Genomic DNA, 1,153,433 nt, shown 5'->3' with positions numbered 1-1,153,433 from the left:
ACCAAAACAGGAGGTCAAAGCAGGAGAAACAGCAATGCCCATCTGAGACCAGGGCATTTCCACTTCCTCTGGTCCCCGCAGTAACAATTAAATACAGGTGTAATTACCCAGCAACGTGGAAACTGTGAGACAGAAATGTTAAATGACTTACCCTTTAGGTAAACGCTGTAGCAGGACTTGTACTAGAGCTTAAGATGTGGGGCATGGAGGAAAAGAAAGAGGGTGCAGATAGCACAACAGAGCACACTGCAGAGGGGACTGAAATGGCTGCAGGTGGAGCACTGCGTCTGCACTAGTGAGCTGTGGGGAGCTCCAGGAGACTTGTCTAGGCTGAAGGGACCCCAGCCAAGCAGGACACACCCAAGTCCAACTGAGCTGGAGCTGCCTCTGGGCTCTCCCTCCAAGCAACGGGCTGCTGCTCCAGTCAGCAAATGCCGTTCTCCACAGAAGGCAGGAGCGCAGATGGAGGTAAAGGAAGGAGAGAGAGCTCTGTGGGGACCAGACCCCAGCACACAGCCTAGCAACCAGAGCAGAGCCTACATGACCCCAGATCACGACCTCAATTCTGCAGCTGCCTCGGGCTGCAACTTGGAAACCCCAACTCTGCACTCCAGGCGAGGACAGTGAAGCATCTGACTTCATCTAGCCCGTAAACAAAGTGGGGGGAAAAACTTGGGTTCTGTGTCAGCTGCGAGTATCAGGAAAACCTGACCAACAGCGGCTTGCTTAACCACAACCTTGCGGAACCGGGAGACTGGACGCTTGTCAGCGGGGGAGCTTTGCTTTCCAAACCCGTACCCAGCTCTCAGGCATGTGGCATCCGTCCTCCTGCCCTGTGTTTCCACGTGGCCCGAGTGAGTGAGCTTAGTGGGATAGCCCTACACTGTCAGAATCCAGCTAACCCTTCCGGGCCCTGCCTTATCTCCTTGGCCTGCCGCCTCAAGGCTTTATTGACTGCCTGGGAACGGCCAGCATTGTTCTGCTGCCGCTAAGTCGCTTCAGTCATGTCTGTGTGACCCCATAGGCGGCAGCCAACAGGCTCCCCAGTCCCTGGGATCCTCCAGGCAAGAACACTGGAGTGGGTTGCCATTTCTTTCTCCAATGCATGAAAGTGAAAAATGAAAGTGAAGTCGCTCAGTCGTGTCCCGACTCTTCGCGACCCCATGGACTGCAGCCTACCAGGCTCCTCCGTCCATGGGATTTTCCAGGCAAGAGTACTGGAGTGGGGTGCCAGTGCCTTCTCCGAGCATTGTACTAGGTCCTGGCAACTGTGGACCAAGCAAGTTTTCTCCACTCTTGAGGAAAAAAAAAACAAATCCTGTTTCACCTGGGGCTTCCTTGTAATTGCAGCTCTGTGTTCCTGCTTCATTCTGTAACAAAGTTTCAACCAAGAACAGGCTGTGTCAGTGGCTGCAACTGCCTCATCTCCCATCACATTTTAAGAATTTTTTTTAATTTACAAAGAATATAGAAAAGTAAAACAAAAGAAAACCACAAATGTATTTCTTTATCTCACCTAAGAAAATTTCTGGAGACAGGTAGTTCCAAGGTTGTTCTGCTTTTGCCCATCTTCTCAGGATCACAAGATGGCTGCCAAAGCGCCAAGCATTGCATCCTCATATAATAACGGTCCAAGCAGGAAGAAAGAGGGCTAGTGGGAAAGGGCTTTCTCTTAGTACAGACCTCTCTTTTATTAGAGAGAAAACTTGTCCCTAGAAATCACATAGCAAATGTCCCCTGTTATATCCCACTGGCCAGAACCAGGTCATAGGCGCAATTCCTTAAACCACTAGCGAAGAGAAATGAGATCCCACGATTAGCTTAAGTCAATCCTGATTCCTCACCTGGGGCTGGGAAATCGTGTCCCAAACAACACTGGGCTTTTCTGTATGGCACAGGGAGCTCAGCTTGGTGCTCTGTGATGAGCTAGTGGGGGTGGGAGGGAGGTACAACAGGGAGGTGCTATATACACATAGCTGATTCAGTTTGTTGTACAGCAGAAACTAACACAACATCGTAAAGCAACTATACCTCAGTTAGCAAAAGGAAAAGGAAAACACAGGCTCCTTTTAACAAGATTAGGCAAGCAGCAGTGGCTCTACCTCCTACTCCCAACTACCCGGTACCCTTCCCAAGAACTCAGTCCTTGATTAATCAAACCCAAGTTCTTCTTAATGAGTAGGGAGGCACTTTGTGTGAGAACCTGTGTCTGCTAATTATACCACAAAAGTTCTTCCCACGAGCATTACTCATAGCACCCAGGCTCTGCTCTCCTCACATCCAAAGACTTGGCAATTTTGATACATCCTAAAACAGACCAGTTCCTCAACAAATGGACTGGTCATAGATATTTCACTGAAGAGTCCTCAGAAGCAGACAGAGAGGAGTGGAGAACCTCAGTGCACAGCCCTTCACCCCAACAATTCTCCCTGGAAACACCCCTCCAGACCTACTTCTGGTATCTCACCACGTCCCGTCTTTGTCCTTCCTTCACACATTCTCTGTAGAAATTGCCCTGAGTAGTCTCTTACCTCCAGCCTACTTTATCCACTCAAAGGCCCAATAGCCATTCTTGGGTTTGTAACCAAATAGTATTCCTCAAGCAAAGCATTTAAAATTATTCAGTATTATAGATGTTGATAAGTAGGATGAAAGGAGAGCAAGGGATAATGGGTGGAGAGTAAGCTGAGTAATTTCTGATAGGTAATATGGTAAGGAGAGTGTTGATTCTCATATCTTCAGGCAAGTGCTTGTTTTTTAGGTCACCCAAGAGTAGCTATCTTCTGTGATTAAAATTCCTGTCTTTGTAAGATAAAATATATATATACCCCAAATAGCAAATCAAAGTCAGTTCTAGTTGTCATACCTTATTTTCGTTAACCCTAATTTCATGTTCAAACTTTTTCTATACAAGTGTGTGTGTGTGTTAAATATAAAGATTAGTCAAATGGACCCAGTTCCCCAAATCTCTCAAGACCTTGCTATGATGAAACCAACTTTACAGGCATCTGTCTCACACAGCCAGCCAATTACTGGAATCCCTGAAGAATCTCAATGGCACCTGAGGATTTGCCATGTTTCCTTTCCATCTGGTGAGATTCAGGCAGAACAGGCAGGGGATGAAGTAAATGAAGTGCTCAAAGATCCATTGACTCTAGTCAGCCAGGAGCTGAGGCTGACAGCTCATGGAGGGATGCACTTGCCACCTTACTGAAGATAGAAACCAAAGTTGAACAAAATCGCTAGGGCCATTGACTGAGAAGTTTTCTTCTTTGTTTTGGCTGCACCACATGACATGTGGGATCTTCCCCCTCAGGGATCCAGCCCCTGCCCCCTAATTTGGGAGCTTAGAGTCTTAACCCAGAGAAGGCAATGGCACCCCACTCCAGTACTCTTGCCTGGAAAATCCCATGGATGGAGGAGCCTGGTAGGCTGCAGTCCATGGGATCGCAAAGAGTCGGACACGACTGAGTGACTTCACTTTGACTTTTCACTTTCATGCATTGGAGAAGGAAATGGCAACCCACTCCAGTGTTCTTGCCTGGAGAATCCCAGGGACGGGGGAGCCTGGTGGCTGCCGTCTATGGGGTCGCACAGAGTTGGACATGACTGAAGCGACTTAGCAGCAGTAGCAGAGTCTTAATCACTGGACTGTCCTTTTTTTATTTTTTTAAATTAAAAAATAAAAACCCTTTTATTTTTAAGATGACTTCCCCTTTGTCCATATGGCAATTCAGAAAAAAAGGCCAGAAGTCAATCTTGCTGAAATTAGCATCACTGATCTTTGTTTGGAGAGTGATTTGGTGAGTATGCGTCTCAGCGTGCTCCTTCACCTGAGATGTAGGATAAGGTCTATAAGATGGAGAAAGTTCCAATTTCATATTTAAAAAGTACAATAGGAACTGCAAAGAATTGATTTAATTCACTTCATTATCAAATGTCTAGTTCCGTATCTTCAAATGTTTTAAGGCAATAACTTTTTAATGCAGTGGTTTAGAACTTGAGAATGTTTGTGGAAGTTCCATTTACTGGTAATTTTCCGTCTGCTATTATTTTTGACTGTCAACTTCTAGAATTTATGCTGCCCTTAAAAATTTCAAGGCAGTGCCTTTTGAAAGTGTAGTGTGGGTTGAAAGTATTTCACGAACACTTCCATTTAAAACATTTTAAGAAAGTCATTTTGGTTTTTTGTGTTTTCTATTGGAGTACAGTTGCTTTACAATGCTGTGTCAGCTTCTGCTGTACAGAAAGGGAATCAGCTATAGGTAAACATGTATCTTCATTTTGTTTTGCTTTGTTTTGGATTTCCTTCCCATTTAGGTCACCACAGAGCACCAAGTAGTTCCCTGTGCCATTTAGTAGGTCCTCACTAGTTATCTATTTTATACATAGTCGTGTATATATGTCAATTCCAACCTCCCGGTTCATCCCATCCCCCACCCCCTGAGAATTTCTCAAACAGTGAATCTGGATGCCCTCTAGGCAAGCTGCTCTCATCCAACAATTGTGTAACTGTGAGTGGTGATGGGGCTTTCCTTGCAATGCAATGGACATTTCCACTGTTGACCATTCTGAGTAGAGGAGCCCTCAAAGGAGATGGAAGAAGAATATTCAGAGAAGGAGTAGGATCAGGAGAGACGCGGACAGGCAACCAGAAGAAGGCAGATGTTGGTCAACAATGCAACCACCGGGGAGAGGCCCAATAAGAATATGATTCAGTACACCCATATGTTCTAGAAACTGCCCTTTGCAGCATGTGTCAGTGGAAAGATGGAAGCAGAAATCATATTATCTGGCTATAAAATGAAGTGGGGATATAGAATTTTAAAGATCGGTTGTGGTTTTATCTTTTGAAGGAATAGGGTTCTATTATGGAATTAGAAAGGGGAGAAGCATTAGAAGACAAAGTGTAGTGTAGGCTAAGTCATCTCCCAGAGAAAATCAGCTATACTATCATGTAGAAAGAGCCCTGGATTTGGAGGGCTCTAAAAACTTAGATTCAAATCTTGGTTACAAGATTGGGGGCTTGTTTTCCAATCTCTTTAGACCTTAGTAAAATGGGGATAGTAATACCTCAAAATAACATTCAATGACATAATCTTTATTAAAAAAAAAAAAAAAAGTAGAAAGCCTACCATATACTATCTGCCCAATGTGTGTTATTGTAAGCCTCAGAGAGAGAGCAGCTACTACCCTAGGTAATCAGGTCAATGATCTTGACAAATTCCCATTGCATTCCTCGAGGTTTTTATTTCATTTTGTTTTTATTAATGTATGCTGGCTGAGTGGGGTTTCAGAAGCAAAAAGTAAGAGCACATTGTCCAAATGCTTCAAACTCTTTGTTAGTAAGAATCTGTTTCAGGATCTGTTTCTAAATAAGGACCTGGGAGATGATTCTGCCTTGCTTTGTTTTGATTTACCTTACTGAACAGCAAGGCCCAAAAAGGAGATACCAGAGCAGACCCTAGAAACCAGGACCCTTGAAATCGGTCCACTGCCCTTTCTACCTCATAAAATAGACCCTGTGTGAACAGCTTCTTTGTATCGCCAAGGAAACAAAGCAACAAAGAACCAAAGCAGTTTGGAGTAGAACTGATCCAAATCCCACGCCTCCTGAACTAACCTGCCTCCTATCACCCTCCCCCAAACCCCCCACTCCCACCTAGCACCCAAAGGAAGAATTAACTACTTGAAATAGACCACTTTAGGTTTCTTTTCTGTCCTAAAGAGGGGGAAACGACTGCACTTTCTCTCCTCTAGACCGCATCCTAATTTGTCTCCACTTAGCCACAGAGCTCAGGACAAGAACCTTTGAAATAAATGATGCTTTTCTGAAAGTAATTGCTTCTGCTCTAATCACATGCTAGTTCTTGCTGCCCACGGGGCTCAGCATTAAGATTACCTAAAGGAATCAGCAAATTGCCCGAAATGCACTGCTCTCAAGCTTCCACATTGCTTAATACATGATGATGAGTCACCCTAAGCCAGGTAGTCACCTCACTCACATCCCTTATAATGTGGGCTTGCAGGTCAACATGCTCCCTGGGGTGGGAACATATGTATACCTATGGCTGATTCATGTTGATGTTTGGCAGAAACCAACAAAATTCTGTAAAGCCATTATCCTTCACTCAAAAAATAAATAAATTTTAAAAAATATGCTCCCTGGGAGGCAAATCAAAATATGGGGCTGAGAAAACTAGGGGCTTGGATTTTTTAAAAAAACTGTCCTGTATTTCTTTTACTGATAGTAACATTCACAAAACTTACAATTAGCCATTTTAAAGTATACAGTTCAGTGGCATTTTATTTACAAAATTGTGCAAACACCAATTCTCTCTAGTTTCAAAACATTTCATTACCCCATTAAAAAAACACCCTGTACCCATAAAGCAGTCCCTCCCCATTCTCCCCTACCTCCATCTCTGGTAATCTCTAATCTGCTTTCTGTCTCTATAGGTTTTCCCAAATCTATAGATTTGTCTATTCTGGATATATCATATAAAAGAAATCATGCCTTACATGCCTGGCATCGTTTCATGTTTTGAAAACACATGTTTTCAAGGTTCATCTACGCTATAGCAGGTATCAGTACTTCATTCCTTTTCATGACGGAATAATATTCCATTGTACAGATAATTTTCTGTTCATCTATTGATGGACATGTGGGTTGTTTCCACCTTTTGGTTATCATGGCTAATGTTTCTCTGAGCATTTTTGCTTAATCTCTGTGGATCCCAACAGTTTTTGATATGCCTCTTAGCTCCTTCAGCTCACTGAGATCACTTGCCTAGAATAACTTTACCAGAAACCCCCACTAAGAAGAAATAAGATATTCTTAAGAAGAAAGGGATGTTCTTTTAGTCATTTTATTTTCGCTTGCTACATGATTTTATTGAAAATGCCTAGCATGGCACCCCACTCCAGTACTCTTGCCTGGAAAATCCCATGGACGGAGGAGCCTGGTAGGCTGCAGTCCATGGGGTCGCAAAGAGTCGGACACGACTGAGCGACTTCACTTTCACTTTTCACTTTCATGCATTGGAGAAGGAAATGGCAACCCTCTCCAGTGTTCTTGCCTGGAGAATCCCAGGGATGGGGGAGCCTGGTGGGCTGCCGTCTATGGGGTCGCACAGAGTCAGACATGACTGAAGCGACTTAACAGCAGCAGCAGCAGCATGGTATTAGAAGAACATCATATTCCAAACAGATTCAATAGTACCACTATTCCTGGATATTGTTGGCATATAATATCATATGAACACCTGTAAACTGGTTGACATAATGTAACTTTGGGTTCAATGGTTTTGCATGTTCATATTTTCCTAACTGCCTTGTTTAACTAGATAAAGGTAGAGTCTTGTGCATTCAACAGAGTCAGATGTGACCAGAAAATGTGATTAGTCTCACAGATTCTGGATCAATGAGGAGCAAGAGATGGGGAAACACTGAGACCTGCTGCTCATAGACAATCTTTATCAACAGGGTTGGATTATAACCCTCAAATTTCCCTAAAAATGTGGCCCCTGAATATGGCCAAATCCAGCCTAATTAATTCACAAATGTGTATAAAATACCTTAAAATACAAAAGTAATGTTAAGTAATGAAGGAGCAATCAATTTAAGCCAGGAAAAGACAATACAGATTGTTAAGTCATATATTCTGTCTGAGGATTATTTTTTTCCCAAGTTCATAATTTATAGTACAAACTGAGTATCACATGATGAGTTAACATTAGCCTCTCTCGGCATTGGAACTTAGATGAGGTACAATTTAAACCTGTTTATACTGCTTTCATAGCTGGAGGTTTTTTAAACCTTAACTTGAAGGAAAATAAGACCATCAAAGCAAGGAAATATTATTTTTAATACCCGTGAAATGGAATTGGGCATCAGTTTTTGGACCTGCATAATTTCCACCTTGCAAAAGGTGGAAATTCCACAGGCTGTATCCTTCAACATAGGCAGCTCTCCCTCTCAAGGATCATTATTTTAAAACTAGTTCAGTGTATTCTTAAACTCTAAATATCTCAAAGCAAAATGTTTACCTCTAAATGAACTTGTTTTAGCCACACCAGCATGTCTGTATCTGAATGTCAAGATGTCTTCATAAACAGGTCAAAAACGACATTTCCATTTGTGCAAGGAAAGAAATCCAAATGCAGAACTGATAGATTTCTCAAATAGTTACTACTATTACACAGCTTTAACACATGGTCCTTTTATCATGCTAAGTTAATTCTTTCTAGATATAAGTTGTGCTGTAAAGCTTATCAGACTAAAATAAAGTTGTCATGTGAAAACTTTTTAAAGGTACTGTAGAGTATACCAGTTCTGCACACACACACACACACACAAACTTAAAGAAATTTGCTAGCTTCAATTTTAACCTCTTATTATATGAGACTAAAACTCTTGCCCGATGGCTGGAGCAGTGAAGAATCCGCCTGCAATGCAGGAGACACAGGAGACGTAGGTTCGATCCCTGGGATAGGAAGAGCCCCTGGAAGGAAGTGGCAACCCACTCTGGTATTCTTGCCTGGAAAATCCCATGGGGTACAGTCCATGGGGTTGCAAAAGAGTCGGACATGACTTAACAATTAAACCAAAACTCTAAATGTGATTCAAATCTGTTTGATCCATAGTTTTGATTTTCAACTCACAGAATTTAGATCAGGATGCATTTTTCTCCCTTTTGAAAGATTGGGCAGAATGAAGGTTCCTAGGGTTTCTCCACTTAAGCAAATCCCCTCCTCTCTTTCTGACCTGAATTATTCCAGTTGAATGTACACTCAGTCTATAAAATGCCCAGCCCTCTCTTCAGCTGTGTAGGCAGTATGGGGTCTCACTTAGGGAAACGTGGTACTCTGCCAGTTTGTGAATAACAAAATCCTCAGTGAGCCATTCCCCACCATTGTTTTTACTTTGGGTAATTCTTGAACAATATCCTAATGAAACAATTAAGGTTTATTTACCAGTACTTTTTTCTTGACGTTCTCCAATTGTATTTTTCAGATAAAATCTGATAGTTAAAAAATCATTTTCCTAAGAGACTTGCTACTTCAGAATACAAAAAGCAATGCATATTTAATAGGAATGAACTATTCAGACAGAAAGAAACAAAGAAAAGGGAGAGTGCTTGTGCATTTGGAGATATTCATAACAAAGTCATCTATTTCCTATATGAAAAGGCAAAATAATGTGTCAGACTGGATACATTCTAATGGATTTTGATAGTCTTTATTTTGGGGAAATCCATAAAATAAAATTAAAGAGGGAAAAATGAAGGGTAGAAGCTAAAAAATATAATGTAAAAAAATAATATGGAAGGCTATATTAAAAGGCATCTCAAAGAACTAGGCAACTCTGTACATCTTCCAGTTCAATCTGCAGCTCACTAAGACAGTCAGAATTTGCTCATCAGTTTGATGATAAGTTTAAAGTAAGTACCTCTATTGCTGTACATAACTTTGGAATTTTAAGATTTAGAACTTCAAGTAAGAATGAGTAGTTATCACATGTTTTAAGAAGTGGTGGTTTAAAAGTTATGATGTTTTCCCAGTAGAAGTGAAGGCAATTCAGAAAACTGCATTTACTTATAATTACGTCACCACTGATTTTTCTAACTCATATGAGAAGAGAAATGGGTCTTTGGCCATTTTTAGCTAAATAAAGTTCAGTTCAAATTAAGCAAAACAGTTAAACTGGTTTATTTGACCCTGAAAGTCAACATTCAAGGTATCTCATGATTCCCTAATATTCATTCAAAATAAAGCCCTAATTATTCAAATATTCATAATATTATTATTATATGTAAACTAGTACATGTACATGCCTCTTGAGAAATCTGTATGCAGGTCAGGAAGCAACAGTTAGAACTGGACATGGAACAACAGACTGGTTCCAAATAGGAAAAGGAGTACGTCAAAGCTGTATATTGTCACCCTGCTTATTTAACTTATATGCAGAGTACATCATGAGAAATGCTGGGCTGGAGGAAGCACACGCTGGAATCAAGATTGCTGGGAGAAAGATCAATAGCCTCAGATATGCAGACGACACCACCCTTATGGCAGAAAGTGAAGACGAACTAAAGAGCCTCTTGATGAAAGTGAAAGAAGAGAGTGAAAAAGTTGGCTTAAAGCTCAACATTCAGAAAACTAAGATCATGGCATCCGGTCCCATCACTTCATGGCAAATAGATGGGGAAACAGTGGAAACAGTGAGAGATTTTATTTTGGGGGGCTCCAAAATCACTGCAGATGGTGACTGCAGCCGTGAAATTAAAAGATGCTTGCTCTTTGGAAGAAAAGCTATGACCAAGCTAGACAGCATATTCAAAAGCAAAGACATTATTTTGCCAACAAAGGTCCATCTAGTCAAGGCTATGGTTTTTCCAGTAGTCATGTGTAGATGTGAGAGTTGGACTATAAAGAAAGCTGGGTGCCAAAGAATTGATGCTTTTGAACTGTGATGTTGGAGAAGACTCTTGAGAGTCCTTTGGACTGCAAGGAGATCCAACCAGTCCATCCTAAAGGAAATCAGTCCTGAATGTTCATTGGAAGGACTGATGTTGAAGCTGAAACTCCAATTCTTTGGCCACCTGATTCGAAGAGCTGACTCATTGGAAAAGACCCTGATGCTGGGAAAGATTGAAGGCAAGAGGAGAAGGGAATGACAGAAGATGAGCTGGTTGGATGGCATCACTGACTCAATGGACATGAGTTTCAATAAACTCCGGGAGTTGGTGACGGACAGGGAGGCCTGGCGAGCTGCAGTCCATGGGGTCGCAAAGAGTCAGACATGACTGAGCAACTGGATTGAACTGAATTGAAACTAGTACATAATGTGTTTTAACAGGAAGTTATCTTTAACAATCTCAGAAATATATGTAAAGTCTGAATTATCACGAGGGGATTATGTTACATAAGGAAATTATATAATTATGTACAATTATATTATATGACTGTGGTCTCAAAGTACCATAAGAACAAAGGTAAAGGTTACTTGTCACAACAAGGCAAAATAATACAGACATTTCTCATTCAAGACAATTAAATTAAAAACAAAACAAATATTCCTCTATCCCTATCCATTGTCTCCTAAAACCATAACGAAGTGTTCCAAGGTTTAATTTTTTTTTTTTTTTTTGGCCTTGCCACATGGTTTGTGGGATCTTAGTTCCCCAGCCAGGGATTGAACCTGAATCACAGCAGTGAAAGCACCGAGTCCTAACCACTGGACTACCAGGGAATTCCCTGTTCCAAGGTTTAAAACAGAGATCTGATGCTTTAATATTCATCCTTTTTTTTTAAACTGAGTTCCAAATCCAAAGAAAATTTTAATTCAAAGTATAACATGGTAACAACAAAAAAAGAACTACAACATAAAAAGAAAATAATATGCCAGTATATCAGTATACACCATAAAACCACTACTATGGGAACTTTTTGAGATGCCTTGAGCCCCTGTAATTTCCCCATATGTGTTACTTTGGCTGCTGATTAGCAGGAAAACTTTTACAACAAAAAAGACCTGTAGGGAGGTTATTCTGTGCCCAGTCAAAACCCTCATCAGAAAACACCTCTTCTTGGGAGTTCCCTGGTGGTGCAATGGCTAAGACTCCAGGCTTCCAGAGGCCATAGGTTTGATCCTGATCAGGGAACTCGATCCCACATGCCACAGCTAAGAGTTCACGTTTTAGCTAAAGGTCCTGTATGCTGCAACTAAGACCTGGTGTGGCCAAATAATTAATTTTTCTTAAGTATTAAAAAAAAAAGTGGCTTAGATTGTTTAAAAAAGAAGGAAAGTGTCTCTTCTTTCCACAGAGAGTACAGCAGTAAAGCAAAGAAAGATTATGGAGGTTGAGCACAGGCGCCAGGCAAAGCATCAGATGGAGAGCGTGCTTCTCAGAGAAGCAAGAGGAACCCCTCCCAGGAAACAAAGTCAGAATGACCTCAGCATTTTGTAAAACATATGGGAGAAAACAGCCCTCAGTAGAAGTCAACTGATGAAAATCGTTAAGAAACGCGAACTTCTTGCAAACGACGGCAAAAGTAGAGTCAGAGGCCTTGATATAAAGATAACATCTACTGGGATTAACCCCAACAGAATGAGAAAAACATGGGACAAATGGAAGACCAGTGACAGATTCAGGATACAGAAAAGTTGACTTGAGCAAGATTATTCCTGTGGTTCGTTGGACAAGAGTTCTAAATTGATTAGCATCCTACCAGCAGCAAAACAACAATAAACTAGTCAGGCCTCCCTTCTCTTGCTCTCGAACCCTCCACACTGTCCCTCAGCTTTCAGATTTGACATATATATATATATATATATATATATATATATATATATATGTATATGTATGTATATATACATATACGTATACATATACACATATTCATACATATATATACACACATACGTATTTGTATATGTGTATGTGTGTTTTGACTGGGAGTGGTTTCAAGGAATAGTTGATGTCCTTGCTCCCAGGTTACCCCAGCCTTCCTACTGCCATGCACAGCCCCTCCCTCCCACAAACAAACACATCACCTGTCTGCAGCCTCTGTAGCCTCAGAGGACTAGGAAGAGGGGGCAGGTATTGATGACAGAAGGGTGCTCAAGTCTGGTGCCTCTGCCCCTCATGAGGACCCGGGGAGATCTGGGTATCCCTTGACCTCAAGCTTCTAGCAGGAACCTGAATCTTTCCTTATTCTGGCAAGGATAAGACTCAACATCTCCTGAGCACCTACCACAGGCCAAGTCCTGTACATTATTGTCTCATGGTGATGCTCCAAACAGCTCTATGTATTTCACAGTATCTCCCAATGTCATGTATTGAATACATACACATATACACATATTTATGAAAACAGATGTGAGAGTTGGACTGTGAAGAAGGTTGAGCACCGAAGAATTGATGCTTTTGAACTGTGGTGTTGGAGAAGACTCTTGAGAGTCCCTTGGACTGCAAGGAGATCCAACCAGTCCATTCTGAAGGAGATCAGCCCTGGGATTTCTTTGGAAGGAATGATGCTAAAGCTTTGGCCACCTCATGTGAAGAGTTGACTCATTGGAAAAGACTCTGATGCTGGGAGGAATTGGGGGCAAGAGGAGAAGGGGATGACAGAGGATGAGATGGCTGGATGGCATCACTGACTCGATGGACGTGAGTCTGAGTGAACTCAGGGAGTTGGTGATGGACAGGGAGGCCTGGTGTGCTGCGATTCATGGGGCCGCAAAGAGTCAGACATGACTGAGCGACTGATCTGATCTGATCTGATGAAAACAGACCTGGAAAGTAACTTGCTCCCTCTCAAATGACTAGGAGTTGACACAGCTAAGACTCAAACCAAGCATTTGTTGCTATTGTTGTTGTTTAGTCACTAAACTGTGTCCAACTCTCTGTGCGACCCCATGGTCTGTAGCCCACCAGGTTCCTCTGTCCATGGGATTTCCCCAGCCAGAATATGGGAGTGGGTTGCCATTTCCTTCTCTAGGGGATCTTGCCAACCCAGGGACCAAACCCTCATCTCCTGCCTTGGCAGACAAGTTCTGCCACCAAGGAAGCCCCTTCAAACCAAGCATGGTTAATTCCAAAACCTCACACCCTTTCCTCCTAACACATGACAAGAGGCCAGTGCCTCTTCACCTCAGCACATTTCCCTTAGATCAAGACTCAAGTTGACATTCTTCGGAACTTCAGAAAGCCCCAGTCTTCCCAGAGACAAGGGTGAAATAAACCAGACCATTTGCCAGGATATCTTCTACTAATACAAACATAGTACCCAAACCGTGCCTATAGGTAAACCACTCCTTCACACACATCCACTTAACACAGAGCCTTCTGTTTGCTGGGCCAGCTATTTTTCTGCTTTGGGTTTATATGAGGAGGGATTGATGTACAACAAGCCAGAGCAGAAGCCTACTCCTGTTACTTCTCTCCAGGGGAACACTTTTCAGGGCTTAGAATTAAAGGTATTCAGTGCCCATTTAGAGGAGTGACTTTGCCTACAGGAGGAGCAAGCTTTAAAGAGTCCAGGTGATGTATGTGGCAGTGTTTTCCAGCCTGGGGAGTGTGTTGCACTAAATAAGTGGATAATTTTAGTAAGCACACCTGCAGATGATTTCCCCAAAGAGTCTCTGGAGAAGACTCCTTCCCTCTCAGGGCAACATGATCTAGAATTCTTCTTTCATCTCCTGGAAAACTGGATCCCATATAAAACCCTTCGCCCCACTCAAGAAGCCCTTAGCAACAATCGCCTTGTTCTCCTGTTTCACCCCTGGGCAAGAATCCCACTGATTCTTAGGCATTTAATGATAATTCTTAGGCATTTAATAGTAATGTGTCTCCATTGCTCCCAGCCCTGAGAAATGCATCAAGAAAACTGGCAAGGTCTAGAGGCCTTCAAAGAACCTCCAGGGATGGAGTTGCATTTTTGTGACTATTAAATGAGACAACAAACGGAGATGCTAGCATTGTTTCTGAAACACGGAGGCACATGGTCAATGTTGATTTTTGTTTTCCCGTCATAGTCTTCAAATATCTTTATGAGAATTGAGCTGTTGATTTCTCAGAGCTTCCTTGAATCCAATTTGGAATGAGACAGAATAAAAGCACATAAATAAGTACAGGAATCTTCTGAGCAGAAAGAGGCAGGCAGGGACTTCCCTGGTGGTCCAGTGGTTAAGATTCCATACTTCCACCACAGGGAGCGAGGGTTAGATCCCTGGTCAGGAAACTAAGATCCCACATGCCACACTGTCAAAATGTTAAAAAAAAAAAAAAAAAAGAAAAAGAAAGAAAGAAAAAAGAAAGAAAGAAAGGGGCAGGCAGTATCAGTCTCATCTTTACTTGAGGAAATCACAACCAGTGAGGCCCCGGAGCAGCACAATGGGGAAGGGCACACTTGAGGAGCCCAGGTTGCAATTCTAACCCTATCATATCAAAGCCCAGACTTTGGGCATGAACTCTCTGCCTCAGTTTGCTCATGTGTAAAAGCGGGTGTGATGGTTAGTTTCGAGTGTCAACTTGACCAGACTATGCTGCTGCTGCTGCTAAGTCGCTTCAGTTGTGTCTGACTCTGTGCGACCCCAGAGACGGCAGCCCACCAGGCTCCCCCGTCCCTGGGATTCTCCAGGCAAGACCACTGGAGTGGGTTGCCATTTCCTTCTCCAATGCATGAAAGTGAAAAGTGAAAGTGAAGTTGCTCAGTCGCGTCTGACCCTCAGCGATCCCATGGACTGCGGCCTACCAGGCTTCTGCCTGGCTATTTTGTTAATATTTATTTATATTCATTTATTTGGCTGCACCAGATCTCAGTTGCAGCATGCAGGATCTTTAGTTGCAGGATGCAAACTCTTAACTTGCACATGTGGAAATCCAGCTCCATGGCCAGGGTTCGAACCCAGGCCCCCTACATTGGAAGTAAGGCAGAGTCTCAACCACTGGACCACCAGGGAAATCACTCAGCTATTTAATCAAACTCTAATCTAGGTGTTGCTGTGACGATATTGTGTAGATATGTTTAACAGCTACAATCCATTGACTTTAAATGAGGGCGATTACTCTCAATATTGTGAGTGGTGTTGTTCAGTTACTCAGTTGTGTACAACTCTTTGCTACCCCATGGACTGCAGCACACCAGACTTCCAAGTCCTTCACCATCTCCAGGAGCATGGTCAAACTCATGTCCATTGAGTCGGTGATGCCATCTAAACATCTCATCCTCTGTCGTCCCCTTCTCCTCCTGCCCTCCATCTTTCCCAGCATCAGGATCGTTTCTAATGAGTTGGCTCTTCGACCAGGTGGCCAAAGTATTGGAGCTTCAGCTTCAGCATCAGTCCTTCCAAGGAATATTCAAGGTTGATTTCTTTTAGGATTGACTGGTTTGATCTCCTTGCAGTCCAAGGGACGCTCAAGAGTCTTCACCAACACCACAGTTCAAAAGCATCAATTCTTTGGTGCTCAGTCTTCTTTCAGAGAAGGTGATGGCACCCCACTCCAGTACTCTTGCCTGGAAAATCCCATGGATGGAGGAGCCTGGTGGGCTTCAGTCCATGGGGTCGCGAAGAGTCGGACACTGTTAAGGGAAGCACACTGATTGAAACCGCCCACCCTGGCCAGGCACCATAGTAACTATTTGCATGAGTTGTTTTATGACAGGAGATCCTGATAAGGAACACGGAACTAATAAGCCACCACCAACCGGAAGAGTTTGGGAAAGGTCTAAAGGAGACACCATGTGTCCGTCCACTTCCCAGAATCCCTCTCGATAGCATCCATCTTGGCTGAGCAATGTGTGCGCCACCAGGAAAGACTCTGAATTAGAATGATTGGCCAAAGACCACCCAGAATCTAATCCCATCACCATAAAACCCGAGACTGTGAGCCACACAGCAGAGCAGTTCTCCTGGGTTCCCTTACCATACTGCTCTTCACCCAGGTGCCCTTTCCCAATAAAATCTCTTGCTTTGTCAGCACATGTGTCTCCTTGGACAGTTCATTTCCGAGTGTTAGACAAGAGCCCAGTTTCGGGCCCTGGAAGGGGTCTGCCTTCCTGCAACAAATGGCGACTCTGACGGGGACTCTTCTTTGCTGAGACTGACATCCTGACCACTCGGGGTACTCAGGGGCCAGCTTGCCTGCCAATGGACCAGACCCAGCAGCCGCAACTGGGACCCTTTTGCCCCTGGTCTCCTCCTGACGTGGACAACTGGCCAGAGTGCCCTGACAAGGTAAGGAACAAGAGACTTTATTGACCTCTCTCCCCTTCACTCTCTATTTCCTCTCCTTCAGTTCAGTTCAATTCACTCAGTCGTGTCCGACTCTTTGCGACCCCATGAACCACAGCACACCAGGCCTCCCTGTCCATCACCAACTCCCGGAGTTCACCCAGACTCATGTCCATCGAGTCAGTGATGCCATCCAGCCATCTCATCCTCTGCCATCCCCTTTTCCTACTGCCCCCAATCCCTCCCAGCATCAGAGTCTTTTCCAATGAGTCAATTCTTCGCATGAGGTGGCCAAAGTACTGGAGTTTCAGCTTTAGCATCATTCCTTCCAAAGAAATCCCAGGGCTGATCTCCTTCAGAATGGACTGGTTGGATCTCCTTGCAGTCCAAGGGACTCTCAAGAGTCTTCTCCAACACCACAGTTCAAAAGCATCAATTCTTCAGCGCTCAGCCTTCTTCACAGTCCAACTCTCACATCCATACATGACCACAGGAAAAACCATAGCCTTGACTAGATGGACCTTTGTTGGCAAAGTAATGTCTTTGCTTTTGAATATGCTGTCTAGCTTGGTCATAACTTTTCTTCCAAGGAGTAAGCCTCTTTTAATTTCATGTCTGCAGTCACCATCTGCAGTGATTTTGGAGCCCAAAAAAATAAAGTCTGACACTGTTTCCCCTTCTATTTCCCATGAAGTGATGGGACCAGATGCCATGATCTTCGTTTTCTGAATGTTGAGCTTTAAGCCAACTTTTTCACTCTCCACTTTCACTTTCATCAAGAGGCTTTTTAGTTCCTCTTCACTTTCTGCCATAAGAGTGGTGTCATGTGCATATCTGAGGTTATTGATATTTCTCCCGGCAATCTTTATTCCAGCTTGTGCTTCTTCCAGTCCAGTGTTTCTCATGATGTACTCTGCATAGAATTTAAATAAGCAGGGTGACAATATACAGCCTTGACATACTCCTTTTCCTATCCTTCCCCGTTTTTCTAGTCCTCCGGTCTTGGACACAGGAATCTGGTCGAAAGGCCCTCAGCCTGAGCTGAGGATTAGAGACTGATCACCTCCTCTTGGCAGAGAACTCGAATTTTGGTTCTGGTCTGGTCTGATTTCTGGTAGGGCCGAGTTCCAGTCCTCCCTTCTCTGGAAGCCCAGGGAAAAGTCCCATAATGCCTGGGTATCTGTAGGTGGCAGGAGACATCTGTAAGGTCAACCCTTTTGCCCCGTTCTCCTGCCTCCTCCCCCTTCTTCTTTCAACCTGGCTTCCTTTCCTCCCTTTGAAATCTTTGATGTTAGTACTTGGATCTGAAGTTCTGTGTCTCTATAGGAGGTTTTCTGAGAGACTGTATTCTTGTATTTAAGGGAGTGTCTGATGAGGACTGCCAGGTTTATATGTATGTTTTAACTCTCTGTCCTGTGTTGTGATTTTTGATGGCCATTTTGCTTTGTCTGGCCGCCATTTGGTTTAGACCTGCCGCCATTTTGTTAGAACTTGATTTTCTTTCCCTGTGTCTTGAGACCAGGGCTCTCAGGAATACTTATCTAGACCATCTCTAACTCCTGAGACTGAGGGAAAAGGGGAAAAAGACTTCAAAATTTTTATTTATTTCAACGGTTTTTTTATAAACTAGTAAATTTTATATTGTAATATCTAATTCATGACTAAACTTAGAAAATGAAGCTAGATCTTGCACTGTGCCTGTCTAAATATGTCTTGGTATGTCTTTGTCTCTGGGTAATATTTTTGAGGTTAATTTGTAAATGAGCTCTATTTAACTGGCTTTAAAAAGTTAAGTGCTTACAAATCAAATAATATGTGAATTGGGAAATATTCAGTATTAAATACCTAATATTAATGTTTGTTTGTTGACCTAATATAGACATGTCTTAGAGTAATTAAAATTAAGTAGAATATTTTCATTGTACCTAGGTTTAATATAAGTTAAATATTATATCTGTTACAAGTTTGTCCACGAGGAAATTATCTTGAGTGAAGAAACTTATAAAAAAATGTAAATGAGCTTTTGTATAAACTCTATTAAGAATAATTATTCTTTAGAAATATCTGTCTAAAATAGTCTCTCCAGATTGGCATAACTTAAATTTCTAAGGGTTGTGCTAAGTGTTGGAAGTCTATTGGATAGTTAGGTCATTTCCAAATAAAATAAGATTTTGAAACATTTACTACTAAACACTAATTTCCTTTTACAGAGAAACTAAAGAGATTTGGGACTATAAATGAATAATGTTTGGTGCCATCCTAAAATGTTCTAAGAAAGCAAGGGTTTTAGAAATTATCACTGGTATTTATGCTCACCAATCTATAAAATGCTAATATAAAAGTTAGTTCTTGGTTGCTAAATGAAAGTAGGAAATGTGTTTTCAGTATAAAAAAAGAAAGAAAGAAAAAGGTGTGAAAAATACTAAAGAGTTATGCGTGATCAGGATTTTCTAAAATTGGATTACAATTAGTTAGATAAATGGATTTTGTTAGAAATGACACAGCCATAAGAAAACTGGTTAGAGTCAACTAGGTCCAAGATGGCGGAGCTGACTTTCACTAGACCTTGAGCCTTGGTATTTAGGCCTATTGTGCCATATCAACAAGCTAAATGATACACCCATCAACATTGACTAAATCTGACCAAATGTTCTAAACCCTTTTAATTTATCTTTTCAATAAAACTTCTTAAATAGAATTCTTTTGAAGTTCTTTTGACCTCTAGCTAACTTTGGGGTGCTTCAGAGGGCCCCTGAAACATCCCAAAGAGAAATATTAAACTGTGTTTATTTGGGTGGTTAAATTATATGAAAAAGATTATCAAATGAGTAATAAATCCGCTCATGTTATAATGTATGGTAAAATTATTAATACAGATATCCTAGAAATTATATGGAGTTCTTAACATTCTGATATGTCCTGGTATTCTAATAGAAAACCTGATGACTTCACAAAAGTTAACAGAAGGACTGAATGAAGCAGCGAATGTGGTTATAATTTTTATGGTTTCTATCTGAAAAATTACGGGTTTTCAGGGAGTAGGGAAAACCTTCCTCTCAAACTAATTATGACAATACTTTGGTAAAATTAAACGTTATAAACAAAACAATTATATTTTCTCTCTATCTGACTCCTCCAAAAATTGGAAATTCTTAGGTTTCCAGTAAGTTTATCAAATGAGTTAGGAAAGTTATTTCATGGGTACAAAAATCTCGAGAAATTTTTGAGACCTTAAAAGGGAAGAATTCACCTAGATTTGTTAGGCAAAATCTGTGATAAGCCTTTGGTGTGAGTTTCCCAGCCCTGTTTTATTTTAAAAGTTCAGTCTGAGACTCTATAAATGTTTCAGCAAAATAAAAAGTCTATAATCAATTATGGTTATATAAATCATCAGACCAAAATTAGTGAGAACAGAACTATTTTGCAAACAAACTAGTCTTAATTTGGTTATATTTGATAAAAATGAGGGTAACTCTAGGGAGAAAAAGATATTTCAAAAAATATTAAATCCCAGTTTGTTAATGGAGGTCTGCATCTAGTAAGACTCATCTCTTAGATAGTTATTTGCTGTTATGTGATATTAATGTAAAATTTAATTGAATTCTTAAAGAACACCCTAAGTTTGTTTCTGAAGCTTATCTCAGTAATCTATCTTTGGATGAAGATCAGATGCCTCATGACCTGCAACCAGGACTGGAAAAAGACATAATTTAAGTGACTGTCTCCAACCTGGATGGAAGGACTTTTTTACCAGGTACTCTTAACTAGCTCATGCACAATGAAACTGAAGGGAAATTAACTCTTAGATTAATTCCCACTTCCAAAGGCCCCTACATTGGATTGGTCTATAGAGAAGACAGCTGACCTGATCTCACCTTAAAATGATGCTCAAGCAGGAGAAACTACACTACACCAGGATGAGAAGACGACGACATCAGAGGTAGACAGCTTGCCCAAGATGCTGGACCTAATTTGTATGATCATTTATGTTTTCTTGACTTCTTAGACCTTTGCATATAAATCAAATGCTTTTCTATCATAGGCCTGATTCTATGCTAGTTTTAGAAATCAATTCAATTGTTGGGTTTGTGGCCAATTACCTGTGTCTAGTTCTGGGTTACCTTGTTAAATTTCTCTACTACAAGACTCTAACTGGTTGGTCCTGAGACATTTACTTAAAAAAAAATTATAGTCATATTCAGGTTACTGTGATATTACTAGATGGGATCCCCTCACCAGGCAAATTAATAATGCCTGCTCTGACTCTGACCATAAATTTGAGCTTTTTTCTATTACTCAAGCTTAATCAGAGCAACAAGAAAAGTTTCAGCAAAGGAGGAAAAATCTCCCACAATTATGGGATGGATTTATATAGATAACACCAGGCTATGGTAATTTAGGTTTAAAGTTTCCTCTGTGTTGGAAACAATTAAATCATACTAAGGACAATCAGTCTAGTAACACTAGAAAACGGGGCTATGTGCCTTACAGACGGTGCCAATATATAATTTCCCTGGAAGATAACGATTCTACAGAGCAGACTAAGTCAGATGACCTGAGATATACTGGGCTACATCTAATGGAAGCTCTTAAGTCTTACTTGTGACTTTACTAATACTGCTGGCTATGTTATTTGTATTTCATCTGTTTTACGAAATTACTGTTTCTTACATCATCAAATGTGTGTCTGAGGCCTCTAATAGAATAATATATAGTCCCATATGAGATCAATGATGGTAACAGTGTAACTTTAGATATGGGAAGAAGCAAAAAGAGGGAATATTTTCCTGGACCAAGAGGCTAGCAAGACAGGTGGTCCAGAGAATTTTGGATACTGTTTTATGGCCTAGTCCAGTAACAGCACATTGAGTGGCCTGTCAACAAAATCTTTGCCAAACCTGAGAATGGACATTCTCAGCACCATGGGATAAAATGGTCATGAAATGCCCCCCTCAAAATCATGGTCAAGTTTATGAGCAAAAAGGGGCTCTGCCAACTGAAGACTGACACTTACCATCTACATCTACAAAGATTAAATCATGGCCGCTGCAACTGCTGACTTTCAATGCCCCTGAAAGGAGTTCAGGGTGAAAATCAGGAATGAGGCACTCTGTGCTCTGGGAAAAACTGGCAGAACAGACCTTCAGATAGTTAAATCTTTTCAGGAGAAGATTTTATGAGTCCCAATTCTTGCATCTTCTCATACCTAGAGAAAACTGACGTCATTAATGGTGAAATCTGCTTTGGCTATTAGAGTAGCTATGGTTCCAATATCCTAGGTGATGTTATGGGTGTACTTTCAGATTAGACCTTGTATTGCTAAACACTTGAGTTTTCTGAATCGTGTCAGGCTTGAATGCTACCATTCTCAAAACAGTGTCTGCTGGAAGCTAGTAACTGCGACCTTACTTTTTATAAAACTAGGCAACTGGCTACCTGTCTCCCTGAAGTGCCAGGTCCAGACTGGGTTTCAGGCCTATTTTTATAAAAAGAAATGAGATTTATTTTGTCTACTAAATTCCAGTTATCACTCCTCCAACTACTTCTAATTGGGTCTGTTACACCAAAATGGCAGACCAAGGGATTGAGATTTTGTAATCAACAGATCAGATCAGATCAGTCGCTCAGTCGTGTCCGACTCTTTGTGACTGACCCCCCTGGCAGCACGCCAGGCCTCCCTGTCCATCAGCAACTCCCGGAGTTCACTCAGACTCATGTCCATCGAGTCAGTGATGCCATCCAGCCATCTTATCCTCTGTCGTCCCCTTCTCCTCTTGCCCCCAATCCCTCCCAGCATCAGAGTCTTTTCCAATGAGTCAACTCTTCACATGAGGTGGCCAAAGTACTGGAGTTTCAGCTTTAGCATCATTCCTTCCAAAGAAATCCCAGGGCTGATCTCCTTCAGAATGGACTGGTTGGATCTCCTTGCAGTCCAAGGGACTCTCAAGAGTCTTCTCCAACACCACAGTTCAAAAGCATTAATTCTTCGGTGCTCAGCCTTCTTCACAGTCCAACTCTCACATCCATACATGACCACAGGAAAAACCATAGCCTTGACTAGATGGACCTTTGTTGGCAAAGTAATGTCTCTGCTTTTGAATATGCTATCTAGGTTGGTCATAACTTTCCTTCCAAGGAGTAAGCATCTTTTAATTTCATGGCTGCAGTCACCATCTGCAGTGATTTTGGAAGCCAGAAAAATAAAGTCTGACACTATTTCCACTGTTTCCCCATCTATTTCCCATGAAGTGATGGGACCGGATGCCATGATCTTAGTTTTCTGAATGTTGAGCTTTAAGCCAACTTTTTCACTCTCCACTTCCACCTTCATCAAGAGGCTTTTTAGTTCCTCTTCACTTAGACTCAGATCTAGAACTTGGAACTCAGAAATACTTCCAATTCAGTGTCTATACTCCAAGCTGAGGCAGTCCTGTGCTCCATTTTGACAGGCAGTTATCACAGTCATAGTTGCCTAGTTCCCTAAATTAAAACTGAGTAGAACTCTGTGGGGCTCTGGAGTAGAGATCTGTTCTGTGTTCTTCATTTCTTGGCTGTAGGATATAGGCTTCATTCAGCCTCCTTGACCTTCCCTGAGTTCCAAAGGGTGGATTCAAACCGATGCTAATCAGGGAAGGGAGGGGATACAGAAACAGGAGAAACAATCAAAGGTTGGTACAACCTCCAGACAGAGCCCTGGTTTCTACTCAAAGAAATATGCATAACAATGTCTTTGAGCCCCCACCCAGGTGGAGGATTGAACTCCAGACTGAACACAAGATTCCTGGAGCACAGCTCTGTTGCCTCACCACCAACCAATCAAAAAGGGTCACAAACCCTGCAACCCTCACCCCAAATGTTGCCTTCTGTTTCTGGGGACCAGAGATGACCATCCTCTTAGGTCTCCTGTTTGGCCCTTGTCTATTTCATCTCTGAGAGGGGCCAACAGTTTCAAACTAAATTGCTGTTACTACAAGGGTGGAAGCTGGTTTCAGATGTGGAACACCCCAACTTAGATCAGGTAGAGAGAGACTTCTGCTCTGCTAGGCAGGCCTGCACCCATGCACAACAGGAAGAAGTTACAGAAGGAAGACACCTCCGCCCCAATTCCCAAGAAGTATCTTGAGTATGAAGTCTCTCGGGGGGCAGTTGTTAGAGGAAGCACACTGATTGAAACCGCCCACCCTGGCCAGGCACCATAGTAACCATTTGCATGAGTTGTTTTATGACAGGAGATCCTGATAAGGAGTATGGAACTAGAAGAGTTTGGGAAAGGTCGAAAGGAGACACCGCGTGTCTGTCCACTTCCCAGAATCCCCCTCGTTAGCGTCCATCTTGGCTGAGCGATGTGTGCACCACCAGGAAAGACTCTGAGTCAGAATGATTGTCCAAAGACCACCCAGATTCTAATCCCATCACCATAAAACCCAAGACTTCGAACCACGTGGCAGAGCAGTTCTCCTGGGTTCCCTTACCCTACTGCTCTCCACCCGGGTGCCCTTTCCCAGTAAAATCTCTTGTTTTGTCAGCACATGTGTCTCCTCAGACAGTTCATTTCTGAGTGTTAGACAAGAGCCCAGTTTTGGGCCCTGAAAGGGGTCCGCCTTCCTGCAACAACACTACTGAGGGACTTCACTTTCACTTTTCACTTTCATGCTTTGAAGAAGGAAATGGCAACCCACTCCAGTATTCTTGCCTGGAGAATCCCACAGATGGGGAAGCCTCATGGGCTCCCGTCTATGGGATCACACAGAGTCGGACACAACTGAAGCGACTTAGCAGCAGCAGTCTTCTTTAAGGTCCGTCTCATCCAATTAGGTGAACAACTTTATAAACCAAAACTGAGGTTTCTCAGAGGAAGAAATTCTACCTCTCACAACATAGGCTCCTGCCCAAGCCTATTGATCTGCCCTACAGACTTCAGATTGGCCAGTGCTCACAGCTGTGTAAGCCAGTTACTTGAGATCCATAGATGATGGATAGATAATACATCTGTAAAGATAGAGACAGAGAGGCAGAGATCTCATCTGGCTTAGTTTCTCTGGATAACTCTGATTCAGGGGACAATAATACATCCCCTTTCATTGTGCCATTGCAAGGATTAGCATGCTTAGAACAATGCCTGACACAAAGAAAAAAAACCACACCAAATTCACCTACTCGAAGTCACTTGACTGTGGCTGCGAGCTAGCGGCAGGAGGTGTTTAAACCACACCCTCTGTATGCTCTGCCAGTGCCCCAAAGAACCACTCGAATGAGAAGGTGAGTGTATATTTTCCGAATTCCTAGCCACCCACTCTCTCAGTCAGTTCACAGAATGGCTGGGTCCCCCTGCTGGAGTGATGGAGAACCAACTAGAATCTGCATCCCTTTCTTCCCTAAGGGCTTCAGGATTACTAATGGTGACTTAAAAAATAGTCACAACCTAAAAGTTGAAAGGGTTATGTTTTATTCAGTTGGAATTTTTAGGACTTCAAGCCCTGGAGACAGCATCCCAAGTAACTCTGAGAGAACTGCTCCAAGGAGGAGAGGGTCATCTCCAAGCACCAGCCACTAGGCCAGCAGGAGGCCAGGCTCCACCGGGTGAGGTCCTCACCTCCCGACATGTCATCATTTGCTTCCTCAGATAAAGCATGGGTGGAATAGAAGAAACAAGGTGTCCGTGGGGGACTCATTTATGGTTCCCATCATGATGGAAAATTCCTGAAGCTTCTTCAATCTCCACCTGCAGTGATGTGCACACCCAATCTGGATGTGGGAGGAAACCTGGACCAAATTGTACCCCCTGAGCATTTCACTTCTTCCCCAGCCTCTTCTCACCCTCTGGAAGGCACAGCCAGCCTCTCCCCTGACTCAATGTTCTCCACTAATTAAATGTCACACTTCCAGCTACAATCACTAAGAGATGCTCTCCAGGTACTTGAGCAGAGGGACAAATAAGGTTCCTCCTATTTCTTACTACCCCTGGGAGACGGTGATGGTGAGGCTGGCTAAAACCAATGACAAATAACAGGGTTGCTATGAAGAAGTGTTAATGGGGCCCATGGCCCAAGAAGTTGCAATTAGGAGACAATTGTAAAGGGGTAAATAGATTCCTTCCTAGGGATCAGGGGAAGCGAGTGAGCCCATGACCCATGTATCTATGATTTATCCCACCCCATGGTCATGATCTTCTACTCGAGTATATTTCTCTATTTTATAGAAAATATAATGATCAATTATTTTGTAGGCATTCTGAAAGATGCCACAGTTTTTTTTCTGGAAAGTGGTAGGGTATAGACTCAAAAATCAACCAGGATCCTGTTTTAGCTCTTCCCTGAATTATTTGACTCAAATCTCCTGAATTGTTTTGCAGATATGAAACCCCCCCCCCACCAAATGGAAGATGTTAACTACTTGATGACCATGAGCATATGAGCCCAGGCCTCCTGGAGCCTAAGGACTAATAAAGTTAACTCCTGTGACACTGCCCTATTCCCTCATCTTCAGCCAGAGAATTTTGTATGATCTGATCACTACCCTGCAACACTCACCCCATCACCAAACTTTTAAAAATGCTTTGCTGAAAGTTCAGGACTTTTAAGGATACGAGCCACCCATCTCCTTGCAGAGCCTTGCAATAAAAGTTTCTCTGCTCAAAACAAAAAAAGTCAACCAGGATGTTATCAGCTGGTGTCCAATGACAATGAATAAGGATCCAGAATCAATCTTCATGTCAATACAGAAAGTTGGCCAAGTTAAAGCATTTCACATCTGTGAACCCCCTGCATCTTCAGAATATCTGTGTAGGATGGTAAAGGCAAGAGGTCCTGCCCCAGTCTTAAAGACGAGGAAACCAAGAGCCAAAGTGGATAAATGGCTTGCCTGAACTCACTCAAGTCAAGTAAATGACAGAGCTCCAACCCCTGACTGCGATTCTTCTCCATGTGGTTTCCACTCTGACGGTTGTCAGGTTCACTCTCATTGAAACAAAAGAAAAAGAAGAGGCAGTGAGGAGAGCAGGAAGCACAATAGCTTTAAAAGTGTAGCCACAGTATCCAAAATCACTAGATTCCCAAGTCATGGGAGGGTGGAATGGGGTGGGCAAGAGGACGGAGGTTCAAGAGGGAGGGGATATATGTATACCCGTGGCTGATTCATGTTGATGTATGGCAGAAACCAACACAATATGGTAAAGCAATTATCCTCCAAAAAAAATTTTTTAAAGAAGCCATGGGAAAATTCGCAGATGTGGGAACATGCCTCCAACTTCCAATGGCTACCAACATATAACAGATTCCAAACACACCACAGTTGGTGGTGATGGGGTGGCAGTTGCTAGGGGGGAAAAAGAAGCATACTTGGGCTTTGCAGATGTTGTTATAGTACACATGCAGGTTGGAAAAGAATTTCCAGACATGAGGCAGAATAAAATTTATTAGAGTGTGAGATGCTGTTAGAACAGCAGACCAGCTCAAGGGAGAGTGGAACCCTTTCACAGGCTAGTAGACAGTGTGTATAGCCTCAAGAGAGAAAAATCCTACTCAAATGGTGGTGATCTCAGCAAGGCAGCAGTGAGCAGTGGCATGAAATTAGATCTTAATTCCCTGCCCAGGAACTGAACCTAGGTAGCCTGGATGAAAACCAGGAATCCTAACCACCAAACCAGCAAGGGCTAGATGCTAGAAGCTAATTTTCCCTGGATCCTTGTCCCCAGTGAAAAATGCACTTATCACGGGGGCAGAAAACTGTAAATGCAGGTACAGAGTTTATCAGTAGAGACATGGCACAACAACAAGTGGGAGAGCACAGAGAAACAGTTTGTTTAGCCGAGATAGAAGCAAGGCAGAGATGCACACCCAGAGAAAGGATGTGGGCGTCCCCCTAGTGAGGAGGAGCACAGTGAAGAGGCAGTTAAGTCATTTATATAGGTCAGTTCTTCTGGGTCTTTGTCTTCCTTCCAAGCTATTTATCTGGTTTCTTCTTCCACACCTGACTTACCCTGGGACCCTCCCCTGGGGCACACACACACCACTCGGCAAAGATGGATCTTGAAGTGATGGCTTCTGGGAGGAGCTAGACTTATTGTGGCCTGGAGTTATCCCCCAACTTTTGACTCCAAGAAGTCTTTCTGAGACCTCTGAAATCCCTCCCTTCAAACTGGCTTTGTATGTAGCACTTCTCTTACAAATCCATCAGATAAGCCTGAATGGGTCTAACCTACAACCTCCAAGAGATCCCTCATCCTCCTTGTAAGCTAGAGAACACAAATAGATCCTTCAGAGAACAGAATGCCTTAACACTACCCAGAACTCCATTCGGAGCCAGGTTCGATTTTCAGCAGCACCTGTATTTCAGATTCCCATCCCCACCACAAGCAGAATCCATCCTTCCCTCTCCATGTGCTGCAAAAGCTAACCTATTCACCACACTGGATCATGGCTAGGGAGATCTGACTCCCAGGCAGGCAGTGAGCTTCCAGAGGGCAGGCACAAAGTAGGTATTGAAAAAGTGACTGTATTGTTCATGATAAACAGGAATATTTTGAAATCTCCTTGTCTCTTTATTTTACTTCCTCTGCTAACCTTAAAGGTAATTGCTCTGTAAGTTTCAGCCATTTTCCCAGTAGTAAAGCCCATTTTCTCAAACTTGTCTTAAAAGATAGCTTCTTACTCTATTGACATCACTTAATTCAACAAATCACATGAACACTTGTACCTAGGCACTGAGCTTTGTGGTAGAAGAATATGAAGATGAAAAGGGCTCAATTCTTAGGGGCAATGTTGTGGACTAAGTGACAGCTTGAATTGTTGAAATGGAATTGCTGTGTCAGAAAACATAAAAATAAGTTGACCACAGTCTCTTTAAATAGTAGTAATAACTACTGCCATTTATTGAGCACTTACTATCTGATTGAAAACTATACTGGATGCACTGTATATATTATTTTAGTTTTTACAACTCTGAGAGGTGGCTATTTTTTCCCAGTGAAGAAATGAGAGGATTGAAATCGGAGACATTAAGTAGCCACCTAAACTCACACAACTAATAACTGATTGATTGGAACCAGAGCTCAGGGTGAGTCTGATTCTAGAGCCTGCGTTTTTATCCACGTTACATACTTAGAGACAGTTTTTTTTTACACCACCTCATGGAGAAAAGATGAAGGAAAAGATTCCTCCTTTTCAAAAATAAGTGTAAAATATTATTGATTCAACCCTTTACCTGCCCTTGTGGTGTGATCCCAAAGTAAGTATAGCAGAATGGAAGACCAGACTTGATTTGAAATGCAGAATCTGGAAGAAATGAAGTTGCCTTGGCTTCAGCAACTAGTAGCCTGGTCCACAGTGTCCTCTGGTGGCCAGCTCATGTCATGATTTTTCTTCTAAGGTGCAGGAATGAAATGTTCAACAACCTAAGATTCAGACAGGTTCAACCTTGGATAAAGCAGACGCAGAGTTTTCCAGCCATTCTTTGTTCCAGTCTCCTGCGAAATGACCTCACACTCCTATGACTGGAGTAGGCACACCATGGATTTGAGCATCAGGCTGACCGGAGATCAAGTGCCAGCTTCATCACTTAGAGTTAGCAGTGAATGGTACTCAAGGGCGCTGGGACCGTGCTGGGGCTCCCCAAGCTTCTTCCTGTTACCAGCCAAAGCCTAAATTCATCACTGCTCCAAGGGTCAGTAGACCATCCAGCCAAACTCTTAAGATAATCAATCACCTAATCACCATTAATCCTTGCTTTCTACATCTCACTGACTATTTAGGTATGGATTATTTTTTCAGAATATGTATAACTTTTATCTTCACAAAAGGAAAAACTCAATCTTGACAACACGACATCTCTGTAGAAATAATTTCAACTAGGGAAACAGATTATTCTGAGTCCCACGCCCTGGATGCTGTCCAGGACCGCCAATGTGATGGGTTTATGCCCATGATTGTTGTTGTTTAGTCTCTAAGTGGTATCTTTTTGCGACCCCATGGACTGTAGCCTGCCAGGTTCCTCTGTCTATGGAATTTCCCAGGAAAGAATATTGGAGTGGGTTGCAATTTCTTCCTCCAGCGGATCTTCTCGACCCAGGGATCAAACCCAGATCTCCCATATTACAAGCAGATTCTTTACCATCTGAGCCACCAGGGAGGCCCCACATGCCCATGATTAGGTTGTGTTAAATGGCACAGTTGACCTTAAGACTGGGAGGTTATCTCTGTGGCCTGACTTAATCATACGAGCTTTTTAAACTCAGTAAGTTTAAAGTCTGGTTGGTTGCAAATTTGAAACACAAGGATTTGTCACGTTTTTCTGGCTTGAAGATGGAGAAGTCACCTGGAAAGGAAAAGTAGGAAGCCTCCCAGAACTCAAAGCCCCCAGCTGACAGCCAGCAAGGGGTAGGGACCTCAGAAATGAATTTTGCCAACAAGCAGGGAGCTTGGAAGACCACCCCAGACTCCATCCAGATGAGGATGGCAGCCATGAAGACAGCTTGATCTCAATCCAGTGAGACGCTAAGCAGAAAACCAAATAAATGGGGAAACAATGGAAAGAGTAAAAGACTTTATATTTTGGGGCTCCCAAACCACTATGGATGGTGACAGCAGCCATGAAATTAAAAGACACTTTCTCCTTGGAAGAAAAGCTATGACCAACCTAGACAGCATATTAAAAAGCAGAGATGTTACTTTGCCAACAAAGTTCTGTCTAGTCAAAGCTATGGTTTTTCCAGTAGTGTGGATGTGAGAGTTGGACTATAAGGAAAGCTGAGCACTGAAGAATTGATGCTTTTGAACTGTGGTGTTGGAGAAGACTCTTGTGAGTCCCTTGGACTGCAAGGAGATCAAACCAGTCAATCCCAAAGAAAATCAGTCCTGAATATTCATTGGAAGGACTGATGTTGAAGCTGAAGCTGCAATATTGTGGCCACTTGATGCGAATAACTGACTCATTAGAAAAGACCCTGATGCTGGGAAAGATTGAACGCAGGAGGAGAAGGGGACAATAGAGGATGAGCTGGTTGGATGGCATCACTGATTCAATGGACATGAGTTTGAGCAAGCTCCAGGAATTGGTGATGGACAGGGAAGCCTGGCGTGCTGCAGTCCATGGGGCTGCAAAAGAGTTGGACACGACTAAGCGACTGAACTGAAGCAGAAAACCAGCCACTCTGTGCCCAGACTTCCAACCTGCAGAAACAATGATGTAATATATAACATAGATGAATTAATAAATATATCATGTATATCAGCGATCCCCAACCGTTTTGGCATCAGGGACTGGTTTTGTGGAAGACAATTTTTTCACAACAGAGGTGGTGGGGGTTGGGAGGATAGGATGGTTTCAGGATGATTCAAATGCATTACATTTATCATGTACTTTATTTCTATTATTATTACATTGTGATATATAACGAAATAATTATACAACTCACCACAGTGCAAAATCAGCGGGAGCCCTGAGCTTGTTTTCTTTCAACTAGGCAGTCCCATCTCGGTGTGATGGGAGACAGTGACACCCGAAGTGCATTGCTTCTGTCCCGACTACTCCATAATGTCTTTCTGGTTGCTGTTATGCTCCAACTTGGAGGCATGTATTTCCTCATCCATGACTGCTACACCACCAGTCTTTACCATTGGTTTGTATTTGGGTCCCTTTCGGTTCATTCGTTTGTACTTTTGTATCAAATAATTAATTCATTGATAATAATAAATACATCATTTGCAGAAACTCAAGAACAATATTCTTGAACACCCCTAATGTAACTGAAAGTGGGGTCTGGCTGCTTCTCACTCAAAAGTCAATAAAGAGGCCAGCTTGATAGAAAAGTTTGCTTTATTTTGTATGCCAGCAACCAAGGGTGGAGTTGGGAGGGCAGTCGCCTGTCCAAAGGCCGACTACCCTCTCAACCCAGTGACAATCAGGAGGAAAGAGCTTTTACAGACAGAGGGAGGGAGCTACATGCAGAAACAGCAGAGGCAGCTCTGACAGTCATCTTGAAATTGGTCACAGGTGGTCTGACTATCGTGATCTTGATTAAGTTCAGTTACTCTTCAGTTCCAGGGTTGGTTTGTTTTCATTTCTTGAGGTCAGTTCTTGGAATTGTGGCAGCTTTGACAGCTTGTGTCATGGCTACAGTCTGTTCATCATGCAGTTAACTTCTCGCCCATGAGGGGTTTCAGTATCTCTAAGACAGCTTAGAGGATACGGCTCACAATATTATCTATAGCCCTTGAGAAAAACTGCACAGCATATAGGATCTTAATTCCCTGACCAGGGACCAAACCTGTGCCCCCTGGAGTAGAAGCATGGTGCCTTAACCACTGAACCACCAGGAAAGTCCCTAGATCTCACTGTTTTTAATTAATTACTCTAAAAATATATGTTTGAGCTCTTTACTTAAGACTCTAAAAATATATGTTTGAGCTCTTTACTTAAGACTTGGAATTTTAAGGGGCCCCAGTGCATTTCCAAGGCAGAGACAGAGGGGGATCTGGTTTTGCTAAATTTGGCTTAAATTGAAAAAAAAAAGTTGCTATATGGTCTCAACAATCCCTTTGCAAATGATAGACTGAACTATTCAGCTCCCTAGAACAAGGTATTTTTAATAGAATTTTACATTAATATAGAATATTTTTTAAAATCCTAATAGGTTAAAACAAGTCAAACAACCATTCTACACAGATAAAACCTTCACAAAGGTCAACTGAGGTAATCCAGAGATAAAACTAAATTATGTAGATTTTCAATGAAGTCACTAGTCATGTAACATAAATTATTTACACACTTGCAAGCACTTTAAGAAATGTGCTCCAAGGAGCATTAACCTTTGTTTTTGTATGTGTATGCCATTTTGAAGACTTGCATATTTTATTTTTCAGGAAACTTAACATTTTAAATAGTGTGTCCTCTACCAAATGGTCACGCTTTGGTATTATTCATATAGGATTGCTTATCCTAAAGAGTTGACATTTCCCAGGAGGAACTCTGACTCTGCTTTAGAAGTTTCATATAAATTAAAATCTTCATCAAATATCAATATGGAGGGAGGTAACACAGGATGAAACATACACAGTCAAGTTATCTCTGTATATTTAGAAACTGCTCCTTCAAGACAGTCACACCAGGGAGGGGGCTTCAGGATGGGGAACACGTGTACACCCGTGGCTGATTCATGGCAATGTACAGCAAAACCACTATAATATTGTAGAGTAATTAGCCTCCAATTAAAATGAATACATTTAAAATAAATAAATAAATACATTAAAAAGAAAAAAAAAAAGATATTCACACCAGAAAGCTTAGTCTGTGCTTAATATTCAGGAGTATGAATTTGGCTCATCAGAAGCTTTGGCAAGACCTTACTATTTCAAAGTTATTTCAAAGTTATTAAGAACTACCTCTAGGGCAAGTCCATATTTACTGAGGTATGATAAATTTATTATAATGAAGGAAAACAAGTGTAGCCAGCTATCTTTAAAAATGCCTCAATCACTGTTTCTCAATATACAAAGACTAGAACTACTCATATATACATTTATCATACAACAAATCCCATCTCTGTCCCCTGAAATTCCTGTAATTTTATTCATTAGAAGATTAAAAAAAAAAAAAAGACTTAAAGAGCACTTTACAACAGCATTGAGCTTTCCTATGAAATTCTCAGGGTCTTAAATATTATGTACACTTCTGTTTTTTTTTTTTTTTCCTTTTCTTTTAGTAAGCTAGACACTAGCTTCAGAGTTTGTGGATCTGGAGGAAGAATTACCCACTCAAAACTGTTCTAGAAATTGTCTTTTGCAGAATAGCAGGTAGTTGAGTTAAAGATAGGAGGGTCATTTCCCTGTTTTCCAAAATTTAAGTCTTTTTTTTGTTGTTGTTCCCCTTGTACATAAGCCTCAGTCACCACTTCTGAGTGAAGATGGACAGAGGCTCTGGCCTCTGCTCCTTGGGCTTCCCAACAGCTGCTTTCTCATTGCTGCATCCAGGCCTGAATACATGTGGGTGGATGAGGACCTCCCCCAAATGGCCTTTAGAGGCAATGCCTCAGCGTATTTTCTGTCTTTCCCAGCGCATGTGTGCTAAATCACTTCAGTCGTGTCTGACTCCGTGCAAACCTATGACTAGCCTACCAGGCTCCTCTGTCTATGGGATTCTTCAAGCAAGAATACTGGAGTGGGTTGCCATGCCCTCCTCCAGGGAATCTTGCCGACCCAGGGATCAAACCTGTGCCTCTTATGTCTCTTGGATTGGCAGGAAATAGGAAATCCTGAACCTCCAGTGTCTCCCTGAAAACCAGGAAATCAACCTCCCCTGTGAAAGGTGCCCTCCCCACAGCCAGAGGTAGAAGGACACCCCTTTATCCCCAGGGTTGGGAATTCAGAGCCAAGATGCCTCTGGAAACACCTTATTCCTTCTTTAAATTTACCACCTTAGGCCTAATCTCTCTTTAGATTATTCACTAATTAAGCACCTAAAATCTAAGTTTTGTCCTGTGTACACCTCACAGATTTATTGTATATCTGTCTCTAAAAAGTATAACAGCTGCCTGCTTTGGATACCTCTTAGGTCCTATTCTTACAGGACCTCCTTATGCATGAATTAAATTTTGTTTCTACTTCTCCCATTAATCTGGCTGTGTCAATATTATTAGTTCAGCCACAGCCCTCCAGAGGTGGAGAAGGCGGACCTTCCCCTCCACAACAGTGCCTAAGTCAAGTTTGGGGAGTATGGGACGGGCACAGCGCTCCCATGCCCTCTCATCCCCTTCCCATCCCATCAGTATACAGACAAGTAACCCATTTTTTTCCCACACCATTTCTCTCACCTATTATGAAAACAGTCAAAAATCTGGAGGGAGAGCTTGAAAGCTCTCCTAATCTCCTTGTTCAAGGTTTTATATAACTCAATCTCCAGCAAACCCTCGAATCTTGTTTAATCTTTCTGGTGATTGGCCTCCACCCTGTAGTTAGCCCCTTGAGCCCTTTATTAGCACCCACTCCAGTATTCTTGCCTGGAGAATCCCAGGGATGGGGAGCCTGGTGGGCTGCCGTCTATGGGGTTGCACAGAGTCGGACATGACTGAAGCGACTTAGCAGCAGCAGCAGGGACTCCTCCAAAAGTGCTTGTTAGGAAAACAGAAGATTCTTTTCCATCACTCAGGAAAGCCCAAGTGTTTTAGGTTATCTGTGCCAGGAACAAGAGACAAAACCAAACCTATGTGTTTATCATGCTGCAGTATTTAATAAGCTCTTTTGGAATCCATGGGTATATGATGTTTCTACCGTAATTAACACACACACACACACACACACACACACACACAAACCAAGGGGTTCTGACATCCTCCACATCCACAACCTAGTAGGTAGATTATCTTTCTTCTAAGTGAGGAATCAAAGCAGAGGTGACATCCCTGAGGACACAAAGGCAGGAAGTGGCATAAATGAAGCTAAACCCAGTTCTCTGATTCTTTTTTGGTTGGACTTGTTCTCTCCTATTTTGCCTTTCTTCACTTTGAAATGGGAGAGAGAACGGACACTTTCTGAGTTCTCGTGACGCATCTGCTGTCTCAACAGTAGCTATTTGACACAGTCTTTCCAAAGACAAAATCGGAGGGATTTAGATAGTTTCCTAAGGACACAGGTGCCAACCAGCGCTTGCAGAATATGAATCATGCTATGCTATGCTATGCTAAGTCACTTCAGTAGTGTCCGACTCTGTGCGACCCCATAGACGGCAGCCCACCAGGCCCCCCCGTCCCTGGGATTCTCCAGGCAAGAACACTGGAGTGGGCTGCCATTTCCTTCTCCAATGCATGAAAGTGAAAAGTGAAAGTGAAGTTGCTCAGTCGTGTCCGACTCTTAGAGACCCCATGGATTGCAGCCTACCAGGCTCCTCCATCCATGGGATTTTCTAAGCAAGAGTACTGGAGTGGGGTGCCATTGCCTTCTCCGATGAATCATGGTGAGTTCCAAATATTATGGGGCTAGGGGTTAACTGTATAAATGTCATCCAAATAAATGTTTCAGCAAAGAGAATGTAGCCCAACCTAAACCTCAGAATTTCTCAATCTGATTTACCAATGTCAGTGAAAATCATGTTTCCAATCATTTGGACCTATAGTTTCACATGAGGTCATAAAACATAACAAAGTTAATACAGAATGCTTCTTCTCAAAAGTGTCCTCACTTAATTTGTTATGCCTTAAGAGATAATTCATAGTGTGGCTGTTCATTTTAAAGATATGCTTCCTCTAAAAGGGAAAGAAAATGTCTTTATTAAAAGTCTGTGAGTGGTGGTCTATTGTTGGTTAAGAAGAAATGACACTCTTTGTCTGAGGTTAACAATAATGGAAATAGATAATATAAATGATCTGTGACCATGCATCTTGAAGATTTCAGAGGTGAAACAAAACAGACTTCCTTATTTTTATTTTTTAAGACTTTCTTTTTAAAAACTGTGTACTATAATGATTGCCATAATTATGCCCTAACTTTTAAGGTCATTTTGCTTACCAAAAAATATTTAGGAAACAAGCTACTATATAGTTCTCAGTTCTCTAGAGAAAGCATAAGTTTTGATATTTCTAATACAGTAAGTCACTGGAATTCATAGAAAAATATTTTGAGATATAGTTTCATGTGTTGAAAAACATAGGTTTAGTGGACTGTAGCACATAAGTATATTTTGAATTATGAAGATATTTTATATTTTGAAATAATATAAGAACAATCATATTCTTTTTTTCATTAGAAATAAAAGCCAATCATGATGGGGAACACATGTATGCCTGTGGCGGATTCATTTCGATATACGGCAGAATCAATACAATATTGTAAAGTTTAAAAAAAAAAGAAAACAAAAACCTCTAAGGAGGCACCCAGGAATCTGCAAAAAAAAAAAAAAGCCAATCATACCAGAATGCAGAAATTATGCTGACTTGATTTGGTTGTTAGAAAAGTTGTTTCCGTTTTCACGCTGTGGCACTTTAAACAACACACTATCCTATCTATTAATTACCTTTATTAGTCTGCTTTTGTTTAGTTGCTAAGTCATTTCTGACTCTTTGCCACCGCATGGACTGTAGCCCACCAGGCTCCTCTGTCTAACGGATTCTCCAGGCAAGAATAATAGTGGGTTTACAGTTCCTTCTCCAGGGGATCTTCCAGGGATGGAACCTGACTATCCTGTGTTGGCAGGCAGATTCTTTACCACTGAGCCACCAGGGAAGCCCCTATTAGTTTGCTAGGGCTGCCGTATGAATAAAACAGATGGGGTCGGTTAAACAACAGTAATTTATTTCTCATAGTTCTGGTGTCTACAAGTTCAAGGAGTCAAGAAGTTTGGTTTCTTCTTGTGACCACCTTTCTTTTTGTACTTGCATATATCTGGGTCCTTAATCTCATTTTCTTAGAAGGTTACACTGGATTAGGCCAACCATGTGATCTCATTTTGCCTGAATTTCCTCAGTAAAAGCCTTAACTCCAAATACAGTCACAGTCTGAAGTTCTTCTGGAGGTTTGAATTTAACAGGATTTTCTTTTTTAATCCTTTTTTTTTTTTCAGCCTGCTGCATGGCATGCAGAATCTTAGTTCCCCAACCATGGACTGAACCCATGCCCTCTGAAGTGAAAACATGGAATCTTAACCATTGGACCACCAGGGAAGTCTCTAACAAAGGATTTTAAAAGGACACAATTCAACCATAACACTCTCTTTGCAGCTTTGTATTTTTTAATTGATCTTTAAAATAGTTTAGTTCTATACCATTGCTACTTAAATGTTTTGTTTAATAATTTACAAGCATATGCTTTTTTTTTCTTTTTTGCAAAGTGCTCAAAATGGTTAGAATGAGTCCAAATAGTTCTTTGACCTCTAAAAAAGCAAACATAACAACTCTGTTTCAGTGCATACATATAGTCCATTTTCCTTCATCCATTTCTCTTGCCCATAATGAAAACAGTAGAATCTAGAGGGAAAAATGAAAGAGGAAAATTATATAGGAAAAGATGAAGTGTAAGGAATATTAAACTGCACGGGACCACTAACATTATTTCTAAGAAGACTGGACCCTGACCTCCCACCAAGGGGAACTGGAAAGGCTTTCTATTCAGAGGGTGTTCTCAGGGGTTTCTGAAGGATTGTATGCTCTGCCCTCAGACCTAGTAAGTCTTACATATAGTTTGCCAACTATCTGCCGACATAAAATTGTTATACTCAAACATACTGCCAGAGAGAACAATTTTAAACCTACAAACCTACTTGGCTGGGTGAAAAACCACACGCTGTCTAAATAGCATACTGTCCACTCATGCGTGTGTAACAGAACTGCCCAACAGGTACACCATTTGTGTACCTTTGGGGAGGTGCTGCGATGTTGCCTCCCCTACAAGGATGTATATAAAAATCATCATTCATGCCTCTCCTAACAACAACAAAAGTCTTCTGCAGAGATATAAATATCTGGTAGAGAGACTGGAGCAGTGTGCTGGTTGCATATTGGAAGTCCTGAAAAAGGGTGAAAACGCAGAGTGAAGGTGCAATAAGAGAGAGAAGGAGAAAACCTTAAGGCCATAACCTGGAGAATATGACTATGAAAGAGAGAAATTTGGGAAGAGTCAGTAAAAGACTTTAAGAAGGGACAGCAGAGACAACCAGTAGGCTGGTACCTGGGAGGTGAAGTTTAGTGATATGAACTGAAAAGTTTCCATGCCATTTAGCAGCAAGTGGCTCATTAGTGTCCCTGGTGAGGGTGGATGAGTGGGCATAATGGTAACAAAATCTGGATTTGCAGTGAGTGAAGGAATAGGAGGTGGAGAAGACTGAGTGCTTATAATCCTCTATAGAGAAACTTAGCTGTGAAGGGAAGAAGGGAGAACGATGACTGGGGACAACACAGAGCAAAGGGAAGTGAGAGGATACTGCTTCTTTCATGACCTGAATCCTTACAACAGACAGTTAGTTACATGCTCAGTTAAAATCTATCTCCATGTTTTGGTTTGTTTGTTTGTTTTTACAAAAATGTACATTTTCTTTTCATTAATTTGTTCTCACAACAGCACTGTTGAAGTCAGGGCATGATCTCTACTCCATAGATGAAGAAGCCACTTGCATATATTCAGTTCAGTTCAGTCGCTCAGTCGTGTCCAACTCTTTGCAACCCCATGAATCGCAGCACACCAGGCCTCCCTGTCCATCACCAACTCCTGGAGTTCACCCAAACTCATGTCCATCGAGTTGGTGATGCCATCCAGCCATCTCATCCTCTGTTGTCCCCTTCTCCTCCTGCCCCCAATCCCTCCCAGCATCAGAGTCTTTTCCAATGAGTCAACTCTTCACATGAGGTGGCCAAAGTACTGGAGTTTCAGCTTTAGCATCATTCCTTCCAAAGAAATCCCAGGGCTGATCTCCTTCAGAATGGACTGGTTGGATCTCCTTGCAGTCCAAGGGACTCTCAAGAGTCTTCTCCAACACCACAGTTCAAAAGCATCAACTCTTTGGCACTCAGCTTTCTTCACAGTCTAACTCTCACATTCATACATGACCACTGGAAAAACTATAGCCTTGACTAGACGGACCTTTGTTGGCAAAGTAATGTCTATGCTTTTGAATATGCTATCTAGGTTGGTCATAACTTTCCTTCCAAGGAGTAAGCGTCTTTTAATTTCATGGCTGCAGTCACCATCTGTAGTGATTCTGGAGAAAGAAATAAAGAAGAAAATAAAGTCTGACACTGTTTCCCCATCTACTTCCCATGAAGTGATGGGACCGGATGCCATGATCTTCATTTTCTGAATATTGAGCTCTAATCCAACTTTTTCACTCTCCACTTTCACTTTCATCAAGAGGCTTTTTAGTTCCTCTTCACTTTCTGCCATAAGGGTGGTGTCATCTGCATATCTGAGGTTATTGATATTTCTCCCAGAAATCTTGATTCCAGCTTGTGCTTCTTTCAGCCCAGCATTTCTCATGATGTACTCTGCATATGAGTTAAATAAGCACGGTGACAATATACAGTCTTGACGTCTTCCTTTTCCTATTTGGAACCAGTCTGTTGTTCCATGTCCAGTTCTAACTGTTGCTTCCTGACCTGCATACAGGTTTCTCAAGAGGCAGGTCAGGTGGTCTGGTATTCCCATCTCTTTCAGAATTTTCCACAGTTTATTGTGATCCACACAGTCAAAGGCTTTGGCATAGTCAATAAAGCAGAAATAGATGTTTTTCTGGAACTCTCTTGCTTTTTCCATGATCCAGCGGATGTTAGCAATTAGATCTCTGGTTCCTCTGCCTTTTCTTAAACCAGCTTGAACATCTGGAAGTTCCTGGTTCACATATTGCTGAAGCCTGGCTTGGAGAATTTTGAGCATTACTTTACTAGCGTGTGAGATGAGTGCAATTGTGCGGTAGTTTGAGCAATAAGTGGTAAAAGGCAGAGCAGCGCTTTGCCTCGGGGCTTCTGGCCCAAGGCTATGATCTTCCACAGAACAGTAGCTGCCTGAGGAGTATACACAGTAATATTCATGCCAGTGATTTGTGAGAGGCTCCCCATGGACTCCCACCTCTCTGGTTTGACATTGGTGTGTTTGCTTTGGAGTCTGACACCAGTGCTTTCACAGCCATCCTGTCCTTTCAACTAGTAAAGCACAGGGAGACACTCACATTCAGCACAAGCTTGTAATAACTTGTACTTATTTCTGGTGAGTCATCACTCTTTCTTAATCACAGCATCCCACTTTATTCCAAGTAGCAATATGTCCGACTCAAAGACAAGCGCTCCCAGACATCTTTTCAGCTGAGGGTAACCAAAGAGATATAATCTGAAGTTGGTTGTATATTCTAGTTGTTCCTTGAAAACCACATTAACGCCTGAACAGAAGCTGCTGTGCACCCTTTGGGCTTCCCCTGCTCCCTATCCCTGTACCACTTCTCTTGTTTTCCACATGCCTTCTGTTTGGAACAGGTATTTGGATAACTGGGCAAGTTGACAAAGGAAGCCAGTGCTAAGGATATTGGGGTAATGAGTGAACTAGATGGGGTCAGTTGTGAAACCAAGAAGCCACCAGACCAGCCCTCTGGCAGGTCACCTCTAGAGTTTTTGTTTTTCACAAAGAATACTGTTTCACCAACTGCAATTTCTGGCCAAACACAATTTCTATGCAGTAACGCAGTCATTCCAAATTTTCAATGCTCCCTAGAAGTACTATTTCTGCCTCCTTCACTACTCTATGTCTTTCCTTTCTCTCAAGTACAAAGAATACTGTAGGTGCCAGCTTCCCCTTCTCACTGCCCACCCATCACCCCAGAGTCGACTGCCCACACCTCCCTGTCCCATTACTTCCCTCAACCACTGGGGTCCTCATACCCGGAGCCCCTTCCCCCGAGATGTTGGTTTTAGCAGCATGAAGCACTCTTGCTCACCCCACCTGTGGGAATCTTTCCCCTCTCAGGTCTGTCCTAGGTCCAGATTGGCCTCCTTCCTCTCCGCTTCTTCCCGGTAGACTCCTCGTCCTTAAGTGTCAGCGGCTTTGGGCTCAAGAAAGGAAAGAGACCAGGAGCTCAAACCAGCAACTTGGAGATTAGATCCAACTAACTCAACTAACTCAGAGACGGGACAGTCGGGGAGACCGTGGGGGCGGGGTGGGGGGGGAGTGCAAAAGGGCTCTGTTCTCTACAAGAGCCAAGGCCCACACGCACAGGGATGTGCAGAAGGGAGGACTGGGATTCACCGGGAAGCAGGGTGCAGGGGACCGCTTTCCTCCACCAAGTCTCAGCACCGGCTTCTTCCAGCGTCTTCGGTGGAAGCTGCCCCACGTGAGGCCTTGCGCAGGACACAGGCATGGAAGGGCCGAGGGCGGGGCCGAGCTGGGCGGGGCAGGGGCGAGACCTGCGTCAGACTCAGCACATACGGCCCACCTGGTATATAAAGGTGGGAGCCCTCAGAACCCGCAGTATAGGCTGCCTTGTAGGGAAGTTCGCTGCAGTTCCGGTCATGTGTGCCACCACAGAGGCTCACAGAGGCAGACGTTGAGCTAAAGAAGGGAGGCTCATAGAGGCAGACGGTGAGCTAGAGAAGGTAGGTGTCCTCAATGGGAAGGCAGGGTGTGGGAGGTCGTGGGGACAGACTGGCCTACAGGGAGGTGGGCGTTAGGAGATGCGGAGCCCGGGGCTTGCACTCCAGGACTGGGAAGGAGTTCTGGGCAGAGGCTGCAGGGAAGGCGGGAGAGGCTGCAGACAAGGGCGGTGCAGCCTGGGCCTAAGCCCCTTCTTACACTGCAGTTGCTGGGCGCAGACCCTGGCGTCTGGCGCCAGGCTCTGAGTGCCCCCACGCCTTCTAGGCTTCATCTCCCCAAGTTCCTGGGGAGCCAGACTCGCTCAGACCAACGTGGGCCCAGGCCTCTGGGCGCTGCTTCCTTGGTCATAATACAGGGCAGCGCCTCGTGTCCCCATCCCAGATGAAGGGAAAGAGAAGGTAAGGGACCTGCCATCCGGGCTCACAGTTCTGATGGGAGACAAGGATAGCTTTCTTCCTTCACAGCACTTTACAGGGCGGAGTGCAGCTGTCCTTTCCTAACTACAAATACCAGTTTTTCAGCCTGGAAAATGAACTCTTCTGGAAACAACGAAAATTTTGAGGGCAGTACCTCCAGGCCTTTCTTCTATGTGCCGCTCATGGCCCAGCAGCCTCACCTGGGTCCCTGGTACCAGAATCCTGCCTATAATCCACTCTCCATTCCTGGGGCAGGTGGGGAATCTGAATCCCCAAGGAGGTTCAGTGGGATTAGGGACCCTCCCTGTAAATCAAAGCCTGAAGGTTTTCTAACACCTTTGTCCATTACTTCCCTTCACCCTGTGTTCACACAAAAGAGACTGGCAGCCCATGGAGCAGTGTTTGTGGTTCAGGTTAAGAGAAAATATGCGAATTCTAGCTTTGTGCCAGTTATTCTGCTTAATAGTAGAAATGGGTTCTCTCATTTGACATCAACCCATGAGCTCGGTATTGTTGCTGCCCTTGCTCCCCAGATGAGGGAACCGAACCGAGGCTCTCAGTCAGAGATTGGCTCAGGCTCCCAGAGTAATCCAGCCAAAGTCTCCTTGGGTTGTGAGACCAATCTGGTTGGAAGAGGTACCTTACAGGTCCTAGTCTCTATACTTCTTTTGATGAGGCCTAAACATTCTAACGGAGAAGGCAACGGCACCCCACTCCAGTACTCTTGCCTGGAAAATCCCATTGATGGAGGACCCTGGTAGGCTGCAGTCCATGGGGTCACTAAGAGTCGGACATGACTGAGCGATTTCACGTTTCACTTTCATGCATTGGAGAAGGAAATGGCAACCCACTCCAGTGCTCTTGCCTGGAGAATCCCAGGCACGGGGGAGCCTGGTGGGCTGCTGTCTATGGGGTCGCACAGAGTCGTACACGACTGAAGCGACTTAGCAGCAGCAGCAGCAAACATTCTAAGGGGGCTCAGAGGTAAAGAATCTGCCAATGCAGGATACTTGGATTCCATCCCTGGGTGGGGAAGATCCCCTGGAGAAGGAAATGGCAACCCACTCCAGTATTCTTGCCTGGGAAATCCCATGGACAGAGGAGCATGGCTGGCTACAGGCCCTGGGGTCGCAAGAGGCAGACATGACTTAGCAACTAAACAACAACAAACATTCTAAAAGCTATTATGTGAGGTCAGAAAAGTATTTTGGAGGAAGAAGGACAAACAAGACTTGAAAATGTCTGGAAGTCAGACATCTAGGATTTCATTCAGTGCATGGGGGAAAGGGGCTGTGGGCAGGCAGGAGGATCCATGGGGTGATTCTCCCAAGTATCCTGCTGTAGATAAAGCCTGTTGTGTATATAGTGTAACTTTTCCAAGTAGAAAACCAAGTGTGATGAGGAGAGCTTTTGAATTCGTCAGTCACCATTCCCAGATGAATAGTAGTCAGTCTGAGAAAGAGAACCTTGAGCCAGCTTATGGCCTGTGACCTACAGTTCCTCACTGTGTCTCTACCCAGCAGATGTTGGACTAGCACCTCCACCATGAGCCACTTCCTTCAAGAAACCTTACTGTACATAAACCATTGGGTCTGTTTCTCTGGAGATTCTCTAATAACTACAGATGTTGAAATGCTGTTTTGAAATGCTGCAAAGACAAGAATTGTGTGAGGAAAAGTCTCTTGAGTACAGAATACAGAATGGAGGGAAGTTTGTGAGAGGAAGAATGTATCTTAAACATTCTGAGAATTCACAGACTGAGTTGCTGTATACCTCTGGTTTTCCCGTACTCTTAAGATTTACATTATTTTATTTGTCCTTTAGAGTTGTGGTTTGGGAGAATTAAAAGTGTAAGTGCTGGAAATAGAAATAAGATTTATACTGAGTTTTTCTTAATTGTAACGCTCAGATTTTAGTAAGAAAAGATTGGTAGGATTTATTGTCCTATGAGGGCTTCCCAGGTGGCCCTAGTGGTAAAGAATCCACCTGCCAGTGCAGGAGGCAGAAGAGAGAGTGGGTTACATCCCTGGGTGGGGAAGATTCCCTGGAGAAGGGCATGGCAACCTACTATAGTATTTTTTGCCTGGAGAACCCCATGGATAGAGGAACCTGTCCAGCTGCAGTCCATAGGGTGCAAAGTCAGACACGACTGAAGTGACTTAGGATGGATGGATAGTCCTATGAAACCTGGAATTCAGGGATGAAGCCACTTGTGGTTGGCAGATGGAAATGAGATCCCCTACAGGGTTTCTGTTCCTGTATGTTTTGGCTTTCTGTTCACATGGCTCTCTAGTATTGGGGATCAGTTTTCCCTGTAACTTCACTGTGAATGATCTGAGAAAAGCTTGCACTGTATTAGCTTTTTTTAAAAACTCTTTGGGGATTAAGTGACTTCCATGTATTTTACATATCCAGAATGTCTTAATACCTTTTAAATATTAAGACATGGAGTACACAGCCCTACAGAATTGAAAGAGATGGCTGATTTATGGAATATGTTGTTGTTTTGTTTTTACCATGTCAGAAGACCTGGAATCTTAGTTTCCCGACCAGGGGTTGAGCTCTCAGCAGTGAAAGTGCAGAGTCCTAACCACTGGACTGCCAGGGAATTCCCTGAATTATGTTCTTCTGTATGGGTTGATTTTAGTAAATATTTAACTTCTTTGCCTCAGTTTTGTCTTATGTATAATAAGCTGAATTAGGATTTTTGACATGGGCCATCTCCCCATTTCCCTACATTCCCACCCCATCAACAACCATTCTGTTTCTGCAATTCCACTTTTTCTGTATCTTTACATAAGTGATCATACAGCATTTGCTCTTTTCTGTCCAACTGATTTTTCTTAGAAAAATGTCTCAAGCTCTCCAGGTCCTTGTGTTGGTGGGATTTCCTTTTAAAGATGATTAGGTTTTGATAGCAGGGAAAGGAGGGAAAGAGAAGTTACCTTATGGGGAGTGACCCATCTATGCCTAGGTCCTTATTGGACCACGGACATCTTAATGAGATGATACAGTGAGAAACTAGATGATGAGGTGCTTTATGCCATCCTAGGGAATGTGGTCACTATCCCTCATTATCTGAGCCATTCAGATACTGTAACTGGAGTGAGGATCACAGATTGTTCAGAAAGATTGTTCTGGAAGCAAAATGGGTTGTAGACCTGTGAGAGGCATGGGAGATGGGTTAAGAAAGTCGTTAGGAGTTACTCATGTAACAACTAGGGGAGGATTTTATGTCCTTTGCTTTGGTAACTTTGGTAGCAGAAGACTAGGTGGGAGGCCCATGGTGGGTGTGAGCAGCTGGGGCTGTGCAGTGTGTACTGGCTGAATGTTGTGACTGGCGGCAGGAGACAGGATGGCTAACTATCCCCTTCTCTTTCTAGCTTTCACAAGTGGAAGTCTGTATTTTCCAGTGGTGCTCAGTGAGCATCCTACCTTCCTCATCCCTCAGTCCCTGTTACCCACTACTCTTGACCAAAGATCCATGGTCCCAGTGTTTTATAACATGGCACAGTTCCAACAATTTGGTGGCTGCTGGAAAGAAATGAAAACAAAAGACATGCAAACAGAAGCTGAACCTCAGCAGGCTGAAAATTTGGATAAAAAGCAAGATGTGAACTCAGAAGGCAACAGCCATGACATGCGAGTGGTGACCAGTATCCCTGAGAATGTGGCTGAAGAGGAAGAGGTGGAGAGCAGTGACCACCCTGAGGGAGGCATTCCCTCACCTACCTGGTTGGCTCAGGTCAACAAAGTAGATGATGGCATCCAGGGTGACGTGGGTCAGTGCCATGATGCACAGCCTGAGTCATCATCAGAAAGCAGTGCAGGACCATGGTGAGATTATCGGGACCTCATTGAACCTGATGATGATGATGATGATTTTGATTCTGAGAGTTATGAGTGCATTCCCCACCTCTCAACGTCCCCTGTCCCCCTGCCAAATGAAGTAGGTGAGGGCATACAGCTTAGGGAATACCCCCAGCAAACATCCTCCAGAGGTGACACTCACGCCCTCCGTGAAGAGTGTCGTGAGTGTCATTATACTGCCCCTCATGCCACCCTGTACAGAGAGGATAAGGGTATCCAGGGGGAAATGAGAGGAGGAGCAGAGCAAGTGGAGAATGGGTACCAGGATGAGGATGAATACGTAGGTGAGTTACCCAGTGACTGTGAGCGGCACAGTTCCTCCCCTACCTGGTTGACCCTGGTCAACAGAGTAGATGAGGCCATCCAGGGGGACATGGTTCAGTGCTGTGATAAGCAGAACGAGCCATCATCAGAAAGCAGTGAAGGACCATGGTAGGAGTATGTGGATCTCATTGAATTTGATGATGATTATTATTCTGGTAGTTATGAGGAGTGTTTTTATTCCCATATACTGTTCCCTGCCTCCCTGCATAATGAAGGAAGTGAGGACATGCAGTTGGAGAGAGAACCCCATCAAATGCCATCCGGAAGTGAAGATCATATCCTCCATGAGGGGTGTCAGTGTTCCTCCCCTCCTCCTACTCTGCATAGACTGGGTGTGGGCATCCAGTGGGAAATGAGAGGCAGCAGAGCCAGTGAAGAGTGGGTACCAGGATGAAGATGAGTATGAATATGAAAGTGAGGTAGAGAATAACTATGAGGGGCACGGTTCCTCCCCTGCCTGGTTGGCCCGGTTCAACACAGTGGATGAAGGCATCCAGTGTGACATGAGATATGCAGCCAAGCAGACTGAGTGTAGGAACCAGGATAAACAGGATTATGAAGGTGAGGGAGAGAACAGTAACTATGAGGGACAGGGTTCCTCCCCTACCTGGTTGGCCCAGGTCAACAAAGTGGATGAGGGCATCCAGTGCAACATGAGCTGCTACGAAGCCCAGGTAGAGAAATCTCCCCGGCAGATGCCCTCCAGGGGTGGAGACGGCATCAGACAGCAAAACCAGGGGATCATGGAAAAAAAGTTACAAACAGGAAACAGAGCGTGGATAAAGATGAAGTGATCTTAAATGATGAGACTGAGGAGGCATGAGAACTTGAAAAGGTGTGCAAAAGTTAAAAAGACTGTGAAAGGCAGGAAGCTGAAAGACATGAGCAGCTTCTCAAATGCTAAGACAGCCTATCTGTTGAAGAAAACTACTTTCTTGACCGTTGTGCTTCCTGAGGATTCAGAAGACTCTGAGTTGGAAGAGGAGGGTGACATGGATGAGGTAGCATGCCTCCTTGAAGAAGTGAGTCCACAGGGCCCTCTGACATCTTCCACAGGAAGGTCTTATCACAAGGCTGGAAGGATAATCAGGATGCCACCTAAGAGCTCTGTCCCTTCCCAGCTTGTGGTCTGGCCCACCAGAAATAAGTGCAAGTTTTTACAAGTCTGTGGTCAATGTGAGTGTGTCCCTGTTATTTACCAGTGGAAACGACAGGATGGCTGTGAAAGCACTGGTGTCAGGCTCCAAAGCAAACCCACATGGCCAAGTCGGAGGGACTGCAGTCCAGGAGAGCCTCTCACAAATCACTGGAGTGTAAGTGACTAATGGATTCATGTACTATTTGGTTGTCTGTGCTGGTTCCCTACCAGGTGAATCAATAGTATTTCATTTTGAAAGTGTGTTGTCACTTATAGTATAGTGTGCTGTGTGCTAAGTCACTTCAGTCGTGTCTAAGTCTTTGCCACTATATGTACTATAGCCCACCAGGCTCCTCTGCCAATAGGATTCTCCAAGGCAAGCATACTGGAGTGGGTTGCTGAAATTCCATTCTGCAGGGGATCTTCCCAACCCAGGGATCGAAGCTGCGTCTCTCCTGCATTAACAGGCAGATTCTTTAACACTAATGCCACCTGGAAAGCCCTATTAACTATACGGCCCATATTCAAAGGATCTGCAAAAAGAATCTTAAGTTAGAATTCCTGCATTCAGGGAAAATGCAGTGTAATCTGAAACACTAGTTGGATAAAGATCTGGGTGGTGGTGGTAAGGAGAGTTTGGCATAGTTGAGAACATCAATCTAGCAGGACTACTGAGAAAGGGTGGTCCATATGGAGGCAGAGAATTGGAACAGACAGGATATGTGGTTTGGAGGTGAAAGGAGAAAGTCTGGAGTGGGGATGGAGACAGAAGCCTGAGCTCAAATGGACAGCCAGAGCAGAACTGTTTTAGATCATCCTGCCAGAGGGGAGAATTGTGAAGAATTGGGAAAGACGCTAAGAATAGGGTAAATGAGTGTTTTTTTTTCACTTAGATTTTTATCCTGTAGGCAATAAGCGACTAATTCAGATTGAGTAGAGAAATGAAGCGAATGTGCTGTATTTCAACCAGCATATAAAGTACTTTATAGGAGAAATTAGAATGGAGAGTGCTTATATGGCTGAAAACCAGTTTTATTCAACTAAACAAAGTGGTGAGGGTTCTGATTCACACAGGAGTAAAAAATATGTGCGAGGACTAACAAAACTGAACCTTTAAAAAAAGACAGGAGTTTGAAGTTGGGAAGAGTTGATTTGCTCTGCTGTGTGGGTTGTGGGTAGGAGGAGTGTAAAATGGTGAGACTGAGGGACTGGACTGGCAGACCACCCACACCTGGTTGAAGCCTGAGTTTGGAGCACCCTAGGACTGGCAGGGGCACAGCTGACAGGAGTGGGAAGGGAGCACCCTAAGGGGAGCTTTGGGAGATGATTACATCTAGGGTGCAAAGAATGACCAAAGCAGGTAAGTGAAGAATGGGATACATAATGGTCCCAGGGAAGTTTTAAGTTCCTGACTTAGTCCTAAAACCTTTAGACTGAAGAAATGTATAAGCCTACCCCTTCTACCTAAAGGTTGGGATATTGTCACAACTTAACTCCTGATCGTTAACATGACTTTCTGATTCATGCTTAGTGATTTGGAAGAGATTTTTAAAAACAGGATGAGTTTATCAGCAAATTTTTTGCTTTTGGTATGTTTAGTCCTTTTTTAGTCCAGATAAGCTTCAAAATAACCATCTTAAAAGAGGTTGAAGGTGGTCCCTTTGAGGTGATGGGGAATGAGGGAAAGAGGCTGGGAACCACTATACTGTGTGCATGAAGGATCTTTGTACAATGTCTTTAAAGCAGCAGTACCCCTTCTTAACAAACACCATCTTACGCTGCTGCAGTGGATAGTGTGCACACAGCTCCACCTGGTCCAGACCCACCTTGTGTGGCCCTTAACACCACTGATTATGAGGACCGGCTGAGGTGAAACCCAAGGGGCCACCCCCCAATGCATCCTTTGTCCCCCATGGCATTTCTACATGGAATATCCTTTCTGTTACAGATTACTGAAGCATAGACTCTGTAAGCAGCTACAGTCCAGCAGAAGACCAATGCCCTTGCAGGCAGAAGCCCTGGAGTCAAGGCACTGCTCTGCCTCTTACCCCAGACACTGACGCACAATTGCAAGGTGGCTTCCTCATCTATCACCTAGAAATCATGGCCTGACTTTTAACAGCATGGTGTGAGAATGAATGAAAAGTGAACTCATTTGTAAATGGCGGTCTGTAACTTGTGTGTATTGAGGGTGTTACTTGAAACCCTTCCATACTCACACTGCATGACTTTGACTTCTTTCCCCAGTGGCATCCAGACCTTTGGTTGGTGCGTGGACCAGAAGTTCCCTGGCATGTTCATTGCCTGGGACTTCTGGTATACAGTTTTCTGGTTTAGTCTCATCTTCCTGAGATGAGTGTGTAAGCTCTACAGCAAAAAAAAAAAGAAAACCAGAACACTGGAATTCACCTGTTTGAGAACACAGCATTGCCTGGCTTTCTCATGGGCTGGAGATCCTAATGTCATCATAAGTGACCTTCTGAAGAGCTAGACAGACAACAGAAAAAAGTGGAAATAAATATCCTAGAAGAGCTAGCTGAACATGAAAACAAAGTAGCTGTTCTTAGAGCAGTTACTAGTGTTTACATAGAGATGATCTGTGAGCTCCAAGTTCTGATTCTAGGTCACAAAATCAGATCCTAAGATCACAAAGTTTTCTGCTAACTTAAGAGACAAAGCATAAAATCAAACAAGTTTCCTGATATAATAAATATAACATGCTAAGTTAAAATAGCCACTATCATATGTTTATAATCTCATACATGCCATTTCAATCAGCAGAAAACTACAACAAACCAAAATTAAAAGGGTCTTTTTAGTTTTTAGGTGGCTCAGGGCTTCCCTTGTGGCTCAGCTGGTAAAGAGTCATACACAACTACTGAGTGATTTTCACTTTCACATGGTGGCTCAGACCCTGGAGGAGGGCATGACAACCCACTCCAGTATTCTTGGAGAATCCCATGGACCGGCAGGCTACAGTATAGGATCACAAAGAGTTGGATGTGACAGGAGCAACTTTTTTTTTGTAACTAAAGGTTAATAAAATATGCCCAGTAGTCAGATTCTATATAAATATACTATGTTTCTACACCACATCATGCTGGGATATAAAACTTAAATTCACCAAAATAACAACTAACTTGATTTTTTTATTTTTGGGAGAAAGCAAAAGGTTGCAGGGAAAATTAGAGGGAAGAAGTTTTAACCTAATCATGGTTCCCATCTGTCATTACAATTGTGTGTGATTTACCTACCCTAACTTCCAACTTCCATGACACTGAGAGGCTCATGGGGGTAGGGTGTGAGTGATCTATTCTAACGAGGAAGGGGGTGTTCAGAGGGGAGGAAGCAAAGCCAGAGGGAAGAGCCTGTTGTAGAGGAAGGAGGTGGGGGTGATCTGTCCCAGAGGCCCCCCACCAGCACAACCCACAGCTCTGGATTCAATATCCTCCCTAAGAGCCAGTCCTGCCCTCTGAGGGTGCTGTGGGGCTGCTGTCGGCTGCTCAGCGTCCTGATCACCCACTCTGCCCTTTACTGACCTCTCAGGACTTGGGATGTGGGACTCCTGCTAGACAGGCAGCACTCAATAAAGAACTACTGCTGGGACATCCCTGGTGGTCAAGTGGTTAAGAACCCACGTGCCAATGCAGGGGACGTGGGTTGGATCCCTGGCCTGAGAGGATCCCACATGTTACAGGGCGAATATGCCCATGCACTGCAACAGAGAACCTGAGCATTGCAACTAACACCGGGCACATTCAAATAAATATTTTTTTTAAAACTGCTAGAGAAACAGAAGACTGATTGTGAGCAAACTTTTCCTTCTACCAACAGAGCTCTCAGACCCCAGGGTTTTAAGGATACAGATCATGCCTGTACTCCCATTTCTACTTGTCATTGCTCTGCTGGGACATCCAGAAATGGCTTCTGGATGCCAAACTACAAAAGCAGCACCAACAACTGCTCATTTTCATTTAAAAAATTTTTCTAAATTTAAAAAATTGAGATGTAATTGACATGTAACATTGTATTACTTTTAGGTGTGACAATGTTTAGTTTCAAGTACTGACACATTCCAGGCTATGCAACAGGTAGCCTGAGACATAATGGATGCAACCCCCTTCTTAAAGTAGTTGGAAAAGGAGGCAGGACCACTGAGTATCTCAGGTCTTCAATGTCTCTACAAAGAAATTTTACTGAGAGGGCATGGGCACTGTAACTAATTTAAAATTCTGTCTTGACTTCAACAGCTTGGAAATGAGCAAGTCCTCAAATTGCTGTACACAGTCATTTCAGAGATGATTAATTTTCTGATCTTTTTTTCTCATTCCAGCTTAATTTTCTGAATTTTGTACAGTGAAAATGTCTTTCCTGGCATTAGGAAGCCATAGTAAACATTAAAATGTTAAATCATTTAGCAGTCAAATATGTTGATTATCCCAAAATAAATATAGGAAGATCTCCAAAATAGTTTTAAAAAAAAAACAAAAAGCAGTAGTGTACAGGACAGTGTGTTCCATATGCTTATATTTGTGTGTACAGGAAAAACGAGACTTTGTGTTTACACATTTACATAAACAGACATGCATATACGGGAACTGCATATCTCTGGAAGAATACCTGAGGGAGGGAGTTTTATTTTCACTTAACATTTATTTATATGCAAATACATTATTGAACATTGCTCAAACAATGTTCAATGTTTTTTAATTACAGGAAAAAGAAGAACCAAAACGAAGTTAATGTCACTTTCCTGACATCTGTGTCCCAGACTAATAACTCTAAGCCAAAGGTAACCTAGTACTTAGCATATTGCTCCCCCCACACACTTTTTTTTTCTATTAGGCGCTCATTTCTGCTATAGAGTTATATATAGGCTGTATTTTTGTTTTGAAATTTCAATGTTACTTCTGTTTCAGGAGTTATTAAACTTCCACTCTACCTCTAACCAACTTGCTATTTCCTCTTACCAAAGAACAGGTACATTAAATTTCCAGGTGATACGGAATGTTCAATGTTCAACTTAACATTACTCCCTACAGAAGTAACCAGTCAACAATTATCACGCCAGGCACAGTGCTAAGTAAGTACCAGAAGGGAGAACTGAGGGGATAAGGGTACTCTTAATGAAATCTAGAAAAGCTACAATTAAAACTGCTCTTAGAAACCCCCATGTAACTCTTGACAAAGGTTAACTTCATCTTGGGATCCACAAAATGGAGGCCTCCTCAGTGACCCAGCTCATGTCACAAATCAAAACCTGTCCGCCTGCACTAACCAGAAATGCCTCGCTGTCACGGAAACCTAGAATACCCCTGGCACGATCCTCCAACTTAGATTTAGTTTATCTTACCTTAGATAAGAGGACTTGCTAGCCTTAAATCCCTGACCTCCTCAGTCAGTTCACTCAGTCCCATCTGACTCTTTGCGACCCCATGGACCGCAGCACGCCAGGCCTCCCTGTCCATCACCAACTCCCAGGGTTTACCCAAACTCATGTCCATCAAGTCGGTGATGCCACCCAGCCATCTCATCCTGTTGTCCCCTTCTCCTCCTGCCCTCAATCCCTCCTAGCATCAGGGTCTTTTCCAAATTAGTCAGCTCTCTGCATGAGGACTGTGCATGACAGAGAACTTAGCTGCTCTGAGCATTTTTTTTAAAAAACAGGATCTTTTTCTAAAATATTATTTGTCTGGCTGCGCTGGGTCTCCACTGCTCAGGTGGGTTTTCTCTAGTTATCAGCAAGCAGGGGTTACTCTCTCATTGCAGTGACTCCTCTGGTCATGCAGCATAGGCCGTAGGGCTGCAGGCTTCAGTAGCTGTGGCGCATGGGCTTAGTTGCTCCGCCACATGTGGGATCTTCCTGGACCAAGCACTAAATTCATGTATATCCCCAGCATTGGCAGGAGGATTCTTAACCACTGAACCACCAGCGAAGTCCCTGTCTTTCAGTTTAAATGCAGCAAATACTATTCTCTCCACTAATGTGTAAAAGATCTATATACCCAGTCTCATCTCTATAATTAAGTCTCTTCTTCAGTCGTATCTGCCTTAAAAAGCTACACCTAAGGCAGTGAGTCAGGCTTTGGTGAGGAACACAACTACCTGGAGAATTTACGAACTTGGTAAAATGCAAAGGCCAAAGGCCCTGTCCTATTTCAGTAAGCCTGGGCCTGTGTTCTGTAGTAGCTCTCCAAGTCGTTCTGACTTATCATACCAGTTTTGAAACAGAAGTCTGAGGCAAACTGACCGAAGTCACCAATGCCAGCATAGCTTCAGCCTTTTCTCCTAAGGCCCCACCTTCACTAGGGAGCCCAGCACATACTGCCTGGCCGCCACAGAAATGAAAACACCTGTATAAAAACAGCCATTCACCAGCAGACTGCCAACGTGAAAAGCCTTTCGCATCATTTCAGCTTAAAATCACCTCTTTTACTCTGCCAGAATCTTCAATCACATTTTCTCCCCAATTTTTATCCCTTTAGATCCAATATTCCTTGCCCATGCACTAAATTCTGAGGGATTTTAGAGAGCCAAATAAATAGAGTTCTTATTATATATAACAATGGTTCTTAACCACTGCGATTGTTTTGCCCTCAGAGGATATTTGGAGCCATTTCCCTGGGAGGAGCAGGGAAGGATACTACTGGCATCTAATGGAGCCTACAATGCACAGGACCACGCATGCTGCTAAGAATTATCCAGACAAAAATGTCAGTAGCACTGGGTTAAGAAACCCTTATTTACAATAGTATCCATTCTAAAAGAATTGCAATGTAAGACAAAAGTATAAGCAGATGGGAGTCAGACCATCGGTATTACAGCTAAAGACTAGATTAAAAGACATACTTTATCTGTAGGCAAGTGGACTTCCCATCACTGAAACCCAGAAGTGAAATCAATCTGCTTGCCACAGACTAGATAACCGGAGGCCTCCCTTTGTGAGGTCACATTTCTCTAGAACTCATAGCATGTTGGAATTAAGAACATGTGCTCCCTCCGGGCTACTAACTCCTAGGAGCAAACAAATGAGCATGACCAACCACCTAGCTACTGCCGGATATCAAGTAAAAGGGTAGAAAGAGGATGGCATTACTTCATTTATGTTCCCTCCAAAGGGAAAAATAATAGGATGGAAAGTATTGCCTCCTCTCCCTCCAACAAGGATCGCAAGTAGTGGGATGGAATAACAGACTCCTAAGAACCTACTGTTAAATCTATGCAAAGTTTGCAAGCCAGCTATTAAACCCATGGCAGCTTGAAACCAGCCAAGCAGGAGTGTTTACACCATGAAAGTAAAAAAAACACACAAATCAGTGCTTTGTTTTTTTGGAAAGTAAAGTTAGGTCCTTTTACCATTTGGAAACACTGAAACTAAAGATGGATTCAAGATTGAAATGAAACAAAATACAGCACTAAAATATATATATATATATATATATATATATAAAATCATATGGTTCTAATCATAGATAAAAACCATTAAGGACAAGGCCAACACACAAAAAAATTATTCAAAAAAAGTACCAAGAGGCAAACTACAAACTGGGAAAGTTACTGTAAAATGCATTAAGAGTAACCTATTAAGAATTCTTACAGATTAGTAAGAAAAAGAACAGTATCCCAATGGCAAAACCCTCATATAACTCACAAAATACAAATGAGTTCAACATTAATTTAAAGAAATTAAACATACCAGATTTTGCCTATCACAATGGCAAAGAGGGAAAAAAATGGAACACAGCCAGTGTTGATAAGTATGTGATGGGTACTATGAAAAACGGCTTTCCAGGTGGCTCAATGATAAAGAATCTGCCTGCCAATGTAGGACATGCAAGTTTGATCCCTGGGTCGGGAAGATGCCCTGGTGCAGGGAAGCACAACCCACTGAAGTATTCTTGCCTGAAAAATCCCATGAATGGAGGAACCTGGTGGGCTACAGCACATAGGGTCACAGAGAGTCGGACACAACTGAGCACGCACACTAAGAAAAACTACAGTGTGAGGCTGGCATAAACTTTTGTTGGCAATTGACAATATCTACCATTGACCTTACCATGTAAGGTAAATATATACCAAATTGACCATACAAATTTCTGAATTTATTCTAAGAAAACTAAAACTGTATAAAGATTTAGTTAGGACTACTGTGACCGGTAATAAAGAATAGGCTAAATAAGTTATGGTAAAACCATTTAATACTTTGCCCACATTAATGTTGCCAAAATATCTGACATAGAAACTTTCTCACCATTTAAATTCAAAAAAGTCTTAAATGGAGGCAACAAAACAGTACATTTAGGAAGTTTTAAAAAAAAATGTGTACTGAGAGTGTATTGAAGTCTAAGATGATATACAACAAAGTATGATTAGTATTTTCCTTTTCACTTTACATTTCTACAATGTGCATATATTATCTGGGTATGCTGCTTGTTTACTAGGAGTTAATGAATTTGAGTTCAGTAAAAAAAAAAAAAAAAAGAAAGAAAGAAAAAATCCTCATTTCAAAGCAAAGCATCAGAGTCTGAAATGAGTTTTGTAAACAATCATTTCTAGTTTTTTAAATGTACCTGTTCAAAATCAAGGCTCATCATTTTGTTTGGAACAATTTTTGTTTGAGAATCAAATGTCATGTAGGTGAGAACACAAATAAACATAAAGTGACAGGAAAGTTAGTGAAACTAACTACAAGCTTTGTTTCACTGGCTAGTGCAGTATAATAAATAAAATGACAGTTAACAAAAACACGTTTATTTTTGTCTTCAAAGAACGAACTGTTCTTTTCCCAATATAACCATGATAAACTTACAAAAATGGGCATTTACAATGCATCTTCAAAGCATTTCCCTTTAACGGGAAACTTGGCTTCACAGAATACAAATATTAAAAGGTTAAAAAAAAAATTCTACTTTGTTGTCATTATAAAACAAAATAGAACCTAGCATGCGTCAAGGAAATCCATTCATACTTCAGGTCCTTCTCCTCCAGGAACCAGCTGCAAAGGAGGAAAAAGTTTAATACTTAGTTCAGTACTACATGATCTAAAAAGCCCTACTGAGAGCTCACTGACTGGCCACTGATCAGTCTTTGCCTCTCCCTCATATTCCCATTTTCCCCATATCACCTCTGTTTATAATGCCAACAGTATCAAATTAATACTTAGTGATTTAATGTTTCAACAATAATTCTTGGTAAAATAAATGATTAAAAAGCACAAGCAGGGACTTCACTGGTGGTGCAGTGACTAAGACTCCATGCTCCCAATGCAGGGGCCCAGGTTTGATCCTTGGTCAGGGAACTGGATCCCACACAGTGCAACTAAGTAAAGATCTTTCGTGATGCAACGAAGACCCGATGCAGCCAAATAAAAAAATAAATATTTTAAACATACATAAGATAAAAGGCATAAACAAACTAATCTTAGGCCTAATGTCATCTTCAACAGTTTGGCCACAGAACCTGATCAACCGAGCATTCCCTTTCCAGCGTAAGCACCGCTGGGCCAAGAACATTGAGTCAAGCAAGTTAGTTCTGTAATCCCTGCCCCACAAAGATGGCTTAACGTCTAAATAAAAGACCGTCACTGTCTTACCATTGTTATATTATTTCCATTTAGCAAAATTTGATCTAATTTAGTAATTCTTCTTCCTTCTGGTGTGATTTCACTAAACAAAAAAGATTTTCAAAAAGTCAGGATGAAGAGTGATAGTCAAAGCCAACATTCTGATCTGCCAAAAGGTTAGTTACTATATATAAATGAACTGTACAAACACTTTCCAGAGACAAGGTTATCCCCCTAATGATGTCAATTCTCCAAAGGCAACAGAGTGGACTGACTGGCCTAAGACTGACATCCACTAGTGCAGATCTTCATCTAAAAAACTGAAACTTGCCAAGGAGATCAAATATGAAACAAAATGTCTATATATATACATAAGTTGTAGAGTAATTGATTTAAAACATTAAATGTTTTTATTATCAGTTCCTTTATTTGATCTGAGCCCTAATATCCCTGGCTGCTTTTAGTATCTTTTACCTTAAACCTTTGTCTCCACTAACTTCCTAGCAATTAGTGACAATTACATTACGGTAATAATCCTCCAATCCAATTTTACTAACATCAGTAGGTAAACTTTCTCTTTAGAATAATTCAAACAGGCAGTGTGCTCTCCTACATCCTTTTACTGACTCAACAGCACTAAAACTGCCTTAAATCAAACACAGAGATTCCCCCTACGCATTCTTTAATTTTTAACACTACTCACAATTCAGTGACATCTTCCAATACCATATCTGAAATTTGGTGTTAAGAAAATAAATATACCAAATTAAATTTACTCTGGCTTCTTTGTTCAGTTTTAATTATAACATTGAATACAATGGCTCAAATGCAAGCTGCATGCAACTGGAAGGAACTTCATCTTTCAGTACCACATCCCTTAAAACACTATCACAATTTCCAAGAAAATAAATTTTATTATAATAATCGGTAAGTACTGATAGTCTATAGTTCTTTTTAAAAAATCTGAAGAAGAACCCATACAACCACCTTTTAAAAGGATACTGACAAAGTCATCAAATCCCAGAAGTGTACCAACAATCTCCTTATCACTCTTCATCACAATGTGAATTCTTGATCCTATACACTTGTCCACAAGCTCTACGGATATATTTTTTAAAGGAAAAAAAAAAGAAGGGGGGACGGGAGAGAGAAAATATTAGTTTGCCCATTCATAACATTAACAAGTATTTGAGTGCCTACTGACACTTATTACGTGCATATGGTGAAAAGATAAGCCAAGAAAAGTATTCACTCCAAAACTTTAGACCCTATGTTACATATCTCTGTTCAGTCATTCCATTAACAGGAAAGTTTTCCCTGTTCTTCATTTAACCCTCCTTTGTAGCAATTTATCATGGTTGTGCTTTAATATTATTTTAGTTATCTGATTAACATATGAACGCCCCTCTTGACTCTAAGCTAAAAGAGAGCTGAGAGGTGGTTTTTACTCATCAGTGTATCCCCAGTGGACAGTGCCTGAAATGTACTGGTTATTCAGAAGAATTTGTTCCAGGAAGCAAAAACACTTTACAATCACTGCCACATCCACTAACCCGATAACCCTTCAAATATAAAATATTAAGGAAAAAAAAAAGGCAGAACTGTCTTCACCAGAGATTCCTCCTTGACATTAAGTCTATGTCTGCCCTGTATCCTGTTTCCTACACTGGTTTGCATGCTATCCTAAAGGTAATGGCCATGATTTAAATTTGTTGAACAGTGCCCAATCACAGTGTCTAGTACACAGATGCGCAGTAATTGTTTGCTGAATAAATGAGTAACGAGCTAGTTTTCAGAGGCCTCTTTAAATGCTCATTCCAGACCCAAGTGCCTCACTCAAAAACCAGCCAGACAGGATATAATCCGGGTAGTTTAAAACCCCGGTTGCGGAATGAGCCTGCTACTCACTATTAAAAAGGCGAGCGCACAACAAAGACGGTCGACGACGCATTCACCAAGAGTGAACCTGTCCGGTGGAGGTTTGGGGAGTCAAAAATCCCTGCCTCAAGAAGACCCCCACGCCAAAGAGACGAGAGCGGCCTCAGGCCGCAGAGACTTGGAGCCTAAAGGAGAGCCTCGGAGAAAGCTACATTTTTCTAACACTCGGTCAGGGACTGCGTTGCTCTTCGGCCCCAACCCTAACTTTCAACTCCCCACCTCGGCTCCCCAACAGGACAAAGATTACCTAGAGGAAGCAGCTGCGACGGGTTAGTGGTAGCGTTAGCCGCCATGGCTACGCCGGAAGTGGCCTGCCTCTGTCGACGTCGGAACGGCGAGTTTGAAAGAGCGCGCTTCCGCTTTTTTCCGGCCCGAGCAGGCTCGACCAATCGGAGGCCGAGAGTGCGATTGAGGCGATCCAGCCACTTTATCCTGCAGTGAGATTCTAGAAAGTGTTTCTGTTCACTGAGCGTTCTAGGTTCTCCACAGTTAACTCTCCTCTCCAAACTTCCAAGAGACTTTAGAGATCTCCGGTCTTATAAATAAGTTATTCCTCTAATCCGAAAGACTGCGAAACGAAAGCCTTTGTGCTGTCTTATTTCCCCCTATCAAACTGTGTCTCATATCAACCCAGGATCTTTCTTCGACCAGTATCAATAAATTTTATTTTCCCGCCACCGATTGTGTTGCAATTTTCGTTAAAAAAAAATCTACCGCTTCTTTTAAAAGTTTGATGATTTGAAAACCCACAACTATCGTTTTAAAAAAACTTTTCTGGGCGAGGGGGAAATTGTTTTCTATTTTCTACTATCGGTTTCTTTTTCTATTTTTCTATTCTACTTTTTCTATTTTTTGCATTTCTACTGTTTTCTTATACTATCAGGAGTTGGTGATGGACAGGGAAGCCTGGTGTGCTGCAGTCCATGGGGTCGCAAAGAGTCGGACAAGACTGAGCGACAGAACTGAACTGTCCTTTTTAATCTTGTAATATCTAGGAGTCTACTATACACTTTTTGTATACACTATTTCTTCCACAGTCCAACAGGCAACCACCAGATGTCACTCTATGTTAATAACAGCACATTTAGGAAACCTTGGTGCTTTTACGCATCTGTTTTGAAAAGAAAAAGCGAACAAATTTTTTGCACTCGTCTATGTTATGTTTATATCTGAGGAGCTTAAAGCTAAAGAGTTTAAGCAGGAGAGACCAGGAAGAACATCATTCATTCACACAATGACTGTAAAGCAGCCATCATTCATTCATCGAACAAATACTTTAGTTGGAACATTGGCATTTTGCTCAGTATAAAATAGTGTAAAGAACAGAGCTACAACATCTTCTGCCCTTATAGGAGCTAAAGGATAAATGGGGGAGAAAGACAGCTAGCAAGCATTATGTACAAGGCACGTGATTTAATATGTAAAGCAAAAAGTCCTCTTTTAACTTGAGGGATCTTAGAGTAGTCAATCGTCACATCATTCTTTGGCAAGACAAGTAATGCCCCCAATTTTTTTTTTTCCTTTATCTATTCTTGTTTCATTTTCACTATACCATAATGTGAATAGGAACCAAATTCAAGGCATTGTTGCTACCTGATAGAGTTTAAAATTCAAGAAAATAAGCTTTAAGTCAATATCTTGCTTTCCATTACAGAAACCAAATTAACATTAGCAATATTCAGCACTATTGATGAAGAATAAAGGAGGTCTTATACTCTGAAAAAGGAGATACAATTTGTTTACACAGTAGTTAATGGGGATTGCAGGAAGAGGTGTTTTTATTCCATTGAGTTCTTTCCTGAGGCAAGACACTAAAAGAAACAACAGGCCAATACCAAATGAATTTGAAAACATATCATAGCTCTGTCTTCAGGGTTTTTCTCCTGGTTCTTACTTACAGAGTAGATATAAATTAGAACTTATAATTTATCATAACACATAATTACAAGAAGCTCTTCAATGTACTGTATGTTCAGAAAGACATTTCTAATTTTTTCCCTGGAGATAAATTTCATCATAAAATACAAGCAAATGTTTCCTTTCAAAATAATATTAAGGAAGTATTTCATTATCTCAAATTGCTATTTCCAATCTTGTTCTTTCCAACACTTTTTAAAATAAAGGAGAAATTCCTATTTTCCCTCAATGTGTCCTTATAGACAATGTCACTAATGAATGTATTTTATATTAATAGAACTCATTAAAAACTAATGTAAAAGTTGTTAAATTGTTAAATGGACCAGTCTATATAATTAGACATGGAAAAATTTTTACAAATTCCCTTGCTTACTTTCTCTCCCAATTTTCTCTGTGACATATCTTGCTTACACCATTATTTTAAATGACATATTTTTTAAACATTTAGGCAAATAATGGTCAGGAATAAATGATTTCATCTTAGTTGGAGACCCTAGCATGCAAAATGTAACAGATTTGGGGGAGTATGGCTGTGCTGGGCCTTATCTGTGGCATTTGAGATCTTTAGATGTGCCATACAAACTCGTAGCTGTGGCATGTGGGATCTAGTTTCCTGACCAGGGATCAAATCCGGGCCCTCTGCATTGAGCCCCTGGACCACCAGGAAAGTTCTGATACAGATTTTATACTGCTATCACTGGGGTCTCCTGCACAACGAAGTAAACAGTTGGCATTCATTATAGATATAGAGTTCTAAGATGCCCTGACCTTTCATCTTTTTAAAAAAAATGTTCAATTTCACTTCAATTTTAGCTAGGCTAATTGTGGAAATGTCAAAGAAGATGGAAGAAAAGAGGAACATATTCTGTATAAAGGGAATGTTATAGTTTCACACACAGTTCTGAGTCAGTGCCAAGAATTTTGTAATACAGAAAGAAATAGTAGCAACAACTTGAAGTTTTTCTACAGTATTATTAGCATTAAAACAATTCTACTGAATCACAGAAACTATGTTCTATTAATAAGAAGAAAATGGAAGTTAAAGTCACTCAGTCCTGTCCAACTCTTTGGAGACCTCACCAATGTTGTCTTCAAGGCTCCTCTATCCATGGAATTCTCCAGACAAGAATATTGGAGGGGGTAGCCATTCCCTTCTCCAGTATATGGTCCCTACCCAGGGATTGAACCCAGGTCTTCTGCATTGCAGGCAGATTCTTTACCATCTGAGCCGCCATTATACAGTTTTTCACAGCCATACTTAGATTAGAATGCAGGTCCTTAAATTTTAAGGCCAGAGTGGAAAACATTAACTATTAAGGTTGTCTAAACTAAGAGATGGGCAACTTGTAATGATGAACTTCACAACTAGTTATTGCAATGATTGTGAATGCTATTTGAAGCAGGCACCTACCCTCAAACTGCCCTGGACAAGACTTGTTAAATCTGCTAGTATTTCCACTATTCACTTTAAATTGACATAAAATGAGATACAGTTTCTTTTTTAATTCAACTAGTACAATCAGTAAGGAAATAAAAACCTCTGATGATAACTGACTCCATGTATTTTGTGCTGATCAGAGTACTAAACCCAGAAAAATAGAATGAAAAAAAAAATTTTTTTTTAATAGCAGGACTAAATTGGCCTTTCCTGGTGGCTCAGACAGTTAAGAATCTGCCTACAATGCAGGAGACCTGGGTTCAATCCCTGGGTCGAGAAGATCACCGGGAGAAGGGAATGGCTACCCACTCCAGTATTCTTGCCTGGATAATTTCATGGACAGAGGAGCCTGGCCGGCTACAGTCTATGGTGTCGCCAAGAGTCTGACACGACTGAGCAACCAACACTTTCACAACAAAGTAAAAAATAAAATATCAGGACTAGAATAATCACTTTTACAGGTCTCCCTGTAAATTTACCAAGGATATTCTGCATGAGGCCTTAAAACGCTTCCAAACTCCTATACATAATATTTAAATAAGGAAAAAACACAGAACGAAGCAAAAGAGAAACTCTGGGTAAGCAAGTAACTTAAAGGCTGAATACACAGATGTAGAGCTGCACCGATATGTCTCCATGTTATCAAAATTTAAGGATAAAGGCCCCAGGCCAGAGAGGCGAAGGGAAGGAGGTGGAAGAAATGGATACACGGAAAATGAAGGGGGAAAAGGTAGGAAAAAACTGACGGAAGAGATGGGTAGGGGCGGAGATTTTAAGGAGGAAAAAGCAAGGACAGAGGAGGAAGGGGGAGAAGGTAGCACAGAGAGTGGGTGAACTGGGGACAGGTGTGCCCAGAGGCCCCACCAGGCCCCGCCCTCGGCCCTGCCCACCCAGCGCCCCCGCCCCGCTCCCCAGGCCCCGCCCCGCCATCAGGCCCAGCCCTCTCAGGTCCCTCCCGGTCCTTCCCAGTCCCGCCTCGCCCGCGGCGGCCCCGGCATCAGGTGACAGCCCGGAAACAGCGGAAGCGGATGAGGGAAGCGCGACCGCGGCCCGGGGGGGCGGTGCAGAGCTGCAGGATCCTTGGCCTCTTCCCGGCCCCCTGCGCGGCTCTCATGCGGCTCCCTCGCTGACACCTGAAATCCACCTCTCGCCGTCCTCCTGGGGATCGCGGGGTCGCCGAGCTTGCCGCCCTCGGCGGTTGAAGTCATCGTTGTGCGGGCCCGCGGCGGTCGTCCATGGAGATCAGGCGGGGCGGCGATGGCCCCCAACGGGGGCCAGTCCTGCACATCGTGGTGGTCGGCTTTCATCACAAGAAGGGCTGCCAGGTGAGGAAGGGGCCCGTGCCCGCCCCTGGCCGTTCTGGCGTTCGCGCGCCGCCGACACCCACGCCGTTCCGCTCGGCTCAGACCACCCTTCAGTGCCCTCGGCCCTCCGCCCCTGAACTTGACTCCTCTCTCCTGATCCTCGCACTCACCCTACCTGAAGCCCACCCCGCACGCTCCCTGTTTTCCCCTCCCCCTGAAAATTGTATCTTGAGCAGCGGAGGAGTTATGTGTCGGTATGTTGGGGTTGGTAGATATTTAGGTTCTTCTATGGAGTCAGAGGAAGGAATCGATGGTCGGCCCACTCTCTTCCTCATCCATCTCTGTCTCCGTTGACTTTCTGGTTGTCTGCTTTTAGTGGGATTCCCTTAGAAAAAAAAAATCAGCACTTGGGCTGCGTTTTCAAGGTAATGAGCTCTGGGCTTCCGCACGAGTACCTTAGGATGGTCGAAGCACATGCGGCACCGTGGGAAAATCAACTTCCTTTGTTTATCTGTGAAAGCCCTGGAACCCCTGTTGGGCTGATGTACTGACTCCGCCCCCCTTCCCATTCTTCCCTTTTGATGAGAGATAGACTCTCCAGCTCAGTTGCAGTGAGGGGAAGTGTTATTTACTGAGCAAAGAAACGTGCAAATATTAAGTCATTTTTAAGCTTCTTCACTGAAATGGTGAACGGGAACAATAGGACATCTGCAATCTATGTATCGAAGGCAGGGGAACAAAGGTAGAGGATTATTTAATGAGCGCAGAACTGGAAGGCAATGATGTCATAATGTGCTAGTGAACAGTAAATTGAAATGCTTAAAGTACTAAAAATGCTGATTGCTACCGCTAGGTAATGTAGCATTTCAAAGAAAATGTAATATTTTAAAAGACTGATTGGCAAAATTTCAGTTCATTAGAGGATAATGACAGAAAAGTGATGGAATGAAAGTAGTTGTGTATGTATGTGTTTTAAAGACAGCTTCATTTAAAAATATATTCCTCGTCCTTCAAGTAAAAATGACATAGTTACCAAGGAGGAAGTGACATTGTTCAGGGTAGTATTAGAAAATTCCAAGCAACAGCAGTGGAATATATATGGTTTTTAAATGTGGCCTTATATTTGGAGGTAAGAAAATAAATATTTGAGATAATTGTACTATGGCATGTAAGTAGTGCCTTTGTGCTCAGTCGTGTCTGACTCTCTTCAACCCCATGGATTGTAGCCCCGCCAGGCTTCTCTGTCCATGGGATTCTCTAGGCAAGAAGAACTGGAGTGGGTAGCCATTTCCTACCCAAGGGATCTTCCCGAGCCAGGGGTAGAATCCATGTTTCCTGCATGGCAGGCGAGTTCTTTACCACTGGGCTACCTAGGAAGCCTGTAAACAGTGTTCATCATCCTTAGACTTTCAATACTTTAAAACTTCATCTAGTTGTATGACAACTAACATCAAAGAGATGAAGTTTTATAGTATTAAAAATCTAAGGATGATGAACACCGCTTACCTCAGATATGGGCGAAGAAACTGAAACTTGGAGGAAGTAACTGATCTTGCCAAGGTTATGCTGGAGTCAGGCTTAGAATTGCCTTGGCACCACGTGTGTTCATTCAGCTGAGCCACGTGGCATGTAGGCGTCTCTATGAAAAAGTAAGGAGTGGGTCCCGTTCACAACCAAACGAAATTTTTAATGACAAAAAAGAAGAAAATATTCGTAGGGAATAGAATAAAATCTTTTAATCATTTTTGTCATCTAAAGTCAAGATTATTATGTGTTCTCTCTGTTTTATTGGTAGAAGTAATATAATTTATGTTTCCAGTAAGGAAAAATGATTTATCGTATGAAAAATATATATTAATTAGGGATTGCTGCTGCTGCTAAGTTGCTTCAGTCGTGTCTGACTCTGTGCGACCCCATAGAGGGCAGTCCACCAGGCTCCGCCATCCCTGGGATTCTCCAGGCAAGAACACTGGAGCGGGTTGCCATTTCCGTCTCCAATGCATGAAAGTGAAAAGTGAAAGTGAAGTCGCTCAGTCGTGTCTGACTCGTTGCGACCCCATGGACTGCAGCCTACCAGGCTCCTCCGTCCATGGGATTCTCCAGGCAAGAGTACTGGAGTGGGTTGCCATTGCCTTCTCCAATTAGGGATTAAAGAACACTAAACAACAGATTTTAAAATGAAGCAGAACTCTGAGGTGAAGCAGCAACCTGGATGCCATGATCTTTCTCAGGATTTATATGGATTTTGCTTTCAGCCCTGAGACTGATTGTTTTGTGTGTTTTGGGTTTTTTTGGCCATGCTGCTTGACTTGCAGGATCTTAGTTCTCCAACCGGGGATGGAACCTACACCCCAGCAGTGAAAGCACCAAGTCCTAACCACTAGACCACCAGGGGATTCCCTAAAATGAGAATTTATAGCCAAGGAGCAAAGTGGGGGCCAGTGGCTGGAAACTTACTACATCAAGGGTCAGACGGGTTTCTAGCTAAAGCCACCTAATGGGATACTTGATAAAATTAGGCAAGGCAGAGGTGAACCCGTAAGCCCAAAGTCAGAGCCTCATTGAGAAGAGAGTTCAGAGGAGCCTGACTAGTTTGGTTAAGACGAGCCTCATTGTCAGCACTGACATTGAAGCCCAGATGTCCCTAGTCTTTATAACTGCATCTCTTTTAGTAGCGCTTTTAGTAGAAAGGAAAAATACATGCCTTGTATATTACAAAAATATTTTGTAATCTGCATGATGCCTCATGGAGACAAAAGCAATTATTTTTTTAATACATACACTTACTGTGTTTTCTCACCTGGGGTGCTGATAGAATTAAAGAGAATGCAGAAGGTTCTACCACAATGCAGTGAAAGATGCATTGTTATTGTCTTATTGCTGACTGAAAACAGTTTTTTAAAAAGTATACTTAAATAGAATGGCAGAAATCGAAGAGCTAAGAACCTGGTTCTGCAAATCAAACAAGAATTTGTTATAATTTGTCAAAGTCAAAATGCAGTGAACAGAAAGGTGATTTTTAGATTGAACTAGTGCATATTCTATAGTTTTTACTTATAATTTTAATAGAACTATTACTATTTCTCACAAAAATTTTAACTCACTAATAATCGATTTTTTTTTTCTATTGCTCCTCAAATTGAAATTGGGTGGAGAAATGACACTATGATTTCTAGACTCTAAAGAGAGTTAAAATTGTGTGAGTTAATCATCTGAAAAACTTCTAAAATCTTCTGTCGTGGTAGTCAGGTGGTGCCTAGGGACTGCTAAATAGCCACTCCACTCAGACAGCAGAGCAAATGAATGAAAAGGCTCTCACACTGAGTTGGTTGATAAAACTGACAGGTCAATGCAGTCAAAAATAATTAAACTTTTGCTGGAGACATAATTTGTATAAATTTATGGAAGTTCATCCAGCTGGAATAGGATGTTCAGTTGATGTGTAATAGTATAGAAAAAGATGGGAAAATAGTTTGTTCAACTACATTTCTAATTTTTGGTTGCCCTACTTACCTCCTTTTTTTGCCTTAGTTTTTATAAAATATCAAGAAAGTGTACTAAAAATCCAGTATAAGTCATACTGGGTTTTCCAGGTGTCTCAGTGGTAAAGAATCTGCCTGCCAATGCAGGAGACACAAGAGATGAGGGTTCAATCCCTGGGTTGGTAGGAAATGACAGCCCACTCCAGTATTCTTGCCTGGGAAATTCCATAAACAAAGGAGCCTGATGGGCTACAGCCATGGGGTCACAAAGAGTCAGACATGACTGAACACATAGGCAAAACATACGTCGTATTAGTTCTTAAATGATGTTCTTCACTTTTGCAAATGATTCTAGAAGACCTACAACTCTGCTTTCTTAAAAAAATTTTTATTGGAGTATAGTTGATTTATAATGTGTTAGTTTCTGATGTACAGCAAGTGAATCAGTTACACATAAATCCCACTATTTTTTTAGATTCTTTCCCATATAGATCATTAGAGTGTTGAGGAGAGTTCCCTGTGCTATAAATAGGACCTTATTATGTATTTTTATATAGTAGTATATATATGTCAGTCCCAGTCTCCCAGTTTAACCTTCCTCCCTTTCCCCCTACTAACCATAAGTTTGTTTTCTACATCCGTGACTCTATTTCTATTTTGTAAATAAATTCATTTGTACCATTTTTTTAGATTCCACATACAAGCAATATCATATGATATCTATCTTTCTCAGTCTGAGTTACTTCCCTCGGTATGACAATCTCTAGGTCCATCCATGTTGCTGCAAATGGCATTATTTAGTTCTTTTTTATGGTTGAATAATATTCCGTTATATATGCACCACATCTTTATCTTTTCTTCTGTCAGCGGACATTCAGGTTGCTTTCGTCTCCTGGCTATTGTAAATAGTGCTGCAGTGAACATTGGGGTGCATGTATCCAACTCTGCTTTCTTAATCTGTCGAAAATCCAAATATGTTTGATGTTCTGTTACTCCTTGGAAGAAAAGTTATGACCAACCTAGATAGCATATTCAAAAGCAGAGACATTACTTTGCCAACAAAGATTCGTCTAGTCAAGGCTATGATTTTTCCTGTGGTCATGTATGGATGTGAGAGTTGGACTGTGAAGAAGGCTGAGCGCCGAAGAATTGATGCTTTTGAACTGTGGTGTTGGAGAAGACTCTTGAGAGTCCCTTGGACTGCAAGGAGATCCAACCAGTCCATTCTGAAGGAGATCCGCCCTGGGATTTCTTTGGAAGGAATGATGCTAAAGCTGAAACTCCAGTACTTTAGCCACCTCATGCGAAGAGTTGACTCATTGGAAAAGACTCTGATGCTGGGAGGGATTGGGGGCAGGAGGAGAGGGGACGACAGAGGATGAGATGGCTGGATGGCATCACTGACTCGATGGACGTGAGTCTTGAGTGAACCCCAGGAGTTGGTGATGGACAGGGAGGCCTGGCGTGCTGCGATTCATGGGGTTGCAAAGAGTCGGACACGACTGAGCAACTGAACTGATCTGAAAGTTAAATGCATCAGGTGTTTCAGACTTTTTAATTACATAAGGTTTCCCTCAGGATGAATTAATCAGGTACCTTCTTGTGTAAAGGATTAAAAGTACATGGCTCATTGAACTGTGGCTGGCTTCGGATTGTTTTAGGCAGTTTGAGGGTGCTTTGTTAGACTATGCTGCAGGTCATGTTGAGCACCAGTTCATTCAATGCACTGAGATCATTCATAGAAAAAATTTCCATACTTGGTTGTAATTTATAATATTTAGATTCAAGTGAGCCAAAGTTAAACCTTCATTCAAAAAAGTAACTCCATATAACACTGTGCTGGGTTGAACATGGTGACTTTATCTAGAGGAATGTACTAAATCTTTGTAGACTCTTCTGCTATATTCTGCTGTAAAGGTGCTCTATAATGCTGTGATAAAGAAGTCAGGTCCGTTCACATGGGCCAGAGGAAAAGCCATTTGTGTTGAAGGTCCTCAAACTAGGCATGTAGATGTTCATTCCTTCATCTTGTTTCTGACATTTTTCCACCTTTGAGGCCTTCAAATGTATTTTAAATGAAAAATGCCTCTTAAATTAGAATGAACATCTATTAACGTTATCATTTGATTATTTTCTCACTTTTATTTGGTTAATTCATGGGGATGGATTCTTCTATAGGTACACATTTGTTTCTAGTGGTCGTTCTCATTTATTGATATACTTAACATTTAGGACATTTTAAGTGAGCTAAGGTACTACCATGACATTTCAAATGGTTTTGAAATATTTACTCATTCCGACTCTTCCCCTGAAATTGTTTAAAATTTAGCACTTCATAAAGAACTCTTCTTCCTTAAAAAGTCACCTGCAGTTAGACTCATTGCTAATGCTATGCTAAGTCGCTTCAGTCGTGTCCAACTCTGTGTGACCCCATAGACGGCAGCCACCAGGCTCGCCCGTCCCTGGGATTCTCCAGGCAAGAACACTGGAGCGGGTTGCCATTTCCTTCTCCAATGCATGAAAGTGAAAAGTGAAAGTGAAGTCGCTCAGTTGTGTCCGACTTCCAGCGACCCCATGGACTGCAGCCTACCAGGCTCCTCCATCCATGGGATTCTCCAGGCAAAAGTACTGGAGTAGGGTGCCATTGCCTTCTCCGGTTAGACTCATTAACATGAGGTAATTTGTAGACTTCTCTGTAGCAGTTTGCTTAGATTGTGTGTCCCAGAGTTTTGCTTGCTCTTTATTTGCTTTGTGGAAGTAAATATATAAACTGAATTTGTCAGATTCACCACAATTTTGGCAAAATAACATAATCAATGTATAGCAAATAAATCTTCTGGTTCTTTCTTAGAGTGGAACTTTTTTAAGCACTCAAATTAGTAGGGAATAGTTATTTTCCAAAAATGATGTCATAGAAAGTTGGAATTAGGGACTTCCCTGGCAATCCAGTGTTCAGACTCTGTGCACCTAATGCAGAGGGCACAGGTTCAATCCCTGGACCTGGAACTAAGATCCCGCATGGCACAGCCAAAAAAAAAAAAAAAATCCAAACCAAAAAAAGTTGGAATTATTGCTTTAATTTTGGCCACTATTCTGGTAGAGTTCATGGTTCTATATACATAGCTAGCAGTTTTAGTTCTTGAAGAAACTGGTTTTACCAGCCTGTACTTCTCTAAAAGGTAGAATCGTGAAAGAACTAGAACTCACGTTTGCACTAGTTACAGCAGTGAATAAAGCAACTAGATACAGTGAAGAGAACAGTGTATTTTCCTGTTGGACTGAGTGGGCTGATCAGAGGAAAGTATCTGTGAGTGGCAGGATGTAGCATTGTAAATTCAGGGGTGGGTTGAGATCTGGAGGGACATTTGGTTTACGTTAGGGTTATAGTGTCAAGTCCTGACCCACTTCAGGTTTTGGGGACAGAAGGCTGGCTGACAAATACACAGTTTAGGCACCTGCTGTTGATGGGATCCTGTGGTGGCAATGATGAAATATTGGGGAGATCTTATTTATAATTCTTGTTGTAATTAAATAGGTCTTTGGGACAGTAAAAACAAATTTTGTGAGAATTAGAGGTTAGGGAAGAATAAAATCTAAAGTTTGTTTTTTTGTTGTTCTTTTTTTAGCTATGCAGAAAAACTCCTGAAATGAGATTGCATTTTCTGGCCTTCCATAGCATTTTTATATGTGGGTGGAGGTTTCTACCTGATTTTAGCCATGCTTTTTCTGTGCTGAAATGATGCAACTTTCTCACTTTGCAGGGCTGCGACATTAACACTTAGTAGCAGTGGAATAGGTTTTTTTTTTAGGCCTTGGCATCACAGCTAAGCAGGATAGGGGGGCAGGGGGTCAACCTTCAAGAAATCAGGAAGATTCTTTTGTCTTAAGATTCTCCGCAGATGGCTAGACAGTGCCTAAGAGCCTAAGAGTATATAAATTTCTTTCTTTACCTTAAGTCTTTGATCCCCAGTAACCCATAAGTTACCTAAGTAATATCGTGGGTAGTCTTCTCCTTGTTATCAGTGTGATTGCAGATCCTTTGCTGAGCACAGATTTTGCTAGATATGGGGAAATTGCAGGGATGGGCACTATAAGAGGAAGATGAAGACCTATCTACTGAATAATTTTTAAAAAGACTGGTCCTATTATATTCTTTGGTTAAGATGCCATCAGATTAAAAACTCAAGTTTTCTCCTAGGATATTTTTAGAGGCTGTTATTTAAGTTGATTTTTTGGACAGTTTTTAAAATAGTATTTCAGCTGTTTTAAGAAATGACATTTCTTTTCAGAAGTAATATGTGTTCACTGTGGTAGAAAAGTGAGAATATAGAGAAAAAAGAAAACTGGCACTTAAAATCCTTTATCCTAGAGAAGTCTGCCTTGATAAATATTCCTCCATTTCTCCATTTTTTAATTAATACACATAGCTTTTTCCAGAAATGTATTAAACTATAAACAAGTTTTTTGACCTGCCTTTTTAATGTAACTTTATACCATTAATATCTTCCATTTTGAGAAGTATTGAATTTTAGCATCTTAAAATAGCTAAGTATTTTATTGAAATCTTTATTTAACTGGTCTCCTTTTTAGACACTTAGGTGGCATTCCAGTGTTTTGCTATTTTAAATAGTGCAGCAAAGAACATCATTGTGACATTGCACCATTTTTCTTTTCTTTTCTTTTTTTTTAATGGAGAGCTTGTTAAAATAAACTTTGAAGCAGAATATCCTGGACACAATTTAAATTACTCTGGATGATTCTGACTTCATCACAAATGTCACCCATTGTACTATGGCATTCTGGGTTTATTTTAACATAGGGTGATTCGCACATGCCTCTGACTCAGCGGGGCTTTTGATAACCAGTCAGAGAGAGAGATGATGGAGCAGTTAGCAGTTACTTCTCAGTGTCGACCAGAAACCTAACACTGGAGTTTTCAGCTTACCCTCCCTTCATTCTCATGTGTTGCTTCTTTTCTTGTGTGGACTGGAAGGGCATATCTACTAAATGTGTATGAAATACAATGACTTAGTCATGAATTTTGAAAGAAGACCTAAAGAATTCTCTTTATCCAGGGGTTCATGATAGCTAGTTAAGCTGATAGATGCTTTTCTCACTTGTTCCTGGTCGACAGTGTTTTAGGAAATTAAATCGTCAGAAGTCCAAGTTCAGGGTAAACTGTTTGGGTGTTCAGTTAGATTTGAAAACAGCCCTCTGCACTTGTATTTTCTTAATCCAACTTGTTGTCACAAGGTTTGCTAGCTATGTATTAAGGGAATCACTGCAGAGTTGTTAATGAAACCTGTTCCTGCTCCCATAGCCTTCACGGGTGATATTAGTAATTTGTTAGGTTCTATTTGGTGGGTATGTGCACACCCTGAAATTGAAATCTTTTTTGCCATGTAGAAGTTCAGTATTGAAATGTTCAAAATAAATTTATGTGTAAAAGATGGCTACGATAGAGTTTATTAAAATAGATTTAATCATTTCTTAAGAAGTTTTCTAATTTTTTTCCTGTAAGAAAATAATTTTTTGTCATCTTAGTATATATTCACAATAGCCTAGAGATTAATGTTCCATTTATATCATCTTATCCAGAATATCAGTCTTCGACATTGCACCAGATTTTTTAAAAATAATTTCTCTTCCTGTCTTCCCATTGTTATTGTTTAGTCGCTAAGTCATGTCCCACTCTTTGCAACCCCGTGGACTGTAGCCTGCCAGGCTCCTCTGTCCAGGAGATTTCCCAGGCAAGAGTACGGGAGTGGCTTGCCATTTCCTTTTCTAGGGGCTTTGTATGGAATTCTTTATATCCCTTTGTAATTTCAGCTCTGCCAACTTTGTTAGAGAATAATGAGGAAGAGTGCCAGTTCTTTTCTAGCATTGAATCTTCCAGAAATTTGCAAAGGAAAGTATAACTTAGAGAAGACCTATTTTCTATGTCCAGCATTTCATTTAAAGTGAAAAACGTTCTGACAGAGCCTTGGTGCCTACACTGTTTTGACTGTTAGGAAAACAAATCCCTGAGATGCTTACAAAGGAAGCAGAGAAGTGGAGCAGCTGGTTCAGAATCTCATGAATTCCTCTCCTTCCCTCAGTAAGCCTTGTATCCTTATCAGTGGAGTCCAAGGATGTGTTTAGTTGATGTGCTATTTGGCACTGTGGCTTCTATGGGTCTCTGAGAGTGGAGTGGATGTTGCATTGTTAGATAGCGAACAAGGGTATTTTTGAAGTACTCAAAGTTCACATCAGGACACTATGTTATTGTTTTGCTTTTGTAGTTTTTCATTGGTGTTTTTCCAACCTTTTGCTTCTGAAGACAAAGTAAATGGACTCTGACTGAAGTGAAGTTGCTCAGTCGTGTCCGACTTTTTGCAATCCCATGGACTGTAGTCTGCCAGACTTCTCTGTCCATGGGATTTTCCAGGCAAGAGTACTGGAGCTGGTTGCCATTTCCTTCTCCAGGGGATCTTCCTGACCCAGGGATCGAACCCAGGTCTTTTGCATTGCAGGCAGACTCTTTACCCTCTGAGCCACCAGGGAAGGGGACCCCAATTTGACTTGAAAACTATGGGAAAGGGTAACTTTTATTATTCCTGGAGAGTAAACATATGTCACTATTTTTTACATAGTTCATTTAGCATTTTGAAAAATTGTCTTTTTATTCCTTGTGGTTAGAAAATTATTATTCAGCTTTTGGGCTTCCCTGGTGGCTCAGTAGTAAAAGAATCTGCCTGCCAATGCAGGAGATGTGGGTTTGATCTCTGGGTGGGGAAGATCCCCTGGAGAAGGAAATGGCAACCTACTCCAGTATTCTTGCCTGGGAAATCCCATGGACAAAAGAACCTGGCTACAGTCCATGGGGTTGCAAAAGAGTTGGATATAACTTAGTAACTTGTTCAATCAATTAGTGGTGTCCGACTCTGCAGCTCCATGGACTGCAGCACGCCAAGCTTCCCTATCCTTCACCATCTCCCAGAGTTTGCTCAAACTCATGTCCATTGAGTCGGTGATGCCATCCAACCATCTCGTCCTCTGTCATCCCCTTCTCCTCTTGCCTTCAGTCTTTCCCAGCATCAGGGTCTTTTCTAATGGGTCAGCTCCTCACATCAGGTGGCCAAAGTAAGGATCTTCAGCATTAGTCCTGCCAACAAATATTCAGGGTTGATTTTCTTTGGGATTGACTGGTTTGATCTCCTTGGAGTCCAGGGGACTCTCAAGAATCTTCTCCAGAATCACAGTTCAAAGACATCAGTTCTTCAGCGCTCAGCCTTTCTTATTGTCCATCTCTCTCATCCATGCATAACTACCTGAAAACCACAGCTTTGACTATATGGACCTTTGTCAGCAAAGTAATTTCTCTGCTTTTTAATATGCTGTCTAGGTTTTTCATAGCTTTTCTTCCAAGGATCAAGCGTCTTTTAATTTCATGGCTGCAGTCACTGTCTGCAGTGATTTTGGAGCCCCCCAAAATAAAGTGTGTCACTGTTTCCATTGTTTCCTTGTGTATTTGCCATGAAGTGATGGGACTGGATGCATGATCTTAGTTTTTTGAATGTTGAGTTTTAAGCCAGCTTTTTCACTCTCCTCTTTCACTTTCATCAAGAGGCTCTTTAATTCCTCTTTGCTTTCTGCTGTTAGCATGATGTCATCTACATATCTGCTGCTGCTAAGGCATGTCAGTCATGTCCAACTCTGTGCGACCCCATAGACGGCAGCCCACCAGGCTCCCCTGTCCCTGGGATTCTCCAGGCAAGAACACTGGAGTATGTTGCCATTTCTTTCTCCAATGGATGAAAGTGAAAAGTGAAAGTGAAGTCGCTCAGTCGTGTCCGACTCTTAGCGACCCCAGGGACGGCAGCCCACCAGGCTCCTCCGTCCATGGGAGTTTCCAGGCAGGAAACTGGAGTGGGTCGCCAGCGCCTTCTCCACTACACATCTGAAGTTATTGTTATTCTTGGCAATCTTGATTCCAGCTTGTGCTTCATCCAGCCTGACATTTCACATTATGTACTCTGCATATAAGTTAAATAAGCAGGGTAATAATATAGCCTTGATGTACTCCTTTCCCAATTTTGAACCAGTGCGTTATTCCATGTCCGGTTCTGACTTTAGCGACTAAACAACAATTCAGTTTTCACTTGTTAACAATCATCCTTTGTCTTCTTTTTCCCTCCTCTTATCTTCTTTTATAGTTATTTAAGTGTGAAAATTTTATTGCTAATTGAGATCAAAATAGATTTTGCCATATGAGTGTTTGTTGACATAAAAAGATATTTGAAATATGTGTGATTTAATATTTAGTGTTATCCATTCAGTTCAGTTCAGTTGCTCAGTCATGTCCGACTCTTTGCAACCCCATGAATCGCAGCACGCCAGGCCTCCCTGTCCATCACCAACTCCCGGAGTTTACCCAAACTCATATCCATCAAGTCAGTGATGCCATCCAGCCATCTCATCCTCTGTCGTCCGCTTCTCCTGCCCCCAATCCCTCCCAGCATCAGGGTCTTTTCCAATGAGTCAACTCTTCGCATGAGGTGGCCAAAGTATTGGAGTTTCAGCTTCAGCATCAGTCCTTCCAATGTTATCCTTTAGGGGATATATATTAATATCATATTATATATTAATATATACTAATTTAATATTTTTAGGGGAGCAATTGATACATTTGTTACACATTGTCTGTGTTAATACCTTACTAGATACCATGTTTGATCCCCATATTTAACTTAGATTTTGGGCTGTGAACTTTCACTATATAATAGTACTCTTACTGGATGATAATCATTCTAAATATTTCTTAGTCTCTGGAGATGTACTTTGTTTTTTGTCAGTGATTTTTCACATATACTCAGGGCTGCCATATACAGTGTGCAGACCCTGTACAGCACGGCTGCAGGGGAGAGCCCTTCCAGTAGACTGCCATTGTTGGTGGGTCCCCCTAGACTATACACTGAGACTGCCTATATACCTGCCTTTACTTTCTGCTTAGTTTTGTTGGCTTTATTGTTTAAATTGTGTTTTGATTCAACAGAGTATTATGTAAGAGTCTCAGGTAACCTCCAAGAGACTTCCTCTTAAGCCTTTGTGCCATGAATTGTATGTCTGTGGATTATTTTGGATATATGGAATGGGAGCATACAGAGTATTGAGTCAGCACTCAGAACATGTAGAATTTACACCTTAAAGATTTATAAATCCCATTAAGTGCAAATAACAGATTCACTGTTGTTTTGTTTTTCCCCACACATCAACTGGGTATCTAACAATTTAGTCCTATTCTACACTACCTACCCAGAGTTAGCCTCATACTCCACAGGTTTAAGGGCTCAGCCCCACAAGATGCCCTTACTTTAGACACCAGTCCCAGGTCCCCAGGCTACCTGCATTTCTGTCCAACTTGGCTACAAATTCAGGGGTTCCCGTGTTCCCCATTTAGATTCTGAGATTTCCTAGAGCAACTCAAAAAACTCAGGAAAACACTGCTTACTTTTACTGATTTATTTAAGGATACCTCTCTGGAATAGCCCAATGGGAGAGATGCATAGGATAAAGTATGTGAGCTGAGGCATGGAACTTGCAAGTCCTCTCTGGGAACAGCATCTTCCCAGCACCTCAGTGTCTTCATCAGCTGAGAAGCTTCCTGAACTTGATTGGGGATTTTATGGAGGTTTCATTACATAGGCATGATGGATTAAATCAGTAGACATTGGTGATTTAACTCAATCTCCACTCCCTCTCCCCTCCCTGAGATTGAGAGGTGGAGCTGACAGTTCCTAGCTTCGAATCAAGGCTTCCTCATTCTGGTGACCAGGCCCAGTTCCAGAGTCATTTAACCCCACCTAGAGTCACCTCCTTAGCTTGTTTTTGTTCCGTTGCTCAGCCGTATCTGACTCTTTGCAACCCCGTGAACTGCAGCATGCCAGGCCACCCTGTCCCTCATCAGCTCCCGGACCTTGTTCAAACTAACGTCCATTGGGCCGGTGATGCCATCCAATCATCTTGTTCTCTTTGCTCCCCTTCTCCTCCTGCCTTCAGACACTGGCGTGGTTGCAAGCATCTTTTGAATAACAAAAGATGTTCCTATCACTTGGAAAATTCCAAAGGGTTGTAGGAGCTTAGGGTTAGGACCAGGGACATAGGTCAAATATATATTTTTTAATTACATCACACTTAACTGTCCTGTATAGCTAATAATAATGTTAAAAAAAAAAGCTATAAAAATATTCAACAGTAGAGAGTTGACTAAATAATGAAACAAAACTATATTGAAATTATTGTTTATGTATAGACACAAAGGAGTTTGTGTGGAAGTGTTATAAACTTGATTAGCAAGTTTAGCCGTCTCCAAATGCAAGGATTTGTTGGTGGCAGGTAAACCAGTAGAATTCTAGAAAGTTGCCAACACAATATAGGCAATGTTCAATTTGTAAAAAGTTGTATCACCAAAGTTAGCTGTTTGAAATTCTGAATACATATTCCCAAAGAAGCGTTGTTAAAAATATTCTGGGTGCAAGTCAGTCTAAAGCTGCTTTAATTTACTCATGGAATTCTTAGAGCATACATAGTATCTACACTTAAAACAGTTTGATGAGTTGACTATATTTTATATTCCAACTAGAGTCACTCAAAGCAGATTTTCCTTCAGTAGAATCAGGAGAATATATTGAACATAACATAGCATCAAATATTAATTAGACTCTGGCCATTGGTAACTTGTAAACTAAATCATCAGAAAAATAGATCTTTTTACCTCTCTTTGCTTCCAAAAAGATAGGATGGAAATAAGATTTCCTTCAGAAATTTGGAACTGCTTGTGGTTATCTTTTGCTTTTTTTAAATGCTAAAAGCAGTCATTTAAAAATAACAGTTTACCTAAAAGTAAACGATAATATTTTCAACTTACCGTCAAGTGGTTTAGAAAATGTATCCATATACACGTGCAACACAAATAAAGCACATGTGGACAAAAATTAGCAGTTTGTGAATACAGATGAAAGTTATAAGATTGTTCGAATTTTCTATAACTTGGAAATTTTAAAAAACGATGAAAAGAAAAAAGCAGGAATATTCCTTTATCTCCAACTCTATTTACCCCTCCAGAGATAAAACCTCTTTATATTAAAGATGTTTTTCAAGGATGTTTTTTAATTCATTTACAAAGATGTGCTATGTAACTGTTTGCATAATTGGGATTACAGTAGAAGTAGGATTATACTATATTTACTGATACCCTGCTTCCTCATTAAATTTAATAGTTGCATTAATTTTCTATTACTCTTACCACAAGCCACACACTTAAAACAGTGCAAATTTATTAAGAGTTCTGGAGGTCAGAATTCTGAAATGGGTTTCAGTAAGGCTAAAATCACGGTGTTGGCAGCTTTGCGTTGCTTCAGGATAATATGGGGGAGAATTAGTTTTCTTGCATCTTCCAGCTTCCAGAGATCACCTGCACTCCTTCGCTCAAGGGACTTCTGAAGGCTCAAGTGCCTTCCTCCATCTTCAAAGCATCTTGAAGCATATCATCATCACTGTCTCTGACTCTGTCTCTTCTGCCTCTCATAAGGACCCTTGTGATTACATTGTGATTACTGGATAATCCCTATCTGGAGATAATCTTGTCTGCAACATCCCTTTTGCATTGTAAAGTAAGGACAGATTCTGAGAATTAGGAGATGGACATATCTGGAGGGCTTTTATTTTTACCTACTTTACAGTATATCACACCTGTCTTGCTTTATCTATATATATAAATCTACCATTCTTTTTAACAGCTGGAGAGAACTGATGTAAAATCTACTTGACCAATCCTCTGATGAATATTTAGTTTTCCAGTTTTTATGCTACAGTAAGTCATATCACTGTGAACATTTTTGTACTTCTCCATGTGAATATCTGTGTGTATTCATGGAATAAATACCTAAAATAGAACTTAAGTCAGAGTAAATGTATTATTGATTTGATAATTCTGCCAAATAGCCACCCAAACTGCTGTACCAATTTATAGTTGCACAGCCAAACCCCATACTCTTGTCAACACAAAGTGTGAATAATTTTTTTCATGTTTTTCAATAATTAGTAAAAATTTTGAAATTCCTTTCATATGTTTAAATAAGAGATTGAGCACTGTTGTACTACTTTCTTTTGGAATTTTCACGATTAAACTTGTCGAATGAAAAAAAAAAAGGCACAACATAAGAGTTGTGAGTTAAATTTTATTTGGGGGCAAAATGAGGACTATAGCCCTGGAGACAGCCTCTCAGAAACGTCTGAGGGACTGCTCTGAAGAGGTAGCTGGTATATATAAGAGGTATATATAAGAGGTAGTCAGTATATATAACAATACTGTGTGATTTTGGAGAAGGGGGGATACATGGAGTTAAGCACACATTTGGCAAAGGGTTACTGCTAGTCACAAGGAGCAGATATCCTTGTCAATGATTTTAGTGCTTTTCTAGATATAATTTAGAATTCTATCTAAATTTTAAGATTTTAGATGTAAGAATTTAGGCTCATAAATATTCTGAAAATAATCTGACAGCCTGCTCTGCCAGTTCTTCTGAGAGCACAGAGTTCCGCATTCCTAATCTCTGCCCTAAATTCTGTGCAGAGTATGTTGAAGGTCCGTGACTGCAGGGGTTAGTGACTTGTAGAGACAGGTTTCAAGTGATAATTTTTAGTTGGCAAAAACTTTTTGGATCATAAAGAGCAACATACTTCTTGATAGACTTGTGATAATTTGAATCCATGATGCTTATATTTATTTAAAAGCATGTTTATTCCATACTAAATGTTTTTTAAGTAAATACTATACATTAAAATTAGTGGGTTTCAAATGAAATTATTTTGTAATATTACCAAGTCTTCTTATGTTAAGTGTTACATATTGGACTTTAGTGTTTACATAAAATACAATAATTTATTTCCTTGGTGTTTTGTGTGTGGGGGTTTGTTGTTTTTCCTGTTAAACCAAGGATTCTGAGTTGGTAATTTTTTTTCTTTTTTAACTTTGTAACTACCAGATTCATAGCTTCAGCTTTGACCTTATATCCTTCTCTTTATGGCACATTTTGCCTTCCTTTACACTTTGAAGACGGAGAAGGCAATGGCACCCCACTCCAGTACTCTTGCCTGGAAAATCCCATGGACGGAGGAGCCTGGAAGGCTGCAGTTCATGGGGTTGCTGAGGGTCGGACACAACTGAGCGACTTCACTTTCACTTTTCACTTTTATGCATTGGAGAAGGAAATGGCAACCCACTCCAGTGTTCTTGCCTGGAGAATCCCAGGGACAGGGGAGCCTGGTGGGCTGCCGTCTATGGGGTTGCATAGAGTCAGACACAACAGAAGCAACTTAGCAGCAGCAGCACACCTTGAAGAATTGCCAGTATAAAACTTGAGATTATTTATGCCTCCAGTTAACTGATATTAAAGACCTGATCTTGGAGAGAAAGTTTGACTCCATAAACCAAACCTTTGAAAAATCCTTTCAAATTGAAATGTTGATTGCTTCTGGAGGTAGGGGGCAGGGAAATTTAAACATTTCAGTATGGCACTAGATTACCTTTCAAAAATAATCATTTTTAAAGCCCATTTATAATCAGTTCTCATATGACTAGTGGCACCTTGATTACCTTAAATGTAGGGAAATCAGCCATCATGTCCTTCCACATTAAAGGTGAGATCTAAAAGTGATTCTCATCCCCATGTTGTTCCAACTTTAGTGTATTTATTACTGATGCAATGCAAATCCCTTTTAAGTATACTTTGAAAGAAAATTAAGTCAGTGTGATACAATCCAGGTCTTCAGTATTGAATTTTGTCAGCTCTCATTGAGACAACCAAAAGACAAAGAAGGAGAGAGAAGAATGCTGGTAAACCTGGGGAATGCCAGAAACTGCGGGCTTATGCTAAAAACTTTGTTATTTCTATAAGACACAGTATTAGAGAGACTTCATTGATCATTTCTCAATCTGGGGGCAAAAAATAACCTAAAGTGGTAGTTAATGCTCACTCATCCCCCCTAACAGCCCACTGAAACCATAAGCTCCAGTATTGGGAGCAAGGGAGTCAACTGATGGGAAGCAAAGCTAGATCTTGACTCAACTTCTCAGGCTCCTTTGTTGGCTCTCTCCTACTCAGTTCAGGAGGATATTGGTTTTTCTTAGGGCTCCCTGTCTTCAGTTACCATCTATTTGGTTCAGTTCAGTTCAGCTCAGTCGCTCAGTCATGTCCGACTCTTTGCGACCCCATGAATCACAGCACACCAGGCTTCCCTGTCCATCACCAACTCCCGGAGTTCACTCAAACTCATGTCCATCGAGTCAGTGATGCCATCCAGCCATCTTATCCTCTGTCGTTCCCTTCTCCTCCTGCCCCCAATCCCTCCCGGCCTCAGAGTCGTTTCCAGTGAGTCAACTCTTCGCATGAGGTGCCCAAAGTACTGGAGTTTCAGCTGTAGCATCAGTCCTTCCAGTGAACACCCAGGACTGATTTCCTTTAGAATGGACTGGTTGGATCTCCTTGCAGTCCAAGGGACTCTCAAGAGTCTTCTCCAACACCACTTCATTCAGATGCTTACATCTTTCCTTTTCTCCTTTGCTTCTCACTTCTCTTCTTTTCACAGCTATTTGTAAGGCCTCCCCAGACAGCCATTTTGCTTTTTTGCATTTCTTTTCCATGGGGATGGTCTTGATCCCTGTCTCCTGTACAATGTCATGAACCTCCATCCATAGTTCATTAGGCACTCTATCTATCAGATCTAGTCCCTTAAATCTATTTCTCACTTCCACTGTATAATCATAAGGGATTTGATTTAGGTCATACCTGAATGGTCTACTGGTTTTCCGTACTTTCTTCAATTTAAGTCTGAATTTGGCAATAAGGAGTTCATGATCTGAGCCACAGTCAGCTCCCGGTCTTGTTTTTGCTGACCGTATAGAGCTTCTCCATCTTTGGCTGCAAAGAATAGAATCAGTCTGATTTCAGTGTTGACCATCTGGTGATGTCCATGTGTAGAGTCTTCTCTTGTGTTGTTGGAAGAGGGTGTTTGCTATGACCAGTGCGTTCTCTTGGCAAAACTCGGTTAGCCTTTGCCCTGCTTCAATTCCGTATTCCAAGGCCAAATTTGCCTGTTACTCCAGGTGTTTCTTGACTTCCTACTTTTGCATTCCAGTCCCCTATAATGAAAAGGACATCTTTTTGGGGTGTTAGTTCTAAAAGGTCTTGTAGGTCTTCATAGAACCGTTCAACTTCAGCTTCTTCAGCGTTTCCTGGTTGGGGCATCGTCTTGGATTACTGTGATATTGAATGGTTTGCCTTGGAAATGAACAGAGATCATTCTGTTGTTTTTGAGATTGCATCCAAGTACTGCATTTTGGACTCTTTTGTTGACCATGATGGCTACCCCATTTCTTCTAAGGGATTCCTGCCCGCAGTAGTAGATATAATGGTCATCTGAGTTAAATTCACCCATTCCAGTCCATTTTAGTTTGCTGATTCCTAGAATATCGACATTCACTCTTGCCATCTCTTGTTTGACCACTTCCAATTTGCCTTGATTCTTGAACCTAATATTCCAGGTTCCTATGCAATATTGCTCTTTACAGCATTGGACCTTGCTTCTATCACCAGTCACATCCACAACTGGGTATTCATCTATTTGGTAACAACTCCCAAACGTACATCTCCAATTCAGTCACCACCACCACCACCTACACCCTACCCTTAAACACATAAAAATTAAACTCCTTTAAATCAACAAAGGGGAAAGGCTTACTTTTTTTTTTTTTCTTCTCCTTTTCCTCCTTTTTTCTTCTTCTGTACCCGTAGGTTTGTTGACATTGTCAAATGGCATCAACAAGCATGGCTTATCCTTACTTCTGTCACTGAGAGTTTGAAAGTATTTTTGCCTGTTGAGGTATAACTTTCCCTTTGATCTTCGCCCTGTTGGCTAACATTCCTTACCATTTTAGGTCGAGTTCTCTTACCCACCCCTGATTCCAGGAGATGGACATGATAGTCACACCTTACCTGAAGAGTGGAAGTATCTGCCCTTCCTTGCCTTACCAGACGGCGCACACAACTACCAAGAAGGTATGTAAACAGACAGTGGAGCAATCAGTAGGCGCCTTCTTTGTTTTTTTCACATTTGCTCAGACATCTTAGAGTCTGAGTACTTTGGTAAGGAAAGACATTTGGCCTAGTGATTGTTCATAAAATATTTAAATGCTTGTTTGAAGATGACCAGTAGTTATTTATACTAGAGGATCTGCAGAGGAGTGCCAGGCTTATATTGGCAGTGGTTGGTGAACATTGGCCACTCTTTTGCCAAGAGCTCTGGCCAAGGTAAGTGATAAGCCATATTAGGACATCTGCTATTGGTAGCACTTTCGGTATTTAAACCTCAGACTCCTCTCAGAGACAAACTCAGGAAGGTTACCTGCACCGGCTGCAGGCTGATCGAAGCTCTAGCTACAGGTTGACTAGCTTCATCTCCCAGTGCCCACCTGAAAACACCTGGGGTTGTTTCTCCTCCTGAAGCATTGCCATCACAGTCTGCTTAAAAGTGTTCATGCGTGAGGAGCGTGTTAACACCCTCAAAGAAAGCAGTGCTGTGAAGTTAGTACGGAATTGCCTATCACCCTATACATGAGTGCTTTGAATGGCTTAATGAAGAAACATGCTTTATCATGGTTTTGTAGGCTCTTCCAAGACACCAGATTAAACTTGGTTTGGTTGCTTGTTTTTCTAAAATTTATTACTTTTTGTATGAAATGAGGCAAATCCTACTATGCAGTTTAACATAAAATGTAAATGCTGTATTTTTAACCTCACAAACCTTTTTAACTTTTTATTTTGTATCCGGGAATAGCCAATTCACAAATCTTTTTGTAAAAATATTTTTAGTACGAGAGCTTTTAAACATACAGAAAAGTTGGAAGAATAGTTAATATTTGACAGATTTTCTTTATATATGTCTATGGTTTTGCCTATATTATACTTCCCTGGTGGCTCAGATGGTAAAGAATTGGCCTGCAATGCTGGAGACCCAGGTTCGATCCCTGAGTCAGGAAGATGCCCTGGAGAAGGGAATGGCTGCCCACTCCAGTATTCTTGCCTGGAGAATCCCATGGACAGAGCAGCCTGGCAGGCTATAGTCCATGGGGTTTCAAAGAGTCAGACACAACTGAGCAACTAACACTTTCACGGTTTTGCCTATACTATTTGAAAGTCAGTTGTAAATATCATGACGCTTTATCTGTAAATACTTCAGCTGGCATTTTCTAAAAATAAGATCATTCCTGGGATGACTTTGGATTTGACCTTTACCACAGCTAAGAGATTTAACAGTAATTCCATAATACCACCTTCTATCCAGCCTACATTCAGATTTCCTCAATTGTCCTAAGAATTTCCTGGATCTGTTCAAAATTTCTGTGTTGCCTTTGGTTTGTATGATTCTTTACTTTCTTTTAATCTGGGATAATCCTGTGTAATAAAGTATTTTCTGAGAAAGGCAGCTGTAGTCTCAATTCATCCTGTTACAATTCAGCCTCTAGAGCTTTTTGTGTGATGAGTATACACTGAAAGGCAGTGAGAGGAATTCTAAGAAACCAGTGGTTTGATGCTAGAAATAAATCTGACATGGGTTCCTGTTACTTCATCGTTTTTGTTTCAATGACTGCATTATACTAATGTCAGAGTTGATTATTAAATACAAGTAATCTACTTTGGTATTTACATTTTTCTGTATATCTCTTAGATACTGTGTTTTTTCACTTGCCACCTAGAAATGGAAATGGAGCCACTATATATGGTATCTCTTGCTATCGACAAATTGAAGCCAAGGTAAGACAGTTAAAATGAAAACCAAAAAAACACTTGAAAACTCCTTGTACTGGCCACTTAAGATGTAGAATTTGGGGAAATACATAAACCTTTATTTTTTATGTGGTACCTGTAATATTGTTTTAAATTTTTATAAACTGTGTAGCTGTTTTCTCTACTGTACCAGTTAATTCACATGAATGTTTTTCTAAGTTGAGATTAGTGACTATATTTGTATCATAATGTTTGGTACATTGTTTTTAGATAGTGATACCTAAACTATCCATTTATCTTCAGAATACTGTATTTCAATTTCATGGTATCCTTGAGTTTTCTATCTCTAATGTTTGGTATGAAAACTTAAAAAAAGGAACGGTAATGAGTGTTTTTCTTTTTTTAGAAGCTTTCTAGAAATAGTGGAAAGTACTGACAGTAGCTGCAAACTACTTACAAGTTATCTTAATTATCTATAAGATTTTGATCATTCTTAAACTTATCTGTCCTCTTAATGCCTAACTTAGTATAATAGCTCTGATTAATAAATTCGAATAAACCAAGATGGGTAGCTTCACCTTTCCTGCTGTATTTCTGAGCACCACCATTCTTTTTGCAGTGGGGATACCCTTTCTGAGTAGATCGCTTTCCTTTTATGAAATCATTAATACTCAAGGAGTGGTACTGGTATGTGTCAGTCATGTACAACTGTGACCGCACAGACTGTAACCCGCCAGGCTCTTCTGTCCATGGAATTCTCCAGGCAAGAATACTGGAGTAGGCCAATATTGTGAAGTAATTAGCCTCCATTTAAAATAAATTAATTAATTTTTTAAAAAAAGAATACTGGAGTAGGTTGCCATTTCCTTCTCCAAGGCATCTTCCTAACCCAGGGGTCAAACCCAGGTCTCCTGCATTGGCAGGCAGATTCTTTACCGCTTGTGCCACTTGGGAAGCCTGAAGTAGTGCTCAGCTGCACATTGGAATCACCTGGAGAGTTTTAGATAAGTAGGGATGACTGGGTCCCCACTCCAAAGATTCTGAGTTAATGTTCTGGCATCAGGAGTAGTAAAAGCTCCCCAGGTGATTCTCATATGCAGGCCAGATGATGAACCACTGCTCTAAAACAATGGTTTTTAACCAGAACTACCTGGAAGCTTTTTAATTATAAGCATAATTGCTGGGCCTTTCCTTCTACAAACTGAATTAGAATCTCTAATAATTGATCCTAGGCAATCACAAAGTTTTAAAAGCTTCCTCAGGTGGGTAATTAACTTAGTCATAAAAATTTTTCTTTTAATTTGTATAATGAACGTTTCAAACACAGATAAATTAAAAGAATGGTACAGTAAATACCTGTATACCAACCATCTACATTCAGCAGTTGTTAATATTCTACCACATTTGCTTGATCTGTGTATGTTTCCCTGAACCATTAGAAAGTAATAAGTAAATTCCAGCATAAACAAGCTAGTTAACTACATGAAATAACCCTCCACGCACAGGGCCTAGAACCAAGGACACACATTGTAAATGTTTGTGGTTCACGCACAGGGCCTAGAACCAAGGACACACATTGTAAATGTTTGTGGTTCAGGTGAATTCTGTGCTGTGCTGAATCGCTCAGTTGTGTCTGACTCTTTGCAACCCCATGGACGTAGCCCACCAGGCTCCTCTGTCCATGGGGATTCTCCAGGCAAAAATACTGGAGTGGGTTGCCATGCCCTCCTCCAGGGGATCTTCCCAACCCAGGGATCGAACCCTGGTCTCCCACATTGCAGGTGAATTCTTTATCATCTGAGCTACCAGGAAAGCCCAAGACTCCTGGAGTGGGTAGCTTATTCCTTCTCCAGGGGAACTTCCTGACCCGGGAATCGAACCAGGGTCTCCTGCATTGTAGACAGAATCTTTACCAGCTGAGCTACCTGGGAAGCCCTTCAAATGAATAACTGAATTTAGAGATAAAGAAATCTGAGAATTTGTATTTGATTTCTTCACATACTGTTACCCTTGCACATTAATATTACTAGATGGCATGAATCAAGCTGCTGCCTTTTCTTGGAAATCTGTTCCTTTTACCACCTTTTACCCCTGTAAATTGTATGTGTGTGTGTTAGCTGCTCAGTTGTATCTGACTCTTTGCAACCCCATGGACTGTAGCCTGCCAGGCTCCTCTGTCCATGGAATTCTCCCAGCAAGAATACTGGGATGGGTAGCCATTCCCTTCTCCAGTAAGTTGTATAATCACTAGTAAAATTATTTCTCCAGTACTGTTGTTATTAACAGCAGTTCTCATGCTCTGCCTAGACATCCTTAAAGTGGCACTCCATACCGCCTGTCTCCCTTACCTCCTGAGTCTGACCCACTTTAGTCTATTAGGGTTGCCCATTTCTCCAAGCTGTTCTCTCCTTTTCTGATAACTAGACGGATAAACCAGACATCAGAGGCCCTAGAGCCTAGGAGAAAGCCTTTCATTCCCTTTGAACAAAGGTGAGACCTGATGGATGAATCCAATAAAGATAAAGAGGTAGAAGCAGATTGAAGAAAGGCTCTACTCTCAATGTAATTTAACAACAGATCATCAGTTCTCAGGCAGTTGAAGACTCAGATCCAAGGAGATGTCAGGCAGTACACAAGAATAGGAAGAGTCGCTCTTACTGCCCTCACAGCCTTTCCTGGGGTTGATCAAGTCTTGTTTCCTAGCAGAGAACTGCAGAAATCTTATGTGGTCATCCTCAAAATCACCAGGACCTGAGTTATGGCTCAGAACTGGACTACAGTATGATACAGGCATGCCAGGACAGACTCCCAACAGTGGAGGATAACCAGCATAACAAAACTGCTGACGATTCTTCCATCTCTGGAGAAACAAGCTCTTAAACTATCCCCTTCTCACCAGAAACAAAAGTCTCTGAAAGGAGTATCCATTTTAAAACTAGAACCAAGGATGACTGGTTTGCATTATGGTTGTGGCAATTTACGCATAAAGTATTCTCCACCAGACTATAAATTCCTTGAGAGCAGAGATGGTCTCTCACTCTTACATTCCCATTGCCTGCCAAAGTCTAACACAGAATGCTCTGGTTGACATTTATTCATTCAATAAATGTCTTCTGAGATTCTCAGTAAGTACTTTTAAATTTATTAAGTGCATGTATTTTTTTTTCTGATTGATATCTTATATTGAAACACAATGATTTTAAAATATCTCCATGAAAAATTTCTAATAGTGACTATTTGTTTATAATAGGCATTGAAAGTACGGCAAGCAGATATCACCAGAGAGACTGTTCAAAAAAGTGTCTGTGTTCTAAGCAAGCTGGTAAGTGACCGAATAACCTGTTAATATCAAACACTCATGGCAGCTTTTTATTTGAGAAAAAGCATTATTGGAATGAGCAGAGGGACTTCCCTGGCCGTCCTGTGATTAAGACTCTCTACTTCCACTGCAGGGGGTATGGGTTTGATCCCTGGTCTGCAAACTAGATCCCATAGGCCACAACTACGACCCGGCACAGCTAAATATATAAATATTTTTTAAAATATTTAATAATATGGACCTTACTAATAGGATCTGAAGGATCAGGGTATTTCTTCCAAGATAGTAATTTTACACATAGGGCAAGAATAGTCTTCTAGAAAAGAAATGATTATAAAAGATTTTAATATCAGAAAATTGGTAGATTGCTAATCTGATTCCTGTACACAGTTTCTTGAAGAGTAGCCTGAAAAAATATATATCGGTGAATTTTTTTTTTATACTGGACCAGATGACCAATGTATAGGAGTGCTGAATGTTGGACGAATACACCATTTTGAAAGGCTTCCTGAACAGTCATTCTTCAGGGAACAATAATAATCATAATGGTGCCATTTATCAAGTGCCTATGTCAAATATTCTATAGCAGGCACTTTTTAGATAGACGTCATTTTAAACCTCATAAGAAGAAAGATCTAAGTATTTACTGTTCTTGTTTCACAAATAAAGTTACATCTCAGACAAAAAATGTCTCTCAATGTCAAAAAATGACATGTAACTGCTAATGATAAAATTGCGGTGAAAATCCAGTTTTATTGGACAGATAAAACAGGCAGGGAGATGGAGAGAGCTGGCTCACACAGAAACATCTGATGGTTCATAGTGCCTTTTAGCATATATATAAAAATATGTTTGCTGCTGCTACTGCTGCTGCTGCTAAGTCAGTTCAGTCGTGTCCGACTCTGTGTGGCCCCATAGACGGCAGCCCACCAGGCTCCCCTGTCCCTGGGATTCTCCAGGCAAGAACACTGGAGTGGCTTTAGATAGTAATAATGATATATTAACCAGGATTTTTGTTGTTGCCTGCCAGAGTCTAGCACAGAGTGCTCCCGTTGATATTTATTCATTCAATAAATATCTTCTGAGATTCTCAATCAGTACTTTTAATTAAGTGCAAGATACTTTTTTTTCTGATTGCTATCTTACATTGAAACATAATGATTTTTAATGACTTTTGTTGTTGTTTTAGCCGCTAAGCTGTACAGCCTCAGGGACTGTAGCCTGCCAAGCTCCTCTGTCCATGGGGTTTTCCAGGCAAGAATACTGGAGTGGGTTGCCATGTCCTCCGACAAGGATTAAACCCACATCTCCTGCATTGGCAGGCGGGTTCTTTACCACTGAGCCACCAGGAAAGCCCATTAACTGGGATACTGGGGGATAAAACTATTAACTTGTTTTAACTAGTTAGAGAATATATGCAGCATTAGTTTCTGCATCCTGAAAAGGACATAGAAACCAGAAAACATCTAGAAAAGAACATTTTATTGTTGTTCAGTCGCTAGGTCGTGTCCGACTCTTTGCGACCCCATGGACTGCAGCACATCAGGCCTCCCTGTCCTTCACTATCTCCTGGAGTTTGCCCAAATTCATTGAGTCAGAGATGCCATCCAACCATCTCATCCCCTGCCGCCCTCTTCTCCTTTTGCCTTCAATCTTTCCCAGCATAAGAAAAGAACATAAAAGGATGGAAATGGTAGGAAGAGGGTTTTAAATAGGTAAGAATTAAGGAGTAACTTTATTTTCAGATACACAAAAGAATATTATACAGAATATAATAAAGGACACAGACTAGTAGTTTTTTTTAGATTTTAAGCCTCTACTGAAGGCCAAAAAAGGCAAAATGAACTTAATCATGAGTGTTCAACTAGATATAAGAACTGAGTGCTGCAAGGATGATTAAATGTAACCACAGCCTAGCAGAACAGTGTGCAGAATTACGGTGTTTTAAATTGTATGATACTAATGGCTAACATTTAAGTGCTTTCTATAGCCACATAGTCTAGTAAGTTCTTTTCAGTGTGAAAGTGTCAGTCAGTCACTCGTGTCCAGCTCTGTATGACCCCTTGGACTGTAGCCTGCCAGGCTCCTCTCTCCATGGGATTATCCTTCCATATACCTGTGTTTACATTAGGCAGCAGATGTGGAGAGGTTAAGTGCCCAGAGTTATGTGACTGAGTGACCAGAGCAACACGCCGGAGGTCTGTGCCCACACTCTCAACCCAGTGCTCTGAGTAGTGGTTACTTTGTACCTGCACCCCAGGAACTAGAACACATGACTTAACAACATTCAACTGTGAATGCTACTGCTACTGCTGCTAAGTTGCGTCAGTTGTGTCCGACTCTGTGCGACCCCATAGACGGCAGCCCAACAGGCTCCTCTGCAGCAGCCCAACAGGCTCCTCTGTCCCTGGGATTCTCCAGGCAATAATAAGATACTAACATTGTCAGTAACTTTTTCCTTTCTGGTCTTTTCAAGTTAAAAAGTTGTGGGGTGTTTGTTTTGTGTTTACTATTATCAAACTAATGGTAATCTCTCTTTTTCTTTAAGCCTCTCTATGGCTTACTCCAAGCAAAACTTCAACTCATTACACATGCATATTTTGAAGAGAAGGATTTTTCACAAATTTCCATTCTAAAGGTAACTTTTTATCCTCCATGGATGTGTCTGAAGACAGATTCATGAATCAAGTAGATCTTTAATATTGTGAGAGATGATTTATTAACTTAAGAAAGACATTCTTCTTTGAAAATAACATTGAAGGGCCAAAGATCTGCCCCAAATGTACAATTTCTACTTAGTAAATTTAACAAAACTATCTTTTATTAGGAAATGATGACTACAGTTGATTATAACAAATATTTCTGTTAGTGGATAATAGCCCTTTTGCTATGGCATTGCTTCTCTACAATTGTTATCTCATTAATACCCTGCACCGTATGTTTATATATCAGGCTTCTGGATCCTAACTCCCATATCAAGAAGCACAGAAAAACTACATGACTATTTTACTGAAGAATAATGTTTTTCTCAAGGCTGCCATTATTGTATACAGCATGGATCTCCCCTGGATTCTAGTGAGAGACAGTTATTTAGCAAGGACGTAGAGGGAATTTATCCTAGGAATCCATACCACCATGGGAATGGATCTAGCTCTAAAATATAGAGGTACAGAAAGAAGGAGTGCTGGAAACTGGCAGAGTTTCAAAGAGACAAAACTGCTTCAAAGAACCAGTTTTCCCCTGGTCATCCTATTTCTGATTCAGTGTCTAAACTGATGGTAAAGTGTTCTAAACTGAATCTTATTTTATAGGAGCTCTATGAACATATGAATAGTTCCCTGGGAGGAACTTCATTAGAAGGATCCCAGGTATATCTTGGTAAGTCGCTTTTTCTACAAGTCAGAAGAAATGCCCTCTTTTCTTTTTGTTTGGCATGTTGGTTGCATGTAAAACTTCATGATCAGAGTTACATTTCTGTATGGTATGTAAATTCTCCAACCAAAATTTAGAAGTATTATTGTATAAAGCATATTTCAGCTTTTCAGAATAATAATGGAAGTTTTTTCTTTTCCTTATGTTAATGCTGATCAGGTCAGTTCCTTGTCATAACACAGAGGGAGAGCAAGGGAGAGAGATCTGCTTATTAGTGTCTTTCTATTCTAAGATTTTTCAAGTGGGAGTTTTATGCTATTTTCACAACCAAGAACATCCATTGGTGTGTCAGGCACTCAGTAAAAGTCATTTTCATAATTATTTTTTAAAAAGAATCATGATCACATCTTGATCACATAGTGATTTGTGCTCACTCACTTCGAATTTTAGCATAAAGTAGCCAAACTGTGCTAGGTTCACTTTTGCAGTCTTATGTGTAATGTGAACTGGTTATAAAACTCCTTTTTGGAGGATATATTTTTCTCTGAATTAATTTATCTTGTCTTATGACAGGCGATAAGAGAAGCCTGTGATTCAGAAATAATACCTATGGGGTATAGTGCCCAAAAACCTTGTTTAAATGATTGACTGCTACTGTGAAGTAAAGCTTCATGATTTCTAAACTTGTGTAATTTGTAAGATGGCTTTAGAATGGGGAGATGGTGTGAGAGTTGCACAGCCACAACATGAGCCTCTAGCCACAAGTAACTGTTTGCATTTAGATTAGAATTAATAGAAGTTAAATAAAATTTAAAAATCAGTTTGTCAGTTGCTGTATTTCAAGTACTCAGTGGCCACTTATGTCTAGTCTATTGGACAATGTAGATTTAGAATATTTCCATTATTTCAGGATGTTCTGTCCGACAGTGTTGAAGTTCTGTTTGTATGTGTACATAATCAGATATTACATAAATATTTAAATTTTGCATAGTCCTACTTTTACCTAACTTGTTGGAGGAGATTAAAACTTCCTTTGACAAAAACAGTAGGTTGTAGTCACAGATTAGCTTCTCTTTTTTAACATTATAGGTTTATCTCCTCGGGATCTTGTGCTTCATTTTCGACACAAGGTATGATACCTTATTTAAATTTATGATGTACTAAAATTATGTTCATTTAACTAGGCAGATTTCATGAGCTGCATGGTCTAATGCAGATTATGGCATAACCATGTTTTAATTTTTCTGAGACAGCTGTCATAATGATAGAAAGTTAAAAGTGTTGGTAGTGCTTATATAATAGGAATTTCTAAAAGTACACGGTGTCTGTTTGTTTCAGTGCAGGATAGGATACTTTTTTCTACAGTTGTTGATATTTTAGATATTATGAAATTAGAGTGGAAAGAAACATGTTTTATTCTATTCTTCTTCACTATGGTTTATTACAGGATGTTGAGAATAGTTCCCTATGCTATACAGCAGGACCTTGTTGTTTATCCATTCTATACGTAATAGTTTGCATCCACCAATCTCAAACTCCCCATCACTCCTCTCCCACAACCCCCCCACACACACTTGGCAACCACAAATCTGTTCTGTAAGCCTGTGAGTCTATTTCATGGATAAGTTTATTTACATTGTATTTTAGATTCCACGTGTAAGTGATATCATATGGCATTTGTCTTCTCCCTCTGACTTACTTCATTTAGTATGATAATCTCCAGGTCCATCCGTATTGCTCCAAATGGCATTGTTTCTTATGCCTGAGTAGTAGTCCATTGTGTGTATATGTGTGTGTGTGTGCGTGTGTGTGTGTGTGTGTGTGTATACCACATGTGAAAGAAATATGTTTTAATTAATCTTGTAGACTATTTTGTATGCTGCCCTGAGAGTGAAACATTTTCCAGCAAAATATCTATACTTAACATCTTTTGACTGGGGCATACACGCATTGATTGTTCCCTTAACACATATAGTGAGTGTCTGCTCTGTGAGTGCCCTGGACAAACAGAAGTAAATGAATAGTACCTTCCCTTTAAGGGGCTTGCAGATACTTCAAGCAAAAAATGGCACAACTTCGTCCCAAAAGTCCAATTTGATAGTGATTTATGGGGTCGAACAGAGTCGGACACGACTGAAGCGACTTAGCAGCAGCAGCAGCACATTTTTTAGAGAACTCAGATACTTAATTTCTCAGTATAAGGTCATGATTTTCAATTATTTTTAAAGCACTAGAATTATTTAATATTATTGACTCAATGTTACATGGTTATGTTTGAGGAAGGACAAAGGCAAATGAATAATAGGCTTGGATTTCTTATTTTAATACAATATTATTTTTCTTTTTTCAGGTTCTAATCCTATTTAAACTAATTCTTCTTGAAAAAAAGGTGAGATTTGAATGGATGGAATATTTAACATTTATTGACATTTCTTAAAGTATAAATTAAGACTTTTTTGGCTATCAAATTGCAGTGAGCTTAAAGTACATATTCTTTTTTACTACTATAGAAGTGTGAATTCGTGCAGTGTTTCCTGGGGGCAGTTTGATAGTATTCAGTTATCAAGGTGGTTTTGACTATATAGGTAATAGAGAACTCTGTGTATGTATGCATATGTGGCCGTGCTGCACTGGCATGCGGAATCTTAGTTACCTGACCAGGAATGGAACCTGCACCCTCTGCAGTAGGAGTCCAGAGTCTTCCCCTGGACCACTAGGCAAGTCCCCAAAACTCAGTCTAAATTGACTTAAAAAATGTATTGGCTTGCTTCAGACTTGAGAGTATGTTGACTGAATGGTTTGATAATATAATTAATTACCTAGATTTTTTCCATCTCTTTGCTCTACAGTCCACAGTGCTAGCTTTATCTTGAGCCTGATTTCCCTTGTAGTATAGGATTACTGCCAACAGTAGTTGAGCTATATGCTGCCTCAGCTATATGCTAGTGGCAGAGATAATATCTTTTCCCTAATTTAATGAGAATTCTTCCCTTCAATTCATTTGGGCCTGTGAGGCCATATGCCTACTCAGAACCAATAATTGTTGCTAAAGAAATGCCTGTATTGACTGGCTTAAGTCTGGGTTCCAGATGCACTCTCTGGTACAAAGGGATGGGATTGCCATGATTTTAGATAAAAAATTATAAGGGATTTTAGACCAAGGTCTGCACACTTAAGCCCAAGGGCCAAATCTGGCCCACCACCTATTGTTGTAAATGAAGTTTTCTTGGAACACAGTTTCAGCCAGTCTTCAACTTATTGTTTATGGCTGCCTTTGCACTACAGTGTGAGAGTTAAGTAGTTGGAACAGAGACCAAATGGCCCACAAATGAAAAATGCTTACTATCTCACCCTCTATAGAAAGTTTGCTGACCTCTGATTTAGACTAGTCAGGAGCCATCCCTGGATCTGTGGTCACTATTACTGTGCTCAATAGAGATGGAATGGATGTTGGAAGGTCAGTCATTCAAATGTCCAGTATAATTCATTATCATAAAAATGTTTATCCATTTGGCCCAGTAATTGTCCTCTTAAGAGATTTATCTTCCAGAATTTATCTGAGTTGACACAGAGCTCCAAGAGATTCTTTCACAGAATCATTTTTAATAATAAATTATCAATGGATAACTTAAGTTTTGATTTATCTTGTATATAATTCCAAACAACAAAAAAGATTCTGAGTGGTTTTATTATTGTAAAGATGTTTCATAGCATGTTAAGTGAAAAATGATGATCCAACTACATATCAAGCCCAGGATTCTGATTTTATAAATAAATGTATTTATTCATTTAAATGAGATTGGAAGGAAAGACAGCAATAGTTTGGTGACCATGCATATTTTTTAAGAAGGAAATACTTTTCTGTATTCTGGTTTTCTGAATGAATATGTATTCTTTCTTCAAACAGGAAAGTAATTTAAAAAAAAAGAATGAAACATGTACTAATGCAATATTTCAACCTTTAAAAAAAGCTCTTAGTTGTAAAATACATGTAACATATAATTAACCATCTTAACCATTTTCAAGTGTGCAGTTTCATAGCATTAAGTATGTTCACATTGTTGTGGTATTACCATCTGTCCTCAGAACTCTCTTCATTGTGCAAAACCGAAACTCTACCCATTAAACAGTAACTCCACTTTCACCCCTTCTCCCACCACTGGCGACCACCCTTGTACTTTCTCTGTTTTAAATTGGACTATTCTAGGTTTCTCACACGTGTTTGGCTTATTTCATTTAGCACAGTGTCCTCAAGGTTCATCCATGTAGAACAGATGTCAGAATTTCCTTCCTTTTTAAGGATGAATAATATTCAATTGCATGTACATAGAGCATTTTTTTATCCCTTCATTCATTGATGGACACTTGGGTTGCTTCCGCCTTTTGGCTCTCATGAATAATACTGCTGTGAACATGGGTCTGTGTAAATGTCTTCAAGGCCTTGGTTTCAGTTTTTTGGAGTGTATACCTAGAAGTGGCATCTCTGAATCACATGGTAGTTCTGTTTTTAATGTTTTGAGGAACTGATGTATTTTCCATAGTGGCCGCACCATTTTACATTCCTACCAACAGTGCACAAGGGTTCCAATTTATCCACATTCTATCCAGCATTTGTTATTTGCTTGTTTTTTGATAGTAGCCATCCAAATAGGTATGAGGTAGTATCTCCTGGTTTTGATTCGCATTTTCCTAATAATTAGTTATGTGAGCACCTTTTCATGTTTTTGTTGGCCACTTGTATATCTTCCTTGGAGAAATGTCTTCCCTAATCCTATACCCATTTTTAATCAGATTTGGTTTTTTGTTGTTTAGTTGTAAGTTTCAAATTTTTATTGCAACTTATAATTAAAAAAAATGTTTTTCAACGCAGCACACATGGTTACATATATCTGAAAAAAAATTTTGCAAAATAATACTTAGTCTAGCCACATTTATGATCAAGTAGACTTTATTTAACATGGCAAATCCTAGGTATACCCTTTTTATATTCACTTGGTAAAGACATCCTTTAATGCAAGTCTTGGTTTCCCTGTATTTGCACACTACTCCTTAAATCATCAGTGTTTAAGGAGAGCACAGGTGATTGTGGCACCATGCTTTATTAGATCTGACTTCGTGCTACTAAATGATTTAATTGTTAAAACAAAGAAAAAAACTCACCTCAGCAACTATATGCTTGGTTTTTCATCTCATTTAATTATCACTAGTGTTAGTTGTAGTTGTGTATCTAACTGAACCCTATCCCTCAATTTTTATTCTGAAAACCCTACAAGAAAGTTGATGGAATAATTTTATAATGGACACTTTACGTCCTTCATCTGTTGTTAGCATTTTGCCACTTCTGCATTACATTGTTTTATATATGTTCATTCTTCCCCCTGAATCATAATAATTTTCAACTAATTTGTAGAACCACGGTACTTCATCCCTAAACATTTTCAGATATATTTCTTAAGAATAAAGGTATATTCCTGGGGCTTCCCTGGTGGCTCAGTGGTAAAGAGTCGACCTGCCAATATAGAAGACACGGGTTCAATCCCTGATCCAGGAATATCCCACATGCTGTGGGACAGCTAAGCCTGTGAGCCCTAGAGCCCATGCTCCACAAGAGACGCCACCACAATGAGAAGCTGTCACACCACACCTGGAGAGTAGCTCCTGCTGCTGCTGCTGCTAAGTCACTTCAATCGTGTCCGACTCTGTGCAACCCCATGGACTGCAGCCCACCAGGCTCCTCCATCCATGGGATTTTCCAGGCAAGAGTACTGGAGTGGGGTGCTGTTGCCTTCTCTGAGCTCCAGCTCTCTGCAACTAAAGAAAAAGCCCACACAGCAATGAAGACCCAGCACAGCCAAAAATAAATAAATAAAACCTTTAAAAAAAAGAATAGGGTATATTCCTACATAACAAAAGTATTTTCATATTCAAGAAATTTAACATTGAGATAATAAATGACATCTAATGTACAGTGCCTTTTCAGATTTCCCCAGGTATCATAATAATGTGCTATAAACCGTTTGCTTTTCTTAATCTGGGGACCATGGATCCTGTATTGCATTGTTAGCTCTCTTTAATCTCAAACAGTTCTACCACCTCGCTTCTTGTTTTGTTTCTCTGTTTTTATAACATGGATCTTTTTTTTTTTAATAATCCAGATTAGTTGCATTTTAATATTAGATTTGTATGATTATTTTCCTGTTTCTCATTTCAGATTAAACTTTTTTGTCAAGAATATTGTATAGGTAGTGATGTGTCCTCCTGGGGCATCATAACTGGAGGCCCATAACTGCTTGTTCTTTTATTGGTGATGTGAAGTTTGATCATTTGACTAAGGTGGTGATGGCCAGGTTTCTTCGTATTAGTACTTGTTATTTTCCTTTGTAATTAATAGGTGAACTGTGGGATGATAAATTTGAAGCTAATATGAATAAATATCCTGTTGCCCAAGAGCCTTGCACAATAGTTTCAGCATCCGTTGGTAATTTTTACTTGAACCATGATTTTCTGATTCTGTCATAAATTCTGTATTTATTAGCTGTTATACTTCCATAAAGAAGAGTTTTCTTCTCTCCCTTCTTTGCTTTTTTTCTTTTTTAAAAAGTGTCATTGTGGACTCGTGGATTTTCTAATTTAATTTTGATTGACTCCATTTCAGGTTCTCTTTTATATTTCTCCAGTGAATAAATTGGTGGGTGCCCTGATGACTGTGTTATCCCTTTTTCCAGGTAAGAGGGTAGCAGTTTCCACTCTCTTACTTATTCTGGACCTTTGAATGATAAAAATTTTCAAGGACGAAGTGGTTAGGGTCACCGTCTATTTTAATAGGATATTTTCACTTTGACAATAGATTTCTCTTTTGTCTGAGATTTTCTTTTTTTCAATTAAAATTTGAGTAAGCATAGCTCTTTAAAAATTTTTATAGGAGTTCCACTATTTAAAGCAGAACACACAGCTCTTATCTTCTGATATCTTTTTCTAAGCCAAACTATTCTCCAATATTGTATGTTTTAGGCATGATTGAACATGGACTCAGTGACAGTTCTCAGTATAGACCCCGAAAAAGTATGTCTGAAGATGCTGGGCTTCAGGAAAGTAATCCCCCTGCAGATGAATTTGTTTCTGTGCCTGCTTCTGACATTTCAAATACCAACTTGGGAACTGTCAAGAAAATCCTGGGAAACCATGGAGGAGATGCAGCCATCAAAACTGAAGAACCTTTGTTCCAGGTAGAAGATGATAGTAGTGAACAAGAAGCCAGTGATAGCAATCAATATCTGAAACCTCCTTCTCGCCCATCTCCAGAGTCTTCAGAAAGTGACTGGGAGACCTTGGATCCTACTGTCTTGGAGGACTCCTCCTTGAAAGAACGAGAACAGGTGGGGTCAGAACAGACAAACTCATTTCCAAAGGACTCTTTGCCCTCAGATAGTCCTCCGATTACTGTTCAACCTCAAGCTAATACCGGCCAGGTGGTCCTAATACCAGGGCTGATTTCTGGCTTGGAGGAGGACCAGTATGGCATGCCCCTGGCCATCTTCACAAAGGTAAGAGTTAACGTCCTTCATTAATGCCCATAAGGATAGCACAAAATCCTTTAACTTTCAGTGTTGAACACATTTAAGTGTGCAAATTCTCACTGAAAAGTGTAAAATAACATAGCAGATGTGTAGTACTATGACACCCGTGACCATGATGTAAGACTGCAGGGGTTTTGATTAGAGTTTGGAAACTGAGGTCAGCGATCACTGTGTTTGGTGTGTTTTTCATTAGTCAGGTTTACCTTCAGGGGAAAAAAACAAGACAGCCTTGATTACATTTAATGAATCTATATTAAAATACCATAATTCCAAAAGCTTCAATTTTATAAGAAAGAATAAAAAGCTTAGATGGCTAACTTAAATATTAGTACCCTTCATAGATATAATACACTTTTGGTTAACTTGCCTTAAAAATTAATCTTTAATCTTTTTATGGAAAAACATACAAAACATATTTCTAATTTTTTAAAATAATTTAAACACACCATAGTAAAACAAATTGCATCTTTGATTTAGTATCTTATTTCTAGGATATCATTTCTTTATGTCAGTAATACTATATTAGGATTCTGGAAGCTACATTTGAGGTTTGTTTTTTTTTTTAATCCTAACAGGAGAAGCTACTTTATTCTCATTCATGAATTATTTTTTGTAATGAAGAAGATGAAAAGTCCCATTTCATTTTTCAGTCAAAGAAGTATTTATTACCTTCCTACATGCCAGGCCCTATACTAGGTTCTAAATTCTTGTATCCATGGCTTTTCAGTTTAACCATGAAAGACAGATACATCTGTCCAGTAACTAGAACAAAATTTGTTTTTCTCTAAATACCTTCCTTTATGCTGGAAGTAAAACTTTATATGGAAAAGAAAATGGATAGCATTGACTTGACATCAGTTCTTCTCCACTATGTGGTAAATTCTTTCTGGGTTTATCTAGTTTTACAAATAAGTACTTGCCCCAAGTCAGTATTGCTGAATAGTTAGCAGAAAATGCTGTCTTTGTTCATTTTGTGGTCTGTTAGGGGATGTTGAAATTATCTTAATCGGTTTCTTGATTGAACTAATGCATATTTGCTTAAAACTGGAGTTTAGGAGCCTGGGGAGAAAACTCTGGGCCCTCAGACTACTAAGTATACTCAACAGCCACAAATTGTGGGTTTTCTGAACTCACATGTGGGTGTCATGACTGCCTATACTTTTTGGAGCCCTTACTTTTGCAACTTCACCCACCCACTCTAATTTTTATCATTGTGGAGATACCAGGAGGGAGATTAACTGGGGTGGGGGATTTTGGTTTTGTCTGCGAGGTTGCTGAACTAAACAAAGCAATGTTAATGTGTTGTGTGTGCTGTTAATATCTGTTTGGCAGAATATTCTCTTTGTGTATGTTACACCAGTACTGAATATATGATGGGCTTACCACCATCATTATAGTAAATCAAACATTTTCCTTTTAGGTTTTCTGTTTTATTATGTAATGATTCAAATCTAACTTGTTTAATCACAGTTTCAAATACAATTGCTGATTCTTTGATGTCAGCAGCTTTGGAATATGAAATATACTTAAAAATGAGTTGCCTTTAGGCTTTTCTTCTTTCCTTCTCTTGAAGATCTTAAAAATACTTGTAGAGAAGACCTGGATTAGCAAAGCATCCCGAAAAGTCATTTCAAATATAGCCAGAGAGAAGCCTGGATGCCCACACAGTATTGCTGAAGTAAGATAGCAAGCTTTGAAGAGAATAATGAGTTGACTGGTCCCCTGACTGTGTTCACATATCAAAGTTATGCTTGGAGAGATTCCAAAGCTCCAAATTTCCAGTCTTCTCTCTGGGGCTTGAAATTGATGGTTCATTTCTTCTCAGTCTTAGAGATGAGGCTTATTACATAAACACTATAGGTACCAGACCCTAAAATATGCTTGAACTTTTCCTGAGAGCTGAATTAGGGATGTAAGGAAGAAACTAGGTTGCTGAGGGAGAGGAGATGGGACTGGTGGCAACTTTAGGACAGGATTCCGTGGGATGAGGGGAGGGCAATGAGGGAACCAAAGGAGAAAGATGAAAATTTAGAAAATGTACCCATGTATTCATAGATATCTATGGGCGATTTTAGGTATTCACTAAAAAAATTTTTTTTTCAAAGTGAAGTTTTTAACTTTTAAAAAAAGATGAACACCTACTTCTTAGTTTTTTAAATTACATGTATGTGGTACTTTTAAAAATTTAGTAATAATTGCCTCTACCAGAAGATCACTTAATTTAGAATTCTGTTGTTTCAGTCTGTAACTGTTTTAGTAAAGCAATAAACTTCTGAAAGAATTAATAGTAAATGTAGTTGGAAACCAAAATTTTTTCTGCTTCATGTATTAAACTTCTTTAAATATTGCTTCTGAGTTTATATTTGGTTTGCTTGCTTATAGTGTGTCATATTCAAATTTAGGGAACCTACAAATAACTTGACGACTAGCTAAAAAGTAATAGATGCATATTTTTGAGTTTTATTTAAGTGGCACCACAATTTTTCCCCCTCCTCTCTCAACATGATTTTTAGTTTCATCATAATTTTGCATGAAGTTGTGTTTTATTATTCCTCTGTAGTTTTCTGGGTTTGGCTATTCTGCAATATATAAATTCTGTGGATGGATATCTACATTGTTTCTAGTTTCTGGTTACTACAAATAACGCTTCTGTTAAATTCTTATTCAGTAATCTTGGCTGTATACGTGCAAGCATTTCTTTAGGAGTCAGTGCTTAGAAGTGGGAATACTGGATTATAAGGAATGGGTAGATTAGCTTTACTAGAATAATTCCAAACTGTTTTCTAAAGTGGTTGTGACAATTTCTATTCCCACAGCAGTGGATAAGAGTTCCCTTTGCTTCACATTCTCACCAATGGTTGTTATTGTCAAACCTCCTAATATTTAGCCAATCTGATGGTATCTCGTGGCTCTTGTCTTTTTTTCAGTAGTCACTGTTGAGGCTGACCATCTTTTCATATTCTTGGTAACCTTTTGAATTTCCTTTTGTGTAGTAATTGTTTAAACCTTCTGGATTGTCTTCCTCATTGTCATGATTTGTGAGACTTCAGGCTTTGTAGTTTTGACTTCCACATTTTGGGTTTTGTCTACCTGGAATTCATTTTTGTGCATATTGAGGAAGGGCGTCTGTCTCTGTGCTTTGTTGCTGCTTCATCCATGTATCTGTCTATTCTTGGGTCAGTCCCGCACTGTATTAATTACCATTATGTCGTGTCAGGCAGAGAAAAGGCTTCCCCTCTTGCTGCTGTTGTTCAGGAGTTTCTTAGCCCTTTGCATTTCCACATCAATTTCAGGATCAACTTAAGTTCTTACTTATACTTAAGATTTAGATAGGGGTTACCTTTAAGTGCTAGATAAAGTTTGGAGAGAACTGACATCCCTACAGTATGGAGGCTTGCGGTTCACAAACATGCTTATCATCTCAGACCTGAGAGATAAGAAAGTGGCAGTTGGTCCTAATGACATTGTAGCCCTTCCCAGGTCACAACGGAGAAGGCAGTATGCTTTTTTTTTTTTTTTTTTAAACTTTACATAATTGTATTAGTTTTGCCAAATATCAAAATGAATCTGCCACAGGTATACATGTGTTCCCCATCCTGAACCCTCCTCCCTCCTCCCTCCCCATTCCATCCCTCTGGGTCGTCCCAGTGCACCAGCCCCAAGCATCCAGTATCGTGCATCAAATCTGGACTGGCAACTCATTTCATACATGATATTTTACATGTTTCAATGCCATTCTCCCAAATCTTCCCACCCTCTCCCTCTCCCACAGAGTCCATAAGACTGTTCTATACATCAGTGTCTCTTTTGCTGTCTCGTATACAGGGTTATTGTTACCATCTTTCTAAATTCCATATATATGCGTTAGTATACTGTATTGGTGTTTCTCTTTCTGGCTTACTTCACTCTGTATAATAGGCTCCAGTTTCATCCACCTCATTAGAACTGATTCAAATGTATTCTTTTTAATGGCTGAGTAATACTCCATTGTGTATATGTACCTGCTTTTGAAGTGCTGTAACAGATCAGCTCACAGCAGGTCTGCCAGATTTTCCAAGCTGAGGTGTGTTTTTTGATGCTATCTGTTTCTTCATTTTAATCGTGGTCAAAAAACAAATATAAGATTTATCCCCTCTATCATTTTTAAGTGCATAATTATGTGCTATTAAGTGTATTCTCATGGTTGTACTACAGATCTCTAGAACTTTCTCATCATGCAAAACTGAAAGTCTGTATTCTTTAAACCACAACTCCCCATTCTCCCCTCACCCCAACCCTTGGCACCCATCATTGTTTCTATGAACTTAACTATTTTTAAATACTTACATAAGTAGAATCATACAGCATTTATCTTTTTGTGACTGGCCTATTTCACTTAACACAATATCCTCAAGGTTCATCCATGTTGTAGCGAATGACAGAATTCCTTTCCTTCTTCAGGCTGAATCATATTCCATTGTATGTATATACCACAATTTCCTTATCCATTTATCCATCGATGGGCATTTGGGTTGCTTCTACATTTTGGCTATTGTGAGTAGTGCTGCTGTGAGCATAGGTGTGCAAATATCTCTTCAGTTTCTTTTGTTTTTTTTTGGCCATTATATACCTCAGCCCGAATGTAGAAGTTAAAGCACCCTAGAAAAGTGGAAAGTGGTGGTGTGTTTGAGTGTAGAGGCTGCTGTATTTTAATGTACTCAGACTCTTGCTGCCACTGTACATTTTCCAGGCCATAGTACTGGAGTGGATTGCCATTTCCTTCTCCAGGGGATCTTCCCGACTCAGGGATCAAACCCGGGTCTCCTGCATTGTAGGCAGACGCTTTACCGTCTAAGCCACCAGGGAGGCCATGCCTCTGTACGTTGGAGACCTTTAAATTTAGGCTAGATTGACCATTGGTAAAAGTGACGATGCTAAAATTTTAAGGTTATTTTGAACTACTATTTAAAATAATTTTATAAATCTGCAATGCTCTTACATGTTCAATATTAAGAAGGTTCCAGAGCATCTATAATAATAAAAAATCTCTCTCATTCCATTCTCTGCTACTCAGAGAACAGCAGGAAATTTATTCCCCTCTCTGTTGGTAACCAACCTTACCTAATCTATGTCCTTTTTTTTTTTTTTTTTAAACAAAATATTCCCTGGAGATGAACTTCATCATTTACTGCAAGGTACTCCATCATATAGAAAAACATTTTTTCATTGCCCTGCTGCTGCTGCTAAGTCACTTCAGTCGTGTCCAACTCTGTGCGACCCCATAGACGGCAGCCCACCAGGCTCCCCCGTCCCTGGGATTCTCCAGGCAAGAACACTGGAGTGGGTTGCCATTTCCTTCTCCAATGCATGAAAGGGAAAAGTGAAAGTGAAGTCGCTCAGTCGTGTCCAACTCTTAGCGACCCCATGGACTGCAGCCTACCAGGCTCCTCCGTCCATGGGATTTTCCAGGCAAGAGTACTGGAGTGGGTTGTCATTGCCTTCTCTGATTCATTGCCCTAGTCATGAATAGTTAGGATTCCTGTCTTTTGCAATGGTAAGTAATGCTGCAATAAGTAACTTTTTACAAATCTCACATATGAACAGGTGTATCTGTAGGATAAATTGTAAGAAGTAAAATCCTGGGTCAAAGAATATGGATATGTGTAATATTTTAAGGACTGTATTTCTTCATTAAAAAAAAAGAACTTTGAACTATTGACTTTTTAAAAAAACTACATTCTTAGTTTTCATGCGACTTAGCCAAGAATTCCACTGTTGACAACAGACTTTCCTCTTTAACAGAATCAGTTGTGAAATGCAATACTATGAGCAACTGAATCAATCTTTGTAATATTGGTAGTTCTGAAAGTGCCCTTATCAAGGATTCTCAGTCCTGGCTGGGGAGGTAGGAGTATTCGGGGGAGTCCATATAAAGTTTGAAAGAGCATTCAGCATTGTAGTATTTATGTTCAGAAACAGGTAACAAAAAAAAAAAAGAAATAGGTAACAAGTTTTTAATACGTAGCACACAAGGTAAAGTATGACCCATGAGTCTGCCAGCCATTTGAGTGCTTTGGCATGAGCATGGGTCCTTTCCACCTTTAGTCACAAGAGGGCGTGGGTTGAGAAGCACTATATACTGAATATGTGTAAGGCATAGACATGGGTTTATTTTTGCTGCTTCTGCTATTTCGCATTTTATAGAGGGGAGGAAAACATTGTCAAGAAGGAGAATGAAACTAGTTTACCAGACATGTATTCCAACTTCTGGAAGTCTTCTCTTATGTCTTCTCCTAATAGCTGGCGGTATGGTACATCCTAGACATAGGGAAGGACATGAAGTAGCAGAAATGGTGTCTCCTTCCCTCAGAGAAATTCTCATGGTAGAAACAAGACATTATCTGGATAACTGTGGTTCAGTGTTTTGTTTTATTTTTTTAAAAATGATTAGGATAACAAATAAATAAAGCTGTCATCGAACTTGATAGAAAACAAACTCAGGAGTTCAGCGAGTCCTCCCTCCTGGCTTTATACACAAATTATGCCACTTGTTGAGACCTATCTTGATTTTCCTTCAGTGCATCATTCCAGTGTTAGCATTCCTTTTTTCTCAGGATATAGGCTTTTTTTTTTGTACACTTAACTCCCTGCTGTGGTTTGGCAGTTAAAATATAAATTTCAGGGCAATGGCATTTTCAAATGCAATTCAACTGGAAATTTTAAATACATAACTACTGCCATGGTCATTTTTGCTTTGAACATTTAGTAGCAAATATCTTGAAATACTGTATCATTTTAAATTATAGGACAGTAAAATAATTGCCATGCAGTGCTTTGCTATTCTCACAAGAGTACTTTGGTGGTTATGTGCAAATGCCTGTGTTTTAAAATTTTACTGGAAGAAGGAACAGCTTTCTAATAAACGGCAGACTTTTAATGGGCTTAATATTAGTACTTCACTCCTAAATGGAAAAAAAAAAAAAAAAAAACCTAGCTTGATCGTTATAGTAGCTTTTAAGTTGAACTGAAAGCCAAGAGGTCACACAAGACAAACCTTCATGTTAGACCACCTTGCCAAGATTTGACCATTAATGGAGCAGGTTAGCAATTAACTGGCCTTAATACAGTCAGGACCTGTGGTTGTTATTATTGGTATATTATTGTGTTGATTCAAAGATCAGCTGTGTTAGGAATAGCATGAGGTTGTAGGAAGATTGGAACTTTCCTTTCCTACTATTAGCTGTCTAGGCTTGACGAGGGGCTTCCCTGGTGGTTCAGTTGGTAAAGAATCCACCTGTGATGCAGGAGACCCAGATTCCATCCCTGAGTGGGGGAAATCCCCTGGAAAAGCACATGGCAACCCATTCTAGTATTCTAGCCTGGAAAATCCCATAGACAGAGGAGCCTTGTGGGCTACCATGGCCCAGTCCATGGGGTCGCAAAGAGTTGGACACAACTTAGTGACTGAACCACCAAAACACCAGCTGTTATGAGAGACATGGCTGTTCCATTACTTTTCTAACATTTTCTACTCTTGTAATTCATAGGGATATCTGTGTTTGCCTTATATGGCATTGCAGCAGCATCATCTTCTCTCTGATGTCACCATTCGAGGATTTGTTGCTGGAGCTACTAATATCCTTTTTCGACAACAGAAACACCTCAGTGATGCCATTGTGGAAGTAAGTTGACATCTGAGTGCAGATACTTGACTGCTGGTCCCTGTTTTTCTTTTTTAAATGGAATTTGGGGCATAGTAATAACACTAATAGTGGTCATAATTGCTTCCTTTGCCAGGCATCGTAAGCACCTTAGGCATATGAACTTATCTAGTTTTCATAACAACCTGTGAGATAGGCATTGTTACTGTCCGTATCACACCTGAAGAAGCTAAGGAACAGAGGGGATCAGATAGCTGCTAAGTGGATGAGCCAGGATTCCTACCAAGGCAATCTAGAGATTGTCTTACTTTACTGCTGCTAAGTCGCTTCAGTCGTGTCCGACTCGGTGCGACCCCATAGACGGCAGCCCACCAGGCTCCCCCGTCCCTGAGATTCTCCAGGCAAGAACACTGGAGTGGGTTGCCATTTCCTTCTCCAATGTATGAAAGTGAAAAGTGAAAGTGAAGTCGCTCAGTCATGTCCAACTCTTCGCAACCCCATGGACTGCAGCCTACCAGGCTCCTCCGTCCATGGGATTCTCCAGGCAAGAGTACTGGAGTGGGGTGCCATTGCCTTCTCCGAGTCTTACTATAGTCTCACAATAAAAGTATGTTTATCATTTAAATAGTTTAAATACCTCTACCTTGTTTAATATGCCCCAATATCAAGTGGAAGGAGCTAGAGATAAACATTTGATATCTTATTAATATAGAAGTATAAATAATTTGTTAACTTTTACAATTAAAATAATTTTTACAAATGGGTGGAGGGGATTTCAGCCACCCTAAGTTTTCTGTAGTTCCTAACAGAAAGTACCAGAATGTGCTTCCTGGGGAAATGTTTATAATACAATAAATTAAAAATCTGGGATTCAAAGCTATATGGATCCCAATATTGAGGGAGAAAAATACATATATTATACCTTCCAAGACAGGAGGATATAGATGAAAGGACCACAGAGTTTTCTTAAACATTATTGTTACATTCTAGTTCTAAAGTTGGTTGGCAAGCTGATGGGTATTTATTATTATACTTTAACCTGTAAGTTACATATAGTTCTTTCTGTGTCAAGTATTACATAATAAATATACCCCAAAGTATCTGTGCAGTCAAAGCAAAAATTTTTAGTAATTGTATTTAATTAATTGTATTCATTTCTATTTGTATGATAAAGGTGATTTTTACTGTACATTTCTATATTTTCCAAAATATTTGTCAACATGAATCACTTTTATAATTCAAAATTAAGTATTTATGCATGTAAGAACAAAAAATGAGCATTTTTTTAAATAGTGAAAAATAAGAAACAGCTTCAGAATAAAAAGCCTGTCTTTTTCTTAGGCTCATCTTTTGAGAATGCTATTTTATTCATATTTTTTATTTCCAACTCAACTTCCCAGTAGTTACTCATTAAAGTGTGGCATGGATGTCTGCATGAATGCCCAGACTCTGACTTGTACCTGGGAACCCTCTAGGTAGAAGAAGCTCTGATCCAGATCCATGATCCAGAACTTAGGAAGCTGCTCAATCCAACCACTGCAGACCTAAGGTTCGCAGATTACCTAGTGAGGCACGTGACTGAGAACCGGGACGACGTCTTCCTGGATGGCACGGGCTGGGAGGGAGGTGACGAGTGGATCCGAGCACAGTTTGCAGTCTATATTCACGCACTGTTGGCCGCCACACTGCAGCTAGGTAAGGAGCTCACAGTCACTTTCTCATTTTGTTAACTCTGGATGCTTTGAATTGCATAAGAAATAAAGTGATCAGAAAAATTACCTGTCACTCCACACATATAGAATTAACTACTCTTCACAGTTTGAGTAATTCATATCCTTCTAGACCTTTTTCTATGAATATGTTTTGGATTTTAGTTTTGTAGTGTTCATGGTAGTCTTTTTGCAAACATGGATCCCATTTTTCATGTTTTTTATAGCTTAGTTTTTCTTTATAATATAAACATGTATCAAGAGAGTAAATGCAGATCTTCATCACTTTTTTACATGACTTAGTATTCCACCATATGGAAGGATATATCAGTAGTTGAGTGCTATTTATAAACACTGCTTACATGTTTTTAAGATATACGAGGGATGGAAAAAAAATTAAAAAAACAAATCATTGCAGATCACATTCTGACAGTATCCCTATTAAATGTTTAAAATGGATCAGGCAAACATAGAATCGCTCCTGTGTTAAAATTCTCATTCCCCATAGAAACGAATATATTCAAGGAGAAAATGAAGCTCTGCAATGAGCTTTCACACCTGGGACACCTGCCACCCTGCATATTAGCAAATCAGTAGATTTGGTAGTCGGAGAAGGCACTGGCACCTCACTCCAGTACTCTTGCCTGGAAAATCCCATGGACGGAGGAGTCTAGTAGGCTGCAGTCCGTGGGGTCATTAAGAGTCGTGTCACTTTCCCTTTTCCCTTTCATGCATTGGAGAAGGAAATGGCAACCCACTCCAGTGTTCTTGCCTGGAGAATCCCAGGGATGGGGGAGCCTGGTGGGCTGCCGTCTATGGGGTTGCACAGAGTTGGACACGACTGAAGCAACTTAGCAGCAGCAGCAGATTTGGTAGTGATGGTGGTAAGGTTGTTAAAAGCATATGGAGCTTCTGTTTTTCCTGCTTCTCAATGATCTCTCCAACTGTTTCCAGGTTGCTTTTTTAAAAATTGTGAAATCCATATAAAATTTACCATCTTAACCATTTATAAGTGTATGGTTCCACAGTGTTTAAGTACCTTCACGTTGTGGTGTCAGTAGTTGTTTAAATCAACCCCACTGCTGCCACCTCCTAGATAGTTTTTCCAATAGTATATGTAGAGTTTTAAATCCAGGCTTCAGGCATGTTCTTCAATCATTAAGAAATCTATGGAGTGACTCCTTATTTGTTAATGGGATTTTTTTTTTAAGTGTCTGCCTCTTCTACAATTGTAGCAACTGAGATCCCCAAATTAAATCCTCTAACCCAGAATCACTCAGTTTATCTATTAAGAAAACCCAAGTCTCCACCAGTCATGTATGTTCCTGAGTAATTAATTTACTTCTTAAAAATATTTTCCTGAGTACACAGTAGCTATGTATTTTCAGAGGGAACATTTAACATGTGTGGAGACACACCCTTATTTTTTTTTGAGCACTTAACATCTACTAACTCATTTCATCGTCCCAGCAATCTTAGAGGTAGATACCATGTCATCCTCATTTTACAGATTTGAGAAAGTGAGGCACAGAGAGGTTAAATAACTTGCTCTTCCCCCTGGTAGGAGACTGAGCTGGACTTCAACCCAAGTAGTCTGGTTCACACCCAAGCTTTTAAAGGAAATTTAGCCCAGTGAGCTGATTGATGAATATGTTCTTAAAAGCACTTCCTTATGGTGCATACAGAACCATGAATGTTCTTTTCTTCCTCTCCCAGCGACGAAAGTCACGTGTTTCACCTTCAAAGCAAGCAACTTGGAATTAATATATGAAGCAATAGCCATTTGAATCAGTTCTCCAAACCTTTTCTGTTCTACCAAGTAGAAGAAGCACTGTGGATTGAAGCTTCCTCTTGATAGTGATGAAGCCAAAAAGTTTTATGCATTAAATATATGAAAATCCCCTTATTAAGTATTTTGACCATGAAATGCATGGAGGCTCAAGAATGAGTTTCACCGAATAGTAAGATAAAGAAAAAAGAATGGCTAAAAAGAACCAATTATTCTAATTTCCTTTCTTAGAAAATGGTGTTCGTGAAAAGATTTTTAAAAAATACCCTAATTGCCTACTCCATATATATATGTATGTCAGTATGTTTAACCCACTCTAGTCTATAGTTTTTAATAAATAGTACTATGCCTCCTTACCTTGGTGAGGAGAACATGGAAATATTTTGGAGTTTTTAGGAACCTTAGAAAATATTTGGCTCAACCCCCTTATTTTCTAGTAAGAAAAATGAAATTCCAGGTGATCAAGTGACTTAGCAAAAGCCACATAGCTTCTTACTAGGGTTCTGGAACTTGACCCAAGATTCCTGACATTTGGTAGCCTTTCTCCCCAAGAAAGCAGCAGGGGACAGGGAGGCTAAAGCCATTTCTTTACTGTTATTGGTTATTAATCTTTATAACCCTGACTGGCTACAGTCCAGCCCAACTTTCAAATATTTACTTGACAGATAATGAAAAGATCTTATCGGACTATGGGACGACCTTTGTTACAGCATGGAAGAACACTCACAACTACAGGGTCTGGAACAGCAACAAGCATCCAGCACTTGCAGAAATAAATCCAAAGTAAGCACATCCTCTACAGGGTGATAGAGGTGGTTGACTTATTAAGGGTTTCCAAATAAAGAAAATCATGTCTGAACTCTGATGATACTGTGAATATCTTCAAGAATCCCTTAAATAGATTTTTTAATAAAAAAGGCTCCTAAGTACAGGGAAGCAGCTGAAACTGCTTCCCTATTCACACTTCTTACTCACAAAGCACAAGACATTTTGGAAGCGCTAACATTTCTCCCAGCTTCCAGTATAATTAGGAGACGAAAGTCCTAGCCTGTGGGGATGCTCATATGTCATATCGATCTTTCCTCCCTTTCTCTGGATTTTTGCCTCAGCAGAATGGTCAAGCGAGATAGAAGCCTTGAGGGAAATAGCACTGGTTAAAACTGAGAGGTTATTGTAAAATATGAAGTGTGACCAACTAAAGTCAATATTTGAATTCCTAGATAAGCAGTAAAATCTGGTGCCATTTCCATATCAGATTCTAAGATCCAACAAAATTTAATACCTGTCATAATATTGACTGTTGACTGAGCAAAGACTTTATTCCACGTAAAAGGCATTTAAATGTGCTAGAGAATTGGGCCATTAAGAAAAAACACCATGTGAATGGGAGAGTGGAGTCTAAGGAGATCAATTGATATAATGTGTACATATTGGGAACGTCTAAATGAAAGGATTTTAATTTCTTCATGATATAAGTATACATTGAACTTTTGTTTTCATTTGTGTTTTTTTGGTGTATGTGTTTAATTAATTTTTATTGGAGTATAATTGTATTTTAAACTTTACTTCTTCATGAAAATATGACAAAAATCAACTTAGTACTGATTACCATATTATTTAGGAACTTGGGTAAACTTGACTTGGGAATGTGCTTTAGTGGGGCTACACACACAAAACCCAGGGATTTATGTCATTGTAACTTGCAGAAGCATCTGCAAGGAAGCAGGGGTTGGGAGAACATGTCTGCTAAACTTATCCATCAAGAACCGTGACTAGGTTCAGGACCAGTTTTGGTGAATTTCGTCCTCATACTGGGCTATGGCAGAAACCTAGATTGCCATTTGGATGTGGTAAAAACACAGAATTAAAAGGCAAAAACACTAATGGAATTAAATGAAAGGACTAAGTTCAAGGTCTTCTCCCTCACTAACCACAAGGTCTGTGTTCTAAAGAGTAATGAAGAGAAACAGATGTGAGCTTGCTTGCCCAGTGGCGCTGGTTGCAGCGGTGCTGGGGGAGTGGCCGTTCACAGCTCTGTCTCCTCCCCTGGGTCTCTGTTAGCCTGGACAGATCTTTACTCAGCTGCTGCATCTGCTGTAGTGCCTTTAACTTGAAGCAGTGCTACAGATTTTAATGCAGGTCCTTATGAGGATTAGCTGGCATGTGTTTTAAAGGATTGTGAAAACAGTACTTTTAAAACTATGTAAATAACTGAGGTTATTTAGGTTGAGGAGAAAGAAAGTTGAAGCAAAAGACCAGAAAATTCGATCGGGAAATTATGCAGATATGATAGTCAGCAGATTTTCAGTATTTTCACCAAATTAAAAACAGAAATGATGATAGTCTTCAGCTGTCATCAGGGCATATAATTTAGAAATATTCAAAACTAAATGTAAGGTTTGAGATCTTTGAAACACTTTCTTCCACTCCTAAAGATTAGAAAATTAAGTCCTCTCAATGCTTTCAACTGGTGATTCGGAAATCCAGATAAAAGAGAGGTTGTTATGTATGCCTAATGTGACCAGTAAATAAATTTGTTATCATTTGAAAAGCCATAATAGCATTTTTTAAATTTTAATTGGAAGCTAATTACTTTACAATATTGTGGTGGTTTTTGCCATACATTCACATGAATTAGCCACATAATAGCGTTTTAATGTTTCAATAAGTGGCTGCAAATTTCACCAGGGTGACTTTTTTTTTTTTTTTTTTGTCACTTTCTTTGTTAGACATTGACAGAAGGACCCCTGCCCTGTGTATGAGATAAGAATCTGAATGTTTACTGATTCCTTGTTTTATAGTGTAATGTTGATCAGGTTCCCTGATTTTTATACATACTGTTTCCCTAAGATCTGCACTTTGAGTTGCTTTTCTGATAACACAGATTAAATCTTCCTTTGACCAATAGCACCCATTTATAAGATGGCCAGAATCAAGCCATGGCCAAAGTCAGGGACTCTAACCCTGACTGTCCCAGGAGCTTTTTTAAAATGTTGGTGCTTGGGCCCCACCTCAGACCAAAGAAGAACATTAGGGCAGCACTAACACAAACCAACCCCACCCAAGGAAAAAAAAAAACACCTATTTTACAAGCAAAGTACGTAAGCTGAGAGAGACTCCGTGACTGGGAGTGGAGAGCTGTGATCGGAGCCCTATTTCCGGTGTCGCGTTTGGAGCGCCACCGCCCTCCTGAGTCACCCCAGTGCAGTTTCCTGACACTTCCTTGTGATAACTCTGTGTTGCAGCTTCACTGGTGAGATACTCATAGTCTAAACTCAAACTTTGTTTTACAGCCATCCTTTCCAAGGACAGTACTCAGTGTCAGACATGAAGTTAAGATTCTCACAGTGAGTATTTAGGGAAAATACTAGGAACGTTCTTCTGTCTGAATTCATGCCATGTGTTTCATCGCTAATTGGGAATTGTTTTTCTCCACTTCATAGACTTGTGCTTCAAATAGTAACCAAATATGTGCATAACGTTCTCTAGCTCAGCAGTGTGTATGTTTCAAAATGAAAACACTGCTGTTCCATGGAGAATGGTGTGAACTAATAGCAGGATTTGCCATTTTTATTCTGGTGAAGTAACTTTAGCAAATTATGACCATACAAATTATGTATAACCATACATCCTTATGTCCTTACACTACTTTCTGGCTCATCTGTATATTCTTTTAAAATTTTCTGAAAATTCCTGTATTTAAAATATTAGTAAATTAATTGATGTACAACAAATAATGAATTATTTATCTTTTCTCAATAATTCTGATTTGGGGGATGATTATAGAGTGGTTAATGTATATGTGAGTGATTTTTTTTTTTAACTTTACTTACTTAACATTTCTCTCCTTTACTCAGTTCTGTTCAAAACAGTGAGCGTGGCAAAAAACTTGGAAACGTCATGGTTACAACAAGTCGGAATGTTGTACAAACAGGAAAAGCTGTTGGTAAGGATGTCTTAGGCAGGAACAGATTGGAATCATAAAACATCTCTTCTCTATCCTCAGTATGTCACTGATAAACACATAAAGTTGCAGAGATGTGTGTATCACATAATAATGCAAGATGGTTGAATATACAGTGGTTTTTCTTTTTAATTTTGGTCTTATTCATTAAAACAATGCTTGTGACACTAGATAATGCCAAACCAAGTTTAGCAAATGTTGTCATATCTGTTCTGTTATCAGGAATCAAACTTCTCTGGATTTCTCGTTCTGTCCCTGAGCTGCCCACAGTTCTTTATAAATAGTAGAGTACTATTTATATAATAATAAAGTAGGCATTAGGAGCAGCTGTCTTTTAAGGTAGTATCACATAGTAAAGAAGATCAGTGAAAACCAACAATTGTTTTTATGAAAAGATCACATTAATGATACTTCTACAGACTAGTAAAGAGAAAAAGAAGATACAAATGACCAGTATTGGGCATGAAAGAGGGGATACCACTATAGATCTTACAGAAATTAAAAGGATAATTAGGTAATACTATGAATAATCTTGTGGCAGTTATTCAACTGCTTAGATGAAATCTACAAAATCCTTGAAAGACTCAAATTGCCAAAACCAATGCATTAAAGAAATAGAAAATCTGAATAGCCCTAAGTATATTAAATAAATGGAGTTAAAGTTTAAAGGCTTGTTACAAGTTTTTAAATGTAATCTAAGCCCAGGTGGCTTCACTTACGAATTTTATCAAACACTTAAGGAATAATGGTAATTTTATACAAACTCTTTCAGAAAGTAATGGTTGAGGTAATACCTCCCAACTTGTTTTATGAGGGTGTATTACCCTGATACCAAAACCAGACAAATGGTTGTTAGGTATACCCTTCTGTACCTAGCTTTTTTCACTTTGGCTGTTTTGAAGATTATTCCATCTCTTTTTCTTGGAGAAGGAAATGGCAACCCACTCCAGTGTTCTTGCCTGGAGAATCCCATGGACGGAGAAGCCTGGTAGGCTGCAGTCCATGGGGTCGCACAGAGTCGGACACGACTCAAGCGACTTAGCAGCAGCAGCAGTAGCAGCCATCTCTTTTTCTAAAGAAATTTCTTGTTCCTTCTTTCCTATATTTTTAACTGTTTACTTTTATACTATTTCAGACTTAAAGAAATCATGTAACAGTGTACAGGGAACTCCCAGTTATCTCAAGTGCCCGGTTATTTACACTTGGCTACATTTGTTTTGTAATATCAGTATTAAAAATTGGGCCCATCTCATTCCTTAGCTCCTGAGAGCTAAGGGTTAGCTAAAGGTTAGCTGACTAACCCTTACTGAACACAACTCTAAAGCCCCAGAACTAGGTAATCTCTGTGCCAGGGCCCTCCTAGCTCTAATGTCCTGTACATCTGGAGATGGGTAAGAGAACTATTCTACAGACTTAAAGACAAACACGGGGTACACAGTCCTGTCACCCCTGTACAAGGGAATAGAATTAAATATATAAGCATTTATTTCCATACAATATTATACCTTTGACTTATTTTGAAATCTTTGTTTTTGATAGAAAAATTCTACTTCATCAAAGGTATATGATGTCAGTTAATTTTTAGTGATGCTGCTGATATTTAAATTCTATGGCCTGTTCCCTTCTTGCACACTCCCCTCTCCAAGAACAGTGAGTGTGTATGATTCAACTTAAATAATTTCATTATAACATCAGCTTTTGAGATAATGCTGTTAAAAGCAAAACAGACCTCAGGCAGATAGAGCTCTGTATGTTTTAATTTGGTGCACCATGGTTATTTATTTTATTTATTTGAGTGCTTCGGGCCTGTCTTTCAGCGTTGCAGGCTTTTCTGTGGTTGTGGTGCATAGGCTTAGTTGCTCCGAGGCATGTGGAATGCCAGTTCCCCGACCAGGGATCAAACCCATTTTCCCCTGCTTTGTAAAGCAGATTTCCAACCACTGGACCACCAGGGAAGTCCTGTGATGCAACATGATTTTAGATGACAATAACAAATTTCCCTAAGCAGCCTAACAACTCTTTCTTGTAGGTGGTTTTCACTTATAAACTTGGATTTGGGTTACAGAGAGCACATAGAAGTTTGGTTTTGTTTTGTTGTGTTTTTTTTGTTTTGTTTTGTTTTTTAGCTCTCCAAGTCATTTAAGAACCACTGGCCTGGGAAAAGTTTCCCCAAGACTTTCAAAATACTTAGGAGAGCAGTGTCTTATCCCCAGACACTAGTCAGGCTCCTCTTAGACATTCCCATGGTAAGGGATTATTTTGAAACTAGAAGTGTCAGTTTTATTGTAGTACCTATTAACGTATCAATGTGTTGCAGTTAAGTAGCATTGGTTTTTCAGTGTCTCTTAACAGAAGTGAAGACCATTTTCCTTCTGTTTTTCCCCTCCTTTCCACTCAGGCCAGTCGGTTGGAGGAGCTTTTTCCAGTGCGAAGACAGCTATGTCTTCATGGCTTTCTACTTTCACCAGTTCCACTCCACAGAGTCTCACTGAGCTGCCTGACGGGAAACCCTGAGCCGAGCAAGCCACCCAGAAGCTGCTGTCGCTTTTTTAAGTTTTAAGCGTCCCCTGTCTGTCTGCTGCTCCCAGACTGTTCCTCTTCATCGGCTGCAGGTCCACAGCAGGGGACCAATAGGTCGAACTGTTTACATGGACGGTTGCCCTCTGTCTAAATGAATGTCATGGGACACTGAAAAGATGAAAACCACAACCGCAGCCGGGACGGCTTCCCAGGTTGGGGTTTAAATTGACTACGTTTATTTCAGTCTGAGCCTGATTAAAACACACAGCGAACCTTCTAATGAATTTTGAGTTCTGACATTATACATTTGTTTACTTTAGAAAAGTTTCTCCTTGATGTAAGTTTTGTTCTGTTGTTGCTGTTTGAATATCCAGATGGATATTTATACGTGCTAAGATTAAGTTATATTACTATTTTAATTTCTCTAAAGTGAGCCCTAAAATGTTCTGATAGCGTGGAGGGGCCATACAATCCAACCCTTTGCTGTTATTTTGCTGAGTTATATGAGGATTTTTTTGTTGGTTGGTTCTTCACCTACAAAACAAATTTGTCATTCACTTCCTCCTGGAAACCATAGAAGTCAGAAGTGGTAGTTCTGAGGATGGAGTGTTTTGTGGTTTTAATTTATCCTTTTCCCATCCTACACACTTGCTTTGAGGTGTCAAGGAGTGTCACTGTGCTTTCCTCCTCTTCCTAATTGTTCAAGTAGATGTGCAAAGAATGAGCATGGTGATGGTTACAGCCGAGTTGCAACAGTTTAACTGTGTATTTAGGGCAAGACTTTTAAGGACCTAGGTAGGTTCTGTTGCAATCTTTACATGCGTTTTTTAACCCGAAGTTTGTGCCTTCTATTTCTTCTTTTGGACGGTTTTCCATTGGGTGTTTACAGATTTAACAGGTTTTTTCTCAGTCTTACTCTTCATGAAGCTTTTCGAGGCACTTGGCCTTCCTCCTTCCCTGATAGAAAATCCTCATGTAATCAATGTCTACCCCCTTCCAAAAGCATTTACAAAAGAAAAGATGATCTGTAAATATTAAATAGAATTCTCATCTTGGCTCACATTTAGAAAAGCAAGAGAAGAAAAACTTCAGCCATGATATTAGTCATGTTTTGTGAAGGACATCTGGGTTCATGTTAGACACAGGTGTGCTCACAACTGAAGATTTTTACACAACGAGACCTCATGTAGCTGCCAGGCTCAGCTCTCATTTGCTTTTCAAGGGGACTCTGATTGGGTGTTCTCAGAGAGTACTTACAGGCGACAGACTGCTTTTTCAGTAACAAAAGATACTTGGGAAATACATTGTGAATATAATCTACATTTGATGTGATGAGTATTGAGAAAATCGGGGGCCTAATTAGGGAGGGGGACTCTTGATTATATTTGATTTATCCTTTAAGAAATGTTTGTGTAAGAAGCACTACTGGGGTGTGTGAAATGAAGCATAGGGACATAATCCATATATCCCTGAATTTTCCAATTTGTGTTTTAACACAAGTCCTACAAACCTAAAGCATACTTCCCTTTGAGTATAATGATTTAAGAATTCATTGATGATAAAGGGCTTATTGTGGGAAACATTAATTTTACTTCTAGGAAAGCTTTCTCAGGAAAATACTGTTTGAAGAGAAGAAGGTAGTACCGAACAAAAGTTTTAAAAGGTACTTTAAAGTTGCACTGAGACGAACATCTCGTTGTTTCATAAGGGCGCGTCATTGGCTAGAGTATGATAGGGTATCAGATAGCGTTCATAGTGCTGTGAGGGGTCAGCCAGCATGCTGCTAGTTCATCCTTTAGTTTGTATGATTTGTATGATTGGGGTGAATTCTCATCTCTCGTCATTCAAAGCAGCCCAGTCCACTTTGGAATCCCATTGAAATAAAAATAGTTACATAAAATTTAACTTTGCTTTGCTATCACTCCCCATTTTAATGCACACCTTAATGAAACTTTCTCTTCACGTTTCCAGTTAAGAGTTCCACCCTTACAGTGGTCATTAAACTGGCTTTCAACATAAAATGAATATTTCAGAAGATAGAACTTCTGTCATAGAGACGGTCAAACGACCATAACTATATTTATTCTTTCAGGTTCTAGGAGGTATGGGGGTCTTCAGGGAGTGCAAGCTGTCACATTGTTGGCGGGGCCCAGGGCAGCCAGCACAGGGAGAGGCAGGAGGCCTGGCCCCTGGTCCTGGGGGCCTGCGCTTCAGGTTTGGATTCTGGGCTCCGCCCAGCGGCAGCCTGGAAACAATAGCTTCCTCCAGTCCCTGGCTCTGTGAGCCGTAGCAGCCAGCACGGATGTGGCCGTCTGTGGACATATCACTGGTAAAGATGGGTGCTTTGCTTGGCCACAGTGCTTTCATCTGAGAACTTAGTGTGTTTAAGTAGGCCTGAGGGAGCTAGGGTCAGCCAGGCTTTTTCAGAGTGCGCCAGGCACACAGACTGCATCTACAGCTTGGTGGACACTTCTCTGCTATCCAGGTGACTTAAAGATAGTGTTTGGAAAAAGTTCCTGGCTTTAATTCCTACTAGGCACTGTAATGACGATGACATAGGTAAGGGAAAGAGGGCTAAAGCTGCCCCAAGTGTCCCAGGCTAATGAATAGAAGAAGTTGCCTGTCAAAGTGTGGCTTGTGGTTATTTTGTATTTGCATTGGCTCTTGTAACCAGGATGAATAGTCTATCCCCAAATCCGTTAGTGATTTGCCAGCCCTCTGACCCTAAAACAATTCTCTTCCACTTTTTGCTTTAAGAAACACAGCAGTAATATCCTTGGGCAGCAGACCAGAGCATATAACCTGATCTCCTCAACCTTATCTTGCTTTCTGAGTCCTATATTAAACACTGAATTTTTTTAAAGGATAATTTACTTAGAAAGGCAAGGAGGAAACAAACTTTGAAGGGAGAGAGGAGACATTTATTGTTGCAAAGCTGAGAGGTTCTTAAAGTCTGCATGAAAGAATTTTGGGAGCAGTATTTAATATGCTAAAGGATGTACGAGTTCTTTAATGAAGAAATTAGATTTTTCATCTGCTAGTTACAAGCTGTAAAATGAAGCTTTATCTCCCTGGCAGGCAAATTTTGGTTTGGTTTTGTGGAAGTTCAAGCCAGTGGTCCTTTTCCCTGAGGTGTGGTGATGAGTTTAGGAACACCCAGCTCTGGGAGGGGCCAGTGGACTAATCCTGAACCCTTGAACTATTATCTGCTTCAGCAATTTTGGAAAGTAGCCTGTTAGGATGGTAGCCGATGAATGTGGCCTGTTACTCTATTGGGGAGTTGGCTGGGACTCTGGAGATGGTATTGACACTGGCGTGCTCTGACTGTGTGGCCAGAGTATTCAGAGCCGCACAGCATTCAGTCTGCCCACCCAGTTCTGTGGTATCCTCTAAACAAGATAGAGAACGCAGCCCTGGTTTCTAGAAGAAGATTGTCATTCCACGTAGCGCAATGTGTTGCTAGGAGTTTTTTCATTCCAAGTCTTTGGGCTTCGTAACATTGGAATTGTTTTTTCATAATTCCCAACATTCCATAAATATTTGTCAAGGACAAAGAAAAGGAATGTGTTTCTTTATTCTTCTCACATAAATAACTTTGTACACATGACTTCCTGCTTTCATATGAAGGAGAAGAAACTAGCTCCCTTATGTGGCAGCTCCAAAATTAAAAGATTGTTGCACGTATAAGGGGTTGAATATATTTTATAAAACCAATGCATTTGTATTTCTGTGCTGTTCTAAAGATTACCTTTTTACTTATATTAATTAAAGATATAGAAAGTATATATTTAAATCATGTAAATGTGACTCATTAGGGAGTTTCCTCAATCTTAATATTCATCAGCTTCTCACACTCATATAGTATGCTGCTCAAATTTTTTTGTGTGCAATATGAACATTTGAACATTTCAGTCAGGTACTGAGCCAGAAAAGGTAATTGAAGTTTTTAGAAAACTTAACGTTGCTTAGAAAATATTTTGTTTTCTTGAAATAGTAATAATTTATAGCTGGAAAGATAAGATCAAGACTTATTTCAGGCCACTTGGTCACTGGTTCCTAAATTTAGGAAGCACTTGATTAACAAGTTGTTGAAAGCATTTAGTGGGTACAGCAATAGTTTAAATACTTGAGATTGAAGGCTTTCCTCCGATCCCTTTCTAAGAAGTTTTAGCTTAGAAATCTTAGAAAGTTTTCTAAGGGAGTATAGCTGTGGTACATGTTCCGATCAGAAAGGTAGTTTCTCTTTGCTCTGTTAGTTTTATAATTTATAACAGTTATTTGTTTCTGTTGTCATTTGTTTTTTTTTTATGTTAAAATTATAAATCACGTCTAATCATACTGAATTATAAAACTTCTACTGTATCTTTCTTTTAAGGAAAAATGAGAATAAATTATCCTGTTTGTCCTGCATACAGTGTACTTGGTCTGTCTTCTTAGAAGTACCCTTCATGTTTCAGTGTGGTTTCTGGCCTGTTTCACCAATGCACAGAAGGGCCAGCTTCGTTTATTAGGAAACTAGCAGAACTAGAGGACTCATTGCTCATTATTTCTCTGTCGTTTTGAAATTACTTATGGTGGTACTTGAGTCTGTGAGGTGGTTACCCTTGCAGCAAGAATGTTCAGAACCTGGGGCTACACAGCATACGGCCAAACCAGAGCTTGGTCATTCAAGAACATCTTGTCACATGCTCACTGACAGAAATCCCCAGGGGACAGGGGCATTGTCGCAAGCAACTCATTTTTCCATCTGGACTGATGAGCTTCAGAATAGCCTTGACATTGCCACTGAGGACTCCTAACACATTTTCATATGTATTTCCATGTACCATGGTTTCTTTCCTTACAGCTGTTTTGCAAAACAGCTTCAAAGAAGGAGACAAGTTTCTTTGCCCTCCCGGGAATGGGCACTTCCTTGAGTGCAGGATTAAGTTTAAGGTACCAGTGTTCTTACAACGTGGACCATTGCTGCCTGGATCTGACAAGGTGACTGAGGCAGTAGAGCTCGACACTACTGGCATCTCCCCTTTCCCTAGGACCTGCCTTCCCAGGGACCTACACTTCAGGCTCTGCCATGGTGAGAGGATGGTCCCCCTTCGTCTCCTGGATCAGCGTTGCCTGGCGTTCATTCTCATAGGATGGGAGATACAATCAACAAATCTGGCAACATCTAGAAGGAGCATGATTATAGAGCCAGTTTCTTCCAAGGAATCACCCATTGTGAAGGGCTTCCCTCCTCCTGCAGTAATCACAGGCTCGGGGAACTGCTCAGTAACAGAACTGATCTGTCCCAAGTGTACAATCGACAAACCCCTAACTGGCCTTCGACTTTCACGTCACATGACTGATCCACTCCAGTCAAGATGGCTAAGGTCTAGTCATCAGCATAGGTAACGTGCTTTGTATGACTATGGAGTCAGGCTGGGAGCCTCTGGGGTAGGAGAACTGAATGGTCATACTTGTTGCTCTTGATCCCATGTATATACCTATTTTTGGAACCACTGACATCCCCACAGAATGCAAAAACTAAGATTCATATATTTCTAAATGTAGGTTTTATCCTTCACTGGACCTAGGTTCACTCCTGGGGCCCAGAGCTGTGGACTGTGGGGAAAATGATGAAAGTCACTTGATAAGATACTGATCATTGTTGAAGCCAGGTGATTGAGTACACAGGAGTTTGTTAGACTATTCTGGTGTTGTATATGTTTGAGAATTTTCATAATGAAAAGTTTAAAACTTGCTAGTCAAACAACTCTACTGCTGCTGAAAAGGCTCCGCTGCTGCCACCTCTTCCCTGGCAATACTCTCAAGTAGTTGCAGAGAATTTTGAAACCTTCAGTCAGGCTCTCAGCATCAAGTCAGTGTCTGCTAGTCCTCTTCTGACCTTATGTGGTTCTGGTCACTCATCCCTGTAAAGCAGAATCTCTCTCGTTAACTTTAGAATGGAAGGGCTGGGAAGGACAGAAAATAAGTTTTTGAAAGTTTGTTCAGTCACTGAGTTCTCACTGTTCCTCAGTAACTCACCTCTGTCCCATCTCATTCTAACTTCACTTCCATTGTGCCTGTGTGCTCAGTCACTTCAGTCGTGTCTGACTCCGCGACCCCGTGGACTGTAGCCCGGCAGGCTCCTCTGTCCATGGGATTCTCCAGGCAAGAACACTGGAGTGGGTTACCATGCCCTCCTCCAAGGGGTCTTCCCAATCCAGGCATTGAATTTATGTCCTATGTCTCCTGAATTGTGGCAGATGTTTTACCGCTGAGCCACTGGGGAAGCCCTCACTTCCATCATTCCTGGTCCATTATGCCTGCACCTTACTGGTTTCCCTACTTCCAGTCCACCCTACCCCTCACACCCAGATTCATCTCCCTAAGACTTTAGGGTATTTTTAATTGTCCCTTGCTACATGATAATCCGGAGAAGGCAATGGCACCCCACTCCAGTACTCTTGCCTGTAGAGTCCCATGGATGGAGGAGCCTGGTAGGCTGCAGTCCATGGGGTCGCAAAGAGTCAGACACGACTGAGCGACTTCACTTTCACTTTTTACTTTCCTGCATTGGAGAAGGAAATGGCAACCCACTCCAGTGTTCTTGTCTGGACAATCCCAGGGACAGGGGAGCCTGGTGGGCTGCCGTCTCTGGAGTCGCACCAGAGTTGGACACGACTGAAGTGACTTAGCAGACATGATAATCCTCCAAGTCTACTTAACTGTCTGCAGAATTAAATCCAGGTTCCTAAATCAGGCACTCAGTGTCTGCCACACAGTAATGTCCTGAGCTTCTCCAGTGACCCCCTGGCCTCCACAAGCCCCCGGCTAACTGACACCTTTGCTGTGATGACACTTTCCTTCCCTCTAGCCGTTGGATAAGCATTGAGAAAAGCCCTGTAGACACTAACTGAAAGTCAGCTTCAACCCCTCTTGTTCTTCAGAGTCTCCCCTCGGGCTAACCTAAGTTCTTTCTAAAATACTTGGACTCAGCTTTTATCATTGATGTTGTTCAGTTGCTAAGTCGTGTCCACCTCTTTGCGACCTCATGGACTGCGGCACGCCAGGCTCCTCTGTCCTCCACTATCTCCTAGAGTTTGCTCAAATTTGTGCCCATCGAGTCTGTGATGCCTTTATTGAGCACCACACAAATAGATGCTTCCCAGTTTTGGAGATTTTCAGCTAGCAAAACTTTAAGAAAGGGATGGCAAATTAAGTGTGAGATATACATCTGGAAAGAAACGTATACATTAAGATTAACCAGTCATACAACCGATGCCCAGGGAGGAAATAGGGTATTGCCAGCACCTAAAACGCCCCATCCTTTGTGTTTTTCCCAGAGCATAATTCTTCCTCCAGAGATATTTGGTTCTTGGATTTTGGAGATAATTATTTCTTTATAGTTCTACCTCCTCCTTCCTATGTATATATACACAAAGCATTGTTTTGGTCTTTGAACATGTATAAATGGAATCACCTCATTGGTATTGTCTTTTTCTGCCTAATTTTGGTTTTCGGAAATCATTCTTTCACTGTTTCCTAAGGTGTCTCACTGTACAGCTGCACAGTTATCCCCTCTACTGTGGGTAGGCGTTGGCCATTTCCGGTTTGAGGTTTTCGTGAGGATCAGTGCTTCTCTGACCCTTCTAGAATACACCTCCAGTGCACCTAATGTGCATTTTCTGTAGGGGATAAATGTGGGAATGAAACTGGAGGCATGGAAATATGTATCCCTCTAAACTTTTTTGTTAATGTCAACTTGTTTTCAAAGAGATGGTGCTATTTACCCTCCCACCAGCAGGGCATGAGAACAGCATTGTTCCACATCGTCCCCAGTGCTTGGGTATCATCAGGAATTTAAATTTCTCCTGATTTGGTGAGTGTAAAATGGTATCTCACTGTGGGTTTTAATTTGCATTTCCTTGTTGTAAAATTGAGTACCTTTTTATTTATTGATTGATTGTTCAGATTTCCACTTTGGGGAAATGCCTATTTGTTTTTTACCCATTTTTCTATTTGTCTGTCTGCTTGAGTGTGTATGTGTGCATATGTCTGTCTATAGATATATATTGTTAGGGATTGCTGGATACTATTTCTTCACTATATTGCAGATTTCTTGTTCTGTGGCTTACCTTCATTCTTTATGGTCTCTTTTGCTGAATCAAGTTCTTAATGTAGTCAAACTTTTATCTTTCCTCTTAAGATTAGAGGAAATCCTACCTTTTTGTGTTTAAGAAATTTTTTTTCCACCTCAAGGTCATAAGGATATTCTCTATAATCTTCTAGTGTATCAGTTTTCCTTTTCATACTTAAAGAATTTCTCTACCCGAAATTTCTTTCCCAATCCCCACCCTCTCTTCCTTACCCAGTATGACTAGGAAGTCTTGGCACTTCTTATTTTGCTGAGTAAGACTCTTTATTTATTTATTTTTGTTTTTTTAAGAAATCTTTATTGAAATATATTGATTTACAGTGTGTTTGTTCGTTTCAGGTGTACAGCAAAGTGATTCAGTTATATTTTTTATACTCTTTGCCATTATAGGTTATTATAAGATATGAAGTAGAGCTCCTTGCGCTATACAGTAGATCCTTATTGGTTATCTATTTTATATACAGTAGTGTGTATATTTTAATCCCAAACTCCTAATTTATCCTTCCCCCTCCCCTTCCCCTTGGTTACCATAGGTTTGTTTTCTATGTCTCTGTGAATACTTCTGTTTTATAAATAAATTATTTGTATCATTTTTTTTAAGTTCCATATATAAGCAATGTCATATAATATTGGCCTTTCTCTTATTACTGTCACTTCTTACCAAGACATTTTGATACCAAAACATGAGAAGAGCATAGATCAGAGTAAAGGTGAACCCTTTGAATCAAATAATTAACTCTTTGTGTTATACTTATTTAATTTGTCCATATTTTTCTCATTTTGTTACAGGTCCTTTGCAGAACTTCGCCTAAGTATAAGTTTATGAAGATGGCAGAAGGAATCCTTTTTTTTTTTTTTTTAATTTTGAAAGGCAGATGTTCTCCAAATCTAACAACCACATAAATGTCCAGTGTGTCCATAACTGTCCAGAGCAGCCACTAGCAATAAGGACTTCTAACACTGTAGCGGAGATGTATACTGGCCTCCAGAGATCCAAGATGTACACATATTTGACTACTTGCCCTGGGAAGTCACTCTTAAAACTAACGCAAGTCCCTCATACTGCATTTTAAATACCACCTTCTTCCCATCAAGCATTTGAGTGCCTACTGTGTACACACACAGTATATGCCCCACACATAGCAGGGGGAGATGGACAATTAATATGGATGGTTACCATGGATGGTAAAGGCCGGGTCAAGGGTCAAAGCCCAGGCCAGTTTGACCACAGCATGACGGCCAGCTGCTTTTTTAGAGATTGAGTAGATGTTGGCTCAGCTGGTAAAGAACTTGCCTACTAATGCAGGAGACACAAAAGACGCTGGTTCAATCCCAGGTTGGGAAGATCCCCTGGAGGAGAAGATGGTAACTCCTCCATTATTCTTGCCTGGGAAATCCCATGGACAGAGGAGCCTGGTGGGCTACAGTCCATGGGGTTGCAAAGAGTCAGATACGACTGAGCACACATGCACTTGTAGATGTTTCTTTCGCTGAAGACTGTAATGGTTTTAGGAGTGAGGTGGGTTTAGAGGAAGAAGCTGTAAGATACAGAGAGCTCCAGGGCCTTAGGAGAACAGCATAGGCAAAGACTGGGAAACAGCAGATGTTCTTTGGTGTGGCTAGAACATAAATGGCAAGGAGAGCTGAGCAAGAGATGAGGCTAAGGCCAGACCAGGAAAAAGAGATCCCTGTCAGCCTGGCAAAGGGGGGCGGACTTGCTCTAAAAGGCCAGTGGAAAACCTTAAAGGGCTTCCTAAGAGCAAGTGGCAGGATGCTGCATTTGAAAAGTTCATTCTGGCTTGGGCACCACAGCATTTAGACTAGGGGCTGGTGAAAGAAAAGCAACTCCAAAGTGATTGTGGGCAGTGCCAGGAGAGCACAGAGGACTCTTCAGCATCAGTTGTTACCTTTTTTGGCCATGGATCTTAGTTCCCTTACCAGAGTTGGAACTCGCACCCTCTGTAGTGGAAGTGCTCAGTCTTAACCACTGAACCACGAGAGAAGTCCCCATTGAAGTTACTCCTTTTTGGCAAAAGAGAGACCCAAGAGACACTTGCCACCATTGCTGTGTGGATATATTTAAACCTGGGTGCAACTCTCTTTTTAGTTTACCAGCAAGAAGGATATACTTCGTGTATTCAAAAAGTCCATCTGTGGTTAACATCTGGACTTTGATTTATATTCAGTCTAATCCATGGAATTTTGATTCTGGTCAACGTTACCAGATGAACCATGTTCTCTGAGGAATGATTAGCCCAAAGTAGGACAGAAGAGAATCTGAGAAGTAGCCTTTCCACCTGCCCCTTGGCTCTGCCCTAGGAAACAGTCACCCAGCAGCACTTCCTGGAAACCACCGAGACAGAAGTTACAGGGCACCGGCCTCGGCTGCAGAGATCCTGAATTGGTTCTTTGTACAAGATCGTCTCTTAGACACCAAAGCCTCAGTGCCCTCAAAAGATCATTCACTCCCTCTAAATGCCTTAGAAATGGAAATTCTCAGGTAAGGTTTTAACAGATGAAGATAAATGAGTATTTTTTGTGTGTGTCACCCACTTTATGGTTATTTAAAAGCCCAAGGCCAGCAGGACTGAAATTTTTAAATCTTATATTTTCCAACAATCATATTTTAAAGTGCGTTTTTCCATTGGTGATAGATTGTGCATTTTGAGACTTGAGGTTTAAAACATTTTTATTTTGTGTGCCATTTAATTCCACTCCTTTGAGCATCTGGACTTAAAGAATCCTTAGGATTTTTCCTCTTGGGTCTCCTTGGAAAATAAGGATGCTAGTTGCTACTTCTCTAGTTGGAAAACATGTTTTCTGTTTCCTTTTAAGTTATCAGGTTAAATTCAGTGACTATTCTCCCAGAATTCTGTTGTTACAGGCTATTCTGTAAGAGCAGATTGTATTTCCAAAGTTTCTGATACAATTCTCAGGGAATGTGGAATGGGTTTCCTAATGGACAATGTTGTTTATGGGAGCTGGGCCTCAGCTCGTAAAAGCCTATATGTCAGAGAGCCAGAGTATGTACCAAATAAGTACAAGGTGCTAGAGAACTGAAATGCTCCACACAAGAGACAGAAAAATGTGATAACCTACAACTTGACAGCTGAAAACATAGCTACCCTCTGCACAGCTCCAGTGGGAATAAGTCAAGATTCAGTCACAAAACCACTTAACTATGGGTGAGGTGCTGTTCAAGGGTCCAGGAGACAAGAGGAGATCTGCTCAAAATTTTGATATTAAAAAGAGTGATGAATATCTTGAGAAGTCCAATAAAGTGCCATGTCTGGAACAATCAGAGACGGCTTCCTGTGACATTCACAGGAATGAGAATGAGGTGACATTCACACTGCTCCTTGAGTGAAGATGTTAAGATTTTGAGTAGAGACAGTAAAGATCAGAGCACATTTTTAGTCTAACCAGGGATCCTATGATCTGTGATGCAGGAGAAGAAGGGATCAGTGGCTATAGGCCTATGAAGAGATACGGAGTGATGACAGAGGAGAAAGAAGTGAACAGTCTCTGGAGATGCTAAAGCCAGAAGGAACCTGAGAAGTATAGAAACCATCCGAGATTAGCCTTGGTGAGAAGACAAAGATTAAGGGAAAGAGAATGAGGAGGAGGGAAATCCCTGCCAATACAGGAAGAAAAATAAGTACCTGTAAGGGTTCATCTATATGTTGAGAACCTCTGTTGGATGAGGTGGTCACCTTCCCAGAGTCAGGAGTACGAAATACTCCATCAAGTAAGCTGTAAAGTTTGGAAAGTGCAATTAGCTTTATATCAATGTCACAAAACAAGGCATTTTGAAAAGAAACATCAAGTTGTTTTCTATGGGGACCAAAAGATGCTTTTCCCAGTTTCAAGCTGTGACAGATTTCAAGTCCAAACATAATGTTGATTAAAATCGACTATTTTCACTGATCATGTGGTTATATGAGTGTGCTCAGTCGCTCAATCATTTCCAACTCATTGCCACCCCGTGGACTGTAGCCCAACAGGCTGCTCTGTCCATGGAATTCTCCAGGTAAGACTACTGGGGTGGGTAGCCATTCTCTTCTCCAGGTATCGAACCCGGGTCTCCTGCATTGCAGGTGGATTCTTTACTGTCCGAGCCACCAGGGTATACAGGATAACAATAAAATGAGCATTCCATCACTTGATTTAAGATGGTGTCTCTCATCACTCTAAGCTGGGGAAAAGATGGGAAGAGGGGAAAGGCCCAGGGAAGCACACAGGCTGCTTCCCTCAGGGCCTCCTGCCTTGTGTTCCAATCGCTACCTGAGTTTCCCTCACTGGGAGGGGATTTCTGTTCTGAGAACCCCAAAAGCTGAAGACAGTACAGTCCTGGATTGTTATGTGACCGTGGGCACATTTTTAAAAAAACCAGAAAACTCCAGGCCTGTGTTCTGAATAAAATGAAGGAGGAGGATTAGTGGTTTTCAATCTTCTCTTAGGTGGGAAACTGCTCAGACAAAGTCCTCCGGGTGCTGACTGAAGGAGACGCCTCCCCCGGCACTTTGCTGTTTATTCATTCCTCATTTAGGTCTCCATGACTCAGTGCTTCCTGTACTGTATCGAGTTCCCACACTCCAGCAGAGTTTTTTTTAAAGCGTGTCAGAATGTTAAGCTAACACTTATTTCATTGCTTTAAGAGAGATGGGCTTTTAAGGAGGACGGTCAAAAACGCAAGTGTGAACCTTTTTATGACCCTGTCCCTTCATCAGGAAAGCATCTAACTCAATGTCAACGGACTTAATCCCCGCTAAGCCTGATTGGCATTCCATTCCTAACAGTTAATATCAAGGAGATAATCCAAAAGGGGAAAAAAAAAAAAAAGCCATGTGCATGGAGTTCTTTGTCATTGTATTTTTCATTATAATGAAAAATGCAAAACTAGAAACAGCCAACAGGAGGAAGGACGAGTTACGGTGTTCAGTGTCGTACTAATAAGTTCGCTGCTCACTGTCACATCAGACGGCTATGAGAACAATCACTGTGGAAACGGGATAACGGGGAGAAGAGCAAAGTGCAGAACAGTGATGCATGTAAAGGAGGTGGGAGTCCAGTTTGCTTCCCCTGCATTTCTCCTCCCTCTTCCCTGTGTCTTTTCTCAGTTTCTCCCACGTTGCTATTGAAACATGGAAAAATGAGTTGATTTATGAGGTCAATAACCCTGTGGTGATTTTCTGCTTCTGAACTGTGTCTTGAAGGAGGCCACAGAACCCAAGCACTGAGAGAGGTAAAGAACTCATTGTTTAGTAGCTAAGTCATGTCAGACCCTTTTGCGACTGCATGGACTATAGCCCACCAGGCTCCTATGTCCGTGGGATTTCTCAGGCAAGAGTACAGGAGTGGGTTGCCGTTTCCTTCTCCAGAGGAACTTCCCAACCCAGGAATAAAACCTGCGTCCCCTACATTGGCATGTGGATTCTTTACCACTGAGCCACGAGGGAAGCCCCAAAGAACTCATTGAATAGTAGTTAGAGCCTCGGGCTTCCAGTGCCTTTCTGCCCTGCTGGGACCTGAATATATTTCCATCACCATCCTTACTGTTCTAGTTTTGTGATGAACCATGAGGACAGGAGCATAGCACATAGTAGGCACTTGTGACATGAACAAAACCCTCCTTTCCTTCCTCTGTGGTTGTGACTTACCAAGAAGCACCATGTAACTGATGCAGTGATACAGCCAAAGAAACTAAGAAAGCAGTGCTTTCAACTATTTTCTCTTACAAAGTACGTGGTGAAACTTTAAGAGGATATTTAGCACCACAAAAAGTAGGCCAAGGGTAAGAAAAACTCTCCATACCCAAGAGACTTCAGCTGACCAAATTAAGTCTGATCCAGAATAAACAGTTCTCATCTGGAAGTCTAGCAGTTCCAGAAAGTACTGTCCAGGGAAAAAGGCCCACGATGCTGATCTGCATACTTATGTAACCCTTAGCAAAGTGGGAATAAATACCATTGCAAAGGGGTGCACAGGAAAAACCAAACGTGAGCAAGTAACAGTTCTTGGACCTTAAGAAGAAGACTTTATTCCTGAAGAAAAACCAGGCCCCTTCCCGTGAACTTGACCAACGTCAGTTTTGCCCATGCTCACCCAGCATCCAAAGCCTAAACCAAGATTTCTATTATCAGATCCCTCCAGTGTGACTTGCCTCGTGGTCCAGTGGCTAAGACTCTGCACTGCCAGTGCAGGGGGCCTGGGTTAGATCCCTGGTCAGGGAGCTAGATCCCACATGGTGCAACGAAAGATCCTGCTCGCTGGGAAAGATTGAAGGAAGGAGAAGGGGATGACAGAAGACGGATGGTTGGATGGCATCACTGACTCAATGGACATGAGTTTCAGCAAACTCTGGGAGATGGTGAAGGACAGGGAAGACTGGCGTGCTGTAGTCCATGGGGTCGCAAAGAGTTGGACACAACTGAGTGACTGAACAATAACAACAACCTAATTAATCATAAGGACATTATCTTTCTGCAGCACCCAAAATGAACCTATTCCAGTACTATCTCATGCCGATAATGATCGTGGTTATGCAGGTCTATTTCCTTACCAACGAACTTCGGGAGACGATACTCCATCTTTTAACCATCAAGTGGAAATTAATCTTTATATTTTACTTATTCATCCAGTAGTCATAGTTATTACTGGCACATATTGAACAACTGGATGTGCTAGACAAGGTGCTAACAACTTTAACATGTGTAAAACAATGTTAATAATCCTATTTTTAAAATTTTACCTATTTTTGGCTGTACTGGGTCTTCACTGCTGCTTGGGCTTTTCTCTAGTTGCAGAGCATGGACTCTAGGGCACGTGGGCTCAGTAATTGTGGTTCCCGGGCTCTAGACCACAGGCTTAATAGTTGTGGCACATGGGCTTAATTGCCCCTCAGCATGTGGATCTTCCTGGACCAGGGATTGAACCCATGTCTCCTGCATTGATGGGGATTCTTTACCACGGAGCCACAAGGGAAGCCCAATAGGATTATTAGCTCCAGGAATTTCCACTGGAGAAGGAAATGGCAACCAACCCACTCCAGTATTCTTGCCTGAGAAATCCCATGGACAGAGGAGCCTGGCGGGATACAGCCCATGGAGTCGCATACGACTTAATGACTAAACAGTAGCAAATAATCTTACTAGTAGAAATTATTTTCCCCAATTTTTGGAGGAAAAACTTGAACCAATGAAACTCAACTTTATATCATATATCATCCACTACACTCAAAAAGACCATTGAACTGTAAGAGACATGGGGGGTCTTCAAGTTCAATCTCCTCACTGTTGTTTACCTTCCTTTATTATGGGAATACTCACATACATTGAAAAGTATAATAAACCTCTTTATAATAAACCACTCGGCTTCAGTAGTCATCAATTTATGGTCAGTCTTATTTAATCTTTACCCTCGCTTATTTTCCTCCATCCCATAGAATATTTTGGCCCTAATATCTTTTTAGTCCTTATCTGGAAATAATTTCAAACCTACATACAAGTTGCCAAAATGAAAATATTTTTAAAACCCATTACCCTTTACCTCTATTATTAACATTTATTCATTTGCTCCATCAGTACTTTTTTTTTCTCTCTCTCACCAGCCCCCCCACCCTACCCTTCAACTTTTTGGTTGCGGTTCAGTTGCTAAGTCGGACTCTTTGCAACCGGATGTACTGCAGCACGCCAGGCTTCCCTGTCCTTCACCATCTCCCAGACATTTGTGGGGTAAGTTACATACGTCACAATGCTTTATCCCTGAATACTTCATTGTGTATTTCCTAAGCATAAGGGTATTCTTTAATAGACTGTGGTATAATCAACTTCAGTAAAATGAACACTGACTCATTACTTTATCTATTCTTATTCCAGTTTTGTCAATTGTGTTCCTTAGAGCGTTTCTTTCCCCTTCAGTATAGCATCCGGTTTTGGGTGAGGTATTACATTTAGTTGTTAGTCTCTTTTGATCAGGAACATTTCCAGAGCTTTTGTCTTTCATGACATTGACATTTTGGGAAAATGAATCCCTTTCCCTTTCTTTTTTTTTTTTCTTTTTGAGCCATGCTGTGCACTGTTCAGGATCTTAGTTCCCCAGCCAGGAACTGAACCTGTGTTTCCTGCAGTGGAAGCGTAGTCTTAACCACTGGACCTCCAGGGAAGTCCGTCTTTTCCTTTTTTTAACAAGACATTTCTCATTTGATGTTTGTCTGCTGTTTCCTTATGATTAGACTCAAGAAATGCATTTTTGGCCAGAACATTACCTAGATGAGGCTGTGTGACCTTCTCAGAGCATCACATGGGAGCTATATGATATCCATCTCTCCTTTCTGGTGGTGGTAATCTTCACCAGTCAAGGTTGTTGCCCAGCTTCATCACTGTTCAATTACTGTTTTTTTCCCCTCTCATAAATAATAAACAGCCTGTGGGGAGACACTGTAAGATCACAGAAATGTTCTGCTTATCAGAATTTCCCCTACATTCAGCATTTGTGTTTCGTTACCTGTTGCTGCATAATAGGTTATGCCAAAACTTAGTAGATTAAAACGATAAATATTTATGATCTCACACAGTTTTTGTGGGTCAGCATGTTGGTGCTGCCTTGGCTGGATGGTTCCTGGCTCAGGGTCCCCTTATGAGGTTACATTCCAGCTGTTGGCCAGGAGCTGCTGGCACCTGAAGGCTTGACTGTGGCTGGAGGAATCCACTTCCAGAATGGGTCGTTCACATGCCTGGGAAGTCAGTGCGGAACTGAGGAGGCTTCAGGTTCCCTGCCAGATGGACCTCTCCAAAGGGTCACTTGTGTATCCTCTTTGCATGGCACTGGGTTCCTCTAGAGCAAGTGATCCCTAAGAGGGAAAGGAGAGGGCAAAGCCTTGTGACCTAGACTTAGAAGCCACACACTCACTTCCACTTACAGTCAGCTCGTTAGAAGTGAGGAGCCAAGTCCGGCTTACATTCCAGAGAAGGGAAATTTAGCTCCAACTTTAAGTTCCAACCCTCTCTCTCTTTATGTTTTGGTGGGCTCATCGATTGGTTTGTGGGATCTTACTTTCCTGACCAGGGATTGAACCCATGCCTTCCACAGTGAAAGCACTGAGTCCTAACCACTCGACCTCCAGGGAATTCCCTAAAATTTCAACTTTTGAACAGAGACTATCAAAGAATTGGTGGACATCGGTTAGGGCCATTACAGCATCCTTTGATGATTCTTGCCTGGCTTAATCCTTACTCAAAATGATTTCCCATCTATCCTGTATTATTTTAAAAGCAAATTATAGCATCATATTTCATCTATAAATTTTTGGGAATGTATCTCTTTAAAATGAGTATTTTTAATATTATACTTATAATGTTATATATTATAATAGCAAATAGCAGATCCCCTGGAGGAGGAAATGGCAACCCACTCCAGTATTCGTGCCTGAATAATCCCATGGACAGAGGAGCCTGACGGGCTACAGTCCGTGGGGTCACAAAGAGTGGATACAACTGAGCGACTGAGCAGTCAGGCAGTCAGTATTTAAATTTCCATGTGTCCCATGAATGCTGTACTTTTTATTGAGAGACAATTCACAAGCCTCCAAGTTCACTCTTTTAAAGTGTTCAGTCCAGTGGTTTATAGTATTTTGAGTTGTACAATCAACACCACTAGTTAATCACCTCAAGAAGAAACCCTGTATCATTAGCAGTTACTTCCATTTCCAAATCAGTCCCTGACAACCACTAATATGCTTTCTATGGATATGCTTTTTCTGGATATGTCATATAAAGGGAATAATTACAGTATGTGACATTTTATGTCTGATTTCTTTTGAAACCATGGATGTAATCCATGTCACCTGCCTTTACTAACGAAGGTTTTAAGACTTTCAGGTCCTCCAAAGCAGCACGTAGCCTAAACAACGTGTCTGCCCAAGTTGTTTTTCAGGAACTTGGAGTCAGCTGCATCTGCTTCAAGTTGAGCCAAAGTCAGCTGTGTCTGCTCTGAACTGAGCTGTTTAGGTCAAGATGGGACCACCAGGCCTTCACCTGGGCACGCAGGAGCATCTGCTTGTGCTGCATTGAATGTGCAGAGGCCTGTAGCTTTGCTATGCCTGCAGAGAACAATTATCACACCTTTTCCCAATCATCTTTCCTTTCTCCCCAGGCCTCAAACCATCCTGCTTCTTTGTTCTTTATCCCATACCTGAGACTCTTGCCTTCAGGGAAGCAGATTAGAGACTCGTTTTCCTGTCTCCTTTTGCTACAAACCTCTGCATCACACTGTTTTGACTTCCTGCGCATCTGGCAAAACAAACCTGGTGGTAATACCTTCACTTAGTATAAAGTTTTTAAGGTTGATTTATGTGGAAGCATGACTAAGTACTTCAGTCCTTGCTGTGGCTGGATAGTATTCCATTGTATGGAGATACTACACTTTGTTTATCCATTTTTTGGCTATTTGCAAATAATATTACCCATGTACAAGTGTTTGTGTGGAGCCCTATTTAATTTGTTTCTTTGAATTGGTACCAAAATCAAGTCCACATAATGCCATTAGCTGATAAATCTTTTAAGTCTCTAGAGGTTCCTCTACAATTTTGTATTTTTTTTCCAATTTGTTGAAGAAATTGAGTCATCTGTCCTGTACAGTTTTGCAAAATCAGGATTTTGCTGATTGGATCCTTTAGATATAAATAATTTAACGTGTTACTCTAATATCTATAGTTTCATAGATTTTTAGCTGAGTGTAGAGGCTTGATCAGATTCAGACTTGATGGGGGAGGGAAGGCTGGAAAGATTATATGGTCTGTTATTCTACAAACATCTTTTTCTATATTAGCAGCCATTGATGATTATTGCCTAGATCCACTATGGAATGAGAAGTAGCAATACTTTAATTCTGTCATTTCTTTATTAGCTAGAATATGGTATAAAGAAAAAATTTGCCCTTAACTATTTTGTTACTGTATCATTCAATTTATATATAAAAGGAAGGATAAAATGCTTGAATGTTTCCCTTTATTTTCTAGTTTTCAAAATGAACTGATTCATTATCATACTCTAATAATGACCAACTATTTGTGAGCTTTAAAAATTAACTCATGAAATCCCCTGGAGGCCCATTGGTTAGGACGTGGAGCTTTTACTGCCCTGCAGGGTTTCATCTCTGGTGGGAGAACTAAGATCCCAGAAGTTGCTTGGGGTGGCAAATAAAAATAGCCATATTAAGAAACTTCTCATCTTGAAGTCTTCATCCCTTCATTCTCTTAACCACTGAAGCATAAATTACCTCAGAGAAATTTAAATACTAGTATTTGAACTTTATACATAATATTCTTTGCAGTTCCTTTTTAAAGGGTGAATTGGTTTTTAATAAGTCAGTATCTGTTTATACTTTTCTCTTGGTTTAGGACATGATGTTTGATCATGAGAGCTTTCAATGGTATATGGAATAAGAGAAAAAATCTGCCAAATGCATTAGAAAGCATTTGAATAGAAATACTGGTTCCTATTTAAAACACTCTTTTCTGCATATACCCAAATGGGAGCAAAAGATTCCTTAATATTTAATTTTTATATTGTTAGAGACAATGGGTTTAATAAATTCCTTTTTACCTGTTGTGTATTTTTAGTTGTTTGGTAACTGAGTTCTAAGTTCTTTCACATAAACTCCATTTCAAGCCTTGTTTGTTTTCAAGTACTCAAATGTATGTCTCATTTTGAACATGAGACATATATAATATGTCTGAAGCATCTTTATAAAAATATATAGAAGTCTTTAAAATGCTGAACTGTAGTACCTGCTTATTTTTTTTAGTCATTAGCAGAGAAAAAAGTTTTATCAAGAAGTTACTGATGTGAATGTGCAATTTACAGTGATTTCATATATGCTCCCCAGCTTGAAAATCACTTAGAACTACAGCTGTGGTTTCTGGAAGGTCAGTTGTTGCTTCCTCAAGTTATGCCTGTACAGCTTGGATTTGAGTTTTTAAAGAATATTTAACTATTAAAGAAGTTATCTTAGGGAAAGGGAAGTTTGAGTTGTATTCATCGTTTTGGCTGGGTTAACAATGGCTTCAATTAAATTGTTTGAATTATAAAGTAACTATAATTATGGTAAAGAAGCTCAGCCTCATTTTTAAATGTTGAATCACATTTTTTAATTTTATTTCTTTGTTTCTATACTATAGAAACTTCAAAATTTAGGACCACTGAAATATGCCAAGTTCTGTTTTTAGATTGTGTGTTTAGTTTTTGTTGTGTTGATTAGTTTGCTTTTTTAAAAATTTTTTATTGGAGGGTAATTGCTTTACAGAAATTTTGTTTGCTGTCAAATCTCAACCTTTTTTTTTTTTTTTTTTCCCCTAAAGAAACTGAAAATGCTACATCTACTAGTGGAAGAAAATGCTTTGGTTTGCGCTGAAGATTTTGCTGTTGTTCAAGCATATTGTGATTAAAGATTACAAAGAATAATGTTAGTTAAATGCCAATGAAGTCTTTTTATATGAAGTGTAGAGATTCTGGGGGTGATGACGGCAGCGGTGGCCCTGACTTCCTTATGTAAAATACTTGAACATTCCCATCAATACTGCCATCATCTGTTTGATATTCCCAGTAGGGAATTCCCTGGGTGTCCAGTGGTTGGGACTCAGTGCTTCACTGCTGGGGCCTGGATTCAATCCTGGTCATGGTACTGAGATCCTACAAGTCACATGGCCAAAAAAACAAACAAAATCTCCCAGTATATTTTCTCAAAGTCTATTTACTTAAAATGGTATGGAATGACATAATAAGGAATAACATCTGAATTACAGACACACAGAAATAATTCAATATTTAAAAATAACTTTCATATTTTGGCAGGAACACATAAATAGAATTTTTGACATTCATTATATTAGGTGATTAATGCTATTTCTTTTAATATAAAGTCCTCTTATTTGGAGTTTAATATTTCACATGTTTGAATGTGTACAATATTCCCAAATAAAAATAATTAAAAATTTCAGGCTAATGTTTTTGTTTCTGAAGACAATAAAGAGATTATTTAGTAGATCATTTCCAAGAAAAAAAAACACTGATATATTTTACAGTGGTATCCCCTAGGAAGTTCCATGGATTAAGGGTAAAAATAAGTTCTTTTGTATATCATTAAACAGCTGGCACTGTCCCACAGAGAGGAATATTTTCAAAATGGGAAATATATGATACAATATGTGATTAGTATTGGGAAAATATTTTCAAATACATCTACTGTTTGTATTTTAATGTTTTTCCACTAAAAATAATGTTACTGGTACAATGAGAAATAACAGGGAAAATTAACCACAATAAAAGTGAAAGGTGTTATAATTCAGAAGTTCTAATTTTCAACAAATCATTAGCCTAAATATCTTCTTGATTGATTGGAGTTTTTATTCTTACTGTTGCTCATACTGCCCTCTCTCTGCTCAGTGGCTTTTTGGTTTGCTTTTAATTTTTTGTGGCCTTGTCTGTCCCTACACAGCCAGACCTGGGAACTGATTCTGGGGAGCCTTGATGCTGAATCACCATGGAACGCACACGTGCAGTTAGCTCTTGCACACTTGCCCTTGGGCATCAGGCCCCTCTGCCCCACTAGGCCGCATTCCTGGGGCCAGGAGTTTGTCCCCACTCTGCAACTGATGAGGGGGTTCAAATGGTGTTTACAGTTCCTGCTGTCCTTGTGGGTCTAGTTAATTATGAATCTCAGGTGTCTCCCATCCCATGGAGCTGTAGTCAGGCCTGGTCAATGGTTCTTGTTGACCAGTGGGTTCCAAAGTCATTTGATATGACGCTCTAATAGTCTGTGATAGCTTTTTTTTTTAATCTATTTTTGGATGTGCTGGGTCTCTTGCTGAACACATGCTTTCTCCAGTTGTGCTCAGGCTTCTCACTGCAGTTGCTTTTCTTGTTGCGGAGCATGGGCTCTAGAACTCATGGCCTTCAGTAGTTGTGGCGCTTGGGTTAGTTGCCCTGCAGCATGTGGAATCTCACAGCAGGGATTCAACCCATGTCCCCTGCTAAGACAGGCAGATTGTTATCCACTGCACCACCAGGGAACTCCCGGATAGCTTTCTTTATATCTGGAAAAATAAGATATTCTAAGCTCCTTTGTACATTTGTTTTTTCTTTTTTTGAAATTGAGGTGCTTCTTTTTCTAACTTAATTTTTATCTTATATTGGAGTATATTTACAATGTGGTGTTAGTTTCAGGTATACAGCAAAGTGATTCAGTTATACATAAACATATTTTTATTCTTTTCCAGATTCTATTTCCATATAGGTTATTACAGAGCATTGAGTAGAATTCCCTGTGCTATACAGCAAGTCCTTTTGATTCTTCTGTTTATATATAGTAATGTTCATATGTTAATCCCAATCTCCTAATTTATCCCTCCCCCTGACCTGTCCCCTTTGGTAACTGTAAATTTGTTTTTGAAGTCTATAGGTCTGTTCCTATTTTGTAAATAAGTTCATTTGTATAAATTTTTTAGATTTCACATATAAGTGATATACAATATTTGTCTTTCTCTTAGTTTGATCATCTCTAGGTCCACTCACATTGCTGCTAATGGCATTATTTCATTCTTTTTATGGCTGAGTGATATGTAATCTTTATTCATTCCTGTGTTGATGGACATTTAGGTTGCTTCCAGGTCTTGGCTATTGTAAATAGTACTGCAATGAACATTGAAGTGACTATCTTTTTGAATTATGGTTTTCTCTACATATATGCCCAAGAGTGGCTTGCTAGATCATATGGTAGTTCTGTTTTTTTTCTGGCTGTGCCATGTGGCACATAAGATTTTAGCTTCCTGACAAGTGATTGAACCCACACTCCCTACATTGGAGGCATGGAGTCTTAACCACTGGACAACCACGGAAGTCCCCTATTTTTTAGGAACTGCCATATTGTTCCCCATAGTGGTTGTACCAATTTATATTCACACCAACAGTGTAGGGGGGTTCCCTTTTCTGCACACTCTCTCCAGCATTTATTGTTTGTAGACCTCGAAGAAGGCCATTCTGATCCATGGGAGGTGATAGCTTGCTGTAGTTTTGATGTGTATTTCTCTAATAATTAGTGATGCTGAGCATCTTTTCATGTGCTCTTCAGCCATCTGTATGTCTTCTTTAGAGAAATGTCTATTTAGATCTTCTACCCATTTTGTGTGTGTGTGTGTGTTTTATATTGAGCTGCATGAGCTGTTTCTATATTTGGAGATTAATCCCTTGTCAATCATATTGGTTGCAAAATACTTTTTCCCATTCTGAGGGTTGTCTTTTCATTTTATTTATGGTTTCCTTTGCTATGCAAAAACTTAAGTTCAAATAGGTCCCATTTATTTATTTTTGTTTTTATTTTCATTGGAAAGGGTGGTGGCTCAGCTGGTAAAGAATCCGCCTGCAATGTGGGAGACCTGGGTTTGATCCCTGGGTTGGGAAGATCCCATGGAGAAGGGAAAGGCTACTCACTCCAGTATTCTGGCCTGGAGAATTCCATAGACTGTATAGTCCATGGGGTCGCAAAAAATCAGACACAATTGAGCGCCTTTCATTTTCACTTTTTCAGAAGGTGGATACAAAAAGATACTGCTACAATTTATGTTGAAACATGTTCTGCCTATGTTCCCTAAGAGTTTTAAATATTTTTCAGTCTTACATGTAGGTCTTTAATCCGTTTTGAGTTCATTTTTGTGTATGGTGTTACAGAATGTTCTAATTTCATTTTTTTACATGGAGCTGTCCAGTTTTCCCAGCACCACTTGTTGAAAAGACTGTTGTTTCCCCTGCTCCTTTTCATAGATTGATCATAGCTGCGTGAGTTTATTTCTGGGCTTTCTATTCTGTCACATTGAACTATTTTTGTGCCAATACCATACTGTTTTGATTACTGTAGCTATACTATATTGTAGCATAGTCTGAAGTCAGGGAGCTTGATTCCTCCAGCTCAGTTTTTCTTTCCTAAGATTGTTTTGGGTGTTAAGGATCTTTTGTGATTCCAGACAAATTAAAAATTTTTTTGTTCTAGCTCTGTGAAAAATACCATTGGTAATTTGACTGGGATTGCATCAAATCTAGATAACCTTGGATAGTACACTATTTGATTTTTCCAATCCAAGAACATGGTATCTTTCCATCTGTGTCATCTTCTTTTAACAGCGTCTTTATGGTTTTCAGAGTAAAAGTCCTTTGCCTCCTTAGGTAGGTTTAGTCCTAAGAATTTTATTCTTTTTTGATGTGATGGTAAATGGGATTGTTTCCTTAATTTCTCTTTCTGATCTTTCATTGTTAAGTGTCTAGAAATACAACAGATTTCTGTGTATTAATTTTGTACTTGCAACTTTACCAAATTCATTGAAGGGCCCTACTAGTTTTCTGGTGGCATCTTAGGATTTTCTGTGTACAGTATCATATCATCTGCAAACACTAAGTTTTACTTCTTCTTTTCCAATTTGGATTCCTTTTTTTTCTTCTCTGATTTCCATGACTAGGACTTCCACAATTATTTTGAATAAAAGTGGTGAGAGTGACAACCTTATCTTGTTCCTGATCTTAAGAGAAAAACCTTTTAGTTTTTCATGTGGGTTTGTGATATATGGCCTTTAGTATGTTGAGGTAGTTTCCCTCTGTGACCACTTTCTGGAGCGTTTTTGTCATAAATCAGTATTGAATTTAGTCAAAAGCTTTTTCTGCATCTATTGATTGCTTATTGCAATGAGCAATGGCTTATTCAATAGAAAGAAAATATGTTAAGATAAAATGTAGTGGAAATTTATATAGGGTTTTACTCATCCTCTTCTATTTTTTCTTTCTCCTTTGCAGAGAATTCCAGCTCTAAGAAGATTCTAGTAATAACAGATTAGATTATTACTCATTTGCTTTAGCCACAGTACACACACAATAGTATTAGAAAACTAATACCAACATTACCACTAATAATATGACTAAAACAAGTTAAAAGATTTTTTTCTTTTTTAAGTGGAAAAAAAATCTTATTCCACTAGAGATGTACAAATTACTGTTTTAAGTTGATTAAAAGTTCCTTTTTGGGGTTATCCCACCCCAGTATACTAATTTAGATTCTTTAGCTTCATCTTAAAATCTTTGTTTTATAATTATGTAAAATATTTACATATTTTGATCCCTCATCCTGTTCCTTTCCTTCTAGTTAACCATTTAAAATGTTTATATTTATCTTTTTTAAACACAAATTTTGTAAATAATGTAATTTTACTGCATACACACACTTTTCTCCACTCTTTTAGCTTAGTAATATGTTCTGGAGATCTATGGTGGATCTGACATTATCTAACCATTCCTGATTTAACCATTTGCTGATTGATTTGGGGTTGTTTCTGGTCTTTTTGCTAGTATGAATGCTATTGTAAAGGATAACAGTCTTGTGCATATATTTTAAAAAAATGCTTTTTTCTTTGAAAGAGATCCCTAGATTTAGGATTGTGATCAAGATTACTAGTACTGTCAAATCTCCCACAACTACCATACTTTGTAGGAGTATCAGGAATATGTGAGCATACCTGGTTCTTGACCAACAGTATGTCCAACTTTGGATTTTTACCTAATACATGAGAAATAGTATCCCAGTGTTGGTTTTATTGTCTGTGTGTTTCTCGTACTATGAATAAAATCAGCATATATTAAGTTTTGTTCATCTCAAAGCTCAATTTCTTACAGAGTACTTGGTCTTTTTATTTTTAAAAACTCTTTAAAGATATTAGAGATACTAGCACTTGTAAATCTTTTTCATATTTTGCCATGTCTTACTTTGAATTTTGATGGTTGATAATACATAAAACAAGGCTGACTTATATATATTGTTCTCGTATCCTGTAAACTTGCTAAATTGCTAGTTCTAGTAGCTTTTTAAAAAATTTATCACAAATGGCCCTTAGATTTTGTCAAATAACTTTTCTATTGAAATGATTATATGATTTTTCTCCTTTATCCTGTTCACATGTTGTATGATTTTCAGATGTTTAACCAACCATTCATTCTTAAGATAAATCCCACTTGGTCAAATCAAAATTGTTGGAAAGTTTGTGGTTTGTTGTTTTTGCAAAGTTTGTGTTTTTAATGTTGGTTCATTTGATGTTAATTTATTGACAAATCCTTTTTCCATAGTGTCAGAGATAGTCCATTACTAATTACTACAATTCTGAAATGGTGGTCTGAATTATCTACTCCCACAGATTGCCCATGTGACCTATGCATGCCTTTATATAGATTTTACTGTGTGCCTACTATGTACCAGGCATTATTATGCACTGAGGATACAGAAATAAATAGGGTAGACAGCCCTTGCCCTCTCAACTGTGGTGAAGACAGTAAGATAGTTTAATGAGTGTTAGGCAATAGAGAGTAAAATTTAAGATTTATACAAAGGGAACCATGTTATAATTTTTTTTAAAGCTGCTTGGAGGGGACATCTCCCTGGAGGTCCAGGGGTTAAGACTACGCAATGCAAGGGGCATGGGTTTTATCCCTGGTCCAGGAACTAAGATCCCACATTTCCCATGGCACAGCTGAAGGAAAAAAAAAAAGTCCCCTGGAGGAAGTTACCTGAATGGTAAATTGAATTCAACCAGGGTTACTGTATTATTTACTATCCAAACAGGGACAATTTTCAAAGTGAAAACAAGCATAAACTAGGATGTATAATCACCTTAAATCTAACCAGTCAAAGGAGAAGTGTCTGAGGCAGAAAAAACTATGTGAAAGAGGACAAGGCCCATTAAGGTAACTAAAAATCTTAATTTAGTGAGCTGAGATCAGCCCTGGGATTTCTTTGGAAGGAATGATGCTAAAGCTGAAACTCCAGTACTTTGGCCACGTCATGCGAAGAGTTGACTCATTGGAAAAGACTCTGATGCTGGGAGGGATTGGGGGCCGGAGAAGGGGACGACAGAGGATGGATGGCATCACCGACTCCATGGATGTGAGTCTGAGTGAACTCTGGGAGTTGGTGATGGACAGGGAGGCCTGGCGTGCTGCGATTCATGGGGTCACAAAGAGTCGGACATGACTGAGCGACTGAACTCAACTGAAACTGTGAGGAAAGAAATTAGCAGAAAAGTAAGCAAAGACCAAAATATAAAGGTCTTGTAAATTGGAAAGAAACTTGAGCTTTATTCTAAGGACAATGAGCGTTCTAAGCAAAATTAAATGAAAACTATTGCACTGTGCATTTGGAGGGGAGTGGAGAGTGGGTATGGGTTTTGGGGGTCATGAAGCATTCTACAGTTGTGTGACACAAAGACTCTGAGTTGCATGCTATGTGCCTTACAGCTCGATAAAGCTTTTTTCCTCCAGGTGAGAGATGAAAACAGCTCTAGATTAATGTGTTGGAAGTAAGGATGAATTCAAGAGATATTTAAGAGAACCCATAAGGCCTTGTGACTGACAGGATATGGAGGTGAGGGAGAGGGAAAAGTCAGTTAACTTCCAAGATTTTGGCTTAAGCAACAGGATGGATGATGGTCCCATTTACTGACATCACCAGAACCAGAAATGAGGGTGTGGGTGGGGAAATAAAAATGTTGAATTTGAGATAACTTTGAAAACACTTAAGTTATGGACTGTTTGTGTCCTCCCAAAATTTGTTAAGTTGAAACTCTAATCCCAACTGGGTGTTGGGAGGTAAGGCCATTGAGAATTACGTCACGAGGGTGGAACCCTCATGAATCTGACTAGTGCCTTTATAAGAAGTGGCCCAAGAGAGTACTGAATCTTTCTGCCACAGGAGGATACAAAGTTGGCAGTCTGCAAGTCAGAAGAGGAATTTGTCAGAATCTAACCATGCTGGCACCCTGACCTTGAACTTCCAGCCTCTAGAACTGTAAGAAATTTCTGCTTATAAGCAACCTAATCTATGGTACTTTGTTATAGCAGCTCCAGTTAAAACAGTATCCAAGTGTGGCTCAGGTGAAGATCTGGGCTGAAGAGAATCAGTGGAAGTCATTGAAGTGAAGAGTTTTGTTTAGGGAATATGTAAGATATGGTTAGAGCTGAAATCAGCAAGGGTCTGAGAAAAGGCTCTGAGGCAGGGAGAAAACCAGAGGAGCATAACGTGACAAGTGCAGTTTAGAGTCTCATAAAGTGTTCAACAGTGTAAAATACTATCATGTTTCAAAGTAAAATGAGCAAAGTATCCTCTGGACTTAAAAAAAATTCGTTTCAGTGGAGTAACAGTGGCAAAAACTAGTCTTATATGAGTTTTGTGGTAAATTGTGAGCTGTGATTCCTCAAGAGACAAATCAGGCAAGGAATCAGGTTTATAAGTGGGAAAGAGGGAAAAGGTTGAGGAGGATTTTTATTTTAAAAAAGGTTTGGTCATGTTTAAAGAAATACAAGGACCCAATTAGAGAAACTGAAGTACTGGAGGAATGAGAAGGCTACGTAAGAATCAGCTGGGGAGGCTTGCAAAGTTTAAGGTTTGGTTAGAGTTTAGGAATCTGTATTTAAGTTCCTGATGGGATTCTGATGCTCAAGACAATTTGGGAGCTGCTGCTGCTAAGTCACTTCAGTTGTGTCCAACTCTGAGCTAGTAGAATCATAGAGCAAACTCTGTAAGATCTTTCATGCTTTTATGCTTTCTAAACAGGAGAGGAAGAACCTATAGATGATGCAGGTCCAGACAAATTTGGTGATGGATAGTTCAGAAGTAATCTGCTAACAGACTTGGGGAAGGTGAAGATTTAAGGAAACTACAGGTTTCAGATTGTTTTGAAGAATGAAGGATAGGTTGCTAATGTTGAGGACTTAGTTGAGGATGATAATCACAAATTTATACTGTCACCAGTCTATACCATTATGCTATTTTCTGTGGCAGTTATCAGCTAACCCAATTGTATTTAGATAAGGCAGACAGAGCTGAACTCATCCAAGATTCAGAGCTTGCCACAAGTTATAAAAGTGATAGTAAGGCAAAGAAGTTTGGAGAACTGCCAAGAAATCTTTATTTTTCCTTCACTTTAGATGGATAATTTTGCAGGACACAGAATTCTATGTTGCTTTTACTCTAAACACTTTATAAATATTTTATTCCATTTTCTTGCCTGAAGAGAAGCTGGATGTAATAACTATAGGTATTTTTTTTCACCTGGCTTCTCTCAGGATTTTTCCTTTTTCTTTGATTTTCTATAATTTTGAAACAGACCTAATTTGGACTTCACTCAATAAGGGGTGGGCGGCAAAACATAATCAATGATATACTCTAGGAAAACCAGAATCAAATCTAGGTAATCTAGAATCAAACCTTTAAGGCCTAAACCAATGGGGTTCCAAAAGACTACTGCTTTGAAGACTGTCAGACTATGGTTTCCTTTGTCCCAAGTTTTTTCAAAAGTACCCAGAGATGATTCTAATAGGCAACTGCAGTTGAAATGCAGTCATTGATCTGTAATTTATGTTGCTACAGTAAGGCTCAAATTGGACAAATATACATATAATCTCAAACAAAATTCTGAAGAAATCACCTGTTAACAAACTAAGCTGACCCCATAAAACTACAATCACACCATTCCCATCACAAAAGAAAAACAGATTTTGAATATATACAATTTATTTAATAAATTAATGTCATTCAAAATACAGTGCCAGAACATTATGCAGTTGAACATGCTAGTAATGTTTGTCATGAAGCACCTGTGCTCATGTTAGATTGGCGGCGGCCCGCTACTGCTAGTGGTTCCTGGGATTAATGCCAGAGCAGCACTAGTTATCTGCTCTTCTGCACCGCTAGTGCAGAGAATTCCTGAACAGTTCACCTTTCTAATCCTACCCCCCACACACAACAGGTTAAAAAAACACACCCTGACAGCTAACAAGTATCTATACACAATCACTCTACAGTAATGCTTATTAAATTAAGATGTAATGACCTGGTTAACCCACTCTAAATCTTTAAGATGGAGAAATACAACAGCAGCAGGTAGTTATATGCATGAGCCAATGTTAATGTAATACAGAAAGTGGAGGCATTTACTGATTAAAGCTCCACACAGACCCGCACAATGAGGGACTAGCAATTCTTATTGCAAGCCCAGCAACTTAAGTCCACACCTGGTAAATGACCAGCTGATTGGAAGACCTGTATTCTAGATAGACAAGTATAAGTTAGTGAAGAGAGTACATGCACCTAATAGTATATAGTTAGACTGATCCTGCAGTCATACTTTCCCTGTGCAATACCATAAAATGGAAGATCTTCCTCAACTATAGGATTCAGACAACGTTTCTATGCCAACATGGACACTAGTGTTAAGTGCAGCTCAGTTAACTACACTGAAAAAAACTATATTCCAGGACTTCAAAACAGAAGCACGGGAATGAAATACATTTACCAAAATAACCTCAGCACAATTTGCGATATACCACACTAGGAACAGGAAACTACTTTAATAAGTGAACTTTTGGAACTGTACATACACAGGGCTAACAATGTTAGATAATCCAGATTGTTATGCTCTCATGATACACATAAAAGTTTCTCAATTATTGGATAATCTATTTCATATTATGGAAGCATATCTTTAAGATTCACTGATATATATTATACTGATGCAAATATTAAGTAGGGCATAAAAATAAAATTTATCAAAGATAGATTTTTTTTATGTACTCATATTCAGTCCTTTCATAGTCTCTCATTAAGCAAAGAAAATGACAAAGCAAACAGATGAAGCGTGCACTCCCTGGACTCCTGACTATACAGGCGGTAGTGCGACCATTTCTCCATCCATTTCAAACTCCTCTGTTCCATCCGGTGAAAAAAGGTAAGTTGGTGGTTTCCATGGAGATTCTTCAAGGCAGGATGGATACAGTTTCCCCACAGTGCATCGAAAATCTCTCCCTAGGTCCCAGAGTACACGTTCAGATATATGTTGCCGCAGAGACCACCGGTCAAGTTCCAGATCGTATTGGTAAGTGACGTATTTAGCTCTCTCATTTAAGTGGGTTTCTCGCATAAACACACACAGAGAATTTGAGATTACAACAGCTCTCACACAGGGATCTGAGTACCTCTTAGCAGGGATGTTGGCTGCCATTTTCCACTCATTTTTATTCACATCATAGACTTCCACAGTTACTGAAGACCCATCTACAGTGCCAGAGGGGAGTCTTATGCCAGAATTAGTAGCAATGTGCAACCCTCCGATATAGAAAATTTTATCACCAAAAGCTGCAGCTGAAGCAAAAGATCTGCTCGTCTGTCTCATGGCCATTTCTACCCATGAATCAGACCTTGGAAAATAACAATACATGAGGTTCAGGGTCATCACATAAATGCAGTCATGAACTACAACTGCTGCACTCCACTGCCAAGCACAAGGCAAAGGGCTTACCATTGTCCATTCATCCTTCTCAGTGTCGTATCTTTCTACAGTCCTCCGATTAAGTTCTCCACCCACACTATCTCCTCCGATTGCATAGATATAGCCTTCACAGCAAACCAAAGATGGCTTTACACGGACAAAAAGCATTGGGGTCTTTGGAAACCAGGTATTTTGCTGTGCATCAAACCAATAAAAGCAATTCACAGTTCTAAAGGCAGTCTGAAGTTTGCTTGTTTTACTGTGATTTGTTTTTGTGTTTTTCAGAGGAACTTGACCACCTGCTATATAGATGTCATTATCAGGTGTTACAACGGTCCCAACCTTATGTAAATCAGCTGGTGGGCTGCATAGCTTGTAAACTTTTTCTGCTTGGGGGCTGTAACAGACTGAAGAGTAAAGACTACAAGGATTTTCTGAAGATGCTTCAATGAAAATCATCATCTCCTCTTTAGTCATTCCAAGTCTTGGTTTGAAAAACTTGGGCATGGACTTATACAGACCTTGAACAACTACTGACTTATCATTGGGTGGCAGACCTTGAAACCAAGCTCTCTGTGTTACTTCTGAAAGTGCATCAATTCTGATTTGGCTAAGAACTGAAGACAAATACTGCGATCGTGATTCTGTGTTGTACTCCAGCCACAGCATAGCAGCTTCACGAACTGTCTCCTCCTTTTCTACGTTTAAATTGTCACTACTGAGAATGTCTATCAGTAGATCATGTGACAGCTGCATGAAAGCTTCCTGATGATACACAGCCGTGAACTTGTGCTCCACCATCCTTTTAGCACTTTGTTTTAATTCCTCACAGCTGAACAGATCAGCAAAACTCAACAATCGCACACAATTCTCTGCATTTATTTTTTTAATTAAATATTCTCGACAACGTTGTAACACATCTTCTACCTAAAAATGGGGGAAAAACAAGGCTGATAAAGGCAAGCCAGACATTTGCACTTTGTAACACACAAGTATATTAATCAAATCCTTATCCTGTAGTTTTATTTTTAGGTACACTTGTGGGCTAAGAGATAGTGTCTTCCCGTAATAAAAAACTAGAAGACTGTGCAGGGGCTTTCCTGGTGGCTCAGATGGTAAAGAATTCGTCTGCAATGCGGGAGATCTGGGTTCGATCTCTTGGTTGGAGAAGGGAATGGCTACCCACTCCAGTATTCTGGCCTGGAGAATTCCATGGACAGTGGAGCCTGGCAGGCTACAGTTCATGAGGTCACAAAGAGTCAGATATGACTGAGCAACTTTCACAATGTATTGTTTTGCATTTTTCTTCCTGTCTAGTGGCCTACTTAACTGCCCTATTTAGGAGTCAGTAGTATAACATCAGATAGGCTCTTGGGGACTTCCCCAATGTTTAAGACCCTGAGCTTCCACTGCAGGGGGTGTGGGTTCGATCCCTGGTCAGGGAACTAAAATCCCATATCCCATATGCTGCACAAAAACAAGACCCCCCAATAAACGACTTTTAAAAACCTAAACAGCCTAAAGGTAAGGAAATTCATGCATAAGTTAAATACTTTTAGGCTTTAAAAAATATGTAACTGAGAAAACCAAGTAAGAACAATATAAATCAGTACAGGAAATGATTATTGTTGAGAAGCGAGAATCTGGTTTTGTCAACGTGTATAAGATATTCATAAAAAAGCAGAAATACACAATGCCTAACAATAGTTATTTGCCTTTCTTACCTAGAGCACTAGGATAACCAATCAAAACAGTGCAGTTATAAATAATCTACATTTAACAACCCATCTTAGCCACTCAAAGTTTCCTAGATTTTTCTCAAGACAAAACAGATCTCAGTTGAGTTACAAGTGCTACCTACTATATTTATTCCAGATCACAGTGATTAACTAGAAACAGTTTGTGATAAGAAGTCAGGTTGTTTGGATTCAAAACTTGGATAGGCCAGTCAACACTTGTATAATATCAGACAAGTAGCTTTCTTCTCTAAGCCTCAGCTTTCTCCTGCATAAAATGAGGAAATCCTTTAAGTGATTATTTTAGGATTAAATGAGAACTGATATATAGCATCAGTACAGTATCTGGCATATAAAAACATTTCATGCAGTAAATAGTGAAAGCCATGTTGGCAGTCATAAAATACCCCATCCCAGACTTGCCAGGGCAACCTTAGTCCTGGAGGCAGAGTCTGGGTTTGCATTTGGGTAAGCATAAGCCTAAGGGTTTTATTAACATGATTTTAAAAAAAGGAAAGCTGTCACTATTTACAGTAAGTGTTCTGAAACCCAAATTTCTTAAAATTTCTCAATTATTTTGCAATTCTAAAAATACCTGCTTTTAGTGCCTGGCTTTTAAAAAAAGTAATGAAATCATTTAAATTAAAAGATTAAATAAATAATATAATAATAATAATAATAAATAAATTAAATCATTACAGTAGGCATTTCTCCCTTTTAGGTTTGGATTCAGGATATCAATGTCTTCTATTGTAAAGCACCAGGAAGCTACCATGGGCTTCAGTTTGCCCAGAATTACAGGTACACAAGGACACTGCACAATTGGGGGGCAGGGAGAAGAGTACAAACTAAAAAGGAGGAAAGCTACTTAAACTGCTGCTCAACCAATGTCACTGATGTTTATTCAGCATGCATTTATCCAGTACCCATTAGGTATCATGAACTATGCTACCGAAATTTAACCTTCAGTTTGATGATTCTTCCTTTGGAGAAACTTATTTCTGAAAGTACAAAGAATTATTCCAAATAGGAAAAGAAATGAGAAAAATGTATTTATTTATTTAGCCACACCATACAGCATGTGGGATCTTAGTTTCCCGGCCAGGGATCAAACCTATGTTCCCTGCAGTGGAAGTGTGAATTCTTAACCAATGGACCACCACAAGTCCTGGAAAATATTTTTATATGCCTCTTAAAATTTAAAAGAAACGTTGAAGGGTGGAAGTCCCTGTTGGTCCAGTGGTTAAGACTGCTTCCACTGCAAGAAGCACGGGTTCCAACCCCGGTTCAGTAACTAAGATTCCACAAGCCACATGGCATGGCCAAAAATAAATAAAAATGTTGAAGGGGAAACAAAGAGTGAGAGAGTGAAATAAGTTTATCATATGTAAATATATCGTCACTTTTTCTTTCAGTTTAATTCTTAATAGCTCAGTGTGTTCTCATATTACAAATATTTGTTTGATAACTTCTGTTAAGAATCTTGACATTTTCCATGAAAAGTAATACCATCAAAAATTAGCATATCTAAGCTTTTAGCCAAAACACCAAAGCATTTAAATTTAGTAACACTGTTAAAAGCTTTTTTACTTAAGATCTAAATTCTGTGGTATACTAGGCAGAATATGAAACTAATATGAAATTTTCACTTATCTTTTCAGTAAGGTTCCCACCATAAAACTAAGTTTACTAGATGATCAAATTCTATTGTTTTCCTTTTACACATTTTAAAAAGAGAAGAAAAACTTTACATTCTAAAATCTGCAATAAAATTACATAGCTATAATACATCACTGATGAAACAATGTTTCTTAAGAAAAATAAACCACAGTTAACACATACAACTGAGAGAAAAAACTGCTTACCTGCAGGAAGCAAGCTGTCTCATAAAGCTGTTCTACAGTGCTGTCACTTATTGCCAGGTTACCCGTGTATGTATAGGTTATTATTATCTGTAAGGTGGCTGAGTCCACATTCCTCAGATGTATGTGTGTCTGTTTGCTTTCACTTAGTCCACTCATGAACATGGCCCTACAGGAAGGGTGGGAGGGGGAGACAAAAGTAGAGCTAAAAAGAACACCAAAACTAGACCACATAGAATTTTATTTAGGGTATTTGCTGATGGACAACTTACAGGGAAGAACTTTTGAGGGAGGCAACAGAAAAGTATAATCCAGTGCCAAAGCTATACCAAACTATTTCACTATGCCATTCTGAATGATAGTATCAAAATTAATTCACTCCTTATATTCACACAATGGAATTTAGCAATAAAAGAAACTCTTTAATACGTACACAGACAAACCTTAAAATTATTATGGTCAGTGAAAGGCAGATACAAAAGACCACATACTATATGATTCCATTTATATGAAATATCCCCCAAAGCAAATATACAGAGGCTGAAGGGAGATTAGTAGCTACCTCGGGCCATGGGTAAGAAAGGTGAGTGATTGAGACTATAAGTGAGCATAAAGTGATGGAAATATTTCAAATTAGATTGTAGAGAGGGTTGTATAGCTCTTTAAATATACTTAAATACTTAATTGTATGTAAATTAGCTTTCAACAAAGCTGTTAAAATTTCAATTTATTCAAATGATTTCCTAAAAATATAGAGGACAGTTTCCTAAAAATTTTTTACATGCAGGAAAATATGCTGTAAAGGCAATTATGTTATGAATACACACTAAATGTCCACATATAGGGGAGAGATAAAAAAAATGCAAAGAGTATTATGACTGTACGCATAGAAAAGCCTACAGCGATCCAAAGTGCGGTGTCACAACAACTAGCCTGGGCACCTCAAGGACAAGATTAGAAACGCTTGAAAGTGGATGAAGCAGTGAGTCAGGGGAGAGTATAAGTGCTTTTTTGGGGGGAGATTGCTGAATGTAAGAGGTTCAGGCATTTAGATCACAGAAGGCTTGTAAAATGAGACCCAAGAGGGAATTCCCTGGCAGTTCAGTGGTTAGGACCCAGTGCTTTCACTGCCTGGGCCTGGGTTCAATCCTGCATCGGGGTAAGATCTGCAAGCCCAACAGCAGAGCCAAAACTTTTTACTGAACTTCCTTGTACATAATGAAGAATGCTGAAGGGTTCTGAGCATGGATTCACTAGCATAATAAAACATATTCTAGAATGAATACTCCGTACTGACAGACCTCAAGTGCCAAAGGCTGGAGGCCAGAAAACTGCTTTTTAGGCCACTGCAATAATCTATGTTAGAAGTAAGAACCACCCGACTGAGCATGGCAGAAATGGATACAAAAGCTTTTACAAAAAAACCCCAACAAGATCAGGTGATTTTCTGAACACTAGCAATAAGAATAGGAAGTAGGTTGTTGTTTTTTAGTTGCTAAGTTGTGTCTGACTCTTTGCAACCCTGTGGACTGCACATGCCAGGCCTCTCTGTCCTCAACTATCAGAATTTGCTCCAATTCATGTTCATTGAGTGGGTGACGCTATCTAACCATCTTGTTCTTTGCTGCTCCTTTCTTAGATAGGAAAAGAATCAAAGCTAGCTCTTTATTTTCAAGTAAATGCCTGAAAAAAAAATACTGTTAACCATTGAGAGGAAAATTTTAAGATGGAGGAAAAAAGGTGAGTTAAATTTCAGATATGTTTAATTGAAGGTGTGGGCATCTGAGTCAAATAGAAATAATACAATAACCAATTAAGTATTTAATATTACTGAAACTATGAAGAAGGTCAGGCATTAATGCAATAGACTGTGAATTATCTACAAAATGTCATGTGTTAAAGCCAAGTAAGTTACATGAGAGAGACTAAAAAACTAAAAGAAAAACCCACCCAGATTCCCAATGACCAACCTGAGGTAGAGTTCTATTAGAAGAAAAAGTAAGAATGACAAAAGGTTGAGAAACATTCATCAGAGAAATAAGAACAAGCCAGTCAGGATAATGCTACTCTGGGCAAGAGAAGCAGGGTGACAAAAACTAGAGCGTCAAGGGTAACAAACGTTAGCAAAAGCAATTAGGAAAGCACTGGCGATTTCTGGTGTAGCTCACAAAGAGCAGTAAGAACAGCAACTAACTTAAAGCAGTTAGGGAATGGAAAAGTGGCAAAAACATCAATCAGGGTGTTTGAAAACTGCCTCCCAAAGAATACAGAATGGCCATAAACCTAATCAAAATAAAAGAGAACAGGAATTATTCTTGAAAAGTATCCAAGATTTAACAAGAAAACTTTAATAAAAACACCTAAGACAGCTGGTGTCACTTGTTTCACAAGTCTCTTCTCTCCCATGGGAGATAACCAAAAGCAACCTGAAAAATTACAAGAGATCTGAGTAAAAATGGAAGATTTAGGGGTCATGTGCTTTTTCTCTGTTCCAGTAGAAGGTAGTTAACTTTGGAAGAGGAAGTAGGGCAAGAGAACAGCTGACTATACAGATGACACTGAGACAAGTTATTCCAGGCTATAGTTTAAGACACCAGAATAATGGACTTCTGTGAAGGAGTTACGCTTCCCGAAGACGGAAGACACTAGGGGAAGCTTAGCCAACTTGATCATAAAAATCTGAAACAGGCTTTTCAAAGAAAGAATAAATGCTGAATTGCATATTATAGCAGGCTGAATTACCATGGTGAGAGAGGTGCTGAGGAATTCTCAAGTAATCCCTTTCACTTGGGTTCTACTGTATATGTTACTAAGAAGTAGAAACTATTACTTCAGAGGTTCTTGGGATTTTAGAGGGTTTTTTTGATTCTTGGTGGAATGGTACTGGTAAACTGCAAAAGAATGTACCTAGTTCAAAAGACAAAATTTCTCACAGTAAATTTCTAATGGTTAAATTGATGGCAACATATGTAAGGATACTGAAATCTACAAAGTTGAAAACAGAATCCAGTTGAAGAAACCTGGGAAAAGATCAAGTTATTATTATAGGATATATAATAATTATCTATCCAGTCCAGAGAAAAGATATACATAGGAGGAAAAATTAATATACATGTTTGGTCTTGTGGATTATGAAACTGGCCCAGACACAGTATTGTAAAGATGGATGGATTTAATCCCAAACACAGGCAGAACTATTCTTTCTACTGTTACTTCAAATCCCTATTATCTGATTTGCTTTAGGGAGAATATATTCTTTTAGAACACCAAAGCTAAAGAAGGGAACTAACTAGTGAAAGTAACAGCAGCCTTAAACAGATTGTGTTGCTTTTAAAATTGTGATACTAATGAAATATTTAAACTTTTTATTTCGTCTTCCAGGAAGCCAATTCCAACCCAATTAGTTAAAAGATAAAAGAATAACCTCATGGCTAGAGAATTTAGAGAACAGCGTGTTATCTATACAATAAAAAATAAAGTTAACAAGGGAGAAAAAAAGGTAAGACACCTAACCCGTAATCGCATGTGTTACCTTCCTGATAAAGATGACAAGCAAATAGAATTTCTGCATAGGTTTAAAAGTTAAACAAGACAACTACTAGGGTAATAAACACAAAAGATTCTATGATTACAAATACCAATCTGGAAATCCACAAGTCATAAAGCTTTCCAATAAAGAATAATCAATTCATAATCAACAGCCATTAAAAAGGGAGAACTAATGGACCTAGGTTTGACTGAATCTGTAACTCTGAATTCCTGACACTATCTACTAAGCCAACGGAGATGAAAAAACAAAAACAATCCTGACAATCACAATCATCTGGGAAGCTCTTAAAATATACAAATCCTCAAACTCTAAATTGGACCCACTGAGTTAGACCCAGAAGAATCGTAACTTCTGGGTTTGAAATCCAAGAATCTCTATCTGTAGAAACACGAGAGGATTCTAAGGATCCTTTCTGGGTCCATTAGGTTTTCTAGAATCACTGTTTGCAAATATGCTAAGTTTTCTAAGATAAAAATAGCTTTAATGTCTGAAACTATGAAATATCCACAGTTAAACCTGAAAAAACGGCAGGAAGAGCAAAGCAACTGACAAGGCAATCTGGGCCTAAGCTTCTATTTATAATCATCATGAGATGTGTTATACTGGGGAATATGAAGTTTCTACACCTTCCTCTATGTTAGCCTTGAAAAGTTAAGATTATACCTGTCCTGTCCATAGCTGCCACTAAAAAGCAGCATGAAGTAAGTTTCATTGATGATAGCCACTTAAGCCAGCTAAGATTTGCTGTACGAATATACCAGTCCACATTTAATTCAACTTTATTCACTCTGTCCCCTTCAAATATTAAGTAAAAATTCAACCTAAGGGCAGTGACCAAACAGGAATTTCTATGCCTTAATTCTATTCCTCCCATGAAATACCTAACAAAGGAAGACCTACCTTAAAAAGATTAAAAATTGTAAAAGGTCATAAAAATGTAACGTTTTATTTATAATTAGCAAACAATTAAATCAACTTCTAAATTCTGAGGCACAGAGAACAACATTATCAGTTATTAACTATTTCAATCTGGGAAGGAGTCTGGTAAGGCTAAAAAGGTATCACAAATGATAAAAGTAACCAACAGTGAGCAAAAAATTCATTTTTTCAAAGGAAATAAAAGTTCTTAACACATCTAAACACTACCAATTATCTTCTAGAAGTTATTATCAAGTATACGGTAACTCTTAAATTCATAAACAAAGACCATTTTCTAAATTTAACATTTTAAAATCTTATGAGTAAGTGAAAATTACACCATTCATTTTCCTTTCTCTTTCAATGAAAAAAACAGTACTGTATTCTGAACCTTTTTGCTTCCACATCATTAAACTTAACCTTAATTCCAAATTTCTTGTATTGAATCTTTGTAAAACCTTCCCTTGCCTGTCCCTTATTTACATACACAAGGAGGTGACTGGCAAGCACTTTATCACCCAAATAGAAAATTTAGGACAAAAAACATTAAGACATCTAATTTTTTAAATTTTAAATAGTGTTTAAAATAATTATATCAAAAGATTAAAACAAGCTAACATTCTGCACTTGAAATTACAAACTAACCAAGATTAAAAGTACTTACCTAAAATAAGAGCTGCATGTTGCAAGAACCATCTTATGACAAGGGAATTCAGTGCCCTCAACAATTAACACTATGTCAGTAAACAACTGCTGTTCATAAAACAATTTTAACTGCTCCAACAAGGACACAGCATATTCAGTATTGATCTGCTTCTCCTCTTGAGTGGACATGACTGTATTCCATTAATATCTCCAGGAACAGATTAGAATAAAGTCAGTCTTACTGATGGAAGGTCAAGTGAATGCTTCAGAAATAAAGAAAGGAGAAACTCTGCTTGCTGTTATCTGCAGCATTCAGAACCAAGACTGACACACTCACTAATGAATAGTATCTTGCTATAGGCTTAGAATTACTACTAGGTCATCCTGTGTTAATTAGGTTCTTCAGAGTTTTTCAACACAGTCTGCACACATCTTGCTCAGATTTGCAACTGCTGTTCATCTCAAAAGAGAGTAACACACGAGGTAGATTTTGTGGCAACATCCTATGTTTGGTGGATCCTCTGGAGTAACTAAAAAAAAAAAAAAAAAAAAAATACATCAGTCAGAGTATCTAGGCCAGTACATTTTTAGAATACCATGTTTAAACAAACTTACATATGAATTACATTTTTTTGAAGTTCAACTTTAGACATTACCATAAAAATAAAACATGAGAAAAAGAATACTTTAAAAGTTTATTACATTTGTAGTTTTAAGTTATCTTTTTGACCTCTATAAAAAATTTAAACATTTCAGAAAGTAAAGAACACATCAATACGCATACATTTATAAAGTTCTTTAAAAACAAAAACATACTGTATGACAAAATACAGAAATGTATTACTACATGAAGACTTCATATACAAATATGAATGTTCTCAAAATGTGTAAATTTAAAATTTTCAGAAGATTCAAGTCCAATTTTTAGACAATTCATCTGGAAGAATTCCCCAAAATTGCCAAGATATCTGAGTGAAAGGGAGGTTAAGTTCTTCCTCATGACTTATCAAATATTAAAATATATTAACAGTTCTATAATAAAGGCAAGTAAATAAAAATAAGTAAATATAATACACTCAAGTTAAAAGAAAAGGTATTAGATATGATAAAGAAGTCTTCAAATTAGAAGACTGGGTTATTCCAACAAATAACACTGGACACCCCAGGAGGAAAAAACAAAATCCAATACCATTCATCAAAGAAATTCCAGCTGCATTAAAGTTTAATTTTAAAATATTATTTGGAAATAAGTATTTATAACGTATGGCAGGAGAAGGCAATGGCACCCCACTCCAGTACTCTTGCCTGGAAAATCCCATGGACGGAGGAGCCTGGTAGGCTGTTAGTGCATGGGGTCGTGAAGAGTTGGACACGACTGAGCGACTTCACTTTCACTTTTCCCTTTCATGCCTTGGAGAAGGAAATGGCAACCCACTCCAGTGTTCTTGCCTGGAGAATCCCAGGGACAGGGGAGCCTGCTGGGCTGCCGTCTATGGGGTCTCACAGAGTCGGATACGACTGAAGCGACTTAGCAGCAGCAACAGCAACAAATGAATTACAACAACAGCAAATGAATTACAAATAAGGAAAAAGAATGTATAATATAGAGTACTAATAATAGTTGGAAAAAAAAAAAAAAAACTATCACCTGTTTCCTAATTAGATGACTCTTAGTTCCATAATCAGAAAGTCAAGTGCTGTTGACATGAAAACTATTTGACCATCATTTGGAACTACTACTACTTTTTCTCACAAAAATATCATCCATCTCTCAAAGAGGTCACACTGTACTTCGGGCCAAGCTATACTATTACATAAACTGCTAACCTGATGTAGACTGTCACATTTCCAGCCAAGTCAAGTATAAGGAAGTAACTAAAACAGGTGCAAAGCCAGAGACTTTGGGTCATTTAAGGTAATGACTTTGCTCTTCCAGATCTGAAAGTTACCCTATAAATCTAAGTTTATTGCATAACCTCTAAGGCTAATAATACCTAAAATCACTGGCTATTTTCATATATTAATAATGCAGCAAGGCCCAGTGTTAGTGAGGGTGTTAGAAATGAGCATTTTTACACAGGAGTGTAAGTTGATACATACCTCCAAGCCCTTAATCAAAACTCTTAGAGCCAGCTATGTTCTGGAATTTAGGATTTCTCAAATCTTATAAAAGTAATGTGGTACATATATCATGTACTACAAGCAGTCTAGGACAGAACTCCGTAACTGAACATCCTATTTTCACTAAGGGAAATATGAATAGTATGAAAAATAATACTATATAGAGTCTCATTACTTCAGATCAACTTTTACAAAACCAAATTTTTTAAAACTTGATTTTAAGAGCTTTTTGAATTTCAGAATTGCAAAGGAAGTATTGCAGAAGACGTAATATTTGGCACTGTAAATGCTTACTATCTCAATCTTTCAATTCTGCCTCTAAAAATTTATCTGACAGAAATGTATATATTGATAGGCTAAAATTCCTAACCCCAGCTGCAGGACCCCAAATTGTCCCCATCCATGTTTAAACCAGGTGACAGGAGCTGCTGGCCAAAGCCAGGATGGATTTAGATGACACTCTACACTCCAGAATTCCTTGCAGGGTAGCTGTACAGGTTCACTCTGGTTATTTCTCTAAGACTTCATACTCTCTGAACCTGATTTTTTTGCAGTTCCTTTTTCGAGCCCCATTTATGTATGTCTCCATTTTATTAGATTTGATTTCTTTTTATCATATTCATGATACTGTATTAAAACAATACTACTCTGCTTTTATGGAGAAGGCAATGGCACCCCACTCCAGTACTCTTGCCTGGAAAATCCCATGGACAGAGGAGCCTGGTAGGCTGCAGTCCATGGGGTCGTTAAGAGTCAGACAGGACTGAGCGACTTCACTTTCACTTTTCACTTTCCTGCATTGGAGAAGGAAATGGCAACCCACTCCAGTGTTCTTGCCTGGAGAATCCCAGGGACAGGGAAGCCTGTTGGGCTGCCATCTATGGGGTCGTACAGAGTCGGACACAACTGAAGTGACTTAGCAGCAGCAGCAGTCTGCTTTTAGAAAATTACACGGTGAGCCAACTTTATACAATCTTATTGTCACTGCTTTATACACCCCCTATTTCCACCCCTCCCTTTGAAATCTAGGGTACATTGTCTTCCTAACAATTTTTATTTAAGATATCTCAACATTAAAATAGGCAGCAAAAGTCATTCAGACATCATATAAATTTAATAATTCACCCAGATCAGTATCTAGTACAATTCAAAATAAAATTAAGTGTTGCTTTTCTGGGAACGTAAGAGTTTAAAATGTATTAACTGAAAATGTAAAAAATGGCAAAGTTTAAGATGGTCAACCAATAACCTTCAAAAGGCCCTTAAAATCAATATACTACATGCTCTGAAACATTTCACAAAGTCTGAATTATACTACTTAATAACCAAAGATTGGACACATTTACAAATTTCCCCTTAATTCCCAGGTATCAATGAAACTGTTTACTTAATTTTCGATCATAAATTAATGGCTACTTAAATTTAACTCCACAAATGTTTTTTGAGTATTTACTAAGTGCTGGTCATTGTACTCTAGTACTCAGACTGAGAGTTGCCAACCATGAGCGCTCCAAGACACCAAGGGCATTTACTCTTATTACAGCCAAAACATGTCTATCATTTAAAAAGAGTGTCTTTATTCTAGACAAACTCAAATCTACAGGCAGGCAAAAGAATAAAATCTAGCTGTCATGATCTTTCATTTCTAAACTTTTGATAGAGAAGTAATACAAGAAATTTTATTCTTTACCGTAAGAACAACTGTAGCACAAGAGAAATGAGCAAAGGAGGCAGCTGGGATTTGTCCCAATGTCAACAGTGGTTCACACTGCAGAGGAAAGAAACATTTATTGAAGACTCATTTAAACCTTCTACATTTTGTTAACATATGCAATGATTATTTAATTAAAAAACTCAAACTTTCAAAGGTATACCACTCTCTTTTCTCATCATAAAAACAAAATATTTTAGGATTTGTAAGCACAGTCTTTGTCCCAAATGCTACAGCTGTTGCAGTCTGAAAACAGCGCAAGTCAACATATGAAGGAACGGACATGATTGTTTCAACAAAATATTCTCTACAAAAACGGACTACAGGCTAAATGTACCAATCTCTGTTTTAGGCTGCTTCTTGATCAAATATTAAGAATTTTTTTAAAAGGTGGTAACAAAAATACACACTTCAAGATATTTTTCCCAGAAGAATGTTTCCCCTTCAACCCATAAAAACAAGGAAAAAGCACAAACCTTAAACACTTGAAAGTTGAGTTAAATATAATTCTTAATCTAACCTGTCTATATTCCACCTTTCAACTGAAATATTTTAACATCTCTTACCTAGTCACACAACCACTTTCCCTATTTACTACGGGCTCAGTCAACTTTTGAAACACTTTTAAAAAATCCAGTGTGAGTATCCTTTATTTAGTTTAGAAAAAAAGGGCTTTTCTAAAGATAATCTGCTGAAAGAAACCCACAATGAGGGAAAAAAAACTATTTTAGAGTCAAAAACACTTGAATTTCTTTCTTTTTTAAAATCAACTACATCATTTCTGGAAAAGGAAATGGCAACCCACTCCAGTATTCTTGCCTGGAGAATCCCATGGACAGAGGAGTCTGGCAGGTTATAGTACCAAAGGTAGCAAAGAGTTGGACACGACTGAAGGGACTTAGTAGGCACAACTTATTTATATATATTTGAAAAACAGAAGATGTGTACAAAACAATTGTGTGTAAAGACATTCAATGAACACGTGGATTCAGCAGATGAACTGATGGCCAAAGACTAGGAAACCACTATTGCCACATTTCCAGGTATCAGGTACCTTAAGATGAACAGAAAGGTCCTATAATTTAAAGGTAGTTGTCAGGACATATTTCACAGTGAGAAAAGCCAACTAGAAAAAGCATTAAATGGGAGTCATACAAACACAGTGTAATTTGTGTAATTCAGAATCTAACAAAGTAAAATGTACTCTGGCATTAAAAGTATGCATATTCTTACTTCTTTTTCTAAGTTCTTGGTTATATTCAGTATTTTTGATTTATCTATTTGATACCAGTGGATAATAGCAATGAATAAGGTTAGAATGCTATATACAGGATGATATCCTTTCTTCTTCTTTTTACCAACTTTCTGCAAGTTAAGTAGAGAACAAAGACCAACTTATGTTTTAATCTAAAAGCTTCCTATAAGAGTAGAATTGCAACTGAGAGAAAAAAAGCAAAAACTTGGATTCTAACATTTTCTCTAGGCTACCCAAGTCTCCAAGGTTCTACTGAGTGAATTTTTGCCACACAAGAGTTTCAGAGCATTGTTATTAAATGGTCATCAGGATTAAATGAGTCAACAATCCACAGCAATACACACAATTCTACTTAAAAATCTGAAATACCTCTTACAGAAAGTTGTTTCAATACTTGTTTTCCTCCCTTTAATCAATGTGACTATAAATTTTGTAGGGGAAGCAAATACATCTAACTTCACTTTGAAATCTAGTTTTCATTCCCACAAGTGTGTCATTTATAGTACCTTTCCACAGAATAGCTACAGAAACATAAACAGATACAAAAGAAGTTTTCCAGTGTTATACAGACAAGATCTGGAGGATAAAGAATAAAGGATTGAATAACTACTGAATGTGAAAATGAGACTGATCAGCAATTAACCAAGCTGTACATGTGAAACCAGGAAGGATAAAAAGATAGGGTCGTTGTTCAGTCTCTAGGTTGTGTCCTCCTCTTTTGAGACCCTATAGATTGTAGCCTGCCAGGCTCTTGTCCATGGGATTTCCCGGGCAAGAATACTGGACTGAGCTGCCACTTCCTTTTCCAGGTGAAACAGAGGAGGAGGTTGCAAACAATGACTGCACAAAAACTACACAGTAATGATGAAACAGTGATAAAGAGAAAGAGCGGTGGACTACAGGTCACCGCCTGTATGTAGCACTTTCAAGTTGTGTATTATTAACTTAGGTGATGCTCTAACTTCCAGTGCTACAAATGTCAATATAGAAGACCTAAACTTGTTAGAAAAAATCCAAGGCTATTCTAATGTCAAGTATTGCCAAAAAATTAGAGCATGGACTGTGGAGCCAATTACTTGGGTTGAAATCCCAACTCTGCAACTTCCTAGTTGTGTGACCTTTCGTAAGTTATTTCCTTTTTGTGCTGTAGTATGCTCATCTGTAAAATGCGGAATAAAAATAGAATTCTTCTCAACTGGATTAAGGATTAAATGAGCTCTATGGAGAGTTTGGAGCAGTGCCTGACACACAGAAATACTACTCTGTGCAAAAAAGAATAATTTGTAATTATTTTACTTAACACACTCACTTACTGGTCAAGCTTTTTGTAGTACCTTCGCACCTTCTGAACCTTCATACCTACACAGGTCTGAGTCCCAATTACCAGGTTTCAACACTCACAGTTCTCTTTTTGCCTTGGTGAATAGCATTTTAGATAAGAGAAATTTACTCAAAGATTTTAGGGAGTATTTCTGATGGTACAAATCATGAAACAAACTAGTACAACAAAGACTAACCTTGAGAAGGCTGATGCCTGTGCAAAAAAACTAAGTGATAGCCAGGACGGCACCAGTCATAGAACAAGCCTTTCTTCATTTCAGTGAAAAGACTGGTTTCTCCTTCAGGGAGGACTATCTCTTGGTGCTAGAAGTAGTTTGCTTTCAAGTTATCAACATAACCCTGACAGTTGGGAATGTTTGGAAAACCACTTCATCTTCAGATTGATTGTCAACCATTACACAAACAGAATTTTCTGGAATTGTGACAAACATCAATTAAAAAACAAACACCCTGACTTTTGAAGAATGCATGAGTTTGAGAAATTTCAGTACAGCTTCCTCTACTCTGATCAAGTTCAGAACCTAGGTCTACTCCTTCTTGACCCCTTTTCCAACGAGTGTGAAAAGACTACCTGACTCCATCAAGTTAATTATGCTCAATATCCTAAGTATATTCAGGTCACAAGAATAGGCTTCTGTTCTACATTATGATCAGTAAGTTATTTCACTTTAAAAAAATTAAACAAGAACATAAAGGAAACACCATTTGTGATAGAATAATTATGACTTGTAGTATGCCCTTTTATTTTGGTTATCACTTTTTTTTCCTCTCAGCTCTGCACAGACTTAAGAAAGCTGAAGAAATACAGACTAAAGTAAAACTGACCTTAACTTTTTCAATAGATTTCATTTTTCACCAAATCAGTGATTTTTTTCTATCACAATAACAAAACTATTTCCCAGATATTAAATATATTCATGAGGTCACTAAGGGCACACTCACTTACCATTATGGCTACTTAAGTTTCTCAGTTTCTTAAAAAAATAGAAGGGTAAACTGAGGAATACCTAGAATCCCCTATCAACCATGGAACCTATTTACAGGTTACCACTTGTCAAAAGTATGGGAGGGAGTAGAGCTGAGGAAAAAAAAAAAAAGGGAAGAATTGGGAAAGTATCTCTCATTAAATGATTACATTTTCTCCGAGTCTCCTACTATAATCCCTCCTTCCCACACAGAAGAATCTAAGTGCTGAAAAATCCTGGCAAGCGAACAGGGAGTAAGCTTCACATATTTAAAAAGTTACTTGAAAACAACCTATCATTTCTAATACCCTGAGTAATTTGAACATAACCTGCTCTACTCAAACTCTACAAAACTGAAAATGATTAAGACTAAGATATAATGAAGGACTTTGGTATTTTCATTCATATTTTTTATGACATCAGGACCAATCCTTTTTCCTGCTCTTAGAAATATGAGCAAGAAGAAAAACAACTCTAAGTAAATGAGTAAAATCTTTGGGAAAACCAAATAATCTTTTGCCTTTTAAGACTGCATTCTAATTTCTATAAATTTACCATTCACTTTAAACACATTCAGCGTTCAACGTTTGGATGTTATGAAATAGCTAATTATTTCCATTAACTAGGAGAAAGAAAATCTGTGGAGGAGTGTGGACTGAAGTACTGACACCTCCATTCTCAACCACCTCCTTAAGTGCCATGTGAATAACCAAAGCTAGCAGATTCTACGGTAATGCTTAGGAGAGCAAATAGGAGAGAAGAGTTACAGCACTTAAAACTCTTCCTACAAAGAGCTGTCTGTAGAGAAAAAAGAACCATGTAGAAAAGCATGAACTATAAACCAAGCTCAACAGGAATGCCATAGCCCTGGTACTGTTTACTGAGGACAACAACCTCTTGAGAATTTCAGGGCCCAATCTAAAGGGGCTTCAATAAGCACTAGACCAACAAAAGATCAAAGTAAAGAAGTAAACTTAATATTAGCAAAATTCCACATCATCAAGGCTAGAAAACAATTGGTTAGACTTTTCAATTTACTTTCGGTCAGAAAAAGTCCTTCTTAGGAAAAAAAAAAAAAAGGGAAAAAAATCCTAACCTAAGGTTAACTAAAGTAAGCCACTCACAATTTCGAGATTTGAAGTTCAAATGACTAAGGCAAAAATTCACACAACACAGCGGGAAGGAAAACCCACCAACCCACCCACCTTACTTTAAAAGAGAACCACTGTTAATTCCACTTTGTTGATTGGTGGTCTCAATAGAAAAGATAAAAAATAACTGTAGTCAGAGTACACTGCTGATAGGGTTGTTTCTAAATGCCTGAAAGCTAAGTGAGCCAGACGTACAGATTCATGTTATCAACAACACGTGACGTCCTGTACCCTACGTTTTTACAACACTGATACTTTAGCTAGATATTTCACACAAACATAAGCTTTCACAGGTAATTTTACATTTTCGATTCTTTTTCCATTTTCATTTTAACGGGGTCATCCGTAGCATCGGACAACTCTAGAGATTTATGAGTGGTATATTTATTCTCCCTTTGAGAGAGTAGAAAGTGAGCTTTGATTAATAAACCAGGGGGGATAAAAGAGCCGTTAACTCAAAATAACCGCTCCACATTGGGATATTCTACTCCACGGCTTCTTAATTCACAGGGAGAGAAAGATGGTCGAGTTCAAATAACTTAAAAGAGATTTCAGTCTAAAGTAAATACGTACACAATTTTCCGTTTCAAAGAGCAGCTTCTGCTTTCTTTTTAAAATCATCAGTAGACCCACAATGGGACCTCTGTTAATCTAGACATCTCTTGGTTACTTAAAAAGTACCGGACAAGGAAAAAACGCAGAGCTTGCCCTCCTTCTGCCTACAGTCTCGCGAACACGTCGCGAGTAGTCAAGGGAAACAGCTTGATTTTGGCTACGCGGGCTCCAGCCGGGGCCAGGGCGCCGCCCGGGAGACCCGCGGCCGGAAACGCCCCCGCGAGCGACTCGCTCAGCCGCCCCTTCCCCAAGCACCGGCCGGACGCCGGGCCGCAGCGGGGCCGCCGCCGGGTGTGGACAGAGGCGCCGGCCGCCCGCGCCCATCCCCCGCCCGCGGCAGAAACGTCTCCGGTTTGAAAGATGCCGCCGCAGCCGCCCCCTGCCCGCCGAGCCACAAAGGGCCGAACCCCCTCCAGCCGCGGCCCTCCTTCCCTAGCTCTCCACAGGTCGCCCCCGGGTCCCCCGCCCGGGGCTGGCGACGCCTGCTCACCCGAGTCCCTCAGTCCTGAGGGTTGCGATCCAGTGCGGCCGGCGGCGCCGAAGACGCTGGGCCCCAGGAGCGCGGCGGCGGGGGCGTGGCCCTCCCGCGGCGGCTAGGGCCGGGGTCTCGCCTCCGCCTCCCTAAGAGGAAGGCTGGCGCCGCCGCCTCCCCTTCCTTCCGGTTTCCCCTCGCGCCCTCCCTCGGCCGCTCAGTCCTGAGCGGAAAACTGCGTCCTCTTTGGGCGCCGCCGCACGCTCCTCTGGGCCCGACCACCGCCAGACTCCTCCCCCGGGAGCCGCACCGCCCGCCCTCGCCGCCTCGTCAGCCCCGGGGCCGCGAGACGCCTGGCTTGCCGCTCCCACCCCGCCCCTGCGGCGCGCTCTCGCCCTCTTGGCGGGCCCCTTTCGAAACCCGGGGACGCGCGGACAGCGGACCGCGGGCCAGCCTTCTCCAGGTTTCTTTTCCCGCCGCGCCCGCCTAAGCGCGCGCCTAGCAACACAAACGTCAGTTTCGCAGTTTCCCGGGTTCTTGGGACCACCCCCCCAACCCCGCCCGCCCTTACCCTCGCTTTCCCCGCCCTTTTCCTTTGCTAGATCCCACCGGAAAGCCAAAACAATTGGGTCCGCGCAGGCGCGTGGAGGAAGCGGAAAGAGCAGGAAGGGCGGGGAAGGCGCGAGGTGACGGGGAAACGCTTTTGAAGGGGTTTCCCTGGGAAGGTCAGCGGAGAGTCCGTGGAGGGCGCGTGCGCGGCGAAGGGGTCGCCCTCCAAGGAACGCGGGTGTGGGGCGCCAGGGGGTGCGGATAAGGGAGGCTTCAGGCCTAGCCTGGTGAAAAGAGAGCACGGAGAAAGTCAGTGCTGGGAAATGCGGACAGCCAAGCACCAAGTTCTATGCCTTGGACTGATTTTTTTTCCACCTCTCGAAATACAGAAATTTGCAGGCTGAGTCCGGGAGTGGGAACAAGGTGGACTAGACAACACCAGACCAGGGAAGAAAGAGACGTGCTGGGAGGCTGAGTGGGCTTTGTCTCCTCGGCCCCTTCTCTCCAAAACACGATCTCCACTTATCAGAGCACGTTCGGTTTTCCAGTACTCATCAAGAGAGACCATGTCCTGGTCTCAAGGCCAAGGGAAAACTCAAAGCAGCACCTGAAAGAGCTTGCAGTTCTGGGCGTGTGGAGGGAAACCGTTGGCGTGTGGAGGGAAGGCTCTTCAGCTAGTTTGTGCTGCAATGCCTCGGCTTCCAGCTCCCCTCAGTAACTCCAAAGGAGAGCCTTCAGCTGCACTAAGCGAGGCTTTTATAACACCCGTAGGCTGTGGCCCACTCTGGTGTGGTTAACTTGGTACGGCTTGCTAGCAAGCAGAAAGTCACAGATCTACTCTCTAGTTCGTTAGAAGTTATTCACAGATCACAAAACTGTCAGAAATGCCCACATAGACTTCACCTACCTGCATAACTTCCATTCTTGGCACAAGCCCAATCTGGAGAATGTACGTGACCAATTTTAAACTAAATGCACACATGTTACTGAAGAGCTTCTTTAGGCCAGATTAAATCAACTGAATACACACCAAGATATGTATGTCTGGGATTACGGCAGAATCTAGAAACTAATTCAAAGCATCTTTATTAACTGTTGAGTATGCTCTCACTCTGCTTAGTCTGACTAAATGTCTGTTTTTGATACTTAAGATTCAAATCATTTAACAGATAGTTGTGTTCCTACTCTGTGCCAGGATGGATCCTGGAGATGCAAAGCCTAAACAAGAAGGCAGAAACAAACAAAAAAAGGGTTTGTGTTTCCTCCTCTAGAAGACAGAGAATCATTAAAAAAAATTTTAAGGCGAATATCTATATTTATTTTTATTTATTTATTTTGGCCTCACTGCGCTGGCATGTGGGATCCTAGTTCCCGACCAGGGATGGAATCCCCCTACCCCAACCCCGCATTGGTAGCAAGGAGTCTTCACCACTGGACCAGAAGGGAAGTCCCAAGGAAGAGAATATCTTGATAAGATTTTAGAAAAATAATTCTGAAGCATGGTGCATATTGGACTGAATCTGAGGTTACCAGTTAGGAGGCTGTAAAAATAATCCAGACAGGAGGTGGAGAGAGTCTGAACTAATGTGAGGAGTGAAACAGAGCTAGACTTAAAACTAGCTAGATATAATATGTAAGATTCAGGTACTAAGAGGATGAGGGGAAATAAGAAGTGAAGGATGACTGAGTTTTCCAGTTAGGGTGACTAGATAGTAATATCAGTAACTATAGGAAAAGTAGCTAATTGTCAGGGTAAGAGTACTAAAATATCATTTTAATAGCTGTACAGTTAGGAATGCATATGGCTGCGAATAAAAAAATTCTGCAGTGGCTTAAAGAAGGGTCTGTTTAGTCACATAAACCTGAAGGTAGTTGGTTATCCTTGATTCAACAGCTCTAGAAAAGTAGAGCCCAAATGTCTATGATTCTTTTAACATTTCTCTCATAATTGCAAGATGGCTGCAACGGTTTTAGCCTTTACATAGTTGTCAGAGGCAGGAATATAGGGAAAGGAATGGCTTAGTACTTTTTTTCCCAAGAAAGTAAAAGCTTACCCAGGATAATACTCCATACCCCAACTCAGCAGACTTTCACATACATCTCACTTTCTAGAACTGTAGTTCAGCCAACTATAGCTGTGAAGACTTAGATTTTCCAAGGTCTAGCAAAAGCCTATTTGGGTCAGACAAGTAGCAATCTGCTCCTTAGTTACTACTTACAGCATTACTTTATAACATTTAAAACACTGTGGGACGGCAGGCTGTATTGAAGTTTCTAGAGTTTTCAAACTAATCTTTTTGGTGTTTTATCTTAACTGGAAAAAGAACACGTTGAACATTTATTCTCAAATATTTGTACTTGTTTGCTGTTCCTTCCCTCCTCAAAGTTGTAGTCGCCTTAAAAATCCTTAAAGAAGACTGCAGAAGAGGAGGCTGCTGATGTCAGAGGAGGCTGACTCCTCGCAGCTACTGTGGTACAACTGTAAAGTGTTTGTCACTACAAACCTCAACACCACCTTGCCTTCTTTACAATTTCACGTCTTAGCTCAGAAGCAGAACAATCACAGCTAGTTTGAGTGCCCATTTTAGGGACATCATAAATCAGTATTTTCTAGCTTTTATACTTTTTTTTTTTTTTTGGCAATGTAAAGTAGCTCCCATGTGATCTATATCTAAAACTAGGCACATGACATTGTTTCAAGCATTCCTTTTGAGTTAATAAGGCATTTTATTTCAATTAAGTGCCAAATGCCATGAAACAGAATTCTTAAGACTACATTTTAAACATTGTCATGATTCTAGAAAAGAAAGCAGAAATGATTATAAAAAAATTAAAATGTAACTGGGAAAATAAAGATGTAACTACACATTTTCTAAAGTTGAATTTCTGCTTCACCATTTCTGATGTTATAAATCATAATCATTTAAGATATTAAGATAATCTAAAATATTATTGTTAATTTTAACCTATTTAAAAACCTTGGATTTGGGGGAGGAAGTTACCAGGCCATCTGTGAGGGGGACAGCGCACAATCCACAGTTGGTTGAATCTGCAGATACAGCACTGCAGATAGGGAGGGCCCACTCTAAAGTTATGTGGACTTAGAGAAGGGTCAGTGCCCCTATTAACTCCATGTTGTTCAAGGGTCAACCGTATATCCTTTTTATCTTGCTTCCCTATAATAAGTACATCATGGATACTGGCTGAAGAAGTTGTGTAAACAGGCCTTCAGCAATGTAGTGGTATGGTATGGGGCAAGGCAAGTATTCTGTATTCCTACAATTATGTCTGTCTTTTAGTGAGCTTATATTGCTCATTGTGAACTTCACACATTCCGTGTCAGAAAGATCCCCTGGAGTAGGAAATGGCAACACACTCCAGTATTCTTGTCTGGAGAATCCCATGGACAGAGGAGCCTGGCAGGCTACAGACCATGGGGTTGCAAAGAGTTGGACACGACTGAGCGACTAACACTTATACACTTACGTACCATGAGAAAACTGCAGAGCTCCAGGAGGTAAAACTCATGGAAATGTGGGGGCCCCATCAATGACTTGGTCTCCCTGGAGTTTTTATTTCTTAGACTTGTCAACACTGAGCTTCCAGAAATTTGTCGATTAAAGTTCAGGTTGCCCCACTCAGTGCTAGTTCCCATAGAGGTTGCTTCTTTTGGGCTTCACCAGTAAATTGTGATTCTCTGTATTTGTCTGTCCTAGAATCAGCCATTTCTTCAAGTTCTGATTCCTCCAAGTGGAGAATGGCATTTAGAAACCAAGATCTGCGGGCTAGGTGTCCTTCTTGTTTCCAAAGATATTATTGCTTTAGGCCCTCTCAGCAAACAGAACCAGAAAACAGATGTAAGCTTATGCATATGCATGTATGTACATACATGTAGACCAAAAATTACGGAGCCTGCCAGACTACAAACATGGGATTGCAAAACAGTCAAATATGACTTAGTGACTAAACAACAACAATAACAGAAAATTTAAACAAAAAATGTGAATTAAAAGGATATTTATAAATAAAGAACATCTAATAATTAGTGGATAAAACTTTTTTTAAAATTTACGCAACCATTTACAAAATTTGAATACTTAAGGCAATATAAAACAAATCCAAACTAATGCCAAATTATTGGCGACTTTGAAAAAATGCACTATAATTAGAAATCAATAATGAAATGTTAGCCAAAATAATCTGATGTTTGTAAATTGAAAAACTTTGTTCTTAATAATTCAACGGATCATGAAAAGAAGCATATTGCAATTAGAAAAAGGAGGAAAGAATGGTAATTAGAAACTATTTAGAAATAAATTACTATGAGAATTCTTCATAACAACTTGTAAAATGCAATCGAGGTATTTAGAAGGAAATGTATAACTTTAAACATGTATATAAGAAAAATAAGTTAATTAGCTAGATGTCCAACTCATAAGCTAGAAAAGTAAAACAAGAGGAAATCCAAAGACCTCTAAAAATACAAATAGACGTCCTTCCACTCACTTCCTCCTCTTTTCTCTTCCCTGCCATCCTATGTGCGGTTGAGTTCTGTCCTCACTATGTCTTCTCACAAGACTTTCAGGATCAAGCGATTCCTGGCCAAGAAACAAAAGCAGAATCGTCCCATTCCTCAATGGATTCGGATGAAAACTGGCAATAAAATCAGGTACAACTCCAAGAGAAGACATTGGAGAAGAACCAAGCTGGGTCTATAAGAAGCAAGCTGGGTCTATAAAAAGTGGTCTTAACATGTGTGCCACACATGTTAAGACCACTTTTTTAAGCAGCCAAATCACAGTGAGAACATCACTACTGTAATGCTTGGCTCCTGATGTTTCTTATTTCCTCACTATCAGTCTGAGAATCAGTAATAAATATGAAACGTTGCAACTGTAAAAAAATAAATAAAAATACAAATAAAAGAATAGTAATTACTACATTGGAAATAAAGGAGAGGACCAGCAACAAAACAATTTGTACTTTGATAAGACTAATGAAATGGATATAGTTTCGAGCACGTCGATCAGGAAAAAATATAGAGGACAAAGGACATTAAGTCTCAAAATAAGAACATTTATAGATATCACAACCACTTTTAAAAAATCAAAAATCATGAAAACTTTTATAGCTACAAATTGGGAAACTCAGACAAAAAGGACAAATTCCTAGAAAACTTCCAAGTCGTTAAAACAAAATCAAGAAATTAAAAAAACAGAATTATAAACATTAGATAAAATGCATCAGTAGCCAAATCTACTTACAAAACAAAATGCACAATGTACTCTTACAGGGAAGTTCTAATAGACTTTCAAGGAATAAATAGATAATCCTTGTCTTATGTAAATTGCTCTAGAGAACAGAAAAAGATGGCAAGTTATCTAGTTTATGTTACAGTATGGGGCTAGGATATCTTGAAACCAAGAAAAGACAATATGAGAATTAAAAATTATAAAACAATTCCACTTATAGTCTTAGTTTCCAAAATTCCAAATAAAATACCAGCAAATGGGATCCTACAATGCATATTAAAATATATCAAGACCAAGGTGGGGAAATTCCCTGACAGTCCAGTGGAGAGGACTCCCTGCTTCCATTGCTGGGGGCCTGGGTTCGATCCCTAGACAGGGAACTAAGATTTCACAAGCTGTGCAGCACAGCTAAAAAGAAAAGAAAAATTTAAAAAAGACCAAGTTGGGTGCACCCTAGGGATACAAGGATTGTTTAACAAGAGAAAAATTCTTTAAAGAATCTGCTTTATTAGCAAGATGAAGAGGGAAAAATAGGATTATTTCAAAGATGCAAGAAACCATTTGTTAAAGTTCAACATTCATTCAATATTTTAAAACTTCTCAGCCAATTGGAATAAGAGATCCTACTAATTTGCTAAAGGATGTCTCAAAAATAACCTACAATAATCCTTTATAGTGTATCATTAGAAATTAAATACAGGAATTCCCTGGTGGCACAGATAATAAGAATCTACCTGCCAATGCAGGGGATAGGGGTTTGATCTCCGGCCTGAGAAGATTCCACCTGCCTCGGAGCACGACTCCTGAGCTTGTGTGCCACAACTTCCAAAGCCTGTATGCCTACAGCCTGTGCTTGGCAACAAAAGAAGTCACTAATGAGAAGCCCTCGCACCACACACACAAAAAAAGCTTAAAAAAAAGAAATTAAGTACAAGACAATGCTATCTGCTATCTATTTTTTAATTGAATATTGTGCTGAAAGTTTTAGAGATTAACATAAATAAGATATTCATTGAAAAGGAAGAAACAAGATCCATTATTTGTAATAGCTCATTTGAGTGTTCACATAGAACATCTAGTCAAATCCACAAAAAATCGAAACTAAGAGGTCAGTAAAGTTGCTGGAATATAAAATCAGTATGTAAATATCAACAGTATTCCTATATCCCACCAACACAGTTAAAAAATGTAATTTAAATAAATCATTTTTCAATAGCAAGAAAAGCTGTAACTCTAAAAGATATTTATAAAAGAAATTATAAATTAGAACCTTGTATTTAAGATTTATCTATGGAGACAGATGTGATTCTAGTTATTTCATTTAATTTCTGTGTAGTGTACTTTGTCTATACTACAATTTATTTATCTATTCTTTTATGGACAATTAAGTGGCTTTCAATTTTTTTTATATTATAAGTAATGCTATAATAACAAACATTTTAAATAAATAGCTCCTTGTATGTATATGCAAGGTTTTTCCCAAGGATATTTTAAGAGGCAGAATTGCTGCTTTATGAATTCATGACACATTTTCAGCTTTTTCAGATACTGTCAACTTGCCCTCCAGAGTGATTCTTACCAATTTATACTCTCATGAGTAACTGTCACTCTACTTCTTCCTTAACCCTTGGTGTTTTCAGACTCATTTTTCTCCCAATATGACAGTTATGAATGGCATCTCATTGCAAATACAAGAATGAAGGCTCCTTAGGAATTATAATTCTGTTTTCCTTCCCTGTTTCCTTAGGGCTAGAATTTTGCTGGTACCATTATCAGTTCAGTTCAGTTCAGTCGCTTAGTCGTGTCCGACTCTGCGACCCCGTGAATCGCAGCACACCAGGCCTCCCTGTCCATCACCAACTCCCAGAGTTCACCCAGACTCACGTCCATCGAGTCAGTGATGCCATCCAGCCATCTCATGCTCTGCCGTCCCCTTCTCCTCCTGCCCTCAATCCCTCCCAGCATCAAGAGTCCTTTCCAATGAGTCAACTCTTCGCATGAGGTGGCCAAAGTACTGGAGTTTCAGCTTTAGCATCATTCCTTCCAAAGAAATTCCAGGGCTGATCTCCTTCAGAATGGACTGGTTGGATCTCCTTGCAGTCCAAGGGACTCTCAAGAGTCTTCTCCAACACCACAGTTCAAAAGCATCAATTCTTCGGCGTTCAGCCTTCTTCACAGTCTAACTCTCACATCCATACATGACCACAGGAAAAACCATAGCCTTGACTAGACGGGCCTTTGTTGGCAAAGTAATGTCTCTGCTTTTGAATATGCTATCTAGGTTGGTCATAACTTTCCTTCCAAGGAGTAAGCGTCTTTTAATTTCATGGCTGCAGTCACCACCTGCAGTGATTTAGGGACTCAAATCTTGTGAATGGAATGAATGAATAAAGGATCACTAGTGAGGCTCTTTAGGTGTGGAAAGTAAGACCATCATTACATTTGTGTTTAAAATTTCTATCTGAAATCAACATGTCAATTGAGAAGAAAGTAGAAATCACTTTGCTTTAGTAAGAGATGAAGACTGTCAAAATGAGAGTGACACTGACCACACAAACACTAGAAAAGGCACTGGGTCTGGAAATCCAAAGAAAGACCTCATCCTACTCACCTTCCAACTAGTAGAACTGCAACTTAACATATGTGGACAGATTACTTAACCTCCCTGAATCTTAGGTGTCCTCATCTTAAAATAGAGATGATAATAACAACACCCATTTGGAATCTTGAGCAGAGAACACACAGTTCACTAGCTGGACATTAATGCAAAAATAGCAACCACCATCTAACTTCAGACATCCTACCTAACACAAAATGCCTCAGTTAGCACAAAAACATCCTTACATCAATGGTCTAGTTGGAATCTATGGACCAGGCAGTACCACTCTATGTTTCATTCTTGACATCTTCCAGCATTGCCTCAGATTCAAAGTTCCCAGTTAGCTGGCATTTCTGGGAACTTCAGTCCTTCTCCCTGCTGACCTACCTACCAACTCCCTCAACTACGCAATCTGGAAGCCCTGTTTAGCTAAGGACAAGCCACCATATCCCTCACCTATTTGAAGCTTATTCCCTCCTAAGGACACTCCTGTTCTGAGCTGCCCTCATGAGAAGGTTCTTCATGCTCCCACTCTCCCGTGCACTTTAGGGCTGAGACATGAACACTTGGTGGCAGATACAAGTTTTCTGGGTACTTAAGTTTATAAAATTCAGGAACTCCATTTAAGAAAAGCATCAAGTTATGAATACAAGCATCTTGTGATGTTTCCATCTCTCACCTTGCTGGTCACTCTGCCACATTCATTGAGGACAGAAGAACCTCTAAATGACTATAATATGAAAGAAGCTAAAGGAAGCAGGACACAGCAGGGCCCTCCCAGGGTCAAAAGCCTTTCTGTGTTGGCCATTTATTGTTTGTTGAAAAAGGTTTTCGTCTCCTAGATCTCTGAGTTTCAAGGAGCACCCTCAGTTACTAACTAAGGAAGTGAGGGAAGGCAGTAACAAAGGAAAAGCAAGACCAACATAACCTTTTCCATGGTTGTTAGCTTAAACTAATCCTTTGATTTATGACCCCAAACATCTGAGATAATGTCCTTTTTGGCTCCAACCAGCTGGCTCCAACAGACTTAAAATTGATGACACCTGGAGGGTCAATTAAGAATTGAGGCTCCTGAACCATCATGAAGGCTCTAAGTACAGAATAAAATGCCTCAACAATTGCTTTTGCTCTGTCCTAGAAAGAAGTTAAGGGATCACTAGACCATCACTTCGGAGAAGGCAATGGCACCCCACTCCAGTGTTCTTGCCTGGAGAATCCCAGGGACAGGGGAGCCTGGTGGGCTGCCGTCTATGGGGTCGCACAGAGTCGGACACTACTCAAGTGACTTAGCAGCAGCAGACCATCACTTACTAGTTTTCTTTGCAGGAACACACAGATCAATCACAGTCACCAATGAAACATCCAGTCACAGGAAGCCAGGAAGACTGCAATTGAGGTCTTATCAGAAAATCACAAAGAACCTGTACCTCTGTTGCCTTTAAAAACCTTGCACCCCAGCCCACCAGCTCCACTCCATCCACCAGGATGGATTTGAGATGAATCTATCAATCTATTAATCCATCTTTTGGGTTAGTGTGTCTTCAGCAAGTAAATCTTTGTTTGCTCCAAACTCCAGTGTTTCAGTTTGTTTGGCCTCACTGTGCATCAGGCACACAAACTTGGGTTCAAAGGGGGTGACTCACAAAACTTCAGATTCCCAGATCTTTTCCTTTTTCAGAGCCAATGACCTTCATGCCCACCAGACTCCAGCAAACCAATGGTCACCCTGTGGACCTTGTTATAACTTACAGCTACTCCAACTCTGAAATCCTAAACCTCAGATATCCATTCTCACACCACAAACGCCCTCCTCTAGCTCTTTCATTCTCATGTATAAGACTTCCATTACTTTTTCTTAACTTGATCAGCTCCTCTCTGACATTACTTTCTCTCCCTGACTACATGCTAAGTCACTAAGGGACGTAAGGCACCTAGGGAGCACAGTTTATAGAGGCGCTCACACTCAGGGTCACACAAGTGCAGGGTATGCATATGTGTTATGATGTATTACTTTAACATCTCACCATTACACTGAACTTTCTTAAGCCCTTGATTTCTTATAAGCCCTGCAAAACCACAGTCCTTGATCCACCCAACCATTCTGTCTCTCCCAAGTGACTGAAAATGACAAGCCAAGTGACATACCACTGCAGATGAGGGCCAATACAAATTTCTGAATCCCATCCCCAGGTAAGCCCCTAGTTCTACCAGCAGCTCTTTTCCGTCTATAAATTACTGCTCCTTCCATTCCATGGGGCAATATGGCAGGCATTGTTAGTACTATTCCTACCCCTCTTGACTGAAAATAAAGTAATAACAAGGTAATAGAATTAAATTCCTGCTTTCAGGATTTCATTTCTCTCCAACCTCAGAGACTTTCTCCTGTCCAAGGCCAAGCACTGCAACCAGACTGGACTACTCTCCCATTCTCAGAACGTTGTCTTAACATCCCTCTCTCTCCACTGTCAGTAACGTCTCCCTGTCTCTCCATGCCCGAGCTAAATACACCTCAATTCCTCTCTTTCAAAAAAAAAAAAATCTGAAAGCCCCACAAATCCTCCTTACAACCCCATGACTCCCCTCCGTTACTGTCCTATAGCTTATCTTCCATTCACACACAGAGTACTCTACTCACCAGCTTCCCCTTCTCACTGCCCACCCATCACCCCAGAGACGATGCCCACACCTCCCTGTATCACCACTGCCCCCGACCACTAGCATCCTCATCACTAGCATCCCCCGAGATGCTGCTCTCAGCAGCATGAAGCACGCTTGCTTACCCCACCTGTAGATATCTTCCTCCTCTCAGGTCTGTCCTTCGTCCAGGTTGGCTTCCTTCGTCTCTTCTCCTCGTTAGGCGCCTCTTCCTTAAGTGTCAGCGGCTTTGTGCCCAAGTAAGGAAGGAGGCCAGGAGCTCAGAGAAGCGGCTGTGACCCATCCTAACTCAACACACTCTGAGGAGGGGACAGTCGGGGGAGCGGGGCAGAACGGCTCTGTCCTCTATAAAAGCCAAGGTCAGGGCCCCCACGCTCACAGGGATATGCAGAAGGGAGAACTGGGGTTCACCCCGGAGTGGGTAGAGAGGACCATTTACCCCAACAAGTCTCAGCACCGGCTTCTTCCAGCGCCTTCTGTCTGGGCAGTCTGGCCCCGGAGCTCCGACAGGGCGCAAGCGCAGGGGGCGGGGCCTGTGGAAGAAGCTGCACGTGCAGGTCCGGACGCCCGAATAAAGGCTGGGGCCTTGACCATGGGCAGTCAGGTCTGACTAGCCCGGGTTGTGTGCTCCACGCCTTCAAATTGCCTAGAGGCTTGCAGTCGCAGACGTCAAGCTAGAGCACGTTGGTGTCGCTAATGGGAACATAGCGTCGTACAGGGCACAGGGGCGCAGGGTTTGGAGGTCTTAGGGACAGACTGGCCTACAGAGAGGAGGGTGTTAGGAGACGCAGAGACGAGGCCAGGACTCCGGGATTGGGGAGGGGTTCAGACTGTGGCGGAAGCTGAGGGGCGTGCTGGAGAGGCTGCGGACAAGGACAGTGCAGCTGGGCCTAAGCCCCCTCTTCCACTGCAGCCGCTGGGCGCGGCCCCTGGCTTTGGCACCGGACGCCAAGTGTCCCCACGCCTCCAAGGCCTCATCTTCCCAAGATGGGGCTGCTTGGGGAGCCAGATTCGCTCAGCACGATGTGGGCCCAGGCCTCTGTGCACTGCTTCCCTGGTCGTAACGTATGCAGGGCAACGCATCCAGGCCAGCGGGAAGACAAGGTAAGGGACCTGCCACCCAGGCTCCCAGTCCTGACGGGGGACGAAGATGATTCCCTTACTTCACAACACTTTACAGGATGGAGTGCAGCTGTCCTTTTCTGACTACGAACACGCTATTTTTTTTTTTTCAGCGAAAATAAACTGGCCAGAAAACAATGAAAAATTTGAGGGCAATAACTCCAGATCTTTCTTTTATGTGCCGCCCAAGGCCCAGCAGCCTTGCCTGGGTCCCTGGTACTAGAATCCTGCCTGTAATCCCCTCTCCATTTCTGGGGCAGGTGAGGAATCTGAATCCCCAAGGAGGTTCAGTGGGATTACCAGCCATCCCTGTAAACCGAAGCCTGAAGGTTTTCTAACACCTTTGTCCATTACTTCCCTTTCCTCACCCTGGGTTCACACTAAGAGATTGTGGCAGCCCACGGGGCAGTGTTTGTAGTTCAGGTTAATAGGAAACATTCTAATTCTAGCTATATGCCAGCTACTCTGCTAAATACTAAAAGTAGGTTCTCTGATTTGACCTCAACAACCCATGAGCTCGGTATTGTTACTGCGCTTGTTTCCCAAACTAGGGCGCCAAGGCTCCCAGTCAGTGACTGGCCCAGGCTCACAGCATAATCCAATCAAAGTCTTCTCATGCTGTGACACTAGTTTGGCTGAGAGAGGTACCCTAGAGGTTTCTAGTCCCCTGTAATATTTTTGACAAGGCCTAAAGGTTCTAAAAGCTGTTATGGTGATGTCAGAAAAGTAGTTTGGAAGAAGCAGACAAACAAGACTTGAAAATGTCTGGAAAGCAAACATCTAGGATTTCATTCAATGCATGGGGGGAAGGGCTGTGGGCAGGTAGGAGGATGCATGAGGTGATTCTCCCAAGTATCCTGCTGTGGATAAAGCCTGTTGTATATATAGTGTATATTATTGTCCTCAATATATAGTGTAACTTTTCCAAGTAGAAAACCAAGTGTGATGAGGAGAGCTTTTGAATTCATCAGTCACCATTCCCAGATGAATAGTAGTCAGTCTGAGAAAGAGAACCTTGAGCCAGCTTATGGCCTGTGACCTACAGTTCCTCACTGTGTCTCTACCCGGCAAATGTTGGACTAGCACCTCCACCATGAGCCACTTCCTTCAAGAAACCTTACTATATATAAACCATTGGGTCCATTGAAGATTCCCTAATTAGTACAGATGTTGAAATGTTGTTTTGAAATGGTACAGAGACAAGAATTTTGAGGGGGAAAAGTGTTGAGTACAGAGGGTAGGGGGTTCTAACAGAAAACAATTCATAGTGTATCTTAAATATTCTTTGAATTAACAGGTTGAGATGCCTCTGTGATTTTTTCCACACCATTCCCCCTCAGGTTTAAATTATTTATCCCTTAGAGTTGTGGTTTAGGAGAATTAAAGTGGTGAGTGCTGGGAGTAGAAATAAAATTTCTAATTTTTTTTATTCCAACATAATTCAGACTTTAGTGAAAAAAAAAAAAAGAAATGTATAAAATTCCATGAGTAAAGCCATCTAGTCAACTTCTGGTTAGCTAGATGGGGACTCCAAAGACATAATCCATTTTTTAGTCTATTTCCCTTTCATTCTAGGTTTTGATTTTCTCTGTGTTGGCTTCACTGTTAGCCACTATTTCATAGTGGCAAAGATGCTCACATTTCCAGGCGATAATGATTCTGTGGCTAGTCATCCAGGAGAAGAGCATACTCTTCCAATTGTTTCAACAAGAATTCCAGATCTGACCCTCCACGGACTAGCTTTGAAGTTATCTGTCTCTATGGTTACATGAACTACCTTTTGTAACTTCAAACCTCTTAAGGGGGCTTCCCAGGTGGCTCAGTGGTAAAGAATCCTCCTGCCAAGTAGGAGACATGGGTTCAATCCCTGGGTCGGGAAGATACCCTGGAGGAGCAAATGGCAACCCACTCTAGTATTCTTGCCTGGGAAATCCCATGGACAGAGGAGCCTGGCAGGCAGTAGTCCATAGGGTCACAAATTAGAGTTGGACACAACTTAGCAGCTAAACAACAACAACAAACCTCTTAAGACAATGTTGAAATCCAAGCTGAGACTTCCTTTTCCTTCAATAAAGGAAAATACCCATATGCATATGCTTATGCAAAATATTAGGTCAGGTACGAGAGGCACACTGATGGATTCCCTGACAATGAAACTGAGTTCATGAGATCAGCTGCACAACACTGATTTGAATGTAACTACCACTTCTTTTATATAGTTAGAAGTTTCATCTTGGCTTCACTTGTCGGTTGTACAAATCTGTCTGGCAATGTCAGATGCCTTTCCCCAAAATGTATTTGTATGAGAGAAATGTGTCTGGTGTTATTGACACCACTGCAGTGGTTATCCTTAAAGAGTGGAAATGGGGGGGAAACGTGTGTGTGTGTGTGTGTGTGTGTGTGTGTGTGAATGAATAGTGCTGAATACATAGGCTTAGGAAGGATTTTAAATCCAAAGAACTTTTGTTCCCTTTTGCTCTGTAAGGTCTGGTGGTATTCTTCTTGTAACCATGACAAGCCTGAGTTATACCTGGTATGCGCTTGGTCTCTTTTAAAAGGCTACAAAGTTGGGAGTGCTGTTCTTAATATGCTGCCCAACTGATGGCCTGGGAATCACCAGGTGGAATAGATGCCTGCCCTAGAGCTGTTCTAGTGTGAAGAGGGGTTTTAGAGGCCCAACTGATATAGTCACTCCTCCCTTGTTGGTTGACTTCTGCGAATGTCCAGGGAGGAACTAGGGGCTGTTAACCAACTGGCATAGAGTAAACTCAGTATTTTAACAATTGGTAAAAAAAAAAAAAAAAACAATTGGTATGGATGTACAGGTGTGCACTGGCTGAATGTTGTGACTGGCTTCAGGAGACAAAATGACTATCCCCTTCTCTTTCTAGGTTTCAGAAATGGAAGTCTGTATTTTCCGTGTTCTGTGGTGCTCAGTGAGTATCCTGCCTTCCTTGTTCCTCAGTCCTCATTGCCCACTATCCTTAATTGAAGACCCGTAGTCCCTATATCTTATAATGTGGCATAATTCCAACAATATGGTGGCTATGGGGAAGAAATGAAAATGAAACACACACACACACTGAACCTCAACAGGCTGAAAACATGAATAAAAACAAGATGTGCACTCAGAAGGCAAAACCCATGACATAGGAAGGGTGACTAGTATCCCTAATTTTGACATTGAAACTGACAACATTCATCAAGAAACATATGGGGCTTTGATTTTCGTTGTCCAGAAGAGGGAGCTAAATGGCAAGAGCCCTTCTAATTGCACTGTATAGAAACACACCTCAAGGAAGCTATGCATCCAAGAAAGAGCTAAGGAGGCTAGAACAGGGCAAAGGATCCTCTATGATAAAATTCTGGAAATCACTGAAACAAACTGTGGGTTTGTATGATGTGGCTTATGGTGAAACTATGCCAGAGAACGTACTGCAGCACAATGGCATTTCACAGAGTTCCTGTAAAAGTAGAGGTGTGCTTTATAACCTCATGAGGGTGGAGACCACATTGCATATAAAGATGAACACAGAGTTGTTCAGTCGGAGCAGTATTTTGATGTTGTAAGACATGATGAGATGTTAAAGTAAGGATTTATCACAGAGATGAACTTCGGTGAGGAAAATAAGAGATATGCAACTCTTTCCCAAACCCACCACCTCCGAATGACAGAGATGAGATCCAGAATACCCAGAATTCAAAACTGTACTAGTCTGCTCCAGCATGGAAGCAGTTAAAGACCTGAGCCTACATTCAGAATCATCTCAGAAGCCCTTTACTGCAGAGGAAAGTATGCCAGAGAACAGTAGCGGGAGTCATGGCTCCCCTGAGACTGTGGGTGGCGAGGAAGAGAGCAACAGCTACCCTGAGATGCCTGTCCCGTCCCCTCCCTGCTTGGCTCAGGTCAGCAAAGAAGATGAGGGCATCCAGTGCAATATGAGTTGGTAGATTGAGATATAGTCTGGGAATTCCCCTGAGTCTTCACCAGGAAATAGTAGGAAGGGAGCAGAGCAGATGTCAGTGGGGAGCAGGAACCAGGATGAAGTCTATGAGGTGGAGAACAATGGCTGCGAGGGGCAAGTTCCCTCCCCTACCTGGTTGGCCCAGGTCAACAAAGTGGATGAGGGCATCCAGTATGACATGAGTTGCTTTGAAGCTCAGGTAGAGAAATCCCCCAGCAAATGCCCCCCAGGGGTGAAGAGACAGTATCAGACAGCAAAACCAGGGGATCTTGGAAACAACCAATCACCAATAGGAAATTAAGTGCAGATAAAGAGGAAATGATCATGAATGATGAGACTGGGGAGGTGTATAATGAGAACTTGAAAAGGTGTGCAAAGATTAAAAAGACCATGAAAGGCAGGAAGCTGAAAGAGCTGAGCAGTTTCTCAAATGTTAAGACAGCCTATTTGCTGAAGAAAAGAGTTGCTTTGACCATTGTGCTTCCTGAGGATTCAGAAGACTCTGAGTTGGAAGAGGAGGGTGACATGGATGAGGTAGGATGCCTCTTTGAAGAAGTGAGTCCACGGGGTCCTCTGACATCTTCCAAAGGAAGGTCTTATCATGAGGCTGGAAGGATAATCAGGATGCCACCTGAGAGCTCCCTCTCCAACTTATGGTGTGGCCCACCAGAAATTAGTGCAAGTTATTACAAGTTCGTGGTGAATATGAGTGTGTCCCTGCAGTTTACTAGTGGAAACGACAGGATGGCTGTGAAAGCACTGGTGTCAGGCTCTGAGGCAAACCCACCATGGCCAACAAGGAGGGACTGCAGTCCAGGAGAGCCTCTCACAGACCACTGGAATGTAAGTGACTAATGTGTTCATGTACTAATTGGTTGTGCTGGTTCCCTACCAGGTGACTCAATAGCATTTCTTCATTTTGAAAGTGTGTTGTCACTTAAACTGTACTGTCCACATTCAAAAGATTTGCAAAGAGACTCTGTTAGAATTTCTGCATTCCAGGAAATTGCAGTGTAATGTGAAATGAAGCGCTCCAGGAAAAGATGATAGAGAGCTGGGTGGTGGTGGGCTGAGGTAGTCAGGAGGACATCAGTCTAGTTGGATGACTGAGAATGGGAAGTCCACATGCACGCAGAGACTTCCCACACAAATTTAGGATCTGTTGGGAAATAAATGGACTTCCCTGGTGGCGCAGATGGTAAAGCATCTGCCTACAATGTGGGAGACCTGGGTTCAGTCCCTGGGTCAGGAAGATCTTCTGGAGAAGGAAATGGCAACCCACTCCAGTATTCTTGCCTGGAAAATCCCATGGATGGAGGAGCCTGGGAGGCTACAGTCCATGAGGTCTCAAAGAGTCCGACACAACTGAGCGACTTCACTTTTGGAAATAAAAGGACAAAGTTTGGAGAGGGAATAGAGACAGCAGCATGATCTCAGATGGACAGCCAGGGCAGGATTCTGTTCGAGATCATCCTGCTGGAGGGAAGAATTATGAGGAATTGGGAAGGAGGCTAAGAATGGGGTAAAGTAAGAGTGTTTCTCGTACCTTACAGACTTTTATCCTGTAGGCAATAAGTGGCTAATCCAGACTGAGTAGAGAAATGAAATGAAGGGGCTGTAGGAATTTCAACCAGCATATAAAGTATTTTGTAGGAGAAATTAGAATGGAGAGTGACTATATGGCTGAAAACCAGTTTTATTCAACAAAAAGTGTTGCAGTTCAACAGAACAAAGTGATGAGGATCCTGACTAGCATAAGATAGACACATGACAGGCCTAATACAATTATATCTTTAAAAGGTTGGAGTTTGCACTTGAGTACATAGAAAAAAATGGTAACTTCCATGGAAAAGGGTTAACTTGGGAAGAGAAGTTGCTTTGCTTCGCTATGTGGGTTGTGCTTGAGAGAATTGTAAAATGGTGAGATAGAGGAACTGGACTAGCAGCCCATCCACACCTGGACCATCCTAGGACTGGTTGGGTACAGGTGACAGGAGTGGGGAGGGAGGGATGACCCTAAGGAGAGCTTTGGGAGATGATTATATCTGGGGGTGCAAAGAATGAAGCAAAGCAGGTAAATGAAGAATGGGACACATAAAGGACCCAGGGAAGTTTGGTTCCAGTCTTAGTCCCCAAACCTTTGGACTTGACATGTTTAAGCCTACTATGTCCATTTAGAAGTTGGGATATTGTCACCTCTTAACTCTTGGCTGTAATCATAAATTCAGTTCATGCTTGCTCAGTAATTTGGAAGGGATTTTTAAAAACAGGGTGACTTTACATGAGCACTTTTTTGGCTTTGGTGTGTTTAGTCCATGCTTATAAAAGATGGCAACAGAGACTGTTCTCAGCCACTGTGTTTAGAGACCACTCATGCACAAGAAATGGAAGCATTGTGTAAGCTCCATAACGAATGAGACCATTCCAGATGTGTGAGCCCTAGACCGCAATGTCTAAATTGTAAAATGAATAAACTAAAACACCAGCCACCTTACCTTTAGTCGTCTTCTACATTCCGCATGTGGTTTCCCATCAGAGTGCAAGGGAATCTTTCTATTTGGGGAAATCACATCAGTTATAAATTTACCCTCCCCCTTCACAAAATTGTAGTTTTCAGCACTTTCTCCTTTGGCCAAGTCTGAAAGAAAGTCTGGGAAATTTCCTGGTGGTCCGGTGGCTAGGACTCATTGCTTTCACAACCGAGTTGCTGGGGTTCAATCCTTATCCTGATCGGGAAACTAAGATCTCACAAGCTACGTGGTGCGGCCGGAAAAAAACAAACACAACAAACACCTGATTGACTTGTTCCGTGAAGAAGATAATGGGAACTCAGTTTACTCCTGGTTACACAGTCAACATTTTAATTTCCAGGCTGAAGGCTTTCTTCTATAAATTGTCTGTTATTTTTGGCCAGTGATATTTTTTGCTGCCACAAACTATAGAATCGTATGGAATAGTGTCTTGAAGATTGGTCATTTTCTTGAAAGATGTGGTTTTTTTTCCCCTTTTGTTTTTTAAGCATCTTGGATTATTTAATGTATAAATCCCTTCTCTCAGGTAACTGTGGGAGATAAAAAACCAAGGTCCCTTACAAATTAACAGAGATCAGAGGCAGATGTTATAAAGTGCAGGAAATATCCATCAGCTCTAGCGGTTGGTCTCTATCCTGTGTTCAGTTTGTCTTACGATTTGCTGTTTGGACTTTGGGGTTTCCTACTTGGTGTCTGTTCTGCCCTCCAAACTACCACTGCTTATGAGCAACAACAAACAGCAGGGTTCCACCCAGGTAACAGACATACCTTGTAAGGAAGGCCTTACCTTTCAAGATTAGAGGCAAAGCCTTTCAATACTGTGGAATGTTATTTTTATACCGGTTTTCATACTCCTAATGCTGTTGATGGTATTGTGGGTTACATGTTGATGATATAGTGAGTTACATGAATGTATATTGTGGGTTACAGGGAATTTTGTAGGTGATCCTGGCAGATCTTACGTTCAGTACTGGAAACTTAGCAACTCCCTTAAGGGTGGTAGCATGCCAGGGTTCCCTTCACACAGGTAACCCTTCCTCACAGTCAAGCCCTAGTCCTGGAGCGGTGGCTTGATAGCCCCTTAAAGGCCATTTCTTCCCTGCAGTGGTCACAAAGGGAAGAATGATAACTAAGCTCAGGCAAACTGTCAAGATCTTTAGCTTTATCCTAAAAATGAAAACTATAGATATTGGTAAAGACTTTCTGTATAACATCTTGAGTCTGTGATACAACTAGTTTAAGGAAATGTATTCCATTGTTCTTTCATTGGAAACAAATTGCTGAGTTCCAGCTTCAAGGAAGAGCTAAATCATACGTGTTCTTTCTCGATTGAACTATTAAAGCATTATATCAGAAAAGCAAGTTAAGAAAATGTGACATTGTAAAGCCTTTGGAATTATAAGTTGTAAAAGAGCAAATGAATTGCAAGTGTGTGATTTTTAAGCATTTTCTTCTCCTCTCAAAATGGCAACATCACCAGTTGTCATGAATAGTTTTGTAATCTCCACAAATCTCTAGATAAGGAAAAAGGATGATGGAGTGGAGGGCATAAAGGATTAAGCATTCCCTACAAAGAACTATCGTGAAGATAGAAAGCATACTGACTAATTTATTTATAAACGGAGGCCAGGCACATAGGAGGTCCATGGATGGATATTTCCAGAGGTGGCCTGTGGAATTATGTGCTTTACTTTCAACCGGTGTAAGTGCTTAGGGATAAAGGAAGCTTTAGGCAAACAAAAGAGCTTTATACTCAGAATCTAGGACTTATGTGGTCAATTGGTGGAACCGATCTCCCAATAAATGGTGCAGGTTAGGTTTTGGACTACATGCTAAAAAGATTTTTAAGTGATCGGAGGCTCTCCCAAGGTTATTTAAAAGAACAGAGCAGATGTGAGGGGATGGGGGTGCCTCCAAGAATGGGTTCGTTCAGTGTTACTTCCAAGTTACCCTGTGATGAAAATGTCCTAGAGAAAAATGTCCTTTAATTCCCTATGTGTGCGTGCTAAGTTGCTTCAGTTGTGTCTGACTCTTCAGTCATGTGTGACTCTTTGCGGCTCCATGGACTGTAGACCGCTAGGCTCCTGTGTCCATGGATTCTCTAGGTAAGAATACTAGAGTGGGTTGCCATGCTTTTCTCTGGGGATCTTCCCAACTCAGGGATAGAACCCGTGTCTCCTGTGGCTCCTGCATTGCAGATGGATTCTTTATCCTTGAGCCACTGGGGAGGCCACTTTATTCCCTATATTAACCAATTATCCCTTAAGATGGATTAATCCCTTAAAGTGATTAAGCACTACATTTTTTTCATGTGAGAAGCAAACGATGATAGTGTTTCCAGGGCTGGTCTTATAAGGCCTATAATTTTGTCTAACTCCTTAAAGATTTTGTTTAGATACTCCCCACCCAAGGCTAGATTATGTGATACTCCTGTGTGTTCTGGCATCACCTATATCTTCACTTTCATAGCCCATTTAATGACATGACAGATGAGACCTGTAACATTCTCAACTTCATCAAAGGAGACCATATATTCCTTAGGGTTGTGAATTAGTGTAGCCGATGCAGTATCCCTGGGAGTATAGAGCCTGGAACATCATACATATGCAGGTATTTGTGAATGAATGGCTTAGTGTTAATTTTATGAGATTAAGTCAGACCTTGTGGGTTGGACCCTAGAAAGTGGAGAAGACAGTGATACCAGTATATGGAAAGGGAAGCACAAAGACAGAGGACAGTACTAATGAACATTTTCCTGCTTTGTAATTCTTTCCAAAGTCTTGCCTTTATCCTAGAGGAGAGATGAAAAGTCAAGGATGAATTTGAAAAATGAGAGTCTAAGATGAAGGATAACTCCTGACCACACCCACCTTTCATCCACCTAAGTGGCCATCGTACCTCTGTGGCAGGTTGAGTTCCTTAGGACCAGACTCTGGGATGGAGATTTGGGTGCAGGAAATTTAATGGGACGTGTAACAGGGAATAACATCTCTGAGGGGACAAAGAAGGCATGATTAAGTGGAGAGAAGAGTTTGGATATGTTGCAGGCACAACAAAGGCCTTGGCCAATCCCATTGAGAGCTCATGAGCTGTAATGACCCAGAATTGTCCCAGTTAGGGCAAGAGGCTACATCTTACACTGCTGCAGAGAGCAGTCATTGTGATGCAGGATGCCCCTGGAAATGAGGTACGGCCTTGGATAGGATAGCTGTCTTCAAGAAAGAACAGTCCCTGGAAAGGGCAAATCATTTGCAACTGTTAAATACAGTCAGCTGTTGACTAACAGGTGGGACAAGGTGAGACTATAACGGGAAACAAGATGGTCTCTGCCCTCAAGAATCTTCCAGACATGTGGGCAAGCATAAATTACCACAAATGTGGTGGCTGAAAACAGTATCCATCAACTTCTGGTCTCTGGTCTGGTGTATAAAGAGGTTAGAAGTCTTCACTCTTTCCTAACAAGTAAAACTAATGATCAAATTTTCTTAAATCTGTTAGAGAATCATGGTCACAGGGCAAACCACTGACCCAAAAATCAGAGAGATGGGCTGATAAAGAGTCAAAACTGACTGAAGCAGAAGCCTTTGTGGGAACCAGGGTAGGATACTTTGCTATCTGCCAAAAACAAAACACAACAAAACAAAAAAAACACCTCTGGTTTTAGAATTCTCGTGAGTTGGTTCTGATCACCCAAACAGTCACCCTTTGAAAAAACCAAACTGTCCAGAAATGTAAGCTAATCATGGGAGTAAAATCCCTTCAAGTTATGGTTCTATAGGTTTGGGCAGGAAATCTGGGGGCCGTTTTACAGTTGTGTCAATCACAGCCATGATGACAGGCTAAGATACCTTAGTAAAGAGGTCTGGTGGCTTCTTTTGACTTCCTTAATAGGATTAGTGAGTGAGGTGGGGATGGTGGTGGGTTTGAGGGAGAGATTTTAGGATGAAGAAATTTGATTGGTCAGCTTTGTGGGCTCTGCAGTCTGGCAATTCTAATTCCCAGAGGAGGAGGAATTTGGTTTGAGATTCTTTTGGGTAATCTGGGCAGAAAAACCAGAGGTCAAGGGAGATAACAGGCTTAATTGACAGCCACAGAATGTAGGCCAGAAATAGAAGACAGAGCAACCTGGAGTGAGGGAGAAGGCACAGGAATTAACTTGCAGGGACTGGCTGCAGTGAGTGGAGAGATTCCAGTTAAAGCAGAAAGTGGAGAAAGGCTTTAATAAGAGATTAAACATTTAGATCAGTAGTTCTTCAGATCTGGTCCCCAAACTAACAGCATCAGCATCGTTTGGGTACTTGTTAGAAATGCAGATTCCCCAGTCCATTCTAGAATTAGTAAACTGGAAATTCTAAAAGTAGGAGTGAGGCACGAGAATCTGTTTCAACAAGCATTCCAGGTGATTTTGATGCCCCATAAGCTTGAGAATCATTGATATTCTTCCATATTGTAATAGAATATGTTTATCATGAATGGGACTCCAGCAGGAGAAAGGAAACTTCTGGAAGAAAAATTTTCTGCTGCATGGTGAGCTAGAAATGCCAAAGACAAGTGTAAGACATTGCTTGACTTAACTGGCCTTAGGGTTTTCAGAAAGAATAAGTTCTGAGCCATTCCAGCCAGTTGTGTTATTGAGACACACTTTTCAAGGCCAAGACTAAGAGCAGTTGGAAGAAAAGTTATGACCAGCCTAGACAGCATATTAAAAAGCAGAGACATTACTATGCCAACAAAGGTCTGTCTAAGTCAAAGCTATGGTTTTTCCAGTAGTCATGTAGGATCTGAGAATTGGACTATAAAGAAAGCTGAGTGTCGAAGAATTGATGCTTTTGAACTGTGGTATTGGAGAAGACTCTTGAGAGTCCCTTGGACTGTAAGGACATCCAACCAGTCCATCCTAAAGGAGATCAGTCCTGGGTGTTCATTGGAAGGACTGATGCTGAAGCTGAAAATCCAATACTTTGGCCACTTGATGCGAAGAACTGACTCATTGGAAAAGATCCTGATGCTGGGAAAGATTGAAGGTGGGAGGAGAAGGGGATGACAGAGAATGAGATAGTTGGAGGGCATCACCAACTCAATGGACATGAGTTTGAGTGCATTCCGGGAGTTGGTGATGGACAGGGAGGCCTGGCGTGCTACAGTCCATGGGGTTGCAAAGAGTGGGACATGACTGAGCAACTGAACTGAACTGAGGGGAGTAGGGAAGGAGTCAGCCTGGCCTGCGTTGGTTATTCTTGAAGGAGGGGGAAATCCAACCCCTAGGGGAAAAAGCAGGAAGTGGGAACAGTGAGTTCCTGGGACCCTGAGGGATGAAAGCAGCAAGAGACTCTGGTGGAGAGGGAAGGACACTTGCTTGTGAGCAAGATTTGGCTCCACTTCAGCTCAGTAAGAACAGACGCCCTCTCCTGGCTGCAGGCAGCGTCTGGCCCTCCTGCCTCAGCTGCAGCAGTCAAAGCCACAAGTTCTAATGGCAGCTGTCCTTAGCCAACAGGAGGAGGATATATTTTGGGATGTAGGTAGCTGACCCAGTACACTGATTCCTATGTCCTTATAATTTTTATGAATCAATTATTCTGGGAATAATAATAATCATGCTACAATGCCAATAAGTGCTAAAGACATGGTTGTTCATTGTTATTATAGGCTATCCCAGCAAAATGGTAGGAGGGGCGAATTCGCGTTTAGAATCAAACCCCATTCCCGCCAGAGATGCTCAGAGGGCTCAAACGAACTTTGTGCACACCAGGACCCAGGAACCCCACAGAGACTGAGACAGAACTGTGTTTGAGCATCTCCTGTGGAGGTACTGGTCGGCAGTGGACTGCCACAGGGACAGGGGCTCTGCGTGTGGGTATGGCATAAGCCCTCTCAGAGGAGGTCGCCATTAAACCCACCATAGAGCTGCCAGAACTTACACAGGACTGGAAAATAGACTCTTGGAGGGCACAACAGAACCTTGTGCACCAGGACCCAGGAGAAAGGAACAGTGACCCCACAGGAGTCTGTCCTGGACTTGCCTGTGGGTGTCTGGGAGTCTTCGGCGAAGGCGTGGGTCGGTGATGGCCTGCTGCAGGGTTGGGGGTACGGACTGTAGCAGTACATGCATGGGGTCTTTTGATGGAGATCACCATTATCTTCATTACCTCCACCATAGTTTGGCCCCAGGTAAATAGGAGGGAGGGAACACAGCTCCACCCATCAATAGAAAATTGGATTAAAGATTTACTGAGCAAGACCCTTCCTGTCTTGCTTACAATGCGGGAGACCTGGGTTCTATCCCTAGGTTGGGAAGATCCTCTGGAGAAGGAAATGGAAACCCACTCCAGTACTCTTGCCTGGAAAATCCCATGGACAGAGGAGCGTGGTGGGCTACAGTCCACAGGGTCGCAAAGAGTCGGACATGACTGAGCAACTTCACTTCACTTCACCCTGATGCTGGGAAAGATTGAAGGTGAGAGGAAAAGGGGATGACAGAGGGTGAGATGGTTGGATGGCATCACCGACTCAATGGACATGAGTTTGAGTAAACTCCAGGAGTTGGTGATGGACAGGGAGGCCTTGTGTGCTGTAGTCCACGGGGTCGCAGAGTCGGATATGACTGAGTGACTGAACTGAACTGAACTCATCCCTTCCCCTGAAAACTCAACCAAACATGAAAGAGGTTTATGGGCTTCCCTTGTGGCTCAGCTGGTAAAGAATCTGCCTGCAATGTGGGAGACCTGGTTTCAATCCCTGGGTTGGGAATATCCCCTGAAGAAGGAAAAGGCTACCCACTCCAGTATTCTGCCCTGGAGAATTTCATGGACCACAGAGTCCATGGGGTTGCAAAGAATCGGACACAACTGAGTGACTTTCACTTTGTTTCTTTCTTTCATGAACTCGAGACTTCTGTGTATAGCAAAGACCAACATGTTTTACACTGTTGAGTTAAAAAATAAAAAAACAATGCAGGCAAATGGGTAAGGTATGCTAGCATTTGTATTAAAAAAGGGAAAAAAAATTTGTGATACTTAAGATATTTCTGGATGACTTGATGAAAAATTAGTAAAATTGATAGCCATTGGGAAAGGGAACTGAATATCTGGGGAAGAAAAGAGGAAATTTTTTTCATGATTAAAACCATATATACCTTTTATATATATTTTTTTCTGATTACACCTTGCAGCTTGCAGGATCTCAGTCTGCCAGTCAGTGATTTGAACCTGGGCCACGGTGGTGAAAGCACAGAGTCCTAACCACTGGACTGCTAGGGCATTCCCCTTATATACCTTCTAAATTTGGACAACATAAGTATATTATGATGATTTAAAAATAAATGCTGCTGCTGCTAAGTCGCTTCAGTCATGTCCGACTGTGTGCGACCCCATAGACGGCAGCCCACCAGGCTCCTCCGTCCCTGGGATTCTCCAGGCAAGAACACTGGAGTGGGTTGCCATTTCCTTCTCCAAAAAAATAAATGAGTATTTTTAAAATAAATAGTGAGCATTTATTATCCTCAGCAGCAGAGGGAAGTCAGGCCTGAGCTCTACACAAGTAGCTCCACCCTGGAGGTGGAACCTACGGCAGCACCGGGAGCAGCTCCTCAGAGACTCCCTTCATCTGGCCGCCCTGCCCGAGGCATTTCTAAGGAGTTGGGACTCACAGGGATCAGCAGGGAGGAGCACAAGGGGAAAAGCTCTCCAGCCTGAAGTCAAGCGTGTCCAGAGCTAGCACCTGGCAACACACAGCTCGCATCCTCCCTGGAAGGCAGGTGAGAACCCTCGCCTGGGACTCCACACCCCTTCCCTCCAGGCGTCTCTCTGGCTCCGCCTTCCTCCACGGTCCTCTCATCTTTGGCCACAGTGTCTGTTTTGTGAGAAGAGAATGTTGAACAAGCTGGGCTCTCGTCATTCTGAGTCCGAACTCTCATTTGACTTGGAAGACTTATGCTTTCGTTTTTTCTTCTTTTTCCTATTATTTTCTTTCTTCTTTTTCTTGTGTTTCTATTCTGAGGAACTGGAGCTGCTCCCATCGTCATCTGACATTGAATCCTCCAGTAATCGTTTTGATTGTTGTATCCTAAACACATAAGATTGACCAAATAACCATATTCAATTCAACCTAAAAAAATTTTTTTAGATAAAAAGATAAGAGCAGTAGTGAGGATGAAAACTGTCACAAATAGTCACCTCATTAAAGATAGTATTGATGTTTATTTTTGCATATTTCCCCATTCTGATCTATATCCATGCCTATTTTACATGACTGTAACCAGTGTACAAGCCATTTTGTATTCTCAGGTGAATACTAGGTAATCTCCCTCCTCAACAATTACAATTCAGTATCACCAATTTGAAAAAAAAAAAAAAAAAAAAAAACCCTCTTGTTTTTTCACCCTGTCTTTATTCATGTCTAATTTATAACAATAGCTCAGGCCCTTAAAGACATTGGAGAAGATAAAACACAAGAACGAGACTCAAATCACATGGTACAACTAGGTATCACAACGTGGGCTGCCAGCATCAACTATCTGTGACGTGAGTGGGCTTGGCCAACCTTTAAGTTAACCCAAGTGGAACAGGCTGCCTGCTCATTCCCCACATGCTGGTCTTTTCAGGGATTACTCCTGTTCTCCAAACATTTCACAATTAAAATACTATCTTTATTAAACCATTTCTCTAATACTGGAACGGCTGTTTCTAACTTGGTATGATTTCAGACTTTAAGAAGATATGATCACCAGAACAGTCTCACCTTATATCCTTTTTGTGTCTTTTATTCTCTCGTATGATGTCATACATGGGATCTTCATGTGCCTTAAAGGTGAAAAAGGGTTGGATGAAAAAAGGGTTAAAGCTGGGTTAGGCTTGCTAGGTTGTTAGTTAATTAAACATTCAACCCCTAGGTTACTAAAAGCCAGTTACTCTGTTTCAGTTTGATTGTTCCAATGTTCTAATCCTTCCTAAGGGGCCCCAGCACTGCCAACTTCCTGAAGCTGTGAAAAGAATTTCCCAAATAGGAAGATACAGGAGGTTAACCTGGTGGTCCAGTGGTTAGGACTCGGCACTTTTCACTGTGGAGGCCCTAGGGTCAACCCCGATCAAGGAACAGGATCCCGCAAGCCACACAATGCAGCCAAGAGAAAAAAATACAGGATATAATTTAAGAACCCTTTATAAAGAAATAAACCATAGCAGAATCATGAAATATTATTCACGGAAGAAATACTGAAGCAATTCTCTTTGTTCTCTGTCGATACATGACCATGAAATATTAATAGTATTAAGAAAAACAAATGAATTATAAAATCACATATAGGGGGACTTCCCTGGTGGTTCAGTGGCTAAGACTCTGCTCTCCCAATGCAGGGGGCCTGGGTTCAATTCCTGGTCAGGGAACTAGATCCCACATGCCGCAAATGGTGCAGCTAAATAATAAATACAAAAAAATAAAATAAAATTATATATAAGCATGAAACATTTATAGATATACAAAAATATATAAGTCTCCCAAAGTCTGGAAATATACTGGAGGTATAGATAATTTTAAATGATTTGAATTACTTAAAAATAAGAACACATGTATGGGAAATGTTACGATATGTGAATTATCTTGTTTTAAAAAAGAATAAACATTTATAATAGAAATTTTAGATACTGTCAGAAAATTAAGTTTTAAAAACGTTGATTACTTCACTACCCAGAAATAACAGTAACATTAACATGTGGTGTCTTTTTCTTGTTTTTTTTTCTTGTTCTGGGGTATTTCTTTTTTGCCATCCTATGCAGTCTGTGGGATCTTAGTATCCCAACCAGGGATTGAACCTGTGCCCACATCAGTGAAAGCACCAAGTCCTAACAGTGACCACCAGGGAACTCCCTGGTCTCTCTTTTTCAGTCATTATTCATAATTTATGAAAAATCATAATCATACTATATAAAACTCTATTATTTTTCATTTACGTTTTCATGAACATTTCCCCATGATATAACACATTCTTCTAAGCCACAATTCCTAATGGCTAATCTGTTACAGTAATTTATGTCGATATTTAATTTATCTTGATATGTTAGACTATTAAGTTGTTTTCCATTTTTCTTTCAGTCAGTTCAGTTGCTCAGTCATGTCCAACTCTTTGCGATCCCATGAATCATGGCATGCCAGGCCTCCCTGTCTGTCACCAACTCCCGGAGTTCACTCAGACTCATGTCCATCGAGTCAGTGATGCCATCCAGCCATCTCATCCTCTGTCATCCCCTTCTCCTCCTGCCCCCAATCCCTCCCAGCATCAGGGTCTTTTCCAATGAGTCAGCTCTTCACATGAGGTAGCCAAAGAATTGGAGTTTCAGCTTCAGCATCAGTCCTTGCAAAGAACACCCAGGACTGAACTCCTTCAGAATGGACTGGTTGGATCTCCTTGCAGTCCAAGGGACTCTCAAGAGTCTTCTCCAACACCACAGTTCAAAAGCATCAGTTCTTCGGCACTCAGCTTTCTTCACAGTCCAACTCTCACATCCATACATGACCACCGGAAAAACCATAGCCTTGACTAGACGGACCTTTGTTGATATGTTAGACTATTAAGTTGTTTTCCATTTTTCTTTAGTTTTCATTTTTCTAAACATATAAATAATAATTAAAACTATCCTATACATACACAAATAGTTGTGTATATACTAGTGTTCTCTTATACTCTTAAGGTAAATTCTTATAAGTAGGATTTCTGAGTCAAAATGAGTATCCTTAAAGTTTCTGGGATTTATCGCCAAACTATGTTCTATGGTATCTGTAAAAATTGTCACTCCACTAGAAGTGGAATGATTGATGTCAAAATAAGTTATATCAGATTATTAAAATGAAAACACAGCATCTTAAATATCATAAAAACCAGAGAATGTCTGCTGACTCCAGTCTGTTTTACGTTGACAACCTCAATACAGCCAGACATCTGCATATTTTACTTGATAGAAGCAGTTACTGATTTTACACCCCTGGGAAGTGACTATTAAAATAATGTGAGGAAATGATAGATTTATTTTACTGTCAAGTAAAGAGTATATACAATTTATATATACATTTCTAGCTTATAGTTTAAAGATATAATCTTTAGGTAAAGCCTGGAAAACTAAAACCCTATTTTAGCTATGAAACCTGTCTTTTTAAATACAATGTTTAAAAAAGTGATTGAATAAATAACAATGTCTGTTTCAGAAAAAGAATTACTATTCCCAAGGTATAAGCAAATAACAGTTTAATGAGAAGTTAATTTTTCATTAAAGAATGAATCTATCTCACAAATATACAGGCATAATAGCTCATTCGTTATTGCACTTGGCAGATACTGCGTTTGTGGCAGCTCTGTGTCGAGCAAGTCTGTCAGCTTTGTATTTCCAACAGTATTTGCTTACTGCATGTCACAGTGTCACATTTTGGTAATTCTCACAATATTTCAAACTTTTTCATCATTGTTAACGTTTGTTAGGGTGATCTGTAATCAGTGATCTTTGAAGTTAGTACTATAGGCTTCTGAAGGCACAGATGATGGTTAGCAGTTTTTAGCAAGAAAGTATTTGAAATTGTTACGTACTTTTTTTTTAGACAGAATGCTGTTGCATACTTAACCAACTACAGTATAGTGTAAACATGACTTTTGTATGTATTGAGAAATAAAAAAATTTGTGTCATTCACTATATTGTGATATTCACTTCTAAATATTGCTAGAACCAAACCTGCCTTATCTCTGAGGTATGCCTATGACTTAACACAAATGTGGTTAACACCAGACACTGGCTGAATGGCTCTGGGAATGTATTTTGTGTGAATTTCCAGTTTACTGATGACAGCCTAATTCACTGATATTCACTGTCTCTGATATATATAAATTGATATGGTGGGGCTCTACTTACTACTCTGAACTGTTCTAAGTTTTGATTACCTTTGATAAAAAAAGGGCATTCTTTGTCCCCTGTTCAGTGACTATATCGTTTACAGCACCAACCTGAAAGCAAAAAAACAAAAAAGGAAATATTTCTGTAAGATAACACAGTTTCCTTTAAAGAAGACAAAGAATTGGTAGATCATATCAGAGTTTTTCTTCATTAAACTCCAATTCTAAAAACAAATGCAATCAATGAATGAACCATGTAAGATCCTAAAAAACAAAGGAAAACTTGTGATTGGGTTATGTCCCAATAAACCCATTGTACGTTGAAAATATCGTAGGTCGAAAATGCACTTTAATGCACCTAACCTACTGAATATCATAGCTTCAGTTCAGTTCAGTCACTCAGTCGTGTCCAGCTCTTTGCGACCCCATGAATTGCAGCACGCCAGGCCTCCCTGTCCATCACCAACTCCCGGACTTCACTCAAACTCAGGTCCATCAAGTCGGTGATGCATCCAGCCATCTCATCCTCTGTCGTCCCCTTCTCCTCCTGCCCCCAATCCCTCCCAGCATCAGAGTCCTTTCCAATGAGTCAACTCTTCAGATGAGGTGGCCAAAGTATTGGAGTTTCAGCTTTAGCATCATTCCTTCCAAAGAAATCCCAGGACTGATCTCCTTCAGAATGGACTGGTTGGATCTCCTTGCAGTCCAACGGACTCTCAGGAGTCTTCTCCAACACCACAGTTCAAAAGCATCAATTCTTCGGCGCTCAGCTTTCTTCACAGTCCAACTCTCCCATCCATACATGACCACTGGAAAAAACATAGCCTTGACTAGCCGGACCTTTCTTGGCAAAGTAATGTCTCTGCTTTTGAATATACTATCTAGTTTGGTCATAACTTTCCTTCCAAGGAGTAAGCATCTTTTAATTTCATGGCTGCAGTCACCATCTGTAGTGATTTTGGAGCCCAGAAAAATAAAGTCTGACACTGTTTCCCCATCTATTTCCCATGAAGCGATGGGACCAGATGCCATGATCTTCGTTTTCTGAATGTTGAGCTTTAAGCCAACCTTTTCACTCTCCACTTTCACTTTCATCAAGAGGCTTTTTAGTTCCTCTTCACTTTCTGCCATAAGGGTGGTGTCATCTGCATATCTGAGGTTATTGATATTTCTCCCGGCAATCTTGATTCCAGCTTGTGCTTCCTCCAGCCCAGCGTTTCTCATGATGTACTCTGCATATAAGTTAAATAACCAGGATAGCTTAGCCTAGCTTAAATGCACTCATAACACCTATTGATACATTAGCCTACAATTGGGCAAAATCATCTAACACAAGGGCTTCCCCAGTGGCTCAGCAGTAAAGAATCTGCCTGCAATGCAGGAGCTACAAGAGACACAGGTTCAGTCCCTGGGTCAGGAAGATCCCCTGGAGAAAGGCATGACAACCCACTCCAGTATTCTTGACTGGAGAATCCCACAGACAGAGGAGCCTGGTGGGCTACAGTCCATGGGGTCAAAAAGAGTCGGACACGACCAAAGTGACTTAGCAAAGGCAATCTAACACAAAGCCTATTTTACTGAATAAAAAGCCTATTTTATAATAAAGTGTTGAATTTCTCATGTAACTTATAAATGGATGTATGAATTCATTTACATATAATCAGTTCAGTTCAGTTGCTCAGTCATGTCTGACTCTTTGCAACCCCATGAATCACAGCACGCCAGGCCTCCCTGTCCATCACCATCTCCTGGAGATGCACAAAAAAGCCAAATTGATCAAAACAGTAGATTAATGGCTATCTGGGGCTGAAGTGGGGATTAACTGGAAAGAGTCCTGAGGGATCTTAAAGGGAGGATAAAATTTTCTAAAACTTATTTATGGCAATAAATAAATATACTCAGTAGTTAACTAAAAAAAAATCACTATTTAAAATGGGTGAACTTCATAATATCTATATTAAACTGCAATAAAGCATTTTCAAAAGGCCACAAACCCAAACATACAGAGAAAAACTTTAAGTCGAATGCAAAAAAAATTTGTATACCACAATGCAATAAACACTAAAATGAACAGACACCAGAAAATTCAATTCTAAGGCACCAGAGGGGAGAACTGAGAATCAACTCAATTTTTCTTTGCAGAACCTCCAAAGAGCTCAGGAATTGAGCTCTGAGCACCAGATACTGTTGAATGTAAGGGTAAAGGAGGAGCTGAAATAACGAGGACTGATTAAAAGTCCGAGGGCAACTCTTACTAGCCCTGGTAGAAGTTATTGTCTGAAAAAGGTAAATCATAGGATCTCTGGCAAAAGGACATCAGATACACGTGAAGGCAAGGTGTGACAGTAAATACAGAAGGTTACAGGAACACATAAAAAAAGCAGACGGCAAGATTTCCCAGCCTTTTTGCTCCAGTTAGATTCCACAACACTAGCAGCTTGGCCTTCACCCTCCATGGAGGAGCCGCCTTCTCTGGGAAAATACAACCCAGCCCTAGAAGAAAAACCTATAGGTACTGACCTCATAAGTTCTCAGTTGGACAGACTAGAAAGATCACCCTCCAGTGAAACTCAACAAGCCCTACTCATACACTTAGAGCTTCCAATCAACTTTTTATCTCCCAGTGATGAGCAAGAATCCCTGTGATTGCCAGTCTTCAAGATGGACTCCAAAATCCCTAAAAAACATGCCCTCAGGTATTCCCTGCAATGCTGAATAAAGCTAATTGTTGTAACCTAGGTACTGGGAAAGGATGGTGTGTGAATGGAGGCAAAGAAACATGAACTGCTATTTTAATTGTATGCATGAAGAATCTCTGAACAAACAAACGTCTTTAAAGGCAGCAGTACCCCTTCTTCAAATGCCATCTTATGCTGGTGCAGTGGATTGTGTGCACACAGCTCCACCTGGTCCAGACCCACCCTGTGTGGCCCACAGCCCCTTTCAGGTCACCTGGAGAAAACCTTGATACCATTGATGAGGAGGATTGGCTGAAGCAAGACCCAAGGGACCACCCCCCAATGCATCTCTTGATCCCCATGGCATTTCTACATGGAATATCCTTTCTGTTACAGGAATATTACTGAAGCATAGACTCTGCAAGCAACTACAGCCCTGTGGAAGATCACCGTCCTTGCAGCCAGAAGCCCTGGAGTCAAGGCACTGCTCTGCCGCTTACCCCAGACACCGACTAACACATGCAAGGGGGCTTCCTCATCTATTGCCTACAGATCATGCCCTGACTTCAACAGCATAGTGTGAGAATGAATTAAAAGGCGTGAACTCGTTTGTAAACAGTGGTCTATAACTTGCGTGAATTGAGGGTGTTACTTGAAACCTTTCCATGCTCACACTGCATGACTTTGACTTCTTTCCCGAGTGGCATCCAAAGTCCTTTGGTTGGTGCGTGGGCCAGAAATTCCCTGGCATGTTCATTGCCTGGGACATCTGGTATACAGTCTTCTGGCTTAGTCTCATCTTCCTGAAAAAGGAAAGAGTGTGTAAGCTCTGTGGCAAAGCACCAGAGCTCTCTCCCACCTGCTTGAGAACACAGCACTGCCTGGCTTGCTCATGGGCTGGAGATCCCTATGTCATCATGTTATCCTCTGAAGAGCTAGAAAGACAAATTATAACTGAGAAAGAAAATATAAGTAACTATTCCAGAAGAGCTAGCCTACCACAAAAACAAAGTAGCTGTTCTTAGAGAAAAGTCACTAGTGTTTACACAGGGATGATCTGTGAGCTCCAAGTTCTAATTCTAGAGCATAAAAATTAGATTCTAAGATCACAAAAAATTTTCTGCTAACTTAGAAGCTTTGTGGAATGAGGCAGAAGATAGAATTAAACAAATAAGGTTTCCTGAAACAATAAAAACAATGTGTCAGAGTAAAATAGATTATTAGACCTTGAAGGCCACTGTCACATTCTATAATCTCATACATACTGTATTTGTCAGATGCATTTTCACCACCAAATAACTGCACTGTATAATTAAGGTGCTTTTTTTTACATTATGATTTTTTCATGTTTCCATGAATATTAAATTTATAATGGAAGAATGTTTTCTAAAAAATTTCTCTTTAAGTTAAAAGCTACCAAACAGGAAAGGTTACTTTGGTCTTAAGTCCTCTAAGTCTCACTCCCAGAGAAACATGCTGACACTGTGGCCGGGGTGCTGGAGGAGGGACTCTGCACCAGGCCGGGCTGGACTGGACGGAGTCACATGTCCTCAGACTCCACTGTTCTCTGAACTGATGACATTCAAGAAAGCAGCAATGGAGCGTCAGAGAAGGAACATGGGGCAGCAGAGCTTTGAGAAGATTCAGTCGCAAGGGAGACAGAAAGAAGGGGAGCGAGTGCTGAGGACACCCAGGGGGCCTGCAGTGGTGTCTTAGGGACAGACGTGAGGCAGACAAAACTTCTGCAAAGGCACGGACTATGGCAAAGCCCAAAGTGCACGAACTGACTGCCATCTGCAGAGAAGAGACAGGACTACCATAAAGGAGCGTCAAACCTTAAGCAGCTGTTTTTCATAGCAACTGAGTCTGAGCACTGAGTCAAATCTGTCTCAGAGAAAAACCAAAAATACAAGCTTTACACTGACCTTGATAAACCCAGGAGGAGGTTCTTCATAACTAGAAGGAAAAAAAAAAAACACTGGTCATCAACCATGTTCATAGGAACATAACACATTTCAATCAGCAAAAAGCAACTATAGGCCAAAATAAAAAGGTGTTGTTTTTTCAGTAAAAACAAAATATTATAACTAAAACAGTTAATAAAATATGCCCAGCAGTCAGAAGTCCCAAATAAATAAACTGATACTATACCACATCCTACTGGGTTGTAGAACTTAAATTCACGGAAGTAATAACCTGGTGTCTTGGCATGATTTTATTTTTGGAAGAATCAAGAGATTGCAGGGAAAATGTGATGTAAAAAGAGCCTTGAGTTAATTATGGTTCCAATCTGTCATTACACTTGTGGGTGATTTACCTATCATAATTTTCAACTTCCCTTACACTGAGAGGGTCATGGGGATGGGGACTGTGCAGAGGGGAGGGAGCGAAGCCAGAGGGAAGGACCTGTTGTAGCAGAAGGAGGTGGGGTTGACCTGTCCCAGAGGCTCCTCCTCCCACTCCCCACCCACCAGCTTCGGATTCAAGACCCTCCCTGAAAGGCCTGGCTGGCCTTCCAGTGAGCTGAGTGGGCTATGGGGATACTGTCTGCTGCTCAGCACCCTGACTGCCCTCTGACCTCTTGGGACTCAAAGATGCAGGCCTCCTGCTCAGTGCCTGGATAATAGGTGACACTCAGTGAAGAACTACTGCTAGAGAAGCAGATGACTGTGTGCAAATGTATTTTCCCTTCCACTAACACCGCTCTCAGACCCCAGGGTCCTGAGAACGCAAATCATGCCTGTGCTCCCAGCTCATTTCCATTTGTCATTGCTCTGCTGAAACTTCCAGAAAAGGCTTCTGGATGCCAAATCTAGAAAAGTAGCACCACATGCTCATGTTCATTTTTAAGTACTGACACACTACCTACTCGCTATTAAACACAGTGTGGGTGTTGGGTTTAATTGTGAATGCCCAAGGGACCAAAAACAAAAATGAGAATGAAAACAGAGAAACAGAACAACCGAACATGCCAGGTCTGTTCAGCGCTTCTGTAAGACATATCCAGCTGAGAACATCTGGACACTGTAGCTGGTTTAAAATTGTGTCTTGACTCCAGAAACTTGGAAACACACATGGGAGCTTCACCATTGCTGCACCCAGATGGTGAGAGCCAGGATGACTAATTTTCCACATTTTCTATAATGAAGATGTGTTACTTTATGACCAGGGGGAAAATGTTTAAAATGTGAACTAGATATACATATGGGACAATCTCCATAAGTTTAAATTTTTAAAAAAGGGGAGTGAAGAGCAAACCATTATATTTGGTGTGATTTTTTTTTTTGGCCACACTAGGCAGCTTGTGGGATCTTAGTTCTCCAACCAGTGATCAAACCCAGGGTCCCAGCAGTAAGATCCCTGAGTCGTAACTACTGGACTGCCAGGGAGTTCCGTTGGTATTTGTGTATATGGGTAAAAGAAGTCATCGTATGGCCATAACACACCCACCTTTGTTATTATATATATAGACTGTCTCTGGAAGGATATCTAAAAAACTGGCTTGTCTCTAAGGAGGGGAACTAAGGATCATATAAATGGGGAGACTTTATTATTCATTCTACTTGCATTTGCATGCACATGTATTAACTTGCAAAATGTTTTCTAATTACAACATAAAAGCAAAATCAGTGGTATCTTCATTACAGCTATGTTGGTGTAAGCCCAGGTTAATATACTTCTGAAAGAAAACTGAAGGTAACAGGGACTAAGAAAAATGGAGCCTCAGATAGAGGAAGCTCTGCCCCTGAAGACTACAAAGTAAACAACCAGGCATGAAGAGACTTAGCTTTTTATGTGTGGGACACTGCTTTTCCAAAGTAAATGCTTAAAATATTTTCTAACAGAAAGTGGGGAGATGATAACAGTTCATCAGCATCCATTCATTAGGAACATTAATGCTATGCCTTATGCATAGAGACCAAAAGGAGACTGCTGGTACCATCATCAATCAACTGATCCAAGAATACATCCTTTGAGCCACAAGAGTTATACAAACAACAACATATGGCCAACAAACTGAAATCCAAATTACTGAAAAAATATGTAACTACTGATGCCAAAATGAAAAGGACTGTGAAGGGACTAGACATTTTGAAATCTATTATTAGCAATGGCTTCCCTAAAAAGTCCATTTTACAACTGTTTTCATAAGTTTAAAGGAAGGTGGTTGATGGTTTTTCCTCGGGCTAAAGAATTCATTAATTTAACATATTAAAAAAAGATAGTTCTCAATGTCTGAAGTAATATATAACTAGTACACATAACAGAGAATAATTTAGAAATGGTAGTATGTTTATGTTAAGTTTAGCTTCTATGCCATAACAATCAAGGAATCTACATTTATCTTTGTAGTTAAATTCTTTTTTATCTTTTGCATGGCCCATGGGATCTTAGTTCCCCAACCAGGGATCAAACCCGTGCCCCCTGCATTGGAGTCTAAAACCACTGGACTGCCAGGGGAGTCCCTGTAGTTAATTCTTAATATTTAAAAAAGTTCATCAAGGCCCATTATTCTGTCCCATGTAAGAAGCTTACCATTAAATCATTCAGATGATGATAATTTATTCTGTGTAATAAGACTAAATTAAGAAGGAATGTCTTCCCAACTGGGTCTGAGGGAAAAAAATCTTTATTGAGCCTAGTATTTCAAATTACTCCTTGTGATTCTGAGTACTTGCGTGGGCTTTCTTTCAAAAAGATCCTCATGTAAGCATATTTCACCCCAAACAATTGTTCCTGCAACAGCTTGTCTTATCTGAGACTGGAAAACAGAGGCAGAATTGGCACATAGACTCAGAATGTCCATTCTGCTATGCCAAGTAGCCCAGGAGCTCTTAAGTGACAGAGTGGGAACATGGACTGGAGCCTAGGTGGGAGACTCAGATGTCTTTGAGGGCCTGGCAGGTATGGGCAAAGAGAGAAGCAAGGTAAAGTGTAAGAAAATGGCCAGTGGAGATTGAAGTGGGTACATCAGGGACAAAGGATTGCAATTCAATTTCTGAAAAAACAAACAAACTGTGGGGCTTGCCATTTAATATGGTAGACTGAACAACATGCTTTATTTTTTGTTTTTTGTTATAACAACAATAAACAAATTTAAAAGGTAGAAAGCTACAAAGGAATCTTGAGCAGAGACAATATCAGAGGAAGATTTCAACAAATCTGGGCAAGTGGAAGGAAGAAAGAACTGATTTCTGTCTGTGTAGGAAGTTAGTCTTCAGGAGATGGGGTTAGGGAATGTGGACATGGAGTGGCTGAAGCCACCAGTTTTTTCCTCCTTCCTTATATCCAGGAAACTGCCCACCCAACCTGTGAAGGCGACTGCAGATTAGTGCCCTCTGAGCATAGCTGAGGATGGGAGTGATAGTGAGCATGGGCTGAAAATCGATGCTGAATGGAAGTTTGTATGAACTCGAGACACTCAGCCTTCTCCTTTCCAACCCACCCAGAATGCTTGCATCCAAGCATAGATTCCCAGACTGAAGGGTCTTCTCTAGAGAAGCTGAAGAGCCCTAAAAAAAATCTCTACCCACAGCCTGATCTTCCTCTAGTGAGGCTGTGCAGTCAATGAACAAGCACCTTCTCTCTCTGTCTCATACATGGATGCTTCTCAAGGGTGTTACAGGGCCTCACTCTTAAATATGAGTAGACACCCAGATATCCCAGGCATTAGGGGGGAAAAACTCTAAATGGAAGACAGATCAAAAGAAAAGGTAAATACAAAGGCAATGGCGGGAGCAGAAAACAAAGAAAAATTAGTATCCTTGAAGAAGAAACAAGAAAGGATGCTATGGAAAAATAATGTGCAGAATGAGAAAAAGTTCTTGAATTGAGAAATACGAGAACAGAATTTTTTAAATATGTGCAGTAGAAGAAACAGAAGATAAATCTACAAAATAGATTGAAAAGTCAAAGGGATAAACAACTGGAGATAAAAGATAATTACAGGATCGACAGAAATCCAACAGAAAGAAAAAGAAAAGGAGAAAAAAAAATCAAAACAGTACATTTATTTAATGTACCCATGAAATGTCAAAAAATGATAAGAAACTGTTGTAAAAAAGACACACATCATCATAAGCTTCAGAATGGCAAAAATAAATGAAAGTAAAGTTGCCAAAGCTTTAAGAGTAGAGTTAAGGCTGAGCAGGTAAACTATAAAAGAAAGGGACTCACAGTGCCATCAGACTCCTTAGCAATTGTGGAAATGACATGCCACCTTCAAAACTGAGTGAAAATAATTTTTGACCTAGAATTCTATACCTCACCAAATTATGAAGTTTCAAGACAGAATAAAGACATTTTCAGATATGCAAGGCATCAAAAAATTTACCTCCAATACACTCTTTCATGGGAAGTTACAGAATGTGCTTCAGCAAAATATGGGAGTAAAGACAGAAGGAGGAACAGATGCAATCCAGGAATGGGATATAAGACAGGATATTAGTGAAAGAAATTCCAGGGTAATGGTTGCACTCCAGGTCTAGAAAGTAATGAAGGATTACTGGAGGATAAAAGATGAAAGATCCAATTGAAAAATAAAATGGTTGATTATCTAGATAGGCATACATGGGGAAAGTATTTTCAGCTTTTGAAGCCTCAGGGGGAAAAATAGCACTTGATAATAGTATATGAAGTCGCTTAGTTGTGTCCAACTCTTTGTGACCCCATGGACTGTAGTCTATCAGGCTCCTCGTCTGTCCATGGGATTTTCCAGACAAGAGTACTGGAGTGGATGGCCATTTCCTTCTGCAGGGGGGATCTTCCCGACCCAGAGATTGAACCCTGGTCTTCCGCATTGTAGGCAGACACTTTTACCATCTGAGCCACAAGGGAAGTCCCTGGTGTGAAAAGAAGAGAAGCAAAAAGCAAAGGAGAAAAGGCAAGATATACCCATTTGAATGCAGAGTTCCAAAGAATAACAAGAAAAGAAAGCCTCCCTCAGTGATCAATGCAAAGAAATAGAGGAAAACAGTACAATGGGAAAGACTAGAGTTCTCGTCAAGATAATTAGAGATACCAAGGGAACATTTCATGCAAAGATGGGCTCAATAAAGGACCGAAAGGGTATGGATCTAACAGAAGCAGAAGATATTAAGAAGAGGTGGCAAGAATACACAGAACTGTACAAAAAAGATCTTCACAACCAAGATAATCACGGTGGTGTGATCACTCACCTAGAGCCAGACATCCTGGAATGTGAAGTCAAGTGGGCCTTAGGAAGCATCACTACGAACAAAGCTAGTGGAGGTGATGGAATTCCAGTTGAGCTATTTCAACTCCTAAAAGATGATGCTGTGAAAGTGCTGCACTCTATATGCCAGCAAATTTAGAAAACCCAGCAGTGGCCACAGAACTGGAAAAGGTCAGTTTTCATTCTAATCCCAAAGAAAGGCAATGCCAAAGAATGCTCATATCACCACACAATTGCACTCATCTGACACGCTAGTAAAGTAATGCTCAAAATTCTCCAGGCCAGGCTTCAACAATATGTGAACTGTGAACTTCCAGATATTCAAGCTGGTTTTTAAAAAGGCAGAGGAATCAGAGATCAAATTGCCAACATCCACTGGATCATTGAAAAAGCAAGAGAGTTCCAGAAAAACATCTATTTCTGCCTTAATGACTATGTCAAAGCCTTTGACTGTGTGGATCACAATAAACTCTTGAAAATTCTGAAAGACACGGGAATACCAGACCACCTGACCTGCCTCTTGAGAAATCTGTATGCAGGTCAGGAAGCAATAGTTAGAACTGGACATGGAACAACAGACTGGTTCCATATAGGAAAAGGAGTACGTCAAGGCTGTATATTGTCACTGTGCTTATTTAACTTATGTACAGAGTACATCATGAGAAATGCTGGGCACAAGCTGGAATCAAGATTGCCGGGAGGAATATCAATAATCTCAGATATGCAGATGACACCAACCTTATGGCAGAAAGTGAAGAAGAACTAAAGAGCTTCTTGCTAAAAGTGAAAGAGGAGAATGAAAAAGTTGGCTTAAAGCTCAATATTCAGAAAACTAAGATTATGGCATCCGGTCCTATCACTTCATGGCAAATAGATGGAGAAACAGTGGAAATCGTGGCAAACTTTATTTTTGGGGGCTCCAAAATCACTGCAGATGGTGACTGCAGCCATGAAATTAAGAGACGCTTACTCCTTATGACCAACCTAGACAGCATATAAAAAGCAGAGACGTTACTTTGCCAACAAAGGTCCATCTAGTCAAAGCTATAGTTTTTCCAATAGTCATGTATGGATGTGACAGTTGGACTATATAAAGAAAGCTGAGCGCCGAAGAATTGATGCTTTTGAACTGTGGTGTTGGAGAAGACTCTTGAGAGTCCCTTGGACTGCAAGGAGATCCAACCAGTCCATCCTAAAGGAAATCAGTCCTGAATATTCATTGGAATATTCATTGGAAGGACTTCATTGGAAGGACTGATGTTGAAGCTGAAATTCCAATATTTTGGCCACCTGATGCAAAGAGCTGACTCATTTGAAAAGACCCTGATGCTGGGAAAGATTGAAGGCAGGAGGAGAAGGGATGAGATTGTTGGATGGCATCACCGACTCAATGGACATGAGTTTGAGTAAACTCCGGGAGTTGGTGATGGACAGGGAGGCCTAGCATGTTGCAGTCCATGGGGTTGCAAAGAGTTGGAAACAATTGAGCGACTGAACTGAACTGAACTGAATAGTATATGAAGCAAATGAAAAATTGAGGCTATTACTATTCAAAAGACAACAGTTATACTAGAAAACAAACAAATCATACCGTTTGACTCAAAAGCAAGCAACACTGCATAATTATAACAATGTTAGTACTCACATTGATTAGGAAAGTTATTATATCATAACGGAGCTCAATTGGAAGGATGGAAACAAAAAGGGCAAACAGGAGAACTAAATCTTTATAAGAAGTTAATAGATAATGTCTAAAAGTGTTGAATCAACAAAAGCAGTATAAGCATACAATTTAGAAATGTGCAGTTAAATCCAAGAAGTGAAACCTAAAAGAGTTGCACATGGAAGTCTTGGCCCTGTTAGGTGAGAACTGGGGGTAGAGGGTTGTGCGGGGAACTATGGAGGCAAATGAGGAGCGTGGCAACTCACCACTATTTTTTTGTATGATTTTTAGTAAATAGCAGGTCAGGAAGCAACAGTTAGAACTGGACATGGAACAACAGACTGGTTCCAAATAGGAAAAGGAGTTCGTCAAGGCTGTATATTGTCACCTTTATTTAACTTATATGCAGAGTACATCATGAGAAACGCTGGACTGGAAGAAACACAAACTGGAATCAAGATTGCCGGGAGAAATATCAATAACCTCAGATATGCAGATGACACCACCCTTATGGCAGAAAGTGAAGAGGAACTAAAAAGCCTCTTGATGAAAGTGAAAGTGGAGAGTGAAAAAGTTGGCTTAAAGCTCAACATTCAGAAAATGAAGATCATGGCATCCGGTCCCATCACTTCATGGGAAATAGATGGGGAAACAGTGTAAACAGTGTCAGACTTTATTTTTGGGGGCTCCAAAATCACTACAGATGGTGACTGCAGCCATGAAATTAAAAGACGCTTACTCCTTGGAAGGAAAGTTATGACCAACCTAGATAGCATATTCAAAAGCAGAGACATTACTTTGCCAACAAAGGTCCATCTAGTCAAGGCTATGGTTTTTCCAGTGGTCATGTATGGATATGAGAGTTGGACTGTGAAGAAGGCTGAATGCCGAAGAATTGATGCTTTTGAACTGTGGTGTTGGAGAAGACTCTTGAGAGTCCCTTGGACTGCAAGGAGATCCAACCAGTCCATTCTGAAGGAGATCAGCCCTGGGATTTCTTTGGAAGGAATGATGCTAAAGCTGAAACTCCAGTATCTTGGCCACTTCATGTGAAGAGTTGACTCATTGGAAAAGACTCTGATGCTGGGAGGGATTGGGGGCAAGAGGAGAAGGGGACGACAGAGGATGAGATGGCTGGATGGCATCACTGACTCGATGGACGTGAGTCTGGGTGAACTCTGGGAGTTGGTGATGGACAGGGAGGCCTGGCGTGCTGCGATTCATGGGGTCGCAAAGAGTCAGACACGACTGAGCGACTGATCTGATCTGATTAATATTTGAGTTTTTAAGCTATATACAAGTATTACTCTGATATAAATTAAACTTTATGACAATCAAACACAACTCTGAACTAGAAAAAGCAAACATGTTCATCGCCTAGCCAGTTTTAAACATGTGAAACTGGAAAAATCCCATTGGTCTGAGAATTGAGGACACCTCAATTCTGCTGTAGCTTTGTTGGCTAAACAGGTCAGTGACTTAATCACTGAGCCTGCATTTTCTCACCTATAAAATGTTATCATCTTTCTCCTGTCTGTGAAAAAGTTCTGTGAGCTTCAAAATAAACATATAGAGTATTAACCACCATCTGGCATCCTATAGTTAAAGATACTGAGCGCTGAGTGGGCTCAGTCCTGCCTGAGCCCAGGGGTGTCTAGAAGGAGCCAGGACTGTGGCTGCTAGCAATGCAGCTCCTGTATCCACAACCATTGTTCATTGAGGCGAAATTCAGCTCAAAAGCCACACTGGAAAGTACAGGTCAGGCTTCAAGGAGCCCCGAATTTTGTATCAAAGCTCCCAGAGGTGAAGGAGAAGGATTAACCCTTTGAGGACCTTTCCTGACATGTCTGTCTCAGCAATCATGAGAAAGCAGGCAATGAGAAGTGCCTGAAACAATTCAAATAACTAACTGAAAATCAAACTTAGGAAAGTTCGACTTCTAAAGCTGATTACAGGATGACAGAAACACAGAAAAGAACCGAAAGGGTCGTTAATCCAACTTTCCACCTGATGTTTATTTAAATCTCCTTTACAACCCACCCTTCTCTCAGTGGTCATCTGGACTCTCCTCCAATCCTTGGGAGCTGGGGGAGCACACTGCCTCTTGTCAGGCTGACACGGGTCCTAATTCTTCTTCTTGAGCTGGAACTGGCCTCCTAGTAGCTTTTATCCTTCAGTGCAGTTCAGTTCAGTCGCTCAGTCGTGTCCCACTCTTTGCAACCCCATGAATCGCAGCACACCAGGCCTCCCTGTCCATCACCAACTCCCAGAGTTCACTCAGACTCACATCCATCGAGTCAGTGATGCCATCCAGCCATCTCATCATCTGTCGTCCCCTTCTCCTCCTGCCCCCAATCCCTCCCAGCATCAGAGTCTTTCCCAATGAGTCAACTCTTCGCATGAGGTGGCCAAAGTACTGGAGTTTCAGCTTTAGCATCATTCCTTCCAAAGAAATCCCAGGGCTGATCTCCTTCAGAATGGACTGGTTGGATCTCCTTGCAGTCCAAGGGACTCTCAAGAGTCTTCTCCAACACCACAGTTCAAAAGCAAAAATTCTTCGGCGCTCAGCTTTCTTCACAGTCCAACTCTCACATCCATACATGACCACAGGAAAAACCATAGCCTTGACTAGACGGACCTTTGTTGGCAAAGTAGTGTCTCTGCTTTTGAATATGCTATCTAGCTTTCATCCTTATCCCTGGTAAAAAAAAAAAAATCGTAAGGACCAGAGAGAACAAGTCTACGCTCTCTTCTACCTGACAGCTCCTCCCTAGTAGTTAGGAGCCAGGCCCTCACCCCACTTTATTTCTCTTCGTCACCGCACGAACGTAACAGGACTGGGCTTTCTCTAACCTTATTAACAGCAGAAGATGAAAAGGATGGGGATTTTAACCCGTTTACAGTGCCCCCCCGGACCCGAGAGCGGGAAGGACCAGGGCGCTCAGCCGCACTTCTGGATTCAATCCTGACCAAGCACCGCCGCTTTCTGCCGGGGAAGAGCCCGCCGCCGCAGCTCGCGTCCCCGGACGAGGCTCTAGGGAGGAGCCTCCCTCCCTCCAGCCAGCCGCTGGGAGTCTAGGGTCCCGCCGCCCGGGATCAAAACCGGCTTCGCGGAGTCGCGAAGACGGCACTTCCTCCCTGCCGCGTCCGCCGGGCCTCGCAGCGCCCCCTCCTCCCGCCGCCCCACGCCCGATTTCATCGCCGAGGCCGCCGGTCCCCCGCATCCTCCGGCAGCCCAGCCGGACAGACTGCCTCCGGGCGACGCAGCCTTAAGTCCGCACTCGGAGCGCCAAAACCCTGCGGTGGGGTCGCGGGTGCCGCAGGCCGAAGCGCGCCCTCTGGCGACGGCCGGGAGCCTCGGAGCCTAATGTGCTGCGGAGGGAGCTTGAACTCCCACGTGGTTCTCTGGAAGTATTTCTCCTGAAGCCTTCAGGGATGTAAGCTGTCGGTTGCACTGAAGCCACCATGCTAAGAAGCCCAAACTAACAAGCGGGAAAGATAGAAGGCAGAAGGAGAAGGGGACGACAGAGGATCAGATGGTTGGATGGCATCACCGAGGCGATGGACATGAGTTTGAGTAGGCTCCGGGAGTTGGTGATGGCCAGGGAAGCCTGGCGTGCCTTATGTAGTCCATGGGGTCGCAAAACGCCGGATACGACTGAGTGACTGAACTGAACTGAACAAGTGGGGCGATATCACGTAAAGAGGCCCTAAGACTCAATAAAAAATGAGATGTCAGGTCAGACCCCACTGCCTAACCACACCCTACCCCTAGTGAGAGGACTCCTTGGTGCATGCCAGAGATAAATCTTAAGTGGCTCACAGCAACTAAGCTAGAACAGAACTGTTCTCCCCATCTTGGGGAGGCTTTGTGGCCGGCCAGTTATGTGCCTAAAGTAAAAGAAAAGAAAATGGAAGAAGGAAAAAAGAAAAAGACAACAAACAGTATTTAAACATCACAGGTGACCTTATAGCAGGCAAGCAAATAATCTGAAAACTTTAGTATATACTTCTATGCAGAAAGCAATTGTGTTGGATTTTTCTCACTTGCAATTGATAAAAGTAAATTCAAAGTCAGTCTGCCTAACACAGTGATTTGATCTCTCAGCAGGAAGACTCAGGGATTGATAATTACATTTTAGCAAATATTAGTAAAAATTCTTTTGAAGACAACAGTGGACCAAAATCCAAATCAAATTGTTCTTTTTTTTTTTCCTGCAGTACCTCCCCATATGTGGGATCTTAATTCCCTGACCAGGGATGGAAACTGTGCCCCCTACACTGGAAACTCTGAGTCTTGACCATTGGACTGCCAGGAAAGTCCCCAAATGAGACTGTTCTAAGAAAATAAAATTCAGGAATTTATTGACTTACATATGTGAAATGTCATTGGATAAAACTTCAGGAATGGCTGGATCTAGGTGCTAAAATGTTATAGTTGGCAAGTTCTCTCTCAGCTTTACTTTCCTTTGTATTGCTTCATTCTTTACAGTTTCTCCCATGTGGGAAAGAAGATGGCCATTGGAAGCCAAAGATGGCCAAAAAATTAGCAGTCCTAGATGGAAGAAACTTTCCCTTTCTCAGTTTCAGTAAGAATTCCATGTATTATACTCATTGCCTTAGCAATTCTTTATTACCCAGGGCCATCTCTCACATTCAGCCCCATTTTCTGATTGTGATAAACTCAGTATAATAACATCTAGTAAGCAATGAGACGGGAATTCTTACCCTGGTGGTTATGATTCTGAATCATTATTGTTACCTATCATCCTTTGTTTATGCTTATAGCATCTGGAGGGGCGTGCAGGTACAGTTCGTTTCCAGAAATAGAGAGTAAAGTGATTATTACCCAACTGTGAATATACATGGAGTCACCCTTCAGTTTGTACCAGGGCACCTAGCCCAGTGAGTGAGAGACGCTTTCTTTGTTGTCCCTCCCTATTCTAGCCTCAGCTTCAGTCTTTTCTACCCCTCTCCTTCATCCTAAGATAGCAGATTCACCCTCAAATCCAACAAGCGGCTCTTGGTGTTTGTCTAATTGTAGAGGGGTGTCTGTATCTAGTCCTGACTGTGTTACTGGATAGATTTGAAGCCTTTTTTTCCCCCCTAAATGTTTGTTTATTTCTGGCTGTGCTGGGTCTTTGTTGGTGCTTGGACTTTTCTCTAGTTGTGGCCAGCGGGGGCTACTCTCTTGTGGTGCCCGAGCTTCTCACTGTGGTGGCTCCTCTTGCAGAGCACGGGCTCTAGGGTGATTAGGCTTCAGTAGTTGCAGCACGTGGGTTTGGTAGTTATGGTGCATGGGCTTTAGATGCCCCACCGCATATGGAATCTTCCCGGACCAGGGATCAAACCTACGTCCCCCCACACTGACAGGTGTATTTTTAACCACTGAACCACCAGGCAAGTCCTATTTCTAATCATTTCAACTGGCATTCTATTTAGTCACCAATAGGATTGGAGGAAAAATTGAAGACAATGTGTTTTCTTGGAAGGTGCTTGGAAGGGAAAAGGGAGACAGCTAACATAATTAGCAATCTGTGGCAAAAAAAAAAAACTAGTTGACAAACCAATTGCCATTCCCCCTTCATTTCCTTGCTCACACCACTCTGGTTTGTACAAGAAGCTTAGGTGGCCATCTACTTCAGTGGAGGCCCTTTCCCTCCTCTCTGATTCATTCCTCTGGAAATGAATCTTAATTAGTCTTAAACCAATCATAGTAATGCAGTTTCTCTTCCACTGATAGATTAGCAATGGGCATGGGATGCAATTTCAGTCAATGAGGCATGATGGGAGGGCTGTAGGAGGGAGGGTTTCTGGAAATGCTGTCCTTGCACTTGGAAAGATAAAAGGTCCCCTTTCTGCCTCAGGATGGTGTTCCCTATAGGTGGTAGTTGGATCTAGGGCAGGCATCTTGTAATCACAAGGGGCAGCAGCAAACCCCCTGAGGAGGAAAGGAAAAGAAGGCATCAGAGCACCTGAGGTTGTTCTAGAGACACTTCATTAACCACTCCTGCAGTTGCTTCCCATCCAGACCTCCTCTTCTGAGAGATAGTACATATGGGTTAAGTGATTTTTGAGTTGAGTTTTCTATTACTCATAGATATATGTTATTCCTTACATTTCCATATTACTTTGCAGATTCCTACCCTTCCTAAACTTCTTCACTTGATCCTCACAGAAACTCTATGGAGATAGGCAAGACATCTTACAAATAAGGAGTGTGATGCTCAGAGAATAGGGTGATGGGTGGCCCTACAAGCAGGTTGGTCTGATTTCTAGTCCAGGATTTTCCATCAAACCACATGGCAACTCCAGGTGTGTTGTCCAATACTGAAGGTGGGAGAATTTTTTGGAAAATCCTGGGAAGGGAGAGAAGACGCTGCTACTTCACATTTGCCTCAGGTCAGTTCAGATGAATACTGGCCTTCTCTTTATCCCCAGCTCAGTGTGTACCAAGCTAAAGTTAATAGCTTACATAGCTTGGCCTCCAGGGTTTACTGCTTTTGGAAGATCTGATTCATGCATGAATCCTTCTTTATTTCAGGCTCAATGAAAAGCAGAATTCTTTCTTTAGTGCCCTGCTTTACTTGCCAGATTATGTTTGTAATTTTCCCACTAACTTCTTGTATGGAGCTGGATTGAAAGAACCTTTGAAGCTCCAACACTCTGGCCCCCTGATGTGAAGAGCTGACTCATTGGAAAAGACCCTGATGCTGGGAAAGATTGAGGACAGGAGGAGAAGGGGACAACAGAGGATGAGATGGTTGGATGGCATCACTGACTCGATGGACATGAGTTTGAGCAAGCTCTGGGATTTGGTGATGGACAGGGAAGCCTGGCGTGCTGCGGTCAGTCCATGGGGTTGCAAAAAGTCAGATATGACTGAGTGACTGAACTGAACTGAGAAAGAACCTAGTTTTCTGATACTCATTCAGACCCATCCTGTTTCAAATCCCCCTTCAGTTCTTCCTCCAGGATGCTCCACACCTCCATCCCGGCCTCAGACCTTTTGTATATTTTCTCCTATTGTGTCCTTGCCTCTGATTGTGTCACACATCCTCTTGTTCCTTGGCTCTGTTCTCTCACTGATTCTCATCTTCTATTTTTCCCTTCTTGCTACCTTTCTCGCTTCTCCCCCCACCCTTTTAAAAAATTCCAGTACCTTTCCCTTCTTTCTGGTTCCTGTCTCTCACCAACCTGCCTCTTCCCCCTATCTTTACCTTTCTGAGCTTTTAGTCTACTGTTGACTCTTCTTGACTGGATTCACAGTTTTTAAACTTGGCCAGTTCTCACAATGTCACCCCCAGAAGTTTAATGGAAATCTTTTTTCTTTTTTTTTAAATTTCAGCTTGACTTTATCAGTTCTTAGGTTGATATTATCAGTAATGCCAAGCGGTAAATTTTCTTTTTGGTAGATTGCTACAGAAATCCAGTTCAAAGAATGTTGGTTAGGATTTAAAGAGACATTGTAGAGCACACATACTGTTTGATCGATAATTAACATTTAAAAAGGAATAACAAGGGAATTCCCTGGTGGTGCAGTGGTTGGGGACACTGCTTGCACTGCTGTGGGCCCAAGGTCAATCCCTGGCTGTGCAACATGGCCAATAAATAAATAAATAAAATAAAAGGAATGACTAGAAATCAAGCCACTGGGAAGCACTACAAGGCAAAGTGGAAGTGGCAATCACTGCCTGACCTGCTTCTTCCTGCGTCTGTCTTCTTTCCCATGCTGAGTGTCTCCTCTCTTACAGGATCACAGAGTTTTAGGATTGGAAGTCTTAGAAATCAGCCCCTTCATTTTGCAGATGAGGAAACTGAGGCCCAGCTAGGTGGCATGTGTTGCCCACAGTCACAACAAGGGAGTGCAAGATTCCTGACTGGAACCAGGCTGACTTTTGGTTTGTTTCTGTGTAAAACCTGGCAGAGTGATTAAAAACCATAAAGGACTAATGAAAAGTACATAGAAGGAAGCAAGTCATCACCCCAAATTCAACTTACCGGTGCTTGAATTGTATTAGCAGGTTTTCTATTTCAATAAAATAAGCTCTATTAGGAATAATGGACGTTTCTTTAGTGCTACATGTAGCTTCTCATTAGATCCTGGATCTAATAAAATCTATAATACTCTATAATTTTAAAAAAATTATCACATTTTATCTTTATCTTACAGAGGACACTGACTTAATTTGCAGGTCACCTAGATAGTCCACATATTTTTTTTTTCCTTTAATAAGGTGGATTCAATCTACTCACCATTTGTTAGCATTTTTGCATTTCTAGTTAGAGATTAGGTTGGTAACCAGCTTTTCTCTCCCTTGCTATCTTTGCCAGGTTTTGGTATTGGGATTGTTTGCTTCCCAAACAAGTTGACAAACCTTTGGTGATTTGCTTTCATTAGTCCAAGTTTCAATAAATAAGAACAAACAATTCAAAACTAAGAATGCATTTAACTACTCTAATAAAATTTCCCGCAGAATCTGGGTCTGTAATGTGAAGTCTTAACTAGCTTAGTCACAGGGGTGGGACCATGTGGGATGTTTGCTAATAATTATCACTCACAACATCTTAAAACGTTTGTCTGAGTAACTGTCAAGGAGTCTCCCCTTTCTCTAAGTATTAAAAGAAAATCCTGGGGAAAGAAATCTCGAAGATGGCTTCAGTCCGTTTCAACGTAGAATCCAGCCTTGAAACTAAGTTTCTTTAAAAAGAAGTTTTTCTCCCTTCCCAAATCAGCAAAGGGTAACTGGATCCGCGGCCACGTAGGAGCCTCTAGGGGCCCTAAATCCGGAGTCTCTAGGGGTAGGCAGAGATCCGCGGGTTTGCCTGGGCCAGAAAAGTCTCTTTTAACTGTAGATCGCAGCCCAATCCCAAAGAGTTCTTGATTTCTCCCTCGGGGACTGGTCCCTTTGAACTTCCAGAAGGCCCGCCTCTTCCCCGGGCGGGCCAGCTCACGGGACAGGACCCGCTCGGGCTGCGCAGGGCGCAGCAGGGCTGGCCTGGCGCGCGGCCGCGGCTCCTCCCCTCCCTCGGATGTGGCCGGGGGGCGGGGGCCGGGGGGCGGGAGAGAGGGGTGGCTGCTGCCGCCCGGGGAGAGCCGGGAGTCTTTTCCACGTTTGCAAAGGCCGCCGCACATCCAGGCCCGACCCGCGCCGCCCGAGCTCCGTGCGCCCTCGCGGCTCCCCGCCGCGCCCCCTCCTCTCCTCGCCCCCGATGGCTATCAGGGCCCGGAGTTGGCGGCCCCCGCCGCCGCCGCTGCTCCTGCTGCTTCTCTGGGTGACCGGGCAGGCGGCTCCTGTGGCGGGCCTGGGGCTGGGTTCGGACTCGGAGCTGCAGATCGAGCGGCGCTTCGTGCCCGAGGAGTGTCCGCGCACCGTGCGCAGCGGCGACTTCGTGCGCTACCACTACGTGGGGACGTTCCCTGACGGCCAAAAGTTCGACTCCAGGTACCGCGCCCCGGGAGCCAGCCGGACCTCTGAGGCTGCAGCGCCCGTTTTCCCGCTTCCCGGTCTCCGGACAGGCCTTTCCCTCCCGACGGACCTCCCCCAGCTCCGCCCCTCGAACCCGCGCTCCTCCCTTTCCCTATTCTCGCCCCAAAGCTTCCCCGACCCTTCAGCCTGGGGGCTGCGGGGGCCCTGGAGCCTGCCGGCCCTTTTGCTCGCCTGGTGGGCTGGAATCTTCCTGGGACCTTGCGCAGCGGGGTTGGCGCAGACCACCCACTCCTCCGCCCTGCGCAGTAACCCGCGCGAAATCTTCGTAAAGAGCTAGCCCCCTAGCCGACCCCCGAGAGTAAATGTTAGTGTCCGCCTGTCTGTCTCCCTTGACTGTTCCTTCCGGCAAGGCCCTTGAGTGTCAAGTCATTCATGCCTCTCGATGATGATGATGATGGAGGTGGCGACAGCCGCTAACATTTATGGATTGTTACAGTTGTTACAGGATAGTTCTCAGTGGTTTCCATAGAACGAATTTATTTAATTCTTAACTACAGTTTTCTGTGTAGGTATTATCATTACCATTATTTTGCCAGTGAGATAACTTGAGTCCATGGAGGCTGAGAAACTTGTTTAAGCGAGATCGTTTTGAAACCCAAACAATCCAAGTCCAGGATTTGTGCCCATTAACTACCAACCTCCCCTTATGGCCTTACAAAAAACTCACTGGGCAGGAGGTCGTCCAGAGCAAGTCACTCAGCTTTGCCCCATGGCCGGTGTCCACAGTTGCTGCCCTTGAATCTGCAGCGAGATCACAGCACCTCTCCCAGCTTCCCCAGTTTAGCATTAGGGTTAACAGGCCCCTTTTCCAGCTTCAAGCTGCTCTCCTTCCCCAGACTTTGTTACGGTCCTAGGTCTGTGTCCACACTTCTCTTCGTGAATCACCAGGCTAAGAAAAGAGAACAATTTGTTAGCATCTGCTTTGTGCTTGAGGCGGGGCTAAGCTCATTCCTGAGGTTATCTTTTAAAAGGTACTCTTAGTCTTGCCTTTTAAAAAATTCCAGTGAGTGTATATACAAAAGCTGGTTAGTATTTGATGTGGCACATAGCAAGCACTGAGAAATATTCATTCTCATATTGTTTCAGTTGCTTCTTTTTAAAACAGGTTTATTGAGATATAATTTACGTTCCATACAATTCACCCATTTAAAATGTATGATTCAATTTTTTTTTTAGTATATTCACAGAGTTGTGAAATCGTCACAACTCTCTAATTCTAGAATATTTTCCACACTCCAAAAAAAGAAACCCATCAGCAATCACTCTCTTCCCCTCCAGGTCTAGGTAACCACTAATCTACTTTCTGTCTTTTTATGGAATCTTGCCATTTGCAGCCTTTGGGTTTGGTTTCTTTCACATAAGGTCGGTTCATTTATGCTGTAGCGTGTATCAGCTCTTTATTGCTGTTTATGGCTGTATAATATTCCATATCATATTTTATCTATTAATTAGCTGATGGGCTTTTGAGTTATTTACACTTTTTGATTATTATGAATAATGATGTTATGAACATTCACATACAAGGTTTTGTGTGCACGTATGTTTTCATCTTTTATGGCTATATGCCTAGAAGTGGAACTGCTGGGTCCTATGGTAGCTATGTTTAACTTTTTTAGGAACTGCCAAACTTGTTTTCAAACGTGGCTGCACCATTTTACAATCCCACAGCAGTATATGAGAGTTCCTGGTTCACCATGTTCTCACCAACACTTGTAATTTTATGCCTTTTTGATTATAGCCATCCTAGTGGATATGAAATAGTAGGTCATTATGGTTTTGATTCCTGAATCTCCAATGGTCAATGATGCTGCACATCTTTTCATGAGTTTATTGGCCATTTGTATATCTTCTTTTGCTTCACTAGTTAGAAAATAGTTAAGGCTTTCCTTCTTATGCTGATGTTAATTAATAATTCCCACTGGAACAAATCATCTAATACTTTCCACCCGCTAGAATGGCAGCCACTGTGAGGCAATGTAAAAGTGAAAAGAGAAAGAGTTGCTCAGTCATGTCCGACTCTTTGCAACCCCATGGATTGTAGCCTGCCAAACTCCACTGTCCATGGAGTTCCCCAGGCAAGAATGCTAGAATGGGTTGCCATTCCCTTCTCCAGGGGATCTTCCTGACCCACGGACAGTGGAAATACAGATGAGCTGTCATCCATTCTGCAAATGTGTATGCAGTGTCTGCCTCTGAAGATGGTGTTCCCTCCCTGCACTCTGGCTGTTGTCCAGACGATTGTACACTGTGTTAAGTACAGAAAGAATAATAGCACACACTTCTGTCTCTCACATAGAATTCACAGATAGTTCTTACCTTGTGCCTTTACATATATGAACTACACTGAATTCTTTTAACCTCACAATACAATACCATCTCATTACACATGAAGAAATCGGGGCTCAGAAAGTTCAAGTAATTTACCCAAGACGATAACTACTAAGTGGTGGAGTGGGGCCTTGAATCTAGGCAGTTTAGTGCCAGAGTCTCACGTTTATAGTCTGTAGTCCACTCGTGTATGATGGAAGAATGGCAAGGAGCTTTGGAACCACCCAGAAAGTTTAACTGTATGTTGTGTGTATTGGTGTGTTTGTGTCTGGTCGGGGGACTGGTCAAGATGGAGTTCTAGGATGTGTGTTAAGTCACTTCAGTTGTGTCCGACTCTTTGCGACCCCATGGATTATAGCCCACCAGGCTCCTCTGTCTTTGGGATTTCCCAGGAAAAAATATTGGAGTGGGGTGCCATTCCCTTCTCCAGGGGATCTTTCAGAGCCAGGGATCAATCTGTGTCTCCTGCATCTCCTGTATTAGCAGGTGGGTTCCTTACCACTAGTGCCACCTGGGAAGTTGGTGTGTGTGTCTGTATGTGTGCCTGGTCGGGGGCTGGTCAAGATGAAGTTCTGGGACAGCAGGAATAAAATCTGAGGAGGATTAAAATTTACCAGGAGGAACTGAGGGATGAGGGGTGGGGGTGCGGGTGGGGAAGAAAAGGCGTGAGTGGTGGAGGGAAGAGCACATGCAGAGGCCTGGAAGAGGGGGCATGTGAAAGCTGCTTAGTATGGCCCGAGCTTGGAGTGGGAGTAGAGGGGTTGACAGGGAGGGAAAAAGAGGAGGTGAAAGGAGGTCAGAGAGACAGGGTCAACTTTTGAGAGCTCTCCTCTGCCTGGCTGTGGAGTTTGGTCTTTGTCTAGGGACAATGGGAAGCCATTGAAGAGTTAATCATGGGCGTGAGAGACCAGAACTGCATTTTATTGTACAAAAGTCGCAGTGGTTGCAGCGCAGACAATGGAATGGTGGAAGCAGGGTACACAGTAGGTGACTGATTATTGTGTTTCCTTCTAGGGCCTCCATTCCTTTGGGAATTTATGAAGTATATTAGAGCTATTCCTTCACAAAGAGCTTCAGTTCAGTTCAGTTGCTCAGTCGTGTCTGACTCTTTGCAACCCCATGGACTGCAGCACGCCAGGCTTCCCTGTCCGTCACCAAGGGAAGATGCGGTACCTTCCCTGTTCATCACCCTGTACCTCCCCTGTGCATTACCAGGGAAGATGGACAGGACATCACAAAGAGCTTAGGGAAGGAGAAATCTAGGAGCTTTGGGCTTTGGCTGTTAATTTGGAGGTTTGGCCCAGAAGAAAATGATGGCTGTCAGTCTGACCAGAGTCATAAAACACAAAGGGCCTTTCTTTCCACAGAGCATTCTTCCTGCATCTGTGCCTGGCACTTGGGGGCAGTTGGTGTCTTTTCAGCTTATGGGCATTTGCAGTTGCCAGGAGGCCCAGCCCTTCAGCCCTTGGTCGCTGGCTTGGGCATGGTTTCATTTTATTTTGGAGCCTCCTTGGGCTTGTTAGCTTGCTCTATGGCTGCTGCTCTAGATTGAAGGGGAAGACAGCAGCTTCCCGCCAGCAGGTTTCCGGGGGGGACTCCTGCTCTCACCCTTCAGTCCTTGGGAGCTCCTTGTCCACCACTCTTGAGTCAGCTTTTGAAGAGTTCCATAGCATTCCGAGTAGTCAGGGACTAAAGTTTAACATGTTCCTGTTATCCTTAGCATGCAAAACCAGCATCCTGGTCACAGCCTTCAGGCCTGTCTACAGGCCCCTAAAGTCTATTCATTCAGTAAATATTACTGTAGGAACTTCCCTGGCAGTCCAGTGGTTAAGACTCCATGCTCCCAATGCAGGGGGCCTGGGTTCGATCCCTGTGCGGGGAGGTAGATACCGCAATCTGCAGCTAAGAGTTCACATGCCACAACTAAAGATTGTGCATGCTGCAATGAAGATTCAAGATCCCAAGTGCTGCAGCTAAGACCTGGTGCAGACAAATAAATAAATATTTTTTAAAAAGTAATAATACATATTACTGTGTGCCCACTACATGCCCTGTTGGGTATTATAGAGTTGTAGATGCTTGGACCCAGTGGTGTTCAAACTGTACATGCATCAGAATCACCTGGAGAGCTTATTATACACAGTTTCTGATTAGGTAGGTCTGGGATGGGGCCTGAGAATCTGTATATTTAACAAGTCCTTAGATGATGCTGATGGTGTGGTCTAGGACCACATTTTGAGAACCATTGCTCTAAAAGAATCATAAACTCATAATGGAAGTCAGCTTCATTTTATATATTCATTATTCAACAAATATTTATTGAATACCTACTATTCTAGTTGCTAAGATGTAGGAGAGAGAAAACAGACAAAAGTCCCTGCTTCCGATGGTGGATACATGTTATTTTACATTTATCCAAACGCATAGAATATATATCACCAAGAGTGAACCCTGAAGTAAAAGCTGTGGACTTTCAGTGATAATGACATGTCCATGCAGGTCACTGATTATAACAAATGTACCACTCTAGTGATACACTCTGCTGATAATGCAGGAGGCTATGTATGTGTATGTGGCATTGGGTGCAGGCAGGGGGTATATGGGAAATCTCTGTATCTTCCGCTCAATTTTTCTGTGAACTCAAAACTGCTCTAAAGCAAAACAAAAATGAAAAACTGCCCTAAAAGAACAAAATCTATTAAAAATCCCTACCCTCAAGTCAAGGAGTGGGGAGGGCCCAGAAACCCATTCTAGCTGGCATAAGGAGAAAAGGAGGGAATTTATTGGAAGGATCATCCATTCCTCCTGAGGATCCAGAATTGTGAGCAGAGGTGACTTTCTGCATCTCTCTGATGGACTGCAGAGGGGCTGATTCCATGCCGCCTCCTCCCCGAGAGAGCTCCAGCAGGCTTTCTATGCCACATACAGGGCCTCTTGGGTCCAGTAATGCTGACTAACTGGAATCTGTCTCAATTCCACATTCCCAGCATCTCTCCCATTTCATTGGTCCCATCGGGAACCTGTTCTCACCTTCAACTCCCTCACCCTGGCTGTGGGTATAAAGTTAGGTGTTAAGTGAAAGAGTGTTATCTTATCCTTTCGGCAGGATTGGATCTCACAGAGGAGCCGGAGGGCTGGGCAGTATCTTGGATGGTGTCAGGATGGATCTAAGGGGCTAAGTGTTGGCAGGGAGACTGGTCAGGTCAGGGCACCCTCTCTTAGGTGGGAAGCATTTAAAGTGTGGATCTGGGGCTTCTCTGGTTGACCCAATGGTAAAGAATCTGCCTGCGGATGCAGGAGACACGGGTTTGATCCTGAATCTGGGAAGATCTCACATGCCTCAGAACAACTAAGCCCGAGCACCACAACTACTGAGTTTGTGTTCTAGAGCCTGGGAGCCACAACTACTGAGCCCATGTCCCGCAGTTCCTGAAACCTGCACCCTGTAGAGCCCGTGCTCTGGAACAGAGAAACCACTGCAATGAGAAACCCTCAAACTGTAATGAAGAGTCGCCCCAGCTCTCTGCGACTAGAGAAAAACCTATGCAGCAATGAAGACCCAGCACGGTCAAAAATAAATAAAAAATAAAATCATTACCAAAAAAAAATAAAGTGTGGATCTATATAGGAAACCTTCCTATGGAAAAGCCACATAAAGAAAGAGAAGCTGCCCAGTGCAGTTTTAATAACTTGAGGTAAAGCTCTTCTTTTTCATTCTTCTTAACTAGAGTCGTATGCAGTCATTGGTAGCCTGACTTAATGTCCTCTGTGGCATTAGGACTTGCCTGGTGGTCCAGTGGCTAAGACTCTGCTCAACCTGGGTTTGATCCCTGGTCAGAGAACTAGATCCCACATGCTGCAACTAAATATTCTGTGTACAACTAAGATCAAAGATCCCAAGTGCCACAACTAAGACCTGGTGCAGCCAGATAAATAAATAAATGTGTTTTCTTTTTAAGACTTAATGGCATTGCTTTTAATTTCATTTGTGCATCATTGCAAGCAGTGATACATTCATATTGATTACTGAAGTTGGCTATATTTTACTGAAGGGCTTCCCAGGTGGCTCAATGGTAAAGAATCTGCCTGCCAATACAAGAGACATGGATTCCATTGCTGAGCTGGGAAGATTCCCCTGGAGAAGCAAATGGCAACCCACTCAAGTATTCTTGCCGGGGAAATCCTGTGGACTAGACAGAGGAGCCTGGTGGGCCCCAGTCCATGGGGTCATAAGAGTTGGACATGACTTAATGCCTAAACCACCAACTACTTCCACATTTTACTGGGCTGAGAACTTGTGTGAAATAATTATTTCTAGAGATCTGACATTTGAACTTGTGCAGTTACTTAAAAACAAAAATCTACAATAGCAGTGTAATGATTTTACTTTCCTTTGCGAAGTTTTTCTTTTAATGATATTTTAATACACCAAAGACTGTCAAAGCCAACTGCTCACAGGTCAAGGTCTGACCCTCCATGGAGGTGTGAATAGGTGTGCTATTTCTGTTCCTACTCGCTCCTCTTTTCTCTCTCATCTTCTCTCTCTTCCTCTCATTTTTCCATCTGGGTAGATCATTAATAGCTTGCCTTTCTCCTCTACCAGGGCTCATTAGCTGCGGATAGAGATGGTTGTTTGAGGGAGATACTCTTGTTGGAGCGTCTAGGAAGCCCAGAGTCACCTTTAGGAGTAAGAAGTGTGGGGAGCAGGGGTGGGAGGCAGAAACATCAGATTTGACCTCCTCACTTCTGAGTTGGGCCCAAGCTCAGTGGTGGAATTCAGCCTGGGGAGGGTGTTGAATCTCACCTGCGTCATCCCAGGATTAGGCATCCAGCTAGAAGATGAGTTTCTGCTTTTGAGCATTTCATGGGTCTTATTCACCCAGGGCTTGGGCAAGGACCACAGTCCTTGTATCCCAGGTGACCACCCATCTGATAGATTCTGAAATACCAGCAGGTGGTTCCTGTGCCCAGTGGACTGGCTCTTTATTAACTTGTTTCCCTCCTGTTTTGAATTCTCAAAATATGGCAGTCTCTTTAATGTTCAAGACAAATTTATTCAGTCTAATGTGAAGCTATGTGAATATAGTTAATAACACTGTATTGTATACTCGACGTAAGTATACCTTTTACTAAAAAGGTAAAACTAAATGTTCTTACCACAAAAAGAAAAAGAAGGGACTTCCCTGGTGGTACAGTGGATAATGCTTTGAATTCCTGATGCAGGGGGCCTGTGTTCAATCCCTGGTTGGGGAACTAGATCCTGCATGCCAAAACTAAGACCTGGCACAGTCAAATAAATGAAATTTTAAAAAAGAAAATGGTAACTATGTGAGGTGATGGATATGTTAATTAGTTTAATTGTGGCAATGATTTCAGTGTACACAACTTAAATATGTACACTTTTTGTCAATTATACCTCAGTAAAGATGTGAGAGGAGCAATGTATCCAGTTGTCATTTGTCTAAACTAAATCTAAAATTGGCATTTAGAGCAAGCTGTCTTTTCCTTTTATCATTAATCAGGGCTTCAGCTCTGCTAACCGTAGGGCCATATTCTCTTCCCTTTTGTAATGGCCATTTGAACTTTGCTTCTGCATCTGAGATCAGAATCATCTCAACCACAGGTAGTCTATGTGTATGTCAATTTTTGACAAAAAGTTTTAAAATTAATTTTAAAATCAAGGCACATATACTGAGTTTTAAAAGCAGTTACATAATTTCCGTAAAGCTTAAAATTATGATTGCTAATCTACAGGATTTGGGAAGGGGCTCGCAGTGAGGTGTAGCTGTTCTGAATTCCGACTTTGAAACTTCACGTTTCCTTCTGCCCTCTTGCTCGTCTTTCACTCTGCAACCTCTGGGCAGCACACGGCATCTACCTTTGGCCAGATCCTCTTTTGTATACACCTAGATTCTGTTTCTTGCCTTCTACATCAGTTTCTGCTCTTTCGTTCCCTTTCCGAACGAATATTCCGAAATGTTGCCACCTTTTGACAGCAAGGGTCCCTGCACTGGTTTTCTATGTTCTTTTTAAAAAAGAGAAGCTGAGGAGGGTGTTCAGTTTGCTGTGTGTTCTTTTTAAAGTTCATCCTCACTACAGATTGAAACCTACATTCAGAAATTGAGCTCCAGTGTGGGAGCTTTAAGAACTCAGCCACAGGGGTAGTTAGTTACCTGTCCTGAGGAATAAGCACAGGACGCTATGTGCTTGTGTGCAGAAGCTGAGTGAGTTGAAGATGATGGGTGTTAGGTGATGGCTTCTGTCTTAGTGGTCCTTGGGCTAATCATCTTGAAGAGCATCACTGGAGGGTGCTGCAGCCACCCCAATCCCCACTGGGGGCAGAGGAAGGTAGAAGTGTCAGCAATCAAAGGGTCTACAGGAGTGAATGATCAGGGCAGAAAAAATAAGCTGGTGGAGAGGAAAGGGGGTATTGGATGTGCTGGATCATTTCCATTTTTAAATAACTTTTTTGGGGGCCACATCCTGTAGCATGTGGGGTCTTAGTTCCCCTATCAGGGATTGAGTCCATGTCTCCTGCATTGGAAGGTGGAGTCTTAACCATCAGGGAAGTCCCATTCTGGATAATTTCCATTTGCCTTTCTAGGTCCCCGTTCCCCCAGTCCCACTTCTTTTTGCTCTGGGAGGTTGACCTGTATGGACCACGTGTGCATAATATGGGTTATATCAGTGACCCCCTTGTAGTCTGGCTTCTAGTTGGGTTCAGCCAATGGGACATCAGCAGATCAGAGGGAGTAGGGAGGGTGAGGTGGAGATATTTATTCCTCTGACTTCCTGCCTGTACAGTCATCACATGGGCTGTGTTCCTAAACCAAAGGTCCTAGCTTAGCTTCTGTCAGGTGCTCCGAGCTCCCTGTCTGTCCCTGGATCCTTCAGGCCTGGGCGTGCCAACTGCACTCCCTACTTGTCCCCTGACGTTTCTCTGCATCCTGCACACAGCGCCCTGGAGCTGTCTACTTTAGGCATATCATCTGTTCCCTGCAGGACCTTGACTGGGGCATCTGCAAAACAGCCAGATACTGGGACAGGCTGAATAAGTGCTAATTCCAGTGGTTGCAGAAATAATTTTCATGACCAACTCCTGGCAGGACCCTGCACATGACTTTGTGCTAGTTGAAGTGATCAGCACAGACTTGCTCAGAACGATTTATTTTTCCAGATGGTTAGAGTTTTCAGCAGTAGACAAAACTGGCCTTGCATTGTTTGTTACTTTCTAATGTATGTAAGTTATATATTTTCTTTTGGAAAGGTGTTTTTTGTTTTGGGCACGTTGCTTAGGCTGTTATTGTTTAGTTGCTAAGTCGTGTCTGACTATTTTAGACCCCATGGACTGTAGCCTGGCAGGCTCCTCTGTCCATGGGATTCTCCAAGCAAGAATACTGGAGTGGGTTGCCATTTCCTTCTCCAGGGATCTTCTTGACTGTTATCAAATGAGTAAATTAATGCCTTAAGGCCACACTAGTTTTTATACACCATCTAGGGAGGCTCTGTGCCTGGAGGGTGAAACTTGGACAGTCCTGGGTTCTAACTTTTTTTCTCATTTGGCTAATTTTGTGAGCTTGAGAAATTTTTTCAACTTCAGGGGACCTGAGTATCAGTACTTCCTGATACTTAAAGTGTTGTATGAGGATTAAATGAGGTAGTGTATAGAAAAGCTTGGGCTTCTCAGGTGGCACTAGTGATAAAGAATTGCCCTGCCAATGCAGAAGACACAAGAGATGCCGGTTCAATCTCTGGGTCGGGAAGATCCCCTGGAGAAGGGAATGGCAACCCACTCCAGTGTTCTTGCCTGGAGAATCCCACGGACAGAGGAGCTGAGTGGGTTACAGTCCATGGGGTCACAAACAGTTGGACACAACTGAAGCGACTTAGCACATATAGAAAAGCTTAGTTGCCCCTGTGCCAGACACACAATAAATACTCTCTAAATAGTAGTTATTATTAAAAACTCTCATTACTTTTGGGTTCTGTGAATGAAAAATATAAAGTTTCCAGCTTGTGCATTGTTGCTGTTTGCACATGTTCTGTGCCTGGGAAGCTTTTGAAGCCTAAATTCTGGTCCATTGTTAACCTAAACCCTCCAGTTTGATGACGGTTCAGGGTGTGGCAAGATCCCAGCCAAGTGAAATTGGAGAGCTGGCATTCTGAGGGTGGTTGTTTGTTTCCCCTGGAAATAGAGGGTGGAGATGTAGAGCCACTTGGTCACAAAGCTGATCATGCGCTTTTGTCCTCTGGCTTGTTAGCCAGAACTTGGACATTTGCTTTCTGTTCACCGACCTTTGAGAAAAGAAGGTGGTAAAATGGACTATAAAGCTAGGAGGAGAAAGGGAAGGAGGGGACAGATCTGACAAAGCTGCTTTGATGGGTGGTGAGGTGGACCATGCTGCTCTCCCAAGCTGATCATTGGGGAAAATAAGAAAAATGTAGAAATAATTTACAAAGAAGAGCAGCACGTCCTAATGAGGTGAATTCCAACAGCTCTTAAGATTTATTATACAAGCACAGTTGTCCCTCGGTATCTGCGGGGGTCAGGTTCCAGGACCCCTTTGGATACCAAAAGCCTCAGATGCTCAAGTCCCTTATATAAAATGGTGTAGTATTTGCATGTAACCAAGGCACGTCCTCCTGTGTACTTTAAATCATTTCTAGATTACTTCTAATACCTGCTGCTGCTGCTAAGTCGCTCAGTCGTGTCTGACTCTTAGCGACCCCATGGACTGCAGCCTACCAGGCTCCTCTGCCCATGGGATTTTCCAGGCAAGAGTACTGGAGTGGGGTGCCATTGCCTTCTCCATCTTCTAATACCTAATACAATGTAAATGCTATGTAAATGGTTGCCAGTGTTCAACAAATTCAAGTGTTTGCTTTTTGGAACTTTCAGAAATGAAAAAAATTTTTTTTCAATTTCCAGTTGGTTGAATCCATGAAGTGAAAATTGAGGATACAGAGGGCTGACTGTATTCCATGAACATTTTGAAATTGAGAGAATTAAAGAGAAGACACATTAAACCACTTGAAATCTCGTACTCATAGATTACTATAGATAATATTTTCATGTTTCACCTTGTGGATTTTTCATATGCATCTATATATGTAAATTCAAAATTGGATTATTTTATATGTGGCTCTGTAACCTGCTCTTTTCACGTGTATGTCCTTCTGTGGCAATGAATAAAATCTTAAAAAACTTTTCATTGATGTATAATTAACATGTAGCATTATGTTAGTTTTAGGTAAACAACATAATGATTTTATATTCGTATGTATTGCAAAAGGATCACCACACTAAGTGTAGTTAACATCCATCACCATGCATAGTTACAAAATTTTTTTTCTTATGATAACTTTTAGGATTTTACTTTCTTAGCAGCTTTGAATAATGCAATACAGTATTATTAGCTATAGTCACCATTAACTATATTCACTATACAGTATTTTATTAACTGTAGTCATGTATTATAATGCTATACATTACATAATTATAGCAGAAATCTTTTTTTTTTTAATGACCATAGAGAATTTATTATATGTATTTGTCTTATATCCAACCAGTGCCACACTCTTGGACTTCTAAGTTATTTCCAGCATTTCGTTATTATAAACCAAGCTCTGTAGTTATTTTCTTAAACACAGTGTCTAAAACCCTGTGGGTGTCTCTGCCAGTTTATAAGGTTCAGTTCAGTTCAATTCAGTCGCTCAGTCATGTCCGACTCTTTTCGACCCTATGAATTGCAGCATGCCAGGCCTCCCTATAGGCAAAATTCATGCCTTGGAATTTTTTATATTCCCCAAAGCCCCTAGTAAAGTCTCCTAATTGGCACCCCCTTGTTGCTGCTAAGTTTGGCATTGAAGAGGATGAGAACTTGGATTGTAGCCATGATTCCAATATTTATTTTCCTGCTTCAGATCATCACCGGTTAGCCTTTAAAACACATTTATTAGTGATTTAAAGATTACTTCAGACTTTCAGTCACCTGGAATAATTATGTATAGTAATACTGGCATAATCCTGAGGTTTTCAGAGCCCTTTTCACATTCTTATATTATACGGATCTTGTGATGGCTGTCATTGTCACTCACATTTTGCAGTGGAAGAAACTGAGATTGAGAGAGTTCAAGTGCCCTTCATGCTACACCACACTACATCTTTCTTTAATTTCGTGACTTAAAAGAAAATAAAGGCAAATTAGTAACAGAAACAAAATCAGGGACCTAGAAAATAGACTGGTGGTTGCTAAGGGGAAGGGGGTGGGACAGGATAGGAGTGGGAGTTTGGAATTAGCAGATGTAAACTGGTGTATATATAGGATGGATAAACAACAAGGTCCTACTGTGTAGTACAGGGAACTAGATTCAGTATCCTGTGATAAACCATAATGGAAAAGAAATATGAAAAAGAATATATATCCACATACAGGTATATGGGCTTCCCAGGTAGCTCAGTGGTAAAGAATCTGCCTGCCAGTGCAGGAGACACAGAAGATGTGGATTCGATCCCTCTGTTGGGAAGATCCTCTGGAGTAGGAAATGGCAACCTGCTCCAGTATTCTTGCCTGGAAAATTCCATAGGCAAAATTCCAGGAGCCTGACAGGGTGCAGTCCATGGGGTCGCAAAGAGTCGGACATGACTGAGCGACTGAGCATGCACACTTGTGTGTATAACTAAGTCACTTTGCTAATCACTTTGTTAATTACAGAAGTAATTAACACAGCATTGTAATTCAACTCTGCTTCAATAAAAAAAAATTTGAAAAAGAAAGTATAAATTTGCACATTAGTATCTGTGATGTTGCTCTTAGGTACCAATCGCATAGAAATGGAGTAAATGATTCTTTTTTTAATGGAAGAATTGGTAAGCTATTTTGCCACAAACTTGACATATATATTATTTAAGCCATAACATTTTGAGAACGATCTTTATTTGCTTTACACAGCGGTAAAAATGATATACATTGTGTGTGTGCAAGTTCAATCACTAAGTCATGTCCAACTCTTTTGTGACCCCCCTGGATTGTAGTTCATCAGGCTCCTCCATCCATGTAATTTTTCAGGCAAGAATACTGGAGTGGGTTGCCGTTTCCTACTCTCTGTTTTTTTTTCTAGAGAGAGTTATGCTGATGCTTAACTGACTAGATTTGCTGGCAATATTCAAGGTAATTTAAAAATCCCAACCCTGCAAGTACTGTCCAGTGAAGACGTTGCCTGCATCAGTAATAGATCTGTGGGTCTGTTGCTTGGCAGGGACCTCACTGTGTCCATGGGTACTTTTTGACAGGTTGGCTTCACTAAGGTTGGCTTATTTATACTCTTCTTCTCTCTCCTTCCCCTTTGGGTCTCCAGCTACGACAGAGACTCCACTTTCAACGTGTTCGTGGGAAAAGGACAGCTGATAGCAGGGATGGATCAAGCTCTGGTTGGGATGTGTGTAAATGAGAGGCGGTTTGTGAAGATCCCTCCAAAGCTGGCCTATGGAAGTGACGGCATTTGTAAGTGTTTGTTCTGTACTTGTGAAAACATTTGCTGAAACAACCAGAACATTTGCTGGCTCTTCAGTCAGGCAGAATAGAGAGTCTTTGGAAGCTTCAGGTAGCGGAAAATGAGAAGCAGTAAACACTCACACACGGCTGAAATTTCATCTGCAGTTTATTTATTCTAGATATGAAAGAAGTGTTATTAACACAGGTATACTGAATGTTATTCTTGTTGAGAGGAAATTTTTGTTTTTTCTTTAAGTTTCACTGGGAGGGAGTAGTGGTTGGAATAATGGACTTTGACTACTATGGTCCGGGTTAAATCCCTGGTTGGGGGACTGAGATCCTACAAGCTGCAGGGTGTGGCCAAAAAAAAATTTTTTTTTTTTTTCATTTGGAGGGAACATCACTCATTTTGGAATTGTGTGTGACCTCTTGAGCCCTTCTGGCTTCCATTCACCTTGGCAGCATCCTTGGTGTTTCTTTGAAAGGTGGCAGCTTCTCAGTGTGAGCTGTCTTTATTTTCTAGCTGGTGTGATCCCCCCAGATTCAGTGCTTCATTTTGATGTACTTCTGATGGATATTTGGAATTCAGAAGATCAGGTTCAGATTCACACTTACTTCAAGCCTCCCAGTTGCCCTCGGACCATCCAGGTATCTGATTTTGTAAGATACCACTACAACGGGACATTCCTGGACGGGACACTGTTTGATTCGAGGTAAGCCCTGCCATTTGTACTAGTACCATTGAAATGCCCCTTAGTTCCTTCTGTCGCATCCACTTTTTATGGCCTTGGAAAAACCAGGAAAGGGACTCGTTCCCAGCTGCTCTGTGATTGGGAACAAAGGTGCATACCTGCCTTTTCTCCAGGGATGGGTATGAATCCATTGGTCAGCTGAGTTTGAGCTGACCAAAAATCAGCTCAAATTTTAACAAAAATCTTTTGAAGGATGAGTTAGAGGTGCCCTCATGGTATGGAACTTCTCCCTTTTCTCATTGGTTTTCAGTCACAATCGCATGAAAACATATGACACCTATGTGGGAATTGGCTGGCTGATCCCTGGAATGGATAAAGGGCTGTTGGGGATGTGTGTGGGAGAAAAACGCATCATCACCATTCCTCCTTTTCTGGCCTATGGAGAAGATGGAGACGGTAAGTCCTTCCCATTCTTCAAGCTACTCTCATCTGTCTATTTCTTTTGCAGTGGTTGGTTTAACTTACTGTGTGAAACCCACCAGAACTTTTGGTCTAGACTTGCAGTGTCCAATAGGGTAGTCACCAGCTATATTTAGCTATTTACATTTAAATTAAGTTAAATAAAAATTTAAATTCTCTACCTTGGTCACACTGCCACAGTTCAGGTACTTAAAAGCTACTTGTTGCTGAGAGCTACTGTACTGGACAGGCACTCCAATCACTGCAGGAAGTTCTGATGGACAGTGCTAGTCTAGGTCATCTGCTGACTGATGGTTAAGATGCAGAAATCTCCATCTATTCACGGTCATTTTTGTTATTAAGTAAGCCGTCTATCATTGCCTCAGAAGCTGTAACCTTAGGCACCAACCTCTCCAACCTATGTTTTCCCTTCTGTGAAATGAGATTTGAATTAGATAGTCTAAAGGTTGTAGCCATCAAGGTAGAAATTCAGCTTATGTTGCAAAATTGTCATTTTTTTTCACTGATTTGTACCTCCTTAATGGGTTTTACCTGTGGCATTAGCTCCATGTGAAACATGCAAAGTACTGATATAATTTTAGAGGATACATTAATTTGAATTCGTGTCCAGTTTGTAGTTTCACTATGGAGGCAAGTGGTAAACTATTTACTAGCTGATAGAATTTCTTACCCATGTTTGAATTTCAGGCACATTTAATCACACTGACAAGCTGACACAACAATGAGACCTTCAGGCATTTAAACAAACTGATATATGTAGTTAAGAATAGAAATGAGGCATTCCTGGAGGCATTCCAATGGTTAGGGCTTCAAGCCTCCACTGTAGGAGGCATAGGTTCCATCCCTCATCAGGGAACTAAGATTCCACAAGCCTCCGAGCAGTGTGGCCAAGGAAAAAAAAAAAAAAAAGAAAGAAACGAAAATGTGATGCTATTTAAGAAGTTTACTGATAGTGGTACCCAACTTCTAATAACCCCCTAATATAATGTTTTCCAAGCTATGTTTCCTGGCCCTAGGTCTGTATACAGAGCAGGAGAGGGGAGCCTTCTATCCTGTTGACTTCCACTTTAGGTACTTAGGATCTGCAGGAAGTTTCTTTAAAAACCTTCTAAAAGAAAAATAAAGCAGCTTGAAAACAGCTACTGTAAATATATCTTAATTCTCCCCTCCTCAAAATATGTTATTATCTTATTGATACTCACATTGTGTCATCCTTGGCTAGTAGAAGTTTGTTCCCCTTGACTCTCAAATCCTTTTGTCTTCATCCACATGCATACGATGTACGGGATAAAACAAGATGCCTAGCCTGATGTGAGGAATGTTATTCATTTATTTTAAACAAATAATTGCTAATTTAAATATTTAAAATAAATAGTTTATTTAAAATAGTTATTTTTAAATGCTTTATACTTTGACATTCTGCTCAGCTATCCAGGCATAAATTTAAGTAGGTGAATTGTATGGAAATTAAATCTCAATAAAGTTTTAAAGGTCAGTTTTCATTCCAATCCCAAAGAAAGGCAATACCAAAGAAAGCTCAAACTACCACACAATTGTACTCATCTGTCATGCTAGCAAAGTAATGCTCAAAACTCTACAAGCCAGGCTTCCACAGTACGTGAACCATGAACTTCCGGTGTTCAAGCTGGATTTAGAACAGGCAGAGGCAACAGAGGTCAAATTGCCAACATTCGCTGGATCATCAAAAAAGCAAGAGAGTTCCAGAAAAACATCTACTTTTGTTTTATTGACTATGCCAAAGCCTTTGACTGGATCACAACAAACTGTGGAAAATTCTGAAAGAGATGGGAATACCAGACCACTTGACCTGCCTCCTGAGAAATCTGTATGCAGGTCAGGAAGCAACAGTTAGAATTGGATATGCAACAACAGACTGGTTCTAAATTGGGAAAGGAGTATGTCAAGGCTGTATATTGTCACCCTGCTTACTTAACTTATATGGAGAGTACATCATGAGAAATGTTGGAATGGAGAAGCACAAGCTGGAATCAGGATTGCCAATAACCTCAGATATGCAGATGACATCACCCTTATGGCAGAAAGTGAAGAATAATTAAAGAGCCTCTTGAAAGTGAAAGAGGAGAGTGAGAAAGTTGGCTTAAAACTCAACATTCAGAAAACTAAGATCATGGCATCTGGTCCCATCACTTCATGGCAAATAGATGGGGAAGCAATGGAAACAGTGACCAACTTTATTTTTTGGGCTCCAAAATCACTGCAGATTGTGACTCCAGCCATGAAATTAAAAGACACTTGCTCCTTGGCAGAAAAGTTATGATCAACCTAGCTGCTGCTGCTGCTGGTGCTAAGTCACTTCAGTCGTGTCCGACTCTGTGCGACCCTATAGACGGCAGCCCACCAGGCCCCACCGTCCCTGGGATTCTCCAGGCAAGAACACTGGAGTGGGTTGCCATTTCCTCCTCCAGTGGATAAAGTGAAAAGTGAAAGTGAAGTCGCTCAGTCGTGTCCGACTCTAGCGACCCCATGGACTGCAGCCTAACAGGCTCCTCCGTCCATGGGATTTTCCAGGCAAGAGTACAGGAGTGGGTTGCCATTGCCTTCTCCTGCTGCTAAGTCACTTCAATTGTTTCTGACCTAGACAGCATATTAAAAAACAGAGACATTACTTTACCAACAAAGGTCCATCTAGTCAAAGCTATGGTTTTTCCAGTAGTCATGTATGGATGTGAGAGTTGGACTATAAAGAAAGCTGAGCACCAAAGAATCGATGCTTTTGAACTGTGGTGTTGGAGAAGACTCTTGAGAGTCCCTTGGACAGCAACCAGGGACTGGAGATCCAACCAGTCCATCCTAAAGGAAATCAGTCCTGAATATTCATTGGAAGGAGTGATACTGAAGCTGAAACTCCAATACTTTGGCCACCTGATTTGAAGAACTGACTTGTTGGAAAAGACCCTGATGCTGGAAAAGACTGAAGGCTGGAGGAGAAGGGGATGACAGAAGATGAGATAGATGAATGGCATCACCAACTCAATGGACATGAGTTTGAGTAAACTCCGGGAGTTGATGATGGGCAGGGAGACCTGGCCTGCTGCAGTCCATGGGGTTGCAAAGAGTTGGACACGATTGAGTGACTGAACTGAATTGAAAGTTGTTATAAAAAAAGCAAACATTAAGGTAGTACCTAATAATGCTAGAAAAATTTAAACACAAGGGCTTCCCTGGTAGCTCAGACGGTAAAGAATCTGCCTGCAATGTGGGTTTGATCCCTGGGTAGGAAAATCCCCTGGAGAAGGAAAGGGCAACCCGCTCCAGTATTCTTGCCTGGAAAATTCCATGGACAGAGGAGCCTGGCGGGCTACAGTCCATGGGATCAGAAAGAGTCGAACACGACTGAATGACAAACATTTTCACTTCACTTTCAGGGTTAAGTGAAACTGTAAGGGGTTCTATTTTCTATTAAATTAAAAGATAGAGAAAAGTACAAAAGATTAACATTCTACACACACCCTCCCATACCCACACCTGCAATTGAGGGATTGATCACACCTGGCATTCCAGAGGCCAACTTGGCAGCCCACTTTCAGCATATTTCACCATTCCTCTGAAGGGAAGGAGATGGGGGGATGGTTCTGCAACAGAGACAGCTGAAGGAGCACAGGCTTGGGATGCCCAGTGGTTCACTTGCCCAGGCCTTCTCCTTTTATGGCATAACAAATGGCAAGTAAGAGTGTTGACGGAGGTGGTTTGTCAGGTCACTAACTTCCTTTTATCCCAGAGTCCTGGGTTTAGAGTTAGGTATTGGTGGATGTTGACCTCTGCAAGAAGAGTTAGGGCCCAATAATCTCTTCATGTGGATTATCCCATTGCACATATTCAATAAATCCTCACTGCCAGGAATATCCAAGAGAAGCAGTACCACCCTGAAATGCGATAGACATGATTTGAGGACTATTTCTATTTTGGATTGTGGGTGGCATTTTTTTTTCCCCCCTCTTAGCTAACTTTAGTTTTGTTTATATGTTGTTTTGGATGCATTTAAAGGAGTGAATTTTTGCCTCTTTAAAAAATTAGCTGCGAGTTCCCAGACAGAGAACAGACTTGTGGTTGCCAAGGGGCGGGGCGGGGGCGGGGGACGCGGTGGGAAAGGAATGGATGGGGAGTTTGGAATTAGCAGATGGAAACTATTGTGTATGGAATGAAGGGGCAACATGCTTCTACTGTATAGAACAGGGAACTACAATCAGTGTCCTGCAGTAAACCATAATGGAAAAGAATATGAAAAAGAATATATATATGACTGAATCACTTTGCTATACAGCAAAAATTAACACATTATAAAACAACTATACTTCAATAAAATAAATTTTTTGAAAATTGACTGAGTTCCGAAGAACAAGTCTAGGTAGTGTTCTCCAGAACCATATCTGAGCTTTGGAATGTCTGCGATTTGCATCTGTACACAAATAGAAGCCCACAGAGGTATGTATTTGGGTTTGCATGTGGGTGCATGACCACCCACACAAGGTCTTGATTTGCAAGCACAAGCATAGAAAATGTGGTCACAGTGGTCTCCATGTCATTAATATCGGTTTGCTCCTGTTTCTGAGGAAGCCAGGCTTCAAATTATACCTGTCAGCCCACGATTGGACACCATAGTGAGACAGAATGTTCCATGGGGAACCACCCAAGACGTGAAAGAACATTTATTTCCTTGGCTTGAAAACTTCAAGGAATGTGTAACACCAATGCTGTGGGTGTTGAATTGTAGTTACAGTACTTCCTAAATCTTGTATCCTGATTTCATCATCTTGCTTCATTCCACTCTAGGGAAAGACATTCCTGGTCAGGCATCTCTGGTGTTTGATGTTGCATTATTGGACCTCCATAACCCTAAGGATGGCATTTCCATTGAGAATAAAGTAGTGCCTGAAAACTGTGAGCGGCGAAGTCAAAGCGGGGACTTTCTCAGGTATCATTACAACGGCACGCTCCTGGACGGCACATTCTTTGATTCCAGGTGAGCAAACAGGGTCCTTCACTGACCAGAACATCTATTAACTACAGTTTACAGCTGGCGGGACCATGATCTGTATGCTTGTCAGTGCTGATCTGAAGTTAGTATTTTCATCTTCCATATAAGTTTGTATTGTTTGATACTGAATTCCTTCAGAGGCTGTTAGAACAGTCTCCCTGGGCTCTGTAGGAGATGGGTCTGCAGGAAAGCAGGAGGGCTCATGCTAACTCCCACCACCCCTGTAGACCGTGCTCAACTATCCCAATACAAACCCAGCTCTCGAGTCTGAGACGGGAAGTGACTGGAAGTGAAGTCCAGGCCGTAGGATGGAAAGAGAACAGACCTGGTATCAGGAGACCTGGATTCCAGGCCCTGTATGTGGTGCACTGAGGCATTTAACCTCGCTGAGCTTCAGTGTTTTGCCTGTTGTTAGCTCCTTTCTCAAAGAGATGGTTAGATTAAAGAGAGAAGGTGGGTGGAAGCGCTTTGCAAACTGATGACTTATCTGCTGCAGGAACTGTTTGACTGCATTATGCTCCTCCCATCCTGATACTAATTAGGAGGCTAATTACTGAGCCTGTCATTACTCAGTTTTGTATTGTTTATCACGCTTAGCTTGCAGTCTTGATCAGGCAACAGGCATTTGGTTTGTGTTGTTTGGGAGACACTCCTTTAGCTTCCTAGAGAGCAAACAAGTAGTGACAGCAGTCTTCTTGTCTCTCTGAGGTAAGAGACTTCCTGTTTAATTAGTCATCTGGAAACATTACAGAAGAATTTTTATATGGTATAATTTTATTTGCATAATTCATTTTTCCTGCTCCTAGGATCCCTTCTTTTAAATTTTTCATTTGATTGTTTGGAAAAAGGCAATAGTTACATTGTTCAAAATTAAAACAAAATATACATTAAGATATGTTGTATTAATCACCCCTGCCAACGTTACATCCCCTTCTCCACAAGCCACTTAACCACTTTTATTAATAAGTTTCTTTTCTTATTCTTCAAGTGTGTGGATTTTTTTCTAATGCAGATATAATCAAATACAATTGTTATATTATTAATATCTTCTCCCTTTATAGAATATAGCATATAGAATACTATATGCACACATATATAACATTATGTATTATATATCCATACGTAACATAATGCTATGTACTATATGCACTATTCTGCCCCTTGCTTTTTTTCACTTGGGGACTTTTTCCATATTAATGCATCGAGAGAACTCATTTTTTTGTCTGTGTAGTGAATTGGGTGACCATACCATATTTATTTAACCATTCCCCACTGATGACACTGAGTTGTTTTTATTCTTTTTCTATCAAAAAAATTCAGTGTGTCTGTATGTGTGTGTTTGTGCACATGTGTGTGATTAGTCACATATGAGCTTCGTTCTGTCTTTTATTCCATGGAATTATATTTCTAGTTGAAAGGCCATTTTCCAAGTAGATACCAGATTTCTTCCCTTATTATTGGAACCACAGTTTTCTTAGGTTTCAAACAGATTTCCATTTTAGTATACTTGGATCTAACTTATCCTAAGAGCTAAGTAATATTCCATTATAAAGATTTGCCTTAATTTAGTAATCAGTCCTCATTATTTTCTACCTTCTGATGTTCTAAGTAGAGCTGCAGTACTTACTTTTGTAGTAAAATCTTAAATAATATAATTGTTTCCTTAGGATAAATGTCTAGAAGAATCTCTAGATCTAAGGTTATGTGTATTTTTACAGCTTTTGATATAACTACCAAGCTATCCTTAAGGAAGGTTTTACATCACTAAGAGTACCCCATTCCCTGCAAACTCAGCAACATTAGGTATCATTTATAAATTATTTTTGCTAATTTATAGGAGAAAAATAGAATTTTATCATTTTATTTGGAATTTATTTGATTGCTATTAAGGTTGAAATTCTTTCAAATGTTTATTGACTATTTGGATGTTTTCTTTTGTGATTTCCCTGGTTGTGTCTTTTGCCTGTTTTTATATTGAGGATATTGGCATTTGTCCTTTTCTTATTAATTTAGATCTTGATACATTAAAGATATTAACTCTTTTATGGTTGCATATTGTTGAAGGCATATTGCTTATTTATTTGCATTTTAATTTTGGTTATGTGATTTTTGATCTGTTTTAAATATAACCTTTTATGTTGTTAAATGCATTCCCCATCTACTTTATGGCTTCCTTTATTCTTATGTAAATTCTTACACATATATATTCTGTTTTGGATAACTTGCTAAAAGTCTCTCCCCTTGCCTAGGGTATATAAATATTTACCTGTATTTTCCTCATGCCTTTCTCATTGTTTTTTTTTTATCCTTTAAAATATTCTCTATTAGAATTTTTATTTGAGAAACTCTTATGTTCTTATTGTATAAGTGAAACAATGCAAAGATATTTAGTAAAATGTAATAATTTCACATCAACCCCTTCCATTTTCACCACTTGAGGCAAATATTAAAAACCTTCCACAGACTCTCTCCATGCTTGTAAACTCTTTCATGTTTAAATCTGTAATCCATCTGGAATTTATTGTGGTGTTCAGTATGACCATAAGGATCTAAATGTTTTTTCCCAGATGGTTAGCTAGTTTTTCCAGCACTATTGAATAACTGTCTTTTCCTCACTCATCCAAAATCTGACATTTATTATGTACTAAATTCTTATATACACTTTGAGTCTTGGTCTAGAATTGTTATCCCTTTCCAGTGATCTAGCTATTATTCCTGGTTCACTATCACACCTTTAGCTATGGTAACTTTTTAATTTGTATGATAGAGAATATTCTTTTTCTCTTTAACCATCATTTTTTTTCCTATTAAGTGATACATTGACATGATTTAAAATTCTAGAAGTATAAAAGGATAAACAATGAAGAATTTTCCCCCTCTCCTTGACCATTAACCTCCTAGTTCCCCTCTTCACAGGGAACTAGTGTGATGATTTAATAGGTCTTCCATTCATATACAATGAAATGCAGATAATTATGTAGATAATCTGCTTCCTGGCTGAGGAGAGTCACTTGATACCGTCATTTCTTCATGCCCTGTGGCTCTGTGGTCCCTGAGGGGTGTTGAGAAGGAAGAGCCCCTCACAGCTCTGCCTTTTCATCTCCCTGGCCCCATTGCTGGCCATTCTCTCTGAGGCCATCATCCTTGGGCTGTGTTTGATGAAGTGACACTGATATCAGGACAAGCTTTTTGCCACATCTGTGCCATGTAAGGGTGGGTAATGGGCGCAGATCATTGCAGTTCAGTTTGGTAGCAGACCTGACATATGAAGTTTTATTATTTTATTCTGGAATCATCAGGCTTTGGGAAATTTATCCCTATTCTCTCCAAACTCATAGTGTAATCAGAACCAGAGAGGTTCGATCTCTCCACTGAGCGGAATGCTTGGATCTCCTGCCAGAGACATTGAGAAAGGCAGGTACTCAACCGGAGGTGGCTTGATGAGCAGCAATTACAGCAGGGCGGGTTCATCCAGGCCCTGGTGGAGACTGGAGAGTTAAACTGCTCTCAGTACATATACTACTTTTCTGGCAGTCCAAATATTCATGTCTCACATAAACAGGCGTTCTCCTCTTTAGAGAAATTCTTAATTTCTTTCTAATTTTTTTCCCTTTTTTGGCTTTCCTTTGAAACTATATAATAGAGTAATAAGAAACTTTAAAACTTCTAAATAAAACTGTTTACAAGAGCTAACAGAGAAATTCTTGGTTTCTGTTAAAGACCTCTTGATGCTTTTTGCATTGACTAAACATGGTCCCCAAGAGTACAGTCCTGTTTCCATTAGCTACATTCCTGCCTGGTTGCTTCTTGTAACCTGCATCCAATTCATAACCTGACTAAAGCCAAGTGCTGGAGGGCTTCTTTATGTGAGCATTTCTGCTGGAAGCTGCTGCCACGCCGTGTGGAGCCTTGTTCACCATTTCAGGGGAGCATGTTTCCTGGCTTGTCCTCCGGCTCTAGGGTGCACCGCACCTCTGGTCTGGAGGCCTCCACGCTCTGGCTACTTCACGGAACCTGTTCCACAGCGGCTGCGGCGTCCCTTGTGACCAAGCTCTTTTCCTCTTTCCCAGCTACTCGCGGAACCACACTTTTGACACGTACATTGGGCAGGGCTACGTGATTCCCGGGATTGATGAAGGTTTACTTGGCGTCTGCATCGGAGAGAAGCGGAGGATCGTGGTCCCCCCTCACCTGGGGTACGGTGAGGAAGGAAGAGGTGAGCTCTGGGTGCTTCTAGGATAAACTGAGAGCACTAATTGCTGCTTCCACAATGCTTGGAATAGGGCCTCTTGAGAGCCAAAGCATAGAAACTAAAGTCCAGCCTCAGACTTGAATGCTCAAATATAACTCTAGTTTCTAGAGGTGCTCTGCCGTTTCTCCTTGTTACCCCTGCCCGTCTTCCTTTTGAAAAATTTAAAACTACATCAGAGTTGAAAGAACTGTGCAATGAACTCCACTTAGATTCACCAGTTGTTAACATCTTGCTATGTATTTATTTTTTCTGTATGTGTAAAACTATATTTTCTCTTTGTTGAGCTATTTGAAAGTAAATGCCAACTTCCACTTCTTTTGTTGAAGTATATTTGACATATAACATGTGTGCATTTAAGGTGTACATGCTATTTTGATATGTTTATATATTGTAATGTGATTGCCATCGTAGTGATAATTAGCACCTCTATCATGGTGTGTGTTCAAGTCGCTCAGTTGTGTCCGACTCTTTGCAACCCCATGGACTGAATAGCCTGCCAGGTTCCTCTGGCCATGGGATTTCCCAGGCAAGAATACTGGAATGGGTTCCCATTTCCTACTCCAGGGGATCTTCCTGACCTAGGGATCGAACCTGACACAGGGATCAAACCTGAGTCTCCTGCATTAGCGGGGAGATTCTTTACCACTGAGCCATCTGGGAAGCCCTTCTGTTATGGTACACAGTTACCATTTTTTGGAGGGGGTTGGGATAATTGATAATGAGCAAGTTTGATGATTATAATATTGTTGTCTGTATTTGCTATACTGTGCATTGTATTTTGGTTTTTGTTTTTAACAACTTTATTGAGATATGCCATAAAATTCACCTATTTTTAGGTATACAACTCAATGACTTTTAGTAAATGAACTGAGATGTACAATTATCATATTAATCCAGTTTTAGAATATTTGTCACCCAAATAGCAAACTTTTAAAAAAAATCACACAGATAATATGTGTTGACTTTAGAAATCAACAATAAAAATTTCCCATAATCTCACCAGCCAGGAATAAGCATTATTAATGTGGTAGATGGAATAGTGGCCACAAAGACGTCCATGTCCTAATCTGCAGAACATGTGAATATGCTACTTTATATGGTAAAAGAGACTTTGCAGATATAATTAAGGTGAGAGTCTTGAGATGAGGAGGTTTTCCTGGATCATCCAGATGGCCTTAATGTACTTCCTAGGATCTTTATACGGAGAAGGCAATGGCACCCCACTCCAGTACTCTTGGCTGGAAAATCTCATATACGGAGGAGCCAGATAGACTGCAGTCCATGGGGTCGCTAAAAGTCGGACACGACTGAGCAACTTCACTTTCACTTTTCACTTTCCTTCATTGGAGAAGGAAATGGCAACCCACTCCAGTGTTCTTGCCTGGGGAATCCCAGAGACGGGGGAGCCTGGTGGGCTGCCCTCTATGGGGTCGCACAGAGTCAGACATGACTGAAGCGACTTAGCAGCAGCAGCAGGATCTTTATAAGAGACCAGAGAGAGGAGAAAATGCTAGGCTGCTGACTGAGAGGCTGGAGGAAGGAGGGTGACCTTGAGAAGCTTGAAAGATGGGAAAACAGATTCTCCCCTGAAACCTCCAAAAGAAACGCATCCCTGCCAATAACTTTAGTTTAGACTTTGACCCCTGAGTTATAAGAATACATTTCTGTTGTTTTAAGCCACCGAGTTTGTGCTAATTTGTTACAGCAGCATTAGGAAACTAATACAGCCATAAAGTGGTTGTATACTTCTATATCTTGAGTATATGTGAATCTGTATCAGTAAACGGAAATACATATCCATTTACACTAATAAATACTGACAAAATTGTGATCATTTACACATATTACTTTGTAATTTCTCTTTACCTAATTTGTTGTGAACAATGTTTTATGCCAACAGGTTGCATAGAATTTTAATGGTTGCATAAACCATATTTATGCAAATATGCATATCTATTCCAAACCATATTTCCTTTCTTTTTTCTAATATACCAGGAATTTTGCTAACTTAGGAATAGTTGATGCAGTATTATTTTGCTTTTGTGTTCTTTTGGCTGGCCTAGCTGGCTGTACATATTCATTTCGTTAACCCTCTTCTGACTTCTACCACTGTATCTATCATATGGATTTCAGAATTTTCCCAGTAGGATTTGTTTGAGAGGTCTAAGAAGCCCCAGGTTGGTTGTATTCTTTTCCCTGACTTAAATTTCTGTTATAAAGCCACAAGAAATCACAGCTTACGATCTTAAGATCATTCAACAGGCCTTACTTCCTGTCCTGTTTGTCTAGTGTCTTGATGGTCTATTTTTTTGTATTATGTAAATGTCTGTGCTGTACTAAGTCACTTCAGTCGTGTCCAAATCTGTGCAACCCTGTGGACTGCAGCCTTCCAGGCTTCTCTGTCTGTGGGACTCTCCAGGCAAGAACACCTGAGTGGGTTGCTATGCCCTCTTCTGGGATCTTTCCGACCTAGGGATTGAACCCGCAGCTCCTACACCTCCTGCACTGCAGGTAGATTCTTTACTGCTGAGCCACCGGGAAGCCCCATGCAAATATCTACTTCTAGACAAATACATACAGGAATAAACAAATACTTTCAGAGTACCCTGTTTTGTTATGCCCTTAGAACTAATTCTTCCTTTCCCTAAGAAGAATATGCTGTTGGAAAACATTTGGTTAAATTATTTTTCTCCTTTTGGCCTTCTCTTAAGTATAAGATAGTTTTGCAAAGAATTATATAAAGTTCTGGGAAGCATTTGAAGTCTCATAAATTTTCTGGGCATGAGGCTGCTTCACCCTGAATCATGTGTTGCCACGGAGGGAGGGGCACCCTGGCAAGTAACACCCAGGTGCTTGCTCTTGCACAGGATCTGTCTCTGACCTGTTGGTTAACAAGTGCCTCTAGCCTTCTGCAGGCAATGGCACCCCACTCCAGTACTCTTGCCTGGAAAATCTCATGGATGGAGGAGCCTGGTAGGTTGCAGTCCATGGGGTCGCTAAGAGTAGGACACGACTGAGCGACTTCACTTTGACTTTTCACTTTCATGCATTGGAGAAGGAAATGGCAACCCACTCCAGTGTTCTTGCCTGGAGAATCCCAGGGACCGGGGAGCCTGGTGGGCTGCCGTCTATGGGGTTGCACAGAGTCAATTGTGTCCACAATTGAAGTGATTTAGCAGCAGCAGCAGCCTTCTGCAGGATTTGCACAGGACCTAACTTTAATCATGGAGGGAATGACCTTAGAAGGGTGTCAGGACACAGAGGAAGTCTGTAGCTTCCTTACCGCATACCACAGGGTCGGGAATATTTGCGGAAGGAAGAAATGCTGGGCTCTTCATGGGTTCTCCAACTCATCAGCATTTCATTTTGTTGCAGTTATGTTCTCTTACAGAGTTGACGGAGGGGAGGGGAGAGGCCTTCTGTAAAGGCTCTGGCCCTTTTTGCTGTCTGCTTTGTTCCATGGGGTTCAGCCCTAACTTTAGAGCACCTGGATATGTTCCCAACCCCGAAGTGGAGAATAAATTCTACTGCAGGGTTGTGGAAGCATCACTTCCTCAATGGTTTTCTGCCCCCCAACTTCCACATTACCTTTTTTAAATTGGAGGATAATTGTTTTATAATGTTTGTTAGTTTCTGCTGTACAACAGCATGAATCAGCTATTAGTATACATATGTCTCCCCCTCTCTTGAGCACATTTTCTTTTAAGCACTCTTTTTCAAAAGTTAAAAGAGAAGCTAATGTTTGACCCATACTCTCAAAGACTTCTCATATATGAGCTCGTTCAAACTTCAAAACAGTTCTCAGTTAAGAACATGAGGCCCAAAGAGGTTGAGTCATTTGCCGGAGGCCACAATAGCTAATTAGTATGGAGCTGAATTGGACCCAGGGCTCTTGCTGCCTGTGTCACACGAGGAGGGGAAGAATGCCTTTCCATTAGGCTGTGACTTGTTGATACCCATATATGGAGAACTGAGGACTCCAACCAGAAGTCCCAGAGCTCTCAGAGGAAACCCATGCTTCCAAGGAGTCGCCAAGCTTCCTTCTGACCCAAAGTGCCAGTCGGCTTTATTTTTTTGTCATCTGTGTCTCTTCTTGAGGAGGCTTATCTAGTGGAGAAAACTGACGACTACTTTTCTGCATTGGTTATGGGTTTATTCAAAGAGGAGGCTGGTTCCATGATGAAAAGCTGGATTTCAAGCTTGCTGGTAATGGGGAGGAAAATCATTTCCTCTACACTTCTAGGTTCTTCTGGCTGGTCTAAGAATTAAATTGATATGAGACAGATTAACAGGAGAAAATCAAAGTTTAAGGACATGTATATATGGGAGGAATCTAAGGAAACTGAGTAACTCACCAAAATGTTTGAAGCCCTCGCCTTAACATCACCTTTAGCTAAAGACAGAAGAGGATGTTGGGTGTAGTGTTTTCAGACTTCAAAAGGGAGGAAGGTGATTGACCTGGAGAAGGTAAAGCAAGTGTTAGGTATACAGATATTTGTTGGGCCACACAAACATTGGGACCTGAGAGAAATTTTAACTAATAGACTGCTAGTTTCCTCCCTGTCTACACGCCTAATTCACACTGTAGTTATCTATGGTATAGCTCCCCACCTCCCCTACCCCCGAACAGGTCCTCTATCTACATTCTTTAGGCAGTTAAGTAGGAGATAAAAAGGAGGGTTTTTGTTTGAGTCTTTTGGGTCTTGCTCTCAACTTGAAATAATCCACATGTCAAAGAGATGTTTTGGGGTGGTAAATTTTGCTTCCCTACACTGGGGAGAAGGGGCCACCATTTATAGGGGGAACTGTCATCAGGTTGGCTCATCATCAGTTACTAGGGGAACCAGCATCTGGCACAGGCCACACATGTAGGCAGTTACTGATTAAGCACTGTGATTAAGAGAATTGGACAGTGATGTGAGTGTTCAAGCAGGGGCAGTACAGAGAGCAAGAGAACAGCCATCTTGAATGTAGTTCAGTCATACAGTTGGCACAGGGAGGTTAAATTTGCATTGACCCAATGCCATCAGGTCCTTGTCCCTTTCTGGGCTTCATCCACATGCTTTCTTCAGAGAAGTTAATGGAACTGCTCAAGATGCAGCTTTCTTTCCCACCAATCTCCTATACCAACCATGGCCTGCAGCCTGGTCCTCTTCATGGAGATGTTCAGTTGCTCAGTCGTGTCCAACTCTTCACGACCCCATGAACTGCAGCATGCCAGGCTTCCCTGTCCTTCAGTATCTCTTGGAGTTTGCTCAAATTCATGTCTCTTGAGTCAGTGATGCTATCTAACCATTTCATCCTCTGCTGCCCTCTTCTCCTTTTGCCTTCAATCTTTCCCAGCATCAGGTTCTGTTCCCTGGTTGACTCTTTGCATCAGGTCGTCAAAGTACTGGAGCTTCAGCTTCAGCATCAGCCCTTCCAATGAATATTCAGGGTTGATTTCCTTTAGGATGGACTGGTTTGATCTCCTTGCTGTCCAAGGGACTCTCAAGAGTCTTCTCCAGCACCACGATTCAAGGGCTTCCTAAATAGCATCAGCTGCTCACTTACAGACCATTTAGCACAGTGTTCCTTAAACTTGGCTGCCCCTTAGAGGGGCAAAACAAAGCAACACAAAACCCCTGGGAAACAAAACAGAACAATACTATGCCTGGCAGCACTCTAGTTCAACTGTTCTCAAATGTTGGTGCATATCACAGAAGAGAATCACCTGAGAGCTAAAAGATTACAGAACCAAAGGTGCTGCCTGGGAAAAGCCCTGGCCCTTTGTATTTTCACCAAGTTCTCCAGGACGTCCTGATAGCACCCAAGACTGAGACAGACCACTGCACTAGATAAGCTAAATCTGAATCTTAGAGGGCACCCAGGTGATTTTTTTTTTCAGGTCATCATGATTTTTTCTTTTATTCTGTGAATGTGGTAAATTAATTTTTATTGTGGTAAAATGTACATATTTACCATTTAAACACTTTTTAAAGTTTACAGTTCAGTGCCATTGAATTTATTCACAATGTGGTATAACCATCAACATACCCAGAACTTTTCCATCATCCCAAACTCTCCATTACCCTCTCTCCCTCCAGCCCATGTGAACCGTCATCCTACTTTCTGTCTCCACGAGTTTGCCTATTCCAAGTGTCTCATATAATTGAAAACATACGATATTTGTCTTTCTGTGTCAGAGCATAATTTTTTCAAGGTTCATTCCCAGTCGAGTGTAAGGGGTGACCAAGATTGAGAAACCACTGAGATGGCTCCACAGCCACTCACCCCTGTTAGCATGTCCTGTTTCCTGCAGAGAGTGGCCCTTGACTCTGGTTTCTGAGCACCTTCCTATGGCAGTTTGCAGTACCTGGTTTCTATGGAAAAGATCTTGCATCTTGTTACTGCTCACATCAGCAACTCCCCATCACTAGTGAATATCAGGCACCTGTGTTCTGCTGTGGATGCACAAGCTTCTCTAATCACACCTTGGTAACTTCGGGCAGGTGTCTAAACCTGTGCCTCGGTTTCCTCATCTGTAGGTTGGGAATATGACTATAATGAGATTAAATAAACTAATACGTCTAAAGCACTTACAAGAGTGCTTGGTACTTAATAAGCACCTATCCATTAAGTATGTGTTAGAGAGAAAGCAGACAAAAAACAGAAAAGTACATGGTGGGAGTTGGAAGATCTGCGGGGTGAGGAGGGGCTGTTGATGTTCACGTATCTCTACTGAATTCTGTTGATAGCTGTGTTATTTTCTTGAACAAGTTATATATGAGTTGGTTTGCTTGTCTGCAAAATGCTAATGAAAATATTATACATTCTTGATTCTAAGTATTACTGTTTACAAATCTTTTACATTTAAATTCTGAAATGATTTGGCAAGTGTGGTTAACAACTGATGCCTCCCTAGAAGCGGTCATTAAATTCATGCAGGAATTGCTGTTCCTGAATTTATGATAATATTTACCCAACAAGGTTGCTGCAGAGATTTAATAAGAGAATGTATGTGAAAAATGCTTTGCAAAGTGTAAAATAGGCTTCCCAGGTGGCTCTAGTGGTAAAGGACCTGCCTGCCATTGCAGGAGATGCCCCCCATTGCAGGGGTCGGAAGATCCCCTGGAGAAGAGCATGGCTACCCACTCCAGTATCCATGCCTGGAGTATCCCATGGACAGAGCAGCCTGGCAGGCTATGGTTCACTGGGTCACAAAGAGTCAGACACAACTGAAGTGACTTAGCACGCACACACACACACACACACACACACACACAGTGTAAAACATTATTCACAGATGTGAGATAATGTTCTCAAAAGTGGAAGTGCAATAACTTTGTGTAGAACAGGATGTGTCATAAAGCACTTTGTGAACTGTTAGGTGTATATCTTAAGGGGTGTATATGGGCCAGTTTTAGCTAGGTATTTTCCCCCATGATGCTGATGCTGGGAAAGACCCTGATGCTGGGAAAGATTGAGGGCAGGAGGAGAAGGGGATGACAGAGGATGAGATGGTTGGATAGCATCACCGACTCAATGGACATGAGTGTGAGCAAGTTCCGGGAGTTGGTAATGGACAGGGAAGCCTGGCGTGCTGCAGTCCGTGGGGTCGCAAAGAGTTGGACACAGCTCAGCGACTGAACTGAACTTTCCCCCATGAAGTTACTGTTGTTTTGCTTCTCTTGAGCAGTGGTAGGGCACTAAAGTGATTTTAATTCTCTAACTGATTTTCTTATCTCACCTCTTCTAGCAGGAGCGGGGCAAGTGTTAATTTGCTGAGCTTTCGTTTTCTCATCTCTGATGAACTTAGCTGTAAGTCTTTCAGGCTTAACCATTCCACGGGGCAGTGGTGCACGGTCTTGACTTTTAGTCCAAACTGTGCTCCTGGCTGTGAACCCTGACAAACCTGCGCCTCAGCTTCCCCATCTATAAAACTGAGTTAGTTTACATTTTAACAGCCCTTCTAGCTTTGTTCTTCCAGCATCCCTCGGATTACATAGCTGGGTCCCTGCGTTTCTCACTGAGGTCTGTGACGAGTACCTGGTGACACGGGGCATCAGGTGTGCTGCTACTATTCTAATTGTCTGTGTCTGTCCTCTAGGGAACATCCCTGGCTCGGCCGTGCTGGTGTTTGACATCCACGTGATTGACTTTCACAACCCGTCAGACTCCATCAGCATCACCTCCCACTACAAACCCCCTGACTGCTCAGTGCTGAGTAAGAAAGGGGATTACCTCAAGTATCACTACAATGCCTCACTTCTGGACGGGACCCTGCTGGATTCCACGTAAGGGCAGCAGGGATCGGTGGGGTGTGAGCCTGGCAGATAATAGTCGGTATTCCCGTGGCCCCGCTTTTCTTTTCCCCAGATACTCATCGAGGGCTTTTATTTCCATGCCTTTGCACATCTTTGCACATGCCTTTGTGTATCTTAAGTGTACATCACTACTCCAGTACATTGTTCTAAGAGTTCCCTCTGAACGGTCTCATCTTGTCCCCTTGAAACTGTCTGAAAAGATCTCGTAACTACTGTCTTTAAAAATTAACCCACAGATAAAATCCAAGCTCCAGAGCCTCTCTGGAGGCACGTGAGGCTCTCTTGTCGGCTCAGTTCTGCCTCAGCAGTCTCATCTTCTGCTGAGGTCCATCTTCCGCCTCCCAGAGGTGCCGTGTGCCGTGGTGCAGGATGTGCACCACGTTCACCCTTCCTTCTGGCCAACCTCTGCCCTGGTCTAAGTGCCTTCCCTTTTCGCAAGGTCTTTGCCTAATTCCTAGGAAGAATCAACTGTTCTCACTTCTGTAGTCTCATAATGTTTTATGTATTACCTGCCTTTTAGTTGGGGGCTTCCCAGGTGGCTCAGTGGTAAAGAATCCACCTGCCAATGCATGAGACACAGGAGACGTGGCTTTGATCCCTGGGTCAGGAAGATCCCCTGGAGGAGGAAATGGCAACGCACTCCAGTATTCTCACCTGGGAAATCCCATGGACAGAGGAGCCTGGTGGGCTACAGTCCATGGAGTCACTAGAGTCGGCCATGACTGAGAGATTGAGCTGCATACACACTTTGTAGTTGTTTTTGTTTCTATCACTGTTGCTGGTCTGAACACCTTAGATACTCAACATGTTTATTCATCTTTTTACTCTTTACACTTAGCCCAGAACATAACGCAAAGGAAGTATTTTATAAATGTTAATTGAGATGAATCTAAAACCATATTACTAGGAATCAACAGTATATACTAGTATCATGCAGATAAAAGGAGCTTTGCTCCTTATGTATCTGAATCTTTAGATTATCTATGAAAGTAAAAGTCACTCAGTCATGTCCAACTCTGCGACCCCATGGACTGCAGCCTGCCAGACTCCTCTGTCCATGGAATTCTCCAGGCTTGAATACTGGAGGAGGTAGCTGTTCCCTTCTCCAGGGGATCTTCCCAGCCCAGGGATCGAACCCAGGTCTCCTGCATTACAGGCGGATTCTTTACCATCTGAGCCAAGGTAACATGCTATTCTCTTGGGGAAGGAAACATTTTCAGCCTTTCTTTGTGTCTCCATATAAGTACATCCATTTTTGTACTGAGCCTGGCTTAGAATCCTACGTTTAGTCTTAAGGAGAAAGAACAGCTTCATATAAATATGTGCTACTGCATTTATTCTAGATGGAGAGGGTCTTATCTCCTTCTCACCCATCCCTTTGTCTTCTAGCCTCAGGTGACAGAGTGTGGCCAGGTGTGGAGAGCTTGAGGGACATACTGCTCAGAGCGTTCTCTCTGGTGCTGTGAGACCTAAAGCATTTAATGTATTTCATCAGATCTAAAATGTGTTGGTTGTTAGAAGCATCATTTTATATATCTCAAGAAACTAAGAACGCTGTCAAAAAATAACAACATGATGTCTGTTGTAAGATGTATCCCAAATCAAGAGAAATTAAAATGTGAAAAAATGTGCATTACAGAATCAATGAAATATGCTCTAGCTCCTGGGGCCCAGATTTACAGGAGAATCTAGCTTACAACAAACTTCACTGCACTAATGATTAGAAACTTGTGGAGGACAGTGGGGAAGAAGCATGGCTTGCATTTGTTCTGGGTTCAGTGAACTTGTGCATGGGAAAACAAGGTTAGGACAGCCTGTAAGGCCGATGGCCAGCTGTCATTGCTGGGGCTGACATTCCTATTCTTGTTGGTCCTCCTACAGCTTTGGAAAGGGGAAGTGGGGGTGGGAAATGAACAAAGGAATTTCTTCTCTGGTGGATCAGGATATGCGTCTCTTGTGGGGTGGGGGAATCCGACTTCCTGCTTCTGAGGCCTGTTTGGCGGATGCACAATATTCTTACAGAGCATGCAGGAGCCACGTGACGCTCCTTCCTCTTCCCAGAGACTCCATCCTGAACCACGGGAGTCATTTGTGTCACGTGTACATTGACACGAAAGAGCAGTGTCTGGGCGGCCCTGCGGGTTCTCTCCTGGGTGGAAGTTTCAGAGTACCAGGGTCGTGGGAAGTGCGGCAGGAGAAGGCTTACCTGTGTGTGGGAGGAGCTTCTTCTGGAGGATGGGGTCTGGCCCCACCCCAAGCCCACGTGGGCGCTATTAACAGCTTGGCAGGTGCGGCTGTTGTTGCTCATTGATCGCGACTGGGAGAGTCTGTGATGGAAGGGAGAGAGGGGAACGTGGGTGGAGAGCCAGAGAGGGCTGCCTGTAGGCAGGAAGCAGGAAGCTTGCGGCGAATGGGAAGCCGGGAATACACAGAAGGAATGAGGAGAATGTCTGAGACAAAAACTGGCAAATCAAAAATAAAAGGATGACTTGAGGGAAAAGAATGAGCTGGGTTTTCAGAGATGACATGTAAAAACAAGTTGCTTGCTTACAGGGTTCTCTTCATGTGTGTTGAAACTGGCCTCAGAAAAGAATAAACACTTGTTATTTGATAACTCAATGAGTTCTTGGATATTCTGTAAGATTTTGAAACCCAATTGTCCCATGGGAAGTTGCCCAGGGTCCCTGGAGAGAGGCAGTGTGAGGGCGCCTCTGTGTTGCTGACAAAGGAGGGGTTGTGTTGGGGTAGGGCAGAGGACGAGCCCTCCCTCAGGCCTGGGGCCAAGACATCCAGTGTTCTGGGACGGGCTTTGTTTCCCTTTCACCCCAGGTAGGACAGATGCAAACGCTGTTTTGGCCCTTTGCCTGCAGGAGGCTAGGAAGCCTGAGAAGGGGAGGTGACCAAAGGGGCGGTACCTTCCTGTCACCACCTGGTGATGGATATCAAGGGGGCACCAAGATAGCCAGGAGATGTTTCTTCTTTGGATTTGAAGAATATTCCCATTGTTTGCTTTTAGGAAGTGATAGGAATGCATCAATTTGAAAATAGATTTACTTTCAGTACTGATTGAGGTGACGTTTATTTGGATTCCCTTGGGATTTTGGGCATCAAGGCTCATTAAAAGCATGGCCCATGTTAACTGTTATTATTCTGGAGTCATAGAGTGTTATAGGCACAAGCATGTCGCACTCTCAAGGCTGTCCATTTATTGAGCTCTTGATGCTTGCTCTCCTCCATGCCAAGCATATTATTTGCTATTTAGAATATCCTGTGCAATAGCTGTTATTATCTGTTTTATAGATGAGGAAACGGTAGAACTATATTTCTGTCAAATTAAGCGGCAGAACCAGGATTCAGACTCAGGTCTGAATGCAAATCTGGGTCTTAACTACATTACATATTTTTGAAATTTTCATGAAAATTTCTGACTAAAATTTCAGAATACTGACTAAAACTTAGTGACTTGGCAGGTATTTACGCATATCCCACTTGTTTTGCCAAATGTTCCTGTAAGTTCTTTTATAGCAAGAGGATTCATTGCAGTATGCCCCAAACTCGCAACCAGTTCCTCAGTCGTCCCTTGATTTTCACCTTGAAAGTTTTGGTGATTACAGGCTGGTTGTTTTGCGGACTGTCCCTCAGTGTGGGTTTGTGTCCTTATGATTCCACAGTAGTTCTGTATCTTTGGCAGAAAGATCACAGAAGTGACATGTTCTCAGGAAGACATGCTCAAGTACCAGTGGGTTGATGGTCTAACCAGAGATTCTTTTGTTTCATTTTCAGGTGGAATTTAGGCAAAACGTATAACATCGTTTTAGGATTTGGACAGGTCGTGTTGGGAATGGATATGGGTCTCAGAGAGATGTGCGTTGGAGAGAAGCGGACTGTGATCATTCCGCCCCACCTGGGCTACGGCGAGGCTGGCGTGGGTGAGTCTGTAGTAGAAAAGGCATCTGGGACATGGTCATTGTTTGTATTTTGTGTTTTTTGATGTTCTAAAACAATATGCTTCTTCCATTTAAAACCCCAACCCAGAAAATCTGTGGTTTTTATTCAAGTCTTTAGCATTTTTATTTCAAAACCTCATGAATTTGGTGTGAGTGCCATGTTAATGGGATTAAGCAGGGGTTTCTGTGGGGAAAAAAAAAAAACAAACCCTTAACTCGTCAAACCCACGTGTGGGAAATGTCACTGAAAGGGCTTCCCAGATGAGCTAGGCGCTTCGTTGGGAAACTGTTTCCTGGGACAGTGGAATGCTATCTAAGAAGATTTCCTTGTGGAAAAGATTGGTGTCAAATTCTGGAAATACCGGTGGTATGTTGCCCTCACAGCTATTATGGTTTGATTCATGATTTTGGCCAAAATGAACCCTCCTCATGGGGTTTGGCGGGAACCCCTTCTTTTTCAGTTCTTGTACTTTTGCTGTTTGGAGGTGGAGTAGATGGGAAGTGCTAATTTACAGAAGTGATAGGCACTTTGGATTGATTTTTTCAAAATTTTTAAATAATTGGAGAAGATATACTCTGCTCTTTTCCCCAATCTGAGAAAAAACACTTAAAAAAAATGTATCCTGTAAGACTATACTCCCATGACATATAATTAATTACAATATATAATTTAAAATAATACATATTACATTTATTATAGTCACATACTTCTAAGTTATTTTGGGCCCATACTATATATACTGTTCTAGAATTTGTGTTTACAAATCACATCATGGCTCATGATTTTAAGGCATAATGTGTTATTCTTAAAGTTCTGTGGTTAAAGTTTTTCAAAAGTTGTACCATTGTAGTCTCTGCTGGTTGCTTTTAAACTTCTTTTCACCAAATCACAGTAAGAATTACATTTTATCTCCCAATTAGTGTTATGCATAAGCATACAATTTATACTTCGTATATGTATACATATGCGCTTCCCTCGTGGCTCAGTGGTAAAGAACCTGCCAGCCAATGCAGCAGCTGAGGGTTTCATCCCTGCTCCGGGAAGATCCTCCGGAGAAAGGAAAGGCAAACCACTCCAGTATTCTTACCTAGAGAACCCCACGGATACAAGAGTCTGGTGGGCTACAGTCCATGGGGTCACAAAGACTTGGACACGACTTAGTGACTGAGCAACAACAATAATATGTATAGATTTAGTTTTATATGATTAAAACTAAGTTTCATAAAATAGTATCTATCCTTTCTATGTATAATGTACTCTGATTTTATTCTCTCACTAATTTAAAAAAACGTTGGTCACCATTCTTGAAATTGATTTGAGACTCACTACCTACAGTTTGGAAAAACCACTTGCTGAGGCTGAACTTTTTGCTGTTCCAAGAGATGCCTCCATCCGTGAGGCAGCCAGAGCCTGGGTGTTCGAGTAGGGGGCAGAGGGGCATGCTCGCTGCCTTGTCGTTAATGCCACCTTCACCCCTGTCCTGTGGCAGATGGAGAAGTGCCCGGCAGTGCCGTGCTGGTGTTTGACATCGAGCTGCTGGAGCTCGTGGCTGGCCTGCCAGAGGGGTACATGTTCGTATGGAACGGCGAGGTGTCAGCCAACCTCTTTGAAGAGATCGACAAGGATGGTGATGGAGAAGTCCTCCTGGAAGAGGTAACTGACCTTGTTGAATACAAGTAGGGCCCAAGGAGCTCAGGGAAGCTCCCTGGGCTGGGGCACCTATCCTGAATGTGAATCCACTCAGAGTGAGGATACCGCTGCTTGCTCCTGTGATCTGTAAACTGCACGCTCGTGTGTCAGGCGCTTGCGTGCACACACTAAGTCCTCTAAGACGAAGCTCACAGTTTCTCTTTTAAGAAACTGAGGCCCTGAGAAGTTCAGGGGTTGATTCCAAGACTCACAAATCTGGACTCAGTTCTTCGTTCCTGGGTGCTCACTGTGGCCTGCATGGTGCTAAGTGTTTTTCACATATATTATCTTGCTTAGCCCTCATGACAGCCAGGTAATCACCCCTATTTTTCAGAAGAAAACAGCTGTGCACAGAGAAGGTAAATGGCTTGCCCAAGTTTGCACAGCCATCCAGTGGTTTGTAGATATCTTGATCATCTAGATCCTGTGTTGTTTCTCCTGAATGAGACACCCCTTTGTGGAGCTGGGCAAGAGAGCCTTTGTCTTGTCGCAGCTCAGGGGAGTTTCAGGTCTCTGCCTGTTCCCATCTCCTTGTTTAAGGACGTGGCTCCAGCCTTCTCCCCTTCTCTCTTCTATCATCCACATTTTCCCAACTTCTGGACTATTCCCATTAGCTTAAGAGCATGCTTCTGTTTTCCCTTATTAATACATCTTTCCATTTCTTTTATTTTTTTTGCTTTCTTTACAGCAGAAGCCTCAAGAGTTGTCTGTCCTTCCTGCCTCCAGTTCTTTTCCTCCTAATCTCTTTTACACCCAGTCCTGTTGGGTTTTTATCCTCCACGCCACTGAACTTGGTTTCTTGCTCAGGCACTGAACCCAATGGTCAGTTCGCAAGCTTGCTTTAGCACAGCTGTTTCCTTTTTGAGACGCTTTCTTTTCCTGGCTTCCACCTCAGTTTCCCCAGGTTCCTTCTGCCTAACTGGTAGCTGCTTCTCCCAGGGCTTTTCAGAGTGGAGGGCCCCAGGCTAAGTCCTGAACTTTGCTCTCCTCCCCCTTGACGTCATCCCTTGGTGACCCCCTCCCATCCTAAGGCTTTATTGTCTTCATCCTGATGGCTTCTAGATTGGCAGCTCTGGGCCTGTCTTCTGTCCTCTTCACACTAAGGTATCAGCTGCCCACTTGACATCGTCATTCACTGAACCCCCAATATCCCCACAAAAACTTGCTTCACCCAAAGCCTTTCCCATCTCATTCGATGACAGCACTTCCCTTCCAGTTGCTCAGGTGAGAGCACCCAGTCATCTCTCCTCTTCCTCTCACAGGCTAGATTAAATCCATCAGGAAATTGTTCTAGCTCTTTCTTGAAAATATACCCAGAACCTGACCACTTCTCACCACCTCCGCTCCATAGCACCTCAATCCAGTGTCCGTCACCTCCCGCTTGGACCTCTGCAGAGGTCTTCCTGCTCACACCCTTGCCCCTCACAGCAGCCAGAGTGGTCCTTCTAAAACGTGAGTTGGAGCAGGGCCCGCTTCATCTCAGAACTCTGCAGAAGCCTCCCGTCAGGCAGCATCCCGCAGGCCCCAAAGCCTTGTAGTTGTCCAGCCTGGAGACTGCAGAAAGAGCCTGGAGATGGTGACAGAGACATTGACAACTTATTGAAGAGGGATCTTCCATGTCTGCAGCAAAGGTCCTGGAGTGACACCCCCACAGTATATGGCAGATGGGACATAGCAGGAACCTTTACTACCCGGGGGAGAAGGCTGCTGCTGCTGCTAAGTCGCTTCAGTTGTGTCCGACTCTGTGCGACCCCAGAGACGGCAGCCCACCAGGCTCCCCATCCCTGGGATTCTCCAGGCAAGACCACTGGGGTGGGTTGCCATTTCCTTCTCCAATGCATGAAAGTGAAAAGTGAAAGGGAAGTCGCTCAGTCATGTCCAACGCTCAGTGACCCCATGGACTGCAGCCTACCAGGCTCCTCTGTCCATGGGATTTTCCAGGCAAGAGTACTGGAGTGGGGTGTCATTGCCTTCTCCGGGAGGTGAAGGAGGCTACCATTAATAGGGGAATTAATGTCAGGTTGGCTCATTAGTTACCAATGAAACCAGCAGCTAGGACATGACCCTCACAGGCCCTCAGGTTAAGACCATCATGAGGGCAGATATTTCCCTTTAATAAACTAGCAGGTGGAGCTGTTTTGGCATAAAGAGGAGAGCAATCACTAGCTGGGGCAGGGTTTCTTGTGAGTAGGGTGTAGGTGAAGCAAGGGCTGGCCGAGCAGTAAGAGAACAGCTGTATTTGTTGGCCTAACCATACATACCTTTATATTCAAAGTCTTTGCAGTGATCCCCAAGGGCCCCACAAGGCCCTCTGCCACCTGCTTGCTGTCCCCTCCTTCCATCGACTCTCGCTTTGCTGTGCTGTAAACACACTGGGCATGTGTCCACCCGGGGCCTTTGCACCGGCTGTTCTCTGCTCAGCAGACATTTCCCCTAGGTACCTGTTGGGCTTGTTCCTCACTTCCTTTAAGCCTCCATACACACTTCTCTTTAGCACTGTGCATTTACCCTGACCACCGAATTGATACTTAAACCAATTCCCCTGGCTGTACTCTTGATCTTCCTGACTTGGCTGACTCTTTCCTTTCTGTGGAGCATTTTATTTTCTAACTTAATATGTAGTTTACTTACCTATGTTCCTTTTTAATAGTGTATCTTTTCCACTAGTGTATGCTAGAATTACAAGAGCAGGATGTTTTGTTTATTGATGAATCTTTAGGCTCTAGAATGCTGCTCAGCATACAGTAGACAGTAAGGGTTTTATTGTATAAATGAATGAATTTTCAGAGGCAAGGATGATTAGGGGATCAGTTGTAGGTGGAAAACTAAGTGTTGATTTAGGGAAACAGGATAGTTCCAGTGACTGCTAGGTACTGGCTGCCTGGAACCTAAGCACTCCTATAGTCAATTTGTCCAAGGCTTTTAACCTGCATCCAGAGGTTAAAGCCATCCCCGGTGGCTCAGAGGTGAAGAATCGGCTTGCAGTGCAGGTGATGCAGGAGATACGGGTTCTACCTCTGGGTCAGGAAGCTCCCCTGGAGGAGGGCATGGCAACCCACTCCAGTATTCTGGCCTAGAGGATCCCATGGACAGAGGAACCTGGTGGGCTACAGTCCATGGGGTCACAGAATTGGACACAACTGAAGCGACTGAGCATGCGTGCTGGAGGAAAAAAATCGAGATCGTATAGCTCGGAAGATTTTGTCTGTTGTGCTGGCTCAGACTCAAATTCCAACCCCACTGTCCTAGGACCGCCTTGTTCAGGCTCCAGCTTGGTGTCTTCAGCTACCCTGTCTCATGGTCTGTACTGCCCCTTTCTCTCCAGTTCTCAGAGTACATTCATGCCCAGGTGGCATCTGGAAAAGGGAAACTCGCTCCTGGATTCGATGCTGAGATGATCGTGAAGAATATGTTCACCAACCAGGACCGAAATGGAGATGGGAAGGTCACGGCTGAGGAATTTAAACTCAAAGACCAGGAGACAAAACACGATGAACTCTAAACCTGCCATGAGCCACTCGCGTGATACCAAGCCCCTGTTGTGGCGGAATGTGCACTGAGGGCGTGCGGGTCTCTCAGAAGGGGATGGTCAGCAAGCAGTCGACGATCACATGGCACCTGGGACATACATCAGGGTGGGCTGATATTCATGGTGAGAATTTTAGGCTGATGCCAGTGACACTAACTAAAATCAGTGCGGGGGCCTTAGCATGGGTGGTGTAGAATAGTGAAAGTGCTGCATTGTCAGCTATTGTTTTGTGAGCCTTCTGGGTGGGTGGTTTTGTTATTAAAGGAAAACAGCATCATACAGAAGTTGTAATCATCTTGGAGGGAACAGAGGAAAATGTGTCTGGGATATCTACATAAAGAGGATTAAAAATGTTAACTTGCTGATGTCTTCAAAGTGTTCTCCAGGTGGCTAGAAAAGAGAGGGCAGGTCCCAGCAGCATTCCCAGACAGCTCCAGGAAACTTCTTAGCAGCCTGTACAAGACCTGGTAATGCCCAGTCTCCACCACGCCTAAACACACACATACACACTTGGTAATTCCCAGTCTCCACCACGCCTAAACACACGCACACACCTGTAATTCCCAGTCTCCGCGATGCCTACACACACACACACACCTGGTAATGCCCAGTCTCCACCATGCCTACACACACACACACACAGACACACACACGAAACATCTTAGCAGCCTGTATAAGACCTGGTAATGCCCAGTTTCCACCATGCCTACACACACACACACACACACACACACACACACGAAACATCTTAGCAGCCTGTATAAGACCTGGTAATGCCTGGTCTCCACCATGCCTACACACACACACACACACACACCTGGTAATGCCTGGTCTCCACCATGCCTACACACACACACACACACTTTTCTGGTTAATCACATCCCACCTTGTTGTGGTCCTTCTATTGGCCGGGTAACTTGGAGGTTACAAAGAAAATCAGTGGACCAGACATAAGGCATGTTGTACCATGAGCAGAGAAATTGATTCTGCATTTGTCATGTAAGATTGTCTGCTTTACTATTTCTTATTCGCATCACTCTATCCCATAGCACCCTCTCTTCCCGCCCTGAATCCTTTGATCAGATAGATATAAGTAGGGCTGATGGCTCAGCCACACTCGAGTTATCTCACTGTAGCCAAGACAGAAATGTCATCCCAACAGGTGAGCATAAACGAAGTGATGTATTTCTGTCACCCCTCTGTCCCGGAGAAGGAAGTGCCCTAAGGCCTGGGGCCTCTCTGTGTGGGACACTGTGCCTGCTGACCTGTCATGTTATGCAGTAACCACCTTGCTGCCTATGTCCCCTCATGGTGGTGGCACTCACCCTGAAGTAACCAATGATTTTCCTTTTGAAGCGACTTTGTTTGACTAATTTAAACTATTTTGTACTGATGTAGCCCTGAGATAGTTCCTGAAAATGCTGTGCACTCATTCAGTGGAACAAATGTTGGAAAATGAATTTTTCATATATAAAATATTGAATTATCAGGTTTTGTGTTTTATTTGAAGGTTCATTTCTCCCCTAAGAATACTCCATGCCCCCAGAATCCCCTTGGTTAAAAACTCAGCAGGACTGAGTTGAAAGAAGTGGAAGATCACTGTACAGTAGAAAGGGGGTGTATCTGTCAGGGTCTTGGCTGGAAACATACACTCAAGTGGGACTTCTGAAGAGAAGCGAATGAAAGGACTCTTGACACGAGTGTGGTGGGGTTGGGGCGGGGCAGTGCAGTAAGGATGCCGAGGTACCCATGACCGCTGTTGGGCATCAACAGTAGGAAGCCATTCTAATGCTGGGACTGAAGGGTCAGGGGGAGCCTGGGCGGGGCTGCCTGGTAGGAGTGGGTGGAGGGACACAGCCACCCCCAGAACTGTGGCTGGCAGTAGGCAGAGTGGTGAGAGAGGAAACACTCATCTTCTCCGTCCTGCTCCCATCAGCTGAAGCCAGTCTGAAGCCAGAGGGCAAGGAGCTCAGGGGCTGGTGTTCTGATTTACTCTTTAAAAAAAAAATATTTGGCTGCATCAGGTCTTAGTGGCAGCCCACGGCCTCTCTAGTTATGGCACATAATTCAGTTGCTCTGTGGCATGTGGGATCTTAGTTCCCCGACTAGGGATCAAAGCTGCGTCCCCTGCATTGCATGGTAGACTTGCAACTACTGGACCACCAGGGAAGTCCCTGGTTTACTCTTTGCAGAGGCAACTTCAGGGACTGTGTGTGCTTTTGGGAGGGGAAAGAGGTGCCCGTGGCCTTCCCGGCTGCCGCCGCCTTTGTCACTAGTGTTCCTTAAACCCTCTCCTGTGTAGTCACGCAGCTTTTTCATTTAACAGAATTCCCTGAGTGCACTAGACAGGTTAATGATCTGTTGAATTGAATTGCCCTTTGGAATGCATTTGATTTGTAACGTCTTTATACTCACATGTTCATGGAGATGAATATCTTGTGCTTATTCTCTACCCTAGATCTCTAGCTGGTCCTGTTTGAATTTCTTCACTGGCTATTTTCTACAGTAGCAGGTTGGCTGAATAAAAAATAAGTTTCTCTGGGGAAGTTAAGGACTGTGAGCCTTAGAGCTTCAAGAATGGAAGGAAACTTTAGCTGGTATTTGTTTTTGTATTTAAACTGCCTGCCTGACTGCTGACCTGCAACACTGGTCTTTTCTGGCCTTTAGATTCAGACTGAAATACTGGCTCTTCTTGGGTCTTTGTCTTATTGGCTTTTACTTTTTAGCTTTATTGAGGTGTAATTTAAAAAACTGTTTAAGACATTTCAAGGGTGTGTGATGATTTGACATAAATATACATTGTGAAAGGATTCCCATCAACTTAAAAACATATACATCACATTTTTTAGAGAACATTTAACTTCTACTGTCAGCAAATTTCAACTATATGATAGTGCTATCAACTATAGTCACCATGATAGACACTGGATTCACAGACCTTATTTATCTTACAGATGAAAGTTTGTATCCTTTTATTTCCCCCACCCCCTAGGCCCTGGTAATCACCTTTTTTCCCCTCTGACTTCAACTTTTTAATTTTTTTGTATCTACATATATAAATGATACCATGCAGTATTTAGCTTTCTAAATCTAGCTTATTGAGTGCCACCTGGCACTTCCATTCTTTCCATTGCTAACGGAACATACGTCATTTTGTCAGGGAAGTTGGCCTGACTGCAAAATTATATGTAAGCACTTTAATATCAGGTTTCTAGGAACAGAGTGGCTTAAAGCCTTCTTCTCTTGGATCTCTGAAGTCTTTTTATAAAATACGAATACTACTCCCAATTATTTACTCCTATTTTTGGATATTATCAAAATAGTGTTTGATACTGTGTGGTCATCCTTCATGTTGGAATTTCAGTAGTTTAGGGGAGTTCCTGGAGAAGGCAATGGCACCCCACTCCAGTATTCTTGCCTGGAAAATCCCATGGACGGAGGAGCCTGGTAGGCTGCAGTCCATGGGGTTGCTGAGGGTCGGACATGACTGAGCAACTTCACTTTCACTTTTCGTTTTCATGCATTGGAGAAGGAAATGGCAACCCACTCCAGTGTTCTTGCCTGGAGAATCCCAGGGACAGAGGAGCCTAGTGGGCTGCCGTCTCTGGGATCGCACAGAGTCGGACACGACTGAAGTGACTTAGCAGCAGCAGCAGCAGCAGCAGGGGAGTTCCTAGCAGCTTACAGTGGCCCTATTTAAATATCATTTAAATGCAGACAAGATTTACAGTACTCAAATTTTCTTCTCTGAGCTCTAGTCCACTTACGGTATCATCTGTACATTTCATAGGCATCCCAAACTTAGTGTGTCCAAAATAGAGTGTATATTCCCACTTCCTTCCCAGCACCGTCCATCCAAGCCAGTGCTCCTCTCTCATTCTCTTGTACCCATTTGCTCAAACCAGATAACTTGGGAGCACCCTGTTCTCTCACCTACACATTTAATCCCACAGCAAGTCTTGACATTTCTAAATTGGTAGTGGCTAGAAGAAGCTGTAGAGACTGTTCTCCCTTATTTTAAAGGGAGGTGACTGACTGAGCAGTGACAAGAAAGCAGGTCAGAACTTTAGTATTCTTTACACTTACACCACAGTGTGCTTGTTTGTGGACGCATATTATAAACTCCTTTGGAAAACAGCCAGTATGGCAAGCTCTAATAGCAAACACAGGAGTAAAGAGCTATCATTTGATAAGGGAGTCCCAATTTTTTCTATGTGAAAAAGTCCTCCAGGTAATTGACACCCCAGTCTGCCTCCATGCCATGGACTTCCCAGGTGGCACTAGTGGTAAAGAACCTGCCTGCCAATGCAGGAGACAGAAGAGACTGGGATTCGATCCCTGGGCGCAGAAGATTACCTGGAAGAGGGCCTGGTAACCCACTCCAGTATTTTTGCCTGGAGAATCTCATGGACCAAGGAACCTGGTGGGCTACGGTCCATGGAGTCACAGAGTAGGACACGACTGAAGCGACTTAGCATGCACGCACATGCCATGCTATCTGCTTTAAAGCAAGAAGCTTGGTGTTGAGTTCCATTCTGGAAATACCTACGTGGGGACAGTCTACTTTCTGCCACTGTGTACTTTGTTTCATTGTTTATTATAAAAAAGAGAAGCAGTGATGGAGAATACAGATGAGATGCAGGAAAAAGGTTTGCATCACAAGACCTTGCCTCTCTACCACATATGACTGGATTAGACATTACTGCCCATACTGGATATCAGAATTAGCTGGACATGCTTTATCTGTATCATGGCTCAGATGCTAAGAACACCAACTAGTTGCTCACAGACTGCAGTTCAAGGGCTAGGGTCAGGATCAAATTTATCACAATGGCAAGACTTAGCCTTGTGTAAACCAATTACAGGGCAGCCAAGATTTGGAATGGAAAGTCAGGCTGCAGAGAAGCATACTGGTTCCTAATGCTGAAGTACGCTATTTTAGTCACCATGAGACCCAGCGACATTTTTTCTGCCTATGGCTGTTTCTGAAACACTGAGACATACAATAAAGTACCTCTTTTACTAATATTTTCACAGGGGGAAAACAATTTTCCCAGGCCCCACTATTTTCTGAAGGGCAAATTAAATTTTCTCTGTAAAAATCTTTTTTATTCTTATAGTGTATAAATCTGAAAATAACCTAAGTAGGCACTATGACAAAGACATCAGGATTCATATATCACACATATATGCAAGAAAATCATGGCAGGCTTTGCTAATGAATAATAATAGTCTTGACAGAATTACAAAGGTTTTTCATTTCATGTTTATCGTCAGTGCTTTGATACAGAACATTCTGTAATGATTAGTGACATGTTGATACCAATGGATATTTTTCAAACATCAAGTGCCAATATTTTTTGGTAAATACTGATTTTTACCAAACAAAAGAACTAAACGTAAGTTTTAGGAGATGATTAATACCATCAGCATAATTCACCCAAATTATAAAAATGACAACACTTAAAATCATGCACATTATTTCATCATTTCATAAAACTTTTAAAACTTCTACAAACTTTCCCAATGTAAAAAGATTCCTCGAAAATGTCATAATAACATTAAGCTACAAAAGTCACTCTGGAAATTTAGGGAGTTATTTTTCCAATTTTAGCTCTAAGAATTTTTTAAAATCTGTTAAAAAATATAGTGAGGAGTGTGTTGAGAGAGGTGGAGAAATAGGAACTTCCAGTTGATGGATTCAACAAATCTGAAAATACTTCAGTAATACAGAGGAAAAACTTCAAGAGCAAGAATATATTATAAATAAAAAAAGTCTTTTAGCCAGATGAACAGATGAGCAGCTCTTTCATCAATTGCACCCACGGGCGAGAGGTCTTCTTGAAGAATGGTTGTTTATAGAATCTTCTGTAAGATAGAGTTGGCTACTTCCAGTGATTCATCTTTTACTAGAACAATATCATAAGAGTCCATGTACTTTTCTAAAAGCTCATCCACCTAATCAACAATCAAAAAAAAAGTCACAAAAATTAACATGCAGGGAGGAGAAGTAAATAATCTCATTATAAATCTCACTATTTACATCAAATCTTTTGGGTAAAATGTAGTAACTTAATTTGTTTTCATAAAAGCTTTGATATGAAGAAATACTTAAAAAAAAATTTAAATTCATTGACATAGAAAGTTTCTAAACTTTGGTTTTTCTTCCAAAATAATTTCTCTCTAGCCCAATGGTTCTCAACTGGGGAGAGAGTGCCCAAGGAATATTTGGCAATATCTAGAGACATTTTTGATTCTCCTGATTAGGGAATGATACCAGTTTTCAGTGGGGAAAGGCCAGAGATGCCTCACTGAGAAGGTATACTCTCCCTCCCCACCAAAACCTACAGCATGCATATGTGCATGTCAAGTCCTTTAATCATCATCAAAGTGAAGGGGTAAAGAGCAACTGAAATGTCTTTAAAATAACTACTTTCTCAGGTACCTGTGGTAACAACTTTCTACAAGTTTCATCCTAAATTTTTTTTTCTTAAAATTAAATGACAGATCTGTATACTTACTCTATCATTTAGATACCCAATTTTCAGGATGTGTTCCACATTGGCTACTCCATCTGCCATTTTTAAGTCCCCTTGGGAGTCTCCCAGGAGAATTATGTTGCTATTGTCTTTTAGTTGATTGAAATATTCTGTATTCTTCAAGGAACCATCATGTTTGTTAAACACATGAATTAGTTCTCCTTTAAATCCTTTGAGCAGCCCCTGTGAAAAATATAAATCCTTTGAAAGAATAGGTTCTGCAAGTTCTACTTTCTGTATTTTCACATTCATGATAGGTAAGAAGGGCTCTGAGAAGTTAGTGACTTTCTAGAGACCACTTCAAATGTTAAAAACAATGTGCCGAAAACCCAGTTTTTACTTTTCATTTGTTTCCAACCCAAACGGTTTCATTTTAGGTTTATCATAATATATTGTCTTTCTTAGAACTCATTCAATATCATCAGTTCTAATTCACTTTTTCTCTATCTATAGACGTTAAATGTTCAGAATTGCTGCATTAAATTTAAAGAAGTTTTACTACTTACTAGATTGCAGCTTCAGGAACAAAGTTTAAGAAGGATATATTACTTTTAAAACACAGACACAGACATACCCGTGGAGATATAAGTCCCATAGAAGGCCCACCAAGTTGGCCTAATTTAACAAATATATAATACACTAAAGAGTAAATTAAAATGTATTTACATGATTAAAATATTTTCTGATATTAAAATTATAAGAATGATTTGATTTTCTTACATTGTCATCAAAATCCATGAAGTTGGACACTACTTTGACATTTGGGTAATATACACCAGCTTGACGGATAACTTCCTCCAGCACATCACCGATACCAGCCGAAAATATGAACACAGGAATACCGTATTGTTGCAGCTTATCAAAGAAATTCTCATATCCTTCCCTGTAAGATGGAGGTGGGAATTGAGTGTTAAAAAGCAAGATATATCTCCTTTTCACCTAGATGTTAAAAAAGTGAAATAGTTATACTTGGTTCCATGGCTCATTTATATTCTCATTTCAAAATACTACCCAAGAGGGCTGTTATTGATGTCTATGATGATACTAATACAAGTTTTTCAATCTGGTTAACTTTTTATCCTACTTTCAATAAATTCTAAGTACAAATTAGATGATTTTAGACTTACTTGGAATATGGACATAAATCTACAGTTCACTATGTATACCATTTAACAGCAAATAGATGAACCACACCTTGAAAAACCCACAAATGGTGAGCTAGAAGAGCTCCTGCTTGCCATCTTGTTCATCTATTCCCTATCATAGGAAAAGCAGAGCTGCAGGAACTCAGCTGTATTCTCTTTACATCTGGCATCTCTCTTACCTAAGATCTGGCAGCTACAGGTAATGTCTTGATCTTAAAATCAAAACTTATTTCACTCTTAATGGACTATAGAATTAAGCTGCCTACAAAGGAATACTTACTAGCCATCCTCACACTCTTTATGACAATTTAATGCTTTCCTCCTTAGAAGCAGATCACCTTAAAATGTAGTATCATCAAAAAAAAAAAAAAGGATCATCATATTTGCCTATCGAGTTGAAAAATTTAAGAGGTGGTCAAGAGTATTGAAATTAACTTAAAAATGTTTACATAATTCATGATTACAAATGTTTTTATTATCTGCTAAAACATATTCACCCTTCCTGGAAATAGCAGTTTTCAAGGGAGTCTGAGAATTCAGAAAACAGATCATGTAACAGAAACAATTATAAGTTTAAAATCCTTTTCAAGTTGATTTATAAACTCTCCTTTCATAATCATGTCTTTCAAAAGTATTTTGATAAAATATTTCAAAATGATCTTGGTTTCATAAATTTTTAGTCTTGAAATTATCTGTTATTCTAAATTCTTTATCTCACCAAGTGGCATATTTTGGATATGTTTTTATACATAACATTGCTATAGATTACCTTAATTAAAAAACACATGTGAATATATGACAGTAGTTCAAGTCTGTAGACAATTAACAACAAAACATCTGAGAAACTTACTTGAGCATAATGTCAGATTCTTCCACAATTTCTTTAAGTTTGGCTTTTGGTAAAGCCTGTTCAACAAGCAAACTATGTGATTTAGTATACCTGGAAAGTATAAAGAGAATGTCAAATTATCAAAGAAAAGGAGAATATCAGTTAAAGCAAAGTAAGACTATTATTGGATCATCGAAAAAGCAAGAGAGTTCCAGAAAAACATCTATTTCTGCTTTATTGACTATGCCAAAGCCTTTGACTGTGTGGATCACAATAAACTGTGGAAAATTCTGAAAGAGATGGGAATACCAGACCACCTGACCTGCCTCTTGAGAAACCTATATGCAGGTCAGGAAGCAACAGTTAGAACTGGACATGGAACAACAGACTGGTTCCAAATAGGAAAAGGAGTACGTCAAGGCTGTATATTGTCACTCTGCTTATTTAACTTATATGCAGAGTACATCATGAGAAGCGCTGGACTGGAAGAAGCACAAGTTGGAATCAAGATTGCCGGGAGAAATATCAGTAACCACAGATATGCAGATGATACCACCCTTATAGCAGAAAGTGAAGAACTAAAGAGCCTCTTGATGAAAGTGAAAGAAAAGAGTGAAAAAGTTGGCTTAAAGCTCAACAGTCAGAAAACTAACATCATGGCATCCGGTCCCATCACTTCATGGCAAATAGATGGGGAAACGGTGGCTGACTTTATTTTTGGGGGCTCCAAAATCACTGCAGATGGTGATTGCAGCCATGAAATTAAAAGACACTTACTCCTTGGAAGGAAAGTTTTGACCAACCTAGACAGCATATTAAAAAGCAGAGATATTACTTTGTCAACAAAGGTCCATCTAGTCAAGGCTGTGGTTTTTCCAGTGGTCATGTATGGATGTGAGAGTTGGACTATAAGGAAAGCTGAGCACCGAAGAATTGATGCTTTTGAACTGTGGTGTTGGAGAAGACTCTTGAGAGTCCCTTGGACTGCAAGGAGATCCAACCAGTCCATCCTAAAGGAGATCAGTCCTGGGTGTTCATTGGAAGGACTGATGTTGAAGCTGAAACTCCATTACTTTGGCCACCTGATGCGAAGAGCTGATTCATCTGAAAATATCCTGATGCTGGGAAGGGTTGAGGGCAGGAGAAGGGGACGACAGAGGATGAGATGGCTGAATGGCATCACCAACTCAACGGACAAGAGTTTGGGTAAACTCCGGGAGTTGGTGATGGACAGGGAGGCCTGGCGTGCTGCGGTTCATGGGGTTGCAAAGAGTCGGACACAACTGAGCGACTGAACTGAACTGAAGACTATTATCTTTATTAGAAATGTTCTTCTGCATGAGAAAATAAGTACTTCATTCATTGTAATTTTGAATTTAAATTTTAGAGATTTAAGTTCATCACTAATGAACGTATACCCCATGTGTCTCAAAATGTGATACGCATGTTCTTATCATATTTCCCAGTTCTCAAACTCTGGTTTAGTTTTAATATGTTATTAGATAATGAAAGGATACTAGTTGTAAATCTTTCTTTAGTCTACAGAGAAGAACTGAATTGAAGCTAGGAAGGCATAATCACTTCTCTGACGGCAGTAAGAATGAATAGCAAAGTCATTTTTTCCCACCTGTTTGTAATCTAAATTTTCATGAGTAGCCTAAATTGCCTAGTGAGAAAGAGAAAATTCTTGCTATGGAAAGTTTTATATATAGGTGCTCTGTAATTACATAAAACCACCTATAATTACAGCATCTCAGTGTAATAAGCCTTCAGAAGCTCTCTAGCTGATATCTAAAAATCCATCTATAATATTCCTAGGTGACCTTCTTCTCTGCATCAGCTCCCATCTTTTTAGTGAGCTCATTCTCCCAAGGAAGCTTATACCATTGCTAGAAAAGTCTAATTGCGGAACAGTCCTTTCTTTCATCATGTTGAAATAAGTTGGTATAAGCCTTCCAAGTCTAGATTCAATTCCTTTTATGGACAGGTAAGTAAAGTAAGTCTAATCTCTTTTCAGTGCTTCATACCATAGACACTGATTAAGTGTGCAAGGTATTCAGGTTAGGTAACGGGATTATGAAGACCAGTAACATCATTCCTGTTCTCTTAAGACTCTAAAACCATAAGTTGTTGCCTCTCAAATCAAAGCATCATCTCTATTCCTTGAAATCTTCCTCAAATGGGGTGGCTTTAATTCCTGTGATTATTTTAGTGGACTCCTATGACACAGACTAAGTTTGTCAACATTTCTTTTAATAGCATTCTCCCCGGACTCAACACAATGCTTTCGCTGTGATTTGCTTGGAATGCTGCAATTTCAATTAATACGACCAACATCAGAGGCACATTTCTCAGTAACTATGTCATCTGCTGGCCCCAACTGAGTTCAGAGTTAACTTAAATCCTAATTCTTTTTCTTTGCACATTCAGCCACATATACTTAAAAAAAAATTGTTTTTAATTTAAGGCTTGAGGGTATGACTTTAAATTTATTCCCACTGATCTTCATCTTAAAACAAATTCTAGATTGCTGCAGTGATTAGAGAATCAGAGTTCATGCTGTCATATTTAATCACTGCTCTAACTCACTGGCTAATTTATGAATCTATTTATGTACAGTACAGGGGAAAAATAAACCATCAGTTGTAACTGTAATGTTATTTTATATTTTTAACCCTCCCATCACCTAATGCACACTTACCATTCTACTATATAAGGGTACTTCTCTTCTATAGTAAGAACAGGATCAACTTCAATAGCATAATATTTTTCCTTTAGTTGCAGTAACTAGAAATAAGTAAATAATTTAATCATTAAGATTACAGAGTTGTCATTAAGCTGCTTAGTCTAATAGAAAACAAAACAATGTAAACAAATGTTTTCCGCACACTGCTTTATATGGTGAAGATCATGCCTAGCCAATGCATATATCCACTGAAGTGATCTCTGTTGATCTTAGTTTACATGTAACTGAATGGCAACCCACTCCAGTACTCTTGCCTGGAAAATCCCATGGACAGAGGAGCGTGGTACGCTGCAGTCCATGGGGTTGCAAAGAGTCACACATGACTGAGCAACTTCACTTTTGCTTTCAAACATATCTACAAGAAGTTACCTTACTTTCAGGTCAGTAATTCAGTAACCTGAAATAATCAAATTATCACTACAAAAAAATATTTTGTTCTCCTATGAAGGTATTAAATTTGATTCATATTTGGAGTCTTACTTGTTAAAATAGACATAGGTAGAAACCTACTCAAGGAAAACAGAGAACTGAGGCAGTTTCCTATCAATTTAAGGGAACAAAATACATAAAAAACCACAGTACTTTTTTCTTTTTTTGCTTGCAAGGCTTGTGGATCTTAGTTCCCCGACCAGGGACTAAACCTGTGCTCCTTCCATTGGAAGCACAGAATCCTAACCATTGGACCACCAGGGAATTTCCATCCCAATATTTTTGTTTTAATTCTCCAGTAATGTAAGGACATCAGACTATTTTGGTAATCAGTTTAAAAGTTTCTCATGAAAGTTATATTGTTAAAAAGTTATTATTACTTATTTTTGTTAAAATAAGTTGGGAGCATATAATCCATACAATAAGCCTAAGATCTATTGAGTGTTTACTCTGTGCCAGATATGGCTATAAGAACTTTTGCATCTATTCTTGTTTGTGTGCATGAACCTGAAAAAATTCTCAGCAAAAAGGTAATGACGTCTTTGAGTAACCCTGGATTACAGTTAGTCTTTACCTTTTTTCGACATTCATCTGTGATTAGCTTACAGTTGTCAATGACATCTAAAGAAAGAAAGCAAACTAGGCATTAAAAAAATACTCTGAACTATATGCAATATCCAGGGATAAACCATAATGGAAAATAATACTAAAAAGAATATATATATGTGTATAACTGAGTACTTTGCTGTGGAGGAGAAATTAACATAACACTGTAAATCAACTGTACTTCAATTAAAAGATAAGAAAAGAAATACTCTGATTGATGCTACCAGTAATATAAATAACTTACTATTGTTAAATGCTCGGTCAAGAAGCATGATCATTACAACTTCTGGTCTTAGTGTTATAATCCACATGGCATTCCCAGAAAATCTAATGATTTTAAAATCTAAAGCTTAGATCTAAAGCTTTTTCCCGACATTTGGGATTACTTAGTTAGAAATTTTCCAGAGAAAAATTATTGGGCCAAAGGGTGTAATTTTTAGTGGTTTTTAAAATAAATTTACCAATGATTTCTCAAATTACACGTTCCAACAGTAAGTAAGAGAAGGCTAATATCTCTGGTTGTCAGGTTGAGGAGTATTATTTTAAAAATTCACTTCCAAGTTTGGAAAACAAAAAAGGTATATTATTCCAGCAACACATTTTAAGTTCCTATTTATTTAGTAACTCACTCTTTTACTTAATTTATCAATGACACAAAAATTTAATAACATTCCTAGAAAACACAAAGTATTTGATAAATCTGTTTCTTTAGGCTATTTCAAAGTTTAAATTCATTTAAATATTTCCTGAATAAATAGACCACATTTGGAGAGAAAATTTCAGAAGTCTTCATTCCTCTTGCAACCAAAACTGTACAGGAAAACAGCCATTTATGTAACATGGGGAAAACAAATCCTCAAAATATAATAAAAAAAGAAGGCCCCTCTCACTTTCAATGTCCATAAAGAAGAAAAAATCACAAGCAATCTCAGATATCACAGGTTAAACAAGGAACTTAATGATTACTTTTGTGAATCTATTTATGAATGCCACACTTACTATGACATGATGGGCATCTTTTTCCTTTGTAGGAAAATCGACTCAGTGTCATATCAAAGTCTGTTATTATCTATAAGAAAAGGGGAAAAGGCATTATGAAATCACAGCCACCAAGGCCAGACACTTAATGCACATTTTCTAGAAGAATGAGACTCCTCTAGAGTGTCTGTTCCTGCCCTCCACTGGAGGCTATTCTGTCTACACTGAGTTTTCTAAAGGAGTTCATATGTCAAGTCTTGAGAATTTCCTTAACTACAGGGTGAACCTTAAGTACCCCAGCACAGTCCCAAATAAAATCTGACTAATCAGTATAGGAATTTGAAACTGCAGGCAATACGGTTACTATTTCCGATAGCAATAAAACATTGCACAATTTCAACCTCCTTGGTCACTGTACAGAAGTGCAGTGGAAATAAACTATGCCATGCTTCTAGTTATTGAAACTGTGCGTTCTTGATTTGTCTATTTAAATAAACTAAACCAATGAATGAATGAATGAGACACAGCAATAGTTTACCAGCTCTTGAAACTTAGGAGACTGGGCTAAATATTTTTTTCAGAAATGTTTAAAAAGGGAATACGTTTTTAGTGAATATCCAGATTATTTAACTTACATGTAAAACATTCCTTTAAAAAAAGAATTAGAAAAATTAGCTATCTCCTAATAGTTACACATTACTTTGACTACTATGATTTATTATATTAAAAGAACACTTTGAAACTGTCCACATTTTAAAGATTATTAATCATAGTTAATCAATTTACTTAAGATGGTTTAATACTTAATGCATAGTACTAGTTAGCTGAGCACTTAATATTAAAGAAAAGCTAAAATTATTTCAAGGTTATTAACTTTTGTTGTTTCCAGCGGAGTATTCTGCATATTTTAGACCAATTCCAGATACATGTCTTAGATTTTACATTCCAAAAGGACAGGGAAAGCTTGTCTATCTAAGCTTTCTTTATTCAGATTGTAGCAAGACATAAAATCAATGAGTCTGCTTGAAAATGAAAAATAGAGGTTTAATGCTAAAGGCTTTTTGATAATGATTCACCTGAAGTTTAGCAGCTCCTCCTTTGATAAGACCACAGATAATTTCTTCTACTCTTGTAGGGTTCTTGATGTGAACTGAATTTTTCTGGATTTCCGGCATCTAATAATCAAATAAATGAATTAACTATTTTTAATTTATTTTTCCCCAGGTTTCTTTGATGCCAAACAAAGTAATATAAAAAGCTTATATTATTTAAAGATGTAAAACTGTTGAGGCATTATTTTAAAAAAAGCAAACCACCATAACAAATTGCCATTTATCTAGCCAAAACATTTTAAAGCACATCAGTTATTTCTATCTAGAAGATTAAGACAAAACTACATTTGAAATACATTATCAGAAAATGCAATTTTTCTAATTATAAAAGTCATGCATGTTCACAACAGAAAAAAACAGAAGTATAAAAAAGAAAAATTGCTTGGAATTCTACTGCCCAAAGCTAAACAAGTAAGCATTTTAATGTTTTCCATTAATTTCATTTCTATGATTGCAACATGCATGTATATGCACATAGTTTATCTCATTCACATTATACACTTTTGCATCTGGCTTTCTGAAATTAATATCAATGCATTTAATTTGAAAGGCTGCTTCAAGATCTTTACTCCTTTATTATACTATACCCCCACAAACTTCATTGTTATTGACATAAATTTTATAATGGATTTATTCCAAATTAAGATTACTACTAAATATTAGACCACCTGGGCTGAGGCTGCTACTTAGGCTGGTTTATGCAGGCTTTAGTTTTGCTCAACAGTTTAACATTATGTAAATAGCTTATTTTTTCTACCATGTCACAGAGAGAATGAAACTGATCAGAGTAAAATTAGCACAAGAAGACTCGGGGGAGGAAACTACGAATCATTTAATAGTCAGCTCCAAGTACAAAAAGACAATAACTGAACCTCAAATTAAGATTCTACAGTGGCTTGTATCCAGTAAACTTTATTTTATATTCTTTATTATATGTGTGCTATCTCCAATATTAACATATTCCATGTGTGTTATGGACACAGTTATGAAAAATTCCCCAGGCCTTGTATCTCGGCTATAAGAGAATCTGACCAGGTAAATCTGTTAGGTTCCAAGCTGTCCCTACATAATGGACAAAATCAGAAAATCAGAAAAAAGTTAACATGTCTTCCTGAGATTGGAGGATGAATACAGAAGTAGACAGGAAACGGAAGTAAGAACATTAAATTTGTCTTCATGAATGAAAGACCTGAATTTATAATACACTTAATTTCAAAAAGTCATATTTAAATAGGGTAGGAGGGTAACCTGCAATACAATTAACCTTCATACAGTGATCCTTTTAACTTAAATGGACTTTAAAGTGTTTCAAAAGAATAGAGGTTATTTAAATCATCTAAATAAATGCAAGGAGATCAAACCAGTCAATCCTAAAGGAAATCTGTCCTGAATATTCATTGGAAGGACTGCTGCTGAAGCTGAAACTCCAAAATTTTGGCCACCTGATGTGAAAAACTGACTCCTTGGAAGAGACCCTGATCCTGGGAAAGATTGAAGGCAGGAGGAGAAGGGGACGATAGAGGATGAAATGGTTAGATGGCATCACCGACTCAATGAACATAAGTCTGAGCAAGCTCCGGGAGTTGGTGATGGACAGGGAAGCCTGGTGTGCTGCAGTCCATGGGGTTGTAAAGAGTCGGACACAACTGAGCGACTGAACTGAACTGAAATAAATCACTACGTATTTTATTGTGATTTTTTTAAACATGAGAAAAATCAATAGGCACTTGCTTCTATATTCCTTTTTTTTCATTCATTAACACCCATTCGTTTTATAAATACTTACCATGTGTCTACTTTGTATCAGACGTAAGAAACTAGGGATATGATACTCATACTCTTTTCCTGTTGAATTTTAGGAATTAGTGCTGTCACTTCTGATGCTCCCTTACAAATACCTTAGCGAGTAAATTGATCCCCTAATCAAATTCTGCTCTTACATCTGCCTTAACTGGAAGATGCATAATAAACAGCATATGCTTTATTTAATAACTAACCCATTACTGAAAGCAACAGAGGGCATATGTCACTTACTCTATTTTCACCAAAAAAATGAGAAATTTTGTTTCAGTGTGTCCATACTAAGGAAGATGTCCTGCCTCAAGCAAATCACATCCTACAATACATTTGATTTTAAAAACCCATATTTAAACAGGACTTCTAATTAGGCTGGTTTCTGCTAGGCTATCAACTATTAGATTGGTTTATTTTACAGTGAAAATAAAGAGAACTAGTGGCTAGAGGAGTTCATATTCCTGCTTCTGCACAACATAAAACCATTCATTTTCAGATAAATGAGTAGTGAATACCCAAACAGTACCACAGTGAAATAAGAGTGGTGAAGACAGATGAAAGGGCAGCTACTGTTTCCAGAGAACACAAGAGGGCGGAGGACACAGGTGTAAGAAATATAAAAATTATATTTGCCTTGGATTATACAGTAAAACACCATATCTCCCCTTTTCACAGTACACATATATTACTGAAATATATGATGAATACTTCTCAAAAACTTGAGATGTTAGACATTTAGACATTTTACTCAAATATTTTAGAATACAGCCTAAGAAATAGAATTTACTGTATGAAATGTATCAATGAATATCAGAATATCAGAACACTATGAAGCAGACTACAGGAGTATGCACTTCATCACATGTCACATACTTCTGTTACCCCCTCAAATTCCTCCCTCATAGTCCTCTTGGACACAATACACCCACCTGTTTCGTGGTACATAAAATAATGATACTTGAAATTTGAAGGGCAAATTATTTTAAATTGTTTGAAAACTTCCCAGTTTGATTATAATACAATGCTATGAAAAATAAATAAGGGACTAAAAATTTCCATCATTTATGAGCAAAAGAAAACAAATTCATTTTATAAGGTCATAATGTAAAATGCTGGGGAAGGAGCAAAGCTTTCCTGACAAGAATCAGGGTATTCTGGCTGATGAGAGCCTAAGCTGAATCAATGCTAAAGATAACTAAGGAAAACCTAAAATACACTTATTCTGGCTAATCTTAAATATACTGTACTTGTACAGATGAAATGAACTCCTAATTATTAGTCTACTTCCATATTCAGAAGGTATGATTTCTAAAGAAATTGATATCGAAGTTACACAGTTTTGTTCACAGTATTGTGAACAAATAATGTGATTATTTGATACTATCTCGTGGCTACACTGAGACAATATACGGCCCAGTAGTCACAAAACTGTCCTAATGATGTCTACCTGTGTATTTCTAAACATAGCTCACATAAAAATGAGTTTGAATTACTTAATCTCTGTCTGAAGCTCTCAATGAAAATATTTTTCCTTTGTTTTCCAATGGTCAAATATGGTACAAACAGAAGTCTTTATTACGGGTACAAAGGAGTGGGCAATACAATTTTTGTGTGATGGCATAAAAAGTATAGATTTTTAAAACCACCTATGCAGACTGGTACATTTATTCACTCATGCACCTAGATGATTCTTGCTTTATTTTGAAGATTAAGCACTGCAAAATTTGACTGATAGCCATCTCTCCTGCCTACCACATATCTGGCCTGTCTCCACATTAAAGTAGTGTAGGCCAAATTCTTTCCTTCATTTACCATATAGTCATTAAGTGTAAGGCACTCTGTTAAGCAACCCTGTAAGAGATACAGAAATTTGAGTAAGATATACATCTTATACTCAAATTCATCTTCTCTAACATGGATTGTAATACAAATAATCCAAATAATAAAAACATTGTCAAGATGTCCATATACAATACAAGAGAAAAAGAAGAAACTAAGGTTACTTCTGCTGGGGTCAAAGGAGGGAGACCCATGGAGCTGGGCTTCTGGAGAGAAGCAGGATTTGGGTGTGCTGAGACTGGGGAGGTGTACAGGGTCTAATGTGGGAAAAGGATAAATAGCTCTGTTTTTCTAGAACTTGAGGGTACAGCTGGCAACTTAAAAAGATGTTATCAATTTTTTAGAAGAGCACACCAAAGGTAAAAATTATATAAATCCAGACTATAATAAAAATTATTTAAACATCTATCATCTCAAAAGGCTTGTTTTCCTTCCACAGTGCTTTTGTAAGTTACCTACATTGCTGTGCTGTGCTTAGCCTCTCAGTTGTGTTCCACTCTGCGACCCCATGGACTGTAGCCCGCCAAGCTCCTCTGTCCATGGGGACTCTCCAGGCAAGAATACTGGAGTAGGCTGCCATGCCCTCCTCCAGGGGATCTTCCTGACCCAGGAATCGAACTGGGGTCTCCTGCATTGCAGGTGGATTCTTTACCAGCTGAGCTACCAGGGAAGCCCCAATTACACTGCAACTTGCTTCTAAAGGAGACACATGGTAGAAGGTCCTAGGATCCTGGTAACAACAAATTAGGATTTTTTATATCACTTGTATTCATTTTCATAAAAAAAAATCAACTCAAGCAAGAAAATGAGTTTAGACTGACTTAATTCAGAGATATATATGCTCAGTATCAATAAATCAAATGCCAATCATGTTCAAGTATTAGACTGAACTATATAAAACTGCCAACATTAGACTGTTATTTCATGTATTAAAGAACCAGCAATTTCATATGCTTCATCCTAAGAGCTCTAAGTACACTGCTGACAAGCTTAATCAGCACTCTGAATAAATTTTAACCTCCCATCACACATTGGATGAGGAAAGTTAAATGAAACAAGAGATTTACTAATGTTGACACAAAGCTGCTTGCATGCTAAGTTCTGGTTTATAGGTTCAAACCAGAAAAAGAAAATTAGAAAGAAAAAGCATGAAAAAATAGAGAAAAGGAAGAACAAAAAGAACAGAAAGAGAAAATAAGAAAGAGATCATGGGGCAGCTGTCCTCTTTAAAAGAGAGAAAGAAACAGTGATTTTTAAAATTTTGTGACTGAATAAGGATAGACATAATTTCCCCCACATTTACAAATAAATCCTACTTACATAAAACACTAACATAATATAGGAGATTAACATTCACTGAGTGCTTACCGTGTGCTTTTAAGTACTTTATATATACTTTTTCATTAAATATGTATAAGGACATGTTAATTATAAGATAAATAAGGTCTGAGGATATAATGTATAACATGGTGATTATTATTATATAATTGAAATTTACCCCAAAGGTGTAACTCAAATATTCTCCAAAAAAAAAAAGGTAGGTTTGTGAAGTCATGGATATTGTAACTAAAGGGGGTAAACTTTCACAATGTATACGCATATCAAATATTCACATTGGACACTTTAAATATCTTATAATTTTATTGGTTAATTACATCTTAATAAAGCTGGGAAAAGATATGAATAAGGACAACAGGAGGCTGGTGGTTTCATGCGTATTTCTTAAAGGTGAAATGGTTGCCTGCATTCAAGGGTGTCACAGCTAATAAGGACTGAGTTAAGATTTGAAGCCAGTTCTGAAGCCAAAGCCTGTATTTTCCCTACCTCATCCTAATGTCTATAATGCAATGAAAGCTACTGCTGTTCAAAAAGTTTTAAAAAATTAGTTAAATGCTTAGTTAAATTAGTTAAAATTTTAACTCAGAGGCCTAAGATGAAAGATCTCATGTTGTATGATATAACTGTGCTGTTACTGAGCAAGGAAAATTTAGCACAAAAAGAAATGGGGTAATCATTTTATCTGCTGAAAAACATTTTAGTGCACATTATATTTCAAGCAAAAAAAAATTCCAAGGAAATTCAATTCAACAAGTATTTGAAATTCTGTTGTGTGTCTAACATTGTGAAGAAAGATCTGTGTAAAGTTATAGTCCCATAATTAATTATCTGGTTAAAGACAGAGGTAAAAGTGGTGCAGATTCACCATTAATAAATGGAACTGGAAATATTCAAATACCCACCATTTTCACATGTACAGCAGAATCTTGATTAAGCATTTCTTGATTATCCAATCTTCTGGATTTTCCCAGGTGATGTCACAGTAAAAGAGAGAGAAAAAAGGTACATGTGACACACATACATTTCAGGCTCTTCCTGTACGTTAATACACTTTTGGTTTGACAGCAATACTAAGTTATTGAAGGCAGCTTTTTTCTTTCCTAAGAAGCTCAGCAAAGATTTTACTCTATCTGACAAACTTTGGGGCTAAAAATTTTGTATGGAGAACTTGCAGCTCTCCTATAAGAACTTATATGGTTTAATAAGATTTGAATAAAGAATTAAAGTGAAGTATATATTTGGAAAAAAATGTTGTATTGCATGAGTACTTTATCAACATCTGCTCTACATGTAAGGACGAAGTTTGTGGGAAAATTATGCATTATTAATCCTGAATCAGTGAAGAAATATACAAACAGAATGTAAGGAGAAACATAATCCACGGAAGTCAAATTTATTCTTCAACTTTCTCATATTAAAATCTTTAATTTTGTGAAATGCTGTGACTAAGATTTGACTTGTGTTTGAATCTAGCATAGTGTCTGGCACAAAACAGGTAAGTGATAGTGTTTAACTGAATGATCATTTAAGGGTTTTGGATAAGACATCTTATTATACTAAGTTTCATTTTTGCAGTATAAATCTTAAGGAAGATTATTTATTTTTGCTCTTCAATGACTCTACTTTCACTTTATTCTAGATAAGCAAAATTTTATAATGAAAGCACTACTTAAAAAGGGTAAGTTAGCTGAGAGGAAAAACTGACTTTTTCTTAGACTCTGGTAACAGAAGTTGAACATTAGATGAATGTTCTTTATAATTAAAACATGTGTAGCAGATATAAAAAAAATTCTCAAATTCTAAAACCCACCTCCTATTCCATTTAAAGTACATAAAACTGGGAAATATCTTTCCTGAAAAAGTATTTCCCACACCTCTCAGAAGGGCTGCTAGTAAGTCGATGATCTTATAATTGATGGCATCTTAAATGATCTTATAATTGATGATATCTTAAATATCTTAAATATTGATAAACAATACTTAAATAGTAGGATACCTCCATTTTTTCACACGTGAAAAATATTGTCATTGAAATTACCTGGCAAGTCTGTTTCTTCATTTATGGAATCCAAAATATAAACTATGAAATGCTTATGGCTTTTCTTCAATGTTTAATATCTGAAAAGGGTTTCTAGATTTCTCAGAAGGCACTATTTAAATAAAACCATTTTATTAGCTTGAAAAAGAGGAAGGAGAAGGTGAAAAAGTCAAAGTGAAGCTTATATAAAAAAAAATCACGTATTCTGACACATTTGAAAAACCTAAAACAAAACAATTCAAGCAGTGAAGAATACATTTTACTATCTGGGCATCTAAAATCTTTTGTTATGTGTAGCCCAGCAGACCCAGTTCCTCTCCACTCTCCATCCTCAACTATGACTCTTTTTGGAGCTTTCATTCATGTTCAGTAGAAAAGGAAAGGGGGGAAAAAAAAAGCCAGTGTTAGTAGGTAAAAGAGTTAATCATCTTTCTCATGATCTCTTCATTAATTTTATTTAAACAAAATACAAATGTAAACAAAGGGTGATCAGAAATTTGATCTGATAATAAATAAAGGCCAACTTTAGGACTAAGCAAACCTAAATAGCTTACTAGATACTACAAAAATTTCAAGTGACAATATTTCATTCTTCCTAGTCCTCAATGGCAATCTGACCAGAACTTATCCTTATTCAAAGATAATCTCACACAAGTGATACTACAGTCCTAATAGAAAAATCACTATCATTACAGAAGTGTACAGACTAAGGTATAAATGTCAGCATTCTGGCAGTATTCTAAGGACGACACTGAAAATGAGGGCAGAGTATTTTTAAACCAATAGGCTTGTAAACCTATACTCAGTATATAAAGTTCTGGCTTACTTTGCCAGCAGTCATCTGTTGCAGATGCTTCAAGAGAAGAGTTGCTGAAAAAAAACAAATCGAGTGCAGAAGACTTGTTCAAAAATAGAAAATATTACCCTTGAACTATGAACTCCAAAGAAAGTTCTGAAGTTTCAAAGTATTTGGAATCTTTAAATGTGGACTGGAAAATGTGGAAACTGGAAAAATAATTACTTTGTGTTCTTTTGCTATGAGTTTAAGGTCTCTACTGTAACAGTGTTCGTTACGAGGAATATGTAGGACAAGGCTAAAGACTGAAGCGAGAGGTAAGAACTTCACTTGAATAGCATAAACTTGAGAACTGACAAGTTTTAGGTATTGTGGTATTTCATTCTGAGATGAGTATCTTTAGCCCTTGAAGTTATTTATAAATCAACGAGTGAAAATGTCTATATCAAATGAAAAATTTGACTTGCCTTTATACAGTTTTAAAGTATCTGAATGTAAATTGAATACTTTTAAAGCCCCTCTTGACTGTCTTATAGGAAAGTGAAAAAATATTAAAATTTATTGATATTATTAGCTTAAAAAGCTGTGATTTCTGCTTTAAGTTTGCTACTTTCAGAAACATTTAAACTATACAATAAAGTAATGAAATTCTGAATGATAAACTATATACTACTTATATAAGAAAAGGTATGTATTACTACAATATGACAGGGTATCAGCAATAGTACTAAAAATCTTACTGCATATCTCTGGCAATATACATCACTTGTCCTAAGCTTGGGTTTTTAATAATGACACTTAGGGTGATCAGCACATGGAAAATTGAACTATAAATTCATTATTTGTAAAACATTATAAAATCAGTTTCTTGGGGGGTATTTAAAGAATTCTCCCTAATTAGATTTTCAAGGCAGCAGTAAAAAAATAGCAACAATAAAAAGTACCAACTGGAAAGTGAAACTGTCTCTTGATACAAACATAAAACAAAAATGAAACTGAATAGCAAAAGGTGGGAGAGTAAAAGAAGGTAGAAGAAAACAGATTTCAAAGCTTAGCTATTTAAAAATTGGAAATTTATACCAATTTTCTTATATAGCAAAACGTGGCTTCTCAGAATATTATAGATACTTATGAAAATACCCAATTTCAGAGCTTAGAGTTTATTCATCTATCCTCCACACCGCCTCTGCCCTACTACCTAATGGTGTTTTTCAAGATAAGAAAACCAAGGCACAGGGAAAATAGATAATTTATACTGATTACCCTCAGAAAACTCTTGAGTTACTCTGTCCTTGAATTTGTCCTACAACAAAAGCATAGGTAGTAAACAATATCTGGAGATGCAGGGCTTGGATACAGGCTGCCAACAAAAACCAAGTAAACTGCCTTTAAGAAGTGGTCTGCTGCATTAGCTAACTATAAAAAATAAGGCAATTCAATTATTTAAATCTCAGTTAACCACAACATTCTAGGCTGTTATAGTAATACATATGTTTGAATCAATGGTAATGTATATGTTTGAATCTTAATTTTCATCATACAGTATGTTGTAATCCTTACAGACAGTAATCCAGCTTTTATCAATTTATAAAACATAACTAATATAAAGCATTCCATGATATCCTGGATAAAGCTTATAGAAACAAAATAAAAATTAATTATCTTTATTATTAGCAATAATAAAAAGTTCCTAATCCTAGGTACACAAATCATGTGGCTATCAGCAAAACTGAGTCACACAACAACTAAATGAACAACAAAATTAGATTTTTTCTTCCCCCTGAAAAGAGATTTCTGAGGGTACATGGCTTTTTCTTAACATCAACGTGTGAAACAAGATGCTCTTAAAATTAGATCCTACAAATTAGAATTTCTGAGACACAAGACACTGCAAAGTTCTCCATATTCACATCTTTGCAAACTATAAAGAAGTTTTGTGTTACACAGGATCGTTCTATTTTAATTTACTTAATTTGGATTTTTAAATGCCTAAAATTTCAACAAGATACAGAATCAAGTTAAGAATCAGATGTAGTTCAACAAGAGAAACTCACTGTTTATATGAACTGTAGACACTTACCCTGTAAAGTAACCGGACAAGCTACAGCAGCAAAAGAAAATTCTTCCTGTCTGAGGAGTACTAATATAGCACAAGGTGCAGCCGAGGGCGGTCCCAGAAGCCTTGGCTAATATGCTCTATGCAAAATCAGTCTTGTGACGCATTACTACACAGTGCTTTATTATGCTCTGGGTGACAGGCTTGCTAGCTCTGCACTAGTCACCAGTCAGTCTAGAGAACAGGATCAAATAAAATAATGTGGCAGTTAAGAAAGAGAAGGTAAATCTGTACTATCAGAGCACTGCCAACTTGCTCTGCAAAGAAAAGAGGAACCTCAGTAGTTTTAAGACTTGAAAACACCCTCTTCCTCATCGTGGGATTCAATTGTCAGCGCACTTGTAGTATGTGTACTTCTCTGTATGAATATTATATTTTAATACAGAGTGAAAAAGATCAGGTCCTGTTTGCCAGGGCTGGGGGAGGGGAGAGCGGGGAGCTATTGCTCAACAGGTACAGAGTTTCAATTTGGAAGACGGAAAGTGTCTGGAGATGGACGGCAGCGGTGGTGGGGGTTTCATAACAATGTCAATACACTTAATGCCGTTGAACTGTACACTTAAAAACAGTTAAAAGGGTAAACTCTGTCATGTGTATTTTACAGTCTTACAACGATTAGCTCATGTAAGACATGTGAAAAAGAGTATCTGCATTAAAGTGTGGTAAGTTGTTAACAATCTTTATTGCAGGGTAGTGGGATTTAAAGTGATTTTTATGTTTTTCTTCATATTTCCTACACTGTAAATTTCAACAAGACCATGCACGGATCTACTAAAAAATCTGAACAGAATGAAAATTAATTTGTATGGTTAAAAAATTGAAAAAGCTCCTTTCCTACTGGAAATGAAAGCAAACCGTTGTGAAGATAAATATTTTTAACCTTTAAAGAGAAATCAGTCTTGTTTTTAACCTGAGTCGTAGGATTAAATATGCTAATACCATGTGGCAGGGCCTGATAGATAAGTTATGTTACTGGCTCTGAGAAGCTTTATCATTAGGAACAGGGCTACGCTACACTCATGTAAATAAGTTTGTATACTAGCCTTTCCTCGTCTATACTCAAAGGAAACTGAACCAACGTAACATTTCAGTAATCAAACTTTGTGAAGTAGCACTCTGTACTACAAATGATACAAAAAAATTTAAAAGTTGTTTTTTAAAAAAGGCCACTAACAAATTACCCAAACTTGATATCTACCAAATGTTAAAAATTTGGCATTACTATCTTATTTTAGTAAGATGAGAAGATTGACAACATAATATTCCTCTTAGAGGAAAATCTTTTATATTCTAGTAATGGAGTCTCAGGACTTCCCTGGTGGCTCAGTGGTAGAGAACCCACCTGTCAATGCAGGAGACACAGGTTTGATCCCTGGTGGATCCAGGTGGTTGCAGGAGTCAGACACTTAAGCGGCTCAACAACAACAATGGAGGCTTAAGGGCAGCTAGGTGATCCATTTTGAAAACACCTCTGTACTGTGTATGAATGTGTTGACTAAACTGTCCTTTAATAGATTAAAATGCTTAGCACTGACAAGAATTTTAAAGATACCTTTTTAAAAGATCACTCCAAATGCATCATCTCCAAAGGGAAAGTGAAGTGAAGTCACTTAGTCGTGTCTGACTCCTTGCGACCCCATGGACTGTAGCCCACCAGGCTCCTCCATCCATGGGATTTTCTAGGCAAGAATACTGGAGTGGGTTGCCATTTCCTTCTTCATCTCCAAGGAAAACAACAAAAAATGGTGGAGTTGGAGTTCCACAACCTTTTAGGAGGGGAATTTAGAAATACTATTAAAAGCTTTAGAAATACACATTCCCTTTGAACAGACCAACTTTATGTCCTAAGGACTTTACCCTAAGGAAATAGGGCAGTGTATGAAGATTTAGTTGTAAGGATGTATATGGCAGAGTTGCTTTATAATACTGGGAAACTGTAAACACCTTAAATGCCCAGTATCTAAATGTTTATTGATACAAGGGAGGTGAATAGGTGAGGTGAATAAATTGTGGCATACACATAAAAATTATACAGTTCTCAAAGATGATTACTATAAATAGTTACAATCTACTGTATGTTTACTGAGTGCCAGACACTTTTAAGCAGTTGACATTCCTCACCTCACCTCATCTCATCTCATAACCCGAGAGGCTGTGTGCTACTATTATCCTCATAGCTGGCAAATGGCAGAAATGGATTCAGACTCAGGTTCCTGTGACTTCAGAATCCATGCCTGTAAATCAATACACAGTACTGCTCTGTGAGATCAATATTTACAGATAAACTGAGATATACATGATCTATTATTGAGTGAAAGGAGTTGTGAGAGTATCGATAGCCACAGTCCAATTTTGGGGGGAAAATCTTTAAATAAGCACAGGAAAATCTAAAGTAGAACACAAAAGACAGTATCAGTAATGGAAGTAAAGGGCCATTTTTATTTTCTGAGCTTTATAAAATAAATGAGTTCCTTGGGGGGAAATGGCTTATTAAAATGTTATAGTAGTTGACCCAATCATGTCCATAATCAGAAACGAAAGTTTAAAAAAAAAATCAGAACCAGTCAACATCACATGGATGGATTATTTTGAAGAATATTTGTAAAGCAGAGAATTCAGCCAGTTGACCCTAAAACAAAACAAAATACATCATGAGAACCAAGATGGCTAGTTTCTTATCAAGAGGGGTATTCTGGTCTCTAAGGGATAGATGGCTTTGGCTCTTTTGGTGTTCTGTCCTGTTACTCGAAGGAGAGTAGAGAAGAGACGAAACATGAATATTGTTTCCTGACTGTATGTAGAAAACAATGTCTGCCTTTGAATTCCATCCAGTAGGTGAGTATATGCCATGGAGATGGGATTGTATGTCTGGTGAGGTGTCCCTCTATGTCTAAAAAAACAATTTATATACCTTAATTTAAAAATAATTTACTGCTAAAAAGTGCTAATCACCTGAGCCTCCAGCAAGTCAGAATTTTTTTGCAACAGTAACATCAAAGTTCACTGATTACAGACTACCATAACAGATACAGTAACAATGAAAAAGTTGGAAACACTGCAAGAATTACCAAAATGTGAGACACAAAGTGAGTAAATGCTGTTGGGAAAATGGTGCCAACAGACTTGCTTGATGTAGAATTGCCACAAACCTTGAATTTGTAAAAAATGCAATATGTAAAATGAGGTATGCCTGCGTAATTTAATCAGTAAAACCCTAACAGAAAGATAATACTTCCCTTTTCATTATAGATAAGGAATCTAAGATCTGGGAGAAGCCACTTATTACTTACATAGATGAGCTGGAAGACTTTTTTTCTTACTATATCAGCACTGTTTCTAGGAAATAATATCTGCATAACACTTACATGAGAGGACTAAAGATGTGTATCAATAAGAACAATGTTTTGAAACTTGCCAGAAAAAAGGAAGAAGAATAGACGCAAAATACTGAATGAAAGAAAATGAATTTTGTTTCAAATAGCTCTAGGATCTTTTTTTTTTTTTGAGAGGAGATTTAACAGATCCAGGAAAAAGTCATAAAGTCATAAAGGCAGACTCTTTTAACAGCACACAGTGGACTTTCATCTCTGGACACAATGACTGGGCCTTGTTGCCTGGGAGTTTCTTTATTCACTGTCATAGAAACAGTAATTACTCATAGCACTCCTAATGAAACTCTAAACCTGAAACTGATATATCAAAGAGCAAAGAATCATGCAGGAGTCAAATATTTGGCAGATTTTTCTCCCCTTGTAACACTGCAACTGGCTGTCTTTATCACTATAGAAAGGGGTATTTATTTGTACTTCTGAATAACTTGTTACAATGTTTAGATGTTGTCAATTTTCAATTAACTTGAAAAGCTAAAAATGATCACTGCATACTTTGCCATCAAAAGTTTTGAAATAATAAAAAAAAAGTCCAGAGAAAATCTATCCATTTAAATCTTAATAACTTATTAATTGATTTTATTTTTATTATTTGGTCAGGGAGTAAAGAGAATAAAGGTAGTGCATTAATTAACAGTTTATATGAAAAAAACCACTTCATAATCCCACATAAAACCTGTGGCATACAGTTATTTCTCAATAATCCAGCCTATGACTTAACTAAAGTTAATCATAATCCAATTATCATTCCTCTATGTAATGTATTTTTAAACTTCAACCTGAACTTGACTGACACCCTAGGAAGTTATTCCAAACCAAGCAATAAAGTCATATAAGGAAGACAATTCATAGATGAGATGTAATCCTCTCTATAAGGACTCTTGCAAAACTTGTTCCTGATAATTGTTGCATGATGTAAACAGCAAGACCATTTTTTTAAACACGCAAAACACCTGTCTAGGTATCTGACTTCTATCAAAACTTCTCTGAAAAAAACAAGTCAACTAACTTCAACAGGGTGACTGTCAAAATAAAACTGAAATAAATGATATAAATGTTTATATGAATATGGCTTAAAATATTTAATGAGCAAAAACAGAGCTGAAAATAATGAACTATTACATGCTGGGAAAATGAACAGTAAATAAAGATTTTCCTGTAAGTTTTTTTCTCATTTAAAGTAATTTCAAAAACATATCCTATTTGGTGACTGTTAGCACAGCTTATTGCTGCATTTAAGAATTCGCACACATATACACCAACTGCGGAAAACCCATGGGTCTGGTCTCAATGCATTTCTTAAAAACTCTATGCAACAATCTAGGATTGAGGAACTTAATTTTCAGAAACTCAAATGAAGTTTTTGAACATAGTCTATATCTTTTTATTTTTTCACTTAAAAAGTAATAAATTCTGTAAACTCCTTTAGAGGAAATGACATTATGTTGTAATAAGTAGGTCAAGTTCAAGAAAACTGTGTGTAAGACAATGCCATAAATGAAGGAAGTCTTTCTTCCTTCCTCTCCTCTCAATTGTACTATTAATAGTAGTAAACATTCAAGATGCTCAGCACTGAAATTGATGTTCCCGTTTATTATGTCTAAATTTCTGCGCCTGAAATGTAACAGCAAGAAAAACTTTTGTTTTAATTTTGGACTCTTTCCACATCACACAGTTGGTATTCTATATGTTGAAAGGAAACAGTATTGCTTGGGATTACTAGTTTGGTGTGGGTTATATTAAAAATGGTAAGAAACAGTTATGCTACTAATGGCTTTTATTATTGGTGTATTATATCCAGCACACCTAAAAGGAGAGTACAAAGACTGGACTTACTATCCCTTCTTTTAGCTATGCTAAACACACTCAAAAAATAATAAGGTAAGAAAACAATGAAGAAAATTATTGAAAGAGATTCAAGTTTATAAACTAATAACTTATAACAAAGAATTATTTAAAATTAAATGGATGATATCAGTGGTTGATAACTTGAGTTTTTGAAAGTTTATAAGTAGAAGAAAATGGCAACCCACTCCAGTATTCTTGCCTGGAAAATCCCATGGACGGTGGAACCTGGTAGGCTACAGTCCATGGGGTTGCAAACAGTTGGACATGACTGAGCAACTTCTCTTCAAGTAGAAGAAAACATAAACTAGAACCCCTTGAAAACTTCTTTGAATAGTAATAACACAGCAAACCAAATAACTTAGAAAAGTTTTGATAACATATGTGTGCTCAGTCGCTCAGTCATGCCTGACTTTTGCATGCCATGGACTGTAGGGCCACAGGCTCCTCTGTCCATGGAATTTTCCAGGCAAGAATACTGGAGTGTGTTGCTTTTTCCTTCTCCAGGGGATCTTCCCAGCCCAGGGATCAAACCTGCATCTCCTGCGTTGGCAGGCAAATTCTTTACCACTGCACCACCTGGGAAGCCTCTTGATAACATATATTACATTCAATATGAAATGTATGACACAGAAACCAAGCTTGTGGTTGTCAAAAGGGAAAGGAGTGGGAGAAGGGATAAATTAGAAGTTTGGGATTATGTATAAAATATACATATTTTATATATATACCATATTATGTATAAAATGTACATATTTTATACACTGCTTATGAAATAAACAAGGTCCTACTGTATAGTATAGGGAACTACATTCAGTATCTTGTAATTAACTATAATAGAAAAGAATCTGAAAAAGGGTATCATAAAAATATATCTGAATCACCTTGCTGTACACCAGAAACTAACACATTATAAGTCAGCTATACTTTAACAAACCAAACCAAACCAACAGTGGAACACTTGCTTATTAGAACTTATAAAAATAAGTTTGGTAGAAAGTGGCCTTTAAAAAGCTTTGTTGAAGGTCAGTTTTGTATTTGTGAGCTCTTTCAAACTTTAACAGATAGCTCCATGCCAGATAAACTATAACACATGAAATAACTATCCCAATTTCTTTTCTGAACTAACTAGTATAAAACTCTAAGACAAAAGTCTCTCAAAAAGAGACAAAAAGAGAAAACATACCTAATTTCACTTTGAATAAACATATAAAAGTTTAAATAATAAACCAGTAACAAACTAAATTTAATATAATAACCATCTAATGTGACTGAATCAAATATATTCCAAAAATCAATTAATAGTTATCAAAGAGAAATGACAGGGTCACAAATGACTATATTTTCTTCTTCATACTCTTGGTATTTTCTAAATTTTCTGTAATGAATAATATACTTAGAAGAAAATAAAGATTATTTTTTAAAACTTATATGTTCCAAAATGAAAGTGAAAGTGTATATAATGTTACTATACACCTCTTTAGAAGCAATGGGCAGTATATGTTAAGTCATATTTATGAAGTGAAATGAAAATTATCTATTGGGACAAAATCATAATGTTTTACTATTTTTTCTTCAGTAGCCTTCCTCATTCCATGAGTGGGAGGATAAATTAGTGAGTAAGCTATACAAACTAAACAATATGCTATATTTTCCTACCCTGGCTATAAAATGAAGTCATAATGTGTAAATGAGGAGTTATGTGCAAATTGAGGTCAGAAAAACATTCTATAAAGAATTAGTACAAAGGTATGAAAAGGAGGGTCATATTTAGCTACTCAAAAATGGAAGTGAAATTAAAAGAAAAAAAAGAACTGGAAAAATGTATTTCTAACATACTCTCGTGGCCAAAAGCATTTTATAAAAATTCTTGCAACTCAAGACAAAGAACTGATGATTCAGCAAAGAAGAAAATAAATGGCCAAGTATTTTAAAAGTTTAATTTCAAAAGTAATAGAAACATTTTTTTTAAAAAGCTATCATTTGGCAAAGATGAGGAAAAAAAAGATACCTACTTCCAGGAAAACATGGAGCTAGGTACTTGGATATACTGTTGGTGAAAATATAAATTGGTACCACCTTTCCAGAGGGTAACCTGGCAGCATACTCAAAAGGCTTTGCTCCAGGAATTCCATTTAAACAGTCATGGACATGCATAGATGCTACAAGAATGTTCACTGATCCATTATTTATCATAACAGAAAACAAGAAACAAGCTAAATGCTCAACAATGAAGAACTTGCTAAATAATTGATGATATTCATATATAATACTGAAGTAACATAATATAGTTATTAAAATAAGGGTAAGTTTGTTATTAAGACATAAATTAACAAGTGAATCATCTTTTAAAAAACAATGTTATATAGTATGACCCCATGGGAAAAATGATACTTAACAGTTATATGCATAGAAAGAGAAAGGAGTACATTTACTAAAATATGGGTTTTTTTGGTTGGTGAAAATTGCAGATTACTTTTTTTTCCCCTCATCTAGATATACTAATTTTGTATCAGCATATACTATCTCAGAAATAAAATGAGGAAGAATCAATGGGAGATTAAGTATAAAATAGGCAAATAATTTAAAAATGGAGAAATTCCTATAAAAAGCTTAATCGTAATTCAGGTATTCATGAGTCAATCATCAAAACTCCCCTAAAGCTGAATCAAATGACTGGAAATCCACACATGGTGTAGACCCCATGAGTTAATTAAATCTATAATGATCAAGACCTGTGCGTGCTGTAAGTATACTAGAGGGGACTCAAAAGTGAGTCAAACGCATGTAGCTTTATCCTTTATAGTAACTCATGCTTCTTGTACAATTATAGTGAAATTAACTGAAAATGACGTGATGGTGTGTGCCAATCCTCCACATGTGCTTCCCAGGCCAGCTGAACCATCTACAAAGATGACAGCAGGAATGCAGATTAAAAAATGTTGCTCAAAATTTGGCATAATGCTGTGTATCTCTCATTCTTTTTAATATTTTTAACTCTGAGAAAGATGTATGATATAATAAAACCATTCAGTTTTTAATCTCCAAATCTGAGGTCTCAAATAAAATACTGTTATCAAATAAAATTAGAGATAATTTTTAAATGCATTACTTAGTATGAACATACTACATGAAAACATCATGTCTAAAATCAAGATGGGAAAAGAATAGCTTTATTTACAGAAGGAAGAAGATAGAAGAATTAACATTTACTGAATAACTAGCATGTGGCAAAAATAGTTTGGCATAATCTGGACATACAAGATCATAAGACAGTGCCAAACTAAGCCAAATGCAGCTCAGTCTCTCATTCCTAGTTCTAATGCTGGTGTAGTCCCTTTTTATCTTAGGGAACTTCGGTGGGTTTCTTCCTTGTAACATTTCACTATGCTATAAAGCTAGGCTAGGTTCTCAAGTTTTTCCTATCTCCCTATATTAAAATTAATCACCTGTCTCATTCCCTCTGAATGCTCAAAGTGTGACTGAAGAAATTGAGATGAACTGACTAACTGTTCATGGGGGAAGACTGTATAATAACACAACTATTATTATTTTTGTTGATGGTGTTACTTTGAACCCAGACTCCGAGTAGGACATCCGAGGTAAGGTAAATGAGAAGGCTGTACCATGACAAGTCTTCAAAGGAGATACAACAGAGGCAGGAAGGATCTTGCAGGAACCCACATCATGTTAAACCTGTGATCATCTACTTCCACCTAATTACAAGCAGGAACTTGCCAAACACATTGAGCAACTCTCCTATCAACTGCTAAACAACTCTGTAACCAATTAGCACCTTGAAAACGAAGAACACATATCGGAAAAAAGGAGACAAATGGTATTTACATCTGTAATAGCAAAATACTGTCTTACTTGGCTTACATTTCAAAGCTTAATAGTTTTTAGGAGAGGAAAAATAATTTTCTCTCTACCCTTCTAGGTTCCTGCGAGATCCCCCGTACTAGAAAGAAAGATTAACAGAAAAAATTAATTTCGTAGCTACAAGAGCCTCCACAAAGATAGCCAGGCAATTGATCGAGGCTTATATATTATACAATGCTGAGCTAAGGAGAAAGAGGCAGGGGTCTGGGGCTTCAAAGGGGAGGAAGGCAATTCCCAGGAAGAGGGGAAGATCAAACGTTTGGTAAGCAAACATTTGTCCCTCTATGTAGGGAAATGTCCCAGATGAAAACTGCTCTTTAGCTCTCTAATGGTAGAGGACCCCTTTCTAAATTTTTAGGCAGGTAGTTTCAGTTCAGTTCAGTCGTTCAGTCGTGTCCGACTCTTCGCGACCCCATGAATCGCAGCCCGCCAGGCCTCCCTGTCCATCACCAACTCCCGGAGTTCACCCAGACTCACGTCCATCGAGTCAGTGATGCCATCCAGCCATCTCATCCTCTGTCGTCCCCTTCTCCTCCTGCCCCCAATCCCTCCCAGCATCAGAGTCTTTTCCAATGAGTCAACTCTTCGCATGAGGTGGCCAAAGTACTGGAGTTTCAGCTTCAGTATCATTCCCTCCAAAGAAATCCCAGGGCTGATCTCCTTCAGAATGGACTGGTTGGATCTCCTTGCAGTCCAAGGGACTCTCAAGAGTCTTCTCCAACACCACAGTTCAAAAGCATCAATTCTTCAGTGCTCAGCCTTCTTCACAGTCCCTCTCTCACATCCATACATGACCACAGGAAAAACCATAGCCTTGACTAGACGAACCTTTGTTGGCAAAGTAATGTCTCTGCTTTTGAATATGCTATTTAGGTTGGTCATAACTTTCCTTCCAAGGAGTAAGCGTCTTTTAATTTCATGGCTGCAGTCACCATCTGCAGTGATTTTGGAGCCCCCAAAAATAAAGTCTAACACTGTTTCCACTGGGAGGAGGTAAAAAGCTTTTCTTGAGTCGGCTGCGTCTTGACTGCGTTCAACGCCAAATATTTCATACACCAAAATGGCACATTGTGGGGTGGTACCTTCTGCTTCATTTCAGGTTAAAGCAACAAAGAGTAAACATAAAAGTGCATTAACAAGAAAGGGAATTTAGAAATGAAGCACTGTGCCATGAGAGGGGAAGTCTGCCACCTGCTGGCAGAAAAGCAGAATTGCATGAGTTTCCTGATCGCTGTTTTTTTTTAAGGGGGGAACATCTAGACAGCATATTAAAAAGCAGAGACATTACTTTGCCAACAAAGGTCCGTCTAGTCAAGGCTATGGTTTTTCCAGTAGTCATGTATGGATGTGAGAGTTGGACTGTAAAGAAAGCTGAGCGCCAAAGAATTGATGCTTTTGAACTGTAGTGTTGGAGAAGACCCCTGAGAGTCCCTTGGACTGCAAGGAGATCCAACCAGTCCATCCTAAAGGAGATCAGTCCTGAGTGTTCACTGGAAGGACTGATGTTGAAGCTGAAACACCAATACTTTGGCCACCTGATGCGAAGAACTGGCTCATTTGAAAAGAACCTGATGCTGGGAAAGATTGAAGGCGGGAGAAGGGGACGACAAAGGATGAGATGGTTGGACGGCATCACCGATGCAATGGACATGAGTTTGGGTAAACTCCAGGAGCTGGTGATGGACAGGGAGGCCTGGTGTACTGCAGTCCATGTGAGCAATTGCACTGATCTATCAGGTAAGGTTCACGACATTAGATTTCAAATAAGTTATTATGTGAAGACATAAATTACAACCTATAAAAGGAGAATAAAGATTGAAGTAGGATTTCAGATTCTCTGTATGCTTAATTCAATAATTATTTTTAAAACAAGTAAAAGAGGAATACATGGAAATGTTTTAAATAAATTATAGGGAACATTTAAACTGCTATGAAAAATTTAGGATAATCCAAAACACTTTGCAAAATTATAAAATCTGTCGGGGAGGGAAATCAATTTTCCCTCTACTCTTCTAGGTTACTGGCTGAGACTCCACTGTAATGAAAGACAGATTAGCAGGAGAAAAACAAGTTTAGTAACATATACAGTATACTTCCTGTATACATCAGAGATACCCAGGAAAACTGAGTTAACTTCCACAATGACCCAAGCCATCAGTGGCTCAGATGGCAAAGACTCCACCTGCAATGCAGGAGATCTGGGTTTGATCCCTGGGTTGGGAAGATACCCTAGATGAGGGCATGGCAACCCACTCCAGTATTCTTGCCTGGTGAATCCCCATGGACAGAGGAGCCTGGGGGGCTACAGTCCATGGGGTCACAAAGAGTCGGACACGACTGAGTGACTAAGCACAGCGCATCACCTACATACCATCTTTAGCTAAAGACAAAAGATGCGGGGGAAGGGAAAGCCAGGTTTTCAGGCAAAGCTCAATAAACAAGGGTATGGTTATGTGGAGTTGAGATTTTTAAGAGTTTTTATGTGTTTATGTGCTCAGTTGTGTCCAACTCTTTTCAACTTCACGGGCTGCAGCCTGCCAGGCTCCTTTGTCCATGGAGTTTTCAGGCAAGAATACAGGAGTGGGTTGCCATTTCCTCCTCCAGGGATCTTCCAGGGAACGAACCCGCATCTCTTGCCTCTCCTACATCAACAGGTGGATTTTTTTTTTAAATTACTGAGCCACCTGGGAAGCCCAAGAGTTTCAACAGACTCAGTCATTGCCCTCTTCCTGGTACAGAAAGGGAGACAACCCTACAAATGGAAATTTTCCTTAGAAGTGTAAATTGCTCTTATCAAAGGGTAACTTCTGCTTATTTCTCAGAGTTTTTCTCGCATCAGCTGTTCTTTTTCCTTTAAAAAAAAAAAAAAAAAAACAGAGAAACAGCCTAAAATAACCCTGATACCACAGAGGCGTATTTTGGGGTTACAAACTCTGCTCCCTTTCAGATCCTATATATTTCACTTCTGCAACGTGTCAACTTTCAGCCCTCCTCTTTCTGCTGCTCCCATGGCCGTCTAGAGAGCACAGTCATTCTCTTTACTCCAGGCTTATTTTAATTCCTGCTCCTCCTGGGTGGCAGATTTGCCACCCCAAGGTGTACCTTTTTTGCATAAGGATTATTTTGAGCTGATTATTTCAGAGAAACAGCAGACACAGAGAAGCTTAGAAAACAGAGTAGACATTACCCTTGTAGCTCAGTTGGTAAAGAATCTACCCGCAATGCAGGAGGCCTGGGTTCAATTCCTGAGTCGGAAAGATTCCCTGGAGAAGGAAATGGCAACCCAATCCAGCATTCTTGCCTAGAGATCCCAAGGAACAGAGGAGCCTGGCAGGCTACAGTCCAAGGGGTTGCAAGAGTCGGACATAACTTAGCGACTAAACCTCAAGGGAAATTTATATTTTTTAATAAAAGAAATCTCCATCTGCATCGCCCTTTGAACAAGGAAGAGAAGATGATTAAAGCACACGAAATCTATCAATGGAGAATGCACTTCAATCTGAGTATCAACCTAGGTCAGGTTTATCAACTTCGCTTCTTCCACACCTCTTCTACACTCTTCTTTTTGCCTTTAGCTTCAGATGGTATAATTCTAAGCCATCCAGGAGTTACTCACTTTCCCTTGGTATTGTACATGTTAGTGAGCTTGTTTGTTTCCCTCTTGTTAGTTTGTGTTGCTATGGGGTCCCCAGTGGAGAATTTAGAAAGGTGGAGGGAAAATTATTTCTCTCTTCTCCCACACTCTTCTCCTTCTGATTCTAGCAATGCTAATTTAGTGTATCTCAGCTACCAGATTATTCATACTAAAACACATTCCAGATTTTATTAAAAAATTAAAAGAAAAACAAGCTCAAGGGATCTTTAGCAAATTATTTACAAATACCTGATAATGGAGATGTTTCTAAAATGTGGTCCAACACACACCTTTTAAAATGTTATTGCTATTCATTAACCAGTTTTAAAAAAATTAATAAAATACATGCTCATGTTACTTCAAACATTATGAAACATTAAAGGATGATAAAGTTGAAGGTTTCCTCCATAGTCTCACCCTCCCAAGTTCGACTGTCACCAGCAACAACCATCAACAGCTTCTGGTATAGTTTCTCAAGAAGCACATACACATATATCTTTTCTGGAACTACAACTGTCCCACACCTTGCTGTTTTCCCCTAATTACTATCTTTTGAGCTTTTTAAAACGTTAACTCATACAGATTTACTTTTTGCTTTTTCAAAGCTGCACAATATTTTATTATATATGTGTACCATAATTTAATCATGCACTATTACTTACTTAACCAATGTATACCACCTCCTGAGTAAATGAAAGTGCTCATTTTCCTATGTTCTCATTACTCTGCTTTCTCTTCTTCATACAGTAAATTCTGGCAGCCTCAATTTTCACTCTTTGTAAGCAATTAACCTGGAAGTTTTGTGACTTGTAAAATTTGTAATTATGCTGGTGGCAGGAATTTGAACTGTTTACTTCAATGGTTTTCAAATTTTTGTAAGCCTCAGAATCATGTGAAGAGGGGGGGACTTGTTAAATGAAGACAGTAAAGGGATTTAAGGATATGATACCTTTTAGCCAGAAAACAAAATTATTGGATAAATTAAAAATATTAGTATATAAGACCTTATGGAAAACCTGATCAAAGTTTTTGGTCAACCTAATATCTGGTCCAAGGATGGCTTCATCTGTCATGTAAATGAATTCACAACAAAAGGAATAAGCAAAAAAACCCAGTTTGTAAAGCTAAAACTTTTTTCAGGAACTGTTCTAGCTAACATGAAAATAGCTCACTAGATAAGATATCAAACTTGTCACTGCAGTTGAAAATGTGGTTAACTTGCCACATGAGGATAACACGCAGGAAACATGACAAAGGTGCTTTGAGAAGACAAAAACCATATGCCTGGCACAAACATTTCCATACTTGCAAATCTGGAGATTCAAGATGACCTTGGATATTTTCTTTGACAAAGTTAAGAGTTTAATGTATTTTCCTTATTTGAAGATATATTTTACTCAAACTGGACACATCATGATTTCTACCCCTCAAATATCACCATGTCTATCAAACATTACCCAATGTCACCTCCTATTCCTTTGAACGCCACAAAGCTTTCTGTTGATCTCTCTCTCATAACATTTATATTCTTTCATTCTAGAAATACTGTTAGGACTTTAGCTTTTAAGCTAGTAGTGACACCTATTTCGGAGAAGGCAATGGCACCCCACTCCAGTACTCTTGCCTGGAAAATCCCATGGACGGAGGAGCCTGGTAGGCTGCAGTCCATGGGGTCACTGAGGGTCAGACACGACTGAGCGACTTCACTTTCACTTTTCACTTTCACGCATTGGAGAAGGAAATGGCAACCCACTCCAGTGTTCTTGCCTGGAGAATCCCAGGGACGGGGGAGGCTGGGGGGCTGTCGTCTATGGGGTCGCACAGAGTCAGACACGACTGAAGCGACTTAGCAGTGACACCTATTTAGGGTGGTTAGCTTCTAAATCTCATTAGCATGTTATGAAGGCAGTGGCCATATCTCAGAAACTATTAATACTAAGATCTAGCTACTTCAGGTGTGGAGGAATAAATCTTTACTCTTTGGGTGGACAGAAGATCAAAGCTATTCAGAATTTATATCCTATATTGCTATTATTACCAAGTACTTGGAATAGTTGGGATGCTCTATTTTTCTATCAGCTGACTGACCACCTGTAATATTATATGTACTTTCATTTGATCAAATATTGAATACTTACTGAATGGTCAGTGATATGAAAAAAGAACAGGTACTACAGGGTAGCCTGGTAGACTGCTGATTACCTTCATACATGCCCTCTCCTTTCTTACTAACAGAATATCCATTTTGTCAGAAGGTGGTTAAGTTGCTCAAACAGACAAAATCCCTCAGCTTTACTTACAGTTATGGTGACCATATGACACTGTTCCCTCCAAGCACATGTAAGGAAAAAGTTTTGCTTATGGAGTAAGTATTCTCCTCCTTGCTCCCTCACTTCTGCTGTCTGGAAGATGGAGATGTTGGCCAGGACTACTACAGCTTGTGATCGTGAGAAAAGCCAAGGACATTTCAAAGGCCTCTTCATACCTTATATCCCTTAGTTAACACCAGTAACTGCTATCTTTTGGATTTCTTGTTACACTAGAAAAATAAAATCTGTATTGTTTAATAAAGCCACCGATTTTGGGTCTCTGTTTCTCTTAGTCAAGTGCAACTAATAAAAAAGGATGACAAAAAAACCATGCACCAATCCAGACATACGAACATACATTATAGTAAACAATATAAGAGAGTGCATAAATTGCTAAATTATGAGAAATCATCAGGAAATGCCACAGGAATTCAGGGAATATGCTTCACAGAACAAATCAAGAATGTAAAACATGTGCTAAGAAGTCATAAATTTCTGTACTGATAAAAATTAAAGTTGAGTTATCAAAATATTTTAAAAGGCTATGTGATAGTATTAACCCCCTGAAGCAGTTGTTTAAATCTTGGTTTTTCCCTGCCCTTTTTCTAAATATATCTAAATTATATATATATATATTCTATATATATATTCTAAATATATATATATATTCTAAATATATCTAAATTTAGATTCAGTAGTGGGCTTTCCACTTACAGACTAGCACTCAGAAAACATCTGATATTATCTTAAGAAAGAAGAAGGAAGATTTTGTTAGAAGTTTATCTCTAGGAAGGAAACACACTAAGGTTTCAAAAACAGCACCAGCTATTTAAGGAGTAATTGCTGATGTTCATGAGGAAGCCATAAATACTTGAGATGTGTTTAAATTAGAAATGACAGTTTAAACTGGTTGGAGAGCTTCAAGTGGCAGTTCCATCTCCCTTATTCCTGCTGTCCAAACAATTTCCACCTTCTCTGTTGCTCTTTAGGGAATAGTGTTAAGACTATACATTTATTCTGGTTTTGTGTTCCCATTTTATTTCATTGGTTAGATATGCCTACTTTGGGAGAATCTTCCCACTCCAGATTTATATAGATATAAGTAACATACATCATTACAAATTTAAGGTATACAGCATAATGGTTTGACATATGTACATTGTGAAATGAATACCGTAATCAGTTTACTCAGCATTCATCATCTTATACAGTAAGAAAGCAAAAGAAAAAAAAGTTTGTGATAAAATCTTTTAGGATTTAATCACTTAACCTTCCTATATATCCTACTGCAGCGTTAGCTACAGTCACAGTGTTAGCTAGGCTTGTACATCACAACTCTAGTGCTTATTTATAACTGTAAGTTTGTACCTCTGACCCTCCCCCCCTTCCAATTACTTTGGGAGAATTCAACAAAGGATATGAGAAAACCTGAATGACATTAAACCATCTCATTTCCTTTTTTGGAATTAGTTTCCTATTGGAGAAAAATAAGTGTTAATCTGTTGGTAAAAAGTATGACTAGAATATACTCTGCTAATGAAGAAAAGAGGAAAAGAGTTGATATATAAAAATTGGAAAGAGGTGCCATTTAGTAGGAGAAATTAAGTCAACTGGACAGAAATAAAGAATGAAGTAAGTAGACGCAGTTGGTATAAGGCTGAAAATAAGACATAATGTAAATTAAAATATGCTGAAATAAGCACCTATAAACCAGTGAGTGGTACAGTCAGCCATCCATATCTATATTGAGAGGGTAACAGGCAGGAAGGCCAGGGGTCTCCAAATGGAAGAAATAGCCTGCAAGTGTCAGACATTTTTATCTCTTAAGCCGCAGGAGGAAACAAACTAGAAATATTTTTTTCCTTTTCTATACAAATTTAAAGGGAGGTTTCTCTTAAAATACTGTGTTGCCATAATGACACCTGGTTTCGCCTGAAGTTAGCTATTCTTGAGCCTAGAGATAACCAATGCCTTTTTCTTATGGAAATGTTTGTCTTAAGCTATGCTAATGTACTATGCCTTTACCCCAAACTCTGTCTTCAAGTCGGTTCCTCCTCTTGGCCCAGAACCTACTTGACAAACCAGTATGTTATACTCAGATATTGTTCCCCTAATCTATGTAAATAAAACTATTTGTATAGTGGTCTGCCCTTCTTTAGGATTCAAGTTAATTATTTTATGGCCCAGGATAAACCATTTGGTGCCATTCTGAATTTTAAGACATTCCTTTCTTTCATTAACAGACTGCTAGTGACTATATAACATCCAGCTGAAGACTAGCAGGGGGGTACTCTTTCTGCCCCCTTCTGATGCCTGTCAGAAGCTTTCTCTATCTCCTTTATACTTTAATAAAACTTTATTACACAAAGCTCTGAGCGATCAAGCCTCGTCTCTGGCCCTGGATTGAATTCTCCTCCGGGGGCCAAGAATCCCAGTGTATTCGCGTGAATCAACAACAACCTTTCAATATGTTCCACATCAGTGATACAATCAACCAAGGACTGAAAATACGTGGGAAAAAAATTCCAGAAACTTTCAAAAAGCAAAACTTGAATTTGCTCCTCCCTGGCAACAATTTACACACCACTTACATTGTATTTACAACTGTTTACATAATATTTACACTGTATTAGATATTAGAAGTATACCTTTTTTATACTATGTTTGAGGCAAGTTAATAAAATTCTTTCAGAGCGCACTTAACTCTGAGCAATGAAACTGAATCTGGCTAAGGGATTATACAGATACATATATAAGTTTTTTTTGACTTGGGCTCAGGCAGTGGCACCCCACTCCAGTACTCTTGCCTGGAAAATCCCGTGGACAGAAGAGCCTGGTAGGCTGCCGTCCCTGGGGTCGCAAAGAGTCGGACACGACTCAGCGACTTCACTTTCACTTTTCACTTTCATGCATTGGAGAAGGAAATGGCAACCCACTCCAGTGTTCTTGCCTGGAGAATCCCAGGGACAGAGGAGCCTGGTGGGCTGCCATCTCTGGGGTCGCACAGAGTCGGACACGACTGAAGCGACTTAGCAGTAGCAGCAGCAGAGACTATTTAAAATATATGGGAGATAGTTCATAGGTTATAATTAAAACTATTTACCATTTTATAAAAGGGCCTTGAACATCCTTGGAGTTTGGTATCCAAAGGAGTGGGAACCAGCCGCCCAAGGATAGTGAGTGACTATTGCACATTCTTAAAGAGAGAGGACTGTTCCTTAGTTCTTTAAAAGGTTACCTGTCCACCTGTGTTCTCTATCCCCAGCCTTCCTGTCTTCTCTAGTACTCAGCTTGATTGATTATTCCCTTTCCTCCTCTCACTTCATTAAGCATTCTCACTGTCCTGCCTGCCAAAATGGTCACATTGCCAACCACTCAAAACCTAAGCAAAAAACAACATACGCTGAAGGCATGAGTATTTTTGCATTTAAGAGTCACTTTCTGGTTTTCTTCACTTTGTTGTTCTTTTAGTGGCTGTCTAACGCACATGGCTTTGAGCTCAACATGTGACCTGTGCAGACTGACACTGCTGACTGCCCCTTGTTTTTGGCAACGTGTTCTCTTTTCCCACATCTGAGATCTCTGTTTTCTTCCCTGAATACCCGTTATTTGTCAGTATTCTCAAGGTTTCTCTTTTCATCCTGCTGCAAAGTTATGGATGAGAAATCATAACCATTTTCACTATTACTGCCAATAAGTTAGACATTTCAGAAAGTACTGGTGCTAATCCCAATCTATCTTCTCAACTCCAGCACTATATTTTCAGTTGCTGTTGCTAATAATAGCAACAGGTAAAGTATATACTGTATATTACTATGAGCCACTATACGGCAATAATTGCTTTTCAAAGCTCTTTACTTAATGTAACTAATTTATGGACATTTCTACTTGGCTAAACAGGACAAAGTGAATTTGCTCCACATTGTCCCTGTCTGCTCTCTCTCTCCCCCTTTTGATCTTGGCTAATAATGTAGCCATTATTACCATTTAGTTTGCAATCCCCACAATGTGATTAATCTCTTTAATGATCCTAAATAATGATAAGCTCCCAAATGATAGCAATTATGCCCACTGTGTTATTTGATGTAACTTCATAACTACCCCATGAAGTAGGCAGTATTATGATCTTCCAATTAATAGGTGAGCAGGGTCAGAGAAGTTAAAAAGCCGGCTCAAGATCACATAGCTTGATAAATGAGAAAGCCTAGATTCAACGCTAGGTTTGTAGGAATCCAGAGTTTGTACTGCCAAGTCCTTTTGATTTTATCTCTGAGATGTTCATCCTCTGAGTTCTCATTTTCTAGTCTAGGCTCTAATCATCTTTCACAAGGAATACTGCCAACATCCTCCTAAATTATTTCCTTCTTTCCAGGCACTCCCCTTTCAACTTCTCCTAAGTGATCTTTATAAAATAAATTTTTGAACATGCAATTATCCTGTCCAACTACCTTTCATGGCTCCCCACTGCCTAAAAAATAAAGGGCAAACTGTTTGGAATGGCTTTACAACATTCCTTTACAATTTTGTCTCCTTGTCCACATTCCCTATCTCTTCCTTCCAAATACACATCTGTATATTATGCTGCAGCCACAATACTACTTGTCCTTATGCCTGAATTAATATTACATATTACGTATATTTAAAGATTATGGCTTCATTGTGGATTTTGTGAAAGCATTGACTTTTTTTTATCTCTACTTGGTTTAGAAGAGAAGTGATAGACCAATGCACAGTCCAAGTACATACAAGAAGGTATGGTAATGTGGGTTTTTTTTCCCCACACATATATTATACATTTTTGGTCTGGAACAAAAGGAAGCCACCAATGTTTTCTATGCAGGATAGCAACATAAACAAAATGAAAATTTTGAGATTAACAACATTTGCTCTTATGAGTACAGAAATGGAGAAAAGACTGCAATAATAATCTAAGACTAATTTAATCCTAGCATAAGAAACATGTGGGGAATTAACATTTTTTAAACTTTTATTTATGAAAGAATATTTTTGTATTCAGCCCAAAGCCAAGAGCAAAGATTGGGACAAATAGTTTCTGTGCTCAATTAGAACATAAAGTTGAAGCTAAGTATTCTCAGACATGAACCTAAAATTACATTATTTAGTACAGTGGTAAACTGTCAACTGACCTGACAATACTAGATCCTAGACGTTCACTGTGTAGTATATTATTGGGAGTATACACAGGATTATTCACTCCAGTAAGTACCAAAGAATGCAACTCACTGAGAAAAATTGTCTTGATGAGTGGGCTCTAACTACAACACAAAACATCCCCAACTTTGGAGCAAATATTGCCTATAATGCACCTCAAATGGAATTCTTCAAATACTGTCTTACAATAAAATTGGAAATAAATTTCTAAAACGTTATGTAAGAGGTTTGGTGGGGGGGGGGGGGGGGGGGGAATGAACACAAAGATACTTCCCAGCAGTTTGAGACAGGAAGGAGTAACATTTCAAATACAAAATAAACTATTCTGAGCTCCAACTGGATTAACTGTCATTTCTTTAACCACTGACAAGTTACATCTTGTCATAACCGAGCTCATCCTGGCCACGATGCAAAAACCACCGTCAGAATTGGATTGTTGCAACGGTTTGACCCGGGATGCCAGGAGGAGGGCGAAACATCCCCAGGAAGTTCCATTTCTTGAAAAAGCGGGTGTTGCTGCGGGAGGTAGTTTTTTTCCGAATTACCTATTTGCTGCCTTTTTGTTTCAATAGAGACATAACTAAGCCCACGGGAAGCCGAGCGCTGCCGTCAAGGGTCCAGACCAGGTCATCGGGCCCGCGGGGTCGCCCCAGGCGGGATGAACGGGTCCCCAGTGGGCCCCCAGCATTCCAGCAGCGGTCGGCGCGGGAAGGCGAGGCCGGACGGACCACCCCGACCCCTCACGCGCCCCGGCACGACGAGCCCCCACACTCACCATTTCGATGATCTTGGTCTTCCGGCCTGTCTTTCTCTTCAAGGTGAATATGTACTGGGCCAGCACCACCCCCGCCACCAGGGCGCACACGCTGGCGCTGGCTACCGCGCCCACCCTCGCCACCGCCGCTCGATCCATGGACCTGGCCTCTTTTGCCTCGCGGCTCGAGAAGAGGTCGCTGGAGAGCCACCGGCCTCAGAAACGCCGGCCGGTGGACAAGCCTGGACGCCCCGCCCCTCCTGCACGAGCCCCGCCCCCAGGGAGGCCCAACCCACGAGGGCCCACGGGCGGGAAGCTGGAGGGAGCAGGAGGAACTCGCCTGCACCGGAAGCCAAGGTGGGGAAGAGGGTCTTCTCAGAACCCGGGTCCGAGGAACTGCTCAAGGACAGAAAAGGGGAACTGATCGAAATCTCTCCCTCTGCTAATGAGGACCAGGCAGTGGTTCATTCCAGCCCCGCCCACTAGAAATCTGATGCCAACCACACTCAAAAATAATCCTCGGCCTTCCACCCGCCTCTGATACTCAGGACTACAACTCCCAGAAGGCATCTGGGGCGTTGCTATCTGACTTGCGCAGTAGCTTGGCTGTAAAGTGCTATGACAAGCTGCAGGGTGCAGCAAAGGTAACAAGGGAGTAAAAAGCACTCTGCAGAATATGAGAAAATACTTGCAAACTGTTTAATTGACAAGGGGTTAATATTCCAGTTTATGTTAAAAATGTCAACAACAACAAAACCCATTAAAAAATAGGCAAAAGACTTGAATAGACAATTGGTAAAGAAGTTTATGAAGCTTATCAATATCATTAATCATCAGGAAAATGAAAATCAAAACCACAGTGAGATATCACTTCACCCAAGTTAGGACAACCACTGTCAAAAAGACCAGAAAATTAAAAATGTTGGTGAGGATGTGAAGAATTGGAACTCTTGTGCACTGTTGGTGGAAATGTAAATTTGTGCAGCCACTGTGGGAAAAGTGTGGAAGTTCCTCAAGAAATTAAAAATAGAATTACCATATGATCCAGCAATCCTATGTCAGGGTATATATCCAAAAGAATCGAAAGTAGACACTCACAGAAATTTTAGCCCTTCCATGTTCATTGCAGCACTATTCACAATAGCCAAGATGTGGAAGGAACCGAAATGTCCATCAAAAGATGAACTGATAAGAAAATGTGGGAATACATCAAATGTAATACTATTCAGGTCAGTAGGTGCCCAATATGCTACTGGAGATCAGTGGCGAAATAACTCCAGAAAGAATGAAGGGATGGAGCCAAAGCCAAAACAATACCCAGCTGTGGATGTGACTGGTGATAGAAGCAAGGTCCAATGCTCTAAAGAGCAATATTGCATAGGAACCTGGAATGTCAGGTCCATGAATCAAGGCAAATTGGAAGTGGTCAAACAGGAGATGGCAAGAGTGAACGTCGACATTCTAGGAATCAGCGGACTAAAATGGTCTGGAATGGGTGAATTTAACTCAGATGACCATTATATCTACTACTGTGGGCAGGAATCCCTTAGAAGAAATGGAGTAACCATCATGGTCAACAAAAGAGTCTGAAATGCAGTACTTCGATGCAATCTCAAAAATGACAGAATGATCTCTCTTCGTTTCCAAGGCAAACCATTCAATATCACAGTAATCCAAGTCTATGCCCCAACCAGGAACGCTGAAAAAGCTGAAGTTGAACGGTTCTATGAAGATCTACAAGACCTTTTAGAACTAACACCCAAAAAAGATGTCCTTTCCATTATAGAGGACTGGAATGCAAAAGTAGGAAGTCAAGAAACACCTGGAGTAACAGGCAAATTTGGCCTTGGAATACGGAATGAAGCAGGACAAAGGCTAACAGAGTTTTGCCAAGAGAATGCACTGGTCATAGCAAACACCCTCTTCCAACAACACAAGAGAAGACTCTACACATGGACATCACCAGATGGTCAACACCGAAATCAGATTGATTCTATTCTTTGCAGCCAAAGATGGAGAAGCTCTATACGGTCAGCAAAAACAAGACAGGTAGCTGACTGTGGCTCAGATCATGAGATCCTTATTGCCAAATTCAGACTTAAATTGAAGAAAGTAGGGAAAGCCACTAGACCATTCAGGTATGACCTAAATCAAATTCCTTATGATTATACAGTGGAAGTGAGAAATATATTTAAGGGAATAGATCTGATAGACAGAGTGCCTGATGAACTATGGACGGATATTCATGACATTGTACAGGAGACAGGGATCAAGACGATCCCCATGGAAAAGAAATGCAAAAGAGCAAAATGGCTGTCTGGGGAGGCCTTACAAATAGCTGTGAAAATAAGAGAAGCAAGAAGCAAAAAGCAAAGGACAAAAGGAAAGATATAAGCATCTGAATGCAGAGTTCCAAAGAATAGCAAGAAGAGACAAGAAAGCCTTCCTCAGCAATCAATGCAAAGAAATAGAGGAAAACAACAGAATGGGGAAGACTAGAGATCTCTTCAAGAAAATTAGAGATACCAAGAGAACATTTCATGCAAAGATGGGCTCGATAAAAGACAGAAATGGTATGGACCTAACAGAAGCAGAAGATATTAAGAAGAGGTGGCAAGAATACACAGAAGAACTGTACAAAAAAAGATCTTCACTACCAAGATAATCACGATGGTGTGATCACTCACCTAGAGCCAGACATCCTGGAATGTGAAGTCAAGTGGGCCTTAGGAAGCATCACTATGAACAAAGCTAGTGGAGGTGATGGAATTCCAGTTGAGCTATTTCAAATCCTGGAAGATGATGCTGTGAAAGTGCTCCACTCAATATGCCAGCAAATTTGGAAAACTCAGCAGTGGCCACAGGACTGGAAAATGTCAGTTTTCATTCCAGTCCCAAAGAGAGGCAATGCCAAAGAATGCTCAAACTACCACACAATTGCACTCATCTCACATGCTAGTAAAGTAATGCTCAAAATTCTCCAAGCCAGGCTTCAGCAATACGTGAACTGTGAACTTCCTGATGTTCAAGCTGGTTTTAGAAAAGGCAGAGGAACCAGAGATCAAATTGCCAACATCCGCTGGATCATGGAAAAAGCAAGAGAGTTCCAGAAAAACATCTATTTCTGCTTTACTGACTATACCAAAGCCTTTGACTGTGTGGATCACAATAAACTGTGGAAAATTCTTCAAGAGATGGGAATACCAGACCACCTGATCTGCCTCTTGAGAAATTTGCATGCAGGTCAGGAAGCAACAGTTAGAACTTGACATGGAAAACAGACTGGTTCCAGATAGGGAAAGGAGTACATCAAGGCTGTCTGCAGCCATGAAATTAAAAGACGCTTACTCCTTGGAAGGAAAGTTATGATCAACCTAGATAGCATATTCAAAAGCAGAGACATTACTTTGCCAACAAAGGTCCGTCTAGTCAAGGCTATGATTTTTCCTGTGGTCATGTATGGATGTGAGAGAGGGACTGTGAAGAAGACTGAGCACCGAAGAATTGATGCTTTTGAACTGTGGTGTTGGAGAAGACTCTTGAGAGTCCCTTGGACTGCAAGGAGATCCAGCCAGTCCATTCTGAAGGAGATCAGCCCTGGGATTTCTTTGGAAGGAATGATGCTAAAGCTGAAACTCCAGTACTTTGGCCACCTCATACGAAGAGTTGACTCATTGGAAAAGACTCTGATGCTGGGAGGGATTGGGGGCAGGAGGAGAAGAGGACGACAGAGGATGAGATGGCTAGATGGCATCACTGACTCAATGGACGTGAGTCTCAGTGAACTCCGGGAGTTGGTGATGGACAGGTAGGCCTGGCGTGCTGCAATTCATGGGGTTGCAAAGAGTGGGACACGACTGAGTGACTGAACTGAACTGAACTGAAGGCTGTATATTGTCACCCTGCTTATTTAACTTATATGCAGAGTACATCATGAGAAATGCTGGGTTGGAAGAAGCACAAGCTGGAATCAAGATTGCCGGGAGAAATATCAATAACCTCAGATATGCAGATGACACCACCCTTATGGCAGAAAGTGAAGAGGAACTCAAAAGCCTCTTGATGAAAGTGAAAGAGGAGAGTGAAGAAGTTGGCTTAAACCTCAACATTCAAAAAACTAAGATCATGGCATCTGGTCCCATTGCTTCATGGGAAATCAATGGGGAAACAGTGGAAACAGTGTCAGACTTTATTTTTGTGGGCTCCAAAATCACTGCAGATGGTTACTTCAGCCATGAAAGTAAAAGATGCTTACTCCTCAGAAGAAAAGTTATGACCAACGTAGATAGCATATTCAAAAGCAGAGACATTACTTTGCCAACAAAGGTCCGTCTAGTCAAGGCTATGGTTTTTCCTGTGGTCATGTATGGATGTGAGAGTTGGACTGTGAAGAAAGCTGAGTGCCAAAGAATTGATGCTTTTGAACTGTGGTTTTGGAGAAGACTTCTGAGAGTCCCTTGGACTGCAAGGAGATCCAACCAGTCCATCCTAAAGGAGATCAGCCCTGGGTGTTCTTTGGAAAGAATGATGCTAAAGCTGAAACTCCAGTACTTTGGCCACCTCGCTCGAAGAGTTGACTCATTGGAAAAGATTCTGATGCTGCGAGGGATTGGGGGCAGGAGGAGAAGGGGACGACAGAGGATGAGATGCCTGGATGGCATCACCGACTCGATGGACGTGAGTTTGAGTGAACTCCGGGAGTTGGTGATGGACAGGGAGGCCTGGGGTGCTGCAATTTATGGGGTCGCAAAGAATCGGACACGACTGAGCGACTGAACTGAACTGAACTGAATACTATTCAACCTTTAAACAGAGGCGAATTCTGCAGTATTTGAGAACACGAATGAATCTTGAAGACCTCATATACGTGAAATAAGCCAGTCATAAAAAAGACAAGTGCTGAATTATTCTACTTATATGAGTAGTCAGACTCTAAGAAACAGAAAGTATAATAGTGGTTGTGGGGTTTGAGGAAGAGGAAATGATGGGGTTGTTCAACTGAGTATTGAGTTGTTTCAGTTTTGCAAGATGAGAAATTCCAGAGATCTGTTGCAGAACTGTGTGTCTCCAGTTAACACTACTGTACTATGCCTTTAAAAATTACGTTGGTAAATTTTATGTTATATGTTTTATACCACGCACATAAAAATGTTGCTATGGCAACAGAGCAGAGACGGCTTGAAGTTAGGCTGGAGCAAGTAGGTGTTTTTTCCTTTTCTGCTGCATTCCAATCAATCATCGCCTCTTTCATCATTTTCCTTTCTGGTAGCATGACTTGTTTTCACCTGCCTGGTCTCTTTCAAAGACTCTTTCTGCAGTTTCCCTGCTTGTCTCTGGGGATGACAGGAAGGGGATGCAGGGGAGCTACTTGGGGGAATCACACCAACTCTGGAGCTGGTGGTGCTACTCGGTGAGGCTGTCTCTTTGCCCAGGGCTTGGAAAAAGTTGGAACAGGAGAACAAGAGGGAGCAGTAACGGTTGCTTTTCTCTGCACCCTCCACTCTTGCTCCAGCCCTGGGAACCTGGCAGTTGTTCTGCTTAAAGGGAAATTTGTGGAAAGAGAGTTCTTAGAAAGGTGGGATAGAGCTTATCCCAGCAGCCATCTGGTGAGAAAACAAATCTGGAATTAACCACTGGGTGCGTGAATGCCTTTTGTAGAACTGGGAAACACATGTTGGCTAGTATCAGTTCATATGGTTGATTTCTCTGTTGTTGTTTTTAACTCTTTAAGTATGCAAATCTGTTTTTCTGTAAATTATTGTCCATAATGATATATGATGTTACTTGGGATGGTAAGAATACATGAAGGAATTTGATGTAAATTTATGAATTTTTGCTATGCACAACATTACACTCTGCTCTGATAGGATAACTGGCATAGTCTTGGCGTGAAGTAGTTAAGTAGTATTCTTGTGAGGAAGAACTATTTGGTGGATGTAGGTTTAAGATCTTCCCCCACTAACACTGTTAAAAATTAAAACAATGCAAAGCAAAACTAAAAACACACTGCTGAGACTTTCTCTCTCATTTCTTTGCATATTAAGTCGTGGGATAGTGACAGTTAGCAGGAACCTAAAGAGCAGGACGAAAGTATGCAGAAGAAAGGTTCTGTCATTAGCTGTGACTTAGGGGAGTCATGTGATATCTCTGGGCTTTGCTTTCTTATCCTGCAAAAGGAAAAAACCAAATGATTTTGGGCACCTTTTAGCTATTAAACTCTTTGATTAGAGAGTAATGGTCTTTTTCATGCCCTGGAAGATAACTTGGCAGAGGTCTAGGAAAAAGAAGAGGGAAGTCCTGCTATAAAGAAACATCCACTGAGGAAATCAAGTGTTAGTTCAACCAGTGCTTCTCAAACGTTAGGGTGAATGTGAACCACCTGGGGATGTTGTCTGGGGAGAGGCCAAGATTCCACATTTCTTTTTGAAAGGTATTTATTTATTTTTATTTATTTATTTGGTTGCACCAGGTCTTCGTTGTGGCACTCGGGATCTTCGATCTTTGTTGCGGTTTATGAGATCTAGTTCCCCAAGCCCCTTAACCACTGGACCATCAGGGAAGTCCCAAGAGTTCATATTTCTAACAAACTCTTGGGTGTTGCTGATGCTCCTGGTCTGGACACTATACTTTGAATAGAAAGGAACTAAATGGTGATTGAGGGGCTTTAAGGGACTTTATTGTGCTTAGTCACTCAGACGTGCCTGACTCTTTGTGACCATGGACTATAGCTCATCAGGCTCCTCTGTCCATGGGATTTTTCAGGCAAGAAATACTGGAATGAGTTGCCATTTCCTTCTCTAGGGGATCTTCCCAACCCAGGGATCGAACCCACATCTCCTGTGTTTCCTGCACTGCAGGCAGATTCTTTACCCAATGAGCCATCTGGGAAGTTCTTTAAGGAGTTAACAATTGGAGGGAGGGGTGGATAAATAGAATTGATAGAACAGGAGAAACAAGAAGGAATTAAAGTTTGCCAATATTATTTTGTCAACAGAAGTAGATCTTCAATTTTATGTTTGAAGTCCATGGAAATTATTGTTTGGTATAGAACATTTATAGATAATTTTTGAAAAATTAGTTTTGCTTACTGGTGATATTTTTCTCTTCATTTTAGCAATCTGACAGAATTTTTTCACTAGCAAAGGTATTCAAGGCCTTTGTCACATTACACCTATTTTTAACCTGATTCAATTACTTCTTGTTTGAAGTTGTTTAAATTCAAACAGATGCCATATCTCCTATCTAAGCATTTTGATTTTGTATGTATCATTCAATAGCAGTGATTAAAGAAGAAAAATTCTCTTTCACCATTGCTTGGGTGTCTAATATGTTCTCTAGGCAGGGCCCATGAGGTTTTCTCTTCTGTCTACTTGAGGGGACAATAAGACCTCTTCAGATGTTGAGCAAATCTTCCCTTTCTTTTTCTCTCCTTGAGACTCTTTATGAACTCTTTTTGGTTGATGTACACTGTGTGCAAAGGATCACTTACTTGTTGTTAGCCTACTGATTTCTGTCCATGGCTGTGTCTACAAACGGAGCTTGTGCCAGTAAGTCTTCATTCTTTATGATGGGTCAGCAGCATTTGATATAGCAGGTTACTCACTCTTTCTAGATACACTTATAGGTCACAATGATATTATATACACACTAGTGGTTCAGTCGCTAAATCATGTCTGACTCTTGTGACCCCATGGACTGTAGCCCACCAGGCTCTTCAATCCATGGAATTTTCCAGGCAAGAAAACTGGAGTGGGTTACCATTTCCTTCTCCAGGGGATCTTCACAACCCAGGGATAGAACTCGGGTCTCCTGCATTGCAGGCAGATTCTTTACCGACTGAGCCACCAAGGAAGCCCTTAAACACACATAAACATACACACACACACACACACACTCTGACCATCCCACTTGTGAGATCTTAGTTCCTTGACCAGAGATTGAACCTATCCCTTCGGCAGTGAAAGCGCAGAGTTCTAAGCACTGGACTGCCAGAGAATTCCCTTCTGTGATCACTTTATGGTCACAATCTCACCCCAAACCTAACCACTGGAAACCACTGATCTAGTCAACATAATGTCCTTGAGATTCATCTAAGTTGTTTTGTGCATCAATACCTCATTTTTTCTCCTTCTGAATCGTTTCCCATGATATGGATATAACAGTTTGTTTAACCATTTTACAATTATACACTGAAGAACATTTGTTTTTTTCCTTGAATGTTGCTTTTTGAAAAACCATGAAAAGGAAACAGCATTAACGACTAACATTTCTTGGAAACTTAATAAACAGTGCCAGGTTCAAGAGTTTTATTGAACTCGATCTCCAGCTCCCGCCCATCTCCCCAGCCCCCCAGGATCAGGTGTGGGACTGAAAATTCCCACCCTTCAAGCACAAGTTTGGTTTTTCTGGTGATTAGCTTCCTTCCTTGAGTTATCCAGGGAACTCACCTTAGTCACCTTATTAGCACAAATTCTGCAGAGGTGGAGAGAGGCTTGTTATGAATAACAGATGACATCATTTGAGCATGTCCTAATAACAGCCAATTCTTCTGCTGAGATATAAATATCCAGTTGAGAGATTGGACATAGAGATTTGGGTGTGAGCAGTATGCTGGTTATACTGGAAGTCCTGAGAATGTGTGAAAATGCAGAGAGAAAGAGTGAAATAAGATGAAGAAAATCTAACCTTGAGAATATGAACATTAAAGAGAGAAATTTGAGAGACAGTAAAAGAGTTTAAGAAAGGCCAGTAGAGATGCAACCAGTTAGGCTGGTACCTGGGAGATGAGATTTAGTGATATGAACTGAAAAGTTTCCATGCCATTGAGCAGCAAGTGGTTCATTAGTGTCCTTGGTGAGGGTGGATGAGTGGGCATAATGGTAACAAAATCTGGATTTGCAGTGAGTGAAGGAATAGGAGGTGGAGAAGGCTGAGTGTTTATGATCCTCTATAGGGAAATAGCTGTGAAGGGAGGAAAGGAGAATGATGATTGGGGACAATACAGAGCAATGGGAAGTGGGAGAATAATGTTTCTTTCATGACCCTGAACCCTGAATAAGAGAAACTGTTACCTGCCCAATTAATATCTATTCTCCACTCTTAGTCACAGGAACCCAGTTTCTTCCAGGTGGCAATATGTCCAGCTCAAAGACAAGAGCTCACACACATCCTTTCAGTTAGGGGCAACCAAGGAGATAGAACCTGAAGCTGCACGTGTTTTCTATTATAACTTTTTATAACTCTGCAATTTCTGGAAAAACCCAATTTCTACGTAGTAACACAGTCATTCCAAACTGTCGATGCGCCTTAGAAGTACTATTCCTGCCGCCTTCACTACTATCCTATGCCTTTCCTTTCTCTCATGTACAAAGAATACTGTAGGTGCCAGCTTCCCCTTCTCACTGCCCACCCATCACCCCAGAAACGACTGCCCACACCTCCCTGGCCCATCACTTACAGTGATCACTGGGGTCCTCATACCCGGAGCCCCTTCGCCCGAGATGTTGGTCTCAGCAGCATGAAACACTCTTGCTCACCCCACCTGTGGGAATCTTTCCCCTCTCAGGTCTGTCCTCCGTGCAAGTTGGCCTCCTTCGTCTCTGCTTCTTTTCGGTAGGCTCCTCTTCCTTAAGTGTCAGCGGCTTTGGGCCCAAGGAAGGAAGGAGACCAGGAGCTCAGAGAGGCGGCTGTGACCCGTCCTAACTCAACACACTCAGAGCGGGGACAGTCGGGGAGACCGAGGGGGAGAGGAGGGCTCTATCCTCTAAAAAAACCAAGGCTAGGATGCCCACACACACAAGAATGTGAAGAAGGGAGGACTGGGGTTCATGCGGGAGTGGGTGGAGATGGCTACTTTCCTCCATCAAGTCTCAGCACCGGCTTCTTCCAGAGCCTTCTGTCTGGGCAGTCTGGCCCGGGAGCTCCGACAGGGCGCAAGCGCAGGGGGCGGGGCCTGCTGAAGAGCTGCACGTGCTGCCCAGTCAAGCATAAAAAGGAGCCAGTGCAGCCGGCACTGTAGGGACCCTTGACGGCGAGGTCGGCCCTGTGTGGGTTGTGTGCGCCGCTACAGAAATTCCAAGTCGCAGATGTCGAGCTAGAGCAGGTCAGTGTCCCTAATGGGAACGTGGGTTGTGCAGGGCGTGAGGGCACAGGGTTTGGGGGTCGTGGGGGACAGACTGGCCTACGGGAAGCGGGGTGTTAGGAGACGGAGCCCGGGGCCTGGAGTCCGGGGCTGGGCAGGTATTCAGTCTGGGACATGGGCTAGGGAGCATGGTGGAGAGGCTGCAGACAAGGGTGGTGCATCTAGGCCTAAGCCCCCTTTTCCAGGGCACCCAGCAGCTGCACTGGTGCCTCCAAGGCCTCATCTCCCCAAGGTGCTGCTGCCTGCGGAGCCGGACTCACTCAGTATGAGGTGGGCCTGGGCCTCTGGGCGCTGCTCCGCTGGTCCTAATGCATGCAGGGCAGTACCCCATGTCTGCATCCCAGGCAAGTGGGAAGACAAGGTAAGGGACCTGCCACCCAGGATCCCAGTCATGATGGGGGACAAGGATGGTTTTCTACCTTTACAGCACTTTACAGGATGAAGCACAGCTGTCCTTTCTTAACTATAAACACCTGTTTTTCAGTGGACCATGAACTCTTCAGGAAACAACGAAAATTTTGAGGGCAGTAACTCCAGACCTTTCTTCTATGTGCACCCCATGGCCCAGCAGCCTCACCTGGGTCCCTGGTACCAGAATCCTGTCTGTAATCCACTCTCCATTTCTGGGGCAGGTGAGGAATCTGAATACCCAAGGAGGTTCAGTGGGATTAGGGACCCTCCCTGCAAATCAAAGCCTGAAGGTTTTCTAATTCCTTTGTCCATGATTTCCTTTTCCTCACCCTGTGCTCACACTAGACAGATTGGGCAGTGTTTGTGGTTCAGGTTAATAGAAAATATTCAAATTCTAGCTATATATTAGTTGTGTGCTGTGTGCTGTGTTTAGTCACTCAGTCATGTCCAATTCTTTGTGACTCCATGGACTGTAGCCCACCAGGCTCCTCTGTCCATGGGAATTCTCCAAGCAAGAATACTGAAATGGATTGCCATGCCCTTCTCCAGGGGATCTTCCCAACCCAGGGTTCAAACCTAGGTCTCCTGCATTGCAGGTGGATTCTTTACCATCTGAGCCACCAGGAAAGCCCAAATACTAGAAATGGATTCTTGATTCATTTGACCAAGTTGTTGCTGTCCTTGTTTCCCAAATGAGGGAACTGAGGCTCCCAGTCAGTGACTGGCCCAGGCTCGCAACGTAATCCAACCAAAGTCTCATGTTGTGAGACCAGTCTTGTTGGACGAGGTTCCTTAGAGCTTCTAGTCCTTGTAATTTTTCTACAGAGTCTAAAGATTCTAAATGCTATAATGGGGACATCAGAAAAGTATGTTGGAGGAAGGTGACAAGCAAGATTTGAAAATATTTGGAAGGTAGACATCTTGGACCTAATAGATGGAGGTCCATTCAGATTGTCAGTTTCTACTTGAGTTTTGGGAAATTGTCTCAAGGAATTTGTCCTTTTTTATCTATGTAATATATATTGTGGAAATAGGATTCATATTAATCATTTATATTTTTATGCCTGTGGGGTCTGTAGTAATGTACCCTCTTTCATTTCTGATATTAGGAATTTATCTTTTTGTTTTCTACATTCATTCAGTTATGGTCTAAGCAGACATTTTATAATTAGTATACCTTTTAATTTGTAAGTGTGTTTTATGGCACAACGTGGTCTATCTTTGTGAATGTTCTATATGAGTGTGAGAAAAATATTCTGTTGGTTGAGGGGGTCTGTAGAGTAGTTATGTACATTTGGTTGGTGTTGTGGAGTTCATTTGTTCTTATTGATTTTTTAATATTGAATGCATCTATCCATGTCTGCTGTAGGCATGTTAAAGTTTCCGACAATGGATTCATCTATTTTTCCTTGCAGTTCTATGACTTTTGCTTCATGTAGCTTCACCTGCTGTTAAGGGCATACACATTAGGGATTGTTATGTCTCAATGAAGAAGTGACTTTTTCTTGTGATGCCCCACTTTATGCCCCTGATTATTTTACTTTCTCAGAAATCTGTCTGAAATAGAGCTTCTCCCGCTTTCTTATGATTATTAGCATTAGCTAATTAGCATGGTATGTCTTTCTCCTTCCGTTCGCATTTAATCCCTGTTTTTGTATTTAAACTGAGTTTTTTTTTTTTTTTTTTGTAGACAGTAGTTTTTACTTTTTATTATGCCTTGTAATTTTTTTTTTTGTCAACCATTTTGTACTGGATAAAAGGAACTGATCTGAATAGGCCCTTAGTAATGGAGTATTACCTTGTAGAGGTAGAGAAGGGATCACAGTTCTGTTTGTGAAAGGAGTATGATTAGGTCTTAGTCTTAGTGTGATTTTGCCTTTGGACAACAAAGTATACATGCTTCCCCCTCCCCCTCCCATTGGGTTGGGAAGGGTGGCTAGAGTGGACTGGAGACAAGTATTTCCATTCCTGCCCATCAGTTAAGCTCTGTTTAGTGTCTTCTGAGGATGAACCTTGTTAAGAACAGTGCTTCTGGTATGTGTGATTCCTTTTCCTCTTTCCCTGCGGGAAGCTCAGGAGATTTTTCTCTTAAATTTACTGTGAGAAACTGGTTGAGCTACTGCATGGAAAACTAAAAAAGTGTGTGGGATGGTTCCCTTACGGATGAGTTTTCTCTGAGGATTTGAACTCAGATGTCTCCATCCTAATCTTGCAGTCTGTCAATAGCAGTTCAGGTTTTCCTACCCCACTGTGAGTTCCCATCGAGTTTTGATCTCCTGGGTCTGTGCTCCTGTAAGTTGTGATTGTATTCACATGGCTTTCCAGTGTTGGTGTAGCACTTTTCCCAGTAACCAAACATTGCTGTGAATGACCTGAGGATTCTTGATTCTTGTTCACCTTTTTCACTTGGGTAGGATTGAGTGGCTCCCAAGCCTATAGAATATCCATAATCATGTAGTCTATCATCTTTTAAATATTAATTGGACATGCAGTGCTGTAGAATTAAAATAGCTGATTTATGTTCTTATAAATAGGCTGATTTTGAGTTAATGTTTCCCTTCTCCATTTTGTCTTTTTTATAATAAGCTGAATTAGAGGTTTCTTTTTGCCACTGGCCAGCATCTCTCCATCTCCCCATCATTCAGCAACCACATAGCAACCACTGTATTTAATACCATTTTTTTTCTAGATTTTACATAAAAGTGATGGTATAGTATTTGCCTTTCTCTGTCCAACTGATTTCTCTTGGCAAAATGCCTCAAGTTCCAGCAGTTGCTGAAAATGTTTTAAAATGATTAGGGGAAGGAGGGTGTTTCAGAAAAGGAAGAGAGAAGTTTTCAAAGCTGTCTTGGTGAAGGAATGCACCTATGGCTAGAGCCTCTGTATCTTGAAGGACTCAATGAGATGATACAGTGAGAAACTAGATAATGAAGTGTTTTATGCCATCCTAGGGAAAGTGGTCACTATCCCTCATATCTGATAAGCCATGATGAGCCATTCAAATACTGTAACTGGAGTGAGGATCACAGATTATTCTGGAAGCAAAGCGGATTACAGACTTGTGAGAAGCGTGGGAGATGGGTTAAGAAAGTTGTTAGGAGTTACTCCTGTAAAAACTGGGGGAGGACTTTATGTCCTTTGCTTTGGTAGCAGAAGACTAGGTGGGAGGCCCGTGGTGGGTGTGAGCAGCTGGGGCTGTGCAGTGTGTAATGGCTGACTGTTGTGCCTGGCGGCAGGAGACAGGATGGCTAACTATCCCCTTCTCTTTCTAGCTTTCACAAGTGGAAGTCTGTATTTTCCAGTGGTGCTCAGCGAGTATCCTGCCTTCCTCGTCCCTCAGTCCCCATTGCCCACTACTGTTAACCGAAGATCCATAGTCCCTATGTTTTATAACATGGCACAGTTCCGACAGTATGGTGGCTATTGGGAAAAAATGAAAACAAAGGACACGCAAACAGAAGCTGAACCTCAACAGGCTGAAAACTTGAATGAAAAACAAGACATGCACTCAGAAGGCAACAGCCCTGAGGTAGGAAAGGTGACCAGTATTCCTGCGAGTACATCAAATGAAATGATGCCATTGTACGATGTGGTTTATGCTAAAGATATGCCACAGAAGGAGGTGCTGCAAAATGGGATTTCACAAAGTTTCTGTGAGAGTAGAGGAATTCTTTATAACTCTTATGAGGATAGAGACCGCATGAACTTGGATGAAGAAAAGAAGAGATATTCAGCTCTTTCCCAAAACCCACCACCTCCGAATGGCAGAGATGAGATCCAGAATACCTGGAACTCAAAATTGTACCAGTCTGCTGGAGATACGAGCAAGCTTCATCAGGAACAGGCACTCTCCGCCAGCATGGAAGCAGTTAAAGACCTGACCCTACATTCAGAATCATCTCAGAAGCCTTTTACTGCAGGAGAAGGTATGCCAGAGAACAGTAGCGGGAGCCATGGCTCCCCTGAGACTGTGGGTGAAGAGGAAGAGAGCAACAGCTACCCTGAGATGCCTGTCCCATCCTCTCCCTGCTTGGCTCAGGTCAGCAAAGAAGATGAGGGCATCCAGTGCGACTTGACTTGGTGGACTGAGGTACAGCCTGGGAATTCCCCTGAGTCTTCACCAGGAAGTGGTAGGAAGGGAGCAGATCAGATGTCAGTGGGGAGCCAGAACCAGGATGAAGTTGATGAAGTGGAGAACCATGGCTGCGAGGGGCAAGTTCCCTCCCCTACCTGGTTGGCCCAGGTCAACAAAGTGGATGAGGGCATCCAATGCAACATGGGTTGCTCTGAAGCTCAGGTAGAGAAATCCCCCCAGCAAATGCCCCCCAGGGGTGAAGAGACAGCATCAGACAGCAAAACCAAGGGATCTTGGAAACAACCAATTATCAATAGGAAATTAAGTGCAGATAAAGAGGAAATGATCATGAATGATGAGACTGGGGAGGTGTATAATGAGAACTTGAAAAGGTGTGCAAAGATTAAAAAGACCATGAAAGGCAGGAAGCTGAAAGAGCTGAGCAGTTTCTCAAATGTTAAGACAGCCTATCTGTTGAAGAAAAGTGCCGTCTTGACAATTGTGCTTCCTGAGGATTCAGAAGACTCTGAGTTGGAAGAGGAGGGTGACATGGATGAGGTAGGATGCCTCCTTGAAGAAGTGAGTCCACAGAGTCCTGTGACATCTTCCAAAGGAAGGTCTTATCATGAGGCTGGAAGGATAATCAGGATGCCACCCGAGAGCTCTCTCCCTCCCCAACTTATGGTGTGGCCCACCAGAAATAAGTGCAAGTTATTACAAGCTTATGGTGAATGTGAGTGTGTCCCTGCGGTTTATTGGAAACGACAGGATGGCTGTGAAAGCACTGGTGTCAGGCTCTGCAGCAGACCCGCCATGGCCAACAAGGAGGGACTGCAGTCTAGGAGAGCCTCTCACAGACCACTGGAATGTAAGTGACTAATGTAAGTGACTCATACACTGTTCGGTTGTTTGTGCTGGTTCCCTACTGGGTCCAGGATACAAAGGCAGCCATAAATCAGTATTTCTCTGTTTTGAAAATATGTTTTCGCTTCAGGTATAGGTGCCCATATTCATGTTGAAAGAGAATCCCAAGTTAGAGTTCCTGTACTCTAGGAAATTTCAGTGTAATGTGAAACAAAGTGCTCTGGTAGAAGATGATAGAGAGCTGGGTGGTGGTGGGCTGAGACAGGACATGGTCTAGACGGATGGCTGAGAACAGGCAGTCCACGTGGACGCAGAGGATTTCACACCGATTGAGGTTCTGTGGTTTGGAGACAAAAGAGGACACAGTTTGGAGTGGAAATGGAGACAGCAGGGTGGCAGTCAAACAGGCAGCCGGGGCTGGATTCTGCTTGAGACCTTCTTGCCAGAATGGAGAATTGTGAGGAATTGGGAAAGAGGCTGGGAATGTGGTAAAGTATGAATGTTTCTCTTCACTTACAAATTTTTATCCTGTAGCCAATAAGTGGCTAATTCAGATTGAGTAGAGAAATGAGACAAATCTTTGTCTTCAACCAGTAGTATTTTATAGTAAGAATTAGAGTGGAGAGCACCTATATGGATGAAAGCCTTGTATACAATCAGTTTTACTCAATAAAAAGTATTGTAATTAAAAAAATCAAAGTGGTGAGGGTCCTAACTCACATGGGAGTAAATAGAGATGGGTGAGAGGACTAACAGTTGAATTTTAAAAGGTTGGAGTTTGAACTTGAGTACATAGTGGGGAAAATGGTAATCCATGGAAAAGTTATCTTGGGAGGAGAAGTTGTTTTGCTTTGCTGTGTGTGTTGTGGGTGGAGGAAGGAGTGTAAAAAGGTGAGATTGAGGGACTGGACTAGCAGCCCATCCACACCTGGTTGAAGCTTGAGTTTGAACCATCCTAGGACTGGCAGGGGCACAGCTGACAGGAGTAGGGACAGGGGGAGCACCCTAAGGACCACTTTGGGAGATGATTATATCTGGCTTGCAAAGAATGATGCAAAGCAGGTGAGTGAAGAATGGGATGCATAAGGGCCCCAGGGAAGTTTAAATAAATCCCAGGCTTAATCCCAAACCTTTAGATTGAAGAAATATTTAAGCCTACCACTTCCACTTAAAAATCGGGTATATTGTTAGGTTTTAAATTCTGGGCTATTGTCTTGACTTGATTCATGCTCAGTAATCTGGAGGAAATTTTTTGAAAACAGGGTTCCTTTACAATATGTGCAGGGTTTTCTGGCTTTGATGTTAGTCCTTGCTTATAAAGTGGCAGGAAATGACCTGGGCCAGTGTGCTTAGGGACCCCTCATGCGCATCTGACAGCATCTTGTGAACTCCAGAATGTGAGCTCTTGTTCATGATGTGTAACACTGAAATTAATAGTTATATTAAAACACCAACTATGGTACCATTGGTCTTCCCAGTCTTATTTGCCTTTGTATTCCTATGTCATGTCATTGCTCATCAGAATGTGTATGAATCTTTTTTCTGTCTTGGGAAATAGCATTGGTTATAAATTTACTCCTCACTGTGACCCAATACTATAGTTTAGTAGTTTTCAGCACTTTCTCCTTTGGCCATATCTGAAAGAAGGTCTCACTGAGTCCTCCTGTGAAAAAGTTAATGGGAACCTCAGTTTACCCCAGGTTACACAGTCAAGATTTTTATTTTCCTAATGAAGGCTCTCTTCTGGACTGTCTGTTTTTGCCAAGTGATCATTTCTACCACCACGAATAACAGAACGGCATAGAATTTTATCTTGAAAAATAGGTCACTTTCTTGAAAGATGTGTTTTTGAATTGTTTTTTTTTCTTTTGGTTTTGAAACCTCTTGGATTATTTAAAGTATGAATCACTTCTTCCCTCAGGTAACTGTGAGAGAGCTAAAACCAAGGTCCCTTACAAAGTACCAGAGATTTGAGGCAGATGCCATAGAATTTAGGAAATACCCAGCAGCTCTAGAGGTTGGTATTTATCCTGTGTCTAGTTTGTCACAATTATGATTTGCTTTTTGGAATTTATTTGGGTTTTCCTACTTGATGCTTGGGTCTATCCTTTTGGAGGATAGACCCAAGCATCAACATAGCAGTGTTCTAACTGGGTAACAGACATACCTTGTAACAGACATCCCTAGCTTACAAGAAGTTTGGAGCCAAAGTTTTTCAATTGTGTGGAATGTTATGATTATTTAATTTGTAATTTATTTTTATACAGTTTTAAAGATTTCTTTCCATTTACAGTTATTACAAAATATTGGCATCCTCATGTTGTACAATACATCCTTGAGCCCTGTGAAATGTTGTTTTTATCCTAGTTTTCATGTTTAATTCCTGCTGCTGTTACCAGTAACATATTGTGGATTATATGGAATTCTGTAAGTTTCCTGGTGGCTTCACCATTAGTGTTCTAATTTAGAGCTAGGTAAATGGAAGCTTAGCATCTCCCTTCAGGGGCCAGCAGCTTGACAGGCTTCTCTTTACAATGAGTCTTGGCACTGGGTAAGCCTTCCTCACCTAAACCCCTAGTCTTGGTCCAGTGGATTGATGACCTTTTAAAGGTCATTTCTGCCCTGCAGAGGTAATAAAGGGAAGAATGTAACTAAGCTTAGGCAAAATGTTAACACCCTTGGCTTCCCCCTAAAAATGGAAACTAAAGATATTGGTAATGATTCTGTATATCACATCAGTTACCTGACTTAAAGAACTGTATTATTCCATTGTTACTCCTTAGGAAACAAATTGCTGAGTTCCAGCTACAAGAAAAAGTGAAATATTGCATTATCATGATGGATTAGAACATGAGATCTCTTTCTTGAACTACTAAAGTTATACCAGCAAACAAGAAAATATGACATTGTAAAGTTGTGAATTAAAAGTTGTAAAATAGCAAATACACTGGATTTCAAAAGTGTGATTCTTAAGCATTTTCTTCTCTCAAAATGGCCACATCACTCATGACAACACTAGTAGAACTGGGTCACCCATGAAGAGTTTTGTCTTGTCCTCACCAGGGACCTTGGGATAAAGAGAAAAGGATGGTGGCGTTGAGGACAGAATAAAAAGACTTAAGCATTCCATAAAGAGGCTCTATCCTGGGAATAGAGAGGATGCTGACTCATTGTCTATGTAATGCAGGCCAGGCATATAGAGAAGGAGAGTGGGGAGAACGCAATGGCACCCCACTCCAGTACTCTTGCCTGGAAAATCCCATGGACGGAGGAGCCTGGAGGGCTGCAGTCCATGGGGTCGCTGAGGGTCGGACACGACTGAGCGACTTCACTTTCACTTTTCACTTTCATGCATTGGAGAAGGAAATGGCAACCCACTCCAGTGTTCTTGCCTGGAGAATCCCAGGGACGGGGGAGCCTGGTGGGCTGCTGTCTCTGGGGTCACACAGAGTCGGACACGACTGAAGAGACTTAGTAGCAGGCATATAGGGTCCAATAGGACACTGATAGATGTGTGGAGGGTAGGTGGTCATGCATGCTTTACTTGCATCTAGTGTCTCCTGTAACAAAGGAAGCTTCAGGCATGTAAGACTCAGACCCTAGGGGCTAGATGACCAAGAAGTGGATTCAATCTCCCAATAAATGGTGTAGGTTAAATATGACTAGGTACTCAAAAGGTTTGTGTGGCTGAAGACTGCCTGCATTTTTTTGGAGGAAGGTGGCATGGCAGAATTCATGGCGTTCCAGGTGTGGGAGGCAGTGGGAGCACCACCAGGAATGTTTGTGGTCATTGTAGGGATACATGGATGGACTGGCCAATGTTCTGTGAGCTAAGCTGTTTGAACATATCTTTGCTGTGCTTATAATTTCAATAATCTCAGATATGCAGATGACACCACCCTTATGGCAGAAAGTGAAGAACCAAAGAGCCTCTTGATGAAAGTGAAAGAGGAGAGTGAAAATGTTAGCTTAAAGCTCAACATTCAGAAAACTAAGATCATGGCATCCGGTCCCATCATTTCATGGCAAATAGATGGGGAAACAGTGGAAACAGTGGCTGACTTTATTTTGGGGGGCTCCAAAATCACTGCAGATGGTGAATGCAGCCATGAAATTAAAAGACACTTACTCCTTGGAAGGAAAGTTATGACCAACCTAGACAGCATATTAAAAAGCAGACACATTACTTTTTCAACAAAGGTCCATCTAGTCAAGGCTATGGTTTTTCCAGTAGTCATGTATGGATGTGAGAGTTGGACTGTAAAGAAAGCTGAGTGCAGAAGAATTGATGCTTTTGAACTGTGGTGTTGGAGAAGACTCTTGAGAGTCCCTTGGACTGCAAGGAGATCCAACCTGTCCATTCTAAAGGAGATCAGTCTTGGGTGTTCATTGGAAGGAGTGATGTTGTAGCTGAAACTCAAATACTTTGGCCACCTGATGCGAAGAGCTGACTCATTTGAAAAAAGACCCTGATGCTGGGAAAGATTGAGGGCAGGAGGAGAAGGGGATGACAGAGGATGAGATGGTTGGATGGCATCACCGACTCAGTGGACATGAGTTTTGGTAAACTCTAGGAGTTGGTGATGGACAGGGAGGCCTGGCGTGCTGCGGTTCATGGGGTCACAAAGAGTCAGACACGACTGAGTGACTGAAGTGAACGGAACTCCCTTATACTAACCCAGAACTGCTAGCTGGTGTAATGAGCATGTAAAAAGTGATAGCAGTGAGGGCAATGAGACAAGTAAAGGATCGTGTTTGCAAAGCTGGTCTTTTATTAGAAGGTCTGTGATGGCCTGATTAACTTATGCTTCACACCTGCTTAAGTAACATCAGGAAGCGTTCTGGCCTGTATCCCCAACCCATGGTTGCATAAGGTGATCCTCATGTGTCATCAATGCACTTTCACAACAAGACAAATACATTAGCTATCACTCTCCTGGCCATACTCTACATTTCTGAATGGTATTGACTATTGCTGTACTCAATATTCTTATTAGGTAGTATTCTCGCCTGGAGAATCCCCATGGACAGAGGGGCCTACCTGGCTACAGCCCATGGAGTTGCAGAGTCGGACACAGCTGAGTGGCTGAGCATAGCACAATTGTATGGAGACTGGCATTTAGTGTACACTATTTAATGGATAACTTAGTTTTAACTTAAGATAACCCATTTTGGCCTGTGGTCCCTGTCTCCACTAGCATTCCAAGCCCATCAGAACACAACTGAACTACAGAGGTAGTTGGAGATAGGAATCCAGAGGTAGGAATGCACTGGTGGGAGAAATGAAGGATTGGGTAGGAAGGGTACAGTAAGCTCAGTTTGCAGATCCTGACTCCAGCAGTGTCTTACAGTTTAACTCATTTCTGACACTGTCTGCCTGGAAATGCATGATTTCACATGGCAAGAGCTCAGTTGTGTAGGACTATGCCACACGCCTCCTCCACTTCAGGTTCTAGTCAAAAGTCAGGTTTTTGCCTGTGCTTCTGCTTTCTACTCGCTGCTTTGGATTCAATTAATTTGCTACCTTTCTGATTTATTATAAAAGGCTGTAATTCAGGAGCGGCCTGATGGAAGAGATGCACAGGGCAAAATAGATGGGATGGGAAGCAGCACAGAGCCTCCATACCTTCTGCTTGCGTGGCATTCTCCCAGCACCTCTGTGTTCACCAACCCAGCTCTGAGTCCCTCCCTGGGTTTCTATGGAGGCTCCATCATGTAGGCATGATTGATTAAATCACTGGCCATTGGTGACTGATTCAATCTCCAGTCCCTCTAGTCTTTCCCCACAGGAGGGTGTGGGACTGCAAGTTCCAGTTCTGTTCAGTTTGGTTTTCCTGGCAACCAGCCTCTCCCCACATCCTTAGGTGCCTTCCAAAAGTCATCTCATGAACATAAACCCAGATGTTGTGGAGTTAGTTATGAATAAACAAGACACTCATTTCACTTTTCTGGCTCTGTCATGAATGGAGGACAAGAGACCAAACACAACAAAAGATGTTCCCATTGCTCTTATCACACATGATATTCCAAGGGTTTGCGGAGCTGTGTCCAGAAACTGGACAATGACCAAATATATCTGAGAAATATATTCTGGTCATGTGAGTGATCAAATATATATTATAAATCACGATATTGAAGAATGACGAACAGGAAACAACTGAATTGCAATAGAGGAATGGTTACATGATTATAGTACCTTCAAGGAATTGTGTGGCCATTTAGACCTTGTGGTATGTTCTGTATGAAGACACTGTACCTATGATGCTGCAGTGCAGGATATATTTGCTATTAAAATCAACATTATACTGTTAAAACATGGAGATGAACGTGTATAGTATTTATACTTAAAAATAAAGCCCTATGCTTGCTTGTGATGTAGGCAGTATTCCTGGAAGATGTCACAAGAAACTGGTAAAACTGGTAGCCATTGGGAAAGGGAACTGGGAAGCTGGGGGAGGAAGGAAATAGAAGTTTCATAATTAAACCTTAGGTACCTTTTAAATTTGGAGCATGTGTATGCATTAAGAAAAAAGTAAATGCATTTGAAAAATAAATAGTGAGTTTTTATTATCCTCAGCAGCAGAGGGAAATCAGGCCTGAGCTCTACACAAGTAGCTCCACCCTGGAGGTGGAACCTACGGCAGCACCGGGAGCAGCTCCTCAGAGACTCCCTTCATCTGGCCGCCCTGCCCGAGGCATTTCTAAGGAGTTGGGACCCACAGGGATCAGCAGGGAGGAGCACAAGGGGAAAAGCTCTCCAGCCTGAAGTCAGGCGTGTCCAGAGCTAGCACCTGGCAACACACAACTCGCATCCTCCCTGGAAGGCAGGTGAGAACCCGCGCCTGGGATCCCACACCCCCGCCCTCCGGGTGTCTCCGGAGGTTCCTCTCCGACCCCGCCTTCCTCCACGGTCCTCTCATCTTTGGCCACAGTGTCTGGTTTGTGAGAAGAGAATGTTGAACAAGCCAGGTTCTCGTCATTCTGAGTCTGAACTCTCATTTGACTTGGAAGACTTATGCTTTCGTTTTTTCTTCTTTTTCTTGTCCTTCTTCTTCTTCTTATGCTTTTCTTTCTTCTTCTTTTTCTTGTGTTTCTCTTTATCTTCTGAAGAACTGGAGCTGCTCCCATCATCATCTGACGTTGAATCCTCCAGTAACTGTTTTAACTGTTGTATCCTAAACACATAAGATTGATCAAAGAACCATATTCAACTTAACTTGAAAAAATTTTTTTAGATAAAAATATAAGAACAGTAATGAGGGTGAAAAAATCACAAATTAATCACCTCATTAAAGACAGTATTTATTTTTATATCTTTCCCCCATTCTTGTCTACATTCATGCCTGTTTTACTTGACTATAACCAGTGTACAAGCCATTTTGTATTCTTTCCATTGTCCTAAGTATTCTGGCATGTTTCCATAGTCCTTACTTTCATAATTTCTAACAGATGCATACTTTCCTAAATCATTCTCCCACTGCTCAAGTCCATGCTAGGTAATCTACCTCCTCAACAATTATAATTCAGCACAAGGAATTATATTCAGTATTCTGTAATAACCTGTAAAGGAAGAGAATCTGAAGAATATATGTGTGTGTATATATTTATATATTGATATATTTCTGAATTGCTGTGCTGTACTAACATGATACCGCAAATCAACTATACTTCACTAAAAAAAAATTCAAACGATTATGATTCAATACCACCAATTTGAAAACAAAACAATATTAAAAACAACAACAACAAAAAAGTTCCTCTTGTTTTTTCACCCTGTCTAGGAATTAAAAAAAAAGCTCAGATCTTTAAAGACACTAGAGAAGATAAATGGTAGTTGCCAATACCAACTTTCAGTGACACGAGCAAGTCAAGGCTGGGTCAAGCACAATGCTTTAAGTTAACCCAAGGAGAACAGGCTGGCCTGATCATTCCCTACACATTGGCTTTTTTCAGTGACTATCCCAGTCTTCCAAATATTTCACAGTTTACTAAACTACTCCTCTAATACTGGTTTTTAAATTTATAAAGTTTCTAGCTTTAATTTCGTAGTTTAAGAGGATATTGTTATCATCAGGACAATCTCACCTTATATCCTTTTCATGTCTTTTATTCTCACGAATGATGTCATACATGGGATCTTCATGTGCCTTGAAGGTTAGAGAAGGTTAAGGTTAGGTTTGGCTTCATAGACTGTTAAAATTAAATCCCTCTTACATGGAAACAGTTTTTTCCTCCTGTTTGGTGGTAATTTTATATTCACCATGTTCTAATCCTTCTTAAGGGTTGCCATCATTTAAAACTCCTACTGCTACTGCTAAGTCACTTCAGTCATGTCCGACTCTGTGCAACCCCATAGACGGCAGCCCACCAGGCTCCCCCGTCCCTGGGATTCTCCAGGCAAGAACACTGGAGTGGGTTGCCATTTCCTTCTCCAATGCATGAAAGTGAAAAGTGAAAGTGAAGTCGCTCAGTCGTGTCCGACTCTTAGCGACCGACCCCATGGACTGCAGCCTACTAGGCTCCTCCATCCATGGGATTTTCCAGGCAAGAGTACTGGAGTGGAGTGCCATTGCCTTCTCCTAGAGGCTATAAAAAAGATTTCCCAGTTATACAAATACAGGATATAATTTACATAGCCTTCGTAAGGAGATAAACCATGGCAAAATCATTATTAAGTACTACTCAAGGTTAGAAATGTTGAGATTAATTCTATTTGTTCTATATGGAAAGATGATGAAGTGATACTATTAAGCAAACAAGTGAGTTGGAAATGATACATGATTCATTTATAGGTTCACAAAAACATACTGTATATGACCAAAGAGAAATCTAGAAGTATACTCATCAAACTACTTACTACAAATTCCCTCTGAGGAGAGAGGCAAGATTGGACTTGAAAAATCAATTGTGAAAAACCTTTCTGTAATGTTTCCATTCTGTTAAAATAAGATGCATTTATTCTTATATTTGTATAATTTAAAACTACTTAAATTACTTAAAATATGAATATACATAAAATTTCATGGCATGTGAACTATCTTTAAAAATATTATAAAATTTTTTACATATCAAAGAAAACATAAAGTTAAAAATATCTGATATCTTACCACCTAGGGATATCCACTGTTAATATTTTAGTGTGCTTCTTCTAGTCATTATTCATATTTCCAAAAAATAGAATCATGTTATGTATATCAATACAACTCTATTCTTTTTCCCTTATGTTTTCATGAATATCCTCCTATGACATTACATATTCTTTTAAAACATAATTCTTTTTTAAAAAAAAATGTTCATTTATTTGGCTGCGTTGGATCTTAGTTGGGCACTTGGGAGTCGTCGTTGCAGCGTGTGGGCTTCTCTCTGCTCATGCACAGGCCCCAGAGTGTGTGGTCTCTGTAGTTGTGCTATGGGCTTGAGTGCTGTGTAGCGGGTGGGATCTTGGTTCCCCGACCAGGGATTGAACCCATATCCCCTGCGTTGTAAGGCGGATTCTTAATCACTGTAGTTAACACCAGATACTGTGGCTTAATCACTGGATTACCAGGGAAGTTCTTCAAATGTAATTCTTAAAAGCTGTATGATTTATATGTTGCAGTGAATTATGTTGCATATTGGACACCACAGTTGTTTCCTATTTTTCTTCGATTTCTATTTTTTAATCATATAAATAATTCTGAACGTTATTCTTATTTGTGTATACTGATGTTCTGTTTTATCCTTAGATCAACTGAGATTTTGAAATTTTAAAAATATGAATATATTTAAGTTTTTGAGATTTATCATCAAATTATCTGTTAAAGGTACTGTAAAAGCAGACATTCTGGGTAAGAGTGATTTATTCAGAATATTTTCTGTAAATTAGTAAAATGAAAACCCAATATTTTAAATATCTTAAAATCCTTGTAGAATGTTTATATACCCCAGTTTGACATGCTGATAATCCCAAGTATATCCAGCAACAGCATAGTTAAATTGACTGAAATAGTTATTGAATGGTGAATTAACACCTGGGAGGTGACTTTGTTAAGAAAAGTGACAAGGGACTTCCATGGTGGCCCAGTGGTTAAGACTCTTGAGTTTTCAATGCAGGGGAGACGGGTTTGATCCCTTGTTGGGAAACTCAGATTCTATACGTCACATGGCTCAGCCAAAAAAAAAAAAAAGTGAAATGACAGACTGACTTTATTGTCATCCAAAGAGAGTATATCATTTATACATACTTCCAGTTTATGATACAAAAATATGTAGTCTTTAGACAAAGGCTGAGAAACTAGAATCCTATTTTATTTATGAAATATGATTTTTTACATAAGTACAAAGAGACTCACTGAATTGATAAAAATGCCTCTTTGGAAAAGGCAGTATTCCCAAGGCAGAGCAAATATCATTTTAACAAGCATCTTTTTGATGTTAATAACTAATCTGTCACACAGATTTGATTTAATAGAGATGCAGTTAACACCAGATTTTTGGCTTAACGGCTTTGGGAATGTATTTTGTGTGAAACTCCAGTTCACTGGTGACTGCCTCATTCACTGACATTCATCATATCCAGTAAATGTAAATTGACACTCTGGGGTTTTACTTACTACTCTGAACTGTTCTAACTTTTGGTTGCCTTTGATAAAGAAAGGGCATTCTTTGTCGCCCGTTCGGTGACCATACCGTTTACAGCGCCAACCTAAAATAAAGACAAAGGGATATATTTCTTTAAGATAATATATCTTTACTTAATCAAGATAAAGCATCAGTAGATCATATTAAAGATATTCTTCATATAGATTCCAATTTTAAAATCAAATATAATCAATGAAAAGAGAGAAACTAACTACTTCCTCAAGTATCCTTTAATTGCAGAGTTTTAGAAGTGAACCAAGTACTTACTAAATAATTCCATGCAAAAAACAAAGTGTGATTTTTTAAAAACTGGGCTTTAAGTTGAACTGTGTCATCCCCTTTGCTTTCCCACTGTACTGAAAGTTCTAACCACTAGTACCTCAGAATGACCTTACTGGGAGACAGAATTTTTACAGACGCCTGGAATACATCCTTTCCACACCAGCCCTCAGAAGGACACCTTGACTTTGGATCATTAGCCTCCAGAACTGTGAGACTAGAAACTTCTTGTTTAAGTCATGCAGTCTGTGGGACTTTGTTAAACAGGCATTCAGCAACTCCAACTAAGGAGGTCAGGAAGCAGGAACAGGAATTATAGGTAGAATGAGCCAATTCTGCTCCATGCTGGTAGCTAATGAAAATATGTAGTGACAGGGAAATATTTTCTTCTTCACATTTCAATTTGAGAGTTGGTAGTAGGAAACCACTGGGAAATAAATGAAGTTTAGGGATTCTCTGACCTGCCCCTTCTGCATCACCACACTATTTTGAGTTAGTTCCACCGGGGGAAGAAGAAATGTATTCAATACAAATGCTGCTGCTAAGTCTCTTCAGTCGTGCCCAACTCTGTGCGACCCCGTAGACGGCAGCCAACCAGGCTCCTCCATCCCTGGGATTCTTCAGACAAGAACACTGGAGTGGGTTGCCATTTCCTTCTCCAATGCATGAAAGTGAAAAGTCAAAGTGAAGTAGCTCAGTTGTGTCCAACTCTTCGCGACCCCATGGACTGCAGCCCACCAGGCTCTCCGTCCATGGGATTTTCCAGGCAAGAGTACTGGAGTGGGGTGCCATCGCCTTCTCCAAATACAAATGGAGACCCCTTCAAACAAATGTCTGTCTGTATGACAAAAGGAGAATGCCATAAATTGATGTGCGGTATCAAGAAGGATCCATATGATCTGTGAGGCGATGCTTGTTAATCAAAGTGTGGTCAGTGGACCAGCAAGACTGGCATCACCTGGGAGCTTGTCAGAAATAGTATCAGGCCCACCCCAAGTTTGAGAAGCTCTGCTTTAGGTAACACTAGGATCATGGAAATCAATGACAATAGGGTTATGTGTGCATGTATTTTTCCATCTGGGATGGATGTAAGTTTTGTGAAGTCTGAAGCTTACATAAATTAAGGAGAAGAAGGGCTCTTTTGCGGGGGCGGGGAATCTTGACTTGATAAATTTTACAGAAAGACAGGACTACTGTTGGGACTCCAAAGGGCTTTCGAAGGTGCAAAGAAGGGGTCCTAAAGCTTAAGCTTCATTAACTTCATGTAAAACTGGTTCTGGTCCAGACTAAACACTTTTAATTGCATGTCAATGAAAAGAACAATAAAATGGAAAGTGAAGCACAACTAACTACCCCATCAAAGAGAGGAGTGATTTTTTAAACTTAATTTTTAAAAAAGGAAATATACTCAGTTTAATACGTGATTCAACTCTGAAAATAATAAACACAATGGATTTATTTAAATTTATGATATAACTATTACTGGGGAAATGAGATAGGTAGGGCATGTGTAAGAGATGGGATGGAGGAAGAAAAAAGGAGCTGAGTTCTGATCTCCTACAGTTAGAAATGAGCAGATAATAAGGAAATCAGAAAAATCAAGGGTCAGGAATGTAATCCTGTTATCTAGATACATGGGGATAAACTTAAAAATAACCTTTTTAAAAGAGGTTGAGGTGAGGGGAATGCAGGAAAGGGAGAAGAACTACTATTTTAATTGTGTGCATGAAGGATCTTTGTACAAACAAATATCTTTAAAGGCAGCAGTACCCCTTCTTCAAATGCCATCTTATGCTGGTGCAGTGGATTGTGTGCACACAGCTCCACCTGGTCCAGACCCACCCTGTGTGGCCCACAGCTCCTCTCAGGTCACCTGGAGAAACCTTAACACCATTAATGAGGACATGCTAAGGTGAGACCCCAGGAGACCCCAGGGGACCCAAGGTCACCCAAGGTGACCCCCAATGCATCCTTCGTCCCCCATGGCATTGCTACATGGAATATCCTTTCTGTTACAGGAACATTACTGAAGCATAGACTCTGCAAGCAGCTACAGTCCTGTGGAAGATCACCGCCCTTGCAGCCAGAAGCCCTGGAGTCAAGGCACTGCTCTGCCGCTTACCCCAGACACCGACTAACACATACAAGGGGGCTTCCTCATCTATTGCCTAGAGATCATGCCCTGACTTCAACAGCATGGTGTGAGAATGAATTAAAAGGCGTGAACTCGTTTGTAAACAGTGGTCTATAACTTGCGTGAATTGAGGGTGTTACTTGAAACCTTTCCATGCTCACACTGCATGACTTTGACTTCTTTCCCGAGTGGCATCCAAAGTCCTTTGGTTGGTGCGTGGGCCAGAAATTCCCTGGCATGTTCATTGCCTGGGACATCTGGTATACAGTCTTCTGGCTTAGTCTCATCTTCCTGAAAAAGGAAAGAGTGTGTAAGCTCTATGGCAAAAAAAGCACCAGAGCCCTCTCCCACCTGCTTGAGAACACAGCACTGCCTGGCTTGCTCATGGGCTAGAGATCCCTATGTTATCATGTTATCCTCTGATTATAATTGAGAAAGAAAATATAAGTAACTACTCCAGAAGAGCTAGCCTACCACAAAAACAAAGTTTTTGTGTTCTTAGAGAAAAAAGCTGTTCCTAGAGAAAAGTCACTAGTGTTTACACAGGGATGATCTGTGAGCTCCAAGTTCTAATTCTAGATCACAAAAATTAGATTCTAAGATCACAAAAAATTTTCTGCTAACTTAGAAGCTTTGTGGAATGAGGCAGAAGATAGAATTAAACAAGTAAGATTTCTTGGAATAATAAAAATAATGTGTCAGAGTAAAATAGATTATTAGACCTTGAAGACCACGGTCACGTTCTATAATCTCATACATACTGTATTTGTGAGATGCATTTTCACCACCAAATAACTGCACTGTATAATTAAGGTGCTGTTTTTTTACCTTATGATTTTTTCAAGTTTCCAGGAATATTAAATTTATAATGGAAGAATGTTTCCTAAAAAAATTTCTTTTTAAGTTAAAAGCTACCAAACAGGAAAGGTTACTTTGGCCTTAAGTCCTCTAAGTCTCACTCCCAGAGAAACATGCTGACACTGTGGCCGGGGTGCTGGAGGAGGGACTCTGCACCAGGCCGGGCTGGACTGGACGGAGTCACATGTCCTCAGACTCCACTGTTCTCTGAACTGATGACATTCAAGAAAGCAGCAATGGAGCGTCAGAGAAGGAACATGGGGCAGCAGAGCTTTGAGAAGATGCAGTTGCAAGGGAGACAGAAAGAAGCGGAGCGAGTGCTGAGGGCACCCAGGGGGCCTGCAGTAGTGTCTTAGGGACAGACACGAGGCAGATTAAACTTCTGCAAAGGCACGGACTATGACAAAGCCCAAAGTGCACGAACTGACTGCCATCTGCAGAGAAGAGACAGGACTACCATAAAGGAGCGTCAAACCTTAAGCAGCTGTTTTTCGTAACAAGTGACTGAGTCTGAGCTCTGGTCAAATCTGTCTCAGAGAAAAACCAAAAATACAAACTTTACACTGACCTTGATAAACCCAGGAGGAGGTTTTTCATAACTAGAAGGAAAAAAAAAACACTGGTCATCAACCATTGTTCATAGGAACATAACACATTTCAATCGCCAAAAAGCAACTACAGGCCAAAATAAAAAAGGTTATTTTTAGTAAAAACTAAAACTACACTATAACTTTTAAAAACAGTTAATAAAATAGGTCCAGCAGTCAGAGATGTTATGTTAATATGAATAAACTGATGCTGTATCACATCCTGCTGGGATGCAGCACTTAAATTGACCAAATAATAACTAACTTGGTGTCTAAGGACAATGATTTTATATTTAGAGGAAGGGAAATCAAGAGACTGCAGGGAAAATGTGAGGGAAGAAGAGACTTGAGCTAATTATGGTTCCAATCTGTCACTGCACGTGTGGGTGATTTACCTACCGTAACGTCCAACTTCCATAACACTGTGAGGCTCATGGGGTTGGCAGTGTGAGTGCTCTAAGAAGGATGGGGACTGCACAACGGGGAGGGAGCTAAGCCAGAGGGAAGGGTCTGCTATAGTGGAAGGAGGTGGGGGTGATCCACCCCAGAGGCTCCCCTTCCTGCCCCTCGCCCCAGCTCTGGATTCAAGATCCTCTCCACTGGCCCGTGGTGTTTGCAGAGCACACTGCCACTTGCTCCTCAGCTCTCTGACTGCCCTTTATGCCCCTACTGACCCCTCTGGACTCAAGGATGTAGGGCAATCGGTGGCACTCAACTACTGCTAGAGAAGCAGATGACTGTGTGCAAATGTACTTTCTCTTTCACCAATATAGCTCTCAGACCCTCAGGTTCTGAGGATGCAAATCATGCCTATGCTCCCACCTCATTTCCACTTTTCATTATTTTGCTGGAACTTGGGGAAAAGGCTTCTGGTGCCAAATCTACAAAAGCAGCACCCACCGCTCCTGTCCATTAAAAAAAAACACAACAAACTAATTTTAAAAATTGAAATGGAATTAACATGTAACACTGTATTACTTTCAGGTGTAATTATGTTCAGTTTCAAGCACTGACACATTCTAGACTATGCAATGCAGAGCGTGGGTGTCTGGCTTTTAAAGGTGACTGCCTAATGGATATAACCCCCTTCTTAAAAAAGAATGTAGTTGGAAAAAGAGGCAGGATAACTGAATAGCTCAGGTCTTTCAATGCCTCTCTAGTGGAATTTTACTGAGAGAGGGCATCGAGGTGCTATGACTGGTTTAAAATGCTATCTTGACTCCAACAACTTGGAAATCGGGGAGTTCCAAAGTTGCTGTACACAGAAGATGAATTTAGAGTTGATTAATTTTCTGAATTTTATACACTGAAAATGTCATCAGGAAAACATTAATAAATTCTAAAATGGCTAATCACTTATTTAATAGTCAAATAGATACAGATTATCCTAAAACTAGACCAAATAGTTTAAGTTAAAACAAGAAAGCAGTAGTGTAGAGGACAGAGTGTTTGGTATGGTTCTATTTGTGTGTATGGGAAAAGGGAGATTATACATATACATAAGATATCACCTGAGGGAGGGAGCTTTTTTTTCACTTACATTTATTTACATGCAAATACACTGCCTCAAACAATGTTTTTTTAATTACAAAAGAAAAATGAAATTAACGTTATCTTCCTCACACCTATGTTGCTGTAAGTCCAGGCTAATAAATTTCTGAGAGAGAAACCAAAGGACTTAGGGGCCAAAAAAGGCCACTAATAGCCTGTTAGCTCATTTCTGTTGTAGAGTTACATAGGAAGCATTTTTGTTTTAAACGTTTCAATGTCATTTGTTTGTTTCAGGAATCATATCCTCACTCCTACTCTAACCAACTTGCTATTTCCTCCTACCAAAGAAAAGAACAGGAGGATGAAACGAAAATTTTAGGTGATACTGAAAGTTCAGTTTAGAAACTTACTCCCTGCAAAAGTAAACACTCAACAATCACCACGCCCACAGTGCTCCGTACCAGACGGAAGAACTGAGGCTATCAGGGTACTCCTAAAGAAATCTAGAAAAGCCATAAAAGTTGAAACTGCTCTTACAAAACCTCCATGTAACTCTGGACAGAGGTCCTCCATAGCTTGGGACCCCCAAAATGGAGTGGCCCAGTTCAAATCTAAACCTAAGTCAGCCTGCCCTAATGGGAAATGCCTTGCGTCAAGGAAACCTAGTATATACCAATCAATCCTTCAGCCCAGGGCTACCTAGCTTAGTTTAGCTTACCCTAGATAAGAGGACGTGCAAGCTTTGTAAAGAAATCCCCGACTCCCTAGCCAATCGTGCCCTATTTTCAAGTTGCCTCTTGAAACGCCCTGTAAAACATGCTCCTGTCCAAAATAACTGGGAAGAGTGTTCCACTGCAGATGAAACACTGCTCTTCCTCAATCTGTGGATTGTTTTTCCCTTGAACAAAGGACGTCAAACTGCAAAGTGTGGCAGTTTTGTCTTTTGACATTCTTTAGGACTGTCCTGATAAAAGAGATGTTTTAGTTTTTGAAGTAGAAAACCCTAAAGACATAGCATTAATGTTACTAATGAATGGCTGCTGACGGACTGTATCACCTGCCCAATTTATACACATTTCTATTCCTCCATTATGGGCTTCCCTGGTGGCTCAGATGGTAAAGAATCTGCCTGTAATGCAGGAGACCTGGGTTCGAACCCTGGGTTGAGAAAATCCCCTGGAGAAGGGAAAAGGTACCCACCCCAGTGTTCTGGCCTGGAGAATTCCATGAACAGTCCATGGGGTCGCAAACAGTTGGACACGACAGAGCGAATTTCACTCTCTCTCCATTATTCTTACTAAAAGAGGCCAGACCTGCGACATGCCACAGCTTTCCACTGGAAAATATTTCTGCAATTTGCTTTGGAGATACCATATCTAAAAAGCTTTGTACCATACCTAAAAGGCTAATTCTCTTTATACCCAGGTGTTCAAATGAAGTGACATTCAGCTTAAGAGCCACAGGAGGCCAGGCTCCAAGAAAGCATGCATTTTGTGTCAAAGCTCCCAAAGGTTAGTAATGAAGGATTAACCCTTTGGGGGCCTTTTCTTACATCATTGTCTCAGCAATCATGAGAAGGTAGGCAGTGAGAAGTGCCTGAAACAAATAAGTCAAATAACTTATTGAACATCAAACTTAGAATCTAAGTTTGACCTCTAAAGCTGATTATAGAAGGAAAAAACAGAAGGGAATCGAAAGGGTCATTAATCCAACTTTCCACCTTATATTTAAATCTCCTTTACAACCCACCCTTCTCTCAGTGGTCATCTGGACTCTCCTCCAACCCTCGGGAGCTTGGGAAGCACACTGCCTCCCAAGTCAGGCCACGCTGACTCAGGTCCTAATTCTTTTTGAGCTGGAACTGGCCTCCTAGTAGCTTTCATCCTTATCCCTGGTGAAAAATCCTAAGGACCAGAGAGAACAAGTCTAGGCTCTCTTCTACCTGACAGCTCCTCCCGAGTAGTTAGGAGCCAGGCCCTCACCCCACTTTACTTCTCTTCGTCACCGCACGAACATTACGGGACTGGGCTTTCTCTTTCCTTATTAATAGCAAGAGATGAAAAGGATGGGGATTTTAACCAGTTCACAGTGCGCCCCCTGACCTGAGAGCGGGAAGGACCAGGGCGCTCAGTCGCTCTTCCAGGTTTAGTCTCCGAATACTGACCGAGCACCGCCGCCGCCGCACGAGGACTAAAACCGCCGCTTCCAGCGGAGGAAGCGCCCGCCGCCACTGCTCGCGTCCCGGACGAGGCTCGGGGGAGGAGCCTTCCTCCCTCCCGCCAGCCGCTGGGAGTCTAGGGTCCCGCCGCCCGGGATCAAAACCGGCTCTAGGCTCGCCGGGGTCCGAGGGGCTCACCGGCCCACCCCCAGGTGTCCAAGGATCCCGTCTAAAGCGCCGACCCCGAGCGGACCCTGCCGCGCGACCCGGGCCCCGATCCATTCCTAGCATTAGTCGGAGATGGAGACGGGCATGACGGACTCACAAGGACTCCAGGTGCTTGAGCTGCTGCAGCTGCTGCGCATCCTGCCGCCGCCGCTTCAGCTCCCGGCGCCGCTGGAGCTCCTGCTCCGGGGGCTCCCGGGGCCGCCGCGCGACCCCGGCGCCCGCATCGTCGCGCCCGGGCCGGGACGACATCGCAGCCCCGCGCGGCGCGGCTGAGGCTGCCCGGCCGCGCGGCGAAGACGGTACTTCCTCTGCGCCGCGCTCTCCTGGCCCAGCAGCGCCCCCTCCCGCTGCGGCTCCGCGTCCCGCCGGGCCTGGCCGGGTGCCCTCTTCGCGGCCGGCTGCACCCTGCAGCGCGGAATGGCCGGCGCGGTCTTGAGTCGTTGATCGGAGCCCTGTCTTCAGGTTGGCTGGTGCCGGAGGCCAGAGCTCGCCCCCTGGCGGCGGCCAGGAGTCGTGGCACTAAGGACGCCGTGTGGAGTTGGGCCAGTTTTGGAGTGGGTGGGTCCCTCTTGGAGTCGGGCAACTTCCTCGCCATCTCCAACCCGGGAGGCCAGGAAACCTGTGCATGTCCATTTTGTATCTCCCCGTGGCTAGGCACACAGGAGCTGCTCGTTACCCATTAGTAGAATGCACTCAGTTTTTGAAGAAAGCGAGGCTTCCATGGAAATTTTTCAGTTTTCCAAAACTTGTGAGCCATGCGATGTTTCAGTTCAGTTCAGTTGCTCACTCGTGTCCGGCTCTTTGCGACCCCATGGACTGCAGCACACGCCAGGCTTCTTTGTCCTTCACCAACTCCCAGAGCTTGCTCAAATTCATGTCCATCCAGTCGGTGATGCCATCCAATCATCTCATTCTCTGTCATCCCCTTCTCCTCCTGCCCTCAATATTTCCCAGCATCAGGGTCTTTTCCAATGAGTCAGTTCTTCGCATCAGATGGCCCAAGTATTGGAGTTTCAGCTTCAGCATCAGTCCTTCCAATGAATATTAAGGACTGATTTCCATTAGGATAGACTGGTTGGATCTCTTTGCAGTCTAAGGGACTCTCAAGAGTCTTCTCCAACACCACAGTTCAAAAGTATCAATTATTCCGCACTCAGCCTTCTTCATGGTCCAACTCTCACATCCATACATGACTATGGGAAAAACCATAGCTTTGACTAGATGGACCTTTGTTGGCAAAGTAATGTCTCTGCTTTTCAATATGCTGTCTAGGTTGGTCATAGCTTTTCTTCCAAAGGGCAAGTGTCTTTTAATTTCATGGCTGCAATCACCATCTGCAATGATTCTGGAGCCCCCAAAAAATAGTCAGCCACTGTTTCCACTGCCTCCCCATCTATTTACCATGAAGCGATGGGAACAGATGCCATGATCTTAGTTTTCTGAATGTTGAGTTTTAAGCCAACTTTTTCACTCTCCTTTCATCAAGAGGCTCTTTAGTTCTTCTTCGCTTTCTGCCATAAGGGTGGCGTCATCTGCACATCTGAGGTTATTGATATTTCTCCCGGCAATCTTGATTCCAGCTTGTGCAGTCTGGCATTTCTCATGATGTACTCTGCATATAAGTTAAATAAGCAGGGTGACACTATACAGCCTTGATGAACTCCTTTCCCAATTCGGAACCAGTCTGTTGTTCCATGTCCAGTTCTAACTGTTGCTTCTTGAGTGCCATACAGATTTTTCAGGATGCAGGTAAGGTGGTCTGGTAGTCCAATCTCTCTAAGAATTTTCCACAGTTTGTTGTGATCCACACAGTCAAAGGCTTTGGTGTAGTCAATTAAGCAGAAGTAGATGTTTTTCTGGAACTCTCTTGCTTTTTCGATGATCCATGCGTCATATAGTCAGTGTAATATATTGAATTCAGGTAAGATTTGGGTTCTGGAAATGAAAAGCCAGTATATACTGTGCACTCTTTATGTCATTGAACCAAGCTCTTAATAGTATAATAGTTCATTTAATTAAAAGACTATAACAAGTGCTGTTACCACCCATGTGTATTATCTTTATTTAGTGATAAAGAGGCCCAGAGAGCTCAGTGATTTGCACAAGGAAACAACTAGTAGGTCATGGAAAGTGAAAGTGAAGTCGCTCAGTCGTGTCCCACTCTTTTCGACCTAATGGACTGTAACTTACCAGGCTCCTCTGTCCATGGGATTTTCCAGGCAAGAGTACTGGAGTGGGTTGCCATTTCCTTCTCCAGATGCAGGATGCAAAAGTGTTAGGTGCTTAGCTAAGTTGTGCTTTGAAACTGTATGTGATATATAATTTTTTCAGCCTTGAAATAATGGAAGAAACTGCAGAGGAAGTAAAAATAACAGCATAAGGGAAATACTTGCCAAAATATTCAAACCGTTAATGCCGCAAAATGTGAAGAACTTCTTCAAATTTATCCAGGAAAATACAAACACACAGAAGCTATGCATAGATATCTGAAATGATACTGACATATGCCCTGGAACATGGAAATTATCTTTTCCTCTAACAATGAAGCCAATAAGAATTGTTGAATAAACATAGATTTAGCCATTCATGTGTAACTGATCATGACCTTATGGGGCCTTCCCAGGATAGATCTCTCCCTCATATCCTCTGCCAAAGCTCCTGTTTGAAGTACTCAGAAAATAGTATCTCATGCATATTTCCTGAGTTTTTCAGATGCTAAAAACTGCCACAAAATGGAAGAAATTAACTACTTGATTATCATGAGTCCAAGTCCCTATTGCACAGGAGCTAATCACATACTTTGGGACACCTCCCCTCAACTTTGCCTTTAAAATTGCCTTTTGCTGAAACATTTCAAGGAGTTCAGAGTTTTTTATTTTATCTTTTTTTGAGCACCTTTGACCCATTCTCCTTGAATGGCATTGTAATAAAACTTTCTCTGCTCTGAGCTCTGACATTTGGGTCTGGCCTATCTGCCTGCACTGCAGGAGACCCGGGTTCAATCCGTGGGTCCGAAAGATCCTCTGGAGAAGGAAATGGCAACCCATTCCAATATTCTTGCCTGGGAAATCCCATGGACAGAGGATCCTGGCAGGCTACAGCTCATGGGGTCACAAAGAGTTGGATACGGCTGAAAGACGAACAGTTTCAGTTTCACTGTGCTAAAGGCACACACACTTGCATTCCGCAACAATGGAAGTTATCTGGACCAATGAGTGACGTATATGATGCCTTTTAAGACATTCAAATACAGTCAAGAAAAATGACATAGGCTTTGGGAGCTGTGATTTACAAACAAAGGAAATGTAATCGCGTTGCAATAAGAAGTTGGTCTACAGAATCAAGAAGAGGAGAACCAAGGAAAGAAATCAGGTAGTATTTTTCCAGGGTTGTTGTTATTGAGCAGAAAATTCTGGGGAGTTCCAGAATACGCACAGTACGTATTCCTTCCTTTTTAAGGTGAACATGTTCTGGGCCAGCAGCACCCCAGCCATCAGGGCTCGCACACGCGCTCACCCTCGCCAAGGTTGCTTCTTCCATGGACCTGACCTTCTCCGCCTCCCGGTTCAAGAGAAGAGGTCGCTCGGTGGGATGCTCTGGCCCTGAAACCTACTGGGACCTCGCCTCCCGCCTCCCGCCTCCCGCCTAGCCCCGCCCAGTCCCGCCCAGCCCCGCCTCGCCGCGCTCCGCCGCGCCCGAGCCCCGCCCCGCCCTAGCCACGCCTCCGTGGAAAAGCCCCACCCACGGGCGGCGGGGACGGAGCCTGGATTGGGGGGCGTGGCTTCGTCCGCGCCAGAGGCGGGAGGCGGGTTTCCTTAGAACCCGCGTCCAAGTCTGAGGACAGAAAACGGGAATCAAATTAATTCTGTCTCACCGCTAATGAGGAGTAGGCAATGGTTCGCTCCAACTCCGCCCAGTAGAAATCTGATTCCAACAATCAGGAAAAATTCTCCGTTTTCCGCGCTCCGGAGACACTCAGGACTACAACCCCCAGAAGGCATTGGGACTCGGCTATCTGACTTGCGCAGTAGCGTTCGTTATAAAGTGCTATGACAACAGGGCGAAGATGGCTTGGAGTTAGGCTTGAATCGCGAGGTGTCCCTTCCGCCGCTGCTGTCCTTTTTCTGCTACATCCCACTCACTGCCTCCTTCATCATTTCCTCCTCTTTGTGAGCAGCATTACTTTCCTCTGTTCTCTCCTGCCTGATCTCTGCCACGGACTGATACCGTTTTTCCTGCTCGTCTCTGAGGGTGACAGAGAGAGGATGCGGGAGAGCTACTTGATGGGATCACTCCAACTCCGTGGAGCTGGTGGTGCTACCTGGTGAGATGCTCTCTTTGCCTGGGTCGTGGAACAAGTTGGATCAGGAGAACGAGAAGGAGTAGTAAGGATTGCTTTTCTCTGCGACGTCCGATCTTGCTCGTCGTTCCAGCCCTGGGACCCTGGCAGACATTCTTAAAGGGAAATCTGTAGAGACTGCGAAGGACGGTGGGGCAGGACCCACCTGATTCAGCATCAGGTAAGGAAGTATGTCTAGAATTAAACATCGGATTCATGAATGCCCTTTCCGTGTTTTATTTTGCTTTATATATATTTTTTGATCAGATTGATTCTCTGATGCCATGTAATGGTTTGGGGAGATAGAGGATAACAGGTTTCTTATGGAATATGCATTCAAAAGAAAACAACCAGAACAATGTGTGTATGTGTGATCCTGTGAATGTCGAGAAAGGGTGATACGAATTTTTAAAGATTCCATTCAGGAGTGTCACATGGTGCACAAGCATTCTCCTGTGACACTTCAACAAGTCTTCTGAACTAATGGTCAAAGCAGTTCCCAGCCTGTGACTGAAGTAGGATGCATGTACTAATACCCCTTAATTCCTTATTGCAATAGGATTATTCCTTCTCCTTCTCTCTTTACACTGCAGACCACAGCAGTTTAGATGAACTGAAGTGATCTCTCTCTCTTCCCCAGTTCAGTGCCGTGCAATTGACTCCAATTTTGAGGATCTTTCCTGCCCGCCCGCCCTCCCACATCCATCTCACTTTTACTTTAAAAATGAAACCATATCACAGACATCCACAATTTGAGGATGCTGGAGGGAAAAGGATGAGTCTTAGCTAAAGTCTGTGAGTATTCAGAAAGGGAGAGATTTTTCTAACCTCTTTACGTATTTGCTGCAAATACATAAAGAGATTACTTGTTGAAGATTTTTTGGTGAATAGATTGAACTATTATTTAGAATAATATATAAAAGAAATTTTGTAAATTCTGCAAATGATTTACAAGTTATAAGTTTAAGGAATTTTTCATTTTCTGTAATTATGAGTAATTGTTGTTCTTAAATTACAACCACACATTTATGTTTTTGGTGAGACTTCCGGATGGAAAACTTTGAAGGCACAAAAAAAAATCCAGTATCCAGGGTATAGTAATTTTTAAAGCTTTGCAACTTTTGAAGTTTGTAGCAGATCTTATCCCTGAGGATAAGGAATTTTTCAAAAATTATTGAAACACAAAGCATTCTTGCTGATTAATGAAAAGTTACTATCATTCTTTTCAACTTCAGTTTAAATCTTCGTTCCAGAGGGACCGTCATTCACATTTGTAATTTTGTCTTGCTCGGAACATACCATAACCACCAGCGGCACTACTGCTATTACTACTTCGAGGTTACTACTGACACTTATCTGACATTTGTTGAATGCTTCCTATGGATTGGGCATTGGTGTAAGTAGTGACATGTGTTAGGCTATTTTATTCTCCCATCTTCCCAGAACAACTGGAAATCTAGAGGAAGAGGCACTTGTCTAAGGTCATACAGTTGAGGTCTGTCCAACTCCTTCTCCTGTGATCTTTCATCTTTTGTGGCTTTTATTAAAATTCTCGCATTGAGTCTATAATATTGTCTTCAAAAGCAACATTCTTCTAACTCTGTGCATTTGTTATCTTGCCTGGACTGGAAGACCTGACCAATGTTTTCCAAAATTCGAGGCAGCACTAGCATGACATGGAGAAAATAAAGCTGCTGAAATGAAAAGCAGTAGTGTCAATGTCTTAGCCTCCTAATTTCAGCATCTGCCATCTCACCCACGTGTTCCTTCCAGAAGATTCTTGGGGTTATTATTGCCACAGCTGTTCATCTAGCCATCCTTCCATATTTTAGGACTAAGCAAATGAGGTATTAAAACACCCACGTCTTAAATGAAAACTAAATCTGAGTAAACTAGGTGTGGGAGATAACATATATATAAGTATTAAAAACAAAGTATTAAAAACAAAAAAAAAAGTGAGAAGTGTGGAAGAGAATTTCTGGAGGTTAAGGGATAAAGAGATGAGTTCTTGTTTAATATTCTAATAAGGTCTAAGAAATCAGTCTTTTGTGGCTATTTATAATATGCATCTGTTAAAACCTTCTAATTATTGTTTTCTAATCATCCTTTAAAATTTTAATTAAATATGGGAGATACTTTCCTGAAGTCTGAACTCACAGTGATTAGAATTAATGCTAAGAGTTATAGCTTTTTAATTGTTGTGAGGTGGCTGCACTTATCTATAAGTAGATAGTCTGGCTTTGGGTGTTACTTCCAACTTCTTGCTATTGACAGTTGTGATCACTTGGGCAGGTTTCTTAGCCTCTCTTTGTTCAAGAATACCTATAAAATAGTATCTATGGTTTACTTTGTAGTAGCTTTGTTATGAAGATTAGAATACTTGCAAAGCAGTTAGAATGGTACCTGGGGCCTTGGTAAATGCTTAGTAAGTGTTAGCTATTATTTTCTTTTCTAGTGAAGGGAGATGATAGCCATGAAAAACCTGATATTTGGTTTTTATTTTACATTTATTTAAAAACAGAAAAGGGCTTCCTTGATAACTCAGTGCGTAAAGAATTTGCCTACCATGCGGGATACAAAGGAGATGCAGGTTCTATCTCTGGGTCAGGAATATTCCCTGGAGGAGGAAAATGGCAGCCCATTCAAAAATTCTAGCCTGAAAAATCTCATGGACAGAGGAGCCTGGTGGGCTACAGTCTAAAGGGTGGCAAAGAGTTGAACACAACTAAGTGACTAAGCACAACAGGCAAAAAACAGAAAATCATTAAGGAGCTGGAAATCAACACTGAATGAATAGGGGATAAAATGCAAATTCTTATTTCTTACTTTTATTGAAGACAAAATTAAAATCAATTTATGCATATTAAACTTTTGTTATTTGGAATATTTTAAATTTGTTTTTGCAACAAAAAAGCCAGATTTCATGGCTGAAAATGCCTTATTACCATTGTTCCTTTATTCCTTTCCTGCCAGTAATAGACCACTGCCATCCAACTGCTTACCTTAATATGTTCAAGTCAAGACCTGTATGTTTTTGAACTTGGAAAATGAATTAGCATTTTATATGAGTTTTAATTTGTGGTTAATTTTTTTCTCTGTTAATGGGGTAGGATGTCCTTCTAGGAGAAAGGGTAGAATTTATTTTGCTAATCTTCTAAATTTAATTTGCCAACCTATTGTTCTTCTGATAGAGTGGTAAATGTGGCCAAAATACAGGAGTATCCTAATTTAAAAAAGGTGAAACTTTGGGACTTCCTTTTGATCCAGTGACCAGGACTCCATGCTCCCAATGCAGGGGGCCTGGGTTCGATACCTGGTTAGGGAACTGGATCTCACACACTGCAAGTAAAGATCCCACATGCTGCAATGAAGTTCGAAGATCCTATGTGCCACAAGTAAGACCCAATGCAGTCAAATAAAAAATAAAACACTGAGCAATTGAACTGAACTGAACTGATTTTAGAAAATGAAAAATAAAAATAAAGGCATTCAATTATTAAAAAGAGTAAAATATTATTTTATTATTTTTTATTATGGGAAATTTTAAACATAAACAAAAACACAAATAATAGTAAAGCAATCCCCTATGTGTTCATCACTATATACTCTTTAAAAAATAGCAGCTTTATTGAAATATAATTCACATGCCATACAATTAAACCATTTAATGTATACAATTCAATTTTGTAAATCTATTCACAGATATGTGCAACCATCAGTTGCATGACTGTAAATCTTAGAATATTTTTATCACCTCAGAAAGAAACCTTGTACCCTGTGCTTATAACTTTCTTGTCTTCTCCTCTCCTTCAAACCTAAGAAACCACCAATTTACTTTGTCTCTATGGATTTGTGTATTCTGTACATTTTATATAAATGGAATCATATAATATGTGGTCTTTTGTGATTGGCTTCTTTCTCTTGAAGTAATGTTTTCAAGTTTCATCCATGTTGCAGCATATATTAGTTACTCCATTCCTATCATCACTGACTAATATTCTATTGTATGGCTATGCTACTTTGCATTTATATATTCATTAACTGGTAGGCAATTGGGTCATTTCCACCTTTTGGGTATTATGAGTAGGGCTCCTATAAGCCTGAGTTTATTTCTGAACTCTCAGTTCTTTTTCATTTGTCTATGTCCACTCATATGCCAGTACCATACTGTCCTGATTCCTGTTGCTTTGTAGTAATTTTTGAAATGGGGGAAATATGAGTTCTCCAATTTTGTTCTTCTTTTAAAAGATTATTTTGACCACTCCGAGTCCCTGTTAATTCTATAAGAATTTCATCAGAAGCCTGTCAATTTGTACAAAGAAGCCATGTGGAAATCTGGTTGCTGCTGCTAAGTCGCTTCAGTCGTGTCCGACTCTGTGTGACCCCATAGACAGCAGCCCACCAGGGTCCCCCGTCCCTGGGATTCTCCAGGCAAGAATACTGGAATGGGTTGCCATTTCCTTCTCCAATGCATGAAAGTGAAAAGTGAAAGTGAAGTCGCTCAGTCGTGTCCGACTCTTAGCGACCCCATGGACTGCAGCCTACCAGGCTCCTCCGTCCATGGGATTTTCCAGGCAAGAGTACTGGAGTGGGGTGCCATTGCCTTCTCCGGAAATCTGGTAGGGATTGCATTGAATGTGGAGATCAATTAGGGAAGTATTGCCATCTTAATAATGTTAAGGCTTCAGAACCATGAACATGGTGTGTTTTCCTGTTTAGACCTTTTTTTTCTTTTGACTATATTTTGTAGTTTTCAGAGTATATATTTTATATGTCTTTTGTTACTTTTATTCCCAAGTGTTTTATTCTTTGGATGCTATTGTAAATGCAGTTGTTTCTTATTTTCGGATTGTTCATTGCCAATACATAGAAATACAGTTGATTTCTGTGTGTTGATCTTGTATCCTTCAACGTTACTGACTTGTTTATTAGCTCTAATAGTTTTTGTTTGTTTGTTTTTACTGAATTCTTGAGGATTTTCTATATACAAGATCATGTCATCTGTAAGTAAAGATAGTTTTACTTTTTCCTTTCCAATCTGTAAGCCTTTAATTTTTTTCTATTTAATTGGCTAATTTACAGCCTCCAATATAATAGTCAAATGAAGTGGTTAAGAAGGACATCCTAGACTTGTGTCTGACATTAGGGAGAAAGCACCCAGTCATTCACCATTAAGTATGGTATAAATTATGAGTTTTGCATGTAAGTGCTCTCTTTCTGTTTGAGGAAGTTCCTTTCTATCCTAGTATGTTGAAAACATAGGTGCTAATAATCAATAAACAATCTGTAATAAGAATCAGTTCAGTTCAGTTCAGTTCAGTCGCTCAGTCATGTCCAACTCTTTGCGACCCCATGAACTGCAGCACGCCAGGCCTCCCTGTCCATCACCAACTCCCGGAGTTCACCCAAACTCACGTCCATGGATTCAGTGATGCCATCCAGCCGTCTCGTCCTCTGTCATCCCCTTCTCCTCCTGCCTCCAATCCCTCCCAGCATCAGAGTCTTTTCCAATGAGTCAACTCTTCACATGAGGTGGCCAAAGTACTGGAGTTTCAGCTTTAGCATCATTTCTTAATAAGAATAAAAATAGAAGAGCTTTATTTGAGCCAGACTGAGGGCTACAGCCTGGGAGACACAGATTCAAGAAGTTACAACTTTATAACCAAAAAGTTATGTAAATTGTTTGTGAAGAATTAGGATTGGAGCTTGGAAGGATGTTTGTTAAGGATTTATTGGGGTTTGAAATGGTTGCATAGTTATGAGGAAAGACTTTGAGATTATAAGGTTGCAGCTGGTAGCTGTTAGCAGATATTGTTTCAAAAAGTTCTGCATGTGTTGTTGAGTTTGATACAGTTCAGATAATCTAAGTTCTCAGTGATGCAGTAACATGAATAAAATACATCCACCATGGCCATCTGGCTCCATTTTGGATGTCTGAATCACAGTTACTCCATTTTGATTTTGATTTTTTGATTTTTTAATTTTATTTTATTTTTAAACTTTACAAGATTGTATTAGTTTTGCCAAATATCAAAATGAATCCGCCACAGGTATACATATGTTCCCCATCCTGAACCCTCCTCCCACCTCCCTCCCCATACCATCCCTCTGGGCCGTCCCAGTGCACTGGCCCCAAGCATCCAGTATCGTGCATCGAACCTGGACTGGCAACTCGTTTCATACATGATATTTTACATGTTTCAATGCCATTCTCCCAAATCTTCCCACCCTCTCCCTCTCCCACAGAGTCCATAAGACTGTTGATTTTTAAATACACTCTTTTCTTTAATGGTTAAAGCAGATGTGCCATGCATATTTGACAGGTTATAAGACAGGCTATTTGACAGGGTGCTCCAGTTCATGTGAAGTTTAAATTTAATTGTATTTTAAGCCAGAATGACTTCCCCATATCTCATATGTGAAAATTTCTTCCATCAAGAGTTTTTACAATTGAAGAGTTTTGGATTTTGTCAAATGCTTTTTCTGACTCTGTTTATAAGATCAGGTGTTTTTTTAATTTTACTTCATTGGTTTGGTATATTTTCTTAAATAATTTTGGGTGTTAAACTAACATTGTTTTCCTGGGGGTAAATTTCACTTGGCCATGGTGTTTAATTCTAATCACATGTTGCTTGATTCACATTGCTGGTGTTGTGTTGAAGATTTTTACATACACATTTGTAAGAGACCCTGGTCCATAGTTTTCTTTTCTTGTATTTGTCTAGTTTTGTTATCAGTGTAACACTAGCTTCATAGAATGAGTTGGGAAGTGACCCCTCCTCTTTTATTTTTTGGAGAGATTAGTGAACAATTGGTGTTAATTGTTTAAAAACATTTGGTGAAATTTACCCTCTGAGCTTAGTCTTTCCTCCCTTTCTTTCTTTGAGCCTGGTCTTTTTTTGTAGGTAGTTTTTTGATTACTAGTTCAGTCTTTCTGCTTTTTATAAGTCTGTTTAGATTTTCAATTTCTTCTGTAGTCAGCAACAGATAGGTGGCAGCAAGACAAATAATGCTGATGTCCTGCCCCTCCTGGGAAAATGGTTTTCTGATTGGGAGCTGTGGGGAGAGGGTTCTTGGCTGTACCAGTCTGCAGTGCAGTACTGTCTTGCTGAACTAGGAGTATGGAGGAGGGAGTGTTAGTTTAAATATTACAGACTCTTACTGTTCTTACTGAGTTTTAGATTTTTAGCGTTTCTTTATTTGCTGTATGCTCCTAGGACAACTTCCAGAGATGTTAAATGATTGTTTTAAAAAATTATTTTCAGAGTTTCACTGGGAAGTGGGCCCATGGAACTTCTCACGTGTCATGCTGAAAGTGGAATTCTCTGAAACTTTAAGTTGTATAACATATGGTTCTGGGAGAAATACCTATATTATCCCAAGATTTCATCAGAGTTTCATTAGATATCAATGTGTTCTGGAGTCTGTAAGATTTATATTTAAGAGCAAGTAGGTGGTGCTAGTGGTAAAGAACCTCTCTGCCAATGGAGGAGATGCAAAGAGACATGGGTTTGATCCCTGAGTCAGAAAGATCGCCTGGAGGAGGTCATGGCAACCCTCCAGTATTCTTGCCTGGAGAATCCCCATGGACAGAGGAGCCTGGCGGGTTACAGTCCATAAGGTTCCAGAGTCGGACACAACTGAAATGACTGAGAAAGCGAGCAATAAAAATGATTATGTCTAAGGTTATTAGAACACAGCTGATATGTGCAAAGAGAATTTTTTTGTAGGTGTGTTTTATTTTGCAAGCCAAGAGATTAAGCTTTTTTGTTGTTGTTGTTGCAGATAAGCAGGGATATCTAGCAACCTTAGGTTGTTCAGACTTGCTGTCCAATCTATGAAGCCAAAGTGGAAAAGAACTCCCCTTTGAAATCTTTTGTCCTGCAGCCTAAGGTATCATGTAAAAATACACCAGTTTTTGAGAAAAGGAAATTAATGATGTACAAATTTAGCACAAATGAGGGTTTGTGTTTTCTTAATTTTTTGGGAGTGGGTAGTACACTGTTCTCTGCTTCTGCCTTTGAAATTGAAAAGAGAGGCACTGGGAGACACGCTACTGGCCATCAGTTCAAATTGTTAGTTTTCCTATTGTTCATTAATTTTTAAAGATGTTAGACCTTATTTAGCAGTTGATTGTCCACAATGGTAAATGATAACACCTGGGTCATGGGCGAACCAGTGTGCGAATTGTGATATAATATAATTCATGCAGTTCTGCTATATATTAGGGCTTCCCAGGTGGCACAGTGTTAAAGAATACGACTGGAAAGCAGGAGACGTGGGTTTGATCCATGGGTGGGGGAGATCCCCTGGAGAAGGAAATGACAACCCACTCCAGTATTCTTGCCTGGAAAATTCCATGGACAGAGGAGCCTGGTGGGCTACAGTCCATGGGGTCACAGAGAGTCAGACACGACAGACTGCATGCTCGCTTTGTATTAACTTATGTTTTGCCCTGGTATGAAGGTAAGTTGGTCTGAAATGAAGTAGCTGTGGTCTTGTGAAGAAGAGCTATTTGTTGGACCTAGGTTTAAAAATAGCATCCCCCCCCTTTTTTAAATTACAACAAAGCAAAACAACAACAACAAAAACCTCTCTACTGACCCATGCTTTTTCAGTATTTCAGATATTAAATTGAAGGCAGTGACAGCCTAACAAGACCAGGTCTAGAGACCTGGAGAGGGTATGCAGAAATGCTTCTGCCATTAGGTCTGTAATTTAGACAGGGATCAAGACTATCCCCAAGGAAAAGAAATGCAAAAAAGCAAAATGGCTGTCTGAGGAGGCCTTACAAGTAGCTATGAAAAGAAGAGAAGTGAAAAGCAAAGGAGAAAAGGAAAGATATACCCATTTGAATGCAGAGTTCCAAAGAGTAGCAAGGGAAGATAAGAAAGCCTTCCTCAGCGATCAGTGCAAAGAAATAGAGGAAAACAACAGAATGGGAAAGACTAGAGATCTCTTCAGGAAAAGTAGAGATACCAAGGGAACATTTCATGCAAAGATGGGCTCAATAAAGGACAGAAAAAGTATGGACCTAACAGAAGCAGAAGATATTAAGAAGAGGTGGCAAGAATACACAGAAGAACTGTACAAAAAAGATCTTCATGACCCAGATAATCACAATGGTGTGATCACTCACCTAGAACCAGACATCCTGGAATGTGAAGTCAGGTGGGCCTTAGGAAGCATCACTACGAACAGTGGAGTGGAGGTGATGGAATTCCAGTTGAGCTATTTCAAATCCTAGAAGATGATTCTGTGAAAGTGCTGCACTCAATATGCCAGCAAATTTGGAAAACTCAGCAGTGGCCACAGGACTGGAAAAGGTCAGTTTTCATTCCAATCCCAAAGAAAGGCAATGCCAAAGAATGCTCACACTACCACACAAATTACACTCAACTCACACGCTAGTAAAGTAATGCTCAAAATTCTCCAAGCCAGGCTTCAGCAATACATGAACCGTGAACTTCCAGATGTTCAAGCTGGTTTTAGAAAAGGCAGAGGAACCAGAGATCTAATTGCCAACATCTACTGGATCATCGAAAAAGCAAGAAAGTTCCAGAAAAACATCTATTTCTGCTTTATTGACTATGCCAAAGCCTTTGACTATGTGGATCACAACAAACTGTGGAAAATTCTTCAAGAGATGGGAATACCAGACCACCTGACCTGCCTCTTGAGAAACCTGTATGCAGGTCAGGAAGCAACAGTTAGAACTGGACATGGAACAACAGACTGGTTCCAAATAGAAAAGGAGTAAGTCAAGGCTGTATATTGTCACCCTGCTTATTTAACTTATATGCAGAGTGCTGCTACTGCTGCTAAGTTGCTTCAGTCGTGTCTGACTCTGTGCGACCCCATAGATGGCAGCCCACCAGGCTCCTCCGTCCCTGGGATTCTCCAGGCAAGAATACTGGAGTGGGCCTCCATTTCCTTCTCCAATGCATGAAGGTGAAAAGTGAAAGTGAAGTCACTTGGTCGTGTCCGACTCTTAGCAACCCCATGGACTGCAGCCTACCGGGCTCCTCCATCCATGGGATTTTCCAGGCAAGAGTACTGGAGCGGGGTGCCATTGCCTTCTCCGTATATGCAGAGTGCATCATGTGAAATACTGGGCTGGATGAAGCACAAGCTGAAATCAAGATTGCCAGGAGAAATATCAATAATCTCAGATATGCAGATGATACCACTCTTATGGCAGAAAGCGAAGAAGAACTAAAGAGCCTCTTGATGAAAGTGAAAGAGGAGAGTGAAGAAGTTAGCTTAAAGCTCAACATTCAGAAAATGAAGATCATGGCATCTACTCTTACCACTTCATGGCAAATAGATGGGGAAACAATGGAAACAGTGTCAGACTTTATTTTTTTGGGCTCCAAAATCACTGCAGATGGTGACTGCAGCCATAAAATTAAAAGATGCTTAATCCTTGGAAGGAAAATTATGACCAACCTAGACAGAATATTCAAAAGCAGAGACATTACTTTGCCAACAAAGGTCCGTCTAGTCAAGGCTATGGTTTTTCCAGTGGTCATGTATGGATGTGAAAGTTGAACTATAAAGAAAGCTGAGCGCCGAAGAATTGATGTTTTTGAACTGTGGTGTTGGAGAAGACTCTTGAGAGTCCCTTGGACTGCAAGGAGATCCAACCAGTCCATCCTAAAGGAGATCAGTCTTGGGTGTTCATTGGACGGACTGATGTTGAAGCTGAAACTCCAATATTTTGGTCACCTGATGGGAAGAGCTGACTCATTTGAAAAGACTGTGATGCTGGGGAAGAGTGAACGCTGAAGGAGAAGGGGACGACAGAGGATTAGATAGTCTCATGGCATCACTGACTCAGTGGACATGAGTTGGGTAAACTCTGGGAGTTGGTGATGGACAGGGAGACCTGGTGTGCTCTGGTCCATGGGGCCGCAAAGAGTCGGACATGACTGAGCAACTGAACTGAACTGAACTTAGGGGAGTCATATACCTATAGATTGAGAAGACTAGCTGATTGATAAGTACCTTCTAGCTGTGGAGGCTCTTGATTTCAAAAGTGAGTCTTTTTTTCTGAACTTTGGAAAGATGACTAGTGGCAGGGGTCACAGGAAAAAGGAAGAGAAGTAGAGCATTGCTATAAGAAAACATCCGCATTGGGTATCAGGTATCAGTTCAACTAGTGGTTTTCAAACTTTAAGGTACATATGAATCGCTTGGGGATGTTGTTTGGGGTGGAGTTGGGATTCTGAATTTTCACAAGCTCTTGGGTGATGCTGACCTGAAGTCCAGGGACTACACTTGGGGTAGCAAAGCTAAATAATCTAGAAAAGGAGGACTTTCAGAAGCTAGTGAAGTGGTAGGTGTCTAAGGAGAAATTGATAGAGCAGGAGAAACAGGAAGGAACTAAATGTTGCCAATTGTATTTTGTTAATAAGAATAGATATTAAATTTTATGATAGAAATCCATGAGAAATTACTGCTTGATTTAGAACACTTCCATTTACACACAGTGTTGGAGAGTTAGTTTTTCATATTGGAGATTCCTCCCCCCACCCACCTTTATTCTAGCAAGCTGAAAAAATTTGTTCACTAAAAAAGGTTTTTAAGGCCATGTTCACATAATAGGTATTTTCATCTGATGAAGTCATGTGTGTTTATATTCAAACTACAGGTACATATACTTTTCGCCCTTCCTGATTATGCTTTTTGTCCTTTTAAGTAATATATCATAGCCGTGATGATGACTATATGCTGAGTGTTGTGAGACCTCCTAGTGAATCATTGAATGGTGTTGAATTGGGGTCATATTCTGCCCTGGGCTGCAAGAGAATAATGTGTCTTTATTGTGGCAGTCCAATGGTATGATGTGTTACAATTTTCCAATGTATCTCAAGTATGTAATGGGAATATATGGCATTTATTAAATACTGTTACATCCCTCTCAAATTAAAAAATTCAATAAAAGTATAATAGAAGTGTTTATTATGGTTTTGAATATTTGCTACGAGATTTGAAGTTTAGTCATCTGGAAATCTGTATGGTTTTACATAGTGCCATTATTAATAACAGGTGATACAGATGGTTTTTCAGAAACTCTCCCACATGTTAAAACTTAAGTTTACTTACCTGCTAGGTATTTTTCCTTCATTTTCATCAACACCTTGCCTTTACCTGACTGCTTTCTTTTTTAACATAAAGAGAGGGCCTTACATGGAATTTTCTTTCTCCCCTACCCTGTTGTTTCTTTAAAATTGTCACTTTGAAAGAATTTTACAATCACATAGAAGCTGCAAAAATAGTGGTTTCCCAGTGATAAAGTACAATTATCAAAGCCATTAAATTGACATTAGTACAATAAATATTGAGCCATGCCGTGTAGAGCCACCCAAGACCATCATAGTAATCCTGTTCATTAAGATCTTTTTTGTACAGTTCTTCTGTATATTCTTTCCATCTCTTCTTGATCTCTCCAGTGTCTACTAGATCCCTATTGTTTCTGTCCTTTTATTGTGCCCATCTTTGGGCAAAATGTTCCCTTGATAGCTCCAATTTTCCTGAAGAACTCTCTAGTCTTTACCCTGATTATTGAAGAGATCAAGAAGAGATGGAAAGAATACATAGAAGAACTGTACAAAAAAGATGTTAATGAACTGGATTACTATGATGGTGTGGTCTCTCACCCAGAGCCAGACATTCTGGACAGCAAAGTCAAGTGGACCTTAGGAAGCATTGCTGTTAATAAAGCTAGTGTATGCGATGGAATTCTAGTAGAACTATTCAAAACCCTAAAGGATGATGCCATCAAGGTGTTGCATTCAATATGTCAGCAAATCTGGAAGACCCAGCAGTGGCCACAGGACTGGAAAAGGTCAATCCTCATCCCAATTCCCAAGAAGAGTAGTACTAAAGAATGTGCTAATAATTGGACAGTTGCACTCATTTTCTGTGCTAGTAAGGTCATGCTTAAAATCTTGCATGCTATGCTTCAGCATTATGTGAACCAAGAACTTCCAGATGTCCAAGCTGGGTTTAGAAAAGGAAGCGGAACCAGAGATCAAATTGCCAACGTTCAGTGGATCATAGAGAAAGCTAGGAAAGTCCAGAAAAACACCTACCTCTGTTTAATTGACTATGCCAAAGCCTTCAACTGTGTGGATCATAATAAACTGAAGAAAGCTCTTAAAGAGATGAGAATACCAGAGCATCTTACCTGTCTCCTGATAAACCTGTATGCGGGTCAAGAGTCAGCAATTAGAACCCTGCATGGAACAACTGATTGGTTCAAGATTGAAAAAGGAGTACGACAGGGCTGTCTGCTGTCACCCTGTTTGTTTAACCTATATGCTGAGCACATCATGAGAAATACCCAGCTGGATGAGTTACAAGCTAGAATCAAGATAGGTGGGAGAAACAGCAACAACCTCAGATAGGTGAATGATATCACTCTAATGGCAGAAAGCGAAGAGGAAGTAAAGAGCCTCTCGATGAGGGTGAAGGAGGAGAGTGAAAGAGCCAGCTTAAAACTAAATATTAAAAAAACTAAGATAATGGCATCTGGCTCCATTACTTCATGGCAAATAGAAGGGGAAAAGGTGGAAGGAGTGACAGATTTCCTCTTCTTGGGCTCTCAAATCACTGTGGATGGTGACTGCCACCATGAAATCAGAAGACGTTTGCTTTTTGGGAGGAAAGCTATGAAAAACCTAGACAGTGTGTTGAAAAGCAGAAACATTACTCTGCCAGCAAACGTCTGTATAGTCAAGGCTATGATTTTCCCAGTGGTCACGTATGGTTGTGAGAGCTGGACCGTAAAGAAGGCAGGGTGCTGAAGAATTGACACCTTTGTCCAAGGAACTCCTGAGAGTTCCTTGGACAGCAGGGAGATCAAACCAGTCAATCTTAAGGGAGATCAACCCTGAATACTTATTTGAAGGAGTGATATTGAAGCTGAAACTCCAGTATTTTGGTCATCTGATGCAAACGGCTGACTTACTGGAAAGTCCTTGATGCTGGGAAAGATTGAGGACAGAAGGAGAAGAGGGCATCAGAAGATGAGATGGCTGGCTGGCATCACCAATGCAATGGGCAAACTTTGGGAGATGGGGAGGGACAGGGACGCCTGGTGTGCCGCAGTCCATGGGGTCACAAAGAGTCAGACATGACTGGGAGACTGAACAACAGCAACTATACTCTATTGAGTACTATAGCTAAATTACAGATCTTATTTCAATCTCACCGTGTTTTATATTACATACACTTTTTTTTTTTTTGGAATACTGCTCTAAGAAATAAAATTTATGCCATGGAACCACCACCAAAGTCTGGTTCTAGAACTTTTTCATCACCTCAAAGAAATTCCTTTGCATTAATCCTTTAAAGTCATACCCTCTCTTAACCTTGGTAACCACTGATCTGTTCTCCATCAGCTTAATTTTGTAATTTTGAAAATGTTGCAGAAATGAAATTATTTAAAATGCAACCTTTTTGTAAATCAACTATAATTCAATAAAAAGTTAAAAAGGTAGATAAGCAACAGGGATAAGTTGTACAGCACAGGGAATTATAGTCATTATATTGTAAAAACATTTTTTTTTTTTTTTTTGGTTGTGCTCATAGCATGTGGAATCTTAGTTCCATAACAGTGATCAAACTCATGCCTTCTGCACTGGGAAGCATAGAGTCTTAACCACTGGACCACCAGGGAAATCCATTTGTAATAACTCTTAGTGGAATATAATCTATAAAAATACTGGATCACTGTGCTATACACCTGAAACTTATTTAATATTGGAACTCACATATACTTCAATAAAAAAATAATGAAGTAAAGGAAAAAGCAACCTCTTAGGACTTCTGGGCTTCCCTCAGATGGTTAAGAATCTTCCTGCAATCCTGGGGACTGGGTTCAATCCCTGGGTCCGGAAGATCCCCTGGAGAAGGGCATGGCAACCCACCCCAATATACTTGCCTGGAGAATTCCATGGAAAGAGGAGCCTTGAGGGGTACAGTCTATGAGGTCTCAAAGAAGAGGTCACAAAGAGTAGGACCAGACTGAGCACAGACACACACAAAAGATATGGAAGGAACCTAAATGTCCATCAATAGATGAATGAATAAAGAAGATGTAGGGTACACACACACACTCACACACTCACTCTCTGTCTCTCTCACAGTGGAATACTACTCAGTCATAAAAAGAATGAAATAATGCCATCAGAAGCAACATGTATGAACCTAGAGATTATCATACTAAATGAAATGTCAGAGAAAGGCAAATATGATAGCACTTATATATGGAGTCTAAAATATGACACAATAAACTTACTTATGAAACAGAAACAGACTCACAGACATAGAAAACAAACTTATGGTTACTAAAGGGAAAGGGGAGGCGGGGGTAAAGATAAATTAGGAGCTGAGATTAGCAGATACATACTACTATATATAAGATAGATAAACAACAAGGTCCTACTGTATAGCACAGGGAACTATATTCAATATGCTGTACTAAACCATAATGGAAACTATATATATGTAAGTATATATATATATATGCACACACACAACTGAATCACTTTGCTATACACCAGAAACTGACACAACATTGTAAATCAACTATACTTCAACAAAATAGAGTGCTGCTCCACCAAAAAAATTCCATTGTATGTATATACTAAATTTTGATTATCCACTGTTTTGCCAGTGGACAGGTGGTTTGTTTCTACCTTTGGCTCTTGTGAATAATGCTGCTATAAACATATGTATGTGTACGTGCTTAGATGCTTCAGTCATATCCAACTCTTGTGACCCTATGGACTGTAGTCCACCAGGCTCCTCTGTCCATGGGATTCTCCAGACAAGAATACTGGAGTGGGTTGCCATGCCCTCCTCCAGGGGATCTTCCCTATCCAGGGATTGAACCTGTATCTCTTAGGTCTCCTGCATTGCAGGTGGATTCTTTACCACTGAGCCATGAACATGGTTGTACAAATATCTCTTCGAGAAACTGCTTTCAGTTCATTTGGCTAATACAGCCAAATGAATTCCCTTAAGTGGAATTGCTGGATCAAATGGTAATTTAAATTTGTAATTTTTTGAGAAAACACCAGACTGTTTCCACAGTGGCAGCATCATTTTATATTATTACCAGCAGTGCACAAGGGTTTGACTACTCTACATCATTGCTAACACTTATTATTTTTGGTAATAGCCATCCTAATGGATGTGAGGTAGTATCTCATTGTGGTTTTGACTTGCATATCTCTAATGGTTAGTGATGTTGAGCATTGTTTCATGTACTTGTTGTCCATTTGTCTATCTTATTTAGATAAATGTCTCCTTAACTCCTTTGCCCATTTAAATTTTGTTGTTGTTGTTGAACTTGACCAGTTCTTTATGTACTGTGTATCGTGGCTCTTTTCAGATACATGATTTGCAGATACTTGCTCCTATTTTGTAGGCTGACTCTACTGTGCTTTTATTCAGTCCTCACATACCGTTCTTACCTTTATTTTATATTAACAAATGAGGAAGCCAAAGTATAGAGAGATTCAGTAACTTTTAGTAACCTGCATCTCGTTGCCTGGTTAGTATATGGTAGAGCAGGGATTCAAACTCACATCAACTGTCTCCGGAGGCTGTACTTTTTACCACCATATTATGGTCAGCTAATTTCTTAGCCAACTCTATGAATACAAGTAATCTTGATTTCTGTGTTTAACCTGTATGGAAGGCCTACTGAAAGAAGCAGATTGATCTACCTTTTAAAAAAAGTATGGTGATCCTCATTATTTGCATATTCTGTATTTGTGAGTTTTTCTGCTCACCGAAATTTTTTGTAATCCCAAATCAATATTCATAGTGCTTTTGGTGTCATTCATGGTTGTGGGCAGAGTGGGAAAAAATCTGAGTCACTTGATACGGATATTCCCAGCTGATGTCAAACACAGCAACTCTCTGCCTTCTTGTCTTGTCTCCGCTCTCATTTTTTTTTGTAGTCTACTTAGTGCCTATGTAGTCTACTTATTCCAACTCTGTGGTTTGGGTTTTGTGTATGTGTGTGTGTGATATTGCTATTTAAAATTGTCCCCCAGAGTAGTGCTAAAGTACTCTCTAATGTTTCTAAGTGCAAGAAGGCTGTGAATGGACTCTATGGAGAAAATACATATAGTAGATAATTTTCTTCAAATATGAGTTGTAGCATGGTTGGTCATTGAGATCAATGTTAATGAACCAGCAGTATATAAAAAAACTATCTTTAAACAGAAACACACAAGAAACAAAATTATGTATTGATTGGTTGCTGAAAATGCTGTGAATAGAAGCTTGTATGACTCTAACCCTCTATTTCCTCTGGAAGCAATGGTTCAGTGTTTGCAAATTCAATGGTTGCTGCCACCTTATAGAAGAGAGCTTCTTTGAATGAAAAGAGTTGACTGCTTATCCTAACTATCATTTAAATCAGTGTATCTTGAAGGAAGCTAAATAAATTCTCATAGAATCCCAGGGTGGGTATGTGATGTGTGTGCTTAGTTGCTCAGTCATGTCTGACTCTTTGTGACCCCGTAGACTGTAGCCTGCCAGGCTCCTCTGTCCATGGTGATTCTCCAGGCAAGAATACTGGAGTGGGTTGCCATGCCCTCCTCTAGGAGATCTTCCCAACCCAGGAATTGAACCCAGGTCTCCCACACTGCAAGTGGATTTTTTACTGTCTGAGCCACCAGGGAAGCCCTAAAAAGTGTTAGTCACTCAGTCATGTCTGACTCTTTGTGACCCTATGGACCATATAACCTGTCAGGCTTCTCTGTCCATGGAATTCTCTAGGCAAGAATACTGCAGTGGGTTGCCATTTCCTTCTCCAGGGGATCTTGCATACCCAGGGATTGAACCTGGATCTCCTGCATTGCAGGCAGATTGTTTACCATCTGATCCACCTGGGAAGCCCCCTATGTGGTTTGTACTGTAATTTAAAAGGTCCAGTGTGCTTTCACATCCACCACATCCATAGCCCAGTGGTATGGCTGGTGTATCCTCATTTTAGATGAGGAATCAAAGTGCAAAGGGGTTACGTGAGTTGCCTGAGGACACACAGGTAATTAGTGCTATAAATAGACCTACAGCCCACATTTCCTAGTTATTTTTTTGGTGTGAATTTCCTCTTCCATCTTCCTTTCTACAGTTAGGGGAAAGAGAGTGAAAGCTTCCTGGCGTGCTGTGATTCATGGGGTCACAAAGAGTCGAACACGACTGAGCGACTGATCTGATTTGATCTGAATGTACCCCTTCTGGTATTAGTCATTGATGCATTTGATCTCATTTTCTCTTCTTAGCAACTCATTGTGACAGGAGATGCTACAGTCTTTCTAATGACCAAACTGAAGGGAAATTAGGAAATTAGGTGACTAGTGCTGAATTATGTGCTGACTAGTACTGGTAGAATTTGGATCTTGATCCTTCAAAGAATATGTTACTTTGTGCAGTTGTCTGCTAAATGTCCCAGAGGAGAGAATTGACGAAACATAAATGTATAATTTCTCAGCTTCACTTTCCAATGGCATGGCAAAATATTTGACTAATGTTTCCACTCATTTGGAGTTGTGGTTTCATGTATGTCCACAAAATATCAAAAAATTAGAGTTAAATAGAATATTTTTTCTCAAAGTTGTCTAAGTTTAGTTTGTTCTGTATGCTGTAGGAGTTAATCAATTCATAAATCCTGTTGTGACTTGTACTTTGTGAAGTGGATTTTGATTATAAATAAATGCTTTCTTTTTAGAGTGAACGAAAATGTCTTTATTTAAAGCCCGTGACTGGTGGTCTACTGTTCTGGGAGATAAAGAAGAATTTGATCAAGGCTGTTTGTGTTTGGCTGATGTTGACAATACTGGAAACGGACAAGGTAAACAACTTATCACTAAGCACGTTGGAACAAAGCATTTTATAGGGATGAAATAAAAACGATTAAAAAAAAAATGTATACAGAACTTAGGTGAACTGGCATGATTATGTCCCAGTTTTTTTTTTTTTTAAACAAAGTTACCCAGTTTTTAAGATCATTTGCCTTATAAGTAATATTTATGTAACAGGCTGATAAATGTAGTTATTACTTGTGTTTTGTTGTTTGTATTTTTTCTGGTCTGTGTTGATTCTGTCATATTTGCTGGAACTCAGAAAAATATTATAAAGTATCATTTAATTTATTTTTATTTGTTGCAAAATCAGGTGTTGTAGGGTAGAACTGGCAAAATATTTTTAGTTTTGAAAATTTTTCTTTTGTAGAAATTATTTGCAAGAAAAATTATTTAAAATTGAATCTAAAAGCTGTTTACCAAATTATGTTAATCTCTCTCTTTGTAGAAAACAATTCTTAATCATTGCTTTCATTTTTATATTTTGATACTAGAAACAATATTCTATTTTATTCTTATAGTATTTGCTCCTCTTTGCATGTTCATATATCAAGTGGTCTTTAAAACATTTTAGGTCTGTATTATTGCTATTTGAAATTTATATTTGGTTTAAATGATTTATAGACATGAGCTTTTTTTGTTGTTGTTATTAAGATAGTCACTGACTATAGTCACTGACCTCTTAAAAAGAAAACTTATAATACTCTTTCTTCTGTTCATTTTATATAAATATTGCCCCTTTACATTTCCCTTTATTTTCTTTCTCTTGCCTGTAATGAAAATAGTAGAATTTGGGTTGTACGGTGAAAGGGGAAAATGATATAAGCAATGAAGAGTGGAAGTCACTAAGCTGTTCTGAGTACCTACTACATTGTATCTAAGGAAGATCTGGGCCCTGCCTTCCTACTGATAGGAGCTGTGAATGTCTTCTATTTGGAGGATGTCCTGAGTGGTTCTTTAATGATTATCAACCCTGCCTCTTGCTCAAGTGTTTGTTTAAATGTGTAATTCCCCTATAATTTGGCAGCCTAGAAGAGTCATACCACAAAAATACCTACCAGAGAGAAATAGTTTCATACCTACCTCTGCCTAAACTATTTAAAACTCAACTTGGTTGTAAACTGTACTTACTGGTTATCTGAATAACATGGTGTTCACTCCTTATTTTTATTAGAGCTTCTCAGTGGGGTGCCACTAGTGGGTTACTAGTATGCTGAAATGTTGCGTCCCCCTAATTTTCATCCAGCTATGAGCAGCTTCCTCTGTTTTCCCGAGCATGCTATACAGAAATCATTCTCTCTCTGTGTGTTCCATACAGAAAAAAAAAAAAAAAAAAAAAAACCACTGATCATTATTTCTCAAAGCCTGGACCACCTACATCATAATATTCTGAAGTGATTATTGTGTATGAAGATTTTCTGTCCCACGTGTACAGGATCCTCAAAGATCATATTCTCTGGAGGGTAGATGGATTGGATGGTGGCTTAGGTATCTACATTTTGACAAGCTCCAAAGTTGAATGGTGGCACACTAAAGTTTAACAATTATTATTGTTGACCTTACGTGGAAGTTTAGTGAGCGCAGTTTCGAGCATGTTCTGTTTGAAACAGAAACGTCTGGTAGGCAGAACTGAAGTAGAGATTTGGGAGTGAGCAGAATGTATGTAGAGAAGGCAATGGCACCCCACTCCAGTACTCTTGCCTGGAAAATCCCATGGGCGGAGGAGCCTGGTAGGCTGCAGTCCATGGGGTCGCGAAGAGTCGGACACGACTGAGCGACTTCACTTTCATTTTTCACTTTCATGCATTGGAGAAGGAAATGGCAACCCACTCCAGTGTTCTTGCCTGGGGAATCCCAGGGAGGGGGGAGCCTGGTGGGCTGCCGTCTGTGGGGTCGCAGAGAGTCGGGCACAACTGAAGAGACTTAGCAGTAGCAGTAGAATGTATGTATTTGAAGTGAATGAGCAGAATGATTGTATTTGAAGCCCTGGGAAGGGTAAAAATGCACAGAGAGATAAGATGGAACAAGAGGGAAGGAACCTTAGGACCATAACCTGGAGAAAATGAACAATCAGGGAGGAGCTTTGGGAAAGGTAGTCAATAATAGATTCTGATTGGGCAGTCAGAGAGGCAGGAGAGCCAGCTGGGCTGGCACCTGGAAGGCGAGATTTAGTGACATAAAGACTGATGCGTTTCCACATTGTTTTACAACTAGTGGTTCATTAGTGTCCTTGGTAAGGGTGGATGATTGGGCACAGTGGTAACAAAACGTAGATTTGCAGGGAGCAAAGGATTGGGAGGTGGGAAAGACTGAATGTTCATGGCCCTTTAAAGAAACAGCTGTGAAAGGAAGAGGGAGAATGATCATTGGTGACCACATAGGGTAAAAGAGAAATGGGAAAAATTGAACGTGTAGCATAGAGGAATGAGATTCGTTCTAGAGAAGGGATCTAGAGTAGACAGTAGGAGATGGGATGAGGTGTGCAGATGGAAGGGCTATCTTTAAGCTTGTGTGAAAAATTTTTTTCTCTGTGACAGAAGGCAAGAAGATAAGAACGGACATAGATGAAGAGAAGTTTACAGGTTAGGTTGGGAATTGAGACAGCAGTGCCAGTCGATCCCTACTTTCTTAGAGGTGATCAGAGAGTGAACGAATAGTATTAGCGCCTTGAAATTGCTTTGGACGAAGTTGAGTTGATTCCCAGAAGAAGGATTCTTCAGTCTTGAGGGGAGATTGAGAGAAAATTAAGGATCCCTTCATCCTGAGAGAATCTGAATGGTTCAGCTTAGATTACATGCTAACCTATGGCCTGGAGGGAGTGTTTATTACAAGAATCAGAGTTAAACACAAACGTAAGGCAGACTAAAAAATAGTTCTTACACTTATCACTTTTAGCTTCTCAGCATTTATACCTAACGTGGGGCAACTGTCCCTTGTACAACTGCACACACACATATTCTTACCCATCTGCAATGAAAGATAACTGTGCACCTACTGCTTCAGAGGCACTTTCAAAGAGCCCTGGCTCTTCAAGACTAGACTCTCTGGGTGTTATCCCTTTCATTTGTCATTCCAGTATTCATGTTCTGATATTCTGCTGCCTCTAGAATAATTGGTACATACAATTTGTGTTCACGGTTTAATATATGCATAATATTAATAGTCAAGGAAAAGATGAGAAAGAAAAACTTAAAAATTAAGATGAAGGAGCAGGAAAAATTGTATGGCAACTTGACGTCATGTTGGGAGCTACATCCTTCTGTTTTGCAACTGGTCACCTGTTGCAGGTTAGGTTGGGAATTGAGACAGTAGTGCCAGTTGATCCCTACTTTCTTGGAGGTGATCAGAGAGTGAAAGAATAGTATTAGCACCTTGAAATTGTTTTGTGGCCTAGGTCTTCATTCCTGAGGGATCTAGAACACTGGTGCTTGCCTGAAGAGGATTATAGTAGCTTCATTTACGACTGATCCAGACAGTACAGGGAAGAGCCCATGGGGTCCCTGGCTTTCACTCGTATTTCTTTCAGTCCCATTCAGCCCTTTTGAGTAGAGGCAATGGCAACCCACTCCAGTACTCTTGCCTGGAAAATCCCATGGATGGAGGAGTCTGGTAGGCTGAAGTCCCTGGGGTTGCTGCGAGTCAGACACGATTGAGTGGCTTCGCTTTCACTTTTCATTTTCATGCATTGGAGAAGGAAATGGCAACCCATTCCGGTGTTCTTGCCTGGAGAGTCCCAGGGACAGGGGAGCCTGCTGGGCTGCCGTCTATGGGGTTTCACAGAGTCGCACACGACCGAAGTGACTTAGCAGCGGCAGCCCTTATGAGAGGATGTTGGCAGTCCTGGGTCCTGCGGATTGGATTGTGGTCATACTTGTAAATGTATACTCTTGCTCCTATTAAGTGAAAACAAACTGTTCCTGTTGGTCTCTGTGTATTGTAAAGGAGAAAAGGCATTACTAAGATTGGGATGTATTAGTTGGCTCCAAGAAAAAACAGTTTGTGAATAACAGAAGAATTTAGAGTTGCCCTTTAAGTTGTACTGATCAACCTTGACTCTATGCTTCAGTGCTTCAGTGCTAAGTCACTTCAACTGTATCTGACTCTTTGAGATCCTATGGACTGTAGCCTGCCAGCTCCCCTGTCCATGGGATTCTCCAGGCAAGAATACTGGAGTGGGTTGCCATGCCCTCCTCCAGGGGATCTTCCCAACCCAGGGATCAAACCTGCATCTTTTATGTCTCCTGCATTGTCATATGGGTTCTTTACCACTAGTGCCACCTGGGAAGTCCCTTAACTCTTTCAAACCCATTAATTAGATTTTTTATCAGCAAATTTAGTTATTAAACCGAAATTCTTTGATAGGAATTATCACATATATACAGTTAAGTTTTTTTGGAATCAAATTTTAGGAGACCATCTCAAATCAGGCTTAGAAATGGTATTGATTTTGATTTTCTCCCTGTTGAGAGATGGAGTTCCACTGGCTTCTTTATAGCCCTTTTAATATAATATCCCTTACCGTACACCTTAGGGAACCAAATGGTTATTCCACAGTTTTCTACAGAAATATATTTCCTTTAAGCTCTCAGTTACTGGGTGAGAAATCATAGATTGGCTTTGCTTCCCCACTGGGGTAAAATAAGTTAGAAAGTTAATTTATCATAATTATGAATCTCCATAATTGGCAGCAACAATATCTTCCTGGGCTTCCAGAATTAGTAGTAATTTAGAGCCAATATTCAGTGTTCTCATAAAGGTTGGGTATTTACCTTTGTTAGTACATTTGAATGAATGACTACTGGTTCGACAGGGAAGAATCTGAGGAAACTTTATATTAGGCATGTGTGGTGTTGTAATTGTGTTAGTCACACACTTGTATCTGACTCTTTGTGACCTCTTGGACTGTAGCCTGCCAGGCTCCTCTGTCCATGGAGAATCCAGGCAAGAATACTGGAGTGGGTTGCCATTCCCTTCTCCAGGGGATATTCCTGACTCAGGGATTGAACCTGGATCTCCTGCATTGCAGACAGACTCTGCTACGGCAGTCTATACATAGCCCTGTCTTTGTTTAGGTGACTCCAAGTCTATAAATTGACTTAAGTATGGGGTTCAAGTGACTCCAAGGCTGTAAATTGACTTAAGTATGGTATTACCAACTCAATGGACATGAGTTTGAGTGAACTCCGGGAGATAGTGAAGGACAGGGAAGCCTGGCATATTGTAGTCCTTGTGGCTGCAAAGATTCAGACCGACTGAGCGAATGAACAGCAACAATGGGGTTTGGTGCAATGCCATGACTGTCTGATATTGTGGCTTGAATTAGTCCTTTTTTTCATAGACCTGGAATATTTTTGGTTATAGACTTCAGAAAAGCCCTTAATTTGATAAGCACACTTAATGCATTGTTACAATTAAATAGTACTCAGTAATAAAAAGAGAGAAATCATTGGGGAAATAAAGGCCTTAGTGAGTTGCCTGTTTGTTCCATTCCTGGGGATCTTGTGTTAATTATAGCTTGAAATCTGCGATAGTTAGACTGTTACCTGAGATCTGGTTACTATGATAATCCCACTATTTTAATAATTATACATACAGGTTGTAATTCTAGGGGTTAAGTTGTCACCATCTGGGCTTGGCCATCCTGACTTCCTCTTACCCCTGAGGGTGGGGCAGTTGAAGGCGAACCCCACTCTTTCTGATCACTGTCTTTACTTTTATGTAAGAAACCTGGAGAGACTGTGAACTCATTTGTCACTGTAATTTAAAACCTCTAGTGTTAATCCTGAACTGGATTCTTAGGGGTTAAGCCCCCTGTGAAATGAGGTAAGAAATTGTTTCCTCAGACTCCCAAAGACCCTTAGTTTTACCCTGAGATGAGAATTTTGGTCAAAACCTATCATTCTCTTACTTTAAATTATCCAGTGCCCTTAGAAAACGCCATCTTACATATGGTTTGGCATTGCTCCTTCCTGTTCATTTGGCAGCAGCTGTTCAGTTCACTAGAGTGTTACCTGCAGTGGGCACAGTGTTCCAGATGCTTGGAGGTGTTAACTTGATTAGCTGTTCTGTCACTGTGTACGATGCTGTTTAACTCCATATAAATTATGAACAGGAGTTTTAATGCTTTGTGCCCCAACTCACCTCAAGAATGAATTTCTAAATATCCCTGAAGGAATTGGTGTCTGTAGTTTATTCCTTGGTGCTAATTTTGTATATCAGTTAACATTTTTTTTTCTACAAGTGACAGGAAACAATTATGATAAATGCAAACAAAAGAGAGATTGGAAGGAGAGTGACATAGCTCTCTTGAATGTAGAGAGTTCATTTGGCTAAGCCTTAGTCAGAGTCAGGAACCAGGTATGTCTCAAGAGAGTTTGTAAACCTCTGAGGCTGCCATCAGATCACGTAGAACCAGATTCTTTTTTTTTTTTAATTGAACTATAGTTGATTTACAGTATTGTGTTAATTTGTGCTGTGTGACACTCTGATTCAGTTATATATATATATATATGTGTATATATATCTCTTCATATTCTTTTCCATTGTGGTTATCACAGGATATTGAATATAGTTCTCTATGCTGTAGAGTAGGACCTTGTTTATCCATTTTGTATATAATCATTTGCATCTGCTAGTCCTAAACTCCCAATTCATCCCTTCCCCATCCCTCCTCCCCCTTGGCAACCACAAATCTGTTCTCTATGTATATGGGTCTGTTTGTTTTATAAATAAGTTCATTTCTGTTGTATTTTAGATTCCATATAAATGATAATCATATGATATTTGTCTTTCTCCTTCGACTTACTTCACTTAGGATGGTGATATCTAGGTCCATTCATATTGCTGCAAATGGCATTATTTCATTCTTTTTTTATGGCTGAGTAGTATTCCACTGGGCTTCCTAGGTGGCTGGTGCTCGGTGTAAAGAACCTACCAATGTCTCCTGCACTGGCAGGAGACATAAGAGACATGGATTCGATCCCTCAGTCAGGAAGATCCCCTGGAGAAGGGCATGACAACCCACTTCGGTATTCTTGCCTGGAGAATCCCATGGACAGAAGAGCCTGGTGCCCCACAGTCCATAGGGTCGCAAAGAGCCAGACATGACTGAAGCTACTTGGCACAGCACAGCACAGTATTCCACTATGTATATTTACCCCATCTTCTTTATCCATTCATCTGTCAATGGATATTTAGGTTGCTTCCATATCTTAGCTATTGTGAATAGTAGCACCAGGTTCTTAATGACATATGTATCTCTATTCACGATTGAAATTACTAGGATAGTACCTCTCTCAGAGGATTATTATGAGGGTAATGAGCTAGTATTAATATATGTAAGCTACTTAGACCATTGCCTGGCACATAATAAGCTCTCAATAATAAAGTGTGTAGAATTCCTTCTTTTCAGTATATAGAAAAAAGTCAATGTACCCTACTAATCTGGGGATTTAAAACAACCCAAAATATTAGTTTCCTAGGATTGCCATAACAAAGTACCACAAATTGACTGGCATAAAACAACAAAAATTTATTCTGTCACAGTCTGGAGTCTAGAAGTCCAAAATCAAGGTGTCTGCAGGACCATGCTATCTCTGAAGCCTCTAGGATCCTTCTTTGCCTCTTTCAGTTTCTGATAATTCTTTGGCTTGTGAATTATCACTCCAATCCGTGCCTCTGTGGTCACATGATCATCTTCTTGCTTGTCCTTGTATCTTCATGTGACATTCTCCTCCCCATCCTTTCCTTGTTTTCTCTTCTTATAAGGATACTAATTGAGTCCTGCTGCTGCTGCTGCTAAGTCGCTTCAGTCGTGTCCAACTCTGTGCAACCCCATAGATGGCAGCCCATCAGGCTGTGCCATCCCTGGGATTCTCCAGGCAAGAACACTGGAGTGGGTTGCCATTTCCTTCTCCAATTGAGTCCTACCACATACTTAATCAAGGGTGACCTCATTGTAACTTGGGTTCATCTGTAAAGATCTTATTTCCAAATAAAATCAGTTACTAGGGGTTAGGACTTCAACATATCTTTTTGAGGGACATAGTTCAACCCATAATACCTATCTTATCATTCTCCCCTTTTGTACCTGAGACTAGATATTATAAATCAGAGTACTCTGTCTAGTGAGGCCTTGGAATAATTTTTAATGCAGTGTTTTGACAGCCAAAATCAGGTGTAGAGTTGACACTCTATGATGAAATCAGTTTACAACCTGATACTAGTCCTTTATTAAAAGGGCTTACTTTGTGCTGAATTATGGCTACTGATAACAAATCAAGGCTTAAGAAAAGTGTAGTACATTAGTATATTTGAATATTGGTGATGTAAAGCTATTTAGTTCACTTTAATTATATATTCTGTTGGCAGATTGGTCTTTGTATATGAAACAAAACTGGATTCTTTTAATTTTTAGACTTTTTTTATTGTCTTATTTCTTTTTAAAAAAATTTATTTATTTTAATTGGAGGTTAATTACTTTATAATATTGTAGTGGTTTTTGCCATACATTGACATGAATCAGCCATGGAAGTACATGTGTCCCCCATCCTGAACCCCACCCCACTCCCACCTCTCTCCCCATCCCATCCCTCAGGGTCATCCCAGTGCACCAGCCCTGAGCACCCTGCCTCATGCATCGAACCTGGACTGGCGATCTGTTTCACATATGATAATATACATGTTTCAATGCTATTCTCTCAGATCATCCCACACTCGCCTTCTCCCACAGAGTCCAATGGACTGTTCTATACATCTGTGTCTCTTTTGCTGTCTTGTATATAGGGTTATCATTACCATCTTTCTAAATTCCATATATATGTGCGTTAGTATACTGTATTGATGTTTTTCTCTCTGACTTACTTCACTCTGTATAATAGGCTCCAGTTTCATCCACCTCATTAGAACTGATTCAAATGTATTCTTTTTAATGGCTGAGTAATACTCCGTGTGTATATGTACCACAGCTTTCTTATCCATTCGTCTGCTGATGGACATCTAGGTTGCTTCCATGTCCTGGCTATTATAAACAGTGCTGCAATGAACATTGGGGTACATGTGTCTCTTTCAATTCTGGTTTCCTCAGTGTGTATGCCCAACAGTGGGATTGCTGGGTCATATGGCAGTTCTATTTCCAGTTTTTTAAGGAATCTCCACACTGTTCTCCATAGTGGCTGTACTAGTTTGCATTCCCATCAACAGTGTAAGAGTGTTCCCTTTTCTCCACACCCTCTCCAGAATTTATTGTTTGTTGATTTTTGGATAGCAGCCATTCTGACTGGTGTGAGATGGTACCTCATTATGGTTTTGATTTGCATTTCTCTGATAATGAGTGATGTTGAGCATAATTTTTAGATTCTTCTTTTAGACATTAGAAATTCTATTTTCAAAAATTTTTGTGACTAATGTTTTTTCCTATATCTTTAAAAACACCTTTTTACAGATAAAATAATTGTGGGCAGCTTTATGGGCTACCTAAGAATCTTTAATCCTCATCCTGTAAAAACAGGAGATGGAGCTCAAGCTGAGGATTTGCTTCTAGAAGTGCATCTACGAGATCCAGTATTGCAAGTGGAAGTAGGAAAGTTTGTTTCGTAAGTACAGTCCACTAATTCGAGTGTTTTGTCTTACTACTTGGAGTATGTCAGTCCCTTATGTATCATTTTTGTGCATTCTTAAAAAAAAAGACTATGAATTAAATATATTTCCTATATATTGTCATGTACTGAACATTGTTTAATATGGAAACCTGTACATTTAGGACAGGAAAATTGAGGAGTCTTTTTTTTTAAGTGTAACAGACCTAAGATGCCTGATGTGTCAGAAGCTTAAAGGAAAGGAGATAAGCCTTTGGAAAATAGTCAAATAAAGAAACAGAAAGTATGTACTTACTTAAAGCACCAATTTTCTAGGTTATATAAATTTGTTTAAAAAAATTAGACATCATAGTAGCTATGTGATTTGGTGCATAACTTTGAGTCTTTAAAATGTATTACTTATTTGGTGTCGAGAGATCCTTAGTTTTTTAAAAGAAGTCAGCTCAACCCACAAAGGAAGTCTTTGATTCAAAGTACTTTATTTTTAAACCTATTTTAGAAGACCATTAATTATTTTGCATTTTGTGTAATATGTCTGTTTTTTATTTACTGATGATATTGGTGATTTTATCTTATTTTCATACATGAATTTTCTTAAAATTAAACCTGTATTTCTTAATCATTTATAAAAGTATCTACTATGAAATTTTATGTAGACAGAGGTGGTCTTGTTTTCCCTTCTCTTTTTGAGCTCTCTTTGCCTTCTTAAGTCAGGGAGTGCCCTGAGCTCTGGACTTTGGCTCACTCCCAATTGGTCATCATAATTTATTGGCCCCAGGTTGTACTTGTTCAGGGTCCTGATTCCTACTAGAAAAACCTGAACAACTGCTCCTGAGCATTATTAACTTTTCTAGTAATATGTTTCATTCTAATGGGAAGCTGCTTCATGGATGCTCTAGGCTGGGACATGAGATGGAACCTTTATGCACTGTGACAGACTGAATCAGGAGTTTATTACTGACATGGCTGGTAAATATCTACTCCATCTAAAAGCAGATAATGATTAGGTGCCCATTGTGAACCTAGTACATATAAACATGATGGATTTATAAAGTAAGCAGACAAAGAAATTCTTGTCTCTAAAAAGCGTTTTTACCTTTTCATGTTTTAAAAAAGTGGAATCCTGTCAGAATCATTCTATATAGTAATATGGTTTTCATCTATGTGATCATTTTTTAGAAGGGAGGAGGGTAACATTGATGAGTGGATACTGTTCTACTATTTACTGACTAGTACTGTCTCATTAATCTGATCTATAAGATGTGACCTGCATTTAGAGATAAGGTAGCTAGTTAGAGCTCAGAGCCTTCGGTCACACAGCCAGGATTCCGACCCAAGTCTGTCTAACTCTGTTCTTTACTGTTTTTCCATGACATCATGTTCTTTTCCTGTGCATGAGGAAAAGTTGAGTGTTCAGGGTACATATAAAGATTTTTGAAGACAATCTTGATTATATGATAGTTGTGTATATTTACAGGTATTATCTAATATAGTTCTTATTTTATGAATGAGAAACTGACACTCTAAAAGATTAAATGATCACGGAAATACCAAAGTGCAGAGTCAAGACCCCAATCCAAGTCTTCAGACTTCAATTATAGTCCTTTTAGTTTAGAACAGAGTCTGTTTCAGAGGTCAGACATCGGAGGCCTGCTTGCAGATTAGTTTTACATTTAAAAGAATTGCCAATGTTTAAGAATGAGGAATTTTCACACAAAATCCCTGCCTTTGGCTTTTCCTTAAAAAAATGTGGAGATCTGGCCACAAGCCCAGAACTGAGTAGCTGCTTGCTATCTCCTTTAGACTGGCCCTAGTCTCCAGTTGATCACAGCCATTTACTCCCTTTACTCACTTACATCCTCTGACTTGACTCTTGAAGACTTTGAATTTAGGATTTCTAGACTGACTGTGCCATGTCCCTGGAAGCCACTTGATAGGGGCTGGGAAGTGTAGCGGTGACACTTGAGACCTGCAGGGGAAGAGCAGTTGGCCAGGGACGATGGTCAGGCTCTCTCGCCCTCTCCTTCTCTCTCAGGACCGCTGAGGTCATTTGTGGTGCTAAGCATGCGCATCGTGGTGTGGTCTATATAAGCACCACCTGAAAAGCTCCTACAGCTGTCAAGTTGAGTCCGGTCCCGTGGAGTTGAGTTTTGTAGTTACCATTACTGCTGTGTCAGAGATTAAAGCATGTCTGCCTTGCCCCAGTAAATAAAGAATATCTGTAGTTTCTACAGCTCCTTGCATCTTCTTCCAGCTTCCCTGCTGGCATCTTGCCTATCCTGAGTTCAGTGAACAATGAGATAACAGGAAGACAAGGCCAAACCAAAATATTTTCAATACCTTTAGTAAAATTTCAGACATGGATGTGATATATGCCATTTTCCAGTGATGATTAGCTTTCTCTGGTGTTTTATAGTTTACTTTCACATGATTTTTATTTCATTTAATTGAAAGCTCTTATTTTCCAAAAGGAGAAACAGGCTTAGAGAGTGTAAGTTTCTTGCCCAAGGTCATAGGTTAATTAGCCTGCAAGCCAGGACCAAAGCTTGGGTCACTCTCTCTCTCTCTCTCTTTTTTTTTGCAACCAGGGATCTAACCTGGGCCGTCCACAGTGCAAGTGTGGCGTCTTAACCACTGGACTGCCAGGGAAGTCCCATGGCTTTATTGTGGGAGAGCACTCATTAAGGGGCCTCTGATATGGCTCTTTCTGGGAGACTCCTTTGGCTTCAATCTGAAGGCAACTCCTTGAGGCAGAGTTCTTGGGCCTCTGGGATTGTCAAACTGGCTGTTTTGTTGTTAAATTTATTTTTCGGTTTTGAGTGTTATCCAGTGAATTATTTAGTTTACTTATGATAGGTTATGATTATAATCTCTTTTTAAAATCATTTTGTCATTTTTTTGGGGTTACATCTGAAGCTAGTATTTAAACTTTTAAAACTTGCACCATTTTTCAGAGGTACTGAGATGCTTCATTTGGCTGTGTTGCATTCGAGAAAACTGTGTGTCTACTCTGTCTCAGGTAAGAAACATTTTCTTTTTTTAATGTAGACTTTTTAGTAAAATATGGACTTCTTAATATTATGTAAGAATAGTTATATCGACTTGGTTAAAAGTTTTCTTATCTTGGTTAGCGTTTTCCTGTCGTTCACTTATTCTTTCTGTTGCAAAGACTATTACATTTTCTTGGTCTGCTATTTCCCTGCATACTTATATTTCTATCACTGTAGAGGGTTCCTTGAAATCTCCTTTATCTGAGGAATTGTGTCCAGGATTGCCTATGATTAAGAGAGGCCAATTCTGGGTACTTAGGACACTTGCGTCTTAAGAAATGTTCAATAGCAACAACAGAATTCATTAAATGCTGAGTCATGGTGGCTTAAAGTGCGTTTCTTTGGTGAACCTCAAGTATTTTTTCTTTACAGTTCCAATTTCTTGGTTTTTGGTTGTCTTCATTTAACCAGACTTCAAGGCATGTATTTGAGGCTTACTCAGGTTTCATTCCGTGATGTGGTCCTGTGGGTACAAGTATGAAAGTTAATTGTAGTCTGGTCAGCATTTTGGCCCTTATTAAAAATGTAACTTATGAACTTTGTTTCAGTTATTAGATAAGTTTTAGTTCAAGTTGAGGGAGTTATTTTTATGATGTCAACATTGGAGGATTTTTTCAATGGATATAGTAAAGCTAACTATCTGTGGACCTATTGCTTATTCAAAAGATACACTCCTTTGGAATTTGCTGTAAATATTAGCTTCTAGGTCTTGATTTCTCACACTCAGTCTCTTGATTTAGGCTTTCTTTGTGGAGTAGGCTTTTAATTGGAGTAATGATTCTTATTTATCACCAAGATAGATATTCTTTTTTGGTTTGAAGAGCTGTTAGATTTTGAAGGCAGGCTTGGTGTGTATTGTGTGGTAGGCATACTTGTTGAATGAATGAATGAACTTATATTTCTAGGTAGTGCTGAGGCAATTGGTAGTAGCTATTTATTACTCTCTATGTGTTACTTTCTTCTTCTTTTCCTTCTCTGTTGCCACTATCATTTTCTTTTCCATTCTTTTTTGTATCAAGAGACCCAGTAAAGTAATCTTACTGTCATTGTTAAACACTCTCATTGGTGGTAAAATATGTTGCTCCTCTTATGCTGTTAAAGTGCTGCACTCAATATACCAGCAAATTTGGAAAACTCAGCAGTGGCCACAGGACTGGAAAAGGTCTGTTTTCATTCCAATCCCAAAGAAAGGTAATGCCAAGGAATGCTCAAACTACTGCACAATTGCACTCATCTCACATGCTAGCAAAATAATGCTCAACATTCTCCAAGCCAGGCTTAAACAGTACTTGAACTGTGAACTTCCAGATGTTCAAGCTGGATTTAGAAAAGGCAGAGGAACCAGAGATCAAATTGCCAACATCCGTTGGATCATTGAAAAAGCAAGAGTTCCAGAAGAACATCTACTTCAGCTTTATTGACTACTCCGAAGCCTTTGATTGTGTGGATCACAACAAACTGTGGAAAATTCTAAGAGAGATGGGAATACCAGACCGCCGGACCTACCTCCTGAAAAATCTGTATGCAGGTGAAGAAGCAACAATTAGAAATGGACATGGAACAACAGATTGGTTCTAAATTGGGAAAGGAATACATCAAGGCTGTATATTGTCACCCTTATTTAACTTATATGCAGAGTACCTCATGAGAAATGCTGAGCTGGATGAAGCACAAGCTGGAATCAAGATTGCTGGGAGAAATATCAATAACCTCAGATATGCAGATGACACCACCCTTATGGCAGAAAGCAAAGAAGAACTAAAGAGCCTCTTGATCAAAGTGAAAGAGGAGAGTGAAAAAGCTGGCTTAAAGCTCAACATTCAAAAAACGAAGATCATGGCATCTGGTCACATCACTTTATGGCAAATAGATGGGGAAACAATGGAAACAGTGAGAGACTTTATTTTTCTGGGCTCCAAAATCACTGCAGATGGTGACTTCAGCCATGAAATTAAAAGACGCTTGCTCCTTGGAAGAAAAACTATGACCACCCTAGACAGCATATTAAAAAGCAGAGACATTACTTTGCCCACAAAGGTCCATCTAGTCAAGGCTACGGTTTTTCCAGTGGTCATATATGGATGTGAGAGTTGGACTATAAAGAAAGCTGCGCACCAAAGAATTGATGCTTTTGAACTGTGGTGTTGGAGAAGACTCTTGAGAGTCCCTTGGACTGCAAGGAGATCCAACCAGTCCAACCTAAAGGAGATCAGTCCTGAATATTCATTGGAAGGACTGATGCTAAAGCTGAAACTCCAGTACTTTGGCCACCTGATGCGAATAACTGACTCATTTGAAAAGACCCTGATGCTGGGAACGATTGAGGGCAGGAGGAGAAGGGAACGACAGAGGATGAAATGGTTGGATGGCATCACCAACTCTATGGACATGAGTTTGAGTAAGCTCCGGTAGTTGGTGATGGACAGGGAAGCCTGGCGTGCTGCAGTCCATGGGGTCACAAAGAGTTGGACGTGACTGAGGGACTGAACTGAACTAATGTTACTCTTTCTAGTGGTAGGACAAATATTTAGTGTTCCAGAATAAATGGAGAAGGTATGATATAGGCTGGGCTTTCCATGTGGCAGAGTGGTAAAGAATCTGCCAGCCAATGCAGGAGATGCAGGAGACTAGGGTTTGATTGGGAAGATCCTCTGGAAGAGGAAATGCCAACTGACTTCGGTATTCTTTCCTGGAGAATCCCATGGACAGAGGAGCCTGGCAGGCCACAGTCCAGGGGATGGCAAAGAGCTGGATATGACTGAGCATGCATGATAGAGGCTACTTTATTATAGGAATCTAGCTGTTCCTCTCCCATCATAAGCCTATTAACTTTGAGTGACATTTTATTAACAGGTATGGAGGAGGATAACTTGCCCACAGTCACTCTTGAATACTGCTTGGGGTACTGGTCCTTTCTAGAGGCTCTATGGGGGCTCTAAGAGGGCAGTAGAAGGACAGATCCTAAAAATTAGAAACAAGGTTAGATTCTTGGCCTTCCCTTGGCCCATTTGAATAATGGCTCAGAAAGCCAAAAGTCTCTAGACTTTATTGGGGTGTATGACATAGACTAAGGATGAAATGTGTGTTTATCAAAAAAGCCTAGTGAAAGAAACTGGTATGTTTGATCACAGCTTTTTAATAGGACATTGGTATCCATAAGGGCTTCCCTGATAGCTCAGTTGATAAAGAATCCACCTGCAATGCAGGAGATCCCAGTTCGATTCCTAGGTCGGGAAGATCCTCTAGAGAAGGGATAGGCAATCCACTACAGTATTCTTGGGCTTCCTTTGGGCTCAGCTGGTAAAGAATCCATCTGCAGTGTGGGAGACCTCAGTTCCATCCCTGGCTTGGGAAGAACCCCTGGAGAAGGAAAAGGCTACCCGCTCTAGTATTCTTGCTTTGAGAATTCCATGGACTGTATACAGTCCCTGGGGTTGAAAAGAGTCGGACATGACTGAACGAGTTTCACGTATTCATAAACATATTCCTTCAAATTTGTGTTGAAAATGAAAGTTACTTGTCATGGGAATGGAAATTTTATTGCTCTTTTTATTCTTTGTACTCATTTACAAGCCTTGTATTCTCTGGGGATGAGGAGTTGTCCAAACTACATTCCCTTACACATCACTTCATTTCCTTTCTCAGTCTCTCATTTCTTCAGCCTCCTGTGATACTCGTAGGCTGACAATTTGTATATTTTTTCTGGCTTGGCTTAAATTGAGAAGCAGGGAAGTTAATGTTTTTGTTCTCTTGAATATGTTTCTTGAGGTATCAGACTGAACTTTTACCTGGCTTTTACTATAACAGGGGAAGCATAGACACTTTCTAGTTGAAGTGAAATCACTGGTGTCAGCAGATGAACGTGTCAGCTGAACTTGACGTCCTTAACCCCAACTGCCCTCTCCCCAAATGTTTTTTGTTTTCCTTTGTGTGCTTTTTGTTGTTCAGTCGCCAAGTTGGTGAAGAATCTGCCTGCAACGCAGGAGACCCGGGTTCGATCCCTGGGTCTGGAAGATCCCCTCGAGAAGGGAATGGCAACCCACTCCAGTATTCCTGCCTGGAGAATTCCATGGACAGAGGAGCCTGGGGGGCTACACTCCATAGGATCACAAAGATTCAGACACTTTCACTTTTTCACTTTTTGTGTTCTATGTGCTCCTAGAAGATATTTGAGGCAAATTAGAGGAGAACTCCTGGATACAGCAAATGACTCTTAATAATCAGAGGCTACTGTGCTGACTTCTTTCTTTCTTTGGTCATTAAATGCTGGTTTAATATGGAGAAACAGCAGGGTCTTGCCGACCTGAACTTAGCCCATCTTATCATACTCTGGTAAAGGAAAAACATCACATGGCATCTGATTCTTTCCTGATGGTCCTCAGTTTCTGAGTAAATGGTTACAGATGTGTGAGCTTAAGCTATACTGATTATGTTCTTTTAAATATTCTCTTCTAAAAATTGTGTATTTCCTAAGCATTTGACATATTTCTAGAATTTTAACATTTGCCATGAGAGGGCAAAAATGTCTCTTTACTTTTGATAGGGTTACATAATCTAATTTGATTATTTAATACAATGAACCTTTTACTCTGTAATGGCTTTTATTAATATTTTATTTAACATTGTTAGAGTTCTCAGCAGTTATGTATATAAAATTGGGCCAAAACCTGTTTTCAAGGTGACCTTTGATTGTCCAGAGAGTTTTTTTTTAAATTAGCTCTTGTTTAAATAAGGCCAGGGGCAAAAATGTTCTAATATCCATTTACTTTCTAATCGATGAAACTTTATATGAACTTTAGTTATATGTAGACTATTATTATGGGTTTCCCTGGTGGCTCAGATGGTAAAGCGTCTGCCTGCAGTGTGGGAGACCCGGGCTGATATACATTTATTGTATTCAATCTGTATATCCAAGGACAAAACTTATGTAAGTAATTTTAATCTTATGTCACTGATGCTTCTCTAGAAAAAATGATCAGGATTTTTAGATTTTCAGATACTACCTTTCTTCCAAGTTAGTATTGAAGGAAGATAAATTGTTTTGTTCTTCCTAGTTGCACTATCATATTTTCAAGTGCAGTTACCTGAAATTTAAAAACTTAGCAAAGCATTTGGAGCTTTTCCAGTACATAAATCCTAGTGTGATTTCATGCAAGTTTGTTTAAATATTGACTTCTGCCCCTTGTGTTCACTGATGTTTCGGCTAGCAGGTATGCGTGATATATTCCTTTCTTGGAGGGGTCCCTCTCATTTTAGGTGCAGAATGAAATTTGGAATTTCTGTAAGGACGAACCAGAAGTTTCTTGGAATGTTTTTCTGGTTTCTTAGAGGCTAGAACTGTCCTTAGGTCAATGCTATGAGTTATGTTTTTAGAGTTTTTGGTTTTTGCCCTTGTGGCTGGTATGGTAGTGATTACCACCAGTTTCCGTGGACTTTACTGACTTTATTGCCATTTAGGTTCCAGAAAGCTTTCATCTCCTATCAGGTTTAGCTGGCAAATTTGTCTTTTTTCTTTTTTTTTTTTTAATTCTACTGATGTGTGTTCTGTTCTTAGCATTTTCAGGGGCATAGATCTGTGTAGAAAATGTTTTCCTCCAAGAAATCCTTGCCTGTTAGTTTTTTCTCTTTCAACCCTTCACCTTCCAAATGAGGAAGAACAGGCCAGGAAGAGAAAGGTAGGGGGTAGAAATTATGTGTGTGTGTGTGTGTATATATATGTATACACACACACACACATGAAAGTGAAAAAGTGAAATTCAGCGTTAGTCACTCAGTCCTGTCTGACACTTTGTGACCCCAAGGACTGTGGCCCACCAGGCTCCTCTGTCTATGGAATTCTCCGGGGAAGAATACGAGAGTGGGTTGCCATTTCCTTCTCCAGGAAATTTTCCTGGCCCGGGGATTGAACCCAGGTCTCTTACATTGCAGGTGCATTCTTTACCGTCTCAGCCCTTAGGGAAACCCTATGTATATATATATGTGTGTGTGTGTGTATGTATGTATAGTTGATTTATAATATTATGTTAATGTCTACTGTACAGCAAGGTGATTCATTTATATATATATATATACACACATTACTTTTTAATATTTTTGTCCATTATGGTTTATCAGAGGATATTGAATAGAGTTCCGTGTGCTATACAGTAGGATCTTGTTTATCCATTCTATATTTAATAGTTTGCATTTGATAACCCTAAACTCCCAGTCTGTCCCTCCTCAGGAAATTTTTTTTTTGAAGTTGTCATTGGCTTACTAGGTTCCCTGAAAGTTGTTAAATGGTGGACAGCCAGGTGCCAGGATATACAGTGCTGGCTCAGAAGACCTGATTTGAGTACTGTGTCCTTTATCAGCTATGTGCTTTGGGGGAAATTTATTAATTTTTTTGTTTAAACTTGAGGTGCCTCAGTTCTAAAATGGAAGTAGAAATACTCCTGTTCTTGCAACCTCAGTGAACATTGGTAAATCCTTCTGGACAAAAACAAAACAAAACAAAACACAAATGCTCACATATAAATCTGTATGCACATACATACAGACTGACATATATATTTAGATTGTTTTAGTTATCTAATGCTATTGAGTTTGGAACTATTTCATTTTCTTTGTGACATTTAAAATTTTTTCTTTAACTTTTGCATTTTTGACTGAATGACAAAGATGCTTCTTAATGGAATATGTTACATTTAGAATAATTTTTCTTTCCAATACAGTTTCTTTTTTTTTATTTTTTATTTTTTTTAAATTTTATTTTATTTTAAACTTTACATAATTGTATTAGTTCTGCCAAATATCAAAATGAATCCGCCACAGGTATACATGTGTTCCCCATCCTGAACCCTCCTCCCTCCTCCCTCCCCATTCCATCCCTCTGGGTCGTCCCAGTGCACCAGCCCCAAGCATCCAGTATCGTGCATCGAACCTGGACTGGCAACTCGTTTCATACATGATATTTTACATGTTTCAATGCCATTCTCCCAAATCTTCCCACCCTCTCCCTCTCTCACAGAGTCCATAAGACTGTTCTATACATCAGTGTCTCTTTTGCTGTCTCGTACACAGGGTTATTGTTACCATCTTTCTAAATTCCATATATATGCGTTAGTATACTGTTCAATACAGTTTCTAATCATAATGTTCTTGCCTGATCACTAGGATATAGCTCTAACTGTATATACTCTAGGAAGCCTGACAACTAGAGAGTAAAATGCAGATAAAGTATCTTTTCCCATTTGGAATGAACCAGGAAGTAATTATAGCATATATGATCTATTAAATGCAATTAAAGTTTTTTTTTTTAATTTTGAAGGATATTTTTCTTGTTTGTTGTTGTTCAGTCAGTAAGTTGCATCCAACTCTTTGCAGCCCCGTGGACTGCAGAATACTAGGCTCCTCTGTCCTCCACTGTCTCCAGGACTTTGCTCAAATTCATGTCCATTGAATCTGTGATGCTGTCTACCCATCTCATCCTCTGCCGCCCCTTTCTCCTTTTGCTTTCAACCTTTCCTAGCCTCGGTGTCTTTTCTAGTGAGTTGGCTCTTTGCATCAGGTGGCCAAAGTATTGGAGTGTCAGCTTCAATGTCAGTCTTTCCAATCAGTATTCGGGATTGATTTCCTAGAGAATCCCATGGATGGAGGATCCTGGTGGGCTGCAGTCCGTGGGGTTGCAGGGAGTCAAACACAACTGAAAGACTTCACTTTCACTTTTCACTTTCATGCATTGGAGAAGGAAATGGCAGCCCACTCCAGTGCTCTTGCCTGGAGAATCCCAGGGACGGGGGAGCCTGGTGGGCTGCCGTCTCTGGGGTCACACAGAGTTGGATACGACTGAAGTGACTTAGCAGCAGCAGCAGCAGCAGCAGGATAGACTGGTTTGATCTCCTTGCAGTCCAAGGGACTCTCAAGAGTCTTCTCCAGCGCCACAGTTTGCATAATCAATTCTTCCACGCTCAGTCTTCTTTATGGTCCAACTCTCACACCCATACGTGACTACTGGAAAAACCATAGCTTTGACTATAGTGACCTTTGTTGGCAAAGTGATGTCTTTGCTTTTTAATACGCTGTCTAGGTTTGTCATAGTTTTTCTTCCAAGGAGCAAGCATCTTTTAATTTCATAGTTGCAGTCTCTGTCCACAGTGATTTTGGAGCCCAAGAAAATGAAATGTCACTGCTTCCACTTTTTCTCCTCCTATGTGCCATGAAGTGATGGGACTGGATACCTTGATTTTAGTTTTTTGAGTGTTGTTTTAAGCCAACATTTTCACTCTCCTCTTTCACCCTCATCTAGAAGCTTTCAGTTCTTCTTCACTTTCTGCCTTTAGAGTGGTATCATCTGCATATCTGAGGTTGATATTTCTCCCAGCAGTCTTGATTCCAGCTTGTGATTCATCCAGCGTGGCTTTCCCATGATGTACTCTGTATATATGTCAAATAATCAGAATGACAATATACAGCCTTGTCGTACTCCTTTCCCAATTTTGAACCAGTCAGTTGTAGACTTCAAAGAAAACATTATCCTAGTTACTTGCTGAAGGATGTTTTAGATCTCTCTAGTAAATTAGAACATAATGTGTTAGGGGCTTGAATATTTTGAGAGTTGGCACAGAAAATTGAATTGCTTGATAGTGTGGGGAATTTTTTTCTTAGATACTTTGAGTCATGTCTTTTCTGTTTCATTGTTATAAGTGAAGGGAACTTAACCTAATTTATTTCAGAACTGAAACTGGAAGATTTTGTTGTTATTTAAATAGTTATACTATACTTAGACATAATGGAAATAGATAATAAAATGTCACCCAGGGTAGTATTTCATCTAATGGTGTAATCTAGCTGAGACTTAAATGGTTCTAAGTGTGCTGGCATTCTTTGTTATCAGTATGCTAAGTGTCCATGATACATAATGCTTTAGTGCTTTGTCATTTTCAATTTCGCTGAAATTGAATTACTTGGAATTGGTACAGGTGATGAGATATTAATATTTTTTAATATAAACAAATACAAAGCAGTTATTTTACTTTTTCTTTTTAGGAACCTTGGGTAATGTGGAACATGGGAACCAGTATCAGATCAAGTTGATGTATGAACATAATCTTCAGAGAACAGCCTGCAATATGACTTATGGATCATTTGGTGGTGTGAAAGGTAATTTGTATTTAATCATGAGCATGCTGTTGTAAGGACCAGAATATTTGGCTATATAAAAATGGAGGATTATGTGGTTTGAATCTCAGAGTTAAACATATTTTATTGAAGCCTTTGTATTAAAATACTTGGGCAAAGTAAAAAAAGAAAACTCTAAGCATTGGATATATATGATTTTCATATGGCCTGCACTTTTATGTGGTCTACAGAAATATTTCTGAAACTGCCTTTTCTTTAAATTTTGTCTTTTATACATGAGTTGACTGAAGTTGAGCTTTTCTGTGGTGAACTGTGTGCCTGCCTCTCAGTGGAAGAAGGGGTTGATTTCTTCACTGATGGATGTTCCTGCTCTATTTGGTAGAGGCAGGATGAAGCTGTAGACCCCTGTCCCCACCTCACCCACCTCCAGGGCCACTGTGCAGGTTGTGTAAATTGTTTTTAAACCAGGGCATAAGGGGCTAGTGGAGACTGGAATGCAGACCTGATCCTGCTCATCTGGCCATGTGCGCTGGCCTGGAATAAATATCCCTAGAGAAAGGGAGCCTTTCCTAAATTTCACAGAGATATTACCTTTATCAAGTCTGGGCTCAGTGATGCTGTGTTCCTTCCACCCTGGGAGTATCTTTTTCTAATTAACACAAGGGCTACCACCCTAGTTCCACCCTGGCTTCTTGAGTTACCAGGGCTTGATGCTTGCTTCTCTACACTGTGATTGTTGGCATGGGAGGATTGTTTACAATTAAATTTCTCTCACTTCACCATGACAGGGTGAGAGAGGAGCTGCTGGTGCTGAAGTAAGTATAGGAAGCCAGCTGGTGACACTTGCCTGTGTGATTTTGTGTTTGTGTGTGTAGGGGGCTCCTGCTGAACATGTAACTAGGGATTTTATAATATAGCTCTCTTTAGGCTCAAATTTTTATGAGTTTATTGTTTAACTATTGTGTTAATGGGCTTCCTTGGTGGCTCAGATGGTAAAAAATTTGCCTGCAATTCGGTGGACCTGGCTTCGATCTCTGGGTTGTGAAGATCCCCTGAAGAAGGAAACGGTTACCCACTCCAGTATTCTGGCCTGGAGAATTCCATGGACAGAGTAGCCTGGTGGGCTACAGTCCATAGGGTTGCAAAGAGTCAGACATACTGAGAGACTTTGACTTTCATTGTGTTAATAAAAAATAGGTTACCTATGTTAGATTTTTGTTTAGTGACATGACAAAATATCTTTATTTTGGAAGTATCCTTCATTCATGTGAACTCACTTTGTTTTATATACAAAGGTAAAGGCAAGAATATTTTGGGTAATGGGCTTCCCTGGTGGCTCAGATGGTAAAAGAATCTGCCTACAATGCAGGAGACCCCGGTTCAATCCCTGGGTTGGGAAGATCCCTGCAGAAGGGAATGGCAACCCACTGCAGTATTCTTGCCTGGGCAATCCCATGGATATAGGAGCCTGACATGCTGCAGTCTATGGGATCATAACGAGTCAGACACCACTAAGCTACTGACACTTTCACTTTCACACTTTCAATGTATAAATAAGCGTTTTGTGTAATTAAAGTGATATGAAACAAAACACATGGCTGTATTGCAGTATTGCTTAACTTTAGTAACAGGAATGTTTGAAGAATATGGGAGATGTCTAGAGTTAGGTGAAAAGAGGCCAGAAAAAGTGAAAATTTGATGAGAAGCTAACTTCTGTGAGGCATCCCCTTCCCAACTTCAGCTTTCCACTGTTCTTTAAAAAAAAATGTCTGACATGATCAGGGGACCAAGTCTCCCTTGTTTAATGAACTATTTTCAATGTTCTTTCTGCTACGAAACCCTGCAAAGAAAAATTACTAAATTCTGTACAGCTGCAGTCAAAAGATAGTATATGAGAAAAGAGTGCTTTGAGTAAATGAAAGTAAGTTTTTATTTTTTGGTAGCATGAAGACAATTATTTATTTAATTTTCAAAACTCTTAATTGAAGGATAATTGCTTTACAGTATGGTGTTGATTTCTACCAAACATCAGCATGAATCAGCCATAGGTTTACCCATAAGACAATTACTTATTTTTAAAAAGACAGTTCTTTGGATCACATGTCAATTGTTGTCCTGCATTGATTGCACTGTCCTGTTAGTTTTATTGCCAGACCAAGTTAACATAATTAAAGTAAAAAATTTTAAATAAATTCCTTGCTTCTGTGTGACATTTTTGCTAGATTCAGTGATGCACTTTCAAAGTAATTAGAGTTATTAGTTTTGAAAAGAATAGTTAAGTTTGTACTTATATATCTTCTCTTAGTTCTGAAATTCTGCCTTATATTTAAAAAGTCCCTTTTGAAAAAATAAGAGACAGTTATGACATTTCTTACTTTCCTATGGTTAAACAGAATATTTCCCCATTTGAAACAGAGATATCTTAGTAGCAGAAGCAATTATTCTGTTTCATGGGTTTGGAACACATAATATCTTTGAGATATCTTTGAAAAAGTAATGGAGTGGTAAATCAGTAAAAATGAGCCATTAGGGGTGAGTGGCAGGGGGATGGGGAGTTACTGCTAATGGCTACAAGGTTTCTTCTTTGGGGATGAGGAAAATGATCTCAAATTAAATCACAGTGACGGCTGCACAGCTCTATAAATACACTGAAAACTACTGAGCTGTATAATTTTAAGAGGTGGTAAGTAAATTGTATCTTAATTGTAAAACTGTTAAAAAAATTATCCGTGGGATAAAACTTGCTGCTAGAGAGGTGATAGCACACTCCGTGCATCTACTGATGTACAGAACTTGTGGCTTCAGAACTGTGAAAATGTTCCTGAATGCTGATAGGTGGTTTATGGGAATGTGTATTAGGAAATGATCCAAAATGTGAAAAAGTCTGATCAAGCTTCTATATAATTATTTCCTTCTTCTTTCTGTCCTCCCTCCCTTCTTTTTATTTATAAATGTATTTATTTATAATATAGAAAAATTAGAAGTGATCTAAATGAGTAGCGAAAAGCAAAGGAGAAAAGGAAAGATAAGCATCTGAATGCAGAGTTCCAAAGAATAGCAAAAAGAGATAAGAAAGCCTTCCTCAGCGATCAATGCAAAGAAATAGAGGAAAACAACAGAATGGGAAAGACGAGAGATCTCTTCAGGAAAATTAGAGATACCAAGGGAACATTTCATGCAAAGATGGGCTCGATAAAGGACAGAAATGGTATGAACCTAACAGAAGCAGGATATTAAGAAGAGGTGGCAAGAATACACAGAAGAACTGTACAAAAAAGATCTTCATGACCCAGATAATCATGGTGCCGTGATCATTCACCTAGAGCCAGACATCCTGGAATGTGAAGTCAAGTGGGCCTTAGAAAGCATCACTATGAACAAAGCTAATGGAGATGATGGAATTCCAGTTGAGCTATTTCAAATCCTAGAAGATGATGCTTTGAAAGTGGTGCACTCAATATGCCAGCAAATTTGGAAAACTCAGCAGTGGCCACAGGACTGGAAAAGGTCAGTTTTCATTCCAATCCCAAAGAAAGGCAATGCCAAAGAATGCTCAGACTACCACACAATTGCGCTCATCTCACATGCTAGTAAAGTAATGCTCAAAATTCTCCAAGCCAGGCTTCAGCAATACATGAACTGTGAACTTCCAGATATTCAAGCTGGTTTTAGAAAAGGCCGAGGAACCAGAGATCAAATTGCCGACATCTGCTGGATCATGGAAAAAGCAAGAGAGTTCCAGAAAAACATCTATTTCTGCTTTATTGACTATGCCAAAGCCTTTGACTGTGTGGATCACAACAAACTGTGGAAAATTCTGAAAGAGATGGGAATACCAGACCACCTGATCTGCCTCTTGAGAAACCTGTATGCAGGTCAGGAAGCAACAGTTAGAACTGAACATGGAACAACAGACTGGTTCCAAATAGGAAAAGGAGTACGTTAAGGCTGTATATTGTCACCCTGCTTATTTAACTTATATGCAGAGTACATCATGAGGAGCGCTGGGCTGGAAGAAGCACAAGCTGGAATCAAGATTGCCGGGAGAAATATCAATAACCTCAGATATGCAGATGACACCACCCTTATGGCAGAAAGTGAAGAGGAACTAAAAAGCCTCTTGATGAAAGTGAAAGTGGAGAGTGAAAAAGTTGGCTTAAAGCTCAACATTCAGAAAACGAAGATCACGGCATCCGGCCCCATCACTTCATGGGAAATAGATGGGGAAACAGTGGAAACAGTGTCAGACTTTATATTTCTGGGCTCCAAAATCACTGCAGATGGTGACTGCAGCCATGAAATTAAAAGACACTTACTCCTTGGAAGGAAAGTTATGACCAACCTAGATAGCATATTCAAAAGCAGAGACATTACTTTGCCAACCAAGGTCCATCTAGTCAAGGCTATGGTTTTTCCTGTGGTCATGTATGGATGTGAGAGTTGGACTATGAGGAAGGCTGAGTGCCGAAGAATTGATGCTTTTGAACTGTGGTGTTGGAGAAGACTCTTGAGAGTCCCTTGGACTGTAAGGAGATCCAACCAGTCCATTCTGAAGATCAGCCCTGGGATTTCTTTGGAAGGACTGATGCTGAAGCTGAAACTCCAGCACTTTGGCCACCTCATGCGAAGAGTTGACTCCTTGGAAAAGACTCTGATGCTGGGAGGGATTGGGGGCAGGAGGAGAAAGGGTCGACAGAGGATGAGATGGCTGGATGGCATCACCGACTCGTTGGATGTGAGTCTCAGTGAACTCCGGGAGTTGGTGATGGACAGGGAAGCCTGGCGTGCTGCGATTCATGGGGTTGCAAAGAGTCAGACACGACTGAGTGACTGAACTGAAATGAGTAATAGATGAGAATAATTAAGTTTTGATTCATAGATTCAGTAGGCTATTGGGAAGCTGTTAAGATTAAGTTTGGTTTGCTGTAGTGAACATCTTTGAACATAAATCTTTGTCCATGTTTCTAATTATTTCCCTAAGACTGAATGTAGAAGTGGAGTTATTGAGTTAGAAGGTTAAGAAAATACTTTTTTCTCAAAAAAGCACCCCTGCAAACTATATAAATAAATTGTAAAAAGTATAGAACTTAGGAAGAAGAAAGTAAAAGTCACTCTCACTTCAATAGAAAAGAAAGGCTATTTTCTGAACCTGATGTCACACGTATGTGTCTAATGTGCACCTTTACAGGACAGAGTGGGTCAGTGTTTTAATCTGAAGACTTTCCTAGACTCGTTCTTTTTCTTTTTTTGATCTAAGTTTAAAAAAGGAAATTAAAAATTATTGTCTTTTATCTTACTCTGTGTTTAAGATGTCTTCTTGTGGAATTATTAAGTTAGGAAATTGTGTTAGTAGTCCTCAAGAAAGGAGTTAAGCAAAAAGAAAACCTAGCAGCATTTTAAAATACTGGAAGACAACAGAGGGAAATTTATTTGGTTGTGTGGCAGAATGAACCGGAGAAGGCAATGGCACCCCACTCCAGTACTCTTGCCTGGAAAATCCCATGGACGGGGGAACCTGGTGGGCTGCAGTCCGTGGGGTCGCTAAGAGTCAAACACAACTGAGCGACTTCACTTTCACTTTTCACTTTCATGCATTGGAGAAGGAAATGGCAACCCACTCCAGTGTTCTTGCCTGGAGAATCCCAGGGACGGGGGAGCCTGATGGGCTGCCGTCTATGGGGTCGCACAGAGTTGGACACGACTGAAGCGACTTAGCAGCAGCAGCAGCAGCAGCAGCAGCAGCAGCAGCAGCAGAATGAGCTACCACTAGATGGCAGTCCTTTACAACCGCAGGCTTTAGTTGGCTCTGAATACAACGGTATGGTAAGAAATCATTCAGGGAGGAATTGTTATCCCAAATAATACTTTGCCTTCTTCAGGCTGCAAAAGAGCAATGGAGTGGTTCTTAAAAAATTATTATAGATAATATCTCAGGATACAATGAAATAATGCCTTCTAGCTGTGCTCAAATTTTAATATGCTTCTGAATCATAATGGAATCTTGATGAAATTGTAGGTCTTAACTCTTAAGTCTGAAATTGGACCTCAGAGTTTGAATTTCTGATAGTCTCCCAACCAATCCCAAGTTGCAGAGATCTAGAGGTTTTCTGTCACCCTGCATCTACCAAGTGTTTATTCCCTGCCAGGCAGCATCCTAAGTGCTTTACAGGTTGAGTAACTTAAGATATACTTAGTAAATGGTAGAGCAGGGATTCCAACCCAGGCTTTCTGCTTCTAGAAACTTGTGGTTTTAACCATACTAAACTGGGATATCTAGGCTGTGAGTAATTTTGCCTACTTCCTAATTTGGGAAAAATCTTTGCTATCAGAAAAATGTGTATTTGGTTTGACTAAAGTTGGTGCATAACTTTGATTCTTCATAGATTCTGGAAAAACGTGTTGGGTAATTTCTGGGTCAGATATTTGCTTTCTCAATTGCCTTTTTTTGGTTGATGCTTTGGTTTATAAGAAAAGTACCTCTTAAAATTTTTATCAGAGCAGTTATATATGGGGGAGAGGGTAATATATTATTTGAAATTAGCAAAAGAGTAATTGGGCTTCCCTGGTGGCTCAGACAGTAAAGAATCTGCCTGTAATACAGGAGACCGGAGTTGAGTCCCTGGGTGGGGAAGATCCCCTGGAGAAGGGAATGGCTACCCACTCCAGTATTCTTACCTGGAGAATTCCATGGACAGAGGAGGCTGGCAGGCTACAGTCCATGGGATGGCAAAGAGTTGGACATGACTGAACAACTAACAATTTCACTTTTTCAGAGTATTGTTTTTCTCTAATGTTTTTTGTTTGTTTGTTTTGTTTGCTGACTTGTTAAGAAAATCTTTCAAAAATACCCTTTATCAGTTCAGTTCAGTTCAGTTGCTCAGTCGTGTCTGACTCTTTGCGACCCCATGAACTGCAGCATGCCAGGTCTCCCTGTCCATCACTAACTTCCAGAGTCCACCCAAACCCATGTCCATTGAGTCGGTGATGCCATCCAACCATCTCATCCTCTGTTGTTCCCTTCTTATCCTGCCCTCAATCTTTCCCAGCATCAGGGTATTTTCAAATAAGTCAGCTCTTCGCATCAGGTGGCCAAAGGATTGGAGTTTCAGCTTCAACATCAGTCCTTCCAGTGTACACCTTTAGGATGATCTCCTTTAGGATGGACTGGCTGGATCTCCTTGCAGTCAAAACTCAAAGGAGCATTCACTGATGCAGAAAGTTTTGCTTTTACCTCAAGCTGTGTTGCAGTGTCTATGTGCTAAAGAAATAGGAAATCTAGTTCTAACTACTTGAAGAATATTTGCCTAATAGCTTCCATTATTCAAACTACTACCTACCATTCCAGAATATAAATTAGAAGTCTTTCCATATTATACTTTTTAGAGGGAAATGATTGAAATGTGCAATATTAGTGGCTATATTTGGCTTATTGCCCCCCGCCCCTCCCAGAGGAGTGTGGAAGACATGTTTGAAGTTAAAATGTTTATCAGATCGGATCAGATCAGTCACTCAGTCGTGTCCGACTCTTTGCGACCCCATGAACTGCAGCACGCCAGGCCTCCCTGTCCATCAGTAACTCCCGGAGTTCACTGAGACCCACGTCCATCGAGTCAGTGATGCCATCCAGCCATCTCATCCTCTCTCGTCCCCTTCTCCTCTTGCCCCAAATCCCTCCCAGCATCAGAGTCTTTTCCAAGGAGTCAACTCTTCGCATGAGGTGGCTAAAGTACTGGAGTTTCAGCTTTAGCATCATTCCTTCCAAAGAAATCCCAGGGCTGATCTTCAGAATGGACTGGTTGGATCTCCTTACAGTCCAAGGGACTCTCAAGAGTCTTCTCCAACACCACAGTTCAAAAGCATCAATTCTTTGGCGCTCAGCCTTCCTCATAGTCCAACTCTCATATCCATACATGACCACAGGAAAAACCATAGCCTTGACTAGACGGACCTTGGTTGGCAAAGTAATGTCTCTGGTTTTGAATATGCTATCTAGGTTGGTCATAACTTTCCTTCCAAGGAGTAAGTGTCTTTTAATTTCATGGCTGCAGTCACCATCTGCAGTGATTTTGGAGCCCAGAAATATAAAGTCTGACACTGTTTCCACTGTTTCCCCATCTATTTCCCATGAAGTGATGGGGCCGGATGCCATGATCTTCGTTTTCTGAATGTTGAGCTTTAAGCCAACTTTTTCACTCTCCACTTTCACTTTCATCAAGAGGCTTTTTAGTTCCTCTTCACTTTCTGCCATAAGGGTGGTGTCATCTGCATATCTGAGGTTATTGATATTTCTCCCGGCAATCTTGATTCCAGCTTGTGCTTCTTCCAGCCCAGCGCTCCTCATGATGTACTCTGCATATAAGTTAAATAAACAGAGTGACAATATACAGCCTTAACGTACTCTTTTTCCTATTTGGAACCAGTCTGTTGTTCCATGTCCAGTTCTAACTGTTGCTTCCTGACCTGCATACAGGTTTCTCAAGAGGCAGATCAGGTGGTCTGGTATTCCCATCTCTTTCAGAATTTTCCACAGTTTGTTGTGATCCACACAGTCAAAGGCTTTGGCATAGTCAATAAAGCAGAAATAGATGTTTTTCTGGAACTCTCTTGCTTTTTCCATGATCCAGCGGATGTTGGCAATTTGATCTCTGGTTCCTCTGCCTTTTCTAAAACCAGCTTGAACATCAGGAAGTTCATGGTTCACATATTGCTGAAGCCTGGCTTGGAGAATTTTGAGCATTATTTTACTAGCGTGTGAGATGAGTGCGATTGTGTGGTAGTTTGAGCATTCTTTGGCATTGCCTTTCTTTGGGATTGGAATGAAAACTGACCTTTTCCAGTGCTGTGGCCAGTACTGAGTTTTCCAAATTTGCTGGCATATTGAGTGCGGCAGTTTCACAGCATCATCTTTCAGGATTTGGAATAGCTCAACTGGAATTCTATCATCTCCATTAGCTTTGTTCATAGTGATGCTTTCTAAGGCCCACTTGACTTCACATTCCAGGATGTCTGGCTCTAGGTGAGTGATCACACCATCGTGATTATCTGGGTCGTGAAGATCTTTTTTGTACAGTTCTTCTCTGTATTCTTGCCATCTCTTCTTAATATCTGTTTGATTTTAATCTAAGCTGTTTTTTGAAGAAACTTGTGACTCTGGGTTTTTGTAAAAATGATTGCTGTTGTTGTTCAGTCGCTCAGTCCTGTCCGACTCTTTGTAACCCCATGGACAGCAGCATGCCAGGTTCCCTGTCCTTCACCATCTCCCGGAGTTTGCTCATGTCCATTGAATCGGTGATGCCATCCAACTATTACCTCCTCTGTTGTCCCCTTCTCCTCCTGCCTTCAGTCTTTCCCAGCATCAGGGTCTTATCTAATGAGTCAGCTCTTTGCATCAGGTGGCCAGAATATTGGAGCTTCAGCTTCAGCATGAAAAGGTAAAAATGGTAATCTTTTCAGGAAACTCAAACAGGGGCTCTGTATCAACCTATAGGGGTGGGCTGGGGAGGGAGACGGGAGAGAGATTCAAAAGGGAGAGGATATATGTATACCTATGTTTGATTCATGTTGAGATTTGACAGAAAAGAGCAAAATTCTGTAAAGCAATTATCCTTCAATAAAAAATAAATTAAAAAATTTATTTGATTAAAAAATGGTAATCTTTACTTTTTATACTGTTGACAAATTACTGCTTGCAAAATGTAGTGAGTGGCATAAGCATGAACAATCAAATTATATAGTTTGGAAATCAAATCAATTTTAAAAAGCTGGATTTGAATTGATTTAAAAATATGTTACTAAAATTGGTTTTATTTATTTTGTTTGGTTATTTGAACTCTACTGTTTTTGAAAAAAGGAACAAGTGCTATTTCTGCCAGGTTTCCCTTTGCTTTTGTTTCATTGTGTCACTACAACTTCCAATGGTTGTTGACATGGTACTTTACCTGATTAAGATAAGCTTGCCATTTCAGAATAGCATTTGGAAAAGGATAACATTAATGTTTACTGACAAAAAGTCAGTAGTGGAGTGATCAAAGAACATTATTGTTTTAAAGTCAACAACTGTGTGTACTTAGCTTGGTAAAATAGGATACTTTGTATAGTCTGTGTAATGTATCTTACTACTATCAAGATAAGTTTGAGCAAGAATTTCCTTTACTCATAATGTGACTTAGAGACCCTATAGTTATATCCTCAGTTACCGAAAATTTTTCCTGTAGGGCTGAGACAAGTTGATGAACTTTGTAATGTGTAGGGATCTTTCAAATGTGCGACAAGGACAATGGGAAGAAATAGTTGATTTGTTAGAGACGTGTGGGAAATTCAGGCACTAGAGCAAGTGTGGTGTTAACTGCATCATCTGTCTGTCTGGGTGTTTGTCCATCCATTCATGCAAGTTTCTCAGAATAGAAAGATTATGATATCTTTGAGGATACAAAATGAAATCATGATCTGATGAACAAAATGACTTCTATGATATTTTGTTGAAAGATTTAACTTGAACACATTTTTTTTGAAAAATTACCCTAGATTATGATGGGTCAGCTTTGTTCCTTAAAACCTTTCCCCATCATATAAACTTGTGCTTTTTAGTCATTTTGAATTATTGCCATCTCTTCATAATGATTTGTGGTTTATTTAAAAAAAGGCTTTTTAATACTTCAATAGTGATTATAACCACCATCTGGTTGTTTCTTCAATTTTTAATCTTCTCCAACATTTTTACTTCTTTGCTCTCAGTTTTTTTGGTATTTATCTTCTATTTATTTACTCTTTGTATCTATCTATAATTTTATTATTGTAAGAACAATGAACATGAAATCTACTTTTTAAATAAATTTTTAAAAATTTGAGGTAATTGACATACATTATATTAGCCTCATGTGTACAGCAGAAATGATCTGGTATTTGTATCTTTTAGATTTAAAAACATATAATACAGTAGTCTGCTCTAATTTTTAAAATTAATTTTTTTGATCATAAATTTTTGTTTTTCAGGGGGCTATGTATATTTGGAGTTTACCTTGTAACAGAAAACTCAAGATTTAAATAAATATTACTATCAAAACCCACAATTTCCCAATTTCTGGATAGGCCACAATTCTGCTTTTCCATTGGGTGTGCTGCTTTTTTCTTTCCAATCTTGCCTTTGGTGCAACTGAGAGTTCTTTTGATTGCAGTTGACAGTTGGCTTAAGCAGGAGTAAGAAATTTACTGGCTCTGATCATCTGGGCCTTCAATGTGATCAGATCTGGTTTCACTCTTCTCATCTCTTGCTTTTGTTCCCTTGGACAACCTATTTCCCCCGGTAACAAGATGGCTATAGCAGCTCTAAATCTTACTTCTCAGATTCTAGTCCATGTGAAAAAGTGCCTGCTTTCCTCCAGAAAGCTCAGCACAGCTCTCTTTCCAATTCTGTGGCTGGGGTTGGGCATCTTGGAATTGTCATTGTCACCAAAGGTGTGTGATTACACTAGGGTCAGAGTTACTTGCTACTTATGGTCAGTTTTCCTTTTACAAATGGGCTTTGAGTTCACTGTCAGCCTGCCGTGAGGACGTAAACAACGTAGGGTAGTGTGCCTTCCCTTTTTGTTATTGTTGTTCAGTCGCTCAGTTGTGTCCAGTGGACTGCAGCATGCCAGGCTTTCTTGTCCTTCACCATCTCTCGGAGCTTGCTGAAACTCATGTCCATTGAGTTGGTTATGCCATCCAACCATCTCGTCCTCTGTTGTCTCCTTCTCCTCCTGCCTTCAATCTTTCCCAGCGTCAGGGTCTTTTCCAATGCAGATAAGTTTCCCACATTGATTTAAACCTTTGCACACTTTATATTCTAGGAAAGCCCTCTTGAGGTGTGCAGAGGGTGTGTCCAATCACAGCTCAGGATCTTTAGTAGCAGAGTCTGCAGGTGGATGAGGACTATCCTGTATCACTACTCTGGGACTGATGGGGCGCGTGCGTGACAGCACTTTTGATAGTCACTGGTGCCCTCTGCCCTCTCAGTTCCGTTGTCTTCATCTGTCTTTCATATGCTATCTTCCCCTTTTCCTCTCTCCCTGCCTTTTTTGGTAGTGCATTTGTGGAATTGCCAGGGCAGTCTTCTTTTGCTCAAGTATGGCTGAGTTAACTCTGGGTCAGTTTTCTTTTCTGTGGTGCTGGTGAATTTTCCTTGCCTCTACTCCCTCCCAACCAGAGACGAATTTGTTTTCCTTTTGGACACACTATTTTGAGGGCTGGATGTGGCTCAATGGGTATCTGTGGCTGTGGCAGCGACACTGGACCATCTGGCCTCAGGCCTGTCTTTTATGATTTTGTTAATTATCTTGAATCACTGTTTACTCCACCTGGATGGTCTGTAACTTGTTATCTTCGAAGCTGGGTATCCTCAGGCTTTGCATCTTCCCTGTGCTGACTTCCTCCCTCACTCCCCCTCTTTCTCCCATCCCCCATCTTTCTTCTGGCCCCTTGTGGGTATGTGTGAGGCCTCTCTAGCCTGTCTTCCCCTCCCTATACTCATCATTGTTGGAGATATTTAGTGTGACTGCTATTTTTATGGTCTATGGCCTTTACTGCTGTTTTTCTTTTGGCAGAAAAACACCAACACAGTAAAATTTGTTTTTCTTGTCTGGTAGAAAGGGGATGTGGTAAAGGTAGAGCATTTGTTATTCTGGGCATTTCCATTTCTCTGGGCTGTCTACACCCCTTCTGCATCTGTCTTTCCCTAAATTTGGGAGCCTAAGTAAGGTTTTCAGAATTTTGTTTGTTTGCAGCCTCACCACCCCTCCTTCTTATGCGGAGTTTGGATTTAGCACCTTCACAAAATGCACGGAACTCTAGCCCGGAAGATTCTCAGGAACATCTGCATTTCTTGATGGGCACCATTTTACATTTCTTTTGTTCCACTGCTGCTAGTGTATGTTTACTATTCTTTTTTTTTAATCATTTATTTATATTTTTGTTTAGTCCACAATGCTACATTTTTGAAAGGATTTTTTGAAAGTAGTCCCCGGACTGCTAGATTTGAAGAATGGATGTTTATCATTTGTGGGTTCAACGGTTGAGTTGTTTGGATGATTCTGGTAGACTCCTGGATAGATGATCTTCTATTTCTATTATTTGAGCTATTTATTTAGTATGGATTAATTTCTCTGTACTTGATGTGAACGTCTTTCTTCCAGGTTGTTCTTGGCTTTTCAATTGTGTGTGTATGTATGTGTTTCATTGTGGTCACATCATTCCTTTCCTGTCAATTTATTCTGTTTGTTTTATGCTTAGATCTCTCCCTTGCAGAGTTTTGAGGTTTTATTTATCTATAGAGAAGACTGTATGGAGAAAGTTACTATTATTATCTTCTCTATGTTGTGTTATTGCATATAACCCTGTAAAATAGGTAACTTAATTACCACTTCCCAGATTGGGAGACAACCTCACAGACCACAAGTGTCTTGCTGCAAATCACGGGAGGCCTTTGAGTCTAGAGCTATCGGATTCTAAAGCCTGGTTATGTCTAATACGTTACCTCTTATTTAATTACCTTCCTATTTAGAGAGAGGATTTATGTGAACTGTGAGAGAGATAGGAGAGGGAAGCTCTTCTCTAAGCCTCATGAGGGCAGAGACCATGTCTTTTGTTCATCATTGTGTATCTCATGTCCTGCACAGTCCTTGGCACATCTGAATAAGTATTTTTTGGGTGAATAAACCTAAATAGCCATGTAACTGAACAGGGCCTATGTCACGCACAGCAGGCTTTCAAGTTTATTTTTCAGAAACAAATGTTAGCCTGGTGTCCTCATTCTAGCCAACTTCTGAGTTTTGTTTTCTTCCTTAACAAACACGTGTTGAATATCTACTGCAATGCATGGGTCATGGTAGTTGCTGTTCACCACCACAGTGGTAAAACTGGAGGTGATTTCTTAGACTTCCTGGGTTCACCTTTGCTAAATTTATTTCTCAATATGCCAGTGAGGCAACACTTATACAACACAAGCTTCCCAGGAGGAATAACCAGTTTTTTCATCATCTTGGAGTTGTTTTTCTGTCCTTAAGTCATCCTTTTGTTATTAATGTTTTCCAGCATAAAATGTGATATTCAAAATTATTTGAGTATTTATGATAATGTTCACAGATCAAAAAGTTTTTATTTTTTAAATTATCTAAATTCTTTAGTATAAAAGACATTTCTTGTCTTTAATCCTTTTATCTCTTTTTGTGCTTTGTAAAAGCTCATTTGCCTTTAATTCTTCCAGTTTTAAAATTTTGCTTTGATTTTTTCAGTCAAATGGAACTTCAAAAAAAAAAATAGAATTTTGATCAATGAAAGGTTAATGTCAGAGTGCAGATATAATATGGTCAGGGTATGGGTTATAAATGTCTGACAACACAGCAGTCCCGCATTTGTGACTGAGATGGAAAGAAAATACTGCATATATAAAAGGCTCAATATGTTTGGGAATATAGTTGTCAGTTAAGGAGGCGAACAGATTTTACTAATAATATATATGAGTATGGTGGAATATTTTTTAAATCGTAAAATGACTTCTGTAAGCTTGTATGGGATTATATTGTCACATAAATAAAAATTCATGAATTCTTTGGAATAAAAAGCCTGCCAAAGAAAATAGTGAATTGAAGAATAAGTCAAGTCACCTTTGCCTCATTTTGAGGCAACCCGCAATAATCAGATCCTCAGCCTTCAAATAAGAACTTCTAATTGTCTAAACTGGAGCCTTTTTCTTGTCTGCCAAGGAAACGTATTAGTGGCCACATGCGGTTGCTGAGAGGCTGTGCTTCCTGAAGCCATCTGAATTCTTTGATTGCCATCCAGAGAGTGAACCGATATGCTCCAGTGGGGTGAATGAGCATCCAGAACACAATCTTGCTTTTTTGTGTGTGTAGGGATGTTAGTGCTAATAGAAGATTAATGCTATTTTCCTTATAAGAAAGAAATCAAAGGATAATGTTTTGATAACTCTTGTCTCACTAGCAAACCACATGGCTTCTATTTTCTAGTAGATTTGGTTGAAATGTTGGAGCATCGTGCTGTGGAAGAATCCCTGTGCTCTGCTGACTCCTGCTGCTGCTAAGTCACTTCAGTCGTGTCCGACTCTGTGCGACCCCATAGACGGCAGCCCACCAGGCTCCCCTGTCCCTGGGATTCTCCAGGCAAGAACACTGGAGTGGGTTGCCATTTCTTTCTCCAATGCATGAAAGTGAAAAGTGAAAGTGAAGTCGCTCAGTTGTATCCGACTCTTAGTGACCCCATGGACTGCAGCCTACGAGGCTCCTCCATCCATGGGATTTTCCAGGCAAGAGTGCTGGAGTGGGGTGCCATTGCCTTCTCTGCTGCTGACTCCTACTCCTTGCTTAAGCATTAAAGTATAGGTATTTTATAATGTTGGAGTATTTCCCTCGTTTGTTCTTAAGATCCTTTATGGATCCACAGTAAAGTCGGAAGATCAAGGGGATGATAGGATTGATTTTCATCCTGTGCTGACTTTTCTTATATATATAGTATTCATTTATAAAATCCCTGGTCCAAGACCCATAAAACAATGTTGCTTTCAAATAGCGTTTTCCTGTGTATTATGTTTTATAAAACCTTTAGTTCCTGGGGGAATTTATAAAGAGAGTTCCCTGTAGTCTGCAATTTCATTTTTTACACGATTATTTATAAAGTTGTTACTTTCCCTGAAAGGTGAATTTTGATTCCCTCCATACATACGCTATAGAAATTTAGTGGTTAAATACGTCCTTGCCTACTATGACTAAGGGGGGAAAGGTTGAAAAGAGTATTTGAAGTTTTTTGGTGTTATTTGAAAAAAAAACTTTCTTTCATGGTGGCCGAATGCCAAGGCTGGAAAAGTGTTATGGGAATGTCTGTGGTCAGGACTGCCTTTGACGAGAGAATGATTAAATATGGTAATCTTGATAGGATTTGACAGCCATTTTTGATTCTATATATGGTTCATCATGGTCCCCTTCTTAAGAGTGAAATAACTAAGCTATTAAATTATTTTACCTAATTGGGAAGGAAAATGATTACCAAAAAACTACTTTATTCAGATGTCACAGTGATATAAAGGTTTCCAACAGTTTACAACATTCGTCTACAAAACACATTGCCATGGGAAATGAACAATGTTCCCCACCCCCGAGTCTCTCTTGAATTAAGTTGATTCATTAAGGCTTTTCCATTCTACATGGAAACTCTTGCTTATAGATTTAAATTCTGAAGCACAAGGTAAAGATATATGTTAATGCTTAATATGAAAAACAAATAGTTGACTATGACTATGTTAAAAGTGTTTTCAAAGTGCATTAGTAGTACTCTGTGTAGAGGTTATACATATAAAATAAATTTTAAGTAGATTATCTTTTTGATGGACATTTGGGTGGTTTCCAGTTTTTGACTGAAATGAATAAAGCTGTCATGAACATTCTTTTATAATTCTTTATGTGGACAGTACAAAAGGAAGTGTCAGACAAATGTACAATGATTTTTAAAATTATACTACTACAATTTTCTCCAATCTTTTTGTGATTAAATTTTAAAAAGACATTCAAGATTGAGTTATAATATTGGTAAGCATGCTTTATGTGCAAGAGTAGTATTGTATGTGTTTACTTCTCGAACGTTAAAGAATATAAAATGTGTACCTTCAGTATTTCATGTAGTACATAATTTAAGTCCCTTCTGAGTAATTTAGAGTATCAGAAATCATTAAGATGATCATATCAGAATAAGTCCTTCACCTTATATTAATATTTGGACTATATTGCTGCCTAAGTTAAAAATAATCAGGGTTTTTGCTTTTTAGAATTATGTATTTTAGGCTGCTCTGGGTCTTTGCCGGGCACGGGCTTTCTCTAGTTTCGGCGAGCGGGCACTGTTCTCTAGGCGCAGGGCACCGGCTTCTCACTGCCGGGGTTCTCATGTTGCAGAGCATCGGCTCTAGGCTCAGGGGCTTCCGTAGTTGCAGGGCACGGGTTTAGTTGCCCCACAGCACGTGGGATCTTCTCAGACCAGGGATCAAAACCACGTCCCCTGCATTGGCAGGCAGACTCTTAACCACTGGCCCACCAGGGAAGTCTCTAATCAGAGTTTTTAAACCAAATTTCTTTACACTGAAATTTGTGAATAAGAACCTTTTAAAGCAGCATTTCTAGATCTTTGCTAAAACTGAGAAATATTCCTAAATATATTTTGGAAAGTAATATTCATGATTGTAGAGGACTGCGAACATAAAAATATGTGAATGGAAAAAATTAAGATTTCATATGGCTTTTTGCAGCTAGTTGATTAAGTCTTACACAGTTCATTGTCCTAAAGATGAAATTTGTACAAGATTTTGGAAGGCAGGAGTTATATATTAAAAGTGCTTGTTTCCAAGGTAGTACAAACTGGTTTTAACAATCTATCATCTCTCATTTACTAAAGGAAATATGTAAAAAGAAAAGGAAAATGTTCAGCAAAAACAAAATGTTGAGATGATGAAAAGCTACAGGGAAAGAAAAAAGACTTTAGAAAGACTACTAAAAAGAAACTGGCTTTTTTTCCCTCAGCAATCTGTCTGAATTCATTTTGCTTTCATTATATATCTAGCCTGGAGGTAAAGTATGTTGAGTATTACAACAAAGAGGGTGTTATAAGGAGGACTTTTTTTAAATAATAAAGTGTAGCATATGTGTAAACCATGCAACTTTGTAACAGGAAACTTTATAATAAGGAAGGACTGTGCTTAGCTTTTCCACAATTTTGGAAGAATGAGTTTTATTAGGTGTTAGACAAAGAAATTATCAACTGACTTTTATGCTGTAAGGTTGAAAGATTTCTTATGACCATTTCTAGACTTTAGCAGTGGTTTTATTGTGGGTCCTGATATATTAGGAACAGTGCCTAGCACTATTAATATGTCTACTGTTGCTAGTTCTCTTAAGGAATATGATGTTTAACTTTTGCCTTTCAATGAAAAATTATTCAGAATCCTGTTATTCTGTGGTTTCCTCAGCAGTAGTAGGCTGTTCTTGAATTGATCAACACATAATATAATTTGGGAACACAATCAATGGTTCTTTTCTTTTTGAAAGATGGTGACAAATTCTATTGAAACCTGGGAAATTGGCTCCATCATTCATCCCTTACTCTTTCTTTGCTTTTCTTGCCCAACTTCCTGAAAACCATATTGTTTTGATGTCAGTATGTAGAATAGATTATCTGTTGGGGAATCAGTGTATATTAATTATATTGGAATAAATGTAAGTATAACAACTGGTACAGTTAGTAGGCACTGGGCCTAATAGTTTTTTCAGTTAATAAGGACACTAAATATTAGGGGCCTCTAATATGCCTGAACCATATTTCTTGTAAATTTCCCTCAGTTTTGAGATTAACTGGCAATAGCTGTGTTTTTCTGGCTTTTAAAGGCTAATATATTATGGTGGAATTTTAGGATATAGATAGTGCTTCTTATAGAAATAGTTTTTATATTTATCACACAGTTACTGGAGTGAGCTAGAAGTGTAGAAGTCAGTCTTCTACTTTTTTTGGCTTTTCAATCTGTTTTTAAATCCATTCACCTCTCCCACTTAAAAACTGTGCACTGTGTACATTTGTGTACTATCTTAAATTGAGGTGGGGAAATTCAATGATACCTTTTAATATGGCATGATCCACTGCAGGGCTGTTAGAAAATTAGAGATGAAGCTCCTAGGCTTAGGAGAGAGATGTTAGAAGTGTGCTAGCAAAATATTTTATTACATCTTTAAAAATAAATCATTTAACAATTTAAAAAATTGAAGTATAGTTGATTTACAACATTTGCTAGTTTCTGGTATACAGCAAAGTGATTAAGTTATACATATGTATACATTGTCTTTTCCATTATGATTTATTATAGCATATTGAATATAGTTTCCTGTTACTATGCTGTAGGACCTGTTGTTGATTTTGTATGTAGTAGTGTGTATCTGCTAATCCCAAACTCCGGTTTGTCCCCTCCAACCCCCCGACCCCCTTTTCTCTTTGGTAACCATGGGTCTGTTTTCTATGTCTGTGAGCCTGTTTCTGTTTCGTAAATAAGTTCATTTGTATCATATTTTACTTTTTTAGTTTCCAACCATAAACAATTCTTTTTAATTTTTTTAAAAAATTGCAGTATAGTTGATTTACAGTGTCTTATTTTCAGGGCTGCAATACAGTGGTTTAGTGCCTATTGGCCATCTGTATGTCTATGGAGAAATGTCTGTTTAGGTCTTCATTTTTTGACTGGATTTGTTGTTGTTGTTGTTGTTACTGAGTAGTATGAGTTGTTTGTGTATCTTGTAAGTTAAGCCCTTGTTGGTTGCATCATTTGCAAATACTTTCTCCCATTTGTTGTCTTTTTGTTTTGTTTATGGTTTCCTTTGTTGTGCAAAAGATTTTAAGTTTGATTAGGTCCCATTTGTTTACTTTTTGTTTTATTTCTATTGCCTTGGGAGAGAGACCTAAGAAAACATTGGTACCATTTATGTAGAGAATGTTTTGCCTATGTTCTCTTTTAGGAGTTTTATGGTGTCCTGTCTTATATTTAAATCTTTAAGCCATTTTGAGCTTATTTTTGTGTATGATGTGAGGGTGTGTTCAGACTTCATTGATTTATATGTGCCTCTTTAGTTTTCCCAACACCACTTGCTTAAGAGATTGCTTTTTCTTCATTGTGTATTCTTGCTTCCTTTGTCAAAGATTGTGACCATAGATGTGTGGGTTTATTTCTGGGTTCTCTATTCTGTTCCACTGATCCATGTATCTATTTTTGTGCCAACACCACACTTTATAGTATTGTCTAAAGTCTGGAGGGTTATGTCTCCAGCTTTACTTTGGCAGTTCTAGGTCTTTTATGGTTCCATGTAAATTTTACAGTTATTTGTCCTAATTCTGTGAAAAATGCCGTGGGTAAATTGATAGTGCGTGCATGCTAAGTTGCTTCAGTCATGTTGGACCCTTTGCCACCCTGTGGACTGTAGCCCATGAGGTTCCTCTGTCCATGGGATTCTCCAAGCAAGAATACTGGTGTGGGTTGACATGCCCTCTTCCAGGGGATCTTCCTGACCCAGGGATTGAACCCGCGCCTCTTAGGTCTCCTGCATTAGCAGACAGGTTCTTTACCACTAGCACCACCTTGATAGGGATTGCATTAAATCTGAAGATTGCTTTGGGTAGTATAGCCATTTTAACGATATGAATTCTTCCAATCCAAGAGTATGGGATATCTTTCCCTGTCTTTGAATCATCTCAGTTTCCTTTATCAGTGTTTTATAGTTCTCATCATATGTCTTTCACATCTTTGTAGATCATTTACTTTAAACCTTGCAAGATGACATAAACATTCAAAATAACTTTTAACTGTGCAATTAATTTGATAAAGATAAAATGTTAAATAGTAAAAACTTATGAAGTCATCAGTTCCTCACTTCCCCCTACTCTCCAATATGCTTCATTTCTACCTTTATTTTTTCTTAGGGCTAACTCCTTATCTCTCAATAATGAGATGAGATTCTCCATATCCTTGCCAACATGTTGTTATTTATCTTTTTGATTTTAGCAACTGTAGTGGGTGTATGGTAGTATCTCATTTTGGTTTTGATCTGTATTTTTCTGATGGCTAGTGATCCTGAGCATCTTTTGATGTGCCTGTTGGCTACTCATGTATATTAAACAGTCAAGCAATAAAGACTGACTGCAGACTGTGTGTCCTTGGGGTCAGGAGCCAGAGCTTGTTAGCTGGTCGGCTTCATCTTAGGACAGTTAGGGACTACTTCACTGTTTCACTGGGGACTCAGTTATCTGTAGATGTACATCTTTTCTTCGGAGGTGGTTTTCTTTCTTTAAAGGTTTCTTTAACCTCTGTATGGGAGAGAATGAGCTAGTCTCATGTATTCTGGACCTCAGTGGGGAGGAGATTTAGAGGGTTGATTATCCAGAATGTAGACATTTTTTTTTTCCCATCTACATATTTTTTGAGTGCTTGCCTATTCCCATCCTATCACTGTTTTATACCTGATGTGCCTTTAATCTGGAGTCACTTGCGTATTTCAACTTCTCCAGAGATTATGCTTTCTGTATTCTGTGGGGGTCTGGGTACCTAACTATTGCTTACACAGGCTTTAAAATATTACTCTTATCTTTAGATCCCACCTCACCCCACTTTCTGTGGTAGCTGGTGCTTTTCAGGATTTTAGGGGATGAGGTAATGTATTCTCTAGGAGCTTAGATCTGACCTTCCTCTTCTCTGCAGTATTGTTTACATTTTCTTTGTTCACTTTCTATCTTCACAGATTATGGTTAGGCTTACTATTGTTCTGATTTCTTTGAAGGAGTTGATGTCTGTTTATTTTAAAAGCCCGTGATTGTTGTTTGGTGTGGTTTGTTGTTCTTGTTGTTTTTAGAGAAGGAGACATAAGAGTCTTTAGCTGACTATCTTGAATGGGAGTCATACTTGCTATCATAATGCTTCTATAAAATATTGGGGAGAAACTTGTCTTTAGAGTCACTAGTCAGTTAAAAGAAAATCTGAGTGCTTGTCTCCACAGGCTTTTAATTTCTTCCTTGAGTGAAATAATAATAAAGAGGGTGAGAATGGTTGCCAGGTCATGATTGCAGAATCTTGGCTGTAAGTCATGGGCAAAAAGCTTTATTGTTTGCCCCCATGGTTGAATGAGTTATTTCACCTCTGGGACCCTGTGAATGTTCAGACAGTTGAGTAATCCTACCTTCACACACATGGTTGGCAGCAGGGCAAGTAATATCTGAGTACTTGGCATAATAATGAATGGGGAATATAGAAGGAGTGTAAACCTTGGATGGGTCTGTCTGGTAGTTTCCTACAATTTGATTTCATGGCTACTGATAGGGTTGGTTTTGCTCAGAGATTAAGGGCATTCTTAATTTTGGTAGCTGTTTGGGATTATCCTAATACGGTTTCTGGAGGGGGGATGAGGTTGTTAATCCACAATCTACTATAAGTACATTTTAACCCAGTGTTTTTTAGAGATGCGAACAATCCCCGGTTCCAATTTCCTATTTCAAGACTTCATATATAACTGGAATTCTGTAAGCCCCATTTTGACTAGTGGATAATGTGGTGTTTGGCATTCTGGGGCATTAACGAACCCTGGAAGGTCTGTATTTCCTTTTCCTTTGTGCAGTCTCAATCTGTTATGTGGTCATCATAGAAGCTTTTGGGTTTTCCACTTGTACCTTGATTTGAGGACTTAACATCCCAAGCTTTTACATTTTGTAAGTGCTTAAGCAGAGCAGGTAGCTCATTCAGCATTTGTAATTACCACTGTTCTTGAACAGTCCAGTACGATAGCCATTTATTTCTCAAAGCCTTGTCTTCTACTGGTACTCTGTCACACACTGCACCAATGTTAATTTGAATAATTGTGATTCCACTGCATGCCATCTATTTCTGTTTTCTTTTTTTCCACAAAGGGAAGTCATCTGTGCGTTCATCAGGTATGTGAACAAGCTAGTCCCCATATCTCTTAAATACTGTATTAGTTAAGGTCCCAGTAGGAGACAGTTTGTGGCAGATAGGTCTAATGAAGTCAAATGAAAAAGAGGGATTACTGATAGAGGTAGAAAGGGTTAAGAGAGGAGATTGTTCCTATACTTAGCAAAATAAACTAGCTAATTTAAGTCATCATATTTTGGGGTATCTTTGTTGTTGTAGCTTGGCCTTTTCCCTAACTAATACAAGAATTTACTTTATTATGGCTATGTAGACACTATGGACAACTGACACTTGATAACGTTTCTTTGTTTTTTTTTGAAGTTAAAAGTAATACAAGAAATAACCTTTATGCCCTTTACCCATGTTTTCCTATTATGAATACTTTTATCTTATTTGCTTTACCATTTACACACTCTCTCATGTATGCACAATTGTTTTTTCTGAGCCATTTGAGAGTATATTATATGCATCATGGCCCTTTATTCCTAAGCACTTTAGTGTATATTTCCTAAGGATAGAAATGTTATTATGTAGTACAGTTGCTAATTTCATAAAATTACTTTGATATAATACTTTTATCTATTCTAAATCCAAATTCTATTTTTTTTTTCAGTTGATCTAATACTATAACAAAATGCTTTATAAGATTCCTGCCCCCTCCCCCTCCCCCCATCACATCCCACTGTTACAGGATCTAGTCTATAGGTAGTCAGTGCATTCAGTTGCATGTATTTTTAGCCTCTTTTAAGCTGGGGAATTTTCACCCCCTTTCTTTATCTTTTATGACATTGTCAGTTCTGAAGAATATGGTCTCCCCCACCATTTAAAGAAAAAATATTCCTCATTTCCTCATTTTGTTTGTCAGCCACTTTCCTCTGATTATATTGACAATGTACATTCTTGGTCAGAATGCTGCCAGGATTAAAGTAGTTTCCTTATTGCTTCTGACCATATCACTTATCACATAAACAAACCTCTGTTTCTATCTTCTTTCTAGCTAACTCACTCCCAAAATCAAGTGCTTCTCTAAGGCTGCCACTTCCAGTCCTGCACACTTTCAAGTTTCTTTCCTATAGCCTTATATGATTATGAATTCCTTGGTCTCATCCCACATTAAGCATTTTTGCATTTATTGTTTCACATATTCCTCTGATTTTGTCTGTGCTTTCTCTAAAATCTGTGCTTCCCTCTGTTCCCTTTTATAGAATCTTAGGAACACCTTTGCTTCCCCCATTCTCTATGCCCTCAGGTTTTTAGTAGTAGCAGTGGGCTGATGGTGGAAGTACTGTTGGAATTTTCTCCCCATCCCCTTATGTATGGTGGAGGTTGTAGTGTTCTCCATTGCATAGTAATGAATAAGGTATGGGTGTAGTGTGGTTTTATGTTTTTTTTTTTGTTTTTTTTTTTTGTTTTTAGGAGAGTAAAAGAGGAAGGGTTTTGGAATGAGGTGGCCATCATTAGTCCCTCAATCCAGAAACTTTTTTAAAAGACACTTTCAGATCCCAGAGATATTAAAAAGAATATAAAGGAATATTATCAACAACTTTATACTAATAATTTAATAACTTAGATGAAATAAATAAATGACTTGAAGACCACAACTTACCAAAAACTGCCACAAGAAGAAATAGAAAGTCTGAATAGCTTGTCTCAACTAAAATTTTTGAATTAATAATAAAAACCTTTTCATAAAATGTCCATGTATAGTTTCACAGGTGAAATATATTAAATGTTAAAGGAAAAAATAATACCAGTATTATACAAACTTTTTCCAAAAGTAGATGAGGAGAGAATGCTTTCCAACCCATTTTTGATAGCTTTGATTCTAAAACTGATAACAATATTATAAAAAGGAAGAGTTACAGTCAGTATCCCTTATTAACATGGATGCAGTAATACTAAAATGATTAGCAAATAGAATCTTGTTGTTGTTGTTGTTCAGTCACCAAGTCGTGTTTGGCTCTCTGTGACCTCATGACTTCAGCATGCCAGGCCTCCCTGTCCTGTCCTAAAAAGGCAAATAAAATCTAGCAATATACAAAATAGATAATCCCTCATGACCAATTGGAATTTATTCCAGAAAAATAAGATTGGTTCAACAATTTAAAATAAGTCAATAAAAAAACAAGGAGAAAAGCCATAACATTTAACATGAAATGGATCATAGACTGAAATTTAAAACCTAAAACTATAAAACTAGTAGAAGAAAAAATTAAGAGAAAATCTTTATGATCTTGGAGTAAGCAAAGATTTCTTAGGGTATGTAAAGCACTAATCATAAAAGAAAGAAAATGATAAATTACAGTGCACCCAAATTAAAATCTCCTGATCTTCAAAAGACAACTATTAAGCAAATGAAAAGACAATTCTTGGACTGAGAGAAAATATTCACAATGTATGTAGCTGAAAAATTAGTTGTATCCAGAATATATAATGAAATCTTATAAATCAATAAGAAGGTAAACAGCCCAGTTAAAAAAAAAGGACATATATTTGAAGAGACATGTCACAAAGATTTGCAACTGGCCCAATAAGGGTGTGAAAAGTTGCTCAGCATCATTAGGCTTCAGAGAAATTCAAATTAAAATCACCATGAGATGCTCTACATATCCAGCAGAAAAGTTGAAGTAAAAATGACTGAAAATATCAAGTTCAATTGAGGCTTCCCCGGTGGCTCAGCAATCAAGAATCTCCCTGCCTGCATGCAGGAGACTTGGGTTTGATCCCTGGGTGGGGAAGATCCCCTGGAGAAGGAAATGGCAACCCACTCCAGTATTCTTGCCTGGAAAATTCTATGGACAGAGGAGCCTGTGGATTGCAAAAGAGTCAGACATGACTTGACTAAACAACAGCAACAACACCTTGAACTTGTGACAGCTTGATTTTATGTTCTCATAGGGCAGATCTGTGGAAAGTCTTAAGGTATCTTCTAAACTCTTTTGACTTGGGATAGCTCAACTCCCAAACTCCGTCTTTCCTGTGAAGCTTGTAACGGCTTGGTTTAGACTTTGTTAGGTGGGTGTGTGTACGTGTGTGCTCGATTGCTTCAGTTGTGTCCAGTTCTTTGTGACCCCATGGACTGTAGTCTGCCAGCCTCCTCTGTCCATGGGATTTTTCAGGTGAGAATACTGGAGTGAGTTGCCATGCCCTCCTCCAGGGGATCTTCCCAACCCAAGGTTCAAACCCACATCTTCTGCGTCTCCTGCATTGCAGGCAGATTCTTTACCACTGAGCCACTGGGGAAGGTCGTTAGTTGGGTATAGAGCAGGCCTTACTGTGGGGCCTGGTCCTTACTCTTAACAGCAGCCTTTGTCAGTATTTATAAGGTATTAATGAGGTCTCTCCATGTCAGCTGCACCAGATCTTTAACATCCTCCAGCACTACTTGACTTCTGGTATCTGTTCCATTCTCACCCCTGTAGCAGTCATCCTCTGATAAATTCTGCATAGTCTCTCCATGTGCATGCTTAGCTCAGTGCTCATTTAGGAACTCTCAGGGAACTGTCTCACAACCTCTGTTTCTGCAAGACTCCCTTCTTCCTGGTGCCTTGATTCAGATTTCAGGTTTCACAGCTGCCCCCAACTCTCATATCTGCCTTCTTCGCTCAGTGGGGCTCCTGTGCTCTGCTTGAGTTCCAGCTTGCTGTGCTGCAGTTGGAAATTGTCTTCTGACAAAGCTTGGGCGGATGGGGGAGCTCACCTCATGAGTTTTGCTTGTCTTGGTGCCATAGGCTGTGATGTCTGTTGTTAAATGCCCTCAGACAGAAACCTGATATGTTTTGTCCAGTTTATGGTAGCTTACAGCAGGAGGGCTAGTTACTCCGTCTTAGTTGGAAGTTGAAATACTCCAAGAGAGTCTAGACTTCTTAATACTTGGAAAATGAGATTATTCATGATTTCCTAAAGAGAGAATAGGAAAACTGTAAGATTTACCTTAAACTTCATCCAGGAGCAGTGAAGACTGATTCCACAGAACAGCTTTACAGCAACAATGATGGGAAAAAAATTGTTTCCTGGTTGTAGTCTGCTGAGTTCAGGAAGGAAGGAGACTTTAACCCCCTCGCTCCTTTTTTTTGGCCTCAGCTTGAAGCATGTGGAACTTCTCCCACTGTAAGAGGTCAAACCATGCCCCCTGCAGTGGAAGTGCAGAGTCTTAACCAGTGAACCACCAGGGAAGTTCTGACTTTCCCTTTCTATTTGCTACTCTTCAATTCTATTCACTTTTAAAAAATAGAATTTATTTTTAAACGAAACAAAGATAAGTATTTTTAATGATAAAAGGTACAATTCACAAAGAAGATAGACATCATAAACCATTAGACATGTAACAACAAAGAAAGATACATAGAGCAAAAATCAGCAATTCTATTAATTTCATAATTTTGAACGTTTAAGAAGACGAGTAAATGCCTTTTTCAGTATAGCTCCCTGTACCTTCAGATGTCATATATTAAGCTTCTGTGACTTCAGAGGTGGTTTTTAGCCAGCCCTTTGATAAGCACAGATATCATGTTTATAAGTTTTACTTAGCTTTGGCAATGACAAGAGACAATAATTTGAAATCTTTTGTTATTCTGAGGCTTGGATTGTCTTCCTCAGATAATTTCCTTTTAAGAAGTAACATACTTGTTTAATAAAATGGAAATTATGATGTACTGACTAAGAATATGCAATAAGAATATTAGACTTTATAGGCATCATAAACATCTTTCATCATTTAACTTTAATATGATTAAAACTAGCAATCATTTATTGAATACTGTTTCAGATACTGTGCTAGGTGCTTTAAAATACTGCATATATATATGCATATATATATTTTTTTGTTTGTTTGTTTGTTTTGTTTTGTTTTTGTTTCACCACACGGCTTGAGGGATCTTAGTTCCCTGACCAGGAATAGAACCTAGGACCCCTGCAGTGGAAGTGCAGAGTCCTAACCACTGGATCACAAAGCAGTTCCACTAAGAAATAAGTAACTATATGAAATGGGTGATACTTTACCTCAATTTTTCATCTAAGAACATTCAAAATTACAAAATAAAATTTCTGTTCTTTGATCAATTTGATGAATCACATTCCTTTCCAAGTAATTGTGTATACATTTAGATAGTTTTTTTTGGAAGTTGCATTAATGATAGACAGTTTAACACACATCTTAAAATTATGTATTTGTTGATTCAGTTTTTTGCCTTATTTTCCTATTCCTTGACTTCCCTTAGCCTTTCGTTTCTCTTAGATGTATTGTTTTCCTCTAACATTTCATTTGTTTATGTGTGTGCAAATTCTAAGGGATGACAGAATGGTAGGGGTGCTTTGTGCATGCGTGTGTGTTAAGTTGCCACAATTGGTCCGAATCTTTGCAACCCCATGGACTATAGCCCACCAGGCTCCTTTGTCCATGGGATTCTCCAGGCAAGAATACTGGAGTGGGTTGCCATGCTCTTCTCCACCAGGGGTGCTTTGTAGGGGTGAGTAAAATTACTTTAAGGGTTTGCTGTACCCAATTCAGGAGTACTAACAAAACTACACCTGTAGGTTTGAGCCCATCACTGACTGAAATTAACTGCACCTGTTTCACTTCTGCATCCATTTTAGCCTTTGGGGGATTAAAATCTATGCTTAGTTCCTAAAAACTTGTTCTTATGATTAGGAAACAATTCAGAATGCATTTATTACTGACTGAATCCATAGTCTTATATTTATATATGAATGGAGGTACATCTTCTCAAATAAGTGGCCCAAAGTACTCCTATTTGCTTCACCTTCCCAGTCCTCTATTTGGTAAGAGGGATTAACTTTTCATGTTTTTCTTGTATTTGTTGGGCCAGTATGATGAACCAATAGTTCCAATAGAAGCTGGATAAGAAGAGAAGCTCTAGGATTATTTTTATTATAATAATCTATCTATCTATATATATACATACACATAAGTTTCAGTTTCAGTTCAGTCGCTCAGTCATGTCTGACACTTTGTGACCCCATGGACTGCAGCATGCCAGACCTCCCTGTCCATCATCAACTTCCGGAGTTTACTCAAACTCATGTCCATAGTGTCGGTGATGCCATCCAACCATCTCATCCTCTGTTGTCCCCTTCTCCTACCTTCAGTCTTTCCCAGCATCAGGGTCTTTTTAAATGAGTCAGTTCTTCACATCAGGTGGCCAAAGTACTGGAGTTTCAGTTTCAGCATCAGTCCTTCCAATGAATATTCAGGACTGATCTCCTTTAGGATGGACTGGTTGGATCTCCTTGCAGTCCAAGGGACTCTCAAGAGTCTTCTCCAACACCCTGGTTTGAAAGCATAAATTCTTTGGCACTCAGCTTTCTTTATAGGCCAACTCTCACATCCATATATGAATACTGGAAAAACCATAGTCTTGACCACATGGACCTCTTTTGGGAAAGTAATGTCTCTGCTTTTTAATATGCTGTCGAGCTTGGTCATAACTTTTCTTCCAAGGAGTGAACATCTGTTAATTTCATGGCTGCAGTCAATCATGTGCAGTGATTTTGGAGCCTAAAAAAATAAAGTCTCTCACTGTTTCCACTGTTTCCCCATCTATGTGCCATGAAGTGATGGGACCAGATGCCATGAACTTAGTTTTCTGAATGTTGAGCTTTAAGGCAACTTCTTCACTCTCCTCTTTCACTTTCATCAAGAGGCTCTTTAGTTCTTCTTTGCTTTCTGCCATAAGGGTGGTGTCATCTGCATATCTGAGGTTATTGATATTTCTCCCGGCAATCTTGATTCCAGCTTGAGCTTCATGCAGCCTAGCATTTCTCATGATGTACTCTGCATATAAATTAAATAAGCAGGGTGACAATAGACAGCCTTGATATACTCCTTTCCTGATTTGGAACCAGTCTGTTGTTCCATGTCCAGTTCTAACTGTTGCTTTCTGACCTGCCTACAGATTTTTCAGGAGGCAGGTCAGGTGGTCTGGTATTCCTATCTCTTTCAGACTTTTCCACAGTTTGTGGTGATCCACACAGTCAAAGGCTTTGGCATAGTCAATAAAGCAGAAGTAGATGTTTTTCGGGAACTCTCTTGCTTTTTCGATGATCCAGCAGATGTTGGCAATTTGATCCCTGGTTCTTCTGCCTTTTCTAAATCCAGCTTGAATATCTGGAATTTCATCGATTACGTACTGTTGAAGCCTGGCTTGGAGAATTTTGAGCATTACTTTACTAGTGTGTGAGATGAGTGCAATTGTGCAGTAGTTTGAACATTCTTTGGCATTTCCTTTCTTTGGGATTGGAATGAAAACTGATCTTTTCCAGTCCTGTGGCCACTGCTGTGTTTTCCAAAATGCCGGCATATTGAGTGCAGCACTTTGACAGCATCATCTTTTAGGATTTGAAATATCTCAACTGGAATTCCATCACCTCCACTACCTTTGTTCATAGTGATGCTTTCTAAGGCCCACTTTACTTTGCATTCCTGGATGTCTGGCTCTAGGTGAGTGATTATCTGGGTAATGAAGATCTTTTTTGTATTGTTCTTCTGTGTATTCTTGCCACCTCTTCGTAATATCTTCTGCTTCTGTTAGGTCCATATCTTTTCTGTCCTTTATTGTGCCCATCTTTGTGAAATGTTCCCTTGGTATCTCTAATTTTCTTGAAGAGATCTCTAGTCTTTCCCATTCTATTGTTTTCCTCTATTTCTTTGCATTGATCATGGAGGAAGGCTTTCTTATCTCTCCTTGCTACTCTTTGGAACTCTGCATTCAAATGGGTGTATCTTTCCTTTTTTCCTTTGCCTTTTGCTTCTCTTCTTTTCACAGCTATTTGTAAGGCCTCCTCAGACAACCATTTTGCCTTTTTGCTTTATACATAAACACATATATACATATATATATCCCTATTTTCTTGAATTTTCTTCTTGGAAAAAGCTCATATTTTAGGAAACTAGCATTAAGGAGAAAATGTGAATGTTGATTCTGCATTAGACAAGGAAAGGGTTGTTATTACCATCTGTAATTCATTTTTATTAGTTTCTTCATTCTTGCCCATTTGAATATCAAAGGCTTTGTTTAATGTCATGGAACTCTGATCCCTTACAAGGCAGCACATACTTCTGACACTTAGCATCCAGTCTTTCTGTGTTCTTATTAAATATATAATGTCATAATGTACACACTGTTCTTTTGACTAGTAAATGACATCCACACTTCTGCTTTTAATAAGATCCCTGTCTAAATACTGCCATTAAAAATAGAAGAGTTAAATGGCATAGTTCTTCTTACTTTTTTTTATTGCTCCTGCTTGAACTGAGTCTTTTGTCTTTCACTGAAGATTCAGTTAGGTAGGTCCAAGGGGGAAAAAAAGGCACAAACCCTAAAAATAGTATCGGAAAATTAATAGAGCTAATCAGTGAGTATAACAAAGTTACAGGATACAAAATAAATACACAGAAATCACTTGCATTTCTATATATTAACAATGAAAAATCAAAAAGAGAAATTAAGGAATCAATGCCATTCACCACTGCAACAAAAAGAATAAAATATCTAGGAATAAACTTACCTAAAGAAACAAAAGAACTGTACACAGAAAATTATAAGACACTAATGAAAGAAATCAAAGATGACATAAACAGATGGAGAGATATTCCATGTTCCTGGGTAGGAAGAATCAATATTGTGAAAATGACTATACTACCAAATGCAATCTACAGATACAGTGCTCCTGCTGCTGCTGCTGCTAAGTCGCTTCAGTCGTGTCCGACTCTGTGTGACCCCATAGATGGCAGCCCACCAGGCTCCCCCATCCCTGGGATTCTCCAGGCAAGAACATTGGAGTGGGTTGCCATTTCCTTCTCCAATGCATGAAAGTGAAAAGTGAAAGTGAAGTCACTCAGTCATGTCTGACTCTTTGCGACTCCATGACTGCAGCCCACCAGGCTCCTCCGTCCATGGGATTTTCCAGGCAAGAGTACTGGAGTGGGGTGCCATTGCCTTCTCTGACAGATACAGTGCAATCCCTATCAAATTACCAATGGTATTTTTCACAGAACTGGAACAAAAGTTTTCACAATTCATATGGAAACACAAAAGACCCTGAATAGCCAAAGCTGCCTTGAGAAAGAAGAATGGAATTGGAGGAATCAACCTTCCTGACTTCAAAGGATTAATTTCCTGACTACAAAGCTACAGTCATCAAGACAGTATGGTACTGACACAAAAACAGAAATGTAGACCAATGGAACAAGATAGAAAGCCCAGAAATAAAGCCATGCACCTGTGGGTACCTTATTTTTGACAAAGGAGGCAAGAATATACCATGGGGCAAAAACAGCCTCTTCAATAAATGGTGCTGGGAAAACTGGAGATCTGCATGTAAAAAAATGAAATTAGAACACTTCCTAACACCATACAGAAAGATAAACTCAAAATGGATTAAAGACCTAAATGTAAGACCAGAAACTATAAAACTCTTAGAGGAGAACATAGGCAGAACACTCAATGACATAAATCAAAATGATATCCTCTATGACCCACCTCCTAGGGTAACAGAAACAAAAACAAAAGTAAACAAGTGGGACCTGATTAAACTTAAAAACTTTTGCACAGCAAGGGAAACTATAAGCAAGGTGAAAAGACAACTCTCAGACTGGGAGAAAATAATAGCAAATAAACAACTGACAAAGGATTAATTTCCAAAATATACAAGCAGCTCATACAACTCAATACCAGAAAAACAAACAACCCAATCAAAAATTGGGAAAAAGACCAAAACAGACATATCTCCAAAGAAGACATACAGATGGCTAACAAATACATGAAAAGATGCTCAACATCACGTGTTATTAGAGAAATGCAAATCAAAACTATAATGAGATATCACCTCATACCGATCAGAATGGCCATCATCAAAAAGTCTACAACAATAAATGCTGGAGGGGTTGTGGAGAAAAGGGAATGCTGTTGCACTGTTGGTGGGAATGTAAATTGATACAGCCACTATGGAAGACAGTATGGAGATTCCTTTAAAAACTAGGGATAAAACCACCATATGACCTGCCAACCCCACTCCTAGGTATATACCCTGAGATCAAAATTGAAAAAGACACATGTACCCCATTGTTCATTGCAGCACTATTTACAATAGCTAGAACATGGAAGCAACCTAGCTGTCCATTGACATATGAATGGATAAAGAAGTTGTGGTATATGTACACAATGGAATATTACTCAGACATAAAAAGGACTGCATTTGAGTCAGTTCTGATGAGTTCGATGAACCTGGAACCTATTATACAGAATGAAGTGAGTCAGAAAGAGAAAGATAAATATCGTATTCTAAGACAAATATACAGAATCTAGAAGAATGGTACTGAAGTACTTATTTACAGGGCAGCAGTGGAGAAACTGACATGGAGAATAGACTTATGAACATGGAGAGAGGGGAGGAGAAGTTGAGATGTATGGAAAGAGTAACATGGAAACTTACATTACCATATGTAAAATAGATAGCCAATGGGAATTTGCTGTATGGCTCAGGAAACTCAAACAGGGGTTCTGTATCAACCTAGAGGGGTGGAATGGGGAGGGATTTGAGAGGGAGGTTCAAAATGGAGGGGATATTTGTATACCTATGGCTGATTCATATTGAGGTTTGACAGAAGACAACAAAATTCTGTAAAGCAATTAACCTTCAATAAAAAAATTTAAAAATGGAATAGTTCTTATTGATGGTTGACATCCTTTTTTTTTTTCCAAAGCCTAGGTCTTAGTCCTATTCTTGCAAAAAACCAAGTTGAACTTTGTCTTTTGTTTATCAAACAAAGAGATTAGTGTCTCCCTTTACTTTCTCTGAAGAAAAGTAATTATTAGCTATAAGAAAAGCATAGGTCCTGTTTTCTATTGAAGGTTAATAAGCCATTGGGGTGAAAAAGAATTGCCTTTTAATAATGAAAACAGTCCATAATCTTTCACAAAAAAGATATCAGTGGGGAATATAAAAGCAACCAGGTAATAAACTATTGAAAATCAGTTTTACTATCAGGAAGAGATTTGCTGTGCTTGGCTTCTTCACATGATCTTAGTTTGTGGGAGAATTTTGACCTTATTTGATGCATGTGTTTATCTAGCTTACTGATATCATATGAAGGAAAGGATCTCTTGGATGAACCAAATTGCTTTTTGTTTTATTGATAATTTTGTAAAATTGGGATTGCCTTTTTTAAAAGTTAAGACCATGACATACAACATGTGGGATTTTCCAGCTCCCCAGTCAGGGATTGAACCCCCTGCATTAGGAGCATAGAACCCCAGTTGCTGGACCACTAGGGAAGTCCTGGGATTGCCTTTCTTTTTAAAATGGACTAAAAAATGAAGCCCATGGAAAAACAGGGATTATGTTTGGTGAAATTTGACCTTTCATTTTTAGTAACTCAAAGTTTTTCATACATTGATGTATTTATGTTAGTTTTTGCTAAAAAGGCTCTATGCTAATAGTCATTTGTTATGTGACAGAAGAGAGCATACTTAGTAGTATTTGTGGGAGAAGGAAATGGCAACCCACTCCAGTATTCTTGCCTGGAGAATCTGGTGGACAGAGAAGCCTGGTGGGCTGCTGTCCATAGGGTCACACAGAGTTGGACATGACTGAAGCAACTTAGCATGCATGCATGCATTGGAGAAGGAAATGGCAACCCACTCCAGTGTTCTTGCCTGGAGAATCCCAGGGACAGAGGAGCCTGTTGGGCTGCTGTCCATAGGGTCACAAAGAGTTGGACATGACTGAAGCAACTTAGCATGCATGCATGCATTGGAGAAGGAAATGGCAGCCCACTCCAGTATTCTTGCCTGGAGAATCCTGTGGATAGAGGAGCCTGGTGGGCTGCTGTCCATGGGGTCGCAGAGAGTCGGACACGACTGAAGCGGCTTAGCAGCAGCAGCAGTATTTGCAGTTCCTAAGTTTTTTTTTTTTTTTTTTTAACACTGCTGCTGCGTCGCTTCAGTCGTGTCCGACTCTGTGCGACCCCATAGACGGCAGCCCACCAGGCTCCCCCATCCCTGGGATTCTCCAGGCAAGAACACTGGAGTGGGTTGCCATTTCCTTCTCCAATGCATGAAAGTGAAAAGGGAAAGTGAAGTGGCTCAGTTTTTTAACACTAAAGGCAGCTTTTTTGACATTTAGCGTTTCTGCTTATGTGAACCACTATATCTGTGAAGTGTTTTGGTCTTAAAGAAACTTTGAAAACAGAGGCAAGGAGTAAAATTTAAAAAAATTTAGCTTGTCAAACACTACCCACTGGTTATTTAAATTTTGTACTGAATTTATACAATGTTTATAATGCAAATATATTCCAAATTTTCATATTTTGATAAGAATAACATTTACAATTCTCAGAATGCACATATGTTCCAACCATGCCAAGATAACACTTATGTTCAAACAACAGTAGCTGGTCTGATGTTTAAAAGAAATACTTGCTAGCTGAAGGACATTCCTCTTGAGGCATTAACTGGAAACCATGTTGAGTACGCTAAGTGATTCCATCTGACCTGCAGAAAATCACTGTGGTTACATTTTCACTTTGCACATATGTCACTGACAAAGCCAACTGGCTGGAGTAAGATTTTTGAAATGGACATTTCTGGCTGAGCTTTTGGAAGACTGCGTTTTTTAATGTGAAACATAAAAAACCCACTATTCACTGGTTGCACATTAAAAGCAAATGGCCAGAGCAAACAAGATGAACTATAAAAAGGTCATGGGATGAAAACATTCAATTTTGTGTACAATTTTAATTTATCCTACTTGTTGTAGGTTTAAAAATAATTACCTGTAATATAATAAGCCTACTTCACTTAAAAAAGCAGAAAGATTTAGAATCAACCTCATCTTATAGGAAAGAATATACTGAATATGTTAATAAAGAAAAGATTTTGGCACACTTTATAAATGTTTATTTGCAACTGTATATAGATTTCATACTTATTGAGTGAAGATTTGCATAATTGATATGAATCAATGTGCTTTTGTGCTTTGAGCAAATGCAGTCTGGGATGGGAAAAAAAAAACTTCTGAAGCAAAAATTTCTGAGTTCAAGTCCTTGTTTTGCCATTGATTGACTTTGTTGGTATAAAACATACTCTTTTAGCTTTGGGTTTCTTTCAAAATATGGTTATATGTTTACCTGATCCTGTCATTGTCAGTAATAAACTGTTACTTAGAAGTGGCTTAAGCTCCTGGTAAGAAAGCCAGTTTTGTAAATGCAGGGTATTAATTTTTACAGTGTATGAGACCTGAACTGGTATAGCCAGAGCTTATGAGCCACATGTGGCACTGAGAGATTGATGAGTATTCAGAATAGTTGTTCAGGTCTATTTATTCACCTGGGATTTACCATAGGCTTCTTTTGTGAAGCTGTTTGCTAGATACTGTAAGTTATAAGATAAATAAATGGTAGTGTCTTAGCCAAAGAAACCAGTGTAAGAAACCAATGTGAATTACATGCTGAATTGTGCCAGGTACTTTGCTGGTTATTGACAGACCTTTTGTAATCACCTATATCAGTTGAAGGCCTCACAGCAGCTTTTACTGAGTGCTTGCTTATGTGCCAGGCATTTTGCTGGAGTTTTGTAACTATAGTGTATTTTACAGAGGAGGAAACTCACTTAAAGAATTTCCGTAAGAGCATGTCATGATAAGTGGCAGTTTGCACATCTCACGTCTGTGTTGCCTCACAGTTGGGGGCAACATATCTTCAAATGAAAAGAACTTGAGGGTTAGTTATCATGACATAGGTGAAAAAAAGGTCATATTTCCATGTTGAGGGATGATCAGAGCGGACACCACTGATACTGTTTGAATGACCTCCTTCTTTTGCCAAATGTGAGAAGCTCTCTGGTGATGGGATGTTGGGGCTATTCCTTATTGACCTACACTTGGAGTTTGTTTTGCTTTTCACTTGGGTCCTGTTATTGTTAGACTGAGTCTTCACCATCACAGTGATTCTTATTAAATATAAAGCTACTTGGTACACAGTTGTGTCCACAACATAAAGATGAAATTTAAGGAGGTTTGAGCACCATCATGTTTTTGAAATGTGAAGATAATTGATTCTATGACATGCACACTGTGGTTTAATAGTAAAGAGGTGAGTTCTGTGTGAAACTTTCTTTTATGTGGTGGTTTAGTCACTAAGTCATGTCCAACTCTCGCGACCCCATAGACAGTAGCCCGCCAGGCTCCTCTGTCCATGGGATTCTCCAGGCAAGAATACTGGAGTGGGTTGCCATTTCCTTCTCCAGCTTTCTTTTATACATATATTATTTGCAGTCGTAAGTTATCCCATTCATGTGTGTACTAATTTACATTTAATCTTATACTGACTAGTACTAAAAAAAATGCCAGTGCCCTTCTTCATTCTGAAATTAGCATGAAATAAAAACAATAAAACAAAATACTCTTAATTTCACCTTTAAACTGCAAATTATAAAATTTCACTTGGTTAAAGATCGGGGGAGAGAAATCATGTTTTATGGTTTTGATTTAGACTAAGAAATTTGTTTTATAAGATTAAAGCCATGTACATTTTCTAAAATGTAAGAGAAAAATCTAAAGCCTCTTTTATAAATTTAACAGTGCTTTTTGCACATGCAATACTGAAGCTACTTAGCACACCTCAGTCGTGTCTGACTCTTTGCAGCCCCATGGATTGTAGCCTGCCTCTGTCCATGGGATTCTCCAGGCAAGAATACTGGAGTGGGTTTCCATGTCTTCCTTCAGGGCATCTTCCCAACCCAGGGATAGAACCTGCATCTCTTATGTCTCCTGCATTGTCAGATGGATTCTTTACCCCTAGTGCCACTTGTCCTGATGGCAGTTACCAACTGATGGCTCTTCAACATCAGCCCAGTCTCCTAGGAGCCCCACCCTTTCCTGTGTCACTTTCTCTGTTAAACCTTCCTGGTTTGGCCTGCTGATTTGATTATTTCTCCTTTTCTATTTCTACAGAATTTGTTTATACCTTGCCTTTCATTATTGCGTATATTAAGTTATGGTATATTGATTTGTTTTAGTATTTCTTGACTGTAGTATTTGTTCCTTGAAATTGGGACTCTATTTTATTTAGATTTTTAATCTCTAGTACATAGCCCAGTCCTGGCCATACAGCAAGTAATTCATGTCTGGACTGAATGAATATGATTATTCTATTTTGATTTAAAAAATATGTATAAGGTTGAAATCACCAAGTACAGTGAACTCTATGCAGAAGTATTTATTTTAAAATAGTTCAGTTTAGAATTAAAATATGTTCTTTTGTTATTTCATTTTAACAAGAAGAAAAAAAATTAGGGGAAACTGCTTTCTACTATGGGATGTTATGTATTTGATTAAATAATTCCCTTGCTTTTAAATTACCCACTTTATTGTTACAGAAAAATTTTAGAGCACTGTAATTTTGGAATAAATCTAGAATACTTTAGGCAATTCATATAGCTGAAGATAAAAGTTTTGTACTGTTCATATACTAAAGTAATTTTTAATTGCTTTTAACCTCTTAACATTTTTAAACAACCTTACAAACCTTGCCGGAGTTGCTATACTTTGTTGAGGTATGTGGCAAGTTTGAATTTGGAAATGTGTTTAGGTTTAAATTTTAAAAAAGGAAATTATTTTGAAAAGGGAATCATGTTTACGTTTGAGGAACTTGAAGAGATGATGAAAATAAAAATAACTATGTATCTATGTCATCTATGTATCCCAATTTATATATGTGTATTTAAAAGAAGATGACACAACCCTTATGGCAGAAAGTGAAGAGGAACTCAAAAGCCTCTTGATGAAAGTGAAAGTGGAGAGTGAAAAAGTTGGCTTAAAGCTCAACATTCAGAAAATGAAGATCATGGCATCCGGTCCCACCACTTCATGGGAAATAGATGGGGAAACAGTGTCAGACTTTATTTTTGGGGGCTCCAAAATCACTACAGATGGTGACTGCAGCCATGAAATTAAAAGACGCTTACTCCTTGGAAGGAAAGTTATGACCAACCTAGATAGCATATTCAAAAGCAGAGACATTACTTTGCCAACAAAGGTTTGTCTAGTCAAGGCTGTGGTTTTTCCTGTGGTCATGTATGGATATGAGAGTTGGACTGTGAAGAAGGCTGAGCGCCGAGGAATTGATGCTTTTGAACTGTGGTGTTGGAGAAGACTCTTGAGAGTCCCTTGAACTGCAAGGAGATCCAACCAGTCCATTCTGAAGGAGATCAGCCCTGGGATTTCTTTGGAAGGAATGATGCTAAGGCTGAAGCTCCAGTACTTTGGCCACCTCATGCGAAGAGTTGACTCATTGGAAAAGACTCTGATGCTGGGAGGGATTTGGGGCAAGAGGAGAAGGGGACGAGAGAGGATGAGATGGCTGGATGGCATCACTGACTCGATGGACGTGAGTCTCAGTGAACTCCAGGAGTTGGTGATGGACAGGGAGGCCTGGCGTGCTGCGATTCATGGGGTTGCAAAGAGTCGGACATGACTGAGCGACTGATCTGATCTGATCTGATCTGATTCTTGGTTAAAGATTAAATATGTTATAGGAATTTTAACCCTAAGAGGAAAATATTGCAATATACATAGAAGGAAATTGGGCAGTCTTTGGAAATGAAAAGAAGCCAGTGTGTAATTTGTGATAGCAGACACTATGATGCATTTGAGTATAATTTTAGCCTCTTAATATGTGTAGCATGAACTTTATTGAAAATTGAAACTTTTTCTTATTTTGTATTGTGAGCGCATGTGTGTGTGCATTTCCATGTAAGAAGTCGAAGACTTACACACATGACTGTTGATAGGAATGATAGAAATTATATAGAGTTCTGCCTTAAAATTTTTTTCTTTCTCTTATAACCAAGGCATCAAATTGATTTGTGGTTGAATTTAAGAAAAAGTTTGGGGGATAACTTCTAGGCTACCATAATGGTAGAATTGGGTGACATCTTTATTATCCCATGAACTGGAGGATCAAGGTCATTGGCCTTGATTTCTGTGCTGTTTTGTAGGTCCCCTAACAGGGTAGTCTAATGACACTGAAATGGAGGAATATGATGCTTTGTTATTACCTCTACCATCATTGCCTTAATTGGGCTTTCTCTCTTTCTCCTACTTTGCTGAAAGAGCCTCCCTACTGGTCTGTATGCCTCTTACTCCCTAGGCTCCCTGTTTCCTTCTTCCTTCCATTCTTCATTTTGCTGCTTTAGAGTATTCTTTCAAAGCACCAATCTAATCATGTCTTTGACCTGCTTAAAATTTCTCATGGCTCCCATCACTTACAAGAAGAATAACAAGGCTTATATAAGTCTTGAACTGCTAACTGTGATCTGATCTTATTTCAGACCCCAACTTGAAATGATACTTTCTCATGCTTCTGCCCATACAATAAAATATACTTTCCCTCAGTTTTTCATTTAGCCAACTCCTACTCTTTCAAAATTTATTTCAGGCTCATGTTTTTGGTGGGAGGACTTTGAAACCAATTACACCTACCTCCCATCTCATTCCCTAGTCCTTGATATGCTTTTCATGTGAAATGATAAGACCCTTTGTGTTCTTCTATCATGACACTTATCACACCGTCTTAAAAATTTTTGTCTGTTTCTTTCACTAGACTATGAACTCCTTGAGATAAGAACTTCTTTTCTCTTTTCATCTGTGATGCCTGATGTAACTTTTGTTTATTTAGAATCCTAAGAAGGATGTTTAGTATTTATTTATTTCAGCCCATTTTGCAGATAGCTACTGGTCTAAAGGTTAGTGCCACACTGTAGTAAAATAAATAGTAACAATTGTCAATTTGATTTTGTAACCACTTTTTGTTGGTAAATGTTTGCCTTTATCTGTTAACATAGATTTAAGGTAGACTGAAGCATATTTAAAATTAATTTTTTCCTCCTTTCTTGATGTTTCCTTAAATGGGTCTTCATCTGTATAAATGTGATGAGTGTGGTATTTACTTTTTAATAGGAGTTTTGTGATCATTCAGATTTGTATTTAAAAAATTCTAATATGATACACTTATTATTTGCCATCTGAGCTACCACAGAAGCGGAAATTATTTATGATAATGACTGTATTTATTGGGCATATTTTATGAGTGACTGTGCTAAATTCTTTGTATACAATATCTCATTTAATTGTCAAAACAATCTTGTCAAGCCAGTGTGATTAAACTTCATATACAGATAAGGAAACTAATGCTTATAAAATAAAATTTCTTGCCTTAGTTTACACAGCTATTAAGTGCTAAGCTCTTAAGAGCTGAGGTTTGGACCTGGGTGGATCTGACTTGTAGACCAAGTTCTTAACTATTCTATCTCTCTGTTGCATTTATGACTGTGATAGAAATAATACTTTGAAAGCCATAAGCTCATTTCAAGTTTTTAAAAGCTTACAGTACACATTTTAGTTAGGCTTGAGAGTACAGTGACAAAATAATGTTATAGTGCCAAGTTTCACTGGCTTTCTATTCCATTAAAATATATCAGTGGGTTAGAATTAGATTCTCCTCTTTTGCTCCTCTTTCCTCTGGTCACCCCCTCTCCTCTGTAACTTATTTGTTGAATAAATTGAATTGTTTGTCCTATTAATTCCCATAGTCTAGATTTTGCTCCATTCCCATGGTATCTTACTGATGTGTTCCTCTGTCCTTCAAATTTGTAAATTTATACTTAGATCTAGAAACTTTATTAAATTCATTGGGTTTTTTGGCAACCTCACAGCTGATGTTGTGTACTTCTTCTGTAAGGAGGTACATGATGCCAGGTTGTTGGTCTTTGTGTTATCAGTAGACATTGATGATCATTGTCTCAATCATTTTTTATTAGAGTTTCAAAATGGTTATATTCTGATTTTGTCATTTCTTTATTATATATTAATTGAAATACATCCAAAAGAATAGATCTTTAGTAAGTTATAAACTATTTGGTTACCCAGAGATACATTTCATATAGGAAAGGCAGGATGAATGCTTGGTTCTCTCTTTGTTTTCTAATATGGAGCTGGTTCCCTAGAATCCTCCGAAGATGACGAATTAGTCATTGTTTTTGGTATTTGCATATTATTATGAACTCATGGATATATATATTTGATGCATTTTAATTGATTGAAGTTATTTTTAATTAATACTAAAAATCATACCATACCCTTTTTGGTCAAGGGAACACTTTCAAGTTGGTGCCCCTGAGCTCTTTTAACAAAGCTTCAGTAGTGCTTGTCAGCTTTCTTGCTTTCTGTTATCAGATATTTCAGCCACATCTTGTATGTTTCCCCTTCCAGAACTTGAATAAGTCATTTTTTAAAAGGAACACATTTCTTTTTTTTTTGGTGGGAAATGGTATTTAAAGATCATAATTTGGGTGCTAGGAGAAGCAAGTGGCAACCCACTCCAGTATTCTTGCCTAGAGAATCCCAGGGATGGGGGAGCCTGGTGGGCTGCCGTCTGTGGGGTCGCACAGAGTGGACACAACTGAAGCGACTTAGCAGCAGCAGCAGTGCTCATTGCTCCTAGTTGATTATTGCTTCCAGTTTGTTTTGGTGGTTAGAGCTGAACTAAAGATTTCAAAACGAACCTATAATATTCTTTAAAAATTATTTATATACTTATTGATATTTATGTAGAAAATATTTATATTTACATAGGAAATATTTATAAATGTATACGTATTTTAAAAGTATATTGTGGATTCATACTGAAATTTTCAATTCATATTCAGAATTACGGGGTTTACTTATCCTCATTCATCTTGTGTGTGTGTTCTGGAACACTTGTGGGAACACTGCCGTACTCATTGGTTCTCAGACTTTTCTTCTTTCCCAAGATAACCAAAGCTACAACACACAACCACAAGCTACAACACACTCCTCTTTGGCTTTGTGGCAAGGGGTTTCATTCTCAAGGGAAAAAAGAGGTGGAGAACTTAGACGTTCTCATTGGTGAGTGAGTGTCAGTGCAGTTTGAAAAACCATCCTTACCTTCAGTCCTTTGAGGATTGGTACCCTAGAAGAGGATAATTCGTCCTGGTAACGCTTCTCAGTATTTTGTAATAACCTAAATGGAAAAAGAACTTAAAAAAGAATAGATAAATATATATGTATAGCTGAATCCCTTTACAGTACACCTGAAGCTAAAACAACATTGTTCATCAATTATACTCCAATATAAAATAAAAATTTAAAGAATTTAACCAAAAATTAATAATCCTAGAAGCAGAAAACAAAAAAAAGGAAAATTTTTCCCCAGGAGGATTCTGGATATTAGCATGGGAGAGCGTTGTTTTCTTGTTTTAAATTTTTAAAAATTGAAATATAGTTTATTTACAATGTTGTTTTGGTTTCAGGTGTGCAGCAAAGTGAATCATTTCTACACATACTTATATTCACTCTTTTTTAGATTCTTTGCCCATATAGGTCATTACAGAGTATTGAGTAGAGTTCCCTGTGCTATATAGTAGATCCTTATTAGCTACCTGTTTTATATATAGTTTTGTGTACACATCAGTTCATGGGAGATCACCTTTTTGGGGGGCTGTGCTAGGTTGTCAGAGCTGCTGGGCTTTCTCTAGTTGCAGCGAGTAGGGAAACCTCAGGTTGTGGCGCATGCGAACTCTAGGGCATGTGGGCTTCAGTAGCTGCGGCACAAGGGCTTAATTGCTCTGCCGGATGTGAATCTTCCCAGACCAGGGATCAGACCCACGTCTCCTACATTGGCAGGCAGATTCTCAACCACTGGGCCACCAGGGAAGTCCACGGGAAATCATTTTTAATGAATTTTTAACTGTTAGATGATATCAGCTTTAGGGTGTAAACAAATACACAGATCTGCTTTGTTAGACATTCTTGTACATTATAGGTATATCTTGGAGGTCTTCTATTGATACGTACTGCAAGATTAGAGAAATCTCTTCTCTCATTTCCAGTACTATGCAGAACAAAGAAGAGGGTGTAAGAGCCATACAAAAGATGTATTTATGTTATCAAGTGATTGAGCACTCAAAAAGTTAAACAATTAAACATAGACTTACTATATGATCCAGCAAGTCCACTTCTGGGTGTATACCCAAAAGAAGTGAAAGCAGGGACTCAAGCAGATATTTGTACACTCATGTTCATAGTTTCAACAGTTCATGAACTGTGAACTTCCATATGTTCAAGCTGGTTTTAGAAAAGGCAGAGGAACCAGAGATCAAATTGCCATTTTAAAAGCAAGAGAGTTCCAGAAAAACATCTATTTATTGACTATGCCAAAGCCTTTGACTGTGTGGATCACCACAAACTGGAAAATTCTTAAACAGATAGGAATACCAGACCACCTGACCTGCTTCCTGAAAAATCTGTAGGCAGGTCAGAAAGCAACAGTTAGAACTGGACATGGAACAACAGACTGGTTCCAGATCAGGAAAGGAGTATGTCAAGGCTGTCTATTGTCACCCTGCTTATTTAATTTATATGCAGAGTACATCATGAGAAATGCTAGGCTGCATGAAGCTCAAGCTGGAATCAAGATTGCCGGGAGAAATATCAATAACCTCAGATATGCAGATGACACCACCCTTATGGCAGAAAGTGAAGAAGAACTAAAGAGCCTCTTGATGAAAGTGAAAGAGGAGAATGAAAAAGCTGGCTTAAAAATCAGTGTTCAGAAAACTAGGATCATTGCATCTTGTCCCAACACTTCATGGCAAATAGATGGGGAAGCAGTGGAAACAGTGTCAGACTTTATTTTTTTAGGCTCCAAAATCACTGCAGATGGTGACTGTAGCCATGAAATTAAAAGACGCTTACTCCTTGGGAGAAAAGTTATGACCACCCTAGACAGCATATTAAAAAGCAGAGACATTACTTTGCCAGCAGAGGTCCATCTGGTCAAGACTATGGTTTTTCCAGTATTCATGTATGGATGTGAGAGTTGGACTATAACGAAAACTGAGCACCAAAGAATTGATGCTTTTGAACTGTGGTGTTGGAGAAGACTCTTGAGAGTCCCTTGGACTGCAAGGAGATCCAAACAGTCCATCCTAAAGGAAATCAGTCCTTAATATTCATTGGAAGGACTGATGTTGAAGCTGAAACTCCAATACTTTGGCCACCTGATGTGAAGAACTGACTCATTTGAAAAGACCCTGATGCTGGGAAAGATTGAAGGCAGGAAGAGAAGGGGACTACAGAGGATGAGATGGTTGGATGGCATCACCGACTCAATGGATGTGAGTTTGAGTAAACTCCAGGAGTTGGTGATGGACAGGGAGACCTGGCATGCTGCAGTCCATGGGTTGCAAAGAGTCAGACACGACTGAGTGAACTGAACTGTTCATTGTAACATTATTTACAGTAGGCTCCAGAAGGTGGAAGCAATCCAAGTGGCCAATGACAGTTGAATAGATAAACAGAATATGTTGTATACATATAACAGAGTATTATTCAGTCACAAAAAAGAGTGAAGTACTGATGTATGCTACAACATGGCTGAATTTGGAGACATTATGCTGAGTGAAATAAACTAATCACAAAAAGTCAAATATTCTGTGATTCCTCTTATATGAGGTCCTAGAGTAGTGAGAGTTGTAGTAACAGAAAACAGAATGGTGATTGCCAGGAGCTGGGAGAGCATAGACTCCAGCATGCCAGGCTTTCTGTGCTTCACTATCCTGGAATTTTCTCAGATTCATGTCCATTAAGTCAGTGATGCTATCTAACCCGTCTCTTTCTCTGCCACCCTCTTCTCTTTTTGCCTTCAATCTTTCCCAGCATCAGTCCTTCCCATGAATATTCAGGGTAGATTTCCTTTAGGGCTGACTGGTGTGATCTTCTTGCTGTCCAAGGAACTCTCAAGAGTCTTCTCCAGCACTACAGTGCAAAAGCATCAATTCTTCAGTGCTCAGTCTTCATTATGGTGCAACTCTCTCATCTATACATGACTACTAGAAAAACCATTCTTTGACTACGCAGAACTTTGTCGATGAAGTGATATCTCTGCTTTTTAACATGCTGTCTAGGCTTGTCACAGCTTTCCTTCCAAGGAGCAAGTGTTTTTTAATTTCATGGCTGCAGTCACCATCTGTGTGATTTTGGAGCTCAAGAAAATAAAGTCTGTCACTGTCACTGCTTCCACTTTTCCTCTTCTATTTGCCATGCAGTGATGGGACCGGATGCCATGAACTTAGTTTTTTGAATGTTGAGTTTTAAACCAGCTTTCTTACTCTCCTCTTCTGCCCTCATCAGGAGGCTCCTCTTCACTTTCTGCCATTAGAGTGGTATCATCTGCATACCTGAGGTTGTTAATATTTCTCCTTGCAAATTGATTCCAGCCTGTAATTCATCCAACCCTGTATTTCACCTGTTGTACCCTGCATATCCGGTTTTGAAGCAGTCATTTGTTCCATATCTGGTTCTAACTGTTGCTTCTTGTCCTGCCTACAGGTTTTTCAGGAACAGGTAAGGTGGTCTGGTATTCCCATTTCTTTAAGAATTTTCCATGGTTTGTTGTGATCCACAGGTCAAAGGCTTTAGTGTAGTTAGTGAAGCAGAAGTAGATGTTCTTCTGGAATTCCCTTACTTTCTCATGATCCAGTGAATGTTGGTAGTTTTATCTCTGGTTCCTCTGCTTTTTCTAAACCCAGCTTGTACATCTGGAATTTCTCAGTTGGTGTACTGCTGAACTGGAAGGGAATGGGTAGTTAATGTTTAATGCATACAGAGTTTCATTGGGTAAGATGAAAAAGTTCTACAGATGGATTGTGGTGATGACTATATAACACTGTGGATATCACAAAACTGTGCATTCAGAAACAGTTAAAATGGTCAGTTTTACATTTATGTATGCATGTGTGCCCAGTTGTGTCCAATTCTTTGTGACCCCATGCATCGTAGCCTCCCAGGCTCCTCGATACATGGAATTTTCCAGGCAACAATACTGGAGAGGGTTGCCATGTCCTACTCCAGGGGATTTCCCTGACCCAGGGATCGAACCTGTGTGTCTTGTGTCTCCTGTATTGGCCGGTGGATTCCTTGCCACTGTGTAACCTCAGAAGCCCTCATTTATGTCTATTTTACCACAATTAAAAAATACTTACAGCATAAAAAAAGTGCGATGAAATAAGTTTCAAGAGTAATAATACAGTATGTGGTTTGTTTAGAGTCCTTAAAGCCTTCAATCTTAATTTAGTTGAAGCAATTAAAAGTAAAATATTAGTTTGAAATAAAAATGTTATTAGCTGGATTTGATTATCTGAATTAAAAAAACTTTTCATTTATTCTAGATGAAATACAAAAGGAAGAGGGACAACTTTGGTGTATTTTTAAGTCTTATTTTGAGTTTGTACTTGGTTTTGGGTCAGGGGTATTTGAGGGCAGTGAGAACAGAGAATTAAAATTGTGAATGAAAGGTAAGTTAGGCTTTATTTTTTAAACTATTTTAAATATGTAAGTAGTTTAGACGCTTGGAAAATTGGAATTAGTGTGTCCTTCAAAATAAACAGGAATAAACTTTTTTGAATTAAAATTATTTGCCTTTAGGATTTTGACTTGTAATTTAAACATAAAAAGATTACTTTCTCCACATCAGAGTTTCTTACCCTTGGCACTGTTGACATTTTGGTCTGGATAGTCCTTCGTTGTAGAAACTGCTCTGTGCTATTGTAGGATGTTTAGCAATAATCCCCTTAGTTGCCAGTAGCGCTATCCCCCTTCCCCAGTGTGACAAGCAGTCGCAAGACAAAATAACCCCTGCTGCTCTCATTGTAGTATTAATATTAACAAAGATTAAGGACTATATTTTAGGTATAACTTATCCAACTCTTTTTTTTCTCCTATTATAACTATTAGGTCTGAATCAGAATTTAATATGTGTTCCTTTAATATATGTTCCATAAATTCATAAATTAGCCTACGTTATTTTTGGAGGGAATTACCAATGCCGAGCTTTCTGATTTATACTTCATACTCAAATATGTTAATTATTGCTTTAAAATTACTCCTGTTTTAAATTATAAAGGCCATATATAATTCCACAAAACTTGGAAAAATACAGAAAATTATTATGAAGAAAATTTAAATTACCTTTAATCTTAAAATTTATATAGAAGCAGAAATACATGAGCTTCTAAATCAAGTATTGATGAAAATGGAGTGTGATTTTGGTGAACATTTGGAGACACTAGATTAAAATAGAATCCTCTCTTTTTGGGTTAAAAATGCCAAACAATGACTGTAAGCAATTCTTGATTTTTTTAAAGAAATAAGGGTGCTAGAGCTCACCAATGTGTTCACTTAGCTTAATTTTGACTGTTGTACAAATAACTGTGGTAGCATGTATGATGCTGTCTGTGAGATTACAAAAGGTTTATTTATGAACAAATTATCCATTTGAGAGATTAACAGTAATTTTCTCATATGTGTGTAAAGTACCTTCTTATAGAACACTATAAACCTTTCAACTGTTCGGATATAATATATCGCCTAGGTGTATATGTTTATAAATGTGTGTATATATCTCTATATATTTGTATCTGTTTCTAATTTTATAAACAATAAAATTTAGATTTGAACAGAAGCCATAGTCTTCGCTATATAATTGAAAAAACGTGTGTTTCCATATAGGCAAGCCTACAGAAAATAGTAACTCTCAAACAATTCATCTGTTTAGAAAATGCTTTCAGAACTTTATATGTTAAATTCATAATTCTATTACAGTTATTGGATTTTGTAATGAGAAGCATTTGTTCATTGACTTAAATTTTAACAGAATTTAACAATTAGAATTTTTCCAGAATGATGCATACTGTGTGTATTGGAGAGATAGAGGAGGTGGAGAAATGAGACATTGTCTGGAAAACTGAAATAATCTTATAGGTGAACTCTGAGTCTTGGCATTGATCGTTTAGCTGGCTATTTTGATGCTGAACTGAATTTACTTTTGTTTGCATTATTTTCTTTAAAATAATGCCATAGCAATTTTGGGCTTCCCTGGTGGCTCAGATGGTAAAGAATCTGCCTGCAAGGCAGGAGACCTGGGTTTGAAAGATGCCCTGGAGGAGGGCATGGCAACCCACTCCAGTATTCTTGCCTGGAGAATCCCTATGGACAGAGGAGCCTGGTGGGCTACAGTCGGAGTCGTGGAGAGTCAGACACGACTGAGCAACTTTCACACATAGCTATTTTGACTGATTTCAAGTAGTTAATAAAGTGTTACCAAGTTGCAAATACATTTTTATAAATTACAAATAACCTGTTCAGGATCTTAATTTATTTTATCTAGGAGAGGGGAAGTTTTCATTCTTTTTGCTTTCTCATTTTGAAGTCATTAGAGATTTATTGACTAGTGGTTTATTTTACATGATATTGAACTTCCTATAGCTGATTCATGTTGTTGTGCAGCAGAAATGAATACAGCATTGTAAGACAGTTATTTCCCAACTAAAAAAATAAATTAATTAAAAAAAGAATCACCTGGAGATTTGAATACTGATTGCAGGGCCTATTCCAGACCTGTTAAGTCTAAATGGGCAGAAAGGGGCAGGGAGGAAATTTGAAACTGACAAAGTTTATATCCTAGCTTTACTACTTATTATCTGAGTAACTTTAAACAGGTTATTTAACCTCTCTGTGCCTTCTTCTATGAAGGGTTGGTAATAGTATCTCATATAAGGTTGCTATAAACTTAACAACTTAACAAACATTACCTGTGATGATGATGATATAATTATCCAGGGCCAATCTGTTGACCTTAGTTTGGGAACCGCTGATATAATGAACTACTTCTTCCTCTGTTAAAGTTTCAGATATTATGATCCTACACTTCTTGTGTTGGCAATATGACATATTGGTGTCTGTGTGTGCTCAGTTGTGTCCGACTCTTTGTGACCCCATGGGCCCCAAGAATCCTGGAGTGGGTTGCTATTTCCTTCTCCACGGGATCTTTCTGATCCAGGTATCGAACCTGCATCTCTTGTGTCTCCTGCATTAGCAGACAGATTTTTAAGTCTTATTTGTCTTAAGTTGTGTACTTCAAGAAGGAGGAGCTAAGTAAACAGATTTTTCAATTAAATTTATTTCATCCAAAGAAAGGAACAGCATTGTGTTTCATACATTAATTTATGTTTTTTTTTAAACCAAATCTTTTTTTTTAATGAAAGCTACTGTACTGCATCCCAAAATATGAAGCCAGTAAAAAGCCATTAAAATATCTTAAATGGAGAATGTGTTTGATTTAAGAGGGAAAAAATAAGACAACTGCAGATGTTGTTTCTTTTTCTTGTGTTAAAGAAATCTTCTAATAAGGGCTATTAACTTTGAAATCTCTATTGTCTTTCCAAAGGCTAAGAAAAACATTTTTTTGACTGGTACTATGCCAGTTTCCTTCACATGTTTCCATTTAATTCTTGAGACAACCTGCAAAATATCAGTAAACATTATTTCCTTTCTAATGAAAGTATTTCTTTCTAAATAAGGAAATTGACAGAGTCAGAATTCTGTAGTTATGTATATTTGTTTATATATTATATATAGGTATATATGTGTGTGTGTGTATATATATATATACATATACATGCGTGCTAAGTCGCTTGCAGTCATGTCCCATGGACTGCAGCCTGCCCTGCTCCTCTGTCCATGGGATTCTGTAGGCAAGAATACTGGAGTGGGTTGCCCTGTCCTTCTCCAGGGGATCTTCCTGACCTAGGGATCGATCCTGCGTCTCTTACATCTCCTGTTTTGGGAGGTGGGTTCTTTACCACTAGCACCACCTGGGAAGCCCATACTTATATATATACACATATATATATATGTGTGTATATATGTACATATATACACACATATATATGTATATATGTACATATATACACACATATATATGTATATATGTACATATATAAAAAGATTTGAAAATTTCAAGGTTTAAATATCATAATGGTGATTTCAAGGGAATAGAGAAAAATAGTTTTGGGGAAATACTTATGTTTTTCAACATTTTTTGTACCAGATGAATTTTTTTTTAATGGACAGTAATAGAAGTCATAGTTTTATTATGGAATCTCATTTTTTTCCTCCTTGACTTTGTCACTGTTGATATGTTTTGGTCTTGAATTTGACACGTAACAAGTATATTTTAATATCTTGTTAGAGGAGTACCTTCAAGTATGGAGTTCTATCTGCTGTCTCAGAACATGGATCCAAAGAAGAGAATGTTTTACTTTTTTGGGAAAGAGAATTTTGCATTTGGCAGCAGTAGATAGTTCAAGTGGCCCCACTTAAACTCTTCTTCATGAGAATATATATTTTTTTCTATTCTCCTTTCTTCTTTCTTTAAGAAGGATTCAGATTTGAGGTCTTTTGAAAATCCACTTGAGGTTGGTCATGAAGGACTTGACTTTTTATTCAGCAGGAGGTGGCAATCTTAGCACATTTACTTCTAATTAAAGCCAGAACCCAGTGTTTCACTAGGGGATTTATTATTACTTTTAAGCAATGAGTATTTTGAACTTGGAAGTGGAGTTTTCTCTTATAAACCTTGGAGTGCATTTGGGCCTGAGGATTTAAAAAAGCTGTTGATTGCCACTGTGCATTAAAAAGGTTAAAAGTCATCATTTTAACAGTTAATTTTGTGGCATTCTTTCATTATAATGCTTATTTTATGGATTTTATAAAGGTGCATTAAAATGCAGCAGCTTCTGTTGGAATGATATTAAATCAAGTTCTTGGTTTCACTGGCAACTTTTTTGTCCTTTACAAAATTGATTGGACTTTTAAAGTTATACACATAACTGAAGATGGAAATATTTGTGCATTGGCATATATATACAAAGTAACTCAGACTGTGTGTGTATATACAGGAAGTGAAATAGAAAAGTGGAGGGGGTTACCTGGGTAATTCAGATTCCTAACCAACTTTATTGGAAATACTTGGCTATTTTCTCATTTTATATAAACAGTTTCTTTTACTTTTCACTGTACTTTGTGTGACTTGAAACTGTATGAACAATTATTTATTCTTGAACTTTGGATATATAGCTCTTTTTTGTGAGTAATGAAACAGCTTAAAGGAATATTTTTCTATATTACTCTACTGCTATTTAATTGTTTATACATTAAAAACTTAAATGAAGAAAATACAATTATACAGTGGGTTATTATTAAATTTGATGACTAATTGTAACTATTGACCTTTGTATATTCTATTATATACACATGTGTACTTTAAACACCTGGAGAAGGGCATGGCAACCCACTCCAGTATTCTTGCCTGGGGAATCTCATGGACAGAGGAGCCTGGCAGTCTGCAAACCATAGGGTCAACACAGAGTCGGACACAACCGAAGCAACTTAGCACATATGCACACATGTACTTTAAACAAAATGGGTAACACAGTTCATTCCTGACCATTTTGCTCTATAAATTGTGGCTGCATGTCAGTGCCTATGACGTCATATTCATTGACATGTTTTTACGTGTCAATTAATGTAAATCTACTTCATCATTTTTAATGGCATAGAATTTGTGTTCTATGCATACATATAAGTTGACTGTTGAATAACATGAGTTTGAACTATGTGGGTCCACTTAGATTTTTTTTTTCAGTGAATACATACTGTAGTATCACATGATTCTTGATTGGTTAAATCTATTCATGTAGAACCATGGGTCCTGAAGATTGATTGTAAAGTTATACTCAGAGTTTAGACTATGTGGAGGGTCAGTGCCCCAACTCCTGTTATGTCCAAGGGTCAACTGTACATAATAATTAATTTCTGTTATTATATACACTCATTAATGCTTTTAATACTTTTCTTTTAATAAATTATTGAATGTATTTGTGATGCTTTATATGTTTGTTAAAAACATAAAACAAACACATCTTTATTTTTTAAAAAAAGGATAAAAATGGAAAGCCCCTCTTTTAAAAATTTCCTTGCTGCCTATGAAATTTCATTCTTCTTTAGGTAAATAGCTTGATGAACAACCTTGCACTTGCATACATTATTCAATGCTTTTATAACATTTTCTGTTTTATGTCAATGAATTACTATATATTCATCGATAACTTGTTTCTTACATTTACATGGGTATCTTTTCATGTCCAAACATATAGACTTACCTTGTTCTTGTATGGGCTTCCTAGAATTCTGTCTATGGGTATTTCATAATTTATTTAGCTGTGGAGATTGCTTCCAAAATATACTATCATGGACAATCTCTTTTGCATTGGCTCACTCTGCTTTGATATACCAGCTCAGAGTAAAACTCACAGGTGACTATTCCATTGGACTGACTATGGCATGTATTTTATTATTTATATTTTATTACACTTAGGAGTATTGTTGACATTATAATGGAGAATAGAGGCAGTTGGCTAAAAATTCTAGAAAATTTGCAGAGTTTGCTCATTTTATAGTTGGTAGAAACAGAGCTTCTCTAGAAGTTGTATTTATTACTTTATGAGGACATGAATGCATGTTCCCTCTGTTCTCTCCTCACTTTTCTTTCACTCTCTGTTGTTTTTAAGGGTAGAGAAATATTTCATGTATAGAGGGCATTCTTTTCTTTCATGAAATAAGAATAGCCTATTTAGGAGTAGATGTTTTTTGTCTGCTTCTAGAAAGAAGAACATAAATCAGCAACTTTAAAATTTAGGTCATTATTTTACCGAAAGTTTTCTAACACATTTGCTTTCTTTCCAAAGTTCAGTTTATATATTTGGTAATGTGATTTTTTAAAATCACTTTGCTTGAGGTTTTATCTTTAAACCCCATGGCAGAGCCACTCATTGGTGGGGCCTGAGCTTCAGGAATGGTGGGAAGTTTGATGGACACCTGTCCCTTCCGTTAAAAGAATTTTTTTGTTTTAAGTAACGTGTTCATTTTGGAAACTTGGGATGAGGTTTTATGAGATGAGAAATAAAATAATCTCTAGTTGACACTAAGAACTAGCTAATCATTATGACTATTCTAGTGTATTTTTGGTGTCTTTTTATTTTGCATTTTAATGCTGTAAAGTCAGATTCATATTGTATTTACTCTTTTAAGGTCTTTTTTCTTACTTAATGATATCACAAACATTTACCAAATCAACAAATATTCTACTGCAATATAATTTTAAATGATTATAGAGAATTCTATGCTTTACCACTGTTAGTGGAATTATTGCTAATATTTTGCTTTGAAGAATACTATGGTCATTGTAAAACTTGTATGAAACCACAGAAGACTCCAAGTAGTCAAAGCAATCTTGAGAAAAAATGAAAAAAGCTGGAGGAATTATACCTCCTGATTTTAAATTATATTAAAAAAGCTATAGTAGTCAAAACAATATGGTATTCCTAGATCAATGGAATAGAGAGCTGAGAAATTAATTCATGAATTGATTTATGACAAAAGAATCAAGTATATTCAGGGGGGAAAGGATAATCTCTTCAGTAATAGTGCTGGAAAAAGTGGATTGACACATACAAAAGAATGAAGCTGAACCCCTTACACTATACACAGATCACCTCCAAATGGATGAAAGTCTTAAACATAAGACCTGAAACCATAAAAGCCCTGGAAGAAAATGTGGAGAGTAAGCTTCTTGACATTGATCATAGCAATGATTTTTTCTTTTTTTTGGATTTGACCCCAAAAGCAAAGGCAACAAAGGGAAAATAAACACATCGCTATAGCAGTGTATAAGTTTAAGGTTTACAGTGTCAGTATTCTCACTGACTTACATATATGTGAAATGATTACCACAGCAAGTTTAATTAACACCCCATCATATGATACAAAAAAAGAAGGAAAAATATTTTTTTCTTTGTGATGAGAACTCTGAGAATCTGCTCTCTGGACAAACTTTCAACTATTATGTCAATAAAACTGAAGAGAATGAAAAGAGAACATTTTTTAGCACCACAAAAAGTTAAAGAGAAATAGAAATACTAAAAGTTTTATAGTTACAGAAGAGTGGTGCTGTGCTTGGTCACTCAGTCATGTCCGACTCTTTGTGACCTCTATGGAATGTAGCCTGCCAGGCACCTCTGTCCGTGGTATTCTCCAGGCAAGAATACTAGAGTGGGTTGCCATACCCTCCTCCAGTAGATCTTCCCAACCCAGGGATCAAACCCAGGTCTCCCACATTGCAGGCGGATTCTTTACCATCTGAGCCACCAGGAAAGCCCATGAATACTTGAGTGGGTAGTCTGTCCCTTCTTCAGGGGATCTTCCTGACCCAGGAATTGAACCAGGGTCTCCTGCATTGCAAGCGAATTCTTTATTAGCTGAGGTACCTGATGATCAAAATTGAGTAGCAGGAAGTCGCTGCTGCTGCTGCTAAGTTACTTTGGTTGTGTCCGACTCTGTGTGACCCCATAGACAGCAGCCCACCAGTCTCCCCCGTCCCTGGGATTCTCCAGGCAAGAACACTGGAGTGGGTTGCCATTTCTTTCTCCAATGCATGAAAATGAAAAGTGAAAGTGAAGTCACTCAGTTGTGTCCGACTCTTCGTGACCCCATGGACTGCAGCCTACCAGGCTCCTCCATCCATGGGATTTTCCAGGCAAGAGTACTGGAGTGGGGTGCCATCGCCTTCTCTGTATTTCTATTATATTTTTGGATAAATTCTTTGGAAAGAAAAGTGAGTGAGGACAAAGGGGGACCTTTTCTTTGACTGTAGCATTATGATTATAACAAAAATGTATTCATGTGATTACTTCCAAATTTTAAAATAAATAATCCATTATCGTGCATCAAACCTGGACTGGCAACTCGTTTCATACATGATATTTTACATGTTTCAATGCCATTCTCCCAAATCTTCCCACCCTCTCCCTCTCCCACAGAGTCCATAAGACTGTTCTATACATCAGTGTCTCTTTTGCTGTCTCGTACACAGGGTTATTGTTACCATCTTTCTAAATTCCATATATATGCGTTAGTATACTGTATTGGTGTTTTTCTTTCTGGCTTACTTCACTCTGTATAATAGGCTCCAGTTTCATCCACCTCATTAGAACTGATTCAAATGTATTCTTTTTAATGGCTGAGTAATACTCCATTGTGTATATGTACCACAGCTTTCTTATCCATTCATCTGCTGATGGGCATCTAGGTTGCTTCCATGTCCTGGCTATTATAAACAGTGCTGCGATGAACATTGGGGTACACGTGTCTCTTTCCCCTCTGGTTTCCTCAGTGTGTATGCCCAGCAGTGGGATTGCTGGATCATAAGGCAGTTCTATTTCCAGTTTTTTAAGGAATCTCCACACTGTTCTCTATAGTGGCTGTACTAGTTTGCATTCCCACCAACAGTGTAAGAGGGTTCCCTTTTCTCCACACCCTCTCCAGCATTTATTACTTGTAGACTTTTGGATCGCAGCCATTCTGACTGGTGTGAAACGGTACCTCATAGTGGTTTTGATTTGCATTTCTCTGATAATGAGTGATGTTGAGCATCTTTTCATGTGTTTGTTAGCCATCTGTATGTCTTCTTTGGAGAAATGTCTATTTAGTTCTTTGGCCCATTTTTTGATCGGGTCATTTATTTTTCTGGAATTGAGCTGTAGGAGTTGCTTGTATATTCTCGAGATTAGTTGTTTGTCAGTTGCTTCATTTGCTATTATCTTCTCCCATTCTGAAGGCTGTCTTTTCACCTTGCTAATAGTTTCATTTGATGTGCAGAAGCTTTTAAGGTTAATTAGGTCCCATTTGTTTATTTTTGCTTTTATTTCCAATATTCTGGGAGGTGGGTCATAGAGGATCCTGCTGTGATGTATGTCAGAGAGTGTTTTGCCTATGTTCTCCTCTAGGAGTTTTATAGTTTCTGGTCTTACGTTGAGATCTTTAATCCATTTTGAGTTTATTTTTGTGTATGGTGTTACAAAGTGTTCTAGTTTCATTCTTTTACAAGTGGTTGACCAGAGTTCCCAGCACCACTTGTTAAAGAGATTGTCTTTAATCCATTGTATATTCTTGCCTCCTTTGTCAAAGATAAGGTGTCCATATGTGCATGGATTTATCTCTGGGCTTTCTATTTTGTTCCATTGATCTATATTTCTGTCTTTGTGCCAGTACCATACTATCTTGATAACTGTGGCTTTGTAGTAGAGCCTGAAGTCAGGCAGGTTGATTCCTCCAGTTCCATTCTATGCTTGGGGCTGGTGCACTGGGACGACCCAGAGGGATGGTATGGGGAGGGAGGAGGGAGGAGGGTTCAGGATGGGGAACACATGTATACCTGTGGCGGATTCATTTTGATGTTTGGCAAAACTAATACAATTATGTAAAGTTTAAAAAAAAAAAAATCCCTGGTGGAAAAAGCCTCAATCCCCCCCAAAGTGGGATTACATAAAACTAAAAAGCTTCTATACAGCAAGGGAAACCATTAACCAAATGAAAAGGCAAACTATGAAATGGGAGGAAGTATTTGTGAATCATATATCTGATAAAGAATTGATATCCAAAATATGTAAAGACTCATGCAACTTAATAGAAAAAAGCAAACAATCTAATTTTAAAATGATTGCCATTTTTAAATGATTGCCATCCCCTGGAGTTGCCATTTCCCACTCCAGGGGATGGAGGGAAATCCTGCCATTTGTGACACCATGGATGGATGTTGAGGGCATTATGCTAAGTGAAATAAGCCAAAGACAAAATGCTGCATTCACTTATGTGGAATCTAAAAAAAAAAAAAAGGTTAAGCTTATGAAAACAGTAGAAATTCTGACAGTCACAGAGGTTGAAATAGTGGTAATTATGACCATTGTATTTTTAAAATTATCTTATTTTACTTTATTGAGGTGTGTGTGCATGTGTGTGTGTGTGTGTGTGTGTGTGTGTGTTAGTCAATCATGTCCAACTCTGTGATCCCATGGACTGTAGCCCACTAGGCTCCTCTATCCATGGAATTCTCCAGGCAAGAATACTGGAGTGGATTACCATTTCCTTCTCCAGGGAATCTTTCCAACCCAGGGATCAAACCCGGATCTCCTGTATTGCAAGCAGATTTTTTACCGTCTGAGCTACCAGGGAACCCCTTAAAGGTATAATTGACATGTAAAATTGTAAGATATTTAAAGTGTACATCATGGGGATTTGATATAGTACACATAGTTTCAGGCTTCCCTTCATTTAAAACACTTCCATCAACTCACTTTATTTTTTTGTTTGTTTGTTTTTTTTTTTTGGTGAGAATATCTAAATTCTACTCTCTTAACAAATTTTAATTATACAGTATTATGCTATACAGTGCTATCATCTGCATGTTTTACATTAGATCTTCAGGCCTTATTCATTTCATAGTTGAAAATTTGTACCCTTTTATCAACCTTTCTCTGTGTCCTCTAGCCCCAGTCCCTGGCAGCTACTTTTCTACTAAAACCCTAAGACTATGGGTTTAATATTGATGGTTGACCAGGGCTCCCTGAGTTCTACAGACCTCTGTTATGGGGGTGATGTTATGGCATCCTGGTGCTGAGAGATTCCTCGGGCCCAGCAAAGGGACCACATTTCCCAAGCTCTGAAGACAAGGACTAACTCCCCAAAATATGGACTCATTTTGTTTTTACTCTACCTTCATTGGCCCAGCAGCTGCCAAGAACAAAGGCGGTATCTCCCGATACCTGGCAAACAAATGCAGTATTGCCTCATGAATTCATTGTTTCTCTGAGGCAATTTGTATTTGGGAAGAAGCTTCTAGAATAAGTTGAGGGGCAGCTGCCTTTCTATGAGATTGGAGAGATTTCACGAAAGAATTTGGATGTCATGAAGGAGGCAGTGGTTCACAGGAAGTGGTTGCTGGGATTACTAGGAAGCTGGAGAAACAGGAGAAGAAACGCTTGAAGAAGGAAAAGAAACACCTGGCTGCAATTTCCCTGATATCTTCAGAAAACAGCAGTAGTTTTTCAAAGGGATGTGAGGAAACAAGTGGAAGACCCATGAAGAAGAAGAGGCAAAAGCCCCAGGAAACTCCTCAGGAGAATGGAATAGAAGACCCAGCTGTCTCCTTCTCCAAACCGTAGAAAAAGAAATCTTTTTCCCAAGGAGGAACTGGTGATCTTGAAGAGATCTTGAAGAAGTGATCTTGAAGAGAGAGCTGGCAGTGGAAGTCTTCTCATGATTAGAAAACCTTTGCTCAAAGATGAGCGAACTGGTTAGAGTAAGGGAACAAGAGTGTCCCCAAGAAAGAGAGGAAATTCTCTTCCAAGTAGAAGCCACTCAGCAGTGGACCTGAAGAGACAGCTGCCAGCAAGAGCAGTGGCTCCAAGAAAAAGAAAGTTCCAAAAGCCAGCCCAGGAAAATCAGAACGGATATTTCCCCAGTGGGACGTGAACTGCAGAGGTATTTCCTAATCCATCCCCTATAGCCCAATAAAAATAAAAACAAATGAAAAAAACCTAAGGCTAGACACTTGAGACCAAAAGCTTCTGATACACATTGTAAATTGTTTTATGTTGAGAGATAGCCCAAATGTACTATTTTCTCCGCTATGTGTATTATCTGTGCCAAGGTCAGATATTGTCATTTTTTAAAAGTTCAAAATCTCCATGTAATGGGCAAAAGTGATGTGTGATATTTTCTTAATTTAAAAATAGTAGCAAAAAAATATTCATTGGGCAGTTGCTACGTGCTCCCACCTTAGACTATGGTAAGGATTTAACCTCAACTTTCTCATTTAATTCTCAAAGCAACCCTGTAAATTAGGTCATTATTTTCATTTCAGGCACAAGAAAATTTAGGCTTGATAAGATTAAGCAGTTTGCCCAAGGTTGTGTCTTGTGAATGATGGATTTTTAACTTTGTTCATTTTCTTAATGGTACAAATACTTTAGTTTTTTTCTGATGTTAAATGTTTTGATCTTTATTGTAATGGCTTCTGATCTTTGTATCTTTCTAATGAAGATCTTTCTTACACTGTGATTCTAAAATATTCTCACATGTTTTCTTAACTTTCTGGAATTTGTTTTTAGATATTATATGTAGTAGGGCTCTAATTATTTGTAGCAGGGCTCTAATTTGGAGAAGGCGATGGCACCCCACTCCAGTACTCTTGCCTGGAAAATCCCATGGGCGGGGGAGCCTGGTAGGCTGCAGTCCATGAGGTCGCTAGGAGTTGGACACAACTGAGCGACTTCACTTCCACACATTGGAGAAAGAAATGGCGACCCACTCCAGTGTTCTTGCCTGGAGAATCCCAGGGACAGGGGAACCTGATGGGCTGCCGTCTTTGGGGTTGCACAGAGTCGGACACGACTGAAGCGACTGAGCAGCAGCAGCAGCAGCAGGGCTCTAATTTAATTTTTTCCCCAAATGTATGTCCTGTTGTCCAAGTGCCATTTATGAATATCCTTTGAAATATCTTATAAAAATGTGCATTATCCATTTAGTCATTTATTTTAGACTCTATTCCTTTCCCTTGATTTATGTCTATAAATAGCATGTCTATAAAGAATGCCAATGATTTATTTGTCCATAAATAGTGTATCTATAAAATACAAATATTGTCTTAAAAATTAATGTATAGTATGTTTTGATATGTGGGATGAGTAATCATTCTTTATTGGTCTTGTTTTTAAATATTTATGTTATTCTTGTTTTTTTTTCACTTTCCTTTCAGGCTTGAAAGAGAGTTTATTGAGTTCCATGAAAAAAATGATGCTGGAATTTTGTCTGGCATTGCATCACATCTATAGATTATTTTAATACATAACTGACATGTTTATATATTGATTCTTTCCATCCAGGAATATAATATGTCTTATTATTCATTTAGCTGTCCTTTTATGCTTTTTAGTAAAAATTTTAGTTTTATCTATGTTGATTGCTTACTTGTTGGTTATATCTTCCTGCCTCTTTTCTTCCCTCCCTCCTTCTTTCACTTCCTTTCCTTTCACTTATGTGCCAAGCACTGTAGCAGCAATATGGTGATAAGTATAGAGGTCTGTGTGGGCTTCACTGCTGGCTCAGTGGTAAAGGGAGAAGGCAATGGCAACCCACTCCAGTACTTTCGCCTGGAAGATCCCATGGATGGAGGAGCCTGGTAGGCTGCAGTCCATGGGGTCACGAAGAGTCGGACACGACTGAATGACTTCACTTTCACTTTTCCCTTTCATGCATTGGAGAAGGAAGTGGCAACCCACTCCAGTGTTCTTGCCTGGAGAATCCCAGGGACAGAGGAGCCTGGTGGGCTGCCGTCTATGGGGTCACACAGAGTGGGACAGGACTGAAGCAACTTAGCAGCAGCAGCAGTGGTAAAGAATCTTCCTGCCAATGCAGGAGGTGTGGGTTTCATTTCTGGTCTGAGAAGGTCCCCTGGAGAAGGAAATGGCAACCCACCCCAGTATTCTTGCCTGGAAAACCCCATGGACAGAGGAGCCTAGTGGGCTACAGTCCATGGGGGTCACAAAGAGCTGAACACAACTTAGCAACTGAACAGCAACAACAATAGAGGTCTGTGACCTTGTTAAGTTTGGAGAGGGAGACATACATTAAGCTTATAATCATAGAAGTAGGTATAGAAGCACAAGTGCTATGAAGGAAAAGATGCCATGATGGTGAGGGTATATTTTAGGCATATATTGTTTAGTTCGGCCTTACTTAATTTGGCCTTCCTAAGGAAGTTAAGATCTGAAAGTTGACTTAGTGTGTTAGGAATTTAATTGCCTTGGTTATTGTGAGTGGAATCTTTGTAATAACATTATTATTATTATTATTTTTGGAGGAGATGGGAGGAAGTCTGGGAATTCAGTGTTTTGTTGACAGTTGAATTCAATGTTTGTTGAATTCAATGTTTTTTGTTGACAGTTATTTTTCCTGCTCCACAAAAGATAATATTCTGCTCTGTTCTGGGAAACATTGATGTTAAAAAGTCATCTCTTAGTCTAGCTGTTATTCTTTTGCTAGTTTATCAGTCTTCTCTATTGCTTTTAAAACATTTCTTTTCTCTTTGGTGTTCTGCAGTTTCTCTGTCAGGCATCTAAGGGAAGATTTATTTTTACTTATCCTATTTTCAATTTATTTGGCGTAAACCTAGATCTTAGGATTGATGCTTTTCAACAATTCTGGAAAATCTTCAGTTGTTATTTCTTTAAATATTGCCTCTCTCAAATTCTCTTCATTGTCTCATAATGAAAATCCAATTAGATACATTAGACCATCTTACGTTGTTGTTCATGTCTCTTTCTCTCTCTCTCTTTGTTTTTTTTTTTTGATAATTTTATTATTTTTTGCTGTGCTGGGTGTGGTAATTTTATTCTTTGTTGATAATTTCAGTGAATGAAGTCTTTGCAGTTCCGATGCTGCTTTCTAGTATTTTTGCTGTCTCTTGCTCATATTGCCTCCTGTTCCTTGTGCATTGGGATTTTTGCCTGCGAAGTCATATTCTTGGAACTCTATCCATGGGAATGATTGGTGTGTTCCTTCAAGGATTTGAGTTTTCTTTTGTCAGCGGCTTGGTGGTACTTCTCACCCAGGATCACTTTATACTGACCACAGATTGAGGCTTCTTGGGCAAATCAATAGAGTGAATTTGGTCTGAAAACCCACATTAAGATCAGCTTGGGGTTTGTGAATTCTTAGGAGAGAATGTTCTCCTTCATCTTGTTCCAAGTTTTGAGACATGCATTTTGCTTTCTCTTGGGCATGTATGTGTGTGTGTGTGGGGGCGGGGGGCGGTGGGTGGGGTGATGCTATTTCTAAGTTCTCCTTACTGTAAGAGTAAAGCCCTTTGTGGTCTTAGCTTTATACTAGGGGGAGAAAGATAATATACAGGCTCAACTGGATTTCCTACATAGAGTGGGCCCTGCTGTTTTTCTTCTTTACCATCTGACATTTTGAGATTATGAAAACTGATGCTGAGGGTATATGGTTTAGGAGAATGCCCCAGGGGCTCTGTTTACCTTTGTGGTTCTCACTTTCACTTGGTGTTTGGCTCCTGAATTTTATTTACCGTTTTTAAGGGGAGGCAGCATATTGATATACTCAAAAATACTGCTTTTAATAAACATTTTACTCTGTACTTTTATTGGGAAAATGAGGGTTTTATCTGCTGTTCTCATCTACTTATTTTATAATTTCTTTAGTTTTATTTGCCTCTTCAAGCAATCCTTTTAGAAATAAGACAAAAGTAAATAAATTACAGTGAGGAATTCACCAAGAGGCTATATTAAGTTTTGTCTGCCAAAGTGAAATCTTTAACATTTTGTATTTAAATCTGATGTTATTTATCAGCATGTGCTTGTGTGTGTGCTCAGTTGTGTCTGACTCTTTGTGACCTCGTGGACTGTAGCCTGCCAGGCTCCTCTGTCCATGGAATTTTCCAGGCAAGAAAACTCTAGCGTGTTGCCATTTCTTCCTCCAGGGGATCCTCCTGATTCAGGGATTGAACCTGAGTCTCCTGCATTGGCAGGCAGATTCTTTACCACTGTGCCACCTGGGAAGCCCCATTTATAAGCACCCTGAATGTATTTGTGATGTTCGGCTATGTTAAATTTGAAATCAGAAAAGAATTTGGAGATTGTCATTAGAGTATCTATTTTATGCGTAGTTTTTGGTCGGAGAAGCAGACTAAGAATACGAGTTGCCAGTCCAGGTTCGATGCACGATACTGGATGCTTGCGGCTGGTGCACTGGGACGACCCAGAGGGATGGAATGGGGAGGGAGGAGGGAGGAGGGTTCAGGATGGGGAACACATGTATACCTGTGGCGGATTCATTTTGATATTTGGCAAAACTAATACAATTATGTAAAGTTTAAAAATAAAATAAATAAAAAAAATAAAAATAAAATAAAATTAAAAAAAAAAAAAAAAGAATTAGGCTTAATTCTCGCTTGGCTGCTAACTGGTTGTGTGTCCTTAACAAACCATCGAACCTTCCTGAGCCTTAGGTCTCTCTGCAGTTGAATAAGAATGATAGCTCTTGATCTTCCCAAGTTACAGAATAGTTGCTAGAGATGGGTGTGTTAATAGTATATGGGCAAGTGCTTGTAACCTGCTATTGTTAGTTTTGAATTCTTTGATTTGCTTAATCTCATGAGATTTCTATGAGAGAAGGTTGTCACTGCATTCAGAAATTGTTACTTTTGTTCTATGCAATCTCTTGAAACCCACCTCAGTTCTTTAGCTTCTTTAATTTCCTCTTTGTATGACATTCAAGCTCAGTTAACCCTTAGAGCATAGAGTAGACACCAAGAAATTTGAAAGCCAGTTTAGAAAGATCTATTGAAATACATATGGAGTGTTGCCTAGTTATACATGTCTTTCACATTTGTGTCAGATGGAGATATATTTCAGTGTTTTAGGATATAAAGTAAAACTAGTCTTTGATAGAGAACAGTAAATGCCCATGTGATATCCAGTTAGTGGCAAAATTTTTGAAAAGTTGATTGCTGTTTGATAGGATTAGATTCTTTGTCTATTTGTCAGCAGAGGGAGCCTTTGCCTCACTTTTTGATTCCAGAAACCCGATAGTGGTAAGTTTGTAAAGAACCAACATATTATGAAAAATGCTTGTTTCCTTATCTAACCTAGGTCTCAATAGGTTTTAAACCAGTTTTTCCTTTCTTCTTATAAATAAAAAACTTTTTGTGCTTGTTTTCCGAGTTTTTTTTTTTAATTACTAGTGGTATATAAGTGCTAACATGGGGAGTTCTTAAAAGTGGTTCATGCTGGGATAAGCTAATGGCTTTCAAATGCTATGCCCCATTAAAGTTTTAAATGTTCTTAGGGTAATGAAGAAAAATTAAATAATATAGTAAATTTTTTATAAAGCTAAAATTTGTTCAATTAAAGGGCTGTGCTTAGTACTGACATTTTCTACTTCGTACTTATTTATTTTACATTGTCTATATAGATAATGTTGGTGATGATAGTCTTTATTTATTTATTTTTTTAAATCTCTTTATCAGGCAGTTTACAACCTATGATCTTCCCCAGTAGTTTCTGAAATTTTATACATTAGTGAGGTTCAAGAGCCTGGGATCACTGCTTTAGCAAGGACTTTAGCAAATAAAGATGGGAACTTCTGACCTGAACCATTTCCAACATCCTGGTTACTACATGACCATGTAGTCTTTTTGATTCAAAATCATTGCTCTTTCCACTATGTATTTTCCTCTACTTTGTACTCTATTTGTTACTTTTCCCATGTTTACTCAATTTGTTCTTTTATGATATACCATCTTGATCTAAGAACAAGAAATACTTGAAGAGTATCCTATTTAATGGGGCTTCCCAGGTGGCTCAGATGGCAAAGAATCTACCTGCAACTCAGGAGACCTGGGTTCGATCTCTGGGTCAGGAAGATCCCCTGGAGGAGGACATGGCAACCCACTGCAGTATTCTTGCCTGGAGAATCCCCATGGACAGAGGAACCTGGCAGGCTATAGTCCATGGGTTGCAAAAAATGTTGGACATGACTGAGTGACTTAAGCAGCAGCAGCAACCCAGGTGGCTCAGTGGTAAAGAATCCGCTTACAATGCAGGAGACGTGAGTTTGATCCTTGGGTTGGAAAGATTCCTTGAAGAAGGAAATGGCAACCTGCTCTAATATTTTTGCCTGGGAAATCCTATGGACAGAGGAGACTGGTGGGCTACAGTCCACAAGGTCACAAAGAGTCAGACATGACTGAATGAGCAAGCATGCGTCCTGTTTAGTACCCTTTTTTGGGGTACTTTTCCTATGGTGATAATTGTTTGTTTCATATTACCCAGAGGAAGACTTTATTCAGTGCTCTAATAATTTCTAAAGCTTTTAGGCTTAATCTGTGTATGGTTTTGAAGTTAGAGTTTTATAAAATACTGATAGATTTAAAGATCATTCTTTTTCTTTTGTATCCTCTTTGGGCTGCCACAGTTTATTCTTTATGGTTAAGTGATTTCCCTTCCCATGCATATATTTTCCTTTTGCTGTCCTCCCCCACCCTACCTGTATCTCCTATGTCTTTCCATTAGGCTTTTATCTTTCTTAAAAGCAGTGTTATCCTTAATCTTTTCCCCCTCCGCTTAGTATTTCCTAGTGTCTCTAATGTGCATATAGTAAATACTTTGTCTTTTGACATAATACTAAGCCCTGAAATAATTTAGAATTTAGTTTCTTTAAGTGTCATGTGTTAAAACTAATAATTTCAGGGCCTTTTTCATACCACATTTACTTTGCTGGTATTCATTCATTCAACAAATGTTTATTGAGTTCTGCTATGTCCTGGGGTGGAGAAGGCAATGGCACCCCACTCCAGTACTCTTGCCTGGAAAATCCCATGGACGGAGGGGCCTGGTGGGCTGCAGTCCATGGGGTCGCTAGGAGTCGGACATGACTGAGCGACTTCACTTTATTTTTTCACTTTCATACATTGGAGAAGGAAATGGCAACCTACTCCAGTGTTCTTGCCTGGAGAATCTCAGGGATGGGGGAACCTGGTGGGCTGCCGTCTATGGGGTCACACAGAGTCGGACCCGACTGAAGCCACTTAGCAGCATGTCCTGGGGATGATTTGGGGTAGAAAGGTGTGGGGAGTAAAGCGTAATGCCAGATTTCATGGGGCTTTCATGTGACTATGATAATATTGTCAAATATCTTGGGCTACTTGATGATCATTAGCATCCTGTATCTAGTTCTACAGTTTGACATGGTTTTCTACTTTCATGAGGATTCACTTGACATGAACAGGTGTTTTTGGAGTACCAACTTATAAGGGACTATACTCAATACTGTGAGCTAGACAATGAAAACAAAATTGACTTACCTTCAAGGCTTTTATTATTCACTTATGGAAGCTGAAGAGGGGAGAGAGATATGCCAAATTTAGCTGTATCACCAGGAAAAATTTTGTCAGCACTAACAGGCAGTGATGCAGAATGTACTAAGAAAGAAAAGAGGGAGAATGGATTATTTATGCCTGAAGGGGATTGGAGAAAGCTTCAAAGTGGTGGAGTTGGATCCTGGGGATGGAGGACATCTAGAAGGATTTTATGAGGTTAAGATGGGGGAATGGTACCTGAGGTGCATTGGACTTACAGTAATAAACACATAAGGGCCTTTGGACAAGCTTATGTTACCTGAGAACCCCATGTTACCTGAAGTCTTTGGTGGTCGGGATTGGATGAGAGGGAGTAGTTAGAGTTCATTGAGCAGATACATCGAAGAGTTCTTTGGATATCCTACTTATTAATTTCTACTTATTTCTGAAGATGCTGGTGTACTTTTGAATTTTTTGAGTTGGTTGACAACATGATTGCATCTGTATATTAAGATGATTGCTTTGGTGTATTTGTTTTTATGACTTTAACTCAGGATATGATATTTTAACTGCTTCTTTTAGGAGAGTCCAAGGACATTTAATAGGCCAAACAGTGGTTAAGTGGCACATCGAACCTTGTGATAAGAATTGACAGTTCAGGAAATTTAAAGTCCTTGTTGTCAGTATCCCCGATTCATTTTGATTTGCCTTTTAAATTGTATGAGTTTAGATGAAGTTGAACCTCAGCTAAGAATCTCCTGGCATTATTTTTTTCACAACTTAATTTAATTGGCTATAATGAATTCAGGGATGTAAACTTTTAATACACTGATGATTTTAGGATTGAGAGTTAATAATATACAAAAAGCAAATATTTAGCTTTTGGAGTTATTTCTTTATGGGACTGATAATATTTGCAAATAAATTAGTATTTATACAAAATACATAAATTGTTTTCTTTTTAGAATATTTTTGGGGCAAGAGTTTTCTGGATTTCTTATCATGGCTAGTTATTACCTTGAGAAATTTATCTCACTTTCAAACCAGTTACTAAAAAAAATAGATCCCCAACCCTCACTGTTTAAGAATTTTCCTTTTGGATGAGAGAGAAGAAAGGAATGCTAATAAATAATGGGCTCTGCTGTATGATATCATCTATCTTGTCTTTCTTATGTCATCCTGCAAAAAACATCAATAAAAGAGAGGCAGGGTGGGGTTCGGGGAAGAATCTGGGTGTGTGTGTGTTGGGGGAGGGAACAGAGGCAGGGGCAGCTCATTGACAGAGAGGGCTTTCAGACGCACTCATAATGTACTTCTTTAGAGATTTCAGTAGTGACCATGTTAGAGAAATTGCCATTTTGAGGAAAGTAAGCTTAAAATAGAAAATCATGTTGGATAGACAGAAACGCACACAGACCTAGGTTTTGAGAGATTTTCCATAGTTCTTGAAGTCTTAAAAAAAACCCTTTGCTTTGGCAGAAAGGGTGAAGTTCTGATTTGGTGTGTGCTTCTTCCCACATTAAATTTTATCCTTTTTGGTCTGAAGGATTTTTTTCCTTATAATTTTAAATTATTCACATAATTTGGTCTGTAAGAAACTAGTAATCCAGTAACATTAATTACTTACCATTTATTGAAAGCTTACCAGGTACCAGCCAGCATATGTTTTTTGTATTTTGTCCTGACTATGGCATCATACAATCTTCTCCTATACAACTGCTTTGCAGACGAGGAAACCTGCTAGAGCTTTCAGGGCTGAAATAAGTTTGCAGCAAATCTGGGCTTCAGCTGTGGCTTTGCCATCAGTTCTGATGAGAATGCCTGCCATCTGTATCAGCAGTGTCTCCCACCACTCAACATCCTCCCTCAGTGTTTACTGATCTTATTCCTCTTCAAACGTGGCTCTCTTTTAATCCTGTAATCCAAGACTTTGAATGGGGTGCTTTCTGCTTTTGCTTTCCTGAATGTCTGGCAAACTCTTTCTCAGCCTGCAAAACCCAAGTGTTATTTCTCTTCTGAAGCTTTTCTTAATTTTTCCAGATACTGTTAATCATACTTCCATACATCATCTTTTAAATTATTTTAGTATACCTCTGTACTCACATTGTTATAACTCCCATGTTCTGAGAGTAGCAACTGTCTCTCCTAGCACATGCTAGGTACAGTGAATGTTTGTGGAATTTGTTGAATGAATGTGAATTCTGGAGAGTATTATCAAACCTATCATGATCATTGCATCTGACAATGTAATTCACCCAATATTTTGTGGATGCAAGTGATAATATAATGTTTAGGACCTCCTTTTAAACTCTAATACTGCATTCATATTGAATCTGTCACATGTAATGCTAATTTAATGAATGGTCGTAATTTCTTTATAATATGTTATTACCCTTGTTCACAGTTGGGGGGGGTGGAAATTGTGATAAATAACTTGGTGGAACACACACTAGTGGTCTTTGTAAGTGTATTAAAGTTCCTATTAAAAAGAGACACATTAAAATGTCAAGAGGCAAGTTCATAGGAAGAGTTAGTATGTAGTCCCAATTTTTATTTTTTTGAGTCTTAAAGTAATTACTCTCATGAAGTTATTTATTGGGGTAACACTTGAATAATAGTTGAGAATTTGTATAATTTTTTCCTGGTACATACTTAAAAATGTTAACCATTTAGCTCAACACATGTATCCTATTTGTTGATTTCCCCTGTTTTCTTAGGGCTTTAAGAAATGATATTTAATGGAAAGTTTACAATCTTGCAGGCTGTAGAAATCCACCTACCATTGTTTTTAAGTCAGTATCTGTTGAAATCCTACTTTGAACATTTTTCCATCCTTGCTCACAGCAAACATGTTGTATCATTTTTGAGTTACGTTTGCATAAAGATTAATAAGTTAGCATTTCAGTTTTTCTGTAACAACAACAAAACCTTTTTCCGTGCATGCATAAGGCAAGCGAGCGGAAGTTCCACAGACTCTTGGACTCTTCTGTTCGTATGCATCAGCCTCTTGATGTTTCCTGTCTGCCTTTGGACTACCTATACAGCTGTTTTTCATGTGTTTGTCAGACTTGGAGAAGGACCAAGTCTTTTTGACAGCTGCATGCTGAACTGCAATATGCGCTTGGCCACAGGTCACGTTTGCATTTCTTCACTTGTATTTTTCCTCAGTGTGTAAAAGAAATATGAGCATAGAGAGATTCAGAAAGCATGTAGCATGCTGAGTAATGGTAGTCTCCCTTCATGTACGCCTCTGCCCTTACTCTGCTACATAGATTCCACGGGAAGAAAAAGACAGCAGAAAAAGGGAGGAAATGGTATTCAGAACTACCCTCTATGGGCCCCTTGTTGCTATAATAATGAATGATGGAAAATGCTCTGGGTCATGCATGGTGGAAGGAACCGAGATGGGTGCACGCACACATAGACACACACACACACGCACACACACAAGGCTACAGACCATTTTAGTGAATGGGCTATAATTTAGTAAAATTATAACAGTTAAACTAGCAGGCAATCAACATATAATTGATTACCAGTTTATGCATCATGTTAAAGCTTTGACTGGATGATATTTTATCACCAGGAAATGGGATACACTTTTAAATAAATACTCATTTCATGAAGTTGCCATAATGGAACTTTCTTGCTTTCACTCACCCATCCCCACAGTCACAGAATTTTTTCTTTGGAAGTGAAAAATACCGATTTCCAAAATTCTTTCACAGTGGTTTTGCCAGGTCTTTTTGTCAGTTTGTCCTTAGATCTTGCAATTAGCATTTCAAATCACAATGCTTATTTTTCTCTCATCATGGTTAAGATTAATGAGATAAACATCAGATTTTAAATTCTGATGAAATCTCCAAACCTTCCTAATTATTTCAATGCTTTTTGAGGAAGCATCCCTTAGATATTGTCATCTTTTCAATCTGTTGCTTTTACATTTCGTGCCCTATTGGTAAAACTTGATCCATTTCATTATATCAAATCTAGCTGCCTCTGTATCTTTTCCTAATATGTTCTCTTTCCTCTTGCAGAAATTTCCTCTGCTTTTCCCTTTGATTCCTTTTCATTCCATCTGTCCTTCTCAGTCTAGGCATTCTCAGTCCAGAGGTAGGCTACATCCAGCCTCTATCATGAAACCTTTCACAGGAAACTCACCATAATGAAGTGCTTTGGTTTTCTATAGTACTTAGTCTGTTTCACATCATTTAGATTGTATTTGTTAGCATACATTTGGAGAAGGAAATGGCAACCCACTCCAGTGTTCCTGCCTGGAGAATCCCAGGGATGGGGGAGCCTGGTGGGCTGCCGTCTATGGGGTCTCACAGAGTCGGACACGACTGAAGCGACTTAGCAGCAGCATACATTATTTTAAAAAATGGATCTACTGTGCTATAATGGAGTCAGATTCTGGTTTGAATATTGTCATTTTTTAATTCTTTGGCATTAGACGGATTATTTAAGCTCTGTGGTTTTCAGTCTTCTCATGTGTAAAATGAGGCTGTTGTTAGTAAAGCATGTAGCTGTATGCTGGGTAAATGTTTAGCACGAAGGTGGGAACATAACAGGTGCTCAGTAAATGGCAGGAGTAATTTGCTGTTCTGTGTTTCTTACAGCTCCTAATATAACACTGAGCATGTGGTAAAGGCCGAGTATGGTTCATGGCTAGGTCATTTAAATAGCTCCTGAAATCCCATCGCTTTTACGAAGGCTTCCTGTTGGCTGCTGTATTAGAACTACAGAACTTTCATGGCTTCTCTAGACCATTCTTTCTTTTCCCATTATCTGTAAGGGGAGCCTTTGGTATGTTTTCTGAAGTGACTTCCAAAACAGTGATTTGAAGGAATTATTTATTTATTTTTGAGTAATGTTTTGGATTGATCCCTACATTTTTCTGAACACCAGTGGCCAGGATTGTAATAAATAAAGCATTTTTCATGTACTTAAAATGCAGTATGTGAAGCACATAGAATAGAGTCTCAGCCAATCTGAGCTGCAGATGAATAAATTATTCTGCCTAGCTTACTTCAGCTCAACAGATGTTTATTAATGTATCTCCTATGTGGCAGGCATTTTCTAATTGTTGGATTTACAAAGATGAGTAAGGTTTACCTTCCTGCCTTTGAGTTTAACCTAGAGTTAATGAGAGACACAAAAATAGATCATTTCGGTCAGTCACTAGTTGTGAGATGAAGGTAAGGGTGGGGCTCTCCAGGATCACAGTTGGAGGGTAATTGAAGGGAAAGAGAAGGTTTCTGGGAAGACAAGAGCTTCAGCCTGTGATGTCTCTCAGGGGACAAATGGTTTGATCCACTTGGCTCAGGGACAGAGACCCAACTCAGCTTCAATATTCATGAGAATTTATTACCTGTAAGGTTCATGAAAAGGTTTGGCTCCAAGTGAGACTTGATGCACTAGCTCAAATAGTTCAGAGCTGATCTCTTAACTGCACCCTTGTAAAAGTCAAATGGCTTCTGTGATTCCAGACCTTATCCGCCTCACATGTGACTCCCCGGGGGGAAGAGTAAGGTTTTCTTTCGTTTCATCTCAGTTTAGGGATTTAGTTTCTTTCATTGGCTGTAAATTATAACCATCCTTTAACCAATCACTGTAACTAGTGGGATCCTAATTAGTTTACATAAGTCAGGGCCTACCTATTCTCAAGTTTAGAATGAAGTCAGTCTCATTCAAGCTTTGTGGCTAAAGATGGGAGGAGAGGGGGAATGGATGACCAGGATGCATCCAGTATATATTCACTATCCCAGCGGAAGACAATTGTGGGAGTTTTTTTTTTTTGAAAGGTAATAATATAAGCAAAAGCAAGGAAGTGTGCACCAACATGATGTGCGTGGGAGACAGCAAATATTTAAATATTAATACAGCATATAGTGTTAAACTTAGAGAAAAATTATAAAAATAATAATGTGATGCAGTATTTAACCCCTCCTGGATCTTCTGATTTTCATACATTGCTTAATTTAATTCTCACAACACCTAACTAGGTAGGTACATCATCTTGTAGGTGAGTACTGGGTACTAGGTAGGTGCATCAACTTGTAGATAAGGAATTTGAGCCCAAAGTAACAGCTAATAATTGGTTGAGCTGGACTAAACTCAGATTATCTGACTCTAGAGGCAGCCCATGGGGACATGACAGTATAGTACTTTCCTCTGTATTGCTAGAGTTTCTGCAAAAAAGACTTCATATATCATGCTAAAGAGCCAGGTTTTGTCTGGGGCTCAAGTTTTCTTCAAGCTCTGGGTCTGTTGTAACATGTGAAAACAGTGGTTCTCAAACTTGATCATGCATCAGATAACCTCTTGTTGTCGTTGCTTAGTCACTAAGTTGTGTCCAACAATTTTTGGACCCCGTGGACTGTAGCCTGCCAGGCTCTTCTGTCAGTGGGGTTGTCCAGGCAAGAATACTGGAATGGGTTGCTGTTTCCTTTTCCTGGGCATCTTCCTGACCCAGGGATTGAACCCATGTCTCCTGCATTGACAGGTGGATTCTTTACTACTAAGCTACTAGGGAATACTGAAACAACCTCTAGGGGCTTGTTAAAACCTAGACTTCTTGGGCCCTAACACCCGAGTTTCTGATTCCATAGATTTAGAGTGGGACTATAGGATTTGCATTTCTAAGAATTTCCTTAGACAATACTGATGCTGGTGGTCTGGGGGCCAAAATTTGAGGAGCATTTCTTTGAGGTCTTTGGGAGGCTTTGGTTTAGTGACATTCAACATATTGAAATGAACTTAAATTTTACTGGTACTTTTACCTGGAAGTATACATGTCTTGATCTCACATTCTTTAATAATACAGAGACTGTATTTTGGTTACAGTAGTATCCTCCCCCATAGGTCAATGAAACAATGTTTTTCATTGATTGGATTTCTTCTGTCTCTGATTCTTGACTTACTAAGATTAAATGTATTGCCCTCCTCCTAGGTCCTGCTCAACTTGTCAGTGCTCACTATTCTCCTTGATGGTTAAAAAAAGTACATTTGTATACAAAAGAAATATATTTGAACACTTTACTTTGTTTACATTTTTATTGTGAAAAATTTAAATATCAGAATAACATGAGTTTCCGTATTAACACCATTTAGAGTCAACAGTTGTAAATGTTTAACATATACATGTATACACAATTTTTTTGTGAATGTTTGTAGTCAAATTACAGATCTTGTGCCACTTCACTCATAACTGTTGAAACACATATTTAATGAGAACATTCTCTTATGTAATCACACCATGATCACACTTAAGAAAATTAACAATAATTCCTGCTGTTATCTAACATGCATTCACATTCCAATTTCCCCACTTGTTCCAATGTCTTCTATATCTGGTTGTGTTTTGGTAACAGGGTCTAATCAAGTGAAATTAAATTTTAAGAGTCAGCAAAGCTGGATGGGTCTTTATGCTCAGATAAGTTCTATGTTATTTAAGATACAAATTTGGTTGCTTTAATAAAGACCCAGCTTAATTAAGGAAGATGTTTATTTCTGTCAAATTTGATCACTTGGAGATAAAGTGGTCCAGGACTGATAGGCAGCTCTTTTGCTTTCAATATGTGTCTTCTATCTCTGAGGCCAGGATAGCTGTTCCAGCCCTATCATCATGCTGGGAAGAGAGGAAAAGAGTGTATACTCATTCCTTTTAAGGATATGTCTGGATGGTGCACATATCACCTTGCTCCTGTCTCACTGGCAAGAAAGTAATCATATGATATATCTGTTGTACAGGCCTGGAGATATAGGCTTTAATTCTGTCTGGATGGCTATGTGTCTAGAGGTAATTCAAGTACACATAGCACCCATACAATCTCATACCTTATGGTTTGAAAGCTTTAATATAATTAGTAGATAAAGAATAGATAAAAAAATTAAAACAGTGGCTAAAACACCTACTATGCATTATAAAAGAATTTGAGCATTGAGGGAATACTCTTCAAAACAGCATTAACAGGAACAATCTCTTTTTCTTTAGAGATGCCAGAGTGAATCAGATGTGTGTTTAGTGAACATATACTAAGACAATATTCAACCTGAAACATTTCTCAGATAATTTAAAAATGGTTAAATTTATTGAATCAATCAAGAGGGGGTGGAGTATGTTGCAGTAATAAGCACCGAAAATCACAGTGTGTTTTCTTTTAAAAACACTCCTTTGGCAACACGTTTTTCTTTTTAAAAATTGCCCTCGTTTCCATAATCAGATACAGTAATAAGATCACCATCAATTTCTATACAATTTCATTTGTTTTTGAGTAAAGTATTCTTTAAACTTCAACATTTAGGTATATATACTATATTGACTCTGTTGTCGCTCAGTCGTGTCCGACTCTTTGCAACCCTATGGACTGTAGCCCGCCAAGCTCCTCTGTCCATGGAATTCTTCAGGCAAGAATAGTGCAATGGGTTGCCATGCCCTTCTCCAGTATTGACCCTGATATCAAGGTAATATGAAATAGTTACTATAGGACTTACTGTACACAGTAAGTATGAGTTCGAGATGACAAATTAATTAGAAAACTGACCTTTTGTTTATTCCCTTAGTGTAACTTGATTTTCCTTTGACAGAATTCTTCCCTTTGTGATATTTAGACAATAGTATATAGTAATCACACTAGCAGGTGAAAAGTTAGAGTCACTGGATCTTTCTCAGATTAGAGATACTATTAATTCAGTCGCTCAGTTGTGTTCGATTCCTTGTGACCCCATGAACTGCAGCATGCCAGGCTTCCCTGTCCATCACCAGCTCCGAGAGCTTGCTCAGACTCATGTCCATCGAGTCAGTGATGCCATCCAACCATATTATCCTCTGTTGTTCCCTTTGCCTCCTGCCTTCAATCTTTCCCAGCATCAGGGTCTTTTCCAATGAGTGAGTTCTTCGCAACAGGTGGCCAAAGTATTGGAGATTCAGCTTCAGCATCAGTCCTTCCAATGAATATTCAGGACTGATATCCTTTAGGATGGAAAAGAGTCCTTGGACTCCTTTCTGTCCAAGGGACTCTCAAGAGTCTTCTCCAACACCACAGTTCCAAAGCATCAATTCTTCGGTGCTCAGTTTTCTTTATAGTCCAACTGTCACATCCATACATGACTACTGGAAAAACCATAGCCTTGACCAGACGGACCTTTGTTGGTAAAGTAGTGTCTCTGCTTTTTAATGTGCTGTCTAGGTTGGTCATAGCTTTTCTTCCAAGGAGCAAGTGTCTTTTAATTTCACGGCTGCAGTCACCATCTGCAGTGATTTTGGAGCCTAAGAAAATAAAGTCTGTCACTGTTTCCATTGTTTCCCTATCTATTTGCCATGAAGTTATGGGACCAGATGCCATGATCTTAGTTTTCTGAATGTTGAGTTTTAAGCCAACTTTTTCACTCTCCTTTTTCACTTTCATCAAGAGACTGTTTAATTCTTCTTTGCTTTCTCCTGTAAAGGTGGTGTCATCTGCATATCTGAGGTTACTGATATTTCTCCTGGCAATCTTAATTCCGGCTTGTGCTTCATCCAGCTCAGCATTTTGTATGATGTACTCTGCATATAAGTTAAATAAGCAGGGTGACAATATACAGCCTTGATGTACTCCTTTCCCAATTTGGAACCAATCGGTTGTTCCATGTATGGGTTTAAATGTTGCTTCTTGACCTTCATACAGATTTCTCAGGAGGCTGGTCAGGTGGTCTGATATTCCCATCTCTTTCAGAATTTTCCACAGTTTATTGTGATCCACACTGTCAAAGGCTTTGGCGTAGTCAATAAAGCAGAAGTAGATGTTCTTCTGGAACTCTCTTGCTTTTTCCATGATTCAACAGATGTTGGCAATTTAATCTCTGGTTCCTCTGCCTTTTCTAAATCCAGCTTGAACATCTGGAATTTCATGGTTCATGTACTGTTGAAGCCTGGCTTGGAGAATTTTGAGCATTACTTTGCTAGCGTGTGAGATGAGTAAAATTGTGAGGTAGTTTGAGCATCTTTGGCATTGCCTTTCTTTGGGATTGGAATGAAAACTGACCTTTTCCAATCCTGTGGCCACTGTTGAGTTTTCCAAATTTGCCAGCATATTGATTGCAGCACTTTGACAGCATCATCTTTTAGGATTTGAAATATCTCAACTGGAATTCCATCACCTCCACTAGCTTTGTTCATAGTGATGCTTCCTGAGGCCTCCTTGATTTCACATTCCAGCATGTCTGGCGCGAGGTAAGGGATCATGGTTATCTGGGTTGTGAAGATCTTTATTGTATAGCTCTTCTATGTATTCTTGCCACCTCTTCTTAATATATTCTGCTTCTGTTAGGTTTCTATACATATGTTAGACATACTATTTCTGTTCTTTATTGTGCCCATCTTTGTATGAGATGTTCCCTTCAGTTCAGTTCAGTTCAGTTGCTCAGTCGTGTCCAACTCTTTGCGACCCCATGAATTGCAGCACGCCAGGCCTCCCTGTCCATCACCAAATCCCGGGGTTCACTCAGACTCACGTCCATCGAGTCAGTGATGCCATCCAGTCATCTCATCCTCTGTCTTCCCCTTCTCCTCCTGCCCCCAATCCCTAACAACATCAGAGTCTTTTCCAGTGAGTCAACTCTTTGCATGAGGTGGCCAAAGTATTGGAGTTTCAGCTTCAGCATCATTGCCTCCAAAGAAATCCCAGGGCTGATCTCCTTCAGAATGGACTGGTTGGATCTCCTTGCAGTCCAAGGGACTCTCAAGAGTCTCCTCCAACATCACAATTCAAAAGCATCAATTCTTCGGCACTCAGCCTTCTTCACAGTCCAACTCTCACATCCATACATGACCACAGGAAAAACCATAGCTTTGACTAGACGGACCTTTGTTGGCAAAGTAATGTCTCTGCTTTTGAATATGCTATCTAGGTTGGTCATAACTTTCCTTCCAATGAGGAAGCGTCTTTTAATTTCATGGCTGCAATCACCATCTGCAGTGATTTTGGAGCCCAGGAAAATAGAGTCTGACACTGTTTACACTATTTCCCCATCTATTTCCCATGAAGTGATGGGACCAGATGCCATGATCTTTGTTTTCTGAATGTTGAGCTTTAAGCCAACTTTTTCACTCTCCACTTTCACTTTCATCAAGAGGCTTTTGAGTTCCTCTTCACTTTCTGCCATAAGGGTGGTGTCATCTGCATATCTGAGGTTATTGATATTTCTCCCGGCAATCTTGATTCTAGCTTGTGTGCTTCTTCCAGCCCAGCATTTCTCATGATGTACTCTGCATATAAGTTAAATAAGCAGGGTGATAATATATAGCCTTGACGTACTCCTTTTCCTATTTGGAACCAGTCTGTTGTTCCATGTCCAGTTCTAACTGTTGCTTCCTGACCTGCATACCTGTTTCTCAAGAGGCAGGTCAGGTGGTCTGGTATTCCCATCTCTTGAAGAATTTTCCACAGTTTCTTGTGATCCACACAGTCAAAGGCTTTGGCATAGTCAATAAAGCAGAAGTAGATGTTTTTCTGGAACTCTCTTGCTTTTTCCATGATCCAGCGGATATTGGCAATTTGATCTCTGGTTCCTCTGCCTTTTCTAAAACCAGCTTGAACATCAGGAAGTTCACGGTTCATGTATTGCTGAAGCCTGGCTTGGAGAATTTTGAGCATTACTTTACTAGCATGTGAGATGAGCGCAATTGTGCAGTAGTTTGAGCATTCTTTGGCATTGCCTTTCTTTGGGATTGGAATGAAAACTGACCTTTTCCAGTCCTGTGGCCACTGCTGAGTTTTCCAAATTTGCCGGCATATTGAGTGCAGCACTTTCACAGCATCATCTTCCAGGATTTGAAATAGCTCAACTGGAATTCCATCACCTCCACTAACTTTGTTCGTAGTGATGCTTTCTAAGGCCCAGTTGACTTCACATTCCAGGATGTCTGGCTCTAGGTGAGTGATCACACCATCGTGATTATCTGGGTCGTGAAGATCTTTTTTGTACAGTTCTTCTGTGTATTCTTGCCACCTCTTCTTAATATCTTCTGCTTCTGTTAGGTCCATACCATTTCTGTCCTTTATTGAGCCGATCTTTGCATGAAATGTTCCCTTGGTATTTCTAATTTTCTTGAAGAGATCTCTAGTCTTCCCCATTCTGTTGTTTTCCCCTATTTCTGCATTGATCACCTAGGAAGGCTTTCTTATCTCTCCTTGCTATTCTTTGAAACTCTGCATTCAGATGCTTATATCTTTCCTTTTCTCCTTTGCTTTTTGCTTCTCTTCTTTTCACAGCTATTGGTAAGGCCTCCCCAGACAGCCATTTTGCTGTTTTGCATGTCTTTTTCTTGGAGATTGTCTTGGTTCCTGCCTCCTGTACAATGTCACGAACCTCCGTCCGTAGTTCTTCAGGCACTCTGTCTATCGGATGTAATCCCTTGAATCTATTTGTCAATTCCATTGTATAATTGTAAGGGATTTGATTTAGGTCTTACCTGAATGGTCTAGTGGGTTTCCCTACTTTCTTCAGTTTAAGTCTGAATTTGGCAATGAGGAGTTCATCATCTGATCCACAGTCAGCTCCTGGTCTTGTTTTTCCTGACTGGATAGAGACTGTACTATAGAAATCATCACCACTGTCATCTTCTCAGTGTATTTGAAGAATGGTGAACCTTGTAGTTAATATTTTTACAGACTAATGGTAGAAAACACTTCATAATCTGTTTATAGTTTGGGGGCTTCCCTGGTGGATCAGCTGGTAAAGAATCGGCCTGTGATTGGAAGACCTAAGTTCCTTCCCTGGGTTGTGAAGCTCGCCTGGAGAAGGGAACGGCTACCCACTCCAGTATTCTGGCCTGGAGAATTCCATGGACTACATTGTTTAGTCCATGGGGTTGCAAAGAGTCAAACATAACTGAGGAACTTACAGACTAATGCTGCTGCTGTTGCTAAGTCACTTCAGTTGTGCCCGACTCTGTGTGACCCCATAGACGGCTCCCCCCGTCCCTGGGATTCTCCAGGCCAGAATACTGGAGTAGGTTGCTATTTCCTTCTCCAAGGCATGCATACATGCTAAGTCGCTTCAGTCGTGTCTGACTCTGTGCAACCCTATGGACAGCAGCCCACCAAGCTCCTCTGCCCACGGGATTCTCCAGGCAAGAGTACTGGAGTGGGTTGCCATTTCCTTCTCCACTATAGACTAATACTTACCAATTGATAGTAGAAAACACTTCAAAATCAGTTGATAGTTTATGACAGTCGATGATTAGTATTATTAAGTATTAATTGTTTTCTCTCCCAACAGTGCTCAACGCTCATTTGTATAAAACTGGTGCTTAATACATGTCTGTGGATTTGGTGTGCTGTGTTTGACTGATGTTTAAGTCTTGTGAAAATATGGGCTGACATACTATGAAGACAAGAAATAGACTGGTGCAGAAAAGTTTATAGTTCTGATTTTGGAAAAAATAATATCTTGCAGAGTCATGACTGTTCTCAGGGATTATCTTGAGCTAGAAATTTTAGCTCATGTAAATGAAAACAAATATATTTAAAACTATAGACATGAATAGTGAAGAAACTGGGAAATGTGTATACAGTGAAATACAATAATCTTATAGCTTCATTGGTTTGTGTTCTAAGATTTAAGCTGCTCATTTTGCCCCTGGGGGGAAAAATTAACTTTGTGTTGAACAGCGATAAAATCATTGTATTTATAAAATGAATATGTCATTTAATTTCCTTTAATTTTTCTTTAGGTCGTGATTTAATCTGTATCCAGTCTGTGGATGGGATGCTGATGGTGTTTGAGCAGGAAAGCTATGCTTTTGGGAGGTTTCTCCCTGGTTCTCTTCTACCCGGCCCTCTTGCTTACAGTTCCCGTACAGATTCCTTCATTACTGTTTCTTCCTGCCATCAAGTGGAAAGCTACAAGTGAGTATGGATCCTGAATCTTTGGAATCACGATTTTTTGTGTGTGTGCATATGCTGGTGACAACAGAGGATGAAATGGTTAGATGGCATCACCGACTCAATGGACATGAGTTTGAGTGAACTCCGGGAGTTGGTGATGCACAGGGAGGGCTGGCGTGCTGCAATTCATGGGGTCGCAAAGAGTCGGAGATGACTGAGGAACTGAACTGAACTGATGCTGCTGATAAATTCTTTTCCACAAAGAGCTTGAATATTGCAAATAAAAAGGAGAGTGATTTTGTTGTTATAATGTAATTGTGGTGAGTTAGTGGATATAATTTACATATAAAATATTTGCAAGGCAGTATAGTGCAGAGATTGAGAGGAAGGATTTGGAGAGAGGCACACGTGGATTGAAGTCGATTTTGCGACTCACAGCTGTGTAAGACACTGGCCTTATCCTGAATGTGAAGGAGATAGCAACATCTATTTCGACGGATTAAGAAGGATTAAGTGTATGTTAAGTTACCATGGGGTGTGTGTGTACACTGTGTGTGTGCACGGGCGTGCATGTGCACTCAGCGGTGTCCAGCTTTTTGCAACCTTATGGACTGTAGCCCACCAGGCTTTTCTGTCCATGGAATTTTCCAAGCAAGGTTACTGGAGCAGGTTGCCATTTTCTTCCCTAGGGATTCTTCCTAACCCAGAGATGGAACCTGCATCTTTTCCGTCTCCTGCATTGGGAAATCGATTCTTTACCGCTAGTGCCACTCCATAGCAAATGCTCAGTAATTATTGTGATTGTTCCCTGAATTATAAATAATAAACACAGTGTGAATGAAAAAAACCCAGATACAAATACATATATAGAATGATTTTATAACAAAAAACAGAATGTATGTGACATGAGAAGAATACCGGGAAGAAATACAAGTGTTATTATGAGTGTTTTTAAAAGAACAGTTCACAGAAGTGAAGTATGAAAATGACCCTTTTCGCTAGAAAGTTTTATCGATTTTGGTGAATTGTGTTTGAGAAGAGACCCTTTTTTCTTCTACCAGCTGTTTCAATAAGAATTATGGTTTTGAGTTTTGGAGGCTATGCTTTTTGTTGGAAGAGAGAATAGGAAAAAAATGTAGATATCCGTTCTGGGAAAAGAAATAGTCTTGGAGAATTATAATATCTTCAGTAACTTTATTGTTGTTATCTTACTGATGGCAGCATTTAGAACTTTAAACATCTAGGCAGCACTTCATTATAGCCTTTCAGTATTGTTTCTGGCCACATGATTTTTCCCAAGGCGGGAAGGAAGTATATAAATTCATCAGGCAACAGCTGTAAATTTTTGCTTCAAGTTTTATTATTGTGTATATTGCAAGTTAACGTAGTTTTCCCTTGATAAGTGACCATCTACGCTTTGAGAATTATTGTTAAGGCAACGAGGATTTAAAACGCTGAAAATAAGCAAATATTTGTGACTAAGCAGAAGTTAACTGATGGAGGTAGTGTATCATTATGTCATATTCCTTCTACAATGCCTATGGCTCTTGTCCGAAGGAGATGAATAAGTTGTGGCATTGCTACTGGTAATAAATAAATATTATAATTGTTTTGAGACACTGAAAAAAAATCTGTATAATTCATTCAATCCTGCCAAAACTTAAGCAATATTGAGGAGATCTGGTTTTCAGCTTTCCACCCTAGTTCTTGCCAAATAGTGTGATACTGGGGTGTTACACTGGGGTCATGATATAAAGATTTGAATGTCCCATGACTTACTTTTTGAAATATGTGGATAGGAATTAATTTGGTAATAGCTCCAGGAGTGATTAGTTGAGGAAGCAATGTGTAGGTTTCTTTAATGTGAAGGTTTAATCTCACAGAAACTCATACTGTTTTAACTGTAGTGATTCTCCAGCATACTGATCTATTAAATTGATCTTCATATAGAACTAAAAAGTGCACACTTTATTTATTATGTGAATCTTTTATAATGGTAAAATGCATGGGATTTGTGATTATTATGAAATGATGACAATCAAGAGGGTTTATAATATTAAGTGGTATATTGTATTTATATACACTTTCAAGTATAATAGGTTAAATGATAATCACAGTTTTAAATGATAATCACAGGTGTAATTTAGGATGGGAGAAAGCATGAAAACTGTAGTTTTGGTCTTTGGAGGCTTCGTTAAATCTATAATCAGTTAAAAATATAATCAGTTAATAGAAAAGGCTTTTAAGACATAACTCATCTTCATTTTTGATATTGATATTTAATTAATTTGAATATAGATCAGTTATGTTCAGATAGGAACTGGAGAAGGCTATGAGTCTGAAACTTTAGTGTACATAAGAATCATCTGGGCCTCCTTTTATAAAATGTATGTTTGCTGATTCTCAAGCCCCAACCCTGTAGATCTTGATTTAGTAGGTGTGGGAAAAAGATCCAGAAATCATTACAAATACATGCTCCAGGTGCTTCTAATTCAGGGACACACTTTGAATGTTGTTTTTCTTTGAAAGTGAGAGAACTTTTTTTTTTTGGTAGAGAAGGGGCCTATGGCCATTCCCTTGGCCATGTTTTTGCCAACTTGGACCGTCTTCTATTTTTCTCTTTCTTTCCTTGTCAGCATTATTTAGGCAGTAAATCATGATCTGTCTACTTTTTTTCCCCTCTTACTCAGCTCTTGCTTCGCATTCTGATTGACATTCAGGTCTTTATCTTTTCAGTTGGATTTCTGTTTTTGTTATCTCTAATCTAGACTTTGACGGGCCTTTCTGATGTCTATTCTTTTAAAGTAGATGTTTAACAAGATCTACTTGTTAATGAATGAAGGAATGAAATGTTAATGTTATGTTAACATTATGTTAATGAAATGTTAATGAATGAAGGAATGAAAAGTTTATGAGAAAACCTTCTATTTTGTTACTGGAATCTTTCAATGAAAATGATTCTCACTAGCACAATCAAGAATGTTTCAGCTATAGTTGGAATGAACATAGTAATGCTTTGTATCCAGAGCTTCCAATTCTAGTAGAATTCTACGGGTTAAATTATCAAAGTTCCCAAATCTCCTGGCACGCTTTCAGGTGACAGCTATTTTTCATTTGAAAATAAATGATTTTGGAGGGTTTACTTTTGTATTTCCGTGACACCTCAATCCATCTTTTAGTTACTTGCCGCTGTTTTTATGATGTGATACAAAAGAGCACTAAATTATATGGTTGAGTTTGTCATTGGTGCTCTATGGGACCTGTTAAGCATTTGTGACTTTTGGTTCAAAAAATACCATGGTTCACCTGGACTTGCTATATCTGTGCTTAGTGCCTTTCTGTTCTGAAAAATACGTATGACAGTCTTTCATGACATTTTTTTTTTACATTGGACCTGATTATTCTTTCAGCACTTTTAATAAGGGAATTTTATTCTTTAGCTTATATCACTGAACACTTGAGTGATAAGAAAAAATATCCAAATGTTTTATTTCAGAATTTCCAAGTCTGCTTGGAATTGTTCAGTTTTGGAAATAGATTTCCAGGTACATTATTGATCCCAGTTAAGCGAACTTAAGAAAGATTGTAAAATAAATGCAATTGGAAGTTTGTCATCATCTAAATTTATTGCCAGTTATGTTTAGTAATAAAATCCTCTTCTGAGCTGTCTTACAGGAAGAGAACTGTTCTGGATTTAGAAATCAGAAGTGAATTCTGGCTGTGTCTCTGCATGTTGTTTTGATGTTAATGAGACCACTTTAGGGGTTCACTTATGCCTCAGATGAAATAATAACTCTCTACAGTTATATAAGATGCTTCAAACAGCTCAAAAGCTTTGGATTTTTGCAACAAGCTCATTAATATCCATAATATCCTCTGGTAGGTTGGTGTCTGCAGGAAATGAACTGCCTATGTTAATTATTGCCTGAGGTTAGATCCATTAGGACTGGTCCATTAGGAGCAGCTCTGGACTGATGTTTTTGTCACCAGTGCACACTATTTCTGTTATCATGAACCAGGAAGACTAAAGGAATCCTATTTGGTCAGAGTGTGAGGTGTAATTATTTGGCAGTTTTGAAGACCTAGGGATATTGAAGGTCATTCTCAGATGGTATTTGCTGCAACTGCCTATGGAATTTTTTAGCATGGTTTTACAAGGTTGAGATCTTAAGCCTGCTACCATTTTTTTGGTCTCATTTCCTATGACTTATTCCTGTCTGCCAGGCGTCTCTCCTAAGCTCCTGCCATGGCCTTTGATGTCTCTTTTACTGCTACATGCCTTTGCATGTGTTGTTTGCTTTGCCATAATGTTTCTTAGTCTTTAACAGCATGATGAGTTTTCACTCTTTCTTCAAAACCTAGCTTTCTCCTCCTTAACTGATACTAAGAACATATATATTTCTTCCACCCGTTGAAGGAAGGGGCACCCCTTCCAGGCCCTGAAACTGAGCTCTTGTCTAACACTTGGAAATGAATTGTCCGAGGAGACACATGTGCTGACAAAGCAAGAGATTTTATTGGGAAAGGGCACCCAGGTGGAGAGCAGTAGGGTAAGGGAACCCAGGAGAAGCTCGCAGTCTTGGGTTTTATGGTGATGGGATTAGTTTCCGGGTGGTCTTTAGCCAATCATTCTGACTCAGAGTCCTTCCTAGTGGTGCACGCCTTGTTCAACCAAGATGGATGCCAGAGAGAAGGATTCTGGGAGGTGGTCGGACATGTGGTGTCTCCTTTTGACCATTCCTGAACTCTTCTGGTTGGTGGTGGCTTATTAGTTCCATGGTCCTTACCAGGACCTCCTGTCGTAAAACAACTCATGCAAATGGTTACTATGGTGCCTGGCCAGGGTGGGCGGTTTCAGTCAGTGTGCTTCCCCTAACATACCCATGTTACCTGTTTCTGCCATCATATTCCTTTGGTACTTATGTACGTACCAGTCAACACAGTGTACTCTGAGTTACACTTATTTGTTTGTATTATATATGAATCTCCTCAACTACTTTGGAAGGTCCTGGTGAATATAGGTCATGTAGTAGTTTTCCCTCTTGTTAAGGCTTGTATGAGATCCCTACTATATGTTTATTGAATGAATGAACTTTATATGCATTAAGCTTTCTTATTAACTGGAAGACCGGTTTTCATGAATGTACTGTAAAATCTATCATAATTCATAGTCATTCTTCATTCACTGAAAATTGGAGGCTTTTTACAAATGAAATATTGCTGACTGGAATAGAATACGAGTTGGTATATAACATTGAAATACTAGTGTACATTTTAGTGCTTATTTAGATATTCTACATTGCCTTTCTTCATTAAGGTCCCTGATGTTTACACTATCAGACATCTTTCTCTTAGACAATAGGAGCTATCAGAATATATCTCTTTACTAACTTTTCTCTTAACTATAGAAAGTGGAAAGGGATCTATGAGCCTAAAATTTCTTCATTTTGAGTATGGTTACTACTCTAAAAATACACCATAAGTTAATGGAAATTAGGGAATTTAAACTTTATTGTCTAAATTAATAATTTCTAAATTGAATGATATTTATCAGTTGATTTGAAGGATGCTCTGAGCTAAATGTTACAATTTTTTAAAAATTTATTTTATTGTATTATAACTGATTTACAATGTTGTGTTAAATGTTGCTGTTGAAATAAAATACTGATAGAAAGTCCTAATGTCCATAATGTCCATTATTGAGAACTTATTACATATAAGATAAATTACTAGGTGATTTATCTCTGTGTATATAGAAATCTGTATCTGTCTATTTGTCAACCTGTCAGTCAAAAACTGGGTATCTAGTGTATATCAGATATTGTGCCATGCTTAGTTGCTCAGTCATGTCCAAGTCTTTGTGACCCCATGGACTGTAGCCCACCAGGCTCCTCTGTCCATGGGGATTCTCCAGGCAAGAATACTGGAGTGGGTTGCTATGTCCTCCTCTAGGGAATCTTCCCAACCCAGGGATCGAACCCAGGTCTCCCAAATGCAGTTGGCTTCTTTGCAATCTGAGCTACCAGGGAAGCCCAAGAATACTGGAATGGTAGCCTATCCCTTCTCCAGGGAACTTCCTGACCCAGGAATCAAACTGGGGTCTCCTGCACTGCAAGTGGATTCTTTACCAGCTGAGCTACCAGGGAAACCCTATCAGATACAGTACCAGACATTTAAATTATTTTTTAAATTCTTCTAACAATGCTTGAGTTAAGATTATTATTATTCCCATTTTATAGATAAGAAAGATTAAGGCATAGAGTGATTAATTTTCAAAAATTTTCACAACTAGTTAATGGTTCAGCTGGGAATTAAACTCAGACCTTCTGGGGTCTACAGATATTAATAATTTCTACTCCCACTTTTGCATTATTTGTATTTTTTTCTATTTTGGGTTTTGGTACTGGATCTTTATTGAGTATTGTTATTTATCACATAAAATTCTAATGGGAGATACTTTGACATTTGGCAGAGCTATTTCCCCAATATTGAATTTTGGGACATATGGTTACAATTTCGTTATCATTACAGTTTTACATAGTCTTATGCCACAGTACAAATTCGTCGTCATTCAGTAGAATTCATTTCTAAGTTCATTCACTAAATTTTACAATGTTTAAAATCAAGGAGAAGGTGATACATAAGATTTGTAGATTATGTATATTTAAAAATTTAATTATATTGAGATCATGTGCTTTTAAAATAATTTATACATTTTAACTATAAAGTCACTTACAGTTATTCTATATCTTTTAAACAGATACCAAGTACTTGCTTTTGCAACGGATGCAGATAAAAGACAAGAGACTGAACAACAAAAGCATGGATCTGGAAAAAGACTAGTTGTAAGGCCTTTTAAAATATATAAAAATTTTAGTAATGTTATATCTGATCACAGATGTTTGTTCAGAATAATAATTCCTGGGAAGAAAAATTTTAAAAATATATTTCAGCCATTTTCTGTGTTAAGGTTATGTCAGTGATCAGAGAATTTAGTTGGCTGTTATTGAGCAATGGAGACACATGCCTAGTCATGGTCACAATGTACCAGATTATAGAATTGTGCCACTAGGATTATAAATGTCCAGATGGGGTCACTTTGAACTGACCTGATTAAAAACTAACAAAATAAAAATTAAAAAATTCCTTTAATAGACAAAAAAGTTGCTACTAATACAGATGCATGATGAAATATGAGTAAAAGATGAAAAATTTTCACAGCCTGCAAAGATTAAGTTTGTGCACAAGTGAAATTTGGTAACTTTGAAAAGTAGTTTGAAGAAAAAAGGTTTGAGTTTTATGGTTTTTGGACTTATATTTAAATATTTAATCCATTCTGAGTTTATTTTTGTGTAAGGTGTGATGAAATGTTGTAATCTCATTCTTTCACATATAGCTGCCCAGTATTCCCAGAACTGCTTATTGAAGAGACTGATGTGCTGCTGCCTGTGCATATGCACCAATAATGACTGTCCCCTCCCTGCTTAGACATTGCTTTGGGTCTTAGCTGCCTTTATGTCTCATGGCGGGGTTCTTTCCTCGGTCATGTTGGCTCTCGCTCCAGTGTGGAGCTGCAGTATGATGTAAGTGGGGCTGAAACATTCAGTTTGTTCATGGGCAGTTGAGAAAAGCCAGTCAGCTATTCACAAAGTTCTGATCTGCACTTTCTGCCCTGTTTCAGGAGTGAACAAGCATGTGCACACTCCTTTGGGAACAGAAGGCTTTCCCCAGCCTTCCTGTTAGTCCTGCCAGCACTCCAGCCAGCCAAGAGGCTCGTCTTCTTTGTGGAGGACCCCAGGACTGGGGTGCCTAATATGTAGCTCCAACTGCTCACTCCCCAGGGAGGATCTCTGCCTGTGAAATCTCTCTTCTCCTCTGAGTCCTCTCCCTTGGGTACAGGTGATTGTTTCTCTTCCCTTGCTGCCTCATTACATGTGGATCTCACTCTCAGCCTTGCTTGTACAGGAGTCTTTCTGCCAGTTTCCAGTTATTTTTTGCTGAGATTTGTTCCACATATGGAGGTATGTCTGTTGTGTTTGATGCAGCAAGTGAGTTCTACATCTTCCAACTCTCCATCATGATTTCCTCCTCTAGGAGCAGAGATATTCTCCATCTTCTAGCTTGCATTGTTCCCATAAGAAATCTTTCATCTTATCTTGGTTCCTTGGTACACAATATCTTTTTTCTCCATGTGTTTTTCAGATTTTTTTCGTATCACTTCTTTTGAGCAGTTAGATTATAATGTGTTTTGTATAGTTTTCTTTCATTCCTTTTTTTTAGTGCTTATAGATTTGTGAACTTAGTGTACTTGTAAATGTATAGTTTTCATGAAATTTAGAAACTTTTTTAGCTATTCTTCAAAGATATATTTCTGTTCTCCATCTTTTCTCCTCCTCACTCAGTTACACATACATTTAGGCTACTTGAAGTTACCCTACAGGTCACAGATTTGCTCTTTATGTTAAAAAATTCTCTTTTCTATTTCATTTTGGATAACCTCTACTACTGTGTTTTCAAGGTCACTAATATTTTTTCTGTAATGTCTAATCTGGTGTTAATTCCTGTTTAGTATAGTTTCTATCTCTAGAAGTTCAATTTAGGTGTTTTAAAAAATATCTTCCTTGTATACTTTTAAAATTAAATAGATACAATTTATTTAACATAAGTATTATAAACTGTATATTATTATAAACTGTATGTAATACAGTTTATTTATCTCTACATTATGGATCACATTTTCCTGTTTCTTTACATGCTTGATAATTAAAAAGAAAAACTAAAACTACTAAAAACCACATTTTGGGTGGTTCTTTCCCTGGCTTTGAGTAATTTTCTGCATGAATGTGCTGATATGTATTCAGCTTATTTGAGAAGATTCTTAACAGATCTGAGTTCTGTCTCTGTGCTGCTGTCTAAGTTTTTATTAGATGCCAGGATATTGGACAGAGGAGCCTGGTAGGCTGCAGTCCATGGGGTCGCGAAGAGTCGGACACGACTGAGCGACTTCACTTTCACTTTTCACTTTCATGCATTGGAGAAGGAAATGGCAACCCACTCCAGTGTTCTTGCCTGGAGAATCCCAGGGATGGGGGAGCCTGGTGGGCTGCCGTCTAAGGGGTTGCACAGAGTCGGACACAACTGAAGTGACTTAGCAGCAGCAGCAGGATATAGTCAGTTTTACTTTGTTCGAAGCTACATACTTTTGTATTTCTATAAATCTTTTTGAGCTTCAGCCTGGAAGACAGTTAAGCTACTTGGAAACAGTCTGATCCTTTTTGGTCTTGCTTTTAAGTCTTGTTAGTTGGGACCAGAGCAGTGCTCATTCTGGAGCTACTTGTACCCCCTCCTGAGGTACTGCCCTTCTGAATGTTCTTTCCAACTCCCTGTAAATTATGAGGTGTTCCACTCTGGCTTGTGAGCACAGGCAGTATTCCAGGCCCTGTGTAAATGCTGGGCGCTGTTACCGCTAATCCTTTTGGGTGGTTCTTTCCCTGGCTTTGAGTAATTTTCTACATAAATGTGCTGATAAGTACTCAACTGAATATCTGAGAGAATTCTTAAGAGGTCTCAGAGTTCTGTCCTTGTGTTGCTCTCTCTTTTTTGAGCATGCTGTCTTGTGAACTCCAGCTGCCTTGGTTTCCCTCAACTGTTAGCACTCATCTCCTCAACCCAGGGGGCCTTGTGGGCTTTGCCTGGGTTTCTTCTCCCTGTCCCATGGCCTAAAAACTCTCTCATGGCTGGGGCAGTTATTCTGCTCACCTCATTTGTTTTCTGTGTTCAAGGGATTGCTGTCCTTTTTTTATGATATCCAATGCCTCACAAACAGTTGTTTCAAACATTTTGTCCATGTTGTGGTTGTTTCAGGTGGGATGGTAGAATTTTTTTCCTGTCACTGTATCATGGCTGGAAGTGGAAGGATTTTAAAATGATTGTTCTTAGTAAACTACTGTGCATTTTGAGACTCATTAATTTAGAATGTGGTATATTTCTTAAGGGAAGTTTGCAAAGAGTGGCACTCTGTACCTAGTGAACTGAAAGTATTTAGTGGCTGGATCGCAGCCTGTGGCCTCAGAAACTGCATATCCATTCTGAATGAATTTTCATCTCTGAGAGTCAGGAACACATCAGCCTGAGTTACAAGTGCTGACAAATAATGCTAGAATGTGTCTATTAAATTGTAATGAGAAATGTAACTACCTTAGGACTTGATGTCATGTCTTTTTTTCAGTGGAATCTCTGCATAGGTGAACTACACTTGAACTAAGTGATAATTGAATAATTTATGTTTTTTAAAAAATATGTTTTTATTTTTGGCTGTGCTGGGTCTTCCTTGCTGTGCAGGCTTTCCTCTAGTTTCAGCGAGTGGGGGCTATTGTTTAGTTGCGGTGGGAGGGCTTCTCATTGCGGTGGCTTCTCTTGTGGAGCCTGGGTTCTAGGATGCATGGGCTTCAGTGCATCACGTAGGCGCAGTAGTTACAGTTCTGGGGCCCTAGAACACAGGCTCAATAGTTGTGGCACACAAACGTAGTTGCTCCATGGTATGTGGGATCTTCCTGGTCCAGGGATCAAACCTGTGTCTCCTTCGTTGATAGGTGGATTCTTTTATCACTGAACTACCAGGAAAGCCTGAATGATTTGTCTAAAAAAAATTTTTTTTGTTGTTGTCGAATGATTTGGTGTTGAATCCTAATTTAGATGAAGATAATCTGATGCATAAATGTGCATAAATGCCGATATGCCCTGTGCTATCCCTCTATTCCAGATTCTTCTTATATACATGCTGACAATATTTGCCTCTTTGACTAGTCCCATTTAGATTTCATACCTTCTTCAGATACTTTATTCCTAAAGTAGATTGATTAATACCTAAATCATTTTTTGGATTGCATGAAATTTATATGTATCTTTAATGTGACTTTCCACCCTGTTGTTTGTTGATTCTTGATTCTTGCTTCAAAGCCTAACTTTGAGGGTAATCTTACCTCCTGTTTGTCCAAATGCTTTTGTACATTCATCTCACTGTCATTGCTGTTTACAATATATGCCTATCATCCAAAGCTTTTCAAAATAGTATGTCTTTGCTCCTGTATGTTTTCTTGATTTAGAAACATTAATAATTGATTGGGGACTGGTTTTTTCTTTATATGTCCATTTTACATTCATTCCTTCATTATTTTAAGAAACATTAAACACTGACCATGTTCTGAGAGATGAAGATACCCTGGAGGAGCTCTTATGTATAGAGGATCCTATCTATACTACTAGAGTAGCTTGACAACTGCTCTATATATGCATATTGATATTTTCAAAATTGTTTCTATATAAAAACATACTTATAGCAGTTTGGCTATAGGTTTTGCTGGTTTTTAAATTTGATTTGAAAAATAAATGCAACAGCTTTCTTATGGAAAAATTTCAGTGGAGCACATATCTTCTTTATGTGTATTTTTTTTCAATAAGCCATGGACCCTCCGCTTCCTGACAGGACCTTTATACAGGCAGCTCATTTTACATACAATATTCTTTCACCCTCTTCTCTACCTGCCTTTTTTCCCTGTAGCGTTACTGAAGTATAATTGACAAATAAAATTATGTAAACCTATTGTGTACTGTGAGATGTTTTGAAATAGGTATAAATTGCAAAATGATTGCCAGAACTAAGCATATTAACTTATTTGTCTCTTCATGTGTATATACATAAATATGTGTGTGTGTGTGTGTGTGTGTGTGTGTGTGTGTGTATTTGTGGTAGGATCATTAAGATCTCTCAACAAATTTGGAGTATACAATACAGTATTATAACTATATGTACGTTAGATCTTCAGAACTAATTCATCTTGCATAACTGAAACTTTGTACCCCTTGACCAGTATATCCTCATGTCTCCCATACCCCAGGCCATGGAAGCCCCAAATTCTACTCTCTGCTTCTATTATTTTGACTTTTTTAGATTCCACAAACAAGTGAGGCCATACAGTATTCATTTTTCTGACCTTGACTTATTTCACTTAGCATAATGTACTCCAGGTTCATCTATGTTATTGTAAATGGCAGGACTTTCTTCATTTTCAATTCAGTTCAGTCACTCAGTTGTGTCTGACTCTTTGTGATCCCATGGGCTGCAGCACGCCAGGCTTCCCTGTCCATCACCAACTCCCGGAACTTGCTCAAACTCATGTGCATTGAGTCAGTGATGCCATCCAGTCATCTCCGTCACCCCCTCTCCTCCTGCCTTCAATCTTTCCTAGCATCAGGGTCTTTTCAAATGAGTCAGCTCTTCGTGCCAGGTGGCCAAAGTGTTGGAGTTTCAGCCTCAGCATCAGCCCTTCTGTATCATGTTTTCTTTAACCATTCATCCATCATTGGAAGTTAGGTTGATTTCATGTTTTGGCTATTGCGAATCATGCTACAATGAACATGGGATGGCAGATATCTCCTCAATATTCTGTTTTCACTTCCTTTGGATACATACCCAGAAGTGGGATTGCTGGATCATGTTAGTTCTGCTTTTAATTTTTTGAGGAATCTCCATATTGTTTTCCATAGTAGATGTAATGTTTTATATTCCTACCAGCAGTATACAGGGTTTGCTTTTCTGCACATTCTCACCAACACTTATTATCTCTTTTCTTTTTGATAATAACCATTCTAAAAGACATAAGATGATATCTTATTGCATTTCCCTGATGGTTAGTGTTGGTGAGCATTTTTTAATATATCTATTCATCATTTGTATGTCTTATTTTGAGAAATAAGACATTTAGGTCTTTTGCCCAGTTTTAAAGTTTGTTGGTTTTTTTTTTTTTTTTTTTTTTGCTGTTGATTTGTCTGATATTAACTCCTTATTGGATATATTTTCTCCCATTCCATAGATTGTCTTTTCACACTACTGATTGCTTCCTTTGCTGTGAAGAAGCTTTTTAATTTTTGATAGAATAAAAGACTTTAAATTCTATACTGGTTTCAAAAGTTTCACATATAAGATTTCATATAATCCCATAATAAGCTTTCTCTCTCTTTTTCTTCCCCTGTAGAAGCTTTTTAGTTTGGTGAAATCCCCTTTGTCTATTTTAATGTTGTCTGTACTTTTGAGGTCATATCTGAAAAGTCATTGAGCTTTTCCCTGTGTTTCTTCTAATGATTTTACAGCTTTAGTTCTTATATTTAAGTCTTTAATCTATTTTGAATTGGTTTTTGTATATAGTGTGAGATACGGGTTCATTTCCATTCCTCTGCATGTGGATATCAAGTTTCCCAACACCATTTTTTGAAGATACTGCCCTATTATGCATTGTTTGTTCTTGGTACCATTGTTGAACGAGTTGACTATAAATGCAGAGTTTTATTTCTCAGCTCCCTGTTCTGTTCCATTGGTCTAGATGTTTATTTTTTTATGACAGTTCCATGCTGTTTTGATTAGAATAGTTTTGTAGTGTATTTTGAAGTCAGGTAGTATGATGCTTCCAGCTTTGTTCTTTTTGCTCAAGATTGTTTTGGCTATTTTGTGTCTTGTGAGTTCACATGGATTTTGCACATTTTTTCTATTTCTGTGAAAAACGCCTTTGTAATTTTGATAGGGATTTGCATTTGTAGATCACTTTGAGTAGTATGGACATTTTAAGGATATTAATTCTTCTAATCCATGAATATGGCATATCTTTTTATTCTTACTCTTCAATTTATTTTGTCAATGTTTTATAGTTTTCAACATACAGATCTTCGCTTCCTTGATTATACTTATATGAGTGTTTGAATTGCTGAATAGTTAATATCACATGGTTCAGTGCAGCTCAGTTAAGTCGCTCAGTCGTATTAAACTCTTTGTGATCGCATGGACTGCAGCACGTCAGGCTTTCCTGTCCATCATCAACTCCCAGAGCTTACTCAAACTCATGTCCATAGAGTCAGTGATGCCATCCAACCATCTTATCTTCTGTCATCCCCTTCTCCTCCTGCCTTCAATCTTTCCCAGCATCAGCGTTTTTTCCAATGAGTTGGCTCTTAGTGTCAGGTGGTCAAAGTATTGGAGTTTCAGCTTTAGCATCAGTCCTTCCAATGAATATTCAGGACTGATTTCCTTCAGGATGGACTGGTTGGATCTACTTGCAGTCCAAGGAACTCTCAAGAGTTTTCTCCAACACCACAGTTCAAAAGCATCAATCCTTTGGCGCTCAGCTTTCTTTATAGTCCAACTCTCACATCCATACATGACCACTGGAAAAACTATAGCCTTGACCAGATGGACCTTGGTGGGCAAAGTAATGTCTCTGCTTCTTAATATGCTGTCTAGGGTGATCATAGCTTTTCTTCCAAGTAGCAAGCATCTTTTAATTTCATGGCTGCAGTCACCATCTGCAGTGATTTTGGAGCTCCCCAAAATAATGTCTGTCGCTGTTTCCATTGTTTTCCCATCTATTTGCCATGAGGTGATGGGACCGGATGCCATGATCTTAGTTTTCTGAATGTTGAGTTTTAAGCAACTTTTTCACTCTCCTCTTTCACTTTCATCAACAGGCTTTTTAGTTCTTTGCTTTCTGCCATAAGGATGGTGTCATCTGCATATATTGATATTTCTCGTGGCAATCCTGATTCCATGTTGTGCTTCATCCAGCCTGGCATTTCATATGATGTACTCTGCATATAAGTTAAAGGAGCAGAGTGACAATATACAGCCTTGATGTACTCTTTTCCTGATTTGGAACCAGTCTATTGTTCTGTGTCCGCTTCTAACTGTTGCTTCTTGATCTGCATACAGATTTCTCAGGAGGCAGGTCAAGTGGTCTGGTATTCCCATATCTTTAAGAATTTTCCACAGTTTGTTATATCACATGGTGAAAGGGGCAAAAACTACTAGAGTCTACAAAATATCAGAAATATGGAAATAGGAGAAAAAAATGAATGAGGATTAATCTTTAAGCCTGCTTTTTTGTAAAGTATTTCTTAATTGTATTAATATCAAAATGAATGAAATGTTACATTTTTAGCAACTCGGTTGATCATAAGTTTTCCTTTGCAGGTAGATTGGACTCTAAATATTGGAGAGCAAGCCGTTGATATACGTATTGTGTCTTTCATTCAGTCAGCATCTTCTGTTTTTGTTCTTGGTGAGAGAAACTTTTTTTGCCTTAAGGATAATGGACAAATCCAATTTATGAAGAAACTTGATTATAGCCCAAGTTGTTTTCTCCCATATTGCTCAGGTGTGTAGAAAGATTTTCTTTTATCTTTTCCATATGTCATTACTGTGTTATATACACCAGAAAAAGCCCAAGTCACTCACATATATTTTAAAGAACTAGGAAAATAGTTTTATACTGAACATGTAATGGAAATTTTAGCTTTTAAAGTTTGAATAGAGGTTTGATATAAAGCACACATTTGGTTTTGTCAGTCATTTTACTTTGTACAAAATGACTTGTAGAATTGGCCTAAGGTATATAATAATGCTTTCCAAGATGTGGCTATTCAAGATGCTTCCAAGAGAACATCAGACTCTTTTATAAGGAGAAATGAGCATAGTAATGACTCATAGAATAACTTGTCTGTAGTGAATGTCTAGTAAATCAATAGCTTAAATATGTTAAATATTTTAATCAAGTTCATCCTTTTTAGATAAAGTGCAAAAATGTTGGCTACTCTAGTTATAGTTTCTCTAGTTATATATATAGTTTTTATATATTTATAAATGATTAAAAAATTTTTTTGGTATTGGTACCTTGAAATTGAAAAGCAATGTTTTATTATTTAAAATCTTTATGCATTAAGTCAAGATATTATAATTAATTTGTATCATAAATCCTATAAAAGGAATGTAAAAACTGTTGAAAATGATTTTTTTCTTACTGTTCTTTTTCTATCTTCTATCCATAGTTTCTGAAGGAACAATAAATACTTTGATTGGAAACCATAATAATATGTTGCATATTTATCAAAATGTGACACTGAAATGGGCCACTCAACTTCCCCATGTTCCTGTGGCAGTAAGAGTGGGCTGTTTACAGTAAGTGGTTTAATTTAAAGAGTATCTTAATCAAGGAATTCACTAGAAGTTTTATGAAACAATGGCGAATGATTTTACTAAAAAATGGCAAGTGATGTTGAATATCAACAATGAAGATAATTTAAAATATAAATTTTATTAGAAAGAAAGTGAAAGTGAACTCAGTCAGTCATGTCTGACTCTTTGAGACCCCTTGGACTGTAGCCTACCATGCTCCTCCATCCATGGGGTTTTCCAGGTAAGAGTACTGGAGTGGGTTGCCATTTCCTTCTCCAGAGGATCTTCCCAACCCAGGGATCGAACCCAGGTCTCCCGCATTGTAGGCAGACGCTTTACCGTCTGAGCCACCAGGGAAGTCTTTATTAGAAAAGGAGAATATAAAAAAGCTTTAATTAGCACCTTTAATCATTTTTATTTAGTATCTCTAGCAAGATATTTTTTATAAATTTAAGATTTCAAGAAAATAGTTTACCTGATAGATAATTTTCTTTAAAATAGAAGAGGATTTCTTTAAGCATTTAATGAATCCCATTTAGAGATCACTTATTATTAGACTGTGAGGATGTTACACTTCAAGGCTTGTTTCAGAACTTACTGTGTCAAATGGTGCAGAATTGCTAATGATTATGTGTTTAAGACAGTGTCGATTTTTTTTTCATTTTTTTAAATTGGAGTATAATTGCTTTACAGCATTGTATTAGTTTCTGTTGTACAACGAAGTGAACCAGCTATATGTCTACATATATATCCCCTCCCTCCAGAGCTTCCCTCTCCCGACCCCCACCCCATCCCAGCCCTCTAGGTCATAACAGAGTGCTGAGTTACGTTCATTTTTTAGTAAAGATCCTTGAAAAGAAAAAGCCATTGAGACATAAAGGGATGAACTTTAGTAATGGGATGGAAATCTGGGTACAGTCCTGCTGCATGCAGGGGGCAGGGTTAGATGTTAGGGCAGCAGTTTCTCCTGATGGTGCCAGGAGGAAGCCAGACAACTTAAGTTTTAAATGGGGGCCTTAGGCTTCCCTGGTGGCCCAGATGGTAAAGCGTCTGCCTACAATGCGGGAGACCTGGGTTCGATCCCTGGTTCGGGAAGATCCTCTGGAGAAGGAAATGGCAACCCGCTACAGTATTCTTGCCTGGGAAATCCCATGGACAGAGGAACCTGGTGGGCTACAGTCCATGGGGTCGCAAAGAGTTGGACACGACTGAACAACTTCACTTTTACTTTCACTTTTTTGCATTTAAAATAAAAGACAAAATTCGTGTCTTAACATGAACTCTACAAAATCTATGAAAAATAGCAATAGTTTGTCAGTATATGAGGCAAGATCTTGACAAACTCTTTAGCATCTCAGATTATGTTTAGAATTAAAAATCTCGATAAGTGTATAAAAACCAACTCTCTATAAAGCTTCATGGATTCCCAGATCTATTCAGTTCTGCTTATTTAGATAATTTTATTGAATGTTTAAAAACCATATGGAGAATTTGTCAGTGATGCTCATAGTATTTGATCAGTGTGACTAATCCCCCCCAATTTAAGAGGCTGAATGTAGAATATTACTGTGGAGGCTCTATGAAAGGCCTTTATATTTATATTAATGGTTAATCTGAAGCTTACATATTGGAAAAATGAAAACAATGTTTTGAAAACATGGAATATTTTAAAAAGAAATTGCTTCTCATATTTTATGAGAAAATACTGCGCACTTAACCCAAATTACAGTTCTTTTGTGTCCGAAGAAAAATTTAAAATCTTGAGGTTAGATTTTTCAAAGTCTACCAGATGGTCTTATAAGTTCAACCAAACACTCAGATTCACCAGACATTTTATATCAGTTTTACTTACAAGGATTTAGAGCAGGAAAACTATCTTGCCAGCAGGGCAGTATCAAGTATTTCTCTCCTGGGAGAGTAATTCTTGCAGCAGTTCATGTATCCACTCAAGAACTGTTCTGTCTGGCCCCCCAAGTGACGGCTCAGGTGCAAGAACACAGATTCACACTGGTGGGTGTGTGACCCTTCCTGGCTTAGAGTCTCAACGCCCCTAGGAGCTAGTATCTTTAAATACTACAAACTCCTTGTGGTTTTTGTGTGTATGTGGGCCATGGGAGAGTAATGGGTAGAAAGACCTTATAGAGATAACATCTTTAGCTGAAATACTTACATTATACTTGTAACTTGTATTTACAAGGGATGTGCCTATTTTAAGAGTTACCATACTCACACAGAAACTCAGAGCTATGGTTTCTCCATGGATATTTATGGTTAATTTATAGTTTCTGGTCCAGTTGCAACTTACAAGTCAAGGGTCATATAATAACTGAAAATATCTTGAGGGAGGAATCAAATTTTTATATAGTGTGTGCTGCAAGAGGCTTATATTCAAAATTTGTCTCTCAGACCTAAATTTAGGTGTTTGTAAGTGAAACTTCCTGTTTCTCATAGCTTTTTAAAGATCATAATTATAAATAATTAAGTGCAACTATTACCATTCATGATTTCCAGTTAATACATAGTAATAATTTCTAATTATTCATTGGAAGATTTTTCTTACTTTTATGGACTTTAATGTAAAAGTATAGGGTTAGACTGTTGGAAAGAATTTCATTGTAATTTTTAGTAGAGTTAAAAAAATTGTTACTGACTTAACTATAGCATATCTGTATTTAGAAGTTATTATTTGAAGCTAGAACACTTAAATAACTTTGTTTCTGCTTTTTATTACCTTGAGGGTTTAACTTTTTTAGGAGAAGCTTCCTTGGCTGAATGTGTTTATTTGTAAAGGAAATTGCTGCTCTTTTAATATGTTTCTTTTCAATGAATAAGAAATATTGGATTTGGATCAAGTTGGTGCAATTATATGTAATAACAGCATTTTCTTCAGAAACTACGATGCTGTATTTCCTCCCACTCCCTCCTACTTGGCAGTCTTAGTCTTCTCTACCTTGTTTATTATAAACCAACTTTAAATCTGTCTGGGTTTCCTACTTTCTTTTCAGGATAAATGGCAGTCTTGATTAGAGTTTTTTAGTCTAATTCTTTTAATTTTTGTGTGTTATACTCTAGGAATGTGAAATAAATATAGTGTACAGAATCAGAAGAGCCCGAATGTGGTAATTAAAATTATCTTCTTTAAGTTCTTAGTTATTACTATTTTCCTCTCATTGCATGAAGTAGCTGTGGAAGCCTGGCCGAGTATCTTACCTCTGCTACGGTCAGTTTCCCAAATGGCAAATAAAGATCATTGTTTATCGGTAACGTTATTCTCTCCAGAGATATGAAATGTATCTAAAAGTGGAAGTCTATTTGAATGGACATTCAAAGTGATGGGAGTCTTTCCAGACTTTAGCTGGCAGCCACAGCCATTGTGCTTTAAAATCTTGTTACAACTCATTTTGTAGTATAAACAGTTTGGTCTAGTACTGTGTTTTTCTTCCTAGACTGTATTTCATTATAGTAACTTTTTATAACTATCAGTATTTAACGTTTTGTTCTTTAGCCTTCATTGATATAGATTTATTAACCAGAATGTTTTTCCCATTTCTTTTCTGGATTTTCAGATTTCTTCTTTGATTCCTAACAAGTCACATAAATAAGCCTTTTCTTCCTACCTTGATCTCCTCCTTTGAATTTCTGGAATATTCATAGTATGTTGGTGACTCCTCTTTGTTTTTCCTTACTCCTTAATTTGATCATACACTGTTTTAATGTAGGGACTTGTTCTGCTTTTGCATATCACATTGAATAATCAGTCAGAAAGCTGAACATATGGTATATGCTTGGTAGATACATAAAAATCATTGTGGTTTGTGTATGTCAGGGTAAGGGCTGGCTAGAAAGACCTTATAAGGGTTTTTCGTTTAAAACCCCTTTTAAATATGAAAAGAATTGAGACTCATAGATAGGATATTGTTTTCTTTGAAGACATTTATTAGAGATTTTAAATTTCAAAGAGACTTTTTCTTTCAGTTTTTAGTCCAACATTTGCAGTTAATTTGTCTTTTTTTTCCCCCTTTGTGGTTTGTAGAAAGAATGTTGGCTTATATATACACTTTTTGCTGTGTTATATTTTTAATGATTTCCTTTGTGGCTTAATATTCCACATAATATTTGTAAATATTCATGGAAGTAGGATGGAGCATATATTGTGACTTTCAGAGCCTGTGCAATCTTATTGATATTTTCCTCTATTAATCTGTTTTAGCTCAGGAGTGGAATGTTTGCCTTACATTACTATATTTTTCTGTCAATTTTAGTTGACTATCTAAATATTTATGACTTATATATTGTAGTTTTATGTATTCAGCTTATGTTTGTGATATGTATTTTATTTTTTGGTTAGTTTAAAACATTTTGCCCATATAAAGTGATCTTTTTTGGTGTATGTGCTTTCATTAAAAAAAAACTTTGTTTTGTTTTGTTTGCCTTGAGTTCACTTTGTTATTAATTACTGGCATGCTATTGTCTATGGTTTTTTAACCTGTAACTTTATTTCAGGTGTAACTCTTATAAACAGAATTTGATTGGATTTTTCAAGCCATTTTGAAGGCTGTTGTCTTTTAATCCATTTAAAATTGCTACATTTGATGTATTTTGTCATTTTTCATCTGTGATATTCTCTGTTTTCTTTGGTTTCCATTTCTTGTATGTGAGTTGTGGTTTCTTTGCACTTGGATTCTTCCATATATTAGATATTACATACACATACATATATCTTTATTTTTATCAGCTATAAATTATTATTGTTAAATTATTCTAACAGTTTTTTCAAGAATGTTTCAAAGTTGTTTTCACTTTTTATTTAGACAATATAATGACTTTAATATATTTTTTCTATGTCTGTTAAAGATTGTGAATCTTTTTATTTCATGAATTATAGTTTTTTTGACTTATTAATTTTGCTTCATCTCTCAACAGGATGATTTAATGTTCCCCAAAATGGTAGAAGGTGTTATATTGTATGGTAAAAAATTTTCATCACATTTCCCCTCATACTTTATTGACGTTACTCCTTTAATTTTTTAAAAATAACTTTTGTGAAAAAAAACAAAAACAAAAACAAAAACTGTGATTTTTGTAAAAAGTATAGAATTGTGTGCACTATTTAAGACTCAAACATTATCCAGAATTCCCTGGCAGTCCAGTGGTTAGGACTTAGCACTTTCACTGTTGTGGGCCTGGATTTGATCTGGGAACTGAGATCCTGCAAGGCATGCAATGTAACCCCTCCCCCCCCCCAAAAAAAAACCCTGAACAAGCAAACAAACAACAGAAAGAGAGAGATAAAACTTAAGCATTATTGAAAGGTACAAGTAAGAAAACCAAAAATAAAACTAACAGCTGTTCCACCAAAGTTGTTCCAAACTTACCATTGGGAACTAACATTTGTTAGCACCTGTTAAACATCATGGAGAAGGCAATGGCAACCCACTCCAGTACTCTTGCCTGGAAAATCAAATGGATGGAGGAGCCTGGTAGGCTGCAGTCCATGGGGTCGCTAGGAGTCGGACACGACTGAGCGACTTCACTTTCACTTTTCACTTTCATGCATTGGAGAAGGAAATGGCAACCCACTCCAGTGTTCTTGCCTGGAGAATCTCAGGGACGGGGGAGCCTGGTGGGCTGCCGTCTATGGGGTCGCACAGAGTCGGACACGACTGAAGCGACTTAGCAGCAGCATATGTATTACTAGATCACTTTGCTATATACCTGGAAATTATGTCAACTATATTTCAATAAAAATTAAATAAGATATTTGTCCTCAACATTTGTTGATTATGATTGTAGTGATTTCCTTGCTCAATTTCCCCTCACCCCCTTTTTAAAATGGGGTCATTTGTTGTTATTGTCATACTTTTTACTGTTTTTGGTAAGTTTTGAGGAGTTTTGCTATCTGTCTTTGGCTGGAAGTCATTTTTTAAAAAAATCCGTTGATGTTTATAGTTTCTGGGGAGAGAATTATGGAAAACTTGATTTTGTTCTGTTGCACGTAGCTAGTTCTTTGTGTCTGCTTGCTTGAAGGATGCTTTTCATTTTTTTTCAGTAAGTGCCACATTTGTCACTATATACTTGTGTTATACCATTTTCTTTGATTTAGTTGGGAATGTGGTGGATTTAATCAGTTTAGACTATTTCTTTGATTGCTGAAGAAAGCTTCCTTCTATTGTGTGTTCCGATTATTCATTCAGTTTTATTTGATATAGTCCATACTTCAGGGAAATGAATGTCTTTTGTTTGACTATTTATTTTCTGCTCCTTATATCAGCTATGTTCTTCCTCATAATTTTTATTTTGTCATTTTTCTTCCTATTTTCTGGGAGATTGTCTGAATTTTGTGCTGTGTATCAATGCTTCCACAGCACTGGTTTTACTCTTTTTAATGTCTACTATTGAAGATTTTTTAAGTCTGCTGAAGTGCTATCTTCCTCCCTTCTGACATGCCTCCCACCTCCTGCATCACTAATGTTATGAACCAGTGTAGTGCCTGGCAGGCTACAACTCCCATGATGGACTTGTACTGGGAGGGCTTCCCAGGTGGCTCAATACAAAGAATCCCCCTGTCAATGCAGGAGATGCAATCCCCTGGAGAAATGGCAACCCGTTCCAGTATTCTTGCCTGGGAAATACCATGGACAGGGCAGCCTGGTGGGCTACAGTCTCTGGGGTCTCAAAGAGTTAGACATGACAGAGTAACAAGTGTGCACACACTTGTACCGGGCATGTCTTGCTTTGAAACATGTTAGTGTTTATTTTGGGGTTCTATTGCTGAGCATATAATATGCTACTATCAATTTCTATCCCTTACTTGTTTTATAGAAATTGTTACCTCTGTCTAGATGTAGTGTAGAGAGGCCAAGGGCAGTGGCAGAAGTGGGAAAGGTTCTGATGGGATAAAATACCTTGCTTCCATAATGGGTCAAGTTTGAGTAGTAAAAGATGTCAGCCAAGTTTTATGGAACCTGGGTTTCTGAACTAGATTAGGGTAGCTATTGAGCTAAAGGAAGAAGGATAAAACATCCTCCTACCTTTGTTCAGCTGATCTCTATGAAATGAAGCTGGGGTGTGGCATAAGCTAAAGCTGTACTTTTGGCTTTATCTACTTGATAATTAGTTTAAATTTCTTTTAGGTTCTGAATTTACAATTTTCAGGATTGTTTTCTATACTTTCTTCTCCATTTCTTCATTTTCCAAGTGATTTTGTGTCTGTGTGTTTCTTTCAGTTCTTGTATGGCTCTTTAATTAGTTATTGGAGCAGTTGCTTGAGGACTGTTGCTATATTGAATTGAACATTTCAGAGGAGCCTTAGAGTCATATTATTAAATTGCAGAAAAAAATCTAGTTGGAAATTAGATTTGAATAGTACTGAATTTAGGTGTTTTTTTTTTTTTTTTTGAGAAATTGGCTTTTTTCCAGTTCTGACTACCATGTACTTTTTAAAAATAATTTCTGTTCAAGCTAGAGATTGAGCAGTATAGTGAGATTTTTGGGAAAAAATTTTAAAATAAAATGGGAACCTTTTAAGAAAGATACAGTCCTTGAAAGGTGGCTGAGCTCTTAATTTTACACAGAATATATCACTATCTTTAGTAATTAGTTATCTCACTGTCCTTTCTGACTGGTTCATATTTGGTTTTATTTCCTGCAGTGCTCATTATAGCTAAATTCTAGATCAACTGAAGGGAATTTGAATACCCTTGTAAAATTTAACATAGTGGGTTTTGTCATTAATTTGATTGTTTTCCTAACCTTCCATTTTCCTCACTATAAGTCAGAATGTATATTCTTTTGGTGACTGAAAAATTTTGTTATTTGATTAAAACTGGTGTTTTTGTTACTGTAATTAAATTAAGCTTAACTTAGCTCATTTTACTGTGATGAAGCTTACTGATTTTCAGTGTTTTTATTATTATTTTATCCTGAAAAGTCTAGTTCCTTCCTCTGTTTTTTTGCTTGTTTAATTTTTGTTTTGTTTTGTCTTTTCACTTTATTTGAGAAGTAAAAAATATCTTTTCTGTGTTAATAGTGATAAATCAGTTTTAAAGAAACCCATTGTGACTTGAGTGGCATAAGCTTATCATTTGGTTGCTATCCAGAAATATTAATATTATATAGCATATTATGTTATAAATAGAGCAAGAGAACCCCTATCTGAAAAGAGAAGTTTCAATATGGGACCTGATGGACCTGCCAGGTGTCTTCCCAGGTAGCTCAGTGGTAAAGAATTCATCATACAATGCAGGAGACGCAGGTTTCATCCCTGGGTGGGGAAGATCCCCTGGAGAAGGAAATGGCAACCCACTTCAGTATTCTTGCCTGGGAAGTCCTGTGAACAGAGGAGCCTGGTGGGCTACAGTCCATGGAGTCGCAAAGAGTAGACATGACTTAGCAACTGAGAATGCATGGACCTGCTGTGCTGTGCTTAGTTGCTTAGTCATGTCCTACTCTTTGCGACTCCATGGGCTGTAACACATGAGCCCACCAGGTTCCTCTGTTCATGAGATTTCCCAGGCAAGAATACTGGAGTGGGTTGCCATTTCCTTCTCCAGGGGATCTTCCCCACCCAGGGATAGAACCTACGTTTCCTGCATTGTAAGGACGAATTCTTTATCACTGAGCTTCCTAGGAAGCCCAAGTGTAACACAATTGATTATAACTTAATATAAGGAGATATGGGGGAAAGAAGAGAAGGGAGACCAGAATTTATCATATTTGGTATTTTTTTTCTACTGTGGACAAATTATGTCAATTCTGTTGAAGCATTTTGGGGGTAAAGTGAATTGCATTACTTTTGATGGTCATCATTACTTGTATGCATATACAGTATTTCCATTGTGTATGGTCAAGGTCTTTAATGAGGTGATTTCTAGGTTTTATATTGATTGGATTTTATGTCAATTGAATAAGAATTGTGCTTGTGAAGTCCTTATAGTCATGTAGCTAAACCATGGTTGACCTATGACCTGTCATTTTTTATGCTGCTTTATAACTGTAGTGTTGCTCCTTTGATAAGTATTTTATTCACATTGAAACGACTTGCAGTAATCGTATAAGTAAATTAAAAATCATATACTTATTGTTATTTATCATTTGGGGCTATAGTCCTAAGAAAAACTTTTCTTATGAAAGTTAGAAGTCTTCCATTTGTGGTCTCATGTTTTCATTATCATTTGTTTTTTTTATGTAATGTAAAACACAGCATCTTCCTTTCTCATGAAAAGTTTAATAGGAATTACAGTTGCAGATTGTTTGACTTTGGTACATTCCATAGTAAGTCTGTCTAATTTGCCTTCCAGAGGCTTTAGAAACACTGTACAGACAAGGTAAGGAGTTGCACTCAGAATGCCAGTTAGGTTTATTCTTTTCTGTTTTATAAATTAAATGTTTTAATGGTAGAATTCCTCTTATTATTATGTATTTCCACTGAAAAGTTTTTTGGACATACTGTCATAGAGGCTGTGAACTTCTCTTAAAAGGAAGCGCTCAAAGAAACTGATCTATGTGGAAGAGCTTTGTGTTTAGTTTCTGATTTCTATCCTATACTGATACGAGAGTTAGTTTCATAGTGGATGAGGGGGCTGGCAGAGGGGTCAATTGTGCAGTAGAGTGGTAGCAGCAGAAAAGTGCTATGCTTTTCACTCGTTAGGGTAAGTTTTATCTTTCATTAAACGCATAGCTTCGTGACCCTTTGGTCTTGGAGATCATTTGTATCAGTTGGTGACTTTGCTTTCATCTTTCTGGAAAATACATAATTTTATGTTTTCTCTCCTCACTTCAAATACTCTGGTTTCAAAGATAAAAGGAGGTTTTAAATTTGTTTCTAAATTATTAAAAATCATTTGTATTTCCTAGAGGAATATAGTCCCAGAGGAAAATAAGTTACTTCCTGGAGAATATTAAAGGGAAAGAAAGTGATTTTGGGGGGTATATTAGATTATATGCTGCTGCTAAGAACTTTGGAACTTTTAGGACTTAGTTCTTTTAACTTGTTAACCAGTACATGGTCTGTATTTCTGAACTAGCATTGGAGTGCATATCTAGGATATTGCCAAGATTAAAAAGAGTATTTATAAATATATAAATTGTAACTGTATAAGCTAAAATTGGATGCCTTAAGATTAGAATCAGTTGTTCTCTGAAAGGAGAATACATTAATACATATTTATTGCCTGTTGTATACTGGCATCATAGCATCATTAGGATCTTAAATTCTAAAGAGAACTACATTAGTAACTCATTTGAAACTTATAAAATGCTTAATCGTTTACAAGTCTTCACTAACTCCCTACATCTTTAAAATACAGATTGGGAAGAGTAACGTTGCATTGTTTCATCTGAAGATACTAGAAATTACAAAAAAAAAAAATGGGGCTGAAAAAATAATATAGTCAAGTAATCATGTTATCATTTAAGTCCTCTATATAATTTTAAGTTGGAACTGGTAAGTGAATGAAATCTCTCCTGCAAAAATAGGGCTTTAGCTCTCAATTATCTGGCTTTCATGACCCATGGAATCTGTCACTGAATAGATAGAGTGTTACCACATATTCTACAATTGGGGATCTATATTCACTGGTTTTCCTGTCTGTAGATAGAGAAAGTCTACTACCTTTTGTTCACTGAAATGCAGTTTACTATTTAAAATAGGTGTAAAATAGAAACAGAGTTACTACCTGCTTTATTGATATACTGCAAAAGAAAGATTCAGGTGTTGATATAATTTGTTTTGAGTGTGTAAGATTTAAAACCATAGAGAAAACTGTACTAATTAAATGTTAAAGTGTTTTGCTTTAATTAAGTAGAAGATGACAGGTGCCGATATTGAATACTAATTCATTAATGGAGAACCTATGTTCTAATTAGAACTTATGTTTAAATCTTGATAAGCCTTGGCTATGTGAAAACTTTGCTTAATGCAGAAAGAAAGATTTATTGTACAGTTTCCCCCTTGTAGTTTATCAAAAAGTCATCTTAAATTTTCAAATGTTTTTAGAGTGAGAGTATTTTAATATTTGTAGAAAGTATATATGATGTATTATGAAGATGTTTTAGAGCATACGTTGATTGTCCAATTGTTAATGTGTTCTTTTACCGTAACACTGTTCCAAGAGTCCAATAATAGCTGATATTTATTTCACTTTGGAGAAGGAAATGGCAAACCACTCCAGTATTCTTGCCTGGAGAATTCCATGGACCAAGGAGCCTGGTGGGTTACAGTCCATGGGGTCACAAAGAGTCGGACACGACTGAGCGAGTAACTTGCACTTGCATTTCACTTACTGTGCACCAGGCAGTATTCTAAATGTTTTATACATAATAATTTATTTAATTCTTCTAAGAATTGTTATTGTTACTAATATTATTACTATTTCTATTTTATAAGTGATAAAACTGAAGCACGGAAAGATCAATCTATGCCAAGTTCATAATCAAGCATATAAACAACTAATTATAGCATGTTTGGGTTAATGCAGCTAAGTCACTTCAGTCGTGTCTGACTCTGTGTGACCCCATAGATGGCAGCCCACCAGGCTCCTCTGTTGCTGGGATTCTCCAGGCAAGGATACTGGAGCAGGTTGCCATTTCCTTCTCCAATATGGGTTAATGTTCTAACATTAATAGAAAAGCAGAAAGTGCTAGGGTCCGTTAGAGTATGTAGTCTACCATGCTACTAGAAGTCCCAACTCTTTTTGTTTCTATTAAAATCTCTCATGGCTTTCTTTTCTCCAAAACAATTGTTTCCCTTTCAGATTAGTGCTATCCAGTATTCAATGTACTGAAAGTATATTGTTTGAAATTAAAATGGTAAACATTTGAAAAACCAGAAGGTAGAAGCCTAAAACAAAAGTGATTACTTTTGAATTGTGGGACTGAGGGGTGGAAGAATCGGGATGTTTTTTAAACAGCTTTTAGAAAGCCTCAGGTATTCTAAAAATCAACTTCAGTCTTTGGAAAAATAATGTTGTTGCCAAGACTCTTTCATTTAAACCAGAATAGTTTGGATATAAACATAATATATTTGAATGAATAAAAAAATGAAAGGTAAATTATTAAGTGTTTTAATTAAGAAGAACAGTATTGTAGAAAATCGGTCTTTTTTTCCTTTTATTTAAAAGTTATGGTTTGTAAATTAGAAATTACTAGCTTTCAATGGTCAAGATACCATGAAAAAAATTCTACCTTCTATTTTTCATTTATATTTATTTCCAACAGCAAATTTCTCTCTTCTTTGTATCCCATCTTGTTACTTTCATATTTCAAATAAGGAGATACCGTTCATATTAATTGAATATTTAAAAATTTATATTGAAAAGAAAGTTAATTTGATTTGGACCATATAACAGTTCACCTTTAGCAATGAATTTTCTGTTAACTTTGAACATTTAGGAGTATAAAGGATCTACATTTCCTTTCTTTTTAAAAAACTTTGTTAATGATAGAGAAAACATTTATAACATCTGTCAAGATCTGTAGTTAAAAAAAAAATTATCTACTTTGCAAAGCATCAGCAATGCCCATACTGTGTGAATGCAGCATGGAACTGATGTGTGAGTGATCAAGCAGTAGGAACAGTTTCTGTGGTAACAGTATTCAGAGTATTTAAAGTTTAGCAGAAATATATGAAAAACTAAAACATAATCACTTTGGGAGTAATGGATGGATGGAGATAAAAAAGTTATCTTGCTGCTTTTTCAGTGTCTTCAGGCTTCCAGATGGTAGGAAGAGCTTTGTTCTTCCATCCAGCCCATCCTTTGTTCTTTAGTATAACTGACATCACGCAGCTACTGCAACCATTAAAGCATCACTGTATAAAAATGGCAAACATTACAACTTATTGTGTAGTTTTGTGGAAAGAAGATTACAATAATCAAAGTTATAGTTTGTTGAAAGATATGCTGTTTTATTTTTTTACTTTTTGGTGTGTGTGGCATAGCTGTATGCTGTTAATAGAAGTAATGCCCAGGAATGATGTACTCTAAGATTAGAGTGTGTGTGTACGTGTGCGCGTGTGCTCAGGCATTCTGTCATGTCTGCCTCTTTGTGACCCTGTGGACTGTAGCCTGCTGGGCTCCTCTGTTTGACAATTTTCCAGGCAAGAATCCTGGAGTGGGGCGCCAGAATAGATTTCCCTTATTTGAGGTGCTTGTGTCTGTGCATGCTTAGTCATGTCCAGCTGTTTGTGACTTTATGGACTGTAGCCCTCCCGTGTCCTCTGTTCGTGGGATTTCCCAGGCAAGAATACTGAAATGGGTTTGCCATTTCCTCTTCCAGGGGATCTTCCTGACCCAGGGATTGAACTTGCGTCTCCTGTGTCTCCTTGCATTGGAAGGCGGATTCTTTACCATTTCATGACTTAGAATTAAGTATAGGGATTTCATTATATATCATTGAAATAAGTTACTTTGTGAGTAAGGGATATAGTGTACATGATTCACTAAACCTATGTATTTATTTCTTTTTCCCCCAGACTATTATGTCTTTGCCAGGAATGAAAATGTATATTACTATTTTCTACACAAAAATTACTTTAAAGAAAATATTAACAATTATAGTAATAGTTATTTGTGCCAGTTTCAGTTCAGCAAATATATAATTTTTGTAGTTTAACAAATTTAAAATGGCTAAGCAAAATAAATTTCTCTTTAAATAACATAAAATATTATAAAATGATTTTTATTTATTGGTGTCTGCCTAGAGGCAGATCTCATAAATTTTATTGTTGTTTTTCTGGCACTTTTATCAAACAATTTGTGTTTGCTAGAATATAATACTTGTCTTGGTTACTTTTGCCCATTTTTACGTGCTATAATTTAAAAATACTTTAGAAAGTCAAGCAATAGTTATGTGTTGCTTTTTATTTTTTTAACTTTTTCTTATGTATTGCTTTTAGGGAGACTCTGTTCTCTTTCTTGCATTATTCCCCACCAGAATGTATCTTTCTTCCAGCTTGTATATATTTTGAAAAAATTCATGTTTATTTGAAAAAGTCTTCCAAGATTATGTTACATTTGAGCTCAGGGAATCCAACTTTTGTATTCTTTACCATTAGCAATATGAAAATGAATTAATATAGTACTTTGAGTTTTGGAAAAATCTCATCTTTAAGCAGTTTGAATCTCCCAACTAATACTCAAATATATAGTGAAATTCACTACTTTCTAGAAGCTCAGTGTCTACAATGTTTGGTTTTTTAAAAACAAGCTAAACTGAACAGCAGTATTAGGTGAAGTTCATTCAGAATGCCATGTATCACAGAAGCAAGTCATTTGTCTTCAGGTGTGAATTGTACTAGATCTTAGTTCCCCAGTCTAGGCTCTTTTTGGGGTCAGGACTGTGGTCCTATTATATGTGGTCTTTGAAGACATTTTAGTTTCAAGTCTGGGGATACTACCTTCTCCAGCTGAGATTTTTCTCCAGGAAGTTAGCTTATAGAATGAGCACCTCAGATTGTGACTGGTTGTTAGGGGTGAGGGGATTAAGAGATTCTGGTCAAACAGTACAAGGCTTCAGTTAAAAGATTAATAAGCTCTAGGGATCTGATATACAGCATGATGACTGTAGTTAATAATACTGTGTTGTATACTTGAAATTTGCTGAGAGAGTAAACCTTAAACATTCTTAACACACACACACGAACACACACACAAACTGGCAACCATGTAAGGTGATGTATGTGTTAGTCTGATTATGATAATCGTGTCACAAAGTGTATGTATTTCAATCGAATCATCACATTGTATACTTTCAGTTCAGTTCAGTCGCTCAGTCGTGTCCTACTCTTTGCGACCCCATGAATCGCAGCACACCAGGCCTCCCTGTCCATCACCAACTCCCAGAGTTCACTCAAACTCATGTCCATCAAGTCGGTGATGCCATCCAGCCATCTCATCCTCTGTCATCCCCTTCTCCTCCTGCCCCCAATCCCTCCCAGCATCAGGGTCTTTTCCAATGAGTCAACTCTTCGCATGAGGTGGCCAAAGTACTGGAGTTTCAGCTTTAGCATCATTCCTTCCAAAGAACACCCAGGACTGATCTCCTTTAGAATGGACTGGTTGGATCTCCTTGAAGTCCAAGGGACTCTCAAGAGTCTTCTCCAACACCACAGTTCAAAAGCATCAATTCTTCGGCGCTCAGCTTTCTTCACAGTCCCTCTCTCACATCCATACATGACCACTGGAAAAACCATAGCCTTGACTAGATGGACCTTCGTTGGCAAAGTAATGTCTCTGCTTTTGAATATGCTGTCTAGGTTGGTCATAACTTTCCTTCCAAGGAGGAAGCGTCTTTTAATTTCATGGCTGGAATCCCCATCTGCAGTGATTTTGGAGCCCCCAAAATAGTCTGACACTGTTTCCACTGTTTCCCCATCTATTTCCCATGAAGTGATGGGACCAGATGCCATGATCTTCGTTTTCTGAATGTTGAGCTTTAAGCCAACTCTCTCCCTCTCCTCTGTCATTTTCATCAAGAGGCTCTTCAGTTCCTCTTCACTTTCTGCCATAAGGGTGGTGTCATCTGCATATCTGAGGTTATTGATATCTCTCCTGGCAATCTTGATTCCAGCTTGTGCTTCTTCCAGCCCAGCTTCTTTAAACATATACAATTTTATTTGTCAATTGTACCTCAATAAGGGATCGCGAAGAGTCGGACACAACTGAGCGAGTTCACTTACACTTTTTTTTTTTTTTTAAATTTTATTTTATTTTTAAACTTTACATAACTGTATTAGATTTGCCAAATATCAAAATGAATCCGCCACAGGTATACATGTGTTCCCCATCCTGAACCCTCCTCCCTCCTCCCTCCCCATTCCATCCCTCTGGGTCGTCCCAGTGCACCAGCCCCAAGCATCCAGTATCGTGCATCGAACCTGGACTGGCAACTCATTTCATACATGATATTTTACATGTTTCAATGCCTTTCTCCCAAATCTTCCCACCCTCTCCCTCTCCCACAGAGTCCATAAGACTGTTCTATACATCAGTGTCTCTTTTTAAGGAAATGGCAGCCCACTCCAGCGTTCTTGCCTGGAGAATTCCAGGGACAGGAGCCTGGTGGGCTGCCGTCTCTGGGGTCGCACAGAGTCGGACACGACTGAAGCAACATAGCAGCAGCAGCAGCAAAGCTGAAAAAAAAAAAGAATGAGCATTTTGTCTTTTCACATAGGGACCACCCTATTCAATTTCTTCAAGCCTGGAAGTGAATTGGTATTCAGTGAATTTTGGTTTAATGACTGACTGACTGACTGAGGGGATAAATGAAGAAATTGAAAACAAGTGACTCAGTTAGAAGGGTCAAAGTTACACTGCTTCACAGCCTGAACACTTTGCCTGTGGGAATTTAGTTTGGCTACTTAAAAAATTATTTTTGACCAATTAGTTGTAACCTACTAATGGCCTGAAAAAAGGTTACAACTATGGCCTGAAAAAAGGATTTTCAATTTTGTGGAAATTTAATGTAGTCTCAGCAATCCTGTCTTCTCTTTTATGGATGATGGGAATTTGTTTATGGAATATTTATTTGTTTGTTCAGGTCAAACATAGATGAAAACCTCATGAAGAGTCTTAGATCCTTATTTCATGAAGAGCATGATTGCAGTTTGACTCCTTAATATGCATAGTTATTTATTATGCTAATGAGTATGCCTGTACTGTTGTTTTAGGTTTTAGAAAAGAAATTTTAAAAGAATTATGTTTCTATTGGCACTGACTTTATGTCAGCAGTCATGAATTCAAGTATTTTATGTACAAGATGTCTCATACCACTTCATAGAAAGTATATTTAATTATCTTCTAATGGATTATGTCAGAATTTCCTTGACTTACATAATTTGTATGGAAGTATTTTATATTCTTATCAAACTTATACATATGTATCAGGAATGCCACTTGAAATAATATGAGTGAAAATACAGTGGGTTATAGCAGCAACAATTTTTTGATAATTAGAAATTATTCTGATGCTCTTTGGGAGAAATCTCAGGTTTTTTTTTCTTTATAAAAATCAACTTTATTGAGGTATAATTTACATGCAATTAAATTCACTCATTATAAGTATTTGTGGAGTTTTTAACTTTTTCTTCCAGTTTTATAGAGCTATAATTGACGTAGAGCACTATGTAAGTTTAAGGTGTATAGCATAATGATTTGACTTATATCTGTCATGAATTGATTATCACAATAAGTTTAGTGAACATTCATCATCTTATATGCATTCAAAATGAAAGAAGTAGAAACTTTTTTTGCTTGTTATGAGAACTCTTAGGATTTACCATCTTAACAACTTTCATATAAAACATACAGCAGTGTTAATTATATTTGTCATGTTGTACATTGCATCTGTAATATTTATCTAAAAACAGGAAATTTGCACCTTTTGACGTTTTTCATACAGTGATGAAATAGACAAGCAAAGGACTCACAGGAGAAAGAAATCAATGTAGGTCAGAGTATATTTCTACTTAGACCATGAACAATTCATACCTTATAATGCAGACCTATTGTTTCTATTGAAATATTGTTTCTTGAGGTCACATAATATCATCTAGAATCAGTGTTAAGAAAATTTATAATAAAATTAACTGTCTTGTAGAATAGATGAGACTAAGTGCAGTGTATTATCTATGGTTTGTTTTCCATTTTCTCTTTTCTGTGTGTTTAAATAATATTGTATTTTGTTTAACCAGCAGATTAAAAACCTATGTCTGTAGACCACTGGGTCTTTGTGATTCATATACTTTTAATTTCTGTAATTATTGAATGAGTAATATAGTTAATTCACCCAATATCTTCTTTTAGTCTTTGTTATATGCCTGTTTATTTCATCACCGTCTGCTTCTGGGAGACTTAAGTTTTTTCCTATATGAAGAGATTGAACACAATCTTATGTGTTGCTTTAATGTGCCTGTTTAAAATATCAACATTTTAATGCTACTTCATTTCTCAGTGGAGCACGAATTACGTTGCCTTAATGTTTGTGGGGGGAGAGATCTTAAGGCTATTTTCTCCCTTTCTCTCCAATGACCTGGAATCTCTGAACTAAAAGCACAGAAACATCAGACTGTGAGTCTTAGTTTCATGTATATTTCCTAAGAAGCCCCTACAGATGAATGATTTATTCTGTATTATATGATGCTGTTTAACTTTGATCTGACCAGCTAGTAGCAATAAGACTAATTCTAAATATCTTTCCATTTGGAGATGTTTTCTGTTGTCATCAGCAGCAACGCCCTCTCCTCCCACACGCAAAACACTTTCTTATGTGTATGTATATATGTGTGTATGTATGTATGTACGTATTTATGTATTTATCTTTCCTCCCCTTCACAGTTGGCAGGTTGTGGGTGGCTTTCTGAAGAGGGGAGGGTGAAGGAGGCCTTGGCTGTAGGCTGCTGTTGATTTAAGGCAGTGGCATTATTAATAGGCAGCATCTGCCCTCTCACTTTCAGTAATGCAGCTGACCCTTTTAGCTGCTGGATACCCGAGCTTTAAGTGGCAACTTTAATGTGATACCTTAGAGTTATGTCCTTACTAAATAAATCACATTTAGAAGCTTTTATGTTATCTTAGTCATGCTTGTATTTTAAGAAGTCTGAACATGATAAACATTAAAAATGAATTTATATTCATGAAGCAAAATGTGATTTTCTAGGTAATTACCAATTCATCTAGAAGTTCAAATGGTTGCTTTTAGTGTTCATCCATGTAAATGACACAATAAAAAAGGAAAGCTATTCTGTGATACCCTGTGCTTCATTTCAAATGATTTTTCTTGATGATACATTTATTTCATCTAAGATTTTTTCAAATAGATGCTTCTTTCCTAAGTAGAGCTTGGTGGAGTTAGAAATAATTTAATATGTCTATTGTTAGAATGAGGCCAATATAACCTTTTACTTAGTCTTTTATTTAGTAGATTTTTTTTTTTTTTTTTTTTTTATATTCATACCTTTTATTTTTTTTTTTATTTTTTTTTTTTAATTTTATTTTATTTTTAAACTTTACATAACTGTATTAGATTTGCCAAATATCAAAATGAATCCGCCACAGGTATACATATTTAGTAGATTTAAAAATTTTTATAACCTCCTGAGTGAGCATATTGAATTTTTGAAATATGATTGTAGATTAAAGGATATATAGAGATGTTATATAATCTATTTTTAAAGCAAGTAGTGTTGGGATTTGTACTTAGGTGATGTTGGATATAAAATGAAATCAAAGAGGCAGAAATTCAGAGAGGTTTTTCCCTAATTAATAAAACTAGAGAAAGAGAGAGAGAGGTGAATTGCCATTGATTTTTAACAGTCGTTATTTATACGTAACTTTTTGTTAATTTAATTTTAGGTTTGAAATGGGAAATGATCAAAAAGCATTTCTATAGTGGCAACTTAAAGATTACAGGCTATATAGTTAAATTTTTAATTGTTTAAAGATGCAATAATGTGAGCAAAATTAAGATATATCTATATATTTTATAAGAGTCAACATTGTGTGTGATAGCTAAATCTTAAACTTCAGTTCTGCTTTTAATTCTTAAGTCCATTTCTATTTTTTCCTTATCTTTTTGAATGTCTTTATTTTTCTCTACTACCTCCAAATTAAAAAAGACAGTCTAGACTTTTTATTTCAGAAAACACTGACTTTGAAGAAAATATATGAGTATTTAAAACATGTAGTTGGCAGGGAAATCAAGAAAAAAAATTTCTGAAAATACTTTGCAGTGTGATTTAATCACCACACCTAAAAGTGTTTAAACCATACTGTTGACAAAATAGCCCAGAAAATATTATAAATAGTGACTGTCGATGATACGTTTCTGAATGTGGCTTGGAATTGATTGGTACTTTAAGTTATAGAATTATGGAAACCATTACATATCATATAAAATGCTGTATCATCAAATTTTAATTTGTGAATGGATGACATTTGATAAGGTTTTATTAATATTATAAGCAAACTTGACACCCAGTTAATTTAAAGCAAGTATTATTCATGAATTAAATTATTTAGTGTGCTTTCATTTTGGGTTTGTAATTTGGTAAATCTTTAAGTTGGAATGATCACTTGCTTTGTTGAGATTGTGGTAATCTAAAAAGAGCAAGACGGAACTCCTACTTAAATTAGACCTCTGACCCAAACTTGGCAGTTCTCTCAGCTTGCCAGGGAAAACACTTGCCAGGTTCACTATTTTCTTCCATCGTCTTGAGAGAGTCTACCCCATTTTTCTCCTCCATTGACTAACCTTTGACTTCCCAAACCTGTATTTCTTTCCAACAGGGGTGAATAAACACTCTTGGTATGTGAAGATTAAAGGTCCATGGACCCTGCAGGTGCCCTGAAGCAAATTTGCTCAGAATTAATTTGGTACCTCCAATTGTGGTTTGTTTAGGATAGGAAACCAGATAGAATTCAATAGTGTATCTTGAATCTTAGAACTTAATACTCCTGTTACAAACAACAGGGAAGAAAAAAAGACCAAGTGCCAGTAACATTTACTCTTCAAAAGAAAGTTTTTGTCTTTCTGTGCCTGGTTATCTTCAAGAGTTGCAGAGTAAAAAGAACATTTCAGTGGAAGTATATTTCAGCCCTGATATAGGAAAGACCTTTAAAAAGAGTCATTGTTGACATAAAAGGGAAAACATTCTGATTTTCTGGGATGTAAGCCTTAGAAAACAAGCCAGAGTAAAAGAACATGTAGAAATGAAAAACTTATGGCTCCAGAGATGACCTGTTGTGAATTATTTCAGAATTCAGTGGATATCTCAGATGATTGATTTTTCTCCTATGAATTCTTGCTCTTATGAATGTACTGAGTAGGTATCAGCTTTGTTTTAGAGTGAAATAATCACTATAAAGAATATCACTGTTCTGAAAACATAAAAAATTGCTTTAGAACATAAGGTAAAATATGTACTTGCAAAGAACAAAATGTATCTATATGAATAAAGAATATAAAGGAGTGTTTCTCTAAGAAATTGTAACTGTTGATTTGTCTTTAGCTGTAGGTGACTTGGCTTAGGAATTTCAGAATCTAAAGCTAGTAGATGCATTTCGCCAATTACACTTAGGTGATTCTGGCAGCAGATATAGCAGTCTGTAAATGATAGAGGAACTAAGAAGCAGAGAAGCAAGAAGGAATAGATCCTTTCTTAGGCACATGCTTTCTACCTTTTTTTAAAAAATAAAGTGTTTAACAAAAGATGTTGCATCACACTGTGGTGCCATGCAGTCGGTGCAGCTGACTCCTGGAGTTCTGCTGATTATGTTGTGTTAAAAGTAGAACCAGTTAAAAACATACATTTGATAATATATTTGGTAAGTTCTGAGTTGAGGTGGTAGAATAGTGCATTCAAAACTGTGAGAGGACGCTATTATTATTTCTGTATTTTAAATGTTTTGAAATAGTTTTATTGGAGTGTAGTTGCTTTACAATGCTGTGTTAGTTTCTGCTGCACAGCAAAGTGAATCAAATATATGTATTCATTTATCCCATCTTTTTGGATTTCCTTCCCATGTAGGTGGTATCCCATGTGGAGAGTATTGAGTAGAGTTCCCTATGGTATATAGTAGGTTCTCATTAGTCATCTATTTTATACATAGTAGTTTCTATGTGTCAGTCCCAATCTCCAAGTTCATTCCCTTCTCTGCTTGGTATCCATACTCTTGTTCTGTATGTCTAGGATGCTTCTCTTTAAACATCAAGCATAGGGAAGAATCAATTTTGTTAGATCCAAGCACCATCATGTTATTGAAAACTTGTTGAATAATTGGATACCTTATAAAGAGTTATCAAATTCAGTTTTTCAGTCCTCTACATTTTTACCATAGCGAGTCTTCTGAAATTTGATTGTTTAGAAATCTTAAGATGGCTTTTTCTTTTTTAGGAGAGATATGTTCAGTCCTCTTATTTGTTTGAAAATTTAGCTTTGAATAGTTAATTTGAGAATAAATAGAAGAGAGAGGAGAGAATAGAGATTTAGAAGAACCTTAATCAGTTCAGTAATATCATGGTTCAGGACTATTTTTAAAAGCTGTATTTTTACTGTTTAGATATCACGATGGTTAAAGTGGAGGAAGTTTACTCACTTACTCACTAACCCTGAGACCTTGAGTAAGATATCTAAATTCTTTGTGCCTCAGACCCCCTTTCTGTAAAATGGGGCACAGAGAATTTAAATACCTACCACATGGAGTTGTTATGAGAAATGGATAAGTTAATACAAGTACTAATAGCACTACTATATATGTTTTAGCCAACGCTGTTATTAGATTTGGTGCACTTGCCAATTTTCTCACTTGACGATTATTTTCATTAGAGAGCCTATAACTCTGTGTGTGTGCGGGCGCTGTGCTTAGTCGCTCAGTCATGTCTAACTCTTTGTGACCCTTTGGACTGTAGCCGGCCAGGCTCCTCTGTCCATGGGATTTTTCAGGCAAGAATACTGAACTGGGTTGCCATTTTTCTCCTCCAGGGGATCTTCCTGACCCAGGGATCCAACCCACATCTCCTGTATCTCCAGCATTGCAGGCAGATTCTTTACCTGCTGAGCCATCGGGAAAGCACACATAACTCTCTAGTTATTGAATTAAATTCCTTTGTCCATTGTCTCTGAATTATATATCCATTGTCTCTGAATTATATCTCTCTTAAAAGATTGGATCCAAGATAGGAAAGTTAGGCAAAACAGTTAGATATTTCCTGGTACATATTATGTAACAGGTCACTTAGTCAGCAACATCATTTAGTGTCCACATATGTACAGAGCTTTTTTAGCCTCCTCTGTTTGCTGGGTTGCATCAAGTTCAAACAGTTCAAATTGGAGGGATTTGGAAATTGTGTTTCTTAGAGGAATTTAATTCAGGAAGGCAACTCACTGTGGTTTCCAAGATCAAGAACTTGAACTGGAATGTACATGGAATCCACCTTGAACTTGTACCTTGACACAGTACAAAGGAAGAAGTCATACTTTTCTTTTTCTTCTAACCTATTGAACCTGTACCATAATCAACTTGGAAAAAAAATTTCATTTTGTGGTTTAAATAGCAGTCAGCAGTCTTTTATTGTTGTTGATCCTTAGAGAAAATTTGGAAGATGGTTATCTCTTTAGTGCTGCCAAATATATTGTTATTATGCAGACCCTGCAGGCACCAGCTGCAGTTGTTTTCCAGAAGACATGCAATCAATCTAGCTATCATGCACCCAGCTTTAGTATTACTGACTGCATTTGGTCTTTTTACTCACAGATGCATGCATACTGACACTTGCCAGTCTGTTAAAATTGACGGATGCTATATTGCTATATTTTGATGGTCTTAATCTTCTCTTTCATCTGTTCTTGGTTTTAGTTCCTAATTATTGCTATTATTCTTTGGCATTTCTGATCAGAAGCAAGCATTCAATTTCTATCTAATATATCCCTTGTTATGTAAGTTATGATGTACTTAAATGATTTGCTTTCACTTAACCCAGTTAGAATTTAAGTTTTGAGCCAGCTAAAGTAAGACTAAGCTGATTTATCCCCCTATTTTTTCCCCAGTAATGTTGAACTGGAACAGAACCACTTATTGTGTTAATGCTCACTTCTAAAATATACAGATGCTTATTTACATAGACAGAAAACATATACATACTAGTTGCATTTTAATCTTGGAGTAGGCAAACTGGAATGTTGTAAAATTTGCCATGTCAAAGTTTGCCTCTTTGACATGGCTTTCTGGTATGAAACTTGATGTATTAAAAAGTAACCAAAATAAGCTGGATTGAGATGAATAATTTATTCTAGAATTTGTAGTCATATGGTCAGTTTTATACCATACATGTGAAGCAGTAATAATCAATAATAATAATGCTCTTTTACCATATATTCTTTTAACATGTATTAAGCCCTTACTTTGTACCAGGCACTTGGGTTAAACTCTTTACATTAAATAATTCACACCAAACAACTATTTTTGAAGCAAGTACTAGGATTACTTTTTAATTTCACAGATGAGGTAAGAGAGGATTAGAGATGTTAGCATACTATCCAAAACCACACAGCTTTGGAGCAGGGATCCAATTTTCATTGTTTCTGACTGTAAAGAGTCTGAGCTCTTAGTATTTGTTCTATTTTGACTACTTTCCATGTAATATATTGACCTGCAGTTATGTAGATCAGGGTCTTGGAAGCAACTAAAGTGAAGTGAAAGTCACTCAGTCATGTCTGACTCTTTTGCGACCCCATGGACTATAGTCCATGGAATTCTCCAGGCCATAATACTGGAGTGGGTAGCCTTTCTGTTCTCCAGGGGATCTTCCCAACCCAGAGATGGAACCCAGGTCTCCCTCATTGCAGGCAGATTCTTTAACAGCTGAGCCACCAGGGAAGCCCAAGAATACTGGGGTGGGTAGCTATCTCTTTTCCAGCGGATCTTCCTGATCCAGGAATCGAACCGGGGTCTCCTGCATTGCAGGTGGCTTCTTTACCAGCTGAGCTGTGAGGGAAGCCCAGAAGCAAATAAATGCACAATCAAATGGGGCATTTGAGAGAGAAGTTACAAACAAGAGTAAGAGATAATAATAAGGGATGATGAAGGGATAGTGAGGCTAGTAACAGTGGGAACTATTATCCTCTCTATATATGAAGTAACAAGAGAACCCAGGGATCGAAGCCAGGTCTCCTGAATCGCAGGCGGATTCTTTACCAGCTGAGCCACAAGGGAAGCCCCAAGGAATTGGTTACTGGATCTTGAAGGGTGTGGCTTTAGTTGTAGGAGAAGGCCATCTGACAGCTCCTGTGGTCTTAGGTTGAGGGACACAACCAACTTTGGTGACCTAGCAAGGACAGAGCTGAGGAAATAAATACCTTGACCACATTTTCCTCCTCTCTCCACTTTCTTGCCAGTGATCTTCGTTGGCCAAACTCAACTGGAAGCCACAGGAAAAGGGACCCTTTGATGCAGTAGTTCGCTTCCTCTGGCTTACAGGAGATTAGAAACAGACAAAAATCTTCCAGCACAAAGAGAAAATATCTAGTTGTTCACAGATGCACTACCAAGAACATAGTTTCTCAATGTCAAAGCGTTAGTGAGGCCAACATTTTCTACTTAGCTCTAATCATTAGACCTACTTATTCTCAATTTTAATGTATTATTTTGTCTTCTTAATTATAGATTTCTGAAACAGCTTGCTTTGGTATGGGGAATCTAGACAAAGATTCTTTCCTTGCAATTGCCTAAGTTACCTTTAGGATTTTAAACAAATTAACTTTGGATATGTCTCAGCTATTTTCTTCTTCTTTAAAATATGAATAGCGATATCAATACTGTTCTAGGTGTTACAACTCTTTGTGACCCTATGGACAAGAGGAACCTGTTGGGTTGCAAAGAGACATGACTTAGCAACTGAACAACAACTGTTCTAGGTAGATACAATAAGGATTCATGAAATAGTAATAAATTTTGGACATTTAATTGCATATATTTGTGTGTGTATATATGTGTGTGTGTGTGTATGTGTATTAGTTTTGGGGCTTTAAACAGTTGGTGCTAGTGGTAAATGAACCTGCCTGCCGATGCAGGAGCTGCAAGAGATGTGGGTTTGATCCCTGGGTTGGGAAGATCCCTTGGAGGAGGATATGGCAACCCCCTCCAGTCCTCATGCCTGGAGAAACCCATGGACAGAAGGAGACTGGCTGGCTTATAGTCCATGGGGTCACATATTTTTCAAAACTAATACAATTATGTAAAGTCTAAAAAATTAAAAAAAAAATAAAATAAAAATTGTCTAATTCCGAAGAATCCCTTACATCTGAAGTTGGCCTAGAATGCTTGGTCTACTGGAGTTGCCAAAACCAGCCAGTGCTGTTGAGGGTAGGTGAAGGGGTCACGAAGAGTTGAACATGACTGAAATGACTTACTGTACATACACATATGTATGTTTTACCTTTTTTTACTGGTCTTCTTCTTTTTTTTTTTTTTCCCTAAATCTTTAAGCATTTGTCTGAGATCATTTTCCTTCTGCCTAAACAACTTCCTTTACTATTTCTTTTAATAGGGGTCTGCTGGGAAGTTTTTTGACTTGTTTTGTCTGAATTGAAAAGATTTCTTTATATTTATTTTGAAGGGTATTTTTGCTGGGTATAGAATTCTAGATTAACAGTTATTTTCTTTCTAATATTTAAAAATATCAGTCATCTGATTATTTATTATATATTAAAATATTATACATAAAAAATTAAAAATATATTAAAAATATATAGTCATCTGACTTATATAGTTGCTATTGAGACATTAGGTATGTTGTTCTATTACTTCTTTGAAGGTAGTCTGTCCCTTTTTAGTTGTTTTTAAGATTTTTTTCACTTTGATTTTCAGAAATTTTACTATGATTGGCTTGAGGTTATTGATTTATTCACAACATGCTTCTTTCCAAAGCACTTATTTCAAGAGGACCCAAAAGGTTGGAGTGTTACTTAATTGTTATTTTTAAATAAATATGTAAAAACCCAGTAGCTAATGCAGGCTGATGTAGATAAGTTAACAGGTTCTCTTTTAAGTACATCTACATATTTCTTCTTAACATTCCTTCTTTTTTCAGCTTTACTGAGGTATAATTGACAAATAAAATTATATGTATTTAAAGTGTACAAGGTAATGGTTTGATGCATGTTTACAATGTGAAATGTTTACCACGAGCTAATTAACACACCCGTTATCTCACCCAAGGTACCATTTGTGAGAGTGTGTGTGTGTGTGTGTGTGTGTGTGTATGTGTGTATGTGTGTTAACATTGCTTCTTAACAGAAGAATGATGATAGTGCAGGAAGTCAGAAAAGGTTAAAGAGAATCTAACACGGTTCGCTCTTTCCCTTATCTAATGCCAGGAATGTAGAAGAAGAGAAGGAAAGAATAGACTTATGTCAATTTAGAAGTATTCTACAAAGTGAAGGGTTTTGAAAATAGTAGAAAGTTTTTATTGTAAAAGAAAAATTATTTTATCCAATGAATTGTCAGTCTATAGTGAAGACCATCATGCTACTGAAGCATTTTTCTCTCCATACACCAAATTCATATCATACTTGCAACAGCAAAATCTCCCATTGTCAATCTTGTTACTCAGGACAATAAAATGTATAAAAAGGAAAACATGAAACTATGATCTAAAATGTAAGAGTCTTTTTATAATCATTAAACTGTATTGGAGTGAAAATGATGAAATCCTTTTTTTGGGGATAGTAATCTTAAAAAATTTGTGTACTAAGTCCTGTGAAGCAGATATTTGAGTTATTGGATTGATACTGCAAAATGGGAAGTATCTGAAGCATTCTGATTTCTTGAAAGGTTATGTTGTGAAAAACTTGTTTTGTAAGAGTAGATGTATGAAAAGCATATGTTGTTGTTATTACCTAGAATCCAATAAGAGATAGCTTTTGCAAATTATTAACATGTGTGTAGGAGTTATTTTCACAGTTAGATTATTTTAGATACCAGAATAATTTGTTTCATATTTTAAGCATTGAAATACCCCTTTAAGTTCAGTATTCCCATGACTCCAGCATGATATATAATAGAAATAGCACAGAATAAAATATTTTGGCAAGTAATTGAAATAACAAATTCTGTGTGTAGTTGAATGAAATAATGATATTTACAGGGACATTGTTAGAGTGCAGTATCTGTAAGAAGACTTCTCCTAAAGCTACTAAATTTAAGACATGTCCATAAACCATATAATTAAAAAGAGGAAGAATATAAAGCAATTGACAAAGCAAAGAATGATAAAGCAGTTCAATGGTGACCACAAAATAGTATATTTTTCAACTTTTAACTTGTAACCTATATTTACTTTTAAAGTATCATTTAGCTGTGCACAGGCAGTAAAAAAATTAGGATTTTTCTTCTTGCAGTCTGTATTTATTGGATTTTAAAGTGATGGCAAAACTCTGAAGTCATTTGAACCCTAATGGAATTTATAGTGTGTAATCATAATAAGTAGTGGCAGAAGAATTAGTAACCATAAAGAAGGCTATTCTCATTTCCCACTTAGAGGGCATATGACTTGTGTGATCTGTTACAATTGATGGCTTATCATGGGCCATCTAGAATTTTTAAATTTCTTACTAGTACTAAATGTGCTTAAAATTTGGCTATCAGTTTAGAAGTATAGTCTTTGCCTTACGTACTCCAATTTTGCTATATTTGTTACTAGTGATTCCTTGATTGTAAGGCCTGATAGTCATTTAAGAGTATTTTACTTTGATAAGTTAAAGATGTTACTAGGTTGGACTAAGTTCTAATAGACTTAGATAATTTGTTTATAGTTAAGTATCATTGCAAATTAGTTCTGTAGGCCTATAAAAAGGAGACAGATTTGTGTTGTAATGAAACATTTGATACTATTCAAATTACATTTTGTTGGAATAACATCACTTTATACTCTACCAAAATGAAGTTGTAAAACAAACCAATTGCTAGATATTGCTAACAGATCTGCAGAATGGCCTTAATCACTGAAGGAAAAGAAAAGTCAGAAGCCAGGTGGTAATGAAGTACATATGTTCATTGGAGTATGTAATATGTCTAGCAGGGTGGGAACTGAAGATGTACAAGTGAATGAATGTCTTCTGACTGGTAAAAGATAAAGTGACAGAATGCTGTTGGTCGGGTGTTCCCAGCAGCTTAGGCAACTAGCTAACTGTATGCTTCACAGAGAACACAAGGACCACATGTAGCATCTGTGGGGAAACATGGAATCAAGTTAGGAAGGACTGGAGTTGGAGGATGCAGCTCATCACAGAACCCTCCATTCTCCCTAGAGAAGAAAGTGAGGCCAGAATTAAGGTTAAATTGCCTAAAGGGAATTGTAAAAGGAAATTTAGAAGTTGATTTGTCAAGATTAGTCTAAACTTTCAGGCAGGAGTAAAGTAGGTTAGAAAATACACATCAGTGAGTTTTCAGAATTCTTTACTTTAACTGGATGCTTCTGCTAAGGTGTCTAACCATAAGATTTTGTTGTTCACTAAAGGTCTGATTCTGAGAAGGCAATGGCACCCCACTCCAGTACTCTTGCCTGGAAAATTCCATGGATGGAGTAGCCTGGTGGGCTGCAGTCCATGGGGTCGCTAAGAGTCGGACATGACTGAGCGACTTCACTTTCACGTTTCACTTTCATGCATTGGAGAAGGAAATGGCAACCCACTCCAGTGTTCTTGCCTGGAGAATCCCAGGGACGGTGGAGCCTGTTGGGCTGCTGGTCTGTGGGGTTGCACAGAGTCGGACATGACTGAAGTGACTTAGCAGCAGCAGCAGCAGCAAAGGTCTGATTGTAGTGATATTGAAAGAGATGGAGAGGTTGGAAAGGGACCAGGTTTATGAGAAAGAAAAGTTTAGTTATCAGTGTATTGAAGTTAAGGTGTTGATGTTCGTAGGTGGAAATAAATGTGTGCAAAAGTTCTTTTTAAACTTAAAAGACTCATACACGTTCAAGTTAATGTAATTGAAGTGAAAATACTCAGAAGTGATTTAGCCACATGTATTTGAGATTACAGGCTAGGAGTGAGATTGGCAGTTGTGAGCACAGAGATAATAGCTAATCGAACAAATTCAGAGTTAATGGAGAGTGGGAAGAAGAGAGATGTGAGTAGTGTTAGTTGTTATTCAGTCGCTAAGTTGTGTCTGACACTGCAACCCCATGCACTGTAGCACACCAGGCTTCCTTGTCCTTCATTATCTCCCAGAGTTTGCTCAAACTCATGTTCATTGAGTCTGTGATGCCATCCAACTATTTCATCCTCTGTTGTCACTTTCTCTTCCTGCCCTCAATCTTTGACAGCATCAGGGTCTTTTCCAATGAGTCATCTCTTCCCATCAGGTAGCCAAAGTATTGGAGCCTCAGCTTCAGCATCAGTTCTTCCAATGAATATTCAAGGTTGATTTCCTTTAAGATTGACTGGTTTGATCTCCTTGCTGTCCACAGGACTCTCAAGGGACTTCTCCAGCACCATAATTTGAAAGCATCAATTCTTTGGTGCTTAACCTTCTTTATGGTTCATCTCTCACATCTTTACATGACTACTGGAAAAACTATAGCTTTGTCTACTTTGCTGGCAACCTGATGTCTCTTGGTTTTTAATACGCTGTCTAGGTTTGTCATAGCTTTTCTTCCAAGGAGCAAGTGTTTTAATTTCATGGCTGCAGTCACCGTCTGTACTAATTTTGAAACCCAAGAAAATGAAATTGTCCACTGTTTCCATTTTCTCTCCCTCTGTTTGCCATGAAGTGACAGGACCATATGCCTCATCTTAGTTTTTTGAAGGTTGAGTTTTAGGTCAGCTTTTTCACTTTCCTCTTTCACCTTCCTCTTTAGTTCCTCTTCATTTTCTGCCATTAGAGTGGTATCATCTGCATATCTGAGGTTACTGATATTTCTCCTGGCGATCTTGATTCCAGCTTGCGATTCATCCAGCCTGTCATTTTGTGTGCTGTACTCTGCATATAAGTTAAATAAGCAGAGTGACAGTATACAGCCTTGACGTACTCCTTTCTCAATTTGAGCCAGTTCATTGTTTCATGTTCGGTTCTAACTGTTGCTTCTTGATCTGCATACAGGTTTCTTAGGAGGCAGAAAAGGTAGTCTGGTATTCTCATCTCTTTAAGAATTTTTCAGAGTTTGTTGTGATCCACACAGACAAAGGCTTTAGCATAGTCAATGAAGCAGAAATAGATGTTTTCCTGGAATCCCCTTGCTTTCTCCATGACCCAATGAATGTTTGCAATTTGATATCTGGTGCCTTTGCCTTTTCTAAATCCAGCTTGTACATCTGGAAGTTCTCAGTTTACATACAGCTAAGGCTTAGCTTGAAGGATTTTGAGCATTACCTTGCTAGTATGTGAAATGAGTACAGTTGTACAAAGTTTGAACATTCTTTGGCATTGCCTTTGGGATTGGAATGAAAACTGACCTTTTCTAATCCTGTGGCCACTGCTGAGTTTTCCAAATTTGCTGGCATATTGAGTGCAGCACTTTTACAGCATCATATTTTGGTATTTGAAATAGCTCAACTGGAATTCTATCATCTCTGCTAGTTTTTTTCATAGTAATGCTTCCTAAGGCCTACTTGACTTCACACTCCAGGATGTCTGGCTCTAGGTGAGTGACCACATCATCATGGTTAGCTGGGTCATTAAGACCTTTTTGTACAGTTCTGTGCATTCTTGTCACCTCTTCTTAATCTCTTTTGCTTTCATCAGTTAGTTCCTTGCTGTTTCTTTCCTTTATGGTGCCCATCTTTGCATGAAATGTTCCCTTGGTATCTCCAATTTTCTTGAAGACATCTCCAGTCTTTCCTATTCTATTCTTTTCCTCTATTTGTTTGTATTGTTCACTTAAGAAGGCTTTCTTATCTTTCTTATCTTGCTGTTCTGGAAGTCTGCATTCAATTGGGTATATTTTCGCTTTCTCCTTTACCTTTTGCTTCTCTTCTTTTCTCAGCTATTTGTAAGGCCTCCTCAGATAACCACTTTGCCTTCTTGCATTTCTTTCAAAGTCATAGAATTTTTATCATCTTTAATTTTTATCATGAACCACTTTTCCACATGAATACTCTTGGGGAGAAATACACTTTCTGACTGATAGAGACAAGTGACAACTTATGCTGTTCCACTGTTCTGGAATGCCCTCCCTAGCCTATGCAAATCATGCCTTTCCCTAGGTCCAATTTGAGTCTTACTTTACCTTCTTATTTTTTCTCTGTAGCACTTGTCATCTTTGAACTTATTATATAGTCATTTCTTTTGTTCATTGCTTTTCCTCTCTTTACCAGCATGTGAGCTCCTAGAGAACAGAGATTTCTTTGTCATTTCTTCACTGGTATTTTCACTTTGAGAACTATCACTGATACATTGAGACTGAAATAGATACTTGTTGAATATCTGTTTGGTGCTGACTTTAGTTAAAACACTCACTGAATGTCCTGTACCCTGTGCAGGGTATGTGTGTGTGTATGTGCCCATGTGTGTGTGCGTGCGTGTATGCACACATGTGTGCATGCTCTTTAAGGAGAATTTTATTGGATTGCCCTGTTTCGTTTCTTATCCCATTTCTGCTTGTATTTCCTCTTTTAGAAAGCACTCTCTCTGTCCACTGTCTGATTTTGATGTTCTTTCACTTTGTCCATCACCCATTAGTGCATGCCTCATACATTTCATACATTCTTGTTTGATTTGCATATCTGTAATTGCCACTGTACTTTACATTCTTTGAGGATAATGACCAGTGTAACCTATCTGTCTATAACATCTAGAACGATGTATAGATACAGCAAGTTCTAAATACATACTTATTTTTCAATAGTGAAGGAGTTAGAGTTGAGTCATGTCCTTTTAAACATATTTTGCTTCCCCAGTGCAAAATAGGCCCTTCTAGAAGTCATGTCTTTTTTTTTTCTGGTTAGTAATTTACCTTTTTTGTCTTGTGAACATAATTAACCAGATTTAGCAGTCTTGTGTTGACTTTCTAGTAAGTCTAGTAAGAGTTAGGTTTGAAAAAACAGGCTCATGTCTAAGTTTTTGATGCTTAGAAATGTCTTTACTGCAAAAAGTTATTTTGTTCATTCTACCCAACTGCAACCTTTGTAATTTCTGCAGTTTGATGTGACAACTTCTCTTTGCAGAGTTATTTCTCTTATGATGTCTGTAGACTCTGACCTTGGCCCCCCCATTTTACTTGTCCTTTCTTGGGTATTCTAATTACCATGTCTCTTCTATTAAATGATCTAGCTCTTGATTATTGAGGCTAATTATGGATAGCAATAATAACTGAAAACCATTTACACAAACCTCAAGTTACACCTTAAAATTGTTTTAAATGTTCCATTCGTGGGACGTCAGTATGGAAAGATCGGCCAAAAAAAAACCAAAAAACCTGTCTGTGAACGAGGAAACTTAGGTTCTATGCTTGATTCCTTTAGCTCCCAGATTTTGTATTAAGTATGAACTGTGTATATCAAGTGTATTGATATGAAGCTTTGCCCGAGAGACGGTCATACAGAGAGGGACAAACAAGGCCTAATTATTTTTAAAACTTGCAAAAGTAACTCCTCAACACATAAGAGCTAAAAATACACAGGTGGTTTCCTTAATGCCTGACTTAATTCCAGTAAGGGCTTAGTACATTAGAAAATTATGGCACCAGATCATGTCTTCTTTCATACATCAGGGAAAGACTCCAACATCTAGTTTTATTTATGGAACGATTCACTGCCTTGAACTTTTACTTTAGAAAACCTTCTTTTCCTTGGGAAAGAATATATTTGCATACTAGTTTTCTTGGCATTCATATGTTCAAGACTCAGTGCCAGGTTAGAGCTACCACATGCATACTCTATCTTCACACCCCTTTTGGCATTGCCTTATTATTTGATGATTAGAAGGAATAATGAAGGGATATTAGATAATTGTAGATAAAGTTGGTTTTGTCTTGTATTGATCTCAAGGGTTCCATTTAAAGTATTATGGACATTACAGAGGTCTTCTACATTTACTTGTTAGTCTGTAATTATTGATTGGTGCATTGAAATGTTGTGGTGTTTTTGTATTTGCTTATAACTTAGTACTATAGGTGAAGGAGAAGGCAATGGCACCCTACTCCAGTACTCTTGCCTGGAAAATCCTATGGACAGAGGAGCCTGGTGCGCTGCAGTCCATGGGGTCGCTAGGAGTCGGACATGACTGAGCGACTTCACTTTCACTTTTCACTTTCATGCATTGGAGGAGGAAATGGCAACCCACTCCAGTGTTCTTGCCTGGAGAATCCCAGGGATGGGGGAGCCTGGTGGGCTGCCGTCTATGGGGTCGCACAGAGTCGGACACGACTGAAGCGACGTAGTAGTAGTAGTAGTATAGGTGAATTTTGAATTCTTTTTGAAAATTTCATATAGATGAAGTCATTGTGTCTGGCATTGAGGGTTACAAATTCAATGTTATATAATGCTTGCCATTAGGGAGTTAACAATGTGGTCAAAGGTGACAATCAGGAAAAAATTTAAAGTAATGCTATAACATTTGGTAGTGCTTTTATAGAAGTATTATTTATCAGGTATAATAAGGTAGTCAGTTTTTATGAAGGTGATAAGATTGGCTTTGGAAGAGATACTTTTAAAAAAAGAATGAGTATTTCCAAGGTTGATTGTGTCAATTAGCTTTGTTGTGTAGCAAATCATCTCACAATTTAGTAGCTTAAAGACATGAAAATACCAGACCACTTTAACTGCCTCCTGAGAAACCTGAATGCAGGTCAAGAAGCAACAGTTGGAATTGGACATGAAACAATGGACTGCTTCAAAATTCAGAAAGGAGTACATCAAGACTGTATATTGTAACCCTGCTTATTTACCTTACATGAAGAGTACATCATGAAAAATGCCAGACTGGATGAAGCACAAGCTGAAATCAAGATTGCTGGGAGAAATATCAGTAACTTCAAATATGCAGATGATACCAACCTAATGGCAGAGAGTGAAGAGGAACTAATGAGCCTCTTGATGAAGGTGAAAGAGGAGAGTAAAAAAGCTGGCCTGAAATTCAACATTAAAAAAACAAAGATCATGGCATCTGATCCCATCACTTCATGGAAAATAGATGGGGAAACAATGGAAACAGTGACAAACTTTATTTTCTTGGGCTCCAAAATCACTGCAGATGGTGACCGGAGCCACAAAATTAAAAGACGCTTGCTCCTTGGAAGAAAAACTATGATGAACCTAGACAGCATATTAAAAAGTAGAAACATCACTATGCTGACAAAGGCCTGTATAGTCAAAGCTATGGTTTTTCCAGTAGACATGTATGGATATGAGAGTTGGATCATAAAGAAGGCTGAGTGCCAAAGAATTGATGCTTTCTGTGTTTCTGGAGAGAGAGAGACTCTTGAGAGTCCCTTGGACTGCAAGGAGATCAAACCAGTCAATTCTAAAGGAAATCAATCCTAAATGTTCATTGGAAGGACTGATACTGAAGCAGAAGCTTCAGTACTTTGGCCATCTGATGTGAAGAACTGACTCCTTGGGAAAGACTCTGGTGCTGGGGAAGATTGAAGGCAGGAGGAGAAGGGGACGACAGAGGATGAGATGGTTGGATGGCATCACTGACTCAATGGGCATGAGTTTGAACAAACTCTGGAAGATAGTGAAGCACACCAGGGCTGCAGTGCATGGGGTCCCAGAGTTGAACATAACTGACTGAACAACAACATTTTCAGTTTTGAGCTGGGTTTAGCTGGATGATTTTTCTGCTCTGTACTTGTGTATTGCTTAGCTGGGGATACTGTAACAAATTCAAACAAACTTGGTACTTAAATACAATTTTGTTGTTATTCAGTTGCTAAGTTGTGTCTGACTCTGCAACCCAATGAACTGCAGCACACCAGGCTACCCTGTCCTTCACCACCTCTCAGAATTTGCTCAAACTTATGGCAGGAAGTGAAGAACTAAAGAGCCTCTTGATGAAAGTGAAAGAGGAGAGTGAAAAAGTTGGCTTAAAGCTCAACATTCAGAAAACTAAGATCATGGCATCCGATCCCATCACTTTGTGGCAAATAGATGGGGAAACAGTGGAAACAGTGGCTGACTTTATTTTTTTGGGCTCCAAAATCACTGCAGATGGTGATTGCAGCCATGAAATTAAAAGATGCTTACTCCTTGGAAGGAAAATTATGACCAACCTAGACAGCATATTAAAAAGCAGAGACACAATTATGTAAAGTTTAAAAATAAAATAAAAAAAAAAAAAAAGCAGAGACATTACTTTGTCAGCAAAGATCCATCTTGTCAAGGCTATGGTTTTTCCAGTAGTCATGTATGAATGTGAGAGTTGGGCTATAAAGAAAGCTGAGTGCTGAAGAATTTATGCTTTTGAACTGTGGTATATTGGAGAAGACTCTTGAGAGTCCCTTGGACTTCAAGGAGATCCAACCAGTCCATTCTAAAGGAGGTCAATCCAGGGTGTTCATTGGAAGGACTGATGTTGAAGCTAAAACTCCAATACTTTGGCCACCTGATGTGAAGAGCCGACTCATTTAAAAAGACCCTGATTCTGGGAAAGATTGAGGGCAGGAGGAGAAGGGGACGACAGAGGATGAGATGGTTGGATGGAGTCACGCCTCAATGGACATGAGTTTGGGTGAACTCTGGGAGTTGGTGATGGACAGGGAGGCCTGTCATGCTGTGGCTCATGGGGTTGCAAAGAGTCTGATATTACTGAGCGACTGAAATGAACTGAACATGTCTATTGAGTCAGTGACGCCACCCAACCATCTCATCCTCTGTCGTCCCCTTCTCCTGCCTTCAATCTTTCCCAGCATCAAGGTCTTTTCAAATGATTCAGCTGTTTGCATCAGGTGGCCAAAGTATTGGAGCTTCAGCTTCAGCACCAGTTCTTCCAATGAATATTCAGGGTTGATTTCCTTTAGGATTGACTGGTTTGATCTCCTTGCTGTCTCAGGGACTCTCAAGAGTCTTCTCCAACACCACAGTTCAAAAGCATCAATTCTTTGGCACTCAGCCTTCTTTACAGTCCAACTGTCACATCTATCAGAGAAGGCAATGGCACCCCACTCCAGTACTCTTGCCTGGAAAATCCCATGAATGGAGGAGCCTAGATGGCTACGTCCACTGGGTCGCTGAGCAACGGACATGACTGAGCGACTTCACTTTCACTTTTCACTTTCATGCATTGGAGAAGGAAATGGCAACCCACTCCAGTGTTCTTGCCTGGAGAATCCCAGGGATGGGGGAGCCTGGTGGGCTGCCGTCTATGGGGTTGCACAGAGTCGGACACGACTGAAGCAGCTTGGTAGTAGTAGTAGTAGTCACATCTATACATGACTACTGGAAAAACCATAGCATTGACTATGCGGACGTTTGTCAGCAATGTATCTGCTTTTAAATACACTGTCTAGGTTTGTCATAGCTATTTTTCCAAGGAGCAGGTGTGTCTTTTTTTGTTTTTTGTTTTGTTGTTTATTTTATTGTGTTTTAATATTTTTTTTCCTAAAAAAATCAATTTATTTTAATTGGAGGCTAATTACTGTACAACATTGTAGTGGTTTTTGCCACACGTTGACATGAATCAGCCATGGGTGTACATGTGTTCCCCATCCTGAACCCCCCCTCCCGCCTCCCTCCCCATCCCATCCCTCAGGGTTATCCCAGTGCACTGGCCCTGAGCACCCTGTCTCATGCAGCAAACCTGGACTAGCGATCTATTTCACATATGGTAATATACATGTTTCAGTGCTATTCTCTCAAATCATCCCACCCTTGCCTTTTCCCACAAGAGTCCAAAAGTCTGTTCTTTACATCTGTGTCTCGTTTGCTGTCTCGCATCATTACCATCTTTCTAAATTCCATATATATGTGTTAATATACTGTATTGGTGTTTTTTTTTCCTGACTTACTTCACTCTGTATAATAGGCTCCAGTTTCATTCACCTCATTAGAACTGATTCAAATACATTTTTTAATAGCTGAGTAATATTCCATTGTGTATATGTAGCACAGCTTTCTTATCCATTCATCTGCTGATGGACATCTAGGTTGCTTCCATGTCCTAGCTGTTGTAAACAGTGCTGTAATGAACATTGGGGTACATATGTCTCTTTCAATTCTGGCTTCCTTGGTGTATATGCCCAGCAGTGGGATTGCTGGGTCATATGGCAGTTCTGTTTCCAGTTTTTAAAAGAATCTCTAGACTGTTCTCCATAGTGGCTACACTAGTTTGCATTCCCACCAACAGTGTAAGAGGGTTCTCTTTTCTCCACACCCACTCCAGCATTTATTTTTTGTAGACTTTTTGATAGCAGCCATTCTGACCATTGTGAAATGGTACCTCATAGTGGTTTTGATTTGCATCTCTGATAATGAGTGATGTTGAGCATCTTTTCATGTGTTTGTTAGTCATCTGGATGTCTTTGGAGAAATGTTTGTTTAGTTCTTTTGCCCATTTTTTGATTGGATCGTCTATTGTTCTGGAATTGAGCTGCAGGAGCTGCTTGTATATTTTTGAGATTAATTCTTTGTCAGTTGCTTCATTTGCTATTATTTTCTCCCATTCTGAAGACTGTCTTTTTACCCGGCTTATAGTTTCCTTTGTTGTGCAAAAGCTTTTACGTTTAATTAGGTCCCATTTGTTTATTTTTGCTTTTATTTCCATTACTCTGGGAGGTGGGTCATAGAGTATCCTGCTATGATTTATGTCAGAGAGTGTTTTGCTTATGCTTTTCTTCTAGGAGTTTTATAGTTTCTGGTCATACATTTAGATCTTTAATCCATTTTGAGTTTATTTTTGTGTATGGTGTTAGAAAGTGTTCTAGTTTCATTGTTTTACAAGTGGTTGACCAGTTTTCCCAGCACCACTTGTTAAAGAGATTGTCTGTTTTCCATTGTATATTCTTGCCTCCTTTGTCAAAGATAAGGTGTCCATAGGTGCGTGGATTTGTCTCTGGGCTTTCTATTTTGTTCCATTGATCTATATTTCTGTCTTTGTGCCAGTACCATCCTGTCTTGATGACTGTAGCTTTGTAGTATAGTTTGAAGCCAGATAGGTTGATTCCTCCAGTTCCATTCTTCTTTCTCAAGATTGCTTTGGCATTCGAGTTTTTTTTTTTATTGTATTTCCATACAAATTGTGAAATTATTCTAGTTCTCTGAAAAATTACTAGAGCTAATCAATGAATATTGTAAAGTTGCAGGGTATAAAATTAACACATAGAAATCCCTTGCTTTCCTATACACTAACAATGAGAAAACAGAAAGAGAAATTAAGGAAACAATTCCATTCACCAGTGCAACAAAAAGAATAAAATACTTGGGAATAAATCTACCTAAAGAAACAAAAGACCTATATATAGAAAAGTATAAAACACTGGTGAAAGAAATCAAAGATGCCACAAATAGATGGAGAAATACACCATGTTCATGGATCAGAAGAATCAATATAGTGAAAATGAGTATACTACCCAAAGCAATCTATAGATTCAATGCAGTCCCTATCAAGCTACCAATGGAGTAAGCGTCTTTTAATTTCATGGCTGCAGTCACCATCTGCAGTGATTTTGGAGCCCAGGAAAATGAAATCTGACATTGTTTCTACATTTTCCCCATCTATTTGCCATGAAGTGATAGGACTGGATGCCATGATCTTAGTTTTTTGAATGTTGAGCTTTAAGCCAACTTTTTCATTCTCCTCTTTGACCTTCATCAAAAGGCTCTTTAGATCCTGTTCACTTTCTGCCATTAAGTGGTATCATCTGCATATCTGAGGTTATTGATATTTCTTCTGCCAATCTTGATTCTAGTTTATGATTCATCCAGCCTGACATTTTGCATGATGTTCTCTGTATGTAAGTTAAATAAGCAGGGTGACAATATACAATAGAAAAAAATATAAAGTATTATTTAACAATTTCCATGGACAGAAGTCCAAATCAAGGTGTAAGTGAATATTTCCTTTTAAAGGCCCTGAGGGAGAATGTATTCCATGCTTCTCTCCCAGCTTCTGTCTGGCAACCCTTGCTATTCCCTGGTTTATAGATACATTACGCCAATGTCTCTCCATGTCTGTCTTTTCCTGATCTCTTTCTTTGTTTCTCTGTCACTTTCCATTTTTTTGTCTTTTTTAAGGACACACATAATTGGGTTTCTAGCCCATCAATCCAAGATGCTCTCATTATTCTCTTAGCCTAAGCAAGAGACAGGTCTAGTCCAGATTGAAGAGGTGAGGGACTAGACTGCAATCCTTGATGAAAGAAGCTATACAGTCACATTGCAAGAGCTGTGGATATATAGCAGAGAAAATTTGGGCCGTATTTGCAATCTACCACACTGATAAAGAGAAATGGGCAGGATGGAAGAGAAAGTTGAATAAGAGTGGGAATGGGTGCTAAAGTATGAGGCAGGTCCCAGGTCATGTCAAGGTAGATTGCATTCATTATCACTACAAGTATTTAGTGTTGCTGGTATCATTTTATACATATTTGTGTATCTATGTATGCATTTTATTTGCTTCTTTTAAACCCTCCAACTTTTCTGTTATGGAAATGCTTAAATATATACAAAGTAAGTGGACGGTATCGTGAACTGCCTTGTATCCAGTGCCCAGCTTCAGCAGTTATCAGTGTTAATGTGGCATTTGTTGTTGTTCAGTCTCTCAGTCGTGTCCAACTCTTTGCGACCCCATGGACTGCAGCATGCCATGCGTCCCTGTCCTACACTGTCTCCTGGAGTTTGCTCAAACTCATGTCCATTGAATCGACGATGCCACCCAACCATCTCGTCCTCTGTTGCTTCCTTCTCCTCTTGTCCTCAGTCTTTCCCAGTATCAGGGTGTTTTCAAATGAGTTGGCTCCTGGGAAGTCTTCTAATAGTGATTTTAATTTTCATTTCCCTAATGACTAATAATATTGAGCATTTTTCTTAGTTTGTTGACAAGTTTTATACTTTGTAAAGTGGCTGTGGAGGTTTCTCCCAGTTGAGTTTGTTGTGTGTGTATGTTTTCATTTATTTTAATAGTTCTTTATGTGTTTTTAAGGGTTCTTTTGATAAGAAGCTTTGAATATGAAATCTAACTTGTCATTTTCTTTTATGATTTTTACTATCTACATCCTAAGAAATCTTATATCTATTCCAGGTCACGAAGATATTGTTCTATATTTTCTTTAAAAAGCTTATTGTTTTTTTTTTTTTTTTTTTTTAAAGCTTATAGGTTTAACTCTTATGTTTGGTTCAGTGATCCATCTCAAATTAATTTCTGTGTATACTGTGAGTTTTATTGTTTCCATATGGATAGCCGGTTCTTCAAACACCATTTATTAAAAAGACTTTCCTTTCCCCATTAAATGCCTTTGGCATCTTTGTTGAAAATCAGTTGACTGCATGAGTGTAGGTTTGTTTCTGGAGTCTCCTTTTGTTCCATTGATCTATTTATCCTCATGTCAATACTGCATCGTCTTGACTACTCTAGATTTATAATGTGTCTTGAAGTCAAATTATGAAAACCTTCCATCTCTGTTCTTTTTTCATTATTGTTTTGCCATTCTAGTCTTTTTGGCATTTTCATAGAAATGTGGAAATCAGCTTGTCAGTTTCTACAAAAAAAAAAAGAAAAAACTTTCCGGGATTTTCATTTGGATTACATTACTTTATGGATCATTTTGGTAAGAATTCTTTTAAACATCTTTTAGAATGCATCTTTTAAAACCATATTTTTGCTGATGTCACTCACTAGCTGAAAAGCCTTCACTGGTTCTGTAATTATATGGATTAAAGTTTAAGATCTTTAGACGGCTTTATTCCCAAGAGTTTCTTTCCTCTTTATTTAATCCACTGAATGTTGTATCCAGGCTGCTTGTTCTTTTTCATACATAGTCTAAACTTTTCTCTCTCTTCTTCTCTCATTTTCTTCTTACTAGAATTTCATCACACCTGTTCTCCAAATCCCAGAGGCTCCAATATTACAATTATTTATGTTATAATGTAATAAATTACAAGTTAACAATAAGGAGGCTATAAAAATAAATTGCCACATTTAGAATGGACAAGCAGTCAGGTCTTACTGTATAGCATAGGGAAGTATATCCAATCTCCTGGGATAAGCCATAGTGAAAAATAATATTAAAACATAATGTATATATGTGAAAAACTGAATTGCTTTAGTGTACATCAGGGATTGGCACAGCATTGTAAATCAACTAAATGTCATTAAAAAACAAATAAAAAATAAATTGTCATGGGGTAGATCATTTAAAATTTATACAGCTGTAATTAGAGCACCAGAAAGTAACAAAATCTAATCAAACCTACCAAATAAAAAAAACAAACCCAAATAACAATCATATTAAAATAGGACTTTACTTTTAAATAGAAAGATGATGATAATCTGAAGAAAGGGTGAAGGACAAAACCAGAGCAAAATACACACTGATCGTGAGAACCATGTAAGAAGCACTTTCAATCCAGGACATATTTGCACACCGAGCCACGAAGAATAGTGGAATGATGCTGCATTGTGTATAGCCATGTACTTTATTTCTTTGCTACTACTTGGAAGTTCAAAACATTCAGGAGATATAGTGGAATGATGCTGCATTGTGTATAGCCATGTACTTTATTTCTTTGCTACTACTTGGAAGTTCAAAACATTCAGGAGATAGGAAAACCAGTATGAATCAACTTCACAGTTCTACTGACATCATTTCCTTGCTTACACATCACATGTGAATTAATTCTGGAAATGAGAGGTAAATAGTAAAAAGACTAGAAGAATAGCATGCTCCTTCCTACTTTTTGTTTTCTGTTTTAGTATTATTTTGGCAAAGGCATGAAAGAATCCAAAATTGGCTTAACCGTAAGAGCAATTATAATATGAAGTATTTCTAGCATAAAAATTATTTCTCTTTTGTTTAAGGCATAATGTCTTCATAAGAACTAACCAGAAAGCCACATCCCTGTTAGACTCTGTAGATACCTATGAATCTACTTTATAACTCAGATAGTTTACAGTTGATAATTTTTATCCAAAGATATTTAAAATTTCATCTTATTCTTCAGAGTTGGAACCTGCTGACAATACCAGCTCCTAAATGGCTATCAAATATGCTTTTACTACTAAATTTCAAATGGTTTTGTCAGCTGTTAGGTTGGTGCAAAAGTAATTGCGGTTTTGCATTGTCAAAATTTGCCATTTGATATTGGAATACATTCTTAAATAAATGTGGTTTTGTTATACATCATTTTAATGCACTTTTCTTCCTTTATGTTTCTTGCTAGTGAACTACTGCATGCTGTTTTATTTTATATGTAATTTCGACTATGGAAATGGTGTTAGACAAAAAGCAAATTTGAGCGATTTTCTTATTCAAGTTTAAAGCGGGTCATAAAGTAGCAAAGACAACTTGCAACATCAACAACATATTTGGCCCAGGAATTGCTAATGAACATACAGTGCAGTGGTGGTTCAATAAGTTTTTCCAAAGAGACAAGAGCCTTGAAGATGATGAGTTCATTGGCCAACCATTGGAAGTTGACAATGGTCAGCTGAGGATCACCGAAACTCATCCTCTTATAACTACAGGAGAAGTTGCCGAAGAACTCAGTGTTGACCATTCTCTGGTCATGTGGCATTTGAAGCAAATTGGGAAGGTGAAGAGCTCAGTAAATTGGTACCTCTTGTGCTGACTGCAAATCAAAAAAATCATCGTTTTGAAGTGTTGTCTTATTCTATGCAACAGCAAACTATTTCTCAATTAGATTGTGACATGCAATGAAAAGTGGATTTTATATGATAACCAGATATGACCAGCTCAGTGATTGGACAAAGAAGAATCTCCAAAGCAGTTCCAAAAGCCAAAGTTGCAGCAAAAATAGTTGTGGTCACTGTTTGGGGGTGTCTGATTCACTACAACTTTCTGAATCCTGGCGAAACCATTACAGCTGAGAAGTATGCTCCGCCAATCAAGATTCAGTGAAAACTGCAGTGCTTGCAGCTGTCATTGATCAACAGAGAAGGGCTCAGTTGTTCTCCATGACACATCGTGGAGTGCCTGAACATCTGTGTCTACACTGACTGCACATCCCACAACCAGCGCTTCAAAAGTTGAATGAATTAGGCTATGAAGTTTTTCCTCATCTGCCATATTCACCTGACCTCTCGCCAACTGAGTACCACTTCTTCAAGCACCTTGACAACTTTTTGCAGAAATAACACTTCCACAACCAGCAAAAACTGCTTTCCAACTGCTTGTTGAATCCTGAAGAACAGATTTTTAAAAAAATTATTTTATTTTTTAATTGAAGGAAAATTGCTTTACAGAATTTTGTTGTTTTCTGTCAAACCTCAGCATGAATCAGCCATAGGTATACCTATGTCCCCCCTCCAGAACCTTCCTCCCATCTCCCTCCCCATCCCAGCCCTCTAAGTTGATACAGAGCCTCTGTTTGAGTTCCCTGAGACATACAGCAAATTCCCACTGGATATCTATTTTACATATGATAATGTAAGCTGGTTTTAGAAAAGGGAGAGGAACTAGAGATCAAATTGCCAACATCCGCTGGATCATCGAAAAAGCAAAAGAGTTCCAGAAAAACATCTATTTCTGCTTTATTGACTATGGCAAAGCCTTTGACTCTGAGGATCACAATAAACTGTGGAAAATTCTGAAAGAGATGGGAATGCCAGACTACCTGACCTGCCTCTCGAGAAACCTATATGCAGGTCAGGAAGCAAGAGTTAGAACTGGACATGGAACAACAGATTGGTTCCAAATAGGAAAAGGAGTACGTCAAGGCTGTATATTGTCACCCTACTTATGTAACTTGGATGCAGAGTACATCATGAAAAATGCTGGGCTGGAGGAAGCACAAGCTGGAATCAAGATTGCCGGGAGAAATATCAATAACCTCAGATATGCAGAAGACACCACCCTTATGGCAGAAAGTGAGGAAGAACTAAAGAGCCTCTTGATGAAAGTGAAAGAGGAGAGTGAAAAAGTTGGCTTCAAGCTCAACATTCAGAAAACTAAGATCACGGCATCCAGTCCCATCACTTCATGGCAAATATATGGGGAAACAGTGGAAACAGTGTCAGACTTTATTTTTGGGGGCTCCAAAATCACTGCAGATGGTGACTGCAGCCATGAAATTAAAAGATGCTTACTCCTTGAAAGGAAAGTTATGACCAAGCTGCTGCTGCTGCTAAGTCGCTTCAGTCGTGTCCGACTCTGTGCAACCCCATAGACAGCAGCCCACCAGGCTAGACAGCATATTAAAAAGCAGAGACATTACTTTACCAACAAAGGTCCATCTTGTCAGTTTAGCTCAGTTCAGTTCAGTCGCTCAGTCGTGTCCAACTCTTTGCGACCCCATGAACCGCAGCATGCTAGGCCTCCCTGTCCATCACCAACTCCCGGAGTCCACCCAAACCCATCTCCATTGTGTCGGTGATGCCATCCAACCATCTCATCCTCCGTCGTCCCCTTCTCCTCCTGCCCTCCATCATTCCCAGCATCAGGGTCTTTTCAAATGAGTCAGCTCTCCACATCAGGTGGCCAAAGTATTGGAGTTTCAGCTTCAACATCAGTCCTTCCAAAGAACATCCAGGACTCATCTCCTTTAGGATGGACTGGTTGGATCTCCTTGCAGTCCAAGGGACTCTCAAGAGTCTTTTCCAACAGCACAGTTCACAAGCATCAATTCTTCTGTGCTCAGCTTTCTTTATAGTCCAACTCTCACATCCATACATGACTACTGGAAAAACCATAGCCTTGAGTAGACGGACCTTTGTTGGCAAAGTAACGTGGTCATACAAATAAATTCTTTGGTACCATCTTTCTAGATTCCATATATATGTGTTAGGATATTACATTTATCTTTCTCTTTCTGACTTACTTCACTCTGTATAATAGGTTCTAGGTTCATCCGTCTCATTAGAATTGATTCAAAGTCATTCCTTTTTATCAGATCAGATCAGATCAGTCGCTTAGTCGTGTCTGACTCTTTGCGACCCCATGAATTGCAGCACGCCAGGCCTCCCTGTCCATCACCAACTCCTGGAGTTCACTCAGACTCACGTCCATCGAGTCAGTGATGCCATCCAGCCATCTCATCCTCTGCCGTCCCCTTCTCCTCTTGCCCCCAATCCCTCCCAGCATCAGAGTCTTTTCCAATGAGTCAACTCTTCACATGAGGTGGCCAAAGTACTGGAGTTTCAGCTACAGCATCATTCCTTCCAAAGAAATCCCAGGGCTGATCTCCTTCAGAATGGACTGGTTGGATCTCCTTGCAGTCCAAGGGACTCTCAAGAGTCTTCTCCAACACCACAGTTCAAAAGCATCAATTCTTCGGCGCTCAGCCTTCTTCACAGTCCAACTCTCACATCCATACATGACCACAGGAAAAACCATAGCCTTGACTAGATGAATCTTTGTTGACAAAGTAATGTCTCTGCTTTTGAATATGATATCTAGGTTGGTCATAACTTTCCTTCCAAGGAGTAAGCATCTTTTAATTTCATGGCTGCAGTCACCATCTGCAGTGATTTTGGAGCCCAGAAAAATAAAGTCTGCCACTGTTTCCACTGTTTCCCCATCTATTTGCCATGAAGTGATGGGACTGGATGCCATGATCTTCGTTTTCTGAATGTTGAGCTTTAAAATCTGTTGATGGACATCTAGGTTGCTTCTGTGTTCTAGCTATTGTAAAGAGTGCTGCAATGAACATTGGGGTACATGTGTTTTTCTTCAATTTTGGTTTCCTTAGGGTATTTGCCTAGGAGTGGGATTGTTGGGTCACATGGTGGTTTTATCCCTATTTTTTTTTTAAAGGAATCTCCATACTGTCTTCCATAGTGGCTGTATCAATTTACATTCTCACCAACAGTGCAAGAGCGTTCCCTTTTTCCACACCCTCTCCAGCATTTATTGTTGTAGACTTTTTGATGATGGCTGTTCTGACTGGTTTGAGGATATATCTCATTGTAGTTTTGATTTGTAATTCTCTAATAACAAGCGATGTTGAGCATCTTTTCATGTGTTTGTTAGCCATGTATGTCTTCTTTGGAGAAATGTCTGTTTAGGTCTTTTTCCCACTTTTTGATTGGGTTGGTTGTTTTTCTGGCATTGACTTGTATGAGCTGCTTTGGAAATTAATCCTTTGTCAGTTGTTTCTTTGCTATTATTTTCTCCCATTCTGAGGGTTGTCTTTTCACCTTGCTTATAGTTTCCCTTGCTGTGCAAAAGTTTTTAAGTTTAATCAGGTCCCACTTGTTTACTTTTGTGTTTATCTCCGTTACTCTAGGACGTGGGTCATAGAGGATATCAGTTTGATTTATGTCATAGGCTATTCTGCCTATGCTTTCCTCTAAGAGTTTTATAGTTTCTGATCTTACATTTAGGTCTTCAATCCATTTTGAGTTTATCTTTGTGTATGGTTAGGAATTGTTCTAATTTCATTCTTTTACATGTAGCTGACCAGTTTTCCCAGAACCACTTATTGAAGAGGCTGTCTTTGCCCCATTGCATATTCTTGTTTCCTTTGTCAAAAATAAGGTATCCATAGGTGCATAGGTTTATTTCAGGGCTTTCTATCTTGTTCCATTGGTTTATATTTCTATTTTTACCAAAGCATAGATTTGTATGCTACAGAAATAAACAAACATTTCTCATTGGCAAAAATGTGTGATGATAATGATTCCTATTTTGATTAATAAAGATATGTTTGAGCCTAGTTATAATGATTTAAAATTCACGGTCTGAAATAGCAATTACTTTTGCACCAATCTCAATGTGAGGATCTAACTGTAATCATTTTGTATTTAATTTTGTAGATTAAAACAAATATCATTCACATGACCTTGGAGAATTTGTCTCTTTTAGTTTTTTATTTGCCATATTTGACTCTTGAATACTTAGGCATTTTGTTTGAATAAAAGCTCTTCTGTATTTCATTTAAAGTACAGCTCAGTTAAATGTCAAATCATTTTGTTTCTCAGCATTTAATATTTGCTGAATATATAATCCACTCTAAAAAATCGTTTTGTATGAAGTGTCATTTGTTGCCTTCTGAGGGCAGCTATATAGAAATGGAAATTTCATATCTGATGCCAGAAATTCTGCAGCTTTTTGCAGCTGTGCTTATTATCTCCTGGTAACCAGTCTCTATTATTTTCTGTTTTTCCAGGGTTTCATTCTTCTTCTTTTTTTTTTTGTAAAGTGAAGGCATATGAAACCTCTCTTCATAAGGTTACTGGGGTGATTAAGTGAGATAATGTGATTATATCTTCTAAATATGTTTTTATCTTTCCCCTTCTTCATTCTCATTGTCCTTGCCTGTCCTTCCTGTATTAACCCCCCCACCCCCACCCCCCAGTGGTCTCTCCACAAGCAATTAGAATAGATCTTTGTCAAAGATAAATCAGATCTTGCTGCTTCTCTCTCTTCTACTTTAAAACCTTTTGTGATTTCTTATTTTTTTAAGTATAAAATTAACAATTTTAAACAGAGTTTACAAGAGCCTGTAAGATTTTACTCTATGTAATTCTGTTGTTATTGTTTAGTCACTAAGTCGTGTCTTACGATGGACTGTAGCCTGCCAGGCTCCTCTGTCTATGAGATTTCCCAGGCAAGAATACTGGAGTGGATTGCCACTCCCTTCTCCAGGGCATCTTCCCGACTCAGTGATGGGACCTGTGTCTCCTGGTTTGGCAGGCAGATTATCACTGAGCTACCTAGGAAGCCCATGTAATTTCTATATCCCTCTTAACTTTCTTCAGTCTAACCACTTTGAGCTTCTTAGTTTCACTGCCTGTGTAATACATTTCCTTTTCTTGGAAAGATGAAAGGCTTAAGGAATAACATTTAAATTGGAGGGAAGCAGCCAAAATCAGGAGCTCAGCTGTAGCCATGTCCAGCTTTAGATGTCTATTCGCCTTCCAAGTGGAGATATCAAGTACGCCACTGGATGTACACAGTTCGACTTCGGGTGAGATGTCTGTTTGGAGATATAAATGGAGCTGGCACAAAAAGGGTATTTAAAGTCATGGGACAGAAAGAGTTCACCAAGGCCAGGGTCCTCTGCCTTTAGTCTGTTCACTTTTTCCTTTTTAAATCTCTGAGAATCTACTTATAACTCAGGATCTAGATTCTGCATCCTTTGCCCAGTGAAGACTTGCTCTGCTGTTTCATGTATGGTCATTATACTGCACTCTTCATATAGCATCTGACACATTCTGTTGCAATTGCTATTTTTTTAAAATAGGTTTTTCCTTTGCAATTAGACCAGAATTTTTTTTGATGGAGTCAGCACCATATCTTATTTGCCTTTGTAACTCTGGTATAGCAGATGCTTAATATACATATCTTAAACAACTGATTACAAAGTGACTCAAAATATGTTCAAGTGATCAAGTCTAGCCTGTTGGGGCTAAGGAAGGACTGCCTCCACTGAGTCTGCCTGCTATGGGTAAGGGAACTGCCTTTAAATCATGTGCTGTGTATTGAGGCAGAGTAAAAATTGAGTACAATAAGTAGTATTTAAGTTTTAAAGATTTCTGTGATATCTATATCTCATAATAAAAACCACACTGAAGATTTGAGAGCTTGAAATATTTCTATTTTGCATAAGGTGCAGCTGGACAAGAAACCATTTGATTCAATGCATGTTCTCTTCTTTTGTTTTTAAAGCTATTATTCATTTGTTTTTATCGTATTAGTAAAAGAAAGTGTTCATTTTTATTTTTTTGAGTATTTCAAGTACTTTCAGATTTTTAATTTTATAGCTTGGCCTTGTCAGAAAAAGAACTAGATGAAGGTTTTAATTCCATAGATTACTCAACTTTTAAGTAGCTGATTCAAGTGAATTGTATATTCCCTTCAATCTTTTTCTTTGGGGATGTACTCATATTTTCATTGATTTGTAAGAGTTCTTTACATGTTAGATGAAATATATAAAAAAATTTTATAGGTCAAAAATAGTGAATATCCACAACTTCATACAGTTCAACTTAAATCATATATTTTATGTTGGTTGCCAAGGTTTCCCCCAGTTTGCTTGTCTTTTGTTCTTTTTACCATGATGTTATTTTTAAAGCATATAACAAGTTTCAAACTTTTTTGTGGTTTAATTTAGAGATCCTTTGCTTTGTAGTTTCCTCTATTGCTTTTTCACAGCAAAGTTCTTTCCATCTCAAGGGCAGATAAATATTTTTGTAGTTTCATATTTTTAAATTTAACTTTTAAAATCCATCTGGAATTTTGTTTGAATGTATTGTTAGGGCCAGGATCTGTTTACTGAATGATGAAACAATTACTTTCAAATTCCTAAGCTAGCTCTATTGTTTAATTTCATGCTCCATTGCTAAAATCACAAAATTATTATGTCCTAGTAATATAACATCTTTGACCTTGAGTCCTCGTAAAATACATTATTCTGGTTCCTTGGTTTAGCTGATGTATTTCAAGGACCAGTAATAATCCTGAGACTTAATTTGGCAGTGTTAACTCTACTTTAAATGTGTAAGTAATGGGGTACACAATACTTGGTTTACTTGATGACATCTTCCAGCATAAAATTCTATCACTCAAAACAATTTACATATTGTCACATGGACAATAAATATTGTGTAAGAAGATATTTTTTAAGTAGAAAGATTTTTTTTTTATGTAAAAAATTCAAGATATTAAAAAAATCTTGTTTTTCTATTTAATTTGGGCTTTATACTTAAGTTGGGCTTAACTTTAGAAATGATATATATGTATATTAAAAATTTTCCTTTGTGTTTAACATAACGAGTGATGACATTACTTATATATTAAGTAGTACTATAGGCCTGTGTCAAACTGTCTGTCCCCTCATAGACAGAAATTTCACTCATTTATTCTAAAGTTTTTAGAGCTTGTATTAGTGTTCCTATGGAATAAACCATGCAATGTTAAATGAATTCAGCTATTCTAAATTTTTGTTATTTGATCCAAATTGTATGTAATGGCTCTAATGCCATTGATAAGAAAAAAGTAAATTGCTTAAGTTTTATAATTTAGTGTGAAGGCATTCTGGAGACCCTTGGTAAGCTCTTTCAGTAAGGAAAGATCCTGGCTCCTCTCTTTTCCTTTTGAACACCTCAAAACATCAGTAAGGAATTTTTTCTTTTTGAGACACTGAAGAAAATATGTGTATATACCAGTATCAAACTGTGTCTGAACTCAGAAACTTAATAGGTTCAGATAAATTTTTAGATAAATCCCTGGGTTTAAATTATTGCTTTTTGCCATCTAAAACAGTGGGATGTAACTGATTCTCTAATAAGCTATCCAGTTCAAAGAGCAAGTAAATTTGGATAGTAAGGTATACTTAGATTGGCTCATGCTACGTTTCCTTTATAATGGGCCACTCAAAGGGTGAAGATGAAATGGATATAACCCTTTTGGATTCAAAGAGTTGATGATTACCACATTGTCTGAGAACCTCTGCCCTACAGAACCTCTGCCTTTCCTAGTGTTTCCTTAGGGCTTATTGTGTTCCCAGACTTTAGTAGGTCTGATTCGAATGGGGAACAGACTAACTCAATAGGGACAGAGGTTTGCCCTCTTGAAATGAGTTTGTCTGAGCTGGAAGTTGAGATTTCTGTGGCCACTAGGTGGCTTCAGTTGCCTGAAAAGAAAAGGTCAGGTCCAGAGGTTCTGTAGGGGTGAAAACATTTTATTTTAGGAAAATAATTTTATTTGGGAGTATTTATTTTCTGAGCTAGATTGGCAGAACAAGTTTGTTTGACTTAAAGACCTTTGAGGATCACCTACTTTCACCTTCTCATTTCAGAAATAAGAGCATTTAGGAAGACTTGACCAAGTTGACACAACTACACTGGGCAGAGGTAGAGCTAGAACCTAAGTATCCTTTTAGTTTTTAGCTAGTTTTTTAATCTGTTGAATCAGTGATACCAATCTATTTTTTTTATTATTATTACCAATCTATTTATTATTATTATAAATACCAATCTATTTATTATTATTATGAGGTCACAGTACAGAATTATGTATAAGCCCTGGAAAAAGATTGTGTAGGAATGTTGTGTTTAAAGCAGATGGTAAAGTTGCTGGTGGCCACCTTATGGGATGGATTGAGCAATGATAGTGTTTACTCTTAGTCAAGCTGAACTTTTAGATTAATGAGCTACATTTTTTCATGACCAAAAGAATTAAAAAATTCTTATTTGTTCTGAATGAGTCCTAGACCCTTATATATATCCTAACTCCTTTTCTTCAGATGAATAACCACATTTTTTTTTCAAGTTATTGTATCTCTCAAGTTTTCTGTTGTTTTTGATTAATATTTAACTTTTATAACAGGGTTGGAAAACTTTTGTAAAAATCAAAAGCCAGAAAACACAACAAACAAAGTCATTGTATATCAGTTCAAAATGACTCATGACAATATTGAGTTTCTTTCCCTCTGCGTAGGATGGGGAGGAAGCAAATAGTATCATTTCATCTACTTCTATAGTAAGTTCAGGAAAACATACAACTTTTATTATTAAACATTTATGCTTAAGTTATCTATAATTTATATATTATGGCTGTTTCTAGAGAGTAACAGAGATAAGGGAGACTTTAAGAGAGAAAGAAAGAGTGAAAGGGTGGGGAGGAAAAGAGATAATCCGGATGATAAGAGTGATGGGGCAAGAGCTAGTAAGTGAGAGAAAGGGAGACTTCTGGATGAAACTGGAGCCTATTATACAGAGTGAAGTAAGCCAGAAAGAAAAACACCAATACAGTATACTAACGCATATATATGGAACTTAGAAAGATGGTAACAATAACCCTGTGTACGAGACAGCAAAAGAGACACTGATGTATAGAACAGTCTTATGGATTCTGTGGGAGAGGGAGAGGGTGGGAAGATTTGGGAGAATGGCATTGAAACATGTAAAATATCATGTATGAAACGAGTTGCCAGTCCAGGTTCGATGCAGGATACTGGACGCTTGGGGCTGGTGCGCTGGGACGACCCAGAGGGATGGTATGGGGAGGGTGGAGGGAGGAGGGTTCAGGATGGGGAACACATGTATACCTGTGGCGGATTCATTTTGATATTTGGCAAAACTAATACAATTATGTAAAGTTTAAAAATAAAATAAAATTAAAAAATAAAAAAAAGTGAAGGGAGAGATAACAGACCAGAGAGCTCCTTGAGTAGGAGTGTACGTGAAGGAAGCCATGGTGAGTGGACCTGGGGAGGGAGAGGGAGCATATGTCCCAAGGGTAGAAAGAAACAAAAGGAAAAGAGAAGGGCCCACATTTCTTTTCATGGCCTCCTCCATTTTCCTAATGGTATGTTGAAGCTGAATTGAAAGAAAGTGTAGTTGGTCAAGTCTAAATCCATTAAACATTTTTAATTATGTCTCATTTTCTCTTCCTTTTTTTTTTTAAAGTGATTTAAAGGGAGTGATAGTCACTCTGAGTGATGATGGTCATTTGCAGTGTTCATACCTGGGGACAGATCCTTCTTTGTTCCAAGCTCCAAAAGTTGAATCTAGAGAACTAAACTATGAGGAACTTGATATGGAGTTGAAAGAACTTCAGAAAGTCATCAAAAATGTTAACAAATCACAAGGTATCTCATTTTCAGCTTTATATTATAATATTCATTGTAAAATTTATATTATTTTGTATATGGATAGTATTTTGTACGTGTTGATTTTCTCCCCCAGGCTTAATTAAAGTCATTTTTGTAAAAACAGCATTGCTCTTTAACATACTAGTCTTTGTGCTTAATTTGTATATTACAGCTTCTGAAAAATATGTCCTATTTAAGGTAATACTTTTGTTAGTGTGTTTCACAGACAGTGCTATCTAGTTTTTTCCTTTAAACTCTAAGAAAGGAACATATATTTCTTCAGGTAGTGATTTTAGGCCTTTAGAAGAACATTAAAGTTTAGAGTGATCATTTATTAACTTCTAATACCCCTGAAAAAATTTTAGTTGCTTCTTTTAAAGAAAACCAGAGCAGTACATAAGTTACCACTTTATTACTAAAAATGTAGTCATTTGCAGCCCAGTGAGATAATTTATGTTTGTAGTTAATTAGCCATCCAAATGGAGTGTAGCCTGTGGTATGCTGATTTCTAGTGACTCAGAGGCTGATGATATTTTCAGTTCCTGAGTTTTGTATAACTCAATATTATCTTACTTTGGGCTTCACAAGGGTATAATTTTATTATAAATTAAAAGGAGAAACAAAACACCAATCCTGCAGTTTGAGTTGGACATGTGAAAAGCATTACTTTAAGTTCTCCTCTCAGGGTCAGGTAAAAGTATTTTTTTTAATGAGAAAAAATACGGACTATTTTCACATAAAAGAAATGTTAAAACAAGTAGGAATAATAAAAGAAGCAGAGCATAAAAAGCCAACCAAAACAACAGAGCCAATCTTAATCCTGGTCCAATCGCTTTCCTAGAGTTATGTATTTTTGAGTCTATATTACCAAGAGAGATTTGGAGGAATTTAGATAATATATTTCAAAACGTGAATATTAAAATAAAATTGTTTTGTTTTGGTTTTACACTTTCTCTTAGAAAGTTTTGAAAGTAAACAAATGAAACTTGGGGCTTTTAAGTATTTCCAAGTATTTAAAAACCCATTTGTTGTCGGCACTCTCTGGTCAAATAGAGAATAGTTTATATTGGGTGTGTCATATTGCAATATACACGTTTCCCATTTTTGATACTAGTGTTTTGGGATTAATGGAATATAAGTCTCATCTTGTCATTTAAAAATATAATTGGGGAAGAGTGGCATATATATATGTGTGTGTGTGTCGTGTGTGTATGAAACATGAAATTTGCAGAGTTCATTAAATTTAATGTAACTTTTCACTCCAAGTTTTATGTCTTGAGATTGTGGCATTTCTATAAACAATGTGCTGATGATATTTTGATTAACACTTGATTATGTAAAACATTTCTGAGAAAAGTCCCTTCTAGCTTAGTTACTTTTTGGTGGCCAAAATGATGCCCTTGAGTACTCCAGTCTTTTCACCCAGGGATAGGCTATTTTACTTGTCATTACCCTGATTCTTCTTTGTATATTGAAATAACTGCTAATTAAGCTAGGGATGAACCCACAGACTTGAGTGCAAAGTTTGTTATTTACATAACCTCAAAGTTAATATTTGAAGTTCTCTACCCCTTCTTTGCCACCATCATTTGATTTTATTCATAAAAATGAAACAGAGACTCTTTAAAAAAAAAAGAGGAGAGACTTTTAACATAGTTTATGTCTAGAATATGGAAAGAATTTACTATTTTTTGCACTTTTAAAATTGTGGTATATTTGTTCATTAAAATACCTATAATTATATAAAAGCACCAAATCATTTCACTATAGCAGATTATGAGAAGTTAAAACTCTGAACTTTTTGATGACCTCATTATAGTAGAGTGACTTTAACTTGCAAAAAAAATGTTCTTTTCAGTCTTGTGGGTTATGTTCAGCACTTAAAGTTTTTTTTTTTTCCTTCAAAGCAAGAATTGCAGCAAAATATAAAGCCAATTTAAAGAATACATTTTGTTGTACACATGGTGTATATTATCTACCATAATAAAAGTGTTTTTGAAGCTGATTTTATGTGTGTAAGTTATATGAGGAGTGTATGTTATAAGCATGAAATAATATCAATAGTAATAATTTCTGTATGGCTCATGGATTTTGAAGCTTTTCATATTCAACTCATTAGTTAGAATCCTGCATTGCATTTCTGTTACCAGTAGTCAACAACATCTGTTAGTAGACACTTTCAAAAATAGAGTTTCCTTATGATTTATTTAGATAGTTGATATGTTCTTTCTTTGGGATAAGTATGAAGGAATGAGTACAGTATTGACATAGACTCCCACACAGCATGTCTTCAGGAAGGAAAAGAGAGCAGTAAGATATAGGCATATAACTGAAAGTCTGCACCCATTTGAAATATGTCTAGGATAACTTAAGTTGCTTCTACCATTGAATGGTAGAAACATTCGTGCTTGGTAACCTTGTTGGAAATTGTGCTGTTCAGACTTATGTCTGGCTGTCTATAACAGAATACTCAAATCAAGTGGCTTAAACAAGGCAGAGGTTTACTTCTTTCTCATAGAAAAGAAGTCCAGTAATGAGCAGTCCAGGGTTGGTTTGGCAGTTCCACTGCCGTGAGGGACTTTTGAGTCCTTCTCACCTGGGTCTTCTGTTGGTTCAGGATGGCTTCTGGAACTCTTGCCTCACATCTGCAGCTGAGTCAGCCCACTTAAGGATCTTTCCTGGAAGCCACACCCTGAACAACTTCTGCTTATATCTCACTGGCCACTCCAAGCTGGGAAATTTTGGTTGAACAATTTGGTTGAGCGGAGGATTAGGCTCCAAGCTTAGGATAAAATTGGACTCTTTTTTTAGTAAAGAAGAACCAAAGATTCATTACTGGGTGGGCAATGAGCAACCTTTTGTGCTCTAAGTTGTGGAAATTCCTATTCCAAATATTGCCATTTTGGTGAGAATTTCTGGTGGCAGTTGTAGGCAGTTCTTCTCTTTGTGAGACAGCGGATTCATGTGACATCATCCAAATGCTTTCTATATTTTCAGTCAGCCATCCTCAGGGTTTGGGGGATGTTCCTTCTCAGGGTCACAAGGTTATTTCAGCAGTTCCAGGCAACATGTACAAATATGATTTCCGGGGAAGGAGACAGATATTTCTCCCAAGTCTCCCCATTTATTAGGGAGGAATAACTTTCCCAGAACCACATACCAGCACCCCAACTCCCACCAGTTCTCACCTCACATCTGCCAGGATTAGGTTCCATGCTCAGGCCTGAAATAACAAAAGGTCAGGGGAATGAAATCACCATGCTTGGATTTGACCAATCCAGTGATTAAGATGGAAGTGAATTAGGGGAATTCGATGGAAGTGAATTAGATGGAAGTGAATCAGCAGAACTAGGGGTCTACCACAAAGGAGGAGGAGAAGGGAAGAATGGATGTTGGGGGGCAGCCAATAATCTGCACACATATATGAATTATTATGTATTAAGTGAAAGTCACTCAGTTGTGTCTGACGCTGCAACCCCATGGACTACACAGTCCATGGAATTCTTCAAGCCCAGGATACTAAAATACTGGAGTGGGCAGCTGTTCCCTTCTCCGGGAGATCTTCCCAACCCAGGGATCAAACTCAGGTCTCCTGCTTTCCAGGTGGACTCTTTACCAGCTGAGCCACCAGGGAAGCCCTATGTATGTATATATACACGCATGTTTGTGCATATGTATTATTTATGTTTCTTGTTTATTTAGGGTCTCTACAGCTTGTTAATAATATCTCATTATGTACTATAAATGTTTTTGAAATTATGAAATTTTAGGTTGAAAATAAAATGAACATGGTAAAAACAATTCAAACAGTACTGAAAGCATAAAACCCAGGTCTTACTTCTACTAGAGTGTTTCAATGTAACCTTAATTGATAGTTTTGTGTATTCTGTAAGAAAGTTTTCTGTTTATATAATTGTTTTTACACAAATATGTGTGTATTAGAGACACTGTACTACATCTTGCTTTTTTAGATCAATAGCATATCTTGGAGTTCTTTCCTTGTCGGTATATAAAGATGGATAGCACTCTTACTTAACAGTTTTGGGTTTTGAACCATTGCACAGTATTGATAATACCATAACTTAGTTAACTATTTCCCTATTAATAGAACTATAAGATTTAGGCTGTTTTGTTTTTGATAATTAGCAGCAGCAGAGAAACCCCCTGGACATGAGTATTGGGTAAATGTTTTGAAAATAGAATTGTTAGGTCACAGGGTATGTGAGTTTTACATTTTGATTTGTTGTTGTTGTTGTTTAGTTGCTAAACTGTGTCCAACTCTTTGCAACCCCACAGACTGCAGCACGCCAGGCTTCCCTGTCCTTCACTATCTCACCGAGTTTGCTGAAACTCATGTTCATTGAGTTGATGGTGCCATCCAACCATCTCATTCACCCACTTTTCCTCCTGCCTTCAGTCTTTCCCAGCATCAGGGTCTTTTCCAATGAGTCGTCTCTTTGTATCCGGTGGCCAAAGTATTGGAGCTTCAGTTTTGACATCAGTCCTTCCAATGAATATTCAGGGTTGATTTCCTTTAGGATTGACTGGTTTGATCTCCTTACAGTCCAAGGGACTCTCAAGAGTCTTCTCCAGCACCATAATTCAAAAACATAAATTCTTTGGCACTCAGCCTTCTTTATGGTCCAACTGTCACATCCATATATGACTATTGGAAAAACCATAACTTTGAGTTTATGGACCTTTGTTGGCCTAGACAAACAAAGTGTCTAGGTTTGTCATAGCTTTTCTTCCAAGGAACAAGCGTCTTTTAATTTTATGGCCGTAGTCACTATCCACAGTGATTTTGGAGCCCAAGAAAATAAAATCTGCCCTTGTTTCCATTGTTTCCTCATCTGTTTGCCATGTATGTGTGTGTGCGTGTTAATTGCTTAGTTGTGTCTGACTCTGCGACCCCATAGACTGTAGCCTGCAGGCTCCTCTGTCCATAGAATTCTCCAGGCAAGAATACTGGAGTGGGTTGCCATTTCCTCACAAAGGGATTGCAAACGATCTTAAAATGTCACGATCTTAGTTTTTTGAATGTTGAGTTTTAAGCCAGTTTTTCCACTCTTCCTCTTTCACCTTCATCAAGAGGCTCTTTAGTTCCTCTTCGCGTTCTGCCATTAGGGAGGTATCATCTGCATATCTGAGGTTGATGATATTTCTCTCGGCAGTTATAGCCAGTTTACCCTCATGGGTTATACTCTTTTGGGCTTCTAACAGTAGCTAAGGAGAGGGAATTGAAATTCCTAACATAGGTCAGTCAGTGGGTAACATCTTAGCTCATATCTTTGGAAAAAAAAATAGTTTTTCTTTACAGTAACGTAGAGGGGAAAGCTTTTCATTCTGTATTGCATCATTTTTTTTTCAACTTGTGAATACATTTATGGGATTGTCTTTTGATATAAGGTATAGATGAATCTTAAAACAACTTTATATACCAATTTTTACTTTATGATTAAATATCTTTTTTTTTCTCTCTTAAAATTACAGATGTTTGGCCCCTGACTGAGAGAGAAGATGACCTGAAAGTCTCTGCAATGGTTTCTCCTAACTTTGATTCAGTATCTGTAGGTATATTTGCAGACTTTAAGAGGGTTTGTGATAGTGGTGGACTCTGATATATTGGAATCAGATTGTATTGGTTTAAAATCTGAGCCTCCAGATAGAAACTTCAGGGAAGATAGCAAGTTTTAGGCCTTGTTACTTTCTACAAAAAAACATTTCTAGCATCTCAGTGTGATAAGTTTCTTAGGCAGATTTCTATCTTAAAAAAGGGGAAGGGAAGGGGGTTTGTCAAAGAGGTTCTCACCATTACTCTGAATCTCCCTACTTTATTTTATTTTTTCAAACTTTTTCAGTACTGGAGTATTGAGATAATCCTACTCCAGATGAATAATACTGAGCCCACTACATTTTCGTTGAATGTTCAATGAGATAATGTTTATGAGAGGCATGACTCAGAGTTTGATAATTTATAGTCTTTATTACAGTGGCTGTGGTGGGAGAGTAGTTTAAGAATAAAGAGTTGGGCCAGGAATTATTTTTTCTCTCATTTCTATTTGTGTGACCCAGAGCAAGGTATTTAATTTTTTGTCTCAATTTTCTTGTCTGTAAAATGGTAATAGTAGTAGAATCCACTTTGTTGAATTATAATAATTAACTAACAAATCATTAGAATAATATTCATGATCATCAGCCCTACCACAGCCATCACTGCTCCAGTTGTCTCATGTGTGCTCAATTGCTGAGTCATGTCTGACTCTTTGTAACCCTATGGACTGTAGGGCTAGGCGCCTCTGTCCATGGAATTTTCCAGGCAAGAATACTGGAGTGGGTTGCCATTTCCTTCTCCAGGGGATTTTCCTAACCAGGGTTCAAACCAATATCTCTTGTTTCTCCTGCATTGGCAGGCAGATTCTTTACCACTGCGCCACCTAGGAAAATTGACTGCCATTTCCTTAATGCCAGTCACATAATGGGTGTTCAGTATATATTTGCTCTATAAATGAATCAGTTCAGTTCAGTCGCTCAGTCATGTCCGACTCTTTGCGACCCCATGAATCACAGCATGCCAGGCCTCCCTGTCTATCACCAACTCCCGGAGTTCACTCAAACTCATGTCTATCCAGAGTCGGTGATGCCATCCAGCCATCTCATCCTCTGTCGTCCCCTTCTCCTCCTGCCCCCAATCCCTCCCAGCATCAGAGTCTTTTCCAATGAGTCAACTCTTTGTATGAGGTGGGCAAAGTATTGGAGTTTCAGCTTTAGCATTAGTCCTTCCAGTGAATACCTAGGACTGATCTCCTTTAGGATGGACTGATTGGATCTCCTTCAGTCCAAGGGACTCTCAAGAGTCTTCTCCAACACCACAGTTCAAAAGCATCAAAGAATAATAAAGCTGAAAAACCAGAAAGGGGGACTGTCCTTGGTTACATTACTTTAACTCTTTGTTTAGTCTTCTTCAAGTACTTATTAGATTATGGTTGGTTTTCTCTCACTGCCTGAAGTTGGGCCAAAATCGATGTAGTTTATCTATGTCTGTACCAAAGTCAATCAATTTAGGCAAGTGATCAAATTCACTCGTTTTACAGTATATGAGGTCTATGTCATATAACTTTACTTAGGAAATGACTTTGATATTTAGGTATCAGAACACAATATAGTAAGTAATTCCATAGCTTTTTGAAGAATAATCTTAGTACAAACAGCCAACCCAAGTTGTGATAAAAATTGCATTAACATTGCCTTAGTATAGTAAGTTGGATATTCTTAAAAAAAAAAGTAGGACTGTATATGAAAGAAACATTCACCCAGTTGAGTCACATAGTAGAGGTACTGTTCTAAACATTGGATATTCAGCACACCATTTCTCACTACCTGAAGGGTGTAGTCTGAGTGGAACATTTCTGCTTAGTTAGCTGACAAATGTACACACATTTTCTTGCCTTGGAAATGATTCTTTTTTTCCTTTGGGCAACTTATATAATTTTTTTCTAGGTTTTTCTCTTAGACATAGGCTATTTGAAATGAGGAATTCCCTTTCTGTTCTTTAGCAACTTTTGATCTTTGTGAGTAAAGGCTTTATGTAATAGCACTGTATTTTAATATGTATTTCCCTTCTGGTAACCTGAAGTGCTTTTTCCTCCTAACTAGGTATCTCTTTCCAGCTCCATTTCCCCCATCTCACAATTTTTTCCTTCTTAAGAAAGGAAAGGATTCTTGAGAGTATCATATTCATTTTATTGGAAAACATCAGTCCAATGATTTATGCGGCTTTGGTGCCATATTGTCTTCATATAGCTATTTCTTTCTGGCTATAATTTCATGTTTCCAAAGGACTTTTGTCCTTGAAATATCAAGGTGTTTAGGCATGGATGGAAAAGAGCAAGAAACGGGAGATATTGGTTTCTTTTCTAGATTTGCCGACAGCTAAATGTAAAACATTTCCTGGATTTTAGGTAATACTAGAGCAAAAAGCCTGGCTTAATATTTTATTTTCAGTCATTATTGTGAAAGCACACATCCAAAAAATAATATAATTTGTGCTAGGCTGGTGTCTTTTATAGAAGAGACAAATATCGCTATCCTCTCTTCTTCATTGAGAAGTTGAATCAGAGTTCATATACAGTTTCCTATGGAATCATATATAGGATATGAATATCCATACTCTTAATTATGCTGATGACCATGACATCATACCGATCCCCACTGCTAATAAGAAGGTTAATTTTTCTCAGTAAAATAATTCCAAATAGGCTAATTTAAAGTACAATGGATTTATTCATTGGTTGGACAGAGACTTTATGATCATAACTGTTCCCTTAGGAATCGATGTGGGTATTATTAGAAAATATGTTACCCTTTGATCTTATTCTGTCATATAGTGACCGTATTTTCCTCTCAATCTACTGCTCTAAAAAATAAGTTATAAATTCTAAGGAAATATTTGCTCTATTATATTCTGAATTCTTTAGGAGAGAGGACCAGGTAACCCAGGCTGATTCTCAAAGAGTGAAAGAATTTATGATATGTACTAGTAAAAAAAAAACAACAAAACTGCTACTTTTGTTTTATTTTCTAGATGTAAGGCCACTCTATCTTTATATCATTAATTACATGCCTTAGATACATATTATTAATTAGAATAAAGCATACCTTTGGCAAGTTAAAAACTCAAGGACCTAAAAAAATGGCACAATGTTTATATAGAAAATATATAGAGGTCTTGTTTTATATAATATAAAGAATGAATTAATAGAATTAGTTTCCATTTTTAAGGAAATTTGGCAGTAGTTTGATAATAAAGTATGTGAACTTTTCTTCCCTTTTTTGATGGGTGTGTTTTTTAATATTAGTTCATGACTTTCCAAATGAAGCCATCCAAAAAAGCCACAGTGATTCTTTTAGTCTGTCATCAGAGTGATAAATCCTTTTTGCCTTTTTTTTTTGGTGGTGGGAAGTATATATCAAACCCACTGTGTTTACTTACTGATGTATAGTACTTAAACAATTCTTTCCTCCCTTTAATTTTCAATTCTGTGTTTACAGCAGGCTACTGATGTTGAAGTGGGAGCTGACCTTGTCCCCTCAGTCACAGTGAAGGTTGGTACCATAGTCCTAGGCGCTCATGTGCAGGCAGTGTCATGCATTGCATCCCGTCTGCCACTGTGGCCACCCTAGAAGTAGCATATGGAAATATAAAAGAAACACTGGTGGGCAGAAGAGCTAATGCACATTTTTCCAAAGAGGACATCAAAATGGCCAACAGAGACATGAAAAGATGCTTAGCATTACTGATTATCAGGGAAATGCACATCAAAATCACAAGAGATGTCACTTCACAACTTAGAATGGCTATCATCAAGAAGACAAGAGACAACAGGAGGATGAGGATGTGGTGAGAAGGGAGCCCTTAAATTTTGTTGGTGGGAATATAAATCAATCCAACCAGTATGGAGATCATTTGGAGTTTCCTTAAAAAATTAAAAAAAAAATATTCTGTATGATCTAGCAACTCCACTTCTGGGTATAAATCAAAGGAAATGAAAACAGTATTTCCCATGTGATATATACACTCTCATGCTTATGGCAGTTTTATTCACAAAATAGCCAAGATATGGAAACAACCCAAATGCCCATCAATGGTTGAATGGGTAAAAAAAAGATATGGTACATTTACACCCTAGAATATTATTCACATATGAGAAGGGAGGATATCCTTCCATTTGCAACAACATGGGTGGATCTTGAGCACATTGTGCCACATAAGATAAGATGCACAGAGAAAGACAAGTACTATACGATATCACTTATATGTGGGACTCTGAAAAAGTTAAGCCTGTAAAAACACAGGGTAAAATGGGCTTGAGGCTTCCCAGGTGGCTCAGTGGTAAAGAATCTGCCTGCCAATGCAGGAGCTGCAGGAGACGTGGGTTCGATCCTTGGCCTTGGAAGATCCCCTGGAGGCAGAAATGGCAACCCATTCTAGTATTCTTGCTGGGGTAATCCCTTGGGCTGCAGTCCATGGGGTCGCTTATCAGGAGTTTGAGTAGGGTTAAGAGTGATGATTTGAAGGGAATACAGGAGTACACTTGTAATGAGTAGTAAATAAACTATAAATATCTGATGCACAGTGTAATGAATATAGATAATAATATTGTACTATAGTTATGTAATGTGACAACTTTCACTGGATTGGCAATCATACTGGCAAGTGTATAAATGTATCAAAATAACAGCTATGATCCATAGGGTCACAAATTGTCGGACATGACTGGAGCGACTTAGCACAGCGCAGCACACAATGTGCTGTACACCTTAAATATGCACAATATGACACATTAAATTTATTAAATTAAAAAAAAGATTTCTTGGTTAAAAAAGTAAAAAAAAGGAAAACCCGAACACTTGATATTTTTAAGTTTTCCTTAGCTTTGGGAAGTAAATAGATAACCTTTATCATTCCCTACAAATATAAAACTAGTATTTATAGCAGTATGTATATAATAAAAAATTGTTATGACTTACTCCTACCTTTAATTAAATGTGTAGTATGATTTGGGGTTATTTTTTAGAAACAATATTTAAATATAGTAAAGGATTGTGTCATCACATTCATCGTAGACTGAGCAGTTCATTTCAGTATTATATATATATATATAGGGGAATCATATGAATATTAATAATATCTTTCTTCTATGTGTGTGTTTGAAAAGAATTCCCAGCCATCTATCTGCCATAATATTAGCTTTAAATGGATGTATTTATAGTAGGAAAATACTAAACGAAGAAGCCACAGAGTAGAGTAGTGACAAATTGATAGTGCCCCCAAAATACAATGTGAACGATGTGGTTTTGGTTAAGATTTTTAGTCCTGCCATTGTAGAATTTTAGAACTAGGACTCAAATGTAGAACCCTCTTAAGGCATTTAGATTAAAGTGTGGTAATCAGTCAGCACATTATTAAGCTGAAAATATTTATCACTGCCCAGACGTTGGAGCCAGGGAAAGTTGTGGATCTTGGCGACTCGCTAAGTCAAAACTTGGACGGGACTTTATATTTTCTTAGATTATGGGTTGCTGTCCTTGGAGGAGCTTGACAGGGCACCAGGCTTTACCAATTGTGTTCGCTTACACTGGACCCAGCGGGTGGCCCAAGTGTGGGGATCTTTGGTAGAAGCTGAAGGGAGCCCAATCTTATAACTGTTTCCTAAGCTAATTTTTTTGGATTCCTGCCACTGGAAACAAGGGTGGTCTTTTCCCAGTCTCCCTTCCCCCTATCCAATCAAAGGCTCTATCTCATTAATACTTCTGAGTCTGGAAAAGTTTTAGTGGCAAGAAATCAAACATTTAAGATAAAAAACAATCCTGCAGTGTTCCAGGAATGATCTGTAGACTTTTGTGTAGGGAAATCCCTTTTATATCTATCTACTGATATTGTTCTGACACATACATATAATAATTCAGGAGCATGTTGCAAATTTCAAAAAGAAATCTTGTACCTAAACCAGATAACATTGCTCATGGTAATTTCCCCCCCACCTACTATAATTGCTATAAATAAATACACCTTTCCCACCCATGCAGTTCTTAGGCTTTCCTGTATAACAGCCACCTTCAAATGATGGCGTGACACTACTGGAAATTTCTCCTTCATTATGGGAATTTAACTGCGTTTGAGAATGACTAAGTTACACTCTCTTCCTTATTGCCATGATAAAAGAATAAGAAAGAATGCGATACTCTAGAGTTACACAAAATCAGCTTGACTTTCACGGCGGACACCGTGACTTCCTGTTTCTGCCTGACAGTTCCGATACAAATTTCTGTTATAAATCTCTCCTTATAGCCTTAAATAACAACAGCAGCCAAAATATATAACCATACAAGTTTCCGTCATAATAAATCCTGTTAATTGAGAAAATTTTTCCATCCGTTCCAAGTGAATGAAGATGTGGCTACCTTGAGTATGTGTGCATAATGCGTGACCATCTGTTCCAGGCAACCAAGGCAGAGTGGTTAATACCTGGCCTTTGGAGTCATGTTTATATATCTAGGATAAAAATTTGGTATTATATTTCCTAAGGATCATATTTTATTTTGTTAGAAATGGAAAACAGCATGGAAAACGTTCATATTCATGTTTCATATTTTCCCCTTAATATTCTATAATTATTTTTCTCTTAAAATGTGAGGTTTATGATCTAGCCAAGTCTTTAACTTTTTTATTTTGGCTCAAACACAACTCTTCTTTGTTACTGTGGTTATTTTTGTCACACATCATCTTGATTAATATTTGAAAGTGCCTAGTCCATTGTTGGGATTCAATAATTCTGTGTATAAGAGTTATCACCATCCATCTTCCATCTAAACTAAATGCAAGCACTTGTAACAATGTAAATTGTATGATTGTTGTCTAAGTATACATTGTTATGCCTAGCAGAGTCAGAATGTCTGCTGCTTTAAAAGTGGCTTATTACTACATTAAGGATTTTTCATTTTCATTTTTAAAACTAAGCTCTCATGAGACCTTCTTGGTCATTCTTGGTCATTCTTTTCTGCTCACTTGCATATATTGGCTTGATGGTCTTAGACGTGTTTTTGAGTTTCTCTGAACCTCTATTTTTAAAATGTAAAATGGGGAACTTTTTCATTTGCAGTTATTTTGATTCTTAACCACAGCTAATTAAGAGCATGGGCTCTGGACTCTGACAGACAGAAGTTAAATGGTGTTCTTCCACTTATAATCAGAGTTGCTGTGGTCAAATTATCTAGCTTCTCTGAGCCACATCTTTCTCTTATGTAAAATGGGATATAGTGATAGATAGTACCTGTTTCCAATGTTTTAATGGGTAAATGAGATAATACACACAAATAATTTATTAGGATGGTTCCATGCATATAGAAAGCTGCTAATGGTTATTATCATTAATTTTATTTAAGATATATGTACAGACAAATATGGCAAAATGGTTGTCTGAGGAGGCCTTACAAACAGCTATGAAAAGAAGAGAAGCAAAAGGTAAAGGAGAAAAGGAAAGATATACCCCCATTTGAATGCAGAGTTCCAAAGAATAGCAAGGAGAGATAAGAAAGCCTTCCTCAGTGATCATTGCAAAGAAATAGAGGAAAGCCATAGAATGGGAAAGACTAGAGCTCTCTTCAAGATAATTAGAGATACCAAGGAAACTTTTCATGCAAAGATGGGCTCAATAAAGGACAGAAATGGTATGGACCTAACAGAAGCAGAAGATACTAAGAAGAAGTGGCAAGAATACACAGAAGAAGTATACAAAAAAAGATCTTCATTACCCAGATAATCACGATGGTGTGATCAGTCACCTAGAGCCAGACATCCTGGAATGCAAAGTCAAGTGGGCCTTAGGAAGCATCACTAAGAATGAAGCTAGTGGAGGTAATGGAATTCCAGTTGAGCTATTTCAAATCGTAAAAGATGATGCTGTGAAAGTGCTGCACTCAATATGCCAGCAAATTTGGAAAACTCAGCAGTGGCCACAGGACTAGAAAAGGTCAGTTTTCATTCCAATCCCAAAGAAAGGGAATGCCAAAGAATGCTGAAACTACCGCATAATTGCAATAATCTCACATTCTAGCAAAGTAACGCTCAAAATTCTCCAAGCCAGGCTTCAGCGGTACATGAACCGTGAATTTCTAGATGTTCAAGCTGGATTTAGAAAAGGCAGAGGAACCAGAGATCAAATTGCCAACATCCGTTGGATCATTAGAAAAGCAAGAGAGTTCTAGAAAAACATCTGCTTTATTGACTATACGAAAGCCTTTGCCTGAGGGGATCACAACAAACAGTGGAAAATTCTTAGAGATAGGAATACCAGGCCACCTGACCTGCCTCCTGAGAAATCTGTATGCAGGTCAAGAAGCAACAATTAGAAATGGACATGGAACAACAGACTGGTTCCAAATAGGAAAAGGGGTACGTTGAGGCTGTATATTGTCACCCTACTTATTTAACTTAGATGCAGAGTACATCATGAGAAACGCTGGGCTGGATGAAGCACAATCTGGAATCAAGATTGCCAGGAGAAATATCAATAACTTCAGATATGCAGATGACACCACCCTTACGGCACAAAGGGGAGAAGAGCTAAAGAGCCTCTTGATGAAAGTGAAAGTGGAGAGTGAAAAAGTTGGCTTAAAGCTCAACATTCAGAAAACCAAGATCATGGCACCTGGTCCCATCAGTTCATGGCAAATAGATGAGGAGATAGTGGAAACAATGTCAGACTTTATTTTTGGGGGCTCCAAAATCACTGCAGTTGGTGACTGCAGCCATGAAATTAAAAGACACTTGCTTTTTGGAAGAAAAGCTATGACCAACCTAGACAGCTTATTAAAAAGCAGAGACATTACTTTGCCAACAAAGGTCTGTCTAGTCAAAGCTATGATTTTTCCAGTAGTCATGTATGGATGTTAGAGTTGGACCATAAAGAAAGCTGAGCACCGAAGAACTGATGCTTTTGAACTGTGGTGTTGGAGAAGACTCTTGAGAGTCCCTTGTACTGCAAAGAGATACAACCATCTTAAAGTCCATCTTAAAGGAAATCAGTCCTGAATATTCACTGGAAGGTCTGATGCTGAAGCTGAATGAAACTCCAATATTTGGCTACCTGATGCGAAGAACTGACTCATTTGAAAAGACCCTGATGCTGGGAAAGATTGAAGGTGGGAGAAGAAGGGGACGACAGAGGATGAGATGGTTGGATGGCATCATTGACTCAATGGACAAGAGTTTGAGTAAACTCTAGGAGTTGGTGATAGACAGGGGGCCCTGGCGTACTGCAGTCCATGGGGTCGCAGAGTCAAACACGACTGAGTGACTGAACTAAACTGACAGTCCAGTATGTAGGTTTTAGTTGCTCAGTCATGATACCTTAGACTGTAGCCTTTTTGCGACACCATTGACCCATTGACTGTAGCCTTCCAGGCTCCTCTGTCCACGGAGTTCTCTAGGCAAGAATACTGGAGTGGGTAGCCATTCCCTTCTCCAAGGGATCTTCCTGACACAGGGATGGTACCTGGGTCCCCTGCATTGCAGTCAGATTCTTTACTATCTGAGCCACCAGGGAAGGATTATTATTAATAAAATATTTAAATTATATTCTATTAATTTAAAGGAATAGCCATTAGAAAGAATGTTGTCTGTAGTACTTGCATAGTTCTTCCAGTAATTACCATTAGGGTTTTACTAAAAAGGTATTATGAATTTTATAATAAATTTGTTCTCCTAGTAAACATGTTTTCTGCTGTACTTTACTAACTCTATAGTGTGCTTGTGTGAATGAATGACATGCCCTGTGTGGACCAAGTGTGGAGCCCTGCTCTGCGGTTCCAGGGTGACCTCATATACAGCTTATGACAGAAACCTGTCGGGTGTTTATACCGACCTGCCAATGCCAACAGGCACCCAACGTCTCCTTCAGGGACTGACCAGAAATGGGCAAAATGTGTGGACCGAACTCTCCTTTCTCAGTCAAATTTTCCGGTCTCTTTGACCATTTCATAACTTCGTAGGAATTAGAGGTACTAACCTAATCTGTTGGATCATAGACTTTCAAGGGACTTGTGATCTATGCTGTTACTGTGTACTGTTATGCAGATTTCCCCCCATACCCAGGGCTCATAAAGTGAAAATCTGAGGGTTCATTGTTCATTTGGTATATTTATTGTATTTATTTTCATCAATTATTGTCCTTTAAAATTTTTACTTTGCAAGTCAAAAATTTTATGTTTATTTTTAAATGATACAGAATATACACATCAGTTAAAATTAATACATTTACTTGAATCTAATTGTATATGTATAGTGTTTGTAGGCCAGTTATACTTGTATATTATTTTTGTATCTGTAATTTGTATATATATGTGTGTGTGTATATGTATATAATTAAGGTATAGTTGATACATGCCTTTTACCTAAGAGAAAATTAAAAATGTCTTTTCTTAAAAATTAAGTATGCCCTTGCTTGTGCCCAGTCACTAAATCATGTCCAGCTGTTTTGTGACCCCCTGGACTGTGCCTGCCAGGATCCTCTGCTCATGGGATTTCCCAGGCAAGAATACTGGAGTGGGCTGCCATTTTCTTCTCCAGGGGATCCTTCCAACCTAGTGATCGAACCCAGGTCGCCTGGATTGGTAGGCAAATCTTTATCATGGAACCACCAGGGAAGCCATGCCCTTGCGTTATGCTAATTAGTAGTGAAATGAATCTGTCTTGTATACTATAGAGGCAAGACTGAATTGTTCCAAGGCAAAAAAGCCATGTAGGAGAGTGCTTCTCAATTCTGGTTGTACATAGGTCTTACCTGGGGAACTATTAAGAAAAATACCAGTGCCCAGGTCTGCCCCCTGAGATTGTGACTTAATTGGTCTGGCAACGCTACCCGGCTAGTGACTGTAATAAATCTGGCTTACCATGTGGATAAACTTATCCAAAGGAGATGATTCAAAGAGGCTGGGATTTTTAGGATACAAATCCAAAGAGAGAATGTTCCCAATGGAAGCCAGATCTTTAAGCTTTTTCTTTGATTCCCTTAGCACTGTGGCCCAGCAAAGATCTTTGGTTCTGATGAATTCTGTTAATGTTTCTCTTAAGGAGGAGTGAGAGAAGTTCTGGCCTTCTCAACCCGTACTCACCCTATTTCTGAGGCAGTCTATTACCCCAGAATTCTTATCTATTAATTCTAATTGGAATGGGAGGGTTTTCTTAGCATCATCAACCGAGAGCACCAGTTTGGAAATACAGCCAGCTTAGAAATGTAGTCAATTAGTCAATATTGTCATTCTTTGATGTTTTCTAGAGTAGTTATGTCAGCTATTTTTGCTGCTAAGCCATCGAAGAAAATGTAGTATTTAAACTACATATGTATTTAAACTAGTAAATACCTACCTAGTAAGGAAATCTTTAGAGAGCAATTAACTTCTGAAAAAGGTGATACACTGATACTAGATAAAATTAACAATTCATGATGCCACATCTGTAAAGAAGAATTAACACATACAATATTTTATGATGTAATTATTCACCAGATATGAGGGAAGATTTTTTGGGTCTGCTATTGATAGAACATTTTTAATAGTTTTATTCAGTTATAATTCACATGCTATGCAATTATAGGTCCATAGGGTCACAATGAGTCATACACGACTGAAGAGACTTAGCATGCATGCATGCACAGAATCATCACCACAATTTAATTTTTGAACATTTTTGTCCCCCCCAGTAAAAACCCCGTATTCCTTAGCTGTTGCTTTCTTTTCTCTCCACACCCCCACCTTCAATCCTACTACCATCTCCAAGCAACTGCTAATCTGTTTTCTGTCTCTGTAGATTTGCCCTCTCTGGATATTTCGTATAAATTGCATCAAATAATAATGTGGTCTTTTTGTGACTGGCTTCTTTCATTTAACATATTAATAATGTAATATACCCATGTTGTAGCATGTATCAGTACTTCATTAGTTTTATTAGTGAATAATATTTCATTGCATGGATATTCCATATTTTGTTTGTCACTTCATCAGTTTATGGACACTTAGGTTGTTTCTAATTTTGGTTGTTGTGAATAATACTGCTAATACATGTGTACAAGATTTTGGGTGGACATTTGTTTTATTTCTTTTCATAAGGAATTATGAGGTTAAGTGATAAATTTATGTTTAATTTTAAAAGAAGCTATCAGACTTTTTTCTTGATTAGCTATACCATTTTACATTTCCATCAGCAATTTATGCAGGTTCTTGTTTCTCCACATTCTTGGTAACACCTGTTTTTACCTTTTTGATTATAGCATTTTAGTGAATGTACAGAAGTATTCCAGTGTGGTTTTACTTTGTATTTCATACAGCGATTTTGAGCATTCTTTCATGTGCTTGTTGGCTATTTGTATATCTTCTTGAGAAAAAGTCTGTTCGATTCCTTTGCCCAGTTTCTAACTGGGTAGAACTTTTTAATCTACTACTTATGTTACACATTATGTTTTGTGATAGCTCATTTTTTTCTTAGATGGCATTTCTCTAATTATTTGTTATTTTTAAAGTAGTTGTAGTATTCTATCAATTTGGAAAAAATGTAATTTTCTGTTAATAGCAATTTCTTTTTTCTCAGGTCACACTGAAGAATCGAGTGGCATTGCAGAAGATCAAATTATCAATCTATGTGCAACCACCTTTAGTACTAACTGGTGATCAGTTCACCTTTGAATTTATGGGTAAGTGTTTTCTTTTTGCTGAAAGTCTATCATGGTGTGAGGTTTTTTTAATTAATTTTTTATTAGTAGATGTATTTCATGGCTATATTTCTTATCTGAATATATCAGGTATTTTCCTGAAATCAATGTGTTGTTTTGCTTATATTTCCTCTCTAAACATCAGTCATGGACATTCAATGAATGGCTGTTGAACCATAGTAATTACAGATTTTCAAGCAATTTTCTTAACTAAGTGGACCTGCAATTGTACTTAATTACTATATTTTGGAAGAATTTTTTAATGGTGCTTCTCTAGTGAGCTATTTGTTGAGTCGCTAGAAAGAATATTTATTGGCTTTGGAGTGTGGCCTGAATTTGAATTTTGGCTCTGACACTCAAGGGCTTCCCTTGTTGCTCAGCTGGTAAAGAATCCTGTCTGCAATGTGGGAGACCTGGGTTTGATCCCTGGATGCGAAAGATCCCCTGGAGAAGGGAAAGACTACCCACTCCAATATTCTGGTCTAGAGAATTCCATGGACTGTATAGTCCATAGGGTCGTGAACAGTCGGATACGACTGAGTGACTTTCACTTTCACTTTCTAACATTCACTCAGTGTAACCGTGGGCAAACTGCTTTGGTAATTAGATGGAACCTCAGTTTTTTTTTTTTTTTTTTAATCTTCAGAAAGGGGATAATGGTATCTGTCTTGCAGAACTATTTTAATTTGAATTTAATCAGAAAATTGATTAGATTTAATTAGAAAATGAATCTATGTATGATATTTGTAATAATGCTTAAAACAGTAGACAGGTAATAAATGACAACTCTGTAAGATTTATTTGTATAGAGTCTGTCTTACCACTTACATCCAAGTTGTCATTAGTTCTGATAAAATGACTTCTGAATTGTCTTTCAACTCTTTTTCTGTTTTTCTTTATGCCACTGTTTAGATGGGAACCCTATGTTTTACCCATAAAAATCAAGACCATCTCTTTTTTTTTCTTTATATAACTAACCTTTACCTGAGTGCCTGGCAGATAGTGGAAACTCAATAAGTACTCATTGAATCAGTGAATGAGTGGTTAGTGGTTGAGGTAAACTTGTAGGTGGCATCTTACTTTATCTGCAAAATTTTCACAGTACTTCCAAGTTGTCTTTCTAAAACATTCTGGATAATTAATGTTTTCCAGTTGAAAACTTTTTATAGCTCTCTAATACATGTTGGAGGTCAAGTACATGAATATGGAAGGCTATGTACAATCTGCTAAGTTGCTACAGTTTTAGTTACATCCATATCCAGTTCCCCCTTTCATTTTCTCCTGCAGTCTGTGTTCTAGCCATGATAAAGCACTATTTCCCACTCCCAAATTGTCTTTCCCTGTGTTTTTTCTTTGTTCATCCTGCCTGTTCGTCTGAGTAAAGAGAGGCAGTGGTGAGGAATGGTAGATACCCTTGTTCTGGAGTCAATTCCTACCTCTGTCTTAACTATATGACCTTGGGAAAGCTTTTTAATCTCTGTCGCCATTTTCCTCATGCACCAAAAATGGGGATAATAATAGTGACCACCATGTAGGGTTGTTGTGAGGATTAAATGAATTAATCTATGCACGTGTTATGTAAAATGCTTAAGACAGTAGCTGGCATGCAGTGTATATCTAATTTCAGTTGTTGTTAATAATAATTGCCTAAAATTATGTAACATATTATTTTTACATTACTTATAGCACCAGAGATGACTAGAACTGTAGGCTTTTCCGTTTATCTGAAAGGAAGTTATTCACCACCTGAATTGGAAGGAAATGCTGTTGTTTCTTACTCCAGACCAACAGGTAAACATATAGTTCACAAATTTATAAGCCTAATAATCACTTCTTTTAAATTATTGGAGTTGTGGGTTAAATGTTTAAGTGTTTAAGATGGGAAAACACATTGTAAATATTATTAAAAGAAAAAATATTATTACATACACACACACACAGAAGTCGCTCAGTCGTGTCCGACTCTTTGCGACCCCATGGATTGTAGCCCACCAGGCTCCTCGGTCCATGGGATTTTCCAGGTGAATACTGGAGTGGGTTGCCATTTCCTTCTCCAATATTATTACATAGTGTTAAATAAAAAATATCTGTCCAAGTTACTTTCATGTGTTATGAATAATTAGTGATAAGTCTATTCAGCTGATTTCTATATGTAATGTTTGATTCTATCTTTCAATTAATAGTGAATATTATGTTTTTTATTCTCACTAGAAGAATTTATCCAGTCAGACTTCACATATTTGAGCTAAACAGAAAAGCCTAGTCTGAATTAGTAAAAATCGCCATATAGGTTACTCTAATATTAAGGCAGTCTTTAGAGTTTCAGACACTGCTTTAGTGATTAAATAAAACTCTTTAGTATCTTACATGTTAAAATACTTAAGAACAGGATCTGTATTATTTCAAGAAACTAATAGATCAAAAAATTCTCTTTAGACCAGTAGAGATCCAGTTATTATAAATTTCAAGTTGGATTCAATTTTACAGTTTATTTGTGTGTTTTTGTATAGTGAATTTTTCATAGTAACAGTATGACAATTAGTTGGTTGATAATAATTAGTCATTGCTTTTTTAAAAAAAGTTTAAATGTAGTATAACATTCAGCAATGTTGCATTTGTGCTTGTAAGCATTTCTGTACAGTTGTCTTAGTTTAAAAAGCCTTAGAGATGCCATATTCATCTTTTTTCTATTGATATCCACTTTGGTTACTTAGCAATATTTTTATGTAATTGTCACCCTACCTACTGTGCTAATGAGGCACCTTGACAATGTTTTTAAAATTGTAGTTCTTATTTTGTCTCAGTGAATTTTCTGGTTTATGCATTGACAGCTCTATACTTGGAGGTGTGTTTTTTTTTTTTATAACTTTAGTACATGTTTTCAAAATCTGTTTCATCTTTGTAAACAATTTTATTTTAAATTATAAAAAATCCTTTTTAGTCAAAAGTGATCACTTTAACCTTTTACCTATATTTTCAAAATATGAGGTAGTGTAAATATTTTATGTTTAAGCAGCTTTGAGAAAGCTGGCTTCAGAAAGAAATACAAGACTTCAGTAAGGGATCAAGAAATGATGGACATTTTAGTTGGATATTTCTGAAAAGAACATTGAAATGTTCAGTGAGTTGTGAAATAAAAAATAGGACATGTTGGCTAAAATCTCTAGATAATTTATCATTAATTGGACATCTCCATTATACTTATTATCTTTATAATACTATAAAGCTTATTATACTTTTTATCTTTGTTACTCCTTGAAAATATAGTTGTAGAAATTGTTGATGCCTTAATTCAACTAATTATTTCATTTATCTTTAAGGAAAAGTAATTGAAAATAAATTTAAAATAAATAAATGGAATACCTAGCAAGTAGACAAAAGCTTAAAACTACACTATAAAGTTACTAAATCATTTGGTGAGCTTATGGTTGCACATACCATTTTTAGCTATTATGCTTTTGTATAGATGGAATTTGAAAGATTATAAATTATTACTAAAACAAAGAGCATAGATAATAATTGGCTGAAAGCTAATTAGAAATTAAAGTAAAAACGAGTCTATAAAAGTAAAAGAATACCAAGACAAGCTGGAAAAAAAGACATTGTTCCATAATAATATCTACTAATTAAAGTTATAATATAAGCAAGGCTAACTGGAAATATTAATTATATGTATTTGCCTTTAGCTCATTTTCTTCCCCCAAAATTCATGTAATGCTCTTGATGTCATTTACATATTGAATATGGTTTGTTTTTGGTTAGATCGTATATCTTTACCTCTTTTTGCCACATTTATACTAGAATAACACCCTCTCATGGACTTGTGAGAGTGGAAGAGCAAATATATTATTAGATTTCAGCTATTCATATTATATTCTTCAACTGTGAATTGGCTTATATTTATTGGAGGGCCATTTATGTCATCTGTATGAATCTTTAAAGTTTTAATTTATATTTTAAGCAGATGAGCATTAAATTTGTGCTGTAATTTTATGACATAATTTGTTGTATTCTTTCTCCCCTATCCCTTTTTGCATTGCCTCTGATGGATAGAGCGAAATCCTGATGGTAAGTGAAAAGATAATTTAGAACAAAATGAATTTTGGAAGTGAAATTTGGTTAGTAATTGAATTGTGGTATTATCCCTTGAATGAATTCTTTTTATGGACTGCTATTTTGACTCTAGCAACCTCTTTAGGGTGATTCAGTGCCTTAATTTGACTATGGAGAAGACAATAGATGTTTCCATAATAGATACTTATCATTCATTATTAGTTGTTTCAGAGTCATGAGAAACAATGAAACTTCATGACATTTTTGAACAAAACCTAAGCTGTCATTGACTACTTATGTCTGTAAGTTACTCGTTATCTGCCTGTATGCTTTGTTATCTTAGTTTACTTAAAAAGAGTAAGGAAAACAATTCTGAATTCTAAATTGTCTGATTCTGTATACCCCCAAAGATTCACCTCTTTCTCTGATCAGAATGCCATGTGTCCTCAGTCTGTGGGCCTATTCCTTGTTTTGTTTAGAATTTGTGGGGAAAATACTATCAAGAATCTGACCCCTTGAACTTGCCTGGGTCAGTTTTGTCACTTTTTGTCTTCTCCAAATCCTTTGTTTATGACTTTGCTAAAATACTTATCATAATATGAATTTCATTGTTTTTTCCTTAGGTCTCCCTACTAGATTTTTGAGCTCTTTGAGAGCAGGGTTCAAATCCCTGAATTGTGCAGTATTCTGATTATATGCGAGGCACTCTAAAAGTATCTTCTACTTTGATTATTTTTCTTTCTAGACACAGACTTAATGAGATGGTATGTCTTAGTTTATTAGCCATTTTAAGATTAATATTAGATAATATTAATTGGTAATATTAGATAAATAAAATACTTAATGGCCTTGCTGCTGCTGCTGCTGCTAAGTCACTTCAGTCGTGTCCGACTCTGTGTGACCCCATAGACGGCAGCCCACCAGGCTCCCCGTCCCTGGGATTCTCCAGGCAAGAACACTGGAGTGGGTTGCCATTTCCTTCTCCAGTGCATGAAAGTGAAAAGTGAAAGTGAAGTCGCTCAGTCGTGTCCGACCTTTGTGACCCCATGGACTGCAGCCTACCAGGCTCCTCTGTCCATGGGATTTTCCGGGCAGGAGCACTGGAGCGGGTGCCATGGCCTTAATAACTCATGTAGTTGTGGTGGTACCAACAACCTGAATTGCGTAGTGTCTGGAAGATGAAAATATATTTATATGAGAAATATTTTAACAGAAATAAGCTTTTAGCTTACATAAAGTGTACTTGTCAGATTAGAGTTTGGGTTATTAAAAATATTAATAATGAATATTTACATTTTACTTTGCAAGATTGCATGTAACTGATAAGATTTTGCAATAACTTTTAGAAAATTATTATTATTTAAATTATTTGTTTTGAGTTAAAATCTGTAAAGGTTATTATTAAAAGTAATTTATTCCCTTTTGCTATAAATTCAGATCAAACTATGAGGAAAAAATTACAATATATGGAAATTTTAGTATTTCAGTGCAAAGCTAAAGGCAGTTTGAATAATCTCTTATGCTATATTTAAAAATTTTAATTAAGTTTCAGGAGTAGAGTTGAAATATTCAGCTTCACCTAGTATGCAAAAAAATAATATGTTGCCACTTAGATCTTACTTACACACAAAGCTTCACATTTCAAAGACTGTTCCATTTTATTGACCTGATCTGTTCAGACTGTATTGCAGATAAGCAGTCCTGCTTTTACATGTGGAAAAAGAGAAGCAAATGAGGTTTTATGTTGTCCCATAAGAGTTAGTCTCCATTATTTCTGCATTAGAGTTACATGACATGGGCAGTGTAAAACATGACTGCAGATGGAGCACAGTACGTAGCCAGACATAACAGGAAGGGATCAAGGAAGTTCTGGCTACCAGACTTTGCTACTGCTTCGGGCCCCTTGTTTTCAATACGAAATGACTCTAGCAGGCCCCTGGAAAGAGTTCTAAAGGCATTATATAGATGTGTAATATATAGTTATTCTACTCTGGTATATAAGTTCTTTTTCCTTTTTTTTAAAGCACATTTTGGCTTCCTCTTGACAGTGATACTGGTCTCTTGGGTGTGCCAGGGGTAATTAGAATTCTCTTTCTGGAAAAACTGTTCTGTCAGGAGTGATTTTGATGTGAATTTTGTCTGTAAGTGTTAAATAATTTTGTGATTAATTGCACCATAGTACTTGTGACTGTCCATTTCCTCTAGTAAGCTAGCAGGGGAAGTGTTTGAAGGAGAGGTGATTATATTTGTTAAAAAACTGTAGAACAAAGTCAGTCTGTTGAGTGAGTAGGCCAATATTTGCGTATTACAAATGACCAAATTTTCTTCTCTCTCAGTATTATACTCAGAGTTGAATAAGCCAAATAGCCTATTTTGCCAACAAAACATTGCTGATGGTAGGCAATTAGGGCAAGTTAGGCTCTTTCAGTACTTTGGCCACCTCATGCGAAGAGTTGACTCATTGGAAAAGACTCTGATGCTGGGAGGGATTGGGGGCAGGAGGAGAAGGGGACGACAGAGGATGAGATGGCTGGATGGCATCAATGACTCGATGGACGTGAGTCTGAGTGAGCTCTGGGAGTTGGTGATAGACACGGATGCCTGGCGTGCTGCAATTCATGGGGTCGCAAAGAGTCGGACACGACTGAGCAACTGAACTGAACTGACGCTCTTTCAACTAAGCTGAAAGCTACCCTACTAGCAACTTTGGAAAGTCTTCAAATACATATAATTTTTTTCTTTCCTTATTATAGATACACATATGCATACCCTCACACATACCTCTACACATCTCCGGCTTCAGGTTTAGGTACAATTATAGCCTAAAGATTAATTGGTAGGCAATTTTACATTTCAAGTTTCTTAAGAAAATGTAAACCTCAATAGAAATGTGCCTCTGATAAACCCCATGTTTAAATACTAGGCATTATATTTTGAAATGTTTACGTTTTAATTTGATGGGAAGTATTCTAAAATACTGGCTTTGTAATTTTTATTTTTAAAGATTTGGTTTCCTTAAACTTATTTCTAAAGGATTTCATATTTTTTTTCTTCCCTAATAGTAAAACTTCTCAAGCTGCCATCATTTAAAAAATAGCCATAATCATTTTATTAAGTATGTGTCATCATTTTTCAAAGTAATGTTTTCCAAATGTCCTATGAAACAGGTTTACAATTCTTGGAGAGAAAAGAAATTCTGGAGAGGTTCTACAAATCTTAGCAACTGCTGACCATTGCCCTAGTGTGTGATATTGTCATTAACTGACTTAACTGAACTGTGAATTGAGTTACAATGTATTACCCTTTTTGGGTTTATTAGTGCTTGCAATCCATTTGTTTCAATTTCTGAAAACATGTATATACCACTAGTTTCTTTAGCTCTGGGTTCTTGGAGATTTAGGGCAATAATCTTCAAATATATATAAGTAATGTAAAGCTAGCGTTGATCATGCTTAATTTTGTTTTACCACAAATTCAATCAGTACCTGGTCCAAGTGAAGCAGAGCCACAGTTTTAGCAGTATAATTTTAAAAGAGTGTTTACAGCTAAATTTTATTTGAACAATTAGCTCAGACTTGGTTGAAAGTACATAGATGATAGCTTCTCTTTGTGCATGTACAGAATTGTCAGAGATGAAGTGTTTTTTTTCCCCGTTATTCTATTCATTTAAAATGAAGGAAATGGAAATAGGCTTCAGTTTCCTGGTTCTTTCCAGATTGCATCTATTAATTGAGGCTGTAATTTATATATTGTAGAGGAAGCATATTAGTAGTATATTTTCATAATTTGGGGATGTATGGAATATATGAAGTTGGAAAGAATAATACTTTGTGATATTTTTTTATGGTGATATTGATAGTTGTGGGTTTAGCAGTAGCTTAGATCATGTTACCATAATATTTTGAGTCAAAACATTTCATCACTGTTAAGTACAAATACACATGCCTCTAAAACCTCACAAAATGTCAGGAAATAATACCCTGGGACTTTTCTGAAGAGACACCAGTTATAATTTGCATCTAGGATTCCAGGAGAAGTGAATTTAACATCTGTTGGTTATGAGCAAAAAATGAGCTATGTAAAATTTGATGGATAATAGATTATATTGAAGAGAATGACAAATATGCTCCACATGCTCTGAAAAAGTATTTAATTGACCTCATATATCAATATGTTTGCCATTTTTGATGATATCTCACTGTCCTTGTGAATAAGTAGTACTGAAAAGCATACTCCCAGCTTGGTTGTAGACAAAACCACACAACTCCAATTGGCATTAACAGAATATATAGCTAATTCTAGGAATCCTACCTTGGGATTGTGTCTCCAAAATTTCCTTCTTCTGCTTTCCTATTTTTAAGCTGTTCTCTGACTCCACTGTAAAAAAATAAAGGAATTAAAGTGTGGATCCATTAGGTAGAGTAGAACATTTTAAGTCTTCCCTTTCTCTGCAGTAGTTTACTAAGAATAGGTTTCTGTGTATTATTTTTTTATCCTATCCAGTCAAAAATAGAATCCTGGATTAAAAGGAGAGAAAACTAAAGTTGTAGAATTGCTTTACTTGATTTATTAGTAGAGAGCCTTGTTTGCTTTGTTTTCAGTTTTCATAAAAATATTAAAAGGAATGGCTTTTAAAACTTTAAATTCTTATATAAAAATCTTCATTGTTATTTATTCATGAAATTGCCTATTTCAATATGCCTCTATACTTTCTGAAAAAATGTGAGAATTGAGTGACTGCGTAAACCTTTCAGAATACTGTTTAAAAGTGATACGTAAAGTTAAATGAATTGGGAAAAATTAATTTGTATGAAAGTAATATTCTTAATGTTGATATGTAAAATGACATGAAGTTTATTAGAACTTCAGTAGGACAAATTCTGCTTTCATGCTCATAATTTATTGCAAATTGTTAATTGTACTTTGAATATTTAGTAAATAAAAAAGCTAAAGATTAAAAGATTGGGGAGATAGAGAAATGATTAGATATGGTCATACAGAGTATTCCTGATATAAACTTCATATTCTTTGTTCATTTTAGCTGATAGTCTTGGATTAGGACTAGAGCTTTGAAGGTCTTAAAGACAGTTTAGTAATTGAATATAACTGCATATAATGTTTTATATAACATTCAACTGTGGATTTTTAAAAATGATATTATTATTAAAGGCAGAGCTTACACTTAAGCTCCTTTTTAAGATTTTATTCTTGCCTTGTACCCTTTGGATAATAATGTAAATACATAAATTATGATAATGCTTTCCAGTTATTTCAGTTGTGCTAGATGAAACGGTCAGTTAGCAAACATTTAAACTAAGATATGTTGCTACCATGTAGTACAATTAGTGAAGTAATACAGTTTTTTTCTTATTTGTCAAATTTATGAGTATCTATTTCTCTCTTTTTAATTTCAGGCATTCCTCGCGTTAGCCAATGTAAGTTTAGACTTCCCCTGAAATTAGTCTGCTTACCAGGCCAGCCTTCAAAAACTGCAAGCCACAAACTAACTATTGATACCAACAAATCTCCAGTCAGCCTTCTCAGTCTCTTTCCAGGTAGGACTTTTGAAGTAACATGCCTGTAACATCAGAAATGTTAAGAATTTAGAATGGAATCCTTCATCAACAGGTAATGATAGGGTAATTATCAGATAATTGTTAAGTCAGAATATAAAAATACCTCAAGGGTTTTTTCCTCTTGTTTGCCTGTTCAAAGGCGAATGGGTTATATCAACAAGGTAATAAAGTGTACCTTTTAAGTTTGATTAGAATTATTATAATCATTATTTTGCTTCAGAATACAGAAATGAAAACATCAAATGTTTCTTTTTAGACCGTGGGATTTTTTGGCTTGGAATGTAAATATTTATTATTCATCCTTACTGTAGGTTTTTGAATATATCCTTTTCTAAGCATATAAATATTTATTATTCATCTTCATTGTAGGTTTTTAGAGATGTACCTTTTAAAAGTATATTCTTATGCCTCTGAAAAGTAATCTCTTAAGTAGGTGTTTGTGATTCCGCTGTCTTCAACAGTTGAAAGGGACAGTGTTCATTCTCTGCCTCTGATGTTTTAGAAGGGGTTTCATGTATAAAGCTTGAATATCACAGTGAACATTTGGGTTAATTTGGGAAGCTGTGACTTTCTCCAGGTGTTGGTTTTTCTTTTTTGAGTAAGTTAGAAAAGAGAGAAGCACTGATTGGATCAAACATCTGTAGTTGCCAGGGTTTCTAATGTGTCATATCTATTAACTTTCTTGGTGACGAGGTGGAATTAAAAAAATATCTGGGAATTAAATCAACCCTTTTAAATCCATCATTAAAATTCAGCACTGTTGACTGTAAGAGGCATCTTCACCCTTGCATTAGTGGATAGGATTTAGAATACAAAGTATTTCCCACAAGGTTTAGAAATTTATGGTAAGTCAACTTTTGTGTTATTAACTACTTAAAGTGATTAACATTTACTTTTCATTAATTTGAAGTCTTTTTAAAAAGCTTTATTTATATATAACTCTATGAAAATCTCCAAGATGCTCTTTATTACACTTAATCTATTCTTTAGTTCAAATGAATTTGAGTGAATGAGCATGTGTGTGTGTGCTTGTGTGTCTGTAGTTAACGAGTAGTTTTGTGCCTTTTGGTTTCTTATTCCCTTCCCTTCTCTCTCTTCTAGTCAGTTTTCTTGTAACAAATTTGGATTATAAAAAGGGAAGAGTCACTGCTTTTGTAGCATCTTATACAAACATACTAGTTCCTTGGTCTCCTATCCTGACAATATAAATTGTATATGCTGCATGCTAAATTTATTAATATCTTTGAAAAATGTTTAGACTGGCTTCTGAGTGGTCGATCTTTACTGTAGATGGCTGAAACCAATAGAGATTAAATAAGAATGTATGCTTTTGACCAGAGAAGGAATCTCTGTAAGCTCGGTTGGGTAGAAGTACTAAGGAAAGCTTAAATAACTCATTCATTTCTGTCCTGATTCTGAACTTAGTTGTTTTGATGTATCGTAGGTTCATCAGCATATATTTGCATCTTATTCATTTTAACAATGGAACTCAGTGACAAATTTTTAAAAATTTCCCCTAAGATTCAGTTTATGAATACAGTGTGTTCTCTTTTGAATTTCCAGATTTGTATTCATATTAAACATACTGGAATCCTGTAATTATTTAACATAAATACTCTTGCTACTTTTTTACTTTATATAATATATTCATTCTTGCTATATGTGACTTTTATATGTTAATATTAAAGTTGCTATTGCAAATTTATTTTCTAATGGAAATAAATGAATGCTCTTCATAGAGAAGGAATAAAACAACTTTTAGTCTACATCTCTTCCTATTTGTTTATTTCAGTACTTTTTTGTATATTTAAAATAGCTTTAATTTTTCTGGTTACAAAAGATTTCTGAAATTTAGCAATGGATAACCAAGAAGAAAAAAACAAAAGTTACTGATAATTCTACCACCCAGCAGTTTCTACTTATATTTCATTACATTTCTCTACTCTTTTAAAAAATATTTTCTCTAAGCATTTCATCCCGCCAAAGAATATTACTTTGCATATTGTTATGAAATACCTTTCTATGTAATTAGATTTTTGTTTTATGATTTTTAATAATTACATTCTATTCTATCATAAATCTGTCTATAAAATCATTTGCCCAGCACTATAGTTTTCAACATTTATGTTGTTTTCAGTTTATTAATACTATAAATATATTACATCAGTGATTCTCTTAATTTATTATTATTTCTTTGATGAATATCTGAAAGCAGAATTACAGAGTCCAACAAAGGGTGATATTTTTAAAGCTTTTGAAATATAATGTGAAATTGACTTTCTGAAGGGCCATACTAGTTAACTTTATCAACGGTGTTTGAATGGAGGTATCTAGTGCCCCAAATCCTGGCTAGTAGAGAATATTCTAATTATAAAAAAACTTTAATATGCTTAATGGCTACAGAAAATATTTACATACATACATATATATAAATAATTGTCTGGGTGATTTTGGCTAAATGTGATTTAAACAAGATAATATAAATTTCTTGATCTCAATCAAAGAGAAGTCCAGAAGTGGGTATGAAAGCTGGTATGATGGTTTGTGAATATTATCAAAGACCCAGTTTTTTTTTCTCTTTGCAATGTGCATTCTCTAGTATGTTGGCTTCTTCCATGGCAATAAGATAGCTGCTTTGGATTTGTTGTTCAGTTGCTAAGTCATGTCCAATTCTTTGCAACCTCATGGACTGCAGCAAGTCAGGCTTCCCTGTCCTTCACTATCTCCTGGAGTTTTTCAAATTCATGTCCATTGAGTCAGTGGTGCTATCTAACTATCTCAACCTCTGCTGCTCTTGACTTCAATCTTTCCCAGCATCAGGGTCTTTTCCAATGAGTTGGCTCTTCGGATCAGGTGGGCAAAGTGTTGGAGCTTAGCTTCAGCATCAGTCTTTCCAATGAATATTCAAGGTTGATTTCCTTTAGGATTGACTGGTTTGATCTCTTTGCTGTCCAGGGGACTCTCAAGAGTCCTCTCTAGCACTACAATTCAAAAGCATCAATTCTTAGGCACTCAACCTTCTTTATGGTCCATCTCTCAAAATGGCAACTCACTCCAGTACTCTTGCCTGGAAAATCCCATGGATGGAAGAGTGTGGTAGGCTACAGTCCATGGGGCTGCAAAGAGTCGGACACGACTGAGTGACTTCACTTTCACTTTCACTCACATCCATACATGCCTACTGGAAAAACCATAGCTTTGACTATACCAACCTTTGTTGGCAAAGTGATGTCTTTCTAGGTTTGTCATAGCTTTCCTTCCAGGGAGCAAGCGTCTTTTAATTTCATGGCTGCAGTAACTTTCCACAGTGATTTTGGAGCCCAAGAAAATCAAATCTGTCACTGCTTCCACTTTTTCTCCTTCTATCTGCCATGAAGCGATGGGACTGGATGCCATGATCTTAGTTTTTTGAATGCTGAGTTTTAAGTCAGCTTTTTCACTCTCTTTTCACTCTCATCAAGAGGCTCTGTTTTCCCTCCTCACTTTCTGCCATTAGAGTGCTTTAGCTTAAGTAGCTCTAACTACAAGGCAGGAAGTAGAGGAAAGATATAACTATGGTAATAACTTAACTTTTATCAGAAAGGCATGTTTCCATAAAGTTCATAGGAGGTTTCTACTTATGGCTCAGTAGCCATAATATTGTCACATGGCCTCTTCTACAGTAAAGGGGGCTGAGAACTAATGTAGATGGGCTAAGAAAAAGGAGTTGGGAATAGATGTTAAGTTAGCTGACATTCAGTGTACATCATGATACCAGAAATTTTACAGAAAAATTTTACTTAAATGTTGTAACAAATAGCATGCTATTGTAGCAGTCTTTTATGGTACTCAAATATATGGCTATCTTTGTGAATAAATTGTATTTTAATATTAACGTAATATTCTATTGTATCCCTGGTGGTTCAGATGGTAAAGAATCTGCCTGCAATGCAGGTGACCTGGGTTCAATCCCTGGGTTGGGAAGATCCCCTGGAGAAGGGCAGGGCAAACTACTCCAGGATTCTTGCTTGGAGAATTCTACGGACATAGGAGCCTAGTGGGCTACAGTCTATAGGGTCACAAAGAGTCAGAAACGACTGAGCATCTTTCACTTTCTGTTGTTTGGAGGTACCATGTACATAGCTTTTTTATACTTTTCTGTTTTTCTTTGGAGTAATTTTTTGAGGATAAATGGCTGAGTTAAAGGATATGCACATTTGAAAACTGTATTCAAATACCAAAGTTATTTCCAGAAAAATTATATGAAGTCATATACTCATCATCGGGGTTTGTACTGAGTAACAGCTGGATTTAAATCTTTTAAAATTTTTGACATGGCTATGTGAAAAGTGGCATCTCTTTTTAAAATTTGCATTTCTAAATTATTTGTTAGCATAGCAATTTTGTAATTTTTATTAATTGTGCTCTTTTAACATATAAAGTTTTTTAGGTTGTAAAATTAATTTTAAAGTTTCATTTCATTTATTTTTTTAGTTTCAAATTTTCATGTTGTGCTTAAAATGATCTTTATTTTAATATTGTAAAATATTTACTTATCTTTCTTCTGGTACATTTTAATACCTTCTTTAATTCGCAAACAGTTTCAGTGTATTTTTTTTTTTATAAAAAACAACTTTATTAGAGTATAACTTATGTACATGTACACATTGGTAAGTTTTGGTGTTTATGTATACCTTTGAAACCATCCCTACAATCATGATGCTGAAAGTATCCATCACCCCAAAGAGTTTCTTTGTTCTACTTTGTTAGCCTTTCCCCTCCATCCCCAGGCAACACTTGTTTTCTTTCTGTCACTATAGATAAGTTTGTATTTTCTAAAATTTTGTAAAATGGAACTACTCAGTGTGTACTCTTTTTTTTGGTCTCCCTTATCAGATTATGTGATTTGCAAATATTTCCTCCCAGTCTGTGGTGTATATTTTCATTCTTTTAACAATGTCTTTGGAAGAGCAGAAATTCTTAATTTTGCTAAAGCCCAACCTATCAGTTTTTTTTCTTTTATGGATCATGATTTTAATGTTATATCTAAAAAGTTTTTGCCTAACTCAAGGTTACAAATTTTTTCTCATATGTTTTTTCTACAAGTTTTCTAGTTTCATGTTTTGCATTTAGGGATCTTATCTAGTTTGAGTTGATATGTGTGTATGGTGTGAGATAGGGATAAAATTCATGTTTTTGCATGTAAATATCTAATGTGCCAGTACTACTTTTGAAAAGCCTATCGTCTTGCACTGAATAGGCTTTGAAAAGTTGTTGAAAATCCTCTGACTGTACATCATAAGACTATATAAATAATTGGAATGTATATATATATATTTCTGCTCAGTTTGTTCCATTTATCTATCTTTGTCCATCATTATTTCTATATACCAAATAGTGTCTTGGGGCTTCCTAGGTGGTGCTATGCAGGAGATGTAAGAGACTAGGCCTAGTTCAATCCCTGGGTCAGGAAGATCCCCTGGAAGAGGGCAGGGCAACCCACTCCAATATTCTTGCCTGGAGAATCTCATGGATGGAGGATCCTGGTAGGCTACAGCCCATAGGGCCACAAAAAGTCAGACATGACTGAAGCAACTTAGCACACACAGAATAGTCTCTTAATTACTATATAAGTCTAGAAATCAGGTAATGTAATTTATCAAACTTAATTTTTTTGCCAAAGTTGTCTTTGAAACTTTGATCAGTTACATTTTCACATAAATCTTAGAATCAGCTTATCAATTAAAAAAATGCCCCTTGGGATTTTGCTTGGAATTGGAATTGCATCAATTCTGTAGATCAATTTGGAGAGAAACAACATCTGAACAATATGGAACATGGTAAAATTTGGTCCACTTTATCCTAGTTTCTTAAGATGAAAATAGAGACCTTCAGTTATTTAGGGCTTATTTTATATTTCTCACTAAGAGTTTTTGTTTTCAATGTACCTATCTTACAAATCTAAGCAGATTTATCCTTAAGTATTTAATATATTTTTATGCATTTGCAAATTGTATTTTATTTCAATTTCAAATTGTTCCTTCCTAGTACATAGAAATACAGTTGGTTTTTGTATATTGATCTTGTATCGTGCTACATTGTTAAACCATTTATTGGTTCTACTACTTTTTTTTTTTTTTAAGATTTAATCAGATTTTCTCCATAGAGGATCACTTACAGATGTGCAAGTGAAAACACTTTTATTCTTGCTTTCCAATCTGGAGATTCAGTTTACTTTTTGCTTGCTTTTTTTTTAACCTGGGCTAGAACCTCTGGGATGATGTTGAATAGAAATTGTGAGAGCAAACATTTGGTCTTTAAGCATTAAATGTGTTTTATTAATATCTGTAAATATTTTGTAGATGTCCTTTACCAGCTTGAGGAAGTTCTCTTTTATACCAGGATTGCTGTGAGTTTCATTAGGAATAGATATTTAAGTTTTTCAATGCTTTTTTTGATATCATTTGAAATATTTTATGTCATTTTTTTCTTTAGTCTGTTAATAGGTGGATTACATTGATTAATTTTTGAATAGTAGCCCAACTGTGCATTCTTGAGATAAGTCACATTTGATCATGATGTAGTTTCCTTTCAAGAGGCTGTTGGATTAATTTGCTAAACTTTAGTTTATAATTTTTACATTTGTATTTATAAAGGATATTGATATGTAATTTTGCTTCCTTATGAGTTATTAATGTGGAGTTAATGGAATGAATTGGGAAATATTTACCTCTCTTCAATTTTTTTTTTTGAAGAGTGTGCTGAATTGGTTTTATTTATTGCTTAAATATTTGGAAGAATTCACCAGGGAAGTTTTCCAGACCTAGAGTTTTGTGTATGGGAAAGCTTTTAAATTACAAATTCAGTTTCTTCAAAAGATATAGGACTGTTCGTGTTACTTATTTTTTATTGAGTGTACTTTGCTGGTTTCTATCTTTCAGAAAATACGTGCATTTCATCTGAGTTGTTGAATTTATTGGCGTAAGGTTGTTGATAACATTTTCTTATCCTTTTAACATTTATAGAATCTGGAGTGAAGACAACTCACTCATTACTGATACTGGTAATTTGTGTTTTTTCTCTTTTTTTTCTCCTGATCTGTTGACTAGAGGTGTATCGATTTTATCTCTTTCTGAAAAACCAGCTTTTGGTTTCATTTATTTCATATTTTTATTTTTTGTTTTCTGTTCTTTTTAATTTCTCTGATTTTCTTCTGCTTGCTTTGGGTTTAATTTTCTTTTTTCTAGTTCTTTAAGGTGAAAGCAGAGACCATTCTTTTTAATGTAGTTGGTTAATGCTATAAAGTTTCTTCTAACTATTGCTTTAGCTGCATCCTACAATTATCAAATATTATATTTTTAATTTTCATTCTATATAAAATACTTTTAAATTTCTCCTTTTGTTTCTTTTTTTGACCCTGGCGTTATTTAGAAGTATGGTCTATAGTTTTGAAACTTTTGGGGATTTTCCATAGAACTTTTGTTATTCATTTGGAATTCAATTTCACTGTGGTAGGAGAACATACTTTGTATGACTTGAATTCTTTTAAATTCATTGAGACTTATTTAGCGCCCCCAAACTAGGACAGTTTTTGTGAATGTTCTATGAGCATTTGAAAATAATGGTTTTCTGCTATTGTAGGGTGGGATCTTATGAAATGTCAGTTAAGACAAGTTTTCTGATAGTGTTTTTAATCTTCTATATCCTTACTGATTTTTGGTTTACATGTGTCAATTATTGAGAGTAGAGTATTGAAGTCTTCAATTACAATTTGTTTATTTCTCTCTCTTTTTTTTGCATATCTGAAATTTTTGCTTCATATATTTTTTTTAATTTTATTTTATTTTTAAACTTTACATAACTGTATTAGTTTTGCCAAATATCAAAATGAATCCGCCACAGGTATACATGTGTTCCCCATCCTGAACCCTCCTCCCTCCTCCCTCCCCATTCCATCCCTCTGGGTCGTCCCAGTGCACCAGCCCCAAGCATCCAGGATCGTGCATCGAACCTGGACTGGCAACTCGTTTCATACATGATATTTTACATGTTTCAATGCCATTCTCCCAAATCTTCCCACCCTCTCCCTCTCCCACAGAGTCCATAAGACTGTTCTATACATCAGTGTCTCTTTTGCTGTCTCGTACACAGGGTTATTGTTACCATCTTTCTAAATTCCATATATATGCGTTAGTATACTGTATTGGTGTTTTTCTTTCTGGCTTACTTCACTCTGTATAATAGGCTCCAGTTTCATCCACCTCATTAGAACTGATTCAAATGTATTCTTTTTAATGGCTGAATAATACTCCATTGTGTATATAAAAGCTGTGCTTCATATATTTTAAAGTTCTGTTTTAGACACATAAAAGTTTAGGATTATAATGTTGTCTTGATTATTATGAAATAACCTCTGTCTTTGTTAATATTCTTTGCTCTAAAATCTGCTTTTATAATGTGAATATAGCTATTCCAACTTTCTTTTGCCTAGGGTTACAATGGTATATATATATTCCCTCTTTCACCTTTAAGTTGTTTACATCTTTATGTTTAAAGTGGACTTCTTATAGGTAGCATATAATTGAGTCTTGGCTTTTTTAATGCAATCCAATATTATCTGTCTTTTAATTGGGGTGTTTAGACCATTTATTTTTAATGTGATTATTGAGATCATTGGTTTTAAATGGATTAGTATTCTGTTGCATACTCAAAGAGGACTCTGCAGATTTCTGGAGTTTTTTCACTGTAGTGCTATCCTCTCTGTCTTGAGAACTTCTGCCACTTTGGCCTTTCCAGATTTTCAACTCTTACCACCTCAACTCAGAAAGAACGCTGTGTTGCTCTTGCGCTCCCCTTCCATGTGTTGCGGCTTGGAAATTTTCTCTAGGTGGTAAACTGGGGCAAACGTAGGACTCATTTTGTTTCTTGTTTGTCAGAGATGACTGTTGTTCATTTGCTAATTTCTAATGTCTTGAAAAATGGTTTGGTTATTTTATACCCATTTTTTAATTGTTTGTGATGGGAGGGTAAATTTGGCCCCAGTTTTCCAGGACTGATCATTTTGGCCACAGTACTTCATGAATGGTGGTATATACTTTCAGCAGTGGGTAAATAATATGTTTGTCTCTTTTGTGTGTGATTGTAATAGCTACTGATAGTCAATACTCAGATCCATTCATTCATTGGAAGTTGAAAAATGATGGCTTTCAGGCTTTCTTCAATTTTTTAGCTGGTGTATTTATGTACAAAGAATGTTTCCCTTATTTGCCATTGCTTATGTGGTACAGTTCAATAGGGTCATTAGGGTAAGTACTTGATTCCTTGCCTTTGTTAGTGATTTTTAAAATGCTCAGTTGATTCTCTAGAATTCTTCAGTAGTGAGCATTTGGCTTTTCTCTTTTGTTTTTAGTGTAAATATCAACACATGCTTTTAAATATATTTGATGTGTTTTACTCCATTGCAATTATTATCTTTTTTGATACTCAAATATTTTCATCTCTGGCCAGTGGTAGTCTCTTTAAGATGGCTCTTACGTCCTTTTCATATAGCTCTCTAGTCACTGATAGTTTTTTTCTGGTGTGACAGGTATTCTAGGTTCATCTTGTGCATTTCCTGCCTCAGACCTAGAAGGAACTAGTAGAAAAAAGGAAATTAAATGATTTTAGCATGTTCTTATGAGGCAGAAATTTAACAATTGGAAGCAACTGTGGAAGTTAATATAGTCCACACATGGACTTCAGACTCCACTAGTGCCATAAAAAGTGTTCATCATATCAACTAAGCTTCCTATTTTAAATATTAAGTGTTTGCCTTGTGTCTTTGTAAGGTGATGTTTTTTCTTTTCTTTGTAGGCTTTGCCAAGCAGTCAGAAGATGATCAGGTGAATGTAATGGGTTTTCGCTTCTTAGGAGGGTCCCAAGTTACGCTTCTTGCTTCCAAAACCTCTCGTAAGTAAAGCCATGATATTATTGCTTTTGAAAACTTCTATTAAGAACACTACATTACAGATCATTGCCACATCAAGGATTTCTATAAGGGTGATGTTAGATATTGAAAACTAAGAGCCATTTATATTAGTCATGAAGATAGGGTCCTGTTTTATTAGAGATACATAACTTTGGTTTTGGGGATGAGGAGGGTTTGAGAGAGGAATTTAAAGAACTGAAAAATGTTTCTGAGATAGGTGTATGGTAAACTATATTTTAGGAGTTACTAGAAATTGGAGTTAAATTTTTTGTGTGTACATATTCTTATAGCCTCCTTTTGGACATTGGCAAAGATGAAAGTGAATAACTTTTGTTGAGATTAATCTCAATAGAATGAAAAGTGCTAATTGTATGGTCAAGTTTGAATTTCAGATAAATATTTGCTTTATTGATTTGTTTGCTTCATATGAGAATAATTGTTGAAACTACTCAATGTACAACTGATTTCTGTGTATGTAGATAATGAAGCTACTAAGCTCACTGGGTTTTATACCCTTTCTTGGAAATAAATTATTAAGAGAGGAAGTTTTAAACAAATTTTAGGTACACTAAGGATATCAGGGGAAATGAATACATATATATGTATATATTCATTCATTCATTCATATATATATAAAGTCTGGCTGAGTACACTCCAGTTTTTAAAATTTCTGCCATTTGTACAATGAATTTTCACTTTCTACTTTATGCATTTGCAGTTTTAATTTTATTTTTTTATAATTAGAAAATATAGTAAAATGAGGATATACTCTTCTTGAAAAATAAAGATGTCAACAGCAGGAACATATACACATTCTTATTTTAGAAACTCTAATGATGTCTCTGTCATAGCACCTTCTGGAATGTGTAGGTTGGTGACTAGTGAAATAGACTTGGAAACAACTAAAAATTAAAGAATAAGACACACAAATCAAAGACAATTCTGAGAAGAATGAGAGAATGCTATACTTTTCATGGTCTTTTTTGTGATTGGTTATGATTGTCGTCTTCTTTACATTGGCATCAATTTGTTTTGATTAGTTTTAGTCTTCAGTTAGATAATGGAATCATTTTCTTACATTTCTTTTGATTAAACTGTTCTCTTTGGTTAAACTAAAAAAGCTGTTGCCAACATTTCTTTGGGAAATTGTACACATCTGTTTGATTCCAGTTGATGATGCTGTATGATGAATCTGCAATTGAGACTATTTTAAAAAGGCATATTCTTTGTGCAAATGGGGATATTTATATCCTAATGCATTGTATTTATTCCTTTTCAGATGAAATAACTCTTAGAACATTGTTTTTGCTTATAATTACTTTATCATTACCTAAATTTCACCAAATGTCCATGTCTATAATTGATTTATTCATATTTTCTTAATATATGACTATGAATGCCTTGACAAAGCCACAGTGTGGGCAGACAGACTACATAATGGAAGTGGACTATTTAAATAAAGAACCAAATGAACTGCAAACTGAAACCTGAAGAGTAGCCATTACAATTCTCTGATGGTTTTTTTGGCTTCAGTGATGCCCAGAATTCTACCTAGAGAAAGCCCTTGGGAGATGAAAGGCGAAAGATATGAAGAAAGTACAATTTTCTGGGGTTGAGGCAGATGTTGGTGCTCCGTACTGCTCTGTAAGAGTGTTCATCCCCAAAGAAGGAATGAAGTAATTTTTATCCAATATGTGTTTGACATTTTTCTTTTTTATGAAAGGCACGCAGTCTTTCATCTCAAAATCTGGATGGATAGAAAAACCCAACAAATGGAGAGAACTTAGTATTTGTTCTCTAACAATCAGTCAAATGCTACATGTATCATATATAGTTGTCATTAGATCTTGGAGAGTATTTTATGTGCATTTTAAAACCTGCTTGATGATCAGCTGATCTTGAAGTGTGCTCTGTGGTAATTTTAGTTTAATTTGGCATAGATCAGCCAGAGCAGACAAGCGCATGCAACTCATTGTCTCAGGTATGCAGCCGCATTCTCTGTGGAGCTGAATAGGTTTTTTACTTTAGAAAGTAGAGTAAAGATTCAATGTAATTAGAGTTTATTGTATGAAATCTGAAAAATAAACCGCAAAGCTTTAAAGATAAAAATATTTAGGAAGAATACAGTAGCGAAACTGAAAATGGTTTCCACAGACCTAAATTGAAAATAACACTGGTGATGGATATGTACATTACCTTGAAGATAGCAATAGCTTTACATGTATGCATGAGTCCAAATTCATCAAATTGTAAATCTCAAACGTGTGTATTTTTTATATATCAATGATACTTCTATAAAGTTGTTAAAAATAACAAATGGGTCACATTTTATGAGAAATATTTTTATAATCAGAATTATAAAATATTTCCACATGGAAGTCAGTTATTTAGACTGATTCAGTACAGTGATATTTCAGAAGACATATGCTGTTGTCTATAATTATATATTCCTGCCATGCCACTTTCTTAAGATCCAGATGCACACTGTTATTTATTACTTCCCACAGCAAACACTACCACCTTACTCTCTCTCTTCCTTCCTGTTCCTTTTGTCTTGATGCTTTTCTTGATCTTTCTTATGTATCTACTTTTATCTTTTTCTTTACTATATCTATTTGTACGTTGCCTTGTTCCACTTGTTTCTTAAAGTGTTTAAAATATGTTTTAAAATTACTGAAGATTGAAGAATAAGACTAACATACAATTGATATGATACTAGCAGCTTAGAAATAAAAGGAAAGCATTTTAGTTCCAATTTTCAGAATGCTCTAAAGATCAAATCGAATCAGTTGTTTAGGAGATGCATAGCCTGATACTGAGTCCAGGATGAAATTTCTCTTCTGAATATCACAAAAATAGCTTCTTCAATAATGTCTCTATAGCTTATTTTTGGAGTTATAATTGTTATGTAATTATACTTTGAATAACAAATTTCATAGAGCTTTAAAAATAATGATAAAACTCAGCTTACTAAATGTAACTCTATATTGTGTCCAAAGCAGTGCAGTCTAAGCTGCAGCTTAGTCCAAGGTTAAATTTAGAGTATCTATTAGTAGCACTACACGTTTTTAGTAACTAGCATTTTCAGTAAGAACTGGACAATTAAACTGAGTAATTCAGAAGTAAAACATAGCTGAAAGGAGTTGTGGGTTTTGTTTTGAAATAAGCAATATTAGAGCATGTTAGTATTCTTGCCTGGATAATTCCATGGAAAGAGGAACCTGGTGGGCTACCGTCCATGGAGTCACAAAGAATCAGACACGACTGAGTAACTAACACTTTCACTTTTCACTTTCAGAACATGTTTAAATATCAACTGAAATGAGTTAGTGGGAGAGGCTGATGATCAGGAAGTAGAAGGGCATCACAAAGCAATGAAGTCCTTTAGAAGGAGAGAGGGAATGGGATACAGAACTTGGAGGGTGAGGAGAGTTGAAAGTTTACTGTGACAGGATATAGGTCTAGGGAGACTTTATAGATTTGTTGATGAAAAGATAGGGGAGCTTTGCTGATCTCTAAATTTGAAAAAAAAAAAAAGTGTGACATTGGTGTCTTGGAGAATAAGAAAGCAAACTCGTGAAATATAAGCAATGATGAGTTCCCATTAGAGTCTGAGATCCTGAATTTTAAAGTGAATCCAGTCATCCTTAGACAATTTTGCCCAGCAGTGATTTGTTTCTTGTTATCCAAGCAACTAAAGTCAGGGTTTGGATTTTGAAACAGAATTGCAGATAAAATATTTTTATGAGAATGGTTATAATAATGAACTACCAAGTCTAAGCTGAGAGAAATTAAGAGCAGAGAAAAGTGGTACATGGTGAAAAATTAACAAGTTCAATAGACCACATATCTTGATTAGGTTCAAGAAGTAGTGGGAGTTAGAGAGCAAGTAAACCAGAAGCACAAACACTGGTGGTTAGAGAATGAGTGAGGAGTTGATGCCAGAGTTCAGAGAGACTGCAGAGTCTGATGACAGGCTCATCAAACAAGGTGTGATGTTTGGGGAGTGGGTTGTAAAGATGGAGAGACAACCAATGGAGACAAAGATTTCTAGGAAATGAAATGTCTCAGTTGTGGATATTGGAGGAGCCTGTTTGATGTTAGCACAATGAATGAGAAAAAGAAATACATATGAACATATTATTGTGAAATTTTAGAGCACTAAGGATCAGGGGCATATCTCCAAAGATTAGAAAGGAAAAAATAGTCACTCAAGGAAAATTTATCAAGAAGTCATTTAACTTTTCATCAAAATTATTAGATACTAGTTCAGTTCAGTTCAGTCACTTAGTCTTGTTTGACTCTTTGCGACCCCGTGGACTGCAGCATACCAGGCTTCCCTGTCCATCACCAACTCCAGGAGCTTGCTCAAACTGATGTCCATCGAGTCGGTAATGCCATCCAGTCATCTCATCCTCTCTTGTCTCCTTCTCCTCCCACCTTCAATCTTTCTCAGCATCAGGGTCTTTTCCAATAAGTCAGTTCTTTGCATCAGGTGGACAAAGTATTGGAGCTTCAGCTTCAGCATCAGTCCTTCTGATGAATATTCAGGACTGATTTCCTTAAAGATTGACTGGTTTGATCTCCTTGCAGTCCAAGGGACTCTCAAGAGTCTTCTCCAACACAGCAGTTCAAAAGCATCAATTTTTCAGTGCTCAGCTTTCTTTATGGTCCAATTCTCACATCCATACATGACTACTGGAACAACCATAGCTTTGACTAGATGGACCTTTGTTGGAAAAGTAATGTCTCTGCTTTTTAATATGCTGTCTGTCTAGGTTGGTCATAGGTTTTCTTTCAAGGGACAAGCATCTTTTAATTTCATGGCTGCTGTCACAATCTGCAGTGATTTTAGAGCCCAAGAAAATAAAGTCTCTCACTTTTTCCATTGTATCCCCATCTATTTGCCATAAAGTGCTGGGATAGGATACCATGATCTTAGTTTTTTTGAATGTTGAGTTTTAAGCCAACTTTTTCACTCTCCTCTTTCACTTGCATCAAGAGGCTCTTTAGTTTCTCTTCGCTTTCTGCCACAAGGGTGGTGTCATCTGTGTATCTAAGGTTATTGATATTTATCCCGGCAATCTTGATTCCAGCCTTTGCTTCATCTAGCCTGGCTTTTCACATGAGGTACTTTGCATATAAGTTAAATAAACAGGGTGACAATATACAGCCTTGATGTACTCCTTTCCCAATTTGAAACCTAGAGGACGATGGAAAAATTTTCCCTAAGATCTGAGAGAAATGATTTTCAACTTAGACTTCGGTACCCTGTTAAACTAGTAATTAGCAATGAGTGCTGAGTAAATACATCTTCTTAGTGTCACGAGTAGCACTAAGCTATTGCAAATAGCAAATTTATGTTGCCTCAGGTAGGCCTTTGGAATATGGAAAGGATAACTAATAATGCTAAATATTTCAATATCCTGAAAGAGTGTAACATGCTAGAAAGAGTGATTGAATTGAATCAGGTCAAGTTTATAAGTCCTTTGCTTTTCCATTTTGATTATTTTGCTTTCAGATATAATGAAAGGATTGTAGTCATGCATGTGAATAAGGGTTGAGCCTTGAAAAAGGCTTTCTTTTTGCATCTGTCAAAAGAAAGCATATATAATATTGAACTGTGTTAAACAGAATATCTTCAGAAAAAAGAAAGTGAGAGTTTTGCTCTACTCCATCTGGCTGGACTGTGCACCTTTGCTCATTTTTCACTCAGCAGATGTCTTTATATCTAATACATCTCATGACTCTTGTGGCGCTCCTGGACTAATTGGAGAAACAAACAGGTAGTGAATTGATTATTGAACACCTGATGTGCTTATAGAAGCACACTTTAGCTGCTGCTGGATTCCAAAAGAATGAGGTTCCATAAGCGATTTTATTTGTGAAGGATCTTTTGGAATGAATAGGAGATTTTTAGGTGGAGAGCATTCCAGAAAGAAGAGAAATTATCTTCAGATGTTTGATAAAGTGTGGGATTTTTGTTGTTGGCATTGTTCGGTTGCTCAGTCGTGTCCGACTCTTTGTGACCCCATGGGTTGCAGCACCCCAGGCTTCCCTATCCTTCACCATCTCCCGGGGCTTGCTCAAACTCATGTCTGTGGAGTCGGTGATGCCAGCTAACCATCCCATCCTCTGTTGTCCCCTTCTCCTCCTGCCATCAATCTTTCCCAGCATCAGAGTCTTTTCCAATGAGTTGGCTCTTTGAGTCATGTGGCCAAAGTATTGGAGCTTCAGCTTCAGCATCAGTGCTTCTAATGAATATTCAGGATTGATTTCCTTTAGGGTTGACTGGTTTGATCTCCTTGCAGTCCAAGGGACTCTCAAGAGTCTTCTCCAATACTACAGATAAAAGCATCTGAAACTTCATGGAGTAGGTACTCTGTGATAGTCCTTTAATGAAGCCTCCAAATTTAAGGACAAGTGTTATGATAAAGCCTTCCCAGATGGCACTAGTGCTAAAGAGCCTTCCTGCCAATGCAGGAGATGCCTGAGACAAGGTTCGATCCTTGGGTCGGGAAGATTCCCTGGAGGGGGGCATGGCAACCCACTGCAGTATTCTTGCCTGGAGAATCCCATGGACAGAGAAGCCTGGAGGGCTAAAGGTCATAAGGTCACAAAGAGTCAGACATGACTGAAGCAACTTAGCACACACGCAGGTCATGAGAAAATCTAAACTCACCTGATATGCACCTCCTGCTGCTGTCATTGCTTTAATGTGTACAGTGATTCATCAGTATAATATTGTATTACTATTTATCTTAGAATTTCTTAGCAGTATTATTGAGGGACAATGGGAATATTATATAAATACACTTAGAAAAAAGCCTTTTGAAAATTAAATTTAGAGAAACCATCCACAGTTTGTATTAATATTGAAGAGGTTGTATATTTAGAATATTACACTAATATCTACTGATATTATTTATATTATTTCTTCCAACTTTTGATTTAAAAAGCATTCATCTGCTTTTCCATTTCACATTTTAAAATTTCCAGGATAGCATAAACTATATTGATGCTTTGTTTATGATGTGAATGCAAACATTATTTATATTGATGAACTTCAGATGTTCTGACATGAATTGAGACTGACGTTATGCATTTTTGTGCCCTGCTTAGTTAAATATATTATTTTCTCCATTTGTAGTAGGGTGAAATGGCAATTGACTGGATTCCAATCCTTTAAATTTATTTCATTTGGAAGCTGAAATAGTTATTTCCACTGAGCTGCTGTTGCAAGATGCAAAGGAAAAGAGATAAAAAAATTAATTGAATGTTCATTTTGGAAGCTATTTTAATTACCAATATTGTAAGGATGTATTTTAGAATACAACTCTTTTCTTTCATGCTATATTGTAAATAGAAATTTTCATTTCTCCTTTCCATGAAATGTATACTCTGGAAAAATCTCCTGGGCAATGTTAAATATCTTGGAGTACTAGTACCAAGAAAATGCTTAATAGTCAACATAATGCCTTATAAATCTTTGACTCTTTGATTCTTGTTGATTTTTGGTAATCTGAAAAAATTCAACTTGCAGATACCATGTTTATATTTTTAAATCCCCCAGCCTCATGGTAATTTTTAACATTTTGGCACATTTTTCCCCCCTGTATATGCTGATGAATAAGAAAATAATTAAAGCCCGAATTTGAAAGTTACAGAAAATATCAGACCTATTTAAATGTTTATTATTATGAATTTTACATTTTTCTTGTTTAATGATATTCATGTATTCACAGCAGAGTACTATCTTAGTCCATTTGGGTACTGTCTTAGTCCATAGACTGGGTGGCTTTTACATAGTAGAAGTTTACTTCTAATAGTTCTGGAAGCTATGAAGTCCAAGATCAGGGCACTCGTAGGTTTGGTTTCTGGTGAGGACCTGCTTCCTGGTTCACAGATGTCTGGCTTTGCAGTGTGTCGTGTGGCAGAAGGGGTAAGAGTGATGCTGAGGTCTCTTTTTTATAACAGTGCTAATCCCATTCATGAGGACTCCTTCCCCATGACATAAATCTCCTCCCCAAGGCCCCATCTCCAGATATTATCACAGTGGATATCAGGACTAAACATATGCATTTTGGGGTGACACAGGTGTTCTGCTGCCGCTGCTGCTAAGTCGCTTCAGTCGTGTCCGACTCGGTGCGACTCCATAAATGGCAGCCCACCAGGCTTCCCCGTCCCTGGGATTCTCCAGGCAAGAACACTGGAGTGGGTTGCCATTTGAATGCCAGCAAATGAAATAGAGAATTTTATTTATATTTAAGTTTTCCAGTGAGCTTTAGATTTTTTAACTCGTTTTATTCTATACTTTTTGTATCAAAATTTTAATTTTTTCAACCAATATATTTTGAATATCTAATTTTTCTTGATCTAAATTTTAAAATATAGGTACTTTTCTGGTGATTCAATGGTTAAGACTCTGCACTTCCAGTGCAAGGGGTGTGGGTTTTATCCCTGGTGGGAAACTAAGATCTTACGTGTATTGCGGCCAAAAAAATAATAATACAAAGATAAATTACACTTGTGTAAATCTTTTCCATATAACATTATAGTTGATCTTCATACTGGCCTTGTGAGCTATGCTTTATTTTCCCCTTTGTGTGGATGAAGAAATTGATGGTTGGATGATTTATTTGTACTGAAGTCATAGATTTAAAAATTTACTACATTTTAAGTTTTGCTTAGGGATAAGAGCTGAGCAACTGGAGATTTCCTTCATAATGTGATACCCTTAATTGCTTATATATGGCACCACTATGTTGGATCATGGTTATAATGTCCTTAACTATGAGTCTATTTTTGTCCCTTTTCAATTCCTTTTCTACTTGGCAGCTTTTATAATAAAAACAAAGAAACAAACAATTACAAATTTTATCATGCCTCTCTCCAGCTTAAAATCTTTTGTGTTGATAATAATATCAAAACTTTTACTAACCCTTATAGGTCTCCCTGTATGTTCTGGCCTGGCCTGAACTTCATCTTTGGGCACTTTTCCTTACTATGACCTTCTCTCAGTTCTTTGTACATCTCTGACTTTTTCTCCCATAAAGTCTTTGAACTTGCCATTCCCTCTACCTGGGCTGTTCTTTCCATCTTAAGCTCCAAGCTTTATGCACAAAATGATTAGGAGTATGAAGTCTAAAATTAGATTAATAATTTAAATCCCTGCTCTGGTTTAGCTTTCATTTGAATGATTTTGAAAAAATTGCTGTGCCTGTTTTTTCCATCTACAGAAATGGAAATAAAATAGTGCAATTATACTATAAAAGAATCAAATGAGATAATTCCTAAAAAGCATGAAGCAATTTCCTGGTACACTGTAAGTGCTAGGTAAATTTTAGCGGCTAGTATTATTTAGCTGCTGAAAAGACTGTTTTACCATTAGTCTTTATCATAGCACCCTTTTTATCTGCATCATAGTCCTCTCATAACTTGTAATTATTTGTTATTTATTTGCTTATTTTCTACCCTTCTCACTAGGATGAGGGCCAGGACCAGTTTGTGTTGTTCCCCATTGTTTCCCCAGCACTCACTGCTTAATACCTTTTGAATTGAATGAGTATGTGCAGAGTTGCTTAGAACCTTTTTAAGACTATCAAATGAAGATTGTCTTGCTTTATGGCTACTTTGTAAAGGGAATTGTGTTTCATTTCTTTCATTTGTCCCTTGCCTTTTGAATCTATTGTCCAAGACTTTTCTCGATTACTTTAGAAAGTGGAAGTCTTTGCCCAGTATGGGGGATTGAGATGGGTCTCCTAGAGAGTTCATCAGCCTCTGTTCAGATAATTCAAATCTTGATGAAAGATAAAGGGAAATGTTTAGACTTGCCTGCATTTCATTTTGTCAGATTAGGGGGTTTGTTGTCTTCCAGGAGTGAGGAAGGAGCTCCAGCTGTGGGCAGCAGAAATAAGATACTTTGTCTCTCCTGGGGAAGCTTTTGGGCTCACTGCCTTTCTTGGCTTGCTGACAACATCCCCTGCTCTCTTTAATGAAACACCCATGCCCACTGTAAGCTGTGAATGGGAACTAAATCCAGCAGTTCCTAGGAGGCATCAGGATAGGTGTCAATTGGATCTGTCTTTCCCCATCATCAGCTCAGCCCCAGGACAGCTGAACTTGGAGGTACTTGTTGGCATTTGGCTGAGAATCCTCTCCACATTTCTTCCAGTTGTAAATGCTAATAAAATGTTTTACTTTTAAATAGAATTTAATTAATAAAACTAACCTTTGATAGAAATGTTTAGTGCATTTCTTTTAAGATTTTTAAGTTGTGACACATTTGTATCAAAAAATTACAGTCAAATGGACACACCTCTCCTGGTGTTGGCACAGGCCATTCTGGAGGACAACTCACTCCCCATCCAGTCTGTGGCTTTGCAGATGCTGCTCACAGGGAGGGTAGCCACAGTCAAGTATGGCAGTGCCAGCATATGTGCCCACTCCTGCTATCATATTCATCTCTGTTGCTCCAATAGTCATGACTACATTTCACCGTCTCTTCTCTCGGGCCTGCATCCCTGCAGCATGGAACTTCATCACCTACATTTGCTACGTCCAGCAAAGACTGGGCAGCAGAATGTAAAGTTTGTGTTTGGGAAGATCACAAAGCTGTAAAAGGAGATGTAACTGGCTCAGCTCAGTGTCGTCTTCTAGAAGGCCAAGGGCATTCCCCAGGCCTGGATGGGGGCTCTGGACTGGAGCAGACACTTGACCCAAGATGGGAAGACATAGAGAAAGACAAGGTCCTGAGCCAGCCCTGAGCCAGAAGCTACCTTTCTACCTAAGAGGGACAAATGGCTGAGACCTGGAGGCAGCACTGAGCTGCCCAATATGTGTCTTAGGATGCAGAGAGGGACAGATTGGTCTGTAACTTCAGAGGCCTGTCTTCTTCCTCACTGAGTTCTACAACTCCCAAGGAGACTTTTCAGAAAGCACCAATCACCAAGGAGCTCAGAGCCTTAAACACTTCCCAGGGCAGCCAAGTCTATTAATACCTATAATTATAAGACAGTTCTTATTGTGCCTTCTTCCCTTTGCTGCTGCTCCCTTGTTATTGCCTAATTCTTCTGCTATGTAATAGGCCTTCATATACTTGAAAATAGTTGTATATCCCTTGGGGAAAGCTCTGATATTTCTGTGGCATAATCAACCATAATGGGGTATCCCTGAGTCCCCTGAGTCAGTGATGGTGGAAACCTTGTTCATTCTTCCCCCATCACTCCGTCTTTCAAGATCTATAGTGAACTTCTTGAAGGCAGAGGCTCTTGCTTTATTCATGATTTTATCTCCAGCATCTTGAACTGACTTCTACAAATGAATAGAAGAATGAATAAATATCAGTCTGGGTTTTCTGTGTTGGACGCCAAGCTTGACTTAGGTAAGACCCCAGATTTAGAGGATTCTAATACTAGCATACTTTGTCATTAGCATTCTCCCTTCTACGTGTCTACTCACACCCCTCCATAATTGTACTCTAGTTTTCTTCTAAAGCATTAAACCTTCAGTGAAAATTACCAAGAAAGGTAAAGGTTGTCATATCTGACCTTGGCCCTACTGTCTTTGATGGGGAGAAATGAGAAGACATCTGATCAGCACCATGGGCAGATGCCAACTCCAGAATAAGACTAGAGTGAAGGGAGTGTGGGGAAGGTTCATGACATGAAGATTCATGTCATATCATGTCAAATGATATGACAGCAGAGAATAGACTGTTTGCATGTTCTGTGGCAGGAATACTCAGTTTATTTTATTCCTTATGTAATTAAAAAGAGTCGACTTGGGGAATGAGAGCAGATATATTCTTGGATTCTGGTTGAGGATGACAAAGTTAAAAACCAATTTAAAGTTGTAATATATTTATAGTACCATAGAAAGTATAAATAACTATTTTACATGTGTGTATCATAGTACCTTAGGTTCTTTAAGCAAAAAGACTGAGTTAATTTTTATACTCCCAAGATTTATTTCTTTATGAAACATAATAGATGTTCAATAGAATAGGTGACTTCGATCTCAAAAAGTGTATGGTCTCTTTGAAGAGACCAAATATGATTATATGGAAAGTTAAATAAGAATACGTGGTTGTACACAGTTAAGTAAACAGTAAACTGTAGACATTCTCTGTATAAATTCAGAGACATGCAATATTGTGAAGTGGTTAAGACTGATAGATAATCTTTGGATTAATAGCTGGAGTTCCAATCCCTGCTCTGTTACTAACTGGCTAGATGACCTTGCAGATTATTTAAACTCTTCTGTGGCTAGATTTATTTTTCTGTAAAATGGGGATAACAGTATTTTCCCTATTGGGTGATTGAGATTTAAGCGAGAGAGTGAATGTGAAGTGCTTTAGATAGTGCCTGGTACATATAAGGCTGCTACATGTTAGTCAGTCATGTCCAACTCATTGCAACTGTAGCCCACCAGGCTCTTCTGTCCATGGAATTCTCTAGGTAAGAATACTAGAATGGATAGCCATTCCTTTTTCCAGGCAATCTTCCTGTCTCAAAGGTTGAACCCTGGTCTCCTGCATGGCAGGCAGATTCTTTACCATCTGAGTCACCAGGGCAGCCCAAAGCTACTATCGATGGTAGAGAAATAAAGTTTTCTTGGGGTAGTTGAGATTGAAGCCAAATCCTAAAGGGTAGGTCGAGTTTAGACAACTGGAAAGAAGGATATTTATCATAAATTCTAGCTCTGACATTTAATTTACTTTGTGACCTTTGGCAAGTCTCTGAGATTCTCTGTGCCTGGTTTTCTTTTTTTGTAGAAGAATGAGTTGTTACAATTTTAGTGCTCGATGCATAGTTGGTGCTCAACATATAATAGCTGCCCTTATCGCAGATGCAGTTATTGTCACTGCTGTCATCATCATTGCCATCTTTGTTGTCACCATCAGCACCATCAGGGTAGGAGGCAAGAATTTGGCTCTCTATGAGCTGTGGTTTCAGGGAATGGAGGGAACCAAGATTTATATTGGGGGAAGGGTCTTATTGCAAAATCTTTCTTCAAATGAAAGAACTATTAGAAAAATAGAAAGCTTTGATTATGATAACAGGGGTTTAAACTGGCTGCTGTGGCCAGGATGTGGGGCTTTCTGTAGAATAAATTTTATTGCATATCAATTTTCTGAAACAGATAATGATACCAGGTATGCTTTTGCGATGGCTGTTTCCTTACCTTTTTTGTTTTCTTTCTTTGTTTTCTTACTTTTTGAGTAGTTTTTTTTTTGGAAGGATCCAAATTTTGTGTTTTTACTATACTGAAACCTATCATAAGATAAATAGTTAAAAGGACCATACTCTGCAGCTTGGCACTGTGATCACATACCTTTGGAGTGAAATTTGAAAATGTTAAGTTATTGATGCAGAAAATCACAATAAGGTCATAAAATTATTTTTATTAAGCCAGCAGAAATTATATCTATATTCCCAAAATGAAATCTTTGTCCTTTTCATTTTGGTGTTCATGTCAGAGTTAGTGATAATTCATGGCATCACCGACTTAATGGACATGAGTTTGAGCAAACTCTGGGAAATAGCGAAGGACTGGGGAGTTTGGTATGCTGCAGTCCACGGGATCGCAAGGAGTCAGACACAACTCAGCGACTGAACAACAGCAATACATTATTTCAGCTAGTAATTGTGTTAATAAGCCTTTTGCTTAATTGTTTTCTCTTTAGAACGATACCGCATTCAGAGTGAACAATTTGAGGATCTTTGGCTTATAACAAATGAGCTTATCATCCGCCTTCAAGAATATTTTGAAAAACAGGGAATCAAAGATTTCACATGTTCTTTTTCTGGATCTGTGCCCCTTGAAGAATATTTTGAGTTGATTGATCATCATTTTGAGGTGTGTATGATCATAACCCATATCATCTGTAGTTTTTCAGTGTATGAAAGAGAAGGGGATCCTGTAGAGGTAAGAATTCTAGTATACATGCCATTAGGCAGTACACTAAGTTGTTATTCTTATGTGGGTGGTGGGCTTGTGAATCTTTTCCTGCCCTCTTGCCCAATTTGTGATCAATTGCAGACTTTTACAGAGTGGCTGCCTGGAGCTAAGCATGTGGTCTGGCCTCAGAACAGAGCTGGTTTAATTCTCCCACATAGGGGTTTAACCTTTGACCCCAATAACCCAGTGCTAAAACTATTTGAGCTTATCGGCAGCCATTTGGCTAACTAATTCTAGCAGGCCATAAATGAGGTGTGATTATAAAGTGATTTTCCCTTTTCATTTTTAACAAGCATACCAGAACTTCTGCATCTGAATGAGGGTTAATCACGTAAAATACTCTCGAGTATCTGGCACAATGGGTGCTTGGTAAATGCTGAAGGATTAAATGTCTAAATCAGTGAGATTTGCCAGTGACTTTGTTGCCTGGATATGTTTGCACTTCTTCTTTGGAATTATCTTCAGAGCCTGTGTTACATTTTCTTGAGTATCTTCAGAGTGTCAAATCTTCATCCTTTGAAAATTGATTTGATATTTGGAAATAGTCAAGATTAATGTTTTTGTGAAAACAGTTAAACAATGACAGTCATTGTTTTAAGTCCCATGTGTTTAAAAAAAGAATTCACCAAGCTTTACTTACTTATTTGCCTGTAAGTAGATCCTGTAGGGAATTACAAAGAGGAATTTCAAAAAGATTTTGAAAATTATTTAAGAAAGCATTGGTTCCCTAGAGTGGCTACTTTTTAAGGAATCCATAGGTTTTTGCATCTCTGTAAACGTGTGCGTGTGCAAGCGTGTATGTGTGTATTGTAGAGAGAGAGGAAGGGAGAGAGAATATGTAAATTGTCAGTCACATGAACATTCTACTTAATGTTCAGTTCCTTGAACATTCTAAGAGAATTGACTTTAACCTATAAATAAAGACTTCTTTGAATACAGTCAACATAAAGGGAAATTTTCAGTGAATACAGTCCAATCGCAGATAATACAACATTATCAAATAAATTAATTTGGGTTTTCTCTCATCTATGCTGATAATATTGTATAGGATAGTATACTTTGACCAAATTGTGGCACCAAAAGTCAATAGTTTGGTAAATAATATTTAGATACTCTAAGTATTGAGAACTTTCAACACTTAACACGTATGTATGGGTCTTAATGCCAAGCAATGTTCTAGGCACTAGGAATTACAACAATGAATAAAACAGACAAAAATTCTGTTTTCATGGAGCTTATGCTAAAGGACACTTGGAGTCCAAAAGCCACCTTTATTTAAAGTTGAAAGTTGTATTAAAAAAAAAAAAAGGTAGCAATTCTCTAGGATATATCTGAAGAAATTCCTGCCTAACTATGCGAAACTGAGGTCCAGTGACTTACAGAAGAGAGTCCATAGAAAGACTATACTGATTAAATATTTGTAACATTTAAAATAAAAAACATTAGTTTCTAATTGACTATATTTGACATATAGTCCACGTCCCTCCTGTCTGTATATTTGCTGACTAGTTAATCCTTGCAGTTTCTACATCAGGGACATTTCTTTTCTGGGGAGGGACTTAGGGAATATGGTCAACTATATACACTTCTACTTGTTAAACAAGTTAAAAAGGGCATGCTTATACTTCCTTTACTCTCTGGCTCCACTCTCTACCTTTTTTTTTTTTTTTAAATACAACTTTCAACTTTAAATAAAGGTGGCTTTTGGACTCCAAGTGTCCTTTAGCATAAGCTCCATGAAAACAGAATTTTTGTCTGTTTTATTCATTGTTGTAATTCCTAGTGCCTAGAACATTGCTTGGCATTAAGATCCATACATACTTGTTAAGTGTTGAAATTCTGATATGTGAAAACACTTCAATCACTGCTGTTTTGTTACACATACAGTAACCTCGCTGATGTCTCAATGTTGAAGATATATTATTTATTTCATGAATTGAGGAAATAAAATATTATAGCAGGAAGTCATACAATTAAAAGTGAAGTATTGATAACTTTGATTTCTGATTCCTCTGCCTTTTCTACAATCAGCTTGAACATCTGGGAGTTCACGGTTCACGTATTGCTGAAGCCTGGCTTGGAGAATTTTGAGCATTACTTTACTAGCGTGTGAGATGAGTGCAATTGTGTGGTAGTTTGAGCATTCTTTGGCATTGCTTTGGCATTGTCTTTCTTTCTGCTGGATCACTGAAAAAGCAAGAGAGTTCCAGGAAAACATCTATTTCTGCTTTATTGACTATGCCAAAGCCTTTGACTGTGTGGATCACAATGAACTGTGGAAAATTCTGAAAGAGATGGGAATACCAGACCACCTGATCTGCCTCTTGAGAAACCTATATGCAGGTCAGGAAGCAACAGTTAGAACTGGACATGGAACAAAAGACTGATTCCGAATAGGAAAAGGAGTATGTCAAGGCTGTATATCGTCACCCTGCTTATTTAACTTCTATGCAGAGTACACCATGAGAAACGCTGGGCTGGAAGAAGCACAAGCTGGAATCAAGATTGCTGGGAGAAATATCAATAACCTCAGATATGCAGATGACACCACCCTTATGGCAGAAAGTGAAGAGGAACTCAAAAGCCTCTTGATGAAAGTGAAAGAGAAGAGTGAAGAAGTTGGCTTAAAGCTCAAAGTTCAGAAAATGAAGATCATGGCATCTGGTCCCATCACTTCATGGGCAATAGATGAGGAAACACTGGAAAAGTGTCAGACTTTATTTTTTGGGCTCTAAAATCACTGCAGATGGTGATTGCATCCATGAAATTAAAAGACGCTTACTCCTTGGAAGGAAAGTTATGACCAACCTAGATAGCGTATTCAAAAACAGAGATATTACTTTGCCAACAAAGGTCCGTCTTGTCAAGGCTATGGTTTTTCTAGTGGTCATGTATGGATGTGAGAGTTGGACTGTGAAGAAAGCTGTGTGCCGAAGAATTGATGCTTTTGAACTGTGGTGTTGGAGAAGACTCTTGAGAGTCTCTTGGACTGTAAGGAGATCCAACCAGTCCATCCTAAAGGAGATCAGTCCTGGGTGTTCACTGGAAGGACTGATGCTGAAGCTGAAACTCCAGTACTTTGGCCTCCTCATATGAAGAGTTGACTCACTGGAAAAGACTTTGATTCTGGGAGGGATTGTGGGCAGGAGGAGAAGGGGACGACAGAGGATGAGATGGCTGGATGGCATCACTGACTTGATGGACGTAAGTTTGGATAAACTCTGGGAGTTGGTGATGGACAGGGAGGCCTGGCATGCTGTGATTCATGGGGTTGCAAAGAGTCAGACACAACTGAGCGATTGAACTGAACTGAACTGAACTATTGATAACGTTTGCTATATTCTTCTTAAAAAAATAGTTGTTATATCACTTTAAATTTTGGTAATGATTTTTTTTTTTCCCTTCAAGAGAGTATTCTTTGATGTAGCTACTTAAGTGCTTCTTAAGTGCTGAAACTGGGGGTAAAGGAGGGTAATAAAATTCCAAGTTTTTCTCTCACTGTTTGCAGATGACATGGTCCTCTACATAGAAAACCCTAAAGACTCCACCAGAAAATTACTAGAGCTAATCAATGAATATAGTAAAGTTGCAGGATATAAAATTAACACACAGAAATCCCTTGCATTCCTATACACTAACAATGAGAAAACAGAAACAGAAATTAAGGAAACAATTCCATTCACCATTGCAACGAAAAGAATAAAATACTTAAGAATAAATCTACCTAAAGAAACAAAAGACCTATATATATAAAACTATAAAACACTGATGAAAGAAATCAAAGATGACAAAATAGATGGAGAAATATACCATGTTCATGGATTGGAAGAATCAATATAGTAAAAATGAGTATACTACCCAAAGCAACCTATAGATTCAATGCAATCCCTATCAAGCTACCAATGGTATTTTTCACAGAACTAGAATAAATAACTTCACAACTTGTATGGAAATACAAAAAGCCTCAAATAGCCAAAGCAATCTTGAGAAAGAAGAATGGAACTGGAGGAATCAACCTGCCTGACTTCAGACTATATTACAAAGCTGCTGTCATCAAGACAGTATGGTACTGGCACAAAGACAGAAATATAAATCAGTGGAACAAAGTAGAAAACCCAGAGGTAAATCCATGCACCTGTGGACACCTTATGTTTGACAAAGGAGGCAAGAATATACAGTAGAGAATAGACAATCTCTATAACAAGTGGTGCTGGGAAAACTGGTCAACCACTTGTAAAAGAATGAAACTAGAGCACTTTTTACACCATACACAAAAAAAAACTTAAAATGGATTAAAGATCTAAACATAAGACCAGAAACTATAAAACTAGAGGAAAACATAGGCAAAACACTCTCTGACATAAATCACAGCAGGATCCTCTATGACCCACCTCCCAGAATAATGGCAATAAAAGCAAAAATAAACAAATGGGACCTAATTAAACTTAAAAACTTTTGCACAGTGAAGGAAGCTATAAGCAAGGTGAAAAGACAGCCTTCAGAATGGGAGAAAATAATAGCAAATGAAGCAACTGACAAAGAATTAATCTCAAAAATATACAAGCAGCTCCTGAAGCTCAATTCCAGAAAAATAAATGACCCAATCAAAAAATGGGCGAAAGAGCTAAACAGAAATTTCTCCAAAGAAGACATACAGATGGCTAACAAACACATGAAAAGATGCTCAGCATCACTCATTATCAATAGAAATGCAAATCAAAACCACAATGAGGTACCATCTCATGCCAATCAGAATGGCTGCTATCAAAAAGTCTACAAACAATAAATGCTGGAGAGGGTGTGGAGAAAAGGGGACCCCTCTTACGTTGTTGGTGGAAATGCAAACTAGTATAGCCACTATGGAGAACAGTATGGAGATTCCTTAAAAAACTGGAAATAAAACTGCCATATGACCCAGCAAGTCCACTGCTGCACATACACACTGAGGAAACCAGAAGGGAAAGAGACATGTGTACACCAATGTTCATCGCAGCACTGTTTATAATAGCCAGGACATGGAAGCAACCTAGATGCCCATCAGCAGACGAATGGATAAGAAAGCTTTGGTACATATACACAATGGAATATTTCTCAGCCATTAAAAAGAATACATTTGAATCAGTTCTAATGAGGTGGATTAAACTGGAGCCAATTATACAGAGTGAAGTAAGTCAGAAAGAAAAACACCAATACAGTATACTAATGCATATATATGGTATTTAGAAAGATGTAAACAATGACCTTATATGTGAGATAGCAAAAGAGACACAGATGTATAGAATAGTTTTCTGGACTTTGTGGGAGAAGGCGAGGGTGGGATGATTTGAGAGAGTAGCATTGAAACATGTATATTATCATATGTGAAACAGATCGCCTGTCAAGGTTTGATGCATGAGACAGGGTGCTCAGGGCTGGTGCACTGGGATGACCCAGAGGGATGGCATGGGGAGGGAGGTGGAAGGGGGGTTCAGGATGGTGAACACATTGTACACCCATGGCTGATTCATGTCAATGTATGGAAAAACCCACTACAATATTGTAAACTAATTAGCCTCCAATTAAAATAAATAAATTTAAAAAAAATCCAAGTTTTTTCCCCAATTGTGTCTTTTCTCCACACATGCACTGAAAAATAGGGGAGTTTGGTTTGATATCAGAAATGTAAACTATGTTTGATTTCCAAACATACTAAATATGATACTTCAGAAGTATTATGACTGTTCTGTAAAGTTAAAGTAGCAGTTCACATGATCTGGTTTCATGGAGTGTTCCCTATGACTTTGATCAGTTTTCTTATTTTAATAATATAAATTCAAAAATTATGAAAAGAGTTATATGGAAAAGAGTCATTTCTGATTCTCATCCTCCCATTATTCAGTCTCTTTGGATGCAGCTTTTGGTATCCAGTTTCTTGTGGTCTTTCTAGAATTGTTCTTTGTAGTTACAACTCTGTTACTGTACAAATTTTAAAAAACATACATGCATGATATTCTGTATTTTTACTTTGCCTCTTTGAATGCATCTTTGGCTAGCATTGCTTATCTGTACCTAGTGTTCCTCTTGTTCCTCTGTTGATAGCAGTTTGATTATTAACATTATCTTACTATAATAGGAACAGAACAAATTCTGTAATGAATATCTTTGCATGTACATTACTTTTTGCAAGCACACCGCTTGGAAAAATTCCTGGAAGTGCGATTGCTAGGTCAAAGGCTGTTATGTTTGAGAACTATTTGTATTAACTTCTCTGTGAATTTTGCCTACTTTTCTATTGGATTGGTGCTCTTATTCATTTGTTTTGGTTGTGGTCACTTTTTTTTTTTTTAATCAGTTTGTAGATACTCTCTAGATATTTTGGCAATTGCATAGAACTTATTTTTTTTTAGTTAGTAATTTATCAGGTGTGTGTGTTTGTATATGTGTGACTTTTGGCTTTTGACTTATAAAGATCTGTCTCATGCTAAAATTATTTTAAAAATACAATTTTCTAGTACTTTTGTTTTATTTAAACTTTTTATCCCTCTGCAGTTGATTTTGCTGTAAAGGCTAGGGGAGAGATTATAGATTATTATTCTTTTTTTCCCTTGTATATTTAATCAGTTATCACAAAATGTTTATTAAATAATCTGTTTATCCCTTGGTAAGTGGGCCATTTTTACTAAATTTCTATCCAGCCTATTTCACTGTATCATTTATGTATTCATGAATCAAATATCATACTGTTTTAATTCTCAAAACTCTGTAATACACTTAAATTTCCTCTTTAGTGTTTTTAAAATTTTATTGGTGTTGCCAGTATCCATACTTTAGACACATTTTTGTTGTGCACATTTAGCCTGAATTGAAGAAATTCTTCATTGTAGTTGCGGATAAATGGTGAAAAATTGGAAGAACTCTTGTCTGAAAGAGCTGTACAATTTCGGGCCATTCAACGTCGGCTGTTAACAAGGTTCAAGGATAAAACACCTGCGCCCCTCCAACACCTGGACACCTTGCTGGATGGAACTTACAAGCAGGTAAGTATAATATCAGTGGTAGTTTTCTACTACTAGATATAATTTTTTCCCTCACCCTAGAGTCCTGTACCAGAGTTCCAAGGTTAGGTGTTTCTTTCCTGTATATTATGAAACAGTGAACAGCATACAAGCTTTAGAGTCAGAATTTAGTCAAGCTCTGTCACTGTCTAATTATGTGACTTTGAGTAAATTAGAATAGATCCATCCATATTTTACTTTCCAGAGTTTTTGTGAGGATTTTCCGTCATTTCTTTGAAGCAGCCAGCATAATGCCAGGCATACAGTGTATGCTTGATTAATAGTAGCTATTATGGTTAGTGTGTTTATTGGACAATTCTTGGTACATTCCATAATTATCATAATATCAAATTGTCTTACAGAGCAATTGGATCATACTTCTAGTGTTTTGTCAGCTAATGTTTTAAGATAGAATTCTGTTTTTAAAATTCATTAATGTAGAGTTGATTTACAATGTTGTTCTAGTTTATGCTGTACAATAAAGTGATTTAGATACACACACACACACACATTCTTTTTCATCTTGTTCTCCATTATGGTTTATCACAGGGTACTTCCCTGTGCTGTATAGTAGGACCTTGTTGTTTATCCATTCTATATACAATAGTTTGTGTCTGCTAATCTCAAACTCCCAATCCCTTCCTTCCCCAGTTATCTTCCCCCTTGTCAATCACAAGTCTGTTCTTTATGTCTGTGAGTCTATTTTGTAGATAAATTCACTTTTGTCATATTTTAGATTCCACATATAAGTGATATCACATGATATTTATCTTTCTCTTTTGTCTTACTTAGTATGATCATCTCTAGGTCCATCCATGTTGCTGTATAACATTTCATTCTTTTTTATGACTTAGTAATATTCCATTGTATATGTTTACCATATCTTTATTCATCTGTCATTGACCATTTAGATTGTTTTCATGTCTTGGCTATTGTGAATCATGCTGTGAACAAAGGGGTATGTGTATCTTTTTGAATTATAGTTTTGTCTAGATATATGCCTAGGAATAGGATTGCTGGATCACATGGGAACTCTATTTTTTGTTTTTGAGAAACCTCCTTACTGTTTTTCATGGTGGCTGCACCAACTTACATAACCACCAACAGTGTAGGAGGGTTCCTTTTTCTTTATACCCTCTATAGCATTTATCGTTTGTAGACTTCTTTAGTATGGCCATTCTGATGAAGTGAGATGGTGCCTTATTGTAGTTTTGATTTGCATTTCTCTATTAATTAGCGATGTTGAGCATCTTTTCATGTGCCAGTTGGCCATGAGATGGAATTCTTAAATAGCCCTTTGTTCTAGCTCGAAAAGACTTTTTTCTTCCTCTTTGAGTCTTTCTTCTACCAATGGTTTATCATTTGCATAACTAGGGTTATCTGAGTCTTACTCTTAAGGTATTACATCTTTAAAAACTATTCAAAATTATCATCTGAGGCTTGAAATAATAATTCTTAAAATTGAAATTTCATGGATAAGACCTCTTCCAGTTCTACTATAAAGAAGTCAGCTTTGATTAACTACATTATGTCTTCTTACATTTCTATACAATATCAATGATCCGTTTCAAAATCAGTGTTGGATATGAATACTCTGTTGATTTTTTTGATTGAATTTTTTGTTGAGATAGTTGTATATTTCCATGCAGTTATAACAAAAAGTACCACTAGGGACTTCTCTAGTGGATAAGAATCTGCCTGCCAGTGCAGGGTACACCAGTTCGATCCCTGGTCCTGGAAGATCCCATATGCCTCAGAGCAGCTAAGCCCATGAGCCGCAACCACTGAGCCTGATTGCTGCGATTACTGAAGCCTGCATGCTCTAGAGTCCATGCTCCACAGTAAGAGAAACCACTGCAATGAGAAGCCTCTACACCACAACAAAGAGTAACTCCTGCTGGCGGCAATTAGAGGTAACCTGCAAGCAGCACTGAAGACCCAGCACAGTCAATAAATAAATAATTTAAAAAGAAACTATAAAAAAATACAGCTAAATTTCATATATCATTTACCCACTTTCTTCCAGTGGTATCATTTTGTAAAACTATAGTATAATATCAGAACCAGATTATTGACATTGATAAAATCTGTATATTTTTATTCAGATTTCCACAATTTTACCTGTACTTATTTGTGGGTGTATTAAGTTCTATACAGTTTTATGTAGGTCTGTGTATCCACCGTCTTGTATATTCAAGATACCAAGCAGCTCCATCGCACAAGACTTCTTCATGCTGCATTTTATTGACAAAACCCCCTCCCCAACACTGTGCTTCTCTACCACATTCTGCTGTTTTTGGAAGAATGAATCAGATGTTGTTTTCATAGTTAGCTTTTCTAAAGGGAAGAACCATGGAGAAGAAAATGGCATCCCACTCCAATATTCTTGCCTGGGAAATCCCATGGACAGAGGAGCCTGGTGGGCTATAGTCCATCGGGTCACAAAGAGTCAAACATGACTTAGTGACTAAACAGCAAGAGCTACAACAAAAAGAAGAAAAATAGCTTATTATGTGAACATCACTAAATGTATTGATAATATATTTGCTTCTTGAAATTTTCATGGTTATTTGAAAATCAGTAGCAATTGGAGGGACAGTCTGCAGCAATAGTAGATTTTTGGCAAGAACACGGGGCTTCAAGACCAAAGACCCCAGTTCTGTCACTTATTAGCTATGTGGCTTTTGGCAATTTCCTTACCTTCCCAGAACTTCAGTTTCTTTCAGTAAAATGGAACACATACTCACTGTCTTATTACAAAGATTCAATTCCATAGTGGATGTAGAAATGCTTGGTAAATTGTTCTACAAATACAGATTGCAAATTTCTTCTGTGCTGAAGCAATTACGTGACTCAGATCAGTAAGCACTAATGCTGTTTCTGTTCCAGACTTTTTTTTTTTCTCTCTTAGATATACTTTTTGTTTTGGTTTGTTCTTCATTTTCTTTCTTTTTTTCCCCTCCTCCTTCTTCTTCATATATCTTTGATGGTCTATCTCATTCTTAGGCTTCCTGCCACGTCTGCACTTGGAGCTGAAGAATCTTGTCTTTAATGGTGCTGTATCATTTTGCGGACACAATGGCAGAGGGATCTTTAAAGGGGTTTGATGAAGATGTTTGATTTAATGCTTTCCATATTTTCTATATAGCAAGACTTTCTTTGTCTTTTCTACATTCTAAGTTCTGGGGTTTGTTTTTTTCTGCTTAGGTCTTAAGGGTGCTAGATGTCCAGGAGCTGCTATTAAATCCAATAAAGTTTCTAAGACAAACTGAGGGTGAAACCCAAATCCCTTCATAAATGAATGATTGTACATTGCCGAGTTGGCTGTAGTGTGAAATAATTGATATGGTATTAATATATTTATTCATGTAATAGGTCAGTGATGGTATAGTTGTACAGGTTCTGAGGTCAAAGTTTGGCTTACTATCTCTTCATTCAGTAATGGTAGCTATTGTTATTTAGGAACCAAATGTCAGTTTGCCAGGTATAGAGTGGGTAAGGCCGGGGTGGACAGGCAGTATGACTTCTGTGCCCTTGTGTTTAGCAGAAGCTCCTGGGTGTGTGCATACTCAGTCGCTTCAGTCATGCCTGACTCTTTGCAACCCTATGGGCTGTAGCCCGCCAGGTTCCTCTGTCCGTGGGATTCTCCAGGCAAGAATACTGAAGTGGGTTGCATTTCTTCCTCCAGGGGATCTTCCTGACCCAGGATGCAAACCCACATCTCTTAGGTCTCCTGCATTGGCAGGCAGGTTCTTTACCATTAGTGCCACTTGGGAAGAAACTCTTGGTACAACTAGCTTACACAGTGAAGACTGAACTGAAGACAGTCTCTAGTCTTCTAGTGACCTGGGATGTAGGATCATGAGGCCGAGTGACTGTCTTCTCCGCATCCCAGATTGTTGCAACTGGATGTATTCTTAGAAGGAAGATTTCTCAGTCAAAAAATATTTCTCACTCACAAACACACACACATCACACACACACACACACACGCACACGCACATACATATTACTTAGCAAAAATGTACTAAATTATAATTCTGCTGGCAGTTTATAAAATAATGTCTGTTTTCTAGGTATTATTGTTTTTGATAGTTACAATTCTTAACCTGGTAAGATAATATTACTGTTATTTTAATCTTTCTTTGCTTACCAGTGAGGTTGAAGATTTAAAAAAATGTTAACCGGCCATTTACCTTTCTTTTATTGTGATTTACATGTGTAAAACCTTTTGGTCAATAGTTTATCAAGTAGTGCAGCTTTTTGTTATTTTGTGTATATTAAGCTAGCAAGCTTTTAGCATACTTTTGTCATGCATAAAAAATACTTTGTGTATGTAAGGAATGTAATCTCTCTTCATATGTAAAATTTTACCAATTTGTCATTTACCTTTTATTTTTTAGACAAGTAAAATTTACAAAATCTTTGCATAGTAAAATCTATTCCTCTTTTTCCTTCAGACATCACTGTCTAGGAAAGTCTTCCCATGCCAAGAGTACATAAATATTGACTAAGAATTTATTTTAACATTTTTATGCTATCATTCTTTATATATACTTTTTTAATCCATCTGGAATGTATTATGCAACTTAGTGGGAATCTGATCTGCTCATCAAAAATGGTGAACTAGTTGTCTTGGCCCCTGCTTATTGTATAATCCTTTTTTTTTTTTCTTACTGAGCTGAAGTACTATTTGTAACATTTAACAATTTTACTGTATAGCGAACTACTCCAAACCTTAGTGGTTTCAAACAACAACAATTCATTATTGCTCAAGAGTCTTCAAATCAGCTGAGCAGTTCTGCTGACCTGGGCCATGGTTAGCTGTTCTTGTTGGAATTCACTCATGTGTCTCTGGTTAGCAAGTTGGTCAGCTGGAGACTAGATGTACTTAAATATTTGGCATTTGGCTCACAGTTAGATGAAGTGATTGTGCCACACATATCTCCTGTGGGGCAGGCTGGCCTGTGCTTGTTCACCTGGTGGCTACAGGTCCCAATATACAAATACTCTTCAAGTCTCTGCCTGTGCTATGTCTCTAATTCCCATTGGTTTTGACCAACCCAGATCAAAGGGCTGGGAAAATAAACTCTTCTTCTTTATTGAAGGAATAAAGGATTGTGGGCATTTTCACAATCTACCCCAAATTAGCGTATAGTAATGGGGGCTCAGACGGTAAAGAATCTGCCTGCAATGTGGGAGACCTGGGTTCAGTCCCTGGGTTGGGAAGATCCCCTGGAGGCGGGCATGGCAACCCACTCCAGTATTCTTGCCTAGCGAATCTGCATGGACAGAGGAGCCCATGGGCTGCAGTCCAGGGTGTTGCAAAGAGTCAGACATGACTGAATGACTAAGCACAGCACAAATTAGCAAAATGTTTTAAAAGCTAATTTTTGCAACTTTCCTAGCCTTTGAACTTAGGTTTTTCTATATTTTTTACTTTGAAACCTATATTTTTTTTGGTTACTAAAATTTCATTAATTCATAATCAGTGTGGTCTATGGATTCTAAAGATGATTTCTCCTGCAATTAGATTTAAGAAAACAGAACATCTGTGCTATTTTCAGGCTAGTGCCCAAATACTTGCCTATATGCTAAGTTATAGTCAGCTGTTTTGGGGATGGAATCTGTTATTTAGTCTCCTGTCAGTCACCGCCATAGTCCTGTCCAAGGTGGGCTTTATCTGTGCAGTCACAGAACCCTGTGTTTGGTTTGAATGCTCTGTGGTAGCCATCTTGAAATTCTTAAGACTTTTTGAACATGAGGCCCCATATTTTTATTTTGATCTGGGTCCCTCAAATAGTGCAGGTTGTTGTTGCCCTATTGGGATTTCTAACGAGAATAAGACAATTGGGAGTTCAAATATAGAGTATAATTCAAAGACATACTGTTTTTATTACCACTACCCCAAAATCACTTGGAAGTTTCCTTAAAGATGAACAGGAAGGGATGTAGTGGGCTCCTCTGAATAGCTCAAAGGTTTTTTCTGGGACTGGCCTCTTGGTTAGCTGACAGTGAAGTGACAAGGGTTATCGCATTTAAGGTTATCATCTTGCAATCAGTTGTGTCTAGGCATGTTGTGGGTAGCAGGCTGTGGGTCATTGGCTTCAAGATGCACCACGAATAGTTATGAATTTTGATGTACAAAGAGTTCAGCCAACAACTCTTCTCCCATTTTTAACTGCAAGTTATTTCTTATATCTTGTATCTTTGATTGGATAGGAACCCCCAAACCACATCACCACATTATAATTTTAGTAGCATGCCTTTCCTGTATAGTATCTACCTATCATCACATCAGACTTCACTGGGGCATCTACCGACCTCTTTCCTGAGGTCATCCTACTGCTGAGGCAAGGAGAGAGGACTAGCATGTTCACTCTGGAAAAGCATCTTGTGATTCTTACATGGGAAGGATCTGGTTTCCAATGAATGAGGCTTTTCCAGTTGCTCACCACAATTGCTATACCTTATTCTAGAATTTTGGAAGAAAAGTCTTGACTTTGTCAAAGAACTTTCACCTTTATTTTATTTCAACTTTCATAATGTTGAAAGAAAGTAACTACGTCAAGAATTTCTTTTTTTCAGCATTCAGAAACCTGTATTTCCTCATTTGGATAATTATAATACTGCTTTCTCAATCACCTGAATATATTTTTGGAGGACCTAAGAAAGAAAGTATGGGAAAGATGGGAAATTCGTGTTTAATGAGAATCTATTGAGTCTGAGGTGCATTTCATTTATTATTTCATGTAACATAATCATCTTATGTGGGTGGCATTCTTATTTCCATTTTATGGTTGAAGAACTTGAGACTTAAAGCAGGGTTAAACCACTTGCTCAGTGTTACACAGATATTAAATCATCTATTTCAAAGTCCTTGCTTCTATTATTTCCAGGTGAGACATAGACATCATAGGTTTTCTTTAGCAAATCTATAGTCAGGCTGATGAAAAAGGAGATTTGTGCATATTTGTGCATATTTGTACATATTCATGGTGTGTGTATGTATATATTCATGATCATTCAATATTCATTTTATATGTACCGATCAGAAAGTCACAAAATCTTCTGGAGAGCTCCCCAAAGTGTGTATTACATCTGACATTTGTGTATCAGAGGAAGAGGTGAGTTTGTTAATGTAACTAATGCTGAAGTTCAGTTTCTTTGCCATCAAATACCAGTACTTATTGCATTTGGCAGAAGAGCTTTGGAAAATAAGTTCTCTTTGATGTTGTAAAATTTTCAAGTGTATTTGTTTGTCAAAGCAGGACTGAATGGTTGAATTGAAATAGGGGAAATTTAGACTTACCCTATAGTTTGGCTTGTGTTTTAATGCTTTTATCTGTACTAGATTTTTTTTTCCCTCCACTTGAACACTAACCCTCTGTTGTAACAGAGGAAAAGTGTTTACTAATCTAAAAGTTTAATTGTGTCAGATGACATATATGTAATGTAATGACTGATAGCCATTAATGTTCTAGAAAGGTACTTGGCTGATTTTTCTGTTCTGCAAAACTGAGGCTGTGTTAGGCACAATTTTAAACAGAGATCCTGTGGTTTCTAATTTGCTATTCGTTACTTTTTCTGTACTTAAAACTTCCTTCCATTCTGTTTATTTGTGTGGTATTGATATATAAAAAATCATTTAAAGTCACGCAAAAATCTAAGAGCACTTTGGTCTGTAATTTTAAATGAGCATGCTTTTTGGCTGATAACAAAGGAATATGTGATGAAACCATTCAGAGGCCTATTTGCCTCTTTGCATTGGCAAGTAAAAAACAGTACACTGATAGACTGAGAAGGAAGTATCAGGGATTTGATGATGTGGCTGCATTTTTTCCTTATAACTACTTAGAAGCTAAGAAGTTCTTTCTCTTCCCAAAGAGATAGAATAAACAGATGATAAAGGGAGCAGAGAAACATGTAACCATATATTTGGGATGATTGGGAGAGGTAAGTTTGAAAAAAAAAAGGGTGAGATGTTAGTAAAAAGAGAGAGTTTGCATATTTTCACTTCATAGTTCTATCCTTGGATGTTTAAGAAAGTAGTTTGCAAAGAAAAAAGACATTCATCAAGTTGCTCATTTATGGTATTAATTATTTTTGTAAGAAATGGTAAATCAGCTTTCTGTAGTTGGAAAAGGATCAGATAATTGTAGTACTCTCATTTGATGTGTCATGGGCTTCCCTGGTGGCTCAGAGGTTAAAGCGTCTGCCTGCAATGTGGGAGACCTGGGTTTGATCCCTGGGTCAGGAAGATCCCCTGGAGAAGGAAATGGCAACCCACTCCAGTATTCTTGCCTGGAGAATCCCATGGACGGAGGAGCCTGGTGGGCTACCTACCATCCACAGGGTTGCAAAGAGTCGGACACGACTGAGCAACTTCACTTTCACTTTCTTTTTCTTATCATTATTTTGTCTCATTATTTTAAGAACTGCAATAATGTGAAACATTTTAAAAAATTGAAAAAAGCAGACTAGTTTATGCTGCTGCTGCTCAGTCGTGTCTGACTCTTTATGACCCCATGGACTATATATATAGCCCACCAGGCTTCTCTGCCCATGAGATTCTCCAGGCAAGAATACTGGAGTGGGTTGCCATTTCCTTCTCCAGGGGCTCTTCCTGACCCAGGGATTGAATCTGTGTCTCCTGTATCTCTTGTATTGGCAGGTGGATTGTTTTTTTACTGCTGAGCCACCCGGGAAGATTAATGTGTAATAACTTACAAATAGATGTAGCTATGATAGATGAGTATTGAAAGATTTGGAAGGAGGATAAAAAATTGAAAATGATATACATTTGTTATATATGACTTTAAATTCTTAAATAACATTTAAGATATTTAAAATATTATTATAATCATAATTTGATAAGCATAATTTTTTTTCACCATATGTGAATGTACTTAATACTACTGAACTGTACACTTAAAATACTTAAGATGGTAAATTTTATGTTCTGTTTTACCACAATTCATAAAGTAATAACTTTTTGAAAAATTAGATGTGAGAAACTCCTGGTCTTCATTGGTTTTCTGAGGAAAGTATTTTCTCTCTCCTGTATATACCTTATAAGTTTATTTCTCTAGTTTCCTCATGTGTAGAACTTTTGAGTTATCTTGACGTATATGAGTTAATTTATTCCTATTCACTTAAAAGAAAACAATTAGATACCTGGATGGTGTACTTGAGTGAATATATGAGTAAGGATGAGCATTATCTTGCTCTGACTGTAACCTCACCAGTTCCTCAGCTAAACTGGAGAACCTTACAGAGCTCTTTGAAAAATGATGCCAATTTTTCCTCATCCGGGTCAGAGTGCAATCTGGAATGTAATCTCCAAAGTGTGTTTCTTTTAAGTACATCACTGATGTATTCAATATATGTGTGTGGCTATATTCATTGGAAGGACTGATGCTGAAGCTGAAGCTCCAAAACTTTAGTTACCTGATTGGAAAAGACCTTGATACTGGGAAAGATTGAGGGCAGGAAAAGAAAGGGGTGACAGAGGATGAGATGGTTGGATGGCATCACTGACTCAATGGACATGAGTTTGAGCAATCTCCAGGAGACAGTGAAGGACAAGGAAGCCTGGTGTGCTGCAGTCTATGGGGTCACAAAGAGTCAGACATGACTGAGTGACTAAACAACAACAGCAGTAGCTACGTTAAAAAGGCAAAATGAAACAAGTAAACTTAATTTTGATGATGTGTTTTATTTAACCCTACATACCTAAAGTATGTATGTGAGAGTTGGACTGTGAAGAAGGCTGAGCGCCGAAGAATTGATGCTTTTGAACTGTGGTGTTGGAGAAGACTCTTGAGAATCCCTTGGACTGCAAGGAGATCCAACCAGTCCATTCTGAAGGAGATCAGCCCTGGGTGTTCATTGGAAGGACTGATGCTGAAGCTGAAACTCCAATACTTTGGCCTCCTCATGTGAAGAGTTGACCCTGATGCTGGGAGGGATTGGGGGCAGGAGGAGAAGGGGACGGCAGAGGATGAGATGGCTGGATGGCATCACCGACTCGATGGATGTGAGTCTGAGTGAACTCCAGGAGTTGGTGATGGACAGGGAGGCCTGGCGTGCTGTGATTCATGGGGTCACAAAGAGTCAGACATGACTGAGCGACTGAACTGAACTGAACTGAACCTAAAGTATGAGTTTGAGCAAGCTCTTGGAGATGGTAAAGGGCAGGGAAGCCTGGTGTGCTGCAGTCCATGGGGTCAGAAAGAGTTGGACATGACTGAGTGACTGAACAGCAAACAGCAACAATCTAAAATATTATAATTTCATCATAAGCAAATAAAAATTAATGATATTTAATATTTTTTCACAGTAAGTCTTTAAAACATGGTTATTTTACCCTTGCAGCACATTTGAAGTGCTGACTATCCACATGTGGCTAATGACTACCTTAGTGAGCATTACAGTTCTAGCTACAGATAATTGTCAACTCAACTTTATATTGTTTCTTATAATGTCTCTTTTCTTGATTTTTTTCCTCCTTTAGTCCCTCTAAATTCTTGTTCTTGATAAGATATCGTTGACCATTGATTTTCACTCACATGATGTGAATAGTAGGTAGTGGGAAACACTAAGACTACCAGGAACTACCAGGAACCTTTGTTTACATAAACCATGACTTCAGGTATTGTTTTTAAAAAAAAGCATCAAATTTTGTGTCAATAGATTTGGGTCCCAGTTCCAGCTCTCTCTGATTGACTTTGGGCGTGTCACAACCTCTCTAAGCCTTCGCTTCTTCCCTTTCATCTTTAGATTTCCTTAGCACCTTTTTGAGCAGCATCGAGCTTGGGGCTTATCTTCTAGTAAAATTCTCAATAAATATTTATTGTGCTGTATAATGATTAGGACAAGGGACTTCGAATCTTTACGTTTCTATCAGTACAGACTTTCAGAAACAAACGGGACCTTTTTGGGTCATCTAGTGCCAACCCTTAGACTGGGATGTGGTTGTTAGCCAGTCGTTTGGTGGATGCTAATGCTAGTGATTTAAGTTGCAGGGCTTTGTGAGACTGAATTAGTTTTCAAAAAAAATACGTGAGTGCACAGTATTATTATAAATTAGAGCTACGCTTCCCTGGATTTAGGTATATAATGCTAATTGACATTAATGGGGAATGTACATAAACCAAGGGGAAAACAGACCTATTAGTGTATAAAAAACATTCTACTTCTAATATCAGTCTGGTATGCTTTACTTCCCTGGGGCATATGCATTTTTTAAAAATAAAGTGAATGCATACTTCTTTATCTTCATGTTGTTCAATCAGTATTGGAGTTTTCTGCTTGCTAGTGTTGGTTTAAACATCTCCCTAGATTATAAATTCAGTATTAGGGTTTTATTTTGGCAAACTTACCAGATTCAGAAATGTGATATTCATCTGCATTTCAAACTAAAAGTTATCAGGGGTACTCTCTCGTGCTGAAATTTCATTCTATTTGTTGTTTGATCTTTTGAAAAAAAAAAAAATTAGTCCTTTGACATACACTCAGAAGCAAGATGTTTCTAATATTACAATAAAACAATTAATGGCTCCATTATAAGGAAATGAAAATCTTATCTTTTTGTGTCAGTGATGAGAGAAAAATATATAAGTGCCCTCCAATTATCTGTAATTGTATGAGGTTTTCTTTCATTTATGTTATCTCTCTTCCTGTTTAATCCCATTTAGCACAATTATTCCTTTTGTATTAGTTTTCTCTAAATGGAGTTCTGAATGGTTTGAATTGTGAATTGATAATGATCACAATCTTTACAACCCCTCCTCCCTCTCCACCTTCTTCTCTTCCAATAAAGGAAAACAAATACAGTTTCCTGGAGAGATTATTTTATGCACTTAGCAAAAGGAAGATGATGTATGGCCTTTGTAAGAGTGTCTATGAACTTCACCGGTCGTATATATACCATTTGATAGTTTTTAGTAAATTTATACAGTTGTGCAGCTCTCCCTTACCACAACCCAATTTTAGAACATTACCCCTATACCTAAAAGCTCCCTTGTGCCCACTAACACTTAATCCCCTTTCCCAACCTTCATGCCAGGAAATTACTGTCTCTTTAAGTCGACCTTTTCTGGATATTTCACATAAACAGAATAACACAGTCTTTTGGAGAGAGAGAGATATATATATATATATATATATGTATATATATTTTTTTTAACTTAACATCTGCTTTTGAGGTTCATCCATATAGTAGTATGTTGTTGGAGCTTGTTCCTTTTTATTGCTGAATAGTATTCCATTACATGGATATAGCACAATTTGTTTTTTATCAGTTGATAGATATTTGGATTGTTTTCAGTTTGACCAACACATAAATAATGCTACTGTGAACATTCATGTGTATATCTTTATGTGAACACATGTTTTCTTTTGGTAGATTATTAGGAGTAGAATTGCAGGGTCATATGGTAAATTTATGTTTCTTTCGATGAGATTCACAAACTGTTTTCCTCAGGATTGTGTTGTATCATTTTATATTCCTACCAGCAGTGTATGAGGGTTCAACTTTTTCTACATGGTCACCAACACTTTTTATTCTTTTTTTAAACTATAGGCTTTCCAGTGGGTATCTCATTATGATTTTAATTTGCATTCTTCCTAATGACTAGTGATTTGGGCATTTTTTCAATTGCTTATTAGGCTATTCTCTTTTGATCAAACTTACCCTATGCATTTCTTCCATTTTGCCTGTGCTTATCCTATTCTCACTGCCTGAACCTTACCTTTTTTTGATCCATTTTCTTTCTTGGAAGCTTCCTACAAAGTATATCTTCTTTTTTAAAGCATTCCTTTATTTCTTCCTGCCACTTGCAGTTATCTGTGATCTCTCCTTCCTTTAAACCTCAGGAACACTACGATTTATCCTCTGATGTAACATCTACTTACATTTTTCTGCCTGACACCATAATTGCTTGAGTTTTTGCTTCTTTTCTTCTGATGATCAATGAGCTCCTGGATGACTGGTATAGTTTTTTTACTTACCTATCAGTGCACAAAATAGTGACCTACTGGGATGAGTACTGCATGAATGTTTGCCAGATAGACTTGTAGATGTTAAAGAAGAGAGGCTTCTTTAGTTAGTAATAAAGGCAGATAGTCTAAGTGGGCTCAATTTCAGTCTGCATTAGCTACAGCCAGAATGCTTCCTCTCACTTTGCAAGGATTAATCTTCAATTTATTTTCATGTTCCTTGGGCTCTTTAGGGCATGAATTCCAGTACTGATCATCTCAACTGATTTATCTCCTATGCCTACAAGTCTCTGGTTACAGTCATTCCTTTTCTTTGGGAAACCAACATCAGAACATTGTCTCTGTTCATGCTGTCACTTGAGATTCATGGCTCAAAGCTTATTTGCATAAAATCCTGTCTCACCCTGGTCAGTCACCTCTCTCATTTCTCTTAGCAATCTCCTTGAGCCGACTACTCATGGTCTATATGATTTCTCTTACGGAACTTTCTGATGTTTACTTATGTATAAAACTATATGTTAGAATTGTGAGGAAAGGACTGATAAAAATTAACCAGAGGTAGTTTCTACTTGTTGACGTATTGATTGCACACACCACTTGTTCGTTGTTTGAACCCTGAGGATAGAGCAGAAAACAGATCTGAGGACCGAGCCTGGTGGTCCTCCAACACGTAAGTTCTATTAAGTACTGTTTGTTCCTCCAGTGAACAGTCTAGACAAAAGTGCAATTTAAAATTCTTTTGTCTACTTTTAAAATACATATAATTTGACTTGCTTTCTGTCAGATTTTCAGGTACCATTTTCTGTTTCTTTGTTTTCCTGATTGTAATAGCCCTGTTGACTCCTAATTTACTGACTCTAGAGGTTTCAGTTCAGTTCAGTTCAGTCGCTCAGTCGTGTCTGACTCTTTGTGACCCCATGAATTGCAGCACTCCAGGTCTCCCTGTCCATCACCAGCTCCTGGAGTTCACCCAAACTCATGTCCATCGAGTTGGTGATGCCATCCAGCCATCTCATCCTCTGTCGTCCCCTTCTCCTCCTGCCCCAACCCCTCCCAGCATCAGAGTCTTTTCCAATGAGTCAATTCTTTGCATGAGGTGGCCAAAGTATTGGAGTTTCAGCTTTAGCATCAGTCCTTTCAAAGAATACCCAGGGCTGATCTCCTTTAGGATGGACTGGTTGGATCTCCTTGCAGTCCAAAGGACTCTCAAGAGTCTTCTCCCACTCCACAGTTCAAAAGCATCAATTCTTCGGCGCTCAGCTTTCTTCACAGTCCAACTCTCACATCCATACATGACCACAGGAAAAACCATAGCCTTGACTAGATGGACCTTTGTTGGCAAAGTAATGTCTTTGCTTTTGAATACGCTATGTAGGTTGGTCATAACTTTCCTTCCAAGGAGTAAGCGTCTTTTAATTTCATGGCTGCAATCACCATCTGCAGTGATTTTGGAGCCCAAAAAAATAAAGTCTGCCACTGTTTCCACTGTTTCCCCATCTATTTCCCATGAAGTGATGGGACCAGATGCCATGATCTAAGTTTTCTGAATGTTGAGCTTTAAGCCAACTTTTTCACTCTCCTCTTTCACTTTCATCAAGAGGCTTTTGAGTTCCTCTTCACTTTCTGCCATAAGGGTGGTGTCATCTGCATATCTGAGGTTATTGATATTTCTCCTGACAATCTTGATTCCAGCTTGTGCTTCTTCCAGTCCAGCATTTCTCATGATGTACTCTGCATAGAAGTTAAATAAGCAGGGTGACAATATACAGCCTTGACGTACTCCTTTTCCTTTTTGGAACCAGTCTATTGTTCCATGTCCAGTTCTAACTGTTGCTTCCTGACCTGCATATAGTTTCTCAAGAGGCAGGTCTGGTATTCCCATCTCTTGAAGAATTTTCCACAGTTTATTGTGATCCACACAGTCAAAGGCTTTGGCATAGTCAGTAAAGCAGAAATAGGTGTTTTTCTGGAACTCTCTTGCTTTTTTGATGATCCAGTGGATGTTGGCAATTTGATCTCTGGTTCCTCTCCCTTTTCTAAAACCAGCTTGAACATCTGGAAGTTCACGGTTCACATATTGCAGAAGCCTGGCTTGGAGAATTTTGAGCATTACTTTACTAGCGTGTGAGATGAGTGCAATTGTGCGGTAGTTTGAGCATTCTTTGGCATTTTCTTTTTTGGATTTGGAATTTAGCAAACAGATCACCAAGTTTGTTTGTTTGACACATAGTTAAGACTAGTGAGTACTAATCGGAGAAGGCAATGGCAACCCACTCCGGTACTCTTGTCTGGAAAATCCCATGGATGGAGGAGCCTGGTAGGCTGCAGTCCATGGGGTCACTAAAAGTTGGACACGACTGAGCAACTTCACTTTCACTTTTCACTTTCCTGCATTGGAGAAGGAAATGGCAACTCACTCTAATGTTCTTGCCTGGAGAATCCCAGGGATGGGGGAGCCTGGTGGGCTGCCGTCTATGGGGTCGCACAGAGTCGGACACAACTGAAGCAACTTAGTAGTAGTAGTACTAGTGAGTACTAAACAAGGGCCTAAAGTTCTTGTCCATGGTTTATGTGAATTTGTTTTAGGGCATGAGCTTTATTTATGAATCCATTTTAGGAGTTCAGGTGTGTTCTCCCCATACTTTCTCCAACTGCTTATAATTCTTACTGCTTTGGATGGATGACATTACTGGAGAAATGACATCTAGGTAGCTTATATTTTACTGAATGTACATGCCTTCTCATGTTTCTATATGCATACATACATTCTTTTAGTTTGTTACAAAGATTTTCACCCTTCAAAAATAAAATGAAAGCAATTTCTAAAGTTAGACACCATGTGATGCACCTCTATTTCCAGAATGATGTTGTGTTTCTGGATAAATACATATCAATTGCTCTAAATAGTCCTAGCCATATAAAAATATGCCATGTTGAGTAACATATCGTTAATATAAAACTTGACATTTATTTATTTGACACAAGATGGATTAAGTTATAACATCTTAGAGTGATTGATATATATGCTGTGCTAACCAAGTTTCTCACTCTTGGGAATTTCTTCTTCCACTTGTGAAGAGCTTCTACTGATTTGAAATTAATTAAATCTTTTCTTTTTGAAGCCACCCATGTTTAGAATATTTCCCTTGAAGTTAATGGATCCATGTAGATAAATAATCTGGCTTAGAATATCTGAATTGCTTTTAAACTCCAAGCAAGCTAAAGGCAATATTTGGTGATGAAACTGTTTTTTGTTTGGTGATGAAACTGTTTTTTGTTTGTAACTTTTGGTTAGAGTGAAGTGATTTAGAGATTGCCTCTGACATTAGTATCATTTAGGTAGTTTGAAACATCACATATTTTAAAAAAGACTTGTGTTGGCATGTTTTTAATTTAGGAAAGAAGATAAAATTATATAAGAAGTTAAATTTAGATTGTGCACATGTATCAGCAGACCACAGAAGAATTTAAATTTTTCCTTTTTTAAAAAAAATCTGCTTTATATACCTCTAGTATAATGAAGGCCCTATGTATACATAAGGGAATAATTAAATACAGAAATGCAGCCTACTTGTTAGCCAGAAAGGATGCCTGGAACATGTGGATAAGCTTGGATATTTGTCTAATGTTAATTGGAATATTGGTTTTTGGTTGAAGATGCCAAATCTTCAGAGAAGTAATTGGATTTAGCTTCCTATTTAACAAACTGCTTCAAATCCCTGAAGTATCCCACATCCGAAACTAATTTTTCTTGATTGTATCAAGTTTAGTCATCAAGTTTAGTCATGAACAGAACAGAGTTGACATAGTTTTTTAATATTTAAAGTATTTCTTGACAAAGTTTCAACACTGCTGCTTGTCCACAAATCTTATTGTTCGGTTCACTAATGACATGAAATCTTGTGTTCCATGGAAACTAGTTTTTCAACTTAGTGAAACTATCTTCTTGAAATAAAACAATTTATTCTTTTTCGCTATACATTTAAAATTAAACTTAGATTTTGATCAGATTTCAAGGAATAACACAAAGTGGTGTGTTTCTTATTGCTTTTCATGTGTGCTCTTCTTAGATGTGTGCTCAAGTTAGCTCCTTTAGATTCAGCCTAGGAAATGTGTTTTGTGGTGATTCTTGATTCTCAGAAGCATTATTCGATATATAAATGTTTACTGTGCTGTGTCAAAGTATTTATAAGTAGTTAAAAATTTCTTAGAAAGTGTAGCCTATTTGACCATTAAAATTCAGAGATTAAGAGATTCAGTTTAAGGGATTTTTGTATCAATAGTTATTGAGCAACTACTATTTACAGGTTTGTTTGTGATTGAAAGAGTTGTATAAAGGTGTTTATGATATGGTCTATTATCATGAGGGCTTCCTTGGTGGCTCAACAGGTAAGGAATCTGCCTACAATGCAGGAGACACAGGAGACAGGAGTTTGATCCCTGGGTCGGGAAGATCCCCTGGAGGAGGGCATAGCAACCCACTCTAGTAATCTTGCCTGGAGAATCCCACAGACAGAGGAGCCTGGCAGGCTACAGTCCATAGGGTTGCAAAGAGTCAGTCACAACTGAGCATGCTTCTGTCTCTGTGTGTGTATTTCTGCTCAGTTTTGGGCTTCCCCAGTGACTTAGCTGGTAAAGAATCCACCTGCAATTCAGGTGACGTGGGTTTGATCCCTGAGTTGGGAAGATCCCCTGGAGAAGGAAATGGCAACCCACTCCAGTATTCTTGCCTGAGAAATCCCATGGACAGAGGAGTTTGGCAGGCTACACTCCATGGAGTTGCAAGAGTGGGCACGACTGAGTGCCTAATCACATCAACATCATATAACCATGAGGGGCATGATATATTTATATTGATGATAATTATAGAGATAGACTAATATTGCCTCTTGGTCTAGTCTTTTGCCATTGAAGATGATTAATTCACTTTAATATTTGAAAAATAAAATGGTGCCTCAAGTAAAATATGAGCAGATGCATTATACATAGCTTTTAATTAAAGTATATTATGAAAATGATGAAATTATCTTAATAGATATTGAGATTAATAGGAGCTATATAGCTCAACAATATTCTATTCTAACAATTATTCTAATGTGTTTTTTGTTCTGTGACCCATCTTATTTAGAATAAATTTAAAGCCATGCTTTCCTGTAATTTTTATTCTAGCAGATGATTACTGTACCTTTCAGCTGAAGGAAATTTTCTGTCTGTTTTTAGTTTGTCTTCAGAGTAAAATGAATGGCCAGACCGAACATTGTTCAATACTATGCCCCATTACCTAACACAGACCCTAGGATGGCATGTAGTAGGTACTCAGTACATATTTGGAGAATTTGATGGTCCTGCCTCCAGGGCAGTTTGCCTTTCTTCACAGAGCTTCTGAAGACATGCCTCCGTCTCTGCCAATAATTTTTCTGGGTCCAGAATATTATTTAGCTAAAAAGATATGCACTTTGGGTTTCCCTGGTGGCTCCGTTAGTACAGAATCTGCCTGCAATGTGGGAGACCTGGGATTGATCCTGGGGTTGAGCAGATCCCCTGGAGAGGGGCATGGCAACCCACTCTAGTGTTCTTGCCTGGAGAATCCCCATAGGCAGAGGAGTCTGGTAGGTTACAGTCCATGGACTCAGAAAAAGAGTCAGACACGCCTGAGTGACTGAGCACACATATGCACTTTATAACTTGTATATTTTAGACCTACGTTTATCATTCCCACTCCTGGAGTTGAACAGCATTGCAGGTACTACAGGCAATGCTATTAATCCTCCTTTGCTATGATTGTGTTAACTATTGAGTTGTTTCAGGACTGTCTGTTTTGTCACTATGGCGTTTTTATGATCCCTTTGTGCTTAAGAAGCAATTATCATCTTGAAATAAGAACAGGTTCCATCATCTTTCTAGTGTTAACTTGCAAGTGCCTGAAAGGTTTATGCTGTATATCTTTTGAGGTAAATTATTTTTTACATCCCAGTTAGGTTTACAGTTCTCTTTTAAACATATTTTTTCATGAGCCTGCATCATAGGTTCAGATGAGGTACTTTATCTGTCCAAATTTTGGTTTCTTGTTTGATAGTACTCTCCTTGAATTTGGTTTTTCTTTTTTAAAAATAATTTTTTCTTCCATAAAATTCTGAAAGCTGGTGACTGAAATCTTTGATATTATTTAATGTGGAATGTGTGGATCACAATAAACTGGAAAATTCTGAAAGAGATGGGAATACCAGACCACCTGACCTGCCTCTTGAGAAACCTATATGCAGGTCAGGAAGCAACAGTTAGAACTGGACATGGAACAACAGACTGGTTCCAAATAGGAAAAGGAGTATGTCAAGGCTGTATATCATCACCCTGCTTATTTAACTTCTATGCAGAGTACATCATGAGAAACGCTGGGCTGGAAGAAGCACAAGCTGGAATCAAGATTGCCGGGAGAAATATCAATAACCTCAGATATGTGGATGACACCACCCTTATGGCAGAAAGTGAAGAGGTACTAAAAAGCCTCTTGATGAAAGTGAAAGTGGAGAGTGAAAAAGTTGGCTTAAAGCTCAACATTCAGAAAACTCAGATCATGGCATCTGGTCCCATCACTTCATGGGAAATAGATGGAGAAACAGTGGAAACAGTGTCAGACTTTATTTTTCTGGGCTCCAAAATCACTGCAGATGGTGATTGCAGCCATGAAATTAAAAGACGCTTACTCCTTGGAAGAAAAGTTATGACCAACCTAGATAGCATATTGAAAAGCAGAGACATTACTTTGCCAACAAAGGTCCATCTAGTCAAGGCTATGGTTTTTCCAGTGATCATGTATGGATGTGAGAGTTGGACTGTGAAGAAAGCTGAGTGCCGAAGAATTGATGCTTTTGAGCTGTGGTGTTGGAGAAGACTCTTGAGAGTCCCTTGGACTGCAAGGAGATCCAACCAGTCCATTCTAAAGGAGATCTGCCCTGGGATTTCTTTGGAAGGAATGATGCTAATGCTGAAACTCCAATACTTTGGCCACCTCATGCGAAGAGTTGACTTGTTGGAAAAGACTGTGATGCTGGAAGGGATTGGGGGCAGAAGGAAAAGGGGATAATAGAGGATGAGATGGCTCGATGGCACCACCTACTTGATGGACATGAGTCTGAGTGAACTCCGGGAGATGGTGATGGACAGGGAGGCCTGGTGTGTGCGGTTCATGGGGTTGCAAAGAGTCTGACACGACTGCGCGACTGAACGGAACTGAACTGAACTGAATGTAGAATGTTAGGTAATTATTGGGACCTAGAACAAGAATCAATTCATTTTTTGCTGAGTTAGTTTTTCTGACTCCTACAATCAACACTAGGTTATGAGTTAAATGGTCCAATCAAGTACTGGTCCAGATAAAATATGTTTCAATAGTAAGTGTGTGAAAAACCAGGTATTCTTACAATTCTTGGATCCCTGAGAAACCTTATAGGCTCGCTTCTATTCTCAGCCATTATAACTTTCAGGTTTGTCAAGGTGGAAACTGTATTGGAACCAGGAATGATGATTTACTTAACCATGATCTTATTAAGACTTTGGTTGAGTTTAATATTTTGTATTGAATATCATTTTGTTTCTTAATAAAAATTTCTTTTCTTAAGATAGATGTCCACAATAGTAATTACCAGATCAAGAATAGGAACTTTTAAGGACTTTTAGTGAAATGACCAGATCATTGTTAATTTTATGAGTTGATAGTGCCACCAGAAGCAGAGAAAGTACAAGCTGCTAAGTCACTTCAGTCGTGTCCGACTCTGTGCAACCCCATAGACGGCAGCCCACCAGCCCCCCTGTCCCTGGGATTCTCCAGGCAAGAACACTGGAGTGGGTTGCCGTTTCCTTCTTCAGTGCATGAAAGTGAAAAGTGAAAATGAAGTCGCTCAGTCGTGTCTGACTGTTTGTGACACCATGGGCTGCAGCCTACCAGGCTCCTCTGTCAATGGGATTCTCCAGGCAAGAGTACTGGAGTGGGGTGCCATTGCCTGCTCCAAGAAAGTACATGGAGATTTTTAAATCATTCCCTGACAACACCTTCACTGGACAGTACATTAACATCATTGTTTGCAGAGTGCCTTACAGGGAATTGCCAAAAGAATGTGTCCACGTTGTCCTGTCTTAGGAGACCACCCAGCCCAGTTGTATATGGAAAGAGTTGTATATGGAAACAACTGTGGAATACTTTAGCATGAATAGCTAAAGGTAGGGGTCAGCCATTGACCCCTTGCTTATGATGAATTAAAAAACCAAACCAAACAAAAACTCAGCTTCCAAAAAAGAGTAGACTGAGAAGGAGGCAGCATGTGAGTGCCTCTGCAGTCTTATTTTATTTGGGGATTTAGATAAATTAATAGCAATTTCTTTGACTGCTTCAGACCTACAAATATACAGGAGAGAAAAGGGGAAATGACTATAAAAGATGGTAAACAATGATTGACTTCTGAGTGGATTATAAAGTGAAATGAGTTCAAATTATATGGAAAAAGAAAATTTTTACAAAAGATTCTTTCAGAACAATCAAATACTTTCATTTTGTGTACTTAAAATTAAAAAAAATACATTTAATATTATCAATATAGAAAATTCATAAAATTCAAACAAATGCAACATACAAAAATGCTCATAATTCTCTGTATTCTTCTTTCTCTTTGTACGTATACATGTGTGTATAATTTAAAAAATTGGGGTCATTATATAAAAGATATGTTTGTAGTCCTATTTTTTTCACCTCAATTTCATCTCAGGATTAATTTTCATGTCATTTGTTGTTGTTGTTCAGTCTCTTAGTCGTGTCCGAATCTTTGCAACCCCTTGGACTGCAGCACACTAGGCTTCCCTGTCTGTCCTTCAACACCTACCGGAACTTGCTCAAACCCATGTCTATTGAGTCAGTGATGCCATCCAATCATCTTGTCCTCTGTCATCCCCTTCTTCACCTGCCTTCAGTCTTTCCCAGCATCAGGGTCTTTTCTAATGAGTTGGCTCTTGGCATCAGGTGGTCATTTATTTTTCTTGTCATTATAAATATTATTATAACATCTTATTCGATGCTACATAATGTGGATATGTCAGAATTTCATTTAACCAGTTTTCTAGTGTTGGATTATTTGGTTGCTTTGATGACCTTGTTTCTATAAATAATGCTGCAGTGAATACCTTTGAGGGTAAAATTTGATGTATTCATGGTCATTTCCTGAGGATAAATTTCTGCCTGTGGAATTGCTGGGCCAAGATTCATGTGTATTTGTAAAGGCTTCTAATATACACTTTCCTTCAGAAATGCTATTATCAGTTTACTCTCTGTTCAGCAGCACATAAGAAAATTTACTTCTCGGCATCTCTGTCAACATTGGGAAATAACATGAAAAAAAACAAAAAGAATTTTTGCCTATTTTATGGATGAAAATGGTGTGTTTTAATTTTAGTTTGAGTTTGTGGTATTGTGAGGGCTTGGTCCTGATCTCTGTTAACATTTAGAATGCGCTGATTCTTCTTTCATGTCTGATGTTGGATGTGGAGATTAAAGTACAGAACTCCCATCCAATTCTCAGTTTCTCAGTGGTTCCATCTAGCTTGTGTCTGGGCCTCATGGTGATATCTTCTATTACATGTGCTTTCTGAACTCAGAGAATATGGGAGTAACTATGGTTCTCAGTTTGTATTACTGCTAGACTTCCTCCTGCTCTTGGCGCTTACCCATAGCACTTTTTAATGGAACATTTTACAGAACATATTTTTACTTCAAATTCTAACTCTAAGTCTTTCCCAGTCTCAGATTTAGCCTTAAGCTTTGCCTCCCTTCCTCTTACCCCAAGAAGCCCACCACCACAGTCTCTTGTTTTCCAAAATGGTTTCCGTGGGACCCTAGCATCTCAGTGGGCAATCAAGATAAAGGGTGAGAGGTGAGCCTCCATTCCAGATTACCTCAGTTTTATCTTTTATTTTCTAGGCATTGGGCTTCACTTAGGGTTTCAATTTTTTGAAAGGTTGAAAGCATTGCCCTAGTTATTCAGGTTTTTCCAAGTTAGAGGGGGCCTTTGGAGCTGCCTGTTTAGCCTCCTGCTCATTGCATCCCTGATTTACAGCCTTTGTAGTTTTGCTTGAAAACTCCCAAGAAAGCGGAGTGCTCGCTCTCACTTTCCTCTCTCTCTCTTGCCTTTCAGAAGGAACAACTTAGGAATAAATCATACTCATCTCCTTGATCAGACATTAAAACTGGCTCACACAGTGTTTTTCATTAACACATTTATTAGTTGCCAAAATTAAAAGCCATGAAACTTTACATATAAAAAATTGACTTTTGATTTCTCTTGAAAAACCAGAAGTCCTAGCCACACTGGCTTGCTCTTGCCCGTGATGCCCATCTGGCTGTTCTCTTCATGCTTGGTAACCTTCGCCAGTGGTGTTACAGTTTCCTGACACTGAAACAGAGGGTCTGTTACCATTTATCATCAAGTTTGTGCTGACTTTTTTTTTTCATGTTATAAACTTGAAAAGGAATTTTTTTTTTTGCCTGCATTTGTAAAAATTGGAAAAATGGATGGTAGACTGAGAAATTATATGTACTTTAAGGTTCAAAACACTATAGATTAGTACAGATCCCAGGTGCCTGTTAAAAGATATTGCCTGAATATTATAGTCATTCCTTTACTCAGCGAATGTCACCTGAGTGCCTGATGTGTACAAAGTCACCCTTCTAGTCATCAAGACCTCAGTAGTTCACAAGATAGTCATGTTTTCCACTGTCATGGAGCTTACAGTCTGGTGGGGTTTTCTGTGTACCCAAACCCATACCTTATTAGCATTTAATAGGTGTAAATGGCCATTTCAAATCAGTCAGAGACAGTGGAGGAGGTGGCCAATTATATCCTTTTAGTGAGAAAACAAAAAAACAAAAAACACTCCCAAAACAAAAAAACCACACCAACACCCCATTATCCCTTTTCCTTTTATCCGAATAGAAAAGAGCAGGGGCGTTTGCTTCCTTGGTGCTTCTAGGTTTCCTTTGAAGCAAATCTGTCATTTGTCTACAGTTGCTTAATATTTATTAGGGACACTGGGCAGGGCAGTTGGGGAGGGACTCAAAAAATGTTAGAAATGGTTGCTCTCCTTGAGTTTCTAGTCTAGTGTGGGAGGTGAGATACGCACCCCAACAGCTGTAACAGACACCACGTTTTGACAGTTTCTGTAGTTGTTAGATCCCGGGTCCAATCCACAAAACTGATTTAAACTTTATTGAGAATAGTATACTAACCTCCCCCTCCCCTCCCTGCCGCCCATAGGTCTGTTATTTTGTACTCATTTTTAATTTCAAGTGTATACTGGTTCAGTTCCATTTTGGCACATGATGGGCTAGAAGAATCTTTTGAGGACTGGTTTGTGAAATAAACACAATTTATAGTATTATCTCACTGGGGAAGTTCCTTCTGTGGGTTTAAATTCCCTACTAATAAACACATTTTAGGAATGTTGTAATTAATTTTAGTTGGATACATCCCAGTTTTAGAATTTCATATTCTTAGAGTCATGGCATTGCAACAGACCTTAGTCATCTAGTCCACCTTTCTATTGGGTGTTGAAATTCTTTCTTTTAATCTAAGATTGCACTAGCAAATAATTTTCATCTCCTATGCCAATTCCATGGTGATAGCTGCCTAAAATGCTGAATTGATAAGGATTCTGAGGTTTTATTTGGGCTCTAAGGCAAAAGTTTCCATAACTGTTTAGCAGAGTTTGTTAGAGACATGAAGTTAAGAATGTTTAATATATGCCTGAATATATGAAGGAGATTTTTCTGGCTTATCAGAGTGATATTTGACTTTCAGCCTTTAGATAATGAAATCTTGGTATCTTGGTACCATTTTCTCTTTCCAGTGGCCAATCTTTCATTAAGCCAGGTTTTTAGAAACTTCACCAAAGCATTTAAGCACAAAAAAAGAGAGCATATAATGAGAGATGGAAAAGGTTTTTCTACTGACCTGTCTTGTTCACATTCTGAGTTTGGGCACTTTGCTATTTACCAAAGCTGAAGCCCTATTGAGACTATCTGTGGCAGTGTGTGCAGCTACTAGGTTCTAGGTCCTGTGGGCATAGGACAGGGACTATAGATATGGACAGGGACCATATCTATCTTGTTCACTATCAAGTATATTGCCTGGCATATGATAGGTGCCTCAGAGTATATAGAGTGAATTAATGAATATAGCCCCTGACATCTTTGGAGGAAATTTATGATTAGCTCTTAGTCTTCTTGAGAGTTACATGCTATTGGCTCTCTGTATGCTTAAGCAGGTTTTGATTACAAATGTGACCAGCAGAAGGATGATGAATATATTTTCAGCCCTAATAATGAGGAGTAAGAATTGATCATGTCATTGACCCTCTCCCTGGAGAGAGAGACTGTGTGGCCAGTGTGGCACGATGATTTCTTGCAGTGTAATTCTTAAACTTGGGTGTGGATTCCATGTCTCTGTTGTCAAGCTCTGGAGCTAGGTCATGGGGGTCTTTTCACGGTATAAACCATTTTTGGTCAGTTAATTGGATGAAAACAAAAGCTGGCCCTGTGCCCTGTGGTTTTTGCTTTACAAGCAAGAGGCTCAGATTGAACTGCAAGCTCCCTTGGTCTGGAATGTTGTGGTGGCTCTGGCCCTGTGGCGAGAGCTGGGTTTAGAGCATCTTGTAGCCACCTTCCTGGTTGACTTAATAGGAGAGACGGTAACCTTGCAAAGAAGCCTTTCCCAGCCTAGGGAAGTGTGGTTAGGAGATTCTGAGAAATTACTAACAAAATTCATTAAAGGGTTTTGATCTTTCTCCTGCCTTTAAAAAGAAACGACACACAAAACATGCCAGTCAGATGGCAGTGTCCAGTCTTTCATGTCACAGTGTGTCCATTTACTACAGCATTTAGTAGGCCAGTGATGGCTTTAGCTTAAAGTAGTTAACAAGCATACCTTGCAGTGTTACTTTTATTTTCTGCTCCCTGTAGCACTTAACAAAATCCCATTATGCAATTGGGTACTATTACATGTTAAAAAGTTAATTTGTTCTGCATTCCATTAAAATTGCACTTTTTTTTTTCATGTGCATTGGTCCTTACATCTTGTTTAAAGCCTATAATTTAAGCTCACACCATAGTAAAGTCTTAGGTAACCTTTTGCCCTTGCTACCTTAATTATTCTTCATCACACACATTTCAGGAGGATTGTGGCAATGGGTTAACTATTTTGTTAGTTAATGAAAATATCTATCATTTAAAAAGCAAAATGTGGACTTGGAGTTATAATTAAAATTGCACATCAGTAAGGAAATAAAATGTACATTTTATAGAGGAAGATAGACTTTAAAAAGCATTACTTGCGTTCTTTTTGAGATAACTATGCTTGGGTAAGGCCAATTGATTAAACAATTGATGGAAATGGAGAACCTATTTCCATTTAAAATATTAAAGCATTTACTTTTAAAATGTAATAACTTTCCATTTTAATTCATTGTCCCCTTGTAAAAATATGCTTAGAGGTTACAATGTAGCAAAAAAGTGAAACCAGATCCTAATGGTGGTATGGCAAAAATAAACTTAATTATTTGACTCAAAGGTGTTAGGTAATTTTTTTTCTAACTTGTAGTGAATAAATGAAAAATAATTTTAGGGATTGAAATTTCCTGAAACCATGCTAAATATTTTAATAGCTCTTGATGCTTTATTTGGCCTACTTTTATTTGATAGCCAGTATACATGGGCTTGGTCTTCCCTGGTGGCTCAGATGGTAAAGAATCCACCTGCAATGCAGGAGACCTGGATTCAATCCCTAGGCCCAGAAGATCCCCTGGAGAAGGGAATGGCAACCCACTCCAGTATTCTTGCATGGAGAATTCCACAGACAGAGGAGCCTCGCCAGTTACAGTCCATGGATTTGCAAAGAGTTGGACATGACTGAGCAGCTGAGCACACACATTCACCGTTAAACACAACCAGATTCAGAGAGAACGTTAGTGACAATTGCAAACTATACTCAGCAGTAGAGAGGGTCTGACTTATGAAGCTCTTAAGATTACCTTGGATTTTTTTAGCCGTGAGAATTTATATCTTTATGTCACATCAGAAAACAAAAAGAAAAAATAAAAAGGTGAGGTGTGGTGATGGACTAGCAGAGAAAGATATGAGCTAGTCTGAGGTGAGGTGTGGTGGTGGACTAGCAGAGAAAGATATGAACTAGTCTGAAGAATAATGGATTTTTGGAGTATCATAGAATTTTAGAAATTGGGTTCAGTTACCTCATTTCACAAAAGAATAAAAAGAAGCCCCAAAGATTCATTGACTTGCCTGGAGTCCTCCAACTAAGATGGGGAAAGAACTGAGGTCTCTGAGATAGTTCACTGGACTTAAAATAGATTTTGGGGTCAGAGACAGATGTAGGTTTCAACCCTGACTTCATTATTAACTTCCTCTGTGACTACAGGCAGATTGTTGAAGCTCGCTTTCTGAGCCTCAGTTTCCTCTTCTGTAAAATGGGGGCATTTCAGGAACATTGAGTGAATTTCCTGAGGTAATGGATTGGAAGGGCTGATTTAGGGCCTGGCTCTTCTAAGTACCTAGTCAATGTGGCCTCCTTTCCCATGGCCAGGCTGGTGGTGTTTTCTTTGCAATAGAGTTGTTACATAGCAGGTCATTTTGCAAAATGAGACTGGCTGTTTTGGCCCTGAGGTCTGAGCCTGCTACTGCACACACGGGGACACTAGCACACGCTCGGCTTCTGAGGATACTGTTGGAAGGTTAGAGCAGGGCTCCAAGCTGAGGCACTGCACACTTTTGTTCTGTGGCCATGGACTCCTGAATTTCCTCACTCTAATTTGGTAGTGCAGCAGAGGAATCCATAGAGAGGAAGGTGACCCTGTGGAGGCCGCTGCTTTTTTCTTTTTTCAGAAGAAATGTTCCATACAAACTTTCTCTGTGAACTCTCTTCAAGAGATTTATACAGATTATGAAGTCAAAAGATGGGGTTATTCCAGACTTTTCTTTCCAGGCAAAGAGGCCAAAACATAATTTTAGCAGGTATTAGTAAAAATTGAGAAGTATTTTGTATATGCTGGGATTCTTGCCAACATCTGTGTTTGCAACTCCCAAGGTAGGGCTAAGGTGAAAGTTTTTCCTCCCTGCCCTTGGAAGATTTTTGAAACAAGCCGGCCACAATTCTTTTCCATTGCATCTGTGTTACCGAGGGCCTCTCTAGACACTCTTTTGTGGAGTCTTGGGCCAACACAAATTGATTTACTCTTCACCAAAAGAGCTTCATTCTATATGTTGACTGCAGGTGTGCTTTGGGGGAAGGGGTAAAAGAGTAAAGACTGAGGGGTTGGTACTTAAAGCAGGTGTAAGTCATTTGACTATTTTCCAACAAACTGCAAAACTGCTTAATTTGGTCTTTTTTTTTTTTTTAATGTAATGATTCTATAAAATGTGAGTCCAGTTAGGTACATCCAGGGAATTTAAAAGATTGAAGATAGATCTCTGAATTTGCTTAGAAGAGGTAAGAACAGATCTGTCTCTCAGGGGGGTACAAAATAAACATTTAAAAATATTACCTCTAACATCCATAATAACTATATATAGTCATTTATTAATATGTGAACATGGTGATCCGTGGTGTGTATGTTTGTAAACTATATCCCTCCCTTTTATTAGTTAAAGAATATGCTCATTTATCCATAAAATGTGTAAACCTCCCCGAGAACATTTTAACCAGATGTGGCAAAGACTGAAGCATTCTTTATTGATCACTTTGTGCAGAACATCAGAGAATGTTCCAGCAGAGTGCAGCAAAAGCCAGTTGTTGCAAAATATACTCTTGTCTTTCCTTAGTCAGTCTGGAATGTGGAGACATAGAGGAATTTAAAATTCAAAAAATGATGAAAAGAAATTGTAGAGATCCTAGAATAGTATTCCTGTCCCCCATCCTTTTGAGTAGGCCTCAAGCAAGTAAAATTTTCTTTAATTTACTCAGCAGTGCTGTTCTTTCTTGAGGAAGGGACATGGTGATAGCCCAGGATAACACAAAAGTTAGTGTGGTCTATTTTTTACTTTCTTGTCTTTTAAATATAACTTTTAAAAAAGCCACAAGTACTACATACGAGAGTTCTTTGTCAGAAAATATAGGTAACTAAAAAGAAGGAAATAAAAATAAAAATTACCCTAATCCCATTGCCCAGAAAGAAAAAAATACTTTAAATTTAACTTAGTACATATCCTTCCAGATTTGTGAATGCTTTCTATTGTGAATAAACATAAAGAAAAAGATAGAACTATTTTAAGATGGGATCATAAGGTACATACTGTTTGGAAAGTGCTTTTTTCCATGTAAAAATAAACCATTCATATGTTCCATGTCAATATATGTAATTATAGCTATTACAGCATTTTAAAAAGTTACTCTAGCAGCTAGTTTCAATAACAGTTGTATGGTATGTTTTCACCTTTTGAAAAAATGTGGCACACTGTTTCACAGCAACATGTAAGTCATTCATTTCACTTTGTGAATAAATATTATTCTGCTGCAAACCACTGTATATTTGATGTGTGCCACAAGGAATAAATATTTACCATCGCGGATTAGCTGATTTTTCTTTCTGTTGGTGATTTACTTTAAGAAACTTCTCTATTTAACTTCTAACCCATTTTTAGACAGAGTAATATTTTTTACCAGAATGTGATTACTTAGTGATAATACTTTAAATTTGATAATTTAAAAAATATTGCTTATGTAGGAAAATAGAAGGTCAACTTTTCTTGCTTTCTGTCTACCAAAAATTCTGTTAATTTTGATTGTCCTACTTAATAACAACAATAATAATACCTTGTGTTCACAATACAATAATAAAAAAAGAATAAAAAATTATATTTGGCTTTCCACAAAGAAAAAGAGGTACCAAGTTTTTTTTTTTTAATGTAAATGATAAATACTACTTAGTTGGCATATGAACACACCCACTGGAATTATGTCTGGCATATAAATGTTCCTGAAGGAAAGCTGACTCAGAGGACTTGAAGTGATTCATGTCAAGGACCCTCCCATCTGAAATGAGTACCACTTCCTCAATAGGCTGGGGCAGTGGTCGTCATGAGTGCCTGGGATCTGGACACTTGTTGATTCAGAAGCAAGAAGATCAACAAAGTAGGCAACTATAGCCAGGCTAGAGAGATTATGGAAGCCACTTGCTGAGAGGCCAAGGACTTAGCAGAGAACGCCTGCCTCTGCTACTGGGGGCAGGAGCAGTCCTGGGCCTGTAGGGACCCATTGCAGGAGGCATGAAGAGTCAGGGCCCTTGGTTGGGCACACCTTGCCTCTGGAAGTTAATAGGAGCTAAGATTGAGGGGGTCTTTTTTATGGTATGTAAAGGATATACAATCATAGATAATAAAACATAAAAATATCTTGTATTGTTTTAGCATCAAAGTTCAAAGTAAACTTCAAAAATTGTAGATGTCCCAGGAAATAAATTAAAGGGATAGAGATACTTTATAAGAATGAGTATATCAGGACATTTAGAAACTAGTTTCTATTTTACTTTAATGATGAAACTTGAAGTTGTCTTTTAAGATGTAAGCCTCGCTAAACGTAAGCCACTATGGAGAACAGTATGAAAAGTCCTTAAAAAACTAAAAATAGAGCTACCATGTGATCCAGCAATTCTACTCCTGGGCATATATCTGCAGATAACCATAATTTGAAGATACATCACCTCTGTATTCATTGCCGCATTACTTACAGTAGCCAGCACATGGAAGCAATCTAAATGTCCATCAACAGAGGAATGGATAAAGAAGATGTGGTATATTTATACAGTGAAATATTACTCAGCCCCTAAAAAGAATGAAATCATGCCATTTGCAGCAACATGGATGGACCTAGAGATTCTCATACCAAGTAAAGTAAGTCAGAGAGAGAAAGACAAATATCATGATATCACTTACATGTGGAATCTAAACAAAGGTACAAAATGAACTTATCTACAAAACAGAGATAGAGTTACAGATTAGAAAACAAACATGTTATCAGGGAGTAAGGGAGGAGGAAGGCATAGAGTGGAAGCTTGGGAATGACATATACACACTCATACACACACTACTATATATAAAATAGATGACTAATAAAGACCTATTGTATAGCACAGGGAGCAAAGTTTAATTCTCTGGAATGGCCTGTATGGAAAGAGAGTCTGGAGAAAGAGTTTATATATGTATATGTATGCCAGATTCACTTTTGCTGTACAGCAGAAACTAACACAACATTGCAAATGTGCATGCTTGGTCGCTTCAGCTGTGTCCTACTCTTTACAACGCTATGGAGTGTAGCCCACCAGCCTCCTCTGTCCATGCGATTCTCCAGGCGAGAATACTGGAGTGGGTTGCTCTACCATCCTCTAGGGAATCTTCCCAACCCAGGAATCAAACTCATATCTCCTGTGTCTCCTGCATTACAGGTGGATTCTATACTCCAATAAAAATTAAAAACAACAACAATAACAACAAACCTCTGTAAGCCTCCCTAAAAATCTGTGATGGGGGTAAGCGGCCACCAGAGGGCAGTCACAACTTGGTTTAAACTACATGTCTGAACAATAAAGTGTTTTCCCTGTTGGAAAACTTCAAAGGACTGCTTCTCTGGTGGCTCAGACGGTAAAGCGTCTACCTACAATGTGGGAGACCCAGGTTCAAACCCTGGGTCGGGAAGATCTCCTGGAGAAGGAAATGGCAACCCACTCCAGTATTCTTGCCTGGAAAATTCCATGGATGGAGGAGCCTGGTAGGCTACAGTCCAGGGAGTCTGAAAGAGTCGGACACGACTGAGCAACTTCACTTCCTTTCCTTTTCTTTATTCCTTTTTGAATGAGAGCAAATAAAATAAAAAGAAAGTTAAGTAAAATTTACAAAACTTAGAATTAATACATTCTTTGACTTTTCAGTTACCAAGTAGCATTTTTTGCTTACAACTGCACAGTCTTTCTCTGACTTGACTTTGTGTTAGTCGCTTCTTTCGTGTCCGACTCTTTGCAATCCCGTGGACTGTAGGCCACCAGGCTCCTCTGTCCACAGGGCTTCTTCAGCCAAGAATACTGGAGTGGGTTGCCATTTCCTCCTCCAGGGCATCTTTCTGACCCAGGGATGGAACTGCATCTCTTTTGTCTCCTGCATTGGCAGGTGGGTTCTTTACCACTAGCACCACCTGGGAAGTGCTTGACTTTACCTGATGATATTGTCTTATCACCTTGTAGTTAAAGAAATACACATATAAACATACACCATGTTTATATATTATTTTTATTTTAAAATTCTATCTTTTTGACTCCGTGCTTGAAGAACAAGTGGTTATATAGCAAGGTGATTTATGGAGGAGCAGAAGAAAACTTCTTGGCTTATCATTTCAAAAGAATAGGGAAAAGTTTGCTCTCTATTCTTATAAAAGAGAGAACCCACCCCTTTTCCAAAGCAGTTTTCTGCTGCCAGCCAGATGTTGCTTGAAATGTACAACCTCTATCCTTTAGTAGTTCTAAAATTTGCCTTAGGTTGAATCTAAAGGGGAACATTTCATAGTACAGATTCCCCACCCTAGATTCACTGAATTTCACGGGAGAAGGATTTTTTTTTTACGGTTCTCTGGTGATTCTGATGCAAAGTCCAGGAAAATGCCTGGCAACTTTTCTCCCTTGTAACTTGTGAGAACTACACTAGTAAGAGAATTCTTCAGAATTAACCTTTTTAAAAGTTTGAATTGTTGGAAACAGGTATTTAAAATATCTACAAATAGTACATGTAGTAAGATTTAAGCAGAGATTTTAATACAACTTTGTAAGAAATTTTAATATGTAGACTACATTTTCATGAAGTTTGTTACTTGGGAGTTTCTTCTTCACACTGATGGCTATTGAAGTACAAGATTTGTTTTTTGAATTTTGGAAATGCAAATGTACTTTCCTGCTTAGCAGCTATTCAAGAAAGATCATGAAGCCAAAGTAATTGGAGTTCCTTTTAATGACTTGACTTGGAGATTTGCTCACTCTGAGAGTAACAGATGTACAAGTGGATATTCATCAGAATGTTAGGATAAAATTTTAAAAAATTGCTTATAATTTATTTGGTATGCAATTAATATAGTATTGGAGAAGGCAATGGCACCCCACTCCAGTACTTTTGCCTGGAAAATCCCATGGACGGAGGAGCCTGGAAGGCTGCAGTCCATGGGGTTGCGAAGAGTCGGGCATGACAGAGCGACTTCACTTTCACTTTTCACTTTCATGCATTGGAGAAAGAAATGGCAGCCCACTCCAGTGTTCTTGCCTGGAGAATCCCAGGGACGGGGGAGCCTGGTGGGCTGCCGTCTATGGGGTCGCACAGAGTCGGACACGACTGAAGCGACTTAGCAGCAGTAGCAGCAGTAATATAGTATGTGTTCACTACTGTCTAAGCTGTGAAAATTATGTGTAGTTTACAGACGAGAGCTTGAGCAACGAGGAGAAAGAGCACCTATGTAAGGACATTCTAACATACTGTGAATGCAGAGGAGAGCCCTGGATTATTTTGATTTGCATGTCATTTTGTTATCTACCATTTTTGTATAATTGGAGAAGTTCTCCTCCCTTCCTTACCCCATGTCTAAACTAAGAGACTGGTTTTAGATCCAGCTGTTAAGTCTTCCTAGACCTTTATCTAGTGGTTTATCATTAATTAATCCAAAGCATGATGACAATTCAAACATGCACATTTTTGAAAGATGGTTTGGTCAGGTGATGGATGTCTTGGGGAAATGGTCTTCTCTCCTCAAAAGGCTCAGAAAAAAAAGGAGATTCTGTCATGAGAGGAACTATTGATAGAAGAAGCAGGGAGTTAAAAAACCTCCTTTGGGACCTAGTCAAGCTAACTTTGACATCGCCTTTGCTTTAAAAAACCAAGCAGGCTTCTCCGTGTTCTATTTTGGTGCTGAGCTTCATAAACTAAAGCAGTGTCTTTTGCCACTTGCTCATAAGATCCAGCTTGACCTTTTGGTGGAAGCCCTGTTAAGAGAGAAAAAAACTAAAGAAAGCACAAACACAGAAACTTTGAATTAGTTCTCAACAAACGAGGATCTATTTTTTTTTTTTTTTAACCTTAAAAGAAAGCAAAAAGGAAGACTGGCTTTGAGTAACATTTATCAAATTTAGACTTAAATAAACCTAGAGGATTATAAGGTCCAGTTTGTGGAGTAAAATATTGGCATGAGGAGAATGGAAACATTGCATGTAGGAAAGTGTGCGGTAGAATTAGAAGGGAAAAATCGCTAGTCATGACCCGATGTTACTACAGCCACACCAGCTTACTTATAATAGGAATTCAGTGTGTTATAACAAAGAGGGTTCTGTAAATGTACCATGATAGAAATGGCTAATACTTCTAATAGCTGCTATTTTTTGAGCACTTACTGTGTGCCAGCTAGTGTTAAGTACTTTGCCTACATTGTCCCAATTATTTTTAAGGATTCTTTTGCACAGAGGGCCTCTGCAACTTTTTTGCTTTCAATCATTTAATTCTTTTAAAGGCATTTCTTTATGTAAACACTTCCCTGTGGATTTGGGATTTTCGGAAATAAAAGGGAAAATATTAGCTAACCTTGTATAAGAGAGAATGATGATATTGGGCACGTGGTATAAACTCTCCCCAGATTTCCCAAACTGTGATCCAAAGAATATTCCTTTGGGAGATATTAATAGGTGTTTTGTGAAAAATGGGTTTTAAAACACTGCATTCTGTATCCTCCTGTTGGGAGTTCACTAAGCCACACAGGGTTATTAAAGGCTCTGAGAAGTTCTGCTCTAAAGAAACTTTAAAAAAAGAAGTGTTGAATATTTTCCTAATTTAGGTAAGCGCAGAACAGTGTATGGGAGAAGGGGGACGCATTCCACGAGGGCCTGCTTGGTGTCGGAGACAGTACTGTATGCTGCACTGTACTTGTGCACATCGTATGGTGCACTGAGGCATTGGCTGTCTTTGCTCTGCACTGCCTTTTTAAGAATATATTTTTAAATCTTTATAGGGAATAGTCTTGGAAGATAGAGATAATATCTCCATCTAGAGTGAAGCACAGGTGTGTGTGTGTGTGTGTGTGTTTTGTCTAGTGTAGTAAAGATAGTCATCTCTTCCAGGCAAAATTGCTGCCCATTATAAAATATTTGGTTTCCCTAAGTGCTCGGTTCTTTTTCTGTAACCCAACCCGCAACTTATGTAGATGTTACCTTCGTTCTTTTTGCATGATGGGAATTAGGGCTCCGGGAACTAGGACAAATGCTGAATTCTGGCTCTTGTGATTGCTATAAGTAATAAAATTCTTTGCTTTTTGAATCTTCTGCAAGCATCCATAAAACTATGACTGATTAACTTGTTAGCTTGCAAGTAGGGTAAAATCTTAGGCCCTTCACAATTCTTGACAGTTAGGAAATGCTGACATATGTCCTTGGAGGCAAATGAGTCTACTTCTGGCTGAGTACACTAGGGTGGGATGGGATGGAATGCTGGGGGAAAGCTATAAAGAATGGAAAAAAAAGGAAAGATTCAGCAACATATGTCTCCAAAGTGCAAGGACCTTCCAAACATTCTGGAATATTGAATCTCCTTGCAATTTTGCTCCTCTGAGACAATCTCAGTTCCTATTGTTTTCATTTTAGGTTGTATTTTCTAGACATAAATTATATTTTGCTACTGTTCTTTTTTGTGCTTTATTTTTCCAGGTGTAGAATCTCTATTTATAAAATAAAATACAAAGTGGTGGTGGATCACTAGTAATGCAGCTTTTAGATTTGAGAAAATCTTTTAGATCTAAGAAATACACATTTATTGACTAGGTATTGTATACTTGGCACTCTGCTAGGCACTTTCCATGTGTTTATTTTTAATGCAATAGTCCATGTTACTAAGAATTTTGCTATTATTATATTCAAGAAAAAACTTAGGGCTCTGAGGTGGTTGTTGTCATATTCATAGCTAGCATTTATAGAAAACTTCTTAAACTCTAGCTACTATGCTAATAGTATATTATACTATATAATAGCATATAGTATAGGATATTTTCTTACTTAATTCTCAGAATGACCCTGAAATAGTTACTATTATTATCATATTTTATTCTAAGGAATGAAGGACCAGAGAGGAAAATATCCTAGGTCATGTAATTAGCAGAGCAGTGATCTGAATGCAGATATGCATTTATGACTTCAATATCAGGTCATCCCCTCAATCCTTGATTAAAGGTTTTATGAAAACAACTGCACTGTATGACTTGAGCTTAAGGTGAATAGTTAAAATCCAAACTAGGCATTTTGGAGAGGAAAGAGGGGCAATATTAATAATTGCACCAGGACAATAGGAAGAAGCCCATACTGTCATGGAAAAGCAGGTGTGCAGTCACTCAGTCATGTGCAAATAAACACTCAAGCTAAGTTCCAGGACAGACGGTCATATTTGAACTACTGATTTTTGACAGTTGTGATTCTATGGCATTAACTCCCATTGAGTCAATATGCTGAATTCAAATAGTTTTAAGTATTTCAGTGTGCTTTTAAAAGAGTTTTATTGCCAAGGTAGACCCACCCTTATTGACAGTTCCAATATAGATAAAATGGATTACTGCACATCCTTTTCTCACACCTCAGTGTTTTATGGGTCTCCAGAAATTAGTAGGAGGAATATTTATGACATTTTTAAAACAAAACAGGAGAGAAGTATGTTCCTCTTTCTTCCTCCACCCCCACAAACTGAGGAACGTGATTGACTTGGCTTTATAGGGTCCACATTCCTCATCTAAATGAAACCCAGCTGAGCATGGAAAATTGCAACACTATCTTGTCCTCCCAGTGTCAACTCACAAAGGATAAAACACTTCAACTTTGCTTTTCTTGACATCATTTTCAGTGGGAGTTAAAACAAAGGGAGAATAGTATTTATACAGATCTATAATAATTGCGGTAATTTTCTTATGGTGGCTTATACACAATTGTTTAATTACCCTTTACAGGGTATTACAGTGGTTTTCAATTGACTTTTCTCTATGGCACTACTCGTTCGATTTTTTTATATCAGTGTTAGATTAGCTTTGTAAATATTTACATTTTGTGCGTCTATACTGGAGTATTTTTTGAAAGAGTATTCTGTGGAATGATCCCACTATCAAATCTTTTGGAGATTAACCGTATATACCTAAGCAATTTAAAGACTAAGAGAAATACTAGAAATAACTTGTTCACGTTGTTTAGCCTAGCATTTCCTACATTTAGATGCCAAATGCCTTTTCATTTTTGGTGGAGCATCTATTAACTTTCTATAGAACATTAGAAGTATATTTTGGAATCCATTGAAAGAGAAAGTGAAAGGGTCAATCAGTTGTGTCTGACTCTATGTGACCCTGTGGACTATAGCCCGCCAGGCTCCATCTGTCCATGGGATTTCCTAGGCAAGAATGCTGGAGTGGGTAGCCATTCCCTTCTCCAGGGGAATCTTCCTGATCCAGGTACTGAACCTGGGTTTCCTGCATTAAGGGTGGATCTTCCATCTGAGCCACCAGGCAATCTTGGAATCCATTGGTATGTGTGTATTCCTCCTCTTTTTTCCTAAAATGCTGCCCTTATTTGTCATTATATCTCTTTTTTTTCTCTCTTAATTTTGTGTTGTCATCACCTCTCCACTTTTTTTTTGAGTAGTTTTGCCTTGGGATTTTAAAAAATTCAACCAGAACAGTTTCTATTATTTATTTATCGAACTTATTCTAATTTCATTGTGCTTTGAATCTCTTAATCCCCCTTTTCCTGCCTACTCTGTTCCTTTTCAAACTTCTTTGTTCCTTTTTCAAACTTCTTACTTGAAAGCTTGCATTGTTTATTTTAATTTGTTTAGAATACTGAAAGCATTTAAGGCTATGAATTTGTCGTTGAGTACAGCTTTGCCAACACACATGTTTAAGTGTAGTGATGATGCCATGTGGCTTGGTGAAAATATCAAAGACTTAGGAGGCAGCTGGACCTTGATTAGGACCCTGCCACTTATTTAATAATCTTGAGACTCATGTTATGCTACTGTAAAATGAGACTATTGATACTTACTTTCAGGTTTACTAAAAAGAGTAGAGTAGTTAAATTTTATCTAGAGTTCATAGCATAGTACCTGGATGGTAGACTGTTGACCAATGTGTGCTTGCCATTATTATTTTTATATTTTTACAAATACTCTATAATTTAATTTTTTTTTTTTTGACACAGTTGTCCAGTAGCTGTCTCGGAGAGTAATTTTACTTGCCAAATAGCAAGATTTAAGAGCATACAGTTTTCCTAATATTTAGTTGTTATTTATAAGCTGGACTTCCCTGGTGGCTCAGATGGTAAATTGTCTGTCTACAATGTGAGAGACCTGGATTCGATCCCTGGGTTGGGAAGATTCCCTGGAGAAGGAAATGGCAACCCACTCCAGTACTCTTGCCTTGAAAATCCCATGGACGGAGGAGCTTGATGCAGGTTACTGTCCATGGGGTAGCAAAGAGTCGGGCACGACTGAGCGACTATATAGCATATAGTAGTATAAGCTGGTCCGACCATGGTAGTCTTTAGAGTTTTGAATAGCTAAACCCACATAGGCAAGAGAGAGATCTGAATTTTGGTGGCAATAGTTTTTGAAGGTCCAACTCTCTCTGCTTAACCTGGTTTTCCTGTTCAGAGCCAGTCACATGGTTAGTAGAAATTACTCCTGCTGCTGGTCAATTGTTGACAGATATTTTTGCTTTGCACTGGTGTGTAACTGGGCATTTTTGTGTGCTCTCAAGAGAATTAATGTTGAAATAGAGAAAAGAGCAAGCAAGTACTGCATGCTGGTTAGTGTGTTAACCAGGAAGCTCCTTATATTTGTTCTTGTAAAGATAACCAAAGAAAAATATTTTATAATATTCCCAAGAAACTCATTTCAGTTTGTCCAACAGTTGTGTCAGGATTTTTTTCTTATTCTAAAAATCCTTTGTTTTGCTGTGTATTTCCATTATGATTGTGTTTTTATAAATCTTAGTTTCTTTTATGATAAACCTAGAAGCTTCCATGAAAAAATAGCTGATATCCTCAGATTCAAGGCGTTCTTTTTGGCCATTATGCTTAAGTATTAAACTAAGTTAGCTTTATTTCTGTCTTGTTTTAGCAGAAAAGTGCTCTTGGAAAATAAAATTTGTTTATTATTCAGAATAGAGGATGACTTGAAGTAAAAATGATATAATTCAAAAATTAGGTCTGTAGGAGAGTTAATATCTAAGCAAATTTTTATGATAAACCTAAAAATCATTTTTTTCCAAGAGATTTCCCCCCATTTGTATGACATGCGGAATATTATGCTCTATGAGATTCCCTATAGGATTTTAGAGTTAAGGAGCCATTTAGCTGCTAGTATCCTCTCTCCTTCACTCTCTCTTAAGGCACTGACCCATACTATAATTCAGCTGAAGAGGAACTAACTTGCATGTGAATAAGAGAGGGTTTATGGATTCCTTGAAGCTTGTTTCATCAATCATCTAGCCACTTAAGCAAGGAGACTGAAAACTGGGAATCATTTCTTGCAGTGCTACATGCTAGAAGATCCTTGTCTTAGGAATGTGGATAATGTGTGCTATAGTTAACACTTTTCTGTTTTATTCCTGTTCTTTAAAAAAAAACAAAACACATAGCATATAATATTACACTAATTACAGAGATAGACAATTAAAATTTTGCATTTCCTAGCATCAAGACAAGTCTTTTATTGATGGGTAGTAATAGTTACATGAAAACACATATATGTTAATCAATAATTTACCTTCAGTGACAGTCATCTGTGTAATGTCTTTCTTCTGATACATCATTGGTAGAACACAATTTGGCAGTGAGATAGCAACAGTTGTTATCGATTTTGCATTCCTTTGGCAGAGTCGCATCAATTCTCTTATAACCTAATCCAGCAGAGATACTAGATGGATTGTTATACTGTACTTGCATTTGAAATTTCTTCTGTTTTTACTGAGTATTTATTTTCCATCATCTTGTAACACTGTAGCATTGATTGGTACAAGTAATGTATTATTCATGCCATCTGGTTTCATTCCATTAGTGCTATCAGCATTAGTATTCAGTCTAAAGAGATACAATTATGTCAAGAGCTCTCTGGATCAGCTTGTCCAATTTTGCATTTGCTTCATATTCATAGAAGAGACTTCTTTTATATAGTAGACCATTTTATTTTGTTGGTGCCAATTAGAGTGATATAAGAGGCTAAGATGAGGCTGTTGTAAATGTGCCTTCTAAAATAACTTTTTAGCTTATAAGTAATTATTGTACCAAATGTGGAAGATTTGGGAACATTAAGAAGGAAAATAGTCGTCTATAATTTGATCACCCTAGTCACCTTAAGGTGACTAGGCACCTTGATCAAGTGCCTTGCCTTCTACTTTTCTTTTTTTTTTTTTAAGTTCATATTGGACTTCTTTGGTGGTCCTGTGGCTAAGACTCTGCACTTCCATTGTAGGGGGCATGGGTTCGATTCCTGGTCGGAGAACTAAGATCCCACATGCTACATGGTACAGCCAAAAGGAGACAAACAAAAAATCAAAAGCAGAAAACACACAAAATAAAAGTTAGGTTTATGTTGTATATAAAGTTTTGAATACTGACTTTTCCTTTAGTATTATATGTAATAAATATTCAGGAATACTTAATTTTTGATGCATTTATAATCATATTATTTTCAAATATTATTAATTTTCAAGCATTCATAGTTTTCCACATTTTTTTTTATTAGTAGTACTGCACATCATCGCTCATAAATCTTTGGTCATATCTCTGATTATTTCCTTAGAATAGATTTCTAGATGTGAAATTATTGGGTCAAAGAATATAAACATTTAAAGAGCTCTTGTTACATATTGCCAAACGACTTCCCCCAAACACTGAACCATTATCTTCTGATAAAAAAATATAATCTTTCTATTTTAATTTATATTGTTAAAATCATTTTTGGCGTAATATTTTATAGCTTTGTCTTTTCAGTAACATATTCACTTTAGTAGACACCTTAGGACATTATTATTATATCAGTATATTGCTAAAATAATCAAAACAACTCAACAGATAGCTTCCTAATGCTATAAGCTGCCTGGTGGACTGCCTTTCCTTAGCATGTAATTTTTGATGACTTAAGTTGTTAGATTCTGTAGTTAAATGTATGAACAGAATTAAGGCATGGGTCTGAGCATTCAGATAGGTAACAATAGTTCTGCTGTTTGCCTGGAAAAGTGAGAGCTACTGTCTGTTGCTTCATGAATAATAACTGAATTTTCATTGTGTTTTACCGATGCTTTTACCTAGTTCCTAGAACCATTTAGTGATCTAGTCTTTTATTTATAAATATGTCTAAATTGGTAGAAAGTCTAGGTAATCTATCAAAACAGGTTACATTTGAAGTAATGTATCTGCTCATTAATTTATTCAGTCTTAAGTAATGGGAATTGAGAATGTACAGTGATGGTCATGACATAATTCTGTATGAATTTAAAATTAAAAGTGGCTTTGACCATATAAAGTATCTAGAAAACGCTAAGTTCAAAGGAAATATTTTAATGAGAATGTTGTAACTCTGTTACTACTTTCAGACTTCTAGCACAGGACATTTTGAAGAATATTAGGAAATCTCACATCCTCTGTAAAGACTATGTGAAATGAATAATGATTTGCATTCCTCTGCCCAAGCTGGTGGGAACACTGTTTTTGATAAAAAGTAATTGCAATGCATGGGCATAATTCAAATACTGCGTTTTGGGAAGGTCATTTTTACTTCTCTTTCTACTTGAATATCTCTCTTTAGGTCCTGTATTAGTAGACTTCGGTGAAGGGAAGAAAGCACTGGAATTATCAAGATACTTGGAATAACTTAAAATTTTTTTCTGTGACATTTACTAGCTGTATGATGCTTGTCAAGTTCTAGATACTTTCTAAGCCCCAGTTTTCTCATCTATTAATGAGGGATACATTACCTCAAATATTTAAGGGAATAATGAGTGAAATGCCCCATTTATAGGAGATCTTTAATAGAAGTTTTTGCTTTTCATGTCCTTTTATGTAACATATGTGGAAGCTTAAGTCTAGACTAAGGACTCTGTTGAAAGGTATTAAACCATGGATAGACCTAGAGATTGTCATACTGAACAAAGTAAGTCAGACAGAGAAAGACAAATATTGTACAGTGTCACTTACATGTGGAATCCAAAAAAAGGCTACAAATGAACTTACCTACAAAACAAATAGAATTACATATGTAGAAAACAAACTTAAGGTTACCAGGAAGTAAGGGAGGGGGAAGGGTAAAATTGGAAGATTGGCATTAACACATACACACCTACTGTATATAAAATAGATAACCAATAAGGACCTACTGTATAGCACAGAAACTTCTATTCAGTGCTCTGCAGTGGCCTATATGGGAAAAGAATCTAAAAAAGAGTGGATATATGTATATGTTTAACAGACTCACTTTGCTCTAACACAACATTGTAAGTCAATTATACTCTGATAAAATTAAAAGAAAAAAAAAAGCCACTAAGCCATTAAGCATTCAGCAAGTAACACTCAGAAGAATAATACTTTCAAAAATCTTTTATTCCCTTTTTATTCAATAGAGATGCATCAATAGATATTGAATTAAATGCCAAACTTAGTGTGTGGGTTGAGAACATTCTGTGTTTGCCATTCTGTTGGTACTAATATGTCCAGTTTGTGGGAATCATAATTATGAATATGTTATTCACAAAATAGCAGTGCATATCATCATGGAGATATATTTTCCATGAAAATCATTAAATTGGTTCCAAGAAGATTTAGTGTGTTCTCTTGTGATGCTGAGTGTTTGGTTCCTTGTGTTCTGATATATATAAACGTAAGTGTTCAATTATTAGTATGATTTGGCCACTCACCACGTGGAAGCAAGGGTTCTGTGCCAAGTTATCCGGGCATTTTTGGGGGCCAGAGGTGGAGGCCAATGCGTTCACTTGACAGGTGGTTTAGCCCTCCCATGACCTTCAGTAGCCTTCTCCAATTCTTTGTTATGGAGAGATAACACATTTGCAGTTGTTTATGGAAAGTGCCATGCAAATTGAGCTTCAAGACTAGTCAGCCTCCTAAGTTCCAAGCAGTTGCTACACAGAGGCTAGAGCAACTACAATTTGGGACTGTTTGATTTGAGCAAGAATCGTTGGTTTGCCATCATCTACTGTCTTTTTGCTATTTAACTCTTTCCTTAGTTAGTCTTAGAGTTAGTCTTAGAGTCTTAGAGATGTGGGAACCCTATAATATAAATGTGTGGCCACTGCTATGACTGGATGTGCACTTAGATCATATTTTTGCATTTATGAAATAAGGATGTTATAGTGTATTTGAGGGAATATGCTCACTGGTTAAATTTTTTTCTTTGTTATTATTACTGATTATTCAGATGATCATTACTCAGAAAGTTATTTTCTTAAAGCTTGTATAATTGACACTTGTAATCACATAATTTATAATCTCACACTTCCAATAGTGGAAATAATGAGTAAAAATACTGTTTTTTTTAAGCCCAAACCAAAGGGCTTATTTAAGGTCTATTCATTTAATATTCCAATCCACTGTTAACTACTATTGGCCATTATAGCTTTTTAGATCTACCTTGACTATAGCATTTGTGACATTGTATTGCAATCACTTGATAACATATCTGTTTTGTTAACAGTATTGTGATGTTTGAGGGGAGGGGGCCTTTTTCTTCAGTGATATCCCTAAGTGTCCCCATTAAAATTGTCCCCATTGTAAATAAGTGCTAGATAAATATTTTCCAAATGATAATGGAAAATATCCATTTTCCATGGATAATGGAAATCATCCATTATTGTGTCTGACTCTGTAATCCCATGGACTGCAGCATGCCAGGCTTCCCTGTCCATTACCAACTCCTGGATCTTGCTCAAATTCATGTCCATCAAGTCAGTGATGCCAACCAACCATCTCATCCTCTGTCATCCCCTTCTCCTCCTGCCTTCTATCTTTTCCAGCATCAGGGTCTTTTCCAATGAGTCAGTTCTTCACATCGGGTGGTCAGGGTACTGGAGCTTCAGCTTTAGTAGCAGTCCTTCCAATGACTATTCAGGACTGATTTCCTTTAGGATGGACTTGTTGGATTTCCTTGCAGTCCAAGGGACTCTTAAGAGTCTTCTCCCATACCACAGTTGAAAAGCATCGGCTTTCTTTATAGTCCAACTCTCACATCCATACATGACTACTGAAAAAATGTCCTAGAGGTCAAATGATCTTGAAATGACTTAAACATGAAATATTACATAAAACACTCAAGTTATAAAGCATTAGCAGTCCAAGATTATTTTTGTGTTACTTGACTTAGAACTGTGATGTGATTTGTTAAACATGAATTTCGATGGTGATATTTGTACATGAATGAGGAAATTTTGATAGATGATTCAAAATGCCAAGAATTATTATTTAAAAATTTGAAGTATTATTGGTTCATAATATTAGTTTTAGATATACAACATAGTGCTACAATATTTTTATAGATTACATATCATTCAAAGTTATATAAAATTATTGATTATATTCCCTGTGCTGGGTACATCCCTATGACTTATTTACTTTATGAAACTGATAGTTGTACCTGTTAATCCCCTTCACCTATTTTGCCCCTTCCCTGATCCTCCTCAGTTCTGGTAACCACTAGTTTGTTCTGTGTATCTGTGAATTTATTTCTGTTTTGCTATATTTGTTCATTTGTTTTGTTTTCTAGAGTCCAAATAATAGTGAAAGCATACAGTCTTTGTAAACAGCACCAACACCAATAACAACAAAATATCAGAAATTAAATAAATGAAACATCCTATTGCTTTAAAGTGCCAGTTGGATCAGCCTTCTGCAATCCATCTCTCTCTCTCTATCACAGTTTTGTCAGCTTCAGGCCCATCTCAGATATTTAATTCTTCTAGAAGGATAATTAGAAACCACCCAATTCACTGTCCTCTCTGTTATAAATTGAGTTAGGGTAAATTGAAACTTGCCTTGGCAATGCGTTCTTTAAAGTCAGAGCAAGGATTGCCCTGCTGTGAAAGGCCATGCAGTTGACCTCTCAGCTCCTATACTACTCTTCTTCCAAACAGAGGTTTGAAAGTATTCATTGAACAAAGCCAAGAACTGGATCAGGGCTCCAGGGCATTTTTAATGGATATTCATGAATGTTTGTCAAACTATAGTTTTCATCGCTGAATTTCAGAAAAACATTAGAGTGATATCAGTAAGACTTACTCCCAGTTTCTTTAGGAAAATTCTTTTAAATTTCACATTAATTCCTTAGTTAGAAACACTGAATTATATTGAGGATTATTACTAAGCACAAGAAGTAAGAGCTTCTTAGATAATGGTGTTCATGTGTTTTTAGTATATCTTTGGAAACAGCTTTTGCACTTTAACAAATAATATATTCTTCATGTTTGTTAGGAATGATATTAAGTTCTAAAATACAGAAATGAAAAAGACATGGGCTCTCTCCTTTAGCAATTAGAATCCACTGGCAAAAAACCAAAATTACGAAAAGTACATTGTAATACCTTGTGATAAGGACCACAGTAAAAGTTTTGTGTGGTTTGGTCTTTAAAATACCATAGAACTAAACTGATTTGCTACCCATATATATATATATAAAATAATTATATATTTATATATGATAATTATATATAATTATAGAATTTATATTTATATATTTTAATTTAATATAATTTATATATTTTAATTTAATATAATTTATATATTTATATATTTTAATTTAATATAATTTATATATTTATATATAAATAATATAATTGGATCCTCACCTCATACCAATAACAAAAATAAATTCTAAGTGAATTAAATACCTAAATGTGAAAGATATGTCTTTTACAAGAGAATAGAGAAGCATATCTTTATAACCTCAGGACAGGTAAGAATTTCCTAAAGAAGCTATAAAAAGCAGAACTAGTCCTTAGAAGATGGATAAATTTGACAATGTTAAAATAGAAAACTTTTGTACAACAAAAGAAATGATACATGAAATTGAGATAAAATGTTTTAGTTCATTCTACCAGCAAAGACTATGTAATCGCTCAGTCATGTCAGACTCTTTGTGACCCCATGGACCATAGTCTGCCAGGCTCCTCTGTCCATGGGATTCTCCAGGCAAGAATACTGGAGTGGGTTGCCATTTCTTTCTCCAAAAGACTGCATATAAATAAGAAAAAGAAGCCTCTGGAAAATGGGTAGTGGGTATGTGAGGAACATTCCCAAAGAGGAAATGTAAACAGCCAAAAAGTATATAAAAGGATGCTTGGCCTTGGTAGTAATCAAAGAAATGTAAACTAAAACCACAGTGAAATTCCATTTCACACATTTCAAACTGAAAAAAAAATTAAAATGTCTGTTCGGATGAAGTATTGGCAAGTACATGGAGCCATGAGAACTTACCATATGCTACTGGTAGTAGGAGTACAAATTGGTACAACATTTGGAGAGCACTTAAAATGAATTAACTGCATATATCAGCATTTAAAACAATTTCAAAAGTACAATGGTGAGAGAAATTAACATAGAGGAATGCCTATGGTGTGATGTCAGAGTTTAAAAACATTCAGAATATATTGTTTAGGTATACATATATAGTAGAAGACATGAGTTTGGGTAAACTCTGAGAGTTGGTGATGGACAAGGAGGCCTGTTGTGCTGCGTTCCATGGGGTCACAAAGAGTTGGACACAGCTGAGCGACTGAACTGAACTGAACTGATATAGTAGAAGTATACAAACATTGTATTCAGGGTACTGGTTACTTCTAATGGAAGAGAGAGGGTAATATGATGGGAACAAGGCCTAGAAGGACTTTGTGTCTAAAATGTTTAATTTCTTAAAATCAATGGCAGTATAGGGTCATATAAGACTTTTATTTATTTTTTTTTTTTTTATATAAGACTTTTAAATACTGAGTGTTTACTATATTATTTCCTATACCACTGTGTATATTTTAGCTGTTTCATACTAAAAGGAAAGGGAGAAAGAGAACAGTAGAGAATTAATTTTCTGAGGGAAGATCAAGGAGAGGCTGTTTGGAATAGGTGCCCTTGAAGCTGGACTTCCCTGGTGGCTCAGATGGTAAAGCATCTGCCTACAATGTGGGAGACCTGGGTTCAATCCCCTGGTCGGGAAGATCTCCTGGGGAAGGAAATGGCAACCCACTCCAGTACTCTTGCCTGGAAAATCCCATGGATGGAGGAGCCTGGTAGGCTGCAGTCCATGGGTCACAAAGAGTCGGGCATGACTGAGTGACTTCACTTTCGCTTTTCAAGCTGGTTTTGGAAAAGTGGTCTAGTATAGGAAAGGTATGGGGTTATGAAATAGCATTTTTGTATTTAGAGACCTATATACAATTTGTTATTTCTGCGGGTCTAAGACAGAGGTGTGGATGGAATGAGAAAACAGGAAGGTTATTATAGATGAACCTAGAGAATGAGTTAGGAATCAGATATTATTACAGGATATTCATTCCCAAAGGAAGTAAATTTTCTAATCAACTACTATTTTATCAACTACTATATCTAATCAACTACTCTACTTTAGTTGGGTAATTCAGTTCATTGAATTATGATGACTAAAGCTTGTGAATAAGACCCTTTTGACCTTAATTTGTAAATGTGGTGGGTGCTTATAGAGTTTGGAGTGCTCTGCTGGTGCTTTGGTAGATAGGCTACCAAGAATGAATACAGAGCTTTCAAGCTTTGAGCTGATTTACAAATAGCCAAAATCCCTACATTGTTGAGCAAACTTCATGGGTCATTCCTGGTGGCTCAGACAGTAAAGAATATGCCTGCAATGCAGGAGACCCAGGTTTGATCCCTGGGTTGTGAAAATCCCTTGAAGAAGAGAATGGCTAGCCACTGCAGTATTCTTGCCTGGAGAATTCCATGGCCAGAGGAACCTGGTTGGCTACAGCCCATGGGACTTAAAAGTCAGAATGACTGAGCAACTAACACTCACTTTCACAAAGCCTGGGGCCAGCCAGGTTTGAGAGACATGCTAGGCATGGTCCTAGTTGTCTTCCCTGGGCTAGCTGTAAAGATCAGTTTTACCTTTTCTTACCACCACTATATTGCTCTGCCATACATGTTTTTGTTTCATTAAAAATACATTCATTTCTTGTAAGAACATTGTCTTGGAGTGCTCTGGAGTGGAGTGTTTTGGTTTTTGAGTGACTGTGTGAGCTCTTACTGTTTTGCTTATATCAAATAAACTTATCTGAGTTTCAAAGAATGCCCTTTACAATATTATTGGGGAAAAATACTATTATCTTTCCTGGGCTGACCATGATTTCATTGATTTCTAATTCTCCTTCCCAGCCTTCATTATTCCAGACTGAAACATTTCTGTCTCTCTGAGGCAGTACCCACACCATTTTCCTTCCTTCTTATTGATTCTTAAGGGAACACCTCCCCCTCTAGTCGTCTCTGATATCTAAAATAGGGCACAGGGAACTGGCTGCAAGGTGGGCAAAGCAGATTTGGTCAACCTTAGCAGTTAGAGTTTTGCAGGAGATGCTTGTCTAGTACACTACATGGTTTACCAGGGAAATTTAATATGAAATCAGAAAATGTTTTTGGTAGTATGATGCAAAAGGATTAGAATTTTAAAATGGCAGTTTTCTAGCCACATAATCTTAGAAATGACAGAAAGCAAAGAAGAACTAAAGAGCCTCTTGATGAAAGTGAAAAAGGAGAGTGAAAAAGTTGGCTTAAAGCTCAACATTCAGAAAATGAAGATCATGGCATCCAGTCCCATCACTTCATGGCAAATAGATGGGGAAACAATGGAAACAGTGAGAGACTTTATTTTGGGGCCTCCAAAATCACTGCAGATGGTGACTGCAACCATGAAATTAAAAGATGCTTGCTCCTTGGAAGAAAGGCTATGACCAACCTAGACAGCATATTAAAAAGCAGAGACTTTGCCCAAAAAGGTCCATCTAGTCAAAGCTATGGTTTTTCCAGTAGTCATGTATGGATGTGAGAGCTGGACTATAAAGAAAGCTGAGTGCTGAAGAATTGATGCTTTTGAACTGTGGTGTGGGAGAAGACTCTTGAGTCCTTTGGACTGCAAGGAGATCCAACCAGTACATCCTAAAGGAAATCAGTCCTGAATAGTCACTGAAAGGACTGATGATGAAGCTGAAACTCCAATACTTGGGCCACCCGATGTGAAGAGCTGACTCATTGGAAAAGACCCTGATGCTGGGAAAGATTGAAGGTGGGAGGAGAAGGGGACAAGAGAGGATGAGATGGTTGAATGGCATCACCAACTCGATGGACATGAGTTTGAGTAGGTTCCGGGAGTTGGTGATGGACAAGGAAGCCTGGCATGCTGCAGTCCATGGGGTTACAAAGAGTAGGACATGACTGAGCAGCTGAACTGACTGAACCAAATCTTGGAAAAGACTCTTAGTATCTCTAAGCCACAATTTCTATCATTGAGGGATACAAATAATTAAACTTACATAATTTTATAGTTTGATTTTAAACTGTATTGCAAATTGTATAGTACCTTACAAATAGATATTAATGCCATCAATGTTCTTCTTAATGATGCTTAACAGTCTTTTGGCTTTTTTTTGGGCTGTGTTAATAATGTCAGTGTGCTCATACCTTAGCATACTAACTTTCATTGCTATTTTTAGTGGCTTTTGTTTCATAAAGAAAGGATAGATTATCCATAGATGGTTTGCAGGTGGGGGCATCCCTTTTAACACATAAAAATCACTAAAATGTAGGATGGTTTTGGTGGAGAGGCTACTGTGTAGCACATACAGCGTTGTGGGCCACACTTCGTAGTTGTGGGGGGCTGTCCTTCAGTCTTTGGATTCCATGCTCAAGGATTTGAGATCAATAAAGAGAAGCTGCCAGAACTTAAGTATTTCCTTCCCAAAGAAGTATTTAAGAACCTAAAAACCTTCTGAATTACAAAGCATTATGTTAAGAGATATAAAAGAGTCATTGGAGAGTTTTTTTTAATTTATTTTTAATTGAAGGATAATTGTTTTACAATATTGTGTTGGTTTATGCCATACATCAACATGAAATTCTTGAATATGGCAAAATTCCACACCCATCAGTTCACCTTTAGATAAGGTAAACCAACCTTATGTGAAGCCAAGATGTTTCAAAGAGAAGTACAATAAAGTAAAAGAAAGTAAAACCATCCAAATCTGAGGGTCTTGTCTACCTACATGAGAAAGAAGGAAGACATCTTTGGGTACAGCAATATCTTTGGGATTTACTAGTGCACAATACTATTCTGGAGATTGAGAAAAGTGAGCAACATATGAATTTTCAAAGAATAAACAAGGTGATTGAATTTTGAACTTAAGTTGGCCCTTTCTTTGTATATATACTGCCTGAGTTAGTGGAATGAGAAAAAAGTTCTAATGGTGATGCCACCAGTTAATCTGTAGGATGATTTTGAGCAAGTCAATTACTATTTTAATCTTCTCCTTATCTATAAATTGAGAATTCAACTGACCCCTGCCTACTTTGAAAGACTGTTGAAGATTGACTGAGACAGTATTACTTGCCATGGAAATATAGGGATTAAGATTTGAGGACTTAATTTTTATGCAGTTTAGAATAGTTCTCAAAGACCAGGCTCCCTGTGCTGCCTAATTAAGAAGTGTGACCTTCTGTGTTAGTTTCTCTTTTATTCAAATAAGCAGTGTGATAGACCAGGAGATCAATAGACAGTCTTGACTCTAAAGGATGAAAATTTGGGAGCCAGAGACATACATGAAATTTGAACAGTAAAAATATATATGCAGCATCAAAGGAACTATGAAATGCCATATACCAGTATGACAGTGACATAACTTATAATTCAGTAAATGGATGTGATCCATAGGAACAGAAATCAGAATGGTTGGTTTTATGGAGGGAACGGGATTAACTGGAAAAGGGGATGAGGGAACTTTTTAGTTCTAGGGTGATGGAAATGTTCTATATCTTGAGTAGTGTGTTGGTTATACAGATGTAAACATTTGTTAAAACTCATTTGAACTCAACACTTAAAATTTGTGTATTTTTGAATATAATTATGCTGTAACAATAATAAAAACAGAAAAGTGTTTAAATGGAAAAATTACAAGATATGAAAGCAATAATCAAGTGGATACAGATTAAATCAGATGTTGTACCTATAATCATAGTATAGGTATATAAAACATCTAATTTTAACAGAAAACAAAATTAAAGAACCATCAAGGAGTGTTGGGGTTGAAGTTAATCCAGGAATGCCTCTAATTGGTGGATTCTTGAGCTTTGTTTTGAGGAAAGGATGAGCTGTAGATGGCCAGAAAGAAGGGAAAGGCTTTTCAGTTCCTGGAAACTCATATGCACAAGGGCTCAGATGGAGCAGGGTACAAACTGAGGCAGGATACCAGATTGATTTTCAAGGAATTTAGGATAGAGTAACAATGCTTTAATGTTTCTTTTCATAAAATGACAATCCCAGTAACAGCTTGTGGAAATAATCAGTCAGTCCTTCAGTTGCTGAGTCGTGTCCAACTCTTTGTGACCTCATGGACTGCAGCATGCCAGGTCCCTACCATCACCAACTCCCAGAGCTTACTCAGACTCATGTCCATTGAGTCAGTGATGCCATTCAGCAGTCTCATCCTTGGTCATCCCCTTCTCCTCCGCTTTCAATCTTTCCCAGCATCAGGGTCTTTTCCAATGAGTCAGTTCTTTGCATCAAGTGGCCAAAGTACTGGATTTTCAGCTTCAGCATCAGTCCTTCCAATGACTATTCAGGACTGATTTCCTTTAGGATGGACTGGTTGGATCTTCTTGCGGTTCAAGGGACTCTCAAGAGTCTTCTCCAACACCAGTTCAAAAGCATCAGTTCTTCGGCACTCACCTTTCTTTATAGTCCAGCTCTCACATCCATATGTGACTACTGGAAAAACCATAGCTTTGACTAGATGGACATTTGTTGGCAAAGTAATGCCTCTGCTTTTTAATACGTTGTCTAGGTTGGTCATAGCTTTTCTTCCAAGGAGTAAGCGTCTTTTAATTTCATGGCTGCAGTTGCCATCTGCAGTGATTTTGGTGCCCCCCAAAATAAAGTCTCTCACTGTTTCCATTGTTTCCCCATCTACTTGTCATGAAGTGATGGGACCAGATGCCATGATCTTACTTTTCTGAATGCTGAGTTTTAAGCCAACTTTTAAATTCTCCTCTTTCACTTTCATCAAGAGCTTCTTTAGTTTTTCTTCGCTTTCTGCCATAAGTGTGGCGTCATCTGCATATCTGAGGTTATTGATATTTCTTCTGGAAATCTTGATTCCAGCTTGTGCTACATCTAGCCCGGCATTTTACATGATTATACTCTGCATGTAAGTTAAATAAGCAGGGTGACAATACACAGCCTTGATGTACTCCTTTCCCGATTTGGAACCAGTCTGTTGTTCCATGCCCAGTTCAAACTATTGCTTCTTGACCTGCATACAGATTTCTCAGGAGGCAGGTAAAGTGGTCTGCTATTCCCATCTCTTTCAGAATTTTCCAGTTTGTTGTGATCCACACAGTCAAAGTCTTTGGCATAGTGAAGGCAATGGCACCCCACTCCAGTACTCTTGCCTGGAAAATCCTATCAATGGAGGAGCCTGGTAGGCTGCAGTCCATGGGGTCACTAAGAGTCGGATATGACTTCACTTTCACTTTTCACTTTCACTTTCACTTTTCACTTTCATGCATTGAGAAGGAAATGGCAACCCACTGCAGTGTTCTTGCCTGGAGAATCCCAGGGACGGAGGAGCCTGGTGAGCTGCTGTCTATGGAGTCACACAGAGTTGGACACGACTGAAGTGACTCAGCAGCAGCAGCAGCAGCTGTGGAAACAATAATTATTCATTTAATGATATTTTGGATTATTACTACATAAAATATTATATATATTTCTTTCAATTTTTTTGAGATCTTGAGTATTCTTGTTAGTAAAGCCTGATGCTCGAACATCCACATTTTTTTGCATTTATATATATATCTAAGATCACTATTATCCCAGGAGATTAGTATTCACATGGTTATTCTCCCTTTGAATTGGAACTAAAGTATGACCTAAATCAAATCCCTTATGACTATACAGTGGAAGTGAGAAATAGATTTAAGGGACTAGATCTGATAGACAGAGTGCCTGATGAACTATGGATGGAGTTACGTGACATTGTACAGGATTCAGGAATCAAGACCATCCCCAAGAAAAAGAAATGCAAAAAAGCAAAATGGCTGTCTGAGGAGGCCTTATGAATAGCTGTGAAAAGAAGGGAAGCGAAAAGCAACGGAAAAAAGGAAAGATATACTCATTTGAATGCAAAGTTCCAAAGAATAGCAAGGAGAGATAAGAAAGTCTTCCTCAGTGATCAATGCAAAGAAATAGAGGAAAACAATAGAATGGGAAAGACTAGAGATCTCTTCAAGAAAATTAGATATACCAAGGGAACATTTCATGCAAAGATGGGCTCAATAAAGGACAGAAATGGTAGAGATCTAACAGAAGCAGATGGAGAAGGCAATGGCAACCCACTCCAATACTCTTGACTGGAAAATCCCATGGGCAGAGGAGCCTGGTAGGCTGCAGTCCATGGGGTCGCGAAGAGTCGGACATGACTGAAGTGACTTAGCAGCAGCAGCAGCAACGGAAGCAGAAGATACTAAGAAGAGTCAGCAAGAATATACAGAAAAACTGTACAAAAAAGATCTTCACGACCCAGATAATCATGATGGCGTGATCACTCACCTAGAGCCAGACATCCTGGAATGTGAAGTCAAGTGGGCCTTAGAAAGCATCACTACGAACAAAGCTAGTGGAGGTGATGGAATTCCTGTTGACTATTTCAAATCCTAAAAGATGATGCTGTCGAAGTGTTGCACTCAATAATACCAGCAAATTTGGAAAACTCAGCAGTGGCCACAAGACTGGAAAAGGTCAGTTTTCATTCCAATCCCAAAGAAAGGCAATGCCAAAGAATGCTCAAACTACCACACAATTGCACTCATCTCACACGCTAGTAAAGTAATGCTCAAAATTCTCCAAGCCAGGCTTCAGCAATACGTGAACCGTGAACTTCCAGATGTTCAAGCTGGTTTTAAAAAAGGCAGAGGACAAGAGATCAAATTACCAACATCTGCTGGATCATGGAAAAAGGAAGAGAGTTCCAGAAAAACATCTATGTCTGCTTTATTGACTATGCCAAAGCCTTTGACTGTGTGGATCACAATAAACTGTGGAAAATTCTTCGAGAGATGGGAATACCAGACCACCTGACCTGCCTCTTGAGAACCCTATATGCAGGTCAGGAAGCAACAGTTAGAACTGAACATGGAACAACAGACTGGTTCCAAATAGGAAAAGGAGTATGTCAAGGCTGTATATTGTTACCCTGTTTATTTAACTTAGATGCAGAGTACATCATGAGAAACGCTGGGCTGGATGAAGCACAAGCTGGAATCAAGATTGCCGGGAGAAATATCAATAACTTCAGATATGCAGATGACACCACTTATGGCAGAAAGTGAAGAAGAACTAAAGAACCTCTTGATGAAAGTGAAAGAGGAGAGTGAAAATGTTGGCTTAAAGCTCAACATTCAGAAAACTAAGATCATAGCATCTGGTCCCATCACTTCATGGCGCATAGATGGGGAAACAGTGGAACAATGGCAAACTTTAATTTTGTGCTCCCAAATCACTGCAGATGGTGATTGCAGCCATGAAATTAAAAGATGCTTACTCCTTGGAAGGAAAGTTATGACCAACCTAGACAGCATATTAAAAAGCAGAGACATTACTTTGCCAACAAAGGTCCATCTAGTCAAGACTATGGTTTTTCCATTGGTCCTGTATGGATGTGAGAGTTAGCCTGTAAAGAAAGCTGAGCGCCAAAGAATTGATGCTTTTGAACTGTGGTGTTGGATAAGACTCTTGAGAGTCCCTTGGACTGCAAGAAGATCCAACCAGTCCATCCTAAAGGAGATCAGTCCTGGGTATTCATTTGAAGGACTGATGTTGAAGCTGAAACTCCAATACTTTGGCCACCTGATGCAAAGAGCTGACTTATTTGAAAGGACCCTGATGCTGGGAGGGATTGAGGGCAGGAGGAGAAGGGGATGACAGAGGATGAGATGATTGGATGACATCACTGACTCAATGGACATGGGTTTGGGTAGACTCCGGAAGTTGGTGATAGACAGGGAGGCCTGGCGTGCTGCAGTTAGTTCATGGGGTCATAAAAAGTTGGACACGACTGAGTGACTGAACTGAACTGAATTGAATGTGAGCTTTAGTGAATTTTGTTTTATTTCATTACATTTTGTTTTGTTTTGTTTCCTAAGAATCCATTATGAGTTCTTCAACTCATTTTTTTGCAGAGCTTAGAAAGTTTAAGATCTGTTAAAGGCATTCCTTTAATTGTTATTTCACCTTAGCCCATTAAAATTGCCCATTAATTATAGGAATGTTTTCAACCATCCCTGGCATATGCCTCTAAGAATATTTCACTTTCAGTCAGTTTGACAGTTGAATCCATGAACTGTAGTTCTAAAAGCCCTTGATACTAATTATTGTATTATATTTGTCAAAGAACAAGAAAGAGATCAAGATGACAGCAGTTTGCATAATTCAGGCTGTAATATAAAACTTGGAAAAAGAACAGTGTGGTTTGTGTTGTGTAAGCTGTATGTATATAGAATACAAATACAAATTTTTAAAAACTGAAATGCATTTTTAAGAAAGTATCAGTGGCATGTATTTGATGTAATTTGGAAACATTTTGCCAAATTAGTAAATTTGTGGTGGAATTAGAAGGGGTGGAAGTTAATAATTTTAGAAAACTTTTTTTAAATTACAAGCTAAAGTATTACAGTTGATTCAAAGCAAAATGAGTCCATTTTTATCTCAACAATTATTGCTTTCTCTTGGGTGGGAAGGAAAAGGTAATCAGCACCGCACAAATCAGCAGCAATGATGGGAAGCTCCAATGTATATACACCAAATTTGAGGGTTATTGTCCCTCAAAGAAGGTAGGCATTAAAGATGGCGTGATCACTTATATTTGTCTGGTTAGCTTGATGTTTATCAGATTTCTATAGTTAACCTAGGTCTGGTTAGAGTTATAAGTTGCTTTCACCTGAATTGGTCCTTGTCCAGTTTTCACACTATGTAAATATAGGCAGAAATAAAAAGAAAATTTTCCTAAGAAATAGCTTTGAAAACTAAGGAAGTCTGTTGGAAACATAAAGTGTTTTTGGCATCTTATATGTCATGTATGAAAAATTAATGGAATTGGTTTTCATGACTGGCTTATGAAATGGGTCTCATTATTATATTGTCACACCTTGTATATGGGTAAATGGGTAGATCGTATACTCATTTCTGTGAAAAATTATGACCACTTTGTGGAAGAACTGGCAGTATTATCAAGAATTTATGAATTGGAGTATGATTTTGGTAAAACTGGACTTTGTCTTCAGCCAAATGCCTTAATAACCAAACCTTTCAGTCTCTAACTGTTCACCAGAATTATTTGATTTTGGTTTGATAAAAAGATGGAATGGGAAATGAGAGTTGCTTGCCATTTTATCTGCTGGTACATAAAAAGAAAAGTGGAAAATTTCATCTCTGCATATTTTGAGTCTCAGCTAGTGGAGAACTAGTTTTGTCACTGATTTCTCTTAAATCCAGACATCCTGTCTTCCATGCCCCTCACTTCCATTCTGGGATCCCATGGATTATCCTGGAGAAGGAAATGGCAACCCATTCCAGTATTATTGCCTGGAAAATTCCATGGGGAGAGGAGCCTGGCTGGCTTCAGTGCATGGGTTGCAGAGAGTTGGACATGACTGAGTACGTGTGCATACATACATATTATCCTTACCTTTGGACTCCATGCTTTACATAATATCTCTTAAGAATATTAAGTCATTTTTATATATTTTTATTAATACTACATAGAATGACATATAAACATTTTTTGGTCAGTATGAAATAATCTTTATTGCTACAAAGAGACAATATTTTACTCAACTTTGGAAGCCCATATTATACATAAATGTGCATTTTATATCATTTTAAAAATGTTGAAAATAGCTGTTGATTCTTCATTTTGACCTTTAAGGAGTTCACTTTGGAGGCATTTTCTTATAGTCCTGTTAGCAAGCACTGACCTCTTAATCAAGCTAAAATGGGGTACAGAAAACATCAGACTTCTATAGGAACATGCATTTTAACTTTTTAAAAGTGATTTCACTAGAGGCTAGGTTAGGGCAACAAAGTAAAAGCCTGAGAAAAGAAGTCATCAGCAGAGGTTTATGAGTTACCAAAACAAAGAGTTCAAACCGTGCTCACCAAAAGTAGAAGCAGTTAAAAAATTAAAGAAGGTGTTTAAATTGATGAGCTGTTTGTGTTGGTCTTCTGACCTCTGAAGTGACCTTTTGCATTACCTCCTCCGGTTTGACAGATAATTAACTCTCCTCTTCTTTCCCCCTAAGGCAACCCTGGCCAGAATTTCAGCTGGTCCTTTTGAGGGTAATATCATGGTGCAATGCATTGGTTCAGGATGTAACCTTGCGTATCTGCCTTTCACTGGGACCACTGAAATAGAGATGGCCACTGCTGTTGCTGCCTGTGGATGGGGGCTTGGGGAGGTGCCTCCCCAAATCCAAACCAGTCTGCCCCTCGATAGCTTCTGATGGCAGGAGGATCATTCTTTTCTGCCCCCAACTTTTTTTTCACTGTCAGTTTTAGACTACAATGACTCTATTATTCAAAGGGATAAAAATGAAATAAATTGTTTGAAAGTGGTTTGATTAATATATGATAGTTATTTTATATGATGAAGATTTTTAAAAGTTTATCCAATTGTTCAGCATGTTTAGCTGCTGTCTTATCTTCATAGCACTTCTGGAGTTGCAGTAATAAACAGCTTAATCAGGTCTCATAAATTTGTTGTATACTGCTAAGGACTTTAATTGGAAATATAATAAATCCTTTAAGTAAGAACTAGTCATTATAGAAAGCTGATTTGTGACAGCTAAGTGTTCGCATTATACTAAAGTGAAATATAAACACTCCTTTGTAACTTGCATGTCATTATAACACACAGATGTCTTGGCTCCAAGAACACGTGTATTAAATGAGTGCTGGCTTGGATTTATGCCAGGGTCGCGGCTTAGTGATCTTAAGTAAGAGCCCAGAACATCCCATGATGGGAGGTCAAGCTAACTGCCTTTTTGTTAAAAGAATTCTATTCTGTGCGTGGAGTCTGTAACTTGTGAAGAGTAGATGCCCAGATCAATCTATTCTCCTACAACATTCAACTAAAGACTACACATTTTAAAATCTCCTAACAACTAAAGAGAAAGCCTTTTCAGTACATGAAGACTTTAAGATATAAGTTGAAAATCTTGTAGAAGACTCTTGCTTTAGGGCAGATAGTGGCTGGCTTAGTTGCTTTAAGAACTGCTGCACTTCCAGAGTTTTTAGTTTTGTGGGGAAGCTGAGAGTGTAGAGTGCATCTTTTCCTGTATTTAAATAAATTGTGTATGTGTTGGGGATAAGTGAGTGGAAAGAGGGAAGGGAAGAAGAGGAGCAAGGCTGTATGCTAAGGCAGGTCCACTAGGTCATTTTGAATTTTGGTGAATCTGGTCTCTATTGGAAATGAATCATGTAAAGATCTACATTCTGTAGGAGGAAGCATGAGCCTGGGTTTTAAGGCTGTAAAGCATTGACTAACCAACTGCTGAATGCAAATACCAGTAGAGATTGAATATGCTGTTACTATTAACACTATTATTATTTTAGATAGTATTCTGATTATAGAACTTGTATAATTGTTGAGTGGTCTGCCCATAATTGTCCACCTCCTCCCACCCACCCCCCAATCCCCCACCCACCATCAGTTCAGTTTAGTCACTCAGTTGTGTCTGACTCTTTGTGACCACATGGAGTGCAGCATGCCAGACGTCCCTGTCCATCACCAACTCGTGAGTTTACTCAAACTCATGTCCATTGAGTTGGTGATGCCATCCAACCATCTCATCCTCTCTTGTTCCCTTACCTCCCACCTTCAGTCTTTCCCAGCATCAGGGTCTTTTCAAATAAGTCAGCTCTTCGCATTAGGTGGCCAAATTATTGGAGTTTCAGCTTCAACATCAGTCCTTCCAGGCTTATTCAGGACTGATCTCCTTTAGGATGGACAGGTTGGATCTCCTTGCAGTCCAAGGGACTCTCAAGAGTCTTCTCCAACACCATAGTTCAAAACCATCAATGCTTTGGTGCTCAGCTTTCCTTATATACCAACTCTCACATCCATGCATGACTACAGGAAAAACCATAGCCTTGACGAGATGGACCATAGTTGGCAAAGTAATGTCTCTGCTTTTGAATATGCTCTCTAGCTTGGTCATAACTTTTCTTCCAAGGAGTAAGCATCTTTTAATTTCATGGCTGCAGTCACCATCTATAGTGATTTTCAGTTTAGTTCAATTGCTCAGTCGTGTCCGACTCTTTACGACCCCATGAATCGCAGCACGCCAGGCCTCCCTGTCCATCACCAACTCCGGGAGTTCACTCAGACTCATGTCCATCGAGTCAGTGATGCCATCCAGCCATCTCATCCTCTGTCGTCCCCTTCTCCTCCTGCCCCCAATCCCTCCCAGCATCAGAGTCTTTTCCAATGAGTCAACTCTTCGCATGAGGTGGCCAAAGTACTGGAGTTTCAGCTTTAGCATCATTCCTTCCAAAGAAATCCCAGGGCTGATCTCCTTCAGAATGGACAGGTTGGATCTCCTTGCAGTCCAAGGGACTCTCAAAAGTCTTCTCCAACACCACAGTTCAAAAGCATCAATTCTTCGGCGCTCAGCTTTCTCCACAGTCCAACACTCACATCCATACATGACCACTGGAAAAACCATAGCCTGGACTAGATGGACCTTTGTTGGCAAAGTAATGTCTCTGCTTTTGAATATGCTATCTAGGTTGGTCATAACTTTTCTTCCAAGGAGTAAGCGTCTTTTAATTTCATGGCTGCAGTCACCATCTGCGGTGATTTTGGAGCCCCAAAATAAAGTCTGACACTGTTTCCACTGTTTCCCCATCTATTTCCCATGAAGTGATGGGACCAGATGCCATGATCTTCGTTTTCTGAATGTTGAGCTTTAAGCCAACTTTTTCACTCTCCACTTTCACTTTCATCAAGAGGCTTTTGAGTTCCTCTTCACTTTCTGCCATAAGGGTGGTGTCATCTGCATATCTGAGGTTATTGATATTTCTCCCGGAAATCTTGATTCCAGTTTGTGCTTCTTCCAGCCCAGCATTTCTCATGATGTACTCTGCATATAAGTTAAATAAGCAGGGTGACAATATACAGCCTTGACGTACTCCTTTTCCTATTTGGAACCAGTCTGTTGTTCCATGTCCAGTTCTAACTGTTGCTTCCTGACCTGCATACAGGTTTCTCAAGAGGCAGGTCAGGTGGTCTGGTATTCCCATCTCTTTCAGAATTTTCCACAGTTTATTGTGATCCACACAGTCAAAGGCTTTGGCATAGTCAATAAAGCAGAAATAGATGTTGTTCTGGAACTCTCTTGCTTTTTCGATGACCCAGCGGATGTTGGCAATTTGATCTCTTGTCCTCTGCCTTTTCTAAAACCAGCTTGAACATCAGGAAGTTCACGGTTCATGTATTGCTGAAGCCTGGCTTGGAGAATTTTGAGCATTACTTTACTAGCATGTGAGATGAGTGCAATTGTGCAGTAGTTTGAGCATTTCCTGACCTGCATACAGATTTCTCAAGAGGCAGATCAGGTGGTCTGGTATACCCATCTTTTTCAGAATTTTCCACAGTTTGTGGTAATTGACATAGTTAAAGGCTTTGGCACAGTCAATAAAGCAGAAATAGATGTTTTTCTGGCATTCTTTTGAGTGGTGTGCCCATAATCCTCCACTTCCGCCCATCCACCTCCCCCTGCCCACCACAATCTTGTTATTTTCAGTAAGCAGTTTTCCGGGATGGGAAGTTTTGCAGAAACATAAGTATTGCATTTGCATCAGAAATGCTTATGGACCAATGTAAGTGTTTAATTAGTAATTACATGTTGATATATAGTTAAATTTTGTAATAAGGCCTCTGTGACCAGATTGAGGAGGCCTTACAAATAGCTGTGAAAAGAAGTGAAGCAAAAAACAAAGGAGAAAAGGAAAGATCTACCCATTTGAATGCAGAGTTCCAAAGAATAGCAGGGAGAGATAAGAAAGCCTTCCTCAGTGATCAGTGCGAAGAAATAGAGGAAAACAATAGAATGGAAAGACTAGAGATCTCTTCAAGAAAATTAAAGATACCAAGGAAACATTTCATGTGAAGATGGGCTCAATAAAGGACAGAAATGGTATGGACCTAACAGAAGCAGAAGATATTAAGAAGAGGTGGCAAGAATACACAGAAGAACTATGCAAAAATGATTTTCATGACCTAAAGAATCACGATAGTGTGATTACTCACCTAGAGCCAGACATCCGGAAATGAGAAGTCAAGTGGGCCTTAGGAAGCATCACTACAAACAAAGCTAGTGGAGGTGATGGAATTCCAGTTGAGCTATTTCAAATCCCAAGACATGATGCTGTGAAAGTGCTACACTTAATACGCCAGCAAATTTGGAAAATTCAGCAGTGGCCACAGGACTGAAAATGGTCCATTTTCATTCCAATCTCAAAGAAAGGCAATACCAAAGAATGCTCAAAGTACCACACAATTGCACTCATCTCACACGCTAGTAAAGTAATGCTTAAAATTCTCCAAGCCAGACTTCAGCAATACGTGAACCGTGAACTTCCAGATGTTCAAGCTGGTTTTAGAAAAGGCAGAGGACAAGAGATCAAATTGCCAACATTCTCTGGATCCTCAAAAAAGCAAGAGAGTTCCAGAACAACATCTATTTCTGCTTTATTGACTATGCCAAAGCCTTTGAATGTGTGACTCACAATAAACTGTGGAAAATTCTGAAAAAGATGGGAATACCAGACCACCTGACGTGCCTCCTGAGAAACCTCTATGCAGGTCAGGAAGCAACAGTTAGAACTGGTCATGCAACAACAGAGTGGTTCCTAATTAGGAAAGGAGTATGTCAAGGCTGTGTATTGTCACTCTGCTTTATTTAACTTACATACACAGTACATCATGAGAAACACTGGGCTAGAAGAGGCACAAGCTGGAATCAGGATTTCCGGGAGAAATATCAATAACCTCAGATATGCAGATGACACCACCCTTACAGCAGAAAGGGAAGAAGAACTAAAGAGCCTCTTGATGAAAATGAAAGAGGGGAGTGAGATAGTTGGCTTAAAGCTCAACATTCAGAAAACTAAAGTCATGGCATCTGGTCCTGTCATTTCATGGCAAATAGATGGGGAAACAATGGAAATAGTGGCAGACTTTATTTTTGGGGGCTCCAAAATCACTGCAGATGGTGACTTCAGCTATGAAATTAATAGATGCTTGCTCCTTGGAAGAAAAGTTATGACCAAGTTAGGCAGCATATTAAAAAGCAGCAACATTACTTTGCCAACAAAGGTCCATCTAGTCAAGGCTATGGTTTTTCCAGTGGTCCTGTATGAATGTAAGAGTTGGACTATAAAGAAAGCTGAGCACCGAAGAATTGATGCTTTTAAAGTGTCGGGTTGGAGAAGACTGTTGAGAGTCCCTTGGACTGCAAGGAGATAGAATAAGTCCATCTTAAGGGAAATCAGTCCTCAATATTCATTGGAAGGACTGATGTTAAAGGTGAAGCTCCAATGCTTTGGCCACCTGAGGGGAAGAACTGACTCATTGGAAAAGACCCTGATGCTGGGAAAGATTGAAGACAGGAGGAGAAGGGGATGACAGAGGATGAGATGGTTGGATGACATCACCGACCGACTCAATGTGCAGGAGTCTGAGTAAACTCTGGGAGTTGGTGATGGACAAGGAGGTCTGGCACGCTGCATCCATGGGGTCACAAAGAGTCAGACACGATTGAGCGACTGAGCTGAACTGAACTGACCAGGTTGAGAAGCTGAGGCATCAAAAACTTAAGTTGTTATCATATAATGAATGCTCCCTGTTTACCAAATTGCTCATCATTTGGTGAATCTATTTTTACCCATATAAGGGGTGTTCTTTAATTGTATCATTATTCTTTCAAACAATACCTAGGACCTACCACCTCAAAGTTAAATGTATTCAAAGCGAGAGTGGGTCTTTTAGGATAGTTTGTCATTACTGTCGTTTAGTTGCTAAGTCATGTCTGACTATTTTGCAACCCCATGAACTGTAGCCCGCCAGGCTCCTCTGTCCATGGGGTTTTCCAGGCAAAAAAACAGAAGTAGGTTGCCATTTCCTTCTCCAAGGGATCTTCTTGACCCAGGGATCAAACTTGCACCTCCTGCATTGATTGGCAGGCGGATTCTTTACCACTGAGCCACCTGGAAAGTCCCTGGGATATAGTCGCTTGACAGCAGCAACAACAGCAATTCATCATATGATAGAGACGAATCACAATACTTTATAAGTGAATACTGGAGGCCCTAAAAATTCAATCCTTGTGAACAAGAAAAAAAATTTATGTGAACCACAAATTCCTGTCTTCCTATGTCTGCCATTAGGGTACAATTCTGAATCCACAGTATTGCCAGTTGGCTAATATCTTGATATTGAATAGTATATTAATGTTTAAGTGCCACCTGATGTAAAGAACTGACTCATTAGAAAAGACTGGGGAAGATTAGCTGGGGAAGATTGAAGGCAGCAGGAGAAGGGCATGACAGAGGATGAGATGGTTGGATGGCATCACTGACTCGGTGGACATGAATTTGGGCAAGCTCCAGGAGTTGGTGATGGACAGGAAAGCTTGGCATGCTGTAGTCCATGGAGTCACAAGTAGTCAGACATGACTGAATGACTGAATTAAACTATTAATATTTCATTAACTTGTTTTAATAATCAATAATGAAATTAAGTATGAAAGCTATCTTCTTGAAAGGGCTCAAAATTCTCTTACAGTGTTGGGTGTCATAACTATGATTATTATCAGATCTCATGCTTGTGCTCAGTTGCTTCAGTTGTGTCCAGCTCTTTGCAACTCTATGGACTGTAGCCCACCAGACTCCTCTGTCTGTGGAATGTTCCCAGCAAGAATACTGGAGTAGGTTGCCATGCCCTCCTCCAGGGGATCTTCACAACCTGAGGGCCAAACTTGTTTCTCCTACGTCTCCTGCATTCCAGGTGGATTGTTTACTGCTGGGGGAAGATATCAGATCTAAAACCAGGCAAATGTCATGTACCAAGTACCTGTTCAGTAGCACCATCTTTGATAAACACCCCATCTAAAGGAATATTAAGGTCTTCATTTATTTGATGTAGAAATGAGGTGTCTGGCCAAGAAAAGGCAGGAAATGTTTAAATGAGAAAGTGGCTTAATCCCTGCCCTCTTCTTTCTTGTATTTCTCTTATCCCATCAAAGAGATGATCCCACATTTTCCAGGATCAGCCATTTCCTCTCTGCTATTGGAGTGAGTGGTGAGGAATACCAGTGAGACGACTTGGACTGCTTGCCTTTCCATCCCCTTGGTGTGAAGCCCAGCGATCCCCAGATAGGATCTGGTGTTGAGCACAGCAGAAGTCTTCCAGCTGGCATCCAGACAAGGCCCGAACATGTGGAGAACAGATTAAGTCTGAGTAGACTTTGAGACTCATTTCACCCTACATTAGGCCAAAGGTGGCAAACCCTGCTCTCAGGGGAAGATTGCTTACTAGTTTAGGAAAAAAAAGAAAGAAAGCCAAGCATAAGCAGTGAAGAATCCAATGAATTTATAAGATAAGTAAAGAAGCATGGCAGATTATCAAAGACCAGGATCAAACCTTAGACGCATCCATCCCCAAACCATGCAAGTATTTTTAGGATTGTGTTTCTTACACATTATCATGGAGAAAGAAAAAGCAAAACAAAGATTGCTAAAGATGTGCAAGAAGAGACAAACCAGGACATTCCACTTTATTCCTAGTTGGCACTTTTCTCCCTTCACTTCTAGGCCAGATGGTCACAGACTGATATGATGAGAGAGGCCTGAGATGCACAGTTAGTTACTAAAGCTGCAGGGAAGCAGTCATAGTGGACCTTCACAAAGGGAAGGTAGTCAAGTCAGGCATGGTGTTTCAACCTCATTACAATTAGCATATTCAATGCTTAGTAAATAATAATTACAAATTAACTAAATTTCTCGTAGTCATGGCTTGAGTTGTCTTTGAGTATTATCCTGCCATTTTCTAAAATTTGCCTCTAGAAAATTTAGATCTGATTTGAATGCTCATTAGGTTAGTCATCTAATTGTTTCCCAAAAGACTTCCCTATAAGTATTTTCCTGAACTTGCTACCAGATGTATTTAGGGCTTGGGGCCTTCTTAGTGGTTCTTTAGTAGAGAAACTGCCTACCAATGCAGGAGACACAGGTTCGATACCTGGGCTGAAAAGATCCTCTGGAGAAGGAAATGGCAACCCAATCTTGTGTTCTTGCCCCGGAAATCCTGTAGACAGAGGATCCTGTTGGGCTATAATCCAGGGGCAGGGAGGAGGGTCACAAAAGAGTTGGACATGGCCTAGCAACTAAACAGCAACAAATATTTAGTGCTGTTTTACATAATTGTACCCTTGATCTGACAATATTTGTGTTGATGCTGGTGGAATGTTTAACAGCCAGTCTGAAATGGTTACTGTGAGTCATGTGTCTATTAGAGAATTGCTATGAGTTTTAAACCACTGCTGACTTTGGATAACTTTTGTCCTCAGTTCAGTTCAGTTTCTGAGTTGTGTCTGACTCTTTGCAACCCCATGGACTGCAGCACACCAGGCTTCCCAGTCCATCACCAACTCCTGGAGCTTACTCAAACTCATGTCCATTGAGTCCGTGATGCCATCCAACCATCTCATCCCTTCTTATCTCCTTTTCCTCCTGCCTTCAGTCTTGCCCAGCATCAAGGTATTTTCTAATGAGTCAGTTCTTTGTATCAGGTGGCCAAAGTATTAGAGTTTTAGCTTCAGCATCAGTCCTTCCAATGAATATTCAGGACTGATTTCCTTTAGGATGGACTGGTTGGATCTCCCTGCAGTCCAAGGGACTCAAGAGTCTTCTCCCACACCACAATTCAAGGGCATGAATTCTTTGGCATTCAGCTTTCTTTGTAGTCCAGCCCTCACATCCATACATGACTATTGGTAAAACCATAGCTTTGACTAGACGGACCTTTGTTAGCAAAGTAATGTCTCTGCTTGTTAATATGCTGTCTAGGTTGGTCATAACTTTTCTTCCAAGGAGCAAGTGTCTTTTTAATTTTATGGCTGCAGTCAGTATCTGCAGTGATTTTGGAGCCCAGGAAAAAAAGTCTCTCACTGTTTCCATTGTTTCCCCATCTATTTGCCATGAAGTGATAGGACCAGATGCCATGATCTTTGTTTTTTGAATGTTGAGTTTTAAGCAAGCTTTTTCATCTCCTCTTTTACTTTAATCAAAAGGCTCTTTAGTTCCTCTTTGCTTTTGGCCATAAGGATAGTGTCATCTGCATATCTGAGGTTATAGATATTTCTCTAGATACAGTAACTTTTGCCCTAGATATGGTAGATACATTATTTTTGGAAATTTCAAAAAAATTAGAAAATCATAGCTGATTTTAATGAAGAAGGAAAGATGGGTATATGTTATTCAGGGACCTTAAGTTGTCTGCATGGTGTCTGGCACCCTTTTCTTACTGGTAGAACTTGTAAGTTCTTTATGTGGGGGTTGAGGAAAGAAATGGGTAGGCAAAGTTTTATTGGTACCTAGTTAAAAAACTCTCCAGTTTCTAGGCTCTCTTTCAGTTCAGAGTGACATATTCCACAGATCTGACCAGTGAGATGGAAGTGGAAGGCCTCCTGCTTTCTTTGATGTTCCATCATGCCGATTCCTGGCTGCCAGATTTCTGCCCTGTTGGCCATGATAGCTGCAACATTGCCTGCCATATGGGAAAGCAAGGCCTTGCTCTGATTGGGGTGTGTGCCAGTGCCAGACTGTTTCTTTGGCCCCCAAATGTCCTGACTTCAGCTCTGCTCAGACCTGCAGATTCTTCCCCAGCTCAGGCCTCTCTCTCTTCTTTGTTTCCTAGATTTTCTGGTTCTGATACACGTTTTCTTGGACAGGGGTTGACTTTTCATAGTGAGATGCAATCTGACTGCCTTCTTTTCGTCTTGGCAGTTTTCCACTTTAAGGGCTCTGGTATACAGTCTCTGCTTTGCTATTATGAGGGCAACAAAGGGTCAGGGCTCAGAACCATGGCTCTAGAGTCAGACTGACCTGGTTTTGAATTTGGGGAGCTACTTAATCTCCTTGTTCCTTGATTTTTGAGCTGCAAAATGAGAATGATAGTTTCTATCTCGTGATATTGTTGTAAGGATTAAATGAGGTAAACTTGTAAGGTAATTGGCCTCATCGTGATCATGATCAGTCACTCAGTCGTGTCCGACTCTTTGCAACCCCATGGACTGTAGCCTGCCTGCCACAGGGATCGAACCTGTGCCTCTTATGTCTCCTGCGCTAGCAGGCAGGGTCTTTACAACTAGTGCCACCTGGCATATGGCAAGCACTCAGTATAGCTGAAATGATTTTATATGATGGTGCTGATTGTTATGCTAAGCCAAAACAGATATTGCACAGAGTTATTTTCTTCCTTCTAAAATGTAGGAATCGAAGTTTGATCGTGTAGTATCAGAACTGGTGCCAAATGAACAAGTCCAAAAGCCCTGTGGGGTGGAACACATACCAGTCTCACTCAGTGCTGTCTCTCTAGTATCTGGTAGTATAGGGCCTGCTCCAGAAGAGGAAGAAAAGTAGTGTACATTCACTGAACGTTTAGTTTGTATCAGTCTATTTGAAGTGTTTTACATGTATTAACTCCTTTTCTTTCAAAGAACAATGGGTTAGGCTTTATTATTATCCCCATTTATAGATTAACTAACATCCAGAGAATTTAATGTCCAACTCAAGGTTACACATTTCAACTGGCCAAGCAGAATTCTAGTAGTCTGGTACCAGATTTCTACTGCTTTTCAATAACTATTCATTGGGTGCATGAGAGAAGGAAGGGAAGGAGAAAAGGAAGAAATCCTGTATCTTAACTCTTTGTATTTGAAGTTGGTTGAGTATGCTGTACAACTGGGTTCTGCCACTACTTTAGCAAAGGGTATCAGTCCTGAATGATTGATTGAGGAGAACCACAATATTGCCTGGAGTTTCTGGAAGGTAGCAGTAATGGAGGGGTACGTGAATCCCTACCCACAGCAAATAGATCACTAACAGAATAGTGCTGGTTTAGGCAGTTTAAAGCTTATGGGCAGATTGGTTTTCCAGAATGTGTAATTTTACTTTTTGAAACTCAGCACGCTTCATCAGTAAATAGCTATGTTACACAGTAGACTAGCCGTAACAGTTATAGGGTCTAGAGCCTGGAGAGGCACTGGGGGCTGGGTGGAGAAAGGCCTCAATGACAGGAAGCCAATAGTGAGGAGTTAGAATGGCCACAAGTTTTACTGTTTTTAAGAAGTTTACTATTTTTGAAAAATCCCTATGGTTTAATTAGAAAGATTTTATATCACTGGAGGACATAGCAAGTGTCTGTGTTAGAGTGCGGACATTTTTCAGGACATATTTCTCTCTATATGGTCTGAGATAAAATGTATTTAAGATGAATTAAGCAAACCCATTCAACTGTATTTGTTATGCCTGCTCCTTTTTATCATAGGAATTAAGCAAAGAAATTATGTTGTGTTTGGCCAGCACCTCTTTCTTGTGGTTTAGTCACTCAGTCGTGCCCAACTCTTTGCAACCCTGTAGACTGTAGCCCACCAGGTTCCTCAGACCGTGGGATTCTCCGTGCAAGAATACTGGAGTGGGTTATTAGAATTGAGTTTATTTCCCAGTTTTCTCCTTCTACAATAACAGTCTGTCTTTCTGAAATTTAGCTTCATTTTCCCTCACCAAGAAGCATAGTCCTTTGAATAATCAAAATAATGTTCACAAAGTCCCTGTCCTTTACTTATAGCAAAGCCCTGTTCATCCTCATTTCAAACTTTGCCCTTCATCAATGTCTAACCTTAGAAAATTTATCCAGCTCACTGGTGCCTCAGTGTTCTGATTTCTCTAGTGGGGGTAGTATCTTCCTTATAAAGTTGATTGTGTATTCAATGAGATAAAGGGCACAACCGCTGAATATAATTCATGGAACGTACTAAGCACTCAGTAGATGATATTTATGCTAAATATTATTTAAAACAATACAGGTTTACTGTTTCGTGTAGACAAAGTAAATTATGCAGGTGAGAGGGTTATTGTAGGAAGATACTCCAGCAGCTGTGGGAAGTAACAACTGATTGTGTGGTTTGAAGAAAGAAGACAGACACTATAAAATTAGATATGAGAGAAACAATTGTGCAGTAGTTATAGTCATGTAGTATAGGATCAAAAGAGCTTTCCACCTCTCCATAATTTGTTCCAGCTGAATAAATGTACAGCTGAATATAGCAGTTGATATTCATAATAGGGATTTCTTTGAGTCATCAGGAAAAGATTAAATTATATGAAGTGCATTCCATTTAAGAAGGCAGTGGGGTTGGAACATACTTTAGAAAGGTTTTTCTTCAAAACAGTGTCTTTCTTCTTCTTTTTTTTTTTTTTTTCACTGATGGCTCTGCAGCCCTTAGTCTATGTAAAAATCCCTGATGTTCCATATGAACGTGAAGAGTACTGGAAATCCAGCTGGATCTCAGTATTTCTGGAGTAAGAATGGAGGTGCCATTAGCAGGACATGCTTTTCAGATGGTGTAGTATTCTGGAGGATTTATACCCTCTGACACCACTCACAGAACAGCTAAGCCAGAGGGAAGAAGGGGTGAAGTGACCCTGCTAGGCTGACAGTGCCAGCCTGGACCTAAAAGCACGTTACTCTGGACTTAAGCAGGACTTCAGAGCCTTTTGGCTCTTCACTGACAGTCAGGGTTGCCTGTGACCCCTTCGTCCTTGCTCTGCCTTGGAGGCAGTATTGTATAGTGGTTAAGAGCATGAGCTTTGAGATCTACCAGTTAGGGGTTTAGGGACGCTTTTGGCTGTAATTGAAACTCAGCTCAGACTGGCTTAGCCAACAGGGCAATGTATGGGTCCATATAACTGAAAGTCCAGAGGATTCAGGGTTGTCTGTCCAGTGGCTTCCATTCTGTTGCTCAGTGTGACTCAGTGGTTTTGCCTTCCTCTGTGTTTCAGTCTCATCTCCAGGCTGGTAATGGTGAGATGTCCACAGCAGTGCTGGACATGTGGCATCTGGAGGCTTGAGTTACTCAGGAAGCATCCAGCAGACTTTTCCTTATGTCTCTTTGGCCCACATGGGAGCATCTACTCATTTTGGCAGCAATCTCTGATGCTGGAGGAATGTTAAATATTTTTTTTTTTAATTTAATTTAATTTTATTTTTAAACTTTACATAACTGTATTAGATTTGCCAAATATCAAAATGAATCCGCCACAGGTATACATGTGTTCCCCATCCTGAACCGTCCTCCCTCCTCCCTCCCCATTCCATCCCTCTGGGTCGTCCCAGTGCACCAGCCCCAAGCATGCAGTATCGTGCATCGAACCTGGACTGGCAACTCATTTCATACATGATATTTTACATGTTTCAATGCCATTCTCCCAAATCTTCCCACCCTCTCCCTCTCCCACAGAGTCCATAAGACTGTTCTATACATCAGTGTCTCTTTTGCTGTCTCGTACACAGGGTTATTGTTACCATCTTTCTAAATTCCATATATATGCGTTAGTATACTGTATTGGTGTTTTTCTTTCTGGCTTACTTCACTGTGTATAATAGGCTCCAGTTTCATCCACCTCATTAGAACTGATTCAAATGTATTCTTTTTAATGGGCATACACACTGAGAAAACCAGAAGGGAAAGAGACACGAGTACCCCAATGTTCATCGCAGCACTGTTTATAATAGCCAGGACATGGAAGCAACCTAGATGTCCATCAGCAGATGAATGGATAAGAAAGCTGTGGTACATATACACAATGGAGTATTACTCAGGAATGTTAAATATTGAATGGCTTAGTCCAGGTGCCTGAATCAGTCATTGCCAAAAGGGATGGAATTATCATGATTGGTTTAGACAAATCATGATTTACCTCTAGAACTGGATTTGGACCACCAAAATCACAACAGTTGCTACACTGTTGAGTAAGATAATGAGGATAACACAGTATTCTTTCTAGATTCACACAGGACTTGTTCCCAAGTTTCAGCTCTATCAGTTACTAGCTGTAGGCCCCAGGCTAACATTTGTTGGGCCTGAGGGAAGAATACAAATGAAGGCTCACATATCGTATGTCAAGACATTTTTATAAGTTATAAATCAAGCCAGTTTCTTCTACCTTGACAAATTTCCTTTTATAATGACCTGGGAAGTCATGCTTGAATTTGAATTCTTGGATACTTCAGAGTTCTGCCCTAGAACATGGTTACATAAGGAGAGTAAGCCCTAGACTTGCTGTGTCCATAGCCTCCCTGCTTCTCTCCTGCACTGAAGAGTGTTGACATGCCAGCCCACAGCCCATGCTGTTTCTTTCCCATGCTGAGGGCCACCCCTTGTCTTTTTGGGCCTAGGTGTGTGGGCATGTGTCCCCTGCTATAGAGTCAGTCCTGGGGAAGGATTTGGGAAAGAAGCCTTAGAGGTGAGCTTAGGGAAGTTTGCACAGAGAATTCTGAACTAATCAGAAAATGTCCAGAGGAAGGAACACATGACTCTTGGTTGATACATACCCTTGGCCTTGTTGTACCTTTGGAGAGAAGTATAGAAAGGAAGGGCTTCCCAGGTGGCACTAGTGATAAAGAACCCACCTGCCAATGCAGGAGATGTAAGAGATGAGGGTTTGATCCCTGGGTCAGGAAGATACTCTGGAGGAGGGCATGGCAACCCACTCCAGTATTGTTGCCTAGAGAATCCCATGGACAGAGGAACGGGGAGGGCTACAGTTCATAGACTCGCAAAGAGTCGGACGTGACTGAAGCAACTTAGCACGCAGGCACGCTCATAGAAAAGGAAGCCCCATTCTGACCTTTCAAAACTCAGGACCCAGGGTAAAGGCTCATCTTCCTGGTATAAGGATGTGGTGCCTTTGGGTAGAATGCTGTTGATGGGTATAATGGGAAGGAACATAAAATACACAGCAGCACAGCCTCGACTGTCAGGAAACTTCTGTTTCTGATGAAATAAGGTAGAGGTTCAAGACTGCTACTGCCCTCCATAATTTTTCAGGTAAAATTTTCCAGGTAAAATCTACTGCTGACCAGATGATTTGTTCAAACTTCAAAGAAAGTCAATTTACTAAAGCAGAAAGAAATTTTTGATAAATTAGCCCCCTTCTTTTTTTCTACTTCAAAGTATTTCCTTCTTGTCCCACCTCTACCCAAGGCAGTCTGATAAAGTTACTCTTGATTTTCCGGGACTTTATTTCAGCAGAATCATCCCCGTAATGATAATTAATAGATTTCCCATGACGTTCAAATTAAAAAACCATAGAAAACTTTCAGTAGTGAAAAAACACCTCCGTGTGGTGTAATAACTGGATGTTGACATTTTCAAAAAAGGCAATATCTGAATGGGGCTCCAGCTAACATAAGGTGAGATTCACAGGAGGACTGTAAGAAAAATCTTTTATTCTGTTTTAACAGAGCCATTAATGATAAGCAGTTGCTTAATTTGGTATATGCCCAGTAATGGGATTGCTAGGTTGTATGGTAGTTTTATTCCTAGTTTTTGAAGGAATGGTGAAGAATCTGCCTGCAATGTAGGAGACCTGGGTTCAATCCCTGGGTTTGGAAGATCCCCTGGAGAAGGAAATGGCTACCCACTCTAGTATTCTTGCTTGGGAAATTCCCTGGACAGAGGAGCCTGAAAGGCTTCAGTCCATGGGGCTGCAGAGTCGGACACAACTAAGTGACTATCACTTTCACTTTCATACTGTTCTCCTTAGTGATTGTATCAATTTGCATTCCCACCAACAGTGTAACGGGGTATCCTTTTCTCCACACCTTCTCCAGCATTTATTGTTGGCTTTTTGATGATGGCCATTCCGACTGGTGTGAGATAATACCTCATTGTAGTTTTGATTTGCATTTCTCTAATAGTGAGTAATGTTGAGCGTCTTTTCATGTGTTTATTAGCCATGTGTATGTCTTCTTTGGAGAAATGTCTGTTTAGGTCTTGGGCCCACTTTTTGATTGGGTTTGTTTTTATGATATTGAGCTGTACAAACAAGTCACACTGTTAATTAGCAGGGAGACATAAGTAGGACTGAGACTTGGTTTCCATGATGCATGGTGGGAGAATGTGTGCGTGTTAGCTCCTAAGAGGGAGCCCTACGTCCACTCCAGAACTATTTTAAAGCTAGTCTTTTGGGAGACAGATTAGGATTTATCCTTTTCTTCTCTTCTCTGGCTTCTGTGGGCCTCTTCAGAAGTTGTTTACACAGAGGGTCATCTTTCTGGAAAACCCATGGAACACACTGATTAATGAGTCACAAAAGCAATTAGCTTTGTAATTCTGAGAGTCATTGGCAAGAGGTCACATATTTTCCTAAGGTACAAGAAGAAAGTCAGAAATGAAATAAATTAGCCATGCTTGCTCAGAGGAGTTTTCATCTCCATAAAACTAGTCTTGTTGATGCACTTTGAGAAATGGGTGGAAAGGCAGATTTCAGGGCTTTTTTCTGGCTTGCCCTGAGGATAAGATTTTAAGGCTTTCTCTTGACCAAAGACTAAGAATTCATGAATCTTGGCTAATGTTACTGTTTTAATAAGCCCTTCTTCTATAGTTAATCAATGAAAGATGCTGTGATACTCATTTCCATATATTATGAGATCAGATGTTTTCTGAAACTTAGTTGTTGATGGAATAAGATGTAATTTTATACTTAAAATGTTTCATAGAATATACAGAAAGTATGTGTCTTAGGAAAATCTTTTACATTTTTTTTTAGCAAGCTGATAATTTCAAGCTCGAAATCAGTTTGTCTGGAAATGTAGAAGATTTATCTGTGGAAAAACCCAGGTGAAAATACCTCTGAAAAGAGTATTATTTGAAGACCCTAATATCTCGATTTAGAATTTAAAAATACAGTTTGTTTTATTTGACAACTTTTAGCCAATGCTCTTAAAGTATCCCTTCCATAAATTACCCAGTCATTTTGCCAAATAGTTACCATTTATAAATCAATAAAAGTCCAAAGAGGTTAAGTAAGTTGTCAAAAATAACATACCAAGTCACAGAATCAGAAAATTCAAAGCTTTTAATTTCTTGTCTTTTGCTCTAAGACAGCTAGCTAGTTCTCCCCTGAGCTCAGCGCAAGATAATTTAAATGGGCTTCCAGGTGCACTCTGTAAAAGGGACAGTTGTCTGGCCTGGATGGATCTGTGCTTTTTATTTTTCGGAATCGTATTTGTTATAGAAAATTTCCGGTTTTGGCTAAACTGTTTATGTCACTCTTTATCTAAGAAGGAATGTAAAACTTAGCTGAAGAATGGGTGAACGGGACACATCTGTAAAGTTGATTTTCTGAATGAGAGAAAAAAATGAAAGATAAACTTCTTTTGCCTTTTGAAAACTTAGCTCTCAGAACATTATGTCAGTGCACCTGTTTATTCATTTGATTCATAAGTTTCTTCCTTGGGAACACCTCACATCAGCGTATACTTAGATTTGCCCTTAAGGTTCTAGTTCAGCTTAAGAATTTCTAGAAGTAGCTTACCATTTTGGAGAAAGTATTCAAATTAACTCTCCTGCACCCATTTATCTTTGTGAAAAATCCTTCTGTTCTTGTAGGCTAGACTAAGTAACAAGAAGCTGAGGCTTGTAGCTAATTGTCTAGAACACAGGATTAGAAATCCAGTTCTGACAGAAGCCAAATGAGTTACACTGAATTTGGCACAGGGTGTAAAAGAAACTGGCCTCTGTTAATGACATGTTCTTGTTCATAAACAGGTGTTTGCCCAAGGGGAGTATACTTGCACTTCTTTGCAAATGTTATGGAAGAGTGGTTCACTGGAATAGGTGAACATTTCTCAATTTCACACCCTGAATATATTATGGGAATTCTTTTAGTGCTGTGAGTTCAGTGTACTTTCGCTGGCAGCCGAAGAGATGGGATTCCAGAAACTGTAGCACCCTCCTTATTTGGTGTTTCTGCGTTGCACTGAAAGGCTGTTGTCCCTGTTCTTAATTAAAATGCTCTTCAACCCAGTGTCTTTGAAAGACAGCTTTTGTGAAGTGTGTCAAGCACTTGGGGCTTTTTTCTGTTTTACCATGAGCTTTTTAGCAGCAGTGGAAATGAAGTTAGGGGATAAGGATAATAGTCATTAAAAAGGCCTTATTGCTGATTGCTGAGGGGGAAAGAAGAGGAGAAATGTTAAAGAAGAAAAAACAAACTCTTTTCCTTGCAAGATCCCTCTTCCTCTTATTATATTGGCTTTTTAAAAACTAGCCAGAATCTCACAGCATTATTTGATCAGTTTGTTTAACCATCAAGTGTTATTTAGTTCATCATTTTGAAAGTTTCTCTAGAGCATGGTTCTCAGTGAAGGGAGGGAATTTTGATTCTTTTCCCATCCTCACCCCCAAGACATTGGGCGCATTTTTTCTTGTCACATGGGGAGAAAGGGATGGTGCTGTCATCTGGTGCATAGAGGCCAGGGATGCTGCTAAGCTTCCTTCAGTGTGCAGGACCGTCCACCATAGAAGCACGGACCCACGATGTCAATAGAGCTGACGATGAGAAGCGCTGCTCTAGAGGAAAGAACTGGCCTATCTCTGTAAATTCATAGCCAGTTTTTGCAAGCAAATATTCAAAAATATCCCAGTCCAGGTAGTGAAGGCATTGATCTGTTTGTTTGTTTTTTTTTTTCCCCAGCACTGCATTCCTTCCTGACACTGCAAGATGTTCTAAGCTCATCTTGTATATTTCCTACCCTAACCTAGAATCAGTTTTCCCTCCAAGGAGCCCATGTTCTTTTGTTGGAGAGTATTAATAGTAGTATTAGAAAATCAAGTCTGAGTGTTAAGTGTGCTCATTCGTTCTGGGGTTTTAAACTCTATAAACTTGTTTTATTCATGGAGTCAATTTTTCAACCTTGGTCTCGACCATATGCATGAGTGTACTTTAAAAAATACTTTTCTAAAAAAAAAAACTTTTGATGTTTGAACTTATGTAGAACATTCAAATTACTCAGAAAATATTGAAATTTGAAATGACTTTTTTTATAAAAACCTCTAATAATGTGATTTGTAAAATGTGTCTCTCCTTTTATAACATAATGATGACATTTGAGACTACTGTTGCTTTAAGTCAACTTTGTTATTGAACGCATCCCACATATAGTTTTATTTCATAGGCTCTTACAGCTAGAAGGTGTTTGGTCCTGCCCTGTCTACATACAATTTGTTCTGAAGTGTGTGATAATCTGCCTAATGGTAAACCTTGGTAGAAGAGTTCTATTATGATTAAGTTAAATTTATTTGATAGGCTTTATTCTTTCATTAGTCAGTGTTCATATCTTTGTGGAAATTTAAGGTGTAAATACTCCTAAGATGATTTCCAAAATTTCCTGGCTTTAGTTTTAACTGCTTTGCTTATTTAAAAAAGCTGTTTTCTATATTCGTATTGATCTATATAACTTGTCAGAGAGTTATGACCAACTTAGATAGCATATTCAAAAGCAGAGACATTACTTTGCCAACAAAGGTCAGTCTAGTCAAGGCTATGGTTTTTCCAGTAGTCACGTATGGATGTGAGAGTTGGACTGTGAGGAAAGCTGAGCGCCGAAGAATTGATGCTTTTGAACTGTGGTGTTGGAGAAGACTCTAGAGAGTCCCTTGGACTACAAGGAGATCCAACTAGTGCATCCTAAAGGAGATCAGCCCTGGGATTTCTTTGGAAGGAATGATGCTAAAGCTGAAACTCCAGTCCTTTGGCCACCTCATGAGAAGAGTTGACTCATTGGAAAAAACTCTGATGCTGGGAGAGATTGGGGGCAGGAGGAGAAGGGGATGCCACAGGATGAGATGGCTGGATGGCATCACCGACTCGATGGACATGACTTTGAGTGAACTCCGGGAGTTGGTGATGGACAGGGAGGCCTGGCATGCTGCAATTCATGGGGTCGCAAAGAGTTGGACATGACTGAGTGACTGAACTGAACTGAACTGAGGATGATTTCCAAAATTTCCTGGCTTTACCTCTAACTGCTTTGCTTATTTAAAAAAGCTGTTTTCTATACTCGTATTGATCTATATAACTTGTCAGAGTTTTCTCTTTAAGTGTCATCACTGACTTTGAAAACATTTCACATACAGGTAAAACAGAGCAATGGAATTAAAAAAAATTATTATTACTTAAATGTTTATTTCATATGTATTGAGAGAACTCTGAGATTTTTGTTGTTGTTCAGTTGCCAAGCCGTGTCCTACTCTTCGCAATCCCATGGAATGCAGCACACCAGGCTTCCCTGTCCTTCACTATCTCCCAGAGTTTGCTCAAACTCATGTCCATTGAGTCAGTGATGCCACCCAACCATCTCATCCTTTGCTGCCCTCTTCTCCTTTTGCCTTCAATCTTTTTCAGCATCAGGGTCTTTTCCAATGAGTTGGCTCTTCACATCAGGTGGCCAAACTATTGGACTTTCAGTTTCAGCTTCAGTCCTTCCAGTGAATTTTCAAGTTTGGGCTCCTCTGTCTGTGGGATTCTCCAGGCAAAAATATTGGAGTGGGTAGCCATTCCCTCCTCCAGGGGTTCTTCCCAACCCAGGGATTGAACCTGGATCTCCTATATTGAGAGAGATTCTTTACCGTCTGAACCACCAGGCAATTCATTTAGAGAGATTTATTTAAACACAAGTTTTATAACTTATCACACTTAAGTATGCATATAAAGAAAAACCACATAAATTGTTTAAGGTATTTGAAAAATTGTTTTACATTCGGAGTCTGTTTGGGATCACTTTTAAACCTTGAGTTGTCAGTATCTGTATGTTTCCAAATAATATTGTCCTTGGTGTTATCAGAAACTTTGTTAATGTAGCATTATTAAAGAATGATTTGAAATGAAATTCACATAATATAAAATTAACCATTTTAAAGTGAACAATTCATTGGAATTTTAGTATGTTCAAGGTGGTTTAACCATCATTGCTCTCTAATGCCTCCGGATTTCTGTCACTCCATACCTATTAAGGCATTTCTCCCACTTTACCTTCCTCATCGCTCCTGGTAACTGCTAATCTGAGTTCTGTCTCTATGGATTTATCTACTCTGGATATTTCATATAAAAGTGATCGTACAATATGTGACGTTTTGTGTCTGGCTTCTTTCACTTAGCATAATATTTTGGGTGTTCATCCATATTGTAGCATGTGCTAGTACTTTGTACCTTTTTATGAGTAATATTCTATTGTCTAGATATGTCAGTTTGTTTATGCGTTCATTTGTTAATGAACACTTAGGTTGTTTTAACCTTTTGGCTATTCTGAATAGTGTTTCTGTGAACATATATGTATATGTACTTGTTTCAGTACCTGTTTTCAGTTCTTTGGTGCATTTATCTAGGAGTGGGATTATGGGGTCATATGGTAATTCTATGTTTAACTTTTGAGGAACCATCAGACTATTTTCCACAGCAGTGGAATGATTTTTTAAAAAATATTTTTAACTTTTTGTCTGCTATCTAAATCAAAATACTCTATTTGGAAGCATACTCTCTTCAGTGCTTTGATTTTATTATTAAAAAGTAAATTATTCTTTAACATATCCACTGCTTTTGCCAAAGCTACTTAAAAAAATCTTTGGATAATTCCCATGTTCCTCTCAGGAGAGTTTATAAGACTCTCAGAAAAAGATTCAAGACTTTTAATTTCTTGTCTTCTGCTCTAAGACAATTAGGTTGTTCTCCCCTGAGCTTAGGGTAAGCCAATTTAATTGTTCAGACACAGAATCTGCTTTCCATATGACTTGATAAAAACAAAAACAAGCAAGAATTATACTGGGTGTACCATGGCATTTTATATATTTAAGAAGACAGTAAATGTTTTGTTTACTCTGAATAGGGAAAAAAAGATTAGCATTTTAAGATATACCCATGAAATAAAATACTAAGGTTTTTCTTCTTTGCAATGTATGCTAGAATTTTAAAGATTTGCTAAAAAGATATTCTTTTGCATTGGACTCATAACTTCATATAGTGCATGCTTTTTTTGCCAAGTGGATTCAGAAATGGTGTTTGCATTCCATGGTCTTTATTATTGGCAACTAATAGTTTATATTGTTTTCTAAGCACTTCATTTATAAGAGCTTTTTATTTTCAAAGACACAGAAAGGGAGCCACAGATCCTATGTTAGCTCTCTCATATCCTTAAATGAGTCAGAACAATACTGGTTTATTACAGATGCTTGATAAATACTTGCTGAACTGAGTTGATGGTAAATTCTCCAGACAAGAGACTTCAGGAATGCAGGAAGTGTGTCTGTCTGGTTCATGGGAATACTGCCAGCACCTAACACTGTCTCTTCCACATAATAAATATTTATTGAATGAATGAGCAAATGGACTCTAATGTATAACATAAATGTTTTCTACATGCTGATGAAGGGAAGTTTTCTGAAGTTAATTCTTCCTATATCAAAGGTCATTTTAATTTTATTTCTCTATTTGGTGTTTTTGTGGTATTCAAACATGAAGTTATATAGTTGTTCCTCGGGGTACACACACTGGGTTAATTGTTAGCTAATAAAAGTCAATCTAAGTTTAAAATGTTAACTCTAGTTTGATGACACAGGAGCATTTTATTGGGATTAACACTTGGTTATTTGTTTGCTTCTCTTATTGAGAAATGCTTTTATTATATTAAATAAATAAAATATTTCAAATTTATATCCATAATTGTGGCTTTTATATCCAAGAGGTATTTTACATTTACATTTGAAGTCAATCAAATCTTTTCTTGCAGTCATTTCCTTGATTATGGAAATATGTAAAGTTTTTTGACAAGAAAGAGAATGTCATTGTAGGAAATGAAGTAATATATGTAGTTTCTCATAGGGCACTGGGAGATGGCACATAGTAAATTTCATTCCAGGTTGCCGCAGTTATTGGGTAACAGAAATATCTCCTATGGCTACCCTTATCTGAAAACACTGTGGGATGACAGTAAAAGTTATTACAGTATATTGACTTGGAAAATTGGAGTAGTTCAATTTGAAATTGTGAAAGCTGAGAGTATTGTTTACATTATTTCTGGCAGTGACAGGAAAGTGATGCTGAGTTCTTCTTGTCTTTAACTAAACATTAGAAGAAAATCTGTGCTTAAGCATATACTTATGGAAAAACATTTAAAGATTCTGGGCGAGTTCTTTAAAACCTTTTTCACACAAATGAACATATTACTTGGAACAAGTCAGAATGAGGTTACCCAGGGGAAAAGTGAAAGGACATGCCTGAAATGGCAGCTCTTCTTGCACAATGGAATTACTCTCTGGATTGGGTTCACAAAGCACCCGTGAAGACCATGCTCTGTCCACTTTCTAAAAAATATTTTTAAAATTAGGAACACTTAAAGTCTGATTGACTAGATCAACTACAAACTCATCTTGCATTTAAACCTTTTGGTGATTTAGAGCTACAAGGACAAGACAAGCACAAATGGGAGATAGAAGGGTGTATGCTTATGTGTGATGAACAAAATAGAAGGCCTGGGCCAACCCCAGGCCTGGAGATCTTGAAGACCTGCATAAGGAGTAATGGATTTGTAGTTTGCCGGATTTGTAGTTTGCCAAGATTTCATAAAGGGAGTGGTATGCCCAGTGCTTCCCTTGTGTTTATCCATCTCTGGCCAGAGGATTGACACTATGTTTTTTGACCCAACAGTCTATCAATTAATTAACAAAACCAAACTAAACTGGTTGCTTAGAGTCATATAGCCCAAAACACAGATGTGCAAAGGCTTAGATTTTCAATTTTCAACCAATAGTGCTGGCATTGTATATTTAGAAGTGAAATAGCAAAGGGAATTTCTAGATTAACTGTCTATGCTTGTAGTAGATCCAGTTTGAGTTAGGGAACTTGTGAAAGAAAAAAAATAGTTATGTTATTCAGAGCAGTGGGCAAAATGGGTTCCAAAGTATTTGCTTGTTATAATGATCCTTTCCAGTTCTAAAAATTCTGAGACTCTAGACCGAGTTTACAAAGTGTTTCTGGGATGTGCTCTCACCATTGCTCTTAATCTTTTATTTTTATTTGAAGTAAAGTTAATCAAATTCTTTGATGCTGGAACAAGCTTCAGCTGGTAAAATGGGGCGATTGCAACAAGATATAAACAAAAATAAAATAATGGTTTTCAAGTATTTTTTTTAAGCTATTCTGTTAGCTAAACCAGAAGAGCCTAAATTATAGACTAAGACCCATCAAATATTATATAAATATAAAGATGTTCAGTTCACTTTTGGAGAGATCAAACTTAAAAATTATACCACCCTAATAAGACCCAGCCCTCTCTGAAATTCTATGAGCTGACATTTTTATTTAATGTGGGTATGTGAAAACCTTATTTTTAAATTACTTGTTGTTCAATATGTTGACAAATCTTCTGGTATAATATTCTCAAGTATTTTTAGATGTGCTGATGTTTAAATATGCTTCATGCTTTTAAATGACAGTTCTGTGTTTTTTAAATAAAAATTATATTCTATATATGATACATCCAAACTTGTATAATGTCTTATGGGACTCAGTCTATAAATGGGGTTATCTGCTTTGGCTGATAGAATTGCTTATAAACCTAAAATAATTGAAAACATGACTTCAGCATTGTTCACTGAACTACAGACATCATTATCAGAAAAACTAGGTCAAGATAAAAAAATGAGCCTCATGAAAATGAGGGGACTATTCTTTAGATAGCCTCAGTTCTGTTCAGTCACTCAGTCATGTCCGACTCTTTTCGACCCCATGAATTGCAACACACCAGGCCTCCCTGTCCATCACCATCTCCCGGAGTTCACTCAAACTCATGTCCATTGAGTCGGTGATGCCATCCAGCCATCTCATCCTCTGTCGTCCCCTTTTCCTCCTGCCCCCAATCCCTCCCAGCATCAAAGTCTTTTCCAATGAGTCAACTCTTCACATGAGGTGGCCAAAGTACTGGAGTTTCAGCTTTAGTATCATTCCTTCCAAAGAACACCCAGGGCTGATCTCCTTAAAAGAAAAGAGGAATAAATTTGGAAGACTGAGCTTTATTTGCTGCTTTTCACTTATTCTTTGACTCAGTTTCCTCTTCTGTAAAATGGGATTATGTTTCTTTAATCGTAGATGGAATGGGAATAATAAATATGTAATAGATATTTCTTTATTTCAAGAAAACGTCTTTATAATTCTATAGAGGTGGGTTTTTGTTTTTTTTTGGTGGGGGAGGGGGTCAGGATAGGGAGGAATAGTTTCCTTGAAGTTCATTTTTCCCCCAGAAATTTTAAAGGTCTCCATTTAGATGATCTGATTATAAAAGTATAATAACATCTGTTTTATCATTTTTTCCACATTGAAATAAAGATATATTAATATCTTTCAGATTGTTCTGATAGATTGTGAATGTGGAGTGCTGGTGTTTTCATTCTCACTTTTTATATGTTTAATAATAGTTAATATTATAAAGCATATTCACCAGTTCTTATTTAATTTTATTTAATTCTTATAATGAGCCTGTTACATAGCTATTATGAATGTATTTTACAAGTGAGGAAACTGAGGCTTAGAAATTTATTCAGACTATTGCTTTCCTTGCCAATCCCAGCTGCTACTGATGGTATGTGTCAGTTGGTCAGAATTTATAGTTTTTAATTATGTTGTTCCCTTAGAACTGACAAAAGATGGCTCTTCCATAATAGCTAAGCTTTGGTTTCTTAGTTATTTGGTGGCATCTCTATGGAGAGATGAAGATCTGTGAATATTGCCTGTCATTTTGCTTCAGAGATAATACTTTTGGTACTAGAAAGGCTAAATCTGTATGGCAAAAACAAGTATGAATAGTTCTGCTCTCTTCAACTTTGCTTTGGCTCTGTCTCTTCTGGAGTTATTCTTTCTGGAGTTATTTCTCCACTGATCTCCAGTAGCGTATTGGGCACCTATCAGCCTGGGGAGTTTATCTTTCAGTGTCCTGTCTTTTTCCTTTTCATACTGTTCATGGGGTTCTCAAAGCAAGAATACTGAAGGGGTTTGCCATTCCCTCTCCAGTGGGCCAACCTTTGTCAGAACTCTTCACCATGACCTACCTGTCTTAGGTGGCCCTCCATGGCATTGCTCATAGTTTCATTGAGTTAGAGAAGGCTGTGGTCCATGTGATCAGATTAGTTAGTTTTCTGTGATTGTGGTTTTCAGTCTGTCTGCCCTCTGATGGAGAAGGATAAGAGGCTTATAGAAGCTTCCTGATGGGAGAGACTGACTGATGGGGAAGCTGGGTTTTGTTCTGATGGGCAGGGCCATGCTCAGTAAATCTTTAATAATCCAGTTTTCTGTTGATGGGCAGGGCTGTGTTCCCTTCCTGTTACTTGACCTGAGGCCAAACTATGGTGGAGGTAATGAAGATAATGGGAACCTCCTTCGAAAGGTCCCATGCACACACTGCTGTACTCAGTGCCCCCAACCCTACAGCAGGCCACCACTGCCCCATGCCTCTGTCAGAGACTCCTGGACACTCATGGGCAAATCTGGGTTAGTCTCTTGTGGGGTCACCTCTCCTTTCTCCTGGGTCCTGGTGTGCACAAGGTTTTGTTTGTGCCCTCCACAAGTCTGTTTCCCCAGTCCTGTGTAAGTTCTGGTGGCTCTATGGTGGGGTTAATGGCAACCTTGTCCAAGAGGACTTATGCCACACCCAAGTCTACTGCACCCAGAGCCCCTGCCCCTGCAGCAGTCCACTGCTGGCCTCCCTGAAGGAGACACTCAAACACATTTCTGGCTCAGTCTCTGTGGGGTCTCTGGGTCCTAGTGTGCCCAAGGTTTGTTTGAGCCTTCTGAGCATCTCTGGCAGGTATGGGGTTTGATTCTAAATGTGATTACGCCCCTCCTACCATCTGGCTGGGGCTTCTCCTTTGCCCTTGGATGAGGGATATCTCCTAAAAGTTGCTCTAGTGCCGCAGAGCTGCTGCTCCAGCGCCTAGTGTCTTTCTGGGGCAGCTGAGCTGGGATTTGACTTTAGGATATCTGACTCCAATTTCATGGTTCATGGAATAAAGGGTGCCACCTCTCCTTGACATCAGAGACTTTAACAGCTTTCTGACTTTGTGTTACAAGGCTTAGCCCCTGGAATTGCTCTTATCTTTGTAATAAGGAGAACAGTCGAATGGAAGTGATGTGCATGGCGAGGTCTGGGGTAAATGTGCAGGACTCCTGTGCTCTCCAAGCTGACCCTTCTCCCCTAGTCTCCAAGTTGGCCTCCAGTATTGCTACTGGAGATCAGTGGAGAAGTAACTCCAGAAAGAATGAAGAGACGGAGCCAAAGCAAAAACAACCCCCAGTTGTGGATGTGACTGGTGATGGAAGTAAAGTCTGATGCTGTAAAGACTATATTGGACTATATTGCATGGGAACCTGAAATGTTGGGTCCATGAATCAAGGCAAATTGGAAGTGGTCAAACAGGAAATGGCAAGAGTGAACTTCTACATTTTAGGAATCAGTGAACTAAAATGGACTGGAATGGGTGAATTTAACTAAGATGACCATTATATCTACTACTGTGGGCAGGAATCCCTTAGAAGAAATGGAGTAGCCCTTATAGTCAACAAAAGAGTCTGAAATGCAGTACTTGGATGCAGTCTTAAAAACAACAAAGAGCTCTGTTTGTTTCCAAGGCAAACCAAGTCTATGTAATTCAAGTAATCCAACTTTATGCCCCAACCAGTAATGCTGAAGAAGCTGAAGTTGAACGGTTCTATGAAGATCTACAAGACCTTCTAGAACTAACACCCCCAAAAGATGTCTTTTTCATTACAGGGGACTGGAATGCAAAAGTAGGGAGTCAAGAAATACATATAGTAACAGGCAAATTTGGCCTTGGAGTACAGAATGAAGCAGGGCAAAGGCTAATAGATTTTTGCCAAGAGAATGCACTGGTCATAGCAAACACCCTCCTCCAACAACACAAGAGAAGACTCTACACATGGACATCACCAGATGGTCAATACTGAAATCAGTGCAGCCAAAGATGGAGAAGCTCTATACAGTTAGCAAAAACAAGACAGGGAGCTGACTATGGCTCAGATTATGAACTCCTTATTGCCAAATTTAGACTTAAATTGAAGAAAGTAGGGAAAATCAGTAGACCATTCAGGTATGACCTAAGTCAAATCCCTTATGATTATACAGTGGAGGGGACAAATAGATTCAAGGGATTAGATCTGATAAAGAGAGTGCCTGAAGAGCTATGGTCAGATGTTCATGACATTTTATAGGAGGCAGTGATCAAGACCCTAAGAAAAAGAAATGCAAAAAAGGCAAAATGGTTATCTGAGGAGGGCTTACAAATAGCTGTGAAAAGAAGAGACACAAAAAGCAAAGGAGAATAGGAAAGATATACCCATTTGAATGCAGAGTTCCAAATAATAGCAAAGAGAGATAAGAAAGCCTTCCTCAGTGATCAATGCAAAGAAATAGAGGAAAACAATAGAGTGGGAAACACTAGAGATCTCTTCATGAAAATTAGAGATACCAAGGGAACATTCATGCAAAGATGGGCTCAATAAAGGACAGAAATGGTATGGACCTAACAGAAGCAGAAGATATTAAGAAGAGGTGGCAAGAATACACAGAACTATACAAAAAAGATCTTCATGACCCACATAACCACGATGGTGTGATCACTTACCTAGAGCCAGACATCCTGGAATATGAAGTCAACTGGGCCTTAGGAAGCATCACTATGAACAAAGCTAGTGGCAGTGATGGAATTCCAGTTGAGCTATTTCAAATCCTAAGAGATGATGCTGGGAAAGTGCTACACTCAATATGCCAGCAAATTTGGAAAACTCAGCAGTGGCCACGGGACTGGAAAAGGTCAGTTTTCATTCCAATCCCAAAGAAAGGCAATGCCGAAGAAAGCTCAAACTATCACACAATTGTACTCATCTCACATGCTGGCAAAGTAATGCTCAAAATTCTCCAAGCTAGGCTTCAGTGGTGGAGAAGGCAATGGCACCCCACTCCAGTACTCCTGCCTGGAATATCCCATGGACGGAGGAGCCTGGTAGGCTGCAGTCCATGGAGTGGCTAAGAGTCGGACACGACTGCGCGACTTCACTTTCACTTTTCACTTTCATGCATTGGAGAAGGAAATGGCAACCCACTCCAGTGTTCTTGCCTAGAGAATCACAGGGATGGGTGGGCTGCCATCTCTGGGGTCGTACAGAGTCGGACACGACTGAAGCGACTTAGCAGCAGCAGCAGCAGCAGCAGCAGGCTTCAATGTTACATGAACTGTGAACTTCCAGATTTTTAAGCTGGATTTAGAATTGGCAGAGGAACCAGAGATCAAGATCACTGAAAAAGCAAGAGAATTCCAGAAAAACATCTACTTCTGCTTTATTGACTATTCCAAAGCCTTTGACTGGATCACAACAAACTGTGGAAAATTCTTAAAGAGATGGAAATAGCAGACCACCTGACCAGGCCTCCTGAGAAATCTGTATGCAGTTCAGGAAGCAACAGTTAGAACTGGTCATGGAACGACAGACTGGTTCCAAATCAGGAAAGGAGTACATCAAGGCTGTGTATTGTCACCCTGCTTATTTAACTTCTATGCAGAGTACATCATGAGAAATGCTGGGCTGGAAGAAGCACAAGCTGGAATCAAGATTTGCGGGAGAAATATCAATAAGCTCAGATATGCCGATGGCACCACCCTTATGGCAGAAAGCAAAGAACTAAAGAGCCACTTGAAAGTGAAAGAGGAGAGTGAAAAAGTTAGCTTAAAGCTCAACATTCAGAAAACTAAGACCATGGCATCTGGTCCCATCACTTCATGGCAAAGAAATGGGGAAACAATGGAAACAGTTAGAGACTTATACCTACTTATACTCGATATAAGGTGTTAATCTTCTGTCTTAACTTAAGGTTTATAATGGAATTTTCCTACATAAATAAAAGCATCTTGTTGGAGTAGTGATTTAAATGCCAAATTCATCATTCAGAATTCATATCTTCTGTCTTCATTTTTGTTAATATATCGATCATTTATTATACTGGCTGAAAACATTTTACTCGTTTCTTGGAACTTATTACAGGCCACATGGGTGAAAGAATCCATTATCAGCCTTTTGCCATCTAATTTGCATCAAATTATACCAATGTTTTGTCTGTAGGAATTTAATATAACTTTTAGCCATTTTGAGGTTTCTGGCTTATATTGATGCAGAGCAATAGCTGTGACATTATGATGCTATAGCCCTTTCTGCCATTCTGAACCACTGTTAGAGTTCTCTAAATTTTTGGATCACATTGAAAATTCTGTCCTAGACTAGACTCATCATGTTTAATCTCCAAAGCTATACTTTTTCCAAATCTACTCATCTCTTATAGATCCTAAATTTAGGCCCAGCTAACAGGAAATCTGCTCTATATTCCATTATTTTAGCAATGGAGGGTAATTCAATCAACAGAATGAAGTCCAGGAGATGTTGAGTTTAATCTGCTTAAGCTGAACTTTGATTTTGGGAGTTCTTTTGGAAACATGCAAACAAAGAACAAACACACATTGCATATAACATCGTGTCATCCTTAGGTGATCGAAATTACATTGGAAACCAGAATCAGCAATGAATAAATAGATACTTTTTGTGCTCAAAGATAATAAATGTTATGGATCTTTTAATGTGCAGAAACTCTAATAGATTCTGCATAGTCAGTGTACCTAGGTATAACAGGGTTGAAAAGAGAAAATGTGACAGCTTCTGTTAATGGGAGGGAGGAAGCAAATCAGTCCTGAGGCTGAAATCTAAATGTGTAATTACGTCATTGAGATGTCCAAATCCCACTAAAGAATACATGGTCACCTTGGAAAAGATTTTGTCCATTACTTTGCTGATAATTGATCAGACTTCAGACATAATAGTCTGTTATCCAAATGTTCAAGTGATTATTCATTTTTAGGGGAAAATGTAGCTACAGAAAGATAAGTGTGTTTTTTCACTTTGATGTTATAGAATATAGTGGGAAGAAGAAGACAAAAAGAGGGAGGTCAAGGAATGGACAAAAATAGCTAGATAGAGCAGGGGGAGAAAAGACTCTCAGCATTAACAGGGACAATATGGACATAGTGAGTTGACTCAAGTTGTTTCAAGCCTAGATATCTTTCAGTACTTTTTGAAAACTATTCACTAAGAAGGCTGCCCCCACCATATAGTGATAAATGCTTGAATTCTTCAATTCTGATCTAAATTTAGAAACCCTTCTTTTGGAGGTTGTACTAATAACCAAAGGAGTAAATTAACTGTACATTGGTAAGTAGTATCAGACCGATCACCAACCCTTCTAGTGATTCATTGGTGGAATCTGAGACAAAATAGAGGGATTGGTAAATGCACTGTTTTCAAAACTATCTTAGTACAGATTTCTCTTCTTGGCTAGGGAATAAAAAACAATCTGAGTTACAGTTTATGGATTTTTAGACAAAGGTAGTCTATCTTATATTTGGTACAGAGCTGTGGAGTGGTCAGTGGAGTTAGTGTGTGCAGACATCCCTGCATGTTTTTGGATAACAAGATCTTCGACTGTATTTTAAAGCTACATTCCAACCAACATCAACCTTATTTGGCTAAATAACTTTGATATGTAGTGTATCGCAAACCTATCTCTTTATAGACAGGAGGAATATCGTTACTAAATTAAATGGGAAATAGTAAAGAAATTAGTAAGAGAGGGAAGATGTTTTCTCAGCTAAGATGCAAAATGAAGTAATGGACAAAATAGGAAAATATCTGGAGGGTTAAACGAACTAATAAAAAATGAAAAGTCTGTTTGAAACCACTTTTATTTTTATATAACTGAAAAAAGCCAAAAGAATAACTTTTTTGGATCAGATACCTTACCCCACAACTTTCCCAGCTGTTAAACAGGAATAAAGACAGGCTGCTTAGACCTTTGGTTCCAGAAAACATGGAACCCTGGTTTATTACCCAAAGCACCTTAGGGTTTGACTTTGCTTCCAGTTTTCCTCATTGTGTGCCCTTGAACTAACCAACTGCCTGTGTTGCCTTGATTTTCTTAGAATAATATCTTCGTTTTCTCAAGAGTATATACTTGTGAGCACTTTTAGGGAACCTTTGTTTTAGTTGCTATAACTAGCAAATGTCCCTGTGTTACATTGGATTAGTTTTGAGAGAGACTTTGTTGAGCTTGGAACTAGAACGTAAGCTTCTTGAGGGTAGAGGCCACATCTTATTCATTATTGGAATTGAGGGTCTACCTAGCACAATGCCAGGAGCCATAGCACCCTCAAGAAATGCTTATTTTGCTAAACTGAACTGTGATATTAACTGTGGTATTATGTTGCCCTTTTGTAACAATATAGAATTACAAGATTTCTATCCAAGAATTTCATATTTATTTTAGTATTACCTTATTAAATTTTTGTAAACAGTGAATACCAGCATACTTTTTCTCAGATAGATGATTTGCTACAGGTCACTCAATGAATTATTTTTACAGTGAAAAATTAGAACTTCTTAAAAAAAAAATAACGTTCAAACCTTCTAAAAGATACTCCTTTCCTAGTGATGTTCAGGCTCTCTCCCTGAACTCCTAATATAAATTCCATTTCTTCCCCTTTGTTATTTATTTATTATACCCCTGTAGATCATTTCTAGTTTTCCATGGAAATAACGAGCTTTCCCCTCTGTGGATATGTATGATGCCAATGATCAGTGGTGAAGAACCTCTTTTCAAAGTGGTACTGGATCTCTATCTTAGCATAACAGGCCTTGGAAGATGGAAAGACAAAGGAGGAAGAAAAGAGCAGTGAGTGCATACTCATGCTGGGCTATGATAAGATACTACTGCTGAAGCATTAACCATGCTATTGTGGAAGAGAGATCACATACAAATTAACAAGCAACATTTGAAGAATGCAAGAAAATCCTTGGACCACTGTGTTCCTCTGAATATCTGGGCAGCTAAATGGACATACAGAATGAAACTTTTCTTTGAGGCTCTGGGCTCAGGAGAAGTTGAATTTTGAGTCAGCTTTTCAAAAGAGGAGATGGACAGGAATAGCTGAGAAATAGATGATGGTGATTCTTAGAAGATTCTATAGTGTCATCATGCCACATATGGTATCGGTTGTCATCCTTAGCATTAATCATTAACCATCAGTTTTCAATATGACATCCTCACATGTGGAAGAATCTGAGACTGTTAGCTGCGATCACTAAAGAAGTATATCTCCCTTCAGCATCAATACAGGCAACTTTTTGTTGTTCCAGTGGCTAATTATCTAATTGTTGACTTACCTAAGCTTCTTGTTTCTCCTGTTTCATTCTCCTCGTATTTGATTTTTAAATGGACAGTGGGACAAGGGAAGAAAGATGAAGTGATAACCTTTCACTTAATCTAAAACTGTCACCTATTTGCTTGTACAGAAGTTGATGGAGAAGGAGTTGCAAAAGAGTTGGCCAAAATGAGATGTTGGAATTGATTTTTGGATTTATCAGCAGTATTCTTTTTTAGCATAAAAGATGGCAAGTTGGCTGTGTATAGAATTAAAGAATTGTTCTGTATGAACTCTGAGAGGATGGGGTTTGTGACTTATATCCCTTGTTGCACATCTTGCCTGTAATAGGTGCTTATTGACTGCTCTGACTGGAGCTAAAAGGGAGCTTAGTGATGCAGAAATCAACGTCCAAGAAATTTAAGGGCATTCTTATTAGTAACAGAAACCACACTGAACCCAGGTCTTCTTACGTGCATCCACTCTGCTTTCCACCACACCACACTGCCAGAGGCAATGGCAGTGCTAGCCCTTAGAGCTCAACAGCCAAGCTGAAGACTGTGCCCAGGGACAGGAAATTGGAGGCAGCTGGGGCAAGAGGGCTTTCTCACCAAATTTATAAGTGTTGGTTTTCAGCAAACCAGAGCTACAGAGCTGTTTTAGAAAATTTCCAGTTAAAGTGGAATTTTCAAAACCAGTAGCTGCCCCTGGGTCAGCGAGGTTGGTTTTATGGGAACCCAGGGTTTTGCACAGCTGGTAGAGCAGACTGGTAATGGTGGCTCAGGCAGAGGACTTCCATCTCACTGAATTGCCCCGACCACAAGTTCCTAACATCATCTATGCCCAGGGATTGTTCTCCTCGTCATTTCTTAGGACAAAACCCTGTTTTCTCTCTATGGCCTTTTGGCGCGTGGAGGAACGTCCAGAGAGACACTTATTCATCTCATCTCTGTAGGCGCCAGCTGAGAATTAGTGAAGTAAGCAAGAGGTGTAGGAGTGATTTCTCAATGATAAATAATGACTCGTACAGAGTAATGGTATTTTTATTCCTTCAGAGGCAATAGGCATAGCTATTAATAAAACACTGTGAAGATGTCCAGGTGAGCTTATTAAATTTTGAAAGAAAAGAAATAGATGAGGAGCAGATGAGAATCTTGGATGAAGGCCTAGACCTTGATCATGGAGGATTTTATTTATTTTTTGATATTTAGAGTGGATAACAGCAAAGCAAAATTCATAAAGAGGATCACTTCCCAGAAAAAAAATGTAGCACTGATTTCTTATGCAATACTTGAGAAAATAACTCTCAGAGAAGATTCTGGATCTAATTCTAGTAAGTGGGCCAAATGTAATAAGTAAGCTTGAAGCTGGGTGACCTCTCAGATCTAATAAGATGAGAGCATTATGTTAAATAGCATGGAGGCTGGCTAGTATTTATGGACAGACTGTCCCTAGGAGGTCTGGCATGAGTTAACTGCTTAAGAAGTTTCTTAGCAAAGAGATAATTGCAGGATGCATTGACCAGCAGAGTTTATAGTTGAAGTTAAAGGCATAGTTCATTGTGTGAGCTATTTGGGCCAAATGGCCTCTTTTTATTCTATGACTCCTTGGGTCCTAACATACAGTAGCATTAGCCCCATCCTCTTCTTTTTTAAAAAAAATATATTTATTTTAATTGGAGGCTAATTACTTTACAATATTGTGATGGTTTTTGCCATACATTCACATGAATCAGCCATGTAGCCTCATCTTCTTAATCACCATAGTTTTTCTCTTCAGGTTGACATACAAACTTTATTTTTTTGTGGGACTTACGGCAACCTATTCCAGTATTCTTGCCTAAAGAATCCCATGGTTAGAGGAACCTGGCAGGCTACAGTCCATGGGGTCAAAAAGAGTCAGCAGACATGACTAAGTGACTGATACTTTATCACATGATAAACATTGTCAATAGTGTCAGTGATCATAGCCACATAACAAATTGCCTTTTCACTTGGGCAGATTTGTAATGAAATGATTCATCCCAGATCTCTTCTTCACGTGACTTGATTGGGCATTGATCTACTTCCTGGTTCCACAGTGTTTTGGACTCTTCCTAACCCCAGGCTCCAGTAGTTGTTCAGTCTCTATGTCCAACTTCTTGCGACCCCTGGACTACAGCACACCAAGCTTCCCTGTTCTTCACTATCTCCTGGAGTTTGTGCAAATGCATGTCCACTGAGTCAGTGATGGCATCCAGCCATCTCATCCTCCATCACCCTCTTCTCCTCCTGCCCTCGTGTGAACCTGGATGGTCCTGTTGAGCTCCAGCTCTTAAAGGAGGATGTCCTCCCCTACCAGGTTTACGTTGGCCTTTTAGGAAAAGTAAGTGTTTTGAAATAAAAATATTGCTTGCACACTGAAAGTGAAAGCGAACTCGCTCAGTCCTGTCCGACTCTTTGAAACCCCCTGGACTGTAGCCTACCAGGCTCCTCCGTCCATAGGATTTTCTAGGCAAGAATACTGGATTGGGTTGCCATTTCCTTCTCCAGGAGATCTTCCCAACCCAGGGATTGAACCCTGGTCTCCTGCATTGTAGGCAGACGCTTTACCGTCTGAGCCACCAGTAATGTGTCTTAAATAACTATATTCAAATTAATTTATGATACAAGCTTTATGTTGTTCTGCTTGCAACATTTAAAAATACTCGTTTTCCAAATAGCAGCTTCTAAAATCTTTGTGTTTGTGTGCTAAATTCCAGTTTCCATGATATTTTCTCACTCATGACTTTGATTCTGATTAGAGTAACTCCTCCTCCTCTGTGTTTCCATGAGACTTCAAACTTCTGTTCTATGATTCCTTGTCTTATAATTCTCTGTGTATATTTATCATTTTCCCCACCAATGGAAAGCTACTGGAAGGCAGGGAATCACATCTTACTTGCTTTTGTGTCTCTAGAACCTAACACGATGCCAGATGCATTATTTATCATGTAAATTTGTGCTGGGCTACAGTATATTCTGTGGAAAATGAGATTCCTTACTCTTTGAAGATTATAAATCTCCATTTGGATTTGGTGCATCACAAATTCGAGTTGACTAAAATCCAAGTTTGGTCTCTTTAGTTGCTGTTGATTTTTTAAAGAAAATGATTGCAAGTGGAATGACTTTGTGCTGTGTGCTGCCTGTGGTAAACCTTAGATTATATTTCTGCAAATGTGGCCTGCTAGTTTAAATTGCTTTGGTTGCAGTGGAAAAAGGAATACTTTTCCCTATTGTTGGGGTAAAAATTCAATTTGCTTCAAATCAGAGTTGTTTTACTTTAGAATTTATAATTATCATGGACCCAAGCATACATATGTTAAAATATAGACTTGAGGTAATTAAAACTCCTGTGGTTATTTGGGTTCAATCTTTTTTTTCCTCCTTACCAGTTTTCTTGCCATTACTCATGAACTACATCCTCATCATGGAAAAAAATTTTAACATACAGAAATTAGCTTCTTCCCTTCTCTTACTTCCCCTATCTTTGAAGTATTGTTCTTGCCCAAGCCTGGCTTTCTTCTTGTTTGCAAGATGGCTATATTGTCTAGATGTCATAGCTGTAGTTCTAGCTATTACATCCAGACAATATCATATCCAGAGGAAATAAGAGGACATCCCTTTCTGTCTCTCCTCCTCAGAGATAAAGTATGCTTTCCCTAATGTTCCTGCTGTTATTTTAGCAATCGTCTTCTCCCATCCTAATGATCTTATGCCTTCCTGAGCAGCCCATTCCTAAGCCAGTAACTAGGGAGAACAATGAAATTACCACAACTGGCTTCAGGGGTTGGGAAACTTTTTTTTGTAAAGAGTTTTGCAGCTAGCTCATCTGGCCTCTGTCACAATTATTCTACTCTGTTATTGTAGCAACAATAGGCAAAAAAGTAAATGAGTGTGTGTGGCTATGTTTCAATAAAACTTAATATATGAAAGTGGTGGCAGGTAGATGGCCATTTCCTGGAGCCTGAAACCAGTGGCTCCAAAACATTAATATGTATCAGAATCAACTGGGAACTTGTGAAACTAGAAGGTCCCACACCCAGAGTTTCTGATTTAGCAGATGTGGCTTAGAGCCAGGGACTGTGCATTTCTGACAAGTTCCCAGTTGATACTTGTTCAAGATCAGGTTGAAGCTGTTTCAATAATAGCGCAGGGTTTCTATTTTGTCATGTGTGTGGGAACTGTCTTGTCCATTGTAGTGCACACCACCCCTGGCCTCTACTCACTAGATGCCACTAGCCTCCCTGCTCCTCCTCTAGTATAATGGTCTAAAGTGTCTGAAACACTGCCAGATGTTCCCTAGGGGGCAAAACCTCTGATTCTCCCTTCTTCTTAGACTTAGACTATTCAGATCTCTTGCCTGGCTCTGGGAGTAGATTCCCTTTTTCTTGTAGCATTCTGAAGAGTGTCACTATTTTGTGAGGAAGAAAGGAGAAAAATGATTCTGTTGGATAGGGAGCCAATAGTCTCTACTGCTGATCACATCAGAGCTCCTGAGAAAACAGCCTCACTGACCAAAATAGACCAGAAAATGGAACAAGAATGCCTATTTTCTAAGATTTTTATCTTGAGCATTGTATCTGTTTGCTGAATTAAAGGAATTTTACAGAGAATCTGGCAGTGAATACAGAGGGATGGACAAATAATGAGTAAAACATTCCATGAAGTAAAGCTTTAGTTAAAGGTGACATCTAAATCTGGTTCTTAACAGGATTTTCTCATCCAAAGTTCATAAAAGAGCTAATATCATACTTATAAAATGTTGTTCCCCTTTTTGAAAGGTCATGTGTGCATGCTCAGTCATGTCTGACTCTGCGACCCCATGGACTATAGACCTACGGGCTCCTCTGTCCATGGAATTTTCTAGGTAGGAATACTGGAGTAGGTAGCCATTTCCTCCTCCAGGGGGTCTTCCCAATCTAGGGATTGAACCACATGTCCTGCGGCTCCTGCCTTGGCAGGTGGATTCTTTACCACTTGAGCCACCTGGGAAGTCCCAAAAGGTCATTAACAGATAATTTTCTATTGATATTTTTAATAGTTAGAATGTGGAATATCTGTTTTTGGTGAACTTATGGGACTTTTGCTTAGGAAGTCTTTATTGTTGGGTAGTGTTTGGGCTAGAACTTTGACTATTTGTGTAGATAGCAAACACAGTGGAAACCTGTGTGGTTACTGAGCCACCCTTTTCTAGCTCTGCTCTGTATCATAGATGGTTGTGGATTACATCTGTCAGGATCCACGTCAGCTGGGAGGCATTGCATTGGTAAGAGACTTGAAGAAAGCATGAATTTCGAGGTCAGTGTTTTTCTCCTTCCTTATCCACTTTGGGAGAAGGCAATGGCAACCCACTCCAGTATTCTTGCCTGGAAAATCCCATGGATGGAGGAGCCTGGTAGGCTATATAGTCCATGGGGTCTCGAAGAGTTGGACACAAATGAGCGACTTCACTTTCACTTTTCACTTTCATGCATTGGAGAAGGAAATGGCAACCCACTCCAGTGTTCTTGCCTGGAGAATCCCAGGAACAGAGAAGCCTGGTGGGCTGCCATCTCTAGGGTCACACAGAGTTGGACATGACGGAAACCACTTAGCAGCAGCAGCATCTGCTTTGAACAGCATCTCATTAGTGGACTGCATTTCCTCCAAGGCTCCAGCTCTTGCTGGACAAACCTGCCGTTGGTGATCCTGAATCCCTGGGCTCTGATATTTCTGTTTCTTTCCATTATCCCTCCAACCTGTGAAGTAGATGGTAGGAACTTCCTATTGCCGCTCTTCTCTAGGTTAACTCACCACCCACGCTTGCCTTGTTCTAAGTTGTTCCATACCTATTAAACCCTATATAAAAATCCTTGAATATGTGACTTCTGTTTTCCTCATTAAACTCATTCTGATACAAAGCCCAGCCCCAACTATCTTATCAAACACACCTAAAAAGTTTACATCTCTACATGAGATTTTAGTACAAATAAAGTATCTATTAGAATTGTCAATAATAACCCATATGCTAATGTATAATCTTGATAGCTGTTAGTTTCAGATCCTTAAATAAAACAGAAAAGGAAGTTAAGCTCACTTGGGGGCCCATTATAGCCCAGAGACAAAGAACACTACTTCTGAAGGTGAACTACTCAGGTTCAAGTAGCCCACACCCCTATCGTTGTGTCTTTAAGTAGATGATCTAACTTCTTAGGACATCAGTTTTCCTGACCATGAATTGGTGATGATAATGGGACATATTAAGTCTCAAAGGGACTATTGAGAAGATTGAGTAATACACCAAAAACACTTTGAGAAGTACTTGGCATATAATAAACACCCAATAAATATTAGCCATCATCATCACTATTGTTGTTATACTTACTCTAACCATAACTGATTGAGTCAGCCTGTCCCTGTGGAGAAAAACTTCAGGCTTTAAAAATAAGTTTCTACATGGAATAAGGATGAAAGTGTGTATCAAAGAGAAAAGTCCATTTGAATGTTTGCTCCCTGAAATACTTCCTTTTTTCTCCTAATTTGCTTACCATAAGCCTGACTGTTTTAAAGCATATATAAGTTAATATACATACCCACATCTTAATATCTCATAATAAACATTATTACTTAAAAAAGCTTTTGTTAATGTCAGAAGTTCAATTTTTAAAAATATATTATGTTGGCATAGAATTGAAGTACATTATTGTGTTAGTTTCAGGTGTATAGCAAAGTGAATCAGTTGGAAATATACATATATCCACTCTTTTTTGAGATTCTTTTTCCATATAGGTCATTACAAAGTACTGAGTAGAGTTCCCTGTGCTATACAGTAGGTCCTTGATTAATTATCTGTTTTATATAAAATAATATGTATATAGCAATCCCAATATCCCAATTTATCCCTATACCCCCAATTTCCCCTGATAACCATAAGTTTGTTTTCTGCATTGTGATTTTATTTTTGTTTCATAAATAAGTTCATTTGTACCATTTTTTAAGATTACACATATTAGCAATATCATATGATATTTGTATTTCTCTGTCTTACTTCACTCAGTATGATAATCACTAGGTCCATAATAGAGATTATTACTTTAAAAAGCTTTTATGAATGTCAGGACTTCAATTTTAAGAAGAATAAGATAAGAAAGATTCTCCTGATTGCATGGGTTTAATCAGCCCATAGCAGTCTATTCACACAATGTCCTAAAGCTTTGTGAATAAGCAAATACAACATTAGTTTGTTCGCCATAGATATGTCATTGACTATGAGCATTTTAATCATGGAATGCAAGCAGTGGGCTTCTAGAAGACCCTTAGCTAATTCATTAAAGTTTGTGTGGTCATCACAAGTTGTACAAACATAAGAGCTAATGTCAGGGATGAAGAGAGAGTATCAATTAAAACTTACAGAATGTGTTGTGTTTTGTTTTTATTTGTTTTCTGGAAGAAGCGAGAAATCTGTGCTTTGCTGTGCTTAGTTGCTCAGTCATGTCCAACTCTTTGTGACCCCGTGGACTGCAGCCTGCCAGGCTTCTCTGTCCATGGGTTTCTCCAGGCAAGAATACTGGAGTGGATTGCCATGCCCTCCTCCAGGGGATCTTCCCAACCCAGGTATCGAACCCAGGTCTTTTCCCTATTTCAGGCAGATTTGAGCCACCAGGGAAGCCCAAGAATACTGGAGTGGTTAGCCTATCCCTTCTTCAGGGGATCTTCCTGACCCAGAAATTGAACCGGGGTTTTCTGCATTGCAGGTGGATTGTTTACCAGTTGAGCTACCAGGGAAGCTCAAGTCTTCTGAGAGATGTGAAAAAGAAAAATCCAGGAAATATAAAGCATGACTTATTAGAATACTTGTTAAAAAGTTCTTCTAATTCATTGGTTTGACTTTTCTGTATGTTACACTACTATTTATTTGTTCATTAGCCCTGAATTTCTCATAAGAGATACAAGAAGCTAGAAATGTGTTTGTGAAAATTTGTTTTATTTGTCACTTACATTCTGCTTATTTCCTTTAAACAGTTGAGTTGCCTGTTAGATTTGTCAAGTTACTTGCCCCAAAGTTAAACTGAAGTGCATGATAACAGAAAAGCAGGACTTCCCTCCTTCATTCACAATTGCACATCTTATTTATGAATTTTAACATTAATTGCTGTTGTGAAAATTTAAGGAAATTATTATTGGGACTCATTCTGTAACTAAAGATCATCCCGTAAGAACTGGAAACTAAATGCAGATGTGACATAAAGTATGATGTAGGACCCAGTTCAGTTCAGTTCAGTCACTCAGTCACGTCCGGCTCTTTGCAACCCCATGGACTGCAGCACCTAGGCTTCCCTGTCCATCACCAGCTCCCAGAGCTTACTCAAACTCAAGTCCATTGAGTCGGTGATGCCATCCAACCATCTCCTCCTCTGTCATCCCCTTTTCCTCCCATCTTCAATCTTTCCCAGCATCAGGATCTTTTCAAATGAGTCAGTTCTTCCCATCAGGTGGCCAAAGTATTGGACTTTTAGCTTCAGCATCAGTCCTTCCAATGAATATTCAGGACTGATTTCTTTTAGGATGGACTGGTTGGATCTCCTTGCTGTCCAAGGGACTCTCAAGAGTCTTCTCCAGTACCACAGTTCAAAAGCATCAATTCTTTGGCACTCAGCTTTCTTTATAGTCCAACTCTCACATCCATACATGACCACTGGAAAAACCATAGCTTTGACTAGATGGACCTTTGTTTGCAAAGTAATGTCTCTGCTTTTTTAATATGCTGTCTAGGTTGGTCGTAGCTTTTCTTTCAAGGAGCCAGTGTCTTTTAATGTCATGGTTGCAGTCACCATCTGCAGTGATTATGGAGCCCCCCAAAATAAAGTCTGTCACCGTTTCCATTGTTTCCCCTCTATTTGCCATGAAGTGATGGGACCAGATGCCATGATCTTCGTTTTCTGAATGTTGAGCTTTAAGCCAACTTTTTCACTCTCCTCTTACACTTTCATCAACAGGCTCTTTAGTTCTTCTTCACTTTCTGCCATAAGGGTGGTGTCATCTGCATATCTGAGGTTATTGATATTTCTCTCGGCAATTTTGATTCCAGATTGTGCTTTATGCAGCCCAGCATTTCTCATGATGTACTCTGTATATAAGTTAAATGGGCAGCAGGGTGACAATATACAGCCTTGACGTACTCCTTTTCCTATTTGGAACCAGTCTGTTGTTCCATGTCCAGTTCTAACTGTTGCTTCTTGACCTGCATACATATTTCTTAGGAGGCAGGTCAGGTGGTCTGGTATTCCCATCTCTTTAAGACCCAATCTGCCTTAAAATACTCTGTTAGTCTAGCTTTAGATGCTTGCAGTTTTTTAAAGTTATTTGTTTTATTTTAACACTTGTATGGAAATTCTGTATAACATGTTTGCCTGGAGAGTATAGCATAGAAAAATTCCTCTGAACACATTTGCCCATGTTAGTTCAAGCCGACTGGCTTGTTGTCCTTAACCAGTTAGTTAGCTGAGCCATCTGTCAACAGCTGAAGATTGGTAGCAGATCCATCAGGGTGAATTTTGTCAGTGAGACCTGGTTGAGGAATGGTAGAGGAGAGAATCTCAAAGAGAGCTTTGTGAGTGTTAGCGCACTTTAAGTGAAGGAAATCATATGTCTCTTGCTTTGAGGCAGCAGGTAGGTTTACTTGACTCTGCTAGAAATTCCAGATTTGTGAAATAATAATGGATGTGGGCCATTAAATATGATGGAGGTGATGAAAGTGGAATATTAACATTACGATACTTGTGAACCTTTTTTGAGGTCAGAGACTCCAATGGGACTCTGAAAGCTTTGGACTTTTTCCTCCAGAAAAGTACATAAAAACATCCAAAATGTTACTTTCAGTTTCAGGATATTTACCAACCCATGAAACCCATTCTTGGGACCAAGTTACAAACCTCTAGGCTAAATGAAGTGTTTAGGCAAATGTCAGCTTTTATAGTTTTATTATTCATTTGGGAAGCCGTTGGAAGCCACTTCAGTTTTCTGATTGTCAGATTGGCATGGTCATAATAATTCTTATGCTTCTTATAGAAATATATATATTTACACTTCTTATAGAAATATCTTCTTATAAATATTTCTTATAGAAATATCTAAGAGTTGGACACGACCGAGCGACTTAACTTTCACTTTTCACTTTCATGCATTGGAGAAGGAAATGGCAACCCACTCCAGTGTTCTTGCCTGGAGAATCCCAGGGACAGCGGAGCCTGGTGGGCTGCCATCTATGGGGTTGCACAGAGTCGGACACAACTGAAGTGACTTAGCAGTAGCAGCAGCATTACATAAAATATAGAAACTGATGCAAGATGCAGTAGCGTTAGAACTGTGTGTTTAACTGAGAAAGTATGAATTTCAAATGTTTACCAAGGGAAACACAAAAAGCATATGAAGTATAATTTTGCTTTGAATAAAAGGTATTCTTCTTGGAAGCTTTTATTTAGTCAGAACAATCAGAAAGATTTGTTACCAATTTATTTGTAATTTTTTTATTTGGGAGATGATTCCAGGATTATTGTTTATTTTCTTTTTATTCTATGTAAATTAGAGCATGATTCATTAGAAGTACATATTTTGCTTTTGTAACTATTTGTAAACTTTCACTTAGACAATCTTAACAAGTCTGTAAAACAGTCAAAAGTAAATTGTTCTTCAAAACAGGCAAGAGAAGCAAAGTTGATGTTGGTGTTTTTTGGGAGCTATTTAAATATGGTTTCCCCAAACATAATTTATTCTTGGTCAATAATAATACTTTACTGTCCATTTACTAATAATTGACATTTCTGAAATCAATATTATCAAGCAAACCAGTCAGACTAGGTTCAGGATATGGTTGTACAATATTTCTATATTGTACATTTATATCTTTATAAATATATATACATTTATATCTTAAAAAAATTGTTTTATATTGAAGCATAGTTGATTAACAATGTCACGTTAGTTTCAGGTATACAGCAACGTGATTCAGTTACATATATCACATATTGGGTGCCAAGTCTGTTGATGTTTAGCCCTACATGGCTCAACTCAGCGGGAGTCAGAGCATTGTTTTGCTCAGTAGAGAAGAAAGTGTCTAAACTATAAACTCTACCATAACTTAGAAATACGAGGAATGGCTGTAAATGATAAAAATTCTTCTAAATTCTTATTGGAAGCAGGCAGTTACTAGTCACAGCCAAGACTTATCTCTGAGTGTTAGCAGCAGTAACATAATAATAAAAACAATAATAATAGCAATACATTATTACTTATTTTGTTCAAGTCTCTGTACTAATTTCTAGGAACACAAAAGAAGGGTAAGCAAGTTCTTTAATTGTAAGGAACTTAACTGTTTACATGGAGAAAGACCTTTGTACTCCAGAGCTAAATTACAGTATAAAAGAGCATAAACTAAGTTTCAAAGCAAAATAGCGTAAGGAATAAATAAGTGGCAGAGGAATTCTGATCTGGAAGGAGACATCATGGACCGGGATGTCTTGTCAAAGCTTTACAGAGGAGGGTTTTCTGATAGGTACCACAAAGTTCTCTGTCATGTATGTTGGCCTAATGTTTATCACATTTTGTGTTATTATGTGGTTAGTTGTCTTTCCTGGCTGTTGCTTAGGGACAGGACTGATGTGTGCATGGTTCAACTCTTATCTTTAGTACTGGGACATAATAGATGCAGAGTAAATATATGTTGAATGAATGGATAGTGAATGTATAAATGAAGGTGAGACTTGTGTTTAGTTGTGAGGGAAGTACACACATTTGAGGGGACATAAGAAGGATGGGAAGAAATTAATGTATGGTAGTGGAAATCCTCAAGGAATCTGGAAGATGATAAATGGGCCAAATTATTTGTGATAGAGAGGCTAATATAGGAGAGTAACAAAGCTGGGGTTAAGTAAGATAAACACTGGCAAGAATGGGAAGAATTTAAATATTGTTAATATTAAATTACTCCATAGCAAGGGCAAGACCTATAACTTCAACATGTATTTCTTTTTCTGTAAAATGAGGCTAGGAATAGATCAGTTAGGAAATATAAGTACAGAAATTGATATTTAAAAATTAAATTATGTAGTATGATATTTGTTATATAATGTTGATTTAATTAAGCAAACGTCTAAAATATTAACCCATTCTTGTAAACTTGTGTACATATCTATACATGTGTAGCTAGTCTCAGAAAGAATTGTCTAAAAAGATATTTCTCAGAATATTAGTAATGGCTTTCTCAAGGTAGCGTAATCTGAGTGAACCACCCCCCCTTTTCAATCTAGTGGAGGTCTGTTTCAGTAACCTAGAGGTGATTTGAGGAGGATATTGATGATTGGAATAGAAGGAGAAAATAAATATGGGGAGATGTTTTGAAGGGAAAATTTAAAGTACTTGGGGGTCTTAATAAAGTAGATAAAGGAGGAGATGTGAGTTAAATATGATGTTGAGGTTTTGAGCCAGTTGGCATTGTTAATAGCAAAGTTGGGAGGGATATGTACCCTGCAGGTTGGGACACTGTTCATTGGAATTTTGACTTATTAATATCAATACCTTGAATTATTATGTAAATATGTGAAGCAGCATCTGGCGTAGTAGCTAGTAGTGAACTGGATCAGGTGAAGAGGTTAGAGTAAGCAGAGGCTGGCAGTAGGCTGTGATTTTTCTATCATAGAATTCAGCATTCTTGAAAAAACAAATGTCTTCTCAATTCTCATATTTTCTTGTAGAGAATGAACATGTATCATTTGTCCTCATTTTAAAGACTGAAAAATTAAGGGTTAGGGAAATGGAGAAACTTCCAATACTTACTGAGTGGCCGGTGGGGTGGGGATGGGGGTTCTTCTTCCTGTCTGTTGACTTCTGTGTTGCCTTGGATGGTAGAAAAAGTCTATTAGTGATGCTTATGTACCCCATTATGATTGGTCTTTTGGTTGTAACTTTCTTCTTTTTTTTAAAAATCCAGATAAAAAAGGGCTCTGTTTCCCAAAGCCATGGTGGCCTATTTTTAAAGTTTAACTGATGACATAGATGAGATGCCATGAAGGATGACTCAAAATAGAAAATACAATTGTATAATTGAGACAAAAAGGGATATCCTGGAAATAATATTATGTTTAGCTGTAAGTTTTAGAGCTTCTAATTATACTGGTCTTTTCACTCCTCTAATTACTAATTTTAGAAAATGTTTCTTTCAATTTAAGACTTAGTCAGTCTTAAATTTGTCTACTGAAACTATGTTAGAAACCACACTATTTCCAGTTCAGTTGAAATTACATGGTGTTAAACCTGTATCTTTCCAGATTCTATAGACTTTGGCAGAAATGTTGGGATTTAAAGCATTAGTGCTTCTGTGGCTTTCAGAGGTTAAGACCCTCTTGTTGTTTGGGCCATACACACTTTACCATTTAGTTTCTAGATTGTTCTGGAATGGAAATGGCATTTATTCATTTCCTTTGGATAAAAGCATGCTATTTATCCCTATTTAAATGTGGATTGGAACTTCCCTGATGGCTCAATTGGTAAAGAATCCCCCTGTAATGCAGGAAACACAAGAGATGTGGGTTTGATCCCTGGGTCAGGATGATCCCCTGGAGAAGGAAATAGCAACCCACTCCAGTATCTTGCCCAGGTAATCCCATGGACAGAGGATCCTGGTGGGCTACAGTCCAAAGTCCAAAAAGTTGCAAAGAGTCAGACAGGACTAAGCATGGACACAATTTGGTCATTTGATCAAAGGTGGATTTAGTAAGCCAGATTCTGTATTGAAATCAAGGGAAGGGGAAGTTAGACATTTTAATCTTGTAGCTTGAGTTAGTCATGAATTCTAAATGCAGAATAAACACCTATATTTTCATCTGAGGAATAGCTTAAACATAGACTGAAATCTTTGATAACTTGTCTTAAAATAATTTGATCTTTGACCTTGAGCAGAAAAATCCTTACATTCTATAAGAGAAGTAGTTGCATTCTCTGTTGATCTGGCCCAAGATAGAAAAACTGGGCACCCATTTTGACCTTTGGAGTCAGCAAATACAAATCTGATTTGATTCATTATGTCCTTCTATAATTGAATTAATTGAATTTTCTAGAAATTTCTTTCTTTTACCTTTTGCTTTTTTAACATGGCTGTCTTCATTAGTCTATGAAAACATGGTGTCATTGGCCTATGAAAAGAGTTACCTCTATGCCTTCACTGGCACATATATCTTACCTGGAGTAACCTCCAGTTTTCTTTGACAGAATTAATTTAGGTTCTCCAACCTTTAGTGTGGGCTTCCCTGGTGGCTCAAATGGTAAAGAATTTGCCTGCAATTCAGGGGACCCTGGTTTCATCCCTGGGTTGGGAAGATCCCCTGGAGAAGGGAACGACTATCCACTCCAATATTCTTGCCTGGGCTTCCCTGGTGGCTCAGATGGTAAAGAATCCACCTGCAGTGTGGGAGACTTGGGTTTGATCCTTGGGTTGGGAAGGTTCCCTGGAGAAGGGAACCTTCTAGAGAAGGTTCCCGGTTCCTGCCTGGAGAATTCCATGGACAGAGGAGCCTGGTAGGCTACAGTCCATGGGGTCACAAAGAGTTGGACATGACTGACTGACGAAGACTTTCACTGCTTTTTTTCACAACCCTTTAGTGAGTCTTTACTAAGAACTCTAGTCTTCATTTATTAAGCCCATCAACATCATTCCTAGGAAACACTTTGAAGTTTACCACTGAATTCAGTACTGTGTGATTATTTCCTTTAATTTAGTGGATGCTAATTTGATCTCAGCACAAGCTTTTTTTTTTTTTTTTTCTTAATTTTATTTTATTTTTAAACTTTACATAACTGTATTAGTTTTGCCAAATATCAAAATGAATCCGCCACAGGTATACATGTGTTCCCCATCCTGAACCCTCCTCCCTCCTCCCTCCCCATTCCATCCCTCTGGGTCGTCCCAGTGCACCAGCCCCAAGCATCCAGTATCGTGCATCGAACCTGGACTGGCAACTCGTTTCATACATGATATTTTACATGTTTCAATGCCATTCTCCCAAATCTTCCCACCCTCTCCCTCTCCCACAGAGTCCATAAGACTGTTCTATACATCAGTGTCTCTTTTGCTGTCTCGTACACAGGGTTATTGTTACCATCTTTCTAAATTCCATATATATGCGTTAGTACACTGTATTGGTGTTTTTCTTTCTGGCTTACTTCACTGTGTATAATAGGCTCCAGTTTCATCCACCTCATTAGAACTGATTCAAATGTATTCTTTTTAATGGCTGAATAATACTCCATTGTGTATATGTACCACAGCTTTCTTATCCATTCGTCTGCTGATGGACATCTAGGTTGCTTCCATGTCCTGGCTATTATAAACAGTGCTGTGATGAACATTGGGGTACTCGTGTCTCTTTCCCTTCTGGTTTCCTCAGTGTGTATGCCCAGCAGTGGGATTGCTGGATCATAAGGCAGGTCTATTTCCAGTTTTTTAAGGAATCTCCACACTGTTCTCCATAGTGGCTGTACTAGTTTGCATTCCCACCAACAGCGTAAGAGGGTTCCCTTTTCTCCACACCCTCTCCAGCATTTATTACTTGTAGACTTTTGGATCGCAGCCATTCTGACTGGTGTGAAATGGTACCTCATAGTGGTTTTGATTTGCATTTCTCTGATAATGAGTGATGTTGAGCATCTTTTCATGTGTTTGTTAGCCACCTGTATGTCTTCTTTGGAGAAATGTCTATTTAGTTCTTTGGCCCATTTTTTGATTGGGTCATTTATTTTTCTGGAGTTGAGCTGTAGGAGTTGCTTGTATATCTCGAGATTAGTTGTTTGTCAGTTGCTTCATTTGCTATTATCTTCTCCCATTCTGAAGGCTGTCTTTTCACCTTGCTAATAGTTTCCTTTGATGTGCAGAAGCTTTTAAGGTTAATTAGGTCCCATTTGTTTATTTTTGCTTTTATTTCCAATATTCTGGGAGGTGGGTCATAGAGGATCCTGCTGTGATGTATGTCCGAGAGTGTTTTGCCTATGTTCTCCTCTAGGAGTTTTATAGTTTCTGGTCTTACGTTGAGATCTTTAATCCATTTTGAGTTTATTTTTGTGTATGGTGTTAGAAAGTGTTCTAGTTTCATTCTTTTACAAGTGGTTGACCAGAGTTCCCAGCACCACTTGTTAAAGAGATTGTCTTTAATCCATTGTGTGTTCTTGCCTCCTTTGTCAAAGATAAGGTGTCCATATGTGCGTGGATTTATCTCTGGGCTTTCTATTTTGTTCCATTGATCTATATTTCTGTCTTTATGCCAGTACCATACTGTCTTGATAACTGTGGCTTTGTAGTAGAGCCTGAAGTCAGGTAGGTTGATTCCTCCAGTTCCATTCTTCTTTCTCAAGATCGCTTTGGCTATTCGAGGTTTTTTGTTTTTCCATACAAATTGTGAAATTATTTGTTCTAGCTCTGTGAAGAATGCTGTTGGTAGCTTGATAGGGATTGCATTGAATCTATAGATTGCTTTGGGTAGTATACTCATTTTCACTATATTGATTCTTCCAATCCATGAACATGGTATATTTCTCCATCTGTTAGTGTCCTCTTTGATTTCTTTCACCAGTGTTTTATAGTTTTCTATATATAGGTCTTTAGATTCTTTAGGTAGATATATTTCTAAGTATTTTATTCTTTCCGTTGCAATGGTGAATGGAATTGTTTCCTTAATTTCTCTTTCTGTTTTCTCATTATTAGTGTATAGGAATGCAAGGGATTTCTGGGTGTTGATTTTATATCCTGCAACTTTACTATAGTCATTGATTAGTTCTAGTAATTTTCTGGTGGAGTCTTTAGGGTTTTCTATGTAGAGGATCATGTCATCTGCAAACAGTGAGAGCTTTACTTCTTCTTTTCCAATTTGGATTCCTTTTATTTCTTTTTCTGCTCTGATTGCTGTGGCCAAAACTTCCAAAACTATGTTGAATAGTAATGGTGAAAGTGGGCACCCTTGTCTTGTTCCTGACTTTAGAGGAAATGCTTTCAATTTTTCACCATTGAGGATAATGTTTGCTGTGGGTTTGTCATATATAGCTTTGATTATGTTGAGGTATGTTCCTTCTATTCCTGCTTTCTGGAGAGTTTTTATCATAAATGGATGTTGAATTTTGTCAAAGGCTTTCTCTGCATCTATTGAGATAATCATATGGTTTTTATTTTTCAATTTGTTAATGTGGTGTATTACATTGATTGATTTGCGGATATTGAAGAATCCTTGCATCCCTGGGATAAAGCCCACTTGGTCATGGTGTATGATCTTTTTAATGTGTTGTTGGATTCTGATTGCTAGAATTTTGTTAAGGATTTTTGCATCTATGTTCATCAGTGATATTGGCCTGTAGTTTTCTTTTTTTGTGGGATCTTTGTCAGGTTTTGGTATTAGGGTGATGGTGGCCTCATAGAATGAGTTTGGAAGTTTACCATCCTCTGCAATTTTCTGGAAGAGTTTGAGCAGGATAGGTGTTAGCTCCTCTCTAAATTTTTGGTAGAATTCAGCTGTGAAGCCGTCTGGACCTGGGCTTTTGTTTGCTGGAAGATTTTTGATTACAGTTTCAATTTCCGTGCTTGTGATGGGTCTGTTAAGATTTTCTATTTCTTCCTGGTCGAGTTTTGGAAAGTTGTACTTTTCTAAGAATTTGTCCATTTCTTCCTCGTTGTCCATTTTATTGGCATATAATTGTTGATAGTACTCTCTTATGATCCTTTGTATTTCTGTGTTTTCTGTTGTGATCTCTCCATTTTCATTTCTAATTTTATTGATTTGATTTTTCTCCCTTTGTTTCTTGATGAGTCTGGCTAATGGTTTGTCAATTTTATTTATCCTTTCAAAGAACCAGCTTTTGGCTTTGTTGATTTTTGCTATGGTCTCTTTTGTTTCTTTTGCATTTATTTCTGCTCTAATTTTTAAGATTTCTTTCCTTCTACTAACCCTGGGGTTCTTCATTTCTTCCTTTTCTAGTTGCTTTAGGTGTAGAGTTAGGTTATTTATTTGACTTTTTTCTTGTTTCTTGAGGTGTGCCTGTATTGCTATGAACTTTCCCCTTAGGACTGCTTTTACCGTGTCCCACAGGTTTTGGGTTGTTGTGTTTTCATTTTCATTCGTTTCTATGCAAATTTTGATTTCTTTTTTGATTTCTTCTGCGATTTGTTGTTTATTCAGCAGCGTGTTGTTCAGCCTCCATATGTTGGATTTTTTAATAGTTTTTCTCCTGTAATTGAGATCTAATCTTACTGCATTGTGGTCAGAAAAGATGCTTGGAATGATTTCTATTTTTTTGAATTTACCAAGGCTAGCTTTATGGCCCAGGATGTGATCTATCCTGGAGAAGGTTCCATGTGCACTTGAGAAGAAGGTGAAATTCATTGTTTTGGGATGAAATGTCCTATAGATATCAATTAGGTCTAACTGGTCTATTGTATCGTTTAAAGTTTGTGTTTCCTTGTTAATTTTCTGTTTAGTTGATCTATCCATAGGTGTGAGTGGGGTATTAAAGTCTCCCACTATTATTGTGTTATTGTTAATTTCTTCTTTCATACTTGTTAGCATTTGTCTTACATACTGCGGTGCTCCTGTGTTGGGTGCATATACATTTATAATTGTTATATCTTCTTCTTGGATTGATCCTTTGATCATTATGTAGTGAGCATCTTTGTCTCTTTTCACAGTCTTTGTTTTAAAGTCTATTTTATCTGATATGAGTATTGCTACTCCTGCTTTCTTTTGGTCCCTATTTGCTTGGAAAATCTTTTTCCAGTCCTTCACTTTCAGTCTGTATGTGTCCCCTGTTTTGAGGTGGGTCTCTTGTAGACAACATATGTAGGGGTCTTGTTTTTGTATCCATTCAGCCAGTCTTTGTCTTTTGGTTGGGGCATTCAACCCATTTACGTTTAAGGTAATTACTGATAAGTATGACCCCATTGCCATTTACTTTATTGTTTTGGGTTCGAATTTATACACCGTTTTTGTGTTTCCTGTCTAGAGAATATCCTTTAGTATTTGTTGGAGAGCTGGTTTGGTGGTGCAGAATTCTCTCAGCTTTTGCTTGTCTGAAAAGCTTTTGATTTCTCCTTCATACTTGAATGAGATCCTTGCTGGGTACAATAATCTGGGCTGTAGGTTATTTTCTTTCATCATTTTAAGTATGTCTTGCCATTCCCTCCTGGCTTGGAGAGTTTCTATTGAAAGATCAGCTGTTATCCTTATGGGTATTCCCTTGTGTGTTATTTGTTGTTTTTCCCTTGCTGCTTTTAATATTTGTTCTTTGTGTTTGATCTTTGTTAATTTGATTAATATGTGTCTTGGGGTGTTTCGCCTTGGGTTTATCCTGTTTGGGACTCTCTGGGTTTCTTGGACTTGGGTGATTATTTCCTTCCCCATTTTAGGGAAGTTTTCAACTATTATCTCCTCAAGTATTTTCTCATGGTCTTTCTTTTTGTCTTCTTCTTCTGGGACCCCTATGATTCGAATGTTGTAGCGTTTAATATTGTCCTGGAGGTCTCTGAGATTGTTCTCATTTCTTTTAATTCATTTTTCTTTTATCCTCTCTGATTCATTTATTTCTACCATTCTATCTTCTAATTCACTAATCCTATCTTCTGCCTCTGTTATTCTACTATTTGTTGCCTCCAGAGTGTTTTTAATTTCACTTATTGCATTATTCATTATATATTGACTCTTTTTTATTTCTTCTAAGTCCTTGTTAAACCTTTCTTGCATCTTCTCAATCCTTGCCTCCAGGCTATTTATCTGTGATTCCATTTTAATTTCAAGATTTTGGATCAATTTCACTATCATTATTCGGAATTCTTTATCAGGTAGATTCCCTATCTCTTCTTCTGTGGTTTGGTTTGGTGGGCATTTATCCTGTTCCTTTATCTGCTGGGTATTCCTCTGTCTCTTCATCTTGTTTAAATTGCTGAGTTTGGGGTGTCCTTTCTGTATTCTGGCAGTTTGTGGAGTTCTCTTTGTTGTGGCGTTTCCTCACTGTGTGTGGGTTTGTACAGGTGGCTTGTCAAGGTTTCCTGATTAGGGAAGCTTGTGTCGATGTTCTGGTGGATGGAGCTGTATTTCTTCTCTCTGGAGTGTAATGAAATGTCCAGTAATGAGTTATGAGATGTCTATGGTTTTGGGGTGACTTTGGGCAGCCTGTATCTTGAAGCTCAGGGCTGTGTTCCTTTGTTGCTGGAGAATTTGCTTGGTATGTCTTTCCCTGGAACTTGTTGGCCCTTGTGTGGTGCTTGGTTTCAGTGTCGGTATGGAGGCCTTGGAGTCAGGAGTTCCCTGGAGTCAGGGTTTGGACTTAAGCCTCCTACTTCCAGTTATCAGTCTTAATTTTACAGTAGTTTCAAAACTTCTCCTTCTATACAGCACCACTGATAAAACATCTACGTTAAAGATGAAAAGTTTCTCTACTGTGAGGGTCACTCAGAGAGGTTCACAGCATTACATGGAGAAGAGAAGAGGGAGGAGGGAGTTAGAGGTGACCCAAATGAGATGAGGTGGAATCAATAGTGGAGAGAGTGGGCTAGCCAGTAGTCACTTCCTTATGTGCACTCCACAACTGGACCGCTCAGAGATGTTCACGGAGTTATACAGAGAAGAGAAGAAGGAGGCAGGAGACAGAGGTGGCCAGAAGGATAAAAGGGGGAAATGAAAAGGAGGGCGACAGATCCAGCCAGTAATCAGTTCCTTAAGTGTTCTCCACCGTCTGGAACACACAGAAATTCACAGAGTTGAGTAGAGTAGAGAGGGGTTAGGGAGGAGATACAGGTGACCTGGTGGAGAAAATGGAGAGTCCAAAGGGAGAGAGAGCAGTCAAGCCAGTAATCTCGTACACTAGTGAAAAATGGGTCCTGAAGATTGGGTTCTTAAAGGTACAAAATTGGTAACAAATACATAAAAGCAAAAATTAGAAATCTAGAGTAGAGTTTGGAATTTCAAAAATGTGATGTTAATGAAAAGAAGAAGGAAAAGAAAGAGAAAAAACGAACAAAGAAAAACAAACAAGGTCGTGAAAATTATAAAGAAACTACAGGTACAAAATTGATAACTAATACCAAAAAGCAAAAATTAAAAATCTAGAGTAGAGTTTGGAATTTCAAAAATACAACGTTAAAAAAAAAAAAAAAGAAGAAGAAGAAGAAAAATAAAGAGAGAAAACAAACAAACCAACAAAAACAATGTCGCAAAAATTATAAAGAAAATACAGGTACAAAATTGATATCAAATACCAAAAAGCATAAATTAAAAATCTTGAGTAGAGTTTGTAATTGCAGATATACGATGTTATATAAAAGAAGAAGAGAAAGAAACAGAGGGAAAAAAAAGTCACAGAAATTATGAAAAAAACTATAGGTACAAAATTGATAACATATACCAAAAGGCTAAAATTAAAAATCTTGAGTAGAGTTTGGAATTTCAAAAATACAATGTTAAAGAAAAGAAGAAAAAGAAAAAAGAAAAAAAAAAAACACACGGTCAAAAAATTATAAAATATATATATGAAGTTTGCTGAAGAAGAAAAAAAAAAATAGGGTCTTTTTTTTTTTTTTTTTTGCAAAGTAATAGTTATAAAAGTGAAAATTAAAGGACAATAGAGGACTTAAAAAAAATTTTTTTTTAATTAAAAAAAAAAAGAAAGAAAGATTGATCGTAAAAATAGTAAAAATATATCTAGGTCTTTCTCTGGTTTTGTTGTGAGTATTGTGGGTTCAGTTCATTTTTGGCAGTTCCTTAGTCCGACTTATATTTCTCAAGATCTATAGGCCCCTTCCTATGTAATCCGTAGTAACCACAGGGTTTTAATCTATGGCCTGTAGCTTCCAAGGCGTTTCCCTCTGTTATAGCTTCTTCTGTTTGCTGGTCTCTTCAGTGTCTGGTTCCCGCCCTGACACAAAGGGGACGGTTGAGGACACTATTTTTTTTTTTTTTTTTAGGCTCACTTGTTCAGCCGCACTGTGGAGGGAGGGAGGGATGCTGCAAACAGATAACACTGGCGTGCGCTCGCAGTGCCTCAGCCACACTGGGTCTGCCCCTGCTCACGGCGCGTGTAGCCTCCCTGCCCACACTGCTTGGGCTCTAGGCTGTTCCGCCGGGAACAATCAGAGGCCGGCCCTGGGCTGAGCTCCCAGGTCCAAGCCGCTCAGGTTCAGGCACTCGGGTAGTCCTCAGAGGCGCAGACTCGGTTGGGCCTGCGTTTTGTGTTCTTCCCAGATCTGAGCAGCTCAGGTGATGAGGTGTTTGGCGGGCGCCAATGCTGCGACCTATCGCCTCCCCGCCACTCGGTTATCTGGGTGTAAAACCGGCGCACCTTCTCAGGCAGATGTTGACCGTCCAGACCCCCAAGAAGTTTTAGTTAGCAAAGAAGCCTGCTTACAGTTTTATAGATAGTGTCTCTCTGGGGCTGCAATTGCCCCCTTCCGGCTCTGGCTGCCTGTCACCGGAGCGGGAAGGTCTGCAGCCAGCTATCTCTGTTCAGTCCTTTGTTCTGTGCGCAGGCCTGGTGGTGTCTTAGGTTAGGGCTGGCTTTTCACGTGATAGATATCCCACAGTCTGGTTTTCTAGCCCAAATTATTTCGCTCAGATAGCGCTCAGGACATTCGGGCCGATTCTTACTCTAAGGGACACAGCCCGCGCCGCGCTTCCCTGCCCAGCCCCCGCTTGCTAATGCCGTGTGCAGGCGTCTGCGCTGCTTCTCTGCTGGGGGAGTTACCATAGGGCTCACAATCCGCGATTTTTAATTGTTTATTTTTTTTCCCCTCCCTTTTATGTTGCCCTCTGTGCTTCCAAAGCTCGGCACAGATTCGGCAGTGAGAGGGTTTCCTGGTGTTTGGAAACTTCTCTCTTTTTAAGACTCCCTTCCCGGGACGGAACTCCATCCCTCCCTCTTTTGTCTCTTTTTTTGTCTTTTATATTTTTTCCTACCTCCTTTCGAAGAGTTGGGCTGCTTTTCTGGGTGCCTGATGTCCTCTGCGGCATTCAGAAGTTGTTTTGTGGAATTTACTCGATGTTTAAATGCTCTTTTGATGAATTTGTGGGGGAGAAAGTGTTCTCCCCGTCCTACTCCTCCGCCATCTTGGCTCCTCAGCATAAGCTTTTTGCTGAGTGTCACCTTCAAATTTTCTAAGAGAAGAACCTTTTTGCGGCAAATTGTGAGACACATAGTAAATGATCAATATTACTGGCATTAATATTAAGATGGAGGAAAAAAACTCTGAAATAAGACTTGTTGGACTGAGACTTAAAAATTTGCTAAGGTTGATTTAACTGAATTGAGACTATTTTTATTGCCTGGCACAAATCACTTAAATTTAGTGATAAGTTACTGTTAATCAGTTGAATCAGCCCAGTTAGTACTCAGAAAAATATATAGAGGAGTAAGTTACATCAAATTAGATTTCTCAGCAAGACTCAAAGAGTTTGCATTGAAATATATAAAAAATATTCTTTCATTGCTATACATGGATCACAGAGTTGATTTATTTCTAAATAATAGAAAGTTGGGATCACAACCATTTAAAAGATTTTTAATGTCTTAAAGCGGAGAAGGCAATGGCACCCCACTCCAGTACTCTTGCCTGGAAAATCCCATGAACGGAGGAGCCTGATAGACTGCAGTCCTTGGGGTCGCTAAGAGTCGGACATGACTGAGCGACTTCACTTTCACTTTTCACTTTCATGCATTGGAGAAGGAAATGGCAACCCACTCCAGTGTTCTTGCCTGGAGAATCCCAGGGACAGGGAAGCCTGGTGGGCTGCCGTCTATGGGGTCACACAGAGTCGGACACGACTGAAGTGACTTAGCACAGCATAGCAATGTCTTAAAGAAACATAAGACACCTTTTTCTTGTTTGTTGATTGCTTATTTAGTTTTGTTACTGGTTGATTTTTCAATAGCAGTTTGACTTTCCTAATATTGAGATCTGAGAGGAATTTTTCTCCTTAGTCTTTATAAAGTGGATATGATGCAATATAGGGAAGAGCAACCTTGGATATGAGGGGGAAGATTTAGTCAAAGTAGTTGAATACATTCCAATCCAAAATTAAATAGTTGATCAGGCCTGAACCTAAAAGTCCATTGACTCACTTTACCCAAACTGTTGAGTTTTGCCAGTTCTTTGCTGTAGTGGAGATAGCCATTGGAAAAAAGATGGATTCGTTCATTGATTGAATCCAGTGCCTGATGACTCATGTAATTCTTATGACCACACAATGGTGGGTTGAAGCCTGGTTTCCTAACTTTAGAAATTAATCTTTTTTATGCTCTTTTGGGGAGGGGTATGGGTATGGCAGGGGAACAACCAAAGTGATCTCTGTCTTTTCCAAGATTTAGGGACATAATTTAACCTTGCAGTTCAAGACTCTCTGCCAGAGTTGAGTCTGGGACAGAATATTTTTTTCTCTCAGTCTAAATCATCTAGGCTAAATCATTTTTTAGCTTACAATCAGGAGCAATCTTAAAGGTACTGTCACAGCTCCTCAAATTCATAATATTCAAGTGGGCTATAAATGATCTCCTCTTGGATGGATGTGTCGGGGCAGCCTCAGAGAGGGCCCCTGGGAAAGGAAGTGCTGGACTGAGAGCCACCATCAGAAAATCTCCCATTCAGCTGCGTCACGAGGTGCTCCTGAGAAAAACCTGTGAAGAAATGAAACTCGTTTAAGTCAAATTCTATTTTTAGTGCACGTAGAGAGTTGCTGAACATAAAAAGGATTCTGTTAAGAATCATTTCTTTAAAGTGAATAAACTCCTCCAATGTTGCGTGATTTCATGTTTTTATATATTTAAGGATCCTTGCCTAACTTTTGAATGAGTGGATTTTAAGGCATAGGTTTGTTCCAGAATTATGAAGTTTGAGGAACAAAGATCCCATTCTTCCCTCACCCAACTTAGAAACCAACTTCTTCTTATTGTTATTGTTGTTTGGATAGATACTGAAAAATATTCTAGTTTTTTCCCCCCAGTAATTTCCCTCATTGTACAGCAAGCTCATTGCCTCTTCAGAGGTAGCTGTGGTAGCCATTTAGGCAAAAAGGAATTCTCAGGAAAAGCCTTTTTTTCCTCTCTACTTTTCTCCAGCTGCTTGAGGTCGGGGCTGATACTCACAGGGACTTTCACCAACCAAGGAAACATGATTCATTATCTTAGCCAGTAATGTCTTTTTTGAATACAAATTGAGTTTGTGATTTGTTGGGTAGTTTCTTAGCCTGTGTCTCCATCATTTGAATGTCCCAAATGAATGACTATATTTTATTTTAGATATTAATATTTAATACCAGTGTTATAGAAATAAAATATACCTTTTATACAATTTTTTGGTATTGAAAATCCTTTGATCCTCACCTTGTGACTACTGAATGTCTCCTCTACTCCTGTATAATCTGGCAAATCTTTACTCTTAAATAATATTCTTTAAGGCCAGATGCCAAGGATTCACTGTAATTCATTGGTATCCGCATTTCTTAAACAGTAATCTGTTCCAGATGCTATTTTTTCCACAGATAAGCTACTGATTTTATATTCATTCCTTGTAAATTAGTTGAATAGTAGGCCTTAGCTTGGAGACTATTAATTAACTACATTTTGAGATGTTAATTTCCTTATTCTTCTAGTATAATGATGGGTAATATTTCTATTTCATCTCATTGTTTACTAAAAACTTGTACATACCTTATTTTAATTGGCCCCTATAATAACTCTGTGAGGAAAGTTACTATTACTTTGCTACTTTTACATTAGGAAAATGAGAATTGCCAAGAAAAATAGAATGACTTCCCTGAACTAAACAGCAAAACTGGGGTCCAAACTGTTAAGTCAAAGGCCTGTCTTCTTTCTTCCACATTAAGCAATCTTTAGACAGATTTTTGCTGCTAAAAGAAGTGGTCTGGGCCATTTCCTTTTCTTTTTTATCCCATGACCACAGTTTTATCCCCTTCATCCCAGTAACTCTGGCCAGAATAGCCAGGCATTGTGTCTTGGTCTCTGCCTTTTATGAATTGGTTTGTTTGCAATTCATATTAGGAGACACCTTATGCCCAACCTGAGAAAGGGTTAGGGTTGAGGCTCAGGTTCTCTTATAAGGATAACATTTCCCCTTGATGTCTCAATATCACTGCCTGGTGATCACAGGGAAAATAATCATCAATATCAGAGATGTGATAGACTATGACTATACATGAAATCAACAGTACAAATTATAAAACTGTGACTGTGAGGAAAATGACTAAATTTCTGAGAAAATAGAAAATCCAAACAAAGCCAGACTATACTTCTGTTTTATGGTGAGACCTACCACTACCAACTTCAACATTTCGTCCTTCCTCCACCTGTGGCCTTTGTATCAGTTTCTGGTTATGCAGCATCTATGTTTCTCCCTTTGGTGCCATCCCATCTTCTTGAGTGCTTGGACCAAATTCACTTTCCCATCCTAACTTGTTCCTTGCAGGTTAATAGTGGCATGTTTTAAATCCTCTGGCCTTCAGAATAAAAGCTAAGGCTTAGAGTTCTGAGTGTAATACACTTTTTTTTTTTAATATTTATTTAATTTATTTATTTATTTGGCTATACCAGGTCTTAGTTGGGACATGCAAGATCTTTAGTTGAAACATGCAAACTCTTAAGTTTCAGCACATGGGATCTAGTTCCCCAACCAGGGACCAAATCTGGGCCCCCTGCATTGGGAGCTTGGAGTCTTAGCCGCTGGACCACCAGAGAAGTCCCACAATCATCGTTGTTATGGTCAGTAAAGATAGGTGATTTTCTCTCTCTCTTTTTTTAATTGAAGTATAGTTGATTTACAATGTTGTGTTACCTACTGCTGCACAGCAGAGTGACCCAGTTACACATTTGTTGTTCTTATTCACTCAGACATGTCCAACTCTTTTCGACTCCATGGACTGCAGCACGTCAGGCTTCCCTGTCTTTCCCCATCTCCCGGAGCTTGCTCAAACTGATGCCCATTGAGTCAGTGATGCTCTACACATACATGCTTTTTCATTATGGTTTATCACAGGATATTTTTATTTATTTTTTTTAATTTTATTTTATTTTTAAACTTTACATAATTGTATTAGTTTTGCCAAATATCAAAATGAATCCACCACAGGTATACATGTGTTCCCCATCCTGAACCCTCCTCCCTCCTCCCTCCCCATACCCTCCCTCTGGGTCGTACCAGTGCACCAGCCCCAAGCATCCAGTATTGTGCATCGAACCTGGACTGGCTACTCGTTTCATACATGATATTTTACATGTTTCAATGCCATTCTCCCAAATCTTCCCACCCTCTCCCTCTCCCACAGAGTCCATAAGACTGTTGAGTTTAATACACTTTTAAACCTGCCATGTGACCTTGGCATTTTGCATTTTTATAGGTACTTGCCCTGCTTTACTTGGGAGCCTGTTGTGAATAGTTAATGAGACAGTGTATATAAAATCCTTAAACGCAAGATATGAATGTGCCCTGGTTGTAATCCTGACCTTCTGTGTGGTTTTAGTCAACTCACTGAACCTCTCTGGCCTTAGCACTTTATATGTAATATATAAAATAAGGGGCTTAAACTAGATGATTTTGAAGGCCTTTTCAGATTCGATTCAGTTGAATTCAGATGAATGTATTGAATATTTACAGCGTCATGAACTTTAAATAAGAATGTAGTCTTTGTTCTTGAAGAACATATAATCTAGGATATGGAGACATGTAAATAAATCACTGTTGGCTGGCCAAAAAGATGAACTTTGTGGTCTTATGATCTAGGCCGCAATTTTGATTCTATAATTGCTAAGTTCTTCTACTATTGGTCTTATTAATTTTAGGGTTTATTTCTCATTAAAGGAATTTATCGGACCTCTAGATAAGTAGTTTCATATTTTGGAATGGAGTTTGCTTGGTTTTTCACAGAACATTACTACTGATTGATAATATATGTGAGTGGTAAATGTAGCTGAGATACCTTATAACATTCAGGATAAACGTCTTTAGATCAATACAATCAATACAATTAACATTCCCATAACGATAAACTATTGAAAAACCTTTGGTCTAGAACATCATGGAAGACCTTGTGGATATTCCTAGATAAGATTTCCCTTCTTGAAAGGAATTAAATTTGACTGAGAGAAGAGTCAGCTAGTATAAGACCAGTTTAGAGCTTTGGCCCCAACCCACATCCCTCTTTTTTTAAAAAGAATCTGACTCTAACTCTTTGTTGCTGAAATTGACTTTGAGATTTGTTTTTTCACTAAGTAGAAGGAAAACTTCATTATTTACTACCTGATCAAAGTAGTGTTGATGACCAAGACCTTGCTATTGTTCCTATCTCTGTTCAAGCAAAAACTGTCATAAAACCAGAGAAATAATCTAACTATTCTGCATATAGGTAAAATAAAATGTGACTGGTCAACTTCTCATTCTAAGATTCCTCCCAGAATGGATTTCTATCATCCTAGAAGTTTGATGGTGAGAAATTTCCCAATAATGTATATAGTCTTTTATAAAATTATTTTTAATCATCAAATCATAATTTTTCTAAAGATTGCTAAACCTAACTTTTCTTTGGTGTCCTTAGTAGACTTAAAATGATGGCTGTTGGATAGAACAATAGAGAATTGAAACAAAGAGCTATTTCCCTAGGGTTCCCAAGCTAAACTGTAATCTCTCCCTCTCCCATCACTCATGCATGCCTCTAAAGTGCCAAGATGGCATTCTATCCCCAGATTAAAAGTTTCTTGGCTGGATGACTTGATGTGATATCTGTTATTTAACCTATAATCATCTCATTATCACATTTTTGGATATTAATTCCAAAAATTTAGACAAAAAGTGCCTGTGTGAATCAGTTACTGGTGTGGTGATAATCTTTTTCTTTTGTTATTCTCTGAAAATGGGTTCAGATTTCCGGTAAATGGATTCTACTTGAGGGACTCTGACTTAAACTCTGACACTTGTTTGGCTTAGTTAAATAAACTAGAAAGTGAGTTATGTTTTAAAACTAGCTTATAACCCATACCTGTCTTGGCAGATAATATCTTCCTTGTATAGTCTATTTCAGCTACTTAGAAGAAACAAAAAGTATGTATTGGACTTAGAGGGACATCTATTTGTTTTGTTTTAATAAAAAAAATATGTTGGTCAGATGTTTAGTCAGGGAACACTGAATAATAATAATATTGCTACTTCAGCTCTGTTGAGTGCTTACTGTGTGCTAGATGTCAGGACAAACGCATTTATGTTATGTCTCATTTGTTCTCTACAGCAAGTGCCCCTCTTTCACAGAGGAGAAAACTGAAGTGTAAAGAGACTAAGGGACGCTCTTAGGGTCAAACTATGGTGAGGGAGGGGCCAGGACCAGAGCCTACATTCGGTCATTTGTAGTGCAGCTGACTTCTACTTTGCCATTCCTGTTGTCGTGTTTATGTGTTTGTTTGTTTTTTAAAGTTCATGATTATTGCAGGGATCACAAACTCAAATGAGTACAGGGTTAGGCAGGTAACAGATGTAGATGGAAGACAGTAAGGAGTGATGTTCAGGAATCATGAGTGCTTTTCTGAGCCAAAGACATTCAAACATTCAAATGTGGATTTGTTTAAAAGAAGGACAAAGGAATCTGTGGGCTCTTCACCCTCAGAAAGTCATCTCTCTTGGTGGGGGGGAGCTCGTTTATAGATTTTTCTCTTATTAACCTGATAACCATCCCTGGTGGCAGGCTACAGTCCATGACATCGCAGAGTTGAAAACGACTGAGCAACTCATACACATCTAGCATAGAATGGTGTGTGTGTGCACGTGTGCATGTCTAAGGATGTGATATGCTGAGAAATACTTGGGCTTTGGAAGTTTTAAACAGTCCTGGTTTGAATATAGGAACTGCTCTGTGACTTTGAACAAATTATTTAACTTCTCTGAACCTTGTTCCCTTCATCAGTCAAAGATAATAATTACCTAAAGGAGTTATTGAAAGGTTTAAAAAAGTAATAATATACATAGAGTTCTCGGGATTGTGCCTGGAACATACTGAACACACAGTAAGCAGCAGCTGTTGTTTTTATTAATATATTTATTTTTATTGCTGGACTGTTAGTTCTTTGCAGGCAGCTCTTAAGTCATATACTATATATCCCCATCACAGCACAGACTTGACACTGCACACTACCTTGCCAATTTGGTCATGCACAACTCTTAAATTCTTTTCAGTAAGTAATTATAGCCATCAAAATACTTGAGATGAACAAGAATGAGCTATTTCCCTACAACCTTTCTTCCTCGTTATAGCAAAAGTAAGCTCATATACAATTTTACCACATATGAATATATTTATTAAATAAACTTTTAAATGCATGGAATAACTCATTCATTCTGCAGGCTTGGAGAAGGCTCATCTTTGTATCTTTTAGATAGTAGAATATCACCTTCCTGGAAAGGTTCCCTTGAGGCAGATAAGACAGTAATCCAAAGCAGGATCCATTTATCCATTTATCCTCACAATGGGCATCAGACAGCTAGAAATCTTCTGCTTCAAAGGCAAGACACAGGATCATCTAGGCTCAAGACTTTGGACCATATCCCTTCAGGGTCTTCCTGGATTCCTATATTCTGTTCATGCAAAGAAGAGTATGCTGCTGCTGCTGCTGCTAAGTCGCTTCAGTCGTGTCCTACTCTGTGTGACCCCATGGACGGCAGCCCACCAGGCTCCCCTGTCCCTGGGATTCTCCAGGCAAGAACACTGGAGTGGATCACCATTTCCTTCTCCAATGCATGAAAGGGAAAAGTGAAAGTGAAGTCGCTCAGTCGTGTCCGACTCTTCGTGACCCCATGGACTGCAGCCCACCAGGCTCCTCCATCCATGGGATTTTCCAGGCAAGAGGACTGGAGTGGGTTGCCATTGCCTTCTCTGAAAGAAGAGTATGAGTGTAAAAATATTCAGCTAATTTACTAATCTTAAATACTATTCATTTTGTCAATGTATCTAATTTAGCATCCATAATGCTGCTTATCAAACCTTTGATTGCACTAATCAAAAATGACATTCATTTATGGTAATTAAAAAGTCTGCAGTGTTTCCAGAGACACCAGTAACCCAAATGTTTATGGTAGACCCCTCTGACTTGTGGGCTTTGCTTCTGATTGAGATGATTATTTTGAGCCCAAATCCAGACTCTTGAACCACAGTTCTCAATCAGGGTGATTTTGCTACCAAAGAGACATTTGGCAATGTCCGGAAACATATTTGCTTGTTACAGCTAGAGGAAGCGTGCTATTGACATCTAATGTGTAGAGTCCATGGATGCTACTCTCCCTGTATCAAAGAATCATCTGGCCCTGAATATCATTAATGAGGAGATTGAGAAACTCTGCTCTAGAGTGTAGCTTAAGCTGATTCACATGCTGTCATCCCATGACCTTGTCTATGATGCTGTATTTTAAAGTTAAATTACAGACTTTATAACACTCACCACATAAATTGAGCAGTAAAGACTTGAACAAATTTAGTAATTTATTGTAATATAACATTAATACTAATGTGTAGAAGGCATGAATTCAGAGCCTAGTTATTTATTACCTGTGGCAGACCCAGTAAATAACAAAGCCTATAAAAATTTTTTTTTAAATGGTAAATTTTGTTTTTTTTTCACCTACGTAGGGATGGACTTTCATTGCCAAGGTAGTATTCCTGTAAATTGCCATCTGAATGGACACGCTTGTGTGACTGAGATATTGGGCATTTAAATTGACTTCAGTACAACCAACATGCATTGAGTGCCTGCTGTGAACCAGAGACACACTTTTGGGAAGGGTACAGCAAACCATAAAATAGTCTCTGATCTGAAGGAGTTTACAGAGCAGTGGATGTCAGGCACAATGTATCTTCAGCAAGGCCACTTGCAATTCTAATGTCCCCATAGCCTATGACTGTAGTCATGCCGCAGTTTACCTTCGTTTCACTTCATATGAAACCAGGCAGCTCCTTTCATTGCCTTTGGTCTTATTTCCATGTTGTTCGAGCCATCTAGACATCTGTGTGTCTTGTTAAAGTACTACCAGGTAGTAGTGGTATAACTGTGTATTTTATCTCAAAAAAAGCAAAAATAATTAAAATCCACAGGTGTTCAAAAGAAATAGACTCTTTGAAAAAGCAGGTGTTTTAAAAGAAGATTCATAGAAAAAAACTCAATAGTTTCCCTTTATTGTGAACATGTTACATTCACTTCTCAAATTCCAGAACCAAGGAAATGATCAGTAGCATCATTGGCACTGTTGAGGTCTCCAGTCTTTCTTTTTGCCTCTGGGTGGATCATCAGCATGTCTTAATTGATCACACTTACTAATGTGTCCTAGCATTTCCTAAGGAATGCTCTTACAACACCTGCCAACTGTTCATCTATCCATCATTTCCCCTCATTGGAGATGGTACTCAAGGCTGTGTGGGTGGCTACATAATTACTGACATGTCTGCATGTAAGAATGTGGCCTGAAACATGCTAAACTTAGGAACTATTCAGATCAGACCTCGTGGATGTTGTTTTTGGACAGCGATAGCTGTGGCATTCTTCAGAGTTTGTAAAATGAGCTCTGACATTGCCAGCCATAGATTCCAGCTTTAACAGGGATCTGTTCAATGAGTGGTCTGGAGAGCATTCATTCCTTTTACAACTTGAGTTCATTAATTATTATTTTTCAAATTGAGGTTTCACTTGGCTATAAGTAGATAATTTTATGGAAAGGGGTAAAAATTTGGTCAGCTGGTGTGGAGGGGGGTGGTACAAATGGTAATCAAGTTTGAGATCAGTTTTAGTTTTAGCATTATATTAGCCAAGCATTAGAATTAGTTTCCCTTCAGCTGATTAAGTTACATGTCTATTTGCTGAAAAAACTTTGCAGAAATAGCAAAATTTGTCTCTATGTCACTTATAAATGATTTATTGTCTCTTTTATTTAACATTTTTATGTATCAATGGTATGTATTTTAAAAGTCCCAGCCAAAGTCTATATTCTAGCGCTGTCTACCTTTTATATTCTTCTGGGCAGATCATTAAAAAAGAAAAAAAAGGGATGGGGGAAGAGTGGTTCTACAGTACGTAGTATAAAGAAATTTCTCAGGAATAATTTGCTTTTCTAAAACCAGTTTTATATGAATTCTCAAGGCATTTGAAAGTGTAGATTGGTGTCAAGGAACATTATAATCCTAAACCAGAAAAACCATCATGGCTTCAAAGAGTCACAAAGATCGTAGCTTGCTGTTCCAAAGCATAGGTGATGTAGGCAATTAACAGGCCTCTTTTTATTAAGATAAATAACTTGTGCAACTGAAGTTTTTGTACTGAATGAATACACTTTCTCCGTTGTTTTAATAGCTATCCAAAATGGTAGCATGGTTATAAATGTATTCTAATCCTGGATGTGGTTTAGAAGTTTCAGCTAAATGCATGTTATAGGGAAAACTTAGGTTTTTATTTCATGTGAGGTACAATAGAATGTAATCCAGTCCCCCATCCTATTTATACAAAATAACATAGTAGCAAAAGTAGCTAAGCATTAGATTCTTGCTATGCCTCTAAAGTAAAAACCCAGAGTTCTCTTTTATCTAGTTAAAGGTTTAGCACATACACTACTGTAGTGCATTTAGATCATCTCTTCAGTTTGAACCTTATTTCATTGGTTTTGGTAAAAGGATAATTCTTTTTGGATACAAATTGGATCTTTTCAGCCAAACTATAAGTTTAGACCTAGTAAACTTTTTCTTCTTTATTATTGCCTCTGCCATGTTGGAGTCCACAGCAAATGCCACCATAAGTAACAGTTGAGTAGGAAGCATGCCTTATTTCTTGCCTGCGTCCAAGTCTCTCCTAGATTTAGAATGTCTTTCTAACCAAAGGGCAGCCATGTGAGGAATAAATTCATTTCACCAGTCATTAGAGCTGTCTGTAGCTTGGTGTTAGGCAGCTGTGGCTAAGGTGAACTGGAGAGATTTTTTTTTTAAGTAGATGACAGATATATTAAGGTAGGTCAGTTGTTTCCATGTGACATCACTTGAGTTCTGTTCAAATTGGGAGCCTGACAGTGCCTGATTGAGTGTGTCTAGGATTTAAGAGGTAGTTTAGTATGGCTCCTAGTTACACTGGATTTTTAGGTGGACTGATTTTGAGGTTCATAAGTTCAACCAGCATTTATGGGACACCCACTGTGTACTGCGTATTGGAAAATTGAAGGCAAGTTGGAGATTTATCATTTGCTCTTTTTTATACTGGAATTTTGTGGGCCAAATCTAAGTTTTGTTTTCTCTTTGCCTTCTCATAGTGTAACTTCATAAACATTTTATTCAAATCACCAAATTTCTAGCATTTTCAGTAAGATACAAAGGAAAATCAAGCAATGTTTAGCTCTTTGATTAACAAGACTCAGAGGATTTCTAGAGAACAAGTCATATCAGGCAAAGTTGAGTGTCTGTGTGTGTGTATTTTAATAGAATTGCTCTGGAAATCAAAAAGGGAATATAATACATGTAACTTACATAGCTAGTAGTAATATATTGAAACAGGGTCCCATGACGTTTTATTTTGAAACTTGATTAAACTTGGCCACAGAATGAGCACTGTCCCATTGAGTGACCACACAGAGCGGGCCAAGGGAACACCGCAGAGTGACCAACTGTCCCCCATCACTTGAGGTGGCGGTAGTTGGGAGTGGGCCTCAAGTACTAGGAGAAAGTTCTTTCTTTCTCAATGTCATTGTTAATCTAACAGTAAAAGTAGAATTTACCAGGTGTTATTAAACTGAGAGAAGCCCTTAATGGTATGAAATGTTAAGAAATAGTAACCAGGAGTGTTATTTTATAGGTGAGCAAACTAAGTCTGAGAGAGTTAAAGTAACTAGCCTGAGGTTGTATAGCTAGTAAGTAAGCATTACCAAATGCTTACCATTAAGCATTACCAAATGGACATCACCAGATGGTCAACACCAAAATCAGATTGATTCTATTCCTTACAGCCAAAGATGGAGAAGCTCTATACAGTCAATAAAAACAAGACCAGGAGCTGACTGTGGCTCAGGTCATGAACTCCTTATTGCCAAATTCAGACTTAAATTGAAGAAAGTAGGGAAAACCACTAGACCATTCAGGTATGACCTAAATCAAATCCCTTAGGATTATACAGTGGAAGTGAGAAATAGATTTAAGGGCCTAGATCTGATAAATAGAGTGCCTGATGAACTATGGACTGAGGTTCGTGACATTGTACAGGAGACAGGGATCAAGACCATCCCCATGGAAAAGAAATGCAAAAAAGCAAAATGTCTGTCTGGGGAGGCCTTACAAATAGCTGTGAAAAGAAGAGAAGTGAAAAGCAAAGGAGAAAAGGAAAGATATAAGCATCTGAATGCAGAGTTCCAAAGAATGGCAAGAAGAGATAAGAAAGCCTTCCTCAGTGATCAATGCAAAGAAATAGAGGAAAACAACAGAATGGGAAAGACTAGAGATCTCTTCAAGAAAATTAGAGATACCAAGGGAACATTTCATGCAAAGATGGGCTCGATAAAGGACAGAAATGGTATGGGCCTAATAGAAGCAGAAGATATTAAGAAGAGGTGGCAAGAATACACAGAAGAACTGTACAAAAAAGATCTTCATGACCCAGATAATCACGATGGTGTAATCACTGACCTAGAGTGAGACATCCTGGAATGTGAAGTCAAGTGGGCCTTAGAAAGCATCACTATGAACAAAGCTAGTGGAGGTGATGGAATTCCAGTTGAGATATTTCAAATCCTAAAAGATGATGCTGTGAAAGTGCTGCACTCAATATGCCAGCACATTTGGAAAACTCATCAGTGGCCACAGGACTGGAAAAGGTCAGTTTTCATTCTAATCCCAAAGAAAGGCAATGCCAAAGAATGCTCAAACTACCACACAATTGCACTCATCTCACATGCTAGTAAAGTAATTCTCAAAATTCTCCAAGCCAGACTTCAGCAATACGTGAACCGTGAACTTCCAGTTGTTCAAACTGGTTTTAGAAAAGGCAGAGAAACCAGAGACCAAATTGCCAACATCTTCTGCATCATGGAAAAAGCAAGAGAGTTCCAGAAAAACATCTATTTCTGCTTTATTGACTATGCCAAAGCCTTTGACTGTGTGGATCACAATAAACTGTGGAAAATTCTGAAAGAGATGGGAGTACCAGACCACCTGACGTGCCTCCTGAGAAACCTCTATGCAGGTCAGGAAGCAACAGTTAGAACTGGTCATGGAACAACAGACTGGTTCCAAATAGGAAAAGGAGTACATCAAGGCTGTACATTGTCACCCTGCTTATTTAACTTATATGCAGGGTACATCATGAGAAATGCTGGGCTGGAAGAAGCACAAGCTGGAATCAAGATTTCCAGGAGAAATATCAATAACCTCAGATATGCAGATGACACCACCCTTATGGCAGAAAGGGAAGAGGAACTAAAAAGCCTCTTGATTAAAGTGAAAGTGAAGAGTGAAAAAGTTGGCTTAAAACTCAACTTTCAGAGAACGAAGATCATGGCATCTGGTCCCATCACTGCATGGGAAATAGATGGGGAAACAGTGGAAACAGTGTCAGACTTTATTTTTTGGGGGCTCCAAAATCACTGCAGATGGTGACTGCAGCCATGAAATTAAAAGACGCTTACTCCTTGGAAGAAAAGTTATGACCAAGCTAGACAGCCTATTGGAAAGCAGAGACATTACTTTGCCAACAAAGGTTCATCTAGTCAAGGCTATGATTTTTCCAGTGGTCATGTATTGATGTGAAAGTTGGACTGTGAAGAAAGCTGAGCACTGAAGAATTGATGCTTTTGAACTGTGGTGTTGGAGAAGACTCTTGAGAGTCCCTTGGACTGCAAGGAGATCCAACCAGTCCATTCTGAAGGAGATCAGCCCTGGGATTTCTTTGGAAGGAATGATGCTAAAGCTGAAACTCCAGTACTTTGGCCACCTCATGCGAAGAGTTGACTCATTGGAAAAGACTCTGATGCTGGGAGAGATTGGGGGCAGGAGGAGAAGGGGACGACAGAGGATGAGATGGCTGGATGGCATCACTGACTCGATGGACGTGAGTCTGAGTGAACTCCGGGAGTTGGTGATGGACAGGGAGGCCTGGCGTGCTGCGATTCATGGGGTTGCAAAGAGTTGGACACGACTGAGCGACTGAACTGAACTGACTGAAGCATTACCAGCATTCAGGCTTAATTCTAATAGACTCCAAATTCATATGATCATCTGTCATCTAGAATATTGTTAAGCCCTAGTTGCATTAATACATCAAAATTGTTATGTTAATATAACATTAATATATCAAATATATTAATATATATCCTTTATATATTAAACTATATCCATTAATGTATCAAAATTGTTTCTTAAATAAATGCCTTTATTTTTGTTAATTTATACCTTTTATGAGTTATGCTTTTACAGTACTTTTAACTCATTATTTTTAATAGGTTTATTGAGATATAGTTTACGTATATACACTTTGACCAGTTAAAGTGGGTAACTTAGTAATTTTTAGCATTTTCAAGGGATTATACAGCTGTCACCACAGTCTATTTAGAACATTTTCATCCTCCCTAAAAGAAACTCCTCACCAATTAGCAGTTACTTGCCATTTCCTCCTGTCCACCTCCCACCCTCCAGCCCTAAGCAATGACCAACCTGCTGACTACGTTTATAGATTTGCTCATTCTGGACATTTCATACAAGTGGAATAATACAACATGAATAGTGTAAGATCGTCACACACAAAAAAGACTGGCTTTTTAAACTCAGCATAATATTTTTAAGATTTATCCATATAGTGAAGTGAAGTGAAGTCGCTCAGTCCTGTCCAACTTTTTGCAACCCCATGGACTGTAGCCTACCACGCTCCTCTGTCCATGGGATTTTCCAGGCAAGAGTACTGGAGTGGGTTGCCATTTCCTATCCATATAGTAGCATGTGTAAATACTCCTTTTCTTTTTATGCCTGAATAATAGTCCATTATACTGATATGCCACATTTAATTTATTTACTTATCAGTTGATGGACATTTGGTTTGTTTCTTTCTTTGGGCTATTATAAATAACGCTTCTACAAATATTTGTGAACAAGGTTTTTTAGTGGACATATATTTTCAGCTCTCTTGGACATAAACCTAGAAGTGGCATTGCTAGGTCATAGAGTAACTCAGTGTTTAATTTTTGAGGAACTGCCGATTGCTTTCCAGAGTGACATATTGCCACAGTATCATATTGCCACTAGTAAGATATGAGGGTTCCTGTTTCTCCACATCCTTGCCAATGCTCAGTATAGCTCATCTTTTTACATCTCATTTAATTCTCATAATCTTATGAATTAGTTGAAGAAAAATATTCTTACTGATATTTTATAGATGTGTGTGTACTTTGCTCAGTCATGTCCAACTTTTGCAATCCCATGGCCAGGCTCCTCTGTCCATATAATTTTCCAGTCAAGAATCCTGGAGTGGGTTGCCATTTCCTACTCAATTTTATAGATAAAAGCTGCAAATCAATAACTATTCAGTGGAAAGCTCAGAATGTGTACAAATAGAGGGGAAGTAGTGAATTGATAAATGGGGCAGAAGCATGGATACTTCAAAATAAATTATCCAAAAGTAATTTAAAAGTTTTTGCATCTGACACAGCTATGATGGGTATGAGAGATCATATTTCACACCCCTCCATTTTAAAAGTGATGAAACTAGAGCCCCAGAAAGGGAAGTACATTGAACACTGACCTAAGCTGTTTAGTAGGGAAACCAGGACTAGAAGCTCTGTCTTCTTGGCTCCCAGGCCATTGCCTTTTCCAGCACAACCTATTGCATTCTGCCCTGGGGGATGTATAAACTCATCCATATCATAGAACTCCATTTTCCTAACTCGTTCATCCATGCCGACCTCTTATTAAAATAAGCCTATCTTAATTCGTAGAGGTTATTGAAGGGCCAGCAAAGCTGAAACCTCCCATTGGGAGACTTCTGATAGAATTTCTTCCACATATTGCCTATGATGCAACTGATGTGCAGGCAGAAAGTTAATGTAGGCAATGTTACTTGGTGATGTTTGTTGGGTCAGATTGCTTGGGTGTGAATTCTGGCTCCCTCACTTAATAACTGCTTGACCTTTATTGTAATTCTGTCTCCTTAGTTTTTTAAATGAGGATAGGTAGTGCTAGTGGTAAAAAAAAACAAAAAAAAAACAAAAAAAAACACCTGCCTGCCAATCCAGCAGACTTAAGAGGGACAAGTTTGATCCCTGAGTCAGGAAGATTCCCTGAAGGAGGGCATGGCAACCCATTCCAGTATTCTTGCCTGGAGAATCCCATGGACAGAGGAGACTGGCATGCTACAAATCCATAGGGTCACACAGAGTCAGACATGACTGCAGCAACTTAGCACACACACATGCAGTATTAGTATCTACCTTACAGAGTTGTTCTGAGAGTGAAATGAGAGAATCCCTGTAAAGAGATTTAGCACAGTGCCTGGCTCCTGAAGACCCTCAATCAATGTTGGCAATTATTATTACATACCATCAACTTGCTCAGACTACTGAAAACATTGTACTATATGATTTATAGAAAATCAATCGCCATTCCTTTTTTTATGTTTATTTTTTTATTATTATTTTTTTAATTTTATTTTATTTTTAAACTTTACATAATTGTATTAGTTTTGCCAAATATCAAAATGAATCCGCCACAGGTAAAAATAACTTCCCTAAAGGAACAGGCCTAGAAAATAGCTGTTTTCTAAAGTCTTCATAATTTTTGAGTTATATGGAATATGATTAAATTCCCTTTGTTAAGAGAAGAAAACGTACCATGTTAACTTCCCATCCTTTACACTGTATGAACTGATTTCCTTTATACTATAACTTTGGGCAGAAGGCAACCTGGAAATTTTAACCTATGTTAAAAGCCCCAATAATGGGAAATCCTAACTAAAGTACATGTGTGTATGCTAAATCACTTCAGTTGTGTCTGATTCTTTGCAACCCTATGAACTATAGCCTGCCAGGCTCCTCTGTCTATGGGATTCTCCAGGCAAGAATACTGGAGTGCATTGCCATGCCCTTCTCGAGGGCATCTTCCTGACCCAGGGATTGAACCTGTGTCTCCTGCATTGGCAAGTGAATTCTTTACCACTAGTGCTACCTGGGAATCCCACATATACTGTTACTGCTGCAATCGATTAGTAGTGTGTTTCCTCATGTCTTTATTTGATTATCGGGATAAGAACCCACTGGATTATTTTGTGGAGCCAACTGCATACATTTGCATACCACTGCAGGAAAAAGGTCATCCAACGGGGAATCCAAAGATAGGATTAATATCCCTGCCTTTCCTGCCCTGGTTCATGACCACAGGCAGTGTGCTCCTCTCAATATTAAGTTCATCAGAGCTCTAAGCTTCTGTTTCCTCATCTGGGATGGGATCAGTGATTTTGATCTCAGAGGGTAGTTATGAGGACCAAATGATAACCTGAGTAAAACAGCACTAGCCTGGTGCCTGACCCACAGTTGAGGTTCAGTAAATGACAGCTAAATAGCAGTGTGATGGGGTTCTATATGCCACACATGAGATTTGGAGGCAGATTTGATGGTAAGTTTAGGTGAAGAAATTGGACAAGTCTGTGTTCACATAGTATGATTCATGTCTACTCTGCTGTTGCTGCTGCTGCTTTCCTGTAACCAATTTTAGAGCCTATCTTGGCAGCTAAAAGTATTTGGGATTAATTTCACACTCACTTTATGAGTTGAGCGTTTTCCTGCAAGCAGCTCCCTGGACCTCTGCCTCATTACTTTGGCATCAACTGATATGGCAGTTGGACAGAGATGTCCTTTGGGGTCTCCATTTTATTTGGAATCCGTCAATTTGAAAAAGCAAAACAAAGGCCATCAACACATTGTGCTTGAAATCATTAGCGTTCATTGTTTCCTAAACCCCTTCCTTTCTGTAGTTCTGTCGAACACCAGGGAGCACACATCTTGTACAGCCAGTGATGGGTCCTGAAAAATCACTCTCCCTCAAATGTAAGCCCCAGCAGCTGGTTGGCCTCATTTCTCAGTTCCAGGTGAGCTGCAAGATCCTCTAGGCCCTGGTCAGACAGATCTAAATCTTGGTGGGTCTAGTTTTTCCATCCCCTTTTACTACGTTAATTCTGCTAAATTCATTTGGCTCTTGTGGAGCACAAAGTAAACTTGGCTGTTACGTGTAAGACTAAATTGAGAACATGGAGATCTGTTTAGTATTTCATGCTGGCCAGCAGGTCAGGAAGATTTTCCTTGGGGGTAATTTACATAAGGAATTGTTTATCCCATCTCTTTCCAATTTCTGTGACCATTTGGGGATAGCAGACTCTTTCCACAATGGCACAGAAATACATCCAGTGAGACTGAAATGTAGAGAAACGATGCTTCTCTGGGATTGATGTATTTTGGGTCTTGCTCAGGAAAGATCCTGTGGCTTGGGCTGCTGTCTCACTGAGAAGTCATTCTTCCACCACAGCTGTGTTTAGCAAGTTGGGTGGGTCCACGAACTGACATGCTGTTACACTTAGTAACAATTTCCCTTGATAGTAAGGAACGTGCATAAAAGCCTCACTTAAGTCCCAGCAAATGCCCTAAATGTTTGCTACGATCCAGTGGCTACTTAGTGCACTGTCTCATGAGATAATGCCCACACTCAGAATACTTTGTGGCTTCCCAGTACCTGCACACTCTTCTCCTTGATATTTTGCTTCCTCTGCGACAGTTGCCCAGATGATCTTTTTTATCTCATCAAATGCTCTTCCCAAACTGGAATATTTGTTCCTTGCTCAACAAGCAGCCTCTACATTTGTGTTTTAATGCATTTGCTCAGGTTGTTTCCTTTACTTTTATCCAATATCTGTTCTTGAGGACAAATTTCAGGCACGTCTTCTCAGTGGTATGCCAGTAACTATTTAACAACTGGCTGTCTGCGAGGAGCAGGGTGGGTGGGAAGCCTAACTTTATAACATTTGTTGATTTGCATGTTGTAAATACTTCCACCAAGGCTGATTTCAAGCTTCTAGAGTGAGGTCACTGAATATGGAGTGGGAAAGAAATGGGCATTAATCCCCACCCCCTGCCATTGCTGAGTGTATCCAACATACAAGTGCAATCGACATAAATAATCTCAAGGGCCTAGATAATAGTAAAATAATTAGAAAGTAATGCATTTTGACTATTACTTTTGTTTTCCTGTAACTTACCAAAGTTTCTATAATTTAATTTTTAGTAATGGCCATGTTTAACACCTGGCTCACAAAATTCCTGAAAATTGAATAATCAGTCCTTTCTCCTGAACCTATAGGAGCTGGCTGAGCCCAGTCCAGTGGTGCCTGATTCTTCTTCTGTCTTTTGCTTCCCAAGGCCCTCCACATTTGCTGGTAGTTAGGTACTTCTCTGAACCTATAAGGTGCTTCAGATCTCATGCAGACTTTAGAGTCTCCAACTTTGAATGCAGGTCTCTCATTTACTACATGATGGTCAAACTGACTACTTAAATTGCACTTCTTAGTGCAAAATGAAAATGCAGGGCCCTTGTTAAACGGCAGAAGAAAGTGCTGTTAAAATAGCTACTAAGGTATAAAGATATAAGATATAAAGAGACCTTTCTTCAGTGGTCTCTCACACCTTCTGTGTGGTGTTTTGAGTTTCTATTTAATGTCATTCCCAGTAAGAAAAAATTAAAATTTTAAATTGTTAGCATGAATTTTACGAGGAATCTTTATATTGTGCAATGGCAGTTTAAAATGCAAATATAACAGCATTTAACTCTCTGAGTCAATGAGCATATCTCCTCTGATCATGTGCATGCTCCATTATCCTATGGACTTCACTTACAAAGCACAAATTCAAAGATAAAATGTTTAAGAATTTTAAGACAGAGACAGCAGGGACTTAAACCAAGCATGGAGCCCGTCTAAGCACAGGCGCAGTAGGCACATCCTTTGTACAGTATTGGGCACATTCCTTACATCTGCCGAGCTTCGGGGGCCTCATCCATAAAATGGAGATCTTGCCAACTAAGTCTCAGTGGAGACGTGAGGATTGAAGGCACTGATACCTGTGTGGCACAGAGCAGGTTGCTTGGCATACAGCTCATGCTAAATTAATTGGAGGGATTGTTGTTAATGTAATAATCATAACATTAGTGGCATTCTCCTCCTTAATAGTCTACTGGGCCTTCCCTATGTTGTCCATGTTAGCCTCCTTGACCTGTTTTAATTTCTTTTCTCCATTATAAACTCTTTGAAGATGGAGTTCTATATGTTGCCATTGAATTCCCTGCAGCACTTCCTGCAGATTCTTGCATATGCCTGGCCCTCAGGAGATGTTTATCACCTTGATCTTTATGTGATTTGGACTTATTGACAGAAAGCGTCTGTATCCTAATATTGATATGATGGTGCCCACAATGAAGCTTCATTAGTGCCATTCACAAGAAGAAAAAGAAATTAGACTCTGATAGAAGTTCTTTGTAATCATGGTGAAGGCGGGGGAAGCAGATGACTCCAGGTGTTTTGGTTTAAGGAAAGTGGCCTCTGCATCTCTTTGCAGGGACTTCTTGAAGTAATGGGGAAGGGATGAGTTCCAAGCCTCATTTGAATTAAAGAGGCCCCAGGGACATTAACTGTAGCCCACAGTAATCTGTCCCTTAGCTAGCTTCTTTCGCACTTACTTTCTGTTCTGCACAATTAGGACGTTATTGCTGGAATGCTTTCCACTAATTGGTTGTGTATGTATGTTTTCTGTCCAACAAATTATAAGATCCTCATGGGTTATAGAATATCATGTACTTTCAAAAGGCAATGAAAAGTAGCACAGTAGTGGGCACCCAGTAAGCAGTGTGCTTTATTGTTAGTGCTGACCTTGGTCCAAACTCCCAGGGCTCTCTAGAGAGCTGAATGTGATGTGTGACTGCCTTTCCTAACTCCTGCAAGCCCTCAACCAAGTAGCAGAGAATCCTGGTTTGTCTGGCTTTGTCAGGAAAGGGCCTTTGGGGTGCTTTGTCTTTCTCTAACCTACATATCTTTTCCAGTGCCTCACAGATGCTCTAAGGACTGTCCCCCTCTAGCCTTTCTCCTACATGGAATTTGGGAGACCACGCAGCTGCAGACTGTGTTTGTCTGAATGATGATTTTTTTTTTTAAATAGGCCCTTTGGGCCAGTGTCAGTAAGCCATGAAATATCACCAAATGGGTCATCTACATTAGACTTCTGAAACTCATCTGAGCTCTAGTCCCTTGAGCTGACGGGGACTTGTAGAAAGGAGCTTACAATTACCTTGGCTTTTGCTATTCCTGTTCTGGGGGCTGTCAGACAACTTGAGCCTCTGGGCCAGTCAGTTCATTTCTTTTAATGAGCACAAAATTCACCAAGACATTAAAATAAAATAAAACTACCAATGGGCAGTCTTCAGTGTTCTATCCAATTGTTACTTTAGTTCTTTTTTCCACAGGATTATTCAAGAGGATGAAGAAGAAAAAAAAGCCAATTCTATCCACTCCTGCCAATTTTATCCTAAGTAGATTTGGCATTGTAAAGCTAACACACCCCGAACACTTTTTTTTTTTTCTTTCAGGTCTCTGTGGGCTGGTACCTGACATTTGTGTTAAAAATGACATTGCTTGACTGGTCAAATGTTTGAAAATTGTCTACTTTTTAAATATAATCAAGAAATATTGGGTATTCCAACACCATGTAACATATAAAAAGTAATAGAGGAAGACAGTTACTTTCTGAAAAGGGTAAAATGAAGTTATTATTTTAAATCCCAAGGTAAATGCAGCTACTCTGATAAGAATTTTTAAATTGATCAGTCTCAGTCACTAGTAATAAACACAGTTATAACTGTATTAGAGGCTTCTTATATTATCATGTACTATTATCATACACTGTAGAAAGTGAATTGATGTTGAGGTAGACACTGAACAATGTCCCCATTAAGATGATTTCATGGATATTTTCATCTCTTGGCCATATGGATTTGGAATTACTTTGGGTACTTTTTTTAAAGAAGGAAGCGAAAGATGAATGATAACTTTTATTACTCAACATACCTTGTGTTTGTGGAAGACAAAGTTCATCAAGTTGTTTTAAAGAAAAATAAGAGTGTGCCAAATGTAATTTGTTGAGGGCTCAAGAATTGTGAAATTATCCCTAACTGAAGTTTGTAATTTCTGCAGGTAATCGCTCTAGCAGATGCAGTAGAGGAAAACCAAGACAATCTGTTCCAGTCATTCACCAGGCTGAAAAGTGCCACCCATTTGGTGATTCTGCTGATCGGGCTGTGGCAGAAGCTCAGCACAGACCAGATTGCTATTCTGGAAGCGGCATTTCTGCCACTGCAGCAGGACACTCAGGAACTGGTAAGGACCCCCAGGCCTGCAGTGGTAACAGCCAGCGCTATTGGAAAGATTGTGGTTTTAGAAAGAGATCACATGCCTATCGTGTTTTTTAAGGTATCAAAGGAAAGCTTGGTTTTGTTTTGTTTTGTTTTTATCCAAATCCTGTTTTCCTTTTCCTCAAACCATAATAAAAATGTCAAATAAAGGCCTTTTTTTTTCCTACAGCTGTTTAAAAAATAGGTATATGGTCCATTTTTATGTGGTATCCAGTCTATTTTTTTTTTTTTTAAATGTTCTTCAGTCACTTAGGAGCCAGGGAAATAGTCATTTGACCGCCAGAGTGATGGCAGTAAACCTTCAGATTAGCTAATTCTTTCCTTTTCCGCCAGAGAAAACAGTTCAGCCATTTTAATTTGCTCAATGTTCTTAAATGTGAGTGTCACTTTAAGGGTTAGAGAGAACTGAGATAGCCTTTCTGAATGACAGGGATACTTTGTTACATTTATAAAGTTCTTTTCTTAAATACCTAGTTCTTTATATGTAATTTATATACTCTCTTATTCTTGAGCCTGTGAATAGGCAGTTTAGAACAAAAAGGGGAAAAATTGGCATATGTATTTGGAGTTTTTGGTGAAGGATAATATAAATAGAATATCTTAGTTGCCTTGAACCATTGAGGAACATGACCGCCAGATGCCATTATTTCATGCTTTTATTTACAATGAAATAACATACTTCTTGGAAATTAGAGACCCATGAACTTATTTTTTTGTATTTTGAAATGGAGGAAACCATTTCAAGAAAAAAGTCATTTCATATCCATTTTTAGACTCATGTGAAAACATGGTACTAAAGATAATAGTACTAACACTAAAATTTTGGTCCCACATTTTCTTTTAAGTATTTTACAAGGATTATCTCATTTAATCTTAAACATGGACCTACAATATAGTTAAGGTATTGTTTTCATTGCCCTTTTACATACAGGAAAATTTAGGCTCTCTAAATTTTTAGAAAATTTAGGCTTTCTGATGCTAGAGGATAGTAGAGTTTGTATCAAAGTCTCTCTGCTTCCAAAGACATGTTTTTAACTTATGTACTGTATTGTAGCAAAGTCATGAACATGATTTTGAAAATCTCAAGCTTTGTCAGTTGAGTCTGATTTTCTCCAGTTGGGTCAAAGGATTGTCAGAGTGAAAAAAAAAAAAATCAAGTTACATTTTATATTCTAAACAAAGTAGTAAAAATAAATTAGAAAAAAATTAGCATTACCATTTTTTTAGGTTGATAAAATTACATCTAATATACGCCTTTGAGGAGCTAGAAATATACACTGTAATAATAGAAAGTTAAAAATAGAATGGTTAGCATTATATTAATAAAATAATAGCTATCACTTTAAAAATATGTATTTATTAATTTTTGGCTGTGCTGGGTCTTTGTTGCTGCATGGACCTTTCTCCAGTTGTGGGGAGCAGGGGCTACTCTCTAGTTGCAGTGTGTGGGCTTCTCATTGTGGTGGCTTCTCTTGTTGCGGAGCACAGGCTCTACAGCTTATAGGAATCAGTAGTTGCACAGTGTGGGCTCATGTTGTGGTTCCTAGAACACAGGCTCAGTAGTTGTAGCGTACAGGCTTAGTTGTTCCTCGGCATATGGGATCTTCCTGGACCAGGGATTAAATCTGTATTTCCTACATTGGCAGGTGGATTCTTTACCACTTAGCCACCAGAAAAGCTCTCACTATCACTTACGAACTCAGATATAGTAGTCAAAAAGACTTGAGTGACTTCAGATCCTGGTTCTACCACTTAACAGCACAGTCCTTCTGGTCAAGTTTCTTAACTGATCTAAATCTCTGCTTCTATAGCTTTAAGATGGAAACAACCTGACCCAGTAAGTTGTGATAAGAATTAAATGAGATAGTTGGATAGAGTTCTCATTATCATTGGAAGTGGTTTGTCTACTTTAAGTATATTATTTATAGTCCTCACTAAAGCCAGGCAAGGTAGATATTACTACCCTTTCATGGTGATTTGTCTCCTCAACTACACTTGAGGGAAGGAATTATATCTTCCTTATTTTTTCTGTTCTTAGTGCCTGGCACAATGCTGGACCATAGTGCAGTCAATATTTGTTAGGTGAATGAATGGAGATGAGGGTGGAACTAAGAAGAGTGACTTGGCAGAACAGATGCAGTAGATTGAATCTGAAGCAGGGCAGGGCCAGCTGCATAATGTACAGGGCTAAGTGTAAAATGAAAATGCAGATCCATTGTTCAAGAAAGTAGGGGGAAAAGCTAAAGTGCTGTTTAAACAGGTACTAAAAACATGTTTTTGTTTTTTGTTTTTTTTGGTTTCTGCATTCTGTCTCTCCTCATGGTATTTTTTGCTTGTTAATTACTTATGTTGTCCTAAACAAAGAAAAATTTAAAGAATCACCACAATTATACAATCTGTATTTTGTGGCTTTTGCATGCATGTGTATTTCGCTTTTATAGAACCACAGAATCCCTGCACAAAACTTAAGCTTCTTTATTTCCCTTCTTAACCTATGCACATCTTCCAAGGTTCCCTACCTTCAGCTTCCTGTTGAGTAAGGCAGGACTGAAGGAAAAGGAGCTCTTTGTCACTCTACTGCCCTTTCCTTCTGTGTTATCAGTTTCAGTGTAAGTGATTCAATAATATAGGGAAGTAACAGGAGTCTAGTGGGTTTCCTTAGTCCTTCCTGTTTCTTTGCATCTATTGCCTCTTTTTTCATTCCATGCAAGTTCTAGTTCAAATGAAAAGCCTCTCAGGGCCATCAGTTCCTTCATTTAATCAGCCTAGATGGAACAGGCCTTCCTCCTGCTTAGCTCGAGTCTCCGTGAACTCCCACTCATCCTGGGGCCATGGGGATTTTGAGCTACAGGGCTGCATGTGAAGTGAGGAAAGGAGGAAGGAGGCATGCATATTACACACATCCTTCCTTCTCACACACACTTCATTGTTGCATCAGACTTCACTTACAAAACACAAATTCAAAGATAAAACTATTAAGAATTTCAAGATGGTGGCAATAAAGCATTAAACTGAATGTGAGGCCCTATGCAGTTATACAGCTTGCATGTTCCTGAAGCTGGCTCTTAGGCCAGGAAGAATTCCTGAGAAATAAACATTCTCAAATGTAGGAATTGAGTCTTGAGAGAGACTGTAGTATTTCTGACTCTACAGATTTTAAAACACAGCATTTATTGGGAGTATGTAAGTATGCTCATAGGCAGGTGAAGGGACTTCTCAAAGCCACTTACTACCCTGTCTCTGTACTCTCTGCTGTCATACCTCCCAAAACATTACTTCAACTTTCTTCTGAATTTGGTGAGATTAGGTGTGTATACTTGTTAGGTCTGTTGAAGTCATTAATGAGACAAGACATTTGATAAAAACATAACTTGGAGAAGAATAAATCAAAAAAGACACTTTAGTACTGCTTGTTATGTTCTTCATCTTTAATTAGGTTGTGATATTCACTTTGGACTTATACTGTTGAGACAGCTTACATATCATGAGAAAAAAAGGAATCCTTTTTCATTCTTTAAGATGTACGCATGCCGTATGTGGTTTTGACATGCTAGTTCACAATCCCCCATGTTATGCCTTTAGACCTCACAAATAAATGTTATGTGATGGGTATCCCGCTGAGATGTGAAAATGAAATATGCAAACCTGAAATAACTTGGAAGGAGGGTTAGGTGGGGAAGAAAGGAGTCTCTGACCAGAATGTTGAAAATATATCCCATATTGAAGTTATTATGATACCACAAAAATCTGAATGCAATTTAGATGGTTTGGTTGAGGTTGGAGGGCAGAGTACATGTATGAGGGGGAGAACCTTAGACATGTGGGCAGCATTTTCAGAAGAGCCTCTCAGTTCAAGGTCAAGATGTCCCCACAGTATGTGACAGGTAGGAGAAAGTGCTCAGAAGATGTTTTATTTACAGTTCAGATAGCATTGCATATTGGTTTGTTGTATTGTCATTTAGATGGCATGTGTCATAAGGCAGGCTAAATTCCATAGTCAACTCTGGAATATTTTCGTCTTAATAGCCTCAGATTCACAAAGCAAAAATATTTAGAATCATTCTTTCTAATGAAAAATAATGTTCTTTGCACTATATTATCAGTATTAAAAAATGCCATCCCTTTTGGAAAAGAATTAATCTTTGTTTTCTCTGATCTGTCTCTTTTTAAATACTTTTCCATTTTTTCCACTTCTCAATACTTTTGGGGGGCAAATAAATGCTGGTGTCGCAGACTATTATACATGATTTTTTAAGGTGCTGAAAGTTATATATGCCAAATGTGTTTTTGTAGGGATACTCCCTCTTAAAAAAAAAAAAAACCAAAACAGTAAATGTTCTATTTGGTATCTCCAAAAAGAGCCCTTAAACTCAGTTCCATCTGTGAATTGGATAACATGGTATTATCCCTTCTGTCGTCCTGTGATGATAGAGAAGTTTTGCCTAAAATAATGTTCTATCAGAGTACCTATTAGGGAAATTCTAACATGATTTATTTTCTTACTTTTCTGAAGATATTTCAGAATATTTGAATTCTCAAATTAAATTTAAATCCTCTACTGACCCTCTATCTACTTGAAACTCTATGGAAAATACAATATCTATTTAGGTCAATGTGTTATTGCTTTGAGTCTAAGAGAGTGTTTAATTGTGATATAATACACATTTCCCTCCCATGATGCTGCTTAAAAGCCAAAAGCTGAAAAACTGCACATACCTCAGGATTAAACCAATCTTATATCCAGTCCACTTATTATCCATTTATTCATTCAATGAATAGTTACTGAGACCTGCTGTGTTTCAGGTGCTGTCCTAGGCCCTGAGCTTGCCTCAAGAAACCAAATAGACTTAGTACCCATCCTTTGTGGATTTACTTCAGCATTACAAGGAAGCATATTCTAGCCCTGTGCAGCCATCAGCTATCTAACATGATAACCACCTATCATATGTAGCTATTTAAATTGAAATTTAATTTCCCCTAAAGTCAGGAACAAGACAAGGGTGCCCACTTTCACCATTACTATTCAACATAGTTTTGGAAGTTTTGGCCACAGCAATCAGAGCAGAAAAAGAAATAAAAGGAATCCAAATTGGAAAAGAAGAAGTAAAACTCTTACTGTTTGCAGATGACATGATCCTCTACATAGAAAACTCTAAAGACTCCACCAAAAAATTACTAGAACTAATCAATGACTATAGTAAAGTTGCAGGATATAAAATCAACACACAGAAATCCTTTGCATTCCTATACACTAATAATGAGAAAATAGAAAGAGAAATTAAGGAAACAATTCCATTCACCATTGCAACGAAAAGAATAAAATACTTAGGAATATATCTACCTAAAGAAACTAAAACTATAAAACACTGGTGAAAGAAATCAAAGAGGACACTAATAGATGGAGAAATATACCATGTTCATGGATCAGAAGAATCAATATAGTGAAAATGAGTATACTACCCAAAGCAATTTATAGATTCAATGCAATCCCTATCAAGCTACCAACGGTATTCTTCACAGAGCTAGAACAAATAATTTCACAATTTGTATGGAAATACAAAAAACCTCGAATAGCCAAAGCAATCTTGAGAAAGAAGAATGGAACTGGAGGAATCAACCTGCCTGACTTCAGACTCTACTACAAAGCCACAGTCATCAAGACAGTATGGTACTGGCACAAAGACAGAAATATAGATCAATGGAACAAAATAGAAAGCCCAGAGATAAATCCACGCACCTATGGACACCTTATCTTTGACAAAGGAGGCAAGAACATACAATGGATTAAAGACAATCTCTTTAACAAGTGGTGCTGGGAAAACTGGCCAACCACTTGTAAAAGAATGAAACTAGAACACTTTCTAACACCATACACAAAAATAAACTCAAAATGGATTAAAGATCTCAACGTAAGACCAGAAACTATAAAACTCCTAGAGGAGAACATAGGCAAAACACTCTCGGACATACATCACAGCAGGATCCTTTATGACCTACCTCCCAGAATATTGGAAATAAAAGCAAAAATAAACAAATGGGACCTAATTAAAAGCTTCTGCACAACAAAGGAAACTATAAGCAAGGTGAAAAGACAGCCTTCAGAAAGGGAGAAAATAATAGCAAATGAAGCAACTGACAACTAATCTCAAAAATATACAAGCAACTCCTACAGCTCAATTCCAGAAAAATAAATGACCCAATCAAAAAATGGGCCAAAGAACTAAATAGACATTTCTCCAAAGAAGACATACAGATGGCTAACAAACACATGAAAAGATGCTCAACATCACTCATTATCAGAGAAATGCAAATCAAACCACTATGAGGTACCATTTCATGCCAGTCAGAATGGCTGCAATCCAAAAGTCTACAAGCAATAAATGCTGGAGAGGGTGTGAAGAAAAGGGAACCCTCTTACACTGTTGGTGGGAATGCAAACTAGTACAGCCACTATGGAGAACAGTGTGGAGATTCCTTAAAAAACTGGAAATAGAACTGCCTTATGACCCAGCAATGCCACTGCTGGGCATACACACTGAGGAAACCAGAGGGGAAAGAGACACATGTACCCCAATGTTCATCGCAGCACTGTTTATAGTAGCCAGGACATGGAAGGAACCTAGATGTCCATCAGCAGATGAATGGATAAGAAAGCTGTGGTACATATATACAATGGAGTATTACTCAGCCATTAAAAAGAATACATTTGAATGAGTTCTAATGAGGTGGATGAAACTGGAGCCTATTATACAGAGTGAAGTAAGCCAGAAAGAAAAACACCAGTACAGTATACTAACGCATATATATGGAATTTAGAAAGATGGTAACAATAACCCTGTGTACGAGACAGCAAAAGAGACACTGATGTATAGAACAGTCTTTTGGACTCTGTGGGAGAGGGAGAGGGTGGGATGACTTGGGAGAATGGCATTGAAACATGTATAATATCATATATGAAACAAGTCACCAGTCCAGGTTCGATGCACGATACTGGATGCTTGGGGCTCGGGACAACCCAGAGGGATTGTACGGGGAGGGAGGTGGGAGGAGGGTTCAGGATGGGGAACACGTGTATACCTGTGGCGGATTCATGTTGATATATGGCAAAACCAATACAATATTGTAAAGTTAAAAAATAAATTAAAAAAAATAATTTGAAACTTAAGTAAATTGTAATGAAATAAAATTAAAACTTCAGTTTCTCAATCATACTAGCTGTATTTCATTTGCTCAATAGCCACATGTGGTGAGTGGCTATCGCACTGGAGAGTGTAGATATAGAACATCTCCATCATGGCAGAGGTTTCTGTTGCTTGGCACTATCAGTCATTAAGAGAGAAATTAAGAGAGAAAGGGTTGGTTGAGTTAAGAACTTCAGCACATTTTAACAAATTGGTGAAAGCAGGGTAGACCACTGACATATAGTTATGCCATGGTGTTTGCATTAGCAGCCCGTATTTCTGGTGTTATGGGATCAGCCTGGTCATACGCACAATAACCAGATATTCTCCTGCTGCTGCTAAGGCGCTTCAGTCATGTCCGACTCTGTACGACCCCATCGACGGCAGCCCACCAGGCTCCCCCGTCCCTGGGATTCTCCAGGCAAGAACACTGGAGTGGGTTGCCATTTCCTTCTCCAATGCATGAAAGTGAAAAGTGAAAGTGAAGTCGCTCAGTCGTGTCCGACTCCTAGCGACCCCATGGACTGCAGCCTACCAGGCTCCTCCGCCCATGGGATTTTCCAGGCAAGAGTACTGGAGTTGGGTGCCATTGCCTTCTCCCAGATATTCTCCTAGGAACAAGAAACTCATGTGAGGAGATGTGTGCATTTGCACAATGAAGAGGCAAGAATCTGCTACAAGGGCTGCTACACCCCCTTCATATGGCCTTGGTGGATGTTATAATCATTATGAACTCTTTCCTGTTGAGTTGACACCTGGATTCAGAATTTTTTAAACACAGCATTCTAGGTAATGATCTTCCCCAATGGTGCAGCCAGCAGAAAATCTGCCTGTAATGCAGGAGACACAGGTTAGATCCCTGAGTCTGGAAGATCCCTTGGAGGAGAACACGATAATTCATTCCAGTATTCTTGCCTGAAAAACCCTATAGACAGAGGAACCTGGCAGGCTACAGTCCTAAGGGTTGCAAAGTGTCAGACACGACTGAGTAACTGAATATACACACAGGTAGTTACTATCACTTGGAGTTGGTATGTGGATGAATCCTTTTTGCCCTTCCTAATCTCTGTATAAATCTGCTTCTCATTTTCCTAGTAAACAGCTTAGATGACTAAGATTTTGTAAGATGAAGTCCAGCAGATGGCAGAAAAACAAGAAGGAGCAGCACATTTCCAGATGGCTGTCTCATACTTCTACTCTAAGTGTTCCTGTGTTCCACCTGATTCCAGAAGAAGCTCTGATGAAAAGAGCGACAGAGCACTGGTTTGGGGACCTGATTGTGTACACTCCTAAAAGTGGAGGGAATATTGGCATGTTGTGTAGCATCTTTCCTGACTTTTTCTTTTCTTTCCAAGTGCTTTTAATATCTGTAGTAGATGTTATCTACTATTTGAAAAAGAAAAGCTTTACTGTGTTCTTTAGGGCTTAATAGTTACCTTCCCTAGTACTGATGTTTGAAATCCCCTGGGAAAAGTTAAGATGGAAATTTACATCAGTCAAGGAAGGAGATTTGGACCTTCAGCCTTACTTTTTGATTGATTATTCCTGGTACAAACTGATATGGAAAGAGAAACTTATTTTTAACATTTTCAACATGGTTCGTGTGAGAAAACAGATGTTTATAATAGGAAATCCTATTGTGCAGAGGGACTTATCAAGACTTACTTACAAGGCCTGAAGACTTCTACGTCACAGGTCAGATTTGATGTAAGGGCCATTGTGCCTCCTGTCTGGATTGAGTGATGACTGTGATGGCTAATCATTACTATTATTAATGACCCCTTCTTAAAAGGCAAACAAAAGGAGGAAGTCTGGTGTCAGTATCAAGCCGGCCTTTATGACTGCTCAAGTATCATCACAAGTATAACTGTCTATGGGAACATAGTGCAGAAAGTAAATATTTTGCTAATTCCCATGATCTTAGCCAGCAAGATAAACATGAAAGAATTAGTTTTGTGTTCATAATGGCTGTGTACTCTGCCTTCTTACTAGTTAGATGCAACTGATGTTATGTAATGGAATATTTGACATCCCTAGGGTTGAATATAATGTATCTTAGAGCTTTTCTGATGACCTGCTTGCTGTTTTAAAAATTGAAATAGTTGAAATACATCAGATTAGGAGCCAAGGAGAATACATTTACAAATGGTGATGTATAATTTTTTAATCTTTCCTTGTGTATATCAAATATGAAACAATGCTTTCATGGACACATTTAACATTATTAATGCATTTAAGAATAAGGAGACCAAGCAAGTGAACAAAAAATTATTTGAAGCTTTACTTTCACTGTATGCCACCTCAAATCCTTTGTGAAATAAGGTGTGAATTAAATATGAAAGTGAAAGTGGCTCAGTCGTGTCTGACTCTTTGCAACCCCATGGACTATATAGTCCATGGAATTCTCCAGGCCAGAATACTGGAGTGGGTAGCCTTTTCCTTCTCCAGGAGATCTTCCCAACCCAGTTCTCCTGCATTGCAGGTGGATTCTTTACCAACTGAGCCACAAGGGAAGCCCCAGAATACTGGAATGGGTAGCCTATTCCTTCTCCAGTGGATTTTCCTGACCCAGGAACTGAACCAGGGTCTTCTGCATTGCAGTCAGATTCTTTACTAACTGAACTATGAGGGAAGCCCTCATTTTAAATACAATATTTAAATATAAATACTTAAGTAAAAATCCTGCTACCACAATGAGGACAGTAATGATCACCATCCTCATAATGCTTTTACCAATTTGGTTTCTGCTGGAGGTGTAGTCACGTAAGTTTAATTTACTTTAAATACATGTGTGTGTGTGTGTGTGTGTGTGTGCGCGCGTGCGTGCTCAGTCATGTCTGACTCTTTGTGACCCCATGGACTGTAGCCCACCAGGCTCCTCTGTCCATGAAATTTTCCAGGCGAGAATACTGGAGTGGGTTGCCATTTCCTACTCCAGAGGATCTTCCCAACCTGGGGATCGAACCTGCGTCTCTTGCATCTCCTGCATTGGCAGGCAGATTCTTTACCACTGTGCCACCTGGGAAGCCCTTAAAATACTCAAAAAAAAAAAAATACCTTTACTCTACCCAACTTGAGTGTACTAATTACAAAGAGATGATTTTGCCATTTCTGGGACATTGCATTCTTTTAGAAATGTACCCGTGAAAACTGGTGACTCTTTCCTCTAGAACGGGTGTTCCCTCTGTGCTGTAACCACACGGAGAGCTGCACCTCTGGGTTCAGTCAGTCACCCTGTTGTGACTGTTGTTGCTCATTTGGAAATGTTTCTGAGGACCGCCCCTTGGCTTGCATCCTTGTCATTCTACCCGGCTTTCTGCAGTGGCATTTGAAGTAGCCTTTCTTGCCTGTTTCTGCGTTGGTGTGCCCTACACATCTCTGCAAGACTCAGCCCCGTGCTCTTCTGTCACACACCTGCTTACATACTTTCCATGGCTCTCTTTGCCCCTGGTTGAGTTTGGATTCCAGTGCCAGATATTCAGGATTTTCCGTCACTTGGCTCCACGTTGTCTTCTTTCTAAAACTCTTTTTCTGCAACTCCTCAGCTTCCCCACTTCGTTCTGGGAACACTGACTTTCCATGGCTACACAACTTCTTTCCATCAAGCCAGGGCTAAGAGGGCTTTCTTTCTTCACCTAAAATACTGTCCTTTCTTTACCCTTCTATCCACTCTCTTTAAGAGGCAGATCAATTTTTGTTTCCTCCCTATTTATTCTGGCTTTCATTCTCTTGTGAATTTCCCTTGGGGGTATGACGTAGTTTAGCTCTCACTATATCCTCTAAAACTGTCTGTGTGCTTGTCTTGTATACTAATGAATATAAGGACAGATTCTTTTGTTTCCTCACAGAATTAAAGCTTAAATTAATCATATAGTTGGATATAAGTATCCGGGAGTTGATACCTCATTTACTTTCATGATGTTTTACACAATTACGTGTTGTCCTCCAACAACTGTGTAGCTTTTTAAAAGTTTTTTTTTTTTTTTAAAGGAAGCAATCTATTTCCATTTTGTACTACCCCCTTACTTTGCAAGCAACCTCAAATTTGGGGGGGTTCTGTAAGAAAAAACTTCATCTTTCCTGTACAGATGGTAAAAGATATGGGTAGATTGAACCAGACCACCACACATAAATATTTACACATATATTTATTGACATATCCTTTAATTCAAATCAGTTAACATAAAATTTTTCTTTTTTAATTGAAGGAACATAAAATTTTTCAATTTCACCAGTGTTGAATATATCTAAGTGTAAGCAACTGTTAGATAAATACACTTCACCTGTATTAATTTAGCCAAATTTGGTAATAAATACTACTAACAGACATATAGTGGAATAGACACACCCAGCTATTTCTGATATTTCTTTCCAGAGAGTCCTCTAGGAAAATGTGGGCCGTAAAACTAATCCAACATTTGGGCACCAGTAATCTAAGTTAATGCACTGAAAGTAGTAAGGGAAAATCTATTTGCTGACATAATGTTTGCATTTATAATTGTGAAATACCAAAACAACCTAAATGCTAATAGTTAGAAAATAAAAACTGCAGTATATCAATTGAATAGAATATTATGTCATACTGAGGTTCACATCCCTTTTAGAGCAAATACTTAATTAACTGTGTATCCTTAGGTAGTAAATAAATTATGGAGCTCTCTAAGCACTGATTTCCTTATTTCTACATTGGTGAATGGACCAGATCTCAAAGACTGATTCTGCTTGGAAGGGAGATGAGAGTGGCTATCTAGATTTGATTTCACCTTACTTTTTACTTTATATTCCCGCTGAACAGGGCTTCCTTGGTAGCTCAGCAGTAACGAATCCTCCTTCAAATGCAGGAGATGCAACAGGAGCCATGGGTTCAATCCCTGGGTCAGGAAGATCTCCTGGAGAAGGAAATGGCAACCCACTCCAGTATTCTTGCCTGGAAAACCCTACAGACAGAGGAGCCTGGTGGACTACAGTCTTTGGGGTCACAAAAGAGTTGGACACGATTTAGCAACCAAAGAATAACATACTGAACCAGTAAGCAAATGGTACAGAAGAACATGACATTAAGAAAGTGAGTGAACTTGGCTCTCCAATGCCTTTCTCATGAAGGCATGCCCAGAGTTTGATGGAAAACCCAGTTTGTGATGAGTCAGGAATCTGCCAGTTTTGAGGTGCTTGGAACCAGAGACTCACTGCCTTTCACACAGTTAGGTTGGGAGAAGGGCCATGCCAGTATCTGAAGAGCTGTTAACACGTGAAATTTCTTTTCTGTGTTTTAGGTATATCCTTTTTTCTACTGTGTATTTTCTTTACTGCGTAATCTGGCCTTTATTAGGGTTGGCTATGGCCTTACTATTCATGCATTACTGAAACACAGTAAAAATTCAAAAACACATTGAATAAAAATATGTATATAATAAGAATTTCTTCTTCAATAATACCTCTCAAAATTCTGTTTCTTACACAGAGTAAGCAAGTTGCATTGCTTGTTTTTCTCAATGAGCTAGACCATATACTGAGCCTCCTTTGGGTGTCTTCACTATGATTTTTAGGTTCAGGGTTTTGATGTTTAGTTATCTATGTCAACTGGAAGACCAGAATATTGCTATTAATACTACCACCACCATCAGCAGCACCGTTACTGCTACCACTATTCCTGCTATGACTAACGCTACCACAGAAAGTGCTAAACCATATTTTAAAAAATATTACGCATATGAACTCATTTGGAAATTACTTGCCAAAGGTGAACAGGTGTTGCTGCTGCTGCTGCTGCTAAGTCGCTTCAGTCGTGTCCGACTCTGTGACCCTATAGACAGCAGCCCATTAGGCTCCTCTGTCCCTGGGATTCTCCAGGCAAGAACACTGGAATGGGTTGCCATTTCCTTCTCCAATGCATGAAAGTGAAAAGTGAAAGTGAAGTCACTCAGTCGTGTCCGACTCTTCGCGACCCCACGGACTGCAGCCTACCAGGCTTCTTCATCCATGGGATTTTCCAGGCAAGAGTACTGGAATGGGGTGCCATTAGGACACCCTTTATAAACCTCTTAAGATTCATAGGAGGACTAATTGAGGAAATGTATATAAAGTGCCAAATGTAGTTCTGGGCATGTACAATCTCCAGGAATTAGTAGCTCTTGTTACTACTATTTCAACAATAGGATGCCATCCATTGTTAGTGACAGTATTATTTTATGGGCCACTTAGAAAAAAACACAGCCAAATAAACTATGACATAGTATTTTTTATCACTTAGTTTTTTAGGTAATTATTGAAAGAGCTTTTAGACTTACTTAGACATATGTTTTGGGCTTCCCAGGTGGCGTTAGTGGTAAAGAACCCACCTGCCAATGCAGGAGACTTAGGAGACATGGGTTCGATTCCTCAGTCAGGAAGATCCCCTGGAGGAGGGCATGGCCACCCACTCATGTCTGGAGAATCCCATGGACAGAGGAGCCTGGAGGACTCCAGTCCATAGGGTCGTACAGAGTCGGACATGACTGAAGCGAGTTAGCATGCACACATGCAGACATATGTTCTACCACATCTTGCTCTCGAGCCTGAATAAGAGGAAAGCAATATAAATTAGTTAAGGTATTCCTGAAACTTCTTCACATTCAAAGTTTGATACGCTTAAGTCACCTTTCAACAACAGGTCATGCTCTCTGTGTTTTTGCACATAGCATTGTCCTGTGTGCATGAACAGCATTTTGTGTATCCTTAAGAGTATGCCACTCTTACCTTCCTGATTTTTTTCTGAGCCTTTGATATTCATTCTAAAAATTTTCTCTTTGGACTAAGCTCAGAGCTTCATTTTTTTTTCCTTCAGTTGAATCACATTTTGGTGCAAATTAAGGCATCTAGTCCCATCACTTCATGGGAAATAGATGGGGAAACGGTGGAAACAGTGTCAGACTTTATTTGTGGGGGCTCCAAAATCACTGCAGATGGTGACTGCAGCCATGAAAGTAAAAGACGCTTACTCCTTGGAAGGAAAGTTATGACCAACCTAGATAGAATATTCAAAAGCAGAGACATTACTTTGCCAGCAAAGGTCCATCTATTCAAGGCTATGGTTTTTCCAGTAGTCATGTATGGATGTGAGAGTTGGACTGTGAAGAAAGCTGAGCGCTGAAGAATTGATGCTTTTGAACTGTGCTGTTGGAAAAGACTCTTGAGAGTCCCTTGGACTGCAAGGAGATCCAACCAGTCCATTCTAAAGGAGATCAGCCCTGGGTGTTCTTTGCAAGGACCGATGCTAAAGCTGAAACTCCAATACTTTGGCCACCTCATGCAAAGAGTTGACTCATTGGAAAAGACTGATGCTGGGAGGTATTGGGGGCAAGAGTACAAGGGGACAACAGAGGACGAGATGGCTGGATGGCATCACTGACTTGATGGACGTGAGTCTGAGTGAACTCCAGGAGTTGGTGATGGACAGGGAGGCCTGGAGTGCTGTGATTCATGGGGTTGCAAAGAGTTCGACACAACTGAGCGACTGAACTGAACTGAAGCAGTTTCTGTCCATAGTTACCAAGAAATTTTAGGCAAATTGATGTTTACTGCTCCAGCAAGAGTTTTGTGTGACACATTCATTAAGCAGACCACATCTATCCCAGGGATTTGGCAATTTCTCTTACTTTAGTTGTATTGTTTGGCATAGGATAGTACATAATACATTTCTCCTATCTGTATCTTCTTGGTTTCTTTTAAATTTATTTTTAATTGGAGGATAATTGCTTTACAATGTGGTGTTGGTTTCTGCCGTACAGCAACGTGAATCAGCTATAAGTATACATATATCCCCTCCCTCTTGAACCTCCTTCCCAGCCCGTCCCCCATCCCACCCCTCTAGGTTGTCACGGAGCACTGAGCTGAGCTCTCTGTGTTATACAGAATCTTCCCACTAGCTGTCTATTTTATACACGGTGGTGCACATATTGTCAATGCCACTCTCTCAATTCGTCCCACTCTTTCCTTCTCGTTCTGTGTCCAGAATTCTGTTCTCTATACCTGTGTCTCTGTTACTTCCTTGCAAATAGGTTTATCAGTACCATTTTTCTAGCTATATGTATGTGTTAATGTATGTATGTGTTTAATAGACAATATTTGTTCTTCTCTTTCTGACTTCACTCTGTATAATAGGCTCTAGCTTCTTTATCTTCTTATTTTATATCCTGAAAGGCAAGTAGCTTTTGCTTTGCAAGAACATCTGGAATTGCTGTCATTCTTCTGTCATGAATATTTGCTTCACTAATTTCAAATTTATACTTCCAACTATTCTGTTTCCATGCCTTTGTGTGCACACAGCTTTTTTGTTTAATGATGAATCATGGTATAATCTTGATATTTTAAAAGGTAATCAGTTTGGCAGGAAAGTATGACCATTAAACATCCATCAATTGAAGTGACATGGTAGGAACAGCTACTAAGACAAAGAATGTGCATGCCCAGGCACCAGCAGCGATAGCTGGACTGGTGCCTGGAAGCCAGCAGTTGTCAGATGCCACTGAGTTTGACACAGTCTGTTTCGGAGATGTTCAAATATGAAAACAATGCCCTAGAATTGATAGAACGTAATTGTAAGCACAGAGTAAAAGATTTAGAGTTATTTTTTACTAACTGGGAATTTGTGAACGGTTTGAACTGGGGACAGGAAGTTATAGAAAAGGGCAGTGCCTTGGTGTTCCATCTTGGAGCCGATACCCTTGACCAGCAGTGCATTCCATATAAATAGGAAAAATCTTACCAGTTGTTGCTTTTTGAAAAGAAAGCCACAAAGAAACTGAGAAGTAATGAGGGTTGACTAATCAAGGTTGCTCTCCTTCTTATTCTGGCGGAATGGTTATGAGGTAAGTTTTGATTTCTGTGATCTGTCATTTATGAGGACTGCAGAAACACTGGTCTCTCCCGTCACAGTGAATGAGACTATGCGGATGAAATCACTGATGTTGTTAGCAGGAATATGCTTCACTTGCTGCATTTAAAAGGTGAAACTTTCCACTTTCCTATGTAATCTAATTTCTGTGGTTTAATGACAGTGGTCAGCTGCAGTGGTTAATTGTCTTCTAACCCATTGGCTCTAAATTCAAAGTCATAAACATCTTTATATAATTTTTAACAACTTTAGAAATAAATCCAATAAACTTCCCTAATTAGAAGACATCCCTGTTTTGTAGAGAAAAAAAGGAGAGGAATTAAATACATAACACGTATACAATCATACACACACAGAAGAGATAGGCCTGCCTCCTCAACTTAAAAAAAAATGTAAGAAAGTGAACTTTTATTGAGCATTATTATGTACTATGCATTGGCCAAGGACTCTACCTACATTACCACATTTAATCCTCACTCCGTCCCTTTGAAGTAGGGGGCTGTAACAGATGCGGTTCATACTCCATCCATATCTCTTTACCTTCTGCTGTTCCTGAAATTTATACCTGCTGGGCACCTGCAGTTTTTCTGACTGAGGAATCTCCCTGTTTGGCAGAGCCTGTGGAGCCACCGTGCTTGGTCAGTGACTAATAGGGTTGGTAGATTAATACCCCAGCTCCCTCATCCCTCCAGCTGGGAAAGTCCGAGGTATGCTCCACACCACCTCCCAGAGTAGTCCAGGAGGACTGCACTAGCTACCTAAGGCTGTACCTGTTCACAGCCAGCCGTTTATTGCCTTCTCCACCTTCTCCCTCTCACTTCCCACTGACACCTTTTGGATCAACTGTCAGATATACTACTGGCACCCACATCCTTGCTTCATGACTATTACTTTCAATTTATAAATGAGGAAATATGCCCAAGGTCATATAGCTGGAAAATAACAGAGGTGAGATTTGAACCCAAACTGAGGAGCCTCACAAAAGTGAAACCTGGTTCAGTGGGGGAACTTTTGACCAGGTGATCATACTGAAGTTTTATTCTTCAATATGACTACTTTAACAAGGATAATAATAATTTTTATTTTGTATTATGTGTACCCACTCTGCATTCTGTACTAGAAATTGCTGACAAATTTAGTCTACTTGTTTGCTTCACATAGCACTAATATGAACTCAACGATATCACTGGTTTTTGCACAAAACTGACAGGACGGTATCTCATGATGTAGACAAAGATCTTCCTGTCTTAAATTTTATTGCTGACAGATAATTCTTGATATCATTCTAGGAAGGGGGCTAAAACAAAAGCATTCCTAAAGCACATTATCTGTACCTCTCTCCAAACACATTTCATTTTCTGCATCATTATATTTTTTTATACATTCTTAATTGTCACTTGAGGGTAGGATCCATATCTGATTCACCTTTTTTTTAACTTGATAATGTTTGGTATAATGTCTTATATCAGTGGACTCTAAATAAATATTTTAAAATAAATAAATGGTTATATGGACTTAAACTAGTGCTGTATTAAATGGACAAAACATTTGAAATTAGGTTGGACAGTGAAGAAGGCTGAGCACTGAAGAATTGATGCTTTTGAACTGTGGTGTTGGAGAAGACTCTTGAGAGTCCCTTGGACTGCAAGGAGATCCAACCAGTCCATTCTAAAGGAGATCAGCCCTGGGATTTCTTCGGAAGGAATGATGCTAAAGCTGAAACTCCAGTACTTTCGCCACCTCATGCGAAGAGTTGACTCGTTGAAAAAGACTCTGATGCTGGGAGGGATTGGGGCAGGAAGAGAAGGGGACGACAGAGGATGAGATGGCTGAATGGCATCACTGACTCTATGGACGTGAGTCTGAGTGAACTCCGGGAGTTGGTGATGGACAGGGAGGCCTGGCGTGCTGCGATTCATGGGGTTGCAAAGAGTTGGACACAACTGAGCGACTGAACTGAACTGAACTGAATTAGGGATAAGCATACCATCTCATAAATAATTGCTATTTGAGGTCTGTGCTACTATGTTACTATTTTGTGTGATCAGTCACTCAAGCTCAGTCATGTCTGACTCTTTGCAACCAGCTCATCAGGCTCCTCTGTCCCTGGGATTCTCCAGGCAAGAATACTGGAGTGGGTTACAGTTTCCTCCTCCAGGAGATCTTTCCGACCCAGGGATGGAACCTGCATCCCCTGTATTGGCAGGTGAATACTTTCACCACTGAGCCACCTGGGAAGCCCCCTATGTTACTGTTACCTTAGCTTGATTGCTGTGAAAAATGACACAAACATTGAATGGTATACAGTCAATCACTTCAGATCCCATTCTCCATACTTTTTTCTTCAAATGTGAATTCTATTTGAAAGAAAATAGAAATAGAATTCTAGTAGGTGGACTTTCCTATAGCTATCTCAGACCCACCGGTGGCTTTGACCAAGAAAGATGTAGGTAAGCAAATCTTAAAACAGTGAAGCTTCTGGGTGGGGTGGTCCTAAAAACCAAACTAATTAAAGAGAAGAAAGAAAAACAAAAAGAAAAGAATTCCAGAGAAAAATGTTTACATTTAAATCAGTGGTTTCATGTATTTTGGGACTTTTTTCGAGTTTGGTTATTTCTTATTCGTTGAGATTTTTAAGAATATAGTGTATTAGGGAGAAGTTGACCCCTTCAGTATATTCACATGGTTCTTCTCTTGTCCTAACTTCAATAAGATTCTTCTCGGACTTTGTCAGATATAGGGAAATTTGGGGAGTCTGTGACCTCATGAGTCTTTTGATTCCAAAATAGAAATGTCCTCTCCAAGTATTCTCGATAATGAGTCCTGAATTGAGCCTCAATAACTCAGACTCATCGAAGTCAAGTTAGACCATTGTTATGTTTTCAGGGGACGTGGTGTCCCAGGGCAGTTCCTACATGTCAGTTATAGTAGTCCAGGCAGCTAAAAGGTAGACTTTGGTAGCCTCTTCTAAAAATTTAACCCATACAAACTGACACAAATCATAGTGCTTTTTGTTTGTGCAGTAAAATCTCATTTAATTATACACAGATTATTTATTTGGATAAAGAAGCTGATATAAATTTTGTGACCATAAATTTTCTAGGGGAAGACCTCATATGATATTTTCTGCCTAAAGTGACTTGATGACAATAGACTGAGAGACACACATGATGAAATGGGAAAAAAGTTCTTGCCGAGTGGCCAAGAGCATGGGATTTATAGCCATGCAGTTGGATCCCATTACAGCTCTTACTTTTAATAACTGTGTTATTTATGATAAACTTTTTTACTTTAAACTACTTTACATCTATCACCTTAGTTGGAAGTAACAGCACCAACTTCACGGGATAAATATTTATTAGTACAAATAATGTTTATAAATTTCTTAGCGTACTTTCTAGTACATAAGAGATCCTAAACAGTTGTCACTTTTGTTGTTATTATTTCTAGTGTCATTATTATTCACAAGAACCAACCCTCCAAAGATCAACTTACAGAGAGTATTTCCAGAAGTAAGAATAACATGGAATTAAATAATTAAGTAACTACAATTGATAAATGGTGCCAGTGCTTATTCACTCAATTGTGTCTGATTCTCTGTGGCCCCATGAACTGTAGCCTACCAGGCTCCTCTGTCCTTGGAATTTTTCAGGCAAGAATACTGGAGCAGGTTGCCATTTCCTACTTCAGGGGATTTTCCCAACCCAGGAATTGAACCACATCTCTTGTGTCTCCTTCTTTGACAGATGGGTTCTTTACCACTAGCACCACTTGGGAAGCCTCCTCACGATTGATAAACATGTCTCATTAAGTCTAAATATGCCTGGCAAAGGAAATTACTTTTCTGATCTTTTTAACTGATGAGAAAACTGAGATGCTGAGACCTAAAATAACTTTCCCAGAGACATACAGCTTATAAGGAAAGGTGTCAAAATTTAGCCTAGGTCTTCAGACTTCTAACTTTCATGACCCTTGCTGCCTCCTACAAGGAAATACATAAGCAAGCATAAGTCCTCGCCTAAAGCAGTGAATAAATGAAGGACCCAGTGCTACATGTTAGGCCAGGTAACTAATGTCAGAAGGAAAAGCAGCCACAAATTCAGGACTCACTTTCCTGGGCCTCCCTTGTCCCCTGGATCTTGACCTGGTAACTACTATCATATTAGCTTTCCTATACCTTCAAAGAGGTGATTTTTGTATATATTTTTTTCTAGTTATTCTCAGTGGGATAATTGGCCCACATGATCTAATTTACCATCATGAGAAGCAGGTTCCCCCTGATTATTCATTATCAATTTTATTTTTCAGTCTTAATATTTTTGTAAGTTATTTCTGAATAGTACCTGTGACTGGAAACTTTTGCCTGAAGCAAACTTGAATGCTTAGTCAAGATGTTTGTCTAGGTGAAGCATCATTAATGTTTTGTTTTAAAATTGAATATGGCAAAAAAAAAAAAAATTGAATATGGCTATCCAGGATCAAGTTTCATGATAATTCAGGTAATCTACTTTGTGTTCCTTCTCCTGTCTAAAGCCTCAGGATCAGCATGAGAGTATAGGTCAAATGCAGATTTCTTAGCAAAATGTAACTTAAAAAAAAAAAAAAAAGGATCAGACTAGGTTGGTTTGAAGCAACCTTGTGCTTTCTGCCTGTATTGCTGCTAAACTGCATGAAGTTTGCTAAGCTTCTGTTTGTCAAAAAGGTTTTAGATTTTCACCTGATAGGAAGCAGTGTGTTTTATTTTTCATAATACTGTGTTGATAAGCCTGGCACCTTGTTCTACTTTTGGTTAAAATCTGAATTAGATTTCTACAGCTTTTGAAGCATCACAAAGAACTGGAGCACTCCATTAAGTCCAATAAGTCATTTCAGTTTAAGATAAGAAAGGATGATGTTGGAGAGTTCAGTTCAGTTGAGTTCAGTTCTGTCGCTCAGTCGTGTCTGACTCTTTGCGACCCCATGAATCGCAGCACGCCAGGCCTCCCTGTCCATCACCATCTCCTGGAGTTCATTCAAACTCACATCCATCGAGTCGGTGAGGCCATCCAGCCATCTCATCCTCTGTCATCCCCTTTTCCTCCTGCCCCCAATCCCTCCCAGCATCAGAGTCTTTTCCAACGAGTCAACTCTTAGCATCAGGTGGCCAAAGTACTGGAGTTTCAGCTTCAACATCAGTCCTTCCAAAGAACACCCAGGGCTGATCTCCTTTAGAATGGACTGGTTGGATCTCCTTGCAGTCCAAGGGACTCTCAGGAGTCTTCTCCAACACCGCAGTTCAGAAGCATCAATTCTTCAGCGCTCAGCTTTCTTCACAGTCCAATTCTTGCATCCATACATGACTACTGGAAAAACCACAACCTTGACTAGTCAGACCTTTGTTGGCAAAGTAATGTCTCTGGTTTTGAATATGCTATCTAGGTTGGTCATAACTTTTCTTCCAAGGAGTAAGAGTCTTTTAATTTCATGGCTGCAGTCACCATCGGGTTTCATTTTATTAGTGATGGGTTTAAAAAGCTTAACTGCTACATAGGCCATCCAGCTTGGTTTCATTTTTTTTAATTTTATTTTATTTTGTTTCAATTTCAAAGAGCTGTTTTACTTCTCAGAGGTATATAGCTCAACATTTCAAGCCCTCCTTTGCATGAAGGGAGATTCGCTGAATAAAATCTATTCTTTAGAAATAATCTGAACCTAGATCAATCCTGAAAATTTCTTATATTTTACAAATATATAATTTACAACTAAAGAACTAAATTTGTACCTAGCTTTACAATGACATTTCACATCATTGTTTTTAGCTTACCTTGGCTAATTATAACACGATAGAATACAATACAAAGTAATAGTAACCATAAAGCTCTGTAGATCAGTCATAAATACCAAAGACTTACCGTGAATTCTTTACGTCTATTCAAGACGAAATCTATTTCTCTTTGATACAGTTTTTTTTTTCAGATAAATAAATATGATGTAATCATCATTTTACCTTCAAATGTGTAATGTGTAAGACAGGCTGTTTCTAAGAATGTTCTCTTCTCAACTGAACCCTAGCTATGGCTACACAATCTCCATTTGTTCATTTACACAGATCTCTCTCTTTTTTTTAAACCTTTCCTCTCTCACTTAGAGTTAACTATGTGCACATTTGGTAATAAATGCTACCATGGCATTTTGTGGTTTTTCCCTATACTACTATAGTTGCGGATGTGGTAGTGTTTCTATTATAAACATACTTTTGCAGAAGTTTATAATTTGTTTGAATAAAAGTTTAAAGATGTTACTTTGTACATTGGGTTCCAATGGTGTGTTTGTATTTTCTGATTTTTTAGAAAAGTAGGATTGCATATAATGCTTATTCCACAGTATCTTCTGCGTAAGATTTTTGAGTGCCTTATCATTCATGTAAGATTGGCATGGCAAATAGTGTTATTCCTGTTTTATGGAGACCTTGGATATACCCTGGGCTTCCCAGGTGGTGCTAGTGGTAAAGAATCCACCGGCCAATGCAGGAGACATAGAAGATGTGGGTTCGATCCCTGGGTCAGAAAGATCCTCTAAAATAGGAATGGCAGCTCCAGTATTTTTGCCTGTAAAGTTCCATGCACAGAGGATCTTGGCGGGCTACAGTCCATGAGGTTCACAGAGAGTCAGACACACACACACACACACACACACAGCCTGCAGAGATTAAGTGATTTTTCAAATGAAGAGGCAGTTGAGGTGAATGAGTTAAGTCAAAACCCAGAAGCCAAGGGGCAGTTATCTTCAACTTGGTTGTTTTAATTTGTAGGTGGCATGAGAAAACTCTTTTAGGTTTTTCTTTTTTTTGGTTACTTTGGTTGATACCCTGGGAAATACACTTTACAAACTTGGTCAAACTTTCTGCTGCTTATTCTTTTGGAAAAGCCACTTGCTTATACTGGTATTTAGGCACCGTGACCAGTGGAGACTAGCAGGACAGGTAAGGCAGAGACGTCAGAAATTCAGCCATGGCTGTCTGGTCTCTGGATCATAGAAGTCATAGAAGTCAGTTGTCTTCAGTCAGGAAGAGGATAGCAGGGACCATAGAAACGAGACATCCCACTGGTACCGAGAGGCACGTGGAGCCAGCATGGCATACAGAAGCCTCCACACAGGCAGGTGGAACACAAAAGCAGAAGGCTGAGCGAGCAGCCTCTCAGTCTGGGGGATGCGTGCAGCAGGCAACTTGGCATGCAGTCAAGCAGCAGAGCTACAGCCATAGGGCTCGTTCCTTGGGAGGGATTTGGCAGGAGCAAGGCAGCCCAGTCCATTAAGGAGGGGCCTTTCAAGCAGGCTCCCAACATAGGGGCTCAGGTAGAAGGACTCAGACAAAAGTCAAGTTACCACATGGGATAGAGTCTAGAGCTTGGGAACAAAGGAAAACTCCAATGATCAGTTCTAGACCAGATACAGTAAACACAAAAAAGCCCAGTAAATAAATTAATTTGTAATGCTGACAAGGGCTGTGGAGAAGACAAAACAGAATAGCACATACATTTAAATTTATTGATTGATTTATTCACACATTTATATCTTTATTTAACTTCCTATCTACTATTGTTTTCCAAAAGCCATGCATAGGTAAACTGGGATTTAAGAGTTAGGCTGTGGATTTGAGAACTAAAATCATATCAATTATTACTGAAGAGTGCTTGCTTAGGTAGTTTCATCCCTTCCAGACATTTTTAGTGCTATTTTAAGCACTAAAATTAAGATTTTCCTTCACTCTCACAATTAGGAGAGGGCAATTGATAAACATCAATTGGTGTTCAGTTATTAGGACAACTGATGTTCAACGTTAGAGGATAAAGATCAGGTTTGTGTGTGTGGGTTGTATGTGTGTGTGTGTTTAGACATTAAAACTGAATATTGGACTTATCAATTTAAAGGATCTAAATAAAGGTGATGGACTCAAACACCAAAAAGGTGGTTAAAACAGCTTACCTTTAAGGAACTTTTTGAACTTGAGATTCTAGATTTCCACATGGTTTTGTTTCACGTTTTATCAGGTAAGTAGGCTCTGTGTTTGATCAGTAGATTATCACATTGCATTTTTAAAGCTCTTCTTTTGTCTCATAAACATTCCTTTTTATTATTATATTTGAGTTTATGTAGCAATTTGGGCTTTCCAAATAATAACCCTGTATTTCAGTAGCAATCTTTTTGAAGTTTTGGCATCATGCCTCATTATATTAAAGAACTATCCATGCCAAATACCTAACCATGACATGGTTTTTGACTTGATCTGCAAGTTGGCAGTAGAAAAGGAAATTCTGTAGTACCTCTATATTAACTAAATGCCATATCTACTTAAATTATCTAATATGCTACTGTAACCTACTTATGAAAACAATAGTTAGCTTAGATGAATAGTCTATAAAATAGTAGGAACTGTTTTAATGCTGAAATGACCACAGAGTACATAAATGCCAAATTATATACAAAGGATCTTTCCTTCTTATACTCCAGAGGTCATCATTGATGGTATCAAAAACAACTTGAAAATGTGTCCTCTACAAAGACATTTGGGTTACTATTTTGTCTTAATTTTCATCCCCATTATTATTGAAATACAAATTCAATTTTAAATATTGATCTGATTTAGATTTTGATAGTTGTATAGAGATTTCTTTGTAGCAACTGGTGTGTTATTATTCTTTAGTGGTTTGGAGTAGGAAGTTGTTGTTATAGCTTTTGACATCTCATTTAAAAATAATTAATGTGTTTCCTTATTCACCTGGTGGCATCTATAATGGGTCAATAGAGTGAAAAATCCTGATGTTGGCAATCAGTGGGAAGTTCTTTAGGGGATATATAGAGATTCTGCACTTTGGTCTAAAGAACGAACTGCTTAAGCCTAAAAGGAAGATATGTGGTGAGTGTGAGAAAGGCCTGGGGCTTAATTGTGTTTGCTTGTGTGAATCAAGAGTGTGGTGTGGCTGCCAAGAAAGCAGAGGCAACCGGAGGCCTGGCTGGCAGGGAGAATTCCCAGTAAACAGTGGGTGGGGGGGTGACTCTACCAACCCTGAATCCCCATCCTCTGCCTGCTGTCTTGGGGTCAGTTTGGGGTTCTCTAGTTAGCTGTATAAATGTTTAAGTGTTTAAAATTGGAGCTCATTCAAAGACAAGTGGTCAGGATGGAGAGAAAACTTGAAACCGTGTTTATATAAGGAAGAGCTGGAGGAACTGGGGATGTTTATTCTGGAGGAGAGGATACTGAATTGCTGTCTTCTTAGATATAAAGGGTTGTCATGTAGAAGAGAGGTTAGATTTATTCTGCATGGCTCTGGAGGGTAGAATAAGGGCCAATGGGGCAGATTTTGGCTCAGCTTTAGGAATAACTTTCTGCTGGTTTCACGTGTCCCTGAAAGGAGTGAACTGTCTCAAAAAGTGATAATTTTGTATCTTGGGGACAGCCATACCTAGGCACATGGTTTCTGTTTTATTCCAGGAAGCATCCCATGAGACTGGATTAAAGACTTCCAGAGTCCTCCCAAATCTGCGATCCTAGTTCACCATCTCTCTGTGTCTCTGTCCAGCAGACACATTTCTTGACCAAGCATAGTGCTAAGGGTGCGGACATCTCCAGGCACTGGAGAAACCAGAATGCTGACAGTGGCCACAGCATAGGGTGAGGAGTGCTCCCAGGGTGATGAACTGGGTGCGTCTGGTCTCAGAGTCCCAGAGAGGGCCCACAAATGTGATGCTTGGATGGCGGTGCCTGAGCTGAGTTGTAAGTAGGAGTTGGCAAGAAAGAATGGTGATTAGGCATTGCAACAGGAGGATCAAGCTTTTGGAGAGGCCAAGGTGAGAGTGTGGGTGCAGGTAGACAGGGAGAGAATAAAATGGAGCAGGAGGTGGAGAAGAAAGTGCTTTGTCTGCTAAACTGAGCATTTGGCTTTAGGAGTTGAAGTTTAGGAATCATGTAATCCAATTTGCATATTTGAAAGGTGGCTTAGCTAATAAGGTTGAGGATGGAGGAGTTCAGTTCAGTTCAGTCGCTCAGTTGTGTCCAACTCTTTGCGACCCCATGGATTGCAGCACGCCAGACCTCCCTGTCCATCATCACCAACTCCCAGAGTTCACCCAAACTCTTGTCCATCGAGTCGGTGATGCCATCCAGCCATCTGATCCTCTGTCATCCCCTTCTCCTCCTGCCCCAATCCCTCCCAGCATCAGAGTCATTTCCAATGAGTCAACTCTTCACATGAGGTGGCCAAAGTATTGGAGTTTCAGCTTTAGCATCAGTCCTTCCAAAGAACACCCAGGACTGATCTCCTTTAGAATGGACTGGTTGGATCTCCTTGCAGTCCAAGGGACTCTCAATAGTCTTCTCCAACACCACAGTTCAAAAGCATCAATTTTTCGGTGCTCAGCTTTCTTCACAGTCCAACTCTCACAACCATACATGACCACTGGAAAAACCATAGCCTTGACTAGATGGACCTTTGTTGGCAAAGTAATGTCTCTGCTTTTGAATATGCTATCTAGGTTACTCATAACTTTCCTTCCAAGGAGTAAGTGTCTTTTAATTTCATGGCTGCAGTCACCATCTGCAGTGATTTACCAACAGTCAATTGATCCAGGGACTCCTCTCTGAGTCTCAGGTTTCCCATCCCTTAGGTGAGGCCTTGGACTATTCTGCAGAATTCTATAAGGGTAGTCATTCACTGTCATCCTTTATAATTTCACTTTGTCAAGTCTGTGGCACCCTAGGTCTCACTGGCCACTGGATACAAATGCAATCATTGGTAGTAATACCCAGATTTCACTCATTTTTGATGCTTAGGACCTCTGGAACCCCTGAAAATCACACCCAGTTATCTCTGGGCATGTCCAGTTGGAGAGCATAAGCTGCCCTTCTCCTTCAAGCCTCCTTACCTGTTGCTATCTGTTCAAGGCTCCTCACCTGTTGTTCTCTGAACCCACCTGACTGTGGTGCCTCCTCATGCCAGTCCTTTGTGATGGCACCGTGGTCCCTGTCTGCCACTGACAGCCCTAGAATTCCAGCCTGTAGGGTACTGAGGTGGCCCTGCCCTCCTCACAGTCTTCACTGTATCACAGCCACACTGTCACCAGCCAAAATGGGTAAACGGCTCACTGCCTCATTCTGTGTCACTTTTTGTCACCTTGACAGGGAGGTGGGACTGGATAGGCTTGTACCTCCCAAAGTCCCTCTTGACAAAGCTCCTCTAGTTTCTGCCTGCAGCTCCAAGACTATGGAACCAATCCTGAGAGACACACCAGGGTTTTCTCTCCATTCCAGTTTCCCCCAGTCTCTTCCTATCTTGGCTGGTTCTCCTTCAGCAGCAAAATGAATTATAATCCTAGGCTTTGCCTCTGGATCATCAAACATAGCAATACCTGAGATAATGATGATTATCATGTGTGGTGTGGGGCTAAAAGCTACTCGTGTACCATCTCATTTAATCACTCCCAAGAATTGATGCTTTTGAACTGTGGTGTTGGAGAAGACTCTTGAGAGTCCCTTGGACTGTAAGGAGATCCAACCAGTCCATTCTGAAGAAGATCAGCCCTGGGTGTTCCTTGGAAGGAATGATGCTAAAGCTGAAACACCAGTACTTTGGCCACCTCATGCGAAGAGTTGACTCATTGGAAAAGACTCTGATGCTGGGAGGGATTGGGGGCAAGAGGAGAAGGGGACGACAGAGGATGAGATGGATGAATGGCATCACTGACTCGATGGATGTGAGTCTGAGTGAACTCCGGGAGATGGTGATGGACAGGGAGGACTGGAGTGCTGTGATTCATGGGGTTGCAAAGAGTTGGACATGACTGAGTGAATGAACTGAACTGAACTGAACTGAACCCTTGGAGGTACAGATTATTATTAGCCTCATTTGTAGATAAGGATGAGGCTAAGAGGAATTAAGTAACATGCTCAAACAGCAGACAGAGCTAGAATTTAAAACCAGACTGGTCTAGACTACCAGACACCAAGCTCTTAATAAGTTCCCAGCACTGGGACCTAAACACTCATAATCTTATAACCTGGTTAATGGTAAAGTGCTTACTTTGCTCATTTGTCGTCTTTGCATAAATTCCAAATTGGCTTTTGCATCCAGGGCTGGGAAGAAACGGTGGATGCTGCTCTTTCTCACCTCTTAAAGACCTGCCTATCGAAGAGTTCCAAGGAACAGGCTTTGAACCTCAACAGCCAGCTGGGCATACCCAAAGACACAAGCCAACTGAAGAAGCACATCACCTTGCTTTGTGATCGATTAGCCAAAGGTGGACGTCTCTGCCTAAGTACTGATGCAGCAGCTCCGCAGACCATGGTCATGCCAGGTAGGAACTCCATTCATGCTCCCCAAACACAATTGTATTAAGACTTTGGCCAAATTAAAGGGGTGCACCTTTTATTGTGGCTGTTTTAGGGGGTTACATTTCATAGCAAAGTGATGATAGCCAAGAAAATTGCTTGCACGTTTCCCTTCAGATATCCCAGGATAATCACTTGGATAAATATTCTTGGGGTATTTGCTTGTTAAACATTTCTAGAATGGTATGTCTTCTTTCTTCCCCCTGCTTTTAAATATATGATCCACTTTGTTTTGCTACTAACCAATAAAACGTGGATTAGAGAATAAAACCATTTTTAAGGAAAATTTTACTAAATGTGCTCTCGCGATACCATATTTCATAAATGTAAATAGCATAATACAAGCGGCTAATATAATCCAGATGAGTCCCATCCCTTCTGCCGTTTATTTGGATTGTAGTCACCAGAATAAGGGGGAAGAGACAAAGAAAAAACTGGAGATCAGGCAATATGAGCAGGCTTCAGGGCTGAGGCCACTATGTGCCAGGTTGAGAGATCCAGGTTACCCCTACCTGGGCAGTCAGTAATGGCCATGGTCATCCAGGTCAGCATTCCCACCGTCAGAGGGGCTGAGCTGTCAAGGACTCTGCATTTTGGTCCTTAGGAGGCAGCAGCTCCCAAGTCCTGCTTCCATCTTCTTAGCGTCTCTCTTTATGGCAGCAGCAAAGAGCACAGAGTAAATGAATTTATTAAACGAAGCAGCTATAGCATCTATTTCCTCCTCAAGCAGGGACCATAGTATGGGAAGCGACATGGATTTTTTTCATCTTCTTCTTTATATGCCTTTTGTACACCTACCTCCCTACGCTGATGCTCTTCCTCTTGTTTCCTTTCCCCCTCAACCAGCATTCCTAGAAGTAAAAAGGAATGCAAGTGAAAACTTTAAAAAGATAAACATGGAGACAGCATAGCATAATCTAATAAGCACAGGCTCTGGAGGCAGACAGACCAGTGTTTGGGTCCTGTCTTTATGCCTTACTGCTCATATGACTTGAATATGTTACTTAACTTTCCAGAGTCTAGTCTCTCCTTTCAAAGTGGGTATAATAAAGCCTTCCTTGTTTCCAGGGCCTTATATGTTTATAAAGTACCTAGCACAATTCTCGGAACAGAGATACACTCAGAAACTCAAACTATAATTACTGCCATTGTGTAGATGTATGTATAATTCATCTTCTAAATTTGGGTGAAGAGAATGACTGGCATGGGACCATAGCATTCTATAGTCTATGATTTGAAATATTTTTTACCTTAATTATACACAGACAGAACCTTTTATTCCAAAACCATATTTCTAATATGGTGTTTCAGAATAGAATTGCCTTCCTACATAGAAACAGTTCTAATAGTTTATCTGAATTTAGGTCTTCTTCATCTTGCCCTTGTTAACATCCACCTAACTAGTCCTTTGGCCTCTATTCACCCATTGCTGTCCACTGTTAGGATGCCACATTTATTGAATATAGAAGTATAGTCATTTGTTTAAATAACTAGATTTGGAGGCGACTTCAGGGCTGTGTCCATAGAAACCCTTGATGTAAAATTTCTAACTGTTGGAAGGAAGACGGTGAGGAAAGGAGGAAGAGAGGGAAGGTAGGAACAGAATGAAGGAAAGTAGAAAATGTGTTTGTTCACAAACCAGGAGTCTGTAAGCCAGGTGTGTGCCTGTCTCTGCAGTCTAACTGAGTTCATCCTGTTGGGGTGACTGAAGCTGTGCGTGTTTGTCGTGCTCACAATTGCTTGCTTTCACTTAATAGTGTTTGGCTTCAGTTGAGTGACTCTCCCTCCCACCTGCCGTGATCCAATCATGATAGTGACTTTTAAAAAATTGTTAAATCAGTTCTCTTTGTCATTACCATGCTTCATTATTGACTATAATACTTTTCCTCCTTGGAGCTCAAATTTTTCACACACTAATTTCTGTACTTGGTGGGTTTTTGAGGTAGAAGAAACACATGCAATTATTGCTGTTTTACAAATAGCAATGGAGTTCGGGAAAGCTAAATATCTTGCCCAGAGTCACACGGTTACCAGAAGGGCTAGTCTAGATTCGAAATCTTCTAGCCCATTGTGCTTCCCACTAGACCACACAAACCACAACAGTACAAATAGATTTCTAGTCAGAGCCTCCTTCTGGGTAAACTGTTCTCAATCTGGCCTTCTTTTCACTTAAATTGGTGTCGCACTGTGGGAAGAAAAGGGCAGAAACTGTTTGACACAATCTCTTTTCTTTGCTATGAGGGATATAATAAAGGTTTACCTTGTATTTGCTATGTTCTTAATTTTTATTATCTTGGTAGGTGACTTGGTTCCATTATTACAGACATAATAAGAAATACTGTGAGTTATTTCTGCTTCAAACCAGTAATTACGCAATTTATGATATTAGTTTGGCTGTCGTAGTTGTCTCAGAATACATGAAGGTTAAGTGGCGTACTAGAAAAGAGTGGATGACCGAACACATGGACACACAAACATTTTTCACAGACACTATCTTCTTTTTAATGGTTGGGCGGGAACTCAGAAATCATCTGGTTTGCCTCTCTCACCTAACAGCTGGTGTAACGAAGGCCCTAGAAAGATGAAGTGACTTAGTGGTTGGTATTAAAAGGCAGGAGTGTGTGTAATTTTACCATGTTCCCTATTAAATGGCAGATGAATAAACATCTCAGAATAAAAAACCCTTGGTCTTTTCTAGCCTCCTGACTTTATGAGCCTGGCACCTTGTATGTGCCCTTTCTTTGGTCCAGTAAAGGCCATGATGACAACATCCTCCCTGGCGCCCAGAATTTGAAAATCTTCCCCACTGGGAATTACCTTAAGGACTTTGTTGCCTCACATTTCTCCTGCTTGCCTTTATCAACCTTCAGATTCTCCATCAGCATATAACCTAACCTTTACTGGATATTCTTTTTATTACAGAACCATCAAACTTATATTTCTCTTCTTACCTCTACTACTCACATCTTTCTGCTGGGGAATATTGCACTTTAATTACATGTATTTTTCTTAATCTCAGTGATATGAATTCTACCATTAGAACAAGAGTTCCATGGGGCCACCAGGGTAGGGTTTTTACAAAAATCTGAATGTGTATGCCTTTAGTGGTCTAGCTGACTTTCTCATGCATGTTTGCTTCATCCTTGCAGGTGCTTAGGGCTGAGGTTTACCTTACATTGCTAGATTGATTATGGAAAGTTCAAGACTAATTGGTATCAGGAAAAGACCACCTGAAATTGGAGCCATTTCATTGTTGTCATTGGGAAAACAAAAGATTTGTTTGAAAAATAGTAAAATTAAAATCAACAGTAAGTTTATCATATATTTGCCAAAATTTATGTGATGTCTGTTATGTTATAGCAGTTCTTAGAGACAGCTATTGGAGAAGGCAATGGCACCCCACTCCAGTACTCTTGCCTGGAAAATCCCATGGACGGAGGAGCCTGGTAGGCTGCAGTCCATGGGGTCGCTAAGAGTCAGACACGACTGAGCGACTTCACTTTCACTTTTCATTTTCATGCACTGGAGGAGGAAATGGCAACCCACTCCAGTGTTCTTGCCTGGAGAATCCCAGGGATGGGGGACCCTGGTGGGCTGCCATCTATGGGGTCACACAGAGTCGGACATGACTGAAGTGACTTAGCAGCAGCAGCAGCAGCAGCAGAGACAGTTATGAAGGAATTGCGTGAGGTGTTTGTTTTTGTTCTGTTTCTGGTATGATGATGGACACTCAAATTTGGCCTAACTAGCACCTTTACAAGAGAAGGCAATAGCACCCCACTCCAGTACTCTTGCCTGGAAAATCCCATGGACGGAGGAGCCTGGTAGGCTGCAGTCCATGGGGTCGCTAAGAGTCGGACATGACTGAGCAACTTCACTTTCATTTTTCACTTTCACACATTGGAGAAGGAAATGGCAACCCACTCCAGTGTTCTTGCCTGGAGAATCCCAGGGACAGGGGAGCCTGGTGGGCTGCCATCTATGGGGTCGCACAGAATCGGACACAACTGAAGTGACTTAGCAGCAGCAGCACCTTTACAAAGAAGGCCATTTTTAAGAAAACGCATTCCAACGCGTTCTCCATTTTCCTAGGGGCCTATCATTTTTATGCAAACGATTTTCTTCAGAAATATTTATCTCGTCATTATTCTAACCAGTTTTCTTCACTTCATTGTTAACTGGACCAATTGCCAGATTTTCCCTGGGTACTATCCATGCATGTGGTACAAGTGGTTCTCTAATAACACCTAATTTGCATTGCATTTTGCATCATCTGCAAGATTTGTCATTTCCCTCTGCAACCCATTTATGCTGTATTTGTAACAATTTCCAACAGTCACTGAAAGATGAACCAATATAAGAAGTTGATGGCAGGTGGGGATTCATATAGTGTTGAATGTGGAAAGAAACTTGAGTAGAGACTAGTTTCATAAGTGGCCAGTTAGTTTTTGAGCGACTATCTTTGTATTATGCTTTTGTTTTTTATTACTACAATTAAGATAATTAGAACATAGGAGAATCCCCCTCCCCCCAATTATGTAAGAATTTAGAATGCGCTAGCCTAAAGTCTGATTTCATGTGCTGATGTGGCATTTCAAAGCAATGGAGAAAGGACACAGTGAATTAATTGAAAAATGTTGCTGGGAGCAGACCAACCATTTGGAGGAAAAGTAGATTCTCTAGTCCATAACATGTGCCACAATACATTTCAGATGGAGATTTAAAGGTAAAAAAAAATGAAACTGCCCGAACAGAACAAAATAGAGGTAGATACATAGATATGGAGGCAAGATAGGCCTTTCTAAGTTAAGTCAGCAAAGGCAGATAGCAAAAGACAGAGTTCAGCTATCTACTTCTTAAGATCTGGTCCAGAAGCATGTGAACTGAGGTGTGTGTTAATGATAACTACCCTGGATGGTGCAGTCACAGGTGGTGTCTGAGCATCCTCCTCCTAGTTCTCCTCCATATAAGGCGTACATTTTCCTACAAATAACATATATAACTTTTATAAAATGAGACTGTGGTAAAAATGCCAACAATGAAATGACTGTAGTATCAGAAATGGTAGTAAGGAAAAAATGGTCAGTTCCATAAATCAGGAAAATTAATGACTTTTACAGTATTCAAGGGCGATGACCTGTGTTTATGGGGCTTGTTTATATTTCAGTTGTGATAAACAAATACAGGTTCTTCAGGACTTTGTGCAGCTTGTTTATGGATTCTGCTTCCTTCCTACCTCTATATCTCATCTCTGAAAATAGGCCAAATCGTGCAAATTATTGATCTCTGAGCAATTTTCTACCCTTTTCACAAGTGACTTCATAATTACTAAATTAGGTGAACACTTTGCCTATAAGCCTCAGTCTGCTCTGAAGGCTTTTTCAATAAGACCATTCCCTTAGAACATTCTCATTTTTTAACTTCTCTTTTGCTCTCAGAAACTGTTCCTGACCCGCCTGGGCTTGTCTTTTCCAGTCTGCTTTGTGCATCTGTGCCTGCACGTGGCCTTTTCTCTGTGTACACACTCCTGGTGTGTCTTCTTCCTCTTACAAGGACACTAGTACTTTTGGGTCGGGGCCTCACTCTCATGACCTCATTTAACCTTAATTACCTCTTTAAAGGCCCTGTTTCCAAATACAGCCACATTGGGGGGCTGGCTAGGGCTTCAACCTATGAATTTTGGGGAGGACACAAGTCAGTCCATAATGCCTCCAGATAATAGCTAAGTGCATGAAGGACTTATATTTTATTCTTTTTTGTGTGTGTGAATATAGTATCCTACTTATGCCTAGTATATATATAGTTGATGCCCATCATATATTTTTTAAACTTCTTATTTTGAAATAATTACAGACTCATAGGAAGATGCAATGGCAACCCACTCCAGTGTTCTTGCCTGGAGAATCCCAGGGACGGGGGAGCCTGGTGGGCTGCCGTCTGTGGGGTCACACGGAGTTGGACACGACTGAAGTGACTTAGCATAGCATAGCGTAGGAAAATGCAAAAATACTCCATAGAATCCCAGGTACTCTTCATCCAGCTTTCCCCAATGGTGACATTTCATAGACTGTAGTCTAGTATCAAAAATAGGAAACTAACTTTGGTCTACCTTATGTTTTTAGAATGAATCAGTGGAGCTGTTTATAAAGAAGCTGTCTTAAAGTAGGTGTGAATTTTAGATATTTAGAAAGGACAGTGGCAGATACTATAGATAGAGTTGTTAATTTAAGCAAGGAGATATGGGTCTATAAGTAAACTGCTTAAATTTCAGGTTGGAAATTTAGTTTGGTAGATCAGTAAGCATCAGTTGATATAGAACTTGAAAAGCTAGATAAAAGAGATTGAGCAAATGGTGAAGGAAACTTATAGATTAAGATATAAGTGATTTATAAAGGACAGCGTTCTATTCCATTTTGAAAAGTGGTTTAAAAAACAAAGCAAAAATAACTCCCTGTGTTTTAGACATACTAATCTGATAGGGGTATACAGGAGAGAGAGGAATATGAAAAATAAGGAAGAATATAGAAGTTTCATCAAGTTTTTTAATTGCATTGATGGAAATCATTAAGTTTGTAATTTTGTCATGAATAATACGCTTCATTTCAAATACAGTGAGCTTGAGATGACTAAGATGCATCCAAGAAAAGAGATATGTTAATAGCTGGATCTGAGGGATTTGAGTTGAAGGGAAAGATTAAAGCTTAAAAGTAGATTTTAGTATCCTCAGCTTAGAGGCCATCACTGAAACTTTGTCATTGGAGGAACTCGATGGTAGTGAAGGCAGAGGCAGGGAACCCTGGATTTGGGATTTATTTGCAGAGCCAGATAAGAAGTGCATTCTACATGGAGGAGGTGAATTTCAAAGAATTTCCAGCAGAAATGGTGTCAGTACTATTTAGGACAGAAGGTCAAGGAAAGATCCGTGTGTAACTGGAAGGAACAGTATAAGAAGGCAAAGGCAAGAAGTAGGCTATTATCAAGGTTTTTATTTCTTTTCCTTTTCTTCTCTTTAGAAAATATATTTCAAGATGTTTGAAGGTTGGGGAGTGGTGGTAAGATGAAAGTGCTAAAAACCCAACATTCACGTTAAATGGGGAGGTTTGAGGAAGCAGAGGGATAATCTAAAATACAGCTAAACTGAAGAGTATTTGAGAAGGGAAACAAATGAGAAGCCAGATATAAATTGGAAATATAGGGAGATTTTTTAAAAAGAACATTTCATGAAGTCCAGCCACCTGAGCTTTGGAGAAGTAAAGTTTTATAATAACCTGCAAGAGAGCAAGAACGGGGTGAATGCTGAGGCAGTAAATTAAGGTTGATTTGCAGTGGCTGCTGTGGGAGGGACAAGCTCAGCCATTTAGCAACTGTGCAGCTACTTCTTCCTCTAGATTTTCTGATTGAAATACTGAGATAGCACCACCTTGTTTTGAAACAGCATATTGTTGTTTTGAAAATCAAACTGTATTGTTAGAAGTAAAGAAAGCATGCAGTTTTTAATAGGGTTGCTCCTATTAATAATTATGAGGCTTTCCTGGTGACTCAGATGGTAAAGAATCTGCCTGCAATGCAGGAGACCTGGGTTCAATTCCTGGGTCATCCATTGTAATAGGGAGTCCAGAATGGAATGAAGAAAGGTTAATGGAAGAATATTTGAATCCAGGATTAGAGCTGTATTTGACAGGAGAAGCAATTAGGAGCAACTATAGGGGAAGGTCTACCATCAAAGACCTAATAGAATAACGTTCTCCCTGTGTGTACTTAACAAATACTTGTTGATAGATAAGCCGGCTGGTAACTAATTACAATGTGATGACCAAAGCCCAGTTTCTTGGAAGTAGGGCTGTTAAAACAGGAGTAGAATACCAGGGGAGTTTGAGGAATTTCCTTCCCTGCAGATGTTTAAACTAATACAGATAGTCAACAGTCTGAAGATAATTTGGGAAAAACTCTGCCTAAAAGTAGGGGGTTGAATTAAATAACTCTTAAAGTACATCACTATTTCTATTTCTTCAGTCATGTCATATGAACAGATCTTTAATATGTACATTTTTATCCTCATCCAGCTGTAAATGTGAGCTGTCTTTTCTTTGGACTAATCTCATATGAGATATTATAATGGAAACCCTAACTGTGTAATTTTCAATATCATTAAAAATTATGTAGGTTGACCAAAAGAAGGAGTATTTCCGTAACACTGGAGCATCGCTTGGAAGGTACTTATCTCTGAGGCTTTGTATTGATATAAAAAAATAAAACTTTTCTCCCATATTTAATTGACATATGGGACTATTTTATATTCAAATGTGAGGATAAAAAATTTGTATTTATTCCAGCAGCTGATGGTTTGAAGGGATTTCTACTGATTCAACTTGTAAAAAATCTTTTCTAGTTTTCTTCCTCTCAACTTTTACCCCTACCTGAACTTCTGCTACCTCAGTGAGTCTGTCTTCAATAGTAAGGTTTTACTGGTTCACCTCCAAATTGGAGTAAACACTTATCCTATTTTCTTTCCTTCAACTGTTACTCCCAGGACCTGTTCTCTGTCTGAGGAATTTGCTCTTCAACAATAACTTCTCTGCTTTCAGTAGAAATTCAGGATTATTAAAATTGTATGTATTGTTTTTAATTCTCCTTTAGATTTTAGGGTACCTGGATAAAATATTTCAAGTGCTTAGAATCAACTCGTCAGTTACTTATGTGAAGCAGTCACTGAAACTTATTTTATATCACATTATTTTCATTTAAAATAATGAGAAAACCCACAGATCTGCCCCACAGATGGGGCAGATCCAGCAAGGTGGCCCATTCCCATTTATATTTCTGGCCAAAATACTTGGCCTAAACTGGGAATGACATTCTGCTTCTGACACTATGCAGCCCTTGCAAGGAACTATCATGTTCTTGCAGTTAGAACTGTTGAATGAAGTCAGGTCTGTGTTCCCAGCCTTTAAAACACACTTTTCACATTAAACTTTGAAAGAAAAGCATTTTTAGTGCGTTTGTTTATTCAAATAAATTATTGGAATAATTAGACCCTTCTGATTTATGTGTAGTGTGATATTTCCTAAACAATTAAAAATGAAAATGAAAAACTATTCTCATATCTAGTGGCTCTTAGAGTATATCACCTGATTCTGAAAGTATTTCTCTGTACAATATGTCTCAACTTTATGCTTTTTATTATTATTATTTTAATATAAATTTATTTATTTTAATTGGAGACTAATTACTTTACAATATTGTATTGGTTTTGCCGTACATCAACATGAATCCACCACGAGTGTACATGTGTTCCCCATCCTGAACCCCCCTCCCACCTCCCTCCCCATACCATCCCTCTGGGTCATCCCAGTGCACCAGCCCCGAGCATCCTGTATCATGCATCAAACCTGGACTGGCGATTCGTTTCACATATGATATTATACATGTTTCAATGCCATTCTCCCAAATCATCCCACCCTCTCCCTCTCCCACAGAGTCCAAAATACTGTTCTATACATCTGTGTCTCTTTTGCTGTCTCTCATACAGGGTTATTGTTACCATCTTTCTAAATTCCATATATATGCGTTAGTACACTGTATTGGTGTTTTTCTTTCTGGCTTACTTCACTCTGTATAATAGGCTCCAGTTTCATCCACCTCATTAGAACTGATTCAAATGTATTCTTTTTAATGGCTGAATAATACTCCATTGTGTATATGTACCACAGCTTTCTTATCCATTCATCTGCTGATGGACATCTAGGTTGCTTCCATGTCCTGGCTATTATAAATAGTGCTGCGATGAACATTGGGGTACACGTGTCTCTTTCAATTCTGGTTTCCTCAGTGTGTATGCCCAGCAGTGGGATTGCTGGGTCGTATGGCAGTTCTATTTCCAGTTTTTTAAGGAATCTCCACACTGTTCTCCATAGTGGCTGTACTAGTTTGCATTCCCACCAACAGTGTAAGAGGGTTCCTGCCGGGGTCCAGCCCCAGCTGATCCAGGGTATTCGAAGGAGAGACGGCGTAGGCGAGGGTCAGGGAACAACTGCTTAATTAAACGTTAATTAAGGATATAAAGAGTAATAGAATGAGGATAGCTCAGTAGGAAAATTCAGTGGAGAAAAGAGGCTGAGTAGCTTGGTTTACACGGGGGACCAATAAAACTTCAAGACAAGAAGCTTGCACCACTTACTTAGGCTGCAGGCGTCCTTCCGTTCTCCCGAAGGAGAGGAGACACTGAGGCCTCCCCGGTCGGATCTTAGAAGCCCAGGCAAAATTAGTAAGCTTGGTGGGTTCCGCGCTCCAGATGGAGACTCAACCAGAGTGAGAGAGAGAGAGACATGGGGAGACCAGTCTTTCGAGGAACTGATCCCAATTCTTTATTTTCCATGGTCTACTTTTATACACTGAGATGTTATGCAAAAGTCACACGGGGTCAGCAGTCCTGATTTTTATCAAAGTCAGGTGCTTCATACAAATGTATACAGAGGTCTTAGGGGTGTTACATCATCTTCTGGCCAGGGGGCCTGCTGACAATTTATGACCCTCTCCTTGTGACAGCGGTCAGTCAACCAGGACACTTATTTCTCCAGGGGTGATTATTCTTAAAACAGACGCCATCCAAATAAAGTTACATTCCTATAGGGTGAGGGTGTAGTGGGTTTTAGTTAAGGAAAGAATTTACTTAGCCTAAGGTCTAACGTGATTTATATCAAAGGTTAATACTTATTTCTTCTATATATTCATTAATGTGTGTAAGGGCAGGGGATATGGAGACTTAGCAACAAACATTGGCTCAACAAATGAAAAACCCTTCACCAATACAATTTCTAATCAGCCCACTATACTTATACTAATGGTTTTCTAACTTCTCTAAAGAACCTGTTTTTAGAAGGTTTAAAGCATCTCGTGCCTCTCACGGTTGGGAGGCTGTGAGCAATCACATGTGGCTGGACAAGCCTGTCAGGCAGGCTAGAGAACCTTCAGAGGAGTTTGTAGGTTGAAACATTCCTATCACACCCAGGAATTATTATTAACTGGAGCTCTAAGTTAACTCCTTCTCCGAAAGAGGTGGTGGGGGACAGCCCCCCGTAAAGTCAGAGGTGTAGGTGAGAGCACAAAGTAGTAAAGTAGGCAGGCTCTGGTTATGGGGGTAGATGCTCGAGGATTTCCAGGGGGACTCCTGAGGCTCGATCCCGCCTTTGCGTATGTCGAGCCTCCTTCCTCATGACCTTTGCCATGGGCGGAGTGCCTCACGCCGGCCCCCAACAGGTTCCCTTTTCTCCACACCCTCTCCAGCATTTATTGCTTGTAGACTTTTGGAAAGCAGCCATTCTGACTGGCGTGAGATGGTACCTTATTGTGGTTTTGATTTGCATTTCTCTGATGATGAGTGATGTTGAGCATCTTTTCATGTGTTTGTTAGCCATCCGTATGTCTTCTTTGGAGAAATATCTGTTTAGGTCTTTGGCCCATTTTTTGATTGGGTCTTTTATTTTTCTGGAATTGAGCTGCAGGAGTTGCTTGTATATTTTTGAGATTAGTTGTTTGTCAGTTGCTTCATTTGCTATTATTTTCTCCCATTCTGAAGGCTGTCTTTTCACCTTGCTTATAGTTCCCTTTGTTGTGCAGAAGCTTTTAATTTTAATTAGGTCCCATTTGTTTATTTTTGCTTTTATTTCCAATATTCTGGGAGGTGGGTCATAGAGGATCCTGCTGTGAAAAAAATATGGAACGCTTCACGAATTTGCGTGTCATCCTTGCGCAGGGGTCATGCTAATCTTCTCTGTATTGTTCCAATTTTAGTATATGTGCTGCCAAAGCGAGCACAACTCTATGCTTTTTAAAAGGTAGCTTTTTGTTTTTAAAATTTTTGATTTTTATTTTAAAAATTTATTTAAATTTTTTACTAAAAACTTTATCTATTTTATTAAAAAATTTTTATTTTTATTTAAAAAATTTTTTATTAAAAATTTTTATTTTTTATTTGATGTTTGGCAAAACTAATACAATGTTTCAGGTTTAAAAATAAAATAAAATTAAAAAAATAAATATATTTTGGTTAGTTAGAATTTTTGTATTTCTCTCAAATCTGCTTTCTGAGTAATACTCCATGTCATGTGTAAAATGTTCCTGAAAAATATGATATCGATCTCTAGCTTCAGAAGCTGTGAATTATGCTAATACTGATAGGAAGATTTTTATTTAGTATAAGCATTTGCATATGGGTTAAGATATTTTTGGCTTTTGTTCTAATATATTTATGGCTTTAAAGCCCATAAAACAAGAATCAAGTTTAAACCCCATAAAACAAGAAGTAAATACATACATTGTACTAGTGAGTAGTAGCAGAGAAGGCGATGGCACCCCACTCCAGTGCTCTTATCTGGAAAATCCCATGGACAGAGGAGCCTGGTGGGCTGCAGTCCATGGGGTCGCGAAGAGTCGGACACGACTGAGCGACTTTCCTTTCACTTTTCACTTTCATGCATTGGAGAAGGAAATGGCAACCCACTCCAGTGTTCTTGCCTGGAGAATCCCAGGGACGGCGGAGCCTGGTGGGCTGCTGCCTATGGAGTCGCACAGAGTCGGACACGACTGAAGTGACGTAGCAGCAGCAGCAGTGAGTAGTATGGCAAGGCATGCAGGGCTCCAGCTTACTAGTTATAAGCCAATGGAATGGCAGATACCAAGGGTTCACGTGTGAAGTTAGGTGGGTTTCATTCAGTATGCGAGCAAATTTGGAAAACTCAGCAGTGACCACAGGACTGGAAAAGGTCAGTTTTCATTCCAATACCAAAGAAAGGCAATGCCAAGAATGCCCAAACTATTGCACAATTGAACTCATCCCACATGCTAGCAAAGTAATGCTCAAAATTCTCCAAGTCAGGCTTCATCATTACATGAACCATGAACTTCCAGATGTTCAAGCTGGATTTAGAAAAGGCACAGGAACCAGAGATCAAATTGCCAACATCCGTTGGGTCATCAAAAAAGCAAGAGCATTCCAGAAAAACATCTACTTCTGTTTTATTGACTACGCCAAAGGCTTTGACTGTGTGGATCACAATAAACTGTGGAAAATTCTTCAAGAGATGGGAATACTAGACCACCTGACCTGCCTCTTGAGAAATCTGTATGCAGGTCAGGAAGCTACTGTTAGAACTGGACATGGAACAACAGACTGGTTCCAAATAGGGAAAGGAGTACATCAAGGCTGTATATTGTCACCCTGCTTACTTAACTTATATGCAGAGTACATCATGAAAAACACTGGGCTGGATGAAGTACAAGATGGAATCAAGATTGCTGGGAGAAATATCAATAACCTCAGATATGCAGATGACACCACCCTTATGGCAGAAAGTGAAGAAGAACTAAAGAGCCTCCTGATGAAAGTGAAAGAAGAGAGTGAAAAAGTTGGCTTAAAGCTCAACATTCTGAAAACTAAGGTCATGGCATCTGGTCCCATCACTTCATGGGAAATAGATGGGGAAACAGTGGAAACAGTGTCAGACTTTATTTTGGGGGGCTCCAAAATCACTGCAGATGGTGATTGCAGCCATGAAATTAAAAGACACTTGCTCCTTGGAAGAAAAGTTATGACCAAGCTAGACAGCATATTAAAAGCAGAGACATTACTTTACCAACAAAGGTCCATCTAGTCAATGCTATGGTTTTTCCCGTAGTTATGTATGGATATGAGAGTTGGACTATAAAGAAAGCTGAGCGCCTAAGAATTGACACTTTTGAACTGTGGTGTTGGAGAAAGACTCTTGAGAATCCCTTGGACTGCAAGGAGATCCAACCAGTCCGTCCTAAAAGAAATTAGTCCTAAATATTCATTGGAAGGACTGATGCTGAAGCTGAAACTCCAATACTTTGGCCATCTGATGGAAAGAACTGACTCATTGGTAAAGACCCTAATGCTGGGAAAGATTGAAGGTGGGAGGAGAAGGGGAGGACAGAGGATGAGATGGTTGGATGGCATCACGGACTCAATGGACATGAGTTTGAGTCAGCTCTGGGAGTTGGTGATGGACAGGGAAGCCTGGTGTGCTGCAGCCCATGGGGTCACAAAGAGTCGGACATGACTGAGTGACCAAACTGAACTGAACTGAACTAATGAAAAAATAAAGTTTGATACAGCATACTTTGTCAATGGGACATTTAGTCATATATAGACAGACAAGTTACCTAATATTGTTACCTGTTTTTATTTTTTTAAGAGATAAAAAATGTTTCCTTTCAAAATTAGATAAAATACAAGGCTGCTAAATTTTTAAAACTTGACATGTTATCTCATGGAACATCACTGATAATTTTTACACTTTATAAATTTATAAATGATAAAATTCATCCACCATTTCCATTTTAAAAACATATGATGGACAAAGCCAGATTGAGACCCCAAAGTGAAATTTTTGTTGAGTGTGTAGTATGTTTCAGGCACTGTTCTAGTTACTACAGGCACCATGGTAAACAGTCCACCTTCACTTTTCTGGTGTTACTTTCTCATTTCTAAACTTTGCCCAGTTTTCCTCTGCTATATTACATTGACTCTATTCTTTTTCTTCCCCTCCAGACTTACAAATTATACCAATTATACTGTGGTCTGCTGCTGCTGCTGCTAAGTCGCTTCAGTCGTGTCTGACTCTGTGCGACCCCGTAGACAGCAGCCCGCCAGGCTCCCCCGTCCCTGGGATTCTCCAGGCAAGAACACTGGAGTGGGTTGCCATTTCCATCTCCAGCGCATGAAAGTGAAAAGTGAAAGTGAAGTCGCTCAGTCGTGTCCGACTCCTAGCGCCCCCATGGACTGCAGCCTACTAGGCTCCTCCATTCATGGGATTTGCCAGGCAGGAGTACTGGAGTGGGTTGCCATTGCCTTCTCCAATAATGTGGTCAATTATATATAAATTTGGGATAAAGCTAATAGCAGTATCTGTAAACAATTCATCTTTGGTGTAGGGAACAATATTAGCAGGAGCATGTGTAAAATTTTTCAAGGGGGGAAGGGAGTTTTCTTCATGAAGATAGGACTTTTTTTTTGTTTTTTAACAAAAATTAAAAAAAAAAACTGTCTCATTCTAGGCAGTGTACTGGGCATTGGAATATGCTGATCAAGAAGAGAGATTTCCACCTTCATGGGAGCTTACTTCTGGCATAGGAGTTAGATAATAAACAGTTTGTAAGGCTAAATAGGAGAACTGCAGGTTGAATTATGTACAGTATAACAAATAGGGAGTTGAAAGAGTTGCGCAGGTGGGGGCTACTTTATACAGGGTGATTGGAGGAGTCTTCTGTGATGTGGAAGATGAGAAATGAGAATCTAGGGGAGTAGCATTCCAAGCTCAAAGACTAGGATTCAAAAGCCTGGATTTGCTGAGAGTAGTTCATATTCATACACAGACAGGCACATATGTAAGTATCTGAGCTAATGAATGTGTTAATTAAATCATCAAGGGGAATACTCTCCCACCATATCATATATCAAATAATCACATGTAAACTTTAAATCTCTTACATCTTTGTTAATTATACCTAATAAAACTGATAAAAAAAAGAATTTAAAGGGCTGGAGGCTAGAAGGGTCTTGGTGTATTCAAAATATAGTTGATGGCTTGATCTTAATGAGGAAGGGAGAGCCACATCATGTAATATTCCTTACATTCCATGGTCAGGAATTTATATGTTACCTTATGAGTAGTGGGCTGCCCAAGTGGCACTGTTGTTAAAGAATCCACCTGCCAGTGCAGGAGATGCAAGAGACGCAGGTTTGATCCCTGCATCAGAAAGATCCATTGGAGAAGGAAATGGCAACCCATTCCAGTATTCTTGCTTGAAAAATTCTGTGGACAGAGGAACCTGGTGGGCTATAGTCCATAAGGTCCCAAAGACTCAAATGCTACTGAGTGTGCACGCATGTGCACACACACACATACACACACTGTGAGTAGTGGGAAGCCATCAAATGGTTTTAAGCAGGGAAATTATGTGATCTGATCTATGTTTTCAAGAATTACTATGGCTACTATGTCCAGAATGATTTGGAAAACAGCTGGAATGAAAACAGAGGGAGAGCTAGAGAGACTATTGTAGACATATAGGCGAGAGGTGATGATGATGGGGATTGTCACGATGGCCTATTTCAGAGTCTGGAATATGTAGAACATGGTGATGGATTGCATGTACGGGATCAGACAAGGAAGCAGAGATGACTTCTGGAATGTCTGCTTTACTAACAAGGTAGAAAGTAGTATTGTTGGTGAAATGAGGGAATCTGGAGGAAGAACAGTGTGTGTGTGTGGACGTGGATGATAGGAAGGACAGAGTAAAAGACTCAGTTTTGGACCTACTCCATTTGTGAAGCCTAGTGGGCACCCAGCTGTAAATACTGAGTGGTCTGGTGCTCAAGGGAGACTGTCGGGAGATGGCAGCCTCTATATCACAGTCTTTGAAGCTGGACTGGCTCACTCATATGGAGAGAGAAAAGAGAAGGGAGGCCTCATCTAAACCTTGAGGCCTTCCAGCATCTAGAGGTCAGGAAGAAGGGCAGGAACCAACATGGGAAATTGAAGAGAAGTAGCCAAGGAATGAGTAAAAGGAAAACTGTGAGAAAGGAGCCACATGGAAGCCAAGAAGGGAGAATTTCCAAAGTCAGCATTGTTACATGCTGCTAAGAGGGAGCAAGATGAGGGCAGAGGTGGGAGCTGACAGATTTCTACCTGAGGTTCTAATACATTTTGTATATCATGTAGTCTATTTTGTAAATTAATGAAATAATCATTCAGATGTGAAAGTGAGTGTTAGTCACTCAGTCATGTCCAACTCTTTGAGACCCCATGGGCTGTAGCCCACCAGGCTCCTCTGTCCCTGGAATTCTCCAGGCAAGAATACTGGAGTGGGTTGCCATTTCCTTCTCTAGGGGATCTACCCAACCCAGGGACTGAATCCAGGTCTCCTGTGTTGCAGGAAGATTCTTTACCATCTAGCCATCAAGGAAACCCAGTCATACAGATATCCAGTTACAAAGTGAGATAAATACTATGAAGCAAGAGATTATAGAGGCTCAGAGTTGGAAAGTAGCAGTGAAATCATGAAGAGATAGCCATGAGAACTTCAGAAGAGAAAAAGAGCAGATTTGTTCATTGATTGGACATAAGTCTTCATGACCCAAATAATCACGATGGTGTGATCACTGACCTAGAGCCAGACATCCTGGAATGTGAAGTCAAGTGGGCCTTAGAAGGATCAATACAAACAAAGCTAGTGGAGGTGATGGAATTCTAGTTGAGTTATTTCAAATCCTAAAAGATGATGCTGTGAAAGTGCTGCACTCAACATGCCAGCAAATTTGGAAAACTCAGCAGTGACCACAGGACTGGAAAAGGTCAGTTTTCATTCCAATCCCAAAGAAAGGCAATGCCAAAGAATGCTCAAACTACCACACAATCGCACTTAGCTCACACTCTAGTAAAGAAAGTAATGCTCAAAATTCTCCAAGCCAGGCTTCAGCAATACATGAACTGTGAACTTTCAGATGTTCAAGCTAGATTTAGAAAAGGCAGAGGAAACAGAGATCAAATTGCCAACATCCACTGGATCATCAAAAAAGCAAGGGAGTTCCAGAAAAACATCTACTTCTGCTTTATTGACTATGCCAAAGTCTCTGACTGTGTGGATTACGATAAACGGTGGAAAATTCTTCAAGAGATGGGAATACCAAACCACCTGACCTGCTTCTTGAGAAACCTGTATGCAGATCAGGAAGCAACAGTTAGAACTGGACATGGAACAACAGACTAGTTCCAAATAGGGAAAGGAGTATGTCAAGGCTGTATATTATCACCCTACTTATTTAACTTATATGCAGAGTACATCATGAGCAACGCTGGACTAGATGAAGCACAAGCTGGAATCAAGATTTCTGGGAGAAATACCAGTAACCCTAGATATGCAGATGACACCACTCTTATGGCACAAAGTGAAGAAGAATTAAAGAGCCTTTGGAAAAGGCTGGAAAAGCCCAGTCATACAGATATCCAGTTACAAAGTGAGATAAATACTATGAGGCAAGAGATTATAGAGGCTCAGACTTGAAAGTAGCAGTGAAATCATGAGAAGAGATAGCCATTAGAACTTCTTCAGAAGAGAAAATGAGCAGATTTGTTAACTGATAGGACATAAGTCTTCATGACTCAGATAATCACGATGGTGTGATCACTACCTTGAGCCAGACATCCTGGAATGTGAAGTCAAGTCGGCCTCAGGAGGCATCAATACGAATAAAGCTAGTGGAGGTAATGGAATTCCAGTTGAGTGAAAGTTGAGTGAAAGTGAAAGAGGAGAGTAAAAAAGTTGGCTTAAAGCTCAACATTCAGAAAACTAAGATCACGGCATCTGGTCCCATCACTTCATGGCAAATAGATGGCGAAACAGTGGAAACGGTGCCAGACTTTATTTTTGGGGGTTCCACAATCACTGCAGATGGTGATTGCAGCCATGAAATTAAAAGACATTTACTCCTTGGAAGGAAAGTTATGACCAACCTAGATAGCATATTGAAAAGCAGAGACATTACTTTGCCAACAAAGGTCTGTCTAGTCAAGGCTATGGTTTTTCCAGTGGTCATGTATGGATATGAGAGTTGGACTATAAAGAAAGCTGAGCACCGAAGAATTGATGCTTTTGAACTGTGGTGTTGGAGAAGACTCTTGAGAATCCCTTGGACTGCAAGGAGATCCAACCAGTCCATCCTAAAGGAGATCAGTCCTGGGTCTTGGAAGGACTGATGCTGAAGCTGACACTCCAATACTTTAGCCACCTGATGCGAAGAGCTGACTCGCTTGAAAAGATCCTGACACTGGGAAAGATTGAGAGCAGAAGAAGGGACAACAGAGGATAAAATGGTTGGATGGCATCATCAACTCAATGGACATGAGTTTGGGTAAACTCTGGGAGTTGGTGATGGACAGGGAGGCCTGGCATGCTGCAGTCCATTGGGTTGCAAGGAGTCAGACACGACTGATCTACTGAACTGAACTGAACTGAAGGGTTAATTGGAAAAGAGAAATATTGGGGAGGGGTCCTGTATTGCTTGTTCCAGTTGGCTGGTACTCCATTCATTGAGAAGGCATCTTTGGAAGAGGATGAAGCTTGATTGAAACAGGTCATGAGTTCAGTTATATCCAAGTTAATTTGAGTGCTTATCTCATGTCCACTTTTCCTGTAGGAAGCCTTCCCTGAATATTCTATCCTTAGTTAATTATTCTAATTCCTATAGATAAAATAATGTTTGCAATTTCATATGTTTCAACCCTGTACTTACTGTCAGTACTTCACATTGGCACTTTTTGTTATGCTCTCTGGTTCTCTATGTGCTGTATATCATTCTTACTTAGAGCATAAACTCAATGCGGACACAAAATACATGATTACTATTTTTGTTTATACAAGCTGATAACACTCGGCAGGCTATAACGTTATGTAGTATTGTGTATTTTTATTCCCAATGTCACTAGGGGATTTTCTTGAGATATAGACTAATTTCTTATGGGTTATTTAATAATCTCAAAGGTTCATTAGATAAAGAATGTCTTCCAGGGCAGCAGGAATGAGTGAGTTTACTGACATTAAGTGAATTATATACTCTGATGTTTAGTGGAATATGTTCCCTATCTGGAACTATTTTTGAATTAAATTTGTGAAATCTCTACTGCTTACTGTGTTGAGTAGTATTACTGAACTGTGACTAAAACACAAAGATGGTGAACCCTTGAGTTTTGCCAGTCTTATATTTTGCTTTTTGTGCATTATTTCTTTAATACATTACAAAACATCATCTAAATTTGCATCTGTTATAGAATTTGATAGCCCCTTCGTACTTCAAATCGGCCTCAGTGATTTCAGCATTGGAAAGTTGGGATTTTATTTTCCCAGCTGTTTCAGTGTAATATATTTGAAGACAGAGGCACTGTCCGGTAGGTTTATAGCCTAAATAAATCTGTTTTGAAGGTGTGCTGTCTGAGGCTAGGTGGCATAATGGGATGACATATGAGCTGTTCATATGTGAAGACCTGGCACTAAGCTTGTCTCAGGATGCCAGGAAAATGACTTTAGAGGTGTCAGTTTGCTGGGGTTCTTGGTGGGCATCTGGGAACATCACAGAATCGGTGTAAGGTCTAACATAATGTATCCTCTGTAAATTATAGTGCTACATTAGCCACCTAAGGTCCAAAAGAGCAATATTTGAATGACTTCAGTAGACATTTCAAAATCTTGTTTTAATAAGTAATGAGAAGGGCAAGCCATGAGAAGTACAAGACCGTCTGAAAGAAAATCAGCCTAATCTAAAGGGTTATATGTGGGACTGGGAGTTGAAAGTTAATCTTTAATATTTCTCTATTTATTTGGCTCATCAGTTATTTAGCAAATATTTACTTAATCCCCTTTTCTGAGCCTTTATCATTTTAGGCATGGATTTCATAACAAGACCGGTTACCTTTCTTCTTACTGGCTTCAGGTCTCCTACAAATGCCAGTAAAAATATTTCAAAAAAGTGTCATGAAAAAACTTATTATTACTAAGAAAAAACCTTGATAACCTTGTCTTCAATGCTTGTAAAGTCATCTCTCAAAAATCCTAAGATTCTTAAGTGGACTGCTTATCTGAAGATCTTTTACTTTTTCTACTTGTCTTTGCCAAGAATGTCTAGTATTAATAATTATACACTCAGTTTCCATTTGAATAGGTTTTTGAATTACTTAAAAGGCCATCATCATGAATTCATATTTAATATCTGAATCTAAGGTTTCCTTATTGTAGTAACACATTGTGTGCTAGCCAGAAACATCACTTAATTTGAGAAAGCATAAAATGCACAAAGGTGCCAGTCAGACTTTGATTTTTATTGTGAAAATATATTTCAGTAACTCACAGACTTACTGTTTATTAACCTGACCTATTTAGTTCCTTTCCTTTTGTATTTAACTCTTGTGCATAAAATGATCTGGTTAATGGTTGTTTTTTTTTCCAGAGGAGACTCTTAACAAGGAGAGCAGTGGTGGTGGGCCATGACAGCTGATGAGGGGTGATCCTGGGCAAAGAGTGTCTGTCTTCTTTCTCTATCCAGGAGAAGGTTTCAGTCTGAAACTAAGCTACACATGGTTTTGTAGCATTTCTAAGAGGTTGATCCACGTTGATAGTGCTCCAAGTTGCTTCCAGGCTTTTTTCTTTTTGAAGATCTTCCTGTTGACTCGGATGCTTGGAATTCTCCATGGAATACAGGATTCTGAAATACAGACAGATGGTTTTTCTCTCAACCTCTCTGAACCTCAGTTTCTTTTTCTTTACCTCTAACTGTTAGGATCTCAGTATCCTTCTCTGTGAGTCTGTGATACAATGCTTCACCAGAAACTGTCCCAAGTTCTACTTCCTGTGACTCTGCTGATTGCGTGGGCAGAGCCTTTGATGCCTCATGGTCAGCTCATAGAAGGATGTGAAGAGAATTGGGGATAAATTGTACCTCTTTAACTGAAGAGGTGGTTTCAGGTTAAAATATACTTTAATCATCATCTCTTGGAATTAAAATTGTGTTTATTATATAAACCATTATTGAGTACTTATTATGTGCTTATTATCATACAGAAGTCTAGGTGTACAGAGGTGAGCAAAATAGATGAAGGCTCTGCCCTAATAAACCATCCATCCCAGTGGGGAAAGAAGGCAATACACAAACACATAAAAAGATAATTACAAACTATAACGAATAATATGAAGGCAAGTAGTGTGGTAAAGAGTAACCAGCAGGGGGAGGAGGGATTGGGGAGCCCTTCCTAAAGAGAGGTTATCTGCAGTGAGATGGGAAGGAGCCATCTGTATGAAGATGCCCTTGGTGGGGTTGGGAGTGAGAGTGGGGGAAGCAGTCAATGTCCCAGAGAGAGGGAATAGGAAATGCAAAGCAAGTAGGAAAGAAGGCCAAGGTGACTGGGGAGGATGACAGTGGACGGGGTTGGTAAACTGAGTAGGGGCAGATCATAGAGGAGGCCTTGTTTCAAAGCTTAGGGTTTACTAGAAATGACAATTCTTGAAATAGGACATTTTTTATGAACCTGTTGTCTCTTAGACCAGATGAAAGGTGGCAGTCCTAAACTTGAATAGTCAGTGTGCGTTCACAATCTGGAGTGGTTTTGAGCAGAGCCAGCGGCATGTCGAAGCAGTACTTTATTATATTCATAGGCTTGAGACCACTCAGTTCTCAGGCATTTATCACTTGAAAGTGGAGGAGTAGAAAAGTTTAAAAGGCCATAGCAATAACATTTGAGAAAATGAATAATTTAAAGTGAATTAAACCATGAATAATGAATTATAAAAGGAATCCTCACTTGTGATTAGAGATTCATAATTTTCATTTTACAGCAAAATATGGTTGGCTGCCATGCATTCCTGACTTACTTCATCTAAGTACAATTAGGCCCGACACATTAGTGCCTTGATGTGCAGACTTATGACTGGCTTCTTGTGTCGAAACCATTAAATTTTAATGTATGCAGCTTAAGCATAAGTGGTCACAGATGATTCATAACCCTGCTCCCTGCTTTTGGTGAAAATGATCATTAGCACGAGAATTGTCCCCAGTGGCCACACTTATCTTTGTAGTCGATTTCCTAAACATGTTTGTGTCCATAGAAAACCAAGAATAAACATTGCGTAGCTGATGGGTAAAGCGCAATGATAATTGCTCTAAAGCCGCAGGATATTTGATGATGATAAAATAGAACTCCGTAACTCTTGACATTTTCTTTTTGAATTTCTGGTGTCAGGAGAGTACAAGTGATATAAGCTGCTCTTTAAGAATGGAGTTAGCCAACTATGCGTTTTTAGTTTTTTGGTTTTTTTTCTTTAAGAAGTAAATGCCAAGAATTGCCCATAGTGTTATGACATCATCATTTAGCTGTTGGGCATAGAGGAAGGATGAACCAACAGGCTTGCCTGACTGATACTTTAGATGGCAGCTTACCCAATAAAAATAATACTGTGTCTTGGACATAGGCGATTAACCAGCCTGGCAGTTGAATGCTCACCTGACCAACCGTTATCTAGGTCCTGAAAAATCTCAGCCCAATATGCTGCTAGTTGAATTTACATATCTTGTTCAACCCATGCAGACGCATATGATGTGATGATGTCCCTCCTGAGTTGAAGTCCTGATTCCCTTCACAGTAAACTGCCGGTTATCTGCCATGACTCCTGAGTCCCACTGTTATCTGGCTTCTGTGTCTCCAGCCTTTTTGCTTGTACTTGCCATTAGGCAGCTACCATTCTGAGCTATCCACAGACTCCTAGAAGGAAGCATATTTGTCCCTAGTCCTCAGGCACACAAGTCCTCTGCCTAGGATTCCCATCTTGTATATTCCAGCTGGCTGACTCATGTGAACTTTTACGGTTCGGATATTGTCTGAGACCATTCCTGCCTTTCCCCCTACTCCGAATACCCTCTCTCCCTGAGTCATAGTTATATCCCCGTTTGACCATTGCACCCTATATGGGATTGCATTGTATTATAGAGATTGGTATACCCTAATGCAACCACAGAGAAGGCAATGGCACCCCACTCCAGTACTCTTGCTTGGAAAATCCCATGGATGGAGGAGCCTGTTAGGCTGCAGTCCATGGGGTCGCTAAGAGTCTGACACAAATGAGCGACTTCACTTTCACTTTTCACCTTCATGCATTGGAGAAGGAAATGGCAGCCCACTCCAGTGTTCTTGCCTGGAGAATCCCAGGGACGGGGAGCCTGGTGGGCTGCTGTCTATGGGGTCGCACAGAGTCGGACACGACTGAAGTGACTTAGCATGGCATAGCATAGCAATGCAACCCTGCTGTGGGCTCCTTAAGTGTAGAGGATGTGTATTGTGCCCTTGCTACCCCTATTTGTTAGCATAGAGTTTGCATATGGTAGGCTCTTGGCACTGGATGAATTTCTGTATAGGTTATATCTCTTTCCTGACCCTGAAATGTAGAACAACTGGCTGTTCTCCAAACTGGTCTAGGTATCATGTGGGATTATTCTTGGTAGTAACAAGATAACCAGACTTACTTCAACTCCTTATCACATTACAAATGATTTGACTGCTTCCTTTTCTAAAAGAAGACATTTTTACAGTCCCATTACTTAATGAAGGAGCATGGTCCAAACTTGCTGTAACTCTGGAAATCCTTATGAGACTCATTCATTAACTATTATGAGATTAGCCACACCTGGGTATAGGCTTTGATTCAGGTGCTCTGAGACTGCTTTTATCCAAGCAAAGTCAAAATAAGAGCGCTGCTCCCTGCTTCCCTCCCCTCCTCCCATTCATTGTAGTTTCAGGGCATGTACCACTGAACAGTCTGTCTCATTAAATAAAGCAATAATATTGTAGGGCTGAGAGATAAATCTAAAAGTCTCCATTATAATACTCCAGGCCATTGTGTTTCTAAAATCTCCCTAAAAAGATAGATGTTTATTCTTAAGCATCTCCAGGGATAGGCTTCCACAGCCCTCTCAATTATGTGTTCCATTATCTCACCAGTCTTCTCATCAGGAAGGTTTTTTTCCTTAATGTCTAACTTTAATCCCTCCTGTTGTAATTTAAACTCATTTCCTTTTGTCCTGACTTCAGTGGAAATAAAAAATAACTCACCAGCACCCACCCCCCCTATTTGTAATTGAAGATGTCTGACTTCCTCCAGGCAGCTCTTTCTAATACTAAATGGACCCAGTCTTGCCTTTTTCTTCTCTTGCCTTTCTTGGAGACTCTTCCTTTTAAAACTTTCATTGTTCTTATTGCAGCAAGTATCAGGGACCATACATTTCAGTTCTGTCATTTTAATCCTGCAGCTTATTTTTTCAGTCTACCAATCTGTATAACCTTAGTAAGCCACTTAACACATTGAAAAAGAATCAATGGACACAATTGTAAAGAGCTTCACAGTTATGGGATTCTTCATCTTTGCAAGCGATCTGCTACAGCTGTCCAGTACCCTCCCTCCCCAATTGTAGGGAAAGAGCAAATTAGCCACGATGGCATGGTCAGGCTCTCTTGGCCCACGTTTCGTAAATACATGGTTATGTAACAGCTGAGATCACTTATAACACTGCGCATGTGTGTCACAAAGTACTGGCTTAGATTACTTTGTGCAGTATGCATAGATGAGCACCACCTGAAAAGCCCTTGCGGCTGCATTATGGCTGCGTTCACTGGGTCAACCACGAGAGGAGAAAATACAGCATATCTGTTGCTGCTGTAGCTGCTGTACCAGCCTATAGAGAATAAACACATCTGCAGTTCCTACGGCTCTTCTGAGTTTTCTTCTAGCTTCCCTGCTCTCGGTTTGCCTACCCTGAGTTCAGCAAACAGTGAGCTACAGCAAGACACCAATTTACATATTTAAGAGTGAAATGATTTTCTTGTCTTATTTCTTGCTTCTTCATGTATACATTTCATGTGGCCACAACTACAGTGTTTTAGAGTCCCAGATCTACTCACTGCTGTGCCAGGATAGCTCAGGGATGGAGGGAAGGGGACAGTATTCTCATTTTCTTTTGCCTTTCTCAGATCCTAGAGGCAGTAGCATTGACAGAAGCTACAAATTTCCAGTGTTCATGGAACATTAATCTTTTTTTTGAATCTGAGATAAGAACTTGGAAGTAATATAAAAAGGAAGATTAGCTGAAAAATTAAAAATACAACTGTCTTCCTCCTAAAAATAGAAACTTCTCCATGAAAATTAGAAAGGAAATAATAATAGGTGTGGATGAAGATGAAGTTAAACAACAATACAAGAAAGAAGAGGAAGTGGAGCAAGAAGAAAACAAGTGATGTGATCAAGTGAAGTAGAAAAAAAAATGCTTTAATTTGTGATCCTTCAACAGGGAAATATCAGAGTTACGATCTCTTAGTAAAAAATAAATAACTATAAAATTCCAGAATAAGAAGTGACTCAAATTTGTAATATAAACATGATAAGAATTTCTGTTGATGTCTATGCTATTAATTCAGTGATTCCTCATGACATGTTACCATCCACTACCTATGATTTGAGGAGAGATGGGTATTATTAATTTGACCACTTAGCAATCTACATAGTCTGATCCTTCAGGAATAGCCCTTCACTATAAATAAAAATTGTCATTGAAATTACTGTAACTTCAAAGTAACTTCAAACTCAAAATAGGCATATAAGCAGTATTATGTTTCCTTCTATTAATTGAAGATTATATTAATGATACTCTGTCTTCTATGTAGCAGTGCCATACAGGGTATTTCAATGAGTATCTAATTGGCCCTTAAATTTATCCTAAAAATCAAAGGGAGATATTGGTATTCATGGCAGGTGGACTGAATATTAAGTCTCTGTAGTATTCAGTAGAGGATTTTAAACGTTATTAGTAATCACTTCTGGAAGCTTCATTAAGGAGAGAGTTCTTTTTAAATGTACATGTCTGTTACCTAGGACTATTTAGAATTAACTGCAACTACCCAGAAGGAAATGAAATATTCCTTTCTCCTGCTTCTCTGAAAAGATACCAGTTGACCAAAGTTTCAGTCTGCAGACAGGAGAGAATGCCATCTTCCCCTCAAATTAAGTTAATTGGCTTCCATTAAAGCAAGTGTGTTCCGATTATAAGTCACAGTCCTGTATTCTAAACTAAACTTGAAACAGCTCACCACACAAAATTAAAAGGCTTTTTGTCTTGAAAACTTAGTGATAGGAGCCATGGAAATGAGAAAGGAGAAAATAGATGGGGAAATAGTGGAAACAGTGTCAGACTTTATTTTTGGGGGCTCCAAAATCACTGTAGATGGTGATTGCAGCCATAAAATTAAAAGACGCTTACTCTTTGGAAGGAAAGTTATGACCAACCTAGATAGCATATTGAAAAGCAGAGACATTACTTTGCCAACAAAGGTCCGTCTAGTCAAGGCTATGGTTTTTCCAGTGGTCATGTATGGATGTGAGAGTTGGACTGTAAAGAAAGCTGAGCACCAAAGAATTGATGCTTTGGAACTGTGGTGTTGGGGAAGACTCTTGAGAGTCCCTTGGACTGCAAGGAGATCCAACCAGTCCATTCTGAAGGAGATCAGTCCCGGTGTTCTTTGGAAGGAATGATGCTAAAGCTGAAACTCCAATACTTTGGCCTCCTCATGTGAAGAGTTGACTCATTGGAAAAGACTCTGATGCTGGGAGGGATTGGGGGCAGGAGGAGAAGGGGACGACAGAGGATGAGATGGCTGGATGGCATCACTGACTTGATGGACGTGAGTCTGAGTGAACTCCGGGAGTTGGTGATGGACAGGGAGGCCTGGCGTACTGCAATTCATGGGGTCACAAAGAGTCGGACATGACTGAGCGACTGAACTGAACTGAACTGAGGCAACTGCAATGGGCCTTTGATGTGTAAATCAGAAACACTGTCAAAACAGTACTTCAGATGTGTTATGTCATCTCCAGGGTCAAAATGACAAGTTCAGGTCAATAATAAAATCATTTGCAAGGATATATATTGATACTCACTTAGATTTAAGCTTCCAGATTTATGGCATCTATATATTTTACTTCAATTTTAAACCCAGGTAAAGACCACTGGAACCTAAAATCTAAAAATAGATTTATTGTTAGGATTAGTAGTAGTTGTTTGCTTTTAATTTATTGTCATCCTATGACTGTCATCCTAAGAGACTGCTTTTAAAAGAATTTACAGTTCCCACAAACACAGGAAGTGAAGTCTACGTGGAAAACAAAAAATCATTCTGTTTGAGCCAGTTCTGACATTATTCTGATTTGAAATCAAGACATTGATTAGAAAATTGAATTTTGATAACATTTTTAGGGCCTATTTTACAACAACCCTCTGTCTTTGAAAGGTGCTTTTGCTTCAAAGAAATGGTGTGTATTTTTGGCCTTTTACCCGACTCTTTAAAAGAAACTTTTTATTTTAATGTAAAATTGATTCTCATGTGAATAACTCAATCTTCTATGCCTATTGAGTTGCATGTACGGGTCAGTTTAGCCACAGTGCATACTGTAAATGATGGTGAAGGGAAGGAATGCCTGAGTAGGAGTGCTACATAATATCTGTGCCAACCTGCATTTATTGGTAAAGTGAAGTCATGAGTTTCAAAGTAAGTGCTTCGAAGAAGCGCTCTTTATGGTGGGCCCTTTTGCATGATTGGAGTGTCTGAGAAAGAAACTAGCCTACAACTTCAGATCTCAGTATGCTGTTACCAGTAAGGCCAAATTCTTCCTGGAACTTATGCTTTATTCATTTTAGCTTCGAAAGATTAAAAGAATCTTGCCTGGAATTCATTAATTTAAGAATGCATTTCATTTTATTACTGTTTTACTTTAAAGATCAGGAAAGTATTCTGTTGTCTCCTCTCCATTTTATTGGGAAATGAGGGGAGGGAAAGAAAGGAGGGAGGGATAGAGCGGAGGAGAGAGATTTCTTTTACTTGCATTTTTATTAAAATTACTATGGGGCTTCCCAGGTGACTCAGTGAAAAAGAATTCACCTGCCAGGGTAGGAGACATGGGTTCAATCCCTGGGTCAGGAAGATCCCCTGGAGGAAGGCATGGTAATCCACTCCAGCATTCTTGCCTGGAAAATCCCATTGTCAGAGGAGCCTTGCTGACTTGTCCATGGAGTCACAAAAGAATCCGACGTGACTCAGCGACTAAAACAACATTACTATAATGTAATTTACAAACTATGGTTCTGTTCTTACACTATCTACTTTATGCTCGTGTATCATCATATTTGTAACTCTCACTTATAATACCTCTTACATTTTAATATTGGAAGGCATTTTAATATAAGGTAGGCAACATATAATTAGTTGGAGGTGATATGTTTTTGGACAATCAAGATGGAGACAGGCTGACAAGAATTTGTGTTCTAGTCAACCACTTACTTGCCATGTGACTTTGAACAAGTAATTAATCCTTCTGAGACTTTGTCTCCTTAAGTGATACAATGGTAGCATTGTGAGGACTGATTACATAATGCATGGAAGATAGCATGGGACCTGGCCCATGGGAAATGCTCTGCTCATGGTGATTTTTTCTTTTATTATGATGATGATGATGGAAAATGATTTATTCCTTTTTGCGTCAGATGTGCTAAAAACTTCCATGGAAGATTACATAAAGAAATTCTTGGCTGTGACTTTAAAGCCCTGATCAATTTATTCTGGAAAAGAGGTAAAAATGTAATGTGTGCTCATAATATGATGAGAATAACAATCTCACAAATATTTCTATGTTGCCTTACCAGGCATTTGAGATTGAAAGCAGATCCAGCCTGTTTCTCCAAAAACTGAACTCATTGCTGGGAGATAATCTCTCTTTTTGAGGTAAAGAATGATTTGTATTGATTTTTTGGAACTAATGCTTAAGAATCTCTGGCTGCAGACTACAGTGTAGCTATAACATCAGAAGGAAATATTTGCATCGAGTGATGGGTGAGGCTACATGAGAAAGTGAAAACAGCTTAAGGGCTGGTATGAGAAGAACTCTTTCAAATCCAGATTCTACCTGCTGCTGCTGCTGCTGCTAAGTCGCTTCAGTTGTGCGACCCCATAGACAGCAGCCCACAAGGCTGCCCTGTCCCTGGGATTCTCCAGGCAAGAACACTGGAGTGGGTTGCCATTTCCTTCTCCAATGCATGAAAGTAAAAAGTGAAAGTGAAGTCAGTCAGTTGTGTCCAACTCTTCGAGACCCCATGGACTACGGCCTACCAGGCTCCATTCATGGATTTTCCAGGCAAGAGTACTGGAGTGGGGTGCCATTGCCTTCTCCGCAGATTCTACCTAGTAATTGTATATCATTTGCTCTAGTGTCATTTCTTTCCTTTTTTTTGTAACTTTAAACTTTTTACTTTGTATTGTGGTATAGCCAATTAACAATGTTGTGGTACTTTCAGGTGAACAGCAGAGGGACTCAGCTGGATACATGTACATATACATGTACATATACATGTATCCATTCTAGTATCATTTCTAGTATCATTTTGATACTAGACTATAATGACTATAATGCTTAATTTACAAACATATTGAAATATCAACAAAGATAACATGCATAAAGTACCTTAACCTAGTATCTCATTCATAATAGATGCTCAGTAATTCCTCTTGCCGTCTGCCCTTCCTATAGTATTTGAGATAGTTCCATGTAGAACTACCTATTTTTACCACTTATCCTGCTTCCTAGGGTCTCTAACTTTGAGTCATTTCTGACCCACTGTGTTTGCCTATGGGCTTGCCCAGTGGCACAGCAGTAAACAATCTGTGTGCAATGCAGGAGATGCAGGAGATGTGGGTTTGATCCCTGGGTTGGGAAGATCCTCTTGAGGAGGGCATGGCAACCCACTCCAGTCTTCTTGCCTAGAGAATCCCAAGGACAAAGGAGCCCGGTGGGCTACAGTCCGTAGGGTCATAAAGAGCTGGACACAACTGAAGTGACTGAGTACGCATGCACACGTTTGCCTACTTGGTAAGAGGAAGCCTTGTCACATAAGTTTCTTAGTAGAGTTTCAGGATAATATGATTTAAAGAGAAGTAAGCTAGTACCTATTTATTGACTAAGACCTTGGTAAGCTGTCTAAAAGCACATTAGTACCACTTAATGACTTCCTCTGTCCTCAGTCCATCACAGTCAACAAAATGATGCTATTCAACAGTTTATTTTCTTCTGTTCTTTCTCTTGATCCCCTTTCTTTTTTGTTTGTTTTTTTCCATGATACATGAAGAGAGAAGAGACTGTTTTAAATTTCTATATTTAGTCCAGCTGGACTAAATATTGAATATTCTGGATATTCTCTTGCCAGTGAAGGAGAAAGACATGCATGTAATTATTGAACTTTTAACAGCCCATCCTTGGGGCTGACTTGGAGACTTGTATAGCAACCCGTATCCAGTTAGGGTCGAAAGCAGAGCCCAGATCAATACAAAGCATTAAGGCTATCAGGTCTCCAGATGAAGTATCTGTTGTAAGTATGACTCTAAAATATAGCTATAAATAAATCAGAACACTTCTTAGACAGCAGCTACAAAGTGTTTGTTTATACAGGCACAAGGTGGGAAGTGGAAGGGACTATGTCCCAGGATCTTATTTGTATCACTTTATGTATTATTGGAAATAAGCATAGGGAGTATGGTCTGCTGATAACATCTGGGCCAGTTTTATCTCCAAATGTCTATTTCCTTTAGATGTGGATTCTGTTGATTTCTGCCTATGGGTCACAGACTTTACTATATCCTTTACCCATTCATGTATATCTATATAGACACAATATTGATATATACTGATGAGAAAGATTGGTTCTCATTATTGTTTAGATATTGGTATACACTCCATGGAGTTGCAAAAGAGTCCAACATGACTTAGTGACTAAATAGCAATAAATAATATTAGGTTGGTGATGACAAAATGCTAAGCAGTAACGTCAGGAATGTTTCTTGAAAAAGATATCTGTACTTTTGCTAATTTTGAGAGAGCTTATATTGCAATATATATGTAAGTGTATCTCTGTGTGTGTATTAAACATCCTTAATATATACAGGTCTTTCAGGAAATAACTTACAGTCAGAATTGTAAGTTGTTTCCGGCTAGAGAGTAAATTTTGAGAGTAACATGAGCCTTAAAGTTCCCATGTAATAAAGAGGGCCAAGAATTTCTAATAAGGACTTCCTCACCTAAAAATTTAAGAAGAGGTACTCTGTTGTTTTGTTTCGAAATAGTATCTATGATTTGGAAGGTAGAGAGAAAAGAATTAGTGTCTTTCAAATTTAAATACTTGTTTGCTATTTTGATAGCTCTGGTTATTATCAGTCATTTTTTTAAAAACAAAGTGAATTAGTGAGTCATTACTGTGTGTATACAGTATATTTTTTGCCAAAGGTTATAAAATACATATGTTTTTAATATAAAGACAAAACTTTCAAATGAAAGATTCTAAATTGGCTTAAAATTTCACTGAAGAAGAATGTGCACTTGACAAATTAGAGATACATTTTTCCAAAGAAAATTGCAAGAACAAATATTAGATCCTTCATGTTAAGAGTATAAACAGCTACAATTTAAGAATACAAGAAAAATAACTACATGAGGCACTACTACTCTCTGCTGGTTGTCTCATCTCAGTGACTGTTCCTTCTCAGCCTCTTTTGTGGCCCCCTCTTCCTCTATTTAACCTGAAAAGTTGATATTCCTTCAGGTTCTGTGCTTGGCTCTCTTATTACTGACTGGTTGATTTTAATTTCTGTCATTAGTTACTTTCCATATGCTGATGACTTCCAGATTTGTGTCCTCGCCACATTCTCCCAAGCTCTAGGTCCATACATCCAAACATTCATTGGCCTTCTTCACTTAAGTGTGAAGAAGGCCACTGTAAACTCAACATTTTCAGAAATTAAAGTCATCATATTCCATATCTCACCCTACTCCAGCCTTCTCTTTGTATCAAGTAGGCCCAAAAGGTCGTTCAGATTTTTACAAGAGACATTATAGAAAAATCTGAATGACCTTTTTGGCCAACCCAGTATTTCATGTCTCAGCATTAATACTGCCACCAATTTAGTTGCCCCAGCGAGACTCCATTTAACTCATAAAATTTCATCTCAAACCAATTCTATTCCCACTGCCACCAGCTCACTCCAGATCACTACTGTAGCTACCTTTGTATTGTTGCAGCAGCCTGTTCTCATTTCCCCTACTCTGTCTTCTTCAATACATTTTCTGCTTTTCACACTATGTATAAGGAAACCCCTTGGCTTAGATCTTAACTTCTGTGGCTCCCATTGTTTCTAGGATTAAGTCCAGATTCCTCACCATGGCAACAGGCTCTTCATCACCTCATGAGCTCACCACTGCCTGCTTTTCTAGCCTTGTCTCCCATTCCATGACATGAACAAGCTGAATTTTTTTACTCTAAACATTTGGACAAGCCCTCATGTTTGCAGTTCCTGCCTCTTCCTACCTTAGTACTTTTGCCCAGCCAGTTCCCCATTTACCTTTGCATTTTGGTTTGCATAATATTTCCTCCAGAAGCTCTGACATATCCACTTCCTTCCTCCCATTCGCCAAATAAACACTTTGTGTTTTTCCTACATGCCCTTATAACATATCCCTATCATAGCACTTATTCCAGTGTGTTAGAATTGTTGTTTTACTTTCAGCTTTCCCCTCTAGGCTGTAAATTCCTTAAGGTTAAAGATGTTGAAACTTATGGTTCTTGGAATATAGTGTATGCTTGAAAAGTATTTCTTGATTGTGTAAATGAATTATTGTGACTTCTCCTTACTCTTTTCATGGTGGTTTTGCCAGTGTCATCATGTGTCGCATATTTCCCTCAGTTTCAGAATCTCTTCTAATTTCAAATGAGAACTTCAAAACATATAGAACATTATATACTGTTAAGTAAAAAAGTAAAATACAGAATAGTATTATTGTAAATAATTCCTTAAGGTAAGAAGAAAGATATATAAGATAATATACATGTCTGCAAGGAGATCCAACCAATCCATTCTGAAGGAGATCAGCCCTGGGATATCTTTGGAAGGAATGATGCTAAAGCTGAAACTCCAGTACTTTATCCACCTCATGCAAAGAGTTGACTCCATGGAAAAGACTCTGATGCTGGGAGGGATTGGGGGCAGGAGGAAAAGGGGACGACAGAGGATGAGATGGCTGGATGGCATCACTGACTCGATGGACGTGAGTCTGAGTGAACTCCGGGAGTTGGTGATGGACAGGGAGGCCTGGCGTGCTGCGATTCATGGGGTCGCAAAGAGTCGGACACGACTGAGCGACTGATCTGATCTGATCTGATACATGTCTGTTCATTTGTATGAAACAAATACAGGAATGGTAAGCCAGGGGCTAGAGAGATTAGTTACCTGGAGGGAGTAAATGGTGCAAAGAAGTGGGGACCTAGGAACATGATAGCAGAGGTGAGGAGGGAACAATTTTTTTTCTAAGATCACTTTGTATATTGCCTTGACTGTTTGGAACCACAGTAATGTTTTGCGTACTTCCTCTCTGAAAACAGATAAATAAAACCAGGATGTAGGGGGAACCCAAAATGTAATACAAAATATAGCAGGTGATTCTAACTCTGTAGTGAATTAACAACATATCCACACTGAAGAGGGTGTTAAAGAAAAGCGCTAACCTGGGTAATGCTGGAAAACAGTATTTTGACTGGATATTGTGAAGCTAATGGCAAATACAGTTATTAAGTTAGTGTTTCTTGTACAGATGGGGGTTGTCAGTTCTGAAGCTGCTTTATGTTTAGAATTATAGGAGGGGAGCCCTGTAGTACTGGACTGAAAGCACAGGTAGTTGTATGAACTCACAGTTTTTACTATATATCTGTCTAGATATATATACAGAGGCATGGATGCAAAAGTAAAATAGATGTGCGTGTGTTGCACTTGGTGAGTATGCATAGTGTTCCCTTGCTCTGTCTGCTGATAAGGCCTAGAAACAATGAGATACTAGCAGCAGTAAGCATTCCTAGTGCCCAAGTTTTGGTTACCATCTTTAGTAAAAGGAACAAGGCTGATTATATAGGTAGTGCATGTGTTTGTGTGCTCAAGCGCCCAATTGTGTCCAACTCTTTGTGACCCCATGGGCGGTAGCCCGCCAGGCTCCTCTGTCTGAGGAATTTTCCGGGCAAGAATACTGGAGTGGGTTGCCATTTCCTACTCTAGGGGATCTTCCCAATGAAGGGATTGAACCTGCATCTCTTGCCTCTCCTGCACTGGCAGGAGAATTCTTTCCCATTGCACCACCAAATAAATGGCTACCCACTCCAGTATTCTTGCCTGGAGAATCCTATGGACAGAGGAACCTGGTGGTCTATAGTCCATGGAGTCACAAAGAGTTAGACATGACTGAGTGACTAACACCTTTTTCTTTTTTTTTTCCCACTTGTCTTACTTTATCATAAACATTGCACTCAGTGTGGAAAAGCTTTTCTCAAGATTCAGAGGACATAAAAATGCAAGGGATTTTTATATTAAAAATAAACAGTAATAGCTCTTTCATCTACTAGACAAAAAAAATTGGAAATGTTAAAACTTGATCAACAACCAAAAAAGGAACCAATGCTCCTTGGGGAAGTAGTTGATTTCAGACCAGAGGCGAGAAAACACGAGATGAGCCTGAAGCATCTTATTATGCCAGAAAACCCGAAATCAAGTTCAAAAGGCAGAGAAGCCAGCCTTAAGCAGATCCCAACAGCCAAAGCTGGAATAATTTTGAGCAACAAAATGATAATTTTGAGCAACAATGATAGTATTGGATTATAACCCACAGAATAAACTAAATGACCATGAACTCATTGATAAAAATAAATAATTGAATCAGTAAGAGGAGAAGGAGTGACAACTCTTCCTTATAGTACACTTCCATGTAATAAATGTAGAAGGAGTGAAGGAAGAACAAAACATCATTCGACAAACACCAATATAACAGTTATCTCAGGTGAGATCCACCAGTGGATGCTAACATCAGTGGGAAAAAGTTTGAAGAGAAACAGGATATTTGCATAGTCTCACCCAATGTGTGTATTAAATAGAGAGAGGAAAATACTACTTACAGCAGCAAAAGCTGGTAGACACCACCTTAACCAAATGCTCACAGTTCACATCACTTACAGGAAGACCTGTAACATCATGTACCCCCAATAGGAGGCACTGAGAAAGGCAAAGGATTGCTTCTCTGTTATTCTGAACAAAAACACGTATTCTCAATATAAGCATGAGAAAGCATCAGACAGACCCAAACAGAAAACCTTTCCAGAAGATAACTCATCAATATGTCTTAAGTGTCAAGGCTGTGAAAGACTGGGGAACTCTCCCAGATTAGAGGAGACTGAGGAGATTTAGTGCAATCTGGAATTCCAGATTGAATTTTGAGGCACAAAAGGGACATTAGCGGAAAAACTGCTGAAAATTGAATAACATCTGTACGTTAACTAGCTAGTAGTAGTATAACAATGTCAATTTTCGGGTAAAGCCTTCCTCGGTGATCAGTGCAAAGCAATAGAGGAAAACAGAATGGGAAAGACTAGAGATCTCTTTGAGACAATTAGAGATACCAAGATTTCATGCAAAGATGGGCTCAATAAAGGACAGAAATGGTATGGACCTAACAGAAGCAGAAGATATTAAGAAGAGGTGGCAAGAATACACAGAAGAACCGTACAAAATAGATCTTCATGACCCAGATAATCACGATGGTGTGATCACTGACCTAGAGCCAGACATCCTGGAATGTGAAGTCAAGTGGGCCTTAGGAAGCATCACTACGAACAAACCTAGTGGAGGTGATTAAATTTCAGTTGAGCTATTTCAAATCCCAAGAGATGATGCTGTGAAAGTGCTGCACTCAATATGCCAGCAAATTTGGAAAACTCAGCAGTGGCCACAGGACTGGAAAAGGTCAGTTTTCATTCCAATCCCAAAAAAAGGCAATGCCAAAGAATACTCCAACTACCACACAATTGCACTCATCTCACACGCTAGTAAAGTAATGCTCAAAATTCTCCAAGCCAGGCTTCAGCAATACATGAACAGTGAACTTCCAGATGTTCAAGCTGGATTTAGAAAAGGCAGAGAAACCAGAGATCAAATTGCCAACATCTGCTGGATCATTGAAAAAGCAAGAGAGTTCCAGAAAAACATCAATTTCTGCTTTATTAACTATGCCAAAGCCTTTGACTGTGTGGATCACAACAAATGTGGAAAATTCTGAAAGAGATGTGAATACCAGACCACCTGACCTGCCTCTTAAGAAATCCATATGCAGGTCAGGAAGCAACAGTTAGAACTGGACATGGAACAACAGACTGTTTCCAAGTAGGAAAAGGAGTACATCAAGGCTATATATTGTCACCCTGCTTATTTATCTTATATGCAGAGTACATCATGAGAAATACTGGGCTGGAGGAAGCACAAGCTGGAATCAAGATTGCTGAGAGAAATACCAGAAACCCCAGATATGCAGATGATACCACTCTTATGGCAGAGAGTGAAAAAGAACTAAAGAGCCTCTCGATGAAAGTCAAAGAGGAGAGTGAAAAAGTTGGCTTAAAGCTCAACATTCAGAAAACTAAGATCATGCCATCTGGTCCCATCACTTCATGGCAAAGAGATGGGGAAACAGTGGAAACAGTGGCTGACTTTATTTTGGGGGACTCCAAAATCACTACAGATGGTTACTGCAGCCATGAAATTAAAAGACGCTTACTCCTTGGAAGGAAAGTTATGGCCAACCTAGATAGCATATTAAAAAGCAGAGACATTACTTTGCCAAGAAATGTCCATCTAGTCAAAGGTATGGTTTTTCCAGTAGTCATGTATGGATGTGAGAGTTGGACTATAAAGAAAGCTGAGCACTGAAAAATTGATGCTTTTGAACTGTGGTGTTGGAGAAGACTCTTGAGAATCCCTTGGACTGCAAGGAGATCCAACCAGTCCGTTCTAAAGGAGATCAGTCCTGAGTGTTCATTGGACTGATGCTAAAGCTGAAACTCCAATACTTTGGCCATCTAATGCGAAGAACCAACTCATTGGAAAAGACCCTGATGCTGGGAAAGATTGAAGGCAGGAGGAGAAGGGGACAATAGAGGATAAGATTGTTGGATGGTATCACCGACTCAATTGAGACGAATTTGAGTAAATTCCAGGAGTTGGTGATGGACAGGGAGGCCTGGCATGTGTGGTCCATGGGGTTGCAAAGAGTCAGACATGACTGAGCACCTGAACTGAACTGAAGTCTGATTCTGTAAGATGTTGTATAGGTAAAGGGTATATGGGAACTTGTACTATTTTTTCAACCTTTTTTGTAAGTGTAAAATTAAAATAAAAATTTTCTAAATAAGGGCTAGCATCTCCACTTATAAACAAATACACTTAAAAAAAACCCAAATACACTTAATTTTTGACTTTTACAAATTTGACTCTATCACATGAATTTGAGCATACTCTGGGAGATAGTGAAGGACAGGGAAGCCTGGTATGCTGTAGTCCTTGGGGTTACAAAGAGTCAGACATAGCAACTAAATAGCAAAAATAATATACTATAATTTTTAGGAAAACTAAAAGAATAGGAAAAAATAGAGAAAGAGAAGAGAAAATATTCTTCTTATCAGATTAAGGAAAGTTCCTTCTATTTCTAGTTTGCTAAAAGTTTTTTTTATGCTTGTATGTTTTCTTTTTAAAAATCTAATTGAGGGTAACTCATTTTAAAATTTTTATTTATTTATTTATTTTTGACTGTGCTGGACCCTCACTGCTGTGTGGGCTTTTCTCTAGTTGTAGAGAGCAGGGGCTACTCTCTACTTGTGGTGAGTGGGCTTCTCATTGAGGTGGCTTCTCTTGTTGTGGAGCTAGGGAGTGTGGGCTTCAGTACTTGTGGCATGTGGGCTCAGCAGTTGCGGCTCCAGGGCTCTGGAGCACAGGCTTAGAAGTTATGGTGCTTGGGTTTAGTTGCTAAATGGCATGTGGGATCTTCCTGTCTCAGGGATTGAACCCATGTCTCCTGTATTGGCAGGCAGATGCTGTACCACTGAGCCACCAGGGAGGCCGTAAAAATTTTTTTAAATCATGAATAGATGTTTAGTGTTAAATGTACCTTTACATATCTTTGAAATGATCATTTAATTTTTCTTATTTTTTGGCATATTGCTTTTGGAATTTCAGTCATAATTAGGAAAATTTCCTCCAATCTCAGGTTATAGAGGAAGTTATTATATTTTATATTTTCTTCTACAGTTACATAATTTTATTATTTTAAAACTCAAACAGTGATTATAAGAAGCTAAAGAGCTTACTTTGACTTTAACATTAAGTTCCAGTTTTTGCTGCAGTCTTTGCCTCTTGCTTCTTATCAGCCCTGTGACTCTGGTATGCAGCACATACCTTTGTAGGGCTTACTATGTGCCAGACACTTTGGTAAGCACATTACAAATATTAAAGCATTTATTCCTTTAGTCACCAAATGAATTAGGCACAATTTCAGAGAAGAAAACAAGAACCAGAGAACTGAAAGAACTCATTCAAGTTCTTATACCTGTCCAGAAGTCCACTCTACTAATTGTATGATAAGATCCTGGCAGCTGAGGCAGGAAAATATTTGCCTGGTATCTTTTGTTCTTTTCCTATCATCTTTAGTGACAGACCCAGGGATCCTCTGGGACCACACAGATAATCCTAGTAATTTCTGGTATAGGAAAAATAAGTGTATCTACTGGACTGAGAGTCATAGAAAATACATAGTTTTAGGAGAGGTTATATTTTGGAGGAGGTTGAAAGATTATTAGTTTTTGAAATTAATTTTTATAGGAGTATAGTTGCTTTATATTGCTGTGTTAGTTTCTGCTGTACATCAAAGTGAATCAGCGATATGTATACCTATGTGGGCCTGCGTGCTAACTCACTTCAGTCGTGTCCAACTCTTTGAGATCCTATGGACTATAGCTTACCAGGCTCCTCTGTCCATGGCATTCTCCAAGCAAGAATACTGGGAGTGGGTTACCATTCCCAGGGTTTCTTTCTGACCTAGGGATTGAACCCATGTTTTTTAAGTCTACTGCAATGGCAGGCAGGTTCTTTACAACAGTGCCCCCTGCGAAGCCCATGCATACATATACTCCCTCTTTTTTTTGGATTTTCTCTTCCATTTAGGTCATCACAGAGTTTGAGTAGTATTCCTTGTGCTATACAGTAGGTTCTCATTAGTTATCTATTTTATGCATAGCAGTGTATGTATGTCAATCCCAATCTCCTTATTCATCGCACTCCTCTTACCCCTTTGGGTCATATGCTTGTTTTGTATGGGAAAGACTATTTAAAAAGAAAATTTGAAAGGGCATTTTAAAGCCATTGTTTTTCTTTTCATATGGTAAGTTAATTGATATTTTCAAATTTAAAATGTGCAGGCTTTAAACCCCATTTCTTGAAGCTGCAGCTTAACATTTGTTTGCTCCTCTTCGTTAACAAGAAATGATTTCTGTTCAAAAGCAGGGTGCTTATCTGGCTTCTCCTGTTGTGTAACCTTATCTGACTTGAACAGGGCTGGCTTTAGGATGATTAACCACTCTGAACTCCAGGACTTCAGGCTGGTAAATATTTGTCTTTTTTATAAAAATGAAATGATTAAAAAAATAGATATTCCAACCTCTCCCAAGTAGAGGAGGACAGAGAAGAATTGATGCTACATGCTCTCTGTTGGCTCAGACTTCCTTTCAACTTTTTAGAAGGAAGGAATCATGCCTGGATTCCATCATCTTACAAGAAACAGTTCCTCAGTATGTTGAAAGCCTTAGAGAAATGTCCCCTGTCTAAGAAGGCTAAAAGCTTGATTCTGACCTATCTTTCCCCTATCACTTTTTAATTGGCATTATTTGTAGTAATTTTGTATCATTATGATGCTTTCGCATAAGTTACCATGTTTGATTTTCACATCAGCCCTGAAATAAGAAGGGAAGCTCTTACCACTGTTCCACAGAGAAAACTAAGGCTTGGAGATTTCCAGCAGTCTTCCCAAGATCGCAGAGCCAGCGGTGGGGCAGAGTTGGGCGGAGATGGCCTCCTGGCTTTGGTGCTCATTCTCCCCTACCAGGTCCTACCCCTCAAATAGCACAGAAATACTAGGTATTGTCCCATTTATATAAAAACACTTGGTATTGATATATTTTACAAGTATATTTCAAATCAGTGGAAAATTTTGGTGAAATTTAGAGTAAAATTTTTTTTAAAACCTAAGTAAGGTAGATTGTTGTTCAGATGCCCAGTCGGTGTCCGACTCTTTGCGACCCCACGGACTGCAGCACACCAGGCTTCCTTGTCCTTCACCATCTCCCAGAGTTTGCTCAAACTCATGTCCATAAAGTCATCTCAACCTCTCATCAAGTAAATTTCAGAAAGCTTCCAAACAAGATGTCATCCAGATCTCAGCAATAACAATAGTTGTTCAGTTGTGGCCTGGTGTGGAGCAAGACAATGTCAGGGATTGCTTCTTTCTTTCACAAGTAGTCACTCGTCTGCTTGTGCTGGCCCTGTAAGACCAGTTTTACACTTCTCTGAGTGTTTGTTTATTTGTGTGTGGCAAACTCTGTTAAAAAATTGTAGCCTGGCTTTGGCAAGTACTAGAAGACAAACCAGAAATCACGTAGGAAGTAGAGTGTATTACTACTTACCTTGTACAGTCTCTTGTGCTACAGCCTGCAACAAAATATTACAGGGGTTTCGGGTAGGAATTTCTGTTTTTATGTTGCATTACCTTTTAGGAAGAGCTCATCACAGCCATGTTCTGAGATTCATGAGCTGTTAAAAATCTCTTCCATATCAGTATATAAGCTTTCATATTTCCTACAGCTGGGACAAAGGGAAATGGTATAGTCTACCATCTGGATTCAGAATATACTTAGCAAAGAAGAAGCATATGCAAGATCTAGTATGAAGCATTGGAGTAAAGCCTGAAGGTTGAATGCATTAAAATTACCAGAACATGAAAATTCTCCGCGTTCAAAGGAGCAAGTTCAGCCTGGCTTTAGGCTGTCGCGTTTCGCAGGCTCTTACTTTCCCACCAGTCTGCAGGGCTGATTCTCCGTGTTGAGAAGGCTCAAGCTCACTCTTTGGCCCTAAGTTCTAACAGCCTGAAAATCTTATGGTTGGGTATTCATATTTAAAATCCCTAAAATAAAAGTGGGAAATTTGCGAGGGACCATCCTTTTCAGTATTTAGCTTGGAACTCATCCTGTCCTTCAGGGGCCTCCAAAGACTAACTACTTCATCCTCTGAAACACTTCATTATGAGCTGAAAAGGAGCCAGGACAAAAGACCCTGTTCTCTCTGAGATGAAACACAGGACAGTGTGTTTGTCTTGCTCCTACCATGGCCAAATCAGCAAGCTATTCACCATCTCAAACTGGTCTTATTTATTTGTGTCATGCAAGAGAAATTTATTTTCTAAATTGTTAAGAGCTTGAATGTATTTATTACACTCTTTGGAAGGTTTGGCCCCAGCCTTGTCCTGAGGCGTTGAGATTTGTTTTCCATCAATTTGAGCCTCAAACATAAAAGAGTTTCAACGGTGGCTGGGATATTACCTGACATTTTAATGATTGGGTGAAGAGAAGTTAAATTACGAGATGACCTGGACAACAAACAGACTTCAGAATCCTTTCTCAATAGAGTGTTAGTGAGCTGCCCAGTACTCTGGATAGTGATTTAAAAAAATATAATAAAATGTCAGCCAAGCTTTTTTGAGACAGATTAGAGAATTACCCAATTCCCTCAACCTCTTCACTCTAAGTCTAAAGCAAATGTTTGTTTAAAATTTGAAAACCAAGCAGTTTGTGTTCAACTGGATGAATTGTATTCATTTGGGACAGAACAACAACCAGAAAGGTTAGTCTGTAGTGTTCTGTCTCATAGCTGGTGTATTCTTAATGAAGAACATTCCTTTGTGTGTCAGTACTCAAAATTGGGACACCAAAAATGCAACAATTAAGTAAAATGGTTTTATTTAGTTATCATCTGTCTGAAACTAATGATAAATAGGAATCAGTAAAGTTTACTGCCTATGGCTGTATGCCTGGCATATTGTTATGTGGATTGTCTCATTTAATCTTTTCAAAAATCCCAAGGTAGGTACTGTTATTCCCCCACTTTTTAGATGACAAACAGAGGCTTCCATTGATTAGGTTCCTTGTCTAAGATCATTCAACTGTGGAGCAGGAACTGAAGCCCCATGATTCTAGGCTGCAGCACTGAGCTCTTGTTAGCACAGCCAATGGTTTTCTTTATGAGGCTCAGTTCATCCAGATAATGTGGTCAGTTAATGACAGGTCTACTGGATGATCACTTGAGAACAGAAAGCCAATTACATGGCATTGCCTAGCAGAGACAGTGGAAAAAATGGTCAATTTTTAAAATGGAAATATTGTTGATGTACAATATTACATGAGTTACAGATGTACAATATAGTGAATCACAGTTTTTAAGGGTTATACTCCACCATTTACCTTCCCTGGTGGCTCAGTCAGTAAAGAATACGCCTGCAATGCAGAAGATCACTTTGATCTCTGGGTTGGGAAGATCCCCTAGAGAAGGAAATGGAAACCCACTCCAGTATTCTTGCCTGGAGAATCCCATGGACAGAGGAGCCTGGAGGGCTACAGTCCATGGGGTCACAAAGAGTCAGACATGACTGGGCAACTGAACAACAACCATTTACAGTTATTTTAAAATATTGGCTGTATTCACTGTGCTGTACAGTATATCCTTGTAGCTTATTTTGTGCATAAGAGTTTGTACCTCTTAATCCCTTACCCCTAGATGGCCCTTCCTTCTCCCCTCTCCTCACTGGTAACCACTAGTTTGTTCTCTGTATCTGTGAGTCTGCTTCGTATTTGTTATATTTACTAGTTTGTTGTATTTTTCAGATCCCACGTATAAGTGATATCATATGGTATTTGCGAAATTGAAAATTTTTTAATGTGTGTATTTAGCACCCACATAATACAATTGTAAGGCACTTCAGAAGTAAGCTCATAGAAGTAGGTGGAACTGCAGTTGGATAGTAATCTAGACATAAGACTGCTTTTTTTTTTTTTTTTTGTATTTAAAGTGATTGCTATTCATTCTGTTTCCGGATGAGACTTTGTTTTTCTTTTATAAGTGATGGATACCCATATGCTGCTCATAAGAGACCAGAGAAAACAGACAAATCCCATAAGAACTGAAACAGAGAGTGTCCTGGAACATTGTTAAAGGATAATTTCATTGAGGGGAAATTTTTTACATAAAACTGGCAGATGAGGGTTATTAATTTATCTCTTCTAGAAATAGCTGAAAGGGGGGTACAACAGAAATCATTCCAATTCAAACATATAGGGAAATGGATTCAACCAGGATGCTAAGATAATTTTGGACTTTTTCAGTTTTATAGGCTGAGGTTTTCCATGAATATAACTGAGACCCATGATTCAGTAACTTGGAAGGTTAGAGGTTTCACACATACACACACACACACCCTGCACATTATTACCCATATCTTTCAGGATAGAATCTTTGGGAAAAGTAAAGGTTTTTATTGTTTTTGTTTTGTTTTTTTTTAGTATTGACAAATAGCCATTCCAACTGGTTGTATAGCAACAACTAGTCAAGGACCATGGCCTTCAAAGAAAATGTTTATCTACCATTTGTTGAAAGCTGTGTCTATGAGAAGGACCATTTCTTTAATTCTAAAATGACCATTTTGGGTCAAGATATTTTATACTTGTATTTGGGGGGAAAGACTGTAAAGCACATTAGTTTCAAAAATAACTAGTTTTGCTGGTAGAATTAAATGATTGTAAGAGAATTTCTTCTCATTTTCAGAATGGAAGTTCACTGTATGTCTCAAATATTTATTTTTATAAACATTATGGCCTGGGCACATTAAGGCCATTTTCTTGTACATAAAAAGCCACTTTACCTCAGCTTTGCCTTGTTCCTGTAAAAACAGAAGATTGTTTTATGGTCTGTCTAACTGTATCTTTGCCTGACAAATAGATATCAAATAAAGAACCAATTGTTGTACCTTACTCAGAGACTTTTGCTAGATCTCCTTACCTGAACAGACCTCAGTAGTAACAAAGAGGACCCAGCTGATAAATGACTGGTTTTGTTTTCATGAAAGTTAGGAGAAGTATCACCTGCCAGGAGAGTTTATCTTGGACTCTGGGGGCAAAAACCTTTACTGACTCCAGAATGATGACAGTCACTAATGTTTAAGTGATATTCTAACCTTTCCAAAATCATTTATATGATCCCATTTTATCCTTACAGTGTTTTTAGAAAATAAAAGCACATAATATACGTAGCATATACTGTTTCAGTTTGGTTTTTGCTTACATGAATTGCTCACACACACAATATCCAATAATATTTACTATCAATTTTTTGAGTGAGTGAGTGAGTGAAAGTTGCTCAGTCATGTCTGACTCTTTGCAACCCCCATGGACTATACAGTCCATCCGTTTTTTACTACTTTGATATACTCTTATTTTTTTCATTTCATGTTTCTCTCTTTTTTGTTATTCTCTGGACATTTTTTCTTCCCACCCTTTGCAGAACATTCTGATTATTTGTTTAGACCCTCCATTAAGGAAATATCCATTTTGGCTATTTAAGTGACATATATGGATGCAAAAACATCTGGCACAGTGTCTGACAAGTAATAGATGCTCAGTGTTGACTTTTTGTTCCTCCGCCTCCTCTCCCTCTTTTTGTTTTTGGTTTGGTCTTTTGGTTGATAGTGTGGCATCAGCCCACACTGGATAGTTGAATACATAGACATATAGATAGATAATCTCTATCCATCCATTTTTCCATTTATATATCTTTGGTCCTTGGTTCCCTCTCTATATAGGTTTCTTTCCTTTAATCCTTGATATTCAGTTTCTCTAATTTTCTTATGCATGTTGTTGTTCAGTCACTAAGTTGTGTCTGACTCTTTGCAATCCCAGGGACTCCAGCATGCCAGGCTTCCCTATCTTTCAGCCTCTCCCAGAGTTTGCTCATATTCATGTCCATTGAGTCCGTGATGCTATGTAACTATATTTTGTACTTACTTATTGAATAAACATGTACAGAAAACAAGTGTTGTTCTAGTGATCATGTTTAATCGTGGGAGATACAAACCAGAGTAAGATAAAATCATGAGTCTGGCGTAGGAGATACACAAATAAATATGTCAAACCATGTGTGATGTGCTTTCATGGAGAATATAGAGGGGACCTGTAATAGGGTTGAGAGCTAGAGCCTGACTCTGGGATTTTGGGGATCAGAAGTGAATGATAAATATTATTACTCTCTGTTGAGATTTCTTTTTGATAGTATGTTTTGAGGAATTAACATTAATTGAATTCTTTTGCATTCCTGGTATAAGTTTTTCTTTATTGTTGCTTTTTAAATATATAGTACTGATTTGCTAATGTCTTCATTTGAATTTTTGCATATATTTACATGCATGAGTTTGCCCTTGAGGTTTTTGCTGTGTGAATTTGCACTTAGGACTTTGTGAGGTTTTCTGAGCACAGTCCTGCTAACTTTGGAAAAGTGATCTTTGTGTTAATGTTAAATGTTCTACCACTGTCCAGGATCCTTCTACTTTAAACATTTCCCCTATGAACTCATTTGAAATTTCCGAACTTTTAGAAGACTGCTATGTCTTTCCTCACTGTTGTTGGAAAAGGCATTATCTTCCACTTTACTATTTTACTTCTTTCTAGTTGTAAATCCATCTACTTTATTGAGTCACTTCCTCTCCTTAGTAATGATATTCTATAGAAACATTAATCAATTTTGAATTGTTTTTAAACAGTCTAAGGATCTTTTTAGACATCTGTCTTTACTGGTGGTTCTTTTAATTACTTCTAGGCTGATTTCTTTTTTACTGAGATGAAACCTCAGTCATTTCCCCAAACCCTTTCATTTTTCTTTTAAGCATGAGATTAGGAAGGATCAGATGTTGAGAGTATGAGGTACACACAATGATCCTATTTTTTTTTTTTTTACTAAATAGGATGATCTAAAACTCTTATTCTTTAAGCAGTAATTCACAATTCCATTGCTATGTGTCTTTTATTTCTATCAGTGAGAAATACGCTTCTGGAATGGCTTAAGACTAGATACTGGAGTCAGCACATAGAAGATTCTTTCCTTCACTGTGTGCATGACTTTGAGCAAATCACTTGAAATTTTTAGAGTCTAGTTCATCACCTGTGAAATGAGACACTGCTAACTACCATTTTAGGCAGCTGTGTAATAAGCAAACATGAAAAGTACTATGGTTAACACATAAAAAGTACTTTTAAATGGTACTAATGTAATTATTCAACTATCATAAATCAGTTCCTTATCCTGTCCCTTCATGTACCATGGTCCTCCTTTCCTATTCTTTTATAAAAATTGCGTCCAGTTCTTACCCCTCAGAATCCGTAGACTGGATCTTCCATTGTCTGCATTGTTTGTACTGCACATTTCCACCTTGTACATCGGTATTTCTTAAAAAGCCCCCTCAAGTTTTGCCTTCTGTCTTGTTCTTTACCACAGTGTGTTTTGGCAGAAAATGCTTACAGCATGGAAGACCCAGGTTCTACTCCTAACAGGATATTTGGCTGATTATCTGACGTTAGATAGTCAATCTTCTTATCATTTATTTTTGTTACTATCAATTATCGAGCATGACTTTGTCTCTGACGCTTTATATAATATCTCTTTTACTCCTCACAGTCATTTGTTTGGAAGGTGTTATTTCCATTCCGCCAATGAGGAAATAGAGATTTAAAATTATTAAGTAATAATTTTAAGTAATTATTAGTAATTACTTAAGTATTTACTTTAGTAATTGCTAAAGTATTAAGTAATAATTTTAATATTAAGTGGCTTGCCCAGAAGCTGAATGGGCAGTTTTCCTGGACTCTGAGGATGCAAATTTTTACCTACTCTACAACTCAGAGTTGTTAGGGCCAACCAAGGTCAAGTGAGATTGTTTCATAGACTGGAACACGATGCAAACAGAACAGTTCTATCAGGCTAGTATTTTCTCTTCTCTCCTAGCCACCCCCTTTTATTCCTAAATCTTCTGACATGTGGATTATACCATGGGTTGGTTATCCTCATTCCCTCTGCATCTTCGTTTTTGCGCCTTTGTTTTCCTCCATTGTCTCCCTTTCCTTTTGTCCCCCATGGCATTTCCAGAGAACTTCCTCTCTTGGTGAGGTCTTACTCCGTGTCTCCCTTCCTCAGCCAGAGACAGCTTGCCTTACCAGCTCTTTCAGCTTGCCTGTTTTGTGTTTGACATCCATTTTAAAATGATTTTCAAAGCTCAGTTGTAGACAGCTTCACATCGTCCCTCTGTGCCTTTTTTTTTTTTTTTTTTTTTTAAGATTTGGTTTGAAAAAGGGTAAGGCAGTGCAGGATGTGTAGAGGTAAGAAAGAAGAGAAACTGTTGGGAGGGGCTGCTGTATTCCATCTTCAAAGAAAGCAGAGCTGGGGTTAGTCCAAGTTGTTTTACTATTGGAAGAGAGTCGTTCTACCATAGTTTGGACATAACCTGGCTTTTTATTGCCAAGAAAGTATAAGATGGAAATGGAGGTAAATGTGAATAATTCAAAATAATGTTTAACTTTGAGGATATTTCACTTTCTCTGGAATTAGAGATTTATGCTAGTCAAGAGTTAGGGAGGAATTCGAAATGTTTATGTTACCAGAGTGTAGAAAACATTGTCCAGTTGTTTATCTAATCCTTCATTGGGCTTGCTTTTAAAAACACGTTTTGATTTGAAGTAGCCTGGGAAAAATAAACTGTTCCAGGCCATAACTTGATGCCCCAGTGGAAATAAGATAGATCCTTTTTCATTCATTTTTGAGAAATTTTCCAAGCAGACAGATGTCTTTGTACCTTCCTTTGCAGTTCCTTCATCCACAAATGACTATTATCAAGAACTAGAATTACAAGTGCTCTGTTACTTGTTTTTAACTTTAGCTTCTACAGAAATTACTATTGGGATCTTATTTCTTTTCTGGGCTGAACATTTTGTTGTTGCACCTACTCAGTCTCACAGATTCTCCATGTGTTATCATCCAGGAAGATTCATTTCTTAAAGATGTGTATTAACTAACACAAGGAACTTTTTGAGAACCTCTTTTGATCCACAGAGCAACCAGGTGTGCTGGGGAATAGGCATAAGAGATACTATACTTTGCTCTGCTGTAATTATTTTCCAGTCTCCCAGTGGAAAAGGTAGAGAGTAATATGTTAAAAAAAAAATAGAATGAATTTTGGTTTCCATTGCTTCTTCCTAATCCCTTAGCCTAAATTCATTCACTCAAGGCAACCAGTAATTATTGTGTGCTTCCTGTGTGCCAGGAACTATTCTAGGGCTGGGGATACAGCAGCAAACAAAATAAAGATCCCCACAGTTTTGGAGCTCTTATTCTAGCAGGGGAGATGATAAACAATAAATATGATAAAGATGTGAACTATGGAGTATGTTAGAAAATAACAAGCGTTAGTGTTTAAAGGTGATAAGTACTATGGAAAAAGAAATGTCAGAAAGGTGGCGGTTACAAGATTATAATTTTAAATTGGGTTGTCAGGGTAGGCTTTGTTAAAAAGGCAACTTTTGAACAGAGATTTAAAGAGGTGAGGAATTTATCCATGCAGAGATCAGAGAGAAAGAGCTGCTCCAGGTAAGGGGAACAAGCCTAGCATGTTCCCAGGACAACAAGAAAGCCAGTAGTGAGACTAGGTGGTTAAGAGATGCAGTTAGAAGGGTCAGATCATGCACAGCCTTTAAAAAACTTTTGTAAAGTGAGGAGGACCATTTTGAAGAAAGTGAAGTGAAAGTCACTCAGTTGTGTCTGACTCTTTGCGACCACAGGGCTGTAGGCTGCCAGATTTCTCTGTCCATGGAATTCTCCAGGCCAGAATACTGGAGTGGGTGGCCATTCCCTTCTCCAGGGGATCTTCCCAAGCCAGGGATTGAATCCATGTCTCTCACATTGCAGGCGGATTCTTTATTGTTTGAGCCACCAGAGAAGCCCAAGAATACCGGAGTGAGTAGCCTGTCCCTTCTCCAATGGATCTTCCTGATCCAGAAATCAAACAGGGATCTCCTGCATTGCAGCTGGATTCTTTACCATTGAGCTACCAGGGAATAATATAATCTTATGTTTTAAAAGAATGCCTGCCTGCTGTATTCTGAATAGATTGTGGGGCAGGGGTGGTCAAAGGTGGAAATGGGCAGTCAGTTTGAAGTTTACACAGGTCAGTAATTCAGCAGTGGTTCAAGTAAGAGGTGATGGTGGATTGCTCCACAGTGATTGCAGTGGTGAAGGTGGTGAGAAGTGATCTGATTCTTGATATATTTTAAATGTAAAGACAACAGAATTTCTAACAGAGTGGCCATGATGTGTGAAAGGAAGAAGTGAATCCAGAATGACCCTAAGAGCTTTGGCTTGAACTTTGGGCTTCCCAGGTGGTACAGTGGTAAAAAATCTGCCTGCCAGTGCAGGAGACACGGGAGACCTGGGTTTGATCCCTGGGTCAAGAAGATCCCCTGGAGTAGGAAATGACAACCCACTCCAGTATTCTTGCCTGGGAAATCCCATGGATAGAGGAGGCTGATGGACTACGGTCTATAGGGTTGCAAAGAGTCAGACATGACTAAGCATGCATGCAGCACCAACTGGAAGGATAAAGTTGAAATGAGAAAGGCTATGGGGTAGAACAGGTTTGTGGGGGAAGATCAGGAATACTGTTTGGTACATGTTGAGTTTGATATGCTATAAGATGTCCAAGTGGAGATATTGACTAAGTAATGGATATAAATCCGAAGTTCAGGAGAGAAATCTGGGCTGGAGTTATAAAATTAGGAGTTGTCAGCCTGCAAATGTTGTTTAAAGCCATGAGACCGGATAAGGTCACCAAGGGAGTGATTTTAGAAAAGAGAGGAGAGTCAAAGACTGAGTGCTAGAAGTGTTGGGACTTTTAGAAGTTTGGGAGAAGAGGAGGACCCAGCAAAGGATGCTGAGAAGGAGCATAGAGTGAGGACAGAGAAAAATCAGTAGAATGTGGCATCCTGGAAGCCAGATGAAGAGTTTTAAAAGATGGTAGAACCATAGGCTGTGTTAAATGCTAATAGGTCAAGTAAGCTAAGGGCTGAAAACTGTAGATTTAGCAGCATGAAGGTCATTAGTGATCTTGAAAAAAGCACCTTTTGTGGAGTGATAGAGGCCAGGTCTAGACTGAGATGGATGTATAAGAGAAAGGAAAAGAATTTAAAACATCAAATACAGGCAATTCTTTGGAGAAGTTTTGCTGTCAAGAGGAGCAAAAAAATGGAAGAAGATGCAGGAAGTGGGGGTCATGATGCAGTACATTATTCCTGATTTGATATTTATTGTCATCTTTTACTATTTATCTGGACCCCAGTCCTTGTACTTTCTTTAACAAGCTGTTAATTCCTAGTGGATACTGTTTTTTGCCAGCTAAGACAACAGTTAAGGTTTTCCTTGACTAGTTAACAGGACAGTTTGCATTCCTGGAGTTCAAGCATATGTAACTGCTGCTCTCTGCTTCTGAAAATTCACCACCTTCCTTCCCTTCAGCTTACATGAGAACCTCAGGCTTTTAGGTGAGGGAATTTTGACAATATAAGGCAAAGATGATCAGAATAATAGTAATATTTACTATTACAACACTTATGTATCACTTACTATGAACCAGGTGCTATTTGACATGCTTCGCAATAAATTAACGGGCTTCCCTTGGGGCTCAGCTGGTAAAGAATCTGCCTGCAATGTGGGAGACCTGGGTTCAATCCCTGGGTTGAGAAGATCCCCTGGAGAAGGGAACGGCTATCCACTCCATAATTCATTTAATCTTTCCAATTACCCTATGAGCTAGGTACAGTTATCATCTGCATTTTGCAAATAAGGAAATTGAGGCATAGAAAGATTAAGTAAACAGTTAAAAGAAAATAAATAATGGTGAAGCTGGGATTAAAATTCTGACAGTCTAGCCCCAAAGTCCATGCTGTTAAGGCAATTGGAGAATTTTAAGAGAAAGATATTAGCTAGAGAGATTCCATTTTACACAATATGACAGATTTTTAGAGTTGCTGGACTAAGTTTTTCTGAGAAACAAGATAGAATATAGGAGCTGATTTCCTCATTTCCCAGATTTACTAGAAATTAGTGAACTGTTATCAGTGCATAATCTTCGAATGATGTGGAGAGCATTCTTCAAAAATAACTTTTTTAAAGACCATATTTCCCATATATTTCTTCAAGCTTCATGAATAACTTTCCAAATCACAAGTATATATTAAACATACACTCTTTACAAAAGAAAAAAAATTCAGCTATTTTCCTCTGTGTTTATTTTCCTGTGGGAAGCTTATTTGTTTATCACACAGACTTGAGAACCATCTTGAAATTAAAGTAGAAAGGATCATATATATGAGCATAATACTATACTAGTTTTTAACAGATTCTTAAAAATTCTTTAGCTCTAGAGATGAAGTATGAAGTAAATGACTCTTTATTAAGTATTATTTCTTAGAACCTGGTGAGCACTGCCACTGAATCCTCATTAATAATCCCTTCCTTTTCCAGAAGGACTTGCCAACACCCGTAAAGTATTCACGGGAGAATTAAAATCATATAAAAGTAATTGGTGTTTGCTTCCTTCAAGGCATACATTTAAATACATTGCTTTATTCCTCTGTTCCTTGGCTGTCTCCTATGTTTAGTAACACTAGGTCAGCAGACTTCCTCTTTTAAGGTTCATCTGCTGGCCATTTCAATTTCCCATGAGAAAGCAAACCTACCACTGTTTTAGCCTTTTATCTTAATGTTTCATCCATTTATGTCATGTTATCTTCTGGGTTTGCATTTCTCAGTAGTAATGGCCCTGCTGGTAAATAGAAAACAATGAATGTGATTGTCCACCCCTGATCATCATCACCATTTGAGCCCTTTTAAAATTCCTATTGTAATCTCAGAAGAGTGGTTATCTAGGATAGTAGATTATTGGTGAATTCATCTTAAAAAGAATGTGTGCACTGTTTTTCAAGTGAGTTATTTTAGGCCTCTTTGACAATTTCGGCTTTGACCATTGGATCCAGCTACTAATAGAAACATTCCACTGCTGGTCTCCGTTCCCCATTTCTGTTTTCACCTGAGCATGTTTTTGAGCATCAGATATAAATTCATACCATGCTCATGGCTTGTAGTTTCATGTGTAATTGGCTGTAACGTAATGACTAACGTATGTTGGAGGTTAGTACTGAAAATAATAGCCCAGCATTTACTGGGGGCTTATTCTGTGCCAGGCTCTGTGATAACTGTGTTACAAGCATCAACCAAATTAATCTTCATCTCTCATAAAGTGAATGCTGTTGTTTTCTGCATTTTAGGAAAAAGGAAACTGAGGTCCAGACTCATGTGACTTTTCTCAAGATTTGATGATACTTGCCATGTCCCATCTCGGATATCCCTTCCCATGATCAAAGGGATGGTTTATCATCTTGTGTACATTTCCCTTCTCTGCAAAATATGACCTTGTTTAATGGGCTATTGTAGACATTTATCATTAGATAACAGAGTTGTTTTGGAATGAACCCTGAGTACTTGTTTGTGCCTGCGTGCTAAGTCGCTTTAGTGGTGTCCAACTCTTTGTGACCCTATGGACTAGAGCCTGCTAGGCTCCTCTGTCCGTGGGATTCTCCAGGCAAGAATACTTGTTCAGGGCCCTCATTTGTGATAGAGTATGACGAAACAGGCACTCTCCAGAGCCACTGTATTCTTCACCCTTTTCCCTAAACCTGTTTATAACTTAAGTGACCCAGCTGAACTCTTGGTTTCAAAATCTCCATCCATCTAGTCTCTGTCATTTTTAAAAACAACACAGTTTAGTCAAGATTAGGGCTTTTAATTGGGTTGTGGAAAGAAATTCAAGTTGAAGAAACGTTGCCAGGATCACTGGGGAATTAATAGCCACTTGATGCAAGAGGAAAGCTGTGAAGAACACTGGCTCTCTTATTATGTAGTGTCCAGGCAAAGTAGAGTTATACTCTTACTGTTTCATTTTTTTTAAAGAAATTATTATTGCAGAACTATTGGCTTCCTTTCTTTCTCAACTGTAGCTATAATGTTTTATTTGTGCCTGTGTACTTCTGAGAGAGAGTTGGTCTCTGAAGAGGGAGTTAGGAGAGGAAAGTATTTGAAATGGAAATGTCTTAAAATTATGTCTCTTTCCAGTTGTACATTGGATTGCCTTAGGATTTAGAAACAAAATGGAAATTAAAAATCACAATCACCTTCTTTTAGAACAAAAAAGTGCTATACTTATCAGTACAGAAAAGATCTAGCTGAAAGACAATGGCTCTTGCATTTCCTTGCAGAGTGCTCTAGACATTGATCAACTGGCAAGGGAAAGCGATTATTAACTTTCTCTTCTTCCCCACCTTCTCACAATGGCTGGGTAATACTTTTGTGTTCCTGTTTGGAGGATTTAATGGCCTTGTTAACATGTGGGAAAACATTGTGATTGGAGACTTTAACAAAATAGTGAGTAGTCCTTTTTTTTTTTAAGTTCCATGTTTATGTTCTTACTGGGTGTGTGTCTTTCCAAGTACTCCAGGTTAAGAACTAAATGTGTTAGAAAAACAGATGTAATGCAAATAAATCGGAGAGTTCTCATTTCCTTCAGTGAACAAAGCTCTGAGTTCCTGAGCAGTAATTTTATGGGACCTTCTCTCTATATCAGAAGAAACTGTGCTTACTCCACTTCTTTCTCCTGAATTCTATTGTATCATATCTGACTAATGATCTATAGGGCCAGACAATTCACCTACATATTATAGAGGGTCATAATGCACTAACATACTGTAGAGCTTACTCTTACCAGCAATTAATTGGGGAATTCACTTTATGAAGCCCTGTTTACAGAGTGACATCTGGAGAAATTCTTAACCTGGATCCGTTCCAATCTGTAGGATTTATGGACTGTGCTTGATTTTTTTGTAAATAGGACTTTTCTCTGCTTGGTACATTCTGTTTACATAATTATCAGTGGATGAAAATTACTATGTTCCTGTATTTCTTAATCCTTTGTACTGAGTGGACCTACATTCTAAGTGGTGGTCCAGTTAAAAACATACCTGGACACCTATTATTATTCAAGTTGTGGAAACATCTTAATGCCAGGAGGACCCTACTCTGTTAAATCTAGATTCACTGACTGAAGCCCTTATACCCCAAGGGACTTAATATTCAGCCATTATGGGAATTTTAGAACTTGCTGAGACACGTGCTAGACCCCTTAAAATAAACCTGGTCTTGTGAGATGTGAAATGGAACTATTTTAAAACATAGGTGTGTGCATACTGTTGAACACATTTGAAGTTCTTACTGGGTATGGGGAGATCAAAGTTTATTATTAGGCAGTGGAACTGAACTCTCAAGCATTCTATAGGGATCATGTCGGACACATATTACAATGGCCTTCACTTGCCTCTCTGTGGTTACCATTATTATCTGTGTTAAGTAGTAGATAAGCTACCATCTATGCAGTCAGCATGTCATCTGGAAACATATAGAGAAAGAAAAGTTACAAAATAGATTTGTGATACAAAAAGAAACACAGAAAAACAAATATCATATATTGGAACTGGAATCCTAGGACTTTATTGAAAGATATTTTTTTCTTCTGTTTTCCTGAGTTTTGAACTTGTAAAATTGTACCAGATTAAGGGTGGGGTGTCTCCATGTTATAACCAAAAAAAGGACCTCATGGAAATGAAGATGAGAAAGATATCAACTAATGCTCTCCAGTTCCTCCTTCAGGGAAGCAGCATCATCGTATGACATCAGTCTGATTTGTCACACTATATTCATTCAGTACTGTATTAGATTCTTGAGGGCTTTATTTCCAAGGTGGGCTTTGACAAGGTCTCTAGCTGTTGTGTTTTTAACAATCTCCTATATGTGTGTTTTTCTGTAGTATTTGCTTAGTAAGTACCTCTGTAAACCCAATTTCACAGAAATCTTGGCTGTCTAAAATGGCCTTTAACTACCTTCCATTGCAGGGGGGCACAGGTTTGATCCCTGGTTGGGGAACTATGGTCCCTCATGCTGTGGGGTGTAGCCAAAAATTAAAAAAAAAATTGAGAGAGAGAGAGAAGACTGAAAATCCTAAAGAAAAGAAAAGATATAAACAGACAAGAGTTTAAAAATAAAGTGGCCCTTAAGCACAGAATAGGTGTGTGTGCACACACACATACCCCCCCACACACACCCATACCATCAGTCAAAAAAATCCCAACAAACATAGCTTTACCAATTATAGTGTGCTTTTAAGGAAATGTTAAGTCCAAGTACGAGATAGATTGGGCCCTTTGATTTGAAGTCCAGTGTGGAGGAAGGGAGGTCAGTGGAGAATTAATCAGGCGAAGTGCAGCCCCACTTCTACTCCAGAGCTTTTGGCTTTTTATCTCCATGCCAGCCCTTGTATAAGTCTTTATCTGTATTTTATATACAATTCTTCCTAGCCATATACCTCCTACTCTGCATCACATTTTTCTGCTATTATGTTTTATTTTTTATTCTTTAATATTTTATTATCTATACCTTCAGTAAGTCACCCCAAATATCTTCTGTAGAAGTGGATACTCAGAAATATGGACTATGTTGCTAATTCATCCTCCCCTCCCCACTTTTCCTTTCATCCTCTATCTCCTTCCCTCTTTTACCCACTCCTCTTCCTTCCATTGTTCCATTTTGTCAAAAAATTTCTAAATACTCAGTTAAAATTGGTTCACAAACATGCTATAGGATTTTTGACTTCCTGTAGCTTATATATTTAGATTTAATATATAATTTTATTTATTTATTCATTTTTGTTATTTTTGATTGTGCTGCATCTTTGTTGCTGCACAGGCTTTTCTCTAGTTGTGGAGAGTGGGGACTATTCTATAGTTATGCTGAGTGGGCTTCTCATTGCAGTGGCTTCTCTTGTGGTAGAGCGTGGACTCTAGGTGGGCTCAGTAGCTGTGGCTCCCAGGCTCTAGCACACAGGATCAGTAGTTGCGGTGCAGGGGCTTGGCCACTCTGCAGCATGTGGTGTCTTCCTGAATCGGGGATTGGATCCATGTCTCCTGCATTGGCAGGCAGATTCCTTATTACTGAGCCACACGAGAAGCCCTCGAAAAAAATATATTTTAAGAAAATATAAAAATGAACAAAGTAAAAGAGAATTATCAGGAAAACTCTTATGCTTGTCTATATGCCCTACATGTGGATGTGTGTGCACATTTACACAGAGAGACAGATTGAGAAAGGATAAAGAGTAAAACTTTTTCAAATGGATACATTTTCAGAGAGTTTTTTAATACTCATAGTTTCTGATTTGAGAGAATAGCATTGAAACATGTATATTACCACATGTAAAATAGATGACCAGTGCAAGTTCAATGCATGAAGCAGAGCACTCAAAGCCAGTGCTCTGGGACAACCCAGAGGGATGGGGTATGGAGGGAGGTGGGAGGGGGGCTCAGGATGGGGGACACATGTGTACCTCTGGCTGATTCATGTCGATGTGTGGCAAAACCCACCACAATATTGTTAAGTAATTATCCCCAATTAAATTAATTAACAAAATTTTTTATTAAAAAATTAATTAAAATAGTTTCTTAGGGAAGCTTTTCATGTTTAAGATAGTGAAATATTCTTTTCAAAGTATCTATTCCCCACACTTCACATGAATTAAAAACCTTTGAAATGGAATCTGAATGTTAACCTCAAAAACACTTTATCCATCAAGTTAATCTTGATTAAAAGAAAAATGTCATTGGTATATATTTTTGAGGTTTTTGCTGTTTTAAGTTTTAGTGGCATTTCAGGCATATGAACAGAAGATTCTTTGGCTGGCAAATCAGAGCAGGGTGTCTGTGGTCATTTGTGATTCTCAAAGTGTCTGCTTGTTTGATTCCTTTTAAACATGGGAAGATAAAAGAAGAAAAATGTTTTTCCTCCCTGAAGGAATGGAATATTTGCACCCATATACTCAGTTGATTACAGAGATCTCTGTCACAAGAGTATAAATCTACAAAGTCCTAAAATACACCCAAAGAACAGCTTGCCAACTTTCTGGGTTTTCTGTATCATTAAAAGGAAGTACTGGTCAGGACAACCAACTTACAGGCAAATCCACTGAGATCTTTCTGGGGGGAAAAAAAAAAGTGGTTTTGAGAAAGCGGTAATGGTTTAGCAAGCAGGAGAACCAGGCACAAGCCCTAGAATATAAGGGGCATCCACTACCCTCTCTGAGCCTCTGTTTTTAAATGAAGGTGGTTGCATTAAAAGCTAAAGTTCTTTCATTCCTCAGAAATGGTGTGGAAAGTGCATCTATGCCAAAAAAATTCATAGATGACAGAAATGGTAAAAGGTACGTTGTGCTGAGCACTGTGTTCAGTGTATACAGTGTCACATAATCCACACAAAAGGCCTCATTAAGACCCTCTCTTTACAAATGGGACAACTGGTAACCTGCCTGGGTCTGACAGCTAGCCCCAGCCTGACCCACTCCTGAGAACTTTACAGTCTAAGTCAAGACTCACTGTTGGCCGCCCATCCCCTTCACAGTCCCCACCATTCAACTGCCCACCTGGTGTTTTGATAGAGGAAAAGATGAACAACTGGAAACAATCCCCAAATATGGGGAACTCTAAGAATTTAGGAAAAGAAACTGTCTTTTCTTCTTCCCAATCTAATCATGAGAAAAACATTAAACAGTTTCCAATAGAAGGGCATTCTGCAATATACCTGACCCGATACTTGTCAAAACTTCAAGACCATCAAAAGTAAGAAAAGAAGCTGTCACCATGAAGAAGAGTCAAAGGAGAGAGGAGAACTAATGCCATGGGGTTTTCTAGATGAGATCCCGACAGAAAAGATGTTAAGTAAAAACAAAGGAAATCTGAATAGACTATAGATTTTAACTAAATTTACCCATATTGGTTCATTGATCATAACAAATGTACCATACTGATGCAAGATGTTAACAGCAGGAGAAACTGTGTAGGGAATATACAGGAATTCTCTGTATTATTTGCCAATTTTTTTCTATACATCTAAAACTGTTCTAAAACAAAAGAGTCTGAAATGCAGTGCTTGGATGCAATCTCAAAAACAACAGAATGATCTCTGTTCATTTCCAAGGCAAACCATTCAATATCACGATAATCAAAGCCTATGCCCCAACCAGTAACGCTGAAGAAGTTGAAGTTGAACGGTTCTATGAAGACCTACAAGATCTTTTAGAACTAACACCCAAAAAAGATGTCCTTTTCATTAGAGGGGACTGGAATGCAAAAGTAGGAAGTCAAGAAATACCTGGAGTAACAGGCAAATTTGGCCTTGGAATACAGAATGAAGGAGGGCAAAGGCTAATAGAGTTTTGCCAAGAGAACAAAACACTCTCTTCCAACAACACAAGAGAAGACTCTACACATGGACATTACAGATGGTCAACACCAAAATCAGATTGATTATATTCTTTGCAGCCAAAGATGGAGAAGCTCTATACAGTCAGCAAAACAAGACTGGGCTCAGATCATGAACTCCTTATTGCCAAATTCAGACTTAAATTGAAGAAAGTCGGGAAAACCACTAGACCATTCAGGTATGACCTAAATCAAATCCCTTATGACTGTACAGTGGAAGTGAGAAATAGATTTAAGGGCCTCGATCTGATAGAGGACCTGATGAACTATGGACGGAGGTTCGTGACATTGTACAGGACAAGGATCAGGACCATCCCCATGGAAAAGAAATGCAAAAAAGCAAAATGGCTGTTTGAGGAGGCCTTACAAGCAGCTGTGAAAAGAAGAGAACCGAAAAGCAAAGGAGAAAAGGAAAGATAAAAGCATCTGAATGCAGAGTTCCAAAGAATAGCAAGAAGAGATAAGAAAGCCTTTCTCAGCAATCAATGCAAAGAAATAGAGGAAAACAACAGAATGGGAAAGACTAGAGATCTCTTCAAGAAAATCAGAGATACCAAGGGAACATTTCATGCAAAGATGGGCTCAATAAAGGACAGAAATGGTATGGACTAACAGAAGCAGAAGATATTAAGAAGAGGTGGCAAGAAAACACAGAAGAACTGTACAAAAATGATCTTCATGACCAAGATAATCACAATGGTGTGATCACTGACCTAGAGCCAGACATCCTGGAATGTGAAGTCAAGTGGGCCTTAGAAAGCATCACTATAAACAAAGCTAGTGGCAGTGATGGAATTCCAGTTGAGCTATTTCAAATCCTGAAAGATGATGCTGTGAAAGTGCTGCACTAAATATGCCAGCAAATTTGGAAAACTCAGCAGTGGCCACAGGACTGGAAAAGGTCAGTTTTCATTCCAATCCCAAAGAAAGGCAATGCCAAAGAATGCTCAAACTACTGCACAATTGCACTCATCTCACACACTAGTAAAGTAATGCTCAAACTTCTCCAAGCCAGGCTTCAGCAGTATATGAACCGTGAACTTCCTGATGTTCAAGCTGGTTTTAGAAAAGGCAGAGGAACCAAAGATCAAATTGCCAACATCTGTTGGATCATCGAAAAAGCAAGAGAGTTCCAGAAAAACACCTATTTCTGCTTTATTGACTATGCCAAAGCCTTTGACTGTGTGGATGACAATAAACTGTGGAAAATTCTGAAAGACATGGGAATACCAGACCACCTGACCTGCCTCTTGAGAACCCTATATGCAGGTCAGGAAGCAACAGTTAGAACTGGACATGGAACAGACTGATTCCAAATAGGAAAAGGAGTACATCAAGGCTGTATATTGTCACCCTGCTTATTTAACTTCTATGCAGAGTCCATCATGAGAAACGCTGGGCTGGAGGAAGCACAAGCTGGAATCAAGATTGCCGGGAGAAATGTCAATAACCAGATATGCAGATGACACCACCTTTATGGCAGAAAGTGAAGAGGAACTAAAAAGCCTCTTGATGAAGATGAAAGAGGAGAGTGAAAAAGTTGGCTTAAAGCTCAACATTCAGAAAACTAAGATCATGGCATCTGGTCTCATCACTTCATGGGAAATAGATGGGGAAACGGTGGAAACAGTGTCAGACTTTATTTTTCTGGGCTCCAAAATCACTGCAGATGGTGATTGCAGCCATGAAATTCAAAGACGCTTACTCCTTGGAAGGAAAGTTATGACCAACCTAGACAGTATATTGAAATGCAGAGATATTTTTTGCCAACAAAGGTCCATCTAGTCAAGGCTATGGTTTTTCCAGTGCTCATGTATGGATGTGAGAGTTGGACTGTGAAGAAAGCTGAGCGCCGAAGAATTGATGCTTTTAAACTGTGGTGTTGGAGAAGACTCTTGAGAGTCCCTTGGACTGCCAGGAGATCCAACCAGTCCATCCTAAAGGAGATCAGTCCTGGGTGTTCATTGGAAGGACTGATGCTAAAGCTGAAACTCCAATACTTTGGCCTCCTCATGCGAAGAGTTGACTCATTGGAAAAGACCCTGATGCTGGGAGGGATTGGGGGCAGGAGGAGAAGGGAACAACAGAGGATGAAATGGCTGAATGGCATCACTGACCGATGGACGTGAGTCTGAGTGAATTCCGGGAGTTGGTGATGGACAGGGAGGCCTGGCGTGCTGCAATTCATGGGGTCGCAGAGTCGGACACGACTGAGTGACTGAACTGAACTGAAAACTGTTCTAAAAATTAAAGTTCATTAAAGATAAACTTATCACTGCCCAAACAAAAAGAACATTTTAACAGTAGGGAAAGCAATATTCTTTTAAAGAACTGCTGCTATTACTCCTCCTCCTCCTCGTTACTATTGTTATAGCAATATTGTCAGATGATCTGACTGTGTTAAATGCCTCTAGGAACATTTAGAATAGGATGCTGTATGAAGAGTAGCTTGAATTAGGCCAGGGATTGGCAAACTACTTACAGCCAGTGGGCCAGATCTGCCCTATTGCCTGCTTTAATCAATGTAGTTTTATTGGAACATAGCTAATGCTCATTCATGTTTTCATTTTGTCCTTGGATGCTTTTGTGCTACAATGGCAAAACTAAGACCAGAGACCAGATGGCCCACAGAGCCAAAAAATATGTGCTATTCAGCAAACCTCCTGCTCAGGCTACTTGAATTACAGGGTAGTGAGGCAGGTAAGCTGGGCCACCAGGATTCATCTGGGTTAGAATCAAGTATCTGTCAAATAGAACTCAGCAGATCAAGTAGCATGAGTAAATAGAGTAGTCAGCTTCAGAGGTGGCCACATGAACCCCTTCCTTACAGAGTTGTTTGAGGATTGAGGGAGCTAATGTGTTGAGAATTCATGGCCATGTGCCCAGCACACAGTAAGTCCACAGCACTATGATTTCCAGATCAGGAAGTCCCTGGCTTTCCCTTGCTTTTGCCCATGAGTCCTCTGTGACACACACACACAATGTGTATTTGGATAATTTCATTCGACTGTGGTTTTTCTTCCCCTTATCCTCTGATGTGATGGCATCTAAGCCCTAGGGTCCTTTATCTAACATCAGTGGAACCCAGACTCCACTTCTAAGATGGGCTTCAGAAGGTCTCCGTTAGTTTGGAGATTTTATATTTTATTTCTCTCTTTTTACTGGCTACTCTGGAATTTTTTTTTAATTTTATTTTATTTTTAAATTTTACAATATTGTATTAGTTTTGCCAAATATCGAAATGAATCCACCACAGGTATACATGTGTTCCCCATCCTGAACCCTCCTCCCTCCTCCCTCCCCATACCATCCCTCTGGGTCGTCCCAGTGCACCAGCCCCAAGCATCCAGTATCGTGCATCGAACCTGGACTGGCAACTCGTTTCATACATGATATTTTACATGTTTCAATGTCATTCTCCCAAATCTTCCCACCCTCTCCCTCTCCCACAGAGTCCATAAGACTGTTCTATACATCAGTGTCTCTTTTGCTGTCTCGTACACAGGGTTATTGTTACCATCTTTCTAAATTCCATATATATGCGTTAGTATACTGTATTGGTGTTTTTCGTTCTGGCTTACTTCACTCTGTATAATAGGCTCCAGTTTCATCCACCTCATTAGAACTGATTCAAATGTATTCTTTTTAATGGCTGAGTAATACTCCATTGTGTATATGTACCACAGCTTTCTTATCCATTCATCTGCTGATGGACATCTAGGTTGCTTCCATGTCCTGGCTATTATAAACAGTGCTGCGATGAACATTGGGGTACACGTGTCTCTTTCCCCTCTGGTTTCCTCAGTGTGTATGCCCAGCAGTGGGATTGCTGGATCATAAGGCAGTTCTATTTCCATTTTTTTAAGGAATCTCCACACTGTTCTCCATAGTGGCTGTACTAGTTTGCATTCCCACTAACAGTATTAACAAATACTTTTTCCTAACAAAAATCTCATCAGATATACCCATCTGCCCTTCTTAGTAGATTCTAGTTCAGTAGGTGTGGATGGGGCCTGAGGTTGCATTTATAATAAGCTCCCCAGCATATCTGGTGCTGCTGGCCCAGTGATCTGGCTTAAACCAGTAAGGCTAAAGAGGCCTTCTGACTTGCTGGATCTGCCTTCTGCTGCCTGCTAACTGAACTAGCCATTTTCTTTTTGCAAGGTATCTAGTTATCAGAAGCAGCCACCCTACTCTGTAACCCTTATAAATATTGCCATGCCTCAGCTACTTGATCTCCCAATCTTGACCTCTAAAGGTACATCATCCCAGTTAAACATGGATGAAAGCTTAAGTAATTGCATAACACAATTTAGGATGTTGTATGAAGAGTAGCTTTCTGTGATCCTTGGATTAGGCCACAGACTGGCAAACTGCTTGTTATTCCCAGTCTACTTACCCCCAGCCATGGAGCCCCTATTTCATACAGATAGATGGGTGATCTAACTTCAAATTTTCATCTTGAAAGCCTGCTTTTTAATACTACTTCCCATGCCAGTGATTTTTGCAAGAAAACAGACATGAGACAGAAACTAAAGTAGCATTTTATTTGGCCAATTCAGGGAAAGGAGGATGAGGAGAAAGGGAAGTTGGTCAAGGAACAATGTGCACCACTTTGTGGTGCATCCTGCCTGCCTGACCACTTTTCTCAAAGAGCCAGGAAGAGGCCACTCAGCACACAGCATTTTTCTGGAGGCTGGCAAAAAAGGAATAAGAGTTCAGAGTCAACCCTGGGAGAAGTAGTAGGGGAGTTCTCCACCAGGCTCCCTCCCTTCCCCCGTTTCCCATTGGTCAGAATGCCAGAGCTCCCAGGAACAGAGCTACTGTTCCTTCCAAGCTTGAAGTGGCAGAAACTCAGGCACATAGTTGGTCAGTCTGGCCACATGGAGATATCTGAAGAAAAGAGGGTGGCATTTCTAGGGCATGTGACTAGTCAGCCCTGCAGTGGGATTTGAAAGATTCATCATCTCTCTGTACTGTGGACAAGGCAAAACTTTTGTGCCAAGGACAAGAGATTACATGTGTTGTAATTCATGTAATGTAGAATCTACAGGATAGTCTAAAGCAACTGACTTTTCCCTTGTGCCTTCTCACTTGCTCCAATATTGAGTCAGCTGGAATAAGTGGTAGACACTGATTAATCAGTGGAGATTGCCTCTGCACACATGCAGCACTGCTCTGTGATCACGGCACTCTCCCCCATCTGTTGGCAGGAGACACTTCTCCACTCTCAGAGTTTTCTTGTGTGCAAAGGTAGCTGCATCAGTACAACGTTCCTGTCGTCATCCTGCTTCTTCCCTCTGCCTTGGGGATGGAGAAATGACTTAATCTGATTTATGAGTCTAGAAAGCCATTCTTTGGCCTATTTTCTTGGGGTTGGTGTTCTGTTTTGCAGGGAGCACTCCCTCCTGTTTTGGAGAAGGAGATGGCAACCCACTCCAGTATTCTTGCCTGGAAAATCCCATGGACAAAGGAGCCTGGCAGGCTATGTCCATGGGGTCGCAAGAGTTGGATATGCTTAATGACCAAATCACCACCACTACTCCCTTTTCTCTGTTCTCCCTGTCATTAATCTTACAGAGGTGCCCCTTCCCCACCTCCAAATACCCTGTTCCTTTTTTCTCAGTTAGATGAGGGTCCAAGAGAAGAAGGATGCTATCTCTTGGGCTTCTCCATAGTCCCATAGTGGCTCGGAGCCTGTCCCTGTCCTCACAATACTCTAAGCAGTACTCCTCGCAGCAGGTGAGAGAAAACCTGCTGCCACCCAAGACCTTCCCACCAGGTATCTCTGACTGATGCTGCAACTGGGAGCCATATAGTAATGCTTAGATAACACAGGCTTTGGGAGTTGTCAGGCTTGGGTGTGAGCTCTGTCTTACTCCTTAGGAGTTGTGTGACCTTGGCAAAGACTTATCAAGAATAGCTTTGGGAAGAAAAATAAGTACAGTGTACAACATGTTAGAACATTTCCAGGAAATGATGTACTCATCTCATGAGACCTCCGTTTTCCTATCTGTAAAAGGAGAATAATATTATCTGTTTCGTGGTGTGGTTTGTAGGAACTAAACAAGATAATATAGGCAGAGTTATCACTGAGAAAGCGTGTAGTAATGAGAGTTATTGTCACTATGATCTATAAGTTTTGGAAAGAGATTAAAAATAAACCTGGTCCTCCTCCTGGATAGGGCCCTAGCTATTTTCAGATATAGCTGGGTGAGTTCCATTGCATTGATGGATAATTCTAACATTTCCTGTTTGGGGAGGCTCTGAGGCGACCTCTAATTCTTATTTTATGAGCGTGGAAATCCTTGTCTCTCAAGTTTCCCTCAACATCGATTTCTTTTTTCAGAGCTGATACAGAGGGATGGATGATAAGGTGTATTTTTCTTCAGACCTGGGGTCTGGCCACTTCCCTCTCACTTGAATGATGTGGTTTACACATCAGTGCTGCTGGTAGCTTCGCTTTATAAACCCCCTCATGCATAAAGCAAAACTTGAATATGGGGGCTTTGGACTCAGTGTATGAGAAGCCTCAGAAAAAGAAATAAAAATCACACTTCATTTACAAGAAGAATGGCTTTGGGAAAAAACATGTACCGTATATAGCATGTTAGTACATTTCCAGAAAAATGATGGCAAATTAGTCAAATCAAGTTGCAGATATAGTTAGGAAGTTCTCACATGAGTTTTCCATACAAGATTTTGGTGGATAAAATCAAATAACTTATACTTAATATTTTAAAAGTGCAGTCATGCCAGTTCATCCTCAAGTCACCTTGGAATTGACTTGGAATTGAAAGCTTCTAAATGCAATTCATGGTTTTGCTGTTGAATAATAAAGTGTTTGTGTCTGTGCTAGAAGGTGTTGGGATTCAGGAATAGAATCAAACACCAGAGAAATACCACCATGGTCACCATCTCAGAACACTAGCATCCATTCTCTTTGTTCAAGGAAGGTTTCTTTTCCTCATGGTTGATGTGGTTTGTTTCTTTTATAGTTTCTGATGCTCTGATTCCAAAGGGAATTTCATACTATTAATATAATTACCATTATAGTATGGGTATCACATATACTATAGATTTTGTCCATTCTGAATTTAAAAAGGATAAATCTGAAGACAACACCATTGCTGTTGTTGCTGAGTGATCAACAGTGTGTCTTTGAGGGCAATAACTCATTTCCAGCATTTTCTCCAAAAGAAATATATTGAAGATTATTATTATTTTTTTGCTCAGCTCCTGAAGATTGTTGTCTCATCATTTATTATCTTCACCACTGGTATGTTCTTCAGCTGTTGTTGATGTCTGGAAAGATTGATTTTTTTGCTCTTTAAAATATTATTTGTATTTTTCAACTAGGTTGGTGTGCTACAATCCCAGAATCAGACCTAGAGGGAAGATCAACAGAACAAGACTCCTCTGAACTGTTTACCAACCACAAACACCTCATGGTGGAGACTCCTGCACCTGGTAAGAGAATGGGTGGCCCTCACAAATATGTCAGAACAGTGACACTCTGGTCGGGTTTTGTTTTGTCATACCAAAAAGCATTTTGCAAAATTTCTTGTTTTCTAACTTTTTATCCTTCCCCTTGACATTGGTTTAGCTGAATTTGATCATTTGTATATTGCTTTCAATATTCAAATCTTTTCTCTCTCTTTCTCTCTTTCATTTCCCCAGAAGTTTCACCCCTCCAAGGAGTCACAGAATAGTTGAAGTAGAATTGTCTGGTTCAGGGGAAGATGGCCTTGTGAAGGTTGATCCTGTGTGGACCTCATGCCAAGCACAGAGGAAGGCCTGGCCCAGATGCTTCATCCAGCTTACCTGCCAGGAGATAACAATGTGTAGAGATAGCGCTCGGGACTTCTCACTTTTCTAGGAGGACTTGTACTAATATGGGCAAGGCAGCTGAAGTTGTCTTACCAGGAAAGGATGTTGCTGCTTTTTGGTCATCTGTATGATTTCAGCCGCAGGATATAGTGAGAGGATATCTTCTGGGAACAGACTTTATAATGCAGAGACCTAGATCCTATTTCATACCCCAGGTTTTTCCACAGAATTCTTATATAGTAAATGTATCGAGTTTAATAAACATCTCATTGTCAAACAATATCTTGGATTTTATTTATAATCAGAGGGTTATATAGTTGATATCTTTATTTAACGGGAAGAAGTTGAATGGACCTAAAAATGTTGCTGGGCTTCCCAGGTGGCTCAGTGGTAAAGAATCCACCTGCCAATGCAGGAGACACAGGAGATGTGGGTTCAATCCCTGGGTGGGGAAGATCCTCTGGAGGAGGAAATGGCAACCCACTCTAGTATTCTTGCCTGAAAAATCCCATGGACAGAGGAGACTTGTGGGCTACAGTCAATGGGGTCACAAAGAGTCAGACATAACTGAGTGACTGACCATGCACGCAAAAAAAAGTTACTACTCCACAGTAAGACTTGAATATGGTTGTTTTATAAATGAAAGAAACTACAACTAGGCTAAAAGTAGGAAGAGATGTGTTTTATAGTATTGTATGAAAATGTTTAAAATATTTTCAAGGAAAAGTGTTAGTCACTCAGTTGTGTCCAACTCTTTGCAACCCCATAGGCTGTAGCCCACAAGGCTCCTCAAGGAAGCTAGTACATTAGTATCCTCTTTTCATTACCCAAATGGGTAATACCTTTTAAAAAATCCAGGTTATAAAAGGATTCACACTCTATTATAATTAAAATGTAAGGTTTTCATATGCAAGAAATAGAGTTTGTCAATCTCAAGTTAAAATTACAGTTGCAAGACTAATTTATTTAAACAAATATATGTCTGTGCCAGTTTTGGAATACCTCAGTCAGTACAAGGGAAAAATTGGCTCATGGTTTTTCTATATGTGAAACGTCAAAAAATTGCAAAGGATGTATTATTTATTATTTATAGCATTCTATTTTTTAGGAGATGCAGCAGAAGATTAAATAGTTTTTATTGTGAAGTGTGTGAGTAGACAACTTCTAGCCTTTGGGCCAGAATCAACCATTAGGTTAATGTTATTCAGCCTGTGGGGACCAATAAAAGGTGTTCATGGCTCTGTGTAAGCCTAAAGATGAAAAACCACAACTCTTCCGATCATCTTTAACAGCTTCATTGAAGAAAGGTTAGACAAGAAGTATATTACTTCTTAAAAAAGTGTTTCTGACTTATGGTTTTTTTTTTTGATATTCGATTCCCATGGACATTTTTTCCATGAAGTGCGTGTGTCCATTAGCTCATCTCTGTTTTTCTTTCCTTTTTTGTGAGTCATGTCCCATTTGTAGTGTCCTATCTGCCTTTCTTTAACTCACTTTCTTTCTCTCTTGTTTCCTTGTTCATCAGCCTTAATCAGTCTTCCCCTTCCTCTGTGCCCCCCAGTTCTTCCATTCACATGTGAATCTCTCCCTTTATTTCCTGTGATATTTTAAAACTGAAGCATTGTTTGATTTGTAAAGGTCACTTTAAATATACATGAATGCAATGATTTCTCTTTCATATTTCTCCTCCATTGTTTTCCTTTTATTTATGGCTGCCACTGTTGCTCTGTTCCATGAGGAAGTGACTACCAATGTAAATTCAAAAGACTCCCTATCTGTGTTTGGGGAATTTAAGGTGACTTTTGTTGCTACAATTACATATTATACTGAGAGTTTTTATGTTCAGAAGTAAATTTGTAAGATATTTTCCTAGAAATTGTTATCAGTATCTTAAGCCTATTAACAAAATAACTTGACCAAATAATTTTATTTTTTTATTTAGATCACTTTAATACAGAACTCTATAAGCAATACGTTATATAAATATTTTAAAATATATCTAATTTATTACTATTTGCATTTTACTAGCTGCAAAAAGGAAAGAAGTTACTAATTAAACTTAAAAACATTCAAGCATAGTTAGCTTATAATACTTGTTAGTTTCAGGTATATAGCATAGTGATTTGGGATTTTTGCTGATTAATTCCATTTTAGGTTTTTACAAGATATTGGGTATATATTCCCCTGTGCTATAAATCCTTGTTGCTTATCTATTTTAAGTTTAATAGTTTATATCCGTTAATTCCATATTCCTCATTTGTTCCCCTTCCCCTTTGGTAACCATAAGTTTGTCTTCTATGCCTGTGAGTATGTTTCTGCTTTATATATAGATACATTTGTATTATTTTTTTAGATTCCACATGTAAGTGATATTAGTATTTGTCTTCCTCTGACGTATTTCACTGAGCATTACATTCTAAGATGTCCATCCTTAATTAACCTTTTAAACATTATCAAATTTAAAATATAAGTTCTAAAATGATAAAAATAATTTAATTATTGACTTAAAAGTATCTTTTATTAAAGAATTTCCTGAATTTAAGTTATGTGTGTGTGTGTGTGTGTGTATATATATATATATATATATATATATATATATCTTTTACCCCTGATTTTAGCCTCATGATTTAAAACACACATAAATTGTTTCTGCTTGCAGAAAAATAATGGAGCCACAAATTGTGTTTTCTTTTAGAGTGGCTTTTAAAAAATCAAGACCCAAATAATTCTTAACTATTCCCATTATTTTGACACCAGTACTTCAGTCATTAATAACAATTGTCCATTATGTATTTCTTATGTTTGTGTGTGTGTGTGTGTATAATCTAGGAATAACTAAAAAAGCTGGAAGAAGGAAGATGATAATAGGTTTCTTAGCCCAATGCTTTCATTATTACCCAGTGTATGAGGATAAATACTAATAAAATAGGCTTCCCAGATGGTGCTAGTGGTAAAGAACCCACTGCCAATGCAGGAGACGTAAGAGACACAGGTTCGTTCGATCCCTGGGTTGGGAAAATCTCCTGGAGGAGGTCATGGCAATGCACTACGGTATTCTTGCCTGGTGAATCATATGGACAGAGGAGACTGGCGGGCTGCAGTCCATAGGACTGCAAAGAGTTGGATATGGATATGGATATGGATAACTGAAGTGAGTTAGCATGCATGCATGCATTAATAAAATAGCAAACATTTATTAAATTCTTACCATGTACCAGGTAATTTATATGTACAATTTCATTCACTCTTCACATTACTGTGATGTAGGGAATGTTGCTATCTCTGTTTTACAAATGAGAGTACTGAGGTTTATAGAAGCTAAATAATTTATCCAGTATCCCACAGTTAATATGTAGCAGAACTAGGATTTGAATCCAGACTGCTTCCAAAAGCCTAAATACACACCCAGATGTATAGCTTGTTGGTGAGATGTATGTTTTAAAACTGAAAGCTTTTAGTCCAAGACAGATGCATTTCTTTGATTTCTAGTGTTCTTGCACATTTCTAGTGTTCTTACATATTTGCCATTTGTATTCCTCCGTTGGTGAATTCCCTGTTCCTATTCATCTTTTCCTTTTTTGGTGGTGGTGATAATTATCGCCTTATTGATTTATCATAGTCTTTATGTGAAAATGATGTTAATATTTGGTTGACTGAAGTGAAAAGAAAGTGTTAGTTGAATCCAAAAAAAAAAAAAAAAAAGAAAGAAAGTGTTAGTTGCTCAGTTGTGTCCAACTCTTTGCAAGCCCATGGACTGTGGCCTGTCAGGCTCTGTCCATGGAATTCTCCAGGTGAGAATACTGGAGTGGGTTGCCATTCCCTTCTCCAGGAGATCTTCCTGACCCAGGGATTGAACCTGGGTCTCCTGCATTGCAGGCAGATTCCTTACTATCTGAGCCACCAGGGAAACCTTGGCTGATTATGATATAAGCATTGTCCTCAATTTTTTCACTTGTCTTTTAATTTTGTTTCTACATGGTTTTTTACGTAGAAATTTTCTAAATTTTAAGTAACCAAATCTATTAACCCCTTCCTTTGTAGTTTCTGCCTTTGGTGTCCAGCCTGGGTAGTCTGTTTAATGCCCTTTCTTGCTTCTTCTCTGTACCAGTCTGAGGTCATGCTCAGGCTGTTGTGTTCTATGCTATGACAAGCTTCAATCATGTCCTCCACACTGGTGCACTGGGTTGTATGAGCCACAAACCTATGTTCTTTTCTGCTCTCATATCTCAAAGGGTTTTACATGAAGTACCTCCTAAGTTTTACACAGTTCCTTCCTTCACCCTGTGGAGAATGATTCAAGTGGTAGATACCCCACAGCTTTCAAAAGCTCACTTCCCTTTGATCCTTCCCCTCCTCCGCCATGGGCTCCCCTTTACGATGATTGACATTCTGAAAGTTTCTGTAGCACTTTGTAAATAGCCTTGGCCATACCATGCCCTCTAGACGTGGTCAAACTGTCTCCATCCCATGTGAACACAGGTTGGGCTCAGATTGGGCATGCAGGGCCCACTTATATCTCTCTGTACAGAGGCAAGAGATGTGAATCAGTGATAAAGTCTATACTTCAGTCCTCAAATTCTCTAAGCTTTTTATTTCCCCAGCATCATCATTGGACTGGATTGGTATTTTCACAGGTCAGGTACACCTGGAATGCAGGAGTTCCCTCCAGTTGAGGGACATCAGAATGTATTATGAATGCTTTTCCTGTAATTCCATTAATCAAAAAAAAAAAAATTCTTTAGCCTACAAGTGGCTAAGCCAAGAGACCTCTATGTTTTTTAAAATATCTGTCTCTGACTGGTTGGTAGTCTGTGTCACAAGGTACACAGCTTATCACATAAAAATGTAGGTCAAGATGAGCAAAGAATCAAAACAAAATGCATGTGAAGAGTATTCAGCCCCATAAAAAGCATTGTATAAACACAGGATTGCCAGTAGTAATCTGCCACAGCAGCAGTGTCCTCTGTGTGCCAACTGTCCATGGCCTTCTGTTCAGAGATTAAAAGTGTATCCACAATCGTCACGGAGCCTGTGAAGGCAAGGTTGCTGGGAGAGAGACCCAAACTGGTGGCTTTCAGCCTTGGTTACACATGAGGATCTTTTATTTTCTTCCTTTCACTGATCTGTATTTTCAGAGTGTTTTTTTGATGAATATGTATTGCTCTTGTAGTACAGCAGATCCCACCTGTTTTATTGATATAAATAATTGAAACTGATAATGAAGTCGCTCAGTCGTGTCCGACTCGACCCCATGGACTGTAGCCTACCAGGCTCCTCTGTCCATGGGATTTTCCAGGCAATAGTACTGAAGTGGATTGCCATTTCCTTCTCCAGGGGATCTTCCCAACCCAGGGACTGAACCCGGGTCTCCCACATTGTAGACAGACGATTTACCATCTGAGCCATGAGGAATAAATAGGTTTATCTATTTAGTGGTGTAAATAAAAATTAGCTGTGTACTCTTGCTAATTCACTTCAGTTCAGTCACTCAGTCGTGTCCAACTCTTTGTGACACCATGGGCTGCAGCAAACCAGGCCCCCCTGTCCATCACCAACTCCCAGAGTTTACTCAAACTCTTGTCCATTGAGTAGTTGGTGATGCCATCCAACCATCTCATCCTCTGTCGTCCCCTTCTCCTCCTGCCTTCAATCTTGCCCAATGACAGGGTCTTTTCAAATGAGTCAGTTCTTCCCATCAGGTGGCCAAAGTATTGGAGTTTCAGCTTCACATCAGCCCTTCCAATGAATATTCAGGACTGATTTCCTTTAGGATGGGCTGGTTGGATCTCCTTTCTGTCCAAGGGACTCTCAAGAGTTTTCTCCAACACCACAGTTCAAAAGCATCAATTCTTCAGTGCTCAACTTTGTTTATAGTCCAATTTTCACATTCATACATGACTATTGGAAAAACCATAGTCTTGACTAGATGGGCCTTTGTTGCAAAGTAATGTCTCTGCTTTTTAATATGCTGTCTAGCTTGGTCATAACTTTTCTTCCAAGGAGCAAGCGTCTTTTAATTTCATGGCTGCAGTCACCATCTGCAGTGATTTTGGAGCCCCCAAATATAAAGTCAGCCACTGTTTCCCCATCTCTTTGCCATGAAGTGATGGGACCAGATGGCATGATCTTAGTTTTCTGAATGTTGAGCTTTAAGCCAAATTTTTCACTCTCCTCTTTTACTTTCATCAAGAGGCTCTTTAGTTCTTCTTCACTTTCCGCCATAAGGGTGGTGTCATCTGCATATCTGAGGTTATTGATATGGCAGTCTTGATCCCAGCTTGTGCTTCTACCAGGCCAGCATTTCTCATGATGTACTCTGCATATAAGTTACATAAGCAAGGTGACAATCTACAGCCTTGATGTACTCCTTTTCCTGTTTGGAACCAGTCTCTTGTTCCATGTCCAGTTCTAACTGTTGCTTCCTGAGCTGCATACAGATTTCTCAAGAGGCAGGTCAGGTGGTCTGGTATTCCCATGTCTTTCAGAATTTTCCACAGTTTCCTGTGATCCACATAGTCAAAGGCTTTGGCATAGTCAGTAAAGCAGTTCAGTTGAGTTCAGTTCAGTTGCTCATCCTGTCTGACTCTTTGCAACCCCATGAATCGCAGCACGCCAGGCCTCCCTGTCCATCACCAACTCCCAGAGTTCACCCGGACTCACGTCCATCGAGTCAGTGATGCCATCCAGCCATCTCATCCTCTGTCGTCCTCTTCTCCTCCTGCCCCCAATCCCTCCCAGCATCAGAGTATTTTCCAATGAGTAAACTCTTCGCATGAGGCGGCCAAAGTACTGGAGTTCCACCTTTAGCATCATTCCTTCCAAAGAAATCCCAGGGCTGATCTCCTTCAGAATGGACTGGTTGGATCTCCTTGCAGTCCAAGGGACTCTCAAGAGTCTTCTCCAACACCACAGTTCAAAAGCATCAATTCTTCTGTGCTCAGCCTTCTTCACAGTCCAACTCTCACATCCATACATGACCACAGGAAAAACCACAGCCTTGACTAGACGAACCTTTGTTGGCAAAGTAATGTCTCTGCTTTTGAATATGCTCTCTAGGTTGATCATAACTTTCCTTCCAAGGAGCAAGCATCTTTTAATTTCATGGCTGCAATCACCATCTGCAGTGATTTTGGAGCCCCGAAAAATAAAATCTGACACTGTTTCCACTGTTTCCCCATTTATTTCCCATGAAGTGATGGGACCGGATGCCATGATCTTCGTTTTCTGAATGTTGAGCTTTAAGCCAACTTTTTCACTCTCCACTTTCACTTTCATCAAGAGGCTTTTGAGTTCCTCTTCACTTTCTGCCATAAGGGTGGTGTCATCTGCATATCTGAGGTTATTGATATTTCTCCTGGCAATCTTGATTCCATCTTGTGTTTCTTCCAGTCCAGCATTTCTCATGATGTACTCTGCATATAAGTTAAATAAGCAGGGTGACAATATACAGCCTTGACGTACTCCTTTTCCTATTTGGAACCAGTCTGTTGTTCCATGTCCAGTTCTAACTGTTGCTTCTGAAAGCAGAAAAGGATGTTTTTCTGGAACTCTCTTGCTTTTTCGATGATCCAGCAGATGTTGGCAATTTGATCTCTGGTTCCTCTGCCTTTTCTAAAACCAGCTTGAACGTCTGGAAGTTCACAGTTCATGAATTGTTGATGCCTGGCTTGGAAAATTTTGAGCATTACTTTACTAGCGTGTGAGATGAATGCAATTGTGCAGTAGTTTGAGCGTTCTTTGGCATTGCCCTTCTTTAGGATTGGAATGAAAACTGACCTTTTCCAGTCCTGTGGCCACTGCTGAGTTTTCCAAATGTGCCGGCATATTGAGTGCAGCACTTCACAGCATCATCTTTTAGGATTTGAAAGAGCTCCACTGGGATTCCATCACCTCCACTAGCTTTGTTTGTAGTGATGCTTCCTAAGGCCCACTTGACTTCACATTCCAGGATGTCTGGCTCTAGGTGAGTGATCACACCATTGTGATTACTTGGGTCATGAAGATCTTTTTTGTACAGTTCTTCTGTGTATTCTTGCCACCTCTTCTTAATATCTTCTGCTTCTGTTAGGCCCATACTATTTCTGTCCTTTATCGAGCCCATCTTTGCATGAAATATTCCCTTGGTATCTCTAGTTTTCTTGAAGAGATCTCTAGTCTTTCGCATTCTATTGTTTTCCTCTGTTTGTTTGCATTGATCGCTGAGGAAGGCTTTCTTATCTCTCCTTGCTATTCTTTGGAACTCTGCATTCAAATGGGTATATCTTTCCTTTTCTCCTTTGCTTTTCACTTCTCTTCTTTTCACAGCTATTTGTAAGGCCTCCTCAGACAGCCATTTTGCTTTTTTGCATTTCTTTTTCTTGGGGATGGTCTTGATCCCTGCCTCCTGTACAATGTCACGAACATCCTTCCATAGTTCATCAGGCACTCTGTCTATCAGATCTGGCCCCTTAAATCTATTTCTCACTTCCACTGTATATGTATAATCATAAGGGATTTGATTTAGGTCATACCTGAATGGTCTAGTGGTTTTCCCTACTCTCTTTAATTTAAGTCTGAATCTGGCAATAAGTGGTTCATGATCTGGGCCAGAGTCAGCTCCCGGTTTTGTTTTTGCTGACTGTATAGAGCTTCTTCATCTTTGGCTGCAAAGAATATAATCAATCTGATTTTGGTGTTGACCAACTGGTGATGTCCATGTGTAGAGTCTTCTCTTGTGTTGTTGGAAGAGGGTGTTTGCTATGACCAGTGCGTTCTCTTGGCAAAACTCTATTAGCCTTTCCCTGCTTCATTCTTTTTTTTTTTTTTTTTTCAATTTTATTTTATTTTATTTTTATTAATTTTATTTTATTTTTAAACTTCACATAATTGTATTAGTTTTGCCAAATATCAAAATGAATCCGCCAGAGGTATACATGTGTTATTTTTAAACCTGAAACACTGTATTAGTTTTGCCAAACATCAAAATGAATCCACCACAGGTATACCTGTGTTCCCCATCCTGAGCCCTCCTCCCTCCTCTCTCCCCACACCATCCCTCTGGGTCGTCCCAGTGCACCAGCCCCAAGCATCCAGTATCATGCATTGAACCTGGACTGGCAACTCATTTCATACATGATATTACACATGTTTCAATGCCATTCTCCCAAATCTTCCCACCCTCTCCCTCTCCCACAGAGTCCATAAGACTGTTCTATACATCAGTGTCTCTTTTGCTGTCTCGTACACAGGGTTATTGTTACCATCTTTCTAAATTCCATATATATGCGTTAGTATACTGTATTGGTGTTTTTCTTTCTGGCTTACTTCACTCTGTATAATAGGCTCCAGTTTCATCCACCTCATTAGAACTGATTCAGATGCCCTGCTTCATTCAATCACTCTTACTAATTAGCATTTGGTATATTAATAACATGAGTTTTACAGAATAATCTACTTGAATAGGGAGCTCTAGTAGTTCTGAAAAGCCCAAAGTATAATGTATTTTCATCAAAATAGTGTGATTATTATAATTTATAACAGTGGTATGAACATAGAATTGTATTAAAAATTATGGTTTCTCTTTATGTCCTTAACATGTTCCGATACAGAAAAGTGAATATGTCAGTTAAATATGAAAGCAATATTAAGAGGGTTCTGAAAGAGCAGCACAAGGCTATTTAGATTGTATAAGATGCTGCCCTTTCTGTAGCCTTTCTGTGTATGCAGCATTGAATTAGCTCGGGTTATTTTTCTATTTTTGTAGCTAAATTATGGAAGCTATGCGGACATCACATGTGTTTAGAGTTTTGTTGATTTAGACTTCAAAAGGTATAACTTATAGTACAGCACAACTGCCAAGGCCTAATTAGAGTAAGATGCCTGTTAGAGTGATCAGGTCCCCCAGGACTTAATCTCTGAGCTAGAGAGAGGATCTCTGTTTGAGCTGATGTGGAAAAAAAGTTGCAACACCCTTAATTCTCAGGTTTGCCATCATTTCATTTTAATTATATTCAACCTAGATCCCAACCCTTCATTCATGGCTTAGTCTAAATAAGTTACCTCCTTACCTGTAAGCCAGGAGCCACATTTGAGGCCCTCTTGGGACATGTGGGGAGGGCACTGTGAACTGCAGCCTTTCATCCCGTCTCTTGCCTCCTTATTACATTCTCCTTTTTTGTCTTTTTATTTCACTCCACTTTTAAATGTTTTCTATTCTGTTGTACTGATAGGAACTTATAAGTTCTTTAAATTACTTCTGCAATGGAGTGGGAGATGAATAAATCATATTGGCACCTCTCAAGACTTTCCTAATCACCATTGCTGGTGGTCACATTTCCCTCACGAGAAGTCCTAAGCTCTGTGCCTCTCTAATAAGGACTCGCTGACTGTATTTCACAAGTCGAATTTTCCTTTCCTGCTAGAATTAGTGTGCACACTCCTTGGGCACAAAAGTTCTTAGACTCTTTTGGCTATTTGGTAAATATTTGTTGTATCAATAAATCCAATGAACTTAAAAGAAGTCAACCAGTCAGAGAGAAATGGAGAAATCAATGATTTAGAATACTGGCTATAATCTTACCTTCCTATTTTATTTTTACAGATTGTGCTAAGAAGAGGCCAATATGACTTTCCCACTGTATTTACTTAAATTTGGCTTTAAACAGAGGTATGATTCTGGAGAATTTAATAGCTCATTTTTTTTTTCCCATGAGTGGTTATGTGACATTGATTTGAACAGAGTTCAGGTTGTGTGAGCGTTTGAAGCTTCAACATTTTTAGAGCACCTTTAAAGAAAAAGAATAAAAAATTTTAGTACAACATTTGGTGCAAAAGTGTATATTTAGTTAGAGTCAGAAAAGAATAGCAATGTATTACATATTTGTAAAAAGCCAGTCATTGCCACAAATATCACAAAATCCATAAAAATAATATATTTCTGTATTAACTGCTTGATAGTGCTTTTTAATACTTCTGCATAGTTTTTGCCACATATTCTTTACTCACCTCTTCCATTATCAACAATTTTATAATTTCATTTTCTATAGAATTAATTGAAAGATAATTCAGTTTTCCTCTGGCATTATTGATCAAATTTTTAAAATTTATTTTAATTGGAGGCTAATTACTTTACAATATTGTAGTGGTTTTTGCCATACATTGACATGAATCAGCCATGGGTGTACATGTGTCCCCCATCCTGAAACCTCTCCCTCCTCCCTCCCCATCCCATCCCTCTGGGTCATGCCAGTGCACTGGCCCTGAGCACCCTGTCTCATGCATCGGACCTGGACTGGCAATCTATTTCACATATGCTAATATATATGTTTCAATGATATTCTCTCAAATCATCCCCTCTCCCTCTCTGACAGAGTCCTAAATTCTGTTCTTTACATCTGTGTCTCTTTTGCTGTCTTGCATATAGGTTCATCATTACCATCTTTCTAAATTCCTTATGTATGTGTTAGTATACTGTATTGGTATTTCTCTTTCTGACTTACTTCACTCTGTGTTTAGGCTCCAGTTTCATCCACCTCATTAGAACTGATTCAAGTGCATTCTTTTTAATGGCTGAGTAATATTCCATTGTGTATATGTACCACAGCTTTCTTATCCATTCATCTGCTGATGGACATCTAGGTTGCTTCCATGTCCTATCTATTGTAAACAGTGCTGTGATGAACATTGGGGTACACATGTCTCTTTCAATTCTGGTTTCCTCAGTGTGTATGCCCAGCAGTGGGATTTCTGGGTCGTATGGGAGTTCTATTTCCAGTATTTTAAGGAATCACCACACTGTTCTCCATAGTGGCTGTACTAGTTTGCAGTCCCTCTAACAGTGTAAGAGGGTTCCCTTTTCTCCACACCCTCTCCAGCATTTATTGTTTGTAGACGTTAGATAGCAGCCATTCTGACTGCTGTGAAATGGTACCTCATTGCAGTTTTAATCTGCATTTCTCTGATAATGAGTGATGTTGAGCATCTTTTCATGTGTTTGTTAGCCATCTGTATGTCTTCTTTGGAGAGATATCTGTTCAGTTCTTTGGCCCATTTTGATAAACCCACAGCAAACATTATCCTCAATGGTAAAAAATTGAAAGCATTTCCTGAAAGTCAGGAACAAGGCAAGGGTGCCCACTCACACCACTACTATTCAACATAGTTTTGGAAGTTTTAGCCATAGCAATCAGAAAAGAAAAAGAAATAAAAGGAATCCAGATTGGAGAAGAAAGCCCTAAAGACTGCACCAGAAAATTACTAGAGCTAATCAATGAATATAGTAAAGTTACAGGATATAAAATTAACACAGAGAAATCCCTTGCATTCCCATACACTAACAATGAGAAAATAGAAAGAGAAAATAAGGAAACAATTCCATTCACTGTTGAGATGAAAAGAATAAAATACTTAGGAATAAATCTACCTAAAGAAACAAAAGACCTATATATAGAAAACTATAAAACACTGGTGAAAGAAATCAAAGAGGACACGAATAGATGGAGAAATATACCATGTTCATGGATCGGAAGAACCAATATAGTGAAAATGAGTATACTACCCAAAGCAATCTATAGATTCAGTTCAATCCCTATCAAGCTACCAATGGTATTTTTCAGAGAACTAGAACAAATAATTTCACAATTTTTATGGAAATAGAAAAAACCTCAAATAGCTAAGGCAATCTTTTTTTTTTTAATTTATTTTTTAAATTTTATTTTATTTTTAAACTTTACATAATTGTATTAGTTTTGCCAAATATCAAAATGAATCCGCCACAGGTATACATGTGTTCCCCATCCTGAACCCTCCTCCCTCCTCCCTCCCCATACCATCCCTCTGGGTCGTCCCAGTGCACCAGCCCCAAGCATCCAGTATTGTGCATCGAACCTGGACTGGCAACTCGTTTCATACATGATATTTTACATGTTTCAATGCCATTCTCCCAAATCTTCCCACCCTCTCCCTCTCCCACAGAGTCCATAAGACTGTTCTATACATCGGTGTCTCTTTTGCTGTCTCGTACACAGGGTTATTGTTACCATCTTTCTAAATTCCATATATATGCGTTAGTATACTGTATTGGTGTTTTTCTTTCTGGCTTACTTCACTCTGTATAATAGGCTCCAGTTTCATCCACCTCATTAGAACTGATTCAAATGTATTCTTTTTAATGGCTGAGTAATACTCCATTGTGTATATGTACCATAGCTTTCTTAGCCATTCATCTGCTGATGGACATCTAGGTTGCTTCCATGTTCTAGCTATTATAAACAGTGCTGCAATGAACATTGGGGTACACGTGTCTCTTTCCCCTCTGGTTTCCTCAGTGTGTATGCCCAGCAGTGGGATTGCTGGATCATAAGGCAGTTCTATTTCCATTTTTTTAAGGAATCTCCACACTGTTCTCCATAGTGGCTGTACTAGTTTGCATTCCCACCAACAGTGTAAGAGGGTTCCCTTTTCTCCACACCCTCTCCAGCATTTATTACTTGTAGACTTTTGGATCGCAGCCATTCTGACTGGTGTGAAATGGTACCTCATAGTGGTTTTGATTTGCATTTCTCTGATAATGAGTGATGTTGAGCATCTTTTCATGTGTTTGTTAGCCATCTGTATGTCTTCTTTGGAGAAATGTCTATTTAGTTCTTTGGCCCATTTTTTGATTGGGTCATTTATTTTTCTGGAGTTGAGCTGCAGGAGTTGCTTGTATATTCTCGAGATTAGTTGTTTGTCAGTTGCTTCATTTGCTATTATCTTCTCCCATTCTGAAGGCTGTCTTTTCACCTTGCTAATAGTTTCCTTTGATGTGCAGAAGCTTTTAAGGTTAATTAGGTCCCATTTGTTTATTTTTGCTTTTATTTCCAATATTCTGGGAGGTGGGTCATAGAGGATCCTGCTGTGATGTATGTCAGAGAGTGTTTTGCCTATGTTTTCCTCTAGGAGTTTTATAGTTTCTGGTCTTACGTTTAGATCTTTAATCCATTTTGAGTTTATTTTTGTGTATGGTGTTAGAAAGTGTTCTAGTTTCATTCTTTTACAAGTGGTTGACCAGATTTCCCAGCACCACTTGTTAAAGAGATTGTCTTTAATCCATTGTATATTCTTGCCTCCTTTGTCAAAGATAAGATGTCCATATGTGCGTGGATTTATCTCTGGGCTTTCTATTTTGTTCCATTGATCTATATTTCTGTCTTTGTGCCAGTACCATACTGTCTTGATAACTGTGGCTTTGTAGTAGAGCCTGAAGTCAGGTAGGTTGATTCCTCCAGTTCCATTCTTCTTTCTCAAGATCGCTTTGGCTATTCGAGGTTTTTTGTATTTCCATACAAATTGTGAAATTATTTGTTCTAGCTCTGTGAAGAATACTGTTGGTAGCTTGATAGGGATTGCATTGAATCTATAAATTGCTTTGGGTAGTATACTCATTTTCACTATATTGAATCTTCCAATCCATGAACATGGTATATTTCTCCATCTATTAGTGTCCTCTTTGATTTCTTTCACCAGTGTTTTATAGTTTTCTATATATAGGTCTTTAGTTTCTTTAGGTAGATATATTCCTAAGTATTTTATTCTTTCCGTTGCAATGGTGAATGGAATTGTTTCCTTAATTTCTCTTTCTGTTTTCTCATTATTAGTGTATAGGAATGCAAGGGATTTCTGGGTGTTGATTTTATATCCTGCAACTTTACTATAGTCATTGATTAGTTCTAGTAATTTTCTGGTGGAGTCTTTAGGGTTTTCTATGTAGAGGATCATGTCATCTGCAAACAGTGAGAGCTTTACTTCTTCTTTTCCAATTTGGATTCCTTTTATTTCTTTTTCTGCTCTGATTGCTGTGGCCAAAACTTCCAAAACTATGTTGAATAGTAATGGTGAAAGTGGGCACCCTTGTCTTGTTCCTGACTTTAGAGGAAATGCTTTCAATTTTTCACCATTGAGGATAATGTTTGCTGTGGGTTTGTCATATATAGCTTTGATTATGTTGAGGTATGTTCCTTCTATTCCTGCTTTCTGGAGAGTTTTTTTTATCATAAATGGATGTTGAATTTTGTCAAAGGCTTTCTCTGCATCTATTGAGGTAATCATATGGTTTTTATTTTTCAATTTGTTGATGTGGTGTATTACATTGATTGATTTGCGGATATTGAAGAATCCTTGCATCCCTGCGATAAAGCCCACTTGGTCATGGTGTATGATCTTTTTAATGTGTTGTTGGATTCTGATTGCTAGAATTTTGTTAAGGATTTTTGCATCTATGTTCATCAGTGATATTGGCCTGTAGTTTTCTTTTTTTGTGGGATCTTTGTCAGGTTTTGGTATTAGGGTGATGGTGGCCTCATAGAATGAGTTTGGAAGTTTACCATCCTCTGCAATTTTCTGGAAGAGTTTGAGCAGGATAGGTGTTAGCTCTTCTCTAAATTTTTGGTAGAATTCAGCTGTGAAGCCATCTGGACCTGGGCTTTTGTTTGCTGGAAGATTTTTGATTACAGTTTCAATTTCCGTGCTTGTGATGGGTCTGTTAAGATTTTCTATTTCTTCCTGGTCGAGTTTTGGAAAGTTGTACTTTTCTAAGAATTTGTCCATTTCTTCCACGTTGTCCATTTTATTGGCATATAATTGTTGATAGTACTCTCTTATGATCCTTTGTATTTCTGTGTTGTCTGTTGTGATCTCTCCATTTTCATTTCTAATTTTATTGATTTGATTTTTCTCCCTTTGTTTCTTGATGAGTCTGGCTAATGGTTTGTCAATTTTATTTATCCTTTCAAAAAACCAGCTTTTGGTTTTGTTGATTTTTGCTATGATCTCTTTTGTTTCTTTTGCATTTATTTCTGCTCTAAGTTTTAAGATTTCTTTCCTTCTACTAACCCTGGAGTTCTTCATTTCTTCCTTTTCTAGTTGCTTTAGGTGTTCAAATAGCTAAGGCAATCTTGATGAAGAAGGATCAAACTGGAGGAATCAAGCTATCTGACTTCAGACTATACCACAAAGCTATAGTCATTAAGACATTATGGTACTGGCACAAAGACAGAAATATAAATCAATGGACAAAATAGAAAGCCCAGAGATAAATCCACACACCTATGGACACCTTATCTTTGACAAAGGAGGCAAGAATATACAATAGAGAAAAGACAATCTCTTTAACAAGTGGTGCTGGGAAAACTGGTCAACCACTTGTAAAAGAATGAAACTAGAACACTTTCTAACACCATACACAAAAATAAACTCAAAATGGATTAAAGATCTAAATGTAAGACCAGAAACTATAAAACTCCTAGAGGAAAACATAGGCAAAACACTCGCTGACATAAATCACAGCAGGATCCTCTATCACCCACCTCCTAGAGTAAAGGAAATAAAAGCAAAAATAAACAAATGGGACCTAATTAAACTTAAAAGCTTTTGCACAATGAAGAAAACTATAAGCAAGGTGAAAGACAGCCTTCAGAATGGAAGAAAATAATAGCAAATGAAGCAACTGACAAAGCGTTAATCTCAAAAATATACAAGCAGCTCCTGCAGCTAAATTCGAGAAAAATAATTGACCCAATCACAAAATAAAGCTGAGTGCTGAAGAATTGATGCTTTTGAACTGTGGTGTTGGAGAAGACTCTTGAGAGTCCCTTGGACTGCAAGGAGATCCAACCAGTCCATCCTAAAGGATATCAGTCCTGGGTGTTCATTGGACCGTTTGATATAGAAGCTGAAACTCCAATACTTTGGCCACCTGATGTGAAGAGCTGACTCATTGGAAAAGACCCTGATGCTGGGTAAGATTGAGGGCAGGAGGAGAAGGGGACGACAGAGGATGAGACAGTTGGATGGCATCACTGACTCAATGGACATGAGTTTGGGTGGGCTCTGGGAGTTGGTGTTGGACAAGGAGGCCTGGAATGCTGCAGTTCATGGGGTCACAAAAAGTCAGACATGACCGAGTGACTGAACTGAACTGAACTGAATCAAAAAATGGGCCAAAGAACTAAACAGACATTTCTCCAAAGCAGACATACAGATGGCTAACAAACACATGAAAAGATTAAATGTTTTTAAAAAGTTACTAATAATTTGCAAGAATTTCTTTCTGCTTTACAACTTATTAGTAGTAATAAGTAGGTGTTTAGGATTGTTATCACGTTTAGGGAAACCTTCATCAATCAACCTTAATATCTGCAGTGTAATATTTCAGAGCATTTCACTTTTTATTGTTCAGTGATAAATTTTAAATAGCCATGAAGTTGACAACTCTCATTAGCTGGTTTGTCATCAGTGTCCTCCCTGAAGTTATCTTCACCACCATCAGTATTTTATGTGATGATAGGAAGATATCTAAATATTTTTCAAATGTCTTCATATAATCTACTCTTCTTGACTAGCTATATTATTAAGTACTCCAAGAGCCTATTTATTACTTCTATTCAAAATTTATCATCTCATCTTAATGAACTAATCTTGGTATGACTTTAGTGTTTCTGTTATGATTTTCCTATTGATAGCAGAAGTGTTTTTTATTTTATATAGGAGTTATATGACAAAGAATATTATTATATAATGGGTTTGTAATTGTGTACTTTGAATTATCAAATATTTGTGACAGGCAAGAACTTCCGTTTCAACTTGGTGTCAAACTGGAATCTTTATCCTTTAGCTGTCTGATATTCAGAACATCAGATTTTGTATGTTTCAAACTGTATTTTGTCTCCACCACACTTACACTTTCTGTACAAGGCACCACAGAATATGCTTGTCTAGTGCTAAAGCTTTTGTTATGTACCTTCTTCTCATGACACTGGGTGGGGAGAAACAGTGGGTGGTAGCGAAATTCCTGGAATCTCCTCAGCAGAACATTTAGAGAGATTTTAGCCATACTCAGAGTTAACTGCAAGCCACATAAATACATCCCCAACTCACTATCAAATTTAAGAAGGCCATAGCCCATTCATTGGCCCCAGGATCATCAGATTAGTTAGAGTGAGATCTAAAGTGCTACTAATTTATATTCTGTTTAACTGGCCATAGCAATCAATACTTGTTCCATCTGCTACCTGTTTCAGAGAGACAAGTTCATGGTTTCACCTGTAAACTCTCATTCCTATGTGCCAGACATCTCTAGAACATTAAGATCATCTGAATACGGGGAACAGTTGGTATCAAATCCTTTTATGTAAACAAAAAAATCTAGAAACTTTATCTTCTCACTTAGGACAGAGTACTAATTAAGCCCAGACTCCTGTCACTTGCCATTTAGTAAAGTTTAGGGCTATAGTAGAAAGCAATGGCACCCCACTCCAGTACTCTTGCCTGGAAAATCCCGTGGTTGGAGGAGCCTGGTGGGCTGCAGTCCATGGGGTCGCTAAGAGTCGGACATGACAGCGACTTCACTTTCACGCATTGGAGAAGGAAATGGGAACCCACTCCAGTGTTCTTGCCTGGAGAATCCCAGGGACGGGGGAGCCTGGTGGGCTGCCGTCTATGGGGTCGCACATAGTCGGACACGACTGAAGCGACTTAGCAGCAGTAGCAGCAGCAGCAGCAGCAGGACTATAGTAGTCATTGAATACTTTAATGTTATCTGCCTACATTTAGGTGAACTGTTGTCTTATTATTTGAGGATGAAAATTAGGAAATCTCTGTAGGTCTCTAGTCATAAGTAAGGAAACTAAAGTTTATATTTTACTATTTCTTTTGGGATAAAATTTAGTAGTTACTCACTCCTTGGAGAAAATGAGGGTGTGTAAACCTCATCTTTCACACTCAGCAGTTCACGAAAATGGGGAAAAAATAAAACTATTAACAATTCTGAAAGAAAACATTAAATAACACATGAGAGGGACAAGGATGAGAGTTGAGAAGTCTTTCAACTTTCCTTAAAATGAGCTGGAGTGTGTGCATACACATGCACACATACAGATATACATACACACCACACACATACTTCACATTCTCTGCTTCTGAAGCCAATTCCATCTGGATCTGTTCTTCCTTTTCCATCCTCATAAATTGATGTACTTTTCCTCAGACTGTCCTCCAGTTTCATCACCTCTTCTGATTTGGTTGCCTTTGTCCTTGATTTTAGTCCCTCTCTTCATTTGTGTGTCTATAATTGATTCTCCAGTGGCTTTGGTTCAGGTCATCTCTCCTTTATCTTTGGTTGAGCAATCTATGGTGCTGGATCCACTGGGCATACACATGCAAAAAATCAATCAATCAATCAATCTAGAAACCAACCTTATACCTCACAAAATTAACTCAAGAGAGACCCATGGGTATAAAAGTGAAATACAGAATTATAAATTTCCTAGAAGATAACATAGGAGAAAATCTAGGTAACCTTATGAATGGCAATGACTTTTTAAATATAAAACCAGAAATATTATTAATGAAAGGAGTAATTAATAAGAAGAACCATATTAGAATTAGAAGCTTCTGCTGTGTGAAAGATACTATCAAGAGAATGAGAAAGCAAGCCACAGACTTGTCTTCACAGGTGAAGAACTGTTACCCAAAATGTACCAAGAAATGTTAAAACTCAACAGCAAGAAAAAAAAAAAAAAAACTGGATTTTGAAAAATGGACAAAATAACAAATAACTTGACCAAAGAAAATATTACTATATAAATGGTAAGTAAGCATGTGAAAATCTGCTCAACATATGTCATTAGGGAATTGAAAATTAAAACAACAAAAAGATACCACAACGCTCCTCTTAGAATGGCCAAAATCTACAATACTGACAACAACAATCACTGATGAGGGTGTTGGAACAACAGGAATAGTCATTCATTGCCGATGGGAATGAAAAATGGTACAGCCAGCTTGGAAGACAATTTAGAAGTTTTTAAATAAATTTAAACATATTCTTACCATACAACTCAGTGATCATTCTCCTTAGTGTTTACCCAAATGAGTCGAAAACTGTCCACATAAAAAACCTGCATATGAATGTTTATAGCAGCTTTATTCATAATTGCCAAAACATAGAAGTAATATGTCCTTCAGTTAGTTAATGGATGAATATACTGTGATACATCTAGTAAAACAGAATGGTATTCATCACTAAAAAGAAATGAGCTATCAAGCCATGGAAAGACTGCAGGGATCCTGACTGGCAAAAGCTATGGGTGTCTGTGGCCGTGACAGGAGCTGCTGTGTCCTCAGTGGCAAAGCTGCTGGGATCCTCCTCTTTTCTTTTTATCCCATGAAGGGGAATCGTGGTCCACAGGATCCCTCAGGGGAATGGTTGATGCAGATAAATTGCTTCTTACAGTTTTCTTTGCAACCGTCCTCAGTGATTGTGCTACACTGAGTTGTTCTTAATCACATTCTGGAGCTCTCAGAGCTGTTTTCATTCATGAGTAGTTATTAAAATGTTGTTTCTATGAGGGAATGAAAGTTGGGACCTCCTCGGACCTCGCCCTCAAGAGAAACCACTCCCATGTTCTTACAGGAGGTACCAGGCAGCAGTAGAAAAAGATTTAAAAGGTATATGGAGTGTGGAAAGAATGATACAACACTGTTATTATTTGCAACTATGATGGTTGTATAGAAAGCGCTCCACCTAAATTACATATAAATTACAAGTATACTATTTTAATTGTTAAGAATTAACTAGTTTGCTTGGCATCAGACCAAATTGCAAACGTGAATAAGTGAATTCTGTGTCTCTGCAATGGCACTTGGAAGTTAAGAAATGAAATTTTAACAATAAAGATAGTAATTAAATAACAATAAAAATATAAAATACTGAGGGGAAAAAAATCTCACAAAATATACATAAGCCTCTTTTGTAGAAATTCATAAAACTTAGTGGAGGAAGAGAATATGTTCTTTAGTAAGAAAACGCAAATTAATTTTAAAAATCATATATTTTAATGCTATTCCAATAAAATATTCCCAACAGATCTTTTCATGGACTGTGACAATCTAATTCTGAAATTTTCATGGAAGAGTAAAGACTTCAAAACAGTCAATAGTAAAGAACTTGTTCTACTATGTCAAATCTAATCATAAAGTTTTAAGGCAGTATGTAGTTAATGCAGAAATATACTAATAGGCCAATGTAACAAAATATAGTGTGCCCCAAAATAGAAAGATCCAAATACAACAGAGAAAGTATTGCATAACAGTAAAGAATAGGCTTTTCAATAAACGCTGTTAAAGCAATTATATAACTGTATTAGGGAAAAAAATTAATGTATTGAAGTATAACTTATATGTCAACATACAGAAAAATCAATTTCAGTTGGATTGAATACTTAAATGTGAAAGGAAAAAACTATGAACATGTTGGAAAAACATATAGAAAAATGTCTTTATGATCCCAGATTTCTTAATTTAAAAAGTCATAGTCATAAAGAAAGCTATTGTTAACTTTCACTGCCTTAAAATTAAGGATTTATGGCCATCAAAGGACATCATAAGGAAAGTGAAAAATCATCACAAAATAGGAGAAAATATTTCCAATGCATATAACCAGTAAAATGTTAGTGTCCAAAACATACAAGGCCCCTCTTACAAATCAATAAATAGGAGACATCTTAATACAAATACAAGCAAAAACATGAATGGACATCTCATATACGGTAAACAATATGCTAAAAATGAAATTTTAAAATCATAGTTTCATTAGTAATTGAGGAAATGCAAATTAAAACTGAAATATGATAGCTTTAATGCTAACCCAACCCTAACCTAAAGCAGAGACATTACTTTGCTGAAAAAGGTCCATATACTCAAAGCTATGGTTTTTCCAGTAGTCATGTATGGGTGTAAGAGTTGGACCACAAAGAAGGCTGAGCACTGAAGAATTCATGCTTTTGAACTGTGGTGTTGGGACAAGACTCTTGAGAGTCCCTTGGACTGCAAGGAGATCCAACCAGTCCATCCTAAAGGAGATCAGTCCTGGGTGTTCATTCAAAGGACTGATGCTAAAGCTGAAACTCCAATACTTTAGCCACTTGATGCGAAAAGCTGACTCATTTGAAAAGACCCTGATGCTGGGAAAGATTGAGGGCAGGAGAAGATGGGGACAGCAGAGGGCAACATGGTTGGATGGCATCACCTACTCAATGGATGCAAGTTTGAGCAAGCTCCAGGTGATGGTGAAGGACACGGAAGCCTGGCATGCTACAGTCCGTGGGGTCGCAAAGAGTCAGACACAACTGAACAACTGAACACCACCATAACATGATTTTGCATCTACCAGATTGGAAAAAATGAAAAAATCTATGAAGAATAATCATTGGAAAAGACACAGAACAACAAGCATCCACATCTATTGGAGGGAGGGTATCATTTAGTTGGCTCGGTGATTTTAGTCAACAGTTTGGCATTTCTTAACAAAGTTACACATAACCTGTAATCAGGAATTACATTCTAAGATGTGTACTCTAGAGAAATTCTTACACTCATGCCCAAAAGAAATGTATAAGAATGCACACAGAGCATTATTCCTAAGCAAAAATTCCCAATCTATCCAAATATTCACCAACAATTGCTTTGACCAGTTTTAATATAATCTTATGATGAATTATGATATAGCAATAGAAGCTAATTAAAGCTAACAGGATTGACAAGGATGAATCTCAAAAGCAATTATTTTTTGAGCAACAGAAGCAAACCATAGAATGTATGCATTATGATTCTGTTGATGTTCAAAAATCAGGCAACACCTAGCAAAGTATTATTTGTGAAATTATAGATTTAGGTTGGCTTCCCTGGTGGCTCAGACGGTAAAGTTTTGCCTGCAATGAGGGAGACCTGGGTTCGATCCTTGGGTCAGGAAGATCCCCTGGAGAAGGAAACGGCAACCCACTCCAATACTCTTGCCTGGAAAATTTCATGGATGGAGGAGCCTGGTAGGCTTCAGTCCATGGGATTGCAAAGAGCTGGACATGACTGAGCAACTTCCCTCACTCATTCACATAGATCTAGGTGGCAAAAGAGATTCACAAGTTTTAAAATTGAAGTTACCTTTTGGAGGTGGAAGAGGGAAAAGATACAACTGGGAAGGGATATCAGAAGGTCTGTTTTCTTAAACTAGATAGTGGGCAAATCTTTTATTCATTTTATTATTTAAAAAAATTAATTTATAGTTTTTATAGACTCTTGGTTATTTATTTCACTATAAAAAATTTTAAACAAAAAAACCCGTGTATCCCCTCCCTCAAGAATCTGATAAAATTCAGCCCAATTTGCAAATCTCTTTGCCTTGCCAGTAGAGGTTTTAGTTAAACCTTACTTGCTTTGATTTAAGAAAACAGTGGGTATTTTTATTCTTAGAATGTAAAATTATATATAATACTATATTGAATAATTGTTTTCTAATTATATATATCTGTCTATCTCCATTTAGATTTTGATTACTTCTCCACCCATAAACTGCCACTCATCCACCTCCACCTTCAACCCTTTAGAAGTACCTTACAATAGCCACATTAGCAGTTGGGGATTAACAGTGGGCAGAAAGTTTTGGAAATATTAACTTTCCAATCTAAGAAACCCTTCTGTATTTCCTTATCCTATAAACATTCTCTTTGGCAGTACTGCTAAAATCTATTTCTCCTCTTTCATTTTCAAATGGATTTGCAATGTGTTTTCTCTAAATTCACAATGAGCTTGGAGTAAAATAATTTGCTTTACCAGGTGGTATTTCTCACATCCCAGGTGTTAATGTAGGTATTAACCCATGGTCAGCTTTAAGAGTAACAGGAGCACAGTAGTACTTATGGCATCTAACAAATGAGTTGCAGAATATTGTTGTTAAAAGATAATTATAGAGTGACTGTGTAATTAACTATCCAAACACTTTTGGGAATGAAAGGGAGCATTATTAATAATTATTCTGAGTCACAGGTATAAATAGGAACAGGTCTAGGCAAACTGAGATGTCTGTTCACCCTGATGATAGAGAAATCTCGCTCCAAGAGTACCCAGCAGAAGACACATCTGGTCTGGTACAGATCCTATTTCAATAATTAAAACATTGAAAATAGAAACCATCTTGGTTTAAGAAATGTGCAGTGTTCTAATTGTAGTCCTTAGCCAGCACTCTTGATGTACGTGTTGGAGTGCCTGCTTTTTGAAAGGGGGTTTTCCCAGCAATCCATGCAAGTGACAAGTGTCCAAATACTCTCTAAGGGAAAGATGTTTTGGGTTTTTTTGGTCAATTTTTAAAGTTTGATTATCACCTGAAGCAGCACAAAGTATAGTAACAGGGTCCTATTCTATGAGTTCAAAATGTAGACAAATGGTTTAAATGTAAAACAAGAAGAATAAAATTTTTCTTGTGATGAAAATTATTTGTATGGGTTTATTAATAATAATAAAATAATAAGAATGAGCTTTTATTGAGTTCCTGATATGTGCCAGACATTGAATTTGTGACATATTATAGCATTTAATATTCTTAACAACCATATTAAGAAGTGATTATTTCTATTATTCAGATAAGGAAACTGTTAAGGATTACACAAGTGGCAGAATTAATGGTATAAGTTTAGGTCTATCTGACTCTAAAGTCTATCTTTTATCCGTTATACCTAGTGACTTCCTGGATTTTTTTCATTATTTGCATTGGCACTGTGCCTTTACTGATACAGAGATCAGGCTCCTTTCAAACATACATAAGGTGGCTCCTCAATTTCCACTCAGTTCAGCTCAGTCACTCAGTGGTGTCCAACTCTCTGCAACCCCATAGACTGCAACATGCCAGGCTTCCCTGCCCATCACCAACTCCCAGAGCTTGCTCAAACTCATGTCCATCAAGTTGGTGATGCCATCCAACCATCTCATCCTCTGTCGTCCCCTTCTCCTTCTGCCTTCAATCTTGCCCAGCATCAGGGTGTTTTTCAATGAGTCAGTTCTTCCCATCAGGTGGCCAAAGTATTGGAGCTTCAGCTTCAGCATCAGTCCTTCCAGTGAATATTCAGGACTGATTTCCGTTAGGATTGACTGGTTTGATCTCCTTGCAGTCCAAGGGACTCTCAAGAGTCTTCTCCAACACCACAGTTTGAAAGCATCGATTCTTTGGCACTCAGCTTTCTTTATGGTCCAACTCTCACATCCATACATGGCTATTGGAAAAAACCATAGCTTTGACTAGATGGACCTTGGTTGGCAAAGTAATGTCTCTGTTTTTTAATATGCTGTCTAGGTTGGTCATAACATTTCTTCCAAGGTACAAGCATCTTTTAACTTCATGGCTTCAGTCACCATCTGCAGTGATTTTGGAGCCCAAGAAAATAAAGGCTCTCATTGTTTCCACTGTTTCCCCATCTATTTGCCATGAAGTGATGGAACCGGATGCCATGGCATTAGTTTTTTGAATGTTGAGTTTTAAGCCAGCTTTTTCACTCTCCTCTTTCACTTTCAAGAGGCTCTTTTGTTCCTGTGCACTTTCTGCTATATATGGACAATTTCCGCTACACAGCTACTATTCAAATTACTATGTTGAGTTTAGAAACCATCTTCCCATGATTGGGATTATGTATACACCTTTTACACCACTAACCCTTAACAAATAAAATGAGAGAAAGAGAAGATATTTTTAAAAAATCAAATGGAACTTCTAGATAAAAACACAATATATAAGATAGAAAATACAATGGGTGGGTTAACTGTAAATTGACTATAAATAAACTGTAAATTAAACAACTTGAAAACCTAGCAGTAGATACCATCCAGACCAAATCTCAGAGAGAAAAAAGTCTGAAAATTAAATAAACAGAGCCTCCATAACCTATGTGAGAATATCAGAAACTTTAGAAATATGTAAATTTGAGCCCCTCAAAGAAGTTAGTGGTTGGAGGACGGGGAGTGAGAAAACAATATTTGAAGAAATAATAGGTGAAAATTTACCAATTTTGATGAAAACTATAAGCCTACAAATCCAAGAAGCTCAAAGAATGCCAAGCAAAAGATTTAGAAGATCCTATCAAGGCATAATCTCAATTACTTTGCTGAAAACCAGTGATAAAGAGGAAATCTTAAAAGCAGCCAATGTAAATATCAGGAATGAAAGAGAGGATGTGACTACAAATCCTACAGACACTAAAGGGATAATAAGGATATATGATGAACAACCTATGTCAATTAATGTAAAACAAATGAATTAATAAATTCATTAAAAATTACAAATTGCAAAAAATGATACAAGAAAAATTATAAAATCCAGATGGCCTAATATCTTAAAAAATTGAACTCATAATTAAAAACCTTCCCAAAACCTACTCAGAAAACTGTGAGGTACTGATGGAAAAAATTTAAGATGACACAAATAGTTATAACATGCCCATGGATTGGAAGAATTAATATTATTAAAATGACCATTCTATACACAGTAATCTACATATTTCATGCAACCCCTATTAGAATACCAATGACATTTTTCACAAAATTAGAATAAAGAATTCTAAAATTTGTGTGGAAATGCAAAAGACTCCAAATAGGCAAAGCAATCTTGAGAAAGAACAAAGGTGAAGGTATCACATGCTCAGGTTTCAAACTATACTACAGAGCTACAGTAATCAAAACAGTATGGTTTTGATTTATGGTTTATGGCACAGATAATTGGAACAGAATAGAGAACCCAGACCAGCACTCTTGCCTGGCAAATCCCATGGATGGAGGAGCCTGGTAGGCTGCAGTCCATGGGGTCGCTAAGAGTCGGACACGACTGAGCGACTTCACTTTTACTTTTCACTTTCATGCGTTGGAGAAGGAAATGGCAACCCACGCCAGTGTTCTTGCCTGGAGAATCCCAGGGACGGGGAAGCCTGGTGGGCTGCCGTCTATGGGGTCACACAGAGTTGGACACGACTGAAGCGACTTAGCAGCAGCAGCAGCAGCAGCAGAGAACCCAGAAATGATCTCACACTTATATGATCAATTGGCCTATAGCAGAGGAGATGAGTATACAATGGGATAAGACGGCCTCTTCAATAAATGGTATTGAGAAAACTAGACAGCTATATGCAAAAGAATTAAACTGTACAACTGTCTCAAATCATATTAAAAAATAAAATCAAAATGAATTAAAGACTTAAATGTAAAACCCAAAATGATAAAACTCCTGGAAGAAAACATAGGCAGTACTCTTTGACATTTGTCTTAGCAGTACTTTTTTGGATATAGTTCCTCAGGCAAGAGCAACAAAAGCAAAAATAAACAAGTAGAACTATACCACGCTAAAAAGGTTTTTCACAAAACAAAAAGGCTACCTACTGAATGGGAGAAGATGTTTGCAAACTATATATCTGATAAGGAATTAGTACCCGAAATACAAAATATACAAAATATACAAATATACAACTCAGCATCCAAAAAAAGAAAAACCAGCAAACAACTTGAATGAAAACTGGACAGTGCACCTGCATAGACATTTTTCCATAGAAGACACACTGTTGGTCAACAGACACATGAAAAGATGCTCAGTATCACTAATCATCAGAGAAATGCAGATCAAAACAAAAATGAGATATCACTCATGTCAGAATGGCTATTATCAAATGACAACAAATAAGTGCTGGCAAGGATTTGAAGAAATGGGAATGAATCCTCATGCTCGCTCACATGGTAGGAATGTAAAGTGGTTTACACTTGAAATTCTTCAGAACTATTGACATTCTTCAAAAAATTAAAAATAAAAGTACTATATCCAGCAATTCCACTTACAAGTATTTTTCCAAGGAAAACAAATACATTAATTCAAAAAGATATGTGCATCCCTATGTTCATTGCAGCCTTATTTTCAATAGCCAAGATATAGAAGCAACCTAAGTGCCCATGATGGATGGATAAAGGAGGCGGTGGGGGGTGATGAAATATTACTAAGCCATAAAAAAGAATGAAATATTTTCACTTGTAAAAACATAGAGGGTGTTATGCTAAGTGAAATAAGTCAGACAGAGAATGACAAATACCATGTGATTTTACTTATATGTGGAACTTAAAAGAAAAAACCAGATGAACAAAAGCAAAGCAAATGAACAAACATAACGAAACAGAAGCAGAGTCACAGATATAGGGAGCCAATAAGTGTTTGCCAGAGGAGGAGGGGTTAAGGGGATGAGTGAAATGACCGAGGGAAATTAAGGGGTACAAACTTGCAGTTACAAAATAAATGAATCAAGTGGTAAAATGTCCAGTGTGGTGAATATAGTCAACAGCAATCTAATATCTTTGTGTGGTGATGAAGAAGGTCAAAGTTACAAACTTGCAGTTACAAGAGAAATAAGTACTATATATGTAATGTACAATGTGATTGATATAATTAACATTACTGTTATATATGAAAGTTGTTAGAGAGTAAATCCTGAGTTCTCACTACAAGAAAAGGTATGTTTTATTTTGTATCTATATGAGATAATGGATGTACACCAAACTCCTTGTGGTCATCATTTCATGATGGATGTAAGTCAAACCATTAGTCTACACACATTAAATTTTACAGAGCTGTATTTTAATTATACCTCAACAAAACCTGAGGAAAAAAGAAAAATCTTCTCGGATGGTGAATTCACTGGTGAATTCTATTAAACATTTAATGGAGAAACAATATTAATCTTACACAAACACTTTAAGAAAACACAGGTGGAGAGAGAATCATTTCCAACTTACTGTTTTTGAAGCCAGCATTTTCCTTATGCTAAACTGGACAAAAACATTAATTAAAGAGAAAAAAAAGGAACAGGAAAGAAAAAAGTTCAGTATCCCTAGAGAGCAACATCCCTCAAGAATATAGATGCAAAATCTTAACCAAGATATCACCAAATAGAAGCCAATAATATATAAAAAAGAGAATATACATAAGCAAGCGGGCTTATGCAAAATACAAAATTTTAACGTTTTAAAATCAATCAAGGCAATTCACCATATTAACAGATACATGAGAACAATATGATTATCTCAATAATGCAGCAGTAGTATTTGATAAAATTCAGTACCTATTATTGGTACTGATTACATGGACCACAGCCTTGTCTAACTCAATGAAACTAAGCCATGCCGTGTGGGGCCACCCAAGACAGACAGGTCATGGTGGAGAGGTCTGACAGAATGTAGTCCACTGGAGAAGGGAATGGCAAACCACTTAAGTATTCTTGCGTTGACAACCCCATGAACAGTATGAAAAGTCAAAAAGATAGGTCACTGAAAGATGAACTCCCCAGGTCGGTAGGTGCCCAATATGTTACTGGAGATCAGTGGAGAAACAACTCCAGATGGAAGGAAGGGATGGAGCCAAAGAAAAAACAACACCCAGTTGTGTATGGGACTGGTGATAGAAGCAAGATTCGATGCTGTAAAGAGCAATATTGCATAGGAACCTGGAATGTTAGGTCCATGAATCAAGGCAAATTGGAAGTTGTCAAACAGGAGATGACAAGAGTGAACATCGACATTCTAGGAATCAGTGAACTAAGATGGACTGGAATGGGTGAATTTAACTCAGATGACCATTATATCTACTACTGTGGGCAGGAATCCCTTAGAAGAAATGGAGTGTCCATCATAGTCAACAAAAGAGTCTGAAATGCAGTACTTGGATGCAATCTCAAAAATGGCAAATGATCTCTGTTTGTTTCCAAGGCAAGCTATTCAATATCACAGTAATCCAAGTCTAAGCCCTGACCAGTAATGCGAAAGAGGCTGAGGTTGAACAGTTCTGTGAAGATCTACAAAACCTTCTAGAACTAATACCCAAAAAATATGTCCTTTTTATTATAGCGAACTGGAATGCAAAAGTAGGAAGTTAAGAAACACCTGGAGTAACAGGCAAATTTGGCCTTGGAGTACAGAATGAAGCAGGGCAAAGGCTAATAGAGTTATGCCAAGAGAACACACTGCTCATAGCAATCACCCTCTTCCAACAGCAAAAGAGAAGATCCTACAAATGGACATTACCAGATGGTCGGCACTGAAATCAGATTGATTCTATTCTTTGCAGCCAAAGATGGAGAAGCTCTATACAGTCAGCACAACAAGACTGGGAGCTGACTATGGCTCAGATCATGAACACCTTATTGCCAAATTCAGACTGAATTTGAAGAAAGTGGAGAAAACCACTAGACCATTCAGGTATGACCTAAATCAAATCCCTTATGACTATTCAGTGGAAGTGAGAAATAGATTTAAGGGACTAGATCTGATAGACAGAATGCCTGATGAACTATGGACAGAGGATCATAGTATTATACAGGAGACAGGAATCAAGACCATCCTGAAGAAAAAAAAATGCAAAAAAGCAAAATGGCTGTCTGAGGAGGCCTTACAAAAGGCTGTGAAAAGAGAAGTGAAAAGCAAAGGAGCAAAGGAAAGATACCTATTTGAATACAGAGTTCCAAAGAATAGCAAGAAGAGATAAGAAAGCCTTCTTCAGCAATCAATGCAAAGAAATAGAGGAAAACAACAGAATGGGAAAGACTAGAGATCTCTTCAAGAAAATTAGAGATACCAAGGGAACATTTCAGGCAAAGATGGGCTTGATAAAGGACAGAAATGGTAGGGACCTAACAGAAGCAGAAGATATTAAGAAGAGGTGGCAAGAATACACAGAAAAACTGTACAAAAAAGATCTTCATGACCCAGATAATCACAATGGTGTGATCACTGACCTAGAGCCAGACATCCTGGAATGTGAAGTCAAGTGGGCCTTAGAAAGCATCACTATGAACAAAGCTAGTGGAGATGATGGAATTCCAGTTGAGCTATTCCAAATCCTGAAAGATGATGCTGTGAAAGTGCTGCACTCAGTATGCCAGCAAATTTGGAAAACTCAGCAGTGGCCACAGGACTGGAAAAGGTCTGTTTTCATTCCAATCCCAAGGAAGGGCAATGCCAAAAAATGCTCAGACTATTGCACAATTGCACTCATCTCACACTCTAGTAAAGTGATGCTTAAAATTCTCCAAGCCAGGCTTCAGCAATACATGAACAGTGAACTTCCAGATGTTCAAGCTGGATTTAGCAAAGGCAGAGGAACCAAAGATCAAATTGCCAACATCCGCTGGATCATGGAAAAAGCAAGAGAGTTCCAGAAAAACATCTATTTCTGCTTTATTGACTATGCTAAAGCCATTGACTGTGTGGATCACAACAATAAACTGTGGAAAATTCTGAAAGAAACGGGAATACCAGACCACCTGACCTGCCTCTTGAGAAATCTGTATGCAGGTCAGGAAGCAACAGTTAGAACTGGACGTGGAACAACAGACTGGTTCCAAATAGGAAAAGGAGTACGTCAAGGCTGTGTATTGTCACCCTGCTTATTTAATTTATATGCTGAGTATATCATGAGAAATGCTGGACTGGAAGATGCACAAGCTGGAATCAAGATTGCTGGGAGAAATATCAATAACCTCAGATATGCAGATGACACCACCCTTATGGCAGAAAGTGAAGAAGAACTAAAGAGCCTCTTGATGAAAGTTAAAGAGGAGAGTGAAAAAGTTGGCTTAAAGCTCAACATTCAGAAAACTAAGATCATGGCATCTGGTCCCAACACTTCATGGCAAATAGATGAGGAAACAGTGGAAACAGTGGCTGACTTTATTTTTCTGGGCTCCAAAATCACTGCACATGGTGATTGCAGCCATGAAATTAAAAGACGCTTACTGCTTGGAAGGAAAGTTATGATCAACCTAGATAGCATATTCAAAAGCAGAGACATTACTTTGCCCACAAAGGTCCGTCTAGTCAAGGCTATGGTTTTTCCAGTGGTCATGTATGGATGTGAGAGTTGGACTATAAAGAAAGCTGAGTGCAGAAGAATTGATGCTTTTGAACTGTGGTGTTGGAGAATACTCTTGAGAATCCCTTGGACTGCAAGGAGATCCAACCTGTCCATCCTAAAGGAGATCAGTCCATGGTGTTCATTGAAAGGACTGATGTTGAAGCTGAAACTCCAATACTTTGGCCACCTGATGCAGAGAGCTGACTCATTGGAAAAGACCCTGGTGCTGGGAAAGATTGAGGGCTGGAGAAGAAGGGGATGACAGAGGATGAGATGGTTGGATGGCATCACCAACTCAATGGACATGGGTTTGGGTGGACTCTGGGAGTTCGTGATGGACAGGGAGGCCTGGTGTGCTGCAGTTCATGAGGTTGCAAAGAGTCAGACACGACTGAGTGACTGAACTGAACTGAACTGAACTGATTATTGGTAAAAAATGTCAGCAAACTAAGAGTAGAAAGGAATTTCCTTAAGATGGTAAAAAGCATTTATGTTAACATCATACTGAATGGTGAAAGACTGAACTAGTTTCTTTTTAAGACTGGAAATTAGGTGAAAATGTGTCTGTTTTCACCGTTTCTATTTGACATCTTACTGAAGGTCCTATTCCGTGCAGTAAGGCAAAAAAAAAAAAAGGTGGTGATGGGCATAGAAATTGGAAAGGAATAAATAAAAGTGTTTTATTCACAGACAATTTAATCTTTTTAAAAAGCTGCTTAGAATAAATGAATTCGCAGTTACAAATACAGAAATATGAATATAAAAATCACTACTATTTCTATACGCTAGCGACAAACACTTGGAAAATGAAATTAAAAGAAACTATTCTTTCTTGCCCTGCAATGATAGGTACTGGCATTGGTGGGCCCAGAGTGCCAGGAGCAAGCAGGAGAGGCCTCCCAACTCCGTCAGTGGTGGAGGTGGAGCAGGGGTCCACAAAAGCGGAGGGGGTGGACTCCAGTTGAACTGAGTTATTTCTTTCCTGCAACCTGTTGAATGGAGTCTGTGCACAAGGAGCAAATTCAGTGTTGACCTCAAAGACACAACAAAGAGAATGTGTATGTTGTGTTAATTAGGGATAGTCTCTCATGCCAAAGAATGTCATTTACATAATGACTCTTAAATCCTGTGTATGGGTACTTGTTGGTTTTTGCTAAAATGCTCATGTGTCAGCTCTCATTTAGGAGATGATTTCAGAATTAATCTTTGTTACCTTTGTTAGTTTTTCCTGGCTCTGCCTCTTACTTGCTGTGTGACCTCAGGCAGTTCGGTGCTCTTCCTGAACTTCGATTCTTAGCAAATTTAAAAAGAATGAAAAAGCCCTTGCTCAGCCCATTGCAGTGCTTGCTAAGTAAGCTGGGTGAAAAATACATGAAGCTTTTGGTATGATGCTTGCCACACGGTAGGAGCTCAAACAATACTGCTTTGCTTCTTTCCTTTTCACATATTTTAAAACACAGTCATCAAGCTTTATCAGAAACAAGGTATTATACTTAAACCTCACAGGGTAAGCCATCACACTGACATATACTTATTCAATGTTAAAATTGCATTTCTATGAAACCGCATAGTCAGTTGAGTCTCCCTTACATAAATACAATCTTTCTTACATTAGCAGCAAATTAAACTTCAACAATTACATGCTACTGTGGTTACCTCTGAGCTCCTCTAAAACTCCTCTGTATTTTATTGCTGAGTAAATATTTAGAAGACTTTAAAAAGCTCATTTCAGATTTGGGCTTTCTCTGTTCAACAGTTTATATTTCAAGAGCTTTCACCCAAGTTCGTGTTCTCTTTTGTGGAACCTAGTGCAGTTCTCACATTGATATTATTTACATTTTTTTGGTAATGTGCCGCAGGTTTATAAACCTTTCCATTTAAATTTTTGGTGTGATTAGCTGCTTTTAATTACATCTGAAAACTCCTTGCCAAATAATGATTAAAACACACAGCGATGGTATGGTTGAGACATAAGCAAAGCAAAACAGATCTATGTGAAAACTGCTTCAAGCAGTGTAACAACAGCTAATCCATTTAATTTGTGCATATGTGGAGGATTTCATTCAAATTGAAATAGAACAAAGGATAAATAAGGTGAGAAGGTAGGTAAGAGAACTTGGAAGCATTGAAATACTGTTTTGTTTTGTTTTTTAAATCAAAGCATAATTGATTCTTCTGGGGAAGTTTGTGGGGTAAAAAATAAAATTTGTATGTAATTATGGTTCACAGCAAATTGCATTTGCTGCCTGTTGAGCAAACTCAATTGGATTACTAAACCACAGTCTTTCCCACCCCTGTGTCAGTTCAAGACCAAACTCTGTCTCCTCTCTAGTTCTCTAAGGCCCCCAGAGCTTAAGCTTTGGATCTTTGTGTGTTGGATTTTTCAGGCTGCCACTCTCCTCCCCTTTTTCAGGGGATCCTTACAGCTTTCAGTATCAGATTGAAGTTCACATTTTTGGAGGACCCTGCTTTCTTCACAGTGTTCCCTTCAACCTCCCCTTCCCACCACACAATCCCTTTCCTCTGTCCACTCAGGACTCACTTCCCAGCTGTTGGGTTCCACGTCTTCTGTGCTCACTGATTTATTCATCCTTTCCATCATTCAGTCATTCACCCCACAGATGTTAATGGGCACGCTGCTTAGTTGTGGGGGTCCAATAGGAAGCCAGACAGAAACCCTGTCCTTGTCCTTATGGAGTTACAATCAAGTGGAGGAAACAGACCAATCAAAGAATCCTACAGGCAGCAATTAAATGACCACTCTGATGGGAGAGGCAGAGGTGAAGGATGTGGTGCTGCGACCCTTGTAAGATACTGGGTCTTCATCTGGAAAGTCAGGAATGCTTCTCTGAGGAAGTGACTGTGGCTCTGACGGAGAAGAGCGGAAATTTACCTGAAGGCCGAGCACCGGAGGAGGAGCGAGTATAGCAGGAGCTGTGGGCTGGAAGAAAGAGAAGCTGGATGTGGCTGGTGCACAGAGAGGGAGAAAACACAGTGAGACTGGACTCATTAGAGGCAGACAGACACTCTTCTCCCATCACCTGCATCTCTTGGGCTCAGCTCAAGCAACCCCTCCTCTGGGAAGCCTCTGATGGCCCTGCCCTCTCTGAGGAGGGACCTGCCCTCCCTCTGGAACCGTGGCCTGCTGACCTTTGCATCCTTGGCTCCTCTCACAGGCTCTGACACAAATTAGGCATCTGTCATGGAGGGGTGGGTAGAGTTGGAGAGTGTGAGCATGACTGGGAGTCTTTGCTTGCTGAGCATGGAGAGAGGCAACTTGGCTGTATGAGTGCAATTTTCAGAGGCTTTCCCGGCGGGTGGCCCCAATTCTTCCAGCACCAGTTCAAGGGCCTCTTCCCTCAATAAGATCCCTTCTTTTTAATTCAAACCAAATCCCAGCTTGATGTAATTTCAGATGGTAAGGAAATACTGGATACAATGTGGAAGCATGTGGTTTGTACAGAGGAACTCAACCATGACTTACTCCACAACTACGGGTGCCACCCCAGTTCTCATCAGGTTTCCCAGCCTCGTGTTCCAGTGATGGGTCTTATTAAAGGGATCCTGGAGGGAGAGACTGTTGCCTCTTGGGAGTATTCCAGTGAGCAACAGGGAAACCTGGATGGGGAATCACAGCCGTTAATTGGGGCATAAATGGAACAAATTCCCTCTCATCACTGAAAGGTATTGTATTTCATGTTGAGGGAAAGGAGAGATTTGCCTACAAATTAGGCTGGAAACTGTAGAGAAGAAATTGTTTGCTGGCCAGATTGGTATGCCAGGACTGTAATGAAATAGGACAGAAAGAGAAGGAGGGTGGGGTACATGTTCAAATAAGAAACTGGATTTTTAATTTTTTTTTTTTTAGTATTTCTGTTACTGTCCTCTTGAAGGGTTGAGTCTGTCCTGTTGCCGGTGTTCCTCGGCACTCACCAAATTGTCCTCTTCTGGGTGATTTTTAACCCTGTTGTTCAGCAGCTGCTCCAAGAAGCAACTCAGGAATATTCACTATTCATGGTTCTGCCCTGGAGAAGAGAAGGAAAGCTGATTTCCATTTGTTTCAGAATCATAATGTGAATGGAAAGCTTCTTTGGATATTCTTTTCTCCTTGTAAATGTTGGAGTTAGATATCAACCCCAGAACCTCTGGTACTGTGCCCACAGATGCAGAATTCCTCCCAGCAAGCCCTCCCTCCCTTGTACCCTCCATCCTTTCCATCCTGTGAGTGAGTGAATCCTTCCTCTGGAGTGACTGCTCCCTACCCTGCTCCCCAGGGCTTACTCATTTATTCTGGCTCTGTGTGCCTCTCAGCCCTGTCCTTCCTCTGGATCTGCTTGTGCCTTGTTTTCCTGTCTCAGAATGACCCTCTTTGGCCTAGGCGTTGGGCTTCAGAATTACCACTGCCCATTCTTAAGGCCATTATATGCAGATACAATATGCAGATGATACCACTTTAATGGCAGAAAGTGAAGAGGAACTAAAGAGCCTCTTGAAGGTGAAAGAGGTGAAAAGGCTGGCTCAAAACTCAAAACTTAAAAACTAAGGCCATGGCATCTCGTCCCATCACTTCATGGCAAATAGGGAAACAATGGAAACAGTGAGAGACTTTATTTTCTTGGCCCCCAAAATCACTGCAGATAGTGACTGCAGCCACAAAATTAAAAGACGCTTGCTTCTTGGAAGAAAAGTTATGACAAACCTAGATAGCACATTAAAAAGCACAGACATCACTTTACCAACAAAGGTCCATATAGTCAAAGCTATGATTTTTGCAGTAGTCATTATGAATGTAAGAGTTGGACTATAAATAAGGCTGAGCACTGAAGAATTGATGCTTTTTTTTTAAATTTTACTTTATTTTTAAACTTTACAAAATTGTATTAGTTATGCCAAATATCATAATGAGTCCGCCACAGGTATACTTGTGTTCCCCATCCTGAACCCTCCTCCCTCCTCCCTCCCCATACCATCCCTCTGGGTCGTCCCAGTGCACTAGCCCCAAGCATCCGGTATCGTGCATCAAACATGGACTGGCAACTCGTTTCATACATGATATTTTACATGTTTCAATGCCATTCTCCCAATTGTGGTGCTGGAGAAGACTGTTGAGAGTCCCTTGGACAGCAAGGAGATCAAACCAGTCAATCCTAAAGGAAGTCAACCCTGAATATTCATTGGAAGGACTGATGCTGAAGCTGAAGCTCCCATACTTTTACCACGATGCGAAAAGCTGACTCATTGGAAAAGACTGATGCTGGGAAAGACTGGGGGCAAGAGGAGAATGGAGCGGAGCAACAGACGATGAGATGGTTGGATGGCATGACTAACTCAATGGACATGAGTTTGAGCAAACTCAGGAAGATGGTGAAGGACAGGGCTGCCTGGCGTGCTGCAGTTCATGGGGTTGCAAAGAGCTGGACACGACTTGGCGACTAAACAGCAACAACGAATCCTTAAGGCTAGGCCACAGCACTGCCTCTCCCATTCCTCATGGACCAGGACAATAAAAAAAAAAATAATTACTTAGGCTCTTTTGTGCATTGGCTTTAACATATACACTCAAGTATTCTTGCTCAAAAAAAAAAAACACACCACACAGTGGAAAGACAATGTCAATAAAAGCATTGAACTGATTTGTGGTCTTTTGGGGTGAATTTGAAAGAGAAGGATGCCTGGAGGCTATTGAGGCAATGTTTTCATTTTAGCATTAAGGAAGAATTCCTTTGGTTTGTTACAGGGATCATTGAAAACTTTCAATTGGGTGAGTGGTCAGTGGGCAGCCTAACCCCTTCTAAAGCATTGTGTGACCCAATCAGGTGGCTCAAAGTTGGATTAAGCAAACCAAACAAGGCCTGTGAATTAAGATGTTTTGCATGGGGGAAGCCACTTGTCCTAATACTTAATCCCTGAAAGAACAACTTGCATGCTGTTTATTGAAGCATTGTCCTAACATGAAATTCCTTTCTCTTCACCTGTTACCTCTGATTTGATTGACCTTTTTTTTTTTTTGTCCTCCCATTAAGGCAGAGTGCAAATGTAATCACTGATTTTACTAGAAAACAGTTTTGTATACTTTAAGTTTGTTTTTAAAAAGACTTAAAAATCTTGTGAAAAGCAAACAACAAAAAAAATCACTCGATTATCTTTTTTTTTCTAGGGAAAGTGACAGATATATTTTGGGGGACACAGTTTGCAAATGTGTGTCAGGAAAAATTCTATTACTCAGTTGACAGATTTTGAAAGCTGGGAACTCATGAGCAATCTGAACAATTGTTTTGCTTTACAAAGCTGGTAAAGTTAAGGTTTTGAAAAAATCAGTTTCGAAAAATACTGTGATAAGGATAAGAGAGGAGCTCTTCACCAGGTAATTACCAAAATATACTTATCGTGTTATTTTTATGGTTTTTTCCCAAGATCTTTGGAATAGCTTCCTCATGGAGTAATAAAGGAAGACTTGTATACACTTTACAAGTTTAACTGCAGTGTTGTTCTGAGGAAAAATGATTTCTTTTCCTCTAGTAAAAAGTGTGTTCAAATAATTACCTTGGGAAATGTGGTTTTGAGGTCAGTAAAAAAGAGACTTCTTGCCGGTAGACTACCTTTCCACCATGTGATCTGGAGTTTGTCACTTGGGCATCAGAGCTGTTTTCCTATTCACCCCCTCCACCCTCTGCCAACCTCATCTCTCAGAGTCCTTCCTGAACTTGGGAAAACAGCTGCTTCCCCTGGTGCCACTTCTCTTCATGATTCAGAGTTGAGTCCAAAGGACTGTTTTGGGAATCAACACAGACAGGCACCTCACAGCCTCTCCCTGGGCCCAGGCATCGGCCATCCCACCTTAGAAGTGGCACAAACACCTCCTCACCAGGCCCCTCCCCTGTGGAGGCTCAGGAGTTAAAGCCTGCAGACTCCCTGCACTCCAGCCCCTGCCTTGCCCAGAAGTGCCTGAGTTTCTGTCAGGAGATGAGTGCATGCAGGGCTTGGTCTGGGCTAAAGTGCTCTGCTGAAAAGGAGGACAAGACCCAACAAACTTTTGTCATATAATGTGTGAGGAAGGGGAGGCAATGGCTGAGTTTAGAGAGGCTTTGCCTGGAGTCCACCAAGGGGCAGCTTGGCATTTGGATCACAGTCAGCAATCACACTGTTTACCTCTCTGAGCCTCTTTCTTTATCTGTGAAAGGAAAATAATATCTCACTTATTTATCTGTGAAACAGAAATGATAATACCTGCTTACGTGGTTGTCATGAGGATTAAATTGAATCATTTGTATAAAACACTGCATACTTCCTGACATATTAGGAATCAGTAAAGAGTGTTTCCAGACTTTCCCCCTGACACCTGTCAGATGTTCCCTCCATGGGCGGTATCTTCTGTTGGTGCTGTTAGCCTAGGAGTGTCTATCTAGCCCTGGGTGTGTCAAGCAGAACAGATTGAGTGCATGTTTGTAAGAAATAGCTCAAAGAAACCCTACTAGGCTTGATTTGAGAGACACTGATTAATAATGCATAAGCTCATGGTCTGTGTGCTCACAGTGTAGGTTGCAAATAAAAGGTGAGGCAGGTCATGGTCAGGATTCGAAATCTGTCTGGTAAAGGCAGGATGATCTGGCTCCATAGTGTGTCTAAGTGATGACCAAGAAAGGGTTCTGCAGTCCTGAGTGTCAGGTTGGACGTGGCATGGTGGACTCCTCACACGCTCCCAGGTCACACTAGAACAGAGGCACAGGTGTATGCTATGGCCACGCTTCTCCACTGACAGATCTAGGGGGCAGAGCTGACTCTGGGGAAGTGTGTGAGTGGGCAACATTCTCCTTTGGTGTCTTTGGCCTCATCGTTTGTCCCTCCCCACTTTTTTGATTCCTCTAAGGCATCAGATAGCCAGCGTCCTTCTCTTTCCCTCCATTGAATCCTGTGCTCAGAATTAGATGCTGCAATACCTGTGAGGGATGTTGTACTGGCTTGTGGTGGCTGTGTCTTTTCAATGCTCCTGCTTGCCTTTACTCCCACTCCATCCCTCTCTGGTCACAGACCCAGTGTCTGGACACCAGGGGTGGGCAGAGGACCCACCTGGACTCTCAGAGCACCTTACCCATGCTTGGCCAGTGTCTCCAGCTGATGGTGGATGTTGGGGTCCTGAAGTCAAGCTAAGCCAATCAGAGTCCCTCCCCAAGATAACTGTGTCTGGGGAAGGGCCTTCTGTCTTCTGTTAGTGAAGTTAGAAGCACCAGGGCCTTGTCCAGCTATGTGGAGAAAGCCTGTCCGCCAAAGAGGAGTCCAGGGCCGAACCAACCCAAAATAAGGGCTGGAGCAAGACAAGACAGAACCAGGCCCTGGCTGTGGCTCCCCAAGCACCAGAACTAGCTTGGTCCATATAGCTTCAGCTTTTCTTAGCTTCTTGCTCTCTGTGAGCTACCCCCAGTGCCCTTCCAATAACCTCCCTTGTGTTTTAATCAGTTTGCATTTAATCTGTAGCTTCTCTCTAGAAAAATTCTGTGTGCTTTGACTGACTCCAAGGTGCTCCTCCCTGAGGTGAATTTCTTAAAGTCACAGTTAAGTATCCAAACACAGGAGAGTCTGTGAGGGGTTTTTTTTTTTTTTAACTATCCACTGCACTGAGTGACATTGAGGAATTAAATAGGAAATTAAATTCATTGTAAAGATTATTGGTCTGTGTATACTTCTTTTGGTCTAAAAATTCTCAAAGTAGTGGCAGCTATGATAAAGTCACTTTATTTTTGAAAGAGCAAAGACAATGTAATCTAATTTTAGATCATTCCAGACTGAGTTCGAGTCAACATACAGACAATTGGAGATTTGTCAGAAATTAAATGCTGATTATTGGGTCTCAACTTTAGGTTATGACCCAAGTTAGGGTCACTGTGGGTATCCAAAAGGGCTGCAAGATTATTTTACAGATGCCCAAAATGTTATCTTTACCTCTGTGCTCTGTATTTATTGGGTTGGGGGAGGGGAAAACTTTGCAATGGGGGAGGGACCCTGGGGAAGATAGTCAGCTACAGAGAAGCCAGGACAAGGGTGACATCCGTGCTAGAGCCCTGGTCAAGGGCAGTGTTCATGTAGAGTGTGTATCAGGGACAGGAGTTTGCGTATGCTTCCATTGATGTGGAGCAGGGTAGAAAAATAGGTTTCATCTTAAATGAAGATTCTTGACACAAAATGAAGACTACTTGGAGAACTGTGTTCAGAAAGAGTATGAGGTGGAATATAGGCTCAGTGGGTTGGCCATGATTATTATTAGTGATGTCTGTGTCCACCTCTTTATTTTTAATGCTTCTGGATAATTTTGTTTAAAATACATGTCTTTTAAACATTGATATTGGAAGGAATGATGCTAAAGCTGAAACTCCAGTACTTTGGCCACCTCCTGCGAAGAGTTGACTCATTGGAAAAGCCTCTGATGCTGGGAGGGATTGGGGGCAAGAGGAGAAGGGGACGACAGAGGATGAGATGGCTGGATGGCATCACTGACTCGATGGACGTGAGTCTGAGTGAACTCCGGGAGTTGGTGATGGACAGGGAGGCCTGGCGTGCTGCGATTCATGGGGTCGCAAAGAGTCGGACACGACTGAGGGACTGATCTGATCTGATAGATTTAAAAAAAAAAATTGTCCAGTCTGTGTCTCTCTCCATAGGAGGAAATTTATAATTTTTCTATTATAGAAAATTTTAAGCAAGTACAAAAGAGAAGAACTATGAGTATCACTCTGATTCTAAAAACACTTTTCACCAATGTGGATTGTTCTGAAGCAAGATTTTCTTTTAGATTTGGAAGAACTGACAGTAGAGATTTTTATTGCAAATGGGAATGACCCAGGAGAAAGAAAAAAGTGTTTTTAACCTTATGCCTCCATTAATATTTAGGCATAATTTCCTGACAAATGCCTGAAGTCTTATTAGTACATTTTTAGGTTTACTTACGAGTTTTTCTAATTTCTTTATTTATTGCTTTTCCTCGCATCCCATATTTTCCTCTTTTCTTGGATTTGTATTAATGATTTGTATTTTCTAATGATCCTAACAGAAAGGATTCTTGATTGATAAATTCTCAATGTGAATAATATTTCAATAGAATTCCAGTTCAAAATAATTTTTCCTTCTGAACTTTGTAGTTATTGGTTTTATCTTCTTGCATCTGGGGTTATTTACTTCATCCATTATAGGTAAATGGCTATTCTTTTCTATTTTTGAAATATCTAATAATTTATTTATAAGTGAAGTTTTTTGGAATATATTAAGTCAACAGATAGATGTGCTCAGGTAGCTCAGAAATTTATAACATCCAGCCATGCAATTTTAAATGTTTACTTGAAGATGTGTATCAGCCAACTAATACATGAATTTAGGAGATTCGAGACCTATAGATTTCTCTCCTCACTAAGTTTTAACCCCCCTACCCCCATTAGGCCTCTACATGGGTTTCTGTTGTCAGATCAATTTGCTTCTGCAGGGAGAGCTTGGTCCTGTTGTGTCTCAAGCAAACATTTTCCTCCTATCTTTATTCTTCTCCCACTTAAGAGGATTGTGTCCTTCACTCAAAATTTAGAAGAAATTTCTTTTTTAATGATTGCATAAAGCTAGAATGAAACCATCCAGTTCTGGTGGTAGCTAACACTGGCTAAATATTTTGTGGAAAGAGAGATGGAAAGAGACAAAACTCCATGTCACTAGCTCCGTCCATCTGAGTTCCCCTCTCCCCATGTACAGCTGCATTTTTCTTCCTTCTGATTCTTGCCAGTTTGAAGTAACTTAATGCCCTTTCTGTCTCACTTTTCTTGAAGAATTTGTTGTCTTTGCAACTGGCTGACACTAAAAAGTATTTGAAAACAATGGAAAGGCGAAAGTCATATTTTCAGTTTCTGGTATCGAGAATGTGAATAATTAAAAAAGAAAACACAATCTGGATTTGTTTTTAATGAGATAGATACCTTTTCGACTTCCTCCCTGGTAGAATACCAGAAGGAGACAGAACTGAGCACCACAAAATAAGGCCACGAGCCGAGAATAACAATGATTTTGTTCTGTTGTCCTCTCCATCTCCAGTGCTGTCCATTCCTGGATCTATTCTGCTATTTTCATAACACTTGAAATGATTTCACATCTGCAAGTAATTAGTTGCAAAATAATCTATCTTGGGACTGTGGGCTAGAGGGTTGAGTAACAGGAGTTCCAACTGTGGTGTAACAATGTGTAAATCATGTATTCCTTCTGTTTTTGTTGACATATACAGTAAATATATTACATGGGCATACGCTGCTCCTGCAAAACTGTGAATATAGCCCTTTGTTTGAGAATCTCATCATCAACAAGAACAGCACCAAGTCTCACATTTATATTTTATCTCATAATTTACAAAACTTTCTCCTAACGTTATCTTAATTCTTTTCACAACAACCCTGAAAGACAGGTGAGAAGAGTTCCATCAGATACATGAGGCATCTGTGGCTGGTAAGCTACCAGACAGTAGGTGACATGGCTTGTTTTGTTGGGTTTTTGCAAACATTTTATTAACAGTTCATTACTGTAGTAACACATTTACAGAAGAATGCAGAAAATCTTAACAGCATGGCTCAATGAATTATCAAAGAGAATGCACTCATGTAACCAGTTCCCAGATCAAAAAACAAAACAATATCAACACTTCTGTGCTCTGTTCCAAGTCACCCACCCCCAAGGGTAACTGTCATTCTGACTCCTAAATAGGTTGTCCATTTATTTGAATTAGTTTTGTATGGCATGTGAACAAGGACCTTGAAATTTATGGATACATTATGCACATGTGCTTGATACATGGAGGAATACATCTTTTCATGATGAAATGCAATACATGTGAGGAAATGATAGAGGAGTGAGATGATTCGACCTGTAGAAGGTTCACATGCGTTGGGACTTAATAGATCCAATATATGAAGGATGAATGCCTGGAACATTATGAGAAGGTTTCCTCGTTTCTATCAAGAACTGTCAAAAACTCACCTTTCATAGAAAAAGACTTTTTTTTCAATCTTAGAATTTTATGGACAAGAAGAAATCTGTTTCCTTCCTTGGATATTTTTAATTTTAGGTTGTAAGTGCTAACTCTGAGATGTCTTTGGTTCCATCTTAACCAGCAGCATGGAATGCACAGTCACTTTGCAAGTTTTCTTTCCCTCCTCATGTTTGGCTGATAATTTCTACCAGTTTCCACAGGAAGACAAACACTGTGTTCTTTTAAGGCAAACAATGTTTTACTGAAATAGGGAGGTGGTGCTTAATATTCCTCTGCCTTGCTCTCTTGGAGGTAAGAGTGTCCCAGAGATGAAGTCTTAGCTTGTGTATTAGATGAAGTCTTAGCTGCGTCTCCTTCAGATAGGCAGAGCCAAAGACTGACAGCAATTGTTCCAGCTGGTATCCTTCATCAGATGAATTTTGGAAGGTTCCACGCTCACATTCTCACCACTATTCTCTCATTTTTCTCCACCATTATGAGAATCGGAAGCCAACGGGTAACAGTGACTTGTTTGAAATGGTTTGGGGCTCCTGCACATGGAAGAATTTAGACTAAGACTGCTCCCAGGGTTAGTGCTGTCCTGAAATGGAATCCTTTTAGACTGTGTTTAGCAAAGGCTATGTTGATGTGGCCTCCATTAGAAAAGACCTGCTTTCTCTTTGGAATCTGTGCGTATCCCTCTGCTTCACCCCCAGACCGGCTGAGCTCAGAGAAGAGGAATGTTTACATGAAGAGAGACTGCCAAGGTTTTAAATTGCATCCATTAAGAAACGAATTATCCTCTTAATAGTTTTTTGTTTTGTTTTGTTTCATTCTCCAAAGATTAAAATGCTTTTAATTTAATAAGCTTTTGAAAAATAGGTAAGTTTATAATTGTACAAAAATGCATGCAGAGAAGTAAGAATGTACAGGGACCCCTAGAGGACGTTAAAAATGACCTATTTAGGTCTCGTTCATCTTTCTTAGATACAAAGATGCTGACCACTTTTGGCTCTCCAATCTGTTTCAGAAGCATTTGGACTATTTTCTTTCCCCTATCAAATCAGTTAAGTCAGAGTGTAGGTCACAACCTTAAAAGAAAAAATAGCTGATATTTCTTCCCATTAAAAAATTGACACTTCTCTAGACAAGTACCTGTTTAGAAAGAAATACTGCTCTTATTCACTTTTTCACCTTTATCCTACAGATACCTGAAAATGTGGATCACAAATAAAATGTGCAGTGTAGTATTAAAACATTTGTTCTGAAATGGATGAACATAAGGATAAGAACATATTTGCTATGCTTATTTAGTTACATATAAATATTGTAACTAATTTTACCCGAGTTTAGAACAGAGCATTGTAGGTCTGGATGCCAGTGTTAGCCTAATCATTCTTTGTAGATTCCAAAGTATGGCTCGCCACTAACCTGAAAACATCGAAGGCAATGGCACTCCACTCCAGTACTCTTGCCTGGAAAATCCCATGGATGGAAGAGGAGCCTGGTAGGCTGCAGTCCATGGGGTTGCGAAGAGTCAGACACGACTGAGCAACTTCCCTTTCACTTTTCACTTTCATGCATTGGAGAAGGAAATGGCAACCCACTCCAATGTTCTTGCCTGGAGAATCCCAGGGACGGCGGAGCCTGGTGGGCTGCCGTCTATGGGGTCGCACAGAGTCGGACACGACTGAAGCGACTTCGCAGCAGCAGCAGCAATCTGAAAACATAACAGAGAACTTGTAAAAAAGAAAATGTTCACATGTAATAATCGCTTCAGTCAGATGTTCTAAATAATCTTTCAAGAAGCCATTGTTTAACCACCTTGAAATAATGGTCATTTATCTCCAAAGGGAAATGTTTAAAATCCAAGCTGCTTCTATTGGTCACAAGGGCTCTAGATTGAATATGTGTGTCCTCCTAAATTCGTATGTTGAAAACCTAACCCCCAATGTTATGGTATTAGGAGATGGGGCATTTGGGAGGTGACAAGGTGGAGCTTCATAAATGTGATTAATGCCCTTATAAAAGAAGGCTGAGAATGTTCTCTTGCTCCTTCCATTCTGTGAGGTTATAGCTAGATAATGTCCCCTATTCATCACAAATGGGGTTCATCAGTCACTGAATCTACTAGCCCTTTGATCTTGGACTTCAAGCCTCCAGAGGAAAAAAATGTTTATTGTTTATAAACTACCCAATCTTTGGTATTCTGTTATATAGCAACCCTAATGGTCTGAGACACAAGGTATACATATAAATGTGGTGAATTTCCATTTAAAAAGTGTATAGGTCAACCCATTCCTGAATGAGAGTACTTGGATATTATACCTTAGATTATTCATATTTCTGTATCCCTAAAAAGGAAGAGGAAGACTTAAACTTAAAAAAATATTTATAATGATGGAAGAAATGTTTTCATATTGAGGTGTGGGGAAGTCATTCTGGCTTATACATGATTTGGATTGAGCTTTATGCTAAACTAGAACAACCTGTCATATGGCCTGTCAAACATGCATCTGCTTTAACAATTGTACATCTGCTCTAACAATTAAAGAAAAGCATTTAAAACTAAAAATGGAGTAACAGTGATTCACGCATCCAAGATGGAGCTGGTGGCCATTGTGAATGTGGTTTCAGACATGTTCCTGCATCACTAAGAAGTTGAATTCTCTTCCTTTTTTAAAAAAAAAATTAATTTGGAGTATGGTTGCTTTACAGTGTTGTGTTAGTTTCTACTATGCAGCAAAGTGAATCAGCTGTATGTATACATGTACATGTGTGGAAGTTGCTTCAGTCATGTCTGACTCTTTGCCACCCTATGGACCATAGCCCGCCAGGCTCCTCTGCCCATAGGATTCTCCAGGCGAGAATACCGGCATGGGTTGCCACGCCCTATTTCAGGGGATCTTCCTGAACCTGGGGTCAAATCAGTATCTCCAGCATCTCTTGCATTGGCAGGCACTTTACCACAAGCGCCACCTGGGAAGCCCTCTTTTGGGGATTTCTTTCCCATTTATGTCACCACAGAGCATTGGGTAGAGTTACAGTAGGTTCCTATTAGTTACCTATTTTATACACAGTAGTGTATATATCAGGGCTTCCCTGATAGCTCAGTTGGTAAAGAATCTGCCTGCAATGCAGGAGACCCCAATTGGATTCCTGGGTCATGAAAATCACCTGGAGAAGGGAAAGGCTACCCATTCCAGTATTCTGGCCTAGAGAATTCCAAGGACTATATAGTCCATGGGGTCGCAGAGAGTCAGACACGACTGAGCGACTTTCACTGACTGACTGACTGACTGAGTGTATGTATCTATAGTTATATATATATCAATCCCAGTCTCCCAATTCTTCCCACCACCCACCCCCCATTTCCTCACTTGGTGTTCATATGTTTAAAGAACTTGAATTTTCTGAGCTATACCAAACTCAAGAATACCACCAACTTGTTCTCAAAACACTATCTGCTAGCAGCTACCGACTACAAACTTATGGTAACTATGCAACCAGTTTGAACCTCAACAAATCCTTTCTTCTTGCCAGCTCCAAACCTAATTCTTGACAACTAATGTAACTTTGTGGATTTTGCCTATACAAGCCTCTTCCATTTTGTAGTCCAGTTCAGTTCAGTTAGTCGCTCAGTCGTGTCTGACTCTTTGCAACCAATGAATCGCAGCACACCAGGCCCCCCTGTCCATCACCAACTCCCGGAGTTCACTCAGACTCACATGCATCCAGTCAGTGATGCCATCCAGCCATCTCATCCTCTGTCGTCCTCTTCTCCTCTTGCCCCCAGTCCCTCCCAGCATCAGAGTCTTTTCCAATGAGTCAACTCTTCGCAGGAGGTGGCCAAGGTACTGGAGTTTCAGCTTTAGCATCATTCCTTCCAAAGAACACCCAGAACTGATCTCCTTCAGAATGGACTGGTTGGATCTCCTTGCAGTCCAAGGAACTCTCAAGAGTCTTCTCCAACACCACAGTTCAAAAGCATCAATTCTTCGGTGCTCAGCCTTCTTCACAGTCCAACTCTCACATCCATACATGACCACAGGAAAAACCATAGCCTTGACTAGATGAACATTTGTTGGCAAAGTAATGTCTCTGCTTTTGAATATGCTGCTTGGTTGGTCATAACTTTCCTTCCAAGGAGTAAGCACCTTTTAATTTCATGGCTGCAGTCACCATCTGCAGTGATTTTGGAGCCCAGAAAAATAAAGTCTGACACTGTTTCCACTGTTTCCCCATCTCTTTGCCATGAAGTGATGGGACCAGATGCCATGATCTTCGTTTTCTGAATGTTGAGCTTTAAGCCAACTTTTTCACTCTCCTCTTTCACTTTCATCAAGAGGTTTTTCATTCCTCTTCATTTTCTGCCATAAGGGTGGTGTCATCTGCATATCTGAGGTTATTGATATTTCTCCCGGCAATCTTGACTCCAGCTTGTGCTTCTTCCAGCCCAGGATTTCTCATGAGGTACTCTGCATAGAAGTTAAATAAGCAGAGTGACAATATGCAGCCTTGATGTACTCCTTTTCCTATTTGGAACCAGTCTGTTGTTCCATGTCCAGTTCTAACTGTTGCTTCCTGACCTTCATATAGGTTTCTCAAGAGGCTGGTCAGGTGGTCTGGTATTCCCATCTCTTTCAGAATTTCCCACAGTTTATTGTGATCCACACAGTCAAAGGCTTTGGCATAGTCAATAAAGCAGATGTTATTAAAAAAATATTATGCTATTAAAAAAATAGATGTTTTTCTGGAACTCTCTTGCTTTTTTGATGATCCAGCGGATGTTGGCAATTTGATCTCTGGTTCCTCTGCCTCTTCTAAAACCAGCTTGAACATCAGGAAGTTCACGGTTCACATATTGCTGAAGCCTGACTTGGAGAATTTTGAGCATTACTTTACTAGGGTGTGAGATGAGTGCAATTGTGCGGTAGTTTGAGCATTCTTTGGCATTGCCTTTCTTTGGGATTGGAATGAAAACAGACCTTTTCCAGTCCTGTGGCCACTGCTGAGTTTTCCAAATTTGCTGGCATACTGAGTGCAGCACTTTCACAGCATCATCTTTCAGGATTTGGAATAGCTCAACTGGAATTCCATCATCTCCACTAGCTTTGTTCATAGTGATGCTTTCTAAGGCCCACTTGACTTCACATCCCAGGATGTCTGGCTCTAGGTCAGTGATCACACCATCGCGATTATCTGGGTCATGAAGATCTTTTTTGTACAGTTCTTCTGTGTATTCTTGCCATCTCTTCTTAATATCTTCTGCTTCTGTTAGGTCCATACCATTTCTGTCCTTTATCAAGCCCATCTTTGCCTGAAGTGTTCCCTTGGTATCTCTAATTTTCTTGAAGAAATCTCTAGTCTTTCCCATTCTGTTGTTTTCCTCTATTTCTTTGCATTGATTGCTGAAGAAGGCTTTCTTATCTCTTCTTGCCATTCTTTGGAACTCTGCATTCAGATGTTTATATCTTTCCTTTTCTCCTTTGCTTTTCGCTTCTCTTCTTTTCACAGCTATTTGTAAGGCCTCCTCAGACAGCCATTTTGCTTTTTTGCATTTCTTTTCCATGGGGATGGTCTTGATCCCTGTCTCCTGTACAATGTCACGAACCTCAGTCCATAGTTGATCAGGCACTCTATTTATCAGATCTAGTCCCTTAAATCTATTTCTCACTTCCACTGTATAATCCTAAGGGATTTGATTTAGGTCATACCTGAATGGTCTAGTGGTTTTCCCTACTTTCTTCAATTTAAGTCTGAATTTGGCAATAAGGAGTTCATGGTCTGAGCCACAGTCAGCTCCTGGTCTTGTTTTTGCTGACCATATAGAGCTTCTCCATCTTTGGCTGCAAAGAATAGAATCAATCTGATTTCGGTGTTGACCATCTGGTGATGTCCATGTATAGAGTCTTCTCTTGTGTTGTTGGAAGAGGGTGTTTGTTATGACCAGTGCATTTTCTTGGCAAAACTCTATTAGTCTTTGCCCTGCTTCATTGCATATTCCAAGGCCAAATTTGCCTGTTACTCCAGGTGTTTCTTGACTTCCTACTTTTGCATTCCAGTCCCCTATAATGAAAAGGACATCTTTTTTGGGTGTTAGTTCTAAAAGGTCTTGTAGGTCTTCATAGAACCATTCAACTTCAGCTTCTCCAGTGTTACTGGTTGGGGTATAGACTTGGATTACTGTGATATTGAATGGTTTGCTTGGAAACGAACAGAGATCATTCTGTTGTTTTTGAGGTTGCATCCAAGTACTGCATTTCGGACTCTTTTGTTGACCATGATGGCTACTTCATTTCTTCTGAGGGATTCCTGCCTGCAGTAGTAGATATAATGGTCATCTGAGTTAAATTCACCCATTCCAGTCCATTTCAGTTCACGGATTCCTAGAATGTCAACATTCACTCTTGCCATCTCTTGTTTGACCACTTCCAATTTGCCTTGATTCATGGAATTGACATTCCAGGTTCCTATGCAATATTGCTCTTTACAGCATCAGACCTTGCTTCTATCACCAGTCATATCCACAGCTGGGTATTCTTTTTGCTTTGACTCCATCCCTTCATTCTTTCTGGAGTTATTTCTCCACTGATCTCCAGTAGCATATTGGGCACCTACTGACCTGGGGAGTTCCTCTTTCAGTATCCTATCATTTTGCCTTTTCATACTGTTTTTGGGGTTCTCAAGGCAAGAATACTGAAGTGGTTTGCCATTCCCTTCTCCAGTGGACCACATTCTGTCAGATCTCTCCACCATGACCCGCCCATCTTGGGTTGCCCCACGGGCATGGCTTGGTTTCATTGAGTTAGACAAGGCTGTGGTCCTAGTGTGATTAGATTGACTAGTTTTCTCTGAGTATGGTTTCAGTGTGTCTGCCCTCTGATGCCCTCTTGCAACACCTATCGTCTTACTTGGGTTTCTCTTATCTTGGGCGTGGGGTATCTCTTCACGGCTGCTCCAGCAAAGCGCAGCCGCTGCTCCTTACCTTGGACGAGGGGTATCTCCTCACCACCGCCCTTCCTGACCTTCAACGTGGGATAGCTCCTCTCAGCCCTCCTGCGCCCGTGCAGCCACTTTTGTAATCCAGAGGAATACAATTCAAGAGCTTCCCAAATCTAAGTCTTCTGGGCTATTGTCCTCAGTTTAGCTCAAACAAAACTGTTTTTTATTCCTATAATAGACTGTTTACTGAGTATTTCTATCAACTATAACCATTTGAATGATAAAAATTATTTAACTGAAATTTTGAAAAAATATAGAAAAGACAGCAACTAAGGTAACTAAATCTCTTTTGCCTAGTGACTTGCTCTAGAGGAGAAAACACTTTTTATTAAAGTGTGACTCATAGAAAAATTAAATTGTATATTTATAGCTCTAAGGGGCTTCCCAGGTGGGGTTAGTGGTAAAAAACCTGCCTGCCAATGCTGGAGACATAAGAGACACAGGGTTGGGAAGATCCCCTGAAGGAGGGCCTGGCAACCCATTCCAGTATTCTTGCCTGCAGAATCCCATGGACAGAGGAGCCTGGCGGGCTACAGTCCTTGGGGGTCACAAAGAGTTGGATACGACTGAAGTGACTTAGCCCACAAACACAGCTCTGAGAGTTTCAAAAGGTGAACATCCTTGTGTGACCATGGTCCACGTCAAGAAAGAAAACATTGTCATTCTCCCAGAAATCTCCCCTGAAAGTGCCCTTTAACATTCACTATGCCATCCCTCCCACTCAAGAAATTGCTAGCCTGGTTTATCTTCTGATCCCACTGAATAATTTTGTTTGTTTTTTCCTTTTATAAATGTCTTTTTATAATTTTTAAAGATTTCAAACCTACAAGAAAGCTGAAAGAGTACTACACTGAACATATTTATTTCCTTTTCCCAGATTCACTTATTGTTAACATTTTGACACTGTTTTTTTAATTTCTCTGGACTATTCTAAAGTTGTTAAGCATCATATTCACCCCTAAATACTTTATCAGATCACTGAAAAATAAAGACATTCTTCATCATAATGTCCAATACCATTTCCACACTTATAAAATAAATATTGATAAAGTAATATCTAATATATCAGTTCAGTTCAGTCGCTCAGTCATGTCCGACTCTTTGTGACCCCATGAATTGCAGCACGCCAGGCCTCCCTGTCCATCACCAACTCCTGGAGTTCACTCAAACTCATGTCCATCGAGTTGGTGATGCCATCCAGCCATATCATCCTCTGTCATCCCCTTCTCCTCCTGCCCCCAATTCCTCCCAGCATCAGAGTCTTTTCCAATGAGTCAACTCTTTGCATGAGGTAGCCAAAGTATTGGAATTTCAGCTTTAGCATCAGTCCTTCCAAAGAACACCCAGAACTGATCTCCTTCAGAATGGACTGGTTGGATCTCCTTGCAGTCCAAGGGATTCTCAAGAGTCTTCTCCAACACCACAGTTCAAAAGCATCAATTCTTCTGTGCTCAGCCTTCTTCACAGTCCAACTTTCACATCCATACATGACCACTGGAAAAACCATAGCCTTGACTAGATGGAACTTTGTTGGCAAAGTAATGTCTCTGCTTTTGAATATGCTATCTAGGTTGGTTATAACTTTCCTTCCAAGGAGTAAGCATCTTTTAATTTCATGGCTGCAATCACCATCTACAGTGATTTTGGAGCCCCCCAAAATAAAGTCTGACACTGTTTCCACTGTTTCCCCATCTCTTTACCATGAAGTGCTGGACTAGATGCCATGATCTTCGTCTTCTGAATGTTGAGCTTTAAGCCAACTTTTTCACTCTCCACTTTCACTTTCATCAAGAGGTTTTTAGTTTCTCTTCACTTTCTGCCATAAGGGTGGTGTCATCTGCATATCTGAGGTTATTGATATTTCTCCCGGCAATCTTGATTCCAGCTTGTGCTTCCTCTAGCCCAGCATTTCTCATGATGTACTCTGCATAGAAGTTAAATAAGCAGGGTGACAATATGCAGCCTTGACGTACTCCTTTTCCTATTTGGAACCAGTCTGTTGTTCCATGTCCAGTTCTAACTGTTGCTTCCTGACCTGCATATAGGTTTCTGGTCAGGTCATAAGAGGCTGGTCAGGTGGTCTGGTATTCCCATCTCTTTCAGAATTTCCCACAGTTTATTGTGATCCACACAGTCAAAGGCTTTGGCATAGTCAATAAAGCAGAAATAGATGTTTTTCTGGAACTCTCTTGCTTTTTCGATGAACCAGCGGATGTTGGCAATTTGATCTTTGGTTCCTCTGCCTTTTCTAAAAGCAGCTTGAACATCAGGAAGTTCACAGTTCACGTATTGCTGAAGCCTGGCTTGGAGAATTTTGAACATTACTTTACTAGGGTGTGAGATGAGTGCAATTGTGCGGTAGTGTGAGCATTCTTTGGCATTGCCTTTCTTTGGGATTGGAATGAAAACAGAACTTTTCCAGTCCTGTGGCCACTGCTGAGTTTTCCAGATTTGCTGGCATATTGAGCGCAGCACTTTCTCAGTATCATCTTTTAGAATTTGAAATAGCTCAACTGGAATTCCATCACCTCCACTAGCTTTGTTCATAGTGATGCTTTCTAAGGCCCACTTGGCTTCACATTCCAGGATGTCTGGCTCTAGGTGAGTGATCACACCATTGTGATTATCTGGGTCGTGAAGACCTTTTTTGTACAGTTCTTCTGTATATTCTTGCCACCTCTTCTTAGTATCTTCTGCTTCTGTTAGGTCCATACCATTTCTGTCCTTTATCAAGCCCGTCTTTGCATGAAATGTTCCCTTGGTATCTCTAATTTTCTTGAAGAGATCTCTAGTCTTTCCCATTCTGTTGTTTTCCTCTATTTCTTTGCATTGATTGCTGAGGAAGGCTTTCTTATCTCTTCTTGCCATTCTTTGGAACTCTGCATACAGATGCTTATATCTTTCCTTTGCTCCTTTGCTTTTCACTTCTCTTCTTTTCACAGCTATTTGTAAGGCCTCCCCAGACAACCATTTTGCTTTTTTGCATTTCTTTTCCATGGGGATGGTCTTGATCCCTGTCTCCTGTACAATGTCACGAACCTCCATCCATAGTTCATCAGGTACTCTCTATCAGATCTAATCCCTTAAATCTATTTCTTACCTCCACTGTATAATTATAAGAGATTTGATTTAGGTCATACCTGAATGGTCTAGTGGTTTTCCCTACTTTCTTCAATTTAAATAATTATATATAATCTAATATATAATTATATCCAAATTTTCCAAATCATTCTAATAACTTTATAGAGTTATTTTAATACACGACAGGATTAAAAACCATGCACTATATTTTGTTTTGCATCATCCAATCTCCTTTAATCTGGAATAGTCTTTCTGCTCCTTTTTTTTTTTTTTTAATTCTATTGGCATTGTTTCAATTGTCTAGGTTGGTCATTTTATAAAATGATCCTCAATTTCAATTTGTCTGATTGTTTCCTAATGATTCAATTCAGATTAAACATTTTAGGCAAAAATATCATCTGAGTGAAGTGACTTCCTCTTCACCATATCAGCTAGAAGTCAAATGTCAGTTGATCACATTACTGATGATGCTAAATTGGATAACTTGGTGAGGAAGTGTTTGCCAGATTCCTTCACTATAAAATATTCTTTCCCTTTGTGATTAATAAATATTCTTTAGGGTAATATTTTGATGTTGTGTGGATGTTCTGTTCCCCTCCTAAAGTTTTCCTCAATGATTTTATCATCCATGATATTTGCCTGAATTGTTATGATAATGGTTGAAAAATTATGATTTTAAAAGTTCTATTATCCCTTCTACATTGATTAGCTAAACATTCCTCTGTAAAGAATTTTTCCATTCCCTTCTCATCGCTGCCCCCTGCTCCCCACCCCCGCCCGCCTCCTTCCTTAATTTCACTATGGATTGTTTGAGTTCTTTTACTGAATATTTTAACATTATCATTGCTAGTTGTTTCAATGCCCTCAAATTTGGCCAATGATAGTCCCTTTAATGAGCCCATGAGTCCTATTCATGTCCCCCCAGGTTTTAAACACTTCTTTCTGGCATGCGATGTTGCACCATTTTCTCAAGAATAATTTTGAGTGTTTTAAAATTTTTTTCATATAGCTTTTGCACATTTTAAAAAAGTTTATTCCAAGGTATATTATTTTTTGTTGTTACTGTCATGCATGAGGTTTTTCTACTCTATTATGTCTTGTGTGTGGGGGGGCAATGTATACTATCAATTTTTATATATTAATTTAATGGCATATTATTTTATTGACTCTCTAGTGGTCTTTTATGGACTCTCAAAATTCTCCAAACCAGGCTTCAGCAATATGTGAACCGTGAACTTCCTGATGTTCAAGCTGGTTTTAGAAAAGGAAGAGGAAAGGGGATGACAGAGGATGAGATGGCTGGATGGCATCACTGACTCGATGGACGTGAGTCTGAGTGAACTCTGGGAGTTGGTGATGGACAGGGAGGCCTGGCGTGCTGCGATTCATGTGGTCGCAAAGAGTCGGACACGACTGAGCAACTGATCTGATCTGATCTGATCTGAGTGGTTAAGTTAGCCATTGAAGATACATCTTGCTATTATCTGAAAATAGTTTTACATCTTTTCTAATTCTTGAGTTCTGATTTTCTCATCTCATTGTTTTCTCTTGTATAATTGTCTTCTATTTTTCATTGCATCAGTGAATACCTCCAGTATGATGATAGTTGTTCTTCACATTGGTGGGTATGCCGCTAATGTTTCCCATTAGATATTGTCTTCTAAACCCAAGTATGTGTATGTATGTATTATAAATTGGTATGCACAATACACATATATATGTGATTTGATTTGAGTGTGTATATATGTTTGTATGTATATATATATATATACACATATATTATGTATATATATGTATATACAAATATATATATATATATTTGATCTTCTAACCTAATTATGTATATATACACACATAATTAGGTTAGAAGATCAAATCGTATTAAATAGGATATTTTCATCAAGAATGGGAGCTCTTTGAATTTTTTCAAATACTTTTTCTGCTTCTAAAAAGAAGCTTATAAAATTTATGCTTAGCTCTAGTAATATGGTCAATTATATTAACAGATATCCTATTTCATATTTAAGGACACATATGCTCAAAGTAAAGGATGGAAAAAGATATTCCATGCAAATGGAAACCAAAATAAACTGTAGTAGCTATACTTAATCTATCACCAACTCCTGAGCTATACTTTTGAGAGTCACTTGGACTGCAAGGAGATCAAACTTGTCAATCCTAAAGGAAATCAATCCTGAATATTCATTGGAAGGACTGATGCTGAAGCTGAAACTCCAAAACTTTGGCCCCCTGATGCAAAGAACTGACTCATTGGAAAAGACCCTGATGCTGAGAAAGATTGAAGGTGGGAGGAGAAGGGGACGAGAGAGGATGAGATGGTTGGATGGCATCACCAACTTGATGGATATGAGTTCGAGCAAGCTCCGGGAGTTGGTGATGGACAGGGAAGGCTGGCGTGCTTCAGTCCATGGGGTCGCAAAAGGTCAGACACGACTGAGTGACTGAACTGAAGTGAGCTATACTTAAATTAGATGAAGTAGAATTTGAGCCAAAAATAGTAGCAAGAGAAAAAAAAAGATCATTGCATATTGATAAAGGGATCAATTGGTCAAGAATGTGTAAAACTCATAAATAAATACTCAACATTTGTGCACCTAAATATATTATGCAAATACTAACGATATGAAGGGTGAAATAGACAGCAATACAATAATTGTAGGGGACTCCAACACTTTGGCTACCTGATGTGAAGAGGTGACTCATTGGAAAGGACCCTGATGCTGGGAAAGATGAGGGCAGGAGGAGAAGGGGGTGACAGGATGAGACAGTTGGATGGCATCACCGACTCAATGGACGTGAGTTAGAGCAGACTGTGGGAGACAGTGAAGGACAGGGAAGTCTGTATGTTGCAGTCCATGGGGTCACAAAGAGTTGGACATGACTGAGAGACTGAACAACAAAGGGGACTGTCAACAATGCATAGTTCATCCAGACAGAAAATCAACAGCAAAAAATCAATGTACTGTATACCTTACACTTACAGTGTTGTATGTTAAATATATCTCAATTAAAAAATAAATGAAGAAAAAAATTTAAAACAAACAATAAAAGGTTTTAAATTTCCAAATTAAAGGCCACTTTGTTTTAACAAATTTGTTATTAGTTTATATTTTATGGCACTGTAATATATGTTTCTGTTATTTCTCTTTGGTTGAATTTATTGAAGCTTTCTTTGTGAACTGACACTAATCAATTTTTGTAAATGTTCCATGTATAGAGATCAAAAATATACATTACATCTACATATATTACTGTTTTGTTTGTCTTTTACATCCTTATGCTTTATACATTTCACCTTGGTTTTTTTCTTCTTTCCTCAAATCTCATAAAGCTGCTGACCCACTCTTGTCTTATTTTGTACTATTACTATTGAGAAATTTGGTGCCAAACTGATTTATTTCCTTTGTGAGTGACTTGGTCATTTTGCTTGGAGGCCCAGATGATTTTCGTTTTCTTTTTCTTTAAAAGTCTTACTAAGAAAAAAAGAACTTTTACTAAGATATGTCTTGAAGTTAACCATTTTGGGTCAATCTTGTTAGATTTTTGTCCACTTATGGTTTGAGTTTAAAATTTTCTGAATCAGGCTTCAAAGACTTGTTTAAGTATATTTAACTCAGGTTAGGTTGTTGTTCTGCTTTGTTATTATTTTGGGAGGAAGAATATTCATGAGCTGAAAGGTTTTGATTTTTATATTCTGTTTTCTTCTTACAGTCACTTTGTATGGATATTATGCTGTTTACTCTTCATTTTGAGATGTTTTATTTTCTTGGACCAGAATAACTGCCACCTGTAGATAAAAGTGTGGAGATAGGGAGGTGAAGAGGTGAAAGTTTGGTTCATATATGAGATTTCTTACTTCAAGAGCTTCCTCTTTTGTTTGTGGAGTACAGTTTCTTAAAAAAAAAAAAAAAAAAAAAAAGGCAATAACTGCCCCCTTTTGAGAGGCGTTGGTGGCAGTGGTACATCTTTTCATTTTGTGATCCTCTAGTTTTTGAAGTACTTGTAATTTCCAGTTCTTGATTGTTTTTCTTCACCACCATGTATCTTAAAGCTATCCTTTCCGAGTTACCCCTTTTCCAGAACTGGTACTTTCCCAAGATTTCTACCTGTGTTCTTGAAGACTTTCAAGCTCCTTCCTTTTGATTTGTCAATAATCAATGCTCTAATCTTCCACTTCTTACACCTACCACATCTCATTCCTATTTAGTGGAAGACACACTCTGCGAGTTATTGTATCCATTTTTCCACAGCTGGGTCTGCTTTCCTTTCCTGTTTTCTAAATGGTCTCTTCTGAATTCGGTCATTTATTTACCTATTCAGACAAAATTTGAAGTTTGTAGTATTCTGTGTCTCATAGATATGCTATAAGCATGGGTTCCGGTTGATTTGACCTACTCATTTTGTTAATGTGTATGGTTTTCTGGAATATTTACGGAGAGATTCAGAATATAGAATGTTTATTTCCTTTGGATTTTTCCCTCTCCATCTTTTGTCTGTGCATAATTTTACGTAGTTGTTATCATGGAATGTCATCATTCAATTTTGCTTCTTTTTAACTTAACAATATCATTTTAATTTCTCCAATTTCTGCTATAATCTTATAGATGCTATCTTGTTTGTGAATAAGCCCATCATATTTTGCCAAGTGGATATGTCATGCTGTATTTTATTACTTTTCTATTGTTGGATGTTTACATTGGAAAAGGAAGGTTACAAGTGTGCTTGGCATGAATAAATTTTAGCTCAGGCCATTTTGAGGGATGAGCACTTGGCCCTGAATAAGCATGTAATAAATCTTTGTGGAATCAAAGATTCAGAAGAAAAATAAAACTGGATAAAATCTACCCAAATGGGAAGAAAATTGGTGTCCTTTAAAATGTCCAGTTAAAATATATAAATCTCATATTCTACAGGAATTTCATTAACTGTTTAGGACTTCACTTGAGGGGCACACCAGAAATAAATGCTCTGAGAATGTCAGGTTGAATAAACTTGATAATTAAGTTAGGGTTTTGGAAGAGTCAAATGCAACAACTGTGTCTTAGAGTGAAGGTCATGAAAAAGTGCTTTAATCTGAGGGTAACTTTTATTCAGGGTGACTCCTGGGGCTAAGTAACCATGTGACCTTGTTATTTTGCTCCCTCTTCTTTGCATGGGTGGTGATGATTAAACCAGAGAAATGAATGAGGCTTGCAGCTCTGGATGTGGTCAGTCTCCATAAATCATTTCTTCCATTGTCTGAATACATTTGGGCATCCACAGTAGTTTATTTCCAAAGTATATAAAGAAGCAGAGGCCAAGGGTGTAATCTTGGAGCTATTAAAGTAGAGTGGTTCCAGTCAAGACAAGCAGCTGTTCCCAATTATTAGTCCATATATTCTAGGTGCCAGGGAAAACCCACAAGGGTGTCACTAAATTGAATTTTAAAGTGACCTCCTATTCAGATGAAAATCTCCTAGCTATTGTTTTTTTCCCCAAAGACTGATCTCCTATTGAACAAGTTAGCAACAGTCTCATTATGAATGAATCATTGCTACTGCCTATAGAGGAAATCTGAATTATTCCATAGGGCTTCCAAGGAACGTGAATTCACCCTCCAGGAGTCCTTTGTGAATGTTGTTAGGCTAAAAGCCTGAAAATGAGGACAAGTCAGAAATATGCAAAATTTAATGATGGGTGGGTAGTTGTAACATTTTAAACTTGTGTGAATTGTGTCAAAGTATGTTTCCAAGGGGTGCCTGGTTCCTGGCACACATCTTAACAGTCCCTGCAACAACATGAGACTTGTGATCCATTTCTACTTAAGGGAACAGGTCCTTCTCTCTTTGGAGCTTATCACTGGTTACAGGAGCAACTTCTTCCAGAGCAGTGCCTAGAAAACACAAGCCCCTGTAGATGACAAAGCACTCTTTCAACACAAAATCTTACCATCGAATGCCTTATTACCCTTTCTGCCTAATTCCATAAACTCTAGTGCTAAAGAGTACAGACTTTGGAATCACATCCTCTTGGATTTAAGTCTTGGTTTCATCACTTATTGTATACTGTGACCTTAGGCAAGTTACTTAACCTTTTTTTTCATCCCCATTTTTGCATCTGTAAAATGGAGATAATACACTACCTATTAAGTTACAGGATTGTTGTGATAATTTAGTGAGGTTATCCATTTAGAGTGCTTGACAACTATGGCCAGTTTCCCCCTCCTCCTCTTCATTATCTTTGACTATTGTCATCCCTCTCAAGAGATATATACATGAAGTTAAAACACTGCTTTCGTTTATCTGACTCCCTGTATTGGAGTTATCCATGTGTGTTATCACGATAACCTAAATTATTGAAGGCCACCTACTTTCCTTTTCCTGTCTCTGCATGTGGAGAGATTACAGAGAGAAGTCTGAGTAGCTGTTCCACAATTCATAAAGCCAAAGATGTCATTCGTTAGGCTAGTGGGAATATGTCCTGAGGTCACTGGCCTAGGCTGAGTATAAGCCCATCCAGGTTTAGAGAGTAGCCTCAGGTCAGTCAGAAATTCCTTGCTGTGAACCTTTTCCCTTGGTGATTTTAAGAATTGAAGTTTGAGGAAAACACATTTGATGAATGTCATTGTAAAACACAGAAGCAGTGTATATAATTCTATATGCCTCAGAGAGATACATCAATAGAATATTTATTTCTCAAACATGAAAAAGGCCCATTTAATTAGTTGTCAGGGCTAGTGGCTTTATGTCTTAAAGTGTTTTTGAAAGCTCTTTGAACCAGCAGTGCAGAGAGCTTATTTAGTTGTTCTGCTTTACTGCAGTGAGGTGCCAAGTTGACTCCAGAGAAGTCTTGCAGTGTGGTGCCTAGGAGTCTAAATCTTAAATTGAATGCCTGGGCTGCATTCTGTCCTCCCCATGTCAAGAGCCTCAAGAGCAACAGGCCTTTTATTTCACACAACTGAATTCTTAATAGTCAATGTTTATGATTGTTTTTACATACGGTTTTTATGACTTATGTTACGTCTACAAGGTTCCTAGATTATGTGTCCCTGAGTCCAATATTTTCCCTTTATGCTCTCAGACCTAACTGTGCCTGATATGCTGCATTTGATATGCTATCTTTTATTATGCAGAAGCCCTTTGATCTCTGCAGAGGAAAGGCGCCATATAAAAATGCAGAAATCCATTATACCGAAGAGTGGCTTTATGGGTGACGTCCAGCTTAGTGATGCTGCTGGAGGGAAGAGTGAACAAGGCTGTGAAATGCCAAGGCCAAAGTATATATTCAGGTAGAGAGGCTTGTTGGAGAAATTTTATTTTTTAAGTATGCTTTTTAGGGAGGTAAACATACAAAGCAAAAAAAGTCTACAAATCATAAGTGTTTAAGTTGACGAATTCAACATGGTGAATTGCTAAGTCACTTCAGTTGTGTCCGACTCTGTGTGACCCCATAGACGGCAGCCCACCAGGCTCCCCCGTCCCTGGGATTCTCCAGGCAAGAACACTGAAGTGGGTTGCCATTTCCTTCTCCAATACATGAAAGTGAAAAGTGAAAGTGAAGTCGCTCGGTCGTGTCGATTCTTAGCGACTCCTTGGACTGCAGCCATCCAGGCTCCTCCATCCATGGGATTTTCCAGGAAAGAGTACTGGAGTGGGGTGCCATTGCCTTACACCTGTGTAATCCAAAACTGAGAGCTAGAACATTAACTGTCTCTCATGCCCCTTTCATTCCCTCCAGCCCTGCTGGTCATCTCTCTCTTTTTACTGGTCATCTCTTTCTCTTTTTAGCCTCATCATAGATTCGTTTTGCTTGATATTGAACTTCACATAGATCACGTCACACAAAATGTACTCTGTAGGTTTGGCTTCTTGTTCTCAGCATAGTATAGCAGGATTCATCTATGCAATGAGTCTTCAGTTCTTTTTTACTGTAAAATTTTATTCTGTGGCTTTTATTATAGAAATATACCACTATTTACCCATTCTACTATTGGACAGCGTTGAATAGCTTCCTTTTATTTGAATGCAGTGCTACTTAACATTCTTTCAGATGTCTTTGGATGAATGTACGTGTGTACCTATCTTAGATTTGTACTTAGGGGAGTTCTTGGCTCATAAAGTATGTGACCACGTGCTTCGCTTTGGTGTGTGTGTATGTGTGTGTGCTCAGTCACTAAGTCGTGTCCGGCTCTTTGCAACCCCATGGACTTAGCCCACCAGGCTCCACTGTCCATGGGATTTTCCAGGCAAGAATACTGGAGTGGGTGCCATTTTCTCCTCCAGGGGATCTTCCCAGCCTAGGTATCAAATCCACATCTCCTGGGTCGGCAGGCGGATTCTTTGTAACTTAAGTCACCTGGGAAGCCTTTGATTGGCTTTGGTGGATATTAGCAAAGAATTTTCCAAAGTGATTGTACCAATTTTCACTCCCTTAAGTGGTGTGTAAGGGCACTGATTGCTCCACACCCTTACCAACATTGGCTTGGTCAGTTTTTTAAATATCTGTATTGCAAGTATCTTCATCCATTCTGTAGCTTGGGTTCTACTTTTTTACTAGTATCTTTTGATAACATCAGTTCTTAATTTTAATGTATTTCAGTTTGTATATTTTTTCTTAAAGGAAAATGAATACTTCTGTTGACTTGTTAGGAAATTTTTTCCTGTGGAGCTATTCTCCTACATCTTCTTCCAGAAGAATTATTGTTTTACATTTTATATGTGGATCTAAAAACAATTTGATTTGTTATTGAAGGTGGAGATCAAAATACATGTTTTGTTTTGTTTTTTCCTATGCAGAGCTGTAATTTTCCAACATCATTTTTTTTTAAAGTTCATACTTTCTCCACCAAAAATTACATTTGAAAAGAGTTCAAGGTTGAAATTCCCAACAAAGGGATCACTCTCTCCTCATGTATAGGTTTTCAGACTGTTGGGCAGAGGAACCACCATGAAATGTGTATAAAACAGATTCCTAGGCCACATTCCCAGAGATTCTCATTCACTGTGGAGGATTCTCAGGCCTGGGGATCTGACCCACACTCTGAGGACTGCTGTTTCACTCAGACCACTCTGAGCTAATCAGACTTTGCCTCTCTGCCTCATTTTTCTGTGTATAGTGACCTTCATAGGGGGTGGATGGACAGGGACTTCTGATGACAGCCACCTTTCCTGAAGAAGTCATGAGGACCTTAGCGCTAGCTGATAGGGAAAGATGTGGCTGCATTTGTTCCTCCTATAGATTTCTGTGGCAGAAAAGACACTGTTAACAAACCAATTTTTGGAAATCCTATTTATTCTACCGACTCTAATGTTTTATTTGATTAATATTCTCTCCTTTCATTAGTCATTCACTAGTACCTATCAGTTAATGAGCATCAATTTGAATTTCACATGGGCATTCCACCAACTCCGTTGCCACTCACCTCAATCTTATACACAACAAAGCTCATTGCGAAGCAAATCCTTTGAAACAACTTCAGTCCTTTGAAACAGAGTTTAAATCAGTGGTCTCAGCCCATTATGAGGATCCATCGTGGTTGATTAATCTTTATTGGACACCTACTAGTTGCCATGCATTGTCTTAGAATCTGCTCTTTATCCTCAAGGTTCGTAGAGTCCCTAGAAGTGATGGAGATACTGACCAGTTTCTTAACAGATGACTGCAATGAAGACTGATTTAAACTGCAATCAGGGGCTGGGTACAGTCACCCCTCCCTGGGGGAGTTAAGAGAAGACTTTAGCAGTGATGTTTGAGCTGGATCTTGAAGAATGTGTAGGAGTTCACCAGGGAATAAGTGGATAAGGATATTTCAGAGGAAAAAGACATGAAACTATGGGGCATGGTTGAGGAGCTGCATATAATCCCGCATGTCCAAACCCTTCAGTATCTTGAGGCCCATGGAATTGGGTGGTGGAAGCACTGTACCATTGACTTTCAAACAAAAGCCAATCCAAAGGCCAAACAAAATTCCAACTTCAATTAGTGAAATTTGGGATAAGGTAGCATGCGAGTCACAGATGCCTATGGTCCAGGAGGTCAGAATTCACTTCCCCTCCGAGCACAGGCATGTAGGCTATCATGGAAGGGGAGACCTTGACAATGAGTCTATTCCTCAGTTGTTTGGTGCCTGTGGCAGATTTTTCTGGTTCATCAGGTTATACCACCCAAAACTGAAGTGGGTTGCTGTCCAGCCTCACCCTTCTTTGCTGAAGACTTCCAAGTAGGGAGGAAGGGAACATTCTTATGGACCCTTGTAGGGGGTAGATGGACAGAAGAGACTTTCTGATGATGGCCATGTTTCCTGATGAAGTCATGAGGACCTCTGTTCTGAGTGATGGGGAAGGATGTGGCTGTTTTTGTATCAAAGATAATAAAAAAGGAAAAACTCTGCTAATTCAGTGTAAAAATAATTCAAAGTCATAAATCTCCCAAACTGAAAGCAAACTCCAAAAAGGCTAGTTTTGAAATTGGAGGTAATTAATTCCTCATGCAATGTGCTGAAATTCAACCCAGACATGCCTTTTTTGTTTTTTTGTTTCTTTCAGACAGTTTACAGACTGGTGGAAAGTAAAACCATGCAATCCCTTGGTGTGGTACAATTTTACTGTGTGTCTCTTTTTATTATTTTGCTCATTTTGCTCATTCTTTATGTGAACATGCATATAATGAATTCAGCTCCTCTTGCCTACAAGATTTATTTTACCCTGAGGATGTCTCTTCCCTCCATTGGGAATAAAATTATTAGCGCATTCCTTGATAAAAGAAAAAGAGCTTCAGACTAGAGCATTGAAGGTAAATGCTGACATATTTGAAATTTAGATTTTTTTTTTCAGCAAAAAAGCTGCAGCTTAGTGAAATCAGACTTGAAGTCAGCAAAATAAGGTTAAATTCCATATCCAGGGAATTGTAAGACTCCACACTGCCATAACATTCAGGCTCTTTTAAAACCCTCTTCTGCAGTCAAGTTGAAAATTTTTTTACTCCTAAATGTATTGTTTATATTTCCATCTCTGTACCTTTGTTTCATTTATTCTCTGATCCTGGCCCACCCTCACCGCCACTGTATGTCAGTGGGGATGTCCATTACAACTCAGATACACGAAAGAGAATACAACTTCTTTTTCTAGAACTATTTGTACTCTGTAAGACCTTCCACCCTTTTAAGGGACATCCTTGAAAGTGAAAGTGTTAGTCGCTCAGTTGTGTCTGATTCTTTGTGAGCGCATGGACTGTAGCCTGCCAGGCTCCTCTGTCTATGGAATTCTCCAGGCAAGGGGAGAAGAATCCCCTTCTCCAAGGGATCTTCCTGACCCAGGGATTGAACCCTGGTCTCCTGCATTGCAGGGGAATTCTTTACCATCTGAGCCACCAGGGAAGTCCTTAGACTCAATCAATAATTTAAAGAATGTCTCTAAAATCTGTCTTTGGGGATGATTGCTCTAATTTCCTCTCTAATTTCCATCCCCTGGCTCCTGCTGTCTTTAGAGTGGTTGGGTGTGTCGACTGGAGGCCTCATTTGCTCTCGTGGGCAGGTTCCCCCGTGGTCTGGTCCCTGGTTTTACATCAAAATGGTGCCTGGATCTACTTGAGGGACCCCTATCCCTCCCTGGCCCCAGTTGCACTGTGGCTGCTGGCATCGGCAGACAGCCAGGTCTCTGTGTGTTTTGCTGGCTTCTTTCCCTGATGTCTGCGGCAGATAAAGATGTCACCAAATCTTTCTCAGATTGGTCAGTGATGAGTGGGCCCTCTGTTGACAAGGCCTCCCCTTGGTCCTGCACCTGCTTCCTGACTCAGCTGCTCTGCTTAAGCTGTGCCAGGAGGTGATTTTGTGCCTGTGAGGTCTGGGGGCAGCCCCGCTGGTTCTCAGCAGTGTCTGATTCCCTTGGTCCTGATGGAACCTGTGGAGTAGACACCAGCCCTCTCCACCTGACTCCGTGCTCTTCCCTCTTCTCTCTGCTGGCTTGTCCCCAGTTTCTGGGACCCTGCATCACATTTTGCCCCTGATTCTCAAACAGGGAGGAAGGCAAGGGCCCTTTCTGCTTTTGGTGTTTCCCAGAGATTACCTGGCAGTGCCTCCCACAAATTCTTATCTGGACAGTGTTTAAAGTAAAGTGACTTCCTCTAGGAATTTCAGAGCTTGGTCACTATTTATAATTAATCTTTTAAACACATTTGGAGGAAAAGGGCAGTCACTCTTGGTAATGGAGTCTGGTGAATGAAGAACTGAGTATCACAAAAGGTAAACCTATCTGTCCCATTACAACTATCTGTTTATATCTCTCCTCTGGACAATGTCTCTATCAAATCTGACTCCCTGGTGTCTGGCATAGTGTCTGGCACTGCATAGATGCTCAATATTTTGGAATTGAATTCAATTGTGAATTCCTTTTGCTGAGTGGTCCATGCTTGGGTTGGCAAATAGGTATCAATAACCATTACTTTCTCAAAACTGTATAACGTTCATTATTGATGTCCCAGAAACAGAGGGGTCTTCTGATCCCTGAAGCCTGGCTCTGGTATGTTTTAACTCTCTAACATCTCAGATTTTCTAATAAAACTCCCTAATATAAAAGGCTGGAATTCACGCCTTCACGAAGTACCGATACCTACATTTTAAGGAGTGCAAAAAAGAAAGAAAGAAAAAGTATCCCAGAGGGTGCTGGAGGGTTTTGATTTTGTTTGAATGTATTTGGTGGGAGAGAGAAATGAGAGCTTAGGATTTGTGTACTTGCTTATTTCTTCTCCTTGATTGTGGATTTAACCTGGTCACTTACAGAAAAGGTTCCAGAGAGCACTCCTAGGTGGAGAAATACCCATTTGAAAGCCTAGCCAAGGAAATATCCATCAACAGATGGTTTGAGCAGAAAGATCCAGGGGCTCTGGGGAAATTTACTTTCTCCACTGGGTTATAAAGCTAGGTGGAGGAGACACCTGGAGATATGGGAGTGTTGGCTAATTAATCAACAAATATTTGTCATGTGTCATGTGTATACCTGCTACTGTTTTGGGTTCCGAGGAAGAATTATCTTTAGGGAGCATGAGCTTTTGAAGGATGAGGTGGCACAGGATAACAAAGGGGGCTGTCATGGGAAAGGATGGAAACAGCACCTAGATATTTGCCAAGAGATTCACACTTGGAGCTTAGACCACTGTCAAGGTACCATCTCATGACATATAAAGCGAGAGACAAAGTGAATTGAAAACACCATGTGTTTATTAGTTAAGTGTTTATTTGTATAGAGATTTCCTTCAATTTTCTTCTTGGCATTTTTTTGTCAAGAGTATGTGCTCTTTTTATACATCACTTTCTTTCTGACTTTAGGTCATGGATGGTTTGTTTAGCATTTTGAAGTTCAATCCTAGATTAAAAAAAAAACCAACATTGAAATTGGAAATGAATCTAGAAGAATCCTTTTGAGTTGTATGTATTTTGTCACTTTTAAATTTGTGTTAGTTTCTAGTAAGGGAGATGAAGCATGATTTATCATCATAACTGGGATTTCATACCAGGCTTGGACATCCAAAATAATGTTCAAGATTAATGAAGTCCTCTCGTGATGACACTGTCTTCCTGACTCTGTTTACTTTAGGGGTATTTAATTTTTAAGAATGACATTTTCCCCTGACATTATAGTAGGTTAAGTGGCTTTAAATATGATCACTTTTATTCTTTTTCAGCATAGTGTTTCAAAGTTTATAGTAAGCTGAGTTTTTAAACTTCCAGTTTTGGTATGCTTAAGCTTTTTATAACCATGATGAAGAACGAAAATATAAATATTTGTGTTCAGCTTTCTTCCTATGTGTTGGCATTAGTATAAATTCCCATATGATTTCTGTTCAAAATTATACTTTTGATTAGAAGCTCATATATGTAGTTTTATGCATATATTAGCACTTTTTGAGAAAGAAAATGAGACTAGGTAATATGGAAAGATAGGGGCAAAATGATCAGATCTTTCTCCTGAAGCAAGAACATAGGTGGTCTAATTTGCTTCACTCTTGGTGCACTGATAAAAAGGAGCTGCTATCCATGAAATAGGAGATCCTTTGTATTCATTTCATCTTTATTATTTCAATTATCTAAATGCACATGGTAAATGACACTGATTCATGGGCTTGGTGTGGGCAGGAGTTCAAAGGCCTCATCAGCAGAAGACCCGGGAACTGAAATGGAGCAGCAGCCCTCCCACCCCACCCCACAGTTACTCTATAATAAATTAACTTCATCAAGCAACTTCATAACTTTTATGGGAAGAAATGAGAAGACTCAATTAACATCATTATCTTCTTCATTTGGCACTTGCTTTAAAGTGTGATGAGGTTGGGGATTGGCTGGATAAAATAGAACTTGGTGCTAGCGGAGAGCTGCTGTTGAAGGCAAGCAGTATTTTAGTGAAAAGTGTAAATCACAATCACTTGACGGTGTAAGAAGTAGAGTTAGTTATTTCAAGGTGGGAGGAGATGGGAAGGCTCTCTGAAGATTCTGGTTGCAAGTGTAGAGCCTTATATCCCCCTTCCAGCTCTGCTGCAGATTGACATGGCTGGTCGTTTCCCCTCTCTAGGTCTCAGAAGGTAGGTCTGGTCATTTGGTATCTGATGCTTACTCAGGAAGGCTGTATTAGCGTTAGATGTGGTCTGTGATGAGACAGTGTGATGAACTTAGCCTCAGGTTTTATTTCCTCCCCAATTTTATCTCACTCCAGAGAACATCAAGGGAGTCCTATGTGTTAAGTGTTAGTTCCATTGGCACTTGGGGTCGAAGTCATGCGCTCATTTGTCGTGGGCCAGTCAGGTACTGGTCCCTCTCCTAACTTGTACTTCCAGTCCTTTGGGCCTGTTACATTTCATTGGGGGACTCTGTGATATCAAGTCCAGTTTGCTCAACTCCCTAGAAACAGCATGAAGCAATGTAACTATCAGCAGGCATCATTTCCTCTTGTGAGGGGTAGCATGACAGAGTATTGATGTGGGACTGGGACTGGCATCCTTTGATTGTCTACCTTAATATGACTTTACCAGCCAGTGAAAGTGAAGTCGCTCAGTCATGTCCGACTCTTTGCAACCCCACCACGGACAGTAGCCTACCAGGCTTCTCCATCCATGGGAATTTCCAGGCAAGAGTACTGGAGTGGGCTGCCATTTCCTTCTCCAGGGGTTATTAGCCAGACTAGCTGTTAAATTTCCTAATTATATTTAAAAAATGTTTGCCTTTAGGGTTTCCTCCATTTTGTTTTATTGGTGGTGTTTTGACTTAAATTATTGTGGCTGTATATAATATTCCTTGATGTTTTTAAGATCCCTGGAAATGATCTAGTCTAAACATCCAATCCCTGTCTGGGTCCTGTTCACACTTCTGACAGTGAGATCCTCCATCCTGCTTGAAAACCTCCAATGAGGGGAACAGGCTCACTCCTCAGAAGGTGCAATATATTTTTTAAAAGATATTTTTTAGAGTAGTTTTAGTATCAGAACAAGACTGAATGAAAGGTAGAGAGATTTCCTGTATACCCTGCCCCCACAAATGCTTAGCCTCCCTCATTATCAGAATCACCCACCAGAGGGGAGTATTTGTTACAAATGATTAACCTACATCGAACACATAATAATCACCTCAAGTCCATAGCTTACCTTAGGCTTAACTTTTGATGTTAACATTCAGTGGGTTTGGACAAATGTATAATGAGTTATATCCACTGTTAGAATATCATACAGAGTGTTTTCATTGCCCTAAAAATCCTTTGTGCTCAATCCATTCATTCCTCCATACTCATTAGCCCTTGGCAACCACTGATCTTTTTTTTTTTTTATTGTCGATGGTTTTGCCGTTTCCAGAATATCATATAATTAGAACCTTACTACTGTATGTAGCCTTTCAGATTGGCTTCTGTCATGCAGTAATTTGCAGTTAAGTTTCCTCCAAGTATGTTCATGACTTTGCAGTTCATTTCTTTTTATTGCTGAATAGTATTCCAGTATCTGGATATACCATAGTTTACTTATCCGTTCATCCACTAAAGGGCATGTTGGCTGCTTCCAAGTTTTGGCAGTTATGAATAAAGCTGCTATAAACATCCATATGCAGCTAGATAGAAGAATTTGAGTTTGAATTTTAACAGTTTTATTCCAGATTTATTATTATTATTATTGCTGTTATTTTAAATCGCAAAGCAATAAACCACAAGTCTAAGCAAACATGTTTGCTAAAACATGTTTTGGCATCTGAAACTTATTTTTCTCAATAAAGTTATGAGATATCCTTTGCCAAAACAGACACTGGGGTTTGTTGTGAAAGTTGTTAAAATATAACTGAAGCCTACTGCTGTTTTGAATCATTTGAATTTTTTGCATCTTCCCCCGAGTGGTGTGGTTTCCAGTTGAATTAGCTTGGAAAACTAGGTTGCTATCGCCTATGTGATCTTGAAAATTATTTTTAAAAGAAATAATATTCTATATATCTGTTACAAATAGACCATAAAATGGGGTTGGTAATTTGACTAATAGAAAAATTATTACACTTTATGTGACAGTTAACTTACTCTGGTTGTCCATTGGTAAATAGACAGGAAGAAATATAAAGGATCAGAGGCGTGAAGTTAGACCATAAAGTCCAGTGAATGCCAAAAAGTGAGCTCAAATACCAAGCTTTCAGTCCTATGCATGATTGTTTACAAACAGATTAGGATGAACATCTAAATAAAAATCTATAAAAGGCAAAAGGAAGAGAATATAACAATGTTGTATATTGATTCAGGTTTAATACATACATAAACTGTCATTGGTGAGGAAAGAATTTTGGAATGGTTCTTAGAACTCATTTTAACATGTGTTTCTATAAAGATGATGTAGAAAACTTTTTCCTGTGGAATATGCTGTTAGATGTGTACATTTTCAAAAGAGAAAGAAGGAAGTGGTCCCAGTATGTAATAAAAATCAGTGTTGAGATTGAAGCAACTTTTGTAAATCACATGTTTTAGGATACATATTATACTTTTATGGCTAATAGTCTGAACAGTCAGATATGTAGAAATGCAGGCATGGAATCTGAAAATATTTTATAGTCAATTACATCCTCTGGAGGCTAGAACTTTGGGTTGCCTGGTCTTTGATATGAGAGAGATTTGTGCTAAATTTAGTCTTTAAGATAAATAAATAGCCCCCTATGGGAGATTTCTAGCTTTTATCTGCCTTTGGTTCTGATAAGTTTCATCTTGGACTCTGTTGGTGCTACTAAGATGTGTCTGAATTAATTCCCTAGGATTCATCCCTGTTTCATTTTGAAGAATCCACTCATTTCTATAGTCTTAAGAATGAGTTTCCTCTTTTAAGCAGGAGCCACTGCACAAAGAAAATGACTTTTTAGATTTATTCATATCCTTCCCTCGCTCATGTCCAGGAAACAGGGAAGAGTTCGTAGATTCTCATTCATTCAACAAATATTTGTTGAGCACCTATATGCTTCAGGCACTGTGTAAAACACCGTTACACAGTCTTCATGGAACTTTCTGGGAAATGTAAAGATCTCCAAATCGCCCACATAGCCTATACGACTAAAAATATTCCTCCTCAGAACACCAAAACACGTATTAGTGTAAATGACCCAAAGTTACAAATAATGCCCATTGATCTTTATTCTGTGCAATTTGTGGATAGTAAACAAAATGTATTGAATATTTATTTTTCCCTATTCTCTATATAATTTACATATCTTTCACATATGAAATACAGAAGACACTTTAATGGAGTTGATTAGTTCATAGCCGTTTGGGTAGATGCTCAGTCTTGTTAGCTGCTGTCTCGGGAGTTCCTCTGCCTACTGCAGGTGGCTGCTCTCTGTCACCCTAGAAACAACATGCAGCAATTTGAATTCATGTTAACTTCAATTTAACTTCAGTCCACTTGGACTCTAGCTAGTGTAATTTGGGCCAGTAATAAAGGACTCCAGTAATAAAGGATGGCAGAGATTTCTTCTGTGATGTGGACTTATGAGAATTTCTAAATTAAGTCCCAAGTCTTTAATATGTTTTAGAGAAAGGTATGTGAGCCAATTGATTAAATTAATTGTAAAAGGGATAATAACAGGGTCCATTTCATCAGTGGGTATAGTATGACCTGAAAGGATGCATACTCAGGGCCTGGCTAGTATGCTGGTGGTCAGGCCTGAAGCTTGCGATTTGGGAGCCCTAGAAGAAAAAATACAGAATTATGAGTTAAAAATATAATAAAATTAGAAAACAGGGGGCTCAAACATTGATCAACTTGAAAACTAATTTATTTCATTAATTTATTTATTAAGAAAGAGAAAATGAAACAGGATGCTTTTCAAATTAATTCATCTACTGTAAATGCAGCATAGTAATAAATATTCCCTCATGGAATATAGTCTGACTGTAATATATGTATATTTGATTAAAATATATATACATATATATTAGAAGGAGAAAATCTCAAATTAAAAATTAAAAAGTTGGTAATTGTCAAAAGTATTACAACATCTAGAATAATAACATAATTTAAAAAATTAATTGACTCTGGATCTCTGACCTTGAAACACTTTTTTCTTTTGTCTTTGTCTTTTGTCTTTGATCTGTGTATTCTTTGGCCATCTCTTTGTATGACATATTGTGTTATACTTTTCTTTTTTTTTTAATTTTATTTTATTTTTTAAACTTTACATAATTGTATTAGTTTTGCCAAATATCAAAATGAATCCGCCTGTGTTATACTTTTCTACAGAGAGAACAGAAAGACAATTTTGTCTTTCCTCTGGCATGATTGATCAAATTAACTCTGTTTGTTTGGCTGTTGATAGTTTAAAAGTACTTTAACATCACAACTTACTATTGACACTGTGTCCTCCAAAGATAGAATGTTAGTTTTGCAGATGGGAAAAGCCCCATAAGCATGAGCTGTGAGACATTGCCACTTTTCTGCTTGAATAATGATCGACTGGAGACAGAAGCTAACAGCAGCTTTAGTTTTCACCTGATGTCCTGACTGATGTCCCATCTATTTTCATAGAACCTGCTTCTAGTGGACAATGTAGGTTTCTTGGCTGGGGAGATGTTGATGCTTTTTATACGTTTCTTCACCAAATGTTTTCCCGTAGGTAATGTTTTTTATTGTATCTGCACCCATAGTAGCATGTTAAAAGAATGGTTTTCCTTTTCTGATGATAAAAGCAACCAATGTACATGGGAGAAAATTTAGAAAATAAGAATAAAAATATTCTGGAAACTACCACAATTGTTATGACTGATTAATGTTTGGTGTTCTTCCTTCTAATCATTCCCTGGTGTGTATGTGTTTGTGTGTGTGTATGTGTGTGTGTGTGTGTGTGTGTGTGTATTTAATTGGTATATTATAAAGTTTTCTATCTTTCTCTTTCTCTGGCTTCATTGGTTTATTTTTATTTATTTTACTTATCATATTTTCCCTATTGCTAAGTACTTTTTCAAAAATTAATGTTTTTTTCCTGACTATATGATATTCTATCCTATGACTATCATGGTTTTCAGAAGCATTTTTTCTTGTTAGATATTATATCCATACAGACACACCCCAGTGTTCCCACTTCTATAAATAATGCTGTAGCAAACATCCTTTCATATAATCTTTGACTATATTTCTATTCTTTCTTTAAAATGTATTCCCAGGCTTAGAATAACTGGTCTAAAAATGGATATTTAAGGTACTTGAGTCCAAATTATCAAGTTACTTTCCAGGCCACAGTGTAATTTAAATTTTATTCCTAATGCCCTCTTGATGGTTAAGAGGAAGGATCTAAGCCCTCAACATTCTAGTTTAATGAGAAAATCAGATCTCAATTGCATTAAACTGTCCTGCCAAGAACATGGAATGTTGGGTCCGAAGGTAACAGTAGACACTGCTTCATTTCATGTGGGTCTGACTATAGAGATGAAGTGACTTACCTGAGGATGCACAGTTGATTGGTGGGTGTGGAGAGGTGATCAGAACCAGCAGGGCTGATGTCAACACTTAAAATTTATAATACCATACTCTCTATGTGATTTTCAACGTATCTAGTTAGATCATAGTGACCTATAAGATAGGCAATGCGAGAGTTGTGATGAGCATTTTACAGGTGAGAAAACTAAAGCCCCAAGAAATTGAGGACTTTGTGCATAGCCCTATAGCCAGTGTGATCAAGTTTGCATACTCTGTTCTATGCCGAGAGCCAGTGGCCTTAATGTTGGTGATACATTACAGTCACAGAACTCTATCTCAGACGAATTTCTCAGAATTGGGGGTTAGAGACTGATCCCATATATATATTTTTAAATCTTTCCAAAAGAGTCCAGTGTGTTACCAGAGTTGATAACACTGTCCTACATCTAGGATAGCATAAGATTTCATCTTTCCTGCCACTTCTGATCTTCCATTTGTCTTATCTGGAGCCTAGTGTTAAGAAGGATTCTGAGGCGTTCTTGTCTTAACAAGAAACTATGCATCATTGTAATGTCTACCATGAGCTGGGACTGGGGATTGACATCACAAGTGTCCTGGCTATCCTGGAACTCTACCATAGTACCATTCCACTCATAGTTTCTAGAAAATATATTCTCATTAAAGCTCTATAAAGATAAGGGCACAACAAGAGGGAGTGCTAGGGTGTGAAAGGCAAGCAGTCATAAAACATCTAAAGCAAATTGCCGTGACAATTTAAGTATTCAAAAATATTTTTCCAGCAGTGCTGTCCCTATGCCTGTGAAAGAACCATGGATTATAAACAGTGTAGCCATGAGTTAACCTTTCATTTTGCTAAGCTTGGGATTGATTTTGAAACCTTCCGAGATGTATTCTAAACAAAATGGGAAAGGAAAGGAAGACAGCTCAGTGTGGCTCTTTGGTGCTTGTGTTAGTTTGCTAGGACTGCTGTACCAAAGTACCACAGCCTGGGAGGCTTACACCATAGACATTTATTGTCTCACAGTTCTGAACCCCCAGGTCGAGGTGTTGGTAGGATTGGTGTCCCTGAGGCCTCTCTTCTTGCCTTGTGGATCGCTGCCTTTTTTCTAGGTCTTCACATGGCCTTTCCTCTGTACATGGAATCTTGGCATCTCTTTGTGTGTGCAAATGTCCTCTCCTTATGGTGACATCAGTCAGACTGGATTAGGGTTTACCCTAACAGCCTTAGTATAACTTAATCACCTCTTTAAAGGCCCTATCTCCAAAGAGAGTTACATTCAGAGGTACCAGGGTCAGGGTTTTAACATACACATTTTGGGGAGACACAACTCAGCCCCTAACAGGGCTGATCTTCGCAAAGTGTTGAAAATAATACCTATCTTGTTTATCAGGTGCTCAGGCTTCGACATGAAACTGTCTCAACCAGGGGCAATTTTGCCTCTCAGGGGACATTTGGTAACGTCCGGAGATATTTTTGATTGTCATAACTAGAGTGAGAATGGCATCTAATGGGCAGAGACCAGGGATGGGTAAATATCAGACAATGCATGGGATAACCCTCCAATGCCAAAGAATTAACCTGCTCCAAAATGTCAATAGTGTGAAGGCTGAGAAATCCTGAGATTTGGAGACGTCAGTTTGAATCCCTCTTATGTATCTAATAGATGTGTGACCTTGTAACACACTCCATCTTTATGAATATCCTCATCTGTAAAGTCCTCATCATGGGTTAAATAAGATAATCTATTACAGCTTTTAGCACATGGTCTGACTCCTGGGAAGCTCTCAGCAACCTGTAAGTGCTTTATAGATTTCTCACCCACAGATGCCTCACTTGAGAGCTCAAGTTGGAATTAGAATTGGGAGGTATCCAGAATGAGAAAAGAGGAAGGGGCATGCCAGGCACAGGTAGGTAATTGGGCCACAAGAAGGCAAAGTCCAGGGCTTGCAGAAGTATATTGAATTCCATATTTTCTTTGGATGTCTTCCAATTTCAAATATGTCTGCTTCACTAGGCGAAATATGGCTTGAATTAGGGACAGCCCTTTCTCTGAATGTAAGAGGTTACATCATGCATTTCCAGTATCTGTGCAGCCTGCTTCTCCTTCCTTGAAATCATTTAGAAAGAGGCTCATCGGGTACATCAGATTTCCTGCTCACGGTGTCAGGTCTAGAAAGCCTTGAAGGAGGTGGGGAGGGGGAGGCAAGGGAGTAGAAACATTTCTTCAGAGGGGAAAGCTGTCTGACACACACTAATATCCTCAGAAGTTTCTGTTAATTAAAAAGTTATTAGAATGCATCTCTGTATTAGAACGTACACTGCCTTTTATAAGCAGGTTTACCTGGGTGATAGTTTTTTGCTCTTTTGTTAGCTCCCTTCAACCCTGCTAAATAGTGTGGTCCATGGGCTAGCTGCATGGTTCTTGGGGGAATTTGTTAAAAATGCAGTATCTCGGGCTCTACTCCTGAGGACCTAGTGAGGCAGAACTCGCATTGTGAGAAAATCCCCAGGCAGGTCCTATACAGCATGAAAAGCCCTGCTCTAGTCTTTGTGTTATGGCTCCTTTCTTTTACTAGCATCTTGTTTTCACCTTTAATGGCTCCTTAGATCTCTCATAATTTGGTTTTTAATTGTGAGCCACTTCAGATCCCTTTTGGCCCTCACTGGGGTATAACTATTTAGTAAGTATAAAGTGTCATCTGTCTTCCAAACCAGCATAGAACTTTTCTGTTGGAGAAGTCCAAGCACTTTCTTACGTATTAGAGAGGATATTTTTTTGTAGCAGCTCTGTGAAGGAGAAAGAGACGTGGTTAGTAGTTTTAATTCAATTCAATTTTAATGTGCAGCTACCATTAGTTGAATATGTATTGTATATCAACCCTGTATATTACTGGGTTCCCAAATTCTATATGGTGGCTGTTTTAACTTCTATTTTATAGATTTAGGAATAGACCCTCAGAAAGGTTATTTTTCTTGAATAAAGAAGGTGGTGCCAAGCAGTGGCTTCAACGGCTTCATTAACTTCTAATCACTGTCAACAAGCCACCACTAAAAATTAACTGAATAATAATATGTTGATAATTTTGGAGAATTGCATGTAATGAATACAATTGAGCATGCTAAATAAATCCAATTTAAGACAGCCTCTTCTCACACTGCCACCCCTTCCAGCTAGCTCATTGTCCCTACTGCCCTTCCAAGTGGAACTTTGAAAGTGACACTGAGCCCAAGACCACTTAACTCCACCACATTGTCCCAGAGGGTCTCCTGGAAACTAAGGAAGAAAAAGTTTTAAGTAGCCTTTCAAACACTTTAAATCAGGAAGGATTTTGGAAATTTCCTATAGCATTATAAAAGACTGGCTATTCTACAGTCACTTCCTGTCCAGTTCCTTTCTTTATTAAATTTTATTTATTTAATCAAACTTTTTAATGTATGATGGTATAAACCTTTACTATGACATAAATGTTTATAATATTGGAGATATTTTAAGTTTGAAAATAAAAAATTTCTTTCTTTCTTGGTTTACCTTGAATTTGGAAAAAGAATCTTGGTACCAGTTTTTACTAAGATGTAAAATGCCAGATTTCTCCATTATGATACTCAGTAAAATTTTATCTTTGAATCCTTTAAAGACCAAGTACTTCATTTTATCTTGTTTCGTAGTCCCCAAAATTCTTCATAATGGATAAAATACCTACAGAATAACTTTTGTATTTTAAAGCCACTATTCCTAGCATTATGTAGAATTCACATATTCTAATTTTGTCACGTTTAGGTTCTGGTACCATACTGAATGGCAGCCATATAACTTCCATTTTTTTCTCACTTTTACTATCAAACAGAAAGACTTTGACCAGTTGTGTTAGATCAAGTAATTCCCCTTCCACACTGTCCCCCAGTGTTTCAGATGTAGAAAGGAAAGAAAAGGTGCAGTGGGCAAAGAAGACTCAGCATTGCGTCGGCAATGAGGGCTAGTATTTGAGGCCTGATGATGGTACATAAACTTTCCCGATGATGGAAACTCCCTTTCCATCATGCTCTGAGGGTCCATTGCTAGTTACTGTGACTAGAGAAGGGCTGGGAAGAGCTTGGAGAAGTGAAAAACCCCAGCAGTGGGGCTAGAGCAAGGGACTGCAGGGAGAGCAGGTCTATTGGGTTGCACAATCACATTAGAATCCTGGCTTTGCAGCTTACTGGAAACACATTTTGGGCAAGTGAGTTCACTGAGCATTTCCTTTGTGCGTTCATAGAGTGTAGATAACCTTGCAGCTCAGGCTTTTTGTAATAAAAAATATATATATATGACCTGGCACTTAGTATAGGTTTAGTAAATGGTAGTTCTGATGACACTAGAGATGATGATGATGAGAACTTGAAAATCAACTGAATTAAGAAACATTAAAGGACTATGATTATTCAGCCTTGAAAGAAGTGCCAAAGAAACAGTCTTCAAACAGTTTTCATGCAGGGATGGAACTGGCTTCTTCTGTGTTCTGATAGATTGAGTATGGAGACCATGGAGACCAATCATCTGATTTTAGTGAATAAGAAAATGTGCCTGGAAGTAGGCAGCCTGAGTCCAATATGGGTCAACTACATCCTAACTTCACAAATAATCAAATTAACCAATCTTTCTGAGGCTCAGTTTCCCCATCTGTAAAATGGAAACAACAGCACTCGGATACTTGAAGGGTTTTGTGAAACTGCACTGTACTTAGTGCAGTGCTGCACTAGCTTTTGTATTTTGATAACTAGCTTTTGTATTTAAATACAAGGCTGGCTCTTTCAGATGTGATTAGAATGTGAAGAAATGGCCTATAGAAAGACTCTGAAAAATCTGCCTTTGAGAAAGCATTTGGTCTGTTCAGGAGGTTGTGTTAGTGAGGAATGGTTCAGAGGGGTTCCTTCCTACTGTGGAGGCTCAGACACCTACCTGGGTGGCCTCCTGCACTGTGGAGAGAGGATGCCTTTCTCATGAGCCTGAACTCCAAGATTCATCAGTAGGACTGTTGCTAAAAAGAACCAGTAGTCTAATTTCTTGGAGAAGGCAATGGCACCCCACTCCAGTACTCTTGCCTGGGAAGTCCCATGAACGGAGGAGCCTGGTAGGCTGCAGTCCATGGGGTCGCAAAGAGTCGGACGTGACTGAGCGACTTCATTTTCACTTCACTTTCATGCATTGGAGAAGGAAATGGCAACCCACTCCAGTGTTCTTGCCTGGAGAATCCCAGGGACGGGGGAGCCTCATGGGCTGCCATCTATGGGGTCGCACAGAGTCGGACATGACTGAAGCGACTTAGCAGCAGCAGCAGCAGTCTAATTTCTAAGTTCCTTCCTGCCATATTGCCAAAGGACTACAGAATTGCCACTTTGGGCTAGTCTGGGTGATTTTCACAATGTTTAAATACTTTCAAGTCTATTTCTATTTTGATAGTATGCCATCTCGCTGTGTTTTATCAGTCTGTGTGATCAGAGCTTCTTAGGCAAGAAGCTTTAGGGTGGGTTCTTGCAAAATAAGCCAGTGAACACATATGTATCCTATGAATAGTGGGATTCTTTTCCCTTTCCCCATTGTGTCTGACACAAGATAGAAATAAAACCTGCATGATGATGGTTTACTATTTTTCCTCTTTGTTCTTATGGCTTAGTATCCATCTGACATCATGTTTCTATTAGAGCCAAGGGATATTGTATTGTAATTGTCTTTAGTGCCTAGCAATTAAGGACTAGGCATTCTGATGGGGTGGGGACTTGTGATCAGAAATAAGTGATCTGAAACAAGTAACATCCTATTTTTCTGAAAATGGTTTGGGAATTAAACAATAGGAGAAGGCACAAAATATGATCTGTTATCTCAGATTGTTTCTAAAACAAACTGCTTTCCAAAAGTAAAACTGAAATTTCACTGTAATTGCTCTGGCCTGCATAAATCCACTGGGTATTTTCCATTGGGCTGGAGTGGCAGAAATTTCGCAGTTTGCGCAAGTTACAAGAAATACTGTCTTAATTTCTTTGGGGCATAAAGGCTATCCACTGATTTGTGAATGGATTCAATCATTCATTCAATAATACCTACTTGAGCACCCGTTGTGCTCAAGGTGAATGTGTCATGGACCCTGCATTAAGGAGTTCATGCTTCTAGGACAATGTTTACTCTGACCAGCATGGGAATTGTGAGGTGCAGGTTTGCAAACACTGAGCATGGATCTCCACTCCATTTAGAACTCTGGGGTAAACTTTCTAAAAAGTGAGAACTGAGCTGACTCTTAAGGAATGAAGAATAATTAGTTAAGTTTTGGTAAAGTGAAACTGGAAGTCACTCAGTCCTGTCTGACTCTTTTCAACCCCATGGACTATACAATCTGTGGAATTCTCCAGGCTAGAGTTCTGGAGTGAAAGCCATTCCTTTCTCCAGGGACTCTCTACCAGCAAGGTATCGAACCCAAGTCTCCCTCATTGCAGGTTTGGTAAAGTAAATGAAAAAAGATTTCAGAGAGGGGAAAGAGCACATGCAAAAACACAGAGGGAGGAAAGTGTGGTAGGGTTATGGATCAAACAGAAGAGCAGAGCTGCACCAGGCAGCTGTGGGGGACACTGATTGTTAATTAGTAACTGAATGCAGTTTTCTGCTATGAAAGAAAGAAAAAGAGAGAGAAAGGAAGGACGGGAAGAAGGAAGGAAAGAAAGAAGGAAGGAAGAAAAAGTCCTGTGATTCCTTACTAGTTCCATGCTTCCACCAAATTTCAAGACATGTTTTCATATGTATTTAATCCCGTATTGAGAAGGGTCTATTGTTCTCTGTTCTCCAGGAAATGCTCCCTAGTCAAAACATCACTTGACATTCCATCCTCTTGCAACAAGCAGGATGACTGAAGCTGTCCTTTGTCTTGTAGTTATGATCCATGACAATTACATTACCAAGAATAACAGTCTTTAGAGCAAGATCCACAAATTTATCACTAGCGTTTAAATCAACGCCATCACTTAAATAAATATTCACTTTGCTAAATGACTTTCTCTGTCAGTGTCAGTGAGAAAAAGGAGTGCCTGGGAGCTTTTGTTTGCTGTTAGAAATGAAGGTGTGAGGAGTAGGGATGGGCAAATCGAAAAATACATTTTTCAGATAGTTAAAATTTCAGCACTGTGAAGTAAGTGGAGTATTTCTGAACATTTACGTGAAAGTATTTAGCTTCAGGATATGAATGAGCTTCCTAGTTACCGGGAGGTAAAAATCAGGAAAGAGAACTGTGAAAAAGTACAAAACATTTTAACACCTGTCTGTTTGGAGTAGTCGGTAGGGTTGTGAATGCCCTGCCAGGTGGCTTTTTAAGCTCTCCCTAATCTCTACCGAGTCTGCTTTCTTCTCTCACAACTGGAGCAGCTTGTTGCTCCTCTCAGACTCAGCAGAGCTATTGTTGATAACGTAAAACAGTGAGCCTGAAACGTCTATGAGTGGCCCGTATTTCTCTGTCTGCTTGGATGAATTGCTCTCTAACAGAAGTAATAATAGCAGTATGTGGTGGTGAACCAGGCATTTTACAAATACGATGGGGGTCCATCATGAACCTCCCAAACTGGGAAGCAGCTGGACTTCAGGAAGGGGTTCTGCAAGGAGAACCCTGAGAACCCGAGTGCCTGCATTCTTGGCTTCTCCTGGGTTCTCATCTCTTTCTTACAGAGTAGGCTTTGCTGTTCAAGTGTGCAGGTGGCAGAAAAGGACTATCTCTTAGATCTGATCCAGATTTTACAGGGACTGACTTCCCCTTGCTTGGGTCCCTCTGGGTCAATAAACTGCAGCCAGATTGTGGGTCAAGGAGTTCCCACTCACCTATGAGGGTAGAGAAGAGCCATAAGTTAATATTAAGCCAGTTGAGTCATTCTAGAAGATGAAAGCACGGTTCCCATTTATCTGAGGCAGTGGCTCAGATGAAGAGATATAGAGGGACTCGGATGGCAAATGACTGAGTGGATTAAAGTGGAACCCAGATCTCAGGTTTTGGTTCTCTCCCTATTTGAATATATTTCATTCAATCTGACTAATAGCTTATTTGAGTAGACTCTAACTGTTTTGAGAAGTAATTCTAAGTACTAGAAGATAGAATCTAAAAGAATTATACCCCTGCCTCTCCCCCAAAGATTATCTTTTTCTCTTTTCCTTTACACATTTAATTGGCCCAGGGTAAAATTAAATTGAAATTATCCCCCTCCCCAGTAAGCTTTCTTTCAAACTCTAATTTTATAAGATTGTTAGAAAAGATTTTATCAAATGATTTTAGAGATGAGCAATAAATACATCCCACATTTCTTACAGATCCTAAACCTCACATCTCTCAGTCCTGAGACTAGGCCTGTGAGGTGTCACTGTGGCTTTCTTGAAGGGCCCTATGTCTCTTGCAGCAGCATGTGATCTTGTTTGAGGGACCCGGGCACTTGGAACTATGGAGGAATTTCCTTTGTGTGAAACTTAGTTCAAACATGCTCTGACACGCTTGGTGGAGTTGTTTATGGGCTACTTCCTTTCAACCCCAACCAGCAGGCTCATGGCTGCATTTCACAAGCTATTAAAAACATGAGCACTCTCCTTTTCTTGTGTGTGTGGCATCTAACCATTTATTTTGAATATTACATATTTGGAAAAGCATTCAAAATAGAAAATGATGGCTTTGGGGGATTCTGACTATGCCCTGAGTAAACTAGATCTATAATCTGAAACATATTCACATTATGCAGGAATGATGACTGTGGTCTGTTGCCATGAGTTTTTTCAATACTTGAAAGCTTCATTTTTCTGTTTTCAGGGAATTATGTTTTGATTTCTGTTTTCCATAGACAGTAGCAGACACTCACCTCCCTTAATCATTCATGACCTTCCCTCACTGTTTTTATTTTGGCTCCAAAGAGTTTCTCCTTCTCCAAAAATACCCTCCAGAACATTCAACATTTTTCTCAGTATCACTTAAACCGATACAATCTTTTGTTAAATTACATTCTTAGAGTTTATGAAACACTTTTAGGAACATTTTATCATTTGATCCTCCCTTAAACCCTGTGAAATAGTTATCATGCTCATCTCCATTTTACAGATGAGGAAACTGAACTTCAGAAAATTCTTGAAGGTCATACGTGGTGGGATTTGTGCCCAGGGTCTCTTTCTACAGAGTGTGTGCTATTTAATCTTTTATTCATTCACCCATCCACTCAATCGGTTCATTCATTCACAATGATTTATTGCCAGTAATGGGACATCCCAAGTTGTTCAGCAGTAAAAGAATCCACCTGCCAAGCAGGAGATGTGGGTTTGATACCTGGGCCGGGAAGATCCCCTGGAGAAGGAAATGGCAACCCACTCCAGTATTCTTGCCTGGAAAATTACATGGATAGAGGAGCCTGGCAGGCCACAGACCATGGGGTCAGAAAAGAGTCAGACACAACTTAACTGCTAAACAACAACAATGTGGCAAGCAGATAGAAGAGGCAGGTCCCTGCATCTAGCGTTGCAGAGGCTCATGGAGTCCAACAGAATGGGACAGACCTTCTGGTATTCTGGTACGGTCAGCACACCGGGCTTGCTTGAGAATGAGCTAACTGTGGTTGTATCCGATAGCGCCACACCTGACTACACCGCAGCTCTTCAAGCTCCCATGAGTGCCTATTCATGTGCAGCACTTCACCTGTTGCTTTGTCCAGTGAAGGCTGATGAGAAGCAAGCAGCAGCACAGAGGGGGAGGGGACTTGTTCGTTGCGCCTTGCATTTGGCTCAGCTGACAGGCTTAATCATGATAGTGTGCTGAGACAAACCCCCACCTCCACACACACACACTATGCTTTCATTTTTCTTTGCCTTTCCTTCAAGTTATTCTTAATGGCTGCTGATTGTATTTCTTAATAGAAAGGATCCAGTTTGTCTCCTCTACGTTCTAGCCAGGAGTCAGCAAACTTTCTGTGATGGATTACAGGAGCAGGACCAGATGAATGAGGCACTTGCCTTAGTACAAAATAGAAGAAGGTGTCATAAAACTCAGTCATCAAGGTAAGTGTTTCTTTTGGATAAATGATATTTGGCTGCAGCATTTTTAAAAAATAAAAATGAATACAAAATTCCATGAGGAACAAAATATCAAAAATTTAAATAACCATCAAATAAGTTGGCCTGTGCCATGCAGACCCCTGTAGGAGCCTAGGGCAAAAGGAACTTTTGGTGGTGGTGATCCTTTGCTGGAGCACTCAAATCCTACTCAGGATTTGCCTTCATTTGGCCTCATCATTCCCAAGACATCAAGAAAATCTCCTCCCATGCTCTTCCTCAGTGGGTCTCCCTGGAAAATCTCTTTACTGTAGGGATGCCTCACTGCTGTAACTATCCCAAACTTTTGATTTCCAAGGAAACCTCAGAGTTTAGAAAAATGTCTCTGAGGTTTTCCAGGAGCAAGTGGTTGTTCCTGAGAGCAGGGGAGATGAGAATATCTGTGGCTTCCTGAGCCTTAGGAGCCTGAGAGATATCTCTTTATACCCCCAGATGTGGCAGAAGAAGCAAGCATTTAGAAATCTCTTCCTTTATGAATCCTTGTTTGATCCAGAACCAAAATTCAAAAGGTGTGTTTCATTCCCCTACCTTCATTTAACCTATTTTGGATTAACTATAATTATGTTTAGTTTATTTATTTTCTTGGTATATTTTGTAATGTATACAGATATTAACTCTGACAAAAACAGTGTGTGAAGGGAAACAAGGCCAGCCTGTTGGGTATCACTTGACTGATACATTCTCTTTGGTCCTCTTTCTATGGATTGTTAGAGAAGAGAAGAGTACTATGGTTTGGATATTTTTACTCCCCTTCCTCTCCCAATTCATTTGTTAAAATCTAACCTTCAAGGTGGTGGAAGGGAAGTGATTATGTCATGAGAGTTCCAGAATTATGTCTTATAAAAGAGGCCCAAGAAAGTCCCCTGGCCCTTTCCACCATGTAAGGTCAAGACTGGAGGGTGTCATCCGTAAACCAGGAAGCCCTCACCAAACACTGAACCTGCCAGTGCTGTGATCTTGGACTTCCAACCTCCAGAACTGTGAGACATAAATTTCTGTTGTTTCTAAGTCATCTAGTATGTGGTATTTTGCTGTTTGCTTGTGTTAAGTCGCTTCATTTGTATCCGACTCTTTGCAACTCTATGGACTATAGCCCGCGAGGCTCCTCTGTCCATGAGATTCTCCGGGCAGGAATTCTGCAGTGGGTTGCCAGGCCCTCCTCTAGGGGACTTCCCTGACCCAGAGACTGAAACCGAATCTCTTACAACTCCTGCTTTGGCAGGTGTGTTCTTTACCCACTGAGCCATCTGAGAAGCCCATGGTATCTTGTTATGGCAGGCCAAATAGACTAAGACAAAGAGTAAAAGGAGATAGTCTACCAGTGTAATAAAGTTTTCTTCATTACATAAATAATAATTAATAAATATATAAACAGGGTGTCTATTTCTTGGCTGGGAGCCCCAGGTCAGGTGAATGAAAGGCTATGTGATACACACAAGTAAGGGGCTGGCTGTTTTCCTATGGATTCATGGCTTTGCAAGAATCAACATCTTTATGTGAATAGCTCTTTCCAGCTATGACCTTTTTTTGCCTGGCAGTGGCTTCCTGTGAACCCCACTCTGAAGGATTGACAGAGCAAAGCATGGTCTCTTTCATGTATCTGTTGCCTCTGAACTAAGCCTCATGCCTGACCTTCAATATGGAAATCCATGCCAGGCAAGATGGACTCAAGTCAAGGACTGCAGTCCAGTCTTTGGTCTCTGGGGTTGGCCTTCTGGAGAACCTCTTGGTTCACACCAGGGTAATCTTAGCATTTTGCCTTTTTGGCAACTCATGGTCCCTTAGCTGCTGAGAGTGAGCTGACTGGCATTTTTATATAATTTTCTGAATCAAAAATTTGAATTATGGTTTGTGCACTATCACCTTACAATACGTAGAGTACTCTCTTAAAGTATAGCACCTTAAACTAATCTCTTGTAAGAGTACTTTACAAGACAGTACTTTAAATCAAGAGTCTCTAAGGAATTTAGTAAGAATCTCTTTATCTTTGACAAATGTGTAAAATTTTAAATTATTTATGAATTTGTGTTACAATATCAGGACATATTGATTTTGTAAGTAACAGTGATATATGGTTTTCTGGAAGACAAAAATGATAAAGCAAAAAAGATGTTGCATACAAACATTTGCATAATCATGTTAATATATAATCCATTTGAGGAAAAAAATAAGCATTCTTCCTTGATCCTGGAATATCATATTCAGTATGTTCTTCTTGTCAAAGTTAACTGTCTTTGAGTAATGTTTCAGAACTAAATCTGATTGATTTCACAAAATTGACCAGCACATAAATGTGCACTTTTAATACACGAGACTCTTTTCTCTCTAAAATGTAATAGAACTACTGTCTAGCCAAATGACTAAGATATTCCCCAAGGTTAGGAGGGCTTGAAGGACTGATTCAGTTAATACCCTCAAGTTCTAAAAGGGGGCTCTCCCAAGAGTACCAAAGGGCTTCCCTGGTGGCTCAGTGGTAAAAAGAATCCGCTTGCCCAGCAGGAGATGTGGGTTTGATCCCTGGGTCGGGAAGACCCCTGGAGAAGGAAATGGCAACCCACTCCAGTACTCTTGGCCGGGAAATCCCAAGAAAAGAGGGGCCAGGTGGGCTACAGTCCATGAGGCCACAAAAGAGTTGGACACAACTTAGCAACTAAACAATAAGAGTATCACACCAGTGAGGATGGGAATTATCAGTGGTAGGGAACATCTTCTATAGGTTCTGGCCAACTGAAAACAGCAGGACAAGAAGTACTCCCTCCATTCAAAAACAGGAGAAAAGGGACAAGCTAGCTCTCTGCTCTCAAGCTCACAACATCCCCGTGACAATTTCTGCCACTTTTCATTATAGGTCTGTGTCTTGACAGGTAAGAACAGTGCTATCTCATGAGATGCCATAATCATTCCTGTCCCTTGGCCTTTCTGCCTATCTTTTACTCTTTCTGTGTTGTTAGAATGTTTCCCTTTCAGGTTGCTTTGTGCTCTTTAAGAATGACTCCCACAAATTGCCCACAGATTAAACAAGAAACTGCTTTTTCTCCAAACCTATTCTTTGACACAGAAATCTGAATCAATGTGTGCCCCAAGTCTGCCTGTTTTGAAATGCACAGCAAATGAGGAAAGGGAAACCATCAGGCAATTCCTAAACTCCAGCTATGACCCCTCCCCTCATGGCCCTCCATTTTACTGCTGAGAATTAGGACTGAGAGAGAGAAGCTTCCAGAATCAGGCAAAGTGAAGCTACAAGAAAGTCTACACTCAGAGTATTATCTTCTGTGCAGTGGACAGAAAGGGTGATTTGTGGGACATGACCATGTTTGTTTAACATTTAAGAAGCTGCCCAAAGGGTAATGCAGTTTCCAATCAATATTCTTGAGATGGATTTCCAGTTGGGGAGGTCGGCTTGGTTCCTAGGTTTCCTCCTACTTAGTGGGGTCAGCTCAAGGGAAGACTGATGTGTTTGGTGAGATCGCGGCATTCACAGAGAGAAGTGACCTTTACTCTTCATTCATTGCTTTCAACATGAGTTTCCCCTGGAGTTAATAATTTTTCAGAAATCTTAATAAAGTGTTTAAGAATCTCTCCCTCCTTGAAAGTCAGCACCAGGCACACAGGGTAGAATGGGGGCTTTGGAATAGCAGACCCGGCCTCAAACTTTGTGCAGACACTCACTATCTGTGTGAGTACAAGCAAATTACTTAATTTCTCTGAGCCTTGTCTACTCCTATCTGTCAGATGGCTAGAATAATACCCTTCCTGTTCATGAGATTGTTGTGAGGATTGAAGGAGATAGTTTATATGATGAGAGTGGCACTCATTCACTCTCTTACACGCTCTTCTACTTTCAAATGTTTCCAAATGATGAATCCAGAAAAAAAAAGAAAAAGAAAAAAAATGTTTTGACTAACCAAATAGTAGTGAATTTCCAAGTAAGCTTTGTTTACTGACATTATAAGCAGACTTATATATTTAATATTTTTAAAAAGTATTTTAAAAGATGTAAAGAAATTAAGCCATGAATCTAACTTGTTTTGTTTATAAACGTTTCAGTTTTTATTTCTCTGTTTATAGCCAGCTTAGCTATTTTAGGCAAAGGCTTCCTCTCTGGCAACGTGTGTCATTACCCTCAATATGTACTGTATTTAGTATATGCATCCTTTAGATGGCTAGAAGATTAGGGAAATGTACTGATTCCCATTAAAATGCATTGCCTGCTTTCAAACATTTTCCTGAGTTGACAAATCAAGAAGAGGGTCTAAGAAACATGGTTGCAGCCTGGGGGTGTTTGGCGAAGAAACCCTCTTCCCACTGGAAGCTTTGTACAAGCAAAAAGACATTTGCCCCAGATGCCACCTCCTCTCTTTGTGCCTGGTCTTTGCTGTGGAGAAAGGCAGTGTTCAGGATCCAGTGTCTTTGGGGGTTTGTATTTCCCAGAATAGTTCTTTCTTGATGAGTATATGAAATATATGTGAAATTCATCTTGAATCTCAGTCTCATTTTAACCACTGATTTCAATTTCCTCTCACATCAAGCTACTTTTAAAACTTAAAGTTTTAAATGAAATACCTAGACATGAGATTTTTCCCTTTAACTTTCACTTTACAAGTGCTTTGGAATCAGATGTTAAGAGTATTAAGCAGGAAAAAACACAGGACCAGGAAAGAAAGCCCATCCAAGGAACAGCAAGTCAACAGGCTTGGCTTTATATCAGTTCTGCCCTTACTAGCTGTGTGACATTTGATAAGTTACATAGCTTCTCCCATCCTCAGCCTCCTCATCGTTAACCTGACAATAATAAAGGCAACAGAAACAGATTATTCCCTTGCCAATTAATATGTCAAAATAACTATCTGATTGAATATTGATATTCTGCCTCTGGTTGTTCAAATATTGGTTATGTGCAACTTTTAATGCACTTTAAAGTCATTGTAAAGAGAACATTTGTTTATAAATCCTTGTCTTGTGACTTCTAGGATGGTTTAGCAACTTTTAATGTATTCTAATATTTCTTATGCTTCTGAAATTCCTTATATTTCATATTTATTTAGTCATTCATGAAAGTGCATGACCCTAGAAATAAGAGATGAAATAAAAATAAATTACTAAAAATATGAATTAAAAAAATTAACTTGGATGTCATTTCATGGGTAAAATATGGATTATTAAAAAGCTGATTGGAAGTGTCTATGTGTAATGCCTATTTGAGTGCAGTCTAGTGGCTAGCCAACCTCAAATTCAAATGTCAATATCTATAGATCTTTTCAGTGGAATAGTAACTCAGAAGAATCTTTCAATTTCTTTTGTAAATATTTTAAACTTGGCTGCTGGCGTTCAGAGGTGGGTGGGAAAGGGAGCCTGGGGATATCATTATTCAGCGTTCAGACTTTCGCTTAATCATTCTTTTTAGTTTGATATCCTTGTTTCAGGAGCTCCTCTAATACAATTTCTCTAGAGATCATACCATCTTATTTCTTCTTGGGAAAAGGGTTTCAGCAGATAAGGATGGAACCTGGAATGACTCTAACATAAACTTTAAATAACCCCCTGTTTTCAGAAATCCCTCTGCTGTCTTCATGGTGTTTGGAATGTCTAAGCATTTCAAAGGCTTCAATGTGACTTGGCTTGCTTCTCATCAAGAGTACCATTCCAAGGCACTCATTCTGATCCTCTGGCACCCTATTGGGTCCGTCTTCTTTCTCTGTTTATGCATTGCAGTATAAGTTGATAGATGTCTCCTAATACTACTGAAGACAGAATTTCTGTTTCTGTTTCTCATTCTGTTTACTGTTCTGGGATAATTTTTGCAAGGATAAGGAGATAGGGATGTTCTTTTACTGTATCATCTTAAAATGTGATGACTCTGGTGTTAATTTTACATCAGAATATAGTAGAAATGGAACACTGCTCTCTGTTGCTCCAAATACAAATTAGCACGTGGATGATAAAGAAGCCAAACAAATTCTCTTTCTTCCTTTTACAATAATTAAGTTTGCTTTACATGGAATTTCCAACTTTTGATTCTGGCAAACCACTTCAGTATTCTTGCCTCGAGAACTCCATGAACAGTATGAAAAGGCAAAAAGATAGGACACTGAAAGAGGAACTCCCCAGGTCGGTAGGTGCCCAATACGCTACTGATCAGTGGAGAAATAACTCCAGAAAGAATGAAGGGATGGAGCCAAAGCAAAAACAACACCCAGTTGTGAATGTGACTGATGATGGAAGTCCGATGCTGTAAAGAGCAATATTGCATAGGAACCTGGAATGTTAGGTCCATGAATCAAGGCAAATTGGAAGTGGTCAAATGAGATGGCAAGAGTGAACATCGACATTCTAGGAATCAGTGAACTAAAATGGACTGGAATGGGTGAATTTAAGTCAGATGACCATTATATCTACAACTGTGAGCAAGAATCCCTTGGAAGAAATGGAGTATCCATCGTAGTCAACAAAAGAGTCTGAAATGCAGTACTTGGATGCAGTCTCAAAAATGACAGAATGATCTCTGCCTGTTTCAGGGCAAACCATTCAATATCACAATAATCCTACCAGGAATGCTGAAGAAGCTGAAGTTGAACAGTTCTATGAGGACTTGCAAGACCTTCTAGAAATGACACCCAAAAAAGACATCCTTTTCATCACAGGGGACTGGATTGTAAAAGTAGGAAGTCAAGAGATACCTGGAGTAACAGGCAAATTTGGCCTTAGAGTACAAAATGAAGCAGGTCAAAAGCGTTTTGCCGAGAGAACACACTGGTCATAGCAAACATCCTCTTCCAACAACACAAGAGAAGACTCTACACATGGACATCACCAGATAGTCAATACTGAAATCAGATTGATTATATTTTTTGAAGCCAAAGATGGAGAAGCTCCATACAGCCAACAAAAACAAGACTGGGAGCTGACTGTGCTCAGGTCATGAACTCTTTATTGCTAAATTCAGGCATAAATTGAAGAAAGTGGGGAAAACCGCTAGACCATTCAAGTATGACCTAAATCAAACCCTTATGATTATACAGTGGAAGTGACAAATAGATTCAAGGGATTAGATCTCATAGAGTGCCTGAAGAGCTATGGACGGAGGTTCATGACATTGTACAGGAGGCAGTGATCAAGACCATCTCCAAGAAAAAGAAATGCAAAAAGGCAAAATGGTTGTCTGAGGAGGACTTACAAATAGCTGAGAAAAGAAGGTACAGGGAAGGCAAAAGAGAAAAAGGAAAGATATACCCATCTGAAAGCCGAGTTCCAAAGAATAGCAAGGAGAGAGACGAAAGTCTTCCTCAGTGATCAATGCAAAGAAATAGAGGAAAACAACAGAATGGGAATGAATAGAGATCTCTTCAAGAAAATTAGAGATACCAAGGGAACATTTCATGCAAAGATGGAAGCAATAAAGGACAGAAATGGTATGAACCTAGCAGAAGCAGATGATGTTAAGAAGAGGTGGCAAGAATACACAGAAGAACTATACAAAAAAGAGCTTCATGACCCAGATAACCACAATGGTGTGATCACTCACCTAGAGCCAGACATCCTGGAATGAGAAGTCAAGTGGGCCTTAGGAAGCATCACTATGAACAAAGCTAGTGGAGGTGATGGAATTCCAGTTGAGCAAAACATTGGGCTGGATGAAGCAGAAGCTGGAATCAAGATTGCCAGGAGAAATACCAATAACCTCAGATATGCAGATGACACCACCCTTAGGGCAGAAAGTGAAGAAGAGCTAAAGAGTCACTAGATGAAAGTGAAAGAGGAGAGTGAAAAAGTTGGATTAAAACTCAATATTCAGAAAACTAAGATTATGGCATCTGGTCCCATCACTTCATGGCAAATAGATGGGGAAACAATGCAAATAAAGACTTTTTTGGGGGGCTCCAAAATCACTGCAGATGGTGACTACAGCCTTGGAAGAAAAGTTATGGCCAACCTAGACAGCATATTCAAAAGCAGAGACATTACTTAGCCAAGAAATGTCCATCTAGTCAAAGCTATAGTTTTTCCAGTAGTCATATATGGATGTGAGAGTTGGACTATAAAGAAGGCTGAGTGCCAAAGTATTCATGCTTTTGAACTGTGGTGTGGGAGAAGACTCTTGAGAGTCCCTTGGACTGTAAGGAGATTGAACCAGTCAATCCTAAAGGAAATCAGTCCTGAATAGTCATTGGAAGGACTGATGCTGAAGCTGAAGCTCCAATACTTTGGCCACCTGATGTGAAGAAATGACTCATTAGGAAAGACCCTGATGTTGGGAAAGATTGAAGGTAGGATGAGAAGGGGACGACAGAGGGTGAGATGGTTGGATGGCATCACTGACTATGGACATAAATCTGGGTAAGCTCTGGGAGTTGGTGATGGACAGGGAAGCCTGGTGTGCTGCAGTCCTGGGGGTCACAAATCGTTGGACATGACTGAGCGACTGAACTGAACTGAACTTAGTTGCATTAGATGATCAACATCTAGTCTGCCAAAGATATCAGGTATTTCTGGAAGGAAAACTGGTGATGTGGTAAACAAGGGCCTCCTTGTCAATGGGCCCTTCCCCGTGTGGGTCTCTCTAAGATTAGTGTCTCATGACATGTATACATGGCCATATTTAAAATGGATAACCAACAAGGACCTACTCTGTAGCACAGGGAACTCTGCTCAATGTTACAAGGCAGCCTGGATGGGAGATTTTGTGGGAGAATGGATGCATGTGTATGTATGGCTGAGTCCCTTCAGTGTTCACCTGAAACTGTCACAGCTTTGATGGTTAATTGGCTATACCCCAATACAAAATAAAAAGCATGAAAAAAAAACAAAACCAACAAGCAAAAATATTATTTCCCCTTGATGATTATGATAAAATTTTTAAAAGTTTAACACTCTTTATCTTTGTTTCCAATCTCTTAATCTGGTGCAAGGCAAAAATAATTGTCTTTCTCATTATTTCAAAATGTGAATCTTGACTGTTCTTTGTGAACTATGTGAACTTGAACAAGTTAAGCAATTTTACAAATTCAGTGTATTCTCCCATAAGCTGGGGGACACTAATACCAGCATTATTGCTAATATTAAATTAATTTAGAAGTTGGTTCATTTATTTTTTAACAAATATTTCTGAAACTCCTTTTACGTGCTAAGCATTATGCTTGGTGATGCAAAGACACCTAATCCAAAAATCCTTGATAACAGTTTAGCAGGGGAGGTTACACAAGAATGCTTATTAGGGTAGAGAATGGAGGTGCTGGGGTACAGGGATGCATTGTGGAAGGACAGATGGCGAGCAACTCACCCTATCCTGGGAGTTGGGAGCATGTCAGGGGTTTGTCATTCCTGACAGGGTGGTATCTGAGACTTGAGAGGCAGATCTTAAGAGAAGAGTAAGAGTTAACAAGGTGAAGAGGAAGTAAAGGAATATTCAGTGTTATGGAGATAGTGTAAGCAAGGATTATAGAGATGAGAATCAATATTATATGGAAAAGGGAAAATGATTCAGTGTTGAATTGCTTTACAAAGACTCTGATCCTCCAGAAATATTAGTCATCTCCCTCTCTTTAGCTCCTGAATGTGGTCTTATTAAAATTTAAGGGGTTCTCAAATCTTGAAGTCAAGATGTAGAGATATCTATGTCAGGTATAATGACTATAGAATGGATGTGTGTGTGTGTGTGTGTGTGTACACACATACATCAGTTAGTGTGTGTGTGTTGGTGAGCTCATACTTTGTCATCTATGGCTAATTTTATATAGATTTTGTTAGGAAGCCATTTCTCCCTTTTAGGAGTTCAGTTTGACCTTTGCCATTAGTATATTAGATTAGACTATAATCTAATATGCGTGTATATATTATGCACATAAAATATACACTAATGTGGTCTATTAGGTTACACTGTGCTGTACTTCTCTATGAACTCTCTGTATAACTCTCTAACAAAACAGCTGTCATGTTCTATGAAAATCCTTGTGGTCACAATGGTACCACAAAGGAGACTTTTCTTAACAGTGAGCTAGTAACGTTAACCTGTTCCTGAATTCCCTGTAAAGCTATTTCTGCCAAGGGCTGTGATGGAATTGAGACATAACTCCCACATCTGAGGCATATCCAGAATTCTAGTTCAATATTAAAACTCTGTTGTTGAGCTTAACATGGGTTTTTCTAATTAGATTGTTCACAAAAGGGGATGGATAGATCACCCATAAGTTCTCAATCTTCTTTCTTAGAATCAGAGATAAGTTGACATGGACAATATATAAGTTGTTTATTAGTGCTTCTGGATTTGCTTATATTTTCCATGGGAAGCACAGTGTGGCTTGGTCACTGCTGTTCAGTTCAGTTCAGTTGCTCAGTCATGTCCGACTCTTTGCGACCCCATGAATCGCAGCACGCCAGGCCTTCCTGTCCATCACCAACTCCTGGAGTTCACTGAGACTCATGTCCATCGAGTCAGTGATGCCATCCAGCCATCTCATCCTCTGTCGTCCCCTTCTTCTCCTGCCCCCAATCTCTCCCAGCATCAGAGTCTTTTCCAAGGAGTCAACTCTTCGCATGAGGTGGCCAAAGTACTGGAGTTTCAGCTTTAGCATCATTCCTTCCAAAGAAATCCCAGGGCTGATCTCCTTCAGAATAGACTGGTTGGATCTCCTTGCAGTCCAACGGACTCACGAGCCTTCTCCAACACCACATTTCAAAACATCAATTCTTCGGCACTCAGCCTTCTTCACAGTTCAACACTCACATCCACACATGACCACAGGAAAAACCATAGCCTTGACTAGATGGACCTTTGTTGGCAAAGTGATGTCTCTGCTTTTGAATATGCTATCTAGGTTGGTCATAACTTTCCTTCCAAGGAGTAAGCATCTTTTAATTTCATGGCTGCGATCACAGTGATTGCAGTGATTTTGGAGCCCCCAAAAAATAAAGTCTGACACTGTTTCCACTGTTTCCCCATCTATTTCCCATGAAGAGATGGGACCAGATGCCATGATCTTCGTTTTCTGAATGTTGAGCTTTTTAAGCCAACTTTTTCACTCTCCACTTTCACTTTCATCAAGAGGCTTTTTAGTTCCTCTTCACTTTCTGCCATAAAGGGTGGTGTCATCTGCATATCTGAGGATATTCCAACAACACAAGAGAAGACTCTATACATGGACATCACCAGATGGTCAACACCGAAATCAGATTGATTCTATTCTTTGCAGCCAAAGATGGAGAAGCTCTATACAGTCAGCAAAAACAAGACCAGGAGCTGACTGTGGCCCAGATCATGAACTCCTTATTGCCAAATTCAGAATGAAATTGAAGAAAGTAGGGAAAACCACTAGACCATTCAGGTCACTGCTGAGCTTAGTTTATTTCAGAATAGCAGTAAACATTTTCTCCCATGAAGTGTATCTGTTAAATAATGATAAAAATAATAGAGAAAACTGTGGCCTCCATCATGGTCAGTCTCTTGGGAAAGTGGACTCTGGTGCCAGTGCTACTTTCAGACCCTGAAGACTGATCTGTTGGATATTCTCAATTAATTTCATCCTTTTAAGAATGACTTCCATTGTGTAAACCTCACAACCATGTTGTGTGAATAAAGCATGAAATATCATTTTAATTTATACATGAGGTATGGTATCACTATAAAGTAGTAAAAATCATTTTCTTGGATGCCTTGCAAAAATGGTTCTGAAGGTAGTTTAAAAGAGTTTCAGAAAAAACTTTAGCATTAATTGAATCACTTTTTAGTTTATTCATTTGCTCATTTTTCATTAGATACCTTTCAGGGGCCTCTTATTATTGTTCTGATTGTCTATTAGATTTTGGGAATAAAAACTATGAGTGGGACTTAACCTGTTCTTTGATGAGTGCTCAATCGACTTTGGGTGGTGGGAATGGGTTAATCATGGAAGAAATACACAAAATACACTGTGATAAAGCTGTAGTATAGATGTATTCTTGTGTCTTATTTATTTTTTTTATTATTCAATAGTGACTAATTCCTGGGTTGTGACCCAGAAATAGGACCAACTCCAGGGAAGAGCTGACTACCCTGGAAAATAGAACATTGTTGGGAAGATCTAAGCTCTGCCTTCTTTTAAAAGACAGTATCATCACAGTGTACAAGTGTAAATAGTGACAGAATTGTATCAGTTATTTGAAGTTCAAGTGTTAAGTCTATAGTAGGAAAGATTTCTGGATGAATTATAAAAGAAAGTCATATACTCTATTTCTTTGAGAAATAGTAAAGTCTATGGTTCTTTTTTCTAAGACAACAATGAACATGAAAATCTTTTCAGACTGTCCAAATAAGGGTTTCAATTGTCTTCATTTCTACCTGTACCCATGAAAGTTTTAAATCAGCTCTCAAACACAAGGTTATCAAAATGACTAACAGAGGTCCTTTTTTTTTTCTTGTAGCAAAGAATTTACCAGTTGAGAGTAAAGGAAAGAAGCAGCAATGGAAATGGCCCCAAAGCATATTTTACTGCATGTTTTAGAGAAATGTTATTTATTACTTTGGAGTAAAACAGAGAAGCAACAGCCCATTTGTGAAGTGAAAAGAGTTAAAAACAATTCTAAATATTTGCACTTACTGATCTTGTTTTCAACATTTCTTTCTACCCAACGTTCTGTGCAGAGATAAATGTCTCAACCTAAGATAAATGTAACAAAATTCATAATTTATTCATTGGTCATAACCTTTGGATGCGAAATAGTGCCTTCCAGCCAACACAAGAATTGGTTGCAGCTAGTACTAAGCCCCAGAGGCATTAACAAAGACACATAAAGCCTAGGACCTTCCTTAAGAAAAGAGAAATCAAGCTGGAGTTGCAAGAAGTGATATTGCTGCCAGATTCACAGTTAAATCTTGTGGGACCTGTGACTCTCTCATGCATAAACTCTAGATATTGAAACGCCGAGAAACATTTCAAGGTTGACTTAAGTTGGTAGGATGTACTCATTTATTAACTACTAGTGCAGACCTGACATCTGCCAGGCACTGAGTTTAGTGTTGAGTATGTTTCCACAAAGATATGATTCTTGCCCTCATGGAGTGCATGTACTAGTACCTTGAAGGGATACTTGTGTTAGGCATGGTTTATGCTTCTTGTTGATGAGGCAATATGCAATAAAATTCAGTTTTAGAAAAGGGTGATTTCTGGGGGCAAGCGGTACAAAGGAAAGTAAGTATAATGATGCTGAACTTCAAAAGCTAGGCCCAGTTCATCATGCTGCTGTTTTGAATCTGAAAACCTCCCAGGAAGGGACTGCTAAGTTTACATGTCAGGAAAGTGTGTGACCACAGCTCTGAGGTCCGAGTTGCTATTGAATTTGAGGGCCTGGATTCTGGCCTAAGAAGTGAGTGTTTATAAAAACTACATGTTTTCACATGTGTTTTCCTGACTGCTTTATATTTTGGACATTATTTATACATATACTGTGTAGAAAAAATGTATACTTGATAAGAAAATCTACTAAAAGATGTTAATGCTAAAAATAACAGAGAGACCTGGGGCTTGAAATCAGTGAGAGATATTAATGGATAGTAAAGGGTTAACCAGGCTGGTCTTCAACATTAAAGAAAAAAATCTCCTCAGATGTGTTTCTAGTTCTGTAAGCTAGTCCTTCCACAAAGCCACCACACACAAAACCTAACATTCTTTGCTCGTCTCGAACAATAGACACTCTAAGAAGATTACATCACAGTGTATGTTTTTGGCCAGGAGAAGGCATATTTGTGAATGTGGTGGCCTGTAGTGGTTTTCTGCCAGCGTAGTCCTGTGACAGACACGTACAAATAGCTCCTGTAGCGGCAGCCTAATTAGGTATCACGGCTGCTGTGTGGTGCACGTGGCTGCCAGCCTGCGTGAGGTGTTCTGGAGTCCGGGGATTGGCGAGGCTGATCTTCAAGGTGTTCTTTCTTTTGTTCCTGTTAAATCTCTTCCTTACACAGTCTGTCAGAAAGACAAGCTCTATATTGAGAAAGATTATGCTGAATCTCACTCAGTAAGCAATGAGATCGTAACGTAATACTCTTGCGACACGCTTTGGACTCAGCCTACTGATTCCTCACTGAAAGATGCTTGGTAAATCTCAAGAGGCCAAAAGACATCCAGAATACTCCCAATGTCAGCCTGCAACTGAACTCTTCTTATAGCAAATCTAGACGAAGAACCCTAAATTAAATTGCTTTTCTCTTGCTAAAGTACTCCTCAGAAGTTAAAGGTAGAAAAGTGGAAACAGAACCATCAGCCAAATAGCCCAGGAAAACGGAGGTTTAATGGCCAGCGCCAGTGCAACGCCAGGACAATGACTAAAAGGGTCTTGTTGCAGCTCCCACTGTGGCTTTAATTTTCTTTAAGCAGCAGATCCAAAATTTGAATCCCTTCGTAGCCACCTAAGTCACCTACTTTGCTCCAGAATCTCCTCTCATGGTCAAAGATTAATCTCAAGGTGAAAGAGGATGATCACGAGGTTGCTTTACCTTAAAGTTTGTCTTTCTTTTCTGCATGTTTGGCCTCTGACATAATTACCCTTTCTAATTTAATCAACATATGGAATTCCTTTTTCTAAACATGACTGAGGGGTCAGCGTTTATGTTTCCTTTAATAAGATTACAGAACTTCTTAAAGTTGAGAGACAGCTTTCCTCATGTGATAAAAAAATCCCTAAGAGGTTCTTTATTTATTACTATTTTTTGAATGCAAAGACTTAAGCATAATGTTTTAATTCTCGTTAAATGCCTATGTATAATTTTAACTATTCTTCATTTGATAGTTTATATCCAAGGGAGACATTAAACAGTGTGCTAGTCCCAGTTTCCCATTTTAAAAGAGGGGAAATTTATTTATAAATATTCTGGTAGTTGTTTTTAGATTTTATTTTACCCCAAACATCCCATCCAAATATAAATTTAAACATAGGCCATGAAAATATCTCCTCAAATTCATTTCATCAGAAATAGCAGCTGATCAGGAGGTGATTTTTTTTTTTTTTTTTTTTTTTGGTAGTAAAGCAGAATTCTGTGCTGTATTTAAAAAAAAAAAAAAAAAGACTTTCCACGGAGTCAATTTAAGTAGCATTCCTACCCAGTGGGTTTAGTAGAGGATTATGAATATGAGAAATTCCTAAGCACTTTGGTGTACATTTAATTTCTTATGAATATTTCTACTGAGTAAAGTAAGGCATGTATATATTTGTCTTTCATTCAACAGAGCTTTCTTATGTACTTTCTGTGTTCTGAATGGTGGACTAAATGTAGTAACAAGAATTCTTAAAAGAGAGAGATAGAAGGTGTTGAACTGAGGTTGGAATGATGTGCTTTGGAGAAGGAGGACTGGGTAATGAACTAAGGGATGTGAACAGCCTCTTACTGTTCTGGAGATCAGAAGTAAAAAATCCATTTCACTGGGTTAGAAAAGGCAAGGTAATAGATTCTCCCCTAGAACCTCCAGAAGGAAGGTAGCCAGGCTGACAACTTGATTTTAGCCCAGTGAGACAGATTTTGTACTTCTGATCTCTAGAGCTGTAAGATAGTACACTGAATTGTTTGAAGCCACTTAGTTTCTAGTAATTTGTTACAGTGGCAATAGAAAACTTATACCTGGAGTTCTGCCCTGGTTCTTGAAATTAATAGAAAATTGATAAAAATCGAGTCTATCCAGAAACCAAGAATTAAAGGCCTTATTATTTGCAACCACAGATGCATATCTTCATTCAGCCACTTTCTTTTTGTGCACATATGTCTAGTCTCCTCTAGGGATGCAAAGATGGATAAGACATGTTCCCTGTCCTCTCAAGGGCTAGAATGGCTTTGGATGGTTTTGTCTTGCATGATAGGCGAAGGCATCAGTACTTATTAATTAATTCATTATAAGAATTGGGTCATTTTTAAACGTCTGGATTTAGAAGGTTCTAAACTGACATCAGCTAATTTTCTGAAGATAGCTTGTCTTTTTGCCCCATGTGATTTCCAGCCCCCTTTGGAGGCTGGCCCACACCAAGTTCAGAGCTGAGAATGAGGATGGCGGTTCCCCAAAAAACCTCTCACTTCTGGACTCTGACCAGCTCTCTGATCACTGCCCACAGTCCAGGAGGCCAAGTAGAGCTGATAATGCCGCTTACTGACATTCAACACAGTTTCATTAGACCCAATACATTTTCAGCAGTTTACCTAGCTATGAAAAGTCTGGACAGATTAAAAAAAAAAAAGAGCCCACCAAGAAAGTACTTACTTGGGAGAAATTTAAAGCTGGGAATTGGAAGGGGAAAAAGTTAGAGGAGGAAACCTATGAGTACATTCAACACAACTGGATTCAGATGTAATGTATCAAAGGAATTAAGAGTGATTGTGATAAGGTCTCTGGGTCCAACAAAAAGTGTTAAAAAAGGGAAAAGGAATGTAAGTCGATCTTTCCAGTATGAGAGAAGTTTGAGAGAGAACGGGGGGTGGGAATAAAACAGAGTCTGAGGAGGTGGCTCTGACAAGACTGTGACACATAATTCACCAAATGTTCAAAGGAGAGGACAAACTGCAATGATTAACAGCAAACTGAGGGGAAGCGGGAGTTGGGAATTGGAGCAACTGCGTGAAGAAGAGGAAACCCGACAGCATGAAGCTTAGTGGAATGGAGCAGTAGAGGAGCAAAGGATTCGGTTGTGATGGATAGGACTGCAGAATGCTGAAAGATAGGGTGAGGTTTAAATATCCAGCAGGTAAGGAAAGTCCCTGAAAGATTTTGCAGTTTCCATCCGTTATGTGGTGTTGGCTTCATGCAGCCATAACTTTCACGTGTGTGTGTGCTCAACCGCTACAGTCGTGTCCACCTCTTTGTGACCCAGTGGACCTTAGCCCTCCAGGCTCCTCTGTCCATGAGATTCTCCAGGCAAGAATAATGGAGTCAATTGCCATGCCCTCCTCCAGGGGATCTTCCCCACCCAGGAATCAAACCCGTGTCTCCCGTACTGCAGGCGGATTCTTTACCGCTGAGCCACTGGGGAAGCCCATAACTTTATTACATGTTCTAGCTATTCAGTCATGAGAAAGTTCCTCCAACAGTCATCCATCTCCAGATTTCAATGTGTAAAGAAACATGAGTCATCTTCCACATGACCTATAGAGGAAGCACGTTTTATGTTATGTTCTCACCACTAAATAGCTCCCTCTCAAACATAAACTATTTTCTTTAGAAAGTGGAAATAAAAGAATAGGTCATCTCCTCCAGGGACAGAGCCTGGTTCAGTAAGATGGTCTGTAGAGTTCATAACAGCGTGAGTAAGACTTAGGATAGGTGATCAGGGTTCAGCAGAAGGGTGGGGAGGAGTGGGTGGTATAAAGGGGTTCAGATCCCTAACTTCTGGTTGCACATCTCCTCTTGACACTGTTTTCCATGGAGCAAGAGAAGGGTTTATCTGTACTTCAGTGGACTAGTGTGTTGTAAAATATCTTATAAATAATAGAGCTCTCTTTTTTTCTTCATGGTGAAGACTAGATCAGATCAGATCAGATCAGTTGCTCAGTCGTGTCTGACTCTTTGCGACCCCATGAATCACAGCACGCCAGGCCTCCCTGTCCAACACCAACTCCCGGAGTTCACTGAGACTCATGTCCATCGAGTCAGTGATGCCATCCAGCCATCTCATCCTCTGTCGTCCCCTTCTCCTCTTGCCCCCAGTCCCTCCCAGCATCAGAGGCTTTTCCAATGAGTCAGCTCTTCGCATGAGGTGGCCAAAGTACTGGAGTTTCAGCTTTAGTATCATTCCTTCCAAAGAAATCCCAGGGCTGATCTCCTTCAGAATGGACTGGTTGGATCTCCTTGCAGTCCAAGGCACTCTCAAGAGTCTTTTCCAACACCACAGTTCAAAACATCAATTCTTTGGCGCTCAGCCTTCTTCACAGTCCAACTCTCACATCCATACATGACCACAGGAAAAACCATAGCCTTGACTAGACGGACCTTTGTTGGCAAAGTGATGTCTCTGCTTTTGAATATGCTATCTAGGTTGGTCATAACTTTCCTTCCAAGGAGTAAGCGTCTTTTAATTTCATGGCTGCAGTCACCATCTGCAGTGATTTTGCAGCCCAGAAAAATAAAGTCTGACACTGTTTCCACTGTTTCCCCATCTATTTCACATGAAGTGATGGGACTGGTTGCCATGATCTTCGTTTTCTGAATGTTGAGCTTTAAGCCAACTTTTTCACTATCCTCTTTCACTTTCATCAAGAGGCTCTTTAGTTCCTCTTCACTTTCTGCCATAAAGGATGGTGTCATCTCATATCTGAGGTTATTGATATTTCTCCTGGCAATCTTGATTCCAGCTTGTGTTTCTTCCAGTCCAGTGTTTCTTATGATGTACTCTGCATATAAGTTAAATAAGCAGGGTGACAATATACAGCCTTGACGTACTCCTTTTCCTATTTGGAACCAGTCTGTTGTTTAATGTTCAGTTCTAACTGTTGCTTCCTGACCTGCATACAGATTTCTCAAGAGGCAGGTCATGTGGTCTGGTATTCCCATCTCTTTCAGAATTTCCCACAGTTTATTGTGATCCACATAGTCAAAGGCTTTGGCATAGTCAATAAAGCAGAAATAGATGTTTTTCTGGAACTCTCTTGCTTTTTCAATGAACCAGCGGATGTTGGCAATTTGATCTCTGGTTCCTCTGCCTTTTCTAAAATCAGCTTGAACATCAGGAAGTTCACGGTTCACATATTGCTGAAGCCTGGCTTGGAGAAATTTTGAGCATTACGTTACTAGCGTGTGAGATGAGTGCAATTGTGCGGTAGTTGGAGTGCTCTTTGGCATTGCCTTTCGTTGGGATTGGAATGAAAACTGACCTTTTCCAGCCCTGTAGCCACTGCTGAGTTTTCCAAATGTGCTGGCATATTGAGTGCAGCACTTTCACAGCATCATCTTTCAGGATTTGGAATAGCTCAACTGGAATTCCATCACCTCCACTAGCTTTGTTCACAGTGATGCTTTCTAAAGCCCACTTGACTTCACATTCCAGGATGTCTGGCTCTAGGTCAGTGATCACACCATCATGATTATCTGGGTCGTGAAGATCCTTTTTGTACAGTTCTTCTGTGTATTCTTGCCATCTCTTCTTAATATCTTCTGCTTCTGTTAGGTCCATATCATATCTGTCTTTTATTGAGCCCATCTTTGCATGAAATGTTCCTTTGGTATCTCTGATTTTCTTGAAGAGATCTCTAGTCTTTCCCATTCTGTTGTTTTCCTCTATTTCTTTGCATTGATCGCTGAGGAAGGCTTTCTTATCTCTTCTTGCTATTCTTTGGAACTCTGCATTCAGAGGCTTATATCTTTCCTTTTCTCCTTTGCTTTTTGCTTCTCTTCTTTTCACAGCTATTTGTAAACCCTCCCCAGACAGCCATTTTGCTTGTTTGCATTTCTTTTCCATGGGGATGGTCTTGATCCCTGTCTCCTGTACAATGTCACGAACCTCATTCCATAGTTCATCAGGCACTCTATCTATCAGATCTAGTCCCTTAAATCTATTTCTCACTTCCACTATATAATCATAAGGGATTTGACTTAGGTCATACCTGAATGTTATAGTGGTTTTCCCTACTTTCTTCAATTTAAGTCTGAATTTGGCAATAAGGAGTTCATGGTCTGAGCCACAATCAGTTCCTGGTCTTGTTTTTGCTGACTGTATAGAGCATCTCCATCTTTGGCTGCAAAGAATAGAATCAATCTGATTTCGGTGTTGACCATCTGGTGATGTCCATGTATAGAGTCTTCTCTTGTGTTGTTGGAAGAGGGTGTTTGTTATGAACAGTGCATTTTCTTGGCAAAAGTCTATTAGTCTTTGCTCTGCTTCATTGCATATTCCAAGGCCAAATTTGCCTGTTACTCCAGGTGTTTCTTGACTTCCTACTTTTGCATTCCAGTCCCCTATAATGAAAAGGACAAGACTAGATAGCATAGCCCAGAACAGTGCACATGTAGAACCAGGAAGATGAAAGGTGAAGGGAATCCTTTTTTTCTTAAGTGCTTGGAGTTCTTCTTTTTTTGAACCAACTTCTTATAAGTATGTATTCCTGCAGTTGACAACAAAGGACATGGCTTGTTTTAGATGGAGGCTGGGAAATTGGTGGCATGCATATTTATCAAATGAATTCCATTACTGTAGACAAGTTTTATTTATCTCTCTACCAGCAAACACAGGTAATTAAGATCTTGAGCCAGACAGTCCCACTACTCTTTAAAAAAAAAATGTATGTTCTATTGGAGTATAACTGATTAACAAAGTTGTGATAATTTCAGGTGTATAGCAAAGGGATTCAGCCGTACATATATACAAGTTCTTGGAGTTCTAATGAAAATGCAACTGAACAAGAAAGTAAATTTGTTTTCTTTCTCATACTAAAGAATGTTGTCAAACTAATACTAATGTGGACTCAAGCAGAGGACATCATCCTGGGGTCTGGGAACCCCTCTCTGGACTTCTGTCCATTGAGTGCTTGAATTTGAATGCAAAGGTAGCTTGAGAAGACATTTGAAGATAGCATTTTGGAATACAGTTAACTTGGGGCTGCCAAAAGTCTGGTCACATGCTGAGCCAGTTCAGAGATAGTAACCCACATGAAGTTAACTTTTCCCCTTTTGGCACTGTTAATTGTTGATAAGGAGTTAACTCAAGTTTGCTCGTTGCCTCCAGCTTGCAAGAGGATTTTGTTTCACAAAAGCAAATTTAGAGAAATAGAGTTGCATTTAAAAAAAATAACAGTCCCTTTAGACTTGGGTCATCTTGAAGATTCAATTTCAAGAGTGTTTAGTGTAAACACATTTCTAAGGTTTTCAGATGCCAGAAGATACAGTCCTTTGGGGAGAGACCAAATGTGTCCAAATGAAATAGGGGTCAAGTGCCACAGAGAAATTCTCATAAAAGTAAACTATTGCAAAAAAAGATATATATATACACACATATTACTTTGTATATTACATATTTAATACATATTAAATTATTTATATTTTAATACATATTAAATTATTTATATTTTAATACATATTAAATATGTAAATAATATGTAAATAAAATAATATGTAATAATACATATTAAATACATATACATAAATTACATATCAGCTTTGGCCAGAGATTCAGCAAAGATAGCTCAAGATAAAGGAAGACAAAGATTAAATCTTAATACATTCAATTAAAATAAATTCAAAATTATTTAAAATAATCTTTCCATCTTCACAAGGGAGTCAGCTGTGGTTTGTGTCTCTGATGTCTCATGTGCATGTCCCAGCAAGGGGCTGGTGTAAACAACCAGCACCAATCCCAGGGTGAGCAGCATTCTCAGGGCAGCTCCAGATCCTTTTTCTGTTTGTTCCCTTTGTGCTGTCTTCAGAAAAAGTGAGGAAAGGCCATCCTTCTCTAGTCAGTATGGACAGTCAGGTGTTCAGAGATCCTTCATGGTCCATGTTTATCCAATCATAATTCAGCTAACACTTACTGAACTCCTTTCATTTAGCAAATGTTTACCATACTCTGTGTTGTGACCATAGGGATTAATCATGGTCTCTTTCCTCAAGGATTTCACAGTCTCTTGAAGGAGACACATCAGTAATCCAGCAATAACCATGCTGAAGTAACACAGGGTGCTAGGGAGACCAGGGGAAAGTAGATAATTCATCTTGATAGTGAAGCACAGAGGGAGGTTTCCAAGAAAAGTATCCAGAGAAGACCACACTGAAACTGACTCTGATACTCTGAAATGTGAAGGAATTACATAGAATAAGCCCCCAAACCTACTTCCCAGTGAGAAACATTTGTCTGTCTTTCTAAGTGATGGATTGTGACTGAGACTTAATAATGGGTCTGAATATTAATTTACTGGTTTCCCATTCCCAGTCCTAGTTCAAGGTGTTAGATACAAACTAAATCAAATTAGTTGCCTCCTGAGAAATCTGTATGCAGATCAAGAGGCAACAATTGAAACTGGACATGGAACAACAGATTGGTTCCAAATCAGGAAAGGAGTACATCAAGGCTGTATATTGTCACCCTGCTTATTTAACTTATATGTTGAGTACATCATGCAAAACACCGGGCTGGATGAAGCACAAGTGGAATCAAGATTGCCGGGAGAAATATCAATAACCTCAGATATTCAGATGACACCACTCTCATGGCAGAAAATGAAGAACTAAAGAGCCTCTTGATGAGAGTGAAAGAGGAGAGTGAAAATGTTGGCTTAAAATTCAACATTCAGAAAACTAAGATCATGGCATCCGGTCCCATCACTTCATGGGAAATAGATGGGGAAACAATGGAAACAGAGACTTTATTTTGGGGGGTTCCAAAATCATTACAGATGGTGACTACAGCCACGAAATTAAAAGACACTTGCTCCTTGGAAGAAAAGCTATGACCAACCTAGACAGCATATTAAAAAGCAGAGACATTACTTTACCAACAAAGATCTGTCTGTTTTTCCAGTAGTCATGTATGGATGTGAGAGTTGGACTATAAAGAAAGCTGAGTGCGAAGAATTGATGCTTTTGAACTGTGGTGTGGGAGAAGACTCTTGAGAGTCCCTTGGACTGCAAGGAGATCAAACCAGTCAATCCTAAAGGGAATCAGTCCTGAATATTCATTGGAAGGACTGGTGCTGAAGCTGAAGCTCCAATACTTTGGCCACCTGATGCAAAGTACTGACTCATTGGTAAAAACCCTGATACTGGGAAAGATTGAAGGCAGGAGGAGAAGGGGACAACAGAGGATGAGATGGTTGGATGGCATTACCGATGCAATGGACATGAGTTTGAGTAGGCTCTGGGAGTTGGTGATGGACAGGGAAGCCTGGTGTGCTGCAATCCACAGGGTTGCAGAGTCGGACATGTCTGAGCGACTGAACTGAACTGAAATCAAGTTAGGTATTTCAAGTGTCAGGTGTCATTTTAGAGCTCATGACTACACTGGTTGAGAGTCTATTTGCCCAGGAGAAATAATTTGTAAGGAGATTATGGAGACAGTACCACCTGCATTTGTAGAATGACTCTTTTTTTTTTTCCAGGAAATAGGTGCAATTTATTTTTTTTATTGCATTTTGACATTCTTACATTTTATTTTATTTGGGCATGATGTTACTTGGCTAATACTCAACTCATCCTTTCAGTGACTAGAGTCAGTTGTTCCCATGCAAAAATTCACAGCAGATATAATTAAGATGAGGTTGTTTTGGAGTAGGGTGTGTTCCTGATCCAATATAACTGCTAGCCTTATGAAAAGGGGAACTTGGACATAAACACTCATAGGGGAAAGGTGATATGAAAAGATACAGGGAGGAGATAGCCATCAACAAGCCAAGGAGAGAGGTCTGGAATACACCCTTCCCTCACAGCCATCAGAATAAATCAACCTTGTCACAATCCTGGACTTTTAGACTTCCAAACTGTGAGACAATACACTTCTCTTGGTTAAGCCACCCAATCTGTGGTACTGTTATGGCAGCCCTAGTCAACCAAGAAACCCACCAAACTCTGGCATCATGGCTTCAAGTAGAGGGAATATGGGTCTATTGACCCAATATGGGTCATGTTGCCTTTGCCTGTCAGCACACTTTCCCATGTGCTGCGAGAAGGGAACTTGAGTCTTTTTCTCAGAGATGCCAAGCATGGTTGTGAATTAAATATGGCCCAGCAAGAGGACTTTTGTCTTTTAAAAATGGTATTGGAGGAGGGTAAGAACTCACAGATTATCTTTTATTTTGTGGAATTTGGACAGGGAAGAAAAAGAAAAAGTAACAGCCCTCAGGGCACTTTAATAATATTTACTTTTAACCAGCAGTGAAAGAATTCACAAGTTATTGATGGAATATTTTTAAAGAGAGAAGGTATTTTTGTGGATTTTCTTCCTTGTCAGATGACCAAAAAAAAAAAAAAAACAAAACAAAAACCAAACCCCAAATCCAAACTCTTTCTTTACTTTATTTTCTTTAAGATTTGTAGTATTCTGTACACTTCAGTTCAAATTTCTAACTTGTTTTCCTCTAAATTTCAACACTTAATGATCAGTATTCTTTAACTCCATGCCCTGTTATTACTAGTTGCCCAAGAGGTACATAATTTACTTTCCCTGATTTGCAAAAGGCATGGGTGTTTGTCTAAGTGACAGATTATAATATGATCACACTTTTAATTTTACAATGTGGCAAGCTATTAGCATTAATAAAGTCTATGCATGAAATAATAATTTGAATTTTGAAAATGACCTAGTAGGAAGCAAGTAGGGAAGAAATATGGTGTCTAAAAAGAGTACTGGACTTGGAATAAGAAAATCTGAGTTTAAATTCAAGCTCTTACTTCCTACCTCTGAAATTGTGAACTGATTGTATAACCTCACTACATAATGTTCAAGATTATAAAATAGTGATCTCCCCCATATGTTTATTCTGAGAATTAAAATTAGATAATATACATCACTGGAGGAGGCAATGATAACCCACTCCAGTATTCTTGCCTGGAAAAACCCATGGACAGAGGAGCCTAGCAGGGTACAGTCCATAGGGTCTCAAAAGAGTCAGACATGACTTAGCGACAGATTTTCACTTTTTTTTCACTCAATATACATCAAATCATCTGGCATGATGCCCGCATCCAAAAAATAGTTATTGGGAATTCGTTAAATTGAATGCTGAACTAGAATAATAAATGGATGTTATTTATATTCCAGCTCTGTTTTTTAAGTAGATATTTCTTCTCAAATTTGAAAGTTTCTTAAAATTAAGCACAAAAGACTTAACCTATAACCTGTTTTTCAAGGCACCTAGTTTTAGGATGTCATTTAATATTTACTGAGGGTTTGCTGTGTACCAGAAAGTGTTTATTATGATTATCTCATCTGGTCTTTATAAAACCCCAAGGAGACAGACAGCATCATTACTCCCACGAGGAAACTGAGGCTTACAGAATAAGTGCAGAGTCTCAGCTAAGAAGGGAGCGAGTTTGGCTAGGAAGAAACATAAGGCTGGGACCAAGCTTTTAACCTCTGCACTAGGCTGCCTCCCTGTAGTAGAGAAATTACCCCAAGTACTACCCTCTCGCCATCCAGATGATGGCTTACAGAGAAAACTTTTTTTATTGGGAGAGATAACTAGCAAAAGGGATTAGATTTATTATTATCGCAGCATAAAGAATGAAGACCTCTCAGAGATCACGGCTGTCTTTAATCTCTTCTTGAAAGAAAAATCTTGGGAGAAGGATAAATGAAAGTGAACGATGCCCAGCCTTGGGAGAGAAGTGGTTTCCCACATCTGAGATGACTCACATCTTACCCTTTTTGCTCTAATTTCTCTCTTTGTATGTATCCTGTGATTTACTCTCTGGACGATGGCTCTGCCGCCAGTTCCCAGCCAATGCTCACAGACGCTATCCATTTCAGAAGAGACACGCATTCTGCTTGTAAGTGGTCACTTCCACCCCGCCCACCCCCCGCTTCCCATATTTCTCTTCCCCTGAGAATACTTTGTTGACGGTGAAGTAGGTTAGGAAGCAGAACCGTTTCACACAGTGTAAGAGGCAGGTTGATTTTGTGGCGTTTTGCTACTTGGTTACCATCGATCCTGGGTAGCGGAGACTCCTGGAACTTCCTCCTGGGACCAGGGTGGTGTATATGCGATGCTGGTTTTGCAATGAAGCCTACATAGAGTTGATCTTGCTCAGTAATTAGGGGTTTTACTCCCCTGATTTTGTCTCATCAGTCTGGTTCATTTTGCCTCAGACACATTTTTCTCCTGAAGATTACCTCCACAAACCCCAGGACTGAGAAGAATGAATTCCAATAAAACCCAATAAATCTGACAGAAAAATGTGGAGTTAGAGATCCACACAGACCATGAGGACTGTCACATTAAAGGCTCCTGGGGATTTTTTTTATGACTTTTTTTTCCCTTCCTCTAATGCCTGGTCTCTTGCTTCCATAAATTGTACGGGCTGGCTTTTCATTAACTCAGAAAGCTGAAATAATTCTTTGTAAAGAATTCTTTAGTCACACATGATTCAAAAGTTCACCAAGATCAAAGCCAGTCAGCTCTGTGGCGGGCCCAACACCGTATATTTCATGTAAATGGTGTGGCTTGCTGCCTTCTCAGCTGGAGTTGTTCCAATTTCACATCCCTCCGGCAGATAATGAGACCCTCTGATACTGTCCCCAGCACACGGGGCTGCTCTGTGTCCCATTCCGTTCTCCTCAGAAGCCCATGTCGATGCTGTCTGTACGGGCCAGTGAAGTCATTCTGACAACCCCCTCAACATTACCTGAAATTTCATGAGGTGTGGGAGTCCTTCTTGAGTCTAGGGGGTCTGGAGCAGTGGGGTGGGGGAGGTGGGGAACAGAGCAGAGAAATGCTTCATTGTTCAAGCCTCATCTGTTGCTCTTATTCTCCCTTCAGGGGTGTGGGATGTATTAAAGGGGCCCAAAGGTGAGATTAAAGTAAACCAAGAGCAGCGCGAGCAGGCAGTCTTCCTTCTTGGGGATACTGCTCTCTTGTTCTTAGCCTGTCTTATTGTTCTTAACATTTTCCATTTAAATGTATGGGCACAGGAGGAAATGATGTGTGAGAGACATGAGAGAAAAAGCTTGACAGTTGAGCTGTTACAATAACAGTGCTGGAATAACAGTGGGCTTTTCCTGGGGCTGGCCACGTCCATGCATCCTCTCATCGTGGACAGGCGCTCAGAGCAATTCAGAGACTCAGCAGGCGCTTGGTCAGAAGCAAGGAGAGAGTAAATTCTTCATAAGGCTGAAGAGGGGGAAGGGTGTGTCCGCAGGTGGACTCCAGAGGCTCCGGGCACCTATAGAGTATATGCCAACTGGCTGTTTTGTTGATGAAATGACAGCTATCTGAGTCCATTTCTGGATGAGTCCATGGGATACTCAAGCATTCAGTCCCTTTCGTGGGTAGTAGTGACTCTGATATCTGAGAGACATTCCAGGAATTCAGGGGAGGCCCAGAGATGAAGGACAAAGATAGGAGATGATGGATAGGCAAGAGACGTACCTGAGAAGGACATCCTTGAGGGATAGTCCCCCAAAGAGAGGGAGACTCAAAGAAGAAAGGTGGAAAGTCTGCTGGTACTTGCAGGAGGTAAAAGGACGCCCTCATCTGGCACATTGCTGTGTGCTGAGTAGAACTGGCTGTCCTGCATCCATTTGGTAGTCTGGGTAATTTCTCAGGAACTTCAGCAGTCTAGGTAACATGGCCTTTCCATTAGACCACAGAATTCAAACCCTGAACGAAGTCAGGCTCAGGTTCATCCCTTCCCTTGGCTGGCACAACTTGGGGCCAACTGCATCACTCCCTTCTGCCTTGGTTTCTCACACCTTCATGACAGGATCAGAGTAACTAAGCCTTGGCTTATTTTGCCAGGATGTTAATGAATATAATAATACAGGTAGTCATTCAAACTTGTAGAAAATGCTCTTTTGTTCAACATCATGGAAATATGGACAGTGAAGTTAGGAAAGAAAAAAACTGGCTTTCTATTACTCCCAACAATAGCTCATACATCACAGAAGTTGCAAGTCAGCTCCCCTCCTTCCTCCACAAGGAGCAAACTATATTTTCAAAAATGGAAGCATCTGGTTAAATATTAAATAGGAGAGTCATTCTTCTGAGGTCTCGCACCACCAGCACTTAGGTAGCAGTTAAGTGAGATGGCTTGTTGACTTTGACAGCCGCACATTTATGATGCTGTATAAATAATAACTGACAGCAGTTCCACAGCGATCTTTCCAACAGTCTCGCCTCTCTGCACTTTCTTTAGTGGCTCATGTGCTTGTGCATACACACGTCCACACACACACACATACACATGCACACACACACTTTGCCTATCATAATAGCTATTGTCTTCTCCGCCCCCCGCCTTTCTTTCAACAGATGTGTCCATTTTTAGTTAATGCAAAGGAAATAGCAGCTTTTAAAGGTAGCCTTTTGCAGTGGGAAAGAGCTGCATTAACTATAAAAAACTTTTAGTTGCACAATTTTTTATTCAGAATCCCCTCCCCAGACGTTGGTCCCCCAGCTCAGTATTTCCCTTCAAGCTTATTGACGATTAGAAGTGATTGCTTGAGGGGCTGTGAAGGAGCAGCTCACAGCAGCAGCAGTAGCAACAGCTGAGAAACTTTAGCTCTCAGTCCCCAGGCCAGAGAGGAGTGGCATTTATAGTCTCTGACAAAGTAATATTTGTGTGTTCAAAAAACATCTTACGGAAAAGTTTGTTGTGCCAACCCGTGCTCAAGATGCTAATGGTATTTGTCTAGGCCATTGGCCAAATGAAAACAAATTCACACGTACGAAGTAGAAGGACACTCGAAATAATAACTTTGGTTTCCAGATTGTCTCAAAATGTGATTAGCACACGAGCTCAGGAGACTGGGAGATTCTCAGGGCCACTGGAGGGCAAAGCTTCAGCCATAAACTGACCTCAACTGAATCCATACATGAGAGAAACCTTGCATGTTTGTGGTGTGGGAAAATCTCAGGCAGAAAATGCCTAATGCCAGCTCTTTGTACCAACTCAGGTGTAGGAGAGGCGGCCAAAGGATGTATTTCTTATGGGAAACATTCTGTAAGGTATCACACTGATCCCATCTAGTGTCTCAGTGAATCACACTTTAGGCAGCAAATTCATCCTACAGGCTTTATTCAACAGAGTGTGTTAACAAAAAGATCAACCTCCCTCCCTTCCACCTTGTCCTGATGACCAAGTACCGAGAATGCACAAAATAATTGGAAAAATCTAAAGCCTTCTCTGGAAATTTACAAACTCAGGAAAATCAGCCATCAACCCAAGTTGTAGATGTCAGTTCCATCATGGCTCCAGACTTGTTACTCACAGGAAAGAAACTCTCTACAAGGATCACACCCACATTGGTATCTATTCCTTGGACTTAAAGAAAAGCCTTGTGACAGGCAGTTTTTCCACTCTACCTTCCTCTCTCTTCTGAGAACAACCATGTAGCCCTTCTATATCCTTCTAAAGGCTGCTCCTGGCAAAAGTGAGCAGAAGGCCTGGTTCCTTAATGAATGCACTTAATAATTCATTAGGAAGCTTTGCAATGTGTCCATTCTCCTCTAGGTGGAACTGAGAAACACTGAAAAGATAGGATCGTGGATAAACAATTTGAGCACCAACTACGTATATTGCTAAATTCTGGGGGATATGAAAATTTTCAAGACACCTTCCTTTGCACTTTCCTCTGTTGAGCAGCCCATGTTGACGATGAAGATAAACTCCAACAGGACAGCCTACCAACACCTGAATATGAGTTTATGTTCTTGGGTATTTCCTATGAATTCTACCAGCAGGAGAAATCTGCCCCTAGCTGGTCAGAGTTTCTTCTGCCCTCACATCTAGCCAGTCTACAGATCACAGTGGTTCCTAAACTTGGCTTTCAGCGGAATCATCTGGGGGGGGGGGGGGCGGGGGTGGTTAAAATACACTGATCTTCCCTTTCCTGAGGTGTTGATGTAACTGGTCTGAGGTGCACCCTAAGCAATTCTGCTGAGCAGCCAAAATTGGGCACCATTGCTAGCGTCACATTATTTCCCCATTGTTGCTGCTGTTCAGTCACTAAGTCTTGTCCTGCCTTTAGCAACCCCAGGGACTATAGCTCACCAGGCTCCTCTGTCCATGCGATTTCCCAGGCAAGACTACTGGAGTGGGTTGCCATTTCCTTCCCCCATTTCCCCATGGCTGTTTCCAAATAACAGACCATAACTGGTCCAACTGGGATGTCTTCTCCATCCTTGTTGGCCCCATGCCCCTCTCTTCTGCCCAGAACATGGGTCTTCATATGTTTCCCAAATGAACTTGACTGAAACAAGGTCTTCAGATACCAAGAATAATTCTGTTTCTCTAGAAGGCTGCAGTTTTCAGAAAAACAAAAACAAAAACAACAAAAAACATTGTGGGTAGTTGCATTAGGCTCCTATTTCTGCCATAATGAATTACCACCAACTAAAAAGCCTCTTGATGAAAGTGAAAGTGGAGAGTGAAAAAGTTGGCTTAAAGCTCAACATTCAGACAACGAAGATCATGGCATCCAGTCCCATCACTTCATGGGAAGTAGATGGGAAACAGTGGAAACAGTGTCAGACTTTATTTGTGGGGGCTTCAAAATCACTGCAGATGGTGACTGCAGCCATGAAATTAAAAGACGCTTACTCCTTGGAAGGAAAGTTATGACCAACCTAGATAGCATATTCAAAAGCAGAGACATCACTTTGCCAACAAAGGTCCATCTAGTCAAGGCTATGGTTTTTCCTGTGGTCATGTATGGATGTGAGAGTTGGACTGTGAAGAAGGCTGAGCACCAAAGAATTGATGCTTTTGAACTGTGGTGTTGGAGAAGACTCTTGAGAGTCCCTTGGACTGCAAGGCGATCCAACCAGTCCATTCTGAAGGAGATCAGCCCTGGGATTTCTTTGGAAGGAATGATGCTAAAGCTGAAACTCCAGTACTTTGGTCACCTCATGCGAAGAGTTGACTCCTTGGAAAAGACTCTGATGCTGGGAGGGATTGGGGGCAGGAGGAGAAGGGGACGACAAAGGATGAGATGGCTGGATGGCATCACTGACTCGATGGACGTGAGTCTGAGTGAACTCTGGGAGTTGGTGATGGACAGGGAGGCCTGGTGTGCTGCGATTCATGGGGTCACAGAGTCGGACACGACTGAACGACTGAACTGAACTGAACTGAACCAGCTTAAAATTTATTTACTTTCAATCCAAGGATATTCCCAGCAACTCTTTTATTATCTTGCATTTCTGCAGGTAGTAGTTCTGTGGAAGTCTGACAAGGGTCTCATCAAGTTAGAATCAAGGAGTGGCAGAGTGGTGCTCCTTACCTGAGGCTCTGGGGGAGAATCTGCTTCCAGGTTCATTATGATTGCTGGCAGATATCACTTCCATTGGTTTGTAGGACTGAGGTCCTGGTTTCCTTTCTGGCTATTGGCCATGGTTATTCTCAGCTTCTAGAGGCCACCTGCATTCCTTGGCTCATGGCTCCCTTCCTCTGTCTTCAAAGCCAGCAGTGGTAGTTGGAATCCTTCTCAAGTGTCAAAGCTTTCTGATCTCTCCTTCTGTTTCCTCTGTCTCCCTCTTTCTCCGCATCTCTCTGACTCACTCTTCCACCTTCATCTTCTGCTCTTTGGGGCCCTGGTGTTTACATCAGTTTCACTTGGAGAATCCAGGACACTGTCCCTTATTTAAAGTTGGCAGATTAGTAACCTAATTTCTTCTGCAGAATCCTTTCACAAGATTTAATCCAACACTAACCTAGCTTAGGTTAAAGTTGGATTAAACGCCCATGGGTGAGAATCTTGGAGGATGTCTTAGAATTCTGCCAACCACAGTAGCGATTATTAGAGAGAACAGGAAACCTCTTTGTGGACAGGAAGTTACTAGAGGTCAGGGCCAGGATCATGAACCTGTAGATGAACGTTTTGAAATGATTATTATTTTAGCCATGACCGTAAATATCTGCAGATGACAGACAGTCCTTGAGGGTGTTAGAGCAAACTGGGGAGAAGAGACTCATGTTTATCCTGGGCTTTATAGTTTACAAAGACTCGTCGAGAATTGGATTGCTGAAGGGTGGGGAGGATTTGAGTACTAGAGGTTCAACAGGCAGGGCTGTGGTCCCCGCCTCTGCCCTCAAACTGGAACAGCTTTGCTTTGATGTGTTTAGGATATTGGACTAGAATACAGATGATTTCTGAAGAAATATTTCTTCATCAAATGGTCTTCGGGATGCCCTGTGAGGCAGATGGGACAGTTTTAAATTTCCCTGTCTTTCTGGCAAGGAAACAGGTTGCCTGAGGTTCCATGATGTTCCCAGAGTCCGTTTAGCTGGTGATGCTTCACTCTGTGCAGAACAGGTTGGCTGTGGCTGCCCTGAAGTGGCCTGTAGAGCCCACTTATAAGCTATGTGATGAAAATCAACTTTTTTTTTGTTCTGGTGGAATCTCATTTTAACCCTGAAACACTATGGTCCAGCTTGATTCATTTTTTTTAATTTCTTTTTTTAAAATTTTTAATGAGAGGATAATTGCTTACAATATTATGCTGGTTTCTGCCATACATCATCATGAATCAGCCATAGGCATACATACAACTCCTCCCTCTTGAACCTCCGTCCCACCGCCCACCCTGTCTTACCCCTCTAGGTCATCACAGAGCACCTGATTTGCAGCTTGATTATTTTTTAAAAACCTCAGACATGGCACTCAGCATCTTGGACTTTTCCCACAAATCATGCTATGCATACTACAAAGGATATTCAAAATGATGTGCTAAGCTCTAAACTCAATTGTGAAAGAATGTCTCACACAGATAGATAACTGATTATATGTGTGTGTGTATGCTGGGGAAGAAGGGGATCACTGAAATAAGTCCAAGTCTCATATAGGAATCTGCTTTGAAGACAGTGAGACTTATTTGGATACATATACTTTTCTTACATATTTTTTAGAAAAAGTCACCTAATTTTGCCATATTTAGGTTTTGATAGATTTAATAAAGGCTTTTGAAATCACTGGAAAAAGAGAAAAGAGGAAATGGAAAATACTCTGATTCCATGGCATGTTAGCAACCAAAATATGAAAGTTGTATGTTACTAAGTATTCAGACTTTTCTCTTGCTTTTGGAAAGGGCTGGGTTTTCCTCCTAGCTGCAGCACTTTTACAGTATTATTGAGGCTGTCAGAATGCCTCCGTCTATACAAAAAGCATTAGATGTGCGGGGTATTTCCTAGAGAGAAAACCATGTTTATCCATCTTTTCCTCCTTTGAAGTGGGCCTTGCGTGGTCTCAAAGTGGGAGTGGGGGAGGCTTTGAAAAGGAGGGGTACTGGGGGAGGGTGGGAAGTCAGGCCAGGGGAGTGTGTGTGGGAAGAGCAGCCTCAGACACAGGGTCATTAGTGGTCGGCTGAGCTGCAATATTCACAGCACATTTGCGGGGGTTCAATTGATCGCTCCAGGCCAGAGATAGCGTCAGCGAGGATGTGGTGAGCAGTGGCCCGGTGCTCCGGGGCTTCCGCTCTCACACATCATCAAGCCTCATTTTTAAATGGTTTGAATTAATGACACTTATTCAGACAGACAAAGGAGGTAAATGGAAATGTTAGACCAGGCTTTTCACCTACTTTGCTTAACATTTCCCGTTACCTTGAGTGCTGGAAACTCTTCATGGTCTCGCTCAGCCTGAACAGGAGCTGCCCGAGTGCCCCGCCTGCTCGACCTTGAAGGAGGACATGCCCGTGCCCATGTAGGGAGGTGACAGCTTACGGGGAGGGTGAAGGAGGATGCTGTCAGCCCATCAGAGAGCATGCTGGGGAGCAGGGGTTCCTGTCCTCCGGGGTTAGGACTACCCCCAACGACGATGCCTTTCATCACGTAGATTTTTATAATGATTAAGACAATTTTCTGGCATCTGGCAGCAATGTGTCTTGAGCAAGGACACCTTTGACCAGTTCACACAAAGTGGGCTTTGAGGCTGGTGGCAGGGATGCCAAGTGACACTGAGGGACAAAAAAAGGGACTCTGGAATTAGGGTCCAGCTCAAATCCTCGCTTTGCCATTTCCTGCCTGAACAAAGTTGAGTGAAGCCACTTACAAAGCCTGAGGTTTAGTTTCATCATCCGTAATCATGGATGTTATGCTAGATTGAAATGAGGTGAGCTGGGAAAACGGTGATTGTGGTCAGAACTTCACGAGCTCACAAGTCACCAGGACTTTGCCTTGCTGGTCCACTTTCTGCTCCTACCAGATTGCCTGGAAACCCATGGGTCATGTGACCCTACAGGGACACTAAAGCACTAAAGCCAATTGACCCAGGAGGACACACACATATATAGGACTTGGGTTTGACAGTCTGCAAAGCCATCTGTTAGCAGGGCCCAGGAATTTGTTCCCAAGGAGGAGCCAGCTTCCTTCTCTTGATGGAATGTTCAGGTTATCCCATCATACCCTCCTTAGCACAGGCGAAGGACAGGGGATCCCAGTCTAGGCAGGTCAGACACAGTGGAAAACAAGGAACAAGGGCCACAGCCCTGTGATGGGTGGGGTGTGGAGTGTCAGGGGGACGCGAAGGCCTGCAGGGGAGTAGCTGAATCCAATCTTTTGTTCCTAGCATCTTGCTCTGGGGACCTGCTCCAGGTTTCTGTCTGGCCCCTCTCCTGACTTTTTTATGTACATGGGAGAGTAGAGGATGATCCAGAGTCAGACTGTCTGGATCCCAGTGCAGGCTTCCTGTACCTACTGGCTTTGTGACCTTGGGAAAGTTTCTTAACCACTCTGTGCTTCAGTTTCTACATCTGTTAAACAGGGTTAGTCATTTAATACCTACCTGGCAGGGTGGTTGTAGCAATTACATGAAAATGATTTAGTAAGTATTCAATACATGTTGATATGTTTGCTATTTAACTATGATTTGTCACCTTCTTAGATTTCTAATTGATGTAATTTTAATATACAGTCAATGGATTTTACATGCAAATTAATGCAAATCAATACCAAGAAAGTATTGATTTCATTCTAGCACCCATTGTTGGGACAGTGAATAAACCTATCCACTAGGCCCCAGTTCCCCAAGACCCGCTCTGTTTCCCTGTCAACTGAACCTTTGGCTGACTCTCCTGAGGCTAAGCTGTAAAACTCCTTTTACAGATTGAAAGGTTTTTATTCTGAAAATAATATTTTCACTTTCCTTTCCAAAGGGAGTTTACTCTTCTCTGTGGGGACAATCTGAGTTTTCCTTCAGATTAAATATTTTTAATGTAAATGTTCTAAGGGGAAAAGTGTAGAGTTAGATGAACCCTCAATCCGGGTTCTGTGTGCATTAGTGAAGGTTTTCAAATGCAAATATTTGATAAAAATATGTGGTTTTGTTTATTTATATGTATCTATATGTTAGCAGCGTTAACTTGAACTGAACCGTTTAACGTGCTTAATCCAAGGCAGATGGAACGGTCAGTGAATTATTTTTGTAAACCACTTCTGTTGGCATTTAGAGCTTCCTTTCGTATTGATTCCATTCTGGCCAACCACTCGAGGCTTCACCAGCATAAACCGGTGCCAGACTCCACTTCAATGACATATGTGTTCGTTCCCCTGAAACACAACACAATTGCAAATTTCTTCAGCCCATAGAACCCCTTTTGTAACTAATTAGACCAGACAGGGTGCTGCGGAGAAACCCCCGGACACAGCACTGCATCCTGATGGATATTCATACAGGCCAGCCTCTTCACAAAGTGAACAATTGCCCAAATAATTATTTCCTGCTGTGGAATCTTTTTTTTTTTTTTTTTTTTAATGCTTTGTTTGTTAAATCCTATTTTCCTTCCTACTTTCCTGTTGACTGCAGCTAAATTGAATTTGGTCCAACTCATCTCACACTGGATCAGCAAAAACGCTTCACTCTGTGGGAGAAAGGAGTTAACCCTTTGAGTGCTGTCTTTCCTGCCAGCTCAGGACCCAACATCTGGTTCTGTCTTATTCTAATAGCAGAGCAAGAGGAGAGGAAGCGCTGCACTGATGCAGGGGCAAATGAAGAATGAGATAGAAATGGAATATGTTGTATTAGGATCATGACCATTTGGGGTGAAGAAAGTTTGTGTCACTCTTTGTGTGTCCCTCAGAATACAGAGCTATGAAAAGGCAAGGAAGAGGGTGTACACAACTTAGTAAATATAAGGAAGAAGGGCACTTTTGAACCAAGGCCTTCTCTAGAAATGTGACAGACATTTGAAGTGAAGGGCAGGTTGTTAAATGAAATGTTGAATAATTTGGATAATCATTTCTGCATAAAATTAATTTGTTGCTGTTGTTTAGTTGCTAAATCGTGTCTGTCTGACTCTTTTGTGACCCCATGGAATGTAGCCCGCCAAATCTCCTCTGTCCATGGGATTTCTCAAACAAGAATACTGGAATGGGTTGCTCTTCCCTCCTCCAGGGGATCTTCCTGACTCAGGGATCGAACCCGAGTTTCCTGCATTGGCAGACGAGTTCTTGGCCACTGAGCCACCAGGGAAGCCAAGTAAGATTAATAGAAGGGTCTGAATTAGATAAAGGGAAGAGTGACTTTAATTCATATCTCATCTTAGAGCCATCTGTGATGGGAGTACCCATCTCATCAATGGTTTCTCAATGTTGGAAGACTTGGAGCTGTATTGTGAAATCAGATAGCTGAGTGTGTCGAGAGGCGTGAGATCACAAGGAAAGAGAAGCTGCTGTGAGGAATATTCTGGCCAATGTCAGCAAGTGTGCTTTTGTTGGGCGTGTTGTAGCTTCTGTCCTTCGTTGTGTGAAAACTGTCCATCCGGTGAGACTTTGTGGAACTTGCTGTAAGCAGAGATGGTGTCAAAGGCTGCATTTGGCTGTCAGTCCCGGAAATGTAGCTTATGTTTCTGCAGGTGGAGTGTCAGAGTATTTTCCTGTTTGATGCAAGAGTCTCAGATTTCTCTTAGATATTGTATAAACTGTTACTTCCACCAGCAATATATGAGACTACTGCTCCCCCCAGGCCACGCTACAAAGAGCATGTAATCAAACTTTTACTTTGCACCAATATATGTTTAAGCAATGATATTTTGGCTTTAAAAAAATTTTATTGAAATATCATTGATTTACAGTGTGGTGTTAGTTTCAGGTGTATAGCAAAGTGAATTGATTATACATATACATATAGTTGCTCAGTCGTGTCTGACTCTTTGTGATCCCACGGACTGTAGCCTGCCAGGCTTCTCTGTCCATCGAATACTGGAGTGTGTTGCCATGCCCTTCTCCATGGGATCTTCCCACCCAGGAATAGAACCTGGGTCTCCTGCATTGCAGGCAGATTCTTTGCTGTCTGAGCCACCAGGAAAGTAAGGGTGTTCCAGCATTCCCTTTTTTTAGCCACACAGCTTGTGGAATCTTAGTTCCCCTGACCAGGGATTGAACCAGGGCCTATGGCAGAGGAAGAGCTAAGTCTTAACCACTTGACCTCCAGGGAATTCTCCATCCACTTTTTTTTTAGGGTCTTTTCCCATATAGGCCATTACAGAGTATTGAGTAGAGTTCCCTGTGCTATATAACAGGTTCTTATTAGTTGTCTATTTTATATATAACAGTGTGTATGTCAATCTCAATATCCCAATTTATCCCTCCCCCCAACCCCCTAATAACCACTTATTTGCTTTTTTACATCTGTTTTGTAAATAAGTTCATTTGTACCCATTTTTAGATTCCACATATAAGTTGGTTGTCTTTTAATGTGAATGAAACTGTCTGGTCATATGTTCAAGAGCCATACCTAATGTTTTTCCTGAACTGTAAGATTGAATCATTTGGTAACTTCATTGGCATGTTGATCTTCTTCCTATGTATTTACAAAAGATCTTTTCAAATGTCTTATACATTTATGAGGCTATTAACCCTTGCTTTATTATGTAAGGTGCAATATTTTCCCAGTTTGTTACTTTTGACTTTTCTATCAGTATTTTTTGCTATGTACAGGTTTCTAATTTTGTTACCGTTAAACATAGCCCTAAGCCCGAGGCCAGGGGCTGTGGGCAGGAGGAGCTACCCCATGCCCCCACGCCCGAAGCCAGGGGCGGTGGCCAGAAGGACCAACCCCACATCAAAGGAGCCATGGCTGCGCGGGTGCAGGAGGGCCTAGAGGAGCTATCCCACGTTGAAGGTCAGGAAGGGCGGTGGTGAGGAGATACCCCTCGTCCAAGGTAAGGAGCAATGGCTGCGCTTTGCTGGAGCAGCCGTGAAGAATTACCCCACGCCCAAGGTAAGAGAAACCCAAGTAAAACAGTAGGTCTTGCAAGAGCGCATCAGAGGGCAACCACACTGAAACCATACTCACAGAAAACTAGTCAATCTAATCACACTAGGACCACAGCCTTGTCTAACTCAATGAAACTAAGCCATGCCCGTGGGGCAACCCAAGATGGGCGGGTCATGGTGGCGAGATCTGACAGAATGTGGTCCACTGGAGAAGGGAATGGCAAACCACTTCAGTATTCTTGCCTTGAGAACCCCATGAACAGTATGAAAAGGCAAAATGATAGGATACTGAAAGAGAAACTCCCCAGGTCAGTAGATGCCCAATATGCTACTGGAGATCAGTGGAGAAATAACTCCAGAAAGAATGAAGGGATGGAGCCAAAGCAAAAACAATACCCAGCTGTGGATGTGACTGGTGATAGAAGCAAGGTCTGAAGCTGTAAAGAGCAATATTGCATAGGAACCTGGAATGTCAGTTCCATGAATCAAGGCAAATTGGAAGTGATCAAACAAGAGATGGCAAGAGTGAATGTCGACATTCTAGGAATCAGCGAACTAGAATGGACTGGAATGGGTGAATTTAACTCAGATGACCATTGTATCTACTACTGCGGGCAGGAATCCCTCAGAAGAAATGGAGTAGCCATCATGGTCAACAAAAGAGTCCGAAATGCAGTACTTGGATGCAGTCTCAAAAATGACAGAATGATCTCTGCTCGTTTCCAAGGCAAACCATTCAATATCACAGCAATCCAAGTCTATGCCCCAACCAGTAATGCTGAAGAAGCTGAAGTTGAATGGTTCTATGAAGACCTACAAGACCTTTTAGAACTAACACCCAAAAAAGATGTCCTTTTCATTATAGGGGACTGGAATGCCAAGTAGAAGTCAAGAAACACCTGGAGTAACAGGCAAATTTGGCATTGGAATATGGAATGAAGCAGGGCAAAGACTAATAGAGTTTTGCCACGAAAATTCACTGGTCTTAACAAACACCCTCTTCCAACAACACAAGAGAAGACTCTATACATGAACATCACCAGATGGCCAACACTGAAATCAGATTGATTCTATTCTTTGCAGCCAAAGATGGAGAAGCTCTATACAGTCAGCAAAAACAAGACCAGGAGCTGACTGTGGCTCAGATCATGAACTCCTTATTGCCAAATTCAGACTTAAATTGAAGAAAGTAGGGAAAACCACTAGACCATTCAGGTATGACCTAAATCAAATCCTTATGATTATACAGTGGAAGTGAGGAATAGATTTAAGGGACTAGATCTGATAGATAGAGTGCCTGATGAGCTATGGACTGAGGTTCGTGACATTGTAGAGGAGACAGGGATCAAGACCATCCCCATGGAAAAGAAATGCAAAAAAGCAAAATGTCTGTCTGGGGAGGCCTTACAAATAGCTGTGAAAAGAAGAGAAGTGAAAAGCAAAGGAGAAAAGGAAAGATATAAACATCTGAATGCAGAGTTCTAAAGAATAGCAAGAGGAGATAAGAAAGCCTTCCTTAGTGATCAATGCAAAGAAATAGAGGAAAACAACAGAATGGGAAAGACTAGAGATCTCTTCAAGAAAATCAGAGATACCAAAGGAACATTTCATGCAAAAATGGGCTCGATAAAGGACAGAAATGGTATGGACCTAACAGAAGCAGAAGATATTAAGAAGAGGTGGCAAGAATACACAGAAAAACTGTACAAAAAAGATCTTCATGACCCAGATAATCACGATGGTGTGATCACTCATTTAGAGCCAGACATCCTGGAATGTGAAGTCAAGTGGGCCTTAGAAAGCATCACTATGAACAAAGCTAGTGGAGGTGATGGAATTCCAGTTGAGCTATTCCAAATCCTGAAAGATGATGCTGTGAAAGTGCTGCACTCAATATGCCAGCAAAATTGGAAAACTCAGCAGTGGCCACAGGACTGGAAAAGGTCAGTTTTCATTCCAATCCCAACGAAAGGCAATGCCAAAGAATGCTCCAACTACTGCACAATTGCACTCATCTCACACGCTAGTAAAGTAATGCTCAAAATTCTCCAAGCCAGGCTTCAGCAATATGTGAACCGTGAACTTCCTGATGTTCAAGCTGGTTTTAGAAAAGGCAGAGAAACCAGAGATCAAATTGCCAACATCCGCTGGATCATCGAAAAAGCAAGAGAGTTCCAGAAAAGCATCTATTTCTGCTTTATTGACTGTGCCAAAGCCTTTGACTGTGTGGATCATAATAGACTGTGGGAAATTCTGAAAGAGATGGGAATACCAGACCACCTGATCTGCCTCTTGAGAAATTTGTATGCAGGTCAGGAAGCAACAGTTAGAACTGGACATGGAACAACAGACTGGTTCCAAATAGGAAAAGGAGTACGTCAAGGCTGTATATTGTCACCCTGCTTATTTAACTTATATGCAGAGTACATCATGAGAAACGCTGGACTGGAAGAAACACAAGCTGGAATCAACATTTATGGGAGAAATATCAATAACTTCAGATATGCAGATGACACCACCCTTATGGCAGAAAGTGAAGAGGAACTAAAAAGCCACTTGATGAAGGTGAAAGAGGAGAGTGAAAAAGTTGGCTTAAAGCTCAACATTCAGAAAACAAAGATCATGGCATCCAGTCCCATCACTTCATGGGAAATAGATGGGGAAACAGTGGACACAGTGTCAGACTTTATTTTTCTGGGCTCCAAAATCACTGCAGATGGCGACTGCAGGCATGGAACTAAAAGAAGCTTACTCCTTGGAAGGAAAGTTATGACCAACCTAGACAGCATATTCAAAAGCAGAGGCATTACTTTGCCAACAAAGGTTCGTCTAGTCAAGGCTATGGTTTTTCCTGTGGTCATGTATGGATGTGAGAGTTGGACTGTGAAGAAGGGTGAGCACCGAAGAATTGATGCTTTTGAACTGTGGTGTTGGAGAAGACTCTTGAGAGTCCCTTGGACTGCAAGGAGATCCAACCAGTCCATTCGAAGGAGATCAGCCCTGGGATTTCTTTGGAAGGAATGATGCTAAAGCTGAAACTCCAGTACTTTGCCACCTCATGTGAAGAGTTGACTCATTGGAAAAGACTCTGAAGCTAGGAGGGATTGGGGATAAGAGGAGAAGGGGACGACAGAGGATGAGATGGCTGGATGGCATCACTGACTTGATGGACTTGAGTCTGAGTGAACTCCGGGAGTTGGTGATGGACAGGGAGGCCTGGTGTGCTGCGATTCATGGGGTTGCAAAGAGTTGGACACTACTGAGTGACTGATCTGATCTGATGTGAAACATGGACCATTTTCCCATTATGCTTTCTAACTAATTATTGTTTTTTATGAAAACTATTTTATTTCCATTTATTAACTTTGTGCCCTGATATTTTACTGAATTTTCTCATTTTCAGCAATCTTTCAAGTGCTGCTCTTGAGTTCTACAGATTTACAATATCTTCTGCAAATAGATACAGTTGCATATCCTCATTTTTAATTTTTAGGAATAAACTTCATAAGGATAATGAAAACTCTAGGAAGAAAATTTTAAAATCATTTCTAAAAAGCATTTACCATACATGTGTGCACATGGACACACACACACACACACACACACACACACACACACATAAACTTGCTTGAACAAATTGAGGCATCAATTCTTGGATAGGAAGACAATATTATAAAGATGTCACTTTTCACTAATTATAAATTTAACATGGTCACAACAAAAAGTAACCCATGGGACTTTTAAAAAGTTGCAGTAATTCTAAATCAAGAAAGAAAAGCAGAAAAATTCTGGAAAAACCAGAGCATCAGAGAAGATTGTCATATTAGATATTAAATGATATTATAACTGCTCAGTAATAGCAACAATGTAGTATTGTTTATGAGTAAGCAGACAGATCAATGGAACAGACTAAGAAATCCAAACATAAACCTTAGTATATGGAAGTTTAATATGTGGGAAATCAGTGGAGGAAGCCTGTACTATAATAACTGGTACTGGAACAAATCATAAAATCATAGCCAAGTGGAAAGAGATAAATTTATATCTGAACCTCATGCCAAATATCAAGATAAATTCCCAATGTATCAAAATTTAAATCTAAAAAGATTAGTATATAACTTAAAAAAATCCTAATGGTAAGGGTATTACAAGCATAAAGCTGTGTCAGTTAATATACTTCTGCCATTTCATTTTTGATAGTTTTGTAGTACTCTACTCAACAAGCTATCATACTTTGTTTATGGACATTCTAGGCTCTTTCCAACTTTTTACTGTTATAAGCGAAGCTGAAATGGCCATTTAACAATGTAGGGGGGATTATTTACCAAAACAGCAAAACAAATTTCTCAAAATTGAATGTCAGTTATTGTGTTCATTTCCTATGGCTGCTGTAACAAATTACCACAAATTCAGTGACTCAAAACAACAGAAATTTATTCTTTCACTGGTCTGGAGGCCAGAGTTCCAAAATCAGTATCACAGGCCTGATATCAAGGTATCATAGGGGAGCTCTGGCTTTTTCCTTTCCTCTTCTAGTGTCTGCTGGCATTCCTTGGATTGTGGCCACACACCATTCCAGTCTCTACTTCTGTAGTTATGTGGCCTTCTCTTCTATGGTCAGATCTTTCTCTGCTCCCTTCTTATAAAAGTACATGCAATGATATTTAGGAACCATCTGGATAATCCAGGATAGTCTCCCAGTCTGAAGATCCTTAATCACAACTGCAAAGTCCTTCCCCCACTCCTCCCCAGCCCCCGTTTGAGGTAACATTCACTGGTTCCAAGGATTAGAACTTGCAATTTTAGCAGGATGGGGTTGAGGGACTAGGTTGGGGGGAGTAGGCATGCGCAGCTATCCATGTTCTTGGAAATTTGTAGATTGTCCTAGCTCTGGAGAAATTCTTAGCAGTGTTAATTTCTAGGCAGATTCTAGCTTTTGCCATATTACTAGGCTCCTTCTTACTTCTTCATTCTTCTTCTCCCTCTTTCCAACATCATTGTCCCAAGCCTCCCCAAGTCCTGCTTATCTGGGATGTTGGTCAGCTAAAGGCCTCCTCAGTCCTATTCCTAGGTCATCATTTCTTGTTCTGAGGTCAGTTTTTCCAAGGGCTTATCCTAAAGTCTGGTTATCTCTTCCTAAGGGGATTTCTTTTTGGTGTTAGCCAACTTTTCCTCTCAGGTTTTTACTTCATAGCTCAGGTATGCAGCTATTCCTGTTATAATCACCACCTTGCTCCATTCCAGTGGTCCTTCACATGTTTCTCTGGCAGTTTCTGGCTAAGAAACTCTATTATCTGCAATAACAACACCACCATCTCTCCTTTTCCCAAACACTCACATTTCAAGTCTTAGCAGTTTTAACAGAAAGGAAAAATAAAAACTTTTTGCAAATCATGTGTCCCTGAAAAAGTCCCAAGTCCCTGACTTTGTTTCTTTCTGCCAAGTGATTCTTATCTCCATATTATTTGTGCTGTTCTATGGACTCAGCAAAGGGCCAAAACCCAGGGAACCCCCTGTCCTCTAGGCCTGAGCACTTTGCTGGAAATCCTGCTGATCATGTTGTGGGTGCTGGAATCTGCTAGTCAGTATACTACCCACTTAGTGTCCCATCTTGGCAGCCTTCAGATTTGTCAGCGAAGAACTCTTTTTGAGTTCTATTTATGTCGGTTTATGACCCAGTGCCCAGCCCTGGGACAGCTTCTGAGAAAAAGCAAGCAGGAAATTTGATGGCAAACCCATTGCCAGATGTGATAAGGCCCCTGATGACGCCCTGCCTTTCTTTACAAACCCTTCCAGCATCTGTGTAGAAACTTTATTTATTCATTTCTGGATTCCGTGTACTCCAAAGTGCAGAAGAAGGGATTTGCATCATACCAGCAGGGATTCACAGCCTGAGTCTTCCACTGGCAGAAATATGGTTTGTCCTAATTGTGTGGTCTGGTTTAGCTTCAGTTTCCCAGTCAGTGAATGGGCCCTGATGCTGGGAAAGATTGAAGGCAGGAGAAGGGGACGACAGAGGATGAGGTGGTTGGATGGCATCACCAACTCAATGGACGTGAATTTGAGTAAGCTCCAGGAGTTGGTGATGGACAGGGAAGCCTGGCGTGCTGCAGTCCACAGGGTCACAAAGATTCAGACATGACTGAGTGACTGAACTGAACTGAACTGGGCCCAGTGAAATCATGTCAAAGGTTGCTGTGAAGACCAGGTGAGATGATGGATGTTATACACCCAACACCACTCCTGACCAGCAGCATCTCGACACCTGGTCCCCTTTATACTCGTGCTCAAACTTGAGCCTTGTTTTTCACTCTGTATTTTCTTCCATTAAATCAAATTCTTCTAAGTCCTGCTTATACTTAGCCACAGTATGGTTTAGTAATTAAGGTAGTTGATATTTCTACTTATTAAGCCAGATACAGCAATACTTGCCTTAGAAGCATTTTTGCATTTAATCTATCTTTTTCTTTTAAAAAATCATAGAAACAATTGAAGCCTCATTTGTATTTCTTTCCAGTCTCACCCCTGTCTCTCAAATACAAGTTTGAAGTTGATGAGGATCTTTTCTGGGTTTTTAAAATACTTTTGCTATATTTCAATGGCTAATGTGTAATAGAAAAAATAATGCTGCTTTCTGTTTTAAAAATTTACCAAATGGTATTATAATGTATATTTCCTTCTCCAATCTGATCTTTGGAATCAACAGTGTATTTTAGAAATAGATCCATGTAGCTCTAGTCCATTAATTTTAACTAGTATAATAGTATATAGAATAAAAACACTACTATTTATCCAAACATTCTTCAATGGACAATTAGTTTGTTTTCAAATTTACAAGCAGTTCTGCAATGACTATCCTTGTGTATGTCTCCTTGTTTCCAAATTATTATTTTTTAAGACAGATTCCTAATGGACAAACTATTTGGCACATTTTTAGGACCTTCATTATCTCCTAACAAATTTTGTTCCATTTCCACCAGCATCATTTATAGTTTCAGCAGCAGGGTATGAGAATGTCTGTCTCCCCAGATCATCACTAACATTTTATGTTCTGATGCATTTAAATTTTTGCTAATCACAACAAAAAGTCATCATCTCATACTTTTAATTTTCATGTCTTTGATGAGTAGTGAGACAGCATCTTTCCTTATACTTATTAGCCATTTATGGTTTTTGTCCTGTGAGTTGCCTGATCTTTATCTTCTGTATATTTTACAAGTATGTTGCTCAATTTGCTAATAATCTTTCGATTTGTAGTAATTTTTACTCTGTAAACTTTAAACTTTTTATATAGTCAAGTGGTCAAATCTATCAACATTTTCAACTGAATTCTTTTTTAGTTATTGAATTATATTTAATTAAATACCACAATTCTATCTGCTATGTGAAAGACACCAATGGTTACAAATAATAGTCAGTTATCAATTCAGGGAGAACTTGTAATTTAGTTAAGACAAGATACTTAAAACTATTGGCAATAATACAAGCTGTCCATGATGAGTGTCAAGTACTTGGCACAAAAATTAGGTGATTTCACTTTGGCTGCCAGGAAGCTGAGAGCAAAGAGCACAAGTAAATGCTGAATCACAGTGAGTAGATTAGCCTCAGTGACTCATGGAAATGCAGAATATTAGGGCTGGAATAGTCCTAAAAGCCATCTAACCCAACCCTTCCATTTAAAATAAAAATATATAACTTTCAGCATTGACTGAATTCCCACCAAAATGTCCTGCCAGCAGACCAGGAAGCCGTGCCAGCCCCCACCAAGTGTTCTCCTAAGTGACTACAAAGTGCCCAAGACCATGCTCTCTCCAGGCTCTTTGTGCTGTGGGGCCAGGCCTGAGAACAGATGCCACATGAGCCACCACAGCCCCTTACGTGGCACAGACGCCAGCACCAGGGTCCTCACTACTGTGAGTGGGGGCTCTGGGGCTCTGGCTGCAGCCTCAGCTCTGGCTCAGGCACCACAGAGGATCAGTATTGAAGCAGTAGACCGAGGGTGGAGGATGTAACCCAGCCCAGTGCTTCCCCTGCCCTCAGTCTCCTTTTTCTACTGTACAGGGCTGACTAGTCTTGTGTTAATGGAGTCTTCCTTGCAGAATGTTCTCTTTGATCTGAAAACTCAGTATTCATTGTGGGTCCTGATTTCTTTCTTCTCATATGATACTTGCCATTGTCAGATTATTTGTACCTCATACAATTGTTTACCCACCGTCCAAAGCTCAGGGACCTCAGGATATCTCTCTTTAAGGTTAATAGCAGAGCCTCATTAAATGGTGAGACAACTTAGCAATTCCAAGGATGCCTTCTTCATCTTTTTTCTTTTTTACACTTTTTATTTTGAATTAATTATAGACTCAATAAATTGTAATAAAAGAGAGAGTAGACCCATGTACCATCACTAAGGTTTCCCCAATGATGCCTTCTTATATAACAAATATGAAGCAAGGAGATTTTTTTTTTTCTTTTTTGGCCACTCTATGCAGCATGTGGATCTTAGTTCCCCAACCAGGGATTAAAACCATGTTCCCTGCAGTGGAAACGTGGAGTCCTAATCACTAGACCACTAGGGCATTCCCTGAAGCAAGGAAACTGACTGACTCAAAACCATCAACTAAATTACAGATCTTATCATATTTCACCAGTTTTAACATGCACTCATTCTTGGTATGTTTCTGTACAATTCTGTGACATCGTATCATGCGTACAGATTTATATAGCCATCACCACATCGAGTTCCAGAACTGTTCTGTCCCATAAAGTATCCCCTTTGTAGCCACCCTCTCCTCTTTTCTATCCACAGGATAGAAATGATTCAAAAATTGCATCAGTGGACTCACACAATGAGTATAACCTTTTAAGACTGGATTTTTTTCCACTTCACATAGTGCTCTTGAGATCTATTCAAGTTGTTGCATGGATCAATAACCAGTCCCTCTTTATTGCTGAATAGTATTCCGTGGTATGGATGTATCACAGTTTGTATTATTATTTGTCTGTTGTGGGACATTAGACTGGTTCCAGGTTCTGGATAGTATAAATCAAAGTGTTTAAGTGATGTAACTGTGGAATAAGCTAAATCTGTAACAGTCATATGGATATTTTACAAATGAGCTCTCTTCATCTTTTTTAATTAAAAAACACACGTATTTCTAGGGGAGTTCTTTCCCATCTGCATTCTTGATGAGTTTCTTAAAGGAGTTGTCTAGGCAAATGACTATTCCCAGGCCATCCTTCTGATATCTAGCAGTGATTTTCAGAGTTTTGTTTGGGAAACCAAGTTGGTCCTCTGCCATTAGAAGTTACCTTTCCAAAAATTCTAGCTACCAAAACTGCCATCTGCTATATGGATTCCCATCATGGGGACTTTGTACATTTTCAACTTGTTTCACAGCCTTCTAACCATTTATCTCTCTGACATTATGATCTATTGATTTGTTCCCTTGTCTGCTGACTACCCCTTCTGTGAGAGCTGCTGCTGCTGCTGCTGCTGCTAAGTCGCTTCAGTCACGTCCGACTCTGTGCAACCCCATAGACGGCAGCCCACCTGGCTCCCCCGTCCCTGGGATTCTCCAGGCAAGAACACTGGAGTGGGTTGCCATTTCCTTCTCCAAAGCATAAAAGTGAAAGGTGAAAGTGAAGGCGCTCAGTCGTGTCCGACTCTTTGCAACCCCATGGACTACAGCCTACCAGGCTCCTCCGTCCGTGGGATTTTTCAGGCAGGAGCACTGGAGTGGGTTGCCATTGCCTTCTCTGTCTGTGAGAGCTAGACCTTGCTTTGTTTTCTGCTATCCCCCAGCTTATAGCTTGGGGACCAGGTGTAGAGCAGGTGTACAATAAATGGTTTTGAATGAATGTGTGAATGAATTGTGTCTTTAATACAGAAAAGGGACTTTTGAAAAATTCTTGAGATTGGACTTAAGCAAATTTAAGTAAAGTCCACCAAATACAGAGAATAAAGGAAAACCATTCCAGAGCTTGAATTTAGAAAGCCTGGGTAGGAATTTCATTTCTGCCCCTTTCTGGCTCTGCTGCTGCTAAGTCGCTTCAATCGTGTCCGACTCTGTGTGACCCCATAGACGGCAGCCCACCAGGCTCCCCCGTCCCTGGGATTCTCCAGGCAAGAACACTGGAGTGGGTTGCCATTTCCTTCTCCAATGCATGAAAGTGAAAAGTGAAAGTGAAGTCGCTCAGTAATGTCCGACTCTTAGCAACCCCATGGACTGCAGCCTACCAGGCTCCTCCATCCATGCCATTGCCTTCTCTATTTCTGGCTCTAAATTTTTAGATAAATAATGTAACTTCTCTGCCAAAGTTTTGTCATTTGCAACACTATATATCGTCTTCACAGGATAATTGTGAAGTTCAAGTAAGACAATTTTGTGCACATTTTAAGACACTAAAGTGCTATGTAAATCTAAGGGGTTCTTCCTCTTCTCATAGTTATTATGACATAGTCCTCCTTCTCTCCTTCCCCTCCCCCTCCTCCATCTTCATTTCACCATCACCACCATCAGGACCCTCTGCATCCTTGAGGGGATGAAAACATCCAGGCAACTGCAAATATGAAATCATGGGTTTCTTGTGACATTCCATCCAGTAGAGGGCAACAGTTCCTACCAGCTAAGTCCAATGTCTTTAAACATGAAGTTGAAGTACAATCATGGCAATTTATGATCATTAATACTTATTTAACAGAAGCACATGTGTCTCACCTAGTAATCTTTCCATTCAAAATTTTTCAGATATTCTTGTTTGGTATATTGCCTTCTAACCTAAACTTCTGAAAATGTCTGACAGCCTTGAAACTTATTTAAAAAAAAAATAGGATTTGCATTCTCCCTTCTTTTCTGATTGGCTGACTAAAATGCAAAACAAATAGTGGTTTAGGACTGATGACATAAGCATGCTTCTCTTTTGAGTATTTATATCCTTGGCATTCCTCTTATATGATAGGATAATTGCTACAGGTTATCTGAGAATTCTCCCACTCCTCAGGTGGGAATTCTCCCACCTACACTTTCTGTGTGCTGGGCTGTCACTATATGTATTTCATACTAAGATTGGTAGAGAGGGTTCTCCACCAAGGAACTGATCTCCTGAGTCTACCTGGTAAGGTCTAGGAACTCCTTCCTATGATGCTGATCAGCTATCACATCAGTGGGTCAGGGACAGAGAGGTTAGGAAGTCACTGGGGGCTTCACTGCACATAATGAGCACAGTGGGGTCTTTGATATTCTGTTTTAACCTGCAGCCGGGGGAACCACACTAGAACAAGCCACTGCGATCACCTCCAACTAAGCAGAGAGGGAGAGAGAAAGATACACAAGGCAGCCCAGTTGCTTCCAGTTAACTAGAGCAGAGAGGATTATCAAACATTAGCAGATGCTTGCTTGTTCACTCTGGGGAGGAACATGCTTTTCCCATCATTGAGTGGAATTACAGGCAATCCTGGGATGCCTCTTCTTTTTATTGGACATCTATTAACTTTCATATCATACCAGCCTCTTTTATTGAGGAAGGCACCAAGATATTTAAACAAGATGGTTTATAAATTTGAGTATCATTCATCCATTCATTCATCAAATACCAGAGGAAGGCCTACTATTTGCCAGGAACTAGAGATTCAAAGGGCTTCCTTAGTAGCTCAGTTGGTAAAGAATCTGCTTGCAATGCAGGAGACCCCAGTTTGATTCCATGGTTGGGAAGATCCTCTGGAGAAGGGTTAGGCTACCCACTCCAGTATTCTTGGGCTTCCCTTGTGGCTCAACGGGTAAAGAATCTGCCTGCAATGTGAGAGACCTGGGTTTGATCCCTGGATTGGGAAGATCCCCTGGAGAAGTGAAAGGCTACTCACCCTATTATTCTGGCCTGGAGAATAGTCCATGGGGTCGAAAGAGTCAGACAAGAGTGAGCGACTTTGACTTTCAGAGATTCAAAATGAAGTAGGATCAAGAAACTTCCTAGTCTCTGGGGAATCCAATGCAAACCATTAAAGACCCACAGAGGAGCAAGTGGTGTAACTGAGCTAAGACTGCATGGTCATGAACACACCCTAGGAAATGGTGATCGGCTATGTCTGTGGGAGCCCTCTAGGGAGGTGGTGTTGAAGCTGTGTCTATGTGCTATGGGATACATTTCAGAATTTTTCATCTTGTTTCACTTCTTAAGCAAAGCTTGGTTTGTGTCTACAAGGATGCTGGATGAGAAAGACGCAGTCAATTTTAATTGTTGTCACTCTCCCTCCCGGTGTCCCAGCCCTGCCTGGTATAAGCTGTGATTGGATTTGACAGTTGTGAATTGGTGAGCACAGTGGGATGAGCTGGCATACATGTCCTAAGAGTTCAGGATGGGAAGCCAGATCTTGAGTCTTCTTCCGTCTTGCCTGTTATTGGCTGAGAAGAGAAGTGAATGGAGCTTGTTTGATTTCCTTTGGTTGGGGCCACACTAACTTTTCCCTAAGATAAGGCATGCCTCTCAGTATTCTGCTACAACTTTCTTATGGGTCACTGAGGAAAAGTACCAAGTCAGGGAGAGGACAGTGCGGGCTTAAGAGGCGGGGAAGAGGTCCTGTTGTAGGAGAAAAATCCCAACCACTTCCCCATGAAGCCTTATGCGACATGCGTGATTTAGTCTTCCTTCTTGGGAACCACACCACTCTGTATATTAATTTGGTCATTTTGCTAAACCTTTCCCTCTCAAAGTTGGATCTCCAAGACACCTTTAAGATAAGTCTGAGGGCATAAGCCCGGCCCTGCAGCACTTCTGGATCTCTGAGCCCCGGTCTTTGGAGTAGTCAGCATTGAGCAGCTGCCCCTGGCAGAGCAAATGAAGAGACCTGACACCCCCACCCCGGCCCCCCCGGCTCAGAGCGCCCAGAGCATACATCCTCCAAGCTGTGATTGAGCCTGGGGCACAGCCCAGCCCTGGGGACAGCACAGCCCACACTCCAAGCCCAGGAACACTTTAGACCCATGTTGGCTTGGCTCTGGAGCTGGCTGTGGCCAGCTGGGACACTGAACCGTTGGCCTGTTCTGTCAGCAGCCCTGAAGAACTGGAGCTCTTCCCCTGTGGGTGAAGTCTAAATTTAGCCCCAAAGAAACTGCCTTCCCATTTTGCTGGAGAAAAGCTCTTTTCACTGGAATGGGCCTCTGCTTTGATTAAGTGGGAGGACCCACATCTGGGAATACATAAACTTTATTGTCCTTGGATGACAAAACTCTTTCCTTGCCTACTGGTTTTCCGCCTTTTTAGCCTGGACTGTGATCGTCTCTGCTTATGACTGTGTTGGCCAGGGCAAGCCATTTCACCGTGGACTGGGCTCCCCGGGTCTGTGCCTAGGCTGGAGTTGACACCTGGGGACGTTGTCTTGTCCCCACTTCACCTCCTGAGGCCCAGCTCTGTGCACACAGGACAGAACAGAGAGCAGGGGACTGGGTCTCTGACATGGTCCTGGGGGAGCACGAGGCCCAGATCTGACACTCTCCAATCCTTGGATCAGATCCCAGGATTCAGGAGGCCTGGGACATTCCGGGGCTTCCCCGCAAGGCTCCATGGTCTAAGGTCTTAGTGGTCACCCTGGCCTATGCTGAGTGACCATGATACCCTACTATTGAAAGACACCTAGCCTAAGAGCTTCTCTGGGCAAAGAAAGGCTTTGGGGACTTGTGATGCCTGCCCTTAAACCCCTCTGCCATTTGAGTCTCGTGTCAGTAGTTCCAGTCATAACATCTTTTCTGATAAGTGTTTTCTTTGGTGTCCAGTGATACGAACTCTGGTTAACTCTTCTGTGTAAGAGCTTCGGAAATATAGGGTACAGACTTGGCTTGTACAGCAATCACTGGACAAGTCCAAGTACAGCATTGGACTTGGCTTCAGAAAAGTTGGGTTGCTGGGTGGTCTGATTTCACTCCTCATTAGCTGTATGACATTGGGCAAGGTACACTTCTCCAGACTTCTGTTTCCTTGACTGGAAAATGGCAAGAAAAAGACTGTACTCATAGTTCTGTTGTCAGTGACAAATGGGAAGATGTTTTATGTAGCTTTAGAGTGCTCTTTGTAAGAGTAGATTGCCTTCCTCATTCAGTGATGTGGGCTGGTGGCAAATGTTTGCTTGGATTTCATTGGCTCCCATATGACCCCCTTTCTCTAGCCCATGGAAATCTCTTTTCTCTCATAGAGCCTCTGGAAGGACACAGGGAGCTTATTATATCAAGGGAACTCCTGCTCTATTTAGGCCCTTCTGTGCCCACCATTGTTTGATCTCCTGAAACTCACTTTGTTTTCCAGAAGAATGAAAGTAAAGAGGTCTGAGAGCAAGGCATCATACTTTTGATTGATCTGACAGGTTTTTGCTGAATGTCCTTCAGCAGATTATATCTAGTCTGTCTTTACCTCAATTTCTTGATCTGTAGAATGGATACACAAGTACCCATAAGCAGGTCCTGAGAAATGACTTAGGGAGAGCTCAGAGAGGAAAACTGTAATGATTTCAATGCTGTGGTCATCATCCAATTCTGGCATATTTTCTGATCAGAACCTAAAATACGGTGATTTTTCCAATCTATTCTGCACAGCCTTCAACATTTAGTACTGAAACAAGCTTTCCCATTTAACAATAATTGATAGAACAGAAAGGAATTAGACTAAATCTAAAAAAAAAAAAAAAAAAAAAAATCGGGATCTGGGTAAAGAACTGGAAAGATACCCTCTTGCTGTAATTTTCCAGGATGCCCTGGATAGCCCCCAGAAGTTGTCAGTATGGAAAGAGCTTGGGAACGTTTTACAAGCTGGTGAAACATTGTTGAGCAGGGTGGTGGTGGTGATAGAGTCTTTGGAATTTATCTGCGTGGCTGACGTCACCTTCTCAGCACAAGGAGCCAAACTGTCTCAATGTCTGTGGCTCCTTTCTGGAACTGCTTCCCAGTTGTTAATCCCAAGCGACACTTAAGGCCACTCACCTGTCAGAAATTGCTGGTCTGCAGTGAGAAGTGGCTCTCTCAGGGTCCCTGAGGTTGGCAAGGATGCTTTCCCTTCCATCTGAAATGGAAGGGAAATTAATGGCTTCTCTGGGCTGGAGGCCCTCTCCCCCGCAGACCCATGTCTGGGCGGTCCACGCCTCATATTTTAAATCTTTGCCTCCACAAGTTGTAACAACTGTCACCCTCGCCAGCTAGATGCCATCCACAGGCACTCAGCACTATTTTCTACCCCAGCTTGGAGGATTAGAATGTGGCTTCCAACAACAGGCTGAGCGGAACCCTGCTCTCAGGCTGAGTCCCTAACTTTGTTACGGTTGACAGTGTCACTTCATCTTTCCTAAGCCTTAGTGATTACAAAATGGTCTTTTCATCTGGCCATTGGGGAGGATATGACAATGGATCCAGGAAACCAAGGGGGCAAGGAAGGAAGAAACAAATGAACATTTACTGATCCCCTACTCTGTGCCAGGCACTCTGCTTAAATATTTTAATGTACATAATCACATTTAGCTCTCAAAGAACTCCCCAGGCTAGCACATTACAGATGTTACAGATCTGGAAACTAAGGTTTGGAGAGCTAAAATAAAATGAAGGACTCTATGGCTTTTTCTTGATTCTCTTGGAGGCTGGCTTCTCAATAGAGGTGATGTCATCTTGTACAGGAATATGAAAACAATGACCCCAGTGTCACAGAACCAGGACTCCCTGGGACTCCGTTTGATAGATCCCATCCCTTCAGGTGGATGAAGCACCCCAACAGAAAAACCCAACAGGGATTTTCTAGGCAAACCAATCTCTCCTTCTCCAGCAGGAGAGCTGGTGCAACCAAACCCAGCCATTCCTTCCCTCTAGGACAGGGTGACCCTTCAGATCAGCTGCTCTCAAGATGGCTCTGCAGAGCCCTGGTGCTGGCTGCCAGCAGTGATCCAAAATCTCTCTGCTGCCCAGACCAGCCTTGGGAAAGAGACGGCACTGTCCAGCTGGCAAGTCGAGGGGGTGACTCATCTGGCCATGGGGGCCTGAGCATCAGCACGCCCTGCTGCTGGCCGCTGTCTTTGCCATGACCACAGCGGCCTGCAGGCACGGCGGAGGCTGTGACCCCGGGCACTGCCAGCCACCCGGCCCTGAGACGGAGCCACCTGGAGGTAGAGAGCTCAGCTGCCATGCCCCCTGCATTCCCCGCCCTCCTTGCTTGCCTGCAGCTTGATCCCCCAGGACTTAGGGTGTGGAAAGCAATTTCTGTCTCCAGATGCCCCGTGACTGAGCTGAGTTGGGAAGGATCTGTGGGCCCCCTTCAGTCAGAGACAGCAAAGATGTTTATCCCCCAGAGTTAGGAGTCCCATGGGTGTGAAGTGGGGGAGCAGCAGGAGAGGTCTGTCACTTTCTGACCTGGCACTGACCTTCACTCCAGTGGCCACCACTCCCCTGCCATTTGCTTCTGCAGTCAGAGAGCGGGACAGATGACGCCATGGCACTTTTTAAAGTGCTGAAGTGAAGTTTTGACAAATTCCAAAGAACATCAAAGTGCAGAACAACAGCCAATACATCATAGTCTGTCAGCAGGGCCCCCGCCCCTGATTATCACATTAAATCAGCAATGGGCACATTTCAACCCAAGCTCAACAGACACCTACTGGAACTGAGTTTCTCCTTCCAGACTTAAACAAATATGGCAATGGTTCTATTTAAAAATCTGTGCTCTCTATTCTACATTCAGCAGCTGAGCCCTTCATCACACACACACACACACACACACACACACACACACACACTTACTGAGAAAAAGAAGCATGTTGCTAAAGAACCCCCAGATAATTGGGATAAGTAGTCCAGAGGAATAGTAGAATACAGAGCTGGGTTCTAACCCTAGCTCTGACACTTAATAGCTTGAAACTTTTAGCCAGTTAGTTAACATCTCTCGGCCTCGGTTTCCTCGGGGTGAAATAAGTCAATGACACCTCTATTTTCCAAGGTTGTGAGCACAGTCAGTACTGCAGTTCAACAATCATTCTCACCTGGGAATTGCGGACACTGCTTGCTGGTCATGATGTTTTGTATTCACTTTTTGATGTGTTGATTATGTGTAACTTTGGGATGTAAGAAAGAGAAGACGTTCTTTTCCACTAAAGATTGGTTTAGAAGCATTTGTGAGTGAAGGGAGCGTAGGCCACTCAGGGTTGGAGTTGCTGGTTGTGAAGGAAATATTTGCTGGGTTGGTATTTCCCTGGGTAAATTCTCACCGGGGGTGGGAGCGGAAGGTAACTTCAGAAAGAGCTTGTGTTGATCTTTAGAACCATTTCCCCGAAACTCTGGAGCATCCAAAGAAAGCAGAGTTACCTGCCAGAATGTCCCAGAAAGAACAACAGGCGTGTGAATTCTATGCCACATGAGCAGGCATAAGAAATGTGCCATTTCTTTTATTACTTTAAATTAAATTTGATATGCTATTGTAGCCATCCTGCCAGGATGGGGGGAAAGTCAGACTCAGGCCTTCCTGGAACACCCTCTTCCTCCCAGTTTCTGTGAACATCCACCCAGAGCATTCAGGTGGAGCCTCCTGGTCTCCTGTCCACATGGGTGACCACTCTCAAGATAAGTTGAACACATGGGTGTTCATTTGTCAGGCCCTTATCAACCTTGGAGGCTGGAGACTTCACCATCTCTTGGGAGAACTTTGCCATGGCTCTGTTTTCTCCTTGAGGCCCCGCTGCCGCCCCAGAGGGCTTTCAGGGAGGTAGAACCTCTGCACCTGGGAACACAGCTCTCCATCCCACTCCAGTCCCTGGAGGAGGCATCAGGGTTCTTTTCAGATTTCCTTCACTAATAGCACTGCCTCCCTCTCCATCTTCTAGAGAAGACAACCAGTAAGCTCCCTGCAGAGAACCTTTAGGAACTCAATGATGGCCTCTGCTTTCTGGGGCTAAGGGGAAGGTAGCTTATTAGGTTAACTAGAATTAACCAACTGTGTTACTGAAGGAGATAGGATTGGAGAATTGAGGGACTTAATGAGGAAAATGCAGGAGAGAGATTTAGAGAATCACATGTGAAACTGGATAAGATTCTGGTTCTTCTGAAATACCTGTTGCTTCCCTTCCTCCCACTTCTACCCGTGCAGAGTAACCAGTGTAGGGAGGAGGCCTGGGAGGGCAGCAGCAGAAGAGAGCTGCTTTGTGAAGCTCCAGAAGCAACAGGAGGTACTGTCTGCTGATGACAGGGCATCGATCTCTTTGTACACTGAGAAGGTGCTTGCTGGGGGGTGATCTGATTTGGCTGTTGCAACCACTTTGCAAGGTACACAGGGCAGTCATTAGTCCCACTTTCCAGATAAGAAAACTGAGGTTTAGATGGTTTAAAAGACTTGTCCAAGTTAACAGAGCTGAGTGGCTCAACAGGACAACTTATCTTGGCAGTTTCTTCAAGATCCCCCAGGTTCTTTAGCTCATGGTGTTTGTTAGACTTCAGCTGCACCATCCATCCATGACTTGGGATGTTTGCCTTTTGCCAGTGGTCTGGCATTCTGGAAACCTGCCGACAGATTTTTGTCTAACTCTTGCTCTTACGCTATTCTTTGCTACTTTCAGGAAGTCAGGCTAGGAGTAGAATACATTCCTTATAAGAGAATACACTTTGGACTTTGATTCATATCTGGTGGTTCCCAAAGCCTTAGGTTATGGCAAGTTTAAGAGCATGGTGCTAATTCTATGAGCATTCAATAGCACTCCCTTCGTGAGGGGAGTAATTTTATAAAACTATTAATTCAAATTTCAAAGAAGAATTGCAGGAAATGTATTTCTGACTATTTAGAAGTGACTCACTATGGGACTATTTGAAAACTATATATTATTTTTATCAGTACATAGAATTGCCTATAGTCAATGTTATCTCGTCACATCCAGGGATTCTAAGATCCGCTTACCCACTTCCCTCAAAACAACTGACAGCAAATCTGGGGAAGAGAGGGCCCACCAGTCTCAAGGCTAAACCTCCCCCACACCCACTACAAACTGATAACGCCACACCCTCCTGCAAAACAACAGAGGGCAGATAAGATGGAAAATTTCATTCCAGTTCCCAATGATTTCTGCAGCCAGTGAGATATCAGGATCGGAAGAGGTTCCATAACCAGAAAATCTTGGCTGAAGTTTCAGTGTTTGGAAGCAAAAAAGGAAAATTAAGGAGAGCCTGAGATAGCTTTTCTTGGGGGTCTTTATTAGGATAGGGGCTTTTTAATATTTAAATTGAAACAAAGAACGGCTAAGAGTTTGTACTCTTTAGTCCTTTCCCAAGTTAACATCAGACTGTACAAAGCATTTTTTATAGAAAGTATCTAACCCGCTTTCATTTGTTTCTTGAAGTATTTGGCCTCACTATGGGAAGTAGGAAATTTCGATGCTAGCTGTCAGCCAGGCTCTTTGAAACACAGGTATTCAGTGTTCAAGGCACTCTGGTCCCTAAATAGTCAAGAATAGATATTGACCACCTTGGAGCAGGCTTTCAGTTGGAGAATGATGGGCCAGCCCACGCAGCTTTCTGGGTGTGCTCCATCTGGGGGGAGGTGATCCAGATCCTTCTCTCTCCAACAGTCCCTGGGTTTGACACTTCCTGAGAGCACCAAACTGGCTCCCTTGTGTGCCACAACTCTGGAATGCAGCTCTTCCTGTTAGGAAGACAACGGTCGTTATGGAAAGGCTAGGACTTGGAAGGAAGAAAGATTAGAGCAGCAAAGAGGAGGCAGGCACTGCTGGTAAGGGAAAGACAGGCAGATAATCCTGGTAGGGGTGGGGGTGGGGGTGGGTGTCCTTGAGGGCTGAATAATGTCTGCCTGAAGCAGAATAGGGAGGGGAGGGGGTGGACTGAGGAGGTTAGAAAGGTAGTCTGGGGGTGAGGGGCAGCCCAGCTTTAGAAATCCAGGACATAGCCTACTGATCTTTGCCATTCAGAGTGTGGTCCTAGGATCAGCAACACCCTTGCCATCTGAGACTTGTTAGAAATGCAGAATCCCAGGGCCCACCTCAAACCTATGCATCATATCTACATTTGAACATGAACCTCAAAAGCTTTTTTGTGCATCTTTTTTAGTTGTCAGCCTACGGAAATGGTTAAAGAACACCCACCTAGGAGTCCGTGGCCGTAATTCAGTTGTGGCAGAGAGGAGAGAGACAAGGAGGAGAGTCTGAGATGGGTGTTTTGACCAGAACAACAGCACCCCCGAGACAGACCTCCATCGCCTGAGCTATCCATCACGTGGTGGGCAGCCCAGACATTGTACAACATTAGGTAGGAGATGTGTGCTCCAGAAGTGGCCATCCCCCAGATCTGTGCTTTTGAAGTCAGATTTCATCGCCGTGGCTGATCATATGCCCAACCCCAGGGAGCTGGCTGGTGCCCTGCAGCCACACAAACACGAAGCTGGTGGAGCCAGAGCTGCTGTGAAAGACATTTCGGAAGTTTCCTGTGGCTGCAACAAATTGTTGGGGTCTGCCCCACAACACTGCTGTGACCTGCTTACCTCAATTTCAGGGCAGCCAGCTCCTGAAACTGGAGATTCCCAGAGCCCCTTGGTTTCTGCTTCCCCGGGGGGTGAGGAGGACTGCCTGTAACACCTCCCCTCCCTGTTCAAGCATGCCAGCCCTACCCAATGGGCTGGACAGACTGGGTTTCTTGTGCCTCCGACCCGAGGGGGGAGGTGATTATTGCTTCCATAGAGATGGCTGAGAATAAGGGAAGCAGTGATGTAGGTCTGGGACCCGGTTAGGCCTGCATCTGCAGGCAGAAAGAGAGGCTGGTGACATGGAGAGAGCTCAACTGGAAGATTCCAAGCCTCTCAGTTTTGAAAGGAAAGGGCATGGACTTAGTTGTCAGTTTGTTCCTACCTTTTAAAATTGTTGCTTTGTGACTTTGGCCAGTTAACATGTTGTAGCCACACGTTCTGGGAAACAAACTCACTTAGAAGGACAATGCAGATAGTGGAGTGCAATTTATTACACCGGCAGGCCCAAGGCAGAGTCTCCTCTTAGCCAAGGACCCTGACCAGTTTTTCTGAAAACCTTATATACCCTAAGTGTACATGCCCAAACCCACTTCCCCAAATTCCCTGAAACTAGTCTGAACAAAGGAAAATAAAGATACAAAGTTAACCCGTGATTCATATGCCTTAAGCCTAGGTAATTAACAGTGGACAATTATCAATAGGCTGTGGTCATACCCTAATAAGCATAATAGAATTCATGATTCTATTCAGTTACACAGATAATTAGGGTATTCTTTTAGGCAACAGAGAGTCTAGGTATGAGCCCTGGGGCTCTTCCATCTGGAGGGGGGGGCCTGGTTTTCCAATTGGTATGTAGTTTCCATAGATACTGGGCATATAGCTCAAAGTCCACAGTCTCGCCGAAGATGGAGTCCTGCTTTCAAGATGGAGCCTGTTCTGTCTGTTTCCTCCTTCAAACAGACCTCTCTGAGTCTCAGCCTTCTCTCTTTCTCTGTTTTTTTTTTTTTTTTTTTTTCTTTTTTTTTCCTTCAGCCTGCAGGATCTTAGTTCCCCAGCCCGGGATTGAACCTGAGCCCTCGGCAGTGGAAGGGCAGGGTCCCAACCACTGGACCGCCAGGGAATCCCTCAGCCTTCTCTCTAGAAGGAGATGATATCAGTTTTCAAAGGTGGTGAGGCTCTGAGCGTACTGCCTGGCATGTGGACGGCCAACCAATGTTAGTTTTCCTTCTTTCCACTTCTCCAGAGTCGCTACCTCCTTCTTGCTGTTTCTTGCAAATAAACTTCTGAATTAAAATAATTCCCATCTGGCAATTCAGATCAACTAAAGAGAAGACAAGTCGTGAATACATGACATTATGAGTCTGGAGGCTACCGTGTAGAATAAATGTGCTCATTTACTGAAACGAAACCATCTTCTAGAATGAAATCCGTAGGGTCCTGCTTCATGAATAGACCAGAGGCTCATTAGCGTGTTAGTTATTTGAGAGCAAGTGGGTTCTCCTAGGACACAAATATAATTAAAAGCAGTTTGCTCTAGTGTCTGCGGTTTAAACATTGCTCACAGTGTTCTTTTTTTCTACTCTTGCTGAGTAAACCCATACTTTATGAATTCAAAAGCTAACCTCTGATGAATCCTACTTATTCTAAATATATTCTCAAATCATGAGTTCCTGAAGGTATTTTCAGTCCTCTGCTCACTGGAGACTGTGAGGTTATCAATGTTGTGGAAAACCTCTCATAAGGTTTTTCTCTAATATAGACCTTGGGAACACAGAAGCCTCCTTGAATGGTCAGGCTTACCTTTTTTCCCAGGACCGTAAAGATATATATTTTTGTTTCCACCCCAAACACAGCATAACTCACTTCCCATTTTTCCTGGGAGATTGTGGTAATATGGGGAGGACTGGGGGGTCTCCAGGATAAAGCAGCTTGTAAAACAACCATGGGGGCTTCCAGATCTGACTTAATCAACATTTCTCAAGATCCGTAGACCAATAAAACTGTTTGCTTTCTTACCACAGTTCAGCTGATTTATTTCTCTCACCCTGCAGAAGCTGTCGCTGCCCAAAGCAGTTCATTTGTCAGGTGGGGAGAATTACAATTCACAGGACCCTCACTACTGCTATCTCAGTTTATAAATTTCACGAATTACAATTTATTGCCCTGCACCCCGCAGAGTCTCATATTAATAAATTGCATCTCATCTGCAAAAGCACGTGTATACGGCTCCCTTGGACATAGGCTTACGGTCCTAGAGCCGCCGCACATCTGCATGTGGCCAGCGCACGGCCTGCGCTGTGCGGGTGGAACCGAGCTGCAGACAAGTTCCCGCGGCCTCTGTCTGCTTTTTGCTTTTCCTTGCAATCCCTGTTTGCAGGCCCTGGTCTCTTGTTTTTAATCTCTACAGGGATGCTGCATAAAGGAGATCAGACACCATCTGTGGGTGTTTGTGTTGTGGTGGTACACAGTGGGGCTGAAGGAAGAATTTAATGCTTTCTAAAATGTAAACTTCTACTGTATAACTTTTATCAACCGGTGGGTACAAGCAGTCACATTAATAACGTAAACTCTTTGGAACTTCCCTGGTGGTCCAGTGGTTAAGAATCCGCCTTGCAATGCAGGGGACATGGACTTAATGCCTGGTCAGGGAACTGAGAGCCCACATGTCGAGGAGCAACTTAGCCCATGTTCCAAAACTACTGAGCCTGTGCACTCCAGAGGTAGCAAACTACAACTAGAGAGCCTGCCTGCTGCAACTAAGACCCAACACAACCAAATAAATAACAAATAAATACATTTTAAAAAAGAGATCAACATCATAGGAAAAAAAAATGGCAGAAGAAGAAAAAATAGGGTAAACTTTTCCTTTGCCAGCTTTTGCCCTTATAAGCCACAAGATCCTCCACTTAAGCCTTCTGCAAGTCTTTGGTAAATTTTTCACATATTCTCAGAAGCTAGTCTAGTTGTCCATCTGGTCAACTCCCACGCAGCATTTTCTGTTTTCTTCCTTTTTTCCTTGTTTTGGCCTCTTCTGCTGGACAGGTCTCCCACCCATCATCACTGTATGATTTCTACCACTGTACCCCTGAGTCCACCTGCAACTTTGTTTCATTGTGAACCTCTGCTGGTCACATCAGATTCCCTGCAGGCATGCCCTAATTCTCACTACCTTTCAGACTGCCCTGTATTCTTCAGTCCCTTCATGGGTTGACTTGTGCTCCCCACAAATTCATATATTGAACTCTGAATCCTCAGTACCTCAGAATTTAAAGATAAGGTTTTTAAAGAAGTAATTAAATTAAAATGAGATCATCAGGGTAGTCGTTAATTCAATATAACTAGTATCCTTATGATAAGAGATAATTCAGACATAGAAAAGCACAGAGGGAAGACCACATGAAGATACAGGGAGTTGACAGCTATCCGCAAGCTAAGGACAGAGGCCTCAGAAGAAACAACCCTGCCAATACCTTGATCTTGAATATCCAGCCTCCAGAACTGTGAGAAGATAAATATCTGTTGTTTAAGCCACCCGGTCTGTGGTGCTTTGTTATGGCAACCCTAGCTAACTAATACAGTCCCCTGACAAGTAATGTCTGGAGCTTTCTTGGTGACCAAGCTGGATTCCAGTGGGTGTCAGGTGAGAGATGAGAACTTCTGACTTCTGTTGAGGTTTTGGTTCCCTGGGGGAGACCAAAAGCCTTCCCTGATGGCTCAGCTGATAAAGAATCCACCCACAATGTGGAAGACCTGGGTTTGATCCCTGGGCTGGGAAGATCCCCTGGAGAAGGGAATGGCTACACACTCCAGTATTCCGGCCTGGAGAATTCCATGGACTGTATAGTCCTTGGGGCCGCAAAGAGTCGGACATGACTGAGTGACTTTCACTTTTTAAAGCCTCCCAACCTGGCATCAGCCAACTGCTCCAGGTTCTTATCCTCCTCCCCCCAAAATGGTCTGTGCTCTCGTTGTACCAGAGTTATTTTTTCTAGAAATTATTGTGACTTTTGGTTCAAATAGGTGCTGGGATCACTCAGAGGAACCTGGAATTACAGTGACTCTATTTGGTGGGCATGGGAGCCATGGAGGATACTGGGGTTGCTGCTGAGGATGCCTCTCAAGGCTGAGAAAGGAGGGAAGAAAGGTCCAGGCTGCACCCACCTTTCCTCCCACACTTGGTCTCTGCCATGTTCATCCCATGAGTTGAGCCCCGCAGGAAACCACAGGGGTCTGGGAAACAGCCTGCAGGGGCAGCCCCCAGCTGTAGAGAGCAGGTAAAGGGAGGAGAATGAACCTTGGGGCAAGCAGGCCTTCCTCTCACCCCCGGTGCTTGTTTCCTGGGGCTGCTGCTATGAATTACAGTCCTCCCACTGTATCTGCAGGAGAAGGCAGATACAGTGGTACCCCACTCCAGTACTCTTGCCTGGAAAATCCCATGGGTGGAGGAGCCTGGTAGGCTGCAGTCCATGAGGTCACTAAGAGTCGGGCACAACTGAGCGACTTCACTTTCATTTTTCACTTTCATGCATTGGAGAAGGAGATGGCAACCCACTCCAGTGCTCTTGCCTGGAGAATCCCAGGGACGGGGGAGCCTGGTGGGCTGTCATCTCTGGGGTTGCACAGAGTCAGACACTACTGAAGCAACTTAGTAGCAGCAGCAGCAGCACTGTATCTGCTATCCAAGGGGTTCCACAGCTATGGATTCAACCGACCCTGGATTGAATATATTCAGAAAAAAAAAAAATACTCCAGAAAGTACCAAAGAGTAAAAGTTGAATTTGCTGGGCACGGGCAACTATTCACATAGCCTTTACTTTGTATTTATAACCATTTACATAGCATTTACAATGTATTCGGTATTACAAGTAATCTAGGGATGATTTAAAATCTGTGAGAGGATATGAATGGGCTATATGCAAATACTACACCGGTTTATATAAGGAACTTGAGCATTCCTAGATTTTGGTAACCACGAGGGGTCCAAGAACCAATGCTCCACGGATACTGAGGAACTGTACCCCAACTTGGTACAACTTTAGGTGCCCTAAAAAATAGCAGAAATTTATTCTCTGATGGTTCTAGAAGCCAGAAGTTCAAAATCAAAGCATCAGCAAGCCTCTACTGCCCAGAGGCTGTCAGGGAGAGTCCTCCCTTGCCTCTTCCAGGTTCTGGGGTTCCTAGGTGTTCCTTGGTTGTGGCTATATGACTCCATCTCTCCTCTGTCTTCAACCAGTCTTCTCCTCTTTCCTCTGTGAGTCTCTCCTCTGTGTGGCACTTGTCATTGGATTTAGGACCGACCCAGATTACCACTATCTTTCATAGCTAAGCCGGTAAATAATCTGCCTTCGATGCAGGAGACCCGGGTTTGATTCCTGGGTGGAAAAGATCTCCTGGAGAAAGAAATGGCAACCCATTCCAGTATTCTTTCCTGGAGAATCCTATGGACAGAGAAGCCTAGTGGGCTACAGTCTGTAAGTCACAAGAATTGGACACAACTTAGTGACTAAATCGGAGAAGGCAATGACACCCCACTCCAGTACTCCTGCCTGGAAAATCCCATGGATGGAGGAGCCTGGTGGGCTGCAGTCCATGGGGTCGCTAAGAGTTGGACATGACTGAGTGACTTCACTTTCACTTTTCACTTTCATGCATTGGAGAAGGAAATGGCAACCCACTCCAGTGTTCTTGCCTGGAGAATCCCAGGGACGGGGGAGCCTGGTGGGCTGCTGTCTATGGGGTCACACAGAGTTGGACACGACTGAAGTGACTTAGCAGCAGCAGCAGCAGTAGTGACTAAATCACCACCAGATTACCCAGGATGATCTCACCTGGAGATCCTTAACTTACGTCGTTTCCAAATCTGGCCACATTCACAGGTGCTAGGTGCAAGGCTGTGGGGGTACTTTGGGGAAGGCACCGTTCAACCCGCTACAATCTCTTTTTGCTGAAGCTGTATTTTCCCAACCCTTCTCTATCTAGAAAAATCCTTCAAGTCCCCACTCTGGTGGCACCTTCAGTATGAAACCTTGCCTGAACTGCATTATCAGATAGACTCACTCACAACCCCCTTGGGCCTATATACAGTTCTTTGTTCGTGTGTGCAGCATTTGCTGCCTCAATAGTCTGGTCCACTGGACCATGAACTCCTCAAGGACAGAGCAGGGCCTGTGTCCTCTGCTTCAAGGGCCAGATTCACCTCTCAGCTTCTCTTTTCCATGAAGACATTCTGTCTGTTTTTTTTTCAGTTCTCTTTTCCTGTTTTTGAATAAAAATAGCTTTCTTTACTCCTGTGTGGCTCTGCCCACCATCTGACCACCTCACATGTCTGGACCCTAACCCCAGGGGGTTTGCCTGAACCCCCCTCACCCTGGACGTAATCACACAGGCTTCCTAGCACAATCCTTGCTCAAGAAGTGCTGCTATTGAAGAAGTCAGATTAGAAACATGTAGGGCGGGGACTAGAGGAGGGGAAGAAACTTTGTGTTATCATAGGGTTTCTGGTAGAAGAATTTGATCTGGAATTTGGGATAAAGACTGAGTCTAGTCTCTAAAAACTCATAAAACTAATAGGTAGGTGTTTGATGCTGAGAAAGATTAGGGGCAGGAGAAGGGGGAAACAGAGGATGAGATGGGTTGGATGGCATGACCAACTCAATGGACATGAGTTTGAGCAAGCTCTGGGAGATGGTGAAGTACAGGAAAGCCTGGTGTGCTGCAGTCCATGGGGCTGTAGAGAGTTGGACACAATTTAGCAACTGAACAACAAGGTGCAGGTGATTTTTTTTTTGTAGTGAATGAGTTTGCGTTTTTGACTGAGAAGTGTTTTAAAAGCCTCTTAAAGTTCTGTAGAAAACAAACAAACAAACAAACAAACCTTGATTACCAGGAACATTTGAGAAATTGGAGACTTGTTTCTTATTTGTTATAAGCCAAACCCCTTTCAGTTGTAATTCTTGGTGCTATTTTGCCTGAACCACATCTCTCTTTTGCGTCAGTAGGTGAAAGGTGGCAAATGGGATATGCATTTTGTACTGCTGGGATTGAGGACTAGAGACACCGGTTTGGGAATCGAGCGAGGGATCTGGAGCAGAGCCTTCGTAAATCCCCATTTATCTGCCTGCTTTCAGAGATTTTTGTTTTTCTCCAAAAGCAGAGGGCAAAAATAGTCAATTAAATGAAAGTTTCTTTTTGCTGAATTCTGATTAGTTTTCTCTTTCCTTCTGAAGTGCTAAGAATATTTTCTTAGCAGTAATCGAGAATATTGTAAATGTTGCCGTAGAGAGAGGTTTTGACCACATTTGCAGGTTTCTTCCTGCTTGAGTAGGCGTGTGTGTGTGTGTGTGTGTGTGTGTAACTGAGTGTGGTTGTAAGTGAGTTAGCCTGAGGGGGGATAAATCTCCAGTGGAATGAATGAGAAAAGCAGTGGGTTAGACATCAGAAACCTCTGCATTTATCCCTCTCTTTACTGCTTACTGTGCTAGGACCTTTAGCAAGTAAATTTACTATATCTATTTTCTCATCTAAAAATAAGACTAATTCTCATTTCTACCAGCCTTATAGAGTCGTTATGGGGATAGAGTCAGATGTTCAGAAAGTACTTGATAAATAAAATACTGCCTAGACTTTCCATGGCATTTCCATGACACCACACTCTGTGTAGAAGTGAGTGTTTTTGTAAACGGCTAGTCTTGTTAACTGGCGCCGTTGCTATTATATTTTCTAACACTGATTCTGTTTTTACCACATCTGAGTCTGCATGGAGGCTCATTGCTGACAGGCCACACCAGGGCCATGTTTCCAGGCTTGATCATCTTCTCTGGCCTTTCCTTTCCACACCGGTCATGCCTCACCAGCCCGTCTGGCCCTGCTACACAGCCATTTGTTGTGTTCCAGGGAGAAGCTAGACTCTGCTCTTTTACCCAACATAAAACCTTGATGTCTCCCTTGTGTCAAAAAAAAAAAAAGAAGAAGAAGATTAGACGCCAGAGAGACACTATATATAGTTTTTCTTTGACTGCTGGAAAAGATAAGTGGCTGAAAAGAGACGGGAATTGTTTGCCTATAAATTGAGTGCCAGCAGGTTTATCGCTGAATGCAGTAGATTATGTTGAGTGGAGCAATCAGGAGGAAGAATGGGAGGCTACAATAACACTGAGATAGGCACTATTTGGAGTCCACAATCAGACCCTCCTTGACTTATGTATCCTGGGTGGAAAGCGCTTATGTTACAAAATAGCCTGAGGTCCTGGCCCCGAGATCCTTATGTGTCTGGCAGGTAGCGAGGTGACTGTTGCCAGTTGGATTGGTGCGCTCCACGGCTTGGTCCAGTGTCACTTGAGAGAACTAGATAGGGTGACAGGGGTGGCAAAGGCTTCTTCCCCCAGGGCGTGTCAATGCCCCAAAGCTGGAATCCAGGGGGCTGCTGAGAAGGGCAGTAAATGCCTGGTGCAAAATAATACTTGGGCACAGTGTTCTGTGAACCATGGGAGGCGTGGAGTTGTCTGAGTCTCCCTCTGGCCCCTGCTACCCTGTAAGCTGCAGGTGATAAATAATGTCTTCGTCCCAGTGGTGCCCGGTGTCTATGGAGTGTCCGGGTTGGCCCCTCGATGAGGCCACCGTGAGAGCTGGAAATCACATTACTGGAGCTGGGGTGGGGATTGGGGGACTGGATGGGGTGGGAACTCAGGACAACTTCCATGGACCCCAAAGCCTTTCTGACGGTTGGTGCGGTGTTCCTGGTACTGTGGTCTGAAGAGTGAAGTTCTGCTTCCCAGTAATCCTGCGTGACGGTGGGGAGGCAATAAAGTGGTCAGGGAGCAGGGACGGTTGTGGTGTAAGTTGCAGTGACGTTCCTGTTCTGCTGGTGAGAGTAAATCAGGAGACTTCTCCCTTATCTTGGCAGTGGGTTTACTATCCTGATAAATCACCCTTGTGACCAAATGCATTTGGCTCAGATGAAGTGTCTCTCGAGCCTCTAATTACTCATAGTAATTCTTATTTGTGACTCCAGTGGGCTCACAGAGGGACAGATTCAGTCCCCAATAAAACGGATACCTTATACTCCCCACGAGAGCCAGCCATGGTACTGTAAGAGAAGCCAGGGGCCAAAAGAGGAGCCCATGGTAGGTGCCTCTTCCAAAAGTTTATAGCTAAAGGGGGAAAAAAAAGTCTATAGCTGAACGTAATGTTTATAGACACCCCAGGTTCTCCCTATTGCCTTCAAAATCAAGCCTAAACTTCCCAGTGAGGTATCAAGATCTATCTCTCTGTCTTTTATTTTTTTTCCCAGCCTCATCTCTTGCCACTCCCTGCCTCTGTGCCCTCCCCTCTTGCAGCACCAAGATACTTTAAATGCTTCTTGGCATTACTCACGCTACCTCTTCTTGACTCAAATCCCATGTTTCTGGTGAGCTTCTACTTATCCTTCAAAACTTAACTTGAGTGCCCTCATAAATCTGCAATCCATTCAGCCTCCTTACTATAACTCTGAAATAGACTGAAAGTTTCCTTGTGCTCAGGGCAAGTTGTTTATTCCTCTAGTGCAGGGCTTACCCTCTGGACTTGATATTATTTGTTCAAAGTTTGATTTCCCCAGTAAGTACTAGGCTTTTATTAAGGCTTACTCATCTTTAAATACCCCCAAACCAGCACAAATTGGTAGATCCTCAATTTTTCTGAATTGAAATACTGTACCTGTAACATATGTGGCAAAACCAAGTGCTGTTTTCTTCTTACTCACTGAACAGTTATGAGGGGAAATGAAATCATTCACGGAAAAGTATGGTCATCTTCTATCAGTTACCTTATGGCACGTGATGAATATGAGCAAGGGATAAAAATAAGATGGACTGGAGATTTGTAAATTGGAAGCAGAGGAGAAAAGACTGAAGGTCATTTTTGTGGGAATAATCCTTTGCTTTTATTCTGATTATTCATTTGGTCTTTCACTGATATTTCCCCACCAAAAAGAAGTGACAGTGTAATCGCTCAGTTGTGTGTTGTTGCAGAGTGGAATAGCATTGGACTGACAATCCAGATGCCCAGATCCAAACCCTAACTCTGCCATAAATCATAAATCATCTTTGTTTCAGTTTTCCCACCTGTGAGAAGAATGACTCAGACCAATGTGTCTCACTCATCAGTTTTACAGGTAAAATGGGATTATCAACAGAAGAGTATTAAGTACATCCCACTAAGTAGCAGAATATAATTCAGGCCCAGGCCTAAACTCAAGAGTCCATGCATTGTCTACCACTTGTAGTTTGGATATAAGAAATTTTCCGTTGTTTTTAAACCTCATGGAAATAGTCAACAATCTGCAAAATTTGAAGTACCAAAAAGCATATGGTTGCCAAATATTGTGCATCTAACTGTCAAACTTAATCTTCTTTAGATGTTCTAGGAAGGCCACGTCTAGTTTGTGTTCCCCATCATTGCCAGGGTCATATTTTTCAGATATAATCTGATCATGAGTATTTCCCTCCTAAAAACCTTCAATGGCTCCCCATTGCCAATGGGAAAAAACCCAAGATTTCTAAGAGGAATTTCAAGACTACTTATGGTCCAACTCTTGCGTGTACCTCCTACTTTTTTCATGGTCATCTCCCTGACCCCCTCCTCTACCTCCATTGCAGCAATAGATGGAAGCAAGATGGAAGTGGTTGTATCCCCTCCAGCTCCCGTTTCCACACTTAAACAGGAGGGAGTTGGATCAGGGAGCAGTACATGTATCCTCTCTACCTGAAAGGGGTTCTCCTCTGCCTTCCTTCTCTGCCTGGTAAACTATTTCTATACAATTTACAAGGTATTACTTCCTCTGTAAAGATTTATCTGCCCTCCAAATTTGAAACAAAGTTAATTATTCCCTCTTTGTGAGAGGCATAGCTAGTTGCCTAATCCATATTCCCTCCATCTCTTCTTACTTATTTTCCATATCAATTACACATTGCAGCATAACAAATTGCCCCAAAACTCATGTAAAACAATAATGATCATTTATGAGTTCTTGCCATTTACGAGGGTTAGGGATTAGGAATGGCTGAGCTGGGTGATTCTGGCTTCAGGTCTCTTGTGAGGAGGCAGTCAGTTTACAGCCGGGCTGTAGTTATCTGAAGGTTGGACTGGGGCTGGAGGATCTGCCTCTAAAATGGCTCACTCACATGGCAGACACATTAGCGCTGCTTGTCAGCAGGATGCCTCAGTTCCTCAACACCTGGACCTCCTCATTGAGCTGATGTCCCCCAACAGACTTGGTGACTGGCTTTTCCCAAATCTTCCTTGCTTGTTGATGTCAAATTTTGTTCAGTGCAGCAGTGTGCCCACCTTATAAACGTGAATTCCCAAGCTCACTGGGCCTACGGTGGCCCTGTGATACCATTCTAGCCAATAAGATGTAAGAGAAAGCTCTTATTTTCCTGGTTAAGGGAGAGTCTCATGTGGCACACGCTTTCACCTTTACCTGTTTTTCCTGCCTGAAACTCACATTTGATGTTTGGGTGTGCAAGCGTCATGATGAACATCACTTATGAGGAATGGCAGGGGGCAATGATGAAAGGAGCTTAGACCCTGACAGCTTCATGGAGCTTCTATTCCTGACTAGAGTGCTTAACTCTTCACTTCTTATACTTAAGAAAAATGACCCAGTTTAGTTACATCCCTGTTGTCAGTTTCTTGTTTCATGCACCTGGACACAACCCTAACACATTACTTTGTCTTCTTTTAAACTTCTAGGACTACAATTACTATAAACATCACACTGAATTTTCATTACTTACTGACATGGGCTTCTCCTCAACTTTTCACTGAACTTAATGAAGGAAAACATCAGATTATACCTAACTTTGTGTGGTACATTTTTATTAAACCACTGGGCTTATATTTAAAAGAAACCTTTAATGAATTCTTTGAGCTTTTGACCTCAGAGAATAAGTTCAATCATTCTATTGGTGATCAGTAAGTCTGGTCTCATCCTGACTTTCTTTCTCACCAGAGCCAAGATCTGGGTCAGAGAAGACAGACATCAAAGGCGGCTGGGGTAGAGAGGGGAAGACCTGTTTGATGTGAAAAAAGAGGGAGAGGTCTTTGCTAAGTTGACTACAAAGAAGCACTTCTGTGGAAATGGCTGCTGGCTCACCAGGTCATTATTTTTGCCATTCACCTTGCATGGGTCAGAGGACTCGAAGACAGATTCCTGCAGCCAGAGAGTCTAAGCTCATCGTGAACGTGACTCCAACCTGTCACTGGGTGCCCTCCCCACTCCTTTAAGTGCCTCTTCCTCAAAGGATAATGAGGGAAGAGTCAAAGTTGATTCCAGGGTGATGAGGTGACTAGGGGGATGGTGTGTCATTAAGAGAAATGGGTGGTCAGGGGCTGGCGTGCAGAGCACACAGCGGATGGGCTTTCAACATCCAAGTGGAAGTGTGCAACGGGCCAGCAGGAATTTAACTTGGAGAGTTGTAAGAATGCTTGAAGTGGTCCCTGAAGATGTGAGGATGGAAATGACTCCCTAAAGGGGAGAATAGAGCAAGAAGAGAAACAGATCAGGATTGGAACTGCAGGGAATCTCTCAACTTGGGTCAAGAAAAGAGAAAAAACAGGGGCATTTAGGACAGCAAAATTATTCTGTTTGATTCTGTAACAGTGGATGCAGTTTTCAAAACCAACAGAATGTAGGAGACAAAGAGTGAACTCAATGTAAACTATGGACTTTAGTTAATAATATTATATCAAAATTAGCTCACAGATGATATCAAATATACCACGCTAATTCAAAATCTTAATCTTAGGGGAAACTGAGGAGGAAGGGAGGTATAGGGAAATTTTCTGTACTTCCTGCTTAATTTTTCTATAAACCCAGAACTGCTCTGAAAAATAAAGTCTCTGTATTTTTTAATCACAAAAAATATAAAAGAAAAATGGGTAGGAGGAGAACAAAAAGAGTTAGTGTCTTGGATACCAAAGAAGGGGAAAAGGGAGTGGGCTGCAAAGAAGTTTGGGTTAATGAGATTGACACTAAATCAGAATCAGAATAGCTCATAGGAAGCCATTTACTGTGTGATTTCACTGACTCAGTGGCATGAGTGGCATCACCAACTCCATGGACATGAGTTGAGCAAACTCCAGGAGACAGTGAAGGACCTGGAAGACTGGTGCTGCAGTCCATGGCATCACCAAGAGTCGACATGACTTAGCGACTAAACAATACCAACAACTGTGTGACTTTGGAAGATTCACTTGTTATCTCCATTGAGTCTGAGACTCAGTGTCCTCATCTGTGTAATGGGTATGTAAGATGTTAGAGTGTTTTCTCAATTCTTGGTAAACATATTACTGGTGGATTTGGAGATGCTAGAATGTCATCTTTGATGATATTGAATCACATGGTGAGAAAGTTATCTGTGTGAAATCACACAGTAAATGGCTTCATATGGGCTATTCTGATTCTGATTTAGTGTCAATCTCGTTAACCCAAACTTCTTTGCAGCCCACTTCCTTTTCCTCTTCTTTGGCATCCAAGACACTAACTCTTTTTGTTCTCCTCCTACCCATTTTTCTTTTCCAGTTCAATTTCAGTCCTAACCTGGTCAAGTGAAAGTCTCAGTTTGGTGCTTGGAGGACTGTGTGTGTGGGTGTGTATTTGTGTGTGTGCGTGTGCGCGCTCAGTCAAGTCCAACTCTTTGTGACCCCATGGATTAACTGTAGCCCACCAGGCTCCTCTGTCCATGGGGTTTCCCAGGCAAGAATGGTGGAAAGAAAGAGCGTGAAAATCGCTCAGTTGTGTCTGACTCTTTGCGACCTCATGGACTATACAGTCCATGGCATTCTCCAGGCCAGAAAACTGGAGTTGGTAGCCATTCCCTTCTCCAGGGGATCTTCCCAACCCAGGGATTAAACCCAGGTCTCCCACATTGTAGGCGGATTCTTTACCAGCTGGGCCACCAGGATAGCCCAAGAATACTAGAGTGGGTAGCCTATCCTTTCTCCAGGGGATCTTCCTGACCCAGGAATTGAACCAGGGTCTCCTGCATTGCAGGCATATTCTTTGTCAGCTGAGCTACGAGGGAAACCGATGGTGGAGTAGCAACCTATGGTGGAGTGGGTTGCTATTTCCTACTCTAGGGGATCTTTCTGACCCAGGGATTAAGCCCTTATCTCTTGCATCTCCTGCACTGACAGGAGGGTTTTTTTTTTTTTTTACCACTGTGCTACCTGGGAAACTCTTTAACACATTTCGAATAAGTAATTGCTGGTTTTATTTTTAGAAATTGTGGTTAAAATATGTATAACATAAAATTCACATTTTAACCATTTTTTAGTGTAAAGTGAAAGTGACATTAAATACATTCACATTTTTATGCAACCAAGGCCATCACCCATCTCCAGAACTTTTCCATCATCTTTGCTGAAACTCTATATTCATTAAATAGTAACTCCCTGCTTGTCCCTCCCCCTTGACCAGAACCTACAAGGCCCTGGTCACCACCTTGTACATTCTGTCTTTATGAATTTGTCTACTCTAGGTATCTGAAACAAGTGGAATCATACAATATTTTTCTTTTTGTGACTAGCTTATTTTACTATTCATAACGTTGTAGCATGTGTCTGACTTGCATTCCTTATTAAGGCTAAATAATGTTCCAATCATCTGTTGATGGACTTTTGGTTTGTTGTGAGTAATGTTGCTATGAACATGGCCTACAAATATCTTTTTTAAGACCCTACTTTCAATTCTTTTGTATGTATACCCAGTAATGACATTCCTGGATCAAATGGAAATTATGTATTTAATTTTCTGTGGAACCAACATACTGCTTTCCCCAGTGGATATCCCAGTTCTCAACAGCAGTGCATAAGAGTTTCAGTATCCCCACCTCCACCCCAATACTTGCTCTTTTCTTTTTTCTTCTTCTTTTTTGATAAATAACCATCCTAACAGATATGATGGTTCCATTTTTAAACGAAGTGTGAATGGACTTTGGCCTCTAACTAAGCCTTAGCAGGCAGTAGATTCTAGCTGGAATAACAGAGGGAATGCTGGAAACATGGCCACCTGAGGGAGGGCCCCACACCAGTTCTTTGCCTCTTCTATGTCCTGTGGCAGAAATATGTGGGCAATTGGCTGAATGAGACCCTAGGCTCTGCTGAGATCCTTATGGGAGAACAGCTGTGGCACCTCCGCCCCATGTGCTGGACGCTGGTTAGGGACCACTGTCTGGGCTTAGGTCTTGGGAAAGGTCTGGCACGTGGGGAGTGGAAGAGGTTGATATTGACTGCTTGTGAATAAGCCAGGCCTCTGTGAACTCGGAAAGGTGGAGAGGAAGCTCAGTAGGGCTGAACCTTCCCACTCTCTGAGAAGATCAGTGGAAAAACCAGAGAACTGATTTTCTCCAGGGGCTCAGAGTCTCCCCTCAACTATAAAGCCCACAGCCCAAGAGTCTTTCTCACTTTATTTTTTTTTTTTAACTAAAAAATTCTTTTTATTGGAGTGTAGTTGATTTACAATGTTGTGTTAGTTTCAGCCATACAGGAAAATGAATCAATTATACATATATCCACTCTTCTTTTAAAGAGTCTTTTCCCATATAGGCCGTTACAGAGTATTGAGTAGGGTTTCTTGTGCTATAGAGTAGGTTCTTATCAGTTATCTATTTTATATATAGTAGTGCATATATGTTAATCCCAGCCTCCCAGTTTATCCTTCCCCTCTCCTTATCCCCTGGTAACCATAAGTTTGTTTTCTACATTTGTGACTCTATTTCTGTTCTGTAAATAAGTTCATTTGTACCTGTTTTTTAGATTCTACATATCAGTGATATCATCCTTTCACTTTAAATATGATAATATTATTTTTTCTTCACTAGATTTCTTTACAACAGTTTCTCTTATGTAAGACAAATGATATAGATTCTCCACATATGAAAAATACATATGCAAGTTCAACTATGTGAGTTATTTTCAGAAAAAGAGTAAGCACATAAAAACACAGGGGAAAATAGATATGGCAAAAATTGGGAAGATGATATGTTAATCTAGACTGTGGTTTGGGAATCTCTGAGATATTACATCCTTTTCTCACAGGGTCATGAAATCCAAATGACAAAGTATGTGTGAAAGTATTTTATTAGCTGCAAAGTACCCTTTGGGTGTAATATATCATCATTTTCATGACAAACGCTGCAGAGTCGATTCAGTTGAGTGGCGTAGGCAGAAGTCTGATGGTGGGGGGTTAAAGAGTAAGTGGGATGTGGAGAAGGAGGACACGCGCAGGCCGTGGGTTTAACAGAGCTGGTGGCAAAGCACAGACTGAGGAGCAGGACATGTGCTTAGAGTCTGTGTGGTGGAGGCCTGTCCTGGATTAGGCAGTGGAGGGAGGATTATGGGGAAGAATGTGCAAGAAGCCCCAGTGGCCTGGCAGAAGTGGGGAGGAGAGGGCTGATGGGGAATAAGAAGTGAGTCTGTGGAGGCGGGTCTTCTTGATGGGAGGGGAGACTGTTGGAAATAGACACCCGCCCCCACTCCCACCCCCCAACACACACCCTGGAGCAACATTCTTCAGACTATGTGCAGAAGCATTTCTCAGGCAAAGTTTTCAGAATGCAGATTCATGGGCTCTTCCCTCTGACTCTAATGAGGGACCTGGCAATCACTCTTTTAAAAACACCCTGAGATCAGGATGCTGGCAATTATCTCATCTAAGAGATACCATGGGGAAACAAAAGACTAACAGGAGAAACCGTCAGGAACTTGGGTAGATAAGTGCATTATTGTGTATATTTCTTCCATTGGACAGTATTTATTGAGCTCCAGTATGTCTGGTGCTGTGGGAAACTCAAGTGAAGAAGACATGGCTCCCGCATCTGTATGCAGAACCCTGGGAGCAGCTCCAGCTCAGTTTGCTGGGCTTATGCCTTGGTGCTGATACCAAGAGCTGGTTTGACTCTAATGAGAGTAACGCCAGGGCTTTGGTCTCCAGGAGAGGCAAGAGGTAGTTTCAGCCTGGACATTTAACTCTGATGCTGTGTCTGGGCTCTGGGTAGGTTTAAAGTCTGGTTGTCAGAGCCAAGAGATCTGAGCTAGGAGGAGAGACAAGGACTTGTGTACTTGGGAAGGAGCAGCCCAGGATCCTGGGTGCTGGATGACTTCTACCCTGTCAGCTGGTGTTTGTCACTCCATCAGCATGCCACAGATGTGAGGGTCATTGCAGGCTTGTGGCCAGGCCTTATTTTTCTTCCTTTCTGAGGTTGACATTGGATCCTTCTGGTCTGGAGCTCTCCTGGTGTTGGTGTTAGTGGTCTCCCAAATAAGACTAAAACCCAGAATGCGTATTTAGTGGGGTCCTGAAAGTGTCCCACGAGCAGTCCTGTTTGCTGAAATCTGTGCTCTGTGATTGGAATCTAACAATTCTAGGCAGAGGCAGATGATACAGTTTGGAGTTGGTGTTGAGGCTTGAAGACTATAGCATTACAGCATTCAGTTGGATGGGATTCAAAGCAAGTGCAGACAGTCTCTCCTTCAGAAATCTAGGCAAAGCTGAGCTCCATTTGCCAAGAGGCTTGTAGGCAATTGGCTCTCAAGATGCTCACATGGAATCTGGACAACAATCTATCTTGCCTTCTCTGGGCTATCATTAAACACACACTCCAAACGTTTGCCTTGCTGGTTTAGTTTTCTCCATCCCATTGTCCTTTCTCACTCTTTCTCCTCATGCCACACACGGTATGCCCCTCAGCATCCTTCTTTGTAGTTGTACTGGAACAACTATTCAACTGCAGTAGCTGTTGAACAATCACAGACTGTCTTTTCTCTCATCTTCAAGGAAAGAGGCCATCATTCCTCCAAGTAGCAGGAACTCAGAAGCAGGAAGCGTGTGTTACTTTGGGAAGGGGCTGGGCTGGGGGAGGTGGCACTGCCAAAAACTCTGGTGGGATTGATGCATCGTAATGAAGTAAACTGAGGAAATCATTCCTCAATATTCGTTGGAAGGACTGATGCTGAAGCTGAAACTCCAATACTTTGGCCACCTGATGCAAAGAGCTGACTCATTGGAAAAGACCCTGGTGCTGGGAAAGATTGAGGGCAGCAGGAGAAGGGGATGACAGAGGATGAGATGGTTGGATGGCATCACCGACTCAATGGACTCACACAACTCTGTGAGTTGGTGATGGACAGGGAGGCCTAGCGTGGTGCAGTCCATGGGGTCGCAAAGAGTCAGACACAACTGAGTAACGGAACTGAACTGAAGGAGGTAGATGATGGAACGGTTAACCCTGGATTGGCTCCTCTTCCTTGAAGAGGAAAAGGTCATTAGAATGTCTGTTTGGGAAGGAACGCTAGACTACAGCAGAGTTCCAGTGGAGTAGAATTTCTGCATCAAAATGAACTCAGAAGTACAAATCTCACATTTGAAAGAAGCAAGCTCTTGTTTTGTTCCGATTTGATCTTCAATCTCTGAGGATGAGACAAACCTGTTCAACAGAGCCCCCTAGTGGAGAATCATATATACAGCTTTGTATTAAAGGCTCTGAGAAGTTCTGCAACAAGGAGGCCAGCTTTTCATACTGCACTTCCTAATTTTATTAAGTCATAGGATTCTCTTTTTCCCGTACTTTACTTTTCAAGTACATTACTATATGCTTCCTGTAAAACTGTTGTTCTACAAAATACTCTTTGGGAAGCATTGTTCTAAGAATTTTATAATTTCAAAACCTTTCCTTCCTTAAAAAATATATGTAATCCCCCAGTGATTAATAATGTTTTGACAAACTTAGAAAAAGTTATTTTTTTCTTTATAAATAGAAAGAAAAATGGATGCATTAATTAACATATGCTAACTGCTAAAAACAAAACAAAGCAACTCCTTAAATCTCAGTGATCTTAAATTATACAGACTATCCCCCAGTCTAAAGCAGTTAATGGGGGCTCTACTCCATGCAGTCATTCGGGGATCCGTACTCCTCTCGCTCTGTGGCTTTGCCATCTTCAGAATGGAACTCTGAGGTCCTCTGATGTGATCCAGCTGTAAGTGAGAGAAGAGAGAAAGAAAAGAAGACATGCTCCTGACTTGCTGGGTCAATTCTGCTCATGTTCCATGGCTGAGGTCAGTCCTGTGCCCCACCTAGATACACATGTGCTATGAAAGGCAGCTTAGCTGTGGGCCTAGAAAAATGACACATACCTGGTGAACATCTAATTCATCTCTGTCACTGTGAGAGAAAAAAAAAATCTTCAGTTTGGGTGAAAGCAAAAGTGTTAGTTGCCCAGTCATGTCCAACTCTTTGCAACCCCATGAACTGTAGCCCTCCAGCTTCTCCATCCATGGGAGTTTCAGTTTGTGTATCTGAATCCTATTCTGATGCTAATCTTGGTAGGAGAGCAGAAGGAAGAGACCCAAGAGATGGAGAAGGTAGTGGATGCTATTGAGAATAAATCAAGGGAGGCAAGATTTTGTGAAGCCTGACACAAAGAGAAAGAAATATTCAAGAGCTACCTATGGGATGAAGAACCAAAGAATCCATGATCTCCATGAATAAAGAATACCACCTTGGGGCTCTGAGAAAGGAACTGAATGCTGTTAAAGAAGCAGTGGGGGGGAGTTGGGGAAGAAGGAAGAAGGGCACAGACAAGCACAAATTCCAGGAAGGATGTCAGAGTAGTAGTTATGCATGCCGCTTCTGTACTGGGAAATTGCTTATTTTATTTGTAGAATATCTTTAAAAAAGACATTTCTTGGAAGGGAAATGAAAGCATTTGTTCTGAAGTAGTTAATAGCCTGAGAAGACTTTTATCTTACTTTTCTTAGCTTTACTTTTGTAAGGTATTTTTCCCCCTCTAGCCCAGTGACTCTCAACCTGTGTGCCAATGGACTGCAAGTATCCTGAGACAATGATCTTCTCACACCTTGAGGAATGGGACAGAGTGGGATAGAATCCTCAGTACATCCTTGGCCTCTGAGCATCTCCTCCATTCACTGCAGTGAATCATGGCAAGAGTGTTATTTTCAATGTCCACTTTGATGTGAAAAGTCCTGGGAAGTATAGACTGCTAGCTTAGTATCGGTGACTGCTAAGGCACTGGTTGGCACCAACTGGGGTGAGCCACAATCAACACATAGGTTGCAATATTTTTTATTTATCTATACCTGCATGGCATCAGTTAAGTTCAGTTCAGTCTCTCACTCGTGTTGGACTCTTTGCGACCCCATGAATCGCAGCACGCCAGGCCTCCCGGTCCATCACCAACTCCCAGAGTTCACTCAGACTCACGTCCATTGAGTCAGTGATGCCATCCAGCCATCTCCTCCTCTGTCGTCCCCTTCTCCTCCTGCCCCCAATCCCTCCCAGCATCAGAGTCTTTTCCAATGAGTCAACTCTTCGCATGAGGTGGCCAAAGTACTGGAGTTTCAGCTTTAGCATCATTCCTTCCAAAGAAATCCCAGGGCTGATCTCCTTCAGAATGGACTGGTTGGATCTCCTTGCAGTCCAAGGCACTCTCAAGAGTCTTCTCCAACACCACAGTTCAAAAGCATCAATTCTTTGGCGCTCAGCCTTCTTCACAGTCCAACTCTCACATCCATACATGACCACAGGAAAAACCATAGCCTTGACTAGACGGATCTTTATTGGCAAAGTAATGTCTCTGCTTTTGAATATGCTGTCTAGGTTGGTCATAACTTTCCTTCCAAGGAGTAAGAGTCTTTTAATTTCATGCCTGAAGTCACCATCTGCGGTGATATTGAAGCCCAGAAAAATAAAGTCTGACACTGTTTCCCCATCTATTTCCCATGAAGTGATGGGACCAGATGCCATGATCTTCGTTTTCTGAATGTTGAGCCTTAAGCCAACTTTTTCACTCTCCACTTTCACTTTCATCAAGAGGCTTTTTAGTTCCTCTTCACTTTCTGCCATAAGGGTGGTGTCATCTGCATATTTGAGGTTATTGATATTTCTCCTGGCAATCTTGATTCCAGCTTGTACTTCATCCAGCCCAGTGTTTCTCATGATGTACTCTGCATATAAGTTAAATAAGCAGGGTGACAATATACAGCCTTGACGTACTCCTTTTCCTATTTGGAACCAGTCTGTTGTTCCATGTCCAGTTCTAACCGTTGCTTCCTGACCTGCATACAGATTTCTCAAGAGGCAGATCAGGTGGTCTGGTATTCCTATCTCTTTCAGAATTTCCCACAGTCTATTGTGATCCACACAGTCAAAGTCTTTTGCATAGTCAATAAAGCAGAAATAGATGTTTTTCTGGAACTCTCTTGCTTTTTCGATGATCCAGAGGATGTTGGCAATTTGATCTCTGGTTCCTCTGCCTTTTCTAAAACCAGCTTGAACATCTGGAAGTTCACGGTTCACATATTGCTGAAGCCTGGCTTGGAGAATTTTGAGCATTACTTTACTAGCGTATAAGATGAGTGCAATTGTGAGGTAGTTTGAGCATTCTTTGGCATTGCCTTTCATTGGGATTGGAATGAAAACTGACCTTTTCCAGTCCTGTGGCCACTGCTGAGTTTTCCAAATTTGCTGGCATATTGAGTGCAGCACTTTCACAGCATCATCTTTCAGGATTTGAAATAGCTCAACAGGAATTCCATCACCTCCATTAGCTTTGTTCATAGAGATGCTTTCTAAGGCCCACTTGACTTCACATTCCAGGATGTCTGGCTCTAGGTGAGTGATCACACCATCGTGATTATCTGGGTCGTGAATATCTTTTTTGTACAGTTTTTCTGTGTATTCTTGCCACCTCTTCTTAATATTTTCTACTTCTGTTAGGTCCATACCATTTCTGTCCTTCATCAAGCTCATTTTTGCATGAAATGTTTCTTTGGTATATCTAATTTTCTAGAAGAGATCTCTAGTCTTTCCCATTCTGTTGTTTTCCTCTATTTCTTTGCATTGATCGCTGAGGAAGGCTTTCTTATCTCTCCTTGCTATTCTTTGGAACTCTGCATTCAGATGCTTATATCTTTCCTTTTCTCCTTTGCTTTTCACTTCTCTTCTTTTCACAGCTATTTGTAAGGCCTCCCCAGACAGACATTTTGCTTTTTTGCATTTCTTTTCCATGGGGATGGTCTTGATCCCTGTCTCCTGTACAATGTCACGAACCTCAGTCCATAGTTCATCAGGCACTCTATCAGATCTAGTCCCTTAAATCTATTTCTCACTTCCACTATATAATCATAAAGGATTTGATTTAGGTCATACCTGAATGGTCTAGTGGTTTTCCCTAGTTTCTTCAATTTAAGTCTGAATTTGGTAATAAGGAGTTCATGATCTGAGCCACAGTCAGCTCCTGGTCTTGTTTCTGTTGACTGTATAGAGCTTCTCCATCTTTGGCTGCAAAGAATATAGTCAATCTGATTTCAGTGTTGACCATCTGGTGATGTCCATGTGTAGAGTCTTCTCTTGTGTTGTTGGAAGAGGGTGTTTGCTATGACCAGTGCATTTTCTTGGTAAAACTCTATTAGTCTTTGCCCTGCTTCATTCTGTATTCCAAGGCCAAATTTGTCTGTTACTCCAGGTGTTTCTTGACTTCCTACTTTTGCATTCCAGCCCCCTATAATGAAAAGAACATCTTTTTTGGGTGTTAGTTCTAAAAGATCTTGTAGGTCTTCATAGAACTGTTCAACTTCAGCTTCTTCAGCATTATTGGTTGGAGCATAGACTTGGATTACTGTGGTATTGAGTGGTTTGCCTTGGAAATGAACAGAGATCATTCTGTCATTTTCGAGATTGCATCCAAGTACTGCATTTCAGACTCTTTTGTTGTCCATGATGGCTACTCCTTTTCTTCTGAGGGATTCCTTCCTGCAGTAGTAGATATAATGGTCATCTGAGTTAAATTCACCCATTCCAGTCCATTTCAGTTCATGGATTCCTAGAATGTCGACATTCACTCTTGCCACCTTTTGTTTGACCACTTCCAATTTGCCTTGATTCATGGACCTGACATTCCAGGTTCCTGTGCAATATTGCTCTTTACAGCATCAGACCTTGCTTCTATCACCAGTCCCATCCACAACTAGGTATTCTTTTTGCTTTGGCTCCATCCCTTCATTCTTTCCGGAGTTATTTCTCAACTGATCTCCAGTAGCATGGCATAAATACCTGCTAAGCAAGATACAGTCCATTGTGAAATAGTTGAAGAAAATATGACAAAGGGAAAAGGAAAGTTGGAAAGATAAGATGGAACCAAGAGTGAAATTGGTAGACAAATAGGCATTGCATGGAAGGAAATATCTCAGAACTTTCCAGCTTCCAATGCAAAAAAGAAAAAAAAAAAAAAAGACAACCAAATTGATTGCAGTCTCCAATATCAATAAGATAAAAATAAATTGTATATTCAAGAGGAAGCATAGCTATTCCTGGTACTAAAATGGGTCCTAAAAAAGACATTATTTCATAATGATCCAAATCCTTCACAACATTCTTAGCATGAGTACAAACACATGTGTTATGGAACTTTTTTTTATGGTGTACTTCCATGTATGTACAGAGTAATACTCCAAGTTTTAGGCTGGGAAAAGCAGCTTGGGGCGGAAAAGATGAAGGGGGGCCAGAAATGCATAGTCTGAGAAGATGTTCTACATCACTGGGAAACCAGAAAATGCACAATGCAAAGCCACTTTCCAGCTATCACATTGGCAAAGGTCATAAAGAACTCAAAAGAACAATAATGCCTCATGCCTGTGAGAGTATGTAGAAACTGGTACTTTTTATATTACTAGTAGCCTCGAGGAAGGCTCTTTCTAAGAAATTCACTGAAGGAAATAATCATGGGTGTGCCCAAAGATGTCACTACAAAGATGTTTGTTGCTGTATTGTTTCGAATTTCTAAATATGATGGACTAGAAGATTAAATAAATTGGAGCTCACTTATAAGATGAAGTGAAAGAAAGGGAAATTGCTCAGTCATGTCTGACCCTTTGCGACCCCATGGACTGTAGCCTACCAGGTTCCATTGAATATTCCAGGCAAGAATACTGGAGTGGATTGCCATTTCCTTCCCCTGACCCAGGGGTTGAGCCCAGGTCTCCCACTTTGTAGGCAGATGCTTTACTGTCTGAGCCACCAGGAAGGGCATTAAAAATCATATTGAAGGACTTCCCTGGTGGTCTAGTGGTTAAGAATTCACTTCCCAATGCAGAGGACACAGGTTCAATTCCTGGTCCTTGGGGCAACTAAGCCCTCGAACCACAACTATTGCGCCCACTCACTGCAACTACTAAAGCCTGTGTGTCTCAAGCATGAGCTCTGCAACAAGAGGAGCCACAGCAATTAAGTCCAAGCATTGTAACTGGAGAGTAGTTCACTGCAACTAGAGAAAACCCATGCAGCAACGAAGACCTAACACAGCCAAAAAGAAAAAAAAATCATATAGAAGAAAAATATTTTAAAATAAATCTTGTCAGATGATTTTTCTTAACATGGAAACATATTTGTCATTAAGTAGATGAGATAAGTATATTACCTTATAGTACGTACCGTATAATCTCATTTTCTTAAAAGAAAAGAAAAAAACAACCACTCACACATGTACTCACACACACCCCAAAGTATAAATAGGGGTTTTCTTCTTAGGCTTCCCTGGTGGCTCAGAGGTTAAAGTGTCTGCCTGTAATGCAGGAGACCCGGGTTCAATCCCTGGATTGGGAAGATCCCCTGGAGAAGGAAATGGCACCCCACTCCAGTACTCTTGCCTGGAGAATCCCATGGAGGGAGGAGCCTGGTGGGCTACAGTCCATGGGGTTGCAAAGAGTCGGACACGACTGAGCGATTTCACTTTCTTCTTAGGGTGATATTTAGAGTGATACTCCTTTTGAGTATACATATTTTTTCCCATTTTCTCTGTTTCTTTTTTGTTGTCTTTATTTTCTAAATTTCCTACACCAGGAAATGAAACTCCCTTTTTAAAATGGAGGTGGGAGACAATCTTTTTTACTCACTCAGATCCTTCTTTTGAATGACGGTAGAGAGCAGAAGGGCAAATTATATATATCACACTATGCCTTTTGGGTAAGAGATGTGCACAGTCTCTCCCAAAGTGCCTCTCCCAGTGTTATTCAATGCCACATTCGTTGCAGTAAATTGTGGTAGAATGTTCTACCTAGGTTAATATATATGGTCACCTAACAGATGGCCCACAAGGCGGTAGCCCATCCACTGTCCTTCTGGTCCTGTGACAGTAGCATCTTTTTCTCTTCAATCCAACTGCAGCTGCTTCCTCCCATGGTCACACCTGGGTTGTGGCCATCTCCAGGAACTTCTCCACAGAAATCTACCATTTCACTCTCTAGTTTATCCTCTGTTCTGTCCAGTTCTTCATTCAACATTCCCTTCTGATCATTTGTCCTTAGTATTGAGACCTCCAGTCTTTTGACCCATACACATAATTTGTCATCATCCATTATCTGCCTCTTACTTTTATGTCCTTGTTGTTCAGTCCAGATTTCATAAAACAACTCTCTTGCACATACAGTAAGTTCTTATGCATCTGTCCTTTTCCAGAATGGAATTCATGCAGTTCCAACCCTGGATTAACATAACATCCACCTTCTCCTGGCATCTGAAAAATCACCAGAGGAAATTTGCACAACTGGGTAACTTTATAACATCATATATTTTGGGATAACTATGTTTATTGGGATCTGAATGGAGTGCAGCAAACCTCCTTCATTTCCCTGGAGAGCACATACTCCCTTCCCTCATCATGGTGACTCCATTCTCTTTAAGCCTTGGTTCTATTCTAACCCTTCCTCAACTTCAGCCTCATAGTGCAGAGTCTGGGGCAGCCTCTCGGCACGTTTCCTTTTCTATCAGCATTTGTCTTCCTGGACATTAAAAACACAAACCCAATAAAATCAAAAAGAAAAAGAGAAAGGTAAAAAAGAGGAGGAAGAGGAAAATAAGAAAGAAAGGGATGAAGTAACTATTTTAAAATAAAAGGAAACTAAAAAGTTACAACGAGAATAAAACTAAAACATTTCCAGCAAGATGAGAAGGAAAAAAGTAAAGGAAAAGAAATAGAGTATTAGTTAAAATCAATTTAAATATTTGTAAGCTAAGGAACATGAGATAAAATGGGTAATATTTAAGGTTAAAAGGCTTGAAGCTAATGAGGTAAAAGGTTAAAAACAGAAGAGAAGAAGATGCTAAGATAAAAGGCTCATGAGATGAAAAGCTTGAAGTATAAAAAGTAGATGGGATTAGGAATTAAGTTCAAGAATTCAGGACTGAAAAGACTAGGCTGGAACTTCCCTGGTGGTCCAGTGGTTAAGACTACACTTCCATTGTAAGGAGCTTGGGTTAAGTTCCTGGTTGGGGAACTAGGATACCATTTGCTCTATGGCATGGCTGAAAATAAGTAAATAAATAAAAAGACTAGGCTAAAAATATGAAAACTCTTAAGACTTCAGCAGTTCTTCAGAGTTGAGTGCTTAGGGGTAATGGGTTTCCTGGTGGCTCCCCTAAGTTTTCTGGTGGCTTCTGTGTGAGCCACCAGAACCTCTCACTGCCCAGCGGAATGACAGGTGGTTTCTCTGCTTCTGAAGATTCTGTACTCAGTTCTAACATGGTGGGGGCAGGGTTCCCAGACATCCAAGCAAACAAATCTTCAACAACAGCTGGGTGTCCTACAATTCACCTTGATTCTGATAGTATCTATACCTAGAGATAGTATCAGATTTCAGAGACTGGAATTCAATCCACAAAGACTGCCCCCACCATCCTTACCTTCCCATTCAGATGACAATACCAAGTCCAGGTTATCATCTGTACTTCTAACCAACAGGCTATAGATAAAGTTTCCAATGATCAGCTACCTTCGGTTCAGTCAGTTTGCTACAGTGGCTCACAGAAGTCAGAGTAACATTTTAGTCTCTAGATTACTAGCTTATTATAAAAGGATATGACTTAGGAACAGCCAAGTGGAAGAGATGCACAGGGGAAGGCATATGGGAAAGGGTATGGAGTTTGAAGTCAGGTGGGCCTGAGGAAGCATCACTACGAACAAAGCTAGTGGAGGTGATGGAATCCCAGTGGAGCTATTTCAAATCCTAAAAGATGATGCTGTGAAAGTGCTGCACTCAATATGCCGGCACATTTGGAAAACTCAGCAGTGGCCACAGGACTGGAAAAGGTCAGTTTTCATTCCAATCCCAAAGAAAGGCAATGCCAAAGAATGCTCAAACTACAGCACAATTGCACTCATCTCACACACGAGTAAAGTAGTGCTCAAAATTCTCCAAGCCAGGCTTCAGCAATATGTGAACCGTGAACTTCCAGATGTTCAAGCTGGTTTTAGAAAAGGCAGAGGAACCAGAGATCAAATTGCCAACATCCCCTGGATCATGGAAAAAGCAAAGAGAGTTCCAGAAAAACATCTATTTCTGCTTTATTGACTATGCCAAAGCCCTTGACTGTGTGCATCACAATAAACTGTGGGAAATTCTGAAAGAGATAGGAATACCAGACCACCTGATCTGCCTCTTGAGAAATCTGTATGCAGGTCAGGAAGCAACAGTTAGAAATGGACATGGAACGACAGACAGGTTCCAAATAGGAAAAAGGAGTACGTCAAGGCTGTATATTGTCACCTTGCTTATTTAACTTATATGCAGAGTAGTACATCATGAGAAATGCTGGGCTGGAGGAAGCACAAGCTGGAATCAAGATTTGTGGGAGAAATATCAATAACCTCAGATATGCAAATGACACCACCTTTATGGCAGAAAGTAAAGAAGAACTAAAGAGCCTCTTGATGAAAGTGAAAGAGGAGAGTGAAAAAGTTGGCTTAAAGCTCAACATTCAGAAAACTAAGATCATGCCATCCGGTCTCATCACTTCATGGCAAATAGATGGAGAAACAGTGGAAACAGTGGCTGACTTTATTTTTCTGGGCTCCAAAATCACTGCAGATGGTGATTGCAGCCATGAAATTAAAAGATGCTTACTCCTTGGAAGGGAAGTTATGACCAACCTAGATAGCATATTAAAAAGCAAAGACATTACTTGGTCCAGTTAGGTCCATCTAGTCAAGACTATGGTTTTTCCAGTGGTCATGTATGGATATGACAGTTGGACTAGAAAGAAAGCTGAGCACTGAAGAATTGATGCTTTTAAACTGTGGTGTTGGAGAAGACTCTTGAGAGTTCCTTGGACTGCAAGGAGATCCGACCAGTCCATCCTAAAGAAGATCAGTCCTGGGTGTTCATTGGAGGGACTGATGTTGAAGCTAAAACTCCAATACTTTGGCCACCTGATGCAGAGTGCTGACTCATTGGAAAAGACCCTGATGCTGGGAAGGATTGAGGGCCGGAGGAGAAGGGGCAACAGAGGATGAGATGGTTGGATGGCATCACCGACACAATGGACATGGGTTTGGGTGGACTCTGGGAGTTGGTGATGGACAGGGAGGCCTGGCGTGCTGCGATTCATGAGGTTGCAAAGAGTCGGACATGACTGAGCAACTGAACTGAACTGAGCTGATGGAGCGTCCACTCCCTCTCTGAGACCACCACTATCCTTACATTTCCACGTGTGCACCGACACTGAACCCTCTCCTCTAGGTCATTTTTGCCCCCCCTTGAAGGCTCCATTACATAGGCATGATTGATTAAATCAGTGACCATTGGTGATTGTCCATTCAACTTCCAGTCCCTCTTCCCTCTCTGAAGGTAAGTGGGGGTGGGACTGAAAGTTCCAACCCTCTAATCACTTAATTGGGCTTTTCAGGTGGTGCAGTGGTAAAGAATCCACCTGCCATTACAGGAGATGCAAGAGATGCAGGTTTGATCCCTGGGTCAGGAAGATCCCCTGGAGTAGGAAATGGCAGCCCACTCCATTATTGCTGCCTGGGAAATCTCTCTCAGGGACAGAGCTTGTTGGGCCACAGTTCATGGGATTGTAAAGAGTCGAACATGACTAAATGTACAATCACTCAGTTGGTGCCAGACTTACAGGGGCTAAATAGTTTGCCCAAGGTCACCCATTTTAAAAGCTGCAGGAGCCATTTATTGAACTCAGGCCCCTCATATTCCAAGTCTATGCTTTCACTGCTTTGTTTTTTTCTTCTCAGCACAGAGTAGGTGCTCACTAAATGCTTGCTAATAAACAAAAAAATGGATGGATGCAAACTCCTCATGTAGTATGCAAATGAGAGTAAAGCCCTTGTGAATCCATTTCTGCTTTTAAAAAATATAATCTTTACTTCATAAGTTATCCATGGTTTTTAAAAAAAATATTTATTTATTGGCTGTGCTTCATCTTAGTGCCTGTAGGATCCTTTGACCAAGGATTGGACCCTGGGCCCTCTGCACGGGAGCACAGTCTTAACCACGGGACCACCAGGGTAGTCCCCATTTCTGCTTTCTTGATTCACCTCCTCTTCCACTTGGCTGTGATAACACTACTTGGTGGTGCTTGTGCTTGCATCTTCAAAATAAGGTGCTGCTGAATACATGGAGCACGTTAGAAAGATGCCAAAGGTAAACATGCAAGTTGCAATAAATTCCTGAGAATTTTCCTTTGGAAGGCAAACAGGACGTGGACTCTTGAGTTTTTGAGTCTGAGATTTCTAGGATTCATTTTTATGGTTTGGGGGTGGAATGCATGGTTTAAGCAAACACAATTAAATCCAAATTACCCATGGCCAGGCAGCTACTTGCTGTCTTTTGGTGTCAGAAAAAGTCAGGCTTTAGAGCTAGAATGTATCTAAAGAAGAGGTATGAAATGGCTTTCTCCTTTTCCTTTCTGTAAATATTCATTTAAAACATGCCAAATTCCTGAGGAGGTTGCCATTTTATTTGTTGGCTTTTCTGATTTGTTAGTATTACACAGCATGAAATCTTGTTTACAAGGCACTGTTCTTTTCTTGAGAAAGATACCCAGGGTTTGCATTCTCAGACTCTAAGTCCAAAAACTAAATACAGCTTTTGGCTCTTTGGGGCACATCTGTGTGTTCCTTAAAATATGCTCATGTTTTTCCTGCTGAAGATTCTTCAGAGACAAAGTGCAGGCAACTTACTGTGACTCGTAATGAGTTGATTTACATGGAGACTGTTTTAAATGCAGTGTATCCCTTGTTACATAGTATACATGCTAATGTGTCATCTCCATATGGTTGGTACAGGCCATTTGAATAAAGTACCAGATGGAAATCATCGTTCATACAATTCTTTTCCCATCACCTAAATGCAAACAGCAAAATGGAAAGCCATTTTCCATAGCTTCCAAAATAATAATAATAATAATGATAATAATCATGATGATAATAATAATAATAGTAGTGTTAAAAATCCTGACAGATGCCTTCAGAGGGTATGGTATTATAATGACCGTAACTGCTATAATGGGACTCACAGATGGCAGCCGAGGCAGATCAAACCCTTCATTAGTCCTTCTAAAAACTGTCATATACTTTCTCTTCTTTATGGTTCAAAACACAAAAGGCCCTTTGTGCCTTTAGAAACTTAGCTGCAATTCCAACGAAAAAGAGAAGCACATTAGCTGCTTTTATGCATGAGCCATATCATCAGCATAAAAATGAATTTGTAATATTTTGCCACATGTGATGTATTATTGCTGGGCTATGTAAACAATACCGGGCCTGAAATTGAGCCTTGGGGACTCCCTTTACAACTGACAAATTGAGAAACAAGGCCATCAACTCTCACACATTGCATCCGGTGAGTAAATAACTCAGCCAAGATCCATTTCCAGCCCAGTCTGAGATAATCTCTGTCCTGTAATAATAAATCATGGTCAAGGGCGTCAGATGGCCCAGGCAGATCTATAAACCTGTAAACACTGCTATGCTACACAATTTTGATCTCTTTCAAGAGTTCAAACCAAATCATTCATGAGTTTAATCTCAGCATTGGTTGTAATTACATTCACAGCTCCTGTCTGCCTGTCAAAAACAGCAGGGTTGCTCTTTGGAAATAGTTCAAGGTAGTAGCTGTCTCTCTTTGTTGATTCTTTGGTTTTTCTTTCTACACTCATGGATTAAGCAAAAGTTAGTATCTACACTGAGAATCAGGTCACGGAGACCTGGGGACAAGCTCTGTTGCAGAGGAAGGAAAAGAAAAAGATTACATTATAAAATGAAATTGCTGAGGCGAAGAATTCTCTGTCACAGGACCTGGAACAAAAGTTGGGGCCAGAAATGGCCTAGAGGATGACAAATCTGCTCAGTTCTGCCTCCTGATGGCCTTTCTTCCCTTTGCTTTAGCAGCATATGTCCCTGGGTTCATAGGTTTAACTGTCTGTTTCATGCCTGAGTTGGGTACAGTAGGACAGTTAACACTTGTCGATTGTATAAGGTCAAAGCTGATCTATGAAGCTTAATGTTCGGGCTTTCTGTCTGTATTTAGTTCTTTGTACATGCATGCATGCTAAGCCACTTCAGTCAGATCTGACCTTTTGTGAATGTGGCCCGCCAGGCTCCTCTGTCCATGGGATTCTCCAGGCGAGAATAATAGAGTGGATCGCAGGGCCCTCCTCCGGGGATCTTCCCAATCCAGGGTTTGAACCCACGTCTCTTACATCTCTTGCATTGGCAGGCAGGTTTGTTACCACTAGCACCACCTGGGAAGTGTTTAACCTACCCCCAAATTCACAATGTATGCCTCTTCTCATGAGCTTCACACTCAAGAACTCAAGGACCAAAGCTATGGAGACCAACAGGGGCTACTAAGGGAGGATTTGGAGTTCTAGGGAATATGCAGAATCCTTCTCTGATTATACTCACAGGAGAAGGAATTTGCATTTGTTAAACAAACGTAAAATTTCAAGTGCTGTGCTGCTAGGCTGGGGAATGTTCTCTCATTTAATCCTTATGGTAATCCAGTTGGTGGATGATATAATCCTTGTTTAAGAAAGAACAACCTACGCTTGCTGGCTCAGACAGTAAAGCGTCTGCCCGCAATGTGGGAGACCCGGGTTTGATCCCTGGGTTGGGAAGATCCCCTGGAGAAGAAAATGGCAACCCACTCCAGTACTCTTGCCTAGAAAAGTCCATGGATGGAGGAGCCTGGTGGGTTACAGTCCATGGGGTCATGAAGAGTCGGACACGACTGAGTGACTTCACGATGAAGAAAGAATAAAACCAAGACCCAGAGAGGCAAAGTAACTTGCTCAAACACACAAAACCCATTGAGGGACAGAGCTGGGATTTGAAATGCTCTTCCTCCTATGCCTTACCTTGGGAGATAAATTTATCTCCCAAGAGTGATAGCTTAAATTCATGTGTCCTCTTTGTTCTAAGGATGGATAGGCCAATAGAATTTATGCCAGATTTGGTCAATTAGTAGTAGTGCCTGGCGGAGAAGGCAATGGCACCCCACTCCAGTACTCTTGTCTGGAAAATCCCATGGGTGGAGGAGCCTGGTAGGCTGCAGTCCATGGGGTCGCTATGAGTCTGACATGACTGAGCGACTTCGCTTTCACTTTTCACTTTCATACATTGGAGAAGGAAATGGCAACCCACTCCAGCGTTCTTGCCTGGAGAATCCCAGGGACGGAGGAGCCTGGTGGGCTGCCATCTATGGGGTCGCACAGAGTCAGACACGACTGAAGCGACTTAGCAGCAGCAGCAGCAGTAGTACCTGGAATGCTGAGTTGAGAAAGATGCTTACTGAGAAAGTATCTGTGATTGATTACCTCTGTCTGGCATGTATGCTGCAGGGAGAACAGTCATCCACAGACTGAGCTGAGCATATGCTGGCCTTCTCCTTGGGCTTCAAGAGATGGGAATACCAGACCTCCTTACCTGCCTCCTGAGAAATCTGTATGAGAAATCAGGTCAAGAAGCAACAGTTAGAACTGGACATGGAACAATGGACTGGTTCCAAATCAGGAAAGGAGTACGTCAAGGCTGTGTATTGTCACCCTGCTTAGTTTTAACTTATATGCAGAGTGCATCATGCGAAATGCCACGCTGGATGAAGCACAAGCTGGAATCAAGATTGCTAGGAGAAATACCAATAACCTCAGATATTCAGATGACACCACCCTTATGGCAGAAAGTGAAGAAGAACTAAAGAGCCTCTTGATGAAAGTGAAAGAGGAAAGTGAAAAAGTTGGCTTAAAACTCAACATCCAGAAAACTACAATCATGGCATCTGGCCCCATCAATTCATGGCAAATAGATGGGGAAACAATGGAAATAGTGAGAGACTATTTTGGGGGGGGGGGGCTCCAAAATCACTGCAGATGGTGACTGCAGCCATGAAATTAAAAGACGCTTGTTTCTTGGAAGAAAAGCTATGACCAACCTAGACAGCATATTAAAAAGCAGAGACATTACTTTGCCAACAAAGGTCTGTCTAGTCAAAGCTATGGTTTTTCCAGTAGTCATGTATGGATGTAAGAGTTGGACTATAAAGAAGGCTGAGTGCCGAAGAATTGATGCTTTTGAACTGTGGTGTTGCAGAAGACTCTTGAGAGTCCCTGGGACTGCAGGGAGATCCAAGAAGTCAATCCTAAAGGAAATCAGTCCTGAATATTCATTGGAAGGACTGAAGCTAAAGCTGAAGCTCCAATACTTTGACCACCTGATGCGAAGAACTGACTCATTGGAAAAGACCCTGATGCTGGGAGAGATTGAAGGCAGGAGAAGGGGATGACAGAGGATGAGATGGTTGGATGGCATCACTGACTCAATGGACTTGAGTCTGAGCAAGCTCCGGGAGTTGGTGAAAGACGGGAAGCCTAGCATACTGCAGTCCATGGGTCGCAAAGAGTTGGACACAACTGAGGGCCTGAACTGAACTGAACTCCCTGGGCTACTAGGGGATGTAGTGTATCTTTTGGTAAAATTGTGCCTGTGTGAAATTTGTGTTGAGTAGTAATGTATGTCCTGTACATACATCCTGCATCAAGTAGACTGATGTTCATAACTTGGTAGCAAGGTATTGTTCATGTCTTATTGGGAAGAAATTTACATAAAAAGAATGCCTTCCAAATGCTACTATGGAAACTATGAAGTTGTAATCAATCAGCATTTCAGAGGCTCATATTCTTGGTAGTAGAACACACCTAAAGATGCCCAGGAAATACCTAGTGTATCACACCCTGAAATACTATTTAGAGAAAAATTATTTCCCACCCTCTAGTTGAGTTGCAGAAAAAGTGGTAAGTGAAGGAAGCCTTTGTTGTTGTTCAGTCACCAAGTCATGTCCGACTCTTTGCAACCCCATAGACTGCAACACACCAGGCCTCCCTGTCCCTTACCATCTCCCTGAGTTTGCCCAAATAATTAATATTACAACAAAAACTCCTCCAAACATTAGCTAGTGCTATAATCTATTACCCTTAATTTATTGTGGATTGCTTGCTGGCTACTCTGTTTCCTTTATACACTCAGTTCTTTGCCTACTTTGCCAATCCTCCTCAAGACAAACCACCCACTCAGTGGTCCAATGAACAAGAATCTCCACCAAGTACCCTTTTTTAAATCTTTTTTTAAATTCATAGACCCCATATTTTAAACACTTTGGTCTAGCAAACAAACTTCAATTAATAATAGAAATTCATTTTTGGATTTTCATTCATTAAAGACTGCCTATCAGAGCTTCTGCTCAGAATATGCCAAGTGTTACCAGGTGTGTTATGTTTCTCTAGCTAAATTCAAAGAGAGATAGTGTTTCAGATAGTGTGCTTGTATGGTCTTCCTGTGTGCACGCTCAGTTGTGTCTGACTCTGCAAACCTATGGACTGTAACCCGCAAGGCTCTTCTGTCCATGGGATTCCCCAGGCAAGAATACTGGAATGGGTTGTCATTTCCTCCTCCAGGAGATCTTCCCAACACAGGGATTAAACCTGTGTCTCCTGTGGCTTCTGCATTGCAGGCAGATTCTTTCCTGCTGAGCCATTGGAGAAGCCCCTTTGTGGTCTTATCCAGCACAAACATACAAATTCTAATGGGCTTTTTGAAGTGATGGACATTGTGCACTAATTCTCATTATTGCCTTTGAAGACTTTTATCATTAATTCCTGGGTGCCAGGTAGAAATTTTGTAAATACACAATGGTGGTGCTGGCTCCCTAAAAGTAATACCTGTTGATTCTCTTTGTTGGCCAAATTTGATCATAAATTCTAGCTCTTGCTCAGGATAAAATTCTCTATTTCAGATGCTTATTGTACACAATTAACATCTTTGATTCTAGGGTCCAGGAAAACAAGGATACCTTTAGTTTAAATTAAATCACCAAAGTTCTTATAGGATTAGTTGCTAGTGATAAAAGAGACTAGAACTCAGGACAATAGGGATCCCCTACAATTTTAACAATTAGACCACGCTTCCTCTCAGATATGATTTTTAAGTCCTTCAAATAAAAATAAGCAGGTTTTCTGGCACTAAGATTTCAGCTTTTGTTTCATTCCCAGTTAGCCTGGAGTCCAGCCGTCTGGATGCTTCAGAAAGAGGGGAAGATGGTAAGACCAAATGTTGCTCAAAACCTTGGAGACAAATTTGTTCCAGCATGAAATGGAGTTTCACTAGATTAAGGATTAATATAAGCTACTTCTCTCAATCCCTCTGCATTATTTCCCACTGCCTAGTGAGCACTGGACTTCCCTGATGCCTCAGACCGTATAAAAGAGTCTGCCTATAATGCAGGGGACCCAGATTCAATCCCTGGGTCAGGAAGATCCCCTGGAGAAGGAAATGGCAACCCACTCCAATACTCTTGCCTGGAAAATCCCATGGACAGAGGAGCCTGGTAGGCTTCAGTCCACAGGGTCGCAAAGAGTCGGACACGACTGAGCGACTTCACTTCACTGAGTGAGCACTGGGACTCAAGAGCCAACGTCACACATACCTTAGGAATCAAACTTCATGAATTTAGTTACAAACCATGCTTATTATTTGGATTCTTCCACTGACAGAAGGAAGGATCTTCCTTTTGGACTAAATCTAAAAGAAGTGAAAGTTCTATGGTAAAAATGATTCCCAGACTGTTTTTGCTTTATAAGCTGATCAAGCTGATCCTAACAGTCTCCTAAGCACATTCGGAGAAGGCAATGGCACCCCACTCCAGTACTTTTGCCTAGAAAATCCCATGGACGGAGGAGCCTGGTAGGCTGCAGTCCATGGGGTCGCTAGAGTCGGACACGACTGAGCAACTTCACTTTCACTTTTCACTTTCATGCATTGGAGAAGGAAATGGCAACCCACTCCAGTGTTCTTGCCTGGAGAATCCCAGGGACGGGAGGTCTGGTGGGCTGCCGTCTATGGGGTCACACAGAGTCGGACACGATGAAGCAATGCAGCAGCAGCAGCAAGCACATTACCCTCCTCCCCCAAGGGTGTTCTCGACTAAGCATCTTCCTAACAACATGCTCCAAGTGGTTTCAGATGGACTCACAGAAGAGCAGATTGGAGAGGAGATAAAAAAAAAACTTTGTGAAAAAAAGGAACTGGAAGGGACTTAAGTGTAAATATCATCAAAATAAATTAGAAGAGACCTTTAAAAATTATCACTTGCCATTATTTAATCAGGACAAAGAGATTACCAACCTAGTAAGAGTCGTTCAAAAAGACTTTACTGAGAGGGTTGCAAGAAGCCGCCGAGGAAGGAGCCCACAGTGAGGTTTTTTTTTCAGAACCTGGTTTACTGTGTCCTCAGTGTCTAAACTTTAAAGAATTTAGGAGGAGAGCGAAGTGCAACTATGTCTGAAGAACCACCTAAGAAGTCCAGAGGCTGTTGATGGCTCAGCCATTGCAGACCCAAAATAAATGGACAGATTTCAGAGGCATCAAATTTGTGATCAACTGGGATTCAGAAAATGAAGAGTGTGTGAACCAGTGAAATTTTGTAACCTCGTAAAGAAAAGGAGGACATCAACTCCTCAGAATGGTACCAGATACGACTGAGATTCAGACAGGTGTTTACCAGCTGTCGTTAAGGCATAATCTAGCTTGGAAGTCCCATCCTGCTGCAGAAATTAAGAACACTGCATTGTACCTCTCTGACTTTCTTTCCCTGGGGCTGTATCTGGCCTGGATGTAAAGATGTTTGGAGGAGACCATAAATCTAGCCCATGACCCTGGCTTCAGTCCAGTTTCACTCACCTCCCTAAATTAGGTCTCAGAGCAACTTGAGCTTAATGCAGGGGAAGATAATTCTTCTGCCTGTGGAAAGCGTTAGATGATGACAAAGATTAGATGACAAAGCCTGGTTGTAAAATCTCTCTAAGGATTAGGAAGAAAGTTATTTAGACCAGTTGTGTGTCTGCTGATTATAATATAGATATGATCAGTCCCATAAGCCTCAATTTTATCTTTTTTTTTGTTGTTGTTGTTATATTACTTGGTTTGCAGGATCTTAGTTCCCCAACCAGGGATTGAACCTCAGTCCCTGGCAATGAAAACTCCAAGTTCTAACCACTGAACCACCAGTGAATTCCCTCTGCATCTTTAAAATGAGGATATAGTAATAGTTACCTTAATAGGTGGTTGTGAGGATAAAATGAGTAATGTAGGTAATGCACCCAGCTACACTGTTGTCAGTGGTCCCCAAATGATGAATTATGGATAGAGGTTCCCTATCTTAGAAGTGAGAGAGTCCAACTGATGGTTATCGAGTTTGCGAATACTCTCTTTCTCATGTTCTCTCTCACTCTGCACACACACACACAAACATGCAAGTCTACAGGTATTAAGGAAAGTGTTCCTTTAAAGCTGTGGTACTTACACTTTCAGAGCTTGGTGAAAGCTACAACCCTTCTTTATGGACAGCTACTAGATTCAGAATGATTTTTAAAGGACTGAATGATGGAAATTGAAATGCAGAACCAGTTTTTCAAGGTTCTAAAATGTATCATTGTTGTGATCATTGTTTTCTGCTTTATCATGCATGCTTGTCCTGAGCCTAGCCAGTGAAATGACATTGCAAAATTCATGGTTCCTGTGCTTCTGATACAATAATGTTATGATGATTTTCAAGCACTGTACTAAATGTTACACACACAAGAACTCATATACCTTTTGGCTAAGCCCCCAGCTGATGGTTACTTTTTGTCTCCTCACTTTAATGATAAGGAAATTGAGGTTCAGTTCAGTTCAGTCACTCATTCGTGTCCAACTCTTTGCAATCCCATAGACTGCAGCACGCCAGGCTTTCCTGTCCATCACCAACTCCTGGAGCTTGCTGACTCATGTCCATAGAGTTGGTGATGCCATCCAACCGTCTCATCCTCTGTCATCTCCTTCTCCTCCTGCCTTCAATCTCTCCCAGTATCAGGATCTTTTCCAAGGAGTCAGTTCTTCGCATGAGGTGATCAAAGTATTGGAGCTTCAGCTTTAGCATCAGTCCTTCCAATGAGTATTCATGACTGATTTTCTTTAATATTGACTGATTGGATCTCCTTGCAGTCCAAGGGACTCTCAAGCATCTTCTCCAACACCACAGTTCAAAAGCATCAATTCTTTGGCGCTCAGCCTTCTTTGTAGTCCAACTCTCACATCCATACATGACTACTGGAGAAATCATAGCTTTGACTAGATGAACCTTTGTTGGCAAAGTAATGTCTGCTTTTTAATATGCTGTCTAGGTTGGTCATAGCTTTTCTTCCAAGAAGCAAGCGTCTTTTAATTTCATGGCTGCAGTCACCATCTGCAGTGATTTTGGAACCCCCCAAAAATAAAGTCTCTCACTGTTTCCATTGTTTCCCCATCTATTTGCCATGAAGTGATGAGACTGGATGCCATGATCTTAGTTTTTTGAATGCTGAGTTTTAATCCAACTTTTTCACTCTCCTCTTTCACTTTCAAGAGGTTCTTTAGTTCTTCTTCACTTTCTGCCATAAGGGTGGTGTCACCTGCATATCTGAAGTTATTGATATTTCTCCCAGCAATCTTGATTCCAGCTTGTGCTTTATCCAGCCCAGCATTTTGTGTGATGGACTCTGCATATAAGTTAAATAAGCAGGTAACAATGTAAAACCTTGGTGTACTCCTTTCCCAATTTGGAACCAGGCTATTCTTCCATGTCCAGTTATAACTCCTGCTTCTTGACCTGCATACAGATTTCTCAGGAGGCAGGTAAGGTGGTCTGGTATTCCCATCTCTTTTATAATTTTCCACAGTTTGTTGTGATCCACACAGTCAAAGGCTTTGGCACAATCAATAAAGCAGAAGTGGATATTTTTCTGGAATTCTCTTGCTTTTTCAATGATCCAACAGATGTTGGCAATTTGATCTCTGGTGCCTCTGCCTTTTCTAAATCCAGCTTAAACATCATGGTTCATATAATGTTGAAGCCTGGCTTGGAGAATTTTGAGCATTACTTTGCTAGTGTGTGAGTTGAGTACAATTGTGCAGTAGTTTGAGCATCCTTTGGTATTGCCTTTCTTTGGGATTGGGATGAAAATTGACCTTTTCCAGTCCTGTGGCCACTGCTGAGTTTTCCAAATTTGCTGGCATATTGAGTGCAGCACTTTCACAGCATCATCTTTTAGGATTTGAAATAGCTCAACTGGAATTCCATCGCCTCCCCTAGCTTTGTTCGTCGTGATGCTTTCTAAGGCCCACTTGACTTCACATTCCGGGATGTCTGGCTCTAGGTGAGTGATCACACCATTATGATTATCTGGGTCATGAAGATCTTTTTTTATATAGTTCTTCTGTGTATTCTTGCCACCTCTTCTTAATATCTTCTGCTTCTGTTAGGTCCATACCATTTCTGTCCTTTATTGTGCCCATTTTTGCATGAAAATTTCCCTTGGTATCTAATTTTCTTGATGATTTCTCTAGCCTTTCCCATTCTATTGTTTTCCTCTATTTCTTTGCATAGATCACCGAGGAAGGCTTTTTTATCTCTCCTTGCTATTCACTGGAACTCATTCAAATGGTGTATCTTTCCTTTACTCCTTTGTCTTTCTCTTCTTTTCTCAGCTATTTATAAGGCCTCCTCAGACAACCATTTTGCCTTTTTTCATTTCTTTTTCTTGGGGTTGGTCTTAATCACTGCCTCCTGTACAATGTCACAAACTTCCATTCATAGTTCTTCAAGTACTCTGTCTATCAGATCTAATCCCTTGAATCTATTTGTCACTTCCACTGTATAATCAAAAGGGATTTGATTTAGGTCATACCTAAATGGTCTAGTGGTTTTCCCTACTTTCTTCAATTTAAGTCTGAATTTTGCAAGAAGGAGTTCATGATCTGAGCCACAGTCAGCTCCCATTCTTGTTTTTGCTGCCTGTGTAGAGCTTGGCCAAGCTTATAGAACCAGTATGTGCAGACCTAGGATTTGAACTCAGGTCTGTGTGAATCAGACCCCAAGTTCTTATCACTACTTTTCTTCACTGCCTCTCATTGTGCCATGCTGATGGGAATGGCAAGCATACGATGCTCCAGTACTGACTTGGGGCTGAACTTCAGAATGAGAACTTGGGGAAATGGGCTGTCATGTGACCTGTCAAAGACTTGCCTGTTCTTTCTTTCTGGAAGAGAGGTATCTTGTCATACCAAGCTCAACAGGGTGAAGACTTGGCCCTTCTTTTTGAACTTATTTTGCCTTCCTTTTATTTCATGACTCTGGCTGCTCTTCGCTTGTAATTTAAGAAGAGTCATTAAAAGTTCATCTCTGCCCTATAGTAGTCAAGTCAAAAGCACAGGAAGATTCTCCCTGTGAGTTGCAAATTTGTTGAGAATCTTGTATTTGATAACTTTTCAATCTTGTCCACCACCACCCCCCTCCCCACCCCGTATGAAGTGGATGTTCTAACTGCCATTCTGCAGGTGAGGAAACCAAAGCTCAGACAGATTACTAAACTTACCTGAAGTCAGATAGCTAGTTGGTGGGCAAACTAGCATATACATCTTAGGTCTAACTGAACATGATACTCTTGCTTTTTACTTATGCTGTATCCCAACACTCTAATGCAATGGTCCTCAGCCAGTGGCAATTTGGCCCTGCAGACAACACTTGGAAGTGCCTGGAGACATTTTTTTTGGTCAAAATTGGGGGCAGCTACCAGCAACTAGTAGATGGAGACCAGGGATGCTACTGAAGATTCTACAATACACAGGAGAGCCCTCCACAACAAAGAACAATCATACTCAAATATTAATGGTACAAAGTTTGAGAAATCCTGTTCTCAAGGCAACAGGGGAAGCTGTATGGTGTAGTAGAGAAAAGAACAAGCTTACAGCTCCTAGGCCAGCCACAGGGAGTATCTTATCCCTCAGCTCTGCAGGTGAGATCTAATTACCCTCATTTCGCACACAGGGAAACCGAAGTTCAGAAAAGTTAAGCAACTTGCCCAAGATCACACAATGAGCAATCATGGGAGGTGAAATTCAAATGAAAGCCTCCTGATCAAACCCAGAGGTTTTCTCCTTTATCATAATTGTACCCTCCTGGATTCTTGCTTTTCTCTGTGAATTTAGACTTTTGGTCTACCTGTACATTGTTTAGCTGGGTAAGTGGTTATCAAACTATAATCTGCTCCAGGTTTACAAGAGGTTTGGTGAAAACATGAATTGCTGGACCCTACCCCCAGAGGTTCTGATTCAGCGGGACTGGGGCAGGACTTGAGAATTTGCCTTTCTAACAGGCTCTCTGTGCTGCTGCTGCCGCTGCTGCTGGCCTGGGGGCCATGCTCTGAGAACCGCTGTGTTAGGCCCTAAGTGTGTTTTCTTTTCTTCTTCTTGTCTGGGGTGGGGGGGGGGGGTCATGTCCTATCCCCACCTTGCCTCTCTCTCTCACAACTGTCCGGGGACACAGCGTGCTGAATGCATAGCCTGGCTCCTGTGGACAAGCTGAGGCTGACAGGCCTGTGAAATATTAGTGGAACATGTGAAACCCACAGCCTTACGAGTGCTCACTGCAGAGCTCAGCCAGATTACATGCACTATTGGTCCAAGCAGTCCCTGCAGTCTCCCGGGAGTGAATTAAAATCATTTGCTGGTGACATAGGCGGATGGGCTGGTTCTGAGTCGGGTCTAATCTGGGTCAGAGAGCACAGGCTGATCTGTCATCTGAAACACTGAAATCTCCTCCTGGCGTCTCCTGCGGGACCGCAGCTGCCCTCTGTGCACAGAGGCAAGAGGGTGGAGATGCAGATGGAGGCCTCTGTCCCCTGTCCCTGTGTCTGGCAGCTGTTCCCCTCACGGGGTGGCTGCTTCAGGCAGCAGTAGGTGGTCTGCTTCAGGAGTTGGGAAGTCAGGCTTCTCACAGCCCTGGGGGTTTCCTCCAGTTTATTACCTCTGAATACTTGGAACATCTGATGTGCTTGAGGTCCAGGAATTTGTGATGAATGTACAATCAAGACATATGCTGCACTCAAACCAGCACTAAGTAGGCAAAAGAGGGAGAGATAGAAATTAGTATCTGTTGTTGTTGTTATTGTTCAGTTGCTAGGTTGTAGCCAACTCTTTGCGACCCCATGGACTGCAGCACTCCAGGCTTCCCAGAAATTAGTATTTATTGAGCTTGATTGTGTGCAACGCATTGCACTTGATGTTTTACAATCATCTCATTTTATTAATCCTCATAATAGTTTTGCAAGTTAGGTATTCTTACTGGCATGAAGAGATCAACTGACTTACCGAAGCCCATGAACCTTGTAAGTGGGGTCACCAGGACTTGAACCCAAGGTAAATTTGACTCCAACAGCTGTAATCTTTCCAGTTAATGACAGAGAGAGAGAGAGACAGAGAGAACACTTGAAAACTTGAGGTTCAAAGGAGATGGGAGTGCCTTATGTCTAGTGATTTACTTTGTAGTTCTTAGGCCAGTCATGACTTTATCAAGCCTTTGTCAGATTACTTCAGAAAATCACTTTCTCTATTGTGTGGTGAGAAATTAGAATGAGGGGAAATGCATTAGTGATGCTGTGAGGGATTTGATTTCCATCCTTAGGTAAGTGACTTGTGAAGTGAATATTCCCCTCAGAGCTTTGTAGAAGACACAGTAAATTCCAGAACTATTAATAGAGTTTTGGAAGAGGGAGAATACAAGATATTAAGGAGCTGAGACTTGTTTAGAGTAGAAATGCAACTTGTTCTCCTTTCAACCAAAATTTACCATCTTAGATCTAGACAGAATTCCACTGCTCTTTTTCTTTCTTGAATAGGAAAAAGAAATCAACTTGTTTCCTATAGTTTCCCTGACTTGTGAAAATAAAGTCAGAATAGGTCTTTGCAACGTTATCCCATCCAAGAAGAAGACGAAAGAAGCATGAACCCAAGTGATCTGTTAACCTACTCTCTCTGTGGTCCCCAATGCATGGGTCTTCATTGCAAGTAGGAAGGGCATTTGGATTGGTAAGACTTTTTTACATTCACTCATCTGGAGCAAATTGTGATAGCCATAGGACAGGCAGAACCAAACATTTAAACCACTGTTGTGAATAATTGGCCTTGAGCCTTCTAATCCCATAATATGCTTAGTGGTGTCTGCAATAGGCCTGACTTCCAGCACTGGCCAATTGAAATTAGACCCAATTCACAACATAATTAATAATACCTTTCATTACTTAATGCCTTTTACAGCCCTGTAAAGCATTTTCAGTCACATTATCTCATATAATCCTCAGAACCACTCACTGAAGAAGATATTTTAATTTTCAGTTTATAGACAAAGACACCAAGCTTTGAAAAGTTCACACAGTTGGAATGGGCAAAGTCCCAACTCAAATTCAAACCTGAGTCCTATCTGACTTAGGCTTGTTCACTACATTTCTATCTGCCTCTTTGTTTTGTAAGGTTGACTGCTGATTAGATTTGTTTAAAATAGCTTTTCCCTGATACAAAATAAACACATATTCTTATTGAAAATATAGAAAAATCAGTGAAGGAACTCTTCACCTTAATTATACAACTGGTGTCAACATTTTGCTGTGTTTTTTTCTGTACATATTGAGTCAGCACCTTTTTGTTTTGACTGAGGTCAGATTGCATGTACGTGCTTCCATTTTCTCTCCCCAGGTGGTCCTAGCACGATTTGTTTTTCTTTTTTAAAAAATTATTTTTAATTGAAGGATAATTGTTTTACAATATTGCATTGGTTTCTGCCATACCTCAATATGAACCAGTCATAGGTACACATATGTCCTCTCCCTCTTGAACTTCCCTCCACCTCCCACCCCTTCCCATCTCCCTAGGTTGTTACAGAGCCCTGGTTTGATTTCCCTGAGTCATACAGCAAATTCCCATTGGCTATCTACTACATATGGTAGTGTATATGTTACCATGCAACGCTCTCCATTTGTCCCATCCTCTCCTTCCTGCCCACTCCAGCTCCCATGTCCATAAGTCTGTTCTCTATGTCTATGTCTCCATTGCTGCCCTCCAAATAGGTTCATTGGTACCATCTTTCTAGATTCCGTATATATATACGTTCATATACAATATTTGTTTTTCTCTTTCTGACTCATTTCAGTCTGTATAATAGGCTCTAGGTTCATCCACCTCACTAGAAATGACTCAGATGCATTCCTTTTTATGGCCTAGCACTATTTCTAAAGCCTAAAAATTGCTCTGAGGGATCTGCTGTGTGGATGGAGGGATAGAATTATGAATGGATGCATACACAGGTGTACAAAAGACTTAGAAGGTACTGTCTGTGTCTTTGAAATGGCTGCCATCTAAATATTACAAGACTAACTTTTATTCATGCAGCAAATTTTTGGAACAAAAACACAAGGAAGCAACTAAATCAGGAGTTACTAATATGATAACGTGTGTCATGTGTCAGTGTTGAGAATGGGATTGAACAGCACAAATTGGGACTAGTAAAGACAAGAGTTTCTGGGCAACACAATCTTTAATTAAATTTTAAGAGAAATGATGCCTGTGGTTGGCAGAGAGTTGTATGGTTCTTTAGTCTTTTCCAACTGTGTCACTATTACCAGAAAATTTGGAAGTTACTTATATTCTAACAATTTTCCTTTGGCATTTGGGTCCCTTGAGTGGGAGCATAGTACATCTAGTGGTTCTAGGAAACCTATTCTTTTCATCCATTTATTGAAAATATAAATGTGACCTATGTTCCTGAAGAGTGCTATTTTCTAAGCATTTATGGAAATATACAACGAAACAAAAATAGGTTTTTTTATTATTATTTAAGCTTTGGTAAAAAGAAATCGTGCAACCTAAATAATTTACAGATTAAAAAACTGAGTGTTAAGGAAGAGGTCAGCTTTGTTGATTTTAGAAGAATGATTTATGGGTCTACTTAGCTTTTAAAATCCTGCTGTGACATTTTGGGAACATGCTTTTCCATTGATAAGTAATGCTGTAGTGTGATAGATGAGGAACAATAGCGTAAGTTTGGCCAAATAGCTATTCTTATATTTGGTTAACAGATAAAGAAGTCAGGTGATACTTTCCACCAGTGTGTTGTGCAATACTGTAAAACAAACAGCTCTGAGATTTAGCATAGAAAATGAGAAATCCCCAGGGAAACTCTAGACTGGTCATTAGAAAAGGACATCCAGCATCAGTTGGATTCCTTAAATACCTTTGCCTATGGTTTTCATGATTTAGTTGAATGTGCACAGACTTTGAAGTCAGATCTGTGTTCAAATCCCAGATCCATTACTCCTTAGATGTGAGCCTTTAGAGATGTTACTTGACCTTTATAAGCCTGTTCCTTTACTCTGTAGAAAGGGTTAGCAATAGCTGTGTCACAGGGTTGTTGAGAGGATGAACATAGTTGCTTGTGTAGAGAGGCTTACATAAAACTTGATGCCTAGTGGACCCTCGATATATCCATTCATTCAACAAACATTTTGCACACTGTTAGAGGCTGTACAACACAAGAATGACAGATGGTCTTTGCCCTGACAGAGCTAACATTTTAGTGGGAAGGACAGACTCAAAATCAAAGTAGACAGATAAGTATATATAATCACCATAAATTTAGTCAAATGTTAAAAAGATTCCAAATGCAGAGACTAATGATATTTGGAGTAAGAGTGAAACTGTGTCCCAGGTAGGAGAGAGAATGCTTTTTGAACAGGCGACTTGAATAGAGAGCTAAAGCATGTGAAAGAGCCAGCCATGGAAGAGTAAGGGGTCATCCTTTTAAGCAGAAAGAGTGGCCTGTGCAGCAACATCGCCTAAGGCAGGCATTACTGTTCCGGGAACTGAACAAGACCAACGGGACATGGCCTGTAGAACAAAGAGGTGAACTGCTTTGGAGGAACAAGGTAGGAGTCAGCAAGGACGGGTCACGCATGACCTTGGTAGAGAGTCTGGGTTTCATTCTAAGTACGATTTGGGCTTCCCTGGTGGCTCAGACAGCAAAGAATCCATCCTCAATGCAGGAGACCCAGGTTCAATCCCTAGGTCAGGAAGATCCCTTGAGAAGGAAATGGCAACCCACTTTTCTTGCCTGGAAAACCCCATGGACAGAGGAATCTGGTGGAACACAGTCCATGGGATTGCAATGAGAGGACACAACTGAGCGACTAACACACTTTAAATACGATTTCATCATTTGTGTTATTCCCTTTGGGGCTTCCCTGTAATTTCAACCATTATATAGCATCAAGAACCTGCCAACTGTCATCCAATTTTGCAGGAATTCCAAGGAGCATGTGCTCCAAAGATTAGGGGAGAAATACTAGGGTGGTGAGAAAGTGTATCCTGTTGTGAAGTTAAGCCTCTGGAACCTGCAGTGAGAGGCTACCAGCCCGGCATCTATTTCACTATCGCACAATGTGTTAGAGCTGCCATGGCCTTGGAGCTCCTCCCATCCTGCTGCTTCATTTTATAGATGTGAAAGGTCTGCTTGAGGCATGCGCTTAAGATAACTGGGAGAGAGAGATTTAAGTGCTAATTTATTGACAGTCTTTTGTTTTCCAGGAAGGGTGCTCAGTACTCTCCTCTTTAACAACCTCCATAGGTCCCTGAAAGACAGTCATTTTAGTCAGATTTCCCATATAAGAAAGATGAGTCAACTGGTTAAGAAAGTGACCCCGTTGGTGCAACTATTTTGTAAAATAATTTAGTTTTATTCTGTTAAATTGAACTCTCACTGGCAAGCCCAGATTTTTACTTTTTGTTATATTCCTAAAGGAAATTTGTGTATGAGAGTCCCAAGAGACACATATAAGAGTGTTCAAAGAAGTGTTGTTCTTAGTAGCAAAGAACTATAAATAATCCAAATCCCTATCCCTAAGGAAATAGATAGAGAACGTATGATATAATCACACAATGGAATATTACACAGCAGTGAAGTGGAGTGACTTACAACCACCCCAGCAATATGGATTTCATTCAATATAGTGTTAAATGAAATCTAGTCCAAAATGACTTTTTATAATATTATACTCTTCTTATAAAGTTCAAAAGCAAGTAATCTAAATATATTATTTAAGTATATATGTATATGTGATCAAATGAAATTATTTTTGTTGTAAAGATTTGTGGTCTTCAAACGTTTTTGGTCATGCACCTAATCAGTAAACATCTTTTGAACATTCATTCTTAATATCTAAGAATTTATTGATAAACTGTCTACAGCTACTATTATTAATATGTCTATTTTTTCTTCTTTTAAAGTAAAATGAAATATAAATGAAAGTTTGAATGATTGATTTCTCCTCACACTCCAAAGGATTGTCCTGTGTATCCCACTTTGGGGAGATATATAGATCACTAAATCATATTAGAAAACACTTGTATTTCAAAGTCTCACCATAAGTTTCCTTATTTGATGTTCATGATATCCCTAAGTGGCAGGATGGGCAGGCAGTGTTTTTCCAAATCACCTGTAGGGAAAGTGAAGCCCAGAGAATTCTTGGTTCTCTCATAACATTACCAAGAATGTGGCAGAGTTTGGAGTAGAAGCAAGAGGGTCCAACCCTTCCAATAGGTTTCTCACTCTGTATTTGGGAACTTTTAGGCTAATACCAGGGCTTCCCAGGTATTCTTGCCTATATTCTTGCCTGGAGAATCCCCATGGACAAAGGAGCCTGGCAGGCTACAGACCATGGGGTTGCGAAGAGTCAGACATGACTGAACAACCAAACACAGCACAGCCTAATACCAACAGCCTTATGTGACTCTTAAAGTCAGATCAGCCTGACTTCAAATTCTAGCTCCAGTGCTTAGCTGCTCTGTGTGCTCACATGGGTCACCCAATCTCTCTGAATCTCAGTTTTCTCATCTGTAAAATGGAGACAATTTTATCTGCTCCACGTGGTAGTGGTAAGGAAAAAAACAAGACCAAATAGTTTAAAACTTATAGGGAAGACAAGATAGTCAATAAAGGTTAGTTTTCTTTTCCTTCTTATTCCCACTTCTTTCTCCCATTACATTGACATAGGTGATTTAGTAATTTTTGGAAACAGAAGAGGAAGCAGTAATTGTAAACAGCATATAAAATACAGTTTTCTAAAATATAAATAAAATCAGTTTATTTAATATAAATATATTAGATAATATATTTAAATATAAACTATTTAAATATGAACATATTTATTTAAATATTTTATTTATTTAAATATAAATAAAATTTATTTAATATGAATAAAAATAGAGTTGATTTTTAATATTTTTTGTTTACTTATTTTTGGATCTTCACTGCTGTGCTCGGGTTTTCTCTAGCTGTGGCAAGTGGGGGCTCTTTTTTGCAGGGCAAGGGGTTCTCATTGCAGTGGTTTCTCTTGTCGCAGAGCATGCAGGGCATTCAGGCTTGAGTAGTTGTGATACATGGGCTTAGTTGCTCAGTAGCCTGTGAGATCTTCCTGGACCAGGGATTGAACGCATGTCTCCTGCATTGGTAGGAGGATTCTTAACAGCTGGACCATCAGGGAAAACTCTAAAATACAGTTCATATATTTAACTTTAAATGCAGAAAGTCATATTAGCTGTGTGAACCTTGTCTCTAAATCTCTCATTCTTAGATAAAGCAAAACAGGTCAAGGTACTGAAAAGCAGTGTGGTCCACACAGACTTTATCTCTTCCACTTTTTTGATATCAAATATGTTGCCACATTGAGATATTTCATAAGTGTACCCACTTAAAGATCTCTAGCTCTTTGAGTTGTAATATAATTTTCTTCCTTATCCCTCTCTGCTGCTGCTGCTACTGCTGCTAAGTCGCTTCAGTCGTGTCCGACTCTGTGCAACCCCATAGATGGCAGCCCACCAGGCTCCCCATCCCTGGGATTCTCCAGGCAAGAACACTGGAGTGGGCTGCCATTTCCTTCTCCAATGCACGAAAGTGAAAAGTGAAAGTGAAGTCGCTCAGTTGTGCCTGACTCTTAGCGACCCCATGGACTGCAGCCTACCAGGCTCCTCTGTCCATGGGATTTTCCAGGCAAGAGTACTGGAGTGGGGTGCCATCCCTCTCTGAGGGAGCACTAAAATGTTTTGCTTGGTTTTGTTTTTTGTATCTAAACATTATCAGTACGGGAAGTGAAGTGTTAGTCACTCAGTCATGTCCGATTCTTGATCATCCCACTCCAGAGAGCCTGCCCTGCTCTTCTGTCTGTGGAATTCTCCAGGCAAGAATACTGGAGTGGGTAGCCATTTCCGTCTCCAGAGGATCTTCCCGAACCAGGGATTGAACCGGGTCTCCTGCATGGCAGGCAGATTCTTAAACCTGTTAACCTAGGCACCAGAGAATCATACAATGCATATGTGGTCTTATCTGTGAATAAAATTCCTATAAACGTGAGATATAATAACACATCTTTACAGAGCTGACCTACTGAATGCCTGCACATGTTTCAAATTTACATGGAATTATCCTCTCAGGAGATTCCATTCTCCCTTAAAAAATACACATGTACAAAAACAAAACTTGATTTAAATGAAACAGACACCTTAAGAATCTTAACAAGTAGAGCTGACCTTTGAAAGTAATTTGACAAGACTTATTGGGCTCCCCAAGTGTTGCCAGGAGATATTGGACAGATCAATGCATGACAACTCCCCTCCTGAACTTCCATAACATCCAGAGGAGGACAGATTCCATAAAACTCATGGGCAAGGGTGACTTGGCCAAAATCAGGTGGTGCTGTTTTTCCTACCAAGACCAGCTATAATCAAGAGCCCTTCTTTCTACCTGGAAGCTAGCATCATGTGTTTCCCTTCATTTGATGGTAGCAAAGCCTTTTAGTACAGAGACCATGGGAGGTTGCCTTTCTGTGTAAACAGAATATACATGTGCAGTAACATACAAGTACATACACAGGGACATACTTAGAAAACACATGTAGTTGTCCATGAATACATCTGATCTATTGATCAAGAGCCCAGGTTCACTGTAGTGTCCCAGAGTTTAGGGAATCAAATATTAATAATAGAACAACATATATTAAATCTATTCTGAGAGCAATTTACCATTTTACTGAAGACACTCAGATATCTTAAAAAGGCTTGGGTCGTATTTTAATCTTCATTTCTCATGGTTTTGGCCAATGGCAGAGTGCTACTTATGGGGGGTAACTGTGGTGTTGGAGAAGACTCTTGAGAGTCCCTTGGACTACAAGGAGATCCAACCAGTCCATCCTAAAGGAAATCAGTCCTGAATATTCACTGGAAGGACTGATGCTAAAGCTGAAGCTCCAATACTTTGGCCACCTGATGCAAAGAACTGACTTATTGGAAAAGACCCTTATGCTGGGAAAGATTGAAGGCAGGAGAAGGGGATGACAGAGGATGAGATGGCTGATGGCATCACCAACTAGATGGACATGAGTGTGAGCAAGCCCTGGGAGTTGGTGATGAACAGGGAAGCCTGGCGTGCTGCAGTCCATGGGATCGCAAAGAGTTGGACATGACTGAGTGATGGAACTGAACTGAACTTATCTGGATCCACAGGGACAGAACAGGTTAGCGGTTGCCAGAGGCTGGGGCAGGAGGGAATGTGGAATGACTGTTTCATAGGTTCAGGATTTCTTTGGGAGTTAATAAACATGTTCTGGAATTAGTCAGTAGTGATGATTGTACAACACTGTAAATTTACTAAAAGCTTCTGGATTGTACACTTAAAAATGGTAAATTTTATGTTAAGTGAATTTTACCTCAATTGAAAAAAAATAAAATAGGGACCAGGAACTAAGAGTGTTAAGCTGTGGAACAAAAAGTTAGATCTCCCCAGTGCTGGGGAACAGAGGGCTGATTGCACCCTGGAGAGTGCCAAGAGGTGTTCCAGGAACAGGGCCTGGGAATAAGACGGGTGGATTCCAGCACTGGTAGGTGAAGGATCTTGGGGTCCGTACTGGTGAGTCCAGGAGGCATCCAGAAAGTACCGACTCACCTTTCCCTGGCCACTGCCCCTATTTGGCTGTTTTTCTGGCCCTGGATTATGTTCTGATGACTAAAAGCAGGACATGTGTGAGTGCTTAGTCACTCTTCTGTGACTCTGTGAAGTGTAGCCCTCCAGGCTCCTCTGTCCATGGGATTTCCCAGGCACGAATACTGGAGCAGGTTTCAATTTTCTCCTCGAGGGGATCTTTTCAACCCAGGGTTCCAACTCAGGTCTCTTGTGTCTCGTGCATTGGCAGGCAGCGTCTTGACCACTGCGCCACCTGGGAAGCCCTAAAAGCAGGAAATTCTTCCTAAAACGCATAGGTCTGGTGTGGAAGCCCAGCCTCCACTCTTCTTTGCCTGGGACAGAATCCAGCCTAGAGGGGTCCTAGAGCTGATGCCATGTGTATCACGAGGACCTCTGGACAACATCCCTGGGATTGCCCAGGGAGCCTGAGACAGCAGGAAGGTGCAGGAGGCCAGCTTGCCTGGATTCCTGTGGCCAGAGCTTTACCCACACATGTTGACACGACGTACATTCTCCCCTAACAAGTGAGCCTAGTGTCATTACGAGTTCAGTTCAAGAGGGAACCAGTTTATTTCTAAAGTAAATCAACTTGTATTTTTTATTTGGGAAATGAGAAAGTTGGGCCTTAGTAACTCACGTAGACTTTTTTTTAAAATAGCTTTCTTACAAAACATTCATGTTAGGCTTGAATTTGGAAGTAACACGTTAAAGGTTTTTTAATTTCACTCATACAGCAGGACTGAAATGGTTTCCTCTGGCATATACTCTTTTGTCTTGAAAAATACCAGTAACGAATGCTATGAATTTCTGCATCGGAAAATCTGAATCACCCTGGGATCCACATGAGTTCCTTGATGAAATGTGAAATTAATTTTGTACTAAATAAAACTTGAAAATGGTTTCAATTATGGGGGGTGGGGGAAACATGAAATGAAGACAGTAATTCTACTGTGTCATATTCTTGTTTCATTATTTGAATTTTTAAAATATCATCATTTTTAGACACTGTTCTATTTCATAAAGACGCTGAGATTGTGAACGTTGGAAGTTGTGGTGATACCTAATACAACCTGTCACCTTCTAAAGAGAGTCTAGGACTGCTTTGGAGTAAGAGGAAATGGAGGGAAGAAACAAATATTTATGAAGCATTCACTGTTTGCCAAGATCTGGGCATACAGGAAGAACCACACTTGTCTCATGTAATACTCTCATCCAGTACTCATGACTGTCTGAGATAAATACTGACACCTCTGTTTCAGATGGAAAATAAAAGCTCAAAGAGATTATTCAAGAAATGGCAATATGATATAGCTTGCAACTGGCAGAATGTGTGTTTCTCTCCTACTCTGAAACTGACTTTTCATTGCAACCCCATAATCTATTATTGAGGAAATCCAGACAATGCCCATGGAAAAGACTTCTCCCCCTCTTCAGCCTGGGTTCTTTCACCAACATCTCACACTTGGCCTGAGTTTCTCTTCTTAGTCATCATCCTTGCCTCCATAGTGAGCTCAACCTTTCTGAGAGAGTCCCCATGACATGTCAGAAACTGAGGTCTGAATAGAAAAATAAGCAAAACACAGTTGTACTCTTTGGGAGCTTAATCTGAATGCTGAATTTTGCATTACTTGACCTCAGTGTCTTCACCTTAAAATGGAGATAATGGTACTTAACCTGAAGGGCTATTTCATGAATTAAAGTAGTGTCAAGTGTCTATGAGTTCTATTCCCACTGCTGCCTCTAGTTTTGGGCAATAGGCACATGAGAAACTTTGTCAGAAACATTGAAAGATGAGATAAGAGTTGGAAGGCAGACAGCAGCTGGCGCTTTCTTCCACCAAATGCCATCAAAATCTTGGTGAATTCACGTAAGTATATACACACATGTGTGCCTTCATGGGCTTCCCAGGTGGTGCTAGTGGTAAAGAACCCACCTGCTAATGCAGGAGTTGTAAGAGATGTGGGTTCCATCCTGGGACGGGAAGATCCTGTCAAGGAGGGCATGGCAACCTGCTCCAGTATTCTTGCCTGGAGAATCCCTTGAACAGGCTATAGTCAATGGGGTCTCAGAGATTTGGACATCAGAGAGTGACTTAGCATGCACGCATACGCTCATACCCACATCCACATGTCTTTTAAAACTGAAATCTGAATGCAATATAGTTTCTAACCATCAGAGTAATTTAAAGACAGCTCTGTGGTGAAATTTCATGATGGCAGGATGAGTTCCCGAGTAGAAATGACTTCTTCACCATACTCTGAATGTGATGTCACTTGGAGTCATGGTCTCCACCGCTCTGTCAAAAATGGGTCCAAATCAAAGCAGGAAATGGGAGACATTTTCCTCATTCTAACATTTAACTCTGTTGTTGGTCAAAGGACACCCTTATAAAGCAACCATATTTTCCAGAATGAAATGGAAGACTTTATTGTTAGAGCAGAACCCAGATTTGTCACTGCAGGTGTTGAAGTTCCCCTCTCACAGGCCCAGGGGGTGAGTCTAAGACACACAAACCAAAGAAAGAGCAAGAGAGTGCCGGTGCGGGTGAAGACGGAAGGAGCTTCAGCTTTCTGGGCTCAGAGGCTCCACAGTGATTCAACACAGAGCTTTAACAGCAGTTTTGAGCCTGTGAGTGCTAATCGCTCACTGACTCTGAGTTTTCTAAATTATTCAGAACATTTTCACCCTTACCCTCTCATGTTGCTGTGGAGGGCAAATAGAAGGAAGGACAAAAGAAAAATGACATCTTAAATTGAATTTCTAGGATGTGTTGGGCACTGTGATAAATGCTTGCCTGTGGCCTTATTTCATCTGGTAGGTAATACGGAGATTTAATCTTCCCATTTTGCTGGTAAGGAAACTGAGTTCCTATTGGAAATGGGCTTTTGCCCTTTTTAGGTGTGTCCGCTTGTGAATGTTTATAGTATATTGAGGAAAGTTAAACACACAAGATGGGCTTCCCAGGTGGCAAGAACCTGTCTGCAATGGAGGAGATTCAAGTTCAAGTCCTGGGTTGAGAAGATCCCCTGAAGAAGCAACCCACTCCAGTATTCGTACCTGGAAAATCCCATGGCCAGAGGAGTTTGGTGGTCTACTGTCCATGGAGTCCCGAGTCAGACATGACTTAGTGACTAAACAACAACAAAACTTTAAAGAGATGGGAGGAAAAAAATAAATAAATAAATAAATAAAATAAAGAGATGGGAGGAAAGTTTCCATTTTGAGATTGAAGGCAGATATTGGAGAAAAGCAAAGCAAAACCCTAGAACAATAAAAGAAATATAATCTGGCATTGCAGAAGAGGGAATACCTACTGTTTATGCCTCAGCACCACACCCCAAAGAATGTGTGCCTTAATTCAGCCCCTAATTCTGAATCACTCCTTTTTGGTCATGTAATATGGTCATTTTCCTACCTAGCAGGCTTATTTCTTTACTACTTGGAAAATGCTGGGGAGCTGTAGTAATGATCCAAGCCTGTTCAGGTTTGGCACATCAACAACCTTTCCAAGCCTGTTGAAAACAAACCCAAACAAAACGCAAGAGCCTTGAAAATGATCAATAGGATTTGAAGACTGAGGGCAGGTTTTAAACACTCTTTTCATCACAAATCCCCAATATCCTGGATTCCAGTTGTCTTTAGCTTAAAGACAATGATGGAACATCTTCCTGACACTTTAGATTCATTTGCAAAATGGTTTTCAAACTGTGTTCTTTGCGATTCTAGGGTTCTTTGGAGGATCCCCCATGAGGTTCCTGTAGGGGAAAGGTTATGGTTAATCTGGAGGGGCTCTCAGCTGCCTCCCCCTCATATGCCTCTTCCTTCCCCTCACCCCACCTTCCCTTCCATCAGAACAACTTTGCTTTTATCGGTTTTATGTGCTGGTCCTCCCCATTTGGTTTAGTTTAGAAAAGTTACATCGCAACTAACAATTTGAAAATCAAGGCTTTAGGAATGGTAGCTCTTGGAATTGAATACAAAAAGCCTTCCTCTGAGATTTACCTTAAGGTTACTGACTTGGAGAGATTCACCTGAGGGAGCATGGGCCAGAATTCAGGGAAACACGTTTCACTTTCCAAACTCATGTCAGCTTTCTGGACTAAAAAAGAACAAAACCATTGTGAATACAAAACATATCATAAAAAGAACATAGTGTGGCAACACCACCAGTGAGATCAGACTCCTTTTAGCCCACAGACTTACTGATTGGAGTTTTCTGATGAGGCAGACAGACTCGTGGAAGGCTGCCAGGAAATTCTGGACATCAAATTGCTTTTGCTAAGCCAGCCCAGCGGTGCAGTAAAGAGCTAAGGAGTCCCAGGAGAGGGGTGGGAAAGGATCGGTCTCTGTTTCTCTACCCCTGATGTGGGCCTTTTTCGATTAGGAAGTGGAGTGTGAAGGAAGTTATCGGGGGTGAAATCAACTCAGCAAGAAACCTTTTTAGACCAAAGACCAAGGAAAACTAATAAAACCAGTTGGGCTGCTTCATGCTTATTGTATGTTGTGCATGTAGGTCAGCTCGCTTTACAGCCAAGACAGACACCCCCAAAACAAAATGCTCAGTTCTATGAAAGGATTTCCCAGCCCCTGAAGGATGGTCTGGTTCTTTTAAGAGGCATTTGCTACATGAAACTCTAGTACAAGCAAGTTTCTGACACACTTTCTCGATTATTGATTGAAATGAAATGTTGCCTATTGTACGGCATAGGGATTGTATTTGACTGAGAGGAACAAAGGCCCCCATGTTTGTTAGATAGCAGCAAGTCTGCAGACAGCTCAGGGATGCCAGGATCCAGGTCTTCAGTGATCTCTTGGCTCTCTGCCCTACCGACCCGCAGTGGCTCCCATCTTCCCTGGCACCTTTTCCAAGTTCCAGGCAGAATGAAGAGGGCAGACAAAGAGTGAGTGGGCAGGAGGCTGCTGAGTCTGAGCTCTTCCTTCTTCTATTCCCATGCCCACATTTTAAGGAGATTTTCTGGGAACTCTATTCAACAACTTTAGCTTATATAATTTAACTGGAAACTATGTCACATGCCATTTCATCTGCAAGGGAGTCTTGCAAATACAATTCTTTTAGCTAGGAGTGTTGTGGTCCCCAAGAAAGCTGGGGCTCATTTCCAAAGAAGATGAAAAGTTATACCATTCTGACAATTAGCAGAAGATTCCTTCTTCCTAACTCTTCAGGATACATCCACAGCACCCCAGGGCCTGCTCTATCTGGATATTCACATGGGATTGATTCCAGGATTCCAGTGGGTACCAGAATCTGCAATTGCTCAAGTTCCCCGTATGAAATGGCAGAGTATTTGCATATAACACACAGACCTCTCTATACTTTAAATCATCCCTAGATTACTTATAATATCATACAATGTAAATGCTATGTACATAGCTGCAGGCATGCAGACAATTCAAGCTTTGCTTTTAAGGGACTTTCTGGAATTTTTTTCACCCAAAATTTTTGATCTATGATTGGTTGAAACTGCGAATGTGGAACCTGTGGATTCGACTCTACTTCATTCTCACAATAGCTTTTCTTTGTGTTTTGGGTTCTGCTTTTCTTCATGACCTCAGATTGCTTATTGGAATATCACAGCATGCTTAGGTGGCAGGCACGTCACATTCCTGGCTAACGATGGTTGCTAGTGCGGCTTGAGCTGAGTCACGGCGCTGTGTGTGGGAAATGTCGAGTCCAGTCCTTTGCAGATGAAGCAGCTGGTGGTAGGCTTGGGAGAACTCACTAGTGACTGTGGGGCTTCCTTTCAGGTTTGCTGTCATGAGGTCGAAGGTTCACCAATGCCAAGTTTACACAATTTGCTCAACTACGGCCATTGTTCCACAGACGCAGCTGAGAAATGACACATCCCTGGCCTAAATTGTGCTAGAAACTGCTCTTATTTAATGTCTTATGAATTCTCTGGCTTAATCCCTACAGCAGATGTTTCAAGCTTAGTGTATCTAACCCCAAATTCTAACTACTTTTCTGTCCCCTCCTCCATAGAAGGAGACCTCAAATCCTAGTTTGCTAAAAACAAAACACAACAAAAACATGAGGTCATTTGATACAAGTTGTGTCCTTCATGCCTCCAAGAGCACTGCATTTTTCATTCCCCCTCTTTGTTTCATTTTGATAATGAAGAATCTAGTCGTTTCTTGGTTCCAGCACTGGAATCATCCTATGGCCCTTGGCCCATTTCTCACACCCCTCCAGAGCCTGGGTGTCTGTCAAGCCGTCTCTCCTGTACATTTTCAGTTCCTTCGTCTCACTCAGCAAGTGCCTTCTTACCCGTGTAGTAACAGTCATGGCTACTCTGGTCCAGATCAAGCTCGCTCTGTTCTGCCGCTCGTATAAGCGTCTCCTTTTCTCCTCTGCCCTTTTCTAGCAGGTTGGCTGCATCCTCTGCTGGAGGTCCAACCTCCTGATCTCTTGTTGGGGCTCTTCACATGTACTCTCTCCCTCTCTGGATTCGGTATTCACTCTCCTCCCTTAGAAGGAGTAAGTGCTCAGGGGAAAAAAATGGAAATCTGAAGATTAACAAATATTTGCTCTGATTAGGAAATTAATGGTGCTTTTTAAAAAGGAATATGTTTATTCTTCTATGTACTTCACAATTTTTTTTTTACATTAAGCATAGTTTTAATCAGAAAAGCAGCTTAAATTTGGATGAATGTCTATCTACTTAGGAAAAGTTCTACTTATCTACCTAGTGGCTCAGATGGTAAAGAATCTGCCTGCAATGCAGGAAAACTGGGTTGGATTGCCTGGGTTGGAAAGATCCCCTGAAGATGGAAATGGCTACCCACTCCAGCATTCTTGACTGGAGAATCCCACAGGCAGAGAAGCCTGGCAGGCTACAGTTCATGGGGTCGCAAAGAGTCAGACATGACTGAGCGACTAACACTTTCACTTAGAAAAGCAAGTAGATAAAAGTAAAAGAGAAGAGAAGTCAAAACAAGTGGACTCAAATGTTACTCTTTCATAATTTACTGTGTGTCACTAAGTGGATTTTCTCATCCATAAAAATCCACAAAGTGGCAACCGTACTTTCTACTCTCTGACATTTCCACGGCTTTTATGAGGATTAAACAGACTATATATGGTAAAAACAATTCTTCTAAGTGATCAGCTGTAAGGACCAATTTCTTCTTTTTTCTTTAAAAAAAACATGCTAACTAAAGTCCATAGTTATTTAGGTTTTCTTATTTTTTACTGAATCTCCTTTATCTGTTCCCACATACCCTTCAGGACACCATATAGTGTCTCCTTAGCTCTACTTGGTTATGGCAGTTTTTCAGACTTGCCTTGCTTTTGATTACCTTGACAGTTTTGGGAAATATTGGTCAAATACTTCATAAAATGTCCCAATATTGGAATTTATCTGATATTTCTCTCATGATAAGACTGGGGTTGTGGGCTACTGAAAGGAAGGCCACAGAGGTAAAGTACCACTCTCGTCACATCATATCCAGGATGCAAACCATCAATATGATTTATGAAGGTTGATGCTGATCTTGATCACCATTGGAGCATTCATTTCTTTCTTCTTTCCATTCCATTTTACACCTGGTTCTGTTGCACATAACTTAGGACACAGTTCACGACTCATCCAGCTCATAGGCAAGCACAACCAAATAAGGCCACTGGTCACATGTTTGGATGGTGTGGCCATGTCAAGTGGCCAGAAAATTTCTAATATCTATTCTCAACTCGCCTGCTTATCTCATCCCAGATCAGTAAATGTCTGCAGATTGGCCTGGGTTCACAACCACACTTTGAGTAGCATCATGCTAGCACATACAACACAGGAGGTTGCATTAAGTAATTTGAAATCAAACTGAGTATGATTGAGAAATAAAAGGTGAATTTGAGTTGGAACCGTGAAACCATTGCAGTGAAAATGGGAAGGGATCTTGGTGAGAATCCTTTCAGTTTCCTTACCCTACAGATTAGTAACGTGAGTGTCAGGTGTTCAGCTCCACAAGGGAATGTGGTGGTGAATTGATGGGGAGCCTGGGTTTCTGGGAAGAACCAGGGTTCTTCCCACTATCGGACTCTGACTGGAATCATTTCAGTTTCCTCCATAAGGAAGACCAGGGAAGAAAACAGAGGTAGAGGTCAGAAGGAATTTAGATTGACAGCAAAGTTAAATTTCTCCCTGACTTTCTCACCTCCTGTTATCCCATTAAAACTTAAAGAGTACCCAAGAAAACCAAAACGTTTAAGGAGAAGCAGAGGTGCTTGCTCGGGTGTAAGTGGCGTTCAGATGATTGGAGGCAATTTGTGCTTTTAAGATAAGTAAGTTAGTCTCCCTTTGTCACCATTCCACCTGTCCTGTCTCAGTGCAAGTCAGAGAAAAAGAAATTTAGGGCTGAGGATGGAAAACAAATTAGTAAGTGGCAGAGTCCCCCCTCCTCAAATGCCCTGTTCACTTCTACTTCCCTTGCAAAAAAAAAAAAAAAAAGATGGAACGGAGATGTGGGTGAAGGGCTAGAGAAACAAGAAATCAGGAATGTTAGGAGAGGTTTCCTCATTTGACTCTTTTTTCTGTGGAAATGTATTTAAGATTAAATTAGACATGACATTTTGTAGACTCCCAGTGGAAAAATATTTTCTTATACCTGAAGGGGCTTTGGGAAAATGGAACAGCCTGGCAACCAGGCTTGCCTCGCCAGGGTATGGTGGGAAGATTAAGTTCCATGGGGTACATTGTAATACACTGCACAGGATCTTCAGGGAAATGGGTGATGGGATTCTGGGGCCATCTGCTTCTCAGTCGTTGCTCAATTGTTTTTGTTTCATTTTAGAAGGTTTTAAGTTTAGAAGGGAAAGGTGGCATAAGAAATGGATTGTTATTTGACAAGGCATTGCCCCTAGTTCACAACTTTGTGTCACTGTCTATGTGATGAAGCCACTCAGCTTCACCAAGGCACTCAGGGCACCCCCAAATCTGTGCCCACCTGACCCTGTGGCCTCACCTGCCTCTTCCATCCTCTGTTTGTATCTCCACCCTTTTGCAAGAGCTCTTTCTTCATCCTGGAAAACACCCCCTTCCTCCTTAGCTGTTGAAACCATTCATTCTTGAAACTCCAGCCCAAACATTACTTCCTATGAGAAGCCTAACCCAATGCCTCAGCCTCAGTAAATTTCCCTGGCCCCACCCTCTGCTGCCTATTGAATGTGTCCACAGTCCACACGTGTAACACTGCTTTCATCATTCATTTATACACAAAGCATGAATGAAGTTCTACAAGGCTCACTGTTAAGGGCTCTGTATAATTGTCTTATTTCATCCCACCAGGATCTGTCAAGTAGGAACCATGATTACCCTCCTTCTATAGATGAGTAGAGCTTCTGAGTCACCTCGTGACTTTCTCAGAGTGATACGGTCTGTAGAAGAGGGATTTAAACCCAGGACTTTCTATTCTTGAGTTCTCTGTGTTTCTTGGTTAAACCCCTTGATTCACCACATTCAACTCTGTGCTGGTTATCCCCGGACCTACCTCCATCTCCAGCCCTCAGCGGCAACCCTCTTGGGAGCAGAATTCCTGTTAGATGGCTCTCTGGCATCCCCGGTGCCCTGGCTCACTGAAGCAGCCAGGACTGTTTGTTGGCTAAAAGTTACTTCTTGCATGAGCTCTCTCCCCAAGTCTTGGTAAAGCATCTGACTCAAAAGGCTGTAGCTGATGTTTCTTGTGTAAGAAATAGCCCAGCAGTCAGGAAAACCCACAGTTGAATCCTGGTGGCTGGCAAGTGATTTCCTTGATACTCAAGGCTTTTGTGGTTAAAACCAGAAGGCCTCGAGTGCCAGTGAAGCCTGTTTCTTCAAGACCAAAGTAACCAACCTTTGTGCTGTCCTTCTCAGATCCTCTACAAGACTGGAGACTTTTCACATCACTCTCACAGCCCTGTCCTGGGCAGCAGTGTGTTTTGAGTCTAAATCATGACCAAGCAGCTGACAGCTTCTGTGCTGCCAGGGGCTGGGGGTGTCTTCAAAAGCCTCAGGTTGCCTCCTTTTTGCTCTCTCTTTCCCAGGGACAACTCCCAACTTCCAGACATTTGAAGTGGCTCAAACAATGGAAAGATACCCTTAAAAAATAAATTAAAACAAATTCACTCACATACAAACACACAAAGACTTCTATGTGTATGTGGGTAGGTACATGTTTATCTCATCAGCTTCTGTTGATTCTCTATATTGAGTTCCTCGGCCTGTTCTTGCAGCAGAAGTGCAGATCTTCCAGGTAAAGATTTGTGGCATCAGTGCCTGAAGAACTATGGACAGAGTTTTGTGACATGGTACAGGAGGCAGTGATCAACACCATCCCCAGAGAAGAAATGCAAAAAGACAAAATGGTTGTCTGAGGAGGACTTACAAATAGCTGAGAAAAGAAGACAAGCTAAAGGCAAGGGAGAAAAGGAAAGATATACCCATCTGAATGCAGAGTTCCAAAGAATAGCAAAGAGAGATAAGAAAGCCTTCCTTATTGATCAATACAAACAAATAAGAGAAAAGCAATAGAATGGGAAAAATTAGAAAATTAGAGCTTCAAGAAAATTAGAGCTACCAAGGGAACATTTCATGCAAAGATGGGCACAATAAAGGACAGAAATGGTATGGACCTAACAGAAGCAGAAGATATTAAGAAGAGGTGGCAAGAATACACAGAAGAACTGTACAAAAAAAGATCTCATGACCCAGATAATCAGTATGCTATGACCACTCACCTACAGCCAGACATCCTGGAGCATGAAGTCATGTGGGCTTTAGGAAACATCACTACAAACAAAACTAGTGGAGGTGATGGAATTCCAGTTGAGCTATTTCAAATCCTAAAAGATGATGCTGTGAAAGTGCTGCACTCAATGTGCCAGCACATTTGGAAAACACAGCAGTGACCACAGGACTGGAAAAGGTCAGTTTTCATTCCAATCCCAAAGAAAGACAACGCCAAAGAATGCTCAAACTATCTCACAATTGTACTCATCTCACATGCTAGCAAAGTAGTGCTCAAAATTCTCCAAGCCAGGCTTCAACAGTACGTAAAGCATGAACTTCCAGATGTTCAAGCTGGATTTAGAAAAGCCAGAAGAACCAGAGATCAGATTGCCAAAACCCACTGGATCATCAAAAAAGCAAGAGAGTTCCAGAAAAACATCTACTTCTACTTTATTGACTGTGCCAAAGCCTTTGACTGTGTGGATCACAACAAATTGTGGAAAATTCTTCAAGAGATGGGAATATGAAACCACCTGACCTGCCTCCTGAGAAATCTGTGTGCAGGTGAAGAAGCAACAGTTAGAACTGGACATGGAACAACAGCCTGGTTCCAAACTGGGAAAGGAGTACGTCAAGGCTGTATATTGTCACCCTATTTATTTAACTTATATGCAGAGCACATCATGCAAAATGCTGGGCTGGATGAAGCACAAGCTGAAATCAAGATTGCTGGGAGAAATATCAATAACCTCAGATATGCAGATGACACCACCCTTATGGCAGAAAGTGAAGAAGAACTAAAGAGCCTCCTGATGAAAGTGAAAGAGGATAGTGAAAAAGTTGGCTTAAAACTCAACATTCAGAAAACTAAGATCATGGCATCCGGTCCCATCACTTCATGGCAAATAGATTTGAAAACAGCAGAAACAGTGACAGACTTTATTTTGGGGGGCTCCAAAATCACTGCAGATTATCACTGCAGCCATGAAATTAAAAGACACTTGCTCCTTGGAGGAAAAGCCATGACCAGCCTAGACAGCATATTAAAAAGCAGAGATATTACTTTGCCAACAAAAGTCCATCTAGTCAAAACTATGGTTTTTCCAGTAGTCATGTATGGATGTGAGAGTTTAACTAAAGAAAGCTGAGCACCAGAGAATTGATTCTTTTGAACTGTGGTGTTGGAGAAGACTCTTGAGAATCCGACTGCAAGGAGATCCAACCAGTCCATCCTAAAGGAAATCAGTCCTGAATATTCATTGGAAGGACTGATGCTGAAGCTGAAACTCCAGCACATCAGGTTCACATCCACCTGATGTGAAGAACTGACTCATTGGAAAAGACCCTAATGCTGGGAAAGATTGAAGGCAAGAGACGAAGGGGACGACAGAGGATGAGAAGGTTGGAGGGTGTCACCAGTTTGATGGACCTGAGTTTGAGCAAGCTTCTGGAGTTGGTGATGGATAGGGAAGCTTGGTATGCTGTAGTCCATGGGGTCATAAAAAGTCAGACACGACTGAGCAACTGAACTGAACTGCAACCAGGAACGCCTTCACCTCCAGGCTCTAAGTGTGCTTCAGTTATCTCAGAAAACTATTTCTCATCTATTTCCATGCATCTCTTTCCCTTCATGATGTTACCAAGCTTCCCTCACCCAAAAACCCCACTGGGATTTTAAATACAATTGTGTGACATTCATAATTAAATTTGGTGCACTGACCTCTTGACAATACTTATTCTTCCCATGTAGGAACATCATGTCTCTCTGTGTTTATGCACGTCCCTTGATCTGATTTTAGGTTTATCTCCACACAGGATGTGTGCATTTCTTTAACTGTATTCCTCAAAGTTTTGTACTGTTGTGGCCATTTTTGGGAGTTAATGTTGAATTTATGCACACACACTCCAGCTGTTCTGAAAAGGGAAGTGTCTTGAAATTAAGTGAGTGGATTAGATACCTATTAGAGTGGTTCAGACTCTATCACCTCATGGGTGATACACCTCATGCTTATGGGCTGCAGGGGACTAGTACATTGCAGGAGTTCAGGATCATGAGAGTGATGGGTAGGAGAAGAGGTCCTTAATCATTCAAGTGAAGGTAGGTCTGTATCAATTACTTCCCCAAATGCAGGGGCCTCAACAGCCATTTGCTGTTGCTCACACATCTGCAGTTTGGCTTTGGTTCAGCTCATCTCACTGGGGCTCAGCTGGGTGGGGCCTTTGCTTTGGGCTGTGACTACTGGGAAAACACGGAGCTCACTCTGCTGTCTCTTCAGTTCTGCCCAAGATGGTACAAGCAGTCAGATTCAATTTAAGGTCTTAAATTCTGGACATTGAACCGGTTTGCTGTCCCTCTGAGGCATGTGCACTGGCCAAGACAAGTTGTATAGCTGAAGTCAGAGACAGTGGGCATGTGGTGGCTTTGTTAAGTTGGGGCTGTGCTTCTGAGAATGCCCTTCCCTGCAAGGTCCTAGAGGAGGCTTGGCCACAAGAAAAATATTCAGAAGATTTAGAAGGTAGAATTGAAGCCATGGTGGTGTCTATGACAGTGGCAGATCACTGCTGTGGACCTGCTGGCTCATCTTGTAAAGAAATATGCCAGCCCAAGCTCCTTGAACTCCCTCCAGATCACCTTCAGCCTCTCTGACTGATGGGTTGAGTTTGTAGGCAGCTCCATGGAGGGAGAAATGTTCCAGCCTTCTGCAGGTCTGCATGAACACTGGGGTCTTGGAGGCAGTGACACACCCATGTGAACAACTAGCTCATCCTTGTAGGCTCCAACTGGCCACTGGTCTTTCCCACTTTGCACACAGCTCAAGAACTGGGCCTGCTGACCTCAGGCCTAGCACCTGATGCAAGCACATCATCCTTCCATGGACTGCTTCACCCACTCCCAAGATCCCGTAGGGTCTAATTCTAAAATAAGTCCAGTATTTGCCTCATGATTCTGCTTTTCTGATTGAACCTTTCCTGATGCAGGTGAGGAACTGCACTTTGTCCATGACATGGCCAGGCAAGAGATGGCGAAGAATCGAGGCCATTCATTCTATGTTGGTCACGATATAGTACTTGCAAAGACGAATGTGCCTGCAAACTTCTTCTGAATATTTTTTTTGTAAGGTTTAAGGCAAATGGGGCTCCAGTTAACTTCCAGATCATGGCAACTTTAATAATCAGTATCTCCCAGATGGCTTAACTACAGATTTAACTCTACCTCATATCCATTTTAAATGATCTAGGAGATATCCCAACAATGACCCTTCAAGAGCAGTTACCAATACTTCATTATAAGGGGATGTTTTAAAAGGGGTCTCTCTTTTCAATCAAAGAAAGCTGAAGGTCAAATCGTATTGTAACAAATGCTCCTCCAACAAAATTATAAATTATAATTAAATGTCTAAGGTCTAAATCCTCATCCACTTACTTGGAGGAATATTTGATTGGGTAATATAGTAGAATAATTAAACAATCTCTGTCTCTTTAGAGTTTAAACAGGATTTGATCTTTAGTATAAATAATTTCTTCTTTAATTTGCCTACCACCATCCTGGATTCCTTGTTTCTTACTGGTTCAAACCGTGGGTTTAAGTAACATTTTAAATGTGAATTTCTTAAGAAGTCTTTTGTGCTTTTATTTTTTCTTAAAACAATTTTTGCTTGCCTGGCCTGGGACACTGGCTTTGGGGCTTTTGGGGAGATAAGACACTTCAGTGTTTTCTTGACAGCTGAACTAAAGAAAACCTTTTACACACACGTCATCTGATTTACTTCATGCCATTTTGATCACTCCTTCTGACAATTCCGATTTAATTTTTCCTTCAAAAAAGAGTATCAATTTCAAGGTTTAGAGTTCTTAGGATTTAGAATCTTTGATTAAAAAAGTGAAATTTAATCTTGAATCAAGGGGAGGGAAATGTGAGCAAGATTAGCAGGCTTCTTTTTGATAGAAGACTCTTGTAGCCAGTATTTATTATGGTAATGCTTTGTTATTATAAACCTCCTACGAATAATATTTTGGGGAGCTACCACACAACAAGGCATACATTATAACACCCGGGTTAGGAGGGGAGTGACAGCAAAGAACTGAGAAGCACAATTATCTCACGGATATGCATGCCTATGAAGTGTGTTATTACTTTTGTTTTTTACAACTTGTAGAATATTTTCATTGTAGGTGAAGCATCAGACACATTTTTATTCAAAGGAAGAGAAACAAAAAGAAGGTTGTGTCTGCTGTGTGTTCTGAATGGTACCCTGGTGGCCCTGGTCCTCTAGTTGGGGGGCTAATTTATAACTGAGTGTCTCCCAGGCGCCAGAACATTCAGCTTTATTGTCTGTGTCATGGTCTTCTGATATCCATGGCACAAAAGGAGTCATTATTTGGAAATGGTGATTAGTCAGTTCGAACAGGAGGGTCTGCTGGTGTGCCTACAGGAGGTGTTGTTTTAGGTTGACTTAGTGAAAAAAAAATCAGTAAAGCTCGGTGTGTGTTAGTTTTATGTTTCAAAAATCAAGTAACCATGCAACTGGCATTTTATTTGTTGCTAAAGATTTTAAGACCATAATGACAGAGTTCTAGGATAAAAATGAGTCAGTTCTGGGGAAGAAAGTGAGTTAGTGACTGTTAAGTACTTTGCCAGGTGGTTTACTTCAGGTAGATTTTAATTCTCACAACAACCTATAAGGTTGATAGTATGTCCATCTTTGCAGAGGTGAGGAAACTCAGGCTCTGAGAATTCAAATGAGTTGCCCACATTGCTAGGAGATAGTCTGACTGTTTGTGACCACATGAACTGCAGCATGTCAGGCTTCCCTGCCCTTCATATCTCCCAAAGATTGTTTAAACACATGTCGATTGAGTTGGTGATGCCATTCAACAATCTCATCCTCTGTTGCCCCCTTCTCCTCTTGCTCTCAATCTTTTCCAGCATCAAGGTCTTTTCCAATTAGAACATGATGGAGCACATATTCAACCTGGATTTGCTTGATTCTATAGCTTATACACACTTCCATTTAACTAACATTTCCTAAAGGTATTTTTCTATGTACAAGAATACACAGAAGAACTACACAAAAAAGATCTTCATGACCCAGATAATCATGATGGTGTGATCACTCACCTATAGCCAGACATTCTGGAATGAGAAATCAAGCAGACCTTAGGAAGCATCACTACAAAAAAAATTAGTGGAGGTGATGGAATTCCAGTTGAGCTATTTCAAATCCTGAAAGATGATGCTGTGAAATGCTGCACTCAGTATGTCAACAAATTTGGAAAACTCGGCAGTGGCCACAGGACTGGAAAAGGTCAGTTTTCATTCCAATCCCAAAGAAAGGCAATGCCAAAGAATGCTCAAACTATCACACAATTTCACTCATCTCATATGCTAATAAAGTAATGCTCAAAATTCTCCAAGCCAGGCTTCAACAGTACATGAACTGTGAACTTCCAGATGTTCAAGCTGGATTTAGAAAAGGCAGAGGAACCAGAGATCAGATTACCAACATCCACTGGATCATCAAAAAAGAGAGTTCCAGAAAAACACCTACTTCTGCTTTACTGATTATGCCAAAGCCTTTGACTGTGTGGATCACAACAAACTGTGGGAAATTCTGAAAGAGATGAGAATACCAGACCACCTGACCCGCCTCCTGAGAAATCTATGCAGGTTAGAACTGTGTGACATGGAACAACAGACTGGCTCCAAATTGAGAAAGGAGTACGTCAAGGTACCCTATTTATTTAACTTTTATGCAGAGTATATAATGAGAAATGCTGGACTGGATGAAGCACAAGCTGGAATCAAGATTGCTGGGGGAAATATCAATAACCTCAGATGTGCAGATGACACCACCCTTATGGCAGAAAGCGAAGAGGAACTAAAGAGTCTCTTGATGAAAGTGAAAGAGAAGAATGAAAAAGTTGGCTTAAAACTCAACATTCAGAAAACTAAGATCATGGCATCCGGTCCCATCACTTCATGGCATTGATTTGGAAACAGTGGAAACAGTGACAGACTTTATTTGGGGGGGCTCCAAAATCACGGCAGATGGTGACTGCAGCCATGAAATAAAAAGACGCTTGCTCCTTGAAAGAAAAGTTATGACCAGCCTAGACAGCATAATAAAAAGCAGAGACATTACTTTGCCAAGAATGTCCATCTAGTCAAAGCTATGGTTTTTTGAACAGTCATGTATGAATGTGAGAGTTGGACTATAAAGAAAGCGCTGAAGAATTGATGCTTTTGAACTGTGGTGCTGGAGAAGACTCTTTGGAGTCCCTTGGACTGCAAGGAGATCCAACCAGTCCAACCTAAAGGAAATCAGTCCTGAATATTCATTGGAAGGACTGATGCTGAAGCTGAAACTCCAATACTTTGGCCACCTTATGTGAAGAACTGACTCATTTGAAAAGACCCTAATTCTGGGAAAGATTGAAGACAGAAGGAGAAGGGGATGACAGTGGATGAGATGGTTGGATGGCATCACCGATTCAATGGACATTAGTTTGAGTAGGCTCCGGGAGTTTGTGATGGACAGGGGAGCCTGACATGCTGCAGTCCATGGGTTGCAATGAGTTGGAGATGACTGAATGACTGAACTGAACTGAAGGTGTACTTCGAATGGGAATACCATGGGTAATGTGTTGAAACAGATACGTGCAGGGGTGGGCCATGACCAAATGCATTTGGAGAGTGTTAGATCAAAGACATTTATGTTTTTAAAACTGCAGGACTTTTCAGAGCTTTATAATATACCACTAAGCAGTGGCCACAGGACTGGAAAAGGTCAGTTTTCATTTCAACCCCAAAGAAAGGCAATGCCAAAGAATGCTCAAACCACCGCACAATTGCACTCATCTCACACGCTAGTAAAGTAATGCTCAAAATTCTCCAAGCCAGGCTTCAGCAATATGTGAACCGTGAACTTCCTGATGTTCAAGCTGGTTTTAGGAAAGGCAGAGGAACCAGAGATCAAATTGTCAACATCTGCTGGATCATGGAAAAAGCAAGAGAGTTCCAGAAAAACATCTATTTCTGCTTTATTGACTATGCCAAAGCCTTTGACTGTGTGGATCACAATAAACTGTGGGAAATTCTGAAAGAGATGGGAATACCCGACCACCTGATCTGCCTCTTGAGAAATCTGTATGCAGGTCAGGAAGCAACAGTTAGAACTGGACATGGAACAACAGACTGGTTCCAAATAGGAAAAGGAGTACGTCAAGGCTATATATTGTCACCCTGCTTATTTAACTTATATGCAGAGTACATCATGAGAAACGCTGGACTGGAAGAAACACAAGCTGGAATCAAGATTGCCGGGAGAAATATCAATAACCTCAGATATGCAGATGACACCACCCTTATGGCAGAAAGTGAAGAGGAACTCAAAAGCCTCTTGATGAAAGTGAAAGTGGAGAGTGAGAAAGTTGGCTTAAAGCTCAACATTCAGAAAACGAAGATCATGGCATCTGGTCCCATCACTTCATGGGAAATAGATGGGGAAACAGTGGAAACAGTGTGAGACTTTATGTTTCTGGGCTCCAAAATCACTGCAGATGGTGACTGCAGCCATGAAATTAATAGACACTTACTCCTTGGAAGGAAAGTTATGACCAACCTAGATAGCATATTCAAAAGCAGAGACATTACTTTGCCAACAAAGGTTCGTCTAGTCAAGGCTATGGTTTTTCCTGTGGTCATGTATGGATGTGAGAGTTGGACTGTGAAGAAGGCTGAGCGCCGAAGAATTAATGCTTTTAAACTGTGGTGTTGGAGAAGACTCTTGAGAGTCCCTTGGACTGCAAGGAGATCCAACCAGTCCATTCTGAAGGAGATCAGCCCTGGGATTTCTTTGGAAGGAATGATGCTAAAGCTGAAACTCCAGTACTTTGGCCACCTCATGCAAAGAGCTGACTCATTGGAAAAACCTCTGATGCTGGGAGGGATTGGGGGCAGGAGGAGAAGGGGATGACAGAGGATGAGATGGCAGGATGGCATTACTGACTTGATGGACGTGAGTTTGAGTGAACTCCAGGAGTTGGTGATGGACAGGGAGGCCTGGCATGCTGCGATTCATGGGGTTGCAAAGAGTCGGACATGACTGAGCAACTGATCTGACCTGATCTGATACAGGATTTGTGATCTGCCTTTTTTTCCCAGAAAGGGATCATAATATTAAGAACCACATGACATCATCTGCCCCTCAAATGCTTTTTGAGGGAGCGTTTGGTGGCATTAATGTTCTGGGGGAACACCCATATCCCTGCCTCTGCTAGCCTGATATTCTCCCATATCTGCCTGAAACTCCCTCAGCACATGTGCTTCATTTGAATCCAGAAAGAGGATTTCTTTTATTTGGCCACCGAGGTATGGTTGTGTGACCTTTTTGCTCTGAAAAGAGAGTTAACAAGAAGCCTGAATCTGTATCCACAGCAGGCGACCGTGTGAATCTGCTCTTTGCTTGTCATTTTTCCGTTTGCCTTGCTTTTCACCTTCGGTGTGGGCGCTCTCTCTGGCCTCAGTGCATAGATAAGAGGCTCGCTCTCAGGCTTCTGTACTCTGTGTACTTCACTCTCATCTCATCCCAAGTTGGCATAGGAGGCAGGCACACGCATACATAATGATGCTGTAATATGACATCAAGTGATGGCAGGGAGCTGCCACATGTAACGGAAACACAGAGGAATGAGGGACTGTATTGGAGAAGGGAAGGAGGGGAAAGGAGGGGGAGAGCAGGATGGAGAGCCTGGGTCTTAAAGATGGAGTGGGATTTAGTCTAGTGTCTACAACATAAAGGGCAGTTCATGTGGAGGGAACGGCCACCAGCAGTTGAGAGCATGAGGACCGTGATCTGTGTAAGGACCAGTTGCTCCTTTCAGCAGTGGCTGGAACAAACTGGGAGACAGATGGTGAATGGGTAAGAGCTGGGGCTGCTAAGATGGGTGGTGGTCAGGCCATCTGCAGAAGATCTCATCTGCTATTTAAGAAATGAGAGCCACTCTGGAATCTATGGGAAGACATTGTGAGGTTCGAAGGGAGCAAGTGATGGGATCAGATTTGGATTTCCACAACATGTAAGCAATCCTCTCTGATGTTGGACGTTTCCCTTTTGGGCTTACTAAACTGGAAAAGGAATATGAAAGAGCCTTTAAGATGGCTCCTGATCTTGGGGTGAGCACAATTGCACTCTTGTTTACCTTAATGTAATAGGATCATTATCTGGGTGCCCCATTCGGATGAAGCCTTGAAAGCATATTAACCTGTCAACTTTGTTCGCAATAATTAGGGAAAATCTCTCAGGCTCCAAGCTCAGGTTTTTAAAGCCAACGGTGAAGTGGTCTTTCCTTGTTTTCTATGTTGACTTTCATTAAAGATTTGCATAAACATAACTGAATGGTGACTCTTGCTTTTTGGTGCCAGCCAATTATATGAATTGATTTTTGCAGGCCGAAGGTGTTTTCGATCTGCAGTCTGTAAAAGGTGAAGGCGGGGGTATTGGCTGACCTTGACCTGAACAAGGAGAGGACTTACCTTTATATCTCAGGGTCTAATAACAGAGACCTCAGTGGTAAATGCATGGGAGCCAGTGGCTTTCTAACCCCACTGTGACAGAGGGTCTCCTGGGGAGTGGGAACCACAACTGCTCAAAGGAGGCTTGTGCTTCTCTTCTTCCTGACCCACTGCCTGCCTCCATTTACCCAATTAAAGTAGTGCAGGGCATGACCTGCCTGCTGCTTTCCTGGTTTCACTCAGCCGACCCACCCTCTGACTTTGGAGTGCATGATGGATTGGTTTGAAACAAAACCATCTCGTTCCCAAACTGAAAGGTTCCTTTTTACAACTGGGAACAACTTGAAACCACTGGAGAAAATCATGTGCCAATTATGTATAAACTCCTTTACCACAAGGTATAAAGGAAGCCATAATTCGGGGGGCTTACATTTGATTGAATTCATCTGCTTTCATTTTGTAAATAGAGAGGAGGGAGAATCCATAGTGGGGGACAGTTGACATAGTGCAGCTTCTATTCCCAGGCAAAAGAAAGGGTGGCCCTGTCGCCTCCCTCGCTCAGAGCCACGATTCCTAGGTATAAAGAATCACAAGAAACCCTTACTCTGGAAGGGAGGTCAGCCTTGCTCCAGGCACCGCCAGACTTCCCCCAGAACCAGAGGCACTGAAGAGAAGGGACCGTGTTTTATCAATCACCCAGCCAAGAACAACAACCTTCAACTGGTGAAATACCCGGGCCGCATCTGGGATGAGATTTACACTGATGGGTCTGTATTTGCCAGCAGCTGACAAGTCAGACTTTACCCTTAACATCCCTAAGTGTGTTGGTACTAATTAGGTGAAAAATGAGATGCATTGTTAAAACTGGCTTTCCTTTCCTGCTTGGCAGCCTGACATTATGGGACACTGAAACCTTAAACTGCCTTGCAGAAACATGCCCAAGGATAACTGCATTGTGGGGGTAGAGGGAGGACCTGGTGACGGAATAAAGACCGCTTCACCATCGCTGCCATCTGTCACTAGTGAAAGACTGGCTTGTTACTAGGCCTAGAGGATTAATTGATATCGTTCTCCAAATGTGTGCAGCTAGTGACCCCTGGTCTTTGGATGCACTAGACAAACTTGGGTGTAGTTCCAGATTATCCACTTGGCTGGTGGCATGACTTTGGGCACCTCTCTCTGCTTTAATCTCCTTAACTGTAAAACGGGGTATTTCTTTGTGCTGTTATGATCAAACAATATTTGAGTGTCATGTCACATGTAGAAGTGAATCACTGGCTTTTTCCTTTCCATTCTGAGCCTCTTATTTCCTAAGAAGGTGGGCTCCTGTGTTCTTTATTTTAAAGCCCTCATGATGGACCTTGAGGGCTCCTTGCTACATAGCAGAGAATGACCACATTCAGTGGCTGTGCACACACCTTTCCTAGACTTTTCTGTATTCTCACCAGGCCACTTTGGATCATCTGTCTCTATCTTGGCGGCTGTGATAACTGGCCCTCTGGATCACTGGTGCTGTGTGTTGTGCTGTGCTATGGTGCTCAGTTGTGTCTAACTCTTTGCGGTCCCCTGAACTGTAGCCCACCAGGCTCCTCTGTTCATGGGATTCTCCAGGAAAGAATACTGGAGTGTGTTGCCAGCCCTCTTCCAGGGGCTCTTTCTGACCCAGGGATCGAACCCAAGTCTCTTACGTCTCCTGCATTGGCAGCCAGGTTCTTTGGAAGCCCCCCTGGATCACTGGGTGTAACCTTAAACTGTTTTCTCTTGTTACTTTTTAAAATATTAAAATATTCTTCCCCAAATGAAAATGGCCTACTATAGGACCCTTGCTGTTGTTTTTATTCGGTCAGCTCTTGATTGTGCATAGACTAGGGGTTTAAGGCTTACTCTCCTTGCATGATACAGACCCTTGCTCTTCCCTTGCTGTCTCATCTCTAGTCCATGCTTCATTCAATTCTGCAAATATTTCATGATAGCTAAGTGACTTACTTGGATGACCTAATTTAATCTTCACCCTGTCTGAGATTATCCAACAAATAAATGATGGGGATGGGATTTGAACCCAGGCAGTCTGACCTTAGAACCTGAGCTTTAGGGATTATGCCTTTATCCACCAGGTGTTCCTTCAGTGCATTAGAAGAGATTGCACAAATGAGGGCCCAGATCATGAAACTTAGATCAGATAAATCCAAAGGCTCATGTATCAGTGGTGAAGGTGGAACAGGAAATGGGATTCGAGGTTCACACACACCTGGGGGACTCGCACTAACGTTTAGTCCTCAAAGCCAGTGCTCTTCTGACTCTCATAGTCAGCTGAGGTCTGGAGCGAGTTCTACTCCCAGAAAAAAAATCAACTTCCAATTTCTTTAAGAGAAGTTTTACTTGCTATGTTTATGTGGGGGGTTGGGGGGTGGGGCAAGGAACACATCATAGCTTCCCAGGGCAAGTCACTCTTGACATCCTAAAATAAACTTGGTTACACTGCCTGCCTCTGGGCAGCAAAAATCGTATTCATAGTTATCAAAGTTTGTACTCAAGCGATTGCTCCTCCTGCCCCTCTGGAGCCTTTAGATTATGTTTTTGTTCATGATTTATGCTGCGACCACACATCTGACATATTTTTCCTGTTATTTGTTTCAGGCATCAGAATATCTCAGGCTGCCCCTAGGCTTGAGACATAAAGGCTCTATTTTGCTTTTCATATCCCCCTTTCACCCCCTTGGACATTCAGACCTTCCTGGGTTTGCTTGGTGATTTGACTGCAACTTTTCTCAACTTGGACTTTGGGGGCATCCCGTTTACCTCCATGTGTTTTATAAGCAGAGGTAGCCCCTGCTTATGTGACAAACCTTGACTTTTTGGAGGATCAATCCTATCAACGTGTCCAGATTTATTTGTCTTTGTGGGATGCATAATGAAGGGGTTTCAGAGACTGAATAACAGAGTAATTTGTTCCATCCCAGACAAGGATGGTCTTATTAGGGAGTGACTATCGGTGCTGCTGAGGCATCCGTGGAGCTCTTACAATATTTGCTTTTGAAAGGCTGGAAGTCCAAACCCCAGCAGCACTCAGGCTCCCGTCAAGACAACTGACCTAATCTTACCCTGATGTAAGCAATTTTAATTCATTGAGATTCTGCCTAATGATGCTGGCGATTTACATTGTTGTCATTCTTGAGTGTGATTATGTTTTCAAAAAAGGGATCATTCCTGTGGAGACATTTTCCTCTAAATGCTTCCTTTGAAGGACTCTGCTCACTATGGAAGGGAAAGAAACGAAACAAAAGAGAGTCTTCTGTAAGACAGCCAGGGTCTCTCCTAAGAACTCTGGGAAGAATAGCATCTATTGTACTCACGTGGAGTTTAGATATCTGTCATCCCAGATCACTTGGAATGAATCTCCAAGCAACGTCTGGGCCGATAGGAATTTTTAGGGTTGCCTGTGCTCAAGTTTTGCTTCGTTGTTGTTTTGTCACTAAGTTGCGTCCGACTCTTCTGCGACCCTGTGGACTGTAGCTCTCCAGGCTCTCCTGTCTATGGGATTCTCCAGGCAAGAATACAGGAGTGGGTTGCCATTTCTTTCTCCAGAGGATTTTCCTGACCCAGGGACCACATCCGCATCTCCTACATTGAAGGCAGATTCTTTATTGCTGAGCCATAGGAGCAGGTTTGGCTTGAGCCAGTATTATTGTCAAAAGCAGGATCCCCTTGATTCCATGAGAAGGGGATTTCTACTACCCTAAAGATAGAGCAGGCTCTCTGCAAAGCACTTAGATCCAGAGAGGATACTATGAAGGGACACCTGATGAGCTTAGTGGTTAAAGAGTCGGACACGACTGAGCCACTAAACAACAAAAACAACAGGAGGAAAATTAGAGGAAGGAGTAAGAGGTAGAGATGGTAACTATCATTGGAAAGCAGTCTTCAGAACCCTGGCTGCTGCTGAAAAAGAGAGAAGGTTTGGTTTGGCCAGGTGGCTAAAAAATACCACGAGTGGATGTTATAATGACTGTTTGTATCCTTCCTTCATGCATAAGACATGTACCACATACACCAGGCACTGCTAGGATCTTGGGTTAACAGTCAGCTGTCATTTGAGTGTTGTAAGAGCCCCCCAGACTGGTCTCCTTGCTTTCATCCATTCCTCACCCCTAACAATCTTATCAACAGAACAGCCAGAGTGATTCCAGGAAAATGCATGTTCAGGTCCTGTCACCCTCCAGAGGCTTTCAGCATCTCTCGGAATAAGTCTGTACAATAGTCACATGTGAATGGCCAAGATCTCCCCCCAACACCCTATTTCCCACTCCAGCACCTCTAAATTCTCACTGAGCCGCTGAGACCCAGCTTACATGCCACCACCTCCTGAAGAACCCTTGGGCCCCTGTGCAACCCTTTGCTTGTGTCTCAGTTGTTATACTGACACCCAATTTCTCTCTTATCTTCTCCATGCCCGCTTTGATCTCCGAGGTTCTGCAAGAGGAACTGGCTTTCACTTACCTCAGAATCATCCCAGGACTAAGTTCTCAGGAGTATTGTTGAATGAATGAACAAATGAATGTGTGCGTGACAAATGCCCCTTCTCCATGGGGTGCCTATGGCTTTGGTACCCCAGGGCAGCCAGCAGACTGGTTCTACCACTGGACCCTGTTAATGTTCACACCATGCCTGTGTGCCGTTGTGCCCGATAGCCAAAGCTAGGAGCCAAAGCACTTCATTTTTCTGCCCCAAGAGACATCTAGAGACTCCCCACAACTCCATTCCCGGCTCCTGGAGAAATGAAGCATGACTATAAGATCCTTCCTCGCTTCCTCAGTCCTGGGGTGGCCCCAGGAGAGGGTGGGCAGGATGGGGAAACACCCTTGCAGCCAGGCCTGTGCCCTGTTCACCTCCAGCCCCTGTCTGGTGGAACTGGGCTCTGTAAACTGGCCCCCCATACTCTGCAGCTCCATCGATGTAAATATTGTTGAGACGCTCCACTGTGGGGGGATGGGGAAGGACTAGCCATCATGGGGGACACATATGTCTGCAGTACCTCTTCCAGGGGATAACAGTCTGGGCAGAACCAGCTGTGTGGTCAGACTGTGGGACCCTGAGGCAGGGAAGAAAACCCTGCACAGATCTGAAGGACCCCCCCACTGCCCCCCCATGAACTAGTGGCACCTACTGTGGCCAGGCCTTTCTCCTAGGCAGGCGCACAGTGGGCTCCTGGCACTGAAAAGGCTTGGAAAAATTATAGAGGGGAAAGCTATTTGCTTGTGGCACACTGCCCAGGCGGGTTAATCCAATCCCTCCGAGGACAGAGTTCTTCCTGAACACTTGTAATTAATCCGGAGAGCTCATGGCCTCAGGAGGTTATGAGGCCAAATTACTCAGTAGGTTTCCAAAAAGGAGTTGTTGTCCAGGTGGAAAGAGTAGCATCTTCCTTAGACAAGGGCAGTAAGTCTGCAAGGATTGTCAGTGGGACTGCTGGGACAGAAGAAATGCAAAGGTCTGGAGGAAGGATAAAGTTAACAGTAGTTAACTTCTAGAGAGCAATTGGCTGACTCTGTGAGCTCAGCACTTTATTTGCATCTGCTGGTGTGATTCTTATAAGCAGTGACTCTTGTCATTCCCATTTGACAGATGAGGGGAAAGGAGCCCAGAGACATTAAGTAACGTGTCCATGGTCACACAGCGAACACATGCTGAGTTAAAATCTAAACTAAGGCACAGGGTTTCTAGATTGGCTCTTAATAAGTGGGCCTTAGTTCTTTGCTGCCATGGGTTGGAATGGGCTTGGTGAGGCCATGCATGTCTTTTCCTTGTGACTTAGTGCCATGTGTAGAGAGAGTTTCAAATTTGGAAAATACATTTGGTCATTAGCAGCATGACCCTAGAGCAAGGCATTTCATCTTTGAGTAGTGTCCTTGTCTGATAGAGCAGACGTAACAACACCTTTCTTACCCATGTTGTGTGGTTAAATGTAATGGTGTATTGAAATACACAATAGACACACAAAAGTGCTATTGAACTGTCAGACTGTGTTGTGAAATTTCTACAGTTTTAGTAAAATGAAAGCATTAAAGCCAGGCTGTCCAATGGTCTTTCTGAATAATGGAAATACTTTTTATGGATGCTGTTCAATATGGTAGCCACTGGCCCCATATGGCTATAAAAACCGTTGAAATGTGACTAGTGATATTGAGGAACTACATTTTAAATTTCATTTCATTAATTTGAATGGAACGCGTGTGGCTGTTTGCTACCATAGTGAAAGCACAGGAGATGGTTTTATCTGGGAAAGGCTTTGGAGATCCTTGAGTCCAACCTCTGTTTCACAGATGACAAGACTGAGGTTCTTAGTGGGGTAGGAGCTTGCCCAAGGTCATTTGGTAAGTTAGTAGAGAGCAGGTTAGAATCAGGTCTTCAAGCACCCTGATATTCTCTACTTTAAGCATTCTGAATATCCCTATAAGTAGATTAGAAAATAAGATTGATCATCATCAGCCTAAAATCCATATGAAATACCAGGAAAGCTCTGGTTTTGAAGAGAGGCTGAGGCTAGAGGGGGCAATAAGGAATGTCCACACCCATTTGTGCGATGCATTGTCTGACTCTTTCCACTAGGAGCCTAACTGGGTGTTGCCCTGACCAAGCAGGCATCTTCTTGCTTAGAGTCAAAAGACAGGAAACCCTTTTTCACTGAAACCCATCACAGCAATGATGGAGACACCTCTGGCGAGGTCCATTTCTCCGAGGAATAGTCCTGCCAGTGATGGAGGGCTTGGGGCTCAGTGGACTGTAATGGTATATCTGTGGAAAGAAAGAAAAGGCCTGTGGTGAGGCTGCAACCTTGGTGCCAAATCACAATCTATAATTGGGCCTGATTTTTTCCATATGTATCAACAAAAACAGCTTTGCTTTCATGGAGATGAAAGCAACCCCTTTATTTGGTCCTATTTCCCTTTTGTATGTATTTCCCAGGTCTTCACTGGGTTCATCATTCTCCAATCAAAACAAACCTACAAGAGAACAAATCAGAAATTAGGGATATGGAAGGACTTAATGGAGAAAATATCTTTCTTTATAATTTCCGTGGCAGAGAGATATGCTGTATTTCTCTCTCTTTTCTTAACCAAAACAAAATTAAATAACTCTGCCATAGTTTTGATGAAATCATATTCTTGGGGTGCTTGAGTGCTCTTTATGGCCCCACGGACTACAGCCTGCCAATCTCCTCTGTCCATGGGATTTTCCAGGCAAGAATACTAGATTAGGTTGCCCTTTCCTCCTCCAGGAGATCTTCCTGGCCCAGGGATTGAACTCCCTCACCTCCTTCTGCTGGTAAGCAGATTGTTTACTACTGAGCTACTGGAAAGTCCATATTCTTGGGGTAGTGAAAGCAGATAAGTGCTTAACAGCAGTAGATTCATGGATCTGTGTGAACCATCTTTATTAAAGGACATATACATTGTCAACCCACATTTTGTATTGCTGCCATAACAAAAAATTGTAGACTGGAAGCTTTGAGCAAGAAAAATGTATTTACTTGCAGTTCTGGAGGCTGGAAGTTCAAGATGAAGGTACCAGCTACTTTGATTTCTCCTGAAGTCTCTCCCTTTGGCTTGCAGATGGCCACCTTCTCTCTGGGTCCTTGGGCTTTTTCTCTGTGCATATATCTCTGGTGTCTCTTCCTCTTCCTGTAAGACCATCAGTTCAATTGGATTATGACCCCACCCTTACCACCTCATTTAACCTTAATTAACTCTGCAAAGACTTTATCTCCAAATATAGTCACATGGGAACCTAAGGCTTCAGCATATGAACTTTGGTGGTTTAGTCACTAAGTTGTGTCCAACTCTTGCAACACCATGGCCTATAGCCTGCCAGGCTCCTCTGTTCATGGGATTCTCCAGGCAAGAATACTGGAGTGGGTTGTCATTTCCTTCTCCAGGGGATCTTCCCCACCAAAGAATCGAACCTGGGTCTCCTGCATTGCAGGCAGATTCTTTACCGACTGAGTTACAAGGGAAGATCCATATGAACTTTGAGGGTACACAATTCAGTCCTTAACAACTTATTGAGGACTTGCTATGTTTTGGGACTGGAAATACAGACAAACAAAAAACAAGACAAAACCATATAATAACCTGACCTCTGAGAAGTTGAGAGTCTGACAAACATTTTAAAAAATGCAGTATGATATGCAATTTATCTACACCAAAGGCATTGAGGGAGAGAATCCACTTTATTTTGGGAAATGAAAGGGAAAAGATTTAGAGAAGTCTTCAAAGACACAGAGCTGAGTGAATTGAGATTTGAAGGAAGTCTGGCATAGGCAGGATGGTAGGAAAAGAAATAAAGAATACAGACAAAATAAGCCAAGTCTCTTTCTTGACTTCTGAAAGGTTCTAAAACACTCTTCCCATTTTAAAGGCCAAGCTTCTATGATCAGAGATGACTTCTTGCATTAAGCCATTGTTTCCTAAGAAAAAACAATATTGGCTTGGAATGCTTTTGCCTACACACATCATAAAACTGTTATACAAGCTGGCCTGCACAATAGGGGCAAGAGTATTTTCCGTGAGCAGATCAGTGGTAGAGTGGGTTCTGGGCACTATTTGAGCACTGAGTGATCGCATTGACGACTCAGGATATTTTTGTCTCTCCATTTTGCCTGTTTTACAGTGGCCTCAGACAAAGGCTGGATCTTCTTCTCCTGGCTACAATAGCCATCAGTGGAAACCCTACCGACATGCTTACTTACTCACACTCTTCAGGAGAGAAAGTGAAAACCTCTTCTCCAATCTTTGGTGTGCTAGAATTGGCTTCTCCTGGCTCCTGAGATATGATTGTCAAATTTTCAGAAATTTTGCAACTGGTTGTTAAACATAACTGTTGTTAAAAATTAAATTATACAAACCTAAAACAAAATAAACTTGATTAAAAACAAAGATAATAAATATTCAAAATTCATCACTCCCTCTTATTTTACTAATTTTACTCTCATCCGTGCCCCTGGCATGATTTACATCCATCGCATGTGCATGATGGTAATACTCTACAATGAGCGCTACTGCACTGCCCTCCCCAGCTCCGTGTTGGTGACCTGAAATCGGCCATGATGACAGTATTCACAGCCTAGAAATGGGCACATGCAATAAACAGGTTATGAGATACTGTTTTTTGTTTGTCTAGGGCTTCCCTGGTGGCTCAGTGGTAAAGAATCCGCCTGCCAATGCAGGAGACACAGGTGTGATCCCTGGCTTGGGAAGAGCCCCTGGAGGAGGAAATGGTAACCCACTCCAGTATTCCTGCCTGGAGCATTCCATGGACAGAGGAGCCTGGCAAGTTACAATCCATAGGGTTGCAAAGAGTCAGACAAGACTAGGTGACTAAGCACACACACACACACACACACACACACACACACACAGACTACAGAACGTGATGGAGAAATGCAAATAATGCAGATTAAATTTTTTGAAGTGTTATTCTAAACCACTTGGGTTGTGAATAGTGCAGATATTTGAGGAGATATTTTTCCAGTTATATCTGATTCAGCAAAGAAGTCACATCATTGAAAGATGACCGAAATTCTGATCATGTGCTTTCATTGTTTTACTTGTAATGGAAGCAAAAGCAGCCAGCATTCATGCCAGCATTAAAACTTATCTGTCAATTACAACCATTGATTGGTTAGAGATGTAAGAATGGCAAAAGCAAGTAAGAAAATTCTGTGAAAATCAATTTGTAGTGTGGAATTTACAATGAAGAACATTTTTTGTGTTATTGTATTTGTATTTTGGATTCTAAACATCCATTAGATTAGTAAAGATTTATAATAAATGTATGCCTACATAGGCATCAGAGGGCAGACAACAAACCTTAATCGCAGAAAACTAGTCAATCTAATCACACGGACCACAGCCTTGTCTAACTCAATGAAACTAGGCCATGCCATGTCGGGCCACCCAAGACGGGTGGCCATGGTGGAGAGGTATGACAGAATGTGGTCCACTGGAGAAGGGAATGGCAAACCACTTCAGTATTCTTGCCTTGAGAACCCCATGAACAGTATGAAAAGGCAAAATGATAGGATACTGAAAGAGGAACTCCCCAGGTCAGTAGGTGCCCAATATGCTACTGGAGATCAGTGGAGAAATAACTCCAGAAAGAATGAAGAGATGGAGCCAAAGCAAAAAGAATACACAGTTGTGGATGTGACTGATGATAGAAGCAAGGTCCGATGCTGTAAAGAGCAATATTGCACAGGAACCTGGATTGTCAGGTCCATGAATCAAGGCAAATTGGAAGTAGACAAACAGGAGATGGCAAGAGTGAATGTTGACATTCTAGGAATCAGCGAACTAAAATGGACTGGAATGGGTGAATGTAACTCAGATAACCATTATATCTACTACTGTGGGCAGGAATCCCTTGGAAGAAATGGAGTAGCCATCATGGTCAACAAAAGAGTCTGAAATGCAGTACTTGGATGCAATCTCAAAAACAACAGAATGATCTCTGTTCGTTTCCAAGGCAAACCATTCAATATCACAGTAATCCAAGACGATGCCCCAACCAGTAATGCTGAAGAAGCTGAAGTTGAATGGTTCTATGAAAACCTACAAGATCTTTTAGAACTAACACCCAAAAAAGATGTCCTTTTCATTATAGGGGACTGGAATGCAAAAGTAGGAAGTCAGGAAACACCTGGGGTAACAGGAAAATTTGGCCTTGGAGTACAGAATGAAGCAGGACAAAGGCTAATAGAGTTTTGCCAAGAGAACACACTGGTCATAGCAAACACCATCTTCCAACAACACAAGAGAAGACTCTACACATGGGCATCACCAGAGGGTCAACACTGAAATCAGATTGATTCTATTCTTTGCAGCCAAAGATGGAGAAGCTCTATACAGTCAGCAAAAACAAGACCAGGAGCTGACTGTGGCTCAGATCATGAACTCCTTATTGCCAAATTCAGACTTAAACTGAAGAAAGTAGGGAAAACCACTAGACCATTCAGGTATGACCTAAATCAAATTCTTTATGATTATACAGTGGAAGTGAGAAATAGATTTAAGGGACTAGATCTGATAGGTAGAGTGCCTGATGAACTATGGAATGAGGTTCGTGACATTGTACAGGAGACAGGGATCAAGACCATCCCCATGGGAAAAAAATGCAAAAAAGCAAAATGTCTGTCTGGGGAGGCCTTACAAATAGCTGTGAAAAGAAAAGAAGTGAAAAGCAAAGGAGAAAAGGAAAGATATGAGCATCTGAATTCAGAGTTCCAAAGAATAGCAAGGAGAGATAAGAAAGTTTTCCTCAGCGATCAATGCAAAGAAATAGAGGAACACAACAGAATGGGAAAGACTAGAGATCTCTTCAAGAAAATTAGAGATACCAAGGGAACATTTTATGCAAAGATGGGCTCAATAAAGGACAGAAATGGTAGGGACCTAAAGAAGAATAAGAACTGTACAAAAAAGATCTTTACGACCCAGATAATTATGATGGAGTGATCACTCACCTAGAGCCAGACATCCTGGAATGTGAAGTCAAGTGGGCCTTAGAAAGCATCACTACGAACAAAGCTAGTGGAGGTGATGGAATTCCAGTTGAGCTAGTTCAAATCCTGAAAGATGATGCTGTAAAAGTGCTGCACTCAATGTGCCAGCAAATTTGGAAAACTCAGCAGTGGCCACAGGACTGGAAAAGGTCAGTTTTCATTCCAATCCCAAAGAAAAGCAATGCCAAAGAATGCTCAAACTACCGCACAATTGCACTCATTTCACACTCTAGTAAAGTAATGCTCAAAATTCTCCAAGCCAGGCTTCAGCAATACATGAACCGTGAACTTCCAGATGTTCAAGCTGGTTTTAGAAAAGGCAGAGGAACCAGAAGTCAAATTGGCAACATCTGCTGGATCATCGAAAAAGGAAGAGAGTTCCAGAAAAACATCTATTTCTGCTTTCTTGTCTATGCCAAAGCCTTTGACTGTGTGGATCACAATAAACTGTGGAAAATTCTTCAAGAGATGGGAATACCAGACCACCTGACCTGCCTCTGGAGAAGCCTGTATGGAGGTCAGGAAACAACAGTTAGAACTGGACATGGAACAACAGACTGGTTCCAAATAGGAAGAGGAGTACGTCAAGGCTGTATATTGTCACCCTGCTTATTTAACTTATACGCAGAGTACATCATGAGAAACTCTGGGCTGGAAGAAGCACAAGCTGGAGTCAAGATTGCTGGGAGAAATATCAATCACCCCAGATATGCAGATGACACCACCCTTATGGCAGAAAGTGAAGAAGAACTAAAAAGCCTCTTGATGAAAGTGAATGAGGAGAGTGAAAAAGTTGGCTTAAAGCTCAACATTCAGAAAACGAAGATCATGGCATCTGGTTCCATCACTTCATGGGAAATAGATCAGGAAACAGTGACCTATTTCAAATAGGTCTGAAATAAAGTCTGACTTTTTTTTTTTGGGCTCCCAAATCACTGCAGATGGTGATTGCAGCCATGAAATTAAAAGACGTTTACTCCTTGGATGGAAAGTTATGAACAACCTAGATAGCATATTTAAAAGCAGAGACGTTACTTTGCCAACAAAGGTCCATCTGGTCAAGGCTATGGTTTTTTCAGTGGTCATGTATGGATGTGAGACTTGAACTGTGAAGAAAGCTGAGCGCCAAAGAATTGATGCTTTTGAACTGTGGTATTGGAAAAGACTCTTGAGAGTCCCTTGGACTGCAAGGAGATCCAACCGGTCCATCTTAAAGGAGATCAGTCCTGGGTGTTCATTGGAAGGACTGATGCTGAAGCTGAAACTCCAATACTTAGGCCACCTCATACAAAGAGTTGACTCATTGGAAAAGACCCTGATACTGGGAGGGATTGGGGGCAGGAGGAGAAGGGGATGACAGAGGATAAGATGGATGGGTGGCATCACTGACTCGATGGACATGAGTGTGGATAAACTCTGGGAGTTGGTGATGGACAGGGAAGCCTGGCATGCTGCGATTCATGGGGTCGCAAAGAATCGGATACGACTGAGTGACTGAACTGAAGTGAACTGAGATGAGGGCGATTGTGCGGTAGTTTGACCATTCTTTGGCATTGCCTTTCTTTGGGATTGGAATGAAAACTGACCTTTTCCAGTCCCGTGGCCACTGCTGAGTTTTCCAAATTTGCTGGCATATTGAGTGCAGCACTTTCACAGCATCATCTTTTAGGATTTGAAATAGCTCAACTGGAATTCCATCACCTCCACTAGCTTTGTTCATAGTGATGCTTCCTAAGGCCCACTTAACTTCACATTCCAGGATGTCTGGCTCTAGGTGAACCATCTTGATTATCTGGGTCATGAAGATCTTTTTTGTACAGTTCTTCTGTGTATTCTTGCCACCTCTTCTTAATATCTTCTGCTTCTGTTAGGTCCCTACAATTTCTGTCCTTTATTGAGCCCATCTTTGCATAAAATGTTCCTTTGGTATATCTAATTATCTTGATGAGATCTCTAGTCTTTCTCATTCTATTGTTTTCCTCTATTTCTTTGCATTGATCACTGAGGAAGGCTTTCTTATCTCTCCTTGCTATTGTTTGGAATTCTGCATTCAAATAGGTATATCCTTCCTTTTCTCCTTGGCTTTTTGCTTCCCTTCTTTCCACAGCTATTTGTAAGGCTTCCTCAGACAGCTGTATGTAGACTGTATTTTTTCATAGACAGTGATTTTTATGCATTGATTAGCACCAATCCCTCATTCCTTTAGTTTGATTGAGCCAATCTAGTTTACATGCCCACTCTTAAAACCTGGAATGCCTTATATTGATTACTGTTTGTTGCTGGGAATGGGTAGTTTGTTGCAAAAAAGGAAACAGGGGGTGAATTTTGGCTAAACAGACAAAACTACCTACACCTGTAAAGGTCACCTACCCCTGCCAGCATGAACGACACGTTAATACAATATCAGTCTTTTTATTTTGTGAATGTATGCATGCTATTGCTTTAGTCATGTCTGACTCTTTGTGACCTTATGGACTGTGGCCCACCAAACTCCTCTGTCAATGGAATTCTCCAGGCAAGAATACTGGAGTGGGTTGCTGTGCCCTCTTCCAAGGGATCTTCCCGACCCAGGGATCGAACACAAGTCTCTTCTGTCTCCTCCATTGGCAACCATTTTTTTTTACCATTAGTGCCCCCGGGAAGTTGCCTTTTTATTTTAGTATGAATTAATATATGACATTTTTTGAAATAGAACAGCTGACTCAGGGCACACTGGATAGAACTTTTAACAGTTTGGGCAGGATAATTCCTTGTTGCGGAAGGAGTGCCCTGTACATCATAGGAAGTCTAGCAGCATCCCTGACCTCTACCCACTAGATGCCAGTAGCACCCCATTTCCAATTATGACTACAAAAACTTCTCCAGACATTGCCAAATGTCTTCTGGGGTCTGTTTTGCTCATCAACTACTGGTTTCAACCCAGGACTTAGGGTTCCAAAGCTGGAAGATTTTAGCTTCTGTTCTCCTCCCTCTAAGTTACTGCTTATCTGTAATCAAATGTTAAATTGATGGCTCAAAGCAACGCCAGAGAAGAGGTACATTCCTGAGGGCTGGAACCCTGGGCCCCAGAAAAATGAGTCTGGAGGCAAATCTTCTGGGCTCAGGAGAAAGGAATGTTCCAACTGGGGAGGCCAAAGTTTCTAGATACCATCTCTCAACTTAGCAGATTCTACTGTGGCTTTTTCCATCTTTGAAATTCAAACGATATGAAGCTCTTGACCTGAAGATCTATATATGAAGATCTTAAAAACATTTTGGTTCATTTTAGACAACTTAAGTAGATTTTAGCCTGAGTTAGAAGGAAGATTTCATTTAGCTTATGCTTGGGTTCCAGAAGCATCAACTCTTCAGACCATAGCAATGATGTAAGTTCCAAAGGAAGCAAACAAATGCATCTCAGCAAGATGTAAACTGTCCAAAGTCTGGGAAATGTCCTTATGCCAGAATCTATTGACATTTGTATAAAATAAGCTTACCCAAAACTCTCCTCTCCTCAAGAAAACCCTCCTTAGACCTGTTTCTCCTTCCAGCATCCAGCCGGTCTTCATCTTTCCTCAATAGCTAAGGCTCTCAAAGGATTAGTCTTCTTTTGTTGTCACAGTTTATTCTCCTTCTGTTCATTCCTTGGATTCTGTCCCTAAATACCAACAATACTGTTCTGATGTGTTCAGTCACCTCCTCTATAACATTCTTGTTCTGTCTCATCCTTAGGACAACTTTGCTGACCAGCCTCTCTCCTTTATGTTTTTGCCTCTTGTTAGTTCTGTAATGCTGGGGTATTTTTCCTACCCTTCTGTTGAATTCTTTACTGGTTCTTTTTTCTCTGTCTGCTGCTTAAATAGAAGTATTTCCCCAGGGATTTCATCTTGTTCCTGTTTCTTTCCTTTCCTTTCTCTCTGGGCTGTCTTCTTATCACCTCTTGGCTTTAGGTGCGTAGCTTCCAACTCTGCATCTTCAGCCATGCACGGCCTCTTTCCTTGGCTCAAAAGATGGGTGCATTCACCTTCCCAGTGGTGGGGGCAGCCACAGGGGCTTCAAATACAACACACCTAACTCGGAACTCCTTTTCTCTTTTCCTAACCCAACTTTTTCTCATCTCTGTCTCAGTTAATGAAATTGCTTTCTTTCATGTCTCCCAGGGTAGAGACCCTAAAGACACCTCGAGTCAAGGTTTCCTTGTACATCAGTCCCAGTATGTCATGCATCCTGTGAATTTCACTGCCATCATTTCCTTGATGAGAATGCCACCCTCACCACCCACGTTTAGATCACAGACTGGCAAGCTTTGTCTTGAAAGGACCAGAAAGTAAATATTTTAGGCTTTCTGAGTCACTCTGTCTTTGTTGTAACTATTCAACTCTGCTCTTGTAGCATGAACACAGCCATGGATAATAGGTGAATGAGAAGGTAGGCATGACTGTGTTTCAGTAAAACTGTATTTACAAAAACAGATTTCTGATCTAATTTAGCCCAAGGGACATAGCTTGCCACCTCCTTGTTTAGAGGGTTGTTGTCTTTTACTTGGATTATCTCATCTTCCCAGGTGGCACTAGTGGTAAATAACCTGCCTACCAATGCAGGAGACATAAGAGACATGGGTTCAGGCCCTGGGTCTGGAAGATCCTCTGGAAGAGAGCATGGCAACCCACTCCAGTATTCTTGCCTGGAAAATCCCGTGAACAGAGGAATCTGACAGGCTACAGTCCATGGGGTCACAAAGAGTTGGACATGACTGAAGCAACTTAACATACACACCAGAAGCTTATCTCCCTCTCCAGTATTATTTTCCTCTAACCATTTTTATCTTGCTGTCCAAAGTAAGTATTTATTGATGAATGCATCTTCTTAAAATACAGACTGATTAGATACATCAGACTTTGACACTCTATGTAAGTTAGCTTTCTTCAAACATGCCATACCCTCAAGCTCTATAATTCTCCCTTTACTCTGTTTTCCAGCCTGGAATGTTCTTCCCTGTCCCCAAATCCTTTTAAGTGTCAATTTATAAGACATAGCCTACAAGGTATCTTTGCTATGAAGCCCTCCATACCTCCCTTCCCAACTCTGAACTCTTTCTTCTCTAATACTCTCTTAAATAATATTACTCCTGCCTCACGGTGTCATCTCATTTTGAGTGTGCCTCATGGTGAAGTGACATCTCCTGTGTTGGTCTACCTCAGTCCAAAGCTCCCTGGGAAGCAAAAAGTGTTTTTTGAAAAAAATCTTTTTTTATTCCCCAACATATTACTCCATTTAAATAGTAATCTTTACTAATGTAGTCTGCAATTTCAAATACAAAATACACACATTTCTCAAGAATAGATGCAAAAAAAAAAAAAAAGAAAAAGGTACGGTCCAGAGCTAAGGAAGTTCACCCTACCCACCACCACCAAATGACGTTTGGGATTGCTTATTCAGCCTCAATCGCATCTTGTTCATCAGTCCATAGCATGCCTACGGAGTCTGTGATTAGTTTTTAGGTTTGCCTTTTCTCTTTTAAGCTTTCAAAAATGGATAGGATGTTGAAGGTTGTGGGAAAATGAAGCTATGACAAAAATAAAAGAGAAGTTCATTTTTTAAATGGAAATTGGCAGGAAAATGTTGTGTGTGGATCGAACCTTTTGTCTACAAATATGACTTTAAAGGACCAAGAATGAGCCAGACAGTGTGTAAAGAGTACGTTATCAATGTGATGCAAGGCGATTAACCATAAGCAATGAGGTGCAGAGTGTGCATGTGCCCGCGGTCGTGTCAGACTCTTTGTGACCCCATGGACTGTAGCCCACCAGGCTCCTCTGTCTGTGGAATTTTTTAGGCAAAAATACTGGAGTGAGTTTCCATTTCCTACTCCAGGGGATCTTTCTGACCCAGGACAGTAGCCCGCCAGGCTTCTCTACCTGTAGAATTTTCCAAGCTAGAATACTGGAGTGAGTTTCCATTTTCTACTCCAGGGGATCTTTCCAACCCAGGGATCAAAACCGTGACACCTGTGTCTCCTGTACCAGCAGATTCTTTACCACTAGCCCCCCTGGGAAGCATGCGGTAAGAGGGGAAACTGTATAATGAAGAAATGGAAACATATTTGGAGAGTTTAGCTGGAGTGAGCACTATTTAATATGGTTGTTACTATCAATATACGTGGTTATTTACATTTAAATAATTGAAATTAAAATTTAAAATTCAGTTCCTCAGTTGCATTAGTCACGTCTTGAGTGCTTGCTAGCCATCTGTTGCAAGTAGCCACCAATTTGGACAGGACAGGTATAAAACTTTTCCATAGACATAAAAAATTCAGGTGAGTAGTGTTGGTCTAGAATCAGTGAAGTCAAATATCTGTTAGCTGAAAGTTAAGTCAGAAAAGGATGGGACTTTGTTTGAGAATGTGCTGTGTGTTAAGTCGCTTCAGTCGTGTCCAACTCTTTGAAACCCCACAGACTGTATCCTGCCAGGTTCCTCTGTCCATGGGATTCTCCAGGCAAGAATACTGGAATGAGTTGCCATTTCCTCCTTCAAGGGATCTTCCTGATCCAAGTATCAAATCCGGGTCTCTTATGTCTCCTGCATTGGCAGGCAGATACTTTACCGCTAGCGCCACCTGGTAAAGACCAAACTTGGTTAACATGCTGGTGATGAAAGTTGAGTCAAACTTGGCGGACAGTTCCACAGAGTTGAGGCCCAATAGAATCTGATCAACTTCCATGTGAGACTGGAGACAGTCAGCTCTGAACAGATTCCTCACAAACTCAGTATTTCTGTGTGCCTGCTGAGAGCATCATTCATTACCGAAGCTATTTGCTTTTTTTCAATGTACATTTAAATGTATCTTTTTGGGGAGGGATGTTCCACAACAGTATTTCCCAAAATGTGGGTCAAATTCACTTAGTGGGTCATGAATGATTTAGGATAGAAACAGAACAGACTTGGAAAAAATAAGTCTGGGTCACACATTTAAGGACAAATGTTGTTTTGTGAATCTTTGCTTTCAGTGATATTTGCCCATATTTTTTAATGTGAAGTGAAAGTGAAAGTTGTGTTGACTCTGTGATTCCATGGACTATATGGTCCATGGAATTCTCCAGGCCAGAATACTGGAGTAGGTAGCCTTTCCCTTCTTCAGGGGATCTTCCCAGCCCAGGGATTGAACCCAGGTCTCCTGTATTGCAGACTGATTCTTTACCAGCTGAGCCACAAGGGAAGCCCTTCCTAATGTGAGTCAGGCACAAACATTTAAAATCCACTGTTTCAGAACATAGATTAGCACAGAAGGAGAAAAATATGTTTAGTTTTTGAAATGCAAAAAGACAGACTCGACTGAGTAGGGCTGCATGTGAAAAAGACAAGCAGAAGTGTCATCTGGCCTTAGAAAAAAATCAAAGTTAAAACAAGCCTCGAGAATCTAACCTGTTTGTTCTTTAAAAAAAAATTTTTTTTTTTTAATTTATGACTGTGCTGGGTCTTTGTTGCTGCATGGGCTTTTCTCTAGTTGCGATGAGTAGAGTCAACTCTCATTGCAGAGCACTGGTCCTAGGTCCAATGGGCTTCATATATTGCAGCTCCCTGGCTCTAGAGCCCAGAGACCCTACAGAGACTGAGCCAGAACTGTGTTTGAGTCTCTCCTGTGGAGGTATGGGTCAGCACTTGACTGCTGACAAGTGACAGCGAAGCCTGGCGTGCTGCAGTCCATGGGGTCACAAAGCGTCGGACACGACTGACTGACTGAACTGAACTGGTTCTAGAGCACAGACTCAGCAGTTGTGACAGAAGCCTAGTTGCTCTGTGGCTTGTGGGATCCTCCAGGACCAGGCATTGAACCTGTGTCTCTGCATTGGCAGGCAGATTCTTTACCACTGAGCCCCCAGGGAAGCCCTAAGCTGTATGTTCTTCACTCTCACTTCCTAGAAATGTGTGAATTTTTACCAATTCTTGAGTGGTCTTCATCCCAGAAGAAATGTTCTTTTCCTTGTTATAGCTTGTTACCAGAAACCACCTGAGCTTGCCTGTCAAAAGTGGATTGATCCCAGGAGCCAAAATTAGCTACTTAGAAAATGGTGTGACCCCTGCGTGCATGTGACAGGCAAGACCAGAAAGTCTTCCATGTGTCCCCAGGCACACAGCCCAACAGTCACCTTCCTACTTGGCAAAAACAAATGCTCTAGTAAATTTTGAGGGAAGAGAATAATGCTTGTCTTATCCACATATTAATATGATTTATTTAAAAACCCTGATCATGTTGCCTCAAAATGACTTATACTGCTCTGTTTATCTCTTGGAACACTGACAGTGAGAGTTCAGATTTCTCCCTCCAGTCTTCTAAGTGATCTTTTTTTGGAGCTGGTGGGAGCCCAGTGTACTCTGCTACCCTATACATTACATAGTAATATGGAAACCTTGATTGCTGATTTTGGCCAATTTAATTTAAAATTAAAGGGAAAACCCCAGAATAATAGAAAGTTCTACGGATGGCCATGCAAATTTGCAGAAACCCTGAAAACTTGATTAGCCACTTTGAAAAACAGCATTGATTACTTATAATTGTCATTAATAGTTCAGTTTCAAAATTCTTTCCTCAGGTTAAACATCCAATCAATTCTGACTGTTTGTTCTAAATTATCAACATTTCCATAGGCAACAACTTTGTGCTTCAATGAGGGCAGATATTAACTGAAATTTTGGAAGTAGTTTTCTCTGAGCATTTGGGTGGATGAGATATTTCCAAATTCTTTCCCCATGAGTTTTCATTATACATATATATAAAGATATATATATATCTGCATATCTGTATTGTATATATATATATATGTGAAAGTGAAAGTGTTAGGCTCTCAGGCATGTCTGACTCTTTTGTGACCCCATGGACTATATAGCTCACCAGGCTCCTCTGTCCATGGGATTCCCCAGCAAGAATACTAGAGCGGGTTGCCATTCCCTTTTCCAAGGGTGACCCAGGGATTGAACCCCAGTTTTAACGTGGTGGCTAACAAAGTTTACTTCAGAATGTTCCTGTATATTTGCATTTATTCCTTCAGTTTTCTCTGTGAGGCACTGCAAGTATTAACATGGCTCAGCTGCCAGCTCCATGCACTAATCATAAATTACATTTATTCCAAGTTCTAAAAAAATTCAGACTCCTGGGCCCTGTATTCCCAGGGACATCTCCGCCTGCATCTCCACGGGCATCTCAACTCCAACATGTTCAAATCTTCCTGCCTCGCCTTGCTGCGTCCTCCAGCTGCAATGCTGCAGCTTGGTGAACAGTGTAGTGTTTCCGCATATCCTAAACTGACAGCCCTGAAGAGGTCTTGAAGGTTTCCCTTGTCATCAGCCCCCTGTTAACTAAGACCATTAATGTTTATTAATGATAACAATAGGATTTATCAGCTCTTCCTCAGAAGTGCCTCACATTTCAGACTCCACTGGCAGTGCCTGCGGCTTGGCTCACTATCGCACCTGGAAGACAGTGCCAACCACCTAATCAGCTTTCCTCTGCATTTCAGGTCTTCATCCATGCTTCCTCTGTGTTATCTTCCTAAAAACAAGCAAACACTTCCGACAATCCACTGTTGAACTCTCCTCTGTAGGATGTGTGTGCTAAGTCACTTCAGTTTTGTCTGACTCCTTGTGAACCCATGGACTATAACCCGCCAGGCTCCTCTGTCCATGGCGATTCCTCAGGCAAGAATACTGGAGTGGGTTGCCATGCCCTCCTCCAGGGGATCTTCCTGACCCATGTCTCTTATGTCTACTGCATTGGGAGGAGGGTTCTTTACCACTAGCACCATCTAGGAAGCCCAACAATCCCTGTTATCTCCTATTGTTGGCAGGATGAAGCCAAACACTCAAGAAAGGCAAATGTGTCCCACAGTTGGCCCCTCTTCTTTCTACCCCTCCTGAATTTGGTGCTTCAGACACACTGAATTTCCTTCCACTTCCTTCCAATGGAAGGTATTTTCTCATCCCTGCCTTTGCAGTGCTCTTTCTCCTAGAATGGTCATACCTTTGCCCCCACAACGAAGCCTTTTTATCCTCTAAGACTAAACTCAAATACCGCCTCCTATGGGTATCTTTTGTAATTACACCATGAAGTATGTTAGCAATTAATCCCTCTTTTCTTGTTTCATTTCTCTATTACAGCACTTTTCACATTGTATCACGATTACTTACCAAAATGTGTGTGGGATTTCTTAGGGCTGTCTATCATGTGTTGCTGGATCTTTCCCAATCTAGTTGTAAGAGGGAATGGCCCTTTCTGATTTTTTTGTGATTGGGTAAGATAAACAACCAGTTCTGGATAATGAATTGGGAGTGGAAGGGATGAGTGTTATTTCTAGACTGAAACATTTAATTACCAGTACAAGAATCTTCAGACATCTCTTTTCTTCTAGTGTGGTGACTGGCAATGTTAGAGATGGTAACTACTCCATCAACCCAGACTCCTGACCCATAATACACATATAACATGAGGAAGAACCTTTGCTAATTTGGGGCAGCAAGATGTTGGAGATGTATGTTCCTGCAGCGTTACCTAGCTAATTCTTCATGATACAATTTGTGTCATCCCCATGGGGCAGTGAACTCCTCAACAGTCTTCAGCCAGTTCAGTCTGGCATCCCTATTATCTTGCAAATGCATGGTAGCTGGGTGTTCAGTGTAACATTTGTTGAATGAATGCAAACAGAAGCAAAGCATTTAAATCCCAGGGATATCAATAGAAAACCATTAATAAAAATACAGTGTTTTTATGCCCCTTGGAAAAAAAAAAAAAGGCCACTTGAGAAATGTACTTAAAACCAATTCACAGCTGTTTTCGTTTTCAGTGCAGTTTTGTATTCTGGCTCTGCACCTTGTATTGCAATGAGGGGAATGTTTGTTAAAGAAATGGAGCAGGCATACGTGTTTAATTTGTACATCTCTGTGTAGTTGGATGATTGGTCCTAACAGACCGTCAGAGCTTTTTAGAAAACAGCACTCAGCAATGTGCGCATTGCCTTGATTAGGTGAGCTCCTGTTGCTGTTCAGTCGCCAAGTCATGTCCGACTCTCCTTGACCCCATGACTCAGAATTCCAGGCTTCTGGGTCCCTCACCATCTCCCAGAGTTTGCCCGGTCCCTCACCATCTCCCAGAGTTTGCCCAAGTTCATGTACACTGAATGTAGGGGATTGCATAACTCAGTGAAGCTATGAGTCATGCCATGCAAGGCCACCCAAGACTGACAGGTCAGAGTGGAGAGTTCTGACAAAACGTGATCCACTTGAGGAGAGAATGGCAAACCACTCCAGTATACTTGCTGTGAGAACCCCATGAACTGCATTAAAAAAAGGCAAAAAAGCTCCTAGGTGCAGAGACCTAGTAAGGGTCTGCCCAGTTATCCCCATAGATGTTAAGGGACTAGCTGTTTGAAAGCAATTAGTTACTGAGACTTAACTTTTTTCAGTGATGGAAAATGACGAGGAGCTGCCCTTGAACCAGCTGTGTGTTTGCCTTCGTAAGTGACCAGAACACTGTGTCAAAGCTCCATACATGAGCTAATAACTTGCATTTGGAACTGCTTCCCCCGTCTTCCTGGAAGAGGCTCAACATTAGGAAATATTGACTAATAGTGAAGAGAAAGAGCCCTGGGAGGCCTGTCTAGTCCGGGAGAGCTTCAGGGAATCTTTACAGGAGCCAGAGATAAGTAAGATATGGCTTGATTAGCCACAAAAAGATAACAATGAGCAAAGTGGACAGTGTTTGGAGGGGGACAAGCTCAGACATCAGGGATTCTGAGAAGGAGTCATTCTTATTATTTTATACATTGGAGCATGATCAACTTGTGCTTCTCCAAACCTGTAATCTGGGTGAGGGATTCCCAAGCCTTTGCAAGCTCTGAAACTTCTCTCAATGTGACCTCTTTCCATAAACTAAGAAGGGATGAGAGAAAGATAGCGCACTGATTAAAAGGGGGCTCTGCCTGAGAACCAGACCTGTCTGACTGGAGGTCAGATCCCAAAGCCGCCACCTACTACTGTATGCTTTTCACCTCATTGAACCTCAATTTTGTCATCTATAAAATGGTGTGCTTATCACACTGGAGTGTTCTGAAGATTCAACAACATCATGCATGTAAAACTCTCACTATTCTCATGAAGCACATACTAAGCCCTCCAATAAGTTTAGTGGTTATCCAGCTTGGAAATACACACTGGGAAGTCCATCACTTACAAATGATGTTCTGTTCCTGAAAATAAATCAGAATGGAGAGATTTAGGTGGTAGGGACGAGGGGCAGAGAGTTAGGGTGTTGGAGGTTAAAGAACATTTTAGCATTTAGATTTCCTACAGGAAACTGTTTTATAAGATATACTTATGGGTTCCGTTGTCTCTGCAGCAGGCGGCAACCGTTCAGAACTGTAAGCCTCCTGCTGATGCTAATAGCCCGAGAATCGAACAAAGCCCACAGTCTTTGCTTCCCGAAGCAGAGGCCCAGTAGTTACTGTTTTTCCAAAGGCTGCATTTGAGCTTTGTCAGCTGTCTGGGCTAAAGTTTATCCTGTGTCCACTTCCCTTATCAGCCGCCCATGGCAGGCACACGTTTCTCTGCTCAGTGAATGGCAGGACTTTAGGACTCCCTGTTGACAGAGCCAATCCATCTTTCTGCTACTGCCATCTTGAAATAACTTCGGAGCAGCTTGTCGGAGGATATGGAAGCCACCATGACGACTGGGAAGTTTTCTTGGGGTATGAAAAGCACTTATTCCTAACGGCCTATCTAATGGAAACTTTGATGAGGATATATTAGGGAGGAGGCCCAGAACATCTGCTCATTTACTGGGGAAAGAGGGAGGCCCTCTCATCAGATAGTCCAATGTAGCCCACTCATAAACTCTTTTAACACAATATTTTTAAAGGAGGTTTAATGAACAGGAGAGCCCCTGACAAAGTCAGGACATCCCATACCCCTCTCTACCTATCAGAGCTACTATTGCCCACATCAAGCACTGTCACTGAAGCAGATGTGGCACTGCTTCCTGTCCCTAAGATGGGCCTCTGGCACTGACCCACCTTAGAGTAGCTCCCATGGTTCCACACCTGCCAGGTGTTCTGCAAGCATGCTGCTATTGGGTCATTTTCATATGACTGGTCCTAGGTTTTGAGAACTGTTTTCCTTTGGCAACAGAAAGCAAGAGGATAGAGACATGCCTTCTTATGTTTAGTTCTCCTTTTCTTAGAGATGGATTATCCTCTATATGAAAGTGCCCAGGTTCATAAGAAACCAAGTCTTCCTAAAGGCTGATCAGGCTGCAAACCAGGATTCCTGCTTTTCTCTCCTTCACCACAAAGTCAGAAGTCAGGCTAAGGGACTTCCTTGTAGAAAACAATCCACCTAGTTTGGCTAGAGGGAAGGTCGTGGGGTGGAAGTTTAACCTGGTCAAAGTGGGTTTCTAGGAACTTCCATCCTGGTTCCAAAGTCCAATCTGAGCAGTCTCATCTCATTACACAACTCTGGGGTGGGGCTGTGGGGAGAAGGGTGGGCATTTTTCATATCACCTGCTATGTGACTGGTGCCCGCTGGAGTCATATGGTGTAGAACCTGTGCACAGCAGGAGGCAGCAACTTGAACTTGAGCTTCAGTTCCCACATGACATGGGCTCTCAGCCTTATGTTGTGTTCAAGGTACTGCTGCGTCAATACCTTAGCAGGTGGTTGCAAATCACTTGTGTCTCATAGTAAAGTACGAACATTTGCAAACTTGTTCATTCTTTATCATGAGTTAAAGAAAGCCAAGATCATCATTGCTTGATCACTTACTGTGACTTAAATATGCTGGCTTTGCTTTCCTTATAATATTTCAGTGTTAGATATGAGAAGGAAAGAGTCATGAAGATCCACCTCCAGAATTTGAGTAGGTTATAACTGAGCATTGTGATCCTTTATCTTAATGTGCCAGTGATAGGAATGTCATCAGTCATGTGTGTTTTGGTGGACACAGAGGCAAAGATCTTCAGGCAAGAAGAGAAAAGAATAGGAACTCTTTGGGCGAGGACTATATCTTAGCCATCATTCTTCTTCAGATTGAGTGTGTTGTCTGGTGCCTCAACACTGAATTTAGATTTTTACCATGAATACTCCTGGCACCACCCTGCCTGGGAGGGGAGGGTGCAGGACGGTGGGGAGCTGGTGAGACTTTAGCTCTCACACTTCAAAGGAGGGAAAGAGACAGATTGTGAGTTACCCAACCCATTCCTTATCCTCACAGTGGATTGCATTTCTCTGGGTACATGGTGATCAGCATTTTTAAAAGAATATTTTCAAAGAAGAGTGATAACCTTGTTAAATTTGGCAAAGGAGTTTTATTCCCTGCTTTTTCTCACAGCACCGTCATCAGCCTTCATTTTTTGCTGAGCTATAAATGTGTATCTCAGGAACGTGCAGTGTATTTGGAGAGCAAGTGGTGAGCTTGGTACAGATCCATTTTTCAAAATGGGAAAGTCAAGGCAGTTAAATTAGAGTTATATCCGAGGTGGCGCTTATAAAGGCAGTTTTCTCCTCTAAGCTGTTTTGCGAAACCAGCCTCATCTTGGCTTAAAAATATCACAAGAAAGCCTCTGGCAGTGCTAGAGCTCACAGGGTCCATGGAGATCACCTAAGACAGCCTCCCCTTTACGGCAAAGGTCCTCTGAGGGCAAGTGAATTGGATCCTTGAGGAAAAGTCATTTTGGCAAACTTTACTTGCCTTGGGCAATGTGGGGCAGGAAGAATGTGCCGGGACCAGGGGTTGGACAGCTTGGCCTTCATTTTGGCTCTTCTGCTTGTGTTTGACCTCTGGCAAGTTTCTGAACTCCATTCTCCTTGTGTACTAAGTAGGGGTCCAGCCTCTCCCTGCCTGGGGGTTGGAAAGAGAATTAGAGGAGAGTATGTCTCCCTGCTGACAGCCATCCAGGAGAGTTCCGTTATCATTAAAATTCACTCTTTCCTCAGCACTTCCATAGCTATTCTTCGCCCCCGAATAAGTCACTAACTCTAAATTCTCTGCAAAATCCATGTTTCCTACACAGTCAATAGTTGGCAGAGCTTTTTACCAATAGCTATTTGCCAATCCATGAATGCATATGGATTTGCAGACAAACTTTCTGGGCTCATTTAGGGACTGAGTGCATAGCCTTCTATAGGGTGCCTCAGTGATTCTTTAGAACATGCCCTAGGGAATTTTTAGGCTATTCCTAAATGGGGGGATGACCCCTTTCTGTGTGACATCCAGGTTCAGTATGACCCCCTATACTGCTGTTTGGGGATGTTGTAATCTTGTAGCATGGAGTGGCATGTTCTTATTCTTTGTGCTTAGTTGCTTGCTCAGTCATGTCCGAATCTTTGCAATCCCATGGGCTGAAACCTGCCAGACTCCTCTGACTATGGGGATTCTCCAGGTAAGAATACTGGAGTGGGTTGCCATGCCCTCCTCCAGGGGATCTTCCCAATCCAGGGATCAAACCCAGGTCTCCCACATTGCAGGCAAATTCTTTACCATCTGAGCAACCAGGGAAGCCCTTTTTCTTTATATTCCTTTAAAACTGCAGATATTCATAGATTCACATTTTAGTGACATTCCATATCTTAGTGACATTCCACAGCCACTCATCAAGTTTGCAGCAGAGCCAGAAACCTAGGACACAAAACACTACACTATGTTGCCTCCCTTCCTACCACATAAACTCAGAAAAGCTCCCGGAAGAGATGGCTAATGACGAATGACTCTCCTGCAATTTGAGGCCATACCAAGCAAACAAGATGCTCGTGTGTGGAAGGCTGTCTTTCCTTGGCCTCTCTGGGACTTTCTCTGTACTCTTTGTCCTTCTGTAACTGGAGACTAGACTTGAGGTTGGATTTCAGTTTTAAGGTTTGTGATACAGCATTGGTTTGATCAATAATGTAGAAAACTAAGATTTACATTTCAAATTCTACCTCTCAGCCACTGCTCATGTTCTGTCTTGTACTGTAGTTCCTAGGGAGGAATGCGTGACCGCAGTGTTGGAACTATGAGACCAGGAATGATGTTTTATTCTTCTTGGCATCGTGGCATCCCTGCTTAGTTCTGAGGATAACTGGTACCCTCCCCTTAACTGAGTCCATCCTCCCGGAACTCTGATTTCCTCCCTCAAATCGCTTCTTCTGCCATCTTTCCTGTCTCAAGAAATGGCATCACTATCCAAGTGCCGAAACAAGCACCTATGATCCATATCCCTCTCTTTTCTTTCCACCACCCCCTCCATGTCCAATCCATCAACAAGCCCTCCTAGGCCCTCTCAGAGTTGGCATTGACTGTTGTGGTTATACAGATTGATATATTGAAATCCTTCCAGACTAATTGATAAATTATCTCTTTTAAGAGTCCCCCACTGAGGGCCCCCATCCCACAATCTCAGCACCCCAGCCCCTTCCATGGAACCTCACCTTTTATCCTCTCGTAGAATCTAACAATCAAATGATTAATGCCTAGCACAGGGAGAATCTTCTGAGTCTCACCTTCTTTCTCCACTGTAGAGGACAGGAATGCCATTTTTAGTTTTGTGAGGATTAAATTAAAGAATGTATTTAAAGTTGTGAATGCATAAGGCTTGGCATTCCCCATGTGGGCACTCCATAAATGAGTTCACTTTCCCTTCTGCTTTAACGGGTATGGGTACACAGTAAGAAAGATTTTAGAGAAAGCTAGATGTAGATACAAATTCTGGCCTCGCCTCTTTTCCTGTGACCTGGGAAATTAACCAGCATCTCTGAACTTCTGTTTTCTTGTCTGTGAAATAGGAATAAGGAATGTCTAGTGCTGTTTCCCAGCCTAGAGGGTATCCACTTTCACTAAATATCAGTTTTCCTTGGTTAATTGAGTTCACATCAGTGGATGCCTTTGAAGTGAAAAAATGTATTGTATACTGAAAAACAGTCTGAAACAGTGAGATACCACCATATACCGATCAGAATAGACAAAACCCAAAACACTGACAACACCCCATGGTGGTGAGAATGTAGAGCAACAGGAACTCTCATTCACTGCTGACGGGAATACAAATGGTACAGGTACTTTGGAAGACAATTTGACATTTTTTACAAAACAAAACACACTCTTAACCATACAATCTAGCAATTGCCTGCCTTGGCATTTACCCAAATGAACTGAAATTTTATGCCCTCACAAAAACTTGCATATGGATGCTTATAACAGGTTTATTCATAATCACCCAAACTTGAAAACAACCAAGATGTCTTTTAGTAGGTGAATTTATAATAAAAAGAGGTACAGCCATATAATAGAATATTATTCATTGCTAAAAAGAAATGAGCTAGCAAGCTATGAAAAGACATGGAAGAATCTTAAATACATATTATTAAGTGAAAAAAGCCAGTTTGAAAAAGGCTATATGCATACTGTATGGTCCCAAATATATGACATTCTCGAAAAGGCAAAATTGTGAAGACAGTGAAAAGATCAGTGGTTGCCAGGGTCAGCGGAGAGGGAGGAATGAATAGTTGGAACACGGAGAATTCTTCGGGCAGTGAAATTATTCTGCCTAATACTTACTGTAATGGTGGATATGCGTCATTATACATTTGTCAAAACCCATACAGGTATACCAAGAGCGAACCCCAAGGTAAGCTATGGACTTTGGGTGATTATAGTGTGTCAATGGGTGTTCATCAGCTGAACAAATGTACCACTCTGGTGGCGACATTGGTAATAGAATAGGTTTGTTTGTGTTGAGGCGGGGAGTACATGGGAAATGTCTGTATTTCTGCTCAGTTTCGCTGTGAACCTGAAACTGCTCTAAATAATAAAGTCTATTTTTTAAAATAGTCTAAAATTTAGATTTCTAATCTAAATTGACCTCTCTCTTAAGAATTGCCTTAGAATAGTCTAAAATTTAGATTTCTAATCTAAATTGACCTCTCTCTTAAGAATTGCCTTAGAAATTAGATTTTTTTTTTTCCAAAAGGAAATAGGTGGATGCCCTATGTCCCTTGATAAAATTCCATTCTCTTATGCTTTTAGTACCATAGCTCGGGTAAACTTTGAATGAATTTGCCTTGTGGGTAGTTTGCTACCAGGGGTTAAAGAAGACATTAGGGTAAATGAAAAGGAGTATCAGTCTGATACAGTTTGTACCAGGCCAAAAATCCCAAAACAGAATACTCTTAGCCATCAGAGTGTTTTCTACCCAGAGAGTGGCAGCTAAGTGGGGCCTGTTGACATGTTGGTGGTGATTGCTTTCTCAATTTTGTCCCATGTTTTTTGAATTCTCTTTTTGAGTCATGATAATAGCCACTATAAAGAGTTTTATCTGGGCCTTTGAGAATGAAGTCATTCTACCTCAAATTCTTTGTGGAGTAAGGCAGGCTATAAATAGATCCCTGTGTGAACAAGTAAGTAAGCAGCACATGTTTCTGTTGATAGCTCTTCTTGCTTATTTTATGAGGTTAATCTCATTGCTGGATAGAAACCTTGAGTTACCACAAGTTCACTCATGCCTGGGAGAGCTGTAGGGGTGGAGTACCAGGAATTTTCATGTGAACCTATAAGATTTGCTTATCTCATCCTCACATCTGCCTCTTTCCACACTCAAGAGCTTTCCCTGATCACCAGGATGGTTGGGAAAGGGCAGAATTAGGTAGGAGAGGAATACCTCTGTCCCCTGTCATCTTTTATAAGCAGGCCACTCAGTTCCTGGAACATTCTTTACCAAGTGATCAGGAAGGAAGAATGGTATCAAACCACCATAGTTCTCATGAGTACTCCAAGTGTTCTAGTGGGAGGATGTTCCATAGGTTCATTGAGTAAATCCAGGAAAACCATTCTTACACCAGTATTATTCATCAGTGGGCATCCTTACGTTCTCAGGACCTCCCTCCTAAGATAACCTAGTATCAGCAAGTCAGGTGTGAGATCCATTTTTCTATCTTCTTCACATTTACTGAGTACTCCAATCATTATGGGAACCTTGAATCCAAATACCTCCCTAACACTTGGAGCTTTGGAAACATTACAAATACTCTCTCCCCCAAATGCCTGATGCCGATTGGCTTGGTATCTCTGGGTTGTAAGGGGACTAGGTTTTTCAGAGAGATGTATCTAGGCTTCATTTTGAATGCACTAAGAAAATGGGACCTATAGGAAAATGAGAGAAGCCCTTTTTTTCCCCACAAGAAATTGGGTCTTCTGAAATCTGAATGTCTTCATTTGTGTTGGTGTTGAGTTTTGAGTGAAGGTTCAGCCAGATTCTTATTTTCTGTAAAACACTCCTATCCATAGATATACTGGCTAATGAAGCTGAGCCATGTGATCCAACGTGGTAAATGTTTTGCTTAAGTCACTAAAAGTTTGGCATGAATAAAGATCAAACAAGGATTTAGGATTAACTTTCTTGGTCCCAAAAGGTGAACTAAGTTTTTGAGACCCTTCTTTAAGGGATTTGCATCCAAATTGTCATCTACCATCTGGGTATTTGACAAAGAAGAATTTGGATTTTTTAAAAGGTCTCCCTTTAGTCCACTTCTAAACCCACATAAGAGCAGTTTGGGACTGTTCAGAGCCCTGCAGAAAGAAATAGAAGACTGAGATTTTTGGGATAAAAGTGTTTCCTTTTTATGGAGATAATTTTCAATAATATTGACTTTCAGCATAGAGTCCATAGCCTTTATTGAGATCAGAAAACATTTTGGATGGGGTGATGGAGTGCGGGTGAGCTCATTGCCTGCAGTGACCCCTGCACAGGTACCCTAAATAGACGTTCACTGGCAGAAAGGCAGTGGTTACTGAAAATGGCCAGTGAAAGAGTAGAGGGGAGGGGCAATTGAATGGGGCTTGAGTTCCTTCCTCCTCAAGGGAGCTATTTTTTGCTTTACATGCAAAGAATTGCTTTGGACAGCCAAGTTGGTTTCGATCTTGTTTACATAAGAGAAATCGAACATTTATTTTGTGCAGGGTTATTTTTTTTCTTCCTTTGCCAGTCAGAGGGTCCTAGGCAGATCAATAAACAAAGACCCTGCTCTGTTTTCATTTTGTGGCTGGGGATTTGGACTGGGTAACCCTTCGATGACTGGATTAGCTACCTCTGTAGGGACTGAGACTTTTTGCCTCAGTTAGATGGGGTTTCAGACACATTCTGGTCAGGCTGGAACCCTGCAGCTCCAGAAGACAGTGGGAGGGCCTCTGGATCCTTGGGTCTGCAGCAGATGGCAAAGTAGGAGAGAAGAAAACTACCTTTTGGCCTCTGTAGAAATCAGTTGAAGTCCTGAAGTATGTGATTTTGTTACTCGCATCTTAGCCTAGTCAACAGCCAGTATTGTTTTGGAGCACTAAATCAACACAAACGTTTTTAAACACCACAACTCTGAAATTTGACTCAGCAGATATGGAATTCCAAAGAGAGGCTCCATGCTTGGTGGGGGGTGGTGGGCAAAACATATTTTTCCTTTCTTTTTTTCCTCTAACTGTACCTGCCATGAATTTGGACTGACCCTTTGTTCTCTTGTTGTGGGACAACATGAAAAATAAGGGGGAAAAGTCTTCATTGTAAAAGCATTTCCTTAACCAATGTTCAACTGGCTGATTTCCCTCTTTAAAAGTTCACAACAGTGGCTTTTACAGTGGTTCATCATCTATAAATCTCAACCACTTAATTTCTCCTTTAATTCCTATTATCATCAGCTGGAGCAGCACGACTGAGGTAGGGGAGAATAAGAGCTTTGGTGTTGGAGCAAGACTTGAAATCTTATTTTATCCCATACAGGTAAGTTGGTCTTTGCTAAGTTATTCGGCCTCTCTAAGCCCCAGTTTTCTACTCTGGAAAGCAGGAACGAGATGACTTATTCTAGACGTGATATCTGTAAGGAGGTTGGCTTGGTACAACACACCATAGGCTCCCAATGAATGGTTCTCATTAGGGGTTTCATTCTTCAGACTTGGAAGTTGGGGTGACAGGATTCCTTAGAGTAAGAAGACCTGTGTCACTGACTGGTTGCAGAGGCTCTTCACTCTTCTGAGGGACTCTAGAACAATCTTTGGTGGTATGATCATAACATGTCAACATATCAGTCATATGCAAGATAAGTTGTGTATAAATATAACAAGCCCCACAGAATGAAAGTAAAATAAATTGAATTAGGCAGACGTTGTTCTTTGCCAAATAATATTATTATCCAAACTGGACACAGCTTGTTCCTTTGAGGTATACCTGTTTGAGCAAGTGTGAAATAGTAGAAGAAAAATATTGAATTAATCAAAAGAACTCGGAGTCTTACTAATAGCATATGTTTATTAATTATCTAACCATTTAACAAACTGGAAAAGTCTGTGGCATACTAATTAAAGTTCACAGCTAGTATTTATTTAATAAGGACCTATAAGAGAGCAGGCAATGTTCTCAACTTTTCACATACATTAAACTCAATGACAATTGCCTAAATATAGTCTTATGGGATAGGTTGTTCTTCACCTCTTTTTACTGACGGGACCACTGAAGCTCACAGAGATCAAGTGTTTTGCCCAAGGTCACCCAGATGGAAAGTGATGTAGCTAAAACATGAGCACAGAGAGTTTGACTCCAGAGTTTATTATTTTAGCCACTATATTATTCTCTCTCTGCTGCTGCTGCTAAGTCACTTCAGTCGTGTCCGACTCTGTGCGACCCCATAGATGGCAGCCCACCAGGCTCCCTCGTCCCTGGGATTCTCCAGGCAAGAACACTGGAGAGGGTTGCCATTTCCTTCTCCAATGCAGGAAAGTGAAAAGTGAACGTGAAGTCACTCAGTCGTGTCTGACTCTTAGTGACCCCATGGACTGCAGCCTATCAGGCTCCTCCACCCATGGAGTTTTCCAGGCAAGGGTACTGGAGTGGGGTGCCATTGCCTTCTCCGATTCTCCCTCTAGCAGTGATGAAAAAGGTCTGTGAGCAACAGACCTGAGTGTGAGTCTCAGCAGCACTGAACACTGTTTCTATCAAAGTGATCTGTGTGAGGTTTCCACCTGATATCTCGTAGGGTTTAGCTCAGATAATAGGCTCATAGCAATGTGAGTATAATAATGTAACATGATAAAAATATGTGAAAGGACCAAGTTAAAGTTGCATGTCATGAAAAAATTAAAATCTGAAAGTCATTGCCAACCATGAAAATCACATGGAGTCAAAACTATCCTTGAAAATCTTTTAAATTGCTCACTATGTTCTGTGTATATAACTGTATGCATACAACCTGCTACAACGATGTTAAACCATGAGGCAATGGATTCTTTACAAACTCCAGTAAGCTCTTCACATATCCAATGACTAGCCTTTTCGTCCATGTGACAACACTACTTAAATTAATTTTTTTTTCTTGCTGACTGTATAGGATTGAATCTGTAAATACAAGTGATATGTCCCAATTGAACTAGGCAAATTTTATATGAATTAGAACCACTCCTTGCTGGTGTGAGCATTGTGACATTTCCTAACATCAGGATCGTTATAAGGATCAAATAAGAAGGTGATTTTAAAATGTATTAAGGGTCTCTAAAGATTCCAGTGCATTATCTTGGGGGTGTGCCTTTGTGTTCACTTTGAATCGTCATTATAGATCTGTGATACTCAGCAATGTTTACTCAAAATCACAGCCATTCTGCCCACTGATTGGTTGATAGGTTGGTTGTTTTTAACTGCTGACTTTTCTGACTCTAGTTTTCTCTCTGTCCTGTGTGTGTAGTATTCAACAAAGTTTAGGGACACTTTTGAATCTTTGCTCTTTCACAACAGGATTTTCAGCTCTCAGTCTGTTGCACCTATCCCTTAGTGCGAGTCACACGTTTACGAGGGTCCACTGTGCACCAGGCTGGGTGTTTTCTGCAATCCTCTTTCAGAAAGCTCCAGATCTACAGCCTCCTTCAGAACATTTCCACCTAGAAGTCAAGCCATCTCTTCATCTCAGCCTGTTTAAATTGGAGCTGAGCATCTCCTTTACCTTTTGGGAGCTACTCCTGACCTCCTGGTTTCTGTTGCTGGCAGCAGCTTCTTCCTGTCAGAGGAGGCTGATACCTCAGCAGCATCGTAAGAGGCTCTTCTCTTGTGCACTTTGGAAGCAGTATCAGGTTCTGATTCTGTAATCTTTCTATTCCTTTCACCTTCAAACCATTTCAGGAGGCCCCAGTCAGCCTCTGGCATCCTGTGTCTCTCCAGTTTCTTTAAGGGATACCTGTTTGTGAGATTTACTTTTCCTTAAAAGTGCTTTGTGCTGCTTCTAAGAAAAATCTAAATACAGTCTGACCACAACCAGCATTTCTGTCTTTCTGCTTCTACAGAAAGATTCTACATGAATACTTTTCTTCAAAGACACAGTTATATTTCTTACTGTTTCCCCGTATGTCCTACCTTTCTTTCCTGAATATTGTCTAGTAAGGAAAAGATGGCAGTTCTTACCCAAATTGGTCTACACATTTAACAGAGTTGCAGTTGAAATGCAAATACATTTATTTGTGTTAAGTTTATCTGAAGGAAGAGAGACACATAAATAACAAAAATAAATTTAAAAGAAGAAATTGAAGGGGAACCTTACACTAATAATAAATTGTAACATAAAATTACATTTAAATAAACATGCAGAGCCTGTAACAAATAGAGAAAACAATGGACTAGAATAGACAGTCCCAAATGCAATGATACATCTATTTTTAGTACATGAAGAAAAATCTCCAGCACTTGAAAATAATGTGAAGTGATGGATTATCCAAGGAGTGATGTGAGAATAATTTTTATTTAAAAAATTAAGTTAATCCTTTCCTTCTCACCATAGGCTAAAATAAATTTTGGGAAGATAAAAAAGTCAAAAAGTAAAACATACCATAAAATCAACAGAAGAAATCTTAGTTAACTAGTTGTATAATCTGGGTATGTGGGAGGTCTTTTCAGGCATAACCCTAGGGCAGAAGCCATAAAAAATTTAGATATGTAACTATATAAATGTGAAATTATGCATAAAAGTTATAAACAAAATGAAAAGCAAATGGTAAGACTGAGAAAAATATTTGTAATGTATAAGACAAACAGGAGATTAATATCTTCAATATGTAAGGCATCATTACAAGTCTCTCAGAAAAAAATAAACATGAATAGAAGCAAAGGGGCAAAGGCTATACAGAGGCAATTCACGTGAAGAAACAAAAATGCTCAGTACATGTGAAAACATCTTTAATCTTGCTTGTAATCAAAGAAATGAATATTTAAATGTTACCTCTGAGGACTAGGATGTTTCCTGTTTTACTTTATTAACTTTTGTATTCCCAAGCAATTTTCTAAAAAAAATTCAAATTTAATTGAAAGATAAAATATGCTACTGTGGAACTTTTGTAAACCTGTGAAGCCCTTACCAAATTATTAATCCTTGAGAATGATCTTCTAGGGGTATATTTATTGGAAAGTTATCCATTAATAAATACCTAAGACATAAAAATAACCAAAGGATTAGAATATGTGATAAGGTCCTGTTTCGGTGAAAATGTATGTAGAAATATAAAAATATGTAGAAGAAAATTTAGATGCCTATAAAAGAGAATGTTGATAGGTTGTTTTCAGGTATTGGAAATATGGATAGTATTTTTATTTTCTTATTTTTGCCTATTTATTTTCTAATTTTTCAGCAGTAAGCTTACATTGCTATAAACAAAATTTTAAGTACAACAGACATACATAAAAACATATAATTTGTAAGTATCAGTTTGATGTATTGTCAGTAAGTGAGCACACTTGTATTAGTTTTTTAATTTTAGCATCCTTTGCAATCTGGGTGGGCCAAGAACCTCTCAAATTACCAAGCACTGGCTCCTTTTTTCTTAGCAGTTCCTTCAGCAGTTTATCTTTCTTCTCACATTTTATAAGAGCATCAAGAAGAGACCAGGCTGCATCTTCCACATTTTCCTTGAAAAGTCCCTCAGCTAAATATCCAACCTCATGGCTTACAAGTTCTGCCTTCTACCCAATGGAAGAGCTCAGTTCAGCCAAGTTTTTTCCACACTTTACAACATGGATTGCTTTTGCTCCAGTTTTTAAAAGCATGTTTCTCACCAGAAGTACCTTGAACATTCACATTTCTTACAAGATTCTATTTAAGACGATAAATGTTTTCTCTAAGATGATAGAAGCTTTCTCTTCCATGCCCTTTATCTGTTTTTTGAGCTCTCAACAGAATCACCTTTAAAGTCCATGGTTCTACCATCTCTTCAAGGCAACATAGTCATTTTTTCTATCATGTGCCTCAAAATTCTTCCAGCTTCTACCCATTACCCAGTTCCAAAGCCACGTCCACACTTTTAGGTACTTGTTACAGCCACCATCTCCTTTCCCAGCAGCAAAATCTGTATTAGTTTCCTAGAGCTGCTGAAACACATTATTCCAAATGTGGTAGCCTGAAACAGCAGAGATTTATTCTCTCACAGATCTGGAAGCCAGAAGTCCAAACTCTAGGTTTCAGCACATTGTCCTCCCTCTATAGGCTCCCAGAGAGGAGCCTTCCTTGTCTCTTCCAGCTTCCGGTGGTTCCAGGTAATCCTGACTTGCAGATGCATCACTTCAATCCCTGCCATCTTCACAGGAGTCTTCACTCAGCCTTCTCTACTCTTCTGTGTTTCTCTGTGTCTTTTCCTTTCTCTCTCTTACTTTTATGGGAGCAGTTTGTTGGCATTTGGGGCAATGGGCACGGCTTCTTTCACTACTCTGGTCTGCATCTGAAGAACACACTCCAGGCAGCCTATAGTCCTTTAGTCTGAATAGCATCTGAGTGGTGATGGGGGTGCAGTGGGGGAGAGCGGCAGCTCCCATGGTTGTCATCCAAGGCTCTCCATGAGTAAGCAGTCAGAGATCTGGGAAGGGGTTGAGGCAGGAATCTGAGGAGAATGTGAATGTATTGGGTCTAACATACACACACACTCCTTCAGCTGCTCCCACTGCTTTGAGAATAAAGACAAAATCCTTTGCATGGCCTACTGGCTCCTGCCCACTTGCCTTGTGTTGCAGTCATGTTGGCTTTCTTTTGGTTTCTTGAGTATACCATGATCCTTCTTGCCACAAAGGATGTTTGTGGAATGTCCCTACCCCCATTCAAGAGTTAACTCCTATTCATCCATGAGGTCTCAGCTTTCCATGATTTCTGAGGAGTATTTCCAGCTACCCTCTCCCTGCCCCCTTCTCTGTACCCCTTCTCCTCGTACCATGTCATAGAAGTATCCTTTCTCTTTCTTCTGAGTGCTTTGACCACACTCATCAGTTATGTGTGATTCACACATGTCTCCACAATTAGACTATAAGCTCCTCGATGACAGGGACACATCTCTAGCTACTCAGCGCTCCACTGCACCCCTTTGCCCAATGCCTGACAGCACAGCTGGTGCTCATTAATACATAAAAAGTTTCAAGATGAAAGAGAAATTGGGTAACAATGAAGACCAGCTTATATACTATAATTGTTCTTGGGGTGGGGGAGTTGGGTATGGGCTGCCTCTGGTGGGTTCATGTTTGTTGATGAATAGAGATTCATACATCTACAGGGGATTCCTACTTCAGACAGAGGTTGACCCAGATGACCTCTAAGAGTCAGCTCTGAGAATTTGTGCTTTGAATACTCCACATATTGAAGTCACACCAGGAGTAGAACTTATCAGGAGGTGCTCTGTCTTTCTGTTCACTGTCACTGTCCCTGCCCTCTTGGAACCTTCAGTCCATGGAGCATTTCAAAAGCATCTCCGGTGAAGTTTTGGGAGTCTTGACCCCGTTGGTCTCTCTGTTTCTGGTTGTTGAACTTTGTGACCCAAAGACTGGGGTCAAATTTGTAATCAGTTATGTTTATTTGGACCATTGTAGCCCTTGAATTTGGAGACAGTGAGGAGGGGGAAGCTCACAGAATATCTAATTTAGTCAGGCTGAAATACTGAGTGGAGACAGGGAGGAATTGAGCAGAGGTGAGGCAATGTGTCCTTGGCTAACAAAAACTGGAGAGGGATCTGCGACTTCTCAAAGGTTAGCCCTCAGGGATCCCAGGGGTGGGCACTCCAGGGTTTCTCGGCACACTTTTGCTTTCCTGTATTGGCTTCAGCCAGCTCAGTATGTGCAAGAAGCAAGCAAGACGCCCTAAATTTTGGCCTGTGTAGTGCGTCTCTTTAAAAATTTACTATTTTTGCAGAGTTCTAATGTTCCTCGCCTATGGTTTGCCCTGGTGAATGCTTGTTAATTCAGCTTCATTGTTGCCTGGGGAGAAAGAACCCCAGTGACCCACTATAACCACTGCTTTAATGTAGGGCCTCTGCTTTGGGCCTGTGGAGTATCCTTTAACAAATGAGCAGAAGTGGCCAAAGTTATATTAGGCAACGCTGCCAGAGGTTTATGATAAAATCTCCAGTCACTGCCAGGGACAGTGTGATCCCTGTCAGTCTGAGGATTAACTTTTCTGTAGTAACAGCTCAGACCTTTATTGGGAGGTTGTGGGGGAGGCTCTCACTACATACCAGTCACTGTGCTGGTGGTGGGAGTGGGGATGGGGGGTGATGCTTTTATATGCATGATTTCAGTTAGTCTTATGTGGTTGTTGTTCAGCTGCTAAGTTGTGTCCAGCTCTCTGCAACAACATGGACTGGAGCACTCCAGGCTTCTCTGTTCTCCATTAACTCCTGGAGCCTGCTTAAATTCATGTCCATCGAGTCAGTGATGCTATCTAACCATCTCATCCTCTGCCACTCCTTTCTCCTTTTGCCTTCAATCTTCCCAGCATTAGGGTCTTTTCCAATGAGTCGGCTCTTTGCATCAGATGGCCCAAGTATTGGAGTCTTCATAATATTTTTCTAATGTGGATATTAATATTAGTGTTCATAATATCTTTCTTATGTGGATATTATTATTCCTACTTTATCATGGTAAAATGGGGATGCAAGTTGTTTAGATGACAAACTTGAGATCACACTGGGGCTGAGATTCCACTCCAAACCTATTAGCTGCTGTGCACCAGGCTGCCCCTAAGATGACTTAAGAACACAGAGCCAGATGGCCTAGGGCTTCCCTAGTGGTGCAGAGGTTAAAGCATCTGCCTGCAATGTGGGAGACCTGGGTTTGATCCCTGGGTTGGGAAGGTCCCCTGGAGAAGGAAATGGCAACTCACTCTAGTATTCTTGCCTGGAGAATCCCATGGACAGAGGAGCCTGGTGGGCTACAGTCCACAGGGTCGCAAAGAGTTGGACACGACTGAGCAACTTCACTTTCTTTCTTTCAGATGGCCTAAGCCTGGTTATTTGTCACCCATGGGTTAGGAGGAACCAAGCTCTTTCCCACTCCACCTGAGATCATGCAAAGAAAGTGAATTAGGGACAAGAACAATGAAATTTTCAGCTAGGCATTCTCTGTCTTCCTAGGTAGCATTTAGAAGGTGTTGACAAATGTTGGAATAAATTAGAAAATTTTCAACCAATCCTTGCTATGTTTGTTCAGCTGTCTCTTGTCTTAAATTCTCATTCCAATGCTGAACCAAAGTTTTCCTTTGTCTGAAAGATTCCAACATGAACTTTAAATCCCCCCAATAATATTCACTTTGCTGGGTTATTGTAAAAAGAAACTGCGAATGATCACATTCGCATTTATCACTTCATTGCATTACATAAAAAATTAAGTGCTGGAAAATACAGGAAGTTAAAATATGAATATACAGACAAGAGTCCTACACAATTTTTAATACTGAGCAGAAAAATTTGGCTCTGAATCTCCTGCTGGTCAAAGGAAAAAGAGAAATAAGATTGAATATTTAATATTAATTCTCATAAAGAAAAACTATGGAAAATATAGTTTCTCAGGGGCAGAGAGATTTCCCTGGCACTTAGAGAGGTAATAAATTTTTCTAGAAGACTGAGGATGACACTGGATGATAAAGTGACTATAGTCCTCAACACTCCCCTCCCTCCATTACATTCAATTGCTGTTGTTGTTCAGTTGCTCAGTTGTGTCTGATTCTTTGTGACCCCATGGACTGCAACACACCAGGCTTCCCTGTCCATCACTATCTCCCAGAGTTTGCTCAACTCATGTCCATTGAGTTAGTGATGCCATTCAACCATCTTATCCTCTGTTGCCCCCTTCTCCTCCTGCCCTCAATCTTTCCCAGCATCAGGGTCTTTTCAAATGAGTTGACTCTTCATATCAGGTGGCCAAAGTTTTGGAGCTTCAGCTTCAGCATCAGTCCTTTCAATTAATATTCAGGACTGATTTCCTTTAGGACTCACTGGTTTGATCTCCTTGCTGTCCAAGGGGTTCTCAAGAGTCTTCTCCAGCACCGCAGTTCAAAAGCATCAATTCTTCAGCTCTCAGCCTTCTTTAGGGTCCAACTCTCATATCTGTGCCTGACTACTGGAAAAATAGCTTTGACTAGATGGACCTTTGTTGGCAAAGTAATGTCTGCCTTTTAATAAGCTGTCTAGGTTTGTCATAGCTTTTCTTCTAAGGAGCAAGCATCTTTTAATTTCATGGCTGCACTCATCATCCACAGTGATTTTGGACCCAAGAAAAGAATTCTTAAATTCAATATTACAATAGAGGCAAAATGCCAAAGCACAGTCCTCTGAAAGGAATTCTGCAAAGAGGTTAAAAGAATGTGGTTCATGAGACTTCTCTGTCAGTCCAGTAGTTAAGACTCTGTGCTTCCAATGCAGGGGGCATGGGTTTGATCCCTGGTCAGGGACCTAAAATCCCACTTGCCACATGGCATGGCCAAGGGAAAAAAAAAAAAAAGAATGAATGTGATTCATTGGTATGTATTTCTGGAGTGCCAACAAATCCAGGATTTTAAAATCTAAAATAAAAATGGAAAAGATGCATATATTTTAATGTATCTTCTATAAGGCACATTTTTCTCAAGGGAGTTTCAATCAAAAATTGGGCAGTGGGCAGAAGACAGTTTAAGGTTATATAAAGACAACAGTGGCCTCAGAATTTCTTCATGGGGTGAAGCGTTAAGGGAGAAAGACTGGTTGGAACTGGGGGTGCTGGGTAGAGTGACCAACTTGTCCGGCTTGCCAAGAATATTCTCAGTTTGGGAACTAAAAATCCCACACCCCTAGATGCTCCTCAGGCCTCAGCAATTGGAGCAGTGGATTGCCCTAGTGCCAGGCTAGGAGTTCCAAAGCCACACTGACTAACAAGCACACTATTTTTACTTAGATTGCATGTTTATTTAGGGGTGGCTCTGGGGGATACTGATGGATTTCTCCCCAAAGCCAACACACATGTTCTGCATTGCCAAATCGGAATGATTTAGCAGTCTAGTGCTTGGGTGGTGGAATCAGATCCGTCTGTGAAAACTGACTAGCCCAGAGATACTCTGGGGACTAAACATGCATTGTGCCTTGCCTTAGGGTGACTGTAAAAATGCTAGGTGAGAGCGCACATAGGGAAGTTTTCTTTCCTGAAATTCTGTAGAAACTAGAGAAAAGAACCAAATGGAGTGACCTTAGTTAGTGTCCTGCTTTGCCACTGATCAGTTGTGAGGTTTTGAGCTGTTCACTCAACCCTTGGAAATGTAGTTTTCTCATTTGTAAAGTGGCCATAGGGATGCTATGAAAGTTGACTGAGATACTTGAAAGCCCCTGGCAGAGTGCCCAGTTCAATGCACATCTCTTTCTTCCCCCTTTCCTCTTCTCAGTCTAAGATAAGTGTTCAGTCTGCAGGTGGAAGATTTGAACCAAAACAATAATTGTTCTTCAGATAAACCTCAGCAGTTAGAATATCCCCACCACACCACAGCGATGAATGGAGAGCTGAACATCTCAGGGGTCATTCCTAAATGTTGTCTGTCTGATTGCAAAAGATGTGATTTGCAAAGTGCTTTAAGGATATTCAGTACTAATTCAGTGCCATCTAAAACATCCTTGGATTCTAGACTCACTTTTTCAGCCAGTAAAACATGTGATTTCCCTCCTTCCTTCCTCTCTCCCCCCTCCCTGCCATCTCCCCCCTCCCCTTGCTCTTTCAAGCTTTCTATTTTTCCCTTTTGCTTTTTGGCCCGATCCACTTTTTCTCTACACTAGATTAATTTGCTTTACCATGCTGATCACTGCTCCAGCCTCCTATGCTGTTCTGTTTACTAGCTATGAGCTCCCAGGCTAGTTATTTGTAGACTCAATCTCCTTATCTGTAAAAGAAAAGAAGGAAACCAGATAATTTATGAGGTCCCCTACAGCTCTGTATCCTGTAGTATGAGGAATACTGTTCTTTTATTTATTCAGCAGATATTTATTGAGCACTTACTAAGTACCAAGTGCAATGTAGTAATTAGGGCTACAGCGATAAACAAAACAGCAAAGCCTCTGTTCTCATAGAACTTATATATCAGAGAGAGAGACAGGCAATAAATGAAACACAAATGAATGTGTAGCATATCAGGGGCAGTAAGTGCTGGGAAGGGAAATTAGATGGGATGAAATGTAAGGAATGATGGTGATGGTGGGATGCAGGAGTGCCCCGTGGTGCTACTTGAGAGGCAGTGGTCAGAAAAGCCTCTCTCCAGTAAGCCGACATGTGAGCAGAGACCTGCATGAGTGAGGAACAAGCCAGGTGGTTACCTGCGCAAGAGTGTTCTGAACAGAGAAAACAGTCAGTACAAACGTCCTGAGGTTGGACCATGTGCTCATTTGGAAGAAATATCAAAGGAGACCAGTGTGGCTCTGGATTGTGTGGAGCCAGAAAAGAGTAGTAAGATGAAGCACAGAATTATGAAAGGTAATAAGAATAACACACCATCAGTTCAGCATCTGTGTCTGGCACAGGTTTTCAAGGGAACCCTAGAGGGGAGCATAGACCATCTGAGACTTATCTAATTTCTGGGTGCTGGCCTCTCACAGTCTCTCTTTACATGATGCTGTGTCTTTAACCTCATCCAGGGCTAAGGCACACAGTCTTCAGAGACCATCAGGCAGGGACACAGAAGCACTGAAGTCTGAGTGTCTGGCTTGTTATTCCTGGTACTCTCAGGCATGAGGGCTTGCCTCAGGCTCTACCTTTTACCACTTCCCTGCCTGGAATGGTCCTCAGAGGTTTGGAACACATGCACTGCGTTTAGTAAGAAGCTGGTGTTTTCCATCCCATTGAAAATGGGGCAGAGTAATAGAAAGCAAATCTTGAGGAAATGGAAGCCTCAATCTTGTTCATGTGTTCACGAAATCTCTCCAGTCTATCTGTCCCTTTCCACAGCTGAATTTGCCCTCAGCCTATCCCTCCCAGCACCCGTTTTTCCATTATGTAAGGGAAAAATAAAGGGCCTGGAAAATCTGACAGGGCACTTGCTGCGATAGGCTGAGAACCCCCAATTCAACGTTATCTATCAAGGCACAAAGAACTATGGCTATGGCTTCCCGTGTCCTTGCAATCTCAAGTCACTATTGGTCAGAGCCGGCTGTGAAGATATTGATAGAATATTTCTTCCCGTGTTATTGACCGCCTCCTTCTTATACTCCAAGGTCTAGTGGAGTCTGAGACTAGCCACTCTGGCCTCATTGAATCAGAAACTGTCCCTAACCGTTCCACGTTTTGGAACTTTTTGTGTTCAGGAAGAAGATACTAATGACATATTTTTGAGTGGCTGTAAAGTTCTAGAAACAGCGCCAGGTGCATTTTACACAAATCGTATCCTTCAGCCCCGGCGCTAGACTGGGGTGGTGGACGTGATGAGCCCACTTTCCAGGTGAGGCCAGGGAGGTGCAGGTGAAGCAGCTACAGTCATAGAGCGGGTAAGTGAGGGGAATTTTCCCTTTGTTGCCTCCTTATTCTTCTAAACATGATCAACCTTTGCTCTAATGAAGGGTAGCTCCTTGACCTAATCCACTTTCTCTTCAAATGCCAGCTGGATTGGAATTGAGGTTTGGGGGAAGGTGTAGTGGAGCAGAACTTTGTTTTAGACGATGGTCTTTAAATAAGATGAACTAAGCTTGGCCACTGGAGGAAGAAATGGCAACCCACTCCAGTATTCTTGCCTGGAGAATCCCATGGACAGAGGAACCTGGCAGGCTACAGTCCACAGGGTCTCAAAGAGTTGGACATGACTGAAGTGACTTAACACTGCAGCACGAGCTTGGCCACACACCTACGCTGGACATCCCCCAGCCAACGCAGAAAGAGAGTTGTGCGATTCTTCAAACAGTTCAGGGCCACCCTATGTGCTTCTGCTTCCTCACCTTGCAAGACATCTCCGGGAGCTGCAGGACTCATACAGGGCACTCAATTCTTTTTCTTCTCTTAGTTTCACCATATCCCTGAGCAGTTGGTCTTCCTACTGCTTTTCTTGCAGAGCTCAGGGAGTCTACACAAGGGATGTGATTGCTCTGTTCACATAGCCATGGAGGTGGTCTTTGATTTTTGGTTCCCAAGCACCCAGGTAATTTAAAAGCCGACACTTTCTCCTATGGAATTTCAGCTGAACTGGCACTTTTCTGGTGAAGTGTGAGTTAAGTGAGCCCCACTGTTTCAGAGATCGGCTCACTGAATTGCTCTCCCTGGCCTCTTCTGCCTGTTACTTTGTGTTGGAACAGAAATTCCACAGCATCTGCTTGCTGAGAGCTCAGCTGGTGTCATCACCGTCCTCCTGGATCCATCAGCACTCACTGACAAACAAGGAAACTGGATCCATGTTGGACATGAGCTTTGCTCAGTTATGTAGTTTGTCTCTCTGTAATCCCTCTGGTATTGACAAATAGAACACAGGGACGCAGGCGGCAGTGACAGCTCCTGCAGACAGCACATATTAGCATCAGCATTATCGTCCTTGGCCCTGACAGCCTGGGCACTAGAGAGAGGATTAAGCGATTAGTACTGTGTATGTTACAACCATCTTTTTATTCCTTGTGACTTTTCGGTTTTGCTCACTTCATAAAGATGTAAAAGCGGGCTCTGAGTAAAAACAGATGCATTTCTACATTTTTCAGGTCTGATGGGTAGCATATGTCTTGGATATTTGGGCAATGTTGAGACCTTATCAAGTTTCTTCGTGTACTGAGCAAATTCTCTGCCTTTGTGGCAAATATAGGCTTAAAGGGAACTGTGAGGTACATTACATATATTTAGAAAATAAAGATCTGTTTGAATCTCTGACATTGCATTTGATGGGTTGGTGTATATAGATAATCATTTAAAGGAATTTGTTCCCTGAAACTTTAGTAAAAGTTAGGTTGATCTCATGGGATTTTGCCCCTGAGATGGGATTGATATAAGTGAAGTGAAGTGAGGTTGCTCAGTCTTGTCCGACTCTTTGTGACCCCATGGACTGTAGCCCACCAGGCTCCTCAGTCCATGGGATTTTCCAGGCATGAATACTGGAGTGGGTTGCCCTTTCCTTCTCCAGGGGATCTTCCTGACCCAGGGATTGAACCCAGGTTTCCTGCATTGTAGGCAGACGCTTTACTGTCTGAGCTACCAGGGAAGCCCAGGATTAATATAACAGTTATATATAATTTTTTTTTTGCATTTATTTTTCATTTGGCCAATTCTCTGGAATAGTCATCCATAAGAAGTGGCCCAAAGGAATGTCCACCATCTCTCTCAAGTGATAGCATGTTACACATTTCTAGGGTAGGAAAGTCTATTAAAGTCATTATAAACTAGGGCCTTTGGTCTTTATCATACTGTGCAATTTTTAGATTGTAAAATGCTGACCTCTTATAGTCTATATTTTCTTTTCTTTTATTTATTCATTCATTGTTTGTTTGTTTGTTTTACTGAGCATCTCCTATGTGGAAGAGGCAGAAATCTATAACAATCTAAAATATGTATTCTTTGCTCCCCGAAAGTCTGCTGAGCTGTCAAGGACAGTTTATGACTATGTGCCAATGAGCTCTGGCAACAAGGAGTGGAGTGGACTTACCATTGGGGTGAGTCAGTGAGGATGCAGGAGGCAGACAAGACTTTACAGAGGAGGGGATAAGATGGCCCTCAGAAAAGGAAAGGCATGCAGGAGAGAAGGGTATGGTCCCTGTGGGGGTAGGAAAGTAATTAGTGGTTCATATTTGGAGTTCGGATAAGACTGGAAAAGGAGATTGGAACAGAGTGTGTTGGACCCAAATTGTCACATTTTGGGAGTTTGGAGCTTATCCTCCTAGAAATAGGGAGCTTCTGATGTGAATGAGGATGATGTTTGATAGGTGTTCTTAGGACAGATTGTTGGCAGGTAGGATGAGAGAAGTGCTAAGGAAACAAGACAGGAGACCAGAATGCAGGAATCAAGGGGTACAACCAGGAGGCCCAGATCCCCAGTTACCACAGAAGCGAGTTGGAGGCGATTCTCAGAGGAGGAAGTACCTATGCTGAATTATTGGAAGTTGGAGTAAGAGCCAACCTTTTTTTTGGGGGGGGCCCCATGTGGAATCTTAGTTCCCTGACCAGGGATTGAACATGTGCCCTCTGCTTCCTGGACTGCCAGGAAATTAGCCAAGCCAATGCCCGTGTGCTGGCCAAACTGCTAAGTAATTTGCATGTATTTAATCTTTACAGAAATTCTGTTATGTAAGAATTCTCATTAGTCCCATTTTTGGATAAGGAAATCGAGGCTTAGAGGGGTCAAGTAACTTGATTAATGTCATATTGTAGGAAGTGGAGAGCCAAAATTTGAACCTGCCCTCCAAACTCCTAATCATTATGAGTGCCTTACTGCCTGACTGTGGACGGGATGGAGAGTAGAGGGAGAAGGGGAAAAAAACGTTTAAAAAATATTGGAAATGTAACATTTCAAAAGAATTTTATTAGTATAATCATATTATTATTAGCCTGGAAAAATAGCTAGCTTGAAATAGAAATGAATAAATCAAATTTTCATATTAAAAAAAAGATACTCTATAAAGTGAAAGAGAAGTTCATCCAAAATATCCTGTCTTAAAATAGATGCAAAATTCAGAAATGCAATGCATGCTGTTTATCTTAATCCTCTTTATTTACATGTTCTCATACACAGAGCACTGTACACTATGAGGCTGCCCATGAGTACACATGTGTGTAAATGTCACCCGGGGACCTAAACGAATTTAACCTTAGTTCAAGCTTGAAGGAGAAAATGGCTGTAGTTTCGACTTTTAAAAAATTATCTGTTTATTTCCCTTTCTCTGTCGATAACTCCTGGTTGTAATGCTGAAATCTTATAAATACAGCACAGTTAACTCACAAAATGAGCTTAGTGTTCTCCGGGCAGCGCAAGTTGAACAACACATAATTTGGCACAATTTGGTGGGCCTGAGTTTAAGACAAATACGAGACTGAGAGAGCACAGAGGCTTTATTATTTCTAAGTGAGTTCATGTAGTGTACATGGGTGGAACCGATCAGAAACCCCCACACGGCCCTCTGCCACATCCAAGCATTCAGTTCTCGTGCTTTCATAAGTGTCGTATTCATGGCACAGGGTTCCTGCTTCCCAAATAGGAATGCTGTTGTTTTAAATGACCATCTGTGCTTTTGGCAGAATAGTGAATGCCATCTCCTTTTGCCCCCTTCAGGCCCTGTTGGTGTCACAGCGAGGTTGGAAGGGCAGTGGAACACACAAGGCAGAGTGTTTTTTCTACACTCAGAGTAGTTTTCTACAGTCTTATGAAAGGGGTGGCAGAGGGGAAGTGCTCTATAGAGCTGCTAAATGGGGGCTTCCCTACCTAGTCAGAGTGCTTTACGTCACATTTACAAATGGAAGTTCAGTTCAGTTCAGTTCAGTTGCTCAGTCATGTCTGATTCTTTATGACCCCATGAACTGCAGCCCACCAGGGCTCCCTGTCCATCACCAACTCCTGGAGTCCACCCAAACCCATATCCATTGAGTTGGTGATGCCTTCCAACCATCTCATCCTCTGTCATCCCCTTCTCCTCCTGCCCTCAATCTTTCCCAGCATCAGGGTCTTTTCAAATGAGTCAGCTCTTCGCATCAGGTGGCCAAAGTATTGGAGTTTCAGCTTCAACATCAGTCCTTCCAATGAACACCAGGACTGATGTCCTTTAGGATGGGCTCGTTGGATCTCCTTGCAGTCCAAGGGACTCTCAAGAGTCTTCTCCAACACCACAGTTCAAAAGCATCAATTCTTCAGCACTCAGCTTTCTTTCTAGTCCAACTCTCACATCCATATATGACCACTGGAAGAGAAGGATATTAATGTAGATTTGCTTGAATCCTTAAGAAAAAGGAAGAGAAAGAAAACGAAGATTTGTCAGGCACCTAAGGAGGAGACCTGGGTTTGATCCCTGGGTTGAGAAGATCCCCTGGAGGAGGGCATGACTCCCTCTCCACTCCAGTATTCTTGGCTGGAGAATCCCATGGACAGAGGAGCCTGGTGGGTTATAGTCCTCGGGGTCACAAAGAGTGGGACTTGACTGAGGGACTAACACTTTCACTTTTCACCATATTGTATAGCTCAGGTGGCCATATACCAAATCTGAGATTTTACCTACGGGTTTAGGGTGAAAGTGAAAAGTGAAAGTAAAGTCGCTCAGTCATGCCCGACTCTTTGGACCCCATGAACAATAGCCTGCACCAAGCTTTTCCGTCCATGGGATTTTCTAGGCAAGAGTACTGGAGTGGGTTGCCATTTTGAACTAGAAAACGTCTCACATTCAGAGGTGTCCTGGTTCAGACAATAAATCACATCACTGTCCTATGCATAATCTGAACAAGAGCCCTTTTTAGGGAAAAATCTCATTCTTCCTGCTGTCCACCTCTGGATACTGAGTCACTGAGAGGTTAAGTAGTTCAACACATGCAACTTACATGGGAATTTGACAAGAAATTCTTTCTGCTTCATCATGGTACCTCCCAAACAGCATTTTATCAATGCCAAACAATGGTACTCATTCACCAATGGGGCAAATTAATTTATTTTCAAAGCTATTTGAAAGGCCAGCATGTTCTTTCTATTGTTTTCCAGTGACGGGGAGTTGGATTTATCCCATCCTCTCTCACTTTGTCCTCTTGTGACCAGGCATAAAATTTGAAGGAATAAATGAGGAACTGATGATCACAGTTAAATGGACCGTGGGTTCATGGACTACAAGAAAGGTAACAGATCTGTACAGGAATTAGACCCAGAACAGCTTTTTCTCCAACTGTGAAGTCAGTTCAGTTCAGTTGCTCAGTCATGTCTGACTCTTTGCGACCCCATGGACTGCAGCACGCCAGGCTTCCCTGTCCATCACCAACTCCCTGAGTTTACTCAAACTCATGTCCATCGAGTCGGTGATGCCATCCAACCATCTCATCTTCTGTCATCCCCTTCTCCTCCTGCTTTCAATCTTTCCCAGCATCAGGATCTTTTCCAGCGAGTCAGTTCTTTGCATCAGGTGGCCAAATTGTTCAGCTTCAACATCAGTCCTTTCAATGAACACTCAGCACTTATCTCGTTTAGGATGGACTGGTTGGATCTCCTTGCAGTCCAAGGGACTCTCAAGAGTCTTATCCAACACCACAGTTCAAAGGCATAAATTCTCTGGCGCTCAGCTTTCTTTATAGTTCAACTCTCACATCCATACATGACTACTGGAAAAACCATAGCTTTGACGAGATGGACCTTTGTTGGCAAAGTAATCTCTCTGCTTGTTAATACGCTGTCTATGTTAGTCATAGCTTTTCTTTCAAGGAGCAAGCATCTTTTAATTTCATGGCTTCAGTCATCATCTGCAATGATTTTGGAGCCTAAAAAAATAAAGTCTGTCACTGTTTCCATTGTTTCCCCATCTATTTGCCATGAAATGATGGGACTGGATGCCATAATCTTAGTTTTTCGAATGTGAAGTCAGAGCCTGAACAAACCCAAATTCCAGAGGCCCGAATCAAGGAAGTGAGTATTTATAGCATCATATTTTCACACTTTTGTGTTGATAAGTAATAAAGTGCCTTTTAGCCACTGCATTTTGATTGATCTTAACCAGTCACAGCTGAGATAGTTTTGGACCTTTTGGATAAGTTCTCACTATAGGAAGTAGTGCAGAGAACAAAGAGTTCTGAAAAGGGGATCCAGAAACCTTGAGTCTTCCTCCACCTTGTAGTTAACTATCCATATGAGCTTCTACTGGCTTTCCTGGTGGCTTAGTTGGCAAAGAATCCACCTGCAATGTGGGAGACCTGGGTTCAATCCCTGAGTTGGGAAGATCCCCTGTACAAAGGCATGGTAACCCACTCCAGTATTCTTGCCTGGAGAATCCCCATGGACAGAGGAGCCTGGCGGGCTCAAGTCCATGGGGTCGCAAAGAGTTGGACATGACTGAGTGACTAAGCACACGTGAGCTTGTGCAAATCAGTAGATCTTGCTGGGATTCTGTTTTTTAGGAGTAAGAAAAAAGAAAAAAAAAGAAAATGAAGACATTAATTGATAAGGAGTCCGAGTCTCCAGGGGGTCCTGATTACTGCTAGTTTTTGTAAATACAGCTTTCTTAGAACACAGTCACACCCGTTGTTTACACGTTCTGGTTTTTCAGCTACAATACCAGAACTGAATAGTTACAAAAAAGACTGTAAGACTGCAAAGCATAAAATACTTACTGTCTGACCCTTTATAGAAAAATCTTGTCTAATCTTGAATTAAATGATTTCTGAGGACACTTTCACTTTTTGTCTGTAACCACAAGAAAAAAGAAAAGGAAAGTCAGGGAAGATGAAGTCAGAGTTATAAATCAGAGTCCAAAAACCAGAAAGCGACTTACCAACAATGCACAAGGCAGTTGTCCTAACAGGGACAAATTGCATCGCCCCCTGCTGGCCAGGAGGTCCTTTTGCTGTAACGGTAGGCCCAAGAACTATAAGAAAGTAACAAATCTGTCCTGGAATCAGACCCTCAGACCCATTTTCAACACGGAAATCTCTGCCAGTCAGTAAGGAAGTTTCCGCTTGCTTCTGATGCTTTTGAATTCATAAAGCACGTGCTTCATGTAGGGAAACTAGGGGAATTTGGATTCTCAAGCTAGAGTGTAAAGCTCCTTTGGAGAGAAGTAAAACCAAGAGAGGACAGGAAAAGCTTGCTTGAAAAGAACTTAATCATGGTGAATGAAGCCAAAGCTAATAAACAGTGCTGGATGGGCTCTCATGGCCTCAGACAGTAGGTGAGGATGGTTATTGTTGTGATTGCATTAAATCATACTAATCCCAATGCCAAAAGCCACTTTGAATGATGAAGTGAAGTAGCCTGCAATGGCGACCAGAAGGCTCTCTGTTCTATCCCGGTTGGGCAGGGCTGCTGTCAGCCCTCTCAGGCAAGCTCTGCATCCTGTCTTAGGGGCCCAACTCTGCCTTCAGAGGAGACTTGCAGACTGGCAGATTTCAGTTTGGTTTGGAGTTTTGTTGTGTGTTTCTTGGCAGGAGGGGACCATCCTCCATCCATGGAGAGCCCCGGATTAATGGCTAAAGTAACACCTACTGGCAGGACCAGCCTCTCTGCTATTGACTCAGGACTCCACTTGACTCACAGCCTCACTTAGTTTTGCTGGCTGTTTGAGGTTCCTGCTCTAAAGTCTGCCTGTTTCATGATGTGAAAAACATGCTGAAGAGTACATGTTCCTTCTTTCCCAGAGTGGAACATGGGCTCCCTCATGGGCAAACCTTGGGGGACTCAAGAGGAAGTTGTTTTGTGCTATAGTGAATCCCAAGCCAAAAATAAATTAGCTTTAGCATGAATAGTCTTAACTTGGTTGCTTTCTTTCTTAAATTTCCTTAAACTTCTACTCATAATCTTAGGGAATGGTTGAGATAAAGTCCCAATAACCCAAACCCATATGAAGGCTTAGGTTTTTCCTTTTGCCTCCAGTGAATTGAGGTGAAAATTGCCACAGTTTTGGTGTGTTTTCTTCTCCTCTGTGATAAATCCTTCTAGCAACAAGGTGGGATATGAAAATATATGGCGACATGTTTGTTTACTTACATTATTTCACCCTTTCTCTGAACCCAAATTATGCCCAAAAGTGCTATTTTTTTCTACTTGGTAGAAGGGTGGAGATTTTTATTTCCTTAATCTCTCTCTCAGGAATATAAGAAAATCAAAATATCTTCTGTAGAGTTTTTAAATGGGCTAATTTAACTTGGAGCTTGCCTTTGCTACATATAAAACATTTATTTATTTATATCATGAGTGGACATTGAGTAATGTGAATTTTCTTCATTTTTGAAGGGTACAATACATAAACCAAAGGGATGGTGAGGCATCTGTTGAATTGCCTTAGTTGCCCCATTAAAATGATGCTAAAAAAATTAGAAGAAATAAGAATGAAAAATGAACCAAATTTCAGGAAAACTAAACAAGAAGTTCCTACGCAAAAGGCGTGGAAAAAGGAACTGCTGAGCAGTTCTACATGTGTGTATATATGCACACGTCTTTATGTGTCTGTGTGCACACTCTCTCTCACACACACACACATGGACTCTCATGCAGTGGGGTGAGATGAGTGCCAGTGTAAGGAGAGAGGATTCTGGGATTTAGGATACTGGGGCAGGAATGGATTCCATATCTGCCAGTGTATCGGATGGCCTGTGTAAGAGGAAAAACCCTTGCCTCTGAGCTTCTAGGCAGGAAATCTGACCTGATCACCATCTTTTCTTCTTAAGGGAGAATCCAAAGTTTGGAGCATATAAGAAAAATAAAATGATGGATCTCTGAGAAGAAGGCAATGAGATTAAGCCTAAAGGCCAACCCCTCCCAATCATCTCTTACCTCTTGGTCAGGAACAATTAGCACAGAATGTGCTCTGGGTTTCCAAAGGAAACCTTGCCAGAGAGTCACTTAACTGCCCCAGTTGGGGGTGGGAGTAAGGGGATTTCTTATTTCTGCAACAATTTAATTCAAGTGAATTTTTCCTTTTGTGGGTCACCTTAAAACCAGGATCTTGAAGATGTCAAAACCACCTGCTAAAGTTAATTTTTTTCCAAGTGACTAGACCTCAAAGAAGGAGATTTATTTTCATCTCAATTTCTCACACTCCATGAGTGGCAGTTGTATACAGACTATGGGAATTTCTGTGGAATTACCATCCTGGGAGAAGAATCTAGCTGGAGTGGTGACCTTGGAATTGGAATTCATTTCAAAATTGACACTCCAGAGGAACTTTCCATATGTTCCTCCTCCTAGGGACAGTGCACACTTCTAGAACTCTCAGAAACACTAATTGATAGCAGTGTCTGACAAACGGTAGCTTTGCACCAAAACATGTAGCTGTGACTTTTCTTTTTGCTGGTTGTGGTTATAATGTTGAACCTCCCAGGCACGTGGCAAAGTCTTACTTCTTATGTATGTGAGTCAAGAAACTTCATTAAGCTGATATTGACTGAAAGAACTGAAAATTAAAGACTTTGTTTACACAAGGAGATGGTCAATACATATTTATTCGATAGAATACTTTTGCTTTTGAATAGAAGTTGAAGATTTTACGGGGAGGTATTGCTTTAAGAGAAACAATGTGACTTGCAGCTGTGTCCACTCTCTTTAGTTGGCTGTTTAACCTTGAGCAGTATATTATCAAGTAGACATTTTTTAAAAAGATAGAACCCAGTGTTGGTGAGAGGTTGAGAAATGGACATACTCCTACATTGCCAGCAAGAATATAAATGGCAACGGAGTTTTAAATAAAATTATTTGTATACTGTGGTTCAGTAATGCTTCTTTTAATAATTTATCCTAAAAAAGGACATAAACAGTAACATATATAAAGGTATATATACAAGGATTTTCATCACATCATTCTAAGAATGAAAGCTTTGAAGATAACAAAATTTCCAAAAAAAGAAAATGGTTAAATAAATTATGACATATATGGTCTGCAGACATAAAAATCATTTTTGAAAACTTTTTAGAGACATAGAGAAGAATATTTTTCAAATATAATATTAAGTTTAAAAGGCAGGAAATGAAGTGATTAATGAAATAATTTTGGTAAATAATATATGTATAGGAAAAATATTAGACATACATAATCACTGATACATTTTGGTTTATATCTGGTTTATATTATAAAAACTTTTTATCTTGTATTGGACTATAGCCAATGAACAATGTTGTAATAGTTTCAGGTGAACAGAGAAGGGACTCAGCCATACACACACATGCATCCATTCTCCCCCAAAATCTCCCATCCAGGCTGCCATATAACACTGAGCAGAGTTCACTGTGCTATCTAGTAGGTCCTTATTGGTTATCCATTTTAAATAAAGCAGTGTGTACAAGTCAATCCCAAACTCCCTAACTATACCTTCCCACTATCCTTGACACTCTCTGCCTGCCTGTGTCCTGTGCAACCATAAGTTCATTCTCTTAGTCTGTGAGTATGTTTCTGTTTTGTAAGTAAGCTCTAAGTGATATTTTTTAAATGATACAAGTTTCAGCCTCCTGACATCTCTAATGACCAAGCAATATCTCCAGTATATTCCAGGGCACCCTGCCTCCTTTCCTGCTCTCCTCAGCCCCTATACAGCCTACCCTCCAACATATGAACTTCTCTTTTTTCTTTGAATACACTAAGTCCCAACCCCCTCCTATGCCTTTATCCGTGTTCTTCCCTCTGCCAGGAATATCCTTGTCCCCTTTTCTGGATGGAAGACTGTTAAGCCTTCAGAATAAAACTGATCATAATAAAGGTCACATTTGTTAGATACTTATGTAGCCCAAGCACTTTATATACATCGTCTTGCATAATTCCCAGAACAACTGTGTGAAGTTAGTGTATGTATGCATGTTAGTTGCTCAGTTGTGTCCAACTCTGTGATCCCATGGACTGTAGCCTGCCAGGCTCCTCTGTCCTTGAAATTCTCCAGGCAAGAATACTGTAGTAGGTAGCCATTCCTTTCTCCAGGGGATCTCCCCAGCCCAGGGATCAAACCTGGATCTCCTGCATTGTAGCAGATTCTTTACCATCTGAGCCACCAGGCAAGCCCTTGATAAAATTAGAACTACTCTTAATTCTCACATTATAGACTGAGGCTTAGAGAGGTTAAGTCACTATAGTGGGTTGATTCCCAAATGGCCCACAATGGTCTCCACTTCCTGATATTCATACCACTTGAATATGGGCTGGTTTAGTGACGTACTTCTAACCAATAGAATATGGCACAAATAATGAGAAATCAATTCTGTTATTATAAAGATGTTTAACTTCTGTCTTGTTAGCAGATTCTCTTCCTCACGGGTTTTGATAAATTAAGTTGCCATGTTGGGAATGTTCACTTGGCCAGGGACTGGCAGAACCTCCAACCAAAAAATCCAACTAGAAATTGACACTCAGTCCAATAATTCAAAAGGAACTGAATCCTCAGCAACTATGTAACTGAGCTTGGAAGCAAATTCTTTCCCAGATGATCTTTCAGATGAGACCACTGCCCTGCCTAATAACTGAACTGCAGCTTTGTGAGAGACCCTGAAACAAAAGACCCTTCTAAGTTATGTTCAGATTCTTGATCCACAGAAACAGTGAGGTAATAAATATTTGTTGTTTTAAGGCACTAAGGTTGTGATAATTTGTTATGCAACAAAGGTAACTAAATACAGTCATATTCTTAAGATCCTGGGTCTTAGAAATCCATGCCTGGCTGAGTCCAGAACATATGCTATTGTTTACTTCTCTGCTACCTCTGAATATACCTTCATTAGGAAATTTTTCTACTATAAGTATAATTAGCTCTGTTTGTGATTTTTATTGTTATTAATACTTATATTTAAGCTCTTTCCATATTAAATAGTAATTTTCTGTTTATCTGTTAGACAGTAGACAGTTCAGGGTCATGAATACAGATTTATCTCTATAACTCTGTTACCTCACCCAGTCCTGAAACATAGATTCTTTGAAAATGTATATATTGAGCTGATAAATTATTACTTTGTAAGACAATGTAAATCAACCAACAATTCACTTCTGATGATATTTATTGATGTCTGTCATATGTCAGCCACTGAACAACATGTCAGGGCTCAAGCATGAACAAATCACTGTTACCTATATATAGCTGCTAGCATCTAAAGGTAACTGGCATATGAAAAAGAAAGACAACACAGAGCAGTAAGCAGTATCAGAGAGGTGCTAAGTTGAACCACATAAAATGACCATCTTTGTATGTCAGAAAAAATTGAATATGGACAATGTTATATGATTCAACCTATCAGAGATTATGCTATCAGAACATAAGGTGGAATAATTAGTGGATCTGATATTGTCTTGACCTTTAATTCCAAGGCTTGGAAAAATGACAAAGATAACTGAATTCTTAGCAAACAGTAGGTCATCCTTTGAGCAGATAAACCCAAGAAGACATTACATTGTAAGCAAGCAGAATGATTGGTATACTAACAGAGGTGGGAGTAAATGAGGATAAGGTTTTAGACTGTTGAATTCAGAGGAACAGATCTTCTTTTTCAACACCATACTTCTGTAGGTTAGTTGCTATCAAAATAAATTGTGAAAGAAATTATCCTGTGAAATTCCAATTCAAGTAATCAGTTCAATTCAGTTCAGTTCAGTCGCTCAGTCGTGTCCGACTCTTTGTGGTCCCCTGAATCACAGCACACCAGGCCTCCCTGTCCATCACCAATTCCCAGAGTCTATTCAAACTCATATCCATCTAGTTGGTGATGCAATCCAGCCATCTCATCCTCTGTCATCCCCTTCTCCTCCTGCCCCCAATCCCTCCCAGCATCAGGGTCTTTTCCAACGAGTCAACTCTTCGCATCAGGTGGCCAAAGTATTGGAGTTTCAGCTTCAACATCAGTCCTTCCAATGAACACCCAGGACTGATCTCCTTTAGGATGGACCGGTTGGATCTCCTTGCAGTCCAAGGGACTCTCAAGAGTCTTTTCCAACACCACAGTTCAAAAGCATCAATTCCTCAGTGCTCAGCTTTCTTCACAGTCCAACTCTCACATCCATACATGACTACTGGAAAAACTATAGCCTTGACTAGACAGACCTTTTTTGGCAAAGTAATATCTCTGCTTTTTAATATGCTATCTATGTTGGTCATAACTTTCCTTCCAAGGAGTAAGCATATTTTAATTTCATGGCTACAGTCACCATCTGCAGTGATTTTGGAGCCCCCCAAAATAAAGTCTGACACTGTTTCCACTGTCTCCCCATCTATTTCCCATGAAGTGACGGGACCAGATGCTATGATCTTCATTTTCTGAATGTTGAGCTTTAAGCCAACTTTTTCACTCTCCTCTTTCACTTTCATCAAGAGACTTTTTAGTTCCTCTTCACTTTCTGCCATTCTACCTAATAGCAAAATACATGTGCCAGGTGTATTAATTATCTCATTTTATATTTACCCATAATGACATTATTTTCTTACAATTTCTGTAAGTCAGGAATCTAGGCACCTCTTAGCTGGATCCTCTTAGCTCAGGATCTCTCACAAAGTTGCAATCAAGGCGGCAGCCATGGCTGCCCTGCTTCTAAGGTTTGACTGGAGCATGACCCACTTCCAGGCTCACTCGTGTGGCTGATGAACTGAGGGCCTCAGCTCCTGAATGGCTTTTGAACAAGGGCCACTCGTAATCCTGGCCATGTGGGTGTCTCCAAAAGGCCATGCACGTCTTGGCCACTTAATTTTATCAGAGCAACAAGTGAGAAAGCAAAAGAGGGCACGCAAGATGCAAGTCACTGTCTTTCATGACCCAACATTGGAAATAACCTCCAGTACCTTAGAATGCAGCCATCCTTCTAGAGGTAATGAACTGAAGGTGAGGTTATTAGAATGGATTCTAACCCAATGTAACTGGTCTTTATAAGGGAAAATTTGGACACAGGGAGACACACAGAGGGAAGATGACATAAAGAAGCAGGGAGAACCTCATGTGAACATAAAAATGGTCACTGATCAGCCCAGGCAAGAGGCCTAGGACAGATGTTCCCCTCTCAGCCCTCTGAAGGAACCAAACTTGACAACACCTTGATTTGGGATTTCTAGCCTCAGAACTTGGAGAAGGCGATGGCATCCCACTCCAGTCCTCTTGCCTGGAAAATCCAATGGACGGAGGAGTCTGGTGGGCTACAGTCCATGGGGTCGCTAGAAGTCGGACACGACTGAGCGGCTTCACTTTCACTTTTCACTTTCATGCATTGGAGAAGGAAATGGCAACCCACTCCAGTGTTCTTGCCTGGAGAATCCCAGGGACGGGGGAGCCTGGTGGGCTGCCATCTATGGGGTCACACAGAGTCGGACACGAGTGAAGCGACTTAGCAGCAGCAGCAGCAGCCTTAGAACTCTGAGACAATAAATTCCTGTTGCTTAAGCCACCCAGTTTGTGGTACTTTGTTACAGGGGTGCTAGTGAACTTATGTAAGTGGTTAACAAAATGGATATATTTCCTGCAGTTAGAGAGCTTTCAGTCCAAGGGCAGAGATATATGTTAAACAAATGACGAAATATGTAATCGAAAACTGAAAGACATGTTCTTAAAAAAAGAAAAAAGGCCCTATGAACACATAAGAACCCAACTTAGCCCACTGAGTGTGATATCTACACACTCAGATATCAAGAACAAGAAGATAATAAGAAGGTAAAAATTTGCATTAATCTAGCATAGATTCCTAGATGAATCTGGATAAAACTTGCTCAGGAAAATTCCAGCAGGGAAAAATTTAAACATTGGATCCATTGGGCAGCTAAGCATTTCAAAGGAAGGATGGAAATCCCATTTCCTGAGCAATTTCAGATAGCACAGCGGAAAACACTCCAAAATCAATTCTAGGGAGTCTTGGGACTTCCCTGGTGGTCCTGTGGTTAAGACTCCATGCTTTCACTGCAGGGGGCACAGGTTCTATCCCTGGTCAAGGAACTAAGATTCTACAGCCTAGTGGTATGGCCAAAAAAAGAAGAAACAAACAAACAAAACAAAACAAAACAAAAATAGAGAGCCTTTCTCTGGCCAGTACTTTTCATCTGTGTCTCTTTCATTTCTTTTGCTTGCAGTTTTCTAATTGCATCTCAAGTTATGGCCTGATAGTCAAAGGGGCTCTAATGCCTCCTTTGTGTAGTCACAGCACTTTGCCCTTTATGAAAGGATTTATGCAAGGCTAATAAATTAGGATAACCCTCAAATAAAATAAAGTGACATTTAAAACAAAATCATTTAGGACTGTTCACCTTCTGAAGGAGGAAAAACTGTTAAGAAATTGAGTCTTGAGATGAACTTGGTGTTTAGCAACCTAAGAGGCTCTTTTCCAATGTAACATTACTCAGCAGCCCAAAGGTTTTAAAACAGAAGCCATTCCTTTACAAGTTTTCAGAAACCATTTGGATTATCTAGTCGAAAAATCACAGGGTTGATAGTTGATTCGGCTGGCATATGAGTCATCTTGTATATATCCAGGCTGTTTTAACTCAACACCTCAAATCTTAGATACTCAGATTTCAGCTGAATTGACCTTCAAAATCTGGGAAATGTGTCAGATGGTTTTAGCACGCCAAAAGACTCGCTTTTGTTTTCCTACACAGCCTCCCAATGGATAAAGTTTAGAGGCGCGGATGGTCTCTTTGCCAAGCAGGTCTGTGTCACTGAGATCCGATTTGTCAGTGACATTAGGTTGTCCAGACATAAGCGTCAGGCGAGACTACTGCCAAGGTCATACTAGACAAGGGCAGCCAAGTAGGAACAAGCATCACCCTCCCTCATTTTGAAACACAGAGATCTCAGCCTGAGCTGCAAGGCAAGGAGAAAAGTTCTGATTCCAAATCTTTTACTTTTCTGCACCCAGTGCTTCTCTGCTATGCTGTATTCACCTGAATTTACTCCCTCTTCTCTGTCCACTGTCCCAGGGCTTCCAGGTGACTCAGTGGTAAAGAATCTGCTTGCCAGTGCAGGAGATGTAGAAGAGGTGTGTTCTATTCCCTGGGTCAGGAAGATGCCTTGGGGGAGGGAATGACAACCCAGTCCAGTATTCCTGCCTGGGAGATCCTATAGACAGAGGAGCCTGGCGGCTATGATCCATGGGGTCGCCAAGAGTAGGACCTAAGTTAGCAATTGTTCACTCTCATAGCAGTCATTCTTTCCCCTCTATAACTCTCCATTTGGGGTCCATCATTGACCTTGAAGGCCTGGAACCTTGTTCATGTTTGAACTTGTTTTTACACATTCTCATTCAGATTACCTGAGTGATTCTCTCATGCCTGCTGCTGCAAGGATGCCATCTATGTCCAGGAAAAGGTATATCAACACTGGTTGGGAAACATTGCTGCTGTGATGGGCCCAGTGAGGTGCCCAGTCACTGACTCCAGCCAGCCTTGTCCTGTATCCCCAATATCTGATTATTAAGGATTGTAACAGAGGGGCCCATCTGGGAAGAGGGCTCAGGTTCTCTCTTGGACCTGGTTAGTACAGGTTTGAGACAAGCTCAGTGGTGGCCACGAGGGCCATGGTCTCCTTACCCTATTGGTGTCCTTAGAGATGATGTCCCACTGCTGGTGTTTAAATGAAGTCTGGGTCCTATCTCTCTGTCTTGAACAATGACAAAGAACAGTGTGAAATCTGAGATGTAAAGCTTGCTTGGGGCAGAATGACAGCACATGGTAATGGTCTGTTTATATATTTGCTGTAAAATTCCACTTGAATGGATGTGTTTGTTCTTATTCTTTCTTCTTTACACTCACACACACAAGGCACCATGCACATCGTCAGTGTTAAGGTGAGATGAGGGAGACATTGGGGTGATTGCTCTGGTTGGGGAGGCGACAGGCTTTTACCTCGTGTCAGAGGCAGGTGCAGCCCCACTGTGTCCAGTCTGGAAGTAGCATGTCTCAGCTGTGTTCCCTTGGGTCCTGCCATTGCCCAAATCTTGTCCTTCAGCACCCCTTTGGCCTTAAGAATTCTCCTTATTTCCTTCCAAAAATCTCTAATTTCTGCTTTAGTTAGTGAGAGTTGGACTTCTGGCATTACTATTTAAGTATTACATTGTTGATAGTGGAATTAGATGAAGTGGTTAATCTTTTTTTCTTTCAGCTCTCTCTTAAAACAACAATTCATAAACCCTCCTGGACTGTATCAACTCAGTGATTTGGTTGAAGGAGGTGAAGAGGTTGATCTCGTTTCAGGATGTGAGTCAGTGGGAATGTTAGTTAGAAAGACCCCTGGATTCAGAGGCTCCTATATTTTCTCTCTTTTCTGAAATTCTCCACCTTGAAAGAGACAAAAGTTTTCGGCAATTAGTGTGAAACTGCACTGACCCTATTGATCTTTTAATTATTTCATTTTCATTTTGCTGATTAAGCTCTAAATAGAGCCTAGTTAAGACTTAAAAATTCGTATTAAGTGCCAAGATATTGAAGTTTACAAAATGACCACTACTTGTATGGTACAAGTCCGTCCACAGATGGAGGTTACCATGAGGATGTATTCGTGTCACATGATTCGGTCCATTGCAGAAGAGAGTAGGAGGGAAAGCTCTCAGCAAAGGGGGAAACAGTGGTCATAGCATTTGGCCTTTTAACTGTGCTTGACTGCCTCTTATTCCATCTGTCACCCTTGGATTATACTGTTTCTGAGAATAAAATATGGCAATGTATAATGGTGATGAGATGGGTCTCAATCACAATTCATTTCAAGTCTCCTTGGCTGAACTAGGTCCAGGAATTCAGCAAGAAAAGATAGTAATAATCAAGAAGAATGAATAATCATGCAATATATAGAAATTCAACAGGAAAGTATTGAGGTCCTACACTGGGCCAGACAGTGCTAAGCCAGAGGATAAAAAGATAAAAGATGACTAGTTCTTGTCCTCAAAGAGCTTAGCGTCTCTGGTCACTTGGAAATGTGGGTGAATCAATGTATTCTATGTATGTCATTTCAGACCAGAGGCTTGCAGGGCTGGAGGTCGGATTACAAAGAAGCAGGAATAGCTGTCCCACACCAGACCTGACAGCCTTTCAACTCCAGTCTGTCTGGAGTTGACCATCTATTGATTCCATGGGGTTAGCCAACAAAATTTTGGGGCAAAAGAGACAAAAGGGCAAAATGAGAAGATAACTGCAGAGCAGAATAGGGCCAGCTTGTGTGGCTGGAATTCATTCATTCCAGTGGTTAAGAATCTGTACTTCCAATACAGGTTCAATCTCTGATCAGGGAACTAAGATTCTACATGCCACGGGGCCAAAATAAACAAAAAAGAGTACAACCAGCTCTGCAATGTGAAAATAGGAAGAGCAGAGTAAAAGGCCAAAGATTTCAAGAAGCCTAATCTATGGACTGGCACCATCTTGGTAATATTTTATAACCTATAGCAAAGTGATAGAGAGACCAGTGTAGTACTTTACTGTATGCCAATTTAAGGCTGCCAAAGGTTTTTCATGAGAAAGACTCTCATTTATTTTAGCACTATCTTCTCCATAATTTAAAATGCCCTCTCTTTTATGACAGTGTGTACTCAGTCGACAGCTCTCTGAGAATTCCCCAGAACACATTACACTGGTGTGCAAAAACTGGAAATCGGGAACCACTGAGAAATTACAGCGCAGTTCCCACCACTGGAGGCACTTCTGCGCTTCAAAAGACAGGCATTTCTCAGGAATTAAACAAACCTGGCTTCTTTGTGCAGAAAATGAAGAGGAAATGGTGATGGGATTCTGGAAGCAAAGCTCCCCTCACAGTCCGTAGGTACGATTACATTTGGTCAACCATCGGTTTGAATTTCTGGAGACTGAGGGCAAGGGGTCAAACCAGTGTTTACATGGCTGTAGGGAAGAGTGGGATGAAGGAATGGATGAGTCAAGATGTATCATTCTGGAGTTAGAATGAATTCCTGTCCTTCTCAGCAGCATTGCTGACCAGCCAGCTACAGAAAAAATGAGGAAATTACTTCAAAACAGGGAGTGGAGGTGGAGAGAAAAGTTTCCTTAACTTTCTAAAAAGAAGTCAATAGGCTTTTTATCTCTTCTTCATCTAAAGTAAGGAAGAATCCTGCAACTAGGAGCCTCTCCTTATAATGTTGTTATTGTTATTTAGTCACTAAGTCATATCCGAATATTTTTGTACAATCCCATGGACTGTAGCCCTCCAGGCTCTTCTGTCCATGGGATTTCCCAGGCAAAAATACTGCAGTGAGTTGCCATTTCCTTCTCCAGGGGATATTCTCAATCCAGAGATTAAACCTGAGTCTCCTGCCTTGGCAGGTGGATTCATTACCACTGAGTCACCGGGAAAGCCCCTCTCCTTATACTACAAGGCTCCAAAACACTGAGCTTATACCGAAGACTTCCTCTTGGAGCCTATAGAAAGCAACTATGTTTTCCTTAGGCATTGACAAAGGCCCTGAAGAAAATGCTGGTCTTCCCGAGGGAGTAGATGCACTGAGCTTCTCTCATCACAGTGAAAAGGCCTCATCTTGCCCTCTTTTCTTTTTTTTTCTTATTTGTTCAACTTAACTGCAGGCAAAAAGCATCCTATTGCTTTTCTCAACAGAAGTGAACTATTATTTTGTTATTATTATTAATCAGTGTTATAAACCTCACTCTACCTCTCCTACCCACTAAATTCAAATGTTGACGTTCTAACCCCCAAAATAAATGTATTTGGAAATAAGCCCTATAAATAAGTGTGTGTGTTAGTCACTCAGTCCCATCAGACTCTTTATAACCCCATAGACTGTAGTCCACCAGACTCCTCTGTCCATGGAAGTTTCCAGGCAAGAATACTGGGCAGCCATTCCTTTCTCCAGGGGATCTTCCCAACTTAGGGTTTGAACCCAGGTCTCCTGCATTGCAGGCAGATTCTCTACCATTTGAGCCACCAGTGGAAGTGGAAGTGAAAGTCGCTCAGTTCAGTTCAGTTCCATTCAGTCGCTCAGTCATGTCCAACACTTTGCAACCCCATGAACTAAAGCATGGAGAAGGCAATGGCACCCCACTCCAGTACTCTTGTCTGGAAAATCCCATAGACGGAGAAGCCTGGTAGGCTGCAGTCCATGGGGTCCACTAAGAGTCGGACATGACTGAGCGACTTCACTTTCACTTTTCACTTTCATGCATTGGAGAAGGAAATGGCAACCCACTCCAGTATTCTTGCCTGGAGAATCCCAGGGACAGAGGAGCCTAGTCGGCTGCCAACTATGGGGTTGCACAGAGTCGGACACGACTGAACTGACTTAGCAGCAGCAGAACTAAAGCACTCCAGTCCTCCCTGTCCATCATCAATTCATGAGTTTACTCAAACTCATGTCCATTGAGCTGGTGATGCCATCTAACCATCTCATCCTCTGTTGGCCCCTTCTCCTCCCACCTTCAATCTTTGCCAGCATCAGGGTCTTTTCCAATAAGTCAGTTCTTCACATCAGGGAGCCAAAGTATTGAAGTTTCAGCTTCAGTATCAGACCTTCCAATGAATATTCAGGACTGATTTCCTTTAGGATGGAGTGGTTGGTTCTTGCAGTCCAAGGGACTCTCAAGAGTCTTCTCCAACACCACAGTTCAAAACCATCAGTTCTTCGGTGCTCAGCTTTCTTTATAGTCCAACTCTCACTTCTGTAGATGACTACTGAAAAAACAATAGTTTTCACTAGATGGACCTTGTCAGCAAAGTAATGTCTCTGCTTTTTAATATGCTGTCTAGGTTGGTCACAACTTTTCTTCCAAATAGCAAGCATCTTTTAATTTCATGGCTGCAGTTAACATCTGCAGTGATTTTGGAGCCCCCAAAATAAAATCTCTCACTGTTTCCACTGTTTCCTCATCTATTTGACATGAAGTGATGGAACCAGATGCCATGATCTTAGTTTTCTGAATGGTGAGTTTTAAGCCAGCTTTTTCACTCTCCTCTTTCACTCTCATCAAGAGGCTCTTTAGTTCCTCTTCACTTTCTGCCATAAGTGTGGTGCCATCTGCATATCTGAAGTTATTGATATTTTTCCCAGCAATCTTGATTTCAGCTTGTGCTTCATCCAGTCCAGCGTTTCTCATGATGTACTCTGCATATGAGTTAAATTAGCAGGGTGACAATATACATCCTTGAAATACTCCTCCTGATTTGGAACCAGTCGGTTGTTCCATGTCCAGTTCTAACTGTTGCTTCCTGACCTGCATACAGATTTCTCAGGAGGGAGATCAGGTGGTCTGGTATTCCTATCTCTTGAAGAATTTTCCAGTTTGTTTGATCCACACAGTCAAAGGCTTTGGCATAGTCAATAAAGCAGAAGTAGATGTTTTTCTGGAACTCTCTTGCTTTTTCGATGATCCAGCGGATGTTGGCAATTTGATCTCTGGTTCTTCTGCCTTTTCTAAATCCAGCTTGAACATCTGGAAGTTCATAGTTCATGTACTATTGAAGCCTGGCTTGGAGAATTTTGAGTATTACTAGCATGTGAGATGAGTGCAATTGTGCAGTAGTTTGTGCATTCTTTGGTATTGCCTTTCTTTGGGATTGGGATGAAAACTGACCTTTTCCCATCCTGTAGCCACTGCTGAGTTTTCCAAATTTGCTGGTATATTGAGTGCATCACTTTCACAGCATCATCTTTTAGGATCTGAAATAGCTCAACTGGAATTCCATCACCTCTACTAGCTTTGTTCATAGTGATGCTTCCTAAGGCCCACTTGAATTCACATTCCAGGATGTCTGGCTCTAGGTGAGTGATCACATCATCATGATTATCTGGGGCATGAAGACCTTTTTTGTACAGTTCTTCTGTGTATTCTTGCCACCTCTTCTTAATAGCTTCTGCTTCTGGTAGGTCCATACCATTTCTGTCCTTTATTGAGTCCATCTTTGCATGAAAAGTTCCCTTGGTATCTCTAATTTTCTTGAAGAGATCTCTAGTCTTTCCCATTCTATTGTTTTCCTCTATTTCTTTGCATTGATCACTGAGGAAGGCTTTCTTATCTCTCACTGCTATTCTTCAGAACTCTGCATTCAAATGGGTATATCTTTCCTTTTCTTCTCTGCCTTTTGCTTCTCTTCTTTTCTCAGCTATTTGTAAGGCCTCCTCAGACAACCATTTTGCCTTTTTGCATTTCTTTTTTTGGGGATGGTCTTGATCATTGCCTCCTGTACAATGTCAAGAACCTCTGTCCATAGTTCTTCAGACACTTTGTCTATCAGATCTAACCGTTTGAATCTATTTGTCACTTCCACTGTACAATCATTAGGGATTTGATTTAGGTCATACCTGAATGGTCTTGTGGTTTTCCCTACTTTCTTCAATTTAAGTCTGAATTTGGCAATAAGGAGTTCATGATCTGAGCCACAGTTGTGACCAACTCTTTGCGACCCCCTGGACTATCCGTCCGTGGAATTCTCCAGGCCAGAACACTGGGGTGGGTAGCCTTTCTCTTCTCCAGGGGATCTTCCCAACCTAGGGATCAAACCCAGGTCTCCCACATTGCAGGCAGATTCTTTATCAGCTGAGGGAACCCCAAGAATACTGGAGTGGATAGCCTTTCTCTTCTCCAGTGGATCTTCCTGATCCAGAAATTGAACCGGATCTCCTGCATTGCAGGGAAAGCCCAATAAGTAAGTAACTTTGGTTAAATGAGGCCATAAAGGTGGGGCCCAGATGTGATAGGGTCAGTGTCATTACAAGAAGAGACATCAGAGAGTTTACTCTTTCTCTCTCTCCCTGCCATATGAAGATACAGAGAGAATGTGGCCAGGATGAGAGCCCTCACCAAAAACCAAACCAACTGGCCACTTGATCTTGGGCTCCCAGCCTCTAGAAGTGAAAGAAATTAATTTCTGTTGTTTAAGCCACCAGTATGTGGTATTTTGTGATGACAACCTGAGTAGACTAATATCATTAGTTATTATCCTATGAACTGACCTTAATTTCTTAAGAATAAAATGTTTCCCCAGAGGAAGGGATAGACGTCTCTTTGGGAACCACATTGTCACTTAGAAAGAGGAGGGTACTAACATTATTTCTGCTTTTACATATTTCTTAGACAGAAACTAATCATTGCAAATACACTAGGTAGGAAGCTGTGGGTTAGAGGGCTTGTGCAACTTGGTAGGGCTAGTAAGCTGAGGGCCCCCATGGGATATGCCAGGTGTGCTGCGCTCAGAAGCCAGGCTGTACCTGTTTTCTCTGCCATCTGCACTGTCCTAGCCCACATTAGACTGAGTTCTCACCTTCCTTGTCTAACATATCACTTTTGCTGCAGCAATTAAAACCACTTCATAAACTGGGGAAGGTTTTTTAGAGCATTTATTGAGATCTAGTGGTTATATGATCCCAATTTTGCAGGGGTAAAGAAAGAACAAAAGAAAACACATACCGTATATCTTGCATTTTTTAAAAGCCTGGGGAAAAAAAAGACTGGAAAAGTGACATCAGATAGTAAGAGTATCTTTGTTGTTGTTGTTGTTTTTCTGAATAGTAGGATAATGAGTGACTTTATTTTGCTTTTATATTTTTTTGGACCCTTTTATTTTACATTCTCAATTCTTGTAGTCAGAAAAACAATGACAAAAAGCAGGCTACACCATCTTCTTCCTGTGGCATCCGTTTGCTCTGTGCAAGCAAAGGGTGTCCACGGCTCCTTGACTAAAAGCTTGGGCATCACGGTTAGGGCTTGGGAGGGCCACAGAGAAAAGTCAGTGGCAGGAGCTGACCCTGAGCAATCCCATTACAGAGCAATGGGGGCGGAGAAGAGATGCTGACATGGGTTCAGTTCCAAACCTAACTGGGAAAAGGTGAAATGGTTACCATCTGGAGTTGCCCGTGAGGGGAGGTGAGGGGGGGGAGGTGGCCTGCCGCAGGGCTCCAGCACAGGCGTCCCCTCTCTGTGCCCCTGCCCTTCCTCCGAACTGTGACGCAGGAGAAAGAGCTACACCTCTCTGTGACCTTCGGATGACCCAGCCACTCTGACAGGGTGGCCACCATCCAAGTGACATTTCCAAATAATGAACTGATCCACAGACACTGGATCATATCTTTGTAGATCTATCTTTATCAAATAGAGAGAAATGAAAAGCAAATTTTCTGCCTGTGTTCTAGAGAGTGTGTGGCCTAGATGGGTGGTATTCTCTGTGGTTATCTTGGCAATAATCAGCTCTTGTTCCCTCTTATATCTTCTGAAGTGCCATTTTTGGCAAAAGAGCCAGGGAGAAATGGTAGATATTGAGGAGAAGGAAACAGTAGGGTTCCCACCCCCTACCCCCAACTCTTTCTTTCTCTGTTTCATAATGAAAAGTTGTGAACAGTAGAGAGCTAGGATTTCTTGAGAGAAAATAATGGTGAATGGAAGATTCTTATAAATGCTAGAATATTCTGGAAGTGATCCGGCTGATTAGAAAGTGAAAGGGCTATTGTATTTTCTCCAGGGGGCAGTGACCTGAACACGGCAGAACTTCTAGAAGGATTTACATCTGTCCTAAAAGCCTTTATGTAACTCTTTGCCTTTTTGTAACTCTGTCTATCTTTGCCTCTAGTTTCAGTAACTCTTAGAAAGCAGAGATCCTGTTCTGTTTATCTGTTTGCTTCTTCAGCAACTATTATTGAGCATCTGTTATGTGAACAGCTCTGTGCTACACATGGAGGGGATATACATGTGTATACGTGTGTGTGTGTGTGTGTGTGTGTGTGTGTGTGTATGTATAATGAATACATTATACATGCATTCATTATATATTTTACGTCTGTATATGGTAGTAGAGTGAGTGGTGCTCACCAAAAAATAGGTCCACGTCTTAACACTTGTGTGTGTGTGTTAGCTGCTCAGTCATGTCTGACTCTTTGCGACCCCATGGGTACATACCCCTGGCTGTAGCCTGCCAGGCTCCTCAATCCATGGGCTTCTCCAGGCAAGAATACTGGAGTGGGTTGCCATTTCCTTCTCCAGGGGATCTTCCCAATCCAGGGATTGAACCCGGGTCTCTTGCATTGCAGGCAGATTCTTTTACCACTGAGCCACTAGGGAAGCCCCTAAAATGAAGTGAAAGTCACTCAGTTGTGTCTGACTCTTTGTGATCCCATGGACATACAATCCATGGAATTCTCCAGGCCAGAATACTGGAGTGGTTAGCCTTTCCCTTCTCCAGGGGATCTTCCCAACCTAGGGATCGAACCAAGGTCTCCCGCATTGCAGGTGGATTCTTTATCAGCTGAGCCACAAGGGAAGCCCTAACACTTATTAAGTATGCAATTTTGAGTAATTTATATCTCCAGTGGAGGTAATAGCTTATATGTTCTCACATATTCTCTGTTCTTCACCAATCATAATCCTCACTACTCCTTATTTCAAATATGTGTTAAATGCCTGTCTTCTTTGATTAACAATTATGTTCTATTGTTCCATGAAATCAGGCATTGTTTTGTCTGCCTGTGCACTAACACACACTTATAATATATACACATGTGCATATATTATAAGTGTGTGTTAGTTTCCCAGGAACTGTGACTCAGGAGCCTCGACTTTTCACCATTATACCTCATTGCTCTTTAGTATGTGGAAAGACTAGCAGTATGACTGAGCCTGGCTTTGTAGGCAGAGGCAGCAGGCAAGGGCTTAGTACACTGTGATATGTACAGTAGCTACACCTTACATGAATGATTCCGTGCAAGTTCACAGCTTAGTCTGAAAAAGGAGAACTAGAGCAAAGGGATTCTGTCTTCAACAAATGATATTAGTCTGGGATTCTGCAGAAGCAGATGCTAAGACCAAGACTCTAACAGAGATGATCCCAGAAAAAAACACAGGTAAGAGAGTTGGGGAAGTGAGACAGGGAAAAGAAGGCAGCCCAGGGAAGAGTTGATTATCAAGCAAGTTCACACTGTGGGTAGCTGAAGATTAGTCCTGCTGTGGGTCCCTGGGAGCCAGCGCGGGGCACATCCTGGGTTGGAAATTATCTCCACTGAGAGATAAGAGAGCTGGGCTATTTACACACCAACAGCCATTAGTGTTTTGTTTAGGTCTCTTCACAGGGGACAGAATTTCCTTGCACTTTTGGCCAACCAAGCACCAGCATAGGCCTTCCAACAGAGAAACATAGGTGCATTTCCCTGGGAGGCAGTTATTTGGGCCATGGGGAGAGCACTGAGAACATCTGCATCAGGGGATTGAAAGCATCCATTTTCTAAGGTTACTGGTCCTGAGGGTGCATGTGGAGAAAGAGGTGGGGCATTATTTCCCAGAAATGCCAAATCCCCAAACTAGATACATTGTTCTCCCAACTTAAACCCCAGTTCAGTCCAAAACCCCACAGCAATGAGTGAAACAATGAGTAACTATTCCTCTCTTTTATTTCTCCTTTCCACATGATTAAATATGATTGTTTATCATGATTTTAACAGTGCTTCTGTTTCAGGTAGAATATTCTAGAGAAATAGGAAACCATATTGGGCGTATTGGAGAAGGATATGGCAACCCACTCTAGCATTCTTGCCTGGAGAATTCCATGGACAAAGGAGCCTGGCAGGGTACAGTCCATGGGGTCACAAAGAGTTGGACATGACTGAGTGACTATCACTCACTCATTGTGAGTATGGTTGGCAAAATAGAAAAAGGAGAATCTAAATGTGGAAGTCATCTCAGACACAAATGGCACTAGAAAATTAGAAAATAATTTTTCCTTCTTTTTTGTGGGTGGCAGGTGCAGGCAGCTGGGGGAGGGTGTGGTTTGAAGCCCAGCATCTCTCTGCATATCTCAAGTCCAGTGGGAGAAGAACTTTGGGCCCTGTGGATCTTTTGAAAACATTTACCTTGGCCTTCCCTGGGGGCTCAGATGGTAAAGAATCCACATGTAATGCAGGAGACCTGGGTTCGATCCCTGGGTTGGGAAGATCTCCTTAAGGAGGAAATGGCAACCCACTCCAGTATTCTTGCCTGGAGAATTCCATGGATAGGGGAGCCTGGCAGGCTACAGTTCGTGGGCTCACAAAGAGTTTGACACAACTGAGTGACTAACACTCTCACTTCATAACTGAGCATGAAAAACTGTGGAAAATCATTACCAAATCCTCCTGAGGGAGGACATGCATGCGGCAGGTCCAGGGAGGGAATAGATCTCTCTGTTCTCCCACTGGGGGTAGGGGGGAGGCAGTGGGGGCAGAGGTCTCTTGCTCCAGGAAATAAAGCCCTACTGAAATGAGTTGTTTGGGGCAGCAGGGATGGAAATCTTTTCTTTACCAAGCCAAGAACCCTCAATATCTGTAGAAAGGATATCATTTCAGAGGCCACAGAGGAATTTCTGGAAGAAGAGACATAAAAACATCTCTGTGATACCCTCTAAGGATAAAATGAAAGAACTCCACATTTTTGGAAGTAGTAACAGAAGTGAGCAGCCTCAGAGGTTGGTCCTCAAATCAGGGAAGGGGAGCCCTGGGAAGAGTTGAAGGTGAAGTTGTTGGAACTTCCAAGTGCTGCCTAGTGATGCCAGCAGCTCTGAGACCATCTGTCATTGCAGGGGAGTGAGGGTGGCAGATGGGGCATCAGTGCAGCTGTGGAGGAGCCTGGAAGATTAGAGGAACCTTCTGGAAGAATCATGGAGCAAAGGAACTGGAGCTATGCAGTTCTCCCCTGGTGGCAGAGATGATGCCCAAGACTGTCAAGGCTATGTAAATGAGTGTTTCAAAATTGGTATAAAGTATATTCATAGGAAATTTGAAGTATAGCAAGGTCAACAGAGGTGGCAAGAATACACAAAAGAACTACACACAAAAAAGATCTTAATGACCCAGATAATCACGATGGTGTGATCACTCACCTAGAGCCAGACATCCTGGAATGTGAAGTCAAGTGGGTCTTAGAAAGCATCACTACGAACAAAGCTAGTGGAGGTGATGAAATTCCAGTTGAGCTATTTCAGATCCTAAAAGATGATGTTGTGAAACTGCTACACTTAATATGCCAGCAAATCTGGAAAACCCAGCAGTGGCCACAGGACTAAAAAAGGTCAGTTTTCATTTCAATCCCAAAGAAAGGCAATGCCAAAGAATGCTCAAACCACCACACAATTGCACTCATCTCACACGCTAGTACAGTGATGCTTGAAATTCTCCAAGCCAGGCTTCAGCAATACGTGAACCGTGAACTTACAGATGTTCAAGCTGGTTTTAGAAAAGGCAGAAGAACCAGAGATCAAATTGCCAACATCCACTGGATCATTGTAAAAGCAAGAAAGTTCCAGAAAAACATCTGCTTCTGCTTTATTGACTGTGCCAAAGCCTTTGACTGTGTGAATCACAACAAACTGTGGAAAATTCTTCAAGAGATGGGAATACTAGACCACTTGACCTGCCTCCTGAGAAATCTGTATGCGGGTCAAGAAGCAACAGTTAGAACTGGACATGGAACAACAGACTGCTTCTAAATAGGGAAAGGAGTACGTCAAGGCTGTATATTGACATCCTGCTTATTTAACTCATATGCAGAGTAGATCATGAGAAACGCTGGACTGGAAGAAACACAAGCTGGAATCAAGATTGCCGGGAGAAATATCAATAACCTCAGATATGCAGATGACACCACCCTTATGGCAGAAAGTGAAGAAGAACTAAAGAGCCTCTTGAGAGTGAAAGAGGAGAGTGAAATGTTGGCTTAAAACTCAACATTCAGAAAACGAAGATCATGGCATCCGGTCCCATCACTTCATGGCAAATAGATGGGGAAACAATGGAAATAGTGACAGACTTCATTTTTTGGGAGCTTCAAAATCACAGCAGATGGTGACTGCAGCCATTAAATTAAAAGACGCTTGCTCTTTGGAAGAAAAGTTATGACCACCTAGACAGCATATTAAAAAGCAGAGACATTACCTTGCTGACAAAGGTCAGTCTAGTGAAAGCTATTGTTTTTTCAGTAGTCATGTACAGAAGTGAGAGTTGAACTAAAAAGAAAGCTGAGCATTGAAGAACTGATGCTTTTGAACTGTGCTTTTGAATTGATGCTTTTGAACTCTTGAGAGTCCCTTGGACTGCAAGGAGATCCAACCATCCCATCCTAAAGGAAATCAGTCCTGAATATTCACTGGAAGAACTGATGCTGAAGCTGAAACTCCAATACTTTGGGCCACCTGATGCAAAGAACTGACTCACTAGAAAAGATTCTGATGCTGGGAAAGATTGAAGGTGGGAGGAGAAGGGGATGACAGAGGATGAGATGATTGGATGGCATCACCGACTCAATGGACATGAGTTTGAGTAAGCTCTGGGAGTTAGGGATGGACAGGAAAGCCTGGCATGCTGCAGTCCATGGGGTCACAAAGAGTTGGACATGACTGAGCAACTGAACTGAACTAAGGTCAACAGGTCCAGAGATGATTGTCATTAAAAGATGGTTTATGGTCTTCCCTGGCAGTCTAGTGGTTGAGACTTTGTGCTTGCAATGCAGGGGCCTTGGGTTCAATCCCGGGTTGGGGAAGTAAGATCCCATATCCTGGGTGGTGCTAAAAGAAAACATGGCTTGTTACTTACAAGTTCCCAAGAGGAGGGTGTGCACATCAAGGGCAGGCATGTGGGGGGTAGCACGTGAAAAGGCACCAGGTTTGGTTAGAAGACAGAAGGAGAGAGAGAAAACTGGTTTCCGCAGGGAGTTACAGGCAAGGCAGAGTAAGCGGGCTTGAGATTGGCCAGTTTGAATGGTTTCAGTGGACTCAAGGGCACAGGACTGTCCCTTACTGTCTGGACCCTGTCCTGGGGTGATTGGTACAGGTGGTCAGTGGCCTGGAGTGTGAGAGTCTGATAAAGGAGGTGGCTGGGATATGAGCTGTAGAGTTGTTGGTGTGTATTTTGAGAAGTGTGTTCCTGAGTGAGTCGTTCATCTTTAGGAATTAGCTGACTCTGGGAAGGGCAGTCTTTCCACAGTGAGCAAGGCCCCAGAGCTCAGAGCATCCAAATAAAGAAAATAAAAGACATGGTTAATACCACAGGCCAGCTGGAAGGTGGTGAGCACCATTTTTTCTTTTTCTTTTAAAACCTTTCATAAAGGTTAAAACACTTTACATTTTAAGTTATGGCCCCTATTTCACCACATAGACCAGCCCTCCTGTATCTACTCCTAAAGGGAAGTGGTTATATTTGTCCCAGGCCTCACTTGGAAAGGATTTTTAAATCCTTCTCTGTAGAAGGCCTCATATTCATAAGTACAAAACCTTATTCATTGATAATAAACTTCAATGGAAACTTTTAATCATGTTTTTAAAAGCTGCTGTTTCAAAGCAATCTAGTAGAACCAAAGCGTTCATTCTTTGAGAGATGTTTTTATGCAGAGTCTGTTGATATCACACTTTGAAAGCGAATTAATGATGAGCCTGGGTAAGCTGGGTATTCAAAAAGATGTCAGGAGAGCTCCCCACTGGAACCAGCTTACACTGTGGTATAAAGGGTCTTCCTGTCGCAACCCCACATGAACTCTGATTCCCCTTCTTTCTCTCTCTTTTGGGTTGCCCTGCCAAGAAGAAGCCAGTCAAAAACATACACATCATACTGTATTTCACTATATAGCACTATTGTTACTGCCATTTGAATATTAATTTTCTAGAATCAGATGGCAGTGCAACTGCATACATGACACCAGGGAGGGTATGAAGGCGAGAGTGGTTTTCGACCACACATGGATTCCTGGGTTTGACCAAAAATAAAAAGCAGTAAATATAACATATTTTTTAAAAGAGAGAGCTTTAAATCTCAACAGACTTTGGTTCTTGGGCTTGTGAGAACAGCCTGGTCTCTGAATCACTGAGTGAGCTCTCAGGGAGAGCTGAGCTCTTGGAAGAACCACCACATGAGTTTCCAAGCCAGGGCTGGCTCTGGGAGCTCAGGGTATCCTGGAGCAGCGCAGTGTCCAGAAAATGTAGCCAAGAGTTCAGTTGTGTCCAAAGGGTTGATTCTAGAGCTGGAAAAGTTCTCTCGGGTCATCTAGTGCAAAGCAACCCTCTTCAAATCTGGGCCTTGGATTCTGTGCTAATCCTACCCAATTTTAGCCTGTCTGAGGATTGCTGATATGTAGAGTGGACTGTGCTTCATGGGGACAGTTGGCATTTACTGGTCCATGATGGCTTCCTGCCACCACCCCTGGACTTGCCAAGGGCTCCTACTCCTGTTGACAGTATTTCTATAAATGCAGTCAACTCTAGTGTGATGTGGTAAAAGGTACAACTCATGCCATTCACAGAAGAGAATGTTCTCATCCTCACTTGTTCAAAGGCAGACCTTGAAAGGAGATCCTACTCTGCTTGGGCCTTTTCAGCCAGCTGGAGTGACCTGAGTGCCCAGAGGCCCGGAAATACAGACCACAATCCCTTCCAAGTGTTTATGGTATCATTCTTTATGGAAATAAACAAAAAATAGACAGAAAACAGGGGTTGCTTTCATTTTGTCATATGAAAAAAAATTACATCTACTTTCCCTATTATGTTACAATAAAAGTAACACCTAAACATGTGAATGTTTTTTGAAGTTTTCTAATTTACTCACTGTCGGGAGAAAATGTTGGCAGATTGCTCGGCTAGGTAGAAAATATTGACCTGTTTTTCTTGAGTGTTTTCCAGGTATCCTAGGTATTCTTTTAAGCCCTGACGTGTGCCATCTCATTCCCCCTTCCCCCTTTTAAAATTCTTTGATGGCTTCAAATGGTCTTTTGTAGTGGTGGCAATTTCTCATTTCTGTCACATCAGATCCATCGACAGGGCCTTGCCCAGGGCATTGTGTAGATAGGGATCCTGACATGAACCAGGGCTCCGCTGGAAGGGTGCCTGATTGATTAATAATGCCTGTCCCCAGAGCGGGTCTGTGGCAAGGAAGTGGGATGGGATGGGCGGATATTTGCCACCCCACAGCTCTCCAAAAAAGTTTCAAAGTTCCCAGTGGGAACTTAAGGCACTTGGCAGTTCTTAGGATGCCTTCCTAGACTCATCTCTTTTCTTTCGATTCAGTGCCAGTGCTTCTCCAACTAAAAAAGATACATGAATCTCCAGGGTTCTTATTAAAATGTAGATTCTTATTCAGCAGGTTTGAGATTCCCCATGTCTATCAAGCTCCCAGATGTTGCCGGTCCATGGATCACATTTTGATCAGCCAGGCCACTTACCATTAAGCTCTCAGAAACTGCAGTGTGCTTCTACTCGTCAGTTAATAATGATTGCCATTTATTATTTACTAAGTGTGACCCCCTGTGCTAAGCATTTTATATAAATCATCTTATTTAATTCTAACCAAAAACCTCTTAGATAGATAACTGTGTTGTCATGCCATTTTACAAGTGAATAAAACCAGATTCAAAGGTTAAGTAACTTGATCATGTTTAGAGGACAGCAAGAGGCTTAAACCCAGTTCCCTGCCACAAACCACTCCTTGGTGGCTCAGTGGTAAAGAATCCACCTGCAATGCAGGAGACCTGGGTTGGATTTTCCTGGGTCAGGAAGATCCCCTGAAGAAGGAAATGGCAACCCACACCAGTATTCCTGCCTGGAAAATTCCAGTCCATGGAGTCACAAAAGAGTCGGACACAACTGGGCGACTAAACAACAACAAACTCAGCCCACGGTTAGTAGTATCAGCATCACTCTGGAAGCTTGTTAGACAAGTCAAGCCTCAGGTTGTGCCCTAGACTCTATTGAATCAGAATCTTCATTTTCTCAAGGTCCCAGATAATTTGAATACACATGAAAGAAGTAAGTAGTGCTATTCCAAACAACCAGGACTTCTCAGATTTTTCTCATGCTGGTTCTTCCAAAATATAAAGTCTTGAATCACAATTTTTACGATACCATTTCAGTCAAGGATTATTTTTTAATACTCTGCAGTTTTGATCACACTAATTTGACCCAAAGGGCATTCTTACTAGGTTGCTGAGCAAATTTTTGGCTTGGCTGAAATAATCTACACAAAATAAAACTGACAATGGCTAAAGATGCAAGCGGTAAAACTTCTTATAAATGAAAACCTGCCTAATGGGTCATCCCATGTCAGTCAAGTTGGATACTGCAAGAATTGGCTCAGGACAAAAACTAGACTTGGTTGAAATAATCAACATGAAATAAAACTGTCAACAGCTAAAATTACACATGGCAAGATACAGATTAAAAAAAAAAATTAAAGAAGAACCAAGTCTTCTTAAAAATGAAACCTGCAAAGTTGGTCCCAGAAAGTTGAACTTGGTAGAAAGAGTGGCCCAAAAAGAAAGCTCACAAATGCAGAGGTTACTCCTCCAAACTTCTCTTCCTTGTCTATTTCTAGACAACAAGAAATCCTGATTAATGATTCAATATTAATTTCCCTGTGCAGAAATTAGTATCTATCTTATTTACTATATATTCCAGCGTATGCAGCAGAGCCCAGTATATAATAGTATCTCAGTTAAAAATGTGTTGCACAAAAATCTTAAAATGTACAGGAATACAATCTGATTCAAAAAAATTCAGTAGAACAAAAATGAAAATGGAAAAATATTTTTAAAAGTCTGAATGTGTGGTATAGAATTTGACCAAGAAGTAAAGTGATTTAATGACATTTGAGCCAAAGAATGATTTTCAACTGAGAAAGATTTCATGAGAAGATGATTCATCAGTGTTGGCAAAATTTGGATAAGAAATTCATAAACATGAGCTAAAATAAGCTGGAAGGGTGAGCTCATACTGTCCACCTGGTTAAATGGTGGAGTCAGAAATACAGAGCAAAACAGCTGCGTGAGAAAAATCTGCATTTTTTCCTTCTGGCAGTAAATCTTAATTATCCTTCAATGCCTAACTGAAATTTAACATCTTGCATTAGGATTTTTTTTTTTGATCCAAAGAAGGACATGTTGTCCTCACTGCTTTCACCCCTACCATTTTGACCCAAGGACATGTCGACCACGCCACAGAGCCTATTGAAATTCATCAAAGTTGAAAAGAAGATTTTGAGCACAATAAGAGTATTTTCATAATAGAGCAAGCTTTCAATACCTGAGAATTGCTTGCAATTTTATTATAGTTTAGCTAAGAAATAAAACGGTCAAACTGTTACTCAGTTCATTATATATGTTACTAAAGATAATACATAAAATATAAAGTGTTAAACAATTAACTGCCTAAAAAGTCACCCTTGTTCATAACATTGAAAGCTACAAAAATTCACCAAAAGTAAATAATACAGTATAAATATTCAATTAAAATAGTTTGAAGTTGAACTATTGATGGAAGAATGAAAACGTCTTTCGAAATTTAAATCTGAATAATTGAGCTCAGGAAATGGAACTAAATGAAAATGATCAAGAATAAAATTTACAGAGTGATTCAGTACTTACACTTTTAAGTATGTTCCATAAAGACATAAACAAAATATAAAAGATTTATATCCTAAAATGTTCATTCAGAAGTTATTTATAAGAAAAAAATTAGCAAATCCTGCTAAAGATGGAGTATATGGGGAATATTAAGTAAACAATGTCACTTTCTCTTGATGGTTGACGGCTATTTCCCAGAGCAGCATCTTTCTGTTTATGTCTGATCATTTTTATTTGTATAGTGATGAAAATAATATTTTCCCCATTCTCCTTAACAGTTTTGCAAGATGGCATTTTTGTGGGCAGTTGTGTGATGTCTCTGAGTGACAGAGCCCTGGAAACACAAAGGCTACTGCTACTGCTGTTTCATCTCCAGGATACCAAACACCAAAGCTGTGTCGAGGGCTTGAGTCGGGGCAGTCCCGAAGTATCAAAATATAATTTTGGAGCCTGCCTAGCATGCTGGGACCTAAGGGTTGGAGGGTGGAGGAGTGAGAAATATGAAACACTCCACAATGTTCGAGTAAAAACTGAATATCCTGTCTTTCTTGATTCATTTAATCATTCATTCAAGAAACATTTCTTGAGTGCCTACTATGCACCAAGCATTGTTATAGACAATGTTCTAGCTTTAGAACATCAAATTCAGAGACTGAATGGTGAACAAAAGAGACAAAAATTCCTGCCTTTGTGGAGCTTACATTCTGGTAGAGAGAGACAGTCAAAAAATACAGAAGAATATTTGAGGAAGGTAAGAACTTCTCTCCAGTGTAGACCAACCCAGAGACATAATTTTATTACACACTAAAGCTCTTGGTGTCCTCAATAATTTTTAAGAATGCAGAGAGGTCCTGCAACCAAATAATTTCAGAATTGCTGGCCTAGACAATCCTTTTTTCAGCTCCCAAGAAGTCAAATTACTGGTTTGAGACCTGCAGGTTACTGAAGGCAACTCCCCTCTCTACTCTGAATCTATCTCTAAACTTGGAGAACAGTGATTTTGATTTTTGCCAGTAAAAGTATTTTTAGTAAGTCTCATTTATCACTTTCATGGACTTATCCCTCTTCCCATGGGGACTCTGCTTCTATTGTCAGATATGGAATTTTGAATTCTCATGTCATTGTCCAATCCCAATTGAACATTGTTTTCTCTCCTTTCAAAGTCTCATGCATCCCTGTGATGCTGTTCTTACCGTGAAGCTGTACAAATATTTACTGAGTGTCTTCTATGTGCAAGGGTTTCCCTGATAGCTCAGTTGGTAAAGAAATCGCCTGCAATGCAGGAGACCCTGGTTCAGCTTCTGGGTTGGGAAGATCCGCTAGAGAAGAGAAATGCTACCCTCTCCAGTATTCTTGGGCCTTCCTTGTGGCTCAGCTGGTAAAGAATCTGCCTGCAATGTTGGAGACCTGGGTTCAATCCCTGGGTTGGGAAGATCCCCTGGAGGAGGTGGAAGGCTAACCACTCCAGTATTTTGGCCTGGAGAATTCCATGGACTGTACAGTCCATGGGGTCGAAAAGAGTCGGACACGACTGAATGACTTCCACTTTCATTATATGCAAAGTGCTTGTCTAGGGAGATAGGGAGACAGCATAATAAAGGAGATGCTATCCTGTTCTTGGAGTTGGTAGTTCAGTCAGAAAATATAACGTGTCATATAGTCATCCTTTGGTATCCAGGGAATCAGTTCCAGGAAACCCCATGGATACCAAAATCTGTGAACGCTCAAATCCTTTATATAAAAGGTTTAATATTTCCTTATAGTTCATGCACATCCTCCCATAGACTTTTACTCACTAGATTATGTATAATACCTAATACAATGCAAATGCTATGTAAATAGTTGTCAGCATGGGGCAAATTCCAGTTTTGCTTTTTGGGAATTTTTGGAGTTCTTTTTTCCTGGATAGTTTCCATGTGTGATTGGTTGAATCCATGGATATAGAACCCGCAGATATGGAAGACTGACTGTATTTAATTGAACATTTACTCTGTATCAGGTCCTGTGCATTTTACATGTGATATTTCCATTTTATTATCACAATTCTCTGAGGCTAGTACTAGTCTCTCCACTTTACATAGAAGGAAACAGGTTAAGAATTTAAGAAATGTGCTCACAATTACCATACCCTTACTTGATCTTGGCATCCTCACTAAGATCCTTTCTGGTCTTCACCAGTGCTGTGCGTCCATCCCTAAGTTTGGTGTGTTGGAGTGTTAATAACTTGTAGCTACAGAATTCTTCAGAGGATCATCTATGGGCCACCATAGCTGCAAGCCCTCCCCAAGCGCTCAGGAGTTTACTCCCGAACCTCCACCCATGAGCTGATGACTAACTGAGGTTCAGATACAAAAGCCCAGCTTCTTTTAACTCTGGATAAACTCTGGGGTGCAATTCATACTTCAGAGATTTCCAGGGATCAGGCTGAGGCTGGTCTTCAACTGAAATTAGACCCTTGCTTAGCTTCTTCTTCCCTAGTCTGCTTCTCAAAATTTACCATTTTTTGGAGATGTCCCTGGTAGTCCAGTGGTTAGGACTCTGAGCTCCCAATGCAGGGGGCATGGTTCTGATTCCTAGTTGGGGAACTAAGATCCCACATACAGAGTGACCTTGAAAAAAAGAACCTGAGAGTTCTTTGTTGATAAGTCACTTGAACTTGAATCTTTGGCTCACTGCTTCTGGGAGATGCTGACTAAAGCCAGGTATCTGCCTAAGTGGCAGAAGTCAGGATCTGAACCCAAGGCCAACTGACTCAAGCACATGCAATTTTAACTAGCATGTGTTCCCAGTTTACTGGTGTGGGCCTGTTGGCAAGTTAGCCTACCCAGATGTTAAGGCTATATAATCTCATTTCTTATTCTACCACACACAAGGCTGTTTCTTTTCATCCTGAGGATATGTGTTCTTGACTCCCTTGATAGAAATTCTGCACAAAGAAAGTCACAGTAAGACAGGGTGTCAAGCTTATTTAAAACCAGACAACTGAAAACAAAAATATATAGACATTTCCTTGCTTCCTCTCCTCCCCAACCTAAATAAAAATAAAGGAAATAGTGACAAACTCTTCTTTCCTACTACCATGATGGAAACAGGTAAGTAAATGGAGAAATAACATTCCATGGGCTCCGTCCAGAGGATCAGCAACAGTTAAGAGTGTCATAAGCTGTAATGACCTCTCTCGAGAAGCATCAGCAGCCTGGTGTGTGTGAGAGTGTGTGTGTGTGTGTGTGTGTGTGTGTGTGTGAGTCACACCATCGTCATTGTGCTGAGTTCTGCCTTCTGGTGTTGAATGCACGAGCTGTTACTCCCCAAGGCCCTCACCACCCCTTAGTCCAGTCCCTGAAACTCGAGTCAAGGTGACTACAACTACCCATGCATTGCCTTTACAGAAAATCCTCTGGGCTTGACTGTTGATTGCCCTTCTCTATTGTGGGGTCCTTGAGTTTGTCTGGTGTTAAAATTCACAGGAGGCATAGGGACATGTACCCTCAAAGCAGCCTTAATATCAAAGACATTTCTGTGAAAGGGGCCCTTCACCATTACTACAAAACTGTTTATTTTTCTAATTAATGAGGGATAAGGTGGTCCACTAGGGAATTTTGGCTTGGAGTTCCAGCATTTAAATACATATGCTAAGTGAGAGGCTTGAAAGACCTTAGATTAATCCAGTTCTTGCGACATCTGGGGCTGGCATGGGGGTGGGAATGGCTAGTTTAAGTGCTGACTTTGGAAAGAGCTGTTCTGTTGAAGTTTGGAGCCTGGAGCTCAGGTCACAGCTGCAAGCTTGAAGTATTTCACCGAGCTACACTCAATTGAAAAGTTGACAGTCCATCTATTGACATTACTTGATACATACTCTCATCCCTCTATTATACCTTTCCTTCTCTCCTCCTCAACAAACAGCATCTTGTATTTTACTTGAAACCGCATACGGACTTTAAGGCACAGTCTATTTTTCATTACAAGGAAGAATAAGCCCCAGTGAGGTCTTCCTCAGTGACTCAGAGGTAATGAATTCACCTGCAATGCAGGAGATGTGAATTCAGTCCCTGGGTTGGGAAGATCCCCTGAAGAAGGAAATGGCAACCCACTCCTGTACTCTTACCTGGGAAATTCCATGGACAGAGGAGGCTGGTGGGCTACAGTGCTTGGGGCCACAAAGTAAGATATGACTTAACAACTAAAATAGCAACAACAAACAACAAAGCCCCGGTGAGAACCTTATTGGGGGCTGGGTTAGGTACAGAAAACACCTCACTGATCCATGCTCCTTTTAGGTTAGACTGAATGTAGTTCTTTTCCTCCTCATGGATAGCAGAGCAGTCTATTGCATTTCAAAGCAAGCATATTTGTAGAAATGCTACAAATCTGGTACCTCTGCTCTGCAAAGTTTTCTATAGCAGATATTGGCACAAAAGTGGGGAGGAACTCACCAGGAACTAAGAGCACTAATGACTCTCGAGTTAGAGGCCACACTCTGACAACTTCCCTTTTTGTTCCCTTCTTCACTCCATGTCCTCCCTTCTCCAGTCTGAAGATACAGATTCATCAAACTCCCCTGAGGTGGGGATGATTAATGACCAGTCTGATCTTGGGAGAAACTAGACTTTGCTATATATTTCAGCAGAGAACCCCAGTAAGATTTCTAAAATTTGCCCTCTAATTTATGGAACTGAGAAATATTTACACCATCTCTTGATTGATTGATCCGAGTAGTGAAGTCTTTCAGAAGAGACGCTTCCTTTCATTGTGGCATCACTGTGCTCTGTAATAGATGGTGTTCAGGTCTAATTTTGTCTCCTCTTCCCCCTTTCATTTTATTTCCATCTACTTGAGAGAAGAATCTCTTGAACAAAACGTGTGTTATGATCTTATTACCTCTGAACACACTGCAGTCTTTTTAGAGCCCAGGACACCTCTCTCCTGGGTATGGTAGATGCAAAAAAAAAAAAAAAAATAGAGAATGGGAAAGTCTTCTGGCTTAAAATTCACTTGGAGGTTTGCGTTACCCATATAATACCAACTGCCTCCAGAAGGTGGATTTCCACCTCAGCTCAGAGACTATACACACATATAGAGACTGAGCAAAATCCAGAAGTGGAAAAACTTGGTTTGCCTCCCACAGCCCCTCCACTTCCCAGCAAGTGTCCTGCTCTTCATTTCCCTTCATTTCTTCCTGCGGCCTGCAAAACCATTGATTCTGGTATTAGGTATGGTTGGATTTGCAGCTCAGTGTCAATGGATTTAGTTCAACATGTTAATTTTTCCTGTATTTGTCTTATTTTTAATTAGGGAAGGAAAGGTTCTGCCCTCTTAAAGACATTGTGGGGAATCTGGGAGATACTGAGGACTCAGAAAGGAAACTTCTCCAGGAACCAAGAGAAACACCATCTGAAAATGCCTCAGCTAACAAAACTGAGTTTAGGACATCTGCTTTTGGCCCATTCTCATTAACCACCATGTCCCTAGAGACTAGTTTTCCTCCTAATATGGTGAAATATGCCAAAAGCAAGTAAATTCTCCTGTGGGATTTAAAGGATTTAACTGAATCACATGGAAAGTTACCAGATCTTCTCAATGATTTATGTAGTAGAGGCAAGGTTCTATTTGGATGAACTTCTTGCTGTATCACAGGAAAAAGAAAGCATTCAATATATATTCACCAAGAGGTTCCAAGGGCCTTGCCTTGAAAAAAGACATATTTTGTTCTAAAAGTTAGCTTAGAAATGTATAAAAAGAAGTCACATTTTTATATTGAATTATCACATTGACTTTTTTCCCCGCATTGGTACTATAAAGTCACTTTCCTTGTTAGTGCATCATTTAATTGCTCATGAATTTTAAAAAGGTGTATAAGTGTGATCTTAATCTAAGTGTTAACACCTTGAGTAGAAATGTGGAGTCCCTCAAATTTATCCTAAACACTTAAAACACATGAGAAAAATTTTAGAAGCTGAAAACCACATGGGGATGCTGGGTCCCAGATACATGCCCTTGTGCCCTCAAAAATCTACAGCATCTCTTAAAAGGGATTATTTCTATTCCCTGCCCTGCTTTAAAATGGAACAGCAGTAATGAATTCTGTTGGGGTCTGCTCACATCTCAGTGACCCTAGAAAAGTCTGCAGGAAGTATACTTCTCAATCATACATTTAGTTGCCTTGTACCTCAAAGACTCCAGATAGTGTGTGGTATTTTTCAACAACTACAGCAAAAATTGCTAGAGAATCAGGAAAAATATATACAAGTTTTTTTTTTTTTTTCCAAAGGTGTCTTCAACTGGAGAAGCAAGAATTATTAAAGAATCTTACATTATAATAATAATAAGAAGAAGAATGACCTGTTTTTGCAAAGAACAGATTTGGCAGAGGAGGGATCCAGATGGAATTCAAGTACTCATGGTGTGCTCTGCAGTCAGCACGTGCCTCACGTTTCATAAGTGTTGGGGAAAGTTACAGGGTCACCCGGATGTGTCCATCTAACAAGTTCCTGTTCAGCAGTATCCTTCACCCCATCTGAAAACCAGCAATGGTCTTGGGAGGTATTTGGGTGCTTATTTGACAAACTTTCTCATTTTAGAAATGAAGCTTGTAAAATACATTTGACCTTTGGAACAAAGTAGGGGCTAAGGGAACTGACTCTATGCCCAATCGAAAATGTTAGTATAATTTATAGCCAGCAGTCAACATATACATGATTCCTCTATCCATATATGTGGTTTCACATCCATGGATTCCACCAACTGTAGATTGTATAGTGCTGAAGAAATTACTCATGGAAAAAAATCCTTGTATAAGTGGACCCATGTAGGTCCACTTTGATTTTCAAAGGTCATCTGTATTAGGTTTAGAGATCATTTTGAGAAATTGATTCAAGACAAGTAAAAAGGTACATACCTATCATATACACATCACTTTCTGTTCTAGGGTTCTCAAAACTCCAGGTCTAGAACATCATTATGGGAGAGTTTTTGTTTTAAAAATATCAGATAGACAGGAGGAAAGAAATAGGATTCTAACTTTGGGCAGAGATATAATTCCTTTAACTAGTGACCAATTAATCCAACTCATCAGAATAACATTTGCCCTCACTTTTAAGTGGTTTATAAACAAGAACCACAGGAAATGGCATTGCTAGGAACTTTTCAGAACTGGAAACAGAATAAAATTGGCTCCAGAAACAAACAAATATAACATACACCAAATTCAAGTTTTAAATGCTATTCAAGCCAGAGAGACAAAGAAGGAAATGCTGATTACTTGGGAGAGAAATGGTGGGAGGGGTGTGGGGGGGCAATGGAAAGGGAAGACCAGATGTTCAATTTTCAACATCAATGTTCCTGAAGCCAAGAATATATTGCTGACCCAGGCGTGATAAAATGTGCAGGGATTTCCAGCAATCCACAGTCAGCTGACCTGTTTAAGGAGAAAAACAACAATTGAAAAATAATAAAGTTAGGTTGTAAATATAAATTTCTTATCTGGGATTCTGGTTATTTATACCTCAGAATGAATAGCTGCATAAGGATCTTACTGTTTCTCACTGGAACAAGCTTCAAGGCCGGGGAATGCCTTGACTTCATAAGGTTATCAGAAGAAAATGTTGTCTTTTTGTGAGATAGACTGACATGGATTTTATTCAATAGCCAATCTGACATTGATCAAGATGCTATCAATTATATCAAAAACAAATAGGAATCTTCATCTTATGGCTGGATATGTGGCAGTAATGTTCTCTTTCCAAAAACTGATGGAATTGAATGTTGTTTGTTCGTTTGTTTGTTTTTTGCTTTTCATTGGAACCATTTTACAAGTTTGTTGTTGCTGTTGAAATAAAATGATTTTACCAATAACACTGAGTGAGCTGTACATTGCCTTCATCAGCTGACATTTTGTAGGTTTGGTTGCCTAAAGATACTGTTCAAAACTTTATAATCTGTCCACTTTCTTTTTGACCTTGCAATTACCAAACAGAAGAAAAATGGCTTTTATAGGGACATGAATCCAATCGAAACTCTGCAAGATTGGAATCATTTAATTTTTGGAGGTTTTGTTCTATCCGAAAGCCTTCTGTGGTTTGTGTACCCCAAGAATGATTTTCTATCCAAAGCATATTTGAATAGAGCAATGGATAAAAGCATATCCTGTGTTTCCAAGAAACCTAATCTGGTCCAGCAGTGGAGAGTCTATAATCTTTTCTTCCACCATGCTTTACAAAACAGGCTGGTAGAAAGTTTGTTTGAAAGCTTGTCTACATGAAAAAAATGTCATTGCATTAACTAAGTCTCACAGCACGAGTTGTCTATTTCATGTCAGGCTTAAAAAATTACATCACAAATACGTATATTTTCTTTTTTATAGAAATATACAGTTTATGTTTTTCAATACCAAAGAGAGGGAGAAAGTAGATTATTTTCATCAGAAATAATTCTGTAGTTTGTCCTTTCCCTCGACTCAAGATAGACAAAAATATTTTTGCTATTTTCTTAGAAAGAATGACCTCAATATCAACTGTCTTGTTCCAGATACAACTTTAGCAACCTCAATAGATACATGGTATCTTTGTGTTGAATCTAGTTGTTGGTTTAAACATTTTATAATCCCAAAACATCCCAACTTTCTAAAGCTTGAAAGTGAAAGTGTTAGTTGCTTAGTCGCTCTTTGCAACCCCACGGACTGTAGCCCGCCGGGCTTCTCTGTCTGTGGGATTCTCCAGGCAAGAATACTGCAGTGAGTAGCCATTGCCTTCTGCAGAGGATCTTCCTGACCCAGGAACTGAACCCGGGTCTCCTGAATTGCAGGCAGATTCTTTATCTCTGAGCCACCAGGAAAATCTTCTAAAGCTTAGATCTATTTATTTCTACCTTAATCTGCTCTGCCTTCCCTCCAAACAAATTTAAGTCCTATCTGATATGTTAAACAAAACGTTGTGATCGTATGGGACTTAAAGATTTCAACATGGGCTTCAAGGTGATAAACATTTGTATTAATTTTGTTCTATACCCTAAATAGGGCTAGTTCCTGATTGAAGAGAGTGCTCGGTAACCATTTGAAAGACTCTAGGGGATTCCCTGGTGGTCCAGTGATTAGGACTCTGAGCCTCCACTGCAGAAGGCATGGTGTGCCCCCTTCTCTTGGGAAACGTGAAGTAACGAAAATCTTCTTTCAGTGGTGTTATCCTCTTTGTGTCATCACTCAGTCACCATCCTAAATTAAAAGCCTGTGGGTACGCATTTGACACCCACATTGTCTCCAGTTCAAGATAAGTGTCCTGAGCAGTGTAAACCAATGAGACCATGGCTCCTCCTTGGCATCTGCATTTGTTTAAGAGAAGCCACAAGAATGAGTTGACCTAGTCATATAAGCAGGAATGATTTGCATCCCATGTTGGGGGAAAAAATGGCATTTTTTCTTTCTCCTGCTGATTGTGAATTAGGAATTGTATGAACACTCACTGCTATAGGCAGCCATCTTGTACATAAGTGTTAGTCACTGAGTCGTGTCCAAGACTGTTTACAACTCCATGGGTTATAACTCTCCAGGCTGCTGTGTCCATGAAATTCTCCAGGCAAGAATATTGGAAGTGGGTTGCCATTTCCTTCTTGCCATCTTATAACCAAAAGGCAAAACAGCTGTGGGACAGAACCTCTGCTGAAAGTCAGAATAGCTGAGGGCCAGAGCTTAGAGCCTGACTGATCATCAGTGCTTAGTGTGTGTTAACTGAGCAACAGCCTGGGTTCTGCTGAGTTGGAGAGGAACCCTCATTTGAATCTGCACCAAAAGGACTCTGGGGCATTGGCCAGTGAGGATTGGAAGGGCTACTCTATTTCCCGTATATTGAGTAAGGAAAGTGCAGTTTTATCATGTGATCAGCCTTAAGTGATTGTTCTCCTTAAAACCAAAACTCAAGTACAACTGGGACATAGGCCTCTGTAATCACTGCCTGTAGTCACAATTCATTTCTATCAAAAATACTGCCTTTTCTGCCAAATTGTGGAAATTACAATCTTGAAGAGTCTGGCCTAAAGAAGTATTTTCTCAAACAGAAATAGTATTTTTACCGTGAATTTTGCCCATGATATTGTACAATAACAACAGTCAAAATTGTGCTTCTGGTCATAGAGTATCATTTAAGTATCTGCTAGCGCCACTGCAAGGTGACTCTTCCAATTCAAGCCCTCTTTGGGGGCTGTGATAACAGAGATGGAAATGTTTGCTGCTGGCTAATGCTTAGCATTAGATTTAAGCTTCCAAGCATTCCTGTGAATATAGTTTTGCCAAAATGCAGGCATGCACCCATGAATACACATACACACTTTTTTTTTTTTTGAGAAAACAAGCCTCAAAAAACCACAAAAAGGAGGAAGAAGCACACTCTGACAAAGCATGAAGTCTTGCTTTCTTCTTGCCTCTTAAAAGCAACAATCTTGTTTGAAGATGTGGGATAAGAACAGGGAGTCCATCCAAAGTGATGCCCCCCTCTTTTTTTTGTTGGAGTTTTGAAATTCAGAGACTAATATTTAAAGTTTGGATAAACGGCTAAAATTGCATGCTTTTGAGTCACAGGACTGATTCTTGCGTGATTTTGTTGATGATCTGGTTCATCTCTTAACAAGACTTTTTTCAGCCCTTCCCTCTGGGCAGGTTTTGGTACTCCTCAGCAGGATCCAGGAAAGTCTCCACAATCAAATGCCAGCCTGGGTTCTGTAATAGACTCTACCCCCTCTGTCATCATTCAGGGCCTGAGAAGAAGTCCAAGTCCCAATTAGGGTTAAATGTAAAATCCTGTCTGTTGGTACAATTCATTAAAAGACAATTCACCTATAATAGCTACTTAATGTGTCTGCAGTATATTTTCACCATAGACAAAATCAATAGAGGCAATCAATAAAAAGAATTATCACAATTTCCTGACAACTCCATGGTGGCAGCAGCTGGGAAGCCACAGGGAAGGGGCGGGTGACTTTGCAGGGCTGCCCTTGGGGAGTGGCTGTCTCCCAGGCACTGGCAGGCAGTCTAGACTGGTTATCTCTGAGTGCCAGCCTCAGGGCTCCCAAGAGAGCTGCCCACCGTCCCCTCCCTACTTATCCAGTAGACTATTACCTTGATCTCCTACTGAACACCCTGGCTCCCAGCCCTTCCCTGGGTGGAGACGGGATGGGGTGAGGCCCCGAATGCGGACTGTTTTGATTTTCATTCTTGTTAACTCCAACCAGGAAACTCTTTAGAACGAGGGTAGCCAATCACTGACTCAGGTTGAGGGAGGTTGCTCTGTGCAGTTACAGCAGAACAGACATATTCTTTCACTCCTGAGTTCTCCTGATTGTGTGTTTGTCTTCACCTATTTTATCCAAGCACAAAAGTGTTAAGCAGTCTAACAATCTAATATAAACGGAAGAGGAAGTCAAGGTCCTGGGCCAGGACATGTAGGACCATTTAGTGGCTATAACTGAGTCAGCTATAACACAAAAGGACATGTGGGGGGCGGGGGGGGGGAACCATACCAAAACTCTAAAAGGATTTCCTACAGGTTCTTGGTGAAGAGGAAAAACACACCTGTTCTCAGCTATGTATGCCTTTTTTGTTCCTGCTCACACAGCCAAGTTTATGTAGGCAGTAAAGATGTCCAGGTGTCAGGGAAAGTCACCCTTTTCCAGGTAACCCTTCAGAAAGCCTGTCATGGATTTCATTTTCCATTTGCTTGGGGATGCTAACCTCAGCCCCCTTTGCAGAGGAGGTGGTGTGTTCAGACCAATAACTTGTAAGGGGAAGTCTCCCAAGATAATGGGACAGACTCTCCTCTGGGGAGAGCCATTAGAGTTGCTCTTTCCTTCTTCTTGTGACCTTAGTGTGGAAGCTCCATTGGTGGCGTTTTTGCCACCATCTTGCCATATCGGAGCTTGGAGGCAAGGTCAGAAGAAATGCAAAGATACAGAAACAGACCCTCTGGGACTCCTCTCCAGATTTCTGGTTATGTGAGAGAATCAAATACTTTCATTGTTCAAGACACTACTGGGAATTCTGTTCATTGCAGCTGACCATACCCTACTGATACGGATAGGTCCTGTTACTGTTTCTGTCATGTAGGTAGGGATGGTTGAGGCTTCCCAGGGTGACACATTAGTGAGTAGCACTGCTTGGGCTGGAATCATTCTCTTTTTGACTCCAGACTCAGAACACTTACTCCCCCTCATAGTAATTCTCTAATTTCAGCTGAGATCCTTGTCAAAAATGCAGATTGCTCTGCTTCAAACCAAAAGATTCCTTTCAGTAACTCTGAGGTCAGGTAGTAGGAAACTCCATAAAGCCAGTGGTACAGGTGGTTCTGTTAGGGGAAGGACACTGATTGAAACTGCCCACCCTGGCCAGGCACCATAGTAACTATTTGCATGAGTTGTTTTATGACAGGAGATCCTGATAAGGAATACGGAGCTAATAAGCCACCACCAACCGGAAGAGTTCTGGAAAAGTTGAAAGGAGACACCGCATGTCCGTCCATTTCCCAGAATCCCTCTCGCTAGCATCCATCTTGGCTGAGCGATGCGTACACCACCAGGAAAGACTCTGAATTAGAAAGATTGGCCAAAGACCACCCGGAAACTAATCCCATCATCATAAAACCAGAGACTGTGGCAGAGCTGTTCTCCTGGGTTCTCTTACCCTACTGCTCTCCACCCGGGTGCCCTTTCCCAATAAAATCTCTTGCTTTGTCAGCAGATGTGTCTCCTTGGACAATTCATTTCCGAGTGTTAGACAAGAGCCCAGTTTCGGGCCTTGGAAGGGGTCCCCCTTCCTGCAACAGTGCTGGGGCAAGGGCTTCTTGGATCCCCTTTTAAGACTCATTGCCTATGTTTTCCAACTCCTCAACCAAGTTCATTTCTTTCCAAAGCCCACTCTTCGTCCCACCACTTTGGGCTGACCTCACTATAGCATCCACACCTCCCCTCCTATCCATCACCCTCAACATGAGAATAATTTCAGCCATGAGTCTAGCTTCACAAAAAACATCAGGTCCCAATTCTTTGGGATTGGAGGCTGAAAAGTGAGAACAATTAGGAAGGAAGAGTGAAACAGTTTCCTCTCTTCCTAAGCAGTATTTTTTTCACTTGTCAACTGGACATCCTGGTGGTCACAGATTGAAACAACCAGCTCTAAGCCTTACTTAGTCAGCCAGCTAGCCAGCTTATTACTTGGATGTCAACTCCTTGAACCATAGAGAAACAAAATGATCACAAGTCTTTTGAGGGAACATGTAGAGAAGGAGTGGGGAGAATAATGCACACATTCATTTTTGTCTCCAAAGAAACCCATGTGGTTCACTGTTATTCAGCATAGATCAGTCTCTGGCTTTGCCTGAGAAACACAGTCCAAACTCAATATTGTAGGAAGCTGTGAAACCAAACTTCTGAATTTTTTTCAAGAATTTCATTTTTAATAATAAAAAAAATCACCAAGCCCATGTGTCCCATAAAAATAAATGAGTGTTTTCACTCTTGAACCAATAAAGCAGATGAAAGTTGGAAGCCACATGACGCTCGTTGTGTAGCTCATCCAGGCTACGCAAGGGCTTAGAGACCCAGTCATTTTGTGTTTTGCAAATGGGGGAAACTGAGACAGTAACAGGTCTGAATCCCGGAGCGTGACCTTCAGAAAGTTGCCTATTCAGAAAGTTGTTCTATTCTGGAAGAGCAGCTCTCCAGAGAGCTGGAGAAAAGCCCAGATTCTGTAGCATGGCAAGTCCCAGCCTAGCCAGCAAACTCGCTACATTTCCGGCTGAGTCCTTCTTACACCCAATGACCTGTTGCAGGGAGTCCTGTTGCATCATGCCTTTATGCATGCTGCCCCTTCTCGCTGGAATCCTCTCCTGCTTCTTCCCACACAGCCAGCGCCCACTCACCCATCACTCACTCATCACCCAAAGCTGCTAGTCCACCTGTGTGGCTGCACTGTAGGGCCCTACTGCAACACCTGGCTACTCGATGACATTTACGTGCTCTCGTGTGTCTGGCCATCCCACCACCTCCCACCATAACATATATGAAGCATCTCAAAGACTCGATCCTGTTTATCCTTATGTTTCCAGGACAGGCCACATAGAACAGATGCCCATTAAATGCTAGTTGAAGGCATAAGTCAATGAAACAATGTAGACACGGGGTAATGTGAGCAAAAAGATGACACCCTCAACCCCTCAAAGAAGTCAGAGGATGAAACAGGAAGGATGCAGCTCATTCAGCTTTCTGGCTAGCCTTTTCCCAGGGGCTGCCTCTCCTCTCTTGGTCTATGGAATGTAAACATTCAGATTCCTTTCACTGATAAATAACTTCTTCCATTAAAAAAAAAAGGAAGGAAAACTGACAGTTACTTGGGGGAATGGTTTCTGCTAGGTTGCCAGGGAACATGTTTGTGGCTGTGATGGGTATTTGGGCAATGATACTACAGGCAAGGCTGGGATCACTTAAGGCCTGCCCCATTTGTGGGAAGACTTTTTTTTTTTAAGCTTTTTCTTCTCTTGGGAGGAAGTCACACCCGGCAGCCACTGTCACGCTACGCTCAGTTTAGTCCTGAATGAGAAAACCCAGGGTTTTAGCAAATCGCCCCTCCAGCTCCTTCAGTACAAAGGCTGGGAACTGAGTAACAGACCTACTACGGTGAGAGGGGTTTTCCCTCCAGCGGGCAGGTGTCAGCCTCCCCACCAGGGGGCTGGAGTCAGGCCTGGCTCAAGTATTTACCCAGGCCCCGAGGCAAGGCAGCCCACTGTGATCCAGGACTGCCCTCAGCCTAACCTGGGCTGTCCCACAGCCTTTCCTGTCAAGGCTCCATAGATTGTGCTATCTCTAAGCCACATCTTCTCACAACAGGTTCAGGTATTTGAATTTTCAGGGTGGGAGACTGGGAAATTGGCAGTGGGTATTGATGGGAAAAGCCCAGAGATGGAGTTATAGAGAAAGTTCTGCAGAGTGAACTCTGTCCCCTTAATTGAGGAACCCTGGTACCAAAGAAGAAAAGAGGGGGATAAGAGGGAATTAGCCTTCATTAGGGGCCTGGTCTTAAGCACCATTAAGGTGGTGCTGTTTAATATGTGTTATTTGATTTAAAATGCCCAAGTACCCTTGAGAACCATATTATCTAACTATCCATCTATCTATTATCCACTGTACACATACGGCAAAACTGAGGGTAATAGATCTATGGTTTGGATGGGAATATGGTTCATCTGGGGCCCAGCCATGAACCAAGCATAAGCAGTAGGAAATTTACTTTTAAAAAATAAAAAAGAGTTACCCCTGAACAGTTTAAAATCAGGACCTGATTTTTGCATTTCTTGAATGGCTTTTCTCTAACAGGTGTCAATATTTTTAATCCTTATAAAGCTTCCATTTTGTAGATGAGGAAACAGACTCAGAGTGGTCACACCACCTGACCAAAGTAAGATGACAAAGGACTGTGGAGTCAGAACTCGGGCCATCTGGAATCCTACATATTGAATTATTAGTTCACTAGATTAATTTAATTTAATAAATAAGGAAGGAGGAACACATATCTGCATAAAGGAGCAAGAGACAATGAGAATGAACTTCTAGACTCTGATGAACCATTAGGAAAATGTCTTCCCCAAGATGCTGAGTGAGATAGGGTAGAATCCACTTGATTGAGGATGAGTAGAAAAAGGAGAAAACTCTTGAGAGTCTCTTGGAAAGCAAGGATATCAAACCAGTCTAACCCTAAAGGAAATCAATCCTGAATATTCATTGGAAAGACTGATGTTGAAGCTGAAGCTCCAGTACTTTGACCACCTGAAGCAAAGAGTTGACTCATTGGAAAAGACCATGATGCTGGGAAAGATTGAGGGAAAGAGAAGAACGGGGTGACAGAGGATGAGATGGTTGGATAGTATCACCAAATCAATGGACATGAGTTTGAGTAAACTCTGGGAGATAGTAAAGGACAGAGCAGGCTGGCATGCTGCAGTCCATGAGGTTGCAAAGACTTCCCTGGTGGCTCAGACAGTAAAGCGTCTGTCTACGATGCAGGAGACCCGGGTTCGATCCCTGGGTTGGGAAGATCCCTTGGAGAAGGAAATGGCAATCCACTCTAGTACTATTGCCTGGAAAATCCCATGGACAGAGGAGCCTGGTAGGCTACAGTCCATGGGGTCGCAAAGAGTAGGACACAACTGAGCGACTTCACGTTCACGTTCACATAGTGGCTGAACAACAGCAACAAGAGGAAAAGGAGCAGAGAACAGATGAAAGCACTTCCTGTTGGAGATTGGCGCCGCCTAGAGGTCATAGTGACCTCTCATTCCACCCCCCCCCACCCCCCCCACCAGATCTTGAGATAAGTGCAGGCTCCCCCCAAACTGGGATATTTTAAGCTCCTTTGAGGTGGTTTTAAACAAGCACACAAATTCTTTGATATTCATCCCATCAGGAGGGGAATGTCTACGTACCCATCCTTTGAGCCTACATGGGCTTCTGATTTGCTAATAGCTAATAAAATGCAGGAAAAGTGACTGCAAGAGTTTTGAGGCCAGCTCAGAAAGGCGACGCAGCTGCCACCTTTTTTTGTTGTTGTTGGGACGCTCATCTTTGGAACCCTGAGAAATGTGAGAAATTTGGTTCCCACAGGCTGAGGGACCCTAGATCGGGTGTTCTGGTCAAAAGCCCCAAGTGAGGTCCCAACAACAGCCATAAAGTCACCTCTAGCCCCCATGCCCACCCCATCTTTTTATCTTCCCAGTCCAGGCTCCAGTTATCATGGAGCAAAGATAAACTATGACTGCACCCCATCAGAATACAGGTGGACTCCAAGAGCACAATCAAGTCGTTTATGACACAAAGTCATGGAGTGAATTGTTGCCCAGCAATAGTAACCAGAACATCAAGTCACTTCATTTATTTTTAGGGGAAGCCCGTGTTCCTTTCCTTGCCTCCCATGCCAACCTCTTACTTTTCATTGAATTCTGTGGATACAAGTAGTGGCTGTCCTCTGAAGATTGCACAGGCTGATTTCATCCTTTGATGAGGGTGATTAGAAGGGCGACGATGAGCCAGCTGCTTTGCAACTGCCTCTCCTAGCCAGGCTCTCAGGCCTTGCTCTCAGCCCCTCTCCATCCTTCACTTCTAGCTGACAGCTCCTTACTCCCTCCTCTGTGCATCTCCATTTGGATGGCAGATACTTTTCAGTCCACTGAGCCCCCAGGGAAAAAGCTTCCCATCAACTCTGAGCCATTTCTGCCATTACTGCATTCACCACACCCTGGGAGCAGCTATGGACTTTTTGTGAAAGTGGTTGGTATGGAGCTGCCTTAGTGGGTATCTATGTAGCTCATGTTCTACCCCACTGGCATAATTCCGTGGTTGTTTAAATTCTTCAAAGAACAAGATGACCTCATTTCTCTTAAACTAGTGCTTGGTAGGAGAGCTCTCATTTTCCCAGAATAAAGTTCATTATGGTACCCCCACTGCAACTCACAATTAGCTACCCTTTCAACCAGGAAACAGAGAATAAAGTTCAGAGTCCAGATAAGATTTTTCATGCTCTCTTTTATTTATTTATTTATTTTCTTAGTTGACTGTGGAATCTAGCATACATCCAGCATGGCATAATGGGAAATTTTTAGAGCTAAATAGATCGATGTCTTCTCTACTTATTGGCTAGTGACCTTATCAAGTTATCTAAATCCTCTGAGTCCCAGTTTCCTTATCTGGAGGTTAGAGATACTAATTCTCACCCAAGGTTGCCATGAAGCTGGATTGAGATAATATTGATTGTCAAGTTGGCTAGTTAGGCTAATTGAAAAATTCTAAGGTCTAAGATATTGTTATTTTTCTTGTAGTTATTGTTTGTGGTTCCTCTTCAGCAAATCCTATCAACTCTGTTTTCCTACTAAAACCAAAATCTAGCCACTTCTCATCACCTCCACTGCTTATCACTTGGTCCAAGCTATGATGTCCTCCGTTTGAATGATTGCAACACACTCCTATCTGGTCTCCTGGTTTCATCCCAGATTGATGCCTTTTCCCCCTCCACAGAGCAGCCAGAACAATCCTGTTCAATCTTGTCGTGTTACTCCCAGGCTCCAAAAGCTTCCATAGCTTCCTTTCTTACTCAGAGTAAAGTCTTTTACAGTGACCTGCGAGTCCGTGCAAGACTGGACTCCTATTACCTCTTTGCCTTCATCTTTTCCTCTTCTTTCTCCCCTTCTCTCCTTTTTCTTTTTTCTTTCTTTTCTTTTTTTTTTTTTGCTATTCCTCAAACAGCACACATCTGCCCTAGAACCTCTGCATTTTGTTTCTTGACCAGAGAATGCGTGACTTGTGCCTTTATCTCCTTCCAACCTCGATTCAAATGTCCTCTTCTCATTGAGGTCTTCCCTAACTATCCTATTTAAAACATCCCCAGTGCCCCCTTTCTGACTTGTTTTTTATTACAGTTGATTACCTTCTAACATACAATTGATTTTTTAAAAAATTTGGCTGCACTAGGTCTTAATTGCGATGTGCAGGATCTAGTTAGTTCCCTGAGCAGGGATGGAACCTGGGCCCCCTGCATTGGGAGCAGAGTCTTAATCATTGAACCACCAGGGGAGTTCCAACAATTGGCTTATTTATTTATATTTATGGTCTATTTCTCCTAACTAGGATCTCCGCCAGCTGAAAGGAGAGATTGCTCTTCAGTTGACTGCTATCTCCAGTGCCCCAAACAGCAGCTGTTACATAGTAGACCCTCAAGTATGAGGCTGAATTGACCATGGACCACAGAAACAACTTACTTGGCTGTTGGTTAATATTTTATTTTAATGAGGATGACTATGTGCATCTACTACAGCATTAATAATTTTGTTTGAGAACATTGTCACTGTGCACTGTGTTTGGGTTTGATGAAAGACTGAAGTTAAAATCCAGCTGAAGTTAGAGAATGCCAGAATAATAGGACCTAGACATTGTTCTGATTGTTGATTCAGAAGGCCCCCAAGAATCAAGTGTGGACTCTCATTTTCAGCAAGAGATAGATAATTTTCAGAGCCTGGTGCAAAATGAACATGCAGAGTGGCCCCTTATTCAAAATGATTAAGAATTTCAAGACTGAGAGTGGGCCCTTCTGAGCTCAGGGATCTGTGTGACTGCATGGATTGCACCCATGTGATGCTGGTCCTACTCATTTTTTTACATCTGTATATGTTTTTTTGCATCCAATGAAAACAGACCCTTAGAAAGTTTGTTTACTTAGTGAACTTTAGTCACCTAATATCTCTTTAAATAGCCATGAAGCTGGAATAGTTAAGAGTATCCATTCTGCCTGAGGTCCACTGATATTCAGGCTTCAGAATAATCCACTTTTGTTTTGTATTGGATTATGTGACAGCCTTCATGACCCAGATACCCATGATGGTGTGATCACTCACCTAAAGCCAGACATCCTGGAATGCGAAGTCAAATGGCCTTAGGAAGCATCACTATGAACAAAGCTAATGGAGGTGATGGAATTCCAGGGGAGTTATTTCAAATCCTAGAAGAAGATGCTGCGAAAGTGCTGCACTCAATATGCCAGCAAATTTGGAAAACTCAGCAGTGGCCATGGGACTGGAAAAGGTCAGTTTTCATCCCAATCCCAAAGAAAGGCAATGCCAAAGAATGCTCAAACTACCACATAATTGCACTCATCTCGCACACTGGCAAAGTAATGCTCAAAATTCTCCAAGCCAGGCTTCAAGTACATGAACTGAACTTCCAGATGTTCAAGTTGGATTTAGAAAAGGCAGAGGAACCAGAGATCAAATTGCCAACATCCGCTGGATCATCGAAAAAGCAAGAGAGTTCCAGAAAAACATCTACTTCTACTTTATTGACTGTGCCAAAGCCTTTGACTGTGTGGATCACAACAAACTGTGGAAAATTCTTCAAGAGATGGGAATACCAGACCACATGACCTGCCTCCTGAGAAATCTGTATGCAGTTCAAGAAGCAACAGTTAGAATTGGACATAGAACAACAGACTGGTTCCAAATCAGGAAAGGAGTACATAAAGGTTATATATTGTCACCCTGCTTATTTAACTTATATGCAAAGTATATCATGCAAAATGCCAGGCTGGATGAAGCATAAGCTGGAATCAAGATTTCTGGGAGAAATAGCAATAACTTCATATATGCAGATGACACCACCCATAAGGCAGAAAGTGAAGAACTAAAAAGCCTCTTGATGAAAGTGAAAGAGGAGAGTGACAAAGTTGGCTTAAAACTCAACATTCAGAAAACTAAGATCATGGCATCTGGTCCCATCACTTCATGGGAAATAGGTGGGGAAACAATGGAAACAGTGACAGACTTATATTTTCTTGGGCTCCAAAATCACAGCAGATGGTGACTGCAGCAATGAAATTAAAAGCCGCTTGCTCCTTGAAAGAAAAGCTATGACCAACCCAGACAGCGTATTGAAAAGCAGAGACATTACTTTGCCCACAAAAGTCCGTTTAGTCAAAGCTATGGTTTTTCCAGTGGCCATGTATGGATGTGAGAGTTGGACTATAAAGAAAGCTGAGCACTGAAGAACTGATGCTTTTGAACTGTGGTGTTGGAGAAGGCTCTTGAGAGTCCCTTGGACTGCAAAGAGATCCATCCAGTCAATCCTAAAGGAAATCAGTCCTGAATATTAATTGGAAGGACTGATGCGGAAGCTCCAATACTTTGGCTACCTGTTATGAAGAACTGACTCATTGGAAGAGACCCTGATGCTGGGAAAGATTGAAGGCAGGAGAATGAGATGGTTGGATGGCATCACTGACTCGATGGACATGAGTTTGAGCAAGCTTTGGGGATGGGTGATGGACAGGGAAGCCTGGCATGCAGCAGTGCATGGGGTTGTGAAGAGTCAGTCACGACTGAGCGACTAAACTAACTATATGACAGCCTCAGTTTTAGAGCAGTGAGATTAAAAGATACCTAAAATACTCTCCTTATCCTTTGAATAGGTTATAATAGATTGTAAACTCTGAAGACAGTGCTGGATGGTGAGACTGGGAACATCCTGGGGCCAGGTAAAGAGGGATTGCTGCTTCTGAAAGAGATAAGGTCATTTCTGGTACATCATCACTGTTATCCACTGCCTGACCAGCAGCACCAATCTCTGGTTTACTGGTTTGCAGATGTGGTCCAGCCTGAGAGGCACCTGAGAGAAAGTGAGAATGGAATTAAGACACAGTCAGGGGTGGAGGCCAGGCCCCAGGACTCCAGATGCCATCAGGTAATTTTAGCTAATGACAGTGATCCCTGCTAGAATCCACTGAGGCATTGCTGGCCGGTCAGCTCCTGTCCTTGGTTTTATTTTCTCCATCTTTCAAAGGAGGATTGTGTTATTCAAACGATATTTTTGAATATTAACCAGACTTTAAATATTGCATTTTCAGGGTTTTTTTGTTTGTTTGTTCGTTTTGTTTTTTGGAATGAGGAATTGTAAGAAATGCAAGCTACTCAGCTGTTTTATTTAAACATTTTCTGGGGGGCGGGGGGAATGAAATCTTTTGCATATTTTCATTGCAGGTCCATCTTGACATCTTAAATTTTAAAATGGACCTAAGGCTATCTCTAGATTTTTAGGTAGTTCTAAAGATGAGATGATTTGGCCACAAAGGATTAAAAAACATTAAATGAAATGAGCAGAAACATTAGTTCAGCATTTCAAGGACAATTTATCACTAAACAAATGCATTTGAATTTATGGAGATCTTTCTTACAAGACTTCAAAGTCTTTTCTTAAAGATAACTAAAATAAATATCATACACTATTTAAAAATTTCTGTGTACATTTAAATCTTAAAGTGAACTGTTTTTTGTGAGTCAGAAGTAACCCATTTGTATGGGAGGACTCGTGACCACTCATATTTACAAGGGTAAATTTTCTTCACTTCCATTTTTGTGTTTGATAGGGCTGTTAACATTTCAAAGTAGTTTGGCTTGTGCTGTGATTGTTTAAATGTGTCCATTCAACTGTGGACATCAGTTTCACAGGAAGTGATATGTCCCGAGGTACTTGACTCTACTGCTGCTGCTGCTGCTAAGTCGCTTCAGTCGTGTCCGACTCTGTGCGACCCCATAGACGGCAGCCCACCAGGCTCCACCGTCCCTGGGATTCTCCAGGCAAGAACACTGGAGTGGGTTGCCATTTCCTTCTCCAATGCATGAAAGTGAAAAGGGAAAGTGAAGTCGCTCAGTCGTGTCAGACTCTTTGTGACCCCATGGACTGCAGCCTACCAGGCTCCTCCGTCCATGGGATTTTCCAGGCAAGAGTACTGGAGTGGGGTGCCATTGCCTTCTCCGTACTTGACTCTGGAACAGACTAAAGAATTCAGCCAAACACATTTGGAATTATAGGTTTCTCCCCCTTTAAGTAAATATTCTCATAATTTAACTTTCTGGTTCTACACCAGGTTCTTGCGCAAGTAGAACCGACTTTCACTTTGATGATTCTGATTCAGATATTGTCTAGAGAAGGATGCAGCTTGCTCCAGAAATGGGAGCCTGGAGCATGGATCACCTTATTTCTGTGCAAACCTAATGAAACGGTTGCATTTCCAGGGATGGCTAGCAGAGTGCAAGGCATTCCTTCTGCAGAAAAATCAACAAGGAAAGTTGCAAGGAAGCTGAGTTGTGCTATCTTCATGGCAGTTAGCCTGGTTTCTTTATCTCAACCAGGGGAGATATCTCTGCAAGGCAGTCAGCCCCAACAAAGCTGTGTCCCCACATTTCTGGCTTGCGGTGAGATTCTCCTTTTCTAAGCCCCACTCCTTCTCTTTAGGTCTTCACATTCTTTCCTTAGATATGTTAATGTCCTCTCCAGGGAGCTACCTGGGGGCAGCCTCTTAGGAGGGGATTTTATATCTCTACTCAGATCATTTACAGCCTCCATGGAGTTGGCTTGAGTGTGTGGCCTGGCTTCCCTGTTTACAAGTTCGATGAGGGTTTCAGGCAGAGGGTATCATTTCTGGGTCCCAGGTGTCTGATAGGCATGTGAAAGCATTCATCCTTGGATTGTGCTAAATTCAAGGCTGGGCCCCTAAATAGCCATTGTTTCTAACTGATGAAAATTGATAAAATAATTGATAGCAAGATTGATAAAATAATCAATAATTATAAAATTTATTCAGCTGAATATAAGAAATTGCCAATATTCAACCATTTTTTGCTTATCAATGTAGCAATTCCTTATGGTTTGATCTAACACTGCAAAATGGTTTCAGACATCAATGAAGAGATATTGAAAGGTTTTCATTTTGTCTTTTCACTATATTCCACACCTCCTAACTTCTTTTCCTGTACCCTGTTTCCTCCTAAGACTACACACACACACACACACACACACACGGTCGCACTCACAATATGACTTATTCTTTCTTTTCTGGGAACTTAGGTAAGAAAACCAGAAGACAATGAGATAACAGGTTTATAGGAATGAAAGGCAGGTCTACTCGCAATACTCTTGTCCTTTGTTCAGGGACATTCATCCCTCTCATCTCCCTCCCCCAGTTCCGCCTGAAATTATTCAGTTCAGCTTGAAAGCAATGAAGGCTTGAGGGCAGGCAGTTTATGTATGGAACAAGCTCCAACACTGAGTCACAAGCTCTGGATTCTGCATGTGGTTTGATTAATTCCTGATAGGTGATCTTGGACGAGTTACCTAAGCAGAGTGTATTTCAGTTTTCTCATCTGTAACATAGGGACAATCATATCTACTCATTAAAGTTGAAGGGCATCAAGTAAGATAATGTTTGTAATGTACCCCAAACTGGGAGCCAAACTCATGTAAGACCAATAAGATTATATTTCCAGTTCCCTGGAGCTTCCAGCCTCCATGCCTCGCTGTCTACCACACGTGGCTCAGAAACCAAAGAGCCGCTTGAAGTGACATGTGGCCAGGGACACTGGATGTCTCAGTGGGAACCAGGCGGCTGGGTGAGTCATGGCTAGCAGGGTCTCTGCTGCTTTGGGAGAGATAACTTGCAGCTGGGGAGGCTCAGAAGTGGCTTTGTGGCGTCAGTGACATTTGGGCTAGTCCCTAAGGATGGTTAGGATTTAGAGACGCCCTCTAGGCCAGCGGGCCTCATTAAACCCACTGCAATGATGGAAATGTACTCTAATCTGTGCTGTCTGAGATGGGCTCCTGAGCACTTGGAGTGTGACTGGTGAGATTGAGGAGAGAATTTTAAATTTAACTTTAATGAATATTAAGTAGGCACATATGGCCAGTGGCTACAGTACTAGACAGCTCAGGACTAGCCAAAGGAAACAGCAAGTGTGAGAAGCAGAAAATGATGGGAGTGGGCATGGGGTGCAGCCCGCATTTGAGCACAGCTGAAGCCCTGGGTGTAGGGAGGACACTAGCAGTAGGTCTGGGGAGAGTTCCAATGCTCTTTGCTGAGCCGTGGAAGCTGGTGAGGGTTGGTGAGAAGAGGAATGACATCCTGTTGCTCAGTTCAGGGCAATGAATCTAGCAGGAGTTGAGGGACTGTATCGCTTTGACTAGACCAGATAGAAGATGGAAATGGAAGCAATTTGGGAGTGTTACTGCAAAAACTCAGGTGAAGCCCTTCCTGAGTGCCAGGTACTTAATAAGTGCAAACAGCTCTGCCTGGAATGTTTTGTGTCACTCTGAGGCAGGTGCTATCATCAAGAGATCCATCTTACAGACAAGGAAGTGAGGTTTATCATTGGCTAAGTTAAAGTCCTAAAGTAAGTATAGAAAGAAAAATTTTAACTCAGGTCTGTTGGATTCCAAAGACACAAAAGAAAGTATTTAACTCCACTGTCTCTGGGTCTTCCCTGGTGGCATAGTGGTAAAGTTATGCCTGCCAATAGAGGAGACACAGGAGATGCCGGTGCAATCCCTGGGTCAGGAAGATCCCCTGGAAGAGGAAATGGCAACCCACTCCAGTATTCTTGCCTGGAGAATCCTACTGTTAGGTAGTTAGAATAGGGAAAAGGAGTCCAGAATGGCGGTGGCTAAAAGATAAGGAAGAGAAAAGCCTGCGAAAATAGAACAAAGGAAGGTCCGAGGGCCGGCGTGAGGACCTCAGGTAGAACAAACAGCACTCCTGGCTAGCCCAATTTACATAGGGCAGGCACAGGGAGGGAAAAAAACAACATATAAAAAGAGGAGCCAAAAGGCTGGGGGTCTCTCGCTCTCCCCCCAACCCCCACTCGCTGGGGCACTCTTCTCTTCGCGTCTTTCGGTGCACCGTGCCCTCACGCCTCGAGGATGGATTTTCCTGTTATTATATAAATAAAATAGAGCTGTAACACGGAGTTGTAACACTGATTTGTCTAAGAGCTATAACATGGTCCGTTCGAGACCTGAGCGCTATAACACGATCTGTCCAAGACCCGAGAGCTGTGACTCGCCGAGGGCTTTAATGTCCATCACTCCAGATCTTTGCTGTGAAGAGACAGAACCAAGGAGCATACACTCGCCTGACACTCCCATGGGCAGAGGGGAGCCTGGTGGGTTACGATCCATGGGGTCGCAAAGATTCAGACATGACTGAGGACATACCACCTCTGCTTTAGCTCTCCCTTGGGAAAACAGAATAATGAGAGGTGACATAAAGCCAACCCTAAAGGTGAGGACCTGACATTAAATGAACTGGGTGTGGCTTTTCTCAAGACCGGAGAGAGGAAACTCTTCTTTCCACGTGCATTTCTAAATGGGACTCCCTGTTTTGCTGCCAGGTCTGACCCCTCTCATCTTCCTACTGCCTTGGTGAAAGCCTAAATTAGGCCATTACTGAGCCCATTAGCTTGCCTATTTGTGGGCCAGAAGAGTTATTATCTGTATTTGGGGAGCTCTCCAAGAGTACAGACATTTCTTTCCTGAGATCTCTTCAATTTGCAGGCAATTATCTGATGGCTTTGAAAATTTCTTTTATGGTCTTCTCTTAAGAGGCAGCTCAGTGTGGTGTTACAAGCACCCATTTGAGAACCAGGCTACCTGGGTCTGAACGCTGGTTTACAGCCTGACTTGGAGTGTGTTTCAGGCACCGACTAGTTTTAAGGACTCAGTGAGGAAAGGTACTTAACAGGCTGTGCAAAGCATTTCCAATATGTGTTTTACAAGCATTATTATTTGCAAAACCTGGGCGGAGATGGGACAGGAGTGGCCAGGAAGAGGAAGAAGCAAGTCTCAAAAAGCCACTGGAAAACATTTAGGCGTGAATCAAAAGGAATTGGTCAGAGAGCTAGGTCCTGAAAGGTCAGTTTTCTGAGTTTAAGTTCAGACTCCCCCGTAAAAGAGAAACCTTACAAATGTAAACGCATGCAGAGAAGTTAGGCTGGAAGGGAAAAGGAAACTCTGACAGGTACTGGGAAGAACAGTTTCTACATGCGTGGTAGCAAACTCCTTGTTCTTTCGAACAGATGACGGGGGATTAACCTCAGTCAGGGTCGCGGCGGCCACCTTAAATGCAGCATCCAGGGGTGCGCTCGCCGGTAGCCTCAGTGCTGCCACCTACAGGGCCTGCGAGACAGGGCGCGCAGCCCTGAAGGCTCCTGGGCGGCAGGGAGCTGCTTGTGCCCTGGAAGGGTAACCTCATTAGCCGTCATTAGCTCCTCTCTCCTACAGGTTTTAAATGATTTTAGCCCTAGGCATAAAAATTCTAGGAGATATTTCTAAACATTATTTCCCCAAGGGGGGGATATAAAAGATAAAATCGAGAGAGCTTCCCACATGGAAATGTAGAAATGTCACTTTGATGTAGCACCACATGTCAGGCACTGGTTAGTGGCTTGGCACGTGAAATTGCACTTGATCCAAACAAAAGATGGCATCACTAGAATTATGCCACTTTCAAGGCAGGTTAAGGAATCCCATACAAAATTGATTATGACCCATGCCACTCCCATTCCAAAGTCCATATGTGTTATAACACGATAGCTGACAAATTATTTTTGCATCTTTCCCAAGTATAAAAGCGCACACAACTGAGTTGAACAAACAGGATCAACAGTCATAAAAGTTTCTGTTTGCACATGGCAAATGGTGCTTACCTTGAGATTTGAAAACCAGAACTCTTCAAATGAAGATGCTAGAGCAGAAATTCTCGCGTAAGTGAGTAAGGACTTTATCACCACAACTTAAATCTTTGTCCATTTGTAAATTATGTCTATTTATCTGAGCCAACCTGAATGAATTTATAATGTGGACTAAACTACAGAACAAAGTGTCCTGCCTTGTTTTACCAACTCAAATTTTGTATTAATGAACCGACATTTGAGCACATTTATGCTCTATGTACACTACCAAAGTCATGTTTAAATTGACTATCCAGTGGCACTACAGCGCTTCTCAAACTTTATTGTACATGCCAGTCCCCTGGGGACCTTGTTGAAATGCAGATTCTGACTCAGTGAACCTGGAATGGGGGTCTCAGGTTGTGCATCTCTAACAAGCTCCTAGGTGATGTGGAGGCTGCTGGTTCAGCAAGCACACTTTGAGTTTCAAAGGAATTTGAAGATCTTAAAGATCTTCTTTTGAATCATCAAAATGTTAGGTTGGCCAATGAGCTTTTTGACTAACCAAAAGAAATTTTACTTACTTGCACATTGCTTATATTTTATTGTTTCTTAGTGCTTTGAGAATCAATAAACTGTTTCATCTAAAATGCTTTATCAAAAATAAAATAAAATAATTTCTCAACTAGAACAATGAGTTTACCAGAATGTTCTATTCCTTTACCCAGGCTGGATTATAAGGTATTTATCTTTAGAAACTCTGTGACATAAAGAGATTTCATCTTCAACCAAAGAGAAATTTAAGCACTACAGGAATTATTTTCCAAACTCTAAGGGAGAGTAATGATGATACTAACATAAGAAAAAAACTTGTTAAACTTGTTAAAATTAAGCTTTCCACTTACTTAGGTTTTCCAGTCTGACTCTTTTGCCATCTAGGGAATTGACTGTATGGATGTATAGAGCAGGGAGTGAGCCCAGAGACCCACTGAAAAACCAAGGAGCACCTCCTCCTGTCTCTCAAATCTGGAGGTCCATTTATGCTTATGCTTATCAGAGTTTGCAGATGTTGAAGGGCAAAAAGTAACACACTCACATGTGATACAGAGTAAACACCTATGATAATGCTCAAAGGACAAGCTATTTATAGCAGTAAAGAATAAACTGACCCATAAATAGAGTGTCATTTACTTCTTTGTTTTGTCTAGGGTGCATTGAACGGCATCTGTTAGTATTGCAATAGCTAATGTCCAGCAATCATTTCCATCATATACCTCATTGGGGATGAGAAATGCAATGAAATGAGATCTTCTGTTTGAAATTGATTTTTTTTCCCTGACATCAATTAAAATATGCAAGAAAGGTATTGAGTTCTCCCCCCATGCCTTCCTATTTACACAAATAAAATATATATACTTAGCTAAATGTAAATGATTGCCTTATATGCCTGAACGAATAGAATGTCTCATATTAGAGTAGTAGAAATTATGGCAACTTTAATAAGAAGAAAATGAAAGAAAGTATGGAAACTTTGATGGGAACAAAGTATGTACATTGGAATTTGTCAAAAATGTGCGTTTACTGACTTGTAGGCCTTAAGATTGATTGCTAGGTTAACATAGCAAATACTGACATGGGATTGTGAAGATAAGAGTGGGCTCCAGGGTAGGGAAACAGGCTGCTGCTATCTACTTCCCGTGAACTCAGGGCTTCAGCAAAGCTAGTTCTTTCCTCCTTTGCAGTTCCCACTCTAATGCCCCAAATTTTCTTTTAGTTTTAGTTCTTTAGGTTGAGACATTGCTTATAGAAGATGCTGTATTACCTAGGTATTGGTGAATTAACTATGTACTCTAATTATTGCCAATAATATCTGTGGTGACCAGCTTATGCTCAGGGCAACCGTGTTGCAGTCTTCAGGCAGAGAGGAAAAGGTACTGTTCCTGCAGTTTAAGTTTGAAAAATCCAGGAGAAGAGCTGGGGTCATTTTTTTCAACCCTGGACCAAAAAAATGTGGTCAGAGAGATAGAGATTACAATTGGCCCAGTCTTGACCACATGATCTTCCTGTTTGCTGGAAGTATGTGTGTTTGTGAGTGGGTGGAATTTAGGGGGGAGGGGGTTATCATTATTTTAAAGTTTAGTTAAACCATATATTTTGAGGAATATTTCCCAAAGAAGGTACTTGCTTTTCAGGAAAAAAATTCCATCCATCACAACTTGGACAAGTTACTTTATTTGAACTCCAGATGAAGAATTCGTATATTTGTTTGAGAGAGTAGAATTAGATGTTTTCTGACGAGTAGAATTAGATGTTTTCTGACAGCCTTTCCATATCTAAAATCTCTAGTTTTCAGTTACCTTTCTATGCAGCACTTTATGAAATGATTTCATGTCCAACCCTGATAAGCAGGCAGAGGTGATGCTATTTCACCCTCTTATTAGATGGGGGAAACCAAGCCTCACAAAGTTAATTAATTGGCCTCAATGATTAGAATGTCGAGTGGCAGATCTAGGACTACATATTAAGTGATTGGATTAGTTTCAAAGAATTCCCTTTGAATGCTACCCACATTAGTGAAATTAGCTTTGTTCATTCTGCAATGACCAATAACTAATCTCATTGGTAGCAAACTACTATAAATTAAGCTACAATTGAAGGGAAAGTTTTGATGAGTTAAATCTTGGGCCCTTGAATTTTTAATTTTGCTGCCTTCTGGGAGACACTGAGGTCGTTCATTAATATGATTACTATCTTTCTGAAGGGAGATACTAGAAACTATGGCTTAGGGAAAGAAAAGCCACTGAGAATTCAAGTTGAAAGAAACTGCATATAGGAAGAGATCCAGGGAAAGCCTGGAGGGAACTGATTATTATCTTCCAGCTCACAGACAGTTGATATTATGCGTGAAGCTCATAGCAGTCAAATAAGTCACTATTGTTTGTTTTAAGATTTCCCTAAATAAATATTTACACCACATAATCAATGAAGTCTAGAAAGTCAGTGGAATGTGCTTCATTTCTAACAAGCCTTAAATTAATTGTATATCTCCTGCATCTACAAAACTTTATTAAGATCATTCTTAGAACTAGCTTAGAGCTCCTAACAGCTGGCTTTCTTTTTGAGCAAGTATTTCAGACTGGTGTATAAAAATTTTAAGGCTAAAATGGAAGATAATCTTTGATTAAAATGTATAAAATTATGATTCATAAGCTTTAATGCATATATCTTTGGTCTGCCAATTAATAAATTTATACTCCAGGAAATGAAAATGAATAGTAAAATATGTTCACTAAAGCATCTCTTAGAGTAGTAAAATCAGGGAACAATTTAGATGAGAGACTATTGAAGAAAATTGTGACACTTTCATAAAATAGAATATTATATAATCATTTAAAATGATGCTGCCAAAGAATAATTAGAGACAAAAATATTCACAAGAGCATAACCCACAGAAACATAATTTCCAGAGTCAGACAACCTGGATCTTGATTCTAGCTCAACCAACCCCCTGTTGTATGACCTTGAACAATTTACTTAATCTTTTGTACTTAATTTTACTCAGATATGAAATGAGGCTAATAAACACAGCACTGGGCTCAGAAACTTGTTGGGTGAAATGAATGAGGTAATCTATGTAAACTGCTTAGTGCGGAGCCAGGCACTGTAATAAGGTTATCAAACAGCATAACTTTTTCTTTCTTTGCTAATCTGTATTTCCTACATTGGGGGCCAAAGTTATGTTAATTTGGTAATGATGAAGAAAATGTAATAAAAGTTTTTTTTTTTAATGATTAAAAAATTGTCATAATGTACGTATAACATTTATCATCTTGATCATCTTTAAGGATACAGTTCATTAGTGTTAAGTACATTCACATTGGTGTGCAACCTATCTCCAAAATCCTCTTCGTTTTGCAAAACTAAAACTCTATACCATTAAACAATAACTCTCCATTCCCCCCGTCGCCCAGCCACCTGACAACTGCCACTCTTTCTGTCTTTATAAATTTTACTACTCTCGGTATCTCATATAAAGTAGACTGTACGGTATCTATCTTTCGCAACTGACTTATTTCACTTAGCATAACGTCCTCAAGATTTAACTATGTTGTAGCCTATGTCAGCATTTCCTTCCTTTCAAAGTGTAAGTAATATTCCACTGTATGTAACACCACATTTTGCTTATCCATGTATCTATTAATGAACAATCGAGATGCTTCTGCCTTTTGGCTATTGTGACTAACACAGCTATGAACATGAGTGTACAAATATTTAAAGATTGCTTTTTCAAAGAAAAAATAGTATAAGTTTCCCCAAATTTCCTAAAACTGAAAAGGCAAGTGTAAACAGGGACTACACAGGTGATTGAAATCCTAAATTTACTCATTTTTCTGAAAGTGATTCAACACAAGTATTAACTAATTAATTAACATATTTAGTTTTTTGTTGGACATTTTGTCTTTGAGCCTAATTATTTCAGAAGATTTTATATTTAGTTGAAAATAACAAGGGGAAAAAAACACCAAGGGCTGAAACAAGACAGGCACTGAAAGTCAGAGGTAGTCAGCTCAGGGTTCGTACTGCATTTCATGGTATCAGAGTCTAACCTTCTCTCTTCTAGCTCTACCATGTCCCTAAAGGTTCCCTCCTAAGGTCTTTTCCTGGAACAATGTGGTTGCTGCTCCAGCAGCATTATTTCTGTTTCTATTTCAGCCATCAGAAGGGGAAAGGGAAGAAGGAGGTATACATCTCTACTTTAAAAGATATTTTCCATTTCCCCTCCTTTGCCTGCCAGTTAGTCATGGGATCACTCCTATCTCAGAGAAGCTGGGAAAAATGGTGTTTATTGCTGATAAGCCATACACACTACACAAATTAGGGGCTCAGTACTGAGAAAGAACGGGGACATTGGGGGACAGCCAGGATTCTCTGCCTGGAGTCTCCACACATGTTAACTAGCATCTTGGGATATACATCCTTAGTTAGGTAATGTTGAACAGTTTCTCTCTGAGTCTGTAAATAATCTTGAATAATAATTCAGAGATAGTGGTGAGTTTCATGGCTTTATTGATACCTGCTTCAAACGAGATCCATTTAAAGTCTTGTAGTAGAGATGGTAAAACCTAGAGCAATAGGCTTAAGGCGTTAGCTTAATATTCTGGTGCCTTGGGCTTGTGTGAGATTCCTTCAACTATCCCCTACTTCAGATAGACCTATAAGGCTACAGCTTTAGTGCCAATGAAGATGGTGATGAGGTTAATTTGGTTTGGGGAGTTACTTCCCAGATGAAATGTAGAGATGAGAATCCGTTCTCAAGGATCATTCTCTGTTAATGAGCAAACATTTGTGCCTACCTAGTGGGGTGAAATGGAGAAGGCAATGGCACCCCACTCCAGTACTCTTGCCTGGAAAATCCCATGGACGGAGGAGCCTGGTGGCCTACAGTCCATTGGGTCGCTAAGAGTCAGACACGACTGAGTGACTTCACTTTCACTTTTCACTTTCATGCATCGGAGAAGGAAATGGCAACCCACTCCAGTGTTCTTGCCTGGAGAATCCCAGGGACAGCGGAGCCTGGTGGGCTGCCGTCTATGGGGTCGCACAGAGTTGGATATGACTGATGCGACTTAGCAGCAGCAGCAGCAGTGGGGTGAAATTGGTATCTGATTTTTATAGCTTCCAATATAAAAATAACTTCTTTATTAAGTAATTTAGATGTTGATGAAAATTAAAAATCATCTTTGAAAAATCATTGCTTTTGTTTTAATTGTAGAACTGGAGAATTTATGGCACTCCACTGTGGCTGTTTTGGCTCATGGGTATTTAAATGAACAAGCACTATGTGAAACAGGCAAAACTCACCCCATCACTAGTGATGTACATCATCCTTGAGGCAGGAATTGGAGTGAGATCAAGGTGGGTGAGGGTCAGGGAAGTGAAGGGGATTTATTACAATATTAAATAAAAATGAAAAAAAAACAGATTTTATTATTCCAATGCAACTGTGTCTAAAAATGTCTGGTCCCACCATCTTTATTAAAATGCCCTGCTTTAAAAATGAATAAACTCTTCAGTGAGTACAGTCTTATGAAAAGAGCCTTGAGGTTACAAACAAAAGAGAAAATGATTGCATGTGTGTGTGTGTATTTGTTAATCAGTTGTGTCCAACTCTTTACAACCTCATGAGCTTACTTCCTGCTAGGCTCCTCCAACCCTGGAATTCTCCAGCTAAGAATACTGGAGTGGATAGCCATTCCCTTCTTCCTGACCCAGGGATCGAACCCAGGTCTCCTGAATTGCAGGCCAATTCTTTACTGTCTGCCCCACCAAGGAAAACAGTAGAGAAAATGATTAGTAAGGAAAAGACCAGGTTAGTGACTTGATTCAATTTTAATAAAAATCATTTAAATAAAATAGGCCAATATCACTAGAATGATGCTTTTGTCATTGCCCCCACTTCCCTCACCTCCACAAAAAAGTAACTTCAGAACCTCTGACTTTGGAATGACATTATTTAGATCTATCTGATGAGAATCTAGAGGATTTCTCATCAGGGTCAATGGTACCCTCTCTTGTCTGAAGGACCAGAAACTGAGAAAACCAGCAGCAAAGCCCAGAAGACAGCACAGTTTAACATTTTAGCCTGGTGACCTAAGAATAAAATCATCTTTCAACCAGTGAGTGAAGCTTTGGTCTGTTTTACTTGGTCTTCCAACTTGTATCAGTGGTAGCAGTTCAGTTCAATAGACATATGAGTACCAACTGTGCCAACTCTATAACTTAATTTGTATCACATTTAATCCAGTGGTCCTTTCCTATATTCTTCTGACTCAAGAAGGCAGAACACTTGTAATGGGAAGCACCATGATCAGGAAGCCAGAGGAACTCTTTTTAAATGGGTTATGCCATTAACTAGCTGTGTGACCTAGGGCAAGCCATTTTCCTCTTAGTCTTCAGAATTCTCATTCTCAAAGGGAAAAGGCAGGAGGTTTGTTAATATGATCTCTAAGATACTTAGTGCTTAAAAAAAAATGTCAAAAGCATCATTTCTACTTTCATCCCAAGAAGAATCATATAGCCATTGACATTAAGAAACTGATTCATGATGTATTACTTATTCCATCACCCAAACCCTTTCGAACAGATGGAGGTGGAAATGGTGCTCTCCAGCATGAGATTAATAATGAATACATGTGCAGATTGATGAATACATCTGCAGAAATACTTCGCATTCTAAAGAAATGTAGTCTGATTGTTTCTAAGAGGTAGGCACTTACTCCACGGTAAACATCCTGTTGCTCATCTCAGATGGATCCAAGCGCTGCTCATACATCTCTCATGATCAAGCTTTCCCAGAGCTCTGCTCAGCTGACAGAGCCAATTATGACTGTTCCCCATTCTCTTTATGAATCTCCTGTCTCCCTGCTGTTACTCTGCAGCTCCTGGATGGTCTTTCCATCTACTGAAGCTTCTGCTTTTCAAATCTCAGCTCCTGTGCCACCTCCTCCATGAAGCTAAGTCTCTTCTTTCTTTAAACTTTCATGCCCCTGGTAATTGTAAATAGTGCTGCAATGAACATTGAGGTACATGTGTCTTTTTTGAACTACGGTTTTTTTAGGGTATTTGCCCAGTAGTAGGATTGCCAGGTCATATGGTAGTTTTACTCCTAGGCTTTTAAGGAATCTCTGTACTGTTCTTTAGTGGCTGTATCAACTTACATTCCCACAACAGTGCAAGAGGGTTCCCTTTTCTCCATATCCTCTCCAGCATTTATTGTTGGTAGACTTTTTGATGATGGCCATTCTGACCAGTGTGTGGTGATACCCCATTGCAGTTTTGATTTACATTTCTCTAATAATGAGGGACATTGAGCATCTTTTCATGCGTTTATTGGTCATCTGTATATCTTCTTTGGAGAAATGTCTGTTTAGGTCTTCTGCCTTCTTTCTGATAGGATTGTTTGTTTTCCTAATATTCAGCTGCAGGAGCTGTTTGTATATTTTGGAGATTAATCCTTTGTCGGTTGCTTCATTTGCAATAATTTTCTCCCATTACTGCATTCATTCATAAACATGCTTTATCTCACCTCCTAGACTATAAGCTCCAAGGCAACATCATCCCTTATCCTCAAGTCTAAAATGCCATGCCTGGTGCCTATCATAGAACAAAACTCACATCGTTATGGAATACTTTTGGCCCTCCCTAGTGGATAATATCACAATTCCTTTACCCTGCTGCTTTTGAAAGGTCTATTAATTTTTAGGAAACTGGGTTGCTGTAATTTCTCTTGAAGTAACTTTGAATATACTGTTATTAACTGGATATTTAGTTGGGTTTTTCAGTGCAGATTCAACATCATAGTTTTACCGGGAGATGAAGAGTATTTCTCCTACCACAGGCCTGGTTCCCTTTTAGTCTGTTTAGGTTATATTTTTTATTTTAAAGAAGATGAGATAGAGCCTTTTCTGGCTGATAGTGGAACAGGTCCTTATTATCCATAGGTAATGAATGATCTTTGGGATCCATTACCTCTCATACACTGAAAAATGTCACAAACAGAGCCAAAGACAGATTTGCTCTCCTTTTGATTTCAGTCAAGAGCTTTTGGGGGTTTGGATGGTATCACCCTTAACATTATTGGCTTCCCAGGTGACTCAAAGGTATGGCATCTGCCTGTTAAGGCAGAAGATGCAAGAGATGCCAATTCAATCCCTGGATCAGGAAGATCCCCTAGAAAAGGAAATGGCAACCTGCTCCTGTGTTCTTGCCTGGAAAACCCCAGGGACAGAGGATCCTGGTGGCTTATAGTCCACAGGGTCAAAAAGAGTCGGACCTGACTGAACACAAAGTGGGGGGCCCTTAACTTTAAAGGTAAAGGCAGATCCATACGCTTTTTCTTGCATACTTGCTTCTTTTTTTAATTCTTTTTTGACCCCAGAATATCTCGTGTTTGTGTAGACAGAGGCCACTGGCAGCTGACAGACTGTCAGTTGAAGGGATGGTGGCAGCAGCAGTGGAGGACTGATAAGCCCTTTGGGGAGAAGGATGCTCTTCTAGAAGTAGAGCCCACTTATCCAGAAGGCATCAGGGGAAATCACTGGTGGCAGCTGATAAACAAACAGGAAGAAGGGACAGGCTTCTGTACATCTTTCCCATTGGTAAACTTCCAGGCAGATGAAAATGGTTTCCAGGTGGTTTTTGCATTTGAACCTATAGGGGAAGTTCCAGTATACCCCAAAGCACCTAGTTTGAGAAATGCCACAGATTCCATCATAAAGACTTTTGTTCTGCAAACCCTTGAGGATGTCAGGGAAGGCACTCTTCAAAAGTTCTGCAATCCTCTAAGGTGAATTTATCCAGGTCTACTGCTGAAATCTAGAGCAATGAAAGGTCTCCCAGCCTACCCATTATTCCTTCATTAAGTTATGCTTAACAAGTTTATATAAAAGCCCCGTGCAAAGAGAATCTTTGTAGGGTAGAGTTTCAACTGACTGTACTTATCTGTAGTCATAAAAGTTTTTATTTTATTTTTTGATTGGTCACTATAGATCAAAAACTATATAGGAGATCAGACTAGGTTTAGAGATTTTTTTTTTTTGCATGTTCTCTTTATCGTTAGTAAATACACTAAACGCTGATTTTCAAGGAGCTGCCTGGCCATGGTGGTTATTTTTGGGGAAAAAAGCAACCACAAGTCATCTTTCTTCTCTTTTAATTTGAGTTTTACACTAAAAATCTGTTTTGAGAGGGAAATGGAGCATGTTAAGCTAATGACAGCTTTACCCTCTCTTATTTTTTCCGTTTAACAGCAACGTTCCTATAGGCTCCCCGGCGTGCCTGGATGTGGGCACTGCAGCCTTAAGTGAAGGCTCCAACGACTCGAAAAAATAAAAACAAATAAACAGCCCCATTCCCCCCACTCCAAAGGGGGTAGAGCTTAAGAGGAAACTGTACAAAATGTGTCGGCAAACAGACGAATATATTTGCAAAGGTATAGTTTCTGTGACTACAGACAATCCCCACGTTGCCCAGAAATTGTTAGATGCGTCCTGCTGAGAAACGTGCTCGGCTAGTCCGTGATTGCCTTTCGGATCCGCCCCGGCCGACCCACCAGGAGGACCCGCGTAAGGGGCCCCCATTTCCATTCTTAGGGAGAGGAAGCCGGGGACCCACGTGAGCGCGGAAGACAGCTGATCATCAGGTCCCAATACTTGCCAAGCGTCCCCTAATTCCCATTTGGTTACAAAAACTCTCTCCTCCATTGCATATCCTCCTTTGGGCAGAGTGGGCCAAGGCTCGAGAGAGAGGCCGTGATCTGGCCGGGATCATCCCTGGGCGGTAGGTAGGGTCGGACTCTTTGACACCCAGGGCTGCTG

The 1,153,433-nt window shown here is 39.8% G+C and overlaps 11 protein-coding genes, 4 long non-coding RNA genes and 3 other non-coding genes across 42 annotated transcripts; 9 read left to right on the top strand and 9 right to left on the bottom strand.

Moving 5' to 3' along the window:
• Window positions 1-11,181: 11,181 nt before the first annotated feature.
• On the bottom strand, window positions 11,182-11,253 carry TRNAE-UUC (transfer RNA glutamic acid (anticodon UUC)). Its single transcript has one exon. It is a non-coding gene; the product is annotated as a tRNA-Glu (tRNA).
• Window positions 11,254-16,373: 5,120 nt separating this feature from the next.
• LOC129659245 (uncharacterized) lies at window positions 16,374-37,422 on the top strand. 2 transcript variants are annotated; one of them, XR_008717907.1, is made up of 3 exons: window positions 16,374-16,743; window positions 20,567-20,714; window positions 37,285-37,422. It is a non-coding gene; the product is annotated as an uncharacterized LOC129659245 (long non-coding RNA). The 2 variants fall into 2 exon arrangements; XR_008717908.1 differs by having other exon boundaries at window positions 20,405-20,714.
• Window positions 37,423-37,550: 128 nt separating this feature from the next.
• On the bottom strand, window positions 37,551-41,758 carry LOC129659244 (uncharacterized). The gene is made up of 3 exons (XR_008717906.1): window positions 41,632-41,758; window positions 41,142-41,248; window positions 37,551-37,687 (listed from the first exon to the last, which is right to left on the bottom strand). It is a non-coding gene; the product is annotated as an uncharacterized LOC129659244 (long non-coding RNA).
• On the top strand, window positions 41,645-57,129 carry LOC129659243 (uncharacterized). 4 transcript variants are annotated; one of them, XR_008717905.1, is made up of 5 exons: window positions 41,659-41,791; window positions 49,486-49,611; window positions 52,254-52,329; window positions 52,518-52,620; window positions 56,983-57,129. It is a non-coding gene; the product is annotated as an uncharacterized LOC129659243 (long non-coding RNA). The 4 variants fall into 4 exon arrangements; XR_008717903.1 differs by having other exon boundaries at window positions 52,513-52,620; window positions 56,983-57,128; XR_008717904.1 differs by lacking the exon at window positions 56,983-57,129 and adding an exon at window positions 54,138-54,271 and having other exon boundaries at window positions 52,513-52,620.
• Window positions 56,273-59,442, bottom strand: LSM5 (LSM5 homolog, U6 small nuclear RNA and mRNA degradation associated). 2 transcript variants are annotated; one of them, XM_055590461.1, is made up of 5 exons: window positions 59,285-59,442; window positions 58,102-58,197; window positions 57,803-57,830; window positions 57,130-57,202; window positions 56,273-56,532 (listed from the first exon to the last, which is right to left on the bottom strand). In XM_055590461.1, the coding sequence occupies exons 1-5, from the start codon at window positions 59,328-59,330 to the stop codon at window positions 56,500-56,502; spliced, it is 276 nt and encodes a 91-aa protein (XP_055446436.1). In that variant the 5' UTR covers window positions 59,331-59,442; the 3' UTR covers window positions 56,273-56,499. The 2 variants fall into 2 exon arrangements, with proteins under 2 accessions (XP_055446436.1, XP_055446437.1); XM_055590462.1 differs by lacking the exon at window positions 59,285-59,442 and adding an exon at window positions 59,008-59,175.
• Window positions 59,443-63,350: 3,908 nt separating this feature from the next.
• Window positions 63,351-121,303, top strand: AVL9 (AVL9 cell migration associated). 4 transcript variants are annotated; one of them, XR_008717900.1, is made up of 17 exons: window positions 63,351-63,717; window positions 83,155-83,275; window positions 84,945-85,030; window positions 88,254-88,325; window positions 90,871-90,960; window positions 91,634-91,700; window positions 92,784-92,824; window positions 94,045-94,083; window positions 98,350-98,419; window positions 98,706-99,238; window positions 106,798-106,932; window positions 108,387-108,606; window positions 111,075-111,192; window positions 113,703-113,756; window positions 114,267-114,355; window positions 116,500-116,619; window positions 116,772-121,303. XR_008717900.1 is itself a non-coding variant. In XM_055590450.1 (16 exons), the coding sequence occupies exons 1-16, from the start codon at window positions 63,628-63,630 to the stop codon at window positions 116,885-116,887; spliced, it is 1,773 nt and encodes a 590-aa protein (XP_055446425.1). In that variant the 5' UTR covers window positions 63,354-63,627; the 3' UTR covers window positions 116,888-121,303. The 4 variants fall into 4 exon arrangements, 3 of the variants coding, with proteins under 3 accessions (XP_055446425.1, XP_055446423.1, XP_055446424.1); XM_055590450.1 differs by lacking the exon at window positions 116,500-116,619 and having other exon boundaries at window positions 63,354-63,717; window positions 98,706-99,070; XM_055590448.1 differs by lacking the exon at window positions 116,500-116,619 and having other exon boundaries at window positions 63,354-63,717.
• Window positions 121,304-146,606: 25,303 nt separating this feature from the next.
• Window positions 146,607-178,083, bottom strand: KBTBD2 (kelch repeat and BTB domain containing 2). 5 transcript variants are annotated; one of them, XM_055590453.1, is made up of 5 exons: window positions 177,900-178,083; window positions 160,900-160,977; window positions 157,108-157,618; window positions 151,979-152,144; window positions 146,607-149,304 (listed from the first exon to the last, which is right to left on the bottom strand). In XM_055590453.1, exons 3-5 carry the CDS (start codon window positions 157,275-157,277, stop codon window positions 147,769-147,771), a joined length of 1,872 nt encoding a protein of 623 aa, XP_055446428.1. In that variant the 5' UTR covers window positions 157,278-157,618; window positions 160,900-160,977; window positions 177,900-178,083; the 3' UTR covers window positions 146,607-147,768. The 5 variants fall into 5 exon arrangements, with proteins under 5 accessions (XP_055446428.1, XP_055446430.1, XP_055446429.1 ...); XM_055590455.1 differs by having other exon boundaries at window positions 177,905-178,080; XM_055590454.1 differs by lacking the exon at window positions 177,900-178,083 and adding an exon at window positions 167,876-168,383.
• On the top strand, window positions 171,778-172,101 carry LOC129659240 (60S ribosomal protein L39). The gene has a single exon (XM_055590460.1). The coding sequence runs from the start codon at window positions 171,831-171,833 to the stop codon at window positions 171,984-171,986; it is 156 nt and encodes a 51-aa protein (XP_055446435.1). The 5' UTR covers window positions 171,778-171,830; the 3' UTR covers window positions 171,987-172,101.
• A 317-nt stretch (window positions 178,084-178,400) lies between the features above and the next one.
• Window positions 178,401-192,876, top strand: LOC129659238 (uncharacterized). Of its 3 annotated transcripts, XM_055590458.1 has the most exons (4): window positions 178,401-178,878; window positions 181,788-181,832; window positions 183,585-183,704; window positions 192,561-192,876. In XM_055590458.1, the coding sequence occupies exons 1-4, from the start codon at window positions 178,762-178,764 to the stop codon at window positions 192,588-192,590; spliced, it is 312 nt and encodes a 103-aa protein (XP_055446433.1). In that variant the 5' UTR covers window positions 178,401-178,761; the 3' UTR covers window positions 192,591-192,876. The 3 variants fall into 3 exon arrangements, 2 of the variants coding, with proteins under 2 accessions (XP_055446433.1, XP_055446431.1); XR_008717901.1 differs by lacking the exon at window positions 183,585-183,704; XM_055590456.1 differs by lacking the exons at window positions 178,401-178,878; window positions 181,788-181,832 and having other exon boundaries at window positions 181,841-183,704.
• A 21-nt stretch (window positions 192,877-192,897) lies between these two features.
• On the bottom strand, window positions 192,898-201,889 carry LOC129659239 (retinitis pigmentosa 9 protein homolog). Its single transcript, XM_055590459.1, has 4 exons — window positions 201,866-201,889; window positions 200,614-200,743; window positions 194,129-194,190; window positions 192,898-193,453 (listed from the first exon to the last, which is right to left on the bottom strand). Exons 2-4 carry the CDS (start codon window positions 200,737-200,739, stop codon window positions 193,378-193,380), a joined length of 264 nt encoding a protein of 87 aa, XP_055446434.1. The 5' UTR covers window positions 200,740-200,743; window positions 201,866-201,889; the 3' UTR covers window positions 192,898-193,377.
• Window positions 201,890-217,876: 15,987 nt separating this feature from the next.
• Window positions 217,877-261,514, top strand: FKBP9 (FKBP prolyl isomerase 9). Its single transcript, XM_055590446.1, has 10 exons — window positions 217,877-218,244; window positions 231,976-232,121; window positions 232,636-232,825; window positions 233,115-233,260; window positions 238,097-238,286; window positions 242,372-242,517; window positions 250,643-250,829; window positions 254,643-254,788; window positions 256,297-256,460; window positions 259,822-261,514. The coding sequence occupies exons 1-10, from the start codon at window positions 218,012-218,014 to the stop codon at window positions 259,996-259,998; spliced, it is 1,725 nt and encodes a 574-aa protein (XP_055446421.1). The 5' UTR covers window positions 217,877-218,011; the 3' UTR covers window positions 259,999-261,514.
• LOC129659235 (uncharacterized) lies at window positions 246,564-248,981 on the bottom strand. Its single transcript, XR_008717899.1, has 3 exons — window positions 248,827-248,981; window positions 246,909-247,011; window positions 246,564-246,811 (listed from the first exon to the last, which is right to left on the bottom strand). It is a non-coding gene; the product is annotated as an uncharacterized LOC129659235 (long non-coding RNA).
• A 3,584-nt stretch (window positions 261,515-265,098) lies between the features above and the next one.
• Window positions 265,099-305,695, bottom strand: NT5C3A (5'-nucleotidase, cytosolic IIIA). 5 transcript variants are annotated; one of them, XM_055590444.1, is made up of 10 exons: window positions 285,883-285,905; window positions 280,283-280,337; window positions 274,374-274,472; window positions 273,319-273,388; window positions 272,288-272,334; window positions 271,240-271,325; window positions 268,560-268,649; window positions 267,285-267,447; window positions 266,547-266,747; window positions 265,101-265,983 (listed from the first exon to the last, which is right to left on the bottom strand). In XM_055590444.1, the coding sequence occupies exons 2-10, from the start codon at window positions 280,316-280,318 to the stop codon at window positions 265,882-265,884; spliced, it is 894 nt and encodes a 297-aa protein (XP_055446419.1). In that variant the 5' UTR covers window positions 280,319-280,337; window positions 285,883-285,905; the 3' UTR covers window positions 265,101-265,881. The 5 variants fall into 5 exon arrangements, with proteins under 5 accessions (XP_055446416.1, XP_055446419.1, XP_055446420.1 ...); XM_055590445.1 differs by lacking the exon at window positions 285,883-285,905 and adding an exon at window positions 281,419-282,347; XM_055590443.1 differs by lacking the exon at window positions 285,883-285,905 and adding an exon at window positions 305,337-305,476 and having other exon boundaries at window positions 265,102-265,983.
• A 9,571-nt stretch (window positions 305,696-315,266) lies between these two features.
• Window positions 315,267-323,753, top strand: LOC129659232 (uncharacterized). The gene is made up of 5 exons (XM_055590440.1): window positions 315,267-315,417; window positions 315,941-316,088; window positions 319,140-320,810; window positions 322,728-322,823; window positions 323,590-323,753. The coding sequence occupies exons 2-4, from the start codon at window positions 315,947-315,949 to the stop codon at window positions 322,778-322,780; spliced, it is 1,866 nt and encodes a 621-aa protein (XP_055446415.1). The 5' UTR covers window positions 315,267-315,417; window positions 315,941-315,946; the 3' UTR covers window positions 322,781-322,823; window positions 323,590-323,753.
• A 3,153-nt stretch (window positions 323,754-326,906) lies between these two features.
• Window positions 326,907-339,525, bottom strand: RP9 (RP9 pre-mRNA splicing factor). 3 transcript variants are annotated; one of them, XM_055590436.1, is made up of 7 exons: window positions 339,259-339,514; window positions 335,266-335,296; window positions 334,001-334,130; window positions 331,475-331,490; window positions 329,664-329,742; window positions 328,892-328,953; window positions 327,127-327,981 (listed from the first exon to the last, which is right to left on the bottom strand). In XM_055590436.1, the coding sequence occupies exons 1-7, from the start codon at window positions 339,408-339,410 to the stop codon at window positions 327,783-327,785; spliced, it is 669 nt and encodes a 222-aa protein (XP_055446411.1). In that variant the 5' UTR covers window positions 339,411-339,514; the 3' UTR covers window positions 327,127-327,782. The 3 variants fall into 3 exon arrangements, with proteins under 3 accessions (XP_055446413.1, XP_055446411.1, XP_055446412.1); XM_055590437.1 differs by lacking the exon at window positions 329,664-329,742 and having other exon boundaries at window positions 327,160-327,981; window positions 331,399-331,490; window positions 339,259-339,496; XM_055590438.1 differs by lacking the exons at window positions 329,664-329,742; window positions 331,475-331,490; window positions 335,266-335,296 and having other exon boundaries at window positions 326,907-327,981; window positions 339,259-339,525.
• Window positions 339,526-342,940: 3,415 nt separating this feature from the next.
• BBS9 (Bardet-Biedl syndrome 9) lies at window positions 342,941-824,117 on the top strand. 5 transcript variants are annotated; one of them, XM_055590431.1, is made up of 23 exons: window positions 342,941-343,681; window positions 362,258-362,380; window positions 371,833-371,983; window positions 374,941-375,005; window positions 384,064-384,177; window positions 464,068-464,242; window positions 470,982-471,066; window positions 479,238-479,421; window positions 480,092-480,221; window positions 533,174-533,355; window positions 538,852-538,928; window positions 542,410-542,463; window positions 551,504-551,606; window positions 553,311-553,415; window positions 555,678-555,692; window positions 561,092-561,232; window positions 571,085-571,180; window positions 584,887-585,059; window positions 592,025-592,177; window positions 728,272-728,454; window positions 756,650-756,872; window positions 823,367-823,477; window positions 823,688-824,117. In XM_055590431.1, the coding sequence occupies exons 2-23, from the start codon at window positions 362,269-362,271 to the stop codon at window positions 823,717-823,719; spliced, it is 2,664 nt and encodes an 887-aa protein (XP_055446406.1). In that variant the 5' UTR covers window positions 342,941-343,681; window positions 362,258-362,268; the 3' UTR covers window positions 823,720-824,117. The 5 variants fall into 5 exon arrangements, with proteins under 5 accessions (XP_055446406.1, XP_055446408.1, XP_055446407.1 ...); XM_055590433.1 differs by lacking the exon at window positions 542,410-542,463; XM_055590432.1 differs by lacking the exon at window positions 555,678-555,692.
• On the top strand, window positions 442,013-442,097 carry LOC129659741 (small nucleolar RNA SNORD86). The gene has a single exon (XR_008718216.1). It is a non-coding gene; the product is annotated as a small nucleolar RNA SNORD86 (small nucleolar RNA).
• On the bottom strand, window positions 768,614-768,720 carry LOC129659763 (U6 spliceosomal RNA). Its single transcript, XR_008718233.1, has one exon. It is a non-coding gene; the product is annotated as a U6 spliceosomal RNA (small nuclear RNA).
• Window positions 824,118-1,153,433: the final 329,316 nt, after the last annotated feature.

The sequence above is a fragment of the Bubalus kerabau genome, chromosome 8 (assembly GCF_029407905.1).
Source record: "Bubalus kerabau isolate K-KA32 ecotype Philippines breed swamp buffalo chromosome 8, PCC_UOA_SB_1v2, whole genome shotgun sequence".
Classification (NCBI taxonomy): Eukaryota; Metazoa; Chordata; class Mammalia; order Artiodactyla; family Bovidae; genus Bubalus; species Bubalus kerabau.
Note: the sequence above shows the minus strand (reverse complement) of the source record. Positions and strands in the feature narration are given on the sequence as shown.

Bases quoted from the DNA above. Each gene is read 5' to 3' on its own strand.
- LSM5 (XM_055590461.1), bottom strand. From the start codon at position 59,330: ATGGCGGCTAACGCTACCACTAACCCGTCGCAGCTGCTTCCTCTAG. The intron at 57,831-58,101 runs GTATCCTTTTAA...ACCAAATTTCAG, and splicing joins GGGATTTGATGACTTTGTCA to ATATGGTATTGGAAGATGTC. The intron at 57,203-57,802 runs GTGAGTAGTGTT...TTTTTTGTTTAG, and splicing joins TTGGAAGATGTCACTGAATT to TGAAATCACACCAGAAGGAA.
- AVL9 (XM_055590448.1), top strand. From the start codon at position 63,628: ATGGAGATCAGGCGGGGCGGCGATGGCCCCCAACGGGGGCCAGTCCTG. The intron at 90,961-91,633 runs GTAACTTTTTAT...CTTATTTTATAG, and splicing joins CACAAATTTCCATTCTAAAG to GAGCTCTATGAACATATGAA. The intron at 114,356-116,771 runs GTAAGGATGTCT...CTTTCCACTCAG, and splicing joins ACAAACAGGAAAAGCTGTTG to GCCAGTCGGTTGGAGGAGCT.
- KBTBD2 (XM_055590453.1), bottom strand. From the start codon at position 157,277: ATGTCCACTCAAGAGGAGAAGCAGATCAATACTGAATATGCTGTGTCC. The intron at 152,145-157,107 runs GTAAGTACTTTT...CCCTTCCTGTAG, and splicing joins ACATGCAGCTCTTATTTTAG to GGCCATGTTCATGAGTGGAC. The intron at 149,305-151,978 runs GTAAGCAGTTTT...CCCCATTTTTAG, and splicing joins AGACAGCTTGCTTCCTGCAG to GTAGAAGATGTGTTACAACG.
- LOC129659240 (XM_055590460.1), top strand. From the start codon at position 171,831: ATGTCTTCTCACAAGACTTTCAGGATCAAGCGATTCCTGGCCAAGAAA.
- LOC129659238 (XM_055590456.1), top strand. From the start codon at position 183,081: ATGCCCCCCAGGGGTGAAGAGACAGTATCAGACAGCAAAACCAGGGGA. The intron at 183,705-192,560 runs GTAAGTGACTAA...TACACCTTGCAG, and splicing joins CTCTCACAGACCACTGGAAT to CTTGCAGGATCTCAGTCTGC.
- LOC129659239 (XM_055590459.1), bottom strand. From the start codon at position 200,739: ATGAGACTAAGCCAGAAGACTGTATACCAGATGTCCCAGGCAATGAAC. The intron at 194,191-200,613 runs GTGAGCATGGAA...TTCACCTTTAAG, and splicing joins AGAAGTCAAAGTCATGCAGT to GCACATGAAGATCCCATGTA. The intron at 193,454-194,128 runs GTGAGACTGTTC...TTATGTGTTTAG, and splicing joins AGACACAAAAAGGATATAAG to GATACAACAATCAAAACGAT.
- FKBP9 (XM_055590446.1), top strand. From the start codon at position 218,012: ATGGCTATCAGGGCCCGGAGTTGGCGGCCCCCGCCGCCGCCGCTGCTC. The intron at 218,245-231,975 runs GTACCGCGCCCC...TTGGGTCTCCAG, and splicing joins GGCCAAAAGTTCGACTCCAG to CTACGACAGAGACTCCACTT. The intron at 256,461-259,821 runs GTAACTGACCTT...CTTTCTCTCCAG, and splicing joins GAGAAGTCCTCCTGGAAGAG to TTCTCAGAGTACATTCATGC.
- NT5C3A (XM_055590441.1), bottom strand. From the start codon at position 305,474: ATGGATCGAGCGGCGGTGGCGAGGGTGGGCGCGGTAGCCAGCGCCAGC. The intron at 268,650-271,239 runs GTAAGTGTGCAT...TATACTTTCCAG, and splicing joins TACCCTTATATAGTAGAATG to GTATACTAAATCACATAGTT. The intron at 266,748-267,284 runs GTAAGAAAATCA...TATTTTTCACAG, and splicing joins TCATGGATTTTGATGACAAT to GGGCTGCTCAAAGGATTTAA.
- LOC129659232 (XM_055590440.1), top strand. From the start codon at position 315,947: ATGAACTCTTCAGGAAACAACGAAAATTTTGAGGGCAGTAACTCCAGA. The intron at 316,089-319,139 runs GTGAGGAATCTG...TTCTCTTTCTAG, and splicing joins ACTCTCCATTTCTGGGGCAG to CTTTCACAAGTGGAAGTCTG. The intron at 320,811-322,727 runs GTAAGTGACTAA...TTCTTCCCTCAG, and splicing joins CTCTCACAGACCACTGGAAT to GTAACTGTGAGAGAGCTAAA.
- RP9 (XM_055590436.1), bottom strand. From the start codon at position 339,410: ATGTCGTCCCGGCCCGGGCGCGACGATGCGGGCGCCGGGGTCGCGCGG. The intron at 335,297-339,258 runs GTGAGTCCGTCA...TTTTCCTTCTAG, and splicing joins CTCAAGCACCTGGAGTCCTT to TTATGAAAAACCTCCTCCTG. The intron at 327,982-328,891 runs GTGAGATTGTCC...TTATGTGTTTAG, and splicing joins AGACATGAAAAGGATATAAG to GATACAACAGTTAAAACAGT.
- BBS9 (XM_055590431.1), top strand. From the start codon at position 362,269: ATGTCTTTATTTAAAGCCCGTGACTGGTGGTCTACTGTTCTGGGAGAT. The intron at 384,178-464,067 runs GTAATTTGTATT...ATTTTTCTTTAG, and splicing joins ATCATTTGGTGGTGTGAAAG to GTCGTGATTTAATCTGTATC. The intron at 533,356-538,851 runs GTATCTCATTTT...TTAAAATTACAG, and splicing joins AAATGTTAACAAATCACAAG to ATGTTTGGCCCCTGACTGAG.